The sequence below is a fragment of the Pseudonaja textilis genome, chromosome 1, assembly GCF_049901715.1.
Source record: "Pseudonaja textilis isolate UNSWEBS1 chromosome 1, rPseTex1.2, whole genome shotgun sequence".
NCBI classification, from domain to species: domain Eukaryota; kingdom Metazoa; phylum Chordata; class Lepidosauria; order Squamata; family Elapidae; genus Pseudonaja; species Pseudonaja textilis.
Genome location: NC_141990.1, coordinates 231956546 through 233109978, shown reverse-complemented (window position 1 = coordinate 233109978; position 1153433 = coordinate 231956546). Strand labels below are relative to the sequence as shown.

At 38.8% G+C, this 1153433-nt stretch overlaps 5 protein-coding genes and 1 pseudogene across 23 annotated transcripts; 3 read left to right on the top strand and 3 right to left on the bottom strand.

The window, feature by feature from the left end:
- The first annotated feature begins 27696 nt into the window (after nt 1–27696).
- MUC6 (mucin 6, oligomeric mucus/gel-forming) lies at nt 27697–79513 on the top strand. Its single transcript, XM_087928965.1, has 35 exons — nt 27697–27745; nt 28575–28610; nt 37626–37670; nt 38507–38747; nt 39900–40026; nt 42860–42947; nt 44373–44482; nt 45438–45645; nt 46966–47088; nt 48225–48345; nt 49964–50102; nt 51988–52092; nt 52668–52740; nt 52998–53135; nt 58505–58666; nt 61113–61204; nt 63098–63230; nt 64138–64387; nt 64576–64628; nt 64716–64825; nt 66992–67143; nt 67380–67521; nt 68049–68159; nt 69099–69284; nt 70077–70316; nt 70460–70616; nt 71235–71372; nt 72704–72766; nt 73013–73048; nt 74215–74388; nt 76280–76324; nt 76703–77155; nt 77642–78100; nt 78597–79055; nt 79491–79513. Exons 1-35 carry the CDS (start codon nt 27697–27699, stop codon nt 79511–79513), a joined length of 5241 nt encoding a protein of 1746 aa, XP_087785091.1.
- A 22163-nt stretch (nt 79514–101676) lies between these two features.
- On the bottom strand, nt 101677–169227 carry AP2A2 (adaptor related protein complex 2 subunit alpha 2). Of its 2 annotated transcripts, none has more exons than XM_087920946.1 (22): nt 169099–169227; nt 156690–156758; nt 145785–145927; nt 141184–141377; nt 139791–139920; nt 132029–132130; nt 128767–128875; nt 126445–126595; nt 123716–123884; nt 122172–122309; nt 121370–121552; nt 116430–116527; nt 115623–115854; nt 113507–113680; nt 112128–112288; nt 111507–111589; nt 110390–110479; nt 109356–109479; nt 108059–108175; nt 106411–106480; nt 105125–105259; nt 101677–103853 (listed from the first exon to the last, which is right to left on the bottom strand). In XM_087920946.1, the coding sequence occupies exons 1-22, from the start codon at nt 169163–169165 to the stop codon at nt 103776–103778; spliced, it is 2817 nt and encodes a 938-aa protein (XP_087777072.1). In that variant the 5' UTR covers nt 169166–169227; the 3' UTR covers nt 101677–103775. The 2 variants fall into 2 exon arrangements, with proteins under 2 accessions (XP_087777072.1, XP_026562381.1); XM_026706596.2 differs by having other exon boundaries at nt 126445–126592.
- Nucleotides 169228–172851: 3624 nt separating this feature from the next.
- CHID1 (chitinase domain containing 1) lies at nt 172852–282590 on the top strand. Of its 6 annotated transcripts, none has more exons than XM_026706597.2 (13): nt 172852–172906; nt 175547–175685; nt 182105–182254; nt 182628–182760; nt 185270–185314; nt 188572–188678; nt 188983–189044; nt 196946–197038; nt 225078–225179; nt 226802–226951; nt 279199–279279; nt 281721–281763; nt 282344–282590. In XM_026706597.2, the coding sequence occupies exons 2-13, from the start codon at nt 175575–175577 to the stop codon at nt 282440–282442; spliced, it is 1176 nt and encodes a 391-aa protein (XP_026562382.1). In that variant the 5' UTR covers nt 172852–172906; nt 175547–175574; the 3' UTR covers nt 282443–282590. The 6 variants fall into 6 exon arrangements, with proteins under 6 accessions (XP_026562382.1, XP_087777074.1, XP_026562383.1 ...); XM_087920948.1 differs by having other exon boundaries at nt 172852–172991; nt 175556–175685; XM_026706598.2 differs by having other exon boundaries at nt 172852–173059.
- A 43581-nt stretch (nt 282591–326171) lies between these two features.
- TSPAN4 (tetraspanin 4) lies at nt 326172–1080382 on the bottom strand. Of its 12 annotated transcripts, none has more exons than XM_087920957.1 (11): nt 1080222–1080382; nt 906520–906641; nt 902203–902281; nt 777152–777203; nt 638311–638390; nt 436531–436722; nt 408060–408134; nt 344870–344971; nt 339381–339512; nt 335349–335432; nt 326172–333134 (listed from the first exon to the last, which is right to left on the bottom strand). In XM_087920957.1, the coding sequence occupies exons 5-11, from the start codon at nt 638371–638373 to the stop codon at nt 333066–333068; spliced, it is 717 nt and encodes a 238-aa protein (XP_087777083.1). In that variant the 5' UTR covers nt 638374–638390; nt 777152–777203; nt 902203–902281; nt 906520–906641; nt 1080222–1080382; the 3' UTR covers nt 326172–333065. The 12 variants fall into 12 exon arrangements, with proteins under 12 accessions (XP_087777083.1, XP_087777084.1, XP_087777085.1 ...); XM_087920958.1 differs by lacking the exon at nt 906520–906641 and adding an exon at nt 991215–991385 and having other exon boundaries at nt 1080222–1080354; XM_087920959.1 differs by lacking the exon at nt 906520–906641 and adding an exon at nt 950743–950895 and having other exon boundaries at nt 1080222–1080344.
- On the bottom strand, nt 727592–870333 carry LOC148128094 (uncharacterized; annotated as a pseudogene).
- Nucleotides 1080383–1080605: 223 nt separating the features above from the next.
- POLR2L (RNA polymerase II, I and III subunit L) lies at nt 1080606–1087478 on the top strand. 2 transcript variants are annotated; one of them, XM_087920975.1, is made up of 3 exons: nt 1080606–1080916; nt 1083178–1083278; nt 1087052–1087478. In XM_087920975.1, exons 2-3 carry the CDS (start codon nt 1083184–1083186, stop codon nt 1087158–1087160), a joined length of 204 nt encoding a protein of 67 aa, XP_087777101.1. In that variant the 5' UTR covers nt 1080606–1080916; nt 1083178–1083183; the 3' UTR covers nt 1087161–1087478. The 2 variants fall into 2 exon arrangements, with proteins under 2 accessions (XP_087777101.1, XP_087777102.1); XM_087920976.1 differs by having other exon boundaries at nt 1080863–1081002.
- The last annotated feature ends 65955 nt before the right edge of the window (nt 1087479–1153433 follow it).

Genomic DNA, 1153433 nt, shown 5'->3' with positions numbered 1-1153433 from the left:
TACTTCCTTTGTTGTCACATGATCATTATTTGGTCTGGAATGCTTTAAACCAGGGGTGTCAAACTTACATCATCATGATGTCATCATGTGGTGTGTCGGGACTTTTCCCCCCTTCGCTAAACTGGGTGTGGGCATGGCCAGCGTGTCATGCACCCGGCCCATGGGCCGTGAGTTTGACAGCCCTGCTTTAAAGAAATGCAGCAGGAGGGGTTTTCTCCCTGGCCTTGCCTCCATTGGAGTACCAGCTGCAAAGCAGCAAGGGTAGCAGAAATTTCGATGCCTAATTCTGAGTGGTTTCTAAGAAAAGGATTCCCTACGGTCATCTTAGGGGAGTCATAAGGAATACAGGATACTTTATACAAAATTGTATAAGAATACAATTCAAATTATGCCACAATTTAACCAGAACTGGCCCATATCTCTGAAAGCCTTATTGAATACTTCTTTTTACAAGCATGTATCTGTCACCTATCAGGCTCACACTTTTATTTACTGAAGTCAAATATTTGAAGTTAGAATCAATCAAAACAATGATAACAATGATAGCAAAAGAGACACGAGAACCTCTGAACAACCCACCTCTGAGAACTTAAGGACACACACCTGACAATGATTTTGCTGCAGCATAAAATATAAATTTCTATCTACCTGGTTATAGGGGAACAAAATTATTTTGGCAGGCAGATAATTGAAGGAATTTGTTTCTCTGCAGAGATCATGCAGGAGAGATTCCATACCCTGATTCCTTCTTCTCAGACACTCGGACCAGTAAAGGCATCATTTCAGTATGACTCAATAAGTATGATTTGAGGTGGTGATTTCGTCATCGTGAGTCTTCAAGCACTGCAAGCACTCTTCCTCATCCCTTCATAGAAGAGTCAGAAGTATAGAAGAACCTTTATTTTTTATTGGTTTATTAAATTTATATGCCGTCCCTTTCACCGATAAGCTGACTCAGAAATATTGCTGCTGAACAGAGCAGAAGAGAAGAGCTACTATCCTTTTCAACATCAGTGAAGTGGGATTTTTCATAATGAAGTGGAAATCCCTCCATCAGGATGGAAAAGGAAATAGAAATGCCAGACAATGTATGAAGAAAAAGAAATGGCTGCTTTTAAAAATATCAATCCCATCTAGGCTACCTTAAATCAGATGAAAACATTGCTGCTTCTCTCGTGAGGTGGGGCACACCAGTTCAAGTTCTCTGTGATTTTTAAAATGCTGGCATTGCTTTTCTTGATCCCCTGCCCAAGAGTTTCTGGCTGATGGCCTCTTAATACACCCCAAAGTAGTTCAAAGAGAGTATTCAAAATAAAGACAGAACAAACCTCTACATTGTAAAGTGTGCACCTTGAACTGGGTCACGTACAATAAACTGTAATTTATTAACCAGTTTGGCATTGTTCAAATTTGTGGTCATGGCCAGCAAACCTGTCACACCCAGACCCTCGTAGAGGGCAGTCTTCTGAAAATTAGGCCTCAGGCTCACTTGAAGTGATTGCAATATAAGAGAAATGAACTGGAAACATCCCATTTCCTTGATATACTTATGGTGTTAATAATCCAAGGATTTTTTCTTCTTCTCTTCATGATGTTACCATGTTTCTCATATAATAAGGCCGGGTCTTATTTTCTTTTTGAGCCCTGAAAAAATGGCTAGGCCGTCTTTTCGGGGGTGACTTAATTCCCCCCCCCCCTTGCATCTTTGGGTGGGCAGGCGGCGATGGCTTGGATGTTGGCCTTAGCGTTGGTGGGGCATTTCGTATCGGGGTCAACACAGGCAGCACCATATCCAGGTGTGCAACAAAAATACTTCCTAATGGAAAGCCCCCCCACCATTCCCCCCCCATTTTGTATGTTTTAATATAGGCCTTAATATGGGGGGAGGGGCTTAATTCCATTTCAAGCGTATAAAACATGCTGGGACTTCCTCTTGGGGGAGGCCATATTGTTGGAGAAACAGGGTAGTATAATTCTTGATTCAATATGTTATTTCAACATGACTATATTTTATACTTAAAATCTTAACGTTCAATTATTGAGGTACCTTAAGAATATGAACTTAGAGAAGAGGAAAGGGAAAAAAAGAACATTCTATCAATATTAGTTACAGTTTAGCATATTAATATTGTATTTTTTTCACTTTTTAATTCAAAATTAAGCATATCTTTGAAAATGAAGAAACAAAGGAAGAGGGTACAATAAGATGTTTGTTATATACTAAAAATTTCAGTCTTAAGCTAAATTACTTGACATCAAAATCTGAGTCTTTGTGTGTGTGTTTATGTGTAAAAGGAAAAATGGTTGAGTAGAAAAAGTTCAACAAAATCAAGATATAAAAAAAAATTAAAATAAAAAAGTGAAAGAAAAGAACTAAAAAAAAAGTTGTTGAATTGCTGACTTTCCTCTTCTTTTACATCTACTAGTCTGAAATATTTATAAACATTTAGGCCCCCTTAAAAGTCAAACTGCAGATGATTTTGTTTGTTTGTTTGTTTGTACCAAAGGGGAACTCTGGGTGTAAAGTATATGGAAATATATGGAAATCTTCTTACTTAAATTTAAACTTCTGTTATGTAGAAGTTTTGATTATGATCCAGATTCTTTCCCACACATAGCCAAGCTAAATTGAAGTCTAGATTTTATGTTTTGTGAGCCTCAGCTTTGCACAGCTTGACTAGGGTTTATTCTAATACCATGACAGTACACAGCCTTTATGTATCTTCAGATTATTGATCATATTTTCCAGATCAAAATTTAAACATTAATGCTGCCTTCTTCATGTCAATATTTCTTCTTTTCCTTTTCTTTTTTTCCATTTTGCATTTGTTTTCTAGTCTATCAGTTACTAGCAATTGTTTATTTTCAACCTGTTCTCTTTGCAGTTCCCTATAACTACAAATCTTGGTAAAATACTTTAGATAATATGAAAGCATTTTCAATACCCTTCCTTCTACCCTCCCTCCTATCCAACCTCCCTCCCTTCCCTCCTTCTCCTCTCTCTCCTGCTTCCTTTTCTCTCTCTCTCTCTCCCCCCCCCCTCATTCTTTGGGTATTTTCAGCCTATGATACAATGCTGCCCTAATTCTGATTGGGTAGGAATCCAGCTTACATAATAACTGTCAAGATATCTAAAGCATATTGACGCAAAATTCTTTCTGAAGGAAGGAGATGAGGAGAAGAGTCACATTCAAACATGTACTCCTTACTCACTTCCTTAAAAATATAAGAAAAAAATGATAAATTGCTTTTGTTTGGTTCTACAAGCTACCTCTAAAAATTCCAGTTGCTGCCACATGGAGTCCTCTGCACAGAGCATTTCACATCTAGAAAGCTGTTCTCCAAGTGGATTGGATAAACTCTCTGACAGTTTTGCACAATTTGACAGCCAGCGGATGGGAACTCCACACAGTTGAAGCATTCCTTGCCAATTTCAGATAGATTACAACTGCAGTTCCTACAATTACCAACCATGTGGTTAATATTATTATTAAGAGACTTTACATGGGATAACCCTGTTACAATGAGTGTTTTCACTGCATGTCCTGTCAAGGATAATAACCTGCTGTCATCCAGATTTTTAAATTAAAGGTCCCCTCAACCCAATCATTTCAGTATATAGCAAGGATTTCTGTGCATTGTCACTGAAAAGAAAAATTAGAAGAGGCCAGTTTGTCTATCATTGCTGGATTATTACTTTTTTTTGCACCAAATTCTGATCAAAGAAATCTGCAATGAATTACACCAGGGGTGTCAAACTCACAGCCTACAGGCCGGATGCATCACGTGCTAGCCCCACCCCTGCCTGATTTAGCAAAGGGGGGGAAGTCCCGATACATCACGTGATGCCACCATGACGACACAAATTTGACGCCCCAGAATTTCACCATTCAATAGATTAATTTGCTTAGCTACTGCAGGTTATAAAGTAAAAACATAGAATCCAGAGTATGTACAGTATGTACTGGACAATGACAGAAATAGAATAAGGTGCCATGTGTAACATATTTTTAAGCAGCAATATACTACATGCCCAGGTAGTATTCATAACAGCAGATGTAGTGGAAAATATATTTTCTGATGACACATTGTGGAATAGCTGTGGGAGAACCAAATCAGGGAACGGTAGTAGGTAGAAATAGGTATTAATAGTGACCTACATCAATTGAAGAATACTTGGACAAGCTATCTTCCTCCTAAGGAAATGCCATGGAAAGCTGGTGATGCTACCTTGTCCATTTTCTCTTCTTTCCCTGACTTTTAACAATCCATGATGCTGCCCCAACACTTCTAAAATTAATAAATAAAGCTAAAGCATCATGAAGTTGCCCTGCTTTCAACAAGTTTGGAGAAAAGTTGGTAGGGGATATAGCAAGCTTCCTAACCATCCAATGAGGGAAATGCAGAGGTTGTTAGCAAAGTGAATTTTTTCAAAGTAACGTTATTTATAGATCACTTTATAATTCTTACATTTAGATTTAGGGCATAAAAATCATGTAAACAGTTCACAACCATAGAGGAATGTATTTTGGAAAAAAAATATATTAATCTCTTACAACTTTAGAAAGACAAACAACAAAAATATAAATCTTATAACATCAACAGTTTGTGACATTCATCTTATACTGATATTTTGTGCATTATTTACAAATATATAAAGTTTGTGCGGATATAAATCTTTAACTTATCTACTGCTTATCCTTATTTTTTTACAATCCATTTATCTATCCAAAATCTATCTCTGCTCAATCCAGTCATACCATTTTTCCCAAATCTTGTAATAGTCGGTTTCCTCTTTTTCTTGTAAACTCAAAGTTAATTTGTCCATCTCAGCACAGCTCAATATTTTTTGGATGATCAATTTCTTTGGTGGAGGAGTGTATTTTGGCATCCCAAATTCCTGGTTCTGAATCTTGGATTGAGGGGGTGGGGGGAAGTTAGTAACCTATGGGGAGAAAAAGAAGAGAAAGACAAAAAGGGAGTTCACGAAATACTATTCATTGCTGTCCAATCAACCAGATTACATTTTTCAGAGCAATCAATGGAACAACCATGTATTGCTATGCTGTGGAATCCTGGGCAAAGATTCTTTCATCAGATTCTTGAAAAGATTAACCAGCTGTATCTACAATGTTCCATGCACTACTGGGCAGCCATGCAGAGCTAGCTGTTTCTCATAATGCCCCAGAACCACACAAGTCAGCAAGAACTGCTTAGCATCCTAGGCCAGAAAATAAAATGGATGGATAGTCCAGGGCAGGAATCAATAATGGATCATATAAGAATTATAAGTGTTAGTACTTACCCAAAGATGAGGTGCAAAGACAGATCTAAGTACACTTTCTGGGAAGAATGGCTCATAATCTGATTTGAGTTAATAGGGGTGTGTATGTGTGTGTGTGAGAGAGAGAGAGAGACAGAAAGAGAGAGAGAGAGAGAGAAACAGAGGGGGGAAGAGGGGGAGAGAAAGGAGAGAGAGAGGATGGTTGTTGGAGACAGTGAGATACGGATAGGATCTCTTACATGCATCGGTCACTAATTTCAGCAATTTACTTGCAGATAATAAAAGCTTAGATTCTAATCTATTATTTTTCATTTTTTTCTCACCGGAATAATATTTCTACCATAGTTGAGGCTACCAAAATCTAATGATAGTTTCTCAATTGATCTATTCAATTGACAGGCGAACAATCAGGCAGGACTGCAAACATTGCCTTTGCAACTCATTTTTTTATTTTATTTTACTCAACCCGTTGGCAGGAATCAGATTGTTCTTTCCCTATATTGGCATTAAATTAATCTGCTACCCATATCTCTTTTTTGTTTGCTCATCAATAAGGAAAAAGCAACAATCGTAGGAAGTAAGACCATGATTAGATAGCATGCATTATAATGCATGAGTGTAGAATGTGGAGGCAAAAAGGTCTAATTGTGGTCAGATAATCCATTTTAAAGGTTGTTGCTCTTAAGAAGATCATGAAATAATGAAAAGGAATTACAAATACAACGTATTAGGCATATCCTTAATGTTAAATCTCCACAAAGCAATTTGTTGACACTTCTTAATACAGTTTACAGTTTCTTTAATGAAGTTTTAAACTTCCCAATCAATGAAAACTGATAAAAAACAAAGAACTTTATTACGTGGTTGTTAAAGGCAACAAAAAAGATATCTGAACTTTGCTCAAATTCCATGCCAGAACTCTTACTAAAAGGTGCTATTGTGTTCAGAATTTCCTGGCATTTCTAATATAGTTTGCATAGTTTATACATATAGTTTATAATATAGTTTGATCCTCTAATGAAAACTTATTTTCTGGAATGCAGAACAATGACAAAAAGTCTATTATTTTTTGCTGGCAAATGGTAATACAAGTGTGTTTGTTTGTGTGCTTGTTGGATTCAATATGTATTTATATTGTTTTTGACAAAGTCCAAAAGAATTATTGAAATTTGAATTTGAAACATATACTGCAGGAAATAAAATCACAAGGTATTGTGATTGTTTAACTAGCTTGTAAAAGTAGCCTCAAATAGAAATATACAAAAGAAAACAATACTAAAGACCATTCTTACAAAATGATATATTATATCTTGGAAAATATGACTTCCAAGTAGTTATAAGTAGTTATGAGTAGGTGCAGATCAAAAGTTTTGAAACCGAGTGCAATTAACAAAAAGGAAATGGAAAAATATACCGCAGATCTATTTGTTAAGGCCAAAAAGTCTGAAATACAACAGAGTCAGCAGTAAGATTGATTGACTAATTGATTGTTGTTCAAAAGGTAGTTACCTTAAGCAGATCTAAATTGGTGGAGATTATGCTAAATTGGTGGAGATTATACTCTAGACATCTGTGGAGATTCTCAGTCATCCAGGTCTGAGCTTCTTGGACAAGAAGCGAAATGTCTCCAAAGAAAAACCAAAAAGTCCAATTGCCTTTTGAAAAAGCATCTTTGGAATTATACTCTAAGAGTTTTTCAAAAGATGATATCTTACCTCTTCCAGCGACATAGTAGAGCAGTAATTTGGGAGGAACATGAAAGTCTATGATGGAGATTAGGATGAAATAAAGATGAGAAATTAATTTAAACTGATAAAATGGAGAAAGATTCTGTGGTCATATGCCCTAATAAGAAAAGTAGGCTAGAACTTCAGTAAAAGAACAATAATAAATAATAAAACTGAGTATTTCTGGATCAGAGATATGGCCCCTTTCATATACATTATAACTTTTTTTCCTTCAGTCCAGAAATATTTCACAAGAAGAGTTCTCTACTCCTCTACTCGTTGTAAAATACCTTATGCCACCAGACTTGAAATTCTAGACCTAGAAAACCTTGAATTGAAAACCTTGAATTATGCCGTCTTCGGTCTGATGTAAGTATGACTTACCTGCCAATGAATACTTCATCTTCAACCACAACAATACACACAATAGATACAAACTCAAGGTTAACCGCACCAAACTTGATTGCAGGAAATATGACTTCAGCAACAGAGTGGTCAATGTCTGGAATGCTCTACCTGACTGTGGTTTCTTCCCCAAACCGCAAAAACTTTAACCTTAGACTGTCTACTATTGACCTCACCCCTTTCCTAAGAGGTCTGTAGGGGGCATGCATAAGCACACCAAAGTGTCTACCGTCCCTGTCCTATTGTTTCTTTTATTTTTTTTATATGTACCCATTTCATGTATTCATAACTATGTATATACTTATACCTATTATCTTGTAAGCGATTGACAAATCAAAATAAATAAAATAAATAAAAAGCAAATAAGTGTACATCATACACGCAGTACAATTGCTTTAATTTTGAAGGTGACTGCTACTTTTTTTACAATTTTACAATTTTTGTGTTTGTGTGTGTGTGCGCTTGCATACCTATGCACCTTCATAGTCCTATTGGTTCAGCCCTCCACAACAGTCCCAGTTTCCCTTGGAAAAATTAATTGCCCATCCCTGTGCTATATCTACCAAAATGTTTATAAACCCACTATGAATGTAGTTTATATTAAGAACTTAAACTGTTCAAAACTATTATTAAAAACAAATATGTTATATGATCATACATAAGCAATTATCTTTAAAAAAATCTGTTTTTACCTATGATATTAAAAACTTTGAAAAAAAAGTAAAAAGTATTCTAGAACAATAGTTTCCTAGATTTCAATTTGATTGATACCATCCTCCACAAAAATGTATTTCCAGTCATTTATTCCCTTAACTATATAATTGATTTGTAATTGAGTAAAAGGATAATATGCTGCCAAGATAAATCTAGCACTACGCATCATGCTGATATACACCAGGGCAGCAAAATTATCATAAAACGTAGCATCCATTATGTGCTCCATCATACTTCTAATCTAATTCAAGCAAAGCCACAGAAATGTCACCTATGTCAATGGTGCTTTAATAAATTAAGTGAGATTAACCAATTATTAACAGTCATCATGAAGCAAAGAAGTTTCCTTGAGAATTACAATGGAGAGTTCTAGGTGGGCAATCATGTTTAAAGTCAAGATCTGCCAAGGCACCCGGATTTTTCCTGGAATGAAACGGATTTCCGGTTCCATACTGAGGAGGAGCTTCTTGAGAAATATTGCCCTTGGTGAGATAGAGGGTCATACCATCTATTATTCATAATTCCACCCTATAGGAGTAAAAGAAGTTGGAGATTTAAGTTCTGGATGCTATTTATGTGTTTTTGCATACCTGTAATGTCTGGTTTGAGTAATGTCTCATTTAGATTATTGTTTCTCTTGTTTGTAAGATATCAGTAAAATACCAATAACTATGTTTCTGCATGTGCAAAAATGTGCATAAATAGTCAGCAGCTTGGCTAGGAGATAAGTTAGACCTGTAAAGTTCAACATTTTATTTATTCATTTATTTAATTATGGCTGCCCATTTTAAAAAGAAACTCTGGGTATCTCATAACAGGAATAAAACTGCCAACGGTAGAACCATAAAACCATAAAACAAAAGTAAAACCAAGAACTAAAATAACCCAATGCCTCAGTCATCTTCTAGGATGCCCCAACAACCATCCATAATCTCCCATCACTCTATCGCAGTGCCTGGGTAGAGAGCCAGGTTTTGTTGGCCTTCCAGAATGCTGAAAGGGTGGGGCCTGCTGGATCATCAGGGGGAATGGTGTTCCACAGAAAAGGCTCACTTCCTAGGTCCCATTAGATGGCAGCATTTCAGGGAAGGGACCTGGAGTATCTTTAAATTGCACCCCAAAAGAAACGAGGAGCCAGTACAGCACCTGCAACAGGGACATAACCAGGGGTGGGATTCTACCAGTTCGCACCTATTTGCTAGAACCAGTTGTTAACATTCTAAGAAGTTCGGAGAACCGATAGTTAGAAGAAATTACTGGCCTAGTCCTGAAGGAAGGCAGGAAGGAAACATTCTGGTGTTGCTTACAGAAACTGCCTCTCCATTAACCCTTATTACATTCTTGGCAGGACTAGACTTCCTGTCTCAGGAACATCTCTGCAGTTTTTTTCCCTTCCTTTGTTGGTACTTTGCTTGTGTGGAGTGACCATTCAAAGTTACAATGGCCCTGAAAAAAGTGACTTATGACCATTTTTCACACTTTCGACTTTCGTAGCATCCCCACAGTCATGAGAGGCCAGGCGAGGAGATACGTGCCTCGATATGAGTGATATTGAGTTGGCCACACCCAGCCAATAACATGACCACCAAGCCATGTCCACTCAGTCACATGACCACCAAGACACACACACCAACTAAGCCACACCCACAGAACCGGTTGTTAAAAAAATTGAATCCCACCCCTGGTCATAACCTGACCAAACCTAAGAGTGCCCAATTTGTGTATGCCACTGCATTCTGGATCAGTTGTAGCTTCCAGATGGCCTTCAAGAGCAGACTCACATATAGCACATTGCAGCAGGCCAGATGGGAAGTGACCAAAGCGTGAGTGTCCATGAGCAGGGCTTCCCAGTCCAGAAAAAGGTGCAATTGACACACAAGATGAACAGTGGTGGGATTCAAACTATTTTTTTTTAATATCGGTTCTATGACAGCGTGCTCAGTATATGCTCGCAGCATTCAAAAACCGCTGATTTTAAGCTTCAAAACTTAGATTCTATTCAGCACTGGTGAGTAAAACAGCTGAGGCACGGCAATCCACTCTGCCACGCAAATCAGCTGAGCTAAAAACATATAGAATAGGAAAGGGCAGGGCAGGGTGGGCGGGGCCAACTACTTACTAGAACCAGTGCGAACCAGCAGCAACCCACCACTGAAGGTGAATCTGTGTAAATGTCTCCCAAGTTCCCCTCGAGTAGGAGCTGTGAGTCCATGAGGACTTCCAAACTGCACACTAGCTCAGTTAGGGGAAATGCAAATAACATATCACCAGATCCTGGGGGACTGAAACCCAAGGTCTCTCTGCTTTGTCAGGATGGAGTCAAAGTTGATCCAGAGCCTCCCAAACTCCAGGCACTCAGACAGCACAGCCACAGCATCACCTTCCCAGCTCAGGTTGGAGATATATAATTGAATATCATCAACCTGCTGATGATATTGCATCCCATACCACTGAATGACATCAAGCAGCAGCTTCATTTAGATATTAAAGAGGAACAATGAAAAACTGAAGCCCTAAAAACAGCCCACGTTTCAGGGTACTGGGGTTTAGATTAAGTTTTAGATTCTGCATTTGTTCTGCAATGGCACACCATTCACAGCAAGCAGTGGGCACTGTGTTCATTTTACTAAGCCATTCAGTATGTTACTGTTCCTGCTCACACACTGTCACTACTCTCCTGTGCAACAATTGTATACATACAGTCCTGTGTACCAAGAAGCTCAGAGGTGGCATTCATCAGGTTCTGACCAGTTCTGGAGAACCAGTAGCAGAAATTTTGAGTAGTTCAGAGAACTGGCAAATACCACCTCTGACTGGCCCCACTGCATTTATTCTCTGCCTCCCAAGTCCTAGCTGATTGGCTGGGTCTTCTTTTGTTGCCCTGCACAGGAGAACGGAGCTGGAAAGCAGGTTAGTGGGGTGGGGTGGGGTGGGGAGGGAATGGGATTTTGCAGTAACCCCCCAGGAGTGGGGTGGAAATGGAGATTTTGCAGTATCTTTCCCCTGCCATGCCCACCAAGCCACACCCACAGAACCAGTATTTTTTAAAAAATGAATCCCACCACGGGAGAAGCTTGGTGTCTCATAAAATGTAACTGGTTCATTTCATGCAGTTTTTCATAAATGTTTAAATAAGGCATAAACTAAAAAGAACGAAATGTCATTAACTTGATTCTCAAATGCAAGCAATCAGATCAAACAAAAATATGTCTGGATGAATTTGAGAAGCCCATCATCCCCTGTGAATATTGAATCAAAATAGAGCAAAAATGAAAAGGAAAAATGACACTTGCTAATTTTTATTCCAGGACAAAAAGCAAGTAAATGTTTTAGCAGACAGTTTATGCTTCTGATGCAATTCTATATGGATATATCTGGAGTTCAGTGGCGCTTATTTAGATATAGAAATGGTTGTTCTGTTAAATAAAATTCCTAATAATTGAGGAAAATATGCTTCAAATAGAAATGCTTATGTGAATCCTGTATACATTTTTTTCTTATCCGTTATCGTAAAGTCCCCAATCCCAAATATCTTTTTTAGACTAGTTAAAATTTTATTTAGATGTGCAGATTTTGGAAATGGCTCCAAATGAAACGATAAACCTTTTGGCCCAAAGCAGCAATCTAGGTGAGAGTCATTGCCCAACCATCAGCACATTATCACAATAACTGGGACATATAATTTGGGGCTGCTGCAAGATACATTTGATATGTTGAAAGCCCATTGTGAGTGCTCTCACAAAATGGTTGCTGTGGATGGATTTGCATATTTGCAAAATGATATCACAGTAAGCAGGGCTAGTCAACACCTGCAAGCAAATTGAAAGTTGTTTTTGATTAATAATCTCTTCCCAGGATGCCCTCCGCCACATCAGCATTGTCTTTCTCACTTTATCTGTCTCTCTTTCTCTCTTGGCACAACTTGGCACATTTTCAAAGGAATGTTGCAGCTCCTCAACATTTTTCTCTTCTTGGAATGATTATGGAAGCTTTATGGGGCTCAAAGACATTTCTGGTGTAGTAATTGGACAAACCCACCTTCACACAGGCAAGGCGTAACAAGCCTTTTCCTTTCTGACATTCATTCAGGCATTCACCCAAGACTGCATTGCATTTAAATATCCTAATCCCAAAATCTTAGCTGTCTGACTAGACAGAAGGAGAGTTTCTTTGGTTTATTTGAAAATTCCAAGCCATAAGCCAGAGCACAAAATCTGGACTGATTCAATCAATTTTCTTCGAACTTGTACTTTGTGGCAGAATCATGGCGAACAATCCACAGTGACTAGGTTCATGCTGAGTTAAACCACATGATGACTTCAATTAGTAAAGCCACCCTTAGGTCCCAGAGAAGGAGAAATAGGATTGAGACTGCAAGGTTACATATTTTAGGACCATGTTGTACAATCCTATTTGAATTGAGCTATAGATTTCTGAGCACCTCATATTTACAATTTACTTTCATCTGTGAAAAATAGCTAGGTGATTAAGACACCCAAAGATTTCCCACCTTTTCTTCCCTCAAAAAGTGAGATGAAGATATAAACAATTAAACAACTAGGGACATACAGCATTACTGATCCGTTCAGAAAATATAAAGTCTGAATTCATTATTTTTATATCAGCAGATAGGCATTAGAAGATGGTAGAAATAATTTGTGATTAAATGAACCAAATAAGGGAGGGAAAACTGTTGAGTAACTAGAATAAAAAATTCCAGAGTGGCTGAAGTGTCCTCTAGAGAAATGAGTACAACAAATTTCCTTTGACATTCTATCAGCAATTAGCTATTGTACTAATCTGATCTCACTATCTGATACTGATATCAAAATTACTTATAATAAATAGAGGAGAGTTGTTTGCCAGAAGTACTTTTGAAAAAAAGAAATCATGAACTAACAAATGTAGTTCCTGGAAACTCAGTGTAAAAGTAAACAACTTCATGTATTCCTGATTGTAAAATCCCATTATTCAAAATTCTGGATGCCAGAGAGCTTAAAAATCAATGCTGGAAAGAACACTTCCTCAATTACATAAAATTAATAAAATGAGACAAGGCTAAATAAAATATATGGATTTTATATGTTCTTTTTGTGTATGTTATGTCCCAAACTGACTAGCTTATGTAGCATGCATCAGTTGAAATATGCTATTCAGGAGCTAACTGAGCTGAATGTAACAAAGTTGGTTAGTTTACTTTGTTGTCATTGCACCTCATACAAGGAAATCAAACACCATCTTCAGTGCATATCATGACCATGAAAATAAACACAAACATGCATCCTTCACACACCACACATTGAATTGAAACCCCCCGACACTGCACTAACACTGAATTCTACAGAACTACTACCCTGGGATAGAAGCTGTTTTTCAGACTATTTGTCCTTGTTTTTATTATCCTGTACCATCTGCCAGATGGTAATAGTTCAAAAAAAGGATGCCCAGGTTGAGATGAATCTTTGAGAATGTTTTGAACTTTCGTAAGGCAGGGGGAGCTATAAAACTCTTCCAAAGAGGGGAGAGGGCAACCAATGATCTTCTGGGCAATGATGTTAACCCTCTAGAGTGCTGTCCTATCTGCCACTTGCAATTGGCAAACCATGCAGAGGTGCAGTAAATTAAGATACTCTCTGTTGAGGTAATTCCCTGTTATGAGAATGAGCGCATACAGGGAGACGTATTTGGGAGAAGTGTTTGAATAATACACACACAGTACACAGATACACTGTACAGTAAATGTAGGTTTTTACTTCCAGAAACGTTTAAGCAAAGTCCAAAATAAGCAATCCAAAGTCATTCACAAGTAAATCAGTCAGTTTTCAATCCAGGGATAATCCAAATATCAAAGTCCAGTGTCAAAAAACAGTTCAGTAACAGACTTACATTAAATCCAGAAAATATCAGTCAGTTAGGAAAAATGGAAGAACGGCAATACTTTCCAACAGAAGGAAACAGAGATTCACACTCAGACACTCTCTTCTGAGACTAAGACTAAGACAATCCAGGTTTCTGGCTCCATCGTATGGCTGTTTGAAAAACCACACCCAACTGCAGTTTTTGCAATCTCTTAAAGACATAGTACTAAAATGTTTATCCTGGTTTATATATTTCTAACCCAAATACCTGTTAGGTGACTTATATTCCTAATACTCTCTATGGTGCAGCGATAGAATGTCACCAGCAGTTTTTCATTCAGTTGTTGTTTTCTGAGAAAACTCAGGTAGTCAAAAGGGGCTTTTCTCCAGAATACTCCTTTAGAGCAAGACATTATAAGGAGTCTGGTAACACTTTTTCCAACTAACTCTATTTCTTAAATGACTTAAGCACTCTATAGAGTTGCATCTCACAAAAGCTCCTGCTTTTTAATAAAATTAGTTAGTTGGAATCGGTGTTACCACACTCCTTCTGAGTTTTTGCTACCATAGGCTAATATAGCTCTCCTCTTACAATGTTTCCTTAGAAGAAGGTATTGAATTAATATATATCCTATCTTTTTCAGAGTGCTGAAGGTAGCTTTGGGAGAATTTGATTTTTGATCCAAGTCTGTACAGGGGGCCGGCCCAAGACAGTGTAACCCTGGGAGCTGCATCATTAAGAGGGACCTCCATTTAACATCTTAACCATAATATTCATAGGTTGTCTGTGTTTCCTCAGATTCTTGGTAATTGTTTCAAGATCTTCAACAAGATCTTGTTTCAAGATTTTCAACAAGCTAAGAGGCATTTAAGCCCACTGGTAGCAATGCCAACCAAGTAAATAGGAGAAAAAAGTGATTTTTGAGATAATTAGCAGGAATGCAAGAGAGGTGCATTTTTATATCATAATTTTCTTTTAATGTTTTTAAAAAATATTCCAAAATAGATGCTGCCAGACTTCTTGATCCTAATTTAGACTTTTCCTGAACTTCTACTTTCAAGTTCTGAACCTATCATAGGCTTCTGATAGGATCCCAGAATTGTCTCTGTGTAGGCCCTCTACATGCGCACAAAAATACATGTGAGTGTGTCCATGTGCTTTCTTTAGATATACATTCATAGGCTCATGTTCTTTACATCATCAGAGATTATTTTCAGTTCACAGTAGGAAAAGTGGTGCATAAATTGGGTGCTGTTTCTTTTGTGTTTTTTAAATCCTCCAAATAAAAATATACTGTAGATACTTAATCAATAGCTTTTCTTTCTACAAGTATTATGTAAACGTCCGTGTTATTTCCTTACACAGTAGTGCAGAATCTTAGCTTCTATTATTTATTGTAAATTCTGGTTGGTCTGCCTGGATTAGTGACACACACCAGAAAGCAGATTAAATGGCTTCCTCTGAACAACATTGATCTTATGCTTGATGGGACACTTGGCAAATTCTCTTTGAAGGCTCTCATTAAGATTCACTTAATGGCCCAAAGTGAGTGGCTCCAACACTTTATCTAGAAAAGCAGCGGGTTCTTTTTATCACTTCTGCTGGCTGTCATTTAGTTTTCTTGGGATAAGTTAAACCAATGTTGATTCCAGACATAAGAGAAGTAGGACCATTGCCTTTGTGAAGTTTCCAGGATAAGAGAATGTGCTCAGAATATGTATTTTTTTCTCTGTTCATCTTGAAGTTCCAAGAAGTTCTACTTCATCTTAAAGTGACTTGGGTCAGTCAGCTATGTGTCTAGAAATAGTTGGACAGATGTAGTTTTCAATAACCAATGTCTGAATTTGGTTTAACATTTGCATTTCATTCACATACCTTTTCATTCCAAATCAATCTATAAGTATTTTAAAACAAACAAACATCAATATAAAAATACAAAACTTCTGGTAGGGCTCTAATTGTAACCAGACAGGGTGGATTGGCTCAGTGTGATGGCCATACAGTGTGATGTTCTTCCTTGTCAGAGAAATTATAGAACTCTCTGTTAAGGGACAACTAGGAGATCCCATGCTTCTTTTAGATAAGTGAAGATATATCAGGCATTTGTAAAATGACAGGCTACTTCAGGATTAAATTTACTTTTAGATTGCTTTTCAGATTACTTTTCTTTTTTATGGTAAACCTTCAAGTTTTATACTATATTGTTACTTTTAACTGTTCTTATTTCACTATTGATGGCTTTATATAAAATGTTTTTTATTTTTTTATGGGCTATTCTTGGCATCTCCAGGAAGAAGAAAAGAAACATTGAATCAAAGCATTCATAAATGATATTTCATTCATACCCAGTCTTAAATTTTTATAAAACTAATTTAGTACTGTAAGAGCCAGTGTGGGGTAGCAGTGGCTAAACGCTGGGAGATTGTGAGTTTTAATTCTGCCTCGGCACAAAACCAGCTGGGTGACCTTGGACCTGTCACTCTCCCTCAATTCTTGGAAGCAGACAATGGCAAATCACTGGGACTGATGGCCATACTTATCTCTACCAGCATCAAGAGTCAATGATATTAGGACAAGGGTGGAGCTGGCGTTGTGGCGGTTGGATGGGCGATCTTGATTCTCCAAAATCACCATCTATATCTCAGCTGCTGGTCGGTCCCCACAGACCTAAACTGTCCCGTAGAGATGGTGATTGACAAGGGCACATCCTGTTGATCCCAGGGACATCACAAAGTCCCTGATTGATACAGGGAAAGCCCTTTTGCCAGCAGCGGAGAGGCAGCCTTCCAAACTGCTGAAGCTGGGACAGCTCCAGAACAGAAGAGATTGGAAGAAATTGTGCCAGTTTGGTGAGGTTAACTTTTACTTATTATTTCTTGGAGAGAACACCCTGAAAAAATTAAAGTGGACTAAAAGTGAAGAGGAAAGAGTTTAAACGGCATGATTAATTGTCAAAGTGAAAGTTTTTTTTCTTTTTTTCCCTTTTTATTGGAATTTTGAACTTGGCAAAGCTGTTTAACTTTAAGCTAGACTGGTACTTTTTAATCTTTTTATTTCTGTTTGTATTTCTTTCTCCTTTTTTTAACAATCCTTTTGAAAATTCTTTTTTGATTAAGACTCTTCTGCTTGATTTAAGATTTATTTTTCTTGCTTTAAAAAAAAGGGGGGGGGGAGATTTTACTTTTTTTTCTTTTAGTTCCTGGCTGTAGATTGAGGAGGGGGAAGTGAAAGTGAAGGAAAGTAAGTAGCACTGCCCCCCAGAGGCTTGGATACATTGTTTCTTTTTTCTTTCACTAGTTTGCGTTACAATCAAGGACTCTGAGCTGTGTATTGGAAAAGATAGAGATGAGCATGGCAGTTTGTTAATTCAGGTGCTCATTTCTGAACAGATAGTTGGAGTCTGGTGTTGAAGTTGAAAGAAAGAAGATTGAAGTGACCTTGAAAAACTCCAAGCTGATTTATCAAAGAGCCTTAGATATTTGGTGGCAAAGGCTTGTTTTATATTAGAATTGCTTTTCACCTTTTGTCTCCCTTTCTACCCCCACCCCCACCCCATCACTAGTTGGGCTTTTTTTTCTCTTTAATTGGATTTTGACTTTTTAAACCAGGAACCAGAATGTAAATCTTTTATTTTTGTTTTCTTTTTGTTTATTAAGAGGAACACAGAGAATATTTCTCTTTCTCTTTTTTTCCTTTTTTATCGTTGATTTTTTACTTTTTACATTTACCATTGTAACTAATTGGATCACGGTATACAAGTGCCTGAAGACTTTCTTTTTCCTTTTTTCCTTTGGAGTGGCAACTGTTTGCCTTTGTCTTTTCCCCTCCCCCTTTTTTTCTTTTTTACTCTTTTTTTCCTTTCTCTCTCTCTCTCTCTCTTTACAGATAAGCATTATGAGTAGAAAGACAACAGCTCCAGCTTCTTCAATACCAACCCCCTCACCATCTGGAGGACAACGATCTCTATAGACAATATTACAACAGAAAAACGAGAAAGAGAAGGAAGTGACATTACAGATAATTAGGCAAGGAATCCAGAAGATTGAGCAAAAAATGGAAAAGATAGATGAGAAAGTGGAAAATGTTCAACAGATGATGAAATATGAAGACAGATTTTAAAAAATTGAAGAAGATATACAAAGAGATAAGAAAATTGGAGACATTGATATTCAATTGAGTGATGTCGAGAAGGGCAGATGTGAACCATTAGGATGGGAAATAGATAAATCAGAATTTTATCTAAGATTTCAAAATATAGAAGGAAAAGGTGAAAACCTTGCTGAAATAATGGCAGAAATATTGTCAGAAGCACTGGAAATAACCAAAGAAAAGAAGATGGATGGGATGGATGAAGTGTTTCATGTCTATACAAGATATGTAACAAGGAATAGACTACCAAGAGAAGTTCACATTAGATTTACTAAGAAGATTATTAAGACACAGATACTCCAGGTGGTGAGAGAGAAAACTCTAAAATATAAAGACAAAGAAATTGTGGTGCTGAACAGATACCAAGAAGAGTAAGAGAGATGAGAAGAGAATCTTTATTCTTGACTAAAGAGTTACTTAAAAGAGGAGTAAACTACAGGTGGTTGATGCCAGAAGGCCTCTTGTTCACTTGGCAGGAACAAAGACACAGAATTGACACAGTTGAAAAAGCTGAACTATTCTACTTAGAATACTTTAGAGGAAAGGAGGAAGAAGAAAGAAAGGAAGAGTCACTGATTGAATTTCAAGAGGAGTGTATAGCAGTAATTGAAAAAGAAAAAGGTGCAGTAGGCAGTGAACCCAGAGAACAATGAGAATTGAGATCTACTACCGTGTTTCTCACAAAATAAGGCCGGGCCTTATTTATTTTTGACCCCCGAAAAAACGGATAGGCCGTCTTTTCGGAGGTGACTTAATTCCCTCCCTTGCATCCTCAGGTGGGCAGGCGGTGACAGCTTGGATATTCGGGAGACCTTCCGCCATCGTTGCTTTCCCTTCTGCCTTGCTGCCACGGCATTAGAGCAATGCCGCGGCATTTGGCGCAGCCACATGCGGCCAGTCAGGGCTCCTCCCTGCAACCGGAGCCCTGTGGAGACACTTGGCTTCAGGCGCTCCTGTTGCCACCTTCCCTTTGCCTTCAAAGGTAAAGCGAATTATTTTAAAAATGACACCCTACTACAACAAAGCCTCCCCTGCCCAAGAGGGCAGCCCAACCCCACGTGGGGAGGTGAATCTCCCAGGGCCACAGCACAGGATCGGCCCACCTCGGGAGAAGTGTCCAGCCACCATCCCTGCCTGGCGCTGGGCAGAGTGTGAAGAGCTTCACCTGGGGTGCCCAGCACAGCTGACAGGCGGGTCCTCCTTCCCGGCAGCAGAGCTCTCACCAAGGCAGTGAGTGCCTCCCTGCCGGACCCTCCGCTCATCCCGCCAGGGCCGCGCCAGAGCCATGTGGGCTGGGCAGAGCCAGGAAAGCGAGTCGCAGGTGCGCGCTCACCTGCCAAGCAAAAGAGCCAGGCCGACCTGAGCTTGGCTTCCTTCCCAAGTTCCTCCAGTGCAAACCTGAAGGTGCCACCAGGAAAGGCTGCCTGAGGCAGTGATAGTGCCCGCCCAACCACGGTGAGAGAGAGCCCAAAGCCCCCCATCCTTTCCACCCCCTCGCCCAGCCCATCCCCGTCCCCACGCATCTCTGAATGTGCCGGCAGCTCCAAATGCTGCAGCGGAATGGGCATCAGGCAGAGGCACTGACTTGGTGGGGCTCAGCTCAGAGGAGGACGCGGTGCAGGCCATCACCTTGCCTCCCTGTCCACGGATGGGTGGGTGCTATCACTATCAATGGTTGGATAAAAAGACATGGTAAGGTAAACAGAATAGATAATTTTGTTATAGAAGTTTAATAGACTGATACAAAATATAATGTAGACATATATAACCATTAGATGACAGCATAATATAATATTGATGGAATAAATAGCAGGATAATTAATAATTGATAAAGAGATAAGCATATGTTAGTTTGACAATGTGAGATTGATATAAATTGTGAACAATGATTATGAAAGGAATCTAAACTGACACACTGTATGTACAAAATGGAAGATGGTTTTATGGTTTTTTTTATGTATTGTCTGTGTATGTTTGTCTTAAAATAAAAATATATATTAAAAAGTCAATGATATTACATGACAAAGAGAAACATAAGATTTGATACTATAAAAGCATTCTAAATGTTGGAAGATGAGTTGGAAAAATTAAAATCATGGAGATGGATCTAGTCTTTCTTATTTTAGTATAAATCACTGGGTAAAATTTGGCAGTTGCAGCTGTTTCCCCTCCTCTGCAATCTCTTAGCCTTCTAGAACTAATGATAGAAAAAGATGGAGGTCAATCTAGTCCAGCAGGAAACCCTATTTAATCTGGAGGCAAGTCATTCTAACTGATTAATTGTTCTAATTGTCAGGAAATTTCTCCTTGGTTCTAGGTTATTTCTCATCTTGATTAGCTTCCATCTATTGCTACTTGTCCTGCCTTCAGATGCTTTGAAGAGTAGGTTGACCCCCTCTTTGTGGCAGATCCTTAAATATTGGAACATTACTATCATGTTCCAATAGCACCAAGTCCTTGTTTACATTAAAGTAGACATATCCAATTCCTGCAATCCAATTCCAGTTCTTTGTATGTTTAGCCTCCTAAAACATCTTTAGCATCTTTGTTGCTCTTCTTTGCACTCATTCTAGAGTTTCAACTTCTTTTTTATATCATGGCAACCAAAACTGGATGCAGTATTCCAAGTGTAGTCTTACCAATGCAATATAAGGTGTTATTAACACTTCATGTGACCTTGACTCTATCCTTCTGTTAATGTTGTGTAGGACTGCCTTGGCTTTTTTGGCAGCTGCAGCACACTGCTGGCTCATATGTAAGTGATTGTACACTAGGATTCCAAGTTCTACCTCACAGTTACTACTATTGAACCAGGTACCACCTATTCTATGCCTCTACATTTGTTTTTTCTTGCCTAAGAAGAACCTTATTTTTCTCATCATTGAATTTCATTTTATTAAATGGGACCCAGTGTTCAAATCTGTCAAGATGAGTTAATGCCCAAGAATTCAAGAGTATTTTTTTTAAAAAAAAACTATAACAAGAGCTTTAGTAGAGACTGAAATTTATGGGAAATGGACAAAGTATACAAACTGATTATCAGGGTGCTTCCTATTGCTGAAAGAAAATTTTCACCAATTGTCTTCTAAAAGCATTTTTATGTATAATGCTCTCTACCCTTGTTAACCTTATTCATTCCATCCATGGAATTTCCCCTTCTACAAATATCCTTAACTTAAGAGTATGGGAGATCAACACAAGGTGTAACTAATACATAAAGTTCCCACTTCAGCAACCTGACACCTATGAAAATTAAGACATTAACCGGCACAGAGCCAACATAGTCAGGCATGAGGCCATTGTCCAAATAATTGTTTTTGAAATAATTATTATTTCAATTCCCATGTGGTTTAGGGTTATATAGCCAAAGAACTTGTAGAATAAATTGCTGTAAACTAACAAGATTGGATCTCTTAACTATTGTATCAATTATTCCAGAGTGTTCAAATTTTTATCAAAATAGTCCACTTTCACTCCTTTTAACTAACAAGAGTATAACAGAGTTGTTGCCTTTTGTTTTTGGAGTACTCAGGCAAGACGGTTAACATTTATTTTTCTGCCTATATTCTCACATTTGGTTTTCTCAGGAACTTTCAGGGTTCAGATGATACCCAACAATTTAGGTGTCTTCATTAGAAACGTCATGAAATACAACATCTAATTGATTCAGGAAGTAATTATTCATATTTGAAAAGTTCTCTAATATGTAGAGAACTTAGACTTCAATATGTAGAGATAGACCTCAAATGTCAATAGAGGTCACTACCCTGTGTTAACCATTCAACCACTGTTTGAAGATCTCTAGAAAAAGAAAAATACATTATGTTTCATGTCAAACTGGCTAACCGCTTATATGGTCAGAACCAGAGGTGGTAGTCAGCAGGTTCTGACCAGTTCTGGAGAACTGGTAGCAGAAATTTTGAGTGGTTCAGAGAACTGGTAAATCCCACCTCTGACTGGCCCTGCCTCCATTATTCTCTGCCTCCCAAGTCCCCGCTGATCGTCTGGGTCTTCTTTTGTTGCCCTGCATAAGAGAAAGGAGCTGGAAAGCAGGTTAGTGGGGTGTGGACGGAATGGGATTTTGCAGTATCCTTCCCCCAGGAGTGGGAATTTTATGGTATCTTTCCCCTGACATGCCCACCAAGCCATGCCCACCAAGCCACGCTCACCAAGCCATGCCTACCAAGCCACGCTCACAGAATCGGTAGTAAAAAAATTTGAACCCCACCACCGGTCAGAACATTTTTCATCATGTTTAATCTGAACTCCCATTTTTGTGGTTTTAACCAGTTAGTGCGGGCACTAACCTCTGGAGCAATATAAAATAAGTCTATTCCCTATGTGTAGTAAATCTTCAGGTATTTGAAGATTGCTGTCATATTTTCCCTCAATCATCTTTTGTATCAGATAAACATACCTTATTTTTTAAGTTTTCGGCATGAGAGTTGGTTTCCAGACACTTCATTGTCCTAGTAGCCCTCCTCTGAACTTGCCACTGTCCTTGAATGGAATTGCCCAGAACTGGGCATAGTAATCCAAATGAAGTCTGACAAGCATAACAGTATCTTCCCAAACTTGTTAATATGAAGAGAAATTTGGGGAGTTATGACTAACCAACCAGCAAAGCCCTTTCAGTCTGTATTCACACATACTACCTTCAATTATGTTTTGGTTAATTTTGGTTAATTAAACAATTTACTGTTGGCTAGTTACAATCTATGATGGCTTGCTTCATACAACACACTAAGTGGGGGAAAAACAGTATGTAATGGTACATTCTGATTGGCCAACAAGACTGATGAGAAAGAGGAAGAAGCTGTGGTACTGATAAATGCCATTGCTACTAAAATGATGTAGGATAACAACAAGTTGTGCTAGAAGGTGGACATATGTTGCCCATGTTGTTTATCCCCCATAACAGAAATGGGCTGGCAATTAAGGATTGGTTCTGTACACATCAATATCTGTGAAAAAAAACATATTATAATTTAAAACTTGTGATATGGCACATTTAGGTGGGCAAAAGTTAAAGTTTGCCTAAAGCAATGTTTCTCAAACTTAGCCACTTTCAAATGTGTGGCCTTCAACTCTCAGAATTGCCCAGCTAACCATTCAGGAAATTGAAGTCCACACATCTAAAGAAGTTGAGAAACACTGTTCTAATGTAGTCAGAAGATCCCAATATTCCTTATTTGATTAGGGAAAAGTATTTATTTCTTTGGATTTCTATGTCTATCCTTTGGCCAAGGCAACTCTGAGCATACAAAGTTTAGAAATAAAAATCACAATTTAAATAACAATTAAAACATTCAGGAAAGAAGAAAGAAAGAAAGAAAGAAAGAAAGAAAGAAAGAAAGAAAGAAAGAAAGAAAGAAAGAAAGAAAGAAAGAAAGAAAGAAAGACCACAGAATATGATCCAACCACTCAAGCTTTATCAACTATCAGACTCCCACATCTGGGCAAACAGCCAAATCTTCATGGCTTTCTGGAAGTCAAAACCAAATTGATTTCCTGAGGTAAACTATTTGGAGACAGGCACTGTGACTGAAAACGCATGGTGTGTGGGTGGGTGTGGGTGGGTGGGTGTGGTTGTGGGTGTGTTTCTAGCAGAAAAACGGTTCCAGTCTGATCTTTTTAAGCAGTGTAGTCAGTCCGTGGAAAATATCACTAGCCTGTGATCTCCTGATAACTCTACTTGATCTCAGACCCCAACTCTGTACTGTTTGTCAGGGTAAGACCCCCAAAATCTTCCTTTCAGAAGGAAACTCTCCCCTTAATTCATAGGCTGTATGAATCACTCTCCAAAGTTACTATAGTCAACTTTCTCCCTAAAGAAAATATTATATTCTCTAACTGGGTATTCTCCCCAGAATTTCTTACCAGCAGTGCCAGTGTTGAGTAATCTGGGAAGGGATTCAGAAATCTCTAGGATTTCCAGGTTAAGAAAGGTGTTTATGAAGCAAAAGATTCCTTTGAGTCAAGTTAAACTCGTAGAGATGTCATGAATAATGTCTACATAGTTTTCTTGGCAACAACTCAGATGATTTGCCATTATCTTCCTAAAGGGAAGGTACGGTCAATTGGCTAATTCAGACATGCACAGCAGTTAACAGAACTGAGCATGAAGGTTATTTTAAATTAAACGAAATAATATGCCCAAGCTATTTGGAAAACATGTTTGAATGCAACACTTTGAAATGACCAATAGCTGCTTTCAAAGACATGAGTTATATTTGTGGCAGATAGTTCTCTTAAAGACTTTGACATTCTTCTTTACAACTTTGGTAGCTGCTCCTGAATACATAGACTCTGACTCAAGAATTAGCCATCTAAACAATAGATTTGAATAATCTAAACAGAGCTTTGTAGAACTAAGGGCTATTCTTGGTCCTTCAGTGAAGTACCAATGGCTAGATTTGAGAAGCTGTAAAATTTAAACTAAATAAAATGCAGTTCAATTTAATTCAAAATTTTAAAGGAGTATAATTACTCTCATATATTTAATAATTATAAAATTATATAATTAATAGTTAATAATTTTCCAATCCAGTCACACTAGAAATTACTGCTCTATAGCCACTGATGTTTAATGAAGAAAAAGTCAACTAATGCAATAGAAATTATAGTGCACCCATCTTTCTTTTATAGTACTATTCATTGGTCTATGAACCCATTCAGGAGAATGCTTCAATTTTTATGGAACAATTTTTGGTTGACATAAAGAAGGCTGCATATTTCATATCAAGCCTATATCAGTAATGCTGTTTTGAGGAGCTTATTCAGATCATAGAATGTCACATTTTAACAAATTATACTGTAAATTTGCCCAGGGAAGATCTAGGGATTCTATAGAGTGCAGTATATTACACAAGTTCAGAATTATCAATATTCTTATTCCATATGAAAACCATTCCAAGTTACTGTATATTTTAGATCAAAGGTGGCTATCATTTTAGCACTTCTTTTCTTTGAAATTTAGCACTTCATTTATTTAATTGTTATCCAAAAAGCACAGGTGATATATTACAGAACGGATCTGGCTGTACTCATCCTAATTTGGGAGGTACTCATCCTAGTTTGGTTGACTTCTGGGCGCACTTTTCCAGGAAAGTACCAAAGCATCTATTTCCATCACTATTTTAATAATTATCAAAACATCTCCTTCTTGGTCCAAAATCATATACCCACTGAATTTTGGAAGCAAGCTTATCTGCAAGAATAGTAAAAAAAAAAAAAAAGGATATGAAAATAACAAAATAGAATGGGATCTTGGAGGTCTTTTAGTCCAATTTTCTCTCAAGCAGGAAACTCTATACCAGTGGTGAAGCTTTTCAGCACCGAGTGCCCAAACCGAAGTGCCAGAAAACTGAAGATGCTATGCATGCCTGTTTTGGGCTGTTTTGGGGGGGGCATTTTGGGGCATTTTCAAGCCATTTGGGGGGCATTTTTGGCCATTTTCATATCATTTTTCAGGCCATTTTCAGGACATTTTTGGGGCCAAAAATGGCCTGAACACAGCCTGAAAAATAGCCTGAAAACCAGAGGTGGTATTCAGCAGGTTCTGACCAGTTCTGGAGAACTGGTAGAGGAAATTTTGAATAGTTTGGAGAACGGCAAATACCACCTCTGATTGGAGATTTTACAGTCTCCTTCCCCTGCCATGCCCACTAAGCCATGCCCACAGAACCAGTATTAAAAAATTTTTTGAATCCCACCACTGCTGAAAATGCCCCAGAAAATGGCTGAAAATATATTGAAAACATCCCCAAAAATGGCCTGAATATGGCCCGAAAAACTGCCTGGTTTTTTAGTGATTTTTGGACCATTTTCCACTGCTCTGGCACCTGTGAAGACCAGCTGGTCAGCGTGCCAGAAACCAGAAGACCAGCTGGCAATGGCATGCATGCCCACTGAGAAGGCTCTGCGTGCCACCTCTGGCAAGCGTGCCATTGGTTCGCTATCACAGCCCTATACCATTTCAAACAAATGTTGGTCCAATTTCATCTTAAAAGCCTCCAGTGTTGGAGCATCCACAACTTCCTGAGGCAAGTCATTCCACTGGATAGTTGTTCTAACAGTCAAGACATTTCTCCTTAGTTGTAGTCTAGGTCTATCCTTGAGTAGTTTCCATCCATTTCTTCTTGTTCTGGCTGGCTGGTAGCTGCAACAACATGATCAAAGGCCTACCACCTTTTAATGTATACCATGGCTTCCAACATGCAGCTACCATCTCAACTTTCTTCATCAGCCCCCTGAAGACATACCATCTGGCACTGTGATCTTCACTCGCTTCCGATCCCACAAAAATGGGCCTGGAAGATTGGCATAGAGCTATCTATCCCTTTTGACTACTAGCAAACAAAAAAGAAAGCTTGAAAGCTTCTTTTTTTTTCCCAGAAAGAAAATCTCTACCCAGTTCTGCTTCATGAAGCTCACTGAAAAGAATAGGAGCTGCCCAAGAACACACCTCACATTCATTTGCATGGGATTCGGACAGAGCTATTTTATGGTGGTTTGTGTAATGGAATTGCATTTAATCAAACTGAGTTTTATTTTTCCATTATGAATTGAAGTATGTCCCCGTAATTCTTCTTCAACAGACCTCATCCTGTAAATAAATATCATTTCTCAGAGCTGAAATATGTTCCTTCCCACTGAATGTGAAAGTATAAACCCTGAGAGAAAGAATGAGATTTTAAAGGAGATAAGGTCTAGTTCAATGGAAAGAAGGCTCCTTGCTTTTTCTTTTCTTTCCTCCTTTCTCTTTCCCTGTCCTTATTTCCTGCTCATGCTATTGGTATTGCCAAAAAAAGCATTATTCCATTTTCAGCCAATAGCATGGATGTTCAAGAACTTTTTTGTAGTGTGCATTCTTATGTGAAATTATCTGCTTCACATTTCTTGGATTACGCAGCTGGTAATGCACACAGTTCTCAGCTCATAAGGTATGAAACTGCTGATATAAACGAGTAATCGAGATATATAATGAGATATATAAATGCATATATTGTGAAAAAATACCTTCTTCTGAAAATTCTTTTGCTGGTCTTCAAGGAAATATTCAGACTGACGTAGAAACAAGGAAAAAATGGATGAATTAATGAATATATGGCAAGCTACTATGGAAAGGATATACAATGGCCCAGCTTTATCAGCTGCTATCAGTTTCAATGACTAAATGGACCTCTATTTCTTCAGGACTCAGATCTACACTTTTATGGTAAATACAATTAAATGGGTTTGAGTAAGAGGTTATAAGCCAGATCTATCCACCCAGGTTACAGTAAATAAGATAATAAAGTGAAAGAGGTTATTTTTCCTCCTCTTTTTCTAAACAGCATTTCAGTGTGCTGAGCCTGATAAAGAGAATATCCTGTTTGGCGGCCACTCCACTTTGCCCAGCTGTGGTCCTCTCAGGAAGAGCATAGGAAGAAGGGAGGGACTTGCATTGCTCCATATAAAACATCCAAGCTTGAAGACCTGAAGCTAGAAAGTGGCAGCAGCAGAACTGTCCATTTTTAGCCAAGAGGGGTGGGGAGGGGGAAAGGACTCGTCACTATGATTTGGGTGTTTCTGGTTCTCCTCTGCAACATCATGCACAGCTCAGGTAAGCCAAACAGCAGCAGCTATCCCATAAAGAGGTGCAAGGGGGTTCTTTTCAGCTGTCCTGTTCTTAACATCAGAAGTCAAAATGTTCAAGTAGAGGAGGCAGTGCAACAGAGTTCCATTCAACCATTCTAATGGTAAGGTCATGGAATGGCCACAAATCCATTTTCCTTGGACACTTTCAGATGAACGACCCAAGTGTCAACCTCAAGTCAGTCAGTCAGTCAGTTTGACTGCCTGTCTGTCAGTCAATGCTATGTGAAAAAAGGTAGTCTGTGTAAATCTATTGAGGCAATGTTGAACAACTGGACTGTAATGTTCCAGGATTTTGCTCTTTTCAATTTTGGGAAATTATTTTCCCTTGGCTTTTCATGCCACTGAGAAACAGGCAATAACCTTTCTAATATATAAAACCTGAAATAACATGCATGTTCTTGACTATTCAGAACAATTTAACCTTCTTTTGATGTTGAGAATTTATCAAAGATATGCTTCTGGAATGATTATAAAAATCTTCCATTCAAATTTGTCAGTTAAATTTGTCCTGTTAAATTTTTATGAGCAAATCACTGCCTTCAACAGTCAATCCAAAGGGCCACATTGTGCACTCCAAGAATGAATGGGCATTCCTTTTGCAGTGAAAACCTTTTCCCCCAGAACTGCAGATATATTATCTTTGGAATTAATCTGCTTGGTTAATAGTTGCTGATATTTCATACAGAATTGCATAAATAGCTCCTTTGACTACTATGAAAAGGTTTCATATTTTGTCTCCAGGGCTTGTTGTATGGGAACTGTTTCATAAATCATTTGTTTTACTTATTTCTCAGATCAGAGCCATTTGGAACATTCAGAACACTTATTCGGTAAGTTTATGGAATTTAAATTAGTCTTCCGAATTATTGAGCATATTGAGTTTCACCACCTCCCTTCTGTCTCTTGGGATTTCTTTTGGTATTGTTATGGGTCTGTGGCACTTGAATTGTAAATGGCATTGGTCATATTTTTGCAGCCCATATTTTTGGAGAATCATGGTTATCCTTAACCCTGGTAAACCACTGATCGTACCTAATTTGGCAGCAGATATCGTTCTTAGGACAAGATTCCTGTTTGAATTCTTGATGTTTGTTCTTTTTCATCTCTTCCTCCTCATGCAGTTATAATTGGTTCTAAGGTCATAAAAAGCATTTCAAACATAGATTTGGTTGTTTAAATATGTTAGTCATTTCACTCTGAAAATTCTATATTTATTTATTTTGCATGGTTTATAACATCTAATGATCCATTCAAAAATACCACATAATTATTGAATTAAATGAACCAGTAAAAGTGCTCTATGAAGCAATGTGCAATAAAGCTTTGATTTAAACCTCACAGTCTAATCTGTAGTCATGCCTGTGTTTATTTAGAATATATGTTTATTTAAAAGTTTCATTGATTGTTACCAAGTTCTGTGTACCACATAGGATATTGCTTTGGAAGATAATCAAAGAATTGTATCTGTCTGAACACTAATTAAGCTTGTGAGAGGTCTAAACGTGGTCTATAATCTTGTGGTCAGGCATGATTTCTATAAAGTAGCACTTCTCCTCCAGTAAAGGCTACCTTACCAGAAAGAAGTTCTTGATGGCTACAAGCTACCTTTAGTTAGTTAGCAACATCTGTCTGGCATGGTATGCAGAGGGGAAATTGTTATGGAGAAACTCAAGAGGAGGTTGGAATAGCAAGGCTCCCAAACTGAAATCAAACACATTAATCTGTATTCCCAATAAGGGCAGGTAGGATTACAAAGAAATGAAGGTGTATTTTGTTTGACCAAAGCTTTGTTTGGAGATTTGGAATTTGATTGAAAAGCAAAGCCATAATAAACCAAGTCAATGATAGAGCTTCAAAATCAGAAATGAATTTATGGTAACAACTGGTGCAGTCCAAGAGTTGTTATACGTTGCAGAGACCCACACTTGCTCATTCAGTGAGAAGATCTTTGGTCTCAGAGGAATACAAAGTTCACTTTGATGGTGAAAACCAGTAAACATGATTGAATACCTATTCAGCAAGGTACGAGGTACCTGACACCAAACTGCAGACCACTCCTGCTACTAATTTTAGCAGGATATAGTAGAGTGCTGCTGGATTCTTGTGTTGTACTGTTTTTCCCCCCTACCTTCTAGGTTCTCTTTTGTCTGGGCTAGATAGTTCATCTAGACTGCCATCTATACTGATACTGCAGCAAAGCATTGGCTATCTGGTCAATGATCAGCAACCTTCCTTGCATGTCAGTAACCCCTTCCCTGCCTTTGGAAAGCAATCAGGCTATCAGTTTCCTTGCAGGAATATGTCAGAAACCACCCAAATGCTAAATATGACATTGCTAAATAAGAATCTTGACTGCGTACTTAAATGAAACTACTTAAAATCATTGATTGCCATTTTCTCAATGTAACCAGGTAGTCAGTTCTCATAGCCACTGCAGTTTAAACCAACTGCTTCTTTCTACGATTTTCTGATAGTTTATTGCACACCTGGCATTAAGGCTTGTTGCTAGTTAATAGTGGGACATTGACATAACTGGCATTCCTACCCTAAAAAACTCTCTAGCTCCCAGTGTACGTCCCATACATTGTCTCTTGATAGGTCATGTTTTTTTAGAATGCTGCATGATTTTGTTGTTACCAGCAGTTGTTTTTCTCTGGGGGCACTTAATTTGGATTAAGTGCTGTCACATGAGATCTATGTCTTCATGCATTTTTAAATACATTTTCCTAATGATTTTTTTTTCTTAGCACCCTCAGTAGATAGTAATAGTTTACCATAAACTGTAGGTTTGTATCATTGTTTATTTCTAGAGTACTGACAAGGTCTTTAAAAATCTAGAACAGGGCTGTCAATCTCCCGGCCCACAGACCAGATGCATCATGTGCTGGCCATGCCCACACCCAGTTTAGTGAAGGAGAAAAAAGTCCCAATATGTCACATGATGCTACTGGGACAATGTGAGTTTGACACCCCTGATCTAGAAGTATGCTTAACATTCATCCAAGTTAGAGTCTGCTATTTACACAAAGAAAGGACCACTTCTGTCTCAATCATTTCAAATTACACAGGACAATATTATTTGGGATTTGCAATCCATTGGTTGCACGATTGTACATTTCTAGTTTCTTAGCCAGCTTATCTGGAGTATTTTTTGTATGTGAAAATTGCTGCTTCTCTGAAATCAGCTGCATGTGGCTTATATGTTTTGGCAATAAAGGATCAGGAAATCTGACATAGTATCTATACAGTTATTGGTTCCAATAATCTATTCCGAACAGCAAATCTGGCAAAACATACACATTCCAGGATGGTTATTGTGTTTCAATTTGTAGGCAACTTCTGTTTTTGCATTTGAGGCATAAATTTCCTTCAAATCAACTATACTGGTTTGTTTCCATGATCAGACTTCATAACCCTATATAAAGGAGAATGGATGCGAATATTCTGTAACTTAAAAAAGCAAAGAATACACTTAAAAGCCACTTTTTCTGCTTACTCTTTGGCTTGTAGACAGTGAGGTCAGATAGTAATATGAGTAAGGTTAACCTTATCTGCAAAAAAAAGTGTACTTCTTTCTCTGAAGAAAAATAGATATTTGAAAAAAAAATCCATGTATTCATAAAATAGATCAGATACATATAATCTAGTATTTTCAATAAATTTAGTAGCCCATTCTCATAATTATCATTTCTTCAGCTATAAAAATTACTTTTTGCAGGCTGCAGTTGGCAATGTTTAATGTTATTGTATCATTCACATCTATTACACATAGTTGACCTAAAATGTATCTGGTCTTTCCAGCAAGCCTTTAGGAATGAGCATCACTATCACAAGAATTTGCAGGACAAAGAAAGGGGTGAGGTCAAGTAATAAAATGTCTCTTGTAATGCATGATTTATAGGAAAGACAGCTTCTGTTCTCTTTCAGGCTCCCTGACATTAATATGATTAGTTCTTTTCATTGAGGACAGATCTTCTAGCTAAAACCACAAATTGCTGTAGATTAGATCTTTGACTCAGCATAGATCCATACAATCCCAGGAAAGGATGCAGCTGCTTTAAAGAGTTGCAAACCACTATTAAATTCATGGCCCTGTACTCTGCAAGCACTGTACAGTACTACATAGCTCATGGCATAATGCCCACCAATATCTGCAATTCAGTGCAGTGTTGATTGCTTAAAATAGTTTCTATTTCCTCTAGATTTAGACTCACCCATAGCCTTTTATTTGAACCCTTTCAACTTTAATAGTTTGCATTTGGTTTTGTGCAAGTTTCAACTTTGTTGCTAGCCACATTCCTCCTAAGCCAACACTTCCAAATATTGTAAAAATGCAGTTTTGTTTAAAATAGCTAGGGGTCTAGAAATACCAAAAGATACTCTTTAAAAAGAAAAAGCTCATATGGTCTAATAAACCAAGTTGGTTTGATGCAGTCTTAATCATAGTACAGTTACTCAAAACAACTGGCAGCATCAAGAACTGGAAGTTGCAAAAGGCTATCATCACATTTCATTTGTTCAACTGTTTCAGGTCTCTCCAGGTACAATCTATTCTATTTTTCTTGGCTACTGATGTTTTTGTTTCAATTACTCCATACTGAAAGTTTCTTTCTAATTGTGTGTTTATATTTGGGACTGACAGTGTTCTTTAAGCCTTATATTTAGGGTTCCAATTTCTTTGTGAGGCCCTATACAAACTTTTTCCATGCAGTGGACTAAATTCATTGTGATAGACACTTCTCTGCTATTAGATTGTTTGCTTGACTTTAACATGTAACATAATACCTATTTTCTGCTTCTCTACTGGGATATTGACTGTTCAGCATCTTGGACAGGACTGAATATTTCTGCTAAAGCTTGGTCAGTAATCAGTTGCAGCAGTCAGCCGAAAACAAGCCAAGCTCTGGAAATTTATGTAGATTGATTCAAAAATCACATTTATATCAGTTTCTAGATCAGCTTTAAAACACACCAATTGATCAGCAAAGAGATTTGGTGGCATCATCGTGGCACACAATTGTCCCCACAAAGACCTGTTGTAGCTACCATTAGTCAAATACAGGAAATGGCTGCAGAATTATCTCTGGTTTTATATTTGAGCCATTCAATTGCCTTAACAGAACAATTATGCTCTCTGAAATTATCTTTCACATGAAACTATGTCTAGATGCCTTCAGGAATACTGTCTGCTGCTATGAAGCTCTGTTTACTTTGCTTTAACCTTGATTGGCTAGGCAATTTTAGCAACTTTCCATAGCAGGCAACTTTCCATAACAGACAGACCGTGGACAACACACAACCCTGTAAAGCAGCCATGTGCCTCACCCCAGCATTTTTTGAAAGCTCAATAAAACCACCACCACCAAATGTCACCAGCACCATAAAGGTTCTGCCACAGACGTCACACCAAAAGGGCACATTGCTGAGCATCACTCATGACTACTCTATCTATGCCACCATTCCACTAGCCACCGAATAGCTATTGGCAAGGAGCTATTATTCTGTGATTATTTTTAATTTACCAGTTGTATAGGCCTAATCTATAGTTTTTCTTGGTCCTATATCAGGACAGTTCTGAATACCTTAATATCTGCTGAGCAACTTCTAAAGATAAAATTGTTCCCATCACTGAAAGAAAGCCTTTTGTGAAAAGCCTAAAATCAATCTGTCCCTAAAATTTCATTCTTCTATCTTCCAATTATCACTTGCTTTCTTAGGCAATTACTTAACCCAGAATAGATTTCTTAGGTCCTGAATCCTTTGTGGAAAGCAAGCCCATTCCCACACCAGATTGCTCTTTTCTTAAAAATCTTGTGGAAATATTCAATAACATTTATCATTATAAATCAACTTTTGTACTTATATATCAGTATATTTTTCTCATGTAAAATATTTATTCTTATCTGGAGTGGCAACAGTAAAGGTGAAAGATTCCAACATGTGAACTGTCTGTGGCCTCATGTCACTCACGGGGACATACATTGTGGTTTCTTCATCTGTGTTTAGTTTCATAACATTTCTGTACCTGAAGCATCTCTGCTTCTTATTATGTTATACAGCAAACCTACTAAAATCATTGCCCTCTACTGAGAAAACCTTGCCTTTGCCTTCAAATGGCAACAATAACTGCATTTATCTGCAATAACTAACTGTTTCAGGCCTATCCTGAACAAAACAGTCATCCTGTTTTATTTTTCTTGGCTACTAGTCTACCTTTTGTTTCCATACTGAAAGTTTCTAATTATGTGTTTACAATTTTACATTACAAAATGTAATATAATGTACATTTTGACTGACAGTATATGATTTGTTGTCGATCTTAGTGGCTTTTTTCTTGCTTCAGTTCTTGAGGTGGAAAATGTCTTTATGATATACAGAATTGTCTCCTTCCACTAAATGGGGTTGCATTTTGCTACAACAGCCTCAGCTTGAGATCACAAAGTATTTGACAGGAAGAAATTTGAAATAAGATCAGAATGATCACTTGAAGCTACAGGTAGTCCTCAACTTATGACCACAATTGAGCTCAAAATTTACGTGGCTAAATGAGAAATTTGTTAAGTGAGTTTTGCCCTGTTTTACAACTTTTCTTGCTCCATTTGTTAAGCAAATCACTGCTGAAATTAGTTGTTAAATTAGTAACATGGTTGTTAAGTGAATCTGGCTTCCCCATTAACTTTGCTTGCCAGAAGATCACAAAAGATGGTCACATGATGCTGGAACATTGCAACCATCATAAATGTGGGTCAGTTGTCAAGCATCCAAATCATGTGACTGTGTCACAAAACATTTTTTTATAGTTAACTCCTGATGTTTGACTGCACTATGCAACATTCAATATGGACTATTTTCAAGAAGATCTCTGAAAATCTCCCTTAATTTTTAAGAACTTTTCCAGTACACTAGAAAATGTGCCAAGTTGATAATGTTGAGGAATCTGTTAAAGTATTATCTCTGAAATAATGACAGGGTCATTGATTTTCTAGACATCTTATAAAAATCCTTTTCAAGGTTATAACATAATGTAAACTTCAATCCTCTCAGCTACATATTTTCCCATTGTTCCATCTTATATTATAACCATTTTTTGTCCTTTTTATCATAGTCTTTCACTCCTACTTCTTCTGTTTCATAATTCAATAAAAAGTATACATTTTAGACATTACATGTTGATCATTTGTACACAATTCTATTTCAAACTCAGCCTTATGGTGATCAAAACCATAAATGATTTTGCCAACTTTTAATCTTTCTAACAATTGTAAACAAGAGAAATATTGACATTTACATCCTTCTGATGCTAGTTCTTTTCTTGGTTTTATTTTACATTCCCCTTGAGAAAATCCCAGTATCTCCCAATCAATTAACCATTTGTGTTTGCTTATTATTTCTTGTCAGAAATATGCTTTTTGTGCTGACAGCCACAGAGGTGCTTTCAGGCCCAATCAGGATTTGTATTTTTTTTTTATATTTTCAATATGGCTCATCTAACATAATGGTTTTTAAAATCCATATTGACTTATCACCATAAATATCCATGCCACCAAATCTCAGGTCATGTCCTAATTCTATTTCACAGTTGTAAACAAACAGCAACCTGCAAAATAAAAATTCAAATCAGGTAGATCCAATACTTCTCATTCCTAGCATCTTGTAATATATTTCTTGTGATTTTCCCCCTGCCACACAAATGTAGATGTATCATTCTGCTACTGTTTAAAGGGTGCATTAGTTGTCAAAACAAGTATTGTCTGAAACAAAAATTTCATTCTAGGTAAGGCATTCATTTTTATCACAAAATTCTCCCCAGCAATGACAATTGTAATTTCCTCTCTCGTGACATATATTTTAACTCCACCCTACATCTTAACATAATTATTTTGAAATAATATATAGCTCATAGTTGTCATAATGATACACAAATGTTTTATCTTCTTCTCAAATTTAAAAGCTTTGACTCATCAGCTGGTTGATCTTCTATTTTCATATTTTTATTAACTTCTTCATCTTCTGTTTATTAATCTTAAAACCTACTAAAGCACAAATTCTTTAAATCTGTCCATTAATATTGCAATTCCCTTTAAAGGGAACAATACCAAGTCATCTGCAAGAACACATAACTTACACATTTATTATACATTTATTTTTTAATCATTAGCCCCACAATCCTCTCATATCTCTATCAATATTTCCAGAAGTAAAGTAGGCAAAATTTGTCTATCTGTTTTGTTCTATGCAGTTTTTCTCAATTTCAGCAACTTTAAATTGGACTTCAACTCTGAACATTTCCCATCCAGATATCAACTTCCAGAATTCTTCATGCAGGCTAGAGAATCATGGAAGTTGTTCTATGCATCCTAAAGTTGATGAGGCTGAAAAACATTGTTCAATAGGATGAGACTGGAGCTATGAGTCCATAACTTCCTAATCAAGTCTTGAAAAGTTAGAAAATAACATATAGAACTAGGCATTTTGAAAGGGTCTCATTATGGTGGTATCAAATGGTCTTTAACAAGCTCTATTGCTTTCTAAGGTTTGACATTCTTCAAAAACCAAACCAAGCCAGGTCCCATTTGTTCTTGAAATTGTAACATGTTTCAATGTCAATATGGTCAACAATAAAACTCCATATTAGATTTTAAACCACTTTCAGAAAAACTTCATGAATGAAAATCCCAGGACATAAATATAAAATGCTCATTATTTTCATTCTCAAGGAAGTTATATATGTAATATATAAACTATGTCACAATACCTATTGTGATTTAATACCTGACTTAACCATAGGGAAGTACTTGAAAATTGAAATATCTTCCTCAAACACTTATACAGACATGGTAACTGGAACAAAATATCAAGTTATGCCCAGTAGCACAGGAAAACAACTGTTGTGTTCTAAATATATCCATGGTTAATCCACTTTAATGGGCAAATATTTTTGAAAATAAACAAATCCAGACCTGGGGTTGCAGCATCTTAATGCATTTATAAATTAATAAATAATGTGTCTTTCACAACACGGAAATCTTAGTAGATTCAGGGTTTTTTCTTCTAAAACACCATGATGAGGAAAATATGTGGCATGCTATTTCTTATTGTTCCATTCTTGTGTCTCTTAAAATATTTGAATGAGCCAACAGGAAAATTAGATTTTTCTAGTCCCTGAATGGCAAGATATAATTTTCCACTGCATCAGTCCATCCCATGCAGTTATATGTTTAAATCAATATCGTGTAAAATTTAGTTGTGCAACAATTACTCTTTCCCACAGTATAATCTTGTGGTGGCTTTTTAACTCTCTGTATTTACCTTGGTGATGAAGAGCCACAAAGTGATATAATGAGGTTAAGCAGACATGGTAGGGTGGAACCTTGAAAATTCTTTTCCTAAATTAAGCTCCGTTTTATATTAGAATGATTACTAACATTTATATTCGTCAGTCTTTCTTTTCTGCCAATTTTCTTTCTTAAATAACTTCTGAAACTTCAGTTTCAGGATATGTTATGTTATGTTGTATTGTGTTGTGTGTGTTATTATCCTTGGGTATACTATTTATTGGTATTAGATTATAGTGTATATTCAGGGATATTTCAGGGAATTAGACTGAGTGAAAACTAGTTGCAAATCACATAGTCATCATGAACATTCAGTTGCTGTTGTGACCCAACTTTTCTCTAAACCAGCTCTGTTCCCAATGACTTGGATGACAAGTCCCAAAATTTCCTGATCCATCTGGAGAGCATCAAATGGAAGAAAGTCTTTCCTTTCTGCTGACATGAAACGTAGGAAATTCATACAGATATGTGCAAACACAATCCATACTTCTTCTTTTTCTGTTTTTGCAGAGACCCATTCAGAAGGGCAGAGAAGTTTAGATGGACATCACTCAGGTATTTCTGTTTCCATTTCTGTAAGACCAGTATTTCATTGCTTTTGAGTAACAATTAAGATCAGCTACAGCATATACAGTCTCCCCCATTCTAAGAACAATTCTTTTTCCATTATTTAAGGATTGGGTTGTGGGACTGTTGTTTTTTTACATTTTGTTAAAATTAATTTTAATTGTAAAAAAAAAAAGACTACAGTTTTGTTCTTTAACCATTCCTTTTACTCAGCCTTCATCAACCCATTGCTCTGCTCATGCACTTAATCCTGTAGTAATCAACTACACTTTCTTCAGTTCCTACAATGTTATCATCTCCCTTCCTTTATACTTAAATAGATGACTTTTTGCTTGTCCCTTTTAAGGTCATATGTTATGTTATGTTGTATTGTGTTGTGTGTGTTATTATCCTTGGGTATACTATTTATTGGTATTAGATTAGAGTGTATATTCAGGGATATTTCTTGGGCCTTTCTGTTCTTGTTTCCCTTATCACCATCCTTATCTGTAATATTCAAGCTTAACTTGCTTCTTTATACAAACGTCAAGGTATTCAGCCCTCCAAATTTTTGGATGATTTCCATCCTTGAAAGGATTATTCTAAAAATATTGGGAGGGGCTTTGTCATTTATGTGGAAAACCTCAGTAAAATTTCACCAGGACAAAGTGCCTGGGCATTTTGCCTTTGCATGTGGTGGATCATGGACTTGAATCTGAGATGAGAAACAAACAAAAGAAATTTAAAAGACAGCTGTAAATGAGAGTGAAAACAGTATCTAAATAACTAGTTGGATTTCTAAAGCTCCATAGAATCTCATTATATTACTATTTTCTTTCTTTAAGCTCTGGATAAGGGTTCTTGTTCCACCTGGAGCACTGGCCACTTCTCAACCTTTGACAATTACCTGTACGATTTCTCGGGGACTTGTAATTATGTCTTTGCTACCGTCTGTGATGAAACCGCTCCGGACTTCAACATACAGTTCCGTCGGGGTCTGAACAAAACAATTGAAAGAATTATCATTCAAGCAGGACCGAATACTATTATCGTTGACAAAAGTGGCATATCAGTCAAGGATTATGGGTAAGCATCCAGTAAAAAAGCGGTTTTTGTTCTGCTGCAAACTAAAGGTTCTTCTATAAAGTTGAAGGAGTATGGCCACCATCTTATATGAAGTTGTGCCCTTGAGCTTCAGCTTTAAAATAATGTGCTTGTCATGAATCATCATTAAAGTGCTGGGAAGCTGTAACTGATGCTGAGAAGGGCATCCACACTGTGTACACTTTCAGTGGAAGATGCATCCTATTTCTCATGTTGTATCAGTTTTCGCTAACTACCTATGAGTAACAAGAATGTTTTTGTACATGTTGCCAATGGATAATAAAATTGCCAACACTGCATCATAAAATATATATGTATGTAGCTTTTATAATGTAATCCAAATACATCGTGTCTTCTCCACAGAGCTGATTTTCTGAATCTTTTTGTAAAACATGTGTGTGTATGTGTGTGTGTGTGTGTGTGTGTGTAATCATTTATCATCTTTTTAGCTATTTTCTATCCACTGAAGGGTCATGGAATAGATCCCACTTGATAAAAAGCATGCAGGAGAAAGAGAGAGAGAGGGGTACAAACAGAGATACAGATACAGATATAGATACTGTATACATATTGTATGTGCCGTTCTGAGGCCTCTAGGTGGTTGTGAGTTGCAAATGGCCTGAAAGCCATAACTTTATCATTGTCCAATGGCATATCCCACACATGATAATAGAGGAGTCCTCACTTAAGCCAACCACAATCAGGACCAGCAACTTCACCATTAAATGACACAGTTGTAAAATGAAAAAAAAACTCATGTAATTATACCCAATTTATGACAGCAGTTTGTCCATTCACAGCAGTCATTAAGTAAAGCCCTCTGGCCCATTAATGTCATATGACTACAACTTGCAATTTCCTGCAAGATCCCATATTTCCACTTTAAGACCCGTGAATGTTTCAGATGTTTTTGAAGGACATCTCTCAGCATCCTTCACCCAGACTCTCTTGGCTAGGACTGCCACTGGGTTTTAGCTTCAGACATATTGGGAAGTTCACTGCTCATTTTACCTCATTAGAGAATGAAAATATAGTGACATTTGAATATGAATGCCAATAAAGTTTACATCATTTGATTTGAAGATGAACTTTTACAATTCCACAAAGTGTCTAAATGTCTATGTTTGTCCCTAGTAAAATCCAATTGCCATATACTAGAAATGGAATTCAGATTGCACCATTTGGGCACAATATCCGTTTAATATCCAAGCGGAAGGAAATGGAACTTGCTGTTTTCTGGAACAATTATGACTATCTCATGGTGAGTAAAGATTTTATTTTTCATACTGATAATGGTTTTGGAAATCTAAAAATTCCAGGCACACGTTAAAGAAATTATTCTGCATGTATTCTTTGGCTTTGCTTGAAATACTGAAGATGGAACATGGTAAAGCCAAAAGGATAATCATTTTAATAACCATTATTTTAATTAGATGATTTAATGCACTTTACATTTGTCGTTTAGGCAGTGCAAGGTTGCCACTCTCAACATGGCTGGGGCGGGGGGGGGGAATCTCTATCTCAAGTTCCAAAAAATAGCCTGCAAAATTGTAAGGAAGCAAGATATTCCAAGAAAAAATGCTCACATGTGTATTTAGTTTGTTTGAGCTTTGCCTTGCATAAAGATTCTTCTCAAAACTTCTTTGTAAATTTCAGTGTAAGCTTCCTGATAATTTCTGCAGCTATATTATTCATTCATTTATTTAAATTAATATTTTTAAGGCTACCCAGTTCAAGATTTTTTTTAAAAAGGCACTGCTTGCAACCAAGCAAAAGAGAATAAGAATAACTTGGACAAAAATGGTTACATTGTAACCATAGACCATATATACCAGGTAGACACATTGTCATTGATCCCAGGACTTGGCAGGGCTGTGGTACTTTGTAATTCCTTGACATGGCATTCAATAGCACCTTCCAGAAACCAGGATACTGAGGATACAAAGACTTGGCATCATGGTTGAATTTTGAGTGCCATGCAGCAGAATTGGTTTCAAATATTAATTCTGCCTTTTCTGTGTATAATCCAGTCCACTTTCCTGTCAAGTCTCCCTCTGCCCATCATCACTCAAATGTTACTACCTGCCTTTTTTCTCCATCAATTCCCTTGTCAATTCCCCACAACCCTCCCACTATCTCTTTCCTAAGTCTTGGGAACTATCTAACAATCATCTCCACAACAACCAGTCAACCAATCAGCTTCAGCTGATCACCTGTCCACAGAGTCCCCCAAAACATCTTTTGTCATAGTGCCTTCACATGTTGCAAGGCATATCAGACTTATGTCAAAGGATTGGCATTAAAAGTGGGTAGAACATGGAATTATCCTACAGGTCTCTGTTTATAGACTGCTTTATATACTTCATCTATATGTGCCACCAATTAGACAAAATTATATACAAAACATCATTATTCAAAAGATTGGTACAGATAAAGTAAAATAATTAAACAAGCACAGTAACTTCACTAACTCACCCACCATACCTGTCACCCATATAAACTCATTCAAATCTTTCTGTTCCACTTTTTCCTGTCTCTCTCATTTATTTAGCTTTCTTTCTCCTCCATTTTTTTTCTTCTTCTCTATTTTGCTATTTGAGAGAAAAGTAGCTTGGGCAGGAGATCGTTTCCAGTGAAAAAACAGAAGGGTATTGGTAACATTCCTCTGCCTATCACTCCTTTCTCAACAACCTTCCAATTAATGTGTGTGTGAGAGGACAAGATCAGGGAAAGCCAAAAACAAAGGGCCAGAGGCCAGGATGGTCCATTACAATAACCACAAGCAAGTATGAGCTACTTCTCACAGAATGAAATGGATGCAAGATTTGAGCCTTGGGACTGTGCAACAAAGAGAGATCTTAAAGCATAGAGTTTGCATTAGCTGCTGTTCTATCATTATTAAAGACTTTCCTAATACTTATAATAAATACATTTCATTAGAGCAGTGTCTTTGGAATTTCTGGCTTCCAGTCTAAATATCAGTCTGAATGAAACTGGACAAAAATATTGCAAGTGAAAAACAGCAGAAAGAGGAGACTAAAACGTGTTTTTATTTCCATGCACACCTCTGTACAAACACACACACACACACACACACACACAATACACACACCCCTACAAAGTCTTCTATTCCAAACAGCCCATTCTTTAAAGCAGCAATTACTGGACCTTTGCTGTCAACATTTATATAAAGTACCAAATTTCACTCATTGTTTTAAAGGTATCATTTAAAAATCTTTGGATACATACATCCAATAATAGTTGACAGGCATAACTAAAGAAAAACCCTGCATTCAACAGAAGCAGGAACACATTGAGTCTTGCAGCCTGAGAGGCACCATATAATGGATCTCATGGGCTGCTCTAAACCTCCTTTGGGAATAGTAAAATAGCCCATCTGAAAATAGAGTATCAGAAGTAATATTGATAACTATCATATAAAGTGTTGCTCTTTATTGTAAGCTAGTAATGAAAAAAAAAACATTAGGAGATGAAGAGAGAAGATTAGTTACTATTTAAAATGTTTTGTCTAATTGTCCACTATGGACCATGTCTTGAATGACAACATCTAATCTGAAGGAACAGATGGAATATGTTCAAGCAATAATGCAAGGCAATAATGCAAGGTAAGTGACCATCTGTTTCCTCTTGGGGAAAAAAAAAATTATGGTTGGGAAAGAACACTTGATGAAAAAATTCCAGAGGAGGAGCCGTACTAGGTTGTCAAAGCAAGAACAAACAGAAGTCATATGTGATGCCTTGTAGATCAGCAGGTTTACTGTGGCATAAATCTGTTAATCATTTAGGGTGCCAGAGCAGGACAGCTTCTTAGATTTTTTTCTGCTAATTGTGGTGTGTCTCACTATTAATATTGCAGCATAGGTCAGGCTGACCTGGACTGCAGCCCATGATTTGGTTAACAAACATTGTAATAGGCATGTTGCTGTCTGGATTGGCTCTGAGGTACATTCCATTGATCAAAATGGTTTTGCTCTATAAATTTTATAATTTATAGCTGAGAGGAGAACATACAACATGGGCAAGAGGTCATGCATGGTTGTTTTCTAATTGGTTTTCTTTCCTCCCTTTTTAAGGTTTTAATTGAACAGAAATATATGGCAAAGACATGTGGACTGTGTGGAAATTTTGATGGGCAAGAGTTGAATGAGTTTCTGAGTGAAGGTATGATTATGATTATTATTATCATTATTTATTAAATATAAATGCCACCTGACTTCTAGGGACTCTTATCAATGAAAATATGAAGAACATGGCAAACAAACAAACAAACAAAGAAGAAGATAGCAAAGGCAAGAGAACAAACCAGGTGAAAATAAAATCAAACAATCTAAATTGAAAGGAGGTTCCAGACATTCCCACCAAAGCTGAAGAGTCAGATCTTCAGGTCTTCAAAACACCAGCAGGGTGGGGCTATTTGGATCTTGGATTGGACCTCATTCCAGAAGGCAGATTCACTTCTGGGGTCTCCATTGTTGGCATTGCTTAGTTGAAGGAACGGGAGCATTCCAATCCTGCCAGAACAAATCAGCCACATAGGTGCCATGGGACATCCCCCAAGTAATCAGGCCCTAAGCCATATCAAGTTGTCCAGGTGACAACTAGCGCTTTAAGTCACACCTGGAAGCAAACTGACAACCAGTGCAACTCACAAAGGAGAAGTGTAATATTCTGTCTATACAAGACATTTTAGAAAAGTATTTCTGAAAACTTTTTATAAAAGAAAAGAAATTACTGAATTTTTTTACTTAGAGAAAACTATCCAGATAGTGATACTAAAGATAATGACATGATTTCTAGACTTTTTTTAAATTTATAGGTCCTGCTCAGGGTCTTTTTCAGGAAGGAAGGTGAGGGAAGGAGTTCCATATTAAATACAAGTAGTCTTTAACTTACAATCACTATTGACCCCAAAATTTCTGTTGCTTAGCAAGACAGTTGTCAAGTGAGGTTTGCCCCATTTCATGAGATTTCTTGCCACAGTTGTTAAGTGAATCTCTACAGCTGTAACATAGTTGTTAAGTGAATCTGGCTTCCCCGTTGACTTGTCAGAAAGTGGCAAAAGACGATCATATGGCCTTGGGACAATGCAACCATCATAAATATCTGCCAGTTGCCAATCACTCACATTTTGATCACATTACCATGAGGATATTGCAACACTCATGTGAAAAACCATCATAAGTCACCTTTTTTCAGTGCCATTGTAACTTCAAATGGTTATAGGAAGAGGGCTTGTATGATCCAGGACTTGAAATGCTCAGCTGGATTGATCATGTTCATCTTGGACTGTAAAACTAATGACTTAATAGTAACTGATTTGGATTTTACAGGTATTGGGCATATTGAGAGCGGGGGATACAGAATGCAAAAAGTGGGATGGAAAAGACTGAAATGGCCGTGCTTTGCCCAAGCCCAAACATGTTTCAAAAGATCATTTTTTCTCTAGAGCAATATTTTTTTCAATCTTGGCAACTTGAAGAGGTATGAACTTCAGCTGCCAGAATTCTCCAGCCAGCCATGCTGACTGAAGAATTATTTAAGACTCATTTCGACTGCATTCAGTAACATGTGTATCTCAATTAACAGGTATTCTTCTGGATTCATATAAATATGCAAGTTTACATAAAATTGATGATCCTGCAGAGATCTGTCCTTTTGAAGGGATGATGACTCCTACCATTCCTCAAAAGAAATACGTAAGCACTATGTTATTATTCTGTTATATTTAAATTCCCTTAGGAAAAGAGTGTGATAAAGAAATATTAAGAGCCGAAGTGGTGCAGTGATTAGAATGCAGTACTGCAGACTACTTCTGCTGCCTGCCAGCTGCCTGCAATTTGGCAGTTCAAATCTCACCAGGCTCAAGGTTGACTCAGACTTCCATCCTTCTGGGGTGGGTAAGATGAGGACCCAGATTGTTGGGGGTAATATGCTGGCTCTGTAAACCTTAGAGAGGGCTGTAAAGCACAGTGAAATGGTATATAAGTCTAAATGCTATTGCTATTGCTATATTACAGATCTGAAGAAGCAAGAACATCTGTCTGAAAGGGATTGAGGGAAACTGTGTCTTTTTTTAATTTACCATTTTTCTAATGAAAGAATTTTTCAATTAATGTTGCTTTCCATCCATTATCTTCTTTTACTCCATCTTGTCCTGCTCTAGTTTAAGCAGGAGGCTTCCCTTTTCCTCCCAACACAAGGAATCAGAAAAAAATATTCTTACCAATAAAAACGAATATTTGTAGCTTGGGATTGAACAGGAGGGAACTTGGTCCTCTCTGAGTTTGGTGATTTTCTTGTAGACAACCTAGTTTGGTAATGAAACATCTGCAAGAAAACCACCAAACTCAGAGAGTAACAAGGACCCCATAAATATTCTTGCTTTGAATTTATGCTATGATTTTGACTCCTCTTGCTGATATCAAAGGGAAAATCTCATTTTCCATATTCTATGACTAGTCAGCAGAACAAGACCAGGAACAATCTGTGAGCCAAGAGTGACAATCTGTCTAGCTTGAACCATTGAGCCTATAGTACTACTGAATATTTGTAGTTTGGTGGGATATTCTTGAAAAGTGGTAGTGGTAGTCTTCAAAATTGACAACGTGTGTCACTTGATTGAGACTATATGTTTGTTCATTTTCATCTTAGGCCCCACTTTGCTTCCAACTGTTACGCCTTGTGTCACCATCTTGCAATATTTCCAAAAAAGAGTTTGTTATCCGTTGCCAACTGGATATGCAAGTCTGCAGCAATCCAGGACACACCGATTGTACTTGTGCTACTCTTTCAGAATACTCACGGCAGTGTTCCATGTCTCATCAAGAGGTGACCAACTGGAGGACCAAAGATTTCTGCTGTATGTTCAGTCATATATATCTCTAATTATCCATGCAGGGTAATATGTTTTAGCATCAACACTTTGAAAGTGTGCTTTCTTTGCAAATATCACTCCAATGATGATTTGTATTAAGAAAAGAAACACGAGTGAAGAGAGGAGTCCCTGTTCATGGTTCTTCTTCTGCTGCTGCTCCTTATAGTTGCATACTCTCTTGGTGGTTATTTTTGAATGGTTTTGCCTTTGATTGCTTCTTACCTTTTGCTGTATTTCTTTTTATCACTGCCAACTCCTATCAGTGTGTCTTGATAGCTGTATCAAACTCAACAAATGGCTATTGCCTGGATTTACTAACAAAGTATAAATCTAAATCAAGCCAATTTTTATATTTAAAACAGCCTAGAGTCCAGAAAAACAAATTGTAGATACAACTGTATTATGAATCATAATGCATGCAACTCAGTGATATGCAATCCTTTGGGTTAGATTTAAAAGAGCTGGAATGATCTTGGGCAGTTGTGTCATTCTTGTGACATCTACTAAGTTAATTAGTAGATGCGTTGCTTTCAGAAATTTAATACATTTCACACATTGATTATTATTATGCATATACAAACTCACAAGGGTATATGTGGATTCCTCAAACCTAGGATTTTGGGAAGTTTTCCTATAAATGTTTTCCCAGAGAGTAGGGTCTCCTGTTTCACTATTTGGAAACTTTTCTCCTTATTAACTGTAGCCAAGTATTATATATAACACATTGAAATATTAACAAATCCCTTATGACTTAGTTAATTAGAATGGTTCTAGTGCTGTATTAAGCCTGTGAGTTGCAGGTTGGCCACTCCTAATATAAGTAAAGAACAAAACATGCCATTCCCCACCCCGCCCAATCCAGTGGAATGTTGGGAAGAAATTACATAAAGAGAATTGGGATTCTGCATATCTATCAGTAAGATATTTTGGGGGAAACCTGAACAGAAATTGAACCAAATTTGATCAGAAGATAGAAGCCATCAAAATAAAGATCAGACTAAGAAATGATGTTGGATCCAATTCAGGATTTTCTATCTGAGGATAGAAAAAAACTTAATGCTAAAACATTTTCTATTGAATCTTAAATAATAGTAAATTCTAAATTAATAAAATACACAGTGAGCATTGTATTTATTTTAATGCCCATTAAGTCTTAGTTTTCCGTGAGTAGGGGAAAATATAATTAATATTATTGGATGGAGTTAGTTGATATTTTAAAAGTGAGGTGGATTAATCTCAAAATTGCATTGTAAACCTAGTGTTTTATTTTATTCAGGAAATCTTTTAAATTATTTTATTTTGTAGCTCTGGGAAAATGTCCAGGTAATCAACAGTATAAAGAATGTGGTTCTCCATGTCTCAAGACTTGTTCCAATCCTGAACACAGTTGTTCCAGCTACTGTACATATGGCTGCTTCTGTCCAGAAGGTAAATAAAGATAATATGTAGAATCATCTTGGTATGAATATATTTAAGTTGCTAATTGTTTAATACTGTTGTAGCAGAGATTTTAGCAAGAGCTATATTTGTATCCATTTATAGTAATAGATCTCTCTCTCTCTCTCTCTTTCAAGAGATAATTTCATGTTGTATCCCTGAATTTGTTTGTAATGGATATTTTAATAATACAGTCCTCCATTTAGGCCCAACATTGAGCTGAAAATTTCTGTTGCTAAGTGAGACAGTTGGATTTAGACAGATTGGGTTTAGAGTACTTTGAATCAACTGCATGGCCAAAGAGCTACAGCAGAACAGAAGCAATGCATAAGATCCCATTATATGTGAAGAATATAGGTAATCTTTGACCTATGACCAGAATTGAGCCCAAACTTTCTGTTGTTAAGTGAGGCATTTGTTGAGTGAATTTTGTCCCATTTTACAACCTTTCTTTCCCCAGTTGTTAAGTGAATCACTGCAGTTGTTAAGTTAGTGGCACAGTTGGCTTCTCCATTGACTTTTTAGAAGGTTGCAGAAGATGATCACATGAACCCAGGACCCTGCAGCCATCATAAATATGAACCTGCTGCCAAGTGTCCGAATTTTGATCACATGACCTCAGGGCTGCTACAATGTTCGTAAGCATGAAAAATGGTCTCACTTTTTTCAATGGCGTTGTAACATTGAATGGTCACTAAATGAACTGTTGTAAGTCGAGGAGTACCTGTCCTTCCCTTGAATCAGAATTTGGATATTGATTCTCAAAATTAGTATAGTCACAAATAACAGCAATAGCGTTTGTCATTTTCCCTTAGGGAAAACAGAGTTGGTTAAGTGATCCTTTCACTACATGATGCTTTATGTACTTTGAGACAGAAATGCTTTACTTCACGATTTCCTATGTAAAAAGGCTTTCTTGGTGCTCAGAGAGAGATGCACATCTAAGCTGATTCAAGATTCAGACTGAGTAGAATAACTGGAACTTGAGTATGATATTGATAGTTAAGTGAATGGATCCCTTCTTGAATTTATGCCAGAGCAATCATTTTATTGCCAAACCTCAAGCTTTGTGTGGTCAAGATTAATTAAACTGTTTCATTTGTTCTTATGTTTTCCTTTGTTATCAGGCACTGTTTTGAATGACATTTCCCAAAACCAAATATGTATTCCTATCGAAGAGTGTCCATGCACATGGAAGGGGAAAATATTTGCTCCTCATGATGTCATTAAAGCAACTTGCAGAATCTGGTGAGAACTGTTACAAGACCTAGAATTGATATTTCAGTAATGGCATTTATGTTATACCAAGTGAGGCTAGTATTTTATAATTATAAGAAAAGAATTAATAAATTTCAAGCACGAGGAGATCAATCTGTAAGTCTGAATATTTTGTAAATGATATATCAGCATCAGCGTCCATGATTAACTTACTTTTCATGGCTGATAAAACTACATCTCCCACAGTTTTTAATATTAATTATTGACACAATTAATATTGTTTATTGAACAATTTCAGTTAACAAATGATAATAGATAGAAATTTTCTCCCACTGGTGTGATTGATTGATTAATTGATTGCTAGATAGATAATGCCATCAAATTATTATAGACTCTTAGTGACCACATAGATTTATTTACTCTGTGAAAATCTGTCCCTAATTTGGTCTTTCAGCTCTTCTAACAGCACCACATTAACAAAAAAACTGGGTGAATCTACCTTGCTGCTTGACATCCTATTTCCTTCCACATTTCCCATCATTAGACCTTCTCCAGAGACCTAGGTCTGACTGGTATAAACATCTCCCAAATAAATGTTTAATATTGAGATATTTCATCAATAGAAAGGATTTCAGTTGATGTTCCCTTCTTCCTGTAATTGTCCATGACCTCTGATAATCTGCTCTGAAGGAGTATACAGTACACTCAAAGTAGAAATGCTTATAGTTTTGCTTATGAACTGAAGTTATTCTGTCAGTGTAAGACTACATAACATATATTGAGGCAATAGTAACTATGTTTCAAAACTATGTGGTAATTCTTGACCTAATTCCATGCTATTTGGTGACACAGGTATTTTGGGGTACATCACAACAGGGAAAAAAAGGATGGTTATTTGGAAGAGATAAATAATAGTACAATCATCCAAAAGTAAACAACTTTGTACAATCATCTAAAATCTCCAGTACAATCATCCAAAATCTCCAGTACAATCATCCAAAATCTCCAGTACAATCATCCAAAAGTAAACGACTTTTCAAGTTGGTCCTTTCTGCCATTTCTGCCACTTGCCAGCACCTATTTATTTTAAAAATAAAATAATATTTAAATTAAAGTATCAATTGAGGTGAAGAATCTGGGAGGCTCAAAGGAAGGTATACATAGGTGTACTGATGATCTCAGATAGTACTTTGGGAAATCTAGAAGTTTGATTGGTAATTCTTAACTCAGTTTGCATATAACGGTATTATATTTTGTACGTTATAAACTTTATCTACTCCACCCATCCCTAAATTTATAATATTCTCTCCCAGGAATTTGTATGTAAACTTCTCTAAAGAGCACTTAGGCTAACAGACGGTAATGCTGGACAGGTAAAGTTGAGGATACTTTGATGTCATCTGCATAATGCCAAAGGAGCTACTCCATATTGCTTACATATTTGTTTAAAAATGGCTGAATAAGGCTAGATATATACATAGATCAAAATATGACATTAATTGTTCTTGTCTTTAGATGCTTATTTGCTTTTTCATAACAATTCTTGCTTAAGGCTTATTAATTTCAAAATATTGTTGCAGGAAGAGGGGATTTTGATACAATCAGAACTTCTTGGTTAGTAGCTGACCTGTATATTTCTTTCCCCCAGTAAATGTACAATGGGCCAATGGACCTGTACAGAACAACCATGCCCCGGCACATGTTCTTTGGAAGGAGGCTCTTTTGTCACCACTTTCGACTCTAAACCATACAGGTTTCATGGTGTCTGCACCTATATCCTTTTGAAGGTATTTTACATATTAAAACCCTTGTTCAGTTGCTACTCTCTTTAATTTTATCCATCTCTTAACATTTTCAGAAATATCTTCTTGGTATGTGATATTAAGATTATGGTCCTTTAATTAGAACATTCCTTTAAGATTCTCTTTTTAAGGATGTAGAGAGACATTTTCCAGTCTTTGGACCATGCTATTTTTCCATATGCTTGCCATATTCTTTATTGTTTCCATGCCATCCCCCTTTAAAATCTCTATAGCGATTTCCCTGAAGGCTCCTCTTTATTGATTGTTTTAAAGGCTATTTGATGTCCTCCTCAACCACCATTGGTTCTTCCCTTCTTCTCCTTTTCTCTTTCTCAAAAGACAATGTAATCTGACTTGGCCTTTTTATACAAGCTTCCTTCCATATATTCTTTCCATCTTTTTTCCCCTCAATTTCACTATCACTAACACTTTTTCAAGCACCTTATGATATGAGAGGTTGGAATCTTCTCATAGCTTTTCAGGTATTCTTGAATCCCTTGTTCTTTTCCCTGTCATTTTCTTCTATACTTTTATGAGTTCAGTCAAACTATCATTTTTCACCCATCATTGAAAGTTTACTAGCTTTTGCACAGTCTCTTCTGGCTTTTCTTAAATGCATTTCTTAGCTACTTCTATAGCCTAGTTTTATAACCTTTTTAGATAGCTAGTGTGTTCTTTGTTATCTTCTAGCTTCTTGTTTTATGCCTTATACAAACTAAGAGTGCCACTCTGTTCTTAACTATTCAAATATATGCTCACTGATGTCACTTGTTTATTTCAAGCTAAGTAGGTATAGGACTGCATACTGAAATCTTAATCTGCTTTCAGTATTTACTTTTGCAGAATAAAACTGCCATATTAACTGGTTATAGGGCCATCAAATTCTGTGTGCACATATAATTACATATAAAGCTTTTAGTAAATATTGTTTTATTTGTATAACCGATTTGCAAATCTCACTACACAAAGAGGCAAAAACTTCATAGGAGAATTAGCCATTATTATTTCCATTTTGTTTTTTTGTGTGTTTGCATGCCTTCAAGTCAGACTTGATTCTTGGTGACTACCTGGACAAGTCCCTGTAGTTTTTTTGAAGAGGTTTGCTATTGGGTACTTCCTAAGGCTGAGAGAGACTGACTGGCCCAAGATCACTCAGTTGGCTTTATGCCTAAGGAAAGAAAAAGAATTCACACTCCCAGTTTCTAGTCTGGTGTCTTAACCACTAGACCAGATTAGCTCTCTATTCTCATTGCAATATGGCTATTAAAGGGCCAAATAACATTTTTACTAATATCTGCCAATGCAGCTTTCTTAAAAAGTGAAACTCTCTCTCTAGCTATCAATGTTAGTCTGACTGGTCTTGACCCATGTATTTTTTATTCTAACTTTTGAAGGCAGGGGCAACATTGACCTCTAGTCATCTTTCTTGTTGCCTATTGTCTAACCTTTCTAAAAAAAAAAAAAGTTAAATCAAATCATCAATGAATCATTTCGATAACCCAGGATGCTGCCCATCTCTTTGTGGTGATTTAAACACATTTATATTATACTTAAATTCTTCAACTGTGTTTCCATCAAGTTGCTGTCCTGTCCTGCAATCAATCATTCAGAATAGAGCTTGAAGGTACCTAAAATATGAATGAAACAAATGTGTTCACAAATATAATTAGTCCAGTGAGCCAGGATCTCCTGCACAGTAGCTCCATCCTGAGCATGAATATATGGGTTGCTTCTGTAAAACACTGCATGGTTTTATAAAATGCAAACATTTAACACAACTTATAAAGCTGGTAGAGTAGTGATAGAAAAGAAGTGAAAGGAGGTGTGTGTTTTTCCCTTTCTGCAAACATTGCATTTCTTTCTCTTCTAGAGCTCCATGTTACCACACAATGGAACTTTAATGGCTGTATACGAAAAGTCTGGCTTTTCCCATTCAGAGACATCCTTGGCAGCTATCATTTATATCTCAGAAAAAGTAAGTATCCAACCCACCGATAATATTTCATCTGAGAATGTACAAATATGTAGCCATTATAACATAGGAACATTATCCGCCCCGTTGACATTCAATCTACTTAGCGGTGGATAATGTTTTTCAGATACAAATAGACAGAGTGCAGAACAGAGTGAAAGGTAAAAGAAATATATGTGCCTGGAAGCAAAAATAATGATATGAAAAATTCTTTGAAGCATTGACCTGGTTTGCACATTATGCAAAGCTTTGTTTGTTTAACCAATGACTTTATTATGTAAATAACATTTGAGTAGTTCTCAAAATTGGTTTGCAGAGTCCCCGGTGTAGTCACTCAATCTCACAAGATTTTAGCATTTTCTCTGAAATATCATGAGATGTTGTAATTCTTTCACAAAATTGCAAAGGTTTTAGGTGCAAATACTGAAAAGACATGAAACTTGATGGATTTGGTTTGAAGAAGGCTATTTTAGTTACATATATTTTATATTCTAAATCTAGCCACAGAAAAAAGTTCAATATTTTACTGGTCCTAGCGCCAACCCTGATTTCTAATTAGGATTCTGTTTTATGCACAGGAGAAAATTGTGATTTCCAAGAATGAAGTGTTCAATGATGAGAATGAACTTAAATGGTTACCTTACACATCAGGTAAGAGAAGGGTGAATATAGAACAAACATTCAATATCTTGATAGTTTTGTCAACAATGTGGATATTACCTGTATATACTGTATTTTCTGTTAATTGTATTAAGATGTATTATATTCCAGCTAGGTGGGAAGCATATTTAAATAAACAAAGGCTAAAAGCAAAGTTTGCAAAAAGGTTTTATGTTCAGTTTAAATCATGATTTAAATAGATAAAATGCACTCAATATGATTTGGTTATTTAATCTATTGTATTTTAGGGGACATCACCATCTTCAGACAATCATCAACTCACATCCAGATGTACACTCCTTATGGGCTGGAGATATTAATTCAAACTGATCCAGTATTTCAAATTTACATTAAAGTTGGACGCCATTTCAGAGGCACAACCCGAGGTAAACACTTTCCTTGACTGCTGACTTCTCTTTTTGAAAGCTGGAAGCCCTTGTCAAATGTTGTAGAGCGGCGGAATAACCTGAGGCAAACACAGAGCCAACTTCAGCTTTTACTTTATTGTAACAATAAAGGGTTGCCACGGCTGCCGCGCTAACAAGGCAGCCAGCTGGCAGACAACAGCTGATGCCATTTGACAGCTCCCTTTTATGGCTGGCTGTCAAACGGCATCAGCCAATAGGAACCATCCGTGTTCCCGCTGGAAACACGGACTGGAGCGAAGACTTCAGCTCAGTCTTTTCTGAATGCCACACTCCTTTCCCCCAGAACGGAGCATGCGTAGTCCTTCAGGTAACTCGGGCGTTTGCACAGGCGGCCAGATCTTCTAAGTTCTGATGAAGCTGCTGCTGGAAGGAATTTTTCTGCTTGTTGGGCAACTTCTCGTGCCGACGAAGCTGGCATCTCAGCTTTAGGTGTCTCTGGGTGAGGGACAGGTAGGCTTGCGTTCCTGTCAGATTCGTGGGAAATTTCTTCGGGTGCGGCGGTTTCTCTGTTGCAGGAACATCTTGAGGGCCATCTACAGACGAACTCCAATGTCTTCTAAGTTGATTGATATGGCGGCGCCAGGTGCACCCATCTTGCACTTGGACCCTGTAAGACTTAGGACCGGTTACCGCCACAATCTGCCCAGGCATCCACAAAGGGTGTCCCGCATAGTTCCGGGCATAGACCTGGTCATTCTCAGTGAACTCCCTTGCCTGGCTATTTGACCCTAGGGGCGAGACTGGGGAGTAATGCGGATGGAGTCTGTCTAGGGTGGTCCTCAGATGTCTACCCATGAGAAGTTCAGCCAGAGACTTATTAGTGGTGGCACAGGGAGTTGTGTGCTGGGTCAAGAGATACTTAGTGAGCCAAGAGTGCCAATCTATGGGCCCAAACCTTGCCAGGGCCTCCTTAACTGATCTGACTGCCCTTTCAGCCAGGCCATTACTGGCAGGATGAAAAGGAGCTGTAAGTGCATGCCTTATTCCTAGGTTGGCTAGGAAGGCCTCAAACTCACAGGAAGTAAACTGGGGGCTGTTATCAGATACGATGGTGTCAGTGAGGCCATGGGTAGCGAATATCCTTGATAGAGCCTTAGTGACAACTTCTGAAGTTGTGGTGGTCATCAAGGTCAGCTCTACCCATTTAGAAAAAGAATCAACCATCACCAGGAATGTACGCCCATGAACGGGGCCAGCCAGATCAAATATGCACCCGGGACCAAGGGGCCATGGAATCTTCCCATCTGCCTGGAGTGGATGTGGGTGGAACAGGTCTGGTAGCTTGGCATGGCTGACGAGCAATTCACCCAACTTGTAATCTGAGCATCCCATGCCTGGCCACCATACATAACTGCAAGCTAGGGCCTTCATCCTGACAATGCTGGGATGGCCTTCATGCAGGACCTTTAAAACTGAGTCTTGCAACTTGGAAGGGATAACTACCCTAGTTCCCCAAAGTAAACAGCCTTGCAAAGAAGATAGTTCTCGCTGGTGAATTTTGAAAGGCATGAATTCGGGGGCATAAGGAATTGCCGGCCACCCCCTTCCCACCCAGTCAAGAACTTGTCCCTGGCAGAGTGGGCAGCAATACCAAGGGCAGTGATGGGAAGTTTGAGATCGTTGATCTGAAAAACAGCATTAGTTGGTGCAGGACCCTCCACAGGAACAGGCAGGGGGCAGCGACTAAGAGTATCAATGTGGCATAGACTCTTGCCAGGTCGATGAACCAGTGTATAGGAATAGGCAGCCATAAATAAGGTCCACCTGGTCATCCTTGGAGACAAAATCTGAGCAGTTTGTCTTTCACCTGACAGAAGGCCTAACAGAGGCTTGTGATGCGTAATCAACTCAAAATAGTGTCCATATAGAAACTCATGGAATTTTTTGACAGAAGCAACTGCAGCCAAAGCCTCCTTGTCAATTTGGCTGTAGTTGCACTCAGCTGGGGGAAAAGTTCTGGAGAAAAAGGCAATGGGTGCCTCAGAACCGTTAGGCAGTCTATGACTTAAAACAGCACCTATGCCAAAAGAAGCATCTGCTGCTAAAACTCAAGGTAAACGCTCATTAAATTGGATCAGGACAGCATCGGATGTAAGAAATGATTTGACAGCATGGAAGGCATGGGCTTCCCTAGGTGCCCAGTGCCAGGGGGATTGCTTATCCAAGAGTCTGTGCAGAGGCTCTGCAACAGAAGCTTTATGTGGCAAAAATGAAGCGTAAAAGTTAAGTCCTAAAAAGGCCTGGAGCTCAGTTTTGTTAGTTGGCATGGGTGCCTTGTGAATAGTCCTTACTTTGGATTCGATTGGGTGAAAACCAGAGGTGTCAATTCTCTATCCCAAAAATTCTACTTGTGGGGTGGCAATAGTGCACTTGTCTTTCTTTACCTTAAGACCATGCTTTCTGAAACAACCGAGGACTCCTCTGACACTTTGCAGTAACTGAGACTTGTCAGGGGCAGATATTAAAATGTCATCAAAATACAGAATTATGCCCGGTAATCCTTGAAGAAGTCTTTCCATTAAGGATTGGAAAATTCCTGGGGCCACACTTATGCCAAATTGGAGGCGCCTAAATTTGAAAGCGCCCCTGTACGTTACAATAGTTTGTAGTTCAGCAGCTGTGTCATCAACAGGGAACTGTTGATAGGCCTAATTTGTGACATGTCTAATTTCATGAAAATGGTTCCTGGCTCAAAAGAATGTAGTAAGTGCTGGATAACAGGGACTGGATAAGCGCTGATTTGTAAATATTTATTCAATGACGTCTTGTAATCTGCGCAGATTCTTACACTACCATCTTTCTTCAGGGGTGTCACTATTGGGGTTTCCCATTTTGCGAAGTCCACAGGCTCTAATACACCCTGTTTAATTAATTTGTCAAGCTCCAAGTCTAATTTGGGGCGGATTGCAAAAGGTACCCTTCGAGGCTTTAAACGGATTGGTACTGCCTGAGGGTCCACATTGCAAGATATTGGGGTTCCTGAATAACAGCCCAGCCCCTCGCTGAACACATCAGCATAGTCATTAAACAGGTGTCCACTTCAGCATTTGTAATAGAGTGGATTCCACTTATACGGAGGCCAAGGGCAGGGAACCAGTCTAACCCCAACAGGCTAGGGAGGGCACCATCCACTACTACTAAAGGCAAATGACCTTTAAAATTTTGAAATTGAACAAAAAACTTGCCTTTTCAGATGACTGGGATGGTTCTGCCTTGGTAGTCACGTAGGGTTAACTGGCAGCCGTGAAGCTTCTTCTTAGCCATTCTGGGAAGTAGTTGTTTCAAGGTGCTCCATGAGATGATGGACAGTGCTGAACCTGTGTCAACCTCCATCCTGCAAGGTTTCCCTTCTATAGAAACAAAAACACTGATTTTGTAAGAGCCTTTGTTAGTCAGCTTGGCTTGATAGCAGGTAAAACAGTCTTCAACTTGTTTTTGGAAATGTTGGGTTGTCTGAGGCTTTTGGGCGAAAGTATTTCCTGCTTGACAGATCCTGGCTAAATGACCCTTCCTCTGGCATTTTAGACAAATGGCATTCCTGAACTTGCAGGATGCCCTGAGGTGGTTTCCCCCACAGCTTAGACAAATGGGCTGAAGCCATGGAGGTAGATTGGGGTTTGGCCTGTTCTCCCTTTGACTGTTTTTTTGCTGCCTGAGGCAATTTACATCATTAGCCTCTTCATAGCCTTCTTCTGTGGAGTCTTCATCATAATGGATGGCTGAGCTGCTCTGGCTAATTGGATTTCCCTGAATTTCTGCTGCTGAAAGTGCTGATAGTTCAGCAGCTTGAGACTCTTCAACTGCTAATTTAAGGGTTAAATCCCCTTTAGCCAATAGACGCCTTTGTAGCCTTAAATCCCTGACTCCACAAACTAGTTGATCTAATAACATGTCTTCCAGATAGTCTCTAAACCCACAATGCAAGGCAGCTGTTCGTAGGGGAGCCATGTACCCACTAATAGTCTCTCCCTCAGCCTGAATCTCCTAAAAGCATGATGCCTGGCAATTCGGGATGGCTTAGGGGAATAGTGGTTGGAAAGAATTTCCTGCAATTCTTCCCATGGAACAGTCTTAATTGAACGTGGAGCCAATAATGCCATAGCAGTGTCAAACACTGTGGCTCCACAAAAACTTAAAAAGTAGGACTTTTTCCTATGGTCGGAAATGTCAGCAAGGTCTATGGCATCTAGGAAACAGTCAAATTGGTTTCTGTAGGATTCCCATGTTTCTGCTGTCAGTCTGAAAGGCGGGAATGCAGGGTTCAAAGTCATCTCAACTTAGCGGTGCCAGATCTTTCGAGAAAAGTTGAAATTCACGCTCGCGAATAGTGACAGAAGCTCTTAAAGTGACATACAGCTCAGTAGTGACTTCGGCTCTTTTTGTAGTGACTTTTCTCAGCGATTCTTTGCCCAGTTGCCTCTTGTATGTATCCCGCCCTCGTCGCCAGTGTTGTAGAGTGGCGGAATAACCTGAGGCAAACACGGAGCGAACGTCAGCTTTTACTTTATTGTAACAATAAAGGGTTGCCGCGGCTGCCACGCGAACAAGGCAGCCAGCTGGCGGACAACAGCTGATGCTGTTTGACAGCTCCCTTTTATAGCTGGCTGTCAAATGGCATCAGCCAATAGGAACAGTCCATGTTCCCACTGGAAACACGGACTGGAGTGAAGACTTCAGCTCAGTCTTTTCTGAACGCCACATCAAAGAAGTTTTATTTTCTACTAATGCAAATAGATGAACTTTTCTACCAAGAATTTTTTCGGGGAGTGGGACATAGATCTCCTTATTGTTAACACCACTATCCTCTTTCAAATCGGTCCAAATCTGTGAAACAAGCCATTCATATGGGGATTTCTTTACTGAATCTGGAAGCCATATAATATTGAGATGAATGTACAGGTGGATTTTCTGTGCCATATTTCAGGGGAATCTAGATTGTTGAAAGCATTGTCCATAGTTATTAATCAAGAATTATTCTGATTCTCTTCACCGTCTCCTTGTTTTGAGAGTGATATATTTATTTTATTTTTTATTTAAGGAATGAGTTAAGCAATTCAGAGAGAGAGAGAGAAAGAGAGAGAGAGAGATGACGAACAGAGACAATAGAACAAAATAGAATCATACACACAGACACCCCCACACAAATGTTTTGTTATACAGAAAACAAAAGCATAAGGCTATTTAAATTGTAACCTATGTAATCACAAAACCAGTGTCATGAGCACTTGAGGCAAAACTGAGATTGCTTCTGCTAAGGATGTTTTATATATAACTAAAAGGAATGCTTCCCTTTTTTTTTTATCATTGTTACCTTCTCATTTCACCAGGGTTATGTGGTAACTACAATGGAGAAACCACAGATGATTTCATGACCAGCATGGATATTACTGAAGGAACAGCTCCTCTTTTTGTGGATTCTTGGAGATCTGGGAACTGTCCACCTGCTATTGAGCGAGATACAGATCCTTGTGCTATGAGTCAGCTGAATAGTATGTAAAGTCTTTGGTCCTTTGTGGGTATGGGAGATGGGAGAAGATTTGAATTATTATAAATATACACAAGGAAGGTCATAGAAGTATTCCCCCCAAAAAAGTTTTCACTTCTGGGGAAGAGGAGAAATGCTTATGAATAAGACTTCTTGTCTAGAAGTAACACCATCTGATGGTTATTTATTTGTTTGTTTCGTTCTGGTTATCTCATGGCTCTGTTTAAAAGATTTGAAAAATGGTGCTTGAGAAGCAGTGTGGTGCCTTTTCCTTCTGTATCTTTCCTGATCTAAATCATCTCTCCCTCATGAGAAGCAGCTACAGCCTCATGGCTGTACTCAAAAGAACTTAGATCCAGCTATCCTATTCTGGCCTTACATAAGATTGAACCACTTGTAGGGGAGGAATGATACATAGTTTTTTATCATCAAAGCTGCTTTCTGTCTTCTTTTCTGAAATATATGGAACAGTATATAGCAATAGCACTTAGACTTACATACCACTTTACAATGCTTTACAGCCCTCTCTAAGCGATTTACAGAGTCAGCATATTACCCCCAACAATTTGGGTCGTCATTTTACCCACCTCAGAAGGATGGAAGGCTGAGTCAACCTTGAACCTGAAATTCGAACTGCCAAACTGCTGGCAGTCTGCAGAAGTAGCCTGCAGTATTGCAGTCTAACCACTGCGTCACCATGGCTCTTATATAGTGGTATTTCAATATACATTCAGTGAGACCCAGTGAGGTGTGGTGGTTAAGGCACCAGCTAGAAATCAGGAGACTGTGAGTTTTAATTCCCCCTCAGGCACAAAATCTGTTGGTTACCTTGGGCTACGCAGTCTGTCTCAGCCCTAGGGAGAACCACTTCCAAAAATCTTGCCAAGCAAAATAAGGGACTAATCCAGGCAATTTTCAGAATTCAGCAGTTACTTGAAGGTACACAAACACAAACAGAAGCAAAAAAAAGTTAAATAGTACAATTTTTTACATTTTTACACAGTATTAAAACTCTTAGAGGTACTTGGATTCTTTACTGTGTGCTTTGATAAAGGACAATAACATAAAATTGAGAGATTTCATCCCAAAACTAACTAATTTCCTTCCTTCCTCCCTCCCTTCATTTCACTTTCCTTTGTTTCACCCAGGTCCAAGCTCTTTCATTTCAATTGACAGATAATAAACAGAATTTGGGATAACAAATGCCTTAAAAAACCTTCTCCTTAATCACAATGTAAGAAGATGATAGAATTGATTTGGTCAGGTGGGGTTGGGGGGAAGCAACCACTAGTTTATAAAAAGTCTGGAAACCTTTTATGGATTTTTCTTTTTTTGCTAAAAATGTGTGTGTGTGTGTGTGTGTGTGTGTGTGTGTGTGTGTGTGTGTGTGTAAAATAGTGATTTCTGGATTTGGTGACTGAATAAAGCATTGATCGTAAAAAGAATTTTCCTAGCATAATTTTAAAGAGAAGGGAGGGATAATCTGTTTGTAACCACCACAAAAAAAGATTGGCAATCTCTTCTTTAATTTTCTTTTTTTTCCCCTTCTTTCTCTAATTGTATTGTTTCTTGTACTTTTTCTTTTATCTCTTCTGTCTAACTTTAAAAATACATGTTTCAAGTTGATCTATGTAAAAACTTTAATAACTTTAATAAATTTTACATATCCTTAATCCTCTAATAATTGTTGCCACCTTTCAATAATTGCTTCATATTCATTGTATCCAGAGGATATTAATTTTCTTTTCACAATAATAGCTGTGGCTATTATTATTATTATTATTATTTTGGTTGGAAAGGAGCTTTTAATAATATATTACTTGAGTATTGAATAGTTTCAATGACATGATCTCTGGCTGGATTGCATTCTCAGATACCAGGTATTGGCTAGCACAGTCCGAGCAATTATTATTTGAAGCTGCTGTCTGTAAGTTCCCAACTCACAATCATACAATATAAATACAACCATGCATTTCTAGTCTGCAGATGATGAGTTGTTATGGGAGAAATATACACTGTTTTTTAAAGTCTTAGGAGATTATTAGCCACTAGAACAGCGAGCAATATGGCAGCAGTTATAATATATTATTTAAACATTGCCATTCTACTTAAAAACATAAACTTTTGAATTTCATCAATAATCAAGCAAAGGGGTACATCATGCTTATAGCTGAGTAAAAAATATGCTGTATAAGTGGGGAAATTAACTAGGGAATGGATATTTTATATTCAAAATTAAAAATAGATTAAAATTGGCTAGGCTTCTAGGATCTTTAAGAAAAACATAAAAATATAACTTTCACTGGCATATGCAGTGAATATATAGAAATTCAATCAGGGAAATAATTGCAAATCTAGTTCAACTATGGTCTCCAAAGTTGGTTTAAATTTTCATTTTAAGATTATCTCTGGTATCACTGAACTTGTTTCATACCTGTTTTTTTCCCCAGAGATATGTGCAGAGACCTACTGTTCTGTTTTAAAAATGAATACACTATTTCAGAAATGTCATTCTGTGGTGAATCCTGATCCATTTGTCAAGGTAGGGATTTTTGTCTTCTCAGGAGAAAAGCTGCTGGACATTAGATTATGAAATGTATGACAGAGTTCTGTATGCATGACAGAGTTCTGAATTTTATGTATTTCCAGATTTATCTTAAATAATCTTTATCTGATTCATACACATTTTTAAGAGATCTAAGGAACCAAGGCCCCGGGCTACAAACCGAGAGACCGTGACATCCAGTCCCATCTTAGGCATGAAAGTCAGCTGGGTAACTTTGGTCCAGTCACAATCTCTCAGACCCAAAGGGCTGTTTTGTGGGAGAAATAGGAGGAGGAAGGAATATTATGTATGCTCGTTCATATTATGTATGTATGTTTGCTGCCTTAAGTTATTTATAATAATAATAAAGGTGGGATATAAATAAATTAGACAAGAGGGCAGAACAGAGGAATAGTAGGAATAATAACACTTTTAAAGAAGAGCATATAACAGCTATACCATTCCATCAAAGATGTCTCTGGAAATAAATGGGAAGAAATATAGTTGCATCAGGTCCATGCAGACTTACTTCTTCTCCTACGTGCTAGGATACGAACAATTTTCTGTGGCTTCTGATGTTACCCAGAGTCCCAAATATTAGGCAGAAGCAGGCCTTGGAAAGGAAGAAATTGACTACACTGGGTAGTCCAATAAATAATAGCATTGAGAGATGGAACAGAACCCTCCATTCCACTGGACATCGACTATAAAGTGTCTTTGAACTGATTTATGGCTTCTGTAAAATTCCAAACCATTTTAGTGATAAATGGCCTCTTTTTCTCCAAAGGCCAAGCCAGCTTTTTAAAGATCGTCAACTCATCCAAATAATGTTTCTCATCTTTTCTCTTTTCCCTTTCTTATAAAAAAATATGTTTAGTCAGAAAAAGACCCCATTGACTACTAGCATGTTCCCAGATAAATGGGTTTGGGATTGAAGCATAAAAGACTTGTTCTTTGTAATCTGGAATATCATATTATGACATGTGGATAATAAGGCAAATTTGTAATCCAGGCTAGAGAATTACCAAATTTGCTAGAGCACTTCAGGAAACAATGCATTTTTTTCTTACTTCAATTTGTACCACAGGGTGATGAGTTTATACTCAAGATAGATAATGTGAACTGATACACAATTTCTGTCTGAAACTGCTCAGCATTTGTTATACTTACATGACTTGTAGCTGTAAAATTCCAACAAAAAATAGTTCAAAGTGGGCAATTTATCTTACCTTCAGCGTTTTGCCAGAGTTCTCACCAAATATTGCTATACCAGGCTCTCCAATTCTTCATTCTTTGTAGCCCAGACTATAAATTTCCCTTATTCTCTTGATAAATTATTCCCCAAATAGACTCTCCAAATATATTTTATTGCTTTTATCGATTCTGTTTTTTAAAACTGTGGGTATACATTGCTGGGTGTTTAAAATTAGGTGTTTAGCCCTTTAGGAAACTGAGTCAGCAAAATTTGGTAGAAAATAACATTTTAAACTTCTGAATATTTGTGTATTTTCAGAATATGTGGAAAAAAAATAGCTGGTTCACATTACCAAAATGCGACAATGAGCCTTCTAATCTAAATTATAAGAAAGTCAATATTTTGCAGTATTTCAACTAATCTTTCATTTAGTGTGCCATTAGAACCCATAGACATAGTTTCATTTTCATACTCAATACCTTCTTCATTTTGGAATACAAAGTATTGTGCCTGTATTCCTCTGTGAAATGAGGACTTATATAAGGATATAGAACTGCTCTGGCAGTTTTCATTATTCAGTAACAAAATAAATTATACTAGCATGTTTCAGTGATATACACATGTATCTGAACTAGTTCTAGTGCTCCAGCATTCAAGATTTCTGATGTGACTGATAAAGTTCAACTTGCTTTCAGAGATGTCAATATCAAGCTTGTAACTATGAGGAGACATTTCCATATATTTGTTCTGTTCTGGGTTCCTATGCCCGTGAATGTGCATTAAAGGGAATATTTCTTTGGAACTGGCGCAATACAGTCGACAACTGCAGTAAGTAGCCTCCAGATTAGCTTAAACTGCAAGAATTCCCCACTTCGCTAAATAGTTTTAATATAGAGTGCTAAACTTACAGGTAGTCCTTGGCTTATGACCACAATTTAGCCCTGAATTTATGTTGCTAAGTGAGACATTTGTTAAAAGAGTTATGCCCCATTTTACAACTTTTCTTGCCATATTTGTTAAGCGAATCACTGCAGTTGTTAAATTAGTAGCATGGTTGTTAAATGGATTCCCCATTGACTTTGCTTGTCAGAAAGTCACAAAAGATGATCACATGACCCTCAAGGACACTGCAACCATCATAAATATGAACCAGTTGTCAAGCATCCAAATGTAAATCACGTGACCATGGGGATGTTGCAATGTTGGTCATAAGTCTGAAAAATGATCATAAGTCACTTTTTCCAGTGTCTTCGAATGGTCACCAAATGAACTGTTGTAAGTTGAGGGCTACCTGTAGCTGAACTAGTCTTGATAATCTAAGTAGTAATGGATCTTGCCACTCTTCTCATATAATCAAGAGTCATATTTGTTGTTCTCGTATTATCATGTCCACATTGAGCAGGTATTTGAGAAAACTACTGTCAGGATTCAAGGGTTCTCTGGGATGCTCCAACTCCTTTTCCAACAGAAGTCTAGCTAGGTTTACACCATGAATGAGCTTGTATACATAGTGTGCTAACACATTATGTCACTCCTTTCACCAGTAGTACAAACCCAGAAAACCGGAGCTTATTTAGTAAACTGTAATTAAATAATAATCTGAGCATGGTGTAAAGGGGAGATGTTGTATCACTGAATTTCCAAATATGTAACTACTGATTTCTTGTGAAAAGAGAAGCAGGGTCATTGAAAGGTTCTGACAATCCAAAGCTAATTGTGCTGTTTATGTCTGCAGCTGTGTCTTGTACTGGAAATCAGACATTCAGCTACAATGCAGAAGCTTGCGACCGGACATGCCTGTCCCTCTCCAGCAGAGAAATCGAATGTCATCCCACTGATGTGCCTATTGATGGCTGCAATTGCCCAAAAGGAACCTACCTGAACCACAAAAATGAGTGTGTCCAGAAATCTCAGTGTCCCTGCTATCTGAAAGGCAGAAAGATCATTCTGGCAGATCAATACACCATAATCGATGGAGCTACGTGGTAAGCATCGGTTGACACCTTTCTGTTAACATTTTTCCACATCAGTTGAAACATGGTTGTTGAACGCTAAACTGGTTCAAGAATAAAATTATATAGCTTCTCATAAATGATTCAGCTCAGACTTTGTGTATAACTTCTTGAATCTAAATATCTGTAAGAGCATTTTAATATACCTTTTCTTTTTCTAGCTACTGCATTAATGGAAATCTGACTTGTATTGGCAAACCAATGAACCTCTTAGGTATGGATCTCATTTTCTTTCCCAGAGTATCCTTTTCCCCTACATGACAGAAATATCGCATTATGCTTGTCTTATTTCTCTTTGCAGAAATCTGCAACCCCCCCAAGAATTACATTTCGTGTTCAGCCTCCTCAGGAAGCAAATATGGGGCTGCTTGTGCACCAACATGTCAAATGCTGGCCACTGGAACCAGCTGTGTGAGTCAATACATTTGTAATACTTAAAGGCTATCAAAAGCATGTGAGAGATTGCTGTAGCTGTATGATGGAGAGACTAGTTTCACTAATTCCTATGATGAAATGTCCTTCTAAAATGTTACCTCTTTGCAATCCAGTCTAAAGCTTGGCCCATGAAATGAAATGCATATTCTTGGAATATTGATAGCTTTGTGCAAAAGAAAATGTTCATAAATACAAAATAGCAGCAATATTTCCCAGGTATCTAAATAATCAAAGGAGAGAGCAGGATTATAAATTCTAGACATCACTGCTTTGGGACTGAAGTTGAACCCACAGTCCACTTAGTTGCTTATGGGTGATATGATTCTGATGTTGCACCAAATTAAAGGGACAAAAACCTTCCTGCAAAGGGTTAATATCAAAGGGGTTGTGGATGATGAGAGCTGTTTCATGTCGGAAGACTATAACTCTGTATTCACAAGCAAAGGAAATGAGAAATGTTCCGCCCATTTCCCATCCTATCACTGTAGCAGAAAAAGAATAAATCTACATCATGATAGCCACTATAGCCTGTTTATATGAATTTGAGGTTGCAGTTCTAAATATATTTGCAAATCTTTATTAGAATTAGAATTCTTTATTGGCCAAGTGTGATTGGACACACAAGGAATTTGTCTTTGGTGCATATGCTCTCAGTATACAGAAAAAGAAAAGACACATTCATCAAGAATCATAAGGTACAACACTTAATGATAGTCATAGGGTACAAATAATCAATCAAATAATACTAGAAAACATATAAATCGTAAGGATACAAGCAACAAAGTTACAGGCATACAGTCACAAGTGGGAGGGGATGGATGATAGGAGTGATGAGAAGATTAATAGTGATAGTAGTGCAGACTTTGTAAATAGTTGGACAGTGTGAGGGAATTATTTGTTTAAGCAGAGTGATGGTTTTCGGGAAAAAACTGTTCATGTGTCTAGTTGTTCTGGTGTGCAGTGCTCTATAGCATTGTTTTGAGGGTAGGAGTTGAAACAATTAATGTCCGAGATGTGAGGGATCTGTAAATATTTTCACAGCCCTTTTTTTGACTCGTGCAGTATACAGGTCCTCAATGGAAGGCAGGTTGGTAGCAATTGTTTCTTTCTGCAGTTCTAATTATCCTCTGAAGTCTGTGTCTGTCTAAATCCCTTTTGCTGGGACCAAGGTCCACTAAATTCAGTGGGTCGCACAAATAAGCATAATCACACTGTAAATCTCATTCCTCTAGTCTCAATATGTGCTCTCATTTTAGAGACTTAAGTTGGGACTCTATCTTCATAGTTTCAAAGCCACAATCTGATAGAAGTTTAAAATGTTATACTAGCCCAGGGAGACCCAGTTTCGAGTCCATCCTCAGCCACAGAAGTTCACTAGGTGACTTTGGGCCAGTCATTCCCTCTTGGGTCTACTTTCTTCACTGGATAGTGGAAAGGGAAAAGGGAAAGAGAAAGCACCTTGTACATTGCCTTGAGCTCTTGCAAAAGACAGAGTGGAAATCTAAGAAATAAAATAAACAATAAGTAACAAACAGACTAAAGCATAGGGATGAAGATGCTCTTTATAGGTTAACACAATGATGTGGAATTCATACAAGAATGTGGCCCAATGGTCCAACTATATGAAAGAGCTATTGTCAAGGAATTGTTTAAAAAGCACGCCTGGACCTCTACTTTTCTATCACCATCCCTTTTGCAGCTGGGGTAACATATAAAGAATATCACTTATTTTCACTGATGATCAATGGCTTCAATGACACCATGGTATCAATCAATTTTTGGACTGTTGAGTTGATTCACAGCTTTAAAATTAAGTTTCTTTTGGGAAAGGCTGCACGCATCCTTATAAAAATCTTAAAGCAGCATTTGGAAAACTGCTTACTTTTTAATTTCATAAAATCTAGTATCAGTCTTGTTATTGTGTTTTCTCAGACCAATTTGCCACATGTTTATAATAACACTATTTATTGCTATCATTTAACAGCTTAAAGCAACCATGGAGAAGTTGAATGTACTTAGTATTTTTTTTTTTAAATAGTAGTTCAGTAAAGCTACGTGCATCTGTGCTATGGGTACCTTTTGTTTTCCTTATGCTGTTCTTAGTATATGACAGAGTCTATATGCCTGCTTTTTTTTTAACAGATTCCTACCAAATGTGAATCCGGATGTGTTTGTGCACCTGGACTGTATGAAAAGCTAGATGGCACATGTGTGTCACCTGAGGAGTGTCCTTGTGAATATGGTGGCATTTCATATGAAAAAGGAGAAGAAATTAACACGGGGTGCCATACATGGTACAGTTTCTCATTCCAATCATTTGCATCCTTGGCCAATTCAATTAATAATTCATATGCCTAGGAAATGTCATACCTCCGCTTCTGTACAGTGAAGCTTCGCTAATCGAATATGTGAATGTAGAAAATAAAATTAGTGTCATAAAATTAGTGTCAAGGGAATTGCTTCCCCAAAGCGGCATGCAAACCTTTTAGCCATTTCAAATCTTTCTAAGAAGTTCTTTCTCTCTTATCAGTACCTGCACAAGAGGAAAATGGAAGTGCATTCAGAATTCCATGTGCTCTTCAACGTGTAGTCTCTACGGGGAAGGTCATATCACCTCCTTTGATGGACAGCACTTTGCATTTGATGGCAACTGCGAATACATATTAGCTATGGTATTTTCTCTTTTATTGTACCTCGCCCCCCTGTGGATAATGTCCTTAAAATATGGTAATTAGGTATGCTCATACTTTTAGAATAATTCAAGCCCTGTGCTCTGGAGTAAGCCCAGGTAGTCCTTGAGTTATAACCATTCGTTTAGTGACCATGCAAAGTTCCAACAGCACTGAAAAAAAGTGACTCACAACCAGTCCTTGCACTTAAAACTGCTGCAGCAGTTTCATAATCACATGATCAAAATGCAGGTGCTTGGCAATGGGCATGCATGTATGGCAGTTGTAGCATCCCAGCATCTTCTGACAGTCCTATAGCTAGAACCATATACTAGGAGACGTGGTTACCTAACCTGAACCTTACAGAAAGATATCCCTCATAGTGCAAAGCTCGATTAATATCATGGTTAGATCAAATATCCTTCAGTCTGCTTGGGTCTAGGATTCTAAAAGCCTAAGATTATTTCATTGCATGTGTTTTTGCTACCCTGAATAAACTAATTATTATCTGGCTGTGCATTCCCTCCTAGGATGGCTGTGACATGGCTAAATCCTCACATACTTTTAAAATAGTGACTGAAAATGTTGTCTGTGGAAATACTGGGGTCACGTGTTCCAGAGCAATCAAAGTCTATCTTGGGGTAAGAATATGCTATAGTTACTATTATGCATGAGGAAGAGTGTTGCCATGTTGAGTGAATGGGCAGAGACTTGAGAAAAGAGAGAAATACTATTTGTTTAGGGAGGAAGCTGAAAATACTAATCAGTGGTATATTTTAAATGACATTGTAGATCCACAAATCCCAGTGACTTGAACCACAGTCATACCCAACCAGGAGGTAGTTGTGGTGAGAAGTGTTTTTAAATCTTAGGTAGTGTGCAAGTTGATCTTTTTTTCCTTGACAAATCGGATCTGTTCCATGCAATATATGGGAAATGTAGAAAGAACTGATTATAGCAAATCAGATCCATCTAGCCTAATGCAGTCTATTCTATGCAGCAGCCTTTTCTTTCCATCTCCTATTTAATTGTCCCAAAGGTGCTTATATTTTATAAATAAGATATAAATACTTCCATTGTCAAAACTGAGGAAGCTTCTCGGAAAGGAAAATAAAGAAAGCCCAGTTGTCTTTTGAAAAAAAACATGTATTGGGTGACTGAGAATCTCCATAGACATTTTCCTATTTAATTCTTTTTTTATTGAAAGTCCCTAAGATTTAGTCTGATTTTTCTACACTCTGCAACTGAGCTGTGATCCCGCTCCTCATGCCCAGGCATATCCATCATTGCAACATATTCTCTCTTAGACTGGGGAGGTTGGGAAGGGTTTAAATCTGTAGTGGTATTCAGCAAGTTCTGACCAGTTCTGGAGAACCAGTAGCGGAAATTTTGAGTAGTTCGGAGAACCAGCAAATCCCACCTCTGACTGGAGATTTTACAGTATCCTTCCCCTGCTGTGCCCACCAAGCCACGCCCACAGAAGCGGTAGTAAAAAAAAAATTTGAATCCCACCACTGGTTTAAATGGAAATAGAAATGGACCTGAGACTATTTTTTCACTTCCATGTATTTTCTTGACAGAATCTGACGATCGTCATGGGAGATAAAACATTTAATGTTTATGGTAGCAATCCTCTGATACATTTCTTCATAGAAGAGAATACACTCCACCTGATTATTCAGATCACAATCCCTGGCAAATACAATATGACCTTGATCTGGAACAGGCACATGAATCTATTCATCAAGCTTTTCAGAGAAACAAAGGTAATGGAAAGTAGATACCCTGATAGATTTTTCAAGCTTACTTTGCCAGGGCAATAACACATGTATCCCAACATCATGCATTAAAAACCAAACCTTATCATTTGGGCATGCCTTCTTCTTCAACTCCCAGAAAATGAATTTCTGGTGGCATGTGTATAAAGTTGAATAAGTAATCCCATATCATGATATGTTCTTCTAGATATCATAAGATGAAAGCAGAAATCAAGCAGGTGCAATTGCTGATTTCACACACCATGCTAAAGCTTTTGTTTTTCTTTGTTTTTTTGCTTTAGCCTAGCATTGTGTGTGTGCGGATCTAGTGATTTTCAAATCATAGCGTTTGGCATGGTGTTGTGATCAATGCTACTATGGCTTGGTTTGCACTTAACAAATCCATAGCATAGTGCAGTTTGGAAGAGCTATCTAGCATTCATTTTCTAGGATTATATTTTTAAAGGCCCGTCCAACACATAGGCATGTTTTCTCTGTTCAGAATTACCTACAGTTTTATTTGTAAGAGAAGAAAGACACAGCTTCCCATATTTTTTTCCCTCTATGAAAGGAAGCAACAGGTAATCGTAATTTGAAACAAATAAATAGATGACTAAAAGGGAAATTGGCCAATTTCTCTTGTCTCCTCTGCTGCTGCCACTGGCTATTATCTGCACAACCTGAAATTATCAGTGTCTCTTTTGCATCTATGAAAAGATATGTATTTTATGGGTCAATGCATTTTCCACAAATGATTTATATATATATATATTATTATTTTATTTTTTTTAAAAAAACTAGAATCATCTTTGTGGCTTATGCGGTAATTACAATGGCAATGTAAAAGATGATTTTGAAACACGGAGTAAATACCTAGCTTCCAACGAATTTGTGTTTGTGAATTCCTGGAAAGATAATCCTCTCTGTGGAGATGTGTCCTTCGCAGCTGATCCCTGTACCAAGAACCCCTATCGCAAAGCGTGGGCGGAGAAACAATGCTCTATTATCAATAGTCCAGTATTTGCCGCCTGTCACAATAAGGTAAATGACTGAATGGGTACCTCTTTAATATATCTTGTGCCTCCATTTTTCTTACTATTGTTACTGGCTGGCCTTTGTTAAACACAAGGATTAGCTTTTCTAAAACAACTGTTTTCAAACTAACTTTTTGTTCCCTGCTTCAGGTGTACCGGATGTCTTACTATGAATCTTGTGTCCGGGACTCATGTGGATGTGACAGTGGAGGAGATTGTGAATGCATGTGCGATACCATTGCAGTCTATGCAAAAGCTTGCTTAGACGCTGGTGTCTGCATTGACTGGAGAACCCCTGACTTCTGCCGTAAGTTTCTTCTTGAAAAAAGAAAGTTGAAATTCTTTCAAGTTTCCTGAAGAGCAAGTTCAAAATCTTCGCTCTCTTTTCAGATTGTTGCATAGTATCTCTGAATTAAAAAGGAAAGTTATTAAAATAGAGAAATGTTTGGTATAACTAGAACACAGGTTATCCAGCTCACAGGCTAACTGGGGCTTCCTATTAAGGTCAATTGTGCTAGACAACTTCGAGCACAGACTGTTTGTTTTTTGTATCAGTCTTTACAAAGCTTCAGAAAGCCATTAATTATCTTCTATGTGCAATTGCAGGCAAAGGAAACTCACCAGGATACAAACATTCTTTAGCTCCAAGGAACATTTTGACAATGCTAAAAGTGTATACATTAAAACATGATTTGGAGCGAGTTGTAAAATCCACTGGTGGTTAATTTATTTTAAATTTAATTCTGTACAGATCTCTATGTATCAGAGATCAGCTTGTCAGCTTGATGGTCAACCTGATTTTCTCATCCTAAGGGGACGACAGAACATTGGCATCACTATTATAATTCATTATCTGTCTATATGAGCTTGTGAATAAGTGATTTCTGTGATCTACTGAATAATAATTTTCTTTATTTACTTTTAGCTGTATACTGTGACTACTTGAACACCCATAAGAGGATTGGCATGGGTTATAGTTATGTCAATGAAGTAAACTGCACTTGGCATTATCGCCCCTGTAAATGTCAAAATATGTTACCAGTAACAGAAGTCAACGTGGAAGGTAAAATAAGATAGTTTGCCTTTTTCAGACTACAAACTGCATTAGCCAAGGGTGTAGCAATTGTATCCCATGAATGATGGCCCATGAAGTCTCTTTTCCACTACTTTTTCTTGAAATTTGCCACCAGATATAATTCCAGAGACATCCAAATATTTAGAGCAATTTCCTTAAATTCATCTTATGGCACTGATTTTGTGACTATGCTCAGCTTGTCTCAGTTCTGAACACTGAATTTTTCAAACAACTGTAGTTGAAGTTTATGAGGCTTGAATAAAAAAAGATCTGAACTTGCTAATATTAAGAATAATAGATATAATAATAATATTAAGAGAATGCTGGCTTCTTCAAATAATTTGTCCACAAAAATCTACTGAAATAGATCCCATCTTACAATAATGATCTCTATCTTTTCCAGACTGTGGAAACAACTAATCAACTTCACTTTTGGTATCCTGTCATCAATATTAGAAGTTTAATTAATAGTTAAAACAGTATATAACTGCAATATTTAAAGAGAAACATTAATCTTGCAACAGTCAAATAGTCTAGGTTCTGATGAAACAAAGCTAGCAGAAACTAAGAAAGTTACAATTTTTTTAAAAAATGGTCTATATTTTTCAGAATATTGGATGGGAAAGTTATAGATTTAGACTTAGAATAATTTTATTGTCACTTTAAATGTATGCTAATTGACATACATTAAAATGAAATTTCATTGCATACAGCTCCAAAAGGGTCTCCATCTCCAATATACAGCAAATAAACAGGGCCAAAGTAAATAAATAAATACAAAATTACGCATATACCCACATATATTAAATGACATGGAAAAACAACAGTCTAGTTTGGATGTATACATGTATGTGAGAAGAAAAATGAATCTTGCAAGTTTACCAGACGGATGGCATAGCGAACAAAGCTGTTACAGAATTGGGTAGTCCTGCTGGAAATACTTTGAAACCTCCTCTCAGAGGGGAACAACAGAAACGGACCATGAAGTGGGTGTGTGGGGTCTCTAACAATGCTTTGAGCATTAAGCACAAAGCACTTATAAACAGTGTCCTGAATAACAGGAAGCGAGCTTCCTATAATCTTATCAGCTGTCCTTACCACTCTCTGTATGGACTTTCTTTCTGAGGCACTGCAGCCACCAAACCAAACAGTGATGCAGTTTGCTAAAATTTGTTATGGGCCCAAATTTGGAAAGGTGTGATAGTTAATTGTCCAAGGCTCATTTACAAATATTAGTAATCTCTTAATTCTTATTTCAAAACCAGTTTTTAGCTAAAAGAATGCATAATGTTAAAGATGTATTTTACTCTTTCTTTCAGGCTGCTACAACTGTTCACATGAAGAGTACTATGATTCAAAACAGAAAACCTGCGTACCCTGTGGTAAGAAAAGAGCTCCAGTTTTAAATAACAACCTCTATGTTCAGAAATGTTCTTCAAGTCTATCCAGCTTTACTGATTTATTATGAACATGTTGTAAGGAATACACCTTAATCAGCTCTTAAACACTTACTTTTGTTGGTATATCTGCTTATTATGATATGTGATAATTTAGAAAATATAAGCAATATATTTTCACAATACAAAACATTTTATAGTTTATATTTCACTTATGCTTTCTTTTCACAGAACAGCCACCTACCACCACTCCAACAACTGTAACAGGTAAATTTAAAATATTGGTATTTTAAGTGTAGGTTATTGTACTTTTTCTTTTTCTGTATTCCTATGATTTTCTACGTCTATTTTGAGAGAAATATGTGGGGTCCATAACCTGGGCAAAATGACTGAAACATGCATCAGGGACATCCCAAAAAGCAACTAGACTTTGTTTTCTCCTTGAAGATGTTTCACTTCTCATCCAAGACACTTCTTCAGTTCTGACTGAATGGGGAATGGAAAGATTTATATTCCTTGTAGTGATCTGGTCTTTAACAGAATCATTGAGGCTACTTGGTGGTAGTATTGTGGCTTGCCAGTGGCATTGTCCTTCAGTAGTTGTAGGAAATAGGAGAATTTTTTTCCTATAACTGCTGGTAGGATCTGTACCATCTACATTTGAAAGACAAAGGTCACTTTTTTGAACAGCAAAGTCCAGATTCTGAACAGAGAGGACCACTGGTTTGAAAGAAAGGTTCAAAAAGACCTTCTACATTAAAACTGATCTTAACTATGACACCACCTATCTCCTGTTTACAACACAGTCCTTTCAGGTTCCACACTTACTTGAATTCTGATTTAGGTGATCCTAAAGGCACGGATAAGGCCCCATGTGGCCTTGAAGTGAAATTTTCATGGAAAAAAACCAAGAAAGTCCAATTGTGTTTTGAAAAAGCATCTTTGGGACAACCATGGCCTGAATAACTGATAATCTCCCAGACATGCTTCAGAAACATTCAGAAATGACTCAGCCAGACATTTTCCTGATACACCCCCAATTTACAAACATTGAAAAATCCTGATTTTTTTTAGTGCTGAATTTCAGCTGGAAACTGTTAAAACAATAATATAAGGTTTGATTTGGTTTGGTTTGGTTTGGTTTGCAAAAGAAGTGGTACCATAGGTATGTGATGGTTATCCCAAAGGGGATTTGGCTAACAAACTCAAATGTATAATAAATGCAGATGTCTCCAAATAAGGAGAGAGAGTACCAAATCTCTACTCTCTTTATGGCAACATCATTATATTACTATCGTTCCTCTTATACTCTCCCAGGGAAAGGAACCCTAATTCTGAATTATACAAGGTGTCAATAGTTTTCCCTTTCTCCTTTTCATTTCAAACTTTACATAAGTCTAACCCTATTTTTTTAATGTGTTATGTTTTTGCAGCAACCACGATCCCACCACACACCATAAGGACACCGGAAACTACAGTAACTTCATCTCCTTCTACAGTATCAAAAACCACTGGCATCCCAGAATCTTCAATATCAAGCACTTTGAAGATCACTTCCACTACCATGATTCCTCACACCAGCACTATAGTGTCTACGCATTTTACTGGTATGTCATTCCCCAAAGCCATACAACAGTGGTCTCAACTGCACCTTTAAAGAACTAGCACATATCTCCAAACATTCTCTACATTCCCAATTGTGTTTGTCAATTTTAAGTCAATCTGGATTGGTCATCAAGACCAGAGGTTTAGTCTTCTGAGCTTCTAGACACATTCTGGTGAGAGAGAAGTATCCTAAGGATGGGTTCCAGCACTAGTCTGAAAGCTTGGAAGATTAAACCTCTGGTCCCAGTAACTGACACAGATTGGATCTTGGAACATTATCCCAGGACACATACTGTATATGTGCTCTGCTGTTCCATTAACTCACATGTACATGTAATGGTGGGTTAGTGAGTTTATTAATATTCCCCAGCAATTCCCTTCACTAAAAACCCCAAACTGTCCCAATTAAGTCTCATGCAAAGCAGATCCATGCTAGTCCATAGAGCAATGGCCAATGAGTCCATAAGGCACATGAAACTTACCCAAACAAGAAAAATCCACTAGGCAAAATTAAATCTACAATACAAGAAGGCTCTTGAAAAAGAAAAGTCGAGTTCACAAGGCACAATACAAAGTCAAGGCACAGGGTCAATGCAAAGCAAGGCTGGAATCACAACAACCAGAAAACATATAGCTAAGAAACGTACACATTGTTCCCAGCATCGTCTCCATCAGTCTGCTGTACTAAATAGCCAGCTTCTGGTGCAGTCCATCAATAGGGACAATGCTATCTCCTTGTGAGTAATCAGGCTGATCTTTGCTGTTCCTGCCTTACATGTTCTTGCATCAGGGGCAAAAGGCAGTACCTCCTCCTCCTCACTAACTGACTGCAGCTGCATGATTTTCCCACCTGAAGTCTCAGGACTGTCCTGCTGCAGCTGTAATTCAGCTAAATCACTCTCAGCCAGCTGCTTGGAGCGGTTGATCAACTCCCCTCCTGAAATGCCTGGGACTGGTTGATCCTCCTCTGAACTAACATCTGGAGAAGCATCACTGTGCTGTCAATACAATAAAGAAACTTTGTATGGAAGTCTTTGAAGCGTTTAACTACTTGTTTCTATATTCAGCTAGAAAATTAGAGAGACAGCACAATGAAAAGATAGTTATCTTCATCCCATAACAATACAGCAAAGGGAAGACTCCAGCACAATGCTGGGGTCCAAGCAAGAATGAACAAAGCTCCCCGCAACCCACCAGAGGTCAATTCAGTGACCAATCAGGATTACAGATGTGACCACATGACATGAACTACATCTCCCATGAGGCATTCCCTTAAGGAGACAGCTGTCATTCCCAAACTAACTAACTATATACTATTTAACCAGCACAATCACACTGCCTTCATTCATGAATACCAATCTACTCTATATCAACTTTTGCAACTTTTACACATGCGATTACAATTAGCTCCCTTCAAACACACCCGTACCAAAGGCATACAGAAAAATCACCCCATTATATGAATATGACCAAAGCAATTCATGTGATCACAGTTATAACAATGAAATGGTCAGTTTCCCATTTTAATGACTTGTTTATTAAAAAAATATTAAAACACACTGTACTTTGAATTGGCATAAAAAGTTTGGGAAGTATAATGCTGATCTTATTGATGTCACAGCAGTCAAAAAGCAAAACTTATTTATTTGAGAATCTTTCCATTTTTAATTAAATACAACTTTTAAAGATCATAACTTAGTGAATTAATTCTCAACCTTAGCAACTGAAAAATATATGGACATCAATTCCCAGAATTTTCCAACCAACAGGCTATCTAGGAAATTCTGGAAGATCATACTTTTTAAAATTGTGAAATATTGCAAGTACACTTAGTGGTTATTGAATACTTTGGTACCAAAATATACTTTATCTTTTCCAATTCACCTTTTTCAGAAAGCTCAGAAACAACATTAAAACCTACATCATCCATTTCAACAGGTAAGAATCATATCACAAGAAGCTATAATTTTCAAATGACTATACCTTAGAGATTTAATAGATAAATTAGTTTTTTTGCTATAACAGCTTCCTCAACAAGGAGAAGTAGCACACCAAAAACAACAGTAACAACTTCATTGTCAGTAACAACAAGAACTACTGAATCAGCAAAAACCACCACATATGAACCAATAATAACACCAGTGACAATTCACCAAGAACGCCCAACTATTCCAACACAACAATCAATTATTAATAAAACAAGTACAACCAGTACATTAACATCACAATATACAAGTGAGTAAAAAACAAAAAGAAATTTCAGAATTCTGTAAGGGTATCCAACAAAATTAATTTTATTTTTTGCCTCCACTATAGCTTCCATACCTGTTACAAGCATCCTTATAAGAAGCACCCAAGAAACTTCATCAGCTCCTACCTCAAAGACCACAGAATCAACCCAGACTGCAACCACTCCAATACCAAAAACCACAACAGAAACATCTCCTGTTACTCTGCCCACCTCTACCTCCACAAAATCGACACCAAGTAGTACACCTATTCCAACAACCATAACCTCCACCCAAACCACCGCCACCCCCATCACACTGACCATTTCTACAAGCAGCACACCTCTCCCAACAACTTCAACGGTAACTCCCACAACAAGTCCCATTTCCACCAGTAGCCACATCACCACGCCTACAACTACCACTCCCACCACCTCAATATCCAGCAGCACTATTACACACACCTCCCCTACAACATCCCTTACCACTAGTACACAGCCGCCTTCGACCTCAATGACAACACCAATAAAGAGCACCAGTGGTAAGTTGAGATGTTTGGTTTAGCAACTCTGTCAACTATGTTGCTCTGATGTGGCCATCACATGTTGTGTCTCCTGGCTGCTCTTTTGAGGCATGCTACAATTGTGCAAAAAAGAAAGGGTACAGCAATATTCCTGGGTTGGTCAGCTGCTCGATAATATCCCTCTCTTCATAGTGCACTTGCCAGACATTAAATATCACTCAATTGTCCTCTTTTACACTCCCATCATTCACTCCCTCCCTCCCTCCATCAGTCACTAACTGACTGCCTCCCAACTCCACTCCCTCCCTTCTGATCTCTCCCATTGCCTCCCTCCCTTCCATCTTGAAACAGAAACACTAGAAACCAAATTGGCACTTTCTAAACCACCAAACATATAAATCCAATTATACTATGCCAAGCAAATTTATTTACATGGTATCCTTACAACTACAGATTCCAACACTACATTGCCTTGATACTACCGGTATTTCTTCTCTCTTGCAGCTTCAACACATGAAATGCCATCAAGCCATAGGACCCCATCATTGTCATCTATTTCGCCATCTTCTACTTCGAGGACCACGGAATCAACCCAGACTGCAACCACTCCAATACCAAAAACCACAACAGAAACATCTCCTGTTACTTTGCCCACCTCTACTTCCACAAAATCAACACCAAGTAGTACACCTATTCCAACAACCATAACCTCCACCCAAACCACCACCACACCTATCACACTGACCATTTCTACAAGCAGCACACCTCTCCCAACAACTTCAACGGTAACTCCCACAACAAGTCCCGTTTCCACCAGTAGCCACATCACCACGCCTACAACTACCACTCCCACCACCTCAATACCCAGCAGCACTATTACACACACCTCCCCTACAACATCCCTTACCACTAGTATGCAGCCTCCTTCAACCTCAATGACGACACCAATAAAGAGCACCAGTGGTAAGTTGAGATGTTTGGTTTTACAACTCTGCCAACCATTCTGCTCTGATGTGGCCTTTCAGACATCACATGTTGTGTCTCCTCACCTCTCTTTTGAGGCATGCTACAATTGTGTGAAAAAGTAAGGGTACACCAATATTCCTATTTGGTTAGCTGCTTCTTAATATCCCTCCCTTCATAGTGTACTTGCCAGATCTTAAATATCACTCACTTGTCCTCTTGTACACTCCCATCATTCACTCCCTCCCTCCCTCCCTCCATCACTGACTGACTGACTGCCTCCCAACTCCCCTCCCTCCCTTCTGATCTCTCCCATTCCCTCCCACCTTCCATCTTGCCACAGGAACACTAGAAACCAAATTGGCACTTTCTAAACCACCAACCATATAAATCCGATTATACTATGCCAAGCAAACTTATTTACGCGGTATCCTTACAACTACAGATTCCAATACAACGTTGCCTTGATATTACCTGTATTTCATCTCTCTTGCAGCTTCAACACATGAAATGCCATCAAGCCATAGGACCCCATCATTGTCATCCATTTCGCCATCTTCTACTTCGAGGACCACAGAATCAACCCAGACTGCAACCACTCCAATACCAAAAACCACAACAGAAACATCTCCTGTTACTCTGCCCACCTCTACCTCCACAAAATTGACCCCAAGTAGTACGCCTATCCCAACAACCATAACCTCCACCCAAACCACCACCACACCCATCACACTGACCATTTCTACAAGCAGCACACCTCTCCCAACAACTCCAACGGTAACTCCCACAACAAGTCCCGTTTCCACCAGTAGCCACATCACCACGCCTACAACTACCACTCCCACCACCTCAATACCCAGCAGCACTATTACACACACCTCCCCTACAACATCCCTTACCACTAGTACACAGCCGCCTTCGACCTCAATGACAACACCAATAAAGAGCACCAGTGGTAAGTTGAGATGTTTGGTTTAGCAACTCTGTCAACTATGTTGCTCTGATGTGGCCATCACATGTTGTGTCTCCTGGCTGCTCTTTTGAGGCATGCTACAATTGTGCAAAAAAGAAAGGGTACAGCAATATTCCTGGGTTGGTCAGCTGCTCGATAATATCCCTCTCTTCATAGTGCACTTGCCAGACATTAAATGTCACTCACTTGTCCTCTTTTACACTCCCATCATTCACTCCCTCCCTCCCTCCATCAGTCACTAACTGACTGCCTCCCAACTCCACTCCCTCCCTTCTGATCTCTCCCATTGCCTCCCTCCCTTCCATCTTGAAACAGAAACACTAGAAACCAAATTGGCACTTTCTAAACCACCAAACATATAAATCCAATTATACTATGCCAAGCAAATTTATTTACATGGTATCCTTACAACTACAGATTCCAACACTACATTGCCTTGATACTACCGGTATTTCTTCTCTCTTGCAGCTTCAACACATGAAATGCCATCAAGCCATAGGACCTCATCATTGTCATCCATTTCGCCATCTTCTACTTCGAGGACCACGGAATCAACCCAGACTGCAACCACTCCAATACCAAAAACCACAACAGAAACATCTCCTGTTACTTTGCCCACCTCTACTTCCACAAAATCAACACCAAGTAGTACACCTATTCCAACAACCATAACCTCCACCCAAACCACCACCACACCTATCACACTGACCATTTCTACAAGCAGCACACCTCTCCCAACAACTCCAACGGTAACTCCCACAACAAGTCCCGTTTCCACCAGTAGCCACATCACCACGCCTACAACTACCACTCCCACCACCTCAATACCCAGCAGCACTATTACACACACCTCCCCTACAACCTCCCTTACCACTAGTACACAGCCGCCTTCGACCTCAATGACGACACCAATAAAGAGCACCAGTGGTAAGTTGAGATGTTTGGTTTTACAACTCTGTCAACCATTCTGCTCTGATGTGGCCTTTCAGACATCACATGTTGTGTCTCCTCACCTCTCTTTTGAGGCATGCTACAATTGTGTGAAAAAGTAAGGGTACACCAATATTCCTATTTGGTTAGCTGCTTCTTAATATCCCTCCCTTCATAGTGTACTTGCCAGATCTTAAATATCACTCACTTGTCCTCTTTTATACTCCCATCATTCACTCCCTCCCTCCCTCCCTCCATCACTAACTGACTGACTGCCTCCCAACTCCCCTCCCTCCCTTCTGATCTCTCCCATTCCCTCCCACCTTCCATCTTGCCACAGGAACACTAGAAACCAAATTGGCACTTTCTAAACCACCAACCATATAAATCCGATTATACTATGCCAAGCAAACTTATTTACGCGGTATCCTTACAACTACAGATTCCAATACAACGTTGCCTTGATATTACCTGTATTTCATCTCTCTTGCAGCTTCAACACATGAAATGCCATCAAGCCATAGGACCCCATCATTGTCATCCATTTCGCCATCTTCTACTTCGAGGACCACAGAATCAACCCAGACTGCAACCACTCCAATACCAAAAACCACAACAGAAACATCTCCTGTTACTCTGCCCACCTCTACCTCCACAAAATCGACCCCAAGTAGTACACCTATCCCAACAACCATAACCTCCACCCAAACCACCACCACACCCATCACACTGACCATATCTACAAGCAGCACACCTCTCCCAACAACTCCAACGGTAACTCCCACAACAAGTCCCGTTTCCACCAGTAGCCACATCACCACACCTACAACTACCACTCCCACCACCTCAATACCCAGCAGCACTATTACACACACCTCCCCTACAACATCCCTTACCACTAGTACACAGCCGCCTTCGACCTCAATGACAACACCAATAAAGAGCACCAGTGGTAAGTTGAGATGTTTGGTTTAGCAACTCTGTCAACTATGTTGCTCTGATGTGGCCATCACATGTTGTGTCTCCTGGCTGCTCTTTTGAGGCATGCTACAATTGTGCAAAAAAGAAAGGGTACAGCAATATTCCTGGGTTGGTCAGCTGCTCGATAATATCCCTCTCTTCATAGTGCACTTGCCAGACATTAAATGTCACTCACTTGTCCTCTTTTACACTCCCATCATTCACTCCCTCCCTCCCTCCATCAGTCACTAACTGACTGCCTCCCAACTCCACTCCCTCCCTTCTGATCTCTCCCATTGCCTCCCTCCCTTCCATCTTGAAACAGAAACACTAGAAACCAAATTGGCACTTTCTAAACCACCAAACATATAAATCCAATTATACTATGCCAAGCAAATTTATTTACATGGTATCCTTACAACTACAGATTCCAACACTACATTGCCTTGATACTACCGGTATTTCTTCTCTCTTGCAGCTTCAACACATGAAATGCCATCAAGCCATAGGACCTCATCATTGTCATCCATTTCACCATCTTCTACTTCGAGGACCACGGAATCAACCCAGACTGCAACCACTCCAATACCAAAAACCACAACAGAAACATCTCCTGTTACTTTGCCCACCTCTACTTCCACAAAATCAACACCAAGTAGTACACCTATTCCAACAACCATAACTTCCACCCAAACCACCACCACACCTATCACACTGACCATTTCTACAAGCAGCACACCTCTCCCAACAACTCCAACGGTAACTCCCACAACAAGTCCCGTTTCCACCAGTAGCCACATCACCACGCCTACAACTACCACTCCCACCACCTCAATACCCAGCAGCACTATTACACACACCTCCCCTACAACATCCCTTACCACTAGTATGCAGCCTCCTTCAACCTCAATGACGACACCAATAAAGAGCACCAGTGGTAAGTTGAGATGTTTGGTTTTACAACTCTGTCAACCATTCTGCTCTGATGTGGCCTTTCAGACATCACATGTTGTGTCTCCTCACCTCTCTTTTGAGGCATGCTACAATTGTGTGAAAAAGTAAGGGTACACCAATATTCCTATTTGGTTAGCTGCTTCTTAATATCCCTCCCTTCATAGTGTACTTGCCAGATCTTAAATATCACTCACTTGTCCTCTTTTATACTCCCATCATTCACTCCCTCCCTCCCTCCATCACTGACTGACTGACTGCCTCCCAACTCCCCTCCCTCCCTTCTGATCTCTCCCATTCCCTCCCACCTTCCATCTTGCCACAGGAACACTAGAAACCAAATTGGCACTTTCTAAACCACCAACCATATAAATCCGATTATACTATGCCAAGCAAACTTATTTACGCGGTATCCTTACAACTACAGATTCCAATACAACGTTGCCTTGATATTACCTGTATTTCCTCTCTCTTGCAGCTTCAACACATGAAATGCCATCAAGCCATAGGACCCCATCATTGTCATCCATTTCGCCATCTTCTACTTCGAGGACCACAGAATCAACCCAGACTGCAACCACTCCAATACCAAAAACCACAACAGAAACATCTCCTGTTACTCTGCCCACCTCTACCTCCACAAAATCGACCCCAAGTAGTACACCTATCCCAACAACCATAACCTCCACCCAAACCACCACCACACCCATCACACTGACCATTTCTACAAGCAGCACACCTCTCCCAACAACTTCAACGGTAACTCCCACAAGTCCCGTTTCCACCAGTAGCCACATCACCACGCCTACAACTACCACTCCCACCACCTCAATACCCAGCAGCACTATTACACACACCTCCCCTACAACATCCCTTACCACTAGTACACAGCCTCCTTCAACCTCAATGACGACACCAATAAAGAGCACCAGTGGTAAGTTGAGATGTTTGGTTTAGCAACTCTGTCAACTATGTTGCTCTGATGTGGCCATCACATGTTGTGTCTCCTGGCTGCTCTTTTGAGGCATGCTACAATTGTGCAAAAAAGTAAGGGTACACCAATATTCCTATTTGGTTAGCTGCTTCTTAATATCCCTCCCTTCATAGTGTACTTGCCAGATCTTAAATATCACTCACTTGTCCTCTTTTATACTCCCATCATTCACTCCCTCCCTCCCTCCATCACTGACTGACTGACTGCCTCCCAACTCCCCTCCCTCCCTTCTGATCTCTCCCATTCCCTCCCACCTTCCATCTTGCCACAGGAACACTAGAAACCAAATTGGCACTTTCTAAACCACCAACCATATAAATCCGATTATACTATGCCAAGCAAACTTATTTACGCGGTATCCTTACAACTACAGATTCCAATACAACGTTGCCTTGATATTACCTGTATTTCCTCTCTCTTGCAGCTTCAACACATGAAATGCCATCAAGCCATAGGACCCCATCATTGTCATCCATTTCGCCATCTTCTACTTCGAGGACCACAGAATCAACCCAGACTGCAACCACTCCAATACCAAAAACCACAACAGAAACATCTCCTGTTACTCTGCCCACCTCTACCTCCACAAAATCGACCCCAAGTAGTACACCTATCCCAACAACCATAACCTCCACCCAAACCACCACCACACCCATCACACTGACCATTTCTACAAGCAGCACACCTCTCCCAACAACTTCAACGGTAACTCCCACAAGTCCCGTTTCCACCAGTAGCCACATCACCACGCCTACAACTACCACTCCCACCACCTCAATACCCAGCAGCACTATTACACACACCTCCCCTACAACATCCCTTACCACTAGTACACAGCCTCCTTCAACCTCAATGACGACACCAATAAAGAGCACCAGTGGTAAGTTGAGATGTTTGGTTTAGCAACTCTGTCAACTATGTTGCTCTGATGTGGCCATCACATGTTGTGTCTCCTGGCTGCTCTTTTGAGGCATGCTACAATTGTGCAAAAAAGAAAGGGTACAGCAATATTCCTGGGTTGGTCAGCTGCTCGATAATATCCCTCTCTTCATAGTGCACTTGCCAGACATTAAATATCATTCACTTGTCCTCTTTTACACTCCCATCATTCACTCCCTCCTTCCATCACTCACTGACTGACTGACTGCCTCCCAACTCCCCTCCCTCCCTTCTGATCTCTCCCATTCCCTCCCTCCCTTCCATCTTGAAACAGGGACACTAGAAACCAAATTGGCACTTTCTAAACCACCAACCATATAAATCCGATTATACTATGCCAAGCAAATTTATTTACACGGTATCGTTACAACTACAGATTCCAATACTATGTTGCTTTGATATTACCTGTATTTCATCTCTCTTGCAGCTTCAACACATGAAATGCCATCAAGCCATAGGACCCCATCATTGTCATCCATTTCACCCTCTACTACTTCGAGGACCACAGAATCAACCCAGACTGCAACCACTCCAATACCAAAAACCACAACAGAAACATCTCCTGTTACTCTGCCCACCTCTACTTCCACAAAATCAACACCAAGTAGTACACCTATTCCAACAACCATAACCTCCACCCATACCACCACCACACCCATCACACTGACCATTTCTACAAGCAGCACACCTCTCCCAACAACTTCAACGGTAACTCCCACAACAAGTCCTGTTTCCACCAGTAGCCACATCACCACGCCTACAACTACCACTCCCACCACCTCAATACCCAGCAGCACTATTACACACACCTCCCCTACAACCTCCCTTACCACTAGTACGCAGCCTCCTTCAACCTCAATGACGACACCAATAAAGAGCACCAGTGGTAAGTTGAGATGTTTGGTTTTACAACTCTGCCAACCATTCTGCTCTGATGTGGCCTTTCAGACATCACATGTTGTGTCTCCTCACCTCTCTTTTGAGGCATGCTACAATTGTGTGAAAAAGTAAGGGTACACCAATATTCCTATTTGGTTAGCTGCTTCTTAATATCCCTCCCTTCATAGTGTACTTGCCAGATCTTAAATATCACTCACTTGTCCTCTTGTACACTCCCATCATTCACTCCCTCCCTCCCTCCCTCCCTCACTGACTGACTGACTGCCTCCCAACTCCCCTCCCTCCCTTCTGATCTCTCCCATTCCCTCCCACCTTCCATCTTGCCACAGGAACACTAGAAACCAAATTGGCACTTTCTAAACCACCAACCATATAAATCCGATTATACTATGCCAAGCAAACTTATTTACGCGGTATCCTTACAACTACAGATTCCAATACAACGTTGCCTTGATATTACCTGTATTTCATCTCTCTTGCAGCTTCAACACATGAAATGCCATCAAGCCATAGGACCCCATCATTGTCATCCATTTCGCCATCTTCTACTTCGAGGACCACAGAATCAACCCAGACTGCAACCACTCCAATACCAAAAACCACAACAGAAACATCTCCTGTTACTCTGCCCACCTCTACCTCCACAAAATCGACCCCAAGTAGTACACCTATCCCAACAACCATAACCTCCACCCAAACCACCACCACACCCATCACACTGACCATTTCTACAAGCAGCACACCTCTCCCAACAACTTCAACGGTAACTCCCACAACAAGTCCCGTTTCCACCAGTAGCCACATCACCACGCCTACAACTACCACTCCCACCACCTCAATACCCAGCAGCACTATTACACTCTCCTCCCCTACAACCTCCCTTACCACTAGTACACAGCCTCCTTCAACCTCAATGACGACATCAATAAAGAGCACCAGTGGTAAGTTGAGCTGTTTGGTTTAGCAACTCTGTCAACTATCTTGCTCTGATGTGGCCTTTCAGACATCACATGTTGTGTCTCCTCACCTCTCTTTTGAGGCATGTTACAATTGTGTGAAAATGTAAGGGTACACCGATATTCCTATTTGGTTAGCTCCTTCTTAATATCCCTCCCTTCATAGTGTATTTGCCAGATCTTAAATATCACTCACTTGTCCTCTTTTATACTCCCATCACTCACTCACTCACTCCATCACTCACTGACTGACTGCCTCCCAACCCCTCTCCCTCCCTTCTGATCTCTCCCATTCCCTCCCTCCTTCCATCTTGCCACAGGAACACTAGAAACCAAATTGGCACTTTCTAAACCACCAACCATATAAATCCGATTATACTATGCCAAGCAAACTTATTTACGCGGTATCCTTACAACTACAGATTCCAGTACTACATTGTCTTGATACTACCTGTATTTCCTCTCTCTTGCAGCTTCAACACATGAAATGCCACCAAGCCATAGGACCCCATCATTGTCATCCATTTCGCAATCTTCTACTTTGAGGACCACGGAATCAACCCAGACCGCAACCACTCCAATACCAAAAACCACAACAGAAACATCTCCTGTTACTCTTCCAACCTCTACCTCCACAAAATCGACTCCAAGTAGTACACCTATCCCAACAACCATAACCTCCACCCAAACCACCACCACACCCATCACACTGACTATTTCTACAAGCAGCACACCTTTCCCAACAACTTCAACGGTAACTCCCACAACAAGTCCCATTTCCACCAGTAGCCATATCACCACGCCTACAACTACCACTCCCACCACCTCAATACCCAGCAGCACTATTACACACACCTCCCCTACAACCTCCCTTACCACTAGTACACAGCCGCCTTCGACCTCAATGACGACACCAATAAAGAGCACCAGTGGTAAGTTGAGATGTTTGGTTTAGCAACTGTCAACTATGTTGCTCTGATGTGGCCATCACATATTGTGTCTCCTGGCTGCTCTTTTGAGGCATGGTACAATTGTGCAAAAAAGAAAGGGTACAGCAATATTCTGGTGTTGGTCAGCTGCTTCATAATATCCCTCTCTTCATAGTGCACTTGCCAAACATTTAATATCATTCACTTGTCCACTTTTACACTCCCATCATTCACTCCCTCCTTCCATCACTCACTGACTGACTGACTGCCTCCCAACTCCCCTCCCTCCCTTCTGATCTCTCCCATTGCCTCCCTCCCTTCCATCTTGCCAGAGAAACACTAGAAACCAAATTGGCACTTTCTAAACCACCAACCATATAAATCTGATTATACTATGCCAAGCAAACTTATTTACGCGGTATCGTTACAACTACAGATTCGAATACTACATTGCCTTGATACTACCTGTATTTCCTCTCTCTTGCAGCTTCAACACATGAAATGCCATCAAGCCATAGGACCCCATCATTGTCATCCATTTCGCCATCTCCTACTTCGAGGACCACAGAATCAACCCAGACTGCAACCACTCCAATACCAAAAACCACAACAGAAACATCTCCTGTTACTCTGCCCACCTCTACCTCCACAAAATCGACCCCAAGTAGTACACCTATCCCAACAACCATAACCTCCACCACCCCCATCACAGTGACCCATTCTACAAGCAGCACACCTCTCCCAACAACTTCAACAGTAACTCCCAGAAGTCCCATTTCCACCAGTAGCCGCATCACCACTCCTACAACTACCACTCCCACCACCTCAATACCCAGCAGCGCTATTACACTCACCTCCCCTACAACCTCCCTTACCACTAGTACACAGCCTCCTTCAACCTCAATGACGACACCAATAAAGAGCACCAGTGGTAAGTTGAGATGTTTGGTTTTACAACTCTGCCAACCATTCTGCTCTGATGTGGCCTTTCAGACATCACATGTTGTGTCTCCGCACCTCTCTTTTGAGGCATGCTACAATTGTGTGAAAATGTAAGGGTACACCGATATTCCTATTTGGTTAGCTGCTTCTTAATATCCCTCCCTTCATAGTGTACTTGCCAGATCTTAAATATCACTCACTTGTCCTCTTTTATACTCCCATCATTCACTCACTCACTCCATCACTCACTGACTGACTGCCTCCCAACCCCTCTCCCTCCCTTCTGATCTCTCCCATTCCCTCCCTCCTTCCATCTTGCCACAGGAACACTAGAAACCAAATTGGCACTTTCTAACCCACCAACCATATAAATCCAATTATACTATGCCAAGCAAACTTATTTACGCGGTATCCTTACAACTACAGATTCCAATACTATGTTGCCTTGATACTACCTGTATTTCCTCTCTCTTGCAGCTTCAACACATGAAATGCCATCAAGCCATAGGACCCCATCATTGTCATCCATTTCGCCATCTTCTACTTCGAGGACCACAGAATCAACCCAGACTGCAACCACTCCAATACCAAAAACCACAACAGAAACATCTCCTGTTACTCTGCCCACCTCTACTTCCACAAAATCAACACCAAGTAGTACACCTACTCCAGCAACCATAACCTCCACCCAAACCACCACCGCACCCATCACACTGACCATTTCTACAAGCAGCACACCTCTCCCAACAACTTCAACGGTAACTCCCACAACGAGTCCCATTTCCACCAGTAGCCGCATCACCACTCCTACAACTACCACTCCCACCACCTCAATACCCAGCAGCACTATTACACACACCTCCCCTACAACCTCCCTTACCACTAGTACACAGCCGCCTTCGACCTCAATGACGACACCAATAAAGAGCACCAGTGGTAAGTTGAGGTGTTTGGTTTAGCAACTATGTCAACTATGTTGCTCTGATGTGGCCTTTCAGACATCACATCTTGTGTCTCCTCACCTTTCTTTTGAGGCATGCTACAATTATGTGAAAATGTAAGGGTACACCGATATTCCTATTTGGTTAGCTGCTTCTTAATATCCCTCCCTTCATAGTGTACTTGCCAAACATTAAATATCATTCACTTGTCCTCTTTTATACTCCCATCATTCACTCACTCACTCCATCACTCACTGACTGACTGCCTCCCAACCCCTCTCCCTCCCTTCTGATCTCTCCCATTCCCTCCCTCCTTCCATCTTGCCACAGGAACACTAGAAACCAAATTGGCACTTTCTAACCCACCAACCATATAAATCCGATTATACTATGCCAAGCAAACTTATTTACGCGGTATCCTTACAACTACAGATTCCAATACTACGTTGCCTTGATACTACCTGTATTTCCTCTCTCTTGCAGCTTCAACACATGAAATGCCATCAAGCCATAGGACCCCATCATTGTCATCCATTTCGCCATCTTCTACTTCGAGGACCACAGAATCAACCCAGACTGCAACCACTCCAATACCAAAAACCACAACAGAAACATCTCCTGTTACTCTGCCCACCTCTACCTCCACAAAATCGACCCCAAGTAGTACACCTATCCCAACAACCATAACCTCCACCCAAACCACCACCACACCCATCACACTGACCATTTCTACAAGCAGCACACCTCTCCCAACAACTTCAACGGTAACTCCCACAACAAGTCCCGTTTCCACCAGTAGCCACATCACCACACCTACAACTACCACTCCCACCACCTCAATACCCAGCAGCACTATTACACACACCTCCCCTACAACCTCCCTTACCACTAGTACACAGCCTCCTTCAACCTCAATAACGCCGATAAAAAGCACCAGTGGTAAGTTGGGATGTTTGATTTAGCAACTCTGTCAACTATACTGCCCTTATGTAGCCTTCAGATATCTTACATGTTGTATCCCCTGGTCTCTCATTTTAGGCATGACACAATAGGGCAGAAAAATGATGGATACACCCACATTCCTGTATTGGTCAGCTGCTTCTTAGTATCCTTTCCTTGACAGAGCACTTCCTTTATCTTTAATCTTAATCCCCTGTCCTCTTTTACTCTTCTTCCTCTTCTTCCTTCCCTCCCATCCTTCCTTCCTTCCTTTTTTCCTTCCTTCCTCCCACAGGAAGGAAGGAAACCACATGGGCACTTTCCACCCCAGCAACTTTTGTAAAACCACCTATGGTAAGGCTATTTTGTGCAGTTAAAATAGTGCACTAAAAGCAAGAATATACTGATATTCCTGGGTTGGTCAGTTTTTTTCTTAATATCCTTCCCTTCATAGTGTACTTGCTGGACATTAAATATCACTCACTTGTTTTCTTTTACCCTCCCCTCCCTCCCCCCATCTCTTCCTTCCTGCTACAGTGACAGTAGAAACCATGTATATTTCCTATGTGTCCCATGGGCCTTTCCTTTGAGGCATGCCCAGAAAATGAGGATACACCCATATCCATAGTTAGTCAGCTGCTACTTACTTACTTACTTACTTACTTACTTACTTACTTACTTACTTACTTACTTACCTACCTCCTTCCTTCCTCATCCAAAAACCTACATAAACCCTTTTAAAACTAAATCTAGACTAGTCTTTAGGGGTATACTTACTTCATCTGTCATATCACTAAAGAGGACCACCCCAACATCATTTTGTTCTGTGTCTTCATTTTCTACTTTGATGACCACTGAATCAACCCAGACCATAGCAGTGGTATCTTTGGCTTTTAATTTAGGAAACTCATCTACTGCTCTGTTGTTGCCCTTCAGATATCTTGGGTGTAAGTCCTTTCGTCTGCTCTTCAGGGCATGTTATATTTGCTTCCAATAAGCAAGCATAGGACTTCCTGGTTTGCTCATCTCACTTCTTTGTTCCCATGCCTTCAGCCAGTTTCCCCCTTATTCTTAATAGCTTTCTCCTCCCTTGACGCCCCTGCTCTTTCCTCTCCTCTCTCTGTTTTTCTCTCTCTCCCTCCCTCCCATTTTCTCCATGTTTTTGCCCAACAACAATCATTCAGTTACCATCTGTATCTCCACCTCAACCACCAGTACTATGGCCTATTTGCCACCAAACATGACAGCTATAAAGAGTACCAGTGGCAATTTGTGCTGTCATGTTCAGTACCTCTTTATGGCATCGTTCTCTCACAAATGCCTTTGCACAGCATAGGCATAAATCCCTTTCCTCCATTTTCTGGTATCTTCTTTCAACAACCCTCTTATGAAACTCCTATCCACCATCCTAACCTTATGCACTCTGTCTCGTTCAACTCAAATGCGAGTCCTCTGGGTCCCCTTTATGTATCTATAACACACACACACACACACACTCACACACACTCATGTAGACCCATCTTCTAGCCCAGGCTCCTCAGCTCTTTTTTAAATTATCTTGCCTTCAGTTAATGCTTCTGACTTTTAATTCATTTCTCCTCTGCTTTCCTTCCTTCCATCCTTCCATCCTTCCTTCCTTCCTTCTTTTCTTCCACCAAATGTTCTTCTGTTTCACTATGAAATCAGAAACTGATTCTTCACTATCAACACTCCCTGCTACAAGTAAATAGAACATGCCCACATCCAGTGCTGCTCTCACCCTTGGTTGCTTTCTTCTCTTCTTCCTTTATTTATTTTTTCTTTCTCTGTTCTAACAACCTTGAATTTATTTACTTCAACATTGTCCACCCCTCAAGAACACCAGTGCTGAGTTTGGCTGGTGGCTTCAGCAACACTTCATCTGTCACAGGGGCATTTTCATCAGCAATTGTCCTACTTCTCTTCCTTCTTTCAGCTTGCTTTATCCTCTAATAACAGTGGACAACAAAGATGTTGGTTCCTGAACAGTTTTGGGTGTATCTTACAGATAGTTGGCTTCTAATCACAAAAATAATGTGCAATTTAACCTATCATGTACCATTTTATAGAAATATTCTGATTTTACACAACTGCAATGTACACTCTTCTATTTCTATTAGCTATGCTGTACACATGAATGCTGTACACATACAAAAATGTGGAACTATTGTTGAAGCACATCCCATATGCCAAGTACAATTGGGTTACCTGTAGAAATCTAAAAGTAGTAGCTCTGTTGCTTGGAATGCAGCTTGGAAATATCAAACAATGTTGCTACATATGTAAACAGGACAGCTGTACAAAAGCATTGCATTACATTAAAAGAAAATGGCCACTCTAAAAGAATTTGGTTCAGGACAGAAAAATCTGCCCCTTGAACCACTTGTTGACTGACTTAATGTTAAGTTTAGATACTTAAATTTGTTTTAAGTTTCACTTAAAACTCAGACTTATGACAACAATTTCTGAAGCTGATGAACAAGAAAGGAGACGGTTTTTGTTATTTGACAAATATTTCAAAATCCCTGATGCCAAAATTTAAGAAGGCACTTTTGTTGGCTCACAGATAAAATATGTCACCAATGACAAGCAATTTGAAGATCTGTTAGTGGGGCTAGAGAAAATTACCTGGGAAACATCCAAGGGTGAGAATTTCCTTAGCAACCTCAGAGCACCAAAGTACATTCAGCTAAGGCAATTGACAAAGTTCTTATAGTATACAAGACATGAAGTGCAACATGTCACTAAAGATTGGGGTTTATTTGCATTAACACCTGAACTTCTTTCCCAAAAATCTAACTGCAGTCAGTGACAAACATGGTGAAAGATTTCCCCAGGACATTGCCACATTGGAAAAACGATATCAAGACAACTGTAATCCATCAGTGGTAGCTCACTATTGTTGGAGACTGTAGTGAGATGCATCAGACATTGAATAAAACAAAAATAAGCAGTAGAAATCTTTTAGCCCTATTGAACTCATGCAATGTGTCAGAAACATTATGCTTGAGAAATTTCATATTTTTTTAGATTCCCACACGATACAGTTTTTCTGAATTTAGATTTCAGTTTGAAGGAGCCTATCATAATCACGAAAAGTTTTTCAGAGAGCAAAGCATTTGAAAAAAATGGATGACCTCTGTAATTTGTCATTTTTACGTGGCTCTTTCATCACACGTTTTCCTTTTCACTGTGAGTGACACAATTTTCAATTCCCATCTTTACTACTAAGGCCATAAAGGAAATATGATTCTGTTATTATTTTTGCAGTATTTGGGATTCAGTGGGAAATAGTTTGTGTAGGATTTGTTGTATAATTTAGATTCCATTTGTTTTCAATGGAATAAGTTACTTTCCCCTTCTTTATTTCATTGAAATAAAGAATATTTATTTAAATAAATATTTAAGTCTGCATATTTCTCCACATTTCCTACTTGATAATGTGTTTAAGAAATATGTTTGTTGCAAATCTCAGAATGCTTTAATGCAAATTTTTGTCAGCTGTATTGTTTAAATGTTTTGCATATTTTACAACGCCTCATTTTTCCTTCCTGGCTTCTTGTTTTATTGATACCATATTTGCAATAGCTCATTCTCCCATTCTGACAAGTATCTGTAACTTAGATATTTCCTGTCCACAGGAGGGAAGACAGGTCTCTCAACACCACTGAGGACAACTTTCTCAACTTCACATCTCTCAAGTTCTGTCTTTTCGATCTCTTTTTCCACAGAGTCAACTTCAATTAGCATGTCCTCTGTTACCACTACAAGACTACTTAACATCTCCAGTTCGGCTTCTCCCAGCACCACTTGGAAAACAAGTCTAAGCACATCTTTTGTTCCCAGTGTGCCAACAAGTGCAACTTCTACTTTCTCCAGCATTCCAATAACCACACCCACCAAAACCACTTTGACGTCTGAGCCACCTACTGTCACTCTTACTTCTACTACCTTTTTTTCTACAAGTACTCCTCACACCAGCAGTAAGTATTTCTTGGCTGATAGGAAAGTTGAAGGCTCTATTGATTTTGTACATTACAACAATTATTTTGCAGTGTGGAAACTCATGCAAAATAATGTGCAGAATTTTGTCTGATACTTAAGGAATCAAGTTTTCTAATTTTCATAAAACAAACTGACTTCTATTTTTTATTAGAAAAGTTTTTAGGCTGCAGCTTACAAAATATTGCTGTGTTAAATGTAGAATATTTTAATAGATAAATCATTAGGGTAATGACAATTTGGCACTGAACACCACAATCAATGCTTCAATTGTCAGCAGCTGTTGAGAGACATTAAGCACTTAAATATAGAAATGAATTTATTTCCCATTCTAGCACAGATGACTCAATCATGTAATTCAGCTGGCCTGGCATTTAATAAGCTACATGCTCAATCACCTTTTTTACTATCCAAGAAAGCAGGGGACAACCCAAGCAGCTTGTCTTCTGTACCTTCTGTGTAAAGTCTACTTTTTTCCTTTATTAGGAAATTGTGAGTTAACAAATGTCTCTTGGGCTTTGATTCTCCTTCAGACATGGAACACTTGAGAATCAAGTGGACAATTTCTGATCATAGGAATGCTTCTTCATTTTTATCTTTAAACCCTCTCAAAATATACTAATAAAAATTCTGTGACAGTATATATTAATGATAGGAAGGAATAATAGAAGAATTAAAGGAATCATGTATACATTTCCATGATTCACATTGCATTGTAATTTGGAAAGCATCTCCAGTGTTATTCTTTTTTATCAAGAGATTCAGGCATATAGAAGCAAATGCAGTTTTACAACTTTTTCATAATTCATTTTCTTAATCAAAAGCTTCCCTAATTTACATATCACAAGTGCTTTCCCATCTCAAAAGCTATTTGTCCAGATTAGATTTGAGTTCCAGAAGAATGTGGGTGGATTGCTTTCATAAAACATCCTTTGTGATGGCTCCCAGAGGTTAAGTTCCCATACAGTTTGTTTGTATATTGAATTTATTTGCCACCCATCTCATAGTGAATAACTTTGGGCTTTTATATACCATCCAAAGTTTTATAACGTCCAAAGAGACTTGAACTGTCAAATGACTCCTTCCCTTTTGGAGGCGCAGAATGGCAGGGAGGCAGCCCTGAGGCAAATATTCAGAAAATGTTTGATAACAAAGATGACAGAAACATTTCTTAAATTCTGAAAAGAAATAACATTAAGAATAGATTCCCTGACTTCTTGAGGTATAAGGACAGAAAGAAAAACATCAACAGATTTGTAAGATTCTGTAACACATGGAAGTCAATCTCAGTAGAGTTCTGGTTTTTCCTATAAAATTTCTGATTATCCTGAAGGACCAACCAGAAGTCTGTTAGACCTAGTTATTTAAGCAAGAATTGGGGGTCTCAGTCCCACCCCCACTATTAATTTTTTAACCATGTTTTGTTGACTGTATTTTATTCTCTGGTCTTATACAGGTAAATGTATTGATTATGTTATAAGGTATTACATTGTTTTATATTATCTTTTTTATCCCAATTTATGAGGGATGTATTTATTGAGTTTTGATTCTGATTGGAGCAACCTATAAATCCTGCAAATGTAATTAATAAATAACTTGTATGTAAGTAAGTGAATGCAGATTTCCCCCTTTTGATATATTTTATAGCAAATATTGCAATTTCACTAATGGTGATTTTTTTAACAATTAATTTATCTGAATTCCAAAGGCATTGATTTGTGATACCTTAACATAAGAAAGTGCTAAACAAAAAAAAAAAGATTAAGTGACAGATTAGACAAATAATCACTTTCATAGGACCGTATCCAATTGCATCCATTCCTACATAAGTGTAATCCTCATTTAATGACTTAATGTAGTCCTCACTTAATGAATGGTTACCTGCGACTATTCAAAGTTATGCAAGACTCTTCCAAAGTTACAATACTTACTACCTGATTCTGGAATTCTGATGATGCATACATCCCTTTGGGTGTTTTGCAACCAGCTCCCTTTATGGTCAGTTGCAGTGTTCCATAGTCACGTGATCACATTTTATAACTTTTTTTGCCAGTTATTTTCTACAGGTTTCTGGCAAGAAGTACCTATAGAAATACACGGATTTGCTTACATATTGAGGAGTTCACCTAATCATTGCAAAAAAAAAAAAAGTCATGAAGTAATGACTTACAACAGAAATTCTGAGCTCCATTACTGCTGTCAGTCAAAGACTACTTGTAAAATTGACACCACCCATCAGTACATCCTCCCACCTTAATTTGTACTGGTGGCTGGGGAACTTTCCAAACCAAATGTGTAGGCTACAATGGGAATGGGTGGGTACATGTGTGAAGGAATATGTCCAATGTATAAATGGAGATCACTTTACATTATATAATTTGAAGACATTTCATACAGAATGATAATCTTCCAAGAAATGGAGCCAGCATTCAATTGTGGGCCATTAAATAAATCAATACTCCAAAGCAAGTTCTTTCTCACAAGAAAACAATGTGTTTAGCAGAATTAATGTTTTGAAAAAACTGAATAGATAGATGACCACCAGTACATGATTTCAAGTTTGTCTAAAGATTTGTGATGTTTGGTGACTCTGGATGCAATTTTAAATCTTGGATTTTTTTTTTCCTTTTTCAGTTACTGTTCCAAATATTACAACTAGTGCTCCAACCCCAACAAGCCCAGGTTGGTTGAACTCAAGTAAATGTCTGGGTTTAAATGATTATTCTCTGGGACTTCAGTCAACTACATACTTGACTTTAATCTACTGAAATAGTGCTTGCAAGGAAAATACAGTAAACATTGGCCTACATACTCAACTTTAAGCTCAAAAAAGTTTCTAAAGACTTCAACTTATTGAACAATATGTAGAGTTGAACTTTTTCATACTATTTTATAATTCTTAGAATGCCTAATTTATCTGAATTTATATGAATCTGAGATACATTACTGCCCTATAAAATAGTATGGGGGTGCTGTGGCCTAGCGGTTAAGAGGCTGGGCTTGTCAACCAGAAGGTTGGAAGTTCAAGACTTAAACACTATGTGACAGGGTGAGCTTCTGTTCTTGCCCCAACTCCTGCCCACCTAGAAGTTCAAAAGAATGCAAATGTAAATAGATAAACAGGTATCACTTCAGTAGTGGCCTTGGCATATAGCTATGCTGGCCACATGACCACAGAAGTGTCTTCGGACAATGCTGGCTCCCTTGGCTAAGAAACGGAGATGAGCACTGCCCCATAGAGTTAGACATGACTGGCTAGGAAACTTTTACCTTTATCTAAAATAATATAGTTTTGCCAAGAAAACTATCACTCATATTTTATGACCAACTCTCCAAACCCAAATAATTGTTTGTCATTATTGTGTTTAATATGTGATCTTTAGCAATTAGGACTGCATTTATTGTTTAAATCAAAGATTAACAGTAGTAAAATCTAGTGGTTACTATCTTCTTTGCTGCATTGTGTATTAGCGTTCTGTGGCAATAGCTCTTTGTAGTAAGGATACATACAAGCCCAAATCCTCATTAATGCCAAAAGAAAACAGAGTTCTTACACTTACATTAATTGCTGTTTTTAATGTTTTACAGAAACATGTAGCATTGTTGAATATGAAGAACAAGTGTTTTACAGGGGTTGTGTTTCAAATGTTACTTTAACCCGCTGTGAAGGCATGTGTCCATCATCATCAAGGTAAACAAAATAATATTGCATATTTTCCAGCAACCATAAGGCCTACTACTTGATTAGAAGTCATATTAGTAAAATACTTCAATTTATTTTTCCAGCTATAGCTTATATGTCAGTGGTAGATTATTTTTGCTCATCTATAATGATCGATACAAGAAAAACTCTAATCCCCAACTATAATCTGACCACACTTTTCCCAAAGTTCCTGTAGTTTAGTAGTTTCACCTACACCTAATCCTCACTTAACAACAATAATCTAGACTGGAATTTCCATTGCTAAGCAATGCTGTTGAAAGGCACAACATCATGAAATCACTCTGTTTAGTGATAGGAGTTCCGGCACGTCTGGTGGCCATCCTTACATGAATCACACAACATTGTTAAGTACAAAGTCACAGGATCACCATTTCTAACCACTTGCCAGCTTCCCCACTGACTTTGTTTGTTGGAAGCCAACAGTGAAGGTTGCAAATGGTGATCACATCACTGCAAGACACTGCAATGTCATGACTGCAAGCCAAATGTTGATCTCCTGGATCATGATCACACTCTAAGTACAAGAACTAGTCATAAGCACTACTCATTGATTGCCATCGTAAGTCCAAACAGTCACTGAATGAGTGGTCATTAAATGAGGATCACCTATAGTGCAATGGTCCCTAACCTTTGCAGCTTGGGAGGGGAACTGGGTCACATGAGCGGAGGGTCGGTGTGCCCACATTTGCGCACGCATCTCAACTTACACAAGTTTAGCTGTACAGGTGCGTGCACGTGTCCTGGCCCACCACTCATGCAGTTCCAAGTAGGCCACAGCCTGGCTGTAGACCCTTGGTATAGCATAATTTGGTATAGTATTATTTAACTAGGTTAAAAAAGCTGACTGGGTCACTGGAAGGAAATAGTATGTCGTGTAAGCATGTGTGATATTCCACATAGTACTCAGAAAAATGTAAAAGTATGTTTCCCTTTCACGACGATTAAATCTTTTAGAAGCATTTTTAGACACTTTTCAAAGGGCTACTGTTCTGACCCAAGCCTCGTTCAAATCAAATAAACACAAAGTATATATAAAAGCAAACCTTTTTAATGTGTCTCTGTGAATTCTGTCCATTCACATTCAGAATCATTAAAACTAATTGTCCCAAATAAAAGCAAGCCCTTTCAATGTTGTGAAAGGCTGCCAAGAACACAAGATTAATTGCAGGGAAATATCCAAAACCAAGTCTCTGGAAACAAACCAGAATAGACAGGACTTCCACAAGAACTTGAAATTGAAAGAACTTCTTTGCTTCCTGCAAAGAACCCAACCCTTGAGGGATGGCTTTTATCCCTTATGGGAGGGGCCATCACCTTGCAGCCTTACTCCCGAGTCGCCTGTGCTGCTGCAGCTGCTCTTTCCTTTAAGCAGCCCTGCATGCACGCGCACTGGACACAGGCTCCTCAGGGTCCTCTGCATCACTGCTGCCAGGCTCCACACGCTCCGAAGGCAGCACTCCACTCTCTAATAGTCGTGGCCCCATCCCCGCATCACACACAGGCCCCTCATCCAAGTCCTTGCTCTCAGAGACCTCAGCCGTCTGCAACTGCTGCCAGCGAACCAGAACAGCTACCATCTCTCACATAGGGATACACACACATCCATACAACATTTTTTACATTAAAATATGTAAAGAATTCTCACTGACAATGTATTTTTTAAGTTTAGGGTATCTTTATGTACAGAAAGTGGTACAATGTGCTCTATATCGAACTATTTGCCTGTTAGCTACTTAGAGCTGTGGTGGTGCAGTGGTTAGAATGCAGTCTTGATCCTGACTAGCTCAAGCCTTCCCATCCTTCCGAGGTTGGTACAGTGAGGACCCAGATTGCTGGGGGCAATAGGCTGACTCTGTTAAACCCTTAGAGAGGGCTGAAAAGCACTGTAAAGCGGTATATAAGTCAAACTGCAATTAGCCAATTGTATTAGTGTTAATTATTAATCATTCCATACATTTACAATATCCAAGGAAACAATTTCTGTATTTTTAAACTAATTAACTTGGCAAATACATGCATACCTCTTCAAAAATAAGACTTTTTCTTATTCACAGGCAGAAGAATGCAAGGATAGAAAAACTATGCAAATGCTGCACGCCACAAACTTCCTACAAGAAGGAAATAGAAATGCCATGCCCAAATCCAGATAACCCGCGTGAACCACTTTTTACACATATCCTTATATTTGGTGAATGTGTATGCAGAGTAGAAGGATGTATACACTAGCCAAATTCAGTATCACCCTGAAGCAATATTTAAAATAAACCATTAGTTGCTATTTACATTATACCTAGTCTGAAATTAAGACTCCCTTTGTTTACATTAATTTGTCCGAAGACTGAGAAGACAGCCACTCTTTTAAGAGCAATGCTGATAACAAATTATGTTAATTTATTATTTGGAAGATAGGGAAATGAAATGAATTTTTGCCTTATTTATAAGGCTTTCATCAAACTAATGTCTACCTGTGTAAAATAATTGACTGTTTTAATAAAAGCATTAACTGGCTTTTCAGTTTCTAATGGTGAATAACTGAGAGAAGCTATACCTTCCTAATCCTATAATCTAGTGGCAAATTCATTCTTCAAATGCCCACTTTTGTATTGTCCAAATGGAACCTTTCGTGATACAGAGCAGACGACTTACAGAAGTAAAAAACAAACACCTTCTTCACTGCAAGATAACACATAATAAAATAATCGAGGATATCTAGCTGCTATAATTAAGTTTAGTACCATTTCTGGGAATCAAATATTTGGAGAAGAGGAACAACAACAACGAAATGGAATAGAATGGAATTGAATCGAATGGAGTATTTTTGAAAAGTCTTCAGCAGGAATTTCTGGATGCAATTCTCAGAAACAGCTTTATTATCGAAGGTCATGTAGTGTACATGTGCAAAAGCATTCCATGAGAATATACTGTGGAAAGCCATTTGGATAGGAGCATAATAAAGCAACATCATTAATCAAATGGAAGATGTATGTTGAAAGCATAAGCCACGTTTTTTCTATAAAAGCAACAATACAGCCAAATTATATTCAAATTAGTTGAAAGTAATCAATTTCTTAGCATGTTCATAACACGGGGTCAAACTCGCCATATCACGTTGCCATCACATGACGTTTCCATTTGCGGAGTGTGACATATCCAGCCCACGGGCCGCCAGTTTGACACCCCTGCTCTAAAAAATGGATTCCAAGTCAGGATCAGTTTCCAAGAAGAATTAACAGGTAGTCCTTGTTTAGCAATAATTCGCAATTAAGACAGTGATGAAAAAAATAAGTTATGACCAATCCTCTTGCCATTCCTGCAGAACTTTGCAAGTCTGTGAAGGAAAGTTGAACTAGTATCGTTAAGCACAATTATGGTTTCACTTAACAATTGCATTGCTTAACCACCAAGCTGCTGATTCCAGGTGTGATCAGTGAGAACTATCTATATTTTGATAAGCTGAGAGTGCATGCTTCCAAAGGAGGAGTATGTATCAGAATTTGGTGACCTGTTCATCTTTGCATACACATGAACAAATGTTGAATGGTGCAAGGCAGCCTCTATAGGAAATCTGAGCCTCACACATCAACTGGGTGTCTCTATCAGAAGTTAAAAGGTAAACGGGATGCTATGGGGTTCTGGAGCTAGCTGAGGAGCAGATTGAATCTTGCAAGCTGGAACAGTTTTTCATGCCCCACTAGCCTTTGAGCGAGCCTACAGCTCCCTTGGGAGGTGAGTGGCTGGCTGGTAGTAGATCAAAAGCCGACGAAGACTATGTATGGGGGGGGAAGCCAAACCAAAGCTTGTAGGGCCCCCAAAGTGGTGCCTTGCTTAATGACCATGACTTGCAACTATAATGGGCAGACTCCATTATCTTCATAACCTGAGGACTACCTGTAATAGAAAATGAAGAGGCTAAAGTGCTTCAGAATTCAAACAAACAAGCCCCTGTCATGACACCCCAGACTTAAAAACTTCAAGACAGCAAAACAGAAAAGAAAGAACCAGAGAAAATTATAAAATATAAAGACCTACAAATAGAAGTAGTACAATTGTGGGAAAAGAAAGCAAAGATAGTATCAATAGCAATAGCAAATTGAGTGCAATCCCAAAATGTCTGAAGCACCATCATTGGCACTGACAAAATCACCATAGTAAATTGCAAAAGGCAGCTTTACTTGCAACAATCCTGTGATGATACTTTTAACACCATCAAATATTTGCCTTTCCCAATAAATATGTGGATAAAAATGTAAAATCCAATCTAAACATTTGACTGTGATCAACCATAATAATAATGATACATTTACACCACACTGATCTATTACAACATCCTAGGTTTTTGGGGAGAACTAAGTGAGTAAAGACCAACTCAGGCTAAACAACAGGCAGCTGTGATTTCACAATGGTGTGAAAAGAGATTTTTTTTTTTTAAAAAAAAAGGCACATTGAAAGTTCTTAAAATTGAGAACGAAGAAACATAATTTTAGTCTTCTAGCCATTTATTTTTTCTGCTAAAGGTAACATGATTAGAGTTATGTATTTTCAGATTCATACACTTATAATGAAAGTTGACCATATAAGCTGAAAATTCACTTTTCATATACTGAAATGGTTATACATAGATACCGGAGTGTAGACCTAAGTTTACAGCATTTCATCTTCCAGTTGAGGAATCTTTCACATGTCAATAACAAATACTGCACTTGGATTACTAATACTGTTTTAGCCACAAAAAGTACTTCTGGTTGATAAAGAGGATATATAACTTTGGTAATCAAGTAACTTATCCCAATAAATTGTATATACCTATACTTCAATTCTGTTCCCCATTAGGAGAACAAAAATAATATGAACAACTGATTTGGAATCTTCATCATTTTATGGACATTTGCTCACAACTGCACAGGGAAGACCATCAGTGCTTTGCCATGGTATTAAATATATGCAACCACAGTGCTTTCAGATCTGCCTCTTTAAAAGTTAAATGGCAGATCTTTTTAATATGTTATATGACAAGCTTCTAATTATCCCTTGTTTTAATGGCTTCAGGTTCCATGTGAAAAATGAGAACGCATTAATCTGTTCATTGTGATCATCACTCTTAGAATTTCTCCAGTCAAAGGAGAATATTGGAAGTTATCCTAGTTTTATTACATGACCAAATTAATGCCATTTCATTTATCAAAATGTGTTAATTCAGTGGAGCCCAACAAAGCTACCTTAAGAAGTTTGCAAAAAAACAGTAATTCAGTACTCAAATTAGAGGAATCTGGATAATAGTCCTGTCTGGCTTAGACATGCAATTTTATCTTTAAAAAAAGAAGCTGATTAAACTCCCAAGGACATTTATTGCAATATAGATATAATTGCTTATTTTTTCTTGCTTTACTGAGTGACTGTGCTAACCATTTTAGAATCATTTCAGAGAAGTGTGATTGAAACTTATTTCTACTAGCTGAAAAGGACGTCAGGCTGAATTTCTATAATATATTACAAATGCATATCTCATGCCAAGTAGACCATATCATTGCTAGACTTTTTGAAAATAGTGCACCCAACTTTGTGATGTCAAAAAAGCAATTATCAGACCATTATACTTTCAAAAGCTAACGATTTACTTAGGACCTGAATATACTGGACGTCTGTATCTGTGTGACCCACCCATATGCTAACAAAAATATTACATCGAAATTGCCTATCAGTAATAACAGCCAGGGCTAGAGAATATAGAAACATAGATTCTCTGGGAAATTTTTAGTGTAGCTCCATGTGATTTTTTTTTAAAAAAACTTTACAATCCAAATGAACAATGGATTAACTAGTGTTCTCTAGAAACAGTGAATCTAATTATTCTAATCCTTTTATTCCAGCGTTTGATGAGAAATTTACTCTTTGGTAATTCATAATTTGGAGGAAATGAAAGGGTGAATTAAAGCTGTTTAAAACAAATTGCTTGAGGTAGGGGGAAATAATACCCTAATGCCTATGTGTACTGTACTCAAGGTCAATGCCCATTGCCTATTTTGAAAAAGCCAACATCTGTGAGATCCATTACAGTAGTCCTGACTTCCCATCACATTACATTGATGCATTTTGGACATTCTCAAAAGTTGATCTGTCTAAGACTGACAAAGAGTTCAGCAGCAAGATGGCTACTCACAGTCTCATCAAACAGAACTTTACTGATTACTGCTGGGGCAATACAGGGATAGGAGAAGTGACCACAACATTACTAGCAATTTACATTGGAATTTCCAGGGGGAAAATTCAAACACCTTTTATTTAGATCATTGTTAATCAAAGTAAGTCATCATAAAACCAACTTCTGACAAAATGCCTGAAATAGTTGAGGTGACAAACACAATGCCTCTTGGCCTCCTTGTGCCAGAAATATTTTTCACATTTAGGTAACTTTACATTACACACATCTTTTATTCACATAAGAGGGACAGGTCCTTTAAGGCAGGAATGTGAATGTGATGGCAGTTATTTATGCAGACACTGGTGCACAGGACATTCCTGGAGTAGGACGAGAAAAACAGGCAGAAATAAAGAATCAAAGCTGGTCTTGAGTTAAGATTCAGAACTGTTCTGACAACAATTCGCATAATCTTCGTGAGACTGTTTCTTTACTTGTTCGCAATGTTAGTCGGTACATCTGAAAAATAATTAAAAAATACATTTTATTTAAAAACGGTTTTAAAATTGCCCAAATTCCTACGCTGTTTGTAAGGGTTTTCTGTAACAATTTTAGATGTTTTAGAATCGTAAGGTGGTTTGATATTTAAGATAAAAAAAGAATTGCAGTGGAGGCAAACCTATCTAGTCTGAACTTCTGAAGAAGATTTTTAGCTTAAGGAGAAAAGAGGCTATTTTTTAAATAAAAGAGTTCGATAGTAATCAGTAGGATTACCTGCATTTAGAATTAAAGAAAATGATCTGAGCTGCAGAATTAAGCATCATTGTCAAGCTTTACCTTTACTTACATTCTTAGAACATTAGATATTCTTAGAAAATAGAAGTGACTGGTAGTTGTATGTCCAGAAAAAATAGAAATGGATAGTATAGATCACTGACAGTGAGAAATATCTTTGTCCTTCTGGGACATGGGCATCACAACCCCTTTTTCAAGGTACAGTACCTATAAATTGCTTCCAAAATTCCAAATATGCTCACTGACTTAAAGATGTTGCATAACTCTGCTTTAGCTGGGAATCCCATATTAAGACTTCTTCCTCACTCAGCAATCTTTTCCTGCCTCCTCTGCTCCCCCTCCCAAAAAAATTCTGGTTATTAGTCAAAACATTTTACATCATCCAAATTTAATATATCACGAGTTACAGTGCTGCATGTTGTACAATCATGTATCACAATATTTACAAGTCCATACATTTGGGCAAAAAATAAAGTTTATTCCCTGGTGCACATAAGATATATGGAATGGAAAGCCACTTCAGTTAAGTCGTCACAAAATTAAAAAGGAAAATAATCAGTCTGAAATAAGAAAATAGAAGTTCAAGAGGTTTTCAGTTTCACCTGGAGAATTTACAGTACAAAAAAGCAAAACAAAACCCAATGTAATTGACCTTCCTGATTAATATTACACTCTGAATGTAATTTTGCAGAAACTCTGTGCGATGAATACAAGGCAAAGCTAGTATTGGGAGAGCTATAAAATATATGTATGCATTGTCTTAGTCGACACCACTCAGCATGTATATTGTTAGAGCACAATCTTCAATGAAGCACTATGTCTGCATTTTGTGAACAAAAGGAGAAAGAATATTTCTTACTAATGCAATAAAAAAAACAGTAGAATTTCTATTTACTTTAGAAGACAAGATTTCTGTAAAAATACACATGGGAAAAAGTAAGGGTCTTTCATATGATACACGCTTTTGGTTTGACAAGCAAATAAACAGGGATTACCTCTGCCTGAAGGTTGGGTTCAAGACGCATCAAACATCCAATTTGTATTGATTTCGTGTGTATTATGCCAGCACCTACAAAGTTAGCAGGGTTAGGATCCACTTCTTCCAGTAGAGCTGTGCCAAAGCCAATGATCTGTAAAAGAGGATTTAATTTAATATACCTCCTTAAAAGATGACTCACTTAATTTTACTTAATCGAATTGAAAGCCATTGGACAACATGCAGATGGAGAAAGGAAGGAAGGAAGGACATATAAAATGTTTATGATAGATTGATCAGAATGCTAAACACACAGTCCAAGGAGGGATTGGACTGCAATTTGTCAGAAATGGTGTAGGGTCTCCCGCTTGGGCGGGGGGTTGGACTAGATGACCTACAAGGTCCCGTCCAACTCTGATTATCTATACAGTTGATTAAGGCTCAGATAGCTTCCATATTAGGGAGAATGCAGACATTTAGAGTAAAGAAAGAAACATGGTGCTATGGCAAAATCAAATACCCAAACCAACTTTCCCAGATAAAATAAACTAACAAATCAACTACAAATCAACCATTATTTAGACATAAATAATGCTGACTTGGGCACTAAGAGACAAAAATAATTGATAGTGAAAAGGAATAATTTGATACAATCTAGTTTTTGTTTCCTGGAGAAACAGCTTCCACATTTGAGAATCAACTAATGAAATATAGACAAGGGAATGATGCATTTCAAAGGTTTTCAGAATGTACATAGTGTATAGTGCACTATTTTGAATAGCTGTTGATTAACAAAAGGCCACTAGTGAAGAAATAAACCTATAAATTCCTTCTATCTTTTTTAGATCTGATAGTTTAATTTTTTTTAAAGCACCTTTTTATTTTGGTAAGCACAAGCACAACCGATTTCTGCTTCTTAATGAATAAAACAGAATCCTTCAAGAGGCAAAGGAAAAAGAGATACCAAAATTAAGAAGAACCTGAATACCTATGTTGGTAGAACAAAACTTTGGCTGTTTCCATGTGTTTATGTAAGAAGCAAAGCAAATTTCCTACCATACAATTACCAAGTAACCGAGTCTCATGCTGTTTTGTCTCCTAGTGTCCAGACATTTATTTTAAAAAAGCATAGATGTGTAAGCTGTTATGTCCATAGCTTTAACTTTATTATCATTATCAGGTGTTTTTAAAAACAGATTAAAGGCAATGGCTATTTTCCATGATTATAAAGTTCTGAAGTCACAAAGGCAGCTGTGCTGGAAGGCGAATTATAACCGTCCAGGCAAGATAAATCATTATACTTACTTTTGCCTTTGTAATTTCAGCATCCATTGGATGGTTTGCTTTAAAGATATTCTGTACTTCTTGTTGAGGGCTATGAAGAACATCAAGAGTCGATATTAGTAGCTCATATTTATTATATTGCAGCAGCAAAATGTTTATGACAGAATGTAAACACATTTTACATGGAAGTAGCAATGTATTACATGCAAGTTTGTAGCATTTCTCCTAAACAATGAATCTTATAGGATTTGCATAGCAACGAGCTAACCAATGAACCAAAAACAGGTATCCTTAGGTAAGCTGCTCTTTAGCTGTATGGATAGAAAGATGGAATATATGGATATATAGATAAGAGATGGAAGAAGTGTCAAATATTTTCCAGGAATTCAGCCAACATCAAAATAAATGGACATGCAGAAAGATTGTTATATTAATGCTCACTATTTATTAAACAATTCTATATTTAATTTTAACCCCTTAAAAGATAGGATCTAAAGTAGTCCATGTTATATTTATTTATTTATTTACACCAAGACAAATTCCTTGCGTGTCCAATCACACTTGGCCAATAAAGTATTCTATTGTATTCTATACTAAACCTGGAACAATTAATTGAATCATTCTGTTTCTGACAATGTATGAATGTTTCCTAACTAAAGATGAATATGTGAGTTCTGATATTGACATTCTAAATTTCTGAAATAGCATGGCCAATATAACGCTTGTTTAAACATTTATTTAAATCTCTTCTTTCCTTTTCTTACATTGATTTCACACATGAGCCACATAAGAGAACATTTATGATAGGCTGGAGTCACAGAAACCAAAGAGATATTCACTGGGTTCACGTACGATACTAAATCTTAATGTAGTTTAGTTGTCTTTAGTAAGTTGTATGAACGTATTGTGAATCACTGTGACATACCCAATCAAATTAAAATAAACCACACTTATAGACTGTATTAGCCCAGGCACAGCTTCTAACTGGAATGCCTCACTCAAATGTAGCAGGCTTCTTTCTGTTTGACTTATCTCCTTATCATAAATGAGTACTACAGTTTGGGACTAATATTCCCGGAAGAATAATGAGATAGAAGAAAGTTAGAGAGTAGTATGCAACCAGTGGCATATTGGAACTCTGAGTGAGAAAAGGCAACATATGTGGCTGCAAAATGGTAGGTTTTTTAAACAGATCACATATCAAATCACTCCCCAAATTAATGAGAACTTAGGGAAGTAGTCAGAAATAGTCAAAAAAATAGCTTCAAAGGTGAAGCTATTGCGGAGAAAAAGAAAGTGGAGTTTCAAATCTGGCTCCTACAGAAACAAATCATGAATTTACAAGGCATCCTTGGTGCTCTCTGAGCTTGGTTGTTTTCTTGCAGATGTTTCATTACCCAATCTAGTTAATCTCATCATCATCAACAACAACATGTTACCAAATTTGGGTAATGAAATACCTGCAAGAAAACAACCAAGATCAGACAGCACCAAAGTTCCCTCATTTCAACCCTGAGTTACAAATATTCTCCTTTGTGAATTTAGGTCTAAAGAGGTTCCTTTTTCATTTGAGCTAGGTCTCAGTGTTCACTAAAATCCAAGTTACAACCTGCAAAAAAGTAATATAGCACATAATAATGAAGAACATGCAAGATTAAAATAATTTTACTTGCTCAGTTGTTTCCATCTCTGGAAGAAGTCGTTAGCAGCCATTTCTGTCGGCTGGAAAAATTTGTTCAGTGTGATAGGTAGCTTCACGGAGATGTTTTGTAAAGTTCCTCCATATCTGGAAACAGCAATGACAAACTTTTAAAGGCAATCTAAGCAATCTAGAGGCGCACACAATCCATCCAAATCTTTCCTTGGTTTCATAAGCGCTGGTTCTTAAACCATTTGACCCAATTACACCTTTTAAAATAATATCATTACCTCCCCTCCCTAAAAAAGCAGGCTATTGTTTTAAACAAGTATCTTGGCAGTAGCTATCCCAAACTGGATCCTCAACTCTCCACTTTCAAATAATAGGTGCTACACAATACAAAATTTAAAGTCAGCATAGTAAGTAAATTACTTTTGCCGATCCCAATAATCTCAGTTAAGGCATATTGGAAGACAATATTTTTCACTTGCTTACAAAAAGTAATCAATGTAGTAGATTCATGTGTTTCCAGGAAGGGAGATTTCCCATTAAAGTGGGAGGTCACCACTGAGAATGATTGCCATCCTGTCCATACCCATGAACTTGCAAGGAGTGGGGACTCTTAGCAGGCCAGGCCCTGTTTAAATGACCAGGCCAAGCAATCAGATTCTATGCTTCCAAGGTGTTGCCTGATGGCAGAAGGTTTTATAGGATATTCTCCAACAGATGAAGGAAAATTCAAAGTGAATATTCCTGTGGTGGAAGGGCTTGTGTGACTCAATAAATTAAGAGAGAAATGAAAAGCAGAGATGTCAACAGTGATACCTACTTATTCTAAAAATGGCGGTGTGATAAATAATACTCACGAGGGGGATGTGGAGAACACTTCACAGGAAGTTTGCACCTGGCCTCAAGGTTATTTTTGTACAAAATAACGTCAAGCTTATTTCCTCATGAAATAGTTCAACTAAAATTCATCAAAATGTTTAATCTACCCATGTATGAAGCGGAAATAAATGATAATATTACTCCCTTCAAATAATTCCTGTGGCAGAACCATCCCAAGTTTTGTGAATAGCTGCTGCTAATAGTTAACTTACTCCTTTTTGTTCCTCTTTCATTTCTTTTTTTCAAATGTTTGCTCAACACCCCTTCCAGGATTATGCTTTATATATCCAAAGGCCACAAAAGTTTATGCCATCATCAATAAGCTAATCTTTAAGGTCACAAAGTATACTTTTTTGTGCTCATAGAAATGGATTACTGCAGATATTCCTCTAGAAGGGCACTTAAATGAAAAACAATGTTCAGAGTTAAACAATTATACCTGAATTGAATGTTTAAGGCTGGCGCTTCCATGAAGTCTGATATACACTCAATATTTACAATCTGTTGCACTTGAGCGCCTCCTTCTACAGTGGGGTCAACAGGTTTAGTCTGCAGATTCAGACGTGATAGGTTAAGGAAAGAGATTTGTTTTCTGTTGTTCTTTTGCTGAACCTTGCGAAGATTGAATCTGTTCAGAAAGGCTTGGCAAGGTTAAGATAAGTGGAAGGGAAATAAATAGATTAAGTGTATATTTGGGATTAAAGAGATTGCTAGGATGTTGTTAGAAGACTTAAAAATTATTGCTATAGACAGATCAAGTTAGTGCATATTTGTCCATGAAATCACTAGGAATGAATACAAATTAATTCAAAAAGTATACGTTTGCATAGGATTCATTATAGAAGAGGCAAGAGATCTATCTGCCTTCTAAACATAATTGTTTTTTGTCATCTCTTACTCTGTGGTCTTTGACTTAGAAACACAGGTCAGAATGCAACCACAAGCCTTCTGCTGGTAGATCACTGACCAATATACATAGAGATGGTTAGGAAAGGGATCCTGCACTTATATCTCCTTTCCTTGTCTAAAAGACATACTTTGCATATCTCTCTTATTAGTTGGGTTGATATTCTCAGCACTTCCATAACTTACTTTCAGTTCAGCTCTCTTTCTTTTCTGACTGTGCAGCTCAGATTCTCATTTTCTCTCTTTCCTTAATGGAAGAAAACATCATACATTTTACCTGTTGACAGATTCAAGCAGCTGAATCTCTCTTTGCATTATGCTCTCTCCTAAATAAAAATTGCATTCATTTTCCTTTACACAAGCACAATCTCAAGACTAGTTTATTATTGTTTCTTATAATTATATTACTAATTGAAAGTTTTTCTTTTTGTGCATTTTTTCTGCTCTTTAAAGCCATATGCCAGGCAAACAAAGCAGCGAGACCATTGTACTAAACTAACAAGGAATCATTGTGTTCTTGTAGTCTAGAATATAATATAGCCCGTTTATATAAGTAACAAAGGATATTTGACTGAAGATCATCTGAACAGATTAACGTTGGAACAAAATTTAAAAATGGTGTGGAGGTTTTATTGCCATAAAATATGAACATACGGCCTAGAAGAAAGAAGAAAATATCTTAATCATACGATCCACATTACCGATGAAGTCCACTGAGAACTTTTAAAAAAAACTCATGAAAATACATTTATGTGAAATTGTGAAGGGAGTTTTTGAGCAGAAAATGAATGGCTATTTGTGTTTTCAAAATAAATGCTATGGGCTTGATGGATATTTGGGAAACATGGAAACCATTACAGATAGTTTTAAAATATATGTAATGCTCACATTACCTCCATTCCTTCAGTGACTGTTTGAAATTAAAAATGGTGTTGAAGGACTTACCCCCAGTCCTCAAAGTTATGGCTGGTGCAGCATTCCCATAGTCAAGTGATTGCAATTTGGACCTTTGGCAATTGACTTGCCATTAAGATGGTTGCAACATCTTGCAATCACATGATTATCATTTACCTCTTTCCCTGCTGGCTTCTTACAAGCAAAGTCAATGAGGAAGCTTGCAGAAGGTCACAAGTCATTCCTGAAAGTTGCTCCAGCTGCTTTTTCTCCAGGGGATCTTGGACCTATAGCACCTGCCCATACTCTGTAGCGCTGATCCACCCACTCTTATCTCTCGCCCGCCAGTCTGCTTGACTGAGATGCAATTTCAACAGCATAAGCAAACACCTCTGGATTTCCACTTTTTCTTGTGTTGCTGTCCTGTGAGGTTCTTGCTTAACAATCCTCAACAACCTTGCTTAACAACAGCAATGGGATTATTATTGCTAAGTTATGGGGTCATACAACATTGAGCTTTATGACCACATTGCTGAGCAACAGAAATTACTGTTATTAACTGAGGACCTCCTGTATGTGGCTCTTAGTTACAGAAGCTTTCTACTCATCAAGTGATAGGATACACGTGGCATCTCTGAAAATCTTCACTTACCGAGGGAAACTTTCTTTATGGGGAACTCTTTAGGAATCAAAGAAATTATCTTTAAACTGAAAAACATTATAACTTTTTAAAAAGAGATCTAAGACAGAAATTATCACAATTTCAGCTCATTGCAACCCATCAACTCACCCAAGTTCTGACGAAATTCAGATTTCAGACCAATCTGTAGTAACTGATTCTCAAACAGGACCCCATTGTTTTTGCAAACAAACCTAGAAGAAATAGCTGCATTGGTGAAATTATATTTAAACAATTATATACATTCTTCCAGTCTTTCCTGGAGAGGAAATACACATAAAGATGTACTCAAGAGTAATAGAAGACATACAAATCTAGATAGATTACAGATTGAATTTTCACCCTAGAGGAGAAAATGTTTTCCAATTATAGAAAAATTATTCTAAGCAGAGTAGGTAATCTTGTTAAAATATTTAACTGTACTAATAACATATGTGGAAACATGTACATTCATGGTACACAGGACTGAATGAACATTTGTGTTAACCAAGAGCTCTATACCAATAGAAACTGCCAAGTCTACTCTAGAGCTGGTTCTTTCTCTATGGCAATAATCCAGCCTATCATCTGGAGGATACAGAAATTAGCCAATTCTATTTTTGGAAAAACAAGTCAATGACACTTAAAATGACAAACAGTTTTGTAACCTCATGGAACTAGAGAAGAACTACATTGGGTAAAACCTGGGAGGAATAAGAAGAGAAGAAACGGGAGTACTGATTTATCACATGCCTTGCAAAGTTGTCTTCGGAACCAGGAGCAAGTGATGCCGGATTTGTAGAATTGTCTGAAAAGACATCCACTAACAAGCTACCGCTTGATGTTGCAGGAACAGAATTTGTGACTGCAGCTGCACCAAGACCTAACAGGTCTGCTGAAGGAGATGGAGTAGACTGCAAGAAACAACCAGTGTTTTAAATGCCAAAGAAAATACAGAGCCAAGACACCTTCTCCCCCCCACCTTTCTGTTTATGAAAAATCAGGCGCTATACCAATGTTTTTCAAACTTGACAACTTTAAGATACTTGGCCTTCAACTAAGCAATTTCAACTTCCTGCCTGGACAGATCTGGGGACTGAGATCCACACATTTTAAAGTTGCTAATTTGAAAACCACTGCTTTTCTATATTACCTTTAAAATAAATATGGTACTAATGTTTTTTTAAAAAAATCCTTAACTTAGTACAGACACACAGACTCACACGGGGGGGGGGAGAGACAGATTAAAGTAAACGGAAGAAACTAGTCTGCCTCCAAAGTGAATGGTCATAATAAAACTGAAGATCTCTTTTCATGTGTCTCTGAAAATGTGCAGATTCCATGTGGAAAAGATATAGGCAGGATTCCCAATTTCTATTCCCACACATTCTATTTTGGCCTCCCGTATTTGGACCCTTCGGATTTGACTGGAAAAGTCCAAGGGCAGCTTCTCTTTGGAGTACCTGAACACGAGTAGCTCTCCAGCTGCAGAATCTGATCAAGCAGGACTTTTGAGTGCTGTTGATGCTAAACTTGAGCAACAGATTCAGAGTTTCTGAGGGTAGGAATGTAAAGGAAAAAGCCCACATGCACTGCTCGCTACACACAAAATGAATGCAAACCCTAATATGGAATTAAAACTATCAATTCAGGTGTCAGTCTAAGAATAGTAGCAGCTAAAAGTACAGGAAATATGGGGAAACTAGGTATTTCTGTATTCACTCATAAGACATTCTTGGGTTGTCATTTTGTATTTTTCTATTTGTGAGTCTAGTGATCAATATTAACTGAGTGTGTGACTTTGCATACACAAACTAAGTCCTGCTCTGGAAATATTTATATTTATTAAGCAAAGCATGATTTATATATGATAAAAAAATAAATGATGTTTTCTTGGCGAGAGGGAGGTTATAAATTATCTCTCAGAAAATAGTTATAAAATGTTAAAATAAGATTGCAGTAATAAAACACATAAAATTAAAGGCATGTAAAGGCCAGAATAAATAATAATCACATTATTGGCAATGTGTAGTAAAAGTCTGGGATTTCTTAAGCAATAATGTCCTCACAAAGGTGATATTCCCTTCTGAAACAGCAAAAAAACAAACAAACACAAAATACTATAAACCTACCGCTGTGCTTGCATTTACAAGGGTGGCATCAGTGCTACCATTGATATCCGAGCTTCTTTCCTTTTTGGTTTCTTCCAAATCAGTAACTGTATTGGGACCTTTTTTCTTTTTCAGCTTGGCTAGAATGGAGGATTCTCTCTCTGGAAATGGAGGCATTTCTTCTAGCACAGTTGCCTTAGAAAGAAACCAAGCCACATTTTGGAAACGTTAAGAAACATGCTTTGACCTCTTAACATATAACAACATCTTTGTCTAAGTCAGGAGTGGATCTCTCTCTCTTTCTCTCTTTTTTTAAGTCCCGAAAGCCACCTGAATTCTGACCATATTAACCATTTTTCGCCCTCTGGGTTGCACTTGGGAAAGAGTGGAGACGTTCACCAATTCTCCCCTCTTCAATGATGTCACACCAAGCACAGAGACCATGTCTGTCAAGTGTGGAAGCCAGTCAATCTGGTTTCTTGACTCCAGAGTCCCCTTGGCAATGGAGCTCTGCAAAGAAAATGGACGCGGACAGATAGTTCAAGAGCAACAAGTAGAGACAAGGTAGAAACTGGCTGGAGCTGCTGCTGAAAAGGAGCATCACTATAAGTGGGACCAATTACAAATTGCCAACCAGAGAAAGTGTGGAGATGTGTACCATTTGCAACATTCCAAAAACCATGAAGGGAGAAAGAAGATAGAGGTTGCCCTTTCTTTGGCTAAATAGGCAAATCACTGCTCAGTGCTCCCATAACATTTAAAGGAGCTCTGGGTTCAGTCCCTTAGACTTGGTTTTAAACAGTGGGAATATCACCCTCTGCAGCTCCTCTTTCTTCACTACTTTTACTTTCTCTGCCTTACCACTGTTTCCACCCTTTTTCTCTGCTGAACAAGTCAGCAGCGTTGGAAGCGACGCATCATTCTAAAGAGAAAAGGTGTAAGCAATAGTAATAAGCATTTCGACTTATATACCACTTTACAGTGCTTTACAGCCCTCTCTAAGCAGTTTACAGAGTCAGCCTACTGCCCCCAACAATCTGGGTCTTCATTTTACCCACCTCAGAAGGATGGAAGACTGAGTCAACCTTGAGCCTGGTGAGATTCGATCTGTCAAATTGCAGGCAGCTGGCAGGCAGCAGAAGTAGCCCTGCAGTGCTGTACTCTAACCACTGCGCCACCACGGCTCAGGTGGTAAGCAGCAGATGACTGAAGGAATCAGGCGCTGCCCTTAAGAGCACAAACTTCATAAAAGTATTTGCTTTGTGACAACACTGTCTGAGCATCTACAAGTAGTGCCTCATTGGCTTAGGAATAGTGGGCTGCTGCTGTAGCTTTTAACTAGCTGGCCAGTGCAGCTCTACAGGCAGTCCTTGACTTACAACAGTTCACTTAGTGACCGTTCAAAGTTACAGCGGCACTGAAATATGCAACTTACGACTGTTTTTTGCACTTACAACCACTGCAGCATCCCCATGGTGATGGGATCAAAATTCAGGTGCTTGGCAACTGACTGCTATTTATGAAGCTTGCCGTGTCCCAGGATCACACGATCCCCTTTTGCAACCTTCTGATAAGCAAAGTCAATGGGGGAAGCCAGATTCAGGCCATGTTACTAATTTTACCACTGCAGCGATTCACTCAACAGCTGTGACAAGAAAGGTCGTAGAATGGGGCCAAACTCACTTAACAAATGTCTCCCTTAGCAAAAGAAATTTTGGGCTCAATTGTCAAGGACTACCTACACACCATTCACTGATTCCAAATTGCTAAGGGCGGATGGAAGCTTTCCTGAATTATCAGGGCCTAAGGTCTACACCAAGGGCCTTCAAACTTGACAGCTTTAAGGCTTGTGGGATTCAACTCCCAGAATTCCTGCGCTAACATGCCTGGAGGAGGAATTCTGGGAGTTGAAGTCCACAAGCCTTAAAGCTGTCAAGTATGAAGGCCCCTGATTTACACATACACACCCAAATTCGGCCCTGGTGACATCACTGCAATCTGTTGAAGAGAGATACGCAACTGCCTTCAAAACCACTACTAAGTGCAGAATTGTTAAGAAATAAAAAAAATACTGAACTCTGTTTTTGGAGGTAGGGTTCGTATCTATAAATATATGTAACCACACATACATACATACCAAAATATCAGTACTAGCAATTGTACTGAGCCTCAGGTACTCAACAGCTCTCTGCTGTAGCTCAACATCAGCATTCTTTAGTTGGCTGTCACTGCGCAATACATCTTGAACGGTAGTTTTTATCTCAGGAAATAAATTTACAAACTTGATGTAAGTAGACAGAAGTAGTGCTCTAGTTGGTACACTGCACAGATGGAACTTTGAATGCAACAGGTTGAACTGGATGAGAGGACTTGGTGAGAGAAAGAAAACAGAATCAGGGCTAACAATGATTTGTTTGATGGGGGGAAGGGGAAGGAGTTCAGCATGAAAATCCTAATATTACATTTTGAAACAAAGACATTTCTGCTGCTCGGCATTTTAAATTTCTAATTCATGCTTTTCTACTATTCAGTTCTAATTGTTTATATTGTTTTAATATTCAGATCCGGGGCAGGCAAACTTATATTTGTGTGTATCTGTGGACATTTGTCCTGATTCTCATGCTTTTTTTTAAACTGTAACTTTATTTTTTAAATATTCTTTTTTTTTTTAAAGAAATAGGATACTAGTATGCTACAATCATATCTCTAAAAATAGTAGAGGTGCCTACTATCCCAAACACATTGCTTACATCTGCTTTAATGAGAGGAATAATCTGAATAAAATCTGATTACACAGAATCATGCTGGAGATAGTTATCCTATTTTTCAAAATGTCAGTAATGGTATACTGGTTGGGGGTTTGGACTAGAACTGGGATAACTAGAGCCAAACACACACTTAGTCATATGTGATTATGCTAGAGGTGATATTATAGTGTTTTTACCTGGATCTTGGATCCCCAGCAATCAAGTTTCCAAATTCTCCCAAAATGTAGCCACCCACTTTGACCAAGTTTTCATGGCATGCTGGTGCTTGGAGAGCCTGTTGAAAAAGGCATTTGGGAAGCATAAAAATATTACCAATTCGGAAAGTGTGTACATAAACAACAAATGTGGAGAGAAATCTGGGCCAATATGATATGTGTGTGTGTGTGTGTGTGTGTTTTCTTAAGTTTTCATGGGTATTTATATGTATGGTATTCAGCTTTGTTCGGGTATTTTCCCATGATGGCAGATGAGATTCTGCGGAAACTTTGCTACAACTTTAAAAGCACAACTATAACGACGTGGAAAAATACCCGAACAAAGCTGAATTCCATACATGTAAGTACCTACGAAAACTTAAGTGTGTGTGTGTGTGTGTGTGTGTGTGTGTGTGTGTATATGTGGATCTTTGGTTATTCGGGTTTTCTCCCGCGTAAGATTGGCAGTATCTAGGCAATGTTTCGATGAAGTCTCATTCATCATCTTCAGGCTTGTTATGTGCATAACCTACAGTGCATAAAGTACAGTTCTACAGAGGAATTATTGATCATCTGCACCTCTATAACTGTCTGGTTTGGTTCTGCAAATCAAAAGGACAAACACAGACTTCAGAAGATAATTAGGACTTCAGAAAAAACAATTACTACCAACCTGCCTTCAAGTGAGGACCTGTATACTGCACGAGTCAAAAAGAGGGCTGTGAAAATATTTACACACCCCTCACATCCCAGACATAAACTGTTTCAACTCCTACCCTCAAAACGATGCTATAGAGCACTGCACACCAGAACTAGACACAAGAACAGTTTTTTTTCCCTCAAAAGCCATAACTATGCTAAACAAATAATTCCCTCAACACTTTCCAACTATTTACAAAGTCTGCACTACTATAACTATTAATCTTCTCATCACTCCTTATCACCCATCCCCTCTTATTTGTGACTACTTTGTTGCTGGTATCCTTACGATCTATACTGACTGTTTCCTAGTATGATTTGATTGCTTATTATACCATATGACTATTATTAAGTGTTGTACCTTATGATTCTTGACTCTTGACGAATGTATGTTTTTTTTATGTATACTGAGAGCATTTGCACCAAGACAAATTCCTTGTGTGTCCAATCACCCTTGGTTAATAAAGAACTCTAATTGTAACCTCCTCTTTGGGTCCAGATGTATAAGGAACACAAACATTATACAACCAGGAAAAATTATTTATTGGTAACCCTGTTAGCTTTTTCTCCCAAAAACTGTAGAGGTGTACTTATTTATATTTAGATCCACATTCTGCCTTTGGAATAGACCCATGAGAAGAAACCCCTAATAATTAAAGTTAATCCATAGGGTAAGATTACCCCCAAAATCAACCAGAGAAGTCTGTTCAAGGAAACAGACTGAAAAGTAAGGAAACACCCACCACCCTCCTCAACTGATTACACAGAGTTTTAAAATGTTTATTAGCTATTCTACAATGAACATTTTAAAATAATTTATCACATAACTTACAAGATACTTCACAGGAGAGCAACTTCATTTGTTAAACACCTTTATAATGATCATTTATCTTTAGTAGAGAGTACGTTATTTATTTTTAATAAATAAATTCCATTCTTAAATACATCTTTTCTGCACCTTTACAATTACACTAGGATAAAAATAAACTTTTGCAGGCAATTAATTGAGCTGCTAGAGGTTATGCCCAGTCCCTTCCCTAACTATGTACTGAGTTGGGAGGAAAAAAAAGGGGGGGAAATAAGATAGAAATAGAAAATTGAGTTTCCTGCCTGCTTTTGAGTCTGACGATTCCCTCCAGTGACCTTAGCCCCACACATTGTAATAAAAAATGGTCCCTTGTATGTCATAGCTTTTGATAGAAAAATGGATCATTACTTAGGGGTTAGACACATGAAAGATGACTTGTTACCTGCAATAAGAACACCTTCACTTGTTAAGAATAGCATATACAGTAACTTTGATAAAAGCTCTCTCCAAGCAAGGTTTTATCATCCATCTTCAGGTCAAGGCAGAGTTCCAAGTATATGACTCTTCATTACTAGCTGAACTTCACAAGTGCCATTCAGGTTTTGATCAGGATAGAGAAGCTGAGATCTGTATGACCAGTTGTCCAACCAGAAGAATTTTGTTCTTAATACTGGAGCCCAGGATAAATAAGTCCTAGAGCTTCTCTCTACGGTTGCTGGAGCCAAATTAGACCTTCAAAATTATAATAGGCCAATATGGATGCTATATCCTCAAATGATGGAAGTGTCTTGACGGGATGAATTTCTAACATCACCTGGCCTCTCCCTTTGTAAAGTTGCACATTCATAAAAGCACAATACCTTTTCACAAAAGTCATCACACTGCAGATTTTTTAAACTAATAAACCATCAGATACCAAATCCATTTCTTCTTTCTTTTAGAAAGCTATTATCCCATTTACCAAAAAATACTACTTCAAGCTACCTATTAATGTTTCACAAGTACATACTAACATTAAATGATACTAAAAATACTAAAATTATGAAGAAGTTTTAGATTCAGATTTTTTTTAAAAAAAATCAATTGATAAAACAATGCAAGGAGGAAGAAATACAAGAAGTAAAAAAAAAAGTCCCGGACTTCCGGTTTGAGCTTCTTCAGCAACATACCGAAACCTTGTCTCTGTGAGGCTTCGATCCGTGCTCACCGCTGGAGTGCCCCGAGCCGGCTGGTTTCAGGGCTAAGCCACCCCGTAGAGGTGGTTAAGAGGGGGGAGACTCCCTGCAGGGTTGAGGAGAGCCGCATCTCTCCTCCCCAGCTGGCCATTACTCCCTTTCCCAAAGGCGGTTGCAGCGGTGGTCAGAAATGGCCACCACAAAGAAGAACTCAACCGGAAAAGAATGTGCAGGAGGAAAATAAGAAGAGAAAGTTTTGGTTGACCGGGCCAAACAGTAAAAGCAACAAATAAGGTACCCTGGAATTGAAACTATTAAAAACAATAACATTGTTCCCTAAAAAGATTTTTAAGCTGCGAAGGAGAGAGAAAAGGAAAAAGATTTGTTTTTTTTCTTCTCCTTTTCCTATACTGGCAGCTAAGAGACTTAAGTAAGAAATGGGAAAAAAATCCACTTTGACATCAATATGCATTTAATGCTGAAAATAAAAAGTCAAAGGGATAATAAAGATTTCTGGATAATTAAAAGCTTTTGAAAACAGGAACGGAGAGAAAAAGAATAAAAGGGCAGGATCTGGAAGGGAGGAGACTGCCTGGAATTAAAAAAGAACTTACAGCAAAATCTCAACAAGACTTCCAAAAGATACATTCTAACTGAAATATCGCAACAAAAACCCCAGGAACAGAAAGTCGAAAAAGAAATAAGAAGATATAACGTGGGACTATCTGGATTACTTGATGATTTCTGGATTCTTGTTTATTGTTTTGAATGACTAAAATCGATCGGGTGGTTGTTTAAAATTGTTTAAAATGGCTCCACTTTTAGAAGAACTGAAAATGGAACTTAAAAAGTACAAAGAAGATGCACAAGAAGGGAGAGGTTATTTTGGCTTTCAGTTTTTAGAAATGGAGATTTGGAATTATGAAAAACAACAAGAAATGCCTGCAGAACAAGAAGATTGCGACAAAGAAGAAGCTATCTTTAATGAACAAGTAATCTTAGATCAGAGAAAAAAAGGAAAGGAGGGAAAGAGAATGGAAAGTTTAAGATTGGGAAAAACAACTCCAAAAAAAGAATAGAGTGAAAAATAAGTATAAAATCAGAAAGCAACAGAAGAGGAAAATGCAGAAGAGAGAATTAGAACGAGAGAGACAAGGGGGTAAAAAGGGGAGGGAGATGATGAGAGGGAAGAAAGAAAGGAAAAGAAGTCATAAAGGACAGAAACAAAATATAGAGAAACAGGGACTATTTAGAGAGAAGGGGTGAAAATTTAATGGAAAAAGGGATTCTGCAACGGTACATAAGATAGTATGGTTATATTCGAAACAGAAATAATTTTAGAAAATATGAAACAATGTATGATTAAAATGTCTGATAAAATAGCTATCGTAATTCAGTGGAATGCTTGTCAATAAATAAATGTAATAAAAGATATATTTAATGATTTATAAAACATATGTGAAGAGAAATAAGGGAAAAAATAATTATGGAGATTATATGTGTTTTAAGGAAGTATGATATTTAATTGAAAAGAAATGTTAAAGATGTTAAGATTTTAATGATTATTAATGATAGAATTGAACTGGAATGGAATGAGGGTTTATAATTACATATATTTACATTAAAAAAAAAAAAGAATATAGTGTGTATTATAAGAATGTACCAAGCAGAATTCGATTGGAAGTTATGTATTATATTGAACGTCATAACCTTAAGGTATATATTGAAGTTTAAATAAGAGTTGAATGGATGTAATTTAAAGATATAAAGGTGTCATACTTCAATTAGTAACTACAGGAGAAAATTTGTTTAGTGAAAAAAGATAATATGAAATTGAAACAGAACAGACAAAAGTATAACTATAATGATTTGAATTGAGATGAGATAATCAAAATAAAATTGAGAAAATTAAAAGAGGGGAAAAACTATATAGAAAATGTAAAATAGTATAAGATATGGAATAGAATACAAAAAGGAGCATGAAATTGAGTTTTGTGTCTGTATAAAGAAGTTCAATCCGGGACCATGCTATTTTCAAAAAAGATGTTTTACTTGTATTTTGTATGTGTGAAAACCCAAATAAAACTTTATTAAAAAAAAGAAGTTAAAAAAAAAGTCCCATTTAAAATAGCTTCTCCCATAACTACTTGTCTTCTATTCATAAATTACACAACTAGTTTGTTTTTGTTATAGACTACAATGGGTTGCAAGTAGAAAAGATTGCCACAAAATAATCTTACCTCAAAAACTGTCTTTGCAGCATATCCTTGCACATCATCTCTGTTAATTACTATTTGAATTACTCTGTACCATACTTCTTCACTAACATAGTCCCCGGCAATTCGAATCAAATTCAGTATGGTATCCACATACCAGGTGTAGTCCACTGCGTATTTCTCAGCCAGAATTGCAACTTTGAGTACCTGAAAAGGAAGGAAGGAAGGAAGGAAGGAAGGAAGGAAGGAAGGAAGGAAGGAAGGAAGGAAGGAAGGAAGGAAGGAAGGAAGGAATATGGATTACCTTCTTATTTTAGCAGTTAAAAAAACAAATAGCCATTTAGTAACACAAACTAACACTTATCTCTGAACTCATAACAAAGGCCTGAGATAGCATAGTTCTACAAATATTCTAATCAAACGCAAAAAAATTTTTTTGGACAATGAGCAGTTTGAATACACAGTTTAATGAACTGAGCAATGCTGGCACTAAGTTTTTTGTTCAGAAGAAAAATGATGCTGAATTTAATAGGAATTCTTGCTATAACACTAAACTCCATGTATGATCATTCCCTAACTAATGTGCCTACATTGTTAGTTACTTCTTTGAATAATTTGTCAGAGCACCATATTTCAAACTCCAACTAGTAACAATAATTCCTGCCCCAAAACCATTTCTAATTTCATTGTTTTATTTTTTTGAAATAAGTTTAGTTGCTATTGAAATTCTTAAGTACGATATATAGATCACCAAAACAAAATAAAAACTTGTCATGTTACATGCACAGCATCCAATGAAAGCTATGATACATTTTTTAAAACTTACGATTTCTTCTCTAATAGAATAATCAGCCGTTTCCAGATAATTCAGCATTTCGGCTACAATTTGTTGGGCATTGCTTCTGTCACACATAGCATACAGGAGATCCACTGCTCTCTGTCGTACGCTTACATCTCTCTCGGTCTAGAAGTAGCATCACAATTATAACATTAAAAATTTAGGAGAAGGTTATGAAAATAATTTTCAAACACATATATATACCATGAGAATTGAACCAGAAGCAATAATAGGCAATTTTGTCATGACATCAAGAAGTCCAAATAGTACTTAGCATGAAATGCCTATTAATGTACAGTGTCTGAAACAGCAGCTTTATTGCCAGTGGAATTAAAATCCCATCCAGGTACTTTAAGATAAAATAGATGATGATTCAATGAATTAAAAATATACGTACATTGGACAGAATCCTCAGAAACTCTTTAAAGTAGGGATGAAATAAAGAATAAAGGCCACTATCTTTCCTTATCCAAAAATCAGTTCTAAAATCTTTCTGGAACTGATTAGAAAGTATTGAGGATTAAATGGGATGCACCAACCTAATAATAGGACCAGCTCTATATAATGTACTTGCTTAGACAGAAGCAATAGCAAAGAAGAGAAAGCTGTTACTGCCTGTTCAGCATCCTCCATGCTAACTGATACGTCCAGGTGGAGCAAAGGGCAATATTCCATCTTCAGTTCTGAAGATAAGATTCATAGTGGAATATCTGGCCATTTGTACAATGTATAGGAGGGAGCTTTTCATTTCTTTTTGCCTCAAATAACAGAATAGCAAGGGCTGGACCAGGCCAATACTATGGAGAGAAGGGACAAAGAAGGAACAGGAATCGAGGCACAGCAGAAAATGGAAGATGAAAGAATGGCGCATACAAGCTATTCCCAATTTCACTCCCTGTAGAATGAATGTCCTCTTTCTAAATTATTGTTTATCTGTGGTTAAGTTCAGCCTTAGCTTTAATCATGCAGGAGTCACACATTTTCAGAAAGCAGGGAACTCCCCCACTCTAAACTTTCACTTCTCTTCCTTCCTCCAGAGTTGGTCTCTTCTCTTTCCCCCCTCTTTTCTGCATCTTCATAAGCAGAGAGTGCTCTTCTTAGAGTTAGCACCACAGCATTGTTCTACTTGCTAAATTTTGATACTGCAGTACAGAATGGGAACTACAGTTCATGCATGGCCTAATTGGTAAAAAAAACTTGACCCTTATTGTGGGTTAGGAAATGTTTTAAAGAGGTTGCAAGGAAAAACATTTTCATAGCCGGTAATAGTTTAATAATAAAAATTTGGAGATAACTAGCTAGAAAAAACAATAACATACATTTCAGAAATTTGATTTGGTGCTAGGTTTTTGTTGTTTTTATGTGTTTAGTTTTATTGTTTTACTATGACTTTTATGCTGTTTTAAAATTGGATTGGAAGTCACCCAGAGCTGATAAGATAGGCAGCTCTATAAATGATTTAAACAAATAAAATAAAAATCAATTAAGCAGAAGAATCAGGGTTGTAGGCAATACACAGAACCAAACATTACCTTCAATGCATTGATCACTGTTTCTATGTGTGTTTTCACAGCCTCATGTGAAAATTCAGAGCTGGCAAGCGTGCACATGCTTTCCAATGCTAAGTAACGAAGATTAGTTTCCCGGTGTTGCAAAAATTGGCCTAGCTGATTACAGGCACGAACAAGCAGGTTTGGTTCACTAGGCAGAAGAAAGAATGAAAAAGATAACTAACTGTAAGAATCAGTAGCAAAAGTCTACTAGAGAGCATTAATGAGAGCATTTTTAAGTACCTTCATTACCATTAAAAGTGCAGCTAAATTCTTCTGAATGTTAGTAATAATAGTAAGTACGATTCCATTTTAAAGCAGGAAGCTTTACCTGTATCATTTTCACAGAGCATTTCATAAGAGCTGGGAGTGTGCACTTTGGGGTAATACAGTCCATTACATATAATTCTGATATAATAATATATATTATTAATCATATATATATATATATATATATATATATATATATAAAATACATTATCATATATGTATATGTATGTATGTGTGTGTGTGTGTGTGTGTGTGTGTATGTGTGTATATATATATATATATATATACATACACACACACAAATATATACATATGTATATATGTGTGTGTGTAGTATGTATATGTATATATACATATATGGCATTCAGCTTTGTTCAGGTATTTTCCCACGTCATTGTGTTGCAACTTTAAAAGCACAACTACAATGATGTGGGAAAATACCCGAACAAAGCTGAATGCCATACATGTAAGTACCCGTGAAAACTTAAGAAAACAAATATATACATATACATATGTACACACACACAAAATTATGTATAATCCTGATGTTCTAGTGATGATACACACACACACACACACACACACACACTTTCAAATTATATTGGAACAATGAACATGAAAAAGAAAGAAATAGAAATAGCTAAAAGTGTAGTAAAAAAGAAAATAGGGGAAAAAAGCAAGATACAAAGGCATCAAGAAATATTTTCTGATATTCTTCACAATAGTTATTAAGTCCAATTATATTTTAACTTCTCTCTCTCTCTCTCTCTCAAGGTACATCATGACATTCTTCTTTCTATACTCTGTCATGTCTAAAGATCAAAACCATAAAATACAAGTTAATTTTTTCTATTTTTATGCTAAATGTCATAAGGGTTTTCTAGTCACCAATAAATGTAGATGTTGTCTCGTTTCTGTTGGCATATTTTGTTTCCATGCTTTCATCAAAATTAAAGGTTTTGGTGATATCAATGAGCTCATCAATATAGTTATTGGCATAGGAAGATTATTAACCTACTTCCTATGATTATTCTTGGATTCAGGAAGTAACATCTGATATTCTCTGTGATTTTACAATACTACAAACACATGGGAATTATCCATGGGTGAACTGGAGCAGTATCTCCCATAATTTAAGAATTAGGACAAAATAATACCATACAATTGCCAAGCAGATATGTACAGATGGTTCTTATTCTTCATAAAGATTCAGTTCCATCCTACAACTATGGAAACCAAGACCTTGGATACAAGGATCTTTAAAATTGTACTTTATACATGCACAAAAGCCCACCTGCTATTTTGCACATTTAGAGAGTAACCAAAAAAAAAAATGTTAAAACCTATATCTTCCCAAAAGTCTTTATCAGTTATGGTCTCTCCTTACCAACCATAGAAATACAAAACCTTGGATCATGAAATTATGACCAAGAGCTACTTGTATTTGTTTGCATCAATCTTATCTAAGGAAAACAATTTAACAGATTCTTGTGATTTTCTTCATTACATTCATTCTTACTATGCTATTCCAGCATCAAAGTATCCCCTATTTTGGCACTGTTTTTAATCAATGAAAATGCATTGATAATAAATGACGTAAGGACAATGTTTGGCCAAGTTCAAAAATATGTGTCCTCTCAAGGGAAAGCATATGAATTCAAGACTGTCATTCTAAGGCACAGAGCAAAGCTAGGTTTGAGATGCACTATGGTACTGTCACTTATGAAGACATGTGACTGAGACTCATTTTCAAGTCATTCTTTTAGGTAGAGTTCTGAAATGGAATACAATAGGAAAAATATTTGCTTAGAACATCTTTCCTGACTCCCCACATTGGTTGTACCTGATTTATACAACATGCTAAACGAAGTGTGTTTCAGTTTAGGATCTTGAGTAAATCAGGAAATAAATCCAGGGAACCATATGAAACCATAATGTATCTAATCTGGCATGTGGTTCCATGATTAAGCAACCAGTAAGTCTTCCAGAAAAACCAAGTTTAGTTCAGGAACAGCTGCAAACAGAGCCACTCCTGTATACTCCTTTTTTTCCTATGCTTCAGGCATGCAAAGTAAAACTATTTTAAAAGTAAAACAAAGGACTCAAGTAATCTCTTCACACCCTGAATGTTTGCTTCCTTTTTTTGTTTTTTAAGAAAGACAAAATACAAATCAAGGAGCCAGCAACAGAGTGGGAGAAAGACCAGATTGTTATGGCATGTTGCGGGTTACAGTGTTTTCTAGCATGAACGATCCCTGTTTGCTTAACTTTAGAATAACTTAAATTGTTGTTAGAACAGCTCCTAATTCTTCCAATTTGGTAAGGTTCAAGTTGGAAATTGCCACGGAACAGGTCTTTGAAGTGACATGCAATTACACAGTTCAGGGCGGTTTTAAAAGGGCAGGGCAGTTTTCCCAGCACAGTTTCCCTCCAAAGCTTACCTGTCATGATGGATAATTAAACTAATCGCCTCAAACAATACAGCATTCTTTGCATTTGAATGCTGCACTTTCTTTGATTTAGGAGGTTCTTGAGCTTTGTTAAGAATAGTTTCCAGACATTCTGTGAGACGTCCTCGAACGGAAGGGTCTTCTGGGAGAAAGAAACTCATTAGGCAAATTCACTGAACAATGTAAAATTATACTATTACTATATGTCTTTTAAATGGCTCATTGAAAAACTCAGTGCTATTTCCAGATAACATATGGAATAACATATCCTGCAAGTATAGAGTACCTAATAATTTCTGATTTGAGCAGCTGTTAGCTTCAATACAATACACAGCATTAAATAATTCCAATCCTAAGTGTTTGATCGTGGGAAAGAAGGAGCCAGAGACAAGGATCCACAACACAACTTTACTAGTAAGTAATCAATTCCAACTGCAACACAACGAACGCTAACAGCTGGCGAGCTCCCTTATATAGCGGTCACCTGCTGTGCCGTTAGCCAATTATATCTCATGGCAGTTATTGCATGTCTGCAGCCGTACGGACACAACACTAAGTATGTGAAAAATGCAGAAAGTTACATTTTTAAGTGAAAAAAACAACAGCACCTTCCATGTAATGGTCAAGTTTGTGGCAGTAGTGAACTAAAACAAAAATTCCACAGAGTATCTTCCTACGCCACAATGTTTCTCAGAGCTTTGTAGGTTTGTCAAAAAGGAAAAAGCAGAGGAAGATTCTCTCCAGTCTGCCTTCCAGCATCAGGCAAATATGGAGTAAGGATGGATCAGGAATGCTGAGAAATCCAACCTTGCTTCTTAATAAGCTATAACCCAACAGTCACCATTTCTGACTATACTACAACTAATTGGTGTTAGGCTATTTGATAATATTGGAATGAGCCAAACTGAATTTAAGTGCAGGGGGACAATTCCCAGCTAATCATGTTTGGCACAATGGGAGGCTCTCCAAATGCAGTCACCAGCTACTTCAATCTGCCGGTAGAAGTGGCCTCGCAGCGAGGGGAGTGTGTGTGTGCCATGCCTTGCCCCGAAGCGACTGGGGACTCTGCCTTCAAGGGAGCTTTCGTCTGCCAAAAGAAGCGGCCTCATGGCGAGAGGAGTGTGTGTGTGTGTGTGTGTGTGTGTGTGTGCGCTCGCCCCGAGGCCGCTTCTACCAGCCGATCGAAGCTCCCTTGAAGGCAGAGTCCCCAGCCGCTTCGGGGAGAGGCATGGCACGCACACACACACTCCCCTCACTGCGAAGGCCACTTCTACCGGCCGATTGAAGTAGCTGGTGACTGCATTTGGGGAGCTTCGATCGCCTGAAAGAGACTGCCCTAAAAGCGAGGGGACAAGGGTAGCCACGCCCTGAAGCGGTTGGGTACTCTGCCTTCAGGGAGCTTCTATCGGCTATCGGGGTATTCTAGCCTAGGCTACCTGCAGGGCACTCCTAAAGGCAAGTTTTCTCCCCACCCCCCCGCCCTTCCCTCGCCCATTTCTCTTCACCTCGTGTAGTTCTAACAAACGATGTGAGAAATGGCGGGGAAAAGCATGGTTTGAATAGGCCTAAATTTGGGGGGCGGGGCTTAATTTCACCTCATGCCTAGAAATCATGCTGGGCCTTCCTATTGGTGGAGGCCGTATTTTTGGAGAAACACGGTATGTGCTTGATATTGTATCTTACGACTGCATTTTAATAGTGGCATCACATTGGCAGTTCATGTACCACTTCGGATTAACCAGGGTATCTTTTCCACATATACTGCTACCATGCCTGATCTCTTCCAATCTGCTAAATATTTTCTGAACTTATGGAGGCTGAATTGCCTCTTGCAGATTTGGGCCAGAAATTGCTTTTAATCTTTGTTCTACCTTTTAGGAGGACAGGGATCTCTCTGGGCTTTCTGTTTCCTATAAATCTGTAAGAATTTTATCTATGTCTTCAGTTAAATCACTTGTTTAAAATAGCCAAATGGCAGTAAACCAAAAAAAGAGCCAAACAGTATTCGTTAAAGGAGTTGGATCCAGGTAATGTTTGTTCAGCCAAGCTGTATTTGTTCCAAAATACTGAGAACCAGGTATGCTTGTTTAAACAGTTGTATTTATTTAAAACAACAACAACCGCCATCACTCTACAGCAGTTTGGATTCAAAGAGGAAAAGGTGATTTTGAGCATATGTGAGCATGCACATAGCTATTCTAATTTCTGATACATTGCAATCTCCATGATCACATGCATACATTTCAAATGCTATCAGCTGTTCTTTGCTAATTAAAGGAAGCTTGACAATGTGACAGTTTTTCATTACTTCACCTGGCGGAGGATAGCACTGCAACAATCTCAAAAGCTTCACAGACAACCATGGAGCAGGGACAAAGTAGTAAGTATAATCCTGGAGATCAGTAGATGCTGATGTCACAATCTAAAAGTAGAAATTTTCTGTTACTTTCTGGTGACATTTTGTAAGCCCAGGGAATGCACAATGCAGATTCTGAATTTTAATGAAGTCTAAGAAAAAAGGAATTAAAATTCCAGAAAATCAAACACAGAAGCTTGAGCACTGATGAAGTGGAAGGTGTGCCACAAATTAATAAACATTCAAGCACTTCTCAGAGCAAACAAAAGGCAAAAATAAGCTATAGAGTACAGTAGTAAATATTTTAATATAAGTTGCTATTAGTTTACACAATTCTTAGGAACAATAGTCTGGAAAATGCAAACAAATGCATAATTGTTTCTTGATATATTCTTATTCTTACTGTTGTTGTTAAATGCTGCCTTTATTTTGTATAACTCAGATTTGTACAGTTCAAGGTAATGTGAGTTGGCTTAGGTTGTGAGGGAGTGACTGGCGCAAACTCATCCAGCCAAATTTCATGCCTAAAAGGAGGACTAGAACTCTTGATTTTTAGGCCACTTTTGCACTCCAATATTTTTTCTGGAAAGGAAACTGGTCAGCTAATGGAAGAGAGATACACAGCAACTCTTGTGTCAAAACTGAGGCTGGACTAATGACTCAAAGCAGGAAGGGAAAGACTCTTCATAACTAAAAAAAACACCTAACATGGCTTCTAAGGGAGATAGGTTGGCTGGGGTAATTTAAGAGTTTTTTTTCCCCTTATGAATATGAAAATGTACTAGTCTAGACGTGAGCATTGTCAAAGGACACAGGACAGGAAATCTGACAGTGGCAGACAGAGCTGGGCCCAATTTTGAAGAGTTGGAAACAATAATATGGATTAACAGATGGGTAAGAGAAAACATTGTCCTTGAGATTTGTCAGGGAAAATAGAACAAAATAATCATGGATACAAAATGCTCATTTTGAACCAAGTTTGATGAAGAAAAGCAAAAAGCAAGCGGGGATGTCGAAGAGACTTCGGTTCCCTTTGTTATCAATGTGCTGAACCATCATCAAACATTTTGCTGTCACGTCTGAGCAGGGTATAGGATGTAATACGATGTATCGTATGTAATACGATATAGGATGTAATACGATGTATCGTATGTAATGGTGCAGAGCTGGGTGGGATGGTCTTATGCTTAACATCTTAGCACACAAATATGCATATGCACACGCGCTTCAGAATTTTGCATATTCATTTATACCCTTAATTAGCAAAGACTTAGCTTCTATTTGAGAACAATTAAACAGCGTATTCCAGCAAATCCAGAAAGTCCACACAGATGACATATCATAAAGAAACTGCTAATGGGATTTGGGTACAACTCTTTGTTCCTTATGGATCTATTTCTGTTCTCTATTTAGGCTTAATAATAGTTTCATTCAAAAGAAAGTAGGAAGTAAATTATACAATTTTGCAGAATGCAGACCTAGCCCTACCTTTAGTAAATGCTAAATGGCAAGCAGAGTAATAGCGGCAATATTTTTGATGTCCCTGATACCTTAACTGGTCCCTTGGTGCCTTAATACTTTTTTGGCATTTGTCCTGGGCTGACCATCTGTTGCTCTCTCATATTACAGGCAATCCTCTTGGGAATGACCCCCAAATGGGAAGTAGTTCAGACCAGATAAAATTTTTCAGGAGATATTTTGCTCTGTTATATGACAACAATCAGTGCCACAGTTCCCACACTGCATTGCTCTGACTGGATAGCAAAGATACAATATGATAATGTATAGGAGAAGTATAGGAGAGTATTTAAGGATGGATACATATGCAGTAATTAGCCTGTTCTGCATTTTTAAAATTGCCCTACTGGCCCATTATCAGCATTTGATAGTCATATTCCTGATAAGTTGCAATTGATTAAATGACCATCATGACCTTTACCAGAGTCAGTTAAATAATTGTTTGCTTCAAGCCAGAATTAAGTTTTGAAAATTCGTAAAGTTGCACCAAGATTCCATTTCTGTTGTTAAAGGTTTCACTTGGCTGGAATTAAGGAATTAATTAATTAATGCTTTCATATATTAAAAAAGCTGTGGTTCACACACAGGCCTGAAAAGGATTTAGGAACTTTAGCAACTAAAGTTTTGACTCCAGGAGAGGCGAAAGATGCCATCATCTCAGCTACTATTCACCATCTAAGATTGCAGTATAATGCATATAAATATTTCTCTTTGGGACAAGGAACAGGAAGTTATTCCATTTACCTAAAGAAATAATCCACAAAAGAAAATCCAGATTTCTGAAGTTAAACCAGGAGGATAATATTTGTTCAGTAGTACATTGCTGAATAGAGGACAATTTTCAAGACACTAATAAAACTAAGAAAAGGCCAAATGAACTATTGACACAGGTTAAAAATATAACAACACAACACAATACAATCTGCAGATGCTATTCAACTTGTATTATTTGTTCTTTGTCCAGTTACTAAAATAGATGAACTTCCTAGACTCTATAATTAAAAAGGCTAATGGCTTTGTTTTAAATACTTCAGTTGGAAAGCCCATACAAATGGTGAATAATCTGAATAAAAGGCATGTACAATTAATGTTTAAATATACTTTAATTCTTTTGATTCAAGTCTTTGATTATTGGCAACTGCCTGGATAAGTTCTTGTCATTTTTTTGGGAAAATTTCAGAAATGGCTTGCCTTTGCCTCTTTCCTAGAGCTGAGTGAAAGTTACTGGCTAAAGTCCCAGTTTATGGTAGGACTAGCATTCATAGTCATCCAGTTTCTATCTTAACCACTACACTGAAGTGACTCTCCGTAAGTATACTTAGGATTGTTTATACCTATATTTAAGAGGTACATTTTATATGGGAGAAAATAGTACTATGTACATTTGCCATCTTGAGTTGAACAAAATAAATAAATGCCAACATAAAAATCTAATAACGGGTGGGCTGCAAATATATTCTCAACACAAATTTAAGACTCACACATATGTTACCAAAATCCATTAAAAAGGGCTAAGAGGGTTACTGTAAGTAAGCCAACAATGAAATTTGTAGTTAAGTTACACAGTCAGATTGGCCTCAAAGTCAACTGTACTTTCATTTTGCAGGTAAGAACTTGAAATTATTAACCTAATCAATTATCCACTTTTACATTCTAGACTTATTTTGCTCCACCATTATGTCTAGCCAACAATCTACTTACTCTACTAAGCCTGGAAACAGCCAGAGATATTGACGTCTTAAATTCATCTGGATTCTTTTGAGCCAGAGTAGTGATCAAACTGGTAGCAGCTGTAACCACACCCTGCAAAAAAAAAAAAAAAAAGCAATTTTATAGTTCCCTTAAAATTTCCAGGCTTAAATTTGTCATAAGTATCCTATGTTATTATTACACCCAAAGAATACAATCAAGTTTTATATTCCATTTTATAAGCTTGGTGAAAGAGAATTTCATTTTATGATAGTGCTTAGATTTTACAGTCAAGGAATATTCAAAATATTGTCAGTGTCTGGGGTAAGTGCAAATAGATATGAGTGTTATAGGATTGTAAGCTTGGCTGTCGAAACAAGTTCCTCAGCTTCACAGCTGCCCATGAAGACCATTGTGTCCTTTAACATGACACATATGTCTCACATAGGACTTCAGGTGGTAAATTTCTGAATTCTATTAAACAATAGGGCCACCTAAAAGTAGCTCTCTTTCTCTACTTCAAGTGTTTTTTTTATTTTTAACTGTAAGAAATATAAACAAGTAAGAACGTTTAATAGCATAACTCAACATTCATTGATCAGATATTTTCCAAAGGTATTTGAGACTCTGATTTAACATGGCTTTTAAAAATTACCTTATCAAGACAAAGGGATACTGCAAAGCAAAATCTCGTTATCAGCAATATTTGATCCAGTTCCTTCCCCATGTTATTCTTACCGGCCAGCTATGGATTTGCATCAGGAGCACCTTTTTTAAGTTATTCCAGACCTTCTCATGCCATGTCCAGAAGGTGGTGCTGAGGACTATTGTTTACCTTCTAGCCAGGGATGGAATCCGACTGGTGTAACTACCGGTTCGGTAATTTACAATTTGCATGTGCGTGTGAATCGTCGTCAGCTTGCTGCCTGGACAGCCGAGCAGTGCCGCATGTGTGTGCGCAGCGGTTGAAAAAGCACTTTTTTGATGCTTTTTCAACCACAGCTGTGCTGCGCAAAAGAGTTGAGGTTGAAAAACTAGGAAATAAAGGTCAGGTAAGATCCTGGGTGGGCGGGCGGTGGGTCAAAACAGCAGCACACATAGAACCGGTTCTATGTCTGCTGCACTTCAGAGCTACCAGTTCTACAGAGCCAGACAGAACCGGTAGAATCCCACCCCTGTTTCTAGCTTTCCTTTAATTCTGTATGTTGTCAAACATCTACATCATCTGGAATTTTGAAGTGGGGTATTAGCAGTAAGCTAATAAGGGCGTTGGTACCTACCTGATATGCCCGTTCTCTGTGAGCTGTGAAGAGCATCCAGAAGTGCGAGGTGCTTCAGTCTCTTCTGGAAAGGCTGGGCTTAAAACTCCGGGTGCCAAAGTCCGGAACTCATCACCTAATCTAGATCCCTGACCAGAACGGAACCCCACCAGACGGAAAGAAATGGGTGGGGCTGGATGCTCTTCACAGCTCACAGAGAACAGGCGTATCAGATAAGTACCAACGCCCTTTCTCCCATGAGCTGTTCAGAGCATCCAAAGTGGGACATACCAAAGCTTGGCCTGTCCTTAGGGAGGGACTCCGTCTGGATCGAAATCCACTCCTAAACTCTGTGGACCATCTGCAGGACTCTTCTGCCAAATGAAGCATCCCCTGAGGCAAAGACATCAATTTTATAATTTCTGACAAAGGGCGATGGTGAAGCCCAAGTTGCTGCTCTGCAAATTTCGTCTATGGAAGCCCGTGTGGCCCATGCTGCTGATGTTGCCACACTCCTTGTTGAGTGGGCTGTAATGCCCTTAGGAACTGAGATGGACTGGCATTCGTAACTTTTAGCTATGGTGGCTCTCAACCATCTACCAATGGTCATCGACGACACCTTGTGTCCTAAAGTGGATGGGTTGAAGGATAGGAATAGAGCCTCAGATTTTCGAAATGCTGCCGTGCGGTCTAGATAGATGCTTAACGCCCTTCGAACGTCAAGTCGATGCCATTGATGCTCCAGTCTATGAGATGATTTCAGACAAAAATTTGGAAGCACCAACTCCTGCGCTCTGTGGAAGACTGAATTTACTTTAGGGGTGAACGATGGATCCAATCTGAGAACCATTCTGTCTGCATGAAACACGCACAGGTCCTTTCTCATCGACAATGCTGCCAATTCGGAAATCCTCCTTGCTGATGTGTTCACAATTAAGAAGACCACCTTATATGTCAGGAATTTGAGACTAGCAATTCTTAAAGGCTCGAACAGGCCAGTTGTAAGTGTGGTTAACACCTTGTTGAGCTCCCAAATGGGATAGCGGTGAATTACAGGAGGTCATAAGTTTGCAGCATCCTTAAAAAAGCTGTGGACATGTGGATGGTGTGCTATGGAATGAAGGTCACCCCAGGATATCACCGAGGCTAAGGCTGCCACCTGTCTGCATAAAGTATTTGGAGATAAGCCCTTGGTCAACCCCTCCTTTAAAAGTCCAATAATTGTCCTATTGATGGGGCGGTTGGGTCGATCTTAGACCTCCAGTACCAGCGACAGAAAGCGGACCACGTGGCCTTGTATATACGATTTGTTGAGGACCGTCTGGATGCTTGTATGGTGGCAATGGCATCCTCTGAAATCTGTTGGGTCCTTAAATGGCTCAGCTCAACCTCCATACGGCTAGGCTGAGCCATTGTGGGTCCGGGAGAAGTACCGGCTTTGGAAGAGGGAAACACTCGACGGTGGAATTTTCCAAGGTTGTTCTCTCGACAGGTCCTGTAAGTCCGCGAACCACATTCACCTGGGCCAGTAAGGGGCGACCAATATCAATTCCACTCGTTCCTCCAATAACTTCTGGATCAACCTGGGTATTACAGGGAGTGGAGGAAATGCATATAGAAGTCTGGGAGGCCACTGACATCGCAGGGCGGGTACCTTGAAATATACCGGGGCTATTGAGCATTGAGGGGAGAGACAAATAGATCGATCACCATTTGCTCAAACCTCTGCACTGCTTCCTGGAAGAAAGACGGGTGTAGGCACCACTCTGTCGGATCTATCGTGGCCCTGCTGAGCTAGTCCACTTGTGTGTTTAAGGCCCCTGCTATGTGCTCTGCCTTGAGTGAAAACAGATTGGCCTTGGCCCACCTGAACAACCTGGCTGTCTCCAGCATCAGAAGTTTGGAGTGGGTACCCCCCTGTCTGTTTACGTGGGCCTTGGTTGTGATATTGTCTGTCAAGACCAGAACGTGGCATGATTGGAAAAGGGGTAGAAAACTGCATAATGCCAGATGAACTGCTCACAGCTCCAACAGTTTGATGCTTTGTGATTGTTCGGAAATAGTCCAATTTCCCTGTGCAGTGTGGGATTGGAAGTGAGCTCCCCATCCTACCAGGCTGGCATCGGTTGTGATCATTGCCCTGCAAGGTTCCTTGAAAGGACACCCTTTGTTTATAGTGTTTTCCGACAACCAGTGGAGCGATCGGAGAACATTGTGCGATACCTTTATCCGGACATTGGAAGTGGCTCTTCCAGATCACTGGAAAGGTAGCAGGAACCATTGCAGATCTCTAGAATGGAATCGAGCCCAAAGCACAATGGAAATACAAGAAATCAGTTTCCCTAACAGTTGAGATAGGGAAACCCTCTTTAAGGCTCTGATCTCTCTGGCCAAAGACTGGATACTATTCAACCTGTCCTGAGAGAGAAAAACCTTGCCCTCCACGGTATCTATCACTGCCCCTAAATGAACTAACCTAATTGAAGGGATCAAATGGCTTTGATCCCAATTTATGGAAAAGCCATGACCTTGAAGGGTCTCCAGAGTAATCTTGGTATCCAAATTTGCTTGATGTCTGGAAGATGACAAAATTAAAATATCATCCAGATAACATTGTAAACAAATAGATTTGATCCTGAGGCAGCCAAAGCTGCTAGGACCTTGGTAAAAGTCCTAGGGGCCAAAGCCAGACCAAATGGTAGGGCGATATATTTGTAGTGCCGATCACAATAGCAAAATCTAAAGATATTTGTAGTGAGCAGGTCTAATTGGTATATGTAGATAGGCCTCTGTGAGATCTATAGAGGTCAAGACATCGTTCTCTCTAATGCTGAGCAGAATGGACTGGAAAGTAGTCATCTTGAATTTTTGATAAACCAATGATCTGTTCAGATGTTTGAGGTCCAGAATTGCCCTCTAGCCCCCCAAACTCTTTGGGACCACAAACAATAGAGAGTAAGAGCCTTGACCCCATTGTTCAGATGGGACCTCTCTAATGGCCCGAATATGCAGAAGATGATTGATAGCCTCCTGTATCAACGCTCTCTTAATGGGATCCATGGACCTAGGCCTCCTAGTGAAAAAGTTCAGGGGGGGAGGAGGATTGTAACTCTAGCGCCAAACCAAACCTAATAGAGTCCCTGACCCACGCATCAGAGGTGGAGCTGTCCCATTGATCAGCAAACAATTTTAGCCACCCTCCAATGGGAGCTGCTGTCAAGGACTCACTTGGGGCAATGAAAAAATCGGCCTCCGGTACCTCTGGGGTTTCTTCTGTTTTGGCCTTCCCGCTGACCTCTATTGGAAGATTCCGACCTATCCTGTCTAAAACTGGGCCTGTAGCCTGATGTTCTCTGCGATCTGGGAACATATGGGCCTTGATAGTAGGGCCAAAAGGAACCCCTTCGAAACGACTGGGGCGTTCTGTTTTCAGACCTCCGAAAAAGAGGGGGAAGCACTTTTTTCTTGTTTCTATTCTCAATAAGCAGGGGCTCCAGGACACTCCCAATAATTTATCCCCCGATATTGGGGCTGATGCCAGCTTGCATTTATGCTTGGTATCCGCCTGCCAATGTCTGAGCCATAGCAGTCTCTCAGTGCTGATACGTGAGATGCTATGGCCCTAGACAAGAATTTGACTGCAATAAATGTGGCGTCGATGGAGAATTCTGCTGCTGCAATAATCTTAGCAATGTCCTGGTGGGCTCTGACATTTGACGCCAGCAATATATCCCTCAAGTGGAAGAGCCATCGTAGGGAGGACCGTGTAAAAAAGGACGCAGCTGTAGCTGCCCTAATGGCCCAGGCGTCAGAAACATGCGCCCTACAGAGTGCCAACTCTGCTCTCTTTTCTTCCAGTCTCAGGGCTTCCTTGGCCTCGTTGGGAAAGGTTGAAGAAGAGGCAAGTGCCACAATGGGTTCATCCACTTCCGGCGTTTTGAGAAAATTTGAAAACTCTGGTGCCAAATTATAATATCGTTTATCATACCCTGTTGGGGCTGGGTAGGATGCTGCTGATGCCCATTGATTTTGTACTAATTCAGCAAACATACGAGGGACAGGAATAGTTTCTGCCTCATTAGCCAGTTGTGAGAATATTAGATCCTCGGATTCATCCTGAGACCCTGTTGACAATGGATGAGGGCTTGATGTGCCTAGTTTAGCAGTGTTCTTTGCTTTGAACAGTAAAGATTTAAAGAGGTGCAGACGAAAAAGGCCAGAAAAGGTAGGTTGGTCCGGAATGAGGCCTTTGTCATCCGACATTCCTCGTTCTAGTGGGTCAGCCTCTGACAACTCCAAGTCCATCTCATGGATCGACCCCACCTCCATGGGAACACCCTGGTCATCTAATTCTACCTCCTCCCGAAGACCCTGGACTGGTATGTCAGGAATATTGGGGAACACCTGAGTTTTATGATGTCCCATATGCGCAAAGGATCGAGCAGACAGGGATCCCGCTTCCGAAGTAGCCGAAAAGTGTCTGGTCCAGATGGATTGCTGAACTCCAGCCGCAATGCCCTTTTGTATGGCCATCTCCATCCATTGCCTCATTTCGATGGGAATAGTCTCAGGTAATCCCTCCCCCTGTCTTAAACCGGCAGCCATAGGGGTGAAGGTTGCCTCTGGGATTTGCCGGGCAGTGCTCATTGGAGGAGATATGCCTATGGGAGGCTGTCCAGAAATAGCCTGTCTGGGCTGGGTGGATAAGTCCAAGGGCCCCAACAATGTACTTGGGCCCTGATCAGATTGTTGTGTCATAGCCATCTTGTCCGCCTCCCTGGCCCGTTTCTGCAAATGCCTTTCCAAGGCTTGGTGCCATCTATGAGCATCCTTATCCGCCGCCTTAGAGGCCTTTTTGGGGCCCACTGACTTATCTCGGGACTTATTTGTCTTGGAGCAGAAGACGTTGTCAACTTCCATTGTGGAGGACTGATTCTCGTGCCTCTAACTTTAATTTTTTAAAATTATTATTATTATTATTATTATTATTATTATTATTATTATTATTATTATTTGTACTTAGGGATGATGCCTACCCGTGGTTGAAAGGAGAACGCTTCTCCAGGAGTGTAAGTCTCTCTCTATATATCTATACACAAACATATATACACATATACATACACACACACACACACACACACACACATATATATACATACATATACATATACGTGCCTATATCTACATGTAAAACTGTGTATATGGAAAACAGTATCTAAGGGTCCCCAACAAGGGAAACCCCCAAGCACTCCAAGCAAGAAATATTCTGGATCCCTGGTCCCCAACAAGGGAAACCAGCTATACAGGGCCTGGATTGATCCTTTCCTGTCAAAAAGGTCCCGCTGTTTGAAATGGCACTTGCGGCTTCACTCCAATGTAATAATCCAAAAGCAATTGCAAAAAGAAAAGAAAATCCTGTTTAAGGACTAGCCTGCTTATCCAATGCCAGCAAGATAAAAGAGAAATAATGCCAGGGAAGTGGAGTGGGAAGGTACCTGCCCCGGTCCCCAAGAAGGGAAACCAGCGGGGAATGGCGCCTGTGATATTTAGGTGTGAACTTGAAGCCAGGTGTTGAAAATGACGGGAAGGCAGAATCTCCGGTGTTAATTGCCTGAGCAGTTTAACGAGCCACTGCTCCTGACTCTCTAAATTGTCAGATAAATGATCCTGTCAGTCGAAATGGCAAGGAGAAGTGAGCCGCGGCTGTGATCGCTCCGCCAAAATTGCAGAGATAAGAGCGCTTCACCAGCCATAAAGAACTGCTCTCAAACTGATTGGGGGGATGACCTAATAGAGCCAAAAGCCTTGAAATCGCCAAATTAATTGGGGGAAAATTTACAAGCCGAATTAACCCAAGAGCAAACGTGAATTTTGACTAGGTGAATCAAAAAATCATCCCAGTCAGGGAGTGCACAACCTCTTACCACGAAGGCTGAGCTAAAACTGGGGGACGCTGGGAAGGTGTCCCGTGGAGGAGGAGGAACGTCCTGGATTTTTAAGCCCAGCCTTTCCAGAAGAGACTGAAGCACCTCCCACTTCTGGATGCTCCGAACAGCTCATGGGAGAAACAAACCATTCTCTTGTGTTTTATCATCTAGCTCCAAATAAGCAATTGATACTTTTGAACCTTACCTAAGTTCAGTAATGGACTGGATGAGGAAGAGTAAGCTCAAATGAAATCCAGATAAGATGGAGGTACTATTGTTAAGTATGAAACTGGGACAGAGCTTCTGCCTAGTTTGAATTGGCCTGCATTCTCCATTAATGAGTAGTTTGTAATCTGAGAATATTCCTTAATTTCCAGTTAATGAGTAGATTTGCAGGATTAAAAAAATGTTTCTGTCCACAATTCTGGCAGAACTAATAGAGCCACAGTTTCTGTGGGGCAAAAATAAAAATTTCTTTAAGGTATGGGCAGCACATGGACAATCCATGTTGTTTCCTTGGAACATCTCATACTTTGGATATGATCTGGAGAAAACCTCCAACTAGGGAATGTATTCAGCTGTGCTTACCAGATGCTGATCATTGAGAAGGTGCACAACTCTTGATGTCCAGTCTCCCATTGGCACTAGATCAGGAGACGTTCTGTATAATCGTAGCAAGCACAGGGCTGCACTTTGCTTTACATTATCCATGGTGTCTCTGCAAGAACAAATACAATCCCGTCAATAATTAAAAGGATCTCCCCAAACTCCCTGGGACACATTTTGTTCAACCCAGTTATATACTGGAAAGAAAAACTTCATACAGAAGTAATTAGAAACTAATCATCTTGTTGAGCCATTGATTCTATAAACTGGAATCTTTTGTATCACAGTGAGAAAAGGTGATAGAACATTATTTTAGGTTTCCTATCAATTTGTTACTGAAATAGCATAGAACTTTTCCAGTGGCATCAACTTTTATAGAGGCATTTTCTAGAAGACCATGGGATAGGTTCATAGGTGCACAGTTAATCTTCTGGCATAACCATCTAAATTTGAATGAAAAGAAAGCATGTTCCCCACCAGAAAAATATATAAACCTGCAAAATTCCTAAATGTACAATCACAATTGGGAAATGAATGTTGCCAATACACACATCATTTTACAATTGATACACTACTCCTTCAACTTATCAGATTTCTGGTTAGTTGACTCAGAGAAATTTTCTTTACCCTACAAAACTTCACATTTCTATTTTATATTAGCTCAGTAAAATAAAATATTTATTGTTACTGTGATTAAACAGCTAGTTGTAACAAAACATTTCGAACTTTAGAACCTCTTTACAAGGCTGCCTCTTGCTGTCATAAAGATAACATAGGTTCACTACAACATGTAAACACATTACAAGAGATTTTTCAAGATTCGCCCTTGGTGAGATAAGTGGACATATAAATTTGATTAATAAACATATAAAAATAAACTTCTGAAAAACATCACAGAAATACAAATATGCTGCATTTAAACTAACAGTTAAGCAAGTTGACGTTTATCAGAGTTGCAAACTTGTAACTATCTTGTTGTTGTTAGTTACCAGCCCCATTGACAATGTACCTCCAGGCCTTCCTGTCCTCTACCATCTTCTGGAGTCAATTTAAGCTTGCGTCTATTGCTTTAGTGACTCCATCCAGCCACCTCATTTAACTATCTAATAAAGCCAACACTAAGGCAACCCTTAAAAACATAATCACTCTCAAACACTGGAAGAAGCCCTTATTCATAATAAAGCAAACAAATACAACCTTTGGGAGCAAAATAGGTGTTCTCTCTTTCCAATGTCAACATCAAAGAGATGGATTTTTAACCATGAGCACCATCAATGGGAAGAGAAAGAGTGTTTAAATATGATATGATACTTGTTATATCTAACAGAATAAACTCAATTGTCTACTAAATACTCAGCTTGTGCATATTACTTACCCAGCTACCAGTATTTTTGGAATTTCACCAGCAAACGCTTCGGCCATCTCTCTGCTACCCACATTGGCAATGCAGTGCAAAGCCAGTCCCATAAAAGTGGGGTTCCGGCTAGCTAAATCATTCTTGATTGCATTGTTTATCAGGCGTATCAACTCACTGTTTGAATTCACAAGTACGGAGATGAACAAATAACCCTGAAATTAAGAGAATAATTAGTGGTGTGTCAACTGGGAAATGTTTAACATGTTATGGGAAGGGTTTTGAAAAATGGTTCCTGCATGCGTAATATATAAATTGCTGAAGAATCATTTTTTATGTCCTGGTCTTGAAGCAAGATATGTTATACTGCAGCAATTTTTCACTGTAGTTAAAAATCAATGCAAATTTCTGATGAACTAGACAGCTGGGGATACTAAATACTGAATTAGCAGTTTTGTGACTTTTAAAGAGTCACGCTGACAAACAGCTATATACCAGAAAGAACATCTGGATTGTCAATTTGGTCCCTGACATTCCTCAAAGAAATCACTCAGAACAGCTTTTCAGGTGCATTTTGAAAAACGCCTCATAAAGTCATAAGGAGAAAAGGACCCCATGTATACAGGCATATAATTAAGCCCATAAACCTTTGTACAGGAATCTTAAGTTATACAACTTGAGACTCATAATGCCCTTTCATGCAAGAATCAGACTGATAAAATGTTCTTATGAGAAAGAAAAATCACTGTGATAAAATTACAGGCAGTTCTTGACTTACGACTGATGGCTTAGCAACCATTTAAAGTTACAATGGCCCTATGTAGGGGAGTATTTATGACCCAGATTCAAAGTTTTGACAGTTCCTGCTCACAGTCATGTGACCGCACTTCAGGCATTTGGCAAATGGCCAGCATATGCAGCCATTTTCAGCCATAATCAGACCATACCTTTACTTCTAGTTTTTGGCAAAACTACACCCATAGCAAACAATTGTTTGGCTTAATGACTGTGGGCTTGCTTATTAACCATGGTAATTCATTTAAATCACCATTACAAAAGAGCCATAAAATTGGGTCAATCATGTGACCAACTCATTTTACAACTGTTATCAATTACAACCATGATGGGCAGTTTCCATTATGGTCGTAACTCAATCATACTACCTGTATCACAAATACGAGAAAAATTTAAAAACTTTTAAAGTTTGGCCAATTTACAGGTTTGCTTTGTGAATTTGTTTAATTACAGCAGGAAAAATGTGAAGTAACTGGTCAAATGCTGACAGGATGACTAGCACTGATAGCCTTCATTTAACTTATATCTTATTGACCTTTCACAAGAATTGCCATGAACTATTTTTAACTTTAAAAATACCAGAGAGTGAGATAAACAATGTTTACCAAATGTTTGGGCTTCAACTGAAAAGAAGATAGAACCTATACCTGTATTTCTCTCAGCAAGATGATTGAATGTTCCAGCAACTATGTAGGAAGCGTTTTGTATATGTAAAACTGCTCTATAATCATTTGCTTCTTGGTATATTATAAATGAAGAAAAGTTTAAATACGCCTTTTCTGTTTCAATGCCAAGGGCATACTTTTCTAAGAAATCAAACTAGATCTAAATCCTCTGCATCTTTCTACTTTTGAGTCCTCGGTTATATTACATGTCACTCACTGAGTACTCTACTGCAGCTAAGGAGAAAGTCTAGTCATTATGATGTTATAATTGCCTAGTCAATTATAATATCATGAGTGGCTAGAATTAGGATAACGTAACAGAAGCTGATGACCTCTAACACCCCATCTCATTCTAGGCTTTTCTGCAACAGATGTACAAATCAAATGTGAACAACCTATAACCCACAGCCATAGGGGATTCTTGATGCAATTTCAGAATTCCGTGGTATCAGCTCCTATCTGGTAAGTGCTGTCTCTTACCTCAGACCAGTTGCTTAAAAAGAAGAAAATGGTATAGAGAAGAGGGAACAATTGGTGTTGGAGAATAAGTACCCCTCCAGCTAGATATAGGTAGTCCTTAACTTACGATCGTGATTGAATCCAAAATTTCTGTTGTTAAGTGAGACATCTTTTAAGTAAATTTTGCCCCATTTTACAACCTCGCTTGCTTGCTTGCTTAAGTGAATCACTGCAGTTGTTAAGTTAGTGACAGTTGTTAAGTGAATCTGGCTTCCTCATTGACTCTGCTTGTCGAAAGAATGCAAAAGGTCATTGCACGACCCCCCTAGGGCACTGCAACTATCATAAATATGAACTAGTGGCTAAGTATCTGAATTTTTAACACATAACCTCAGGAATGCTACAATGGTTGTGTGAAAAACTATCATCAGTCACTTTTTTTAATGCCATTGTAACATTGAATGGTCACTAAATGAACTGTTGTAAATCAAGGACTACATTTTATTACAAAATGATATTTAAAAGGATTACAGGAAAAGTATGTCATTAGCACACTTTAATGTGCAACCAACAGCTATACATGAAAGGATGTATAGGAAATTCCTGATAGAAGATTTGGTTGGTCCAAGTAGGATAAAAAATCTTATAAAATATACACAGAGTGAAGCAAATGTCAGGTCCAGGGGTGGGATTCTATCAGTTTAGACTGGTTCTATAGAACTGGTTGTTATGATTCTGTGCAGTTCAGAGAACCAGCAAATTGTGCTCTGGCTGGCCCCGCCCCTCCCCTCCTCGCCCAGTCAGTTATCGCGCATGCACGATATCACACGCATGCCCGACATCGCTGACTGCATTCTCCCCCGCCCAGTCACTCCTTAAGGTATTTCTTTTTTTTTTCCTGCCCGACGATCAGCTGTTCCGATGATCAGTTGTGCCGGGATTCCCGTGTCTTACTGCTTCGCCCAGGAGTCTTCTGAGGCCCAAAAATGGAGCATGTGAGGGGGCTCCTTTTGCCTTCCTGGGCCCCAGGGAAGCCTTCTGGGAGCAAAAACCGCCCCCCAAGCGGCTTCCCTGAGGCCCAGAAGGCCCAAAAACAGAGCATGGAGGATTGCTGTATCAATTGGGCCCAACTTTTAGAACAATTCATTCATAGCTAAAGGCGTTCAGTTTTATTCTTTCGCCAATATCTATTGCCAGAAAAGCAAGATGTTAAAGCATTAAATATTGTTATATAGCTTGCAGAATACACAATGATTGCTTAGAATAAATTTAACTGAATAAATCAGTATGTATCTCACAGTTTTAACAATTTTATCATTTTTTTTTTCTTTGTATACTTTGGGTCTTTGAGCCAAATAATAAACTTGCAACCCATCTAATTTAATTCTGATTTCATTCTCTGTTTGCTTCAGCCCCACCAAGCATGCGGCCCTCTGCAGATTATGCCTAGAGGATTATGAACATTTTTTTAAAAATGTACGCTTCACTACAGATTTTAGACTGCAGGATGACTCAATGTGCTCAGCCAGTAATGACTCTACAGAGCTCTAATGTGTACAAAATTCCAGTATGTGCTTAGTTTTCTAAGACGTTTGCATGTTATAAGCAACAATGTTTATGATTTTTTTATAAAACTAATGTTTTTGTTCAAAATTCATTCCAAACAGATTTTTAGAAGAAAGTTTTCATTAAATTAATTAGCTTATGAGCCTAAACTGTTAAGTCAACAGTGAAATTACTGCTGCAGGCAAGCATAAGTCTTTGTATTGTGAAATGCATCTTGCCTTACAGTGTTGACAGCTATTTATTAAGTAGTTCCCTTACCAATACACCTATCAGTACAATACTTCTAAATCTTCTTACAACAGCATTGGATCTAGTACACAGAAAACTGAATTAATACAGATTGCTCATTTTTATTTTCTTACTTGCTGCTTCATTAGCTACTTATTTAACATCAATCTGTCTTCCAGCTTTCTCATTTTCTTTATCTTTGCAAGTATTTTTACCACAGTTTCGTTATGAACACTTTTACATGAACAGTATTTTTGATAAAACAATAATTTATTACTACAGCATGCTGCAATGTGGGTCATTTCAGATGTATGGACAAGTCCCAGATTTTTGCCAGCTAAATTGAAGACTGGATGCTATACCAGTTTATTTAATAATTACATTTATTAATTTCAATGGACACATGTTGTGCATTGACAATAAGACATAAGAATTTATTTGTCATTACACTCGCAAGCGGGTGCAACGAAATGAGGTGCTCTTCCACAAGTAAAACTGGACAACACCATTGAAAGAAAAATAAAACTAGACACAACAAACCATACAATAATCTCTATACAATTTAAAAATGTAAATACCCCATTACTCTCAGTCATCATTTGACTGACTGATATAGCCACCCATCTCATGAGGGAAGACTCTGGTGGTATATAATAATAATAAATTTAAAACAATACATATATAAAAAGAGGGTTTTAAATGTATAAAAATCAACATTAAAAATAGAAGTTAGTTAAAAGTAAAATATATACAATTTGGATTGGAAATTTTGGGGTTGTAGCCCTAAAAATAAAATAACATTTCAAAAGTCTGAGCATGCCATATTGGAAAATACTGTCCCCCAACTGAAGCCCAGCAGGTAAACAAGGTAACTACAATTTTGTTATGCAGGTATGAGACATTACTTACAATTTGTTTCTCTGTATATTTGTTTGAACTTAGGAGATTCACAGCCTCCATGTGGCCGAAATCAATATCATGTCCCAGGAGAAAAATGAAAAGCAGCTTGCAGACATATTTTTTCTTGCTATAACCATCCAGGGCTTTATCACCTAATGAGTAATTAAACAGAAGCCATAAACACTAAAACCAAACACAAATACTGTATGCCTTTTCAAATATATTGATTAGCTTATTACATTCCATCATGTCTTCTCGTAGTATTGAACCAGCTCCACAATGTATACCCTGTGAAAATTGTAACTACATCCTTAATTCCTGTCAGAGAGTGAACTATAATTTCAATAATGACAATAGATAATAATTTATAGATTACTATGTGACAACTCTGTAGGGGGAGAAAACTTTTTAAGATAGTTTATTCATATTTAGTTGAGATTAACCAGATAAGAAATAAACCTAATCAGCAGGGAACCAAAGCTAATTTAAAACGAAGTCTTCCATAAAACTGATTAAAATTTGAATTTAGTTAAACATTAAGTTGTACTTACATATACATACATACAATACTTTCTTTAACTAGTGCTTACCATATATCAAACTCACAAGTCATCTTGTACATTGCATAAGTAACAGGCTTTCATGGAATCACTATTAAAACAAATACTGAACTCTTATGTATTACAGGACTTGTCATCCTCAGAGAAAAGCATATTTGTGAAATACGTTTGATATCATTTTTCCTTGCATTATATATGAACACATCATTTCAATTTATATACTGGATCAATCAGATGTCAATGTTACAATTCTATATGTTACCCAGAACCACATTAACATACTGTTAACATCACAAACTAAGGTTGCAAAAGTGAACAGCACTTATCAAGGAAGCTTGGCAAGATACATGGATGTCTTTCGGACTAGAGAACTATTGCTGGATAGCAGCAAAGAGAGGGAATTTAGTTAAGACTGTTGAAGTAGAACTACCAGCACTAATATAGCAGCATACACACAAAAAGGCACTAAGCACAGGCATAAACAATAGTGCCTAGGATAACTCGCAATGCCCAACTCACTGCAGCCAATTCACCACGGACAACTTGCTATGGCTAATTTGCCACAGCCAATTCGCTACAGGATAACTCATCACAGGACAAGTCAACATTGTATTCATCATTTCATTCAGTTACTTTTATCATTGGTGATCACGTTTTCATTGAGATGATTGGAACTCTTGTATTTCTGGATTGACTTTCTTTATTTTTCTATATTCCTGTATTTGTTGAATTGTCCTGTGGCAAGTTGTCCCACAGCAAGTTGGCCAATTCCACAAACAATAAAGATATTCCTTGCTTAACAACAACCATCATTGAGACCAGAAACTCTTTCACTAAGTGACATGATCATGAAGAGGAAAAACATCCAACCACCCCAGACTGGTGTCACTTCTGCTATAGTTGTTAAGCAACTCTCTCGTGGTCATTAAACAAGAAATCATGTTATTGAGACTTGCATTTATTCTTGACTTCTTAAGTGCAATCTTGCAATCACAGGATGTTATGACAAGTTATAAGCACCTGCTGGTTGCAAAGTCCCCAAATGTTAATTATGTGACCATCGGATTGCTAAATTTACTGTTTTGGCACTATTGTAACTACAAATGGTTGCTAAGCAGTGAGCGAGGTCTTCCTGTGATTGTTAAAAGAGTATCATAAAGATCAAAAGGAATTGGCCTAAAGGTGCTTTAATCTATTCATCTGGAAAAAAATGCATTGATCAATTAATCTGAACAAATAATACGATTCAGTCTAATGAATGCAGATCAACAGTACAAGTAGCCATCTTAGATTTCTTCACATCTTACATAGAGCTTCAAAAATGGCTGTTCTATTTATACAAAAATGGCATTGTTAGTAATTCAGTTACCTACAAAAAGGAACAAGTTTGCCTCTTGGCATTATTTTCCTTGAAGAGACATAATGGATTCTAAATTACATTTGGCTGTTTGCATGAACAAGCATCTGGCGATGTAGAAAGCAACTGGTAAGACAGTATAGACAAGGCCTAAAAATATTCATTCTCCTTGGCAACTGCCAGTCTCTAGGCTACAACATGGCTGATATCAAGCCAAGAAATCACAAACTGTCCTGTATCAATAGAAAAAAAAGTGATTTCTAAAGTAAGATATTCATTGTACAGACTATCTTCGCAATTATTTTTTAGCTTTCCTTCTGTCAGGGGGTATTGTCAAGGTGGCTGGACTATATTTATAGAGAACTCTGGATAAAACAGATTATCGGGACCTTTTCAGTCAAGATTTAGGACTGGATGAGAACAAAAATATTTATCCTTCCTTGGTGACAATTACTTGCTTTAGCAAGGAAGATTTCAGCGGTTGCAATGGACCTCAGCTAGATTAACAGTACTATGTGATCTTTCTTCTCTTTTATAATCTTGTTTATTACATCAACTCTGGTCTAAACACACAAGATTTTAGGAACTAGGGCTAAAACCATGCAGAGGGGAAAGGGAATCGCGTTGAAGGACAGGAAGAACTGCTACCGAAAATGGTCAGATAAGAGAAGCCAAGAAAGTAACTTGAAAAAACAACAACAATCTCTAAGCAAGTCTCTGTCATAGTTCAGAGGGAGCACATTCATATTTGCAAGATTCTGTTACAATAGCTGTTATAATCAAAGTAATACTAATCTATATGGTATTGGTGTGTTAGCCCAATCTGCCATGTATGGCTGACATTGTATTGTGACTAATAAGCATATCTACCTCTTTCATCTGGATCTGAATGGAAAATAATCAATTGCCGATACCTGTCACACATAATCTCTTTTCCCTTTGAATACCTCTGATTTAAAAAAAAGTGAGGATCTTGTTTTGCTTTTGCCAAAAGCTTGAACACAGGGGTAAAGTTTGGGAAACACTATGTAACATTCTGCAACTGAGGGAGGAAATTATTCTGTAACCTGACATGAATAGATGAATGGGAATAAGATGAGGGAGTACATAACAGGTGACAGGGAAATTTGAAAAAAGAAGCTTGCTGGAATTATGAAGCGAGAAAGGCTCTAAATGTGAAAATGAATATAGAAAATTGTTGCAGGAGACAGAGAGATAGAATTGAAAGAGGGAGAGAGAGAGAGAGAGAGAATATCATGTACCTACAGAGAAAATGTTAAGTGCTCCATGAATAGATGGTGTGACTGGAGAAAGGTTGAAACAGGATGTAATTTGTTTATAGTCTGACTGCATTACTTGCTCAATGCAAAGGTATGAAAATAGAACTTGTTCCTAAATACTAGAAGAATAATCTCATTATTCTGCTATATAAAGGGAAAGGCGGTAAGAATGAAGACAAAGTCAGCTGGAATATTATTATTCTTGCTCAAGTGTGCCTGAAAAAGATTTTAAATAGAATTTTGATCAGCATTTGGGAAGTTGCTGTGCAGTGCAGCTGTACAATAGGCAAAGAGTGTATAGAACAGAGTTGCCCTTCTACATGAAAAATATGTGAGTGGCACAAAATAAGATTATAGCATGATACATTTATTGACTTAGAGTAAGTGCCTGATAAAATGAATAGGCTTGAATTATGGAATGCTTTGCATGAATGTTGAGTTGAAGGCCTGTTCCTAAATATGATTAAGAGTAAACCATATGTAAGAATGAATGGAATGGGTAATGAAGACCCATTAGGGTAGTGTAAGAATCAAAAGATATAGAGAGGAATAGTGGATACTGCTGGTTTATTTTTAGCTTTGCTTTGTTCTCTCATGCTATTATTATTAGTTATATATTTCTTTTCTGCGATTTGGATATTGCTGCTTTACCGAAAGATGACATTATGATAGATACACCCACACCCACAAACATATACACACCCACACCCACACAGTATATATGAAGAGTTGGACTGAGGTAGAGTCCTCCCTTTTTATGACCCTATAATCCCTACTAGGGGTAGAATCGGAGTGACTGAATAGAGCTGAGAGTTTACAGGCCAGATGCCCTTCCTAATGCCTAGGTGGAGTTCACAGCAGGTATTTTTTCTTTGTGCCCTAAGAGAGAGAAATATGCTGCTCCCTAGAATTGAACTCTCAACCTTTAAAGTGGGAGGTGAGCATCTTTACCACTAGACCATCAAGCCGGTCTGGACTGAGGCAGAGCGCTTTTAAGAATTTATTTTTTACCCTGAAAACAAATTTATTGGTTAAATAATTTGGTTGAATAGGCTGCTTAATGTCTTTGTCGTACCAATTATATATATTTCAAGTATCCAGATGTAAAACTGCAGTTTATGGGAAATTATGACTATCAACTCTTCCTTTTCTATTCCTAGAGTTCTGAACCTCTGCCCATTAAAATCAGTGCAGAAGAAACAGGAAGTCAGAATACAAATCAGCATTTTCAACATGAGTGCGTCAAAAAGGCGATTTCCTTCCCTTGGGCTTTCATTTAGCTGATTTGATAGCATTGTTTTCACATCCATAAAAGACAAAAACCTAGATATGTTTCTTTTAATGATTTGTTTAAAGCCATACCGTAAAATACATTCTCAAATATTTTCCATTAATGATACGGGGGAAGAATATGTTATAAAATTAAAGATAATGTATATATATCGATCTATAGTGGAATTCAAGAATTATCAAGCAAGGTACCTTAAAGATTGAAATAAAAGTATACATAACCACAGCAGAGTTATATGTATCATGAAGCCAACCACATTAGCATAAAAAAATTTATATTGAGATACTTTATCTGCTTGATAGATGGTATGTTAAAGAGAACTTGTATTAACAGAGGGATACAGACAAGATCAAGGGAAGTACTAATACCACTCTATAAAGTCTTAGTAAGACCACGCTTAGAGTATTGCATCCAGTTTTGCTCACCACATTATAAAAAAGATGTTGAGACTCTAGAAAAAGTACAGAGAAGAGCAACCAGGATGATTAGGGGACTGGAGGCTAAAACATACAACGAACGGTTGCAGGAACTGGGCTTGGCTAGCCTAGTAAAGAGAAGGACCAGGGGAGACATGATAGCGGTCTTCCAATATTTGAGGGGCTGCCACAGGGAGGAAGGGGTCAAGCTATTTTCTAAAGCGCCTGTAGGCCAGACAAGGAATAATGGATGGAAACTGAACAAGGAGAGAGTTAACCTGGAAACAAGGAGAAACTTTCTGACAGTGAGAACAATCAACCAATGGAACAGCTTGCCCTCGGAAGTTGTGGGAGCGCCATCAGTTGAGACTTTCAAGAAGAGATTGGACTGCCATTTGTCAGAAATGGTGTAGGGTCTCCCGCCTGGGCGGGGGGTTGGACTAGATGACCTACAAGGTCCCTTCCAACTCTGATTATCTGTATCTGTATCTGAAATTCTTTAGTATTAACTAAGTTCACCATTTTACTGTTTACTGCTGCCTTTTTAAAAGAATCTAGTGGAAAATGTAAATATGATAAACCACAATATACATTTATATTGATATATGTATTCCACGAAGAGTACTTTGTGGTAAAGCAGGTGTAAGGTAAAGGTTTCCCTTGCACATACGTGCTAGTTGCTCTAGAGGGCGGTGTTCATCTCCGTTACAAAGCCAAAGAGTGTCCAAAGTGGTCATGTGGCTGGCATGACTAAACGCTGAAGGCGCACAGAACGTTGTTACCTTCTCACCAAAGTGGTCTCTATTTTTCTACTTACATTTTTACATGCTTTCGAACTGCTAGGTTGGGAGAAGCTGGGACAAGTAATGGGAGCTCACTCCGTTACGCAGTGCTGGGGATTTGAACTGCCGAACTGACGACCTTTCTGATCGACAAACTCAGGGTCTTAGCCAATGAGCCACCATGTCCCTAGTATAGTTGAGTTTAATATGTAAAGCAAACTAACAGTGAGTAGTCTATTAATGAATCTGATATCAGTGGTAAGGGAGAAGAGAAGCTTCATTGCAAAAATCAGTACATAATAACCAAAAAAGATATGTTTAAAAGGCCAGCAAAAACACCTTTCATTAGATAGCCAGATATCTATCTGACCTCAGTTCATAATGCTATTTTTTATGTAAAAAATCCTGTCAGAAACCGTATTATCTCTAGGAAAACTTACTATTGAAGAACTGTATCTCTAGCTCCACTGAAATTAATAGCCTCTGGATTTATTTTTTAGAATTAATTAATTCTAATTTGTTCTGGCAGCCCAACTCCAATTGATGTCCAAAAGATGCACGGTCTTTCATACTGAAACTCTGGAATGCCTTCTCAACAAACAGCAACACGAGTCTGGTTGCATATCCAAAAGTTAGTCTTTTACACGGGGCTTAAACTGAGACTGCCAAATATTTTCTACCATATCGATTTAAAAACACCAAACAGCCTTGGAAAGAACTGGGAGATGAAGTAACTTTTTGAATCTGGATTTTCTGTAAACCTTTATGTTCAATCAGTACATTGGCAAATAACATGAAAAGGATGTCTGCCACCACCTAAGCAAATAAGAAAGTTTCTCTCTCTCTCCCTTCTAGGATGATTTTAGGGGCCAAATTCAGGAGTATTTAAGGAACTATTTATATATTCAGGTTGGTATCTTGACATATAGCGCTCCATTCTACTTATATGGGATGTTATATATTAAGAAGTGAGCCTAAACTAAGCAACACAGCAAAAGAAATTCAATTAACCACATTAAAATCATAGTAGCGTCCAATAGCTGTTTCTTTTACACTGCTGATGATAATCCCAAAGAATACAAGTCTCCAGGGCCACTGACTAGTACAACTGGCAATAATTCACTCCAATGGATTCAGGCTGTTTTTTGGAGATAGGAGAGACTCATATTCATATAGATAAGAAGCAAACACATACACATATCTTTGTTTGTTTTGTTCCTTAGGAGGATTGTTTTGCTTTTGTTGAGATTATTAAAAAGGACAAAAGGACAAAACCTAAAAGATAGCACATATTTGTATATTCCCTCCCCCTTTTCTCTTGTGTAATATTTAAACAAAAAAGGGAACTGATTTCATGGTTTGCATCAACAATTTCAAAGCTGAGACTTCAATGTTTTTTTTAAAATACAGTCTCATTGCTTTACTCAGGCATGCATTGTTCTTTCTAAAGTGTAGAGCTATGTATCAATGAAGAGTCTCCGTTAGAGTCACAGCAACTGATTTTTTTTTCTTTTTTTGATTTGAAAGGTTTAGCTGTAGCTTCTTCAGATTTTCTTTAAAAGCAGACTTTAGCTAATGATTTCTATTATGAATTGTACTACTCTTCATTACAACTACTATGGAAAAGAGTCAGTTTGGTGTAGCAATTAAGGTACCAGGTTAGAAACTGGGAGATCTCTAATTCTAGTCTTGCTTTAGGGCATGAAGCCTGCTGGGTAGCTTTAGTTTAGTCATTCTCTCTCAGCCAGAGGAAACAGGCAGTAGCAAACCACTTCTAAACTCTTGCCAACAAAAATGCCAAGACTTGTCCAGGCAGTCATCAGGAGTCAATAATGACTTAAAGGTGTGCACACAAAAACAAATAAACAAACACACACACATGGAACTCTCAACAAAAAAATTTCCATCCCACCTTGAGCTATCTAACATGCAAACAAGAAAATTCTTTCATTGTTGATATCATACAAAATTAGAGAAGTTTGTTCAATAGCTATGGCCAGCTGCAAAATATTCACATAATTCAATACCTTTTACTTGTATAAATCAGCACATTTTAAATCACAGACAATATATGTATGTGTGTGTGTGTACACACACACACACACACACACACACACAGCCATAGAGATTGAAAAAAGACCTGAAAGTATGAATAGAAGAGATGACTCCACCAGACTGTCAATTATTTGGAATCCTGCACTCTCAAACAAAAAAATCTCCACACCACAAGCCAGTCAAACACCTGGGCACAAACAGACTCCCCCTGATACCTCCAACTCAAACACACCCCAACCAGGCACCCAGATGAAACCTAGCTTTCTAATAAATGATAACCGTACATTTACTCGGAACCAAGCCGCACTAAAAGCCTCCAATACAGGAAACACACTGTTGCCAGCCAATCAAGACCAAAAAAAGCTACAAAACAGACAGAAGATATTAGAAACACCAATCAAGCAGAACACAGCAAACTCCAAGACCAATAAACACAGACCAAGACTCCCAAACAATCAGGATGAAGAAAAAATCATTCTTACACAGCAGTAGGCTAGCACCAAATTTAAAACAAAAACGGCTGTGAAAGTCTGACTTACAGACCAAATGCAATACAGAAGCCTGATGATGGCAGATGAGATTCTGCCGAAACGTTGCTACAACTTTAAAAGCACAACTATAATGACGTGGGAAAATACCCGAAGAAAGCTGAATACCATATATATACATATACGTATACGTATACATATATATACATATACATATATCTATATCTATATCTATATCTATATATTTGTTTTCTTAAGTCTTCGCGGGTACTTACATGTATGGCATTCAGCTTTGTTCAGGTATTTTCCCACGTCATTATAGTTGTGCTTTTAAAGTTGTAGCAACATTGTAGCAACTTTTACTGTAAAAGTCTGACTCACAGACGAACACAATACAGAAGCCTGATGATGCCAGATGAGATTCTGCCGAAACGTTGCTACAACTTTAAAAGCACAACTATAATGACGATATATATATATATATATATATATATATTTCTGAACTAAGATAATAAATAGCATGTTTCGTTAATACGGTTAATAATACCAAATATGAAATATGACAGTGTTCTCAAAATTATTGAGGTTGGCTGCACAAATCTCATTAAGCCGTTTGCTTAAACTTGTTTTTCTGAATAAATCAGTAGCATTCATATGACAGGCAAACCCATTAACCATCATGCCATCAGCTTTCTTTTTTTTTAAATCTCAGTTCAATGTAATTTCTTACAGTAGGGTAAGGTAATTGAAGGCTCAACTGCTGATCTGCCTTGATCAAGGAATTTCTTTGTTCTTTGAATTATTTTTATGAACATGCAATTAAAGTCTGTGCAGCTTGCCATATAGGAGAAACTTCAGCTTCAACCATAACAACACAAGAGCACACAATAGATACAAACTCAAGATTAACCTCACCAAACTTGATTGCAGGAAATACGACTTCAGCAACAGAGTGGTCAATGTCTGGAATACTCTACCTGACTCTGTGGTTTCTTCCCCAAACCCCAAAAACTTTAACCTTAGACTGTCTACTATTGACCTCACCCCTTTTCTAAGAGGTCTGTAAGGGGCGTGCATAAGCGCACCAACGTGCCTACCATCCCTGTCCTATTGTTTCTTTTATTTTTCTTATATGTACCCATTTCATGTATTCATAACTATGTATATACTTATACCTATTATCTTGTAAGCAATTGACAAATCAAATCAAACAAATAAATAAAGGAGCACTAGTCTACATATTCAGTGAAGAGCCAAGGATATCCGAGACTGGCAAATGTACTTGTGTAACCCAGGCTGTCTTGAAACAGCTTGTTCATCACAAACAGCTTGTTCAGCCTTCTTTTCTAAGAAGGGCCATGCCATATTCAGTTGATCATACTGTCTGCAACAAGAGACAACCCACTATCTCTCTAGGCAGTGTTTCTGGAGAATGTCTTCTTATCTCAGCCAATATGCTGCCCCATCTTCAGTTCCCTATATTTTATAAAAAGCAGAAAACTATGCTAGGTTGTGTAACTGCTGTGCTGTTAAAACTTTTTTTTTTAAAAAAAAAATGATGACTGTTCTGATCCAATTTAGGCAGTTTGCATGCATAAAACACCAGGATCAAAATAAAAATTCACCTCCGAGCCCTAGTAACTAAAAGAAAGTTAATAAAAACCTTTTTTTTAAAAAAAAACCTTGGTTCTATATAGCCAGACACTTACAGGTAGTCCTAGCCTTATGACGGCAATCAAGCCTAAAATTTCTGTTGCTAAGCAAAACATTTGTTAAGTGAGTTTTGCTCCATTTGCAAACTTTCTCGCTACAGTTACTAAGTGAATCTCTGCCGTTGTTAAGTTAGTAACATGGCTGTTAAGTGATTCTGGTTACAAATTATAAAATAAATCTACTGCCTTGAATGAAGGTACCAGAGCGTTTTAAGCTACTGAACCATTCCAATCAAGCTCATTCACAACTAAAAGAGAAATTACAGTGTCCACCATATTTGGAAGCTCAGGGAGGCTGCAGGATGTGTGCGAGTAGAGGGAGGCGGGGAGCAGAGCACCTTGTGACCTTCCCTGCTAGCTTCCCCATTGATTTTGGTTGTGGGAAGCCAGCAGAGAAAGTCACAAAAGGCAATCATGTGACCATAAGACACTGCAACGGCCAGAAATTCAAGGAACAGTTGTAATTACCCCTCAGCATCGTGACAACTTCAAAGGATTGGTGAAGCGGTATGAGCAACTGAGGACTATTGTATTACACAGGCCATGTCCACATACCCTGCTAAGCCAAGTGTGACCATGAACGTGGGGTAGGATGCTGTGGCATGCTAAATAATATCCATTTGTTAAATATCAGATGACATATCAAATTAGAGCCAGGTCTTCTTCATCTTTCAATTTGTTTTGCATTCCAGTTGCTTTTGTGGTAACGGCTGATTAACATGCCCTGGTTTTTATTTTATTTACCCTTAAAAGCTTTGGGGAAGGGGCAGGCGGGAGGGGAGACTATCTTGCCTCATTCATAGTTAGTGAGAATTATGGAAAGCCAAGCATTCTGCCAGCCCCACGTAGAATATGAAACGGGATCCTTAATGGAAAATCCAAAATGGCAACAGTTGCTAACACCATATTATTCATCCAAAAGGATTTTCGTTTTCTACAATAAAATCTGCAAAGCAATGCATTACTTTCTTACCTTTAAATTTGGATCGAATATTTGCCAGTTCTTTGTTTATTCTTTTAATCTCAGCTTCTTTGCTTTTACCTGGGGGGAAAAAAAACGGGGAAAAAAACCTCTCAGTTCAGAGTACAAATTGGGAACAGAATGTACAGTCTTTAACATCACAATAATTTGGAGGGTTTAAATCAGCATTTTTCAAACTTGGCAACTTTAAGTAAATAATACCCCAAAATCAAGAAATTGCCCCAAAGCCAACACTAAAGTGCCCAGCCAAAGAAGCCAACACTAACAGGGCAAGCCACTAGAACTGTGATGGCATGGCAAACCTATGGCATGCGTGCCAGAGGTGGCACACGGAGCCCTCTCTGTGGGCATACAAGCCGTCACCCCAGCGCAGTTCTTCCAAACATGCATGCACACGCCTCCCACCAGCCAGATCTTTGGGGCTCTGCTGTACATGCACAGAGATGGGGTGCATGTGTGGGGGATTCACGCACATGCAGGAGGGGACACATGTATGGGGGGTGGGGTGCATGCGCAGGGGTGGGGCGCAGGGACGGAGATGCACACGCATGTGTGGGGGATGCACACATGCGTGGAAGACACACATGCATGTGTGGGGCGTATGTGCGGGGGCAGGGCATATGCACGGGGGCACACATGTATTGCATTTGGGGGATGTGCACATGTGCTTTGGGCACTTGGTGCTGAAAACATTAGCCATCACTGCACTAGAATATAAACTGACAGCAAAGTACACTCCTTAGTAGCACTGATGATGTTACCTAGTTTGGGTAGTGAAACATCTGCAAGAAAGCAAGAAATCTCAGAGAGTACCAAGGATCCCTCTTGGCAACTTTAAGATGTGTGGGCTTTAGAATGCAGAATGCAGGCTAGAGAATTCTGGGAGTTAAAGTCCACACATCTTAAAGTTCCCAAGTTTGAAAAATATGGGTTTAAATCCTACATTTTTTTTCTCTCATCCTTTTGTAATAAACTGATTGTAAATCCCTTGATGTTCCTGCTGTACTACCTCTCTGACCTTTCTTCACAAGATGGTCCTGTCTTGAAATTAGGATTTGCCAATGGTAGCCCTTGATTAAAATTTGAAAACCAATGAAACGGAAGGAGATGAAGGAGAAAAAAATTCCAAGAAACAGGGAATGATGCACAACGTTTCATTAGGATCTTTTATAAATAAGACAATGACAGCCAGTGGTGATATGCTATCAGTTTGGCCTGGTTCAACCGAACCGGTAATAAAAATCACTACCAGTTAAACAAAGCCTCCGATCAGCTGAGAGGAGGCAAAAAAAGCCCCAATCAGCTGAGAGGATAAAAGACCGAACAGCGCATGGGAGAGTAGGAGGGTCGCTCCTAGCTTTTCGTTTCTTCATCCTCTCAGCTGATTGGCTTGTTAGGGGTGCTCATGCACTATCACACACCTAACCGGTAGCAACTAAGGTAGGATACCACTACTGATGACAGCATGCAATATAATATAAAACTGACGGGAGTCAATGCATTTATGATGGATAGTAAGTGTGACTGGAAAACATCCCTCCAGCCAGATGACATTTACAGAGATTAATTCTAGCTTCTTGCTAGATGTAACACAAGTTATGCTGACCAATGTAAAAAAAAAAAAACACCTTTGGCCAATAGTACTTTTAAGGTAGAAACACAATCACATCATCTTTCTTTCCATATAGAATTGATAAAACTATATCAGATGTAATTATTTCACTTCACTGAACAGGGATGAAACAACCCAGCTGTAACTATCCATGTTTGAATAACACTATAGATATACAACAAGAGGGAGGGAGGGATAGAGGTGTGTGTATCCCCTTAGGTGATTATTTGTTAAATTGAAGGATGTTCTCAGTACTGTAAATGTTGACTATGTTATAATCTGGTTCCAAATACATTTCAAAGTGCTGTTGCTTACCTAATGGCTTAGCACTATGCCAAACTCTCTTGAATATATGAAAATTCACTTCCTGAAGACATCCGTTCAATAACATTTGGTGGGGGTGGGGAGTGAGGGTAGAGGGAAGGGTATGTTCTTTCAAATTAATATTGACTCCTAGAAACTGCCTGGACTAGGCTTGAAGTTTTCTTTCCAAGGTTCTTCAGAAATGGTTTGCCATTGCCTGTTTCTAGGACTGAGAGAAACTGACTGGCCCAGGGTCACCCAGTTGGCTTTTTGACTAAAGTGGGACTAGAACTCATGGATTCTGGATTCTAGCCTGATGTCTTAGCCACTGGACCAGATAGGCTCTCTAAGTCATCATTATTGCCCTTTTATTTTATGCCTCTGAAGATTTTTTTAACACATTTTTCTCACAACATTTTTTTGTTTCCTTTATTTATTTACTTACTTACTTACTTACTTACTTACTTACTTACTTACTTACTTACTTATATTGCCGCCTATTCGCCCATGGCACCTCAAGGCGGCTTACACAATGTAAAATCATATTTAAAACAAAAAACAAAAACAATAAGAACTAACAAAAAGAATCCAGTAAATTTGGAAAACAAAAAACAAAACAAAAACCAACTCCCACCCACCCCACCCCGACGACAACAGGTCACACTAGCCATCTGAGGCTTCCATCCCTCTCTGGGTTCCCCAGGCCCATTGGCAAAACCAGGTCTTCAGTGCCTTTCGGAATAGTATTAATGAGGGGGGCATTCTAATCTCTGGGGGAATGATGTTCCAGAGAGATGGAGCCACCACAGAGAAGGCCCTTCTTCTAGGTCCCATCAGGTGTATTTCCCTCGGGGTGGGACCCGCAGCATTCCTGCCTCCTCGCTCTAATGGGTCGGGTAGATGTCACTGGAGAGAGATGTTTCCTCAGATAACCCGGACCCAAGCCATGAAGGGCTTTAAAGGTGACAACTAGCACCTTGAATTGTACCCAGAAGCAAATTGGCAGCCAATGCAGCTCCTGCAGGAGAGGTGATACATGTGTACACCGGGGTCTGCATAAAACTATGCAGGCCACTGCATTTTGCACCAACTGGAGCCTCCAGATGCTCTTCAAGGGCAGCCCCATGTAGAGCGCGTTGCAATAATCAAGACGGGAAGTGACCAGGGCATGAGTGACTGTGAGTAGGGACCGCTGATTCAAAAAAGGGCATAACTGGTGCACAATCTGCAGTTGCACAAAGGCCCTCCTGGCCACGACCACCACCTGCTCTTCAAACAAGAGTCGTGAGTCCAGGAGAACCCCCAGATTATGCACAGGGTCTCTTTGGGGTAGTTCCACCCCATCCAAGACTAAAGGTGGTAATTTTCCCTGAACCAACGAACCCCCGACACAGAGCCACTCGGTCTTGCATGGGTTTAGTTTCAATCCGTTGCTCCCCATCCAGCCCCTAACAGCCTCCAAGCATTGCGAGAGGGAGGACACAGCAACACTTAACTCACCACGGGCCAAGATATACAGCTGAGTATCATCAGCATATTGATGATACCTCAGTCCATAGTGATGGATGATCTCACCCAGTGGTGAAATATATAAATGTTGAACAGGAGCAGAGAGCCATGAAGCAGTGGGCGAGGGTTGGATCTCTCACCTCCTATCAACACTGACTGAGAGCAGCCACAGAGGAAGGAAGTGAAGCAAAGCAACACAAGGCCTTCCACTCCCATCCCCTGAAGCTGTCCCAGGAGAATCCCATGGTCAATGGTATCAAGACCCGCCAAGAGGTCAAGTAGAGCAAGGATGGATTCACTACCCCCAACCTGCTCCCGCCAGAGATCATCCAAAAGTGCAACCAATGTTGTTTCTGTCCCAAATCCAGGCCTGAATCCTGATTGGTAGGGGTTGAGAAACCTCATCCAGAAACTTCTGGAGCTGCTGCGTGACCACATTCTCAACAACCTTGCCCAAAAAGGGAAGATTGGAAACAGGTTGGAAATTATCCAACCGGATGGAGTCCAGCGACTTAAGAAAAGGGCGGAACACAGCCTCCTTAAAGTGCTGGGGCACCGTCCCCTCCTGTAGAGAAGCATAAATCAGTGCTAGAGTTCACCCGCCTGTCACCTCCTGGGAAGCTTTCACAAGCCAGGAGGGACATGGGTCTAAAATACAGGTGCTCGCACGCATACTCCCTAGAATCCTGTCCACTTCCTCAGGAGCAATAGGGTCAAACCGTTCCCAGGTAATGGGGCAAGAACCTGCCATAGAAGCTTCCACCGGATCAGCAACCACGCCGGCATCTAACTGGGAACGAAGTCGAGTGATTAATGAAATTAATTAATTAATTAATATTAATGAAATTACCTAGACATTCTGTTGGAAGACAATTATATCAAACGTAATTGATACATTTTCCTCAATAGATTTAGTCATTTTGCCCAGATTTCTTTACATTACCAGGAAAAGGGTATCAACACACTGAACTTCTATCAAAAACAGTTCTTTTCCACTGCAGGCTGAACACTGACCTTCTAACCTTGAATAGTTCTGATTAACAGAAGGCCTATGAACTTCCTTTGAAAGGTCATTTAAACAGATAGGAATGTTCAGTGACTTTCTTTCTACAATGTTACACGGACTAGTGAAACTAAGTCTACTGTAAAAAAGACAACAATGCCTCTCATTTTCATTCAGTGTGTGAACAAAAAAAAAAGGAAAGAAATAGGCACTCCTTCGCATATTTCTTTCAGAGCAGCTCCTGCCTATAAAGCACCCAAATATGAAAATAAAGCTGGAATATCTATATGTACATTTACAAACTGGGAACTCCAACGTACAAAATGAGAACAAGTTCCAATTTTTCTGATCCCCTGGCAAGAAACAGTTTGTCTTTCCTATCTGCATACCTAGTAGGGTACACACTGAAATGGTATGAAGAACTGTATGTGCCTGGACAGCCATTTTAAAAACTCTAAGGCAAACTTTTAAGTCATATTTTTAGCAGCCTGGTTGAAGACTTTAAAAGGTAGCTCAAAAAGTGAAGGCTTTAACTGTGTAGCAAAGCAGGTCATCTTCTTAGGTTGACTCAGCCTTCCATCCCTCTGAGGTGGATAAAATGAGGACCCAGATTGTTGGGGGCAATATGCTGACTCTGGAAACCACTTAGAAAAGGCTGTAAAAGCACTATGAAACGGTATATAAATCTAAGTGCTATTGCTATTGCTACTTGCCAGAAGTCTAAGACTATGTCATTCAATGTTGCAATAGACACGATCCAGGCTTATTAAAAATGCTCAATGTACAGTTGCATTAACTAAGGAGTCACACCTCAGTTTTATGACTATGATTATGAGATATGATCAGTTTGTTTAAAAGAAAAGCAACTTCTTGCCATGAATTCAATCCCATTTTAGCTTTTAACTCATTAATATGTTGTTGGGTTCTTAAGTCTTCTCCAAGATTGCTTTTCTTCTTCCTGATGTTCATTACTAGACAAAGTAACTGGAAACAAGATGTCTGCAAGAAAAAAAGCAAGCTCAGAGAACACAAAGAACATAACAACAATTCAATTCTAAGCTACATTCTTGCAAATTGTCCCTATACATTTAGCAACATAATTTAATCACTGCAAATCACCTCACACAGACATGGCTGGTTACAGTTGTTAATTACACCAGCTTGCTTTAAAACAATTTTTTAAGTTTACAAATGCATAATGACTGTTCGTTACAGGCCTTAGAAGTCAGAAAAACAACCCATTCCCTTGTGCCTTTGTGCTTTATTTTGCATGATTTGCTCTCAGCAACAGAGAACATTTTTTTGCTGATGGGCTCCCTATAGATTTGAGAATCAGAGGAAGCTCTATGATGCAGTAAAGATGACCAATCCTTTGTTAACAGCAAACTACCAAGTGTAAAGAAATCCATGACTGTTTATTTCAGCTGAAAAATCTGTTTTCAAGCTGACAAAAATAGGTTTCTGCAGGAAAGCTACCAAGTTCATACCAATCGTCTGCCTGTCTCACTCTTAGGTACAGGGAGAGAAAGCAATTTTTAAAAAAACATTGCTTTTCTAGGCAAAAACAACCACCTCAACAGTACCCAGTTGAACTTCAGATTAATCAAGAGCAATGGAGGTTCAAAAGTTCAATGCATCCGTTTAATCTGGTTCTACAAACAAGCTTCTTCTACCCCCATTTGTAACTTTTTATCATTGTAAAGAATTGCAACTAAATATTTTAATTGGTGTAGATCAACCTAGGCACAAAAAGCAAGAGCTAACAGCAAAGCATAAACAATATTTGCCTTTGCTGTCCTCTCCTCTCCATCAGGTCAAGGAAAGCCCTAAGCAAATAAGATCAAAGAAAAGCTATAATGTATGTTCAGTTACAATCAGCTGTTGTGCAATATTTTGTTCAAATGCATTTCAAATCAAAAGCAGGACTTTGTAATTCCCACCTCCACCAAGCTTTATTAATCATTACTGTATAATAACATTCAAATTTTTACAAATTACACTGGTTATCTGTATTTCATGTTAGCAAAATAATATTTCTGTTTACTATGCTTTTGTACCCTTTCCTTAAACTGTATGATTTTTTTAATTTATTTTACTATGTTTTATTTCATTTCTATTTCAATCGTATCTCCCATTGGGACGAATTAAGGAAGCCACTGCAGTGTATATGCATGACCTACACATTCATTTGAGAGAAAATGTATCCATTATAAAGAATGACTCTTGTATTGTTTACAGTTCTTTAATTTGAATGTAACATTTCTCCCAAACGTTTGAGGGAGAGAGCTCACCAACACCATGCTTAAAAGAGTCTATGGGAAAACATGTGTCATTTCATTGTAAACAGGTATTTTTCCCAGTATATAAAATGTATCAATTATGTTTTAATAGAGCAGAGAAGTATTGGGTGATTCATTAAAACAATCAGCACTTTGGGTAGTTCCTTCTGTAACTAAGTCAACCAATACCTTAAGGGAAAAATTCACTAAATCCTCAATACAAGTTCCCAAAAGTAAAGCTAACTATAAACAATTTTCTTCCACTACCAAACTATATTTTCTTCAGATGATAGCAGCTTTAATAGATAAGACCTCATCCATTAGTCTCATACTCTTCATTATATGGGCCACAAACTAACAATGTTACAATATTCTACTTTCTTCGAGGACTAACCTAAACATAAACCTTAGAAGTACAATGAGCAAACTAAGACCCATCAAGATCCATTGTATACTTTGTTTTATAAGTATAACTCAAGTGTTACTTATACTGGGGATTTGGTACTTTTTCTTGAATATCTACTCTAGTACAGCAGAAATTGTTGAAAACACGACTACAACCACATCTTGCTTTTCAACAATGGATAGTAAGGAAGCGGAGAATGAAACAACTATTAAGAAAAAAGGCAGCACAAAACAAAATTCACTATTTCTATCTGACTAGCTAGTTCAGTGCTTCCAAAGCTAATCAACAGAATCTTTTTCAGGACATCTGTTAATTACAAGATATGTACCTAGGAAAAAATATGGAATGAAGTTCTTCTGAATTCATAATTCTACTGAAACAGTTTCCCTATCTATCAACACATCCTGGGAATAGAAGCCATCAGAAAAATACAATGAAAATGGAGATACAAATAATCTCAAGTAGTTAATTATTTGGAAGAAAATAGTATTCATTGGCAGCATTCACTTAAAACCCTGGCTATCATTTATTTCAGCAACAGTCTTAATGTAAAGGCAAGGAAGCTTCCTGAAGTTTGGAGTGCTAGTTTATGTAATTTCTTTGAATATTTGCAGGCCCAAGGAAGAAAAACAATGACATAATTATTTCCCTAGGGTTTTGTAGCAGTCAACGCAGGAAATACTAGTGTTCAGAAGACCGTAAATCAAATTTATTTAACTTTGATCCAAGACTAGTATAAGATATCATTCAAAACCAGGAGAATGAATTCTTCCAAACATAATAATCCATGTATACCACAAGCAAGATAATTAAAACATTGAATTCTAAAATCTAAATAAGAGAAAAATCTACAAAAACTATCAAGTAAATTATGATTAAGATATGAATGTTCAAATTATATGTAGTAAATTAAGATTAAAATATAGAATAATTGTACACTTATTATAAAAGGAATAGCATAAATTGTTCTAAGCTAAAAGGAATATATAAGTGAAAGTAATAAAATATTATTCTATGGATAGCAGTAAGAGTTCAATTAAGTGACCAGATGAGAAGACAATAGAAACAGAACCTTGTGATTATGTAAACAAGGCTTTTGTCATTACATGTGATCAATTTCAAATAAATTCTATAAGCTGCTGTTCAAAGCTTTGCCTTGTTATATGGTAAAATGGATCAGAAACTGAAATAACAAAGAGGTAAACTGCTCAGGATAACCAGAAGCCTTTAAAATGTTTAGAAGAGTCATATTTAGATGTTTTATCAAATGAACAATGCAGGTCATGTTCAACAGTCTCAGTGTGTCTGGACCTATAGGGAATATAGGTACTCCTTTGACGGAATGTCTATATCTTCCATCAAGGACATCAAATGAAAGAACATTACACTATGTCAAAATGAAGGCCTCCCTATGCTTTGGTACATGTATTTGCTACTTTAGAACTTATCTAGCTTGCTTTTAACTCACCAAAACCAGCTGGAAAGGGGAGAACTAAAATAATCCTAATTTTTGCTGAGGATGATCACTGGAATTAAATTCATTAAAATTTTGATTCATTAAAAGAATCAAACTAGCTGGGGAAGTTTTTTTTTTAACAGAACTAAAACAGAAATCAATCCTAGCATTTATTTGTCTCTAAATATGGGGTGGGGTGGGGGAGTGAACCATAACTGGGGACCTGACATATTCCTCTTAAAAATTTAGACAAGATAACCTTGGGAAGATTGTCTTCAAAATTTGGAAAATTGTCCATTCGAGTATCATGTTGCCATTAGCATATTTGCTTTGACAGTCTGAAGGTTGCTGGTTTACAACCAACCTCTTTTCACTGTAAAAAATAAAAATAAAAGATTGCCTCTGAGCATTTTGAATAAAACAAGAGCCATGTGCTTTCCCACATCCAAAGCTAAGAGAAACCATTTCCAAACAAATGAAGACCAAATGGAAGCCTGTTTTTGTGCCAGGAATGAATGAATGAATGAATGAATGAATGAATGAATGAATGAATGATACTCTCTGCAGGACTCCTATGATTCTTCTCAAACTTGTGGAGAAACTGAAAAGAAAGACTGCATTATCTGCATATAATATAATGGTATAAATTTCATCAGCTTGGGAGAATGAAAAGTCAAGTTTAATTAACTAACCAACCATTTATGCAGAAATTCAACAAAGTAGAACTATTAGAGACAAAAATGTAAAATCACAGCTGCCAGATTTTTAGCTGATGTCAGCCTTCATATGCATCAAGTTCTTCCTTAGAAGCTAGTATGTTGTAATGTTGCAGCGCATAGTCTATGTGTGGATCCAAGTAGTGCGGCCCTTTGCAATTGACAGATGGAAATTCTTTCAATGTGCAAATTTTCCAAGTGCTGTATTTTGGTATCACTATTGCATTATATCGTACGTTTAAGTCATTTTGATTCTTGGAGACTACCAGGGCTAGTTAATCCCTGAGGTTTTCATGTCCACTGTCTGCATCTTAGGGCTGAGATAGAGAGACTTATGCCTAAAGTGGAATTAAAACTCATGGTCTCCTGGTTTCTAGCCTGCTGCTTTACCCACTAAACCAACTGGCCTAAACTAATACACAACCTTATTTGTTTTGGAGGTGAACATTATATGGCCTTGGGGAATATAATGCCCATATAATATATAATGCCCATAATACAACTTTCCATGGTAGTTGTTAAACAAGAAGCCCCAGGCAACATTGTCCATGCAATCCTGAACCTCAATACATCAAGAAGGCAACAAATGTGTGTGTGTGTTTGGTTACTATAAAGAGGTTAATTATCTCAGCCATGGATCTAACCTTTCTGACAACTGTCACAGTGATTCTGCTATGTCTAGTACAAGATTCCGAAGTTCACTCTCTATACAGAAGGCCTTCCCAGAACACAAACAAGCATTCTTTGAGACTAATTAGTTTAACGTAGGGGTATTTACCAGAAAGGCAGGGAAGCAAATGATTTGGGGGGCTTTTGGGGTTTCTGAGCTGGTTTATTTTTGGACCTCAACTGTTGATAAATTACTATTTGTTGTAGTTCTCCAGGTACTGTACCATATTCTTACCAAGTAGTATAGATTATGCACTGCAATTTTTTTTTTAAATACACAGATCCAAGCATCTTCCTCTTGATAAAAATGTAAGGTGCATCCCCAAATAATGATTCATTTAAAATAAACACTATTTCCCAAATATTTCAAGAAATTGAATTGTAAATGAGATACAGCTCACTATCATTATATAACAAGTTGGGCAAAGCAGTTTTAAAAGGTTTTAACTGACTTAAAATGTTGTACATTCTTTTGTACTGAAATATTCATTATCTGATAATTTTATAGATAATTCTATAGATTGAGAATATAACCACAGTGCTTAATGACAGTAAAGTCACTTCTCAATAGCTCTTTTGCAGGGAGGGAGGGAGGGGAGATTTCAGTATATCCAATAACCACAGATCAAATTAGCAACTAGACCAATCTTCATTCAAAGGCAGCCAACTAACTATAACTTGTCAACAGAATATATATTTAGGATAGCGTTTAAGCAGTTAGGCTTCTATAATAAAAAGATTCCACTTCCGAGGTACTTCCTATTTTTCTTGCAGAACAGGGGCATATGTTAAAGGAGAAGCTGCTGTTCTTGGAAGCATATCAAGCAAATGATTACTCAGTCATTTTACTAACAGTCAGTTCTAGGACAATCTTCCCTTCACTTAGGATCCTCCAAATACATGGAAATATATTTTTGCATACATTGCCTCAAGATTACACATTGAAAGGTATCAAATCACAGAAGGTTTTTCCAAGGCATCTAATGCTGTATTCTCAATTTACTTATTATTAAAGTATCAAAGAGCATGTGTCCTGGCACAACTGTAAATACAGCCATTCGTATTCCTTAAACAATTCTTAAAATGAATATTGGCTGGTTCACAGGTCTTTCTGGCCAACTTTTCCAGTTTTAATTTTCAAAGGTCTCCTGAAGGATAGTCTTGCTGCCAAAAGAAGATTAGGAGTATTCTTTCGGCTCAGAATTCATTAAACCTCAGTCTGTGGGCTGATTTAGCTATAGAAGCCATACCATTGTACCAGCATACATCTAAATATATACACAGGTGCAATTCCTATTATTGTTGCTCTTGAATGACTTTGTTGTTTAGAAAATAAATATGCTGGGAAATGGATAAAAACAGCGACTTCTGTCTGCTGTGGGGACGCAGACAAACAGCTAGACCATTCTTCTAAACCAGAATCAATTTTAGTAGGCAATGTAGGAGAAGATTTTAAACATATTTTTGTCAAGAGTGATTTATGCTGGTGGAGCTACATTTCTTTTTTTTTTTCAAAAAAGGATGAGAAATTGGGACTAGGGAAGCCAGAACACTCTTGTCCTACTTATTTTTGCTGCAGCTTGCTTCCTTTACAGCCCCAGGTACTCCTCAAGTGGAGTAAATGCTTGGATGTTTTATTTCACTGCATTTCTACAACTAAGGAAGAGGAATTTATGGAATTTTCTGTCAGGGGGCTAACCAACAAACCTTGATTTGAGATGGGGCCTCCTTTGCTGCCTGGCCTCGGGCAGGGAAGAGTTTTGAGGCTGGGCTGTCAGCTTTCCCAGCAAAGACCCTCTCCTCATTTTTCTTTCCCAAGGCTATACATACTACAGTCTTTTCCTATATGTGCCAAGCTTCCGTTGCCCCCGCACCCAGAAAGATAAAGCTAATCTCTGTTTCACTAAGGCCCGTTTTCCGGGTTGGTGGAAGCACATTCCGTATCTTTAAAGCCACCCCAGCCAAGAAGAGGCTGCGTTGGCGCAGGCTAATAAGGACTTCTCCGGCCCAATCTACAGCACAGCTCGCGGGGCTTCGCATCCCTACAATCAGCTTTCGCAAAGCAGTTTCAGAGACGAGACCCCGACCACCACCACCACCACCCCCAGGCCAACGCGAAAGAGACGCCGGCAGCAGAAGGTGGCTCGTTGCCAGCCCAAAACGCCGTCAGCGGCGAGAGCGGAGAGGAGCCTTCCCAGGATAGCCGGGTTCTCGCGCCGCTTTGAAGCCACCCCAGCCCGACCTTCCCCCGCGGAGGTCCCTTTCCCAAGGCAATCCGGAGCCGCCTCCGTGGAAAAGGATCGGGCGACGCCGCGGAGCAGAAACAAGCAAACCAGCGCCCCCCCGCCCCCGGGGAAGGAAAGGAACCCCACCCGAAAAAGCCCGCCAGCCCCGCCGAGCCCTCCTAGCTGGAGGCAAGTTTTCCTCGCCGCCCCTGCCACGCTTACAGTTCCTGATGTCCGAGATGAAGACGGCCAGGCCCCGCATCCCATCCCCCTTCGACACGGCCGGCATCTTTACGCCGAAGCAGAGACTCCCACCGCCGAGACTGCTGCCGCGATCCGCGCGAAGGACCTTTAGCCTTCCCGAAGCCGCCTTTGCCGCCCCGCCTGAGCGCAAGCGCGACGCCTTTCCGCCTTCGCCTTCCGATGTCAGAGCCGCTAGGCAGCGCCTCGGGGCGCCACCTCGTGTGCGGAGGGGGCGATGTGGCGGCGGAGATTAGGCCGAGCGAGGCTGCCTCAGAGCGACGCTCCGCGGCCCCGCCGTCTCTTCGTCGCTAGCTACAGCTGCAGGGCCCTCAGCCCCAAGGAACAGGCTCCACTTGAGCGCCCGAGGCTTCCTCCCGAGACAGCGCGCATGCTGCTGCGGGAGCAGGTGTTGATCCTTTCTTGGCTGGGCGGAGGAAATGGAGCGCGGAACGCCGCCTCTGCCATGCCCCTAATGAGAATTAAATCCGCTTGAGCGTTAAAATGGGATTTGGTTTGCCATCTTCAATCCTCCTGGTGAGTTTAGCTGACTGGACGCAATGAAAGATTTCTGAATAGACATCCAAAAGTTTGCCCTATTACTGCTTTGTCGGTATAGGGTATAAAACGTTCTATCTTGCATGGCTCTCTTACAAGCCCTGTTAGATTTTTCAGACTGCACACAATGATGATCCATTTTAAAAAAATAAAATAAAAGCACCCTATGCCGTTCCCTTATTAAAAAAAATAAAAATCTAAATGTGGCTCCGTTATAGCAGATGGGAGAGATGAGAAGTCAAAAATGCTATAAGAAGCTTGGTTACAACTTTTGAAATTCAGCTGCTTTCCAATTAGTGTGTTAAATCAACAACTATCATTTTATTTTATTCAAATATTACATTGTGTATATAGTTCCTGCAATCAAATCAAAATAGACTACAATAAACTAATAGCAACAGTAATGTAGCATTCTAAGCATACAGTACTGTATGCTTAGAATTACATACTGCTCTTCCAAAGGTATTTTTATAGTGTGAATCATGGATTTTTGCACCTCTCCTGGGCCTGCAAGCTTTCTTAATTCTATAAAGGAGAATATTTGTAGCTTAGAGTTGAAATTCGGGGTCCTTGGTGCTCTCTGAGCTTGCTTGGTGTTCTTGCAGATGTTCTTGCAGATGTTACCCAAACTATGTAACATCAACAGTGCTTTGATTTTGGGTAATGAAATATCTGTAAGAAAACAACCAAGTTCAAAGAGCACCAAGGATCCCTCATTCCTTAATCCTCTCTCTCTATACAGCTGCATGTTTGGAACACACAGCAGGGTTTTCCATTATCTACTCAGAAATAAACAGCATCTACCCCTCTCCACAATGTTTGTTACAGTTATTGCATGAAGAACTTTCTATGCCCATTCCAATATTCGTTCCTCTTAAGGATCTTGTTTTAACAGGCACATTAGTTAATATAGATACAGTATTATAATGCTGTATTGGCTTATGGAATAATGTCAGCTTCCCGACTATGCTGTGGTTAGTTGGCCATTTTGTGGGAGAGCTGTGGGTTTAAATCAAATTGGTCTGTTAACTGTAGATGCAGATAGTCTATACAAGTGAAGCTAATGTGCAATTTCATATTGCGAATAAGTGGAAAAGACCTTGACAAAGGTTAAGTTATTTAACCTTAACTTCTAGGTTATTTATTAAATTTTTATAAGTAACTCAAGACAGAGAACATATATAATACTTACTTCCTCCTATTTTCCCCAAAACAGCCCTGTGAGGTGGGTTGGGCTGAGAGAGACTAGCCCAAAGTCACCCAGTTGACTTTCACATCATAAGTGGGATTAGAACTCAGGGTCTCCTGGTTTATAGCCTGGGCCTTAATCGCTACACTAAACTGGTTCTCTAATTTAAATACATTTTCCACTTCAGCACTAGTATGGATCATTCTTAATGCCCTTACATAGTCAAGTTTGTATTGAGTCCCACCATTCAAAGATCAATATAGTCATTAAGTAGGAAAAAGTTGCACATCCCTGGACTAGAATGTTTACTTATATGAGTCAGCAATGGCTAGTCTTTTCATCATCCCTTTCATCATTAGACTTTCCATTCGATCACAATAGTCTGTCCTTCTTCAGGCAGGCAGTATCCATAGAAAATTACTCTGGCCATCTCTCTCCTTTGGGCAGGCAGTACCAGAGTAAATAAAAAATATAACTTGTAAAAAAAAATCTGAAAAGACAACAGAATCAACATATGATTTCTCTCTGCTTTGGACATCAGTGCCAGCACAAGCTCAGAAAGGTCAGTCTGCCTTACAGGCAATCAGCAGTGCTTGGGCTTAGAAAATGAAGCCAAGCAGCATCAGCCAAGGAAGCAATAGCAAACCCATTTCTCTTTCTAAGAAAAAAATTATTGTCACAAGAAGCAATGGAATTGCAGATTCCCCACCACCCAGAAATGGAATGGAAGTTATTTGTCCTTGAGGTTTTTAAAAACAAAACTACAGTACTAAAACTCAGCAAGTCAATATAGAAATCTATTAAAGCCACAGGTTTATATCCAATTGTTGAACTGGTCATAAGAAACTTCCAAAACAATTCCTAGTAGTATTCATAATTTTCTATGAGAAAAAAACAAAATTGTAGTAAGCCTGAGTTTTAAAGGAAGCATCAGGGTGGGGTGCTCTCCCTCATCTTATTCACACAAACATGATACCAAACAGGTGAGTCTGAGAAATAGTAAATTAGCAACTGATGCAAAGACAACTCATAAGTTTGAATCTAGGAGAGTTACACAGACCCAGCTACACTCAGTGCAATATTACATTGGTTTTATTCCTCCCAAATGCTACCTTGTGTCTACTCAGAGGTAAAAGGTACTGAATTCCATGAATTTCTAGGCAAGAGTGCACGGGATTTCAGCCTTACTAGGAAACTAGGCCAAAATCAATTTCATACAGCTTTGCAGAAAATTCAAAATTAGGCTCTCAGATTGTTACATTTGCACAAAGGTCAGAGAGAACTTTATGATTTAGAAACAGCCTTGCAATCTCTAGCAGAATAATGTAGTGAATTGGATAGCAAGGAGTTACAATAAGAGTTTTCTGTGTTTGAAAAGAAACATTCAAAAATGACTCTGAATGTTTCTTTTCAAATAGTGATAGAAAACTCTTACTGTAACTCCTTGTTGCCACTTAGTTCTCATTCAACTTTTTGCAACTCGTATCAGATAGCCCAAACTTTGATCAAATTGAACTAATTTGTCTGTGATGGAGTAAACGAAGTCAGCTAATGTAGTGTCATTTGAGTTTTACACTTCCAGTTTTTTTCCCATCACTTTTTATGAACGGTTTGTGCCAGTTAGGGATTGTTAGCCAGTCTCTTTATGTTATTGTTATATTTTATTCTTCACACACACACTCTAAGGTAGCTATTTTTAGGTTGCTGTTGTTTTGCCATTGCATCACAGTACCCTGCTATATTTAGCCTGATTTAAGCCTATTTAACCTGCTTTAAGCTGAGGTATTTCTCCGTTGTAAATCTCCGAAGCGGGCTTTCAGTAAGAATTAAAGAGTCTTTAGCATATGACCCGAGGCACCTCTCTAGAGCTCCCTCGTTACCAGCTCCTTTGTTATGAAGTCACACTTATCACCAAGGGACAACGAAACGTCTCCTTTAAAAGGCGTGCGTTCCTTGCCTCTGAAGTTTTTGCTTCACTTCCGAGTCGAGGCAGATCCGGTTTACAGAAGGAAATCAAGGGCGCGAACGCGAGTGCTTGGAAAGGTGGGAGGGGATTTGAAAAGACAGGCAGGGAGCAAACAAGCAAGCTTGCTTGGATTGAATCGAGCTGCACGCAACGTGTCAGCCTCTACCCATAGCTCTTCAAAAAGACCGTGTTCCGCGGGTGGCATTCCCATGCGCTAGCTGCCTATCCAGGTCTATGCTTCCAGTGTTGTGATAAGCAGAGCCGGGACACGCCATCGTTTCTAGGAGAAACAGATTGAGGATTCTTGCCCTTAAAGTGGCCAATCTTCTAGGCGCGTCATTTTGCAGAGGAATAGGATTCAGTGGCGCATCCCTAGAATTGCCTTGCGGTCCCCCCTTAATCTGGTTTGCTTGTTTGTGGCTATGTTACAACCAGGGACTGTAATAATGGCTGTTTAGACTGACTAATCTCATAATGACTCAGTGAACCCTACTGAATTCCCTGGTGGGTGGTGGGTGGGGGGATTTGTGAATTGAAGGTAATGCTTTTGAGGAAGGTAACATTGAAATGTTACTTAAGAGTTGTGCCAGTGTAACAAAACCAAATTCTGTGGAATTTGTATACTGGAATTGAAATGGATTCTTCTCTTACAGATGGAAAAGCAAGTGACAAATAAATCCTTATAAATCATCTGCAAAATCCTCTTGGATCTTTGTAATTTGTATTTTCAGGTCTTCTCCCAGTTTTGACGTTTACATGTTGGATTAGTGGGTATCATTATGAGGAATGTTGTAAAAAATATAATTTACCCATCTAGTATTGTTATAATGAGGAATGGAATAATGCAAAACCTTTGATTAGAACTGTTTGCCAGTAAATAGGATGAGAAATGAAAGAGTGGGCTGTGCCCATTGTTGCACACTGCATTCACATTAATATAATTTTCTGTGAGCATGATAGATTTTACATTGAAAATAGTTACATTGTTTTTAAAATATCTCAGTACATATTTCAAAAGAGGGAAGGCCCCAATTAAGATGATGCTTGAAAACTCATTGTTTTGATGGCACCTTTTAAATTAATTTTTTTCTAAAACCTTATCCAATTAATTAAAGTTTGCAGTCCTTTATTGGGTGCTATCTGACTTCCACAACACAGTCTATAATTTCCAGACAATTGACTTGAGTAAATCTGTCAGAGTGGAAACATTAGTTGTAATGGATTTTGAAAGATAACAGATTGATTTAACTATACAGCCTTTGTGGATTTAGAGCTATAAAAGTTTATGCCACAGTAATTACTCTACTGAGGCTTGCATTTCCCCCCCAGAAGCTATGTATATTGTTTAAAAAATGCTTAAAAGTTCCTCCTTGATGTCATTGAAACAATGCCTGTTAGTCTATGGTTGAAAATGTAACCTCTACTAGCCACTTTCTAGCTGGGTAAACACAAGAGATTTTTTGTCATTCCATTTGTAGATGGAAAAGCAAGTGACACATTTTTTTATTATTCTTCTACAAAATTCTCTTGGATCATTTTAAGATTTTTTGCTTGCTTGCTTGCTTGCTTTTAAACTCTGGGTGACAATAGATTTACTACTAATTTGTCTACATGTCCAGGAACTGAAAAAACTATAGATCAGTAGGATGTTCCACAGCATTTTTCTCTATGCTGTTGAACAGCTCTAGGCATGTCTTCTTTGAAGGATGTTATAGGAAGAGGGGCTTCAAAGTTGATAAAGGGCTGCTACATGAACCTTCTACACTGAATGGAAAGGATAGTTTGGATCATGAGTTGTGTCCTCTGTCTATCCATCAAAAATGAGACAAGAAGAATTGTATAGCTTACGGGGCCATCTTCCTAGCCATTCTTGTGTGTTAAATGTTTCTGGTTTCTTTGATGCGGATATGAAACTTATCTTTTAATAGATGGATAGGTATGTAGATAGATTGATAGATGATATATAGATGGAGATTGTCTCTCTGTCTCTCTCTCTCTATATATATGAGATTATACACATACATATCTACAAACTCATAATCTCTGTCATTTCTGACTTGCTGTAATCAACAAGGCTACGGTACACAACGTCTGTAGTTAAAGGGATCCATGACAGTGGCTGTTCTGAGAGTATATTAATGGCAAGTCTGAAAACGTGGACAGAATGAGGGTCCATATAAAGTTTCCAGAAATATTAAAGCAGAGGGAGAGAAATAGCAAAAAGGGAAGCACAATGTTAATTTGAGGGTACCATATAGAAGTCATTTTATATCAAATAAAAATACTTTATTCAAATTATTATGCATCAGTTTATTGCATGTAAATTTCATTTAAAGTTACAAATGTACCAATAAACTGCCAAATTTCTTCAGAAGCAGGCAGGCAAAAAGGCAATCCTGAAAACTCTTGATGATGCTGTAATAAAACAAGGAAATGTTTAACCAATGCTTAAAGCACCAATTTAAAAGAAGTTAATGCATGCTTTTTCAGATAAAGTATGTAATCTTTCTTTTTAATCTGAACTTTTGCCAGAGGAAAAGCTAAAACATTGGAGGAACTCTGCAAATCCTGATAGAATTGTATTGTTGAGGGAACTGATTCTGGATGTTGTTGTTCTTTTAATTTCCCCCTACCTGTACCAGTAGTTTCTAAAAATGATCTAAATTAGATTGTTCTTCAATGTATAAGACTTCTGTTTCTATCTTCTTCATCCATAGACATTAGACTCGAATAACTAAAGTTGCCATGAAATGTATCTGCGTTGGTCTTGTTTTTGCCCTGGCTTCTCAGTTGGTTGATGCTACATTGTCAAAGACAGATTTGAAAAAAGCTTCCTCAAAAACACTGGAGGAAAAGGTAGGAGAACATGGCTGATTTTCTGGCATTAATCTCTGATTAGCAAAGATTCTTATCAAATACTGTGCAAATGTTGTACTTTGACCTAGCAGTATTTTCTTTGAGTATAAACTCGGGGTGCTTGACAGAACTCTTCTTATTCCACAATTATCTTGACTTCCATTTAGGTAGTTCTGTAGTATAGCAATCTCCTATGTAATATAAAATGTTCATTTAATTGCAAAATAATGTGTCCTATTTGGTAACAGCATTTAGTTTATATGCATGGTTGTGAAGGAAATATGTGTTACAAATGAATAATACAAATTAATGGTTTTAAAATATTCCTTTTTTTCTGGTAACCTATTATTTAAATACCATAGATCAGGAGTGTTAAACTTGATTTCATTGAGGGCCACATCTGGGTAGTGTTTGACCTCAGGAGGCCGGGGTGGGCATGGCCACTTCGACGTCACTTGTGTCGGGGTAGCCTATGATGGCCCAAGTGGTCTGCCAGCGAAAATGAGCTCCTGAGCTCCGTTTCTGGTTGTAATGGCCTTCTGCAACCCTCTGCCAGCGAAAACAGAGCTTGGGCACCGTGGGCCAGTCTTTCGCTGTTTCCAGGGTAGCCCTGTGGGTCAGATCTAAGCACCCCATGGGCTGAGTCAAGGGCTTGAGTCTGACACCCTTGCCATAGATGTACTATTATTTTACCAATATTCTTTTATATACTCGTGTGTAACGGTAGTTCTTTTTATGCATCCAGTGACCTTATTCATGCAACACATCTAACTAATTCAGTCAGTGTACTAACATGCATCCTGATCTGTAACATAGACATTTGTGAATTTAGATCAGGGGTGTCCAACCTTGGCAACTTTAAGACTTGTGGACTTTAACTCCCAGAATTCCTCAGCCAGCTTTGCTGGCTGAGGAATTCTGGGAGTTGAAGTCCACAAGTCTTAAAGTTGCCAAGGTTGGACACCCCTGATTTAGATCAAGGTAGACTGCCTCTTTCCTAGTAGCTTTAATTTAGGTGACTGGGCTAAACCCATAACTTCCCATTTATCTATATAATGCTAAAACTCTTGCTATGGCTTTTAATTGGACAACAATTTTTGAACCAAGGTCCCTTGAATAGGCTAACATATAAAATGAATTTAAAATCTGCGTCCTACAACTCCCGATGGAATCAAATTTAGTAAAGTTTGTGGCTGCTTCAGGCTACTGCTGTGATCTTGTGATGCTCATTCTGAACATTCTGTGACTGTTTCCCTGCCACTCTTGCAATTCCTCACTCTTCCCTCTCCCAGCAGCAACGAATGGACTTATTATGGGGCTCTTAAAGAAGCAACAACAAAGGCAATCTAGGCAATGTAAAAATAAAATATTAAACATAAAAAACTGTATATAAAATTTGAAAAGAGGCAAGGGTAATTAAAATTCAATTTTAAAAGTTAATTAAAATGCAGGTGGATATATGATGGAGCAATATCAAGATGCCATGATGTATATGACAAAGCTTTGTTTTTAATTACAATGACATGCAATTCAAACTGACCAACAATATGAGCAGCATCTCTTTTTGAATCAGCAGCCAAATGATTGGCCAGGTTTAATCACAAGAATATTCAACTTAAAGGGACAGTTGTTCCTCAAATACCTTTCTAAAACACAGGGTCTCTTTGGTAGGTGGTAGGGTTGATAGAGTATTGTAAGCTGATGATCACTGCCAGCAAACTATGGAACTATGGTACATGCATGAATTCTTTAGAGAATGAACAAATCAAATGAGAAATTTGATTTGTCAACAAATATCAAAATCAACAGTCAGCAACTGAGGAAGCAGTTCAATAATGCCTTGAATGTCTTAAGATTTCCTCTAAATTGAGAGAAGACCTGATCCTAATATCATGATAAATAAGAGACATCAGAAACAAGCTTTTCTGTAATTCTAAAAAAAAAAAATTTGAGAAATTCAGAAAAACATTTGAAGAATATAACTTCCTAAAATCAACAAGTGGTACAATCAGAATAATGGACATCGGGAATTATTGCATGAACTGCAATACAAAAGGGACAAACAGCAAACGTTTATATTATACAATGAGACCCTATTAAATAATGAACAAAGAGAAGTATACGACTATGCGTGAAAGTGCTTACAAATCTTAAATCATTTTCATTGATATACCAGGAGGAACAGAAAAGACATTTGTTACCAACTTGATCCTTGCTTAAGTTAGGGGAGATGGAGACGTTGCTATTGCTGTAGTATCATCTGGTATTGCAGCAACATTGATGCCTGGTGATAGGACAACACATTCAAGATACTTCTCAAAGTGAATGAAAATGCTCCCTGTACCATTGAAGAAATATGCAATACTCTAAATTTGCTGTGACATACAAGGCGGCTTATCTAGGGTGGGAGTTTCATGATTGGAAGGCAGGGTTTTAAAACTATAGAACTGACACTTCACAATATGTGTGGCAAGAATGAGGCCTTTGTGGGAATTTTAACCATTTGCTGTGGTGATTTCTGTCAATTTCTAAGTTGTGAAAAGAGGAAATGATACTGATGTGGATAATCATGCATCATAAAAAATGCTTATGGAGAAACTTTATCAAGTTTCAATTGAAGAGAGCATGTGATTGAGTGAGGGAGAAAGAAGATATTCTGAGTTCTTATTGGATGTTGCAGAAAACAAAATTCAGAAAAATCAAAATGGTGAACTGGAATTACTTGAAGATGTGATTCTCCAGCAAGAACTATGGAAAATATAAATACTATCCAACATTTGACAATGCTGCTCTCAGAGAACTCTATTTTGGTTCCTCTCAATGAAATGACGAGAAAAATCAATGTTACATGCATTCAGCACTTCCTTGGAACAAAGAAAGAATATTGTTCTTTCAATGCTATCAGTGAAGGAGCTAACAATCCTTCCTTTCTAACAGAATTCCTTGAATCAGTTTGATTCTCTAGATTGCCACCACTTAATTGGAACTGAAGATAGGACTTTTCATAATTTTAATGAGGAACTGATCTCCCAAGATTTTGCAATGGAACATGGATGATCATGGAAGAATTGCACAAGAATCTCATTCTAGCAGAGAAAAAACTGTGCATTCAAAAATGCCATTGTCATGATTCCAAGAATATGCTAAATTTATCCAAATGTGAAGACGTCCCTCTTCAGCATACACACTTCCCAATAAAGTCATGCTCTCATTATTCATATAGCGCAAGAACAAACCATGGAAAATGTGCTGACTTATCTAGAGAAATCTGTATTCTAGCATAGTCTGCTGTATGTCACTTTAAGCTGAGGAAAAAGAAGTGAAAACATTTTATTCTTAAGGAATGACTGATCAATCACAAATGTTGCCAAAAGCATTTGGTAAACAAAAGAATCTATATTTGTTTTGCCGTGCATCTTTCTTCTTTAATAAAATGATACTTTCTTCTTTAATTTTAAAACCAAAACAATAGCAATCCACTTGTGATCATTCTGTTTCTCTATTTAAGGATAAGGATATATCTCTGTAATAATGACGCAATGATGACCCAATGGGTTGTCTAGTATCATCATTCTAAACCCAGAAAGTAAATTTAAGCGTAGTTCCCTCTTCTAGCCTTTAGCACAACGAAGAGAGTGGCCATGCAAAATGGGATTTTTCTATCTATTGTTTTTTCTGTTTATCTCCCTTTCTGTATACTGTGGGAGGGAGAGATGTGGGATATGAAACAAGCACAAAATGAAGATGGAGGAGATTGAGCTTTTCCTATTTTAATTCTAACTTAACTAGGATATTACAAACATTTTTCTTCAGTTTTATCATTCATCATATCAGATAAATCAATTTTCAGGTGGAAGGTGTCAGGCTTGAGCTGAGTTACATGAATCAAATAATAAGGATGATGATGATAATCAACGCAAAAGGAATACACCAGGAGGGTCCGCAAAATATTAAAATCAAAACTGAATGCTGGAAACATAATTAAATCCATTAATACGCGGACAGTTATATTTCACCAATATATTTCACAGAAATATTTCACAAGAAGAGTTCTCCGCTCCTCTACTCATTGCAGAATACCTGATGCCACCAGACTTGAAACTCTAGACCTAGAAAACCTAGAACTACGCCGCCTCCGGTCCGATCTAAGTATAGTATATAAAATCATACATCGCAATGTCGTACCAGTCAATGAAAACTTCAGCTTCAACCATAACAACACAAGAGCACACAATAGATACAAACTCAAGGTTAACCGCACCAAACTTGATTGCAGGAAATATAACTTCAGCAACAGAGTGGTCAATGTCTGCAATACTCTACCTAACTCTGTGGTTTCTTCCCCAAACCCCCAAAACTTTAACTTTAGACTGTCTACTATTGACCTCACCACTTTCCTAAGAGGCCTGTAGGGGGCATGCATAAGCGCCATGGAAACTTCGTGATTATGGATGAACGATGTAACAGTAATACCCATTGTCATTGGGGCAGTTCCAAAATTTTTATAAAATACATCAAGAAATTGCAGCTTCCTACAATAACACCAGCAGAACTGCAAAAAACTGTGTTACTTGGAACATCATACAGTGTCAACTCATAAAACATTTCTATGCCCGTTTTAAAGTTGCCAACAGAAAGGAGGGGAGGGGAAGGAGTTTGAAAGAGCAGTGCAGCAGTTTGGAGTCGAAAGTGCATTCCATTCATACCTTGCAAAGATTATAAGTGACTGGAGTTTTTGGACGTGTTTCACTGGAGAATATGAATTATGATACACCCAGAGGAGTGGGGGAAAAAGAGGGTCAAGGGTGACAGTGAATTACATGTCTCAGAATTGGCTACACACAGGTCATACCGACATGTTAGCTCCTAATAAATCCTCTGGCGTTTTTGAAGCTTGGCTCAAAGCTCATGATTTAATTAGGGCCACTGCCGGAATTCTGACATACATCTTAAGAAGGTGTACTTGGCTGATATCTAGAATGCTGGCAGCAACCTGTATCAACCATTAGCACCACTCAGTGGTATTTGTGATGCATATCTGAATGGTCAGTTTGACTGAGTTTCATGTTTAATGAATAAAGTATATTATTATTACTACTACTACTATTATTATTAATATTAATGAACACCAATAGTGTTACAGACACTGAATTCTTTATATGAGGCAGCAATCACTACCACTTTCAACTTCCAGTTGTGTGTTCCTGCAGCAATATGAACAGATTTTCACCAAACAATTATTTAGGAATAGATGGGCTACATGCAACTTTGTATTTGAAATTTGCTTCTCTATAAGAGACCTCAGATTGTCCAACCTGGTGCCGATTAATTTTACTTTTTCAAATAGGAACTATAAAGACATAAAAAAATACTTAAAGCTCCTGTTTTAGATTTTGGAAGTGGTTTTCTCTCCAAGCTTGTTTCAGTTTAGTTTCCGAATGTTTCATTACCAGACTAGGTAACATCATCAGGAGGATTTTCTTGTCCTATTCAGCTTATAAAATGTCTTGTGATGATGTTACCTAGTCTGGTAACAAAACATTCAGAAACCAAATTGAAACTAGCTTGGAGATCAAACCACTGCCCAAAACTATAAAGACATATTTGTGCATCCCTTATGATTGCTTAGTAAGTCCTCAGAATAATGGTCAATTATTATAAACATACATACGTACGTACGTATGTACGTACATACATACATACATACATACATACATACATACATACATCATCACAAAATCTCCAGAACAGTAAATCCTACAAACTTGAAATTTGGCACATATGTTCCTCGTGGCTTCTAGGTGCTCACTAAGAAAGGATTTTTCAAAATGACCATCAGAGCATTGGTATTTCGTATATTATTATTAACGCGCTCTGATGCTAAGAAGTTCTACTCCACCTCCCGCCTCAGATTGGTAGAGAGAGATGGTCGACCAGGGAGATCTTCACTACTCTTCCTTGTACTTTTCAGATAGTTATGATCTCTCCAGGGCAGCATGAGAGGTAATGTAGGGACCATGAGAAACAGGAGACTCAACTAAATCACCATCCACCCTAGGCTGCTTTTGTGTAGTTGGGATGTCTAGCCAAGGATATGCTGAATTTAAATTTGGTGATATATTCCTTGCAATGCTTTTCTTTCATTTCTGAAGAATGCACCATTCCCTGTTCTTGGTTATGATTATTAATATAGCAGCTAATTCCACTTGTTTCCAGTAGCAACCAACTTGTGCTTGTAAGCAGGGTGTGAAGACAAGCGCTTCCCCTGTGTTTTTCCCCATCTTATATTTCCAAGTGCACGACTTCACTATTAACGTTTTGGTCCTGTAATTTTGAGGCACCCTAAAACTACTAACTTTCCTTGAATTGTGTGCTAGCAATCTCTCTAAATTAATTCTACAATAACTTTATTTTGACAGACTCGCCATTCAAATCGGACAGTACAGGAGCGTGGTCTAGTAGTTATTGATCCAACAGCAAAGGATATTGTCCTCGAACACAAAAGCTATTGTGCTACAAAAGGACGTGAACACTCCTTCAAGGGAGAAACTTTGGGCTACATTACACCTGTAAGTATGGAGTGAGGTTGAGGTGCAACAGCTGGGTGACTTTGGACCAGTCCCTCTTTTTCAGCCCAGCCCACCTCACAGGGTTTTTGTTGTGGGGAAAAATGGGAGGAGGAAAATATCTTGGATAGGTTTGCCACTTTGAGTTATCTGTAAGAAAAAACAATAAAGGTGGGAAATTAATTAATTAAACAGTGTAAAAATACTGGTTTCTTTTGTGAAGGGGTAGGACTTTTTTTGCAAATAAAGAAATAAAGCTTAAACTAAAGCTGAGGACCTTAATCTACCATAGTTCTTTCGGTATAATTTATATTTGAAGTTAGTAAATAAGGTAGCAAATCTTTTTTCCATAGTGTGTTCCTTTTTTTTTTTATAGTGGAATAGCCATGGCTATGATATTGCTAAAACGTTTGGAAACAAATTTACAACAATTTCACCAGTCTGGCTGCAAGTGAAGAGAAGAGGAAAGGAAAAGTTCCAGGTGACAGGGCTCCATGATGTTGACCAAGGTCTGTGCTTTCTATCTTCTACCTGGGACCTGTATCTAATGCTTCTGCTGCCAAACTTTCTGGGGTTAACCTTGCATTGTGAAAACATGCTGAGCTGGGTAGAAATATGTCTTTCTCGTGGCTGGTAGGAAGGAAATATATCCATGTAATGTCCCACTTTTTTTTTTCAGCTAACAATGTTATAAAACCCATTCCAAAGTCATCTTAAAAAGAGAGGCTGGCCCACCTATGTCAACTTTCTAGCCACATTCTCATTCATCAGGTACTTAAAGAGAGAAGATGAGGTGTGCTTGTGCTTTCAAACTGTGGAGTTTTTGACCCAGTGTTCAAGATACCAGTAGAAGTGGCATCTATAATGAAATATTACTGTATTTGGATTCCCTATAGAAAGTGCTTTTGCTCAGGGTGGTAGCCGAATAAGCCTTACCTCCATTCTATTGTACATATGAGATACTTAAGTAGACCCATTAATTCTGCCTTACTCCTGTTTTTCCATTTTATTTTCCACTGAAATTTAACGTTCAGTGAATGGTCCTATTAAGCCAATTTGGGATGCTTTCCCAAATTTTCTCCCTTCTGATATGGTGTATTTTGTAAATTCCATTAATTTTCAGAGTATTTTACATAGTTTTTGTTGCTTGTTCGAATTCTTCCAAAACCCACAGTGTTATTTTTACACTGACCTTTTAGGGTGCAACCATTGCAAGAATGGGTACAATGAAACAAGATATATTCTGACTGTTTCCCAGTATAATTTGATTACTTATTGTACCCTATGACTATCATTAAGTGTCGTACCTAATGATTCTTGACTCTTGACTGTATCTTTTATGTATACTGAGAGTATTTACACCAAGACAAATTCCTTGTGGGTCCAATCACACTTGGCCAAAAAAAGTATTCTGTTCTGTTCTGTTCTGTTCTATTCTATTCTATCCTATCCTATCCTATCCTATCCTATTATCTCACTGTCAATGTTACAAGTAATGCACCCTTAGAAAACAGAACTCTCAGGCAGGCAGGATCCTCAAAGAACAGTTTATTGGATACTTCATATTGGCACAACTGGTGAAAGCTGACTCTGAAATTTCCCACAGCTTTCACCTGATTAAAAATAAAAGTTTCCCCTTTCCCCCCAAGTCACTGGTCACACTGTCCAATCCAGGTGCTGGCCGGTTGCTTGGTGACTTGCTCCTCCTCTGCCCAGCCACCTGTGAGAATGTCCTTGGTTCCCACAGGAAAATGTTATTGTTTTGGCTACAAAACGCCATCTAAACACTCAATCCAAGTTCTTGTTTGAGGCACAAATGACTAGGCTCTAATTATCCTATCTTGGATACATTTGAAGATTAACTTTCTGCAGAAGTCAATAAAGAAGGAGAAAAGAGGTCAAACAAGAGCAAAGATGATTGAGTTGACTAGTGATGATGATCATTCTGTTTGGTTGCTAAGAGTCAACATTTACTTTTTATCTATCTATCTATCTATCTATCTATCTATCTACCTACCTATCTATCTATCTACCAACCATCTATCTATCTATCCCTGTATGATGTTGGGAAACAGCTTGGTAGTGAAGTGTATGAAGTGCAGAGTTAGCCTGAAGTCAGTGTGCAACTGGGACAGATACCCCTGCCCAAATTCCTTGGAACCTTATGTAATTCTTCTGAAGTGTAGCCTGCCAGATTCCTCTATTATAGGCAGAAAAAAATTAAGTAGCTAACTTGAACTCTGCATATGTGGGTCTCATTCTCACCCAACATATATTGTATCTATTGTAGAAAACCACCTTGATATAGTAGTTAAAGGTACAAGGCTAGAAACTAGGAGTCTATGAGTTCCAGTCTTACTAGGCATGATGCCAGCTGGATGACTTTGAGCCAGTCATTCAACCTTGGGAAGGAGACAGTGACAAACTACTTCCAAAAATATTGCCAAAAGAACTTCATGGACCTGTCCAGACAGTTGCCAGGAGTCAAGACTGATTTGAAGGCACAAGGACAAAATTATTATTAGTATCTAATTGAAGCGTGTTATTTTGCAGATATAACTTGCCTTAATTATACCTATATTTGCATACCTGTTTACTTTGAATAGTTTTGAAGCTGCAATATGCCAGCTGAAAGCAAAAGAATTGGGATACAGAAAAGGAATTTTATCTTCCTATGTGTTACTTTCCTTTATAATTTGTGCGGTTTTATACCAGGTGGGGGGCATAGAGTGAAATAGAGAAAATTTATAAATGCCTTGTGTTTATGTAATCTTACTTCTAATCTGGTACCTTTCAAATGTGTTAAATTGTGACTGGTTATTCTTATTGATCACAGCCAATAAAAGTTTGGGTGGTACTTAAAAAAGTTATATTTGACCATGAGTGCAAGGTTAGTCTAGCTGTTTCTTTTATGTGCCTAAAGCATATAAAGTCTTTTTAAAGTCTTATGTAATTACATTTGAGGCATTCTTTTGTGATAAGCCATATTCAATATGAATCTTTGTATGTTTTTTACAGGTTGGATAAAAGAAGTTAAGAGAAATGCCAAGAACATCAAAATAGGTAAAATTTTAATTAACTTTTCACATTCTAATTCTAGAGGCTTGCAGTATAATGGATGTACCTCCCTCCCAATCTTAATTGCTGTTGTATTTTCAACGACCACTCTCTTTGGTTGACCTCTAGGGAAAGTAGTATGTTGAATTAGATTAGTCTGTAGTACAGTCTAGCAAGGCTGCCTTCATATCCTTATTGAGAATTGAAGGCTTTCCTATACTTAAAATTATATAAATCTTTCTGGAACAAATCTGAGAAAGTGTAATATACACCGCTCAAAAAAATAAAGGGAACACTTAAACAACACAATGTAACTCCAAGTCAATCATACTTCTGTGAAATCAAACAGTCCACTTAGGTAGCAATACTGATTGACAATCAATTTCACATGCTGTTGTGCAAATGGATTGTGCAAATTGTGCAAACAGGTGGAAAGCATAGGCAGTTAGCAAGACATCCCCAAGAAAGGAGTGGTTCTGCAGGTGGTGACCACAGACCACTTCTCAGTTCCTATGCTTTCTGGCTGATGGTTTGGTCACTTTTGAATGCTGGCAGTGCTTTCGTTCTAGTGGTAGCATGAGATGGAGACTACAACCTACACAAGTGGCTCAGGTAGTGCAGCTCATCCAGGATGGCACATCAATGCGAGCTGTGACAAGAAGGTTTGCTGTGTCTGTCAGCGTAGTGTCCAGAGCATTGAAGTGCTACCAGGAGACAGGCCAGTACAACAGGAGACATGGAGGAGGCCGTAGGAGGGCAACAACCCAGCATCAGGACCGCTACCTCTGTCTTTGTGCAAGGAGGGACAGGAGGACCACTGCCAGAGCCCTGCAAAATGACCTCCAGCTAGCCACAAATGTGCATGTGGCTGCTCAAACGGTCAGAAACAGACTCCATGAGGATGGTATGAGGGCCGGACATCCACAGGTGGGGGTTGTGCTTACAGCCCAACACGGTGCAGGACGTTTGGCATTTGCCAGAGAACACCAAGATTGGCAAATTCGCCACTGACACCTTGTGCTCTTCACAGATGAAAGCAGGTTCACACTGAGCACATGTGACAGATGTGACAGGATCTGGTGACGCCGTGGAGAACGTTCTGCTGCCTGCAACATCCTCCAGCATGACTGGTTTGGCAGTGGGTCAGTAATGGTGTGGGGTGGCATTTCTTTAGGGGGGCCGCACAACCCTCCATGTGCTCTCCAGAAGTAACCTGACTGCCATTAGGTACCAAGATGAGATCCTCAGACCCCTTGTGATACCATATGCTGGTTCGGTTGGCTCTGGGTTCCTCCTAATGCACAACAATGCTAGACCTCATATGGCTGGAGTGTGTCAGCAGTTCCTGCAAGATGAAGGCATTGATGCTATGGACTGGCCCGCCCATTCCCCAGACCTGAATCCAATTGAGCACATCTGGGACATCATGTCTCACTCCATCCACCAACGCCACGTTGCACCACAGACTGTCCAGGAGTTGGGGAATGCTTTAGTCCAGGTGTGGGAGGAGATTGCTTAGGAGACCATCCGGAGCCACCTCATCAGGAGCATGCCCAGGCGTTGTAGGGGGGTCATACAGACCACACACACTACTGAGCCTCATTTTGACTTGTTTGAAGGACATTACATCAAAGTGGGATCAGCCTATAGTGTTTTTTTCCACTTTAATTTTGAGTGTAACTCCAAATCCAGACCTCCATGAGTTGCTAAATTTGATTTCCATTGATAATTTTTGTGTGATTTTGTTGTCAGCACATTCAACTGTGTAATGAACAAAGTATTTAATAAGAATATTTCATTCATTCAGATCTAGGATGTCTTATTTTTGTGTTCCCTTTATTTTTTTGAGCAGTGTATATAAACTAAAGTATGTTAATTAAAGAGCTATTACAACAATTCTATGTTCCTAAAATCACTTGTTTAGCAAAATTTATGACGGCTAACAGTTCAATCCCTAATGCTGAATTCCATAGAATCTCATAGATCTTTGATTATTGCAAAATGCACATTAAAATCTGGAGATCGAAAACAAATCCTGCAGTACATTCTGAATCCTTACCAGGCATACTGTTAACTAATTTGGAATAAGGAATGCTTGCAGAGGTTATGATGTTGGGGAGGAGATACTGTAGGAAAAAGATAAATTGCTGTTTGGATAGACTGAGATAGCTTAGCTTTGGTGTTCCATGTATCCTTGCAACTAGGTGAATGAAATGAGTTATATATGAGGCTCAACTTTTAAGATGGTGTTGCAACTGGTTCATAATGCTTCTATAGAGCCAAATCATTGCGATAACAAAATAGATCACCTGTCAGTGGCTGATTCAGAGAGACCAGGCTCAATTAAAGAGTCTGACAATAGGTTTTAACCAACTACTTGAAAGCATATCTCCTCCAATACCATTGAGAGACCAGGCTCAATTAAAGAGTCTGACAATAGGTTTTAACCAACTACTTGAAAGCATATCTCCTCCAATACCATTGAGAGACCAGGCTCAATTAAAGAGTCTGACAATAGGTTTTAACCAACTACTTGAAAGCATATCTCCTCCAATACCAGCCAACTCAACTGTATGTAAGTTGAGTTCCAACTATGGGTCTTTAAGGAAGCAGGTGAAATATGATAAAGGGAATGTTTATTTGATATTACATGCTCTAAAAGCAGCAAGAATTATATTTGCACAACATTGGAAAAGTGAGGAAACACCGACGGAAGAAGATAAAATTAAAAAAATATTGGACCGTGCAGAAATTGACAGATTAACACTGAAGATAAAAGAAAAAGAAGAATATTTTCAAACTTGGGACTTGTTTTATCAATGGTTGGCTAACAGGGATAGAAATTAGGAACTTAAGAAATATTATTATGTAAACGAATGGACCCAGACAATACACTGTTCATTGAGCACATATTGTATGTTTAAAAAAAAACCAATAATAAGGAAGTGGGTATGATCCTCCTATCTGGTTTCAGAGGCAGTGTAAGATCTGCTTGTTCTTTCTACTGTAGTTAACCCTTCTCCCTAATGCATAGGTTAATTGTTGTATATTTTACTTTTGATAGTACTGGTGATAGTTACCGTTCTTTCAGTTTTATCTTATTTACCATGGTTTATATGCTTTCTTGTCATCCTGGGTTCTCCCAAAATGAACAGTAATAGACAAATATATTAAATGTAAATGGGCAGGTTTCATCATACTTATAAAAACTAAAATTTTATGAAGAAAAATGATGGCTATGTTTTGTCCCTTTTTATGTTTAGCCCCACGGATTTTATTTGAAGACTGGTCTTATCACGATTTTGAAGCTGTATTTGGCAGTGAGGATGAGATAGAAGAGCTTTCTAATACTATGATTCAAATAGCCAAGGTAAAATCATATCCATTAGAACTAAAAAAAACCCTACTGTTTAAGTGATAGTAATAGTAAAACAAAAATACATTCAAATGGCACATTGTTCAGGTTAACTTATTTTGAAAATCATATTTAGTATTGAACAAATGAAAATTGATCTTTAGATGTTGAAATAAGGTAGCAAAAGCATTAAAACCCCAAAGCAAGTTGAACATTTTTGCAGTATGCTTAAAACCTTATCAACAGTAAATAATAGGCTTCATAATATTTGTTGGTGTGGGTATTTTTTTTTCTTACTCAAATTTTTCCATTCTTTTAGAGTGAAAACTTCGATGGTTTTGTGCTTGAAATATGGAATCAGCTAGGAAATCAAAAACAAATGTAAGCCCAGGACAAGTTGCATACTATTTTGGGGTGGAAAAGTATTTGAACTATTAAAGGTTATGATGAAAATCATGTTTATTTAAAGCAAATCTAATTGAAATCATCATGATTGTACCAGGGTAAATAAAAGCCTGAAAGCACAGTATAAGGAAATCATTGTCAAGAATTTCCTTTAAAGAACAAGTCTCCTGGTTAAGTGGGAATTTCTTTAATGTATGCTACTCTGGTAGTTTAGGGTAATCTGGACAACACTGTAGGAACACTATAAAAAGTTATAAGAATGGAGATAATGTGACTCTTATAATTTGAAGCAGGATGCTTTCATGTGAATTGGAACAGATTTAGGCATGTCTAAGTTGAAGTGTCAAATCAAATAGTGTGGGGTTTGGGGTTTGTTTGTTTTTATTATTATTTTAACAAATACATCCAGTTCCTGTCATCTACCATGGTGAGATCTGGCACAACTCACTTTCTTTGTGTTAAATCTGACTCCAAAAGTTCCTACCTTTTAATGACAGACTTATCAACAAAGAAACTGTTATTACTGCTGTCAGATCTCCAAGATTAGAATTGATCCCCTGATTGTTGTTCATGAATTCCATGCCCCAACATGTCTCTTGCTGGACTTCAAAGTGTAATGTTTTCCTATTCTTACTTGAACAAAAGTATCCTTAAATATTGCAGATTTCAAGTAAATGTTTTATTACCTGAATGAGGTTCTTAAATCTGCAGAATTTTTTAAAAAGCTGTTACACTTTCAATAGCTGATTTTGTTGAAGCTGAACAATACATTAGTTGTATTTAAGAAACTGTCATGTGCAAATTATTCCGGAAAAGGTTGAGTGTTACCAATTGAAGACAAACATATGTAGATAGCGTGCTTAATTTTTCCACATTTTTTTTAACCTAACCAGTTTGATTGTAAAATGCATAGTGCCCAAAATATTTTGTGGGTACCTGGCATACCTCCTGCAGAGATCATTCTAAGTAGGGTACCATAACTGAGAAAGCCCCTCTTCCTTATAGTCATTTAGTGTAATTGATGATGAATTTAGAAGAATCTTCAAAGATTCACCACTGTTTAAAGGGCTTGACATATTAATTATGCTCCATTTTTTTTTAATATTGAGGGATGCCTGCCAGAGAGCTCAGAAAACCATACAACAACCTCTGCTAGGCAGCGTCCTTTCCCAAAATTTAAGTCAATTTGTGAGGCATCTTTCTGAGCAAGCCGGATCTCAATCTTTTATGTGCAGCAGTGTTATTGATGTTGATGTGGTGAGACTGCTGTTCAGGTATCCCTGCATCCCTGCAGGTGTGAGAAAGCTCTGTGCTTACTCTCTGTTAACTTTTCTTGATAAGGATCTGGTTACAACATCTATTTTAGATTTTTACAGTGCATAGTGGTTATAGGAGAAAAGAAGAGGACTAGATACAAAATTGGCCAAAGGGAGGAGGAACATTAAACACCTGGATGCATTGGTTTGTATGTAGCAATAGTTTTTGAAGGTACCCTTCTTGGTCTCTCAAGCTTCATAAAAAATCTGTTCCTAGAACACAATTGTTAAAGGAATTCACTTTTTTAAAGTCATGGTCAAAGCATTTTTTGGAAGAGAAAAATCATAACTTTTAGCTTATAGTCCTTTAATTGTCCCTTCAATGACTCTCTGGATGTTAGCTATTGTGTCTGTGAATTGTCCTTGTATTGGATGTGATTAGAGGTGTAGATGTGCTGTAATAAATGTAGCACAGATCATCATAAGCCTCATTGTTTTTACTGTAATTGAACGTATTCTTTCTGGAATCTTGGTGAATGCTGACTGGTAAATTTCTCTGGCAGTGTTTCTTCTGAATCCTAACAATGAGAGTTCACGATGTAATTAAGATCAGTGGAAAGCTCCGTGCTTATTTTCCACATCAGCAAAAGCTGGTGACATTTCTTCTGCTTGTCAAAACTTGACAGGCTGTTCAGACTTTATCCACACAGTGGCGGTAAAGTTCTTGCCGTCCTCTAATCTTTAGGATATCATATTTTTAAACTGTAAATCTCACTAGCTCTGTGGTGCTGCTTTGTTTCTCAGTACCAATATCTGATTTTAATGTGCTGTTTAAGAATCCCAGACTGAAATTACTTTAATTGGGTTTGATTATTTGTGTAGCTAAAACATGATTATTTTCTAGTATCATTGAGTTTTACTGATTCCTAGACTCCTGTACTAGGAATACATTAAAAAGCCATTTGGTGGAGTGGGTAAGGCACAAGCCTAAAAAACAGAAGACTCTGATTCCTAGTCCTACCTTTAAGCATAAAGCCAGCTGAGTGATCTTTGGCCAGTCAATCTCTTAGCTCTAGAAAAGAGGCAATGGCAAACCATATCTGAAACCTTGCCAAGAAAATGGCAGGAATTTGTTCAGACTGTTGCCAAGAATCAAGATTGTCTTGAAAGCACACCAAAGGGAATACATAAAATTGTGTGATATAGTAGGAATTCACAGGCAATAAAATTCCTATATTTTAAAGTATACAATTAATGGCAGCGTGAGTTCCCTTGATGATAGCTATAAAGGATGGCTATACGATTGCACAGCATAGCACTATACTTGTTCCAGAAGAGATTGGAGCCATTTTATTTTTATTTCTTCATTTTTAATTTTTATACTCATTTATCTTAAGATTATAGTAGCAGTTTTGTTGCAGTTTTCTTCCACCAATTGAGTTTTTTTTCTAGTGTTTATTGATTAAATAGCTACTGGAATTTTTTGGGTAGGAGGGAAACCGAACAGACAACTTGATTTTTCCATTTACTGCAAAAGAAAAAGAATGAAGTGAAGCCTTTTCATTTTCATTAGAGGGTATTTTAACATTGAAAAGAGCTTCAATATTCCTAAAAGCAGAGTTACCCTGCTTGGATTTGAAAGACTGAAATTGCTACTCATTCATTTTATCAACCCAAACTGCCTTACCCAGATGGTTGTTGTGTATGGAGAAAGGCTTCTACCAATCAATCTCTCAACAGAACTAGCAGACAGTTACCTCTCCCTGTTCATAACTTTGGGCATAAAACAGTTCCTTGTTTCATTGAGTGACATGAATATGTCAGGATATTATTTCAAAAAAACCCACAACCTGAGAAGATGAGTGATTGAGTGATGCTTTTTATGTTCCCATTGATCAGCTGGAGAATCACTGATTGGCTCGTGAAGTTCTCAAAGGTTCAAGGTTGGCTTCATTGAGGGACAATTACAGCTTAATTTGAAATTAGTGGACTGAAAACTATGATGATATGGAAGAGATCTATGAATACTAAGAAGCCATCATTTTCGAGACAAGCATAAGTTTGCTTCCATGCATTAAAAAAATAATACTAATTTTATTTAGGCCAGTAGGTGGTGCCACAGCACAGCTGGATAGAAAAGCACTGTTTTCACTTCAGGGACATTTGCATTTCTCCTTCAATGACACATCATTACTTCAGTCTGAGCCTTGGAAATTTAACCTATTAATCAAAGGCTTATATAAGTTGCTTCCTTCCATGATATTTCATTAGGCAGTGAATAGACAACATGCATTATTAACACATGGAGTATTAATGTTTCTTAAAATTTGGGTCTTAACTTTTACTACCCAGGAAGACAATTTTATTTTAGTCTTTTTGTTTTTAAATTACCCCAGTAAAATACTTGGTGGTGTGGTAAAAGAGTAACTATTTTGTCTGTATTTAAGAGATTCAGAATTTGAACAAATATCATAAACTTTCTGTCAGGATGAACAGCATTAAGTGCATTGGCTAAGATCAAGTAATTATAGCATTTATTTTATTTTATTTTATTTATTTATTTGGTTTGTCAATTGCTTACAAGATAATAGGTATAAGTAAAAGCATAGTTATGAATACATGGATACATATAAGAAGAATAAAAAATATAAAAGAAACAATAGGATAGGGATGGTAGGCACATTGGTGTGCTTATGCAGGCCCCCTACAGACCTCTTAAGAAAGGGGTGAGGTCAATAGTAGACAATCTAAGGTTAAAGTTTTTGGGGTTTGGGGAAGAAACCACAGAGTCAGGTACTGTATTCCAGACATTGACCACTCTGTTGCTGAAGTCGTATTTCCTGCAATCAAGTTTGGTGCAGTTTACTTTGAGTTTGTATCTGTTGTTTGCTCTTGTGTTGTTATGGTTGAAGCTGAAGTATTCATTGACAGGTAGGACATTGCAATGTATGATTTTATATACTATATTGAGATTGGACTGAAGGAGATGTAGTTCTAGGTTTTCTAGGTCTAGAATTTCAAGTCTGGTGACATAAGGTATTCTGCAACGAGTAGAGGAGTGGAGACTCTTCTTGTGAAATATGTCTGGACTTTCTCAACTGTGTTAATATCAGATACATAATGTGGGTTCCAGACTGATGAGCTGTGTTCGAATATTGGTCTAGCAAATGTTTTGTATGCTCTAGTTATTAGTGTAATATTACCAGAGAAAAAGCTACGTAAGATTAGGTTAACAACTCTTAACGCCTTTTTGGCTATGTAGTTACAGTGGGCTCTAGCACTTAGATCATTAGAGATGAGTACTCCAAGATCCTTGGCAGAGTTTGGATCATCAACAAGCTCTTGACTATTCAGCCTGTATTTTATTTTCTGATATATTTTTTTTGCCAATATGTAGGACAGAGCATTTATTTGTTGAGATTTGAAGTTGCCATTTGTTTGACCATTCTGATACATAGTCAAGGTCTTTTTGAAGGGTAGCAGTATTGTCTGTGGTGTTGAATAGCTTTACATCATCAACGAAGAGAACGCAGTTGCTCTTGATATGATCACTGAGGTTATTTATGTAGAGTAAGAAAAGAGTTGGTCCTAGAACACTGCCTTGGGGGACACCACTATTGACAGGTACAGAATTTGATAGGACACTCCCAATTTTGACCATTTGTTATCTGTTTGACAGGAATGCTTCTATCCAGTAATGCAGGTGTCCAGAGATACCATAAGATTTTAGTTTTAGGAGTAGTTTGTTGTGTACCACTGAATCAAAGGCTTTACAGAAGTTTATGTAGATTGCGTCTATTGCTTTGCCCTGATTGAGTTGTGTAGTCCATATGTTTTTGCAGTGTAAGAGTTGCAGATTACATGATAGTTTTTTCCTAAAACCAAATTGTTTATTAGAGAGCAGGTTATTTGTTTCTAAGTGGAGGATGATGGATTGGTTAATAATTGATTCCATGATTTTACAGGTGACGCAGCATAAAGATATTGGTCTGTAATTTTCAAATAGGCTGGGGTCTCCCTTTTTGAAGATGGGGATGACCGTAGCTTGTGACCATAGTTTTGGCAAAGAGCTGGTCCTGAAATGTTTTTCAAAGATTATGTTTAGGGGTTCGGCTATGGCAGTGGATAGCTTTTTTGAGAAGTAGACACATATGCCGTCCGGTCCAGTAGATAGAGATGGTTTTAGATTCTGTAGTGGTTTTTCAACATTGTCTTCTGTAAAATCGATATGTATTAGATCACTGTAGTAGTAGTAGTTGTTGTTATTATTATTACTATTAATATTATTATATCATTGTAGTTGACAGAAGTGTCTTGAGTATATTTTAGTGAGTGAATTATTTAATTTATATATCCATCCATCTCACATAAGTGACTCTGAGTGGCTTATAAGATTGAAAACAAACAACTCCACCAAGCAATCTCCAGCACCCACCCAGTGTGAAGGTGGTGAGGAGCCAAAGATGTGTTATGACAGCAGTGTGTACTCAGAAAACTGTCATTACCTAAGAAAACTAGCCTTTTTTTAAAGAAAGAGCTTAATTGGTTCAAGATAGCTTTTCAATGTGGCATACAGCATGGAGCAACAATGACAATGGCAAAGTACATAATCAATATTTAACTATGTTTTGACATTTGGATGGCCTGCTCCTACCTCATTCTTTTAAAAATGCAATACAGTGTGTTTAACTCTCCTTATTTCAGGAAAGAATAGTAACATGGGAAAATATGGTCTTAAAACAGTAAAGTTGCCTTAAGAGTACCAGAAACATAACCTTTAGAGAGCTTTCACGTGGGCAAGCAATGGCAGTTGCTTGGGGTAGAAAATATGCACTTCTGGTTTATGTAGTTTCTTTTGAGTGACAAATGAAAGTAACTAAAATTGTATCTCAGCATTATCCCAAAGGTGCTTTTCCAACAGGCAACTGACAATCTGAAAAATTGAGAATCGCCCTAGATATCTCAGCATTATCCTTTAATTCCTTGAAGTACCCCTAGTACAAAGAAGTGGTTTGACAAGTTAGTCAACCAATATCCAAGTCTTCCCAGCTATTTTTCTTAAAAACAAAAAACCTGCCACCCTATCATTTTTTCCATTAATCAAGGAAAATGCCCAGTAGATCCTTCTATTTGTATGTTTTCCAAAAAAAGCAATTAACATTTTCTAAAAAAGATATTTATATTGGTGCATAATTCTCAATACTGCATAGCAAGGATGTTAAGCTCAGTTTCATTGAGGGCCACATCAGGGTTGTGTTTGACCTCGGAGTGTCAGGGTGAGTGTGGCCAACATGACATCACTTGTGTCAGGGGCGCCTGTGGCGACCTGAGCACTCTGCCAGTGAAAACGGGCTCCCGAGCTCTGTTTTCAGCTGCGATGGCCTCCTACAATCCTCTTCCAGTGAAAATGGAGCTTGGGGGGCCATGCACAGCCCTCACAAGGTGCATTTTCAATTGGGATGGCTTCCTGCAACCTTCTGCCAGTGAAAATGGAGCTCGGGAGAGCCTCACATAGCCCTCACGAGTTCTGTTTTCGCTGGCAGAGGCATCATGGGCTGGTCCTTCATTGTTTCCAGAGTAGCCCCGCAGTCTGATCTAAGCACTCCACCGGCCAGATCCGGCCCCTGGGTCTTGAGTTTGACACTCTTGCTGTATAGGATTATATGTGTACAGGCTAGATCTTTGCTCCTGTATTGGTTTAGAAAACAAACAATGCAGAATGTAGAAACAATGTGAATTTCAAATAGCTGACCCTACACCTTTTTTTACTTGATTGTTGGTCTGATATTTATCTTGAAGTTAATCCATGCATAGATTAATTCCCAATATTAGGTCAGGCCAACAATCAAGTAAACAATACCCCAATATAGGAACTGCCAAACAAGCCAACAGTAAACAGCCCAACCAAAGAATCTCTAAAGGCACCCCACCCAACACTGACAGGGCGAACCACTAGAATATAAACTGCGAGCAAATCCCACTCCTTACTAACACTGATGATGTTATCTAATTTGGGCAATGAATTGTCTGCAAGAAAACAGCCAAGCTCAGAGAGCACCAAGACTCACTTCAACCCTGAGCTACAAATATTCTCCTTTATTGTTTCTGGAGATTCTCAATCATCCAGGTCCCGATTGTCCCAAAGGTATTTTTTTAAAAAGGCAATTGGATTTTCTTTGTTTTGCTTGAAGACATTTCACTCTCATCCAAGAAACTTCTTTAGTTCTTCACTTCCTCAGAACTTATAATTCTTGACTTTTGATGAATGTATCTTTTCTTTTATGTACACTGAGAGCATTTGCATCAAGACAAATTCCTTGTGTGTCCAGTCACACTTGGCCAATAAAAAATTCTATTATTATAGTTAACTTCTTCAAGCAAAAACAAAAAAAAGTCCAGTTGCCTTTTGAAAAAGCACCTTTTGAATTCTCCTTTACTGATGTCTTCTTTTGAGTCAGCTTGTAAAGGAATAAGGATGCTGCAAGGCCAAACATTTAGTTTTGGAAAATAATGTTTTTTTCTGACTCAAATGCAGGTTTAAAACTAAGAGATTGAAAAATCAGTGAATGTTCTTTCTTTTTTTCCTTGACTCAAAGAGCTAATGTTTTATCTGTTTTACAGGGATCTGATTCACTTGCTCACTCACTTCTCTGAAATGTTCCATGAGGCACAACTTAAACTAATGCTTGTCATTCCTCCTGGTGTTATGCCAGGGTAAGTATTGTACTTTCAAGGAAATCCCAGATGTATTTGTCTTTAGTTTCATTCAAGGCATTAAAGTTTATTGCTTCTGAAAGCCCAATTTTCTATGTAGTGAAACAAATGTTCTCACTACATTCCAGGATGAAAATGCTTGACTCAACATCTTGGTGGAGAAAAATACTAGCCTTGAGTCTGAGGTACAAATGAAATATGATTGTGCTAAGATGAAATCCCTTCAGGTTACCAATCAATGGAAAATATTTTAAAGTTACAGGTATATTGAAAAATAATAAAAGATAAAGCCAGTGATAATTTTAAATGGAAAGTAGAATATCAGCTGTTAGAATAGAATGACGCTCATCATTGGGAGGCTAACCATGATGCATTCAACATCCATTATATACGCATTAAATGTTATTAAATTTCTATACTGCCCATCTCATCTAAGCGACTCTGAGCGGTTTACAACAACATAATGAAACAATATAAACACATGACTAAAAGCTCTGTCAAAAACCGAATTAAGAACATGTTAAAATGTACAGGTCAAAAATGAAGATCAATATTAAAAAATTCAGAAAACTAAAAAATGAACAAGGTGGAGGAAGTGTTCTCAAATCACCAGCCATTCCCAGAGTTGCACAATCTTAGACTCTCATGATAAAACCAAGTCTTAACACTCTTCTGGAAAACCAAATGAATGAGGGTTCACTTTGCCTTTGAGGACAAGGTGTTCCAAAAGGTGGGAGCAGAAAAGGCCCTCCTCCTTGATCCTGCCAGTCAAAACTCTTTGGCCAATGGGATTTTCAGCATGATCCCCCGTTTTACTAGCGAGGACAAATCAATGTAAATGAGATAAAGCAGCTCCTTAGGTCCCTGGTCCCATGCCATGAAGAGCTTTAAATGTGATAACCAAGAGCTTCCTTGGACTCAGAAACAAACTGGCACAGCTCACGTAGAAGAATGTCACATGCAGCATCTTAGGGTTGCCTAGAACTATTTATGCCACTGCATAAACTGCACCAGTTCAGCTAGCAGATACTCTTCAAGGGTAGCCCCATGTAGAGCTTATTTATTATTACTTGTACTATATCAAGAACTTGTGCTTGGAAATGTTTTGTATAAACGTGCATATCACCTTGATGTGCTCATCTATATTATAATTTATACCCTTTTAAATACTTGTTTACTGTTTAAGCTCTAACTTATTTTTGTACTGCCACATAGTCTATAGGAAAATATAGCATCCTAACATGAGAAAACCAAGCAGAAATATTGATCTGTTTAGTTTAGTTTTAAAGCAGCTTGTCCCTGCTTGCTAATTGTAGCCTACTTCAAAAGGCAAATGAGCCCTCTGAAATAATTTGCTGCTTCTATGACATTAGTCATTATTACAATAAGACTTCTCATAAAGTTAATGCATTCTATTCAAGATCTAGGATAATTGCATCAAATAATAGATGTTTTAAAGTGCTTTCATGTATTTTGAATGTTAAATAGAAAATGGGCAGTCTTTCAAACAATTATTCTCTTTTCCCTTTCCTCTTACATTTCCCCAGCTCTTTATAGAATCTCAATTGTTTCAATGTGCATAGTAATATTTTCTGGAATTTCATGTGCATCTTTTTCGGTCTTAAATGCATGTGTGTAAAACTAAATATTTTGAGTATGTTGGGAGGAAGCTGCTAAATCCTTAGCATTGAAGACCAGTATAACCATTAATATATTGTAACTTAATCCCACTCCATAGAGTCTATCACTGCTATTGGATTGCTGCAATGTATTATATTTGGGGATGCCTCTGAAAATTCCTCAGACTGGCTAAAAATAGGACTGATACACTATGTCTGTCCCAGTTAGTTGTCATTTTATGCTTCATGTTCTAAATTGGCTGTTCATTTCCAGGCCCAATTCAAAGTGCTTCTTTTACACTTTATTTTCTTGCAATTTTATGAAAAGATTTGTATTGCCAGTTTTTATCTCAATTATACTGGTGGTTTTATTATTTTAGGTTGGTTTGTTTAAGAGTATACATTTTAGCACAGTTTTACACTGCCTAAAGTCATAATAAGAAATTGCAAGCCCTAATAATACAGAATTGAGGTCTTTTGTTGTGGAAAAGAGAATCCAAATGCACAAACTTCTTTCCCTCTCTGCATCACTGCTTAATAAGTACTTCAGGTTATGGACTAATAGTGAGCTCCAGGGCTAAATACTTTAGCACTGTTGAGAAAGATTTTAGAAGAATGCTCAGTTTAGCATAATCACCATTTTTCTGTCACTCAGATAAGTTTGCATCATTGCTTTGCGATGATACTTTAATGGGAAAAATACATCAGTGTGCTAGCTTCAGGCAGCTAGAGCATAAAAAGGAGTTTGTGGTCTCTGCCCTTAAAACAACAACAACAAAGAAGAGTAGCCAGGCAACCCAATACTGTGCAAAGTAAAGCAGAATAACAAATACAAGCCCACAAGGAAGTAGACTGAACATATTTATAACTGTCTATATCTCCTTGGAGTGAAGTTTGAATCTGAGCAATTTCATAATCATAGCCATATACTTTTCTCACATGGAAGTGGTTTGTCACTGTCTTCTAGTTTCCCAGTTTAGTCTACAGCCTTAGTATTTCCAGCATTCTGCCATCAAATGAAGGCTGACTCTGCCTAACCTCTGAGCCCAGACAACATATGTCCCTCTATCTCAAGTATAAGCTCAGTGGAACCAAATCCTGTGATTTTTTTTAGAATAGAATACTTTTATTGGCCAAGTGTGATTGGACACACAAAGAATTTGTCTTGGTGTAAATACTCTCAGTATGCATAAAAGAAAAGATACATTCATCAGGAGTCGAGAATCATAAGGTACAACACTTACTGATAGTCATAGGGTACAATAAGCAATCAATCATACTAGGAAACAGTCAATATAAATAGTAAGGGTACAAGCGACAAAGTTACAGTCATACAGTCACAAGTGGGAGGCGATGGATGATAGGAGTGATGAGAAAATAACAGTAATAGTAGTGCAAACTTTGTAATAGTTGAACAGGGTTGAGGGAATTATTTGTTTAGCAGAGTGATGGCTTTCGGGAGAAAAACTGTTCTTGTGTCTACTTGTTCTGGTGTGCAATGCTCTATAGCATTGTTCTGAGGGAAGGAGTTGAAACAGTTTATGTCCAGGATGTGAGGGGTCTTTATTTTCACAGCCCTATTTTTGACTCGTTCAGTATACAGGTCCTCTATTGAAGGCAGGTTGGTAGTAATTGTTTTTTCTGCAGTCCTAATTACTTTCTGAGGTCTGTGTCTGTCCTGTTGGGTTGCAGAACCAAACCAGACAGTTATAGAGGTGCAGATGACAGACTCAATGATTCCTCTGTAGACCTGTATCAGCAGCTCCTTGGGCAGTTTGAGCTTTCTGAGTTGGCGCAGAAAGAACATTCTTTGTTGTGCTTTTTTGATGAGGTTTTTGATGTTAGTTGTCCATTTTAGGTCATGTGATATAATAGAGCCTAGAAATTTGAAGGTCTCTACTGTTGATACGGTGTTGTCTAGTATTGTAAGAGGTAGTAATATGGGTGGGTTTCTTCTAAAGTCTACCACCATTTCTATGGTTTTGAGTGTGTTCAGTTCCAGATTCGTTGTCTCGAATGAGACCAATCACTGTTGTGTCATCAGCAAACTTCAGTATTTTAACAGATGGATCGTTTGAGATGCAGTCATTGGTATATAGGAAGAAGAGAAGTGGAGAAAGCACACAGCGTTGGGGGGGCCCTATGCTGATTGTACAGGTATCGGATGTGATTCTGCCTAGATTCCTGTTTGTTAGGAAGCTTATGATCCACTTACAAATGTGTTCAGATACCGCTAGTTGGTTTAATTTACTTAGAAGAGTGTCTGGAATGATGGCATTGAATGCTGAACTGAAGTCTACAAAGAGGATCCTTACGTAGGTATTTGGAGATTCAAGGTGTTGTAGGATGTAATGCAGAGCCATGCTAACACCATCATCTGTTGATCTATTTGCTCGGTATGCGAACTGCATGGGATCTAACAGCGGATCCGTGATGGTTTTCAGGTGGGACAGCACAAGCCTTTCAAAGATTTTCATAACTACAGATGTTAGAGCAACTGGTCTGTAGTCATTCAGTTCCTTGATGGAGGGCTTCTTTGGCATGGGATGATAGTAGAGCATTTGAAGCAGGAAGGAACATAGCACATCTCCAGTGATCTATTGAAGATTCGGGTGAAGATGGAGGCCAATTGGTCAGCACAGACTTTTAATCAAGAAGGAGTTATCTTGTCTGGCCCTGGTACTTTTCCTGGCTTTTGTCTGTGTAATAGATCTTGCATTTCTTTTTCTGTGGTCACCAGAAGTTGTGAACCCAATGAATTGCGGCCGATTGTAGGAGGCTTGGCTGTTGGTGTGTGTGTGTGTGTGTGTTTTGCTCATGTTTGTCTACCATTCTGACTCTGGTACTCTGTACTGATGCCAAATCAAGGTATTTGCTTGTCACCAAAGAAAAGAACTACATCAAGTGTCTTGAACCTGGTTTTGGTTGGCTAAAATGAAAATGCAACCTACAGCTATACAGATTAAATCCATACATTCTCTGATTTTTTTTAAAGTTCCAATCTGACAGTACGTAATATAGTACATTAGATTCATAGCATTAATAAATTCCTGTTGAAAACTGCTTTTCATTGGCATATTTAATGTTCATCCTTATCCATTTTCATTTAAGAGTCAAAATAGGTCAAAACTTTAAAAATGATGGAAGATAATGTATGTAGATTTAAGCAAAAGGTATATAAAATATTCATACAAAGAGCAAAACAATATTAGGTCTTTCGTGAAAAACTGAAGATACATCTAAACCATTGTGTGAAACACTGCTGTTATGATCTAACCCAAGTGGCTAAAAAGTGCTTCCTTTGTTTTCTATTTTGATTTAAGTCTGAAGAAAGAGCGTGTGTAATATGATAGCAATCATAAGATTCAAGATCAAATTGTTGGAAAACGTTGTCGTAAAAGAAAAACAAGTGTGGAGATACTGAACAATACATTTGCTATCTAAGAAACGCAAAATATTTCATTAGTTCATACATACATTTGAAATCATGCAGTTTCCCACAGAATGCTGAAAGTTTAGTAAGCACAAATTTTAGGCACCAGCAGAGAATAGACTAGATACAATACTAAGTCCAGGTACAAGAGATTCAAATTCATTTTAAAGAAAGAACTTTGCTGAATGGTCTTGAGCAACTTGCTTCCCTCTAGCTTCTCAATCTGTAGAAGATCAGAGAAAATCAGCACATTGTATTCTGACTATCACAACCAGATGCACACAAATGCAGCCATATTTCCTGGAGATTATGGAACTGCATACAGACCTGTCTAATGTACAGTTAGGGAAACAATTATGCATATCAAGAATCACTGTTTTCTTTATAACATAGTTTCATCCTTCTAAAGCTATAGAAGTTAGCAGTATTTACTAGTTGCCATAGAGCAGGACTGTCAAACTCAAAGCCCACAGGCCAGAACCAGCCTCTGACGATGCCTCTGCCAGCAAAAATGGAAATTCAGGAGGGCTGTGCGTGTTCCTGCCAGACTCCATTTTCGGCCGCAATGGCCTCCTGCAGTAAAAATGGAGTGGGGGGGGGGCTGTGTGTGACACTCCCGAGCTCTGTTTTCACTGGCAGAGTGCAGCAGGAGGCTGTTGTGGCTGAAAGCAGAACTCGAGAGCCCATTTACACTGGCAGAGCACTTGGGCACCACTTGACATGAGTGATGTCAAGCTGGCCATGCTTCTGGACCATACCCCTAACCCCCACACCCCTGAGGTCAAACACAACCCTGATGCGGCCCTCAATGAAATCAAGTTTGACACTCCTGCCATAGAGGAAGCTTGGGGAACTATTGTCTGAAATATTATTGAACTGACTCTGAGAAAAAAAGATTTTCTTTGGAAAAAATAATATATTCCTTATATGGAGGATCTCCATAACTAGGTAGACTGATTAAAAAGTCTGGTCCAGATCCTACTCCTAGTGATATGACTGCTGTCATAGATTATCAAACAAGGTGAGGTTACGCTTTTACTATGCTGCTGCAGCAAGGAATGGTTGTTTCCTCCCACAGGTAGTTTTCAAGAGTCCCAACTGAGTTTGCTACGACTGTTCTGAAAATGAAAAATGGTCTGATGAAAAAGGCATAGGCATTTTACTAGTTATGGCTAAGAAGACCTGTGAATGTCAACATCTCAGTTCAACTTTCATCTGTCAAGTGTAGCTTTTAATAGCTTCTCAGTTTAGCTCATAGATCATTCCTCTGAAATTTAACAATAGGTATGAAATACAAAAAGCTATACCTGAGTGCACACGATGGTATAGTTCATCACTTTTGGACAGGAGGTAGGGTTACTCTAGTGAGCTCTAAATTGCCTTGTAAGAAACATATATTGCATCAGTGCAATCATCAAAGCAATTTATTTATTTATTTGTACTATTTCTTTGCGTATGCTATTTCTCTGCTTCAAAATGGCCCCGAGCACTGTAACCACAGCAATAAAGGATGAAAACATCAAAATGATAACAATTGATATATGCTACAATAACACTAATCAGTATAAATTGATCATAAGTAAAATACCTACATCTCCAAAAGCTTTCTTCCATTTATTGATTTAGATTATGGGGAAAGTTTCAATAAATTTAAGCATAAAAAAGATTCTGTGATCTAGAACAGAACCTCATTGATAGATATTAGCCATGTTCTTATTTTGGCTAAACAGAATCAGTAAAGATGTTTAGATTCAACATCATGGATGGATTTTCCTGGATAGAAATTCGCAAGATAGATCTTAATGCTAGTGGTAATTTGGTATCTAGCGTAATGAAAAGTCCTTTATATGTTTTATACGTATTTACTTTAAAGACTTATATAACCAGCCACTTTAGGTAATATAATCCTGGGTAGCTATCAGACAGTAATAAAACAATAAAAACAATAAAAGAATAAAAACTAATAAAGAAGAACCTTCCTGGGGCACCTACCCACATATTCCAACAAACTGAGAATCCAGCTTTTACCCCATCATCACCCCATGGTTTGAGGGAAAGCAAGATCTTTTACAGATTTTAGAAATCCTACTTTCTCTACTGTGCTGCTCTTTTATGCAAGCCCAATAAAAATGGATTACATTTTGAGCAAAGGAAAAAAAGCATAAAAATTAAGCATTTTTAAAAGATAGTGGAGTTTCTTTTTTTAAAAAAAACTAGCTAGCAATATCTGACCTCAAATATAGGGAGAGAGACTAATTCAGATTTTCTTTTCTGCTCTCTATCAAAGTAGAAAATCAAACATAAAAAAGCAATAGGAGCTCAAATTGATTTTTGCACTAGGATAGATTGCAAATAACAGTGTAGGATTTAGTCTGTTTTGTCAACTACAGGCTGCCAGTTTTCTTAAAACAACGTGGGAGATGGGTCTATTGATGTTCTCTTCTGGCTGTAGTAAAAGTTTGATTTGATTCTCTTGCAACATTCTTTTTTTTTAATTCATAAATTTTTTATTTTCCAAATTTTAAAACGCATAAAACAAAACTTTATACATTGTTATCAACATCAAGACATCTTTTGCATTTCCTCACATTTTTCAGTATATGTATTTACTTATTCCTTTACCATTACATCTTGCTCTTACTATAAATCAATATCTTTTATCCTTACATCTCAATCTTCTCCATGGTATATTTACATATTTACATATTCCCTCATTCTTTTCCTAATTGCCATTTTCTTTTCTTTTTATTTCTAAACCACTCATACCAGGCATACCAGGCTCTATAATAAATTGAATCTTCTCTGTCTTTTATTTTCATCGTTAGCCTGTCCATCTCTATACAATCTATTATTTTTTTAATAACCATGCCTTCTGGTGGAACCCTTTTTTCCTTCCAGAGTTGTCCGTATGAAATCCTTGCAGCTGTTAATATATGTAACATAATATATCTATCTGTTTTATTGCATTTTTGTGTTATTATACCTAATAAAAAAGTTTCCGGATTAAATTCAGTTTTCTGATTCGTGATTTCTTCTATCAATTGTCTAATTGTATTCCAATATTTTTTCACTTCCTGGCATGTCCACCAGGTATGAAAATAAGTGCCTTTTTCTTTTCCACATTTCCAACAATTTGGGTCTGAATTAAACATTTTGGCCAATCTAGTGGGAGGAAGGTGCCATCTGTAGAACATTTTGTATTGATTTTCCTTGTATGCTGTGGATGTAATTAGTTTGTAATTTGATCCCCACTTTCTCTCCCAATTTTCCAGGTCTATATTATGGCCAACATTTTTCACCCATACCACCATTTTCTCTTTGACCACCTCCTCTTCCATTTTAAAATCTAGTAGAAAGTTATATATTCTTGAAATCATTTTCTTTTCCATTTCTTGAAGAATTTTATCAAATTGATACTTTTCCATGCAGAAACCAAATTGTTCTTTGTCCTTCTGATATCTCACCTGGATTTGCATGTATGGCCACTAATCTATCTTTATATTTTGTTGCTGTAATTCTTGTCTTGTTTTTAATCTTCCTTGTGGGTCTAATAGGTCTTTGTAACTCCTCTTTTTCCCCAGATCCATTGCGTTTGGGTATATTTGTGCTTCCATAGTTGACAACCAGTTCGGTATTTTAGTATAATGGTTCTTTTTAATCTTGTTCCATGTCCGAATTAATGAATCTCTAATCATGTGTCTCTGAAAATATGCATGCTGTTTACATTTCCCATCCCATAGGAAACTATGCCACACTCTCTGCAAGTCGTGACCCTCTATTGACAATACTCTTTAATTTCCAGGTTGATCCAATCTTTAATCCATACCATAGCCGCAGCCTGATAATACATTTCCCAATCAGAAAGTCCAAAGCCACCCCTTTCTCTTTTGTCCTGTAACAATTTCATTTTTATCCTAGCTTTTTTCCCATCCCAAACAAATTTACTTATTATTCGATCTAATTCTCTAAAAACGGTTTTATCCAATCTTATTGGTACAGTTTGAAAAAGATATAGTATTTTTGGTAGGGTAGACGTTTTAATTGCCGCAATTTTCCCCAGTAGTGATAGCTGTAATTTCCCCCACGTTTCCAATTCTTTTTTTATTTGTATTATTAATTTGTCATAGTTATCTTTTTTAATTGAAGAACATCTTGCTGTTAACCAAATACCTAAATATTTTCCTTTTTCACACTTTGCATTCCCAATTTTCCTTCTAATTCTTTTTTTTTCCTGCTTATCTTTTAAATTTTTAGTCAATAATTTTGTTTTGTTTTTATTAATCTTAAGGCCTGCGACCTTGCCAAATTCCTCTATTTCCTTTATTAATTTTACTCCCGTATCCTCTGGATCTTCCAGAAAAAATACTATATCACCGGCAAATGCCTGTACTTTATAATGCTCCTTTTTAATTAAAGCCCCTTTGATTTCTACATTTTTCCTAACGTTTTCCAATAAGTTTTCTAAGGTAAGAATAAAGAGAAGGGGTTACAGTGGGCATCCCTGCCTTACTCTCTTGTTGATCTTAAATGTTTCCATTCTGTCACCATTCATTATTAAACTGGCTGTCTGTGTCATATAAATTGTCGAAATAAATTTAATAAATTTATTGCCAAATTGCATGCTTTTTAATTGTTGTATTATAAACTGCCAATTAACATTGTCAAATGCCTTTTATGCATTGAGGAAGTCTATTGCTAATTGTTTTCCTGGGTTTGCTTCATAATATTCTATTATATTCAATACCATTCTAGTATTATTTTTAATTTGTCTATTTGGTAAGAATCCATTTTGGTCACTATGAATGACCTGATTAAGGTTTTTTTTTCAATTTTTCTGCCATTATGGACATAAATATTTTATAATCAACATTTAAAAGGGATATGGGCCAGTAATTTTGAATTAATTGATGGTCGGAATCGTCTTTTGGGATCAATGTTATATATGTCTCCCCCCATGACTTAGGTAATTTTGCTGTCGTCAGTACCTCATTATAGAGTTCTAATAATTGCATATTTCCTTGGAGCATTTTATACAGTTCCCCAGGGAGACCATCCGGTCCCGGTGTCTTATTGTTTTTCTGTTTCAGGATTGCCTCTTGCAGTTCTCTTAATGGTATTTCCCTGTTTATCTCTTCTTTATCCTCTTCCGGGATCACAGGTAGCCCTTTTCCTTCTAAGTAATGTTGGATATTTCCCTCTGGTACATCTTCCCTACTATATAGTTCCTCAAAAAAACTTTTAACAATATGCTTTTTCTTTTCAGTTTGATGTTATAGTGTACCATCGGCGTCCTTCAATTGTTGGATTGCTCTTTTTTCTTTTTCTTTCTTAAGTCTATAAGCTAGCCACTTCCTGGCTTATTCGCATGTTCAAAGTAATTCTGTTTTATCTTTTTCATGTCCTGTAACCATTCATCTTGTGCTAACATGTTCAATTTATGTCTAATCATTATTCTCTCTGTATTTGCTGTCTTCTTATGTGGTGTTTTTTCTAGTGTTCTTTTCTAACTCCTTAAGAGTATCTAGTAGTTTAGATTGTTCTCTTTTTTCCCCCTTGTATCTACATGTATTATATGAAATTTCTAGGCCCCTAATTTTAGTGCTGTCCCATAGGTTTAGAATTGATGTTGTTTTTTGTCTTCCTTCAGAAAAAACTCCAATTCTTTTTCCATCATCTTGGCACATTCTTTTTCTTTTAGGATCTCCTTGTTTAGCATCCATCTTCTGTTTTTTTTTTTCAATCCTTTCCAAATTATTTTAATTCAAAGAATTCCCTCGCTTTTTCTATAGTGTCTATTTTAAATTTTTTATCCTGCCGTTATATTAACATTCCCTCTGGGATGAGCCATTTGAACAGGATGTTATTCTTATTCAGTTGGGCGGCCAGGAATCTGTATTTCTTTCTATGTTCCCTTATTCTTCTTGGAATTTGTTTCAACGTTACAATTTCTGTTCCCTTGAATATCAGCGGTTCATCTCTTGTCACTTTGTATATCTCATCTCTCAGTTGTTTCTTTGAGAATCATATATGAACCTCTCTTGGAAGTCTAAAATGTCTTGTATAGTTGGTATATATTCTATATACCTTGTCGATTTCCCTTCGAACCTCTTGGCCCTCTTTTTGTAACACTTCTGCTATGAGATCTGCCATTAATTTGGTCAAGTCCTCCCCCTTTTCTTCTGTTACATTCTGAAATCTGAGGAAGAAATCAGCCTTTTCCATCTCCAAATATGCAATTGCCTCTTCTAATTTCTTGTTCTCTCCCATTAATTTCTGTTCTATTGATTCTACTTTCTGATCTGTTTGTTCGACCTTTGCCTCCACTGCTTTCATTTTATGTTTCGTCTTTACTACTGTTTGTTGGATTGTACTTATCTTCTCATCTAGTTTCCATATTTTACCTTTCATTTCCCCAGAATTCTGGGAGTTGACGTCCACAAGACTTGAAGTTGTCAAGTTTGGAGACCTCTGAAATAGGTTAATGGAATAAGGATATTTTTTTTAATTTATTTGTTTATTTTATTTTGTTAAGCGACTATAACATAACAGGTATAAGTATAATATTTATTTTAAAAATATTTATATTTAACAGAAACAGTTTTCTTTTTAAGTGAAATTTTGCAATTTGTGAAGCGGGAATCGGCGGGCAGCAGCATTCACCTTAAAATATTTTTTATCATATGTTTATACAGTAAACCCTGTATAATTTGGTTAACAAACTACAATTTGTTAATCTGGTACAGAGGATGCACTACATAAAGTTTAAGTCTAGGCATCTCCCTGAAATAACAAACAAGTTACTTACGTTTACTCTTTCTGGAGGGGTGAAAGAAGACTAGGGGAGATTTGTGAGCTGATGGAAGATATGAGGAAGCTTGGGAGAAGTAAGCAATGATGAGGTGAAGGTATCTGCAGTATTGAAGGGTAGAAGGTGGTAGGAGGTTGGGGGGAAAGCAGTTGCCAGCAGGAAGGCAGTGGGAATATTAGATAGTATGTTGCAGCAACAGGAAGGCACTGCAAAGAGTGGGGATGGGACGAAACCACTGGGAATGTCAGGGAGATGAGCAATAGTGGTAGGAAGGCCCCCGGAAAATGGAGTGGCATGGTCAGGGGGAAGCATACTTTTATGAATGCAAATGGGCTTCTTTTTGAATGCTCAAAAGTACCTGCAGAATTAATAGATACCACCACTACAATCCTGGACCGTGAAATTGAGGGTGCATACTTAGAAAATGAATGCTCTATGACACAGGTTAGTTTCATATTGATCTGCAGTACAAACTCCCAGCCCAACAAGGAGGTAACTAGACAATCTTGTCTTTAATCTACCTTGGGTTTAATTAGCTGTTCCTAATTGCTTTACTTCTGCTTCTTATCTATTCTGAGATACTACTATAGATTAATGTCTTCCATTCCATTCCAGCCCAAGCAGTGGGTTGCATTTGTTAATACAGCAATATCCTATCCCCTTTTCGTATAGTATAGTGTAGTATAGTTATAGTATAGTATAATATAGTATTGGAATGGAATGGAATGGAATAGAATAGAATAGAATAGAATAGAATAGAATAGAATAGAATAGAATAGAATAGAATAGAATAGAATAGAATAGAATAGAATAGAATAGAATTCTTTATTGGACAAGTGTGGTTTGACACACAAGGAATTTGTCTTGGTGCAAATGCTCTAAGTATACATTAAAGAAAAGATACATTCATCAAGAGTCAATAATCATAAGGTACAACTCTTACTGATAGTCATAGGGTACAATAAGCAATCAAATCATACTAGGAAACAGTCAATATAGATCGTAAGGATACAAGTGACAAAGTTATAGTCATACAGTCATAAGTGGGAGAGGATGGGTGATAAGGAACGATGAGAAGATTAACAGTAATAGTAGTGCAGACTTTGTAATAGTTGAACAGGGTTGAGGGAATTATTTGTTTAGCAGAGATTGATGGCTTTCGGGAAAAAAATGTTCTTGTGTCTAGTTCTGGTGTACAGTGCTCTATAGCGTCGTTTTGAGGGAGGGAGTTGAAACAGTTTGTGTCCAGGATGTGAGGGGTCTGTAAATATTTTCACAGCCCTCTTTTTGACTCGTGCAGTATACAGGTCCTCGATTGAAGGCAGGTTGGTAGTAATTGTTTTTTCTGCAGTCCTAATTTGAAGTCTGTGTCTGTCCTGTTGGGTTGCAGAACCAAACCAGACAGTTATAGAAGTGCAGATGATAGACTCAATAATTCTTCTGTAGAACTGGATCAGCAGCTCCTTGGTCAGTTTGAGCTTTCTAAGTTGGCGCCTTATCAAAGATGCCTGAAAACCTTGATTTGTAGAATAGTGTTGGATTTGGGTAATTTTTAATTATACTCTATTGTTGGAATTGTTTACTTGATACTTTTAAAACTTAGGTTTCATGGATAGGAAAACATTTCATCTGGAGGCATTGCTTAAAGATTACAAAGTGTCTGGGTAGTGATATGATATCACTCTAGTGCTAAAATGAATTTTATGTGTTTTAGGGAGAATTTTTTAAGTAGCAAAATCGTTATCTTAAAGTTTAAGACATCTATATTATACCACCAAATGCAAACTAAGAAAACTTAGAATATTTGGATCGAGGATGGGTATCAGATTACCTATAATAAACTGGAGAATACATTCTGTATATTTATTAGAAAGCTGCAAAATGGTTTATGGATAAAAGCTGTTCCAAGTAGAAGTATTTTGAATGTTACAATCTGTTTAATTGTCACAGTTGTCTCATGTCTTGCAACTGGGGTGTTAACATTTCTAGTAGGAAGGACTCATCACACATCTCCACTGCTACTAGTTTAGGGTGAGTGAAAAATAGCATGTATACAAGGCCAACAGAGCTTAGAGCAGGGGTTTCAAACTCATGTCATCATGGCGTCATCATGTGACGTATTGTGACTTTTTTCTCCCTTTGCTAAACCGGGAATGATGCATCTGGCCTGCAGGCTGTGAGTTTGACAGCCCTGGCTTGGAGGGAGCCAACCTAGATCGGCTGTTGTGAGAAAGGCTGACTAAACAGCTGCTGCAAGAAAAGGAATTGTTACAAGGAACACCTGGGCTATGGACTGTATCGGAGTGGTGGAGCCTAGTGGGAAATATTCATGAGGCACCTCCATTTTATTTTAGTTTAAGATAATTTAAGATAATTTTGTTTAAGATAATTTATTTTAGTTTAAGATATCGTGCATAAGCGCACCATTGTGCCTCCCGCCCCTGTCCTATTGTCCCCATTTATTCGTACCTATTTCCTGTATTCTTATTCATGTTTATATTTATACCTATTATCTTGTAAGCGATTGACAAATCAAATAAATAAAATAAAATAAAACAAATCGTTGTTTTGGGTTTCAGTTTGATTCAGTTTGGTGGGCAGGCAATGGGATTTTAGTCAGATTCTTATTCAACTGAATTTTGAATGTGAAAATACATTACCCGCACTAAAAGAGACCCCTCTTTACAAATAAAGCCAGTTTGCTTGAATTTTGTGTGCATGTATTGATTTTAAGGCTTGCTGCATGTATGTATGCACAGTAAACCCTCTTTTCTACTTTAAAAAGAGGCCTTTCCATTTTCTTAATCAAATCAAATCAAACATTTATTGGCAATGCATAACATGTACAATGAAATTGAAATGAGCCTCCTTTGGTGCACCCCCCCCCAAAAAAAAACATAAAATATATCTTAATAACTCAATAAATGAAAGAAATAGAATCCCTAAACCCAAATTAAGTAATAACTAACACACATTCCCATGTACCTATATCTATGGAACATTATATTATATTACACTGGTATGAATATGTTGCACGCTGGCACCGCCATCTCTTCCTTCTCTTTCACCAGCCAGTTTAAGGCTAACTACAATCTAATCTTTAAATTATATTCCCTTTTCTGAATATTGTAAAAACAAAATTGACAAACTGACACGGAACTGGGTTTGAATAGACAATAGAACAATAAGAAAGAAACTGATTGCACTTTATTTCAATGTTGCTGTTTTTTTTTTTAAAAAAAAGTGTTCCTCTTAGTACAAAGTCACTTTATTACCCAAGATCTTCCTTCAATATTATGAGAGAAACAAATTTGTCTTCTCTTGAGGGCTGTCAGACCCTTTCAACCCTTGACCTGTCTTCAACAGGATTCTGTCTGCATTTTCAAGGATACATAATTTTAAGAGCAGATTTATCTTCTAACTGTGAGGTAGACATCCACAGAATATGTATTGGAATCTAAATTATAGTTGTGCTTTTCTAATTGAATATATTCTTTTCAGTTAAAACACACTTTACTGTTTCCTTAAGATAAGTGAAGTCATAGATAATTCTGACTTTACTGAGTAATGACATCTGTAAAATTCCTTCACTGAACTCCCCAGAATGAAAACACTTAGCTTCTGGAAAGGGGGAGGGGGGGCGTTGTTCAGAGGATTTCATTCCAAAGATCACACCTTTACTGCACATTTTGATAGATGGTTGATGGATGCCAGTACATCTCATGATGATTTAATACTTGACACCTTTTTGCTGAATGTGTGGGCTTTCTCTGGGTAAAAAGTTTGCATTTTGGCAGAGTTCTGACTATAGAGATCAATCATCCAATAAAAAACATTTTTATTGAATCTGTTCAAAATGCCTTCTGAATTCAGTTTCTAGTTGAAAGTAATCAAAAATTATGTTTCTCTGTAAATTGTTTTTGTGCAGAGTATATTTTCTGAATGGTTTCATGAACTATATTCCCTTAATATCCTGGTTAAATAGTCTTTGTAACACAATAAATCATTTTGTGTGTACATAACAATCCCATTTGCTATTTTATACCTGTGTAACATACATGTAAGATGGTGCTATTCATGTGTAAAATCCCATTTGATTTTAAAAGGCATTCCTTTCCTCATTTTAGTCTATTAAATCAAGAGTTCTCTTGATTTAAATACACACATATATATTTACATAATAGGTAAGTAAATATATCCTGGAGGAAATGATGAGTATTTAACACAGCAGTACATTATCCAGAGGAAGACCTGGAGGAGTGAAACAGAGCTTTCTCTGATGGTTTACAACTAATCCCAGCAATTTTAGGAAACATAAATACAGATACTCAGTATTTATTTGTTTATTAAGAAATAAGGACATTACTGGCCCTCAGTTGAATGTATGTTGTAGGTATTATCTCAATTGAAGATAGGTTTCTGGTTCTTTTTATAGATATTTTTTATCAAGGAGAATTTACATACAGGTAAACAGTAATCCACAAATATTTGATTATTAAAAGTGATGTCATAACCTGCTGTTATTCCTTGCCTACCAGAAAATACACGTGATAAAAACTTCCTTTGGTTTGTTGATATTATGGGAAAAGCTTGCAAATACAGGTAATACAGTTCCAGTTCACTTAGTTACTGTTCAAATTTACAACAGCACTGAAAAATGTGACTTGTGAGCATTTTTTTACACTTACAATCATTAAAGCATCCCCATGATCATACGATCAAAATTCAGGTGCTTGGTTCATATTGCTGTGCCCCAAGGTCATGTGAACCTCTTTTGTGACCTTCTGACAAGCAAAGTCAGTGGGGAAGCTATGTTCACTTAACAATTGGGTTACTAATTTATCAACTTCAGTGATTCATTTAACAACAGTGGCAAGAAAAGGTGTATAATGGGGCAAAACTGACATAACAAATATCTTGCTTAGCAGCAGAAATGTTTGGCTCAGTTGTGAACTTAAGTCAAGGACTACCTGTAAAGCAAGAATCCTAAAGAAAAAGTTTGACTTAGTGATTGAGGCATCAAGCTAAAAACCAGCAAACTGAGTTCTATTCCTGCCTTAGGGATAAAAGCTGGCTGGGTGACTTTGGGCCAGTCAATCTCTTTTATCCCAACTCACTGGATTGTTGTAGGGAAAATAGAAGGAGGAAGGAATATTAGGCATGTCCGCTGCCTTGAGTTATTTATAAAAATAATAAAGGTGAAATTTAAAAAAAAATGTTAAACAAAAAAAAATTTCCAACCCAAAGCTACTGCCAGCAATTTCTTTGGAGACTTTCTTAGAAGTCAGTGTTGTTTTTCATGAAGACTGATAATTTATGCCACATTTCATTCTCTCCTTTTAGTTACATGCAACATACTGTTCCTAACTGTACTGCATTTGAACAGTACAGAGATAGTAATCTTTCCATTTTGCCTGTCTTAATTAGTCTGAGAAGCTGATATCATAAGAGCTTTGCTAAACTTAGAGAAGGCTTATTGAGCCCAACTTTCTGTTGTCAGAAGAGCTTCCATACAAAGATGTCGTGAAGAGCCTTTTAATATGGTTTGTCCAAAGAATCTTGAGCTCAGTTTTGTTGCTGTCATTGTAGATTACTTGGAAACTGATTCATTTCAAAGGCTGTTATTGAGTCAGTGTGAAATCATGAGAGCGTACTTGTGTACCTGACTTCACAATTTATCCTTAATATAGAAAAGCATTTTAGAGGGATTATTGATTGACTAAAGCTGTCCACTTTTTTCTGTTTCCTCCCCCCCCCCCCCTCTCCTCCCTTCACTCCCCCATCTCTCTCAAAAAATGTGTGACGTATGTGCCTATTTATATTGTTATTCTCTTTGGGGAGAAGCAACACTATGAAAAACATAGAAATAGGGTGAGGTATAGTAAGCCAAAACTATGAAAGACACATGATAAGAAAAATATAACTAAATCTAAGTATCATTATAACTTAAAAGTACATCTGACTGTACACCCCAACTTTGCAGAAAGCACATTGAAACTCTGCAGTTTCAGCAAATAATCCTTATCAGATTGTTCTGATTTCTTAGCTTAATGAGATGTTGCAGCCTCATCTGTTGATAGCTTTGGAAGGCAGATGAACAAAAATCCTTCCTTTCAGCTTTGAGCTGTGCTTCCTCCCTCCCTCTCCTCTTTCAATTAAATCATTGGCTCAGCTAGCCCAGTGCTGTCATAGCTAACTAATGTCATCATTCAGGTGGCATACTGTACCTAGGCTTCCTAATCATGTTTGTAATTAAAATGGTATACATGCAATCCTCAATTTACAACCATCATTTTAGTAACTGTTTGAAGTTACAATGGCACTGTGTCAAAAACAGACTAACAGAGTTGAAAGGTACCTTGTAGGTCATCTAGTTACACTTATGACTGTTCAAGCATCTTAGTGGTCACATGATCATAATTTGGATGCTTGTGTATATGTGTATAAGCCAGTTGCAGTGTCCGAAGGTCATTTGATCACCTTTTGCAACCTTCCGACAAGCAAAGTCAACAGGCAAGCCAGATTCACATAACACTTCTGTTATTAACGTAATAACTGCAGTGATTCATTTAACCTCTGTGGCACAAAAGATCGTAAAATGTGGGGGAAATTCACTTAACAACTGCCTTGCCTTGCAAACAGAAATTTGGGGCTTAGTTGCAGTGGTAAGTCAAGGACTACCTGCATATCTGCAGCCCAAAACTTCATTTGCAAATGCATCTACCTTGCTTTCTGGTAGATGAGTGTTTTATTACTGGTTGCACTTGGCGTGACAGTTAATTACTTAAATAAGCAAGCCTTCCCAAGATGCCCATTTTGCGCAAGTGCCTTCAATGTGCTGAATATTTCAGCTGTGCTTACTGGCCCCAAAAATGTGCTGAATATTTCAGCTGTGCTTACTGGCCTACTTCTGATGTACAGCAACTTCTCGCTAGCTAAGCTACAATTGAGCCACAGCTGCTGATGTCCTGCAACTCTTGGGGAGATCTTTATCCAAACAGATTCATATGAATGAGTAGCTTAAAATAAACAATTTTGAAAAGAAAGAAAGCTTGTTTGTCAAGATTTGTAAGGCTCATTAGAGTTAAACTTCTTACAGGATTACTCCCATTTGCAATTGGAACAATGAAGTAAGTTTGACAATACAGTCAGGACTTGAGAATTTCACAATGGCTTGAAACAACCTTTAAGGATCAGTGGTTTTATGCTATATGCCTATATGCTGTGGAGGTTGAGTGGGCACTGTCCATTTTCAGCACAAGAAGTAAAAGCTGAAGGTTAGGACACAATTTTAACATGCGCCTTGTCTCCAAAGTCACTGGTAGAACTTCAGGAGTCTGATGCTACCTGAATATTTATGGGGTGATGAGTATTGGTAGTATTGCTTTCAGACTTTGCTGCAGTAACTACACAAGGTGGATATGTGTGGATTGATAGTTTATTTCTTCTTGCAGTAGACTTGAACATGCATAGTTGTGGAACCAAACTGGATTGTAGTTTTTAAGGATGCCAAACGGTAGCGGCCCCCAACCTTTTGGGCACCAAGGACCAGTTCCATTATAAGAAGGGTCAAAAGTTGTTTGTTTAGGCTTTCTTATGCATGCCATTCTGGAGTGTAGCTTCCTTTTTGTTGCCAGATTAATTTTGGTAGTCAAGGTGAATAATGTAATTCATGAATTGTACCTCAGTGTTTGCGTCATGCAGCTGTGAATCAGCTTTAATTCTTAAGATTTGAGGTGGGGGGGAGATAAAATGAATTACATTTTGGATTTTTCAATTAGCCGGGGTGTGGAAAGCAGCGAAATAAGAATCTTTTAGTATCTGTTTGTTCTAGGATTCATTTAACATCAGTTGGGTTATGGCCTGATATTGATGTAATATAGATAAAAACTGTGTGGTGGCTAAGAGTCAAAACAGCTTGATGGCCCATAATCAGTCAATCAATTGAATATCTATTTTCTGCCCACATTTGGATGTTATGATTTTACTTTTTTTAAATTAGGTACTCTGAATTGACCCCTGCCCTGCATAGACCATAGCTCTGCCCTTTTGTAGGTTTCTGTGTGGGTGTGAGCAGTCCCACTTCCAGCCCTAGTACCCAATATGTGAAAAAAGCATAGATGTACACCTCAGGCTTACCATGTTTAGCGACTGCAGCTTTCCCTGTTTGTATGTGAAAAGAAGTCTGTCTTCGAAGAAAGTGCGCTATAACACTCTAAGGATGTAGCTTTTGGGATTTTTTTCCCACATTGATCACAGCAAAGGTGTGGTGCACAACCCATTTTTGTATTCTAGCAATATTTTCTGCAGTAACCATTGCTTGTGTCCAAAGGGCTTTCAGATGTTCATCTGTCCTTGGCAATTTACTCTTCCGCTGCAGGGAGCACCAATGAAAGTGACGAATTTAACCTGGCTACTGCATGAAGAATAGTCGCATATTCTTTCCCAGAAGTGTGCTAATGGTTTGTATTTATTTGTATAACAAAATGATGTCAGAATTCTCATATTCATCCATGAGCCATATCCAGTACTACCTGCCATGAATACTAAACAGTTGGCTGCTTTTAATGTTTCCTTTCAGGTCATCACAGTTTTAGGGCGCTGCTGTGCCGTGCCATCTCTTATGAGCCACCATAAAGCAATTAGTTTTATTAGTGCAGCTAAATGCCAGCTGGCTGCAAATCATCAAGTTGTTTTCCAGGGACGAGAATCTCTGCACCTCTGTCTAATTCAGGAAATACACTGTCTTATCAAAACACGACTGCACAGTTTTTAAAATTAAATCATTGTAGCCCATCTTCTAGCTCTTATTGAAAAGAAAAAAATGTATTAAAAAAAACTTGTGATGATGTTTAGCTTAAATTTAATATAGAAAGTATATTTGTACTTACAGTTAAAGAATAATTTGAAGTGTATTCATTCAAGCAACCAATATTTCTTGGGAAGAGATTATATGCAAGTTACCGCTGAAGCATTGACATCAAAGATAAAGAACAGTTAGCAATTTGACACAAGACTAAATTTGCAATGGAGATAATAAGTTAATGTTTATCCAAATGTATCTTTCAGATAATTTGCCCTAGGAATTTGTTTGAGTTTTCATTTTATATCTAGCAGGAGAAGACAGGGTTTTTTGTCTTTATCCAAACAGCCTGGAGAGAAAAAGTATCCATGTGCATACAGATGCAACAAAGATCGATAGACTCAGTTTACAGTGCAATACGTCCACAGTTGGATGATCTGAAGTTAGGGACAAATCGCCATAGAGAGAATCTATGTGGTTGTTAGGAGTCAAAAGCAACTTGACAGAAAATAATCATATTTTTTTGAAAAAAACTTTAGCAATTTTTTATTGTTTCATATGGGTTGTTTATTCAGTTATATGGAAATGTTTAAAGAGAGAAAAGAGACAGTGACTGCTTCATGCCTTTTGTCTTTGCCAGTCTATAAAGAGATGTAATTCATGTATCCTAAAATGCAGAATATTTTACTTGAGTTTGTAGAGCAAAATATTATAAAATTGTGACGTGACTTTTTGATGGAAATCAAGTCAAGAGTTTTTAATTAAAATTAACAAAACTAAGATAGTGCCACTATTGGAAGAAATCCTATGTTTTCCCATCTTACAAACCTTGATTATAGACATGTAGACTGTGCAGCTAGAACAGCAGTCCCCAATTTTCTGGCTTGGTGGCCTGGTGCGGGGGAGGGAGAGAAGACAGTTCCGTGCAAGTGAGAGGCACCTTCTGCTCATGTGAGGGGAGTTTCATGCGCAAGTGCATGTATCTTCCACTTGTGCGAGGGGAGCTTCGTGCGCAAGTGCCTGCCTCTTACCCGAGCACAAGTGCCTACTCGCCTGACACTTTTCATGGCCCAGTTCCGAATGGACTGGGGCCCAGTAGGGGTTGGTAGTATTATTTATTTCTAGTACTACTAATTAAAGTAGTATGGGGGTTGATGAACATTCTGAAACCTTATGAAAGGATTGATGAACTGAAGAGTTTGGGGAGTCCTGGTCTAGACAGACTTAAAGCCTTGGCAAGATACAAGAGAACCTTATAATAAACTAGTCCTAAATTATCATGAGATGTAAAAGCATCCAATATAACTGGTACTTAGCATTCTAGTACCATTTGTACAGAATTCATGGTAGACTAGACAGGATGTAACTAGAATCTAATCAGCTAGGGAACTAGGTTAAAATAATAAAAGGCACTGACTTAGAAAAAAAGGTTATTGAGGAGAGCCATGATTGGAACATATTAAATTATGTACCACATAAAGGAAGTGGATAGGCATATTTTTCTTTCTCAAAACTCCAGGAGTGGGGTGAGGTGGAGTGGTGAGGTTATTTAATTAACTAAATGGAAGATTAATATTTCTCAGCACATAAATAATGGACTTTGTTAACCACAACACATGCTGATGGCCATTAACTTGGATGATTCTAGAACAGGGGTGTCAAAGTCAAGGCCCACAGACCGGATCCAGCACTCCAGGTGCTTAAGTCTGGTCCACGGGGCTGGCCTGGAAATAACAAAGGACCAGCCCACAGTGCCTCTGCTAGCAAAAATGTGGGGGGAACGGGGCGTGCAGAGGAGAACTACAGTGCTGATCCGGCCCTTGAAGAAATCCAGTTTGACACCCCTTCTCTAGAAGGAAATTGGATAAATGAGGACAGTTTAATCAAACATCATTATTATAGGGGACACAGTATTACTTTTGATGTGCCTCCAGTGTATTGTAGTTACAGGAAACAATGAAAGGGGTACATTTCCATCTCCTGCTTGCAAGCATTCCAGAGGGCTGCTCTCCTTTAGGAGTCTTGGGTCTTAATGCATCTCCATAGATGGTGTTATGTCCAGCAAATCTTTAGAAATCCCATTAAAGACTGCCTTGTCAATCCCTTTACAGATCATATCCCTTAACTTGACTAGACAACTCTTTATTGCTGTTGACTTAAAGGGATTCTAGACATTTAAGGTCAGAGAAAAAGCACATGAAGCAATTTGCTGTTTAAATGATTACCTGGAGCAAGATTGAGCCAAACTGAATCATACACAGAGCACAACTCTAAAATTTCCTCATTTTTGTGATTCATGTATCGAGCGTTACTGAAAATAGCTTGTCTCTTCAATCTACGTAAAGTAGAATGTGGCAGAGTTATGTTTATATTTTAGTTAGCATAATTTATAATAGAACAGGTAAGGAAGAATTACTTACATTCCATATATTTTGCTTGGCTGAGGAGAGTTGCACCACATTACAAGAATGCCATTATTCTATAATTTGTGTAAAATAATATAATACACAAAGACATGATTAATGGAAAGTATATTCTTTTTACCCTCCACTCCAAAGTAATGACAATATATTTATAGTGGGTACATGTTAAGTTTGGAGAAATAAATCTGATTTTATTCTAGGAGTTTAGGTGCATGTAATATAACTGTCACTCTTCATTTGGTACAGTTTTTGCAATTTAAATTGTGACAAACGCCAAAGAACAATTGTGAAGACTAATCAGTGCAAGTGAAATTCTCAGTGAAGGATTGCTGTTAATTTATGACTGAATTTTAGTAGGAAAGGGTTGTCTCTTAATACTAACTACACCATAAATGACTGGCTCTTGGAATAAATATTGAAATATTAAACTCGAGCAGAAATAAAATTATTTTTGTTGGTATCTTATTCTTTGTGACATATTGACCTCACTGAAAAATGTCACTCAGGCCTATTTATAGTTCAGCGTCATTGTGCATACTTTTTTAGCCCAATGAGTTGACCTAGCAAAATGGTATTTGAGTAATCCATTACACAGATGAACGAATTTTTGCTTCCATGAGTCAGTTGTTCAGATTTTTATAATTTCCATTTGCTTAATTTATATTCTGAATCTGGTGATTAGATAGATAGATAGATAGATAGATAGATAGATAGATAGATAGATAGATTTTTTTTCCTCCCCATTTTCTTACAACCATTATGGGAACTAGCAACAAGAATAGTTTCTGTAGAGATATTCTGAGAAGTAAGATGAATGGAATAGGGAGATAGGCCAGATTCTGGAGAGTCTAAAAATCTATGTTACATCCAGTTTCTTTCAGGAAATGGGCAAAGATTAAGGTGGTATGAAAATGGCTGCTGAGGCGCACTAGCTGCCTGTTCCAATAGTCAGATTTCCAACATTGCTTTTCAATGCATTTTGTTGGTTATCAGAATGACCGTTACAGGAAGAAATCCCCAAGCTTGCAAGAACTGTGGCTTGCTTTTGCGTATGCAAAATGTCCAATGCCCTTGCTTGTTTTGACCCACTATTAGGCAAAGTATTAGGTGTTAGAGGATATGTGAGTAAACAGAAGTTTTTTTGGGGGGGAAACACTAGATATTAAGATATTTGAACAAGTAAATATAGCCTTCAATTTAAAAATCTCCTTAGCATTTTTGCATGAAGAAAGTTATAGTATTGTTCGGTTTAAATTACGTTCAAAAGCTAAATAATCAACCTTTGCAATGTCCTTAAAGTGGATATGACAACAAGAACAAACAGTAAATGGAGCAAATGGGCCTTGGAGTCAAATTGAATTAGATAGTAGTTTGGTTTTAGGTAATTAAAGAACACTAGCTTATTTGTGATTAGTTGTGGGTGCCGAAGGATAAAAAAACAGTGTAATTCGCAAGAGACAGGTCAGGGCTCTGTAATAAATCTTTCTGGTTTTTTCCCTTTGTTGTTTAAAGACTGCTTTCTTAAACTGGTGTGGCTAATCAAATGCACTGCAGATTTCATGTCTCTCCCTCTTAAATCAATCTTTGAACTCTAGATCAGGCTATGACCTTTATGACTGATGGTTGGCCTTCTGGCATCCTTATTCTCAGAATTGTGCTTATATTTTTCAGGTTCATGGTCTCTGTCAAGAATATTTGTCACTTTCTTCAGGTTTCTTTTTCCCCCGGCTCAAGATATTCAGAATTCTTAATACTTTTTTGTTCTTTTTATTCTTTATCCTATGAGTTCATGAGTTTTCCTTTGCCCTGTTCTTTTTTGATTGGTCAGCTTCCTTACTATTCATTACATACTTAACAGCGTAATAATTATGTTTGGCAGTTGACTGGACATGTCTCAGTAGTTTTCTAGGCAACATTTCAGAAGCGGCTTGCCATTGTCTGCTTTCTAGGCCTGAAACAAAATGTCTGGTCCAAGGTCACCCAGTTGGTTTTATGCATAAGATGGGATGAGAACTCACAATCTCCTGGTTCCCAACCTCATGCTTTAACCACTACACCAAAGTAAGCCTTGGAGTTCATAGTAAGGTTGGGATAGCACCCTTCAGCTGCTATCCTTGCTCCACTTTTCAGCATTCAGAATTTAGCATTTTTATAGACATTTTCAGCTATAGTTGTTAGTGAGCCTCTACTATATTCTATCCCAAAGGACTTTATCACTGGGTTTTCTAGATGCCATACTGAAATAGGTTTGTTGACATTTATCTTTTGGCTCCCTACATATGAGAGTTCAGCAAGAGGCACATTTTTGTGTGTGTGTTGTTCATCAGGATGAGGATCAGTAGCAGATTCTGAAGTGTTGTTCTCTTCATTATGTTCCCCTCTTGCTACTTCATCTTGCATCTGGGGAGAAATTTAGAGTGGCTAACCAGATAAATACCTTTTTAGGTTGTGTAATCTCATAAGTCATATGGGATAAGGCAAAATAATCATATCATTTGGGGTTGATTCTAAGGCAGAGTTCCTCAACCTTTGTAACTTGAAGATGTATGGACTTCAATTCCCAGATTGCCCAGCTAGCATGTCTGTCTTAAGAATTCAGAGAGTTGAAGTCCAGACATCTTCAAGTTTGAGAAACACTGCTCTAAGCAATTTACCCTCAATAACATATACTCCAGAAGTAGGGAAGATGCCTGTAATACTTCATTGATTTATCCGGCAATTTTAATTGATTGATTGGAGCATCCCTTTGTTCAGTGCCTTCAAGGACTGACCAAACTTAATCTATCACGGTCTTCTGTGGTAATGACCTCTTTGTAGGATCTTCAGGGAGAGACATAAAAAACTGAGGAGTCCTTAGTGATCTCTGGGCTTGGTTGTTTTCCTGTAGACGTTTCATTACCCAAACTAAGCAACAGCATCAATGCTAATAAGACCTTACTAAGGATTTAAGGTCTTATTAACATTGATGCTGTTGCTGTTGTATCTATCTAGTTTGGGTAATGAAGTGTCTTCGAGAAAAACAACAAAGCTCAGAAAGCACCAAGGATCCCTCATTTCAACCCTGAACATAAAATATTCTCCTTTATTGGTACATAATGGGAAAGCAACAAATGGAAGCAGGCAGGCCTGTACGTAGAGGAAAATATTTCATTCAAAACCATTCAAAGTTGGAATGAGACACTCTTTACTCAGGAGTCAGGAATCAGGAGGAACAAAGATTTTTTTGCTAGCTTACTGCTACTTCTTCCCCTCCTAATTTATCATTTGTGGGGATTACATAATGATGATACTGCTTCTAAAGGCTTCACTGCAGATTGGCATTTGACAACATTCTCTAGCACTATTAAAACAGCTTTATGCTGCATAACTCCCACATGCCTCATTGAAGTGGCTGTGATGGAAAAGAAAATGCAAATCGGTAGGAACAACAGGAAGAGGGATGTTTAAGCAAAGCAAAAGCTGCAGGCTGAACTGTACTTAAAATCTAGGATAAAAATGAAAAGCAAGCAAGGCAGTTTTATCTGTCTCATAAAAAATACAGCCTCCCTTATCACCATCTACCAGAAGTTTGCATAGCTAGATTATTTTGAAGAAACCTTGAAAAGTTCACATAACAATACGCAATACTGATGTAGAAGTCTGTTTTTTTTTCCTCCTTGCTCTTCCTTTATCCTTCCTAATCAAGGTACAAGCCAAGTATTTGAGGAATTACATGTAGGTCAAGTGTTTCCTAGGGTCGATGTCTCAGGAAAAGGCTTGTTCTTGTAAACAAACCCATATGAAGAATTAATGGGAAAAACCACTTAATGGAATGATCTGACCCTGAGATTGAAAATAGACTTTTCCAAACAATTGTGGTACAAGTGTATATTTTTGTAGTACAGATAGTCCTCGACCTATGACCAGTTGCTTAATGATTGTTCAAAGTTACAACAGACCACCCAAAAGGTATAACTTATATTCAAAGTTCTTGGAGCTTGGTCATGTGATCCCATTTTGAGCACTAGGCAATCAGCCCATATTTACAGCTGTTTGCAGCATCCCACAGTCACATGACTGCAATTTATGTCAGTTTTTGCCAGAGTTTGGAGTTCCAAAGCAAAAACAAAAAACAAAACCATTGTGGTGTTTGCTTAATAGCACAGATTTGCTGTGGTGGTTCAATTATTGATGCTGCAAAAAAACAAAAATCAGGTCTGTTGCATGATGACCATTTGAGAACCGGTACGTCTTACAGTCATAATTTTGGACTAATTATGATTATAAGTTGAAGACTACTGGTATTAAATAGCCATCCTTTTGATTAAATCTGTAAGAAAATATGTAAGGAAAAAAGTCATAAACCATAGGGAGGTCCCCACATTAACATTGTCAGTGAAGAATGATGAACATAATATTTAAAACTAAGATTCTGTAGTCTAACTCTTTGCTCATTGCAAAACTTAATCTGAGTCCTGTTCTGAATCTGTGATATAGTCAGTTTCTTGTCTGTGAGCTGCCATAATGGGCTTAGCAAACATTTCAAATCCTTTCTGAAAATTGACCTTAAGTATCATTTCCTACACATAATTCAATGCAACTCAAGAAACTGCATCTTATTCTCCTGAGTAATCCCATCTCTATTCCATTCTATCCTCTCTTGTTTTCATTTAATTTCTATTTAGACTTAAGCTCTTTAGGACAGAGCCTTGTAGTTGATTTTTGTAGAATGTTAATCTTAGAATGGAGTGGAGTGGAATGGAATGAAATGGAATAGTTGGATAGTTGGAAGGGACCTTGGAGGTCTTCTAGTCCAACCCCTTGCTCAGGCAGGAAACCCTATATCATTTCAGACAAAATGGCTGTCTAATCTCTTCTTAAAAACTTCCAGTATTGGAGCATTCACAACTTCTGGAGGTTGAATGAATGAATGAATAACCCTTCCAATTTTTCTTCTCTTTTTTTCTTTGATAGAACTAATGAGTTGGGAATGTTTACCAAGAAAGAATTTGATCAGCTGGCTCCAGTGGTGGACAGTTTCAGCCTCATGACTTACGATTATTCATCACAATTGGGGTAAGGCAAAATGCACAGGAGCAACAGTACTAAGAACTGAGCTGGTGTTCAGTTGGAGGTCACTTTCATCCAGTTTCTTAATAGTAAGAAGATAACTGATTGAGTATAACTCTAATGACATTCTCCTAAAATGTTTGTATATCAACAATCTTAGGTCTCTTAGAGGCAGCCCTTTATGCTAGTTTATCACACCTGCTCCTAAATATATTTATATTTAAATTTGCATATTTTAATCCTTTCCCTCCAACCAAGGAAGGAGATGCCACCAAAAAGCTTAATCAATATGAACTGAATTAATCACTGACAATTAAAATTATTTGTCATCTATAAAATTATTTGATCCCATACTTGAGTGTAAATATACACTTTTTTTCCCCTCACAAACTATTTTCTTGCATGTTTACTTTGTTGTCAGTTTGGTTCAGTAGCTCTTATTTCCAAATACACTTAGGACTTTAGCCCAATTAACTTCCTAGACACATTTTCTTCTCATTCCCATCTCTATACAGTATAATAAGCATCTTCAATGGAGAACTTGTCTGCCATGATTGAGCAGCCTGAAAGATTGGCAGCAGGAAGACAGGAGAGAGATAATAAGTACTCAATACTCAGTAGTAATATAGATTAGAAACTATAAATATTCAAATATACATCACTCATTAGCTCAGTTGAAGCAGTGAAAACGTTCATTAGAAAATGCATAAGTGTATTATAATTCTCTTTGGCTTGTATATATCTAATTTTTTATTATTTAGTTCACTTTGGTAAAGAGATTCCTAAAAATACATGTTTGCATACTGCTTGTGGAAAGCGAAAGAAGAAAGCAATCCTTTTAGAATTTTTTTTTGTCTCTGCTTTGAAGCCATTCTAATAAATACATCTTTCTATTTTATCAAACCATATCTTAAAACTTTTAGCTTCTTATTTTAACTGTCAGCTAACTATACATAGGATCAAAAGAAATCATTCTGCAACTGGTCCAGGGAAATACAGATAGAATTCCATGTTGATAAAATATACTTTTAACATAACTGCTGTCTCTAGCCAGTGGTGGACACATTAAGAGACACAAAAATGTAATAGCAGAAGCAGATTGTAAAACATGAAGCAACAGCCATTTCAAAAAGAATTTTATCCAAAATGCCTGAAGGATCTATAACTGGAAAAATCCAGTGCACAGATGAATATTTCAGAAACCCTTTACAGATGAAGATTGTTATAGCCACATTTACATATATGTGAATCTAATATTTTAGAATTGTAGAAGAAGAGATTGTGAATACTAATTTTTAAGAATTTTCTCACAAAATTACTGTCTTTCTTCCGAGCAGTTTTCTTTATAATAAAATGTATACCTTCCCTTTCTTGGGAAGAATGCCCTAAATGGCATATTATATTATAAAAACAGAATAAACTAAAAACAACAAAACTAGGACAAAAATAAACTGGATGGAAGTATTCTGTGGTATGATTTTTTTAAAAAAAACTATTTTTCTACTTCTAACAGTCCTTTTTTTTACTCTGGAAAATATGGTTTTAGACTAGAATCTTGTTAAACATGGTTCTACTTTGGTGGGGAATCTTACAATTTAAACCTTAATTTCTTTCTTTTCTTTCAATAGGTCTGGCCCCAATGCCCCACTGCCTTGGGTACAAGTTTGTATTGAGATGCTGGATCCAGAATCCAAATGGAGAAAAAAAATTCTTCTGGGGTTGAATTTTTATGGCATGGATTATTCAAGTAATGTAAGAGACCCCATAGTTGGCAACAGGCAAGTTTTCAAAGTCTGATTTTTCTGAAAACATTGTATGTATGTATAAAGTGGAATTTATACATACAGTATATATTTTGTATGCATGTATATATCTCTAGAAATCTGGGTACAGTTAACCATAGTATCCAAGGAGCACACTGGCTCACGTGGTTAGGATGCTGAGTTGACAATCAGCAAGCCCATGTTTGAGACCCAAGTGCTGCCGTGTGATGTGGTGAGCTCCCATCATTCACTCCATCTCCTTCTAACCTAGTAGTTTGAAAATAAGCAAATGTGAGTAGATAAATAGGTACCGCTTCAGTGACACATTAACTGGGACATGAAATAGGTCTCTGCTGGGCACTAGTGATGACACCAGCTAATCCTTTCAATCTGAAAGCACCTTGGTGCTTCCAATACAAACACAAATGCAACCAAGATATCCAAAGCAAAGGAGGGATAATTTTTTTCTTCCTGCATCCTCATTTCTGCCCTGTAGTCATTTTTAACTTCTTGGCTCTAATACCAGAAATAATCAAAGAATGGGAAGAAAATGTCTATAACAACAGTTGGCCAGCATCAGACTAGATTCAGCAAGCATTGGAGTTCAACACTATATTTCTCTTCTCCAATCTGTTCCCTTAATGGTGTGTCTATGATCACATATTCTATTTCTTAGGCATGTAGAAAGAACAGTGTTTCTACTGCTATATTGTTTAATTTTGGCATACATTTTGTTGATTATGTTTAAATGGCTATTCCTCTTTTCCCCCTAACCATCCAACATTTTATTCCAATTACTGTGGGTTTGTCTATCTCTTTTCTACATTAATCCATAGTTTCTTAGCTTCCAGAGAACCCTTAGTTCTTATCTCAATTAATAGTAGAGTGGAACTGGCTGGAAAAAGCAAATTTCTTCTTCTACAGGACCAAAGAAAAGGGAAGCCAGATCTATTGGCTCTGTCTTTCACTGAAGTACAAGACTGAAACTTCTTACGGCCTTTTTTCCTTGTTGTAAAGCTGAATCCTCTGTCTTTTGTTAAATTATAGTGAGGAGGAACTTAGCATACTTCCTCTTCCCTGTTTCTGCATATTGTTCTCTCTTCTGTACCCATGAAACACACATAAGAACAAGCTCTTGTGCAGTTTTGTACTGACAGGGCTTTGCATTAAAATGCTGTGAAGCAGATCAAGGTGACGTGTTTAATAATATGGAAATTTTACTTCTGAAGTGAAACTTTACAAAGCCAAGTCCTTTTGCATTTCTGAATATCACTAGCAATTTCTAAATACCATTTCTGCTGACTAATCTAAAACACATTCAATTTGTATGATACAGATGAATGCAAATGATTTTTGAAGAATTTGGTTCTTTTGAGTAGTCACCTGTATTGGCAGTACATGCAGATTCTGTGTCACTTTGAATTCTGCTAAAAGTAGGAATTAACACATTTTGGAAAAGTAAGATTGTACCCAGCCTTCAGCATTGCTATCTTCCCATTTCAGTGTTGTTTTTGTTTTCCTTTAATACCAGAATTTGAAAATTGAGTTTCCACAAGGCTGAAATAATTCCCCTGTACTAAAACCAAAGAAATCACCTGTGCTAAAAGTAAACAACGTCAAATGTCTTACAGACAACGTTCAAAACAGCTGCCAATTTACTGGTGGCTTTTGTTCCAATAAGAGCACCTGAAGGTGTATTTGCAGCATTATTAAATAAGGGTTGTTTGCAAGAGTAAATCAATGAGGAAAAAATGATGAGTATCTACACAGTAAAACAGAATTTGCTTATAATAATCTGTTAACCATACTTTTTAAAAAATGTTGAACTGATTACAATTGGGTTGTAATTCCATATTCAGAGGTTTTTGGCAGTAAATTTGTGTGTGTGTGTATGTGTGTGAAGCCTTTAAACATATATGAATAAGATTAGATTGTTAGAAGTAATTTATCAGTATAGCTGAGTAAGCAGAGTGGCAGTCTCCCACTTTGCATTGTAGCTTTATTTCTGACATACAGAGAAAACCATGCATTCACAGAGTTGCTGTTGTAGAGATTCTGGGGAATTACCATTGATTCAAAGATAATTTTGATACACAAGTTAGAAATGGGAGGGGGGGCAACCTGCAGTATAGATTATTTTATTTGGAATAGTTCACAGTGTCACCATTAAAGAGAAAATTATAAGGAGAAAAATGATGGTACTTCCAGCGCAATATTAGCACATACAGAATTATTCATGTCTCTTCAGCTAGCAGGCCCATTATGTGATGAGAAGATTTGCCTCCCTTTTCATCCCACCTTCATGTCCACCCAGTGATGTTTTTCTCTATTGGTCTGTTATGATATTGAGGCTTGTTTTTGTGGGTAATTTACTACTGCTACAGCAAACTTGTGTGAATGGATGTAAGATTGCTTAATTGACAAGCCCCCCCCCCCCCCCCAGTGTGAAGCATGAGGCAGATGCCATGATGAAATACGTTGGCCCCATTCAACATTCTCTGGGTGAGAGGAGGGTAACAGGTAGAACTAGTTGAAGCAATAATGTAATCATGGCAGTGGGTGGCCCTCTAGTTCAGCTGAGGAATTCTGGGAGTTGAAGTCCACAAGTCTTAAAGTTGCCAAGGTTGGAGACCCTTGATTTAGATCAATGTTCTCAACCTTAGCATGCTGCCTGGAAGTTGAAGTCCATACACCTTACAGTTGTCAAGATTGAGAAACACTGCTTTAGGCAGTGGATAGTAGCTGGGAAATTATACCATCCACTCCCACCTCTGCTACTTAAGCCATCCTGAACAGGAAGCAATGGTAAAATAAAATAAAGCATGTTTTATTTTACACAGTTACTCTAGATGGTATGAAGGTATATGATTTGGGTTTTTTACTTTTGTTAAATGGATATTTCCTCAGTGGTATGCTGGGGAGTTTATCCAGGCATCCATATGGCTCATATATTTTTTTTGCAGTATTTGCTTCTATAAATTGCCTCATTAATTTATTGTGCTAGTTGTTAGAAAAGAACAGGGACATTATAGACAAAAGTATATTCTACCTACCAAAAAAAGGGGGCAGATAGAAAGCAAGAAAAATATCTAGCTAAAGATCCTAAACTGATATTAGAAGCTCATATCTGGGGTTTTTTTGCACTAGAGCCCTTCTAGTTTGAAATTTTTGTTTCTTTTTCATGCACAAGATTAGATATAAACAATAGGTCCTTGAGTCTTTATTTAGAAAACAAGTAATTTAAAATGAGAAGTCCCTATTGTTAATATTTATTTTAATAGTGACTTTGTTTTACTTTGTATTTGACAATGAGAACTATCAGCAAAAACGTAATTTTTCTATCTCTTTTTGCCTGCATATACATCACTGGATTTCTCCAAAAGATAAATAGATTAGATAGATAGATAGATAGATAGATAGATAGATAGATAGATAGATAGATAGATAGATAGATAGATAGATAGATAGATAGATAAGGAAAGAAGGAAGGAAATAAAACTGATATATAAAGGTAGGGTATATAAAGATGTATGATAATAGCTTATTCCCACATGTAAACTAATGGTATGATAGATTCCCTATTTTTTTTTGCAACAATGAAGAATGGATATTGTTTTCAATAAAATTCTGTAGGACAGCCCAGCATGTGCCAACAAGCTATATTCTTGGGTTGTTTCTAAATTATCTTTTAACTAAGACCCACAAGGGATTTTGTTAATAGCCTTGTCTTCTCTTTTCTGTTTCTTGGCGGCATATACTTATGAGAATACTAACTATAAACTAAGGAATCTAAATTGCATTTCATTTAATATTCAGTTAATAAGTTTATCCTAACTGGATATATGTTAGTCAGGAGAAATCTTCCTCCATATGGTGATTAAACATCTACCTAGACAGTTATCTTGAAACCTTTTTTAAGTTTCAGCCAAATTGATTATTTTTTTGCATCTTCTTCTGAATTATTCTTGTTTTCTGAGGTCTATCCGTTCAGTATATGGGATCTTTCATCCCACCTTTAGAAGAAAATAAAATGTTCAACATGAAATTCAGAGCACTTATCTATAGTTGCTGTTTCTTCTGTGTGTGTGCTTGCTCATTTATCCTTAGTTGCTCTGAATTTGATTGCACCATTTTCTTTTTGTGTCTTAATTTCTATCATTTCTAATGATAAACAATGCTTCAATCTAACATGTTTAATTGCCACATCAATAGGTATAATTGTAATTTTAAAAATACAGGAGCCTTTATAATTAAGCACATTCGTGATTTGATATAATTGGAATTTATTCAGAAGGATTCATTATACTAATTGTCTTTGCCCTGTAATGTTTATTCATTTGGGGCCAGCTGATCTTCAGTTCTAGTGATTAGAAACAAGAAAAAATACAGGTATGCTTAAAGGACTATTTCCTCTGACAAAGGAACTCTTTTCTCTGTGTTTTGCTACAAACCTGACCATGGTAAAATCAAAATATATGTTCTTTTTAAATTAATTCAGTTTATTAATTAATTCTTATAGGCACTATGCTAAAATAAAACTAAATTCATTTGCACCAATAACTCAGTATGTTTCTTACTTTTACCTTTGTTAGTATATGTTTACCAAAACCTTTGTCTAAAAAATTCAAAACCCAAAAATTTGACTTGGTATTATCCTGTCTTTCTGAAACGTTAAAAACTAATAGGACATGAATGCCACCAAGTTACAAATATGTGTATTTCCAACTTAATACTTTTTTATTACCTATGTTGCTTCCGCGTGGTAATAACTTTACGGATTCAATTTCTTTTGGAGGAGATCATCTAAGAGCTGTACAGTTTCTGTGTTACTAAGATTATTTTTTCATATGTGTTAGCTGAGAATTGGATAAATGTCCACATAATTGACATACTAATAGATTTCTGTTTTCTTACCTGTTGCAATAGATAAGATTCTAGAGCCCATTTTCTTTATGATTTATTTGAACACCTCAGCTTTTGTTTGGTGGTGCAATTCTTGAAATTCAGAACTATATTCCAGAAATCTAATAAACTTCCTAACTAGCCAGAGGGTAGGAATTTCCAAGGGCGCTTAAAGGAACTGTTGACATTAAATCATGTTGATATCATGCTGAAGTATGTAATCTTTGGTTTTGTAAGTGATTTTGCTTGGTACTATTCAATCAGGATTTCTGAAACTTTTAGAGTAATGGGAACACTTGGAATTCTGTGAGTACTCTCTCATAATGGTTGACATGATAAGAGGCAGTCAATCACAAAACATCTCTATACCAGCAAGCAAAGAATATAAAATTAAAAATAGAATTATATAGAACACAGATATTGCTAAGAATTCACCATGGGCACGTTGTTTTTTTCAGGTGCTACAATGGGGAACCAGGAGATATTTTAGAATTTTATTGTAACTCTTTATCTTGGTATCACAGATATCTTGTTTCATATTTTTTATTTTTTATTTTCAAGGGAAAACATTCATATTTGCTGGTTACAGTCAGCAGAGATACCATGCAAGGAACATGAAGGTTTAATGATTTTCTTTCTCCTTCAGTATTTTCTGCAATCTTTATTTCTAATTAATAGATCGAGTAATTATCCAGGTGGTATCAGTAAAAGCAAAAACTATTTCACTTGCTGCAAGATGATCAAAACAATGAGGTCAAAGTTTTTATAGTAGAGGAATAACAAAAGCAAATTGGAAATTTGCCGTACTTGTGGATCTTATGGTCTTTGTCTCTTTTTGTGTGTGTATCTCAGTATGTGTTAACCAAGAGTTGTAAATTAAAATAAACTTAGTTGCTATAAAAAATTATTTCAAACTCTGATTTCTGTGTTGCAAGGAGGTTTTTTTAAATTGCATTCCTTATTTTACATTAAAATTCAAGCTAGAAATCCACTACTGATTGAAATTGCATTTTTACATCCACCTGGCGATACGGTAAAAGAAAGAGGAATAAAGTAATCAGTACTTTATGCACCTGATTATCAATATTTACAAATCTCAATCTATGTATAGCTTAATAAATAGTACTACTATGAAATAAAATATTTTAAAGCAGGCTTGTCCAACCCGCGGCCCATGGGCCGCATGCGGCCCAGGTCGCCTCATAATGCGGCCCAGTGCCCACCCCAACCTTCATGCCAGAGCCAGCGAGGAGGAGGAGGAGAGGCACGCGCGAGGTGGGGCGAGGCGAGCGCCAGGCCAAGCAGCAAGAGAAAAGGCGGGCGCTGTCAGAGCGCCACCTCCTGCTGTTGCCCCCGCCGCCCCCGCCGCCGCTTCTGCCCCCGCCGCTGCCGCTTCTGCCCCCACTGCCGCTGCCCCCGCCGCCACTTCTGCCCCCGCCGCTGCTTCTGTCCCCGCCGCCTCCCCCGCTGCCGTTTCTTCCCCGCCACCGCTGCTGCTTCTGCCCTCACTGCCCCTGCGGCGGGGGCAGTAGCGGTGGCGGGAGCAGGGGAAGAAGCGGCGGCAGGGGTGGCAGCGGGGCAGCAGCGGTGGCGGGGAAGAAGCGATGGCGGGGTGGCGGCAGGGGCAGCAGCAGTGGCGGGGGCAGCAGCTGGGGTGGGGAAGAAGCAGCGGCGGCGGGGGCAGAAGCGGCGGTGGGGGCAGAAGCAGCAGCGGGGCGGGAAGAAGCGGGCGGCGCCGGCGGGGCAGAAGCCACGGCGGGGGCAGAAGCAGCAGCAGTGGCGGGGGAAGGCTTCTGTCCTCACCGCTGCTTCTGCCCCCGCCCCGCTGCCTTCCAGTCCTGCCTCATCCAGCCGGGCCATTTGCAGGAGGAGAGGTAGGCGCGAGGCGGGTGAGCTTTCTCCCCCCCCAAAAAAAAATTTGGCCGGAAAATAAACCATGAAAAAACTGTGATAAAAAAACATGATAAAAAATAAATAATTTTTAATAAATAATTAATAATAAATAATAAAAACATCTCACTAATTTCATTTCCAAATAAATTTAATATGTTAACTATGTTTTCTATGGTTTTTTGGGATGATCAGGTATCGTTACTGTTATTTTATTTTATGTGCGGCCCAAACCAAATTTTCATCTTCTAATGTGGCCCAGGGAAGGTGAAAGGTTGGACACCCCTGTTTTAAAGAATACAACAGATAGGTGCCTTATTGTTTCTAGATTACCACCTTATGGGATAGAATAAATAGGTATATTTCTAATATACCTAATATGCTAACATGGAAAAAAGCAGGAAAAACATCTTAGCATCTCTTCTTTCCTGGAAATAAATTTCCATGTCTGGTTGATCTACTTTTTATATTAAAAAAAAACTAATAACACAAAATTCAAATAAGACTTTGAATTTTCATACTTATATGATCTCTGTTTTGATGGGAAAAATGTATCTCTTTATGTTTTAGTTTGTGCCTCTGGAATTGCAACTAGCAAAATGGGCAACATACACGTTTAATAAAAATAATTTTTAGTTGTCTACAGTAGATGGTAAAACAGAACTTCAGAACACAAACTAATGATTAGTAATACCATTCCAGGTCTTGACATAAAGTGATCTGCTTTCATTTATCTAACAGTTTGTTTGATGACTCAATCACAAGAATAACTCTATTTGGCTTACGTTACTTAAGAATTACAGGAGGACATATTATACCGAAGGAACTAAACTGAAAAAAGTAGCAAAAATACTTTTCCTATTAACGTTCCAGCTGAATTTTTCCTGCTATTATTTCTGAACTTCTGACTTCTTTCCCTCTAAATCTTCTACTTCTTCATTTGATTTTTAAATTCTCTCTTCCATTCTCTCTTTCAATACTCAACATGAAGTTCTTCTGACTCTATGGACCTTGGAATATCTTGATGCAGCAATTGAGTACAGACGTTAGCTGCTTTCTTCTTGCCCAACACAGCCATTTCTGTCGGTTAAATCCCTTTCTTCCCTATTCAGACACCTCAAGGACAGTAATGGCTATGTATTGTATGAGGAGAACAAGGGACTTAGTACAAAACAGCAGTAGATTTTCCAGTAACCCTTGTTCTGTCTTCTCACACTTCTTCCATGAGATATCAAAGTTAATTCCATTTTCATTTTTAACCACTGTGCATGATAACGCAGTGGTTAGAATGCAGTATTGCAGCCTACTTCTGCCAACTGCCAGGAGTTCGATCCTGACTGGCTCAAGGTTGACTCAGCCTTCCATCCTTCTGAGGTCAGTGAAATGAGGACCCAGATGGTTGGGGGCAATATGTTGACTCTGTAAATCGCTTAGAGAGAGCTGTAAAGCACTGTGAAGTGGTATATAAGTCTTAAGTGCTATTGTTATTGCTATTTTGATTTTTACCACTCACGTTTTAATTCATAAGTGTGTGGCCAATGGGAAGGATTTATTTCCTTCCTCTCTAACTACTCTATTAAACTCTTTTTTGTGATAAACTACATTATTATGAACTCTTGAAATAACAAATTCCTTTAAGTCCTGTGTTTGGAACTGGGTTGATAGAAATGGAGAAAGAATTCAGTATCTCTTTGCCAGGGCCAATTTTCTAGAAAGTTAAAGCATCCTTATTATTATTCATTCTAAAAGAGTTTTTTTCATCTCTTAATTGGCCTATCAATAAAGTCTTAACTCTTGATTACTTAATCGATATGTGTTAAAAAAAGGAGCAGTGTCACAAATTTAGTCATTTCCTGCAGAAGTTTTAACTGATATGCAAATTAGTGTAAAATGGATGAGATTAGGCAGCTGATTTGTTCTTTTGTATATATTAAAAATAATTGATCGGGATTAAGAAGCATCTCTATTGTTTCCAGAGTTATTCTGATTATATTCTTATTAGTGTAGTATTTTTCATTTGTTTTTAATTATAAAAACAATTCTGTTAGCAGTAGGGGAGTGACTGGAGGAATGGTCTGTACCATGTAAACAAACAAGTTTGCTGTAGTTCAGCTGAGTTTCAAAACTAATGCATTTCATATTGATACTGTTTTAAAAGAAATCCTAATTCTCAAGCCCAGCTAAGAGGCAGCTTCTAGCCTAAAGGAAATACTATTCTAGACAGATTTTGAAGGAGAAAGAGAATGTACTAGGCAAGGTTTCTGAAAACAACTATAATTGCCAAGAAAACTGCATGGATGCATCCATTAAACAACCAGGAGATGAGCTCAGTTTGAAGGAAAGTTTACATTACTTTCAAGTTTACCTGAAAAAAAAACCCAAAAGTCTTTTAAGATTATTCAAAATTGATTGGCATTCTTATATTTTAATGAAACATTGGGTGCTTCTTCCTACAAATGATAATGTACTTCATTTAGATAAATGTTGAACAAATGCCTGCTGCCTAGTAAGTGAAAGATTGAATAGAAAGTCCAAAGTTTATTGAAAACCAATATAATAGGCATGAAAGGAGTCATGCGGTGGCCTAGAGTTGAAGTTCTCACCTCACATCAGGAGGCTGTGAGTTTGATCCTAGCCAGAGGCAGAATATTTCTCTCTCTGGACACACTGAGAATATAGCTGCTGAACAAAACTCCACATTGGTGACAGGAAGGGAATCCGGCCATTAAAACACTCCACTAGCTCGATTCAGTTGCTCAGTATCCACCCCAAAGGGAATTATGCAATTGTTAAAAGGAGATGGTAAGTATAATAGGCATGAAAGAGAACAGACACACCCTTTAAAAAATTCTATCCTTTGATGTTATATATATGTTGGCAGGGAGCAAGATTACGCACAAAAATGAAGGATACTTCAATTCCCACTATGGACAAATGACTACAAAAGTTGATGGAGTTAGCAGAGATGGCTAAATTGAGTGGTTTGATAAAAGAAAAAGAAAAACACAATTACTTTTATTTCTATTTAAAAACCACGTGCTTGAGGTGGAAAAAAATGAAACTTTGATTTTGGGTTTTACTGATGAGGTAGATTTGTTGATATAGAAATGGCTAGTTCATACTATTATGTAAAAATAAAAAGCTGAGGTTTGATGTTATTGTTTTATTCTACTGCACCAAAGGGAGTCGGAAGTCAATGCCTTTTCTTTCTTTTTCCCTTCTTTTCTACACTTTTCCCTTCCCTTTTCTCTCCCCTATTTTTTCTATTATTTGTTTTTGTGTATTTATGTATTTTATATTATAAACAAATAAAAAGGACAACTTTTAACAGAGAAAAGGGCCTCCAAAAATCTATCCTTAATGTATCCATTTGTTTAATTGTTAAAAGAAAAACCCTGAGAGAATGATAACAGTCTCTGGGTTGCTTCTTGAAGATAGGTGTGTATAAGAGAGAGATTGTTCTTTTCTCTTGGATAGATAGAGTTTAATTGGTGTTCAGGGCAAAGAGAGTTGGTTACCTTTTTCAGTGACCTCCTGCTTAAGTACGATTTAACTATCCCATTTTACAACCTTTATTGCTACAGTTGTTAAATGAATCGCTCTAGTTATTAGATTAGTAACATGCTTGTTAAGTAAATCTGGCTTCCCCATTGACTTTACTTGCTTGTCAGAAGAATGCAAAAGGTGATTACGTGATCCCAGGAACTGTCATAAATATGAGCCAATTGCTAAGTATCTGAATTTTGATGTTTTTCCCTGTAACCATGGAGGTGTTGCAATGGTCATAAGTGTGAAAAATGGTCACAAGTCAGTTTTTCAATGGTAACTTTGAACAGTCATTAAGCAAATGTTTGTAAGCTGAGGGCTACCTATGATAAGGGAGTGTTCAAGCATCCTATTGTGTAAATTATAAATAGATTTATTACGTAATTCCTCCTTCCCTAGGTTTATGCAATAAATGAATTCAGTGCATCGGACCAATTGTTGAAGCATTTATAATTTGCTCTCTACACATAAATGGTCCACAACTATCATGGGTGCAAAGAATGTTCTTCTGATGCCACATGATTGTTGCTAAGAATAAGTTATACATCATTCAAATGTCAAATTAGTGCTTTAAAAAAAAACAACTTAATTAAAAGGAAACTCTGGGAGCCTGGTACAGATCACAACACGGAAGCAAAAAAATAGCTAAGAAGGTAAGCTTTAATTTCTCAACATGTATAGTTTTTTGAACATACTTGGGAGGAAGGAGTTTCTTACATTTTAGTTTTAAGTGAACAAATGAAATTCAAGAAATGCCAAGGTTAACAATGCTATCTTAATTTTCATGTTAATGTTAACAAAATTAACATAACATTGTTTGAACTTTAGAGTAACTCTAAATAGAGCCAGGTAGTTTGCGTGTGAGCAATCCTTTTTAAAATTCAGGTGACTTCCAAGTACCATCCCCCCTCCCCGCTTAGATCAAACCTCAGATGACTTGGTATAGCTGGTATGCAGTGTAATGGTAAAGTCAAATAGCACACTTATTCTACTTTGCAGACTATAAATTTCTGTTTGAAGTTGCACTGAATCTGAAAGCCTGCCTAGTCCATTCTTAAAGATGGAATTATTTGAAGGAAGAACATGGATCCTTATAGATTCCCATCAACAGTAAGCCTCTGAACCCTAACTTGATTCGACCCATGGGTAGCTTGTTTATTTTTCTTTATTGTGTGAAATGTTTTGCTTTTCTCATTCAAGACAAATATTTCTGCATGTATTTCCATCCATCCATAAATAAGCAAATGCAAATCTGTTTCTCATGTTTTCCGTCTAGATAAAAGGTTTTCTCTTTTTAATAATGCATATAAGGCTATCATGGCAAACCAAGAGCTGCTCAATAAAACAAGGAATTATTCAAGACAATGGAACAGAATTTCTTATACATGCTCAAGCCATTCCCCACTTTGCTTGAAGCCTTTAAAACTAGGCTGAAATCAATGCTGCTTTGATAGACATATCTATTCATAATCAACATTCAGAGTCTGTTCCAGATTTATAAGGGCTCTTAGCAACTTGGAATTGGTTGGCTCAGTTTGCAAGTATATGCACAGATGTGAGTCAGTCAGTCAATTTTTTTGTATTAGTGATTAGAATTTCAGAACGGAACTTTCCAGATAGTTAAAATATTTCAAAATGGTTAGAAATGCAACTTGGAATACAGCATTATCCATAAAAGCACCATTTTTTTGATTGACCAAACACATTACCAATACACTGTGTATTGACACAGTCCTTAAATTATTACTGCAGTGGAACCTGCACAACAAAATCATAAGTCGTGACAGGTGTAAAGCAGGTCACCTATATGACCAACCTAATTTTATGACTTTTTTTTTGCGGCATTTGTTAAATATACTCTGCGGTTCATTTAATGAACCAACTGTTTGCTATGGGCCAATTTTGCTGAAAAACAGAAATATTTCATCAGAAATGTAAAACACAGCTATGTGACTACGGGATGCTGCAAATAGACCTAAAAGTGGGCCAGTTGCTGAGCACCTTACAAGTAGTCACATGGCTTCGGGAGGGCAGCTGTTGGAACATTGGAATTGTGTCCTAAGTACCCCTGGGGAAATTCATTGTCACCAGAAGATCAATCATAAGTCCAGAACTATGTACTACAAGAGTGACCGAAGCGAATTCACAGTCTTCTTGATAATCTTGGAATGCTGGTCTGAGAGTAGAAAAATTCTGCTTTGGTCCTAATTTTTCCCATCCTCACCTTCAGCTTCCTTCTCTTAAGCTAAGATGTAATCAGAGCAGATGAAAGCCCAACAGTGAGAAAGAGTTAGATATTGTCTGCCTATATGAGCCTGTACAGAACCATTTTCTGGTTCTAGGCTCAGTGATATAAAATGTTTTTAAGGACAGGGTATATGTTCTCAGGAGTCTACTTTTCTAGCTTGAGTGACTTATGCACATATATTTGAGACTCACCATTCCCTTAATTTTTGCTTTAAAAAAATTAAGGAAGATTGGTATGTGTTTGTCATCTCTACTTTAAAGGAATGTTCTACTTTTTCTCATTGATGTAATTGGTTTCTTCCAGGATTCTGAGATATGTAAATAAATGTGGCATTTCTGTATGCCAGTCTGTATGGAATATTGTTAGAAAGAAATCTGGTTTGTTCTGAGCCGGAACAAGAAAAAGAATGCAGAACATCAGCAGCTTCTTAAAGAAGAGGTGAAGTTTATTTCTGAGAACACAATACAGAGAAAATACCAGGTAGTGCCACCCCACCCAAAACTAAAGATGTTAAAGTCCTGGATCTTGGGAGTCCATACCTGTTGTCCCACATCCAGGCTCCCACAATGAGCTGCTGCCTTTAGCCAATTACAAACTCTGTGTCAAGTTTGTTATTTCTTTGTTTTAGTGTAATTTCTCACCTTTTGCCCTGGAAGTGTGAAGTTGGGAAGTGAAGAACAAGGGAAGATTGAATGGCAGGGAAGGTTTGATTCCTTTCCCACAGTATATACAAAGGATTATATATTAGTATCTGATTTTTTTTCTATTTATATACGTATGTATGGAGGGCTGTTCAATACAGCTTCTATTTCTAACATGTCTTGACATGTCTGATTTCTTAGCTGTTTGCACAAGTACAAGCTGTTGAATAGTAGCGTTGCAATTACACATTCCATGATTTCTATTGTCTGCATACCTTAAGAAGACATATTTAAGCACCTTAAAATAATTGTTTATTGTAAAAGCAAGTGTATTCATTTCTTTGGCTTTTCTGCAAGGGTATGTTTCTATCATAATGATAATTAATAAATAGCAAAGTAAAAATAACCTAGATTTTTCCACAGTAGCTGATACAATTCTATAACCTAGGGTCTAGAATATTCTTTTAACTGTTATATTTGATAGTTAACTAGAGTTAATGGATTTCAGGGCTGAAGCCAAGAAAACTTAGCATTCAGCATTAATCAGTTACTTGTAATGGATCCAGAGACTGAATCCAGCAGATGTATAATTTTTTAAAGAAAATATGCAAATAGTATTGCATTTTGATAATTAAAATGTCATCACAGTTTTCATGTTTCTCTCCTTAATTAAGAGCAATAAAGCCCATGCTAAATTGGAATGAATCTGTAATTTTCAACACTAATCACACAAATGCCAGTGTCAGCATTATAATAAGATCCACAAATCTGAAGATGTGACTATTGGGGAAATAAAAATAAGGGTTGGCAACACATTACCCGATAAAGTCTATTCCAGGAGTATTAATTGTATTCCAAAGTGAAACATTTCTGCTGATTACAATTTGATCTATGGCGATCTTATTATTAGATGATAAAGTCATTGTCTAGGGGAAAAGATATACTTAGCCTGAAGAAATGTATGTCCCCTATCTGTAGTCCAACCACCAAATTGGTGAAGTTGGTAGGTCTTAAGAAAGGCATATAGTTGTCCTCATCGGTGGCAGCTTTTCAGGAGGATGGGATTAAAATATTCTTCCCAGCTTTTAATGGAAAATTTGAACAGTATCTTTTTGCCAATGTATACTTTCAAATGGTATTTTATTGGAAATGATTTTATTTTAAGTTGTTTATCTTTAATATATCCATCTTTTGGTATTGCTTTTTTTTTGTTAAGTCATTGTGGGAAGAGAGGTCTAAAAAAGTGGCCAAAAAACAAGTGAAAACAAGTTTTTTATTATTATTTATTAGTATGTGTACACACACACACACACACACACACACGCACAATAAATAATAATATATTTCCCTTAAACTGTTTCTTGACCATATTTTAAGACATTGTACGTGGTGTGTGTGTGTGTGTGTGTGTGTTTCTGCCCTGGACATGGTACACTTCCTTTTAAAATGTCTGATCTGCTTAGTATTTTTATTCTCAGCTGGAACACTGTCATCCATCAGATGTCAAGATGAGTAACTGGAGACTCCCTTCAGTCAGTGACTGTGATTGTTTTGTGTTTAATATATTCTCAGCTCATGCAGCAACTGGACTGGGTTCGATGCGTTTGCCAAACTGACTGAAACTAACAAGCCACATATGAAAGCCCATCAAGGATTTGATAAGCTGGAGGGTGGAGGTGGCGTCGTGATGATACGGCATGCGATCTTGGAAGTCTGAGATCGCTGCCGATATCTTTGCTCCTGGACGGTCCTATCGTATCTAAACCGTCCCAAAGAGATGGTGAAAGTGAAGAGTGCATCCTGTCGATCCCAGGGATACCGCAAAGTCCCTGGTAGATCCAGGAGAAGCTCTCTTCTTGCCAGTGGCAAAGAGGCAGCCATTAAAGCTGCTGAAGTTGGGACAGCTCTGAAACGAAAGAGAACAGAAAGAGAAAGTGTGCCGGTTTGGTGAGAACTTTTTCTTTATTCTAAGATCTGAAAGGACACCCTAAGGAAAAGAAAGAATCTATAAAAGTTTTGACAGAAGTGATTAAGTGGCGATTTTAAACAGGAATGTCAAAATAATATTTTTTTTCTCATTGCTGGATTTTCTATAGATGATCTTATATTTTGAAACTGAACTGGTTTTTTCTTTTCCATCTAGTTTTTTTCTCCTTTTTGATTTTGTAACATTTTAGACTAGAGACTCCCTTTTAGTTATTTCTTTTTTTAAAATATCTTTTTCTTTTTTTATTAATTCTTATTATATTTTGCTTGGAAAAGGAGGGGAAAAGTGAAAGCAAAGAAACTTTGTAACACTGCCAACTAGAGGCTTGGAAATATTCTATTTTTCCTGTGACCAGACAAAGCTGAGAAGGAAAGAACTGAGACTTTTTTTCAAGGACATTGCTATTTGATAAGATAGAGGGAAGAGCGTGGGAGAGTATTATTGCAGGTGCTCTTCTGGGTTTCTATCAACAGCTGGAGTCTGGTGTTGAAACCTAGGGGGAAAAAGGTGATAAGTTTTTAGAAAAGAGAGTTATAATAAGAGCCTTGGATAATTAAACAAAGTGCAGTGTGCTCTTTTTACTTTTTCTAAGTTGTGCTACCCCTCCTCACCAGCTTTATTTTATTTCATTTTAACTTTTTTTTTTGCAATAGCTATTTGGATTTTTGGCTTTTTTGGAGCTTGTCTTTGTTTTACTTTTTTCTTTGGAAGTCCAATCTCTACGTTTGCTTTTTATTTTAAAGGGAAAGCTTTAATATTAATGTTTCCTTTTTTTAAGGGAATATAGCCTTTTTTTTCCTTTCCTGGTATTTTTGTTTTTTCATCTACCTTTCTGGTTTATTTTTATGCACTCTTTTCTATTTGATACCTCTCAATTGGATTAAGGTTTAGAAGAACCTGAAGATTTTGAATTGTTTAAAATGAGTAGGAAACTTACAGTTCCTGGTTCTTCAACTTCTACTTCTTCCTGTCCACCATCTGGAGGACAACGTTCAATATAGACAATGTTAAAGCAAGAAAAAGAACAAGAAAAAGTGACTCCGCAGATGATTATGCAAGGAATTCAAAATATTCAAGCAAGATCAGAGAATATTGAAAAGAGAATAGAGAACATTGAACAAAGAACGGAGAACATTGAACAAAGAACAGGGAAAACTGATGAAAAAGTGGAGAACATCCAACAAATGATGTTGAAGTATGATGAGAGATTCCAAAAAATTGAACAAGAAGATAAACAAAGAGACAAGAAGATTGGAGATATTGATAATAGATTAACGGTGGTTGAACAAGATAAAAGTGGTATGTTGAGATGGGAGATGGATAGATCAGAATTCTATCTTAGATTCCAAAATGTAGAGGAAGAAAAAGGACAAAACTTAGCTGAGATAATGATAGAAATACTGGCTGAAGCTTTGGAAATAACTCAAGAGATGATGATGGATGGAATAGATGAGGTTTATCGAGTTTTCACAAGATATGCAATGAGAAATAGCTTACCAAGAGAAGTTCACATTAGATTTACAAAGAAAGCCATTAAAACGCAAATATTGCAAGTGGCAAAAGAGAATATATAGACAAGGAGATTGTGGTCTTGAAACAAATACCCAGAAGAGTGAGAGAGATGAGAAGAGAATACCAATTCCTGACTGAAATGCTACTTTAAAAAGAGGTGAATTATAGATGGCGGATTCCAGAAGGTTTAATGTTCACATGGCAAGAACAGAGGCATAGAATTGACTCATTTGAGAAAGCGGAATTATTTTATACATAATTTTTTGGAGGGAAAGAGGAAGAGGCAGAAAAAGAAATCTCACTAATTGAATTCCAAGAGGACTGCCAAATGGTGATTGAAAAAGAAGAAGGTGCAGTAGGTGGAAAGGTGGAAGCCAAAGAACAATGTGAACTAAGATCTACGAGAGCTGCTAAACCTAACTACAAAATATAACCATGGAAGAGAAAAAACTGATTACAATTAATATAAATGGACTTAACTCAGCCGTTAAAAGAAGGAAAACCTTTCATAAATTAGAGAAATTAAAATTTGATATAATTTGTCTACAAGAAGTACATATTAAAAAACAATATGAACAATTGTTGATACAGCCAAAACTAGGGAAAATATTTACTTCCTTGACACAATGTAAGAAAAGAGGAGTGGTTTTATATATTAAAGAACAAAATATCCCAGCAAAATTGATTTATACCGATGATGACGGAAGAATACTAATGGTGGAAATAATGGACAATAATATGAAAACACTCCTGATTGCAATCTGTGCCCTGAATGACAGACAAGAAGAAATCTACAAAAAATTACATATGAAAATAATTGAACTGGACTATGCTAATATAGTTATGATGGGAGATTTTAATGGAATTGTAGACAATAAATTGGACTATACAGCACAGAAAACAATAAAGCAAAACAGAAAGACTCTCCCTAAATCTTTTTTTAAAATGGTAGATGAAATAAACTTAAAAGATACATGGAGAGAAAGAAATGCTAAAACTAAACAATACACCTTCTATTCAACTAGGCACTTATCATGGTCCAGGATAGATATGATATGGATGTCAACAGAATTAATAACTAATATTCAAGAAATAAATATTGAAACAAGTATTTGGGCAGATCACAATCCAATTACAATTAAATGGAAAGGACAAAAAAGAAGATCTAGATGGACGTTAAATAATACTATTTTAAAGGAAAAAGACTTCACACAGTGGATGGAGAAAGAATTGGCTTTTTTCTTTAGAGAAAACAAAAAAGAAGATACATCAATTCAGAATGTACGGGATACAGTGAAGGCATATGTTAGAGGCTTGATAATAGACTATACAAGAAAAAGAAATACTATGAAAAGATTAGCCTCTAAGGCCTTAGAGGATGAGTATAAAAGACTTGGAAAAGAGCTACAGAAAATGCCACAGAAAAAGGACATCAAGCTAAAAATGGATATAGTTAAACATAAAATGGGTCAAATAGAAAAAGAAGAATTAGCACAGAAAATTAGAGGTGCTAAACGGAACTACTTTGAAGATGCAAACAAACCAGGTAGATGGCTAGCATACAAATTGAGAAAGGAGAAAGAATCAAGGAAAATATTGCAATTAACAGATGACCAAGGCCAAGTTTGCTATGGTAGTAAAAAGAAGAAGGAAATCATTCGAGACTTCTATGGGAAACTATATATGCAAGAGAATATTCATGAGGGAAGAATTAAGCAGTATTTACAGAATGCTAATTTACCTCAGATACCTAAAGAGATTGAAACAATGTTAGAAAGCAGTATAACGATGATGGAGTTAACTGAAGCACTCAAGAAGCAAAATAATGGAAAGGCACCAGGCCCAGATGGACTTCCAGCAGAATTTTATAAAACATTACAAGAATCGTTGAATCTTCCATTGCTAGAAGTTATGAATGAAGTTATGTTAAAGAAGAAGATACCTAAATCATGGTCAGAAGCCTATATTACACTTATTCCAAAAGAGGAGGCCGATCCATTACAAATTAAGAACTATAGACCTATTTCTCTACTAAATGCAGATTATAAAATCTTTGCTTCAATATTGGCAGAGAGACTTAAAAAATATCTAAATAATTTTACTCATCCTGATCAAAATGGATTTCTGCCAAAGAGACAAATTAAAGATAATATGAGAGTAATCTTGGACACCTTGGAATACTACGAGGCACATCCTGGAAAACAAATGGCTCTGATATTTCTAGATGCACAGAAGACATTTGATAATGTGAATTGGCAATTCATGTTATTACTGTTGGAACAGATGGGCTTTGCTAGAAAATTTATTCAAGCAATAGAAGCTATATACTATAAGCAAACGGCAAAGGTAATGATAGAGGGAGAACTGACAGACTCTATCAATATAAGAAAAGGAACAAGACAGGGGTGCTCACTATCACCTCTGTTGTTTGTGTTAACTTTGGAAGTGCTAAACAGAAATATTAGAGATGAAAAGAATATAAAAGGAATGAAAATCAAAAAGGAAGAATTTAAGCTGCAAGCGTTTGCAGATGATCTGGTTTTCATCTTAGAAGACCCTCTAGAAACAGCACCCAAATTGATAGAAAAGATAGAGACATATGGAAAGGTGGCTGGTTTGAAAATAAATAAAGATAAGACAAAGATCTTGACAAAGAATATGCTATCAAGACAAAACGAAGAACTGGCAGACCTATTGAAAATTCAGCTCACAAATAAGATCAAGTACTTGGGTATATATTTGACAGCAAGATGCAGTACACTAAAAGAGAATAATTATATCAAACTTAAACAGCAGATCGTGCTAGATCTGGCAAAATGGGAAAATTTACAACTGTCACTAATAGGGAGAATTTCAACAATCAAGATGAATATATTACCCAGAATTTTATATTTGTTTCAAACAATTCCAATTAGGCTTGGAAAAGATTACTTTGAAGATTTAAATAAAATTGTGTTGAAATATATATGGCAAGGTAAGAATGCGAGAATAAAGTTAAAACTTTTGCAAGATGCTAGAATAAGAGGAGGATTTAGTTTGCCTAATTGGGAGTTGTATTATCAAGCTACAAATCTGATGTGGGTTAAGGAATGGATAACACTAAGAAATACTAGATTGTTGACTTTAGAAGGACATGATTTGTTGTTGAGGTGGCATGCTTTTTTATGGTATAAAGGAACTAAAACACAGGGGTATTTTAGAAGACACTATATATGGGAGTCTCTGTGGTTAAACTGGGAGAAGATTAAAAGACAATGTTATTTGAAAATTCCAGTCTGGCTATCGACTATTGAAGCATTTTCTTATCCTATAATATTCAAAAAGGAACAAACAGTTAGATATGGTGAAATATTGAATGAAAAGGGTGAACTCAAATCTATACAAAAACTAGAAGAACAAGGTATAAAGATGAATTGGTTTCCATATGCGCAAATACATTCAAGGTATGATAAAGATTCTAAAATGGAAGGTTTCTATGATAAATTGACTGATTTAGATAAGATTTTGACAGGTACTGATAAAAAGGTGATTTAAAAATTGTATGGATATTTATTAGAAATTAAATTAGAAGAAGAACAAGTTAAAGAAACTATGATTGCTTGGGGGAAGAATTTTGGATATTGGATTGATTTAGAGAAATGGCAAAAATTGTGGTCTCAAAATTATGACAATGTCAACAGCATATAAAGAAAATTTGTATAAGATGTTTTACAGGTGGCATTTTCCCCCGACAAGAATAGCAAGAATGTTCAAGAACAAATCCGAAAAATGTTGGAAATGTCATCAGACACTTGGCTCATATTACCATATGTGGTGGACTTGTGCGGATGCTAAAAAATACTGAACTAAAATCCACATGTGGTTGGAAAAAATGACAAAAAAAATATAGAATTGAAACCAGAGATATTTTTATTGGGAATTTTACCTGAAATATATAGTACAGACTTGAAATATCTGATTGTAAATGTATTAACAGCGGCTAGGATTGTATTTGCCAAAAACTGGAAAAATGAGAAAACACCATCACAGGAGGAAATCATTAAGAAAATATTGGAATGTGCTGAAATGAGTAGATTGACATTTGAAATCAGAGAACAAGAGGATAAACAATTTTCTAAAATTTGGGATCTATTCTATCAATGGTTAGACAATAAAATACAGTAATGAAATATATAGACTTTTAGAAAATAATAAATATATAAAGATGTACTTCTTTCTTATTATATCTACAAAATGATTTTAGGATAGATTTGGGATGATAATATGAACTGTTATAAAAAAAAACTAAGTAAAATATGATTATTTCATAAAACATGAATGAATAAAAGTATAGTCAAATGATTGATTAATAATGATACTAAGGTATTTAATTTTTTATTGAAAATATGAGACTATATGCAATGTAATTGTAATTGAAGACTACGAAATGGAAGCACAAAACAATTTGTAAACTAACTGGCACGCTGTATGTATACATATGGAAGATGGCTTGATGTTTTTATGTTTTGTTTGTTTATGTTTGTTTTTTAAAACCAATAAAAACTTGAAAAAAAAAAGGATTTGATAAGCTGTGTGCTCTATTATCTGACCAGAGGTATAAAATGAGGATGTTCTCCAGCATTTAGCAGTCACCACATGGATGGTTGATTCTGTTGTATTCAAGTTGGCGAGTCACAAATTGTGCACATCTAATTTAAGTTCTGAGGAATGATCAAACTTTGTTCCTATTTCATCTGATGGGAGTAAAAAATGTAATTAGATCCTTCTGCTCTGTAAGCGTGGAGAAAAAAAAAAGCACAGGTTAGGCACAGGACAATATGTACTTACTGTAATGGCTGAGGGTTGTTGCGAAAGTCATATATGGTGAGAAATTGGCTGTAAAACAATTTTTCAACCCTATCAAATTTGAACAACTACTGAATTAGCGGTAAGTGAGGACTTTGTGTTGTGGAATTGTTTTGTTTTTAAAGATCACAGTCTGTGTCCATGACATATGTAAAGATTAATGTGGAATGCCATGGTTAATGGGCATTTCAGAGAGTTAGTTGGATTGTACTTCAATATAACTGTTCGAATGTTCATCCTATAGATTTTATTGGCATGATCTGATTTTGCTATTTTAGCTTTTCTCTCTATTGTCCCTCATGGCCATATATAAGTCTCGATAGTATATCAGTATCTTTTCTCTGTAATTTATATTCAGAATTACTCAGGCAAGTAATTTAAAGCTGTCTTCTATTTTAATTTAACCATTCAGTCATGCTTGCACATGTTGTAAACAGAAATTATAGGAGAAATTAATTGGGCAGGCCATATGAGGTCATTTTTCTCTTCTCTTCTTCTGCAGCCCTTTCCTTCTTCCGCCGCCCACTTGCATGCCTCTGCAATTATTAAAAGAAATGGAGTTACAAACACTTTGGCATATAAATGTTTGTGTCAAGTGCCAGGGGAATCGGGAGATCCCGGCAGTTCAAATGGATATAAAGATTTATTGCAAGCTTAAGCTCTCTATAAGAATATGAATGATTAACGGCCCAAGGAAATTGATGGTAGATAAGAGTCACAGGAATTCAAGGTGGGCTGGACTTCGATCTCTTGTGGGCACAAAGGGATTCCAGACAGCTGATGTGTTTGATGCCTCCCTTGGGCTCAGACGGGTCATTTCCTAGTTTTCTACCTTGAGTTATTTATAAAAATAATAAAGGTGGGGTGAAACATTTCCTTTAAAAAGTTGATACAGAAGAAGCCAGCTTGTGTTTACAGTATATATAATTTTATCTATTTTATCATAATATTCTATTCTAAATTTTAAAAATAGGTTAATCTGCCAGTTTCCATCATGCCTGTTTGAAATGCTTTGTAGATATTTAGAAAAAAAGTTACATATTGGTACCACACATAGTGCTTGGTTATGCAGATTTTGCCATTGTGCTACAGAGAAATTTCTCAAAAAACCTTGGGAAACTTCTCAGCCTTTGAAAAGGAACTCTTCTAGGTTTTTTCCCTCAAATAATTATTTGTGAGCATGTGCTGCTTGATTTCATCTTTGCCCCGATTCATTATGAAAATTATGTTTATCAGTCTGTGAAGCTTGATCACCAGGAATTATGCAGATGAAAATATACAAGCCTAAATTGTCATGAATACAGATCAGGGAAAAATTTGCCCATAAGTACTTTAATGATAATTGTGATTGCAGGTTTATTCTCTGTTCCTACTTTTTTCCCCTTATTCCCTTATTGTCCTCCCCTTCCCCTGTTCTTCCTTTTCTCCCCTCGTTCTTTTCCTTTTCTTCTGCCCCATGTACGCGAGCCATCTTTAACAATGGAAAGAACACCCTTGAGGGAAGGCTATCATATCATAACATGAATCATATATACACACACACACACACACACACACATATATATATATGCACACACATATGTGGATTGGTGGGTAGAGGTAAGTACTTGGGTAGATTTGGTTTCTATTTAAGGGAGATTGCTGAAGAATTAGCAAATGGCAGATTTTGTTTGGGCTTGAAAGCTAAGACAGGTTGGCCAGGTAAACGTTTGAATGAGCTAAGAAATATCAAAGCTATATAATAATCTAGGAAAATATCCTGGAAGTACAGAAACATGGTCATGAATTTAATAGAAGTCGACCCTGGCTTTTTTATTTTGTTGAAGAATTATGAGTTAGAGAGACAAAGGCAATAAATGGATGGATAAACAGACATTGGGTTTTTGGTTCATTAGAAAGCTGCAGTAGCATAGTAATGAAGTTTTTGCTTTGTATCATTGTTTTCCTCGATGGTTTCCTTTTCAGTTGTTAATAAAATAAAAATTACATATCTCAAATTCCCAAAACTCCATGCAAATGCAAAACTCAGTAAACCTCAAAACACCCCAAACTTAGTAAAAAGTGGCTCATGGCCGGTGAAAAAAAAGGGCAATTTAAAAATTCTTTTCTATCCCCCATGACAGGCAATCTGGCATCCATTTGCTTTTGTTTAAAAAATGTCAAAGTAATCTCAGCTACATTGTTTTGCAAATATAAAATGTAAAGAGTGAAACATCAACATGGCCCTTGTAAATCTCACCTTGAAGGGGTTTTTTGTGATTTGTTCTGCTGCCACCTTATTGGTTCCCTGGCTGACTGCTTCCCAATCCAAAGCCATTTCTTAAAAGGGGGTCCAATAACCGGTGTCTGTTTTTCCAGTCATAAAGGAGAAAAACAGGCAGGAGCTGGATGAAGAGGACACATGCAAGAGAATATCTACTGCAGTTGTTCTGCTTCCCAGGAGTGGCCATTTTTGTTGTCTGTCCATCTCCATCTCCATGGCTTCGTAGATTTGGTCTACATTTGCAAACTCACCTTGACATAGTATAGTCTCCACCTGAGTCTTTCACTCATGCTTTTCCTCCATTAGATCCCTGATTTTCTTGCTAAATTTGGCTCCTTTTGGATCCTAATAGAAGCAATCCGTGTGTGTGTGTATGTATGTATGTGTGTGTGTGTGTGTGTGTGTGTGTGTATATATATATATATATAGTTGGCCACTTTTCTCTGCTGTTGTTGCTGCTTCATTGAACTCAGTGCTGTGAAAGAAGATGTGCTAGGCACAATGTTGTGAGCACATTTCTATAAAATGATTGGGGAAGCTGAACCTCTTATATATCTGCCTAGACACATTCCTTCTCTTCCCAAGGATGATCTGTTTTGTAATCCTATGATAGTGTATAAGTCTCAAAAAAAATCCTTATTTATAGCTTACATGGCACACAAAATTCACTATGAGTGCCAAAAAAAAGCATGTTGCAAATTGGAACAATCTTTTTCTCTCACTGAAAACAGTGGGCAGTTTGTTGAGAAGTATAAATGAGGCCAAACAGCATAAAATTTTTGCACACAACGAAGTTACTGCTCCATATGGTATCTTCAGAGAGACTGACCTATACTTCTCTATGTCCTTTAAAAGTTCAAACCTTTTTCTTCTCTGACACACAAGAGGATTCTTGCTCTGATACACAACATAGAGAACATATGCCAACCTAAGTTGTCTAAATTCTGATAGGTTTCTTCTTCAGAGCACCCAGAAGAGACTATATTCTTAACTACAGAAAGAACAGCCATTGGGTGATTTTGGGCCATACCAAGCACAGGTCAGAAAGAGGCCTGAGAAAATAGCTACAGACATCTCACATCCTGGACATAAATTATTTCCAACTCAGGATGCTGCTATATAGGGCATCACATGCCAAAACAACTAGACACAAAGACAGGTCTTTTCCTTGTGTCATCACTCTACTGAATACCTAATTACTACAGTATTGTCTTATATCTAAGGATATTTAACCATGTACTATGCCTGTATTACTATTATCCTTCTCATCTTTTCTACTACCTTCTATTGGTATCTATCTGTGTATCTACAGCCTTGCACAAGGAAACCTTATTCAGTGGTTCATACCACAACCCTTGGTTAGCTCATGGGCTGGGATTTCATAGAATGAATATTGATTTAAAAGGCAGGTGGCTTGTCATTTTTATATCAAACATGTTGGTTTATAAGTGGTGAAAACTTTTGTTTTGGGTGCCAAATAGGACTTGCAAAGTCACTGTAGGCCTGAAGATGAAATTCCTTCATTTTTTAAAATGTCAGAAAGAAGCCAGATAGTGTATAGAGCTGGAATAAATGTCTCTGCGACAGAAATTGTCCTATTGATTTACAGGCTCATGTAGAGACTGTGAGAGAGAGAACTCATAAAGAACATTATTATATTTACAAAACTAGACAATAAATCAAAAGACACAGTTGCTACAGCAGAGGATGTTTTTACATTTCATATGATTAAACATCACACAATAATAATTTCAGATAGACTTCCGGTTTGCTCGTCGTCAGAGTTGGTACAGAATCCGTGATTGTGCGCAGTTTCACCCAAGCTCACTTGCTGGAGGGTCCTGATTGGGACCAGAAGCACCCTGTAGGGGTGGTGAAGAAGGGGAGAACCACCTGGAGGGTCAAGGGGAGTCACAACTCCCCTCCCTAACAGGGAAAACCCCTCCCAAAGGCAAGCTGCAGTGGTGCTCCTAAAATGGCCACCACGAACACGAAGAACACTCCGGGAAAATAAGTTTTGTGCTGGAGAAGAGAAGTCGCGAGCAGAGTGTGAACCAGGCAAAAGACATCATTTTTGAGATACCCCAGAATTAAAATAAAAGGCTATCTTGGAGGAAAGTGTGTGGAAACGGTGACCAGAGAAACTGAGAAGGAGATTGTATTTTATAAAATTTGGATTGAATTACTGTATTGGATTAATTTGGAGGAGAAAATTTAAAGGAAAATACTTTAACACAACAAAGGTTTAGAAATTAAACTGGATAACTATTGAACTACTAATGCTAAAATTGAGTGTGTTGAAAAGAAAAGAAATAACAGCTAATGATTGAAATTAGCGAACTTAATAAAAGTATTACATTTAATAAAGAAAGTTAAAGGCAAAAAGACTCAAGAGCGCCACCTGATGGCACAGGAAAATTTCAGTACGTTTTGAAAAGTGTCTGGTCTTCTCAAGAGTTTGGACTTTGGAACTTAAAAGAAAGTAAAAGAAACTTCATTATTATCATAGAACCACCCGGTTACTTGGGAAAAAGTTGGGGCCAATTAGAAGACCTGGAACAAAGACTGAAGAGTATAGATTGTTGAAAATAAATTGGCTGAAATAATATATTGGACTCTGGGATTGAATATATCTATTAAAGAAGAAGATTTTAGCTATTAAGGAAGAGGAAAGAAAAAGAAAAAAAGGAGAAGATATAATGGAGGAACTTTTTGTTGATATAAGACTGGACTTACAAGAGACAAGATTGGACTTGAAAGATATAAGGGATATGATAAAAATTAAACTTGAAATGTGTAATTACATATTACAGAAATTAGAAATGGTGACTCAGCATACACAAGAACAAAGTAAACCAGAGGGGAAGGAGTTCTACAAAGAAAAAGCCAACTTTGAAGGACAAATGGAACAACAATTACTTAAATGTGTTTGTGTGTATGTGTGTGTGTGTTATAATCTAGGTAGGGAGATTGATATTAAGGTAGAATGAAGGTGGTTAGCTCAAATTATTAATTAGAGGGGACAATTATATTTATAGATAAGGATTGATAAAATGACAAATGTGACAGAAAAGAGTAATAAGAGAAATGAATATAGAAATTAGATGAGAATTTTAGGTAGCATGGTAAAACGTGATGAGAAATTTAGATAACATTGTAAAATAAGATATGAGAATATTCTAATATAACATGAATTGGAACTGGATAAGATAAGCTTAATATTTAATAATAAGGATGATGCAATATGAAATTAAATAAAATGAATAGGTAACTGATCATGTTTGTATTGAGATGTGAAACCTGGAACCACATTGCTTGCCAAAAGAGATTTTTTTTTAATTTAAAAAAATAAAAATAAAAGCAGGGAGAAAATTGAATAATGGAATTACTAGGTATGTTTAATTGATATGGTGGTAGGCATTAGGAGAGAGTATTGAAAGATTGAAAATAAGCAATGACGGATTATGTACTAATGTCAATCATTGAGAGATATGATTAGTATTACTAATTTGCCTATACTAAAATGTATGATATATTGATGCCACACTGTTAATATATTGTTGTGTATGTGTAAATTGAAATAAAAAAATGTTATGAAAAAAGTAATTTCAGATAATGGATTCCCCATCTATCTTGTTAAAGAAGACATCTTTGATTTTTAGATTTTTTAAAAACATGTTCAATGCTTAGACCAAAAATGAAGCAATTATTATTTCTACACTTGTACTGTAGATTAGTGATGCTGCCCTAAAATACACATTTTTGACAAAGAATTGCATAAATTATTGGCTACTGAGAGAAATAAACAGGTCCAGTGAAGTGATTTTTGGTGATCATTTTCTATTTTGACTGAGAAAACAATGATCTGTAATCAAAATTAAGTGAAGTCCAGAATATAATATAAGCTGTTAAAATGATTACTTAGTACAGACATTCTTCAAAAGGGGGACATGTTTTATAACTGTGTTATGTTTGTGGGTGCAATGTACTGTATGTTTGCAGTATAGTGTGTATAAGCTCAGCACAAAGAAGAAAATATTGAAAATGCTTGCAAATTTCAGAAATTTGTTCAAAATGGGACATTAATCAGTGTGAGTTATCTTTATATTGAACAACATCATGCAGCTGAAACAATGAATGTCAATATTAAGAGCATTCTTTTTAAGGTTTGTTCATTTTTCAGTTTTCATTGTCCACAATGAGCAGTTGAAGGGGAAGTGTGAATTTGTGGCTATCAGATACAATAATCTACCCAGCAGGACTTGATAGCTGTCCTTATTCCCAAGCATTGCAAAACTGTTTCTTCCCATGAGCTCATTTTCATCACAGGGCAAACGGCCCACTGTGATTAAGGCATTTTTTTTCCCACGTATGAGTTCCCTAAGAAAGTACCTCTATGCTATCGTTCATGAGTATATTTCAATCCTATATTCTGAAACTAAAAGGCAAAAACAACCGTGTTGCAGAAGTTCTGAAGAGCCTGAACTTAATTCACTTTTTTTATTGAGAGCAGGACTCATAATATCATGTCCCTGGAAGTAAAGAACCAACTAGTTAAAAAAAATGCAGAGGGACTTGGTGATACATGAGAGAAATTCAATGCTAAAGGTAATTCAGAGGTGCTATTCAGCAGGTTCTGACCAGTTCTGGAGAACTGGTAGCAGAAATTTTGAATAGTTCGGAGAACTGGCAAATGCCACTTCTGACTGACCCCGCGTCCATCTATTCTCTGCCCCCCAAGTCCCAGCTGATCGGCTGGGTCTTCTTTGGTTGCCCTGCACAGGAGAAGAGAGCTGGAAAGGAAGTCAGTGGGGTGGGGAGGGAATAGGGATTTTAAAGTATCCTTCCCCTGCCATGCCCACCAAGCCACACCTACCAAGCCACACCCACAGAACTGATAGTAAAAAAAATTGAATCCCACCACTGAGTAAATTGTATGAATAGTACATAGTTAGAATACTGGGGAAAGTTCCTAAGAAAATTCCAAGATTTCTTTTAGTTTCTGTGAATTGATTTGAGACAGATGCTGAAAGTAAAGTGAGGTGGAATCTTGTGTCAAGGACTTGATGGCTGAAGGGGTATCATTTCACAACATGTTTTGATATATTCAGTAGTCTAAAAAATTCATAGTAGGTTAGAGTGGTGATGATCAATAATTTATTAGCCTACTAATGGAGGACTCTGTATTTTAAGAATTCCAGAAACATTAAATGTAATTTGAAACCATTAAAGTATGCAGGGTTCATTGCTATTCTGGTTCATGGTGTGAATATAGAGGCAGTTTTGCCAGTGAACAATGTGCGGGTATAATTTAATTGTTGACTAATTAAAATATTATTATTATATATTATAATTGGAGTCAAGCAATGGATGAACAATCAGGCTTTGCTGAGAAAAATACAATTTATAGTAAAGTAGGATGTAGTCAGAAAAGTGAAGAGGGTGACCACAAGGATGCAGTCACAACTGTACTGTATTTTTATGTGTGTCACAACATTAAAAAATTGATGCAGCTTCAATGGCACCACCATGGTTGCCATCTTGATATTTTGATCACATTGCAGATGATCATGCATTCGGAGGATCAAAGTCCTGTTTTATGTATGTATGCTTTCCTTGGAGCTTATTCTGGAAAGATGATTTTTCTCTAAGAAATATCAAAACTTCATATGCTTGAAACCAAAAGTTGCAAAGGGAAACTAATCTGATCACAAAGCCATCACTCCTATTTCTGATTCAGACCGTTTTATCATTTCTAGAAATTGTATTTGAAAAGACTTTTGGAAATTAAATTCCATACAGTAAGTTTATCACAGCTTTATATCACTTTGAAATCTGCACCCTCAAAAAGTGTTTACATTTTAAATTATGTATAGTTTCTGACAGAAGAAGTGGAATAATATTTTCAATTTCACCACCTAGCTGATGAGAAACAGTGATTCTTCAAACATGGATACTTTGAAACAAGAATAAAAAAGATCAAAGTTCACATTGAAACCCTAATGGCATAATGACTAGTCACTCTGGAGGGGCAGTTTGGTATAGGAGCTAAAATATCGGGCTAGAATTTGATTTAAGTTCTAGTTATCAGTTGTAATTATAATGCAATAAAAGCCACACCAATTCTAATAATGTAAAAAAAGGAGAAAAGTTTCTTTCAGTTCTTTGGTGACTTTCAAGTATTTTAAGAAATATCAATACTGCATAGCAATAATAAGCTTGGGAATCAATTCTGAGCAGAAAGTAGAGTATAATTACGCTTCCACTGGAACATAAGTTTGTAATACAGAAAGTTCAGGATATTGATTGTAACTTTTGGTACTGTGTATTAATTTTAAGCACTGAGTGATCTATTTGATAGAAGAGAGACTTAAGAGTACAAGCATATTAAATATATATAATGGGTTTTTTATTTATATTTCTGTCTCCAAACAAATTCTTTTTAAATCTAATTAATCTCTATATCCTCAACATAATCACCTACCCTTCAGCCTACACAGATTGCAAAGTATGATACGCTTGATATCTGAGGAAGCAGGTTTCATCAAACTGCTTTGTATAATTTCCCAAACATTTGTCTCTCTTCTTCACACACATATCTGCTATTGGTTTTCGATATACACTTTGATTACAGATGTTTGGAAAATTAAAAAATAGTTCCAGGTCCAATACATACTTTAGTTTCTGCTCCTTTTTTCTCCATTTTTCCCCTCTAGGTACAGTTGCCAGAACAATACATAGGTTAACCTAATTTGTTAAGATTTTAAAACATTTCTCAATTGATGCACTAGAGTTAAAGGTTAAGGCAGTTTCTGAGTTTGCAAAGCTACAATGCAAGAGGGGAAAATAAAAATATGGAGAGCAGAGAAAAATAGCAGCTCTTTATCCACTGGGTGGTGCCAGATTTATCTCTTTAGTTTCCATTTATTTTTCCAGATTTGGACTAAAGTTCTCTTAGAGGTCTTTGGATAATGGATAATATGAAAATGTGATGCCCTTCAGTTCTGTAGCTCCAAGGCAATTCTGTGGAAAGTGATAGTTCTTTCTGGCAAAAAAAAGGCAAGGTGAGACTCCTGCTAACTACCGTTCTGCTATCTCAAAGGGCCAAGCTAATCTCCCCTTTGCTATGATGTTCACATTTTATTTAATATCCTAGACCATAATTCTAGATAACACATCAAATGGCAAAACTTAAAATAGCTAAAATATTAAAAGGTAAAATGCATAGAGAGTTTCCTTCTAACGCTGAAAACTATCGGATCATTTTTATACCTCATTTTTTTCCCTACAGCAATCAGGACAAAACAATATTTTTCTACCTGTTGTGAGAATTCTAACAATTGGAGTTGATGGTACTTAGTCAATGAAAGTTCACAGGAGAGCTTGTTTACAGCTCACAGGGGAAATGTATTCTATTCCATAGAATAGCTAGATCCATCTACAAGGAGAGTCAATATTTATTCACAGCACTGTATATGATATAATGGGCATCGCAGCAGAACATGGGATGTTGATCCAATGACATCGTACAGCAGTGGTGGGCTGAAATTTTTTTTAACAACCGGTTCTGTGGTTGGGTAGGTGTGGCCGGTTGGTCATTTGACGGGGTGGGTGATGTCACTCATCACACCCAGCCCCGTCTCCCGGCCACATGCCTCAAAGGAACAGGTAGGATTCAGCTAGTTGGGGCTAATTCCATCATTGGCTGACCCCCCCTTGCCCATTTTTGGCCTGTTTTGGGGCAATTTTCAGGCCATGTGGGGGGCTGATTTCAGGCTGATTTTGGATGGCAAAATGGCCTGAAAATGGCCTGTTTGGGAGGCTGTTTTCAGGGCCTTTTTCAGGGCCTTTTTCAGGCTGTTTTTATGCCCCCAAATGGCTGGAAACAGCCCAAAAAACAGGTGGGGGCACAGCCAGCTAGTGGTCCAATTTGCCGGTTCTCCGAACCATGCAGAATCTGAACAAGGGGTTCGGGCAAACCCATCCAAACCTGCAGCAGCCCACCTTGTCATACAGGGACAAATTTGGTACTACAAAGAAAAGTTACTATACTTCACTTCCAGAACCCTTGATGGCAAATCATGAAGCATGGAAAATGTGAATAATCTTCTGTTAAAAACAAAGGATGCCATATAAAGAGTAGGGAAACAATTTCCTGTTCCAAGGCAAATGTTTCAGTGATTGATAAGTCTAGATCCAGCATACAGTGCATTCAGAAAGTATTCAGACCCCCTTCAGTTTTGTTGATTTTGTTATGCTGCAGCCTGATTCTATAGTTGTTGAAATTCTTTTTTTCTCATTAATCTGCATTCAGTACCCCATAATGACAAAGTGAAAAGAGAATTTTAGAAATATCGTTGTTTTATTAATGTGTTAGCTTTGTTCCCTATGCCATCTGTCTGGTAAACTCACAAGATTCATTTTTCTTGACATGTACATTTATACATCTGGACTAGACTGCGTTGTTTTTCTGTTTTATATAATATATGTGGGTATATGCTTGTCATGTTTATGTAGTGTATAGGAGGGGGAGTGCTGTATGCAATGAAATTTCATTTTAATGTATGCTGATTGTACATTTAAAATGACAAAGTCTAAAACGAAGTCTAAGATGAAAAAAATTGAATTATCACAATGGTGTAAGTATTCAGACCTTTAATAACAACACGTGAAATTTATCTCTGGTGCCTCCCATTTCTCCTGATCATTGCTGACATGTTTCTACACCTAGAATGGAGTGGTAAATTACCTGTGGTAAATTAAATTGATTGGACATGATTCAGAAAGGCACATACTTCTCTATAGAAGGTGCCACAGCTGACAATACATAGTGTAACATTTCTAAAATTCTGTTTTCACTTTGTCATTATGGGGTACTGAATGTCAATGAGAAAAAAATGAATTTCAACAGCTGTAGAATCAGGCTGCAGCATAACAAAATTGACAAAAGTGAAGGGAATCTGAATACCTTCTGAATGTACTGTACATTGCTTGTTCATTTATAGCCATAGGAATAGCGCTTAGACTTATATACCGTTTCATGGTGCTTTTTACAGATCTCTCTAAGTAGTTTATAGAGTCGGCATATTGCCCTCTACAATCTGGATCCTCATTTTATTGTCCTTGGAAGGATAGAAGGCTGAGAACCTTGAGCTGGTGGGAATCAAACTGCCGAATTGCTGGCAGCTGGCAGTCAGCAGAAGTAGTCTGCAGTACTGCATTCTAACCACTACACCACCGCAGCTTTTATAAAATTCTCATAATCAAACTGCCCTGCTCAGGACTTATGTACAACTTGGGGATCTTCCTGAACTCTCAGTTCTGCTCGAGAAGCAGGAGGCCTCTCTAACCTAGAAAACCTTTGGGTAGATTCTGCTCATTGATGAATAGAGAGGTCCTCCTCACTGTCATTCATACCTTTGTCTCTTTGTGATTGAACTGTTCCAATAAAATCTACATAGGGATGACTTTGAAGACAAAATGGTGCAGAATGCAGTGATATAAGCAGTGATGATCAAGCCTCACTAACTCATGTAACACCCCTGCTAGTTGGCTCCCAGATGGTTGATTGCCAGTTGGCTTCCAGGAACAATTCAAGGTGATGGTTATCACCTGTAAAGCCTAAATGGCGTGGGTTCTAGCTATTTGAGGGACCACTTATCTTCTATAGCATCTGCTCATCTATCCACTCCAACAGGATTGGCCTGCTCAAAGTCCTCTCAAGAGAGCCAGGGCACAGACGCTACCCTTTAGAATAGCATCTTCTGGAGATCGATATGGTTCCTACCTTGTCTGCCATTGGGCTATCTTTAAAAAATCTGGTTGTTTCCCCAGGCTTGAGGCTAGATGATTTAGGTGAGTCCTTTTATGGTGATTTAATGGTGGTATGCTGTGGTTTTTGTGGCCTTCCTCCATTCGTCAGCTGTATTTTATGCCATGCTGAGGGCTTTGTTTTTTTAATTGCATTTTTAGTTAGTGAAACTATTCAACCCCTTTGGAAGTTAGGCAGCCTAAAAATTTGACTAGTACAGTAATATAAAAATAAGTTGATTTGTAATTAGCTTGGTGTTCAATAATATAATTTATTACCTTTTAAGAAAGTCCAATTGTTATGTTCATATTATGAAATCAAAACTGTATGAGAGAATTAATTCAAGATCAGAGGGCACAATACTTCACAAAACTTCTGTTGTTTGAATAAAATAATGAAAATCCTGGGAGAGATCCATTGCACATGCTTATTATGTGCATGTGTTCTTAGTAACCCTGAGCAAGTAATTAAACCCCTTGGCCTATTTTCTCATCAAAAACATTGGTGTTTAGAGAGCATTAATTAAACAGTGCTTATGAAATGGTTTTTAGGATGTTAAATGATTAAAAGCCTGCATAGATGCATAATAAGTTACATGCTCTTTCTGTATTAAGTTTAATTTTCCCGAATCTTACATAAATGAAAAAAAAAACATAAATTCTTGGTGACATGCCATTTGCTACATTTTTATCACCAATAATACCTTTGTGCTGTGTTGCATTCATTAAGCAGTAATCAATTCCTAGTGGCTAAGTTTTGGATTTAACCCATGTGATATAAATCAACTGCAAGGTTCATTAGCCTCCGCAATTTCTCCAGGATGCATTAGTCATAAGTGTTATTAGTGCTTATCACACATGGTGATTGCATAATTTTATTAAAATGTATTTGGTAGTAGAGCAACTTGAGCAACCAATTAGTTAAGTTCAGGAGGTACCACAGTTAAAAATTATGCAGATGAAAGATGTCCTGTCTGTTTCTTATGGAAATGTATATATTGCTTACTACACTCTATTTTCTCTATGAGGAGTTGGTAAATATATCTCTTCTGTTCTTCGCTTCATCCCTAAATGAACTGCGCAACCATAAACATGAGGTCAGAAGAGTTTCTCCCTTTAAGTTGGGAAATATTTTCTTACATGACCATTCTCTGCCAGTCTTGCTTTCTTATGATTTCAGTTTTCTTGAAAAAGGCACTAAAGCGTGAAAATGGGTGCTCTCAAAGAAATAGAAATACTGCAAGAGGCTATGATTAAGAATGTCTTTATAAATTTGAATACAGCCTCCTAATCCGTGGTTTACAAATCAATCTCCCCCCCCCCCGTGTTTGTGTGTTTGTGTGTTTGTGTGTTTGTGTGTGGTCTTCCTTTGCTCAAGTCTTGCCATATCCCAGCCATGCTGGGTTTTGTTTGGGGAACTTGATTTGTATTGCCAGGGACTAACTGTTAGGTGCAGATGGATCACTTTGGATTATTAACCAATGTAAAGCCAGTTGTCTAATTTAAACAGTATAGGACAAATCTGATCCCATTTTTATTTATTAAATTTCTACGCTTTCCATCTCACCTGAGTGACTTTAGGCAGTTTACAAATAAAAGACACACAGCAATGTAAAAACAAATTTTAAAAAATAAAATAAAAAAACAAAGGTAAAAGCGGAATTAAAAACATTGTTCCAAAGGTGCTTTTTCAAGAGGCAACTGGACTTTCTGGTTTTTCTTCGAAGATGTTTTGCTTCTCATCTGAGAAGCTTCATCAGCTCTGACTGGATGGTGGGGGATGGGAAGGATTTCCATAAAATGTAAAATGCGAGTGATTCCTGTGGTTGGCAAGTTGCCTCTTGAAAAAGCACCTGTGGGACAACCATGATCTGCATGACTGAGAATCTCCATAGACATTATTCAAATTAAAATATAAAAGTTAAAAGGGTGAAGAGAGCATCCTCAAGCCACTAACCATCCCCAGGATTGCCTATCATTCTTAGATCCCCAAAGCAATTAGCAGAGCTAGATCTTTTCTGTAAGGCCAAAAGAGTGGAGACCTGCTCACCTCTGGGAGCAAGACGTTCCATAGGGCAGAGAAGGTTCTCTTTCTAGATTCCACACTCAGAATTATTTAACTAGCAAGATCCGCAATTGATCCTGCCTGGCTGGGTGGATGGGATGGATCATTGGAACAAGACATACATAAGTAATATACAAAGGGTTGGTCCAGGAGAGCATATTGCCGTGTGATTTGTTCATAGCTTCCTAATGAAGTTATAGGGATGCACACAACTTGATCCAAATATCATTGTAAGAGAATGGGTCATTTTAGTTACAACAACTTGATCTATGTGTTTGAGTGGATGGAATCATGACAAGATGTATATCTTGATGAAGCAGAGTAGCAAGTTATTGAATACAATCCTGTTTAGTTTACAAACATGGATTAATTGGTTGATAGACTGAGAAATTGATTATATGCTATCAACTCTTAGCAACTACTTAGATACATTCGCTGTAAGAAGATGTCTTCCCAACTCTGCTCTTCAGGCTTTCTCAGTTTTCCAGCATGCATCAAGAATAATGTGTCTTGTTCCTCAGCCTTTTCTAAAGTCAGCTTTGACACCTCATATATTCCTTTCAATATAAGGCTCTAACCTTCATTGGGTGATTCCAAATATTTTAATAAGAAATGAAATTAAGGATATTGTACAACAATTTGTACACTCTGTTAAGTCTCCTTTTTGGTATCAGAATGTAGGTTGACCTCTTTCAACCTTTTTTCGCTGTGTTCTCCAGATTTTCTAGGACCTTTACTTATCTTTAATATTTTGCATGTGTGTGTGTGTGTGTGTGTGTGTGTGTGTGTTGGACTTCAAAAATTTTTACTACCAGTTCTGTGGGCGTGGCTTGTTTGGAGGGCATGGCTTGGTGGTCATGTGACTGGGTGGGCCTTGCCAACTTGGCATGGTGGTACGGCACCTTGCTGCAATTGATGTCGAATTGGCCATGCCCACTCAGTCACAGGACCGATGCTGCAAAGACAGGGTGATTTCCTACGTACCTTCCCCCCCTTCCACCCTTGGGCTGACAAAAAAAAAGGCTCAACTAAACATCACGACTGCCTGCCGAGTCTGCCTGCTCTCCTCCTTCTCTGCCTGTTTGTTCTGTATGGCCGAGGAGGAGGAGAGCAGCCAGCCGGTTGGGGGAGGCTTCTTGTGCTGCGAAAGAGGTGGCTGGAGACCAAAAAAAGAGTCTCCTCCTGTCACCCCTTTTTCCGTGCAAGAACCCTGTAGCTGCCATTCCACTTCTCCAATGGGCCAGCACATGTTGTGCTTTTTTTGGTGGGGCTGGAGAACACATGGCAGGCTTCTTGCAGCAAAAATTACCGATCTCCGGCTTCACTCCTCTTCTCCAATGATCTGGTGCCACCCTATTCTATGCGCCGGTTGCTTTGAGTTGCTGGGCCCAGCACATAGAACAAGGCATGCTTTTTTGGTGGGGCTGGACTCCAGCCCCCCCCCCCCCAAATAATGCAGCATCTGCAGGCATCTCGCAATAAGGGGGGAGAAAAGCCCTGGGACATCTGCCCACCCACCGGCTGGCTGGCTGGCTGGGACAGGCTGGGCTGGAAGAGGCGCGTCCACCGGGAGAAGGAAGAAAGCATGTTCTGGGAGGGTGGGCAGCCAGGCAGATTTCCTGGGGCTGCTGCACATGCACACTGCATGTGTAGCAGCTGCACATGCAGTGCGCATGTGCAGCAGCCTCAGGACATCCGCCCGAGCTGCGCCGCAGCCGCCACATGGTATGGAAAGCTAGGAAAGCGACCGGGGCAAGTGAGCGACCGGACGACTGATTTAGTTATGATCAGAGTAGTGATCTAATGTAATCTTCTAATACTAGAGGTTCTTCTAAGTAGGGAATACCTTCTAAAGTATCTTACATGTCGATATGCTTAGTTGATACATTTAGTTATGCTTTTTGGCTCTTCTAGGTTTTGGCAAACAATGTTCATAGCAAACAGTGGGTTTGCATTTGCAACCATGTAGTAGCTTAACAACAGCCTCGTGAAACATTGTAAAATTGGGTCATGACCGTCCCATTTTATTATTGTTGCAATTTATGACTAATAGGCTGGGGTCCATTACAGTTGTAACTCAAGGACTAACTATACAGTCTGAAATGTTTTAAAAGGGAAAAAATCTCATGATTGATTAATTAGAATGTGTGAAGTCTGTTCTATACTTGCTTTCGCAGTTAAGAACTTCTGATGATGGTAACTTGCAAAATTCACCTGTCAAAATGTGTTTAATTACCATGATTAAGGACATAGCTGGCAAGATATTTAATACTTGGGACTAATTCCTATTATGATGTTGTAGTGAAATGTGAGATTCCACTAAATGTTCTAACTGGAGCCAACTTCCATTGTGACATGAGGTTGGTTTGTAGTATATTACTTAATTGTAGTTAATTTGAAAATAAGATAATTGCAATGTATTTTGGTTGCTGGCAACTAAAAATAAAACCTATGTCACAGTTAATAAAAAGATCATTATTTTTTTAAAAAATAGACAGTCCAAAAAATCAAATACAGATTTGATCCTGACTAAAGCCGAATACATTTTTTTAAAAATCAAAATGCCAAGGACAGTAAAATGGATTTAGGAACTAGGTTTAATTCAAAACAAAACTATAATAGCTTTAGCACCCAAATGATAAATAAATGCAAATACAGAAGATTGTAAAATATTCGCCAAACTTGACACTTAAAAAAAAAATGTTTGGTTTGGCCTTCTAGGGATAGCATTTAAGTAGCTACAACATCTTCATTTTCTTGCAGTAAAATGTTTTTGAATCCTAGAAGTATTCAGGACTCAGAAAAATCTTTTTGCCTTTGATAGCCACTTCACTTGAGACTTCTCTGCTGTATTGAGAACAACTGCAGCTGCACAATATGTTTTAAGTGACATAGATTAATTTGAATTGATCAACGCACAAAGAACATTGAATTTGCAAAGTTAGTTGAAATACCCTGCATGTTAGTCTTTAAATCACATACATCTCCTATGGGGGAGGCAGAAATGACAAAGTAGAAACCGTTACATTTGGTTGCATGACGGTACAGCCAATATGGCTTTCTGCTGTATTTTGTGTGTGGGTGTGTATGTGCTTCCTTTATAGTTATGATGCCAATAATTTGCAACTGACTGCATTATTATCATTTTATCTTTTACCTATATAGATTGCTAGGTGCATTTCAGAAATGTATAGTACAGGTTGACAAAGTTTGGGCTTTGAAAGAATAACACACATTTGCAGATGCTCCGTAGCTTTAAGCAAAAAATGTAGCTTTTAACTGAAGCCTATATACAGTTGTGCTCATAAGTTTACATACCCTGGCAGAATTTATGATTTCTTGGCCATTTTACAGAGAATATGAATGATAATACAAAAACTTTTCTGTCACTCATGGTTAGTGGTTGGCTGAAGCCATTTATTGTCAATCAACTGAGTTTACTCTTTTTATATCATAATGACAACAGAAACTACCCAAATGACCCTGATCAAAAGTTTATATACCCCAGTTCTTAATACGGTGTATTGCCCCATTTAACATCAATGACAGTTTGAAGTCTTTTGTGGAATGTGTGGATGAGGCTCTTTATCTTCTCAGATGGTAAAGCTGCCCATTCTTCCTGGCAGAAAGCCTCCAGTTCCTGTAAATTCTTGGGCTGTCTTGCATGAACTGCACATTTGACATCTCCCCAGAGTGGCTTAATGATATTGAAGTCAGGAGATTGAGATGGCCACTCCAGAACCTTCACTTTATTCTGCTATAGCCAATGACAGGTTGATTTGGCCTTGTGTTTAGGAATGTCCAAGTACGTCCCATGCGCAGCTTCCGGGCTGATGAATGCAAATTTTCCTCCAGTATCTTTTGATAACATACTTCATTCATCTTGCCATCAATTCTGACCAAATTTCCTGTGCCTTTGTAGCTCACACACCCCCAAAACATCAGCAATCCACCTCCGTGTTTCACAGTAGGAATGGTGTACTTGACTCGTCTCCAAATGTAGCCTTTATGGTTGTGGCCAAAAAGCTCAATTTTGGTCTCATCACTCCAAATGACTTTGTGCCAGAAGGTTTGAGGTTTGTCTCTGTGGTGTTTGGCATATTGTAAGCGGGATACGTTGTGGCATTTGCATAGTAATGGCTTTCTTCTGGTGACTCGACCATGCAGCCCATCTTTATTCCAGTGCCACCTTATTGTGCATCTTGAGACAGCCACACCACATGTTTTCAGAGAGTCCTGTATTTCACCTGAAGTTATTTGTGCATTTTTCTTTGCAATTTTCTTGGCAGTTGTGGCTGAAATTTTAGTTGCCCTACCTGACCATGGTTTGGTTTCAACAGAACCCCTCATTTTCCACTTCTTGAGTAGTGTTTGAACACTGCTACTTGGCATTCTCAATTCCTCAGATGTCTTTTTATATCCCTTTCCTGTTTTATACAGTTCAGCTACCTTTTCCCGCAGATCCTTTGACAATTATTTTGCTTTCCCCATGACTCAGAAGCCAGAAACGTCAGTGCATCACTGGATGAAAGATGCAAGGGTCTGTCAGGAGTCCAAGAACTCATTGACCTTTTATACACACACACTAATTACAAGCAAACAGATCACAGGTGAGGTTAGTTACCTTTAATAGCCATTCAAACCCTTTTGTGTCAACCTGTGTGCATGTTATCAGGCCAAAATCACCAGGGTATGTAAACTTTGGATCAGGGTCATTTGAGTAGTTTCTGTTGTCATTATGATATAAAAAGAGTAAATACAATTGATTGATAATAAATGGCTTCAGCCAACTACTAACCATGAATGAAAGAAAAGTTTTTGTGTTACCATTCATATTCTCTGTAAAATGGCCAAGAAATCATAAATTCTGTCAGGGTATGTAAACTCATGAGCACAACTGTAAATCTGGGACTGGATTAGTTTCTGGAAATGCCAACATGATCTTGCTGACATAACTATACCCTTGCTTATTCATTCACTTTTCATGATTATCTGGTAAATTACTTCACCCCATTCTCGGGTTATTATATTGTTTGATTTTTTTTTGATATTTGAAATTTTCAATCTGTTATAAATCTGTTTGTGTTACTGTGTGTAAAAGGCAATTACATTTTTGGTTGACAAAGACAACCTCAACTAGTTGCACTGTGCTAGGAAAGCACTGGTTGTTTCTTAATTAGTTTTTAGATCAGAAAGCATGTCCTATGAGCTGAACCCATCCACTCTTTCCATCAAACAGCAAGAAGCTTCTCTTTTAACTACAGAAAAGCAAGCCAAGCATTCAAACTTCTCACAAGAACTGGCAAACTATTTGGAGAACGGTAGGCACCCTGTTCTTCGACTTAGATTTAAAAAGCTTCCCAAAGCATCATGAGAATGGGGTGCACAATTGGGAGAATGGTGTGAGCAGACTCAGGGCAGCCTGGTGTAGCCAACGGCTAGATCATATGGAATAGAGTCAGGCTGGGCACCCCTTGTCAACAGTGGGAGGAAAACAGTAAAGGTGAGCGCAGCAGGACTCTGGTAGGCAGGTTGGTGGGAGAAACTGGGCTTTGCACAGTGATGCTAGGAATGGGCTGGCCCAAGTGTAGCTTAAGGCAGCATTTCTCAGAGGCAACAGGGGTTGAAGTAGAGGCTTGAGGGCAGGAGAAACTGCCTGAAACTTCTGAAGGCCCCTGGCTTCTGCTTCAGCCTCAACTCCAGTGCTGTCAATTAATACTGCTGTGGAGAGCAACCAAAAGGGATGTTGGAGTGGGAGGGATGCATGTGAGGGAAGTTATAAGTTTGGGTTAGCTGCCAGGAATCCAAGTTTTGATCACATGACCGGGGAGGGACTGCAGTAGCCATAACTTCAGACATGGTTGTATATCCCTTTAGAGCTATCGTAAATTCAAATGGTTGCTGAATGAATGAGGACCACCTAGATAACAGTTTATAACATTATTCACTTTATAAACTGAATTTTATCTTGTTGGCCTCCTGCCCTCTGAAACTGCTGTTTCGTTAATCAACACATAATGCGAACCAAGGTAGGTTACATGAGGGATGAACTACAAAAGTGTGTTTCCTAGTACAGGGGTCTCCAACCTTGGCAACTTTAAGCTTGGAGGACTCCAACTCCCAGAATTCTCCAGCTAGCTTTGCTGGCTGGGGAATTCTGGGAGTTGAAGTCCTCCAGGCTTAAAGTTGCCAAGGTTGGAGACCTTTGCACTAATGAATTTTTGCTATAAGCCTTTTATCTTTGAAATTGTTTAGCACTTTGTAAATTTCTCAAAGTTACTTGCAGCAATTATGCACTAGAGGGAGCTATCTTTCCACCACTGAAGGGATTAAAATTTAAATTAAGAGTCAATAACACATGCTTTTGAAGACCTGAATAATCAGCTAATCAGGAGGAGATAGGGACCTTTTTTAAAAACAGATTTTTTTTTCATGAATACATAAGAACATTGCTTTTTTATGTAAAAACAAGCCCGGTCCTACTATTATATTTGGTTTGATCTGTCCCTGGATTCTTTAAATTAGAGGCTGGCAACATGGACATTTCTGATTTAAAGCCAACAAACTTAAAATGGTTCCCGCCCAATCCCTACATGAAATATTTTTAATGGCTGGAATCTTCAATACTGTGCAATCTTTTGAGTTTTCAGTATGCTTGGGTGAGAGCTTGAGGGTGAAATTGCCAAAACTTCATCACATATAGTGATATCAAAAGATTTCAATTCTTCTAATGGTTTTAAATTTTCCATCATTTGACCCTGATGCCATTATGATTGCACACAGGAACTAGTAGTGGTATTTTCTACTGGTTTGGCCAAGTAGCTCCGAGGATCATCTGTGAGCAAACCAGTTCGCTCCAATGATCAGCTGCTGGGTCCTCCCACCTGCCCCGGCTCTATACTGACCTTTATTTCCTGCTTTTCAACCTCAGCTGCTTCACATGGCACAGCTGATTGCATCACACAGCATCAGCATCAAAACAGAATCGGCTGTTTTACACACAGAGCTTGCAGCAGAAGATGAGTTGCAAACGCTACCGAACCGGTAGGAAAATTTTTTTGAAACCCACCACTGACTGAAACAATTGTCAGCTCTTAAAGAGGCATCTTCTTGCTCCCCAGATGTTTTAGACCAAGGCTGTCAAACTCCCGCCCCGTGGGCTGGATGTGTCTCTCACTGGCCACACCCACGCCTGGTTTAACGAAGGGCGGAAAAGTTCCGGTGCATCACATGACACCGCCGTGACCCCATGAGTTTGACATCCCTGTTTTAGACTCAACCATCCCTTGCCATTAACCAAGGTGACTGCAGTGAATGATAGCTGGTCCAGAGCATTTGGAGAGCATCAGTTTCGCTTGTCCCTACTTTAAGCTAGGGAAGGAGGTTAGGGCTACCTGTTGCTGCATTGCCTCCCTGAGCTGTTTGAGGAAATATTGGGTGTAACTTTAGCAAGTGGGCAGCTGTCAAACAAAGTATCCATCAAAACAAACCGCACTATGCACAGACAGCAACACAGATGGAGCTCATTATTGTTTGTCTATCTTCAGCTAAAAAAAATGTTTGCATAAAAGTATTTGTGAAAAATAGTTTACTCCTGAAAATTACACACAAAAATGGGGGTGGGTGGGAGTAAAATGCTCTTGAAGGGTATTTTAAAAGCAGTCCTAAGGGAAATTTAGCTTTCTAAAATATGAATTGGAGAAATTTACATGAAAAAGGAAGACGGCAAGGATATGTGGGTGAAAAAGATGTGTTATGACTGCAATGAATGATAGCTGATCCAGAGCATTTGGAGAGCATCAGTTTTGCTTGTACCTGCTTTAAGCTAGAGAAGGAGGTTAGGTCTACCTTTTGCTGCATTGCCTCCCTGAGCTGTTTGAAGAAATATTGGGTGTAACTTTAGCAGTTCTTCTGCCAGTTCGAAACAGTTCTGCCTGTGTAGATGAAGTTGGCTCATTTCAAGGGCTGAGTTAGCTCTTCTCTGTACTGATTTATTGCAAACTGGAGAAAATCTGAGCTCTTTTGCAGTGCTGGAACTTTTGGGCCCTCCATTTCCCTATGGGTGGAAGCCTTCGTCTCTCCTAGGTTCCAGCTCCTGACCTTAGATGAGCCTTTCTTGGTGCAAAGCAGTCACTTGAAACCTCCCAAGCAGTACAGCTGTTTGTAAATCAACTGATCTCTCCTGGCAAAAGGGAAAAAAAGGTAGAATTACATCTCTTTGCCTGACCTGCTATGTGAGGAGAAAAGTTGTAAGAATCTGAAAATATTTTATAAAAATAGTTTTGAGGGTAGAAATTGAAACAAAAAATTGTTTCAACATCTACCCAAGAAATGGCGCTATAGGGCATTGCACACCAGAACAGCTAGACACAAGGACGGTTTTTTCCCTCACATGCCATCACTCTGCTACACAACTAATCCCCACAATGCTGTCAAATTATTTAGTAAGGCTGTATTATTATTCTCATTTTTCCTATTACCAAGCTCCTTTTCTCCTTATGACTATAATTTTGTTGCTTGTATCTTTATGGTTTATACTGTTTTATTTAGTTTCCTAATATGATTTATGTTGATTACTTATTTAGTATCCAATGATTATCACTAAGTGTTTTATTTTGCGATTTATGATGAATTTATTTTTATGATGACTCTGATCATGATTTATCACTTATAGCTTTTATGTACACTGAGAGCTTATGCACTGCAGACAAATTCCTTGTGTGTCCAATCACACCTGGCCAATAAAGAATAAAGAAAGAAATAGTCAAACTAGCTGGAGAAGGCCAGTTTGTTTTAAAATGGAATTCCTGGAGTTTCTGAATATAATTGATTAGAAAGGCTGGGAAAACCAATTGGTTGCTAGGCTGTTGGTAGGATATAGCTAAGTGTTTGTGCTTTTATATGATGGCTCTTTCTTTCTCTTTCTCTTTTTTCTTTTCTTTTCTTTTCTTCTCTTTCTTTCTTTCCTTCCTTCCTTCCTTCCTTCCTTCCTTCCTTCCTTCCTTCCTTCCTTCCTTCCTTCCTTCCTTCCTTTCTTTCTTTCTTTCTTTCTTTCTTTCTTTCTTTCTTTCTGCCATCTCTCATGTAATTGTCCAGACTAACAACACAGATGCAAAGGAAAAATACTAATTTATTTATTTCCTTTCCTTTCTTTCAGAGGAGATTTTTCTCTGAAATCTGCAGCAGCTGTGAGGGTGGGGCACTGAATAACATTTTTGCACAGCTTGGAAGAGAACTGATCACAGGCAGTCCTTATGTAGTAACTGCCTCATTTAATAATGTTACAACAGTGATGGGGAAGTAACTTTACAATCAGTTTTCCCATTTGCAACCTTCAAAGGTCTGCAAAACTAAAGAAAGCTAATGCAAGATCTTAAGCACTATTGCAGTTTCACTTAGCAACTGCTTCATTTTAGCAATTGAGTTGCGAGTCCCAGTTGTGGTTGCTAAATGAGGACTATCATAGCATATAGCAATGGTAATAGTACTTAGACTTACTGTATATACCACTTCATAGTGCTTTACAACCCTCTCCAAGTGGTTTACAGAGTCACATATTGCCCCCAACAATCTGGGTCCTCATTTTACTGACCTCGGAAGGATGGAAGGTTGAGTCAACTTTAAACCATGTCAGGATCCAGCTTCAAGCTGTGGGCAGAATTTGCCTGCAATACAGTGTTGCATTCTAACTGCTGGATCACCACCGGACTGATAGCACTGGGGAGAAACTAGGTTGATTTCAAACTTGTGATGACCCCAGGGTGTGGCACAAAAGCAACAAAGTCACAAAAGTAGGTAAAATCCCTTTAATACCTCCAACTTGACCCTTAATGTCCAGTTATCTTCAGCTGGAGAAGAAAACTCTCCCAGGAACAGTCTTTAAGGGGTGGAAATTCACTCCAAACCCAAAGTACATATAATTATAAATAAAAATCAACACAAACCATGCTGCAGCAATTAATAGGACAGGGCAGGATAAGGAATTACAGACTTCAAAAGCTAATGAAACACACATAGTTGGGAGGATACCAGAACCCAGATAAGCCTCGGCAAACAAAGGTAATTCACGCTCTGCTTCCAGCAAGGTCCTGTGCGCAAACGCCCTTTTTAAATCCCATTTTCCCAGCTGCAGCCAATGAAGGGAATCAGGGCCCTTTTCTCCCACATAACTCACATTGCTCCCTTCTTCGTTCCTCCATGCGTGCCCTAGGATGAAGAGGGGGTGGGCCTGGGTCTTCCTCTGAATGTCCTCTCCCTTGCTCTACCTCTTCCCTGCTCTGCCCAGCCAGACTGTGCCCTTCCCCAGTTTCTTCCACAGCCACCAGAGCCACACTCCCACTCCCTGTCAGCTGTTCAACCTCCCCCTCTGAATCAGATTCCAACAGGGGCATGACAAAACTGCTTTGCAAGGATCAGACAGTGAAAATGGTGGATGTGTGGAAGTATCCTAAGAAATCCAGGTGTGAATATTGATGAGACACAAGCGCTGTATATGTACTTTGAGATCTTCGGTTATGAAGATCAATAATTATATGGTCATTGATTAGGTTAAAAAAATGATTAAGTAGATAAAAATTATACTTTTGTAAGGTGTTGAATCCCGTTCTTTGGTAGAACTTCTGAATCATTGATTTAGTTTGCTGAAAGGGCAACTGATGTTATTTTCATGCTGTTTATTCAATAACTTAAATGTCATATCCTGTATCATTTATTACGGTGTCCCTGTACAGTGGGGAACAATTTTTTTTTCTAACAAAAAGAAGTTCCACCCAGACTGTATGCTTTTAGGAATACTTTGCAGTAAAGGATACATATAAAATGAAAGAAACAAATATTAATCCTCTGCTCGGGATAGTACATGTAGTCCTCGACTTACAACAGTTTGTTTAGTGACCAAAGTCACAACGGCAGTGAAAAAAAGTGACCTATGACCATTTTTCACACTTGCGACCATTAACAGCATCCCCATGATCACCTGATCAAAATTCGGACACTTGGCAACTGTCTCACATTTATGATGGTTGCAGTGTCACAGGGGTCATGTGATCAGCTTTTGTGACCTTCTGACCTTCTGACAAGCAGAGTCAATGAAGAAGTCATGATTCACTTAAAAGCCGTGTTAGTTACCTACAATTGCAGTGATTCACTTATTGCAAGAAAGTTCTTAAAATGGAGCAAATCTCACTTAACAACTCTCTTGTTTAGCAATAGAAATTTTGGAGCTCAATTGTGGTCGTAAGTCAAGGACTAGTTATAATATGTGGACTTCAACTTACCGAATCCGCCAGCCAGCCAGCCAGCATTTTGGGAGTTGAATTCTACACATCTTTAACATGCCAATGTTGAGAAACACTGATGTATTGAATGCAAGCCAGGTGCTTTAGTACTGAAGTAGGTACTTAAGAAGTAAATATGGCAGGTGTGTTGCTTTCCAGTTGTGACTCTACGAACTAGGCAGGGGCATGCATGGGAGATCTCAAAAAAGCCACAATCATGGCCATGACCACATGGTTGAAACTTTACCCCTTGTTATGTGTGATGCCCCACTCCTTTTTTCCATTGTGGCCCCCATGTTGTCTTTCTTTTTATTACTTATGAACAGCCCTGAAGAGAGCTGTAAATTAACCCTGAGAATTCAAAGGAAACTTGTTAAAGAACAATCCCAGGATTATTTGAGGAAACAAAAACATTGCTGACATCTGACATCACTTTATCAAAATGGGGCATCCATTCCTTTTTATATGCTTATTTTTCCCCATTACTGGACCATAAAATAGTTGGAAAGAAGATAATAAAAGGTTCTAGAAAAAGAAGAAGAAAATAGGTGAGAGCTGAAAATATAGGCCTGTATGTTTCACCTTTGGTTGCCATAAAATTATATTGAAATATTTTCCATTGCTGAGAATTGAAGTCATGCATAGTTATTAAATTACTGTGTCCTTTGTCAATTACTGACTTCCTGGAATGTTTTAGAACTTGAGCATTTTTTACACCCATCTTGTATAAATCCTGCCATCCAACAATAATAATAAATCCTTTATCTTATGGGCCCTGTCTTTCATTTTAAATGCATTAGAGTGTGTGCTGTTTTATGGATCTGGCTGAATTAGTAATTTTCTTTGGGTCAAATATTTAAAGAGGAGTGTTGTTCCTTTTTTGCTAACCCCGTGTCTTCATTTCCAATCAATATAAATGAATTAGAGTAAAACTATGTGAAATCAAAACTGAAGCAAGATAAGACTTGTAAAGAGGAGGAGAAGTTTCTAAAATCCATTATAAAGATTAGTGCCTCTGCAATATAAGCATGTAGTATAGAAATGCTTATGCATATATTTCTATGTTTAAAGCAGCCTTCTCCCCCTCGTAAATTATACAGCTATCTCGCCTCAAACATTTCTATTTAAACATAGAGAATATCTGCCATTTTAATCTTCCAGTAGAAAAAGGAAATTCCCAGAAGCCCCAGCCAACTCTGATTCAGTAACACATATCAACTTGTGCTGGAGAGGTTTCTTTAATGACTTGATATTCAGCAGCACCAGGGCCAGACTGAAAAGCTAAAAGATGCTTATAAAATACACCCTGGGAATCACGTATGTCTATAAAAAGGAACAGCCTTTTACCTACTTAGACTGTTTTTCTTTTACCCACATCTGCCACCATATTTCCTGTCTCTTCGGAGAACTAGCAACAGCTCCACAGCTACCTTCTTCCCTCAGCAGACGCATCTTACCTGTGCCATGACATACTTGGTGAAATATTGCACAGGCAATAATTTTATGTTGCTTTCCAATAATAATAATAATAACAACAACAACAACAACAACTCACTTCTCTGTAATGACAATAAAACAAATGTCTGTTCCCAAACTAATCTGGGTCTACTCTTTTATTCCGGGAATTTGAATTTACAGGCTAAGCAGTAATCGACATACTTAGGCAAGACAAGATAAAGTGTTAGTTTTATCACTGAGTCATCTTAAATTCAGATTCTGGAAAATCTAAGATGTCTGGCCCAGATTCAGAAACTCTTGTCAACATCATAGTAAGCTGTCAGTGAGCTTGCTACTTTTTCATTGCAGTCAATGCCATAATGTAAGAGCAAAGATGGGAAACAGGTATGTGTGTGTGTGTGTGTTTTCAGTTTATCCTCCCTCCCCAAAGACATTGATTTTGTACTCTGGAATCTGATAAGTCGATGGCCTACCACTTGCAATAATCAAAAGCTAACAGAACTAGATGTAGAAGATGATTCTACAAGATACCCATCTTCAGAGCTTAAGCAAGTTGGAAGAATGTGTGCTTGGTCTGAGGTGACGGAGGCTGCTAAAGACATATGTCTCTTAATCTGCTCTTTCCTTGAAACAGCAGGTGGGAAGTGGTTTCAAGAGTAATGTTGGAAACAGAAACAAGGGTTGCTTCCAAGTAAAAGATGGGTTCCCTTCTGTAATCTCAATCCTATATACAGTATGCTTTCTTTCATTATGGAGTGAAGGCAATCAATTCAAGATTTACAGTATTCTAAATGTGATGAGCATGGTATAAAATTTTTATATGTTCTGTTAAATTGACCATCTTGTACAAAACACTACTTCATTTGTATTCTATGGAAACCTGTGATACTGCCCTTATAGAGTTCCAATAATTAACTCTTTTTTTTTCTGTTTCATTTTGTTTGCTATCTTTACTTGCATGCTACTGAATCACCAAACAGTTCTAGGCATCTTAAAACAAAGTTAACACCTTAAAGGAGAGCACAAATGCATAACATGAAGTAATAACATTCCTGACCATTCACTCATTCATTCTTTATTTGCCAGCAGTTTTATCATGTCCTTTTGGAAAGCTCTTCGCTCTTACACAAACCACAAACATGTCAGGCTGCCCCCCCCCATCATTTGTACTGCACCCTGCCACAGTCCTGAGAGGGAGGGGGATGGGGAGGAAGAGGACCTCTTTTAAAAGGAGGATGGGAGGAGAGACCAGCACAGACAGGAAGCAGAGGTGTGAAACCAGTTTCATCTGGCCCACCTTCAAGGACTTTTGGGTGGCCAGGACATGGGAATGGAATCTTAACTTCTTCTCAAAGTGTCCTGTTCTGAAATCCAGCTACCATCCTATTGGGCACTGACAAACTGGTCAAAGCAGGGAGAGTTTCAGATCTGACCTTGCTTTTGCTGCATCCAGTTGTCTCTAGTAAAAGAGCCTTGTAACCTACTGATGGAATCAAACATCTTTCTTTCCTAGAGAGCTAGCTGGGACAGAGCTCTTCATACATGACAGCCAGTACCTTGAATTGCACCCAAAGCCTACCATAAGCTAATGCAATTCGTGCAAATGTATGTTACTTTGTTCTACCAACTGTAGTTCTGAATCATCTTGAAGATCAGCCACATATATGATTAGCTGCAGTAATCCAAGTGCAGGTGATAAACCTGAGGGGTATTGATGCAAAAATGTTGTGGTCCAGGAAAAGTCAGAACTGAGGTGCCAGACGCTTTGCAGATAAGCTCTGCTTTTAATGGCTTTCACTTGTTTCAGTAGGTGCCACAAATCCAGGGGGATTCTTCCCCTTTCCCAGATTGTGTACTTGCTCTTTCAGTGCCACCCTATTTAAAGTCAAATATGGAGCTGTTTTTGAATCATGATCAATGTTTATTGAATGCAACAGATCCATCAAGAGGCCCACTTTTCCCCCATCAAGGTCCTGATATGGGTTATCCACAAGAGCGACTACAGCAATTTTCATCCGATGCCAAGGCACGGAGCCACACTGGAAGGAGCCCATATAATCTGCTTCCAGAGGGAGTCTCTGTAATGGCCTCACCATCACCACCACTTTTCAATAATATACAGAGCCACGATGGCACAGTGGTTAGAATGCAGTAAGGCAGGCTAACTCTGCCCACAGCCAGGAGTTCGATCCTGACAGCTCAAGGTTGACTCAGCCTTCCAACCTTCCAAGGCTTTCAATAGTGATGTTGGTCATGCAGAGGACTTTAATTATCTTTACATTGTTGTATCAATAGATAGCATAGTGGGTTCATGTCAAATATGGCTTCAAACATCAATTATAAAAACTTTGCTTCTATTTAGAATTACATTTTTGAAAATTAAGCTGCTGCCATGTATTTAAAAAAAAACCCTGCAGTTTTCCATTTCTGCAAACATATTCATAGTATCAGTTGAAATTTCAGATGAGCTAAGCTGATTATTATTTGATGGAAATCAGTTTACTTTAGAATGGAAAGAGGAGTTTAGTAAAATATATAGTTAAGGTTGATTGCTCTGAATATAATTACAAGTAGAAAAATTCTTCTGTGCAGTATCTTATGTTAATTGTAGGGATGATTTAAGGAGGATTTAGAAAATGAAAAATGAGTAATTCATGTAAAAATGAGGAGAGATCTGCAGATTTGCTCAGCCTGGATAACCAGAACTTTTGGTCCCCAATAACAAAATTGTATTTCTCTGAAATTTATTCTGTATGGGCGGTGATGCCTTGAAGTAGTACAGAAAAATAAGATCTGAGCTTGAAACTTGTGTCAGAGATTTAGACAACCATCACAGCCTTTCCTCCCAGTTTTGGGATTCAAAGAATTGAAATGGGATCACCTCTAGAGTTGTATTTCATGCCAAAAAATGCTCTGACAGTTAAATAGCCCCAGATACTAATACTGTACTATGTTTTCTTGGTACTTTCTAGCTTTCCTAGAACCCCTTAAGAGATACATTGTTAGAGTAAGATTTTTCATTCATTCATTCAATTCCACAAATTCTCAAAACACTGCTTCCTGAACCAAGATTAGTGTGTATCTTCAGCTTCCCAGAGAGAGGATAGAGAAAAGAAAGTTGTAACAGTTCAAACGAAGGCGAATGTGAAAGTTAATAATGATGAATTTTGTCATAAGCAAATGCTATTGACCTTCAGAGAATATTTGCTGGCATTTTAATACTATAGAGGGCAGAGTATAAAGGCCATCCACTCTGAAGAACATCATGGAATTAAAAAGAAAGAAGAGGTCATCCATTAGATTTTATTACAGCTGGGTAGAGTGTGAGTATAAGATAGCAATTTGTAAAGATCTTAGATAAACATATTATCCAGTGTTGAACTAAAACCACAGGATTATGGAAATAGATTAAACACTGCAATGCTTTTTCATTTAGCAATAAAAGAGCTAAGATGGGACTATGAAAAAAAGAAATAAAAAGCTTTTTTTAAAAAAAATCCCCACTAAATACTTGCAGAAATAGAGAATATTTAATGAAAGGAGGAGTATATAGCAAAATGTTTCCCATTCTACAGGGAGGTGGGGTTTTTTCACAATCAGAGTAATATTTTTTTTAAACATAATGAGTGAATTATTCCTGAGTTAATTGGAATGTGCAGTCATGTGGTGGTAGAGCTAATGCAATGGAACATCATGCATTATATATTGTGTGTTGGAAGATTTTATCCAGTATTAAATAAAGATACACAAATTCTGGGAGGAAAATCTTTGACTTCAGAAATGTTCATCCTTTTTTTTTTTTTACAAAATCTTTTTTAGATACATTGAAATATTAAAAGAGCACAAGCCTAAATTAGTCTGGACTGAAAAAATTGCTGAACACTACTTGGAATATAAAAAGTGAGTCACTATTATTTATTGTTCATTAAATTCAATAAATGGAAAACTGCTGTTCAACAATCTAAATTCATGGAAGAATGACCTTTTGACTGAAGGTAGAGAAATAAAACATCTTGTTTACTTTTAAAAGTTTCAAACAGTACAAAAATATTGGTTATTAAGAAATTGGATAAATAGCAGAATCTTTACTGATAAGATGTCAAGTACATGTTGATCATGTAAAAAACAATAAGATGATTTGATTGTAGATGAAGGTACTAACACTTGTTCATATTAATCCAATCTATTGTTACATGTGGCTGCATTTGTATGTGAGAGAACTGGATGTAACACATTTAACTCTTTTTGTTGACAACTGGATTTAAAACTTCCTTTAAGCTCAAAAGATATATTAGTTTATTCTCAAGGTTTCATTTTATGAGAAAACAGAACTAAACTCATACCTATTTTTCAAGGGAAAAACTCAGTCCAGAATGGTTTCTTGATCCAGATCTGAAAAAGACGTCAGGGTAGGTGTCAGGGTTCCAAGCAATAGATCCATCACAAGCAAACACTCCGAGGCAGGTGGATTCCTCAAAGAATAGCTTCATTGGAAATACCATATTGGCACATATCTGATGTAAACCAACTCTGGGCCCCTTGGTTTTCACCTAATTAAAAGTAAAAGTTTTCCTCTCAACCCCAAACAATGAGTCACATGGCCCAATCAATGCAGTGTCCGCTGGTCTGGTGACATCACTTCACCTTCCTCTGGCCATGTGTGTTGTGGTTTGCCAGCAGCCTGTGCAGACGGCAGCAGAATTGGACAGTGGGGAAGAAAAGGGACCAGTCCGGGAGCTTGGAGAGGACTCAGACGAGGGTCCTACGTCCAATGCAGAGATGGAGCCAGGACCATCTGGGAGTGGTGTGCTAACAGACTCCAGAGTCTGGCAGGCCGAGGAACCAGGGGAGTCTGTTCCCACAGTCTGCATGTGTGTAGAGCTGCTAGAAGGCAAGAGCAGCTAAGACAAAAGGGGCAACTCAGGAATAAGGCTGGGAGGTGATTACCCCTCCCATAAGGTATAAAAGACAGGCAAAGGTGAAGAAACCTTTGTAGGAAGCAAAGTCATTCGTTCTGTTTGGATTAATCCTTGAAGCTCTGTGTGGACTTTGTACTTTGGTTGTTTTTTTTAATAGTTCATTTGGCACTTTTGTTGTTGGCAGTGATTCAAAGGAGAGAAAGGTGGATGCTTATCTTGAGGGACTGTTTGGGGCTCATTATGGGCTGGGAATGAACATAATTCCCAGTGTTGAAATAAAACAAGAGTTGTTTTAACTAAGTGTGTGCTTAATTATGGTCTCGGAAGCCTTGGTCAGAACAAGGTATGAAAACATCCTTGGTTGCCAAGAGAAAGTATTTTATTTTGACTACACAACCCCAGCTATCTCTAATCCCACCCTCCCTATCCCTCGCTCCAGTGTGGCAGCACTGAAGCCTCAAGATGGCTTTGGCCAGATCTGCTTCATGGTTGACAGTAGGACATCGTAAAGGCATAAGTAGGCACCAGGTTTTGATTAGGGTTAGGCTTAGGGTTAGTTTTATTGTTTGTTTTATGCTTTTATGTTTTTGTGGTTTCTCACGTTATAGTTTTTGGATTTTATTGTTGTTGTGAGCCAACCAGAGTTGTACTTAAGAGGGGTGGTCAAATAAATAAATCTGGTGCCATTTCCCTGCTGAAATACACTATTTTCTACATTGCAATTTGGCCCCAATGTGGGATTTGGGGAACAAATTGTTAGGCTGGTCCTATGTTGAAGGCGTAAGAGCCAAGAAGTCAATGTTGAGCAGAGCTCTGGAATATGAGAAATGACTTTTTTCAGAAAACTTTGCATTCCATACCCATCCTTCTTGGATGGTTGTAAGTGGTGATTTCCTCTCATTTCCCATTCTATATTAAAGAAATAGAATGATTTAGACAAAGATTGGCTTGTTTTTAAAGCACAGTGAATTCTTTCCCTTTTGATATTTTGCTTGAGGAAGTTTTGACTGCCTTCAATCTGTTTCCCATCAGAAAGGCTGAAGGACTTTATTTGAAAAGCATCTCAGCTGGAAAATTTATCTGTCTTTATTTTGCAAGAAATCCAGGCTAAGTAAGGAAAAACTAAGAGAACCACTACCATGGGTTAAAATAATATTTTATGCATTTAATGTAGCATTTCAAATTGTAGAATGTTGTTAATTATTTTGCTAATTATAAGATGTTCTCAAGCCACAAACCTTGTCCTATATTCTTTTTTTCATGCTTAGTCTCCTACCTCAATCCTATCCTCTGGTTTTGTGGAAGGAAATACATTGCAGGGAAAAATAGCAGATGTATTTGTCACTAGAGTATCTATCTATAGAATCATATATTAACTACACTATTTCTTTCTCTCTCTTTTATTCCTTGGGCCTCCCACAGAAGTAAAGGAAACAAGCATATAGTCTTCTACCCAACTTTGAAGGTATGCTAATCTGATTTTAATGGAGTGGGTGCACCATAACTAGGAACTGGAAAGAATTTACTTTGCATTTTGATAACATTTTATCCAATGCGCTTCCAAATTCTCATTATTTTGAGATGCAACTCTCTGAGCATAAATGCATATGACAGGGAAACATATACACAGAAATATGTATGGTTGGAAACTTTTAAAAAGGTATAATGGAATTGGCAGTGGAATTGGAATAGAAGAAATTTAAGAGGGAAAAAAATAAACCGAAAGATGCCAAAACTGACAGATGTGTATGCATCTCTATTCAAAACATGAAGCTATTTTACTCATGTTCAAAGGCCAGTACATTTGTTAGTAAAATAGAGTAGCTACATTCCCTCTGTCGAGGAATAAATTGACAGATTATTAACTGGCAATTTGTAGAAGTTGTAACTCATTTAATGGTTTGTACTGATAATAAATGAAAGCTGTTTATGATATGTGATTTTTTTTTGTTTCTGTGAACCTCTCCCCCTAAACCATCCATCAATCCCTAAAGAGTATATTCAGCAAAATTAATAATCCATAATGTTTCTCTTGTGTTTTGCAGTCCATTCAACTGCGGTTAAAACTTGCAAAGAAACTGGGCACAGGAATCGCTATCTGGGAATTAGGCCAAGGCTTGGATTATTTTTATGATTTGCTTTAAAAAAATGTTCTTTTCTTCACTGACTCTTCATCTTCAGTCAAATGAAGGGGGCCAATGTGGGCAGGACATTTATTTTGGGGTGGCGACTATATAATTTATATGAAATCTGCTTCAGACTTTCCAATAAAGGATATCTTTTGAGGTATTGCCTTTCTTGTACTGTGTGTAGATGAATAATTTTAAAGCAGAGAGAGACACCAATACTGGTGTGCTGAAAGCCAGCAACAATGAAAGGTAAGACATGTTTATTTTTCCATTTTTTATGCATGGAGAAGATCTATCTGCATTGTCAATAGGAGTCAAAAATGACTTGATGGTATATAACCATAATCATTATCATGCTTAAAGGTAATTCAAAGAGTAGTGCTTGTGCTCCAATCTGGTAGAATCTTAAGAGTTCAGTAGAATTGGCCTCCAAGTACACATCAGGTTGTAACAATTAATTATTAGGTGCTTTGAAGTAGACTGATTCTCAAATATACTTGAGTCTAAAATAAACTAAACAATTTTGAGTTTAATTAGGCTGCTCATTGTTAATTACAATCAGTATCAAATAAGGGTGAATTTAAGCCAAGTCTTGGGAATGCAGGTTCTATCTATACTGCCAAGTATATGTTGGTTTTATACTATTTTAATGGTCTGGATTTCCCCCATCATAATCCTAGAATGATAGTTTAGTGAAGTGTTGAGGGTTCTTCTTTTAAAGATTCCTGTTGCATGCTGATCCACACAACTATAATATCCTGGGAAATGTGAACAGTTGCTGATCTATGAAACCTGCAGGGTATCCATATTTTCAGAGTTTCATTAAACCAAACTGCTTTGGAGACTGCCAAATTGGGTAAGCTATTGTAAATTGCTTAAGTGCTGCTCCTGGAACTTCTTGCTCTGTGATTGTATAAATATCTCTGGTGGCACACAACTTTCCTCTTTTAGTCAAGAGGAAGCTAGGAGAAGTTCCAAAGGTAGCATTTCCTTGGATTTGGATGGATCATCAGAGACTGAAGTCTTTTAACACTTGAATTTATTTACACACATTTGTACCAACTTATTCATTGTCCTACATGTAATCCTTTTGAGAAATCTGATGTACGTCTCTTGCCCAATTCCTGCATAGCCATTTTCTTTTTGTGGGACTTTCTGTGCAGCATCTTACTCAACTTCTTGATAGGCCAAACATCTTATTTCTCCGCTACTGCTAAATAGCAATAGCTATTTATTAACATAGACTTATATACAGTTTTACAGCTCTTTTAAGCTGTTTACAGAGTCGGCATATTGCCCCCCAACAATCTGGGTCCTCATTTTACCCACCTTGGAAGGATGGAACGCTGACTCAACCTTGAGCCTGGTGAGATTTGAACTGCTAAATTGCAGGCAGGCATCAGAAGTAGCCTGCAGTACTGCCCTCTAACCACTGTGCCACCGTGACTCAAATACAGATGATTAACCATTCATGCCTATGTAGCTAATTCCAGAGCTTGAGACCAAGAGGGCTTCTGAACTAGGATTGATCCAAAGGATAGTTGAGCAAGCAAAAGGCTTATCCCAAAGGTGCTTTTTCAAGAAGCAACTGGTCTTTTTTTTGGTTTTTCTTTGAAGAAGTTTCGCTTCTCATCCAAGAAGCGTCTTCAGCTCTTGAAGCTTCAAGAAGCTGAAGAAGCTTCTTGGGTGAGAAACAAAATGTCTTCAAAGAAACCCCGCCCTCCCCCACCCCCAAAAAAGTCCAGTTGCCTCTTGAAAAAGCACCTTTGGGACAACCATGACCTGGATGACTTAGAATCTCCATAGACATTAAGCAAAGGGCTTACCTTTTGGTAGCAAAGCCCCCACTCTTGTATAAGCTGTACCTGGGAAATCTCCAGTTTGCTGAAACTCATCTTATAGTTCTTACTAAGTTATTGAGGCCTCTGTTTGTTCTTGGCTTTGCTGTTGTCATTTGGCCTTCATTCTTACCGCAAGCTGCTGGAGCATCAAATTCATTTAGGTTAGGATGGTTTTGTATATTTTGGCTCTGTGCTGCCGGCTTGCAGTTTATCTCTAAGCAAGCACAATTATGGTGTTCGTGCTGGAAATGTGCCCTATTTTCTTGAGCAATAAGCAGTTCCAGGCACAGCACTTAGTGGCTTCCCTGAAGGAAGAGCTCGCTGGAGACTTAAGACATTCATGTAAATTACCCGGGTTAAGATAGATGGGAATACATCATCCATCGTGTCAAAGTGAAAGTATTTTCTTCTAGTTGCTAGCCAGACTTGGATAATATAACAGGTAAGTTTAATAAAATAAGATTGATAAAATAAAACAGGAAAATAAGATAAATGTAAAAACGCAGAGGTAGTCCTTGACCTTATGACCACAATTGAACTGCTAACATTTCTGCTGCTAAGCGAGTTGTTAAATGAGTTTTGGCCCATTATGCAACATTTTTTTGCCACATTTGTTAAGCAAATTGCTGCAGTTGCTCCGTGAATCACGTGGTTGTTCAGCGAAACTGGCTTCCTCAATTAACATTGCTTGTCAGAAGCTGGTTGGGAAGGTTACGCCCCAAAATGGAAGGACATTTCGATTCCCCAGCGTGGAAGAATGGCTACAAAAGCTGAGGGAGTTGGCAGAAATGGCTAAATTGACTGTTTTGATTAAAGAAAAGAATATGAGTACCTTCACTGCCACATAGAGACTGTTTCTGGACTTTGTGCTTGAGGTGGAGAAAAAAATGAAAATTTGATTTTGGGTTTTACCAATTAGACAGATATGTGTTTATAGAAATGGCTAGTTTATAGCAATAGCAACAGCACTTAGACTTATATACCATGTTATAGTGCTTTACAGCCCTCTCTAAGCAGTGTACAGAGTCAGCCTATTGCCCCCCAACAATTTGAGTCCTCATTTTATCCACCTCAGAAGGGTGGAGGGATGAGTCCACCTTGAGCCTGGTGGGATTCGATCTGCCAAATTGCAGTAGGAGTAGCTTGCAGTACTGCACACTAACCACTGCGCCACCGAGGCTCCATATATACTGTATTACTATGGAAAAGCAAAAAGTTGTAGTTTTATGTTAATGCTTTATTTTACTGCAACAGAGGGAATTGGAAGTCAACACTTTTTTTTTCTTTTCCCTAGCCCTTCCTCACTTCTCTTCCCACCCCCCACTTCCCCTCACTGTCTTCTTGTTTTGTTTTGTATTTTGTATCTTACTTTATAATCTAATAAAATTTTATAACAAAAAGGGGTAAGGTTACAAATGATAATCACATGACTCTGGGATAGTGCAACTGTCATAAATACATGCCAGTTGCCAAGTATCCAAATTCTGACACATGACAATGGGGATGGTGGCAAGTGTGAGAAACAGTCATAAATCCCTTTTTTTTCCAGCACCATTGTAACTTTGACTGGTCACTAAATGGCCTAAATGGATGGTTATATGTAGAGAACTATCTGTTGTGAAATCAAACTGTTCTGGGCAGGGTCCTGATGGATTTTGCCAGGTAGTATCCAAAATCTGGTGACATTATACGAGAATATATCAGTCTGATCAGCTAAAAGGGAGTCAGTTTAACCTAAATATTGAGATAATGATCATATTGAGGGAGATAATATTGAGTGTAATAATTACCAATTTGCAGTAAGATTGATAGTAAAGAAGTGGATGGAGTGTGGTTTTGGTAGGTGAACTCCCAATTTTCACTGTCAAAGATATAGAATTTTCTGGAATCTCCCTTCTAAAACTGTACATTGCAAGTTATTATAGCATGCAAGCCTCAGAGCTCTTCAGAATTTCAGCATAGTAGTTTGAGATGTCTAGCAGGCTTATATCTGGTGACTAGAATAATGTGAGAATTAGCCTATCCTCAGTTTATTTTTCCATGTCAAACACTCCTTGTCTGATGTTCTTCCTAGATGAGACATACCTCATTATAATCAATACACGAAGGAAGAATCTATATTAAAGTGGATTCTCTTCCAGCTCCTTTTGTGATGAAGGGGTTGCCTCATATATGGGATTAAGTCTAAAACAATGAATTTTAGCCAAACTTAGAAACTATTGATATATGCACTCACTTCAAATTTAAGGAATCCTGCTTCTATACAAAGAAGAGTGTTGAGCACGCACCAGTGCATTTGAAGACTATTTCTTAGGAAGTTGGATTCAGTGTGGGTTATTTGATTAAGATATATTATTAATTCTGGCTACCCTTTATGGATTTTCTGCTGACACCAGGACTGAAAAGATGAAGTTTTATGGATTTGTTTACAGATAGGAGACATAGGATGAAGAGATAAATGTAACTTTAGAGAGGGTAAAGAATTATTAATTTTATTATACTTGTTAGGATGAAGGTTGGAAGTCACTTTATACATATGCTGTAATCTCCTGGGTCGTTTGTTTTGTAGTGATCTCTTTTCATTAGCCTCTCTCTTTGGGGTTTCTTAAGATGTTGGCTATGACACTGACCAAAAAATAGCCAGCATCTTAAGAAACCCCAAAGACAAGATCCAGCTAGAAAACCAAGGAGTTTATGAAATACCATGCAACAATTGCCCAGCCACATACATTGGACAAACCAACAGGAGAATAAATGCACGCATCGCAGAACACAAAAACGCAGTCAGAAGAGAAGAAAATACTTCCTCCCTCTTCCAGCACCTTAAAGCCACAGGACATGAAATTAATTTCGAAGGAACCAAATTAATATCCAACACTGAACACTCCAGCAAGAGAATAATCAGGGAAGCCATCGAGATAGACAAACACCCCCATAACATGAATAGATGGGACGATACCTCCTGCCTCCCGGACACCTGGAAGCTAGCCCTCATCAACAAACGAGTCCCAGCCACGAAAACCAACACCAGATCCGAAACAACATGGGACACCACCACCAATCCCCCTCATCAGACCCAGGCCCAAGCCCATCCTATAAATGAAGGACAACCACCATCCAGAAAACAGACCACGGCTGCTTCACCAGCTGTCGCACCCCCTGACCCCAAAACCAAACAAGCTGACACACACCAAGAACACAGACCCAGACCCCAAACTCGAAGCCAGACTAAAACCCAGAATGCTACATCACAGCCACCCGCTCAGGATATCACATCAGAAAACTCAGGAAATTACACCACAAGAACTCAAGAAGTTGCAACACAGCAAATGACCCAGGATATCACAGCACAAGACCAAGGATACCACAACAATAAGTCTCACAAGGTCATCACACAACACATTACCCAAGCCGTTACTACTCAGGAGGCTAATGGAAAAGAGATCAAAGCACAAACGACCCAGGAGATAACAATGCAGGACCCAGGATACAACAAAAGAACTCGCAAGCCCATCACACAACCCATTACTCAAGCCGTTAAAACACGAGAGGCTAATGGAAAAAAAGAACACTACAAAACAAATGACCCAGGGGATTACAGCACAAGATCCAGGATATCTCCACAACAAAACTCACAAGGCCATCACACAGCCCATTATATCAACATCAGCTCCATCAACCAATCAAGAGGCAGCAGAGCAGCCAACCAGCCCAGCACACACACACACCCCACCAGTATATATAGAGAGACGGCAGCTCCAATTACACACTGCTTGCACTGAATATGGCATTCAGCTTTGTTCGGGTATTTTCCCGCCATGGGCCACTGCAAGAAAGTGGATTATCAGTGCCAATTTGGATGTATTCTATATCGCACAGTTTTTATGGGTGCATCCATTGTCTTTGTGAAATGGCATGAAGACATTCTAAGGAGAGGGAGAAGGATGTGAAATTATTAGAAAGATGTTCAGTATACAATTCTGTTCAATTGACGAATCTGATGGAGTAGGAAGTAGAGGTGGTATTCAGCAGATTCTGACCAGTTCTGGAGAACCAGTAGCAGAAATTTTGAGTAGTTCAGAGAACCGGCAAATACCACCTCTGACTGGCCCTGCCCCCATCTATTCTCTGCCTCCCGAGTCACAGTTGATCGGCGGGGTCTTCTTTTGTCGCCCTGCACAGGAGAACGGAGCTGGAAAGCAGGTTAGTGGGATGAGGAAGGAATGGGATTTTGCAGTAACCTTCTCCCAGGAGTGGGGAGGGAATGGGGATTTTACAGTATCCTTCCCCTGCCACACCTACCAAGACATGCCCACCAAGACATGACACACCCACCAAGACACGCCCACACAGAACCTGTAGTTAAAAAAAACATTGAATCCCACCACCGCTCAGAAGGTACGTGACAATGGGTAGCCTGGGAGAGGGAGACAAGGCCCTGCATATTGGAAGTTGTGAGGTAGAAATGTCTTGTGTGGCTGCAGTCTCATAGGATGGAAGGAGGGAAGCTGGTGTAGCTATTGGTGGCTGTGCAAAACAGAATTTTCAGTCTGGATGGGGCACAGGAAAGGAAAGGTTTCTATTTCTGCTATGTTTACATTAAAATAAAGTTCTTTTTTTATTTCCTCAACATTTGTGCTTATTTTTAATTAGTGTATAGCGTTTAATCAAAGTAAGTCAAGTTTCATGCTTATTTTTAATCATCAGTTGATTTTTTCTTGTTAAAATGGGATTTGCCTTAAAATATAGAAGGAAGGGGCAGCATGAAGGTTTCTAAAAATGAAAAATAAAGAGGCCTGATTCAAAGGTTTATAAAGCTCTATTTTATCTGCATTTAAATCCAGCATCAAGTCTATTCTAAACCAAGAAAACAGTCTTGGATTAGCAGAGAAGTATCTGAAGAAGGAGCAGGTTAAAGGATGTTGGATAAAAGCATAAACAACTTTTAGAATGTTGAAGTGTTTATAAGCTCTGCTCCAGATTTATTTTGTTCAGGTCATTGCCACTCTAGTAAGAAAATCCACAATAACACATTGATACAATTGTCAAATAACAATATTAACCTTTTTTGAAACAAGCTTTCTCCAATATTAAGTAGTTACTCTTTAATAGCTGCAGACAAGATGGCCTTCTTTCAAAGCACTCCAGAACAATCTAGTTTTACAGCTTTCCAGAAAACCTCACAATCAGGGCTCCACTGATGTCTGTGGGGAGACTGGTCCGGAAAGGTGAAACTCCCCAAAATTCTCCTTCCTAGTTTCTGCATCTTCATGAAAATACAAGGTCATTAAGAGCTCTAAAATGATAACCTGGAGCACTGCATTTTATACCAATTGTAGCTTCTGAGTCATCTTCAAAGGTAGCTCCATTTGGAGTGCATTGGAGCTCTTTGGTTTGCTGTTACAAGATCCTCATCTTTAGAAAAGGCCAGATTGGCCCAAGCTGGGCAAAGGTTCTCCTTAAGATTCAACACCAAAACTAACTGGCAACCTCAATAGATAAATGGCAACTCTGGCTTGGGTTCAAGTTCAGCCTAGTTAGCTCCATTTAGATCGTAACAGCATCCACAAGGTTTCTACAGCCTCATCAACTCAGCTCAGGGTATCACAGTAAAATTGAGCATCAGACTCTGAACTGAAAGATGACCTCCCCCGGTGGCCAGCTGGCTGAGGAATTCTGGGAGTTGAAGTCCACAAGTCTTAAAGTTGCCGAGGTTGGAGACCCCTGCTATAGACAATGTACACCAGTAATGGTAAAATCAATAATGCAATTATAATCAACAAGGCAAGTCAGACAACTAATATTGGCACTGCTGGTTTCAGAATCAATTCATAAAGTCCTTCCAGAAGAGGCAGGTTTTTTTCAGCTTTCACAAGGCCTTGGCCTTTGGGATCATCCTTTCTTCTAGTGCTTTTTTTAAAAAATAGAGACCTAGTCTTGGACCTCTCCAAGATACTGTAAGTTAGATATGTGGCCTATAATGAAAGATGAAAGTTGCACAACGGAATAGAAAAGACCCCACAGATGCTCATCCTGCCCCTTGCAGCTACTACTAAGATAAAGGATGTCCTTAGTCTCCTCCCTCTAAATTAATCTCAGCAGGCAGCTTTCCACATCTGATCTTCAGCCACATAGATTCTCTGATTAAAGGCCCATTGATTTTCCCTCTCTGCTCCAATCTGGAGCTTCTCTGCTTTTTTTTTTTTTTTTAACCTAGTAGCTTTCCTAATTGGAGCCTGTTATTTTCTTGCTGAACCAATATAGGTGTAATTTGTGGTGTGCATCTTCCTCTATAGTTTTTTTTTCTTCTGGTTTATTAACATAAAAGCTGCTTCGGGAAGCATTCTTTCCAGGGAGCATATAGTTTATGGCTTTCGGTTTGAAGGCATTTGGTGTTTGGAGAATTATGTAGATTCTATTTGTTTCCTTGTTTTTTTTTTTTAATGTGAGATGGTTCTTACTGTTGTTGCTAATGGGTGTGTGTCTTTATGGGTGAGAGATCTGCTGCTCAAAGAGAATGACTGCATTTCTTGGGAGTGGGGCACTTAAGAAGTGCCAGGTGATAAGGAATAAGAAATGGATTTTGAAAAAAATGTATAACTAATACAGTCAGACCAATAAATAATTAATTGCATCAAAGGTACAAAGCTGCATACTAAGGAAGCTATATAAAAAGTACGAAGAGAAGATATACTGTAAAGCATATGCAGTAATCATGTTTTAACTGGAAATATTTACCTATTCATTGATAAATTCATTCATTTAAAGAATGTATATGGTTAATGTGAACATTATATAATATAAAACTTTCAATTACAATGTTACCAGATATACATAGGTGACCAAATGCTCTCATTCATGTTCCTTTCCAAATGGAAGCTCCAATAAGCCTGACCTGAAAGTCACATTTTACTGTCTTTCTGAATGCCCACAAAGTTGAAGCCAACCATCACTGACACTGATGATGCTAGCTAGTTGGGTGATGAAAGGTCTGCAAGCAAACAATTAAGCTTGGAGAGCACCAAGGACTCCAGAGTTCGGTCCTGAACTATAGATATTCTCTTCCGTTGCAATCAAACCATTCCAGAAGTTGAATGACACAATAGAAAAGGCACACACCTTTGTAGTCCTGTCAAATGGCATTGTTTCAGAGAAGGGCTCGTGGGGTAACCAAATATCATTAGGGAGAGATAGTTCTACAGACCATCTGGTCCAGCACCATGTAGGATTGTATAGACAATAACCAACAAACCAGGACCTTGAACTGAATTTTGAGGAAAGACGGTTCTGCTGGTAAGATACAAAGTTAACAATGTTTAGTGATAAACAGAGAATCAAGTCATCAAGTCTTGTTTTGCATACATTACATCCATTTGTTATTTAAAGAATTCAAATGCAGAACTACTGATCTAACAAAAATTGGTCCTAGAATCCTGTCCTATCAAAAATAGGACAGGAAAGTTATCAATATAATGTTTGTTAAAAAAAAATAAAAACTAGGAAGGACATTCTACAAATTTTAGGTTACTTAACTTGATATCTGTCCTGGGTAAATTAGTAAAAAAGCATTACTGAAGACAAAATTATCAAATGTGTATAACAGCAGTCCCCAACTTTTGCAGCTTGGTGGCCCGGCTGGGGTGGGAGAGAGGAATAGAGTTATGTGTACATAGCTCCACTCACACAAGAGAGAAGCCTTTGGGGCACCACTCACATGAGTGAAGCTTCACACACACACACACACACACACACACACACACACACCGGCTCGCCTTTTATGCAGCCCAATTTTAAATAGGCCACAGCTCGATAGTGAGCCGTGGCCCAGAGGTTGGGACCCCTGGTATAGAAGACACCATATTGAGTGTGATGCTCTCAATAAGTTTTATTATTTTCTCCAATGAACAAGGAAAGCAGCCACCTAAGAGTACTTTCACATAACCATTCCCCAATTTCTCTAAAGCAGGGGTGTCAAACTTGATTTCATTGAGGGCCACATCAGGGTTCTGTTTGATCGCGGGGGTGGGGGTGGCTGGTGTGGTCAGCTCAATGTCACTCATTGAGGCTCCATTTTCAGCCACAACAACCCCTGCAGACTTCTTCCAATAAAAATGGAGCTAGAGGATGCCACGCAGAGCCCGCCTGGGCTCCGTTTTTGGCCGCGATGACCTGCATCCCTCAGGGAGCTCCATTTTCACTGGCAGAAGGCTGCAGCAGGCTGTTGTGGCTGAAAAGGAAACCTGGGAGGCTCCATATTCACTGGTAGAGGCACTGCGGGCCAGTCCTTTGCTGTTTCCAAGACAGTCCCGCAGGCTGGATCTGGCCCACGAGTCTTGAGTTTGACACCCCTGCTCTAAAGCATTTGATGGTAACTGGGATCATTTTTACTTCTGCTGTCCTTGGAATACTGGAAGCATGCAGAGAACATCCTGAGCCAACTAGCAGTCCTGTTATGTAGAGATCCTGGAATAATAAAAATATCATGCTACAAAAATGCTGGTTCCTCCTCACCCCCCACTCCTGCAGACACACATTTTCCAGTGCAAATAGGGTACGCTTGGCAAAAAATATATATCTCTGAAGTGTTCTGCACATTCATGCTGAAAACTACAGTTGTGTAACATTGTAGTTGGTTTGTGCCACACTGCAACTACAGTTGTCGTTTGTAGTTTAAAACCCCTGTGAAGGACAGAAGACTCACTTGAACTCACTTTGAATCTGGGTGACACATGAGTTCACCGAACAGAGCTCATACAAGCAGGAGAAATCAGGCTGGTCCATAGCCTACAAAAACTAAAATGTTGGTACAGAGAAAAATCTAGGAACTATAAGTTCAGGAGGTAAGGTGAGGCAAGAATTTCTGTGAATAGGAAGATGACCTAAGACTAAAGAACTCAGATGTTAAAAATCATAAATGGATATTTTGCACTTTGAAATGCACCAAGAAAAAAAAAAAAGATTGGGTTGCCCCAAGGAAGACAATGTTATGGGAACACAGTGATGCAGTAAGACCCCCTGAAGTGCTTTTCAGGCTAGCTGTGGCAAGGTTGTTTCATTCTCCATCTGAAAATGGTGACTTTTACAATAATGTTAATTTTGCATTTTTTATAGATTCCACTTCACAGAATTCATTTTATGACAATGACTTTGCATATTTTACCATAACTTGCACCTATTCCGAGAAAGAACCCTGATCTTTGCCTCAGACAGCTCAATTTAATCTCAGCAAATCTTCCTTTTCCTGATAACCTTATTAAAAGGATAGTTAAAGAGAAACAGAGCCATAAATGGTAAAACCAAGAACCATCCCAACCCGATAGCCATTGTGCTTGGACAAACAAGCAAGGAAATCGTAAGGTCAATCTAATAAATGATGAAAAATTGAAGGAGGAAGTTTCACCTGTGTTGCCCCGAGATCCTGGATGAAAGGCAATTTAATGAACAATAAATGAAAAGGGTGCCTTCTTTGCGGTGTTTAAAGATGCACTCTGCACCAAAAGCTTTTTGTATGTTCCTTCTGAGAATGATGGTCTTGAGACCTTCAGTCAGGCAGGATATAAGGCCATCACATACCAATTGGCACTAAGCCTCCCTAAGTTCACACTTTTCTCCTTGTTTGTGTGTATGAGTGGGTCTTCATGTCAATGTTGACATGATGTACACCACTAATGGTAAAATAATCAACAAGACAAGTCAGACAACTAATATCGGCACTGCTGGTTTCAGAATCAATTCATAAAGTCCTCACACCTATCCCAAGAAAGTCTAGTTCAGAGGTGGGCTGTTACAGGTTCGCCCAGGTTTGGGCAGACCTGTTGCCAACGTTACGGCTGGTTCTGCGAACTGTCAAATCCCACCCCTGGATGGCCCCTCCCACCCCGCCCTGCCCCTCCCAGGAATCTCCATGTGACCCATTTTGGATGTGAGGTAAGAGCAGGGCCTGCGCAGAGGCTTAGGAAGGTGGAAAAGTGGGCTCCCGGAAGTTCTGAAAATCTGAAATCGGGCCTGTTTCCGGCCTCCAGAGGGCCTCCAGAACCCAGAGGAGGTGGTTTTCGACCTTCCAGAGGCTTGAGGAAAACCTCCGGAGCCTGAGGAAGGTGAAAACACGCCCCCTCAGCCTGGTGAAGGAGGCTGACCAGGCCACACCCACCATGACCACGCCCACCCAGCAACCAGGCAGAGAATCCGTTGCTGAAATTTTTGAAGCCCACTCCTGGTCTAGTTCCTACATTTTTCTTGACCAGGTTTTATAAAAGCGATTTGCCCTTACCTTCTTTCTGGAGCTGAGAAAAGTGACTGGCCCAAAGTTACTATACTGGCTTAGTAACTAAGGCAAGACTAGAACTTACAGTGTCTCAGTTTCTAGCTTACTGCCCTTAAATAGTGGCTCTCAAGTTCACACTAAGGACTGATAAATAACAGGGAAGGTGAAAGTGGCAGTCTCTTCCATTATCTTGCCCGCATTTAAAGGTGAACTATTATTGGCACAGCAGAATATAGCATCCTTGCTGTTTGTAAAATGTTTGTAACTGTAGTAAGTCTGCGATTATAAACAATTTTGTCGAATTAAAGATAAATTTGGTAAGCATTTGTCTGTAGCTTTGTTCGGGGCTATTAACTAGGCTATTTCAAATTGTGTTAGTGGTTAAGCATTTAAGGAAGACAAACATGCTGTACAGTCCAAATAAAAATTTGGTAGGTTGAGATGGTTAATTGAACAGGGAAATAAAGGACGGAGGTGGCAAAGTTAATAAAGCTTATGAAACTGTGGTAGAACAAATCAGACTCTTAATCGCTCCAGTCATTGATTATCGTCTTCTTGATGGGCAGGAACACCTCAAGCTCATTTTCACTTTTCTTAGTCCTGGGAACAGCCTCTCTTTCTGGACTTAGGGAGATAAGCACTATGCTCTTCCCTTGCCCTTCCCCCGTTCTAAATTGAGCCCATACGTGTTCGCATACAACTGTATCCTGAGTTCCTTATAGTGTTATACAGATCGAACCTACAGCCTGCAGCAAGCAGAAGTTATCAAGATGTGCCTATCTCTGTTTTCTTTTACATTGACTCTCATTGTCAGCATTTATAACCATATAAAGGGAAAGAGGGAAGTGGCAACAGAGATGTCCTTAATTCTAATCTTAGCACTACTATAAATTCAATACGTAGCCTCAGGTAAATTTTTCCTGTCCACCACACTGTCAGCTTCCTGTCTGTTTTATAGAGATAATGCTGAATCTATCAAAGGAGGCTCTTGGGAGGTTCATTCAGATAATGGGTGGGAGTTACTTCAAACATTTTCAAGTGCTACATACATTCTAAACAGTAATTATTTGCAGGTAGCTGTTGTAAATTAAGTACTTAACATGTCTATTAATGGAGGGGCAGGATACCAGGTAATTTATAGTTCAGAAAGCTTCTAGACCTAAAGGAACCAATCAGATAATTTATAAGCTTCTTTCCCAGGTTACTTGTTATGAGAGAAAGGGACATGTTCTACTGGCCTACTTGGATGGCACATCCCTTAGGCCTGAGTAACCCCAGTGGCCCTTGTTGAGGTCTGCAAAAGAAAGGCTAAGTTGTTCCCACATGTGTGGTTAGATAGGATCTCATTGGATAGTTGTCTCAGTCATATTGAGTCACTGTATGTGAGCTCTTTGACATTAGGCTGTATTTCCTCCAGGTAAACAGTGAGCCAAGCTGGAAGATGACAATCAAGAGAAGAGTTTGGTCCCATTGTTTTTCCTTAATGAGCTCCACTTGCAATATGGTGCCTAGCCAATGAAACCAGAAGGAAGTTGGTTACCTAAAATCACTGAGAATTGAGCAGCATATAAATTCAATAAATAATAATAAATCACAATTATTATTTCTAGAAGACAAAATTGAGACTCTGCTATCTGTCATTCAGCACAGAAAAAAGGAAGGTGTATGCTACGTGTAGAATACAGGTAGTCTTCAATTTACAAGCATAATTGAGGCCAAAATTTTTGTTGCTTGGCAATATAGTTAAGTGTGTTTTGCTTCCTTTTGCAACCATTTTTGCCACAGTTGTTAAGTGAATCACTGCAGTTCTAAAATTAGTAACACGGTCATAATGTGAATCTGGCTTCTCCATTGATTTTTCTTGTCAGAAGGTCACAAAAGGGAATTACATGAGGACACTGCAACCCTCAAAGATATCTACCAGTCGCCAAACATCCACATTTTGATAACATAGCCATGGTCATAAAGTGTGAAAAAGGTCAGAAGTTACTTTTTTTCAGTGCCGTTGTAACTTCAAATGATCACCAACAAATGGTTGTAAGTCAAGGACTATCTGTACTATAAAATACACACTGCACACATCATACACACACATACACATTTTAAATTTAAATAGGATTCCTGCAAAGAGCAACAGCATTTTTTTAGCCTCAGAATTAAATAACAGATAAAAGCTTTTACAATATTTATTGTGAGGCTTGTTTTTCTTTTTTCTTTTAAAAAAAACACAACCACCTCAAACCTATCTACACAGAATTAATATTTCTTTATCTGGAGTCTTATTTATACCTAATAGGCCTAATAGAGATCTTGGAGGGCTTTGAGAATTCAATTGAGAAAGCTCCATACAAATGGCTCTATTCTCACCCCCTCAAATACAAGGGCTTTCAGTCTTTCATATGCTGCTTCAGTAAAGACTACCAAAATGTTCTGAATTCACTTTTCCATGATGGGACAGTATAGAACAAGGAGTTTGTCTTGTAGTAACAAGATGGAAGGCCTATGCCCAAGGGTGGGATGCAAATATTTTTACTACTGGTTCTGTGGGCTTGGTTAGGTGGGTGTGGCTTCTTTTTTGTGGGTGGGGCAACACCCCCCCCCCCATGGTCTGTTTTGGGGGTTTGCCTCCTGGGCCTCAGGGAAGCCTTTTGGGAGCCCGTTTTTGCTCCCAGGAGGCTTCCCTGAGGCCCAGGAGGCAAAAGGGGCATGCTGAGGGTGGGGTGGGTGGGCCCCCCACTCTCCTTTTTTTTTTTGCCTCCTGGGCTGATTGTCTGAAGTGGGAAAGAAAAGAAATACTGATTCAGCCAAACCAGTAGCTGTTTTTTTACTACTGGTTTGGCTGAACGGTAGCATTTTTTACTACTGGTTTGCCTGAACGGGACTGAACCGGTCGAATACCACCACTGCCTGTGTCCCAAGGCAGTAGCATCAACACCTCTTTTTTTCAGCAGCCCAAGTGCTATTGGTCTATCAACATCTACCTTTCCGGTAACTGCTTAATATTTTACAGCTGTGTGTTATGTTCTTCATATCCGCTGCCTTTGGATAACTTATGATAATAACAGCTGCCATATTCAGGATCTTTTGACAGTTTCGAGCTCCTCCCTTGGCCTCTGTGACAAAGTTTATAGCACAAAGCTATGCATTTTACAGTAGCTGCTATAATGAGACACAGCAAATAATATTAAATATGAATCCAGAGGAAAGTTAAGCTGTGATGGAGTGATATTTCTGTATTCTGTCATCTTTGCCAGCTGTTTTGTAACTACATGAAGTGACAAGATCATAATGGATGAAATTTGCCTTTTAAAGTCCTAGCGCTGTCTTAATTAGCATGGGGCCAGTTTTGACACTTGCTTTGATGTCCAATTTTCTGTTTGGACTGGGTGGTGAATTTTGAAGCCTTCAAGAAATGCCTTGGTGTCTTTGGTAGCTACAGCTGTCAAAAGCCTGACTGCAGGAGTTGCCGATTTGGTGCAGTGTTTATAACACATCAATAATAGACTGCAGCCAATGTGGTTGCATATAATTAGCATAAGTTAAACACAATCATGTACTTTTTCTTCAGCTGCAAACTTCTATGCACAGAATTTCTCAATCATTCAAACAGTAGGATGGAACTAAGGCTGGTGATTAAAAAAATTGCTTTGAAATATGTATGTATGTATGTATGTATGTATGTATGTATGTATGTTTTCTTATGTTTTCATGGGTATTTATATGTATGGTATTTAGGTTTCTTTGGGTATTTTTCCCACGTCTTAATATTTGAGCTTTTATTATAGTGACGTTTCGGCAGAATCTCATCTGCCAACCTCAGGATTGTGTATTGGGTTCTCTTTATATATAACTACAATGACGTGAGAAAATACCCGAACAAAGCTGAATACCATACATGTAAGTACCCGCAAAAACTTAAGAAAACACACACACACACACACACACACACACACACACACACACACACATATATATATATATATATATATATATATATATATATATGGATCTTTGGTTGTTCGGGTTTTCTCCGCGTAAGATTCAAGTATCTAGGCAACGTTTCGATGAAGTCTCATTCATCATCTTCAGGCTTCTGTCTCCGGCTCTGTGCTTTTCAGAGTAATGTGAGATTGCAGCTGCTTCCTCCTTTTAACTGCCAGTGGGGGTGGGACTTGATTGGGTGGGGGCTTGGCTGTGTTCTGATTGGGTGGGGTGTGTTCTCATTGGTAGGGGTTTGGTTGTGTTCTGATTGGTTGGGGGTTAGCCGTGTTCTGATTGGTTGGAGGCGTGTTCTGTTCAGGTGGGGCTTGGCTGTGCTCCGGTTAGTCTTAGTTGCTGGGGATTTGAACTGGTGAGTTGTGATCTTGCTGTTTGGCTTCTAGTTCGTGGTCCTGTTGCATCTTCATAGTGGGTGTCGGTTTGCTTCATGTATGGCTCGGAGGGGTTTGAAGTGGGTAGTGATGCAGCTGTAGTGCAGCTTCTGGTCCATGGTCGTGTCTCATCTTCTGAGTGGGTGAGAGTCTGTTTTCTACATGGAAGTGTGGTGGTGGCATCTTGTGTGGCTCTCATGGGTGTGGGTCTGGTGTCCTTCTTCATGTTAGGTACTCGTCTGTTCATGAGGGCGGGTTTCCAAATGGCTGGAAGGCGGGAGGTGTCATCTCGTTTGTTCATGCTGTGTGGCCGTTTTTATCTCTATGGCTTCTCTGATTATTCTGCTGTTGAAGTGTTCGGTTTGGCGATAGTTCTGGTATTTTTAAAATCAATTTCATGTCCTGTGGCTTTGAGGTGTTGGACCAGGGAAGAGGTCGTTTCTTCTTTTTGATTGAGTTCTTATGTTCTTCAATGCGTGCATTTATTCTTCTGTTAGTTTGTCCAATGTATGTGGTAGGGCAGGCAGTGCAGGGGATTTCGTATACTCCTTGGTTTTCTAATTCGATTTTGTCTTTGGGGTTTCTTAGGATGGTGGATATTTTTCTGTTTGTGCAGAATGCTGTTTTGATGTTGTGTTTTTGGAGGATCTTGCTGATTTTGTCTGTAGTGCCTTTTATATATGGGAGGAGGGCTTTGCCGTTTTCTTGTTCTCTGTCTTGGATTTTGGTTGGGGTTTCTTTTTGGATTAGGTGGGTAATCTTCTTTCTTTGGAATCCATTGGCTGTAAGTACGTTGGTGAGAGTGTGTAGTTCGGTTTTTGGTGTTGTTCATCGGCTAAGCATTTTGTTCTGGAGATGAGTGTCTTGGCTACGGAATTGATCTGTGCTGGGTGGTGGTGTGAGAGTGCATGTAGATAGCGGTTAGTGTGTGTTTTCTTCTGGTAGATGGTGTGTCCTAGGGAGCCATTGGATCTTTTGTATACCAAGACATCTAGGAAGGGAAGTTGGTTGTTGGCTTCTGTTTCCATGGTGAATTGTATTTTGGGGTGTAGGCTGTTGAGGTGTGTGAGGAAGTTGTTCAGTTTTTCTTTCCCATGTGGCCAGATTATGAAGGTGTCATCTACGTATCTGAGCCAGAGTTTGGGTTTGTGGTCGTATTTTTCTAGAGCTTGTGTTTCAAAGTGTTCCATGTAGAGGTTAGCGATGACTGGTGAGAGGGTGATCCCATGGGTGCTCCTTCTATTTGTTTGTATTTTTGTCCATTGTAGGTGAAGTATGTATTGGATAGGCAGTGGTTGGTTAGATCTAGGATGTGCTTGGGGGTTGTATTTGTTTTGGATGGCTGTCAAGGCTTCTTTTATTGGCACTTGGGTGAAGAGGGATATGACATCGAAGCTTACTAGTAGGTCGCTAGGTTGTAAGTTTTGTTTCTTTATGATCTCGATGAACTGGAATGAGTTTTTACGTGTGAGTTGATGGATTCTGCATAAAGGTTGTAGTTGTTTGGCGAGAAATTTGGCTAGGTTTTGTAGAGGTGAGCCTATGGAGCTGACTATTGGTCTGAGTGGGGTTCCTTCTTTGTGTATTTGGGGAGACCATAAAGCTTGGGGCATCTGGATGATTTTTCTCTGGGTATGATTCGTTGCTGGATTTCTTCACTGATGGGGAGGCTTTTATTTTGGATTTGGTAGTTTTTTCTAGGTAGGTGGTGGGGTCTGTCTTTAGGGGTTTGTATGTGGGGTCTTGGAGTAGGTTGGTTAGCTTGGTTTGGTAGTCAGATGTGTTCATAACCACTGTCGCATTGCCCTTGTCTGCTGGTAGGATTATTATGCTGGTGTCTTCTTTCAGGTTAAGTAGTGCAGTTTGTTCTTCTTTGGATAAGTTGCTTTTGGGTGGTTTGCTAGTGCAGAGGATGTTGGTGATTTCGAGTCTGATTTTGTTAGCATCATCAGGGTTGGTTTTGGTCAGGCTGGTTTCAACTCCACATATGATGGTTTCTGTGGGGATGTGTTTGGGAGCGACAGCAAAGTTGAATCCTTTTGAAAGGACCTTGGTTTCAGCTTCAGTGAGGATCTTGTCTGAGATGTTGTGCAATGTTTGTTTCATGTGTGGCTGTGGGGAGGGGAGTTGGTTTCTGGCATTGTTGTAGTTTCCTGAGTTTGTTGGTGTGAGTATCTGTCTTGAGGGTGGTCTGTGTTTCGGCTCTCCAGACAGCAAGTTGTTTGGATTTGTCCCAAAGTAGAGGGTGAATCTTGTTGCTGAGTCTGAGGTGGAGTGTGAGGAGATCTTTGTTGATTTGGTCTAGGAGAAACCTTTTCGTGTGAAGTTCATTTCTAATTAGGGCCAGTTCTGTTCTTTTAAGGATGCGTTTGGTGGCTGCTGTGTTGGTGTGGAATTTCAATTGGAAGCTTGTGGGAATTAAATTTTGATCTCGGCAGTTGCATAGGAATGCAAGGTCACATAAAATGGAGGCTCTTTGGACTTCAAGTTTTTCATAAGTCCTGGTCAGATGGTGGGTTTCCTCCCGTAGAGGTGCAATATTTGTTTTCTGAGGTTCTCGGGTATTTGTATGTGGATCTTTGGTTGTTCGGGTTTTCTCCGCGTAAGATTGAAGTATCTAGGCAACGTTTCGATGAAGTCTCATTCATCATCTTCAGGCTTCTGTCTCCGGCTCTGTGCTTTTCAGAGTAATGTGAGATTGCAGCTGCTTCCTCCTTTTAACTGCCAGTGGGGTGGGACTTGATTGGGTGGGGGCTTGGCTGTGTTCTGATTGGGTGGGGGTGTGTTCTCATTGGTAGGGGTTTGGTTGTGTTCTGATTGGTTGGGGGTTAGCCGTGTTCTGATTGGTTGGAGGCGTGTTCTGTTCAGGTGGGGGCTTGGCTGTGCTCGGTTAGTCTTAGTTGCTGGGGATTTGAACTGGTGAGTTGTGATCTTGCTGTTTGGCTTCTAGTTCGTGGTCCTGTTGCATCTTCATAGTGGGTGTCGGTTTGCTTCATGTATGGCTCGGAGGGGTTTGAAGTGGGTAGTGATGCAGCTGTAGTGCAGCTTCTGGTCCATGGTCGTGTCTCATCTTCTGAGTGGGTGAGAGTCTGTTTTCTACATGGAAGTGTGGTGGTGGCATCTTGTGTGGCTCTCATGGGTGTGGGTCTGGTGTCCTTCTTCATGTTAGGTACTCGTCTGTTCATGAGGGCGGGTTTCCAAATGGCTGGAAGGCGGGAGGTGTCATCTCGTTTGTTCATGCTGTGTGGCCGTTTTTCTATCTCTATGGCTTCTCTGATTATTCTGCTGTTGAAGTGTTCGGTTTTGGCGATAGTTCTGGTATTTTTAAAATCAATTTCATGTCCTGTGGCTTTGAGGTGTTGGACCAGGGAAGAGGTCGTTTCTTCTTTTTTGATTGAGTTCTTATGTTCTTCAATGCGTGCATTTACATGCACTCTCACACCACCACCCAGCACAGATCAATTCCGTAGCCAAGACACTCATCTCCAGAACAAAATGCTTAGCCGATGAACAACACCAAAAAACCGAACTACACACTCTCACCAACGTACTTACAGCCAATGGATTCCAAAGAAAGAAAATTACCCACCTAATCCAAAAAGAAACCCCAACCAAAATCCAAGACAGAGAACAAGAAAACGGCAAAGCCCTCCTCCCATATATAAAAGGCACTACAGACAAAATCAGCAAGATCCTCCAAAAACACAACATCAAAACAGCATTCTGCACAAACAGAAAAATATCCACCATCCTAAGAAACCCCAAAGACAAAATCGAATTAGAAAACCAAGGAGTATACGAAATCCCTGCACTGCCTGCCCTACCACATACATTGGACAAACTAACAGAAGAATAAATGCACGCATTGAAGGACATAAGAACTCAATCAAAAAGAAGAAACGACCTCTTCCCTGGTCCAACACCTCAAAGCCACAGGACATGAAATTGATTTTAAAAATACCAGAACTATCGCCAAAACCGAACACTTCAACAGCAGAATAATCAGAGAAGCCATAGAGATAGAAAAACGCCACACAGCATGAACAAACGAGATGACACCTCCCGCCTTCCAGCCATTTGGAAACCCGCCCTCATGAACAGACGAGTACCTAACATGAAGAAGGACACCAGACCCACACCCATGAGAGCCACACAAGATGCCACCACCACACTTCCATGTAGAAAACAGACTCTCACCCACTCAGAAGATGAGACACGACCATGGACCAGAAGCTGCACTACAGCTGCATCACTACCCACTTCAAACCCCTCCGAGCCATACATGAAGCAAACCGACACCCACTATGAAGATGCAACAGGACCACGAACTAGAAGCCAAACAGCAAGATCACAACTCACCAGTTCAAATCCCCCAGCAACTAAGACTAACCGGAGCACAGCCAAGCCCCCACCTGAACAGAACACGCTCCAACCAATCAGAACACGGCTAACCCCCAACCAATCAGAACACAACCAAACCCCTACCAATGAGAACACACCCCCACCCAATCAGAACACAGCCAAGCCCCCACCCAATCAAGTCCCACCCCCACTGGCAGTTAAAAGGAGGAAGCAGCTGCAATCTCACATTACTCTGAAAAGCACAGAGCCGGAGACAGAAGCCTGAAGATGATGAATGAGACTTCATCGAAACGTTGCCTAGATACTTCGAATCTTACGCGGGAGAAAACCCGAACAACCAAAGATCCACATACAAATACCCGCATGAGAACCTCAGAAAACATATATATATATATATATATATATATATATATATATATATATATATATATATATATATATATATATATATATATAATTTGTTTTTCTTAAGAAGCCTGATGATGGCAGATGAGATTCTGTTGAAATGTTGTTACACTTTAAAAGCACAACTATAATGATGTGGGAAAATACCTGAGCAAAGCTGAATAATATATATATATAGCATTAAACTTTGTTCGGTATTTTCCCACGTCATTGTAGTTGTGCTTTAAAAGTTGTAGCAACGTTTCAGCAGAATCTCATCTGCCATCATTAGGCTTCTGTAAGTACCCGCGAAAACTTGAGAATATATATATACATATACATATACATATACATATACATATACATATACATATACATATACATATATATATACATATATATATATATATATATATATATATATATATATATATATATATATATATATGATGGACATTTAATAGAAGTTGAAATATTTTAGGTTGCGGGAATGGGAAGAGTCCCTTCCTTCCCACAGCACAAGATTGACAGTAAGATCCTCAAGCTCTTGAAATGCTTCTTTTTCTTTAGAACTACATTCAGCAAACTGTCTGGCACAGATTCATATCATTGGTCTTCTAGCTAAGAGCTGTCTGTACCAGAGGTGGATAACTGTCGGAAAACCTCATGAGCTGTTGTGACATGATGCCCTTCAGATGTTTTGGACTTCAACTCCCATCAGCATGACAAAGGACAAGAGATTATGGGACTAGCAGACCAAAACATCTGGAAGGCATGAGGTTGCCTCCAGTTACTAGAAATTGCTCATTTTTTTTTCAGAAAAGAGTACTTCTCAGTTACTGCTGGAATTATGTAAGAATTCCATATCTTGCATAATATATATCATCTTATATCAGGCAAATCATATAAAATGTGCTGCCTCCTGTCAACCATCCCATTGGTATATGCAGCAAAAGAAACTCCTGGGACATTATTTTTCCAAGAGTATAATTTTATTCATAGATCCATATAGTAGAAGCAAAACCAGTTTTCAAGATTTCAAGTGAAAAAACTGCAAGCTTAAAATCCCCCTTTCCACACACACCCAGACCACCCATTGTCCATTGTCCCCCCCAGTCCAATGCAATCTGTCTTCTCAGCTCAGAAGACTCTCATCGTTTGACCTTGAGGTATCAAGATTCTCCCAGGCCACAGCTCAGTTCCCTCCCAACCACCCATACATTCCAATCATATCCCTCCCGCTTCCCTGGTTTCAGTTGTCTGGCTGTGAGTAAAAGTGCACAGCAAGTCAGCCATGACGCCTCCTCTTTATATCTAGATCACCATTATATTTTTTCCTAAGTGCATTTTGCCCTAAAACAGAGGTCCCCAACCTTTCAAGCTGCCCAGCCCGGCCCAGAGCAGAGAGAATGGCAGCATGTGAATGACAGGCATGCATGTACACAGCTCCCTTTGTGCGAGCAGTTTGCACGCACACCCTCCACTCACATGAATGGGGTTTTGTGTACAAGCAGAGGGTACTTGTGCTCATGGCAGACACACTTGCATGCGAAGCTCCACTCACATGAGAGGAGGCCGATTATGTGGAGGGTGTTTGCATGCAAACGCCCTTCATTTGCATGAGAGGAGCTTCGTGCGTGAGCACTTGCCCATTTCTCCCACGGCCCGGTTTCAGTCCGCAGCCCTGTAGGGGCCAAAGCCTGGGGTTTGGGGAGCCCTGCCCTAAAAAGAGCAATAGAACCTTTGATGGTTGCTCAGAACAGCAGTAATAGTTTAAAAGGGTCTGAATATCATTGTTTGCATTGTTCCTTCTTTAATCAGATTCAAGAAAATCTACCCTACTTGCATCATTTTTAGAACCTTGCAATGTGTTTTGTGTGGGATTAGAAAAGGATATGGAAACCTCAAATGGTGTAAAATATAACAGTTAATCTACTAATCATCACAGCAGATGGCATCAACCTGTCCAACTTTGGCTGATCTCAGAAAAGCTAAGTAGGGGTCAGAACTGATTACAGCATAGATGGGAGAACATCAGGACATCCCCGAGCTTAGACAAGATTGGGAAGTAAAAACAAAATCCAGAAGAAGAGACAAACACTTCTATAGTCTAATAAAATACAACAGACCTATCAATGAAGTTGTTAAATGCCTAAGTATTGTCAAAGATAATTTACTTTATCTATCAACTGAAAGATAAAGAAAATACAGACATCTTTTTTCTCTCTCCCATATTGGAAGATCTATACCTACTACCAGTTGTTTTCTGAACTCAATTTAAAAGTTTGCAATATGGACATCTGCAGGAAGTATGGTCATAACTTTACCCAGGTTTGAAAATATTTGGAAAAGACATGTTAGAGATTTGCTGGTAGAGGATTCATTTGCCAGGAGAGAGCTTTGTCCCATGTTACTTCCAAACTATAGATTTTCTCCCTTTGAAGCCATGATTAGTTCCATACTCTACATTTAGAAACCTTCACTCCAAGAAGAAAAGAAAGCAGCCATTCAGGCTGCCTCAGTGTTGTTCATGTTGCTTTGAATGGTACAGTTCTTTTGAATGATGGAAGATATTCCTTCATTGCACTTGATCGTTTCCAGAAAGGAAAAGTGGAATTTTAAAAATAACATAAATACTGGGCTTCCGTGGTGGCCAATTCAAAGCAAGTTTCTCCTTGTTGGTTTTTTACCCAGATCCTTAACTGATTTCTTTGAATCAGTATGTCGCCATGTTTTTCCTAGCATAAGAGAGGTTTGGACATCAAAGGACAACACTTTAAAATAGCTGTTGAAGGTAACAAGGGCAAATCAGGTAGCCCAGGAACAAAGAATCTAAGACAAATGTTGAGATCAGCTACTTAAAACTCAGCATTAGCAACAAAGGCAGAAAACCTCTTAAAGACTCTCCAAAATGAAAAAGGTGTTTACTAGGGGCATGCATGCATGTGTTTATAAATCAATGACTTTGTGTCTGGCTTGGAGGTCAATTTTATACTGGTCATATTAGAAATTTAAGCCATTTAGGAAGATGGTAGTAAGGCATGGTTGTCAAACTCATGGGGTCACATTGCCATTATGTGACGTTTCGCAATGTTTTCCCCCTTCGCAGAGCTGAGGTGGTCGTGGCTCAGACGTGACACATCCAGCCTGCAGATCACCAGTTTGACATCCCTGTAGTAAAGGGTCTGAGGTCAGTGCGGGTCTATCCCAATGATGCTTTTTCAAAATGTAACTGGGCTTTCATTTTTTCCTTGAAGGTGTTTATATTCCTTGCAGTCATCTGGTCATATTTATCTGGAATAAATCCTTCCATTTTCCACCATTCAGTCAGAGCTGAAGAAGCCCCTTGGATGAGCAGGGAAACATCTTCAAGGGGGAAAAAAGAAAATCCAGTTGCCTTTGAAACAGCACCTTTGGGACAACCATGATCTGAATGCCTGAGAATCTGCATAGACATTTACCCAAGTCTATTCTTGTTCAAGAGTCTAGTGGCTTGGGTCTCTCGTAATGGAATTTCATTTGTTTTCTAGAAGAACCTGTTGGGTCAGGATTGCTTCTCAGATGCCTCATTCAGATGCTGTTTTGGTAGATTAGTCTCTAAATTGCTTAAGACATTAAGAAGTTTCATAAAATTAATAACTCAAACCTTAGAGACTACAAAATTATCTCCACCCAGAACATCTGCAATTTAACTGGAAGAATTTTCTATTCCTCCTACTCTGAGATGGCTAGCTTCATCTATTAATGTTTTCCTCTTTTGCTTTTATGATGCATCAGCAACCAACCTTGTCTACAACATGGTGTCCTAGTAGAAATGGGTCATTTCAAAGATATAAACAGAACAATCATTTCAGACTGTTACTTGAAGTTAGTTTCTAACACATTAGGATAGGGTTTTCCTGGCTCTTTTAAGATATCAGATCACCCTTGTCAGCAACTGGTGGAATAGAAGATTTTGAAATATACTCTGGGAATAGGAAGAATGGCAAATACTGGTATTGAGGGTGTTGTGGAGCGGCAGTAGATACAAGGCACACTCAGAGCTCAACAGTGAAAGGCTTTATTCAAGGGGCCCCAGCGTCTTCCCACCTGGCAGGAGTAGATGTTGGTAGAGCTGGCCTGGTAGCCTGGCATGGTTGGCACGTGCTTACCCAGCTGGAGATCTGGGCATCCATGCCTGGCCACTACACATAGCTGCGGGCCAGGGCCTTCATCCTGACGATGCCAGGGTGGCCCTCGTGCAGGATCTTTAAAACTGGCCCTTGTAGTTTAGCAGGGATGACAACCCTTGTCCCCCACAGCAAACAACCCTGTAGGGATGACAGCTCCTGCTGGCGAGTCTTGAAAGGCAGGAATTCAGGGGTGTAATGAATTGCTGGCCACCCCCTCCCCACCCAGTCCAGGACTTGGGCGATTACCTTGTCCCTTGAGGAGTGAGCAGCAATGTCATGGGCAGTAATGGGCAGGTTGAGATCTTTGGCCTCGAAGATAGCATGGATGGGTGCAGGATCTTCAACCGGAACAGGCAGAGGGCATCGACTGAGGGCATCTGTGTGGCATAGGTTCTTCCCCGGGCGATGAATCAGCGTGTAAGAATAAGCAGCCAGGAATAGGGTCCATCTGGTCATCCTTGGGGATAGAACCTGTGGGGTTTGTTTGTCCCCAGACAAGAGGCCTAACAGTGGCTTGTGATCTGTTATTAGTTCGAAATGGTGCCCAAAAAGAAATTCATGAAATTTTTTAACAGCAGCAACTGCAGCCAAAGCCTCTTTGTCGATTTGGCTGTAGTTTCGTTCTGCTGCAGAGAAGGTCCTTAAAAAAATGGCAATTGGTGCCTCAGAGCCATTGGGGAGCCTGTGGCTCAGAACAGCCCCTACGCCAAAGGGGGAAGCATCTGCAGCCAGGACTAAAGGTAGCTGCTGATTGAATTGAATTAATACTGCATTGGATGTGAGCAAGGACTTGACGGATTGGAAGGCATGGGCTTTCCTTGGTCCCCAATGCCAGCAAAGTCTGTGCAGAGGTTCTACTATGGAGGCTTTGTGTGGGAGGAATGCAGTGTAGAAATTTAGAAGCTCTAAGAAGGCTTGAAGCTCGGTCTTGTTGGAAGGTGTGGGTGCCTCGTGGATAGCCCTGACTTTGGACTCAATTGGGTGTATACCAGAGGCGTCAATTCTATAACCTAAAAAGTCCACTTGCTTAGTGGCAACGGTGCACTTGTCCCTTTTGAGTTTAAGGGCATGCTGTCTAAAACGCTCAAGGACTGCTCTGACTCTATGTATTAGTTGCGTTTTATCCATAGCTGAAACCAAAATGTCATCAAAATAGGGGACTATGCCTGGGAGTCCTCGGAGAAGCCTCTCCATTAGGAATTGAAAAATCCCAGGGGCTACACTTACGCCAAACTGGAGGCGCTTGCACTTAAATGCACCCCTATGGGTGACTATGGTTTGTAATTCTGCAGTTTGGCCATCTACAGGGAACTGTTGGTAGGCCTGGGACATATCTAATTTTGCAAAAATAGTCCCAGGCTCAAAGGAATGTAAGAGATGTTGGATGACAGGGACAGGGTAGGCGCTGATTTGTAGGAACCTATTCAGGGAAGTCTTATAGTCAGCGCAGATTCTCACGCTGCTGTCTTTCTTAAGTGGGGTGACTATGGGGGTCTCCCATTTCGCAAAATCTACTGGTTCTAATACCCCTTGCTTTAGTAATTTATCTAGCTCCATATCTAATTTGGGGCGGATAGCAAAGGGTACCCTACGTGGTTTCAGACGGATGGGAGTTGCCTATTGGTCTACATTGAATGAAATAGGGGTACCAGAGTAACACCCTAAATCTTCGCTGAATACATCAGAATAATCTCTGAATAGGGTATCTACTTCAGAGGCTGAAACAGCGTGGATACCGGTTATGCTGAGGCCAAGAGCAGGGAACCAGTCTAATCCTAGTAAACTAGAGAGGGCACCATCTACCACTACTAAAGGCAAGTGGCCTTTGAAGTTTTGGAATTGGATTAAAAACTTGTCTTTCCCGAGGACAGGGATGGTCCTGCCTTGGTAATCACGCAGAGTCAGGTGGCAGTTCAGGAGCTTCTTCTTAGACATCCTTGGATGCATCTTCCCAGGAGATGATGGAAAGTGCAGAGCCCGTGTCAACCTCCATTCTGCAGGGCTTACCTTCTAAAAAAACAAAAATACTTATTTTGTTAGCGCTTGTTGTAGTATGATCTGAGTGGTAGCAGGTATAGCAGTCCTCAACTTGCCTTTGGAAAATAGGAGTAGGCTGAGGTCTTTGTGGAAAGGTTTTCCCTGCTTGGCAGACTCTAACTAGGTGGCCTTTTTTTTTGACAGTTCAGGCAAATTGCATTCCTGAACCTGCAGGATGCTCTGAGATGGGTTCCTCCACAGCTTAGACAGATGGGTTGCTGCCTGGGGGTAACGTTGGTTTTTTGTCTTGGTCCTTCTAGAGGGGGCTTCTGTTGTCTGAGGTGGTTTACCTCGATTGGGTCCTCAGAATTCTCATCTAGGGAGACTTCCTCAAAATGAATAGTAGAGCTGCCTTGTCTAACGGGGTTCCCTTGTATTTCAGCTGCTGACAGAGCAGATAGCTCAGCAGCTTGTGATTCCTCGATGGCTATAGCTAGGGTCAAGTCTTTTTTAGCTAGCAATCGTCTTTGAAGTCTCAGGTCCTTGACTCCACAGGCAATTTGATCTAGGAGCATATCCTCTAGGTAATCCCTGAAACCACATTGTAGGGCAGCTGATCGTAAGGCTGCCACATACTCACTGACTCCCCCTCAGATTGTATTCTCCTCCTGAAAGCATGCCTCCTAGCAATTTGGGATGGCTTAGGGGAGTAGTGACTGGAGAGGATCTCCTGTAACTCTTTCCAGAGGACAGCCCTAACAGAACACAGAGCGACCAGCACCGTGGCAGTGTCAAAAACCGCGGCTCCGCATAAGCTTAGGAAATAGGATTTCTTTCTATGGTCAGTCCATGAGGTCTATCGTGTCCAGGAAGCAGAAGAAGCAATTTTTATACGATTCCCACGTCTCTGCTGTCAGCTTGAAGGGTGGGAACGCTGGATTCGAAGACATCGTTTGGCAGCAGTGTCTGTCTCCTCAGCTGGGGAGGTTTGAACTTTGCACTCTCAAAAGAGTGCTCACAGTTGCGCCTGTCAGGTGGCATCTGTCTCCTCAGCTGTGGAGGCTTTAAACTTCGCGCCTGCAGAAGACGTCTGCGGCTGTGCCAACCAGCTCTCAGTGGCTTCGGCTCTTTTTGTAGTGACTGAGCTCAGCTGTTTTAAGTCTGGTCACCTCTTATTTGTATCCTGCCCTCGTCGCCAGTCTTGTGGAGCAGCGGTAGATACGAGGCAGACTCAGAGCTCAACAGTGAAAGGCTTTATTCGGAGAATAAAGGGTTGCCGCGGCTGCCGGGCTAACAGGCAGTCAGCTGGCGGCAACAGCTGATGCCGTTTGACAGCTCCTTTTATAGCCGGCTGTCAAACAGCATCAACCAATGGGAGCGATCGGCACTCCCACCAGAAACGCGGACCAGATTGGGAACTGTTGTCAGTCAGTGAATATAACAGAGGGTCTATTAAAACTAAGACAATTGCAAGTTGTAATGTGAGCATCCAACTGTTCTCCAAACTAATACACATTTTCTTTGCTTTATTCCTTTAGTGCTTTATATAATGCTATTTATCCCACAAGGGGCTAGTGTGACAGATATAAACGTATATAAAAATAATCAAGAAGTCCTTTCTGCCAAGAGGATGTAATTAACCAAATAAATTAATTGTTGTACAGGGTCATAATGTCATAAGACTGGGACAGATTTTGAAATGGCTTACGTATTGGCCTGTAATAACAGTTATGTTTGTGTGCTTTAACATAATTTAATAAAAACACATGCTTGAAAGTGTGAACTGATAATGTGATAGAGTGAACAATATGTTTTTTTAAATCTTATTTTTAGCATTGTTTCTTTGCTTAGAGCCAGGCCATTCTCCAAACTGCATTTTTAAAAATGTATGGACATGATCAATTTTTAACATCCAGAGTTTTGACAATTTTGTTTAACTTCTGTTAACGTAAAATGCAGCAATCTCTGTGTTATTATTATATTTTCATCTCATTTCTTGTTCATATAACTCAAAGCGGCAACATAGCTAACATTTTTATCTCCTACTTTCCCCACAATGACAATCCTTTGAAGTGAGTTGGGCTGAGAGAGAGAGTGACCGGCACAAAGTCACCCAGCTGGCTTTCATGCCTAAGGCAGATCTAGAACTCACAATCTCCTGGTTTCTAGAACCTACAGCACCTTCTCCACCACAACAAAATGGCTTGGTGTAGGAGAGGTTTATTAAAAGAAGAGTTGATCGGTTGATTTCGATGGACATTCTGCTGTATAGCCTCAAAATATCTCTAGGATCATTTAATAACATGAGAATTGAAAACCCATCCATTTAAAAAATTCACTCCAAATCAAAGCTTTGCAGCTTATGTATAAGGAAGTGAAATAAACAAACAGAGCTTCTCAGCTTGCTTTCCAAATGCTTTCTGAACTTCCTGATTTATTCTTCTACAGATGAGTAGGCAACCAAGTCTTTCTCAGAAAGGGAATTCACAGCTGAGAAGTCTGCTGTTCCTTTGCCTGCATGCCTGCCAGGCATTAGAAACAGAATGACACAGGACTAAGAAGGTGTCACTTCAGGTGTTACAGATTGAAACCCCAAGGGAAATGGGCTAGCAATATAGAATCTATGAATAGTTTGCCCACTACTGAGTCATAACCTCAATGTCCACATATTGGTCTTAGCTGTATTCCACCCCCACTCCACTATTATCATATCCAGGAAAAGGAAGGACCCCAGATTCCGTCTTAATATAAGTGGTCATTTCATGACTTGTACAGTCTTTAAGAAATACAATTTCTTCAATCATCACTTTGTTCAAGTCACAATTTTTGGGAGGACAGAAAGATGGAAATCTAGAAGTGCTTCGTAGTGATGTATTATGAAATCCATTAACTTGCTGGATATTTATTACTGGTAGTCCTGGTTTAATGATTGCCTCATTTGTGACCAATCCTTGCATTTACAACCCACCCCAATTTTAGTCTCAAAACAAAGACTACCAGTAATTAGATTCATAACCCTCCTTTCCCATAAGAGCTCATGGTAAGATACATACACTTCTTATTTTTCTATTCCCTACCATCCAGTCAGAGCTGAAGAAGCTTCTTAGATGAGAAGTGTAACATCTTCAAAGAAAAACCAGAAAGCCAAGTTGCCTCTTGAAAAAGCAACTTTGGGACAACCATGACCTGAATGACTGAGAATCTCAATAGACATTCTCAAATGTGGGAAACAATGTTCCTACAACATTCCCTGTGTTATGTTTATTTCCAGTAAAAAGAATTTGTAATATGTGACCATGTAACGTTCTTTTTATTCCTAGAGTGATTCATTGATTTGGTTATGCAAAAGTTTTGGTTCTGGGAAAGTTGAAGAACATGCTCTTGAATATAACTGAGAATTGGTCTTAAGGGATAAATTCCATTTTGTTTCTTCTCTTATCAGCTGTCAAAGGTGTTGAAGCATCAAGTATTTATCTTCTTGATAAATGCTGCCCACTTGGATTTGAGTAGAGCTCTTCCAATTTATACCTGCCAAAGTGAAGTTAGATATCAACATATAAAGTGATAAGAAAATGGAATTTCATTACGATTAGTAAGGTCTTCCAAACCTTGCACAAGGGCAAACAAAGAAATGTTAAAGCAAATTTGTCTAGCTGTTGTTGAATGTAGATTATTAAAAAGTTCAATAGTTGAGATACCAATAAAGAAACGTTATCTTGTTTAATTTAAGGTGTCACAGGTTGTTCAGCTGTGTTAGTTTTTCAACGTAATTATTTTTGAGAGCTTACACAATAGTGGGTTTTGTCATTTCATATCTCAGAAAGATTACTGTGTATAAAAAAAAATCAGATAAGATTTTTTTTTTAAATTATTGGCATGAAACTAGCTTAGTATATATCTAACTTTTTAAATTAAAACCCAAGCTTAGAATAATTTTATCATGCAGTTGTATATAGAATCATCATCCCCATCTAAAGCTGCAGGAACTGTAGCAGTTCTTGAGATTAATATTATTTAAAGAAAAAGCACACTATGTCTAGATTGGTTATTACTTGTGCTAGATTGACATATTCAATTTTCTTCCATTAGCTGAAACTGATATATTAATAGCTGATAAATCAATGTGATGCAAGATCAAAGTGGCCCAATTTGGACTGGTTTTGTTGTAAGTTAATATTTATATAGAGCCAATTTGATGTAATGGTTAAGGTAGGGCTGTCAAACTCGCTACCCCTGGCCATGCCCAGGCCAGTTTAGCAAAGAGGGAAAAAGTCCCGATACATCATGTGATGCCACCGTGACAATGCAAGTTTGACACCCCTCAATTAAGGCATCAGGCTAAAAACCTGGATCCCCTGAGTTCTAGTCCTGTCTCAGACATCAGGCCAGCTGGGTGATCTTGGGCCAGTATCCTGGGCCAAGGAGAAGGCAAATCTTGCCAAGAAAATATGTCCAGGCAATATGGGAAAATTGGGCACAACAGAATGGGGATTAAAAAAAATATATATTTAGATTCAGTGACTACATTTCCATGTTATATTTGTAAGCATATCACTGGAGTTACAACAGGAAAAGACTTACATAGTCTGCATACACAAATGTAAGTTATACTGGTCAAATAAAATTATGGAAGGCCAATCCCACAGTCAACTGGCAGTCTTTATTAGGGTAGCAAACTTCGTCTTAGAGAGGGACATTCACAAAGATCTCACACCTGACTGCCATGACTGTGTTTGCATAGCACATTGCTAATAAAGTATCAAGATTTGCTAATCAAGGGTCTTGATTCATCCTGGCTGAAATCTGTTATGGTGACCAGGGCGTGTTTTAAGACATCCTTTTGGTTTAAAGTTGCTGACCTAATGGAAAGGATGCTGTCTGACATCACCACTGGCAGGCTTAATTAATGTCTTTACTGATCCTATCTGGACTTAGGGGGTAGATTATACTGGATCCAGGAGCTTGTCAGAGCCAGACTTTGGGAGGTGGTGATGTTGGCAGTCAAGACTGTAGTATGCCCCTTCTTAAGGCTCCCAGGTTGAATTCAAAAGTGCTTGATAAATATTACCTAATCTCCATTCCTTATTTGGGAGGAAGGTTATTGAAAGTGGGGATTCAGCTGCATAGCAGCCCAGGGGAAGCAGATTATAGTTTGATAGCTTCAGGTCCAAGCAAGCAAATGGAGATGGCATGCCCTGTTCTTTGGATGAGCATTTTTGTGCCCATGGTGTGGATAGTATATACGCTTGATCCTATTGGAATCTGCTGGAATCTTTTGACAGCACTGACCATGATATTCTGGAATCCCAGTGTGGTGATTGGGGATTGGAGGACTTTTTTCCACCAAACGCTTCTTTTTCCAGATCTGCAAGTGGTTCAAGTCAGTCATAGTGGAGTTGACCTAGTGGCTAAATTTGGAGACTTGATGTGCTCACCATCTGTCATCCATTAGCAAAGAGGTAGTTAAATCACTGTGCACCAGCTTAGGTTTTTCATCCTCTTAGCCCTTCGATTTTGACAATGGACTCATAATGAGCTGAGGCTGAGGCTGAGGCTGCACTCCAGTGTACTGATAAATATTTGGCCTGTGAGGAGATTTCCCTTTTAAGATTAAATTCAGCTTAAACTCTTTAACTAGTACTGTATTGGCAAAATTGAGCCAGACCAGCTTTACGACCTGTATCTGTTAATCATCATTAAAAGTAAAAGTAGCCATAAATTCAATGAAACCAGTTATACTTTAAAAAGAAGGAAAAGCATTTGGATACTTTCCAGTAGCAGTGCTTGAGTAGAAGGAGAAATTGATGAGCCCAGGAGTTCCTGCAGTTCATTCTCATAAAGCTTCCCTGGGATTTACTTTTCCTCTGTGCATTAAATAAATTCCTAAAATTCTGAGCAGAGAAGATCTATTCCTCTCCACTCCCACCTTTCAATACAGATCCCATATGGTATATTTTACCACATATTTATTACTTGGTGTATTTTTACCGTGTCATCAGTTCTGTGAAGGTGGATCCTGTTGACTATCAATAAAGTTTAATGTTATTCATTCCTAATAAATTATTATCAAGGGGATGCTGGTAATAGTGGCACGGCTGTAAATGTTGATGAAGACGAGGTGCACATGCAATTTCTTCAGGGACCAAACTATCACCTGTTCTGTGTCAGGTGAAACTTTATTTCAAATGATCCATGAGTGCCAAGTTCAAGAAATATTCATGAAGTAATTAACAATTATTTGCAGCTGCTGTCTCCTCTGAAGCCACAAGGTCACTCAAATAACAAGAAGAGGATTGAAGACTGGTGCTAGCAGTATTTTCAGAGCGTCCTCTCCATTTGTTCAACTTTTAAATAATATTTTCATTGTCTTTGCAACCATTTTTACAGTTCACATGCATTAAGATGATTTATTTTGTCACATGGTATAATCATTTTTCATCCATGCATGTAATCATAATCACTCAGTTGGACACCATTGATTCAGTGGACATTGATGTAAAATAGACCAGGAATTTTAAAAGGAAAGGAAGAAGCAACCCTTTTTAACAGACTCATAAGAGATTTGATAAAAGATGACACAACATGGCTGGTGGGTGCCTGCTGTTAGAAGGCTGTCCTGCTGGCACAATAGCTGTATCCACTAAGTACAGCAATAGCTGCATTTCAAGGTTGGAAGGGAAGGCTCAGTGATGTGCATCATGGCCCTGCAACTTCAACATAATTTTAAATAATTAGGATAAATGCTTAGAAAATATCATTTGCAAATGTTGTCGTTACTTCTCAGATGCTATCAGCTGCTGCACCTGCTTCAACACAAAGGTAGGGGGCAGGGAAAATATCTTGGAGGATAGGATCAAATTTTAGGAGGATTTAAACAAGCTGGGACAATAGCTAGAAACCAGCAAGTTCAATTGGTGACAAGGGCAAATAGAAAATCCTTTGCTTGACTAGAAAAACTCAGAAGTATGAGTATTAAATGAGCAAGACCATAATGGACAGTAGGATGTGAAAAGAATCGGGATATTTGGGTGGATTAAAGACTGAATAGGAGCCAATGTAGATGCCCCCCCAAAAAAACCCCCCAAAAGAAAAGCAATGTAATCTTATGATGAATGAACAGAAGTACAATATCAAGAAAACACAAGTAACAATGCTCATTGTGGGTTGATAACACATCTAGAATATAATATGTAGTTCTGGGCATTGACAAGCTGGAAGATGTCCAGAGGACAGCAACCAAGAGGATGAGGGGCCTGGAAGGAAAAATAAGAAGGGCTGATGGAGACACTGAATGTTTAGCCTGGAGAAGAGAAAACTATTGAGGAGACATAGTAGCTATCTTCAAATATCAGAAGGCTATCATTAGAAAACAAGGTAAACATATTCAGTGCTTGTTCTAGAAGGTAAGAAAAAGCCCAATGGCTTAAAAATACAAGGAAGTAGATTTTGACTGGATATCAGGATGAATACAACAATGGTCTAACTGCTCTTCTGTGGAACTGGCTATCTCAGGAGGTAGCAGCTTTGAGAGGGTTGTAAAGCACTATAAAGCAGTATGTAAGTCTAAGTGCTATTGCTATGGCTGTTACAGAAAAAATGCAAATTGCTATGTAACTGAGGGAATCTAAAGATGAGGGACAGTTGCTAAGTGCCCAAAATGTGATCATGTTTTTGTGGAACTTTGAATCCAGGTCGCAAGTACCTGTTTCTAGGGTCTATTGAAACTTTGAAGGGTTGCTAAGCAACTGGTAGTAAGTATAGGGCTAGCTGTAAGATTATCCATCTGCACAACTAATGCCACTTCATGCTCGGTCCATGGTTGAAACCAGATTGAAATTGAACCAGAAAATCCATTTCTTGAAACAGCTTTAGAGGATTCCACGATCACCATGATGTGATTCTCCATGTCCAGCAGTGGCAAATTTAATACTGATATACAGTATACCTATTAAAGAGAAAGAATCTAAAGGATTGTGATGATAAATGTTATATTGGTAGGAATAAGCAGGAAAACATAGTTGGCATTTTGATTCCCTCTCACATTCTGCTATATATTAACAGGTTGAAGGAAAAGTAGCACCCATTTGATATTGAAAGGCAAGAGACAACCAAAAGCTGACACTTTATAAGCTAATCCTGTAACTAAAACTTTTTGCCAGCCATGGAACTAATACTTCCTGCAGGTTATAGGGATCCTAGTTAAAATGAGGAAGATACTTATTGGTAACTTGTTTTTACCTCCTCTGGAAGAAAACTTTTTAGATAATTAGAATACATTTGCTAGGAAGACCCAGCATGTTTTCTAAGCATAAGGTGAAATTAAGCCCCTCCCCCCAAATTTAGGCCTAGTTTAAAACATGCGAAATGGGGGGGGATGATGAGAGGGAACTTGCCGTTAGGAGCACCCTGTGGGCAGCCACACCACGCCACCAGCCACTCCTAACAGCCGATCATGGCGGAGTGCGGAGAGCTCCCTACCCCCGCCAAGCGCCTTTGCTGCAGACCTGGGTATGGTGCTGGTTGCAGGCCGGGTCAGCGAGTGGTGGCATGGATGTTGGCCTCGGTGGTGGTGGGGCACTTTGCATTGCGCCCACTGCTGTTGCTTCTGCTGCCGCCATTGCTTTCCCTTCTGCCCATGCGCTGCCACATTTGGAGTGCTGCACATTCCTCCACCGGCAGCGTTTCAGCCACATCTCCAACAACAGCAGCAGCAGTGAGACAGACTCCGCTGCCAATGAGAACCGTCTGCCCTCCCACAGGGGCATCGCTTTGATTGACAGCAGCTGCGTTGGCAAGTTGGTGAGTCTTTCGGGGTTGGGTGGATGGAAGCGGCGGCAGGAGGGTGATGCGATCATTTCTCCCCCTCCATGCCTCGCTTTGCTTCCTGCCCCAGAGCTTTGGGTCATGGTCTCATCCCTTGTATGGTCAGGCGCTCTCCTCTTGCTCCAGCCACCCGAAACCCACCTCCTGTGGATCTTTTCCCCCCCTATTTAAGTTTTGTTTATTCTCATTCCCTCAGACTGGCCGGGCAGCTTCCTCCCCACCCCTCCTGGTAGTTTTAAAAAGGGAACCATCTGGATGGAAGGCTGAGTCAACTTTGAGTTGGCCAGAATTGAACGCCTGATGGCAAGCAGTGAGTTAGTCTGCAATACTAACCACTGCACCACCATGCGCACAGGGTAAATAAATGTTGCATCCCAGAATAAACAAAACCCAAATTTTCAGTGATAGTCTACCAACAATTAAATGTATATTCCTGACATGTTTAGTTTGCACCTCTTTATCGGAAGTCCAGTATTTTCAATTGTAGTTTCAATTTTGGGTTGAATACAACCGAGGATCTTGAAGAGATGGTTCGATCAGTGGGAAAGCCAACCAGATGAAAACACAAACATTTTGAGCAATTATAGCAGAAGTGTTTATTATTTCTGTTATACACATAGCATAAGACACTGATGCATTTAGTTAATCAGTAACCAGATTTGTTATACTCTCACAGTACATTCTTAGATTTATTTTCTAAGAGTTTTGTTTGACAGATTTCTCCCTCCTGATGCTATAACGTCTGACCAGTTTGCAATAGCCAGGCACCAGCTCAATTTTGTTTTTATTTGAGGCCATAGTAGATCAACCCTAAGTTTGGCAACCTCCCAGCATTACCTTAATACTTCTTACTTACTTTCTATATTCACACAGCTTTGGACTATTTCATTTTTTTCCTCCCCACTTTCTTCCTTATTTTATCAAAGAATTTGTATGCATTTGTGTTGTGGCACCTGTGAACCCACCTGTAAATTCTTGTCCAACCATATTAAGTACCATTAGCAGAAAACCTGGCAACATAATTTCAAAGCTGGTTTACAACCTTTTCCTTCAGTAATCTGTGTGAATCTATCACCATTATGATGAGCTTTGTGGCCATTTTTAAAACCCTCAGACTCCATTTTGGAGACAGCCTAATCTGCAAAATCACTAGTAAATGATGAAAGGAATATTATTTATTGAGACTGCATTAAGTCCTACTAAGATCTATCCTCTCTGGAAAATTGACCAATTAGGAAGTTTGACCTTTTTATCTTTTTAGCTGCTCAGAATAGATAAGGTGTATAGTGCCAAACAAAGTGCTACGCAGAATAAACTTGAAAAATACTTGAAAAATAAGGTTGGTAAATTTTTTGAGGACTTGTTATTGTTATTTAGATTTGGAGACTCCCCAAAGACTCTGGGGCAGTTTACAGTAGCTTGGCAAAAAGCCTTAATTAAATATCTGGATAGTTCTTGGCCTACAATTTGGACCAGAACTTCCATCACTTAAGCAAGATGGTCATTGTACAATCTTTTTACTGCGGTCATAAAACAAATTACTACAGTCGCTAAGTGAATCATAAGGTAATTAAGCTAATCTGGCATTCCCATTGATTTGTTTGTCAGAGACTGGCTGGAAAGGGTCTCAAATGTTGATGACATAACTCCAGGGTGCTGCCACTATCGTAAATATGTGCTGGTGGCTAAACACCCACATTTTAATCATGGGATCATGAAGATGCCGTGACAGTCGTAAGTCCCTTTTTTTCAGGGCCATTATCACTTCAAATAGTCATAAATCGAGGACTATCTGTAAAGACAGTGGCTAGCTATAACTCATAATTATGATTTATTATGTAGGGACATAAAATGTTTACTTGTTACAAACAAAATAAAATTGTTACCAATGTTTCCAGGGTGCCTTCACTGTTCCAAAAATATGGATCTGCTTCCAAAACAAATAGGGAGAGGCTGAATGAATTGGATGCTTCTGCCCCCATGGAATGCTAAAGCAAGCTGCTTAAGGATGAAAGCTATGCATCAGAAGTATTTCTTATGGGTCCCATCAGAGGATTAAAGCAAATTGTTCTAGTTCTAAATAAGAAGGGCATTCAGAATAGAATAGAATAGAATTCTTTTTTTATTGGCCAAGTGTGATTGGACACACAAGGAATTTGTCGTGGTGCAAATGCTCTCTGTATACATAAAAGAAAAGATACATTTGTCGAGAGTCAAGAATCATAAGGTACAACACTTAATAATTGTCATAGGGTAAATAAGCAATAAAATTATACTAGGAAACAGTCCATATAAATCGTAATGATACAAGCAACAAAGTTACAGTCATACAGTCACAAGTAGGAGGGGATGGATGAGAAGGAGTGATGAGAAGATTAAGAGTAATAGTAGTGCAGACTTTGTAATAGTTGAACAATGTTGAGGGAATTATTTGTTTAGCAGAGTGATGGGGTTTGGGAAAAAAACTGTTCTTGTGTCTAGTTGTTCTGGTGTGCAGTGCTCTATACCGTTGTTTTGAGGGTAGGAGTTGAAACAGTTAATGTCCGGGATGTGAGGTGTCTGTAAATATTTTCACAGTCTTCTTTTTGACTCGTGCAGTATACAGGTCCTCGACTGAAGACAGGTTGGTAGTAATTGTTTTTGTAGACATGTAGACATTCAGCTGTCTACATTATGTGAAGGTGGCCCTAAAGCTCACTAATTTGTTTATTTGTTAGATATCTATCCTGCCTTTCCTTCAGGAATTCAAGACAGCATACATGGTGCTCCCACAACCAGATCTGGTGAAGTTGGTTGGGCTGAGATAAGTGGTTGGCTTTAAATTAGTCAGAGAATTTCAATGGCAGAGAACAGACTTGGAGTTGAGACTCCTATTGCCACTATACTTTTTAACCACTGCACTGCCCTGAATTGTGTTATACTTCACCAAACGGTTTTTGAAATTATTTAAGTTCCATACAGAAGGATGAACACGAAATCTTAGATTTTTACAAACTTCTAAGACAATTTTTATCCAAGCAGCCAGGCTCTTTCAAACAATAAAGGAATAAGAGCTAAAATGAAATACTGATCAATAAGAGAGCAAATAACTTGCCCTCCCTTTGATGTAGTAAATGGTTATTATATTATGAAACTCCAGACAGTAACCTACAATCAGCCAAACTTTTAAAATGTGAAAATAGTTTGAAAAAAAATCAATCATATTTGGGGGGGCGGGGGGGAATGATTGCCACCATGTTTAAGCATCACACACCTTTCAGGGTTTTTTTGATGGGGACCATCCAGGATTGCAATTACTGTTTCTTATCAGCAATTTTATTTCCTGTTTCTTCCCTTGGCCAGCCTTCTGAAGGGTAAATTGAGGTAAAATGAGGGTAAATTGACAAACAAGTTAACTTTAAAAGGTTGTGGGCAAGAATACTTGTGAAATTTGCCACAGCTGAACTCATTTCAGAACCAGCAGGGCCTGAACTTCCAAGGTAGAAAACACTCCATATTGTTAGCTTCCCAATGTGAAGATAAATTATGATAGGCAAGTACTTTCAACTCTTTGCATAATCAAGCACAAGTCCTTCTGTGGTTCTCTCTCTCTCTCCCTTGAAGCTTTTGTATTAAAATCACTAAAAATAAGGTCAGTAAGCTGCATAACTATTCAATTTGTTCTGAGGAGATAGGATTCATCAACTTGCATTTTTAAAATTGATCTGTGAATGTCTCAAATAATTTGAAATGTCTCTAGGAGAGTTTCTAAATTCCAATGAGACTGGTGCAGAGGTGGCATTCAGCAGACCAGTTCTGGAGAACCGGTAGCGGAAATTTTGGGTAGTTTGGAGAACCAGCAAATCCCACCTCTGACTGGAGATTTTACAGTATCCCTCCCCTGCCACGCCCACCAAGCCATGCCCACAGAACTGGTAGTAAAAAAAAATGTGAATCCCACCACTGGACTGGTGCCTTCCAAATGTTTTGGACAACAGCCTAACCATTAACAAGAGGTTATAGGCATTGTTGAAAACAACTTTAGGCAGTAGATTGTCTGCTTTTAATCTAATGCAAAACTTTAATCATCACTTGAAGAGGGAAACAGATACAGAAGCAATGGTATTTTTTTTCTCTTTTTATGACCCTGTAATCCCTTTTATTGGAGTGCAATTTGGGCAATTGAATGGAGCTGAGCATTTACTTGCTGGATGCCCTTCCTGATTCCTATGTGGAGTTTGCAGCAGATATTTTCTCTTTGTCCTTTGATAGAGAAACATCTCTTGCTGCCTAGGATTGATCTCTCAACTTTCCAAGTGAGGGGAATGCCTTCATCTCTAGGCTACCATGCCACTCAAAGAAGCAATAGTATACTTATTTATACACCTGGTAGGACCCAGAAGAAGGGCCTTCTCGGTGGTGGTTCCCTCTTTCTGAAACATCATTTCCCCAGAGATTAGAATGTCCCCCACTCTAATTCTCTTCCGGAAGGCACTAAAGACCTGGTTCTTCCAGTGGGCCTGGGGAACCCAGAGTGGGATGGAGCCCATTAAATGGTTAGTGTGATCTGCTGTCACTGGGGTGGGAGGTGGGGGGTAGGGATGATTTTATTATATTAATTTATTTGATTCTTCTTATTAGTTTTACTGTTTTAAATGTGGTTTTATGTCCTATAAACTGCTTTGAGTTGTCATAGGCGAATAGGCGGCAATGTAAATCCAATAAATAAATAACATTGTTTCTTTGTACTATGCAAATCTTTTTTTAAATTACCCATGGTTTTGCCCTCCTTTCAAGATGGCTGCCACTCAGTAAGGTTTTCTTTTTTCTCTTACCAACAATCTGCTAATTTCACTGTGAAAAACTGGTTCTTTGGTGGTGCTGCTCCATGGGTTTGAATTGGAGCACTTAGGTGTGACCCAAGATGACTTCTGGATGCTCGTGGGGATAGGAGAGGACAGTGGTGGGATTCAAATATTTTTACTACCAGTTCTGTGGGCATGGCTTGGTGGGTGTGGCTTGATGGGCATGGCAGGGGAAGGATAGTGTAAAATCCCCATTCCCTCCCCACCACACTAACCTGCTTTCCAGCTCTGTTCTCCTGTGCAGGGCAACCAAAGAAGACCCAGACGATCAGCTGGGACTCAGGAGGCAGAGAATAGATGGGGTTGGTGGGGCCAGTCAGAGGTGGGATCTCCAAACTGTTCAAAATTTCCTCTACCGGTTCTCCAGAACTGGTCAGAACCTGCTGAATACCCACCTCTGGGAGTGGGGTCTTGAAGGTTCCAATTCCCTCTGGAAGCAGTTGAAAAGTCAGTGGGCAAATCCATCTTCCTGTCAAGCAGCCAGAATTTTAACTTTCATTTTTTGACTTTATTGTTTTATTTTACTTTTTGAATTCTATCTGAAATTAGTAGCAGACAAAATTACTTCATTGTAATACATTAACATAATGATTCTTTAGAGCTGTTGTTTTTATACCATTATATATTGCTCATGAGCAAGGATTTTGTAAAGCAGCCTTAATACATTTTGAACCTAAAATCTTCCACTTAAATCCAGTTTACATTTGTTCTACATTTAATTTTCTTTTCTCTCTCTTATGTCTATCCATTAGGGTTTTTTTTTCTTTTCAGAAAAAAAGATGTGACTTGGAACAAAGATAACTCATTAATTGAAAGTCACAGATTGCTTTTACTAGCTGACCTAATATGACAGATGTAAAGGCAATTTTTGTGCTATTAAATTGTTAATATGCATTTTATGATATGAGAAATATGTATTGCTGTTGAAATTATATATATAGTATATATATAATTATTGCAACTGAAGAGCTGTATGCAGTTAAGGGTCTCAAGATCTTTCTAATTTCCAACATCTCCCTCATTATGTCAACATACTCTTGAAAGTGTTCATAACATTGCTTACTGTGGAAGTGTTTATAAATTGCTTATTATGCCTCAAGAGCTGAGATTTTAAATCTTTTTAAATATACTTAAGCTATAATAAATTTAACACAGAAACCAAATGAGGGGAATTATATTTAAAGAGAAAAGTCTTGATTTCTACATTTTATTGAATTTTCCTAACATTGAAACCTGGAAAGATGGTATAGTAGTTACTAAACAATTCATTTGTAAGCCTTCCAAAGAGAAAGCCATGATTGCTAAGCATAATTCTAGATACCTATTTCCACAAAGATATTGACAGATCAGAATTGATTCAGGGAAAGGGAAAACACAGAGTCTATATGCCAGAGAGTTATGCCCAGAGGTGGTATTCAGCAGGTTCTGATCAGTTCTGAAGAACCGATAGCAGAAATGTTGAGTAGTTCGGAGAACTGGCAAATACCACCTCTGACTGGAGATTTTACAGTATCCTTCCCCTGCCACGCCCACCAAGCCACGCCCACAGAACCGGTAGCAAAAAAGTTTGAATCCCACCACTGGTTATGCCCTATTTGAACTTCTTGGGGAGAAATAGCAAACTGAAGACAACTCTGCAAATGCAGATCTGACAAGTGCAGCAAAGACCAAGAAACCATAAGTAGGACAGTTTCTTGGAACCACTCCAGATAAGAGTGGAAGATTACCCACATGTGCTGTAGTTGGCTGTTCCCACAAAGGGACTGTGGGTTTGAACATAGGGAGATGACAAGATTAGCCATCTTGCTAACAACCGTAAAGGAGCATTTTAGAGAATACTAAATTCTCAAATCTCCTAATCATTTTCAGGAATTGCTGATTAACTACATCTAACTACTACAGAATTTTGGACTAAGAAGTCTGAAAATGAAGTCTGCCCTCAACCTTGAATTAAATAAAAAGTTAATCATAACTTAAACTTAATGAACTTCTCAAACTTAAATAATGTAAGCTTAATCAAACTTAAAGAAACATAATAGATTTTACTATTATAATCAAAATTCTTAATAAAAAATATAAAATTCTCAATATAAACACCCATGCACAAACTAAGGATCCCACTTAGTGGATTATTGGATACTTGATATGGTATCTTTTTTCTATATAGCTGCATTTTATTTGTATGGCTACATTGCAAATTTTTGTGTTTATGTAGCTTCCAGGCATGATATATTTTTAAATACCGTAAGTATTATTTTTATTAAGATCCTGAACTATTCAGTGATGCATCTCTTAAAACCACACACGTATTAATGTTTGATTGAGAAGGACTGTAAAATATAGCAAATATGCAACTATATAAATGTCAGCACCGGAATGGGCCAGAGAAGTTCCAAACCAATTTTATTCAAAGGGTGTAAACAAATTCTTACAGGTTCATGTAAGTGCAGTAACCCAAGTTGTGTAATTTTTAAGCCATAAAACTGAATTGCAGCAGGTTGTATTCAATGAAAAATTGACCTCATACAAAACAATACTAAATTATTGTAGCACCCGCCATCGTTGCACAAATAGGAACAAAAGGAATATAGAGAAAATGTGCTGTGTATTTCCCCACATAAATATAACTTGAAAGTGTTTTAGTAAGAATATTAGTATTATTGTATACACAAATATTAAAGAATACAAAACACCATCTGCTGTAAACTTTAAAGAATATTTAATAAGCTTTTAAAAAATAATGTATAGCTTTATTTTCCTATGAGGTGCATGAAAATATACCATTCCTTTTTGCTGCTGCAAGAATACCCAAGGAACCAAGAAAAACTACAATGGATAGTAACAGGTAACATTAAAAAAAGTAGTTATATGAAAACTGGAATATGAAAAGAAGTAGAGCCACATAATAAAAACATTTTGTAAAATGGAGAGCAACATTTACAAAACTGTAGACAGGAGAGGCAGAGGGCCTCCAATCTGTCACATCATCGTTAGAACTTTGGGAATTCTTCATGTTATGTTTTATACATTTTCTATGTGCTTATCTAGAAATACCAAATGATTTGCAAATATATACATAGCCATGAGTAGATGGTCATTGCAAATCTGACTTAAACTGGATTTGACTTGTATCTGAATAGGTAACTTGCCTGGGACTTCTACTTGGATTTTCAGACTTGAGAGGCTGAACATTTGAAGGCGTGACCAGTTTTGTGCGGTGGTGAAGATCAGGGAATGGGAAAAGCCATTCATGCTCTTCTCTCAGAATGTCCTTCTGTCTTAAATAGATTGTCTTTTGTAGGGTAACTATAGTGGGTAATGCTGTGAAGAAAAACATTTGGGTGACAATTTTTAAAGGAATGAAACAGCTGAAGAGAAAATAGCAGCATCTTTCTCTTGCCCCATGGTTTTCCTGTTGTTGCTTTTGTGTGTGTGTGTGTGTTTAAAAATGTACAGGATAAAGCCAGGGATGGATTGATGCTTTGTCACACCTAGAGTTGAGCTTTTGTTCAGGGTATCTACTGTAGAAAACTCATGTTTGCCTGACATAATCTGGAATACAGCTTTCAAGATGTGAAGGCTGTAGTCTTGTGCATCTTTTTGGGGAAGTAAATTCCATTGAGATCTATGGGATTTCATGCAGGACCTACAGTGAATAAGTTTGCGTGTCATTCATGGTCTTTTTTTAAAAACTAGATTGCTATACACTCTTGTTCTGGTGCTGTTTAGATAGAACCTTAGTACATGAATCGGAAACTCCAATCCAGCTTTTTCTAAATGGGTGTCTTCCAGGTCTCTGGAGTTCAAAGTCCCATCCATAGTTCACCTGCACGAAGGTTGTAGTTCAGGAGAATTGGAGAGCATTAAGTTGCCCCATTTCTAATGATGCCAATCCTGGTGTCCTCCTGATGCCGTTGTCAGTGGTTGTCTTGACTGGAAACTCCTGGGAGTTACTTTGTGCTATCAGCAACATCATCGCACAATTTTAAAGAAGTCTGAATGCTCTGATTTCCAAGGTGCATGTACCTCCATAGCACATGTGGCAAATGTACTTTTTAATATGGCAAACTGAAAGAGAGATCCTAACATAATGTGCTAGAAAAACCATACTGTAGATTAGAAACCTATTATTTAATCTGTGCTGAACCTTTCTTCTCCCAGCCTCCCCCCCCCCATTGGTAACAAACCTAGGTAGCTATTAATAGCCATTTTACAGTATATTAAAGCACACATCATTTTAGGAATATTCACAATAGACAAAATACACATTCCTAGCAAGTAAGACAGAAATGTAAACTCACATTCTTAATTTGCATTGACTTTAAGTCTTTGGGCCATGAAACAGAAATTAAGCACCCTGGACCCAAACCTGAACCTTTAGTGGGGCAGGCTCCACAGCTGATCCTAAATGGCTTTGGTCATATTATATATTTAAAGCCTTGTGCTTATAATATAGAAAAGGAATTGCACTGGCTTCTTGAATGCTGTCTGGAATACACAAGTCAGTAAAGAATTAATAAAGTATCACAAGCATTTCCTTCCTCCAATTGGACTTGTAAAAATTTCTTACTGTTGCTTATTCCTGCTCAATTATTTTCTGCCCTAAAAAAAAAAAAACCACCAAAGAGGGATTTGAGTGACCGATGAATGAAGCATGAGTATACAGTAGTCTGTTTGTGTTAGCTACAGGTATCTAGTCTGATGGCTGGTGATGGTTTCCTAAATTTGTTTGGTTTCTATGTTGCAGGCAGCCAGGATTTGCTTTAGCACCAAGGTTTTTCCAACGTGCATAAAGAGGAAGCTTCTGATAAACAAGTAATTCCTCATGGTATACAGCATCTCATTTCAAAGTAAAGGCTCTCTATGTTGCATTCGGTCTTGTACACTTTCTTTTAACAGCTTTAAAGAAGAATGTCTAAGTATTTCATTATACAACTATGTTCCTTGGATTTTCAGCACCTGTCTTTCTCATGACAATGTCCTGTGAACCAAGAACAGCATCCTCTCCGGATAATGTGATGATGATATATAGGCTTCCTATGAAGATATTTAAAGTTACTAACATGATGGTGTGGGTTTTTTAAAGTTAGGGTTACTCAATAGGTGTTGAATTGTTTATGTTGCCAGCGTGCAGAAGGGAGATTGGAATCCGTTGCTAGATATTTAGCTGAACTACAGCATCTCAAAAAGAGATTCCCATTATTTACAAAAGCAAGAAAGTAGTCTTTCCATTAAAATTAATCTCCTGAAATACCATCTTAGAAATCAAAGAGTGACCCTTCACATGTCATTAGTGATTAAAGCAGCTTATAAACTTAATAAATAATACAGTTAAATATGAAAACATTACTAGCTGGTTCAGTTTGGGTACTGAAAATAAAAACCCCAGCTTAGAATTATGTTAGCCTTCTAAACACAAAGATCCCGCAAGTGTGAAGCCTACCTTTCTTGTTGTGATCTTTGCAATGAATGGCCAGCATACACACAATAGACAGCAAGGCTATTTATCTAGTTTTCCAAGCTACGAAACACTTGTTACTGTTTGTTCTGTAAAATTCAGGAAGCTTTTGAGGTTATTGTTTAACTATTGAGTTTTGTTATTGGTTTCTACCTATGCCTACCTATCCCCTGCTGAGATTCCTGCCCACTTCTGTGACTTAATTTCTGTGAGTAATTCTGCTGAGTCACCTATTTTTATTTGTATAAAGGGGTAGGGCACAGGAGTACTTTAATATTTTAAGAACTCATCTTTTACTTTTAGAACCTATATTTTATTCATATTGCCTTATTTTATGATCATGGTCTTCAGAGATGGCAATCTAAAAGCTGTCAGTAGGTGTGCTTGTAAAACAGTCAAAAGTAATGAGCAATGACAACTAACAGCAATGGAATTTCAAAGACACTTCATTGCTGTATAGCGGAAAGAATCAAAACCACAGAATAATTGGAAAATAACATGTATATTATTGCTTAAAGGCAAACTTGTCCATTGTATGCACATCTAACAGGACAAGAGGAATCAAAAGAGTCAACTGCAGGGTGGAATAGGAATTTCTATACATTTGCTATAACTGGGTACTGCTGGACTCTTCAACCATGTATGAATTTGGGTAAGCATTATGTTAATTGATAAACTCTAGAGCAGCATTTCTCAGTCTCGGCCACTTTATGTGGACTTCAGATATGTGGACTTCAGGTTCCAGAATTCCTCAGCCAACCATGCTGGCTGGCAGATTCTGGATGTTGAAGTCCAGACATCTTGAAATTCCAAGGTTGAACAACACTGCTCTAGAGCAGGGGTGCCCAATCAGTGGTGCTATTCTACCAGTTCAGCCCAGTTCTGGCATACCGGTAGCACCAAAGATCAGTGGAGACCAAACCGGTTTGCTCTGATGATCTGCTGTTGGGCCCACCCTCCCCATACTGGCTCCCATACTGAAATTTATTCCCTGCTTTTGAAGCGCAGCTGCTTTGTGCGGCACAGCAGATTGCCACATGTCAGCTGTTGAAGCCACACGGAGAGTGCAGGATTGCAGGAAGTGAGTAGGAATGCCTCTGCGCATGCACAAAGTGTGTGTTTGGTGAGCGCAAGAAGCGCGCCCAACAAACAAACCCACCAAACTAGTGATGAACTGCTTTGCAACCCACCACTGTGCCCAGTCCCTGGGCTGCAGACCAGTACTGCTCCATGGACTGTAGGTATCAGACAGCACAACTGGAGGTGAGCAGCAGGTGAGTGAAACTGCATATGCATGGATCTACATCCGTGATGGCGAACCTATGGCACGCATGCCACAGGTGGCAGGCGGAGCCATTTGTGCCAGCATGCAAGCTGCAGGCAAACTTACCTCAATACGCATGCGCATGTTTCACAGCTGATTTTTTTTTGCCAGTTTGAGGCCTTTTTCGGCCTCCCAAAGGCTTGAGGAAGACTTCTGCAGGCTTTGCATGCCTAAAACTAGCCCCGTTTCATCACGGCCTGTTTTTCTGAAAATACCAGAAGTGGTGAAACAGGGCTAGTTTTCCGCCTGCAAAGCCTGCAGCAACCTTCCTCAAGCCTCTGGGAGGCCGAAAAAGGCCTCAAATGGCTGAACATCAACTGTGAGGCGCAGTGCAGATAAGGGGGCAGCAGGGGTGGGTGGGTGGGTGGGTATTGCGCATGCATGTGGAGGGGGCGTGGAGGGGGCACACATTGCCTTCTGGGTGCTGGCACATGAGTGCATGTGTGCAAGCACACACACAATTTTTGGCACAGGAGCCCAAAAAGGTTAGCCACCACTGATCTAGGTTGTGTGCTCCTCACCCGCCCACCCACTCCCCAGTCCATAGAAAAATTGTCTTCCATGAAACCAGTCCCTGGTGCCAAACAGGTTGGGGACCACTCCTGTAGAGCATGGGCACCAGTTGGTCTAGGGATCAAATCTTAACCTATACTAGTTCTTTCTTGAGTTACAGCCCTGAGGTAGTGCTTCTTTACAGAAAATGATGAGAATGTTCTAGATTTCTTGTCATAATCCAGATATTGTCACATTTCATGTTTTTCTTTGTATATTAAATGTTTGTATTGAAGCTATTTATAGAGTTTATAAATGGATAATACTGTACCCTAAATTGGCTGCTTTGTCTTCAATCAAGTACGTGTCAGGTGTACGATTGCCCGCCCTCCCCATTGCATGGAATCATGAAACTTTAGTTTTTCAGAGGGATGTCTTAGTTAAGGGTGTTAGGTTTTACTGATATGGTTGGCCTTGATTTTATATGGTTGACTCTCTTTTTGCAATTGTAAACTTTCATTCTTATATAGTTCAAAGATCTACGAATATTAAATAATGGGAAAATGTCTTCCTTTTTTGGGAGGGGATGCTTTTGAGTCAGTTTTTTTATTCCTAGTGGCTGCTTGAGCAAACCCTGCAGGTTTCTTCACAAGAATTCAGAAGTGGTTTCCCACACCTGCTTCCTCGGTCTGAGACAGAGTGACTGGCCCAAAATCACCCAGCTGGCTTTGCTCCTAAGGCAGGAGTAGAACTCCCTGTCTTCTGGTTTCCAGCCTGTGCTTTAACCACTGCACCAACCTGCCTCATTATCTTCCATTACTGGAAAAATAAACAACGATCAACTGTATATAAAAGGATGGAAAGAAAGGCAAGGGCTGAATTAAGATTCCTTTGCTGCTTTTTTTTTTTTTTGAGCAGAACTGAAGGGAAAGGAACTGTCTGAGTGGACTAACAATGTGTACATGCTGACTTTAAACTCTACTTGGATGTTAAGCTATGGATTCTAAGTCTGGTCAATTTTCTGTCAGCATGCATGTATTAACAAACCTATTAGTGTTCACCTACAATGATAATCCACTCATTTTATTGATATATGATTTACTAAAGCAAGACAGATAACAGATGACCCATCAAGCAATCTTCATTGTTGAGATAGTGAGCAGATAATCCATGCTAGCCTTTCATTGGCCTATGGTTGTAAGCAGTGATGGGAATGTGCTTGAAAATCTTTGCCTCCATGTTCTTCTGTGTATATTAATGCAGAGAAAAGCAAAAAGGGAAATTAATGACTTTTTGGTTAGTGGAGAATTTTTTCAAACCTTCCAATTCCTTCTTGGAATAATTTGTTCGTTTAAAAAGCAGCTACAAAGCATGTTTACAGCATGGGCTTTTCCCCCTAGTGAATCTATCCTATTTAAAGGTGAAAATATGACAAAGCAAATTAAGGAAAAGGCAAAGAGACGAAGGGGACAGCAACAGGGGGGAAAAAGGACATACTGGAACACCAAAACTGGAATGACACTTAAAAGAAAATCCAGAGGACAGTAACAGAAAGGTGATTACATATTTTCTGAAGAATAAATCTGACTGATGCAATTGCTTGTTTCTTAGTGGCCTAAATTTCTTCCCTAGGAGATCTTTCCATTTGACTCCATGGTCCTATGGAATACAAAGGAAGAGAAGACCGATGTGCTTTGCAGGCAGCTGCTAGAATTGTTGTTGTGTATCTATATGGATGGATTCAGACATTAGTACTTGAACGTTATTACACTGATTTCAAGAGTAAGAATTCCCATTGTTTACAGCCAGGTCTGATGGGACATCAAAACCCTTTCTTCACGCTTTCCCCAAAGACCTCTCATTCCGTGACACCATGTTGAGAGTCCAAAACATGTCCCTGGGCCGAGGTGCTAAGCTGGCTAAAACCAAATGCTAAGACATGGCTGTCCCACATCTTCTCTATCATTTTGAGAAAGGGCTCCCTGTATTTTGAGGACTGGTGAAATCGGGCTAGGCGGAACATTTCTATTTGTCAACAGCTTGCAGAGATTAAACTCCGCCTCAAACTAAGCCACAGTCTGTGCAAAAGGGAGCCGTTCCTTTCTTTGTTTTTCTTGCCATTTAGAGAGAAGAATTTATTTTGTCGGAGCAAGTCTTGAGTTCCACGATGATACCATTTTGAGTGGTGTGACAAAACTAGGGGGAATCCACAATTTTTCCATAGAGGATTATACAGTTTATTTTACATAGAAAAAATATGACAACAGGATGGAGGGCCCTCTCGTTCGTCTCTTGGAGAGGTGGTTGATGGACCCTGAAGATGATGTTTATGCACAGTAGGTGTCTACCTTGACAACCTGACAATACATGGTCATTGCAAATGTCAGTCCAAGAATCTGTAGATACAAAAATCATCGTCAGCATTAAAACAGCATGCAACTTTCCCTTTGGTCTTTCATGATATATGCACAGTTGCATACTATGGTTCCAGAAGGATCCTGCATTTCCCATGCCACCCCAGGGTATATACAAATTCTACATAACACAGTTCTGCATAATCAGCAGGGCATACTCAATTTGGGGCTGACCTAATGGAAAAGCCAAAGGAGAGTGATGAGATTTCTTCACAATCAAAAAGAAAAGGGAGGAAAGAAACCTGGATTGTAACTCAATCGTAGCTTTGTTCAATATTGATGGGGGAAAAAATCTTTAGATTAGATAATTTGGGAGAGTCTCTCCTTTTGAATAGTATAATAGAGATGGAAGGAACCTTGGAGGTCTTCTTGTCCAACCCACTGCTCAGGCAAGAAACCCTATACCAGAGGTCTCCAAACTTGGCAAGAGCTGGCAGGAGAATTCTGGGAGTTGAAGTCCACAAGTCTTAAACTTGCCAAGTTTGGAGACCTCTGCTCTATACTATTTCAGACCAATGGTTGTTCAATCTCTTCTTAAAAACCTCCAGTGTTGGAGCACCCACAGTTTAAGAAACTAGATGTTCCACTGATTAATTGTTCTAACTGTCATCCCAAAGGTGCTTTTCTTAAAGGCAAGGCATTTTGTTTCTCATCCAGCAAGCTTCTTTCATTCTGACTGAATCAAGCTTATTGGATGGGGAGTGAAACATCTTCAAGGAAATCAAAGAAAGTCCCGTTGCCTTTAGGAAAAGCACCTTTGGGACAGCCATGACCTGGATGATTGAGAATCTCCATAAATATTTGTTCTAACTGTCAGGAAATTATTCCTTCATTCCAGGATGCTTCTCTCCTTGATTAGTTGCCGTCTACTTTTATCTTGCTTGACTGTCTATGCCATTATTTTGCTTGGGCGTTCTGCTTCCTCGTGGACTTTCTGCCCAGGGAAAAGAGTATTTTGGAGACAACAGTTAGTCAGGCTAGGTGTTTACTCCATCTGTAGGCATTGCCAAAGGACACCTGAAACCTCCATATTCTGTCTGCCAAACTTTCTCCTCAGTCTTTTGCCCATGTACAAAAGAAGCAAGGGCTTGTGCTACATGGTCTGGCCTTCTCTTTACGTTGCTCTGTGTAAAGTTATGTGTGTCCATTATGGCTTTTAGACTTGTTCTTGTGTGAGTACTGTAAATAATTTGCACAAGACTGTACGCTATCAAATGGTTGATGTACAGTACTTCCTTTAGCTGAGATATCCTGAGAACTGAAATTTTCTGAAGCATGTTATGGAACTCTAACAGAGAATGGGTAGCTCTGTATCTAATTTTCATTTTCTACTATTTACTGGGGAAACCATGACAAATAATCAGGTATAAAAATAACAGAGGATTACAAAGTAGAAATGTATTTTATCTACTCTAATTCTGGAGAGTTGGGCATAGTTAAACCCACTGGTTTCAACAGGATTAGCCTCCTCAATTCTGTATTAAATTGTGACATTAATTTGGAGAGTGGGGAAAATCCTACAACCCTTCAGGATTAATTCTAAATGGTAATGACAAGTTTAAATAGCTGGGGTGTAAGTTAACAACATATTTGCCTATTTTGACTCAAATGTGGTACAACGTAAATGGTTTTAATCCCAGTTCTTGTTTGTTAATTTTAAGCAGCTTTATACTGTTCTTAGGATCTCAAAACAACTTTCTAAGGATTGGAGGAAAAGATTTAAAGTGTAGGAGGCAGTGAAGTGATCAAGTAAAATATGCTAATTATTGGACAGCACTGCTTTCAAATAAAAATTCATTATGAGGGATCTCTTACTGTTTAGGCTAAGGCACAATAAGTCAATTACTATTCCCCATTAACTTAAGCTCTACCAACTTTATGTAGAAACCATTGCTATTTAATATCAGCAGATACTCTAATTAAACCAAGGAAGGATCATTAAACACCCAGGACATAAGTAGGAATAAACAAAACAGTATTCAACATAAAGAAGACAACTTTTCTTTAGATCAATCTTCTTGCTGTTCTGATATAATCCCGAACCAATTTATCAACAAATAAATTCAATGGAATTTCCTTTGGAGAAAGATTTATAGGATTTTGCTATTAATACCAGGTTATATTTGTGAAAGATAAACTGAGATGCAATTAAATCCTTCACGGTGGTAAAACAAACAGAAAGCGCACAGGAAATACCTGAACCAATGCTGTGCACAATCCAAAAATTCCGACTGCTAACAGGTTCTCCTGAAGCCATAATTTCACTGTTTCGTAGCAAGGCTAGAGAGAGGGGAAAAAACATTATGCTATAAGGAAGCCAATGGCCTAAGGAGAACCTACAACTCATATCAAACTTGGTAATCGGCAGTGTCAATTTAAGCTTTCCAGTGGAGATGAAAAGCACCTCTGGGGATTTTCTTGCAATGAAATATGTCTTTAAAGGCCTAGAAAAACTGTACAACTGAAGATCAAGTGGATACTCTGTGCAAGATTCATGAACAAAAAAAAAGAAGAAGAAGAAGAATGTCTGCTTCTCATGTATGGCCTACAAATCAGACTGCTGTGTTTCTAAACCAAATAGTAAATCTCAGTGCTTTAAACAGAAATGCTGGGCAAGAATGTGAGAAGGCAATTATAGACCAATTATTGCTTAAACAAATCATCACCCAAATACTTCACCTTGCTTTCTAGCAACCACAAAGTAATCAGATGACATTACATTTGTTTTAACATGTTAGTCCCAGTGTCAGTATGTCAAATTTTAGCACTGATAATTTCCTAGGAGGATTTGCCAGCCCGACTCATAAAGACAAGAGGTTTTAAAATAACAATTGAATCAACGGTAGGATTTACTTTTAGTTTTGATACATTCCTGTAACAGATCACCTTGGACTTATTTTTCAGCATAACTTTTTGAGTATTCTCATGAAGGGTTTTGGTTGAACTTGAGTCTGTGAGCCCAATACTCTATCTACACTCTGGTAACTTCCTGTATACCTGGGTGGATTCCAGAGTACTTTCTGAATGCAGGAATGCAGAAATATACTACTTTTTTCCCCTGCTGTACAAAACCTGGGAGTACTGATTATTTCCTCAGAACTGTTTTCCCAGAGATGATTGGTGTCTGCTGTGACAACAGGCCAGTTGATGTCAGCCACCACTGCAGACCTAATGTTGCATATACAATCTCCTGAACTGGCAACACAAAAGTAGGCAGTCCTGTCTTATACTGTGAAGTCTTGTCTTCTTGTTTCCTGGTCTCATACTGAGCACATTCTGTGAGATGCTAAAGTTTGCTCCTAAGATTCACAGAATGGGATTCTGTCTCAATGCTGCAGTTCTCTGGAACTTTTATACACAGACACCCACTACAAGGGTGTCAAACTGGAGGCCCATGGGCCGTATGCATCATGCGTGGCCACACCCACCCCAGCTCCGCTAATGGGAAAAATGTCACATGAAGGCAACACGATGCAGCAAGTTTGACACCCGGGTACTAGTAGGAAGGAACCTCTACTCCAAAACAATACTTGAAGATTGTTGGATGTGAAGAGGAAAAGCATAATCAGAAAAAAAAAATGCCACTCCTTTCTCTGCAGAACCTTTGGTTCCAGTGAAAGTGGCCTTTTTGTTTTATGAAATTACATGGCTGGTGGCTAAATAAACAATAGAGCAAGCCAAGACTTTTAAATATCTGGGGATTCTTTTCTCTGCTATGTATGGGCCACTGAAAATACCCTACCAATTATGTTACCCTAAACATACACACAAAAAAAACCATCATTGGTTTTATCATCTTTCTACTTCTTCAAAGGACCTCACCATATACCCAGAGCAATTAAACCCTTGGTGGGCAAGATCTGAACCCAGCTCCTTTTAGAGTCCAGTTGGGTGCCTACAGGTCATTCCCTTCTCTTTAAGGAGTTCCATCCAGCTCCCTGAAATCAATTTTTTCAGCTACCCCACTGTGTTCTGAACATGGTGGTTTGCTGTGAAATCGGTCTTCTTAAAATATTCATTTTCTCCTATTGGCTTAAGATCCCTTTTATTAGTTGGCTTGGTCCCTCTGATTATGACTGATCACCTTTAATCTTCCTAGTGCTAAGAAACACATGCCAGATTGCAACTTTATGGCTTTTTATGGCCAGCCATCACTGTAGCCATGGGTTATGAACATACACTACCTGTCCTTAAATAATGGACCATTGATTTAAAACTGCAAGCAATGTATGAGTTCTACCTAGAAATATCTTCCTAAGTCACTGAACATTTGCCCCAACTAGCTGGATATCAGTCACATAATGACTCTAAAATTTAGAAGGGCCTTCACCAATAACTTTTGCCTTTTTTATCCTAAATAATTAATATGTTCTTGTTTTATTTGCTGGTGAATTACTAAATAAAATTTTGTTATTTAATGGAGTAGCTACTCAACATTCTGGTCTACATAAAAAGACTACTTTAATTTTTACGACAATCAATATTCAGCAAATATTGTTTTGGAAGAAACAACTCCAAGGAGTTCACTATTAGGTTACTTCTGCAGTATATTCACCACTACCATTTAAGATGGCTGCTGGTTGTCATAGTGATTCAACTTATTTTCAGTGATCATAGAACATTTAGACAGGCACTCTAATTTTGCCTTTCCTATCAAAGATACTTCAGAATAACCTTGTTCGTACATCAACTTGGCACCGAGCTGAGGAAAAGGAGCAGTTTCAAAAAAATACCCCCTGGTTCATGTAGGCCCTCATGTCCAACCGCCTGCTAAATGCAGAAATCTATATTTTCAGCAATTGAAAAATAATAATCAGCATGTCCCAAAGGTGTTTTACCAAAAGGCAACGTTTGTTTTTCCTTTTGAAAAAACACCTTTGGGACAACCATGACCTGGATGACAGAGAATCTCCATAGACAATAGTCTGCATGCATACATGTAGTGAAAGAATCCACTTAGGGAAAAACAAAGTAGAAAAAAGACCACAAGGGCAAAATAAAGATTTTATAAGCTCTTCCTGTGCTCCCAAAAGTGCTTTCTTTCAAAAGGCAACTGGACTTGGTTTTTTCTTTCTTTCTTTTTTCTTCTCATCCAAGAAGCTTCTTCAGCTGTTCTTCAGCTCAGAGCTGAAGAAGCTTCTTGGATAAGAAATGAAATGTCTTCAAGGAAAAAACCAAGTCCTGTTGCCTTTTGACAAAAGCACCTTTGGGACAACCATTACCTGGATGTCTGAGAATCTTCATAAACTTATCCCTGTTCTCTGCTTCAGGTGAACCACCACTTCAATTTACCTTTCCCCAGAGGTGGGATCCGACAGGGTTAACTACTGGTTCAGTGATTTACAATGTGCTTCCCTGCATGCTGTGTGCGTGTGTAAATATTAATCAGCTTGCTGCCTGGACAGCTGAGCAGCGCTGCATGCAGGGAAGCAGCGTTTGAAAAAGCACTTTTTTCCTGCTTTTTCAACCACAGCTGTGCCTCTGCAGCTGAGGTTGAAAAAGCAGAAAATAAAGGTCAGGTAAGAGCCCAGGCGAGCGGGTGGGCCAAAACAGCAGCAGACATAGAACCGGTTCTATGTCTGCTGCTCTTCAGAACTGGTTCTACAGAGCCGGACAGAACCGGTAGAATCCCACCCCTGCCTTTCCCTCTTTCTTTTCCAATCTATGTGCCTCTCCCCCTTTGACTCCTGCACCATATTCCATATCTCCTTTTGCTCCTTGCTGTGTTTTTATTCCCTACTTGATTCCTTTTGCTCCTCGTGTTATTCTGCTTCTTCTGTCTTACATTTCCATGCAAATTTGTATAGGACTATGTTTTCAAGTGTATTGTCTGTTTACGTTTGACTTAATAAAAATTGTCATCCCCATTTTACCTTTACCGGCCTGCTTTGGAAGTGTTTCCCTCTATGTGCCTGTCAGAAGCATGTGCAACTTTCAAATTACTAGAAGTTGCCTTGACTCACGTTCCTGAGTTCTGTGTTTTTACTTCTACTACTGACACTTAAAGGTGAACTACTTATTAAGGCTATTCTCCTCTTGGTTGGTTGTCTGAGAAGTATGCCAAATTAGGATGAATAAGTCAGAATAGCCTTCCTGATAGATGTTTAGTCACCCTTAAAGATGGGCACAACAGCATGTAGCAAATAGGCAAAGCAACAACATTTTACTTTCACTAGTGGAGTCTAAAAATTCTAGTCTTCTGAGTTGATTCATGATTTAAATACTCACAGCTTTCCACCAGGTCCCTGGGGAATGAAGACCACAGTTTTCACTAAATTCCAAGCAGCATGAATCTGGCACCCGTGTGGTATTGTATACTTCAAACCAGTCAGTGTAGTTGGAGACGCCACAGCATCTGAACTGGAGGGGAATAAGAGAATTATAAGTCACCTTAGTCAAGAGGCCTATTTAAGGATCAGGTTCAGTGGGCCCAGCATGCCAGAACACCTCTGGACTGCACATCTGGAAAGAGGAAGTATTATACCTTGTATTCAAATTTATTCATTTCTGAATAAAACATTTATGTGAATTTCTCCAGATTTAGTTCACTTACCTGAGAAATTTAAGAGTGTCCCAAATCTATTACAAGCAGTTGTCCCTGAATGACTCTAATTGGGACTTGAATTTCCATCACTAAGTGAAGTGGTCATTAGGTGAAACATCACATGAGTACTCTGATTAGTGAGGGCAGTTCTGATAGTCTTGGTTGTGGCCATTAGGCCAGAACCACACTGTTGTTAGTCAAGGATTTCACATTTTTCCTGCCCTATTGCATTTACCTCCACTTCAACTCCTCCCAATCTCCTATTTCCCTATCTCTGTTCTTTTGGTCACCCTTACTCTGGTCTGCAATCTCACAGTGATGGGATTCAAAATTTTTTACTACTGGTTCTGTGGGCGTGGTTTAGTGGGCATGGCAGGGGAAGAATACCCTAAAATCTCCAATCAGAGGTGGCATTTGCCGGTTCTCTGAACTACTCAAAATTTCCACTACCTGTTCTCCAGAACTGGTCAGAACTTGCTGAATACCACTTCTGCAACCTCAGCTCCTTGCACTCCATTGCCCCTGCCATCCAATGGCATCCCCAGGTGACTTTTGCCAACCTCTTCCTCTTGCTGCTGATGAGGTGACCCTTCATGAGCTGGTCACGTGCAGCCTCAGGAGGGCCTTGTAAGGCCTTGGGCGGACGTCACAAATGGCCAGGCTGGGCAAACCTTATCATCACTGGGAAGCAGATGGTAAAAGTCAGCTGGGGCCAGTGAGAAGGGTGTTGGGATGGCGGAGTGCAGGGCTGTGAGGCTGCAGGTCAGGGCAGCAACGGTAGAGTGCAGGGAAGCCAAATGGGCAAAGATGGGAAGGATACAAGTGGGTAGGGATTTAAGTGTAACCTGCAGTCGTAATTGAGAGCAGGCTAACAAGCTCATGAATTTTGATCACATAATTGTGGAGCTGTGGTAACAGCTGTAAGTACAAGGACTGGTTGTAAACTTTCAGTACCATTGTAACTTCAAACAGTTGCTAAAGAAATGGTCATAAGTGAGGACCACCTGTATTGGCGACTCAGTTTCCTTGTTATATCAGAGAGCCCAGGCACTTCAGAGACTCCATGTCTCTTTATATCCATTGTACTATCAGAACATCCAAGGGATAACTATTGTGTAAGTGGAAGATCACTTTGTTTCCAGATAATCCTATACCCTTTAAGACATTCCATTAGGGTATAATATGTAGGGGAGAGAAAAAGAGTAAAAAAATGCCCTTGAGTTAATCACCATATTTCTATTCATTCTGAAATGCTCCTAACCAATAGTTCTCAACCTGTACTCAACCTGTGCTCTGTGTCACAGAGTGGGGGGCATGATGGCTTGAAGAAATGTTATGATTTAGATATTGAATTAAGTCTTGAGGTCCATGGCCCTGAACCATGGCCACAAAAGATATTTAAAGGGGGTTCATGGTGGAGAATAGGTTGAGAACCACTGCTTGTTCCAAACATGGTTTGGAAAGTTGCTGAATGAAGTAGATGTCTTGTCCTATCTTTGGACAACAGAACAGCAAAAGAACTAATCTTCAATCATGTGGAAACTAAAGAAAACATTTTTTATCAAATTCCATGCATTTTACAATACAAGTGAAGAGGACTAGAATTACATCAATGGGGGGGAAAGGCTAAAAAAAATGGCCACTGTTCCTTCTTCATGGGACTTAAAAGAGAAAGAAAAACTCAGCTCAGAAAATTGTTTGTCATAAGACATGATATTATCAGCAATACAGTTGTATTATGTTTCTAGTATGTTATTACCATGAAAAAAACATCGGGTTACAGCAATGACTATTTTATTAGATGAGATGTAAACAGTGGTGGAATTCAATTTTTTTTTTACTACCAGTTCTGTGGGCATGGCTTTGTGGGCATGGCAGGGGAAGGATACTGTAAAATCCCCATTCCCTCCCCACCCCACTAACCTGCATTCCAGCTCCGTTCTCCTGTGCAGGGCAACAAAAGGAGATCCAGCTGATCAGCTGGGACTCGGGCGGCAGAGAATAGATGAGTATGGGGCCAGTCAGAGGTGGTATTTGCCAGTTCTCCAAACTACTCAAAATTTCTGCTACCGGTTCTCCAGAACTAGTCAGAACCTGCTGAATACTACCTCTGGATGTAGACAAGTGGCTTCAAATTTATATATTCTCTATTTTGAAATTGCCTTTGACTTTTTCATGATCTGGGAACTGAGACTGAAGGCAGCCACATTTTCCAAATATCAGAGTGTTAAATGTTGTTTTACTTCCAGTGTAGCAATTCAGCATCTGGATGTGAACTTAGTTTTCAAGAGAGCTTTATGTAGATTGTTCTAGGAGTCCAATATCCTTTGGTGGACTGCAAAGCTGAAAAAAGGAACTCATCGCTTTCAGTTATGCCAGCCAGATAGCATTTAATTAATGAGCAGCATCCACTGGATGTGAGTTTATTTATTTATTTAATATGTTTTTACAGTTACCCATCTCATACACATGACTCTGGGCAGCTAACAATTGTTGTATTATTGAGTTGTGGGATAATGCTCTAGTTCAGTTCTGTAATTCTCAAATTATTAAAATGATTATTTTAATTGTCTACTTGCACATGAATCTACACACATCTGGCAAATTAGCATTCTGTATTGTTCCAAATTGTCCAATTTGCTTTTGCCTTTAAGGAAGGCTGAGAAAAATGAGGAAACTGTGAAGTTCCTGTGTTATTTTTGTTTCACGCTTTTAAAGTTCCTTGCCTGTTGTCCAAATGCAAGTAGATTTCTTAATGTACAAAACCATGCCCTCCAACCTTTCTGAAGCGACTACAGTCAAAGCCCCTGCAGTCTTTTATTGTCAAATATTGCCCGAAGCAAGTTGCCCATGGCAGAAGTGACTAAGGGGGATAACTGAGAAAAATAGTAGCTCTTTGATCCTGCCTCCAAGTACACTTCGAAATAGATGGGAAATTTGATTCTTTTCTCTGTACAGATGCCAAGGCGGTTATGTTATTTATTAACTGCTGAAGTCAAGTCTCATAATGAATGGATTCTGAATATGAATATTTGTGGTTAACTTAGCCTGAAAATAGGTAAGTTATCATGAGGTATCTGCAATTCTTCTCCGGTTCAAAATTTTAATTGAGCAGAGGATGGGAGAAAATTGACAGTATAGTGGGATTCTTTAAATTAACTTTTGTAGCTTTGTTGTTTTGTTTATTCAAATAAAAATATTGGGAACAGAAAAAAAGTGTACTAATTTACATTCCAGTATAAACAATTGTATGCAATCATATTAGTCATACAAGAAAAGAAAAAAGAAACAGAGAATACCAAATATTGGGATTAGTTACATTTAGTTCCTAATTATTTTTCAGACATAAATATTTAGAAAAGCAACATACAGAGAAACTGTGAGTTGGGAAACTTAGATTTTATCTGCTCATTGGAATGAAGTCTTCTATCTCATGGTTGGGGAAAACTTTCTGCATTTACAACAGGAGATCCAACAGAACCAATATTTCAAAACTGAAATCTAATTGTGTTGTTGAATAATCTAATTCTATCAACAAATCAAAGTATCCATATTATGATAATATATTTGAAATACAATATAACATATTCTATTTCCCCCCGAGTCCTGGTGAGCAGGTCACTACTCTTCTGTGGCCTCATGTTTTTTCTATCTTGGTATTCATAAAATTAATGCCGCCTTCTATTTGTGCAAAGTAACATGTTACAGCAATTTGGAATTGAGAATGTGCATTCATACAAATGTGAGAGGTATTTGAACAGACAATGTAGCTTCTTCAACTGGAAAGAGAACAAATTATTGGGATTGTGATTAACCATTCCCATTATGCAGATTACACAAAAACAGTATTAAACAGAGTGATGAACTGTATGAAAATGTAAACAATTTTAAATACCAGTGGAGAATACAGGCTAATTCAGGTGACCTGAAATATAGCTGCAATAATAGGACTATTTAATTTTTTTATCAACAGAAAGAAATTGGGATGCCTCATGTACATATAGATGACTAAATCTAAAATTAAAATGGACAGATCACTGCTTTTAAGAGAACAACCAAAGAGGTGCTGTTGTATAATCAATATAAGTTTTACTTTGTTTACTGAAAACTGTGCAGGATAGCATTTCAAGAGTTTTAGAATCCTTGGTAAGAATTTTGTATCTCTACAAAAAACATAATTTTAGATCCTATACTCCAATCAAGCTTGCAGCATTCCCCAAGCATATTAGTACCTATACAATTCCTGCCATTCTATCAAGCCATTATTAACTTTATTGTAAAAATATATTCCAGTGAGAACAAATGGTATGTCAATTCTGGAGCCAGGACAAGGGCGAGGTTAATCACAAGACTAAAATGGTCTCAACATCAAATATATATCAAACTCTCAAACTGTTAAAGTTCATTCTTCTGACTTACAGAGTTGGCTAATCAATGAAATATTTGGGATTCATCTGTATGCATTTGTATATGCATATATTTCACAGGTGTCAAACTCACTACATCACAGTGCCATGTTTCACGACATTTTTCTTCCATTGGTGGACTGCCAGAGGGCCACCAGTTTGACACACCTGATATATATATGTGTGTGTGTGTGTGTGTGTGTGTTCTTAGTATAAAATGGAAAGCTGATTAAAAAGTACAACCCTGATCTCGTGTTCTTGTATTCTCAAATGTATAGCTAGAACAACTATGTTCCTTCTCTTGATTGCTGACTTATTCAATAGTGCCTTGGATGCAAAAGAGGAAAGAAAGAGGACTGAAGAAAATAACTTGTGAACTTCTTTGTCTCATTTTCTCTCCTATCACTAATGTTATAGCATGATGATTGAAATGTGGCATCTCCTGTGTTCTGTAATTCCTTGTGGGATTTCCTATGTATTTTGTCTATCTGCGTGTATGCTTCTCTGCATACTGATGAGCACCAAAGCATCAAATTAAACCCTTATCTGTAGATTCCAAAGTAGGCTGGGGAAAGATCCATTAAACATCAGGGCCTTGATTCCAGGTCAGGTACAGTGCAGTGGTATTTGCTTTTATTTTAAGGCAAATGCTTATAGAAATCCAAATTAAATTATTTTCATTGGAAATTTGAAGCCAGGCAGATGAGGGTGTAGGCTTAGAACCCGCTGTTGTTAAGGGAAAGAACAACGAAGAAGTACAAGCTTACATCTGTTTGTATGATGCTCCATGCATTAGTTAAACCAATATTTCCATCAGTTCCGTACAAATGAAGGCCTTTCTTCAAGTCCCGCTGAGCATACTTATCGATCTGAAAATAAAGCAAATACAGTGATAGATAGATATATCTATATATGCATCCAAGATGACAAACTCTGTGAAATAGCACTTTTGGATGGAAGAGCCATAGCAACAGTGAAACTGCAAGTGTGACATATTAAAAAATACAACATGCAGGTAGTCTTTGACTTACAGCCATTCATTGACAGAGTGCTCAAAGTTACAACTGACAAAAGTGACTTATGACCAGTTTTCACCCTTATAACCATTGCAGTGATCAAAATTCAGGCAATACCACTCTATAAAGCCCTAGTAAAACCACACCTAAAATACCGCATCCAGTTTTGGTCTCCACACTATAGAAAAGATGTTGAGACCTAGAAAAAGTGCAGAGAAGAGCAACCAGGATGATTAGGGAACTAGAGACTAAGGCATACAAAGAACAATTGCAGGAACTGGGTGTGGCTAGTCTAGCGAAGAGAGGGACCAGGGGAGACATGATAGCAGTCTTCCAATATTTGAGGGGCTGCCACAGAGAGGAAGGGGTCAAGCTATTCTCCAAGGTACCCAAAGGCCAGACAAGGAATAATGGATGGAAACTGATCAAGGAGAGATCCAACCTAGAAATAAGGATAAATTTCTGACAGTGAGAACAATCAACCAATGGAACAGCTTGCCTTTGGAAGTTGTGGGAGCTTCATCACTGGAGGCTTTGAAGAAGAGATTGGACTGCCGTTTGTCAGAAATGGTGTTGGGTCTCCTGCTTGGCCGGGGGAGTGGACTAGATGACCTACAAGATCCCTTCCAACTCTATTAATCTGTAACTGCATTGTCCTGGGGTCATGTGACCACCATTTATAACCTTCTTAGCTGCTTTTTGACAAGCAAAGTCAATGCGGGAAGCCAGATTCGCTTAGCAACTACATGATTCACTTAACAACTGTAATGTTTCGCTTAACAACTGTGACAAAAAAGGCCTTGCTTAGCAATTGATATTTTGGGCTCAATTGCATTATAATTCAAGGGCTGTACAAAGAAAAACAAGTATCTGAACAATATATTTTCCTAACTTCCCTATTCAATTTTCCAATATTAAAAATGGTGACTGAAAATAATATTACCTAGTTATTATAAAGGCTTCCAGTTAGTTTGTCCATCAAAAATTGTTTTGTTTTTCTATACAGACATCATTATTTAGTATTTACTGGAAATTTAATGAGATAGCATCTGTTTTTTTTATTACTATCTGTAGTTTCCTTTATCTAGGTATTATTTTGGCTAAAAATCTATTCAAAAATCAATTTTAAATAGATCTAAACATTGTTAGAATCTTATTACTGCTTACTTTTGTGGCAAAACTGCTTTCTTCTGTTTTGTTTGTTTAATAATTCCACATTATTATAAGGAGAAAAAAATCAAGAAAGGGTGTGTAGAATAGCTTCATATTATGAAAGGTTTAACCATACAGTAGAATTGAATTTATTATTCTTTCCAGTTTATTTCTAATTTTGGAAATATTTCTTCAGAGAAAAAACAATTTGGGATGAATTATGATTTCCAGTGTAAGCAGTGGTGGGATTCATTTTTTTTTCCTACCAATTCTGTGGCCGTGGCTTGGTGGTTGTGGCAGGGGAAGTATACTGTAAAATCTCCAGTCAGAGGTGGTATTTGCCGGTTCTCCAAACCACTCAAAATTTCCACTACCGGTTCTCTAGAACTGGTCAGAGCCTGCTGAATACCACCTCTGTGTGTAAGGTTTTTTTTACGGAACAACTGAAAATCAGTGGTCATTTTTCACACAGTAAATATTTAGAACCTGTAAAATGCCCTAGTCTTAAAGAACTGAGAAGAGGGACTATGAATGGTGATAATATTTTTTCAGTATGGTAAGATGTTGTCTTGCTATGATATTACTACAGGGCAAATTTATTTATGAAGGCGCTTGTTTAATAACTGCCTTGGATAGCGACTGTAGTTACAACGGTGATAAAACAGTCGCATCTCAATCAATGCTTGCATTTACAATATTTACAGCATCCTTCTCTCTGTCCTATGCTCACCATTACGTACACTTAATACATGTCATTCTGTGTCTGACCTGTCCCCCCTACCAAACCCTTTGCAGAGTGGAGAGATTGCCTAAACAGGCCATTTTCCTGAGCTTCTTTTCTCAGCAGTGCAGTGGTGTCCCTAAAAAGTGCTAACTGCAAGATAACAAGCTCAATTCTGTGACCTTAATTGGTTGATTAGAAAGCTCAGTGGGCTCTCAGCTGTTGCCTGAAATTGACAAGACCCCTAATCAATTTCATACTAAAGGAGTTTGTTTGCTTCCTAAGCGACTCAGAGCTCACACCTGTAAATGCAGTGGGCAAACAGCCATCGCCGGTGCAGTCATTTCAATGTATATTCCTTGTTGTGTGTCTGCTTACTCTCTGATGACTTCCTCTCCAATGAAAGTAATTACAAACATTATTTCCCTTCTTGCTAATTATCCCAGCGCTGGGATGAGTGTTCCAAAGGAGAAGAGGGGCAGTGGATAAATATAGAGGGGTTATAAAATTTGCCCTTTTACCAGGCTTTTCCATGAATCAATTTTTTTCTACTCTTTGAGTTTGCCCTGTTGTTTGGATTGTATCCTTCTGATACCCTAAAGCAAAGAAAGCTGAAGTAAAATTAGAAGCTGTGGTCATGTCATTTTTCACTTAGAGGCCACTTTGCTTAGTGACTGAGTAGCTGGTCCGAATATATATATATATATATCTTTGGTTGTTCGGGTTTTCTCCCGCGTAAGATTCGAAGTATCTAGGCAACGTTTCGATGAAGTCTCATTCATCATCTTCAGGCTTCTGTCTTCGGCTCTTGCTTCTCAGAGTGATGTGAGATTGCAGCTGCTTCTTCCTTTTAACTGCTAGTGGGGGTGGGACTTGATTGGGTGGGGGCTTGATTGGGGACTTGATTGGGTGGGGGCAATCAAGTCCCACCCCCACTAGCAGTTAAAAGGAAGAAGCAGCTGCAATCTCACATCACTCTGAGAAGCAAGAGCCGAAGACAGAAGCCTGAAGATGATGAATGAGACTTCATCAGCGTTGCCTAGATGAGCTTGAATCTTACGCAGGAGAAAACCTGAACAACCAAAGATCCACATACAAATACCCGCGAGAACCTCAGAAAACAAATACATATACATATACATATACATATACATATACATATACATATACATATGTTTTCTGAGGTTCTCGCGGGTATTTATATGTGGATCTTTGGTTGTTCGGGTTTTCTCCCGCGTAAGATTCGAAGTATCTAGGCAACGTTTCGATGAAGTCTCATTCATCATCTTCAGGCTTCTGTCTCCGGCTCTGTGCTTTTCAGAGTAATGTGAGATTGCAGCTGCTTCCTCCTTTTAACTGCCAGTGGGGTGGGACTTGATTGGGTGGGGGCTTGGCTGTGTTCTGATTGGGTGGGGTGTGTTCTCATTGGTAGGGGTTTGGTTGTGTTCTGATTGGTTGGGGGTTAGCCGTGTTCTGATTGGTTGGAGGCGTGTTCTGTTCAGGTGGGGGCTTGGCTGTGCTCCGGTTAGTCTTAGTTGCTGGGGATTTGAGCTGGTGAGTTGTGATCTTGCTGTTTGGCTTCTAGTTCGTGGTCCTGTTGCATCTTCATAGTGGGTGTCGGTTTGCTTCATGTATGGCTCGGAGGGGTTTGAAGTGGGTAGTGATGCAGCTGTAGTGCAGCTTCTGGTCCATGGTCGTGTCTCATCTTCTGAGTGGGTGAGAGTCTGTTTTCTACATGGAAGTGTGGTGGTGGCATCTTGTGTGGCTCTCATGGGTGTGGGTCTGGTGTCCTTCTTCATGTTAGGTACTCGTCTGTTCATGAGGGCGGGTTTCCAAATGGCTGGAAGGCGGGAAGTGTCATCTCGTTTGTTCATGCTGTGTGGGCGTTTTTCTATCTCTATGGCTTCTCTGATTATTCTGCTGTTGAAGTGTTCGGTTTTGGCGATAGTTCTGGTGTTTTTAAAATCAATTTCATGTCCTGTGGCTTTGAGGTGTTGGACCAGGGAAGAGGTCGTTTCTTCTTTTTGATTGAGTTCTTATGTTCTTCAATGCGTGCATTTATTCTTCTGTTAGTTTGTCCAATGTATGTGGTAGGGCAGGCAGTGCAGGGGATTTCGTATACTCCTTGGTTTTCTAATTCGATTTTGTCTTTGGGGTTTCTTAGGATGGTGGATATTTTTCTGTTTGTGCAGAATGCTGTTTTGATGTTGTGTTTTTGGAGGATCTTGCTGATTTTGTCTGTAGTGCCTTTTATATATGGGAGGAGGGCTTTGCCGTTTTCTTGTTCTCTGTCTTGGATTTTGGTTGGGGTTTCTTTTTGGATTAGGTGGGTAATCTTCTTTCTTTGGAATCCATTGGCTGTAAGTACGTTGGTGAGAGTGTGTAGTTCGGTTTTTTGGTGTTGTTCATCGGCTAAGCATTTTGTTCTGGAGATGAGTGTCTTGGCTACGGAATTGATCTGTGCTGGGTGGTGGTGTGAGAGTGCATGTAGATAGCGGTTAGTGTGTGTTTTCTTCTGGTAGATGGTGTGTCCTAGGGAGCCATTGGATCTTTTGTATACCAAGACATCTAGGAAGGGAAGTTGGTTGTTGGCTTCTGTTTCCATGGTGAATTGTATTTTGGGGTGTAGGCTGTTGAGGTGTGTGAGGAAGTTGTTCAGTTTTTCTTTCCCATGTGGCCAGATTATGAAGGTGTCATCTACGTATCTGAGCCAGAGTTTGGGTTTGTGGTCGTATTTTTCTAGAGCTTGTGTTTCAAAGTGTTCCATGTAGAGGTTAGCGATGACAGGTGAGAGGGTGATCCCATGGGTGCTCCTTCTATTTGTTTGTATTTTTGTCCATTGTAGGTGAAGTATGTATTGGATAGGCAGTGGTTGGTTAGATCTAGGATGTGCTTGGGGGGGTTGTATTTGTTTTGGATGGCTGTCAAGGCTTCTTTTATTGGCACTTGGGTGAAGAGGGATATGACATCGAAGCTTACTAGTAGGTCGCTGGGTTGTAAGTTTTGTTTCTTTATGATCTCGATGAACTGGAATGAGTTTCTTACGTGTGAGTTGATGGATTCTGCATAAGGTTGTAGTTGTTTGGCGAGAAATTTGGCTAGGTTTTGTAGAGGTGAGCCTATGGAGCTGACTATTGGTCTGAGTGGGGTTCCTTCTTTGTGTATTTTGGGGAGACCATAAAGCTTGGGGCATCTGGATGATTTTTCTCTGGGTATGATTCGTTGCTGGATTTCTTCACTGATGGGGGAGGCTTTTATTTTGGATTTGGTAGTTTTTTCTAGGTAGGTAGTGGGGTCTGTCTTTAGGGGTTTGTATGTGGGGTCTTGGAGTAGGTTGGTTAGCTTGGTTTGGTAGTCAGATGTGTTCATAACCACTGTCGCATTGCCCTTGTCTGCTGGTAGGATTATTATGCTGGTGTCTTCTTTCAGGTTAAGTAGTGCAGTTTGTTCTTCTTTGGATAAGTTGCTTTTGGGTGGTTTGCTAGTGCAGAGGATGTTGGTGATTTTGAGTCTGATTTTGTTAGCATCATCAGGGTTGGTTTTGGTCAGGCTGGTTTCAACTCCACATATGATGGTTTCTGTGGGGATGTGTTTGGGAGCGACAGCAAAGTTGAATCCTTTTGAAAGGACCTTGGTTTCAGCTTCAGTGAGGATCTTGTCTGAGATGTTGTGCAATGTTTGTTTCATGTGTGGCTGTGGGGGAGGGGGAGTTGGTTTCTGGCATTGTTGTAGTTTCCTGAGTTTGTTGGTGTGAGTATCTGTCTTGAGGGTGGTCTGTGTTTCGGCTCTCCAGACAGCAAGTTGTTTGGATTTGTCCCAAAGTAGAGGGTGAATCTTGTTGCTGAGTCTGAGGTGGAGTGTGAGGAGATCTTTGTTGATTTGGTCTAGGAGAAACCTTTTCGTGTGAAGTTCATTTCTAATTAGGGCCAGTTCTGTTCTTTTAAGGATGCGTTTGGTGGCTGCTGTGTTGGTGTGGAATTTCAATTGGAAGCTTGTGGGAATTAAATTTTGATCTCGGCAGTTGCATAGGAATGCAAGGTCACATAAAATGGAGGCTCTTTGGACTTCAAGTTTTTCATAAGTCCTGGTCAGATGGTGGGTTTCCTCCCGTAGAGGTGCAATATTTGTTTTCTGAGGTTCTCGGTATTTATATGTGGATCTTTGGTTGTTCGGGTTTTCTCCCGCGTAAGATTCAAGTATCTAGGCAACGTTTCGATGAAGTCTCATTCATCATCTTCAGGCTTCTGTCTCCGGCTCTGTGCTTTTCAGAGTAATGTGAGATTGCAGCTGCTTCCTCCTTTTAACTGCCAGTGGGGTGGGACTTGATTGGGTGGGGCTTGGCTGTGTTCTGATTGGGTGGGGGTGTGTTCTCATTGGTAGGGGTTTGGTTGTGTTCTGATTGGTTGGGGGTTAGCCGTGTTCTGATTGGTTGGAGGCGTGTTCTGTTCAGGTGGGGCTTGGCTGTGCTCGGTTAGTCTTAGTTGCTGGGGATTTGAGCTGGTGAGTTGTGATCTTGCTGTTTGGCTTCTAGTTCGTGGTCCTGTTGCATCTTCATAGTGGGTGTCGGTTTGCTTCATGTATGGCTCAGAGGGGTTTGAAGTGGGTAGTGATGCAGCTGTAGTGCAGCTTCTGGTCCATGGTCGTGTCTCATCTTCTGAGTGGGTGAGAGTCTGTTTTCTACATGGAAGTGTGGTGGTGGCATCTTGTGTGGCTCTCATGGGTGTGGGTCTGGTGTCCTTCTTCATGTTAGGTACTCGTCTGTTCATGAGGGCGGGTTTCCAAATGGCTGGAAGGCGGGAAGTGTCATCTCGTTTGTTCATGCTGTGTGGGCGTTTTTCTATCTCTATGGCTTCTCTGATTATTCTGCTGTTGAAGTGTTCGGTTTTGGCGATAGTTCTGGTGTTTTTAAAATCAATTTCATGTCCTGTGGCTTTGAGGTGTTGGACCAGGGAAGAGGTCGTTTCTTCTTTTTGATTGAGTTCTTATGTTCTTCAATGCGTGCATTTATTCTTCTGTTAGTTTGTCCAATGTATGTGGTAGGGCAGGCAGTGCAGGGGATTTCGTATACTCCTTGGTTTTCTAATTCGATTTTGTCTTTGGGGTTTCTTAGGATGGTGGATATTTTTCTGTTTGTGCAGAATGCTGTTTTGATGTTGTGTTTTTGGAGGATCTTGCTGATTTTGTCTGTAGTGCCTTTTATATATGGGAGGAGGGCTTTGCCGTTTTCTTGTTCTCTGTCTTGGATTTTGGTTGGGGTTTCTTTTTGGATTAGGTGGGTAATCTTCTTTCTTTGGAATCCATTGGCTGTAAGTACGTTGGTGAGAGTGTGTAGTTCGGTTTTTTGGTGTTGTTCATCGGCTAAGCATTTTGTTCTGGAGATGAGTGTCTTGGCTACGGAATTGATCTGTGCTGGGTGGTGGTGTGAGAGTGCATGTAGATAGCGGTTAGTGTGTGTTTTCTTCTGGTAGATGGTGTGTCCTAGGGAGCCATTGGATCTTTTGTATACCAAGACATCTAGGAAGGAAGTTGGTTGTTGGCTTCTGTTTCCATGGTGAATTGTATTTTGGGGTGTAGGCTGTTGAGGTGTGTGAGGAAGTTGTTCAGTTTTTCTTTCCCATGTGGCCAGATTATGAAGGTGTCATCTACGTATCTGAGCCAGAGTTTGGGTTTGTGGTCGTATTTTTCTAGAGCTTGTGTTTCAAAGTGTTCCATGTAGAGGTTAGCGATGACAGGTGAGAGGGGTGATCCCATGGGTGCTCCTTCTATTTGTTTGTATTTTTGTCCATTGTAGGTGAAGTATGTATTGGATAGGCAGTGGTTGGTTAGATCTAGGATGTGCTTGGGGGTTGTATTTGTTTTGGATGGCTGTCAAGGCTTCTTTTATTGGCACTTGGGTGAAGAGGATATGACATCGAAGCTTACTAGTAGGTCGCTGGGTTGTAAGTTTTGTTTCTTTATGATCTCGATGAACTGGAATGAGTTTCTTACGTGTGAGTTGATGGATTCTGCATAAGGTTGTAGTTGTTTGGCGCAGAAATTTGGCTAGGTTTTGTAGAGGTGAGCCTATGGAGCTGACTATTGGTCTGAGTGGGGTTCCTTCTTTGTGTATTTTGGGGAGACCATAAAGCTTGGGGCATCTGGATGATTTTTCTCTGGGTATGATTCGTTGCTGGATTTCTTCACTGATGGGGAGGCTTTTATTTTGGATTTGGTAGTTTTTTCTAGGTAGGTAGTGGGGTCTGTCTTTAGGGGTTTGTATGTGGGGTCTTGGAGTAGGTTGGTTAGCTTGGTTTGGTAGTCAGATGTGTTCATAACCACTGTCGCATTGCCCTTGTCTGCTGGTAGGATTATTATGCTGGTGTCTTCTTTCAGGTTAAGTAGTGCAGTTTGTTCTTCTTTGGATAAGTTGCTTTTGGGTGGTTTGCTAGTGCAGAGGATGTTGGTGATTTTGAGTCTGATTTTGTTAGCATCATCAGGGTTGGTTTTGGTCAGGCTGGTTTCAACTCCACATATGATGGTTTCTGTGGGGATGTGTTTGGGAGCGACAGCAAAGTTGAATCCTTTTGAAAGGACCTTGGTTTCAGCTTCAGTGAGGATCTTGTCTGAGATGTTGTGCAATGTTTGTTTCATGTGTGGCTGTGGGGAGGGGAGTTGGTTTCTGGCATTGTTGTAGTTTCCTGAGTTTGTTGGTGTGAGTATCTGTCTTGAGGGTGGTCTGTGTTTGGCTCTCCAGACAGCAAGTTGTTTGGATTTGTCCCAAAGTAGAGGGTGAATCTTGTTGCTGAGTCTGAGGTGGAGTGTGAGGAGATCTTTGTTGATTTGGTCTAGGAGAAACCTTTTCGTGTGAAGTTCATTTCTAATTAGGGCCAGTTCTGTTCTTTTAAGGATGCGTTTGGTGGCTGCTGTGTTGGTGTGGAATTTCAATTGGAAGCTTGTGGGAATTAAATTTTGATCTCGGCAGTTGCATAGGAATGCAAGGTCACATAAAATGGAGGCTCTTTGGACTTCAAGTTTTCATAAGTCCTGGTCAGATGGTGGGTTTCCTCCCGTAGAGGTGCAATATTTGTTTTCTGAGGTTCTCGGGTATTTGTATGTGGATCTTTGGTTGTTCGGGTTTTCTCCCGCGTAAGATTCAAAGTATCTAGGCAACGTTTCGATGAAGTCTCATTCATCATCTTCAGGCTTCTGTCTCCGGCTCTGTGCTTCTCAGAGTAATGTGAGATTGCAGCTGCTTCCTCCTTTTAACTGCCAGTGGGGGTGGGACTTGATTGGGTGGGGGCTTGGCTGTGTTCTGATTGGGTGGGGTGTGTTCTCATTGGTAGGGGTTTGGCTGTGTTCTGATTGGTTGGGGGTTAGCCGTGTTCTGATTGGTTGGAGGCGTGTTCTGTTCAGGTGGGGCTTGGTTGTGCTCAGGTTAGTCTTAGTTGCTGGGGATTTGAGCTGGTGAGTTGTGATCTTGCTGTTTGGCTTCTAGCACGTGGTCCTGCTGCATCTTCATAGTGGGTGTCGGTTTGCTTCATGTATGGCTCAGAGGGGTTTGAAGTGGGTAGTGATGCAGCTGTAGTGCAGCTTCTGGTCCATGGTCGTGTCTCATTTTCTGAATGGGTGGGAGTCTGTTTTCTATATGGAAGTGTGGTGGTGGCATCTTGTGTGGCTCTCATGGGTGTGGGTCTGGTGTCCTTCTTCATGTTAGGTACTCGTCTGTTCATGAGGGCGGGTTTCCAAATGGCTGGAAGGCGGGAGGTGTCATCTCGTTTGTTCATGCTGTGTGGGCGTTTTCTATCTCTATGGCTTCTCTGATTATTCTGCTGTTGAAGTGTTCGGTTTTGGCGATAGTTCTGGTATTTTTAAGATCAATTTCATGTCCTGTGGCTTTGAGGTGTTGGACCAGGGAAAAGGTCGTTTCTTCTTTTTGATTGAGTTCTTATGTTCTTCAATGCGTGCACTTATTCTTCTGTTAGTTTGTCCAATGTATGTGGTAGGGCAGGCAGTGCAGGGATTTCGTATACTCCTTGGTTTTCTAATTCGATTTTGTCTTTGGGGTTTCTTAGGATGGTGGATATTTTTCTGTTTGTGCAGAATGCTGTTTTGATGTTGTGTTTTTGGAGGATCTTGCTAATTTTGTCTGTAGTGCCTTTTATATATGGGAGGAGGGCTTTGCCGTTTTCTTGTTCTCTGTCTTGGATTTTGGTTGGGGTTTCTTTTTGGATTAGGTGGGTAATCTTCTTTCTTTGGAATCCATTGGCTGTAAGTACGTTGGTGAGAGTGTGTAGTTCGGTTTTTTGGTGTTGTTCATCGGCTAAGCATTTTGTTCTGGAGATGAGTGTCTTGGCTACGGAATTGATCTGTGCTGGGTGGTGGTGTGAGAGTGCATGTAGATAGCGGTTAGTATGTGTTTTCTTCTGGTAGATGGTGTGTCCTAGGGAGCCATTGGATCTTTTGTATACCAAGACATCTAGGAAGGGAAGTTGATTGTTGGCTTCTGTTTCCATGGTGAATTGTATTTTGGGGTGTAGGCTGTTGAGGTGTGTGAGGAAGTTGTTCAGTTTTTCAACAAATATGGATCTTTGGTTGTTCGGGTTTTCTCCCGCATAAGATTCGAAGTATCTAGGCAACGTTTCGATGAAGTCTCATTCATCATCTTCAGGCTTCTGTCTCCGGCTCTGTGCTTCTCAGAGTGATATGTATATATACATACATGTATATACATATACATATATACATATGTATATGTATATGTATATGTATATTGTGTGTGTGTGTGTGTGTATACACACACACACACACACATATATGGCATTCAGCTTTGTTCGAGTATTTTCCCATTATAGCTGTGCTTTTAAAGTTGTAGCAACGTTTCAGCAGAATCTCACCTGCCATCATCAGGCTTCTGTATAGAAGATGATGGCAAGATGATGGCAGATGAGATTCTGCCGAAAAGTTGTTACAACTTTAAAAGCACAACTACAATGACGTGGGGAAATACCCGAACAAAGCTGACTGCCATACATGTAAGTACCCACGAAAACTTAAGAAAACACACACACACACACACACACACACACACACACACTCTATCTATCTATCTATCTATCTATCTATCTATCTATCTATCTATCTATCTATCATCTATCTATCTATCTATATCCAGTTTAGAACAGTATCAGAAAATATTGCCTTTACTCACCATCATTTTCATGGAAACAATCATCTGAAATTACTGTGCTAATTGCACTGGGGCCCACAGAACAAACTTTAAAAAGATGTAATAGGGAGAAAAGAAGTAATGAACTAAGGCATTGGACAAGTATAGATGTGTAATAGTGGTGAATATCTGTAACTTGTGCGAAGGATGAGGGTGGAAGTTCATTCTGCCAACTTGTGGGGTGCTTTCTGACTGTTTCGTTACCAGGCTAGGTAACATTTTCATTGGAATTTAGGGAATTCCCTAAATTCCACTGACGATGTTACATGGCCTGGTAATGAAATGTTCAGAAAGCATCCTGCAAGGTGGGAGACAAATCCCCACCCTCAAGTATACAGTAGATATGTTAGTTTGCAAAAATTGGCTACAATACTGACACACAATTGTTGTGCAAAGTAATATGTGATGGGCAGATCCGGGATGGGAAAAAAAATCTAGGAAACTGCAAAAAACAACAACAAAAGTGTTGTTTTTCTTTGGTGAATTCTGCTGCCTTTCTATCATAACTATAAACTTTTAGGGTTCTCTTACCAAAGCTGAAACATTGCTCTACTTAACATAGTTGCTTTAACGTGTTTCATTTTGCAGTTAAGTTCTAATAACAACAAATCAACTTTTATAAATTGTCCGAAGGGTCCAGAGGAATATTTTATTAACTGCGATATATCTTAACAGACTTTCACATTTTATCATAATAGACTGCTTTACCATACATTTCTGTTCAATAGGGAACCATTGATTACAATTTACATAAATCAAAATCAGTGGCAGTAAGTGAAAACTGTGGAGAGGCCCTTACCTAAGGTAGAGGTGATCAGCAGGTAACCTGAAATATATATCTTTCATGGGTAGATTTAAACTTGTTTGTCAAGAGGGGATGAAAATTATGCCCGGGGAGCATTTTCTAATAGAGAAAAAGTTGAATGGACTGATGCTGCCTCAACTCTCATGATTCCTTTGTCTTCCATTGGCGAAACAAAGAGCCACATCAACATTGTTTGGCAGCAGACCTCATCCTCCTATCAAGCTTCATTCAGAAGGTGGTGCTAGTGAATATGAAACACTTTGGTTGTCCCATATGGCAGTGGTGGTATTCAGCTGGTTCACACCGGTTCGGGCGAACTGTTAGCAAGGATTTGGTGTGGGTCGCCAAACTGGTAGTAACTTCTGGCTGGCCATGCCCCTGACCCAGTTGCCCGGTCACTGCTCGCTCGCTTGCCCCGCCCACCTGATGCTTGCTCACCCCGCCCACCTGACGCTCACCCCGCCCAGGCACTCCTCACATTCTATGTGGCACACTGGGTCCTCGTGGCTTGCCTTTATCTTGCCTTCCCACATGGTGCCTGTGCACCAACTGAGCAGCCCTGATCTGACTGCTCACAGGTAAGCCTGTGAGCCGTGCTAGACTCCCCCCACTGTTCCTGGATCTTACCAGGCCCCATATGGTTTCATCTAGGCTCCACTGTTATTCATTAGCTGCATGAATCTAGTAAACTTTAGGATGGATGAGGGAAAATAAGCAAGGATAGGATCAAGATGAGTTTGACATGAGAGGTCCTCAGTGCTGTCTCAGCACTGATGAGGCTACCTAGTTTGGGTAATGAAACATCTGCACGAAAACCACCGAGCATCAAAGACTCCTCATTTCAAGTCTTAGCCACAAATGTTCTCCTTTGTTTGTAATTTTAACATGTGGAGCCTTGAGTATAAGATACTTTTCCTGTCATGAATCTGGCCATTAAAATTTCCTGATCAAATCCCCACTGTGAAGGCATTGTACAGAAATGATGTAATGTCCACCGCACTCCCCACCCCCTTTGGCTTTCTCTTTCTCTCTGCATTTACAAACGCATCTCTTCTGCCAGGCCCTTTGGTGCTAACTGATTTTAGCCTTCTGTTCAACTTTTTGCTGCCTGACACACTTGTCCGAGAGAAGTATGCAAAGTGGAGAAGGCCTTCGGATTGCTCCAGATCCCCCTTGCAGAGACATGTCAATTTCCCTCAGCATAACAAGATGCCTCCTGGAGTGTGTGGTTTTGTCCTAGCAAAGAGTTGTGGTGGGAGGCCAAGCCATGAGAAACATCCCACTTTGCCAGAAGCAGCTTCTGCACACAACCTCTACAGGGGAGAGCAAGGAAGCATTTCAATCTCTGGCTTCATTTTGAAAGGAGGCTGTCATTGAAATCTCAGTGAAGTGAAGCTGCCTTAAAGAGCTGCATGATTCCAAGAGAAATTGAATAAATAAATTAAAAAGGAGTTTTCTTTGTAACATATTCCTCATTCTTTGCTGCATTGGAGATTATATAAGCAAAACTGGCATACTCTTGTCCACACTTCTCATGAACATGAATGTACAATATATTATCAGATACTTATAGTGTTTTCTGTACTAATAGAGATCATGTTCATCTAAGTAATGACAATTTCAGCCTAAGGTTCCATATTCTCTTAGACTTCAGGTACAGAGGTGGGATTCAGCAGGTTCTGACCAGTTCTGGAGAACTAGTAGTGGAAATTTTGAGTAGTTCAGAGAACCGGCAAATTCCACCTCTGAATGGAGATTTTACAGTATTTTTCCCCTGTCACGCCCATCAAGCGATGGTCACAGAACCGGTAGTAAAAAAAATTGAACCCCACCACTGTTCAGGCAGTCTACACCTATTGACCATTCGCTCAGCAACTGTTCAAACAATGCTGAAAAAAATAACATTATAGCTTATTTACAAACTTCTTAGCTTCCCTCAGACACATAATCACCATTATATCCAGCACACTTCCTCCTATGCCTGACCTGTGTTTGTTTGTTTTATTCTACCATTGCAAGGCAGACAGAAGAATTGCAAGCAAATAAGCTGTTTACTCTTCTATACATTGAAAGCAATGTTATTCAGCCAACAGCCTGGGGCTGGAAGCTGTGGGTGCTCTATGTAAACAGCTTACAGTATTCCCTTGAAATCCAATCTCTGTGTTTTACAAAGGGCAAGGGGGAAGCAAGCAGTTTCTGTAGGCAATCTCTCCTTTGCCTTGACATTTTTCTGCTGCTGGCGGGATCACATTGCTTTCTATATGTACGAAGAGCAGTTTATTCTCTTGAAATTTCTCTCTGATCTCTCTGCTCTGCCGAGGATGGGGGGAAAGATCAGGCAAAGGAGAGGTGGTCTACAGAAACTGCTTCCCCTTCCCTGCCTACCAAGGAGAGAGATTGGAGAGAATGAAATGTCAAGAGAGTAAGTTGTTTTGTGTTGTGTGCCCATGACTCCCCGCCCTAGGCTGCTGTCATGTTCACATTACTTTTGATCTATTTGTCTGATTTCCTCTTCTCAGGCTCTCTTTGTGCAAAGTTGTCCTACTTCTTTCATCAAATGTTATGTATATGGAAGGGGTGGTGGAAAAAATCAAGATAACATTGTCTTTTGCTTACAGCCGTTCTATATTTTCCACAGCACCTTCCTTTTTATTCTTTAAAGCTATCAGCTAAGAAAGAAAGCTGAAAAAGATTGTATTGTATTGTATTCTGTTCTGTTCTGTTCTGCTCTAGTCTAGTCTATTCTTCTCTTACCCTACCCTACCCTATCTTACTCTACCCTACCTTACTCTTATCCGCTCTGTTTTTTAATTACTATTTGTTTTATCTCTATGGGTTTAAGGCAGTTGACAAATATAATTAAATAAATTCTAATGTCAGACTGAATTTCTACCAGCATAAAAGAAGAAGAAAAAACTTCTGTACCTTTTTGAGGCAAAGATGGCTGCTGTTTAAACATGAATAAGACTAATTGCCAGTCTCTCACACACATACACACACACACACAATTTAGGAAGTATTTCCTTACAGCTATTATTATTATTGCCCATCCCAGTAGGAGTGTGTGGGGGTGTTAGGCTTAATTGTTGCTAGGGTTGTTATGGGGGTGGACAGTTGGGATTACTCATTGTTGCTGAACTCCTCAGCGACTGTTCTGGTACCTGTCTTTGGGCCCCAAGCTCTCATTTCAGGCCCCACTGTCTCAACTTGGGACATGCACTTTGCCTTCCTTAGTCACCAACATCCTAGGGAGAAATTATTTTATGCTGTAAAAAAAAAAAACCCTGCCTAAGCAGCATCTTAATATCGGTAAATAAACATTTCTGACCTTTCTGGTGATTGCTTCTTTCCTCCCACTAATAAGGGAAAAGAAGCAATAGAGAAAGAACAAAATATCCAATTGTTTTCCCCTGGGTGAGACTTCTAATTTCATGCCTTGATAATCATTTTCTACCGATAGTGCAGAACTGGAAATTGAATGTAAATACAGAGCCCCTAATCTAGAAAGTCATTTACAGGAGCCCCACTACTTTCTGAGGAAATGATGTGATTGAATAGAGTACCAAGAGGACACCTTAATATTGCGGTGGGATGTTATTAAGCCCATGAGTTCACCATACAGATGGGAAATGGCCAGAATCACATTTTAGAATGGAGGATGAAATGAAGTCCTAGCCATGGGAAAGTACCAAATGCATATTCTGAAAAAAAAAGAGGCTAAATTAAAGATCTACTGTAACCTTCATATTTTAAACAAATTTAACCATGTCGTTTGAAAGTCTTTTTCTTTGCCAATATTGACAGACAACAAACCATTACCACAAATGAGGCATGGGTTTCTTTCAGTGTTATACAACAAATCTTCTAAGAATTCTTCTCATGCCAAAAAAAATCCATATAATTTTTAGAATGTTAATTACAATACTATACTAGAAAAATGTAATACAAACTAAATGTAAAAGAATAGGAAGATGAAGTAAAGACTACAAGAAAAAGAGAGAGACGAAATTAAGAATAAAGACAAAGTAAATATATAAAGAAGCAACTTTTAATCTTCATCACAATGTGTAAACAAAATGATTGACCATTCACCCTCTTCTAAAATTGAAAATGTATTTCTTCATGCTATATCCCATCTCTTATCTATAAACAAATCCATAAACCATTATCTTTTCAGTCCTGGTGTCAGCAGAAATATGAAGTTGCCAGATGTAACAAAATATCCTGTTTTAACCCTGATCAAATAAACCAACTTTATATTTCTTCTTTTTTACTTCTAATAAGTCTTAATCTTTAGTTGATTCAAACACTGTTGCTGGATTTGATTTCTCTTCTTCTGTGCTCCATCACACAGAGCTTTTTAAGGCTTTAACTACCCTTATTTGTTAATCCAACAGAAAACATTTATCTGGGTCATTCTCTTAGTTTTTCGTTTGTATTTCCCTTTTAAATTTTAAAGCCTTAGCCAGTTTCTTTTGTAGAGTTAATGAAACATCATTTTCTAATCTTGGTTTATCAATTGTGAAACCAATTTTGATACCATCTCTTTCTTGTCAGATAAAATTTATTCTACATTTGTCATTTCTTCAATAATATCTTTTGAGCATAACCAATCAGCAGACATCATAATCTATCAGCAAACATACTGACATTGTTGATACTGTGGACTCTTAGTCTATTTATAACTTTCTAAGATCTGAATCTTATTTTGTTTTTTTTCTATTTATTTCAAATTCTTTAAATTGTTTGGGTTATCATTAAGATATTCTTTCATTCAGGAATGAAAGCAGATTCGACTAGCATTTTTAAATTCGTTGTTCTGAAGATCTGTAATAGCTTAGAAGTAAATAACATGCAATTTCTAAAAGTGATTGGAAAGTGAGGTTTGCAAACCTACTGTTCTTCAAATGTTTCCACCACAGTTGTGAGAAAGATAGCTAATTCCACTCTCTTCTGGGACTCAAACCTGCAGAAAACTACTGTCTTTCAGTTTCCTCACAAGAAGCAATTGTCTGAAGTACATGTGGGTCTTTTCCTTATCCAGAGAGGTTCCAAGGAACTGGTCTATTAACTGATTCCTTGGTCTTTGCCAGGTTATCAGCTCCACTTTTCCAGAACCATTTTCGTTTTCTGTACTTTCCCCGGAAGTGCATAGCTTTTGATGTCTCAAATTCATATTTTTTCATTGTGTAACTAAGACAAATCTCACAGGACGACTTTACCAAAGTCAATGCCTTCTAAATTGATTTAAAATAATGTGATAAAATAAACATAAGAAGTCTTTTAAAATGTAAATAATCTTGGACAGAAATTTGAAATGGGATAATTTCAAGTTTATGGTTGAGAAAAGCTTCTATAAATTCTTATTGTGACATAAGCAAAGGAATCGGGACATAGCCTAAAGCCTCAATCCCTATAATTTTCTAGTTTTTTACAATGGCCCATAGTACCAAATCTGATTTATTTGAATTTCTACAACATAGTAATGTAAAGAGAAACAACACCATACAGGTGTATGACTGTAACATCGATCTACAGCTCCTTAATCCTGCCTCATATTTTCCCAGAACAGCACAACCAGTTTAAATTCTGAAACATTTTTTGGTAGATTATAATCTAAGTGCCGCATAACCAGAGTGATTATGAAATGTACTATTATGTAAACTAAGGAAGGGAAAGAAAGAATATACACTATATGGCATACCAATATATCCATTCAATATGTGCTGAGACCTACAGACAAGAAAGTTTCAAAGTCTACATATAAGTAAGCATAATAGTTAAGTTTATGGGGGAAATAAATCAATCTCTTTTATCCAACAACAGTTTAAGATAATGAGGTAAAGGGGTTTTTTTGCTTCTGCATAAATATGAAATGATTTCTGAATTGAAATTAAAATATCATTTCAAAAATAAGGTGTCCAGAGACTCATTGAAGTACTGAAGATTTTCCCTCCAGTAAAATTTCCCACAGTATGCTGTTAAATGTGCTAGTCACTCCAAGAAAAAAAATTGATATCTTATAATGTCCCATTTAGTTACAACAAACAGCACCAGTTATCTGTAGAATTTTATTTCATGTGGTAAATATAAGATTTTCACAATGAAAAACCAGCATTTATTAGCTTAAAAACAACCAACTATTTATTAGCATAAAAACAATCACATTACATTTTTTGCATTATTGTCTTACAGATAATGATGATAGGCTTTTCTTAAAATAATAATGTGTTACTGGCATTCCACCAGTAATGCATGTAATAATATACCAATCACCTCCAGAATATTTGTAGAAGTTCAGTATTTTTAAACATTATCTTAAATGTCTTTCAAAATGGGGAAAATATTTGGATGATAAATGAAAAATTAAAAGTGATCAGCCTTTAGTTATATTAGGTTATTAAAATTTGCAGGACCCTATTTTTATAGTTCTGGCTTTTCTATGGTTGTTCAAATAACATGTTTATATCTATGAAAAATAAATATGGAACAAGAAATGAAAGCAGGTGACTTAAAATGAAAACCAGATTTCAGAAATTATGCAAGAAAACAAGCTCATCCTTTCCATTAAAAAATATTTTTAAATTAATTTATTTGTTGATGATATCCAATGCATTTTATTTTGTAAAGCCATACAATTTTATTATTGTATTTGATAAACAATATTTGCTGCAAGCAAGTGGCATGTTTAATTATTGTCCGTATCTTTATTCATTATGGGGAGTGCATTAATTTAACACCTTAGAAGATAAATAGTTAGAATGGTTTATGGGATGCCTTCATGAGACACACACGTTGCTAAATATAAATACCAGTGCACAGTCAATTGGAGTGGATATTATCAAATCAGAAATCTCTTCCAGATGATACAGGAAGCAAACTTGGAGCATCTATAGCTATGGCAAAACTTGGTATACATACACAACAGAAGCTTAACCACAGCTCTCTTAAATATGCTCACACAAATGGAGTGTGTGTTCATACGCTTGCCCGCTGCTCGCGCAAATGGACATGCACACATGCTCACCCGCCATTTCCATGGCCCAGTTTGGAACAGTTTATGGCCTGGTAGTGGGCAGCAGCCCAGGGATTGGGAACCCCCTGCTCTATCTGGCTGCACACATTACCCTCCCCTAATTAGTAAATATATTACAGACAGTCCTCTACTTACGACCACAATTGAGCCCCAAATTTAGGTTGCTAAGTGAGAAATTTGTTAAGTGAGTTTTGCCCCATTTTACAACTTCTCTTGCCACATTTCTTAAGTGAATCACTGCAGCTGTTAAGTTAGTGATACGGTTCTTAAATGAATCCGGTTTCCCCATTGACTTTGCTTGTCAGAAGGTTGCAAAAGGGGATCAAGTGTCCCCAGAATATTGCAACCATCATAAATATGAGTCAGCTGCCAAGCATCCAAATTTTGATCATGTGACCATGGGGATGCAGTCATAAGTACTACAAAAAACAGTCATAAGTATGAAAAGTATGAAAGTCACTTTTCATCAGGAGTTGAGAATCATAAAGTACGACACTTAATCTTGGTCTTACAGTAAAAGGTTTGTGCTTTGATCTGTGTGTTTAACCAATAATACCAAGTAAAACAGAGTGTTGGGGTTTTTTTTCCAACATTGTTTAGATCAAACCACCATCACATATGTAAAAGAAGCAATGCCATGGTATTGATTAACAAACCGTATCATTTTTCTGTGCAACTTCAGGCTTTAATCTGATCAAAGCTGTTTCAACTCCAAACGTAGACTGAATCGCTAACTGAATATCAAAACATGAAGTCAATACATGCGGGTTTTTTTTTTTTTTTTTTTAAAAAGGCTTTAAATTAAGGTGAATGGCTGCCCTGAATGAGTGACAACAGCTTTGTTCTCAGGAGAGATCATTAGTCTATTGTCAAGTTTGGCATATCAAAACATACAAGGTGAAGCCACACTACGTATCAGTTAAACACCAGGCAACTTGTTATGTCAAAAGAACAAGAGCAAAACACAACAATCCATGATAAATATGTCAATAAAAAGAACACTCCAATTAACCTTCATAAAGGCTACATGAGGCAAAAGCAAATGAACAGGGTGAATCATAATGTCTGTTGTTAAACCTAATGACCACTGTATGATTTTAAATCGAGCAGAACAAAAATAGTAACGGTATAATTCTTTGCAGGAATTGTAAGCTGGCAAAGGAGGAACTGTTGGGTTATGGAGAGATGAAAGATTTGGCCATATGCCTGCAGAGCCATTCAATGGAACAAACTCAGGAGAATAACTTTTGTAACTATTATTTGTATTATTCATCTAGTTACTGTAATTTGGAAGGAAATGAGTACTAAAATTGCCTCAATCTTCTTTTACTTCAGATCTACAAAGTGTAAATTAACTCAGGTCTATCGCGATCAGGGTAAACAGTGACATTTGCAAGTCTTTGTGTTTCTACTTTCTCCCCCTAAATTACTGGTCTCTTCCATATAGATTTCACCAGGAATCTAATCAGTACTGCCCATCTCCCTTGGTGTCAATTCACATGTGTTGCTATACCTGGATGCAGTAGTGCATTATGTGCCAGCACACACAAAAATGATGGCTTTTGTGTAGTAGGGCTCAAAGGAGCCAGGGGTATAATTTAGGAATGTATTATGACAAGGTGACGGGATAAGATAGCTGTAGCTTCACAATGACAAGAAGCTTCAAGTCAAGGTCGTTTGTGGAAATGTCATTAAAACCATCACAAAGGTTGCAGAAGTGTCCCTACTTTATCTCTTTCACTCCTACTTCAGCAAGATTCATATTTGTATTCTATCCCCTTTGCTCCCAATTGGGGAAGATGACAAAAGTGATTGGTTTAAGGGAAAGAAAAATGGCAAACTCCTATCTTTATAGAACAAAGTCATGTGTTAAAAGATAGTATTCACATTTTCTATTACGATAAATATTGAAATAGGAGGAATGAACAGATCGCTGCCATATCCCCTGAAGTTACTTTCAACCCAGCTGCCCCTTTAAAATAATTTTAAAATGTAGCCTTTGGGTTTTTTTATATATATAAATATATATAAAGGGTTGCCCTCTGCTATACACACTTACCTATGAATTAATCCCACTAAAAGTAAGTCCAATTATTTATTTCTTCCATCAACTCTGGATTTTAATGCTAAGAGCACGATAGAAATAGTCTCAAAGTCAGTAAGGTCATTTACAATGGAGCAAATAAGAGAACTGGGCCACTCCACGCTATATAGTAACTGTATGGCTGGTAGCTGTGTACACCTGATTATTATTTTGGTCAAAAGTTGGTTTCTTTTCCCAAACTATATAAAACGGGAAAAAAGTGCAACATAAAAACCACAAGTTTAACTGCCTCCAAGGCAAAGCCACAGCATCTCTTTTTGAGATTCTGTCGGGGCATCAGTGCATAATAGCAGCCCATGAAATGCATGCTCAACCTGCATTTGTCTCATATTTCAGATTCAGATCTCTCTCCTGCAAGGGACCCTGTGAACCAACAAGATGAAATTCACACTTATAATGTGAGCTGACACAGTGTCCTTACAGAGGGGAGAAAAAGATAAGCTCTGGAGATTCCAAATGCATACCAAAATCACGTGGGGGCTCTTTCCCCCAGAGACATAGCACTCCAAACTGCTACTTTGAAAGCAAATAAAACTAAACATAAGGCTACCATAAAAAGGAAATCAAATCTCCACCGATGTTTTTCCCTCCAGGGCGTTATCAGGAGCTAAGCCTAGTCCAAGTATGCTGATGCAGTTCAGGGACTTCTCCCTTCTCTGCCTTTTAGAACAGCGGTTCCCAAACTTTTTCAGTCCACCTCCCCCTTGGTGCTACAAACTCATCCTCGGTGGCCCCCACCCACGGGTGGGATTCAAATATCTGTGGGTGTGGCCTAATTTGAGGGTGTGGCTTGCTGGTCACGTGACTGGGTGGGTGTGGCTTGCTGGTCACATGACTGGGTGGGCATGGCTTGGTGGTCGCATGACTGGATAGGTGTGGTTTGGTGGGCATGTGACTGGGTGGGCATGGCCAGGTGACTGGTAAACCAAATACAAGTGGTCCTCACTTAATGGCCGGTTGTTTAGCAAGTGTTCTAATTTATGACTGGCCTCCCCAGAGCAACTTGACCTGTTTTTGGAGTTCTGACAGCCATGCACACACATACACACATACACCCTTCCAACCCTGCTGGAGAAGATCATTGGACTAGAATCGGCAAAGCATCTCTGATTAGATTCTAGTAGTGATTAGAATCTAATAAGAGATGCTTTGCTGATTCTTGTTGATATGTTTTATTTGTATTTCTTTATTTTATGTTGCTGAATTACATTGACAATTACATTGTGGCCCTTCTTGTGCATAGCCCAGAAGCTTTTGTTATTCTTTGCAGCAATAATTACCGACCTCTGGCTTTGCTCTACTTTTCAAATGTGCCGGCACTGCTGTGTTTGAGGCACCGCCCCCGCAGGCACGTCAGGAAACATCGACTCCAGAGCCAGCGCCTCAATGGGTGAACCTGCAGGGCCGGCCGGTGCCTTGAACGCCCCCCCGCCGCCTCTTAGTGCCACTCTGCTGGCCCCCTTGGGGAAGCTAAGAGGTGGCAGGGGGTAGCGTGTCAAACGCAGCGGCACATACGGGGCGTTACTACAGTCAATGGGTGAACCTGCAGGGCCGGCGCCTCAAACTCCCCCCTGCCGCCTCTTAGCATCCCCAAGGGGGCCAGCAGAGGGGCACTAAGAGGCAGCAGTGGGGCGGCACATTGAACGTGGCCACTGCAGACGTAACATGCCACCACTTCCGCATTGAAGGTGCCGGCTCTGGAGCAGTGCTACAGTCAATGGGTGAACCTGCAGGACCGATTCCTCAAATGCCCCGTCACCTCTTAGCGCCCCCCTGCCAGCCCCCTTGCCTCTAAGGCATCCCACCACCCCCAGGGGGAACTACTGCCCACTTTGGGAACCACTATTTTAGAACATAGAATATCAGAGTTGGAAGGGACCTTGCAGGTCTTCTAATCCAACACCTTGCTCAAGCTGGAGACCTTATACCATTTCGGACAAGTGGCTCAAGCCGGTCTCTTCTTAAACGCCTCCAGCGATGAAGCACCCACAACAGTGGTGGGATTCAAATTTTTTTTCTACCAGTTCTGTGGGCATGGCTTGGTAGGTATGGCTAGGTGGGCATGGCCATGTGACTGGGTAGGCGTGGCTTTCTCTCTTTTTTTGCTTTTTTGCAGCCATCTCCCCACATCCATTTTTGGGGCCTTTTGGGCCTCAGAAGAGCCTCTGGGGAGGGGCATTTTTGCTCCCAGAAGGCTCCCTTAGGGCCTCAGGAAGAAAAAAAACACAGCACCCCTCCATGTTCCATTTTGGGACCTTCCTGGCCTCAGAAGAACTTCGGGGGGGGGTGTTTTTGCTCCCAGGAGGCTCCTCTGGGAGCTCAAGAAGGCAAAAAATGGAGGGGGGGGACTGAGCCCCTCCCTCCGTTTTTTGCCTTCCTGGTCCTCAGCAAGGGGAATCCCAGCACAGATGATTGTATGAACAGCTGATTGTCAGGAGGGGGAAAAAAAGAAATACCTTAAGGGGTGAGTGTCAGGCGGGCAGGGTGAGCGAGCATTGGGTGGGTGGGGCAAGTGAGCCAGCGGTGACTGGGCGACCGGGTCGCGGGCATGGCCAGCCAGAACTTACTACTGGTTTGGCGACCCATGCCAAATCTTTGCTACCGGTTTGCCCGATCTGGTGAGAACCAGCTGAATCCCACCACTGACCCACAACCTTTGAAGGCAAGCTTTTCCACTGGTTGATTGTTGTCACTGTCAGGAAATTTCTCCTTAGTTTTAGTTGGTTCTCTCTTTGATTAGTTTCCATCCATTGTTTCTTGTCTGGCCTTCAGGTGCCTTGGAAAATAGCTTGGTCCCTTCCCCTCTGGGGCAGCCCTTTAAATATTGGAACACTGCTATCATATCTCCCCTGGCCCTTCTTTAGCCAGATCGAATTTCTGCAACCATTCATCATATATTTTCATCTCCAGGCCCTTAATCTTCTTTGAAAAAAGTGCAGAGAGAACAGTAAAGTCTCAACATCTTTTTTATAATGTAGTGACCAAAACTGGATGCAGTATTCCAGGTGTGGCCTTACTAACGGTTTGTAAAGCAGTACTGGGACTTAATGTGATCTTGATTCTATCCCTCTGTTAATGCATCTTAGGACTGCATTGGCTTTTTTGGCTGCTGCTGCATTCTGTTGGTTCTTATTTAAATGATTGTCCACTAGGACCCCAAGATCCCTCTCACAGTTACTGTTTTTGAGATAGATTTCACCGAATCTGTACCTATATTTTTGCGTTTTCTTTCCTAAGTATAAGATCTTACTTTTTTCTACATTGAATTTCATTTGAATTTCATTTTGGGTTTTTGAGCCCATCATTTGGGGTGTTGGCTATTCCTGCCAGCTTAATATCAATCTGCTAATTTGATTAGTTCCCCTATATTCCCTCATCTAAATCTTTTATGAGCATATTGAAGAGTACTAGGCCTAAAACGGACCTTGGGGTACTTCACTACTTACTTTCCTTCATGTAAATGTAGTTCCATTAAGGACTATACATTGTGTGGTATTTGTCAGCCCATTACAAATCATCTGGTGTTGATGCTGTTTATTCCATATTTTTCTAGCTTACCAAGAAGGAGGTTGTGGTCTAATTTGTCAAATGCCTTACTGAAATCCAAATCTATTGCATTTTGCTTTTGCAGATGTGCACTACATGTGGGGTGCCTATTAATCATTGGCAGAAAGAAGAGGGGGTCGGGGGAGGAAGACAAGGATTTGCATTAAAAGCCGCACATCCTCTTACAGGCAGGGTAAATTAACGGAAAAGTAACTAAATGTTTTGTGACTAAGTTCCACAGAAACATGTATTTTTCTAATTAACAAGTTTTTAATCTTCCAATACCCTGGGTTTGTGTTACTAAACCAGAGGTAAAAGATATACTGTATAACTATGCTATGGCAATAAGGGCATTTTCCAGAATTCATCATCATCTATAGATATTTGTTGGAACTTAGATGGAACAATTCATGAAGAATATTTCTCTGTTAGAATGAAGCTTTAATGAAGTTATGATCGTCATGCCTTTTGAAAAGTGTATTTTTGGCCATAACAAATGAAATACAGATAAGCTGGAACTGATTAGGGGTCACATTAGAAACAGAACAATACATCTTAGTTTGTTCACTTAGAGATGCCAAAGTTCATTAGAAAAACGGAGCCATCCAAGAGGACCAGTAGGCAAACAGATTCGTATGTGATCATCACTTGTGGTAGCAAATTAAAAATGATGAGCGCCATCTGGGAAAGTTGGCAGGAAAGAAAAAACATAATGGACAGCTGCTTTCTCCCAATAATGAACACCTTTTAGATATCAAATGTTCAGCCAAGACAGCACACATAACATGCTATGACATTAAACATGGCTCAGACAAAAGGATCATTGCTTAGTTTTGCTCCTGATATATCTTGGATATATCCTCCCCACCCTACCCTTGCTAATATGTTTGAAGAAAACATGATCTATACAGATCTCCTAAACAAATTACCACTTTATAATACCAGTCAAGGGAATTGGATTCTTCTATTGCTTCTAACAGTTTCCATTGCTTATTCTTCCATATAACAAATTTAAAATCCACTCAAACTTCTGAAAAGACCCGTTGCACAAAACCTCCCCACAAAATTTACCATAAAAATATAAAAGCCATTGAAACAGGCTACACATTGATCTAATCTAGTAGTCTGGTTTCACAAGGTCAAAGAAATGTCTAAACAGGACATGATTACAAAAGGTTAGAAAGCTAGGGTTGTGTAGTTAAGGTGCTGGATTAAGTGCAGGAAGACCAAGACTCTACTCCATTCTCAACCACAGGTGGTTTTGGGGTGGCTTTGGGACAATCTTTCTCATCACAAACCACCTCATAGAATTGTTGTGGTGGAGAACACTTGGGGATGGGAGGTCTTGTAAACTACTTTGAGTTCCGAGAATAAAAAATTAAAGAAATGCAAGTAACCATCTTTTGTTAATATAACTCTTCTGAATGCTACCAGCATTGATGCTACTACATAAAGTAGAGAGGCAATCAGCGGTCCAATTTCCCATTTTGAGGAAAGTGACGGATGCTCAGCTTCAAAAGATCCTGGAAGAATCAGATTATATAATTCTAAATCAGGGTTAAGTACTGAATGAGTACTAAAAGCTTGTACTATGGAAACCACATAATCCTGGGACATCATCAGGAGTACTTGTGGAGGGGAGTAGAGAATCTGTTTCACTCCACCTAAACCTATTAGTGGCTTTCTGATGACTGATCATGGTATCTTTCTGGATTAGCTTAGCGTGCTTGGGCGGGAGTGTTACTGTTTGTACTGTTTCCTCTCTGGCTGATCCCAGCTGATGTTGATAGAGGAGGAAGAAATCTAACCCTAAGCCTTTTAGCACCCGCTTTAATATCTAGGTGAAGCTGATGGGTGACATCATTCAATAGTATGGAGTGCAGTATCACTAATACTTTGTGATACTCTGTGATGTATCTCCATTCCCCAGCCAGACAAGAGGTTCCATTGTGGCCTCACTTAGTGCCTGGATGTTGTGATGAGCTGGATGAGGACCAATTACAGGATGAGGTAGTTCTTGGGTTTAGAATGTTGATAGTTGTAATCTTGAGTTCTCAACAGGGTAGCACCCCCCCCCCCAAAAACAAAACAAAACTGGTATACAACTTGCATCTAGACAAGTTTTGTTCAATGGGGTGTACAGATTTCTGAAACCACTGATCACTGTCTGAAATTTCTATTCAGTAAAGCACTGGTATCTTCTATATTCCATTGCTGAATATCCCTCAGGTTCTTGAACAATTTAAGCACAATAGCAGACATAGCACGGCATTTTCATAGCTATTATTTAAACAGTAGTGGATCGGTAATAAAATCTTTGGGCAAATATGGATAATCTTATTCAGCAAATTAGTAGGAAATCTTAGTTTTTAGAATCACAGCACATATTTTCAAATTATTTGAAATGTATTTAAAATATGCTTATTTTCCTATTCTGGATAAAAACCACTCCCGGGCTTTCTTAACTAGAAGCCCTTCTGCCAAATTTATAGTTTGATTCCAATCAAAAACTGATGTTAAGGGGGTTTTGTGTGTGTGTGTGTGTGTGTGTGTGTGTGTGTGTGTGTGTGTGTGTGTGTGTGGGGTAGCTATTGGCTATGATATTCATTTTTCTGTAAGCATGGCTATATAGTCAGCAATGATAAGTTTTTCCTTTTTAAAAAATCTTGTTTTACAGTCTTTGTTATGGCTGTTGATATTCTGAAACATTTAATCTCTTCATATGAACAACACAGACCCACTCACAGGTTTATCCCCCAAGAATTTGTGATCCCCTGAAAGTTATTTTTGTTGTTGTTGTAGTAAAGTTTTTTTTAAAAAAACATACATCAATATCATTTCATGGACAGTGTGGTATCTGAGTGTCATTCATTTTGATACAAAAGCAATATTAATACGGTGAGAATTACTAGATTAATCCAATTTATGTGGTCTAATGTTGTTATACATAACTGTATCAGCAAATAATCCTTCATTTTTCAATTATTCAATATTTGCTACATCCTTCTAATAGTAATAGCAATATTTTTGAGTATAACTAATAACATCCTTTTTCAAACTCTGATCTACCAGTATTCACTTTAAATGTGTTAAGTAAAAATATGTATACCAATATTTCCCCATTTCTACATTTTTTATCTATTCTAATTTTTAGCATGACCAATCTTAAGAATTACTACATTAATCTAAAGTTGTTATACATAACTGTATTAGAAATTGATTGAAGTAGATTGAGTGTTATCCCTGCATCTTGCAGAATTCAATTCCTTAGTTTAACCATACTTCTTTTTGTCCTTCCTGGATCTTCCAGCATGCTGCTTTATTGAATCCTTTGAAGAGTGTATTAGAAAAGAGATGGGAATATACAGTAGAAACCCCCTTTCCACCATACATAGGGAAAAGTCTTATAGATGCAAATTCTACAAAATCTGATTCATTGCAAATTTGATTTCTTATATCTCCTTTTCTCCCATCACACTGAAAAAAATCAGGATGCTGGAGCAATAAAATTATTTAAATTCCTCTCTTTCCAAAGATTAACTACAATTCTTGCAGATCAAATTTTAACTACCTCTTAAGGCTCAGAGGGAAAAAAAAATATGCAGAGAGAATGCGGGTGAGTTCCTACTGCTGAAGGCATCACTGCTGAAATTACATCGGCCTTTTGTTTTTTAACTGTCACATGCAATTCCTCTGAAATATAATTCCTGATTTGCTGGCTTCATTAGGTATTCACAAGTAATTTTAAACTTGAATTATCATTGGCAAATCCATCATTTATTGATAGAAACATTAAGACACTTATAGACTGTGACTTGTGACGAAGTAAGACAGGAAGGTTTGAGGGTTGGATACAGGAGGGAGTAAAAAAAATCCATTTTGCGCACTGAAATTTCCCTATGCAAAATCACATAGCTTAGCCAAGTCCTTTTAGCGGAGGTTCAAAAAGATGCTATAAACTTGCAAATGGAGATAGTGTGTGCGTGTGTGTGTGTGTGCGTGTGTGTGCGTGCGTGCGCGTGTGCATGTCTATGCATGAGAGAGACCACTTGGCTTCTAGCATGCTTAAAAGCTCCTTCTCAAACATGGTATAAATAATTCCAGGAAAAAAAATTATATACGGAAAGTCCCAACCTACCCTAATGCAAAAATAATCTGCACTTGTGGCTGCTTCTTTTAACACCATAACCTGAAACTGATGGTGATCTGCTTAAAGCAGTGATCTCACTTCTCATGGAGTTCAAGGTGGCTCTCAATACTTTTTGATAAACGTATGGCAAAGTAGGTTTCTGCCAAGCATGATAATAACAGCCTGGAGAGATGTGGGTGCAGGGAATTTGCAGCAATAATTATACATACACAGTATAATTATTGCTCCAAATTCTCTGCACCCACATCTGGAGTGGGTGGAGTGGATTCAAGGATCTACCTATTTTTATTTGACCAAGAGTCAAACCTAAGAATCCTAACTCTGGTCTGCCTGATTGCAAATCTGCCTGGCAAAATGCCAGTTGAGTAAACCTAGGATAGGGTAGTGTAGGGTAGGATAGGATAGAATAATAGAGTTGGAAGGGACCTTAGAGATCTTCTAGTCCAACCCCTTTCTTAGGCAGGAAACTCTATACCATTTCAGACAAATGGTTATCCAATCTCTTCTTAAAGACTTCTAGTGTTGGAGCATTTACAACTTCTGGAGGCAAGTTGTTCCACTGATTAATTGTTCTAACTGCCAGGAAATTTCTCCTAAGTTCTAGGTTGCTTCTCTCCTTGATTAGTTTCCACCCATTGCTTCTTGTCGTGTTCTCAGGTGCTTTGGAGAAGAGCTTGACTCCCTCTTCTTTGTGGCAGCCCCTGAGATATTGGAAGCAGTGTGGTATGCCACCAGTTTGGACCGGTTCTGACGGGTAGTAAAAAAAAAAAAGCCTCCCACAATCAGCTGAGAGGAGAAAGAAGAGAAAAGCACAGGATCAGCCCTCCTTCCCACCCCTGCTCTTTTCACTTCTTTATCCTCTCAGCTGATTGACGCTGCAGGCCTCAGCTGGTGTGTGGGAAGCTGTGGGCGTGTGTTAGGTGCGCATGCATTAGGTGTGCGTGCAATCACCAAACCGGTAGTGGAACAGGTAGGATCCCACTGCTGATTGGAAGGCTGCTATTGTGTCACCCCGAGTCCTTCTTTTCATTAGACTAGACATATCCAGTTCCAGCAACCGTTCTTTACATGTTTTAGTCTCCAGTCCCCTAATCATCTTTGTTGCTCTTCTCTGTACTCTTTATCTAGAGTCTCAACATCTTTTTTACATCATGGCTAGGATAGGCTCATGCCGATGAAAGATATAAGAACTTTGGTCTTAGCACGGTGTAGCTTGGTTCAAGATCCCATCATACAAGGTATGATTCAGATACACCTGGCTGCTCTGCTATCCCACGACCTTAAAAGCCAAACAGATCTACAATTCATTATGAGAATTTTTTCTATGGACAATGGGATGCCAATGTCCTGCTTAGGTGACTGAGTGGCCCCGTTGTATCAATCAGTGACAAAGTAAAAGTAATTTAGGAGTTCTGAACAGCATCAGTGGGTGGCTAGTATGGAAAAGCAAACGGCTTAGAAAAATTGCAGGCATCTTGCTGCTTCCCCCCACCCGCAGCACAATTGCCAATTAAACTGCCACCCTGGAACAGGTGTGGGAGGAGATGTTGTTTTGGAAGCTCTGAAGCCACCAGCAACCAGAATAAAGCAGCTGAATACAAGAAGGGTGTCTTTCCTTCAGAAGGATGAATGGTCCAGAGGAAAGGAACTATAGAGGCAAAGCAAGGAAAAGTGCAAGCACAAAAGCATAATATGGAAAGTAGTAATGCTAACATGCTAACCAGTAGCAGAGAAGAAAAAATCAGAGGAAATTCCAGAAAGGAATTAAGGCAGAATACTATGTGTACAAAGAAAACACTTTTATAGAATAGTAGTATAGAAAGAAGTAGGGTAATAGTAATTGAATACAGTAGTAAAAATATAGTAGTTATAGTAATAGTAATTAGGTTAGTAATATAAACATAATAGAAGTAGAACAGAATAATAGCAATAGAAAGCACTCATGGATACACTTGTAAGTTTCCTATTTCACTTTTGTATCTTGGGGTGGTTTTTTTTTTTTCAAAATATTTCCTCAAAACGTATATGGAGATTTTAAAAAAATCCCATTTATTTAGAATCAGTGATTACGGGGCTGAGTCTGAGTCAAGCTAATTGTGTATTACTTAAAGTAAGAACCCATGACAAGAAAGATTTGGAGGCAGGGAAGTATGCAAGTCTTTCAATATATCCACTTCATTTTATTTTAGGTTTAATTTAAAATGCTGGCTCATCCTCTTTAAAGTTCCAAGTAATTTAATGTGGGAGCTCTGAAAAGTCTTACCTCAGAGGTGAAATTCAATTTTTTTTTTCCTACTGGCTCTGTGGGCATGACTGTGGGCGTGGCTTGATATAATAGTAATAGCAACCAGGGGCGATTGGGGCAATTTTTTTACCAATTCAAATCGTCCCTACCACCTCTCCCAAAGTGGGCTGAGGTGGTTGAATTTCATCCCTGTCTTACCATCACCCATATAATTCTACCATTCACCACACACCTGGTAGATTGGTGGGCAGGCATAGGAAGTCCTTGTTGGCACCAGTGTAATCTAAAGCATTTATTACATCAGCCTTTTAATCTGAGAAGTGAAAGCTTTTGTGTGCTCAGTTCCTGAAATGTCATATTGTCCTATTGCTCACACTGAGATAATTAATAGATTGGATAATGGAGGTATTCCTTTTCCCATAAATGCATTCCCTTACATGTTCTGGCAAAAGGTTGCAAGAAAAGTAAAAGAAGAGAAAATTTCTGAATAAAAGGAAGTCCCAAAGGTGCTTTTTCAAGAGGCAACTGGATTTTGTTTTTTCTTTGAAGATGTTTCACTTCTCATCCAAGAAGCTTTCGCAGAGCTGAAGAAGCTGCTTGGATGAGAAGCGAAATGCCTTCAAAGAAAAACCAGAAAATCCAGTTGCCTCTTGAAAAAAGCACCTTTGGGACAGCCATGACCTGGATAACTGAGAATCTCCATAGAATAAAAGGAAAGTGACATCACGTAGATGCCCTGGGCCCAATCTTGGCTCTAGCTTAACAAGTAAGGTGAGGTGTGGAAAATCCCATGAAAATATCATTCAGGAGGGATTTCAGTAATACAACAGCATACATCCATATTCAAACCTATGAGTTCTCACCTATTCACTAGAATCGGTTGTTAACATTCTAAGCAGTATGGAGAACCGGTTGTTAGAAGAAATTACTGGCCTAATCCTGTAAGGAAGGCAGGAAGGAAGCATTCTGGTGTTGCTTACAGAAACTGCCTCTCCGTTAACCCTTATTACATTCTTGGCAGGACTAGACTGCCTATCTCTGGAACTTCTCTGGAGTTTTTTTTTCCTCCTTTGCTGGTACTTTGCTTGTGTGCAGTGACCATTCAAAGTTACAATGGCACTGAAAAAAGTGACTTATGACCATTTTTCACACTTACGACTGTTGCAGCATCCTCACAGTCATGAGAGGCCAGGCGAGGAGATGCATGGAAATGGCTGAACTTTGTTTGAATCTTGTAAAGACAACTACCTCCTCTTCCGAAAAACATCTCCAAACTAAACCAAAATCTAGTTGCTGAATATCCTGAAGATTATCTATACCGATATATATATATGACATAGGTATATGAATTTAACGGCATGCAAATACAAGCTTATTCCACTGTGAAAAAAACGTGCAAAATGTTTACAAGTTTTAAAAGCATCTATGGGGAAAAGCCTCAGAACTTCAAGAATCTGCCAGGGCTAATTTTACAGAAGAAATGGAAACTTAACAAAACTTAGTCTTAATGTAAAGACTCCAAAAAAAAAAAAAAAAGGAAGATATTAAAAGAAAGGAGACCTTCTGTGTGGATAAACAAGTGGATGGTAATCAAGTTCATTACCGATTTTAAGTGAGCTGAGATTGAAGTCCCTCAGCCATACCATCTGTCTTCCATATAGATCTATTTAATCAAAATTAGCTGCTGGGCAAGAGTTTGTGCTACTTTAAAAAAAAAACACACACAACCTTTTTAAAAAATTGACATCTGCATTTTCAATGGCTATGTCTTTGAATGGACAAAGTTCAAACAAAGTTACTGGTAAGTTTTCAAAGATATGTCCTACAGATGTGCCTGCCTCCAAGAAACTTCAATTTATAACAGGTGGGCAGCCATGACAACTTTATGACTGACCTGTGGACAACTCCCAGAATTAGTCTTAACCTAATCCTATTTTTGTATGTATACTTTCCTGGATTTCAACAATATAGGTGTGATTAATAATCTTATCTGAAAATATGTCTGGACCTCCTCAGAAGAAGGTAAGCAGCAACAGTTTTTGAAGGTGAGACAAAATTCCAGTGCAGTCACTTTTTTTAAAAAAATCTTCCTTTTAAAGACAGTCAACAACGAATGTGGAGCTGAGGAAGGTTTTTGGAAGAGAAGTGAAACGTCTTCAAAGAAAAAAAAACCAGGAAGTCCAATTGCCTCCTGAAAAAGTATTTTTGGGACAACCATGATCTGGATGACTGAGAATCTGTACAAATGTAGAGATAGTTTCCTTTTTTATTATTTTGTATTATCTGTCTATCTGTATACACATACTTATTTAAATCTCACTTGCCTGTTTTTAGTCATCCTTAAAGAACCTGCTTGAAGAGAATTGGCTTGACTAATCCCTAAAGAATTTGCATACAAGGTAATTCAGTTGCATTACACCGTCATCTTCGAATCCAACTCTCTTGCTGTTGCCATCAAACATTTTACTGAAATGAGATTTACATCAGAAATATTGAATTACATTCTTTTTTTAAAAAAGGATTAACTCCAAAATTTTGATGGAAGAAATGTGGAGGAGGATAGCATGAGCCATGTCAGGATGGACGCAGGCAACTTTGCTGATGCCATGTAAATAGAGGATGTCTGAAATACACTGGTAAAATATTGGGGAGGGGGCTTCTGGGTGGTCCAGGGAGGGGTCCAGGGAGACATGTGGTTCCTCTCCTCTGTCAACATGCACTACTGGATTTACTTAAAGGGAATGTGAACAACAGAGCATCCTTAGAAGGATCATTGATAATCATTTTAATTTCCTCATTGTCCCTAATGTAGCATTAATCTGGGGAACTGTTTGAAATAACTGTTTCCACATTTTATAGATGTCTTCTAACAGAACTAGGAAGGTTTTTTGATGAGATCTGCTGGAGACACATCCCATAATGAGTTGGAAACCAATAGGCTACCTTAACTAGTGGTCTGGCTCGTTACAAGCTATACCAGAAACATGATGTCAGCCAGTTAGGATGAAATTTAATTCATATAAAACTGCAACCCACCTAGGCTAGCTTAATACAGTATCTCTAAAGGGTACCAGATTGGGGAAGATTGCTCTAAATCAGGGGTGTGAAATTCAAGGCCCATGGGCCAGATCTGGCCCATGGGGTGCTTAGATCTGGCCTGCAGGGCCACTCTGGAAACAGCAAAGGACAGGCCCACAGCAGAGGTGGTATTCGGCCAGTTCTGACAGGTTCTGGAGAACCAGTAGCGGAAATTTTGAATACTTTGGAGAACTGGCAAATGCCACCTCTGACTGGCCCCGCCAACCCCATCTATTCTCTTCCTCCTGAGTCCCAGCTGATCGGCTGGGTCTTCTTTGGTTGCCCTGCATAGGAGAACGGAGCTGGAAAGCGGGCTAGTTGGGTGGGGACGGAATGTGATTTTGCACTATCCTTCCCCTGCCATGCCCACCAAGCAACGCCCACAGAACCGGTAGTAAAATTTTTTGAATCCCATCTGTTAGATCTGGGAGGATGGAGAACGGAGGCAAGACTCAGATAACAACAACAGCTCTTTATTAGTGACTTCAGATCTGAGCGAAATATCCCAGCCGCAGCAGCCCCTTATATAGGGCTGGCTGCGGCTAGGCAGCCAATGAAGGCGATTTGAGTTTGCTGCTCTTGGCTGGGCCAATCGCAGCAGCCCGTTTACTAGCTAATCGGATCAGTCTGCGGTGACCAATCACAATCTGCTATTCGCGGGCCAATCAGAGTTGCAGGCTTTCGAGCCTGCTAGTCCAGAACAGCATCACTGGCCAACAGTATCTCTGCCAGCAAAAATGAACCTCGGGAGGGCCGTTTTCACCTGCAACGGCCTCCTGCAGCCCTCTGTCAGCAAGAACAGAGCTTGGGGAAGTCATGCACGGCCTGCCTGGGCTCCGTTTTTGCTGGCAGAGGGCTGCTGGAGGCCATCAAGGCCAAAAACAGAACCTTCATGAGTGATATCAAACTGGCCAATCCCACCCTGGCCATGGCCCACCCCAGCCACCATCCATGCCCTCTGAGGTCAAACACAACCTTGATGCAGCCCTCCATGAAATCAAATTTGACACCCCTGCTTGAAATCCATCCCATACACCTATATTTTTGAAGCGAGCAACCAATTCTGAACAGCATAGACATATGTTTTATATTTGCTATAGATAATTTGACCCTACATTTATTTATTTAGTGTACAGCACATGTTAGCCAGGGACCACTGCTCTGGATTTTTTTTCAGACAGTGTTATTTTTACCCGTGGGATTACTGAATGCAAGAAGGCAATCGGGGGAGACTCCTTTCTTATTCCTACACAGTTTATTCGCTCATGGGAATCGAACTGCTGAGCTGCCGACCTCAGCAGTGCACAGGCCCAGCATCTTACCACATGAGCCACTGCAGCCCCCTTGAGCCTACAATATTTGAAGGAGTTAATCTTGTCTTCATTTGTGTCAATGGAAAATTTGACATTAATAACATTTTATGCTGCTGCCTACTCAAGGACCTTGTTATGTTAAAAATGTAAAATGAATTAAATTTGGAGGATTCATTTTCTTAATTGATAATTTCTCATCTAAAAAAAGGAAGCTTGCTTAAGTGTGCCTTTAAAACTCATAACTGCTTAAAGCTTCTTCTACTCTCCCTCCAACACTATCAGTGTAAAAAATCTGCAGCTAAATTACCCCAAGCATGGCTCTCCAGCTCCTATGTGAAAATCTCTAGTGAGGATAGTTTACATCACAATAGATAATTGATTCTTTTTCTTATCTTCTTAATGTTCAAATAAAATCTGTTACTTAAGTCTCTAAAGTCTAGTTCTGTCCTCTGGAGTGCCAGAGAATGAGTCTCTGCTTTCTTCTTTTGCATCAGACCCAGAGAAAACTCCAAACATTTCCCCTCAGTTTTCTAACCTCTTTATATCCCCTCATGTGTCACCTAATGGATAATGCTGGAGAAACTACCGTTCAATGGGCAGAGAGAACAAATGGGGCAATTCATAGGATACTGTGCTGAATTTCTTCCCTCATCCCTTGGCATATATTCTCAAGCTGTTGCAAAAGGTAGAATACAAGAATAAGAAATAAATAGGGCTTTTTAAAATGGAAGGCATTTACAAGGTGGTGATCAGACTCTGGTGTCAGGGACGAGCCTGCAAACATTCAAAGACCTGCAAAGTGTAATCCATGACTAATGACGACTGATTGGATTCTGACTGATACCCAAGAGATATCCTAAAAATTGATGTCATACAGCTGCTGTTTACTAGTTCTGAGAAACAGGAAGCAATCCATCATCCCTCCTTCAGCTATATTTGCTCATCTTGGATGAGCAAAACTGACACCTTCCAGAACAGGGAAGAGAACATATTGTCATTCTTCTTATTTCTTAAAAAAAAAAAAGCCGTTCTCCATCACCACTTTGTGTTCATTTGTGATAACAACCCTCATTATGAAAATATTGCCCGTGCTACCAGAATCTCAGACAACAATCTGGCACAAGCAAAGCTGCAGCCTCTGACAATGAGACAGTTTTCCACTTGGTATTTATGCTCTGGCACCTGATTCCTGAGTGGCTTAAACTCCTGGTGAGTGGTAGCAGGACTGGCTTAGTGAACATTTACTTATCTGTTCTGATATTTCCAATACATTTAGAAAAGTATTTTCTTTCTGTTTTCTTCGTTTGCCTCTACAGTGGTGGTATTCAATTTATTTTACTATAGGTTCTGGGGAGCATGGCTTGGTGGGCATGGTGTGGCTTGGGGTGTGTGGCAGGGGAAGGATACTGCAAAATCCCCATTCCCTCTCCACCCCACTAACCTGCTTTCCAGCTCCGTTCTTCTGTGCAGGGCAACAAAAGAAGACCCAGCCAATCAGGTGGGACTCAGGAGGCAGAGAATAGATGGGGGCGGGGGTCAGTCAGAGGTGGTATTTGCCGGTTCTCCAAACTACTCAAAATTTCCACTACCGGTTCTCCAGAACTGGTCAGAACCTGCTGAAGACCTCTGCCTCATTCCCATGGCCATATAACTGCTTGTCAATTATGTGTCTGCTCTGCTGGACTCCTCTGCCCTTCGAAAATTTTAAAATCTTCTTTGTTAAAGTGCATCAGATGAGCCTCTGCTGAGTGCAGTTTTGATGAATACACAAATCGTACAACCACACTCTTTTCCTTTAGTGCTCTAAAAGTACATCACTTTTCCTGAAATCTTCAACTGCATGTCTGCATTTAAATTTCTCTTCAATTATTTTGGTTAATTGCAGTCTTATTTTAGCTTTTAAAAAAATCTAGGCAAGAAAAAGCAATGCTTTTAATTGGAGGATCAAACTAACATCTGTTTCCCTGTCTCTTTCATTAATCTCTTGGGTGAGGGTAGGGTGTGGAGTAATCTTCCTTTTTCCCTCAAAGGATTTTGGTATTCTAATTTTTCACAATTTCTTCTAATTTAAATATTTTCTGGTTTTTATTACTTAATGCTTTAATTTGCATTTCTTATAGAATCTGCCAAGTGAGAATCTGAAAGTGTTGCCTTTTAAAAGATTAATAAATGCTGATTCTTTGTCATCTTGTAGCTAGGAGACTTTTTAAGGAAATGTATGAGAAGGTAGCGGTTGGGTTCACATAATTCCTTTGATCTAATGAACTTATTCACATGTTTTTCTGCTTTTTCACAATATCCTGAACTATAAATGAAGCAAAAGGATGAATTTCCACTCGCTGCTATACCAAGCTAGCCCAACTTAGCATGTTGTATGAATACATCTTGCTCTTCTCTCATCCAGTACTCTTCAAGTATCTTCTTCAACCTGACATATTGGGTATTTTTGGAGAAATGTAGTGGGAACAGGTTTGAAGTTGATTTACTAATGATTAGAAGGATTTGTTGCAAGATTAAGAAAAGCCTCAAGATTTTCCTTCTTTTTGCTCCTTGGGATTCTCCATTTTTCCAGGGGTGAGCCTTGGTGTTCCAATGTAGAACAAGCAATATAACATGATTGAAAGAATTAACATCAATCCTTTATTTATCACATTTTCCTATTAATTTTCCACCCAAAATGGCACTCAAGAGACTTAGCCCTTGTTCCTGAGACCTAAATTATTCACTAAATTTTCAAAAAAAAAAAAGAGAGAGAGAGAGAGAGAGAGAGAGAGACTTAGCCTTTCCAATTCTGCATTTTGATTGACCAAGGACATTTCTGGCTTATCAGTTTTAAGAATTGAGGTTCATTTGTTATAGTGTTCAATGGTGTAATCAGACACTATTTTAGAACTTAATCATCTTTAGATACAAAGTCATTCCTCTGAACACAAGCTGGCCCACTGAAAGGATGGGGAGCTCTAACGTATCAAGACCAAAGTTAGACTTATCCATCTTGATAGACCTCCACTACAAGCACCAGAAATGTTATATCTGTACTTAAATGTTATTAAATCTCTTTTAAAAGTAAAAGCAGCAAGCCCAGTAACAATATGTAGACTAAGAACACTTCCTCATAATGTAAACATTTGTTGTTGTTGGCAAGTCATTTTTCCAAGTGGCTGGAAAAAAATGAGGGTCAAGTTAGTTCCAAAAACTATCAAGTATATACATTTTCCCCTATGCCCTCTGCAAAATGCACCCATTGCTAGAAGGCTTATCAATGTTTCCATGACAAAGGAAGGTCATGGATCAATGATTTGCTTGGAGAAGGTTGTAGGCATAACCACCAGTCTCACTGTGTATAGCTGGGATAGTCTCCAATCTGAAACCTGGAGAGCTTTGGTCAATGTGGGCAATATGGCTCAATGGATCGATTAATTATAAGGCAATTTCATAAGTTCATATCTTAGAGTAGAGGAAGAAGTTTGGTCTTTCTCCCCAATCCCCAAATCCAACTTATTCTTAAATCCACTATGTTATGTTCCTGTAATATAATGAATATAATGTATAAAGTACACATACAGGAAAAATGGTCCTGTGGGTTACAACAGCCTATACTACCGATGTGCAAGCATACCAAATACTGTAGCTATGTCTGTTCACATCTATCTCAAAAAAATATGTGAATGTCTTTACAGAAATAACAGAAATCTAACCAAAAACAAGTTCATTACACTCATACATAGCTGCATTCAACAGAACACTCACAAACACATTACTCTGAAAGATAAGATAACTCTTACTCAGATAAGAGGATCTATTGGTGAAGTCTAGTGGAAAGTACAGTATTATGGCAAGAAAAGGACTTCCTAATTTTTCTATAGATGATCTTGATTATTGTTAAGCAGAACAGCTGGAAAATTTGGATCCAGGCAGATGGAGATATACTGTACCATTCAAAAGCTCTACTTGCACAACTTTCAGTAGCTACCGTCCCTTTTAGAATGTCTCCATGGTCATTGGCTAACCTACCCTTCTGCATGTAATGACTTATAAAGTAAATTCCAATGAGTTCAAAGGCTTTGCTCATAAGTAAACTGAATTAAAGGCTGCAGCCAAAATAACCTAAGGAAATCTATATACTAATAATTCAGGAACAGAAATAATAGACCTTTCCTCACTTTTTAAATATAAATCAGAGAAAATATCAAGGGGAAACCTTACTAAGTGATGTTTAGTTGTTTATCTTAAAAATATTAAATGGCTGAGAAAAATATACAATAAGAACCAGTAATAAATTCATTCTTACGATGTAAAGGAAAGATATCTAAATTAGAATCATATTGATTTGGCCTAGCACTGCCATTTTTAATTCATTTTCTTATTTTTCAATTAATCAAAATATAATTGCAGTTTTATGGTGGCCATAATAAAAGCAGTCAATAAAAAGCAACTACTCCTTATCACCACAGAATGTTAGTTGAACAAGGAGATAATTATATTTTTACAGTTACAAATCTTGCAATATTGAGTGGTAGGAAAATGCTGTCTCCCTGCTAAGAGGAAAAAAACCCCAGAAAACTAAATTTAGATCTCATATAAAATAGTGTTGCACTCAAGCTAAAATTATAAAGAATCATTGTTTCATAGCCACCACTCCCAAATCTGCAAATGAAATAAATACAATTAGGTGACACTGAAATCAATGGGACATGTTGGCTAAAAATAATATGTCTAATTAATGGGGATGTGTAGACTTTTTCCTGCAATGGAGTTTTGTTGTTGTTTTGTGTCCGACTCTTGGTGACTTTATCGGCAAGAGGTCTTCTGTCAAGCACAGCTTCTTTCAATTGTTGTATGTTCAACTTTGCATCAAATTTGATATTATCAACCCATCATGGTTTTTTGGCTTGCCACTTCTTCTTTTTCCTCTAACCATTCCAATGGAGTTTTAGCTTGGACCTATTGATCTTGGTTTCCATCTCCAGGATTACTAAGCTCTCTTTGAAAAGACCTCTAGTCCTGTTTACAAGTAGTTCTTGAGTAGACTTTTAATGGACTTCAGGTTGTAAGTTGTGATGGTCATAAAACAAATCATCATGGGACCAGCCTGATTTAATGACCTTTTTTTGTGGTGATCATTAAGTTAATTACCATTGTTGTTAAGTGAATCCACAATCATTAAGCAAATGCTGCAGTCATTAAGCGAACCCATTCATCGCTATGGGGCATTTTTGCTGAAAATCAGAAGTAACGCCAGTTTTTGGCAAAAACGTAAATTGCAGTGACATGACTGTAGGATGCTACAAATGGCTGTAATTTTGATCTAGATACCAAGTATCCAAAATGCAGTAATGGGACTGAAGGGGGATTTGGCTATCAGAACTTTGAAATGGGGTTGTAAGTACATTTGGGGGGAGTACATCATAACTTTGAATGGTTGCTAAATGACCGATTGTCAGGATTACGGGCATAGGAATGTTTTGTGAGTTGACACCGATTCTAAGTCAAGGGCTATCTGTATGCAAAGATCCCCAAGCTTGGGTATGTTCAGTTTAATTAAAAGAAAGACTAGGGGAGACATGATGGCAGTGTTCCAATATCTCAGTGGCTGCCACAAAGAAAAGGGAGTCAAGCTATTCTCTAAAGCCCCTGAGGGCAGGACAAGAAGCAAGGGATGGAAACTAATCAAGGAGAAAAGCAACCTAGAACCAAGGAGAAATTTCCTGACAGAAAAATTAATCAGTGGAAAAATTCCCTCCAGAAGTTGTGGGTGCTCCAACAATGGAAGTTTTTAAGAAGAGATTCGACAACCCTTTTTCTGAAATGATACAGGGTTTCTTGCTTGAGCAGGGGGTTGGACTAGAAGACCTCCAAGGTCCCTTCCAACTTCTGTTATGCTCTTAATAATAAAATGATAGAAGATAACTAAGCAAATTAGCATTTCCCTTTGTGGGTTTGTATCAAAGATATGTTTACACTTTCCATGTGGAACAGAATAGCCCAGTAAATCTATTGCTTCAATTGTCATCCAGATTTGTTAAATTCTGAACATGTGCAACCAAGTGCAATTGCCCACGTGAAGTTTCATTCATGGAGAGGACAGCCTGAAGGCATGTGGTATTTAATTATCTAACAGCCTGGAGCAGGACAGAGACAACAGAGAGACATCTTGGATTGTCTTCTGGCAAACATGTTTGGCAAAGAGTAATGTATTTGTAATACTTTTATGAGAATCAGGCCATAAGGTAATATGAAAACAAAAAAAGAGCACAGTCTAACCAATTCTCTTAATTATGTGGATTATATCTGGGGAGAAAACTACCAAGATTTGATGGGTCCTTGGTGCTTTCTAACCTTGGTTGTTTTCTTTTATCATAATGAGATTACCAAGCTTGGATAATGAAACTACAAGGTCCCCTTGTTTCAATCCTGAGTTATAAATATTCTCCCTTATCAGTTACAAACCAAGAGCAGACATAGCAACTATTTTGTTCATGGTATATTTTGAATTCCAAAAGCCAATATCTAACCAAATAAGATTCTACACTGTCTCAAAATGCCTGCTAAAGAAGGGACTAAAAAAAGGGCCAGTGGGAAACTCAGCTCTTCTTCCTTCCTTTTCAGGGGTTTAAAGAGTAATTCAGGTGACATCTAGTCCACTCCCTGCTGATGAACAACTCTATGTTACTCAAAGTACTGTCACACCTTTGGGGTTTAGTTAGACAGAGAGTAATATCATGAGGTTGTGTTATGTGGCCATAGATTGAGAGTTGAATTACAGCACAGTACTTTGCTCATAATTTTAGAAATAGTAAGAACAAAAGTAAAATACAAATGGCATTCTCATAAATTTAGTTAAAATAAAGGAATACATTGGCTTCAAATTGGATTATTTTCAGTAGTTATTCGGAGCACAATATTTGCACTGATGGCTGTCTAGTGAGAGATGTTGGTTACTCTCCATGGGTTAATTTATATCTCCAAAACATGAGCATTCATTTTATAGTCTCTTTTGTATGTGCAAAACTGTTACAGAGTTACTTTACTGTCAATACATAATGTTGGCTTAAATATACAGTGACACTTCAAAAATGCTCTTGGAATGAATAAAACATGCTGTCTGTTTCAATATATAATCCTAATCATTCGGTTTCATTTTACGCATCCACCATCATCCTGATGATGAATTCTGTCTCAGTTATTCAATTTCTTTCAATAGGTTGAAAAAAATTGTTTTCATGGTAAGCTGCTTCTTGCTCTTGGACTTGACTGCCTAATTTTGAAAGAGGATATGGAAAAAACAATACAGATAAAAGTGCAAAATGATGCGATACATTTGCTAAAATCCATATAAATTAGGTTTTGGTAATACTATTAAATGGGGGAGGGGGAGAAACCAAGGCACAGCACATTCTTGTTCTTTCAGTAAGCTACAAACATATTTTTCCTTTATGTAACAGTCAGAAGTGCAAAAGTGGGAAACACTGGAGGTTAGTTAGTAAGTAAGTAGGAAGGAATGTAGAGCTGACCTTCGGGATAGTGAATGAATGAAGAAGTAATGGTGGTAGGACTTTGAGAAAGATAACAGTCCTGAGAAGGAAGAAAGCACGAGAAAGCAATTCAAGAGACCCCCACCTTGATTTTGTTAGGTATAAGATGGGACACACTAACATGGACAGGCTTTCAAGACTAATGTCAATATTTCAAGATAGGCCAGAGCAAAAAGAGATGTGACAGGGATTCCAGGAATGTTCTTTATTATAGTAAAGTAGAATAACAGAGTCTTGAAAAAGCCTGATTGGAGCAACAGCAGTGGCAAAAAAGTTGAATGAATAGTTGGGTTGGAGTCCATGACAAATAAGACCTCATTGAAAAGTAGGACTATTAGATGCTTGGTGGTAGCTACCTAATTGGCTCATTAGCTAAGGATAGTTCTCAGAGAAGCAACAGCTGGAATGGAATTCATTGCCACTAAAGATCTGTAATGCCCATAGGTACCCAATATTCTGCAAAGTCTTGTAATCTTTCTTTCAGCTACAGTTAAAATCTGGCTGGTAATAACTTACATAATCACAAGTTTATGGCATAAAAATTGTATTAATCCCCAAGATACCACAAGACTCTTGCAGTATCTCTGAAAAGGACTAGGTTCTCTAAGCATTAGAGAGAACTAGCCTCTCTAATACGTTATGATATGGGGATTTATAAATACTCTAAGAAAGCAATTCTGAATGAAACTTTTCCCAGAATAGTTGCATCTTGGTTTTTCCAACGTAAATGTGTTCTGTCTCACTTTTCTTCTTTCCCAAAAGATGAAAGAATACAAACTCACACAAACACAGGCAGGCAAGCTGGCTTGGACTTCACAGAGTTAATTCTTTGGAACTGATAATATCCCTGGCATTCCAACACGCTCTGCCTGCCAAGTCTGAACTGATAACAAATAAAAATCTACTCACACAAAATTACAAGGCAGTCCACAAAAATCATTCACGAAGAAAATCTGAAGTAAGATTAAACTTTGTCCCGTACAAAGTTCCAGCCAAAAACACACCCACTTTTATCCCCTGTGGGGTGTGGCTCAATGACTCAGCTCACTCTCTGACCCTCCCACGCCTCCTACGTTGCTGCTCACATTTCTCCCTATGACGCTGCATAGGATCAAGCCAACACTCTTCCTCTTTACTCCCTGTCAGGGGCTGCTCCGATATGCCTTCCTCCTGATTAATGTCAGGCTATTCCTCTCGGTTGCCTGATGAAACCTGAGGCATTATCAGGGAGGAAGGCATTGCCAGAGAAGAAGATCCAGGGGAGGAAGGCATTCCCAGTTCCTCCTCCTCATCTTCCAGGTCTTCTTCCTCTGACAGCATAGGCTCGGGAATCGGGGCCACAACATAAATGTATTTGCCACTGAGATGTATGCTTTCTCTTGAGATCACTGTCATTTCAGCCTTTCACTAATTAAGCCCCTGACTAATTTGTATCATATCTGGCTTATTAGAGATTACATCCTACTAATATTTCAAATATATAAAGTTTGGGACAGTTTATGGGAAAAATCCTCTACAGGGCACTGCATTCTTTATATTGCCTTTCCTTTAACTATTATTTATTTAGATTACTTAATCACCTTCCCACAACAAGTTTATTTGGACATCTCGCAGAGTAGAAATCAGGAAATTAAAAACAGTAAAATGCAACAGTTAAGGCACCAGTTAAAATGAAAGCAAGTTAAAAAAATTTTTAAAAGTTAAAACAAGTAATGCTGTGAGATGATTGACAAGGACTGAGAATGAAGACTGCCTGTTGCTGGAAATGCATTAGGTTAGACATCCAGTGCATCTTCTCTGGGAGGCTTGCGGCTATATGGTAAAAATAGGAAAAATTGTCTCCCAATCAGTCATGTGACATTCCGGATATTACACTCCCTTTTGTACTGTAATAATAACAGGCTGCAAATCCAGCCTGGGAAAATGTGAATTAAAGAGATAAACAATTATAGTTGCATGCAATTTGGAGGAGGAGAGGAAGTTAAAAGGAGGAAAGGTGCAGGCAGAAAAGAGAAATAATTTGCTGCAGAGTGGCTGGGGATGTGGAAGAAAACAAGAAAACTAGTGAACCATTAAAAGTTTAGACAATTTTAGTTATGTCCAAGTTCACTAAACACTTCCAGGACAGTATGAAATGAGACCACACAAGAAAGAAGATAGACAGCAGGCTAGGGACATATCTATTCTGTGCTCTGCACAAATTGGATGGTGAACATTCTGAGGCTACAATATTCAGCTAGGTAAGAGATTGCTGGCAAAGCACAATTAACCCCCTTATTAACTCTAATTAGAGAAGTTGGAGATAGCCGCATACACATCACAGTCGCAAGTTAAAACTAAACACACAGCAGCCCAGAAATCAGGGAATCATGAATTACTACTTTTGTGGTATGTTAATCTTTTTATGACAGAATCAGTAAGGGAAGAGAGAGAAGGGAGAAAAATAGATGTTTTAACCACTTACAGGATTAGCCCAGCCCGATATAAAGGGAAAGAAATGTTTTATAACATAAGCCTGAGTTAAATTCAAATAGAGAAGAAAACATCACCAAAAGTTTGGTGGTTTGCTGGACTTAATGAACCTCAAGTACCTAACAGGGTGTGCTTGTGACATGATTCAGGATCTCCTTGCCAATGGTATTTCACAATTAAAAAGGTCCACTTAACCATATCCTATCTGATAGGGGTAGTCAGAAAATGGTCTCTCATCAAAAGAGACAGTTCTTTACATGCCAAGACTTGAAGTTCTTAAGGGTTTTAAAGGTGACACAAGCACTGAATTGTGTTTATAATTAGACTAGGAGTAGTGAAGTTAATAAAGTATTGATGTAATATGCATGTCAATTTCTAAGATGCAATGCTACATTGCTTTGCTCTAAATGAGAGCCGAGAATGGTATATAAGAAGTTTCCAGTAGATTATGATAATTGCCTTGATGGTTTTGGTGAGGAAATAGCATCATGTAGATTAATAGCTTTTACAATGTAGAGTGCAAAGATAAGAATGTAAAAATATGCTGAAAAATAATAATGGAAAAAAGTCAATTCAATTTCTAGAAAGTCTACATGTGTTTTAAAATTTAAAAAGTTTTAAAATTTCAAGACTGTAGGAACTTCAATAAATATAAAAAAATTAAAATTAATTTTCATAACCATAGGAATATGTCAAAGAATTTACCTCATGAAGCTTAATAAAGTTCCTTTTCTTTTTATTAAAGAATGAAACAAAAAGGCAACTATAGATCCAAAATCATAAACAAAAGCAAATAAAAATAATAAAACCAAGACTATAATTATACATACAAATGTAATCTTAAGGAACTACACAAGCATTTAAAATGTTACTAAATATTCAAATATAAATACATTTATAAATATTGAACATATTTTTTTCAATATGTTCCATAATATTTGTACAAAGAATTATATTAGGATAACCATTGTTAATTCAATAGTAAATGTATACTACTGTAGATTGAAGTAAATCTGCAGTATACTTTATTAAGATTTTTCAACATTTTTTTTTTCTTGAGTTAATTTTTCAGTCAGGTCAGTTTTCCGTCCTGATCTAATCAAAGATGTATTTTCATTTTCTAATGTTTTGCCACAATAAACTTGACAGGTAACAACAGGAATTGGGTCAATTTATTATGTTAGATCAATTTATATGTTTTAGGGGACAGTGATCATACATCGATTGCAGGATTCATTTTCTAAGATTGATGGATTTTAATGCCAATTTTCTTCAAAAATTGACAGCCTAAAGAACTAAGAAGCTTATTATGTATCAATTTGTCTGCAGGTCCACTAATGCCAAATAGAAAGTTTACAATTTCTATTGTGTCCTTCCAGTAGAATATATTGCAATTTAAGTAATTCTACACCACGAAGAGTTCTAATGAGAATCAATGTGTTCAGATCTTAATTTATTTAACTTCGACAGATTCCTTTACTATTAAAAAAAAAAAGTAAATATACACTTTGTTCAAATGTTGTTAAGGTCAAAACTGGTAAGGTTTAAAGATCTGATGAAGGAATTTTGAAGTTAACTCATTTCAAACTGGGTGGGGTCTTGTGTCCCAAAGGTGCTTTTCAAAAGGCAGTGGCATTTTGTTTTTTCCTTGAAGATGTTTCACTTCTCATCCAGAATTTCTTCAGAACTGAAGAAGCTTTTTGAATCAGAAGTGAAACGTCTTCAAGGAAAAAAAAACAAAGTCATGCTGCCTTTTGAAAAGCACCTTTGGGACAACCATGACCTGGATGACTGAGAATTTCCATAGACATTTGGTCTTGTGACCACTACTTTTGCAAAATATCCCATAGCCAGGGGTGGGATTCTACCAGTTCACACCTATTCACTAGAACTGGTTGTTAACATTCTAAGCAGTTCGGAGAACCGGTTGTTAGAAGAAATTACTGGCCTAATCCTGTAAGGAAGGCAGGAAGGAAACATTCTGGTGTTGCTTACAGAAACTGCCTCTCCATTAACCCTTATTACATTCTTGGCAGGACTAGCCTTCCTGTCTCAGGAACATCTCTGGAGTTTTTTTCCCCTCCTTTGCTGGTACTTTGCTTGTGTGGAGTGACCATTTTTCACACTTACGACTGTTGCAGCATCCCCACAGTCACGAGAGGCCAGGCGAGGAGATGCGTGCCTCGATGTGAGTGATGTTGAGTTGGCCACGCCCAGCCAATAACATGACCACCAAGCCACGTCCACCCAGTCACATGACCACCAAGCCACACCCACCATCTAAGCCACAGAACAGGTTGTTAAAATTTTTGAATCTCACCCCTGCCCGCAGCAACAGAGTTTCCTTCAATGATTTAATACTTAATCTTAAAAAAACCCTCTATATTCTCATATCTTGATTGAACAAAGGTATTCTCATGCTTTGAAAAACAGTGATAAAGAGATAGGAAAAGGGACAAAAAAAATCAACAGCCAAAACTTTCCCCCTCTCCAAGCTTTTAAATTAAGTTGTTCATATTAATTAAAAAAGAATTCTTTGTTGGCAGGAGGCAGCTTCAAAGAATAAATGTATTAAGAGCAACTCGGATCAAATCTATTTATCTTTTTTGACAGACCAATCTAGTTGGTATGGTAATGTGGTAAACAATATATAAGTAACCTTCAGCAAAACATTTGATAAATTTTCCATATAAACTTAGTAGAGAAGATGGAAAAATATGGGCTGGACTACACTACCATTAAATGAGTTAAGATGGTTTAGATAAAAGAAAAAGAAATGTGGATGGCAAGAAATGGAGCATAACACTGAGGAGAAAGATCATGCTTTATTGGAAGCAATGATCATTGGGTTCAAAGAAGGAAGTGGAACAAGAACAAACAAGATCAAGTGAGGAACTAATACCACTCTATAAAGCCTTCGTAAGACCACACCTAGAGTACTGCATCCAATTTTCACACACTATTAAAAAGATATTGAGACTCTAGGATGATTAGGGGACCGTAGGCTAAATCATGAAGAATGGTTACAGAAACTGGGCATGGCTAGTCTAGTGAAGAGAAGGGGAGACCTGATAGCAGTGTCCCAATATTTGAGGGGCTGCTGCACAGAAGAAGGGGTCAAGCTATTTTCCAAGACACCTGAAGGCCAGACAAGGAACAATGGATGGAAACTGAACAAGGAGAGATTTAACTGGAAATAAGGAGAAACTTTCTGACAGTGACAGCAATCAACCAGTGGAACAACTTGCCTTTGGAAGTTGTGGGACTGGGAGCTTCATCACTGGAGGCTTTCAAGAAGAGATTGGACTGCCATTTGTCAAAAATGCCGAGGGACTCTTGGGTGGGGGAGATTGGACTAGAACTAGATAATTTACAAAGTCCCTTCCAACTCTGTTAATCTGTAATCTGTAAGAGGTTGTGACCTGGGGAGCAGGAAATTTTAAGACTTTGATTTGCTGCACCTTTTTAAAAGAAGGAGCAGCACTGAAATGCTCTGTTCCCATGTTAACAAGCAGTGGAACATTAGATTAGATGACACCTGTCCTCAATTTAGAATGGAATGTCTGCACTTTTCTACCCAGCTAAATTGTTTCAATTATTTTATTAGACCTGCTGCTGGGCGTTTGTGAAACATTTCTGTCTTTTGTTTGTTACATCCAGGTGTGTCTTTTCTTCCTGCCTGGAAAGATTAAGGGGATTTTGTTTTAGGTCAGGAATAGTCTTTTCAGGTCTGATGGGATTATATAAAGGAGGGGGTGGTATGACTATGCTTGGCCTGGATTTTGTTCATGAAGTACTATGAGTTATCCTCCAGTTTTAGTTTGCCAGAAAAGAAAAATAAAAACAACCCCCACACACATATACATCCAGTAAAATTCTAGGCCACAATAACAAAAATACAGTGACAAGACCAACACAAGTCATTGTCTCCTCTACACTGTGTTGGCTTTAGAATACTGAAATGTGTGTTCACTTCTAAGCTTTGCATTTTAAGAAGGTTATTGACAAAGTGGAAGGTGTCCAGAGGAAAAGCAGCTAAAAGGATTAGGGGGATGGAAGGAATAGATTTAGGATGAACATTGAAGATATTCTAAAAGCCAGTGTGGGATAGCAGCTAAAGGACTGAACTGGCAACGGAGAGACATGGGTTAAATACATCCTTGTCCACAGAAGCTCATTGGCTGACTTTCAGTCAATCACTGTCACTCAGTCTAACCTACCTCAAGAGTTGCTGTTTGGGGGGGAATGAGCCAAGAGAGCACTATGTACACTGCCTTGGGTTCCTTAATAAAAGGCCAGATATAAATGCAACACAAAATTAAAAGGAAACTGAAGTGAAGACTGCAGGAAATATGATAGCTCTCCTCAAGTACAGGAAATATTATTTTGTGAAGACAGGATTATACTTGCTCTGTGTTGTTCTGAAAAATAAGAAACAAATAGTAGATTTAATTGACAAGGGAGCAACTTTTACTTGGACATCAAGGAAAAATTTCTTACAGTAAGAGTTGTTCAGCTGTCTTGGCAGATGGTGATTGCATGGTCAGCCTTCCCAGCCAGGAAACATGAGCTATTTATTGTAAGGCTACATTAACAGAATCTTGCAAGTCTAAAAGTGCAAATCTCCCACTGTCTTTTTTACAGTCTGATAAGTCAGGGAGGATATTTTCTGAGTTTCTTTCTCTGACTTTTTGCAGAGAAAGCCTCCCCTCATTCTTACCTGATCATTTCCCTAGCCAGCATCTCTTCCTCATCACAGGTATTTATGATCAAGCTGAATGTTATCTGTCAGGGATGCAGTCATAGTGGATAGCTGCACTGGGCAGGGAGTTAGATAAAATTATCCTTAAGATTCCTTCCAACCTTTATGAGGTGGTCTCTGAGTTTGCTTGTTTTCTTGCAGATATTTCATTATCCAAACTAGGTAACAGCCATGGTAGTGCAATGGTTTGAATACAGTACTGCAGGCTACTTCTGCTGATCACCGGCTGCCAGCAGTTTGCCAGTTCAGGTCTCACCGACTCAAGGTTGACTCAGCCTTCCATTCTTCCGAGGTCAGTAAAATGAGGACCCAAATTGTTGGGGGCAGTAGGCTGACTCTGTAAACTGCTTAAAGAGGGCTGTACAAGCACTGTGAAGCAGCATATAAGTCTAAATGCTGTTGCTAAGACCATGAATACTAGCAAGGAGTGCAGTTCACCATTAGTTTATATTCTGCTGGCTTGCTCTTTCAGTGTTGGTGGAGGTGGGTTGAATGGTCAAGGACTTTTTGATAAAGTTGCCTGGATATCCATTTTGTTGGAACATGTTGTGTAGATGAGGCTTGCTGTTGTATAGATGCTCTATTTCCTTTTTCTGTGTGTTTGGGCTCATTTAAACGAAGTTCTTATGCAGCTTCTCTTGTGGGAGGTTAGGTTGTTGCTTTGGTAGTTAAGCATCTGGTTAGTATGGGTAGTTTTTCTACAGACTTGCATTTCTAGCCTGCCATTATATTCTCTGCTGATCAGAATGTCCAGGAAGGGTAGCAAACTGTTGTTGTCTTCTTCTCTAGTAAAATGGATTCCTTTAAAAAATGTTGGTTCTCTTGACAGCAAACTGCATTCTTTACTAGCACTGATGATGTTACCTAGTTTGGGTAATGAAAAGTGTGCAAGAAAACAAACAAGCTCACAGTGCCAAGGACCCCTCATGTCAGCCTTGAGCTACAAATATTCTCCTTTATTAGTTCCATCCTTTATATTTTATGAATTTCTTAATATTAGAGGAGCAGTAGCATCCTAACCAATAAAGAGTTCACTGTAACTCAACTCATACTCACTGAGAAAAGGACCTATACATTGACTACAGAGCTGATTGCATCAAAAGAAAGTCACACAACCCACAACTCCGCATCCAACCCCACCCCATCCAATCCAATCCAACATCACTCAAGGCACGCACGCCCCAACTATCTCTATTCCAACCACAACTGGCCTTAAATGCAAGCTACTCAATGCAAGAAGCCTTGTAAGTAAAATACCTGAATTTCTCCTCTTACTAAATACGGCTAAATTTGACATTATATTTGTCAGTGAAACATGGCTCAACACATCTGTCCCTGACTCCATTACCACAGCAAGAAACTATCGTGTTTACCGATCAGATCGTGAAATCTGTAGCGGAGGTGGTATTGCTATCTTCTATGAAAAGTCCCTACATCTAAAACACATCCAAGTTACCCAGGAGCTTGCTATTCCTGAGACCATCATCTATGAACTGTCCTTAAATATCACATTTCGGTTCTTACTATGTTACAGAGCCCTGGATTATGACTTTGTTAGTGTTTGGGGACAAACCCCCCAAAAAACAGAATGTGCAGCAGCAGTCAAGCCAGGCAGCCAAATGAGAGAGGAAGGGCCCTAGGGTTTACACACACTGATGACAAACACTGTTTGTAGTTTAAATAGTTGTTTAATCCAATTCGAGTTTAAACATTGTCAATCAGTCCATATGTCATTCACAAATATATCCATTCAGTAACTTAGTCCATGTACTAGTCAGTTCTATATCCTTATCTGCTTGTAAAGATATCTTCTCCTCTGATACCTTTCCTTTTGAAGACAACGCTGAGTATTCACAGGATATCAGCACATCAATGAAGTAGTCCTTTCGTTCAGGTATTCAAACAGTTGTAGCAAATAGTAGCAAACAAACAGTAGCAAGCAGAAATCAAGCAGAGATCAAGCAGAGAGATTACGTTTCTCTTACTGCCTTTTATTGCCGTTTGTAACCGCACCCTTAATTAGTTAATTACAAGCAGTTTGGTGCTTAAAGCTACAAGTTACAAACACCCAAACCTTGGTTTATATATTTATTCACCCAAACTTAGTTGGTGTATCATTGTTATACCCAACAGACTTCGAACACGCAAACAAGCTAAATACACTACTAACATGGGCAGCATCCTGCCCACACACTTTTATCTTTCTTGGTGACTTCAATCTACCTCATATTAACTGGACCCTTAATGAATGTACAACTGAATCCACACATGCAATCTTCTACAATGCAGTAACAAATCTGGGACTAGAACAACTAGTAACCAACAACACTAGACTTAACAACTGCCTCAATCTCATCTTCTGCAATAGTTTGAATTCAATTTACGGAATACAAATTAAAGAACCCTTTTCCAACAGTGACCACAACATGATTGACTTTTGTCTCAACATACATCCACACAAAAATCATCACAATGACCGAATCTTCAATTATAACTTCAAAAAAGGCAACTATGATCTTATAAACAACGATCTCTCATCCCTTGATTGGCAATTTCTATTCTCTGAATGCAATACTGTAGAAGAACATTACAACATATTTTTACTTGAAGTCAAAAGAGTCATCAAACTATATGTACCATTAACAACTCCCCAAACCAGAAAAAAACAAATTACCCAAAACAATAAGGAAATTTCAATCCAAAAAGAAATCACTTTGGCAGAAAAACAAATCTGGTCACGTTGACAACTTCAAAAACCACCAGATAAAAACTGAATGCACCAATTACCACATTAAACAAGAAGAAAACCTACTACGCACCAATTCCACCCACGCTTTCTACAATTTTGTAAACAACAAACTAAAAGACTCAAGGTCCATCCCACCCCTGAAAGGACCTAATGGTAAAGATTGTAACACCGACACTATTAAAGCCAACTTCTTTAACACATTCTTTGGCTCAGTATTTGTAAACAGCAATGGATCATGCCCAGTATTTCCTAGTCGAACCATAGACAACTACAATGATCAAATACATATCGATTTTACAGAAGATAATGTTGAAAAAGCACTACGCAATCTAAAACCATCTCTATCTATTGGACCGGATGGAATATGTACCTACTTCTTAAAAAAGCTACCCAGTGCCATAGCCGAACCTCTAAGCATAATCTTTGAAAAATCTTTCATGACCAGCTCCTTGCCAAAACTATGGTCACAAGCCATGGTCATCCCCATCTTCAAAAAGGGAGACCCCAGCCTAGTTGAAAATTACAGACCAATCTCTTTTTTAAAAAATAAAGTTTTATTTGGGTTTTCACACACACAAAATACAAGTAAAACATCTTTTTTGAAAATAGCATGGTCCCGGGTTGAACTTCTTTATACAGACACAAAACTCAATTTCATGCTCCTTTTTGTATTCTATTCCATATCTTATACTATTCTACATTTTCTATATAGTTTTTCCCCTCTTTTAATTTTCTCAATTTTATTTTGATTATCTCATCTCAATTCAAATAATTATATTTATACTTTTGTCTGTTCTGTTTCAATTTCATATTATCTTTTCTCACTAAACAAATTTTCTCCTGTAGTTACTAATTGCAGTATGACACCTTTATATCTTTTAATTATATCCATTCAACTCTTATTTAAACTTCAATATATACCTTAAGGTTATGACCTTCAATATAATACATAATACATAACTTCCAATCGAATTCTGCTTGGTACATTCTTATAATACACACTATATTCTTTTTAAAAAAGGATTATAAATATATGTAATTATAAACCCTCATTCCATTCCAATTCAGTTCTATCATTAATAATCATTAAAGTGTTAACATCTTTAACTTTACTTTTCAATTAAATATCATACTTCCTTAAAGACACATATAATCTCCATAATTATTTTTTCCCTTATTTCTCTTCACATATGTTTTGTAAATCATTAAATATTCATTTTGTTACAATTATTAATTGACAAGCATTCCACTAAGTTATGATAACTATTTTATCAAACATTTTAATCATACATTGTTTCATATTTTCTGAAATTATTTCTATTTCTAATATAACAATACTATCTTATGTGCCTTTGCAGAATTCCTTTTTCCATTAGATTTTCACCCATTATCCCTAAATAGGCCCTGTTTCTCTATATTTTGTTTCTATCCTTTACAACTTCTTTTCCTTTCTTTCTTCCCTCTCTTCTTCTCCCTCCCCTTTTTACCCCCTTGTCTCTCTACTTCTAATTATCTCTTCCGCATTTCCCTCTTCTGTTGCTTTCTGATTTTATACTTATTTTTCACTCTGTTCTTTTTTTGGGTTGTTTTTCACAATCTTAAACTTTCCATTCTCTTTCTCCACTTTCCTTTCCCCCCCCACCTAAGATTACTTGTTCATTAAAGATGGCTTCTTCTTTGTCCCAATCTTCTTGTTCTGCAGGCATTTCTTGTTGTTTCTCAAAGTTCCAAATCTCCATTTCTAAGAACTGAAATACGAAGCCAAAAGAACCTCTCCCTTCTTGTGCATCTTCTTCGTACTTTTTAAGTTCCATTTTCAGTTCTTTCAAAAGTGGAGCCATTTTAAACAGTTTTAAACAACCACCCGATTGATTTTAGTCATTCAAATGCAATAACGAAGAATCCAGAGATCACCAAGTAATCCAAATAGTCCCAAGCTGTTTCTTCTTATTTCTTTTTTCACTTTCTCTTCCTGGGGTTTTACTATTTTGTTGCAATGTTTCAGTTAAGATGTATCTTTTGGAAGTCTTGTTGAGATTTTGCTGCACGTTCTTTTTAATTCCAGGCAATCTCCTCCCTTCCAGATCCTGCCCTTTTATTCTTTTTCTCTCCTTTCCTGTTTTCAAAAACTTTTAATTATCCAGAAATCTTTATTATCCCTTTGACTTTTTATTTTCAGCATTAAATGCCTATTAATGTCAAAGTGGATTTTTTTCCAATTCCTTGCTTAAGTCACTTAGCTGTCATTATAGGAAGAGGAGAAAAAAACTCCAAATCCTTTCCCTTTTCTCTCTCCTTCACAGCTTAGAAATCTTCTTAGGGAACAATGTTATTTTTTTTTTAATAGTTTCAATTCCAGGGTACCTTATTTGTTGCTTTTCCTGTTTGACCTGGCCAACCAAAACTTTCTCTTCTTATCTTCCTCCTGCACATTCTTTTCTGGCCGAGTTCTTCTTTGTGGTGGCCATTTCTGACCATCGCTACAACTGCCTTCGGGAAAGGGAGTAATGGCCAGCTGGGGAGGAGAGATGAGGCTCTCCTCAACCCTGCAGGCAGTCTCCTCCTTCTTTACCACCCCAATGGGGTGGTTTAGCCCTGAAACCAGCCGGCTCGGGGTGCTCCAGTGGCGAGCACGGATTGAAACCGTACAGAGACGCAGTTTTGGTTTGTTGCTGAAGAAACTCAAACCGGAGTTCCCAGACCAATCTCTTTATGCTGTGTCACCTGTAAAGTCATGGAATCAATTATTAACCAATCCATCATCCTCCACTTAGAAAGAAACAACCTACTCTCTAATAAACAATTTGGTTTTAGGAAAAAACTATCATGTAATCTGCAACTCTTACACTGCAAAAACATATGGACTACACAACTCGATCAGGGCAAAGCAACAGACGCAATTTTACATAGACTTCTGTAAAGCCTTTGATTCAGTGGTACACAACAAACTACTCCTAAAACTAAAATCTTACGGTATCTCTGGACACCTGCATTACTGGATAGAAGCATTCCTGTCAAACAGACAACAAATGGTCAAAATTGGGAGCGTCCTATCAAATTCAGTACCTGTCAACAGTGGTGTCCCCCAAGGCAGTGTTCTAGGACCAACTCTTTTCATACTCTACATAAATGACCTCTGTGATTATATCAAGAACAACTGCATTCTCTTCGCTGATGATGTAAAGCTATTCAACACCACAGACAATACTGCTACCTTTCAAAAAGACCTTGACTATGTATCAGAATGGTCAAACAAATGGCAACTTCAAAGCTCAACAAATAAATGCTCTGTCCTACATATTGGCAAAAAAAATCAGAAAAAAAATACAGTCTGAATAGTCAAGACCTTGTTGATGATCCAAACTCTGTCAAGGATCTTGGAGTACTCATCTCTAATGATCTAAGTGCTAGAGCCCACTGTAACTACATAGCAAAAAAGGCATTAAGAGTTGTTAACCTAATCTTATGTAGCGTTTTCTCTGGTAATATTACACTAATAACTAGAGCATACAAAACATTTGCTAGACCAATACTCGAATACAGCTCATCAGTCTGGAGCCCACATTACATATCTGATATTAACACAGTTGAGAAAGTCCAGAAATATTTCACAAGAAGAGTTCTCCACTCCTCTACTCGTTGCAGAATACCTTATGCCACCAGACTTGAAATTCTAGACCTAGAAAACCTAGAACTACGCCACCTTCAGTCCGATCTAAGTATAGTATATAAAATCATACATTGCAATGCCCTACCTGTCAATGAATACTTCAGCTTCAACCATAACAACACAAGAGCAAACAATAAATACAAACTCAAGGTTAATCGCACCAAACTTGATTGCAGGAAATCCGACTTCAGCAACAGAGTGGTCAGTGTCTGGAACACTCTACCTGACTCTGTGTTTTTTTCCCCAAACCCCAAAAACTTTAACCTTAGACTGTCTACTATTGACCTCACCTCTTTCCTAAGAGGTCTGTAGGGGGCGCGCATAAGCTCACCAACATGCCTACCGTCCCTGTCCTATTGTTTCTTTTATATATATTTTTTTTTATTTTTCTTATATGTATCCATGTATTCATAACTATGTTTTTACTTATACCTATTATCTTGTAAGCAATTGACAAATAAAATAAAAAAATAAAAAAAATCATTAATAATATTAATAGATCCTGTTACCGTATTGTCTAAAAGGAAGATAATCCTTAAACTGAGATAATCCTCTCAAGGGTGAACAAGAAATGTTACAAACCGCAAAAATTCCTAGGCAATGCTTTCTTAATCTATCAACCTAGGTGTCAGGCTTTGATGATTCTGGCTGAACACACCATCTGTCCCTCAACAAGTGCATGCTTAAAACATGTATATATCTCCAGATACTAAATGTATATACATAGAAACCTACCTAGCCACACTACAAAATAATCGCTGATTTATTAACTGATTACTTACCTACAAATATCAACCAATCATTTTCACAGTTGAGTCAAGGAAAGAGAGAGAAATAAAACTGGATGGAATTAAGGCAAGACAAGGAGGAAAGCAAAGGGATAGAAGCCTTACAATGTCAACTTTGGCAGATAATTTAGCTCCACTAAACTCAGGCAAATCTTCAGGCAAATGTCTACAATCATCCAAACTTTTTAAAAAATGATGTCTTCAGCCCCTTGCAACTTTGCCCATCTGGGAAAAGATCCTATCCAGGAAGGGCAATGTTTGAATGGCATCACCTTATTTCCTATTTGGTATGCTTCGTAAATTTCTGTCAGAGTTTGCTTACATTGCACAGTTTGCATAATTATTGATTTTAATCGTTGTGCATACATGAAAAAAAAAACATCTTTACATATAGAGAGCCAAGTAGTACTCAATAGAATCAGGACTGTTAAAACATTAACAAGATTTGAGGAAGAATGGTCATTTTATTATAGTCCTACAAAGCCATGATAATGAAAAATGTCGCCATGATTTAAGTTCCATTTTAATCCTGAGCAGAGGATCGTGTTACTGTAGGTTACTTTAACTGGTGCTAATCCTTTAGAATATTCTCTTCTCCATATCTAATCCAATTGGACTTCTATGGAGTTCTGTATTTTTTCCTCTTTCTGTAATTCTTATTGCTAGTAATTAACAGTGGATTATTGATCCAACTTCTAAACCTGCTGCTATGAAATCTAAATGCAAGCCTAGAAGCCTAGTGAAGGAGGCATCTGCCAGGGATGAGTGGCAGGAGCCAAACTTGCAATCCTTTCTTGTCAGCTGCCTCTCTACCATTTATTTTTATTATCCTGATTTGCCAAGACAATATTTTATTCTGTTCTAATTCTTTACTGGACTTCCAATCTACTAAACTTATTTTCACTTTTTAAATTCTGAAGCCACAAGTTGGGCCCAATAATATGTATACTCCTCACAATATAGCTACTTTCCAATTACTTTTGACCTTTTTGTGTGTGTGTGTTTTAAATCCTAGAATTATGATCCCCAGTTTGCAGCACCCAAGTTCCTTTTATAAATCAGATGAAGAAAGGGGAAAATCTGAATAAACATATCTGTTGGAGAAAGATAAACAATGTTTCAAAAGCAAGTAAATCTGGGCTTTATTATTGCCTTTGGGAAAACTTCCATAATGAAAATATAAACACAGATGTTAAAAGTGGAAGGGCAGAATAAGTTATTACTGGTATGTTATTTAGAGAGTTAATATTTGAAATTATGTATTTCTGAAAGCATTGTTACTCTGAAAATATAGTGCTCGTGTTTGCCCTCAGGCAAGTCTGAGGTAGTTATCTTAAATAGAGTGTGTTCCTCTTTGAGGAAGAACAATGCATTCAAAGCATGGCAGAGAATTTATCACCCTCCAGATAGAGCTGGGCTAGATTCCAGTTTCCCTATCTGCCATGCTGGGTGGTCTGAGAGGACTACACCAGCTATGCTATTCAGGTAGTCTTTGACCACAATTGCGTTCAAAACCTCCATCACTAAATTTATGTGGTTCATAAGTGAGATGTGCCTGATTTTACAACTTTGTTTGCTGTGGTCATTAAATGAATCACCACAGTCATTAAGTAAATCTGGCTTCCCCCATTGACTTTCCTTGTTGGAAGCCTCCTGAGAATATTGCAAATGGTGAGCATATGATTCTGGGACACTGCAGCTGTCATAAATACATTACATGTTGCCCAAATTTTGAGCACGTAACCCTGGGGATGTTGTGATGGTCATAAGTGTGAGGACTGGTTGTAACCCACCTTTTTCAGCATCATAATTTTGAACAGTTATTAAATGGTCATAAGTCAAGGGCTATTAGTACATCCAGTAGACCTCCAGAAACTATATCTTCTTCTAGTAGACCTTCACTCAGTCCTCAACAAAGCCAGCAATGACGGGAGAAAATTAAGAAGATGAAGAGAAATAGAAATGGGGATACCAAAAAACAGTTGAATTGGGCAGGGATATATGAGAGTAAACATAATTCGACCAGCAGCACAATTTGAATATTTAGGGAGCAACTTGGAGATGGCAAAGGATGGTTAAACAATCTTGACCCATGGAGGAGAGGAGGGAAGCTTCCTAGGAATTGGGTAGGAATCTGTTTCACAAATAAGGAACATGGAAGATTTAGAGAAGTCAGTGGAAAGCAGCTATAATGGCACAACCTTTCTCAACTTAGAGCCATCTAAATGAAGCCCAAATAAACTTTGTTTGTGGGGATTATGGAAAATCACATTCTCAATTTTCCTCAGTGTTTCAAGTTGGCTGCTGTTTTCTGAGGCAGGATGAAAATTTATTTTGTCCATAATCATAAGGGAAAGCTCTGGAAAATAATCAAATTGAATGCAGTGACCTAGAGAAATATTAATTATTCTTATCATTAGATCAGAGGTAGCATGCAGATGGTGCATGCAGGAAGCCCCATCTTAATTCCTAGTACTTCCACCTAATGGATTTCTTGTACAAGAAAACTATCTGTGACACAAAAGAGCCAAGCACTGTGAGAGCAGCAACTACAACTGGAAATTGATTTGATTCAAGGTAAAACTCAATTTCTTACTTTCAAAATAACAAATACATAACTTAGAAAAGTTCTCCAATTAAAAAAAAGAAAATATTGGTGTGAGAGGATAAGATTTTTTTCCCCGCGTTCCACTCCTGCAGCTTCAGGAGCTTGTTTTAGTTTTATTGGAGAATGCAAAAAGGAGAATACAAAAATTTGCCATCAATTCATTTAAGGAAAAAAAGGCTTAAGTACATTTAAACAACTTTATATCACAAAATAGTTGTAAATTATTTTTTAGTGTGTGGCTGATCTTGTTAAACACCTCTGCTTAGTCTCCTTTCTACTAATGGGGCAACAAACTACATTGCAATGGCTGTTGTTTCATGCCATCAAAGATCCTATAGACAGGGATGGGATTCTACCTGGTCGGACAGGTTCTATAGAACCAGTTGTTATGATTCTGTGCAGTTCGGAGAACCAGCAAATCACGCCAATGGGTGGCCCTGCCCACTCACTCCTTACCTAGCATGCATGCCATCAACCTTGCCTGTGTTGTGCCTTAGCCTAATTTTTCGTAAGTTGCTGTTTTTCCTCACCCCCATCCCCACAACCATCAGCTATGCCCGGAGATTTAGATTATCTAGAAAGCAGGAAATGGTTGGATTCATTCCTTTCTAGCAGAGCTGAACCTTCCTTAGGACTGAAGCTTCTATTTTTCAGTGCAGACTCAGGTAGCAGATTTCAGAAAGATAGATCTCTGAGTGAATCTGTGATTCTGTGAGCAACTCAATCTGCCTGCCTGCTTTGCCTGATTTTGGGTAAAAGTTGCTCCTTTTTATAAAAAAAATATATCAGTATTTACATACATGGTGTGTTGTGAGTTAATTTGTGAGTTTGCTTGCTAGAAAACTTTATGCAACAGACTCAGGCAGCAGATTGCAGAAAGGTAGATCTCTGATTGAATCTGTGATTCTGTGAGCAACTCAACCTGCCTGCCTGCTTTGCCAGATTTTGGATAAAAGTTGCTCTTTTTTATAAAAAAAAATCAATATTTACATAAATATTTACATACAAACCACACCCAGCCAGTCACATGACCACCAAGTTATGCCCAGTCAGCAAGCCATGCCCACCCAGTCATATGACCACCAAGCCACACTCACAAATTAGGCCATGTCCACAGAAACAGTTGTTAAAAATAATTGAATCCCACCCCTGCCTATAGACCAGTGGTTCTCAAACATTTTCACTTCAGAAACCCCTTTACATTCTTAAAATGACAGGGCCCCAAATAAGTCAAAGTTTATGTGGGTTATATCTATCAATAGGTAATGTAGTAGAAATTAAAACTGAGAAACGTTAAAATATTTATCTGACTTCATGCACCCACTGAAAGGGCCTTGGAGCCTTCTCCCCATCATTCAGTCAGAACTGAAAAAGCTTCTTGGATGAGAAGTGAAAACGTCTTCAAAGAGAAAACAACAACAAAGAAAATCCAGTTGACTTTTGGAAAGCACCTTTGGGATAAGCTTCTCTTCTTAAGGGCATGCAATTAATTCATAAGCCTTCATAACAGATGAAGTTAATACAATTACCGACAACATAAATTATCTTCCATACAAGTTGATTTAGTATTTCCTGTTGGTACAAAGTTAATTTTTTGGAACATTATTGCCCATTATCTTAGTGGATATGAGGGTAATGTATTGTAACAAACAATTCCGGCTTTTTCATAACTGACATTGAATTTCAGCAGCAAAATTATCAATTTCGAATGGGGAGGACAGAATCATCAATATTTTCTAAAATAATCTGCTTAAAGAAGAGGAATATAAAAATCAATACATGAAATTTAAATGTTATTGTCCTATTGCTCATAAGATAAAGATAGATGATAGCTTATTTCCTTTTGTTTCTTAATGTAAGCTGCTTCTCTTTGGAGCTTGTTATGAGATATGAAACTTAGTTACTGTCTATGGAGATTCTCAGTCATCCAGGTCATGGTTATATCCCAAAGGTGCTTTTTCAGGAGGCAACTGGACTTTCTAGTTTTCCTTTGAAGATGTTTCATTTCTCATCCAAGAAGCTTCTTCAGCTCTGACTGGATGGTAAGGAATGTCAGAGCTGAAGAAGCTTCTTGGATGAAAAGCGAAACGTCTTCAAAGAAAAAACAGAAAGTCCAGTTACCTCTTGAAAAAAAAAACCCTTTGGATTAAGTGGTTACTGAATCTCTGATTTTGGCACGTACTGTCACCTGGTAGGGAACAAGGGGGGAGATTTTACTTTCTATGCTTGGAGTGGGAAAGGGAAGTGAACAGAAAGAGCAGATGGCTTAAAAGAAAACATATAGGGAAGAAAATAGTGATTAAACTTACCATGACAGTTTTGGAAAGCGCTGTTGTTTTTAGCTCTGTAAGTAGGAGAAGTTTAAGGAACATGGTGGCATTTCTCTTCTCAGGAATGCCACTGGAGCAGACTTCTCTATTGAATGCTAGCAAGTGTTATCAGCACTAGCAAGTAACTTACACATTGTCAAGCTTTATTTGTGCCTATCACATCGAATTCATTAACTTCATACTGTATTTCTTAATGTAGATCTTTTCTGATTTGCCACCTCTGAAGACTGTAATTTCAGAATTCCTTAGCTGAGATTATGCATCCCCCTAATCCATGGAAAACACGTTTTACTATGGCCAATTTGGGACTTTCCGCACATTTGTTCCTCAAAATGAACTTCTTAATGTGGTGATTATTATCTGCTTTTTAGTGCATGAGCTTTCATCAGGTTTTCCTCATTAAACTGCTCCATATTTAAATAGTGGCTGTGCTGTCAATGTGCCTGACCTTGAAAAGAAAGCAAGCTCGAAAGAGGGGGAAAAGGAAGAGGGAGCCGAGAGCATTAAATATTTAGGCATGCAGAGAACATGACTCCTGAAAGGCAGGGATGTGGTAGAGTCTGGAAAAACATGACCTGCATGCCAAGGGAAAGGCTTCATGACTTACTGATGATGGGAGAGGCATTTGCTGAAAGGGACAGAAGACAGTGAAAGAAAATTCTTTTGACATACCTTGTCGGTGTAGACGAAGAAGAGAATCACCACCGTGAGCTCCAGCACAAATATAATTAACAGCATGATAAAAAACTGTCAAGAGAAGAGGGAGTGGGAGAGAAACAAAAATCCAGAAACATCAAAATTTGGTTTGTCTTCCTGACACCAAGCAACACATACATTCATATACAAAAGGACTGGGCTCCTGGCTAGCTTTGGTTGGAGTCTGTGTAGTACCGCTTTAAATGCAGGTGGAGGATCCACTACTTGGATGTTCTTCTGCACAGGAAAATTAGTGTGTCAAAGAGAAGGCTAGAGTACAGCTTGTTCTCTTGATATACCATCTTGATACACAAGTGGAGAGAACACTTTTAAACACAGTAGCATCCAGTGATTTGATCCTTACCTGAAGGCTGAAACCAGTGGTGGGATTCAAATACTTTTACCACCAATTCGGTGGGTGTGGCTTGGTGGACGTGCTTTGTGCATGTGCACACACTTTGTGTGTGCGAGTGTGCCAAATGTGCACTTTGCGCAGGCGCAGAGGCGTTCTAACCAGGGGTGGGATTCTACCAGTTCTCACCTATTCACTAGAACTGGTTGTTAATATTCTAAGCAGTTCTAACCTGTTGTTAGAAGAAATTACTGGCCTAATCCTGTAAGGAAGGCAGGAAGGAAACATTCTGCTGTTGCTTACAGAAACTACCCCTCCGTTAACCCTTATTACATTCTTGGCAGGACTAGACTTCCTATCTCAGGAACGTCTCTGGAGGTTTTTTCACGTCCTTTGCTGGTACTTTGCTTGTGTGGAGTGACCATTCAAAGTTACAATGGCAGTGAAGAAAGTGACTTATGACCATTTTTCACACTTACGACTGTTGCAGCATCCCCACAGTCATGAGAGGCCAGGTGAGGAGATGCATGCCTTGATGTGAGTGATATTGAGTAGGCCACACCCAACCAATAATCACCAAGCCATGTCCACCCAGTCACATGACCACCAAGCCATGCCCACTACCTAAGCCATGCCCACAGAACCGGTTGTTAAAAATTTTGAATCCCACCCCTGGTTCTAACTCACCTTCTGCAAGCCTGCACAATCCCAGTCGCTTCAGCAACTGCTGCACAACACTCTTCTGTGCCGCACAAAGCAGTTGTGCTTCAAATTCAGCAGATAAAAGTGAGTTTGGGAGCCCGGGTGGGTGGGTGAGCCCAACAGCAGAGTACAGGGAGAACCGGTTCGGTCTCCGCTGCTCATTGCTACTACCGGCTCGGCAGAACTGGGCCGAACTGCTAGAATACCACCACTGGCTGAAACAGTGCATCTTGATAACAGTGAGAACTTGGATGAGGTTATCTAGATGCAGATCAATATTCCCCTATTTAGTGGGTTTGCATCTGATGTGTAAGGACTATAATCACAAGAGTTCCCAGCAAACATGGCAGCCATACTGATCAGTAATAGCAAATAGCAATAGTGTTCAGACTTATATACTGCTTTGTAGTGCTTTACAGCACTCTCTAAGCAGTTTAAAGTCAGCATCTTGCCCTCAACAGTCTGGGTACTTATTTTATCAACCTCAGAAGAATGAAAGGCTGAGTCAACCTTGAGCTGGTTGGGATCGAACTCCAGACTGTGGACAGAGTTAGCCTGCAGTACTAGTTTCTAACCATTCCACCAAATTCAAATTACCTAAGATAATTTCTTAAGATAACAAATATGCAGCCAAAGACATGTGGTGAAAACTCCCTAAAACATAAGATAGTTTAAAATCTGCATATAATATTGAAATAAGCCTAAAACTATAATGATAATTAATCAAGAGACAAGATCAGATATTAAAAACATGCATATTATTCTGCTGATTTGTTTTTGTTTTGGTTATGAAAAACAACCTCAGATGACTTTGAGCTAAATGGATGAGCCAAGTAATTTTCCAACCCAAAAGAATTTCCTTTATTTACTGAATTTATAATTTTTCCTTTCCACTAGCAATCCTGCAATACACATAATACTTTTGCCTCCAGCAATTTTTCTGCTTAAAATCGCTATATATGTTGTTCTTTTTTCCCTCCAGGGCAAAAGGTATTATTTCAAGGAAACAACTACAGGATGGTACTTAGTGACAAAATAGATTAAGAAAGAATTAAGCACCCTTGCCTCTGTTTTTCCACCACTCTGCTTTGTAGAACATGGGATTTTTTAAGAAAATAAGTCAACATAAAGATACAAACAACTGGAATGGGGAGAAAATTGTTTAGATCATTAATAATATCCTGTCATATAAATACATAATCCCCAATATATATTTAATCAGAAAACAGTAAGAGATTTATACTTGCCCTATTCCTATTTTTGGAATACCATTTTCCATGCAAAATTTGCACAGAAGAATGCATCCATTACAGAAAATGAGCACCCAAAAATGGATTTATATTGAAGGAAATCACAAAATATATTAAAAAAATGAATTTTACACAAAAAATGTATACATTAAGAGAAATGTGTACTGAAGGGATGAATACAGACATGGCAATTGGGAAAATGACTGTAAGGATGGGGAAAAATGAAAAATAGGGATATTTTTATATATTTGTTTATATATATATTTGTTTTCTTAAGTTTTCGCGGGTACTTAAATGTATGGTATTCAGCTTTGTTCAGGTATTTTCCCACATCATTATAGTTGTGCTTTTAAAGTTGTAGCAATGTTTCGGCAGAATCTTATCTGCCATCATCAGGCATATATGGCATATGAGCTCGGGGGGTGCGACAGCTGGCAAAGCAGCCGAACATAAGCCCAAACTCTGGCTCAGATATGTAAATGACACTTTCGTAATTTGGCCACATGGGAAAGAAAAACTGGACAACTTCCTCACACACCTTAACAACCTATAGCCCAATTGACAACTTCACCATGGAAACAGAAACCAACAACCAACTTCCCTTCCTGGACGTCCTAATTTACAAAGAACCCAATGGCTCCCTAGGACACACCATCTACCAGAAAAAAACACACACCAACCGCTACCTAAATGCATAATCCCATCACCACCCTGCAAAGATCAACTCCATAGCCAAGACCCTCATCTCCAGAACCAAACGCCTAGCTGACAAACACCACCTGAGAACAGAACTACATACCCTCACTAACGTATTAATTTCCAACGGATTCCAAAGAAACACTATCACCAATCTAATCCAAAAAGAGATATCCCCCAAACACCAAGACACAGAACAAGACAACGGTATCGCACTCCTCCCCTACATCAAAGGCACCACAGACAAAATCAGCAAAATTCTCCACAAACACAATATCAGGACAGCCTTCGGCAGTGATAAAAAAATAGCCAACATCTTAAGAAACCCCAAAGACAAAATCCAGCTAGAAAACCAAGGAGTTTATGAAATACCATGCAACAATTGCCCAGCCACATACATTGGACAAACCAACAGGAGAATAAATGCACGCATTACAGAACACAAAAACGCAGTCAGAAGAGAAGAAAATACTTCCTCCCTCTTCCAGCACCTTAAAGCCACAGGACATGAAATTAATTTCGAAGGAACCAAATTAATATCCAACACTGAACACTCCAGCAAGAGAATAATCAAGGAAGCCATCAAGATAGAGAAACACCCCCATAACATGAATAGATGGGATGATACCTCCTGCCTACTAGACATCTGGAAGCTAGCCCTCACCAACATATGAGTCCCAGCCACGAAAACCAACACCGGACCCAAAACAAAGTGGGATACCACCGCCAATCCCCTTCATCAGACCCAGGCCCAAGCCCATCCTATAAACGAAGGACAACCACCATCAGAAAACAGACCACAGCTGCTTCGCCAGCTGTCACACCCCCTGATCCCAAAACCAAACAAGCTGACACACACCAAGAACACAGACCCAGACCCCAAACTCGAAGCCAGACTAAAACCCAGAATGCTACATCACAACCTCCTGCTCAGGATATCACATCAGAAAACTCAGGAAATTACACCACAAGAACTCAAGAAGTTGCAACACAGAAAATGACCAGGATATCACAGCACAAGACCAAGGATACCACAGCAATAAGTCTCACAAGGTCATCACACAACCCATTACCCAAGCCGTTACTACTCAGGAGGCTAATGGAAAAGAGATCAAAACACAAACGACCCAGGAGATCACAACGCAGGACCCAGGATACCACAACAAAAGAACTTGCAAGCCCATCACACAACCCATTAGTCAAGCTGTTAAAACACGAGAGGCTAATGGAAAAAAGATCACTACAAAACAAACGACCCAGGAGATTACAGCACAAGATCCAGGACATCTCCACAACAAAACTCACAAGGCCATCACACAGCCCATTATACCAACATCAACTCCATCAACCAATCAAGAGGCAGCAGTGCAGCCAACCAGCCCAGCACACCAGCCCCCCCCACCAATATATATAGAGAGACGGCAGCTCCGATCACACACTGCTTGCACTGTCACGAAGCCAAAAGCACCAGCCTGAGGATGGCAAGTGGGACCTCACCGAAACGTCGCCAAGATACTCTTAATCTTACACGGGAAAAGACCTGAACACACCTAGACCTACATACACACACACACACACACACACACATATATGTTTTCTTAAGTTTTCGTGGGTACTTACATGTATGGCATTCAGCTTTGTTCGGGTATTTTCCCACGTCATTGTAGTTGTGCTTTCAAACTCTTAGCAATGTTTCGGCAGAATCTCATCTGCCATCATCATCATGTATGTGTGTGTGTGTGTGTGTGTATGTATGTATATATATATATATATATATATATATATATATATATATATATATATATATATATATATATATATATATGTTTTCTGAGGTTCTCATGGGTATTTGTATGTGGATCTTTGGTTGTTCGGGTTTTCTCCCGCGTAAGATTCGAAGTATATAGGCAACGTTTCGATGAAGTCTCATTCATCATCTTCAGGCTTTGTCTACAGCTCTGTGCTTCTCAGAGTAATGGAGATTGCAGCTGCTTCCTCCTTTTAACTGCCAGTGGGGTGGGACTTGATTGGGTGGGGGCTTGGCTGTGTTCTGATTGGGTGGGGTGTGTTCTCATTGGTAGGGGTTTGGCTGTGTTCTGATTGGTTGGGGGTTAGCCGTGTTCTGATTGGTTGAGGCGTGTTCTGTTCAGGTGGGGCTTGGTTGTGCTCAGGTTAGTCTTAGTTGCTGGGGGATTTGAGCTGGAGAGTTGTGATTTTGCTGTTTGGCTTCTAGTTCGTGGTCCTGCTGCATCTTCATAGTGGGTGTCGGTTTGCTTCATGTATGGCTCAGAGGGGTTTGAAGTGGGTAGTGATGCAGCTGCAGTGCAGCTTCTGGTCCATGGTCGTTTCTCATTTTCTGAATGGGTGGGAGTCTGTTTTCTACATGGAAGTGTGGTGGTGGCATCTTGTGTGGCTCTCATGGGTGTGGGTCCGGTGTCCTTTTTCATGTTAGGTACTCGTCTGTTCATGAGGGCGGGTTTCCAAATGGCTGGAAGGCGGGAGGTGTCATCTCGTTTGTTCATGCTGTGTGGGCGTTTTTCTATCTCTATGGCTTCTCTGATTATTCTGCTGTTGAAGTGTTCGGTTTTGGCGATAGTTCTGGTATTTTTAAAATCAATTTCATGTCCTGTGGCTTTGAGGTGTTGGACCAGGGAAGAGGTGCGTTTCTTCTTTTTGATTGAGTTCTTATGTTCTTCAATGCGTGCACTTATTCTTCTGTTAGTTTGTCCAATGTATGTGGTAGGGCAGGCAGTGCAGGGGATTTCGTATACTCCTTGGTTTTCTAATTCGATTTTGTCTTTGGGGTTTCTTAGGATGGTGGATATTTTTCTGTTTGTGCAGAATGCTGTTTTGATGTTGTGTTTTTGGAGGATCTTGCTAATTTTGTCTGTGGTGCCTTTTATATATGGGAGGAGGGCTTTGCCGTTTTCTTGTTCTCTGTCTTGGATTTTGGTTGGGGTTTCTTTTTGGATTAGGTGGGTAATCTTCTTTCTTTGGAATCCATTGGCTGTAAGTACGTTGGTGAGAGTGTGTAGTTCGGTTTTTTGGTGTTGTTCATCGGCTAAGCATTTTGTTCTGGAGATGAGTGTCTTGGCTACGGAATTGATCTGTGCTGGGTGGTGGTGTGAGAGTGCATGTAGATAGCGGTTAGTATGTGTTTTCTTCTGGTAGATGGTGTGTCCTAGGGAGCCATTGGATCTTTTGTATACCAAGACATCTAGGAAGGGAAGTTGATTGTTGGCTTCTGTTTCCATGGTGAATTGTATTTTGGGGTGTAGGCTGTTGAGGTATGTGAGGAAGTTGTTCAGTTTTTCTTTCCCGTGTGGCCAGATTATGAAGGTGTCATCTACGTATCTGAGCCAGAGTTTGGGTTTGTGGTCGTATTTTTCTAGAGCTTGTGTTTCAAAGTGTTCCATGTAGAGGTTTGCGATGACAGGTGAGAGGGGTGATCCCATGGGTGCTCCTTCTATTTGTTTGTATTTTTGTCCATTGTAGGTGAAGTAAGTATTGGATAGGCAGTGGTTGGTTAGATCTAGGATGTGCTTGGGGGGTTGTATTTGTTTTGGATGGCTGTCAAGGCTTCTTTTATTGGCACTTGGGTGAAGAGGGATATGACATGAAGCTTACTAGTAGGTCGCTAGGTTGTAAGTTTTGTTTCTTTATGATCTCGATGAACTGGAATGAGTTTCTTACGTGTGAGTTGATGGATTCTGCATAGGGTTGTAGTTGTTTGGCAGAAATTTGGCCAGGTTTTGTAGAGGTGAGCCTATGGAGCTGACTATTGGTCTGAGTGGGGTTCCTTCTTTGTGTATTTTGGGGAGACCATAAAGCTTGGGGCATCTGGATGATTTTTCTCTGGGTATGATTCCTTGCTGGATTTCTTCACTGATGGGGGAGGCTTTTATTTTGGATTTGGTAGTTTTTCTAGGTAGGTGGTGGGGTCTGTCTTTAGGGGTTTGTATGTGGGGTCTTGGAGTAGGTTGGTTAACTTGGTTTGGTAGTCAGATGTGTTCATTACCACTGTCGCGTTGCCCTTGTCTGCTGGTAGGATTATTATGCTGGTGTCTTCTTTCAGGTTAAGTAGTGCAGTTTGTTCTTCTTTGGATAAGTTGCTTTTGGGTGGTTTGGTAGTGCAGAGGATGTTGGTGATTTGAGTCTGATTTTGTTAGCATCATCAGGGTTGGTTTTGGTCAGGCTGGTTTCAACTCCGCATATGATGGTTTCTGTGGGGATGTGTTTGGGAGCGACAGCAAAGTTGAATCCTTTTGAAAGGATCTTGGTTTCAGCTTCAGTGAGGATCTTGTCTGAGATGTTGTGCACTGTTTGTTTCATGTGTGGCTGTGGGGGGAGGAGTTGGTTTCTGGCGTTGTTGTAGTTTCCTGAGTTTGTTGGTGTGTGTGTCTGTCTTGAGGATGGTCTGTGTTTGGCTCTCCAGACAGCGAGTTGTTTGGATTTGTCCCAAAGTAGAGGGTGAATCTTGTTGCTGAGTCTGAGGTGGAGTGTGAGGAGATCTTTGTTGATTTGGTCTAGGAGAAACCTTTTTGTGTGAAGTTCATTTCTAATTAGGGCCAGTTCTGTTCTTTTAAGGATGCGTTTGGTGGCTGCTGTGTTGGTGTGGAATTTCAATTGGAAGCTTGTGGGAATTAAATTTTGATCTCGGCAGTTGCATAGGAATGCAAGGTCACATAAAATGGAGGCTCTTTGGACTTCAAGTTTTTCATAAGTCCTGGTCAGATGGTGGGTTTCCTCCCGTAGAGGTGCAATATTTGTTTTCTGAGGTTCTCGCGGGTATTTGTATGTGGATCTTTGGTTGTTGGGTTTTCTCCCGCGTAAGATTCGAAGTATATAGGCAACGTTTCGATGAAGTCTCATTCATCATCTTCAGGCTTTGTCTACAGCTCTGTGCTTCTCAGAGTAATGGAGATTGCAGCTGCTTCCTCCTTTTAACTGCCAGTGGGGTGGGACTTGATTGGGTGGGGGCTTGGCTGTGTTCTGATTGGGTGGGGTGTGTTCTCATTGGTAGGGGTTTGGCTGTGTTCTGATTGGTTGGGGGTTAGCCGTGTTCTGATTGGTTGGGCGTGTTCTGTTCAGGTGGGGGCTTGGTTGTGCTCAGGTTAGTCTTAGTTGCTGGGGATTTGAGCTGGAGAGTTGTGATCTTGCTGTTTGGCTTCTAGTTCGTGGTCCTGCTGCATCTTCATAGTGGGTGTCGGTTTGCTTCATGTATGGCTCAGAGGGGTTTGAAGTGGGTAGTGATGCAGCTGCAGTGCAGCTTCTGGTCCATGGTCGTTTCTCATTTTCTGAATGGGTGGGAGTCTGTTTTCTACATGGAAGTGTGGTGGTGGCATCTTGTGTGGCTCTCATGGGTGTGGGTCCGGTGTCCTTTTTCATGTTAGGTACTCGTCTGTTCATGAGGGCGGGTTTCCAAATGGCTGGAAGGCGGGAGGTGTCATCTCGTTTGTTCATGCTGTGTGGGCGTTTTTCTATCTCTATGGCTTCTCTGATTATTCTGCTGTTGAAGTGTTCGGTTTTGGCGATAGTTCTGGTATTTTTAAAATCAATTTCATGTCCTGTGGCTTTGAGGTGTTGGACCAGGAAGAGGTCGTTTCTTCTTTTTGATTGAGTTCTTATGTTCTTCAATGCGTGCACTTATTCTTCTGTTAGTTTGTCCAATGTATGTGGTAGGGCAGGCAGTGCAGGGGATTTCGTATACTCCTTGGTTTTCTAATTCGATTTTGTCTTTGGGGTTTCTTAGGATGGTGGATATTTTTCTGTTTGTGCAGAATGCTGTTTTGATGTTGTGTTTTTGGAGGATCTTGCTAATTTTGTCTGTGGTGCCTTTTATATATGGGAGGAGGGCTTTGCCGTTTTCTTGTTCTCTGTCTTGGATTTTGGTTGGGGTTTCTTTTTGGATTAGGTGGGTAATCTTCTTTCTTTGGAATCCATTGGCTGTAAGTACGTTGGTGAGAGTGTGTAGTTCGGTTTTTTGGTGTTGTTCATCGGCTAAGCATTTTGTTCTGGAGATGAGTGTCTTGGCTACGGAATTGATCTGTGCTGGGTGGTGGTGTGAGAGTGCATGTAGATAGCGGTTAGTATGTGTTTTCTTCTGGTAGATGGTGTGTCCTAGGGAGCCATTGGATCTTTTGTATACCAAGACATCTAGGAAGGGAAGTTGATTGTTGGCTTCTGTTTCCATGGTGAATTGTATTTTGGGGTGTAGGCTGTTGAGGTATGTGAGGAAGTTGTTCAGTTTTCTTTCCCGTGTGGCCAGATTATGAAGGTGTCATCTACGTATCTGAGCCAGAGTTTGGGTTTGTGGTCGTATTTTCTAGAGCTTGTGTTTCAAAGTGTTCCATGTAGAGGTTTGCGATGACAGGTGAGAGGGGTGATCCCATGGGTGCTCCTTCTATTTGTTTGTATTTTTGTCCATTGTAGGTGAAGTAAGTATTGGATAGGCAGTGGTTGGTTAGATTTAGGATGTGCTTGGGGGTTGTATTTGTTTTGGATGGCTGTCAAGGCTTCTTTTATTGGCACTTGGGTGAAGAGGGATATGACATGAAGCTTACTAGTAGGTCGCTAGGTTGTAAGTTTTGTTTCTTTATGATCTCGATGAACTGGAATGAGTTTCTTACGTGTGAGTTGATGGATTCTGCATAGGGTTGTAGTTGTTTGGCAAGAAATTTGGCCAGGTTTTGTAGAGGTGAGCCTATGGAGCTGACTATTGGTCTGAGTGGGGTTCCTTCTTTGTGTATTTTGGGGAGACCATAAAGCTTGGGGCATCTGGATGATTTTTCTCTGGGTATGATTCCTTGCTGGATTTCTTCACTGATGGGGAGGCTTTTATTTTGGATTTGGTAGTTTTTCTAGGTAGGTGGTGGGGTCTGTCTTTAGGGGTTTGTATGTGGGGTCTTGGAGTAGGTTGGTTAACTTGGTTTGGTAGTCAGATGTGTTCATTACCACTGTCGCGTTGCCCTTGTCTGCTGGTAGGATTATTATACACAAAGAAGGAACCCCACTCAGACCAATAGTCAGCTCCATAGGCTCACCTCTACAAAACCTGGCCAAATTTCTTGCCAAACAACTACAACCCTATGCAGAATCCATCAACTCACACGTAAGAAACTCATTCCAGTTCATCGAGATCATAAAGAAACAAAACTTACAACCTAGCGACCTACTAGTAAGCTTCGATGTCATATCCCTCTTCACCCAAGTGCCAATAAAAGAAGCCTTGACAGCCATCCAAAACAAATACAACCCCCAAGCACATCCTAGATCTAACCAACCACTGCCTATCCAATACTTACTTCACCTACAATGGACAAAAATACAAACAAATAGAAGGAGCACCCATGGGATCACCCCTCTCACCTGTCATCGCAAACCTCTACATGGAACACTTTGAAACACAAGCTCTAGAAAAAATACGACCACAAACCCAAACTCTGGCTCAGATACGTAGATGACACCTTCATAATCTGGCCACACGGGAAAGAAAAACTGAACAACTTCCTCACATACCTCAACAGCCTACACCCCAAAATACAATTCACCATGGAAACAGAAGCCAACAATCAACTTCCCTTCCTAGATGTCTTGGTATACAAAAGATCCAATGGCTCCCTAGGACACACCATCTACCAGAAGAAAACACATACTAACCGCTATCTACATGCACTCTCACACCACCACCCAGCACAGATCAATTCCGTAGCCAAGACACTCATCTCCAGAACAAAATGCTTAGCCGATGAACAACACCAAAAACCGAACTACACACTCTCACCAACGTACTTACAGCCAATGGATTCCAAAGAAAGAAGATTACCCACCTAATCCAAAAAGAAACCCCAACCAAAATCCAAGACAGAGAACAAGAAAACGGCAAAGCCCTCCTCCCATATATAAAAGGCACCACAGACAAAATTAGCAAGATCCTCCAAAAACACAACATCAAAACAGCATTCTGCACAAACAGAAAAATATCCACCATCCTAAGAAACCCCAAAGACAAAATCGAATTAGAAAACCAAGGAGTATCGAAATCCCCTGCACTGCCTGCCCTACCACATACATTGGACAAACTAACAGAAGAATAAGTGCACGCATTGAAGAACATAAGAACTCAATCAAAAAGAAGAAACGACCTCTTCCCTGGTCCAACACCTCAAAGCCACAGGACATGAAATTGATTTTAAAAATACCAGAACTATCGCCAAAACCGAACACTTCAACAGCAGAATAATCAGAGAAGCCATAGAGATAGAAAAACGCCCACACAGCATGAACAAACGAGATGACACCTCCGCCTTCCAGCCATTTGGAAACCCGCCCTCATGAACAGGCGAGTACCTAACATGAAAAAGGACACCGGACCCACACCCATGAGAGCCACACAAGATGCCACCACCACACTTCCATGTAGAAAACAGACTCCCACCCATTCAGAAAATGAGAAACGACCATGGACCAGAAGCTGCACTGCAGCTGCATCACTACCCACTTCAAACCCCTCTGAGCCATACATGAAGCAAACCGACACCCACTATGAAGATGCAGCAGGACCACGAACTAGAAGCCAAACAGCAAAATCACAACTCTCCAGCTCAAATCCCCAGCAACTAAGACTAACCTGAGCACAACCAAGCCCCACCTGAACAGAACACGCCTCCAACCAATCAGAACACGGCTAACCCCCAACCAATCAGAACACAGCCAAACCCCCTACCAATGAGAACACACCCCACCCAATCAGAACACAGCCAAGCCCCACCCAATCAAGTCCCACCCCCACTGGCAGTTAAAAGGAGGAAGCAGCTGCAATCTCCATTACTCTGAGAAGCACAGAGCTGTAGACAAAAGCCTGAAGATGATGAATGAGACTTCATCGAAACGTTGCCTATATACTTGAATCTTACGCGGGAGAAAACCCGAACAACCAAAGATCCATATATATATATATATATATATATATATATATATATATATATATATATATATATATATATATATATATATATATATATATATACATACACACACACACACACACACTCACACATACACACACAAACAAACTTTGCATAGGGTTTTTTGTTTTGTTTTAATAAGTTTAAGTTTAAGTTTCAACTAAGAAGTTATAAATGCCAATATTTATTTCCCTGTAAGAATTGAATAGTCCTTTAGCTTCACAATAATGTATTATTGAATCCCGTTACATGTTTACATATCACATCTCTTTTATACATCATACGCACCTTGAAATCTGATTAACTGTAGCTTTTTACTTCCCTGGCTGTGAGTTCAACAGTGGTAAAAAATCAATAGCTTGTCAATATTTGTTGAATTACAACTCCCAGCACCCCCAGCCAACAATGAGCAATGATAGAAATTGTAGTTCAGCACCACCACCCACAACAGATTGACACCCTGGTTGCTCATAGGGACCAATAGTTCTGCAAATGTGACACTTGTGAATCACCAGTTGCTGATTTGCTTCTAGATTCTATTTAAAATATTAAGTTTGATTTTCACTCTGAAGACCAAAAGGCAACACCAACCAACAAGCTGAATTGAGTTTGTTTGTTTTCATATGCTCTTGATTATGAAAATAGGTTTTTCCCATTCATGTTCAGGCTGCTAATAGCTTTTACAAATGTATTTGTTTGGCTTGAATATGATTGCTTAATGCTTTAAATATTTAATAGTAAGTGCAGAATTGGGTTTTTCTAAAAAGACATATAATATCTTTTAATGTAAATATGACCTAGGGCAATATCTATTTGTCTGTTCATCTGAAAGTTTGTACAAAATCCCTTCCTTACCAGAGATCTGTCCATTCCCTGCCTTCATCTCTCCTTCTCAAAAAATACCTTAGTCTCTAAGATGGTGACTACCAGAGGTGGTATTCAGCAGGTTCTGACCAGTTCTGGAGAACTGGTAGTGGAAATATTGAGTAGTTCAGAGAACCAGAAAATACCACCTCTGACTGGAGATTTTACAGTATCCTTCCCCTGCCACGTCCACCAAGACACGCCCACAGAACTGGTACTAAAAAAAATTTGAATCCCACCACTGGTGACTACCACAATTTCATGAATGAATGTTGACTTGAACCTGGATTGTCCTGCTTTTATACCAACATCAATCACTGCACCATCTTGTTCTCTCAGTTTGTTGTGCCACGTGTGTGATATGTCACTTTCTCTCTCCTCTTCTTCCTCTTCTCCCTCCATACATTAGTTTATTAAAATTAGACTGAAAATGCAATGCACAGAATAACTAAATCCACCAGAGTAGGATATATTGTCGGAATAGGGGTGGCAGAACCTGGGGACCAAGTCAAAAGAGAAATGAGCCTAGAATCCCCACGGAGCTACAATCAGATGAAGTCCAACCTCCCTTGAATTTCGTGGCCCTTTACCTAACTTCAAACAGGTGCTAACTGTTGGTTGAAAATATTCCTGTGCATAGGCTGTTTAGCAATACATCAATTTAATTGGACCTTCACATGTAGACCTGGTCTTTCATGCCTGACAATATGGAATAAGGAAATAGAACTCTGTTATTTACAGCTTTAATTTCTCCGTTAGGCAATTCAAGTAATACAGGGGTAACAAAATAGATAGATTTTTTTTTCTTTGTTCCATTAAGCAACATAAGAAGTTATGGGCAAAGGAGAGTTAATCAGATTCTCAATTTAGCTTTAAAGAATCTGAAGGAATTTCATACTTGTCTGCAGAGGTTCTTAGTCATCCAGGTCATGGTTGTCCCAAAGGCGCTTTTTCAGGAGGGAACTGGACTTCCTTTTTTTCCTACTCAGGTGGCCCTGAGGACACAGATAAACCTCCAAGTGCTTCAATGACCCTCAAAAAGGATGCAAATGACTAGCAGTCTGCAAGAAATATAAATCCTTACATTCCCCACCATCCAGTCAGAGCTGAAGAAGCTTCTTGGATGAGAAGCAAAATGTCTTCAAAGAAAAAAACAAAAAAAGTCCAGTTGCCTCCTGAAAAAGCTCCTTTGGGACAATTTCATGTTTGGTTTTCCCTTACTCCTGCTCATGCAGCCTATCCCCAGCCCATCACAGTTCTGCTGGAAACACTTTCTTCAGCCCACTACTCTGATATTTCTGCTCATCCCTGATGAGCAAGTCACTTTATTTCCATAAAAATAATCTTGGAATACTTCTATTGGATAGAAAAGATGTGTAATTTTAAGGCCTCACTTAACTATAATGCTGCACCGAAGCATCTTTTTCAAAATTCAGCTAACACACTTGGAACTTGCATCCCTCAACCCACCAAGACTAATCCAAGAAGCTGATTGCTTTCTTCACCCTTCTTGATTAACCATGAGTTGATCAGGTTTAACCAGATGGATTCAACTAGATCTGATTTACAATAGCATGCTTCCACCTGCTTTACTTTAATTGGATCTATTCAACATAAACTATAAGACCCATCACCAAAAGAGATGCATTATCAGTTTGCAATCTTATTCTTTAAGCTAATTGGGAAGCAATTCCCATGGATTTCAATGAAATAACTCCTCAGTTGAAACATTTTCCTCCTATGTTTTATAACTTCGTAGATTTATTAGGGAAAGTGTTTCAGAATTCTGCATAAGAATATGCCTCTTGTCTATCTAGCTTAGCGTTATTCTCATGGGCTGGCAATAACTCTGCTGGGCTTCAGAATAAAAACTCTCCAAGTCATATACAGACTACTTTATATCTCTTTTGTGTCCACATTTTTGACAATTATTTCAGCATACTTGCAATTATTGTGAGAAAACTACCAACATGGGCAGAAATAAATAAAGATACAAATGTACAAAGATGTTTTGATTGGTGATTAAGTTGGCTGAAAAATAGCTTGCTGATTCAACTGTGCCAGTTGCTAAAGGGGATAAAATATAATTGACTGCATATGAAATTTTCTCCATATGCATAAATTGCTAGAACAAAAGTCAATCCAGCATTGGATATACTTTTTATCTAACAGATTGACAGTGCATTTGATTGTATTTATTAATCTATAGAATTGCTGAGATGGGTGACATATAAATTTAATAAATACATATGTATAGTGCATTACTAATATTATAACAATAGAATTACTTGTATTTAGGAAGGCAGGATTGCTGTTGAGGACCAAAGGAAAGAAATGGGGGGAGTTAATAAGAGACTGATATTCATGAGCTTGGAGCAATGCTCAAAAATTGGAAATTAAAAAAAAAACCTCTATAAAAACATTAATCTGAAAGTAATTCTCAGAGGACCTTGTGGGATTTATTTTTAAGCATGCATAAATTGTAGCTATAAATTAACAAATGTTCTTATTTGCCAAGGTCTTCTCAAACAAAAGAAAAAGCTGAGCAGGTTACAATGCATTGCATTACCATTCAAAACCATTCAGAAGGCAATAACTTATTTATTGCACCAAATGTCTTGAAATCTCAGCAGAGAATTTTCCTTTGTGAACTGCAAGCCCTTCTGAGGGAATACGTGTATTCATGTGTGCACGCACTGCAGATGCTCTGAATTATGCTGATATTGTACACAGTTTTGTGTTATCTCTTATTTTTTATTGTTCTGGTTTTGCCTTGGAGTCCATATGAAAGAAAAGTGACACATAAACCTGGTTAAATGAATTGTGACAAGATTAAAATAATGTATATGGTGTAATAATGATAAAACAATACTGAAATATTCTATACAGATTGCAAGTGGATATAGACACATTATAAGAATCTAGAACAGGGGGTGTCAAACTATTTCATTGAGGCCGAATCAGCATGTGGTTGCCCTCCGGGGGTTGGGGACGAGCAGCGGCATGGCCTGGGGGTGTGGCCAGCTTGACATCGCTCACACGGGTGGTGCTTGTGGGGATTGGGTGGGATTGGGGAAGGAATCCAGGGATCTCCAGTGTGTGGTGTGGTGGGTGGGAGGCTCGTCCCACAGGATGAGGTGAGGCGAGTCAGGGGACAAGGCAGCTACAGCCAGAAACTGTCAGCTACCGTGTGCTCACCACCCTTTGTAAGTGGAGGGAGATGGTTTCTGGCTGTAACTGCAGCCTGCAGCATCCACATGGGATGGGGTGGGCCAGGCTGAGGCAACACTGGCCCAATTCCTCCTGTGCACATGTGCACCCCTGAAATGGCTTGGGCCGGACCTGGGCATGCGGGCACACACTGCCTTCTGTGTGCACACATGCTGGGATGGTGTGGGCCAGGCCAAAGAGACGAGGGCCAGCCCCTACAGTTTCCAGGATGGCCTCATAGGCCGGATTCGGAGAGTAGAGTAGAATAGAATAGAATAGAATAGAATAGAATAGAATAGAATAGAATAGAATAGAATAGAATAGAATAGCTCCCAATTTCAAGTCTGTAAAATTTCAATGGCTAAAATGAAAGCCCAATCTTTCAACCAGCACCTTTTCCATAATACAATAAATAATCCGACTTGCCATTGCTCCAATTGTGATCTTCTCCAGCTCTTATTATTAAGAGACTTAAATTAAGGTTTGTCTTCTATTCTACTAATTTTTAATGAACAGAATATTCTTCTCTGGCTAGGAGCAATGCACCACCCAACTGAATCTAAACTGGCACATAGGTGTAACCATTTCCCTATTATCCAATTGCTTTGATAGGTCACATGAGAACATTATCTTTTTTTTCTACCAGATTTATCTACAGAAGCTGTGCTAAATTCTGCTTGTAACTATTGGTCTTTGGGGGGAGAAGATAATTATCAGGGGTGATACAGCTACAGGTATTGTTGTGTCTACAGCTTAAGTTATTCATTTCATTTACTTATTTAAGAATTTTATTTTACTTTCTGTATTATCCTTTTGATTATGTATAATGTATAATTTATGCCTGAACTTTTTATCAAGAAGTAGGACAAGCAAACTGCAACTCCAATAGCTACAAATGTGGACAACCATGCTATTTTTAATTTGGTATAGTTGATAGCAACCTTACCAGCTTCTGAAAGTCTTGGATCCCAGTTTTCAAATGCTGAGCACAGTGTTTGTATTTAACTGATCTTGCCAAACAGATTCAAACTGACAATCTCCAAATTAGATAGCAAATAATTTCAGAAGATGGAAAGCATTGACATATTATGTCACCGCAGACTGAAAGCTGATATATCATTGACTTTTTGTACATCAAACACTTTTTCTGATTCAAATCCATTATACTTAAGAACTATGTACAATACTGGAGATTATTTTTTCCATCAGGTGTTACCACTGATATTGGAGAAAGATTTTTTTATGATAACAAATCACACAGCATTTGACGTTAGATGTTCCAAAGGACTTGAAAACTTATTACAAGTGGATCTAATGGTCAAATCGAGGCTGACTCCAAGGTTACATTACTCAAAGCAGCCATATTTATTTTTATTTTGGGGGCAGGAAAATCAAATAACTTGGGAATGAAATTTGAAAAATATATATGTCTTTAATTTTCCCTTTTATACATTCAAAAAATGAAATAATAAATTGCCTGGATAGGATTCTTACCTTGCAACTTTGCTCATTTCTACATTAAAGGAGCTCAAGTAGGAAGGATGAGAAATACTTGTGCTACCACATTCATGAATTAATAGTCCAGATTGGCATACACCAGTATATTACATATTAAATAATTCAGACCTAAACTACAAGTGCAGCTACTTTTCTGTTATTTTCTGACAACCATATTTAGAAAGTTCATTATTTCTGTTTTATCTGACCTGAAATGCACAATCCCAATAACCCTGCCAAATTGTATACCCAGTTCTATGATTAAATGGAAGGAATAAAAGGAAAATCAAGATTCTACAGCACATGGAATAGCACAGTTAAGTAAGCTTCCCAGCTGAAATGCTAAAAATAAAGAGAATAAAAATGAACTTTGCTATGGTGCCTGGAGATTGTAAGCAACCGATAGAAGAACGATTATGACCTGAGACACAATCCCAACACAATCCCAATGCAAAGCATTTATACACAGAACCTCACTAAGATAATTAATCTTACTTTGCAGTGATATATATTTCACCTTAGAAGTTTCTGGTAGCTAAAATGGTATCTGGATTGGGTTGCTGAGGGTGAAAATCACAAGGTTACTTATTTTTCAAAAGATGTACATGTTTCAGGATTCAGGAGAAAGGGGAAAAAGATAGTGTTCTTAGAATCAAGTTAAATTTCTAAATCCTAAACTCTGTCTCTTTTTCTATTAAATGTTTATTTAATTTTTGTTAATGCACTGATTCTAACTATAGTTAGATGGCAATGGTATCATATAGCTGGAAAGGTTGGGGACCACTGTCCTATCTCAATACATGGTGTCTCCTATTTATTTTCTTCTTTCTCAACTTGTGAATAATCTATTCACTTCCCATCACCAATCTATTTCTCTCACAAAGATATTCAGAAAGTGAAAATCCTGACATCAGTAATGCCAGCCAATGTCTATATCTGCCCATTGTTCAGCGGTAGTATTCAGCAGATTCTGACCAGTTCTGGAGAACCGGTAGTAGAAATTTTGAGTAGTTCGGAGAACTGGCAAACATCACCTCTGACTGGCCCCACTCCCATCCATTCTCTGCCTCCTGAGTCCTAGGTGATAGGCTGGGTCTTTTTTTGTTGCCCTGCACAGGAGAATGGAGCTATGGGAAGAGAATGGGATTTTGCAGTCTCCTCCTCCTGCCGCACCCACCAAGCCACACTCTGCCCACCAAGCCATGCCCACAGAACCAGTGGTAAAAAAAATTGAATCCCACCACTGCCATTGTTGATGCTTTACCTTCTATTGTTTAATCTTTTTCTTCTAACATGGCTTTTGAGAAATTTAGACCAGTGGTCGCCAACTAGTGGGCTGGAGACCACTGGTAGTCCATGTGAAAATGTTGGTGGTCCGCAGAGAAATGTCATCTCCAAAGCATCCCCCAAAGCAATTAATCCAGGTTGTGCAGGAACACAAGGCTGCGCTGCCCACAAGGCCCATGGGAACACAAGGCTTGTGTTGCTTGCATTGTGAACAACACGAGGTAGTGAGGGGAGGGGGAAAGGGAGGAGGGGGAGAACTTGCCCCACTCAACCCACATGCCTCACCTGGCCACTGGGCTGCTTCCTTCCATTTCTTTCTTCTTCTGCTTTTGGCTGCACGCAAGGAAAGCAGCAAAAGTTTTTCTTTCTCTTCCCCAAACTCCACCAGAAATGAGTCTTTGGGGCCCTGCAAGGCATCCTGCTCCAAGAGTCTGTGCTGGCATGACAAGTCTCACAAAGACTCATTTCTGGTGGAGTTTGGGGGAAAGAAAGAAAGACTTCTGCTGCTTCTGCTGCTTTCCTTGCATGAAGCCAAAAGTCTCAGTCTCTCTCTCTCTCTCTCTCTCTCCCTCCCTCCCTCCCTCCCTCTCTCTCCCCCCGAGAATAGAGCTGGAGACAATATCCCTGATCCCAAATAAAGAATGATCGATTGGTAGGAAAACAGGGTGGGGAATTTTCCTGCAGACTTTTGGGGGGGTTTTGCAGGGTCTCTGGTCTGCAGAATTTAAAATTATGAGTTTGGTGGTCCCTGAGGCAACCACTGATTTAGACAGTAAGCTCCGTAACTAGGAGTTCCAAGGCACATGCATGTAGAGGATGTAAATACTGTGTTTCATCCATATCAAGAACATATATTTTCCCAGTCTATAAGTCATTATTAAAGTTAATGCTTCTTTTGTTAATATTTCAGTTCCATCTAAAGATTATCCCAAGCAAAATGTCCAAAGCATAATGTGAAAATATACCCTTTTATTTAACATTAGTTTCAACATCTTGAATGATTCTTTGTAAAGTTCTGCTTCCTTCAGTATGCTCTCTTTTGACCTACAGGGTAGTGTGTCTTTCTCTACAGAGTATGTATCCACAGAAAATTGTATTCTTTTAGGTTTTTAGTCATTTCCATGTCACAATTTTCTACAGAATTCTCTTTTCACTTTCAACTTCTAAGAATGAGTCTTTTCCATTCAGGTGTCCCACAACTCTTGTCTCCTTTCCCAGAGGATCAGTTTAAAAGTGTGTTACCTCCTTTCAATATTAATGCCAATAGTGCAGTTTCTTCCTGATACCAATGAAAATTGTCGTTTTTGTACAGAGATGGCTTGTAAAGATACCCCAATGCCTAACAAATCTACTTCTCTCCTCTTTATTCCATAACAAGATCTCTGTGGACTTAAACTCTCACAAAATTTGCATGGAAGCAAGAGCCATTGAAGTCTTAAGAGTTTAACATGCATAGCACTGGACTAGAAGTTATGCAAAGTATATTTTACAGTATTAACCTAAATTATGCAATTCTATTCATTTTGCTCTAATTTCTGCAGTTACTTCAGGATGGCAGTCTTCACCTGTTATCTAAAATACAGGTCACGAATGTACTTAGTGGCCATTCGAAGTTACAATGGCACTGAAAACAATGCCTTATGACCATCTTTAACAATTACGATTGTTATGGCACCCTCATGGTCACATGATCAAAATTCAAATGCTTGGCAACTGTCTCATATTTGTGACAGCTGCAGTGGCCCAGTGGTCATGTGATTCCCCCTTTGCAACCTTCTGATAAGCAAAGTCAATGGGGATACCAAGTTCAATTAATAACCATGCTACTAATTTAACAACTGCAATGATTTGCTTGATCATTGTGGCAAGAAAGATCCTTAAATAGGGCAAAATTCACTTGGCAACTATATCACTTGAATTGGCATTCTTCAGTCTCAAGAGACTATGATATTGTTCTATGAAACAGTAACTGCCACTTCCCGTGTTATTTCAATGCTGTATGCAAAGCTGGAGTGTCCTCTCCAGAGCACGAGGCCTGGGTAATTTAATATGGAGGATATACTGTTACCTAAGCAGTACATCTTCCCCTCTCTATGTCACTGAGACAGTCTAATGGAATGGCAGAGCCAATACGATTAGTTCCAGCTGCGTCTCACTTAGCAACAGAAATTTTGGGCTCAATTGTAGTCGTAAGTCATGGACTACCCGTGATACAACTCAGTCAGGTTAACATCTGGATATAGAGTGGGAGTGATACAAACATTTGCCAGTTCGGTAAAAATTATTTGCACAAATGCTAGGGCTGATGTTCTAGGATTAGAGCACTGCTAAGAAATTGTCAAACAAGTGCTCCAAAAGTTGGATATACAGCATGCTAGGAATGTGTAAAAGGACACCAAACATCTCTGTATTACCCGTCTACATTATTTATTACTAGTTTTCCCAAGGCAAAAGGAAAGGGGGGAAAAAAGGGTTTCTAAATGCAAGCACCATATAAATCAAGTTGTGTGTTTTCAGAGAATAAATTCATCCCTTTCTCACCTGGGCTTCTAACATGAATCATTTGGTAGCATTACCCCAACTAGTAGAATGAGAAAAGAATGGTGCCTTGACTGTATGTCAGACAGCTGATTTAATTGGTATTTTATGGCATTTTCAGTATTTTATGATTTTTGGAAGAAAATAGACTCTAATCAATAAAATGTCACAGAATACCAAAGCTACAGATCTCTGTCACAATCTAAGCATGATCACCCCAGCTTTTTCTAGACAACCATAGGCACAGAACAGCAAAATATCCTTTCCCTCTTTTAAAAAGGAATCTGATTTTAGCATTCACCTCCCTTAGGATCCCATTTCCCAGGACACAAAATTTGAGTAGACAACTTGAGTAGAGAACTGCTATAACATCTGCTCACTATGCATGAGCTGATGGATTAGACATAACACCAACCATACATTTTTGGCCCATCTCAAATTCTACAGCTGGGATTTTTCAAAAGAATTAAAGGAGGTCAAGAAACAAGCACGCAATACCTAGCACACTCAGCTACATATTTCTTTGGAAATAAAAGGTATTCATTTAATATTCAATATTATGAATGAAGATTGGTACTGGACCGCATGTCTTCCAGCAATGACTTGTATGTACCCACAAAGTTTCTTCCCAGAAAGGATAAATCAAACCTTTGCTTAAGCTATTTATTTCACCCATAAAAGCTTCTGAGAGTCCATCTGTTCACTTTTGCTATGCAAAGACTGATATTCCCTTCAAGCAAACGGAAGTGGCAGATCTCTAAAATAAAGAAGGCAATTTTAATGGATATTCCTAGATGATTGTATTGATCCTACACCTGAATGTAATGGAAACACTGGCAGCAATAAGTAGTCGCCATTTCACATCAGACATTTGCATGTTGAACTTCTGGAACACTTGCACTAAGGCAAAATATTATCTGAAGTAAAGATATGTAGAGGTTGGATATGAAACATCTGACTTAATCCCTCTTCCTGCTGCAGAATTTTAAAGTCCTGAACTGAAAAAAAGATACAGAGCAAGAATCTGGCGGCTCTGGAACAATGTGTCTTGTTGCCTCAGTACATTATTCCTTAGCTAGAGAAGAGTGCCAGTAAAAATACAATTAATTATGGCAATCAGACATGATCATTCACTCATACACTCACTCACTCACTCATTCATTAAATGTATATGCCATGTCAATCAGACTTTAAGGTGTGTGCGATATATACAAGATATTCATATATAAAGTACAATATTTAATATTATGAATGAACAATCTGATACTAGGGGAGTGGGGCAGATAAGGCTTCATCTGAATGATCATTACAGCTGCAAGAACTATCAAAGTATAACCATAAAGCAGGAGGTAGGACCAGGATTTGAACATCAAGAGATTTTGGGGAAAGAAACAAGAAAAACATTGCAGGGAAATATTTTTTAATAACCAGAGTAATCACAAGGGGCAGTGAGTATCCATCTAAAAATAATCTTTAATAACTTCTACATTTGCCTGAGGATTTCACATCTACTCCAATCCTCTCTTCCTAGACAGCAAAAATTGGATTTAATATATACAGCGCAGGATGTCAACTTCCAACTGACTCTGTTTTGTTGGATTCTGGCATGTAGCACAATTAGAATTGCTCTGCAAATCCTAGCTTAAAAAGCAGGTCAGTCAGAAAAAGTGAAGGTGAATAAGAAAAGAATACCTCTTTGAATATTTCAATTTTACATTTCCTTATCTGACCCTTCAACAATAACCCTCTCTACTATTTAAAACCTGAGAAGAAGAAGAAAGGCTCTTAGTTTATTTGGCTGTGAAAAATAAGAAGCAGGGAAACTTAGAAGAATGAGAAGTGCAATTTAATACCATGAGATCTCTATAATTTCACAGAAATTAAGACCCACAGAATCTGGTCTTTGTTTTTTAACAATCTGATCATTCCCATATATGTTCAACCTTTTAGAGCAAAAATACAGTTGAGGAAAAAAAAAATCCCAATTCACACCCAAAAGTCCCAATTCTTTGACAGCTCTAGGAAGTGTTTTGGGAAGACACATCTAAATCCAGAAGTTGCTGTTTAAAAATAGACTAGATAAGTTTGACTCAAGAAAGGGTATTACTTTACGAGAAAAGTAAAATACTTTCATTTCTTTTTTATATTTATTTAGTCAATTTCCCTATTGATGATGGAGTTTGGGGGTGTCAGTTTTTCAATGAAATCTAGAAATAATATTTTTCAGAAAAGCTCCTACAATGCATCTATCACAAATGAGTCTTGCATTTTTTTTAAAAAAATGGAAACCCAACATATACTATTGGTAGTTTCCAGTTGACTTCACTGTTTTATCTGAAATCATGGCCTTCCCTTGTATATTAGCAAACTGAAACCAAAGAACAAATGTTCAAGCCCAAACAAACTGCAATCTTTGAAATGCTACACAAAGGAACAGCTCATTGATGTGGCCAATTACCAGAAAATAAATAGATCTCTCATTTGTTGTTCAGAAATTTCATTCTAGGTCTGTCAAACAGTCACATTAGAGATGTTCAAATGGTCGATTTCTACTTAAAGATCTTCTCCAATTCTATATTTCCAGAGACTTCCCTGAATCATAAACCACAAGTGGAGCATGATAACTAGCTAAAGAATTATGTGATATATAAAGTAACAGGTGTTGAATTCTGACTAAGAAGTTCTAAAAGAAGTCCTAGGTTAAACTTAAAATTTTCAGTCTATCCGATCTCATAGATTTGTTATTCAGATAAAAGAGATACTTTTTGGGGATATGAATTTCTTAAAAAAGTAGAAAGAAAAGGCAAATGTGTAAATGTGTAAACTCACTAATACAGAATGGAGCAAAATACTTTAATTTTGGGTAAAGGATATTTGGAAACAGTGGATTCTGAAGTTCACTTTAAAATTGTCTGCTATTCAAAATCAATTTAAAAGCAGTTTTACAAGAGGAACCAATTTTACTGGATGAGATTGAGACTGGCTGATTTGAGGTGACTTCAGCATATTTTTATTTTTTCTTTCTTTTCTATTTTACTTTCTATTTCCTTTTCCCCATCTACCCCCTCTTTTTCATTTTTTAAATGTTTTTTAAAATTTTGTATTATTCTTTTATCTTGGTATCTGCATAGTTTATGATGAAATGGTTCTGCACATTTTCCATGTATGGTCCTGCCAATGAAGAACATGGAAGTACAAAGGCTCCTGGACTCAAGTCATGATGGCATCATGTACATCATGATATCATCATAGCATGCACTAATGCCATTTCCATCCATAAACTAGATAAATGACACAATTCACATAAGTTTCACATGAAAATATGCAAATAATTTGCATATGAACAATTTGTATAGTGACATCATTTGTCTCATGTGCACAATTCATGTGAAGGCCCATGGGGAAGCACTGCATGCCTTGTTACATATAAGAAAAGATGTGCAAAGCTCGGGTGAATATCTCTCAGTCTGAAATAGGATACAGACTTATATTTGAAGAGAGAGTTTTTTGTTAAATAAGTTGGTCATGAACCATATGAAAAACTACACATTAAATATGTTGGGCAAACCTATCTTTCAAGTGTCTAAATTATTCTATATCCCAACTGTGTTAATGAAGTTAAAGTAAGGGAGACTCCACCCTTCCTGGACAGTTTTCTAGATTAGTCCAAAAAATAATAATAATCAGAAGTCAAGGAGCTGTCCAAAAACAGGAAGCAAAAATCTCAAATTCTCTAATGTGAGATTTGAGGATTCCAATGCAACTAGAGATTAACATTAGAAAAAGCATTTTGAAGGGCTGCTGAATTTTAAAACAAACAAATTAGAAATGACTCTACGGAGAGAATTTAGATCAATTTTCTACTTATAAATCTGATTAGAAAATGCAATGATCCCCAACCTCTGCTGCATAAGAACTGGATTGTCTACATTTAGGTAACTTCTAACTAAGGATTTACTCTCTCATTTACTGAAGCCAATCTTAGTGTGTGTGTGTTTATGTAGAAGGAAGGAGGGAGGGAGAGAGAAAAAACACTGAATTTCAGGAAGCAAACTAGTGTGACCCTAAGGAATCTCCTAAAATTACTTTAGTTGTGTGAGGGAAACATGTCATTGTGAAGTGGAAGAAAACAGTACACACTGCCCACATATCAAAGCACTGTACCCTTTATTTAACATAGGAGAACAACACAACAGCTTTCTTTTCTATATGAAAGAGTTCAATCTAAGGAGTGCCATATTTTGAATATACTTTAAATGGTGCTGGCTGAGGCAATTTAAAGTGGATGAAAAGTGGATTTCAATGTTTGTTTTTCCCCTAAGCCAAGAATTTTAAAGATCTCAAATACATAAGAATTGATGCTTATCCAGTTCATAAATGAGGACGTGAAGCTTATTCCCAAATACTAACGCTGGTATTCTGTCACCAATCTATTTATTAAAATGCAAATGCACTTTTTATATACAGTGGGTGGCTCTGTAATAAGGTATGGGCACACTAACACAAAGGTATAACAGAAAATAGAAGATTGCCCCTGAGCAAAGCCTGCCTTGTCTTCTTCATTTTCAAGGAGATAGTTCTTAACTTTATTTTATTTTATGATGATCTAACATTTCAGTCTGTCTCTCATATTAGTTTCAAGGCTATACAGATCTTCTCCTGATACCTGATATTCCTTCTTCCACTTATTTTTGGTAAACAGAAGGAAATCATTATGTTATATTACAGAAATTAATTTTTTAGAAAGGATACATTGGATTGGATTGGATTGACATTGCTCATGCTTTAGTCCCATTCATATCATCGAGAGAAGCTTGAAAATATGGTTAGGGATTTCTTTACAATAGCCCACTGATTCAAAAAAAAGTCATACTGTATTTGCTTTTCTTCTGGGGAATCAAATCAAAGGATCAAAGACAAAAGGGATGAACATTTGTTACAAATACCCTTCTTGAGGCAATATCTGAAGACAGTATAGCTTATTGTCTATCTCTCAGAGTCACTCTGTAAGTGAAATAAGATGCATATAAAACAAACAATCAAACAAATAAATATTTTGGGGAATGTGCACATTCACTATCTTTCAATGATGGAAACAGGAAGTAGTAAGTAAATTAAGAAAGGTCTTGATCATTAGAACATGGGCTGGCTAAGGACTTGAGGGTGATGGAACAGAGTTAGTTTGGTATAGTGGTGAAACTTCTACCCTAGAAAACAGGAGATTGTGAATTCTAGTCATGCTTTAGGCATAAAAGCCAGCTGGATGACGTTGGACCAATTACTCTTTCTCAGTCCAAGTGACCTCATAAGATGGTTGTGAGGAAGGAATACTACATATGCTCACTATCTGGAGTTAAAGTAATAAAGGCAGGATAAAAAATGTAAATAAAAGTAAATAAATAAACACCCTTGTTGTCAATATATTCTTGTTGCAGGCAAGCAGGCTTAGCAGAAAAAGGTATTCCTAACTCCTCCATCACATACAGACAGAAACTTTGAGTGGTTTTAAAAGAAAGGCAGAATTGGAAGAGAGGTGGAGGTTGGGGACCAAGGCTGAGAAATTCTTTCCATCTTTCAAGCAGCCTCAGAATTAATTTATTTGAATCCTGAGGGAAAGGAGCATCTATCTAAACAGGAGGCCAGGAGTTGTTGCTTCAAGAAAAATGGATATATCTGTGAACATAAGTAAATAGGTTTTAACTAGATTCTGTGCTAGCTTTTGTTGATTGTTGGTTGCTCTCTGGCATAACCTCAAAATGGAAGAGGAAGAAGAAGAGGGGGAATTCTTTGTTTCTTTACTGAGGTCGTGGGATGGGAAATCCTAACTGTATTGTACCAGCACCATTTTATGTGTGCTGCTTGAGGCATGAGATTGTCTATTGGCTTTATCACTACTGAGTTGAAGGAGAGGGGTGGAGAGCTGGACAAATTCTTCTAGCCAATGCCTTAATGCTCTATGGCTATGGTAAGATAAGAATTACCTCCTTTTATTTTTTTTAATGGGCAGAATGGCAGTACAGGATGTGACAGTCCTATCTCTTTCATGTATCTGATATTAGGGGAGGATGCCAGATAAGTCTCTCTCTCTCTCTCCCCATCCACCCACCCCCAAATTTGATAAACCATTTCCAAAGCAAGAACTACATGCTATTCTTTATCCGCAGGTGCATTGCTTCTAATTTTTACTTTCTTTGTTAGTGCTGGACTAGGACTGGGAATATGAAATTCAAGATTACCTTCACCTATGGAAATTCACTGGGTAACTTTGGACCAATCACATTTTCATAGCCCAACCAACTTCACAAGTTTGTTGTGTGGGAATAAAATGAAGGAAGATCTTTGCTATGAGTTGCCTTGATCTCCAGTAAACCTAACAATCAAAACTAACCAAAAACTAATAATTATCTATTATTGTATCATACAAATGTCAAAATGTCTCTCAAGTCTGTTGTTAAAAAGGAGAGTATACCTAAATGTAAAAAGGGGACATGAGTTTTGCAAATAGAAATCTGCTTATAAAAATGGGATTGCTTCTCACTTTTTTCTCCAACTATCTGAGAAGATCGGGGGGCGGGGAGGGGGCGTTTGGCTGGAAGAAACCATTCCATCAGCAAATACAATCCACCAATTTGTATCTTTAAAGGCATTCATCTATCAGCACAAGAAAGTGACAGCCTTGCTTTTTAGATTGTCATTTGGTTTGCTTGATGGCAACCTCAGGTATTTACAAACATGCATCCCATTTTTAACAATCAATTAACACATAATGCTAACATCGTTAAAGATTCTAGATAAAGGTGTCTTACTCCAGATGGGAAACTGCTTGTATGAGATGCTGGGATATGCTCTATATCAGGGGTGTCAAACTCACATTGTCACGGCAATGTCATGTGACCTTGGGGCTTTCCCCCCTTCACTAAATCATGTGGGGGTAGGGCCAGCATGTGACACAACTGGCCTGTGGGCCACAAGTTTGACACCCCTACTCTATGTGAAATTGACAATATATTAGGCATTTAACATATGCAGAATCACTCTGAGGTCACAAAGCAGGGACAAGGAAATAAGACATGTTCAATACTCACACTGAGTAGGAGGCACTTGTTTTCTTTGATGGCTCCTATGCATCCCACAAAGCCAATGATCATCACAAAAGTCCCTGTGATGATCAGCAGGTTGGCAGCTGACAGAGAAGGGAAGGAAGAAGAGAGGGTAGCGAAGTTCCCTTGAGTAACGGCTAGCCATATGCCAACTCCAAGGATCCCACAGCCTCCCAGCTAGGAAAAAAAATACAAAAAACAAAGAAAAACAAACTCAGTCATATTGCTAAGACAGGTGTTCTCGTGATCAGCATCACACTTGCTTTTCATTAGCATCAGCAGCAGTAGAAACGCCATTATCTAGAAGAATGGTTATTTTTGAATCTAAGCATATTTCTTTACACTGAAATTACATTGGGGCCCTAAGTTGGGAAAAATGCCTATAGAACTGCTGATGCATGTTCACCTTGGGGCACAGATCACATAAACAATCATGGAACTTTCTGGTTCACTAAGCCCTTTCATAAAACAGCAAGGAGCAGGGAACATGGTTAAAGCTCTGATCTCTCCTCCTCTGGGAATAAATTAAAGTAATTTAAATCAGCATCACAAAGTGAGCTGCCACATAGTTAGGATTAGAAATAAAACTCAAGGACCTCAGCCAAGTAGCTTTGCTCAAACTCTCATGCTTTTGCTTAAAGGAAATGCACCCACTGCAAAAAGCTAATAAGTCCATGCATAGCTGAAGACTAAAACAAACAAACAAAACATGGAATAATTTAGGCAACTCGGAGATTTGAAAAGCGGAGTCGGCCTCAGCTGTAAAACTTCATTGCTGCAGGCAAAGAACTGCCAGAGGCTTTATCAGCTGTCCTGCTTACCGCTGTAATATATATTAGGGCAATTTTTCAAAAGCATTCAGGGATCAGACCCTTCCCATTGCATTTCCAAGGGGAGGCGTGCTTCCAAAAAGCATCAGTAGGTCTGTCTCCTTGCTTTTACTGCCTTTAGCCATTCCACTGTGTAAGTGAGTTATAGCTTTGCTCTGTAAACATGTGGCTTTAAAATGGAAAGATTCATTCTGGATGCCAAGAGTCCTGGACTCTGGAATAGGGAGGAATTTGGGAGCCAAGAAAAATTAAGGCAGATATGCTAAAACAGGCATGTGCTGATGGCCAACACTGCCACCATTACAACACTGATGAGTAGAAGGGGGGAGATCATTAGACCCTTACTTCATCTTCACCAGTGTGAACAACAAGGAGCTGGTTGGAGGTATATATTACAATTCCAAAAGCTGGCATCTGCTAAATAACAAGTAGGCTTTGGTTCTAAGCCCAGACACAACCTTCAAATGATTAACAATCGTGGAAAAAAACTACCAGTAATTATAGAAAATTCTAGGGAAAATGACCAACTGAAGACAGCTCCAGGAATAAGCAGAACCAATGTTTGTGGACTTCTTTTTATATATTAACAATTGTATTAGTTTATAGTGTAGCATACAAAGAAAGTACAAAGTAAATAATAGGATTTTTTAAAGGAGTCAGTAAATTAGCTCCTTGTTTCTCTCTAGATAAAAGAGAGAGACATGAGATTACCTAAACTGTTGGCAACTGGAATAGTCACCCCTTTTCCTCACAAATAGACAGTAATACTGTACAGTGATTACTAATGAGAGAGAGGAAATTTACCATAGTTCCTTCAGCTGTAAATGGAGCCTTTCAAAAGAACACTAAATTTGGACACTTCTCTTGCTAACTACATTTAGAAATTGTTTATTAACTGCTTGAAAGAAGTTAGATACCTTCAGAAGGAACAAGGTATCAAATACCTGGTGAATAAATACCTTCACACCTTAATATATGACAATGAAATTTATTTTTATTACTTTTAGGAAATTAAAATGAAGAGCAAAAGGACAAGCTTTTGGCTAGACTTTTAAAAAAATATTTTTTTTCTTTGTTGGATTTACAAGACAGACAGCTTAAAGAAAAGAAGAAATTTGTTACAAGGATCAATAACTACTGGGATGGCTCACCGATGAAGGCTGTTCTATGTTTAAAAAGAAAGAAAAACAAAATTGATTTATTTGACCATAGTTAAAATGGAACATATTGTCGTTCTGCATGATTCTTTTTGGATTTACTAATATTTTGACTGGAAATATGTGGCTTTGGTTAAATGTTTGTTTTATGCCTATTTTCTGTATCCTAATTGTTTAATATCTAAATAGATAGTATCTAACTGTGTGATTTTCTTTAAAGGAATAGTTTTTCTGTAGGGTTAAATTGTAGCCTTTTTAATATTAAGATGCTGGGATTGCTTAGATAGATTAATTAAGATTGCTTAGATAGTTTAGTTAAGATGTGAAATGTTTATTCAAATGGAATAGGTTGTCATTTGTGGTGATTCTCTTAGGGATGGTTCGCATTTAGATTGAGTGTACTGCAATTTGCCCTTCCCTTTTAAGGTCTCTTTTTGTTATGCTAAACTTTAGGTATAATTTATTTATACTAGGTTTTGGGGATCTTTTAATGCTTTTTAAATGGAGTTTTCCCAATAGCTGAAAGTTGAGATGTGGAAAGTTAAGTTTATGTTTGTTAATTTTAATATGATAGAGCTCTGTTTGGGGTTTTTGCTGACAATTGTATAAGGAGAAGATACTGCTTATTTCTTTTTTTTTTTCCTCAACTTTTATTTGTTTTTTAATATAATATATAAAAAACCCATTTCAATCAATCAGTCTGTTGTCTGGATACAATTGTTTTTAGATGCTTATTTTATAGATTATATGATAAAGAGATTTATATTTGTTAATTAAAGAGGGGTGAAACAATTATGAAATTGTTAATATATTTTTGCTAATCAATTAAAAACACGGATATAAGGAAATAGCCAGGGGTGGGATTCTACCAGTTCTCACCTATTTGCTAGAACCGGTTGTTAACATTCTAAGCAGTTCGGAGAACCAGTGGTTATAAGAAATTACTGGCCTAATCCTGTAAGGAAGGCAGGAAGGAAACATTTTGGTGTTGCTTACAGAAACTGCCTCTCCGTAAACCCTTATTACATTCTTGGCAGGACTAGACTTCCTGTCTCTGGAACTTCTCTGGAGTTTTTTTTTTCCTCTTTTGCTGGTACTTTGCTTGTGTGCAGTGACCATTCAAAGTTACAGTGGCACTGAAATAAGTGACTTATGACCATTTTTCACACTTATGGCTGTTGCAGCATCCCCACAGTCATGACAGGCCAGGCGAGGAGATGCGTGCCTCAATGTGAGTGATGTTGAGTTGGCCACACCCAGCCAATAACATGACCACCAAGCCATGCCCACCAACTAAGCCACGCCCACAGAACCGGTTGTTAAAAAAATTGAATCCCACCCCTGGAAATAGCCATTGCTTAAAAGCAAATATCTGAGTCAAGGGAATAAAAACATTTAGGTATAAGTGAATTCAATGGCCTTGAAACTAAGAGTCAAAGTAAGTTCATCTCCTTTCACAACTTGGCATGTTTCACTACAATTCCCTGATCAATGTATAGCAACCTACTCATTATGTGACCCCTCAGCTCTGTCTTTGACGTCTGCAATGAACAGGGCAGTTAAACACTGGGGAGGTCATAATATAATGGATTGCATTTGACTTCATAGGTCACAGGCTTGATATAGACTGAAGCATTATAAAATATATATCAAACACTAAATTAAAAAAGGATGGCCATATGATATAAAAGAGTCAGCTCTTTTATTCTGCAACTTTAGGAATAGTCTTTCAGAGTGCAGACGTTTCTAGATGTTTCCTTAAATAATGGGTTGCTTCTGTTTCCACAGAAGAGAACAGAACAATTTAAAGGGATGGATAGTTCTCTTAATAGCCTGGAAATGTGGCATCCTGTATTCAAATCAAAACTTTTATTAGGTCATGTTAAAGTTTTGATTTGAATACAGGATGCCACATTTTCACGCTATTAAGAAAATTATGACCCATGGGTCAGAAAGTACAATCCTAATAACAATAGCGATAGCACTTAAGACCACTTCATAGTCCTTTACAGCCTTTTCTAAGCACTTTACAGAGTCAGCATGTTGCCCCCAACAATCTGGGCCCTCATTTTATCAACCTCAGAAGGGTGGAAGGCTAAATCAACCTTGAGCCAGTCAGGATCAAACTGCTGGCAGTTGGCAGAGTTAGCCTGCAATTCTAACCACTTTGCCACCACAACTCTTTAAAATACATCAAACTGTAATTATTAATTGAACTTTTAAAAAAAATTGCAATAAACTTTCATAAAATTTATTATTATGGTAACTAGTACAAATAGCTATGGCAATTATCAAATTTTGTGCTAAATGTCCACTGTAGGTACCACAGATACAAACAAATAAGAATAATCTTATAGTGGAGATGAAGGGCATAACAATTTAATAAAGAAAATAAATAATAAATGATAGCACAAAATCAGGCAAGCTGGAAAGGTATGTCAGGCAGGGGTGGGCTGCTACGGGTTCACCTGGGTTAGGGTAGACCCATAGCTAATGTTATGGTTTGGTGAACTGCCAAATCCCGCCCCTAGCTGGTCCCACCTGCCCTGCCCCTCCCATACCACCCCACCCCCCAGGAGTCTCCACGTGGCCCATTTTGGATGCGAGATAAGTGCAGGGCCCATGCAGAGGCTTGGGGAGGGGAAAAAATGGGCCTACCGGAAGTTCTGGAAGTCCAGAAACAGGCCTATTTCTGGCGTCTGGAGCCAGAGGAGGCAGTTTTCGCTGTCCCAGAGGCTTGAGGAAAGCCTCCGGAGCATGGGGAGGGCAAAAAATGGGCCTCCCGGAAGTTCTGGTAGGCCACGCCCATCCAGCAACTGGGCAGAAAACCCACTGCTGAAATATTTGAAGCCCTGATGTCAGGGTCCTGTCACACAACAGGACTTTTTAATGTATTTTATGTTCTCTAAGAGAGTACCTCTTAAACTGGTATAAATATATCTCTCTCTTGATTGCCCATCTCAATAACATTTTTTCATTTGTAAATACCAATTAACTATATATTTAATAATATCAAAACCTTTGACTATATGCATTAATAGTTAGGAACTTCAGATACAGCTTATGGATAAAGCCCAGATTATACCCAGATTGAAAGTCAAGAGATGTTTTACTGCTTGTTCAAAACTTTTTTTTTACTGCTTGTGCCTTTTTTTGCAAATGAGCTTCAAATAAATAAATAGATAAATGACAGCAACCTTAGAAGTTGGATTTTCCCATTATGTCTGCTTTCCATGAAAGTTTAATTCAAACATAAATCTTCTCAACATATTTCAAATGTGTCTTAGAGCATTTAGTGCAGGAAAAAAAATAGAACGGTCACTAAAACTGGAGCCAAGGCTGCCAAGATATTATAGAGGAAGGATAATACCTTTGTAATTATGTACATTAATGGTTTTTGAAATATAGAATTCTGATTTTTTTGCTGCCACATAGAAATTGTTCAGAGTTTTGTAGCCTAAGCCAAGGTGTGGTCCTAGGTAACATCTAACAAGCTGCAGATTATGGGCTCATCAATGGTGAGTCATGCAGAGGGAAATTCACTGCCCTTAGGGACATTCCCCATTTGGGCCACATCATCTTTAGAAAGCCCAAAGCTTTATGTCTTTTAGCAGAGATCTTGTTCATACATTCATACCTGGTCCCCCACATGCACAATTCATGTGTTTACAGGGAGCAGTAATACCACTCAGCCTCTGGGGTGTCAGGTGCCTCATAGACACCATTCAGAAGGGTTAGGGTTAGGGTTGCATATGCAAGTAGATAGCATAATCACCTTACAAGACAACAAGCAGCCTGCTGGTCTGGAAGCAGCAGAGAAAAGGTGCACACTTCAAGTCTTTGTGAGGAATTAATAGAATAACAGAGTTGGAAGAGAACTTCGAGGTCTTTCCTGCTCAGGCAGGAAACCCAATGCCATTTCAGACAAATGGTTGTCCAATTATTTTCTTAAAAAGTTTCAGCGTTGGAGCACATACAATTTTTGGAAGCAAGTCATTCCACTGATTAATTGTTCTGTCAGGAAAGTTCTCCTTATTTCTCTCCTTGATTAGCTTCCATCCATTGCTTCTTGTCCTGCCTTCAGGTTCTTTGGAGAATACATTGAACTTCTCTTCTTTGTGGCAGCCCCTTAGATATTAGAATTGTCTTAGACCAAGGGTCGCTAACCTTTTGGACCTCAGGGACCACCAATCTCATAATTTTAAATCCCGGGGACCACTCATGAATTTTGACTGATGGTAGGTTGCTGACGTTGGTGGGAGAGAGAGGGAGAGAGGGAGAGAGGGAGAAAGAGAGATCTCATCTAACCTCTCTCCCTCCTTCCCTCTCTCTCTCTCTCTCTCCCTCCCTCCCTCACACACACACATGCACAAACACACAGAGGCATGGGTAGGATTCAAATTTCTTAACAACTGGTTCTGTGGATATGGCCTAATTTGTTGGTGTGGCTTGGTGGTCATGTGACTGGCTGGGCATGGCTTGTATGTAAATATTATAAATATTTATGTAAATATTGTTTTTTTATATAAAAAAGAGCAACTTTTCACCAAAATCAGGCAAAGCAGGCAGGCAGATTGAGTTGCTCACAGAGTCATTCAGAGATCTATCTATCTGCCATCGGGTACCCGAGTCTGTCACCTAAAATTTGCTTGCCGGGGGTCTGCACTGAATAATAGAACAGTCCTAAGGAAGGTTCAGCTCTGCTTAAAAGCAAAGCCAAAGATCTAAAGACTAGCTAGAAAGCAAGAAATGCAACAATTTCCTGCTTTCTAGCTAATCTAAATCTCCCGGCACAGCAGAACAGCTGATGGTTAGGGGAAAAAAAAGGAAAAATAGCAACTTAGCAGGCAAGTTTGCCAGGTAAGGAGTGAATGGGTGGAGAGGGTTCCCACAGGCCATGTGGGCGGTGCAGCCTTGTGTTCCTGCACAGCTTGGATTAATTGCTTTAGGGGGGGTGTTCTGGAGGTGACATTTCTCTGCGGACCACCAAAATTTTCTCAAAGACCAGTTGGCAACCGCTGTCTTAGACAACACATTGAAAATTTACCCAGTACAATACCCAATATTGTTTAAGTCGGTGCCCAAGATAGTTGCTTCTTTCCGCATAAAGGCAAAATTGGTTTCATCTCAGAGATTGTTCCAAGACTATCTGGGCCACAGGTAGCTTTCTAATTCCATCCAGTTTCTTGATTTATTGTACAGACTGAAAATACAAGTCCTATTGAGTAGACTTTCTGTTGAAGAGGGAACATATAAATAAAACAAACTTGGAATAAAGAACAGACACTAAAGTTTTCCTTCTGGTGCTATCAACTACTCCTTATTTCCCCCCATCACTTGATACTAAACATGTGTAATCAATGGATAATCATATTGCTTTTTTCCTGAAAAAATGCCTCACCATTCCTTGCCAAACAATTTACCAATTTATTGATGAGACAAGGCCTCCTGTGAGTTTTCAGAGCTTGCTACCATAGAAGAGAAGAATCAAAACAAAACTATTAGCATGGGCTGGATCTGATAGCTTTAGTACCTCAGGGAAGCCCCCTCCCCCCTCCATTGTCAAAATGAGAAGAGACACTAATCACTGAAACAAAAGAGTAACAGAAAAGAAGCCAACACACACAAAAAGGACTTCAAAAATGGCATGTTGCATTAGCAAATAAGAGCCAGGCTTGTATTGATTTTGCAGGAAATGTGTGAAGCCAGGCTTGTTTATCAAAGATGACACCTCCAGCTAGTTTCCTGATGACGGCAGCATTTATCCACCTTAAATTAAAATGCAGCAGGTCCTGAATGCTGGTCCTGAGTAATTATTTTTGACACCTCCTCTAACCCACACAATTACGACAGATACATTACCACCTCTTTTCCTTATCTTTATTCTTGAGCCAAGACGTAGAGAGATAATGTGATGTGGTTATTTATGTGAGCATAGCCATTCTTATCAATTGTAAGCCACCTTGGGAGACTGAAAAATGAAGGAACAGCCTCATTTTGACAGAGTGGTCTTGAGGTGCTGGGCAAGGGCAAGCTTCACATTTTGTTTCCTCCTTTGAATATTCAAAATTTTCAATCTCTCTTCTGTTGGATATAAGCATGGGCATCTGTTTTTTATAGTAATTTTATCAAACATTACAGTTAAAAAAGATAAAAACTAATGCAAACCAACTAAAAAATAAAAGAATAAATTAAGACGATGTAGAAAATAAAAAACAAGAAAAAATAAGCGTATAATAAATACACCATCTCTTACAATACAAAAAGTGATATATTCTTCTAATAGGCTATCACTTGTTTATAATCAAATCCTCAAAGTTATGATACTGAGTTCTGATCAGCAGAAGTCCATCAAACATTACCAGACATAACAACAATCCTTGACTTGTGAATGTAATGGAGCCTGACAAATTCATTCGTAACTCAAGGATTCGTAGGAGTGAATCACATAATTTGAATGTGATCACTCCCTGCTTTCACCCACACATTTGTTAACTGAATGTGCGGGTTGTTAAGTGCAAGATATATCTCAGGGTGGGAAAGGCTATGGGGGACCTAGTGATGGAACAGGCCACCCAAGGCCTCCCTGACCCACTGAGATACCTCATACTTCCCTCCTTCTATCCTGCTGTGCTGGATTCACTTACCGCACAAAGATCTGTGTCCTCGCGGCTGTGGTTTCTCTGCCTTGGAGGGAGAGGAGAGCAGGATGATTTACCTTCCAGCATCTGGTCAGCTTGCAAATGCTTTTCACGCTGAGGAGGCCGTGACCTTGCACAATTTCAGGCACCCAGGTGTGGGATGCTACCAGTTCAGCCCAGTTCTATAGAATCAGTAGCTCTGAAGAACAGCAGACACCAAACCTTTTTGATGTCTGCTTTTTTGTTTGGCCCAGCCACCTGCCCAGGCTCTTGGCTGTCCTTTATTTCCTGCTTTTTCAACCTCAGCTGCTTTGCGCAGCAGAGCTGAAGTTGAAAAAGCAGGAAGGAAGATTTTCAAATGCTGTGTACCCGTGCACAGTGCTTGTCAGATGTCTGGGTGGCACAGCTGAGGTTTTTAGGAAATGGTCTACATGTGCGCGCAAAATGCACTCTCATCAGGGGTGGGATTCTACCTGAAGGAAAACTGGCAAATTGTGTCATTAATTGGCCCTGCCCCACCCCACCCACTCACTCCTTACCTGGCATGTGCGCCATCAAACTTGCCTGCTAAGTTGCTTTTTTTCCTTTTTTCCCCCTGACCATTAGCTGTTCTGCTGTGCTGGGAGATTTGGATTAGTTAGAAAGCAGGAAATCAGCAGATTTCTTGCTTTCTAGCTAATCTAAAAGCAGAGTTGAGCCTGAAGCTTCTATTATTCAGTACAGACTCAGGTAGCAGATGGCAGAAACACAGATCTTTACAAGAATCTGTGATTCTGTGAGCAACCAATCTGCCTGCCTGCTTTGCCTGATTTTGGGTAAAAGTTGTTCTTTTTTATTTAAAAAACCAATATTTACATATATGGTTGTGAGTTAATTTTATGAGTTTGCTTGCAAGCAAATTTTATGTCATAGATTCAGGTAGCCGTTGGCAGATAGATAGATCTCTGAATGATTCTGTGAGCAACTCAATCTGCCTGTCTGCTTTGCCTGGTTTTGGGTAAAAGTTGCTCTTTTTTATTTAAAAAACCAATATGTACATATATGGTGTGTTGTGAGTTAATTTTGTGAGTTTGCCTGCCAGTAAATTTTAAGTGACAGACTCAGGTAGCTGATTGCAGAAAGATAGATCTCTGAATGAATCTGTGATTCTGTGAGCAACTCAATCTGCCTGCCTGCTTTGCCTGATTTTAGGTAAAAAATGTTCTTTTTAATAAAAAATTCAATATTCACATAAATATTGATAATATTTACATACAAGCCATGCCCAGCCAGTTATATGACCACCAAGCCATGCCCAGTCAGCAAGCCATGCCCAGTCAGTCACATGACCACCAAGCCACACCCACAAATTCAGCCACACCCACAGAACCGGTTGTTAAGAAATTTGAATCCCACCCCTGCAGGCACCCATCTGATTTTGGGTGCCTGAGAGAATGGGTGCCTGAAGTCATGCAAGATCATGGCCTCCAAAACATTTCACTCTCAGCACAAAAAGCATTTGCAAGCTGACAGGATGCTGGGAGGGAAATCATCCTGCTCTCCTCTCCCTCAAAGGCAAAGAAACTGTGGCAGAGAGGAGACAAATCTTTGCAAGGTGAGTCCAGCATGGCAAGAGGGGAAGGGGGGAAGCAGTTGTGGGGAGCACAGGGGGGATAGGGTGAATTTTGCAATGCCTCTGCGGTCGTTCATAAGAGAAAATGACTGCTGTGGTGCTGAAACATTTGTAATTTCAGAACTTTGTTGTAAACACTTGGGGGAGGTTATTGTGCAACTTCAAATGGTCACAAAGTGAACAGTTGTAATTCAAGGATTACATGTATCTTTTTTTAAACTTTGATGAAATAAACTAGCTTTATATTTCTCCCCTTTGATTTTTAACAATCTTGATCTTTATTCCCTTCCTATAAATTGATATCTTTTCATTTTTTTTCTTGTCCCTTCTCACAAAATTCTTCAAAAACATAGCAAGTCTCTTTTATAAATTGTTAAATAAAAATTCCTAAATTATTTAAGCAATGAGCAGATTGTCCCCTTCTGACTCTACCATTCTGTAAGTGGGTTGACAGATATATAACATTACAATCCAAACCAAATCAGAAGAAAGTCCTAGTGCTTCAAACGGGTAACCAGGGTTTTTATTCTAAATAAGATGGTCATTAAAAATACATGTTAAAAAGGAACGGCAGTGATGTGAAATGTATTTTTTTAAAACAACTAAATGCACCTCCAATTAAGACATCAATAATAATAATGAGTAATTACAAAACTGCTATGGGCTGTAGTTGTTATTTATGTTCTCTTTTTAAAAGCAGTATACTCTTGTTGTTCCAGAAAATTTCATACATGTCTATGCAGGCTTCTGAAAGCTGAAGTAAATTTGGAGTTCTTTCAAGTCCACTTTGGGTTTTTTCTCATTTATCCATATCATATCTTTCATTTAAAAAAAATCTGTGAGAACATTGCTCTTGGTAAAGATTAAAAAAAAAAATGGCAGGGCTGCTCATCTTCATGCTCTTTAATGAAATCGGGACATTTTGGTAAAATCTTGGGTATTGCTCCACATTTGTTTGGCAACAATGGTTCAGAAAAACTAACAACATGTTCTGCAATACCATCTTCCTAATACAGCACATACAAATCAATTTGTTTTAGGTGGTGTCCTTGATTTTACAAAATTATAGATCCAAAACCTTAGTAATCCAGCACAATTAACACATCATTTCATGATTTTCTTCTAGCCCAAATTCATTTTCTTGTTTATGAATAGTTCAATCTGAAGACAGTCAATTTACCATTATATTAGGATGCAGAAGAAGAGCCTGTCAGTTTGTAACATGAATGATGAAATGACAGGTAGATTGAAAGAGAATACATAAAATGATGAGGTAAAAATAGTTGTAACACAGCTGGCACAGAGGCCCGATGATCATGGTGATCCAGTCTCAGTAATGAAAGGTGTCAGGTGTCTGGTACCAGCACAATACTCTAGGATCTTCTACAATCACTTGTTCCAAAACATAGCTAATTGCATAATGATATAGGATTGAAGTGAATGTGAAGTGAATGGCCATAGGCAAAAATGGAGGAATCTATGCTAAATAAGATAGATTAAAGTATCTGAGCAAGACAGAAAGATAGAAAGCAAAGAGGCAATGGAAGTAGAATAGATTGCAAGATTGTACTAAATGGTAATGTTTTTTTGGAAGCAGAGCATTTACAAGGGCCAGGCTGACCCCCAGAAATATTCAGAGATATCACCTGCCATGCAGGTAATGCTTGGTCTAAAAAATTATGAAGTTATCTTTACAGTCTTTAAAACACTTTATATTAGGTGTTTGAGTAAGGTATTCACTGCAAATTTGCAAACCCAAAGAAGTTCCTAACTCTTATTTCAAGTTTCTGTAAGTGTCAGTGATGAGTTCATACACTGAGATGCTGCTGAATTACTGCCAAAAGTTCAATATAGTGTATAAATAATTCCACAGTATGACTGCAGGCAGGGGAAGTAACATTTTGATATATCCTTAATCACTAAAACATTTCTATAATGTTCTGGAGGATTTCCCATCTCCTAAAGCCTGCAAGTAACTTGTCTAGGTGCACTAGGATTTTAACAATTGGTCAGTGGCTACAGCAATGCCATACAGATGAACTTTTCTTTTTTTACTTTGGAAAACAAAATGGAATAGAGAGAAGACCTTCATCTACCATTGACTAACACATCTTGGAGTGGATATTTTATCAGAATCAAGCTGTATTGCAGTGTGCATTGTTGCAGTATGAAAAGAATGAGCTGGACCATTTGGAGCAAATAAGCTTTGAGCCTACCTCCTTTTTTTTTTTTTTTTGCTTTTTGATAGACACTAAATTTCAATAAAAACAGAATATTTGTACTTCAGGGTTGAAATGAGGAATCCTTGGTGCTCTCTGAGTTTGGTTGCTTTCTTGCAGACATTTCATTACCCAAACTAGGTAACGCATAAGTGCAAGGAAACAATCAAACAATCACATTAAATTCCATAATTAACATTAATATTGCACATTGTATGTACTGAAAGTTTATAAAGAAAAAGTCAAGTCTCTTGACCACCACTATAAAAATCCAAAAATGCATCTTGAATTCCCTCTCAGAATGATAGTATCTCCTAGTACACAGAAATACTCTACTGTCACCTTATTAGAAACATATATGGTTAAAAAGCAAAATAGGCCTTTGAAGTCATTTAAATACTTTGGGACAGAATATAGTTATATTGCATACAAGACTGTGCTACATGATGCTGGAATGTTGTCCCACTGAGCTTTTACCTCTATTTTACCACATGCCACATCTTTAGAAATGTTAACAATTGTTTAACACTTCTTGATCTACAGGATAAGCAATCCTTTGCAACATGACAGACTTTACAAAGTTCAGCAGTAGCTATCTTAGCGACTTGAGGCACCACATAAAATTTGGAGGAAAACAAAATGACAAAGGTGATATTCCTACATTTTGAGAGTTCACTCTATACTTAAACAAAATGTATTTGTTTAGAGCACTGTGTCCCTTGCTGCAAATGTTCATTCACATCACAGTTGTCTTTTCTGTTCTTTGTTATGTGTTCTTGTTGTTGTTTTACATTCAGGATTAAATGAAATATTTTGTTTTGGTATTTGGGATAAGCTAGGCAAACAGTGTTTTCTAGCAAAAAATTCCCCTTGGGTATGTCTGGGTAAACTGTATTATTATACTACTTCCTTTATAGTACAATTTCTTTGATAAAACAATTTTCTCTGTTTCTTTTCTATTACCACCATCACTTTCTCTCACATGAAAATACAACTTTGCTTGCTACTTGAAAAGCAAACAGCAGACATGGCCAGAAGGGCCTTTGTTGTGCATCTTGTTATTCACCAGTTAGGCCCATTGCTAGATCAGGAGGCTCTATTCGTCACCACTCATGCCCATATCACTTCCTGGATAGACTACTGTTCTGTAGTGCACTCCACATGGGGCTACCCTTGAAGAGAATCCAGAAGCTTTGTCTGGTGCAAAATGCAGCAACTTGGCCAGTTATTCGTGCTTCAAGAACTGCACATGTTATACCTTTTGTTGTGCAAGTTACACTACTTAGCAATTTATTTCCAGTCCAATTCATGTTGCTGGTTTTGACATTTAAAGGTCTACATCGAAAGGCGTCAGGTTATCTGAGGAACCCACCTATTTCCAGATACATTTACATATTACCCTTCAAGTCTGGCATGAGAGAGATGTTGAGAGCTTGGGGATCCCATGGTGGATAGTTAAATGGTCATTAACAGATGCATTCTCAGTATGCTGACCATCATTTTGTTTTGACTTTCTTTATATTTGTAATTAAAACACTGGTTTTTATTGGTTTTTATGTATTTTACTTTTATATTTCTTATGTATGTTGCCTAGAGTCACTGTGTGAGATGGGCAGCTACACAAACATGATAAATAACTATATAATTTTTACCAGTGAAGAATGTAGAATACAGAATTCTCATCCACTTTCTTTAGGTATTCCATAAACTCTTGCATCATCAGATCTTCCTTGACTTCTCTCTCCCCTTCCCCTCTGACAAGAAAGGGAGGTAGGAGTAGGCGATCAATGATTACTGCTATGTGTCTGTGTGTCTGTGCATTTTATGTGCTTCCAGGCCTTGACAGTAAATTTGTAAAGGTAAGACTTTTTCACTACTCTTTCTCTCAAACTCTTTTTCCTAGAAAACTAGGCATATGCAAAATGAATCATCTGACTAGGTTTAGCTGTGTGTTAACTGTGTGTTGCCCAATACATGTCTGTCTAGCGCAATACATGCCTGTTTGGGGTTAAATAAATGTAACACCCAGAGCTTAACTGGGTCAATTGACTGATTTTCTGATTTTCTACCTCCCCTCTCCAACCAGCTGTGAGAAACAGCTATAGGTAATGGAGAAAATCTATCTTCTATGGAGCTGTATTTTGCATTGACATATAAATCCTAGTTTAAAAACACTACGCTTGCTGAATAATTTTATTCAATTATTAGATACCAGATGAAACATTAATCCAATGGCATCAATAAGATTGATAACAACAACAGCTATCCCTGTTTGGCTATTCAGGGACTCGTTGTTGTTGTTTCCTTAATTTTTCAGCTTCACCACATGCCCTGACAACAGTTCTAATGGATATTAAAACATTCTAAGGCACTGGCTTGCTTAGGAAAAAAAGTGACCTTGGAAAATACAAAGACAAATATTTGGTTCACAGAGGGAATGAAAAGCAAACAAGAGCTGCTTCTTTAAGCTCTAGGCTATTTTCTAGACACGCTATCAGTGATTTTTTCTTGGATTTTGACATCATCATTTTAAATTACAATTGTGTACAGAACTTGGGAACAATTCTTTTTTTACTTTTGCTCCATTCAACAACTTATATAGCAATAGCATTTAGACTTATATACCGCTTCACCTTGCTTTACAGTCCTCTCTAAGCTGTTTACGGAGTAGCATCCTGACCCCAACAATCTGGGTCCTCATTTCACCAATCCCAGAAAGATGGAAAGCTGAATCAATTTTGAGCCAGTGAGAATCGAACTGCTGTCAGTTGGCAGAATTAGCTTGCAAATCAACTTAAAATTATAAATAAAGAAAAAAAATCCAGGGAGCAGGTTTTTCTCCTGGTGGCTATTCTATAGACTAGGAATCAAACCAAAGATATATCAGAATCACTGGTAGGTGGTTGGATCCAGGAGGGTTTCTGACTGAAAAATGTATCTTACTGCCACTTAGACTGCTGAAAAAGAATATCCACTGACCAATGAGCAAAATTTTTGAATTAGAAATGTGCTTAGAGGCACTCTGATTTGAGCACATTTAATCTGATATTTCACTTATTGCCCATCAGATTCCATTTACATTTAAGAAAGAAGTTCTAGTGGGAGATTTTTCAATCTTTTTTTTAAATTGACACCACTAAGAATAATTAAGAGATGGGTTACAAATGAATCAAACAATTCTCAGATTTATTCTCTCAGATGAATTCAATTCTTATTACTATATAGGCAATAATAAAAATATTGCAATCTTAATTCACATCATTAACGTTTCCTATGGTTACCGAAGATGAAACTTTTTTGTCTTGTTTAATTGATCAAATTTGTATGACGCTCATTTCATAGTGCCATTTTCCCATGTCTGATACAATAAATGTCTAAATTAGAGTGTTCTTTATGTAGCCATAAGGAACTTAATCAAACTTGTCTGATTTCATAGTATTCATGAATATATAGCTATTTGACAATCTTTCTGCATTGTGAAGCTTGGCAATTGAAGTGGATTGAAAGCTACGTTTAAATGGATTGGCTTAATCATTCTTTTTTGGTGTCTACTTCACAAATAAGGTCCAAAGAAATGGGAGATTATTATGGTGGATTTTACAAAAAAGATGCAGCTGCTGCAAATATTGTCAAGTCAAATTAAGGATCAATAAGAAAACACAGGCAAAGTCTAGGCATAAGAAATTCAAGGAAAGCAGATTCAAATATCAGACCTTAGTTATACCTTGTATTAGTGATTTCCTAATCGCATGTTCCATATGATAAGCTTATTTTCAGGCATAGTGTCTTTCTGACTCTTCATGTGTCCATGCATCCATGCAAACACCCAAACTCTCTATATTAAGTTCACTGATAAAACAAATTGGAAAGAGAAGTTGGTTTAACTTCTCATAGAACGCAAGTTCTCATAAAGGAAGGGAGGGAGGAAGATATGGGGCTGGCAAAGGGAAAAGTTTTAAAATATCCAGAAGGCTAATGAAAAGAACAGGAGCAGCAGCAGCAAAAATGGGTGAAATTGACTTAGAAAGTTCTAGGGCTGTGGAAAATAGTTCCTTTAATCTGGAAAAAGAGCAGCCAATCATCCTAGAATGGATTTTTGTGCATCTGAAGGCTTATAGTCTATGAGTGTTTAGAAGTCCACAAAGCATTCAATGATGAGACTTGAGAGAACTCATTAAAGATGAAAATCTTTACCTAACATACCAACGTAGAGGACATGGTTAGATGATAAAATCATCAAAGGTTTTACTGAATAGGGCTTATCACTTGCCAACTCATCTGACTGAGGGAGAAAAGAAAACTCTTTCCTTAAATCTGAATAAAACGAGCAACACCTATATCTTAAGCTCATATCACTACTTGCTGAGCTGTCTATGCAAAGCATTGTATTGGAGTGCAGAAACCCAGACACTTGGGATGCTTTCTGTATTTTTCCACTGTAGACTACTGCACTAGTGAGGGGAATGGAGCATGATCCACTCAAAAATGTCATGTCATTAGTGGATCAGGAATCACTTGCAAAGCTTAGTTGAAACTGCTTATCTGTCTTTTAAATTAAATAAAATAACAGAAAACCAGAAATGCTATGGGACATGCTACGCCTTTTCCAAACAAATTCTTTGAACGGTGTGTGTGTGCCCAATGACATTTCCCTTCATGTACTCTTAGCATCTAATGATAAAAGGACTCCTGCATTCTAGTGACACTATGACTTATAATACTGGGAGTGTATACTCCCCAAACAGTTATGTATAGGTCATAGATGAGGAGTTAGACTAAATGTGAAATACCGGTGAAGAAACTACTTACTCCAGTATTCTGTCAAGAAAACCAAATGAAGCAGGATTCAGACTGAGTTCTAACAAGAAAAGCAGATGATCAGAAAACAACTATTAGAATGGTACATGGTTCAAAATTGGGAAAAACTGTGCCACGGGTTTATGCTTTCCCCTTTATCTGAAGATCTTGAGTTAGAAGTGTAATATGTATATGTTCAGAAGACAAGCCAGATTCTTCAGCCATAAATTTATGTATGTATGCAGGAAGGACATCAACATGATAGACTAGAATAAATAGAAAGCAGAATTAAAATTGTTGGGGAAAACACCAATAAACTTCTGCTATGCTAAGGGCTTTGATGGTGGAAAGCAAGGTAGCTGGCTGAAGGTAAAAAAAAAAAAAGGAAAAGGAAAAAAAGGGGGAGGGAGAGCATATAGCCAGACAGCTGATCAAAACAACAACAAGGACAAAAGCAACAGCAACCTAAGATGAGGTTAATGCAATGCAAACAAATAGAAAACAAGTTGAAATGGGAACAGATTTTATTTTTCTAAGTGTTAAAATTCACTGAGAGAGTAACGGCAGCTAAGAAATAAGGAGACATCTGCTGTGTGAGTATCTGAAGAAAAATATTCAAGTTCAGAGACATCACATTGGCAACAAAGGTACAAGTGGGACGCATAATGCAAAGGAAAGCATCACGGATGATCCTGAAAAACTGAAAGCGCTGAGAAAAGTTGACAGAAGACAAGGTGGCTAGATGCTGTTGCTGATGACATAGGCATGAGCTTACAAAACCCGAACTAGTTACTAACCAACAATCCTGAGATTGTTGAGAAACATCCATTGGGTCCCAAAAAATCAGAATTCACTGAACAACAACAAATGTTGAGTGATGTGCTTCAGTCAGTCTGTTTATGAAGACTTTGAATAGAAAGTTGTTAATAACTCTGGAGGTGACACAGAGTGGAGTGGAGTGGATGGAGTGGAATGGAATGGAATGGAATGGAATGGAATAGAATAGAATTCTTTATTGGCCAAGTGCAATTGGATGGGATAATGTGATGAGATTTTACATTTTTATTTTAAGCAATATTTTATATAGTATTTATGATCTTACATGTTACTCTACATGACCAATGGAAATGAGTTATAGTTTAATAAAGTAAAGAAATAATCAGTAGAAAATGTTACTCAAAGTAAACAAGTTACATTCAAACCGTCATGATATGTTGTGCCAAACTAAAATAAGATAGTCTGTCACCCTGCAAACTGCACTCTTCCTTGTGTTTATTTTGCTTCCAAGTTGCACAGAAATTTATCTTCAAAGTTAGGGCCATTCTTTTAGAACCTAGTAATAGATAATAATACATCATGCAACAAGTTTTCTCTATGGAATGTCGCGTGCCATTACTTTAGAGCTAAATCTGTCCCTGCCTGTATTTCCCTTTCCCTTTTATCATTTTTACCCTGCTGTCATTTGTTTCTCTGTTGTCCTATTGCACTGAGATTTGTTACAGCCCTGAAGAAGAGAATCCTTCTCAGAAGCATAGGATTCACTAAATTACACAAAACTACAACCGCAACTCCTTGCAGCTCTGAAGATGATAAACAGTGAAGGATGATTAAAAATTAAAAGCTCTCCGAAACTAATTGTTTAGCTTCCCATCCTACTTTCTTGCTCTCTGCTTCAAAAATTAATTTGAAACATAACGCTACAATATTCAGTCTTAATATAACTGAGACTTGAAAATCAGCACAAATTGAAATCGTGCAAAACAAGCCAATTGTCTATGAAACATAAAATATACCAAAATATTGTTAATACTATTTTTCTACTTAACTTTCTACCCTGAGGAATTACTGTAATATTTTTCTATTCTCTAAAAAATATTGGAGGCTACTTCCCTACTGTTTTTTTCTACCCAGAGGAAAACTATGATAGGTTGTACAGAGACTAAGTATATTTTAGAAATTTGGATATAGTACTGCAGCTAGTTTTTAGTATCAAAACACATTATTTAGCCTGCAGAGTGATGTTTCTTGAAGGAAATAACCAGCAACACAGATTATGGAAGGAATAGTGTGGAAACAGTGCCCTGGATTCTTCTGGCTTTGAATCATGCCTCATTCCTGTTTTATTTCTTGCTTAGTCCATCACAGCCCCATTACTTGATGGTCCAACTTGGAAAGTCTTCTAGGAAATACTGACAAACTCTACAGACCAATTCCACATTTCTTCACAGGATGAAGCTTTCGATGGATTCTTCAAGGTGCTTACGTATATCCATGCTTTTCCAGTCCTTCCTTCCTTCCTTCCTTCCTTCCTTCCTTCCTTCCTTCCTTCCTTCCTTCCTTCCTTCCTTCCTTCCTTTTTCTCTTTGGAAATGTTCTCTAGCTATAGAAGTTGTTTAGTGATTCAACTGGAAGCTACCATCACATTAATCAAACAGCCACTTGTAGACCCAAAGATATTATGCTGCAGTTTGTTGCAATTTCCTGAGTTATTAGATATACTGTATATGCAGTATATGCAGCAAACTGGGTTTGCATTTTCTTTCCAGTCTAATTTTGATTCACAATTCTGGGACCAAAGCTTGGCAACACACCCCTAACAAAACAGAGTAGGGTGGCAGACCGGACTCAAAACCATTGCCTCAATTTCCAAATTTCTGGATATAACCCACCTCCTACAATACTGAGTTTTTGGGTTTCATTCTCTTTACCCAAGCAAATAATATTACCAAGACAAATAAATCTTTATTAAATTTATCCAGAGTATTTGGTCACTATTTTTTTTTAAAAAAAACCATAAACATGGGAGAAATAGCTTGTCATATGCACATGCTCTCCTCTGAATGTTCTGTCCTTTGCTGAAGATAAGAGTGACTTTGGATCACTCTCTCTCAGCCCAACCCACCTCACAGGATTGGTGTTGTTGGGAAAATAGGAGGAAGGTGTGTTGGATGTGTTCACTGCCTTGAGTGTGAAAGTAATAAAGGAGGGATACAAATAAACACAAAAATAAAATGGCTCTTCTCCATCTACTCCTCCCCATAACCATTTGGGCCTCCTTTGCAATCCCTGTGCCCATCTGAGGGATTGGTAGAGAAATTGGGGTGTAGTATTTATCATTTACATGGGGACCCAGATTGTTGGGGTCAGTATCCCGACTCTGTAAACCACTAACAGAGGGCTGTAAAGCCCTGTGAAGCCCTGTATAAGTCTAAGTGCTATTGCTACACTGATGATAAACAGTGAAAGCAGGGGTTCTCAAACCCACATCTGACAGAGGACAGGAAGGGTTGATTGCAAGATCAAATATAAACTCAGAGATCATATGAGGAGATTCATGATAGTCTGTGGTAGGGAAAAAATAGAAGGAATACAGTAGCACCCTTTCAGACTAACAAATTTTATTAAATGGGATATAATTCTGTGAACTACAGGTCATTTCAACAGATGTATGTAACTGGAGCTCATATTTTGAGATTTTTGGCAGCCTTGTTTTTAGGATAGAGATACAAGATACATATATAATATATATACGTTATTGCAGTTACACAAATAAAGATAGATTCAAATATCTCAACTGACTACTTACTTAAATATTTCATTGTGAACTCAAATGATCAACTTGCATAGTTGGCAGAAGAGAATGAATAAAATACTAAGCAAAACATTGCTGCAGGCTCCTCAAGGGGAAAAATAGAATATATCCTATTGCTTTCATATTTGAATGAATTCTTGGCTCCTACCTCTAAGCAATGTTCAATAAAGAAAGGCTGAAATACAGCAATGTGAACATGCTTTGTGTGGCTATCATCCCAAGTGAAATCTAGTGAATGGAATAGCTAATGGTAGAAAAGATCTTAAGATGTTTGAATTATCCTGCTGCTGTCAGGATGTGAGACTTTATTGGGGAAGCTGGATGCTAGGGATCAGATGGGATTGCTGTTATCACAGCAGCCTCTCTACCAGTCCTGCTTAATTCTGTAAGTTTGGCAATAGAATCCCCCAAGCTATTGGGTCTGGGGGAAATTTAATCTGCCTTCCTTAGGCCAGAGATGACTTGAGTATCTGACCCAGACTGTTGAAAGACCTGTGGGTATGTGTGTTTGTGTCCGTGTGTATTAATCTTGGGGCAACAGTATTTTCTGGATCTCGTGAGATAATAACCATCCATCTTTTGTTAATTGTGTAGTTTTCTGTGGCATTTTCTGTCACAGGGAGAAAAGATGGCTCTAGCCAGGCTTCAGAAGGAACTTGAGATTGCCCCTGAGGTTCTGATGAACTGAGGTTTTCTATAAATATTTAAGGTTTCTGTTGGTTTCGTTACAGCAGCCAACATAGGTAGCTCTCTAGAATAAGTACTCTAAAACTACTGATTTAATCTGGTAAAACTGTTCATCTTGCATATACTTAAACTTTAATTAAAATGAATTTTCAATAAAGATATGCATGAGCAGAAGTGGTATTCAACCGGTATTTGGACCGGTTCTGACATATGGGTAGCAGAAATTTTGTGTAGTTCGGAGAACTAGCAAATACCTCTTCTGGCTGTCCCCCCAGCCCTTTCCTGTCCTATATTCCCTTGTTTTTTAGCTCAGCTGATTTGTGTGGCATAGCAGACTGCCACGCCTCAGCTGAGCTAAAAAACAGCTCACCTCACTAGCACTGACACAGAGGGCGGTTTTTGAGTGCTGTGTGCATGCACTCTCATAGAACCAGTAGGAGAAATGTGGAATCCCACCACTGTGTATGAGTGTATACACATGTGCACGCATGTATACACATGTGCACACACACACACACACACACACACACAAAAGAAAGGAGAATATAAAACTAAGGAAAATTCTGCATCTGCATAATTTTAAGCAAGGCCAAATTTTTAAAAAAAGTACTTACCTATATCTGAGTTACAATTTCTCAAAGTACAATTGGGATTGACCATTATGAATACAGTATGATCAAGATGAAGTTTGGATGCAAAAGCTCTGAAAGCAAATTCAATTTTTGAAATGGCAATCTGAAACGAAAGGTTGCAGGCAATCTGTAGGAGCTCTTATGCTATATAAGAGCTCCAGAGATTTTATATCAGAAAACAAACTGATAAAACAGAACCACTTTAGTTTAAATAAGGGATGGATAACTTTCTCTGTGTTGAAAACTCTGGCTTTTCAGATAATGTTACCTGCTCTTTGGAGATCCTGTCACAGTTACATTTTTACAAAGAAAACAATAATATTTTCCAATTTTAAGATAAAGTGACAGTCCAATTTCTATTATCGTATGTTTCTCAGTTCTTTTTTTCCAGATAATACATTGCTTTTAATTAAGTTTCAAAATGGTGAAAACCTGCAATATCTTACTGCTCTGTAAGATGAATCTTATTATTTGTTATTTATTTGTTCTCAATAAAGTATGTGCACAGTGAAATGCTCTTCTGCCCTTTGACTACTATCAAAGGAATCAGCAAAGTCAGCTGGAACTCAATTTTAAAATATAGCTTAAAATAGAATATAGATTTAAAATAATGATATTATAAGTAATGGATCAAAATTCATTAAATGCAAAATGTTCTAATGTTTTCCAAATAGTTCTGGTAAAAGAAAATATTTGTTTAGAATATAAATCAGCTATTGATTTGTTTATGAAATCTGATAATGTGCACATCATAGAACAGCCTGACAGTAGAGATTATGCTTTAAATTGCTGGGGCGGGGGGGACAAAAGCCTGGCTCTTTTTTGAAAAGAGCAAAATCATCAAGAAAGTAAGCGTCCTGCCCAACATGATCTTGAGAGTAATTTAATTAGCTTTTAAACTCATTTTACACAGAATATACAAAATCTGTGATTGATTGATTGATTATATGCCATGTACTGTTATGAACTATTAGCGATCACATAGATTTTCTCCAAGAGCAAACTCAAATAAATTAAAATGAAAAACTTGCAGGGAATGTGTTCCTGTCCTTGGTGCTGAAATATATACTTCGAAAGTCAATGAATGGATTGCTAGCCTTATTTATTATTTTTAAAACCTCCAGATGGGTTTCAAAAACAATTTTTTTGTTTACCATTTTATACCTATGCAAAAAAGGCCATTTAAAAGAGCCACTTCATTTACAAAATACATTTCAAAATGTAGTAAGATACTTTCTGGACCTCTGAACTACAAAAAGTTTAGCAGTTTTGATGGCAGCAACACCCGTTAGAATATTGTATTTCCCAATAAAGGATGATACAATCATGGAGATATGTGTAGCACAAAAATATTTAAAGGATCAAGGGACTAAACATGCACCAGTGTTAATGTATTTTGTTTATATTATTCAAAAATAAATCTTATTGTTTTGATTACTGCGTTGGAGCCAAATGTTGTAATTCTGTGAAAGGAAGAAGTTTCCATTTAGAAAACACTTCATTCTATGAATAAAATTCCAATTCTACAAAAGAAAGCCCAGATGCAAATCACATCATAATTAGGGAGAACAGTCAGAGAAGGGGATAGGAAAATAAATGATGGCTCCAAAAGGAAAAACACTGGTCTCTATAATTTGATAACAGACTGAGTTTCAAGGGAGGGGGAGGGAGAGAGTGTGTATTTCTGTTGCATATAATACACTAAATGGAAGGTGCTTTGTTTTTAAATAAGAATTTTATACCTATTTGTTTCCTATAGACTGGAGTATATATTTCAAACAATACAGTATATCATTATCTGTTTAAAAATAACTTCTCCCTACTTCTGAGTAGAGGTGATCTAAAATAATACTCTTACTCTTAGGGGAGATATATTCAATGCCTTCTCAGGTCAGGCATAATGAAGTTTTGCAACATACTACAAAGACTTAAATATCTTGTTTCTTATGAAATAACATGGAAATCAGGATTTCCTGACTATAACTGGAAAGAAACTATAACTGGAAAGAAACTCAGGTATTGGACTATAACTGGAAAGAAACTCACTTAGTGACTTTGAACCAATTGCTTTCAGTAAAACATACTTCAATGGGATGTTCATTCACAAATAAAAATAAAGATCTCATTGTATGTTGCTGGAAAGAAGATGAATATAAATCAATCGGACAAACAATATTTACTAATATGTATTTTATAAATCATATCAAAGATTGTCTGACAAAGTAGCTTCACAGACAAGGAGTTCTTAATACAACAAATGAACATCCATGAACACATACACTTGTTTATTCTGCCCTTTAGTACATCTACTAATAGAGTAAAACTTTAACAGACTCTTGTTTAATAGACTTTGGATGCAACGTACAACACCCATGTCAATACAGTACCCCAATAAAAGACTGTGCTATCTGAAGCCACACAGATTATTAACTTGAATTTCAATTATTTTTGCCAGTCTGTATTACTTGCATTTGGAGGTAAGCAAACACGTCTCATTTGCATCTATTTATATGATTAGTACAATGGCACCATTACGCAAATGTTATAAAAAGACATAAAATGATGTGAATGATGTACGTTAGGATTTAATGTACAACTGAGAGCAGTGGACAGTTCCTCCACTGAATGATCCATTAAATTAAGGTTTTACTGCACACTCTTGGAGAAGCCCATTCATGCAATCTAAATGTTGCAAATGAAAATGATTAGTGAAGGACCTCAAATTCCCTTCTCCTCATTATTATTATTTGTCAGATTTGTTATGGTTCTCCACTTCAAAATACTCTAGGGCTCTGAACTCTACATCTCTGTCTCTCATACATGCACCTGCCAACCACAGGAAGGAAAAAAAAATCCCCAAGAAAATGAGAATCACTCATTTACTTTCCACTTCAACCCCATGAACATATTTTGTTATTATTATGATTACTCCTGATAACATGAAATTCTAATAAGCCTCCAACTACGAATAACATTAAATATACCCATTAAATAAATAGGCTGACAGAAACTACTTTCTACATCTCCTGTAACAAATAACTGCTCGAGGGCAAACATTTTATGAGGAAATGAGTTTAAAGCCAATTTTTCAAACACTATCTTGCTTCCTCAGCTTGTGACAGGAAACATCCCTGAAGCATGAGGCATTGATTGACTTGATCAATAGCTGTCTTCTGAATCTGAACAATAATTATGCTGTGATAGCAAAGAGAAATATTTCACAAAGCAAATACTTGCAGTGCTTTGAGCTTCATACATTTAAAAAAAATATTAGGAATATTTTTCAAATTTATTTTTAAAGTTCTAATCATTGGCATGATTAGAACATTTTTAAAGTCATCCATCCATCAAGAAATTCAGTGACATATGAGAATTGTTAGATGAAGTGATTATCATTATACTCAACACTGGCTGCCCTTAAATACTGTATGTAATAATAAAACAGTGAGAATTCAATTTTTCTTTATCCAATGTTCTATGTAGTCTTACTAAAGAAACAATATATTATGATACTTTGCCCCTGAAACAGTTTTAGCATACCTTCCTTTATCTTTTTCTCCCAGAATATATCTTGGGGAAAACCAAAAATAGAAGAAAAGTAGCCTTAAATTTAGAAAAAAGTACTTTCAAATGTGAACAAGAAGGCACAAGTAAATTCTTTAAAAAAAAATAAATAAATCAGGATCTGGATCAAATTAAATCAGAAGAAGGGTACATATTTAAATTAAATACAGTACTAAGCACTATTTTAGATATTCAACAGCAAAAAGCTACAGCATTCCAAGTTATTTCATCAACAGCCATTTTTTAAAAAACAAATCTTAAATACATAAGGCAGGTATTGGAATAATATACAGATTTCTTCTTAAATATGATATTTCCTACCAGAATATTAAAAACATCCTTTTATGTCTCTGATGTCTCTGCCACAGTTACCTGCATTCCGCTTCACAATGCATTGTTCCATCAGTACATCACTATCAATATGTGATGTACATCCATCTATGCTAGGTCTGGCTTTGGTGATAGGAGGAAGGCTAGACAAACAGAATTTTGTGTTATAGCCTTTACAGTAATAAAGTTATTAAAATTAGAAGTTTATTTCCTGATTGTAAGAACTTCCAGGAAATTTAGGTTTAGTTAAATCTTCGGTGTATGCTTCTTTTAAATACAGTATTGCTTGCTTGTCTTGGGATTGTTTTTCCAAATGGCTTATACATTATCAATTAATATCTTTCTTATGTATATATATTTCTGAAAGCCAAGAATTGGAATCCAAATACTACTGAATAGGGACAAATAAATACAGTAAGTTTGTTGGCCAATATTAATATGTATATTGGAAAACAAAATATAAACTCGGGTGGAAGGAATATATCAACAAAGGAAATTATGTTTTGATCTTACAATATTTGTCAAGAATCAGATAATTCACGGAATTCATGAAAACACAGAAGAACTGGGAACCTTTATTCTTTTAGAAAATAGTAGAACCCACAATTTGTTCCAAGTTTAGTCAGAAAGAAGTCCATGAATATCTGAAGCAAGACTTGATTTTCATATATTTTCAGTCTGCTATTAATTTCCCACTACCCTGGCTGCCTTTTATGTGTGGTTCTGATAAAAAGCTGCCCATGGAGGATGAATATACTTTTAATTATCTTCTCACATTGTTTGATATACATACTGCTTACACAAACCGATAAGGCATCCTAACTGCAATGAAATTTATAGCTTTTTATTACTTTACTTCTGCATGCTATAAATTCATGGAACTGTTCTATTTTATTGCAATGTTTATATTTGCCAATTTTATTTACATACTCTTCCTTACCCTTTGAGGAAGAGAAAAATGTGGGAAAAGATATGAATTTTTGCAGGTTTTCAGCATTACATCCTCCACTTGGGTAGAGTATCTATGATCAAAATACTACCCTATGGAAATCAATATTTTGCAACTTTCCTAACAATATTGATATAATGAAAATTATATATGAAATGTATGAATATTACAAAGCTGCATTATTCTTTGAACATATTCCTAAACACCAAAGCAGTATTAATTCTGTATATTTGTTCACATTACAGTTCGCTGGCCTCCTAATTCAAAACTTCTAAAGTGCATTTCAGTTCAGTTATACTGAACAATCATGGCAATAGCAAAGAATGACATATCCAATTTAGTGTTCCCATTAAAACTTTTCCTTATCACTTGAACTCTCTCCCCAAAGAGGTAGACTGATGAATGGCATACACACTAAGGAATAAGTATGATATTTACTCTGTAGAGATGCAATTGTATGAACCAGGTAAAATCACCACCATTACTGCCTACTATTGAAGCTTACACAAATCAGATTTGTTTGATTTCATAACTAGTTGGAGTTACTGAGCTGGATTCAAGTACATTTCTCCAGTGTCTCTTCCTTCTACTTCCTTCAAATTTGTCAAATAAAGTTATCCATGCTGTACTCATTTCAGATGCCTAAAATATGCTGGTTTCTACTTGGTGATCAACACTTTGAAAGACCAGTCTTTATATTTTTCAAGAATTAATAACTGATTCTTCTTGCTGTTCTGATCCACCTGCCCAAACACAACAAGCCCTCTGTAGTTGAAGCAATGATTCCTTTATTAGGAACTCCAGCAGCCCCGGGAAAAAGTTTCTCTCTTACAGCAGGCTAACAAGGCTGTCTGGCAGGGGGATGTCTGCCACATCTATTCATTTCCGTCCCCTGCCTTTTATCCCCAGAACTAGGGTTGGACCTCGCTAGCAGCGATGGCTCTTCCATCCCAAGGATCGAGCCACAGATTTCCACTGCTCTCCTCTCTCTGCCTTTTGCACATCTGCGCATCAGGCACTGGACCCAACTGTTCCTCCTCTTCTTCATCAGCCACCTTCAGACCTGGGTGGCTGTTGACTCTCCATCTGAAGGCTGACAGATGGTCCAGGGTCCCCCCTCTCTCTGACAGCGCCATTCCTTCTTCCCCGTCAGAGCTCTCAGATTGCCTTGATGCTGGCCCTGACTCCCACGTCACCTCCTCATTTGATTTGGCTGCTGGAGGGGCTATCAGCCAATAGGCCACAACACTTGCCATCCATGGTGCTCTTAGCAACCCTCTCCAACTCTGTAATTTGAAGACACTTTTTTCTCTCAGTTTCTAGTTTTCATATTTATTACTGGAAATACCAAGGTTTTCTGGCCTATATCCTCACAGAAACATCCTTCTTTTGTCCCTGTCTTCTTCTGTAGGATTAATCTCCTTTTTACTTCCGCAACATGTTTCACCTTTGTCTGTTCATAAGTCCTAAAACACAAAGCTGCCTATCACCACCACTTCTTCATTAGCCACTGAAATTCAATTTCATGCAGTCTGAAATTGCCCTTGTCTCCTTCATATTTAACATTACATCATACATTTCACTTTCCATTTCTTGCCATCATAATGAGCTCTTCTAAGTCTTTTACCTTCAATAAAATGGTACGGTTTCTGTCAAACTGCTTATTATTTTGGCTTTCTATTTTGATTCTGAAGTATCTCATCTCTTCCAATCCTTCTATTTCTATAATATACCTACTGTATTATCAGATATATATGAATCCTTATCTTCCTTCCTTATTATTAACCATTCTGCTTTTCCACATTTAATTATTCTAGGAGCTTCTTGTTTATTATAAAAAAAATCAGAAGAATAATTAAGGGTTCCAAGATGTTAATTTTAGAAGATACCACTTTCTGGCATAGTTATGGAAAATTCTTCTTGTAGTCAATAAAGCAAGTGCAAGTCTCTTCCTTCTATTCTCTCATTATCCATCTTTTGTGAATGATCTGATCTCCTGTTCTCTGCTTTTTTAAAAAAAAAAAAAAATGAACCTGTTTGTTCATTTGACTTTCTTGCCTCCATATATGGCACTGTTTTTCTTAGTCAGAATTGAAGCAAAACATGCAACGGTTTAATAATAACTCACCATATTAAAAAAGAACAGGCTGGCATGCTATTACTATTACCATCATCCATTTCAGTCAGTTTAGGAAAGTGGATGAGGTGGAATTTATTTTCTTTTATAATTGTCTTTGTCGCCTGGAGAATAAGAAGCAGCTGAATGCTAAAAGCCAGTTTGTATGAAAATGCAAGATTTGAGGATCTTAATACAAAAACAATAAAGCAACTGGAATGTTCATGCTTTAAGAATAAAAGGTGCAAATTGATTAAGTATTGAGATTGCTTTTCCTCTCCTTAATTTATCTTTGATTCTTGGATTATTGTCTGCCTGGAGGTAAGGACAGGGCAAATAATTCCTCTGATTGTCATGTCTGAGTCCTTCTCTCTCAACCTTTTGATGAATCATTATTCTTGAGGATTGTTATGCATGTTTTTCCCCTCCTTGGATGTCTTAAATCATTCCTCCAGGAATGTGATTAAGAAAAGAAGAACATTTGAAGACTAGGCATGTCCATCTTTTCTTCTCTGCCTTCAGGCCATGATAAGCACAGTTTAATATCAATCCAAGGATTCTAATATAATGAGAAGCCAGGGATATCTTCTCTATGCTGGTAATCTTTAGATATGCAAGGCCCAGAGGCTTGTCCTAGAGCTCTCCCAGCAGCTATTAGCACATGTCCCAGTTGATTGCAGAATCAATTCCTTGGTACTTCTAAACTCAGAGGAGAATCTCTAAGTGAAATCTGTTGAGGTTCTTCTTCTTGATTTATACTAGTGCAAAGGCAAACTCCATGGAGAGGTAGATGCTTTTAATGCAACATTCGCATTGCTTCAGGAAACCTGCCTTTAGGGAAATGCTTCTAATTAAGGACTCTTTAAGAATCTACAACCCAGTGAAAGTGAATGTTAAGTGCCTAAAGCAATAGGTGGGGCCTGGATGACTTTCTGAGTCCTCCATTCCTATTACATCAACTATTTAACAGGTGAAGCTCTGTGAAAGATTCAAGAAGCGATTTCCTTTTAAAAGCTCTCTTTCTGATGACTTGAATTGTCTCCTGCAGAGCAACTCTCGCAAATATTTTGTCAGAGTCTACACAAAAAAAAAAATGACCTGAGCAAAAGCAGATATTCTGAACAAAGCAGAAGATAAAGGGAAAAGAGTTTGGCACAGAAGCAGCAACGGATCACTCACCTCCATTAATATTTGTGCATTGTGCTATTTTATCAGAACCTAATCATTCATATGAAGCAATGCTCTAGATTTGACTAGGAATGTTGGTATCAGTGTTGATTCTAGATCAGGGGTGTCAAACTCAAGGCCTCTAGGCTGAATTCGGCCCATGGGGTGCTTAAATCTGGTCCGTGGGGCTGGCCTAGAAATAGCAAAGGACTGGCCCACAGTGCTTAGGCAGCCAAAACATGCACAGCTCCCCGCACCCCATTTTCAGTCTGGATGGCCTCCTGCAGCCCTCTGCCAGCCAAAATGGGATGCAGGCAAGCCTGAAGCTGAAGAAACTTCTTGGATGAGAAGCAAAACATTTTCAAAGAAAAACCAGAAAGTCCAGTTGCCTCTTGAAAAAGCACCTTTGGGACATGGAATGATGAAAGTTGATCTCTAAATAGCTAGCAATAATCCAATGTACCGTGACAGTCAACAGCAGTTCAGTATTATAGATCCTATCATCTCAATTTTCTATATATTACAACAAAGGTTGAGGCATTTGCAGTAGCTTGGCAATAGCTTGGCAAAGCATGTTTTAGCTATCTTTTTAATCCTAAAAACTGCACATATTTGATGTAAAGAATGCATCACATTGCATTTCTTTTAATTACTGCCTACCAACTTTATTACTCTGTATTTTTGTCTATGTACAGTGGTATCTTGGTACTCAACTGCTTTGAAACTCATTGAATTTGGTATTCAATGCATTTTGACATGAACATTTTTTCACAGTATTGTGTATTTGGTATTCAATGCACAAGCTAGAACTTGTCCGTGTTGACTGCCTTGTGACAGTCATTAATTGGTTCCAGGAGATCCATTGAGTACAAAAAATGATGAATACCAAACACATTGTTCCTATATACAATAATATAGTATTATTGTTTTTTGTACTCAACGTATCTCCTGGAACCAATTAATGATGAGTACTGAGGTACCACTGAGTGTATATGTGTATATGTATCCCACAATTAATTTTGTTTTCCCTATCTTAATTATATATTGATCTTTATAGTTCTGGTATATGTACATGTACACACACACACATACTGTCGGGCTTCAATAACGCTGCCGACGGAATGAAGCCCGACACGTCATCATGGTTGGGGGAGAGTTGCCTACCTTGACGATCCCAAGTTGATCACAGCTGATGAAGCCAGGAGCAACCTCCTCTCCCCACTTCAGTGCGACTGGCTAGGAAACTGCCTTGTCAGCTGTTCGGCATTTTGCGGCTCTCTAAGCAGAACGCCTCTCCCTCTTCTCCGTGTGACCAGCTGGGAAACACTTCGGGATATAGCTTTGGCTGGTCAGCATTTCACATGGGGGATATTAGGTGGATCGGGGTAGAAGGACACCCGGGGAGGGGGGAGGTGTTATCTGGGAGGTTGGGTGGCGGCGTGCGAGATTGCTGTAGATGGATGTTGGGTGTTTGCTAGGGGCAGATGTTAGCTAATTATTGGGGGTGGACGGGGATTATAAACAGCGCTGAGAGGCAGACACTCTCAGCGCTGGCTTTACTCGGACTTTCCGTTTGATGCTGCTGTTGGAGGAAGCCAAAATAAACACACATTGCTACATCAAGACTGTGAGTATAGTGTTTTATTGAACCAGTTTCAGTGACCTCCCATAGGAGCTGAAACATACACATACACACACATATTGGGTAGATATGAAATATCACTGTAACTAAAGAAGCAATGTGTGTGGGTCTCTGGAAAGCTCCTGCCACTACCCTCCAACAAGTATATCCTATGTTTCACAGGAACACAGGATTCAGTGTTCCATGTAGAAAGTTAGATTGGCCTCTTCATAACTCAATTTTAGATGCATCATTAAGTCCTTGTTTGTTTGTTTTTTGCATAGTTTCAAAATAACTTCAAAAGCATTACATCAAGTACTGCAAATTGCCTTGTGGACCTGTTTGGAGCCAAAAAGCAGCCACATGATTTCCTGGGATTACACAATACCAGACATGACACTGAGACATTACAACTGATTTCAGATAGATGCTGGGTCTTCTTCACCACATTTGTGAACCTATGTACAGAACCTTTTCATAACTAAAATAGTTACTGGAATTTCGGGTATATTTTGGCTAAGTTACAAGAAACAAAGGGAGAACATTGGTCTACAAAGGATAGTATCTTAACATGGAGTTTTGATGTGTGTGTTTTTCTTATATAGTCAACACATTCTCTTTTGTTTTTGAATTTTTTTGAGAATTCCAGCTAGGTGACACATCCTAGACAATTTATCTGAGTGCAAAAAGCCAAGCAGAGTCAGTTAGATTGAAGAATATGGTAAATTCAAGAAAACAGGAGTTGTTTTTAGCTATTGTTTCTAGCATCCAAGATTTTGGTCTATTAGATGCAGCCTAGTAGAAAGAATCTTACAAAGTTCCTATTCATGAAAAAAAACAAACTTATTTCTGAAAGATCTTCAGGAGGCATTCTACTTTTCAGGCAGATTTTTTTTCAACAGATTTGTTGGTTAATTAATACATTCTCTTGCATACTTTTGCACTGTGCAAACATTGTGTAGGGCTTTTGGTTACCACCAAATGACAGTATGTAACCATATTCATTCTTTTTGGAAATCATCAGATGTACATAGTCAAGTCTTATTCTAAGGAATTCAAACCCTCTATTGGAAATTGAATCAACAGACCAGTACTTCGTTGTTGTGTTACAGTGCATTGATCTGTGCATCCGATTCCTAGTAGAGGGTCTGAATTTCACAGAACAATATGATGCTACATATGTATAACTTCTATCATGCAGATTCTTTAGAACTGGGAAGTGGCTTAGCTAGTAACTCAGTTCCAGAAGGAGACCCTCAATGATGGATAACAATAATTTGCTGTTCTAGATTTTCCTTAGCAGAAAAATGTGTGTGTGTGTGTCTGTGTCTGTGTAGAACTTTGTTCTCCCCCCTCACCTCACCTCCCAAAACAAACCTGGTTTCTTCTTCCTAGTAAGATTTGAGACAGCCATTAGTGCAGCTTAATATCACTTCCGTATTTGCCGGAATCCACTACAGATAGCATTCATAATACTTTAGCAAAGATTCTAAGATGGGGTATAGATGGCTTGAGTGCCAGCCACAATGTTCTTATTTCCATCTCCCATATTTTGGAAGGATTTTTAACTAGCTTGCTTGGTGAAGAAAAAAAATTGCAACAATGAAAGGTGGAATGATATGGCAAATCTTTAATTCACATTTTAAATGAGAATTTTGTCTGTGTAAATTATTATGATCAATGTGGCTGTTTTCCTTTTCACACAGAAAAAAGCAGGGGTCAAAAAGACTATTTTACCAGAAGAAGAAAGAAGAAGAGCACACTGTTGCATAAATAGATGGAGGAGAACAGAGAAAGACACAAATCAAAATATGTTTATAGCAAACAATAAGGAAAGGCAGAATTGAACCTGTTTAAGCTTATGCAACAGAAATTCCAGACTTATTGCTCAGTTAAAAGAGAAAAGTAATTCTAGTACATACCATCAAACTTAAAAACTTTTAAAAAAGAACAGCCTTATGGTATAGGATGTTGCTGCAAGCAAAATATTAAACTTGTTTTTAAGGCCAGGAACTTTGGAAAGGTCCAACAATGGCTGCTACCATATGCCAAAACATCGGAATTTCAAGTATTCTGCCTGCAGACAGAAATCAAATAATGTGGAGGAAGTGGACTATGTAATTTGCCCATTCTTTCAAGCTAAGAGGGAAGGTTGATAAATGGACACAGATGAATTTCAATTGAGATATGGGAGAAATTAAGATGATAGGCCATATCTGTCAGCCTCACTAGGTAGATGAGACAAAGAATTCAACTCTTTAGCTCAAGGATGTCAAACTCTTAGCCCTCAGAATGGTTGCATCATGTGCTGGCCACGCCCACCCCCAGTTTAATGAAGAGGAAACAAATCATGTTATGTTATGTGACAACAACATGACACCATGAGTTTGCAACCCCTGCTTTAGCTTTAGGAAGCTACTACTTTGATTGAAATTGGGTATAATAACCCAAACATGCAAATCTGGTGGCACTGCACTTCCTCGTCTCTCTTATTTTCCAGTGAATTTGGAAGGCATCTGCCTGAGCCATTTCTTCATTCATGGAATGTGTGGATAACTTTGAAGGAGGGAGGGAGGGAGGAAGGAAGGAAGAAGATACTACCTGGGAAACAAGATGATGGGGAGCCCCAAAATCTTAATGATCAGAGAAAGTAACTTAACAATGATCTTCCCTAATTGATCAGATGGTTAAAAGTGGTGGTGTTAAGTTAGTAGCTTCAAATTTGGAAGATTCTGTTAATGTAGCCTTACAATAAAGTAGGTTTAGCTCAGCTAGTTATGTTTCTTGTTTGGTTTACTTGGGAGGGCTGACAAATCTAGACTTTAAAAAAATGCTTCCTCTCCTTTTACCTAGAAATGTTTCTGTATATTTCGATCAATGTGACCTTCTTTACTCTCTGCAATACCCAACATTATATGAGAAGACTTGTGCTTACACAGTGGGATTATCCCTTCATATCTCTTATCTTCTTCTCTTGAAGGGCCCTACAATATATCTGGCAAAAGATCTTCAAAGTTCACAAATAGATTTGGAGAGGATAGAAATGGGAGATTTTTGATTTATCAGCAATAACCTTTCCACTGATATAAAGAAATTATTGGATATCCTTTGCTGAGAGGTAAGCAGGCAGGCAGAGAGACAGTTATAAATAGATATCTTAATGCAGTAAGAATGGCACCTTCAGGAAATTAGTGAGAACTTAGTTCTTCCAAGAAGCAGTCTAGGCTATTTCCCTGTAATTATGCCTCCTGAGAAGGAATTAATTTTAATTTTTTGAGTATCTTTCCCAGCTTTATGTTATTATTTATATTATTATAACAAATTATTTCTTTTAAAATGGCTTCATGCTGTTTTTTAACTGAAATTATATACTGGGGAATTCTATATGACTTTGAGTTGTATTATTGGTGCAGACTAGAAACCCCGTTTTTTGCAGAAAAAAATACATGGGAAGGAGATGAATGGTAACATTCAGGATGTTAGTCAATTAAACTATAACTGATCAACCCATCTATTTTTCATATGTTTTAAAAATAAAAATGTACAGTACCTTGTGATGTTGGATAAGAAATTTGATTCCTTAGATTCTCTGAATCTTATGTTCCCAGCTAAATTAGTAATCAGATATTTACAGGAAGAAGGCCAGATCCTGAAGATGAAACTCAAATACTTTGGCCACCTAATGAGATGAAAGGACTCACTGGAGAAGAGCCTGGGAAAGATTGAGGGCAAAAGTAGAAGGGGATGGCAGAGGATGAGGTGGCTGGATGGAGTCACTGAAGCAGTCGGCGTGAGCGTAAATGGACTCCGGAGGATGGTAGAGGACAGGAAGGCCTGGAGAAATGTTGTCTATGGGGTTGCGATGGGTTGGACATGACTTTGCAACTAACAACAACAGAGGGTGGGGAAAGTGTTACCACTACTATCAAATATTTAAAGGTGACGTTTAAAGCTTTAAATATATAAAAGTCACCAATAATTTATTTATATCCCTCATTTCAAGACTTATATCCCCCTTTCAAGATAGCAATTCTCCAAAGCTTCCTAAAAGTATTGTAAACTGTAAACAAAATACAAGAAATAAGCTTCTAGGGAGCTCCTCAGAACACCTATCATGATTTCAGCCCTGAAGGGAGGTAATCATCCAGTAGAATCCATTCTTATGGTGGTTGTCACTTGCTTTCCTCTTGCTCTGATGTAGCAAATTAGTAATAACATATTCAAGGAAGAATAATAGACAGTTTCAAAATAAGAGTAACACTGACTTGCACCCAAGGCATGTTCTGAAATGAAGACAATTGACCTGCACTGAAAGTAGGCAACCTGGCAAGGAATATTCAGATGTACCACTTAAGAGAATAAGGAGTTTATCACAGGGGAGTGTCCTGTTCTGGGCAATTAGCACCAGTAAGTTCCAGTTTAGTAATCAACTCAGTCCTTTCCCTTAGACTCCAAGGCTTAGAGAGAAGCCAAGAGATAAGCAATAATAATAGCCAGAATAATAAGAATAGTCAGAAAAATGGGTAATTGTTGTATTGGCATGTAAAATAGCCAGGTTTGCAGATTTCCAGATAATTGTTTGGTTTCTCAGATTATTTAAATATATTGGAATGCAAGGGAGCTTCAGTAATTCTTATTCATGTTTACAAGCTACAATATTTTACTGTGCTGAGACCAGCTATTTTCCTTTAAGAACACAAAATTAATCATGTCAAAATTTCATATCCCCTGGAATAAATGTTTTTAATATATAAATACCAGCTCCTTAGTCACACACAAGATAACTAGATGAAATTAATAGCTGCAATATCGATCCCATATTGCTGGAAAAAGAATTTCCCTACTGAATTGGTAGCACAGAGTATGGGACCATACATTGATGTTTAAATTTAAAAATGTAATTTGTCTGTAAAAAAGAGATAATGTTTATATAAAAGTTAAATTTATTTGCTGCTGACTGAAAAGACACGTTCAAAAAATGTATATTCATAGATAAACTTTGTTATAATGGGAAAAACGGCTTTTAATTTACATTGCAAAACTATCACTTGATTTATTCTGTTCCCAAAATCATTTTCAATCTTTCTTGAAAAGTCTGGTCCTAGATATTTATTATGTTGTTCAAATTTGCACTATAAGCAACATATTTTATTAACCTCTTTCCATTCTGATTTCTATTTGTCTGTTTTGCTATAAATCACAGAGGATTAAAAGATAAAATATTGCATTGATAAGACGTGATGGAATAGCAAATTGGTTAAAGATAATTTCCAGAAGAAAGGAAAGTATTTTATTTGGTTAAAGATAATTTCCAGAAGAAAGCAAAGTATTTTGCAATTCAGAAAAGTTAATCATAAAACTAAAGAGAATTAAGAGCCAAAATAATTGTTTTGAAACCAGAATAGTTCTGTTAATGCAAAAGAAAAAGAAAAATATTTTTAGACTATAAATACTCTGGCATAAACCTCAACTGACAAGAAGGAAGTTCAAAGCCAAGTATTATTTTTATGTTAGAAAAAGCAGATAGTCCTTGACTTACAACAGTTCATTTAGCGACAGTTCAAAGTTACAATGGCACTGAAAAATGTGATTTATGACCATTTTTCACAGTTGCCATCTTTGCAGCCTCCCCATGATCATGTGATCAAAATTCAGATGCTTGGCAACTGATTCATATTTATGACCGTTGCTTTGTCCTCAAGACATGTGATCACCTTTTGCGACCTTCTGACAAGCAAAGTCAGATTCATGTAATAATCGGGTAAATAGCTTATCAACTGCAGTGATTGAATTAACAACTGAGGCAGGAAAGGTAATAAAACAGGGCAAAACTCAGTTTAACAAATGTCTCACTTAACAACAGAAATTGCGGGCCCCATTGTGGTCGTAATCTGAGGACTACCTGTATTATGTTAAAAAGCATTACTTCATAGTAGTGGAAGCTTGGAACCATATTCCAGTGGAGGTAGTGGGCCAGTCATCATTAAGCCAGCTTAAACATGCTTGGGACAAGCACATGTCTACCATCCAAGAATTTGCTTTAAAAAATAAAATAAATAATAAAGTAAAATAAATATTACAAATAATAAATTAAAAAGAAAATGACAAGAAACAAAAAAAAATCAAAGGGCAAACTCAGTGGGTCTTTTTCTGCCATCAGTTTTTTTATGTTTCTGTAATTTGAATTTCAATAATCTATTCTTGGAAATGGTTGAAATCAATGGTTCTTCCTAAAGCCAAGGGTGGGTTGCTGGGGGTTCGCAGGGGTTTGGGAGACTCCTAGGTAAGATCCTGTAAAGTTTGGAAAACCCCCAAATCCCACTCCTGGCTGGCCCTGCCTATCCTGCCCCCACGTGGCCCGTTTTGGATGCAGGTGAGTGCAGGTGCACTCGGATGCTCAGGAAGGGTGAAAACTGGGCCTCCCGGAAATTTGGGGAGGCCGGAAATGGGCCTGTTTCCAGCTTCCAGAGAGCCTCCGAAGCCCAGGGAGGCCATTTTTGCCCTCCTGGAGGCTTAAGGACAGCCTCTGGAGCCCAGGGAGGACAAAAATGCCTCCCTCCACCATGGTGCAGGAGGTTAACTAGCCACACCCACCATGGCTACGCCCACCCAGCAACCGGGCAAAGAACCCTTTGCTAAAATTTTTGAAGCCCACCCCTGCCTAAAGCATGTAAAATTAGCCTTTAAATTTGAAATCATCTATCCAGAAAAATTAGGTATACAAACAGCTCCTCACCTTGATCTCTATTAGACAATTAATATCTATTATGATATAATTAGGTCATAGAAGAGATTATTTTCCTAAATGAAATCAACCCAGACTATTCTTTGGAAGGACAGATACTGGAGCCGAAGCTCAAATACTTTGGCTACCAAATGAGAAGAGAGAACTCATTGGAAAAGATCCTGATGTTTGTTGGGAAAGATGGAAGGCCAAAGGAGAGGATGGGATGACTAAGTAGTGTCATCGACACAATTAACATGAATTTAGGCAAACTCCAGGAGTCAGTGGAGGATGGGGGAAGGGGGCTATGGTCCATAGGGTCATGAAAAGTTGGACACAACTGAACAACAAGAGATTGTTTATCAGAAATTTGTTAACATACATATACAACTTCAAAGGTGAAATGTTGTGGATGAGACTTGCTGCGGAGTCACCAACATGATATGATATTTGTATTGTTGTAGACTCAAGGGGTGAAATGCAATTTGAATGTAAGGCAAAAGAGTGTAATGATTCAGAGACTAGAGAAGGAAGCAACTTTAGACCCACATTTTGTTCCCAAAAACATTGCAAAGAAGCCCAACATGGGAAACCTCAAAATATTAAGCATCCTATTTGTTCCTTTTTTTTCTGACTTATTTCCTACCTTTGTTTGTTTGTCCCCACTCACCTAAAATTACTCTGTTGCTCCTTTGTTGCCATTCCACAGAACTATATGCTTAGAGCAGAGGGGTCATGAAAACTATAGACCAGAACAGTGTGTGTGTGTGTGTGTGTGTGTGTGTGTGTTTAAAGGTGGTCAGGTTTATGCAGGCAAAGCACATGACCCCTACAGCAGCCAATAGGTTACCTGCCCTTGCCGCAGGAGCAGGAAGCTCAAAGGGAAGGCCCAAGAAAGGGTGTGTGTGTGTGTGTGTGTGTGTGTCTATATCTATATCTATATATGTTTCCAGTGTCTTTCGCCCCACTTGGAACTGAACCCAGATGGACATTTCTTCCAACAATCGTATCCAAAATTTAACATTCTTTCCATTGTGTTAAATTTCTAGCCTTTCAAAATACAGATGTTTCTTTGAACATTAAGAGAAAAGGCTGCAATCTAGTGGGAGTGCTGATAAAACTAAGCCTAAATTGAGCAAGTATGATGAAAGCTATACGCCTTTTTGTAAATATATATATTTTTTTGCCCAACTCTTGGGGAGCAGTACTTCAAACTCATGTATCATTTTTTTAAAAAAGAAAACTTTATTAAAGATTAAAAAAGAAAAACACTATGTACATCGAATATAACTTTACACTGCAGACAAAATCTATATATACAAATACATAATAGATAAACATATAAAACATACGTTTCTGATCCACTAAGATAGTGTGATTTTTTTCTTGGTAATAATTTTACTACAATTCGTTTCTTAATTTGATAAACATTCTTAATTTAACCATTAAATTGTATTAAAATTAAAAATTAAAATTAAATCATGTATCATTTTAAAGGGTTGCACTCTCTGAGAATTAGGGTTAGGGAATACTATCTAAATATTGTATTTTAACAAGGTGTTTCTGAAGATTTCAAATTCCTCTACCGAAGAAGAAAATAAGACTCCGATTTATTTCTTTTGTAGGCAGTTGAATGCCAGGGCAATGCAAAAGAATTTCTAGGAAAACTGCAGCTATCCAATTTGTTGAGCAGGGATTATAGGAAAAAGAATAGGTGAAGAGCCGAGCAATGGCCCAGCTATGTTCTGCACCACCTGCTATGCACACCTGCTGCCTGGGAACAAACTTGCTTGCTGGCCAGCTTGACTGAAGAGCAGTTTGCTTGTTAGAAAATACAACACTTTTCCCTCTGTGAGTCAAGTTGGCTGTTACTGGATTTATGCCAACCGCTTAAAATCAGTTCTGTTTGTTGATATAATTATGCAGCAGTCAAAAGTTAATATCATATCAGTCTCAAAGTCCCAAGGCTTCTAACCCAATGAAAATGAAGGTTGCAGCAGGTGCATCTTGCTCAAGTGAAAATCAAAACAAGGGAGCAAATAAGGATGGTTGGATAAGACAGCACCTGCTTGATCCCCCTCCAGTTTAGTTGGTAACTGGAGAAATGCACCCTGCACAGCTGGATATATTCCCTCTCCTATGTTAGCTTTATGTATCCACCTGGAAGTTTTTTTAAAAAAAAAAATCCAGCAAGATCTTAACATATATGGACACAATTAAACCTGGTCTCATGGATGATATTTTGAAAGGTTAACCAGGCTTCCTGTTGATATCTCAGTTTTTGACACTTAAACACTGTAAACAAGCCAAAGAAAACTATATGCCATCTCAAAAGAATTGTCCTCTTATTACAACCAATTTGAAACAAACGCAAAAGAAAGCTTTTTAGTATATGATCCACAAGGGAGAAAATGAAAAACTGGGCTGATAAAGACCCAGCTTATGCTTTTTTGTGTGTTACTCAACAATACAGTATATCCATTGAAACTGCTCAGTTAAATAGGCTGGAGGATAAAGTGAGAATATTCTGGAAACATTTAATAATTCCTAAGGCTTTGAAAAGCATTGGAAAGAGCTTTAATGTTCTTTCAATGGTTCTTTCATCACACTACGGGGTGAAGCCATAATGTGTAGCAACCATGTGTTAAACAATGTAGTGAACACAACAACTGGTGAATTGTCATTCACTTGTTGGCATGGCAAAAGACCAAATTTAAGTTATCTACACACATTTGGAGCTCCAGCATGGGTGCATATTCCCTCACAAGTAAGAATGAAAGGGCAACATAGAGCTAGGAAATTATTTTTCATAGGTTACGAGGCCAACCATACATCGTTTAGATTTTGGGATCCAGGCACAGCTCATGTTTATTGTAGTGCTAGTACTAAATTTCTTGAGCACGTTGGGTGGCATAAACTGGAACAGGAATCCAGCAATGATGTTGTAATTGACACCCAAGTAGTCCCTAAAGATGAAATAGTTAAACCATCAATAGCCATTAAAGAGGAAGAACAGGCACAGGAGGAGGAGGAAAAACAGGCACAGGAGGAGGTAGAAGAACAGGAGCAGGTGGAACAAGAGAGTCCACCAGTCGACATTTGAAATCAGAGAACAAGATGATAAACAATTTTATAAAATTTGGGATCTATTCTATCAATGGTTAGATAACAAAACATAGTAATGAATTATGTAGATACTTAGAAAATAATATATATAGAAAGAAGTATTCTTTTCTTATTATATCTACAAAATGATTCTAGGATAGATTTGAGATGATAATATGAACTGTCATAAAACAAATTAAGTAAAATATGATTATTTTGTAAAACATCAATGAATAAAAATATAGTCAAATGATTGATTAATAATGATATTAATCTATTTAATACTTGATTGAAAATACGAGAATATATACAATGTAATTGTAATTGAAGACTATGAAATGGAAGCACAAAACAATTTGTAAACCAACCGACACACTGTATGTATATATATGGAAGATGGCTTGATGTTTTTATGTTTTGTTTGTTTATGTTTGTTTTAAAAACCAATAAAAATTTAAAAAAATATAAAAAAAATAAAAATAAAAATAAAAAGAATAATAATAATAATAATAATAATAATAATAATAATAATAATAATAATAGAAAGTCCACCAGTAAGCCCTGTATTACCTAGACGTTCAACCCGTGTAACATCACCACCTGATAGATATCAGGCTAGTGTTGTATGCCAAGTGAATACAGTTCCTGGTAACTATAATGAACTGAAACTGTATCCTGCTAAGGATCAGGCTGCTTGGCAGGAAGCAATGGATAAGGAACTGAAATCCTTAGAAAGGTTGGAGGTATATGAAAATGTTAGGTTACCACCAGGTGAACATGGCATAGGGTGTAAATGGATGTATAAACTTAAGACAGGTGTGGATGGGACTGTTACCCATAAAGCCGGGTTAGTAGCACAGGGGTTCAATCAGACAGCAAACGACTACGATGAAGTGTTTGCACCTTGTCTGAAGACTACTACCTTTCAAGCAGCATTAGTATGGGCAGCTAAGGAGAAATACATTATAAATCATTTAGAGATGGCATATATGCATGCACTGTTGCAACACACTATTTATTTAAAGAAACCTTTAGGTATCAAAAATGATAATACAACTGATGGCTGGAGATTGAAAAAGAGACTTTATGGCTTGAAGCAATCAGGATATGAATGGAACCAGTGCATAGTTAAGGAATTAACTAAGATAGGTTTTGTAGCTGGCATGGCTGATCCATGTTTATTTAAAAGGGAAAGTGATGGTGTAGTTTCATTGTTGCTATTGTTTACTGATGACATAGCATTAAACACCAAAACTGAACAAGAAGCTACTGAAATAAGTTCACTGTTAGAAAAGAAATTTAAGGTAAAACAGTTAGGTGAAATTAAACAATATCTTGGTTTAAAGATAGATAAAACTAGGGGAGGATACAAAATCTCACAGGTAGATAAAATTAAACAGCTACTAAAGAATTTTAAAATGGAATTTTGTAAACCGGCTAAAACACCGATGAGCCAGGAGTTTAGCCACAGTGATGAGCAAAGTCCTGTTTTTGATAAAGACATTTATCAATCCTTGATTGGTAGCTTATTTTATCTTAGTAATTGGTCAAGGCCAGATATAGCATATAGCATTAACCAATTAGCCAGGTTTAATGCTGAGCCTACTAAAAGGCATTGGCAAGCTGCTAAGCGTGTGTTGGGATATCTTAAACAAACAATGCATTGTGCATTATATTTGGAGCCTAAGGATGAACTAAGTTTAACTGCATATGCTGATGCAAGTTTTGCTAAAGACATATCTGCACGTAAATCAACGTCAGGTACTGTAGTATTATTAGGAAAGGTGTTGATTGGATGGCAGTCTATTCAACAAAAACATCTAAGCTTATCAACAATGGAGGCTGAATTCTTATGTTTGTCTCTATTATGTACAGATTTAGTTTGCTATAAACAACTATTGATTGATATGGGAATTGATGTAACAGATTCTATTGTTGTTTATGAAGACAACCAATCAGCAATACAGATGGCTTCCAATCTTGCTGTAAGGACAAGTTCAAAACACACAGATCTAAGATATCTTAATGTGAGACAATGTGTGCAAAGTAAAATGATTAAACTGGAGTACTGCATGTCAGAGAATAACATTGCAGATCATTTTACAAAAGCCCAAGACTCTGTAAAGTGTAAGGCTTGTTGTGAGGATTATGGACTTAAACTTTAAGGTGTTATATATTGTCCTACCCAAAGGGGAGAATGTTAGGAATTGATAGTCACCTAACAGTTGGTTGGAAATATATAGATAGACATTTAATACTGTCTCTTTAAGGGAATGCTAAAATTGTAATTGAGTGTGGTTCCTCCAATGGCCATAAGATGGAGCCAGAAACCTGGATTGTTAGTTCTGTTGTTGTTAGTTGCTAATTGCTAGATGTTCTGATTGCCGATGTTCTTGGTTCCTGCATTTTTCCCCATTGACTGTTGCTGATCGTCGTTCTTCTTGGATTTGATGTGAGTCTATTTACTGAACTGTTTATGATACTGGACTTTGATTTTGGATTATCCCTGGACTGAATACTGACTGCTTTAACTGTGTATGACTTGGACTGCTTGTTGGATTTTGCTTAACGGTTTACTGGAAGTAAAACCTACATTTTACTATTCAGTGTATCTGTGTGCTGGTTGTGTGTTATTCAACATCACTCTCACTATGTTTCCCTGTGTGCACTCATTCTCCTAATGGGGAATTACCTCAAGAAGTATGTTCAGATGTATGCTTCCATAAAGCACTTCTCAAGAGGTTCACTCTTTGCCTACAAAGATTCAAGATACATCGCTTCTCTGCCTCCGTCATAAGGCATAGAAAACAGGCAAAAGCTGTGGTGCTGCAGTGGTTAGAATGCAGTACTGCAGGCCAACTCTGCCCACAAGCAGGAGTTCGATCCTGACCAGCTCAAGGTTGACTTAGTTTTCCATCCTTCCAAGGTCAGTAAAATGAGGAACCAAACAGTTGGAGGCAACATGCTGACATTTGTAAACCACTCAGAGAGTGCTGTAGAGCACTGTGTAATGGTATATAAATCTAAGTGATGTGCTAAAAGCAATATGGGAGTTTTCAATTTGAATCCAACCCAAGTGGCAGCAGTGGATGTGTGCCCAATAAAAAGATGTTCCTGGCATGTTCAAACATCTTAGAACTTTCTCCAGAGACCAAAGTCCACCCATTCTGAAGTATAATGTTTCACAGGAATTTCCTGTATGTGTTATTTTATATCCTGCTACACATTGCGCAATAAAAGGCTGGCAGCCTCTTGAGGAGAATTGAAACATGTTTCATAATATATGAAATGGCCCTTATCAGGTAAACTTCTGTGTATTTTTATCTTCTGCAGATTTCCCTTAGCTTGTTTTCCATGTTTTCCATGGTGCTTTCTGATTGTAGTTACCTCAGCAGGCCAACATCATACTGGGGGAGAGGATGATGGAAAAATAGTTCAGCTTTTTTTTCAACAGAGCATTTATATTTCTATGCACCTGTTTTTAAGTTCAGCCCACTAACTTAACCTTTTAGGTGGAAAAGCAAATCCACTCTTCCACCAGTAGATAGATTGTAATTGGGCGTCAGACATAAGCTCATGAGAGGAAAATCTACTCCACCTTGTAGGATTGTCTGACAAACTAAACAGATGCTGAAACTCAATCCTTTCTTTAAAAGAAAAAGAACAAGTAATCTGAACCACAAGTCACCTGTAAATACATGACAAGCTGCACATCCTATTCTGGAGGTGAGAGATTATGGGAATGGAGGCCCAAAACTTCTGAAAGGGAAATCTGATAAGAAGGATAACAGAAACCAGGAATCTTCTAGGAACCTAGATTTAAAGTAGCAGTGCTAAACATGCTTTTGCTCTGAAAACAGATCAGGACTGAATATTGGGAACAAATGCCAAGGCCATCAGCAATGTTTCAGTAAGACTGAATCAAGCAGGACAGTGGTGGGATTCAATTTTTTTTACCACCAGTTCTGTGGGCATGGCTTGGAGGCGTGGCTTGGGGGGCGTGGCAGGGGAAGGACACTGCAAAATCTCCATTCCCTCCCCACTCCAGGGGAAGGTTACTGTAAAATCCCATTCCCTCCCCACCCTACTAACCTACTTTCCAGCTCTGTCCTCCTGTGCAGGGCAGCAAAGAAGACCCAGCCAATCAGCTGGGACTCATGAGGCAGAGAATAGATAGGCAGAGAATAGTCAGAGGTGGTATTTGCTGGTTCTCTGAACTACTAAAAATTTCCACTACCAGTTCTCCAAAACTGTTCAGAACCTGATGAACATCACCTCTGAAGCAGGACAGTCCCCAGCATTTAATACTGAGGCAAATTGGAGCCTTTGACTTCAGTTCTTTTGGATTGCCCCTTCTTTCTACAGGGGTGTGTGAATGAGGGGTCAATTTTATTTTTAAAAAATCTGAAAGCCAGATATTATTACTGTTGCTCACCCAGTAAACCAGTTGTTGAGGCTGGATTTGGCATTTTTGTCAATCTATCAAGTCCTTCCCAAGGACGTGAGATAGGCAGATGCTGTTGGTTCATAATATTAAATATATTAGTAGGATGTAAGCTGTTCCAATTATTATGGTTGGTTTCACAGTCAGCCAGATGTTGAGACTGGGTTTTGCATTTTATCCACCTATTAAATCCTTCCAAGGATGTGGGATGGATAGATACTGTTGTTGCGATGTTAAAGTTGTGTTGCGGGATATAAAGGTAAGTTCCAAGTAAGGTGGCCTTTTGCAATTGACTGATGGAGATTTTGTCCTTCCCGATGGTGTTCAAGTGATGCGCCAGATGTTTTAGAATTGTACCCAACATGCCGATTAGTATTGGTACTATCTTTTTTGTCACAATTGTTCTACTTCCATTTGCAAATCCTTTTTGTATTATTACAATAAGAATATGTATGCAAACAATACAGATTCAACCATTTTTCTAAAGTTTCCAAACCCTATTTCCCACCCCACCCACCCCCATTAACTCAATAGATGGTGAAAATGGGATACCAAAAACATTCTGTGTGCAGTAAATTTTATACCGGAAAGTAGTGAATTGCAGAAAACAAACGTTAAAAAAGATTTCTGGGTAGAAAGTAAGCTTACCTTAATTATTTCAGGATTTCTGTCTTGGGGCATTATTTTGGAATCTTATTTACAATGCTCTTATTTTTAAAAGTAATCTTGTTACAGTATTGTGGAAAAGCAGCTCTGTTAGACTGCATTTGTTCAGAAGTCCAGGGGTGGGATTCTACCAGTTTGCACCTATTCGCTAGAAACAGTTGTTAACATTCTAAGCAGTTTGGAGAACCGGTTGTTAGAAGAAATTACTGGCCTAATCCTGTAAAGAAGGCAGGAAGGAAACATTCTGGTGTTTCTTACAAAAACTGCCTCTCTATTAACCCTTATTATATTCTTGGCAGGACTAGACTTCCTGTCTCAGGAACATCTCTGGAGTTTTTTTTTCCCCTCCTTTGCTGGTACTTTGCTTGTGTGGAGTGACCATTCAAAGTTACAACAGCACTGAAAAAAGTGACTTATGACCATTTTTCACACTTACAACTGTTGCAGCATCTCCACAGTCATGAGAGGCCAGGAGAGGGAGATGCGTGCCTCGATGTGAGTGATATTGAGTTGGCCACGCCCAGCCAATAACATGATCACCAAGCCACACCCACCAACTAAGCCACTTCCACAGAACCGGTTATTAAAAAATTTGAATCCCACCCCTGCAGAAGTCCCTTTTATACACAAGAGATCAACATAGTCATTTATATCAAAACAATCTTACTCTCTCCCTGGGGATGTACAGCAGGGGGCAGGAAAATAGAGAGAGAAGGATGCTTGTCTCAGATGCAAGAGGCGGGGCGGGGGGGGGGGGCGATATACACTGTAAGCTGTTCCTGAAATGGGTATCACAAAATATTGAGCATTTCTAACACCTTAATATTTGTGTATCTAAAGCTACAAAGGAAGAGCTTTGTTCTATGACCTGATTCCAACTTCCGCAAATTCCTCATGGAGACAACCTCATTGCTTAAACTGTACAGCAACCACACATTTACAACGAGCAATCAAAATGGGACAAGCCTAAACAAACTCTTAATAATCAGGAAGCATCTCTACAGGCTCAGAGCTATCATCCTCCTTTGCAGAAATGATTATACACAGCCCTCATTAGCCAATAAACAAAGAAGCAAGCGTCTAGGGAAAGAGGCCGCCATACACTATTTTCCCCCAAACTATCGTGTCCTTAACTTTTTCACTGCCATTCTTCATTTTAGAGCAGGGGTGGGGAGTGATGGCCCCTTTATGGCTTGTGAACTTCAATTCCCAGAATTCCTGAGCCAGCCATGCTCGTGCTTTTATGACCTGTGAACTTCAATTCCCAGAATTCCTGAGCCAGCCATACTGGCTCAGGAATTCTGGGAGTTGAAGTCCACAAGTCATAAAGGGTCCATCACTCCCCACTTCTGCTTTAGAGGTAGTGCTCAATTTACGACCACAGTTGGGGCCAGAATTTCCATTGCTAGGGAAAGGGGGTGGTTAAGTGAGGCCTGCTCAATTTTACAACCTTTTTTTGCCATGGTTTCCAAGTGAATTACGGTAGTTGATAAGTGAATCTTGAGATTGTTAAGCAAATCTGGCTTCCACTTTTGATTGTGCTTGTCAGAAGCCAGCCAGCAAGATCGCAAATGGTGATAACCTGACTCCAAGACACTGCAACCTCCATAAACGCATGCTTGTTGCCCAGGGTTCGAATTTTGATCACATGATTGTGGAGGTGCTGAGATGGTCATAAGTGAAAAGGCTGGTCGTAAGTCACTTTTTTCAGTGCCATTGTAACTTCAAATGATGGCTAAGCAAATGGCTGTATGTTGAAAACTACCCCTCCTCCATTTTGTTATAATTGTCCTTATCTGCCCCATTCGGTTTTAATTTGCACTGTTTTCTTTGACTAAATATTAAAAGCTTGGTTTGAGAGATTTTCAAAATGGAAAAATATGCTTTCAAGATCATGTAATTTCAGTAGCGATAACATCAACTCTTATTTTGCCTTATAGAATTAAGGGAGGGTGATTAAAGTAGTTTTCAATATATTTTGAATTGGCATTTTTCCACTTGTAACAATTCTATTAAAATGCATTCATTAAAAGTATTGAAAATGTGCATTCTTCCATTGCTTTAATAATATGTAAATAATTTGCTTGCAATGCTCACTATTTTTGTGCTATATATATATATTGTTTTCCCCAAAAAAGTTTACATTTAATATAGTTGTGAGATTGGGCCTAGGGGACAGTCTGGAAGAAAACTTGGGTGATTCTTATTTCACCTTCAGCATTTATTGAATCTTAATAGCCTGCCAGTGAAGCTATGGAAGGGCCAAGGAGCGGCATCTTTGGGCTGCGCTTAGGGCTGGATTACACTGGCCTTAATTCAGCCCTGATTATAAAGCCCAGATTTCATAAATTCTGAAGTACATTCAGGTCCAAGAACTAGAGATAGTCCTCGACCTATGACCACTATTCAGCCCAAAATTTCAGTTACTAAGCAAGGCAGTTGTTAAGTCAGTTTTGTCCCATTTTATGACCTTTCTTTCCATAGTTGTTAAATGATTCACTACAAGTTGTTAAGTTAGCGACATAGTTGTTAACTGAATCTGGCTTCCCCATTGATGGGGCTGGTCAAAAGGTCACAAAAGAAGGTCACATGATCCTGAGACAATACAACCATCCTAAATATGATGCCAAGCACCTGAATTTTGAGCACATAACCATGGGCTTGCTCCAATGGTTGCAAGTGTGAAAAATGATCATAAATCACTTTTTTCAGTGCCGTTGCAACTTCAAATAGTCACTAAAGGAATGGTTGTAAGTCAGGGACAACCTGTAAGCCAGTTATCCCAATACCAGCACATATTAGAATCAAATCACTTCAGATCAACTAATATGGAGGATGGAATAATTTCTCAGCTCAGTATCAGGACTATGTATGTATGCATCTATATTACAATTACTATGACAAATGACTGCATGAGTTACAGACTTCAGTGATTACTGTGTCAGCCTTTCAAGGTAAACTAAGCAGGAATCATGGCCAAATGTGTTAATTCTATTTTAAGAGCCACGGTGGCACAGTGGTTAGAGTGCAGTACTGCAGGCTACTTCTGCTGACTGCCAGCTACCTGCAATTTGGCAGATCGTATCTCATTGGGCTCAAGGTTGACTCAGCCTTCCATCTTTCCGAGGTGGGTAAAATGAGGAGCCAGATTGTTGGGGACAATACGCTGACTCTGTAAACCACTTAGAGAGGGCTGTAAAGCACTGTGAAGCGGTATATAAGTCTAAGTGCTATTGCTATTGTAAAGTTATATTAACAGAGTTTTGCAAGTCTGAAAATACATTTCTTCTGTCATTCCCTTTACAATCAAAGAGACTGGCCAGGACCCTTTCTGAACTGCTTTCCCCACCTACATTCCTGCTGTGAGTTAAGGTGCCTTTTATCCGATCATCCCCTCAGCTGCATCTCTTCTCTCGATCCCCCAAGGTCATCCCCACATACTATTACATACTGCAACTAAAGAATGTATTTTAGACTGCATCACACGATGCAGAAACAGCTGGAGATTGGGGCTGTGTGTAGCTGGTTCACAATTATCTCACCATGGATTAATAAAGGATGACATACCAGGAGCCAAAAAAGCCCAAGTATTACTCAGTAATTGATGTAGCTTAGTGAGCTCAGTTCCAGGAAAAGAGAATCATTCAATTTTATCAATCAAGGGCTCCATGGAGAGTCCTTAATTCCATTTCATAATACTCACAATTAATCCCCAAGACTTCCAAAAATTGAATTTATACTTGCTAAAATGTGATTTCCCCCCTCTTTATATACATCATTAGAACAACTAAGATTGTGGTTTTTTGTTTTTGTTTAAGATTTCTGGCTTATCATATTCTGCACCTGATGAGAAAAGGGAAATAGCTAAAAAAGCTATCTGCTGCTTGATATTTTGTTTCTCACTGAAGTATGGTACTATGTTTGTAATAAATTGTATATACAGATTGGGAAAGGAAAAGAAAAAAGAGCATCATGAAACCTAACCAACTAGCTATCATCTAAAATGGCCAGAACAGGAATCCCATTGTTTACCGTCCAATGCTTGGAGTGAACTATAGAAAATAATATGCTGTGCTTTATCACTTCCCTCTTCTGTGATAAACTTTGCCTTTAGCATATGATACAGGTGGCTTTCAGGAACTGGACTCAACTGCTCTTCTTTTAAAACAGACAAATATACAGACTGGGCAGATGGTAATTTGGCACTTGCTACTTCCACAAATAATTTTGTATTGCTTCTAGAAAGCCAATGTCTGATCCTGCATCAGTTAACATCACTGGAGAATGCCTGGTAAATTTAAGGATTGAACTCTTATTCCAGGGGGCCTTAAAGAACTAGACAGTTTCCCTCTACTTGGATATTTCCTTTAAGACAGGGAATCTGTTTTGCATATAATTATCAAAACTAATTTGATGGAGGAAGTATTTTCTTGTAAGGGCTATAATTGCATCTCACTTCCTTTGTCATTGAAGAAAAATCCGAATTTATATTTTAGTGACTGGCTTACAAAATAAATACTTCTCTGAGCCTACTTCAAAGTGGTTATCTCTGTGTATCAGAAAGCAAACAAGAGGCAGCTACTTAATTAAGTAGCAGCTGAAGAATTAAAGCTAATGCTAATTATTGGGGAAGGGTGGCATAATAATCAGCATCGAGGAGAGCTTAGGAAAATCTGGAAAGCAATATCAGAATTACTGACTGACAGAGATTCTCAAGCCACATTTAGATTATTAAACTGGTCGTATTGTCTCAGATGGAGAGCCAAATCAAGGTGGGTTAGAGTAGAGAATGAACTTGTGGCCAACTGAAACTTCCCTGGATAAATAGAGCCACATCATGGTGCTATGTTCATCATAATTTGTTCAAAGAATTCAAGATACAGGTATATAAAAAAGCCAGATTTTAAAGAGCTATAGCTCAAAACCATTCATTTATTTGTTAGATTGATTTGCCACCCATCTTACTTTGAGGTAACTGGGCAGCTTACCACATTAAAAGCCAATAAAACCAGGAACAACAGTAATAAATTACAATTAAAAAGGAGGGGAGGAAGGAAGCAGATGTGCATGGGGAGAGGTGGGGGATCTTAATACATTGATCACTTCCAGTGTGATAGGAATTCAGAGATCAGTATTCAGAGGTTTATAAGCGGGGTCTTGGAGTAGGTTGGATAGTTTAGAGTGGTAGTCCGATGTCTTCATTACGACTGTGGTATTGCCTTTGTCTGCTGGGAGAATGACTATGTTGCTGTCTTTCCTCAGGTTGGTGGTGCTTTTTGTTCTTCTCTGTGTAGGTTGCTCCTAGGTGGGTTGCTGGAGCAGAGGAGGTTGGTGACTTCAAGTCTTATTTTGTTGGCCGCATCTGGGTTGATTTTGGTTAGGTCAGCAAAAATACAGACCCCACCACCTACCTAGAAAAATACCACCAAATCCAAAATAAAAGCGTCTCCCATCAGTGAAGAGATCCAGCAGAGAATCATCCCCAGAGAAAAATCATCCAGATGCCCTATGCTCTATGGCCTCCCCAAGATACACAAAGAAGGAATACCACTTAGACCGATAGTCAGCTCCATAGGCTCACCTCTACAGAATCTTGCCAAATTTCTCGCCAAACAACTCCAGCCCTACACAGAATCCATCACCTCACACGTACAAAACTCCTTCCACTTCATAGAAACAATAAAGAAACAAAGACTACAACCCAGTGACCTACTCGTGAGCTTCGATGTCATATCCCTCTTCACCCAAGTACCCATCAAAGAAGCCTTGACAGCTATCCAAAACAAATACAACCCCCCCAAACACATCCTAGATCTGACCAACCACTGCCTAACCAACACATACTTCATCCACAATGGACAAAGATACAAACAGATAGAAGGAGCACCCATGGGATCACCCCTCTCATGCGTCATCGCTAACCTATACATGGAACACTTTGAAACCAACGCTCTAGACAAATCCGAACACAAACCCAAACTCTGGCTCAGATATATAGATGACACTTTAGTAATTTGGCCACACAGGAAAGAAAAACTGGACAACTTCCTCACACATCTTAACAACCTACACCCCAAAATTCAATTCACCATGGAAACAGAAACCAACAACCAACTTGCCTTCCTGGACGTCCTAATTTACAAAAAACCCAATGGCTCCCTAGGACACACCATCTACCAGAAAAAAAAAACACACCAACCGCTACCTAAATGCACAATCCCATCACCACCCTGCACAGATCAACTCTGTAGCCAAGACCCTCATCTCCAGAACCAAACCCCTAGCTGACAAAGACCACCTGAGAACAGAACTACACACCCTCACTAACGTATTAATTTCCAACGGATTCCAAAGAAACACTATCACCAATCTAATCCGAAAAGAGATATCCCTCAAAAACCAAGACACAGAACAAGACAACGGTATCGCACTCCTCCCCTACATCAAAGGCACCACAGACAAAATCAGCAAAATTCTCCACAAACATAATATCAGGACAGCCTTCGACACTGATCAAAAAATAGCCAAAATCCTAAGAAACCCCAAAGACAAGATCCAGCTAGAAAACCAAGGAGTTTATGAAATACCATGCAACAATTGCCCAGCCACATACATTGGACAAACCAACAGAAGAATAAATGCACACATTGCAGAACACAAAAACGCAGTCAGAAGAGAAGAAAATACTTCCTCCCTCTTCCAGCACCTTAAAGCCACAGGACATGAAATTAATTTTGAAGGAACCAAATTAATATCCAACACTGAACACTCCAGCAAGAGAATAATCAGGGAAGCCATCGAGATAGAAAAATACCCTCATAACATGAATAGACGGGACGATAACTCCTGCCTACCAGACATCTGGAAGCTAGCCCTCACCAACATATGAGTCCCAGCCATGAAAACCAACACCGGACCCAAAACAACGTGGGATGCCACCACCAATCCCCCTCATCGGACCCAGGCCCAAGCCCATCCTATAAACGAAGGACAACCACCATCAGAAAACAGACCATGGCTGCTTTGCCAGCTGTCGCACCCCCTGACCCCAAAACCAAAAAAGTTGACACACACCAAGAACACAGACCCAGACCCCAAACTCGAAGCCAGACTAAAACCCAGAATGCTACATCACAACCACCTGCTCAGGACATCACATAAAAAAACTCAGGAAATTATACCACAAGAACTCGAGAAGTTACAACACAGCAAATGACCCAGGATATCACAGCACAAGACCAAGGATACCACAGCAATAAATCTCACAAGCCCATCACACAACCCATTACCCAAGCCATTAAAACACGAGAGGCTAATGGAAAAAAGATCACTACAAAACAAACGACCCAGGAGATTACAGCACAAGATCTAGGATATCTCCACAACAAAATTCACAAAGCCATCACACAGCCCATTATATCAACATCAACTCCATCAACCAATCAAGAAGCAGCAGCGCAGCCAACCAGCCCAGCACACCAGCCCCCACCACCAGTACATATAGAGAGACGGAAGCTCCGATCACACACTACTTGCACTGGCATGAAGCTGAAAGCACCAGCCTGAGGATGGTGAGTGGGACCTCGCCAAGTTACTCTTAATCTTACATGGGAAAAGACCCGAACACACCTAGACCTACATAAGTGTATGTAGTGTGTACATATTTGTGTATGTATATGTATATGTATATGTATATATATATATATGTATGTATGTATGTATGTATGTATGTATGTATGTATCCCCAAATTTGGATCCCCAAATTTAAAACAGAAATGGCTGTGAAAGTCTGACTCACAGACAAACACAATACAGAAGCCTAATGATGGCAGATGAGATTCTGCCGAAACGTTGCTACAACTTTAAAAGCACAACTATAATGACGTGGGGAAATATCCGAACAAAGCTGAATACCATACATGTAAGTACCCGTGAAAACTTAAGAAAACAAATATCAGACCTCTATAGGGAGGAAATAAACAGCCAGACCAAAACCTATGAGAAGCTGGAAGTTAAAAGAGCAGTAATACTGTGTGACCTCAAATTCCTACGCAGCTGCAGAGAGAACAATGCAACACCAACCTGCTTCAAATTAACATTTCATCACAGCACAGCAGCTACTAAACGTATCCTGAAAAGAACTGAAATGGCTCTACTCAGGAACGAGCTCCACAGAAAGAGATTCCAATTGGTTCAGTTAAACAAAGATCTGCTAACACTACTCCTGGAATTGAGCAGCAAAATCCACCCTCTACTTTGGGCCAAGATAAAACAACTTACAACTTGGAGAGCTCAAACTGAAACCACTTACAAAAATGACAAACTCTTGAAGAAACTAAAGAAATTAGAACATGAGAAGAAAGCACCCAACAACTCACAACAATACCTGAAACAATTAGTATATAATGTTTCCAACAGAGAACTCACCAAAACAGAAACAGATGTCCTAACCAAAGGATTCAATTATGCTATAGCACCCAAAAATATCCCTACAGAATCCATCATATGTGCAGTAGAATCCAGCCTAATGAAATTAAATACAGATGAAGCTGATAGAATAAGACACCAAGTTACCAACATCCTATGCACAAGCAAACCACCCAAAAGCAACTTACACAAAGATGAACTAAAAGCCCTGCAAGCCCTAAGGAACAACAGCAGCATAATCATACTTCCAGCAGATAAAGGTAATGCCACAGTAGTAATGGATAGAAAAGACTACAAAACAAAATTGACAGACCTACTGCAACACTCCACATACAAACCCATAAACATGGACCCAACCACATATCTGGAAAAAATAACCAAGAAGAAAATTATAACCAGCCACATGAGCAAAGACATCCAACAGACAATCATCCCAAAAGAAAAATCTTCCAGATGCCCCAAACTATACGGCCTCCCAAAAATACACAAAGAAGGCATACCTCTCAGACCCATAGTCAGCTCCAGAAGGGCACCACTACAAAACCTAGCTAAACACTTAGCAAAGCAGCTACAGCCCCATGCTGAAGCAGCAGCTTCACATGTACAAAACTCATACCACCTCTTGGAAATGATCAAAGATCTACACATGGAACAATAAGATCTGCTTGTAAGTTTCAATGTGGTTTCACTATTCACTCAAGTCCCAATAAAAGAAATCCTTGAAATCATCAAAAATAACTACCAACCAGCTAAACACCTCATGGAACTAGCAGAACACAGCTTAACCAACACATATTTCATATACAAAGGACAAAGATACAAGCAAATTGAAGGAGCCCCTATAGGATCATCACTGTCACCCGTCATTGCAAACCTGTTCATGGAAGAATTCAAATCCAGAGCCCTAGCTAATGCCACCCACAAACCCAAACTATGGTAAAGATACATTGATGACATATTTGTGATTTGGCCCCATGGAAAAGAGAACCTAAACAATTTCCTAACACACCTAAACAGCACAATCAAATTCACCATGGAAACGGAAACAAACAAACAACTGCCATTCCTAGATGTACTAATCTACAAAAAAACAGATGGCACACTAGGACACACCATATACCAGAAGAAAACACACACCAACCGCTACCTCAACACCCAATCCCACCACCACCCAGCACAGATAAACTCCATGGCCAAAACACTAATTGCCAGAACCAAACGCCTGACAGACAAGACACACATAAAGACTGAACTATGCACCCTGACTAAAGTACTGACAGCTAATGGCTTCCAGAAAAGCAAAATCACCGGCTTGATCCACAAAAACACATTGAGACATAATGGAGACCTAGAAGATGAACAGACCTATGGAACAGCTGTCCTACCCTACATAAGAGGTACTACAGACAAAATCAGTAAGATACTACACAGGCATCACATCAAGACTTCCTTCAAAACAGACAGAAAAATAGCAGCCATCCTAAGAAACCCCAAAGATAAAATTGACCTGGAAAACCAAGGCATATATGAAGTCCCCTGTGCATCATGCCCTGCCACATACATTGGACAGACCAATAGAAGAATAAGTACCCGCCTGGATGAACACAAAAATGCAGTCAAAAAGCTGGAACACACTTCCTCACTAGTCCAACACATGAAAGCCACAGGTCATAGCATCGACTTCAATGGCACCAAAACCCTAGCCACTATAGAAAACCCCAGCTACAGAATTATCAGAGAAGCCATAGAGATTGAAAAAAAGACCTGAAAGCATGAATAGAAGAGATGATTCTACAAGACTGTCAATTATTTGGAAGCCTGCACTCACAAACAAAGAAATCTCCACACTACAAGCCAGCCAAACACCTGGGCACAAACAGATTCCCCCTGATACCTCCAGCTCAAACACACCCCAACCAGGCACTCAGATGAAACCTAGCTTCCTAATAAATGATAGCCGTCCATTTACTCGGAGCCAAGACGCACAAAAAGCCTCCAATACAGGAACACAATGTTGCCAGCTAATCAAAACAAAAAAAGCTACAAAATAGACAGAAAATATTAGAAACACCAATCAAGCAGAACACAGCAAACTCCAAGACCAATAAACACAGACCAAGACACCCAACCAATCAGGATGAAGAAAAAACCATTCTGGCACAGCAGTAGGCTGGCCCCAAATTTAAAACAGAAATGGCTGTGAAAGTCTGACTCACAGACGAACACAATACAGAAGCCTGATGATGGCAGATGAGATTCTGCCGAAACGTTGCTACAACTTTAAAAGCACAACTACAATGACGTGGGAAAATACCCGAACAAAGCTGAATGCCATATAACTATATATATCTCTATATCTCTATGTGTGTGTGTGTGTGTGTGTATGTATGTATCTATGTATGTATATATGTATGTATATGCAGGTCTTGGCGTGTTCGGGTCTTTTCCCGTGTAAGATTGAGAGTATCTTGGTGACGAGGTCCTACTTGCCATCTTCAGGCTGGTGCTTTCGGCTTCGTGCTTGTGCGAGCAAAGCGTGATTGGAGCTGCCATCTCTCTATAAATACTGGTGGGGAGGATGCCTGTGTTGTCATTTGTTGATTGGTTGATGGAGTTGATGTTTGCAGATTGGCTGGCTTTTTCGTAAGAACATGTGTGGCTGAGGTATTGGCTGTATGTCTATCAGCCTCCTGTGTGTCTATCAGCCTCCTTTGTTCTGTGGGACCTCGTCGAAACGTCACCAAAATACTCTCAATCTTACATGAGAAAAGACCCGAACACGCCAAGACCTGTGAAAATCTATGAAAACAAATATAAATACACACACAGATATATCTTGTGGCAAACTTCAGTTAATTATGACAATTTCTCCATCTCGTTTACAAAAAGAACCTTGTGTCTAAATGGACTTCCAGTGAGTGGTTCTATCCAAGTATCTGCAGTTTAAAAATATTTTAGATTTAAAATAATGGACAGACATTATTCAAATCCTAGAATATCAGCAGATTCCATTTATTTGCCTTTTAAAAAATAAATGCCTGTCCCATAATCAGAGCTCTCTGAATGTTTTACAATAAAACATACTTTAAAAAAGAAAAAGTTGATTGAATAAAAAATTACCTGCAAAATAAAAACACCATATCAACTAAGCAACTGCAAGGCAGTCTTTCAAAAACTAAAATAATGTGAATTAAAATACAATGAAAGCACAATGAAAAGCTACAGGATTCAAGGGCTGGTCACTGCGATCTGAAGTTTAGTCTTCCGAGCTTTTGGAACCGTGTTGGAGCTCATCTTCAGGGAATCTCTCTCTAGCTCACACTCTGTCACACTGTATGAGAAATGTTGAGGCTCCAACACAAGTCCAAAAGCTCGGAAGACTAAACTTCTGGTCCCAGTGACCGACCCAGATTGGATCCTCCAACATTATCCTGGGACATGCATATTGCCTTCAATTGTAATGAAAAACTAGTTCAAAAGCCTGGGAAAACAGAAAGGCCTTCAAATGATCCTTGGGTGCCAGTTGAACTTCTCTGAGGAGAAAATGCCATGTGCCTCAAAGAATTACCAATCAGAGAAGGAATGCCTAAAGGGAGACCACCAGCAAGTAATTAGCAGCAAGTAATTATTCAGAAAAAAAACCAATTAACTAGTCTTGTAAACTAAGTGCATGTTTCAAGTTTCAACCTTGTTTTCTACCACATACTTATGCAACAGTATTATCTCAGAGGTATCTGAAATTTAAAATGATGGCAGGTTGCTTCTATGTGCCCTCTGGGCATAAACAGCACTGTGTTTATAAAGTTATTTTGCCAAAAGGAAAACAATTAGAGAACAGTATATAATTAACGATTTGCATTTAAGAAGAATGGGTTGCAGTCTTCACAGAAATATAGTGCAAAACATTTATGCTGGACCATTCTTATGAATCCATTCTGGAAATATAGTGACAGTACATTTAAATATGTTGTGTACAGGAAGTGAGTCAATGCTTTGGCAATCTGCAGTCCATAAAGCATTTTAATTAGAGGAAAGTTTATAAAAAATTAACCAGTATTTTAACATGATGCTACACTATGTGCTGTACATGTTCATAGAAATAATAAACCAAGTTAGCTGTATATGAATCCATAGCAGCTGGTCCATTTCTCTCACCTCCTGCAAAGCAATTCCCAGTGTTACTAGCAATTTCCAGCAGGCCACAATGCAGTGCAATAAACTGCGATGATGTCATCACACTAATGTTACAGTTACATACTCTCACTCTGATGTCCGATGCAACCAGGTCTGTTGTGGCATTTCTGTCCTGACATCATTTCCATGCTATCACTTCTCCCCTTCCTTGAACAATCATGGCCTGCTTAAAAATCTCCATGGCCTGCTAATGGAGCACCCTCAACTTCTGAAGGCAAGTTGTTCCACTGGTTAGTTGTTCTCACTGTCAGGAAATTTCTCCTTATCTCTAAGCTGGTTCTCTTCTTGATTAGTTTCCATCCATTGCTTCTTATCCTGCCTTCAGGTGCTTTGGAGAATAGGTTGATCCCCTCTTCTCTGTGGCAACCCCTCAAATATTGAAACACCCCTACTTCTTCTTTTCATTAACCTAGACATACCCAACTCTTGCAACCGTTCTTCATATGTTTAAGTCTTCAGTCCCCTAATCACCTTTGCTGCTCTTCTGTGCACTTTAGAGCCTCTATCTTTTTTCTATTGTGCTGATTGAAACTGGTTGCATTATTCCAAGTGTGGTCTTACTAAGGCATTATAAAGAGTAACTAACACTTCATGTGACCTTGATTCTATCCCTCTGTTAATGCAGCCTAGGACTTTGTTGGTTTTTTTGGCAGCTGCAGCACAAACATTCAAAGTATATATAAAACATTACTGTTATGAAGAGTCAGTTGCAGGAAAATAAATGAAGAACAATAAGGAACAACCTAACAAATAAGGAACAAGACTCTGTCAATGTAGATTTACAATAAAATAGAACCAGCTTATCTAGTTGTGATTTTTTATCTGGTTTACCTCACAAGGCTGAAAGTATATTTCTCCCTGTCTCCTATACAACCCAAACTAAGGAGGGTCCGTTCTGAACCACTTGCTATTATCCAGTGGCAGGTCTTTTATGGGACTGTTCTCTTGGCATTGTCTCTTGGCTCAATTTCCCAAAGTCTTCCCCACACACCATCACAGAAACCCAGCTTGTAATAAGAATTTATGTTCCATAGCTCTCAATTCAGTTAACAAGATACCTACAATGCCACAATACAGTGTTCTTTTTCCAGAATATAAATCTCATAACAGACAAACTTACCATGAAAAGAAAACGTCTACCAATATTGGTATGAGTAGAAAAGCTTGGACAGACATAAAGGGAGAAAATTGTTATTGAATAAGAGCCAAGAACATTAAACATTTCACTAGGCTTGGCAAGTATTGGGTCATTTATCAGAGATAAACCTCCTTCACATCAAAATTTCTTTTGTTACTGGAGGTAATCTTTTACAGCCTCCACCCCCCACATTTAAAGTCAGAATTAAAGGGTCCAAGAACAGTTAACAATTGTTTATGAGTCCTTTCCTCCTCCTCCTCCTCCTCCTCCTCCTCCTCCTCCTTTTTTTTCCAAGTATCATATCAGCCAAAGGACTTCCTTATCAGCAACTGATCACATCCACTCAATATTTTCCTTTAGAGGCTTCTTGGATGAGAAGTGAAATGTTTTCAAGAAAAAAACTCCAAGAAAATCCAGTTGGGTTTTGGAAAAGCATCTTTGGAGCAACCATGACCTGGACAATTGAGAATCTCCACAGATATTAATTCTTGAACAAATCAGATTCATGGTGCTCATTTCCATGTAGCCCCATCCTATGGACTACACATATCAAATGCACATATCTGTGAAGCTGTCCAAGTTCTCTTGCCCTGTGCTGCCAAAGTACTTACAAAATCAAATCACAAGATGCTGAAAGTAATCGGCTGCAAACTTCTTTCCAAAGGTGCTCACGGCCTAGAGGAAGAGCTGCACGCTCTTCATTTTTAGCCCTGTGGTAGCTGTTATTGCTTTCCTATGAAAAAGAGGAGTCGGTGGATGGTTTTACTTGTTAATATCACTCATTTTTTCCTCATAAAAAGGCACTGGCTGCTGTGCCTCATGGATAATTCATTGTGCTTCTTAATGCACAAAGCTCTCCTCTGCAATCCATTTCTTAAGATAAAAAATTACCTGCAAAAATTAGATCCCTCATGGAATATGAATATGAACGTGAAATTCAAGGGAAACCCCGGGTAACCTCATTAACTATTATAAAATAAATAAATAAAAACAAAAAACAAAGACCAGAATGGAAACGAAGTCCTGGAAAAGAAAGGACAGAAGTGAATATCATAGTGCTACATTTTCTCGTCAAGCTTCCACAATTGTTGCAAAAGAAGTGCTCCCAGCTTGGCTTGGTAGGAAAATGTCTTAGAACCTCTATCAACAGTACTGCTATCAATATAAAGAAAAGTGTCTCCAATAGTATTAGGTATGGGAAATAAGAGGCTGAACCAGGGCTTAGTGCAACAAGGTTTATTTACAAGGACTGAACGTGCTTGCTCAGCCTGGAACTGGCTCGCAGCGAACAGCGAAAGGGCTGGACCCAGCAGCCTGCTTTTATAGCAGGCTGCTGGGAAACCCAGCCAATGAGAAGGGGCAGCCGCCCCTGCAGCGAGAACGGACCTGGGTGGGAACTTCTTCAAGGTCCAGGGACATAACACCCCTTCCCCCAGATGCGAACACGCATAGTCCTTGAGGTATACGGGAGGTTTGTGCTGACGTCCAGAGCGGCGCAACTCTGGTGTGCTGTTTGGTGGATCAGAGTCCGTCGGTGACTGTTGGCTCGATGATGAGTCCTGAGTACCACCCTCGGTCGGAGCAGGTCCGGGGCTAGAAGGGCTGGACGCTGGGAGTGTCCTCACGCCGTCTGGCTCGGATGGGTTGGACGCTAGGTCGCCGCAGTCAGCATTTGGATTCTCTGGTCCGGCTGAAGGTGTTAGCAGGTCATCGGGGTAGATATTGCTGTGTGGTAGTTGCAGCGGACTCTCACCAGTCTGTGCCCACGAGTCGCGGCTGGCGAGGGTGCTCCTGGCGTCTCCGAAGCTGGTCCAGATGTCGTCTCCAGACCCGGCCATCTTCCAGCTTAACCCGGTATGATCTGGGTCCTGTGATGGCTACGATTTCTCCCGGGATCCACAATGGGTCGCCAGCGAAGTTTCGCGAACACGGGTTCCTGCAAGACAAAATGCCTACTCCCGATGTGGAAGCGAGAGGAGAGTCAGGGCAGTAATGTGGGTGAAGCCTGTCCAATACAGTTCGCAGGCGTCTGCCCATCAGAAGCTCGGCCGGGACTTGTTGGTTACCGTGCAAGGGGTTGAATGCTGGCTTAACAGGAAACAGGATAGTTTGTGGTGCCAGTCATCCTTGTTGAACCTGGCCAGGGCTTCTTTAGTGGTCCTAACGGCTCTCTCTGCCAGCCCGTTACTGGCAGGATGAAAGGGGGCCGTGAAGATGTGACGAATGCCCAGGTTGGCCGTAAAACGACTGAATTCGGTTGACGCGAATTGGGGACCATTGTCGGAAACAATGGAGTCTGGTAGACCGTGCGTAACGAACAGGCGAGTCAATGCTTTGATGACTGCTTGTGAAGTGGTCGTGGATAGTTGTGCCACATCAATCCACTTTGAGTAAGAGTCTACGACCACGAGGAACATTTTGCCATGCAATGGGCCTGCGAGATCGATGTGAATCCTGGACCAGGGTGTTGGCACTTTCCCACTTGGTGGGGGTGGCAATTGGAGGGGATGGACGGGAAACCTGGCAGGGATGGCAGGAGCTTACCCATTTGTTGATGTCCTCGTCGAGGCCGGGCCACCAAATGTAGCCCGCGCCAACGCCTTCATTCTGACGATGCCCGGGTGGCCCTCGTGCAACGCCTCCAGCACTCGGGCACGCAGAGATGTCGGGATGACCACTCGAGTGCCCCACAGCAGGCAGCCCTGTAAGCTCGATAGTTCCTGTAAGCGGGTCTTAAATGGAGTGAATTTAGCTTCAATGTCACTGCCCGGCCACCCCCTCCTCACCCAGTCCAGTACCTGGGCGATCGTTTTGTCCGCTTTGGATTTATTGGCAATATCAAGGGCCGTGATTGGGAGGTCCAGTTGGGTGACTTCAAAAATGGCGTTGACCGGGCAGGGTCTTCAGCTGGGGCAGGCAGGGGCAGCGGCTGAGGGCGTCTGCGTGGGACAATGTTTTACCTGGGCGGTGCACGAGTCTATACGAGTATGCTGCTAGGAAAAGGGTCCATCTGGTCATTCTGGGGACAGAATTTGAGGGTCTGCTTGTCACCTGCTAGTAACCCTAAGAGCGGTTTGTGGTCCGTGACTAGCTCGAAAAAGTGGCCAAAGAGAAATTCGTGAAATTTCTTCACCGCTGCAACAGCTGCCAAGGCTTCTTTATCGATCTGACTGTAATTGCGCTCTGTTGCAGAGAGCGTCCTGGAAAAAAAGCGATAGGGGCCTCGAGCCGTTGGGAGCCTGTGGCTTAAGACTGCCCCAATTCCGAAGGGAGATGCGTCTGCTGCCAGTACTAATGGAAGGTTGGGGTCAAACTGGATAAGCACTGCCTCTGATGTGAGTAGCGACTTGACTGTGCGGAAAGCGGAGTCTTCTTTGTGTCCCCAATGCCAAACCGTTTTTTATCCAGAAGTCTGTGGAGGGGTTCTGCCACAGAGGCTTTATGGGGTAGGAACGACGCGTAAAAGTTCAAGAGCCCCAAAAAGGCCTGCAGTTCCGCTTTGGAGGTTGGAGTGGGTGCCTCGTGTATTGCCTTAACCTTGGACTCCAGGGGGTGAATGCCTGAGGCGTCAATTTTATAACCCAGAAAGTCCACCTGTCTAGTGGCAATGGCACATTTTTCTTTTTTTAACTTGAGGCCATGCTGCCTGAACCTCTCTAGGACTGCTCGAACTCTCTGGAAGAGTTGGGGTCTGTTCCTGGCCGAGACTAAGATGTCATCGAAGTAGGGTACTACTCCAGGAAGGCCCTGTAAAATCCGCTCCATGAGGGATTGAAAAATGCCTGGGGCAACACTTACGCCAAACTGGAGACGCTTGCACCGGAAGGCACCCCTGTGGGTGACAATGGTCTGAAGTTCTGCCGTTTGGTCATCAACAGGGAACTGTTGATATGCTTGAGACATGTCCAATTTGGCAAAGATGGTGCCAGGTTCAAAAGTATGTAATAAATGCTGAATGACAGGTACTGGATAAGCGCTAACTTGCAAGAATTTATTGATTGTGGTCTTGTAGTCTGAGCAAATTCTCAGGCTACCATCTTTTTGAGGGGTGTGACGATGGGCGTCTCCCATTTGGCGAAGTCTGTAGGCTCCAGGATCCCTTGTTTTAGTAATTTATCTAATTCAAGGTCTAATTTAGGCCGAATGGCGAATGGAACTCTGCGAGGTTTTAACCGAATTGGGACTGCCTGGGGATCGACTGAAAATGAGATAGGGGTGCCGTTATAACACCCTAACTCATCACTGAATACGTCTGAGTAATCAGCAAACAGGGAGTCCGTGTCAGAGGTTGAGGTAGCATGGACTCCTGTTAGCCCTAAACCGAGGTGGGGAAACCAATCAAGTCCCAAAAGTGTAGGGAGGTTGCCGCTCACTACCACTAGAGGTAGGTGGCCCTTAAAGGTTTTAAAATTAACAAAAACTTGCCTCTGCCGATTACAGGAATGGTCTTCCCTGGTAGTCCTTTAGGCTAAGCTGGCACTTCTGGAGTCGGTTTCTTGATAGGCTGGGTTGAAGCTCCTTGAGGGTGTTCCAGGAAATAATGGAGAGCGCTGACCCGTGTCAACCTCCATGTTGCAAGGTTTACCTTCTAATAAGACGGAAAGAGAGATTTTACTAATAGAATAGCAAGTGTGATTAGCGCGGAGGTGTGTGCGACAGTTTAATACTTGCCTTTGGGGCCCGGCATGTGCGAATGAAGATGCCCTTTGTGCTACGTTGTGTGAGGCTTGGCATACTCTTGCAATGTGCCCTTCTTATGGCAGTTGTTGCAAGTGGCTCCTTTGAATTTGCATGTGGTCCTCAGGTGAGGTCCACCACAGGAAAGGCACAGGGTGATGTGCTTGGATGGCCCGGTGTTATCTTGTCTGGTTCCTGCCTGCAGGCGCCTGGCGTTTGTGAGGCGGTGAATGTCGGCCTCGTCACTTGGGTCTTCCTCGTTGACCACCTCTTCTGAGTGGACGGAACTGCTGTTTGCTTGGTGACAGGACCTTGGATCTCGGTGGCTGAATGAGATGCCAGCTCCTCTGCCAGGGCTACCTCGATGGCTTGAGCGAGGTTAAGGTCTTTTTGGCGAGCAGCCGTCTTTGTAGGTGCAGGTCCTTGACCCCACAGACCAGCTGGTCTAGGAGCATGTCATCAAGATAGCTGCCAAACCCACAATGGAGTGCTGCAGTCCTGAGAGCAGCCATGTACTGATTGATGCTCTCTTTGTCCCCCTGCTTCCTCATTCTGAAGGTGAAGCGTCTGGCAATCTGTGAAGGTCTAGGAGAATAGTGGTTAGTAAGGATTTCTAACAGTTCTGTCCAGGGGACATTCTTTAACTCACGTGGAGCCACAAGAGCTGTGGCTGTATCGAAGACGATGGCTCCACAGTAGGTCAGGAAATATGCTTTCTTTCGGTGTTCCCTGCATCAGCCAACCGATGGCATCGATGTAATGATTAAACCGATTCTTGTATGATTCCCACTTCTCCTCATCCGGCTTGAACGCTGGGAAGGCTGGATTGGAGTTCATGTTGTGGGTCTACTGGTTAACCTGTTGGGAAAATGCTTTCTCTCTGGGTAGCAGTAGAGGTTTAGTGCCTGTGCTAGGCAAGTGCTCTCTCTCTCTGGGGTAGCAGTAGAGGTTTAGTGCCTGTGCTAGGCAAGTGACTTCAGCTCTGGGGAAGTTTCGCAATTCCCTTCTCTCTCTCTGGGGATCAGAAGGTGTTTAGACTGCAACGGTCATTGGCAGCGTCTTTTGAAATTCGCGCCTGTGTGGGCGTTAGCGATTTCCTAATACAACGCTGTGTTGCATTTGAATGTGCTTCAGCTGACAGCTGTTTGAATTTCGCGCCTAAACGGCACGAGCGGCTGCGGCTCGCAGCGTTACACTTCCTCTGTAGCTTATGCTAACAAGCGGCTACAGGCGCTTCTCACTTTCACTAGCTTGTTTGCTGATCGCTTTCTCTCTGGGTTGCGATCAGCGTTTGCTCTATTTTGGCTGATCGCTCTCTCTCTGGGTTGCGGATCAGCGTTTTAGTGATTCAGCGTTCGTTCTCATTTCCCGGGCTGATCGCTCTCTCTGGAGTTGCGGTCAGCGTTTGCCTTATTTTGGCTGATCGCTCTCTCTCTGGGCTGCGGATCAGCGTTTTAGTGATTCAGCGTTGCAGCTTGCCTCTGGTAGCCATCCCATCCTCGTCGCCAGTATTAGGTATGGGAAATAAGAGGCTGAACCAGGGCTTAGTGCAACAAGGTTTATTTACAAGGACTGAACGTGCTTGCTCAGCCTGGAACTGGCTCGCAGCGAACAGCGAAAGGGCTGGACCCAGCAGCCTGCTTTTATAGCAGGCTGCTGGGGAAACCCAGCCAATGAGAAGGGGCAGCCGCCCCTGCAGCGAGAACGGACCTGGGTGGGAACTTCTTCAAGGTCCAGGGACATAACAAATAGTATCTCAATTGAAAACCTTCAACAACTTCCTCCCCACAAGATTAAAAAAAAAGGACCATTCAACTCTCCCTTTTCCTGCATCTCTATCAATGCCCAACAGATATAAGCCACACTTTGAACTAAAGCCCAGAAGAAAGCATGACCAATTATCAAGTAACTGAAATGGGCAGAAGGAATAACCCTGAGGAACAGGAGGAAAAGCCACAGTCAAGACTACAGTCAGATAAAAGAAATCTGAATCTGACCAAAACTTAACCTAAGTAATTGTCTCAGGCAAGACTCTAATTTTCAGGAAGATAAAGGGAGGGAGAGGGGAAGCACATTCAGACTTGAAAGACTTTGTTCTATAACACAATAAAAGTAATATTAGCACACGTGACTTTGATTTCCTAGTCTGATGTACATTGAAGGGTTAACAGTAACAGTAGCACCATTAGAATGAGATACAGGAATAACTAGGTTCCTGGTCAGGGAAGATTCTTTGACACAGCAGGCATTGATCAGTCACCACTAATGTTGCACAAAACAAGTTGTGATGTGGATGCTTTCATAACTCTCATAACATATACATCCTTGATGCCTTTCCAATAACCTGCTTTTCATCTAATTTGCATTGAAACAGATGGAAGAAAATTGCTTCTGGTACAGTTTTCAATGAGTGGAAATGTTCATGAACTGAATGTTCATTTCCACTCATTAATCCTCCACCTATACTTATGGCATATCACTCTTTAGTCATATGAATAACACCAGCAACTATTTTCAAAGATAAGTTTGGTCTGCTTTTAAAATACTTTGCAATGCAAATTATAGCCTGAAAAAGTAAAGGAGAAAAATATATATGGCAAAGGACACCAAATGTGGGATAAATTAAAGCAGGGATAATTTAAGAAGCCAGATGCTGCCCAATAATTTGTAGAAAAAAGGCAAATGCAACAAGGGTATTTGAATGTTATATTACAACAGGCACTGAAAGGAAAAGAGAAATGGTCACAAAAATCTGCAATTCATTTATTGTTATAAATGCACTTAAACTGCCAATCCAAATTGGCTTTTGCCTTCAGAAATTAAAAAGCAGAACTTTTATACAAAAATGTGCTCTTCTGCCTCAAAATTGATTGTTTGATTATCTGACATCAACTCAGTGTTGACCCTTAGTGACCGCACAGACAGATTTTCTCCATGATCTGGCCCTAATCTGGCCCTTCAGCTCTTCCCATGGTACTATAACAGAATCCATCCATCTTGCTGCTGGTCTCTCCTTTCTTCACCTTTCCCAGTATTGAATCTTTCTCCAGAAAGTTGATCCTTTAGTCTTTCAATAGAAAGAAAGAAAGAAAGAAAGAAAGAAAGAAAGAAAGAAAGAAAGAAAGAAAGAAAGAAAGAAAGAAAGAAAGAAAGAAAGAAAGAAAGAAAGAAAGAAAGAAAGAAAGAAAGAAAGAAAGATGATATTTGAGACTTTCAAGAAAAGACTGGACAGTCAGAAATAGTATACAGTCTCCTGCTTGACCAGGGAGTTGGACTAGATGACCTACAAATCCTTTCCAATTCTGTTATTCTGTATAATGTGTCTGAGGTAGGATAAGTTGAGCCTGGTATTTCTGCCTTAAGTGAAGATTCTAGATTGATTTGCTTGATGATCCATTTGTTTATTTTCCTGATTGTCTGTGATATTCTAAGCAAACTTTTCCAGCACTAAAGTTAAAAGCATCAGTACTCTGACTACCTTGCTTCTTCAAAGACTAACTTTTGCAATGATAGAGTATAACAGAGTAACAGAGTTGGAAGGGACCTTGTAGGTCATCTAGACTAACCCCCAGCAGGAAACCCTACACCATTTCTGACAGATGGCAGTCCAGTCTCTTTTTGAAAGCTTCCAGTTATGAAGTTCCCACAATTTCTGAAGGCAAGCTGTTCCATTGGTTGATTGTTTTCATTGTCAGAAAGCTTCTCCTTATTTCCAGGTTAAATCTCTCCTTGTTCAGTTTCCATCTATCCATCCTTGTCTGACCCCTTCCTCTCTGTGGCAGCCCCTCAAATATTGGAACATTGTATCATGTCTCCCCTGGTCCTTCTCTTCACTAGACTAACCATGCCCAGTTCCTGTAACCATTCTTCATATGTTTTAGCCTTCAGTCCCCTAATCATCTTGGTTGCTCTTTTATGCACTCTTTCTAGAGTGTCATACCATAGCTTCTATTGTTCTGATCTTTGTAGGTATAGATACACCATGGTGATTGACTATCTTTTGCAAGACCATGGCTGCCCTACCAAATGCCTGCAGTATATTTATTAACTATGTGTTCCTTTACTGATGAGGGCTGATCCTAGAAGGCAGATGATATCCTTCACGTTGATATCTTCATTGTCAATTCTAAGGCTGATTGTTCTACTGCTATCTTTATTTTGGTTTTCTCTATATTTCATTTTAGTCCGATCTTTTTCACTGGGCTCCTTGTCTTTTATTACTAGGGCTTGGCACATCCTTTCTATTTTCAGCAGTCAGGGTAGTGTCATCAGCATCATGAAGGTTATTGATGTTTCTTCCTCTCATTTATTAATCTTATTTCTTCACTGTTCAAGCTATACTCACCTTCTCCCACTTTTCTCAGGATTTTCTACAGCACAGTGGGATTGACAAAAACAAAGGACTACCACCTATATATAGATGACAGGTCAAATTGGTTGCAAATAGAGATAGAAGTTTATTAATTTTGGGGCACCTTTGCAGAGGGGGAGCTAATATTGTTCCAATATATTTATCAGTATTCAGCTGGTGGGGTGGGGGACTAATATATGTATATGTGTTTTAGGAGTTCTGGTGGTGTTTCCTTCATGGATGGACTGAAGACTGTGATCGTGCATGGCTTCGGCCCATGCTCTCCCCATTGGATGGCTCCAAATGGGGCCAGAACTACCCTGCAGGGGTGGTGAAGAAGGGGAAGACAACCAGTTGGGTCGAGGGGAGCCGCATTTCCCCTCACTGGCTAGGCATACTTCCTCCAAAGACGGGCTGTAGCAGTAGCCAATATGGCCACCTTGAAGAAGGAGAACTAATTGGGACAAAGATCGTGCTGGAGCAGTGAAGAAGTGGACAGTGTGAAGACCAGGCTAATCAGGCACAACATCTGGATATAAAGGTACACCGGAATTAAGATACTAAGAAAATTTTTAAGAAAGACAGTGAAAGTGGCAGCTAGTGAAAGTGAAAAGAAAAATTGACAGCTGAAAGTGTCTTTGAACTTGAAAGGATTTATATTCAAGGAGGAAGCCAGAAGAAAATACCTGTTTAAATTGGATAAATAGATGAATTTGGCACTAAATAGGCATTATTAAAAGCTGAACTTGAATGTGTCAAAAAAAATCCAGTAACTGATAATTGGATTTATTGGATTTTTTAAACTTAAAAGCACTAAACAGAGAAAAGAAAGTGGGGGGGGGGGGAAGGGTGGAACTTGGACATAACAGAGACCACCACCTAATGGTAAAGGAAAAATTTAACCCTTTAAAAAGTGCCTGGATCTTTCAAAAGTGGAACTTCATACAAAATAAGAGGAACTTTGTTACAACAAAATAAAAACCCTGAAAAGTGAAAATACAGAATTTTAAGATAAAAGAAAGAAGAGTAAAGAAATTACCTTGGGATTGTTTGGTGATTTTGGCACAACTCTAATTTATGGATATTGGATTATTTGATGATTTTGGAGAAAACTCAAAGAAGAATGAACAGAAACTGATCGTTGAAATATTAAATATTAAGGACTTTGGTTGAATTAAAATACTGGACAATTAGTTTGGATTTAAATATTAAAGAAAGGAATAAAGAAAACCTAAAAGAAGAGTATAAAAATGGCAAAACTTTTTCTGGAAATAAAAATGGAACTAAGAAACATAAAGGAAATATTACATGAAAGAAATGAATCATGCTGTATTACCTTACAACTAATAGAAATGGCGATTTTGGAGAACAAAGACAAAAAGGAATGCCAAAAGGGGAGGAACTGATTAAAGAACAGACCAACTCTAATGAATAAATGGAACAACAAACACCAAAGGAAAAAGGAATAAAAAATAAAACTTGGAGGTTTGAGGAGATAATTAAAAAGGGAAATGTTTGGAAAGCTAAACAAAGAAAAAGGAAACAGCAGAAAAGGGAATTGCAAAAGAAAGCTTTAAAGAGGGAGGGGGATAAAACTGGAGTAAAAAATGTAGGGAAAAAATGAAGGAAAAAAGAGGCAATAACAGAAAGGACCAGAAAAAAAGGAGATATGGAAATCGAACAAGAATGAAAAGAAATTGTTTAGTTAGGAGACATAAAGATAATGGGTAGATTAGGAATAAGGAAGGAGATTCTGCAAGGTAACATGTTGTAATGTAAATGTATTTGAAGTAATAGTAATTTGTTGTGATATATAAAAATATAGACTTTAAAAATGAAAAGACTGGAACCGATGGTGTTTTTTTTGTTATTGGACTATTTGTTATTGTAAAATTACACATATATAATCAGTATGAATGTGAAATTGGGAAGTTATGATAAATATACTAAATAAGTTGAATAAAATATAGTTGAAATGAACTATGAGGATTGTTATAAAAAGATTAACATCAGTTTTTATGATTAATTGAATAGATTAATGTATTTGTAATAATAAATGTAATAGAAAGTAATTAAGGGGGAAATACCATGTGGAATCCATCTTAAAATGTGTTATGACTCCCCTTTGAAATTCAAATGAACAAAACAGAAAGCAGCCGTTTCACAATTAAATCAAACGGAAAGAAGTCTTACAAGATAATGGCTGGCAGAAACCACAGCATAAATCTTTACTCTGTCCGGCAAACCAGTCCTGGCAATAAATCTCCAATCTCAGAGCTTCTTGCTGTAACGTCCTCACTCAAATAGTCACTTTGTTCCTGGCAAAATGTACCAGCCCAGCTGTGTCCTTTTATACTCATTGAGGCAACGTGCTAATTTACTGACTCGCTCTCCTCATTCGCTCCAGCTGATTTTGCCTTCTCAACCGTCTTGTTTTTTACATTTAACCACAAATTTTCCAAGTTCTCATCTCCACTAGAAGACTCTCTCAAAACTTCCCTGTCAGCCATTCCCGGCTGTTGATCAGATAAGGAACCAGAGGAGGTCAAAGGACCTGACAATTCTAATACATCAGGTCTGTCGTCCTTTGTCACGTCCATCTCCTCATCTGGTTATCAGTCCAATCACTAAGCCATGCCAGCTCATATTTTTCTGCCATGACCTCCTCACTTGAACTCATATCAGTCACAGGAGCTGAATCCAAGCCCGGAGCCACAACAAAAATGTATATGTGTTATGTAGTAATTAGGAGATCATTGTTACTAACTTACAAAAGAATAACTAAAAAGTGATCATATTATGATAAATCATTATTATGAATTAAAGGGGAATTAACTGAATGATGTATAAGACAAAGGGGTGGTACACTCAAATTAATGATTTGGTTTTTTTGATATTAGAATTAGGATGGAATTGCAAATGTGACAGATAACAGTGTAAAAGAATAATGAATAAAGAACAAGAAATAAGAATTTTAAATATTATATAAAGAAGATATGATAATATTAAAAGAAAAATGAAATAAGCTAAGATATGAATAGAAAATAAATACAATAAGTGTGAAGAATATAAGGATATTTGAGAAAATTATAGAAATTATGTAATATAATGATGTGATATGAAACTGAACGTGAAAGATGAATATGTAACTAAGGTCATGTTTGTACAGAAATGTAAAAACCTGGAACCACACCATTCACCAAAAGAGATGTTCTTGAAATATAAAAATAAAAAAACTTTATATAAGATATGTGTGTGTGTGTGTGTGTGTGTGTGTGTGTGTGTTTTGGTCTTTGTCTTTTGTCTTTTTTAATACAAATTTTTCCAATGTTTTGTTTATCTTTGTTTTGCTTTTGTAACATTTCCCCCTTTTTTTGGAGTTTGTATTTTATCCTAATTTTCCAAATAAAATAAAATGTATTTTAAAAAATGCAATAATGTTCCTCATCCTTTTCTAAATCCAGCTTGAAATCTAATGTCTCTTTTTCCATACTTTGCTTTGGTTGATCCTAAGTTACCCTAATTATTTTGTTAGCATGCTAAATTAAGGCTACTGTACAACAGTCTGCACATTCTGTTGTCTCCTTTTTTTAGTACTGAAACACAGATTGACCTCTTCCAGTCTTTGAGGTATACAAAAGACTCTAATGGACAGACAGTTACTGATTCAAAGGAGACAAAGCAAAGATGGAAAGGGTATACTGAAAAACTGCACAATAGAGATGCCAACATCCAAGATATGTTAGAAGATATTCCCCACTTACAAGATGTCTATGGAGACTCTCAGTCCTCCATGTCATGGTTGTCCGAAAGGTGCTTTTTCAAGATGTAACTGGACTTACTTTGTTGGTTTTTTCCTTGAAGACATTTTGCTTCTCAACCAAGAAGCTTCTTCAGTTCCCTGAAGACCTCTAATACTAGTTTGATCGGCATTACCTAACTGGAAGGTTATAGAAACTGATGGAATATCTATCTAAATATGGCAAGCAGCCAAACAAGAATTAGCAAGAGTTCTAACAAAGCTATGTCAGCAATTCTGTACAATGACATAGGGGCCAACAGACTGTCCCAAGAGATTCAGTAAATATTTCAAAAATATTTTAATCTTGCAGTAAATCAAAAAGCAAATGGCTTCTGTGAAGAAATCAATTCACATTAATGTATTGCATGCTCACATCTCTCACACACATTTTTTAATACATTTAGATAAAAGCATTTTTCCGCCTAGAAGGAGATATCCTTATGTAAAACCTACATGCATTCCAGCTTTTAGTAGGACAACTTTCTCCAAACAACAACCACCACCATCACCCAAAAAACCCCTAATGCATGTCTTTTTTATGTGGACAGTTCATAAATAGATTCAAGAAGTATTTAAGTATCTAATTGAAGCAGAGAGGCATTTTGCCCTTGACAGCCTGTGACCAAAAAAAAAAAAAAAGAATTGTAGGGATTTAGATAATTATTACATTATTGCTATATAAAAAACTATAGTCATTTCATTCAGGTAACCTGACTGTGATGTGTTCAAAGAAACTAATAGATAAGAATCTCTTGATTTAGTAGAAAATAGAGGATTCTCCAAAGGCAGAATTTTTAAAAGGGCCTTGACCATTACTTTGTCTTCCTTTATTAATAATAAAGTGACCCCATTAATGGTGAAAGCTTACACTTTTTTTCAAGTTTAAGCACATAAAGCCATTTTCTCTAATCTCTCTATTTTACTATGAAATGGAGGAATAGACTGGGTTTTTTAAAAAGGCCTTGAAACATATCTTATATCCCTGTATTAGCAATGGTATCATTTTAATGTTGTCATGACTTGTTATGGATGCTGTTGTTAGAATGTGTTCATTTTCTTTTGTTTCTCATCCAACTACTGATCCAACATACTTACTTTTGTTCGATCAGCCAATGTCACCTCAGTGTTCCTGTCACCCATCTAGACTTAAACATATTTTTATAAAGAGTAACTGTCTTCTTTATATTTAATTTTAGTCCCATTTTTTTCATTGCGTTCTTTGACTTTTAGTACTAGTAGCTCTTAAATTTATAGAGCTGCTATAAATAGATCTAAACCTCTTCTCACATCAATGCCAAAATTGCTTTGGACCATTGATGTCCTTGATTGTGACCACTTGGACAAGGCAATAAATATTACTTAAACCAGTACTTCTTAACCTTGGGAACTTTAAGATGTGCAGTCTTCAACATGAAAAATTCTTAGATTTCTCGGAGTTTCAGTTCCTACATCTTGAAGTTTCCAAGGTTGGAAAACATTGATTTTTAATTATCAGTGACAATTATATTTGTATATTAAATCATTTTCATTTTCTATATTTAAATTATTTTTAATAACTTTGATGTTTCCTTTTATTTTAGAAGAATGATAAGAAACAAACATTTTTTTAAATGGTAGACACATACAGACACAGATACTGAGGTTATAGCTATAAACTGTGGTATTAAATAACCAACTATGTCCTGTCTTTTAAGTGAATGTAAGCTGTCCCAAAGGTGCTTTTTCAAGAGGCAACTGGACTTTCTGGAAAAAAGCACCTTGGGACAACCATGACCTGGATGACTATGAATTTCCATAGATATTAATATAAGCTGAAAAAATATCCTGTCAGTAAATTGTTAACTAATACGGTAGTTAAATAATTTTAATCAGACTCGTTTTTAAAAAAGTATCAGGATTTTTTCCCTCTTTTATTTTAGGAATGTATTTCACTGGCCACATCATGGTTCAGACAGATTTGAAAAATAAATCATTTTAAAGGTTTGAGGCTCAGATTTGTAGGAGCTTAGAGATACCCATGCAAGATTCATACATCACTGAAAGTTATAATATAATTGGTTGGTTTGCATATGATAAAAATCTAGACAAATCATAGATTCCAAAACAACAAACTTTATTTTGACTTAAAATAATTCTGATAGCTCTTGCTGGAAATGAGGTTCCAGGACCATAATGGCAAACCTATAGCATGCGTGCCACAGGTGGCATGCAGAACCATTTGTGCCGGCATGCAAGCTGCAGGCAAACTTACCTCACTGCGCATGTGCATGCCTCACAGCTGATTTTCGATCAGTTCGAGGCCTTTTTCGGCCTCTCAAAGGCTTGAGGAAGATTTCTGTAGGCTTCTGCAAGCTTTGCAGGCCAAAAACTAGCCCTGTTTTGTCATTTCTGGTATTTTTGAAAAACAGGAAGTCATGAAACAGGGCTAGTTTTCAGCCTGCAAAGCCTGCAGAAGCCTTCCTCAAGCCTTTGGGAGGCCAAAAAAGGCCTCCAACTGGTCAAAAATCAGCTGTGAGGTGCAGTGCAGGTAAGGGGGTGGTGGGTGGCGGGTGGGGATTGCTTGCACAATGCCTAGGAGCATGTGGGGGCATGCATTGCCTTCTGGGTGCTGGCATATGAGTGCGAGCGTGCAAGTGCGCCCACAATTTTGGGCCCAGGAGCCCAAAAAGGTTAGCTACCACTGTTCTAGGAGTTGTAGAACACCTAGAATCACAGAATCTTCTTATCTTGGAAAGCACAATGGCATGTCACTTGGAATTGTCTTAAATTGGATCTTATATTCTTAAAAAACATTGTGAAGGCATCTGGCAATCCGTTGGTCTGGTGGCTTGTGAATACCCAGGCTCATCTGGCTCAACGTACTGTTCATTCATATGTATGCCTCAGTGTCCTTATAAAAGCACCAAAGCTTCTGACTAAGAATTATAAACCCTAAGATCACTTATAGATGATCTTAAAAGCTATCCTACTTTAATATTCAGAAATTCTCATTTGCCTAATTATATTCATGTAAGCACTAATTTCCAGGAACCCATGGAGGCTTTAAAAGATTTAGTAGCAATAGGCTCTGCAATCAGAATGAAAAATTATAGCCAAGGCTATGCAGAAAAACACTGTGTAGCAGCATACTGTAGGCCAACTACCACCTCCAATGTTCCTGTGTCTCCTGCTCAATAATTTTGAATAAACTTTAAACATTATTTTAATGTCTACTTTTAGTTATATGTGTGATTGAAATGTGCCTTAATGACTGTTAAAAGTAGGTCTTCCCCTTTTAATTATGTTGCATATTCCTAAATTATGGGAGGAAAAACACACAGGAATAGAGTCTCTTATCTGAGGAAGTTGAATTAGCGACAAAGAAAATGCTTCAAAGGGTTGTTGTTTTTTTTAGAACAATTGTGTTATATACAGGTAGTCCTCAATTTATGACTACAACTGAACCCAACATTTCCAAGATAGTTGTTAAGTTAGTTTTGCCCTATTTTATGACCTTTTTGCTACAATTGTTGAGTGAATCAATGCAGTTGTTAAATTAGTAACATGGTTGTTAAGTGAATTTGGCTTCCCCAATGACTTTGCTTGTCAGAGCAGTGGTGGGATTCAAAAAAATTTTTTAAACAAACTTTATTCAGTTTTTCACATTAAAAACAAAAATCTCTTTTTAGTGGACAACATATTTCCGGGTCATCACCTTTACATACAAATATGACAGCACTTATACATTGATATATGCATACTTAATTCTATTATTTTCCATTCCAAATTTTCAGTAAGGAGAGAAAACATTAATTCTAGCCTCTTTCATTAATCTCAATCGAAACATCTTTTTATATCATTTCATTTATTTCAAATATAATCCTTTGGATATTTATTTTTGAAAATAAAGATAAACAATATATGTTTGCCTAATAATAATAATAATAATAATAAAGTTTAATTCTTAATTCTTTCATTAATATCAATCTAAACATCTTTTTATTTCATTTCACTTATTTCAAATATAATCCTTTAATATTTATTTTAAAAATAAAAAATAAACAATATATATTTACCTAATAATAGTAATAATGAAGTTACCAAAGTCTCCCCTTGCTTTTAATAGTCTATATTAAACTTATTAATTTAGCTGGTTCTTTAGTCTTTCATATTCCCTTTCCATTGCACTTTTTTTTAATGAATTCTAAATTAATACAAATTTTAACACACACACACACAAATAAGAACAAGTATAGGTTTCCCCTCTTTTACTATTTTGAGTGAGACACCTTAATGATTAGAATATACCTTTATTCCCTCATCTTAATTCCCAATAAACCATTAATCATTACATCTTTTCAATTGGATTCCACAGCATATTCCCCCCCACTTTAATAAGAGTTATCAGTATCTATATTACCCTATTTTCTAAATATTTTTAATTGCAGAAATATTCTTATTACCCCTTGTCACCCTGCAGAATCCCCTTTTTAATTCATCAACCATTATCTCTGAAAAAACAATCTATTTTCAGCATTTTACTAGTTCTGTGTTTCTTTCTTTCACATGCCTGTTTCTTAAGGCTTCTCCTCCCCCTCTTTTCCCCATATCTTTTCTCATTCCAGTTTATATCCCTCTCTTTCTTAATATCTTCCTTTCTCCTTTTCTGCTGGGTCTTTCTGCCTTTCCTGACTTCACAGGTATTCCTTCTTTTAATTGTAAAGAAACAATTTCCTTTCAACATTTTACTATTTCTGTATTTCTTTCTTTCATATGCCTGTTTCTTGTTGCTTCTCCTCCCCCTCTTTTCCCCATATCTTTTCTCATTCCAGTTTATATCCCTCTCTTTCTTAATATCTTCCTTTCCCCCTTTCTGCTGAGTCTTCCTGCCTTTCCTGACTTCACAGGTATTCCCTCTTTTAATTGCCTTCTTAAGTATATAGCTTTCAGAACACCGCTTAACACTTGTATTTTAAATTAAAATGTCCATGGTACTATTTAATCACATATTTAATCCCTTAAGATAAAAATATAAAATCATCTGATCAACTTTTATCAGTGCAATTATTATACCATTCTATGAAGCAACATTCCTAAGATACCCAGTATTTGATTTTTTTTAAAAAAAATAACCTATTACAAAACAAGCCATACACTCAAAATTCCATTTTTAGGAATAAGTTGATAGTTTTCAGTGCTAATACTGTAAAACAAGTGATTTTAAAGCTGTTTTCACATTCACATCACTGTACTATGTTTCAAAGATATATGAGATAAGAAATGGCTATTTTATTTCCCATTTTGTACTTGGATAGCTAGACTTGTCACGAAAGGTCAAATAAAAATTTTGTTGCACTAAAGTCAATAAAACTGGAAATCCTATATCTTCAACTATTATTTATTAACACTTGAACAATGTCCCCACTTTAAAGTTAGAAACTTACAATAAGTCCTAGTTCACACAAGTTGCATTGAGTTAATATTAATTTTCTAATCCTTGCAACAACTAGGATATTGATCAATTCCATATAGTGATGCTTGTGAAAAAAATAGTCCAGCTCCAGATGAAGTACACAATTGTTTACTGTTTGTTGCAATTAGCTTGTGTATGTTTCATTCAGTGTTCCAAAAAGTTTTTGTGTTAATAGGAATAAACTAACAAATAATGAAGAAACGATTCCATTTTTAATCTAGGATTCAGGTTTCTACTTCATTTCAGTTTTGCTTTTTGGTTATCATTTACATACGCCACATTTCTTCCTTTTCCCCTCCTTCTCAGATTTGCAATATCATTATGTCCTCCAGTTAGGTTTCTTACTTAACTGTTCACTTTATTCATCCATTAAACTCGCAAACCTATTCCTCCATTGAAAAGCTGCTCAGAGCCTTGTCCATTATCTAAATGATTTTCGCCTTACAGAAATGAACGCCAATATGACAATATGATCAGAACAAATTGTGCACTTCGTTTTAGCCATCCATGGAATTATTAAGGGCATTTTGATTCCATTTTTTCAAAGGATAGATCTAATATATTAAATCATATAGAAGTCAATACCTAAACTGAATCTCATTATAATTAAAAGTTTCTATCCCAGCAATGACTGCCTTGTTATAGTATTATAGATTGTTCTCTTAAAAGGATTTATTTCTGGTGCGATGAAGAGCAGATTATCTTAACTGCATTACCCACACTCATAGTTAAGCAAAATAGCGGACAAAAATAACAGACATGATTACCTATACTGGATTTCATTGCCAGCGAAAGGAGAAGAAAACCAATGCCAATGTTTTATTCTTGAGTATTCTACAAGGCAAAGGTAAGAATTATGGCAAAATATTTCTCCACTTCTTTTTACAGCCTATCTCTAAAAATGCCATGTCTATGTCTATGTCTATGTCTATGTCTATGTCTATGACTGCCTGCCTGCCTGCCTGCCTGCCTGCCTACTATCTACCTACCTACCTACCTACCTACCTACTTGGAATGCCATGCTTTTAAAATGATATATTACATAAACCAATAAATATACTTGGGAATCTCTTCAATGTCTTCCCAGGATGCTGTTGCTTTGTTCTAGGTGGAGAGTCAAATTTTAGTTGTCCAGAAATTGTCCAGAAAGTTATATTCTGATGGTGAGTGGGGCCAGAATCAAGGGATTGGGACATGGTTTAACAAGTTAGTTTTTAGGCTAGATCAAGGGTCTTCAAACTTGGCAAGTTTAAGACTTGTGGACTTCAATTCCCAGAATTCCTGGGCTAACATGACAGGAGTAGAAATTCTCGAAGTTGAAGTCTACAAGTCTTAAAGCTGTCAAATTTGAAGACTCCTGGGCTAGATAAACACTGAACTCTAATACAAGTTTTCTGGCTTTAAAACATTTCAAGGGCACATCTCAGGAGCATCAACTAAAAGCATAACTATCTACCAAGCCTGAACCCCAGTACTAAAAATTTTTAGGACCCCTGAAAGCAGGACAAGAAGCAATAGATGGAAACTAATCAAGGAAAGAACAAACCTAGAACTAAGTAGGAACTTCCTAACAGTTAGAACAATTAATCGGCGGAACAACTTGCCTCAGGAAGTTGTGGATGCTCCAACACTGGAGTTTTTAAAAAGAGATTGGAAAACAATTTGTCTGAAATGGTATAGGGTTTCCTGCCTGAGTTGGAGATTGGACTAGAAGACCTCTAAGGTCCATTCCAACTCTGTTATTCTGCTTCTGTTTCTGTGTATCAAAAGTTTAAATGCAAGAACCATTTTTAAAATGAATGCATATAGAAGTACAAATATCATTTTAGAAATTTCAGTCTATGTATATTTCTATAGAAATAAATGCAAGAAGTCAAGTACTATATGTTATGTAATAATAACAGTAAGCAAAGGATCAAACTTGCTCTATCTGTGTTTGCTCAGAACAAATAAAAAGACAAAGAACACATTTTGTGCATACTTCTTTAGAAGGAAGAATGGCAATCAAATTGAAAGACAATATGGAGTTCCTATTGTTCAGAAGAAGAAGCAACCATCAAAAAATTAGACATCTCTGCCCTGGAGATCCATGAAAAGCTCTTTAACATTAAAGAAAAATTGCAAAGCCACTCTAGGTCCTTTTGAGAGTTGGACAATAATTATGAAACAATCTGAAAGTCTCTGAAACTGAACAAAGCACTTGGGAGATTAATGAAGTCACCAAGGAGCTATTTGAATTCATAATTCTCCTGGAAACAGTCCACATGTCATAATACAGCCACCAATTAAGAAACAGATCTATGCGAACTATACAAACCATGCCAACTAGAAGATATGGTGAAAATTAGAAGAAATTGCAAATGTAGGCAGACAGAAAGGAGGATCAATAGTAGAGCTCACAGAATAGAAATCCTGAGCCTGGACTAACAGATACTTCTTGATCTCATCAAGATGCAGTGATCCTTTACTTAGATGGAGGCTAAGCCCACATGTATAATAGTAAAATGCATTTTTTTCTCCAAGAGGAAGAACAGTTTTGTAAATATGGTAGTTTAGAGCAGGGATATCATGCCCCTGGTGGAGACTGACTCTGAGGGAGAGGAGGAACAGCCAACAGGGAGTAGAAGTGTGGCTCCGGAGGTTGTGGAGGAGGCTGGGGAAGGGCAGAAACCAGCTGAGCAGTCAGAGGAGGACCGAGGCCCATCCCCTCTCCATCCTAGGGCACGCAGGGAGGAGAGAATAAGGGAGAGACAGGGTCTCCTCAGGAGGAGAGGGCCTTAATCCTCTTCATGGGATGCAGGTGTGAGAACTGCACAAGAGTTTGGACCTGCATAGTGGCAAAAGCTAGAAACAAAGCGTGTTTTATTTTGGTCTGAAGTTACCTTGGTTGGCATCCTTCCAACAGACTGTGCCTTGTTATCTCCTTGAATTTTTTAAATAATTCTCCTGTTCTGTTGTGGAAATTTTGTCACTGTAGTTTGTTTGGTTTTTTATTTCACTTCTATCTGCTCATTAAATTCAGACTGTATAGCTTTCTTTTGAAGACTATTTTTGAGTACGTTTTATCTCCAACTGAATATTACTGAACAGTGGGGCCAAGTTGGAGGCATTAAAAGATATTTATTTACGTTTTGGATTTTGTTACGTTTGTGATACACTCTGGGTCATCACAAGGGATCTCCAACCTCGGCAATTTCAAGACCTGTGGTCTTCAACTCCCAGAATTCCTCAGCCAGCTATGCTTTGCTGAGGAATTCTGGGAGTTGAAGTCCTCCAGGTTTAAAGTTGCTAAGGTTGGAGACCACTGGTTTAGAGGCATGCAAGGATTCAAGACAAAAACTGTTGATTTAACCTCATTCCCTTTTCTAACAGCATTGCTGGATTGAAACAGTCAATATATTAAAAATATATATATAATTTTACTGGCAAATCGTATGTCTGATTTATTTTTGGATTAAATAATGACATATTATTATTTAAAATATTGGATTTGTATGCTGCCAAACTCACTTTTAACTCCTCAAGGCTACCAAATAAACCATGCAATATAAATAATCAAAGTATTCCTGGTACAAATATAATTTAAAAACCAGAGCATCAATAAAAAGCTAACACACACGTGAGAGCCCATTCATTCCCAAATGTCCTTCGGATGTTTTTGACTAAAAGGGGCATATCTAGCTTTTAAGGGAGGCTTTTCTAAAATATAGGGGCTGTTACTGGAAAACATGTCATGAAAAAAAGACACCTCCAGCAGTTTTGCTCTGGATGAATAGACGAGATGAATCAACAGTGGTTGGAGAAGGTGGTCATAGGCCAGATTTCAGAGGGTCTTACAACTTAAGGCCAGAATTTAATGTGTTGGATTACTAGGAACAGGAAATCCAAGCTCTAGTTTATCTTTGTCAGCCATATAAGGCAGACCAGACCAAAACAAAAATAAAAAACAGATGCCACATATGTCTAAAATGTATATTTATTAAACAAGTTTATTACTATACTGTAGTAACAAAATCTTGCCAGCTCTGACTGTGCTTTTCCTCCTACCTCTTTTATCTTCATGTGAATTCAAGGGAGAGGGATCTACGTGAGATGCTTTTATACCCATCGTTTAGGTTTCTGCAACATTGTCCGTCCATTGACTTGGTAATGGAATTCTGCATCAAAGCCATATTCTTTGCTCTCAAGAGCTCTCAGCCACTCAGCTCTGGGCCAGTCAGTTTCTCTCAGCTCAGCCTCCATCACTAGGTTGTCCTTGTAGACAAAAATGGGAGGAGGGAGCTCTAGGTATGCTGTCTTGGCTTCATGAATAAAAGTAGGATATCAATCTAAAAATAAACAAGCTGCACCCAGAAACCTATTGACTGTCAATACAGAGCTCAGAGCACTGAGCCCCAGCCAATATTGCTTTTTAACCAGCTGCAATTTTCCCATCTATAACACATTGCAATAGTACAGATCAGTGGTGGGATTCAAAATCTTTTACTACCGGTTCTGTGGGCGTGGCTTGGTGGGCATGGTGTGGCTTGGTAGGCGTGGCAGGGGAAAGATACTGCAGAATCTCCATTCCCTCCCCACTCCTGGAGGAAGGTTACTGCAAAATCCCCATTCCCTCCCCACCCCACTAACCTGCTTCCCAGCTCCCTTCTCCTATGCAGGGCAACAAAAGAAGACCCAGCCGATCAGCTGGGACTCAATGGGAGGAAGAGAATAGATGGGGGCAGGGCCAGTCAGAGGTGGTATTTGCTTGTTTTCCACTACCGGTTCTCCAGAACTGGTCAGAACCTGCTGAATACCACCTCTGGTACCGATGAGTGTTTTCAAGTTACTCCATCTGATACTGAAGCTCTGCAAAAATGAATGAAAGTGTAAAAAGTTCCACAAGTTCAATATTCGGAGAAAAGACATGGCTTCTCCTACTTTTCATATAGATGCTGTTCATCTAATTTTAGAGAAATTTATGTCCCTACAGTACAATACAAAAAGAAAATGGCACCATTCATATAAAGTGCAGATTCATACATTCCTGTTGAAAGGTTATTTCTGGAAGTATAGTAGTTCCATTCTTAAGCATCACACCCCTATCCCCCCAACAAGACCTTCTATCCATTTATGGCTTCCAATGTTCAGAGTAGCTGTTTTCAACCATAGCTCTCTGATGCTGATTGACAAGGCTAATCATCCCTACCAATGCCAATATGATAGGAATGATGATCCAGCAGCATCTTGAGGACCTGGGATTGTAAACAAGAGTTCTCAAGAAAGGACTAACATCCCCAGAAAAAAAAACATGCCCACTGGCCATTGAGTGCTTTGAAACTGCCATATCTTGGTGTTGCTAACATGCTTGGATTGTTTTGTTGTCTTTACATTTCGTAAGCAGCCCCAGAAATTGTATCAAATAATTAAATATAAATCCCTCAAATACTGTCATTGCTTCAAGGAAAGGCTCCCCTGTGAGGCACAATATAGTTATTCACATCATAATCATGTACTAATGAAGAGTCATTCAGACTGAAAAGTAACAATATGGCTGTCATAATTTCTATCTTTCTACTTATAATAGCTACCATTTTCAGATTGTTCCTTGTTTGTAAACTAGACATAAAGAGCCATCACAGTGAGGCCATTAAAGAACCTCTTACAGTTTATATTTGCTTTAGCACATGCAAGTTCCCATGAAAAAATCCTCATTATTTTGGATAAGCTAGTTTCATGACATAATATAAAAGGCGAAAATATTATAGATAAAAGAAAAAAGGCAAGGAAGGCAAGGCATTTGAGCAGCCAAACAAATAGGTTTGATGGAGGAGGAGAGAACATTGAAAAATATGATGTTGAAAGAATCACTGACTCAGCAAACTGTTTAAATCTATATACAGTTCTGTAAAAAAGCAATTTTGGAAAAAATTGAAATTATCCGGAAAACACCTTTTGGATTTTTTTAATATGCTTGCAGGACTATTCTAGTTGATGTTAGCAGAGCTTTGTATGGCCTTACTGGGATATAAAGGGAGCCTAAGTAAAGTTTAAGCTTCGGTGGTACCGTGGTTAGAGTGCAGTATTGCAGGCTATTGATTGCCAGCTGCCTGCAATTTGGCAGTTCAAATCCCACCAGGCTCAAGGTTCAGCCTTCCATCCTTCCGAGGTCAGTAAAATGAGGACCCAGATTGTTGGGGGCAATATGCTGACTCTGTAAACCACTTAGAGAGGGCAGTAAAAGCACTATAGAACAGTATATAAGTCTAAGTGCTGTTGCTATTAAAGTTTCTCTGTTTGTAAACAATGAATTCTTTTTTGCATTCTAAAAATTAAAAAATTAAAGAAACAGAAGCTTTTGGTCTCTATATGAAATACCGGACTTCAAGTATGTTCCACTTAGCTTTTAAGAAGATGTGGCCCAAATGATGCAAAATCAAAATTTGTAATAATCTATAAATCTTACATGTATTTCAGTTTGTGAAATATGGATTTAAGAATAATATCCTAACTACATACTACTAGGATTCAGGTTTGTACTTCATTTCACTTTTGCTTTTTGGTTATCATTTACATATGACATTTCTTCCTCCACCCTCCTCAGATCTGCAATATTATCATTTTAAGACAAATGTCTTCCAGTTAGCACTCTAACCCTGAAGGTTTTTAAGAAGAGATTGAACAACCATTTGTCTGAAATGCCATAGGGTTTTCTGCCTAAGAAGAGGGTTGGACTAGAAGACCTCCAAGGTCCCTTCCAACCCTGTTATTCTGTTATTATTATTCTGTTTTTCTTGTTCCCAAAATGTCTCAGTCACCAGATTACTTGGTAACAATAAAGAGAGAAATAACCCATCATAAACTATTGCATTAGAGCTAAGTGCTTTCCTTAAAAAAGGCTGCTAAAATCTACTCTGTCTTACTATATGTTTCCCTCTTCTTTCCTTATAGTTTTCCCCATTTATGTCATATATTTTGGATTGCAAAGCCAAAGGAAGAGTCATGTTATTGAAGTTGTTACTGTTCTTGCTATTATTATAATCTTTGCACTTTGCTTAATAATTTTAGAATTTAGAATTAGATTTCTAGAAAATCCAGAAAGCCCCAAAGACTTCACAATTTTAGAAATACTACTATTATTGTTCCAATGAAAAGTAATAATTGCAATGGGATAAAAACTGAATGATGGCTGTGCTAGGTCAAAGAGATTTAGAACAACCGCTCTTCTAACAGTCCATTGATAATCCTCTAGGACAGCAAGCAGAGCCTTGTTCCTGTGAGTTCTGCTGCTCCCAATTAGCACTGTATGCACAGATGGCTAACGACTCCATTGCATTACAGACATGTCAGTTTATTGCTTTCCATTCACAGTGAAAATATACAATGGGGTATTTCTCCAAGTAAGGTATGTCTCTGGGATATATTAATGCTAAAGGGAAGAAAAATATTGATAACTTGGCAGCATAAGGCAAAATGAGATTGTACAGAGTAGCCAAACATTTCCATCTGTTCTGCAAACTGGGATGCATTAAACAACCATCTGGTCCAACATTTTTATTCTGTATGGACATAGAGATGCTGGCAGAGAAAGCCAGGCTTATATTTATCTCAGAGAGCCATGGGATGTAAATGCTGGCAGATGATTGGTTCAAAGGACACATCTCCTTCATAAATGTAGTTGTGTAAGCAGTGGTGTATTAACCATTAAGCAATCTAAGCACATGCTTAGGGCAACAGGCGGGCACCACAAAACTGAGAATATGGCTTTGTTTGTGTGATGACCCAGGGTGGGATACAAATGTAACCAAATCCAAAACATAAATAAATGTCCTTTAGTGCCTCCAACTTGGCCCCACTGTTCAATAATACTCAGTTGGAAATAAAACGTACTCAAAAATAGTCTTCAAAAGAAAGTAGTACAGTCCATACTTCATGAGCAGATAGAGGTGAAATAACAAACCAAACAAACTACAATGACAAAATTTCCACAACGGAACAGGAGAAGTATTTACCAAACTCTTATCTACCAAATTTATGGAGATTCAAACTCTTATTCAGTTCTCACACCTGCATCCCATGAAGAGGATCAAAGCCCTCTCCTCCCGAGGAGACCATGTGTCTCACTTATCCTCTCCTCCCTACGTCCCCTAGGATGGAGAGATGATGGGCCTGGGTCCTCCTCTGAATACTCAGTCGCCTCTGCCCTTTCCCAGCCTCCTCCACAACCTCCGGAGCCACACTTCCACTCCCTGTCGGTTGTTCCTCCTCTCCTTCAGAGTCAGTCTCCACCAGGGGCATGACAGTTTGTACAGTATGGGGGGAGGGCACCAAGATTTGTCAGTGCTTAGGGCACCAGTGAGCCTTAATCCGCCACTGTAAAGCTCTTCAGATGAAGGAACATTCTCACCTATCTTGCTAAATTTCAACAGGACAGCATCCTCCTCAAAGTTGATTCTAAGATGATCAGAATACTGGAAGTGAAAGACTGATTTGATAATTGTTCATCTTCCAACATATACTACATTATTTCTAAGACAATTGAATGGGCTAGTTTCCCAAAGATATTTTGCTAATGGCAGAAAAGAAAGTTTACATTTCCTTTCAATAATGGGTATCCTTGAAAAGTGTAATGTGGGCTTTCGAAATGCAAATTTGTGGTGTTCATGCAAACATGTAAATAAAGGCAAACTTTTTTTCATCAACAGGGTGGGTCACACACATTAATTTACATTTAGATTAAATATTGTGATTTTAAATGTCAATTCAGCCATACAGATGGATATACTCAACAGATCTAAGTATCTAACAAAGAACAGTTTTACGCAAATATTTGTATCTGCAGGCTTCTGTTCTCTTAAAGATTCATTCAAACATATATTTTGAGCAAGGGTGCCCGAATCTCTATGGTGAACTATACATACCCATCACAATATTCCCACTTTCAGAATATTCCCACTTTGCAGAATTTTGAAAGGAATTTAAAAAGCAAGAAGAAGAAGAAAAAGAAACATAACTAAATCTAGTTACACCAACACCAGTTATAACTCTCCATGCTTTTGTATCCTTGAAAATCATCCTTGTTTCTGCCACATCCACGAACCAAAGTATATGCTGCCTTTTTTCTCTTTAAACCTCTCATTTCTCTTATTTTGAGGATCTCATCAAGTTTATTCAAACACATATTTCTCAAATTTCCCTGTCCTCTTGATACATCCCTTCTTCCTTCATATGGTAACATTTAGTCCTCAATCAGCAACAGTCATCATACTTCTTCCCTGTCAGTTCTTTATTGTGTATGTGTTCAGTTTACATTAATTCAACACCCATTCATTCTGGATCAGAATCTTCTTGTTTTACCCCGTATCTTTCTTAAATATTCTGTTCCTACTGTGTTCAGCCTGCTGTTGTGTTTTGTGACATATCTGATTCTCGCATTCATTTACCAAATTGAGTGAAAACATCATTATATGTAGTTGTTTTTTTTTACTTTTTTGCCTTTCTTTGCAGCAGACCACATAGTACTTTCTACTTTTTTTCTTTGTAGCAGACTACATAGTATTTTCTTCCAGTTCCTGTACATTTTAGAATGTTCCCATCTATTTCTCTAGTTTTAATGAGCCAAAATACAAACGTTCATCTACTTTTAATTATATTTGCCAGCATATGCAAAATGGAACTATCCATTGTTTTCTATCAAACACAGGAAAAATTTATCCAGTCTTTCATTCCTTACATTTTAGATCAACACTCCTTTGTTGGATCATGTAGTCTATCCAGCATTCACAACAAATTAATCTAAATTATTTTTTCTCAACTAAAAATGTAGTCTTGTCTGTATATAAAGAACACATATCTTCACATATCCTGCAACATATTTCTAACATCACCACAAGAATTCCTTATATATTTTTTCTATGTGCATTAAACAACTAAAGGACACCATGTAACAATATCTTGGTCTGTATCAAAGGTGAAACTTTTGCTAGTCAAATTTCTGTAAAAAAAACGCTCCACAGTGATTAAAGATACATTGTAAATTTTCAACTCCCAAAACCACTCAACTCACAAATGACTACAAGAAACAATATTCCTTGTCAGGCTACAGATCTTTTTCCCATTCAATTAATAAGAATGAACTTCTGAAAACCAAACGTATCAAAAGGAATCCTTTATTGAGATGAGACAATTCATGTAGGAGTTCAAAGCAGCGTCTAAAGTCTCTCAGGCATACAGGGATAGATAAGGGAGTTTAGAACCTCTCCCCTTATCTCGATTTGTATTTAGTGAAACAAAAGCCAGTATATTAATTCTCCTTCACCCCGTTTTGTAAGGAACGATCTTTTTCAGTTTCCCAGGGCATATCTCACTGTGGAATTTTTATGGTCTTCTCATCTTCTGGCTGTGCCTCTCAAAGGTGATAGATACCGGCCATCTGTGTTTTCTCCCTCCATTGGATCATGTGTAGGTTATACAAATTCGATATAAGATTAAATATATTCAGGTTACATCAAGAAAGGATTTCTTTATCAGTCTCCCCCCATTTTCTTCTTCCACCGAAGAAATGACAGATACATGGATCTGACATTCCTGCATGGGTTTTTTTTGGGGGTGGTGGTGGTGGTGACGAATAGCTCTTCAGATCACAAATGGATAATTTTCCAATTCCAGGTAATTTTTCTGTCAGCTAGAATCAACTCCTGGCCTAGCTGTCAGTTCCACCACTATATGTTTTCTGTTTGTGGAGCCACTTGCAGACATATTAAACTGGCCATAACACCTTCATGTCTTGCTCAGTATTTAACTATTTGCTAAGGATTCCACTTATATTATTTATTATTGCTCTGATCACATTTAATAAGCAACTTTAACACACAAGTTCTAAAATTCATGCATATTGACTTTATGCACTTTCTCCAAAACCAATAAACATATAATAAGATTACTTTCTTATACATGGCTTAATAATTTACTGAGAAGCACAAATCTGCTCTGCATATTTTGTGCCCATAAAACCACACTACTCTTTTAAAATTTTGCAATCAGAATTCTGGCAAACACTTTCCCAGACAACTTTAAAAAATTAATCCTTCTGTAATGTTTTCATTCATTCTTTCTACCTTAACTTTGTATAGAGGAATAATAATTGCATTATTTCAGTTGTCAGGCACTTCTGCAGTTATTCCATCAATACCTGCAATGGTGCTATTTTCAACATTCGCAAAGCATGTAGGACTTGCTTTTCATTATTTTTTCCTTGGAAACTAACATTTACAGCATCCGTTTTAATGATTCCCTTCAGCATATCACTATCACTGCCATAATAATCCTATTAAGCATTCCCAAACTGCAGCTTCACCCCAAATTATTTCATCCTTTTTATTTCTAATACCATTCACATTATTAGAGGTTCCTTTTTTATGTTTCTTTATCCACTTCCATTTTTTTATTTCCATCAAAACTGTCCTGTTTTTTAATTTTAAAGAATTCCTTCTTTCTTTGACTATGGTTTTTGGTATGATCTTTTTTGTCTTTGTTTTATTCTCTTGCAAACAATATTCTCTTGTATGAATGAAGTAAATAAATATGCAATTCCTTCTCATTTGCAACTTTTTTCACTTCCTCGTTCCACCAAGATCATCTTTCATACTTCCAATTAACACATGGCTGTAAGCATTTGTGGCACCTGCAATATAATTAAATGGTTTCTTTCTTAGATCTATTTTCCATTATTTTGTTGGAAGATTATTTTTGACCTTTTTTTACACAATACAGTGGTAGCTTGGTACTCATTGTTAATTGGTTCCGGGTGGTGCAGTGAAAGAATATCAAAACAAATGAGTACCAAACAATTGTTTGCTGTAAGGAATAATATAGTGAGTCACAAGGCAAAACTGACACTGATATGTTCTAGTTTGTGCATTGAGTACCGAACAAACAATGAGTACTGGAACAAAAATTTCACGTCAAAATGCGTTCAGTACCAAATACGATGAGTTTCAAAGCAGTTGACTAACAGGGTACCACTGTACTTGTACCTTTTCTATCTGTAGTCATTCTACTTTCACTCATTTCCTATGGCTTTCCAAAATAGCTACCAATAGTGCCATGTAAGCAAATTCCCTCAGACAGTACTAGATGTGGGTTCTGACATTTGGGACATGGAAATATCTGCAAATATTCGTATGTGTGACAGATTACTAAAATGATTAAGTGTGACTGACAGATCATTACCAAGGAATCTAGTTTAATTTCTAGAGGGAAACTGTTTCAGAGAATAAATGCCACAGAAGAAGAAAAAAGCTTTCCGGTATAAGCCTCCCCACTTCATAAACATTCGTGGATGGATTGGCACTGGTTGGAAACAAGTAATCTTGCAAATACCTTAGTGCTAAAGGGGCTTATAAGTAAAAACTACATTTCAAATAGTAGCTGGATTAATCATATCTTAATAAATTCATAGAGCAATTTTCCAATTGTTTTAAATATATATGTTTTTAAGAAACTGAAGCATACCCTACATATGGGTATTCTCTCTCTCTCTCTCTCTCTCTCTCTCCCTCCCCTCCCTCTCTGTGTGTACAGAACTGATTTAATGGTCCAACCAACACTATTGCAAAAAATAAGTAAAGCTGAATTCTCACTATTTTTTTAAAAAAAAAACTGAAATTTGATTATTCTTTGAAACCTAACCTGTATTTTCGGCACCCTATTATCTGCACTAATAGTAAAATATCAGACAAACAGAACTTCCATTACATCATGTGCTGAAGTGAGATAAGGCTAGCACACAGGTTTAAATGACTTAATATAAGTTCACAACATCCAAGCTAGTACAATTCAAATTTACATTCTATGTGGAGTAATGAGAGTTTTAGTTCAATGTATTTGGACGGCAGGGGAAGAGCACAAACAATCCTGAAGCTCTTTGGCCATCATCTACAAATCTGTCTCCAAATTTGTATGTGTACAAATACGAGTAGAAGAAGAGAAGATGAATTATTTCACTACAATACTGGTTATTTTTCAGATTTGTCAGTGCAGAATGAATCTTGTTTGCAAAATTAAAAATGATTGACTTAATTAATATATTAGGAGGAAAAAGCTTTACTGAATCCACACCTGCCTCCAACTTGAAAATGCCAGAAGGTTCTATAACATCATCATACATCAGATACCACAACATATTCAGCAGTTCTCCTAATTAGACTATTAATTAAAATTATTTCCTGTTAATTTTATTGGTGTAAATAGTATTAATAATTCTACCAAGCATCAACATCAACTGGCAGTAAGCATGCTAATCTCACTTTAATAATTTGTTATGCTTATGGCATAATATTACTCCCTTCCAACTGTACTCTGTATGCTTTAGATATTCTTGAATTAATTATTTTGCTTCTTGTCAAAATAACAATGAACTCTTGCAGTGCTTTGATGGAAATCAAATGTGCTGAAAAAAGACACGATGATGAAAAAAAAACCCACTAAAAGAACAAGATCACCCGTGATTTATTTGCTTAGATTAATAACAATAGAATTATATGACAAATGAAGATTATAGCAAATATTACCATCAGTAATTGTTTTGCAGAGCTAATGAAATATTTCAGAAAAGAATTAGTATTTTGCTGTAGAATTTGTAAAGACTTACTGCTATTTCTGAATGTCACCTCCCAATTTTCAGAGCATTTAAATAGGGTTTTCTTTAATAAACAAATAGTTAGGCATTATCCTTCATCCTAACTGAATCATTGAATTCAGTGAATCTTATATTTGATTCGCAAGATTCCTTGTTAATACTGCTGCAGTGAAATATTGTGGGCTCTTTTTATTATTTCCAGATGGAGGTAACTTCCTTTTCATACTGACAATTCACTAATTAACTTATTAACTTTAATTAATTCACATTTAATAGTATATTATGACATTTGTACAGCTCATAAACTCAGGATCCTTTTTGAACATGCAAACATACACTGTTTTATACAATTGGTTTTCACAAAAGTGTTTTGTATAACAGATAGGAATGATATTTAGCTTTTCTACATCTTTCAGTCTGGAGGGAGAAAAAGAGAAAATTAAAGACTTTCCAAATGAATCAAATCTGTAAATTGAATAAAAATAACTTACCCTCTCTTAACTATGAAGGGGTATCAAATCATTGCAGGTTTTATTTGTTGAAAATGTAGTTAGTATTATTTTTATTTGTTGCAGGCAGGATTTCGTTAAGTTTAGGCGACAGGTGCATGGAGGTGATCTCTTCTTCCCCACTATAGTCCACTCCTCATACTAAAAGAGCTAAAAGTATTCTAGTAAGAATAATTTCTCTGCAGAGAAAGAGATCTTTGTGTACACCGAAAGAAGAGACAAGTACTGGTAGACTCAGTACATGTTTATTTCCTAATTTTCCGTTTCTATTTCTTTAAAAACAAATGTAGCCACCTAAGAGCATTGACATCAGCATTATCAAAAGCCAATCATCCCTTTTGTTACTTCTATGTGCTTTGTGCTCTAAAAAGCAAAATATACAATAAATGGAGGGCCCTTGTTATTTCTTATAAACTAATAGAATTGTATGGTTCATATCTTTGCAACACTGAAGTTCAGTCTGCCGACCTCTAGGGAGTATTCGACAATATTTTCTAATCACAGAGCCAATACCCTACCTTCACCCCAAATAACAATGAATGTTTGCCACTTTTGAGAACGAGTATTGTCTGGTTTCCCTTTTATCATTCCATGATCTGACCTTTAGAATCAGAGACCTTTAGAATCATAGTTGTAAAACTCTTAAAGAATTGGGGCTTAGCACTAGGATGTCTCTCAATTGTCTCAAACATCTGTGCCTGAATGAACAGAAGATAGAGGGAGGGAGAGAGGGAGGGAAAATATTTTATGTTGTGGATATTCTAAAAAGAAAGTTTACTTTTTGAAATAAATAATTTGTGAAGAAGTCATGTTATAGGCAATAGTTTGTATTTCTGGTCCATGTTTTAATTTACCCTATCTTGAATAAGAAAAATATACACTGCTAAAAAAAATAAAGGGAACACAAAAATAAGACATCCTAGATCTGAATGACTTAAATATTCTTATTAAATACTTTGTTCATTACATAGTTGAATGTGCTGGCAACAAAATCACACAAAAATTATCAATGGAAATCAAATTTTGCAACCCATGGAGGTCTGGATTTGGAGTTACACTCAAAATTAAAGTGGAAAAAAACACTACAGGCTGATCCAACTTTGATGTAATGTCCTTAAAACAAGTCAAAATGAGGCTCAGTAGTGTGTGTGGCCTCCACGTGCCTGTATGACCTCCCTACAATGTCTGGGCATGCTCCTGATGAGGTGGCGGATGGTCTCCTGAGGGATCTCCTCCCACACCTGGACTAAAGCATCCCCCAACCCCTGGACAGTCTGTGGTGCAACATGGCATTGGTGGATGGAGCGAGACATTATGTCCCAGATGTGCTCAATTGGATTCAGGTCTAGGGAATGGGCGGGCCAGTCCATAGCATCAATGCCTTCATCTTGCACGAACTGCTGACACACTCCAGCCACATGAGGTCTAGCATTGTCTTGCATTAGGAGGAACCCAAGGCCAACCACACCAGCATATGGTCTCACAAGGAGTCTGAGGATCTCATCTCGGTATCTAATGGCAGTCAGGCTACCTCTGGTGAGCACATGGAGGGCTGTGCGGCCCCCTAAAGAAATGCCACTCCACACCATTACTGACCCACTGCCAAACCAGTCATGCTGTTGCAGGCAGCAGAACTTTCTCCACACCGTCTCCAGACCCTGCCACGTCTGTCACATGTGCTCATTGTGAACCTGCTTTCACATCTGAAGAGCACAGGGCACCAGTGGCGAATTTGCCAATCTTGGTGTTCTTTGGAAAATGCCAAACATCCTGCACGGTGTTGGGCTGTAAGCCCAACCCCCACCTGTAGACGCCAGGCCCTCATACCACCCTCATGGAATCTGTTTATGACTGTTTGAGCAGCCACATGCACATTTATGGCCCACTGGAGGTCATTTTTCAGGGCTCTGGCTGTGCTCCTCCTGTCCCTCCTTGCACAAAGGAGGAAGTAGTGGTCCTGATGCTGGGTTGTTGCCCTCCTACGGCCTCCTCCATGTCTCCTGATGTACTGGCCTATCTCCTGGTAGCACCTCCATGCTCTGGACACTACGCCGACAGACACAGCAAACCTTCTTGCCACAGCTCGCATTGATGTGCCATCCTGGATGAGCTGCACTACCTGAGCCACTTGCATGGGTTGTAGACTCTGTCTCATGCTACCACTAGAGTGAAAGCACTGCCAGCATTCAAAAGTGACCAAACCATCATTGATTCCAGAAAGCATAGGAACTGAGAAGTGGTCTGTGGTCACTAACTGCAGAACCACTCCTTTATTGGGGATGTCTTGCTAACTGCCTATGCTTTCCACCTGTTCTCTATTCCATTTGCACAACAGCATGTGAAATTGATTGTCAATCAGTGTTGCTACCTAAGTGGACAGTTTGATTTCACAGAAATGTGATTGACATTTGTGTTGTTTAAGTGTTCCCTTTATTTTTTTGAGCAGTGTATATACAAAAAGTGTGACTATGAGCTTCTAGGGCTTTAAAATCAATTTACATCTATATCCTATTATGGAGAAAATTATTCAAGATTAAATTAAGCTATAAGATGGGTATATTTGATGTCTTGCCTAAACTTAAGAGGTCCAAGAATAAAATATATTTCAATATCATACTGCAAAGAGAAAATATGTCTGGACTTGGATTAAGGTGACCTGAAAATTCTTCATAAACGAAAAAGATCAAATCAATGCCTTATGGCAATGAACCTGGGTTCTGAAAGCCAAGATATCTTCTGGTGTTCTACATTATAATCATGGACACGGATGGATACGGAGGGGAGAACTGAAATTCCAGCTAAGAATATCTGCAATCCTCCACATGTTTCAGAATTTCACATGTTTATTTCCTGTGATATAAGCAGAAGTATATTGAAGCCAGGAGCGAATGCTCAATACAAATCTGAATCTACATAGTAAAAATATAAACTGTTCAAATTGCCAGTGCAAGACTATCTTTCTTTCTCTTTCTCTTAAAAGGAACAAACTTTGTATTTAAGTTTAAATACAAAATGTATTTAAATTAACTAGGAGGGGGGCAGAAATCCCATTCATCAAGGGAAAACAAAACAAAAGGTTTCCTGTTGCCTCTCAGTGAGGGGCCAGAGATCCCCCCTTTCAACATCTTTGCATCTTTACTATCTCAAAAACTCAATCTACAAAACAAGAAAGAGAGTGTAAACCCTTTCTCATTGATTGTTTTCAAACAGCCCAGGAAAAGAGACCTCCTGCTAGTTTATAAAGGGTTATAAACCTATTCTCAGATATCAGCAACAGCTAAGCAAAACAAAGCAAAGCATTAACCCTTTACTTACCAACTCTCAGTACTACTTCATACTACTTACTTCCATTACCTCAAAAAAATCAATTTCTTTAAAATAATTAATTTTTATCAAATGATCAATTAATTTATTGTTTTTTTGCTTAGTATGACTGAATGTTTAGTGCATATAATGTAATTACTGAATATCTGATTAGTAAAATCAGTGATTTAGTGAATTTAAATGATCAGTGTGTTTAGTAATTACTGTAATAAATTAGGCTGTTTGTTGTTTAGCAAAATTTGATTAGAGTGATTTGAATAACCAATTGATTGATTGATTGATTTTTAGTAATAAGCAACCTTACTTTTGATTTGTTCTCTAACATATCAATTAACATTTATTAATTACCAACATTCATTAAGTAACTGTCTACCTATCACATTAAATAGCTATTGTAATTGATTACTGTACTATTCCCATTGACCATGCCAGCCAAAAACTCCAAACCAAAACAAAAGAAAAATATCTCTACCAATGATCTCCCAGACTCCTGCACATGTTTCAAATGACTTGAAACTATCAATGAAAGTGAAATTTACATCAGATGCCGCCTATGCTATAATCTAGCCCACCCTGCCTGCTTAAACGCAAACAAAAACCTAGCTGATATGGTTAAAAATCCAAATACATTCTTTTCTATGTCCATCATGTTCTCCTAAGCTAAACAAACTGAATACCCTACCTGACAGAGTTGAAAGCGTAGAATCACTCATTCAACTCAATAGAAGAACGCTTAGCAACACATTTTGAAACAACTATACAAGCAAGCCTAATTTCTCTTGGAAAAAAAAATACAGCACAGATAAGTGAGTACCTATCAGCTCAAAATCAAATCCCACAACAACCACAACTATTACCTCAACTACAATCACAACTACAACCAAAAATAGCCACCAAACCACAACCACAAACAATTACTATCCCTTCAAATAATTCCACAAATAATATCTCCTTATTCATCAGAGACACCATGGAACATGAACAGAATCGTCCAAATGCCATCTTATTTGGTCTCAAAGACACCAATGAATCAGATGACATCACCAAAGTTCGTGATATCATAAGCAACTCTAATACAACAAACGTCTCTCCTGAAGATATCATTGAAATAACCAGACATGGCCATGGATACAAATACAATGACTCTGTGGCCCCAAGATTTTGTAGAGTTGTATGCAAAAATGAGTCCAGCAAATGCATATTCATTCATACAATAAATGCCATTGCAAAACCAATCCCAACCACAAAAAACTTCGCTCAAGACCAGACTTATCCATACTGCAAAGAATCTGCTCCCATGAACTCCGCGCATAACTCAAAAACCATCTAGACAATGGAGAAAAGGACCTATACATTGACTACAGAGCTGATTGCATCAAAAGAAAGTCACACAAGCCCACAACTCCACATCCAACCCCACCCCATCCAATCCAACATCACTCAAAATTAGGCATGCATGCCCCTAACTACCTCTATTCCAACCACAACTGGCCTTAAATGCAAGCTACTCAATGCAAGAAGCCTTGTAAATAAAATACCTGAATTTCTCCTCTTACTAAATATGGCTAAATTCGACATTATATTTGTCTGTGAAATGTGGCTCAATGCATCTCTCCCTGACTCCATTACCACAGTAAGAGACTATCATGTTTAACGATCAGATCGTGAAATCCACGGAGGAAGTGGTGTTGCTATCTTTTATAAAAAGTCTCTACATCTAAAAACATCTAAGTAACCCATGAGCTTGCTATTCCTGAGACCATTGTCTGTGAACTGTCCTTAAATATCACATTTCGGTTCTTACTATGTTACAGAGCCCCTGATTATGACATCGAACATGCAAACAAGCTAAATACACTACTAACATGGGCAGCATCCTGCCCACACACTTTTATCTTTCTTGGTGACTTCAATCTACCTCATATTAACTGGACCCTTAACGAATGTACAACTGAACCCACACATGCAATCTTCTACAATGCAGAAATAAATCTGGGACTAGAACAACTAGTAACCAACAATACTAGACTTAACAACTGCCTCAATCTCATCTTCTGCAATAGTTTGAATTCATTTTACAGAATACAAATTAAAAAACCCTTTTCCAACATTGACCACAACATGATTGACTTTTGTCTCAACATACATCCACACAAAAATCATCACAACAATGGAATCCCCAATTATAACTTCAAAAAAGGCAACTATGATCTTATAAACAACGATCTCTCATCCCTTTATTGGCAATTTCTATTCTCTGGATGCAATACTGTAGAAGATCATTACAACATATTTTTACTTGAAGTCCAAAGAGTCATCAAATTATATGTACCATTAACAACTCCCCAAACCAGAAAAAACAAATTACCCAAAACAATAAGGAAGCTTCAATCCAAAAAGAAATCACTTTGATGGAAAAACAAATCTGGTCATGTTGCCAACTTCAAAAGCTGATACAAAAATTTATGCCACCAGATAAAAACTGAATGCACCAATTATCACATTAAACAAGAAGAAAACCTTCTACGCACCAATTCCACCCGCGCTTTCTACAATTTTATAAACAACAAAAGACTCAAGGTCCATTCCACCCCTGAAAAGACTGAATGGTAAAGACTGCAATGACACTAGTAAAGCCAACCTCTTTAACACATTCTTTGGCTCAGTATTTGTAAACAGCAATGGATCCTGCCCAGTATTTCCTAGTCAAACCACAGACAACTACAATGATCAAATACATATCGATTTTACAGAAGATAATGTTGAAAAAGCACTACGCAATCTGAAACCATCTCTATCTATTGGACCAGACGGAATATGTGCCTACTTCTTAAAAAAGCTACCCACTGCCATAGCCGAACCCCTAAGCATAATCTTTGAAAAACCTTTCAGGACCAGCTCCTTGCCAAAACTATGGTCACAAGCCACACCCATCTTCAAAAAGGGAGACCCCAGCCTAGTTGAAAATTACAGACCAATCTCTTTATGCTGCGTCACCTGTAAAGTCATGGAATCAATTATTAACCAATCCATCATCCTCCACTTAGAAACAAACAACCTACTCTCTAATAAACAATTTGGTTTTAGGAAAAAACTATCATGTAATCTGCAACTCTTACACTGCAAAAACATATGGACTACACAACTCGATCAGGGCAAAGCAATAGACACAATCTACATAGACTTCTGTAAACCCTTTGATTCAGTGGTAATGTGACAAACTACTCCTAAAACTAAAATCTTACGGTATCTCTGGACAACTGCATTACTGGATAGAAGCATTCCTGTCAAACAGATAACAAATGGTCAAAATTGGGAGTGTCCTATCAAATTCTGTACCTGTCAACAGTGGTGTCCCCCAAGGCAGTGTTCTAGGACCAACTATTTTCATACTCTACATAAATGACCTCTGTGATCATATCAAGAGCAACTGCATTCTCTTCACTGATGATGTAAAGCTATTCAACACTACAGACAATACTGCTACCCTTCAAAAAGACCTCGACTATGTATCAGAATGCTCAAACAAATGGCAACTTCAAATCTCAACAAATAAATGCTCTGTCCTACATATTGGCAAAAAAAATCAGAAAATAAAATACAGGCTGAATAGCCAAGACCTTGTTGATGATTCAAACTCTGTCAAAGATCTTGGAGTACTCATCTCAAATGACCCAAGTGCTAGAGCCCACTGTAACTACATAGCCAAAAAGGCATTAAGAGCTGTTAACCTAATCTTACGTAGTTTTTTCTCTGGTCATATTACACTAATAACTAGACCATACCAAACATTTGCTAGACCAATACTCGAATACAGCTCATCAGTCTGGAACACACATTACGTATCTGATATTAATACAGTTGAGAAAGTCCAGAAATATTTCACAAGAAGAGTTCTCCACTCTTCTACTTGTTGCAGAATATCTTATGCCACCAGATTTGAAATTCTAGACCTAGAAAACTAGAACTACGCCGCCTTCGGTCTGATCTAAGTATAGTATATAAAATCATACATTGCAATGTCCTACCTGTCAGTGAATACTTCAGCTTCAACTATAACAACACTAGAGCAAACAATAGATACAAACTCAATCGCACCAAACTTGATTGCAGGAAATATGAATTCAACAACAGAGTGGTCAATGTCTGGAATACTCTACCTGACTCTGTAGTTTCTTCCCCAAACCCCAAAAACTTTAACCTTAGACTGTCTACTATTGATCTCACCCCTTTCCCAAGAGGTCTGTAGGGGGCATGCATAAGTGCACCAATGTGCGTACCATTCCTGTCCTATTGTTTATTTTATATATTTTTTATTTTTCTTATATGTAGCCATGTATTCTGTTGATGTAATTCCCCGTTAGGAGAATGAGCGCATACAGGGAGACGTATTTGAGAGAAGTGTTTGAATAATACACACACAGTACACAGATACATTGTACAGTAAATGTAGGTTTTTACTTTCAGACAGTTTAAGCAAAGTTCAAGATAAGCAGTCCAAAAGTCATTCACAGGTAAATCAGTCAGTTTTTCAATCCAGGGATAATCCAAATATCAAAGTCCAGTGTCAAAAAACAGTTCAGTATCAGACTTACATTAAATTCATGAATATCAGTCAATTAGGAAAAATGGAGCAATGGCAATACTTTCAGAAGGAAACAGAGACAGAGACACTCTCTCTTCTGAGATTAAGACTAAACAACCCAGGTTTCTGGCTCCATCTTATGGCCGTTTGAGAAACCACACCCAACTACAGTTTTGCATTTTCTTAAAGATACAGTTTTAAAATGTTTATCCTGGTTTATATATTTCTAACCCAAATAGCTGTTAGGTGACTCATATTTCTAACATATTCATAACTTTTTTTTTTACTTATACCTATTATCTTGTAAGCAATTGACAAATAAATAAATAAATAAATAAAATTTTAAAAAAATAAATCTTGAGCTCTCAGGACTTCAACTCTGTGCAACATAACTGGGAGACTGTGAGTTCTAGCCTCGTCTTAAGCATGGAAGCTGAGTGTGTGATATTGAGCCAGTCCCACTCTTTCAGCCCAATTTACCTCATTGGGTTGATATTGTGGGGAAAATAGGAGGAAGAAAGAATAGTAGATATATTCATCACTTTGAGTTATTTATGAAAATAATTAAGGCAGTATAAAAATCAAATCCATATTTAGATCTTTCAATACAGCATAGAAGGATCATTGGGGGATCTGGGCATGATTGGAAAATATCTATCTCTACTCCAAAATTAACACTTTGAATGTTTTGAAGATCATTACAATACCTACAATTGCTGATATAAGATGAAATAGCTGTTTCCAGCATTTTGTTTTCAACTTTCTTTAAATTATGGCATTGTTTGATAATTATGGAACATTTAAACAATTTGAATCTAAAATGCACTTTTTGTATTAAAAAGAGAGAAAGTAAATCAGTTGGAATTTTCCCCATTTCCTCTACCACACTAACTCCTAGCTTTGGTATTTTCACAGATCCACCTAGTTCAGAAGCTTCATGTCAAAGCATCAGAAGCAGGAATAAAGAGACAACACCCTCACAAAATTCTATGATCTAAGCACTTACATGAACTACTGATGCACTGACATGCTGATGGAGCAATGGTGGGATTCAAATTTTTTTACTACTGGTTCTGTGGGTGTGGCTTGGTGGGCGTGGCAGGGGAAGGATACTGTAAAATCTCCAGTCAAAGGTGGTATTTGCTGGTTCTCCAAACTACTCAAAATTTCCACTACTGGTTCTCCAGTAGTGGAATACCACCTCTGTAATGGAGACTAGGATGACTTTTAATCCATTGCTTTGTTGATATAATGCATTGCTGTAGTGTCGCCAAGAAAATGATGTGAATGTATCCAGAGTCAAACTAGACTTGAGAGAAAATTTACTTTTAATGATAATACAAGTGAATCAAAAAAACGAGTTCAGTTTGAAATAAAAACTGATTTTTTTAGATGTGAGGGTATGTGCATGTGTTTCCTGCACAACACACTGTGTTAGAACTGTACAGGTTTAAAAACACAGAGACTACAATCTGATTCTTACATGTATATATCTCATTCAAAGGTATTAGATTGAATTTCTACCTGAATATCTAAATTTTGTCCCACAGAAATGGGTTAAGTTTAAATGTGATAAATATGTCTCATAAAGAACAAGGAATGTTATACAAAATTCCCTTTGCTAATTTTAGAAATCCTAGTTCATATTAAACATTATAACCAGAAATAAAATTAATTTTCCATCTAAAATAGTGCACTTTTTTAAAAAAATGACCATTCTTCTGTCTCCTATCTAAAGCAGCGGTAAGAAAGAATTATTACAGATACTGATGTGTTGAATTAATGCTAATCAAAAGGCATCAAGCAGCATCTTTTCCAAAGTATTAGTATACCTAAAATCTGAAATGTCTTCATTTAAATACCGTTCTAAAGACTTTGATTATAAATTTAATTAAAGCATTTAGTGAAGAAAAATGCTAAAATAATAGGGAAGAAAATGTGTTTTTTTTCTTATTTTCTAAATAAGAAAAAACATTTAAGTATTAACGTCCTTTTGCTTAAGTAGAATTTTGAAAATTCACACCGTTTCAGTAAGAAAAAAAGAGGTGAATCTAAGGCATTTATAGCTCTCTCTTTCATCACGACTGAGGCTAGTTCTTAAGGTAAAGTTATCAATAGTAAAAGGTAAAAGAGGGTAAAGGAAGCAAAGAAGCCCCAGGCACCTCTTCTGTAAAGGCTGTTTAGTCAATGTAAAACTGTTATGACTCTTGACATCTGTTCTGATTTCCCTTGCATGTATCAGAGCAAAGCAGTATACAAACTGCTCTAAGATGGAAGGAATCTCAGAGTCTTTGGTTAATGTGAACAAGATAAAGCTCCAAGACCCAGGAAATTTAAAAATCATACTGTTCAAGAGGTAGGCAAGGGAAGTGGAAGAGAGATAACCAGTGGTGGGATTCAATTTTTTTTCTACTTTTTCTGTAGGTGTGGCTTGGTGGGTGTGGTTTCATGGGCATGGCAGGGGAAGGTTACTGCAAAATCCCATTCCCTCCCCGCCCCACTAACCTGCTTTCCAGCTCCGTTCTCCTGTGCAGAGCAACAAAAGAAGACCCAGTCGATCAGCTGGGACTCGGGAGGCAGAGAATAGATGGGGGTGGGGCCAGTCAGAGGTGGGATTTGCCAGGTCTCCGAACTACGCAAAATTTCCCCTACTGGTTCTCCAGAACTGGTCAGAACCTGCTGAATACCACCTCTGGAGATAACCATGGCAAATTTGAATAGACCAACCTAGGAAGATGGCGGAAAGAGAAGGGCTGAAGGAAGATCAAAGCAGAGAGGAAAGAGAAAGGGAAGCAGATAAAATTGTCTCAGGAAGGAAAACAGAGAAGTGTGGATACTGAAGAAGATGATAAACTGGGAAATATTCAAACATCCTGGCAGTGGTGCCTGTATGGCCAGTTCTGAATTTAGGTTAAAAAAAGCCCAAGGTCTCCCTGTGAAGTCTTCTATGACAAACTCTAAATGGAATCAGTTCTGTTTGCAGCATGCACGATTTCCAATAAAGGTGTTTTCCAACTGAACAGTGAACTGAACTCCAACATAGTTATTGTTTATGCAGAAGTAAATTTATTATACAACTGTAACTTCTGGATTATATTAATGACAGAAAAAAGCTATGCTTTGTTTCATGATTTAGCATGCAAATACAGTTACCATTTACACTCCTCCTGAACTTTTCCAAATTCTCTGCCAAATTTGTAGGCAGACTAGGCTGGACAATTTCCATTAATTTTTGCATAGGAAGGAGTAATTCTACAACTATTTCCCCAGGGTAGGATTCCTTCTTGGTTGTTACAATGATGCCACAACTACTGAAAAAGATCAATAGAAAGAATTCTCACTTGCCACCTTCTTTTGGGAATTAAAGGACCTGCGTGACACCAGGGACCCTTCAGATTTCTGGGGAGACAATTGTAAAATGGAAGAGCAAACATTCACAACAGATCATCTCCGTGTCTGTGCCTCGCTTTTTTGGCCTCATAGTTTTTGGTGTTTGTTTACCCAAATTTTCACCCTCTTTTAGGGGGGAAAAAGTGCATCTTATACTCCGAAAAATACAGTACGTCTTTGCCACCTCATAAACAATAATTACAAGAGCATCACTTGAAAGAACACTAAATCCTAACTTTTCCTATTATTATTTTTTTTTTTTATCAAACTCTCTTTTACCCAAAACACCATTCTCTTTCTGGCACTTTCAATGCATATGACCTTCATTATGTTTTTTTTTTAAAAGAGGCATTATATAAGTAGCCATTCCAAGTGGTTGGCATTTTGGCAGTGTAAGTTATTATTATTATTATTTTCCTTGTACAAGTCAGGAGAGAAATAAATGATTTAAAGTTGCCATCAATCTTGATAATGTACAATGCAACCAGAGAAACACCAGCCTCCAAAAAGGCTATACTGTATGTGCTGCCTTGCATACTGGGGTCATTCAAACAAAATGTCACTAGAGTAGTAGTATTGTTATAGCTAAGAATTCTGTTTGTCACTTGCAGGTGGCACTTGGTCTTGGATAAAACAGGGTTTTTTTGTTTGTTTAATTAATCGACTTTCAAGTCAACCAAAGTAGGCAAAAATACTTTGTAAAGTGGTAGATCAGAACTTTATAAACAATCCACAGTTAGCAAGGAAAAACAAGTACCTATTCACTCTGAAGATCTGTTTTGTAGTTAATCAACAGGAGAACTAGCGAAAGGCAAGAGAAACACAAAATATATAGGCTAACATCTTCACAAGAAACCCAAGTGGTAATCTTCCTTTTCAAGATAGCCATAGATGCAAGACAAGATTGAAATTTTTAAAATGTTGTTTTTCTGTTGATTTAAACTCCGTTGTATATTTAATCCACTCAATAAACTCATTCTTTGGGTGGGTTAGATCAAGGGTCTCCAACCTTGGTAACTTGGTGCTGGCTGAGGAATTCTGGGAGTTGAAGTCCACAAGTCTTAAAGTTGCCAAGGTTGGAGACTCCTGGATAAAAGTAAAATAATAAAAAAACATCAATGTATGTAAAAATAAGATATTAAAAATACAGAATAGTCAATTCAGTGAATTGACTGAATTGAATATACTGCAGAATCTACAGTATAATGTATATTACAGTATAAAAATTTTAAATGGCTGAGAGAAAGTGAGTGTTTTTGTCTGGTACTGAAAAAGTAACAATTTGAGTGCCAAACAAACCCCTTTGAGAAGGGCATTACACAGATGAAGCAGCAGAATGGAGAAGGTTGCTCTATTACAGGCATCCACGTTAATTCATTCAGATAAAATATCCAAGAAAGATCTCCCCGAGATGTTTTGAAGATATGAGCTACTAAATTTCACTGGAGAGAATCTCTAAGCTATTTAGGACTAGCTTGGGAATCAATGCTGTTGGCCCAGCAAGAGCATCTTATGATGACACTAGTTTTTCTCTACTAATAGCCTAGCCTAGTCTTTTGCAATCTATCTAAAAGTTCCAATATGATTGTAGCTCTATATGCAAGGTAGACATAATGGCCACTTTAAATGAGGATAAAGTAGTCTAAAGTGCAGCTAAAGACATATTAGAGGAGCAATAAAACCCTTCTCCTTTCCTATAAATGAGAGCAGCTCAGTCCAAGTAGAACATGCAATTTATTGTTGAGAGAATTCTTTTAGACACTGTATTTCAAACTTTTATTTGCATCCAGAGGTTTTGGCAAATCTTGTAGACACAAATCAGAATTAGGAACATGTTTCAGAAGAAATGCTTCTGAAGTTTCCGGGCTACTTGGGGTTACAGAAGGGCTCCTAACCCATGGCCCGTTTGGAACCAGGCCCCACAAGGGGGGCAGGCAAGGATGTATGCATGCAAAGTTCTACTTTTGCAAGTGCAGATGTACCTGCATCCACATATGCCCACCACTCACACAAAACCCTCCCCTCTCCCTCCCCACCCCTACCAGTCAACCAAGCTGGAAAGTTTGGAGATTCCTGGGTTACGGAGTCCCATTTTCCAAGAAAGACAATTTTGTCACCTTTGAATGAAAGTACCTTTTGATGGCTCCCATCGCACTCTAAGTCACCTGGTCAGTTTTAGGTGCTTCTGCTAGGAATACACTGTCAATTTATTTTCAAACTATATCATTAATTCGTTCCATTTCATTTCTTTATCAATAAGCAGATTTTTTTTAAAAAAAAACAACCAATGACTGTTTTAAAATGCTTTACTGTTTAAGTGCATTTTTCCAAATATATAGGATGGTTTTGCAATTTAAATGCAGCTTTTAGTTACAAATGAATACCTTAAAATGCCTGCCAAAGATATATGCACCAAAATGTTTAAAATACACCAAAATCTTTTTTTTCTGCTGAACTCAAAATTTCAGTATAATAAATAATAAAGTATAATAATAAAGCAACTCTAATTCATATATGTGCCCAGCATGCTACACAAGCTTAATATGTGTATAATTTTTAAACTTTCCTATGTCCTAATTCTACAGTTAAGAAAGCATTTACAGAACTTAATGCAATTCTCTCCCTCTTTCCCTCCCTCCCTCCCTCCCCCCTCTCTCAGCTGTTCTTTTTCTAGTTGGTCAGCTTTGATCTTACACACTTCTGCCATTTCCATTACATTTCTCTGTATTGGTTAGTAATTGGTCTTTGGTATGTTTTAATCACTCTTTTGTCTTCAGCATGCTTCTTTGAACTGTGCCCTTCAGCACTACGAACAATGCCTAATCCAAGTCAAGATTACCAGCCCACACTGCTCTTTACTAAAACCAACAACTCATATTCAACAGCCACTATGTTTCCTCAACTTTTCAAATGTCTATCTCACGTCTTTCCTTAGAGTTCCATATTGCATTTTAAAGATTCCCTTTGATTCTGGTCCACTGCAGTAGCCCCTCCTTCTATCTCATTTGAAGAACCACTTCCTTTAAAATCCCAGTAGAGTGAGGGCCATATGAAACTTGGGGAGGACCTAATTCCAGATAGCACATACTACTACAGAGAAGATATGCTTCCAGGATAGTTCTGGTCTCAAGATGACATGGTTTAATCAGTGTAACTTGGAGCATGCCACCCCTTCCAGATTGAACTAGCCAGGTAGATACTAGGGACCACCAGGAACATACAAGGTCTCTCAAATAACCAGGTCCTATGCCATGCAGGGCAGTATAGGTAACAACCAGCACTGTGAATTACACCCAGAAGACAACTAGCAACCAGTGCAGCTCATGAGGCAGAAGTGTTACCTAGGCACATGACTGCGCTCACCACTCATCTGGACCAACTGAAGATTCTAAGTGATCTTCACAGAGTACATTGCAGTAGTCAAGCTGTGAGGTAACCAGGCATGAGTAGCTGCCTGAAGTCCCCCACTCCCAATCTGGAAACGGTCAACAATTGCACACCAGATTAATCTGGGCAAAGGGGTTCTTACCTGCCCTGCCTCATCAAGCATAGCTGTGAATGTAGGAAGACTTCCAAATTTGTACCACTCTAGAATAGGGGAGTGCCATCCTATCCATGATGAAAGATGGAATAACCCCAGATCTGAATGGTCCAAAACCCACAGACAATCAAACTTAGTAGGATTGAATCAGAGAAGATTCTTCTTTATCCAAAATCACATAGCCTCCAAGCACTGGGACAGAACTGGACAGCCTCACTTGGCCAACCCAAAGCTGAAAGATACAGTCATAATACTAAACCCCAAACTAGCAGATGACCTTACTCAATTGTGTCATGTTGATGTTGAAAAGGAGAGTAGGGAGAATAGAACTCCATGGCCCCCACAAAGGAGGGAATGTTTGTATTTATGGTGAGAACCAAGATCAAAGAGCACAAGGATGGATGCACCACCATCATCCCAAGCCTGAGATAGGTCATCAACAAGTCTGAAGATTGATTACCAAAGTCCAAATGGGCCCACTAATATCATCATCTCCTTTCTTTGGGTATTTTCCCACGTCATTGTAGTTGTGCTTTTAAAGTTGTAGCAACGTTTCGGCAGAATCTCATCTGCCATCATCAGGCTTCAGAAGATTCTGCCCGAAGCGTTGCTACAATTTTAAAAGCACAACTAAATGACGTGAAATACACCAAACAAAGCTGAATGCCATACATGTAAGTACCCACGAAAACTTTATATATATATATATATATATATATATATATATATATATATATATATATATATATATATATATATATATATATATATATATATTTGACAGAGGAGATGATGATATTGAAAGAGGGAGTAAGATAACAGCACTATTTCTCTGAGGAGTGTTCTCTATATTGTTCTTGTATCTATGTATTGTTGCATGTATTTGCAAACCAGGAAACTCAGGGTGGGCTATATATACTTCACTCTGGACTCCTACTAGTACTAGGAGGGAGTGGGTCTTTGAATGGAGAAGCCTGCATCATTCGGACTTGCAACTCTACTTTATCTCCCAGCAGGATTATCTGGAGAGAGAAAAAAATCACCCTCAGCCGTATTTAGAACATTTTTACACTCAATTTCTCACCACACCAACTTTGGTTCCATTCTATTGTTTTTCAAAAGATCAATGGTTGATTTAGAATGGAATGGGATGGGATGGATGGACAAATAGATAGATAGATAGATAGATAGATAGAAAGAAAGAAAGAAAAATAGATAGGTAGGTAGATAGATAGATGGATGGATGGATGGATGTATAAATAGATAGATAGATAGATAGATAGATAGATAGATAGATAGATAGATAGATAGATAGATAGATAGATAGATAGATAGATAGATAGATAGATAGATAGATAGATAGATAGATAGATAGATAGATAGATAGATAGATAGATAGATAGAAAGGATACTTGTCCCTAGGAGTGTGTATATGCAGACACATGTATATGAAATTATAAAATACTGGGCTTAAAGTAACCCCATAACCCTAAGATGGCTGCCATGGTAGAGTTCTACTGTCACCCACTCTAGCATCCCAGGAATTGGACTTCCAAGCTTAGATGAATATTTATATATATTTGTGGGCAGATGTTCCTTGAGGCTTTGTTCATTTTGAACAAAATACTGGGCTGTAGCCACCCATCATTTTTATATCCAAAACGCGTCATGCGGGCCCAAAAATATTACTGCAAATCCAGATGAAATTTAAAGCCAGTTGCAATGTTTTGTAATAAAGGTTTTATTTTTAATGAAAAGAATCTTGGAAATAAACAAGTGAGGCTGGACAGGAAGCCTGCTTTATTACTATTTTAACATAAACTCAAAGTATTAATTAAATGGATCTAAAAGTGCCTAAAATATTTTTAAAAAAATTAACGGAAACTTTACATGATCAGTGCAAGCTTGTTTAGGAAATAAGAATAAAGAAAAGAAAGGGCATACTTAGAAAAAGTATGGATAAATTCCTGCTTTTAAATTCTTGCTGGATAAATTTCTGCTCAAATAAATGGATCCATTTTTATCTGCATAGGTTAAAAAAAGACTGAACAATCTGGTGTAAGCTGTTCACTCACACACACACACCCCACCCCCAGTTGGTTTGCTCTTTAGTGCAATCTCCTTAACACCATTGTGAAGAGCAGGAGTGGTCTAAATATTGTCCTTTAATTCAAGGCAGACTGCATGTCACCCTTTGAGACCTTCAGTCTTGAGACTAACAGCTGATGTCTCTGGGAACAAAGACCAGGTAAAAGTCAAAATGACAGTCTTCTGCAAAAGGGCAATGTGATATTTAGCCTTTGAAACTGAATGATCCACAAAACTGTATATTACTTTGCCTAAAAAAAAAAAAAAAAACATTCCCTCTCATCAAAATATACCTGCACCTACAAATGGATTCATCAGCAAATTATCTGCTCCGGAACTCAAGGAATAAATGCTGAATAGATTTTTGCAGCTTACCTACTTGGAATCAATCCAACTGCAGCAATGCATGTGAAAGAGGTGGCCTTATATTTTCTAACATCAGTGTCATCTGCTGCATTTTTTACTGTATCTTTCTTACTCGTTGCCTTCAAACTTTAGCTTCCCCCTCCCTCATTTAGTGGACAGCCACTGACCTCTGCTGAAATTATCTATTGGTCCTGTCTTTCCTTCTCATCCCACACTACATTTTAATTATAATTAGGAATATTGCCTCAAAGGAAGCAAGAAAAACCCATTACTCTATGTGACAATTCATTCAGGGACAGTTTGAAATTACAACTTTGCTGAAAAGAATGGACTTAGGGACCATTGCTTAAAGTGACAGCAAGATCAAACTTAGACAATTGGCAACTCACCACACTTAGAATTGTAGGGACAATTCAACTCCCCACACGCACCCATTCCTCCCCTATCTCTGCCCTACTTTCAGGAGATATGAAGACCAAATATAGCAATAGCACTTAGACTTATATACTGCTTTATAGTGCTTTACAGCCCTCTCTAAGCAGTGTACAGAGTCAGCCTATTGCCCGCAATAATCTGGGTCCTCATTTTACCGACCTCAGAAGGATGGAAGGCTGAGTCAACCTTGAGCCTGTTGAGTTTTGAACTGCCAAATTGCAGGCAGCCGGCAGGCAGCAGAAGCAATGTGCAGTACTGCATTGTAACCACTGTAGCTCATATAGGAAACTTTTTACAATAAACTTGTATGCCAGGCAACCGAATCACCAAAGTCAAGTCATTAGTTGAAATACAAGTAGCCCTCAACTTACAACAGTTCATTTAGTAACTGTTCAAAGTTACAACAGCACTGGAAAAAAGTGACTTGTGACTGTTTTTTCACACTTATGACTGTTGCAGCATCCCCATGGTCATATGATCAAAATTCAGACACTTGGCAACTGACTCATATTTATTTTTTATTTTTTTAATAAAGTTTTATTGAGTTTTAACAAAACAAATAAAACATCTTATTTGAGTACAGCATGGTTCCAGGTTATCACATTTCCATACAGACACAATTTCATATGCATATTCATCTTATGTATTCAACTTCATATCTTATTACTCTTTTTCCAACTTCTCACTATTTCTCCCTTTACTTCTCTTAATTTTCTTTTATGGTTATCTCATTTTCTTCTTATTCAATTGTATTTCTTTTACCTAAATTTCTATATCTTTTTATTCATTATACTCATACTTTTTCATCTGTCTTGTTTACAGTTTCATATGTTCTCTTCCAACATTCTTAAGAAGCAAAATTCCCCCTATGATTGCCAATTGGAGTGCAACACCTTTAAGTCTTATTGTTATTATCATATGAAATTTCATTAAACATTAAATTTATGCGTTCTAAAATTATAACATTCAAATTTCTAATATCTATTTTATATAATGTAAATCTCATCATTCAGACTCTGCTTGGTACTTCCCCTTGAAAATGTAAAAAGAAAAATTCTAAAAACATAGCAAAAACAATATATATATATATATATATACACACACACACACACATATATATATATATATATATACACACACACACACACACACACACACACACATTGTGTTTCCTGTATTGGAGGCTTTTAGTGCGACTAAATACTAGAAGAAAACACACACCAACTGCTACCTCAATGCCCAATCCCACCACCACTCAGCACAGATAAACTCTGTGGCCAAAACACTAATTGCCAAAATCAAATGCCTGGCAGACAAGACACACATAAAGACTGAATTATGCACCCTGACTAAAGTACTGACAGCCAACAGCTTCCACAAAAGCAAAATCACCGGCTTGATCCACAAAAACACATTGAGACATAATGGAGACCTAGAAGATGAACAGACCTATGGAACAGCTGTCCTGCCCTACATAAGAGGTACTACAGACAAAATCAGTAAGATACTACACAGGCATCACATCAAGACTGCCTTCAAAACAGACAGAAAAATAGCAGCCATCCTAAGAAATCCCAAAGATAAAATTGACCTGGAAAACCACGGCATATATGAAGTCCCCTGTGCATCATGCCCTGCCACATACATTGGACAGACCAATAGAAGAATAAGTACCCGCCTGGATGAACACAAAAATGCAGTAAAAAAACTGGAACACACTTCCTCACTAGTCCAACACATGAAAGCCACAGGTCATAGCATCAACTTCAATGGCACCAAAACCCTAGCCACTATAGAAAACCCCAGCTACAGAATTATCAGAGAAGCCATAGATATTGAAAAAAGACCTCAAAGCATGAATAGAAGAGATGATTCCACCAGACTGTCAATTATCTGGAAGCCTGCACTCTCAAACAAAAAAATCTCCCCACCACAAGCCAGGCAAACACCTGGGCACAAACAGATTCCCCCCCAATACCTCCAGCTCAAACACACCCCAACCAGGCACCCAGATGAAACCTAGCTTCCTAATAAATGATAGCCATTCATTTACTCGGAGTCAAGCCGCACTAAAAGCCCCCAGTACAGGAAACACAATGTTGCCAGCCAATCAAGACAAAAAAAAGCTACAAAACAGACAGAAGATATTAAAAACACCAATCAAGCAGAACACAGCAAACTTCAAGACCAATAAACACAGACCAAGACTCCCAACCAATCAGGATGAAAACAAACCATTCTGGCCCAGCGTAGGCTAGCACCAAATTTAAAACAGAAATGGCTGTGAAAGTCTGACTCACAGACGAACACTATACAGAAGCCTGATGATGGCAGATGAGATTCTGCCGAAACGTTGCTACAGCTTTAAAAGCACAACTATAATGACGCGGGAAAATACCCGAACAAAGCTGAATACCATACAAATAAATACCCGCGAAAACTTAATCATATATATATATATATATATATTCTTACATTTTCACGGGTACTTACATGTATGGCATTCAGCTTTGTTCGGTATTTTCCCCACGCCATTGTAGTTGTGCTTTTAAAGTTGTAGCAACGTTTTGGCAGAATCTCATCCGCCATCATCAGGCTTCTGTATAGTGTTCATCTGGACAGATAAATGGCAGATAAAAGCACAACTACAATGACGTGGGAAAATACCCGAACAAAGCTGAATGCCATACACAGACACACACACACACACATATATATATACATACACACACAGAGACACATACATACATACATACATACATACATACATACATACGTAAACAAAATAGTTATTCAAATTCATTCTAGTACTGGTATGAGCCTTGTAAATCTTTCACGTTTCTTTTCAATATCTATCAATCTTTGAGAACAATTGAAATGTTTCCCTCCCTTCTTCATTATTACTTAACTGTTAATAAGCATACCATTTGTTTAGTCATACAGTTTTATCTTATAAGTTATTTACTATTAATAAGCAAAATAATTATTCAAATTCATTCCAGTAACTGGTATAAATTTCCTTATAAATCTTTCACATTTCTTTTCAATATTTTATCAATCTTTAGAAACAATTACAATGTTTCCCTCTCTTCTTTATTATTGCATTAACTATAAATAAACATACCATTACATAACAATACAATTTTATCTCATAGATTATTTACTTATTTCATTTCTAACTCATTACAGTATTCTACTGTGACAACGCTATCTTTTGTACCTTGGCAGAATCCTCACTTTTAATTAAATTTAGCCATTGTCTCTGTGTTTTCTAGCTGAGCAAATACCTTTAATCCTAGTACGTTTCCCCTTTTTCTTTATTTCCTGCTTTTGTCCCTCATAAGTTCTTTCCCTTTCTATCTTCCCCCTTTTTCTCATCCCCTTTTTTATACCCTTCTCTCTCTAATTTTCCCTTCTGTAGTTTTCTTTTCTGCTTCTCCTTGCTGTTATACTTCTTTTTCAGACTATTTTTCTTTTTGGCTGTTCCCTTTGATTTCAAACTTTTAACTCCTTTCCTCCTTTTCCACCTTATTACCACACTTTGCATTATTTGATCATCGAAAATGGCTTCTTCTTTGTCTCGCCCTTCTTCTTGCTCTTGAAGCTTTTCCTTTTGCTTTTCATAGTTCAGGATCTCCATTTCAAGAAATTCAAATACAAAGCCAAAGGATCTTCCTCCCCTTTCTGCATCTTCTTTCTGTTTTTTAAGACTCAGCTTCAATTCCTCCAGGAGTGATGCCATTTTGAACACTTTTGAACAACCACACGATTGACTTTAAGTAAAAACAGAAGAAGAAAGAAAAGACCAATGCCCCAAAACACCTTTTTAAAAAAATCACCAGATGATCCCAGACTGTTCCTTCTTGTTTCTTTCCTTTACTTTTCCTTTCCGTGGGTTACTGTATCCTTTAATAAGATTTCAGTTACTCTTGAAAGGTTTTATAAAATTCTACAGGAAACCCGTCTGGACCTGGTGCTTTTCCGTTATTTTGTTTCTTAAGTGCTTGACTTAATTCCATCATTGTTATATTACTTTCTAGCATTTCTTCAATCTCTTTAGGTATCTTAGGTAAATTTGCATTCTGCAGGTACTGTTTAACTTTCTCCTCATCAATATCTTCTTTCTTATATAAATGTTTGTAAAAATCATAAATAATTTCTTTTTTCTCTTTGCTGCCATGACAAATTTGACCTTGGTCATCTATTAACTGCAATATTTTCCTCGACTCTTTCTCCTTTCTCAACTTATATGCTAGCCATCTACCTGGCTTATTTGCATCTTCAAAATAATTCTGTTTAGCATTCCTAATTTTCTGTGCCAGTTCTTCTTTCTCTATTAAGTCCATTTTATGTTTAGTTATATCCAGTTTCAGTTTAACGTCTTTTTTCTGTGGCGTTTGCAGTTCTTTTTCGAGTCTTTTATATTCATCCTCCAAGGCTTTTAAAGCTTGCCTTTTCCTAGTATTCTTTTTTCTTGTATAGTCTATTATCAAGCCTCTGGCATAAGCCTTCATTGTATCCCAAACATTCTGTATTGAAGTGTCTTCTTTTCTATTTTCTTTTTTAAAAAAGGCCAGTTCTTTCTCCATCCATTGTGTAAATTCTTTCTCCTTTAAAATAGTATTATTTAACGTCCATCTCGAATCACTGTGTATTCCATTGTTAGAAGTTATGAATGAAGCTATGTCAAAAAAGATGATACCTAAAACATGGTCAGAGGCCTATATTACACTTATTCCAAAAGAGGAGGCAGATCTACTTCAAATTAAGAATTACAGACCGATCTCTTTATTAAATGCAGATTATAAAATCTTTGCTTCAATACTAGCAGAAAGACTTAAAAAATATTTGAATAATTTTATTCATCCAGACCAAAATGGTTTTTTGCCAAAGCGGCAAATTAGAGACAACATGAGAGTAATTCTGGATACTTTGGAATATTATGAGGCGCATCCTGAAAAGCAAATGGCTTTGATGTTTTTAGATGCCCAAAAGGCATTCGATAACGTGAATTGGAGATTTATGTTACTTTTAATGGAACAGATGGGCTTTGCTAGAAGATTTATCCAGGCTATAGAAGCAATTTACAATGAACAAACAGCTAAGGTAATGATGGAGGGAGAATTTACAGATCCTATTAATATAAGAAAAGGCACAAGACAAGGTTGTCCTCTTTCTCCCTTGCTATTTGTATTGACTTTGGAAGTGTTGAATAGAAATATCAGAGAAGATAAAACTATAAAAGGAATGAAAATTAAAAAGGAAGAATTTAAATTACAAGCTTTTGCAGATGACCTAGTTTTTATCCTAGAAGATCCTATAGAAACAGCCTTGAAGTTGCTGGAAAAGATAGAGGCATATGGTGAGGTGGCCGGTCTGAAAATAAATAAAGATAAAACAAAGATCTTGTCAAAGAATATGTTACCAAGACAAAGAGAAGAATTGGCAGAATTGTTAAAAATTCAAATTACAAACAAGGTTAAGTATTTGGGGATATATTTGACGCCAAGATGTAGTACATTAAAAGAGAATAATTACATTAAACTTAAACAACAGATAGCCCAAGACCTGAAGAAATGGGAAAACCTACAACTGTCATTAATAGGGAGGATTTCAACAATTAAGATGAATATTCTACCCAGAATTTTATTTTTGTTTCAAACAATACCAATTAGGCTTGGAAAAGACTATTTTGAGGACTTAAATAAAATTGTGTTGAAGTATATATGGCAAGGAAAGAAAGCAAGGATAAAGCTAAAGCTCTTACAGGATGCCAGAACTAGAGGAGGGTTTGGCTTACCTAATTGGGAGTTGTACTATCAAGCTGCAAACTTGATGTGGGTTAAAGAATGGATAACATTAAGGAAGACCAGATTGTTGACACTAGAAGGTCATGATTTGTTGTTGGGTTGGCATGCTTTTCTATGGTACAAGGGAACCAAAACACAGGGTTATTTTAGAAGACATTATATACGAGAGTCTTTGTGGTTAAACTGGGAGAAGACAAAAAAACAATATTATTTGAAAATTCCAGTTTGGTTATCGACGATAGAAGCGTTTTCTTATCCTATAATTTATAAAAAGGAACAAACAGTTAGCTATGGGGAATTACTAGATGAAAAGGGTGAACTTAAATCGATACAAAACTTAGAGGAACAAGGTATACAGATGAATTGGTTTTCATATGCACAAATACACTCAAGGTATGAGGAGGATTCCAAAACAGAGGGATTTTATGATAAACAGACTGATTTAGATAAGATTTTGATGGGTACTGATGAAAAGGTGATTAAAAAGCTATATGGTTACTTATTGGAAATTAAGCTAGAGGAAGAACAAGTTAAAGAAACTATGATTGCTTGGGGGAGGAATTTTGGATACGGGATTGACCTAGAGAAATGGCAGAAATTATGGTTGCAAAATTATAAAATGACAATGTCTACAGCTTATAAAGAAAACTTGTATAAGATGTTTTACAGGTGGCATTTTCCCCCGACAAGAATAGCAAGAATGTTCAAGAACAAATCGGAAAAATGTTGGAAATATCATCAGAAACCTGGTTCATACTACCATATGTGGTGGACTTGTGAGGATGCTAGAAAATATTGGACTAAAATCCGCATGTGGTTGGAAAAAATGACAAAGAAGCATATAGATTTGAAACCGGAGTTTTTCTTATTGGGAATCTTACCAGATGCTTATAGTAAAGACTTGAAATATTTGATTGTAAATGTATTAACTGCGGCTAGGATTGTATTTGCAAAAAATTGGAAAAGTGAGAAAATTCCATTGCAGGAAGAAGTTATAAAGAAAATATTGGAATGTGCTGAGATGAGTAGATTGACTTTTGAAATTAGAGAGCAAGAAGATAAACAATTTTATATAATTTGGGATCTTTTCTATCAATGGCTGAATGATGAAATACAAAAATAGAATATTTAGAATGTTAGACAATAAGGAATAATATTGATTTCACTTTCTCTCTCTTTTTTTTTTTGGTATTTGATAGTATATTTATAAAATGGTTTTTCTTTTCTTTTTTTCTTCTATTTAGGATAGAATTGGTAGGACTACATGATTTGTTACAGAATAAATTACTTAAAATATAGTTATCTCAGAAGGCATGATTGAATAAAAGTATAGTCAAATCTTTTTTTCTTTAATAATGATATGAGGATATATAAGTTTGCATTGACAATAAGAGTTATTATATAAGGTAATTGTAATTGTGACTACGAAATGAATGCACAAAACTGATGAACCAACCGACTCACTGTTTGTATATAAATACGGGAGAGCTGATGTTTTTATGTTTTGTCTGTTTGTTTGTTTGTTAAAAAAACAATAAAATTCTTTAAAAAAAAAGATTTCAGTTACAATGTATCCTCGGGAGTCTTTTCAAAGTTTCACTGTTAATCCTCTTTATTTTTCCAGGTGGCACTCCATTTTTCCATTATTCCAAGTCCCATCCTTTTGCCTCCACTCTACTCCTTTTTAGGGCTTTAAAATGACCAAAGAAAAAAATCTTTATTCTCCTTTTGACACTTAGATTTCAACTTAAAGTTGCCTATTATTGTCAAAATAGATTAATATAGATTTCTTTCCATACCATTTGTAATTGTCAATATAAAGGTAGTAAAAGGGTTTTTAACCTCCTTTTCTCTCTCTTTCGCTGCTTAAAGATCTTTCAGAAGTACCCCTCTAAGTACTTTTAGATTCAGGGTACCTTGCTTAGATGTTCTCTGTTGTTTAGCCCGGTCTGTCCTGCTTTCCTCTTTGTCTTCCTCCTGCACAATCTTATCCAGTCGGGTTCTTCTTTGAGGTGGCCATTTCTGACCACCGCTGCAACCATCTTCGGGGAAGAGAGTTTAGACCAGCCTAGGAGGAGAGATGCGGCTCCCCTCCACTTGGCTAGCAATCTCTCTCCTCTTCACCACCTCTATGGGATAGCTTCAGCCCCAAATCCATAAGATCGGGGTGCTCCAGCGGTGAGCACAGATGAAAACCGCGTACGATTGCGGATTTCGGTCCATCGCTGAAGAAACCCAAACCGGAAGCGGCAACTGACTAATATTTATGACATTGGCAGGGTCCCAAGGTCATGTGATAACTTTTTGCAACCTTCCTATGAGTAAAGACAATGGGGAAACCAGATTCACTTTACAACCATGTTCCTAACTTAACAACTGCAGTGATTCACTTAGCAACTGCGGCAAGAAAGGAATGGGGCAAAATTCACTTAATAACTGTCTCACTTAGCAACAGAACTGTTGGGTTCAGATGTGGTCATAAGTCGAGAACTACCTATATCCTTACCAGGGGTGGGATGCTACTGGTTCTGCCCGGCTCTGTAGAACCGGTAGCTCTGAAGAGCAGCAGACACAGAACCAGTTCTGTCTGCTGCTGTTTGGCCCACCTGCCCGCCTGGGCTCTTACCTGACCTTTATTTCCTGCTTTTTCAACCTCAGCTGCTTTGCATGGCAGAGTTGAGGCTGAAAAATCAGTAACAAAGGCTTTTTTCAAACACTGCACCCCCGCGTGCAGCGCTTATCAGCTGTCCAGGAGGCACAGCTTTCATTGCATTACACACATGCAAAACGTAGGTACTGAACCAGTAGTAACACCAGTTGAATCCCACCCTTGATCCTTACATACATATGAACATATGCTTAGGCCACTTTTCTGTGATTTAAATTTTTTATTAGCTTATCGAAGTATAAAATACAAAGAAAAAAACATGGAAAAGTAAGAAGAGAGGGAGGGAGAAAGAGGGGGTATAGTGTAATGGGAAAAAACAAAAGACAAAGGCACCAATTTCCAACTTTCCTTAGCACAGCATAAGGTAACAACATTACAACCACAACTTTTTGCATTTGCACAATAGTATGTACAAGCCATTCCTATAACAATTAGCCTGTCTAGTTTACAAAAACAGAATCAGCTTCATTTTTCTTCCTCACTGCAAACACAGAATCCGGAAATTATTTCAAAATAAAGACAAAATTAAATATAATCTTATTTGGATAAAAGAATCAGTTTAACCATCTCTGCTTCTCTTTGCTAGTTTTCATGCTTCTTTGGCAATTCTGATCTGAAAACCAAGAAAAGAAGCAAAAAAAAAAAAAAAAACACCACCACAACCATTGAATTGAAATTCTAACAAGTGAATCAACATTCACAATGCCAAGAACAAATATAGTATTCTCACTATTCTCTCACCTTAAACATACCTTATTAAGGCATGGCCAATGGTCCAGGTCAATTATTGTGAAAAGGCCAAGGCAGTAAATGTCAAATGAAAAACTTTCTACCTCATTAAAGGTGAAAATAAAAGAGATTTCAGCAACCAAAGACTTATGCGTTTTCTGATGGGATTCAAGATTTGCTATTGATTTTCAGAGCCAAGGCACTTAGTTCTTCTTACCTCATTGAAAAGTAATTTCATCATTAAAGCAAAATCTACCAGTTAACAGAAAAGGTTCTCAACTAGAGAAAGTATCAAGATTTGAAAAGTTGCAGTAAATGTAGTTTTAGAGTACTAATTAATTAGTCTTAAAAAAACAGCTTATAGTTTCATTTCATAAATGATGTAAACAGTGAGTCATTTGCGTTCCCATATAGTATGTAATGTGAAAACACATACTAACACTTGGAAATGTTTAAAGCAGATATAATGGAACAAAAGGCAGAAAAAGTATCTTTGGTGCGTTGTCAGTCTTCTAAGGTACATCAAACTAGGAAAATCAAAGTTACACATGCTATTATTACTTTTATTATGGAGATTCTCAGTCGTGCAGGTCATGGTTGTCCCAAAGGTGCTTTTTCTTTTTCTTTTTAAAACAAACTTTATTGATTATACAACTAAAATATCAAACAAACACATACACAACACACAGGAAAAAAAGGAAAAAGGAAAAAAGAAAATGATTAAAAACTAGCAATTCTATTATTGACTGTCTATGGTTCCTTGTTTGTTATCAATATTGGTGATACATTTACAAATACATTTTATTGCGAATATATAATTACTACCTCTTTTACATTTTATGTTGTTTACTAATATATTTTCTATTTTTGTTCCATCCAGTCATACCAGCATTCCCAGCTTCTACAATATTTTGATGTTTCTTTTTCCTTAAGTGCTAAGGTTAACTTATCCATCTCTGCACAGGCTATTATCTTCTGAATGACCATTTCCTCTGCTGGACTGTCTGCTTGTTTCCAACACTGTGCGAAGGTTATTCTAGCTGCAGTAAGAATGTGCAGTATTATATATTTGACTTTTTTAGAAATTTGTCTATTAAATATCCCCAATAAGAAGAATTCTGGTTTTAATTCAATTTCCTCCACCATTATTTTCCTCTAAACATTTTTTTATTCTATGCCAGTATCTTTGGGCTTCAGTGCAGGACCACCACATGTGAAAGAATGCTCCATGTTTCTTTTTATATTTCCAGCAATTCGGATTCATGTTAGGAGACATTTTCGCTATTCTCGAGGGTGAGAGATGTCATCTATAAAACATTTCATAGGCATTTTCTTTATATGTTGCTGATTTTGTAATTTTATTGTTCTTTGTCCAGACCTTTTCCCATTCTAATAATGTAATGCTACATCCTATGTTTCTACTCCAAGCTATCATGTTGCCTTTGAAAACTTCCTCTTCTAATTCCATTTCTAATAAATAATTATAAAATTTAGTTTGTATTTTTTTTAATCTGGACCTAATAGGATTTCATCTAATTATTGTGCCTTAGCATAAATTCCAAAATTTTTCTTGTCCTGGCTATATCTATTTTGAATTTGCAAATAAGCCCACCGGTCTACATGTAGCCCTTGTTCTTGGAGATCTTGCCACGATTTTAAAGTTCCTTGCGCATCAAGAAGGTCTTTGTAATTTATCATTTTATTAAGATCTAGATTATTTGGATATCATCGCCTCCATCGCTGAGATCCAGATTGGAATTTTTAAATAATATATATTTTTTATTTTGTTCCAATTAGCCAATAAGGAATCTCTAATTATATGTCTGTGGAAATACTTCTGCTTAATTTTCCCAGTGTCCCATAAGTGTGCCATCCCCTCTGTAAATCGTGGCCTTCTAGAAATAAGATTCTTTTATTCGACGGATTTACCCACTCTTTCAACCAAAGTAATGAGGCTGCACTATAGTATAATTCCCAATTTGGGAGTGCCATACCTCCCCTGCTCCTCATATCTTGCATTGCCTTTAGGTTTATCCTCGGTTTTTTCCCTAGCCAAATAAATTTGGTAATTATTTTGTTAAGTTCCACAAAGTAATTTTTATGTATTTTTATTGGTACTGTTTGGAATAAGTAAATAACTTTGGGCAGAATGTTCATTTTAATAGTGGCAATCCTCCCTAATAAGGAGATTTGCAATTTAACCCATATCTCTAAATCTTTTTTGACTTGCTGTAATAATTTATTATAATTATTTTCCATTAGAGTTTTGCATTGAGCCATCAACCAAATTCCTAAGTATTTAACTTTTTTTTACTATTGTAGTCCCATTATCCTTTCCAATTTTAGTTTTTGTTTTTCAGTTAAATTTTTAGTTATTAATTTTGTTTTTTTCCTATTAATTTTAAGTCCTAAAACTTCCCCAAATTGATCTAACTCTTTCAGTAGTTCTTGACCTGTTTCAATTGGTTTCTCTATGAAAAATACCATATCATCCGCAAATGACTGGAGTTTATATTCTTCTTTTTTAATTTTTAGTTCTTTTATTCCTGAGTTCTGTCTAATTCGTGTAAGCAATGTTTCCAAAGATAATATGAAGAGCAGGGAAGATAATGGACATCCCTGCCTGACTCCTTTCTCTATTTTTATTGAGCACGTGTAATCTCCTTTAATTATAATATTCGCCTTTTATGAATCATAAATTGTAGTCACGATGTCTCAGATCCCTCCGATTCTCTTGTCTTCTCTGTCTGATCGCTCGTGTCCAGACTGGAATTTTTAAATAACATTGCCTTTTAGTCTTCTCCCAGTTTAACCACAGAGACTCCCATATATAATGTCTTCTAAAATACCTCTGTGTTTTAGTTCCTTTATACCATAAAAAAGCATGCCACCCCAACAACAGATCAGGTCCTTCTAATGTCAACAATCTAGCATTTCTTAATGTTATCCATTCCTTAACCCACATCAAATTTGTAGCTTGATAGTACAACTCCCAATTAGGCTAACCAAATCCTCCTCTTATTCTAGCATCTTGCAAAAGTTTTAATTTTATTCTCGTTTTCTTACGTTGCCATATATATTTCAACACAATTTTATTTAAATCTTCAAAATAATCTTTTCCAAGCCTAATTGGAATTGTTTGGAACAAATATAAAATTCTGGGTAATATATTCATCTTGATTATTGATATTCTCCCTATTAATGACAGTTGTAAATTTTCCCATTTCGCCAAATCTAGCGCTATCTGCTGCTTAAGTTTAATATAGTTATTCTCTTTTAGTGTACTACATCTTGCTGTCAAATGTATCCCCAAGTATCTTACTTGTGACCTGGATTTTCAATACATCCACCAGTTCTTCCTTTTGTCTTGATAACATATTCTTTGTCAAAATCTTTGTTTTGTCTTTATTTATTTTCAAACCAGCCACCTTCCCATATACCTCTATCTTTTCTATCAATTTTAATGCTGTTTCTAGTGGGTCTTCTAAAATGAAAACCAGATCATCTGCGAATTATTCTTCCTTTTTAATTTTCATCCCTTTTACGCCCTTTTCTTCTCTAATATTTCTGTTTAGCACTTCCAAGGTTAACCCAAACAACAAAGGTGACAGTGGGCACCCATGTCTTGTTCCTTTTCTTATATCAATACAGTACGTTAATTCTCCCTCTATCATTACCTTTGCCGTTTGCTTATGATATATAGCTTCTATTGCTTGGATGATTTTTTTACCAAAACCCATCTGTTCCAGCTGTAATAACATAAATCGCCAATTCACATTGTCAAATGCCTTCTGTGCATCTAAGAATATCGAAGCCATTTGTTTTTCAGGGTGTGCCTCGTAGTATTCCAAAGTGTCCAAGATTACTCTCATATTGTCTTTAATTTGTTTCTTTGGCAGAAATCCATTTTGATCAGGGTAAATAAAATTATTTAGGTATTTTTAAAGTCTTTCTGCCAATATTGAAGCAAAAATTTTATAATCTGCGTTTAGTAGGGAAATAGGTCTATAGTTCTTGATTTGTAATGGGTCGGCCTCCTCTGTTGGGATAAGTGTAATATAAGCTTCTGACCATGATTTAGGTATCTTCTTCTTTAACATAACTTCATTCATAACTTCTAGCAATGGAAGATTCAACGATTCTTGTAGTATTTTGTAAAATTCTGGCAGAAGTCCATCTGGACCTGGTGCCTTTCCATTGTTTTGCTTAAGTGATTCAGTTAACTCCATCACCGTTATATTGCTTTCTAATATTATTTTAATCTCTTTAGGTATCTGGGGTAGGTTAGCATTCTGTAAGTACTGTTTAACTCTTTCATCATCAATATTCTCTTGTGTGTATAGTTTCCCATAATAGTCTCGTATAATTTCCTTCTTCTCTTTACTTCCACAGCAAACTTGGCCTTGATCATCTATTAATTGCAATATTTTCCTCAATTCTTTCTCCTTTCTCAGTTTATATGCTAACTGTCTACCTGGTTTATTTGCATCTTCAAAATAGTTTTCTTTCGCACCTCTGATTTTTCTGTACTAATTCTTCTTTTTCCATTAATCCCATTTTATGTTTAATTATATCCATTTTTAACTTAATGTCCTTTTTCTGTGGCATTTTCTGTAACTCTTTTTCAAGTCCTTTATACTCATCCTCTAATGCTTGGAGGCTAGTCTTTTTGTGGTATTTCTTTTCCTTGTATAGTCTATTATCAAGCCTCTGACATATGCCTTCATTGTATCCCATACATTCTGCGTTGATGTGTCTTCTTTTTTATTTTCTTTAAAGAAAGAACAGGAAGGAAGAAAGAGGATGGAGAAGTTCTTTCTCCATCCTCTGTATGAAGTCTTTTTCTTTTAGGATAGTATTATTTAATGTCCATCTAGATCTTTTTCTTTGTCCTTTCCATCTAATTATCATGGGATTATGATCTGCGCAAGTACTTGTTTCAATATTTATTCCTTGAATATTAGCTAACAATTCTGTTGACATCCATATCATATCTATTCTGGACCATGATAAATGTCTGTTTGAATAGAAAGTGCATTTTTTAGTCTTAGCATATCTTTCTCTCTATGCATCTTTTACATTTATTTCATCTGTCCTTATAAAAAAGGATTTAGGGAGGATCTTTCTGTTTTGCTTTGTTGTTTTCTGTGTTGTACAGTCCAATTTATTGTCTACAATTCCATTAAAGTCTCCCATCATAACAATATTAGCATAGTCCAGTTCAATTATTTTCATATGCAATTTTCTATAAAATTCTTCTTGATTGTCATTCGGGGCATAGATTGTGATCAGGAGTGTTTTCATATTATTGTCTATTATTTCCACCATTAATAATCTTCCATTGGCATCCATATGGATCAATTTCGCTGGGATAATATTTTTAATGTGTAAAACCACTCATCTTTTCTTGCATTGTGTCGAAGAAGTAAATATTTTCCCTAACTTTGGCTGTATCAACAGTTGTTCATGTTCTACCTTAATTTTTCAAAATGGATTTTCAAAAGGAACCTGTTGACTTAGCCACTGAAATTGCTCATTGTAAGTTGCACGATGTTTTATTATGTTTGATGTCGTATGCTACAAATTGCCACAGTCACCATAGCATTCAAATATTATTAATGATCAATAAAAGACCAGAATCTCTAAAGAAAGTCTTTTTCCAATCTGCTACAACCCTAATTTTATTATCCACCAGAATCAATCAATCAATATTGTCTAATAGAACTCACAAATGAAATTTCATTGCTTTGATTTATTTGCATTCTCTTTGTACCAGCAGCATTCGTTCAAAACTCTATAAAATACCTCCATAAACATTTAAAAATTATTTAGCAACTTCCTAACGATTGGAGAAGCACTTGTACTTTTCAATACCCTCTTAGTTTTTTCCATTATCTCTATCTATGCCATCTTTCCCTCCCCCTCCCACCCTATCCTTATCCTCTGTTTATTTTGTTTTTGCCCCTTGGTCTGTTGTTCTTTATCTGTTTCTTACATCAGTGGCTCCCAACCTTTCTGGCTTTGTAGATTGGCAGCAATGGCAGCAGTGAGGCGGGGGGAGAGGATGGTTTTGTGCGTATCCATCGCTTGTGCAAATGAAGCTTCACACACTTGCACATCACTTGTGCGGCCCAGTTCCAAAAGGGCTGCAGCCTGCTACTAGGCCCAGGGGTTGGGGACTCCTATCTTACATCAATTGTATGGATTTACAAAAGTGATATTTGAGCAAACTTTAAATTTTTATCAACTTTCCCACTTCCAAATACCCCATCCCTATCTTTTTATTTTTTTATTTTTATTATAAGAATACAACATGGTGCAGTCGTTCTGGTATTACAATATATGTGTGTGTGTGTGTGTGTGTGTGTGTGTGTGTTTGTGTGCATGCATTTTCTTAAGTTTTCGCGGGTACTTATATGTATGGCATTCGGCTTTGTTCGGGTATTTTCCCACGTCATTGTAATTGTGCTTTTAAAGTTGTAGCAACGTTTCGGCAGAATCTCATCTGACAGAAGCCTGACCGAACAAAGCCGAATGCCATACATACATACATACATACATACATACATACATACATATTTCTTAAGTTTTCACAGGTACTTACATGTATGGTATTCAGCTTTGTTCGGTTATTTTCCCACGTCATTATAGTTGTACTTTTAAATTTGTAGCAACGTTTCAGTAGAATCTCATCTGCCATCATCAGGCTTCTGTATTATGTTCGTCTGTGAGTCAGACTTTCACAGCCGTTTCTGTTTAAAATTTGAGGCTAGCCTACTGCTGTGCCAGAATGGTTTTTTCTTCATTCTGATTGGTTGGGAGTCTTGGTCTGTGTTTATTGGTCTTGCAGTTTGCTGGGTTCTGCTTGATTGGTGTTTCTAATATCTTCTGTCTGTTTTGTGGGTTTTTTTGTCTTGATTGGCTGGCAACATTGTATTTGCTGTATTGGAGGCTTTTAGTGCGGTTTGACTCCGAGTAAATGGACGGCTATCATTTATTAGGAAGCTAGGTTTCATCTGGGTGCCTGGTTGGGGTGTGTTTGAGCTGGAGGTATCAGGGGGGATCTGTTTGTGCCCAGGTGTTTGCCTGGCTTGTGGTGTGGAGATTTTTTTGTTTGTGAGTGCAGGCTTCCAAATAATTGACAGTCTGGTGGAATCATCTCTTCTATTCATGCTTTCAGGTCTTTTTTCAATCTCTATGGCTTCTCTGATAATTCTGTAGCTGGGGTTTTCTATAGTGGCTAGGATTTTAGTGCCATTGAGGTCAATGCTATGACCTGTTGCTTTCATGTGTTGGACTAGTGAGGAAGTGTCTTCCAGCTTTTTTACTGCATTTTTGTGTTCATCCAGGCAGGTACTTATTCTTCTATTGGTCTGTCCAATGTATGTGGCAGGGCATGATGCACAGGGGACTTCATATATGCCGTGGTTTTCCAGGTCAATTTTATCCAATTTTATCAATTTTATCTTTGGGGTTTCTTAGGATGGCTGACTCACAGATGAATTCTGGCTCACAGACAAACACAATACAGAAGCCTAATGATGGCAGATGAGATTCTGCCGAAACATTGCTACAACTTTAAAAGCACAACTATAATGACATGGGAAAATACCCGAACAAAGCTGAATACCATACATATAAATACCCACGAAAACTTAAGAATATATATCTATATTATATATTATATATTATATATATATTTATATATATATAAATTTTACTTCACCATTTACAAGCCTCTTGTTCAATACATTGTTTACTAATTATTCCAATCATCATAGCCACTTATGTTTCAATAGCCTCTTCTATGGCAGCATGGAAGCACCTTGCCTTCATCCATGCAACCACTAATAAAATTTATTCCACGTTTCATAGTACTCCGATTCCCCCTTATTTTTTCAATTCTAGATTTAACCTGTCTGGTTCTGCACAGCCAATAATATCCCATCCCTATCTTATTCACATTTCTAAACCTCTAGATCCTCTTAAAAGGATCGAACTGGGGGGGGGGGGTATTTTAATTGGGGAAATTAAGGAAAATATTTAAATTATGATATAAGATAGAGTGTCCCAAGAATTAGTAATATTCTTTCCTTCACACACCCACACACATAAAAAGGCTACTGCACTAATACTGAACGAATGTCTGGAATTTCCAAATGCATTTTCACAATTAACAGAAAAAAAATAAGCAATCTTTTAAAAGTTCCATAAAAGGAAACATCCTCATTATTTTCTACCCTAAGTTTAAGTGAAAACTGGACTCTTGGAAGAATCTGAAATAATTTCTCCTGACAAAGCATATCACCAACATTTTGAATTATATGATAAATCGCATTAAAGTCAAATTTTATTTTCAGCATGGCTTACAGTCATAATACAATTAAAACAGTAAATATGTGACAGAACATACCACCCTGCTAAGGATCAACAAAGAGCAAAGCAATTTTGGTAGTGTTTTGAAAAAAGCAGGTTTATTATATGATACAATGCATTTAAAGTTTCTTAGCTCAACAAAAGTGGCACTTAATGTTATGGAAACAAAACACGTGTAAGGCTTTAAACAGTAAATCTATTAATGGGGAGAACAGGATACAGTCGAAAAGTCAATGAAATAATAATTGTGGCTATTAACAGATGTTATTGTTACAATTTGTCATTCTTTCTATTATTAGGGAAGATACTCATGAAGGTTACCTCATGCTGAGGCTCAGAAGAAGTTTCTGCTTAACTGAAACAGTGAATCAAAGGTGGCCCATCTCTCCAAAGGAGAATTCCTAACTCTGTATGGCTGCAACTCTGAGGGAGACTAAATGGAAATCATGTTTTGATATAGAAATATAGTCCTCAGTTGAGATTGGTTCAAAACTAGTACTTTTCTGGAGAGACACTTTGTATAATTGTAGGGCAAACAATTAGGCAAAGAATGGTATGCCTACAATACTGTATTAAATACAGAAAGAAAGCTGTTCATGTTTTAACACTGATATTACTATCAGTAATTGTGTTAGAATTATCTTACAATCCCAAAGAAGTAGTAGTCAAGAAACCCTGGAAATATGAAGAAACAACATGCAAACTATAACAATATATAGCATGCAAAGAGTGAAAGAAACAAATACCGTTTTGTCAGAAGTGGAGCTATTCAATGATCCTCCAGAAACTGATCAGATCCTAGATGACTTTATTGTGGCTTATTATTTTTTGGAGCCCTCTGTTACTATCTACTAATTCCCACATTGTACTGGTAGGAAGAGCTTCAGGGCATTGGCATCCATTCCTAATCACAATGATGCCCGAAAGATAAAATTTACATCATGATACCCGGCCACCATTTTGTATTTGTATCACAGTTTATTATAAGGAGTGGAAGCACCTGGGGGCAGAGTTAAAAAAGGGATCAGCCCAGAATCCCTTTGTCCAACACCCCACCCCTTGAATTCCGTGGGCCCTTATCTAACTACAAGCAGGTTAGATTCCTTGGGAAGATTCCTGTGCATAGGCTGTTTAGCAATAAATCAGTTCAATTAGACCTTCATGTGTGGACCTAACATTTATGCAAGTTGAAAGGACAGGAATTTAACATCTCAATGCATATTTTGTCACACGCAAGTGGGAACATGCTCTATGCTCCTCCAAGTCTATGTTCCAGGGAGCTTTCATATTAGTAGGGCCTTCACATTATAGGCCCTTATGGAAAGTTCATGTGTTTGCTTATGGGCTGGTCCTTGCTTTACATGCCTATAACTGTATAACTGTATTTATCCATTTTTTTATAAAGCAATTGAGAGACTCTCAGCAGGCTAAGTTCATAGTAATAAAACATCCACAGCATTATTATTCAACAAGGGCTTGATAGCACAAACACACAGCAGCCAATGACATAACAAGCCAGCCATCAATACCCCAATCAACATAGAAAAAGATACATACAAGAGGCACCATATAAATACCACACACAGAACAGCCCAAAGAACACATTCTGTTAGAGAGAAGTTCCCTGAAGATGGGCTCCAGCCATGTGTCTGAAAGCTTGGAAGATTCTGGTCCTGGTGGCCAACCCAGATTGGATCTTGCAACATTATCCTGGGTATATTACCTTTCATTCATGAAAGAACAAACAATTCCCCCTGAATTAAGCCACAGATAAAATCTTAAGACCACAAGTTTGGTAGTTATGACCTTATAAAGTTCCCAGTGTAACACTAATTATGTTTTCTTTAGAAAATTGTTCAAATGCCTTTTATGAGAAATAAGTGGAGAGCTAAATTAAAATGTGTGGTTCATTCATCCAATACATTGCTAATGTCTCCTTTTTGCATAGTAAATTGATTACAGTAACTTCATTGAAACTGTAGTTACAGATTCTAAAAAATATGTTCCTCATAAAAATGAATAATTCTTTTTTATTGTTAGACATTTCAGAAAAAAATATATAAACAGGCACAGAAAACAGTTAAAATATAATGAATAAACAAGGGATTTACAAATATTATAGAGGTTATACTTTTCCATTATATCATTATTTGATTGTGGATAACTGAATACATTATATTGTTTTAAAAGCTTGAAATCTGCTCTTAAGCTCTAAACAAAGCATAAATACCAAGAACCACAGTCAGTACAATACAGTATAAATTGCATAATGAGATTATGGGCTACAATGAATTTATCCATATTACTAAATCTATTCTACTTTAGAAATCCTATCAAATTTAAATACATATTGTATGTGTAGAAAACCAAAAATTTATGATGTAATGCAAATCCATGGATCAAACTGAAATCTAGAAATGATGTCCAATCTAAATTAATGTCCACATCAAATTTACTTTAAAGATTCAAAGTTACAGTAGTCTGGAAATCAAAGTATATCCCTATACAGATAGCCTCAATTTACAACAATTCATTTAGTGACCGTTCAAAGTTACAACAGTACTGAAAAAAGTGACTTGTGACCATTTTTCACATTTATGACTGTTGCAGCCTCCCCATGGTCATATGATGTACATTCGGATGCTTGACAACTGACTCACATTTATGATCATTGCAGTGTCCCAAGGTCATATGATCCTCTTTTGTGACCTTCTGACAAGCAAAGGTCATGGGAAAGCAAGATTCACTTAACAACCATGTGCTCATTTAAGAACTGTAGTGATTCACTTAACAAATGTGGAGAGTAAAGTTGTAAAATGGAGCAAACTCACTTAACAAATTTCTCACTTAACATAAATATTGGGCTCAATTGTGGTCATAAGTTGAGGACTACCTGTAATTTGGTTCATACAGGGAATCAAATGTCCTTTCTAATAAATAGCAGACAGTATCTTTGCAGCCTTTAGTAGGTACAAAGCTAATACAATATACTTTGAGTTTATAGTTTTAGTAAAGTTTAACAAAAATATTACAAGTTGAAATGGGAGTTCAACATTTAAGACTTGTTTATTTCTGGTATTGAGTTTTTTTACATCATTGCGGTCAGATATGAAAAAAGGGTCTGCCCGGCTCATTACATTTCCAGCCATTTTTAGAGAACAAATTATTCATTTTAGCAATCAGGACAGGAGTAAATATATCAATACCTAGCTTGATACCCATACTTCGCTACAAAACTATGTGGTTGGGCTTAGTTTTTGGGGAGGAAAATAAGGGGAAAAAATTCTGCCTCTGCCTACCAGCATCCATTGGTATTCATCTGGCTAGAGTCCTGCTTGGAAACTGAAAAAGTATTTGCTGTGTGAAGAAGCAGACAGCAAGGAGCCTGGGCATGGCTTAGCTTAAGTATTCTGTACTAAAATTGCTTGGTGCTATGAAACTAAAACTCCTCTCCTCTGCTTGTGTTTTGCATTTGGAACAGATTTCTTTTCAGGTGGGGAGGGGAGTAGAACTCCTTAGCATCAGAATGTGTTAATAATAATATAGGAAATACTAATGCTCCGATGGTCATTTAAAAAAATTATTTCTTAGTGAGCACCTAGAAGCCAAGAGGAAGATACATGCCAAATTTCAAGTTTGTAGGCTTTACGGTTCTGGAGATTTTGTGATGATGCATGAGTAGTATTTCGCTTATGTGTAAGATAGATAGATAGATAGATAGATAGATAGATAGATAGATAGATAGATAGATAGATAGATAGATATAGTTATAGTTATAGTTATAGTTATAGTTATAGATATATAGCTATATACACCTTATACCAATTTTCTTTAAGTATAATATTTAGAGTAATTTAATATACCTTGCCCATCTGAATTCTAATTGTTGCATATCTATCACTGCATCTAAATTCTGCATCCATTTAATTACAGTCTTTGTACAGTCTTGTTCAGTTTCTGAATCACACCTCACTAGCAGTTTATAAAGAAAAGTGCTGAAACCAAGAATAAATTAGTTCTTCAACACAAATCAAGTAAAATGTGACCTTTGCATTGATTATCATATGATAAGGATGAGAATGAAGATCATCATCCCAATTGAGAAGTATACACAAGAACTTCCTCATTTATTATGATATCTGGAAGGGCTCCATGCATCCATCCTTATTTTGCACCTTCTAATTTTCTTCATAAGTTAGAGAAAAGTTGTGAATTCTCATTGCTACTTATAAACAGTTTACACATGAATATTATAATGAAGCACACAAGTGGGCACTGAGATTTATTTATTTATTTATGGCAGCTGTAGCATAACTACCCGTTTCTATGTTGCTCTGTTTTTAATTTGTTTCTTTTTGCATCTTCGATGTCCACTGAGAACAAAATTTACATTTGCTTACTGACCATTAGAAGCCAAATTCTACAGGTCACTGATTTAACATACATGCTGAAATTTATTTAAACAAAAATCCCTACCTTTTTAATAACCATTTATACTAATTATATAAAGAAATCAGAAAATATAATATATTAGGAAATAGTCAAGGGTAATAGCAAAGTCAAGCTAAGTATAGGAACTTGCCCTACGCCAAGTCAAAACATGGGTCCTTCCATCTTAGTATTGTTCATGTTGACTGGCCATGTCTCTAGACAATGTCTCTTCCAGCCTACTGATATATGGAAATTCAGGAGACTGAATCCAGATGTTTCTACCTGCATAACATCTGCTATTCCACTGGCTTTATACTGTGATTCCACAAAAGCTTCTCAATATCTCCCAAAGGTGCTTTTCTAAAAGGCAACTGGATTTTCTTTGAGTTTTTTTTCTTTGAAAACATTCGCTTCTCATCCAAAAGCTTCTTCTGTTCAGGAGAACCTTCTTCATGAACTGAAGAAGCTTCTTGGATGAGAAGCGAAACCTTTTCCAAGAAAAAAAAAACAAGAAAGTCCAATTGCCTTTTGGAAAAGCACTTTTGGTGCAATCATAACCTGGATGATTGAGAAATGTCTATAGACATTTCAATAGCTCTTTGATAATTCTAACTATTGAAATCCCTGTTAGTGTAAAGCACCTACATGATAAATGAAAGGGAACACAATTAGAAGAGCAATTAGAAAAGTTCTTACTTATTTTTTTTCTGGTAAATGATATAAATGTAGAAATGTAGAACAAGTGACTGTAAATGTAGAAATTCAAAAAGAACAAAGGCAACTATCTGGAAAATGGGAGAGCAAGATGATCTGCAAAGCAAATCAGTTTCTCCAGTGAGGAGATACATATGGAATAATTCTTTCCTGGAATGCTCTCTCACTTCACTTGTCTAACTCTGAGCTGCCTGTTTGTTACGAGAAGGAGTAAGACGAGAAGGGGAAGAAAGGAGGAGTTGATGCTAGATGTGCCAATTAGTGCCACAGATGAATTAAATCAAGGGAGTTTTGTACACCAAAATAATTTCTACTTGGAACTCATTGTTCATTAAACCAAGAAACAAGGCTATTGATGGGGGAAAGAGGGGGGATAATAATAAAGAGAAAATTTCAAGTACATTAGCAACAAATTTCAGATGGACAGCCAGAACAAAGGAACTGCTTGAAAAATCTTTTAAGATTCTTCTTAGCATTTAAATCCACCAATGTTTTCCACCAGATGAACATTTAAACTTTAGTGCAGTAGTTAGAATACAGTAGCAACTGCAACTGGAATGCCATAAAAAGGCAGTAGTAGCCTGTAGTGGAATGAGGAACTCTCACCCCATTCCAGTGTTTCTGAATACTGGCTCCCAGTATACAGCTCAATCAACAAAGTCCAAGGTTAGGAATACTGAGAGCTACAGCTGAGCAGCAACTGGGAAGACATGGGAATATCCTTCTAAGATTTAGTACTCTTTCCCAGGGATGGGATCCAACCAGTATAACTACCGGTTCTGTTGCTCTGCGTTGCGCGCACATGAGCGAGTCGCGCAAGTGCAATTTATGACCTGCTGAGCTGCCCGGACAGCTGAGCAGCGCTGCATGCGGGTGCGCAGCGGTTGGAAAAGCCCTTTTTTTCCTGCTTTTTCAACCGCAGCCACACAAAGCAGCTGTGGTTGAAAAAGCAGGAAATAAAGGACAGGTAAGAGCCCAGGAGGGTGGGTGGGCCAAAACAGCAGCAGACACAGAACCACTACAATTACTCACACACTTTTACCAGAAAGCTAAAACACACCCACAGGCAATATTTTACAATATGTATATTTACTTATAGTTGGAACCTAATTGTTCTTAAGCAAGGTAGGCCCTGCAACTTAACATAAAATGTCTTAGCTTAAGCCAATTTTCAAATACAACATTTTCAGACTGAAATGCTGAGCCTATTTTCTTCAGATCAAAAATCACATTTGAAATATAGAGTTCTGGCAATTCGAGCCTTTGATCCCAACTGGCCATTCCCTTTGAGATGGAAATTAAGACAAAATAAAAATCAAATGACTGGGCCATTCCAAAGATCTATCTGAAATCATCCACATAACCTCATATTGTGCTACAGGGAAAAATAAATTCTTTGCTTGTCCAGGTTAATAAAAGACCGAGAGATCAAACACATTCTGGTGTAGGAGATGGTGCAAGCTGCATGCTAATGCTTGTGTCCATGTATTCTACTGAAATGTGAACCCACTGCTTCCATCTGGAGATCCTTTCCACATATATGATGTGAAAGGGACACTTGCTGTGCTCTTAAGCTGTGTATGTACAATTGCTGAGGTCAGTAGTTCTCAACCTGTGGTCCACAGGCCCCTGAGGTGCTCCAATGTCATCACAGGGAGTCCACAAAGGCTTGAAGATATGTTATGATTTAAATCTTGAGTTAAGTCTTGTGGTCCATGGCCATGGTCCATGGCCACAAAAGGTATTGTCCATGGTGAAGAAAAGATTGAGAAACATTGGCTTAGGTCAGGGGTCTTCAAACTTGGCAACTTTAAGACTTGTGGACTTCAACTTCTAGAATTCCCCAGCCAGCCTGGCTGGGGAATTCTGGGAATTGAAGTCCACAAGTCTTAAAGTTGCCAAGTTTGAAGACCCCTGGCTTAGGTCATCCAATCCTTCTCCTGTTCAGGGTCTTGGAAGGCAGCTCTTTTGCTTCATTCCCTATGTAGAATTCGCTGCCCAATCTCATATCCACTGACTCTTTTGGAAGCTGAATACTGGCTTAGCGAGGACACATAACTGAACACAAATGCCTTGGGAGAGGACAGCTGCTGAGCACATGACAAACTTTGGCTGCTCCTAATGAAACATCTAAATGCTGGTTTTAGGGAGGAAAATGGCATTAAGGTGTTTCTCACAGCTGAATGAAGATGAAGCCCAAAGTCAGCAATGCATTTTTCACACACTTCACTGATTCTCCACTAATAGCACAAGCCTCTTCAACTCAAAATACAGATTTCCAGCCAAAAGATTGAGCCAGTCAGATTCCCTTTTTTTTCTAAACGTGCACCAAATTTTTTTCTTTGTAACCTAAGTTTCTGCTGGATCCTAGGCTTCACCCAGTTGACTTTCAAACTCTATTCAAAGGATTCCAGCTCTCTCTTGTTAGTAATCTAATTATGATCAAATAAATCATTTCTGAGATCTCTTGCAATCTCTTTCTTATCTCTGTCCATCTACTGGGACATACAATTCAAAATTACTGGCTCTGAAAACCTTCGCAATATTTCTCTTCCCTTTTTGAAATATCTCTATGACCAGGGGTGGGTGGGTTCAATTTTGGCAACTTTTTAAGATTTAGGGATTTTAATTCCCAGAATCCTGCAAATTGAAGTCCACAAGTCTTAAAGTTGCCAAGGTTGTACACACACACGCACCCCTCTATATCTTCACAATGAAACATTTGGAACAAATTCTCATCTATAATAAAAGAAAAATTCTTAACCAACATGCCATTAATGGGTAGTAAAAAGGCATCAGGTGATAATACATTATTGCAGGATGCATCATGTGCTGGCCAGGTCCACCCCCGGTTTAGTGAAGTCACGATACATCATGTGATGACGACATGAGTTTGACACCCCTGCATTATTGAGTCAACTCTAATAAGGTGTTGGATGGCAGACCTGTTTGGATGACCTGACTTGTCCTAGTCCAATTTTATTTTACATATAGAATTAGAAGGGAAGAAGTCACCTTGTTCTTTATCATGCCCCTGGTGGAAACTGACTCTGAGGGAGAGGAGGAACAGCTGACAGGGAGTGGAAGTGTGGCTCCAGAGGTTGTGGAGGAAGCTGGGGAAGGGCAGAGGCCGGCTGGGCAGTCAGAGGAGGACCCAGGCCCATCCCCTCTCCATCCTAGGGCTTGCAGAGAGGAGAGGATAAGGGAGAGATGTGGTCTACATGGGAGGAGAGGGCCTTGATCCTCTTCATGGGCTGCAGCTGTGACAACTGGATAAGAGGACGGACATGCATACTGGAGAGTGCTGGAAACAAAGCGTGGAAATATCTCTAATTTATGGCTCCTCTATGAGTTTGCCATCCTTCTCAGTGTGTGTTCTGTTATCTGTGGACATCCTTCAGCCCTTATCTTACCTGGTTTGTGTTGTTTTTTACTCTTTATAATTTAAACAGCATTTCCTCCTTCTTGTAACTGCTTGTGTGGGAATTTTTTTGTCTCCAGTCAAGGATATTTGGAGGTTGGAAGCAAAATGAAAGAATAAAAGGGGCTTCACCTGTTTTTTGTGACTGTGTTTATTTTGTATCCCATCCTGGGTCATCACATTCTTTATCTTAGATACCAAAATATTTTAGGAGGATAATGATGGGTTCCCATTATCTTACTTATGGTAGATCTTTTTTGGGATGTTGTGAGAATTCATCTAATGTAGATATGAATTCCAAGAGTTCATAAAAACATTCTCAGGGGTAAAATGACATATATTTTAGCTCTAGTTATAATTTACATATTCTAAGCAAATCTAAATATGAAACTAGTTTCAGAAGCACCAGAACTGTTATTTAATTAAGCTATTTAATTATATATTACAGCAGCTGTTGAAAAGGAAGATTACATCCCATTACACATTTCCAGCCTTAACTTCTTTGGAGTACAACCACTGAACTTTTAGAGGGGAAAATTTACTGACAGTTTGAAATATTTCTCAACTATGTTCTCAAAGGATTAACAAAAAAGCATTCAATTTGTTATTTTGGTAGCTTTAATCCCAGTTTATGTCATTATTTGGAAGCAAGTTCCATCAATTTCAGGAGGATGCCTTGCAATTCTTCTAGAAGAGATTAACATGGCTCTTTAGACACAAGAACAGTTTTTTCCTGAAAGCCATCATTCTGCTAAACAAATAATTCCCTCAACACTATTCAACTATAACAAAGTCTGTACTATTATTACTGTTAATCTCATCAATCCTTATCACTCATCCCCACCCACTTGTGACTGTAGGACTGTAACTTTGTCACTTGTATCCTTATAATTTATATTGACTGTTTCCTAGTATGATTTGATTGCTGATTGCACCCAATGACTATCATTAAGTGTTGTACCTGATGATTCTTGACTCTTGATGAATGTATCTTTTCTTTTATGTATACTGAGAGTATTTACACCAAGACAAATTCCTTGTGTGTCCAATCACACTTGGCCAATAAAGTATTCTATTATATTCTTTAAAACTACTATGCTCAGTGTCTACAATTAAAAGGTGCAATTCAAGCTAAAATAATAGATAAAATAAAAATAAAAAGACTTGGATAGTTCACAAGTACACGGACAATGGGATTTTATCTAATTAATGTATTAAATTACTTAAAGATAGCTTCATTAAAACAATTATATAGTTAAAATATTGATAAAAGAATAATAGTTGCTGAATGTGACCCTGTTAGGATATGTAGAAGGAGTGGCAAAACCTGGGGATAGTGTTAAAAGAGGGATGAGCTTAGAATCCCTACATAGCCTCAGGTGAACTAAGTCCAACTTTTCCTTGAATTTCATTGACTTTTAACTAACTCTAAGCAGATGTTACCATTAGTTGAAAAGACTCCTGGGCATGGAGCTGATTAGCAATAAATTAATTTAATTGGATCTTCACGTGTGGACCTGGTCTTTTGCATCTGACAAGAGATTTCCTTCACTCAAAATGTATTCTGATCCAGCAGCAATTCCTAATGTCCAAAAGCTTTACATGAATCCTAATAGTTGGTTCCACTAAAAAAACCATTCCCTTCTTGGTCATCTTCTTGGTCATAATGGATCTATCACTTTACCCCCAAAAAAACCAACAACCCCACTTTAAACAACTATGAGTTTGATTTTGGGTTTCAATCCCCTACAGCTTTTACAACCTCTTCAAATGTGAGCACCAATATGGTTCCTATGTCTTCACATTTTTAATGCTCTCTGCTCCTTCTGACTTTTTACAGTGTTTAAAGCCCCAGACCATGGACTGGAACTGGGCTGTGGAATGCCAGCAACCGGGCTGCACAAACAAAGCCCCACCCACAGGATACAGGCAGCATGCAAAACCACAACCCCTTCGGTCTGCAGAAAAACCTTTCTCCATGGAACTGGTGCCCAAAAGGTTAGGGGCCACTGGTTTAAAGCACATTTCAAAGCATATTTTTAAACAATGGGAAGCTGGCATGGTGCAAAACAAAACACCATTCTGCCACAACTTCTTCTGTGAAGCCTGCCAGATCTCTCTTTGACACCTCTGTTTTGCCCTTCCCCTATAACAGAGTTCAAGTCTATTTTTGTGTGGCTATTCCTCCAGCTGTGAGAGCTTCATCTAAGCAACAATTTATAATGCTGGAATGTGGAGAAGCTCTCCATTTCTGGAATTTGGAGAGGGCAGAATAGGAACTATCAACTTTTCCAGGACTAAATGTTGAAATAATTAGTTTTTTCCAGGGTTATCAGGCCCTAGCAGTTTTAGAATGAATGATGACACTACAAGCACAACATCGGAATAAAATCAAAGATATATTTCTTATTTTAGCAAAAACAAAGCTGCACAAAGTTACATAAGTCTAAGGGCTGCATACCAAATCTAGTGATCTGTAACAGTCTGAGCAAACAAAGAAAGAGATAGCTGAACAGGGAATGGAAGCAGATGTAATACAACCCAAGACTAAGAAAAGAAATGCTGTGAACATTTTTTCTAAATTCTTTTATATTTTTATCTGCCTCTTCTCTGCCACTGCTACCTTACTGGTTCTTCTTCTCCCAGATCATTTGAGCAGAGTGCTTGAGCTCTAGGCATAATCAGACAAAATCTGTTTAACTTCCTGGTTTCTCTGAGGTCTTTCAACCATGTCTCCCGAGGGACAAATAAAGTTCTGGGTTCCTCTCCCCCATGCTTCTCATTGGAAGAGGGAACTGGCTTGAGGGCTATAGTGTTCTGAGACTCACCAGCTTGGCACTATTTAAAACCAGCTTTATGCATCATATTTATTTCTAGGAACATTTTTGGTCTCGCCTCAATCATATAAACAGATGGTAATCATCTGTACTATGGGGGAAGGGGGAACAGAACCATGAAAACTACTTGGGCATGTACAATACATACAATCATCAAATGTTCAAAACTCAATTTGAGAATGGCTTCACCTTTTAAACAGCCATGAAGAACCTGTAGGCAGCAAAGATATGCAGAACAGCAAGAAACTTCTAGTAATTCAGTACTTGGCAAATAGGCTTTTGCCATAGGCAACTGTTTTATGAGAGCATTCCCAGCTTGTCTTAAAATTCCAAATGTGCCAAACAGCTCCAATATACTACAATGATCTTTTACAAGGGAAAAAGAAAAGAAAAGCCTAGTTAATTTGCAACTATAGTCTTGAGAGAAAAGAAGTTGCAATTAGTTCTTCTACATACATGTCTTGGTTAGCATTCTAAAACTGACATAAAGGATGACTTAATATATCAATCAAATAACTGATTGCAGATTTAAAGGTAGAAATAGCAGGGAAGTTAAATTCAAAAATATTATATCTAACAAGTCTAGCTTCAGAACCTAGAGACAAGAGGCAATGGGTGAAACAAATATTACTTGTCTATATTCTTTAAGTAATCTATATTCTTTACATAAGCACATTATTATCTTCAAAAAAATACTCATAACAATTATATTATCTGGGATGATCACCACCCAGTCTTTGAACCTGAGGAGTAATTACAGAATAAAAACACTAGATTCCTATTTCCTATTGTTGCCTACTTCATAGGCTATCTAGTTAGTTCCAATAACTGGCTAATTATAATCAAGCTTATTTTTTAAAAAAGTAGTCCTTGAATAGGTTAATTGTAGCTTTGTACTCTGGGTTACCTCCATTGTCATCTATGACAAGAAATGTCTTATCAACATCTCCCAGTTTCTCTTATATTGATGGGAGACAGCATTTTTCCCAGAACCTCCTTTTGACATATGAAAATAAGCCATGAGTCAATGAAAACAAAAAGGTCTTAGATATTGGAATCCAAGGAAGCAAAGATCCATAAATGTTACACTGTTTAACTAAAGTGTTTGAAAACACAAATGAAATTTGAGCATTTATACCAAGATCAAACATAATCTGCCTAGGGATAAATAAATCAGGCTACCTATGACTGGTGAAACTCTAGTCACTTATTCATTAATTGATAATCACTTTATAATGCTCAGTGCTCTCTGCGCTAACTAAATCATAAAAAATGAACAAACATTTATAAAAAGCAAATAGAATAAAACTTTATCAAACAATCACGAGTAACACATTAATGCTATGGAACTGAATGATCCTTAAAATAAAACATGCTGAAGAATATTAAGATCTGCCCAACATCAAAAAACTGTAAGATGAATGACAGCGAATCTTTTTCAGAAGATGCATTTTTTTATCAATTTACCCATACATTTTTTCCCATGAATTAATTCATGATTTCCCTCTGCGCCCCCTTCCCTAGCCTACAAAACTGTCAGGCAGATACCACCATACTTAAACAACAACCTGTGAGTATTTAAAAGCTATTTTTGAATCCTATTGGCTCCTTAAACAGGCAAATAGAAAAAAATATTTTCCCATAAAACATGCATATATATATTTTTTTCACAAAACACACATTATTATAGAAATGCATTTTCTATACTTGCAACCATGTTTTATTGAGGAAATTATTTCGATTAATTAAACCCAATCCATGTATTAGTTCAGTTTCTATCCAAATTCATTAAAAAATCCTCCCCTAATATCTAAACTCAGAATACTGATTTTGCAGCCATGTACTCAAGCATCATATTAGTAATTTAACCTCTGGGTACAAAGGTTCTTGCACTGTTTTCTTTTTGCATCCTATTCTTCTTCTACAGATGGTTAATGAATTATACTTATTCCTCTGTCATTTATTTTTAAAAGGCCAGGCTTTATGAATATGAAGATGGTTCTCCTTTGTAGATTACAAATTGAGATTAGTGTTAAAAATGACCACAGGTTATATTTTAAAATAAAGTGATAACTTCACTCTCAATGGTCAATTGCTTATCAAAAACTTCTGTAAGATAGTTGTATCACTTTTAAACTCTGGTTTTTCAAGAGTTAATATTTGACATGGCTCCTCTAGGCAGTGTTAATTTATGTTTATTAGAAAAAAAAATCAATATAAATGCTAAATTGTCATCCGCAATACTCCATCAGTGTCAGATCAAACCACACAGCACAAAATCATTACTGAACTGCAAGAGTGTCTCGTGCAGAAAAGCAAATGATTAGATTAGTAGTGCCCTCAAATCTTTGTTATTCCTTCATATTATAATGATCATATTAAAGGAGAAATGTCAAGCAGTCCAAACCTAACCATAGATATGTAAATTACAGGGTTCACATTTTAGAATCTTTTATCTGAATTACACAGTGTTGAGAGAGCTCACCCACTCCTTATAATGAAAAAGGTTTTAACCATAACTTTGGCTTCTCAGAGGCACCAGCTATTGCTCAATAAGGAAAAAAGGATTTCTCACTGCTGACGCTAGAAAGAGGCATCTTGGAAACCAATAGCGTTTGCTTGTTTTCTGCTAATCTGGGATGGTAGTCATGGACATCATACCTCCAGCAGAAACCAAAACATTTTGGAGGCCATTTTATTTAGCTAACATCAAGGGTGAAATTGAACCACCTCGGCCCACCTCGGCAGAAGTGCAGAGGTGGTATTCAACAGGTTCTGACTAGTTCTGGAGAACCGGTAGCGGAAATTTTGAGTAGTTCAGAGAACCAGCGGTAACCTTCCCCCAGGAGTGGGGAAGGAATGGAGATTTTGCAGTATCCTTCCCCTGCTACGCCCACCAAGCCACGCCCACAGAACTGGTAGTAAAAAATTTTGAATCCCACCACTGGAGAGGTGGTAGGGATGATTTGAATTGGTAAAAAAAAATCATGCCTGGTTGCTATTACTATTATTCCAAGCCACACCCACAGAGCTGGTAGGGAAAAATTTTGAATTTCACCCCTGGCTAACATATCCCTGAACAAGGCAATAGCTGAATAGCTGATAATTCTCTCAAATAAGAGTAGTAGGTAGGGGAAGAAAAAGACAAACATAATACCCAATGTTTCCACTAGTCAACTTAGACTTCCACTCCAGCTTAAAATCAATCTTGAATATTCCTCCATGCACCAATAAATATGTATATGTGATGCCCTAAGTATGTATCAGCATATATTTACAGTTCTGTGAAAAAGTATTCATCACCTTTCAGATTGTCTGAATTTTTATATAGCTTTGCCTCTGAATTTTATCGGAGCTTCACGTAGCTTTTTGACAGCTTCAGCTGATGGATAGATGGCCTAATATTCTCCTTTAGAATTCTCTGGTACAAAAGAAGAATTTGTGCTTCCTTTAATGAGGGCAAGTCATTCAGCTCTTAAAGTTGCGAAACCATAGTTGATGAGATTTTTATAGAACAGAGCTGGCTCAAATCATCCTGATTATTCACACAACTGCTCCTACTAATCCCTTCAATTAAATTGATTGAACCAGGAGGGCAATTACTTTTTCATACTGGCAGATCGGAAGTTGGATGACTTGTTTTATGAAATAAATCAAACAAGTACCAAACAGTGATATTATGTCTTCATTTAGATTCCTTTTATATTTCAGTAGGATCCACATCAAGTTTTGATAAAATAGCATATTTATGTAGATATCTGCCAGAAGTACATACCCAAAGAGGGCAGGGGCAGGGAAAAAAAGGAAGGTCCCAATTAAATTTTATTTCCTATAAGATAAATTTCTCCTTTAATAAAATTAATTAATCCACGCCCTACACACATTATATGTCCACTTGCCAAAGACTCCAGGAGTCATGCTAGATCATTTTGAATTTGTTTCTTTCAGCGGCTCAGCAGTGGGCTGGCACCAAGATGGAAGCTCAGTTGGGAGCAAATGTCTTTAATGAACAGGAAACGAGCCCTCTTCTTATGCCCGCATAATAAGCATAAAGAGAAGAGATCATCAGACAGGGAAGGAAACAAAAAAAGGGAGAGGAAGCCTTTTGAAGGCTTAGAAACAGATTAATTTCAAAAGATAACCTCAAATGGCTCACCTTTTAAGAAGGGAGGTCTACAGAAATCACACAATTTCTATATTTTGGACAGAATTTTCTTCACACTGAAGGTAACATAATTGCATCACGAAGGGTCCTTGGTGCTCTCTGAGCTTGCTGGTTTTCTTGCAGATGTTTAATTACCAAAACTAGGTAACATCACTGACTAGCACTGATGATATTGCCTACTTTGGGTAATGAAATGTCTGCAAGAAAACAGCCAAGCTCAGAGGACACCTCATGTCAAATATTGTCCTTTATATTGTATAATTATTTATAAAGAGTCTCATTTTTTTATCAGGTAAATATGGTGATGCAGCTAAGTAGATACAATCATAGAAGTTCACAGGGCCCGTTCTACTCATACCAAAAGTGGTGAGAGTCCAGATCTTCTAAAACTGGTCTTCTGATTATTTGCTTTAGCCTAGAGTTTTAACACTGAAAATGGCTCTCCGAAGAAAAGCACTTGAGAAAAATCGGTCCCTAGTAGACAGAGATAGGAATTCATCCTAATACAACCAAAGGATGCCAATTTCTTCCTTAGCAGCACATGAAGACTTGATTCCCTGGGACGGAAGAGAGAGAAAAATGGCCTTTTTTAGATTGTGTCCTTGAGTCTTAAAAAAAAAAAGAGCATCTTGTCTGAGGCATTAACAAGGATGTATTCCCTGATTGGAGAAGAGGTCAAATAAAGGATAAAAGCCTTGAGAAAGTGGCAGCTACTCTGCTCCTTCTCCATGCCAGCACACAAGGAGTAAGAGAGACTGGCAGGTAATACAATACCAACAATTGCATCATCTGTCACAGACAATGCAATCTTCATGCTTGCTGTTAGCCTCATCTACCAGCTTCACATTACTAGTGGCAATTTCACAGCATTTTCCCTGTCTTTAAGAAAGGTAACTTCATACCAGGCACAGCAATAAAAATCTATTCTCCAAAACCACAATCCCATATTCAGCAAAAGCTTCACAGAACGTTATCGTTAGTTTATGTTGCTTCACTGCAAACCAAAAAGAAGTCATATGTATGCAGATCTGACTCCTGCAGAACCTGGAAATCCAGCTGTGTATAGAGGGGAAAAAATAGTCCCAGGGCTTTGGTTCTAGGCCTTCTTTTCTCAGTCTTTTGACTTAATTGGTTTTTTCCCGGACTTGAAAATCAGAGGTATCTGCTGCATGTTTTATAACAATTCTGTCTAGCCTGAGATTAACTGATACATACTTGACTTGGCAACTTCTGACTTTATAATTGGGACTCCCAACAACCTCCTCCAATCACATGAAGGGACACAGAATAATTTTAAATAATTTCATAGGTTGATGCTGATTTTTATTTATTTTGCTGCACATCTTTATTGTTTTATTGCTTCTTTGGATGGACAGGTTTGACAAAAAAAAAAAGGAATTAAGTGAAGGAGGAAGCAATCAGCTTTCCTTGGCTACCTGAAGAAGTTATTTTGTTGAGAAAACTTTATGCCTTTATGCCACCCTCCTATTCTCTATATCATTGGGATAGTTGTGCTTATAAACTAATAGCAAGGTCACAGCTTGGTTCTTAGAGACATATGGACACTTATAGAAAAATTCAATTTGTTTCATTCCAACTCTTTTGTAAAATCCAGCAGTCTTTGATAGATTTTGCTAAAGGAATAAATTCTCTCTTCCACCTATAAAGGGTGAGAACTACCAAGGCAATCTCAGAAAGGAAAATGACGGCAAATTGAACTGCTTGATTTGAGATGCAAAAATATTTTAACGGATTAGTTAACTACCCCTAAATGCAGAAAAGACAGGTTTGTGCCTCTCATTGTTACCATCTAGTGGTCAGTTAGACTTTTGCAGCTAATTTTCTTGAAAGAGAAGGGCTATAAAACTTGCTCAGGGATCACCGGATGGCATTTCTTTGGATCTTTAATCAAGCAGGAGTTTTCAAAAGTATCTCCAATTTTGCTTATGAAAAAAAATGACAGTACAACTAGGAGGTAGATGTAAGTTTGTCCTTCTAGGGTCATTATTTTTGCCTTCTTTAGAAATGTTTTATTCTATGGCTGGCTAACTTCATTATTTGCAGCTGCCCTTTTTCCTTTCTGGTTATTTTTTTTAAAAAAAGGTTGAAACACAACAGAAAAAGATATTGATCTGTTGAACAAACAAGGGCAAAAGGAAAAGGATGAAAATTTCTGATCAACCTAGATGCTTTTTTATGTTGCCTGTCATCTATTCCCTCTTGATGAGAAATACATGGTGATCTCTTTGCCTTAAAAACCGAAATGTACTGTCGGAACAAATCTCTTCCATCTTTTCAGTAACAACTTCCTTGAAGTCCTTAATTCTGTGCACCAAATCTATGCTACATTATTGACTAATGAACTTATATGATGGCTCTGGGGGCTTCTAGTATAAATGTTTCTGTCAAAATCAGAAAAGCGATTGCAATGACATTTACAAAAACCTGGTCTTGTATTCTAATGGTTGGAACCCTCATCTTGCTTTGGGAAGCTGAGGTCTGTGGTCTCAGAGCCTGTCTCCTCTGCACTCCACTTCTAGGCCTATGGCACTTCTTCAAACCTTAGAGTGAACCTGCAATGCTTTTCTGCTGTTAGCTTCTGGTGTGTCTGAACTGTGTGTTTCCAACCCATTTCACTATGCTTTCTCTGTGTATTCCTTCTACAGGAGAAAGCTAACTCTTAGGAATCTCAGTTCCTTATAAGCCCAGGTTTGAGGCCTATATACTGTATAATTTCTAACATAGGTTGTTAGAATGAGGTCTCACTCCAAAGTTAAAAGACCCCTATTTCAAATTCCAGAGTACCCAACACAGGGATAGCCAAACTGTAATTAGACTAACAAAGAGCGCAACAGATCCAGCTCTCACGATGCAGCACAATTAAAGCAGTGGCTGTTACAAGATATCTCTCTTAGGATAATCAATGTGAAAACTGGCAGTTTGGCAACCTTCTCAGAACACCTCTCCATGATAATGAAATGAAAAGTGCTAATGTGCAATTATAAAGTATTAATTCACAACCCCAAAGCCAACCAGTTCAGTTGGAGTAATTAGAACAAAAGCCACACAGAAAATTCAAATTTGGAACCACATTGTAGAGGAGCAAAGCCACAAGGAGGGGCTTTGTGTGTTTAGAAAATACACAAAATAGCTGGATAAATTAGTCCAAACTTTATACAATTAGCCCGTAGCAGCTTGGCATTACCCACGGAAGGTACAGATAATTAGGTTCAGTTTCTCCGTAAATCTGCCACGTTCCTCATGACAATAAGCTATTTGTTGGATTCTGTAGTCAATTTCCTAAATTCACTCTAACTTCCAAGGGCTAGCAAACCAATAATTTGCTTGTCAAAAATTGTTAAGTCAAGATAGAAGAAAAGCTATGAACCACAATATTAATCTGAGGGAGTTTTTTCCTAACAAAATTCCAGAGCTATCTCGTTTTCTGCTACAGAATTTTTGAAATCAGCTGGGTATACCAAATAGAAATATGCTCTAAGAAAACAATGATATGTCATAGATTAAAACAGGAAATAGTACATTAGAATTATAAGACCTGGATTACAAAATCCATACCATCTCTATATAGCAGTGAACAGATACAGCTTTCTATAACTTTATAAAGTGGCTACCTGAATTTTTGTAGTTCAGATGCAACAGCAATAGCACTTACACTTATATATGCTTCACAGTGCTTTACAGCCCTCTCTAAGCGATTATAGAGTCAGCATATTGCCCCCAACAATCTGGGTCCTCATTTTACCCACCTCAGAAGGATGGAAGGCTGAGTTAATCTTGAGCTGGTCAGGACAAACTGCTGGCAGTCAGCAGAATTAGTTTGCAATACCACATTCTAACCACTGCGCTGCCATGGTTTGTAATTCTAATTCTAATATCTGCACAAAGCTTGACCAAAAAAAAAAAAAATAGAATTATGAAACAGCTTGTTTTTAAGCTATTACAAATTAAATTAGGAACTAATAAAGAAGAGGAAAGTAATTTATCAGAATTCCAAATAAAAACATACAAGCAGATATCTATCCACTGCACCAGCAAACTATAGGTCACTGAGTAGCCAGATCTGTATGCCTGAACTGTAAGGTCAGAAAGTATTAAAAGTATGTCCTATGTACAAGAGTAGAATCATACTAGACAACCCTTGTCACACTAGGTCCTTGTTTCAGAGTTATTTTCTTACCTGAACAGAATGACCATGGGCAGGCAAAAAAGCAATGTGACCTGGAACAACTTCCAGCTTCCTTACTGACTTTCCTCGTAAGAAGCCGGAAGGGAGTATGACTGCGACTGTGGCTGACTATGGCCCTGCGGTAGCCTGCCAATGCTGAAGCAGCCACAACTTTGCCAAATTTCAATCCCATAGAAATAATAGGTCCTAGATTTTGGACACATTGTTTAGGTTGATCTATTCGAGAATTGTTGATTCAAAAATTGTTGCCTTATAATGTCCAGTGCCCTCCAATTAAAGGTACAAACAGACAGAGAGTTTTATTACAATACAAAGCATCCAACCAGCCTTAATGAGTATTTAACTTGTGTTTTGTATTGTGATAGATTTAGTTAGCCATATATTAACCTTTATATTTTCCTGTATTTAATTCATGCTTTATCCCCTTTTTTAAGGTTTCTATTTTTAGATCTTTATTTTTATATATATTTTTAATTTTTAAAAAATGTTTTAAAATTTTGTATTATATTTTTTTAGCTTTTAAAATTATTCACTGTTTGTACCTCACCCTTCTTATGCTAGTCTATGACCATAATAAATATTTGATTGATGGTAGTATATAGATGATTAGTGATGGAATGAATAATACAATAATCAAGTTCCAAAATCAATCATGATAGATAGAACAAAGGAGACAGCAGTCACCAGGAAGTACAGTTTCACAATTATAAATATGTTCAAATTATAATAAAGATGTTGCAAATTCTCAGCCAGATTCCAAATATGTACTAGCTAGATAACATTCCAGGATTGAAGATGTTGAAGGTAAGTTCAGACATCCAAAGGTAAATAACGGATTGCAAGCAGGAGAAACAGTAATCCATTCAATGAGAGATGACTTTGGAGGTGAAAAAAACAGAATTCCTGCCAATGTATCTATGCCTGAGAACTTTTATGCCCTGGATTTTACCCTGTCACTATTAAAGGGACATGGCAAACTCATCTACCATAACTGTTCCTGGAGAAAGCTGAAAAGATTTATGATAATTCCAAAATAAATAGTTTTACAGAGAAAGCTGTTGCTTATTATATTTTGACGTGAACAGTTTGATCTAGTTGCTCACACACATCCTCTTCATTAGTATATTCTGTACCTGCGTAATTTTGCGTAAAAGATTAATTTTATAGAAGAAAAAAAGAAAAAAATATTAATGCCAAATACTCACACATTCTGGACATATTAGGGCCCACGTAGAATTAAATGTTTTTTTGTTCTGTGTACATGTGTGAAAAGCTGGAAGTATTTCTAAATGAATTTTTCCTAAAATACAAAACAGTGAATTTTTTTCCAGAGAAACCTCTCCCCATCTCCTAAATCCATTATAATTCAAGCAGAAAAATATTCACAACGGAGATGAGTAACTTCATAACACTTCATGTTAGAATATGCTTTAAAATTCTTATAATTCACAATTATTTGAAATGCCATCAAGTACCAAGACAAAAAAATTAAAACAACACTGCTATAATTATTTAAAATCAAAAGCATTATCCCAGAAACATCACATCCATTTAAGGTTCTAAGCTAGGAACCAAAACCAAGTGCTACTAGAAAATCTTGTGTTTTAGTAAAGTCAAAGAAAAATTTTTCACCCTAGGGAATGTCTGGATGCCTGACAGCCTGTCAACCCTCTTGAACATTTTGAAAGAGGAACGGTATGCATGATTATGTATTGGGGGGTGAGGGGTTGGTGGAGGACATCTCTAGGGAATACAAGAGATGTAAATTAGACTGAAAAGTCTAAAATATATATACCTCACTGGAATGATGCGATGGCAAGCCATTTTTGTATTGCTGCCACCATAAAGCCACTAAGAGTCAAGGTTGAACGGAACAAAAAAATTGTCTTTTTTTTTTTGCATGAATGTTTTTGAGTATAGATGCACAAACATACAATCAATATGAGATATAAAAAGTGGGGCTCCTGAAAGGTAATATTTTCTAGGGGATTATAATGGCAAAGTTTCTTTGCTCACCATTTCTCTTATACAAAAACTGAGGCTCTAACTCATTAAGCAAGTTTTTGAGCTCATAACAGGATGCTGAAATGCAGCATCTCATTCATTCTATCCAGATCCATTCTATTCCAGATGCCCCAAACTATAGGGCCTCCCAAAAATACACAAAGAAGGCATACCTCTCAGACCCATAGTCAGCTCCAGAGGAGCACCACTACAAAACCTAGCTAAACACTTAGCAAAGCAGCTACAGCCCCATGCTGAAACAGCAGCTTCAAATGTACAAAACTCATATCACTTCTTGGAAATGATCAAAGATCTACACGTAGAACAAGAAGATCTCCTTGTAAGTTTGGACGTGGGTTCACTATTCACTCAAGTCCCAATAAAAGAAATTCTTGAAATCATCAAAAATAAATACCAACCAGTTAAAAACCTCATGGAACTAGCAGAACACTGCTTAACCAACACATATTTCATATACAAAGGACAAAGATACAAGCAAATTGAAGGAGCCCGTATGGGATCACCACTGTCACCCGTCATTGCAAACCTGTTCATGGAAGAATTTGAATCCAGAGCCCTAGCTAATGCCACCCACAAACCAAAACTATGGTTAAGATACATCAATGACACATTTGTGATTTGGCCCCATGGAAAAGAGAACCTAAACAATTTCCTAACACACCTAAACAGCACACACCGCAAAATCAAATTCACCATGGAAACGGAAACAAACAAATAACTGCCATTCCTAGATGTACTAATCTACAAAAAAACAGATGGCACACTAGGACACACCATATACCAGAAGAAAACACACACCAACCGCTACCTCAACACCCAATCCCACCATCAACCAGCACAGATAAACTCCATGGCCAAAACACTAATTGCCAGAACCAAACGCCTGACAGAAAAGACACACATAAAGACTGAACTATGCACCCTGACTAAAGTACTGACAGCTAACGGCTTCCAGAAAAGCAAAATCACCGGCTTGATCCACAAAAACAAACTGAGACATAATGGAGACCTAGAAGATGAACAGACCTATGGAACAGCTGTCCTACCCTACATAAGAGGTACTACAGACAAAATCAGTAAGATACTACACAGGCATCACATCAAGACTGCTTTCAAAAAAGACAGAAAAATAGCAGCCATCCTAAGAAACCCCAAAGATAAAATTGACCTGGAAAACCAAGGCATATATGAAGTCCCTTGCGCATCATCTCCTGCCACATACATTGGACAGACCAATAGAAGAATAAGTACCTGCCTGGATGAACACAAAAATGCAGTCAAAACGCTGGAACACGCTTCCTCACTAGTCCAACACATGAAAGCCACAGGTCATAGCATCAACTTCAATGGCACCAAAACCCTAGCCACTACAGAAAACCCCAGCTACAGAATTATCAGAGAAGCCATAGAGATTGAAAAAAGACCTGAAAGCATGAATAGAAGAGATGACTCCATCAGACTGTCAATTATTTGGAAGCCTGCACTCACAAACAAAAAAATCTCCACACCACAAGCCAGGCATACACCTGGGCACAAACAGATCCCCCCCTGATACCTCCAGCTCAAACACACCCCGACCAGGCACCCAGATGAAACCTAGCTTTCTAATAAATGATAGCCGTCTATTTACTCGGACCCAAGCCACAATAAAAGCCTCCAATACAGGAACATAATGTTGCCAGCCAATCAAGACAAAAAAAGCTACAAAACAGACAGAAGATATTAAAAACACCAATCAAGCAGAACATAGCAAACTCCAAGACCAATAAACACAGACCAAGACTCCCAACCAATCAGGATGAAGAAAAAACCATTCTGGCACAGCAGTAGGCTAGCGCCAAATTTAAAACTGAAACAGCTGTAAAAGTCCGACTCACAGACGAACACAATACAGAAGCCTGATGATGGCAGATGAGATTCTGCCGAAACGTTGCCTCAACTTTAAATGCACAACTATAATGACGTGGGAAAATACCCGAACAAAGCTGAATACCATATACCAATGTGGGAAAAAGCTATTTAAGGTAATAATATTCTGACACTTCCATATGGCTAATAGCCACCTTGCTACTACTTTTTTTATATATATATAACAGAAGCATGATAAGACAAAGTGAAGTCTTTCTGTGCTCATTAGATTTTCAGAAAGAATTTCAGAGGAAGTTCCCAGCCTGCACTGCGGTTTCTTCCATTTGCAAAGCAACAAAATAATGGAATCATTAGAATTCATGGTGTATCTCACGCTTAACGTTTAATGTACATCCCTACTCAGATTGAAAACACTTTAAAAGAAAGGAGTATTAAATTTTAAATGAAGGGAAATGTGTTCGGCTGAAGTACATTTGATGTACTCCACACAACCGCTGGACTGATAATTTTAAATCAGGCACAAAAATTCAGTCTATCCATTACCTTCTTCACTTCCTCATTCTCGAAATCATTGAAAGGTCATTAGGCTGTCCACACTTTTTCTTGGCAATAACAAGAAATGAATGCATTCTCCTCTCTACAACATCCAGTACCTCCATCCAATATTTCACTTTTCATATTTTCTGAACCTTTTGCTGCTCAGATCACACTGCCTGTTGCTTTTCAATTGTTGGTTTTCAAACTTAACACAGGAGTCTATGTTAATCAAACACTTGTAATCTTGTTAATAAATTTTTCCCTTACCAATGGCTTGGCACAAATGTAGGTGGTTTCTTTTTTTTCATATTTAACTCAAGGGTTAAGAAGTCACAGACACCCTACAAGCTCCCACCCTCTGCACATACACACATATTCTTCCTATATGCAAGAAAGCAACTTTTTGCTTGAGGTGTATATGGAATAATTACAATAAAAAAATTGTTAGGATTTTGGAAAAGAAATATCCCCACGATGCGGGGGTTTTTTTTTTGGCTTATATTGCAATGGAACACAGCTCAAAACACCTCAAATATTCTGTCAGAGAAAAAAATGATAACTTGAAACAAGCCACTTATTCCTTTATTTTTCATTACCATTAGGATAAGTGCCGTCTATCGAAAGATAAATTAGAGAAGTGGATGATTCTTGATGAAAAAAATGTATTTTTAAAAGAAAAACTTCATGGCAAACAGTGAAATTAACCATTTAATGTACTTTTAACATCTTGGTCAACATGCATGGCTATAGCCAAGCAAAACCAAAGCCAAAAAGTTCAACATCAAAGTAGTACTTCTTAGGCGTATATGTTGAACATTTGACATTTGACAAACTGCTTGAAAAATGTACAGAAAGATTACATTTATAAATTGCATTTCCCACAACAAAGAATTTAAAACAGCATTATTATATTCATCATCTACAGTATGACATTTTTTCCAAGCTTTTCCTTATGTTCAATGTGTTTTTCAGTTTCTGGACAATATATCTGCTTAACTGATTTTCTCTCACTCCCTAGTGCATCCTCCCCAGGGGTGGGATTCTATCAGTTCGCACCTATTCGCTAGAACTGGTTGTTAACATTCTAAGCAGTTCAGAGAATTGGTTGTTAGAAGAAATTACTGGCCTAATCCTGTAAGGAAGGAAGGAAGGAAGGAAACATTCTGGAGTTGCTTACACAAACTGCCTCTCTGTTAACCCTTATTACATTCTTGGCAGGACTAGACTTCCTGTCTCAGGAACTTCTCTGGAGGTTTTTTCCCCTTCCTTTGCTGGTACTTTGCTTGTATGGAGTGACCGTTCCAAGTTACAATGGCACTGAAAAAAGTGACTTATGACCATTTTTCACACTTACAACTGTTGCAGCATCCTCTCAGTCATGAGAGGCCAGGCGAGGAGATACGTGCCTCAATGTGAGTGATATTGAGTTGGCCACGCCCAGCCAGTAACATGACCACCAAGCCACGCCCACCAATTTAGCCACACCCACAAAACTGGTTGTTAAAAAATTTGAATCCCACCCCTGATCCTCCCGTTAATTGGCTTCAGCTAATGACAGCAGAATCTCTGCCCACTCTTTCATTGCCTGATCTGTTTCACATCTGTATAGTTTTGAAGAATTTAAAAGAACATTTACTGATCCTAGGTCATCAAGCACATAAAACAATGAAACAAGTCACCTTCATTTGTCCAAAGTTCAGGGTCAAGCACAAAATGTATTGTGAGCTCAGGACCAGAAGTTCTGAAGACATAAAGAGGAAGATATGGAGAGGAGGAGGAGGATCCTAAATTACCATAATTTAGGCAGGGGGGCAGTGACTCCAAAATATGTTATTAATAGAGCTCCAACAAAATTGACCATGTTGTTTGAAAGCAGTAAAGTAAAAAAAAAAGTCAGGTTCACATGTTGACAACAACAGCATGTATAAAATAATCTTTTGTCTTCAACCAGGATTATATAATAAATCTCTTAGCCAGTTCCTATGCCAGAAACATACACAAATCTTGAAATCTTTATAGATTCCAAATAGTGGGCATATGGCCAAGAAGAAGATATGTGTCTTTTAATCCAGTATCAAAGTAATAATCCTGCTGTGGTCAACAAAGAGTATGGCAATAACAAAGAAGAGCAAACCACATGAGTCATATTCTAATTCCTGAGGTGAACAGTATCTTGAATAGCAAGGTGAATGAACATCCTCTGAATAGTCTCTGAAGTGTCTAAAACACATAAAGTATTTGACCCTCAGTGGGGTACTCCAGTTCATTATCTTAGAGGTCATGTAAATAATTATTAATTTCATCAAGTCCTTTTAACCTCATATTCAAAAGTGTTACTGGCTTAGAAACTATAGTTAATTCCTTCAAAAACTCCAACTACTATGAAAAATCACAAGCAGGGGTAGTCTGAAAAACATACGGTAAAAGTATGGGCTCCCATGAGGCACTCTGACATAAACCAAACCCATTTGCCAGTTTTTGCTTGTAATTTGGTAAAAACGTTAAGAATTATTTCTTTAAAACTGAATGGATCCAAATTAATATAGAGGGGACTAGTTTGTGAGAGGACCAGTTTGTTTGCTCATCAAATGTGTAAGGCCACCCATCTGTTTGGGTGCCAAACAGACAACTAAAAAACCCCATCACCAATAATTACAGTGACCATCATTTGGGGGGTCGGGGGGGTAATAAAGTACAAATCTGGAAAAGGGCCCAATCTGAAAGAGGTTCACAAGGTGAAAAGAATTTATCTTTATAACTTTACAAAGGAAAATTCAAAAGCAAAACCAAGAAAACAAATAACTGAATTAAATAAATCTAAGGGCAGGGGTGGGATTCAGCTGGTGTTACTACCGGTTTGGTGACTACGTTTTGCATGCGCACGTAAAAAACCCTTAAGCTGTGTCACCCGGAGAGCTGAAAAGCACAGCGTGCGGGTGCACAGCATTTGAAAAGCCTCTATTTTCCTGCTTTTTCAAGCCCAAAGCAGCTGAAGTTGAAAAAACAGGAAATAAAGGACAGGTAAGAGCCCCGGCGGGCAGGTGGGCCAAACAGCAGCAAACACAGAACTGGTTCAGTGTCTGCTGCTCTTCAGAGCTACCAGTTCTATAGAACCGGGCAGAACTGGTAGCATCCCACCCCTGTCTAAGGTTTAGGGCTTTCTGAAATAAAAGACTCTTCTTTATAATGAAGAACACAAGGTGGCTTTCCCGCCACCTATCCCAACAGGAAGAGTGGGACAGAAAGGCTGGTATCACCTGGGGCCTTGGTGTCTGTTACTCAGGATGCAAGATGGCCACTTTAGGGAGAGCAGGGCAGAGGCAGGAAGCAGCACCCGCAGCAAAGTATGTCTCAGCAAATCCCAGTGGACTTGGCAGGGAAGAACATTCCTCCAGACGTGAAGGATGGCAGACGCAACAGGAAAAGGAGGGGTGCTCCTAGTGTGGCTTCTGCTGGCTGTTGTCAGCAACAGAGGTCAAAAATGAAGACACTATTTCATTTTCCACAGACTTGTCTATCCAAGGATCTGCTTCCAGGGAGATGCCCAGCACAGTCTTGCCCTCTCCCCCTTCCTGGTACCATGTTATTCCCCACCCCCTTCGTGCTTCCTAAAGGAAGTGGGCCATTTTCTGCCCATAAAGATAGGTGAGGCTTATGCTTAACTCTTACAGTTGATTTAAAGCTCCCAAGTCTCCATGCTTCCCTATTAAATATAACTGAAAAACCCCAAATGGAATTTATGAGGAGGGGAGGGTTATGATGGAGTGTTATTGTTTATTTAATCAAAGTTGGGCCTGTTTTCTATTAAAAGTAATCTCAAATGAAACACATTTTGCAGGAATTATATAGCCTTTTATGAGAAAGCAATATATGCCAAACTGAAGATAAAAATGCAGGAGTTTTTTTCCCCCCTTTGAGAACTGCCAATTCTTTTTTTTTTTTCCCAATTTCTTGGCAGAATTAGACATAATATTCAGGCATGGTTGCCTCTTCTGAAAAGATAATGCATGCCAAGTTTCAGGTGATTAGGTTTAAGGGTTTTATGTTGTTAGTCAACCACAACTATAACAAATATTGGTGTTGTGGGTTAATGAAAAATATTGCTGGTTAAACAGCCAAAGTGGAATGGCTGTTTCACAGTTCTGTTTTGCAACCTTTTTTAAATTCAATAAAGTTATGTTTAGTGGCATACTGCGATACTCTTGACTGTTTTCTGTGACAGACTCGTGACTCGTGACTCATAACTTGTGACTTTTGTGCTCATAAATTACCAGGCTTAGAGCTGCAGCTCTTGGGCCAACTTGCTAGTTCCGATGAAGACCTCATGCCAATAGCCAATATAAGTGTGAGATCCCCACTGTAAGACTTTCCTGTGGGTCCCCAATGCTGCTTTGTTTCTGGACAATAAAGAATGTGATCCTAACAATGGATGGAAACTGAGTTCCTTAAGTGAATTGAAAAGACAAACAACAAAGATAGGTTCTTGTTTTGCTTTATGCTCTCACAGCACATCACTAAATGTCTCTTAAACCCTTGAAGGTTCTATTTAATTCATGGGAGATGTCATTAGCAGTCATCCTGATCTTTGGAGTGACTTGAAAGTTTTAGGAAAACGCAGGGGGGTGGGGGCAAAAAGCCCTTCAGAAAACAGCAGTTCATCAAGGCTGCCGGGATCCATTGAGAATCAACAAATAACCCTCTCACTCCCTTTCAAGCCCTGAACTGCAGTCCTGGGGTATGGAAATGAAACAAAATCTATAAAGAGGAGGGGGAGAAGGGAATTTTAATTAAAAAGGAAAAGAACCGTTCTTGCTGAGAGGTAGGAAGTAGGACACTTTTTGAGATGAACCAGGAGAATCTTGGTTCAGTGTGATTCATTTATATCCAAATAATTTTAATAATGTCTGTGCCAGCAGACAAAAATGACCTTGAAGTGAGATAGATGAAGAACAGAGAATTAAATGCACATGAAATACAACTCCCAACATGGGTTTTGCCCACTTAACATGCGATGCAGAGCAGCTTACATTTGGATAAGTGTTCATTTCTGTTCACCCTAGAGATGGGCTGGTAAATATCCCGGCCCAAGACTCAGAAGATTCTGAATCCAGCCGCTCTAAAGAAAGTGCTCCAACAGTGGGATGTCAGCCTCAAGAGACATCAAGTTACAGATCACACTGGCACCATCAGAACAACTGAAGCTCTCAGACAATGAGGTAAGACTTCCAAGACTTGGTGATTGAAGAGCAAAGTAGAGAAAGGACATTCAGTGACGATCCTTGCCAAGCAAGGGAGAGACAACCTTAATTAAACATAGCTGGCTGAAGCCTGGTTTAAGAGGCAGCCTTGACTCATTTCTTTCCACTGTAAACAACTATCTTATCACCTGCTTCATCATATAATTCCTGTGTAATCCGCATGTATAAAAAAATTCTGAAACTCTGACCTTTGGATTGGTTGACAAACCTAGTATGGTTCTCTCAACTTTGAGCAGGATTTTGACTACTCTTCTCTGCATTCCTATTTAAAGCAAAACTACCAAGGCAAGTTTTTCCACCCAAAAGACTCTGTTTTGATTTACAGATGTTTCCTTTTCTGTCATTTATCTACTCCACCTTGGGTAAACTATTTTATTGTCGTGATACTTCTAATTATGTAGAAAAGTGGTGTGTGTGTGGAGGGGGAAGAGTCTAGAGAGGATTCAGCCTAGAATTGTTACAAGTGCACCAAGTTCAGTCCTCTTGATTTTCATTAACTGTTATCTAGCACCAATTTAGTGCTATCAGTTAATCGACCAGATTCTTGTGTATAGTTTGAGTAATAAATAAATCAGAACTGGAGTTGGCATGTGAACCTGATTCTTCATGCCTAACAAATCCCATTATTTCAATCTTAATCCATAATTAATTCTCCACCAATATACAGCCATTTTGACACCACTCTGAAGTAAGAACCATCTAGAATGCAGGACAAATCTGGATGGTTCTAGGTTACACTTTGATGTAAAAATATTTTATGGGTTAAATAATGAGCTGAAGAGATTTTTGCAGTACCAAGAGCAGGAGTGTCAAACTTGTGGACCGCAGGCCAGATGCATCATGCACTGGCTACGCCCACTCCTGGTTTAGGGAAGGGAAAAAGTAAAGTTATTCACTACAAAGCACCTTTTTTTCAAATTGTTCATAGGTTTGTTAAAAATTATATTAAACAGATAAAACTAATAAAGAAACCTAGTTCTCTCTCTCTCTCTCTCTCTCTCTCTCTCTGTGTGTGTGTGTGTGTGCGTGCACGCTATATATATTATATAGAAAAAGTGTGGGGAAAAATCCCTCCCCAAAAACATAAATGAAAAAGAAACTTCCCCCTCCATCCCCAGGAAGCATATTCAAAATTAACAACTTGTCATTGTCTCTTAAATCACCATCAGATACATCTTTGTTCCATGCCTCATTCCATTTTCTGTAAACACATCTAAATCTTCAACTATCTTTATTAATCATCAAACGTCCAGTAAAAATTAACATAAATACATAACTACCTAAGTACATAATCCCTCTTTCCATTCAATCTAAATCCCCCTTTCCTAAAAATTAAACATCACAATAATAATGAAAGCTATTAAACATTACTAGAAATAATAACCCCTTATTTAGATATTCAAAAGTAGAGACGTAAATATTAGAAACTAATCCATTACACCACTAAACATTTTCAAAAGATAACCATTAACTATTACCAAAGATAGTAACTTATCATTTAACCATAATTGAATAGGCCAGTTTTCAACTTTTTTTCCTTCTTCCTCCCAGCTATCCTTAAGTTCCATAGATAAAATTCTAACTCATGTTTTTTCCCAATATATCTTTGTCTCCTCTGTTGAAGTTCTTATCATCTTTATCCAAGTCCTCTTGTAATTTCCATGAAAGAGCTCCAGTGAGTCTCTTACTTCATTTTGAAATGGTAGTCCACATCCCACTTTGGATACATAATTTGTATATCCTTTTTTATTTTTAAATGATCATCCAATTCCAATTGTAATAGCCAGTATTTTCATTTATTTTTTATAAGCTGGAATTTTTAAGCCCACCTTAAAATACATTTTGGTTATCTTCAAAGGAGTTAGGGTTAGGGTTAGGTTAGTTTGTTCATCTTCTGTTGCAATTGTTAGTTTCAGGAGAGAAGTAAAAAGCTCAAGCATTTCACCAGCTCACAGAACAAATCTTTTCTTTAAATGTGGCCATCGCATGCTTTAAGATTTGACCTTCAAAATGTTGTTTTGTATTCAAAATGTAAACATAATAGATTTTTCCCACACCAAAGGATTTTTCTAATTAATTTCAAGTCTTTCTTTAGAATTAGTTTACAAAATCATAGCATTTAAATTCTTTAGAAACAACTCTAAAACCACTCCTTTGTTGTATATTGCGAACAATTACAAAAGATAAAATCAAATAAAGGTCTTTCAGAGCTGAAAAGATATAATGTCCTTTCTTTTTAAACATATTGACTGAAAACTCATCCTTGTAGGCTTGCAGTTTTGAAGGTTTTTCAATCTTAAAGAAGCAATACAAAATTAAACTCCAAACACATGAAGGTTGGTCAAACCTGGAATCCATGAAAGGCTGCATTTATGGCTCAGAGCACAATGGAACTTGAAACTCTCAGCTGCTTGCAAGCAGCTGCAAAAACATCAAATTCTGCAGTCTATTTACAAAATCAGCCTTAGAGTACATATGGGCAATCTCCTGAGCTCTCTTTATTCTGAAGAGAGTTTTAGCAGTCTGGATCTTGCAACCAGCTGTCTTTTTGACTGTAATGCTCTCACAATTTGCACAGTGGAGAAAAACATAAACATTGGCTTGCCTTGTATCACCAGAAGTGTTTTTTTTTTCTTCCAAACTGTTAAAGAAGCTGCATTGTTTGCAAGCTTGAAAAACACTATTGGCTATCCCATTAACGTACACATTCAGGTAGACTTTGCTTAATGACTGCCTTGTTTAGCAACCATTTAGCAACCAGTTACAGCTGTCCTGAAAAAATAACTTTATGATCACAGCAGTCACACAGTAATGTGGTTGAAATCAGTATGTTTTGCATCCAGAGGGTAATTATGACCATCGCAGTGTCCTGCAGAAGCACGAATGCCATTTGCATGTTGCACATCTAGCTTCTGGCAAACAGTCAATGGATAAGCCGTCTGTAAAAATTGCCAAGTCACCGTCATGTGATGTCTTATTTAATGATCTGTGGGAGATTTAATGCTTAACAATTGCCTTATTTAACAATGAGTTGCTGGTCCCAATCATAGTTGTTAAGTGAGGCTAGTTGTACAGCCACTTTCCTTTTTTCCTTCCGACAAAGTGGAAGTCATTTCTGCAACTGCTACAAGAAGCTTTTAGGAGTTGATACACTAAAAAATGTGTAGCGTGTGTATATGTGTTACATTTTCAAATTGCAAATGATACAATTTGCATCAGATGAAAACAATGACATATTAACAAAGTTTTCTGGGAAGCAGACTCATAATGCTTTATCTTATCCATCTTGCCTCTGTAAAACTTTCTACAAGCATGCTGCCATGCCCCTGGTGGAGACTGACTCTGAGGGAGAGGAGGAACATCCAACAGGGAATGGAAGTATGGCTCCGGGAGGTTGTGGAGGAGGCTGGGGAAGGGCAGAGGCCGGCTTCAGAAGAAGACCAGGCCCGTCCCCTCTCCATCCTAGGGCATGCAGGGAGGAGAGGATAAGGGAGAGACGTTGTCTACTGGGGAGGAGAGGGCCATGATCTTTCTCATGGGCTGCAGCTGTGAGAACTGCATAAGAGTTTGGACCTGCGTTCTCGCAAACACTGGAGACAAAGTGTGTTTTATTTTGGTTTGAGGTTATCTTCGCTGGCCTCCTTCCAACATACTATGCCTAGTTATCTCCTTGAATTTGGTAAATACTCCTCCTGTCCTGTTGTGGAAATTTCATCATTGTAGTTGGTTCGATTTTTATTTTCAGCTCTGTCTTCTCATTAAATTTGGCCTGTATTGCTTTCTTTTGAAGGTTATTTTTGAGTATGTTTTATCTCCAACTGGGAATTATTGAAGAGTGGGGCCAAGTTGGAGGCATTAAAGGATATTCATTTACGTTTTGGATTTTGTTATGTTTGTGTTACACTCTGGGTCATCACAAATGCACAGTTTACTTTTCAGGTTTGACTAATACACCTTCTTGCTCGTGTACCTCTAAAATTGGATCATAGCTCTAATAAGCGCAGGCTACTAGATCTGGACACCCAATTAGTTCTGCCAAATATGCTACAAGAACCATGAAAAGACACCAGGGAAAGAGAGCAGCCATGAATAATGAATCCGACATGGAATAACATATACACATAGTAATCAATAATGAAAATAAGTGTCAACAAAACATGGAAGGACAAATTTATATTTGCTTTTTAGTGGTGTCACTAAATATAATCCCAAGTAAAACTGGAGAGAAATGTAGAAATGCCTACTTAATAAAGAAAGCAAGGAGGGGGGAGAGATAAAGATGCTGTCCAATTATCTGTGTGCAAATTATAGCTACTAACTTCCAAGTAGTTACTGGCTACAGATGATGGAAATTGTAGACTAGTATAGCTTTTCTTTTAACGTTCAGAAAATCCTTCTTAGTGTTTTATAGATATATTCAAATAATATAACATGTAAGATTGATAAGCATGTGCAGATGTATACAAATGGTGATGTCCGAATGTGTACAAAAGTTGCATTAGAATTACATCTGTATGAAAAATAGTTTTATAAAAGTATAAAATGAAAATGTAACAGAACCTGCATATCTGGATTCATCACACCGAGCTACAAAAAAGCTAGTCAAAACTAAACATAAGAGTAAAATTAAAAATAAAGCCTTTCTGCAAAAGTTATAAAAAAAGTTTTTAGATTGTGGAAAGCCTCGATTCAACTATAGTTTGCTGAACAAAAGTACAGTTGGCAGGATTCTTTCAAAATCAAAGAAACCACAATGTGGTTTAATGTGATGTGCTAATCTAAGCACTATGAGCGTAAGCAAATCTACTGTATAACTACAGCCAAAGTGATTTATAATGCATAAGCAAAGAGTTACTTAGCAATTGCCTCCCAAATTATACAACAAGGTATTTTATACAATGGAGATAAGTCAAGAAGGCAATGTATGTTTAAAGCTCTAGTTAAAAGTTTATAAAAGGTTAATATCTACCAGGAAACCAACTAAGGAGGTAATTGGCCAACAGGGACTTTGAAGTTACAATTAAGAGGGCAGGAAAATGCAAGAAACTTAATAAATTCTTTGCTTCCATCTTCACTGCTGAGGTTATAACATATATTATTGCTCCTGAGCTGGATTTTTCAGGAAGGGAATCTGCTGAGCAGAGATGAAAAGAAGTAACACAAGAAATAAAGTTACACTGCTAACAGGCAAGTTAAAAAATGAATAAATTCCCAAGTGCTGAGAATACTCACTATAGGCTTCTTAAAGAAGTCAAACGTGAAATTACTAATCTTTTAACAAAAATACGAATCTCCTCTTTCAGATCAGTGCCTGTTCTAAGGACCGGAAAGCAGCAAATGTAATTCTATTTTTTTAGAAGGAATTTCAAATTTCATATGTACAGTAATGAGATCTGAGCTAGTGATGACTAATAACAAAAGGGTTCTTGGAATCATGGTGGGTAGCTAAATAAAAAATGTTAACCCCGTGTGCAACTACTGTAAAAAAAGGCAAGTGTTATGCTTGGAATGATTAGGAAAAGAGCAGAAAATAAAACTGCCTGTGCAGTTTTATTTAGATCAATTTATGATATGGCTGTAGCTGTAATACCATGTGCCTTTCTGGTCACAGCAATTCAAAAAGGGCAGATACAGCTGAGTGAGAGCAGCATTCCCATGACACAGAATATAGAAGATAGAATTCTTTATTGGCCAAGTGTGATTGGACACACAAGGAATTTGTCTTGGTGCAAATACTCTCAGTATTCATAAAAGAAAAGATACATTCGTCAAGAGTCAAGAATCATAAGGTACAACACTTAATGATAGTCATAGGGTACAATAAGCAATCAAATCATACTAGGAAACAGTCAATATAAATTGTAAGGATACAAGCGACAAAATTACAGTCATACAGTCACAAGTGGGAGGGGATGGGTGATAAGAAATGATGAGAAAATTAACAGTAATAGTAGTGCAGACTTTGTAATAGTTGAACAGTGTTGAGAGAATTATTTGTTTAGCAGAGTGATGGCTTTCAGGAAAAAAACCTGTTCTTGTGTCTAGTTGTTCTGGTGTGCAATGCTCTATAGCGTTGTTTTGAGGGTAGGAGTTGAAACAGTTTATGTCCAGAATGTGAGGAGTCTGTAAATATTTTCACAGCCCTCTTTTTGACTTGTGCAGTATACAGATCCTCGATTGAAGGCAGGTGGGTAGTAATTGTTTTTTTCTGCAGTCCTAATTACTCAATATAAAGTATAATGCGATCTCCCCATCCCATCCCTCCTTTTTTTAAGGACGAGTATTCTCATTTTGGTAGATATTAGTCTGTAAAGTATTTATAAAACTTCGATCACACATGAAATAAATCAAAATTAAGTTGTTAAAAAAATAATACTCGTAATCTTTGACTTTTGATCACAATGGTGCCCAAAATTTCTGTTGGTACGTGAGATATTTAAGTGAGCTTTGCCCCATTTTACGACCTTTCTTGCCACAGTTGTTACATGAATCACTGCAGTTGTTAAGTTAGGAACATGGTTGTTAAGTGAATATAGCTGTTAAGTGCAAAGTCAATGGCTTCCCCATCAACTTTGCTTGTCAGAAAGTCACAAAAAGAAGCCACATGACCCCAGGACACTGCAACCGTCATAAATGTGAGTCAGTTGACAAGCATCTTTGAATTTTGATCGTGTGACCATGGAGATGCTGCAACCATTGTAAGTGTGAGAAATGGTCATACGTCCCTCTTTTTCAGTGCCGTTGTAACTTTGAACAGTGACTAAATGAACTGTTGTAAGTCAAAGACTATCTGCATATGACCAATGGGGAGAAAAACTGTCATTTTTCTATACCAGCAACTTCTGATCATGGAGCTCCTAAGGGACAGGACAGGAAGGTAAGACAACTGCACAAAATTTGGAGGATCATAATCATGTTTTTGACATATCTAGAGTGAAACCTCACCCATTCACATAGAACACTGTCCTCATGTTCGAAATTTACTACAAACTTTAATATTTAAGTGTGGCATTTCTTGTATCAAATCAATGCCTTTTAAGCATTATGTTTAAGAACCCGGAGGTAATACGGTAGAATAATAACATTTACGAACTGAATTGTCGGTCATGAGGGAGCCTATTGCATTTCTCTCAAATTCAGTTTTACGATATAGAATATTCATTGACCTGTTATTGCTGCCATTACCCTGTCATGGTCTCTGCTCAAGAACTAGGATTTGACTATAATGAGCCCTTCAGGAGAAACAAAGCAAAGAAAAGGCTGACTCAGTAAGAGGACAGAAGATATTATCTCACTCAGCCATTCCTGTATCTTTCCTGGCACTTTGGTAAACCAGCAGCAAAATAAATGGCATCATGGTAGGCAAAATCAATTACCTTCCCCTCCCTCCTTCCCCCTCTCTCTCTCTCTCACATACACAGACCATAATTTAAAAATCCAAGGACAAATACCATTACAGTAAACACTTGAAAAATGAATCAACAGCAGTGTTGCTGTTGCACAAGTGCTACAATTAAAAGTGGAAGCATAAATACATTTCAGCTATTACTTTCCTTTCTGTGGGACGGGGTACCCTTTATTTTTCAAAACATTTTTGACCAAAGTTTCCATACAATGTTGGATTATCAGTGATGCAATTGATCCGTGATGCAAGGATGCAGTTGATTTCTGAACAGTACAGTTTCGATTATGGGACATAACACTGCTTCATTACCAACTATCTACTCTAGGACATGGTGCACAATATTGAAGGGGAACCAACCAAGCATTTTCTGAAGGCCAAGAGAACTGCGGAAAAATGCAAACTATGCTAGCAATCTTCTACTATATTTTGACTACGTGTGTATGTATGCATCTTCAGCTTACAAAGAAAAATGGCAGGAAATGCTTTCAAAACACAAAGCAGCTGCATTTAAAAAGCATTAATTTGTTAAGCTTGGTTTAATAATATCCTTTAGTATATTGCTCATTGCTGAATCATAGGAAAGACAAATCTAGGGAAACTGCTAATGATGCCAGAAAAGTATGTGAGGCATTTGTGGTTTAGAAGCTTAAAACAAAAGAAAAATAAATACAAATAGGAAAATAAAAAGCCATTCAGCGGTTGGCAGCAATTGACTTCAATTGATTTTTCAATAAATCATTCTACTTTTGTGTTTTTCTCTGAAGCTTCTATTAATTGGATTCCTTCATTGAATCTGTCTTCTTTCTATGGTACTTTCTTTAGGCAAAGAACACCCATTCAGTTGTGGATTTATTTATTTTTTTTGTAAAAGTCTTTTCTACTATTCCCTTTGGAATTTTGTCTTTATATGTACAGGATTTCGTGTGAGCTTCAACAGATACCATTTCTAAGATTGGAAGACCCTTCTTCCCTCTACTAGACTGAAGGGATCTTCATCCTCTGCATAGTAACCTTTTATGGGATCACATTTTAATTCTCTTCTTTAGATCATAGAATAGAATGTGTTGTAAGTCGAGGACTGCCCTGTATAGCAAAGCAAAAATAACACAAAATGAACATAATAGTCAGCTAACATGAGGGGCTTGTACTTCAATAGCAAAACTTCCAGAACAGGTATAACAGATATAAGTGATAAGCTGCTTCTGAGATATTTAGAAATGATAGCTTATGTTAGTAAAATCAGTTGTTCTCTAAACTGATTTAGAGAATAAAATCATTGTCCCAATTTTATTTTTTTAAAATCTATATAATTTTCTGATTTTGCCTATGCTTGAGTGTGTAAATTGGAGATAATTATGGGAATCTTTCTTAGCCAAAGTAACATCACATGTGGCTTTCTTGAAAAGAATTCCTATGGAACGGGATTATTCCCCATGGAAACTAACATGAAAATAGCCTCCTTCATACATATCTTAATATATTTCAAAGAGGATTTAAGGCAAAAAGCTAGTACTGCATGGTCAGAAAATCTTTAGCTGAAAAAACAACGAAGGAAGGAAAGGAGGAAGGAAGGAAGGAAGAAAGAAGGGAGGGAGGGAGGAAGGAAAGAAGGAAGGAAGAACTTGTTCCATCTCATATGTTGTCTGATTATTCTTTGCCTTCCATTATTACAGGTATATAATAAGAATGCAGGACACAGTGGCTCAGTGGCTAAGATGCTGAGCTTGTTGATCAGAAAGGATGGAAGTTCGGTGGTTCAAATCCGTAGCATCATGTAACGGAGTGAGCTCCCATTACTTGTCCCAGCTTCAGTCAACTTAGCAGTTCGAAAGCATGTAAAAATGCAAGCAGAAGAATAGGGACCACTTTGGTGGGAAGGTAACAGAGTTCCACACACATTCAGCATTTAGTCATGCCGGCCAGAGGACCATGGAGACGTCTTCAGTCAGCGCTGGCTCATCAGCTTTGTAACAGAGATGAGCACCGTCCCCTAGAGCAGGAAATGACCAGCACATATGTGCGAGGGGAACCTTTATCTTTACCTTATAATTAGAATGGGAGGACTGGAAGCAACCAAAAGACTAATATTTGAGATATGTAGTTGCTACTTCTTTAGCCAGAATGGGGAGAAAAAAGATGCAGAACAGGTCATGCATCCTCCTCAAGACTGCATGATATTTTCTCCAAGTTCCCCCCGAATAACTCACTCCTTTCTTCCTCATAATGGCTCTCTCATATCTTTCCCCAAGATCAACTCTACATTCCTTTATGAATAATGCTGAAGAAGGAAAGTTGCTGTTCATTCTAGGTGGTGGAACAGGTGGGATTCTGAGGCAGGTCTCTCTGTGACAGGTCATGGACTGACTCTTTCTCACTTGATTGAGAAACAGACTCAGGCAGACTTTATGCTTTGCTTGTTGACTTGAAGTTGGCCTTTGATCCTATTTCCAGACAATTTATCTCAAAGAAATGAAAAGCTTCTTCCATTGATTACTCCATTACTCATGCTAGTACATATATTATATAAAGATACTAGTTAGAGAATTAGATGTATTAGGCATCTCTCAAACACAGCAATAACCAGTAATTAGGTTAAACAAGGGTGTATCCTGACCCCATTACTCTTTAACTACTACAGCAATACAATGACTAGAAACAGGGGAGATTTTGGTCCCATCAAACTGGACAGAATACTTGTATCTGTACTGCTTTATTCAGACAATGCAGTCCTACTACAAATGTCAATAGGACTGAAAGGGGCGATGTATCTGTACTGCTTTATTCAGACAATGCAGTCCTACTATAAATGCCAATAGGACTGAAGGGGGCGATGGAAATTTTGGCCCATTTCTGTAATAAAATAGTAATTACCCACCAATTATGAAAAAACAAAGGGCATGCATTTTACAATGTTTTTTTTTATTGTACTGCAGTCTTGAAGCACATAACATAGAGTAGGTTTCCAGCTTCTAAATATTTGGGCTTTGTGTTGCACTACTCTGTGAAGCATCATATGGAGACTCTTCAGGTTGCTTTCATGCCTACAGGAAAAGCAGTTCAGAAGCAATTCTTTCTTCTTCTCCAGAGGTGCCCAACCAGCTTTCCTCAATCTTTTTGAATCTTTTGAATTATGAATCTAGAGATGGTTACTTAGTCTTAGAGTACCAGCGACTGCTAGTAGAATCAGTCAATACTGGATGGAATAAAAACTGCTTGCTTTAGGCAATTACTAGCAAACAGAAACTCCTGTTCTTTAAGCACACGATACAAGCATGTTGTGAACTAGGAAAAATTATAATGCTTATCCAGGAAATACGGAAGTAGAAGACACTAGAAAATATAAACATATCTGGGTGAGATCAGATGGATTATTGGAATGTTCTTGGTAGAGCTACAAGATATAATAAAGGTCAAGATGACCAATATCAGAAGAGAGCTGAAAGGGGACCTTGGAGGTCTTCTGGTCCAGCTCCCTTCTCAAGCACGACACCTTATACAATTTGAGACAAGTGGTTGTCCAGTCTCTTCTTAAAAACATCTGGTGACAAAGCATCCACAGCTTCTGAAGGCAAACTGTTCCACTTGTTAATTGTTCTCACTGATAGGAAGTTTCTCCTTAATTCCAGGTTGCTTCTCTCCTTGATTAGTTTCCATCCATTGTTGGAAACTAATAAATAGGCATATAACTATGTTTATCTAGGTACCAGAAGCTGAGCACAATTCAGTGACAACTAACTTCTTCCATTTACTAATTCTATCATTCATAAAAGCTTCCACTGATTTCCATATAATAGAATAGCCAAAATCAAAAGAGAAAGAAATATGGGTAAAATTATTAAGTAATTGTTATATTACTTATAGTGATCAAGGATACTGTATTAGTTGCACAAAGCACATCCACATTTCCCCCCAAGCTGCAGTATATATCCATAACTTAGCAACTTCTTATATGGACTTGCCGAAAAGTACTTTATATCAGAAGTGCACGATAGGACATCCCTATAGAACACATGTAAGCCACCTGGGAAAGCCAAGGGCTTTCAAAACCATAAAAAAGCAAAAGTTAGAATATTTTGGACATGTGATGCGACACCCAGAAAACTAACAGCATATTTCACTTAATCCTCCAAGGAAAGATTGAAGGCAAACGAGGTCCAGGCAGAAGAACATAATAGCTTTGAAATCTAAGGCAGGGGACGGCAACCTTTTGGACCTCAGGGACCACCAAACTCCTAATTTTAAATCCCACAGACCAGAGACCCTGGGAAAATCCCCCCAAAATCTGCAGGAAAATTCCCCACCCTATTTTCCTACTGATTGACCATTCTTTATTTGAGATTGCAGGATACCGTCTCCAGCTCCATTCTCAGAGGGAGGGAGGGAGGGAGGGGGAGAGAGAGAGAGAGAGAGAGAGAGAGAGAGACTGACTTTTGGCTTCATGCAAGGAAAGCAGCAGAAGCAGAAGCAATCTTTGTGAGACTGTTGCGCCAGCGCAGCCTCTTGAAGCAGGATGCCTTGCAGGGTCCCAAAGATTCATTTCTGGCAGAGTTTGGGGGAGAGAAAGAAAGACTTTGCTGCTTTCCTTGCGTGCAGCCAAAAGCAGAAGAACAAAGAAGTGGAAAGAAGCAGCCTGGTGGCCAGGCGAGACACGTGGGATACATGGAGCAAGTAATCCCCCTCTGCCCTGCCCCCCCTCCCCTCACTACCCCATGTTGTTCACAATGCAAGCGATGCAAGCCTTGTGTTCCCACGGGCCATGTGGGTAGTGCAGCCTTGTGTTCCCACGCAGCCTGGATTAATTGCTTTGGGGGTGCTTTGGGGTGACATTTCCCCAGCCCACTGGTTAGCAACCACTGATCTAAGGGACTGGTTTGGACAAAATTCAACAACACTTTTTTGTGTGACTGTTGATAAAAATAGGATCACCAACATGATCGCCAACATTTGATGATGGATATGGCACAAGAAGAAGAACAGAACATATCACATTATTCTTTCATCTGGTCTATTTGATCTATCAGAACAAACATAGTTATAAGGATTGCTTAATATTAAGCCAGAGTTAACTAAACAAGTGAAAGGCAAGATAATTAACTTTTATTCTATTGAAAAGAAAGTAATTTTTTAGAGGCACAAAATTTGGAGTTGGAAAAAATTCACAGAGCTGGTATTTATTTTAGTACCAAAGAGCAGATAAAAAGGTCTAGGAAGAAAGGGGATGATTGTAAGGAACAAGGATGGAATAGTATGAATTAATTAAATGTGTATACTGTGTGCTGCCTTGATGCAAACTGTTTGCTCTATTTATAGCTGAAGGGCATGGGGATCGCATATATTTTGAAAAGATATAGCAAAAGAAGGGGAATTCAGGCAGTGACTCCAGAGTTTGCCTGGAGAAGAGACAAAGTTCATTCATAAAGAGTTGGATGAGTTAACTCAGTGCACACCATCTTTTAAAGTAATGTGTTTCTGCAGCGGGAAAATACTAATTAGCAGAAATAATTAATTAAGCACGTTAAAAAAAAATTTGATCATGTAATCTTGCTTGGAAATAAAATTTAAAATTTAAAATATGGATTACAAGCAAGTTGCTTTATTTATTTATTTATTTGTTTGTTTGTTTGTTTGTTTGTACATTTTATATCCTGTCTGAAATTAACACAGCTGAAATTAACAAAGGAACAGAAAACTGAAACGGGTGGTATTTTTAAGAAGGCTTTTACCCTTGACTCAGATACATTGTTTAATATGTCTAGAAAAGTGAAAAAATTAACCAAATCAGCCTAGAAAAAATCTTATGGAAAGGTTTTGGAGTATATTATCAACTAATAAAGCATAATTATATGTATGGATTTTAATTCTTGGTTCAAAATATGATTCACTAAGAAATATGATTTTAAAATGACAGTCGATATAACATTATTACCTTCAAACTTAAGATAATGAACATTAAAACTTAAAATTTCCCTTGTACATATTTATTCCAGATCCTTTTTATTTGCAGATGAGCATTGCACTCAAGTCATCACCTCATCTGAATATCCTCCGAGTCTTGATAGAGATCTGATCTTACCTTTCTTGATATTACTTTCTCTTGGGAGAAAATCATATGCATCAATTATCTTCTGAAGGCAGAAATGTGGTCAAAAGTATTATGTAAATACCTATTAGAATGACAGGCTGAAATACTATCTTCTGGCAGTGTTATTAATTATAGCTTGAAAAAAAGATTCCAATTAAATGGAAAAGGCAAGGTAAGTGACCTGGTTCATTGAAGACTTGGATCCAATCAAGTCAGGTAGCCTATTAAACAAGAATCTGTTACTGCTTCTATGGTAGGTGCTGAATGTTCAAGTGAAATACTGTAGCTCTTATGTTTGATTCTTCACCCAAATGTGAATAATTTCCATTCATTAAGAGCTGAGAGCATCAGGAGGGGATGGAATATCGGAAGGTAAGACTCAAGATTAATTATACATCTTTCCCCTTCAGACTAGGTCAACATTACATTTTGGTTTAGCTGGAGCTACAGAAAATGTATCTGGGTAAAGGAAGTGCAAAAGAATATTGATTCTCTCCTATTATTACAGCTCCTCCTGGCCTGTAGAGGAATTGAAGGAATTAATGAAGCAGAGGACAGCACATTTCACAAAGCTAAACAGGCAGCAGTTGAGAAGACGCGTATGTTGTGTAGCGGGTTGTTCCAAGTGCCCTACTGTGATCTAGTTCACTTGGGCAAAAAAAGCAGAGAACAGCAAAACCCAGAGCAGTAATGGCGAACCTTTTTGTTGTGGTGTGCCAAAAGTGGGCGTGTACAATAGTGAGCACGTGTGCCAGCACCCACAATGCAATGCACCCATCCCCCCTGCACATGCATGTGCAACAACCTCCCCGCCGCCCCATTATCTGCATTGTGCATGTGCATGCCTCCCAGTTGATTTTGGGCCCATTTGAGGCCTTTTCCGGCCTCCCTCCAAAGGCTGCAGAGGCTTCCCTTGAATCCCCGGGAGGGCGAAAACAGCCTCCCCTGGGTTCCAGAGGCCCTCTGGAGGCTGAAAACAGGTACTTTCGGTATTTCCACAAGGCCCGTTTTTCAGCCTCCCGAGGCTGCAGAGGCTTCCCTCGAGCCTCAAGAAGGCCGAAAAAGGCCTCAAACGGGCCGAAAATCAGCTGGGAGGTGCACACATGCGCAGTGCAGGTAAGTTTGGCTGGGGCTCGCGTGCCCGCACAAATGGCTCCGTATGCCACCTGTGGCATGCATACCATAGGTTCGCCATCATAGACCTAGACGGTTCTGGTACATAGAGATCCAATGAATTAATGAAATTTTTCTACAGTACTACCTTAGTTGTGAGAAATGATGAAAATGGGGCTTGCTTATGATACAATAAAGATCTGATATAGATATCACCAAGATTTTTGGAAACAATTTTTGCTATGTAAAATGGGCTTGTTATCAGAAAAACTTCTCTCACTCTTGATCCTGATGGGGCAATAGTAATATCATCTTGTGTTATATAGGATTACAAAATAAATTATAACGGCTACTGATCTTTAGACATAAAGAAAAACTGCAAGTTTTAGCTAATTAGTTTTTTAAAAAAATTGAAAAGCTTGGAACCAACAAGAATCTCTATGCAGGATCTATTTCTACGGTGCTGATTATGTTACCTTCTAATGCAATGAGTCTCCTCCAGATACTGTAGACTACAGTAGCCACAACTGATTATCATTGGCCATATTAACTAGAGCTATGAAAGTTTGTCCATAATATATGGAAGACATTAACTTACACATTTTTCTTTCCATATATTTAACAGCACTCTATCTCCTTCGTTGTGTAAAAGAAACAGTTCCAAAGCAGGCAGGCAGGCAAGCAGACTGAGATAACCAGACCTAACCATTATTTTTTTCTCTTCAAAAGCCATTAACATAAGTAGTTCCTCCTCCTCTACCAACAATATTTAAAATTCAAAATTCATGTCTTACAGAGCACCTTATAGCAAATCAATGGTGGATGAGAAAGAATTTAGTGCTTCCTCCCCAGTGCTTCTCTTTTATAAACCAGGAGGAGAGCCTAGAAGGTATAAAAGATATACTGCAGCTGCTGATTGAGCCCCTGCATATAATTCAATTTAAGTTTTAAGCCTAATTTATTTTCAACTAGCTTTAATGAAACAAGACCTGTGATTAATTCAGCCACAATGAAATCAAGAGAACTGCCAAATGCCAAGTTACGACAGAATGGTACATAAAATCTACTTTCAAGGAGTACTGTTTTCAAAAGCAATAACAATAACACTTAGACTTATATACCACTTTATAGTGCTTTACAGCAGTGGTTGCCAACTAGGGGGCTGGTGACCACTGGTGGTCCGTGAGAAAATTTTGGTGGTCCACAGAAAAATGTCTCCCCCAAAGGACCCCCCCAAAGCAATTAATCCAGACTGCACAGAAACACAAGGGTGCACCGCCCACATGGTCCATGGGAACACAAGGCTTGCGTCGCTTGCATTGCGAACAACACGAGATAGTGAGGGGAGGGGGAAAAGAGGGGAGGGGGGAAACTTGCCCCACTCGCCTCAGGTGCCTGGCCTGGACACCGGGCTGCTTTTTTTTGTTTCTTCCTTCTGCTTTTGGCTGCATGCCAGGAAAGCAGCCAAAGTCTTTCTTTCTCTCCCCCAAACTCTGCCAGAAATGAGTCTTTGGGACCCTACAAGGCCTCCTGCTCCAAAAAGCTGCGCCGGCAAAGACTCATTTCTAGTGGAGTTTGGGGGAGAGAAAGAAAGACTTCTGCTGCTTCTGCTGCTTTTCTTGCATGAGAGACTTTTGAAACCAAAAGTCTCTCTCTCTCTCTCTCTCTCTCCCTGAGAATGGAGATGGAGATGCTATCCTGCAATCCCAAATACAGAACGATCAATCAGTAGGAAAACAGGGTGGGGGATTTTCCTGCAGACTTTTGGGGGGATTTTCCCAGGGTCTCTGGTCTGCGGGATTTAAAATGACCAGTTTGCTGGTCCCTGAGGTCCAAAAGTTTGGCAATGCCTGCTTTACAGCATTGTCTTAGTGATTTAGAAATGTCAGCATATTGCCCCTAACAGTCTGGGTCCTCATTTTACTCACCTTGGAAGGATTAAAGGTTGAATCAACCTTGAGCTGGTCAGGATCGAACTCCTGGCAGTGAGCAGAGTTAGCCTGCAATACCGCATTCTAACCACTGCGTCACCACAGCACCTCCAAATATGTGGAGAACAGTTCCAGTTGCACATGGATTTGGTTTTAAAATATTATTTGAAATTTGGAAATAAGTTGTCATTGGCAGTTCATATGGGCTTTGATTTTGTGGTTAACATAAGAACAATATTCTCACCAGGCTCAAGGTTGACTCAGCCTTCCATCCTTCCGAGGTGGGTAAAATGAGGCCCCAAATTGTTGGGTGCAATATGCTAACTCTGTAAACCGCTTAGAGAGAGCTATAGAGCACTGTAAAGCGGTATACAAGTCTAAGTGCTATTGCTATTGTTATCCTTTAAAACATTTAAAAATATACAGCATGTTTGTATATTATTTAGAAACACAAAGGCTATTATACTGTATATCTAAGTGTATCCAAATTAATACAAGTCAATCAAAAGTATATAGACTGGTTTTGAAGAGTATGCAGTAACTCTCCTCAGCAGTCTTGCTGAGTTTGAAGAGACGCTTTGCTTTCATTTTCCAAAATGCAACTTTCCCTCTCCCTCTCATACTGAATAGGGCCCAAACTTCATTAGTGACTATTCGAGATCTAAATCACAGCCAGAAGGTCTAGTAGTATTCACATTTCCTTCTCATATGCTTCAAAGAAATAATGTAAATTTGGGAGATTGCCACATCTTTGTCTTTTGTACAGTCATCATATTACTTTACGCAATGCAAATGAAAATACAACATCTCCTATTTTTTTTTTTTGCTTGAGAGAAAAGCTGAGAGGGATGATAGGAATTTATTTACTGTGAAAACAGTAACATGAATAACAGAAGGCTTCACTTTCTCTGACATTAACACGAGCAATATAATATATTGCTCTTTAAAAAGAAAGGTGTGAAAATAAGCACTCATAACTTTGCAGTGATATTTCATACTTGACGTTCACTATACTAGAAGCACCCAGTGGATCTTGAAAAGCTACAGAGGGCCGCACAATACCTAACAGTAACCACATAACGGTATCCGGAAAAACAGTGAAAAAAAATGAACAGGATTGTAGAGTAGATCAGTACGTTAGAGTTTGATAGGATAGATTTTGCATGCAATGGATCAACTTTTTTGCAGCTATTGACATAATTTGCATAATGATCTCATTACACAAATAATGTACATTATATAACCCTCATCATTTGTACATATGCAAATTATATCATTTTGTGTCAACTGACATCCTTTGTGAAATTATTCAAAAGGATGCAAATTGACCTAAATGATGTCATCAGGCAAATGATGTCAATTGACGTGATCATTTGGGTAATGTCACTGTGCAAATAACCTAAATCTCAGTGATGAGGAATGTTCATTTTTGACAGCTTGTCATGAATAACTTCTCCCCACCCCACATCAGTACATTAAAACAGCATTTTGGTTGTGTTACCCCCATGCTTCAGGGACAATCATTTTGGGGTGGGGGCAGGAATGGTGGTACAGATAGATTTAATGAAACTATTTCTGAATTAGTTTAATGAGTTTAGGGAGAACTTTATCCATTATCACCCTTTCGTTTGAGTTAAGCATCTAGTCTGGCACTGACCTGTCAGAGCAGAGCCTGAAATCCAATCTGCATAATCCCCATTCTCTAAAGTTGTGCAAAGTGCTTTCCTCTTGCTATCTGAGTGAACTTAGCTTTTACCCAAATATTAACAAGCAGGATGTTAGCTGGACCAATTTTAGGCATTCCCTTTTAGAAATGAAGCACTTCATTGGAATAACTAGACATTTCACAAAACCATTTGAGTTGCATTTAGTTGTTATGACTGTGTATTATTCCTGCTTCTCTTTTCCATTTTTCTTTGCAAATTTGTCAGTTTCAACCCACACCCATCATAAATTGCAACTGAAGGCATGAATACATGTACTTTTTTTGAAAAAAAGAAACGGAATCTAAACTGACAATCAATCAGAGGTTTCCTACCCAGTTTGGGTAAGTCAAAGTGATTTCCTTCTCCTGGACTCATATAATTAACCTTCAATTCATGCACACAAATACATTATCGGGTTTCTTACAGCTGAAAATTTACATAAAGGGAGCCAGGGACCCATCACTGCAGTATTAAAAATTCAGTCATAATAGCAGTATCTTATTAAGGTGAATTACTATCGAAAGACAGATTATGAAACATAATTGATAACACTATTCTTGTAGTACAGGGAAGAATGGAAACAGGATGAACAGAACATTAAATCTGAAGTGGAAAATTCCTAATCCATGGAAGAAATTGATGAAAACTCTCGCTGAATGAGAGCAAAGAGATGTTCACAAAACAGAATATAGCTATAATCACTTGTATGAGATAGTCAGCTACAGCTTGGCCTTATTTTTTATCTCAATTTCATTCCATTTATTTTCACATCAATAAACCAATTCCTTTTTATTTTTTTATAATATTGCTCTTTTTTAACATGATATTAACTGTCCAGAGTCCCATTTGGCTACATGTAATTGAGGAAAGAGAGGGGGGCGGGGAGAAGGGAGGGAGGGAGGAAGGAAGGAAGGAAGGAAGGAAGGAAGGGAGGAAGGGAGGAACGAAGGAAGGAAGAAAAAGAAAGAAAGAAAGAAAGAAAGAAAGAAAGAAAGAAAGAAAGAAAGAAAGAAAGAAAGAAAGAAAGAAAGAAAGAAAGAAAACAAACTTGCATTATGATTTAAATAAGGTTGGGAAGTGATTTTGTTATCTATATTGATGCTTATTTTCATTTCAAGGTAAACAAATATTTTATTTGTCCTGGCCTTTATATAGAGAGAAATGTGGCCCCTGAAATGCCACTCAAAGACCAAAACTTTGGTCACTGAAAAAAAGCACTTAGTCTAAAGACCACAAGTAGCCCCAGAGCCATAGATTGCCCTTTAAAAAAAAGGAAAAAGAGGTTAATTTAATAACATAACATTTTAGTTGTTTGTAGAGATAAAGGAGAGCTAGTTATGTGATCCTGTGGAATCCTGAAATTATTGAACTATGTATTGAGTTCTACATTGGTTTCATTTGAGAAAGTACAAGGTAAGAAGAAAAACCCAAAACTCTTCCATTCATTATTGGTTCTAAAGCTAATAATTGTCCAGAGAAGGTGGAGCTGAAGAAATTAACACTAGATCTCAATTTATGTTTCACTAAAACATCTCTTCTTAAGATAAAGAAAGAGAGGCTGCTACTGCATAAATATCAGAAGAATATGTAAGGGTGCTGGACTTACTGACAGTGAGTAGTCTGAAATCTTTATCAGACTTAGACATACTGTCTCCTTTGAGAGTCAAACACTGGTGACAACTAATAAAGGAAAAGGACAGAAAAAGATGCTCAAAATATTGATGAATGAGGAGAGAAAGAAAGGCTTGAGGGGAAATTAAATAGCTCTAAATAATTTGCCTGCTCTGAAGTTTCTTGTTTCAGTTTGAACTATTTTCATGCAAGTGAATAAAACAGAAGATAAGGTAGGCCAAAACAAAGTGTTACTTCTGCTTCTTTACACACCAGTGATACCTCAGTTGATCTTTTTGATATATATCTTATTAAAACCTGCATCCTTATCATAAATACCTTATCTGTAGCAAAATGCAGAATTTGGACATATCACAAACTTTCCTATTAACAATGGCACTGAAGGCAAATTTGATGTTTCATTAACTGAATTAACTGTGATTAATAGCAATATTTTTGACCTAGAAATAGGAATCACAGGGACTTGTAAACAGCTTTTAACCTTGAAAAAGATGGAAGGAAAGGAGCTTCTTTTACAACAGTATCCCATTTTTCTCTAAACTTTCTAGTTACATTTTAGATACAGGTTCTATTCTATTAATGGTGTACAGTCCATTGGAGTTGGGCAGCTGTAACAAATTTGAATAAATAAATAAAAATGTAAAAAGGGAGGAAATAGTTATCTTCCATATACACATCTCCCATAATCATAGAAGTACTCTGTCTTCCCTTTAATTAATGTCAAGTGACACTGAGCTATAATGGGTCCATAGCAGAGGTGGTTTTCAGCAGACTAGTTCTGGAGAACTGGTTGCGGAACTTTTGAATAGTTTGGAGAACCAGCAAATCCCACCTCTGACTGGAGATTTTACAGTATCCTTCCCTTGCCATGCCCACCAAGCCACGCCCACAGAACCGGTAGTAAAAAAAATTGAATCCCACCACTGGTCCATAGTGCTAATTTGTTTCATTTCATTTCCATTTGTTTGTTTGTTCATTCATTGATTTTCTATAATTGTCCATCTTAGTCAATACTCTGCGCAGCTTACAATTCAAAAAATATATTACAATTAAAAATTCTAACCCCTTTTTAAAACAGTAAAACAACAAAGACACTAAAAATGTACAGATTAATGCCACTAAGAATATTCCAGATAAAAGCAATTGATTTTCTCAAGATTCTCAAGAAAGAGCAATTTAAAGAAAAATAGTAATTCCACTGTGATTATATTCCCAGAAGATCTTTTCGTACAGATTTGACTTTTAACTGTTCAAAGAAGGAAAAGAAGGGTGGGGGAGAAAGGACTCCTGGTCATTAATCAAGTTTGAGGCACAGATTTTCAGCAATGAATTCCACTGAAGCATCAGAAGTAGCATCAGAAGTTATTCCAAACTGGGACTCTCAGTCTAACATCCCCATCCTATGCAACGAGATGCCATTTCCTGCTAACTCAGATAAATGCTCCTGAGAAAAAACCAGAAATAGTGGGGGAAAGCCTACCTATTAACTTTGCTGGGGAAGGTTGAATTTCCCAAAAGATTTTCCCGGATTGCCTACAAAACCTGTCCATTGCTTCAGGTCAGCTGAGATACTGCAATTTGTATTGTAGCTGCATGGGTGCTCTCCATGGTCCTGAAACCTGATCCAAAGTCACAGCCTGATATTTGCAGTATGGCTATGAGCCAAAATTGGCTTCACCTCAGTTTTATTCCAAACAAGATTCCAGTGTGATGTTTGCTGTTATCAGCAATCTTCTCTGGCTAGCCTACTCCACTGTCCCAAAGGCTATTTTAAAAGTTATAGCTAAGGTTATTTAAGATAGAGTATAATCTCTTCCTCTGGAGGAGAAGGAATGCAGAAGGAAGTCACCAAACAAGGCCAATGAATCTCCTTTAATTATTATATTGTCTTTTTATCATTGCTTCAACAGTGAGATGGTCAGAATATAAATTTAATAAATAATGTATTAATTATTCTAATACAACTCCTCAGCAATTAAAGAAAGAAGATGTCTAACTCTACCATCTCTAGTATTCCAATTGCATAACAAGAGGAAAAATAATCATAGAGAAAAAGAATTGAGTTTGTAGAAAAAGATAGAGGCTCTCAACAGAAGCAGAGATTCAAGGCAAGGGAACTCTTAAGGACATAAGGAGAAGTAATATGTCTCTGTTGTAGAAATAGGCAGAATTGATTATGGAAAACACAGTAAGACGCAAAGCTAAAGGAAACATTTCCTAGTCAAGATTTTGGAAGTATCAGCAGCTCTTTGCCATAAGAAGGTTTTACTAAGCAATGGTCAGCTCATTAATTTTGCTCCCTACTATCTGGATACTGTTTTTAAGAGCTACAGAGGGAAAGAGGGGAAATTGATGGAGCCCACTGGTGTGTGGAAAGTCCAATATCATTCTCTGTGACTATCACTGCAACAACATTACTTCCAACAAGGCAAACAACCTCTGCTGCAGTGTGAATATAGGTACACATTACCTCACTTTAATGGCACATAATTTTGGAAAAAGTGTCCCCCAATCTGCTCTATCTTCTAATTATAAAACATAAGATGAACATAGTGCACAATAATACCATAAACAGTGAAGATGATCCATGACTTTAATGCATGGTACAAGCTTCTTATTTAACACAGAAGGCATCTATTAAAATTCTCCCAGCTCCTCCTTCATATATTTGGTTAGCAGTCCTGCTCTGTTGATATGGGGTAGCTGGTGTAGTTGCCCTGTTCCAAGTCTCCCAAATGTATAGTTACAAAACTTTAGAGCTGGGGTTGTGAGGAAAAGGCCAGCTAAGCAAGCATAGCAGACAAGCACCATATTCAAATGAGGATAACATATATTCTCACATTATGAGCCATGGCGGCACAGTGGTTAGAATGCAGTATTGCAGGCTAATTCTGCCTACAGCCAGCAGTTCATCCTGACCACCTCAGGTTGACTCAGCCTTCCATCGTTTTAAGGTTGGTAAAATGAGAACCCAGATTGTTGGGGTAATGTGCTGACATTTTAAACCAATCAGAGAGTGTTATAAAGCACTATGAAACAATATATAAATCTAAGTGCTATTGTTATATTCATCCACTATTCTCAGTATTGGCTGCATTATGAATATATAAATATATTATCCCCAAACCATCAAAGGTATATACACATCAATATTATATAACAAGCAAAGACTAAACAAAAATTAAAATAAGAAATTGGAGCCAGATAGTTTTAGCTTGCCAAGCCAATGCTCTTGCTTCAGCAAATGCTAAACCTAGACCTGTGAGGTTGCTTTTCTTTATTACATTCAAAGGAACAAGTGATATATAAATATTATTTTGAGTCATACTCCTCTTCTGCACTATATACCTTCAATGTGAGACTTCCAACCTCATCTCACATGGGAAACAAAAGGAAGCTGAATTTCTGGATATAACGTGCTTCTTATTCAGAACCTCCTCTTCATAATTGCTGACTCTTAAAGAAAATCAAAATAGGTTTCCTGTCCTTCAAAAGAAATGATAGCATCTGAAGGATGAGCTGGATCCTGTCAGAGACCTAATCAATTACAGTACAATACGTGACCATATACCAAGAAATTCATAAAAGCACCACAGAACATTATTATAGTGAGGATTGTGCTATAACGTTCAAAAAAAAATACTCTTTTTAAAATTCTGCTAATCCAGAGGGTAATCAACACTATTTCAGTCAAAAACACAATTATCAAATCATAAATCTGTACCTCAGAGGGGTGCTTTAGAAACATTTGACTTTTAGAACATAATAAAAGTGGTGTTTTGATTTATCTTTTTTCAGTTCCCTGGTCCTGCTGCCACAAATACTATGCAATTATCAAAGGTGGTAAATGAAGTTCTCAGGATTTTAACAGGGTATCCAAGGTTATACCAAATATACCACTGGGAAAGTCTCAGTTCAGCACAATAGAAGCAGTAAAGAAAATATCCTCTCCAACTTCTTCCCCTGACAAAAAGACATTAAAAAAATGCAATGCCTCCAAAAAGTCACATTCTAAATAAAAGGGGCTCAGCAAATTAGTAGCAAAGGCAAAATTCACATGAAGGCATTCAGAAGGCAGGAGAGAGGTGAGAGAAGGCAGGAGGGAAGACAGAAGAGGGAGGAGAGAGCCAAGAGAGAGACGAGGAGAGATTATAGTCTATTTGTAAACAGATTTGCAAATTTGCAAACTGTCCAAAACAGTTTCATACTGATGGAAGAAAATAGAGCTAGCCTAGGTTTTCATAATTACAATCATACAAATTGTCTTCCCTTATTCTTCTCCTTGGAAAATGATTCTGTCAACTCAAAAGATACACCTTTGGTCTTTTTAGCTGCCAGAAAAAGGGAGTAGGGGAAAACAAGGCATTCCTTAAATGCCTAGATATCAACTCAGCAGCCCAAAGTTGTCAAAGCATAAGAAGGTTATTGGAGAGTATGATGGATGACACTTGGAGACTGGGTGTGTCCTATTCGAGAAGTCACATCCAGGGGGTGGGAGGGAAGACCAGGGTCAAGGGGGAAATGTATGATGTGATTTAGTACTGGCTGCACCCAGCCATGCATCAACATGCCAATTTCTAATAAACCAATTTACTTTTTCTGAGATGCGGCTAGAGACTTTTGCTTTGAACAAGGGGGATTTGTTGGAGCCCTGACAGATACATTGCTTATGCAACTCTAAATAGATATATCCAAAGATAAAGCATCTGTGGAAACAAAATGAAAATTTCTTTAAATTGGCTCAGTTTAGTGCAATGTTGTGCCAGAGAATATCTGTAATATTATTAATACTGATGAATTTTCAAATTTTAATCCAGACTGAAATAGCATCAGAAACTTGGCTAGTTTCAATTAAGTATGCTGCAAGGAGAAAAGATTGCTAATTCTCCTGAAGCTAGAAGCTGATGTAACCTATTAAATGTTAAGAAACATAAAGGAAAATATTAAGGTTAGTACAGTGGACTTCCCAAATAAAAATTGTACATGGTAGGAAGCTTCAAAGAAGCTGACAGGTTGCTGCAAATTCTGTGTGGTTCTTTATTTTTACCAGAATCCTCAATTACTCCATCTTACAGGATGAAAATTTTTAGAAGTCTGAAAATAGAAAAATAAAACTAACAGATTCATCTGTATGTTTTATTCAGGAATCAGAGCAAAGAACAGATAAAGATACACTATAGGTATATAGTATATGAGGAAAAGCAATAGGAAAAATAGGAAAAGGGGAACAACAGGTAGAGGACTCTGGGAATCACCTCTATTTAGGCTAAGATAGGCAAACTGCACTTGGAAGGGAAGAGTTTTGTGCTGAGTAGGTAGACAGGCAATGGATTGTCTTCTCAAGTATTTTGTGTGTGTGTTTCTGTGTATGTATGTATGTTGACTTCAAACCACTGGGGACATCTGCTGACTGCCTGCACAAGATTTCTTGGCAAGGTTTTTCAGAAGTGCTTTGCCTTAGCCTTCTTCCCTAGGACTGATAGAAAGTGATTGGCTCAAGGTCACCCAGTTAGCTTTTTGCCTAAGGCAGGCAGGACTAAAACTCACAGTTCTAGCCTGTTGCCTTAACCCCTGCACCAAACAGGCATCAGAACATCTCATTTCATATGGGAGATGCTGCATTAGGCAAGCATTCAGAATGCAGTTAATTTTTGTTTTCTTAAATTTGCATTCCGCCTTTTCACTCAGGAGCTCAAGGCATTGCTTTCTCTTCTTATTCTTCTTCTACACAGCAAGGGCTTTGGGAGGTATTGGGTGGAGGGAGAATGACCAGTCCAAAATTACCCAATGGGCTTCAATGACTGAGAGGGGATGAAAACTTTATTCCCCCACTCCTAGCCGAACACTCTAACCATTTCACCTTACTAACACACTTTTGATCTATAATAGCATCATATGAAGACTGGAGCTTTCATAGTACTTTGTACCTGAGACCGAAGAATTTGCCCCAAATGGAATAAAGTACATCTCGCAGAAACAAAATTAACAACAATGACAAACTTACAATCTCCTCTTTGCATGTACTTTCATTACATTAAAAGCACAGGAGTGAGCAAAATCAAAAAGGTGAGGAGCCACAAATCAGGGTTCCAAACGAATTTAGAAATAAATTACTAAAGAAGTATTTGAAATTAGGTGGTTCTTGTCCACATGTCTTTGTATCTGCATGATGTTTAGAGAGGTTTATAAGAATAGAAATTGGAATGAAAGCCAAATTACTTCCTTCGTTGTTGTTGTTGTTGATCCCTACAGTCCACCAGGTGGGCTGAAATCATGTCACCCAATCTGGGTCATTTTGCACATGATCTTTGGGTATCAAATATGGGACTGAAATCTTGGAATAAATGTTTATTCTTTCAAGGCGTTTTTACTTCAGCTGAAAAATTCTTCTAGAATTCCACATAAACTCCATTGAATGTTTATAATCTAAGAGACACAATTCAAAAAGAAAAAAAAAGACAAAGAGGGAAGAGGGAAGCAAGCCAAACTCAGGCATGGATTTTTATAGTTAAAAGGTCTTATACAAGGAAACACAGTTTGAATGGAAACAGCTTAGAAAGGATAAGATCTCTCGGAGTCTCCCTCTGTTAACACCTCCAAAGCAATGCCTTCTTCCTGAGACAGCCTTAATCTACACATAGTGCTTGACTCACAACACTTCACTTAGTGATCGTTCAAAGTTACAATGGCACTGAAAAAAGTGAGTTATGACCATTTTTCACAGTTACAACTTTTGAAGCATCCCCATGATCAGGTGATCAAAGTTCATATGTTTGGCAACTGGTTCATACTTATGACCGTTGCTGTGTCACAAGGCCGTGGGGTCATCTTTTGTAATCTTCCGATAAGCAAAATCAATGGGCAAGCCAGATTCACTTTACAGCCAGATTACTAACTTATCAACTGCAGTGATTCACTTAATAATTGTGGCAAGAAAGGTCGTAAAATGGGGCCAAACTCACTTAACAAATATCTCACTTAACAACATAAATTTTGGGCTCAATTGTAGTGGTAAGTCAAGGACTACCTGTGTATGAGTTTTCATTCTATACACGGATTAACAGGCCAAAGTCTTGTTATCCATTGAAAAAGTTTGTCAGCATAAGTTTTAAAGAGAAAAATCATGATAGGATAGGATAGGATAGGATAGGATAGGATAGGATAGGATAGGATAGGATAGGATAAGATAGGATAGGATAGGACAGGATGGGATAGTTTATTTGGCCAAGTGTGATTATACACACAAGGAATTTCTCTCCAGAACATATGATTTTCTATTCTAAGAATCGTAATTGAGATCCTGGTTTAGTCAAAAGGGCACAGGCATCATAGCATCAAATAGATGTTTTCATTGTATGCCTACCATTCCAGTTATAGTTACCAACAAATGCTATTTATTTGTTTGTTTGTTTGTTTGTCAGACATGTACAAGATAAGAAGTATAGCTATGAACATAAACATGAACAAAGGAAGTAAATACAGATAAATGGTGACAGTAAGACAGGGGCGGTAGGGACGCTGGTGCGCTTATGCACGCCCCCTTTAAGGACCTCTTAAGAATGGGGTGAAGTCCCTGGTAGACAGTTTGAGATTGAAGCTGTGAGGATTTGAGGCTGTAACAACACAGTCGGGTAGGGCGTTCCAGGAGTTGACCAATCTGTTGCTGAAGTCATATCTACCGCAATTGTGTTTGAAGCAGTTTACCTCGATTGCTAGTCATGGTTTAAAAAAAGAGACTATTATGTGACTCTTCAGTGGAATTCAGATGAGCAGAATCTGAGCTGGGGAATTAAGTCAATCTATACCTCAGAATACCTGCTTCAAATGCAGGTTGGTTCTGGTACAAACATGTCCTTTCCCTTTATACAGTAACTCCCCTCCATACATAGCTAGGCTTATTCCTCCTGCAAAGTTAGATAAATAATTACCTCATTCCAACTAACCTCCTTGCCCCCTCCCTCCACATACAGGGGGACATGACAATAAGCCCAATAGTTTTTCTAAAGGGTTTCATAAAATTAAAGTCGGGTCCTTAAAAAACAATCAACTTAAAAATATGCCTTATTTTCGCAAATGCCAAAGCAGCATTTTTCACAGGCAGTTGCTTATTCATAGAGTTTGCTTTAACGGACTATCCATTAACAAAATATGGTAAAATATGAATAAAGGATGTCCTGTTTAGAGCAAGCAGTATTTACACTGGCATAGGTAATTAGATTGCTATTTTAAGAACTTTTTCTGGAGCAAGTTTTTATTTAACTGATATGCTTATCAATCACTTATCAGAGAAATTTCCAGTAAAAAAAAAATGCAACTAGGAAAAGCAATATGTTAAAACAATATGTGTAAAAAAGAAGAAGAAAAGAACGATATTCATTAAAAGATGGGGGAAAGCCAAGGAAAACAAAACTGAGCCATTCAGTTTCCTAACAGGGGGCAGCTAAACAATTAAATATAGAAGCTTCATGGTTTTCAGAGGGTTGCAGGCCCCACCATATTCCCATGAGTAAGTGCAAAATGGGACCTTGCCAACCTTGACAGATGCAGCAGGACCCACCCCAATGTTCTTAGGAAATAACCAGGAGGGTAACAGTGGTCTGTCAACTGTCATCCTTGCCCCAAATTGTTTTAGTTCTTGCCTTTTTTTAATGTATTGTTTTTTGCTTTTTAATCTATTAAAAAAAGAAAAAAACAATAACTGAATAGAATAATAAGCAATAAATACACTAGTCACTTCCCATCTTGATTATTGCAGCATGCTCTACATGGGGCTGCCCTTGAAGAGCATCCGGAAGCTCCAGTTGGTGCAAAATGCAGCGGCCCAGAAGGTTTTGTGCAGAACCCAGTGCGCACATGTATCATCCCTCCTGTGGGAGCTTCATTGGTTGCCAATTTGCTTCCGGGTACAATTCAAGATGCTGGTTGTCACCTTTAAAGCCCTACATGGCTTGGGATCAGGTTATCTGAGGGGCCTTCTCTTTCTGGTCACATCTACCCAACCCACTAGAGCAGGGAGGCAACAAATGTTGTGGGTCCCATCCCCTAGAGAGATATGCCTGGTGGGAGCCAAAAGAAGATTCTTCTCCCTCTTTCTGGAACATAATTCCCCCAGAGATTGGAATGGCCTCACTCTAACACTTTTCCAAAAGGCGCTGAAGACCTGGTTCTGCCAGCGGGCCTGGGGAACCCAGAACAGGATGGAGCCCATTAAGTGGTTCATGTGATGTGTTGTCATCAGGGTGAGAGGTTGGGGGTGGGGGGCTATTACATTATTTTATTAATTTATTATTTGATTATTTTCTTTTATTAGTTTTCTATATATGATGTTTTTATATCCTAGTTTTTATATCCCTGCCTTGAGCCGCCATGTGTGAATAGGAGGAAATATAACTATTCAAATAAATAAATAACAAAATGAGAGAAAACGATCATACTTTAAAAAAAAAATCTAAATCTAAATCTAAAACTAGTATATATTAATTGTATCCTAGCATCACCTTCTTGCATAAATTAAACCTTGACTGAACAGAATTGCAATGTTCAGATATCCTGACTTGAATGTCATGGGAAAAACATTGAACCTTGCTCAGGATATATATCAGGCAGCCAATGCAAATACTTCAATGTAGTATAACTAGCTAGCCACCCATCAGGCTATTTTCTTGTGGGATAAACAACATTATGCAAAGAAGGAAATTTTTTAAAAAACAATGAAAGTTAAAGGCATCAAATAAGAAAAGAAAACACTTCAAGCTCTTTACAGCAGGATACTATCAATCAAACTATCACTGGAACCTCCAGCTTTCTTTTTACAGGGAATTAATTAAGGCAGTCTTTTTAAAAAAATTGGAATCTCTTCTTTTGGAGCTTTTGTGGGCTTTCTGCAACCCAGACTGAGCTGCTGTTTACTAAGGAAGCCTTTAATGAACTCTCCCACTTGTTAATTGTTTTATGTCCTCCCATTTCTTTCTCAACTTCCTTGCAATTTCTCACAATACAATTAAATCTAGGCTATTCCAATTCCATTCACTCTACCTGTTCATACCCTTCTATCCATGTCTCAAACCTTTTCTGCTTCCACCATGTTGGCACACGGATCATGTATTATCTTTTGTTCTTTACTTTCTCTTTTCTAAAGATTTTACCATTTTTCCTAATCAAGCTTGCTTAGCCTTCTTCTTCCTCTCAGAACAACTTATTACTTTTTCATAAAGAGGCATGTGCTGGATTGGAGACTCTTGTCAAAAGGATAAAGTGCCCTGTGTTGCAATGCAAGCTCTGCTCACTTCTTATGCATATCCCAAAAGTGCTTTTCCAAGAGGCAACTGGACTTTCTGGTTTTTCTCTTGAAGATGTTTCGCTTCTCATCCAAGGAGCTTCTTCAGCTCTGACTGGATGGTGGAGAGCTGAAGAAGCTTCTTGGATAAGAAGCAAAATGTCTTCAAAGAAAAACAAGAGAATCCAGTTGCTTCTTGAAAAAGCATCTTTGGGACAACCATGACCGGGATGACTGAGAATCTCCATAGACATTCTTATGTGTGTGCACATTAAGAAAAATTATGTTAAAAAAAAGGGGGACTTCCAGAGGAAGAAATGACTGAAGTTGGCTCCACAAAAAGGAGACTTTATCTGCTAAGAATAAACAGTCAGTGTGTAGACTGGCTCTTTGAAGCCTCTCCAGATAAGGTGAGGAAAGAGATCACCTACAAGAGCTCCGAACAGTGGCTGCTTTGAAAGGAGAAGACAAGACAGCAGCCCCTGGCAGGTTTAGAACACTGCAAGATGATGGGAATTGCTTTCATGTTTGCAACCAAAGTCTGTGCCTTTTAAAGGAAACTTAGTTCACAAACTTCCTTTTCTAATCATGTTCAGAAATTGCTTGTTAACTACTTTAAAGCTATTAGAGGCCTCTAGATTCAGTTTGAAAATGCCAGGTGAGTTTTCCTTCAATCCTTAATGAAAGAAAAACTGAATCATACATTTAAGATTTTTTTGAAAAAATGAGATAAAGAGCAAAAAAGCTAAATAAGACTTTGACCCTAGAAATTGTAAACAAATTAAAGATCCATATAAATTTGGAAGGTTTCAGAATTAATTATAAAGAATCCTTCCCATGAGGAATAGGTTTAGACTTTGATTTTCCTAAATCAAAAAATATATAATAAATTATCTTTTGCATATTCATACGTTTCTCAGTGACTTGCGTAAAACTGGTCCATTCCCAGCATAGAGTGGACTTCCTAAATTTTGCTCATTATTTCTCACTCAGAATACCTTTCCAGCACACCTTTCCAGAAAACTAATCTTTCTGTAGGTTTTGGATTCACTCTTACTATCTTCCCTTTTATGGAGGAATAACAACAGTAAAAGAAAGAGTTCCTATCAAATAAATTCCATGCTCATTCCATAAGCAACCACATTTACTTCAAACTTAGCTTCAATAATGCTATCTGCAACTGCAGCTTTGCCAGTTTTCAGCGTTTTCATTTTTTAAATTTCATTTCCCTTAATTTTTCATTGAACACTAAACTTAATAGCATTATTTTCCATTCTACTGTTTAGGATAGACTCACAATTATCTTTAGAACATTCCTTTCAGTATTTAAAATCTTTTTCTTTATATACGCATTGTGCACTATCTTTCTCTCAAGCTCAACTTTGCAATGTTCTTTCATATATAGTTTTACAATTTCTTTCTAAGGTGCATTTTTCCCTTACAATCTTTCACTTCCTCATTCAATGAAGCATCCTTTTTCCAGTTTCCCATTAGCATCATTGCACAACATAATTCTTTAAACTCAATTCCAGGCAGTTTCTGTATGTTCTTTCCCAATTTCCTCATTCCATTAACTTAATTGGAAGATTAATTCTAATATTTATTTATGTAACATTCTTTTTCTGCAAATGTTCTACTTTCACTCTCATTCCTTCCTCCTTTTTCCTTTTCTTCCCTGTCCACTTGTTTTGCACCATCTGCTTTTGACATGACCAAAAAAAAATAGTCTAATCTCACATTCACCTTTGTATCCTTTACTAATTCTCTTAATCTGTCATCATAAACAACCAAATCAGTCATGCTTTTAGATTTAGATTTATTCTTTCCCATCTGTACATATGAATAGATTAATGCTTACACCACATGTTGAAAAAAGACCTTTTCCTAAGCAAAAGCACAATAATCAGTCTCTATTTTTTTTCATTCTTGGTCTCTGAATGACCCAGTCACTTATTCTGCATTCTTATGTCTCATTCCTAGGTATTCATATTTGTCACTTAACAGAGTAACACACCGTGGTAACGAAGTGGTGCCTTGTAATTACTCTGCACTTTAGCTGGCTCAGTCCAAGGGAATAGTTGCCCCATATGAGCAGCAGAACTACTATAATAAAGGACCCCCAACCAAACTCTCACAGAGAATCCGGAAACAACAACCTGGCCAAAAGTATTAAAAGAGAAATCAAGCAAGAGGGAGGCCCTCCTCTCCTCCTTTTTGCAGGAAACATTGCTGGTTCCAGTCCTAATCCAAGAACAAATATGGTAGGGAATACAGTGTTGGTGGCCAGAGAGAATACCATACGATCGTCCATTAAAATATCAGTGGCTGTTGTCTTAACAGAAACATATTAGAAATCACTGCTCCTTTCAAGATATGTGAACTTTTTTAGTATTTACCCTGATAATATGATATTTGGAGGTGCTCAATAATCTAGCCAACCATTTTAAGTATTTCGTGCCATGGATCTCCCTGGACCTATTTTTTCAACATTGGTGGTGGTGTTTTTTTACAGGGAACATAAAGCAACAATGCTGAATAATACCTATTCTTACTCCAAATCCTGTCCTTCCATCCAACTTCCTCCTACAGTAAAAACATTTGTGCTCTAAAATTGCCAGCTTATCAGGCAGTTGCTCTGTTCCAATGGCTCAGTTTACAGTGCCATCTACTGCTGCTGAATAAATTATATACAGGACACAGGAAGATGGATCACTTCCCATTCCATACATACAAACTAAAGGAAAGCAATCTGAAAGAACATTCACATGATTATTTTCTCCTACATTCCATCCCTATCTGTCATAGAGAATAATAATGAAGAAATGTACAGTATGACTTCTGTCACATTTTTTTCTAGACGTTATGAAATAAAGTTTGCAGTGGCTATATGAGAATGTCTGCCTGTCCCCACTTAATTTACTCTTCCAACATTAACTTTAAAAAAATCTACTTGCCTGTGGAGGGAAATACCTGTTTGCACATGTCCTCACATTGGAGACTGAGAGTTTTTTGAAAGAAGGTGAGATATTATTTTTTTTCACTCCCAGCCCTCAAATCTCTTGTCTTTAGTTTTCAAGAATAAAATCAATTGTTTCACTGGGTGTCTTGAAGTACAACATTTTAACTTGTTTTTATTTTTCAAATATAAATAAAAATTATTTCCATAAATATCTCCTCAGCCTAGACTCGTTGAAGTAAAGACAGGGGAAACGGATTCTCCTATGTTCACTTCTGTCTCCTCACATAGGTCTTCAATGCATAATGAAGAAAATCCCCTTAGTTCAATGTTCTACTTTAGTTTCACAATGTTTGTATAGTTATTGTGAAGCAAAGTTTTAAACTTGCAACATTAAAATGGCCCATTTTCCGACTGCTTTAGCAGTTAGCTGGTATAAATCATTATTTGATATCATTATACTATCATTACTTTCCGGGGATAATATTTCATGCTACTATTTCAGTAAAGAAGCATTTGCATTCTTATTTTCAGATTTTCATCACTGAGCTTTGTATCTCAGAATATGCATATATACCACATTTTAGTTGTCATCTTTATAGGGAAGCACCCAAAAAGTCAGTATGAGCCAGCAGTGTGCTGCAGCTGCCAATGCGGTCTTAGGCTGCATCCACAAAAGGATAGTATCAAGATATGCTAATACCACTTTATACTACACTGGTCAGACTATACTTGGAATACTGAACCCAGTTTTGGTTACCACAACACGAAAAAGATGCTGAGATTCTAGAAAGGGTGAAGAAAAGAGCAACAAAGATGATTAAGGAACTGGAAGGTAAACCGTATATTGCAGGAACTGGGTATGACTAGTCTAACAAAGGGAAGGACTAGGAATGACATGATAGCAGTCTTCCAATATTTGAGGGACTATCACAGTGAAAAGGGGGTTGTCCTATTCTCCCAAGTCTGTTATTCTCCATTCTGTAAAATAATCATTCTAAATCTGCACATCTTTGAGAAAGAACGAAATTCATTTGAAAACCCCTAGCCCATCAACACCACAGGCATTTCTCCTGTAGTTTGACTAGCCCAATGGAATCCACAATGAGATATAACTTTGCCGCTCAACTAAACGTAATTTTAAAAATTTAAAATGAGCACACAGAGGTGCATAGGGGGCGTGGTGTTTCCCTCATTTATTTAACTCTAAGAAATGATTTCAGAGGATTTAAGCAATGCTTCTCTATCACCACCAAGTGGTCAAGTGCAGATGGACGCCCCTGAGTCCACCCAAGAGAGATATCCTTTATCTACCCCACAGTCAGTAAGTTATTGGCTTTAGGATTAAACTACCCCCCTACAGTTAAGCACAGACTGGATTGCCTCATTTTTAGAGGCTTTTCCTGTCCCAGAGATTAAGGCGATTGACCCTGACATTTCAACACAAATCCTAATAAGGGCAGCAGACTGGCATGCCATCTTAAGTGACACCCAAAAACAAAATCCCCGAACAATCCCCTATTTATTCCGCTTTCTCTAAAAGGAAAAATAATAATAATATAGGCCAGAGAAGCTGCACTGATTAATATACTGTGAGGTTTACGTACTGTTCAATCTCACACATATTTCTCACAGTTGGACAAAGGGCTATGCAGCACACTCTTCGATCAAACCCAAATCCCAGGTAAAAAAGAAGCTTACATTATTGGAAACAAATTAGATGAAGAAAGATTATTGTTATATACATGTAAAAGATAAATGTTGTCTATGAGTATAAGCATGCTAATATTATAATCGCATGATCATAAATAAGTTAATATAAATATAAATATTGCTATAACTTCTATGTATATTATTACTATTACTATCAGTATATACGTTGTTTCTTTGACAAATTGAAATGCCTGGACAATACACTGTTTTCAAAATACTTATATATAAATAAAAAAATACCCAAAAAACCATTATTGGAAACAAGATCAATATTACAAATTTATCTAACCTGATTTGACATGGGATGAACTGGTATCCTCCAAGACAGAGGTCCCCAACCAGGCCGCGGCATGCCGGAAACTGGGCCACACATACAAATGAAGCCCCATCCATGGGATGCAGGCAGCACATGAAACCAGGTTCCCTCTGGTTCACAGAAAAACCTCTCTCCACAGAACCAATCTCTGGTGCCCAAAAGGTTGTGGCAGCTCTTTCTCCAAGAGATGGTAGGACAACAGGTTTCTGGCAGTTAGAAAATCTGGACCACATTTTTACATATACAGATTGTAAGACTTCCATAGTCCTGTGCAGAGATGTACTGCTTAATATTTTCACAGAAATGTTTGTGCCACATCTTTCTTGTGTAGTAAGAAAGTACTCCAGTACAAGAGTACTTTCCAAGTATTACATCAGAAAGTAGGGTTGAAACAATATTAGCCAGCACTGCCAACTATTGACTTCATCACGGCAAGCTGGATACTAAGCCTAGTCCCTACCCAGAAAAATGAAAAAGCTGGAAATGAAGCTTATAAATCTTCCCCGACATTATTTCAGTTTTTTTTTTAAAAAGAAATTATATTGTAGAGTGACAAAATGTTGGGAAACTATCTTTTTGGATGCACTGAGTGACTGATTGATAAACCAGTAGGTTATAATATACAAACTCTGGCTGGGAACTTCAAATTTTGATTCATTTACCAAAAAGAAAATGTTTATTGTTTTGTTATTGTAATATACTTTGTAGTATCCTTCAATGCACCTGAAAACAGGAGAAGAAGCAATGGATGGAAACTAATCAATGAGGGAAGCAACCTGGAATTAAGGCGAAACTTCCTGACAGTCAGAACAATTAATCAGTGGAACAACTTGCCTCCAGAAGTTGTGAATGCTCCAACACTGGAAGTTTGTAAGAAGAGATTGGACAACCATTTGTCTGAAATGGTATAGAGTTTCCTGCCTGAGCAGTGGTTTGGACTTAGAAGACGTCCAAGGTTCCTTCCAATTCTCTTATTCTATTATTCTGTCAGTATCACGCAAATTATGTTCTCTAAATATTTGATCTATTTCATCAGACTCAGAAACATGGTGCTACTAATCACTGTCTACAACTCACACATGTTTGCTGAAATATATAATTAATGTGTGTGTGTGTGTGTGTGTGTTTTCTTTGAAACCAGAAAAATACTAGTTTTATCCTCTATTTCACAATTTGTAATGCTTAACATTTTGTCAGTTCCATGTGGCTAATGTATATTGTATACAAACATACTAATGGAGTAAAATACTATTTGCTCAATCAACAGAACTTAAAAGAGAGAGACAGAGGGATGAGGGAATATATTTACATTAGAGGCTAAAGTGATGGATTTTGAAAACAGCTTGGGTCTTTTCTCTCTAATGCACCTCACTGGTACTCAGCCCTTATTGTGGCAAGAGTAAGAGATCCCTTTATTGTCCCACCTTTATTCACCCATGTTGTGTGTCCGCAGAATGGGAAACAGCTGTATAAATTATGGCTTGGGGTCAAGAAGACCAGAATTTTGAACAAAGAGGATAACAGTGGGTTTGCCAGGCTGTTTCAGAGATGTAGTTAATAATAACAATAACAATAATAATGATGATGGTGATGATGTAAATGATTGAGTCTGTCATCAGCACCTCTATAACTGTCTGGTTTGGTTCTGCAACCCAACAGGACAGACACAGACTTCAGAGGATAATTAGGACTGCAGAAAAAATAATTACTATCAACCTGCCTTCAATCGAGGACCTGTACACTGCACGAGTCAAAAAGAGGGCTGTGAAAATATTTACAGACCCCTCACATCCCGGACATAAACTGTTTCAACTCTTTCCCTCAAAATGACACTATAGAGCATTGCACACCAGAACAACTAGACACAAGAACAGTTTTTCCCCCAAAGCCATCACTCTGCTAAACAAATACTTCTCTCAACACTGTTCAGCTATTACAAAGTCTGCACTATTATTACTGTTAATCTTGTCATTACTCTTTATCACCCATCCCCTCCCACTTGTGTCTGTATGACTGTAACTTTGTCGCTTGTATCCTTACGATTTATATTGACTGTTTCCTAGTATGATTTGATTGCCTATTGTAACCTATGACTATTATTAAGTGTTGTATCTTATAGTTCTTGACTACTGATGAATGTATCTTTTCTTTTATGAACACTGAGAGTATTTACACCAAGACAAATTCCTTGTGTGCCCAATCACACTTGGCCAATAAAGTATTCTATTCTATTCGAAAGTATTCTATAATGAAGAATGGCAAGCAATGGCTCTGTACAAGTTCAAGGGAAATGGCACATAAAAACCAAGCTGAGCCATGTGAGTGGCAGGCTGGCACACATGTGTGTGCCCGCCGGTCCGCCGCTTGCATGGCCCAGTTCCAAATAAGCCATGGTCTGGGGGTTGGGAGGCCCTTGCACTACAGAGTAGCAACCTTGCTTTAGCTATAAAATAATCACTAAACAGAAAAAGACTGACAAACCTGCTTGACATCTTAAATAAATGTTGAGCGTTTAGGACACCTTTTAAAATAACTTTACAAGTAAAAATAGTGAGATGGACACATTAAACATACCCTAAGACCGGACCAATTTTTATTCATTTTCAGTCGTTGTAGTCTGTTGTCCTATGGGAACTTGCCTTGGAAAGACTACTTAACTCAAAAAGCAATGTGTTTTACAGCATGTAGAGCTGTTGTTAGAAAAAAATACAGTACATTTTAATCTCTCTTAGGTAAGCTGAGCAATCTCTGCAGTTTGTTGAATCCCAGCCATAACCTGTAAGGAGTCTCTCTGATGGAAATTTGGCATGCATTAATATAGTACTACTATGACAATAGAATTGATATAAATTATATATTTCACAAGATGTTTCAAGGTGTAAGTAGCATTCAAAGTAAAACATGTTCATCCAGTCTAGGATAAGTACCACTGGTAATTTCAAATACCACAAGAATTATTGATACAATTACAGATGACCCTACCCTTGTGGAAATTGATAGAATTTTAAATGGAAAAGCTTATAAGAGCAGATAACACAGACTTGAAGTCTCCAGTGGGATATCCTAGTGGTATCAATATACCTGCAGATAGCTCCCACAGGTCTTTTATCCCCCTCCTCCTAAAATTGCATTTTCAATTTTTTTTTAAAAAAAATGAGAAAGTGGTATTCTTCGAAATCCTATTTTCCAGCATCCTCTCTGTTTCAAAGACTGCCTCTGGGTCCCCAGTGAACTTTGTTAGCTTTCTTAGAAGAATGGATAAAATGGAGCCTGGTTAATTGTTTGGAAGTGTGCCCACCTGTCCGGTAAAAGGACAAAGTAAGGGGAGTAGGAAGCCTCCTATGTGAGGAAAAAGATTAATGGGTTAGTCAACGACATTCCTGTAAATCAATGCTTTTAAATAACTATATTTCCCATGACATCTATGAGATAGCACGACCATCACAACAGTCATTTGGAGAAAACACCCATGGTATGTTCTCAAATTTCCAAATAGGTCCACTATTCTCCAGAGTTTAGCCTTTTGGTGTCAGACATACTACTGAAACAATTCGTGTTTATCTCAGCTTTTGTTTCCATTTGAGTAACTCTATTGAAAATTATCAGTGCAATGTCTTTGCCTATGTATTGCTAACAACAGACTGGGTTAGCCATTTCAATTGGTGCTAAAATGGGAGAACCAACCATTCTTGAAACTGGAAACCTTCTGATTTGCAGAAAGGTTTGGACTGTATTGTTCCATGGGCAATCTTCCCCCACCTGCTGTAACTCCCAGACTTTCTAGCAGAGGCCTGTTCTAGTCAATCTGACAGAATTACTGCTATGTTTTAAGGTCTGATAGCCTCTATGAAATACTTTCTAACTGAATGATAGGTTGCAAGTCTGTAGCAAAATGACATCTTTGCAAGAGGCTATCTCTGAGTTATGGAATAAGGGAAAAAATCAGTAGTCTAATCCCCAGGTACAACATGAACTGAATCTCCAGCTCATGTTGGAGATTCACTATTAGTCTTCCATTAACTACAGTGGCATTTTATACACCCAGGCAGGCCTGATTCTGTATCTACAGCACAACTGGGTGGTGGTGGTGGTGGTTTGGCCTTATCTTACTTGTCTGGCTATCTTTCTAAGTATTGCACCTTACTATACTTTCCTTAATTTTTTGACTGCCAACAATTTCCTATAACATATTTCTCCCCAACTTTGGCCAGCAAAGATCTACTTTGGGGTTACTCTTAGCAAAAGAACTGTTAAACTTCTAGCCAACACTTGCTGAGATTGCTAGCATTACTCTATCTGTACTTTAGCTACACAATAACCCACTACATGGAATGTAAATGCCCCAAAATTGATAAGAAATGCAGTACTACATTTCATTCCCAGAAAATCTAATCGTTGACTGTTGACTCTCCACTTCTAAACCCCAAATCTCCTTTACATGACATGCGAGTCTTATATATTCAATCATATGCCTATGTAAACATATGCATACCCTGCCCCATCAAAACAATTTGCCCTGCCATTGTTAATGTTGATCTAAAGATACAGTACAGTAAAGTTTATTCTATGCTTTGTCTTGAGTTCTCCAGAGAAATCCAAAGCATTATATATAATGCATCACCATATAAGAAACAAAAACTAGAATCTGAAAGTAGAGTGTTCCCTGAAAATATGAAATGTTCATATTGTATAGTATTACAGAAAAGGACCCATTCTGAAGAAAACGCTGAATATTTTAAAAGAAAAGCAAATCTCCCAGCTATATATGATAGTTTTCTGTGAAACCCATGCTGATGTCTAAAGTATATTGGGTATACTCTGGGCAACCAGCAGTCCAAAATAGTGTTCTGGGCACATATACATGTGTGAATGGGTGTGTGTGTGCATGCGTGTGTGCCAATGTATTTTACTTTCAATCATCTTTTATTTCTTTGTTTCCTCCCTGCACCACATTTCCTTTTGGATAGTTGACATTTCTTAGAACACAATCCATATGAATGTCATTGCCCATCTTCTAAAATGTCTAGAAAATCACTAACCCAACACTGGGTAAAAACATTTTCCCATCATAACTGGTTAGAAATGTCTGTTTTTAGGCAACCTGTCTTGGATCAAAACATAACTGAGCTAAGTTTTGAGCTGCACAGTATAATTCAAACAAAATATCCATTCCATCACCTCACAGTTATCCTTGAGCCCAGCTGCTTGACTTCATCGTTTCCCTCTATTTCAGAAATCTAAGCAAATGTGCACACACCCTCACACACACCCTCACGCACACACACACCCCTCAATCCTTACTGGTGCATCAGGCCTTGCAAATTGTCCCTTGGCATATGGGTAAAGTTGCTGTTGTTTTCAACATTAGAGGGGGATAAATACAGAAGAAGCAAAGAAATGTGTGCCTTTGCAACGAAAACATTGGAACAAGGCCAATTTATACAAATGGTCACTCCTGAATAGAATTTGTGAACTAGGTAGAGCAAGATATAGAAATGGAAGTTCTACTGTCTTCCTACATGACATTAACTAGGTACAAAAGTGCAAGTGGGCTTAAAATAGTCTTCATTTTGAGTGAATAAGAGATGCATGGTGGGCATAAGCGAGCACATGGTATTGTGAGCTTATTTGTTTGTTTAGGGTCCAAAACCAATCATAAAAATATACATAGAGTCATTTGCTGAGAGGGAGGCTATAGAAATCAATTAATCAATCAAATAAATAAATAAAAAAGATATACCATAGATAGAGCTGCCTAGAGTTGCCATTTGGCGAGATGGGAAGCATATAAATTTAATAAATAAGATGGTAGGTTGGGTAGGTGGATGGATGGATGGATAGGTAGATGATTGATTGGGATGGGGGGAAGAACTGAAACAGTAGTGCAAATAAAAGCACCAAACATCTTTTATAAATCATAGCTATTAATACTGTAGAAAATTTGCAGCTTTTTGGGGAGGTATCTAGGAATTGATCACATCCAAGGAAAACTATACCTTCAGGTGCATAAGAACAATTACAATTATTTTCCAACAGCTGCTAATAACAGATCTGTTCACCATTGGATGTACGATCGGCCCTTCAGGTGTACATGTGACACATGTTTAATCTCCATTTCACAACATAAACATTTTTGTTAAAAGGAGGCCAGCGTGTCTGCCTATTGTCACTTTAATGGGTAATGCAGCATCTCTGAGCCAGAGAGAAAGGTCTCCTGTGTGGAACATGTAAAATGTTTTTAAAAATTATCTAGGAATACTCCTGGGCGAGAAAGCATTTGCACCGTGATAGAAATGGAAGCTCTGAACTGAGCTTGCCCTAGATTCTTAAATATTGCTAAAGAACACTAGCCCATCAAACTACCAAAACCCAAATCCGGTCCCTAAAAAGATAAAAAATTAAAAATTGAAACATTTTTTTATACACACAGTATACTTCAAATATGGATTAGTATCACAAATAAATTACTGTATGTTTCCTGATCTAACCTTGAGACACAGGCATCACCTTTCTGCCCAAGAGTTTTGAGAAAAAGAAGATACTTCAAAGAGCTATGATTTCTAGTTGTCGTTTTCAAGAAATGCTACAATAGCATTTCTTGAATTTGTTAAATTAAAAGAAAAACCTTTGCAGCATTCCCATTGTAAGTCTGCACTGCAAGCCATAAAAAGCATGCCTTGGCTGCAGTGCAGGATTCATGAAAGAATTTCAGAAAATATCCTTTAAGTCTTTGCTGGGGGTTATTTTTAAAAGGAAGGCTATCTTTGTTTTTGTTTTTTCCCCTTCTGTACATATAGTTCCATTGGTGGACTGAGCTCTCTATTCAGTAAAAGATGGAGAAGAGACGGTGGATGAAAAGGTCAACAAACCCGATTCTCTGTCATTTCAAGAAGCTTTGGGACAAACTGGCTATGCTCACTAGGGCTCTAGCTGTGTCAGAGAACTGGGAGCTGGGAAACAGTCTGAGTGATATTTTCTTTCAGCTTCTCCAGAGCTTCCTTGTGTTTCAAAAAAAAAAAAAACCCCAATCTATTAACAAGTGAATAAACGCTGAGGAACAAACACACAAACACCTTGAAACAAAAGAGGAAAATGTACTGTTGGAGGGAAAAGGTGGAGATTCTGGGTCAATCTGAGCCTGACCTTTTTAAAGTAACCAGCAATCCCACCACATTCTCTCCCTCCCTCCCTCCCTCCCTCCCAACAAGGCTCCAGCTGTTGTTTTCCCCCCCCCCCCAATATTTGTATGTGCTTGAAATGTTTTGTTTGTGGCCAAAAGAAGAAAAATGACCTGGGTTAATTTTCCATGCAAATATGGCCTGTTTAGGCCACCCCTAATCTCAATCTTAACATTCTCATTCTTTAAATTCTGAATACGGTGATGAGGTATAGTATAAGAAGTCTTCAACTCTGCTTCTTGAAAAGAAAAGGAAAAAAAAACCTCTGAAAGAATGCTATACCAACTCAGGTAAACTGCACCTTTTAATACCTTCTAAAGTAAAGTTATCTACGGTTATCTATTTTTCTGCAAAAAAAAATGCTAGGCAACTGTGTTAAGAAGAAAATTGTGGATTCTATGGGCAAAATTAATTCATATGCAATTAAATTATCAGCAATGCAACTCTAGTTGCTTTAAAAAAAAATTAATGCATTCTCCCATAATGTGTTCAAACAGAAGCTGGAAAGCCATCTGTTTGGGATTGTTAATTTGGATTTCAACATTGAGAAGGGGATTGGGCTAAATGGCCCCCTTCCAACTTTATGAATCTGTAAGTCAGCACATTGTTTTTGGTACATGAAATTGAACAAGCGGCACAGAAAGAAGGTGACTTTATAGTCAGGATTTTCAAATACTCTTTGGAAATGAAGGAATATGACACCTTATCACAGGACTGGAAGTTACTTACCAGGATGTGCAGTTCACATTTTGCCCAGTAAGTCTACTCCTGTGCTATAAAGTCTCTTCTTACTGCAGAAAACCAGGTACTAGCTTGCTAATCTTTTAAATTCCACCTGCAGTATCACTAATATTGGTGACTCTATCAGGCACAAGGGCACAGCTTATCTTCCTATGCACTCCCACAATGTAGACATTGATTCAGATTATTCCTGGTCATCACCACAGAATAGCATCAATTTGTGTCTTAGTATTTCAAGAACCACCTTTTAAAGAGACTATGCAAATCTGAGATTGGATACATGACCCCACACAGCAATTAACAACACATTTGAGACTTGAGCAGGAGCACAAATTCACATGGAACAAGAAGTTCAATGAATTCCAGCCTCCAGAACAGCATCTGAATATGCATGCAGCTTAAGAAGAATGAGGAAGAATACAGAAAAACAGAACAAAACAGGGACCAATATTTGCATGGTCCTCACTAACTCGAGCAACCTCAACAGCAAAAGCCAGATTGGTTTTACCATTATACAGAGCAAAGGGGCAAATGAAGTGGCAGGACTCTGGACTGTACCACTTCATGCTAAGGGTTGGGATTCCGTCTTTTAAAATGCTCATAAAAAGCTGCCAGCATGTAAGAAGCAAGGACACCTGCCAATTTCCTGCTAATGTGTGGGCGTTCTTTATGAATGACTCTTTCTCACTCATGTGTCAGAGCATTCAAAAGCATGAAATCCATCCCCACAGCCTCAAATGGTGTCGTCCAAAATTGTGTCACTTCAGTCTACAACTTCAGCGTGCATGATGTATAATGCCTACAACCAGCTCCCACTGTCCCCATTTACTTGCTGCCCAAAAGTTGGAGAGGAAAACTACCCCCAGACTTGTTGAGACACCCAAGGGCTAAATAAACCCATGCACAGGTACGTACTCACCCAGAAGAGCAAGTTGAAGACAAACATGAGGTACTTAATGCACTGCAGGCAGTTGTGAGCCATGCTGCACCTCTTCAGTTCTAGAAGAAAAATAAAGGAGAGATCCAAGTAAAAGACCACATACTTGTTCCCCTTGGGGGAGGTGTACTTAGCCTTGGTGGCCTTAGGACCCGGGTTGGTATGGAATCCAAAAAAAGAGTTACTTGCGGCTCCAAATTGGCCGCCGTACATGCTGCTGTAGCGACGGAAGGCGCCATTGGGAAAACTGTAATCCTTGCTGTCCACAGAAGGGCTCCTATGGTAAGTTGATTCATCGGTGCTAGATCTGCGCATGGTGACGTCAAAAGTGTTCCAGAGTTAGTACTGACAAGAATCTTTTGCAGTTTTATTTTGTTGGGAAGGGCAGGCTTTCCACAACTTCCTTATTTGGCTTCCACCCACCCACCCCTAATGTTTTCTGCCAGCTGTTCTTTTGCCTGCCATGATTCTGTCAAGGAGTCAAGTGAGTTGCAAGAGCAGCCCCGTTGGCGAACGGGGGAAACCCACTCAGCCAGGAGTTAGGAAACCCCTGGGCTTACTTGTGGCAAAGTCTTTCCTGGGTAGAAAACATCGTCTTTGGTGCCACAGTCTCCCCCTCCCCACAGTCAAAAGGAGGGGAAAAGGAGAGAGAGAGACCCAAGGAGAGCAATGGTCTGCTTTGGTTTTGCAAGGGAGAGCGACAGTCTGGCGGATTATCCCAAGTGCCATATAAAACCTTCAGTCCACATTGCTCTTCGAAGGACACCCCAAGAGTAAAACCAAGGGACGTTGCACAGGAAAGAGGCTAAGAGAACAGATTATCCCAACAGCGAGCCGCTCTCCTGCCCTGCACCGGTCGGTCCCATCGCTCTGCCCGGAGACGGCGCCGCTCACTTGAGAGGATTCCCCGTCTCCCCTCGGACAGAGGAAGCCTCGGACAGACGGAAGAAGTGGACGGCGCTTCATTCACGGCGCTGTCACTCTGGAGGTCCCGATCCAGTCGTGCTCCCCTCGCCCGGCTGGTTAATATAACCCAGCCACAGCGCTCCAGCCAGCCTGTCCTTGCGTCTGAAGTGGGAAGGCAGGAGGAAAGACGCTCGCCTCACCGTACCTCGGGAATGCCTGCTCAGCACTCTCTCCAGCTCTCAAGCCCCCTCCCCCAGCCAATCAAATGTACTCACGGGCTCCCCTATTCCCCCCCACACACACACATCACCACCTTCTTTAAAAGAAAACCCTCCCACTTCGCCTCTTCACAGCAAATCCACCATGAACTGCTTTTAACCAATCAGGCTACAGGTGGGGAAGCTACCGTTCGGTGCCCAGAGTCCTGCCTCTTTAGGTAGCTGCATTCTCCCTCCATCCTGGGCAGAAGGGTACGGGAGAAGCAAGCCGCCTTTCTGTTCTTTTTTAATCATCCCAGCTGACAGAGGCTGCTTGGATTTATAGCCCCTTCCGAAGAGGCTACAGAATTGATGGCTGCTGCTCTAAGGGTAATTGCTCCCTAAAAGCAGGGAGCCAATGAATTTCCTGCAAGATGTAGGTTTGGGGATGAGAAATGCCTAAGTTTTCTTGGAGGGTTTTGGGTTTTTTTGGTGGGGGGAGGGGCACTCTTATCTGGGATGCCTGCACTGACAATGTGGACAGTTGCCTCCTGTGGACAGTTTGCATGCCATCTGACACTCTGACAGTCACTTGCTTGCACTGAAAAGTTGGATCTCTTCCCCCTCCCTCCAGATTCCAAGCACTTCCCATTCAGTGTTATACTGCAGCCTAGACATTTGAGTCCCAGCAATTGTGTCTGGAAAGGGTAGGTATCTTCCTCTCTGCATCTGCGGCATTTTCATCTTGAAAGGTGGGTTATGATTAAAACACTCAATTAAGCCTAGGGAGACCCACATTCCCATCTCTGCTATGAAGTCCCAAGGAAACTTATGCCAGTTATGCTTTCTCAGGGTTAGCATACTTTGGGAGGGGGAGAGTGGAGGAAGGAGGGATGGAATGCCTGGGGAAAGGTCAGTGTGTCAAATCAATGAAATGACAATTGGAACGGTAAGGTTAAATCAAGCACCAAGTGGATCCAACCTCAGTTCTCATTGGCTAGCAATAAGGACAATGACCAGTGCACTGAGAAGTTCTAATAAAAAAAAATGGGTGATTTTTGTCCTTTATGTATGGAAGAATAAATATTTCTGCCTTGGATAGCCTCTGCATCAGACCAGAGTAGATCCTCATTCATGCTATTATGAGGATCTACTTTCTCTACTGCTTCACATAGCAAGTCATAGTGATTGTTCGCATATTTTTTTAAAAAGAAGATTTGTAGCCGCAGCAATGTTGAAAATCTCTGGAGCTGGAATATCAGACAACAATCTGCTGCCTGCCACAACAGTATGTGTTGTTCAATCTCCTCATATCATAACAAGTACTGGTACCCCTGGGGCTCTGGTGTTCATTTGAAGCTTTCCTTGTTAGTTCCGCAAACTGCATTGAATTACATCTCCCATCATCCCCAGCCGGCCAATATGCTAGCTCTTATCCAAACCTCATAACAGAGAATGCCATGTTAGGAAAGCTGAATGAAAATCTCCATTCAGCAATTGAAGAACACAAGAATATTTGAGAGTTGGAACAGACTAGAGAACAAGAAAGCAGTGCAACTGAAGCAAGGCGTAGGAAATTAAAAATGGAAACATTGTTCCTATATTAGGAAACACAGAAGTAATTGCAAAGCACAAAATGGACTCCAGCATCCCTCTACCACACATATTTTTAGATTTGGTGTGAAGGTCTGAGGAAAAGCAATGGCAGAAGACTTGCAAGGTGCATAGAACAGATAATTACTTGGAAGCGTCATTTTGTGAGCAGAAGTAGGCGTGCATAACCTAGAGCGACTCATAATTTGCTGAGAATTTTCTTCCATCTGTGAACCTCTGGAATTGGCAGCAGCACAAATAGTGTTCTGCACCTACTTCACTGCCATGATATTGTCAACTCAAGATTTGCCTTCTGTTTGCTTACTTTAATGCACCAAGTGACTTTAGTGGACAAAGGATCGGGGTGATGGGTAATCTAGAGAAGAGAAGGACTAGGGGTGACATGATAGCAATATTCCAGTATTTGAGGGACTGTCACGGAAAAGAGGGGGTAGTGTTCTTCAAAGCACCAGAAGGCAAGATAAGAAACAATGAATGGAAACTAATCTAGGAAAGAAGCAACCTGGAATGAAGGAGAAACTTCCTGATAGCAAGGATAATTAACCAGTGGAACAGCTTGCCTTCACAAGTTGTAGGTGCTTCATCACTGGAGGTTTTTAAGAAGAGATGGACAGCCACTTGTCTCAAATGTTCAGGGTCTCCTGCTTGAGCAGGGAATTGGATTAGAAGACCTCTAAGGTTCCATCCAGCGCTGTTCTGATTGATTGATTGATTGATTGATTGATTGATTGATTGACAATGTGAATGGATACATATCACAAGTTTTCATCTGCCTCTGGCCCACTATCTTCAGGTAGAAAACAATGATTCTATGTCTCAATCTACAAATACTTTTTTTTTTCAGATGGGGAGGATTCAGATAAGGTTCCAAGAATATGAGACTGAGATTTAAACAGCTCAAAGTCCTAATGGACGCTGCCAGCTTCTCAGGACCAAGAATCACTTACTTAACACACACAGCTTATGAAATGTATCATCATCAGAAGGAAGAGGTGACTGGTTAGTAATTTAAACACTTTCTGGAGAAAGAGAATACCGAATACAAAAGATGTTTTCCTGCCAAAATCATCTTTCTTGGGGAAACATCAGGAACACTGTTCAATTAAACAGGAAAGAGAAAAAACTGAATGGCTGATATTGCCAGCCTCTCTCTGCAAGGTCACCTCTGCAAGCTATCCACTTACTCGAACTACACAAAATGTATAAACATGACAGGCTATAATCTCTTTTCTCTTTCAGTATGCCATATGGGCTTAGCAAACACAAGCATCCACAGTGATTCTAATTCTAATGCCATTCTTAATTGTATATGCAGAATAACGAGTATTGAAAAAGTTCCTTATTAAACCTTTCACTTGTAGCTTTCTTGCTTAGGGAGAATTGTTCCCTATATTATTTAGCAATCAATTGGTTCTGGGATTGCTTCTATAAAAAGGAAATTGTCAAAAACTACCTTTAGAACCATAGTTTAAGTCAGATATAAAGAGGATTATTACATCTAATGAGAAAAGCATTTGTCAATTTTATATTAAAGAACCCAGCATCACTCCCTCTTGCGAACCACAATAATAAAGAGAACAAAGGATCAGAAAAGCAGGTCACATTTGAAATATAACATATTTAAATTAATTAATTAAAATTTTAAAGTCTTTTTTTTTTTTTTGCTCAAAAGAACCTCTTTGTCAAACATTTCCATATTTTGGCTGCTAGTTACAATGTTGATATCATTTATATGCTGGCTAGCACACATGCCGATGCATCCTCTGATGTGGAAGACTGCTGAAGTTCAAAGCATCAGCAATTCAAACATACACAAGCAGTACAAGCACTAACACCGATAGGACAAAGCACTCAATCGGGCACAAAAATCAGTGCTAGCTTCCCGAAGGTATGGTACATTGAGATGGCAGCCATTTTCAAGGAAGCTTAAAAGCAGAAGTTTTAAGGGGAAGGAGGAGAAGGAATGGATTTCAAACAAGTAGCTTGTACAAGAAATAACATGCTACACAGTAGTTCACAATTTTTATTGTCCATCCCATACTGCCTTTAAAACAGTCAGATTCAAAATGAACTATGCTTCTTCTAAACTGAGGTTGGGGAGGACAGAAAAAAAGAGACAAGAAAGTTCATGTATAAAGCTTAGATTTCAAGTATGACCCTTGGAAAAGTAGATAAATTGCTAACTTCAGCCAAGTCAGGATATTTGCACACAAGTGACACTGAAATGCTCTTCTCTCTACTTGCTTACTCTCTGACTCTTTCTCTCTAAAAAACTGACAAACTGCTGACATAAAATATGTTTAATGAATCCACAAACTTGCTAAAAAATGTGGGGGGGGGGGGAGAGAAACCTTTCCTTCCTGTATGTGAAGAAGGCTCTACGTTGTGAAATAAATAGCCAAGAGCTGAGTTCACGAATGCTAAGTGTATACTTCAACCATGGGTAACCAAACAGCCATAATGGTCAGATTCAAACATAATAGTAAGCCATCAGTCAATAACTTAAAAATCATAATGGCCAGGTTATTGCAAAGTAGTAAGCCAAAGTCTAACAAGCTGCATTATGTTTTAATACTTTCTTCGAAAATGCTTGTAATGCTCCTAACAAAATGTATTTAATAGACAAGCAATTTACTCACATATAAACTCTACATGGGTTACAGCCTCAGAGTCTTGATTTTACATACAAAATGCCTGTATCAACTGGAATATAAGGCAAGATTTAGAAATGTTGAGCTCACATATCCCCCTAAAGCATGTGGTAACTGGTTTTTGGCTTGTGTAATATATGAGCCCAGCAGTTATGGCTTACAAATTTATAAAATTAAATAAACATAGTCATATTCAAGAAATCATGGCTAAACAAATCTTGCTTAATTCAATGAGTGAATCAGGCATATAGTACTCAATTATAAAACGAGAGTTTGATTTAATTGAATTATGGGTCATTGAGTGGGTTATTAGCCTTGATATAGAAGTCCCTACTCTTGAAAAGAGCTCTTAAAGGTTAAATTCTATCAACACTAGTTTCTCCATCAAATCCATTTGTATTACAATCAATTCTCCTTCAAATTAATTTCATAAACATCCACTGCAGCTGGTTCTTATTTTACAACTTCATAAGAACATGTTCTGTTGATTATATCAAGCATCTGATCATTCTGTCCAAAATCTTAGCTAAAAAATATTCAAAAATTTGCACAAAGGATTTTTTCCTCATTTTTTTAATCCTCTGGCTCTATTATCTAACCTTCAAGGTCCCCTTATCATAAAAAAAATCAAGACCAATCTTCATTTTTTCATGAAAAAATCTAAATATTTTCAAATCCTTCTGCCCCTTAATCCATTATTAATTTTCCAAATCCAAATACTAAGCCCTTTTTGCTACTTAATACCCCCCCCAAATCATATTTTCAAACTTTAGAAATAAAATTCACACCGTGATCTTTTAAAGAGAAGCAAACTCACCAATGAATATGGTACAACCCTGTCAGTCCGAAGGGTTTTAATTGCTCTAATATGCAAAGAATTTTTAACAAATTCAAATGTGATTAAGATATAGCACTTGGTTAAATGTAATGTCCATAAAATTTGCTTTGCAAGTTTGAGCTTGATGTAAATCCCATCTCTCAGCCACTCCATTCAAAAGCCTGTAATAAAATTGACAGTTACCATAGTCTACTCATGAGGAGCATCTGGACTAATGTAGTTAACCTCAATAATCTGCAGAGATTATCCTAATTTGGAACCAGCATCTAGAGATGATTCTGTTGGTAAACCTGTCTTGCTAGCTAATAAAAACCAGCAATCTGTCTACTCACTGTGGTACATGCAGGAAATCTCTTCTTAAAATTATTTTCAGAACGTAGCTGAAATTCTTTTTCTGCAGATATCTCTGGAGCTCCCATATGAAAGAAAAGTTGGTCCTCTCTTAAATAATGCTTTACTTTGCCTCACAGTCTGTATAAGTATTACATGCAGACTTCCATGGATTTCTGTACATATACATCTTGCTTGGAAACCATGTGCTCCAAAAATTACAACATGTTAAATAAATACATCATTCCTATATAAATTGTATTTGCTTTTTTTTATAAAGGGCACAAAGTAAAAATGCATTTTTAAAAAACTCATTTCTTGGGAAATATTTCTGATGAACTGCTTCAATAGGCAGATTGCATTCATATTAACTTCACTTGTAGATTTCCTGGCAGAAAACAAATAGCTTTTTCACATCTGCAAAAGGGTATTATGAAGAAGGATTACAGAAATTATTCTTAAAGGGTCAAGCAGAAGTATGATGAAAGAAAAATTAAATCCTATAAGCAAAAAACAAAACAAAAACCCAAACCTATCTGTGGGACAAGATTTGGATTCAAACGTAGGTGGTAAAAAAGTTAAGAGTAGTTCCCACAATTTCTCTTCTCAACTTCAAATTCCATTCTTCCTGAAGTGTCTTTTCTTATCTTGTGTAACAATGTGAGAATACTGTCTATTAACAGTTTTTGTTTTTGAACTTAATCTTTAAAAAATCCTATTTTCTTGCCTTCCTACTGTGATTTTATTTGATGTTTACCCTTCTCTTCTTTCTTTTCTAAATTCACTTGAGCTAGTATTTCAGCTGTTTACATATGCCTCTTAAGCTGAAAGCAAAAACTTTGGTAGTACATTTGTCTTGTTTGAGGAAGAATAACAGATAACAGATAATCAGAGTTGGAAGGGACCTTGTAGGTCATCTAGTTCAAGCCCCTGTCCAAGCAGGAGACCCTAACCATTTCTGACAGATGAGAGTCCAATCTTTTCTTGAAAGTCTCAAGTGATGGTACTCCCACAACTTCCTAGGGCAAGCTGTTCCATTGGTTGATTGTACTCGCTGTCAGAAAGTTTTTCCTTATTTCCAGGTTAAAGAAATGTGTCTATGTATATTATTCACAATATTAGGGTTTGGTTTTTTTTTAGTTTAATGTGACTAAAGCAAAATTTCTATCTCTTGACTTTTATCATTGGGGCAGTCATGAGAGGGTGGACAGACAGTAGTTCAGAATAGAGAATAGAGAAATAATCAGTGGTGGGATTCAAATTTTTTTACTACCGGTTTCTGTGGGCGTGGCTTGGAGGGCATAGCAGGGGAAAGACACTGTAAAATCTCTAGTCAGAGGTGGTATTTGCCAGTTCTACAAACTACTCAAAATTTCCGCTACCGGTTCTCCAGAACTGGTCAGAACCTGCTGAATACCACCTCTAGAAATAATGTTCAGAACAGGAATAGCAATGGTGAATACATGTTTTTCAGAAGGGTATGGTATATGGGAATGACCTTGGGAAATAGGACAAAGAAACACAACAAAGAGAATGGTCAGATAAAAGGCACCTGAGCCCACAGCAAGAATGTGGGTGATACAAGAAGCCCAGAAAAGACTCTCCCTTCGTTTATTGGGCTGTAAAGGAGATGGGGTGACATTGACTTTCGGTTTTGCAAAATTCTGTTGTAACCTCAAATAAAGTAGAACTAGTTCATCTGGTCATGTTTCCTGTCTGGTTTACCTCAGAAGGCTGACAGTGAGTGATTCTGCCAGCCTTGAAGAAGGCAGTGGTGCCCCTCTCACACTTAAAAAGCCATCTTATGACCCAATCATTCTAGACAACTATTGGCCATTCTTCGGTCAAATCTTTCTTGGCAAGATTGGCTGGGTTCCAGATGTCAAGGAGCTTGGATCAGACAATTTATCAGGTTCCAGACTATTCCAGGGATCACCTGCAGCAGAGGGTGAGGAGTGGAGCACACTTCCCATTGCTTCTCCAATGTGTTCCATAGCATCAACCATGGAATCTTTTTGGGATGTCTATGAGGATGGGACAATGGAGGGACTATTCTACATGGATTCTTCTCCTTTCTGAGTAACTGTTGAAATCTCTTCTTGGGGGAAGAAAAAACAAAGCCATGCTTCAATGCAATGTGCTTCCAAACTCAGCTTTCTCCTCCATTCTGTTTAACATTTACATGAAATGCCCGGGGAAGATCATCCCTCAATTTAGAGTTGGATACAATCAATGTTGTATATACCAGTTCAATGTTGTGTGTACCACATCATTGTTGTGATACCCAGTTAAGCATCTTAGCTCTAGGCTGAGAAGATGATGGAATGAAAGACCACCTAAAAACAGATTAAGTGTCCATCCGTGCTCCAGTCAAAATCCAAGAAACAAATACTCAGACTCCATAGGTTAGAGCAAAGTTTTTTCTTTTACTGAAAATCAAAGTGGAAGCTACAGGTTGAATTCTGAATCTAAAGAATTTGGTGCGCAGATCACATATACAAAGGGATGGAATTGTTCCCACCCCCAAAGTCCAAAAGACTTTTCCAATTAAAAGTTCTGAATATGATCATGTGGGCATCTTCAGATGGTGATGAGGCCTCTGTCCGTTGACCTTGACATATTTTGATAAAACTTCGCAGCTGCGCAAAAGGAAAGAAAGCTAGGCAAGGAAATAGAAACTTAAGAACAGGAATTTATACTTCCCCTCCTCCTTCCCATTTACAGCATAGGAATGTAACACCTCCAGCTTTCTTCCCCTCCAATTCCCCCTCCCCCCATTACTAATGACAGCCGAAAGATGGAGAATAGTGAGAAAGATGCCTAGCAGTAGAAAAGATGTAGGAAAAAAAATGTAGGAGAGATCTTGAAGGCTGACATTAAGCCTAAATCAAAAGAAGCTTCTGATTCCATGAGTGCTCCATATATTCTTCTAGAATACGTGGCACTGTCCGTGAAAGATTTGGGTGCTCGCTTTGTGGCTTCTTCCAGACTCCCAACTTCTCCTGGGACATCAAATGGAAGCTGTGACCAGAAGAGGAGAGCAGGAGAAATAATAATCAAATTATCTGTATTGTATATATGAGGGAGAGAAGAAGTACCATATGTGCTTTGCCATGGAACTAAGATCTCTTGTAGATTTGGAAAAGGTTAGGTAAACATGTGACAGATAAGCCTGTTTTTAGTTTCTAAAAATGGAGGGAGGCTCAAACAGCATTTGGCTTTTGAGACCTCTTTGTTGGTCTGCCAGTCATGTGGAACTGACACCAGCCCCAAGAGGGCAATGCAATATTGTATTTCATTTAACCTAAAAGTGCTATGTCTAGCTAAAATGGCAACCAAATGTTTTTTTTTCCAAGTGACAGGGATAGTGTTAATAATCTGTGCAACAGCAAAATGGTCAGACTTGCATTCTGAACAGTTTTGTATTATACAAATAAGCAGCAAATATTCCTTGTCCTGATTTCATTCACAATTTTTCTTCAATCAGATCTAGCTGTGATTCAGGAAAATGCACCTTTGCAGTTTCATATACAAGATTATTTTTTTGCATCCCAGTGGGGGTAAACACCTTTTCTGAAGCATCACATTTGACCTCTGAGTGGCATCTAAGGTTGATACTGCGGTGAGAGAGCAAAACAAAATTACGCCCAACCCCTCTAATTTAAATAAATATAAATTGTATATATTAAATCATTTAACATACCTACCCCCTTCATATTCTTCTTTGTCACTCAGATGACGAAGAAACTTTACAGCAAATTTACAGATATGTAAGGTGCAGCTTCAACAGGTGGCAGCACTTAGCAAGCTTTGGCTGGGAAGCTACGCAGGGTCAGCCTTTGATAGTATTTGGATGAGAGACCACAGGGTTGTTACCCAGTCTGGAAACTTAAGAAACTATCTTGGGAAAGGCACACCACTTTCACATCAGACCAAAAGCAACTGATTAACTTTCTTTTTCAGCTTCAGGAAGATGCACCCCAAGATTGGGTGACAAATAAATGTTCCGGTTTGTAGTACTTGTGTTACTGTAAACTGGTGAATGGGCATATCCCTGCATTTATTAAGCACTTTTAAGATTGTACAAGTAGTCATACAAGAGTTCATTTAGTGACCGTTCAAAATTACAACAGCACTGAAAAAAGTGACTTATGACCATTTTTTACCCTTACAATCTTTGCATCAGAGTTGGTATTTAGCAGGTTCTGGCCAGTTCTGGAGAACCAGTAGCAGAAATTTTGAGTAGTTTGGAGAACCGGTAAATACCACCTCTGACTGGCCCCACCCCCCATCTATTCTCTGCCTCCCAAGTCCCAGCTGATCGGCCTGGTCCTCTTTGGTTGCCCTGCACAGGAGAATGGAGCTGGAAAGCAGGTTAGTGGGGTGGGGAGGGAATGGGGATTTTGCAATAACCTTCCCCCAGGAATGGGGAGGAATGGAGATTTTACGGTCTCCTTCCCCTGCCACGCCCACCAAGACACGCCCACAGAACCAGTAGTAAAAAAATTAAATCCCACTACTGCTTTGCAGCATCTCCATATTCATGGGGTTAAAATTCAGATGCTTGCCAATTGACTCATATTTATGACGGTAACAGTGTCCCAGGGTCACATGATCCCGTTTTATGACAAGCAAAGTCAATGAGGAAACCAGATTCACTTAACAACCGTGTCATTAATTTAACAACTGCAATGATTCACTTAAAAACCGTGGCAAAAAAGGGTCATGAAATGAGGCAAAATCCACTTAACAAATGTCTCTCTTGGCAACAGAAATTTTGGGCTCATTGTGGTCATAAGTCAAGGACTTACCTATATTACTGTATCTGAATATGTGAGCTGTCTTCTCTTATTCACAGTTTTGTATTTGAAATATAAATATCTTGCGTTCTGATCCTTCCCTTCTTCAACTCATCCTGCGCTGTTTCTTAAAAAATTATACTCCCTCTTTAAATGCCTTTTCATTGCCCCAAAAGTAAGCCTTGGCCTATTCAAACCTCCTAAGAATCTCTTAATTAATTAAGCACATGGATGAAAACACTAAAATGAAAAAGAAAATGAGGTGGGGAGAAATAGAGGAAGGGGGGGAGAGGGGAGGGGGGAGACGGAGAGGGAGAGATCTACTTTTCCCTCAGTTGTTCCAGGTAAGAATCAGGCATCCACCCTCTAACTTTATTTTTGCGGTTTCATGATTATGGTTTATTTTGTACATCTCCTTGCTGGCAAATGGGCAAGTTACAAGCATTGTAAGGTAATATATAAGTAAAAGAATACTTTCTCCATCATCAAGACATCTAAGGAACCCTCACTAAATGGGATGGAAAAACATTGCAAAGGGCAGCATTATGCTGGAATATATGAAATAATGAACAGGCATACTTCAATTGACTCTAAAATCACTATTAAGTAGAAGAGGTAAGCCAATTCTTCCTCAGATTACAATGTGACCTTTTCTGGCTTTGTGTATGTGAACAACCAAGTGCACAGAAGCAAATTCTCTCTTAGTTGATGTTTCAGATGTTAGCTCAGATGTCTCACGGTTTCTGGGTGCATCCCATGGTAAGAATAAATACATCAATAAAGTTGCATTCAAGTACACTTGTGACTTATCATGGCGTGCCCAGGCAGTTCTCCTGGCCTAATATGGAAGTGCTTTGCAATGGGCACATCTGACATTTTGACAGCATGTTGTGAGTACCAACAGAAGAGAATAAAAGTAGGTCAGGTTGAACTGTGGAGTCCTTGGTGCTCTCTGAGCTTACTTGTTTTCTTGCAGACATTTCATTGCCCAACTGGGTAACATCATCAGTGCACAACCAAGCTCAGACATCACCAAGGTATCCACATGTTGTGAATGCTGATGACTGCCACACAGAGATGAATTCAATTACAAAACTATAATTTTACAGAATGCAGGGGTGGGATTCTACTGGATCAGCCCAGTTCGGCCAAACTGGTAGCTCCGAGGATCATCTGTGAGCGAACCAGTTCACTCCAACGATCAGATGCTGGGCCTGCCCGCCTGTCCCAGCTCTATTCTGACCTTTATTTCCTGGTTTTCAAGTTCAGCTGCTTCGCATGGCTATTTAACACACAGGGAGATTGCAGGATTGCAGAAGAAGGTCAGTAGCAAACGCTCTGCGTGGGCGCGGGTGCTCATTGAACCAGTTGTTACACCGGTTGAATCACACCCCTAACAGAATGCACACTGACTGTTTCCTGTTACCAACCCTAGCTGCCTCCCCATGCTTATTATTAATCCCCCCTTTCTCCTTTTTTCATCTCATGAGGTTGCAAACAAAGCAGTCATTCATTATCTTTATTTTATAAAAGCAACATGAAGAACTCCAGAGTTTTTTGGAAGTAAAAGGTGATTGTAGAGGCAAGCGTTCTGCTTCTCTTTCTCCTTTAGTTTAAAACTAAAACAAGTATTTTATAGGTTTAAAAAGTAGAGTAGAGTAGAGTTGTAGTAGAGAAGCCTGGGGACCCAAATCTCTTTGAGAAAAGTAAGAGTAGCAGCTGCTGCTATCACCAAATGCTCCTCAGCAATTGGTCCTCTCTAGCTGTAAGTGGAAGGGGTTGCTAGTGGAATGGCCACATTAAGAGGGGGTGTTGGTGGTGGTGCAATTGATGCTGACCTCCAAATTTCTTTGTGGTCCCCAGAGTGCACTGGAATGGTTTGGCCCTGTTTTCATTTTAAAAAAAAGAACAGGATGTAAAGGAAATGCTTAAGCCTTGCTGAAACATAAGGTCTCCTTTCTGCTTATCTTGCCACTTCCAAGCCAAAACAGATTCTGGCACAAGCACATCCCTTGACATGCTGCACAACATGCCATGCAGTGCTCAAGTTAATGGAAGTTGACATCCCTTACTTTAAAAGAACAGCATCCACAGCCTTTATTTCTTGGCCTTACAGTTAAATAAGTAAAGCTTCCTGCACGCTGGATTTCTGTGACTCCATGGATACTTTAATGCCCTTTTCCTGGCAACATTATAAAAGTAGCTTTCTACAGTCTTCTTTTGGGATGCTTTTGGACTTCCCAGAATAGCCTACAACTCAACAATCCCTTGGTCTCCCGTCCAAATACTATCCAGCCCAACTTTTCTTTAGCTTCTGAGCAGACAGATAAATACTGTCTGCTGCTAAAATAAATTATAGTTAGAGATGAGTAAATATCCCTGCTGCACTTGCTATAACATTCACATTATTTGAAGCTCATGTTTGTTCTGTCTCATTTCCATGAATTGGAAGATTTTTGTAAAAGTCTGCCTGAAAAGTCGTGAATATTTTCATAGGCTTTTTTGCATGCATGAACAGTACTATACTTTCCCCATCATAAACAGCTTTTGTATCCATATATGAATTAGAGACTGTAAAATTTGTGGTGGAAAAAAATAACAGTTATGCTCTGCTTTGCATGTTAACTCAGGAAAAAAGAAAAAGATTGGATATAACAGAGCCACTGGTTCACTTCTGGCCCTAGTGATTGTAAGATAAGGTGACCCATAACTGCCCCCCAAACTGATGAACTAAGAATAGAAAGGATCAGATTCTTGGATCAAGAAGAAATTTTACCTGAAAGTAAAATGAGAGCCAGTAATGTTTGCCAGGTAAAAAAAGGGAATGTTCACTTCCACAGACAAAGCCAAAGGTGAACGTAATGTCTTTTATGTCTAATACTTGGTAGACAATGGAACAATATTTGAAGCCCTGGTCATCTGAAAAAACTGAAAAATGAGTACATAGGGCCCCAGAGAGCTCACAAGGCTAAGCAGTAGTTTCTGTCTATGACTTTCAAAATTAATATCAGTCCTTTGGGGTTGACCAGATCAGAAAACAGGTTCTACAAGAAACGCTGGAAATCTAGGTTGTTGGCTTAGTAGCAGAATCTTGAAAGCCTGACAGTGTTTTCCCTTCCCTCCATCTTTATGCCAAAGAAAGTCAAGGCAGGGTCACTTTAAGTTTCCTTCTAACACTTTTTCAAGGCTTAGGTTATGCATTGCTAACTACCATTCCATTGCTTCCCCAAATCATTTCTGTGGTTCTCTGCATATATTTGACGGTCAGATAAGCAGAAGCCTCTCCTCCCTCATGTTATTCCTATCCTATCCCAACAAGTTCTTTCATTCACTGGAACTGAATGAGAAATAACTATAGTGGCAGTTTGGATGCTCCCAGGAGAGTTGGAAAGATGACAAACACTAAACCTAGGTTCTAATTTAAAAGGCTACATGGAAACGAGTTAGATAGAAAGAGAGCATACAAATTTTGAATTCAAGCGTAAAGAAACAAATATAGCAGAATAACAGAGTTGGGAGGGACCTGGAAGGTCTTCTAGGCCAACCCCCTAATGGTTGTCCAATCTCTTCTTTAAAAACCCCAGTGTTGGAGCATCCACAACTTCTGGAGGCAAGTTGTTCCACTGATTAATTGTTCTAAATGTCAGGAAATTTCTCCTTGGTTCTAGGTTGCTTCTCTCCTTGATTAGTTTCTACCCATTGCTTCTTGTCCTGCCTTCAGGTGCTTTGGAGACTTAGCTGATCGCTCTTCTTCGTTGTGGCAGCCCCTGAGATATTGGAACACTGCTATCATGTCACCCGTAATCCTTCTTTTCATTATACCCAATTCCTGCAACCGTTTTTCATATGTTTTAGCCTTCAGCGTCCTACACTTGCCTATATAATGTTTTGCTTATATAATGTTTTGAATGCTTTGGTAAAAAACAAAAGGGATTAATATTCCTCATAAATAAAAACACAATTAGAGGGTCATTCTTCTACCAGAGAGAAATTATTCTGTGGGCTTCCTCATCCCAAATTATCACCATGCTATTACCACATTTACATAAAACCTATGGATGAAATCTTGTAAGGATCTGGAGGGTCTCAATATGTGCTGATGATATACAGCTCTATTCCTCCTTTTCTTCAGTAGAAGATAAGGCTGTGACCTCTTTAGCAAGTGCCTGAAATTACTGATGCATTAGAAAAGAATGGAAAAATTGAAATTGAATCCAGTTGACTGAAATGATTAGACTAGGAAATATTCTTCTTTAGAGTTTACATCTACACTGTTCCTGAATGCTCACATAATTGGTTATTTCTCAAAATAATACTTAAAAAATAAATATGAGGACTATTGAGAGATAAAGAGCTGACTATCATCATTCGTGTTTTGATAACTTCTTGATTTGATTATTGTGATGTTCTCTGCTTGGAACTATCAATTGGAATGCCAGCTGCTTCCAAATACAATCTCCTTTCCGTTTAGCAGAAAGGCAATATGAAGATATTAATAATAAATACATTTCTCTGCTCCTTTTCTCAGGACTATAAGCCACCTGAAATTTCCACCAACGGCCAGTATATTCAATCTCAGGTGAAAGCGTGCAGGATTTGAACTTTATAGACTTAATGTTTTGGGAGTATTGTTTTAAGTTTGCTTGCAGTATATAACTTCTTGGGAGTGATCCATCTAAAAGGCAGTGTATGAAGGCAGGAAATTGTAAATAATAGATGAAATGAAGTCTTATACACTTTCCTACAATAGGCATTCCCTGATATAGTTTAAGTATCAGATAATATATTATATGCCATCCATGTGTCCTTTCTTTTCCATAGGTCAATAATGTTGCTTTCTGGGGCAGAGGGATACCTCTTGCTTCTTCAATTTGTTTGTTGTTTAAGCCAGGTAGAACAGCTGTAAGACAAACCATGGCCATATTTCTTATTTATCTGTCTCCTGCCTAACAACAATAACAGCAACTACAGTGAAAGAAATATGATCATTGGAATGCAGGATTGAATTCCTGGAAGAGACTGAGATACTGCTAATATATAAACAGGCACTAAAAAAAATAATAAAAGCACTCTGCAGTAAGATTGGTCAAACATTTAGGAGACCTTGTAGCCTCTTTTTTTTTTTAAAAAAAATTACAAATTACATTAAAAAGTACTTTCCATCAACCTTAATTTCCTATAAGACATCTTTTAACATTAGAGAAATACTTCAATAGACTACACCCTAGATAAAAACAGCTGAAGTATGAGGAAACACTGTGCTCCCATTTTTCCCTTTCCTAAAAAAGAATGGGAAACTCACTGTCATCCTTTCCAGAACAAATTCCAAGTTATGTTTTGAGAAAAAAGCTCAGTAACATTTCTGGGAAATATTAACATGGCATCAGCATTAACCAGCTAATGTATTCCAAAGAGAGGTATGGGAAATCAAAGCACATAAATTAATAGCATCCTAGAATGTAAAAACTGGAGTCACTGGAGTTCATGTAGTCCAACCTTCTACCCAGTACAGGTATCTTTCACTAGAGCATGTCCAAATAAGGTCATTTGGCTTCTGTTTAAACACTTCCATGGGAAATGGTTCATTCATACTTGAACAGTTCTGGACACAATCCAGTTTTGTCAATGACTTTCCTAAGTATACCTAAAAAATTTTAAATTTCCAGGAAAACTCCCTGTTTATGACTCTGTAGGGTAGAGTCAGGGTGATTGGATGGAACTGGGAATTTACTGGCCGGCCGCCCTTCTTGACACCACATAGAGTTTACAGCAATTTTTTTTCTTTGCATCCCAGGAGAGAAACATCTGCCACTACCTAGGATTGAACTCTCAAGCTTCCAAGTGGGAGCATCTTCACCACCAAGCCAGCATGCCATTCTCCTAAATTCTCGGAATATTCTAAATGCAGTACGATCAATGCAGAATGGAAAGGACTCTCTTCATCCTGAGATATACGTCTCTTGTTGCAGTCTAGGATTGCATTTGTACATATCTGCAGCTGCATGACACCATTGGCTCATGTTTTGCTTCCAGTCCTCCACGACATCCATATTCTTCTTGCAAGTACTGCTGCCCATCCCATACTGATGTCTTTCATTTTTCTTATCCAAATAAAGGCGTTTACATTTGTCACTGTTGAAATATATCTTGCTGGTTTATGTCATTTGGTTCAGCTTCTCCAGATCTTTGAAATCTTGCCCTCTGTGGTGTTTGCTATTGTCCTACCTTTGCATTCCTTGCAAATTTAGCCAAATTAAATACAAATATATTAAACAGTACAGGTTCCCTCTCTTATGTCATTTAACGGGAAACTAGTGACATGCACACATGGTATGATTGTTCAAACAGCTCAGGGTTCATTTAAAGGTCCCATTTTGTCATTGCCTCTATGAGTATTACACTTTCTCAAATGCTTTGCTGTGTAGTATATCCACCACTTTCCTGCAGTCAATTAATCTGGACCCTCAATCAAAATAACTGGCCATGATATTCATTAAAAGGGCACTCAAATACCAAAGAGCAAAACAAACCCTTGGGATCTAGTGTGATATAAAGTAGTGTTTCCCAACCTTAGCAACTTTAAGACCGTGTGAACTTCAACTGTGAATTCCCTAGCCAGCAGAGGTGGTATTCAGCAGGTTCTGAACAGTTCTGGAGAACTGGTAGAGAAAATTTTGAGTAGTTCAGAGAACCGGCAAATACCACCTCTGACTGGGCCTGCCCCGATCTATTCTCTGCCTCCTGAGTCCCAGCTGATTGGCTTTTGTTGCCCTGCACAGGAGAACAGAGCTGGAAAGCAGGTTAGTGAGGTGGGGAAGGAATAGGGATTTTGCAGTATCCTTCCCCTGCCATGCCCACCAAGCCACACCCACACGCACCTAGCCACGCCCACAGAACCAGTAGTAAAAAAATTTGAATCGCATCACTGCTAGCCACCATTTAATTTAAAGGATCTAAGGAACAATTATAACAGTTTTCTGTGGGTAAGACTTTTATAGCTTAGCATCAGTACTTTCAAAGAGCACACCCATCCCATATGCACAATATTCTACAGTGAATGGTGGGGTATCTGATATCTCACAAGGAAAAAAAAAAAGGCTTGCTGGAAAACCCTAGTAGCTGACCCTTCACAAGGGCAGCTGCTGAAGCCTGGAGTGTCATAATCTATCCCACGGGAGATTAAATTAATAAAACTACTCAAGCTTCCCACACTCTTTAGAAGGCCTCCATTTTGCTCTCCCAAGGTTAAATTAAATCATACCATGCACAGTTCTGGCAGAGCTAAAGGCATGCCTTCTACTCACATTTAATCCATTTAACTTTAGGGTAATTCTAATCGTATAAGTGCTTTCCTTTTCTATTCCTCTAATTATCTCCTACAAATGTATAGATCCTCCAGTTTACGATCGGCAATTCCAAATATTTATTCTCATTTTCAGTCAATAAAAATAATTCCTTTTATTGAAGAATGTGCTAGTGTCTCACCTACATTTCTATGGATGATTGCAACCCATCATTCCGTCACAATCCTTGTATTAGTTGCAATTCCCAGCCGCCTCATCATCCAAAGCTAACCAGCATACCTGCCTCCTCTGTGAAAGCAGATTTTGCTAGATACTTAATATCCATTAATAGAAATGGCCAGAAGGGACACATTTATCACACAGCAGCTATTATTTTTAGAAATAGCCAGAACATGATCATAATCCCCCTTTTTGGAAGTGCATATGAGGAAGGGCAGGTAAGGCACCCCTTTACTTGAGTGTCATGCACAGGAATTTTGAGGGCCCAAAGGACTGTTTAGGGCAATTGTTTTAGTAGAAATCTGATTTTTAAAAATGAGACAAAGGATACTTTCGCCCAAAATACAGGGATTGTGAAAGCAGGCTATTGTGCAGTAGTTAAACTTAGATTTCAAGTTGGTTCATTCTGAAAAGAATGAAGAAGAAATATCCATCACATATATAAAAAACAAAAAGAATAATCCCCAAAACAAAACTAATATAAATGTGAATCCAAATAATTTTCTAAGCTTGTTTCAAGCCAATTCCTACTGAAGTTTTTTAATATTATGACAAACCTCTAATGTGACTTTTTAAAAATTCCACAAGACTATTATCAAATTACAGAAACTCTCATTTTGTATCTGAACTATTAACGTATTTTCTCCTTTTTTTCCCCTAGGAGTGTATGTCTTTTTATACGTGTGTATTTGTGCCTATGTGTTTATGGTGGTATGTCTACATATACAGGTAGTCCTTGACTTACAACCACAATTGAGGCCAAAATATCTGCTGCTAAGCAAAACATTTGTTAAGTGAATTTTGCCCCATTTTACAACTTTTCTTGCCACAGTTGTTAAGTGACTCACCGCATTTGTTAAATTAACACGGTTGTTAAGTAATCTGGCTTCCCTATTGACTTTGCTTTGTCAGAAGGTCACAAAAGATAATCCTGTCAGACAAAAGTATAAGTATAATGAATAGAAAGATATAGAAATTTAGGAAAAGAAATGTAATTGAATTAGGAAGAAATTAGATAATTATAAAAGAAGGTTAAGGAAAGTAAGGAAAGAGAAAAATTATTGAGAAATTGATAAAATGGTGATAAGAAATGAAACTGAATATATAAGATGAATATGTAATTGAGATTATGTCTATATGGAGATGTGATGACCTGGAATCATGCTGTTCTAAAAAAAAGGATGTTTTATTTGTTATGTTTTGTAAAAACCCAATAAAACTTTTTTTAAAAAAGATAATCCTGTGACCGCGGGACTGTGCTACCCTCATAAATATGAACCAGTTGTCAAGCACCTGAATTTTGACCAGATGACCATAGGAATGCTGCAATACTTGTAAGTGTGAACAATGATCATAAGTAACTTTTTTCAGTGCCATTGTAACTTTGAAAAGTCACTAAACGAACCATTGTAAGCTGAGAACTACCTGTACATGTGCTGATGTATTTGTGCAATCCCTTGTTTAATATGAGTTGGGGCTGTCAGTGGGGTTCTATGTTTTTAATTGTTTTAGTTGCTTGGAATTTGTATTTGTAAGCCACCCATAGTCTATGGGAGTGGGCAGCTATAATCTAAAGAAATAAATATCATTACTTGATTGAACCCCATAAACAATCATTCAATTTTTCTACTCCACATTACAACAAAACTAAAATCTCCAAGAAAACCTCTCTCAATACTTCCAGGAAGAGGTATGAGACAATGAATCTTTTGCGCATTTGAAAATCAGTGCCTCTCGAATCAATGCTTAATGCAAACATTTCTTCCCATGCTAGCTTGTAAATTATTCAATACTGTTGTAGCTTTGAGAATTCACTTTGGAAGTTTCAATTCTATCCCTGTTTAGGTCCCCAAAGTCACATGGAAATTTATTTCTGGTCTTTGAACAGAGAGGATTTTCACCTACCCTCTTTAAACCTCCAAAGGTTTAAAATGGATATACTTACCTGGCACATAATGGTTTCAAGTATACTATAAAATACAATGATTCACAGAACCTGGTTTTTTTGTACCGCCTCAATTATTCTAAGCACTGTAGGACATAGTGCTGAAAATGTTCAAGGCTTTGCAAACCATACAAAACAAGTAAACCCCCAGCGAGGCAATCCAGAAGGGCCAATCTGCTAAGCTTTTCTCCTTCCAACTCAGCATGTCCAGTTCAGGACAAGGTGTTTGGGCTCGCTCAGTGCTACTAGAAAACAGGGCCATGAAGAAGTAGCAAGGTTTATTTGGCAAGGCTACTTGTGACAGATTTTTGGAGCAGCTGCAACCAATCCAGGAATCAAGGAATTAGAGGTTCAGTCCCTTTCTGTTCACTTTGAGACATAAAAGGTCAATAGCTTTATCTGCCCATGCTGGAGGCAGAGAAGCTCTTAACAGATACAGGAAGTGAAGACTGTAACAATAATACCCCATTCGGTTTAAAATTCCATGTGTTATTTTAGTTGGAAGAGACATGTGGGATGACTCTTGTGGCACTTGTCTCAAATCAGAATGACAACGGCTGTGTGGCAGCATCGCACCACAAGCTTCTCCCTAATTCTGAAGAAGATTAAAAAAAAGGAAGTGGGGACACATTGCAAGATTTTCTTACTCTAGCTTTATAGAAAAGCGGTGCTGCTGACCTTCATGACATTAGATCTCCAACCTGATCTACCTTTGAAGAGCTGACAATTGCTCAAACCCCTCTAAATCGCCTTTCCCTACAACCAAAAGAAATAGAAAAGGGGAGAAATCTACAAAATAAATAAGCAGTCCTTTTTCCTTACTTGGCAATGTAACTGTGCTCTCTCCTAACGGTGAGACCAATTAACCAATGGAATAGCTTGGCTGCTGAAGTTGTGGGTGCTCCAATACTGCAAGTTTTTAAGAAGAGATAAAGCCATTTGTCTGAAATGGTATTGGGTCTTCTGCTCAAGCAGGGGGTTGGACTAGAAGACCTTCAAGGCCCCTTCTAACTCTATTATTCTATGTTATGTTAAGGGTGAAAAAAAAAAATCAAGATGGGCCAGCCCTGGGCAGGGGCACTGGCAATCAATATTATTTTATATCTCTGCTTGGCTGTATGTCAATATGGCCATGCGAAGAATGGAAAAGCCAGGCCTGGATAGTTAAAGTCATCAGGGGATGCCTATGGAAGCAGGAGAGGCAAAGCAGGAGAAGAAACACAAGACAGACAACCTTAGCCTTGGACATGTTCAATCTATCAACAGGAAGAAGTAAGAGGGACCTGAAATCCAGGGGTGGGCTGCTGGGGGTTCACAGGGGTTTGGGAGAGCCCCTAGCTAAGATTCTGTGCAGTTTGGAGAACCTCCAAATCCTACTCCTGGCTGGCCGCTCTCTACCCCATCCTGCCCCTCCCAGGAGTCCCCATGTGGCCCATTTTGGATGCAAGTAAGTGCAGGGAGCACACAGAGGCTCGGTGAGGGAGAAAAACGGGCCTCCCAGAAATTCAGGAAGGGTGGAAATGGGCCTGTTTCCAGCTTTCAGAGCGCCTCCAGAGCCTGGGGAGACTGTTTTCGCCTTTCCGGAAGCTCAAGGAAAGTCTCCAGACCCCGGGGAGGGCAAAAAAAAAAACAAACCACCATGGTGCAGGAGGCCAAATAGGCCACACCCACCATGCCCACCCAGCAACCCTTTGCTAAAATTTTTGAATACCACCCCTGCACAGGGTTGCCATCTGGCCATTTTTCCGGCCAAATTCGAGAAATCTGGCCATATAGAAATCTGTTTGGCCGTGAAAAAAAATCATGTCTCTGGCCAAATATATTTGGCCAGAAATTTGGCCGTATGAAAGTTGCTTGGCCAAGAAAACGAAATTTTGGCCGAATACCGGTTTTCAATACAATATATTCACATGAAAATGACTGTCAGATCATCCTTGGCCCCCCCCAGAGGAAAAAGTTTATAAACAAGGGCCTCTGCCAGGCGTCGGGCACGTGACTTGGAAAGAAGGGGTGGGCAAGGGCAGAGGGAGCGAGAAGCGGCTGTGACAGCGCCGGCTCCTGGACTCCGCCCACCTCAGCTCAAAAGGGGACCAATCAGCTTCGTGAGGCTCCTCTGCCCAGGGTGCGTGACGTTCCCTCAATGGTCCTCCTCCTCCCCCTCCCCCTCCAGGGAGCGACGTGAACTGGGTGTGCTTCCTTGCTTGTGGGGCGGGGTCTTTTTCTCACCCCGCCCACTCCTTGAACGCTGAATGCGGAAGTGTTCTGGTTTGCTGCGGTGGGAGCCTAACAGCTGCTTTGCAGCAATGGAGCAACGGGGGGGTGCTCCTCTCTTTTTTTTTTCCTCTGGGGTGCTTCTTCCCCCCTCAAGCCCTATTTCTAAATCTGTAACAACAGTTAAAAAACAGTAAAAACAGTTACAAAAACAAAAAACAATATATCCTCATGTTATATTGCATAAAAAAATTTGGCCGGAAAATTTGGCCGTGAGAGAAAATAATTTGGCCGAATTTGGCCGTATTTTGACTTGAGTTTGGCCGCAGAGCCAAGCTGCAATCTGGCAACCCTACCCCTGCAGCAGTCCTCCCCTCTACCCCAAGCCCCATACCTCAAGCTTGAATTGCAACTTCTAATCAAAGCTCTTCCTGCTTTCCTGAAAAGTTTTCCTGGAAAAAGTTCCTAGAATGCATCCCCTTCCTGGAGGCCCCTTCCTGGCAAATCATTTTACAGGCCAGCCCAGGCCAGCTTTATAGACATATCAAAAACTCATAAAGTTGTATAACCCAGAGCCTTTAACAGAGGCTAGAAGATCCAGAGCTATAATATGGAAGCTATGCCTGATGTAGAGAATTAACTTGTGGGTACCCTAAACCAGAATGATAGATATCATCATGTATTAAACATATTGGAAATGAGCACTTTTGCATACTGGGTGAATAGGCATGAAGGGAATTTAAAGATCCTATAGTGGAAGAATATGACTCAGACCTATTACATTCTTATATAGTCTCATAATGTTCACATAAATATTAGCTCTTGCACACAGTGAATATAATTAAACATTTGTCCTTGACTTTTATTAATTGTCATTGCAAATGCTGTTTCAAAAGACTTCTTTTTTTTTACTACATTTGAAAGGAAATAGTGTCTGAAGGAAATAAATCCAATCTTGGAAGTAATATCTGAGTCACAGATGCTTCCCTTATGATTATCTTGATTTCTAACCTGTCCATCTGCACATTCAGTAATTACAATCAAGTTCCCTTCATTAATCCGCTATTTCATGTTATATTTCTAAGTATTAAAAGACACTGCTTTTTAGTTTTCATTGATGTTGGGTTTAGTGACTGTTTCAAATAAATTGAAATAGTCTGTGCAGGAGTTAAGTTACTCACAATATTTTTTTCTGGGGTTCTATATAATCAGTAATAATCTTTATTGGTCCATTTATTTTTTATAAGGTTACTGGATAATTGTATTACACAATGCATATTTTTGGAGACAAAAGTGCAGATGTTTAGCGTGTCTGTTGGGATTCTTCTGATCTCACCCTTTCACAGTCTATTTACCAATTATGTTCTTCACCCTCATTAAAATTACTACTGTTGGTTAATCCTTCTGTGTTAACGGCGTGTTTTTTTCTTCTGCTTCTGATGTTTGTGGGGAGGGAGGCTGAGAGGCTTATACTCAATAACAATTGATGGAACACATTCAAGTCAATCTCCCTCCCCACCCCCTCCATCCTCAGGCATCTTACAATCTCTAAGGTATGTCTGTGTAAGCTCCAGAGTAATCCATGTGCTTATACAGTAGGTGTTCAACAGCATAACAAGAGACAGACAGATTTCTAAGGCAGCAACTGTAGTTGAACATCTCACTGGCTGTTTTCTGTTAGACAGTTCACTTTTATTTTGCTAAAACTTGTGTTTGATGGTATGTATAGAACAGTTTATCTCTTCCAGGTACATGGCCCAACTCCTAAAAATAAATAGCCAATATGGCTACTTCTGAAAATTCTGGAAGTTGAAGTCCACGTGTCCAGAGGACTCCCAGGTTACAGGAAGCTGTTTAATAGAAAATTTTCATATCTTTGCAATAGAAATGGGATCTATAAATACCATTGTGAAAAGATATTACCATCCCTTATTGCATCCCATCCAATGGAAAAGCCATCCTGCTCTTGACATAAAAAATGTGACATAGCCAGAAAGTTTGGTGCATGAAACAAACTTTCTACGCCTTTATTCTATTGAAAGTATTAACAGTAGACTTCCTATACCTTCCTATCTGATGGACACATTTTATTTCATTGCACTAAAGCCTGAATCCTACAGTGTAAACTGATGCTCCAATAGTATTTTTTGTGCCCTCTACCAGATATTATTCTAATGCAATGAATACCAATGATCACAACTGCCATCGTACGCCAAGCTTTGCATTTCCTAGCTGCCAGTCTGCCATGGACTACTGGGGAAGAAAAGCTGGATGGAAGAGGGGAAGTAACTACTCATTGTGCATTCCGGAAACACCATCTCAAGATTGAAGCACTGAGAATGGAATGCAATGGTAAATCAACCAGCCCACCATTGAAAAGACAGTTACCAAACAATTTATTCAAATATAAATGAACAATAAGCGACTATCAAGGGGGAAGAACCAGGGAGGAACTGAACAGGGAAAGTTAACTGGGAAAAATTGACACGTGAATATTTAATTCTGGCTTTGCTTCACTAAAACCCACTTGACTTTAAGTAAAAATATAATTTTCATGGAGTTGAGGGTCTTTCTTTGCTAAGAGACTAAGTTGGGGCAGGCCTGACATCAATAAATATCAGGTGGCCTATGGTTTCATTATGAATGGCTTTTCCCCCAGCACAACTTCTCTGGTCGCATTCAATCCTTTTCTTCTTGAAAACATGCTCTGTGGTATACCAGAATCCATTTCATACTTTTGTCTTCAGTTTCCAATTCATAAACACAATGCCATCTCATTGCAATTGAAAAGGGCTAATTTTATGTTTCACTACTGTTTCTAAGCAGAATGAGGCACTCAATGGATATTGTTGCCAGGTCTAGCTTTATTATAATCTTCACTTCACTATATTATGTTCAGAAAGGTAGGAAAAACCATCAATTAATTGCATGTATTTGTATCCGTAAAGACCAGTGGGGCGATTCAATTTTTTTTACTACCGGTTCTGTGGGTGTGGCTTGGTGGGCGTGGCAGGGGAAGGATACTGTAAAATCTCCAGTCGGAGGTGGTATTTGCTGGTTCTCTGAACTACTCAAAATTTCCACTACTGGTTCTCCAGAACTGGTCAGAACCTGCTGAATACCGCCTCTGGTGAAGTGCCCAAATCTCAATCACATGGCCTTGGGGATGCTACAGTGGCCATAAATGTGATGACCAATTATAGATTTACTTTTTTCAGTGCCATCATAATTTTAAATGGCCACTAAACAGAGCAATCATTAAGCAATTGCTGTATTGCTCAAAGATTTTCTTCCTTATAGAATATATTGCAGAAGTGGAATTTTGGAGTTCCAACATATGGGTTTCTGCTCTAGAAAAATGCACAATAATACACCAGTCAAAGCTGTACAAAAACACCTAGGCACAGCTTCCACCTGGTACTTGATCAGGATCTGTCCATCCAAGTCACACAGCTTGTCCTCCAAGGGAAGATGACCCTATCCAGAGCTCACAGTTGGAGCCAAAATCAACCTAAATCCATCACTGACAAGTAGGTCTCTTTTGCTGGGAACCCTTCACAAACAGAACATAAGGACCTCTAAAGCATCTCTGGCTCAACCAGAGTATATTGATTATCATCAACGCATGAGCCACAGTGATGCAGTGGTTAGAGTGGCAGTACTCAAAGCTGACTCAGCCTTCCATCCTTCCGAGATGGGTAAAATGAGGACCCAAATTGTTGGAGGCAATATGCTGACTCTGTAAACCGCTTAGAGAGGGCTGTAAAGCACTATAAAATGGTATATAAGTCTAATTGCTATTGCTATTGCTATCATCAACTTATTAATTTTTCCCCTTATAGATTTTTTGGGATGAAACAGAAGAAAATGGTCTTATCATTTATGGCTTTGATGATTAGAAAAAATAAATGATAAAAAAATGTGTAAAGGTAATTTTGTAATTGTACCTGTATTCGCCGCAAAGAAAATTGAAAGTTACTTCTTTCTTTTCATTCTTTCCTTTTGCACATTTTATCTTTCTCTTTTTTCTTTCTTTATTTTACACCACTTTTTGTTAGTTTTTATCTTCTATTCAAAATTCTTAATAAAAAATTATACAAAAATTGATTTTTAAAATAGTTTTATTAAAAGATTTTATGTACATAATAACAATTATGTTTCAAAGAAAATGTAAAATGTGAAAAAGAAAAAAGAAAGGAACAAAAAAAAGAAGAGACAAAGAAAAATGAAAATAAAAGAACAGAACATATTAAAGAATATATATAGAATTGGCTTCTAAACTTCCTCTTGGAAGTTATACATAGAACTCAAATCAAACTTCTCTAAGATTAAGCAAAGGGGGGTTGAACTAGAAGACCTCCAAGGTCCCTTCCATCTCTATTCTATTCAACTTCCTGTTCAAGATTACTTAATAATTATCTTCTTTCTATAACCTATTATTTCTAATCATAACTTATTTTATAATTCACAAATCAGTTTATTTTTTATGTAAAAAGTCCATTAAGTTCTGTCAATTTCACCAACCATTCCTCCATAATTGATAATGTCAAATCATTCCATTTTTGTTCATAGAATAATGTTGCCACCCTCAACATAGTTAGAACACTGCAAATCAACAGATGACCTCTTCCAGAAGTCATCTGACTACTGAATAATATGTGGAAATATGCTGGACTGTCTTAAAAAAACATGGAAAACCAAAGAAGGAAGAAAGATCATTGAAAAAAAAGACATCTCAGCTAGGGAAGGTGGGAGCACAAAAAATAACTTCAAAGCAACTCCATTTTAATTAACGTAGGTATAGGTTCAGTGGGGAAATTGCTATGACAAGTTTTCAAGATTCTGTTATGTCACCCTACTAAATATATGCACATAAAGGTACTTCCAGAAATCCAAAAGGATTTCATTACTATTCTACCAAGTGCTAATCTGTGGTGTACTTCTTGCCTGCTGGCTTCTTTACTTTTTATAGTTCATCTTAAAAGGCAGAAGCTATCCAGAACTTCACTATCTTTATTGTCAGTTCTATGGCTGGTTATTGCACTGACTTGTCATTTGTTTGTTCTTCTTTATATTTAATCTTGGCCCATTTTTTTTTCTGCTCTGCTCCTTGACTTTTATTATTGGCTCTTGCAAATTGTTTGCATTTTCAGTTATCAGAATAGTGTCATCAGCCCAGCCCAGATTATTGATATTTCTTCTTCCAATTTTAAACCCGCCTCACCTTTTTCAACCTCAGCCTCCCTCAATATTTATTCAACTCATAGGTTGAATAAATAAATAAAGAATATAAAGCTTGGTCTCCCTCCTTTGCTGACCAGTCTATTTTGCTATGATCCATCCAAACTGTGGTTTTCTGATCTGCGTACAGATTTTGCATGAGGGCAATGAGATGCACCGAACTTTATTTTCTAAAGACATTCCGCAATTTGACACGTCAACAAAATCAAAGACCTTCTGAAGCACAAACTGACTATTTTTTAATACATATTGTTTGGTTTTCCCAATTATCCAGTGAACATCAGCCATAGGGTCTCTTGTTCCTTGGCCTTTTCTAAAATCAACTGGAATATCTGGCATTTCATTTTTCACATCAAGCTCTAATTCCTGTTGAATGATCCTCAGCATGTTTTGGATGGCGTCTGAAATTAAGGATATTGTGTGGAAGTTTGCACACTCTGTTACATGTCATTTTTTCCCCCTCTTTGGTGTTAGTATGTAGATTAGTATATAGATTAATCTCTTCCAATCTGTTGGCAACTGCAACCTTCTCCCACTTTGATGGCATAGTTTGGTTAGAAACTTTACAGATTTTCTTGTTAAAATACTAGGAGGGCATTTCCCCCAGCATAATACCACATTATGTCTTTGCCATTGTAAGCAAGGTGTTCGCCTGCATTCAAAACCATTTTATGCACACTTTACATAACCATGTAGCTTTTCATGTAGCTGCTGCCCATTATTGGTGTCTGCTTGCTTTAAGTGAGCAGTTGGGATGACCTTCACACTTTGAATCATTTTGCTGAGAATATATAGTCACCTGAACTGTGAGATGGGCCGCCAATAAATCTGATAAATAAACAAACAAATAAATAAATGTTTGGTATACACTTATTACCTTCCCAAGTTGGGGCCTCATAGCAGCACTTTGGGTCTGTGCATTCATATTAATGTTTCACAGGAACATGAGAATAGCCTTCCAGTTTATATAAAGGTTCATATTAGCAAAAATTTCTGCAAACTGGAAGCCTATTTATTCCAGTTTTTATATGAATCATTTAGATGTCCCAAGGCCAACTGGAGAAATCAGGTTACAATACATGGAAAACAGACATGCCAAGCTTGTACAAGCCTACACAACTAATCCTAGCTTTAATCTGCCACAGGCTGGAGCATGGCCCGAGGGAAGTCATTTCACTCTTGTCTATTTGGTATATTTAGATGGAAGATTCTTTAAGACAGGAAGTGTCTATCATTCATTATGCAGAAGCCACGTGTGGAGACAAAACAGGACTAGTGTTCAAATCACAGCAAAAATGTCCCATGGCTGCTACAGGAAAGATAATAGAGATGCCAAAAGGAAAGAAATACAGATATTTCTGTATTAATAGAATATAATAACTATAACTTCAAAAAGGCAAATTGTCAAGTGAAAATAGCATTTGTGACTTGCATTTCTGCTACAGCAAGTGGTGCCAATAAACTGACCTCAAGAGTGGAAAGCCTGTTGTATTGTTAATTGCTCTTGTAACAACTAACAGCTTTAATTACAGTATTTTACAGCTTTCCTATAAGAGCAATTATATGTTGACAGTCACCCTTAACACTCATTTATTTTGTGTTTGGCTGGGATACTGGTTGAGGCAAAAGAAATATCTCAATATATAAAATGACTAATCAAGATTTGAAATTGTATGAAAAACCCATTTCTATTGGCAAAGGAAATTAAAAGCCTTCACATTATCTAGCTGGTAGCCGGATCTCCAACAGGTATGATACAAAAGGATTTGAAAACAGCATATCATTGCCTGGGATCATTGTTAATCAAAACTGTTTGGGTATAGTTGAGTTCTTGATTGCTATGTCAAGAAATGAATGTTAAATTCTCTTCTGCTAATCACAGACCAATAATTGAGATCTCAGCCCCAAAGCTGCCATTTTAAATTTGAGGTTCAACAGCGGTCACCTCAAAGAAAAGCTAATTTCTCTGGGAGATAAATTAACTCTGGAAATATATATTTACCACATCATATAATATTTTTATTGCCTACTAGGTAGAATTTTTTGAATTCAAGTTTTCAAGTTGCTTAGAGAAAGGATTCCTTTTTGACCCTGCTTAGCTCTTAGCAGACACTGTATGATGACAACAATGTCATCATAATAAGCACATCAGGCATATTAAGGAATCCTACACTACATTTATTATATGCTAACATCTGCTCACACACAAAATATTTTGATAAGAACATTATGTGCATAAGATACTTTACAAGTGGAATGACGTGCACTGCACGGAATGACGTACACTGCAGCCAGGCTCATAGACAACAATGTGCCTACTAAATCTAAGTGAACAATACTAGATGAGGTTCTTGAGTTTTATGGGGCAGAAAGCCCTGAAAAAGGTGAAGGATTCTTAAAACATATTTCTTTTCAAGTATGATGAGCAACACACTTTTTAAAGTAGTCTTTAAAGGAAGATTGTAAAAACCAGCTTAGGTTGCTATAAAACTCTTATTTCCATGGCTTAAAAGATCTTTTGCAGTACTTTAAAAACTAACAAATGTACTACGGAATGTGGCTCCCTGGGCTAGAATCCATTTTGGTAGGTAGAAACCTTATTATGTACAGATAAACCAATTGAAAAAAGGCAGCTAAATCTGAGCACAGGCAAAAGGCAATAGTCATGGAAGGTGGTTATGAAAATGAGGCTGCTCTTGCTGCAATGAACTTAGATGCTCAGCCAACTGGAAGGCTATATACTGTCAGAGATAACGGTACTGCTGCTAGATCTCAGCTGATTATTAAACAAGCACATCCATAGATGTCATGCTGAAAAGGTACTTTAAAAATTGCAGGATACAGCTCTAAGGCCAAAAGCTCTTACAGATGAACATCATTGTAACAGTGCATTTTATACTAATCAGCCATTGACTCCCCTTGTTTCACATTTCAACTCTGGTATTTGATCACCATCAAGTAAAATAATTAAAAATGCATATCAAATACAGTTGGAATGTAAATTTAAGTTGATCAGCCTCAATGTGAAAATTCAGAAATAAAAGCTATTGTGTTAGATATTGCTTTGAATCACATTAACAGTGATTTCAAATACGTTTCACTCTAGGAGAGCTGGAGAATTTTAATAATGTAGTTTGGAGTCACTGCTTTTTTCACTGGTTACTATAATTAAGGCTTATCCAATGCATATTTACCCAGAAGGACCCTAGATTCAAAAAGTTTACTTATAGGTAAGCCTGCAAACAGCTTAAGCCTCTTTATGTGATGCTAATGATAATTATATTATTAAATAATTCAAATGTCATTATATTAACGGTACATATATTTTTATGGGTGCTCATTTTCTAATACGTTAAATCAATGGCTACACTTAATGTTGATTTTCAATGCATGGAAGCCTCTTTGGAACAATACAGGGTTGCAAGAAAGAGAGATTCTTCCCCCCCAAATTTTCATTCATTCATTTATTATAGTTACTTTCCATCTTTGATATTTGGCCCTGTGGTGCATCCATAACAATCTGGAGCTGAACATGCTGAAAACTATAGAGATGAAAGTGGACTTTAGGAGGAGCTCTTCTATTTTATCACCTCTTACTATCTTCGACAGCATAGTATCAGCAGTAGAGTTCTTCAAGTTTTGAGGTTCTATAACCTCCCAGGACTTGAAACGGACCCTTAGATTGGAACCATTATTTTTTAAAAATATAACAAAGAATGTTCTTCCTATATCAACTCAGGGAGTTCAAACTGCCCCAGGAGCTGTTGATTCAGTTTTACAGAGGAATTGTTGAGTCTGTCATCATACTTCTGTAACAGTCTGGTTTGGTACAGCAAACCAAGCAGGACAGGTACAGACTCCAACAGATAGTTAAGATTGCAGAAATGACAATTACAACCAGCCTGCCTTCCACAAAAGACCTGTATATGGCGCAGGTCAGAAGGAGGGCTGAGAAGATATCTGCAGACCCCTCTCATCCCAGACATAAACTGATTCAATCAGGACAACACTACAGAGTATTTCATGCCAAAACAACTAATACTGCAACCATACTACATGGGTAAATTGTCAGAATATTCATGAACTGGCAGAGACATGGTAACAAGGTCAGCCAATGAGAGATGATGCTGAGAACTGAAACTAGTCTGCTCTGAGCTCTGGAGCTGCAAACCTGACTGGGCTTGTCTGTAACTACTGCCACATTGGAAGAATCTACTATTGGTATTGTACATTTTGCTCATATATTATTATGTATATAAAGAAGTTAATGATCCTGCTGAATCAGTCATCTGTGTGTGCTTTCTGGCTTTGATTTCTGCAATAAACTCTAAAATATTAATTAAACATAAATATTAGGCAGCACCGTGAGAACTAAGTATTTAGCAGAGAGATGGCACAAGGGGAAAAACTGTCAAGGGAACTATCTACTGACTCTCTGCTGAATACCTAATCCTCACAGTGCTGTCTAATGCATGGTTGTAGTATTATTTATCTTTCTTATTATATTCTTTACTCCAACTTCTTATTGGTATGATGATGATGATGATCATTATTCTGTTGCTTTGCATGTACACTGAAAGCTTCTGCACCAGAGACAAGTTCCTTGTGTGTAATCACACTTGGCCAAATAAAGTATTCAATGTAATTCTTTTCATTTATTATATGCTACATATGAGATCGTTCCTCATTTCAATTCTTAGTGTGGTAGATTGGGCTAAGGGAAAGCAGTCTGAATTTTCTAAGTCCTAATCCAACTTTAATAGCCACAATGGCTTTGATTTTCTCCTGCTGTAGTAGAAAAAGTAAATAATCTCTCCTTAATCCATTTTTCTAGATCAAAGTGGTAGTTGAGAATGGAAAGATGTCACAGAACACAATTCTTTTGTTGGGTAACCTGCATGCATCCCTGTCCTTCCCCCCCCCCCTCCACTTCCTAAGGCCATCTCTAATCAATTGCCAAAAATAAATAGGGGAGGGGGAAGGAGTTTCTTGAACCATATACTCTGCACCTTAAGCTCTAACATAATCTTAATTTTAAAAGAGAGATTTTTTAAAAAAAATTTCCCCTTGCATGCAAACTTTGGAAAACATTTTAAAAAATCACAATACGACCAATACGCAGGAGCTGACTGCAACAACTCATGTCTTCACCCATCCAAAATATATTAACTATAATATTGAAATGCTAAAAGGCAGACTTTTTGTTATTTTGTTACAATGTTGATTTTTTTTATTTTCAATACTGAACTGGTTCCTTTTTTCAAACACATTTAAACAGATAGATAATTTAGATTTATAGGCTATTCCACGCAACACTAACCTTGGTGGCATGCAAATTAAAAACAAACACTGAGCATAAAAACAATTTCAAAAGTAAGCATAATAAGGGAAAGAACAGGTTTTCAGAGATAATAACAGGATGGACCATGCCTTGGCTAACTCATCAGGACTTGCCCACTTAAGAATCTGACTTAAAGCAATTTTATCTGCCAAATTAATAATCCTCACAGCAGCCTTGTAGATATTCTTAGGACCACCCCTTCTCAGCAGAACATAGATCACCCTGCTGCCCATGGATTTGATAAGAGCAGAAAAGTAACTGTAATTTCATGTTCTCCATCAGCCTTGCTTTTTGTCTTCAATAGTACGATAAGTCTCTCCTCTGTCATTTCACTTCCTGAAGTTCTTCAGAAAACCAGGGAACCCTTCAGAATAAATTGAACAGGTAGAAGCTACTACATGTAGGACTCATCTGATTGAAGGCCCCCATCACACACTCATTGTAGGGAAATTAAGGCCGCCGTCAAATTGCTTACTAGATCCCTCAGAACTCCTCCCCAGCACTTTCTATATCCACTCAGGTCCATTACTTGGGTGGACTGATTAAAAAGGTCTTACTTCCCAGCAGGTAACAGGGCAGCACCAGCAAGCTAAAAGTAACCAGAGAGTGATCTGACCATGGTAAAGGATTGATGGCAACATCTTCCACCTTCAGATCATACAGAAAGCATCCCAGGATAAAACACAATCTAGTGTAATCATCTATGTGTGCTGGGTCCTTAATAACTTATGTCCGGGTCATGGTGGACAGGAAGTCTTACTTCAGACTCCATACCACACAGGAGCAAATTAAAGTCATCCAGAACTATTAATCTTGGAGACTTCACTGCCAGCTCAGCAACACAGTTCGATAGGTCTCATAGACCAGCTTCCTCCTTAGGGCCCAACTTCAACCAAAGTTGGTCTTATACTCAGCAGGTTCTGACCCGTTCTGGAGAACCGGTAGCGGAAAGTTTGAGTAGTTCAGAGAACCGGCAAATACCACCTCTGACTGGCCCTGCCCCCATCTATTCTCTGCCTCCTGAGTCCCAGCTGATCAGCTGAGTCTTCTTTTGTTGCCCTGCTCAGGAGAACGGAGCTGGAAAGTAGGTTAGTTGGGTGGGGAGGGAATGGGGATTTTACAGTATCCTTCCCCTACCACACCCACCTAGCCACACCATGCCCACCAAGGCACACCCACAGAACCAGTAGTAAAAAAAATTGAATCCCATCACTGCTTATATTCAACTATCTACTCTGGGGGCTTCCCAGATAGCAAGTAGCACCCCATCATCCTGCCTGGAATTGTGGATAGTGCCCAGTCCACAACCCACCCTCAGAGAGTGGAACACACACACACACACACACACACACACACTGAGCCTGTCCAACTTACACATGCCAGGTCAGCTGTCCCATCGACAATAGTTGTGATACAGATTTGTGCCATCATCTTTACATAGAATATATTAGTAATGATTCTCTGAATACAGAAGTTAGGCATTTATACACCTGCATGTTGTAAACATGTTCTTTTCCCAAGTTATGCCACTAGTTCATAATAAAATTATTCTAATTCTTAGATCTGGATATACAGTATATGGGTGTGCATACAGATAGTCCTTGACTTACGACCACAGTTGAGCCCCAAAATTATGTTGCTAAGTAAAACATCTGTTAAGTAAGTTTTGCCTGTTTATTTGCCACAGTTGCTAAGTGAATCACTAAAGTTGATAAGATAGTAACCTGGTTGTTAAATGAAACTGGCTTCTCCATTGACTTTGCTTGTCAGAACGTCTCAAAAAGTGATCATGTGGCCCCAGGAGATTGCAACAGTCATAAATATGAGTCATTTGCTGAGCATCTGAATTTTGATCATGTGACCATGGGGATGTTTCAATAATCTTAAGTGTGACAAACTGTGTTATCACTTTTTCAGTGCTGTTGTAATTTCGAACAGTCACGAAATGAAGTCGAGGATTACCTGTATATGTGTGTATGTGTGTTATTAGCGTGCATGTGCATGTGTGCATCAAATAAGACACACACACTCACACACACAGAGAAAGAGAGATTTTCGAAGAAATGGAGCTCATAATAGGCCTTTAGTGGGGCTGCCATACAATTACAAGCATAGCTTGTATCTTGATTGAATATTGCATAATTTCCATTACTGTTAAACCCTAGAGGTATTTTTTTACTGATCTGAGAACAATGGGCTAATTACAAAAACATGAATAGTTCACTGCATTACATTTCAACCTGGGAAGTACCCATGAAAATGGATTGGTCTATGAAAAGCAAAGTGGAATTTGAATTCAGAAGCATAATTGGTCCAATATAATGGTAATGATGAGGTGGCAAAACAGAGCATTGGCATACTGCAGGACTCAAGGTATAGCAGGCTGATAGTCATCCACCAAGGTGCAAACCCTTTCTAAGATGAATTTCACTAACTCCAATGTTTCCTTTACTTTTCTTGGCAAGATATCATCTGCATTCTTTTTGAAAGTCTCTCTACTTAGTACTCTCTGGCATACAACAGTTGGAAAGAAGGGTTCCATGGTTATAGAAGACATTTTATTTTAAATTCCCAGAATGTATACATTTTAAAGGACAATCAATTTGGTAGGGCTCAAATCCCCTTTCTGGAATAAAATTGAGGCTACAAACTGCTTTTTTAAAAAAAGAAAAAGTATTTAGTTCATAAACACAGTTACTTATTTAATAGGACAAACTGTCAATGGAAGCCTTTGTTCTATAGCAAGAACTCCTTCCTTCTTCTGTTCAATTGTGCCTGATTCTCAGATTGCCTGGAGTCCCTGCAGTTTTCTTGGCAAGATTTTTCACAAGTGGTTTGCCATTGTCTCCCCTCTAGGGCTGAGAGAAAGTAACTGGATCCCATTCACCCAGCTGGCTTTGCACCCAAGGCAGGATTAGAACTCATGGTTTTCTGGTTTCTAGCCTGATACCTTAATCATTACACCAAACTGGCTCTCTATAGCAGGAATAGGGATACAGCAAAAGAAAAAAAAATAAGGAATGGACAAACATGAGAGAGACATGACAAGGCAAAACAAAAAACAACAACAATTAATATATTTTCATATGAATTCTTGAACTGTATGACAACATTTTGACAAATGGATTTTGTCCCTGTTTGTAAATTGGTTTGAGTAATTTGATAAGATCCTGTCAAACCAAAGGTTCCCCCAACCACAGAAAATCCTATAGGGATACTAGGGGACTAGAAGATATGGGATCCATGCGTCCATAACATGCCATAACTCTTTCCCTGGACCCCAAACCTTCACACTTAAATATTAGTTATTCCTTTTGTAAAACAGTGGATTCAGTTAAACTGGCAAATAAGAAGCACAATGAGGTCATGTCATACAATTTGTATTAGCAAGACATCTACATTTCAAGAAACTAAAGCACTCCTGCACTATGCAGGTGCAGCAAATTATCACAAAGATTCAAAGTATTAGTAGATATTATACAATTAGTACTAGTAGACATTATGGTAGCTCAAGCATATACAACAAAGAAGCAAGCTAAATTGCATCTTTCAATGTTGTGCATGCTTCTGATTTTTATAAGTCAATAAATGCCTTTGGAAACATTTGGCTTCCGCCAAGAAGATCAAACGCTATTCACAAATCATGTATGACAGCACAAATCACACAAGACACCAATACTATTTATATAGGAAGATAATACAAGAACCTTGCATCATCTTCTTACAGGAAAACAATGGGTACAGGTGAATCCTATCTACACAATTTGATTGCATTATCAAAGCTAACACTTTTCTGAAAGGGCCAATCACACAATGAAAGATATGTTTATAATTCATCTGCCTCTGCAAACCGATTGGAAATTAATTTTTAAGAGTGCTTATTGTATTCCATTTTAGAAAAACAAGCAGAATACTTGTTTTACTACTATTTGTTTATCCCATAATTTCTTTCCTCGTAATAAGCCCCATATTCCATTAGTACATAGGGTTTTCAGATTTGATTCACTTCCACACTGGCAGAGTTTCAGGAAACCATTATTTCAATACTTACCTATGAGCTTTTCCATTATCAAAGACCCACGTCCTTACAGGTAGTCTTCAAGTTACAACTGTAATGGAGCCTGCCCGTGATGGTTGTAACTCACGATATTCATAAAGCAAACCAGTCACATGTCTGAGCCAATTTGACAAACGTTTTTGCAACAGTTGTTAAGCAGCCACCATAGTCTTTAAGTGAACGACACTGTTGTTAAGTGAACCAATGGGTGCTGTTTTGCCAACAACAGAAGAAAATGCCAGCTTTCAGCAAATCTGTCATAAAATATGGTCACATGACCATGGGATGCTGCAAACAGCCACAAATGCTGCCCAGCTGCCAAACATCCGAACTGCGATCATGTGACTGGAGGGGGGAGCAGACCATCAAAACTTCAAATTTGGATCATAAGGATTAGCTGCACTAGTTCCTAGGATGGCTGTTAGAATGTAAATAGGGATTTACTAGCTATAAATGGGAAATAATCCAGCAGCTGAAGTCATGTAAGCCCATCCCTTTCATCTCAAAAAAATCTTTTTAAGAAGAACTCTCTGAGATTTTTGCTTGGAAAAATCAGTTTTCTGCTATCAGTTTTGATAGCAGCTGTTAAAGTGTCTTACATCTGACAGTTGAGGGATTCTATGAGGCAAACATGATCCAAGACTGAGGTGGAATCCAGTACTGAGGTGCAAGAATCCAAGATTGCAGAAGAAGACCAAGGCATACTGGGAAGCTTTTGTTGAGAGAGTGGGAAGATTCTTAAGTTATCTCAGAGGTGGTATTCAGCAAGTTCTGACCAGTTTTGGAAAACCAGTAGCGAAAATTTTGAGTAGTTTGGAGAACCAGCAAATACCACCTCTGACTGGCCCTGTCCCCATCTATTCTCTGCCTCCCGAGTCCCAGCTGATCGGTTGGGTCTTCTTTTGTTGCCCTGCACAGGAGAACGGAGCTGGAAAGCAGGTTAGTGGGCTGGGGAGGGAATGGGATTTTGCAGTAAATTTCCCCCAGGAATGGGGATTTTACAATATCCTTTCCCTGGAATAGGGTGAGAATGGAGATTTTACATGCCCACCAAGCTATGCCCACAGAACCAGTAGTAAAAAAAATTGAATCCCACCACTGAGTTATCTTAAAGGCAAGACTAGCTAGTAACATCCCCACTTTGGAAGAGACCAGTTTTCAGATTTCTTGGTTCCTTAACTGAGTGAGAAGGTCTTGGGAAGGTGACTTTTGCAAAAGAGTTTTCCACCTGTCTGCACCTGCTTTTCCAAAGCACAGACAGCAATCTCAACTTCACTCCTTCCTTCGACCTTTTAGCACAGCGGTCGCCAACCAGTGGGCTGCGGCCCACTGGTGGGCTGTGAGAAAATTTTGGTGGGCCGCAGAAAAATCTCACCCCCAGAGCACCCCCCACAAAGCAATTAATCCAGGCTGCTCAGGAACACAAGGCTGTACCACCCACATGGCCCGCGGGAACCCTCCCCGCCCATTCACTCCTTACCCAGAAAACTTGCCTGCTAAAATTGCTATTTTTCCTTTTTCTGACCATCATCTGTTCTACTGTGCCAGGAGATTTAAATTAGCTAGGAAGTAGGAAATGGTTGGATTTCTTGCTTTCTAGCTAGTCTTTAGATCTTCAGCTCTGCTTTTAGGTACAACTGAACCTCCCTTAGGACTGAAGGTTTGCTTGCAAGCAAATTCAGTGCAGACTCATGGCAAGCAAATTTGAGAGACTGAGCTAGCTAATGGCAGATAGATAGGTCACTGAATGATTCTGTGAGCAACTCAATCTGCCTGCTTTGCCTGATTTTGGGTAAAAGTTGCTCTTTTTTTATAAAAAATTCAATATTTATATAAATATTTATAATATTTACATACAAGCCATGCCCAGCCAGTCACATGACCATCAGGCCACACCCACAAATTAGGCCACACCCACAGAACCAGTTAGTGGTCCCTGGGATCTAAAATTATGAGTTTGGTGGTCCCTGAGGTCCAAAAGGTTGGCGACCCCTGCCTTAGAAGTTCTAACATATTTTTTTAGTATTATTATTGGCCTAGGCTTAAGTGATTTTCACAATTTTTGTCCCACCTTGCCACATTTGAAACAGGTTCTATTTTTTAACTTTCCAACTTCTCCACTTTCCTCTTCTCAGCTGTTCTGGTGTTTTAATTAAAGGAAAGAAAGGGGGAAATAGGCTGATCTTGGAGACAGCAAAAGTCATCTTCCCAAGATCTTCTCAATCAGTTAAGTAACCAGGAAAGTTGAGCAGTGGTGATCTTCCAAAGTGGGGATGATACAAGCTAGGTTTTTTTTTACTTAAGATAACCTAAGAATCTTCCCACTGTACAACTGTATCGTGCAGCAGTGCACTCAACAAGAGCTTCTGATTCTGCACACTTTTGCACTTATAATTTGGCATGTAGGCATCAGGCAACATCAGAAACAAGCATGGCTAATTTCCCCAGAGTAACTGGGAGGAAAGAAGAGTGTTTGCATTCCTACAGCGCTTGGGATTCTAGCAAAGGGCAGTCAGTAAGGCAGCCTGAAACAGATCACTGAGGAATGTATTGTATTTTATATAAGGTTGCTTATCGATTACTTTGAGAGCTGCTTGATGCAAAAAATAATCTCTTTCGTGCAACAAACCGATTTGGGTGTGAGAGCAGTTCCAGTAAAATCCATAGTATGCAGACACATTTTGGAAAAAGAAATCCTGTATTATGTAGAGCAGGGGTCCCCAACCCTCAGTCCGTGGACTGGCACCATTTTTTGGCATGCCAGAAACCAGCCCATGCAAACAAATGAAGCCCCATTCACAGGATGCAGGCAGCATGTGAAGCTACGCCCTCTCCAGTCTGCAGAAAAAATTCTCTCCATGGAACTGGTCCCTGGAGCCCAAAAAGTTATGGGCCACTGATGTAGAGGGCAATACAAAACAAAAAACAAAAACACCACACACACACACAATTCTGAGCTGTTAAGAAAAAAAAAGCACGTTAAAATTACTGTTGTAGTCTGTATTGCACAAATGTTCTCAAGGGACATACTGATATTAGGGATGTTCTGATGCATTTGATATATGCAAATATATCATGATGGCATTGTACACAACTTGTTGTCACATTCAGCCCTTGCCTCATGTACCTTTTCTCAAAGGCAAGTTGATTCTGACACTCCCAAGTCTCCGCTCAGAGGTTAATTGGGGTTAGAGGAGTTTATAAACTCAGTAAAATACATACATTCATAGAAACAGAATTAAGTAGAATTTAGTTGGCATGCTTCAAGTTCTACTACAGGTAGTCCCTGAGTTCATTTAGTGATGGTTTGAAGTTACAACAGCATTGGTAAAAGTGATTTATGACCATTTTTCACACTTGTGACCACTGTGGCATCTCCAAGGTCACGTGATTTACATTCAGATGCTTGACAACTGGTTCATATTTGTGACGGTTTCAGTGTCCCAGAGTCATGTGATCACTTTTTGTGACCTTCTGACAAGCAAAGTCAATGGGAAAGCTAGATTCACTTAACCACAGTGTTACTAATTTAACAACTGCAGTGATTCATTTGACAAATGTGGCAAGAGAAAAAAATCGTAAAATGGGGCCAACCTCACTTTTAAAAAATCCTCACTTAGCAACATAAATTTTGGGCTCAACTGTGGTGGTAGGTCGAAGACTACCTTTAGATCAGTGTGTCTTGTCTGTTGTGGCCCGTGCCCTTTGAAGGCCATTCCTCCTACAATGCGAATGCGTTGATCTTGCCTTTCTTTTGAGAAATATTAGAGACCTTGGGTTCATTTCTCAGGCATTATGCCTGCGAGAGCTATGATTCTTTTTCAGTACTTAAAGTGTTTGTATGTTCCTCCTTTGGATACATTTGTTTTTTTTACTTACTTAGTACTCATTATTGGAAATGTGCATCATCCTGAGTCATTTGTTCAGCAGGGCAGCTCTTTTAACTCATATGAATAAAAATCAGTTGTGGCAGCAAGGCAGCTCTTTTAACTCATATGAATAAAAATTAGTTGTGGCACCTAGTAAGCATGAAACTTACACAAGGGTGGAACTTTCTCAGTTTTTCCCAGAATAGTTATAACCACTATTAAAATTACAAAAATGATGAAATTAAAATTTGAATGTATTGAATTTTATTTTAAAATATTAAAGAAATTGTATTCATTAATGTTATATGTAGTATATGAACACATCATTCCTTCTCCTAAACATAATTATTTTCAAATGGCATCAAAAAGTATTTAAGATGTTCAATTCAAGTGAGTCCTTAGAAAAAGCAACTGCACCCCTCAAATTTGTTTCTCTTCCTGAATCTATGACACAATTTACCCTTTATACTGCATTTTATATGTCTGGCACCTTCTTTAGGGACAGTAAAATGGCCAAATTCATAGTTCAACAAGAAGAGCTTGGACAGAAAGTAACAGACCATAAAATTATATTGAGTAAAATTGCTTAAAATTAAAAAAAAAAGATGCTTAGCGTGGAATGCAAATACTTCTTATTGAATTATTAGAAAAAGTGCACTGTCATTCAGAAATTCCATTGTTTAAAAACTATTTTATAAGCTACACTTAAATAAAACACATACAATGTTTTCTAAACTAATTGAGATTAAAGATCTTTCTTTCTATGTTGAAGGATGTTTGGCTGGGACCTTTCTATCATTGGTTTAGGATGCCAGACTATCTATCTGTTCAGTCTAAAGCGAGATCTCTTGATGCCTATTTAAGAGGCGTTACTAACACCTGCCACTTTGGCCAGGGGAATTTCACTAAAAAAAACCAGTAGAAACAAAAAACAAAACAAAATAAATCTTCCCTCTGTGCTGCTTTATATAGACTGATTTGTGATGGTCTCACTTCTACTAACACAGTTTGAACATAATCAAAGAGAAAAGAATTTTTGCCTGTTAGAACTCCCAAACTTTCACATGGGACTATAAGTCATGTTCACTTACTATAATTAAATGCCATTGCAACATGTTTTGGTCTTGTGTACATTGGATACTTGATAGTGCCAGATAATTCATTCTTTTTTTGTTACAGCTGCAAAGGGAGGCCCTATATTGCCTTAGAATTCTACATAGCAATCTTTGTTTATTTATTTAATTTATATGCCACCCATCTCATAGTTAAGTGACTCTAGGCAGCTTGCATCTTTTGTATAATTTGGTGCTTTTTTTTAACTGAGTTAATATTGCCTATTGGAAATGTGTACTACCCTGAGTCATGAGTTCAGTAGGGCTGCCTCATAAATTATATAAATAAAAATCAGTTGCAGCTCCTAGTAAGCATTGAATATGAACAAAATTAAGAATCCTTCTATTGTTTAGAAACTCCAATGACAGTTGCCTTTTGATCCAATGTAAGCTTTGTGGACTGCTCTTTGTGATCTTTCTATTGTATAAAGAGTATTATGGGAGGTATGGTTGCCCAGGAAACCCACACAAAATCATGTTTACTGAAAAAAAATTGATTTGACCTTCACCAAGTCATTGGTTAGGGACTATGTTCAGTTAGCCAGTAACATTACAGTATGAAGGCATCTGTTATTTGACAAGAAAATAAGAGAGGGGAATTAGCACCTTCGCATATCAGCATCCACATAACATCGGGCACTTATATATCATTTGCTGCTTACACAAAGCCTGTTTTGGGTGAAGCAGAACAAGTTTTTCTTGAAAATTCTTATAGGAAAAGATGATAAGATGGAAATAAAACTACAGGATTAGACTAAGATATCTTGCTATTTGTGACAGTGCAGCAAACTATTCCCCTTGCCCCAATTCAAGCTGGGTCAATCAAGATACTGTGGTATCTGAACCATACATTCAAAATGGCTCTTTCCCTACTTCCTTCTTTCCATGCAAATACAGATAGTCCTCAACTTATGACCACAATCGAGCTCAAAATTTCTGTTGTTGATTGAGACATTTATTATTTGCCCCATTTTACAGCATTTCTTGCCACAGTTGTTAAGGGAATCACAGCAATTGTTAAATTAGTGACATATGGCTTCCTCATTGACTTTGCTTGTCAGAAGGTCACAAAAGGTGATCACATGATCCCGGGACAAAGCAACCGTCATAAATGTGAGTCAGTTGCCAAGCATTTGAATTCTGATCACTTCTGACGATGGGAACGCTGCAGTGATTATAAATGTGACAAATGGTCATAAGTCACTTTTTTCAGTGCCGTTATAACTTTGAATGGCCACTAAATGAACTGTTATAAATCAAGGACCACCTGTAATCTTGGGATTCTGCTGCGTTTCCATCAACCTCTATTGCTTCAGGTTACTGCTTCATGTGCTTCATCATCTAGCTAGACCTATGAATTGCTTACAATCAAACCGCCTGCAAACAATGGCTTGTGATGGCATTGTTAAGCAATTAGATCGTAAAGAGAAATTCTACTTAAAAAAAAATATTAATCCAGAATTGAGAACACTATATATCACTTCAGAAATCTTTCTTTAAACAAATAATCAAAGTTTTTTTTACTGCACAAATACTCAGCTATAAAAAGCCAATTCATTTCTTTTTTTAAAAAAAATAAACTTTATTAGTTTTTTTATAACTTTTAAAACAAACAAACAAACAAAGAGTACAAATATCTTAACTTCAACAGTTTGTGGCATTCGTCTTATACTACTATTTTGTGGATTATTTACAAATATATGCAATTTATGTGAATGTAAACATTAGCTTATATGTTGCTTATCATTAATTTTTTCATCATCTATTTATCTACCTTTGCTCAATCCAGTAATACCATTTTTCCCAAGTCTTATAATACTCAGTCTCCTCTTTCTCTTGCCAATTCATTTCAATCATTTCCCCCCCGCATTTTTTTTCAGTGTTGGCTTTTACTGTTGTAGAATCCGTTATGCTCCCACCAATTGCACACAAACAAACAAACACTCTCTGAAGCAATGTTGTAAAACTTCCATACACACAATTCTGGAAAACTAGCTGAGGAAAGCCAATAGCGAAGGTAACAATGGAGGAAACAGCAGAATAACAGAATAACAAGGTATTAAAGCATAAATGTTTTGGAAGTGTTAGTTGTGCCATTTTCCACTGAGGCCTTCGCCTACTCCCAATTGGTGTGACAAGGCAGACTATGTTAAACAATCATCCCTAACTGTCCCTCCAACCCACACAAAGACACCCTGTTTTTCTATGAAACATGGGTGATAAGACAGTTTATACAATAGCTGGAGCCATTTCACATTAGAGTGACAATGAAAATGCCTTTGTATATACTGTTATTTTAAAGTAGGGCTGTCAAACTCATGAGCCAGATGCGTCACGCACTGGTCACGCCCACGCAAAGAGAGGGAAAATTCTGATATGTCACATGATGCTGCCATGATGACGTGACTTTGACACTCCTGTTCTAAAGGTTCAACCAATAGCATTTTGGGTACCAGGATTTCTAATAAGTTGATTTGAATATTTTTATTTAATTTTACGGATAACATGTTACTTCACAATTTTTGACGTAGTCCTTGACTTATAAATATTCATTTAGCATGTGCTTGCCATTTGCAACCTTCCCAGATATCTTCCAACAAATAAATTCAATGGGGGAAGCCATATTTGCTTAATGACTGTGTGATTCACTGAACAACTGCAGTCATTTACTTAACAACCATAGAAAAGAACATCATAAAATTGGGCATGTGATTCTGCCTTGTTCAGCAATAGAAATTCTAGTCCCAACTGTGATGATAAATCAAGGACTATCTGTACAGTAAATTAAATACAAATCTAGTTTTGATCTGAATTAATATATACGGTGCAGTGAGGAGAGTGAACTGAAGCCTTAAAAGTGGAAATTGTTGAACTAAGGTTCATTCCTTAAAAGCGCCGTTTTTCAATCCTTGCCAATTGCTCCCTACCAACCCACTTTGCAAAGGAAAAATGGCAGCCAGAATTCCATGACATTATTTATAGACAGAACGCCGTTGTACTTTTTTCTCCATCTTTTGCTTTTGCTGTTGTACATGTCTGACTAGAACAATCCTTTTCAAACATTTGAAGTGCGGAGATGTAGCCAAACACTTGAGATGAGCTCACTTATATTAGATGTCTTTCCATTTCCTGAGACATCAAAAGTTTGATTTCTGAGAAGCTTTCAAAAATCATGAGTATACAGCATCAAACACAACCTGAATATTGATTTTAAAATCTGAGGTGTTTCAGAGAATAAAACCTTGCAATAATTTCAAAGTCTAATGCAAACTAATACATGACTTGGTTGGGGACTGATTGAACAACATCAGAGGGTAGGATCTATAGCTGATAGCCACTGATACCACCGCAAAAAAATATTTGGACATCTTTTTTTTTTTTTCATTCATGCTTCAAGCGTCACCATAGAATCAGTATAACACCTTCAGTAATGGCAAGACATTGAAAACCGAGATGAAAGCTTATATGAAAAGCACAGATGAAGAGCAGCAACGATAAGAAATGTGTCATTTAGGAACCTTATAGAGGACATTTCAGACAGTATCCAATAATGCTGCCTGCTATCCAATTATTTATTTATTTATTTGATTTGATTTGTCAATCACTTACAAGATAATAAGTATAAGGATAAACATAGTTTATACATGAAATGTTTATACATAGTTCATACATGAAATGGATGCATATAAGAAAAATAAAAAGAAACAATAGGTCAGGGACAGTAGGCACGTTGGTGCAGTTATGCACGCCCCCTACAGACCTCTTAGGAAAGGGTGAGGTCAATAATAGACAGTCTAAGATTAAAGTTTTTAGTGCATGTCTTTCTTTCCATTACTGAAGGAGAAAAAAGCCCTATTTGGCAATTATAGAAAGGCCCTCACTTTTAAACGAGGAAGAAATGAATCCAGGCATATGTTAATTCTGTATGCTCAAAAAAGCCTTTGAATATTATCCTCTGATTAGGATATTGACCGGAAGACAGTGTGGGTTTTGTCAGCATGGGCAAATTCTACCAGGCAGGTCTTTGTTAATTTTCAGTGTTCCTGCTGCTTTGTTTTCCTTCTTGCTGCCACGGCATCTGTTCCTCATTGTCTGGCAGTGGCAGCACTGTTCTTTTATGTGCTGGCTTTTCTGCATAACTGACATTTGTTAACATTCATGCACAGATCTTTTCAAAATGTCAGTTGCACATAAACAAAATTAGAATCCAAAAGGCGGCAACTTCTTGTCTTTATTTTAAATCTTTACCACTTAATTCTCCTGCAGTAATACTGTTGTCCCTTGTTAGCAAGAAGTGGGTCACTTTAGGGGGAGGGATTTGAATGCCAATAATCCTTCTTTCATCTCAAATATTCTCAGCCCATCCTCCATCCTCCATACCCCCACCTGCCCCATTTATGGTAAAGGCTGCAATTGCCTTTGGACTTTACTATTACAATCCTCTCCAGCATTTTGAGATAAATCTCCTCAAGGTTTTTTTTTTTCCAATCGGCACCTTCCAGCTAAAAATTACTGACATTTTAATAAAAGCATTCGGGCCATCAAGAACACTTTTCAACACTGTCATCATCACCTTGAAGGTGTGGAATACCTACAGAGATCTGAACAGATCCTGACAATTTGGAATATTCAGAGAATATTCAGAGAATTCTCACAAGTTTCCACAGCACCAGTACTACAGTAGGCAAAACCTCTAGGTGTATGAACTTTAATTTGTCTGGAGTAAAGAAAGTAATTTAGCTGAGACATGGCTATGAGACTGCTGCTAAGTTAGTCAGTACCCAAAAAAAGGTTTAGTACTTGGAAAGCCAAGATTTACAGTTGTGTCAGAATGATGTTTGACATTATGAGGATTAATACACTGGGTTTTCATTGTTTTTTGTCCCCTTCCCAAATCTAAATCAGAGAGAAATTGCTTTGCTACTCAATTTCAGCAGTATGATCCTCAGGGAGTTCCTGAAGCTATGAGTTCTCCATTCTTCCTTTTGGAAAAGAGTCACCAAAGATATGCCCCCAAACCTGAAATGATTTTAAATCCTTTTAGTGCTACCTTTTACAGAATACTGAAGAGATTTCCAGTGTTGTTTTAATACATCCAACTTCTATGAATTTAAAAAACAGTTTGGAATCCAGCAAGTTATTTGAACTTTATTAATATACAGTCCCTTTCAGTTACCTAGAAATGATTGGCACACTTCAGAGACTGTTCAAGTACAACAGATAAATCATTCCTAGGCATCATCAAATATTGTTATTGTGGTCCAGGGGAAGCCATACATGAGTAGCTGAAGTCAAACGTATTTGAGGGCAGGAAATGCTGTTTCCTTTACTAGACAAAGATCAAGCTCTTAGAATTTGTGTTTGGCTTGACTAACCCAGAGACCACTTAATGGCTTTCTTATTTACTGTTTTTGTAAGCTCAAGGTGGCATACATTACACTATCTCCTCTCATATTAACCCCCCAACAAATATATGGCCTAGGTTGGATTGGACAGATTTATCCAGATTTATGGGATTGGACTGGGACAGATTTATCCATAAATTAGGCCGAAGCCTTCCTGGAGTTCCAGGTTTCCAAGCCTGTGTCGGAATATCTCCTACTTTGCTGTAGTTTCCATTCTTATTACGGAAAGATGGATTATCTTCCTCATGCAGACTAATTCTGGCAACCAGAAGGAAATCTTGGCAAGTAACTCTAAAGAGCAAGGACGAAGTAATCTGGTTTTGAATGCCTCCTGCCAAGAGACCACTCTGAATGCAACTTCAAAACCTTGTCCTACATGCTGAGAAAACCATTGAATTGTAAGCCATCTGCCACAAACATAAATGGAGTGAGCAAAAGAATCTAAGATGAGGCTGGTGAGTGAAAAAGAAAAAAAAAACCTTTATGAATTGTCTTTACAATATATCTTGGCACTTTTCCTTAGGCAAAGACTATAAGCCTGTCACACGTTAGGTGATGAACAACTGAATGGCAAGCTTTTACGAAAGCTGGTACTCTGTTTAATAGAAACTAAACTACTTTCTGTGGATTTGTTCTAGAATACTTTAGAGTCAATTCATTAATCTCTCTCTCCCCTCCCTCTCTCCCTCTCAACATCTACATACATTCCTGAGTTTTCTGGCATTTGCAGTGACTGATAACACTGGCTTTAAAAGAGCATTTAATTTGCTAGATGATTATATGTGAATAAGGAGACTGTTTGTGCATGCATAAGCATGTCTTGAGAACTCCCATGATCATAGGAAGCAAAGTGAGCTGTGGCCCAGGAGGCAAAATTCTGGTGCAGCTGCCTCAGCTATGTAAAAGTCTTGGGAAGGCAGCTATTCGCCTGAATTTTTTGAAGCAGCCTGGCAGCTCATCAGCTGAGCAACATCTCCCACATTCCAGAGCCTTCTGATCTCCACCAGCTGCTGGAAGAGACAGATAGAATTGCAAAGAGAAGCAAAGAAGGGCCTGCAATGAAAACAGTAACATGAAAATGTGATTTGGGCCAACAGCTCTTGATGATTCAATTTGCAATTGTTGGCTGTTCAATGTTTAGTAAGGCTTGAAGTAGAAAGGGTAGGCATTTTAGATTGATCACTGCAACAAACAAATTTCAGGCTGACCTTTATTTGATGACTCACCCTTGAACACCAATGGATTTAACTGAAAAGTGTGATTGAATTAAACAAGTCTTAGTTCAGGCATGTCTTTCAGAAATAAACCCTAGAAGTTTTATTTTCCCCTATATGTCAACCAAACTGGAAACCCTAATATTGTGGAAGATCTGTCTCTTAGAAGACCAAGAAATAGTCCTTAAAGGACCCATTTCTTGTCAGAGAATTTGCCTCTGACAAGACAAATACACAAGGATCCTAGATTAGCTTTGAATCTTTTTCATTAAGTCTTATGTCTGAAAATAATTCATTGGGATTGATCTGAGAAAGATATTATGTTATCCTTATTGAGACAAGAATTGACACAATGCAGAGTGGATGCCTTATTTCCAGAGATATCACAACTAATGTGACATGCTTACTTTTGTAAATATTATACAAATTGTTGAGAGCAGTGAAATATTCTACATTTATGAAACAAGATTCAGATCTGGACTGTGATAATACTAAATTTGTAGTTGTGTATGTAATACCTCTTTAGCAATAAGACTAAGTGAAGCAATCTGTATTCCCCAGGAGCTAGTCAGAGATTTTTACAAAAATGGAAAGCATGATAGAGAGGCATATTCAATTTTGTACCTTGTACATGCTTATCAATATAAATTGCATCTGAATATTTAGCACCATTTTGAGATATTTTAGCTAAACACCATTGAAATATTTATACTTTTTAAATTTGCTTACTCTTGATCCTACTATAGGGCCAAATGTATATTCAGACAGCTGTCCTGCTTTATATTTCTAAAATAGAAAAATGGCTTGGTATAATTTATATTCAATATAATTTATATTCAGTATCCAGCATATTCCTAAGTCAGGAACATGAGAAATATAAACAAAATGTGGAAGATAGTTTCCACATGAAAACTATTAAGGTTTCCTTCATATCACCCCAAAAGAGAAGAACTGCACAACCCATACTTGGATATGCTAATTTGTACATATAGAAATAATTACTGTAATTAGAGCAGAAATACAACTTTATCTCACTATGGTGCAGTATATGTGGTCTAAATGTACATTCAGGTGTCAATTCAAGATCTCTATTCTTTTGATTTTTTTTTCTTACAGTGGGCTGGGCTGAGCAACTCCTCAACCAGAAAACTGTTCCTTTTTAACCCAAAGGTGCTTTTTTCAAGAGGCAACTGGACTTTCTTGGTTGTTGTTTTTTTTGAAGATGTTTTGTTTCTTATCCAAGAAGCTTCTTCAGTTCTTTTCTTTTTTTAATAAACAATCTTCTAGTTGATAGGCTATCCAGCTTTGCCCCACAGACTTTGTACCCTTCTCAATCTTGACCATTCACAGTTCTCCCTGTCCTACCAGGTCATGTAATAATAGGTTTTGTCAAATGCATTTTAGCATCAACTCTCAACAAGAATTGCCCTTCTTTTATTATTAGAACTCAGAATGCAATCTGTAATCCTCAGAGGTTCCACAGTTTCTAAAAGCATTGGCTTATAGCTCCTACAACTTAAAAATTTACCATACAGATGTCTTTTTAAATGTGGCATGTGGAGCAAGTGCATTGTCTGAATATAATTTCTTTAACTGAACTAAATTTAAATTCAATTAATTTTAAACTTTTGTCCTGGGCCTCATCCATGTTTTTACTCTAGCTTCATCTACATTTGAAAATGATGCTCTTAACCTGAGTGTCCCTGATTTAATGCAATACTGTGAATGGAAATATTTGTCTGCAACTATAAAATTTCTCCTAATAGAATTTAAATATACTGGCACCAAGGAGAAATAAAAACAAAAAGACATGCTGTTTTGAGGAAGCAGAAATTTGCTGTAAATTTTAGAATTAAGATGAATTAATATGACAAAACCTTAATCTAGTAAGTTTTTAAATATAAGGTCCTGTAATACTGACCTTTTAATTTTACTTTCCCCAGATTTAAGATAGATATACTACCTGAGCTGCAACTGAGACAAACTGAATTATCAGAATTATTTTCAACCTAACCTTTTAAAAATACAGAAAATTGAGGATTTTTATATTTAGGGTTTTTTTTTTTGGCAATAGCATTACATCTCAGTTAATGCCTTGGCCTACCAGATTCTCAGAATCAAAATTTGTCTATTTTGATGAAACAATATAGTATCGGAGATTGAAAGTAAGTAGGGATAATCTCCATTCCCTCCCCATCCCACTAACCTGATTTCCTGTTCCGTTCTCCTGTGTAGGACAACAAAAGAAGACCCACCTGATCAGCTGGGACTCAGGAGGCAGAGAATAGATGGGGACGGGGCCAGTCAAAGTATTTGCCAGTATTTGCCAGTTCTCTGAATTACTCAAAATTTCTGCTACCGGTTCTCCAGAACTGGTCAGAACCTGCTAAATACCACCTCTGCAATGATGTAGATAGATGTGGGGTGGGGAGAGTGTTTAGCATTTGTTTTGTTTGGTGCCTTCAAGTCAGTTTTTGGCTTCCAGTGACTAGTCCTCGATGTTTTCTTGGAAAAGTTTTTTGGAAGTGTTTTGCCCTTTCCTTCTTCCTAGGGCTGAGAATAAGTGACTGGCTCAAGGTCATTCAGATCATTTTGTGCTTAATGTGGGACTAGAATTTCCAGTTTCTAGTCCAGGGGTGGGCAAACTTTTTGGCTCCGGGGCCTCATTGACTTTTAAAATTTGACAGATGGGCTGCCACCTGGTGTTGAAATGCCTGTCATTACAAGTCAAAATCAAATGAATGAAATCATTCAATTATTCACATCAAACCTTAATTCTGTACCAATCTTCGGCAGGCCGGATTAAAAAGACCAACGGGCCGGATGTGGCCCCTGGGCCGTAGTTTGCCCATCCCTGTTCTAGTCTGATGTTTTAATGACTACACCAACTTCTTTCAGTTAGTTAGATGTGCTTCATTTAAACTGAAGGCTCTTCCACCCAGCACAATTAAAATATTATTGTTTGTTGTGGGAGCCAGCACAACAGTGATGGCTGTACTGATGACTTAGCAGGAAATCAGGAAATCTATCAACACTGAGTCTGTGGAATGGCCCCTTTGGTTCCAATTACCAGCAGAAGACCATCCCATAGGTAGGATATGAGAACTGGAATTCTCTGCAGCTTTTGTCTTCAGTCCTCATCATTCTCGTCATGAGTGGTAAAAAACATCTTCACCCGAATCTTCAATAGATCACTAGAGATGTGCTATGTTCCTTCCTGCTTCAAATGTTCTATCATCATCCAGTGCCAAGGAAGCCCTCCATCAAGGAACTGAATGACTACAGACCAGTTGCTCTAACATCTGTAGTTATGAAAATCTTTGAAAGGCTTGAGCTGTCTCACCTGAAAATCATCATGGATCCGCTGTTAGATCCCATGCAGTTTGCATACCGAGCAAATAGATCGACAGATGATACCTACACAAATACCTATGCAAGGGTCCTCTTTGTAGACTTCAGTTCAGTATTCAATTCCATCATTCCAGACACTCTTCTAAGTAAATTAAACCAACTAGCAGTACCTGAACACACTTGTAAGTGGATCATAAGCTTCCTAACAGACAGGAAGCAGCAGGTGAAGCTAGGCGGAATCACATCCGATACCTGTACAATCAGCACAGGGGGGCCCCCAAGGCTGTGTGCTATCTCCACTTCTCTTCTCCCTAAATACCAATGACTGCATCTCAAATGATCCATCTGTTAAAATACTGAAGTTTGCTGATGACACAACAGTGATTGGTCTCACTCGAGACAATGATGAATCTGCATACAGACAGGAGGTTATACAACTTGCCTCGTGGTGTAACTGGAACAATCTGGAACTGAACACACTCAAAACTGTAGAAATGGTGGTAGACTTTAGAAGAAACCCTCCTATACTACCATCTCTTACAATACTAGACAACACAGTATCAACAGTAGAGACCTTCAAATTTCTAGGTTCTACTATATTACATGACCTAAAATGGACACCTAAGGTCAAAAACATCATCAAAAAAGCAGAACAAAGAATGTTCTTTCTGCGCCAACTCAGAAAGCTCAAACTGCCCAAGGAACTGCTGATATAGTTCTACAGAGGTATTATTGAGTCTATCATCTGCATCTCTATAACTGTCTGGTTTGGTTCTGCAACCCAACAGGACAGACACAGCCTTCAGATGATAATTAAGACTGCAGAAAAAACAATTGCTACCCACCTGCCTTCAACTGAGGACCTGTATACTGCACGAATCAAAAAAGGGCTGTGAAAATATTTACAGATCCCTCACATCCCAGACATAAACTGTTTCAACTCCTTCCCTCAAAACGACGCTATAGAACACTGCACACCAGAACAACTAGACACAAGAACAGTTTTTCCCTGAAAGTCATCACTCTGCTAAACAAATAATTCCCTCAACACTGTTCAACTACAGTATTTACAAAGTCTGCAATACTATTACTGTTAATCTTCTCAACACTCCTTATCACCCATCACCTCCTACTTGACTGTTTCCTAGTATGATTTGATTGCTTATTGTACCCTATGACTATCATTAAGTGTTGTACCTTATGATTCTTGATTCTTAACGAATGTACCTTTTCTTTATATATACTGAGAGTATTTACACCAAGACAAATTCCTTGCGTGTCCAATCACACTTGGCCAATAAAGTATTCTATTCTATTCTATTCTATTCTATTCTATTCTATTCTATTCTATTCTATTCTATTCTATTCTATTCTAAAAAGGGAGGAGGGAAGGTTGGTCTTTTCACCCTTTCCCACAGAAATGCAGGCTGCAGAGCTCCTTCTATTATATAGGTGACATTGTAGTTATCCAGGCAGCCCTACTGGGGGTTTTTTGTGGTTTTGGGTGAGTGCAAAGAAGAACAACAAAGAGGACTGGAAGCTAAAACGTATAAAGAACAGTTGCTGGAATTGGGTATGTCTAGTTTAATGAAAAGAGGGAGTAGGGATATAGGGAGGGATATAGCAGTGTTCCAATATCTAAGGTGTTGCCACAAAGAAGAAAGAGTCATGCTATTTTCAAAAGCACCTGAAGACAGGACAAAGTAGCAGTGGATGGAAACTAATCAAGGAGAGAAGCAATCTAGAACTAAGGAGAAATTTCCTGCCAGAACAGTTAATAAGTAGAACAGATTGTCTCCAGAAGTTGTGAATGCTCCAACACTGGAGATTTTTAGGAAGAGATTAGATGGCCATTTGTCTAGAATGGTGTAGGGTTTCCTGCATGAGCAGGACTAGAAGACCTACAAAGTCCCTTCCAACTCCGTTATTCGAGTCTATTCATTCCCACCCACCACGGTGTGATTTTTGGCTACTTGCCCCAAGAGAAACAAGTTTTGGGATGAGCAACAGGCATGAAATACATCATCAAACCCTGTTTGATCTTGCTAGGTCTTAGATCACTTAATGATGAATTTTAGTTTTCCAAGAAGTTGCAGCACAAGCATTATTCATTGAAACTTTCAAGGCAATATCTTAATCAATTCATGCATTTTACAAAATGACAGATCTCTAATAACTTTCAATAATAACGGCTAGAATACACTGAAAGGGGATAGGAAGGCATAGAATGAAGAATCATAAATCTAAGATATATAATGGAAGTTTCTTCTGCATCTATATATATACTACAATTCTGTACATTTAAAATTGTACTTAATTCATCAAAATGTTATTTCCTATCTTTTGGACGCATTTATACATCTTTTCAAGAAAAAGGCAACATTGCTTCATAGGATGATATGGTCTAATAGTGGGTCGTTTTTAACAGAAATTATGTCATACATTACTTTCATTCTGGAAGAGTCATTGGCTTTTATATAAGCCCATGCTCTTTTTACATACCAATGATTCAAACACTAATAGCAGGACAAGAACAATGAATAATGCATACTTTTATAATTACACACAGACAAAAATCACACTACATTGAAAATTGGAAGAACACCAATTCTCCATCCATTAAACAGTTGGTTTGGCGAGATTATCTCTCATTCTAATATTCATACAAATATTTAACGACCAGGAGTGCTGATCCAAGGACTACTTAGAAATTAAGGCTGTAAATACTAATCTGTTTACTTTTCTATTTTTAAACCAACTGACCTCATGTAAACAGTGTGAGAATATAACTACATAAAAAGGCATAAAGAGGCATGCGGGCCTACTTTTGTTTTGTACATGAGATTTCAGTTAATCAGTGGAACATAGGTGTCTCTCTTTTCTTTCTTTTTGCAGATGAAATCAATTAAAACAAAAATACATAAAAGGCTTGCATTGTATTTACTGCAGGCAAAGATACTATGATACAATCCCAGTGGGATTGGCTGGCTCTACCTGTGCTGGCAGAACATCAATCAAGGAATTTTGGCTGATGAAGTTCAGGAGAAGAAGCTTTTCTGTCATGGCTCCCACCCTTTGGAACATCTTGACATTGGAGGTGAGATCTGCCCACAACTTCTTGGTTTTCCAGAAAGGCCTCAAAAACCTGGCTCTGCCAACTGACTTGGGGCCCCGATTGGGCACTTTAAGCTGGAGTGGCTGGTGGAATAAAAGAGAAGATTCCACCTCCATACCATCATCCTGGTTTTGGTTCCTGGTTTTAATTTGAATGTTTTTAATTATTTTATATTTCTGCTTTTATCATGTGGTAAGTTACCTTGGATAGTGAGATGAGTAGCATATAAAATTAATAAATAAATAAAGGGAAAGCAGACTGCATCTTTTTTCCCCTCATGTCAGCGTTCCAAGTAATGCACCCATAGAAAGCAGAACTCCGAGGCAGGTAGATTTCCTCAAAGAGCAGTTTATTGGATACATCATATTGGCACAACTTGTTCTGACCTAGGCTTCCTTAGAAAACATAGAACACAATCTTAGTTCCAGCAAAGTCTCTTTTATTTCAACGGCTGTGAATTACGTCCATTCACAGCCTGCAAGGCTTCACAAACAGTTTTTCAGGGGAATGTTTATAAACACCCACCTTATCACACTTGGAATGCTGCCAGAGAACTAATTGCAAAATGAAGGGCAAGGCCAAACTTGACACAGAGTCAAACAGAACTTTGAGTCGACCAGACGAACTAATTGCTTCCTGCAAAAGCTCATGTCCCGTTCGCCCCTCTTTTATGTCCCATGGGAGGAGCCAATCATCTCTGATGTGTGGCCTTACTCCTGAGTCGACCCTGCTTTCCCAATTGTTCTTATCTTCTGGTAGCATGTGCAGGCTGGGAACCGATTCCAAAAATTCCCTCGGCTCACTGCTGTCTGAGTCTGAAGGCAGCTGATGACTGGCATCCTTGCCCTGGCCTCATCCCTGCCTCTGATGCAGAGCCCTCATCCGAGCCCTCCTCAGCTTCCAAGACTGGCCCAGGTTCCTCCCCAACCTCCTTGTTACTGTCCAACTCTGCTGCCAGCTCTGTCAGCTGCCAGTGGCCCACAACACAACTTGTGAAAGCCGACTCTGAAGGTTCCCACAATTTTCACCTGATTAAAAGTAAAAGTTTCCCCTTTCCCCCAAGTCATCAGTCACATTGTCCAATAGAGGTTTCTGGCCAGTTGCTTGGTTACTCCACTCCTCCCCTCCCAGCCATATGTTGGAATGTCCTTGGTTCTCACAGGAAAATTTATTTGTTTTGGCTACAAAACCCCAGTTATCTATTTCCCCTCTCCCTATTCCCTCTTCTCCCTTGTGGCAACCCTGAAGCCTCAAATATGGCCCCAGCCAGAGGTGTTTCAGAGTTGACACCTCACTCTGTAGGGGAAATCTGTACACTCTCATTTGCACTGGAATGGAACGGAACAGTTCTTTATTGGCCAAGTGTGATTGGACACGTAAGGAATTTGTCTCTGTGTACATACAAGGAATATAGTGATAAATCATAAATCATAAGATATAACCCACAAAGCGATAGTCATAAGACACCAATAAGAGTAAATTGAAATGATTTGTACAATTTTTTTCAAAGGATTTGCAAAGGAGTAGCTATGAAAGCACATATGCCTGCCTTACCCAAATAGCAGAGGCAGTTGTTTGCAAAGAAAGGGCAAAGAGTACCCAGTCAGTACTGGGCTGAACAAGATCTTAGATCTTGTCACTAGGACTAACTCTTCTCTACACATGTCTGATAGCAAGGCACAGTAAGGCACAATTTTCCAATGCCAGAGTCAGATATTTTTTTGCTAAGGCTACTTGACATCCTTTTAAATGGAGGTGACAAATACAGATTCCCCTTAGCAAGGAAGAATCCGAGTGGTCAGTCTTTGGGCAAAAGATCATCAGAAAATACTAGTAGGAAGAGTGGGAAATTAAACAGGCATACTAAAAGAAATAGAAGATAAGTCACCTCTGTGATATTGCCTTAAGCAAATGGCATGAGTCCTATTTTTCCATGATGCTGTTTGGAGTCAAATTTGATTCAAAATATACTTTAGTTGCCATCTTAAATTTCTTCTGTTTACAGAGCATAAGTGGTACTATTGTATCCCCATCCCTCTCCCTTCCCCACAGAAGGAAAGCATTAAATAAGTCTTCCTGAAGTCTTAGAAGGCACTATACTTGCAGAAAGAACTTATTCCCTCTCCTTCCATCTATTTTTTTCTGAACACTATGGTTTATCATAAAATAAAATGCTTTGTCAATAGGCATGCAGCTCGGGAAGGAAGTGTTCCCTTTCACAATGCCTAACAAACCTATAGAATATATTGCTATAAAATACCATGATTATTGTTAGTTTAGATGGGCTTTACAAGAAACATTTTAAAAAATGTATGGAGGACAAATGCAGCGAGGGCTTTTAGCCAGGAAAGCTAAGAATGGAACATCTATTTTGAAAGGTCATATATTTCCGCCGATCACATAAGCTAGATAAAATAATAGAAAATGACAATTTGCCATCATGTCTGGTTTATATGCTTCCAATTGGCTTTTGGGCAGCTAGAGATGCAGACAGGTTCCTTGCTTTGATTTAGAGTTGATCTGAGACCAGAAAAAGACAGCCAATGGAGGGGATCACGCAAAGAGTCATTTAATTTTTTATCAGGAAACATAGCCTGTACTATCACACTGAAAGGGAGGTTGTTTTGACAACAAGCTTTCCACCTCATCTAAAAAAATCAATCTGATCATACCTTCCTTTTTTTTTTTTGGATCTAGTGAAAATGACAATTTCCAAGAATCTCTTATCTGAATACAAACTAATGGTTATGAGAAAGCAGTATTAAATTCGCAATAAGAAAACATACATGAGCACAACATTGTGCTTAAGAATAACTAATTTGATTTCTCAAAAGAGAAATTCTGCCTATCTTGACTTTCCAGAGTTCTGTGATATTATCATCAAGCACTTGAGTAAGAACATCATGACTCCTGGCTCTTGGATCTCTTTCCAAGTGCAGTAGAAGATGTTGATGACAACGTGGCTCAGAGTGATCCATCAAGATATCCAGTCCTATAATTGGAGTCCTCCAAAGCAGAGAGCACTTCCCTATTGTTGTCCTTCACGGAAAAACACCTGGCAAAACCTTATTTCCACAGTCATTTCCTGCACGGTTATTATTTCCTGCACAAGGTTGATGTGAGCTCCCCTTTGCTGATGAGATAGTATCCTATATAGGAAAGTTTGGGCAAGAAATCTTACTTTCCTGCTTCCATTTTCTTGGGCTGAATTGTCTTTTACAGAAGAATGGGATTTTATCATTGTTATTATTCCTTCTATCAAATTTTCCTATTTCATTTCATTGTTCTGATTAATGGGCTGTGAGAATATCCTTGAGACAGAACAGCAGCAAAGGCAACGGTCACATAAGAGAACCTCAGCCTAAAGCAGGAATGTAATTTGAGCAAGCATTTCAAACTGGACTGTCCCTAGTTTTCTTTAAATAAAAAGCAGGAAGGGGGGGGGAGGGTCTATTCAGAATTGCAAGATTCTGTTACTGTAACCCTATAATAATAAAAGTAATTTTAGTATTCATGACTTTGGTGTTCATGTCTAGTCTGCCTTGAAGGGTTGACATCTATTCCGAGAGTGGACTTTCCTTCTCTAGTTTTTGCTAGAGGATACTATGGGTTTTCCCTATTAACCTCCTGTGAATGCAGAATAAAAGAGGAAATGATGGTAAAGAATATTATCTGGATTCATAAAAACATTTCTGACAATGTCATCAAAATATATGAGTATCAGTCATGGGTTAAGACTCTCCCAATTACTTGAAGAATAGGCAATTCTCACAAAGCCAGAACAGATAATTCTCCCAAAGCAAGAATAGATAATTCTCACAAAGAAAGCGGGGTTCTTCTAAAAGTGGGGGATTGATATTTTTTAATTTGTCATTAAAATCCCTAAGCAAGCAAGTGTTCACATTATAGATTATACCAAGTCAGTTAGGGTGCTTAAACTTAAACTTAAAGATACACCATGTGTTTTGCTAATACCAAAACTGACATTTTGTATGTGATGCACTAATTAAGAGGATCAGAGAATTCATCTTCAATTATATAGAAGCTCAATGGATGGTTCCTGGCCATCTAGCACCACTCAGCCTAAATACTTCACAGCATTGTATTATGGGGAAATTGGAGGAAGAGAATGCTAAGAATGCTGCCACAGCTCCTGGAGGAAACGTGAAATATGGATCTAATGGCAGAATGAATGAAACTGATTAAAATTTAAAGTTGCGTTAGCCGCCTTCTAATAATATTCCTTTCTTTTGAGTTGGGATTTGGAGACAGCGAGACTCTGCACTTGGCAGTTTTCACTGAATTCAGAAAAAAAGCAAATTGAGAAAGTAAGGCACTTGCTAAACTGATCAAACATCTGTCAAACTTAGCATCTTCTTTCTAGCCATAGCTACCCAGTTTGCTATAAGAAATATGCAAGCACCAAATGAGAGAAACAACTTTCGGTGCTTCCATTCACAGCATTTTGAATTCAGAAGTTCTTAGCCTCTAGGTATTGAACTCTGAATTCTCTGGACACTGGACAATTTAACTAATGGGGTCAGCAGTCAATGGTCAGCACCATCCCTACAAACTCCTTCCTTATGGAGAGCTAAAGCTCTAAAAAGTAGTATGCCTAAACTTTACCCCTTCTTATACTTATTTGGTAAAGATATTCTTGCTCTGTATTTAATTTAACCTTTCTCCTTCAAACATTTGTGCCAGTCATACAATGAAAAATCAACCCTCCCCACAGTTCAAACATATTGGGTAATTTTTTTCTATTTTTCTCCCCCCAAAAACCTTCAGCTGAAAGGACTGCTCATTAGTCATCACTGCCAAAGTTGGTAATATAATACGTGTAAATGACTTACAGCTTTCCCAACAGAATCTAGAAGAGTATGAATACAAGTGTTTTATAATAAATGCAGTTGTTGATTTTTGTGGTTGATTTTTGTTGTTCATATTCCATTCCTGTTAGCTGCTATCTGGGTTATCACAAAACAACAATGGAAAATATTTTTAAAAAGAACACCTTTCAAAAGAACACCTAAACAATGGTATTTGAAGCAAGGATGTTGAAAATTTAACAAACAACAACAAAAAAGAGCTGAGAAAAATGTGAAACAAAGGATATAATTACTCAGACTTGATCATTTTTATTTGTTATATTAACATTATTATGTAATAGATTTTCTTTGCCTAAACCAGTGGTGTTATTCCACCGAACCGGTAGCAAGAATTTGGCGTGGGTTGCCGAACCGGTAGGAAGTTCTGGCTAACCACACCCCCGATCTGGTCACCCCCCCCACCCCCCCGCTGTGCTTAGATCAGCTGTGCCGGGATTCCCCTTGCTGAGGCCCAGGAAGGCAAAAAATGGAGGGAGGAGCTCAGCCCCCCCCCCTCCATTTTTTGTCTTCCAGAGCTCCAGAGGAGACTTAGGGAAGCAAAAACGCCCCCTCTAGAGCCTCCTCTGAGGCTAGGAAGCTCCCAAAATGGAGCTTGGGGGGATGCTGCATGCCCCTCCCACGCTCTGTTTTTTTTCTTCCTGAGCCTTAGAGGAGCTTTAGGGGAGCAAAAACACCCCCCAGAGGCTCCTCTGAGGCTAGGAAGCTCCCAAAAATGGGTGGGGTGGCAAAAAAGCAAAAAAAAACCACACCCACCCAGTCACATGGCCACACCCACCAAGCCATGCCCACAGAACCGATAGTAAAAATTTCTGAATCCCACCACTGGCCTAAACCAATTCATTTATTCATATATTACGTGAGCATTGTGCAGCAATCTAGAAGCCGCTTCTGCTGCTAAAACTACAGACATATAAATGAACTGAAAGAGATCCGTCTCTGCAATAGGCTATTGAAATGCAATATAAAAAAAATTACCTCAGATTATTTTCAGTTGGAGTTTACATTTTCAGTAACTCTCATAAGCTAACTCCCAATAACCTGCCCTCACTAATCAGCTTAATTATGTTCTGTTGATATATAAAAAAGCAACTTCTGTGGATTCTTTCTGAGGAAAATTTTTATCAGAATTACAAATACATTTCAAAATACAGGCATAAAGTAAGAATAAGAACTCTATAATTTCTTCCATAAAAATGGGAAAAATTCTTGGTCAACTAAAAAAAAAAGTGTCCCTATTTTATATGACAACCCTGTGGATCAGAAAATGTAAATAATGCAACTGGAAACTTGACAGCAGAACTGAGAATTTTCTCAATTATTTTAAAAAGTGTTATCTGCAAAGGAGGAATGTCTCAACATAGATGAGGTATACAACTACAGCTGTTTGTCCCATGTTATAATATGATGCTGTGATATTACCATATGATGGTGTGAGACTCACAAAAAGTAAGAAAAACTGACAGATTAATATAAAACCTTGATCCATCATCCCCCCCCTCAGAGAAACGTGCCATAGAGAATTAGAAGGACATTGGAAAAATAAGAATTGAAATCCAAGGTATGCAGCTACTATGCCTCACTATCACCTTGGAGCATGAAAAGCAAGCGTTTGTGTTTCATTTTCTTGCCTCGCAGCATCCTTTTTACAAGACAATTCATTTAAGTACCTGCCATCTGTATTTATTACTCTAGGATTTCTAAGCAAATACTTTATGTGGCGTTATATAATTGAAGAAAAAAAATGATTACGAAGCATCTCTGAGTGAAAGATTTCCACATGAGCTTTTCTCTAAATGGCATTAACTTTCAGTTCTGCCTCCAATTTTAGAAATGCAATGGACTTTTGTCGCCATTCCTACTCATTATTCACTTTCAAGGAAAGCTCATCATCTACTCTTAATATTCCATTAACTTATCATCCAATAGATACAATTTTCATTTTATTTCTGAGCAGCTTTCTTTCTCTTTCCAGAAAAAAAAAAGTACTCATCACCAGGATAAGCCTCTCCAACTATTAGCTATGCCAAAGCCTGATAGAAAACGTGAGGGTGACCACACTTGTCTCGTGTGATAGATTTCTTAGCTCATGATCCATAACAGGATCTTACGTTCTGAGATGAAACTTCTGGCTAGAAATAGCATATCTCCTAGACAGCATATGCCCTGAGATTGCTAATTAAGAGAGGAGGTAGTTGGGTGCTTCAAACAAGTCCTTCCCAAATCTTGTGCTTTCCAGCTGTGCTGGGACTATAATCCCCAGAATTTGCAATTTGTAAATCCCAGTTCATTTGGAGGGCATCAAGTTGAAAAACACTGCTTCTCTCTGACACATGTTAAAATTGGATAAGGCAATGGAAATACTCAGGGAACCAAGCTCTGTAGTTTAGAATCACTACTTGAAAAACAACAGTCAACACAAAAATGTATTATCAGTCATGGCAAGAATTATATTGAAGTTGACTGTGTGTATGCATAGAACAGTTAACTGACTAAGGCATCTGATTCAGAAGCAAAGGAAAGACAGCTATTGCCTGCTTAACAGCAAATGGAAGTATCTTCAAACACTCAGGCAAAAAGTGCCTCCACAAGAAAATATTTTTCATGCATTTGTGTTTCTTTGTTTTCATCTGTAAAGTGCTAGCAGGACAACCTTATATGACAGCAACAGCTGCAAATGCTAAGTAGTCGGACAAGGAATATCAAATGGCCTAAATATCAAAGATTACCACACAGAATAAGACAAGAAAAAAATTAACAGTACTTTGCATACTTTGCAACACAATGTTATCTGAAATATCTTAGGAAACTGAAGGATGCCGGCAAGGCCTATGGGTTTCTAAAGAAGAGTACTGAGATGCTGCATTTAAATCAGAATACAGCTGGAAGGCACCTTGGAGGTCTTCTAGTCCAACCCTCCCCTGCTCAAGCAGGAGACTCTGTATCATTTCACATAGGTCTTTTCTTAAAAACGCCCAGTGATGAAGCACCTACAACTTCTGAAGGCAAGTTGTTAATTCGTTAATAGTTGGTTAATTGTTCTCACTGTTAGGAAGTTTCTTCTGGATCCTTATTAAAACAAACAATGATGTACAATCATTTAGATAAAACTCAATATTTTCCTGAAAGAAGCACTGCAATTAAGCCAAGTGACCTTAGGCACATGAGGTAGCTAAGGAATGTCTCGCCTCTTTTTTTGAGCCCATCATGCCCAAAGCAAACATATCTCAGTTCTCATTGGTGAAAGTGATGTTTTTGAATACAGGAAGTCCTCGACTTACAGCCATTTGTTTAATGACCATTCGAACTTACAATGGCACTGAAAAAAGTGAGTTATTACCATTTTTCACACTGAAAATCGCTCCAGCACCTCCGTGGTAACATGATCAAAACTCGGATGCTTGGCAGTGTCCCAGGGTCATGTAATCCCCTTTTGCCACCTTTTGAGAAAGTCAAGTCAGAGCAATCATATTACTAACTTAACAACTGCAATGATTCACTTAATAACTGTGGCAAGAAAGGTCTTAAAAGGGTGCAAAACTCACTTAACGATTGTCTTCCTTAGCAGTGGAAATTTTGGTCTCATCACATTAAACATCTACATTGTCATTTCTAAGTCTGGTAAATTATACCTGTTGTCAAGAGTTTGACTTTTTTATATTTAATCTTAGTTCCTTTTTTTTTACAATTTCTTTATTTTCATTACCAGAATTTGTAGTTCAATTGTATTTTTACCTATTATAGTGATAACATTAGTAGGTTATTGAAGTTTTACTTTAATTTTAACCAGCTCATCTTTCAATCCAGCCTCCCTTAATATATATTCAGCACACAGAATAAATAAAGAGAAATTATACATCCTAACTCATTCCTTTGCCAAGCTGAAACCAAGATGTTTCACCATATTCCATCCAGTGGCTTTCCATCCCGTGTGTTGGTTCCGATTATCCTACAAATATTGCAGAGTTTGGCATAGTTGAGCCTTTCTATGGTCAATAGAGCACACACTGACCTCTTTTCAGCATTCAGTTTCAGCATACAGGTGAAACTTGAAAAATTAGAATATCATGCAAAAGTTCATTTATTTCAGGAATGCAACTTAAAAGGTGTAACTAATATATGAGATAGACTCATTACATGCAAAGCAAGATAATCCAAGCCATGATTTGTCATAATTTAGATGATTATGGCTTACAGCTCATGAAAACCCCAAATCCACAATCTCAGAAAATTAGAACATTGTGAAAAGGTTCAATATTCTAGGTTCAAAGTATCCCACCCTAATCAGTTAATTAAGCCATAACACCTGCAAAGGGTTCCTAAGCCTTTAAATGGTCTCTCAGTCAGGTTCAGGAGGAATCACAATCATGGGAAAGACTGCTGACCTGACAGTTGTGCAGAAAACCATCACTGACACCCCTGCAAGAAGGGAAAGCCTCAAAAGGTAATTGCAAAAGAAGTTGGATGTTCCCAAAGTGCTGTATCAAAGCACATTAATAGAAAGTTATGTGGAAAGGAAAAGTGTCGAAGAAAAAGGTGCACAAGCAGCAGGGATGACCGCAGCCTGGAGAGGATTGTCAGGAAAAGGCCATTCAAAAGTGTTGGGGACTTTCACAAGGAGTGGACTGAGGCTGGGGTCAGTGCATCAAGAGCCACCACACAGAGACGGATCCTGGACATGGGCTTCAAACGTCATATTCCTCTTGTCAAGCCGCTCCTGAACAACAAACAATGTCAGAAGCATCTTACCTGGGCTAAAGAAAAACAGAACTGGTCTGTTGCTCAGTGGTCCAAAGTCCTCTTTTCTGATGAGAGCAACTTCTGCATCTCATTTGGAAACCAAGGACTCAGAGTCTGGAGGAAGAATGGAGAGGCACACACTGCAAGATTCTTGAAGTTCAGTGTGAAGTTTCCACACTCTGTGTTGATTTGGGGAGGCATGTCATCTGCTGGCGTTTGTCCACTGTGCTTCATTAAGTCCAGGGTCAACACAGCCATCTGCCAGGAGATTTTGGAGCACTTCATGCTTCCTTCCGCACACGAGCTTTATGGGGATGCTGACTTCATTTTCCAACAGGACTTGGCACCTGCCCACGCTGCCAAAAGCACCAAAACCTGGTTCAATGACCGTGGGATTACTGTGCTTGATTGGCCAGCAAACCCACCTGACCTGAACCCCATAGAGAATCTATGGGGCATTGCCAAGAGAAAGATGAGAAACATGAGACCGAACAATGTAGAAGAGCTGAAGGCCGCTATTGAAGCATCCTGGTCTTCCGTAATACCTCAGCAGCTTGAACTTCTGGCATCTCCCTTTCTATGTATCTCACTAATCTATATTGGAGATTGGAGATTGATCATCCTCCTCCTCCTCCTCCTCCCATCACCACCTGTCAACTTTGAAATGGACCTATGCTGCTGTAGCCATCTTTTCATTTCTTAGCTTGCCACACCTTATGGGGGGAGAGAGAAGTTTGGAATGTGAAACCAGAAAATAACAACAGATCGTCCCATGGGAACCAAGGTCATCTCAACAGTTGCTTGCCAGAGATTTGAAGGAGTTACCCTGGAGATACCAGAACACCTAATTGGACAATGTGATCTGTGGCAAGGAGGGAAGGGAATATCTATTCTTTATTTATGCGAAAACTGCAGGAAATAGCTAGAGTTGGTTTTGCTTTCCTGCATGCCAAAATGATGTACTCAATAAAGCTGTTCTTAAAGAGCCTTCGTGCAAATCATCTTGTTTTGCTGGCTTGGTTGTGTTTGTCAGTCAGAACCTTGATATTAAACCAACTGTAGCTATTTCCCACAATTTTCACATAATGAAATAATAGATATTCCCTTCCCTCCTTGCCACAGGACACTACCACCACCACTACCTTCTCCTCCCCCCCCCCCTTGCATACTCTATTAAGCCTCTTTTTGGGGGGGAGGGCATTATTATGTAGTTGACCTGTTCCAAATTCTTGGCTACTGCATTATTCTTCAGATTTGCCAACATGACTTTGTTAAACACTTCGCCAGTTTAGTTTCTGTTGCTTGTCATATTTCTGTAGAAATTCGATCAAGTCCTATAGCATTCAGACTTGGTAATGACTAGAGTGCTGATTTAAACTTCATCTGCTGGCACTAAAGTTCTTGGAAATACAGAATAACTTAGATATTAACACCTTCACTCTGCAGAATGTCAGAATGTCTCCTTCCATTTTTTAAAATTTTTCTTTAAATCAATTACTATATGTATCCACTGACATTCTTTAGCATACCATCTTGAGGTTAGAGTCTCTTGAGTTCAGATATCTTCAAGAATTGTTGCTTGTTTTTCCATGTCTGTTCCCACCTTCAATGTCATTACAGATTTTGTTGCTCCTTATTTTTTATATGAACTCTCTGAAATCTTGTGATTTGTTCCGTCTTTCTTGGATTTGGATTCTCTTCTTCACAAATTCTACTGCTTGTTCTGATTCCAGTTGGGTTTCTTGTTTCTTGATACGTCTAGTCCCATTTCACATTCATTCCCAACTTATTTGATTTCATTCTGTACTGCCTCTGGTTCCTTGTTAATGAGGTTTAGGATTTCAGAGTGATTACTGGTGCTCTTTCTGAAAATGCTGGCTATTGAAGAACGGATAGTATGTTACTATTTCATACCCAATACAGGCTATGTTCAGTGCCGAAAAGAAGAACACACTGCAGGAAGATACAAAAGGAGACTCTTACCAGAGGTCCAGCAACTTTGCTGTTTCCAAAAAACAATAAAGTACATAATGCTTAAGATGTATGTTTTTTAAAAATATAGTATTTTTAATAATAGTGTTAGTCTTGGGATGCACCCATTATAAAGCCTTCAGAACTGAAGGTCTTGGTTTCTCTAGTTACAAAGGAGTATGAAGATGTGCAGGGTAAGAGCTAGTTATACAGATGCTTCTTATCCACCTTGTTTCATCCTTGCTGAGATTCCTGTAGATGAACTTGTCATTTAGGTATAGTTGCATATGAAAGATCAGCAACCCTGGTCAAATATCATGTTTCATATAATTTATTTGTATGAACAAAGGTTAACACAACCTTCACATGTTACAAAGTTACAGAGAGCATTCTTCTCTGAGTGCATATTTACTATTTACGTGCAGTTGTCTAGAAATTCAGAATAAAAACAATGAAAACGGCAAATTAATACATTTGGATACCACTTTAGTCATAGTTTGTAACACTTACTTTTGGCAGATGTTTGGCTTTTAAACATTTTCTCCACCCAGTTAAGAGCCTTTCAGTTCTTTCTTTCAAAATTTTCCTCACTCCTCCTTGCAAAACTGTTTTAATTTTTTTTTTAAAAAAAAAAGCTCTCCCAACATACTGTGCAAGTTTTGAGGCCCTCCATAATTTTTCAATATCCTTGCTTATAATTTCTAAACTCACTTTCAAACTTTTCAGTAATACAACAGACCCATACAGTACCATGAATATGTATATATCTTTAGAAATGTGCATATTATGATTTACTAAAACCCAAACATATTCATTGCTCTGTTCTTTTTGGTTTCATCCTTTTAAAAACTTTTTATTAACCTTGTTGCAACTTGATAAAATTAGTAAACTTCTCATGTTCATAATATTCTGAATTCATTTTGTTATGAATCATTACAATAAGGACAAGTATTTAGCATTTCAAATGCAACAAAATACTGCTAATTGTCATATTTATCTGTCATGAAATCATTTAAGGAACCTAATAAGGTGTTTAGCTAGTTTTCTAGTTATCTCTAATTGTAGTATCTGTCTAATTGCCTGGATGATTACATCTTTCTAAAAAAGTCGGCCACATGTGGAGATAATCTCTTGCCTGTTTACAGCTTGGCCAACAACTAATATAGCAGAAGTGAATATTCCCAAGATTCTCTAAGGAATTAGATATATATTGGCTATAGTTCACTAGAATGATTTCAGTCAGTTTAAGTGTGCTGATTAGTGTTGTGTTGTAGTTTATTTTAAATGAACTGTTTGTTTAAATATTGTTGCAACTGGAAATCATAGATTTTTAAAATTTTAATATTTTTAAGCAGTGTGAATATACTATTCATTATATATGTATGCTTTTGTTACAAGTTAGAATTTTTCCCTCCTAAGAGGGAGGACACATGGACAGTGTGATAAAAAAAAATCCTATAAGAACAACCTTAACTAACTTCTGAGAGAATTGTAGATTATAAGGAAAGCAATCATTCCTGATCTTGCCAATTTCACTGAGCGTAATAATTTGCACCAGACCCAGTTATGCAAAACTCTTAAATTTGTGTTTTACTTTGGGCATACAAATTGAAATAATTGCAAAATCATTCATGTGCTTAGAAAAAAAAAGAACATGCTCAGTGCTTTGCAGAAATGGCACTAGACAGTTGAATGATAATCCTCTAGTTATCACTCTGTAATTACAGTATTGTCTAATAGTATTGTCTAGATTACTTTTGCTTTCCAAAATGTCTCAGGTGAGCACATTACCCACTGGAGAGATTTTAAGAAATACCAATATTTTTGTAAATGAGGTACAAAACATATGACATTTGAGCAAGTTTTTCTATGTCTTGAAGGTGTAGAATTGACTCTGAACATAAAACCACAATTCCTCCTTTACCCTGTGGATATGAATAGAAAAAAATCTGGGATACATGCAACACCCACATTAAAACTGCAAATGCTTTGCTTATCATACCAGATAGTGTTTCAAGACTTAAGGGGAAAAATTCTTTGGTGGCACAACAAAGTATCACAAGAAACAGTAGCTGGGGGTGGATGTACACTCTTTCTCCTCTTCATCTTCTTCCTCACCATCAACAGAAATGCTAAGTGTAAGATTCTTAATTCTGTCTTCACAAACCCATATAGAATGGCTATTCCTAAATGAAGAAAGTTATGCCAATATCATGTGTCAGCGGAGTTTTTCACAACATAAATGGTTGCTATGACTGTGCTGTCTTCAGATGATCAATAAAAACATTAACCCTTAAGCAACACATCTACTGAACTGTCATCAGCCATAATGAAGTATAGCCATATTTTAGAGCAAGTGATCAGCCTGCTCTATTGCCTTCATGTGATCTCACTTGGTGCTAGTAAAAAACCTTCATATGATTCACTCTTTTGAGGACTGAATACATTCATGCATCGCATCCCGTTACACGCTACATACAATCCCTTTACACGCAAAGTAAAATTTATGCTGGTCCCTTCTTACAAGACAAAGATAACTGCAAAGACTAAATAAAAATATACATTTTGTAAATAAACCCTGATGACAGTAGATCTCTCATTCAAAGAAGAGAAGAGCAGTCTGAGAAATACTAAAGGAGACAATTCTGGGTCATGTAATTATAGATTCATTAAAAACAGGATTCCCTGATTAAGCACAGGTAGCCATCGACTTACAATTGAGCAAAGATACACGGTCATAAGTCATGCTGGTCATTAAGTAACTCACCATATGATTGTGCCCCATTTTATGAGCATTTTGTGGTGGCTGTTAAATGAATGCCATGGTTCATTAAGTGAATCTGATGTCCTCAGTGAGCGGGGTTTCTTTTGCTGGAAACCAAAAGTAAACGCTGATTTTCAACAAAAAAAGATATCACTGGGACACAACAAAACACTGTAAATGCGGAGCAGTTACCAAGCACCCAAAATGTGATCACATAACCATGGGGAAGACCTGGCCTTTGAAACTTGGAATCCAGGTCGTAAGTAGTCTTACAGAGCTCTGTCATAACTTTGGTCACTAAGCAACAAGTCATAAGTCGAGGATTTACCCGGACTTGCGTTCTGATACAACTTATGCAGACTCTCAATAAACCCAAACTAAATCTCATGTCTACCTACAGGTCTTTCAGCTTGTGCATTTTTCAGCAATCTCTATATGTGGTCCACTATGTGTGCCTTTGCAGTCAGTTATTCAACCCTGATAAGATGCCAAAGAGAGAGGAACCCCCTGTAGAGAAATGTGTAAGAACTGGTTTGGTTTGATGATAAATGCCTCACTCTATCAAACCCAGGAACATTGTGTGTTAAGCTCACTCAGCACCTTACTCTTCACAATGATTACTGACAAACCACTGTGTCTTCTGTTGGACTGGAAATTTCTTCTTGCTCTATCTAATTGCCAAAATTTTGCTGGATTATATTTTGTTTTGTCTCAATCTTAAGTAAATATACAGGTAGTCCTCAACTTACAGCTTACAACAGTTCATTTAGTGACCATTCAAACTTACCACAGCATGGTGTTTTTCACATTTATGACCACTGCAGCATCCCTCTGGCCACATGGTCAAAATTCAAACACTTGGCAACTGACTCGTATTTATGTCGGTTGCAGTGTCCCGGGGTCAAGTGATTGTCTTTTGTGACCTTCCGACAAACAAAGTCAAAGGGGAAGCCTGATCTACTTATCAACCATGTTACTAACTTAACAACTGGAGTGATTCACTCAACAGTTGTGGCAGGAAAGCTCATAAATTCAGGCCAAGTTCACTTAACAACTTTCTCTCTCAACAACAGAAATTTTGGGCTCAGTTGTGGTTATAAATCAAGGATATTTTTATTTTAAGTATTAGAAAGGAAAAGAAACAGTAGTATTTCTTTTAATTTTACTTGGGGAAGGACGGATTATCTCAATCTTACCCAACTTTACATCCTTAGAAAGAAATAAACAGATAAAATCCACCAGAAATAAGTTTTATCACAGTTACATGCATGAAAATTAAGAGAACGCCCGGTTTCTAATATGATGCTGAAATGATAGCCTGAAATGATATTTTCCTCTGTTGTTCCACCAAATATTTTTGGCACTTATCTGCTACCTTATACCATGCACTAGATATTTCTCATACCCAATTTAGAATCTGTTCCTCGACCAGTCTCTCACTTTCTATTCTAACACATACTGAAAATATTTCTGGAAAGTATTTCTCCAGAAATTCTCTTGCTTAAAAATATTTTGAGTAACCTTCGTAATTGTCCCGTGCTTTCAACAGAATGAGACCTGTTGGAGATCTCCCAGAATGGAAAAACATACACACAGCCCTTCCAAGGAAAACTGATTATCTGATAGCATTGCCGAAACTAAGCTAATAGTCAGAATGTGTATCTAAAATAAGCCTCCACAAGGCCAACAACGACACCACCTTTAAAGAATAGGACCATAGGAGGAGAAAAAAAAATCAATCAAACTGTTTAGTTCAGACTTGGTCCTTTGCATCGTAACTTTTTAAAAAAATATATGGCATGAGGTAGAAATTAATAAGTGTAAACAATATCATTGGTACCTTGCTGGGAATGCAAGAGCAGGACTGGCCCTTCCCAAACGATTAATGAAGCTGTGGGGTGACTCATCGCCGACCTAGGCTGCAAGTTGCCCTCCTGCCTTCTGTCGCACAGCTCCCTTGTTCAGTCCTGTACAGTCTGAGTGCTGAGTCCTGATTCATGGTTTCAAGCTCCAATCAGGAATGCAGCCATTGAAAACTCAGAACTATTTTTACTCTTGACCAGTCACAGCCTCTCTGTTCCATAAAGACTTCTAAAGATAAAACCATCCTCAGCTCGTAGAGAGAGAGAGAGAGAGAGAGAGAGAGAATGTGTGCCTGTATGAATTATGGGATCCCTGGCATTCTTTAAGCTTCTAAACTATGGAGTTGTTTAGAGGGAAAACTGTAATAAATCAAAAGTCATATAGTTGATTTGTATTAGTGTATTTCTAGCTATAGAAATCATCCTGGAAATAGAAATAAAACATTTATTTCCAGGGGTGGGATTCAAATTTTTTAACAACCGGTTCTGTGGGCATTGCTTAGTTGGTGGGTGTGGCTTGGTGGTCATGTGACTGGGTGGACATGGCTTTGGTGGTCATGTTACTGGCTGGGCGTGACCAACTCAACATCACTCACATCGAGGCACGCATCTCCTCGCCTGGCTTCTCGTGACTGTGGGGAGGCTGCAACAGTCGTAAGTGTGAAAAACAGTCATAAGTAATTTTTTCAGTGCCACTGTAACTTTGAATGGTCACTCCACACAAGCAAAATACCAGCAAAGGAGGGGAAAAAAACTCCAGAGAAGTTCTTGAGACAGGAAGTCTAGTCTTGCCAAGAATGTAATAAGGGTTAACGGAGAGGCAGTTTCTATAAACAATACCAGAATGTTTCCTTCCTGCCTTCCTTACAGGATTAGGCCAGTAATTTCTTCTAACAACCAGTTCTCCAAACTGCTTAGAATGTTAACAACTGGTTCTAGCGAATAGGTGCGAACTGGTAGAATCCCACCCCTGTTTATTTCCCTTGTTCATTTGAGATTTCCCCCCCCAAAAAAATATGTCATATACATGTACAAATGACATTCAAAAGAATGTCAGTGACATATGCAAAAGAAATACACAATTAAACAAATCTCTGTCCCCTCTTTTTGGAGGAAAACAGGAGCCCAGGAGCCGCCAATCCCCGGCCCGTGGATCAGTAGCAGGCCACGACCTGCTGGGAACTGGGCTGTGCAAGCAGTGGGTGAGCATGAGAAATTCCATTTGCACAAGTGGCAGGCACATGCACAAAACTATCCTGTCCCCCACCCCCCACCCCCCGCTATCGCTGCCACCAGTCTGCACAGACAGAAGGGTTGGAGACCACTCATATAGCCTACAATACAAAGTAGCAACTATAAGAGAAAAGGGGTTCAAAATTGGCATATTGCAGCTTGGTTCAGATATGGTCTCTGAGAAATCCCATTTTCTTCAACTGAGAAGAAACTCTGCACACTTACACTAACAACTAACCTTTTCTGTACTTCAGTTTCTCTTTTTCCAAAATCCTGTTTTTATCTGTCTGTCTCTTACATTATTTCCCTACAACTCAAGTGATGTTACCTTCTCCAAGCTCTGACTGTGACATCCTTCTTAAATATCAACAAATAAATAACTGGCAGCTTTGTAATTTACAAAATAAAATCAAGCAATACGTTCAGAGACAATACTTTTCTGTCTCAATAAGGATGCTTCAGTGCCTGCCAATGACACACCCACAAGTGCAAAGGGTAAGAAACAAAACTATCTTCCCAAAACTCTTGGCCATTTGCAAAAGGATAATATAATCATGAATTCTTATCAGCAGATACTGGCACATGGATTCTCTACAGCAGAATGGATTCAAAGCTTGGGATGATAGCAAATCATCCTCCATGAATTCTATTTCACAACAGGCATTGGACTTTGAATCTACAGATTTTTTTTTTAATAGTTTCCATAGAGATACCAAGTATCATAAACTCTGAGCTGCTTCACAGGATAGTTTGCTTGTTGGATATACAATGTTCAATAACCTTTTGAAGCTCAGACTTTTTTTTTTTTTAAAGTGAGCTTTTCATCTGTTCATATAGACAAAAAACACACACATCAGGGACCTCAGTACAAACATGTGTGTGAAACATTCTTTTTTTTTAAAAAAAAAAGCTCTCCACATGCCTCTTCTGTGAATATTTGCACTTATAAAAATAAAGGAAACATGTGGACCAGCTAAAATTTCCACAGCTTCAAAAGCACTTCTAACTTCTTTCAAAAACTTCCCCTTTATTAAAAAGAGAAACACTTTAATCATAGTGGAAAAAAACATTTAAAATAACAATAAGAAAGTCTCCCCAGCACATTGCATTCCCTATTTACCTCAACTCTTCTGAATGAGGAACATTTATTTTCCAAATGCACTCTGAAAGTAAGTGGGTTATATATTCTATGTATTGTATTCTTCTCCACCAGAAAATGTCTAGAATTCACATCCAATCTCAGTCCCAAGAAGAAAGTAATTTTCAATTCTGATGCTTCATGGGGGATTAAAGGGATAAGGCACCCCATACAGGGGTGGAGAGGGCAGAGGAATTCACTTTCTACTGAGTCCAACTATTTGCCCGTCTCCTGGCAACAACTATCCATAGTTTCAGGTGGGAGTTTTTTCTAAACCCACCTAGGGATGCCTGGGACTTTCTGCATTTAGTATTAAACACATGCGTAACTATGGCTGTGACCCAGAAACCGTATGGCTCTGCTTACCCGCTCTGTTTTAGGCATCCCAGAAAGTCCAGCGCTTTCATGTACTTATAGCTCAGGAGTCCCAGGCACACTTTCTCCAAAGATCAGCTGCCATCATATTCTGAGGCAGACAAGTAATGTATGAGTCCACCATCATCCCTGTAATTGTTGGCCAGTGTAACATGATGTGTTATTGTCAGGACAGAGCCAAGGTTTGTGGCACCAGGACAAATTGAAAATAGATTTCTTTTATGGTTTCATATGACTTCGTTCATATGTTTTCATTTGACATATGTAAGCATCTTTCATGTTTATATGGATCTCTCCTTCCCCCAAAATCTTTAAATTATATTTTACCTCTATATCTGACCAGTTTCTGACCAGGTTGCATCAACGGCTTTGAAACTTCTGGAGGTTTTTAAGAAGAGATTGGACAACAGTTTGTCTGACATGGTGGCTATAGGGCAGTGGTGGTGAACCTTTTCGGCATTGAGTGCCGAAATGGGAGTATGCGTGCATATGCGCATGCACCAGAAACTGGAAGAGCACTCCCCAATGCACCACATGGGAGCGTCAGAAACCAGAAGCTCAGCTTCCCAGTGCACACATGCATGCTGGCCACCTGGTCTTCCAGTTTCTAACACGCATGCATGTGCGAAGACCAGCTGGCTGGCACACACATGCGTGCCAGGGAGCTGCTTTTCCAGTTTACAGCACTCCCACGCAAGCAAAGACCAGCCGGCCAAAGTATTCCTATGTGACCGGTGTACTTCTTCTTTTATAGTCTTCTCACACAGATTCTAATGGGAACATATTATGAGATGTACTAATGTACTGAAGGTGGACTTGTTCCTCTTCCCCCCAAAACAGAATCCTTTTTCAGATTGATTTACAGAAATGGCTACTACGTATATCTCCATTCTGCTATGAAGACCCATGATGCTGATTGATGCCATGTTAGGTTGGGATGATTGTGATGGAGCTAAACACCCAAATTTTATTGAAATTCATCTTCAATGCTTTCCTGAAAACAAAAGACTACTGGGCCATGGGTAACTGATTACTGAAAAATGCACGAACTAATTTACTATTGCATTTTTACAAAGACTTAGCACACACACACAAAAACCATAAGCAATGTGTTGCCTCCAATTATTTTTGAACTCAGTTTAGCCAATTCAAATCAGCTTTTGGGGCTGTTAAAAATGAAGACCTTTCACTCTGAATGATGCGTTGCGGGTCCCAGTGCCGGGATGAATCAGCTGACGACCTGCACCCAGGCAGACTGTCTGGGCGGGCTCCTCTTGATGGCAAAGATGACAGCGACACAAAGGTTTCTTTTGGTGAGAGGAAGCCCAGATAGTACTACGCACCTCTCTTTTATTGTGCAGCAAGCAGGGGGGGGGGGTTAGGTTACACATGAGGTTAGACAGGAATAGGGAATATTGCCATATATGGCTAATCCTTATGCTATAGCCAACTCAGGTTTTACACGTTGCTGTTCCTATAGTGTCGCCCTATATGTGTATTGTATGTGTATTGGGTTTTCTGTGTACGTGACTTCCTACTGATGTGTCATGATATCGCAACATCTCCTCTGTTTTTTATTATTTTGAGGCCACTCTGTTCTTTATGCTGCAGGATCTAGTCCTCTTCCGAGTCCAAGTCCTGCCGGCATATTAGAATGCGAGGGCCGTCTCCTTTTTCTGGGTATTCATCTTCGTTCTCCTCCGAGTCCGAAGTGAATGCCAGTAGAGACCTTTTTTCTGCTGGAGTGTTGATCTCGGACCTTATTTTTACAAGCATGTTTATGTTGGTAATCTCAGTATCAATAATGGCCAGTCGTTTTTTGAGGAATTGCATTATTTTCCCAAATACACAAGGGCCCATGGCACACAGCAATAGGAGCAATATTAATGGTCCGGCAATTGAGGAAAGAAGTGTTGTGAGCCATGGGGAGAAATTAAACATATTATGATACCAAGTGTTACCTGCTTCCCTTTCCTTTTTGCGTATTTCCAACCGCTCTTTTAATTTATCTAATGAATCTTAAGACACAGCCAACAATCATTGGTAATTGCAGGGTTGCTGGCATTGAGGAGGAGGTAACTAGAGTTTATTAACCGTAGCAAAGGTTGGGGAACTGTATGGCCTGGACGATATTCTACCAGGGATATGTTTCTATTTGGACCTACTTGGATAGCGGGCCGCTCAATGACGAGTTTTATAGTAAAGCTATTGCCATAGTCGTACCCATCAGCATAAATCCGGATTCCCTAGGTAAGACCCGCCTCCCACAGTGTAGTCAGCCTTTTCCCTCCCGCTGAAAACAATATACATGGGATTACATGGAGTCCATATGCCCCCTGAGGGGCAATCAGCTTGATGCCAAGAACCATTTTGGAAGGCAAAGATATAATCGTCTTTGATCGGTGGTGACCAGGAGAGACATGACCAAGCGGCACAGAAGGCGTCTGCGGGGCCTCCGCAAACGCGAATATTCTCACGAGTCTGTTATGTCCAGGGCAAATATAAAATCGATAGCGATGGACGAATCCCAGAGAAGGTGTGGGTGTCTCGGTCGTGCTGGTGTAGGCGGTGAGGCCTACCAATATCTGTCCGACATCAGCTTTGAGGGTAGGTCACCAGGTGTATGGGTGAGTGGTGTTGCTGATGGAAAATAAGACATGATCGTAGGCATCATATATTGTCCAAGTTTGTTTCACTGGCTGGTATAGATTGAGGGGGTTTGCAGGCAATGTTTGTAGGAAAAAGGAAGAAAATAATGCAGTGAAGAAGAGGAAGCAGTTATTCATCATGGAGCTTCAGCCAGTGGAGATCCAGAGGGTCTGCGTTGGGTTGTGGCTGATCAGGCGGGGAGGTGTGGCAAGGGTGCACACAGCGACCAGGAATCCAGAGAACTTTTTCAGGTAACTGAATTGCAGCATAGCCTCGCCCCCAGGTGATAAGTTCAGCAGGACCCTTCCAAGCTGGATCTGGGAGTTGCCTGTAATAGACAAGTGGTCTTGCAGTGGGGAGAGAAGGTTTAGTGAAATGACGAGACACAGCAGACGAGGGAGGGTTTCCAGTGAGGTTAAGGAAATTAAGAGTATACAAACAGACATTTAACAGATTTTGCAGTGTTGGGAGGTTGGGGGGGCTAATCCCTTTTGACCCCGTGTACCGATCAAGGGCTTGTTTAAGCGTTTGGTTTGCCCTTTCTACAATAGCTTGCCCTTGGCTATTGAAAGGGATTCCAAATTTGTGGTTAATGGACCAATGATGGCTAAACTCCGAAAAAGCAGAGCTTGTGTAGGCAGGTCCATTATCCGTTTTTAGTATTTTTGGACATCCCAACACTGAAAAGGTTCGAATACAGTGGTTGATTACCTGTTTTGCATTTTCGCCCCTTTGGGGCATGGCCAATATGAATCCTGAATAAGTATCAATGGTAACATGAAGATATTTCCATGGGGCAAAAGGAGGGTATTGAGTAACATCCATTTGCCACGTATCACATGCCTGAAGTCCCCTGGGGTTAACCCCTTGAGGGATAGCTTTCGCTTGGAGACTGCATGTGGGGCATTGTTGGATGATGGCAATTGCTTCAGCCATGGTAATGCCAAATTGTTTGACCAGAGCCTTTTTATTTTGGTGAAAATAAGCGTGGCTTTCTCCTGCCGTTAAGGGGGCAGGTTGTGTTTGAGCAGCAAAAACCTGTTGGCAAGCAGTATCGGCTCTGACATTTCCCTCAGAGAGGTAACCTGGGAGGTGCTAAAAGGGAAGTCTCCAAGGAGCGGGAAAGATAAGAGCCATATATGTGAAATACTACTTGAGTGACATGCAAGCTGTCAGAGATAAGATTGATTGGGATGTGAGGAAATTTTTCCAAGGCTAAGATGACGGCTGCTAATTCTGCTTTTTGGGCTGAGGTCTGAAGAGTTGTACGACAGGAATGCCATACTTAGAAGCAGCAGTTTTTAATTCCTTTAACAAAGCCCACTCCAATGGAGTATAATGAGGGACAGGATTACCCCCAGCAGCAGGGGTTTGAAGAATCATAGGGAAACAAGAAAGATCATCTGCAGATAGCTTTCCTTCCGCCAAAGCTGATTGAAAGGCATTACGGACAGGAGGATCTGTCACCGTGGAGGAAGGAGGCAACAGAGAAGAGTCAAGGGGTGGGGGGGAGTAGGGTGGAGGTGACGAGGCAGCAACAGGACAGAGTTCAGCAGAAGGTGGGTCTGAGGAATCATCAGGAAAGAATCATCAGGAAAGAGAATATTAAGGGCAGCCATAATGGCACGCCAAGAACAAATAACCTGAGGCGGAGCCCTAGGTGGTTCATGCATCCATTTCCCCATCCGTTCCCAAGAGGAACGTTTAAGAGTGCCTTCCGCGGGATACGCGGGGCAGTGTTGTTGAACATAACTCAAAAAATCATTCAAATACTTTTTTGACAGAGGATATACATTTGTGCCATTAGCCTTTTGCAAATAATTTGCCTTCTTCACTAAAGAGAGAAGTTCATCCCTATGCTTGAGCTGAACTTGAGAAAGTGAGGAGCCCATACTTACGATGCGCGAGCCTATTCCAGGTGCGTAGTACAGGAGTGAAGGAAGCGTATTCCTAGACAAGAATCACGCTTTGTCGGGGACGTATCGTTAAGACGATCACGTCGGGGTCACCAGTTGATGTGTTGCGGGTCCCAGTGCCGGGATGAATCAGCTGATGACCTGCACCCAGGCAGACTGTCTGGGCGGGCTCCTCTTGATGGCATAGATGACAGCGACACAAAGGTTTCTTTTGGTGAGAGGAAGCCCAGATAGTACTACGCACCTCTCTTTTATTGTGCAGCAAGCGGGGGGGGTTAGGTTACACATGAGGTTAGACAGGAATAGGGAATATTGCCATATATGGCTAATCCTTATGCTATAGCCAACTCAGGTTTTACACGTTGCTGTTCCTATAGTGTCGCCCTATATGTGTATTGTATGTGTATTGGGTTTTCTGTGTACGTGACTTCCTACTGATGTGTCATGATATCGCAACATCTGAAGGCAATATAACCGCTAGTAATAAATTAATGTTTTAAAAAGTAACTGGAAAATGTAATTAACTTTCTTCATAAATACTGAAAATGAGTCACCCTGGCACATAAAATGGGTATGCAGAATATAATATGTGTTCAGATGGTCATGCATGTGCAGCAGGGATCAGAAATACCCATTACATTATTGCAAAGTGACCTTATGGAGATTCTGGGAACAGATAGCGTAGCTGCTGAAGACTTTGACACCAGCTTCAATATTTCATGCTGAAATGTCAACATTTGCAAAAAGGCTTCTGACACAGTCCAACCATTTTCTATATCGCCATCAGGATTGAAGTCTTACAGGTTCAGAAAAAAATCAAAAATTAGGCACGAAGGAACACAATTGCTCCTTAAACAGAGATTCCCCTGTCCCCATTTCTATCTAATGCTAAGTAATCTTTAATTTTACACCCCTTACCCAGTTCCTAAACCCTCTGTCAGGAGACTGGATGTCAACCTTGAATTACTATATAATGCACTCTTCTCCTTTCTCCCAGCAACAGCAGTGATCTACTCTGCAGAAATGATGTAACCCAGCTGTCAGCTTCAGTGCCACCTCCTGCCTCTGAGCATAATAGGAATATACTTGTGGACTTCTGTTTCTACTGTTCTTTTTCTCATGAGAAGTAACCTCCAGACTCTATGACTACAATTACTGATCTGCCGTCTCCCTATATATCAACCAATCAAGAAATGGCAATATATATTCTAGCAGCTTAAAGAATTTACCCTCAAAGAATGCTACAATAATTCTTGGCTAAAATATTGCTGAATTAATTTGCCACCATGTATCCTCTAAAAGCACTAAAGAGCTTGTGTCTAACATTTCCAAAATAATAGAAATAACAATGTCTATTAGATATAAGCATTTACCATATTAATGAAAGCTAAAGTTTATACTAGAAGGACAAATCGATTTCCTAGTAGGAGCTGGCTACTGATTAAAACAGTCCTTGCAAATTACTGTTTGTCTCGCTTTCCACAAGACTGATTACCGATCTGACTTGGTTTGACTTAGATTTATAGATAACAGAAGCAGGAATTAAAACAATTATTATCATTAATGCAGCCTTTCTATTATTAAGTGCCATTTATGTGAGATTATGAGGATGGGAAAAAATGGAAATAAGATATAGATATAAACAATGAAGAACTAAAAGTCAATGGGCAGCTTACTTCATAAAAGGCAGGTTATCCTATGTGGCAAGGAATCTGGGAAAAAATATTTGAAATCATTCAAAAAGACTCCACCTTAATACATGTCCTATAAACGACGGTTGGAAATCCTCTTACAATTTCCAAGGTTCTGTATGTACCCCCAAGCTAGCAGTAAAGATATCTTACGTGAAATCTTTATACTTCATGCTTCCGTGATTTTGACCAACTGCTTTGGGGCTTGACCAAAATAGTTGCTGCTATTGAATATTTGAACTGGCAATGTCCCAAGTTACTTTGCTTCAAAAACATGAAGAAGTGAAGCATTAAATTTTAAAATGCTTAGCTAGCATAATGTTAATGCTTTACCATTCTGTATGAAATCACACACATATTCTGCAGAAGAGTTTTGCATACATCTCAGCACATAATTGGGAACATAAGTTATAAAGCCTGGAAATAATGCCATATGCAATTTGGACAAGGCCTTGTATGGCCTAGCAAAGAAGCCCTAGCATGTCCAGCAGTGGTGGGTTTCAAAGTTGTTTACTATGAGTTTGGTGGGTGTGGCTTGGTGGGCGTGCTTTGTGCATGTGCAGAGGCTTCCCTACTCACCTCCTGCAATCATGCACTCTCCCTGTGTTCTCAGCAGCTGATGCGCAACAATCTGCTGTGCCGCGCAAAACAGCTGCGCTTCAAAAGCAGGAAATAAAAGGTCAGTATGGGAGCCCCGGCAGGGGGTGGGCCTAAAAAAGCAGATTGTCGGAACTACCGAACTGGTTGAACCGGGCCGAGCCAGTAGCATCCCATCCCTGATGTCCAGCATGGCTTCACAAACGGCCAGGACAGGAGTCCCTGGTTAGCAGTGGGAGAAGAAGGTGGAACCAGCAGGATAGGAGAGCCAGCCCTATGCAGGGCACAAAATGGCAGGACCAGCTTTCAAGACTTAATATTATGGAGGTGATTAATATTATGGGGGGAAGCAACATGACTACTGCAGTGGCTGAGCTTCTTGGTATCACAGTTGAAATGGACAACAAACAAACCACTGGTGGGTCAGTGGTTAAAGTATAGTACTGTAGGCAAACTATCCACAGCCTGGAATTTAATCCTGATGGGACTCAAAGTTAACTCAGCCTTCCAAGGTCGATAAATGAGGACCTAGATTGTTAGGGCCATATGCAAACAATGCTTCTATTTTTTAATCTACCCAGAGTTCTGTAGAATGCTATAGGGTGGTACATAAGTCTAAATGCTCTTTGCTCAAGAGCAATGCTTCATTTGTGCTTTTCATCTGAGGAGATGATGGCTAGAAGGCTGTATCAAAATCACACATAATACTCTGCCATCACACAAGTCAATATTCTCAATATGTTTCCCATAGTTAGAAATGAATTAATCTCTGCCCATTCTATGGGGAGAGTAAACCAAAGGAAACCTTCCTTTTCTTTACTGTACAGATAATGTCTCCTCTGCTGCTCCAGATTAGCAGAAACTTTTTTCTTTCTTTAGTTTGGGTAGATAAAATGGCAGAAGCCGCAATGCCCATTATAGAGAGTAGATCAACCAGAAGATGATAGCTGTGGAAGGAAATAGGCTCCCACTTCCTCCTTTATTAATGTGTAAGTTTCCCAGCAGGATTTGACAAACTGATAGAAAAAGGAAGATGACTGTGTGAAGATTGTTCTTTATCTCCACAAGATTCTAATTTAGAAGTTGGAAGGTTTTTAACTTTCACAAAATAAAACTGGAGGGAAAAATGCAACAGTGAGCAAAAATAAAAACAAATCACCTCTATCTGCTAGGCAATTTAATTGCATTTTGAGCAGCATATTCAAGATCAACATTTTTAGAGTCATGCATATAAACTGGATTATGCATCTTCCTTTAGTGAAATATTCAATATTCAACAGATAAACAATTTTCAACATCATTTACATTTAAAGAAATCAGTAGAGGTGGGAAAATGCATTTTATCAGGCAAGACAGTCAAGCTAATAAAACAAAGCAGCTCCTGGTTGATAAGTAAATTCATTTCTGCAACGGTTTGCTTTATATTCTGTTTTAATACTGAGTGCCTGTAATGAGGTAAGCTTCAGGATGATAAAACAACTATTCACTTTTTGGCTGAGCAAACTCTGGATTAGCTTTTTATTTAAAATGAAAGTAAGTTTGCAGACTTCTGATATGGGCCTAAGATAAGCCATGATATTCAGCTAGAGCCTTTTCCAAACAAGGCTTTTGTTCTGAAACCATAGTCTTTTGTTACTTAATTTGTAAGGAAATCTACAAATATCACAGCTCAATTAAATTATCTTTGTTCACTCATGTTTTACAGATCTGATTTACAGTTTATTTTAAAAAAATATCCAGTCTATGCAATAAAGGCAAATTGCTATTTACAAACACACACACAAACATATGAACACACAATTAACCTGAAAGCTGCCCATTTCAATTTGATCCTATTTTATTGTTTTCTCATTCAGGACATTTGGAAGAAATTCGTGGTCAGTTACTTCTTAGATAACCACCTTTTATTTCTCATGTACAGAGGTTATTACATTACTAGCATCCTGCTACTATTTTTGTCTTTATTCTATGTATTTCATGGAAATGGTGCAATTTAACTGAACGGAAAGAGTTAGCATTAAGGGGAAAAGAAAGAAAGAAGTAATTACATATTCAGGGAAAAGAAAGCAGCCAAGTATAGGGCAATTCAGGGGCAATTTTATATTAATCCTATAGGTAGGCCAAGTAGGAAAGCAATAAAATGAGTTGAACCTTTGAATATGAAAGTTTCAATTGGTATTTAAAAGACTCTTGACTGAATGAAACAACCTTCTTGTAGGCATTATAGCAAGATGGTAGCTATGGGAATGCTGGGAAAGAGAGGGTTGTATTAAGTATTTGTGAAAAGCCACCATTTTAATTCTATTTCTAGAGATTGTGTGAAATCAGTATCTCACTATGAGGTAGTAGGCTTTAGTGTGAATGAATTAAATTTATTTGAGAATACTAATGAAGCCATTTTGAGAATACAGTTAAGGGCTATTCATAAAATGTTTTACCCTTTTGAAGCTTTATTTCATTATCTAAATTGAAAGCATTCATAAAATGCTTTCTTATTGTTTTGATACAAACTTTTGATGTCTTCAGTGATGACGTGACACTTCACTCAAGGATCTTCCAGATACAGGTACTCCTTGACTTATGACCACAATTGAGTCCATAATTTATGTTGCTAGGTGAGACAATTGTTCAGTGAGTTTTGACCCATTTTACAACTTTTCTTGCCATAGTTATTAAGTGAACCAGTGAAGTTGTTAAGTTAGCAACACAGTTGTTAAGTGAATCTGGCTTCCCCATTGACTTTGCTTGTCAGAAAGTCACAAAAGGATTATCCCATGACCCCAAGACACTGCAACCATCATAAATATCAACCAGTTGTCAAGCATCTGAATGTTAATTACATGACCATAGGGATGCTGTAATGGTTGAAGTGTGAAAAACAATCATAAATCATTTTTTTCAGTGCCTTTGTAACTGAATGGTCACTAAATGAACTGTTTCTATGTCAAGGACTACCTGTTCTTGCCATAATTCTGATATATGTATGTATGTATGTATGTATGTATGTATGTATGTGTGTATGTATGTATATTATTCTTTCAGTGGAGAAAATAGAGTTCATGTGAGAAAAAGATTGCAGCAGTTAACAAAACATGAATTACTCTTGAAAAAGAACAAAATATGTTGACTTTTAAGTTACTCTGACTTCACTCTTCATACCAGTGGTGGGATTCAAAAAGTTTTATCACCGGTTGGGTGGGTGTGGCTTGGTGGGTGCATTTTGCGCATGTGCACATACTTTGCGTGCAGACATGCACCAAATACGCACTTTGTGTAGGCACAGAGGCGTTCCAACTCATCTCCTGTAAGCCTGCACTCTCCCAGTCGCTTCAGCAGCTGCCGCGCATCACTCTTCTGTGCCGTGCAAAGCAGCTGCGCTTCAAAAACAGAGGATAAAGGTGAGTATGGGAGCCCGTTGGGCAGTTGGGCCCAACAGCACAGTGGCAGAGAGAACTGGTTCGGTCTCCATTGCTCATTGCCATTACCAGCTGGGCAGAACCGGTGGAATACCATAACCTGCTGGTGTTTTGAAGAGGCCTGAAGACATGGCTCCTTACTCAGGATTTTGGTGAGGATACCTGAAGCCTCCTTTTAATCATTTTTCCCCCAACCAGTTTCTTATTTTGCCATCTCTACCTTTCTTGTATATTGTCTTGTTTTTATGTTTTAAATTATTCGTAAACTACCTGGAGTCACTGGGAGAACAGGTGGCATGTAAATTTAAACAACAATACTTCTCCAGAACAATAGGAAACAATTATAAGTACATACACGCAAATCCTCTGAAAAGTCTAATTTCTCTACCTTAAGAGGCACAAGTTGCAAAATCCAGCATAATCCTGGCGTGTTCTATAAATAAAATGTGTTTGTTACAAGTCGCAATTATTGTGCACATATATCTGTATCTCTCTGTGTGTAGTAAATACACATACATGTACAAACACATCTCCAAAAATCCAGACTGTAGAAAAGGGCAGGGCCAAGAAAAACTTTTTAAAATAATTATATATTAACATTAGTTGCTTATACAATAAACTACCCCTTGTGAAATCAATTAGTTCCTATCCATATGTGTGTGTCATCCTTTCTCTTACTTTGTGTATATATCACACATATACATGCACAGAAACACAAAATCACCAATTCACATAGATACACAAATTCCACTCCCTCCTTCCAAGCAGAAACAGCAAAAAAAGAAAAATATAGAAATGAGACAAAGGAATGGGAGCTTTTCCCTGAGATGGGAAGAAAACAGAGAAAAACCTGAATATAGATAATGAAAGAAGAGGTAACTAGCACACAGAGAGGGGGGAGGGAGGAGGGAGGGAGGGAAGAAGAGAGAAAGAGAGAAGTGTTGTTTAGATATGACAATTCAGGCAAGTATTCACGGAAAATGCTTCCAGCCTCTCTGCTTTTCAACAATGTCTGCCCTTCCATCCACATCAGAAACTAAGGCCAGCCAGGCTTTTCACTCCTCCCCTTAACTGAGTTCCAGGTTCAATCACATCAACAACTCAAATAACAAGAGTGTGTATTGCGTATGTGCCTCTGTGTATCTGTGTGCCACATATAAGAGCAAAAATTAAAGCAAATTACATAAGATTTCTTCTCTTTGCTACTGTACTGTGTGTCTAAATTGCAACATTTAATTCATCCTGTTTTATCAGTGTACCATGTTTTGTAGATTACTCTGTAGCCCATTATAAAGTGGATGAATTATACATATTAAAATAAAGGGACAGATACAATCTCAGCAGTTAAATACATTTTAACAATAAACATGGATTCAACAATACAGATGCCATGTCTACATAAAACACTATGTCCAGACAAATAAAGCAAAACATGATGGCTGGTTTATATTAGGGTTAAGATCCTGATTGATGTTCCCAGCCAAAATATGAGTGTTTTTAATCCTACTGAATTCAATGACATGTCCAAGAACGTGTAACATTACCATTATAATGCTATTTTATCTAATTTTCCAACAAGTCATTCATATCCTGTTCTGTTTCATGATTTTGTTTGTTTATTCATTCATTTGTTTGTTTATGAGTGTATACAACATGTAACAACCCTACTAGGTAAATGAACAGGAAAACACTGGAATGGTTATTAGTAAGTTGTCATAATGAGTTCACCAATAGAAGAATGCCTGTGCCTCAATGAACAATAGGAATTAAAAAGAATGAAAAATAATGCAGATATTTATATGTTCTGTTTTCTTTGGATCCCAGCAGAGCAAAGTCTAAGAAGCATTCTGCCTTCTTCCACAGGGGAAAAAAAGATATAATGGATAGTGATTGCCAAGAAATCACAGCTATCTTTAATTTTTTAAAGTCAAGATCATTTGCAGCAAAGTTAGAATCAATACGATCATGACTCTACTCTGATCCAAATGTCTATCTAACACTGAATAGCCAATGAGATGGGGGTTATTATTACTGTATCATTACTATCTTCAATTCCACTGTTTGTTTGTTTTTTGAGCACACAAAACAGTGTCATTCCAGCCACATTTTAGGCTAGGGTTTTGCTAGGGTTAAGTTTAGAAACAAGTGGATGAAATATTCATAGACAAACAGCACACATTTCCCATTTAAATATATACATATAATTAGACATTTTTTTGCCAAGTGCCAATGTATATTTAGAAAAAAATATAACCAAAAAGCAAAGGAAAATAATAAAACTTTGTAGTGGCCTTACAAAAAAATCATTTAGAACACTTATTGTATATTTATTTTATTGTATTGTATTTGCCACTAAATGTATTTGTATTTGTCAATAAATGTAAGTATAAATACAGGAAATGAGTATGAATAATTGGGAACAATAGGACAGGGATGGTAGGCACGATTGTGCACTTACATACCTCTTAGGAATGGGGTGAGCTTAATAGTGGTTAGTTTGAGGGAAAAGCAGTGTGGGTTTGTGGATGTGACAACAGAGTCTGGTAGTGTGTTCCAGACATTGACAACTCTGTTGCTGAAGTCGTACTTTCTGCAATCAAGTTTGGAGTGGTGTACATTAAGTTTATATCTATTATGTGCTCTTGTATTGTTGCAGTTGAAGGTGAAAAAGTCATTGATTGGTAGTACATTAAAGCAGATTATTTTATAAACTATGCTTAAGTCAAACCATAGGCGGTGTAGTTCTAGGTTATCCAAATTCAAAATCTCAAGCCTGGTGGTGTAGAGTATTCTGTTGCGAGCAGAGGAGTGTAGTACTCTTCTTGTGAAATACTTCTGGACATGCTCAATTGTATTAATGTCCGATATACTGTGCGGATTCCAGACAGCTGAGCTGTATTCAAGTATTGGTCTAGCAAAGGTTATGTATGCCCTAGTTAGTAATTCAGCATTACCAGAGGAGAAGCTTCTTCAGATTAGATTTACAACTCTTGAAGCTTTTTTGGCAATATTGTTGCAGTGAGCTCTTGCACTTAGGTTGTTAAATATGAGTACTCCGAGGTCCTTAACAGAGTGAGAGTTGTCAATGAGGTTATATCCATCTAGATTGTATTTGGTGTACTGCTTTTTTTTTTTAACCAATGTGAAGGACAGAGCATTTGTTGGTCAAGATTTGGAGTTGCCAATTCAGACACATAATCGAGGTCACTTTGAAGGATGGTAGCATTATTGGTGGTGTTGAATAGTTTTATGTCATCCGCGAAGAGGATGCAGTTGCTTATAAGGTGATCGCAAAGGTCATTTATATAGAGTATAAAGAGTGTGGATCCTAGAATGCTGCCTTGGGGGACATCACTGTTAACTGGTGCAGGATTTGATAGGGCATTTTCTATTTTTACTATTTGTTGTCTATTTGATAGGAATGCAGCAATCTACTTAAGAAGGGACCCGGAAATGCCACAAGAGTTTAGTTTTAACAGTTGTTTGTCATGTACCACTGAGTCGAAGACTTTGTAGAAGTCTATATAGATTGCATCTATTGCTTTACCCTGGTCAAGTAGTATAGTCCATATGTTTTTGCAGTGTAGGAGTTGCAGATTGCTGGACAATTTTTTTCTGAAACCAAATTATTTTTTGGAAAGTAGGCTGTTTGACTCTATGTGGAGGGTAATGCATTGGTTGATGATTGATTCCATGACTTTGCACGTGACACAACACAGTGAGATTGGTCTGTAGTTTTCAACCAGGTTGGGGTCACCTTTTTTGAAGATAGAGATAACTGTTGCTAAGGACCATAGGTTCGGTAAGGAGCTGGTTCTGAGTGATATCTCATACATTATGTTTAGGGGTTCTGCTATGGCAGTGGAGAGCTTTTTTAAGAAGTATTCACATAAGCTGTCAGAGCTAATAGATAAGGATGGTTTTAGGTAACCTAGTGCCTTTTCTACATTATCTTCTGTAAAATCAATATGCAGAAGATCATTGCAGTTAGTTGTGGTACGACTAGGAAATGTGGGAGGTGAGCCATTGCTGTTTACAAAGACTGAACTGAAGAACATGTTGAAGAGGTTTGCCTTAATGGCTTCATCGCTACAGTCTTTCCCATTTGGTCCTTTTAGGGGTGGGATGATTCTTGAGTCTTTAAGTTTGGTGTTTGCAAAGTTATAGAAGGCATGGGTGGATTTTGTGTGTAGGTGGTTTTCCTCTTCCTTGCAGGGATAATTGATGCATTCTGCCTTTATCTGTCAGCATAAGGTGTTGTATCAGTTTTACATAGCTAGTTTTGTTTTTTCACCATAGTGATTTTTTAAAATTGAAGTTTCCTTATTGTTTTAGGTAATTTGTTTTTATTGTTTTTGGGGGTTACTAATGGAACATACAGTTTAATGACGCTTTTGAGTTCAAGCAAAAAAGCATTGTAATGGTCTTCTGTAGTATTACAGCCAGAGAACAGAATGTGCTAATCAAGAAATGATAGGTCGGAGGCTATGAGTTCATAATTGGCTTTTTTAAAGTTGTATTTGGGGGGTCCATCATTGTCTTCTTCTTTGTCAGGGTATAAATTTAGACAAAAGTCAATCATGCTGTGGTCACTGTTTGTAAAGGGTTCCTGAATTTGTATGCCATAAATTGAGTTTGAGCTCTTGCAGAAGATGAGGTCAAGGCAGTTGTTTAGTCTAGTGTTGTTATTTACTAATTGATCCAGTCCTAGTGTAGTAATAGCATTGTACAGGGTTGCATGTATGGGTTCAGATGTACATTCATTTAGGGTCCAATTTATAAGAGGTAAGTTGAGGTCACCAAGGAAAATAAGAAGGTGTGGGCAAGAGGCAGCCCACGTCAGCAGTGAAATTAGCTTGTTTGCATGGATTATGTCATAGTCAGGAGCTCTATAGCATAGTAAGAAGCAGACTGTGGTATTTAAGGACAGTTCACAGATGATGGTCTCAGGAAGAGCAAGCTCCTGTGAAATTTGAATCTTTTTTAGATTTAGAGACTTTTTATAGAAGATAGCAACTCTACCTCCTCTACGGATTTCACAATCTGACCGATAAATGTGATATTCTCTTACTGTGGTAATGGAGTCTGGGAAAGATGCATTCAAACACGTCTCACAGACAAATATAATGTTGAATGTGGCCGTGCTTAGTAAGATGAGGAATTCATGCATTTTGTTTTTGAGACTTCTTGCGTTGAGTAGTTTGCATTTAAGATATGTAGTAGTGGGTCTGGAGGAAGTAAGGGGTGTACATGCCTAACATTGATTGTTGGGGTGATGGCTATTGGGATGGAAATTGTGGGTCTTGCTTTTGATACATTCTTTGCGGTAGTCAATGTATAGGTTAGTGTTTCCTAATTCTTGGAGTCTTGTATGTGTATATATACATACATACATACATACATACATACATACATATGTATATGGATCTTTGGTTATTCGGGTTTTCTTCCGCATAAAATTGGAAGTATCTACGCAACGTTTCGATGAAGTCTCATTCATCATCTTCAGGCTTGTGTCTTTGGCTCTGTGCTTCTCAGAGTAATGTGAGCTTGAAGCTGCTTCTTCCTTTTAACTGCTAGTGGGGGTGTGACTTGATTGGGTGGGGGCTTGGCTGTGTTCTGATTGAGTGGGGGGCTGGCTGTGCTCTGATTGGCTGGGGGTGTGTTCTGTTCAGGTGGGGGCTTGGTTGTGCTCAAGTTAGTCTTAGTTGCTGGGGGATTTGAGCTGGTGAGCTGTGATCCTGCTGTTTGGCTTCGCGTTCGTGGTCAAGCCGCATCTTCATGGTGGGCGTCAGTTCGCTTCATGTATGGGTTGGAGGGGTTTGAAGTGGGTACTGATGCAGCTGCGGTGCGGCTTCTGGTCCATGGTCATGTCTCATCTTCTGTGTGGGTGTGAGTCTGCTTTCTATGTGGAAGTGTGGTGGTAGCATCTTGTGTGGCCCTCGTGGGTGTGGGTCTGGTGTCATTCTTCATGTTAGGTACTCGTCTGTTCATGAGGGTGGGTTTCCAAATGGCTGGTAGGCGGGAGGTGTCATGTCATTTATTCATGCTGTGTGGGCGTTTTTCTATCTCTATGGCTTCTCTGATTATTCTGTTGTTGAAGTGTTTGGTTTTGGCGATAGTTCTGGTATTTTTAAAGTCAATCTCATGTCCTGTGGCTTTGAGGTCTTGGACCAGGGAAGGGGTCGGTTCTTCTTTTTTGATTGAGTTCTTGTGTTCTTCAATGCATGCACTTATTCTTCTGTTAGTTTGTCCGATGTATGTGGTGGGACAGGCGGTGCAAGGGATTTCATATACTCCTTGGTTTTCTAACTCGATTTTGTCTTTAGGGTTTCATAGGATGGTGGATATTTTTCTGTTTGTGCAGAAAGCTGTTTTAATGTTGTGTTTTTGGAGGATTTTGCTGATTTTGTCTGTAGTGCCTTTTATATATGGGAGGAGGGCTTTGCCGATCTCTTGTTCTCTGTCTTGGATTTTGGTTGGGGTTTCTTTTTGGATTAGGTGGGTAATCTTCTTTCTTTGGAATCCATTGGCTGTTAGTAAGTTAGTGAGAGTGTGTAGTTCGGTTTTTAGGTGTTGTTCGTCGGCTAAGCATTTTGTTCTGGAGATGAGTGTCTCGGCTACGGAATTGATCTGCGCTGGGTGGTGGTGTGAGAGTGCGTGCAGATAGCAGTTTGTATGTGTTTTCTTCTGGTAGATGGTGTGTCCTAGGGAGCCATTGGATTTTTTGTATACTAAGAGATCTAGGAAGGGAAGTTGATTGTTAGCTTCTGTTTCCATGGTGAATTGTATTTGGGGTGTAGGCTGTTGAGGTGTGTGAGGAAGTTGTTCAGTTTTTCTTTCCCATGTGGCCAGATTATGAAGGTGTCATCTACGTATCTGAGCCAGAGTTTGGGTTTGTGATCATATTTTTCTAGAGCTTGTGTTTCAAAGTGTTCCATGTAGAGGTTTGCAATGACAGGTGAGAGGGGTGATCCCATGGGTGCTCCTTCTATTTGTTTGTATTTTTGTCCATTGTAGGTGAAGTATGTATTGGATAGGCAGTGGTTGGTCAGATCTAGGATGTGCTTGGGGGGGTTGTATTTGTTTTGGATGGCTGTCAAGGCTTCTTTTATCGGCACTTGGGTGAAGAGGGATATGACATCAAAGCTCACTAGTAGGTCTCTGGGTTGTAAGTTTTGTTTCTTTATGATCTCGATGAACTGGAATAAGTTTCTTACGTGTGAGTTGATAGATTCTGCATAGTTGTTTGGCGAGAAATTTGGCTAGGTTTTGTAGAGGTGAGCCTATGGAGCTGACTATTGGTCTAAATGGGGTTCCTTCTTTGTGTATCTTGGGGAGACCATAAAGCTTAGGGCATCTGGATGATTTCTCTCTGGGTATGATTCTTTGCTGGATTTCTTCGCTGATGGGGAAGGCTTTTATTTTGGATCTGGTGGTTTTTTCTAGGTAGTTGGTGGGGTCTGTGTTTAGGGGTTTGTATGTGGGGTCTTGGAGTAGGTTGGTTAACTTGGTTTGGTAGTCAGATGTGTTCATAACCACTGTCACGTTGCCCTTGTCTGCTGGTAGGATTATTATGCTGGTGTCTTCTTTCAGGTTAAGTAGTGCAGTTTGTTCTTCTTTGGATAAGTTGCTTTTGGGTGGTTTGCAGAGGATGTTAGTGATTTCGAGTCTGATTCTATTAGCATCATCAGGGTTGGTTTTGGTCAGGCTGGTTTCAACTCCGCATATGATGGCTTCTGTGGGGATGTGTTTGGGAGCGACAGCAAAGTTGAATCCTTTCGAAAGGACATTGGTTTCGGCTTTGGTGAGGATCTTGTCTGAGATGTTGTGCACTGTTTGTTTCATGTGTGGCTGTGAGGGGGGAGGAGTTTGTTTCTGGCATTGTTGTAGTTTTCTGCGTTTGTTGGTGTGTGTGTCTGTCTTGAGGGTGGTCTGTGTTTCGGCTCTCCAGACAGCAAGTTGTTTGGATTTGTCCCAAAGTAAGGGGTGAATATTGTTGCTGAGTCTGAGGTGAAGTGTGAGGAGATCTTTGTTGATTTGGTCTAGGAGGAATCTTTTTATGTGAAGTTCGTTTCTAATTAGGGCCAATTCTGTTCTTTTTAGGATGCGTTTGGTGGCTGCTGTGTTGGTGTGGAATTTCAATTGGAAGCTTGTGAGGATTAAATTTTGATCTCGGCAGTTGCATAGGAATGTGAGGTCACATAAAATGGAAGCTCTTTGGACTTCAAGTTTTTCATAAGTCCTGGTCAGATGGTGGGTTTCCTCCCCATAGAGGTGCAATATTTGTTTTCCGAGGTTCTCGCGGGTATTTGTATGTGGATCTTTGGTTATTCGGGTTTTCTCCTGCGTAAAATTGGAAGTATCTAGGCAATGTTTCGATGAAGTCTCATTCATCATCTTCAGGCTTGTGTCTTCGGCTCTGTGCTTCTCAGAGTAATGTGAGCTTGCAGCTGCTTCTTCCTTCTTCCAAGCCAGGTCCCCAAACAATGAGAACACACCCTCACTCAATCAGAACACAGCCAAGCCCCCACCCAATCAAGTCACACCCCCACTAGCAGTTAAAACGAAGAAGAAGATACTTCCAATTTTACGTGGGAGAAAACCCAAATAACCAAAGACCCACATACAAATACCCGCGAGAACCTCAGAAAACATGTATGTATGTATGTATGTATGTATGTATGTATGTATGTATATGTAGGTCTAGGTGTGTTCGGGTCTTCTTCCGTGTAAGATTAAGAGTATCTTGGTGACGTTTCGGCGAGGTCCCACTCGCCATCCTCAGGCTGCTGCTTTTGGCTTCTGCTTACACTGGCATGAAGCTGAAAGCACCAGTCTGAGGATGGCGAGTGGGACCTCACCAAAGCCTCACCAAGATACTCTTAATCTTACATGGGGAAAGACCTGAAAACACCTAGACCTACATACCTGTACCTGTGAAAATCTACGAATGTATGTATGTATGTATGTATGTATGTATGTATGTATATGGTATTCAGCTTTGTTCGGGTAGTTTCCCACTTCATTATAGTTGTGCTTTTAAAGTTGTAGCAACGTTTTGGCAGAATCTCATCTGCCATCCTCAGGCTTCTGTATAGTATTCGTCTGTGAGTCAGACTTTCACAGCTGTTTCTTTTTTTTTGAAAATTTTATTTGGGTTTTCACAAAAACAAAATACAAATAAAACATCTTTTTTGAAAATAGCATGGTCCCAGATTATCACTTCTTCATACAGACACAAAACTCAATTTCATGCTCATTTTTATATTCTATTCCATATCTTATTAGCATTTTATATTTTCTACATAGTTTTTCCCCTCTTTTAATTTTCTCAACTTTGTTTTAATTATCTCATCTCAATTCAAATCATTATATTTATACTTTTGTCTGTCCTGTTTCAATTTCACACTTCTGTAGCTGGGGTTTTCTATAGTGGCTAGGGTTTCGGTGCCATTGAAGTCAATGCTATGACCTGTGGCTTTCATATGTTGGGCTAGTGAGGAAGTGTGTTCCAGCTTTTTTACTGCATTTTTGTGTTCATCCAGGCAGGTACTTATTCTTCTATTGGTCTGTCCAATGTATGTGGCAGGGCATGATGCACAGGGGAGTTCATATATGCCTTGGTTTTCCAGGCAAAGATAAAATTGACCTGGAAAACCAAGGCATATATGAAGTCCCCCAAACCCTAGCCACTATAGAAAACGCCAGCTACAGAATTATCAGAGAAGCCATAGAGATTGAAAAAAGACCTGAAAGCATGAATAGAAGAGATGACTCCAACAGACTGTCAATTATCTGGAAGCCTGCACTCTCAAACAAAAAACTCTCCACACCACAAGCCAGGCAAACACCTGGGCACAAACAGACCACCACCACCCTGATACCTCCAGCTCAAACACACCCCAACCAGGCATCCAGATGAAACCTAGCTTCCTAATAAATGATAGCCATCCATTTACTCGGAGCCAAGCCGCACTAAAAGCCTCCAATACAGGAAACACAATGTTGCCAGCCAATCAAGACAAAAAAAGCTACAAAACAGACAGAAGATATTAGAAACACCAATCAAGCAGAACATAGCAAACTCCAAGACCAATAAACACAGACCAAGACTCCCAACCAATCAGGATGAAGAAAAAACCATTCTGGCACAGCAGTAGGCTAGCACCAAATTTAAAACAGAAACGGCTGTGAAAGTCTGACTTACAGACGAACATTATATAGAAGCCTGAGGATGGTAGATGAGATTCTGCCGAAACGTTGCTACAACTTTAAAAGCACAACTATAATGACGTGGGAAAATACCTGAACAAAGCTGAATACCGTGTGTGTGTGTGTGTGTGTGTGTATAATGCTAATATCCATAATGAATTTTATAGAGATGAAAATCATCTATTAGAGGGGAAAATATGTAGGTGGTGTTCAAATTCAAATAAATGTTTCCTTCATTAAAAAAAAAAAAAAACACTTCATGGTGATTGTGTTACTTTTTTCAGCCAAAGCAATTTCCTACCCCTTTAAAATAACATTAATCCAAGCAAAGGTATATTTTAGTTTTCCAGTACATATCATTTGCAAGCAAATTGTTCTCTCTCTAAATAGGCTCCAAGGCTAGAAAAGCTACTGGATATGAATTGCAGCATAACATACAACCAAGGATTATTGTGTGTCTGGAATAAGTAAAAACAAAATCCAACTTGTGCACTGTCACTTAAGCTGCTCCATTCACAGATCCAAATTAACCTGTTACATGACTCGTATCTTGTATATCAAATAAACCCAGTGCATTGGAAAGCTAATGTCACAATCATTCTGACCAGTGACATAACATTTTCAGGACTGTAAAAGTTATTTACCCTACTTATCGCAGAAGATGCTTCCATTATTAATATTATAGCATCTGTAGAGATGGCTGAACCAGTTCTAACCATTTGTCTCAAACCTGTTGAAATACTGGCTTGCTCAACAAAAAAAATAAAACATATTAATGGTTCCATATTTAAAATTCTTGCTCACTCCAAATTTAATGGATGCCTTTGGAGCAAAACTACTCATGTTATTGCTCTATTATTCACTCTATGGTGCAAATATAAATAAGTAACTAAACAATAGCTTATTCCAATAACACAAGAAAGACATCTTAAATTGAATTTGACAAAACAGTATTTCACACACTCAACTGAAGAACTCTGAAATTGTTCATATGCTTCCCAGCTTTAACATCAGGTGACTTTTATAGGTATTACTCATTACCCAAAAGGTTTTCAGTAATCTTTCAGTCTTCTTGTTACAGCTTCATCATACTCTCAAAAATTCATCAAAAATCATACCAAATATGGTTTGTGTTAATTTAGAACATAAAATACAGTTTAATTTTTCCAATCTATTTTTGTTTTTTTTTCTTGTAGTAGTTCTCCAATCATATAACAGCATAAGATATTCGCTGTTGAAGGAACTAAAGCAGTGTCAATCCAAACATGATGCCAGATAAGCCAAAGGGCAAGATTGACTGAAAATTTGAGATGCTCTTTAGAGACACCGAACATTCAGGAAGCTTTGAGTTTCTGCACATTGATTCAGCGGTAAAGTTATCAAGAACAACACATCACTCATGCCTTCATTCCTAAATAGTATCAGGTAACAAATCCCTATAGATGACTTCCAATACAAGTGGAAACTAAAAAGATAAATTAGACATGCAGAGGAAATTGGAAGGGAAAATCTCCAAAAAGAGTATTTATCATGCAACAATCACCACAAAGAAACTTTAACAAGGTCTAACAAGGAGTTTGATATTTGTTCTAATATAGTCTGCATTTTATAGCCAGCCTCAAGTTTTTAAGAGCTTCTTAACTTTAAAAAAAATTTCAATAATAGTAGTCCTGTCTACCCTTCAATGCTCTTTTAGATCATGGTTCTTTTAGATCAACTATTTTTGATATGTCTGTGGATATTCTCAGTCACCCAGGTCATAGTTGTCTCAAAGGTGCCTTTTTCTTCAAAAGGTAACTAACTGCACTGTTTTTTTTTCCAGGAGGAGGAGGAGGAGGAGGAGGAGGAGGAGGAGGAGGAGGAGGAGGAAATGTTTCATTTCTCATCCAAGAAGCTTCATCAGTTCTGACTGAATGGTTGAGGATGGAAGGATTTATATTCCTTGCAGTCATTTGGTCATTAGCATTTTTTGGGAGAATCATTAAAACATCAAGGAAAAATGAAGTCCAGTTGCCTTTTGAAAAAGCACCTTTGGGGCAACCATGGCCTGGATGACTGAGAATCTCCATAGACTTTTCTCATCCAAGAAGCTTCATCAGTTGTGATGGTGGGGGTTCGAAGGGTTAGTACTGACATTTCTGATATAGTTTATCACTTGTATTGAAAAAACTAATCCCAAGACAATCATGTTTATTAAATGATAACTATATAGAAGTAGTATGGATATAATATTAGATAACACATGGTACAGATAATGTAATACTTTCTCAAATGCAATGCTGTCTGTTAAAGATAATTACTCTATATTAAAACACATCTTATTTGTCCACTTGAGTGTTGTAGTTCTGGAGAAAATAGTATGGTTATTGAATCTGGTTATCACCCCCATGCCCATTGTTAAGGCTCTGGATATAAATTATATATATTATACAAGTACGGGCTGTTAAACAGATATATCAGTGGCATTAATGTAATTTGATACTATAGATTGTATGGGGGAATACACATATGCCACAGTAGAAGTTATAATTTAGAAAATAATTTTATGCATTATCCCTCCTATTCTTATCCAGAAATGATGGATCAATTATTTCTAAGATTTAGCCCCAGATTTTTAAAGTAGCGTGGAATGAAATAAACATGTTCATTTGAATAATGTATTCTTTTCAGTATTTGTTCTAAATTAAGCCAAGACATAACACCAAATTATAGTTACAAAATTTTGTACTCATGGCTTCCATCTAATTATTGTTTGCTACCAATCTATGAACAAAAGTCTGAACTTATTGATCATGAGGAGTAGACAATATTAAACTAGGCTGATTTGCGATCATAAACCATGATTAAAGACACACCTACTGTTGCCCATGCTATCCATATTTGTTTTTAGCTCACCCTGCAGCCAGAGCCAACCAAAGAAGGTAACAACCAACTCAAATAATAGCTTGGCTTTTTATGGCATTGCTCCCATATTAGTTCTGGGCACATGCCCTGCATTCATACAATAAGCTTAAAAACAAATCATGGACAGCTGTTTTCTGGCCTCTCCTAGTGGGAAGGAGAGGAAAAAATTCCAAAAAGTGATACCTGAAAAGGCAGGAATGCTCTTCATAATCCATAAAGCTATTCAAAAGGTTAGAAGCAGGCTCATGATCAAATAGCGCACACCCACAGATTAGCCAGAGCATGAAAATGTGGTGGCAGGGCATGTTTTGCTAGCTGCTAGGCAGATGGTATTATGAAATTATTATGTTTGAATCTTCACTGGATCTTGAACTTCCCAATAATCCTGCTATTTGTTCACCTAAACCAATGTTTCTCAATCTTGGCAACTTTATATGATGTGTGAACTTCAATTCCCAGAATTCCCCAACCAGCCATAAACTTACGATTTACTTATTGTTTGTCATCAGTCTATCAACAAAAGTCTAGCCTATTGATGACTAGGGAATTCTGGAAGTTGAACGCCACATATCTTAAAGTTGCTAAGACTGAGAAACACTGACCTAGACAAACAGGAAGTAGGTCAATCACCCTTCATTTTGACAGTACCTTTTTCTCAATCTTCTTCAACCCACTTTAAACATCCTTAATTTTTCAGGGCTTGAAATTGCTTCCACCCCAACTGCTGGAACAGTGTAGCCAGGGGTGGTATCCGACCAGTGTAACTACCGGTTCAGTGATTTTACGTGTCGCACAAAGCAGCTGAGGTTTAAAAAGCAGGAAATAAAGGTCAGGTAAAGGCCCGGGTGGGCAGGTGGGACAAACAGCAGCAGACATAGAACTGGTTCTATGTATGCTCTCTGTCTGCTGCTCTTCAGAACTACCGGTTCTACAGAGGTGGACAGAACCGGTAGAATCCCACCCTTGCGTGTAGCCTACAGAACATTATAAAACTCTGTTACATTAGAAACATTGAGCAGATAGTAAATACAACATTGCAACAGTATTATAATAAAAGACACCTTCAACATCAGTTCTGCAAATATAGTCATAGTAAACCAACAGTAATCTACATCACAGGTAGTTCTCAATTTATGGCCATTTGTTTAAGGATTGTTTGAAGTTGCAGTGGCACTGAAAACAAGGGACTTATGTCTGGCCCTCACACTAATGACCATCGCAGCATTTCCACAGTCACGCGATCAAAATTTAAGTACTCGGCAACCAGCATGTATTTACAGCAGTTGTGGTATCCCAGAGTCATGTGGTCACCATTTGCAACCTTCCCAGTTGGTTTCTGACCAGCAAACTCAAGGAGGGGAAGCTGGACCCTATGATTCATTTAACAACAGCAGTGAACTGCTTAACAACCATGACAAAAAGGGAAATAAAACTGGGCACGACACACTTAGCAACTGCTGCCTCGCTTAGCAGTGGAAATTCTGGTCCCAACTGTGGTCAAGAACTACTTCATCTTTCTTCCTTTGTATTTCTGTATGGAGCCAAAAAAGAAACACTTTTCATGAGGCACTCCAGGGAATGGATAATGTAATGTAGAAAAAAATGATGCCTATCTGATCCATCCTAGCACAATGAAACAGACTAGCTCATGCACTTGGCTGCTGTTGCATGCTAACCTTCATCCATCTCCTTTTGGGAGCGGGGGGGATGCTAAATGCATTCATTCATCATTCTATTTTGAACCTGATTGTGGGCATCTCTTTCTTTCACCGGCACACAAAAACAACTCTATCGCAAGCAGGCATACTCTTGAAACCTGCTCCCTATCTTTTTACTTAATGGTGCAAAAATACTAAAGGGTAAGTACTCCGGTTTCATTTTATTACCCACCCAACCTAATTGAACTCAAGGCATATTTCCCTGTTGGTTCCCTTTCTTTATATTCATCAAACCCATTTTTTTCCCCTAGAGAGAATAAGCCTTGAATATTGTATTACACTCCTTTTGTTTATCATGTCTTCTCCAAAATGGAGCTCTGCATTAATTTTTAATTGCTTGGCCAAGTCACAGCAACCAAAGGAAACTCATTTCTAAAACTCTGGGAAAGAAAATACTTTCTTTTTTCTTAAAAAGAAATGCTAAAACACAGGATTCTGGAAGCAACTACTTGATGTTACAGTTTGTTGGGTTCTTTTTTTAAAAAAAAATAAGGATGAGAAGATGACTACACTGACAATTCTTCCATGCCCAGATCATACCCTCCTCACTAAATTATCTCATGGCGAAAAAGCAACTATGCCATAATGTAGCACAGTTAGTACCACATTTACATAAACAAGTCTCTGGCCTCTTCTTTTCTCTTGCTTTTTGCTCTGTGCATTACCTACAGTAAAGCTGCATTCACAAACGTACTCTTGGGTGTCAGAATAGCATCAACACAGACCGCACTTTCAATGCATGATAAATTCAGAAGCAAAGGCAGATTCAGAAGGGCAGACAATTTCTAGGGGGAATCATCCACAACAAATATTCCCATAGTCACCCTAAACCAGTGGTATGCTGGAGGTGGCTTTGACTGGCTCACAAGAGCTGGTTCTTACATTTTGAGGTTGGTTTATCTTTTTTATTTTTTATTTTGTGAGCTGATTGAGAGCAGAGCTGTGTTACAATGCCCAGTTTGTCAATTAGCTGTTCCACAGCCAGTGGTACAATGTGGCAGCAATGGAGCTAGCAAAGCCGGTTCTTATACATTTACAATGCACCACTGCTCCAAACATACATCATTGTAAGACTGGAGGCTAATAATAAATGATACACCACTGCTCATCTGAAAGGAGTATTCACATTTTCTGTGTATAACACTGTCCCTGTAATTATTGGGTGTCTCACTATATCAGAAAGAGGAAATCTACTTGTATTTTAAATTTTTAGAGTAACTTTGGCCAAATGTTTTAGAGGAGCCAGGATCTGGGGAAAGATATCAAAGGAATAAGAACCTGGCAGATCTTGGCATCTCCTGAAAAAAAATAATAAGTAAGATAAGACCCTGTTAATACTTGCACAGGAGAGCACCAAGGCTATGTGGGATAGATTGGGAAGTAAAAAACAAATGAATCTCAGGAATTTCATTATACTGTCCCAGAAAACAAGGTCATATCTATTTCGTTGCCAGAAGTCAAGCTCAGCTCAAAAGTGACTTCAGTTTTTAAGAGTGCTCAGATAAAAAATGAACTGACTTGAAAGCATCCTGCTTATTGGAGCAGCCCTTTCCAGTTTAAATTTTTTTCCCCAAGCTGTCTGAGGTGCCTCAGTCTAAAGGAATTTACAGACTCTGTGTAGAGAGTGAAAATGTGTTGAGGGGAATTCTGAATCGTGAGCAGAGGAAAAAGTACACCGAACTCTCCTGGCTTTTCTCAAATACAGGGATTCTGCTCAGTGGTGAGATGAAAATAATGGTTGATTCTAATCCAGACAAAATTGAAAAAGTCATAAGCAATCAAGATATTTATTGTTTAGGGAAGCAGGGACGCACAAGAAAATAAAGTGGCCCATTTTAGGAAATGCAATAGTGGAAAATTATTTCTAACTGAGTGTTGAATTACGGGGTTCTTATGGATGGCCTTTCAGATGTTTCTTTAACAGACAAGATAAAGCAGACACAGCAATAATGCGCCCATCACCATCACCACCACCAATATCAGAGGTGGTATTCAGCAGGTTCTGACCAGTTCTGGAGAACTGGTAGTGGAAATTTTGAGTAGTTCGGAGAACAAATACCACCTCTGACTGGCCCCACCCCCCATCTATTCTCTGCCTCACGAGTCCCAGCTGATCGGTTGGGCCTTCTTTTGTCCTGCACAAGAGAATGGAGCTGGAAAACAGGTTAGTGGGGTGGGGAGGGAATGGAGATTTTACTGTATCCTTCCCCTGCCACGCCCACCAAGCAATACCACACTACTCCAACCAAGCCATGCCCACAGAACCAGTAGTAAAAAAAATTTGAATTCCACCACTGATCAATATGTTCATTTGTTTGAATGAACCAGGTCACATAAACTAAATAATGATAATTAACAATGGTATATTTTAAAATATGGTACTAATGTATATTTAAAACAAACAAAAAGAGGTCCAGCTCTGCTTTAGCCAACAAATAGAGCAAGAAAAATCGAATGGAGCTTACCAAACAGACCATTGTGATGTGGTCAGACAGTGAGATACCATTCTCACAATTTTATGGGATCTGGTAACCTATCAGCAGTTCTGACATAGGCAAAAAATAAACCTGCATGATTCAGTAACCTTGAAAGGATGCAACCACATGTGTTTCCACATCACTGGCAGTTTCCTTATACTAGGATGGGCAATGCATTTGGGCATCCTTTCAGAGTCATCAGAATCGCTGACAATTGCAACCACCAAGGAAGAAATGGTGAACCAAAGACACATCCACTGAAAGCGGACCAATGACTGTGGCAAAATGAAGCTAATACAAGTAGTTCTTGATTTACTATTCGTTTATCAACCATTTAAATTTACCATGGCACTGAAAAAAGTGACTTACAATCAGTCCTCGCATTTACAACTGCTATAGTGTCCCTGTGGTCACATGATCAAAATGTAAGTCCTTTGGCAACTGACATGTACTCATGACAGTTTCAGCATCCCAAGGCCAGGAGAACACATTTATACAGTACCATGGGGCCTCTGACAAGCCCAGTTAATATGGAAATCCAGGTCCACTTAACAAATCTTATGAGTCACTTAATGACCACAGTAATTTACAGAATGACCATGGCAAAAAAGGCTTCCAAAACTGGATGTGATTCACTTAATAATTGCATTGCTAAGCAATGGAAACTATGGTTCCAATTGTGTTTGTAAGTAGAGGCCTATCTGTAGACTGGACAAGGTGAAAACTTGATATCTTCCCAGGTGCTCCATATAGTCACTTCTCACAAACTCTGGGAAACAAGGGGATGAATAGCCATGTTGCTGAAACCGCAGTTGGCGTTTTCAAAATGTTCCAGGTTCACATATTTCTAATCACTTTCAGAAACTGCTTGTAAACTGCTTTTTAGGTATTAGGAATCTTTCAATCGGCAAGTTTTATAGCACTGGGATTAATTATAAAAATACTTCATCTGGGAAATGCTTTTGTTTGAATTTTCTTTTTTTTAAAGCTATCATAGGATGAAACTTTGAAGATCGGATACTGGAGGGAACCAGAAGGAAATAAAAATTACAATTAAAAGAGGAAAAACGCTTAAATTTGATTTACTAATGCAGAATGAAGGAAAATATTTTAAACAAGGTTTACAGCATTGGAATTAATTATAAGAATACCTCTTCTGGGAAATGGTTCTCTTTGAATTTTCTTTTAAAAAAACCATCACAGGATAGGACTTTGAAGACTGGGCACTGGAGGGAACCAGAAGGAACTAAAAAATGCAATTAAAGGAAAAAAAACACGTAAATGTGATTTACTAATATTGAAGGAAATAAAATATTTTAGTATTGGACATATTGAAGGATATTTTGAACAATGGACCCAGAAGTTAATGTTAGAGTGTGTGCTTCTATGTTAAAATATTTTATGGAAGAGGAACAAGTTTTATCTGACAAAATTAAGTGATATGAAAACGAATTTAAAAAGGATAGGCTATAAGAATGATATGGAAAAAGATGCCACACTGGATATTCAAAAGACACTGGCTGATGTCTTAATAATTAAAAGGATATACTAATCACAAGATAATTTTGGCCAAGATAATTTTCCTTTATTGGATTTGCAAGAGAAGCTTATTAAAGCTTTGAAGTACTTTGTGAGAGGGGACAAAAAAAATTAAAATAAATCAAGTTCTAGGACATTATTTGAAAAGGCTAAAGAACAAGACTGTTAAAAGTAAAAAGGAAGAAATATAAAGTTGGCTTATTTGATAAGCCATATATAGATATATATATATCATTTTATTTTTTTAAAAAAACTTTTTATTTATGCAAGTTTTAATAAAATTACTTTTAAAAAGAATGGACAAATATGCAGTTTCTCAACAAGTGCAAAAATGTCTAAAAGGCATCAACAAAATATCTTGGCAGAAAGCAAGCTGCAAAGTGCCTAAAAACTAAGATGCAACAATTAAAATTCCTACACAAAAAGGACAAATGAAGGCCATATTTCCAATCTGGTTATTTTTATACTTTTGTAATGCTATTCTTTTTTTTTAGCAGATCCATAGATTTTCCCCAGATAGCATGGATCAAAAAAGATATGGTTTTGGTTTAATACCTGCTTCTTATACATTTAGTGACTATTTGAACTTGAGACAGCATTGAGCAAGTAGTCATTATAACCAGTTCCTGAAGTTCAGCTGGCATTTCTAGATATTTGGCAACTGATCCAGATTTCTGATTGTCACAGTGGTCACATGAAACCAAACTGCAACCTTCCCTGCCAGCTTCCCACAGGCAAAGACAATGGGGAAGTCGTCAGAAAGTGAAAAGTTGCAAGCACATGAGGTCCTTGTTTAAAAACAGTAACTGGGAACTGCCAGAGCTGCCAGAGCTGAATGGTCTGGTCACATTGCATCACACTTTATGACTGCATCCCTTAGCGACAGAAATATCTTTTGGTGAAGAAGAAAGCTTTTGCTTATGCCATTCTAGCTATTTAATGAAGTAGGCAAAATTGTACTAAGTGTAATCTACAATTGGATCATGACCAGAAAGCAGTTCCATTTATCAAGATGGCTCAAGCATTCCTTGACATTACTGGAGATAAAATCATCATAAAGAAAGGAAGCAATTAAATAAATAATTTCTATCACTGTTACTCAATAGCACTGGAATTATTAACGCAGCCATTGGGAAATTCTTTTCCCAAGAAAAATGTAGAAGTAAGCTGCAAACTTTTACAGAATTTTTAATTAAGTTAACTTTCACTTCCAAGCTAATTAGATCGTTACTGTCCCTTTCTCATAATCAAGCAAGGATGAAAACGGTTCATTTATCCCAAATGGATTTTTGTTGGTCCCGTGTCATTATTAGACCCCATATACATATATTTGGAGACACTTCTCCAAAAGGACTTTCAATTTTGCGATTTCTAATCACATCAGAGGCATCTCAAAGAAACCATGGAATTGGTAGCAAAGAACTTCATGTATAACTACTAAGTAAATAAAGTGGAATAGACAAAAAAAATGTAACATCTGATGGAAGAACTCTGAAGTAGATGGTTTATATCTGACTTTTCAGTAGCCAGTGTAAATAAATCATACAGCTTTATGGCTTACACCTTTGCAACTGGCTGTGAAAGGAGTTTCCTGAAGAGGGAAGATGCCTGTAATATATAAATTTGTCAGATATGTCTAAAAATATCCATGGGTATCAGGTTCCTGGGAAAGGAAAATTCTCTACTATTTTCACTATGCTAATCATTCTAAAAATTGTCCTATGTGCCAGAAATATCACAACATGTCTTAATTTAATAAATCTGCATTTGAGAAATAAAAAATCTGCAGTTATTATACACTATTAATTAGAATTTTTTAATGTGCCATGGACACTATAACTACTAGTAGTAGTTTTTGTGATCACTGTTTTGAATCTCACAGGACTATGCAGAGATTTAGACTCAAAGGTGGGAAAGTGATCTGGAATGTTCCTAAACATACTGTATTTTTCACTCCATAAGACACACTCGCCCCCTCCACAAAAAAAAAGTGGGTAGAAATGTCTATGCATCTTATGGAATGAATATTGCATCATAGACCGTGAAGTGTTTACCTCAGGGGTCTCCAATGGTGGACCGGTGCCGATCCTTTGATGAATAGCAACCTGGCCACGGTGGCAGGATCCTTTTACAGTGCTGAACCCCGCCTCTTCTGTCTATCATTGCCCGCCTCTTCTGTCTCTTTTTCCTCAGTGCAGGAGTCAATAGGCAGAGGTGGCACATTAGATGATACCGATCTGTGGTTACGGTTATTTTTTTCTTGTTTTCCTCCCCTAAAGCTAGGTGTGTTTTATGGCCAGGTGCGTCATGGAGTGAAAAATATGATATACATTGCATCTGTTTGGAAATCAAACACATTTTTTGCCTGGAATTGTGCAAACTCAAGAAAAGATCTTAGCTTTTTTTAATGAGTTACTGACAGATGAACTCTAATGTATTAATTTCACTTTTTCCTTCCAACCCAAGTCTCTGCAGAACCCTAAACCCAAGTGTCAAAGGTGTGAGGGAGAACTTGTAGAAGAAATGTTCAAGAGTAATACATAAAAGGACACTTTTAAGCAAGAATGTCGTAAAAGAATTTTGGGGAGGAGCTGTCCTTTGTACATCAAGCTACATATGAAAGTTCCTAAGCAGGGAGGCACAAATTTGGGGCAGATGGGGAAGTGACACTTAGTCTGAGTGGTAAAGCAGAAGCCCCATTCCAAAAAGTCAATGGAGTAGAATAAGAAATGAATAGGATCGGAAGTAAAAAGAAATGTAATTAAATTAAGTTCATTAAATATAGTTAATGTAATATTTCTTAAATATAGGTGACATGGTAATTTCCTAATTTGGAGAGGATCCAGGGCCCTGGGATCTCTGAACAGGATGCCGACAGAAATTGAGCTGAATAGTCTTCAGCCCCAATGTCATACACAAATTACCTTTTCTCCTTCTTATGGAAACAAGGAGGCCAAGTGCATGACCATCACCAAACAAGTAGTCCCACAAACCATCACCCAATGAACTTTTCAGGCTCAGTATGTGAAGAAGTGGCATGGGCAAAAAAACAAGACCAGGACTGAACCATGCTTTCAAGTTTTCGGGAACTCTGAAGAATTGGGTAGCTGCAGTTTGAAAATTGTATTTTGGAAAAGCGTGCACGCTATACAATGAATATCCGCAGGCACTGCAATTTTACATGACCACGTCTTAGACAGCCATATCTCACTTTTGTAGGTCATTCCTTTTCTTCTGCTCTGTACTAACATAAATTTGTAATGTCCACTTGGAAACTTGCCCAAGAATAAAGGTAGTTCTCAACTTACAACACTTTGTTTAGTCACCATTTGAAGTTACAGTGGCACTGAAAAAGTAACTTATGATGGTTTTTCACACAACCATTGCAACATTCCCATGGTCATGAAAATTGCAATGTTCTGGGGTCATGTGATCACCAATGAGGAGCCAGATTGTTGGGGGCAATATGCTGATTCTGTAAACTGCTTAGAGAGGGCTGTAAAAAGCACTGTGAAATGGTATATAAGTCTAAGTGCTATTGCTGTTTTGCAACCTTTTCACAAGCAAAGTCAATGGAGAAGCCAGATTCACTTAACAACCATGTTACTAAGAATTGCATTGATTCACTTAACAACTGTGGCAAGAAAAGTTGTAGAATGGGGCAAAACTCACTGAACAAATGTCTCATTTAGCAACAGAAAGTTTGGGTTCAACTGTGGTACTATGTGAGGGGCTACATGTAGATTACTTTTCAAACCAAATTTAAACTTTTGTCTTTTCTTTCCCCTACTATAGATGCTTCTGCGCACTTTCTTCTAACACATGGGTATTTCACTAGGTGAAAACTAGGTTAATTTCACATTAAATGCAAGCCAGAATATCTTTTTCCTCACCTCTAGATAAGGCTTGAACAAATGCAGACATTAGTTGTACAGGTGAAACTTGAAAAATTAGAATATCATGCAAAAGTTCATTTATTTCAGCAACTTAAAAGGTGAACCTAATAAATGAGATAGACTCATTACATGCAAAGCAAGATAGTTCAAGCCGTGCCACAGGCTGATAGCTTCCATGCCACACCGCATTGAGGCAGTAATTGCTGCAAAAGGGGCCCAAACCAAGTACTGAGTATATCTGCATGCTTATACTTTTCAGAGGTCCGATATTGTTCTATGTACAATCCTTGTTTTATTGATTGCATGTGATATTCTAATTTTCTGAGATTGTGGATTTGGGGATTTTCATGAGCTGTAAGCCATAGTCAACAGAATTATGACAAATCATGGCTTGAGCTATCTTGCTTTGCACGTAATGAGTCTATCTCATATATTAGTTTCACCTTTTAAGTTGCATTACTGAAATAAATGAATTTTTGCATGATATTCTAATTTTTCAAGTTTCATCTGTACCTACAAGAGATATTTGATTTGTAAAATATGTACACAAACACACACACACACACACACACACACACTATACAAATCACATACAAACTTTAAAATTGTTATATTCTCTACTAAGCCACTGTAGGATTTCTTTAGGGAGCCTAGGCTCTAACAACAAGAATTTATTCAATGAATATTCAGATGAATTTCTCCAAAGAAAAGTTGAAGGCAGGTACAAATTCTCCAAGGATGAGGGAAGAAGTTTTTGCAGATTGTAATGAAGCCATTGCACTTTTCTTTGGCTGTAGCAGGAGCAATGTTACTGCTAGTATATGAATACACAGAAAGAACTGCCTCTGTGTGACATTGAGACTCTCTTTAATACTAAATAATGATGAACACTGCTATTTCTTTATCGAAACACCTTTGTAAAGATACAATGTTCATGGTAACTGACAGTTCTAGTGCTAAGTATAAGCCTTAATGTTAGAGAAATGAACCAGAAAGGCATGAAATGTGGAGATTTAGAAGAGTAATGGTAGGCTGCAGGGCTGAAGAGAAACTAGTAGCGTTGTCACAAACATGGGGACATGTGAGAAAGGCCATAATTGGAAAGGTTGTCACTATGAGCTGTCAGCGGTCAGCAGCATTCAAATACCACAGTTCATCCAGCTATAGCCTTGAACTGTGCTATGATGTGGTCACAGGAACATTTGCAAAACACAGAGGTATTCAGACTACACTCCTGTAAACACACACACACACAGTGTGTGTGAATGTGTGTGTGTATATCTATATCTATATCTATATCTATATCTATATCTATATCTATATCTATCTATCTATCTATCTATCTATCTATCTATCTATCTATCTATCTATCTATCTATCTATCTATCTAATGGGGGCAGTACCTAAAATTAGCTGCAACCTATTAATTTAAATGACATCTCTTATGTTTCCCCCATCCATTTTGCAAACCTGATATTGCTTTTATGCATACACTACTAAAGCTATTCTGAACCAGGATTAATATTTTACCTTTATACACCAGGAAAAACACAAATATCATGCAATGTATATTGATAGGTTTCATGTGCTTATTGTGGTGCTCATTTATGCGATATTTGTAAAATCGAAGTCAAAAGACAGCTCCATCAGTAGCAGAAAAAAGCTATCAGTTCCATCAGTTAACCAGTGTAGAGCCGCAGAGTGCCCCTGGCAGGGGCTCATGGGGAAAGGGAGGCAACATATGGCCAAGAACTGGAAACAAAAAACCATGGGATCAAGACTTTGAACCAACAGGATCCTCAAAAAGGTGATGAGGAAGATACCATTTATTTTGATTCAATACAGGGAATAGAATTTTGGGGAAACTGGATAAAGTTATTTCCCAACTGCCCCCTGTAGAGACTTAACTGAGACATAAATCAGACTGAATGGAAATTAATTTTTAAATCCCCATTTTAAAAAAAGCCTATAATTACTGGCAGGAACTTCTTTCAGTCAATTGTGCACACAGAAACATTTGGAACAGTGGTGGGATTCAAATTTTTTTACTACCAGTTCTGTGGGCATGGCTTGGTGGGCGTGGCAGGGGAAGGATGCTGTAAAATCTCCAGTCAGAGGTGGGGATTTGCCAGTTCTCCAAACTACTCAAAATTTCCACTACCAGTTCTCCAGAACTAGTCAGAACCTGCTGAATACCACCTCTAATTTGGAACCTATTTTTATCCTACACAACTTGGATGTGTGGACTATAGTTCCTGTAAAATAATAAGAAATAAATAATCACTTTTCTGTAAGCCTTGGGGGATCATATTTATCTGGTCCAAATGATGGGGCATTCTCTGTTTTTAAACAGTGGATCCAAGAGACCATTGGTATGAAAGTCAAAAATGTGGAGGTGCCTCTCTCCTCTTAAGTGTAATCTGTTGTCTTTCACAATAGGGTGCATTTCTATTGTTTCCCCCTTTATAAAGATGGGAACACAAGCTGCATCGGGGAAGAGAGGGAAAGTTGTGAGGAGGACAGAGAGAAGAACAGACCCTTAAAGGAGCTGAACAAATTTGACTTCACAGCAGCTCCCCTCACCCCGCATACTATCAATATGGAAATGGAAGATAAGGACTTCTAACCAGAGGTGGTATTCAGCAAGTTCTGACCAGTTCTGGAGAACCCGAAGCAGAAATTTTGAGTAGCTTAGAGAACTAGCAAATACCGCCCCTGACTGGAGATTTTACAGTATCCTTCCCCTGCCATGCCTACCAAGCCACGCCCACAGAATCGGTAGTAAAAAAATTTGAATCCCACCACTGCTTTTAACCCTCAGGAGCTGCATTCTGTTCCAAGCATGTAATTCAAAGGAATGTACGCAAGGCAAACTATTGGCATTGAAGATGCATGACGAGAGATCAGAGGTGATGGGCTTTTTGTGTGATATGTCAAGAGAAGAAAACACTTGCTGTTTTAATTTTTCTCTGACGCCCTTTTTTGGGTAGTCTTTTGCCTCTGTTCACCGGGACAAAATGAAATAAAGGCAAATTAGCCGAAGCCGTCCACATTTCAATGTCTTCACATTTTCATTCTATGCAGCTGCCCCACGAAGTGCTATTTTGTCTGCTCTTATAAAGAAGGCTGGCTGAATCCACTAGAAAACTTGAAATACCAGGGGCACCAAGAAGATTTCAAAAGAAAACCAGGAGAACTTTCTGCCTGCAAAAGAAGAGGGAGGGATACAAGTGGAGTGGGAAGGCACCTGACATTTGAAAACAAAACTGCAACCTGGAGGGGAGTCCCAAAGGAAAGCAGGAGGCTGGCCGCAAAGGGTCAAGAGCATATGGCTGGGGATGCACCAAAAGCCTTTCCTCTGAGGGAGGAACACATGTTTCAGCTACCAGAAAGGGATGGAATTGCTCTCAGCTGGGGGAGCAGCATGTGACATTCTCAGCAATGCAGAATGCCCTTTGGATGATGCTTGACATCAGCAATACACCCGTCTCACCCTTCTTTAACCCACAGGCTCATGTGTACATTTCTAGCCTGCATTCCATCTATCAAATACAGTACATGCAGGAGGAGAGGTATGGGTGAAGAGACAGACAGAAGGGAGCCAATGAGGCAGGAGGCTCAGCGTTCAACTGGCTGGATCTATTGTTCTGAATCCCATCTGCAAAATAAGCAATGCCCCCATCCAAACCCATCTGTTATCACATAGCTTTTTTTTTTTTTTTAAATAACAGCACACAGCATTTCATAATAAGCTCTCCCCCTCCCCTTGCATTTTAAATCTTGGGCTATTCAGACAAAAACACATAGCAGAGACCATTCTAAGTAGCTGCTTTTTTTAAAAAAAACTATCATATCATGCTCAGGTTTCATTAGCAAAAGTGGAGATTTATGCGAGGGTGAATTTATCTTCTCTTCCAAAAAGTAGCCTCCAAAAAGCCAGAGGGAAGCCATCCGAAGGCCCATTGTAAGGCACAGTGAGAGATGGGGAGGTCAGTAAAATCAGACAGAGCTTTCCAGACAACATTAAAACCGTATTAATGGGCTGTGGTCCACTTCTATAAATAAATCTTTTTTAATACAAAGGAAGTGAAGATGATCTCAGATTTAGTATGATATTCCTTTCAATCTGTATTAACATGAGGAGAGACAGTTTCATTATGAAAGTAGTGCAGATTAATAACCTTCACCCAGTTTTCTTAAGTGCTCATAATCCACAAAAAAGCTATTTCAATTTTGTGCTTGTTTAATGCAGTGGTAGTGGCGGGGGAAGGGGAGAAAACCTTCAATAAACAGGAACCATCGAGGAATTTACAGAATTTATACATTACTTAAAAGCACTGATATTGTAATTTTATTAGAAAGTAACTGCTTACAGCCATGCTTACAAGCTGTGCTTGTTTACATCTTATGCTCTATACATTTTTTGCCTTGAACTTTCTGCCCTAATTGGAAGTGAGGTGTCGCTAATGTATACTTTCACCTTCTAACGTTCTAATTCTGGTAACTAGAATTAGAGAATCTCCCAGGCTTTGGGTTAAGCCGGTTGGAGCCCCTTGCTGGGGTCTGATATGTTTGTTATTCTTGATACAGTTTTATCATCTTCTTTTTTGTTACTTTATATGCTTATTATTTTGTTCCTGTGAGCTGTCCAGAGTGGACTGAAGTTGGGTGGCAAAATAAATGAATAAACTCTTTTATTGCAACTGAGCTTACTCTGCAGATTCAGCCCCATATGTATTTAAAGAGTTAATCTGTCATGGCTATCAAAAGTAATATTTTAATTCTGACAACCAAGTCCATATAAAACTTACTTACAGATTGTTACGTTTACTATGTTACCTCCAGTTAAATTTGATGTTTCTTAAGTTATCAATACATTGGACTTCTATGCATTTACTTATAGCAATAGAAGAGATATGTCACTTAGGGTTGAACTTAGAGTCCTTAGTGCTCATCAAGTTCACCTGGTTGCCTCCAAACAGATTTCCTTACTCAACATTTCCTTACCCAACTAAGCAACATCTTCAGTGCTAGAAGATGATGGGTTTTGCTCTGTTTCTGTATAGTAGCTTGCCCTCTCCCTTCTAGTGCTGAAGGTGTTACCTAACATCTGCAATCAAACAACCAAGCTCAGACAGCACCAAGGACACCATATGATTTTTTTGTAAATAGTACAGATTTAATGAATCCATTTTAAACAGATCTAACTTCTTGCAAAAGCCATTTCTCTGTTAACTCATTCAAATGGATTGTCTCTCGTATTTGTTTACTTATTTCATCTACTACCAGAACAGACATGTTACATAGTAGAGCTCTCCAAGTCAAGTCGTGTTGTTGTACCATTCATGTCTTCCAATCATCTTGACTCCTAGTGACTCTCTTTCATCATTTTAATCGAGTGTTATATTTATAACCGCTTTTACATATCTATTTTTTAGTATATTGTAAGCTGCATAGTGTCACCACAAACAGCAAGATGGGTGGTATATAAATTAATTAATTATAAATGCCTTTGTGAGAAGGCACATTACCCCCAACCCAGAAATAACCCTGAGACTTCAAGACTAATAGAGTGACCTCCATGAATTTATCCAACCCCCCTCTTCCAAGCCACTGAAGAAGTCAATGGCAATCATCACATCCTGTGATAATAAATTCCTCATCTTTCTCATTTCAAATCACAAAGAACACAGAACAGTCTGGTTTCTCATGAGAGCACTCTCAAAAACAAAACTCTAATAATAACTTTGCTTTAGGCTTTAAAAGGTAAAGAAATAATATATGCTTCTCTAGAGAGGCATCTCTGATCAGAGTTACTTCAAACTTTTTTAATTTTTTAATCATCCAAAGAACACAAAAAGTGGAGGAAATCCTTTTGGAGTATAATGTGCTTGCAATGACTAAATGTTGATATGAATATTTATACAAGCCAGCTTCAGTACTTCTGATGTTTGTTATTTGTTTCATTTACCTAATTTAGTCACAAGTTGTGGCCCAAGACAAAAATATGGGTGCATTTATGTAGGAAGTTTTCTAATCAATAAAATGATGTTCCAAATGCATTTTATTGTTCATCACTTCTACAGGTCTTAGAATAGAAAAACCTACCATCCTTTATACTGTATTATGCATCTATGCTGGGGGGAAAAAAAAAACACCAAATCTCAAGCATGGGAAGCATATCCATGGTTTAAATTTTGTAAAAGTTACTGCTGAGACAGAGATCAAATTATATTTGATTTCCAATAGATAGATTCCGCCACCAGCTGAGGAGGAGCTCTACCATTTCCTAGTTGCAATTAAAGCAGTGAGAACTTTTACTTAATTAAAATTGTAAAACCACTGGGAGTTGTAAAGTAGCAGTTCAAAAACATAATGCTCATGCCTGCACTAGTACTAGATTTTCAGAATTTCAGAAATATTAGGATGACAGACAAATTAATGATGCATTCCACAATCATCCTGAAAGACACAAACTTATCACTTTTACTATTATTCCTTAGGTGCAAAATAAGGCCTGTGCTATTCTCTCAAACCTTTACCAGTACATTTCCGATGTAAAAACCCTGCCAAGTTCAGCTCATAGCTTCATGGGTATAACCAGTAAAAGCTGGAAACAGTAGGCTGATGGCTAGCAGTCAACTTCTTTTAGGATGTTTTCAGACTGCCAATCAAGTTTTACAACCATCCTGTTTTCACATGTTAATGAAAACTCTAAGTTAACTGTGACTACGGACTTGTTTTATATTCCAATGTTATTTTCACAGTACATTATCACAATATTTGTTCCTTGGTAGATATTGTAACTAACTTCAAATGGCAGAAGAATCATTCCAATGCACACAGCAATTGTCAAATGCAGCCACTATCTATCTACCTCAACCCTGACCCTCAATAAGTATGCTCAGAGCACCTCACTCGGCTTAGTATTTCCATAGTATCTCTATCTCCTATGGCATTATTCCTGTTAAGCAGTTGAGCCAGCTGATTTCCACTTAGCTGCGGTCAAAATGATGTCAGAACTTTTTTCCATAAGAAACAAGGGCTTTGTGACACATTGGGGTGAGGGCTGTTAATGATCTGAGGAAACTTTAGTCTCATCTTATCCTGCAGGCATCCCAACAAGTCTTTCAAGAGGAAAAATGACTTGTTCCCTGTTCAATTACCTCACCCGCAAAAGTCCTCCTCCTCCTCTTCCCGCTCCTCCCTCTCCTGCTCTCCAGGCTGCAGATCATTTATTTCACTTCTTTTTTTCATGGAATGGGAAGCTGAAGGGTTTTGTTGCTATTGCATCAAGTTCTATGGCAAGACAGTGATTTTAGCTCCTGGGTTCTCAGTACCATGTGACATTGAGAGTGAAGTCAGATTATTTTCAAGCATTGCTCGGGAAAGAATGATGGTGAAGAAATAAGAATCTCAGTTCTACAACACTGCTCTGGCAAAAATACATGGAATGGGAATTAGGGGTTTTCTGTAACAAAAGCATAAGCTTCACATACTCCTGCAATTAATGTGTTCCTATTAATTTTTCCTTCCTTCCTTCCTTCCTTCCTTCCTTCCTTCCTTCCTTCCTTCCTTCCTTCCTTCCTTCCTTTCCTTCCTTCCTTCCTTCCTTCCTTCCTTCCTTCCTTCCTTCCTTCCTTCTCCATCTCACAAACACATACAGACACTCCTGTACTGTAACCTTTATTTTAGCTGCTACTGTTAACAGTTAAACTGTTAAAATTTAACAGTTGCTTTTATATCATGAGCCTGCCGAGAACTTCTTTATATCTTCTTTCACAGCCCATGAGCTGAAAATAACATAGATCATTTGCCAACAAACATTTCCCTCTTCTTCATTCTCTACCCCACAAATATTATTCTACACCTTTTTTTTTTTTTGCAGTTACCGCTGCATTTTTCAACCAAGCAAAATGGGGCATGAAGAAAGCTGGTTTCTTCTCTATGTACCTCGAGATCAGATAATTGAGGTGCAGAAGAGAAGATTCCTTTATCCTTTGCAAACGAGATTTAGGGCAAAGTGTTGAACTTCATCTCACATTGTGAAAAAATCCACATATCTAGGTTCTGCACTCCAGAAATCTGTTTCATCTCAATTTCAGCCCAGTTGATCAAGGCTCACCAAGGGATATTTCCTGCCTAAAGCAAATGACCTCATTATGCCCCTGCCTCAATGCCACCTGAAGAAACCCACTGACTGGCAGCTGAATCTTACTTCAAGGAAGTAAAATTCCTCTACCTCACTTTATAAAAGCAAGCAGAATTAAGGGCATATACAATTCCCCCTCCCCCGCACTTTGCTACTATTCATTATTTTTCTTACATGGGACTTACTTGATACCTCTTAAATAAATTCTACAATTCTGCAGCAGGAACACATGAGCAGAGTAACTTGAAGTTTCTTGTGAGAATGGCAGAGCAACCTGAGCAGAGCAACTTAAAGTTTCATGTGAGAAAGATAAAACCCAACAAGACCCAGAAATACCAAAGACTGGAGGAGAAAGGAGTTCAGAATAATCTGTTCTCCAGCATCCTTGCCCATGACACCTATGTCATCCATCTTAACATTCAACCTAATCTTGAATTGTTCATACCACTGCAGTTCGTGTGCTACTCTAAAAGTATAACATTATTAGTTTATGGGATACAGCTTATATATGCCATGAACCTGTTTGTCACAAGAAGCCCAGTTTCATCTGATGTACTAAAACACACAAATATTTTCTACTTTTGCAAAGGATCGTTCACTTAGGGTTCACCCATTGTAATTCCTATCAGCAGGGGTAGGAAACTATGGCACCTTTACAACCTGTGGACTTCAACTCCCAGAATTCCTGAGCCAGTGTGGTTGCTCATCCCTGCCAAGAGTGTGCAGACAATCTGCTTTGAGATTTCCTCAATGTTTTAGAGATGTGGCTGGTTACTTTGCAAATGGAGGGGAAGAATCAATGTCATTGACAGAAATTAGGACTCATTTGAATACCACCATTCTGTGTTTTTTTTTTATTAAGGTTTCCTAAAATATAAAAGTAATCAACTAAAATTATTGCAGGTGAACAGGTTACAATAAGTAGAAAGACTGGTTTTACAAAGTAGGACTTGTAAGTTAATCATATATTGGACACAGGAACAGAAAATACGAACTCTACAGTGGTAACTAACCTGTTATATTGAGTAACATTGCATCATGTTGGCAACCAGGAACAAATATGATGAAGCCCTAATCACTTGAGAATGAGATATAGCACCTGTAGAGTCTTGAAAAGTCTTCAATCCTTCTGGGCATATGCTTTGATTCAACCCGTGTCACCATTTCCACCATATGAATCAAATTAATGAAGATTAATTTGAAACCCACGATCATTTAAATAGATAGATTAGTTAATGCTCATTCTGGTAATCCATTCTCCTCTTCTGCTTGAGGGCTATATTGGGACTCCTCAAAGCCAATGATACCAGAGTAAAATGTGGACCTTTGTAGCTTAGAACCATGTTATGACCCAAAACATTGACAATTGCCATTGACAATTTCAAACTATTTTCTTGGGAAAAAGTGAGAAAAGCAATCTAGGCAACTATGGATTGGAGCCTGAGAATTATTATTTTTTAAAGGGGAGGTAATGATTTCTTTAACAAGAAAATGTTTCCCTTGGATCAATTTCAGCTCCTACCACCCAGAGCAGCTTTTTCAGAGTGGGTTCCTCCCTCCCCTCCTTTCAATTTAGCCTATAACCCTAGATTTCCCAATGGATTCTCCTCCAAGTAAGAGTCAGGTCTGATCCCACCTAGTCCTTTTTCACCCTCTAAAGATTAAGCCAGGTTAGCTAAACGCCACCATCTGCTTTGATTAAAGGTTTCTTCAAGGTTTCTTTGTCTTGTAATGCTTGAACCCTAAAAGGGAAAAAAAATCTCAGAATTTTGCATCAAAAAGGAGAAACAAAAGGCACATAAAAGTAATCTGAACAATCATTGAAAAACAATATAAGAGCTACTTTTCCATAATCATTTTAATTAAATCTTATAAGTACCTCATCCGTCTCCACTGCTATTAGTGACTGCAGGCATACAATCCAACCACAAAAAGGAGGGAAGACACGCAGAAGAGAGGAATTCCCAGCCAATTTGGGGAGTCAAAGTCCATGCAGCTAGAGTGGCAATCAGGGGACAGGAAAACCATGCTGCATTAATTCAAATCTCTGTTAGGAACGATGCATCTGAAGGTTTTTGCGTATTACAGCAGCAGATTAAGTAATCAGTCAGGCTTTTTCAAGAGATCTCCATGGGACCATCATAACACGTAAGGCATTTGTGTTTTAAAATAACACAGTAGAACAATGTAAGTTTTGGTTACAGCTCCATAGCGTTAAGTACTGTGATACTACAGCATATGGACATGCCACATACTATGGACCCTGACATTTTCACTGCTAATGTCACCAGCAGCTTCAGGCTTTTCCCCTATAAATCAGCTAACCTCTTTCCCCTACAATCAGACAAAGTGAAAAGCTTATATGGCTGCCATTAGGATACAACATGAACCTTTGCCAATTGCCAATCCTATTTGTTGGAAAGGTTTCAAGGATTTAATCTATGAAGTTAAACATTCCTCGCAGGGAATGGCTTAATCGTGTCTCCATTCCTCAGCTGTTTTTCATACCAAGGGTGGGCAAATCAGGAAGTAATGCTCTTCTGCCCTCTTTGTTAAAAGGCAATACTGCTTAAATTTCTGCCTGACACGTACTTATTAAACAGAGAGGGGGGAGGGAGGGAGAAAGAGAAAGAGAAACCCTGCCAAGAAAGAGAATGTGGCATTGCCAGGTCTACTTTGCTTCCCTTTCTGAACTGCTCTGACTTTAACATTTGAATCCAACGCCTCTTTTAGGGCTAATCCCAGAGCTAATCCTTTAAAAAGCACCTTTCTCTCCTTCTCTTTTTAAATATATCAAAAACTTGCCTCTGGGGCATTTTTTTTCCCTTTGAAGAAAGCAAAGACAAATTAAAGTGTAATGGCTCAAACTCACCTTCTGACTCTATGTGATCTAACTCCAGTTGCTAATAATAAGCCAGGTTTATGAGGCATGGAGGTGTTTTTATATATCAGCTTAGCTCTGTCAATTTACACAGCTCTTCCCTCACCTCTGCAGAAGCATTAAATCACTCGTCTTTATAGGCAGCAGGGTAGGGGAAGGCCTGAGCAAGCAATGGGCTGGAAGGAATGGGTGTGAGGATCTTTTTTTTAATTTAAAAAAGCAGACAGGGAATGACAGAACATCAAAACCCATTTCAAATGGTTTCAAGAGTTTGACAAAAGTAGTACCGTTTTTCTCGTATAATAAGGCTGGGTCTTATTTTTTTTGAGCCCCCCCAAAATGGCTAGGCCATCTTTTCGGGGGTGACTTAATTCCCCCCCCCTTGCATCTTCGGGCAGGCGGCGACGGTTTGGATGTTGACCTCAGTGTTGGTGGGTCACTTCATATCGGGGTCAACGCAGGCAGCACCATATCCAGGTGTGCAACAAAAGTACTTCCTAATGGCAAGCCCACCCACCATTCCCCACCATTTCTCATGTTTTAATATAGGCCTTAATTTGGGGGGAGGGGCTTAATTTCATTTCATGCCTATAAAACATGCTGGGACTTCCTATTGGGGGAGGCTGTATTGTTGGAGAAACAGGGTATAACTTGGATGCCATACAGATCTAATATCAAAGACCCAGTTAATGTGCACTGATGCACTACTTGAGTAATTGCAAGTAGTCCTTGACTTATGAGCACAATTGAAACCAGAATTTCCATTGTTATGCAAGGCGGTTGTTGAATGAGTCACATCCGATTTTCTGACACTTTTTGCTAAGAGAATCACTGTTACGTGAATCATGTGGTTCAAACCCCCATTGACTTTGCTAGTTGGAAACCAGCTGGGAGGGTCACAAATGGCAATCACACCACAAATGGGACGCTGCAACTGTTGTAAATACATGTCAGTTGCTAAGGGCCCAAATTTTGATCATGTGACTCTGGGAATGCTGCAGCAGTCATAAATACAAAGGATGGCTATGACTTTTTTCATCAAATGATTTTTAATGAAATGATTAAATCCAGGATTACCTGTAAAGGCTGCCCTCTTCATAGCAATCCAATGAGGTTATCTGTGCCTCAGTTAGATAGAGAAGCCATAATCCCATTATAGCAGAATGTTTTCCAAAGTTTGTAGATATTGACACATGTAGAACTAGCCAGAGTGAACAGATGTAAAAAGACTGAACAGTTAATACAGACCACGAGAGAGGAATGTTGCTGAGACAGCTATCAGGGATGGGCATTTGGATAAGGTGAAATGCTTAAAAACAACCATCATAAATTGAGGACTATCTGCACTGTGAAGTTGACACTTTCCCTGAAAAGCTGAATATCTGGCTATTGTGAATTGTTCTGTTACTTTCAATTATATAAGTTGCGAGAGGAATCCTTGTAGATCAAATTTTAAATACAGTATCATGAAAGATGTGTTTTAGATTTATAAATATATCAACAGCTTTTCCAGTATTTTTTTTAAATCTAGCATTTTTCTCTAAAATGTTTAAGCAGTTAGTTGGAGAGGGGAGATAGCAGTCAAAGCTTTTTCTCTTTAGATATGAACTTTGGACATTTTTGCTTTGTCATTTACACAATAACTGTGAGTTCAAAAGCATGCAAATACAGTAGATAAATAGGTACCACTTCAGTGGGAAAGTAACAGTGCCCCATGTACCTTGGTGTATATTCATGCTGGCAACATGACCATGGAAGAGTCTTCAGACAACACTGGTTCCCTTAGCTAAGAAAAGGAGATGACCTTCCCTTGAATTGGACACAACTGGGCAGGGGAAACCTTTACCTTTAATGGATGGTTGGCAATTTCATTTAGGTTTTTGGCCACTGGATCTATTTTGTAATTCTTAATTACAATAAAATGCATTAGAAAGAATGATCTACACAACAAGCATCCTCTTAGAGCAACACATGATATCAGTGAAATTATCACTTACAATGTCCTATTTAGCCCTGAGTAAAAACATGAACATGATGGGGCAATTTATGTATTTACTCCACAGTGGATCTGCTGTTGATTTAATTTTTCTCTTCTGCCTCTTTGTAGTCTATTTCGCAGTTTGATACTTGGACAGTAAATAATAAATAAATTCTCATACAGTATTTTCTAACATTTCCATTTGTCGACAATTCATCGCTTTGCCTAGGTTTTTAATATATATTAAGGTTTTTATTTATATACTTCTCCTCTGTAGCATACCCCTTGACACCTATAAAATGCAACCACCTGGTATTTTCAGGCTTGGAAAGATCTACATCATCTATAAATTGTAAAGTGGGATGATACCAATATATTAAAAAATCGTTTCATTGTTTACAAATACAGTCACTGAGAATGTGGTCCAAGGTCTACTTTAAGAAATAATTATTTCCTATTTTCTGAAAGCAGGAATGTAGATTTTATTTATACTATCTATTCAACTTAGAATCTACCACAGGGGTGTCAAACTCAAGGCCCATGGGCCGGTGCTTAATCTGGCCCACAGGGCCAGCCTGGAAATAGCAAAGAACCAGCCCATAGTATCTCTGGCAGCCAAAATGAGGTGTCGGGGGGGCACGCATGAGGACCCCATGCCCCGTTTTGGCCAGCAAAGTGCTGCATCTCCCCACTGGCCCATGGAGAAGAACTACAGTGCTGATCCAGCCCTCAAAGAAATCCAATTTGACACCTCTGATCTAACAGATACCTACAGCTCACTTTAATGGATCTTGAAAGGGAACAAAAAGAGGAACTATATTGTATTTGTTTGGACATAAGAAAAATTGTTAATTCACATTTTGATCTTCAATTGGCATGTGGGTTTTTCACATTTGATACCTGACTGTGACTTTGGATTTGCCTCTCCGAAGTTTAAAACTACAAGCTGCGGAAGTGGTTATGTTCTTTCTGAACAAACAAAATGCTTCCACTAGAATCGTAGAATACAGTAAAAATCTGAGGCATCCATCTTTATAAACAGGCTTTCTCTTCATGTCAGCAATAAATAACAAAAAGCAGTTTATAATTATGTTCAACAATTTAAATTATTATAACACAACTAGCAACCAAAACAAAATACTATCCTGTAGATACAAAAATTATATCTGAGTTAGCTATAAAATAAGTTGCCAAATCCTAAAATTTCTTATAGTATCTAATATGCTTAAATCAGGGGTCTCAAACTTGTGGCCCATGGGCCAATTGCAGCCTGCAGGATGATATCCTGTGGCCCCCACCATGATATGAAAGTATAATATTAGTGCGGCCCGCAGGGGGAATGGACCTCTGAAGGGAGTCCTGCCCACCGTTCCTCGTCGTGGCTTCTTCTCCACCCTGAACTTTAACAAGTCCAAGTACAGGTCCAGACTTATTGATGATCATCTTCAAGCCATACTGAGGGTCTCAAGTACCTCCTCTCTCAAGCCAAATGTGGCTCAGATATGTGAGAGGAAGCATCAAGTCTCTGGCAGCAAGGAGTAAGCTGGAGAAGTCATGTTCTGAGGAACTGTTCATGATCTTCATTCAATGTTCCATTCATGTGTTCAGGACAGTTCATGTATTGGAGAAATCATTAACTGTTGATGACATTTGAGGATATTTTTTTAACAATGTTTTTTGTGGAATCCCTTATGTGGCCCAGCCTCACCCAGACTCTGCCTCCAGCGGCCCCCAGGTAAATTGAGTTTGAGACCGCTGGCTTAAATGCATCAGATGAGAGAAACAAAAACACCAGTATGAACACTTAATGTTTTACAAGTCTGTACTAAGATTGATCGGAGCACTCAAAAAAATGCTTCATAAAGCACATCAGCCAAAATGAAATCCCTTTTTGCAGTGTTAAAATAGCTGTATCCTTTGACAGGATGATGTAACAGCTTTGAAAGCTATTTACAGCTGTCTCCACATGTTTGTACATGCACATCTGTTTTGCTTCACTGGCAGTCCTGAGAGAAATATGTTTGAAGGTATGTCTATTTACACCAAGATAACAGAACCCCATTTGAAGCAGTGGCATGTAGTCTTTCGAAGGATGCAGCTACTTTTAACACTTCAGAGGAAGATCTTGCAATTGTGAAGTACCTCTTTGAAGCACCTCTTTGGAATGGCTTGCACAGCCTTAGTCTGATCTTTGAGAAAGGAATGGAATATATGCACCTAAAAAAAATTGAGACAGCACTCTTGATATCCATTATTCACATGAAAATAATTTTCAGAAACTGACCGTAGTAGAGGGGTGTGAGCAAGTCAACATTTGGAAGGTTTTTTTCCCTTCTTCTTCCATAACATGCATAGCCCAGGATCAGCTCCAATAAAATGTCTAGATTTTGACAACAAAAATGTGGTTTTTCTGCTGAAAACAAACGCCACCTACCTGACATTTTGTAAATGGAGTCTTTTTTGTAGATTCCTAACTTATTACCTTTCTGTACTCTAAAGGAGATTGCTTTCAAAATTGAGCTTGTCGAGTCAACAAGTTCAACTTTTGAATGATTGCCGGAATGTTTGCCTTCTGAATTAATTCGTTGCACTTTCCCCCAATTCTTCAGCCATCTTAAAGAGCAGTGCAACAAGGGGTAAGTCACTTCTTGTATAATAACAGTTGGCATAAGAAATTGCAATTGATTATACTGGAGTGCATATTTATTATGCGTATATACATGTGCAACTATCTGAATATCTATAAATATCTATGCCTGCCATTGTCACTGGAGAACAGATGTTAGCCAATCTGAAATGAAATCAAAAAAACAGATGAAGTGTAACAAAGATCAGTCAGTAAGGTAATTGGATGAAATTTCTATTGCCAAGTCAAGGATTTATGTTGCAGCTTCTACACCATGTGGTATATTGAGCACAACAGGATATGAAGAGAATATGACAACAAGAAACTAAAATTGTCAATACTTTCCTGTACTATAACTAAATGATTCCCTAGTTATTATACTCAGACTTCTGTAAAAAAAAATAGGAAAAAAACCCAAAGGGAGAAATATTTACAAATATTATTCCATATTTCCACAATTGAAGACCAGCTACAGTAAAATATTTTATCCTGAGATTTTTATTTTCCTCAGCATCCTGTCTGCACTTTCCTTCTTCAACTGAACTCCTTCAATCATTGATAAGATTTCACTCATATCTATTTCTACAGTAACATAATTCCTCTTCCTCAAAAAGAGATACAAATAAAAGCATCCACTCCAAAAACTGAGCATGATTTCAGGCAATAGCAAAGCAATTTAAGTAAATGCAAAGGAAGTCAGTGCCTCTTTAATAAGGGACACCACTGAGTGGGATCTACGGAATCATCACTTCATTAATTGCAATCACTTCACAAAGTTAAGATTTTGAAAAATGTGGTATACCAGGGCATTTGAACTCGGACAATATACTTTGCATGCCCTTTGCAGTACTCACTTATCAGCATTCCTAATGATTAGAATAACCAACCCCAGAAAGTATTCTTCATATGAGAGGCTATGGATGTATGCTCCATAAAGCAGTTTTCTTCTAAGGTCAGGACTGTCAATGTGGCTCTCATACCGTATTAACCTAAAATAAGACCCTGTCATCTATCTATCTATCTATCTATCTATCTATCTATCTATCTATCTATCTATCTATCTATCTATCTATCTTTGGTTATTTGGGGTTTCTCCTGTGTAAAATTGGAAGTGTCTAGGCGACGTTTCTGTTTGTGCCCAGGTGTTTGCCTGGCTAGTGGTGGCAAACACCTGGGCACAAACAGATCTCCCCTGATACCTCCAGCTCAAACACACCCCAACCAGGCACTCAGATGAAACCTAGCTTCCTAATAAATGATAGCCATCCATTTACTCGGAGCCAAGCTGCACTAAAGACCTCCAATAAAGAAACACAATGTTGCCAGCCAATCAAGACACAAAAAAAGCCACAAAACAGACAGAAGATATTAGAAACACCAATCAAGCAGAACACAGCAAACTCCAAGACCAATAAACACAGACCAAGACTCCCAACCAATCAGGATGAAGAAAAAACCATTCTGGGACAGCAGTAGGCTAGCCCCAAATTTAAAACTGAAACAACTGTAAAAGTCTGACTCACAGACGAACACAATACAGAAGCCTGATGATGGCAGATGAGATTCTACCGAAACGTTGCTACAACTTTAAAAGCACAACTATAATGACGTAGGAAAATACCCAAACAAAGCTGAATACCATACATACATACATACATACATACATACATGCATGCATGCATGCATGCATGCATACATACATACATACATACATACATACATACATACATACATGGCACCAAGTCTTATTTTCAGGGGATGTCATCCACTGACTAACCTCACTTGTGCGTGTCACCCCCAGCCTCCTTTTCATTGTCAGAAGCCTTCAGGAACTTCTTCTTCTACAGCCGGCAAGGCTTTCCTGACAGACTCTGCAGCCAGTAACAGAGTTCTGGATCAATCCAGAGCTTTGTTATCATCCACAGAGGCCTTCAGGAAAGCCTTGCCAGCCTTGCTGGCTGCAGAAGAAATGGGCCAGCAAGGCAGGTGTCGAGGTGTACAAGGCCTGGTTACAACTCTCCAAAGGTAACTAGTAGGGTAGTTCCACCCTCTACCCCCACCCTAGCTTAATTTTTACCTGTGCACTCTAGAGTGGGCAGGATCTTAATTAGGGCTTATTTTGAGGGTAGAATTTATATTTGGTGCATGTGTAAAACAATCAAACGAGGACTTACTTTCAGGATAGGTTGTATTTTCAGGGAAACAGGGTAGATGCCATCAAGCACAACACTCTACCAGTGATCCAACATTGGAGTCCCTTCTATGCTTCACCATATCTATGACCATTGTCCCATCCCCATGGTCATGTGACCATAATCTGAGTCCTTAGCAACTAGCATGTATTTATGACAGTTCCCCTATCATGTGATCACCGTTCATAACCTTCCCACACAGCTTTTGACAAACAAAGTAAATGGGGAAGCCAGGTTTGCTTAATGACTATATGATTCACTTAACAACTGCAGTGATTTGCTTAGCAACTACCTGAATTGCATTTTCTTATTTTATTTTATTACACAGAAATAGAAAAAGTCCTTGCAAAGAAATATCCTCCTTGCTTTCATATACCAGAGGCCAGCAACCTTTTAAAATGGCAAGTATGATTGTGCAGCCTTTCTCATCAACCTAGGCAACACCTAAATCAATCACTGAATATGTAATAAAGAAATATATGAATAAATAATTTAGCCAAAATCTTGTGAGTCTCCACTTGAGATCTTGTTCGATTTGGCTGTTTACATCCCTGGGTGTCTGTTGCTGGAATTGAACTGCCAGTCCTGATGAGTGGATACATACATTTTTCATGAATTAATGACTGAAAGAATACTTAGTCTACTTCTACTTAGTGCTATTTTTTTAATTCCACCCTCTTTTTTTTTACAAAAACAGTACAGAATCAAACCAGGAACTTGGGGCTGTTAATTAAGAAGAGAAAAGTATATCAGATTAGCTGAAGAAGCTTATCAAAAAGCAAGAGGGATTTAACAGAGTGAGGGTGAGTGATTCAAATAGGAGAAAAGATATATACATAATTAGATTCTGAAGACAAACAGAAAGAAACAAAAGAAAAAGAACAAAAATAGCCTGACAAATTATACTTAATTTTTTTTAAGTGCGAGTATGAAGAATCTAGACAATCTACCCAAACTTTCTGCTGTACACCTTTCCTTCACAGGCCAAGTGCCTACAGAGTTTTTGGCTCACACATATCTGTACTTCTGTAGACTAAAGAATACAACTTTTTCCCCCAAGCTTCATTTAAATTACTACTGTTGTACTTCTGTGCCAATGTCTTTCTGCATGACATTGTTTTGACCTGACTTCCACACAAACGTGTCTCTATCCCACAATTAATAGGGAAAAGAGTAACAGTAATTTCCCAAGCTTTACAGTATAGACATGCATTCACGTCAGCTTGAAGTTAGATCTACCCTTCCATGAGATAGGATACATCAAAGAAAAAAAATATTTGTATGTATTTTTTTTTCATGGCTTTCTTTCAGATGTTTCATCAGTATAACGATCAGATTTATGACAGGTTGAAGGAAACCAGACAGACAAGAACTGTGTCAATAGAACTACTTAGATGTACCTAAGTTAATATGGGAAAAACACTGAGATTTCAGTAGCAGTAATGGCAACTATTATAATTGTGGCACAATTATAGGGATGAAGATGAAGCAAAATGCTGAGTAAATTCAAAGCAATAGCCCTCCATCCAACTGTAAAAAAAAATGGTCAAATATTCCAATACTGACGTCCTGTACGTTTTCCAAAAGAATTTTTGGAACTGTGCAACAGAAAGATTCTTCTGCAAATATTATTACATTTCCTATGCTTAGCATATGTGACCCTTGAAATAGCAAGGTGCTTTTAAGATTTCCAGAAGGCACAGCCAATTTAAGAAGAAAGAAAGATCCCGTGCATTCTTGGTTCACTTCTGTAGAGCTGGGTGGATCTGTTCCTCTTTTACTATCCTGGACTGGCTTCAGAAGACTGAAGTAAGAGATAACAGATAATCAGAGTTGGAAGGGACCTTGTAGGTCATCTAGTCCAACCCCCTGCCCAAGCAGGAGACCCTACACCATTTCTGACAGATGAAAGTCCAATCTCTTCTTGAAAGTTCAAGTGATGGCGCTCCCACAGCTTCCAAAGGCAAGCTGTTCCATTGGTTGATTGTTCTCACTGTCAGAAAGTTTCTCCTTATTTCCAGGTTAAATCTCTCCTTGTTCAGTTTCCATCCATTATTCCTTGTCTGGCCTTTGGCTGCCTTGGAAAATAGCTTGACCCCTTCCTCTCTATGGCAGCCCCTCAAATATTGGAACACTGCTATCATATCTCCCCTGGTCCTTTTCTTCACTAGACTAGTCATGCCCAGTTCCTGTAACCGTTCTTCATATGTTTTAGTAAGTGAGCAGCAATCCATTCATTCCTGTATAAATTAGATTGAAATCAAGGAACCTATTGCATACTTTGCTCAGGACAGAATAAAGTTAAATGGTTTTAGAAATGAGAAAAAATTCCAGTGAGTTTGCTCTTGAAATTCATTTTAAAAAGACAGAATAGCACAAAAGACTGAAAGAAATGACATTCTGAAGTGAGCAATTATTTATAGAGAAATCGAGATGCAGTTTATTACATTCAGTTTTCCTAAATTACATGTTTATAATGAGAGTCAATTACATCTCAATTCATAACAATACAACAGATCATTAATACATGAACTATGATTCTCAAAGGAGCAACATGTTTGGTAAAGCCAACATTCTGTAATGGTTAAGATGCTAGATTAGGGACATCCAGGTGCAATTCTCCTTATCTACTGGCTGACACTAAATCAATCATAATCCTCAGCCCATTGAAATTTGAGTAAAAGGAGGGGCAGTTAAGAGTGCCAGATCTTTTTTTTTTGGGGGGGGGGGTTCTTAGGGCAAGGATGTACATTATGCAACCTGGAAACCATAGACATTCTTATTGTCAACCCACTTCTCCCAAAGGGAACCAAAAATGTATGACTTTTTGCAATCTTGCTTGGAGTATGTTTTAGAGTAGAGTAGAGGAGAGGAGAGGAGAGGAGAGGAGAGGAGAGAAGAGAAGAGGAATGTAAAATGGTAACTTAAGCTTAGCAGTCCATTTCATGGCTTAAACTTTTAAAACTGCCCTGACCACATCAGTGGTGGTATTCTACTGGTTCTGCCCAGTTCTGGAGAGCCAGTAGGAGCGATGAGCAGCAGAGACCGAACCAGTTCTCTCCACTACTCTGCTGGCTCTATTGTTGGGCCTGCCCATCCGCCCAGGCTCCTTTATCCGCTAAATTTGAAGCGCAGCACAGAATAGTGCCCCGCGGCAGCTGCTGAAGCGACCGGGATCCTGCAGGCTTGCAGGAGGTGAATTAGAATGCCTCTGTGCCTGCGCAAATGCCTCTGCCTGTGCAAAGTGCGCATTTGGTGCGCGCATACATGCAAAGTGTGTGCACGCACGCAAAGTGCGCCCACCAAGCCCCACCCACCGAACCAGTGGTAAAAGTTTTTGAATCCCACCACTGGACTACATCCAATTCTAGAGCGTGGTCTCTGTATTCAAAATGGTGTAATAATGCAAAGAGGAAAAAGAGGAAGACAAGGAGACAAAAAGCAAACATGAGAAAACTGTTCTTGCTCTTCTCCTATTCGCAACGCTGACTATACCTGATGTGCAATGCTACAGCTACATTATCCTAACCTGAACAAGCTCTAATTCATTTGACATGTGTGATGATGTCTTCACTTTACAAAATAGTAAAAGAAGTAGGTTATTCAAATAAGAATCAGTCTGCTGTCTCTCTTATGGACCAACAACACCATTCTGTATACAGTATACAGAGGGTCCTCATTCAGCAACCACTCATTTAGCAACCATTCGAAGTTACAATGGCACTGAACAAGGAGACTTATGGTTGCTCCTCAAGGTTCTGGTCATCGCAGCGCTCCTGAAATCATATGATTGCAATCCAGGTCCTTGGCGATTGGGACAAAAATGTGACATTGCAGCATCCAACAGTCACTTAATTGCCAGTTGCAACCTTCACTGCCAGCTGCCTCAAGCAAAGTCAATGGGAATGCTGGCAAGAAGTCACAAATCATATGATGTCATGCCTAACTAACTCCAAGATGATAGGGGAATTAATATTCCTAAGCCTTTTCTGAAATTACCATCAGGAACATCCTTCATGGTCTTCAGAAATAAATCAAGTGACAAACCCAACAGTATTTCACACTCATTCAACAATATTCTACAATATTCCACTTTATTAGGAAGCAGTAAAACCAACCTTCTGTAAAGAAACAGTCAAATATAATACTGAAGTGGCAAGCTAGAAATAAGCTATTCATGAGACCAATAAAAAAAGTCATATGGGCACTTGCTTAGCTACAGTCTGAAGCACGTTATTTATTATTTTATTTAAAATATTTATACTTCACCCATAATACTGAATGCCTCTGAGACATCACCTGTCTTGAGGGTTACAGTATAAAAATGCAGGTCACAGAGAGGAAAAAGGAAACAAGAGTGAAAGCAAAACCAGATAATTTGCGTTCTTGACATTTCAACATTCCTACAATGGCCAGCCATGATAAATGTGGGCTGTTTAGTGGCAGCCAGCCAAGATTTTGTCCAAATGACAAAAGATGTCATGAGGTCAGCACTCAAACTCTGTCCTTCACATGCATGCAACATGACAATGTCTGAAGAGAAAGGGCTGAATTTCTGTGGCAGTTTCACAATGCACTTTTTGTCATTTCCTTTCCCTCGCTCCCCAACAGCAAATGCACATGTTGAGGGAAGCCAAACTGTTATCATTTAACCAGAGCAACTGCTCCTATTGCTAATAATAACAATAATAATAATCGGTATTCACCATCAGTCAGTTGCAAAAGGCAGCTTTACTCAGAACAGCTTACATCCTGCAACGATACCTCTTAACATCAACAAACATTAATATCTCCCTAACCCAGGTCCTTGGGAAGGACTTGACAGGTGGATAAAATGCCAAATCCAGTCTAAACATCTGGCCAATTGTACGGTAAACCATAATTGTATATGTTGCCAAGGTAGTGGCTATGAAGCCTCTCTGTGAAGAGAGCCTTCAATCCAGATAATCACAAAACCACTCCAGGAAGACGTTCCTTCCTCAGATGAATGTTCATCCTTATAGCCTCTTGGTGCATTTCTGCACAGAAGAGAACTGAGTCAGAGATATTGTAATTTTGATGTCAGTCTTTTCAAGATTTCATCAAATATGATGAGCCCAGTGTTTGTATGAAGATTGCTACATGAGATAGTCTTCAGTTTTCTCTTCCTTTCCAAAATTAAAAACATTCTGAATACACTGTGCATAATACCACTTCTAAATATCCTACTTATTAAAAAAAAATACTTTTTTCAATCTTTTCCCCATTTACTACATATCCTTAAAATACAAGTTGGAATCACTTTATATGTCATCTAATCCAAGTCTTGATAACTACAGAAATCCTCTAAACCAGTGGTTGTCAACTGATGGGCCGGGGACCACTGGTGGTTTGTAATAAAATTTTGGTGGTCCACAGAGAAATGTCCCCCCCAAAGCACACACACCCCAAAGCAATTAATCCAGGTTGTATGGGAGGGCTGCCCACGTGGCCCACCCACCTGGTACCCATCCTTCAGCCGAGTGCAAACCTTACCTTGAGCAGAGCCATGAGAGCTGGAACTGAAAGGGGAGATCAACAGCGGGGGAGGGAAATCTGCCCCGGGGTGACTTGCTGACATTGGTGGGAAAGTCAGTCCCATATTCCAGACCTGCAATAGTCACAGGACTGGCCCTTTGGTCATCCCGAAGCAGCTGCTCCTTCATCCAGGTGCATCGGCCTGCCATGGACTGGAGGAGCTGCTCCGGGATGACCAAAGGGCCAGTCCTGTGACTACTGCACCTGTGGAATATGGGACCGACTTTCCCACCAATGTCAGCAAGCCACTGTCAGTCAAAATTCATATGAGTAGTCTGTGTGATTTAAAATTATGAGATTGGTAGTCCCTGAGGTCCAAAAGATTGGCGACCCCTGCTCTAAACTATCCCAGAGAGTGGCCATTATTTAGGTTATTTCTTTTGAACAAATAGTATTCTTCACCTTTATGTTCCATTTATAATTTCCCCAGATTTACTTAATATCTACAAGATCTTCCCTTGTTAGAATTTCTAATTCTTCCTGTCTGTTATTTATCAGGGTGTGGGAGGGTGTTGTGCTGCTGGACTCAAGGTCAAAGAAGATTCCAGTAGACTCTAATACCTTATTTCCACAAATGTTTAACTGGATCAGCAATGAAGTTAGTGTGTTATAGAAACACCAAAAGAAGTCATTTCATCCAACCAACTAATTTCAGAATGTTAAATTTAGTCCATGATACAGTCACATGATTAAGCTAGCTTGGCTCACTCAGATGTGATCAGTAGGTATCTAACATGGCTCTCTTGCCAGCAGAAAATCTAACTGTATCCCCAATAGCTTACTATGGATGCATTACCATTAACCTTAATCCTCATTTTAGTGATATCGTAATTTCTTATTTATGAACCTGCCAAACTTTAAAGATTGGGAAGGGACGAGGAAACAAGGGAGTACTGAAGACCAGAAAGATAAAAGAGGGTGTTGTGAAACATTAAAGTAAATGAACTAGATCCAGAGAGCTCTGGGTGGATCCAACCACCTACTCAGTAAATAAGACCAGAACGAAAAGCAGAAAACTCTTCTCTTTAAAGAGGAATTTCAAGCCTGGACCAAGTCCTTGGAAGACCTATTTTCTGTAAACATATCCTGAATTTGAAATAATCACCTATTTCATAAAATTGCTTTGTAAAATAAAACTTACTTTGTAAACAAAACTATACCCTAGTTAGGACAGAAAAGAATAACAGAGTTGGAAGGGACCTTCTAGGTCTTCTGGTCCAACTCCCTGCTTAGGCAGGAAACCCTACACCACTTCAGACAAATGGTTATCCAATATCTTTTTAAAAATTCCCAGTGTTGGAGCATTCACAACTTCTGGAGGCAAGTTGTTCCCCTGATTAATTGTTCTAGCTGTCGGGAAACAGTAATGTAAACGGGATATGTAAAGCTCACTTGTAAATCCCTTGAATTAAAACTATATGTCTTACTGATGCCTTTTTACATGGTTTCTAAAGCCCAACGGGCAAAGGAAAAAAAAAAAAGGAAATGGGGTATAACAGTAGTAATAAATGTTCTCTACACTCTCATGAGCTATTTGCCATAAGCTATTTGCTTATATCGAACTTGGAGTTCAACTCTTCACATTGATGGGAAAATGAAGGTGTGTCAGAGTTGGCCTTTTGCCAAACAGTTAGCACCTGGCAAGGTGAAGCAAATGAAGGGTATGGTTAGAATTACTAAAATAGTTTTCCGGCAAACAGGAAGAGATCTACAATGGTTTTCCCTCAATAAATCACTTTGAAAGCCGGATGCCTGATGCCAGCCAGCCAGCCAGAAAATGTGATGCCTGACATTTCTTAGGACAAAGACCAGTGCAATGTGGCCCCCCCTCCCTTCAAAGGCACTCCAGGGACTTAGCCCAGAAAGAGACAGAGGTCAAAGACAATGTCACTTCAATACTCTTTAGTCTCAACAGATCTCATGGATGAGCAGGCGGAAGCTTGCTGGAAAAGCTTGCAGAGGGATCCAGGAACCATTGTTGCAACCAGCCCCAGGAATACAACATTGAACAGGCAACATTTGCTGACTTATAATGCTGAATTATTTTGGGTGACTTACGACCCTAGAATTCTGCTTACCCTTTCTTTACCCATTTCTTCTGGAGTAGGACCCTAGAAATAAATATGCTTGTTGGGCTTTAAAATGAGATTTATGATAGTTTCACTTATACTCGTTTGGATTGCTCACAAGCTGTTTGAAAAGATTGCTAACCTGAAAAAAAAATAGTGGGATGGTGGAGAGGAGGAGAGGGAGAGGTAGTAGGTAGATAGACAGTAAGAGCCACTATACTATCTGGCTGTATACCTGTCCACTTATCTGATTAACAGCTAGAGAAAACAGCTGCACCCTTGAGGTACATACTTCTGTCTCAGATCTCACTCCAAGATTTCATCAGCCTCGGAAGTCTAAAACTTAAAAGAAACTTTTCCTGGGCATAATAAAGTCATTGCTAGTGAATTCACTTCAGAAGAGACAACTCAAAGGTGAGTAATTTGGGGCCAAGGAAAGCTCACTTTTTAGATGTGTTTTTAAAATCGCCTTACAACTATAATTGAAGTCAAAATTTCTATTCCTAAGAAAGACAGTGAGTTTTGGCCCATTTTACGGCCTTTCTTGCCACAGTTGTTAAGTGAATCACTGCAGTTGTTAAGTTAATAACAAGGCTGGTAAGTGAATCGGGCTTCCCTATTTGCTTGCCAGAAGGTCGCAAAAGATCACATGACCTCAGGACACGGCAAACATCATAAATATGAACCATCTGAATTTTGATCATGTGACCATCGGGATGCTATAATGGTCATAAGCGTGAAAAACTTTTTTCAGTGCTTTTGTAACTTCAAACGGCCACTAAATGAATAGTTGTAAGTTGAGGGCTACCTGTATGAAAGGCTGGATTCCAGAACAGGATCTGATCTTCTAAAAATGTCTATGCTAAGGTTGCCCAGTCAGGAACAACTCTGGATTTCAAGTCTTCCATTAATCTGTTCCAGGTAAGGTCTGTCCCCTTACATAAACAATAGCCACATAGAAGTGGGCGTTAGATAGGTTACTCCATATAGGACAATCCTGGGAGATACTTTCTGAATCATATTCCTGTTAACACCCTCTATCTCTCTTTCACATTTTCCTTCTAACATAGTATCTCTCCAAACTAGTTAATTTTGCGATTTCTTCTTTTCAAATGTCTTTTATTGCCAAAACTGGCATTACAGTTTTATTTCTGCCAGAGCTGAGACTTAAGATAACATTAAAGGCAGAAGTTCCTCTGAGCACACTTTTTCACCATTTTCTTTTAGGAATCTGGTACAGGAGCCAGAAAGCAAGACTGATGATTATCTATCCATCTATCTATCCACCCAATTCCCCCATGTAGTATTACCAGGAGAAGAAAACAAACGGACACGAAAACTCTTAACGCTGGATTCTACGCACATCCACAATCTTTTTCTTTCTCCCACTCGTTACTTACTGTCAAGAGCCTAGCTTATATTCTTTACCCTAAATATCTAGTGAATGACAGGATGGAGGCATCTACAATCTTGCTTGACAGCAGTAATCAATAGGTAGTGAAATCCTCACCAAGCCATTCCTCTTCCTTCTGGCTACAAAGGCAAATGAAACTTCAGCTGTAAAAGTGAAACACTGATTGGAAAGGAAGAACAAGCAGCAGCCTGTCAAAATGCAGGCTTTCCAAGTTTCATATATTTGCCTGTGCAATTCTATATGCTTTAAACTAGAAAGATGCTGCAAGCCTAATAAACTGAACATACATCTCACTGAACCTTTATACTCCAAGGAGACTAGTTATCTGGTTCCATATGCTCTTACGAACTGCTGATGGGCAGCATGATTTCAATAGGATTTTCCATCCATAGTTGAACAACTAAGAAATTGAGGCATACAGAAATAAAATCAGGCATCTTTTCTTCATGATGACTCCCTGTTACTCATCAAGATGGGAAATTGTTTGATTTTCATAACTGTTAGAGTAAGAAAAATAGAGATGCATGTTCAGTTTATTATTTCATATAAATTTTATTACCCAACTGAAGTCAATTAACAGATAGAACACCATGCATTTATAGCTACAAACACTTAAGTGGTCCTACCCTGTGCAAAAAAAAAAAAGTCACCTTTTTATTGTTAGGTTACAACCTGGAGAGTCACCGCTTTATCTCATTAATCTCCTCAAAAGGACGACAGAAATGGCAGCCACCTTTGCTTCTGCCTCTGCGGTTTGGCAAGAACTGTTTGATCAAGTTAGAGAGAGGAGGGCAATGACAGGGACAAGGGTGAAACAGGAGAGACCACAAGGGAGTGGTTGCATCTTCAGCCACAGCTGTGCAGCCATTAAATGCCAATTCAGGTTGAAGCTAATGCCCATTCAGGTTGAAGCTTGGCTGCTCTGCAAAATGGTGACCCACTGCGAAGCTGCACTTACTATCACTTTTTATAAAATAGACTCATGAAACTTTCTTTACCATGGGAAAAAAATCTCCAGTAGATGTCAGTTTCTGCAATAGATAGGTTTTCTACACAAAACCTGTACAGGTCCCCCCTCCTTTTTAAAAAATAAATCATAAGAATTTAAATTGCAAATATAGCAATTAACAGCAATTCGGTACAACAGGAAAAAACAAAGGAGATCCCACAGTCCCTGGCACAGACTACTTTACAGCACACCGAATGTAATACAATTCTTTTGAAATGTATTGATTTGAAATAATAGTGTTTCACATGAAGTGGGCTTTGTAGAATAAAGTGAGAATTAATATCATATTATGCAATAAAGACAGTGAATGCTTGCATCATTCCATTCAGTTTACTTTACAAACTTCAACTAATGTATCCATCTAATGTCCTAAGAAGATAAGTTTCTAAGGGGAAAAAAAGCCCAAGCAAATCTAAGATGCATTGGATACGCTCCAAGGGCTCACTTACAACCCAGACAACCAAAAGATATGCAATGTTAGCAGCAAGTCTGGGAGCACAATTTGTCCAGTAGAGCAACTGTTCAGGAACACTTATTTCTTTGTGAAAGCAAAGATACATAACAGACATAAAGCAAAGACTGAATCACTGCCAAATACCTCATCTAAAGTGCCAGGGTTGGCACAAGAGCTAGACAGATGACAATAGTAGGACCTCACAAAGATCAGAGAAATACTGTATAGGATATGAGGGAAGCGAATGATAGATACAGGAGAAAAAAGCCCATACTGAAACTGATATGAGCCGTCATAAGCTTGAATTTCCTCATTATATACCTGGGGGGAATCCAACCTCTACATACCACTCAAAGGAGACAATCAAGAAGCCAAAACGAAATAAAAAGACCTAAACACCTCCTCATCAGCAATCAACACCCAGATAAGCAGAGATTAATAGTAGAATAACAATCAAGAACAAACAATGTCCCAATCGAGAAACTCCCCAACTCAGACAAACAAGCTAATAGTAAACAACTGCCCACTCAAAGACCTACTGAGTCCACTCCAACCAACACTGACAGAACAAGCCACAAGTGAGAGCAAATCATACTTCCTTACTAGCACTGACAATGTTACTTAGTTTGCTGTTGAAACATCTGCAAGAAAACAAACTCACAAAGCACTAAGGATCCCACAGAAAAAAGAATTTTTCCACACTGAGGAATAGGAAACATTCCAGTTCAAGTACTGAGTAATGGCTCCCTTTTCAACAAGGGAGTTGTTCCCTGATCCAAGATGAAAAATACTGACTCAGAATGTATCTGAAGCAAACCAAGATGCATTGGTCCTATGAAAAAGCATCATAAACTAGATTCTTCCAAATAGTCAATTGATTCTTTTTTGAGAACTGAAAGTAGGGTAGATTGTTTGGTGGAAATCAAACAGGATATGTTTGCCTGCCGCTTTTTCATTGGATTCTACAGCAGGCTGCCCTTGAAGAGTATCCAAAAACTTGAGTTGGTGCAAAATGCAGTGGCACTGGCAGTTATGTGTGCCCCTTGTAGAACACACAGTACACATCTACTTTGCAAACTGTATTGCTTACCTGTTAGTTTCCAGGTCTGATCCAAGGTTTTGACCTTTAAAGCTCTATATGGGACCAGGTTATTTGAGGGACTGCCTTTCCCCAATTGCATATTCCTGTCCAACCAGATCTTGGTGAGAAGACGTGCTGGTTGTGGGCCTTCTCAGCTATGGCACCCACATTGTGGAACATCCACCCCTCTTAGGTTAGGCTGAGACCTTTACTCCTAGCTTTCAAAGGTCCCTCAAGATTTAGTTGTACTATCATGCTGGGAACCCCAAAGAACTGGTGAACTAGTGAGATGGCTCTGTTATTAATATTGTTGTTGTTGTTATTGTTGTTAAGCTCATTATCTTTTTAGTTGCATTTTATAGTTTTAAATATTTTTAATAGTAATGATAATCATTGTTACTTGTGAATTATTGCTTTATAATTTTGTAATAAGCCGCTAGATTTGTGAAATAGATATCTATATATAAATTTGAAATATAATTAAATAAATTGCCCAACTAAGTAACATCAACAGTGCTGGAGAGTGTGGGGTTTGCACCCTATTTATATAAAGAAATTTGTCCACCCAGTGTTGGCAGGAAAGAGGTTTTCTATTTGATATTTCCTTGATAGGGTATTGTTTTCTCTTTGATTGTTTGCATGGTGTTAATCCCTGCTTATCTTGTTGGATGCTGGAGAGGACCTGTTCTGTTGAGCTTTTTTATTTGTTTGTTTCCTTCTTAGCTTTTTTAGTTGTCTCTTTTTAATTAGGTGTAAATATAGTTTATTTTTATGTGCGACACATATAAACAGGCAGCAAGCTCCACACTCACTTGGCTCATATGATATTACCCAGTTGTGTAATTAAACATCTGCAAGCAACAAAACAAGCTCAGAGAGCACCAAGGACTTGACAGTTCAAATCTGAGCTACAGATTTCTTTATTTCTTTATCATATTTAGAAACCACAATCTCCCTCATACAGCAGCTTCTTGCACACTTGCTACATCCAACAACATTGAACAGAAATGTATCAAATGAATCAAAACATTATTGGCAAAGATACAACGTATCTCTGTTAAGTGCAAAGTTAAGACAAACTCTGAAATATAAACTACTAACTTCAACTACTAAAAGCAAGGGATCGGACATTTTATGAGTTTCTGTCTTTTAACAGCTTGTAAAATAGATTTAATGAAAAAATAAAAACATTCACAATTGGCAGTCCCATGAGGTATATTTTTCAGGTTGCTAGTAATTTTACAAATATGGAAGTAAAACCATAAGGAAATTTCCAGGTGATTTGAAGTTTTGAAACATATAGGTGACAGAAGCTACTGTCAAAAAGTCTCACTTTTATGTTCTCTTTTATCATAACCCATCATTCATTTCATGTGTGCTTCTCATTTTCAATGGCCATTAAAAAGTTTAATTTTCAAATAATAAACTCATTTATCTGATCTAATAATTTACCATCATTATAACTGCTTCCACTTTCTCAATTGACTGAACATTGACAATGGACAACATGCTTCCAAATGTACAATACAGAATATTTGCTTTGTTTCTGGTGCCCATGTAAATGTTGCAAAATAAAGAAGTTCCAACAACAACAACAATAATAGAATGTACATTCTTTTCTTAAAAACCCTTTAAAGATCATTTGGAAATAGAGAAAAATAAAAAAAAATTAGCTTTGATAATTTTGTAGAAACAAGGTAAATACCTGATTTGAAGCCGGTGCCAAGGAATTCTTTAATCTGCTGGATTCAAATAATCTGGAAAAGAAAAAGCAAATGTAAGTTTATTTGATCACCTCTTAGAAAGTATGTCTATCAGATTTACTCTAAGATCCAGCAGAAAAGTTGAAAACTCCTCTGTGACCAATGAAAAACAGTAGGATGTCCAAGTAGTCAAACTCTAACAGTGAGTCCTCCTCCTGCCAAGCAGGTTAAGAAACTTCAACTTTGAAAAAAAAAAAGAATGGAAACAACAGAGGAACAATAATAAATGACATCGTCTGTGTTTGTGGCCTGATCAGAATGGTGGAACTTTTTAGTCCTAGACAAGAAGAGTTTGAAAATAAGCTACCACATTAAATGACTATTGTTTGGCTAATTTCCCAAGAAGAGATTGGTGGTAAATTATTAGGTCAGACATTTGCTAGCCTTGTTTTATTTAATGTTTTCCAAAGAAATGATGTGTTTTTTAAATTAGCTATTTGATTTTATTACTTCATCTCTTTTCCACTTACTGTTAGATTAGTTAAAGAATGATGAAATAAATTGTTCTACTTTTTAAAGGCTCCAGTAGAGAAATCTAATCTGAAGTGGGATGAACTTTCTTAATGTTCCTGGAAGGTATGAGTCAAGTCTTTGAGACAGATCAAGCTAGGAAACCAGCTGGATGTAGCAGAAAAATAGTGAGGTACTTAGAGGAGACACATAATCCTCAACCCAAGAGGACTTCTTAAACCTTGTAGCAGATCCAATCTTAGGTAAGTAACATTTGATTAAATCAGAAAAGACATTTCTTGAGGGTAGTAGGAGGATTATTTTAGAGCGCAAAAATCTTACATATTTCCATTTGTTCATGCAGATTTTTTAAAAAGCTGCTCATTGATAAAATTGAAGTATAAATAAAAAGATGCCAAACCTAATTTACTGTATGTTCTTATTGGGAAACACAAGTCTTAACATTTCAGTAAAATATTGCATTCTGCCAATGGAGATGGTTACGACCAAAGCATAATACAATCCCAAGCTGTAATCATAATTGGAAGCTAGGAAGTGATCAATATCCTCCATATAGGACAATATACAGATAAGAAACTCCGGAAGGTAAAGTGAATGTAATACTGCAAATGTCAGTAATAAATTAATATTGAACCATTCTTGAAGGTAAACAAAGCAGTAAGGGAAATTGAGTTTCAAATGTCTCCAAGTAAAACACCATAGATTTTGATCCCGCTTCCCTGCAAGATTAGTGCACTGAGCTAAATTTAAATGTACAGAAACAAATGTCCACACCACTGGTGGGATTCAAATTATTTTACTACTGGTTCTGTGGGCGTGGCTTGGTGGGCATGGTGTGGCTTGGTGGGCGTGGCTTGGTGGGCATGGCAGGGGAAGGATACTGCAAAATCTCCATTCCCACCCTACTCCTGGGGGGAAGGTTCCTGCAAAATCCCATTCCCTCCCCACCCCACTAACCTGCTTTCCAGCACTGTTCTCCTGTGCAGGGCAACCCAGCAGCTTTAGTACAGAACAGTTGAGTTAAGCCACGCCCAGGCTCCTTGTTGCCTCCTTGCTCACACAGCAAATACTGTTTCACTTTCCAAACACACTGACAGGACGCTAGCCGATGGATGCTGGTAGGCAGAGTCAGAATTCCCCCCCCCCCCTTATTTTCCTCCCCCAAAACTAAGCCCAACCACATAGTTTCGTAGCAAAGCATTGGTATCGATATACTATATATACACTGTGTGTGTGTGTGTGTGTGTGTGTGTGTGTGTGTGTGTGTGTGTGTATCATTGGTGGGATTCAAATTTTTTTACTACCAGTCCTGTGGGCATGGCTTGGTGGGCATGGCATGGCTTAGTGGACATCACAGGGGAAGGATACTACAAAATCCCATTCCCTCCCCACCCCACTAACCTGCTTTCCAGCTCCGTTTTCCTGTGCAGGGCAACAAAAGAAGACCCAGCCAATCAGCTGGGACTTGGGAGACAGAGAATAGATGGGGGCAGGGCCAGTCAGAGGTGGTATTTGCTGGTTCTCCAAACTACTCAATACTTTTGCTATGGGTTCTCCAGAACTGGTCAGAACCTGCTGAATAGCACCTCTAGTCCACACATATACATGAAAGGGTTCGTCACAGTTAAAATACCATCCTCCTCACAGTACCATCATAATACATATGTACAATTTTATTTCAATTTCTCTTTGAGATTCACATAAACAAACACAATCTTGCTCTCCAATTTTTGGGGGATGTGATAAGGGGGAGGGGGGCAATGTTTGCATGCTGTAACAAAAACAATAAAAATAAAGTGTGTAGTACTTTAATGATAATCAAATGTATTAGTGCCATGAATTATTATGTCTATAGGAATTGAAAAAACTATAATAAACGTGGGGGGTTTGTTGAACCTAATGCCAGCTATGAAGCACTCACAAACATCCAATTGAAAGGTCTCATGGATGATTTTGAGCATCATCGGTACAGTTTCACCAAATCCAATAATTAACTAGGATGGTTACATTCCTCATAACTAAGCTAGGGCCTGCAATGAATTGAAAGAGCATCTGATATTCCAGTTGCCTGTGCCTAAAGTATAGTTAGGAGATACAGCAACCTTCAAAGTATACCTCTGGCTCAGAAGATTGGTGTATGAAATTGGATCCTATTCCTCCAGCCATCTTTAACCCCATCTTCTTCTAGTGCTTTCACACCAGCTGAATGCAGATATGAAGGCAATGACCAAGTAGAATATCAATTGTCCCTCATGGTGATCTGGAAGGTTTATGTCCCTCCCATTCAAGTACTAATCAGTATAATCCCTGAGGAAATTAGCAGAGATTAAAGCAGCAACCCGCATTTTATGACAATATCCAGGGAGCACCATGAAGTCCAGAAAAGTTTCAGAAGACATCATCTTGGAATTACAAGTAGTCTTCCATTTATGACTATAATTGAGTCCAAAATTTCTGCTGCTAAGTGGGACATCTGTTAAGTGCTCCATTTTACAACCTTTCTTGCCACAATTAATAAATGAATCACTGCAGTTATTCAGTTAGCAACAAGGTTGTTAAGTAATCTGGCTTCCCCATTGAATGTGATTGTCCGAAAGTCATAAAATAGGATGATATGACCCTGGGACAGTGCAACTATCATAAATATGAATTGGTTGTCAAGAGTCTACATTTTGATCACGTGACCATGGGGATGCTACAACAATCATGAGTGTGAAAAATGGTCATAAAATGGTCACTTTTTTCAGTGCCGTTGTAACTTGAAAAGGTCACTAACTGTTGGAAGTGGAGGACTACCTGCATTTTGTAGCCTTCTCAATGTTCTACAGCAGAGGTGTCAAATTTGTGGCCTGTGGGCCAGATGCGTCATGCACTGGCCACGCCCACCCTCGGTATAGTGAAGGGGAGGGGAAAATCGTGACACATCACGTGACGACAACATCACCCCATGAGTTTGACCCTCCTGATCTACAGTATACTCAAGCTTCCATTAAATTTCATCCCACTTCTCCTAACACTTATCTGAGGAATAATTTGAAAATGGATTTAAATACTTATATTATGCACATAATAGTTACGTTTTCTAATAAATATTTTTTTCTAAAAATTAAGTGTTTGTAATAAACTACCGTGTTTCTCACAAAATAAGGCCGAGCCTTATTATTTTTTGACACCCCCCCAAAAAAATCACTAGGCCATCTTTTCAGGGGTGACTTAATTCCCCCCCTTGCATCCTTGGGCGGGCGGGCAGCGACGCCTTGGATGTTGACCTCGGTGTTGGTGGGGCACTTCGTATTGGGAAACCTTCCACCACCGTTGCTTTCCCTTCTCCCCGTGCTGCCGCGGTGTTTAGAGCAATGCCGCAGTGTTTGGCGCAGCCCCACACGGCCAGACAGGGCTCCTCCCTGCAACCGGAGGCCGGTGAAGACACTCGGCTTCAGGTACTCCTGTCGCCACCTTCCCTTCACTTTCGAAGGCAAAGCCAATTCTTTTAAAATTCTTTTAAAAACGATGCCCTACTATTGGTACGACAAAGCCTCCCCTGCCCGAGAGGGCAACCCAACCCCACGTGGGGAGGCGAATCTCTCAGGATGCAGCGCAGGATCAGCCCACCCTGGGGCACCCAGCGCAGCTGACAGGCAGGCCCTCCTGCCTGGCGGTGGAGCTCTCACCAAGGCAGTGAGCGCCTCCCCGCTAGACCCTCCGCTCATCCCACCAGGGCCGCGCCAGAGCCATGCAGGCTGGGTAGAGCTGGGAAAACGAGCCGCAGGTGCACGCCCGCCAGCCAAGCAAAAGAGCCGGGCCGACCCGAGCTTGGCTTTATTCACAAGTCCCTCCAGCCCAAACCCGAAGGGGCCACCGGGAGAGGCCACCTGAGGCAGTGATATTGCCCACCCACCCATGGACAGGGAGGCAAGGCGACGGCCTGCGGGATGGGTGAGGGGTGGAAAGGTCGGGTGGCTTTGGGTTCTCTCCATCAGACCCACCGGCCAGGGAAGCAGCGCTGCCATCGCCTTGCCTCCCTGTCTGCGGAAGGGTGGCCGCTATCACTGCCTTGGGCAACCTCTCATGTGAGGATGCTGTGATCACTGTTCTATTGCTTGACGATATGATTCAGATAAGTTTTAATCTAATTGTGGATATTTTAATCCTTGTTTTATACACAGAGACACTATAATTGTAAGGTTTGAAGTACGATAATTAGCTAAATAAATACACTTACTTTAATTGGATTGGCAAATTAAATCAAGGGCAAATTGGGAAAACAATTATTGTTTAATAAATAGCACAGGAGAAGCAATTTTTCCATCTCTAACCCTACCTGACATAAAAACCTTGGTCAGTGAGAAAACAGCTGAGTGGACCTTATGTGTTAACAGGTGTCTTTGTCTACCTGACAAAGGTATGGCAGTGTTAGATTTGACATTAACATTAAGAACACTGCACTCAGTTCTGACTTAAAATTGGGTAGGTATGGTTGGAAAGGAGGAAATTGAGATTAGTTGTAAGATACAAAAGGAAAGCCATCATAAATTGAAGCAGATGGTAATGTGCAAGTCTGTCAACTTATTGGTTAAGAAGATAGATATATAATTCAGTATTTTTTCTGGATTGTGTGCTGTATTTTTTAATGCATCATTGACTTGAAATGTTGAGGATTATGCTTTTATTTACTCTGCCCCATTGTTATAATAATACATATTATTATTAAGCAACCTGGCTTGAAATATTTTCATTGTTATGGCTTATTAACATTTATCCTGATGTAAAAGGGATGGATCAATTCTGAATCAGCAGTGATATACTTTCCATTTTCTTGAGAAGGCAAGCCACTTTCCAGGTTTAGCTCTTGCATAACTCTTGAAAATGCATCAATATAGTCCATTAACATTAACATGTGTTCTTGCGTAATCAAAACTGTCAGAGAAAGGTTAATCCTTTACTTGTGAAGCTTGATTGAAAACAGCACTTTTTACATTTCCACACAATCAATGAGCGTTGCACTTACATCACATAAAGAATTACACACTTTCCTCTTTCTCATCATTTTCAAAGACTCATTCATTATACTCACTTTAATAAAAAGATGTTAATATAATGAGCAGCAATTGCTCAATTGAGTATCTCTGGTAAGGACATTTTTGCTGTAACCTGATTATTTTATCAATTTTACAGTCTCATTATAACACTAAAAAGCATAAACAGTCAGAATGCTAAATCTATAGCCAAGCGGAAAATTTTTCAGCTTCACAGAATATCAGATTAATTGTATAAAGAGGACTGGAGTGTTTACATTGAAATAATAGAATAATGAAACTATAAACCACTGCACACTTTCAGATATTAATTATTTATTTAGCATATAAGAAAATTAATGATGACAGAGGCTTGCCACTCTCCTCTAACAGAAATCATAATGGAGGGAAATAACTTCCAAGAAATTATTTTTGATGATACAAGATAGTAATTATTAGGCAAATTGGGAGAGGTTGTAGTTAAGAAGAAATCATTTTAAAAATGGACGAGCAGGTTGTGATAGGAAGTGACAACTGGAATTTTTGCTATGGGAGACTTGCAGATCAGAAATCGTTTGATGCCAGGAAATGGACTGAAGATATCAAAGGCTTCTCCCAGTTGAAAGATTATTTTTTTCAAAACTGTTGCAATCCCAAACTTATATATTTTGCTGTCCCATCAGCAGTTTAGATCATAACCAGGGATGGGATTCAAATTTTTAAACAACCAGTTCTATGGCCATGGCTTGGTGGACTTGTGAGTGGGTGGGCGTGGCTAGTTGGTCATATGACTGGATGGGCATGGCCAACTCGACATCACTCACATTGAGGGGCGCTTCTCTTCACCTGGCCTCTCATGACCATGGGAAGACTGCAATGTTGTGAAAAACAGTCATAAGTCACTTTTTTCAGTGCCATTGTAATTTTGAATGGTCACTAAATGAACTGTTGTACGTCAAGGATTACCTGTACAAAAATACAAAAAGCTTCTTTGCTTGCAAAAAGCTGCCCTAAATACCAATCATTAGATTAAAAATGCCTGCAAGCTGGAGTTAGGAGTTACGCAAGCAGGGTGCCAGAGCACCTTGAGGAATTAAAATAGTTAAAATGCAATGATAACTATCAGCAGCCAACTCTTGCTCATAAAGTGAAACCCTCTAGCAGAGAGGTCATTTAAGCTCTCCAGAAAGAGCATACCCAGGAGAAATAATCCTTAGGTCCATTTGCACCACTTAAAGACACCAGCTGGTCTGACTCACATCACAAGATATCCTAAGGAAATCATCCAGATTTAAGGAAAGATCACATGCCCCCCAGAAAGGCAGTAAAAACATCAGTGCCAAGCTAGCATCCTATCTCTTGGAAGTACCCCCCAAAAGGACATTGCCGGAAACCACTAAAGCATTGAAGGAAGACCTCCTCCCCAGATAGAAAAAGAAACCATGAGGCAGGAAAAAAATTCAAACACAATACAAATAATTAAATCATAACAGTAGCTGTTGTTTGTTAAACCAATTACCAGAACTAACAGACACAGGAACTAGCCAGATTTCTCAACCCAGTTTCTTTTCAGGAACAGAGATTAACCTTTTTCCTTCCAAACAAAGCTGAATGGAGAAAATTATCCCATCAATGAACAAAGGATTAAACGTCACCAAGCACATAATAAAACTTCACCAAAAACCAGTTTTAGACCAAAACTCAGAAAGGGTTTGTAAACTCACGTTTTAATATCAATCTTTCTAGCTAGCCAAGAAGACTTGCTGAATGTCACTCATCTTGGTTCCTTGTCATTAAAAGCTTCTTTCTGGCAGCTCTGCTTCATTAGTCAATTATTTCTTCAGATTGCTCGTCCTAGCTGGAAGAATTCCAACAGGGGAGTATTTCCTTCCAACAGCAGTGTAAAAAGCTTAAACCCTTGCTGTTTAAGAAAGTACCAGCAAAGAAAAAAAAACCCGGAAGTCTAGGCATACTCCCAAGAATGTAATAAGGGTTAATAGAGAGGCAGTTTCTGTAAGCAGGGCAATAAAGATTACACTAGAAACAACACCAGAATGTTTCCTTCCTGCCTTCCTTACAGGATTAGTTCTGTAAAGTGGGAAAAAAACAAAAGGAGATTCCTTCCAACAACCAGTTCTCCAAACTGCTTAGAAAGTTAACAACAGGTTCTAAAGAAAGTTAACAACAGGTTCTAAAGAGAACCAATAGAACCCCCCCCCCCGATCATAACACCATTCTGTGCTGAAAGTTCAAAGACCTGTTTGCCACCCTACCTCCCTGCTCTGCATATTTACTGGAAGGATTTTTTTCCCCATTTTCTATTAACAATTGTTCGCTTTTCTGTTCAAAACTGAAACTACACCAATTTTAACTGTTGTTCATTCAACTGAGCCACGATCATAAATCACTTTGGAAGCTATTTGTTTGGATATGCAGTACACAGCTAATAACAATGATTTTGTTTAGACAGGCGACCGCTCAGCTTAATAAATCAAACCTGATTTTGGAGGCTCAATACTCGCATCTGAACCATCCAATAAAACCATCCTCAGCTTAATAGCTTTCTGAATAGACAAATTTAGCATAACTGCAACAGCAACCCATTTCTGAACCATGCTGCCTACAACTCTTGAATATTTCACCCTTTATTTACTATCATTTCTTCTTAAATAAGGCAGCCTGCAGTGATCATCAACTTGAATACTGCCACTAATAAATTATGGGAATTCAGGTGCTTCACATTTATATATTTAATTATGCAAAGGTATGTTTATAAATACATTTCCCATCTTTAGGGATGATTCACTATATAACATATGCTTTCAAATAGCTTGTAAAGCTCTAGGGCAGTAGTATCCAAATATACAACCCAGAAGATATTTCTACTCCAGTGCTTTATGGAGTATTTGGCTGCTTTTCATTCTTTTGTGCCACTAGTAAACAGCATTCTCAATGTGCAGTCACAGTAGGACAAGTAGAAAACATGACAACAACCAGCTCGGAGCAGCAAATACAAGAGAAAGTATTTGCACTAGCAAAGTTAATTGCAGTTATGGTTTAGTAGCTGTATCATGCCAAAATAGTAAACAATTTTACTTCTTGTATTTTGCACTCACTCAGAGCATTTAAGAAGAAATATGCCAATTACATCATTTTTTTTTAGATTATGATTTTGGGAGTTTATAATTCAAAATGTGACACTCTGCATATACACACAAAAGATTTTACAGTATGTTCCTCTTCCGAGACACAACCTATAAGGTTTTGATATCATTGTCTCCTTGAATGTAACTCTTAACAGCCTGCAGATACATCTGACCTCCAGTTAATTGACTGACAAATCATTAAATGTCTAGGGACACGAAATTTCTTCTCTTGTTTCCCATCACCTTCACCAGCAAAACATCTAATGGTCCCAGGGTTGCATTTTACAGGCAACTAAAAAAAGAAAGGCACCATTCTGAAATTTATGAGGAGCCTGGGAAGCCACCAAATGACATCTTTTTTTTTCTTTTCTTCTTCATGCCGTGGGCATAAATTTGGTTCACAGCTTGTTCCTGCACTTAAGTAATTGTGTCTATCTAGCACAAATACATCTGTCTAACTTTCTACTTCAGAACTAAAGAGCACTAAGAGCACTCATTCCTTCTCTGGTTTAGGAGGAAAAAATGATCAGCGCATTAGCTCAATTAAAACCAGAAGGAAAAGAAAGATGCAATGAAAACTCTTCGCATTTTACATGCTACTCATTTTTCAAAGTGATTTTTTTAAAAAAAATTCCAGGGGTGAATTGGTTTACTTTGCTAGAAGGCATTGCTGGATTTCTTTACAGATATATAAGAACAAAAGTGAATATGCACAGTTAAGCATTCTTATATATTTTACAGTTGCTATTCCTACTTCACATTCCCTAGAGAGCAAACATTGATGCTCAAAAATAATTCCCCAAATTCATTGTGTCCTCAAAAAAAAATCTGATGAGTGCAAAATTCGGAAGCTTATTTAAGTCTACAGAAAGGAAAACCTTTGCCAAGATAGCCCTCTCTTTCCAGAGATTTCTTCCCATAATTCCCAAGGCATTTTATTTGTATTTTTTTCCAGGAGAAAGACATATAGGAAGACATCCTTCTACCGGTATTAATCCTTTTCCATACAACCTTCCAAATTGCAACAGTCCTTAGCCATATTTTCTATACACACAGCAGTCAGATTTTGTATGGATTTACAAGAACTTGATTTCTTTATAATGTGATAAGTTCCAGAAAGCCAAGGAGCAGATGAAAATTTTCATGTTATTACTAACTAAGGAGCGTTATTTTGTGGCCACTATTTGGGTAGAACTGAAGTCCTCTTTCATCTATTGCCACCTACTCTTTGCTGAATGCACCATCATTGTCCACCAAATTGCTTCCTTCTCAGTGCAAAACAGAGGAGACATCACCAGATTTTCCTGAATGCCATTACTCTAAACAAATAATTCCCTCAACGTTGTCCAACTATTTACACAGTCTGCATTACTACACTGCTCAAAAAAATAAAGGGAACACAAAATTAAGACATCCTAGATCTGAATGAATGAAATATTCTTATTAAATACTTTGTTCATTACATAGTTGAATGTGCTGACAACAAAATCACACAAAAATTATCAATGGAATTCAAATTTAGCAACCCATGGAGGTCTGGATTTGGAGTTACACTCAAAATTAAAGTGGAAAAAAACACTACAGGCTGATCCAACTTTGATGTAATGTCCTTAAAACAAGTCAAAATGAGGCTCAGTAGTGTGTGTGGCCTCCACGTGCCTGTATGACCTCCCTACAACGCCTGGGCATGCTCCTGATGAGGTGGAGGATGGTCTCCTGAGGGATCTCCTCCCACACCTGGACTAAAGCATCCCCCAACTCCTGGACAGTCTGTGGTGCAACGTGGCGTTGGTGGATGGAGCGAGACATGATGTCCCAGATGTGCTCAATTGGATTCAGGTCTGGGGAACTGGCGGGCCAGTCCATAGCATCAATGCCTTCATCTTGCAGGAACTGCTGACACACTCCAGCCACATGAGGTCTAGCATTGTCTTGCATTAGGAGGAACCCAGGGCTAACAGCACCAGCATATGGTCTCACAAGGGGTCTGAGGATCTCATCTTGGTACCTAATGGCAGTCCGGTTACTTCTGGAGAGCACATTGAGGGCTGTGTGGCCCCCTAAAGAAATGCCACCCCACACCATTACTGACCCACTGTCAAACCGGTCATGCTGGAGGATTTTGCAGGCAGCAGAACATTCTCCACAGTGTCTCCAGACCCTGTCATGTCTGTCACATGTGCTCAGTGTGAACCTGCTTTCATCTCTGAAGAGCACAGGGTGCCAGTGGTGAATTTGCCAAACTTGGTGTTCTCTGGCAAATGCCAAACATCCTGCACGGTGTTGGGCTATAAGCACAACCCCCACCTGTGGATGTTGGTCCCTCATACCACCCTCATGGAGTCTGTTTCTGACTGTTTGAGCAGCCACATGCACATTTGTGGCCCACTGGAGGTCATTTTGCAGGGCTCTGGCAGGGATCCTCCTGTCCCTCCTTGCACAAAGGCAGAGGTAGCGGTCCTGATGCTGGGTTGTTGCCCTCCTACGGCCTCCTCCACGTCTCCTGATGTACTGGCCTGTCTCCTGGTAGCAGCTTCATGCTCTGGACACTACGCTGACAGACACAGCAAACCTTCTTGCCACAGCTCGCATTGATGTGCCATCCTGGATTAGCTGCACTACCTGAGCCACTTGTGTGGGTTGTAGACTCCGTCTCATGCTACCACTAGAGTGAAAGCACCGCCAGCATTCAAAAGTGACCAAACCATCAGCCAGAAAGCATAGGAACTGAGAAGTGGTCTGTGGTCACCACCTGCAGAACCACTCCTTTATTGGGGATGTCTTGCTAACTGCCTATGCTTTCCACCTGTTGTCTATTCCATTTTCACAACAGCATGTGAAATTGATTGTCAATCAGTGTTGCTACCTAAGTGGACAGTTTGATTTCACAGAAATGTGATTGACTTGGAGTTACATTGTGTTGTTTAAGTGTTTCCTTTATTTTTTGAGCAATGTATTAGTATAATCTTCTCATCACTCCTTATCATCCATGCCCTCCCACTTGTGGCTGTATAATTGTAACTTTGTTGCTTGTATCATTACGATTCATATTGACTGTTTCCTAGTATAATTTAATTGCTTATTGTACCCTATGACTATTATTAACTGTTATACCTTATGATTCTTGACAAATGTATCTTTTCACTGAAAGCGTATGCACCAAGACAAATTCCTTGTGGGTCCAATCACACTTGGCCAATAAAGAATTCTATTCCATTCTATAAGAGAAACTTGCATTTGCTGTACCTCCTTCCTCTGTCTTATAGTTCAGATAATTAGGAAAGTGTCTTTCTCAGCTGCTTCTAAATGTTATCAGGATGTTCTGAACTTAAAAACTATTAAGCAACAGTTTTTGCATATCTCTGTCAAGGTCATCTTCTTACTCTCTACACCAGTGGAGGACATAAATCACAATTTGATACACTTTATGGGAAAAGATTTGCCAGGTGAATAACTAAATGAAGTTAATCAATATCTAAAATCAGATGTTAGCACTGTATATGGTTGCAATTATAGCAATATTAAACAAAAACATTAGGCTGAAAATGTCCAGAATCCTCACTACATATTGATTTTCATTCATCTGAAAACTGATGCACGAGGCTGCTCACTGGAAGGACAGCAATGATGGTGAAAGTAATGGAGCACTTTTAAAAGTATTTTTAATAGTGGAATACAAACAACTACAACACGAACAGAAAAAAAATTCAGCAGCACAAAGATTCATATAACAACTGCTTAGTATCAATATAGTAATAATTCAATCCTTAAGTTTATAACTAAATGTAAACCATTTAGAAACACAGTGCTTCACTGGCTCATTTTTAAAACCTAGAGTTTTTCAAAAAAAAATAGCATAGATTTATATCCTGAATCTACTCCTTAGTATCAGAAGAACAGATTTTCATTCATTCATTCATTCATTCATTCATTCATTCAGCTGCCCAGCTCTGGGCAATTTACCATTAAAAAAATTAAAGAAAACATATATCAAAGAAAACAAATACAGCACTGGTGGGATTAAAAAAAAAATACTACTGGTTCTGTGGGCTTGGTTTGGTGAGCATGGCAGGTACTGTAGAATCTCCATTCTCTCCACACTCCAGGGGAAGGATACTGCAAAAACCCCATTCCCTCCCCACCCCATTAACCTGCTTTCCAGCTCCATTCTCCTGTGCAGGGCAACAAAAGAAGACCCAGCCGATCAGCTGGGACTCGGAAGGCAGAGAATAGATGCAGGTGGGGCCAATCAGAGGTGGTATTTGCCGGTCTCCGAACTACTCAAATTTTCTGCTACCGGTTCTCCAGAACTGATTAGAACCTGCTGAATACCACCTCTGAAATACAGGTATATGGAAAATGAAAGCAGAATCAAACATCAAAAGGATCCTAAACCATGGCCTGGGGAAAACAGCCTTTTGTGTGAAATGTACTGACCCTCAGTAGAAGTCAGTAGAACTTCTATAACTTCCATATTTTCAGAATATAGTTCAACATCACATTTACACATTGAACTATTTAATTCTAAAATGGCACTACCATATGCTATGATCTGAAATGAAAACCAAGTTATGACTTAAAAAAGCCAAATCATAAGAATTAAAGAACCCTCAAATTTCTTAAAAGTCTAGCACAAAAATCTAATTTCCGGCCTTTAAAAAACATTCTTGAGGAATCCTGCAGGCATAAAATAATAGTTTTTGATGACATTATTTCATTCTTAAGTCATAAAGAACAAGCTTTACATTTCTTAAAAATCTGGATCCACTGATTATCCAAAACAGGATATCCCAATTCTTCATTCCACAATTCTGTCATATAACTGAAACTAACTTTCATTCTGGTTTTTTTTTTAATTTCTTGTAAAATTGAATTGTTGGTTTTAATTGAAGTGTTCCATTGCTTTAGGATCCTGGAGTTGCAGGTCCTTTGGAGGCTGCTAAAGCGTCCAGTCTATATTAATGGCAGCAATGAAAATCTGAACTAGAAAGCCAGTTTGCTGTAGTGCAGGGGTGTTAAACTTGATTTAATTGAGGGCCACATCAGGGTTATGTTTGACCTCAGGGGCTGGGGTGGGCGTGGCCAGGGTGGGTGTGCCCAGCTTGCCATCACGTGTATTGTTGGGGTGCCTGTGGTGGCCCGAGTGCTCTGCCAGTGAAAACGGGCTCCCGAGTTCCGTTTTCGGCCACGATGGCATCCTGCAACGCCCTGCCAGCAAAAACAAAGCTCAGGGAGGCTGCCCCCCACAGCTCCATTTTTGCTGGCAGAGGGCTGCAGGAGGCCATTGCGGCCAAACACAGAGCCTGGGAGGACCACACACAGTCCTCCCTAGCGCCGTTTTTACTGGTACAGGCACACAGGCCAGTCCTTCACTGTTTCCAGGGCGGCCCCATGGGCCAGATCTAAGCACCCCAACGGCCACAACTGGCCCTTGGGCCTTGAGTTCGATACCCTTGCTGTGGTGTGTAAAGGTGCTAGCCTGTGAGCACTAGTCCTACTTTAGACATGAAAAATGTGCTAGGTGGCTTTGGGGCAGTCACGCTCTCTCAGTCCAACCTACAGTATCTCACAGGGAAATATAAGGAGGAGGAAGAAGCATTAAGTATCTTCACTGCCTTGAGTTGTATGTTTAAAAAAAGTGGGATAAAAATCTAAAAAAAAAAGCAGGACAAGAATGCTTGTCATCAAGGGTAATAGCAATGAAAAGCACACTGTACTGATTTCCCAGGTCCAAATGCTTCAGTCAGTTAAGAGTCATCCTGAAGGCTTCCATCTTAAACACCTCATTATTAAGGAATAAGCTCCAGTGATCACAATGAAATTTATACAGCCAAATAAACATGCATAAGGCTATATGCCGTAGAGCTACAAAAATTAAACAAAATATAATTGTTATTCAAATCAACATTCATCTAATATAGGAAGGAAAACGAATTACACCCCCTGAGGAGGAAATACACTGCTAAGTGTAAACAAAGCTATTAGAAGCATAATCTGCAGACAACTGCCAAAATATGATTAATTATTGAAATAATCCTTAAAAAGAGTAATTATAACAATATGTTCTCCTTGAGATGAGCTAAAGTATGATGAATATTATTCCTGACGTTTTTTATAATATACCAATGCTCATCCCAAAATGCCAGGTGGCATTGGTCTAAGACTTATCCCCACATCTAGTAGCCAACCTTGGATGTTCTCAAAATTTTATTTTATTTTTTATTATTTTATTTATTTATATCCAACATTTATTCTTTTTTTTAATAATCCAAAGTGGTGAACATATCTAATAGTCCTTCCCCCTGTTTTGAGCAAGGCTGAAAAGGAGGTGGTTGACCAACGGGCTCCATCAACCCTTTTTGCTTTCTTTATAATAACTAATGTGCAAGTAAAACTTCCAAGAATAAGAGATGTCCAACTTTGTTGCCACTAATTATACTTACAAGAGCCACGATGGTGCAGTGATTAGAATGCAGTACTGCAAGCTACTTCTGCTGATCACTGGCTGCCAGCAGTTTGGCCATTCAAATCCCACCAGGCTCAGGGTTGACTCAGCCTTCCATCCTTCTGAGGTCAGTAAAATGAGGACCCTGATTGTTGGGGGCAATAGGCTGACTCTGTAAACCGCTTAGAGAGGACTGTAAAGCACTGTGGAGCAATATATAAGTCTAAGTGCTATTATCAAAACTGCCTTGTTAATTTAAATTTAAATCCAAATAAATATGTTTAAGACTTTGCAGAATTCCTACAGTTTAGCTTTCAGTAGTATTTAATATTGTGATTGAAAAGTTGTTTTAATTTGAAAGTAAAGTCAAGATCACAATTTAGACCAAGTTTGACCAATCGTTTTGGGCCATGGATTGCCAAGTCAAAGATAGCACATTTGCACATGCAGCTAATCTGTCTCTCTCACACTTTCCGAGTATCCTCTATTCACTCTTACCACCATTTCTTGTCCGGTTCCCTCCTACTGATCTGCAGAGGAAGAGGAAATCCCTCACCTTGCTCTACTTTTCAGCCTGCTTACAGAAAATGAGGGAAGATTTTGTTCCTCCCAGTAAACCAACACAATATTGTTGGTCTTTTCTTGCCACCGCTATGTTCCACCAGGCCAGGTGGCCATGAAGACAAGTGTCTCCCTGCTTTCCTATTGACTTACCAGCTTGTTTTCCTGCAGCTGGCAACTTATGCATGTCCAAACTACCTGCCTAGCAATTAAATCACTCCACTCACTTTTTCTCCTTGCACTCCATTCTGCAAGCAAATATCTATTCTATATTGTATCATACTCCGGGCAGTGAAACGTGCATCTTAGAGCAACGGGTTGAGCTGATGCGATCACTGTACTCTGAATCTATCAGCAGTTCATTGTCAAGATGCTATGAGGGACAAGAATACCGGCAGTTTGGCCAGAACAAAAATGTTTAAAACAGGTACTTTAAATGGACATCAGATGACAGGTTTACAATCCAGCAAAATTCAGCTTTCCTGATCACAGAAACATATTTTTAAAAAATAATAGGGAAGGGCTGTGATTGTGTTTGCACAAGCTCCAAAGCATTTATTCTAAATCATTTTCAAAGCATATCCAGCTTTATTATTTAGCCTATTTCTAGTTAATTCTCTGCTCTGTATCTTGCAAATCCTCTAGTGTGAACCTCTGAGTTGCCTCTATTATTGGGCAGGGTAGGAACCCTGGATTTCACATAACTCTTGTGTAAATCTTAGAATTACCTTTACAGAGCCAGGTTTAGTGGGGTGATTAATACGGAGTGAGCCATGCATATGGGTAAATCTGGATTTTCTGTTTCTTTCTTGAATCGATAGGGAAGGAACGTGTAGGAGAAGAAGCGCAGAACCTGGGGATGGAGTTACTAGAACAGGGTTCCCCAACCCCCAGGCCGTAGCCCATTCCCCGGCCATGGCCCATTCGGGACCGGGCCATGAAAGTGGCAGGTGAGCATGCATGTGCACAGCTCTACTTGCACGAATGATGGGTGCTTGTGCTCACCTGCAAAGCTCCATTTGTGTGAGCAGTGGGTGCCCATAAATGGAATTGTGTGTGTTCATGCGTGTGCCTGCTGCTCACATGGTACCATCTCCTGTCCCCCTCCCCCGCCAGTCTGCCAAGCTGGAAAGGTTGGGGATCACTGGTCTAGAATACCGTGCAGGCTGGGGAATTTGGGGAGTTGAAGTCTGCATATCCTGAAACTGCCAAGTTTGAGAATCACCGCTGTACACAATGCATGACAACACGGTAATCATTAGGAAAAAGCTGACATGCTTATCTTCAGTCAACATGCCAAACACTTGAATTTCTGCCAGACAAACTCTGTTTTGATCGCGCCGCACCATTCTTACATACCTTTCTTCGCTGTGTTTTAATTACAGTCAATAATACTGCTTCTTCAATAACAACAGCAACAAAAAAGGAGGAACATATGGCATTCCAAACATTACATGAAATTAAATATAACAATAAAATGTGTCGGTACAGATACAATTGAAAAGGTAATAGCAGGGATGGTTGGCTGCGAGAAGAGAATTGGGAAATAGAAGTATGTATGCTCATAGGAATCTTTCCCTAACCAGGGTTGATTCAAAATGGCTTTGAATACGACAGAGCTCAAGTTCTTCTCAAAAACAACCTGGTGATGATGTGAAGTAACAGCAGATTTTGGAATTTTTTAAAAAAAATGTTCCTTGCCCAATGTAGCATTCAGGCTTGTTCCTTTTCTCAAATCTATTTTATCCATAAATCCTTTTCACTGGCACTTCACTGCACAAAGGACACAAAGAAGGCAACATTAAAGATATTTCCATCTTCAGAGCTCAAAACCCATGCAATTAGATTTCCCCTCATTCAGCCTTTCTAATCTTCTGCACTGACAGATTGCTCTGCCATAAATCCCATTATTATTTTATCCCCCTGACCAAAATCTACATTCTGCAAACATTTATCAAATTTTCTACCACAGAAAAGCAAGACAACACAGGGGTGCCGTCTTTTGTACATTAGACTACTTTTGTCTTACATTAACTTCAGAAATAACAATTGCAGATAATGGGTAGCAGAAGCAACGTCTGAAAATTCATGCTGACATTCTTGCTGGATAAAGCGTGTTCTTTGAAACCGTCTGAAAATAAACTGTTGAGTCCATTGTTCAAATATACAATATGTCCAGTATTAAAATGGGTTGCTTTATTTTGTATTAGTAAATTAAAAAGTCCTTCTCCTTTAATTGTAATCATCTAAAAATGGATTTTAATCACAGGCTACAAGAATGATATGGAAAAAAAGATTGCTATACAGGACCTACAAAAGAAACTGGCTCATGTCTTAGCAAAAGAAAAGAATTATTTAAAAAAATTACTTTCCCTTCATCGTAACAATTATAGTTTTAACAACTTATCACCATCTCTTAAAGTACAACAAAAACCCTCATCATCACTTACCTATAAACAGAGCCTTATAATCTCATCATTTCAATCCTGATGTCAGCAAAAGTCCATTAAGAATTACAGAAATATCATCATGCATATGACCTATGACCAGCATTAGAGCAGGAATTGACCTATGACCAGTATTAGAGCACTTGACCTATGACCAGTTTTAAAGCAGGAATTTTCATTGTAAGTTGGGGTACTCATAAAGAGAATCATCCTATGACCAGACCTAACTTTATGACCGTTTTATCACAGTTGTTAAACAAATCACCCCAGTCTTAAGTGAAACAAGTGTTTGCTAAGTGAATCCAGCTCCCCCAATTGCAGAACCTGTCTGGAAAGACTGTGGGATGCTGCAACCGGTCATAAATATGAGTCAGTTGCCAAGAGCCCAAAGTGCAAGGACAGGTCATAAATCATTTTTCCACAAGTTGTTGTAATTTTGATCCCTCATTAAATGGACAGTAAGTCAAGGACAACCTGAATCTATTTTAACCTTTAAATCAAATAAACCGATTTTATATTCCTCCTTTTTACTTTTAACAAACTTAATTTTTAATCACTTCAAATAAGTCCTGGAATCTGTTTTCGTTTAATTTTTTTCTTTGACCTTTCTTACAACATCCTTCAACATTTAAGATCTTATTTGTAAATCCAGTGTAGGAAACTCATGGAAGTTTTTTGGTTTATCACTTGTGCATCACTTTCAGATATTATGATATCATCTGGTCTCATTTGCATATCCAATGTAACATATCATATCTTCAAGGATAGCTCCATGTAGAGTGTATTGCAGTAATCCAAGCAGGAGTGACCAAAGCATGAGTGACCATGAGCAAGGCTGCCCAGTCCAGGAAGGGGAGTAATTGATGCACTAGACCAGAGATGTCAAACTCACGTCGTCATGGCAGCATCATGTGATGCTTTGGGACTTTTTCCCCTTCGCTAACCTGGACATGGGCATTGCCAGCACATGATGCATCCAACCCATGGGCCGGAAGTTTGACAGCCCTGCACTAGATGAGTCTGTGCAAAGCCAGGGCTACAACCTGCTCCTTGAATAGTAGCCATGAGTCCAGGAGAATTCTCAAAGTACACCCAAGTTCAGTCCAAGGAAGAGTCAAAATTGAAATATCATCTGGACCTGGGTGGCCAAAAACCCCTAGCCACTCTGTCTTGTAAGTCAAAGCCAGTTTCTCCCCATCCAGATCTTTATAGCTTCAAGGCACTCAACATAGCATTGCCTGTCTGGCATAGAGAGATATAATTGAGTATCTTCAAATATTCCCAGTGTTAAAAGTATTTTGCTCCATTCTATGTTGGTAAGTCAAATGTTAAGTGTTCTCCTTTAATTGTAATCTTTTGTTACCTCTTATTCCCTCTGGTATCCAATGTCCAAATTTCCATTTATTTGTTGGCTTATTTATTTATTTATACTCAATTTCTATAGCCTCCCACCTCAGTCCAAATGACTCCATCATGTTTTATTTCATGAATTCCAAATAACATCTTTTTCCCACAGGAAGGATTCCCACAATCAATTTCAAAATCTTATTTTAAATCTGTCTGGACACCCTAATCCGTTTATAACTTTCCAAAATCAACATTCTAACCACCCTTTTGCCACTTATTCCACACACAAAAAATTCTCCTTAAGCTTCTTTCTTTAGAATTTCTTTCACTAAGGATTAAAGTCAACTCACTCACTGCATGTTATCATACTTGTCGATTGGAAGGTTCTGAATAGTTGAACAGCAGTTAAAGAGCAATTCTGAAAAATTTGCAGGGAAAGGATTTTGAAAAAAATCTCAGTATTTAGGCATCGTGGTGTGGGATTAGCCTGGAATCAATCATCAGTGAGTTTCTTCACTTGATGTTTTCAGGAGAGACTAAACAACTATGTGACATAGTTTGATGCTGGAAATCATAATTTGCTCACATTAACTAGGACTACTGAGGTCTGGGAAGGAACACACTGAATAACTATACCTTGGAGAAATAATGTTATTATGATTCCACATATGTAAATGCAACAATTTTCCTACACCCCAAAATTAGTATTGCTTCAAGATAAATATTTTTGCCTAATAAAGTCCACTCTATGATGTCAAAGAGGGAATAAGGACACTCAGCTTATCACTGAGTGTCTACAATCCAATGTCACATGATGGTATTTGTGCCCATCACCTGCAGATCAAAACCTCTGGTCACAAATAAAAGTGTCTCCAAGAATCCATGCTAGCTCCTCACCTATTGCAGGACCCAAAACACAGGAGGGCACATTTCTTAATGGATGACTTTCCTCTCCTGACACAATCAAGTTTTAATGTGCCCAGGTTTGCTCAACAGACATCTAAGTCAAGGTTGAAAGTTATATAGTAAACCAACCTTCCTCCCTCCTTCCCTCCCTTCCATCCATGTCTAGTCTAATGAAAAGAAAACTAGGGGCAACAGCAGTATTCCAGTCCTTGAGAGGCTGCCATAAATAAGAGGGGGTCAACTTATTTTCAAAAGTACCAGAAGGAAAGACAAGACACAATGGATGGAAACTAATCAAGGAGAGAAGCAACCAAGAACTAAGGAGAAATTTCCTAAGAGTGAAAACAATTAACCAGTGTTGCCTTCAGAAGCTGTGGATGCTCCATCACTGGAGGTTTTAAAGAAGACATTGAACAACCGTTTGTCTGGAATAGCATAGGGTCTCCAGCTTGGGTAGGTGTAGAAGACCTCCAAGCTCCCTTCAAACTCTGTTATTCTGTTAAACTGAGTGTTTATTAGCAACAACCTGAAACCAAAGTCACCAATGATTTGACCACCAGGATTCAGGATCAGAGTTACAGAGATGGAAGTGGGGAATAAGATAAAATTATTGAATTTCCTTTTTGGGTCATCATAATGTTTGGGCTCCTAAGCTTTGATATTTTGCTGATATTGTATTTTAAAAAAGAATATTTATTTTATTTGTTGATTTATGTATATATTCACATTCATATTTATTTAGAGACTGCCCATCTCCCCATAGAGTCCTCTGGGTGGAGAATATGTTGCACACACAAACACATTCTGTTGTTCCTGTCAATAAGGAAGTCCAAGGAATAAAGGGCTAATTTAGAAAGTCCAGCTCCATCACTGATTACTAAAGGATGCACCATATTGCATCCTTTATTCTGCCATATGTGGCTTGCTGCATTCCAATGAAATCATTTAAGTGTGAATTAATAAGAGCTGTCAGCAAGAGCTCTGTGAAGAAGTAGAGAGGAAAAGAAAAAGGCAAGGGTCAAATCAGAGTAATGAAAAAAGGAGTTGCTATTTTTATGCAAGGGTTGTGTTAGCCCTATAGTTACTATTTCTAAAAATAAGGCAGAATTGTCAAATAACGTTTGTTATGTCTGTGCATATGCTTTGAGTATATATAGAAACACTAATTCTTAGATAATATTTTCTCATGTTTCTATCAATATTTTTTATACTCCTGATTTCCAATTGTAAAATCACATTCTGTCAAGCAGTATGGTGCAGTTGTTACAATTCAGTAAAAATACAAGAAACATGTGTAAAGATCTACCAGGTTCACTGGATGACTTCTGAGACTAATTTATTTCACAACTTGTTGCAAAGAAAACATTGGGAGGTGAGACACGATTCATAAGGTCCATGGAAGAGATGTTTTGATATAAATATAAGAAACAGCATATTTTGTTCCTCATTTCATGTATTATGGTTCCCAGAAAAAGAGATACAGAAAATATTATTTTGTAAGAATTTTTCTAAATCTTCTATGCTGCTAAATGAAGTTTTCTACAATGTACATGTCTAAGGCTTTGTTATGGGGAATAACAGTGGAGACTTCCTTGTGACTGAACAGAAAATAAGTAATACAACTTCTTAAGAGGTATTCTTCAGTATTTTTTTTTACACCAATCTTTATGGTCTCCTAACATGTTCATCTATAGTTCTAAGACTTCTACTACATTACTGTACTTTAAATGTATTAATCTGAATCTACTTTGATTTGACACAAAAAGGCAATTAATTCTTCACCAAACATTTCCACTATGTCAAAAACTGTCTCAAGGAAATGAACAAAAATCTATTAAAGATAATTATTGCTCTTCATTCAATGCTCGGACTTATTCTTTTGCTCAAAGACCTCTTCCACTAATTAAAACTAGAGACAAATCTCAGCTACTATAGCCCAACAAATATTTCCAATGTTTTTTGCTTGATCAAAAAATTACCACCCCATCAACCCATGTATCTAATATAAGTGCTGGGAATGAAGACACATATCAGTTAACAAATTATTTAATTCTGCTTGATCTATCAGTATAATCTAGTCCTACTAATACCGTGTTTCTCATATAATAAGGCCGGGTCTTATTTTTTTTTTGAGTCCCGAAAAAATGGTTAGGCCGTCTTTTCGGGGGTGACTTAATTCCCTCCCTTGCATCTTTGGGCGGGCGGGCGGCGATGGCTTGGATGTTGACCTTGGCGTTGGTGGGGCACTTCGTATTGGGGTCAATGCAGGCAGCACCATATCCGGGTGTACAACAAAAGTACTTCCTAACAGCAAGCCCCCCCACCATTCCCTCCCATTTCACATGTTTTAATATAGGCCTTAATTTGGGGGGGGTGGGGCTTAATTTCATTTCATGCCTATAAAACATGCTGGGACTTCCTATTGGGGGAGGCCGTATTGTTGGAGAAACTGGGTACTTAGTAACCTAAATTTTGCAAGTTGTCTTGTACAGTGGAATCCTAAAGACCAGAACAATTTTCTCCTAGAATTGTCTAAAAACTGGTCAGATTTCCAAAACAGATCACTGCATATGCCCTGATAAATAGTTTAGTTCACATTGGGGTAGCTGTTCATAGAACAACATTCCTTATACAGTGATCTGCATGGGAGAATTGTCAGAAGAAAATGTTTTCACCAAATTACATCAAACTGAAGTAGGATCTTCGGCTAAGCAATCAAGGATGCAGAAATGATCAAATTATGGTCATGAAATACAGCAAATGATAGTTTTCTATTACATACGGGCCATTTTCATCACTCTATGTTCCAGAATCAATCTTCTTTCTATTAAACGCCTATTAGCAAAATTCTACACATGCTGTATTCAGCATGAAGCAGAAGGACTAAAGTTTCTAAGAGAAGTGCAGTTGCATAAATATAGTATAGGAAAGCCCAACAATGGGAGCAGTATTATGATGCTAAAGACCCTACAAAATATAGCCTTCTACTGGCTCTGCCCCAAATTACTCATGAGGCCATGTGGAGAACACATATGAACCTTTCCTTAATTATGATTGGAATCCCAAAATGATTGCAGACATTTGCAGCTGCAGACAACTGTGCAATTAATCCAATAACAAACTTTTATCCTTTGCTTTGTAGAACAAATAAGTATTGGAGACTATGCTGTCAATATCATATAATACAATATAGGTAAGCTAATGTTGTTTCCTTTCAATTGGAAGGCAACATATCTTTTCCAAATATGATCAACAAACGTGTACATTTTCCTTTTTTCATTGAGATCCTTCCGTGCCCTATCCCCACTTAGAGAAGATAAAGATTCAAACAGTTTCACGGTGATAGACTTTGAAGTTTAGATATAGTTCCTTAGGCACAGTGGAAGATATTAAAGATTTTATATACCACCATTCAGCATTCTCTTTCTGCATTATTTTCTTTCATAGCAGCATCTCCTAACTTGTTCTTCACTGTCCAGAGTGGATACATTTATTATTTCAGAAATTTGGAAAGCTCCATTAAAAACACCTCTAAATATAAGTTGTAAAGTAACAAAAGAACATGATTGTGGGTTTATTTCAATTTATATTCTTACATATTGTTATGAAATAATTTTATATAAAGAGAATATGCCATGTATTTATGTTCAAATTACACTGTAACAACCAAGGGAACAACTGATTAGATCAAAGAAACAAATCTAAGTTTGTCTGCAGCTTCTCCTGCTGGAACAACTGTATTTCATGAAGATATATAACACCCCATTAAACTGCAATTAGACTCTAGCAGGGGCAGTCAACAATCCATTTAGCAAATAAACTATTAAAGTGCTTCACACTATAGTTTATAAATGACATTCATATAAGTAGTTTTGAACACCGGATTTTTTTTTAAAGGGGGGGAGAAGAATCCACATTCTGGATTCTGGAATCACCACTATCAATTTCCACCTGAGCAAAACTTTAAACCTTCCATATCTTATTGATGCTCTTAGGTCTTATGATGCTTCCCTACATTTTCCAAGAAAGTGCCCCAAGAAACTTTCCTTGTGACCAGCCTCAAGTCCAAACCCAGTGGCTAAACTTTGGGCTTTTGCCATTGCAAAGAGCACCAGATGTCACTAGATAATTTGAAACAACCCTTCAGATGTTGTTTTGGTGATAATTCTAGATCAATACATACTTAGACCAATTTAGACTTAAAAGTATTCCCACTACATGTTTTAATGTATCATTCATGTTAAACGGAGCTTCTCATAGTACAAAGAGCTAACAAGAGGAAAGAAAGGCAGAAACAGAGTAGACACTGTGGGAAGGAACTTCCACAGTTGCATATTGAGATCAAAGAGGGTTTTGAACTGAAGAAGCCAAGGAACATGTCTATGGAGATTCTCAGTTATCCAGGTCATGGTTGTTACAAAGGCGATCATTCAAGAGGCAATTGGACTTTCTGGTTTTTCTTTGAATATGTTTTGCTCCTCATCCAAGAAGCTTCTTCAGCTCTGACTAGATGGTGGAGAACTGAAGAAGCTTCTTGGATGTGAACCAAAACGTCTTCAAAGAAAAACCAGAAAGTCCAGTTGCCTCTTGAATGACCGCCTTTGAGACAAGCTGAGGAACAGAGGAGCTGGCTGGTCACTAGCAATCCTATGATGGTTAAAATGGGTTAATCAGCTCTAGTAACTCTTGGACAGGCACCTCCAAACTTGGCAACTTTAAGACTTGTGGACTTCAACTCCCAGAATTCTCCAGCCGGCATAGCATAGCTGACTGGAGAATTCTGGGAGCTGAAGTCCACAAGTCTTAAAGTTGCCAAGTTTGGAGATGTCTGCTCTTGAACTTGGTTTGTTATACTGTTGGTTTCTATCCAGAGTAACATTGTTTCATAAGACTCAAATAGACTGAGCAGTTGAGATACAAATTTAATAATAAATAAATAATGTTTTATGAGATGCTGAGGGAGGTCGGGAGAAGACTCGCCAAAGCATTCAGCAGCACAACCATGGGAAGAAGAGTGCTGAGGAGAAGAGCTGTGAGACAAGAGTTGTAAGACAACTTAGGATAAGTCTAAAATTTGGCTGGGTTTGAACATGTGAGAGAATAGTAGCAAATAATAAGAACAAAGATTTGCCTATCGAAGCTGGTCACCTATCACCTCTTCCACTTGAGAGGGGATAATACAGTGTCAACTAATCAACTAAGCCCTTTTCTTAGATCTAGGGTGGTAAGAAGGAATAGATATAGTATAGGAAGTAGGGGAGGTGCACATATATTAGGAATATGCATATGTTAGGTACACAGTATCTGTAGTGTTAAGATTTGCTTCCTTGGAATGCTTTTGAGAATAAATGCAAGCCTGGAGGAGAGAAAAAGTGCTCACTTGGTAATATTCCTTTAGATTGTTTCAGGCTATAGTCAAGAGGTGGAAAAATGTGCACTAAAAATGCAAACAACGTTGAAGTCGGTGAAAAATGAAACAGTTGACCTACTCTGATATGGCTTATATCCAACTGTTTATTTCTGTCTTTTTTTCTGAATGAAATAAGAAGAAAAAATGGAAATTGTGTGGTCTTGCGCTCTCCCCATCTAATCTTGACCTCATGTCCTTGTATCCTCAAAGACAGGAAAGTACTCAAGTAGTTCTCCAGTAGACTACCCTGCCCTTGAATGGCTGGGTGGACTGGACATTAACATTTGAACCACCATGCCTTTGCCATATGCTAAATAAATAAATAAAGTTATCTAGTTCATGAATGAAGGCAAATATATGTGTCCCAGGATAGATAATGTTGCAGGATCCAATCTGGGTTAGTCACCTGGACCAGAGGTCTTCTGAACTTTCAGACTCGTGCTGGAGGCCATCTTTAGGGAACTTCTCTTTAGTTCTCCAGTTCCTTGTCTATATGGAAATTAGACTTAGGTCTTGTTTTAGAACCTTCCCTTTACATATAATCCAAGAATAGGTACACACAGAAATTTGCCAGTATCTGAAAGCATAACTCGGGTATCAATGTGGATAACCCAGTTATTCTAGTTCAGGATATATTGCAGCTACCAAGTCCTGAGCTAACCATAGACTCCTTGTTACAGAAGGATACTTGCTCCTCTACAAACTAACATGCCAAGTCTGTGTGTCACAATTCAAAGTAGCACAATCTATCACATAAAGCTGCTGGAGTTATTCTTCTGTAGACTTCCTTACATTACACATAGCATTTCAATTCAAGCTATGAATAATGGATGCAGAATACCGCAGGGCAAGGAATTTCCGCTGTTCCTGATCTATCTCACTATGCACCCAATAACCTTAATGCAATACTTTCCACTAGTATGTCTGCTAAATGCCAATAATAATTCAAGTACGCTCCAATGTGTAAGGTTTCCTCCAACACAATGTCTAATGAACCAGAATCTGAAGTGTCTATTTACTTGGTTATGAAAGAGCATTCTAGTTGCCATCTATACAGTATACACTTTGGGGAAACCAGATATTACCTTGGGGATTTATGAACAAAGACATTGGGGAAAAATCAAAGAGACATATTATTATATCATCTGGGAATCGTTTGACTGGTGTCTGAAGCTCTTGATAGGCAGTTATAATGCCACATATCGCGTGTGCGTTTGGCAACAATACCAGCTACTGTCAGTAAAACGTTTTTATGGTGAAGGATGAAGCTTGTTATAGAAAAAAAAATCACTCTCTGTGTTTCCTTTGTAATCAAGGCTAGTAGGGGAAAATAATAGCAAAACTAAAAAGCAGTAAATCTGGATAGAAGGTGGCATCTGAAACAACTAAAATGTTACTTACTTCTTACTTCCCCAAGTCCAGAACAGAAATTCCTGTGAATCCACTGAGGACTTTAAACAGGATGAAGACTGCAGTTATTAGTGAACGACTAATACCAGCATATAAATGGACAAGTGCAGAATCAGCCTTCAAGGGGCATAAGGACAGTATAACTTTATGCACTGACTCCCCTTCATACTCATCTTTCTCCAAACAATGATTGACACCTTCTGTCCCATACTTAGTTCAGTACAATGAACCCATGCTACAGAATTGTTCCTTCCTATAAGAGCTGATTGATTTTTGCACCAGGTATTGCTTATCCACTCCTCACCTCATTTTCATATCTGCTTTGGGGCTTTAAGTTAAGAAGGAGAATCTCCTCTGCCAATTTGCTTTAATTGGGTTGTCATTTCCTATTCTGTTACCATTACTCCCACCACTATGACTTGCGAAAGGCTAGTTGCATCATTCCTTTCCCAAAGTGTTAAGAACTAAACAAGCTACAAAGCTTCTACTGCTTGCATGATGGTTACAAGTCGTCCTCCTTTAATGACCGCTCATTCAGCAACCATGCATGACAGCACCGAATAAGTGACATTTAATGAGTGGTCCTCCCAGTTGTGGCCATCGCAGCATCTCCAAGACTATGTGATTGTGATCCAAGCAACTGGTGACTAGATCACTATTATGACATTGCAGACTACTATAGCCAGATGATCACCATTTGCAACCTTCAGAATCAGCTTCTGACAAACAATATCAATAGGGACTATGACATTGTGCTTAAGGATTCAATTAACAACGGCAACTGGAAGTGCTGCAACTGTCGCCACTAAGCATCTAAGTATCACCTAGCAACAGAAACTTCATTCCTAACTACAGGTAGTTTCTGACTTACAAGAGATCATTTAGCGATCAACAGCCTTAGAAATAGTGCTAACTTCATTCAGTGACTGAGATTCTGGTCTCAATTCTGGTCATTAAGCAACGGTTACCTGTAATATCCAATGATATGGTTTTACTTCTTCCGGGGCATCAGAAAAGCCTAATGTGGAGTAATCAAATCCAAGATGCTGCATTTCTCAGAGCAAGGTCTGTGATAAGGAAGCCTTGGTTTTGTGGTTGTAACATCTCACACAGTGAGCTTTGGCCTTCCATTTCTGCATTCAGTTGGGACTCATCAGCTTTGGTATTAAAGAGGCCTTTCCAATGAAACCGTAATACTGCAAGGCATACCAAACTGAAAGAACGTCGATCACTTGGGAGCAATTTAATAATAGCACAATCTATGTATTTGCAGAATGGGCTCCTGTAGTCATAAGTTCAGACAGATAGAAAATACTTCAAGCATCGCATTAACTCTTTAGATGGAAATATATTCTTAACTGCAATTGAAGATTCTTGCATCTGCTTAGGAATACAGAGCTAAGTGAGAGCTTACTAACCATGCCTAATAGAAAGTCTTAATATCAGTGGCATAAGTAAAATTTAAATTGGCTTACCATTGACTATATAGTACTTTTCTGGCTTCACATTAAGCTGGTACATCATGTGTGCAGGTCAAAATTAGGTAATAATTTCTGTATTCAAGAATCAAAATCCATGCCAAGTATTTCCTTGCATTCTTAATATATTGCTTGTTTCCTGAACATAACAAGGCCAAATACATCTTTCTGTGCCATATAAAAAAAACAGAGATAACAGATTTCCAATTCTAAGAGACAGCATGCCTATTGGTGATGTTTCCATCTATAAACAAGTTTTAGATATATGTCATATTTTTGCCCACAGTATTTTCCCCACTGTACCATTCATTATTTTTGTTCATCTCCCCCCCCCCCTCTCTCTCTCTCTCTCTCTCTCTCTTATTTTATAATTATTTCATGAGAGCCGGGATTCACCTTTGTTCCTAAGTAACTCTATAAAGCTGCCATTCAAGCTGGAGAATGCAGTATAAAATTTATAAAAAGTTGATGGATCACCCATAAATCAAAATCTTGCCAATAGTGGGGAAGTTTATACTGTATTTTATAAGGTAGAATACCCCCTGAACGACCACAAGAAGAATAAAATAAGTTTCTCACACATTTTCAGGTAAAATCTATTTGCTTTATTCAGTCAAAACTAAAACAATTGACTTCATTAAGCAATGATAATGGAAATGTCTAAATAATCAAGTAAATTGGTAGTTTAAATCTGATCAAAAACACATGGCTCCGATCCAAGGCAATTGAACAATATTATATAGTTGTGCTGGAAAAAAAATTGCAAATAGCTTCAGGCGTTTGATTCAAGTTTACACACAGCTGATTTTGATCCAACAAAGAATATTGATCATTGATCAATATTATCCCTGAGCATTTCTGAATTCTTAGCAGCTTTAGGTTATGGAGAAACTAGAAAATCGTAACTAATATTTTCAAAAATAGCTGTCATTCCAATGTTAAATGAAATGCTTTTGAAAACTGGGAACCCTCAATTTGTAGCAGGGTTTTTAAGTGTATTACTAAGTGGTGGGGCAAGTGACAAGAGCTTTCCCCACCACACAATGCTAGGGCTCGAACCACTAAAGAAGACACCACCTCCAGCATCATTAGCAATAGCACTTAGACTTACATTAAGCCACTGTGCCTCATAACTTCTGCTCACTTAGCATTTTGAAACCATGTTCTATGCGAGTAGATAAATAGGTACCACTATTATGGGGAGGCAAGCTGGTGTTTTGTACAGGTGGTTGGATTTCTGCCAATTCTGAATCTTCCTAGCTGAGATGCCCATTTGCAAGGCAGCTCCGATGGAACGAGGAATGATGCTGTAGGAAGAGGCACTTGTCTTTCTTTCTGGTGCAAAGCTAACTTGCTCTTCTGTGGCACACCTTTGGGAAGGATGTGAACATGTACCACAACAGAGTTAGTAAAGTGGCAGCCAAACTATGACTCTGCATTGGCATTATAGTCTCCTGACTAATGTAGCAATGCCAAACATTAATAAAAACAATATTAATAACAGTGGGTGCTAAGGAATCATAGTCATTAACTAAACACCATAGTCACTAAGCAACAACATGAAGGTCTGTCTCTCCTCTTATCAACTTGTCTGATTTCCTACATTAGCACAAGAGACTCTTCTAAAGATGTCCTACTTGTCAGAAGCTCAACTATCAAAGATTTGGGAAAGGAGTTTAACAACACACTGGAACAAATTCTCTCGTTTATGTAGCTTCCACACTCTGTTTAGGAAGGTGGTTAAAAAACACATATCTTTCACCAATCTATTAATTACTAATTATGTTTGCCTTTAATTGAATTAACTTTGTTGTGTTTTATAACCATTCTGAAGGTTGGGCAAAAATAGAATGGTGGAGTATAAAATAAATAATAATAATTTAAGTACCTTTTGCATATATCGTTCCATAAAAGATGGGGTTACTTCCCTTTCCACTAGAAATAGAAGCACCTCACGCAAAGTTAAAATATTTGCTACCCCTTAAAAAACTAATGCTCCCTTAGGCTTCTTCATTTGATGTTGGTCAGTGGCAAGTCTAACTTTGCCCAGACCCCTATGCAAGCGCCATTCTGGGCACTGTCTTAATCTGCTGCACATCCTAAATTATGCCTTGGCTCCTTATCAACGTACTGACCCTATGTAGAAGTGGTCTAGGATTCTCTCATTAACCCTATAAAACATTTGAACAAAACATACTCTTATTTTTTTCAACAAGTAATTCTCTCCCATCCCAGTAGCATAATTTTTGCACAAATAAAGTAATCCTTGGAAAACAAAGAGATAAGAAGGAGAGCAAGATACCCCTTTCCCAGTAAAGTTGCACTCACATCGCATCAATTTCAATTGCTTGCCTATTAGCATCATCTCCTGAATTAGGTAAAACCTGTTCAACAATTGCCACTTGTAGCCTAGAAGCAGTTTCTTTCATAAGTAAATAACAAAGCCTGACTCCCCCATTAAAAATGTAAACAACATAATTTGAATTCATTTTGTTCTGAATAAACAATACATAAAATGCTTACAACAAAGCTTTTCAATGAGCAATGTTCTCTTCCTGTGACTCAATTCTCTCACTGCTTTCATGTGTCTATCACTGTATTATCTATATACGCAGAGAACTAATGAAATGTCTAAGGCATAGACAATGTATAAATGAGCTACTATGGCCTTTCTGTCTACACCAAGAGAGAAAAATGTGCAACACAGAATAACTAGGAAAACTGATTTTTAGAGCTGTCAGTCCTTATTTTTTTCCTATTTATTTTCTACTCTAAAAATACTGACATATTCTCCCATCACGTACAAGGATAAAGTATTAGACTCAAATGTGAGGAACTATGAGGGAATACAGTATTTCAGAATATAGTGGCCAGAAGCCATGACTGCAATCAGTTTCCTGTTGTGTTTCTTTCCTTAAACCTACCAAGTGTTACAATTAAAAAGATAAGAATATAAGAAAAAAAGAATGAAAATAAAAAATAGAGGGTGCAGAAAAGAAAGGAAAAAGAAAAGTTTGGGGGGGGGGGTAAGGATTGAGGGAAAATCCGCCATTGCTATAAAATTCATTGAACCAATTCCTAATAACTGAAAAGCAGTTAACAAGCAATTTCCAAAACTGATTACACAAGGAGTATGTGAACCAATGGTGCGTTTCAAATATTTTTTATCACCAGTCTGGTGGGCGTGGCTTGGTGGGCGTGCTTTGTGTGCATGCACGTACAGTTTGCGTGTGCCCCAAACACGCACTTTGCCCAGGCGCAGAACCTTTCTGACTCACCTCCTGCAAGCCTGCACTCTCCCTGCCGCTTCAGCAGCTGATGCGCGGCAATCTGCTATGTCGCACAAAGCAGCTGCGCTTCAAAAGCAGGGGGAAAAAGTCAGCATGAGAGCCCAGACAGGCGAGTGGCTCCAACAGTAGAGCATTGGAGAAAACCAGTTCGGCTCTACCAGCTCGGCAAGACCAAGCCGAACCAGTAGAATACCACCACTGATGTGAACCCAGTGTTCTTTTGAAAAGCGCTAACGGCAATTTGACCAAAAATAAGGCTATATTTTTAGAGCTCCCAGAGCTCTAAACCTACTAGAAACTGCTCTTCTGTGATCTTCTTGCAAGAACTAACACTCTGTAGTACTTGTGAGTAAACCCCAAGTTTTCTCCTTGTCCAAAGAGGAATTAGAAGAACCGGTTTACTCACTGGTCCTGCATTCTGCCACAGTCACTCGTTCTGTATTTAGCTGAGCTATCTTCAGCTTGCCATTTCTTCCCTGAAGTCCTGTTCCTCTTGTGTTTCATTTAACTTATTCAATTTAGGCACCACCTAACTCCAAATTGATTCTGGGTTGTGTACAATAAAACCAAACAATATAAAAATAGATAAAAATAACTTTACAGTTTGTTAGCCAATGAGTTATATGAAAATACAAAATATAAAACATAGAACATTAATATGTCTGTACATAAAATGGAATAAAAGAAACAGATTAAGTACAAGCAATAAAGAACATAAATCATATCTCTGTATCCACCCTACAATTTACCTCAGATCTCAGCTGAACTGTTTTATTCAAATAAAGGACTGTGTTATATGTAGTTTTTTAATTCTGACCACAGAAGAAATAGTTTGTTGTAATATAAGGATCCCAATAGGTTGCTCCTCCTATGTGCAGTCCAAGATAACGATCTCTAGAAAATACAGTAAATGTAACATTATAAAAGAAACAAGAACCAGAGGTGAGACTAACAGCAACCATATTCCAAAAAAAATCTGACAGGGGCTCCAACCAACCTGATTAAAGGCCTAGCAGAATCTTTAAGGCCTTCTGGAATGCCACTAGGATCAGGGGTGAGATTCAAGTTTTTTAATAACCGGTTCTATGGGCATGGCTTAGGTGGTGGGTGTGGCTTGGTGGTCATGTGACTGGGTGGACATGGCTTGGTGGTCATGTTATTGGCTGGATGTGGCCAACTCAATATCACTCACATCAAGGCACACATCTCCTTGCCTGGCCTCTCAAGACTGTGGGGATGCTGCAACAGTCATAAGTGTGAAAAATGGTCATAAGTCACTTTTTCCAGTGCCATTGTAACTTTGAATGATCACTCCACACAAGCAAAGTACCAGCAAAGGAAGGGAAAAAAACTCCAGAGAAGTTCCTGAGACAGGAAGTCTAGTCCTGCCCAGAATGTAATAAGGGTTAATGGAGAAGAAATTTCTGTAAGCAACACCAGAATGTTTCCTTCCTGCCTTCCTTACAGGATTAGACCAGTAATTTCTTCTAACAACCGGTTCTCCAAACTGCTTAGAATGTTAACAACCGATTCTAATTAATAGGTGTGAACTGGTAGAATTGCACCCCTGATTAGGGTGGGAGCCAAGTGGATATCGGAGGGATATTTTAAGACAGTAGGGCTGTTTCAGAGGTAGGTGCTGCAACAGAGAAGGTACACTTTTTGAGTCCTGATACACAATTCTATTTTACTAAAAGGACCTGGAGTGCATCAATCCTATCAGCTTGTTTCAGCTGAGCAAACACCATGGGAGAGAGTATAAATAAGATTGAATAAAATGAGACTTACAGATTACAAATTCCTCAGATATTGCACTGATGGCCCTGTACAGAGATACTAAATAGATTTTATCCTCTCTGGCTTAAAGATTCTCCGGGATTCTAACTGTGGCTTTGAAATAAAGAGATATCCCTACTTGCAAGAAAGAGGATGATGGAGTTGCATAAAATATTAAAATGCAGAGCTATCATACTAATAGCAAAGATATCACTGAGTCCTTTAGTCACCTGGGGCAGACTGATTGACAGCCCCTGTCTCCCTACAGGGGAGGATGACACAATGAGCCTGAAGGCAATCAGAGAGTGATCAGACTATAGCAATGGACTAATGTTGATTTTCTCTGTTATCGGATCCTGTCACAACCGCCCTGAGATAAAAACCTGATCTAATCTAGTACACACTGGGCCACTAGATGGCTTGGGACAGGTCCATGGTTGCCATAGAGTCACAATCCCCTAAACCAGTCCAGATTCAAAACTTCCAAGTATTAAATTGGAATCTTGGAGTGCCAATAGCCTTAGGGAGTCAATGGCCAGCATGAGTAGAATATAGCATGGCAATAGAATCTAAAGCTTGAGCTGTAATCCCAACTATTCCCTAGAGATCAGCTTAAATGAGAGCACCTCGCATTCAGTTCTCTGTGGAGCACAGCCTTTGCAAGACTTCTTGGATTCATGGATGAAAACAGACAAACTCTCTCCAGGCCTCAGCAGATGTAAAACCCAGATGGCATAATTCCAAGAAAGGTCAAACCAGGGTTGGGATTCTACAGGTTCGGTAGAACTGGTTGTTACAATCCTGCGCAGTTCGGAGAGCCGGCAAATCATGCTTCTGGCTGGCCCCTCCTCTCTCCACCCACCCCTCCCCTCTCCGCCCAGTCAGTCCTTATCGCACATGTGCAACATTGCGCACATGCATGACATTGCTGACTGCATTCTCTCCCTCCCACCCCCCCAGTTACTCCTTAGAGTATTTCTTTCTTTTTTTCCTCCCAATGATCAGCTGTTCCGACAATCAGCTGTGTCAGGATCCCCTCGCTGTCTTTCTGCTTCACCCAGGAGGCTTCCCTGAGGCCCAGGAGGCAAAAAGGGATGCACGTGGGAGGGCAGTGAGCCCCCACTCCCCGCCCTCTCCATTTTTGCCTCCTGGGCCTCAGGGAAGCCTCCTGGGAGCAAAAACGACCTCTCAGGAGGCTTCTCTGAGGACCAGGAAGCAAAAAAAAAAAAATGGAGCACAGGGGAATGCTACAAAAAAAACGAAGAAGCCACACCCACCCCATCACATGGCCATGCCCATCTAGCCATTCCCACCTAGCCACGTCCACAGAACCAGTAGTAAAAATATTTGCATCCCATCCCTGGGTCAAACCTGGCCTTCCTCCAGCTAACCCAAGGTCATGGTTAGGTATCCCAGAGGGTTACCTTAATTCATGTTAATTATACCATTATCTGATATATAATTATTTTATGCAGTTATAGTATCTACACACAAATTAACTGCATTCAGTTACAGAATAAAATGGTTGAGTACCCAACTTGAAACTGATTAGTATCCAGCATAGCACCCACATATCCTCTGGATGGAATCCACCTTGCCTTGACTGATCTCAACAAACTTCTCGTTTCCATTTTTAATTGATGTTACTGAACTCCCAAAACTACTGTGCTGTGTTCATTCACAAATTTCTTTTTACAGAAGAGAAATCTTCACTACTCCAAAACACACATTCACACTTTTCTCTATATATTTCTTTGGCTTTTGTGGGTTTTTGGTTGTTTTTTTGTTAGGATTAAGCCTTACCTGGAAGCTTTTGAAGAAACCTGATAGTACCACATTGTCCCCTGTTGCCTATCCCCATTTTAAAGCCTGCTGCATCAATCTGATTGAAAAATTTTATTTTTCCTTGTGTTTGATGGTAGTCCATAGACTTAAATCCTACTGAGCGTATTTCAAGTTTCAAAAGCCAGTGATCCTGCATGTCAATTTTGTCTGCAAATTCTTCCAGTATATAAATGTTTATCCAAGATGGAAAGATGCCATCTACTGCCATGATTTGACAGTGCTAATAATACCAATGGCCCCCTCAGTGCTTCACTCCAATATATTGTTATTCAGTGGCAAAAATAAAAGCTGCTGTATTTGGAAGAGCAGGAATGCACCGGCTTAGATGGATGTTGGTACCCACATATTTTTTAAAAAACAAACACTGATTTCCTAAGTAATTAAATTAGAATAATGCTAATGACAATCCAATTAACATGCAGAATTAGCAGGTAAAGAGTTTGATCAGAGATTACCATCAGAGTGCATATCACAACACTCCTGGGCCATTCCCAGTGCAGAGTTAATGGCAATTCTTCAATCAATATCTTTTAGTACACCTCACCAACCCATCAATATATAACGCTACCATAAAGAAGGACTAGCCAGGTACAAATTGGGAACTGACCATATGGAAAGGTAAAAGAGGCGTTGTTTTTCTAGTACGACATTAAGATACTACAGATTTACGACCTTTCTTTTAGGATTCAGAGAGTGGAAAAGAAAAGGTTTCTCATAAGGCATAGCTTTGTGGGGGGGGCAAATCACCAGGGGCATTTTTACTTTGAAGGATAATTTTTCATTGGAAGGAAAACAAAAACAAAATCATTACTCTACACACATATGCATATTCCACAAATACATAAACACAGCGCACATATACATCACAGATATAAGTAATCGTGGATCAGTGAATATTAAGGAATTTCCTCATTAGGCCATTGCATGCACATGAGATATTCTTTACTTTTCCACTTGCTGCTCAATCTGTTATAAATCACCACTGAAAACTTATTTTATTTAACATACAGTTTAAAAAGAAAGAAATCATGATCAATCCCTATGATTTCTTTTATAGGGTTTATTTATCTGATCTTTTGAAAAATACGGTATTTTAAGTGAGACATAGCAATCGTCATCTAGAGAAATTACCATTTAATGGATGGTGTCCCTAATATGCCCAAACCTGGGAAAAATTGCAACTTTTCTTTTTTAGAAATGTATATCTATAAGCAAGTATTAAAATGCCTTTTTACTAAAAAGTAAATATATTTATTTAGTGGGCTGAAAATGTGTCATCCTTAAGCAATCACTACAACTATATGCAATTCACTAAAACGAGAAAAAGTCTAAAAGCTATTTTGCTTTCTTAGCTCATGGAAAAAAGATGACAACTATTTCAGATTAAAAATTCATTCACTATAGGATCAAAATCGCATACATGTATCCTGTCTTTCCGCCAAGAACTCAAAGCATCTTACATGTGGTCCATTATTTTATTCCCACAATGAGACTGAGAAGTGATTGAACCAAGGGTTGGGTCAAAGTTATCCAGTGAGTTCCTAGGGCTAAGGGTATTCTTGAACCTTGGTCTTCCAATCCTAGCCCTTCACCCTACAGTATTCATTACACTCTACCAGCTTTTCTTCATGTATTTGCCAGAAACTAGCTAAAAACCTGGCATTAATCATTTTTTTTAATCAATGACAACCTAAGTACTTGGACAGCAGCCAGCAAAGAAAGAGCTTATATTCAACATAGACTCAAGTGATTTCTGTAAATGTGATTTTTTGTAGCCCCATGAATACACATTTCAAAATACTTATAAACAGCCCACCATATCTTATCTAAAGTTATATAATTCCTTGACATTTATTCACTCAACCACACAGCATTAGCAAAATAATGAGAGAAGAAAGAAGTGTTTCTTTGGAGATGTTCTCCACTACCAGTAATATATTAGCCCATATTTTCTCATGATGATCTTCTGTAGCTCAAACAAGTCTCTATTTTCCCCCTTACCTCTCTTTACAAACTGATTAGACCAGGGTTTTCCAAACTGATCTGCAGAAGCCTGAGGTTCCACAAGAATTTGATGGGATTTCATAAAAGACTTTGGAGTGGGAGGGGTTCTATTCAAATATAGCCAGTCTTCTATCACAAGAGTTTTGCCTCTTCATCAGGAGTTCTTGAATTCTTTTTTTTTTTAAAGCAGGTTTTCCAGTCAGGTAAAAATGGAATTAGTCAGGAAGAATAGATTCATTGGGCATGGAAGACTAAAACTATTCGGTCAGAAATGGCAAATTTATTGGGGGAAATTAAATAATTGCCATCAGCCCACAATTATTAATTATTATGTATATCTTACAGTCCTTATGATAAATCTTTTCCTTTATTGTTATATCCTCTGTTATCAATTATTTTCTGATAGCATACATATGCATCGGGGCTGCACTTCATTCTGTATCTCACTTTGTCAGAGGACCAAAGAGTGTACAATTAAAGCCTGAATTAAGTACATATTTTTTTAAAAAAATATAAGTCTGCAAACTATTTTACAGAGTACGCTAGCTACATGTTCCTGGGGTGGGGGGAGTGCTTTCTGCCTCTCCCCAATATGTAAGTCATCCATGTAAGATGTAACGACTATTTTTATTCCAAATAAAACCCTACGCTGAATCCAAATTCACAGAAGCATTCCTCTAACACAACCTCGGTCTGAAAGACGATCAATTCCATTCATAGAACCTCTTGCGCATTTTAGCCCTTTAGAATCCACAACTCATTACCATTTTAACAAGCAAATTATTGCAGTTAATGACAATCCAATCAATACTAACAGAAGAAAATGGTTCTCATAAAAGACTACAATCGTATTTTCACACTGCTTAATTTATCAGCTCTAACAATTATGATTAACATCTCAGAGGGAAAAGAAGGAAGAAAATGCCTTTCCCTTTCTATTAAGTCATCAGTGTGGATACCACTATTTTCCAGTTCAGTCCTGGGCTTTCCAATCTATCGATCTAACAATACCATGCAGCATGTACGACTCCGTGCAGAGGCCCTGTCCCCTGAGGCAAAGAAGAACTGGCAGTGCAAGCAGTTAGAGGCAACCGATTGTCCTTACAGAAAGGGCTTTCTCCCGTTTTAAGGCTTTTAAAAAAAAACTTCCATAACTTTATCTTTCAAAACCTGACCACAAAAACTACATTGCTTCCTGCCCTGAGAATTGTGCAGAAAAATCATTAAATAATCCCAGCTCCTATAATATGCTTTAATTTTTTTAAGAGAATGGAATGGAATGGAATAGAATAGAATAGAATAGAATAGAATAGAATAGAATAGAATAGAATAGAATAGAATAGAATAGAATAGAACAGTTGGAAGGGATCTTGGAGGTGTTCTAGTCCAACCCCTGCTCAGGCAAGAAACCCTATACCATTTCAGACAAAGAGTTGTCCAATCTCTTCTTAAAAACTTCCACTGTTGGAGAATTCACAACTTCTGGAAGTACATTGTTCCACTGGCTAAGATAAACTTACCTCCTCAATTCACATGTTTATTTATTTGCCACCAATATGTATATGCCACCTTGATATGACATAGAAATGGTGTTAAGAAGGACCAGCAGATAAGAGTTTTCTCACAAATTGTCAAGTTAATTACCAATGACTGAGAGTGATGGTGCTTTAGGATCATCTTTGCATATCAAATAATATGAATGGAAGGCGTTTTTAGGGTCCAATTCCTGCTCAATTTGGGAATCATAACATTCCAAATAGACATCTCTTTAGGCTCTGCTTAAACATATCTCATTAATGGGAGCTACCACCTCTAAGATAATTGGATAATTGATTTCACTTTGAACTCTTCTTACTTTCCAATATACAACTGGAATCTATGCTTTTATAAATGAAAACGCTTCAGGTCCTTTGCTTTAGAACAACAGAGACAACAGTAAAGCCTCCCTCTGCTCACCTGGATATATAAGAATGTATATATATATATATGTGTGTTTTGCTTTGTATTTGGGGGAGGATAGTACTTTTAAGTCAGTATTGGCTACTAGATACTACCTGGCAGTCCTAGCAGTTTTCTTAGCAAGATTTTGAAGTGGTTTGCCCTTGCCTCCTTCCTGGGTCTAAGAGTGAGTGACTGGTCCAAAGTCATCCAGCACAGGAGTGCCTAAGATAGGACTGGTGCTCGCAGCCTCTTGGTTTCTAGCCTGATACTACCCCAAACTGGATTTCAGTTACTTGTATTCTTTAACACCCCAAAACAAAATTATTTTATTCATCTTTCGCAAATGGGGTACAAGCAATTACTCCAATTCATCAGGAAAAATCTGCATACGTTACCAAACTAAATGAATAGGATTTGGATGCGCAACCTTCACCTGCAGACCCGACTGGCTGAACAGACTAATCTTTTGACATGAATGAAGATGTCTATCAGCATCTAGGATTGCATGATGTTTTTCAATGACTGCTGTATTTGAATTAGTAAGCTGAACACTGGCATCATCTCTTGTTCTCCCATGCCTTTTATTAGTCTTGGAACAGAGGGGAGGACTTGGTATTTTCTCCCATTGTATAAACTGTTATCTCTCCAGAGCAGGTTGGATGGGAAGGGCTTCAAAAGATTACTATTGTGAACATTAATTTGAAACAGCTTTACTTGGATTCCATCTGAATTGAGTTGTGTTTTTCATAATAATTCTTGTTTGGAAATCAAGCTTGTAATTTTCCAGGTGCTTCAGTAACTGATGTAAAAGGCAATCCTCAAACAGTTTTATAACTAAATAAAAAAGGCAATATGGCTCATGATTACTAATAATTCTCTAGAAAGCTGGCAAAAAAAAAAAGAATCAAGAGATGGATCAAGAAATTATTTGTATGCAAGCATGTTAAATTTTTGCCACTGAACTTTTGTTTTAAAATTCCTTTCCCTTGAGTTTCGTTTCACCATTTAGGCACAGAATGCCTATTTCTGTGCAGAAAAGGGATTTCAGAGAAAGGATCCATAAAACATGTTTTACAAGGAAATGCTGTGTCAGCAGAAAGAACCATGTGCAGATAGACACCTGGAGAAACAACTGTTATTACCACCCCAGCAGTTACACAGCCCTTCTCCTTATTTGTTAGGGCTGCAGTTTAAAAGGACATGGTTGACAGCATATTTTCACAGCTGTTATTCAACATGCCAACTTGTACTGGCGCAAATTGTCCTCATTTCCTCACCTTGTTTCTTGTATTAGACAGCAAAGGTTGACAGCTGAACATTTCCTCTTATACAGATCAGGGTCCATTTTTTATGCCACTAAAGGTCACTTGCATCTGTTCAGCCTGGTACTATTTACAATAGTTGGGAGCCAGAATCGTGATATATAACAGCTGGAACTATTATTCTTTTCCCATTGGTAAGGACACACACACACACACACACACACACACACACACACACACACACATACTTCAAGGATTAGCCCACCACTGCAGTCATTCTGACATACCTAAAATCAATTTGCTGTTTTTTGCATTCTCCATATCCACATAAGTCTTGCCATTAGCTAGAGGTATATTTATAGATGACTAAAACTCTCACATCTATATGAAACCTTCAATTGGTTGAAACTATCCATCATACAGCAATCATTTTTAAACCAACGTATCTCAGATGGGCTAACTTACAGAATATATTCACAATCAGGAACCTATGACACTCATGGAAGTGAAATTTGGCAAAAGTTGTGGTCACTTTAATGTTGCTAGACAGCAGTGGTGGGATTAAAAAATTTTTACTACCAGTTCTGTGGGTGTAGCTTGGTGGGCATGATGCTTGGTGGGCGTGGCTTGATGGACGTGGCAGGGGAAGGATACTGTAAAATCCCCATTCCCTCCCTACCCCACTAACCTGCTTTCCAGCTCCGTTCTCTTGTGCAGGGCAACAAATGGAGACCCAGCCGATCAGCTGGGACTTGGGAGGCAGAGAATAGATGGGGGCGGGACCAGTCAGAGGTGGTATTTGCCAGTTCTCTGAACTACTCAAAATTTCTGCTACCGGTTCTCCAGAACTGGTCAGAACCTGCTGAATACCACCTCTGCTAGGCTGCCATGCTGCTGCAGTCAGGCATGGTCGTGTGATCGGATTTTCAAGCTCCCTTCAAGGGAAGTCAATGGAAAAACTGGCAGGTAGTGAGAAGTCCCAGGCCGGCAGGCAGATAAAATGGCAGGCATGTAAGTAAATGGCAAGCAGGAAAGTAAACTATGGTGCATGAGGGAGCAAGGGAGAGGATGCACAGAGGGGTGGAAGGGGTGCCACTGGATCAAGGGAAGTTGTGAAGGGGAGACAAACGAATGCACAAGAGGTGCCATACAGGTCAGAGAGGGTGCTTAGGGTGCACAAGAGATGTCAGGCGGGTCAGGGAGGGTGTGTGAGGTGTGAGGAAGTTGCAAGAGGGAATGTGCAGGTCACAAAGGGTATGTGGGGTATGCAGGTTTGCATGCAGGCACTGTGAGGGTTGCAGAGAGTGTGCAGGGGTGTGGCATGGGTTGGGAAGGGTGCATTGGGGTGTGCAGGGATACATGAGGATGTAAGGAAAGCACAACAATGGGAGGGTGCAGGCATTATGCAAGTGGTGGAAAATTAGAAGATAACTGTAAGTTGCAAAGCTGAGCATATACATATAGTTGGTCGTGCAAATGTATTTTTGGCATGATGTATTCATGGTAATATATTATTGTATTAAGTAAAATGAAGAACAACTGATATTTAAAAAGAGCAACTGCTTTTTTCAAATGTATATATTGCTTGGATGTATAAATCATCTCTACAAATATTTATTTACAGTGCTGCTTCAGAACTGGGATAGGATAAATACAGCATGCTTAATATGCAAAATATGCTTCCATCTCCCCAGTTAATTTCTAAGAGCTAATTTAGTGTCATTATTCCCTTTCTAAGCAGAGAAAGCACAAGTACAGAAACTAGATTTGGAAGGTAGAGCTGAAGGATGAGATTTTCTCCTTCATAATACATGCTCTAAGAAAATCAAGAAATATGACAAGAAACCTATCATAATTGAAGTTTGATTTAAAACATAGCCAGGGTGGCCTGTTATACCAAATTTTAGTCTGTCCACTTTAGCAGATTCCTTACTCAATTATAAGCCAAAATCACAGAGAGGATACAACAGAACAGAACAGAATAGAATTTTTTATTGGCTAAGTGTGATTGGACACATAAGGAATTTGTCTTGGTGCAAATACTCTCAGTGTACATATAAAAAAAAGATATTTGTCAAGAGTCAAGAATAATCAAGTACGACACTTAATGATAGTCGTAGGATACAATAAGCAATCAAATCATACTAGGAAACAGTCAATATAAATCATAAGGATACAAACAACAAAGTTCTCTCTCTCTCTCTCTTTCTCTCTCTCTCTCTCTCTCTCTGAGAACAGAGCTGGAGACGGTATCCTGCGATCTCAAATAAAGAATGATCGATCTGTAGAAAAATGGAGTGGGGGATTTTCCTGCAGACTTTGGGGGGGATTTTCCCAGGGTCTCTGGTCCACGGGATTTAAAATTATGAGTTTGGTGGTCCCCGAGGTCCAAAAAGTTGGGGACCCCTGCTCTATAGCATCATTTTGAGAGTAGGAGTTGAAACAGTTTGTGTCCAGAATGTGAGGGCTCTGTAAATATTTTCACAGCCCTCTTTTTGACTTGTGCAGTATACAGGTCCTCGATTGAAGGCAGGTTGGTGTTAATTGTTTTTTCTGCAGTCCTAATTACTCTCTGAAGTCTGTGTCTGTCTTCTTGTGTTGCAGAACCAAACCAGACAGTTATAGAGGTACAGACTCAATAATTTCTCTGTAGAGAAAATTCGCATATGGTTGGAAAAAATGATAAAGACACATATAGACTTGAAACCAGAGATTTTTTTATTGGGAATCTTACCTGATACATATAATAAAAATTTGAAGTATTTGATTGTAAATGTATTAACAGCGGCTAGGATTGTATTTGCTAAAAACTGGAAGAGTGAGAAAATTCCATTAGAGGAAGAAACTATCAAGAAAATATTGGATTGTGCTGAAATGAGTAAATTGACATTTGAAATTAGAGAACAAGAAGATAAACAATTTTATGAAGTTTGGGGTCTTTTTTATCAATGGTTAGATAATAAAACACAATAATAAAATATTTAGATTTAGGATATAATTTTCTTTGATATTATTTTTATAAAACCTTATTAAGATAGATTTGGTATGATCTTATGATTCGTTGCAAAATAAATTAAGTAAATTATAGTTATCTTGTTAAAGTATGAATTAATAAAATTATAGTTAAATGATATCTCAGTAATGATACTAGGTTATACAATTGTTGATTGATAATATGAGTTATTATGTAATATAACTACATTAGCATTTAGGAAATGGATGCACACAAAAAAGTGGTAAACCAACCGATACACTGTTTGTAAATCTATGAAGGAGGAGGATGTTTTTATGTTTTATGTTGTATGTTTTATGTGGTTTTGTTTGTTGTTAAAATTTAAAAAAAATTTTTAAATAATTTATCTGTAGAACTGTATCAGCAGCTCCTTGGGCAATTTGAGCTTTTTGAGTTGGTGCAGGAAGAACATTCTTTGTTGTGCTTTTTTGATGACGTTTTTGATGTTAGGTGTCCATTTTAAGCCTTGTGATATGACAGAACCTAAGATCTCTACTGTAGATACAGTGTTGTCTAGTATTGTAAGAGGTGGTAGTATGTGAGAGTTTCTCCTAAGGTCTACCACCATTCCTACAGTTTTGAGTGTGTTCAGTTCCAGATCGTTCTGGTTACACCACAAGGCAAGTTGTACAACCTCCTGTCTGTATGCAGATTCATCATTGTCTTGAATGAAACCAATCACTGTTGTGTCCATCAGTATTTTAACAGATGGATCATTTGAGATGCAGTCATTGGTATATAGGGAGAAGTGCAGAAAGCACAGAGCCTTGGGAGGGCCCTTGTGCTAATTGTACAGGTATCAGATGTGATTCTGCCTAGCTTCATCTTCTGCTTCCTGTCTGTTAGGAAGCTTATGATCCACTTACAAATGTGTTCAGGTACCGCTAGTTGGTTTACTTTACTTAGAAGAATGTCTGGAATGATGGTATTGAATGCTGAACTGAAGTCTACAAAGAGGACCCTTGCGTTTGTTTAGTGACTATTTGAAGTTAGAGTGGTACTTTAAAAAGGTGACTTATGACCATTCCCATGGTCACATGATCAAAATTCAGATGTTTGGCAACTGATTCATATCTAAGACAGTTGCAGAGTCCCAGGATCATGTGATCACCTTTTGTGATCTTCTGACAAGCGAAGTCAATGGGGAAGCCAGATTCACTTAACAACCTTGCTACTAACAACTGGAGTGATTCAATTAACAACTGTGGCAAGAAAGGACATAATATGGGACAAAATTAACTTAACAACTATCTTGCTTAGCAACAGAAATGTTGGGCTCAATGGTGATCATAAGTCAAGGACTACCTGTACCAAATACTTTTTGCCATACAAAAATACATCAGGAATTCACTGCATGGACAACACACACTAATTAACATTGCATTATAATTCTGACCAGACTGAAATATTTAGTCTCTTAAAATCTAATTAAGTAATTACACTTAATGCTTTCCAGATCCCTAGACTTGTTCAATGGGTGGCAAAACAAGTTGTTTAATCCATTTCAAATGTAACCTTCCTATTTCCCTAGCCTAACCAACTGATATTTTTGATCTGTCTTTTCAATATTCTTCATTATATCTAATCCAGACCCCATTTTCCTTTTCTTAAACTTCTTACATCGCCAATCCAAAGTTACACACAGAGAAAATCATTTTCCTGCTTACATTATCCTAAATTGTTGCTAGTTTTATCTTTGTATAAAGATAAAACTAACAACAATTTAGGACAATGTAAGCAGGAACAATTAGCAGAGTTATCCAACCAGAGCTTATTCAAAATATTTCTAAAGAAAAGGAATATATGTTAATCCAATCCCTTTTGTGGGGAAAGATGGCCTTTACATTCATAGTCTTGGTAGGCAGGAGACACATTACTAGGAAGAAACCTGGGGAAGCATGAAATTTAGTTTCTCTATCAGAAAATACAATCATTGTTTTTCTTTTACTCAAAGGAGTCAGTGCTAAGACTACCTCTAGAAGAAAGATTAACAAAATTCATGTTCAAGTGTCTCTGGAATTACTCTGCAAAGAAAAAAAAATCGTAGTGATAGCAGAAGAGATTAGAATGCGAAAGGAAAATTTGTCTCCAGAGACAAATATTTTCCATACGCAAAATACAAAGCGTTATACTATAGCATGGCTGTGCACATCCTTTGATAGAGGTGCTTGGAACATATAAGATCAGCTTTCCTCAAATTGTGAATGCAGTTATTTCATTTTCCAGGTTTGTCCAGGTGTTTTGACTACCTCCCTACATTCATGCAGATACAGAATCATTTTACTTCTTTGGGAAAAATACAAAGAACGTGTACCAATGTGGAGACAGCTGGAAATTGCTTCCAAAGCAATTCTGTGATTCTGTAACGAAGACAAGGTGCTTAACTGGTTGAAAAGAGATGCTTTGTATGTGTGCCTATGCATTGTTTTCAGCACTTAATTTTGAAGTGAAATTTATTGTCCGAAGGAAGAATGACATAATGCCTTTCAACAAGTTTTAATATAATAATAAGATATTACATGCAACTACTTGAGAATATATTCTACTGGCTTCATTGGGACTTCTTTTTCATGAACATGTATAAGACTTACAGAGAAAGAAGAACTGAAGGTCATTAAGATGTCTTGAGTGTAAAAACTCTAGCACTTTTTTCAGCTGCAACCTTTCTACTCCCTCACACAACTGGATACCCCTGAGAATATTATGTTGTATCTGCAAGCCTATTGCATAACTGCTCTGAAAACAAAATACCACTAAGAGTCTGGGAGCAATTAGATACGTTTTAGAAAGCTGACTTGATCCTTAAAAATCCCACTCTGTTATAATTTTATCACATAACAAATTGGTTGAAAATCTGTAAACTTTAAAGTAAGGATGTACAGGCAAACCTGGGTTAAGAACAACAGCCATTCCTAAATCTATATTTATAAGAATTTGCATGCAAATCAGAACAGTTTACTTATATAAAATGCTTAAGAAATACTTCTAAATACATGCACTAAAATATCTTAAGCATAATAATAGTAATATAATAGAACAGAACAGAATAACAGAGTTGGAAGGGACAAAATAGAATGACTGTGACAAAAGAAAGCAAAGGTATTACTAATGTTAATAGGTACCTTGGATGAAATCTCAAAATAACTGGAGCACCACTTGAACATCAATGGCACTGACAAATTCACCATCAGTCAATTGCAAAAGCCAGCCTTGCTTGGAACAGCTTACATCCTGCAATGATACTTTTAATATCATCAAACATCTGCCTACCCCATGTCTAGTGGTGGGTTTCAATTTTTTTTACCACTGGTTCTGTGGGTGTGGCTTGGTGGGTGTGGCTTGGTGAGTGCGCTTTGCATGCACGCAGGTGAAATACACACTTTGTGCACGTGCAGAGGGTTTGCTACTAACCTTCTTCTGCAATCCTGTATTCTCCCTGTGTCTTCAACAGCTGACACGTGGCAATCAGCTGAGCTGCGTGAAGCAGCTGAGGTTGAAAAGCAGGAAATAAAGGTCAGTATAGAAACAGGGCAGGTGGGAAGGCCCAACAGCTGATTGTTGGAGTGAACCGGTTCACTCACAGATGATTGTCGGAGCTACTGGTTCAGCTGAACCGGGCCGAATTGGTAGAATATCACCACTGCCCATGTCCCTGGGAAGGATTCACTAGGTGAAAATAAATGCCAAATCCAATCTAAACATCTGTCTGAGTGTGCAATGAACCATAATAATAACTAGAAATAATCAGAAACATTACTAGGCAGAAGTGTCATGCCCTTGTTAGAGTCAGACCCTGAGGGAGAGGAGGAACAGCTGATAGAGAGTGAAGGTGTGGCTCCAGAGGTTGTGGAGGAGGCTGGGGAAGAGCAGAGACTGGCTGGGCAGTCAGAGGAAGAACCAGGCCCATCTCCTCTTCATCCTAGGACACGCAGGGAGGAACTGAAAAGGAAACAACTTGGCTTACAAGAGAGGAAGCGGCCATGATCCCCCTCATTGGTTGCAGCTGGGGAGAATACTATATAAGAGAGTCGGTTATAACACAGCGTTGCCAGAAGCAAAATGTGTGTTGTTTTGGGCTGATGTTATCTTGGTTGTCATCCTTCCAACAGACCGTGCCTTGTTATTTCCTTGAAGTTAGTAATTACTTATCCTGGTCCGTTTTGGAAATTCCTTCATTGTAGTTTTAGTTTTTTATTTCACCTCTATCTGCTCATTAAGTTCGGACTGTATAGCTTTCTTTTGAAGACTATTTTTGAATAAGTTTTATCTCCAATTGAGAATTATTGAACAGTGGGGTCAAGTTGGAGGCATTAAAAGACATTTATTTACATTTTGGATTTTGTTACATTTGTGTTACACTCTGGGTCATCACAAGAACATTTGCAATGTTCACTATCCAGACTTTTTTTGTTTTTCTTATTGACAGTTGTTAAATCTGGAGAGTTATGTGGTAAGTGATTGTCCATGAAAGTACTAGAACCCTTCAGCTTCTTTCATTTTCTTTGAATATTTTGTGGTTCCAAGGTCTAACTTGCAGGAAAATGATATTCCAATGCACCCCTGCCGCTACTTTATCATGCCATTGTTTATAGTCACTTTGTGCTCTCTTCTTACAGTAGCTAACTAGATGAACCAATCTTTCTTCAGCTTCTTTGCACTTGGTTTCTATTGCTGTCTTCTCAATTCTGACTTTATGCATCAGTGGTGGGATTCAAAAAAATTTACTACCTTTGGTGTGGCTTGGTGAGCATGGCTTGGTGGGTGTGACAGGGAAGGATACTGTAAAATCCCCATTCTTTCCCCACTCCTGGGGAAAGGTTACTGCAAAATCCCATTTCCTCCACACCCCACTAACCTGCTTTCCAGCTCTGTTCTCCTGTGCAGGGCAACAAAAGAAGATCCAACTGATCAGTTGGGACTCAGAAAGCCGAAAATAGATGGGGGCGGGGCCAGTCAGAGGTGGTATTTGCCGGTTCTCTGAACTATTCAAAATTTCCACTACCACTTCTTCAGAACTGGTCAAAACCTATTGAATACCACCTCTGATATGTATTTGTTCTTAATGCTTGGTCTTGCACAGCTAGAATTAGTCCCTCTGTCTTTTTCTTCAACTTTCCTATGCTTAGTCAATGTCAGATCTTATTGTTATCTGTTTTGCCCGCTTTTTTTTTTTTTACTATATTGGTCATTTAATAATTTGCATTGCCCTGTCTATTTTCTATTCTTTGTTTGGTCTGATTATATTGTTGTTTTACAGTGTCTGCAGTTTTATTAAGGGCTGTTGTTATATACTACCTTGTGAACCCCTTTAAAAATTAGACAGATAAAGAATACAGAAGCCCCAAATCATTGTTATTCTACTTGAGCCACCTGCAAAGGAGACCCCTAGGAAAATCTCATTTATTCTGCAAGTGTCAATCCTGCTCTTTTGATTGCTAATTAACACTATAGTTCCCCTGTTGCATCTTCTGAATGAAAGACAGGGCTTAGAGTTATGTCATCTCTGCTAAACAGTGAGCTGTGTCAACAGAACTAGTATTAGCATTTGGAGGATTGTAAGGTCTCTACATGTGTTGTAGTGTATAATCTCTCTGAGAAGGCACTCCAAGAAAAAATACCTCTAACAAGTTATGAAAAGAAACATAGCAGAAGCTTAGGAGGGGATTTTTCTCCTTTCATTAATATATATAAAAAAAATTGCAATCTTTAGTTTAAATAGCTGGTTTCAGTTATGGTCTATTTCTCTGACAAATTTATTTTTAATCATCAGCATGCACATAGACAGTCCTTGTCTTAAATGAGTTACCAAAAAGTTCAATAAGAAACAGAGAGAGACAGACTTCTGGTTTGGGCTTCTTCGGCGATAGGCCGAAATCGCGATCGTCTGCGGTTTTGATCCGTGTTCGCTGCTGGAGTGCCCCAAGCCGCCCAGATGAAGCCACCCCATAGAGATGGTGAAGAAGGGGGAGCTGTCAGCGGGGTTGAGGAGAGCCGCATCTCTCCTCGGCTGGCCATTACTCCCTTTACCAAAGGCGGTTGCAGCGGTGGTCAGAAATGGCCACCTCAAAGAAGAACCCGACAAGATTGTGCAGGAGGAAGTTTAAAGGAGAAAGTTTGACTGACTGGGTTGAATGGAGAACATCTATTTAAGGCACCAGGAACCTGAATTTTAAAGACGAATACTATTCCTAAAAAAGATTTTAAGTTGCGAAAGAGAAAGGGAAAGGAAATGGAATTGGCTTTTTTTCCTCTCACATCGACAGTTTTAACTAACTTGGAACATTAAGAAGAAGAGATTCAAATAAGAAATTGATACTAATCCACTTTGACATTAATAGGCTATTTCTAGCTGAAATTAAAGTGTCAAAGGGATAAAGATTCTTGGATAATTTAAAAACTTTCTTTAAAAAAAGAAAGAGAGCAGTGGAGGGAAAAAGGAAAAAAAAGGGTGGAATCTGGAAAATTGAGGAGACCTCCTGAAACTTAAAAAAAAATTGATAGTGGAATTTTAACAAGGCTTGCAAAAGATACATTGTAGCTGAAACTTTGTTACAAGAGAACAAAGCCTCTGGAAAGAGAACGTGAGAAAAGAAGCAAGAAACAGTTTTGGATTATTGGATGATTCCTGGAACTTTGGATGGACGATCCTAATGAAACAAAATAAAATCAGTTGGGGGTTGTTTCAAATTTTTAAAAATAGCATCACTCTTTGAAGAGTTAAAAATGAGATTTAAAGAACAAAAAGAAGAAGCACAAGAGGGAAGAGGATTTTTTGGCTTCGTATTTCAATTTTTAGAAATGGAGATCTTGAACTATGAAAAACAATAAGAAACGCTGGCAGAACAAGAAGGGCAGGAAAACGAAGAAGCCATCTTTAATGACCAAGCAATTTTAAGTGGGGTAAAAAAGGGAAAGGGGGGAAAGGGAGTTAAAAACTTAAGTACTGAAGCAACAACCAAAAAAAAGAGTAATTTGAAAAGTAATCATAATATCAAGAAGCAGAAGGGAGGAACACAGAAAGGAGAATCAGATAGAAAAGGGAATAAAAAGGGGAGGGAGAAGAAGAGAGGGAAGAGGGAAAGAAAAGAAGCTATAAAAGACAGAAACAAGATATAGAGGTACAGGAAAAACATATAAGAATTAAAGGTATAAACCTATTTAAAAGACACAGAGACAAGGGTGAAAATTTAACTTAAGGAGAGGATTCTGCAAGGGTGCATGGGATAGCATTGTTATATTAGAAACAGAAAAGGGTTAGAAAATATGTTAGATGATTAAAGTGATAGAAAAAAATTCTACTGATGTGTAGTGGAATATTTGTTTGTAAAGAGAATAAAGCTCTCAATGATTTAAAAAGAACGCTTTAAAAAAAACTTAAAAGAAACATGGAAGATTTTTATCAGTTGATAAGATGAACTTGAATAATAACTTTATTGACTACTGTTAATAACTATTGTTTGGTTTTTTTATTTAAAGACAGTAATAAGTAAAATATGAAATATAGATGATTAAAGTGAAAGACAACTGATATTACTAGGTAATGTTTGTTAAAAGAAATAGAAATGTAAAAGATTGTTATTAATATTAATGGCAGAGCTGTACTTGAATAGAATAATTATTCCATTTACTATTGTTATACATATATGCACAGATATATATACATATATACTTTTTTCTTTTAAGAATTTAGTGTGTATTTTAAGGGAATATACCAAGCAGAATTCAATTGAAAATAGGTATGTATTATAAAATAGAGGTTAGAAAATGAATGTTATAACTGTAAAGATGTAACTTAAATTTTTAAATCAGATTTGAAAAAAGATACAAAGGTGTTACACTCCAGTCTAGTAATTACAGGGGAAAATTTGTTTTATGAGAAAAGATAATATGAAATTGTAAACAGGACACACGAAAGTATAAAAACATTGATTAGAAAGATTTTAAAAATTAGAAAAAGATATGTAATTGAATTAAGAAAGGAATGAGATGATTTAAAATAAGGCTATAGGAAGTAAAGAAAGGGAAAAGCTATTGAAAAAATTGTGAGAATAGTTATAAGATATGGATTAGAATGTATAAGATAAATATGTATTGAGTTTATGTCTGTATGGAGAAGTGATAACCTGGGGCCACGCTGTTCCCCCCAAAAGATATTTTATTTGTATTTGTATGTTTTGTGAAAACGTAAATAAAACTTTTATTTAAAAAAAGAAAGAAACAGAGAGAGAAACAAACATGAAAAAAGCACCACCTTAACCAAAGGAAACCTCCAGAAATGAGGCACATTTCCAAGACATAGTTAAAATGGTCCAAGTGGCCCTAATGATAACAGAACTGAGAAGTTTTCAGAAGGTATTATTTAATATGCTTACTTCCTTTTCAGCAGCTAAACCCAGGGGTGGGATTCTACCAGTTCACACCTATTCACAAGAACCGGTTGTTAACATTCTAAGCAGTTCAGAGAACCGGTTGTTAGAAGAAATTACTGGCCTAATCCTGTAAGGAAGGCAGGAAGGAAACATTCTGGTGTTGCTTACAGAAACTGCCTCTCCCTGTCTCAGGAACATCTCTGGAGTTTTTTTCCCCTCCTTTGCTGGTACTTTGCTTGTGTGCAGTGACCATTCAAAGTTACAATGGCACTGAAAAAAGTGACTTATGACCATTTTTCACACTTACAACCGTTGCAGCATCCCCACAGTCATGAGAGGCCAAGCAAGGAGATGCGTGCCTCGATGTGAGTGATATTGAGTTGGCCACGCCCAGGCAATAACATGACCACCAAGCCATGCCCACCAACTAAGCCACACCCACAGAACCGGTTGTTAAAAAATTTGAATCCCACCCCTGGATACATCCTTACTCAGCAACTTAAATCTCTGGATGGTCGACAAAATGAGTGTAACATTATGAGACAATAACACCTATATCAATGAAAAGTTTACTACAGTAAAAAAAAAGAAAGAAAAAATAGATAAAAATAAAACTAGCAATAACAAAACAGTATCTGCAATACACAATCAAACTGATTATCTTAAAAGGTGTACTTATCAAATAAATGGATAGGTGCCCTCCTGAACATTACTAAACAAACCATTTTGGAAATAATTTTCTTAGCACTGAAATTTCAGAACAGAATAACAAGAGTTGGAAGGGACCTTGGAGCTCATCTAGTCCAACCCACTGCTCAAGCAGGAGATCCTATACCATTTCAGACAAGTGGCTGTCTGGCTCTTCTTAAGAGGGAGCACCCACAACTTCTGAAAGCAAGCTGTTCCAGGGATTAATTGTTCTCACTGTTAAGAAATTTCTCCTTTATTCTAGATTGTTTCTCTCCTTGATTAGTTTCCATCTTGCCTTCTTGTCTTGTCTTGCCTCCTGATGCTTTGGAAAATGGGTTGACCCCCTCTTTTTTGTGGGACACCCTCAAATGTTGGAACATTGTTATCATGTCACCCCAGTCCTTCTTTTCACTAAACTAGCCATATCCAATTCTTGTAAATATTCTTCATACGTTTTAGTCTCCAAACCCTTAATCATTTTTGTTGCTCTTCTCTGCATTCTTTCCAGAGTCTCAACATGTCTTTATAATGTGGTGACCAAAAGTGGATTCAGTATTCCAGCTGTAGTCTTATTAAAGTTTTATAAAGCAGTACTAATATTTCATAGGATCTTTATTCTTTCCCTCTGCTTAGACAACCTAAGATTGCACTGACTTTTTTGCCTGCTCCTGGCTCATATATAAGTGATTATCCACTAGGACTCCAAGATCCTTCTCACAGTTACTGCTTTTGAGCCAGGTTTCACCTAACCTGTACTTGGGTTTTCTTGCCTAAGCGTAAAACTTTACTTTTCTTTACACTGAACTTCATTTTGTTGGATAGGGCCCAGTGTTCAGGCCTGTCAAGATCCATCTGGATCTTGAGCCTATCATCTGGGGTGTTGGCTATTTCTGTCAGCTTAGTATTGTCTGCAGATTGGAATAAAAATAAAATTAGAGTCAGGGGTCAGAACTGATTGAGCTGCAGGCTAATACATGATAATTTACTTCACCTTCCTTCCACTGTTCAGTATTTCAGTCATGGGATCCTTGTAAACCACTTGTGTACGTTGAAAGTTGCTGTAAGGAAGTGTTTTTTCAAACGTGATCATTCCTCTGCTGGCTAGAATTCATGTTGAAATCCACATGTCTTAAAAGTTGCTAAATTTGAGAAACACTCAAATGTGTAAAGCAGGGGTGTCCAACCTTGGCAACTTTAAGACTTGTGGACTTCAACTCCCAGAATTCCTCAGCCAGCTTTGCTGGTGTAAAGGATGAAAGCTTATTATAGTGGAAGCCAAAGTGAAGTAGCCTTTTCTCACAAATGGCTATCAAGTCATTACTAAGAAGAGAGGCAAGCAGGAACTCTTAAATCTTTTTTAAAAAATTTTTTTACTTATTCCTCATGAAAAGGAACTTAAGTTATTCATTTTCACAGACTTTGCGCTCACAGATCCTGTCTGGCACTACTAACCCGTACTCTGTTTTTTTCTATGTCTGAATATCATTTTCACAGAGGGACCATTTAGTGGACACTTTGTATTCACAAACTCCTTAGTCCATTGCTCAGGACCCTCTTCCAGGGAAAGACATGTCTACAGCACTGACAAAAATAAATTGAACTGCCATTGTTCACTGCCCCAGCCCCCTATAAATAACATCATACTTTATTTTTTAAAATTTATTAAAGTAAATAAATATATAAATCATAGCTCCCATTCTGCCTTCTGTGGAGGGCCATAAATTCCAGTGTCACCCATTGATTTATTTGTCTTCTGCAACCTTGTTCTGACTTATACTCTTTCAGCATGAGAATCCAACAATAATAAATCTCATACTACTACAGGAAATTCACATGAATTAAACGCAATGGAACCTTCCATGACTTCTGACATCCCTCCCTTTCAGATGCCTTTTCTGTAAAAAAAAAAAAAGTCATAATATAGAAATGGAAACAGAAACCAACAAATATAAAAGAAGATTTCTTTCACCATTTTGATATGACAATTGCCAACACAATAGTGTAACAAGAGTCTTCTCTGCTTGCAGTACAATTTTAAAAATTCGATTCACCATAGAAACATCAGTGGAACAAATTATCTATTACAAAGAAACCCTCACAAATTCTCAGTGTTTTGTCATCACTTTGAATCACAAATACGGTTAAATATATGTCTTTTGACTCAGGAGAAATGTTATCCAAGACATATTTCTGATTAAGAATATTTGGGGACAACATTCCTTCTTGCCACAGTTGCATCATCACACTGCCAATAATATTTAGCCTTTCACTACACGAAAGAGCGCAGGCAAAGCTAACTGTGAATGAGGACAATGTTGTGTCTGAATTGACAATCTGGTGTACTCATCCTGAGCTAGCTTTTTTGCTCTTTTCTCTTTAACAATACTGGAGTATGCGATTTTGGCAACTGCTACTGTTAGGGCAAACAGTGCAGCAAAATATTATTGCAGCATAATTGTCAGCATGAAGAATTTCAGATGGTGAAAAACTGTAGGTGTAAAACCACTTACCCCATGAAAATAGACAGGGATGGCATCCTCGAAGTCTACAAACATATGTCTTCAAGGGGCAAAAAGTACTGAAGCAGTGAACTAGCTTTTACCTTAAATATAAATGCACACCATATCAAAATACCACTATTGTATCAACATTCTTAAAATGTGCTATCTTAGGCACATTAGGCTAGATTTTCAAACTGTATGTGATTATGTCATAGGAGTTTATTGCTCAGACTCTATATTACCCATGACTCTTAATACATATTTTTAGAGATATCAAATTAAGGAATATATCATACTGAGGAGTATAGAAAACCAGTTTGGTCTAGTGATTAAGATACCAGGCTAGAAAATGGAAGGCCATGAGTTCAATTTCCACCTTAGCCATGAAAGCTGGATGGTTGACTTTAGGCCAGTCACTCTCTCTCAAGCCTACCCCCCACCACAGGGTTGTTGTTATGCAGAAAAATAACATGGAGGAAGAAGATGTGTTGGATATGTTAGTCTTGAGTTATTTGTAAAAATAATAAAGGATGGATGGATGGATGGATAGATAACTAAATAAATAAATGAATGAATGAATACATAAATAAATAAATTTGTAATCTTTGTTTGATGATCCATTCACATAAGTAAAACAGCACATAAATCTCATATCATTTCAGGTGGAAATATACATATGTAGTTATTTATTTTCTGCCTTTATTATTATTTGTACAAATAAAATGGTGAACACACCTAAGACATACTCTTTCCTCCTCCTGCTTCCCCCACAACAACAATCCTGTGAAGTGGATTGTGTTGAGAGATTGTGATTAGCCCAAAGTCACTGAGCTGGCTTTCATGGCTAATTGTCATAATACTAATGATGGTTGGAAACTAACCAAGGAGAAAAGCAACCTAGAACTAAGGAGAAATTTTCTGACAGTTAGAATGACTTGCCTCCAAAGTTGTGGGTGCTCCATCACTGAAGATTTAAAAAACAGACTGGACAGACATTTGTCTGAAATGACTTGAGCAGGGGGTTGGACTAGAAGATCTTCAAAGTCCCTTCCAACTCTATTATTCTATGCTCCGTGTTCTATATTTAAATATTTAAGCTTGATAGAAAACATTATTTTCTCCTTTTTTACCAACAGGCTAATATATTGAATTAATTTGCATTTGTACAGAAGATCAATACAATTACAGTCAGTTCTATTACAAATATAGTGAGATGCATGAATCTGAAATATTGTGGGGGTGCTTTTTTTCTCCTTGGTCTTCCATCTTTACAAGAAAGTTTGGCTTCCATCTATTTTCAATAGATTCTGTCCATGCTTGAAACTTCTTCACCAGCCAGATGTGTGTAAATTAAATGTATCAAGATGATACCATTCAGGCCCATTTGTCTCTCACAAGGCCACACAGCAAGAAAACAATTTTTATCTGATCAGCAGAAAACACATTGTAAGTGAAAGCCTGCATGTTACTTGTAGGAATCTTTTCCGAGGCATAGGAAATGGAAGTTTAATTCATGAAAATGCCTATAAAACCTATATTCTGTGACAACAATAGAGGAAGACCACTGTAATTTCCAACACTAAAAAAGTCCTTTTCTGTATGAAGAAGGCAATCCTGAGCACTCAGAGCATGAAACAAAAAAGATTCTATTTCAAGCTTGCTTCAAGGTAAAAAGGAACCAAGCTGTTATTTTGTGGTCAGAACATTTTGAGTGTTCTGTTGAGGTTTGAAATTAGGTTCCTTTTTAAAAAAGAGAGAGAGAGAGAGAGAATTTTTAGCTTTCTTTCTAGTGGGCTAAAGCTATTGTTATTAGATATGCTCGAAGTATCTGTATGAATGTTTATACAGCAGCTCATGACAACCACCATAGTTTGTGCACTTGTGAAGCTTCTTTGTTTTCCAAAGACTGGACACACCACACACAGAAAATAACTGTATAAAAATACTTTACTCTAGCACACTTAGGCAAAGTGGAGTTCAATTCCTAGAATTCCCCAGCCACCAATACATCTTAACATTACTGAGGTTGAGAACACTAACTTAGGAACCCAGAAACAAAGAATGACGTCAGAAGAAGAAGCTATCTTTGAATGAATCCAAACTGTTCCTCTATACTGCATGACTGGTGTTGCTGGAAACCAAGAAAGAGAAGTAGAAAACTCATCATCATCAAAAGCAGACTTACAGCTGGACAATACAAGAACTTTTTCAAGCTTAAAATCCCAATCCCTATTTTTAGATCTACTGCAAACATGGGTCAGCAAAAGGAAGAATATTGAGTGTCTTTCAGTCTTGTGGAGGTTGGCATTTGCTTAGGCATCATGATGTCTTTAGATAGCTATCTTGTCAATTAGCAGCATGTTAAATGCTCTCAGACAGAGCCAGGTAATTATGAAACATTTGAAACAGCCATTGATGATCAAGTGGCCAGAAAAAGGCCTCAGACTTAATGCAACTCATTGCACAAATGGTAATTTTGGATTAACAACCCTTCAGTTATTTATTCCAACTACCAGATTGTTGACCCTCTTTAACAGACAGCCAGGGCCTTAGATTACTAGGACAGGGGGCCGGGCAATGACAGAACTACTTGAAGTTTACAGCTCCTTGGCATTTGCCTGCTTCATCTTTAAAATATCTACTGCCATTATTTAAAGATTTTTGTTTGGAGGAAGTTGGAATTTTGCTAGGAGGAAGTTGGGAGGGAGGGAGGGAGGAAGGAAGGAAGGAAGGAATCAGGTTTGTATTAAAGGACACAACTTGGCCTTACATGCAGATATTATAGCTTTTGAACTTGTAAATGAGAAGTCTGCTAATAAAAGTTCTGGCTGGTATATTATACTTTCAGAAACTTCCCACAATGTGTCATTAATGCTGAGTTTCTACACTGCATATGGGAATACATATCCTCTATGTTTTAGAAGGGGCTAGATTATTCTATTTTTGTGGGGAGGTGAGTGCATCCTCTGGTACTCTGTGTGCTTTTTAAAACATCAAGACTAAAGACATTCTATTTGCAACAGATTGCTTGATGAGCTTTTATTCGTGCACTGTTCTTCTGTTTATCTTTTGCTAACTCATGAGTCATTCTTATCAAAGCTTTTCAGAATGTAGCACTTGGCTTAAAAAATATTCTAAAGAATTATTGAAAACAAAACAACAAACACAATAGCAATGGAACACATGAATGTGTTCCTATGGTTAACTAGTTGGCTTCCTCCAACTAAATCTTAAATGCTGGCTAAAAACAAGAGGGACAAACTGTCTTTTTTCTGCAATTGTAAAGTTTGGACAAGTGCCTAAGGAAGCTTTTTTTTTTTAAGGAAAGGAAAAAAATCTGATCTCTCTATTGAAAATCATCGTATGTCTGAAATGGAGGAGACTTTATAGATCATTTTGCACAAGGAAGGAATCCATTAAACTGGATACACCTAGTAAGGAGAGGCCATCATTTTAAGTAGATAGTTTCACTATTTAGCAGCATTTTCTATCACACTTTATCTACTCCCATTTGGCGTCAAGCCACCGGTCCTTGTTTTGCTCTCAGTTTCTGCTGAGAAGAGGTAGGTCCCCTTTTCTATGCTCTGAAAAAAGTGACTGACGACTGGTCCTCATACTTACTACTGTAGCAGCACCCCGGGGCCATGTTATCATAATTTGGGCTCTTGGCAACCAGCATATATTTATTACTGTTGCAGTATCCTGGCGTCATGTGATTGCCACTTGCATCCTTTCCAGCCAGCTTCTGACAAGTAAAGTCCATGAGGGAATCCAGATTTGCTTAATGACCCTTGAAGATTCACTTAACAACCACCTTGCTTAGTAATGGAAATTCTGGCCCCAATTGTGGTCATAAAACAAGGGCTACCTATGTATTCCGCATTCATCCACCTAATCCATAATCACGGCAGACAATGTCAAATGTTCCATTAATATCATGGTTCACTACAACGTACACCATTTCTTAGGTCTAACAAACTAGTCACTCTGTTGCAGAGAGACAAGATTAATATGATACGACTTTCTAACGAACTTATATTAGCCTCTGGTGATGGAAGCATTCTCTTTTAAGTCCTCTCAGACAGTGGTGGGATTCAAAATGTTTTACTACCGCTTCTGTGGGCATGGCTTAGTGGGCGTGGTGTGGCTTGGTGGGCGTGGCTTGGTGGGCATGGCTTGGTGGGCATGGCAGGGGAAGGATACTGTAAAATCTCCATTTCCACCCCACTACTAGGGGAAAGTTACCACCGGTTCTCTGAACTACTCAAAATTTCCGCTACTGGTTCTCTAGAACTGATCAGAACCTGCTGAATACCACCTCTGTTCTGGACATATACTGCTGATGATCTTGCCTATTACAGATGATGAACTAAATCATTCCTAGTTTTCCAAATCTTACGTAAGAGGGTTTTTGTTTGTTTGTTTTATTTTCTTTTCTTTTAATATTGAGACTATGTTTACTTTTCTCCAGGGATTACCAAAGTTGTTCTGAAATCCCATCGGATAACTCCTTTTATATTCTGAGATGCAGTTTGTTAGATTTTGCAACAGAAATTCAAATCCAGAAAGCACACCACAGATGACTGATTCAACAGGATTCATTAACTTCTTTATATACATAACAACGTTTGAAGTAAAGTTTACAATACCAATAGTAGACTCTTCCAACATGGTAAAGGTTACAAGCAAAACATAAGCAGCAGCTTCAGAGCTCAGAGCAGATAGAGGAGATAAGCCACGCCCAAGTTCCATGCCCAGACTCACTCTTCAAGCCTCAGTTTCTAATTCAGCTCTCATTGGCTGACCTTGTTACCATGTCTCTGCCAGTTCATGAATATTCTGACACAATTAATCTGGCTTTGGATTCTTAACTTGTTTAAAGTTCATATATACTGTATGCATTCAGTGAGAGTGCCTTCATGTTAACTCTTGCCTTCTTCCTAGGGCTGAGAAGAGTGACTGGCCAAAAGTCACCTAACTGGCTTCCATGCCTAAGATAGAACTAAAATTGACAATTTCTCTGTTTCTTGCCTTGGGTCTTAACCATTATACCAAGTGTTATTAGACGGACTTTCTTTAAAGTACTCACTATATCTTAATTAGTTATACATAGCATTTCTCATTATTTCTGATTCCTGTGAAAAGTCTCTCTGTCTCTCTCTCTCTCTCTTTGTTCTGAGAGGACAAACTGAAAAAAAAAAAGTTATATAGTTTCAACTTCACTTATTCCTTGTTATTGCTTATCTCTCTTCCTGTACAATAAATGAAAATTATGAACAATGAACCAACTTGCTGGACTCTTCTTTTATTTTGGATAGACTTTCAAAACCACCCTCTTGTTGTATTTTGAATTCCCCGTCAACTTTCACTTTATTTAGCCTTCCCATTATCAGCACCTACTTCCATTTTCTATATATCTATTTTCTGCTATTCAGCTTATCAGTCTGCTCGCTATTCATCCACACAGGTCCCTTAAATTGTTCCTTCTTTTCACAGGGGGATTGTATGTGCCTAGGTTTTCAGTATATCATTTTTCACAATTTTCCATCCCTCTTAAACTCACTGCAGCCTTTAGAATATCAAGCCATAGTATACTTCTCCTCAGTAAGGGAAAACAGGGGATTATGGCCTTACAACTAAAGCTGAACCCTTTTGTGCATTTGTGCAACATTGACACATGTACAAAAGCAGTGGGGATTCCAAGTACAATGCCATAATCACCATCTTGCCTTTTTTGAAAAACGCATCCCCACACACCATACGCACTGAACACATTTTTCAACTAAATGTCTATGGAGATTCTCAGTCATCCGGGTCATGGATGTCCCAAAAGTCAAGAGAGTCATTGAAACCACTTGGAGATTTGTCTGTGTCCTGAGGGTCTTTACTGACTTTAGAAGATAAGGCTACTGTCTCAAAAGAATAGCTCATACCAGGAAACTGTCATCCTGGCAACCTGGAAGGTAACCAAATCTTCTATGTCTATGCTTGTCCCACTCCACTCCATCCAACCCCACTTGAAGGAGAGCAATTGATGGTGGATTTGGCTGCTTGTTAATAACATTTGATGAGAGGCAAGTAAAGCAAAACTTTTCTGGAATTGCTGCTCTACAACTGACCTACGGTAAAACCATAAGAATAGGACCACTCACCAGTCTTGTTTTTAGGGAGGTTAGCGTTCAGCCAACAGAGCAGCACAGATTACACTGGCATATATTTTTTGCAGACTCAAACAATGAAATAATGCACATGAATGTGTCAAGAGGAAGGTGCTAAGACCATGTCTCTGTTTCCGCCCCCCCTTTCTGATTTAAAGTTCTACTGATGAGAATTGGGTGGGGGGGGTTCTGATGATTGAAGGGTGTGTCTCTCTCTCCCACCACTTTATAATTTTTTTAAAAAAATCATGATTACCCTTCTAGTCCAAAGTGCAAACTGGAGACTTCCTACTGTTTCCTATGGCTGGAACAGTCAAAGTATCTCAAATTTTATTCCAAGCTTGAAACAGGTTTTCTGTTTTTTATATATTGCCAGAGTAAAACACTTGAAAATGAAGGCCCACCTTTAATACCTAGTAGTACTATTTTAAAATCGGCATCAAGGGTTACAAATAAAACTGCTGGCATGCATGTTAATTTAACAACTGTTCTGAAATAATACATTCACTTAATAAAACAAGGTTTTTAGTTTTAGCACTGCTTTCAGATCATCAGTCAGAATATCTTTATATTCATTTTTATGACTCCAGAATTTTTTGCCTTAGTAACAAACCAAATTTGATGCAATGGCAATTATATATATATATATATATATATATATATATATATATATATATATATATATATATATATATATATATATATATATATATATATATATATATATTTTCCGACATAGAAGCAGCATCACAGTTGGACTACTGTAAACAAATATTTATAGAATCAGAGCAGATAAGCAACAATGAACTAATCCTTTCCTCTCCTGCTATGGACCTAAGAAAAGTCAGGCTTTGAAGCTGGCATTTGCACACAACAATGGGCGATTTCTTTTCCATGCAAATATTAGCTTCAGAGAACAGATTTTTCTCAGAAGTGCAGTATGCATTTTTAAAAAAAGTCTAATTCCTATCTCTGACGTTAGGTCCAATCTTCAGCAGTCACAAGTGATATTTTCAAATACTGCAGATTAAATGGAATTATACAATTTAATGTGATAAACAACTGGACGCTCTCCTTCCTTATATCCCCTTTGACTTCTTCTGTTCAGTACAATTTGGTTTTTTCTCATTCTAATTTCATTTCGAAGCCCATTTTTGGCTTCTTTGTATAGAAAAGCCTCCTTTATGAATGTCAGCCTTAACTCACTTGTTCATCGGCTCTTTGATCTTCATTAAATATGATTTATTAATTGTAAGCAGAGAAAAGAAGCACAACTTTGGAATGCTGTATCTAGGAATTTTCCCTAGCACCCTTTTGTTTCCAAGACAGACATCTACATTAATGTCATTAATTTGCTGACATTAAAAAAAAAGATTTCCAAAGGACATAGTAAACAAGTTTTAATTTTAATTTTATTCAGGAAGAAGTCAGGAAGACTCAGTAGTGTATTCATTTGCAATGTCTAACTGTACAATACATATACAAATGTTTAGGGAAAAAATGACAATACCTCCTTTTGTAAATAAATTAAATACTAGCTGCTTCCAGTCACAAATTGGGGATAGATCTGGAGAGGTTTGGCTTATCAATAACAGGAACTATACTGTCACACATGTTCCTTATATCATCAATAGTGTATGGACATCCCCACTTCCCTCAGTCATTCATTCAAGCTTATCCTGCAGGGAAGCAAAGAGCCAGAAACAGGCAGGAGGATCCATCATAGGTTCAAATGCAAGCATGTACACCAGGCACCAGAGATTATCCAGAACAACTTCCTTTGGACTACAGAAAAAACAGCTTTAGTATTTTTTTGGAATTTGGCCCCCAAGAGGAAGAGCAAAACCACTCTTCTGTTAAAAAAAAAAAAGCTTTGCCTTGAGCCAAAGAGAAAGACAGTTAGGAATAGTAAAGAGAAAGACCAGAGGAGACATGGTAGCTGTGTTCCAATATTTGAGGGGCTGCCACAGAAAGGAAGAGGTCAAGCTGTTTTCCAAAGCACCTGAAAGCCAGACAAGGAATAATGGATGGAAACTGATCAAGGAGAGATTCAACCCAGAAATAAGGATAAATTTTCTGACAGCGAGAATAATCAACCAGTGGAACAGCTTGCCTTCGGAAGTTGTTGGAGCTTCATCACTGGAGACTTTCAAGAAGAGATTGGACTGCCATTTGTCAGAAATGGTGTAGGGTCTCCCGCTTAGATTGGAGGTTGGACTAGGTGACCTACAAGGTCCCTTCCAACTCTGTTAATCTAATCTAAGAGGAAGCAGATCACATGGGAAAAGACCAAGGAGAAATAGCATGTGGTAAAGAAAGAATAATTGCAAGAAGATGAAGACAAAATGGAGATTGAAACCAGCCACATTATTTTAGCGAGCTAGTTTTCAAGAGAAGAAAATTATTAAGCAATTCCGATGACAGATTCATCTTGCATGGGAGTGAAATTGTCAAGGATGAAACTTTGGCAGCTATGTGCCTCTTTGTTTCAAACTGCCATTAGAGTAAGGGGGAAGGTATTGCTTTTGAATGGGTTAGATGGAGAAACAAAACTTCTATGAGTCTGCTGAAGGCCATGGGAGCCTGGAATCTTTTCAAGGACATCACAACAGGTGTGGAGTTGAAGCAGATGGTTCCCATAACAAAGAGAACTGATTTACCTAGACTACATGAGATGTTGGAATTTGGCTGGGGAAAGTGTTGTTTTATTCTATGGACTGGTGTTTGGGAACCTCAGTTAGTTTTGCCTTGACATTACCTTGCTGTGTATTCAATGAACAGTAAGATTTTTAAAAACAGAATGATCCTGGAGTTTTATTTGGATTCTCAAGCTGGATCTTCACAGAACTACAGTCAGAAGAAAGCTAATTCTCCCTGGGATTGGAGATGATGAAGATTATTGAATCAAAGCTAAGGAAATCTCTAAGAAATAATCTCCTTTGGCAAGGAGAAGATGGGGATTTTAAATTAGACAGAGTAGACAGAATGCCATAGAAAGAGAGAGCTGAATATCTGTAGAGCCGGGGTGTCCAACCTTGTCAACTTTAAGATTTGGGGACTTCAACTCTCAGAATTGAATCCCAGCCAGCCATGTTCTAATGAATGAATGGAGGAAAGTGAATGCTGGAAAGAATTTTCACTTGTTGTATGTATACACAAATCTGTTAGGAAGTAAGTAATATTCACCAATAATACATGGTTATGACTTTGTATCTAAATTTATTTCTCATATAATTGGGAAAGCTTAGTATAGGATTTTCCCCTTGCAAACTCTGGATTACTGTTCTGAGATTACCATTCCATTCATTTATATGCCCTGACGGTTGCTATGCTGCAACTTCCAAGTACTTTGCTAACATTTATTAATCTTCACAATATACTGTTTACAAATATGTGGAAGGGAAAATAAAACACTGGGCAATATTTGGCCTGGTTCATAAATCAGAGGCTCAAAGTAAATATCAGTACTTTTGAAGTCATTTTAAATTCAAGTATATCCATATTAATTGATTTGGGGAAAGCTGCCTCAAGGATTTTATTCAAGTTGGGACTTCTGGTTGTGCTCCTGTCGCAACGGAGCGGAATCCGCGATCATGTGCAGTTCCGCTCCATGCTCTCTCATCGGAAGTTCCCAATCAAGAACTACCTTGATGAAAGGGGAGCTGCATCTCCCCTCTCCAGGAAGGAAAACCCCCTCTGAAGATGATCTGCAGGGTGGCTTAAAATGGCCACCATGAAGATGGGAGGCAGGCTGGGAAACTAAGACTGTGCTAGAGCAGTGAAGCTCTGAACAGTGTGTGGACCAGGCAAAATAATTGGACATTAAAAGGTACCCCAGAATTAACAGAAAGAAATTTTATTAAAGATTGTAGAAGCGGCGACCAGAGAGAGAGAGAAGAAAATTGGAAATGTATGAAGTTGTCTTTAGACTTTGAAAAGAATTAAGTTGGATGTGGAAAATTTAGAGGAAAAGGTTTGACTGTAAAACCTTGGAAATTGATCTGGATAATTATTTGGATTTTGGCACTAAATAGGCATTAATCAAATGCTGGAATTGAATGTGTTAAAAAGAAATAATAGCTAATAATAAAAACTTTAAAAAGAGAAAAAGACAAAAAAAGGGTAGAACATGGAAACAGAATTGACAGCGGCATGTAATGGTAAAATTTCAGTGACTCTTTGAAAATTGCTTGGTCTATTTAAAATTGGAATGTGAAATGAAATAAGAGGAATTCTACTATAATTAAAAAAAAAACCAAAATGAAATATTAGAACATTACAGAAAAGAGATATGTGAAGAAATTGCCCCAGGATTGATTGGTAATTTTGAAAAAAGTTGGAAAAGAAATTAACAGAAGGAAACTTGGAAACACCAATTTATAGACACTGATTGTTGAAACTAAATATAAAAACGCTGGTTAAAATTAACTACTGAACAATCGGATTGGATATAAATATTGAAGAAGGAAAAGAAGAAGTGCACAAAATGAGTGAAATATGTGTGGAAATAAGATCGGAACTGAAAAATATGAAGGAAATGATGAAAGAAAGCTTGGAAATGTATAGCATTATACTACAAAAAATAGAAATGGTAATGCAAAGTAAAGAAGAACAAAGAGAGCCAGAAGAGGAGGAGTTAAATAAAGAAGAAACCAGCACTAAAGAACAAGTGGAACAACGAACATTAAAACAAGAAAAAAAAAGAATTAAACCTAAAATTTTGAGGTTTGATGTGATAAATAAAGGGGAAATTGTTTGGAAAGTTAAACAAAGGAAAAGGAAACAACAGAAGAGGGAATTACAGAGGAAAGAACAAGATAGGGAGGGAGATAAAATAAATAATTGGAGTAAGAAATAGAAGGAAACAATAGAGAAAAAAAGGGAAATTAAGAGAAAGGACTAGAAAATGATAGGAAACAGAAAGCAAGCAAAAATGAAAAGAAATTATATAGTCAAGAGGATGACAGACAATGGGTAGAAGAGGAATAGGAAGGGGGATTCTGCATGGAAACGAGTTGTGATACTTAAGAATACGGAGTTAAAAATAGAAAAGATTGGAACTGATATTTTTTAAAAGATTACTGTTAAACTAGATATAGATTTAATTGAAATAGATATAGCAATGGGAATTTACTATAAGAATATTAATTTATATTTAATAAAGCGATGAATAAAGTTAAAATGAATTGTGAGAATTGAGATGGAAAGACTATTATCAGCTCCCAAAATTAAGTGAACAGATTAATACCTTTGAAATAAATAGATGATTTAGAATGTAATTGAGAAAAGAGAATACCATGCGGAATCTGACTTAATATATATATATGCATATGTGACATGTAGCAGTTAGGAGATTATTGTTATTAATGTAGAATGTGGTAATTAAAAAATGACTATATTATGGTAAAATTTTTACTATGAATTAAAGGGAATAAAATGGGGGAAATTATAAGGTAAAGGTGTGGCAAATTCGAATTGACAATGAAAGGGGATAACTTTTGGATAATTAGAATTAGGATGAAATTCATTGAACAATGAATGGAATAATAGTACGTGATAAACTTTCAAATGTGAAAGATAAAAGTAAATATGTGTAATGAATATAGAAATGAAACAAGAATTTAGATAATATTATAAACTAAGGCATGAGAATATTTAAAGAAAAATGAATAAGCTACAACATGAATTGAAATTGGATAAAATGAATGTAATGAATATAATAATATATGAGAATATTTAAAGAAAAATGGAATAAGTAATAATATGATATGTAATTGAATATGAAAGCTGAATATGTAAACATAGTCATGTTTGTATTGAAACGTAAAAACCTGGAACCACATTGTTCACCCAAAGAGATGTTTTTTAAAATATAAAAATAAAAAATTTATTGCAAAAAAAAACATGTACAGAAAAATACAAACAATTAAAAACCTTGCAGTAAAGTGGGGGGAAAGGATTTTATTCAAGGTCATGAAAGATATATGTTTGAGAAAGACTGAATGCCTAAGGCATTATTTTCTCATTTTTTTCAATGTATTTGACTATGTGTTATTCTAAACTATAGAATATATGTTCAGAGCAAAACAAAAATAAAAGAACAGTTTATACTTCATGCCTGTGCACGCAGTAAAATTTTCCTAGAGTACAACCCTAAGCTTGACTTTTCTAGTCTAGAAATTTCATGAGTAATTTGTTTGTAGTCCACCAAAAACCTTAGTCCTAAATCCTTCAGAAAGAGACTTCAATGTGAAAGTGTAAAATTCAATCTTACTGAGAAAATATTATTCATTGGGGGACAAATGAAAACTATGATTTTCTGTTCCAGGTAGTGTTAATTGGCTTTGTCATAATATTGTATGATCTAAATGGTTATTTACATATAAATTGTAGAACATGTTTTCTTTGCTTGAATTAGTGAAGAAATTGCCTTTGTCATATTAAGGTATAAGAAATTGTTGTGAATGATCACTGACCTTGTTAGCAAATATATATTTATTTATCTTGCTATTCTCTTTCAAAGTGACAATGTGCAGCAGTTAGAAAAGGAGTAAAAATGTCTTTAATGGCATTTATTTTATATTAATACTACCAAATAAATTTTAAAGCCATGAGATAGAAAAGAAAATGAAACACAAGTTAAAAATAATGTACTACCAACACCATTCTTTACAACCCTTCATAGCTTTCTATTTTTGCAAAGTCTCCCTATTTCAACCATACCACCAATTTTTGCACTGATTCTTTTATCAGGCTTCTAAATTTGAACTGAGCTGTAAAATATCAGGACTTCAAGCAATTTGGGCACCCTCCCATTCTCCCCATACCCCAATCCATTCACACTTTTCACCTCGAGGTTTTGTTTAATATGTATTAAATCTACTTTTTGAAGCCTACATGATGATATATTTATTAATGCTTAAATTGATGCAGAATTCATAGGTGTTTCAAATATCCATTCAAAATACATTACTATATTTGGAATTTTACAAATTACAAGGACCCAGAACAATATTTATCAGAAGAAGTAATTGAGAGTTCTAGCAGCATTGCCAGAAGATAAAAGAAAGGGAAGGGGAGAGAAATTCAAATTGGGGATTTTAAACATACGAAGTTAAAAGCCAATGTTTAATGGAAAAGATATATTCCATGGGTTGAAAATCTTTAACAAAAATTCAAATAAGCCCCTGAATGGGAGTAAAAGTAATAGAGGCAGTTCCTTAAAATACACACCTCTAAATTGTAATTTACATATAAATTATAGGCTATGTTTTCTTTGCTTGAATTAGTAAGAAAGTAATCAGACAGAAATAAATTTAAGTTTTGTAGCCAAGAAGCTGCAGTAATGAGGCAGTAACTGCCTTCTAGTATAATGAGGTACTGCCTTCTTAAATAATAAAGTAAAATTAAAGAAAAAAAATCCATTATCCTCCACTTAGAGACAAACAACCTACTCTCTAATAAACAATTTGGTTTCAGAAAAAAACTATCCTGTAATCTGCAACTCTTAAACTGCAAAAACATATGGACAACACAACTTGATCAGGGCAAAGCAATAGACGCAATCTACATAGACTTCTGTAAAGCCTTTGATTCAGTGGTACATGACAAACTACTCCTAAAACTAAAATCTTACGATATATCTCTGGACACCTGCATAACTGGATAGAAGCATTCCTGTCAAACAGACAACAAATGGTCAAAATTGGGAGTGTCCTATCAAATTCTGTACCTGTCAACAGCGGTGTCCCCCAAGACAGTGTTCTAGGACCAACTCTTTTCATACTCTACATAAATGACCTCTGTGATCATATTAAGAGCAACTGCGTTCTCTTCATTGACGATGTAAAGCTATTCAACACCACAGACAATACTGCTACCCTTCAAAAAGACCTTGATTATGTATCAGAATGGTCAAACAAATGGCAACTTCAAATCTCAACAAATAAATGCTCTGTCTTAGATATTGGCAAAAAAAAAAATCAGAAAATAAAATACAAGCTGAATAGTCAAGACCTTGTTGATGATCCAAACTCTGTCAAGGATCTTGGAGTACTCATCTCTAATGATCTAAGTGCTAGAGCCCACTGTAACTACATAGCCAAAAAGGCATTAAGAGCTGTTAACCTAATCCTATGTAGCTTTTTCTCTGGTAATGTCACACTACAAACTAGAGCATACAAAACATTTGCTAAACCAATACTCAAATACAGCTCATCACTCTGGAACCCACATTATGTATCTGATATTAACACAGTTGAGAAAGTCCAGAAATATTTCACAAGAAGAGTTCTCCACTCCTCTACTCGCTGCAGAATATCTTATGTCACCAGACTTGAAATTCTAGACCTAGAAAACCAAGAACTACGCCGCCTTCAGTCCGATCTCAGTATAGTATATAAAATCATACATTGCACTGTCCTACCTGTCAATGAATACTTCAGCTTCAACCATAACAATACAAGAGCAAACAATAGATACAAACTCAAGGTTAATCGCACCAAACTTGACTGCAGGAAATACGACTTCAGCAACAGAGTGGTCAATATCTGGAATACTCTACCTGACTCTGTGGTTTCTTCCCAAACCCCCAAAACTTTAACCTTAGACTTTTTACTATTGACCTCACCCCTTTCCTAAGAGGTCTGTAGGGGGCATGCATAATCGCACCAACGTACCTACCGTCCCTGTCCTATTGTTTCTTTTATTTTTCTTATATGTATCCATGTATTCATAACTATATTTTTACTTATACCTATTATCTTGTAAGCAATTGACAAACCAAATAAAATAAAAAAATAAAATAAGAGCAATTATCTTTTTTATAATAATTTTATTGGAGTTTACTAATACAAAGATAAAAGACTAATACAAACTAAGAAAAATATAAAGGTAAAAGAAAGAAAAGGAGAAGTGCAAAGAGATAAAAAAAAGAAAAGAAAAATGATACATAATGAGTGACTCCCCTCTCCCTCTAGGCAAGTATAAATAATTTCAGTAAGTTAAAATTTTCTGTAATATTTCAATAAAAAATAATAATCTTCTCATATTTCATTCTTTATCAATAATCAGATTCTAAAAACTCATTCTTTCCTAATCAGCAAAAAGACTATCAGAAATAGTAATACAGATTATATTTTAATCATAATCTAATAATTCCAAGATTGTAATCCAGTTCCATTCTTTCTCTAAGAAATAAAGCAAAAGAAAGTTCTCCCTTTTTGTCTCCTTCAGGTATAGTTTCATTAGTTTAATATGTCTGTTTTGTAAATCCAAAATCAGAAGGATCTCCAATACATTCTTTTGGTGTAGTATTTTTATGTCTCTTTTAATTATTAGGGTATCAGCTGGTTTCATTTGTAAATCTATTGTGTCATCTATCACTCTTAAATTCCAGCATTTTTGTAATCTTTTTTGCAATTTTATAATTTTGTTTAAAAACAAAAACAAATCCACACTCAAAAAAGCCTCAGTCTCTGTTTTATCCAATAAAATCTGTTGTTCTTTTACAACCCTCTATTGTAGTATCAGACAGTCTTGTAAGTGATTTTTGAGTACATTGTTCCCAAACGGCCTTAATGTCTATACTCAAATAGTATTGTTCCATTATGTTAGTAGCTCTCTTCTCCTTTAATTGTAATTCTTAGCTGTCTCTGGTTCCCTCTAGTGAATCTCCAGTTTCCCTTCTTATCATCTGTATATTTTCCAATCAGCGAAACTTTGTCATGGGATGGTTTCTTAATTTCAAAAACTTCATACGTTCTTTTTGTAAAACATTAAGCATCTCACAGAAAATATTCTTTCAAGTCCATGTAACCCCTTGACTTCCCAAGTCCAAAAATTAAAGTTTTTTCTTTTTAAACCTTAAACGTACATAAAACTTCTTCCATTTGGGGTAGAAGGAGATTCTTCCAGCATAATAAAGCTTGCCCTTCAGAAGGTTTTTAACATCTAGAAAATCAATAATAACTTCCTAACATAGTTAAGAGAGGGAATGAGCAAACCCAATACCCCTTTGAGGGCTTCAAACCACAGCGTAGCCAGAATGTTTTTCTCCCAGTTCTCAGAAGTATGGAGAGTGAGATTTCTCAGGGTGATTCTGTATGGAGCAAACTTATAAGTAAAACTTAATCCAAAGAAGATTGGGGAGTCAATCCATACATTGGCTCCTCTTTTTGGGTGAAAGTGGAGCTAGCTTCAATCTGTCATGCTTCTCTGGAAATTCATCAATAAAGAGCAATTGTTAAGGATTTTTTTCAGCACATTTTCTTCTCAATCTTCCCTAAAATGTCCGTTCATCTGTTCTTGCAGTGTCTCTCTCTGGATTCTTTTTTGGATTCTTTTTTGCAACTTCTATTTAAGCATCCTGTTCAGCTTCCGGAAGAGATCTTCCAAGAAATCATAATGCAGTATCTCCAATTGACATCAATGGCACTTCAGTTTTACTTTACTTTTTTTAGATTAAACAATGGCTTCCATTCTGAATCAAAACTGGTCATTTATCACATGGCCAAAAATATCGTAGGTTGGAAAAGAATCCAAATGAGTTAAAGGGGGAAAAAGTCACGAGACAGTTATATGATATATGAAAGGAACGGTTTATTACTGGTAGGTATCTCCATCTCTGCTGAAGCAGACTTCAAGTGTAACAATAAATATCTGTATGTAAGCTTCTTTCTATAAAGAGAATTGCGTCTAGTTGCACTTTTTTTTCTGAGGTGCAAGAATTGATTCATAACCATCAACACATTTGTCAACGTTCATGGCTGAATGCACAGCATGAAGAGGATTTTCCTTTAATGATATTGCAGCTAGAAGCTGCAGAGAAGGCAGAATGTGGAACTTAATCTCCTTATGGATAGAGAGTGAAAAGGCAGTATATGGACAGAAAGTGAAAAGGCAGTATATGCAACACGCTATGGAAACATATAATATTTGAGAATTGCTCAGGGTTCTGCTACTTTTGCTCCACTTCAGCTAGTAATCTTTAATCTAGTAATCACAAATAAGCACACTGGGGGGATGCCTTAGAAAAGCCTTAGTTCTTTGGCATTTGTTAATATCCGACATTCTGAGATCCAAATGTGAACTGCTAAATCTAATTAATATGGAAGACACTGAAATGCTAGTAGCAATTGATGACAAAAATGGGTTTTTTTGTCAACCATGGAATAATAATAAACCTGCATGAAAAGTTACTATTAACTGCACAAATGAAGCTATCAGTGCAGTAGAACTTACAGATAGATCATATTCATCATTATACTCATGTGTCATCACTGACGTGTTGGATAGCAATTGTCTTCCAGGTACAATTCAAGATGTTGGTTTTACCTATAAAGACCTCAGTGGCATGGACCTGATTATCTGAAGAATAGATAAATGGATGACGACGACGATGATGATGATAAAGAATGGTTCCCAAACTTTTTCAGTCCACCGCCCTCTTGGTGCTACAAACTCATCCTTGGTGCCCCCCACCCAGGGTTGGGATTCAAATTTATGTGGGCATGGCCTAATTTGAGGGTGTAGCTTGATGGTCATGTGACTGGGTGGGTGTGGCTTGCTGGTCACATGACTGGCTAGGTGTGGTTTTGTGGTCATGTGACTGGGTGGGCGTGGCCAGGTGACTGGCAAACCAAATACAAGTGGTCCTCACTTAATGGCCAGTTGTTTAGCAAGTGTTCTAATTTATGACTGGCCTCTCCAGAGCTACTTGACCTGTTTTTGGAGTTTTGACAGCCATGCACACACATACACACTCCCTTCCAACCCTGCTGGAGCAGGTCATTGGACTAGAATCGGCAAAGCATCTCTGATTAGATTCTAGTAGTGAATAGAATCTAATAAGAGATGCTTTGCCGATTCTTGTTGATTTTTATTTGTATTTCTTTATTTTATATTGCTGAATTGCATTGACATGTGTGTCCCTTCTTGTGCACAACCCAGAAGCTTTTGTGATTCTTTGCAGCAAAAATTACCGACCTCTGGCTTTGCTCTCCTTTTCAAACATGCTGCCACTGCCGTGTTGTAGGTGCCTGCACCAGAGGGACCCACCCAAGCAAGTCCGAGCGGAGCAATGCACCAAGTCAATGGGGTGAGCCTGAGAGAGGGAAAGAGAGAGAGAAAAAAGAAAGAGAGAGAAAGAGAGAAGAAAAGAAAGAGAAAAGGGAAAGAAAGAAAAAGGGACAGACAAAGAAAGGGGGAGATGGAAGGAAGGGACAGAAAGAAAAAGAAATAAAGGAGGGAGGGAGGGAGGGAGGAGGAAGATGAGATATCTATTCTAGTCCAATCACCTGCTCCAGCAGAGTTAGAAGGTACTCTGTGTGTGTGTGTGTGTGTGTGTGTGTGTGTGTGTGTGTGTGTGTTCTCCTTGTAATTTACCAGTACATTTTGGTTTTGCCTTCTTCAGAATTGGCACTGAAATACATTGGGGAAAAGTAATTTTTTAGGGTGGAGATCTGGTCCAATGGATCCTGTTTAAAGCCTCAACAAAATGTGAGAGCTTCCTGATAGTCTTGACCATGTTTTGTCCACAAAACCTTTAATAGAACCCAAAGATATTTCAACGTGCTGGCAAAGATGTTTTCAATGTGGAAAAGGGCCTCAGTCTAAACTAGGTCTCATTTCAATCTCATGCATTATCTCTCTCTCTCTCTCTCCCTCCCTCCCTCCCAGACTGGCTTTCCTCTACTTTCCTGATGTGCCTGCGGGGCCGGCGCTTCGAACATGGATGGATGGATGGATGGTTGGATGGATGGATAGAGAGACAGGTATGTAGGTAGGTAGGTAGGTAGATAGATGTATATCGGTAGATATGTAGGTAGGTAGGTAGACATAAAGACAGGCAGGCAGGCAGGCAGGCAGGCAGACACACAGACCTTTTGGTTTAATGGATGGATGGATGGATGGATGGATGGATGGATGGATGGATGGATGGATGGACAGAATGCGACAGCAGCAGCACTTTGGGAAAGTGGTGGCGGAGGCTTTTCCCAGCGTGCTGCCGCATTCGAGGCATCGGCTCCAGTGCAGTACAACAGTCAATGGGCCTGCAGGGCCGGCACCTCAAACACCCCCCTGCCACCTCTTAGCACCCCTCTGCCGGCCCTCTTGGGGACGCTAAGAGGTGGCAGGGGGCATTCGAGGCTTTGGCCCTGCAGGCTCGCCCATTGACTGTTGCACCACTCCAGAGCTGGTGCCTTGAATGCCCCCTGCTGCCTCTTAGTGCCCCTCTGTCGGCCCTGTTGGGGATGCTAAGAGATGGCAGTGGGGTGGAGTTAAGCTTGAGTAGAGTTAAGCTTGGGTAGAATAACAGGAAAACGGAAATTTCTAATGTTTGCCAAATACTACCAAATAGGCAACACCATCCTGGGAATCCTCCTCTTTATGAGATAAATTTAATAAAAATGCAACCTGTCATTTAGGGTAATAGAAATAAATCCAGCCTTAGTAAGAATGTTGCCACAGGCTCACCTTCCCCAAAATGATATAAGAGCATTGAGGATTTATGATAGACTTTATCTACCAACAGAGAAATTATCTCCCAGTGATACTCAATTTCGCTGACATACTCTTCAGCTTATTTTGATTTAATATATCTTCTCCTCTCCCCAAACTTAGCATTTCTGGTCACCTTTGCACTTTTCCACATGAATTAAGCCAAGGAGACTAACTGAAGGAATAATGGGGAAAGGGAAAGATGAACACAGAAAGGGATCCATCAGCTTAACAGGAAAGATAAAAGTAAAAACTCCCTCAAGTCAATCATAACTCCGTGTAATTAATTAGCAACAATACAGAGTCTGATTTGATTTTAAAAAGAAAATCCTAGACTTTGTCTATAGCCTTGGCATTTTCTGATGGTCTCTTGGGACCTGGTCTGTCTGGATTTGGCTCAAGAGATGGAAATCTTGTGGAGAGTAGAGAAGCGGAAGCAAAATCCCATCTAGCTTGAGGATCTGATGCATCCCAGCTCTAATTTCAACATCTATTTTACCTTTGTTTATTTATTTATAACATTTATACAGCCATCCCTCTTATACCAAATTCTGGGCAGTCCCCAATGAAGAATTAAAACAATACAAAAACCATATTAAAACGATTAAAACCAGAGGTGGTATTCAGCCAGTTCTGACAGGTTCTGGAGAACTGGTAGCAGAAATTTTGAGTAGTTTGGAGAACCAGTAAATACCACCTCTGACTGGCCCCGCCCCCATCTATTCGCTGCCTCCCGAGTCTCAGCTGACCGGCTGGGTCTTCTTTTGTTCCCCTGCACAGGAGAACGGAGCTGGAAAGCAGGTTAGTGAGATTTTACTATATCCTTCCTCTGCCACACCTACCAAGCCACACCACACCCATCAAGCCACACCATGCCCAAGCCACGCCCACAAAACCGGTAGCAAAAAAAGTTGAATACCACCACTGATTAAAACCATAACCATGGAAAACTTGTTTGTCAACTGCAAATAACCTTGGAAATGTAGGCTTGTCGTGTCATAATGTGTCTCATTAAAATCTCACCAAATTATGGAGTATGGCAAAGAATGGCCAGAATCTGATAAGTTATTTTGTTTTCCAATTCGTAACTTTCTGTGTATCATCTTCCCACTGCATCACACAAACCAGTAATTTTCGCTTTCAACCTCCCTTAAAGTATGGAAATAACAAAAATAACACCAACCCTTTGCGATAGCTAAATTCATTTGATTACCCACTGTTCAAAATCATACCGGGTTGAAAAAAAGGGACAACCAGTCATCACACTTCCAACTACTGCAGTATTCTCATGATCTAAATGTGGGTGCTTGGCAACCAACATGTATTTATAATGATTGCAGTATCCCAGGGCCATGTGATTGCCATTGGCAACGTTCCCAGGCAGCTTCTAACAAGCAAAGTCAATGGAGGAAATCGGATTCGCTTAATGACTCTCTGATTCATTTAACAATTGCACTGATTCTCTTAACAACCATGGCCAAAAAGGATTGTAAAATGAGGCATAACTCACTCAACAACACATCTATTAGCCACATAAATTTTGATCCCAATTGTTGTCATACGTCAAGGACTGGCTGTGCTAATTATGAACTGTTGTATGTATGGTAAGCAGTGCTGTGGTTATCATTATTTTTCTGAACTTGGAGTGATGATTCATTAAACTTGATTATGAATAATTCATTCATAAAACATGGTTCCTCCTACAAGAACCATTCAGGATGTGTGTGTGTGGGGGGGGGGTGAAAACACATGCAAACAGGTTAAAACTTTGTTGCTTGTATCCTTACAATTTATATTGACTGTTTCCTAGTATGATTTGATTGTACCCTATGACTATTATTTATTTATTTATTTATTTATTTGACTTGTCAATTGCTTACAAGATAATAGGTATAAGTATAAACATGAGTAAGAATAGGTACAAATAAATGAGGACAAAAGGACAGAGGTGGTAGGCACAATGGTGCACTTATGCACATCCCTTACAGACCTCTTAGGAATGGGCTGAGGTCAATAGTGGATAGTTAGAGGTTAAAGGACTGGGGGTTAGAGGATGTAACAAAAGAGTCAGGAAGTGCATTCCAGGCATTGACCACTCTGTTGCTGAAGTTGTTCTTGTCTAATCAAGTTTGGAGCGGTTTACATTGAGTTTGTACCTGTTGTGTGCTCTTGTATTGTTGTGGTTGAAGCTGAAGTAGTCACTGACTGGTAGATAACTATTATTAAGTATTGTACCTGATGATTCTTGACTCTTGACAAATGTATCTTTTCTTTTATGTCTACTGAGAGCATTTGCACCAAGACAAATTCCTTGTGTGTCCAATCACACTTGGCCAATAAAGAATTCTATTCTATTCTATTCTATTCTATTCTATTCTATTCTATTCTAAGCTTCCCCTGATGTGTTTATTCCAACTATGTGATTCTCAAGTACTTAAGGAACAAAAAAAATGTTTTTTTTCCTTGCTGGTTGGTTGTCAAAAATGTTGGCGATAGCTTTTTACATTTATTTAAGCAAAGTTGCAAGCTTGTACTGTGAAAATTACATATTTATTCAAAATATTAATTAATCCCCTTCTTGACACCTAGTGTACCTGAGACATCTGGCATTCTTCTCTTAATCAACACAAACCCCAAAGGCCTGGTGATTTAAAACGCAGTTACTCTAAATAACACTGATCATAGATTCCAAATAATGCATTGTACCTTCAGATGGTTAGAAATATAATTATGAAAGACAATCAATCAATTGCTAATTCCTGAGGGTAAATGCTGAAATGCATGGCTTTTTATAGGAATGTGTATTTGTTACAAATATACATTATTTAAGAATGTGTGGTTGCTTAATGCAACAGGGGAAGGGAAGGGAAATTTAAGAGAGACGAATAGTTACAAAGCAGACTGATACCAAATTCTCAAATGGAAACAAACAAAGTGTGCAGAATATTTTATTCAGAATTATTATACAATGCACACCTACCTCATTTCTCTTCTTGTCATTATTAGAGGACATTATAAAATGTCCTCAGAATTAGGGAAAGCTATCTTCTGGAGAGACAATCTTCTAAGTCATGGCCACAGATGCAAAATCCCAGGGAGATTCATCTGATATTAACATTGTGATATTTTCAAGATGAGAGCATTTTTTATTTTTCTATGTATTTTTAATTACCAGATTTATTTTGTGGGTTTTGTGTGTGTGTGTGTGTGTGTGTGTGTGTGTGTGCATGGCACATAGTCACACATATACAAATACACATAGGTCTCATTATCCCTATGCCTCCAAGCTTGAAATTTTGGGCCTGGACAATTTGGAACTGCACTGCCTGCAGTCCAATCTAAACATAGTTTAAAAAATTATCTGCTATAACATCTTGCCTTGTCAATGACTTCTTCAACATCAATCGCAATAATACTCGGGCAAACAACAAATACAAATTCAAGGTAAACCACTCCAAACTCGATTGTAGAAAATACGGCTTCAGGAACAGAGTGGTCAACACCTGGAACGCTCTACCTGACTCTGTTGTTACAGCCTCAACCCTTCACAGCTTCAACCTCAATCTGTCTACTGTTGACTTCACCCCATTCTTAAGAAGTCCTTAAAGGGGGCATGCATAAGCGTACCAGTGTCCTTACCGTCTCTGTCTTACTGTCCCCGTGTATCTGTATTTACTTCCTTTGTTCTTGTTTATGTTCATATTTATCTTGTACATGTTTGACAAACAAATAAAATAAACAATAAACAATAAAATTATGCCACTTTGTTGTGGTGGAGTATACCCCAAAAATATTGACACCAGCAGGGTCACCCATGATATGAAAGTTATTTCTGTTGCCTGGCACAAGTAGGCATTGTTCGAGACTTGAATGCCAAAGTTAGAAACAATAAAGAGGAAACTTGGTTGGATTGAATGGTCCAAGAAACAGAAAAAAGTCAGAATGACTTTATATGTCCCTTTATATTTTTCGTATTTCCAAGAATGCTTAGAGATACCTTTTTACATCTCAGACAATTTCTCTGGTATCATATACAGTACAAATGATACATCATTTTTAAAAAGTTATGTTAGTGTTTGGGGATAAACCCCCGAGCTGAGTGCACAGCAGCAGTCAAGCCAGGCAGCCAAAATGAGAGTGAGGCTGGGCCCAAGAGTATACACACACTTGAGACAAAAACACTGTTTGTGGTTTTAAAATAGGTATTTAATTCACACAGAGATTAAGAAGAGTCATTCAGTCCATATGTCAGTATCCAGTATATCTAACCAGTTACCTAGTCTTTTAAACAGTAAATACAATGTCGTTATCTGCTTGTAAATCTTCTTCTTAAGATACCTTCCTCTCAAAGACAATGCTGAATCCACAGCTCACCAAACAAACAGTCCTTGTGTTCAGTAGAGAGAAGTATCTTGCACAGTAGACATCTCATACAGGAGGAAAAAGTAGGCAGACAGACCAGAGACCAGTAACACCAGGAACTCGAGACCAGGATCAGAAAACCAGGTGCATCCAGAAGCCGGGTCTATTACGTTTCCCTTCCTACCTTTATTACTGCCTGCAACCGCACCCACAATGACATTGCAGTTTCTTGTGCTTAAAGCTACAAAACACTTAAAACTAGGTTTACATATTTATTCAACCCAAACCTGGTTGGTGTATCCATATACCCAACAAGTTCTCTTTTATATCATAAGACAATACAAACTCTAAATATTTTAACCACATTCTTTCCCATTGATCCATCTGAATATTATAACCAAAGTTCTTGGCCCATTTTGCCATACATTCTTTAACTTGCTCTTCTTCCATTTCAAATCTCAACAAAAGTTTATGTATTTTAGCAATTCACATTTTCATCATTTCTACACAATTAATTTTTGAATTCCACTTTATCCCATTTTATTCCTGGTACCTTTTTAAAATTGGTATTAAATCTTTCTCTTAACTGTGCATTTGAGACACTACCAAATCACTCTGCAGTCAGTTTTTTAATTGATTTTATCCTAAGTGCTCCATTTTCTTCTGTAGTAGCAACTCTTAATATGTTAACCATTTGCTGCCTTTGCCCACTGTTTCATTTCTATAAAATGTTTCTTGGGATGAAACCAGTATAACAGCAGTATTTTGGGATATAGCCTGGTTTGTACTTATTTATCCCCATATTTATCAATTGGCATTCCTGATATAATGATTTTTTAAATCTACATTTACTTTATCATACTGTAAGCCAGGGGTCTCCAACCTTGGCCACTTTAAGCCTGGCAGACTTCAACTCCCAGAATTCCCCAGCCAACTTTACTGGCTGGGGAATTCTGGCAGTTGAAGTCCGCCAGGCTTAAAGTGGCCAAGGTTGGAGATCCCTACTGTAAGCAACCATCCAAACCACGATCTTCTAATTTTAGAAGACGATCTTCTAATTTTATCAGTTTCATATTTCTTAACAACAGCAATTCTTTCATCTCAACCAAACAGCAGGAAATAAAATGCAATTTAAAATCAGGCCATCCCAGCCCCCTCAAATATATTGAGAGAAACTGACTGGAAGAACGTAAGTATGGTTTTAAAACTGGAGAAAGAGACATGAATAACCTGTGCTCTGTTAATGACACTATCATGATAATGAAAAGGCAGGCCGGTACGGCCCTCAACTTAACAATCATTCATTTAGTTCAAGGTTATAATGGCACTGAAAATAATGACTTGTGACTGGCCCTTGTACTTACAAAGATTTTTGATTTGTGATTTTTCCTGACTGCTTCTAATAAGCAAAGTCAAGGGTGGGGAGCCATATTCATTTAACGGACGTAGGATTCACTTAACAACTGCAGAAAAAACAATTACTACCAACCTGCCTTCAGTCGAGGACCTGTATATTGCACGAGTTAAAAAGAGAGCTGTGAAAATATTTACAGACCCATCACATCTTGGACACAAACTGTTTCAACTCCTATCCTCAAAACAACACTATAGAGCACTGCACATCAGAACAACTAGACACAAGGACAGTTTTCCCTCCGAACCTCATCACTCTGCTAAACAAATAATTCCCTCAACACTGTTCAACTATTACAAAGTATGCACTACTATTACTGTTAATTTTCTCATCACTCCTTATCACCCATCCCTTCCCACTTGTGATTGTAGGACTGTAACTTTGTTGCTTGTATCCTTATGATTTATATTGACTGTTTCCTAGTATGATTTGGTTGCTTATTGTACCCTATGATTATTTTTAAGTGTTGTACTTCATGATTCTTGACTCTTGACAAATGTATCTTTTCTTTTATACGTACTGAGTATTTGCACCAAAACAAATTCCTTATTTGTCCAACCACTCTTGGCCAATAAAGAATTCTAATTCTAATTATTCATATGACAGCCATAGCAGAGAAAAGGTTATAAAATTGGGCATCACTCACCAAATAATCATCTTGGAAATATGGGTATTATGTGAGCAACATATGATCAACATAAAATAATTAACATAACATAATATAAAGAATGTATGTGCAATATAAAATATTAAATTACATTAAAGAAATTTAGGTTTTGGTCAATGGTGGGGGAAACAAATAGAAACGAAAGAAAGAATGTTTTGCTAGAAAGATCTGCATAAAGTTTTTACTTGTGTCTAATCTATTTATGCTTGGAAGTTGTTTCTTTTTCTGACATTCCACTGTTACTATCCAGTCTAGAGCTTTGGGGATAGTGGAAAAGATATTCAGATATCTATACCTCTCAGAGTCAGAATTGTGCAGGCAATAGTTGTCCTTAGGATATTCGAGAGCAGGGGTGTCAAACTCAAGGCCCACGGGCCAGATTTGGCCTACATGGTGCACAGGGTCACCCTGTGTGGGATCTATGATTCTTTGTTCTTTGTGTACGTGCTAAGACAACGGAGTCTTGCGAAGGTTGGCTGGAACACGGAGCAAGGAACAAGGACAAATTGTTGCCATTTCTAAACCAGAACTGTAACAAGCTTGAATTTTGCAGCCTTGCACTTTATGCGAATGATCAGTGCATATTGTGTGGTGTAATGCGTTCGTGATAGGGCATTAACAAAAACTGCTTCTAATAAAAGAGGGTTTCGGAGTTCGCTCTGGGCTCTCATCCCGGGACAACCTTGCATTGTGTCTTCTTTCCATGAGAAACCACCACACCCTGGAAACAGCGAAGGACCAGTCCGCAGTGCCTCTGCCAGCAAAAACGGAGCTTGGGAGGATCCCGTACGGTCTGCCCAGGCCCTGTTTTTAGGCTATGATGGCCTCCTGCAGAACTCTGCCAGTGAAAACAAAGCTCCACTTTTGCTGGCAGAGGGCTGCAGGAGGCCGTCATGACCAAAAATGGGGCCCGAGGAGACATAGCTCACCTGAGTTCAGTTTTTGCTGGCAGAGGGCTGCAGGAGGCTGTTGCGGATGAAAATGGGGACCAGAGGGGCATGTGCAGCCCACCCGAGCTTTATTTTTTGCTGGCAGAGGGCTGCAGGAGGCCATCGCAGCCAAAAACAAAGTTTAGGAGCCTGTTTTCTCTGGCAGAGCACTTGGGCCACCACAAGTACCACCAACATGAGTGATGCCAAGCTGGCCACACCCAGCCTGGCCACGCCCACCCCAGCCCCTGAGGTCAAACAAAACCTGGATGTGATCCTCAATGAAATCGAGTTTGACACCCCTGCTCTAGAGATACAAAAGTTGGACTTGGAAGAAACAGGGTAGAAAGAGCACTGATGGTAGAGAATCCTCTCGAGAATGCAAGGGACATCAGAGAACAAAAATGTAAGCTCCTCACCCAAAGTACTAATTAAGTGAAGGGTCAAATTATTATATTTTGGACACATTAAATGCAGGTATATCTCTCCTGAGGATACCATAACTTTGGAAAAGGTAGAAGGAAAGGGATGGTGATCAGCAAGATGGATGGATTTGACTATAGTCACAATAGCAATTTATACTATACAACTATACTACTGAAAGATTGGATGCACAGGTGGTATTCAGCAGGTTCTGACCAGTTCTGGAGAACCGGTAGCGGAAATTTTGAGTTGTTCAGAGAACCGGCAAATACCCCCTCTGATTGGAGATTTTACAGTCTCCTTCCCCTGCCACGCCCACAGAACCAATAATAAAAAAATTTGAATCCCACCCACTGATCTGATGCATCAGGTTAGAGGTTGATCATCCTCTGGAAGGTCTATATAACTGTTTTTTCAGAGAAAACATTGACTTGATGACATATAATCTATCAATCTTCTCTAATCTGGAGTTCAACTGCTTTTCACTTTTTCTAGGCAATAGGTATCTGCTTTTCCTACTGAACTCATACCTTCTCTCATCATTGGTCATGCTCATTTCAGCTGCTGAATTTTACAGTTCAGCAGCATCCAAAAATCCAAATATCCCCTGGTTTTGTTTTGAGACAAATGGAGGCCACCAAACGGGGGGAAGGCTAGTCTAGGAAGTACCACCATTACCAAATGATGACTAACTTTTACATGTTACTAAAGTAACAGAAAACTCAAGTCACATGGATAAAGCTATCATAATGTCACTTTTAAGATTGATACCTTGTGCTTTTTTCCCCAGTTCTAAGTCCATCTGCCACCATAGTTTATAACACTTAGGACATTTATAATAGCTGAGTTAATTTGCATTTTTTACTTATGGCTATGTTCACATCACACTAAACCATAAAGAATAAGTTTCAAAATTACAACAAAGCCAAAAATCATTATTATTCCTTAGTATGATTATGTTTAGCAATATTGCCAGTCATTTTTGTCCATTGTATCAAATGGTGTTCTTCTTGCCAAACAGGTATTAATAACTTCTTTAAAAAACTGTCTTATCCTCATAAGTAAAACAAGTTGTTGGCATATTGTAATTAAACATGCCCTTTCAGATGATCATGTTTTAAATCCTACACAGATATTATTGCTTTTCTAACTCCAAGGTAAAAGGTACAAATAGGTTAGAAGTCTATCTTTCAATGTTGGTTGGCAAGAATTCAGTACTCAGAATATCGATAGTACCCAGCAGCAAAGAGTTGATACTAACATTAGTCCCAGGAAATATTGCAACAAACAAACAACATTGATAGGAAAATGATGCACCATTACAACAATGACTACTACAATACTTGAAATTTAAAATCTCACATGGAAACAACTCTTAAAAGAAAATATTATGATTCAATTAGATACTGAGCATTCAAAGACATTTAAGAGCTAGATGCTCTAGCCATTTCAATCTTTGTGTTTCTCTCCTTTTTAAAAGTAATTTTAGAAAAATGTGGGATTTTAATTTCCCCCTGGGACTTTGCTTTTCTCTGATCCTGAAAAAAAAAACCCATCTGCTTGAGCAGTAAATGACACACAGTAAATAACCTGCCATCAGCAAAAGTAAACAACAGCAATAACAACAAAAAAGCATGACATATTTATGAGCAAAGAGGCATATGTTTTTAACCTAAAACAATTTATAAAAATGCAGAAGAAAAGCTTATTCTATTTTATTTCCAGCTAGATTTTAATAAATACCTACCTAGTAGTAGAAATATATACCTACACACCATTTTGAATGCCATACCATATGAGCAAGAGCCACCTAAAGCCAGGAAATCCACAACACAGCAAAACATGTACATAACAGATGTTATAATTGCAATTACCACTCTCTCCAGTCAAGGCTAGGAATTGTAGAACATAATAATTAGAGTGTGTGCACTAAAACCATAACAGAATCCTTGAACTAGGAAGTCATTCAATATAATACTGTTATGTTCTCAACTAGATTCAGGAATTAAAGTTGTGCAGTCCAAAATCATATTCCCAAATGGAATTACTCAGAGCCAAATAGGAACATGTAGTCAGTGTCATCATCATCATCAAATCTTTATTCTGTCATAGACCAACATGCAGAATACAGAAATCACAGTGTCGAGCCCCAAATTGACATATATGTAGCCATTTTATTTAGCTCTATATTCTCATCATATATTCATTTTCTTTCTTTCTCTTTGCTGGTATAATGGGGGAGGGTTTCGGGCTCGCCACATTCCTAAGGTGGGAGGAGTGGTTAGATAGTGAGGATTGTTTTGGCTAGGTGATTTTCTTTCCTGTGGGAACAGAAACTGTCCCTGCCGAGACCCGGAGATGGAGATTGAAGACACCAGGCAACGTTAATTTAATTCTATTGGGGGATGTGGATTATTTCTAATTTACAATATTATGTGGTGTAATTCCGGTTTGTGCCAGATCCAGAATTACAACAGACTTTGCCGATTTGATGCTTACTTAAATAAAAGAAATTTGTTTTGGAAGATGGACTTTGCTTATTTCTTTTTGAATGGGTTTCTCACTTGGAAACCTGACACACAGTTAATTAGAATAAAATACAAAAGAAGCTGAACACAGATATGAGAGGAACAATAAAACAATGCTAGAAAATGCTGGTTCCATGCAGAGTGGCCTCCAACATCTAACAGGTAGAGCCAAGATGGCACAGTGCTTAGAGTGCAGTACTGCAGGCTACTTCTGCTAGCTGCCATCTGCCTGCAATTTGGCAATTCAAATCTGACCAGGTTCAAGGTTGACTCATCCTTCCATCCTTCCGAGGTGGGTAAAATGAGGAGCCAGATTGTTAGGGGCAAGAAGCTGACTTTGTAAACTGCTTAGAGAGGGCTGTAAAGCACAATGAAGGGTATATAAATCTAAGTGCTATTGCTATTTGTTAAATGTGGCCCTGGCCATCAATAGCTTGGTCCTTCCGGCTCTAAAGTATCTTAATATGCAAAGAATATTTGTCTCTGTGTGCTAAAACACAACATCTGCAAAGGAGCATAAAACTCTGGGTATCTGTGTAGTATTTGTTTTGTTTGTAATAAACCCTTGGCTTTGTTTTGAAATTTTTGGATAAAAAGCAAAAACATCTACAATATTATCCATACAAAATAGGTTAAAATGGCTCGGGGCTGATTCAAACTACCAGTTTTCTTTTGGAGTTTATATCATGACTTATCATTTTCTTTACTCTGTCCCTGCTACATTTGCTTCTTATTACTTCATATTCTCTCCGTTGTGCTTCACTTCATCTCTGTTATGCAAATAGTCCTCGACTTACAACAGTTCATTTTGTTGTTGTTAGTTGCGAAGTTGTATTGGACAGCAGTTCATTTAGTCACTGTTTAAAGTTACAATGTGACTGAGAAAAGTGGCTTATGGCCATTTTTCAGACTTTTGCAGCATCCCCATAGTCACGTGATAAAAATTTGGACCCTTGGCAACTGTTTCATATTTATGACAATTGCAATGTCCCAGGGTCATGTGATCTTCTTTTGTGACCATCTGACAAGCAAAGTCAATGGGGAAGCTAGATTCACTTAACAGCTGTGTTACTAACTTAACAACTGTGGCAAGAAAGGTCATAAAATGGGGCAAAACTCACTTAACCAATGTCCCACTTAGCAACAGAAATGTTGGGCTCAATTGTATTTGTAGGTCGAGGACTACCTGTATTATGTCTGCAAAAACATGCACATCCCTTTGCTGCCCTCACATCTTCCAAAGCACCTATTTGGCGTTGGATCTAAAGTACTGCCCAGCCCTAGTAGCTACAGCATCACATTTGTCCCTGTCATCTCATACAGGTTTCCCTGGGCCAATAACTGTCTACTGCTATCAATATTCTACATTCTTGCAACTGAAGAAGCAAGGGAAGAATCGTTTTTGCCTCTGGCATTGGTCAGATGACAAGGGTGACTGCATCATTCCTCAGTCACTCAGTCCCCACTTCCTCTCAGTGCAAACCCCCAGCTAATTTCCATCCTCCTACTCATTTCTTCACTTTTCCTTCCTTTATGCATCTTCCTTTATGCTACAAATCTTCCTTTATGCTACAAATCTGATGTCAGGACACATGTCTCAAGTGATTAATGTACAATACTTTGCTAATAAAACTTTCCAAAAAAATGCAACTCTGATCACAAACACTGCCCAACCAATGCTCTCTCAGACAGTCAGGTGTTTTTTTTTAACCGAAAAATGTCTTTTTTTATTTAGTATATTTTAGTTAGTTTTGAAAATTTAAAAACATAAAATAAAACTTTGTACATCATCATATCAATGTCAAGACATCTTTTACATTTCCTTATCATCTTTCTATATGCACATTTCTTTCAGTATACAATTTCAACTAGATAGATAGATAGATAGATAGATAGATAGATAGATAGATAGATAGATAGATAGATAGATAGATAGATATTTGTTTTCTTAACTTTTCACAGGTATTTATATGTATGGTATTCAGCTTTGTTCGGGTATTTTCCACTGTCATTATAGTTGTGTAGATGAGATTCTGCCAAAACGTTGCTACAACTTTAAAAGCACAACTATAATGACGTGCGAAAATACCCGAACAAAGCTGTATACCATACATAGATAGATATGAATATAGATATCAGTATTTACATGGTTTCTTATTCTATACCTAATTGCCATTTTGATTTCTTTTTATTCTTAAACCATTCATACCAGGCATCCCAGACATTATAATATATTGACTCTTCTTTGTCTCTTAATTTCATTGTTAGTCTGTCCATCTCTGCACAGTCTATTTTTTTAATAACAACACCCTCTGGTGGTACAATTTCTTGCTTACAGAATTGTGCATTAGAAATCTTAGCAGCGTAATATGTGGCATAATGTATTTATATTTTTTATTATATTTTTCCATTATTATGCCTAATAGGAATAGTTCTGGTTTGGATTCAATTTTCTGTTTTATTATTTCTTCTAACCAAAATCAAATTATATTCCAATATTTCTTGACCTCTGGACAGGTCCACCACATATGAAAACAGTCAGTTTTTTTCTGGTTTGGGTTTCTTCAGTGACAGACCAAAATCCGTGATTGTGCGGGGTTTTGATCTGTGCTCGCCGCTGGAGCGCCTGATCCTTTGGATTCGGGGCTGAAGCCACCCCGTAGAGGTGGTGAAGGGGGGGGAGACTGCTAGCCAAGTGGAGGGGAGCCGCATCTCTTCTCCTTGTCTGGTGTAAACTCCCTTTCCTGAAGGCGGTTGCAGCAGTGGTCAGAAATGGCCACCTCAAAGAAGAACCCGACTGGATAAGATTGTGCAGGAGGAAGACAAAAAGGAAAGCAGGACAGACCGGGCTAAACAACAGAGAACATCTAAGCAAGGTACCCTGAATCTAAAAGTACTTAGAGGGATACTTCTGAAAGAAGATTCTTAAGCAGCGAATGAGAGAGAAAAGGAGGTTAAATCCTCCCCTTTTTTCACCTTTATGTTGACAATTACAAGTGATATGGAAAGAAATCTGTACTAATTTACCTTGGCACTAATAGGCAACTTTAAGCTGAAATTTAAGTGTCAAAAGGAAAATAAAGACTTTTTCTTTGGTCATTTTAAAGCCCTAAAAAGGAGAAGAGTGGAGGCAAAAGGGTGGGACTTGGAATAATGGGAAAATGGAGTGCCACCTGGAAAAATAAAGAGGATTACAAGCGAAACTTTGAAAAGACTCCCAAGGATACATTGTAACTGAAATCTTATTAAAGGATACAGTAACCCACGGAAAGGAAAAGTAAAGGAAAGAAACAAGAAGGAACAGTCTGGGATCATCTGGTGATTTTTTTAAAAAGGTGTTTTTTGTCATTAGTCTTTTCTTTCTTCTTCTGTTTTTACTTAAAGTCAATCGGGTGGTTGTTCAAAAGTGTTCAAAATGGCATCACTCCTGATGTTTCTGCTTTTTAGTATGCTATCTAGATTTGCCATAGGTTTCCTCCCCAGGAGCAAGCGTCTTTTAATTTCTCGGCTGTAGTCCCCATCTGCGGTGATCTTGGAGCCCAGGAAAATAAAATCTGTCACTACACACACTTAGCAAGCACCAAACATCAAGGCTAATCTTCAAGTTCAAGTTAGTTAGTTCCTTTATTTCAGGGCTGTAAAACACATGGCCTGTGGGCCGAAGCTGGCCACACCCATGGCCAGTTTAGTAAAGGGGAAAAGGTCGTGACACATCATATGACACCACTGTGACCCTGAGAGTTTGACACCTCTGCTTTACTTAGAGATAATTAATTTTTTTAGGGAAAGTCACCATACCAATTTCAATTACCTCGTAACTAAGCTATAAGACCTATTCAACATTTTGGATGGGGTGGATGATGTCTACTTAATAGTTTGCTTACACATTCAAAAAAAGCCTCGCCATTCAGGTGAACACACAGCATCCAGCAGAAGGGGAGGCTTAATCCTGCAAAGAAATCCTAGGTTATCCTTCACTGTCCACCTTAAATATTAACAAACGCAATGAGTGGAAATAGTTTTAATCTACGGAGGCAATCTATAATAGATTATCTTTTTCCCAAAGTGCTGAGGAAGCAGCTGCCATTTATTATAACTATACAAAGACTGCATAGGTGTCTAGGCATGGCATGCTCTAAAACAGAAATAGCTGAAAGGACAGCAATAGAAGACAACCCAGAATCAGCATTCAAAGAAGCCTTTGCCAAGGTTTTAACTTTATAAGATTTTGATGCCTTTTGAGGATATTTTCAAAAGCCCATTACGGCAACTTGCTGGATTGGTAGCCTTCCCAAGCAACTACTACCTTTAGAATGAATAGAATAGATGAATAGACTTCTTTATTGGCCAAGTGTGATTGGACACAAAAAGAATTTGTCTTGGTGCAAATATTCTCAGTATACATAAAAGAAAAGATACATTCGTCAAGAGTCAAGAATCATTACGTACAACACTTAATAATAGTCATAGGGTACAATGAGCAATCAAATCATACTCAATCATAGTCAATATAAATCGTAAGGATACAAGCAACAAAATTACAGTCATACATCACAAGTGGGAGAGGTTGGGCAATAAGGAGTAATGAGAAGATTAATGGTAATAGTAGTGCAGACTTTGTAAATAGTTGGGCAGTGTTGAGGGAATTATTTCTTTAGCAGAGAGATGGCATTCGGGGGAAAAAACTGTCCTTGTGTCTAGTTGTTCTGATGTGCAGTGCTCTATAGTGTCATTTTGAGGGAAGGAGTTTATGTCCAGTATGTGAGGGGTCTGTAAATATTTTCACAGCTCTCTTTTTGACTCGTGCAGTATACAGGTCCTCAATTGAAGGCAGGTTGGTAGTAATTGTTTTTCTGCAGTCCTAATTATCTTCTGAAGTCTGTGTCTGTCCTGTTGGGTTGCAGAACCAAACCAGACAGTTATAGAAGTGTAGATGATAGACTCAATAATTCCTCTGTAGACCTGTATCAGCAGCTCCTTGGGCAGTTTGAGCTTTCTGAATTGGCACAGAAAGAACATTCTTTGTTGTGCTTTTTTGATGACGTTTTTGATGTTAGGTGTCCATTTTAGGTCATGTGATATAATAGAACCTAGAAATTTGAAGGTCTCTACTGTTGATATGGTGTTGTCTAGAATTGTAAGAAGTGGTAGTATGGGAGGGCTTCTCCTAAAGTCTACCACCATGTCTATGGTTTTGAGTGTGTTTAGTTCCAGATTGTTCCGGTTGCACCATGAGGCAAATTGTACAACCTCCCATCTGTATGTGGATTGGTAGCCTTCACAAGCAACTACTACCTTTATCAGAACATCGTTATTTAATCAGAATCCTTTCACATTTTACAGTATCTTAACAGATTTCATATCCAAACCTATTTGCTAAGCTGGGATTACCTCCAAACCCACCTCAAGCAGGATCACCCTTATAATCCCACAGCATCTGGCTCTGTCTGGTCTTCTCTGTTTAACCTGTACACCGTGCCATGTTTGCTCTCTCACTTTTCCACCTTTTAACAAATAACCACCCCAGGTATTTTATCACCCAGACCAAATATTCTTAAGAAGAATACTGAACCTTTGAGGATTTTTATGTTTGCTTTTAATGTTTATGTGCACATCCAAGTAAACTCCAGAGTCGAGGCAGTGACAGAGAGATGATTCTGAACCCCACCTTAAAACAAGCTGCAATGGCAGAGGTTTTCTTTGTAGTTATTGCTCTCCTTGCAAATAAGAGCAGCTGCTTTGCTCTCTTTCCCCACAGATCTTCTTTTTCAATGGTAAATGGGTGACAACTAGTGACAATTCATATTACTGCACTTTGGTCTATATCCATAATCTTAGTTTGGAGGAGCCTTTGAAGGTAATAACTCGTATCATAAAACCATGGCACATGGAAAACTAAGAACATACAAAATATTCCAGATTTTTTTTAACTTTTATATTTTAAATGCCTGTTCCATTATCAGAAAATGGCTTAACGAATTATAATATATTGAGAATAGCAGGAAGTGAGTTATATTTCAGTAGACATGTTGCAAATTCACAAAATGGAAATACTTAGAATCAGGGGTGGGATCTGACTGGTGTAACTACCGGTTCGGTGATTTACATTTTGCATGTGAATCGTCATCAGCTTGCTGCCTGGACAGCTGAGCAGTGCTGCATGTGGGTGCGCAGTGTTTGAAAAAGCCCCTTTTTCCAGCTTTTTCAACTGCAGCTGTGCCACACAAAGCAACTGAGGTTGAAAAAGCAGGAAATAAAGGTCAGGTAAGAGCCCAGGCAGGCGGGTGGGCCAAAACAGCAGCAGACATAGAACCGGTTCTATAGTCTGCTGCTCTTCAGAGCTACTGGTTCTACAGAACCAGATAGAACTGGTAGAATCCCACCCCTGCTTAGAATCTCTTAGAATAAGTAAATAGTGCAAAATCTTTGCCAGTGTTCTTCAAAATAGTATTTCCAAGTATATTGCTCATCACCTCCCATAATCCCCATTGAGCATAGCTATTGATCAATATGACCAACAAGACTCTGAAATCCATATCTGCAGGAAAACCATATTGGAAAAAACAGACTGAAAACACAACCTCATTGTTGTGTCATTCTAACCGCTGAATCCAACCAAAATTACCAAGTTCAATATTCTTATGAACCAGCAAGGATGCAGAAGCCCACTAAAAACTGGTTCAGTAACAATCTTAATTGTTATGTATATTTCAGTACAACTTCAGAAAAATACAGCAATTCCATTACCAATATAGTAATTATATAATAATTGCTTAATTAGCATAATAATCACAATAGCCAAACATGTACAGTACATAAAATCTCAAAAAACCCTTTTGAACCTCACTTTCTTTAGCACGTCCCATATTCTAAGAATATTCAACAAGGTCAAAAAAAACAAAAGCCCTTCTTTAATTTAACATTAGATAACCTCACATATATACTAAATACAGAGTAAAATTACGCTTCCATTTAATAGAAGCAATTTGTGAACAAATAGCTTTTGTAGCAGAATTGTCTCTGACCTTCTCATTCAAATCTGGTAATGGCTTCTTATTCATTAAGTGATCAAAGAGGAAAAAATATAAAAGTCTTTCTTTTCAGTGCAAATGGTTGATACGACTCCATTTGCGATGATGAGTTTATGAGAACATGGACAGACTAAAATATTTTGTCAATGCCTTTACAGGTATGGAGCAGTGGTGGCAAAGCGGGTAGAATGCAATATTGCACGTTAACTTTGGCCATAGCCAGCAGTTCAGTCCTGACCAGCTCAAAGTTGACTCAGCCTTCCAAGGTCATTAAAAGGAGGACCCAGACTGTTGGGGGCAATATGTTGACATTTGCAAACCGCTCAGAGAGTGCTGTAAAGCACTATGAGTGGTATATAAGTCTAAATACTATTGCTATTGTGCTATGTTCCAGTTCCTTAAGAAATGAACTCTGCCTCCAAGATTTCAGAGTCCTACAGCAAGAAATTTTAACTGATGACTAAGAAACACAACTTGCAATCACAACCTACACTGAGCAAACCAAAAGCAGCAGCAGCTTTCTTTTCATTCAAATAAATCTCATCTATAGAACTTTTCAGAGTTTTCACAGAATAGAAGATAAATCAGCCTTTTCAACTGAAGCAAGTGAAGTTATCTATCAATGTTCAGAAACAGTCCAACTGAGCGGTCACACCAGCAGAGTAGATCCAAGTCTCTACCAGTTACCAAGTTACCACCCTAACCCTAACTTGACAAATAGCTAAATTAGTTGGCATTCACCTACCCCCATCCTGCTCCATGCTGAGAGAACGACTGATGGTCATTTTTAGACTGGCAGACCTCACTTGGTTGAAGAGTGGGGGAATAAATTAGGAAAACCCACCTAATCCTTTTCTTAACATGTCTCACATTAAAATTGAATGGACAGCATCAATTGTTGATTTTCTTCTTGGGTCAGAATAGACTTTGGCAATCAGGATCAGCAAATGTGATGTCAGCTTGCTTTTCCACCAGCTCTGCACTGATGGATGGGCCTTGAACACAGAATGGGAGTCGTGCCAAAAAGAACCAATTAGTTGAAAGAGAAAGTGGATGGTGGATGGAAGGAAGAAGTGAAGAGACCTTTAAGAATTAAGCATAGATTTCTGAGGGCTATGATATCTAGCAGCCTTGTTCAAGCAGTTCTGGAAATCCTAGCATTTTTTTTTTTTTTGGAACTTCTCAAGTGTTCCTCTACATGAAGACCAATAATAAGTCACAAACTTTCGTGAAAGACAGTCTTGCTCAGCAGTGTTATTCTTCCTTTGCAATCTGTAGCCGCAAGGAAATACTCAAGGCCTCAAAGAATGCCCTATTATCTGTTTATTTCAATGGATGCATTAATTGGTTTTTAAAGCCACATTCTTGTAAAGCACCACGCACAGATGCAATCTATATGCAGGAAAACATTACACTGCTTGTCTCAATTTAGAGGAGCCCTTCCCAACTTTAAGGGCAATTGGAATACTTGTATCATGGAGCAAAGGGGAACTCAAATCACACAAATTTCACTGTATGGGGCAACTGTAAAAAAAAGTATGTGAAATATGCAGACATGGAAATCAACATACAAGCTCTATCCACTCTCTACAGCTCCTGTACCAGAGGAGGTATTCAGCCAGTTTGCAGCGGTTCTAGTGACCTGGTAGCAAGAATTTGGCATGGGTCATGGAACTGGTAGCAACTTCTGGCTGGCCACGACCAGTTCCCCGGTCCCCGGTCGCTCAGTTGCCCCACCCACCTGATGCTCGCTCGCTTGCGCAGCTCGCCCGCCCACCGCTTGCCAGCCACTTCTCCCTTCCTATGTCGCATGCTGGGCCCTTCATGGCTTGCCCAACCTGACTTCCCCATGTGGTGCCTGCATCCCAACTGAGCAGCCCTGATCTGCCTGCCCTGCTCACAGGTAAGCCTGCATCATGCTAGGCCCTCGCCCACCCCCCAGGGCCTTTCTGGGCCTCTCCCCCACCGCCTGGGACTTTCCAGGGGGGAGGAGGCCAAGGTCTGGTGTCTTTTTCCGGCCAGACCAGAGGACGGGGGGGACAGTTGCGGCCGCAGTGCGGCTATGAGAAGCAGCCCCAAGAGTTCCCAGCCTCCCTTTCAGGGCACCCCCACCCACCGCCACCGCCGCCCCTCTCAGCCGCAATCCCAGCGCAGCAGAGAAAGTTCTCTGCTTTCCATTCGCTTTCTCCCTGCCTTTTGGGGTGCCCCTGACACCGCCCCCTCAGCCCCAGCCCCAGCGTGGCAGAGAAAGCTCTCCCTGCCTTTCAGGGAACCCCCACTCGCTGCTGCCACCGCCGCCCCCTCAGCCCCAGCCCCAGTACAGCAGAGAAATCTCTCCCTGCCTTTCAGGGCACCTCCACCCACCACTGCCATCGCCACCACCGCCCATGTGCTTCGAAAGGGAGGACGGATGGATGTTCTGGGACTGTTGCTTTCTTCATTGTCCTGCCGCTCACTGCTCTGGAGTTTGCCCAATAAGTTCTTCCCAGAAAAGGTGTGTGTGTGTGTGTGTGAGTCAAGGATGGAAAGGGAGGAAGAGCGGAAGGGCAAGAAGGAAAGAGCAAGAAAGGAAGAAAGAACAAGAAAGAAAGAGGAAGGGAGAGAAAGAAATAAGGAGGAAAAAAGAAAGAGAAAGAAAGAAAAATAGGAAGAAAGGAAGGAAGGAAGGGAGGGAGGGAGGGGAGAGAGAGAGAGAGAGAGAAGAAAGAAAGAAAGAAAGAAAGAAAGAAAGAAAGAAAGAAAGAAAGAAAGAAAGAAAGAAAGAAAGAAAGAAAGAGGAAGGGAGAAAAAGAGAGAAAGAAAGAGGAAGGGGGAGAAAGAAAGAGGGAGAGAAAGAAAAAAAGAAGAGGGGGAGAGAGAAAACTCATTGCTATTATTTTTAATTCTTCCATTATTTATCATATATTAATATTTTACACTGTCTTTACACCTAGAGTGATTTTACCGCCTTTCTTTTGCCCAGGTATTTTTCAGGGTTTATGTTATGTCCTGAGAACTCTAGGAGTTCTCACTCAGGTCCACTCACTTTGTGTGGGCGTTCTTCCCCCTTTCCTCATTGGTTGGTTCTCCCCAGCAGCCAGCTATAAAAGCAGGCTGCGGGGTCCAACCAGTTGCTGATTGCTGCGAGCCAGTTCCAGGCGTGGCAAGCACGGTCAGCCCTTTATTGTTATAATAAAGTATTGTTGCACTCATGCTCTGGTTCAGCCTCTCATTGCTCAAACTTAACACTGGCGACGAGGATGGGATGGCTACCAGAAGCACCATGCAACCGCTGAGTCACTAGCCGCCGATCCGCAGCCCAGAGAGAGCGATCGGCCGGCGATAAGAGAAACGCTGATCCGCAGCCAGAGAGAGCGGTCAGCAAACAAAAAGAGCAAACAAAAAGAGCAAACGCTGATCCGCTGACAGAGAAAGCGTCCAGCAAGCGATAAGAAGCAAACGCTGATCCGCAGCCAGAGAGAGCAGTCAGAATCGAAAGTTAGAAGCGTCTGTAGCCGCTTGTTAGCCCAGCTACAGGGAAAGTGAAGCGCTGCGAGCCGCAGCCGCTCAGTATCAGGCGCGAAATTCAAACGGTTGTCATTTGAATTTCAAACCTAAAAGGTACAGCACAGCGCTGTAGCCAGTCACTGACGCCCACACAGGCGCGAATCCAAACGCCATCAACGGCTAACAGCCAAACGTGGTTAACCCAGAGAGAAAGAGAGGATTGCAAACAGCCTCTCCTGAGCTGAAATCACTTGCCCACCACGGGCACTAAAACATTGTCTGCTGCCCCAGAGAGATTTTTTCCACAGGTTGTTCAACTGGTCCCAGCACCATGAGTTCCAATCCAGTCTTCCTGGCGTTCAAACCAGACGAGGAGAAGTGGGAATCGTATAAGAACCGCTTTAATCATTATATCGATGCAGTTGGCCTGGCGGATGCGGGAGAGCATCGGAAAAAATCGTATTTCCTAATCTACTGTGGAGCCACCATCTACGATACTGCCACGGCGCTCGTGGCTCCTCGTGAGTTGAAAAACGTTCCGTGGTCTGAGTTACTTGAAATTCTCACTAACCACTATTCCCCCAGGCCCTCACAGATTGCCAGGAGATTCACATTCCGTATGAGGAAGCAATCGAGCAAGGAGACCATCAATCAATACATGGCCGCTCTCAGAACAGCAGCACTGCATTGTGGGTTTGGAACCTACCTGGAGGACATGCTCCTCGATCAATTAGTCTGCGGGGTCAAGGACCTCCACCTGCAAAGGCGCCTTCTCGCAAAAAAGACCTCAACCTCGCACAAGCAGTCGAGGAGGCCTTGGCAGCTGAGCTGGCAACAAACTCAGCCACCGAAATCCAGGGCCCAAGTGCCAAGCTGACATCACTTCCAGTCCACTCCGAGGAGGTGGTAGCAGAGGAAACCATCAGTGATGAAAACGAAGTCCACCGCCTCTCCAACGACAGACGGCCGCAGGTAGGAGCCAAACAAGAAAACATCGGTCCACCCAAGCACATCACCCTGTGCCTAGCCTGTGGGGGATCTCATCAGAGGGCCACCTGCAAGTTTAAAGGAGCCACCTGCAATAACTGCCATAAAAGGGGACACATCGCGAGAGTCTGCCAAGCCCCCCAAAGCGCAGCACAAAGGCACCCTCCCTCGCACTCGGGACCACAGAGGCAAGTATTGAACTGTCGCACGCACCACCTTGCCAAGCACACTTGCCACACTGTTAGTAAAATTTCTCTCTCCGTTTCCCTAGAAGGTAAACCGTGCCGCATGGAGGTTGACACAGGGTCAGCGCTCTCAATTATCTTGTGGAACACCCTTAAGAGGCTCCAACCAAGCCTATCCACTAGCCAGCTCCAGAGATGCCAGTTTGGCCTGAAGGACTACCAGGGGAAGACCATTCCTGTAATCAGCAGAGGCAAGTTTCTTGTCAGTTTTAGAGCTTTTAAAGGTCACCTACCTCTAGTGGTAGTTAGCGGCAATCTACCCACCTTATTGGGGCTCGATTGGTTTCCCCATCTCGGCCTAGGGCTAACAGGAGTCCATGCTGTCTCAACCTCAGACACTGACTCCTTATTCGCTGATTACTCAGATGTATTCAGCGAAGAGCTGGGGTGTTATAACGGTACCCCCATCTCATTCTCAGTTGACCCCAAGCAGTCCCAATCAGGCTAAAACCGCGTAGGGTCCCATTTGCTATTCGGCCAAAACTAGATGCGGAATTGGATAAACTATTAAAACAAGGGGTCATTGAGCCAACAGATTTCGCCAAGTGGGAGACGCCCATTGTCACACCCCTCAAAAAAGACGGTAGCCTGAGAATTTGCTCGGACTACAAGACAACAATCAATAAATTTCTACAAGTTAGCGCTTATCCTGTGCCCGTCATCCAGCACTTATTACACACATTCGAACCAGGCAGCATTTTTTGCTAAATTGGACATGTCTCAAGCATATCAGCAGTTCCCTGTAGATAACCAAACAGCGGAACTCCAGACAATTGTCACGCACAGGGGTGCCTTCCGATGCAAGCGTCTCCAATTTGGCGTAAGTGTTGCCCCGGGTATTTTTCAATCCCTCATGGAGCGGATTTTGCAGGGCCTCCCTGGTGTAGTACCCTACTCGATGACATCTTAGTCTCGGCCAGGGACAGACCCCAACTCTTCCAAAGAGTTCGAGCTGTGTTAGAGAGGTTCAGACAGCATGGCCTCAAGTTGAAAAAAGAAATATGTGCCATTGCCACTAGACAGGTGGACTTTCTGGGTTATAAAATTGACGCTCTGGCATTCACCCCTGGAGTCCAAGGTTAAGGCAATCCACGAGGCACCCACTCCAACCTCCAAAACTGAACTACAGGCGTTCTTGGGGCTATTGAACTTTACGCATCCTTTTTGCCCCATAAAGCATCAGTAGCTGAACCCCTACATAGATTACTGGATAAAAAGTCACCGTGGCACTGGGGGCACAAAGAAGACCATGCCTTTCACGCCGTCAAATCACTACTCACGCCAGAGGCGGTACTTATTCAATTCGACCCTAACCTCCTTTAGTACTGGCAGCAGACGCCTCCCTTTTGGAATTGGGGCGGTACTAAGTCACAGGCTTCCCAATGGCACCGAGGCTCCCATCGCCTTTTTCTCAAGGACGCTCTCTGCAACGGAGCGCAATTACAGCCAGATCGATAAGGAAGCCCTAGCAGTTGTTGCAGCCGTGAAAAATTTCACGAATTCTTTTTGGCCATTTTTTCGAGCTGGTCACAGACCACAAACCCCTCCTGGGCCTACTAGCCGGGGACAAGCAGACCCCTCAAGTCCTCTCCCCTAGGATGACAAGGTGGACTCTCTTCCTAGCAGCCTACTCCTACAGACTTATACACCGCCCGGGTAAAACACTGTCCCACGCTGACGCACTCAGTCGCTGCCCCTTGCCGGCCCTGGCTGAAGATCCTGCTCCTGTCCACGCTATTTTTGAGATCACCCAGTTGGACCTACCCATCACTGCCCTGGACATTGCTGCTAAAACCAAGGCAGACCAAACGCTCGCCCAGGTGCTCGACTGGGTGAGGAGGGGGTGGCCGGGTGGCAATGTTGATAACAAATTCACACCCTTTAAGACTCGCATGCAGGAGTTGTCCAGTCTGCAGGGCTGTCTACTATGGGGCACTCGAGTGGTCATCCCGGCCTCACTGCGCACCGAGTTCTGGAAGCGTTGCACGCAGGGACATCCTGGCATCGTGAGAATGAAGGCGTTAGCACGCAGCTACGTGTGGTGGCCGGGTCTAGACGAGGACATTGTCAATTGGGTAAGTTCCTGCAGCATTTGCCAGGAATCCCGTCCTGCTCCCCCATTGCCACCCCTACTAGATGGGAATGCGCCAGCGCTCCTTGGTCCAGAATTCACATCGACCTGGCCGGCCCTCTGCATGGGAAGATGTTCCTAGTGGTCGTGGACGCCTATTCCAAATGGATTGACGTAGCACAGCTATCCACGACCACCACACTAGCAATCACCAACGTGTTAACACGCCTGTTCGTAACGCACGGGCTACCCGACTCCATTGTCTCCGACAATGGCCCACAGTTCGCATCGACTGAGTTCAGCCGCTTCGCTGCCAACCTGGGTATCCGCCACATTTTCACAGCCCCATTTCATCCTGCCAGTAACGGATTGGCTGAAAGGGCCGTCAGGACCACTAAAGAAGCCCTGGCAAGGTTCAACAAGGATGACTGGCACCACAAACTCTCGCGGTTCCTGATGAGCCAGCACTCAACTCCTTGTTTAGTCACCAATAAGTCCCCAGCTGAGCTCCTGATGGGCAGGCGTCTGAGGACTGTATTGGACAGACTACACCCACAATACTGCCCTGACTCTCCCTCGCTTCCACATCGGGGTTAGACATTTTATCTTACAGGAGCCAGTTTTCGCGAGGAACTTTGCTGGAGACCCCTGTGGATCCCGGGCGAGATCGTAGCCATCACCGGGCCGCGGTCGTATCGGGTCAGACTGGAGGATGGGCGCGTCTGGAGAAGGCACATAGACCAACTGCGAGACGCCTCAGCACCATCGCCAGCAGGGACCCAGAGGCACAAGACGAGGGGAGGCTTCATCCTCAGCCTCACATCCACATCACGCCCGGCGATCAGTTCACACCTACAGCCGGTTCCGAAAGCCCGAACACAGACAGCGGCGCCCAGACAGTTGACCAGCCCGATCCAGTCTATGGGAGCACATCCCCAGTGATCAACCCTACGAGCCCCGGGCAGGCCCAAACCGAGGGGCACACTGGTGACACTTTGCCGACTCTGCCTTCCCAGGCAGACCCCGGACGGACAGACGATGTTCCAGAGCTACGCCGTTCCGGGCGCCAACATAAACCTCCTGCCTACCTCAAAGACTATGCATGTTTGCATCTGGGGGAAGGGGTGTTATGTCCTGAGAACTCTAGGAGTTCTCACTCAGGTCCACTCACTTTGTGTGGGCGTTCTTCCCCTTTCCTCATTGGTTGGTTCTCCCCAGCAGCCAGCTATAAAAGCAGGCTGCGGGGTCCAACCAGTTGCTGATTGCTGCGAGCCAGTTCCAGGCGTGGCAAGCACGGTCAGCCCTTTATTGTTATAATAAAGTATTGTTGCACTCATGCTCTGGTTCAGCCTCTCATTGCTCAAACTTAACAGTTTACATGTCAATAGTCCAGAGCATAAATACAGGTGTGTTTAACAGAGTTGAAAGGGACCTTGGAGGTCTTCTAGTCCAACCTCCTGCTCAGGCAGGAAAACTAAGGGTGCCAAATTCTGAGTCGAGGTCCTGGGAAAGGTGTCAGAATAACAGAATAGCACTTAGAAAGGACCTTGGGGTGAACCCTATACCATTTCAGAGAAATGGCTGTCCAGTCTTTTGTTAAAAACTTCCAGTGTTGGAGCACCCAGAACTTCTGTTGGCAGGCAGTTCCACTGGTTAATAGTTCTCACTGTCAGGAAGTTTCTCCTTACTTTTAGGTTGCTTCTCTCTCTGTTCAGTTTCCATCCATTGCTTCTTGTTTGCATTCTGCTTCTTTGGAAAATACATTGCCCCCCTTTCTTTCTGGCAGCTCCTTAAAAGCCTGTTGCCTATCACCCTCTTGAGCACAGCATGTGAGTCATTTCCTCCTTTCAGTGGTCCATAAAAGTACATCTATAGTACGTAGATAATCAAGTCAACAAAAGGTGAACAACATTTTTACAGAACTATAGATATGTTGAAGCTGGGTGTGACAAGAAATGGCTGGGAGGGGAGGGGCCAGGCGAGGCACCCTTTGATGTGAGTGACATTGAGTTGGCCAGGCGAGGCACCCTTTGATGTGAGTGACATTGAGTTGGCCACACCCACCCAGTCACATGACCACCAAGCATGCCCACCCAGTCATGTGACCCTAAGCCATGCCCATCAAATAAGCCACGCCCACAGAACCGGTAGTAAAAAAAAATTGAATCCCACCACTGACCTGTACATAGTCTATAAAAGCTTCCCTATCTAATGAATTGGCTGCTCTAGCTGGGATTTCTATAACGTACAGACCCAAGACATTTGGAGAGCAGGGCAGGCCTAGAAAATAGCTGCATTTTATTTTGTTTACAATGTATAAGATGCCCTACTCCCAAAGACTCTGGGGAGGTTACATTAAAAGTATAAACAATACAAACCATGAAAAAGAATCGCAGACAGCCCCAGAACAACAAATGACCTAGGAAAATCCATCCAACAGGGATTCAACCTTCGCTCTGACCCAAAATCTAGGACAAGAGCCAAGTCTGTAGGAACTTCGTGAATGCCGTCAGGATTCTCCGCAAGGCACAAGGATTGGACAGTGGACAAAACTAGAAAAAAAATTTTTTGCCTCAAAACTAAAAATCTGATCATTATCAGTATAGTTTATAGAGGAGATTTCAATGGGAAGTCTAAGGCTAGGGAACAAGATATATATCTCTAAATGCAATCAGGACAACCTTCCTTAGAACAGATTTGTATCTCAGCGGATACATCTTGCGATCTGAAATACTTCCATCAATATGCTTAAAACACTAAATTGTCCAATTACAATTTGCCTGTGTTCTAAAAGCTAAGAAATTAAATTGAAATGCAGTATGTTACCACTTTCACAGAGAAAATGAAATGTTTCCCATTCCCCACTGTATGAAAAGAATATCGGGGAAAAATTGCCGTGGACTTTTCACAGCCACAGAACAGATTTGTTCAGAGCTTATACACACTTAAGAGAATTGAGCCCTGCCTAAAGTTAAAAACAAACTAGTACAAGCAACAACTCCTGGCCTTTAAACTCCATCACTCCAGTTCCAGAACTAGTATACATTGCCAGTGTGTTGAGAAAATGATCTTTATTTGGACATTGGAGGGATCCAAAGCTCCTCTCACCACAACCAAGGACTGCCTTCTCTGATATCCAAGGCCTGCTGTTTGCACAGCAGTTGGGAGGCGATGTTGAAGGTTGGTTTAGTGTTCTTCTAGCGTCAGACATCAGACGTGGTTCTTCATCAAATCCATTCTTTTATTCCTGGCTGTCAGATCAAATAGGGTGCCGTGCTTCTAATCCAGGGGTGTCAAACACTATTGCATTGAGCACCGCATCAGGGTTGTGTTTGATCTCGAGGGGGCTGGGATGGATGTGGCCAGCTCAACGTCACTTATGTTGGGGAGCCTGTGGTGGCCCGAGCACTCTGCCAGCGAAAATGGGCTGCCAAGCTCCATTTTTGGCTGCGACGGCCTCCTGCAACTCTCTGCCAGAGAAAACAGAGCTCGGGAGGACCACCCGCAGCCCAAACATGCTCCATTTTCAGCCGCAATTGTCTCCTACAACCCTTTGCCAGTGAAAATGAAGCTCAGGAGGCCCGCCCAACCATCTTCCTGAGTTCCATTTTCACCTGCGTTTCATTGTTGCTTGCAGAGGCACCATGGGCTGATCCTTTCCAGGGCAGCCTCACGGGCCAGATTTAAGTACTCTGCAGGCTGGATCCTTGAGTTTGACACCCCTGTTCTAATCCCCTTCCTTTAACTTTGTCTCTTATGAGTGCTAGGAACCATGACTTTCTCATGGCGGCCTCTATCCTGTGGACCACCCTTCCCCCTGAAGTTTGGCAGGCCCTCATCCTCCTAGCCTTCTGGAAAGCACTTGGCCTGGCTTTCCCCCCTAAGTGCTAGGATAGGATAAGACTGACTTTCAAGAGACAGGACAGTCACTAGTATAGATTCTTCTGTTTGAGCAGGGGGTTGGACTAGAAGACCTCCAAAGTCTCTTCCAATTCTGTTATTCTGCTGTTGTTATTATTTCTGACAAGAGGATGTAGGATGGCAGGAGAAAATAAACTTTGGTGCCACTTGTAAAGTTTAGACGCAGTATATGCATACGGTATATTGACGGGGTTTTAAATGTTGGTTAGGAGCTTCTCAGAGCTTGCTATATGATGGGTGACTATATAATCTTTTAAATGTGAAATAAACATAAGGCTGCATCCTAATTTATCAGTACAGTGCATTACTGGTCAAATAAACAAGCTTAAAATTATGGTCAAATAAACAAGCTTAAAATTATGGTCAAATAAACAAGCTTAAAATTATGGTCAAATAAACAAGCTTAAAATTATGAAGATATAGTAGCTTAGTAGTAACTAGGACCAGCTCATCAGACAATATGTGGGATCTTATCAGGACAAAGGCAACTAAAAATACTAAAATTTTATGAGCATTCTCATCTCTTGCCACTGAACACTCGAGCTCAGCAACAGCATTTTCAAAATACTGCCACTTCTGTTGCTAGAAGAGGAATATTATCTCTTCTGCAAATTATGCTTCTAACACCATCTGGGCACTAGAGGGCCTCAAACACCCACACCGTTTGTGCATTCATGCGTTAATGTACACCTGTGGTTAATCGTTTTGACTTTCATCCAATCACCATTTATGTTAACAGGAACCTTTCCAAAACTAATGAGAACCTAAGAAAAGCCTTTTTATGCAATATACAAAGGGGATATTACCATAAGTAGGAAGTCTGAGGAGAAATGAAATCCTCAAGCAGAACAGCACAAACGGGATTTCTCTACCCTACAGAAAATTAAATCAGCAGTGCAGCTTTTTTTGAGCTGAGGGCCACACTTAATCATTGTAGTACACGTTGTGGTATTACCCAGGAGCCAAGACTGTTTTAGATAGATAGATAGATAGATAGATAGATAGATAGATAGATAGATAGATAGATAGATAGACAGACAGACAGACAGAGACAGCCAGGCAGGCAGGCAGGCATACAAGAGAGATACACATGCATACATACATACATCAAGTTTATCAGAAGATAAGGGAAATGTAAACAAAAGTTATGTACACTTGGACCTACTTGGCATATGGATGGGACACCATCAGGAAATCCTAGGGTTATAGAACTTGGGAAATTGGAAACACCTCCTGGGAGAAACTAGTATTTCTGTACTGCTGCTAAGTAAGTTGCACAGACATGGACATGAAGCTACCAAAAGTCAAACTCAACTTTAATAAAACTTTACTTCTTAAAATGAAGTATACTGAGTAAAGATGTACTATTATTATAACAGCAGTAATAAGAGTCTAAGAATTATCCTTGCAGGAGCTTTGTTCAGCACTGTGTATAGCACTGATTAATGAGTGAGCACAAGCAAGTATGTTTGCTACCAGAGTTACTGATGAGGGAGGAAGATAAAGTAGAATAGGAAAGAGGAAAAGGGAAGAGGAATCTGGAAGGGACCTTGGAGGTCTTCTAGTCCAGCCCCCTGCTCAAGCAGGAGAACCTGTCTTATACCATTTCAGATAAGTGACTGCCAAGTCTCTTCTTAAAAAACTCCAGTGATGGAGCACCCACGATTTCTGAAAGCAAACTGTTCCACTGGTTAATTGCCCTTACTTAATTCCAGGGCGCTTCTCTCTTTGATTACTTCCTAACCATTGTTTCTTATCCCTCTGGTGCTTTAGAGAATAATTTGACCCCCTCTTCTTTGTGGCAGCCCCTCAAATACTGGAAGTGACACGTTCTTCCTCTGTTTTCAAGAGCCAAACCTGGTATGTAAAAGAAACAAGGTGGGACAGAGTAGGGGCTCCAGCTGTAGCCAGCACAAAGGACTTCATTTTCTGCAGGTCACAGCAATACCTTACAAGCACTGACGATACTATCCAGCAAGGTTTGCCCATGGAAAGCATTTGTAGAGGAGGTGCGTCCTGGTAAAGGCAGCCTTACAACTCATCTCAGACTGATCCAGCAGGTTGTATAAACCAGATTAATCCATATTTTCTTTTTTTACCTCATATCTTCCATTTCTAGCATTTACTATTTTCTCCTTTTCTGTGCTTTGCATAATGCAATTTCTTCCATAAGGGAATAGCATGAAGGATGCATATATAAGCATAGTTATGTTTCTTCAGAGTACCTTGGTACAATTTTACAGTTCACAGGGTTCCTGATTTGCCATGCTTTGTGTATGAACTTTGTGTTCCTTGAGATACACTTAAATTAGAATTAGCTAGCGTAAAGGCCAGCTCCCCTGCTTTGGCTCTTCCTAAGCCATTGTCTTTAGAGGAAAGAAATGAGAGTCATACCTCAAAAATAAGTGTCCCTTGATAACAGTGCTTGGTTGAGCTGTCATTTCAATGCCTCAAATCCTGTCTTCAAGGCTTAAAGCAAGGAAAGCAAACTCTGTGTAAGGAAAGTGCAGAACACTGATATCTGAATAGTGTTTATTTATGCTGTTCCTGGTTTTAACCTGAGAAGGTTGTGTGTATTGAAGTCAAAACCTTTTCTGAAACATTGATATTGACAACCTGGTGTATTATTCCCTTCAAAGGGAGCTTTGTGGTTCTGAGAGCAGGAATGTATGCTACATATGGGATGACAACAAAGCAGGTTGCCATTGCCTTCTTCTAGAATATGTTTGGAGGTATGGGTGGGGAAGTGGCTGTTATTTTCCAGTGCAAGTTGGAGGAATCCAAAAAAATTAGCCCCCATTTGCAATAAAAAGGACACAGAAAACAAAAAAAAAAGGGGGGGGAACCCTAGACCGGTTTCAAGACACCTCCAAAATGATTGAAAAGCCCACCTGAGCGCAAAACAGTCACTTAAAATGGAAAACCACTTGAATTCAAGCCATTTTTCAATTCATTAATTTTTACAATACGATATTCCATCAGGAATGTAGGCTCTTTCTCCCCCGCCCCCCAAAGAAAACCCTGTGAACTGAACATGTCATCTTATGTTTGCTGTTGAGGACAGAAAAAATCGTTGAAAACAAAAGAACGGGCTTGGAGGTGATGCTGACCAGCATGAATTCCTTGCCTTTAAAGCCTGGTGCTTGGGGGAGGCCGCTTTTTAATGAATTTTAGTTTTGCAACATCTACACAGAGCTCCTCTTTTCTTTCCTTCCTTATACACTCATCACTTTTTCTCTCACCATCACTGTCCAATTTTGTTCCCTATTTCCTTCCCTTCCTCGTATAGCTACCCTTTCTAGATACATACAAATGCACATATATCACTCATGCACACATTAATTGGGCAGAAATATCCAAAGACTGGCAGGTTGAGTGTGTGTGTGTGTGTGTGTGTGTGTGTGTGTATGCATGCTCATATGGGGGGGGGGGGGCAGACTGAAGAATATTTGCAACAGCTTGCTCTTCCTTCAATTTATCATTTCAAAGCAAGAGAACTAATCCGTTCTATTAATATTGAAACTTACTAGCCACTACCTGGCAGAATTTTTCTCCCTGTTATCAAATTATAATAATTCTTTATCTCTTTCCAGTGCTGCTTGGGTTTTGTCTAATCCTAGATCTCTTTTTGAAAGCAGGGCTGAATGACCAATGAATGCACCATTTCAGGACCATAGCACCATTTTTATAAGGGCATGTCCAGCTTTTTTTTTTGAGCCAAATGCTATTTAAATTTGCAATTCCAAAACTGAAGGAAACCACCTTCCACTTTTTTATGTTTTGTGAAGAACTACCTCACTAAGACTGTTACAGACTGAAAACAAATACCCTGTTTCTCCAACAATATGGCCTCCCCCAATAGGAAGTCCCAGCATGTTTTATAGGCATGAAATGAAATTAAGCCCCTCCCCCCAAATTAAGGCCTATATTAAAACATGCAAAATGGGGGGGAATGGTGGGAGGGCTTGCCATTAGGAAGTACTTTTGTTGCATACCCGGATATGGTGCTGCCTGCGAGGTCAACATCCAAGCCGTCGCCGCCCGCCCGGAGATGCAAGGGGGAGGGAATTAAGTCACCCCCCAAAAGATGGCCTAGCCATTTTTTCGGGGCTCAAAAAAAAATAAGACCCAGCCTTATTATATGAGAAACACAGTACTATGTTTCTTAGAGTGCTAAAGGCAATTGGAAAAAAGACATTATTAATTCTGTTTGTCTTCTTTTCCACCTAGTACACTACAGTTTCTTAATATCAAAAGGGTATCCTTTTTCTACTCCCCAGAAATCTAGGTTTCTGCCCAAGGCCGAAAAGAATTATGACAGATTCTTTTTTTATTTCCCAAAGGGGAGAATAGGCCATTGATTACTAATCAGGTAATAAAAATTCTCAGTACTTGACAATTGTCTCTGAATTCAATCAACTCTGAATTTTCTCAGTCTAGTCTCACACTCAATATTTAGATTGTTAAATCAATGCAGAACTCCCAGATGGGGCCTCATGATCTCTCCCCAGTATCCACATCTGACTTTTAAAAATAATATTTTTTCTCCAAATGAAAAACAAGACTGCTGTGAAAATAAAGCAGCAGCCTCCTGCTTAATATACAAGAATGCCTCTGGGTTTCACATGACCCCACAGGCATGCTTATAAAATAAAAGGAATTGGTTGCAGCTCAGTGATTTATTTGGGAGGGAACCCAATTCTCCACTCTTTCCCAAGAAAATAATACCAAGTTGGAGATTTAGCAAGGTAAGCTAAAATATGATTGGCAACATCATCAGTTTACGTTCTGATCAATTAGTTTTCTGAGACTGATTTTCCCCCACAATGGACACTGTCTCATGACTGAATTGAAGTGCTATCTACCAGTGCTTGCACTTGGAGAAAATAATGCTAGCATAAAATCTGCTACCTCGATTGGCAAATCTTACTGTCTCATGACTGAATTGAAGTGCTATCTACCAGTGCTTGCACTTGGAGAAAATAATGCTAGCGTAAAATCTGCTACCTCGATTGGCAAATCTTACTGTGTGATATGATCCCATTTTAATTTACAGTGCAGAAGGAACATTAAAGACAGGGATTGGTAGTTTCCGTCAGCTTTGTTGCTTTCCCCTCCCACAGTGTATTACCACTCAATCCTCTGAACTCCTTAATGGAATTGAGATTTATTTTTATTTTATTTTGTTAAATTTATTTGCTGCCCATCTTATCCTGGGACTACTCTGGGTGGCTTACAACAATAAAATGGGGAACATATATTTAAAAAGTAAGCATAGCAATAACAAAGAAATAAAACAATAAAAAATAAACAATGGACCTACAATAATATCAGATTTTAAAAGATGGGTGGAGGGGAGCAGAAAGTACGGGGGAGGTGGGGACAGCTAATTAGCCCAATAGCCACATCAACAAGGTACTCCCCTCATTGTAAAGTTGATAGATCATTAGACTAGCATCTGTCCAAAATCACATTCATTTGGTACACATCCAAAGAGAATCCAACTATTATCGGACAGAGATTATTCTGGATTAGCATGAAATCCATGTCAAAAGAAACCCAACCATCAGTTGAACCCACCTGCACAGAATATTTTGCACCAAACCAAAACTGATTGTCAGATCCATTTTGGATACAGATTTAGTGCTATTTTACAACAGCATTAAACTTTGATCCAAAGCAAATCTAATCCACATTGTTATGCAGCCCCACTATCACCATAACTGTTCAGGCTAATCCGGATCTCTGAGCTGGTCTTGGGCTCAGAGACATGGCACACACAGGAGCAGACTGCTCTGAAAGTTAAGTGTCCAAGGATGCAGAGCAGAGAAGATGCCTTCTGCTTCTTGTGCCATATCTGTCATCGCACGTTGGCGATCATGTTGGCAATCCTATATTTTTTATCAAGAGCCGCACGAAAAAAGAGCTGTTGAGTTTTGTCCCAACCAGTCCTTTAGATTTTGAAGCCATGTTGCTCTTCTTCTGCCTGGACCTCCTTTGCCTTCATGAAGATGCCTGCATGAACCTTAAGCGGTCAGTAGGCAATGGGCTAATTCCACTTTCCAGCATTCACCTGACTGCAATGACTGGTGACGCTGGTCAAACTATATCCATTGGAAAATTGGCAAAGGTTAATGCTTGCTTAAAAGGGAAAAACTGTTTTAAGATACCTGCTGTAATATCAGAATAGCCAAAGAAAAATTTTAAATGATTCATTTTTCAGTACCATTTGGACAAAGAGAACATTACGAGAAAGCGACCAGATGAACAGGCTGCCGGGATATTATTGTGCCATGCTACAATAACATGTGTGAGAAAAGACCCTGAGACAGCTATTACCAATAACACTTATACCATACTCTCAAACTTCTTATGTGTCCACCAGTGAAAAATGATTGAAGTTTCAGCCTATTTTGTCTTCTTGACTTTTCATTTGATTTGCCTGATGTTCTGATGAGCTCAACATTTGTATATTATTTTCTGACTCAGTCTAATAAATACATTTGCTTAATATGGGTTTCAAATTATCTACCCTAATTAATTCATTCCATGATAGCTTCCACTATATAGGTCTTGCAGATATTGTATTGTTTCAGGTTAAAAAAGAAAACTAATCGTTGTAATTATCATCATCCTCTTTTAATGACCGCATAATCCCTTATGGGGTGGAGTCTGGGCAATTGAATGAAGCTGAGTGTTTACTGGCCGGACACCCTTCCTGTCACCAATGTGGAGTTTTATTCAGCAGATATATTCTCAATGTGCCCAGAGAGAGAAATATCTGCCTCTACCTAGGATAGAACTCACAGCTTCTTGATTGTGAGGCGAGAGCACCACCTCTAGGCCACTGCACCACTCAAACTAATCATTGTAATGAGTGGGACAAATTCATCTCCCAGAGGTAATTTACCTTCTATCATATTTTCATTGCTTCTCCCAGAAAATATTCCTTTTCTTTTCTCTCCAACTACTTCTCTAAATATCTGTAGGCCTTTTGCAGGTTTGGCATGATCAGAATTTTGAATGTAAAAGAGAAATGCATTTGTAGACTGTGCTAATAAAAGACAAAGTACCAAGAGGAAGAAAAAGAGGAAGAAAGCATAAACTCAACACATACAGTTTATTTTCAGCAGATCACCCTCAGGACTGTAATCCATCTTGACACGAGCCGCAGTTCATTTGCCAATTTAAGGCCATTTATTATTTAGCTAAAAGAAGTTACTGCTGCATGAAGAAAATATGCTCCAAAATATTTATTTGCCGACTTTTATACATTAATTTACAAAGACTGATGTGTCACAAGAAAGTGTAAACCTTGGTTTCGACTGGACAGAAATCCACATTTTTTCAGAAGCCAGGGCTTGGTGGTCATTGCAACAAAAAAAAATATTAAACGATGTACTAAATCTTAATCAAAATCATATTGTTCCTTACTAAACTTCAATGAAACTAATTTATGTTTGCTCTCTTTACCTATACAACATTATTGGACAACTGACAATACTGATTTATTTTACTTCAGCATCCAAAAACATCACAACAGAATAAAAGAAAAAAATAAATTAACATAAGAAATGGAAGATTTTATGGTGACTCAAATAATCACTTCAATTCAAATGTAATCCTCGATACCACTTTCTGAAGATGTTGTGGACACAGGAATGATTTTGATTTATTTCTAGGAATTTCTGTCACTTTTAGAGATCAAATCAAAGTATGAGAAATGACCTTGACCTACATAGAGCAGCATTTCTCAAGCTTTATGATACCCCCCCATTTGTGCAAGTTTCTCATGAATAAAACAGTGGGGTTAGGAATTGGCCAAGAAAAGAAACATATAGCGAACAGATTTGTGACTTTTATCATATTTTCTAGACTTGGACTTAGCTTTATCAGTGACATTTTACTTTTTCCCTTACTGTCAACAAGAACTTTCCATTTTAAATGGCTAGAAACTTAAAATAATACATACAAATACTGAACTTTGCCAATAAGTAGAGATTCTCCAAAGATTGTGAGTATGTTACTATATATCACACTTGAAATTACAAACCAGAACCCATAGGTTTAACCAGCTCTCAATGCCCACTCCCTGAAGAATGGGAATCCATTGCAAACTGATGCAGGCAAAGCAGAACTGGGTTTTCACAATATTCCTTCTTTGCCTGCATACAACTGATCAATTTTAAAACACACACACACACACACACACACACACTACACATTCAATTGTTTGCAACCCTTTTGGAGGATCACAACTCCCAGCCTCAACATTTCTGTCTTTGGATATTGTTGTCTACAATAGCAAGGGAAAGCAAGATAGCTGTTATACTAGAAAAGGAGGACGAATGCACTAGAAGTTGGAATATCACTTTTATGTATTAGGAAAAGCTTGTTTTATATGAAGTATGAAAGTCTACACAAAATACTCTGGAAAGATTTGTAGATTTATCTAAAGCAATAGAACAGTGACTGCAAAAGACTGACAAAGTCCAGACTTAATTAATCTCCTTAAGTTATTCTACAACCTCTGGCATTTCTCCTAAAGAGGTTATGATGTAGTTATGCCACTGCTATCATTGGGAATATGGTATGAAACATGATTTAATTATAAAATCTGAAATGGAATTGTATCCTTATTTCTTCCTCTGTACATTTATATTTAACCCATGTAGAACGGAAATATAATCAGCTACGTCAGGGGTCCCCAACCACCAGGCCCCGGACCAGTACCGGTCCGTGGAACATTTTCTACCAGGCCACCGGTTTGCTGGGCACCGCCATCTTGTTTTGATGAGAAAGTGCTTCCAGTGAGTTTTTTCGGTTGGAAAGCGGTGTTTGGGTCCTGAAGGAATCCTCGTGCCTTAGTTTCATCAGCTTCGAACAAAACTAAGGCACGAGGATTCTTTCAGCACCTAAGGCAAGGTGAGAAGAGCAACCGTCCCGAAGCCCATCGACAAAGGTACAAAGGAGGAGATGAAGGTGGTGGGGAGAAGCGGGGGACGGCTGGCTGGCCGGTCGCTCGGCTCGCCTTGCCTTACTGGGCCGCGGATCATTTTGTGATGCCAGTACCGGGCCGTGGCACAAAAAAGGTTGGGGGCCACTGAGCTACTTCATCAGTTACAGAGGCCAATTATTTCCCAATTGTCTTTAGATATCTCATGATTGACTGAAGAATTACTGCCTAAGCAGAAAACTTGAAACTGATCACTTGTAGAATTTTTAAACACAAATATTTCAAGATCAAGCCTTGAGCAAAAACAAATTACTCAATATCAAAACATTTAACAACCATCCAACCAATTATTATTAAAGATTCCTAGAAACATCACAATAAAAGTCAAGAATAAAGTCACATTAAGCTAGCATATTTAGTGCAAGCAAACAAAAATAAAGCATAGTAGGAACATCATGCTATATGTAAAAAAAAAAACACTACAGAAGCAAAATAAAAAGCATTACTTTGACAATCAGCATCTATCCAAGTTTACTTGAGAAGATTGGTAAATCTCCAAAAAGAGAATCGCTAAAGGTTATTTTGTTTTCTCCCTCTCTTTTCAGATCAGCCAATTTGAGGATTATGATTTGGGATTTATCTTTAATGTCAAAAAGCACTCAAACTACTTTAAGTAAAATTGTGAGAACGCATTTTCCAGTTGGGGGTATGTTTAGTGATAGGGAAAGAAACTCTAAATCTTGGATTACCTGAAAGAATGCTTTTATGAAACGGAATGTAGTCCATAAAAAGATATGCTGCCATCATTTTATTGTTTTTTTTTAATATGTCACAGAATAGTTATAGAATTCGTGTTTGACATTCTTTACCCTCTCAGGACAATCTAACATGGTAGCCTGTATCATTTTTAACAAAATCCCATTCATAATTACAATACTGAGGAGGATATTTATAAACCTTTGCAAGGCCTTCCAGAGGGAAAATTTATAGTTGTTCATCTTCAAATGAACTTTGCTCACATTATTGCCGATATATTTCAAAGATCTAGAAGGGACTATGTAGGCCATCAAGTCCAACACTCTGTTTTCTCCAAGACTCCAAATTAAAATATATGACAAATCTAATCAGTAAAAGTCCACCTCCTCTATAGATAACTGATTTCAGTGTCAAACAGCTTTTACCAGGAATTGGGGAGTGGAAACAGAATGACAAAAGCACTGTCATAACAAGCCCTGCTTCCTTTATTGGATAAATCCTGACATCACTATACACCCCCAAGAGAGAATAACTTTTAATATCACAACAATGGTTCCATTACTTCAACAAAACTAGCAAGATTGTTCTTTAAATTTGAAAAAATTTTCCCTGTTTCCCTATTCATTGCCTTTCTGTATCTTTAAGCCACTATTTCACAACTTAAACCTGAAATGATAAAGAAGACTTGGCATTCCTTCAAGTATTGGAAGAGTGCTATCATATCTTCTATCTTCAAAATTCATGGGTTTCAATGATTTAACAGGTTAGTCAATAAAACTTTTTAACTTTCCAATGTTTAAATTATGTACATTTAACCTCTGAAGAATAACAACTTCCCATTTACTAAAAGACTGAACAAATACATGTGAAGTGACAAATTTACAAGAACAAGACATATTTACAAATGTTAATATACCACATAGGCTGCAAATTATTCTTTGCAATGTCACATACTTTCATTTATCCACCAACTTCAACCATTAAATATAAGCCCTTTTTTTAACCATTCAACAGAAAATAATTTAAATGTGCTAAGTGCAGGTGAAACAAATAAATGAAAAAATACAATTTCAACTAAACAGTTAAACCAGTAGGGTGAAGATAAAATGAGTATTTCAGAATAGGCTAATTTCCTCAAATGGATCAATTTGTAAATTAAGGTAGTAAAAGGTAGTAATCTCATTCAAAATAATGGGATAACAATGACAAAATTGCACTGGTTACCAGGTGATTTTCAAGCGCAATTCAAACTTGCTGGTTATCACCTTTAAAGCCATTCAAGGCATAGGGCCAAGGTACTTAACAGATCATCAATCTCCATTGTGTCTAGCTTATCCTATTTGATCTAACAGAGATGGCATGCTCCAGATCCCAGTGATAAAACAGTGTCATGACATCCAGCAAGCAGGTCTTCTCTGTGGCTACTCGGACTCCTAAAACACATTTCTCCTATATGGACTTCTCCAAAAAAGCCCTTTAAACCTGGACTAATTTGGAGGGCAGCTTTCTTACAAGCATTCTTGTCCATGTGAAGGCATTTTGATTCTTCTGTATCATTTAGCTCTTGTTGAACTGTTATTGTTTTAACTATTTTTAATCCTGGATGCTGCTTAGAGACTTTTGAATTGGGCAGCCTTATAAATTAAAGTCTGATTTAAATGGAATTAGACTCTAAATGGAATTAAAGCATGGTTCACAATGTTTCCAGACAAAGCTTAAATTATGCAATCATCCTTTTTCATTCAGAAAAGTTTCACCCCGAGGACAGATGGGATACTTCAGAAGATATCATTTTTCCATTGAAGTTTCCAGTATTTTTTCTACTACTGTACCTGTTCCAATACTTTTCCTATTGAAAACTTTACATAGAAGAGATAGAATGGCTTGATAATGGTAGCACAAGAAGGCTTCTATTAATAATTATCTGTAGTCCGGGCACAAACATACACATAAATATACACATACACAACAACCCTATAGAACAGCTGAGGAAACTAACAGGTCATGTTATATGTCAGACTATCAAATATCGCCTGGGAGAGATAATGGCCATGAGTTGCATTCCAATGATAGGAAAGTAAATTGTACCCATTCATACAAATAGAAATAACCATAGATGGGATTCAATTTTTTTAACAACCAGTTCTGTGGGTGGGTGTGGCTTGGTGGTCATGTGACTGGGTGAGTGTGGCCAAATTGACATCACTCACGTCAAGGGGTGCTTCTCCTCGCCTAGCCTCTCGTGACATCGGAGATGCTGCAACAGTCGTAAGTGTGAAAAACGGTCATAAGCCACTTTTTTCAGTGCCATTGTAAGTTCAAATGGTCACCAGTTTTTGACCAAAACTCAAAAAGGGTATGTAAACTCATGTTTGAATGTCAATCTTTCTAGCTAGCCAAGAAGCCTTGCTAAATGTCACTCATCTTAGTTCCTTGTCATTAAAAGCTTCTTTCTGGCAGCTCTGCTTCATTATTCAATTATTTCTTCAAAGAGCTAACTCCAACAGGGGAGTATTTCCTCCCAGCAGCAGTGTAAAAAGCTTAAAACAACCCTTCCCCTTTAAGAAAGTACCAGGAAAGAAAAAAAAAACACCTCCTTTGGAGACAGTAAGTCTAGGCATACTGCCAAGAATGTAAGAATGGTGGGATAAAAACAAAAGGAGATTTCTTCCAACAACCTCCAAACTGCTTAGAAAGTTAACTGGTTCTAGCAAATAGGTGAGAACTATCCAAAAGTCTTATAATGCATCATTAGAATTGTCTGGAAATTAGTTTCTTTCCCTTTTCTCTCATACCCGCTTCTACTTTTCTGTTATTCAGCTTGGAGGAAGATTATTCTGAGTGTATTTTTTACAGAAAATGCACAGCAAGAGAGATAATTTCTTCTAAATGTTCTGAAACCTTTTTTCTGGAGTTCAGAGCAATAATGGCCACCAGCAGCTGATCATCCAATGAGAATGCAGAAAGCATTGCCAAAGTAGAATGCGCCAATCATCAGTATTTTAATTAGCAGCAAGAGGCTCTTGCAACTGAAAAACACTTTACACCTGCAGGCATCACTGCAGAGGATTGCTTGCAAAAGCCCAGTGCAAAAGATTTGATAGCGGGTGCTGGAGCCCAGGAGTCATTTTTAGCTATGTGCAGGTGTGTGAATCACCTGTTGGAATTAGAGGGAGGAAGGAGTGAACATTTTTGTTCTCCTAGAAAATACTTGCCAAACCACCATTTCATGTAATTTACATTTAAATGGAATTTGTTCGTGGATATTATTTTGCTAGTCTTGCTTTATACTGTTCTTTTCTTATTGCATCTCAAAGAAGTTTTCAAAAATTTTGGCTCTCCTCTTTACTTTTTGTAAAGGGATGTTCGGCGGTGGTTGTCATTTTGTTATATCCTCCCCAAATTAACTTGCTCAATCCCAGATACTGTAAGGTAAAACTGGATTTTTAAAAATATTCCAACCCAATGTCCAGCCTATTTTTGGAACATATTGCCTTGTCCATACTGGAAAAATGACAAAAAGGTATGACTATATTAATTCCCTTGGATTTTCAGTATCACCATTCAAGATATCCTTCCTAAATTACTTTAATGAAGAGAAGTGGGAGTACTCTACATTACAGAAAAAACTACCAACCTGCCTTCAATCTAGGACTTGTATACTGCACAAGTCAAAAAGAGCGCTGTGAAAATATTTACACTATAGAGCACTGCACACCAGAACAACTAGACACAAGAACAGTTTATCCCGAAAGCCATCACTCTGCTAAACAAATAATTCCCTCAACACTGTTAAACTATTTACAAAGTGTACACTACTATTACTGTTAATCTTCTCATCACTCCTTATCACCCATCCCCTCCCACTTGTGACTGTAGGACTGTAGCTTTGACGCTTGTATCCTTACGATTTATATTGACTGATTCCTAGTATGATTTGATTGCTTATTGTACCCTATGACTATCATTAAGTGTTGTACCTGATGATTCTTGACTCTTGATGAATGTATCTTTGATGCATACTGAGAGTATTTGCACCATGACAAGTTCCTTGTGTGTCCAATCACACTTGGCCAATAAAGAATTCTATTCTAAATTTTGAGTAGTTCGGAGAACTGGCAAATCCCACCTCTGAGTAGCTTCACCCCCATCTATTCTCTGTCTCCCAAGTCCCAGTTGATTGGCTGGGTCTTCTTTTGTTGCCCTGCATAGGAGAACGGAGCTGGAAAGCAGGTTAGTGGGGTGGGGAGGGAATGGGATTTTGTAGTACCCTTCCCCTGCGATGTCCACTAAGCCATGCCATGCCCACCAAGCCATGCCCACAGAACTGGTAGTAAAAAAATTTGAATCCCACCACTGATACACACACACACACACGCACACACATATACATACACATACTGTGTATATATAGTACTAGCTCGATACCCGTGCTTTACTATGAAACTATGTGGTTGGGCTTTGTTTTTGGGGAGGAAATAAGGGGGAGAATTCTGACTCTGCCTACCAGCATCCATCGGCTAGCGTCCTGTCAGTGTGTTTGGAAAGTGAAACAGTATTTGCTGCGTGAGCAGGGAGGCAGAAATGCTGTGAAAGATTCTGGAGTGGATAGCTTTTGCAAGGAAGCTCACCAACTGAGCATGGGGCTAGATTTCAAGGCCTAAAAGGCCCCTTTCTAACTTGTTGATTCTATGATGTATAAATGCAGCCCTAGAAAAAGTACTGCCCAACTACATTTAGTTATCAAAATCCTTATTTTCAATTTTCAACTAAAGCATTAAAACAGGAGCAATGAGTATCTTGGTGTTTCTGGAAGCCTAATTTTTATTTGATTAATTCTTAGCATGTAAAATCCAAAGCTCTTCCAAACAAGGCATCTGCCAAGTTGCATGGATCATTTGAAAAATTACTATTGAGAATTGCCTCTGTGTATGGCTGATGGATCCTCAACCAGTAGTAACATCTGGTCAACTTGATATGAGCTCACAAAGGAAGCAGTGGCACCACTCATTAATGCTTGCATAAGAAATCACCAGGAAATCTCAGGACCTTAAGCCAGACTGGAGGAAATAAATACCACTTCAGTACCGCTGCTAAAGAAATTACATAGAGGTGGTCATAAAGATACTAAGTTGAGCCATGCTTAGATGCTCCCATTATCTCACATAGGTGGTATCTGATGTTTCTCTTATTTATGAAATCAGAGGCCCCATCATCCAATTTTTACTGAGCTTGTTTCAATTGATGCATTTTAAATAGTATTATGTCCTTTGGGGAGGAGGGGAGAATAGAATCTATGTATCATTCTATGTATCATTACTAAGTCTGCATTACTATTACTCTTAATCCTCCCATCCTTCCTTTCACCCATCTCCTCCCACTTGTGACTGTATGACTGTAACCTTGTTACTTGTATCGTAACAATTTGTATTGACTGCTTCCTAGTATGATTTGATTGCTTATTGTACCCTATGACTATTATTAAGTGTTGTACCTTATGATTCTTGACTCTTGATGAATGTATCTTTTCTTTTATGTACACTGAGAGCATTTGCACCAAGACAAATTCCTTGTGTGTCCAATCACACCTGAACAATGAAGAATTCTATTCTATTCTATTCCCTTCAAGTAGGCAGGGTCAGAAATTAGGAGCAGCCAAGAGTTTCTTTATTTCTGTAGAGTATAATAACAGAATCTTGAAAGCTGTCTTGAAAGTTTTTCTCTACTACATCTCACAACATATAAAATCAAGATGAGGTTATTTTGAGTTTTTCATGCTCTCCTATTTTCTAGGACGGAGTAATGTTTTATGAATCTTCTCCCGTAACAGTTTGTTCATCCCTTCCTCACTCCCAGGAATGGGCTTACTTTACTCACACTATAAGATCAAAATTGAGATATTTAAACAAATGTCTAAAATAATATCAGAAAGCGAGCAGAGCCAGTCAGAAGAGCATGGATGAGACAAAGACTCTAACCCTTGTTTTATCTGTCTGAAAAAGCAGGCTCCTTTTCATGTTTCTTTTGAAAGAAGGCAATTAACTTTTCTACCATACATACTAAATAAGAATACAGAAGTCTGGCTTGAAATGAAACACAGAAAATGGTCTATCTGGAATCTTATCTTTTTTCATGTTTGAATATTTTTTCAAATTTTTTCAGATGTTCTGTCTAGGCTTTTTAAAACCACCTGCCACCAAAGGAGTTAATTTTGCTGCTTTTCTATTAAAATACTCATTTGCATCCTTTTAATTGTATGAGATGTATCTTTCTAAAACCCCTAATCTCTTGTTACACTTCCCCTATTCCACATATGACTTAACTGTGACCTGATAAAGTTTTAGTCATGCAGTAACTTGGCCTGATTCACCAGAATTTATAGGTAGGCCAAACAAGGTCACCCTTCACTTGCAATCTCATATCACATCTTTTGCCTTATCATGCACCCAGCACACACACACACACACACACACACACACACAGAGAGAGAGAGAGAGAGGGAGGGAGGGAGAGGAGAGGAGAGAGGGAGAAATGCTGGAGACTAGAAGGAATTGTTCTTGGGTTCTTTTTGACAGTTAATGATAGGAGCTCTTAATGATGAAGCATCTTTCCCAACAGTGATCCAAAAATAAACAGTTACACTTTATAGCTAGGTTCTATTTTAAAAAAGTTAAAGTTTGATGTTGTGACTCGTTTTTCCTTTTCCTTTAACTTGTTGCTATTATATTGTAGAAGCTAGAATAAGAACCTGACAGAACAAAGTATTCAAAAGCATTTGGATGGAGGAAAGGCTCAATAATCATCAAAGATTAAATGCTCATTTTATGATCTGCTATTGTTGCCAAAATCCAGAAGTATATATTTTGCTAAAACTTATGCTGCAAATCAATGTTTTAAGTACAAATAGAAAACATAAGCCTCCTGACTAGGTAATTTACATGCAATGCTTATTGCCTCTATGCAGCTTCCGGTTAAGTTGCTCCCACTAGTGATCTAACACAATTTATTATTGGGGTCTTTTTTATTTATTACGATTACCCTGGTGCTTGATTAAGATGGCTGGGCTTAAATTTTAAAAAAATCAAGTCAACAATTAAAAGGTTATTTTCTTTAAAATGCTAGAATTTATACTGCTGCATAAATGTGTGAAGCAATTGTCAATGGTATCCAAAAAGATACTTAGTGAAATAACGAAATAAAAGAGGCTTTGGATGACAAAAAAATGCATTTAGGAAAATGATTATTGCAAAAAAAAGGATGACAGACAGATAGGGTAATATGTTTATAGAAAGAAAAAGATTATTGTAAAGAGCATAGACTGCAAGGAACAATTAAGAGACAGAACAATTTTGATGGAAATGAAAATATTTCAGGAAATTAATGAAGAGTTCTAAACAAGGAACAATATAATTAAAAATGACTAAATTTGTGGGGATGAAACTGAAGTGAAGGAAAGTTGGAAAAATATTTTATATATCTGGATGGAATGCAACAATGCTTTGAAAAATGGGATTTAGGCAAAATTCTATGCAGGTAGTCCTCAACTTAACAACTGTTCATTTAGGGACTGTTTTGAAGTTACAATAGGAGACAAAAAGAGAGCTGTGAAAATATTTACAAATCCCTCACATCCTGGACATAAACTGTTTCAACTCCTTCCCTCAAAACGACGCTATAGAGCATTGCACACCAGAACAACTAGACACAAGAACAGTTTTTCCCCGAAAGCCATCACTCTGCTAAACAAATAATTCCCTCAACACTGTCCAACTATTTACAAAGTCCACACTACTATTACTATTAACCTTCTCATCACTCCTTATCACCCATCCCCTCCCACTTGTGACTGCATGACTGTAACTTTGTAACTCTTTATGATTTATATTGACTGTTTCCTAGTATGATTTGATTGCTTATTGTACCCTATGATTTATATTGACTGTTTCCTAGTATGATTTGATTGCTTATTGTACCCTATGACTACCATTGTGTTGTACCTGATGATTCTTGACTTTTGACGAATGTATCTTTTCTTTTATGTACACTGAGAACATTTGCACCAAGACAAATTCCTTGTGTGTCCAATCACACTTGGCCAATAAAGAATTCTATTCTATTCTAATAGCAATGAAAAAAATGATGTATGACCAGTTTTCACACTTACGATCATTACACCATGCTCGTGGTCACATGATCAAAAATTTGGGCACTTGGCAACTGGCATGTATTTATGACAGTTGCACTGTCTTGGGGTCACATGGTCACCATTTGTAACCTTCCTAGCCGGCTTCTGACAAACAAAGTCAATGGGAGAAGCAGGATTCACTTAATAACTGCAGTGATTCCCGTGACACTTAATACAAAAAAGATCGTAAAATGGGGCAAAACTCACGTAACAGCTGCCTTGCTTAGCAACAGAAATTTGAGGCTTAACTGTGGTCATCAGAATGTGAGTACAAGGAAGTCTGCATCTGTACTTGACACTGTATATAAAGAATGCAATTACTGTTCCCTATAGCAAGAATGAATGCAAAAACTATAGGGGAATTTGTCTATTAAATATGCAATCCAGATTCCTGGTTTTAAGATGAGCAGCCATGCACATATTTTAAATTAATAAATGAATGAAAGTCTTCAGCAGAATTCTGCTCCAGAAAAGTACAAGAGGAGACAATTAGTAACAATCTGGGAAATGCAGTGCACTTTTATGCTGGGCGGGTGGTGCACAGACCAGATTTTAAGTTCCTTATCAGGTAACTGAGAAATACATCAATAAGAGGAGATTTATTATACCTTGGTTGATTCAGAGACAGTGCATGATAGTGAATAGGCTTGAATTATGGAATGTTTTACATGAATATGGAACTGTTGGATGTGATAAGAGGAGTATATGAAGGATGAATATGGAGTTGCCGAATGTGATAACAGCAGGGTATGATGGATGTAAAGCATCCACAAAACTAAACTAAATAGCGAATAGTTCAACATTTAGCTGGGCATAAGACAAGGATGTATTATGTCCCTTTGGCTGTTTAGTGATGGTGAAGGTAGAAATGTGTTGGTTAGATATTTGAACAAAAATATACTTTTGCATGTGTACGTCTGTGTGTGTGTGTGTGTGTGTGTATGAGAGATAGAGAGGGGGGGGAGGAGGGAGGGAGAGTGTGGAATCTGATAATTAATGTATCAAAGTTCAATTATATTTGCACTTATTTCAGGTAGAGAAAATGGAGTGAACAGTTGCCGGTTCTACAACAATGGCAAATAAGTAGTATGTAATTTTTCATCCCCTACTGGAATATTTACAAATGGAGAAATTTTTAGAAATGTTTAAAAGTATGGAAAAAATTTTAACCATACAAATGGTGGTAGAAAGGCAGTGGTTAGAAAACCCACTTTAGCAGTTAATTACCAGGTAGTTGTTTAGCAAGTACCTTGGTTAACAACCATTTGCAAATATAATGGTAATAGGAGTAATACAAAATCATTTTCTGAACAACATTCATATTTATGACCAAATTTTGTGCACCTGACAATCACATATGCCAGAGTGAAAGTAAAACTGATGTAGCTGATTGAGAAAACTTTTCCTGACTGAGATGGCAGCAACCAATAATCTTTGGGTTTTTTCTCTCTCTCCTTCCCTCCTCCCTCCCTCCCTATGTATGTCACATGTTCACTTTGCGACCATTTCGCTAAATGATCTGGTCACTGGAATGGAACTCAATCACTGAACAATGAGTAGGTACAGGGGTGGGATTCTACAGGTTCACACTTATTTGCTAGAACCGCTTGTTAACATTCTAAGCAGTTAGGAGAACCGGTTGTTAGAAGAAATTACTGGCCTAATCCTGTAAGGAAGGCAGGAAGGAAACATTCTGGTGTTGCTTACAGAAACTGCCTCTCCGTTAATCCTTATTACATTCTTGGCAGGACTAGATTTCCTGTCTCAGGAACTTCTCTGGAGGTTTTTTTCCCTCCTTTGCTGGTACTTTCCTTGTGTGGAGTGACCATTCAAAGTTACAATGGCACTGAAAAAAGTGACTTATGACCATTTTTCACACTTACGACTGTTGCAGCATTCCCACAGTCATGAGAGGCCAGGTGAGGAGATGCGTGCCTCAATGTGAGTGATGTTAAGTTGGTCACGCCCAGCCAATCACATGACCACCAAGCCATGCCCACCAACTAGGCCACGCCCACAGAACTGGTTGTTAAAAAATTTGAATCCCTTCCCTGAGTAGGTATGTCATTTACTGTGAGGAATAAGTATGTGTTAAACGAAGCAAAACAGTTGTGTATAAGAGTAGGTTTCTTGTTGTAGGGATTTGTGTACGTCAGGAGAAATATTAAAAATACATTGAGTAAGATACTTAAGTGTTTGTGGTAAAACAAAAAGAGACAGAGTCAAAAATACACGTGAATGAATTCAGACTGAATACAAAACTGAGTAATCAATTCAGAAGAAGTTTGTTGAGATGATTTTGACATAGAGAATGAATGAAGACTGAACTACAAATATATGGAAGAAGAGTGAATAGATTGAGAGGGAGATAACGAAAGTTGTGCTTGGATGAGACTGATGAAATTCTGAAGATAAAAGAGGAAAATAAAGGGCAATACATTAAGCAGTGCATGGACATGGGGAAAGCCAGGTGATTACAAAGTTAGAATGAAATGGAATGGCACATTGAATGCTATCTGTGCACACTAGATACAACTATTTTTCTTTTCCTTATCTTATACCATTCTCTTACTCATTTCTGGACTTTGCATAACATTGCTAATCCCAAAAAGGAACTATGTGATGGGTATGTATATGCTTATGTATCGCAACTCAGCAAAATATAAAGACTAGTTAAATGCAGGGGTGGGATATGACAGGGTTAACTACCAGTTCGGGATTTACGAGCTTCCCTGCCCACTGTGAGCCACGCCTGTTAATCGTCATTAGCATGCTGCATGCCGAGAAGCAGCCTTTGAAACATCCCTCTTTTCTTGTTTTTTTAAATGCAGCTGTGCCTCGTTCGGCAGCTGAGGTTGAAAAATCAGGAAATAAAGATCAGGTAAGAGCCCGGGTGGGCGGGTGGGTAAAAACATCAGCAGACATAGAACTGGTTCTATGTCTGCTGCTCTTCAGAGCTACCGGTTCTACAGAGGTGGACAGAACCGGTAGAAACCCACCCCTGGTTAAATGGAAACAAATATATCCTATGTAAAACATATATATTTATGGTCCTGCATACATTCATACATTCCCCAAATCCTAAGTTAATAGGGAAGGATTTTTATGATTATGATACTAAGTTGGATTTCTTTTCAATTTCCTCCACTTCTAGATCACTCTGAAGATATCAACATTCCACAGTTTCATTCATTCAATATATAGTAAGACAAAAATGTTCCATCCTTAATATAGAGGATATTAAAGCATACTAAGGAATTCAGTTTGAAAAGCACTACAATATGCATTTTTAAACCAAATGAAAGATAAATAAAAATAAACTATTAAGACACCAGCGCCTGGAGGAGAATTCTCCCATTATATCTATTTTTCACACAGTTTTAATATTTTACACTAGTGTTGTACATTCCATTGATTTATTGCTTGGGAAATAAAATTGATGAAGATCAATGAATGACATCATCCCAAACACGAATGAAAGAAGAAAATGCCCTTAGTGAAATAGCCATGAGCTTTAGGAAGAAAGAGTAATCAAGAGTAACCACTTTTGATGATTTTGCTGAATTGAAAAAAATAACTTTTCTAGTGGAAAATTTCATTAGATGTCTCTATACAAAACACACTGCAAAGCTACTTACACCTCACCATTTTTCCCCTTTTGTTTTTTTCCCATTTCTATTTCAGCATTTTAGGGAATGAGATTGCTAAGCACACAACTTCTACCCTTTAAGTTTCCCCCTGTATTTTGAAGATGACTTGTAATCACATAAAAAAGACAGCACTACTGTAGATTATAGATGCCATTATGAGGACAGGCTTTGTTCAAAGGGAGTTCAAAGAAATAGGCACAGAAATGACTTCAGTCAGGAAGAACAGATCATAATTAAGAGCTTCAAGAGGGCAGACTGAGCTGTCAGCCCTGGCCTTTGCAGATTATTTATTAAGCTTTAAGTGGATGGTTATCGGAGAACAAATAACTAATCAGCAAAAGTTTGCTTTTAAAAGCACTTCAGTTGCCTTGGTAACTGTAATAATTAAGAAACTTACTAGACCAAACAGGTTTGCTACAAGGTGTTTGACACACTGTACTGTGGTCCAAAGCAATGCTGGTCCCTCTTTGTGGCACCTATTGAAAAAGGGGAAAGAAGGAAAAGAGGGTTAATCAAATAGCAATAGCATTTAGACTTATATACTGCTTCACAGTGTTTTACAGTCCTCTCTAAGCCCTTTACAAAGTCAGCATATTGCCCCCAACAATCTGGGTCTTCATTTTTACTGATCTTGGAAGGATGGAAGGCAGAGTCAACCTTGAACTGATGAGAATCGAACTACCGAACTGCTGGTAGCTGGCAGTCAGCAGAAGTAGCCTGTAGTAGTATTGCATATTAACCACTGTGCTACCACAGCTCAAATAATGATCAAATAATAATAACTGCTTGTTTTAAAAAATAATGTCTACTTCTACATCTCTGTCTTGGCTTCTGATTCATGTGCAAAGCCTTACCTTAGCATCACAATATTTATTACAATATCAAAAAGTATTCTAATTAAGATGGACTTCTGGTTTGAGTATCTTCAGCGACAGACCGAAACCTCATCTCTGCGAGGCTTCGATCCATGCTCGCCACTGGAGCACCCCGAGCCGGCTGGTTTCGGGGCTAAGCCACCCCGTAGAGGTGGTGAAGAAGCGGGAGACTGCCTGCAGGGTTGAGGAGAGCCGCATCTCTCCTCCCCAGCTGGCCATTACTCCCTTTCCCGAAGGCAGTTGTAGTGGTGGTCAGAAATGGCCACAAAGAAGAACTCGACCAGAAAAGAATGTGCAGGAGGAAGATAAGAAGAGAAAGTTTTGGTTGACCGGGTCAAACAGCAAAAGCAACAAATAAGGTACCCTGGAATTGAAACTATTAAAAAAAAATAACATTGTTCCCTAAGAAGATTTTTAAGCTGCGAAGGAGAGAGAAAAGGGAAAAGACTTGGGTTTTTTTCTCTTTTTCCTATACTGACAGCTAAGAGACTTAAGCAAGAAATTGAAAATCCACTTTGATATTAATAGGCATTTAACGCTGAAAATAAAAAGTCAAAGGGATAATAAAGATTTCTGGATAATCAAAATCTTTTGAAAACAGGAAAGGAGAGAAAAAGAATAAAAGGGTAGGATCTGGAAGGGAGGAGACTGCCTGGAATTAAAAAGAACTTATAGCAAAATCTCAACAAGACTTCCAAAAGATACATTTTAATTGAAATATCACAACAAAAACCCCAGGAAGAGAAAGTGGAAAAAGAAATAAGAAGAAATAACTTGGGACTATTTGGATTACTTGATGATTTCTGGATTTTTGGTTATTGTATTTGAATGACTAAAATCAATCAGGTGGTTGTTTAAAACTGTTTAAAATGGCTCTACTTTTAGAAGAACTGAAAATGGAACTTAAAAAGTACAAAGAAGATGCACAAGAAGGGAGAGGTTCTTTTGGCTTCGTATTTCAGTTTTTAGAAATGGAGATTTGGAATTATGAGAAACAACAAGAAATGCCTGCAGAACAAGATGATTGCGACAAAGAAGAAGCCATCTTTAATGAACAAGTAATCTTAGGTGGGGGGAAAAAAGGAAAGAGGGGAAAGAGAATGGGAAGTTTAAGATTGGGAAAAACAACTCCAAAAAAAAAATAGAGTGAAAAATAAGTATAAAATCAGAAAGCAACAGAAGAGGTGAATGCAGAAGAGAGAATTAGAAGTAGGGAGACAAGGGGGTAAAAAGAGGAGGGAGAAGATGAGAGGGAAGAAAGAAAGGAAAAGAAGTTATAAAGGACAGAAACAAAATATAGAGAAACAGGGCCTGTTTAGAGATAATGGGTGAAAATTTAATAGAAAAAGGGATTCTGCAAAGGTAAATAAGATAGTATTGTTATATTAGAAACAGAAATAATTTTAGAAAATATGAAACAATGTATGATTAAAATGTTTGATAAAATAGCTATTGTAATTCAGTGGAATGCTTGTCAATAAATAAATGTAACAAAATGAATATTTAATGATTTACAAAACATATGTGAAGAGAAATAAGGGAAAAATTAATTATGGAGATTATATGTGTCTTTAAGGAAGTATGATATTTAATTGAAAAGAAGTGTTAAAGATGTTAAGATTTTAATGATTATTAATGATAGAACTGAATTGGAATGAAATGAGGGTTTATAATTACATATATTTATAATCTTTTTTTTAAAGAATATAGTGTGTATTATAAGAATGTACCAAGCAGAATTCGATTGGAAGTTATGTATTATGTATTATATTGAAGATCATAACCTTAAGGTATATATTGAAGTTTAAATAAGAGTTGAATAGATGTAATCAAAAGATATAAAGGTGTCATACTCCAATTAGTAACTACAGGAGAAAAATTGTTTAATGAGAAAAGATAATATGAAATTGAAACAGAACAGACAAAAGTATAAATATAATGATTTGAATTGAGATGAGATAATCACAATAAAATTGAGAAAATTAAAAGAGGGAAAAAACTATATAGAAAATGTAGAATAGTGTAAGATATGGAATAGAATACAAAAAGGAGCATGAAATTGAGTTTTGTGTCTGTATAAAGAAGTTCAACCTGGGACCATGCTATTTTCAAAAAAGATGTTTTACTTGTATTTTGCATGTGTGAAAACCCAAATAAAACGTTATTAATTAAAAAAGTATTCTAATTAACCAAGGAATAATTGTTCATTTTATACTTGTAGTACAATATATGTTGACACAGAACATGGACTATCACAAGATAAAATATGGAAGGAGACATAGAGATTGACTGAACTGAAGAGCATCCATGTTTAAGCAACCCCCCCAAAAAGGAGAGATCTTTGTGAAGGTACTGAATGTATACTCTATGACTAACCATAAAGTCAAGCTAGAATGATCTGTGTTGGTGGGCATAAATAATGAAATAAATCATGCCAGAAGGAGAAAGATGCCAGTCCATTCCAGATCAGCATTACTATGTCAAAGATGGGCACAGAGAATTGCTGGTCACAGTCTAGCACTTTGTTCTGTCTAGTTGCATAAAACAAGAGGAGAAAAAGAGCTTGTTATTTCAGCTCTTCAGTTCAACTCTTCATTCGGCTCTCCATTTGGCTCTGCTTTCTGACAGTGCACCTTCCCATCGGTTTCATTTCTGTGGATGAAGGGTGACTGGAGTGTGCCCACTCTTCTTCTGCACCAGTGCCTAAATAGTCACACAGACTGCTATTTAAACATTTGCTGAACAGGAACAATTAGGCAGGAAATTCAGGACTGTAATTCTGACTTTACTTTGTTCGTGTAACCCATAACTGTAGAATGATTGTGAAACTAAAAATATTAATTGTGTCTCGTTGATGCAAGTAATAGAGGCCTAGAGAAGGAGGTGTGAATCACAGTTCATAAGAGGATTTTGGCAAACAAGCTGCATCGGGAGGTGCATTGCAGCCCTGGTGTTGTAAACATGGATAAATTGTTTTAGGGATAAGGCTATATAAAACAGATCTGAGGGACCCAACTTATTTTCCTCTGGGTTAGGCCTGTCTAATATAACTGAAAGGTGCTAGGTTCATTCGTTAATTCATTCATATCCCCATTATTTTCATAAATAACTGAAGGTGGTGAACACACACAATACTCCTCCTGCCTTCTATTTTCCTCATTACAACAAACCTGTGAGGTGGGTTGGACTGAAAGAGAGGGACAGGCCCAAAGTTACCCAGTCAGCTTTCATGCCAAAGTATGTGGAAGGTTGCTCTGTACTTTATGAATTCTCCACCTGGCCCTGACAATCTACCTTTCAGTTTTTCATTTCTCTTTGCATTTCTGTTTGCCATCCTTCCAGATGCCTATTACTTCTTTGATTCCGATCCTTGTGCTCCTATGTTATACCCATACAAATTCATATCCTTCATTCTTCTGTATGCTGTATATCCAGCTCTTCATCCTAACTGTGCTTCATCTCGAAATTCTAGCAATCTGCTTTCATCTTTTCATGGTTTGACTGAAAACAGCTTTCCTGCTTTGATACAGCGCCTTCTACAAATAAAGCAAACAGGGGTGAAGGCTGTAGCACCGTGAACACATCCAAATGCCATGGGAGAAGAACAAAGATACTAACAGATGCAATAGCTTTCTAGCGCTGCAGAATTGATTTCAAAAATAGAAACGGGTCAAATAAAGGGGAGGGGAAACCAGGTATAGGTTTGCATGTAGCTACTGAATTATTTTGATTATACTGGATGTACTAGTAGCTGCAATTAGGGCAGGCTTAAGCTGTTGATTTTTTTTTTTTAAAAAAATCCAGATTACACTTGTAATATTGTTTTCACAAATGTTTACCTGCTGCATCTAAAATCTTTGTTGTGTCCTTAACAATTCGAAATCTCAGAAGACTGTAATTCAGCAGTGTCCATTTGCTGATGGAGTAAGTTCTGCCAGATATAATGGTATATAGGAATGACCTTGGAAGACAGGAAAGACATGATCAGATAAAAGGGGGAAGGAGCCTGCAGCTGTGTAATGTCCACAGAAAGAAACCTGGAAAGGATCCACCCTGATTTATCAGCATATAAAAAGAGACAACAAGTAGAGGCCAGGAGATTTGTATTTTCAGACTTTCAAGATTTTGTTAATGTAACTTTACAATAAAGTGGAATTGGCTTGTCTGGTCATGTTTCTGTCTGGTCTATTTGGGAGACTGACACTAGGAGAACATAGTTCTTCCTTCTCTTTTCCTATGTACATATCCCCAAATATGTTGATGTTGAGACTTTAGAAAAAGTGCAAAGAAGAGCAACCAGGATGATTAGGGGACTGGAGACTAAAACATATGAAGAACAGTTACAGGAACTGGGCGGGCATGGCTAGTCTAGTGAAGAGAAGGACCAGGGGAGACATGATAGCAGTCTTCCAATATTTGAGGGACTGCCACTGAGAGGAAGAAGGGGTCAAGCTATTTTCTAAAGCTCCTGTAGGCCAGACAAGGAATAATGGATGGAAACTGAACAAGGAGAGATTTAACCTGGAAACAAGGAGAAACTTTCTGACAGTGAGAACAATCAACCAATGGAACAGCTTGCCCTCGGAAGTTGTGGGAGTGCCATCAGTTGAGACTTTCAAGAAGAGATTGGACTCCCATCTGTCAGAAATGGTGTAGGATCTCCTGCTTGGGCAGAGGATGGGACTAGATGACCTTCAAGGTCCCTTCCAACTCTGATTATCTGTTATCTGTTATGCTCCAGAGCAAGGGTGTCAAACTCATGTCATCACGGCAGCATCATGTGACATATCGGGACTGTTTTCCCTTTTGCTAAACTGGGTGTGGGTGTGGCCAGCACATGACGCATCCAGCCCGTGGGCAGGAGTTTGACAGTTCTACTCCAGAGGATTGAGGACTCATCGAAATAAATTAGAGCACAGGAGAAACAGACAACAGAAGAGATTATGAAAAAGCCCAGTTTCACATATAACCATTTGCCTTCCCAAAGTTTGGATTCACACATTTGTTCTACCTTCTGGGTCTAGATGGGTTAAAAAATATATGAAACAAATTAAATTAAAAAGACAACTCAAGTGCTCATCATATGAAAGTATACAAATTAAGCATTCAAGTTTACTAGTGATTTCAGGTGCTAAAAGTCCTTGTAACCATTTTCAACGGCCTTAGAAATCCAAGGTAATAAGGATGATAATAGTTTGTTCCCTGCTTTTGTTATCTGAAACCACATTCTCATCTCTGACATTTTTGCCAGACTATGAATCAAACCAGCAGCAAGGAAAATCGGTGAGATATCCCTTAAAAACATTTATTTTATGCAGGAAATTAAACAGCTTTTATACCGAATGTTTCTTGAGAAATAGTAGCTGACAAATGTTTAAATCCTCTGGGGTCAGAAGAATCTTACTGTCAAATCTCATGAACACAACAGCCTTTTAAGGCAGAAGGTAGCAGCAACCCACTTCTTTTGGAACTTTTACACAAAAGATATTTTTGGTAAAAAAATAAATAAATAAAGGGAGCAAAGGCAGGAAAAGATCTAAAAAACAGAAGCACTAAAGGAGTCCTCTTCATGCCCTGCCTCTGATTTGCAAATGCAAACGCAATCATTGATTTGTCTTTAGAGAATAATGCTAGATTAAAAGCACAACAGGTTGTTTTCTTATCCAGGAGGGATTGCACGGTGATCATGGCGAACCCTTTCCTTTTACTCTTGAAAATGTAGCTGCTCTCTCATATATTAATGTGCATTTTGTAAGAACTCAGACTGAAGCCAGCTGAACAGAGGTTATGGGGCTATTCCCACAGCTATTTCAGCAAGAAAACCTGTGGGTAAAGTCTTCACCTTAATCCTGCCACTTGAGAAGCTCCTTGTCTCAAGGAAAAAAAAAAAGCATAGTGTTGTATATAGACATTTGCATACTCGTAATACTACGTTCCGACTGGACAGTCACTACCGCCTAGCGATTGGTGGTTAACAACAGTTTGTGATTGGCTGCCCAAACGGCAGGATGTTTAAAATAACGCCATTGGTTGTGAGCCATGAGCAGCCGCTATAAAAGAGGCTGCCGCGGCTCGAGTTCAGTTGAAGTTACTGACAGTTAAATAAAGAGCTGGACTCAACTCCGGTCTCGAGTCTATCTTGTTCTGGCGATAGAACACTGTCGACGGTGGGATTGAAAGGACAAAGACCATAAGCATGTGGCGAAGAGAGCCAAGAAGTCAAAGAGATGGCCGGAAATAATTCGCCACCCGCACCATTCAACCCAGCGAAAGAGGACTAGGAATCATATATCGACAGGTTCCTGATGTTCCTAGAGAGTAACGAACTACAAGGAATCACGGACCAAAGGAAGAGAGCTGTATTCCTGACGTATTGCGGACCTACCATTTTTAAGATGGCCAAAGCATTGGCAAAACCGCATGATGTCAAACAGATGGCATGGCCGGACCTGAACCAGATGCTGAGAGCCCATTACGCGCCTGTTTTTTTCCAATCTTATTCAAAGACACGAATTTTATAAACGGGATCAACAAGAAGGTGAAAGTATTGGGGATTTCGTAGCAGCACTAAGAGACATTGGAGGAACATGCGAATTTCTCAACATGGACGAAGCCATGAGAGACTGCGTGGTTCTCGGATTGAGAGACACTACCCTCCAGAGCAAACTACTAAATCGACCCAATGTCACCATAAATGAAGCCATCGCTGAGGGAACCGCAGCTGAGGCAGCGAAAAAAATCTGCGGCAAAAATGAAGCAAATGAATATGGCCAACAGCCCAAGCCAGAGCAGAGAAAAGAAAGTGGAAGGTAACCAGAAACACACTACTGCAACCACCCACCATGAAGACATTGAGTCATCAACCGACTCTGAGGACGAAGACAAAGAGGTACACAGGCTCCAGTCAGAATGGAACCGGCAAGAAAAGAGAGGAAGGAAACCTGATTTTCAGTGTGCTGGATGCAGAGGAAATCACCCGTGTTCTGAGTGCTGTTTTTTGGATGCCATCTGCAGACACTGAGAAAAATGGGGGCACATTGCAAGGGTCTGCCGAAACAAAAAGAGCTACAGTCCAAAAAGACGAGGCAGCACCCCCCCCCCCCAAAGTAAAGAGAAGCAAACTGGAAGTCGTTGGAGCCAGAAAAATAGAAGCCAGCGACTCAACGAGAAGGAAGAAACACATCAGACAATTATCATTGGGAATGCCAGAGCAACTGATGCTAAGAAGGTTCGAATAAACATCAAAATAGAGGGAGAGCCATGTGAAATGGAAGTGGACTCCGGCTCATATCTGTCAATGGTATCATGGAACACCATAAAAAGCTTGATACCAGATATACGATGAAGAGAACTCGAAGAGCAAAGCCTGACGTAAAAAGACTACCAAGGAAACAAGATTCCGGTAGTTGGACTGGGACATTTCAAGGTAAAATTCAAGAAACACACTGAAATTCTTCCATTGACCATCGTTGATCGAGACTGCCCCAGCCTGCTTGGTTTAGAATGGTTCGCGCCTTTGGGGATAGAAGTGACAGGAATCAACAGCGTCAGCGAGCCAGACTGGGAAGAAAGCCTGATGAAGGAGTTCCAGGACGTATTCGACGAGACGCTAGGCAAGTACCATGGGACTCCTATCTCATTTAGCCTAAACCCGAACATAGCCCCCATCTGGCTAAAGGCCAGATGTGTCCCCTTTGCGTTAAAGCCAAAAATTGATGAGCAGCTGAACAAACTCATCGCACAAGGGGTACTAGAGACAATCGACCATGCAAGATGGGAAACCCTGATTGTAACTCCCATGAAACTAGATGGGTCCATGTGCATCTGTGGTGACTATAAGGCCACCCTGAACCACGCATTACAGCAGAGCGCATACCCCATTCCAGTAGTCCAGCACCTCTTGCACTCGTTGGGGGGAGGAAATTTTTTTGCAAAGCTCGATCTCGCGCAGGCATATCAACAATTGCCGGTTGATCCCGAGACGGCAGAGGCACAGACTATTGTAACACATAGGGGGGCATTTAAATGCAACAGATTGCAATTTGGTGTCAGCGTGGCCCCTGGCGTTTTCCAAAGGCTGATGGAATGCCTCCTCCAAGGACTAAAAGGAGTGGTTCTCTATTTCAATGATGTATTGATATCCGCCGGAAATAAAAAAACAGCTAAAGGAACGGCTAAGGGCAGTCTTGCAAAGGTTTAGAGAAGCAGGACTCAAGGTCAAAAAAGAAAAATGCCAACTTGCCACAAATCAGGTCGAGTTCCTAGGATATCTTATTGATGAAGCAGGAATCCACTCCACCGGAAAAAAAATACGAGCGATAAAAGAAGCACCCAGACCCAAAAACAAAACAGACTTGCAGGCATTCTTGGGACTCATTAATTTTTATAGTGTCTTTTTGCCGCAGAAGGCAACAGTAGCGGAACCATTGCATAGATTACTCGATAAAAAAGCCATCTGGCAATGGGGCCGACAAGAAGAAGCCGCATTCCAAAGAATTAAGGACTTAATAACATTCAAATCTGTATTAATCCAATACAGCGACACGCTACCACTGACTGTCACCTGCGACGCTTCACCATTGGACGTAGGCGCAATACTTAGCCACACACTACCTGATGGCAGAGAGGCACCGATTGCCTTTTATTCCAAAATGCTGTCAAAAGCCGAAAGAAACTACAGCCAACTGGACAGAGAAGCCTTGGCCGCTATCTCGGGGGTAAAACGCTTTCATGAATACCTTTATGGTAGGACATTTTCCTTAATTACTGACCACAAGCCACTGTTAGGAATCCTGGCAGGAGACAGGGCCACCCCCAACATCCTGTCTCCAAGGATGACAAGATGGTTGGAATTTCTTGCAGCCTACAATTACAAGCTCGTCTATCAACCAGGAAAAGCCATACCCCATGCCGACGCACTGAGCCCCTCACCCCTACCAGACCATGACGACGACCCAGCTCCCACCACACGCACCCTGTAAATTGAAACAATATCGAACCTGCCCATCACTGCATCAGACATCACAAGGGAAACTGCAAAAGGCGCACTAATGGCCTGACTCCTGAACTGGATGGGGAGGGACTGGCCGGAAAACAACAAAAATGAGACTTTTAAACCATTCAGAACCCGGCAAACTGAGCTGTCAATTGAAAAAGGATGTATATTGTGGGGGGATAGGGTTGTTGTTCCAAGAAAATTACAGGAAGATGTGCTGAACATGGTACATGAGGGACACCCGGGCATGATAAAAATGAAGTCCCTGGCCAGAAGCTACATCTGGTGGCCAGGAATAGACAAAGACATTGAAACCTGGGTAAAAACATGTAACAAATGCCAGTCGTCCAGACCTACCCCCCCTTTAGCACCGGTTCTTGACTGGGAGACACCCAGAGGCCCCTGGTCAAGGATCCACATAGACTTCGCTGGACCCACAAAGGGATATACATTTTTAATCATCGTCGATGCCTACTCGAACTGGTTGGAGGTCAGCATCATGAGTTCAACAACGACTGAAGCCGTCACTAAACAACTAAAGAAACTCTTCACCACTCATGGATTACCAGACGTGTTAGTCTCAGACAATGGCCCACAGTTCACAGCTTTAACTTTTGAACAATTCCTCGCTGAACAAGGCATACGACATGTCCTGACAGCGCCAGCTCATCCAGCGGCAAACGGACAGGCAGAACACATGGTTCAATACACAAAAGAAGCATTAGAAAAAATTGGAGGGAGCGACATGCAAGACAAAATAAATACAATGCTCACAATTCAACATATAACGCTGAGCACATCAACAAACAAGAGTCCAGCTGAACTTTTAATGGGCAGAAAATTGCGAACATATTTGGACAGACTACACCCCACCTACAACCCCGAGAAGCCACCAGACTCCTCCAGTAAGTACCGCACGCTTACACCAGGCGACCTGGTATACGTGAAAAATCTTACTGGAGACCCATTGTGGTTACTGGCCATGATAACACAAATTACAGGCCCCCGGTCATACCGATTGGAAATGACAGACAGCAGAACCTGGAAAAGGCACATAGACCAACTACGATCTCGAAACCTCGAACGCAACACCAACACAACCCGAAACATAGAGCAAACTCATGCAAAACAACCAATAAATAATAATAAAACCAGAGGGGGGGTGGAACCCTTAAATAATAAAGAAAAGGAAGACCCTCCTTTAACACAATTAAAAACAGGCCACCAACCAGCAACAGAAAGCCCAAGAACAAATAAAAACTACTAACCAACAGGCGAATTCGAAAGAAGAGAGCTGGAGGAGAACCAGGGAAAAAGCAGCCAAGCCGACTCTACCTGCCCGAGTATGCCAGAAGGGAGCAGCAAGGCCCATTCAACCAACCTAACAAAGCACGGTGGGAGCGGCATGGTGGACACACCCTTCCTGGAGGTTCCGGAGAGAAGGACAGGAGAAACATCAATCCCATCCGAACCAAGTGAAGACACCACAGAGACTGAGCTGCGCAGGTCAAGTAGGACCCACAAAAGCCCCGCCTATTTGCATGACTACATCACGTGAGGTTGGACCATACCAAGAGGGGAGGGGTGTTGTATATAGACATTTGCATACTCGTAATACTACGTTCCGATTGGACAGTCACTACAGCCTAGCGATTGGTGGTTAACAATAGTTTATGACTGGCCGCCCAAATGGCGGGAGGTTTAAAATAATGCCATTGGTTGCGAGCCGCGAGCAGCCGCTATAAAAGAGGCTGCCGCGGCTCGAGTTCAGTTGAAGTTACTGACAGTTAAATAAAGAGCTGAACTCAACTCCGGTCTCGAGTCTATCTTGTTCTGGCGATAGAACACATAGTATAGACCAGGGCTGTCAAACTCCCGGGCCGTGAGCCAGATGCGTCACACACTGGCCACACTGACATCCAGTTTAGCGAAGACGGGAAAAGTCCCAATACATCACATGATGCCGCCATGACGTGAGTTTGACACCCCTGGTATAGATGTTCACTTGTTGCCACAGTCAAAACAAAGAAAAAGACACATAAGAGAAAAGCAGGTCAAACTCCATTCTTTACAGGAATTGTCTTCCCCTGCATTTGAACTAGCCTAAGGACTGATCCCAAGTCTTGGGCCTTGACCTTCAAAAGACACATATAAACAGATCAATAACTGTTAAAAGCTCCAAGGCTCACCTGTTTTAAAATGATTTGTGAATTACTCTCCCCAACAGGCTTGTGCTAGAAGGGAAAACAGGAGTTGTGACCTGTGACAAAGGTGTTTTGGCAACTGCAGAGCTCAACTGTTCTGCTTAAGATGATGACTTTTGCAACTGAATCTTCAATCATCACCTCTTTTAGCTGAAATATCTATGCTAAACTTCACCTCCCACAACATATCCCAGTTTGTCTTGAAAAAGAAAGTTTGTGGAAGATAGAAAAGCAAAGAGACCATCAAGTACTCCTCAAGCTTCAGCTACGATGGGCCTGCTTTAAGTTGATGGTTTTCCACAGTAATCATTGCAGTGTTCTACAAACACTGTCCATCCTTTAATTTCCTACCTATATTAATCTGTAGAAAGCCATTTCATTCCTATTTTTAAGCCTAAATGCAGACTATAACTTACGGGAACCCTGAAGACAGTACTGTACTGGTGTCTTGTCTGGATCTAGGATAATATAGTATTTTTTTTTTAATCCACCATGAATTAGTTAAAGCTACATCAGATCAAATGCATCACTTTCTGGTTTTGTGTGGCTGCTGCAAATGAGCCCAGGAAAAGATGCAGCTCCTTCCTTTTAGGAATCACCAACATTGTGACATAAATACTCACTCAATACGCCAAACCATCTTTTTCCTTCAAATTCTGATCCCTGGTAGCCAGCCTCTATATAACTTGACAGCCAATTTGGTGCAGCTAAAGCACAAGGCTAGAAAGAATTCTGACAGATTCTGAGTTCGAACCAGAAAGCTCAAAACCATCTGGGTAACCTTGACCCAATCATTCTCTCTCAGCCCTACCTAGGAAACAGTCAATGGCAAAGCAAACTGCAAGGATGTGTACAGCCAGTCACCAGAGTCAAGACTGACTCAGAAGCACCAAGAAACAGTAAAACAAAAAACACAGAGATGGTTTGTCCTAATATTGTAAGGTGAAGTACAAAGAAGGGATCACATGCAATCATCTAGCATCTGGTTTTTTGAATTTTATAGTCTTCTAGATTGGGTGAGGCCAAACAAGTGGGCTATTCTTACATTTCAGTGGGATTGGGGTGTTTTAAGTGATTAATTAAGTGCTATCCACCTTCCTATGCTTACGACCTTTCTTTCCCTTCTTAAAATTCCTGAAAGCCCCTTCTGACTTGAAACGCAACTCTCAACACACCTGGCAAAGTTTTGTGCAACTTTTAGGAGGCATGATGTTGTAGTGGTTAGAATGCAGTACTGCAGGCTAATTCAGGTCACTGCCAGGGAGTTTGATCCTCACCAGCTCAAGGTTGACTCAGCCTTCCATCCTTCCAAAGTCGGTAAAATGAGGACAATATGCTGACATTGTAAAATGCTTAGAGAGTGGTGTAAAGCAATATGAAGTGGTATATAAGTCTAACTGCTATTGCTTTTAAATGAATGCCCTGCCTTAAAGAAATGTTCAGCTAGTCACCTTACAGTAGAGACAAATAACACAAACACAACAAAAACGAGCATAATAAAGTGAGAGGCATACATTTAAGTTACCTCCAAACATTTTCTGAGTAGTTTTTGGTTGTATGAGCTAAAGCAGTCAAAGTGTTGGACTAGGACTAGGAAGGCTCAAATTCAAGATCATTTTCAGTCCCTTAAGCTCACTAGGTAACTTGAGGCCAGTCCCTTTCTCTCCCAACACAACCCATCTCACAGAACTAGGATGATAAAAGAGCCAGAAGTTCCCATATTAGTGACTTTGGGTTTCTGACTGAAAGGCCAGATATAAATCTAATCCAACCCCAACAAATAAATCCTTACTGGTTCTATTACATGTAGCTCCTTATTATCTCTCTTTCTCTCCCTCCCTCCCTCCCCCTCTCTCTTGTGGTAGTAACATTGAGAAAAATCTTTGTTTTGGTAATTCTGGACATATTGCAGCACTTCAGATTTGCTTCTCTCATTTTCTTTTCTACTCCTCATTCTGTCTCAGTCTCAAAAGGCCTCCTAGAAAATCATGCAGTGAATTTAGCATCAGTATCTGAATTTGAGAAGGCTTATTACAAAGGTGTCACTCAAAATACAGTTCTCTGTAAATCTGGTTATTAATTTTATGCCTGGACAACCTAGAACTACATGGCCTTCGGTCCGAACTAAGTGTAGTACATAAAATTATCTACTGCAATGTCTTACCCGTCAATGACTACTTCAGCTTCAATCACAACAATACAAGAGTATATAATAGATACAAACTCAAGGTAAACTGCACCAAACTTGATTGCAGGAAATACGACTCCAGCAACAGAGTGGTCAATGTCTGGAATACATTACCTGATTCTGTGGTTTCTTCCCCAAACCCCAAAAACTTTAACCTTAGACTGTCTACTGTTGACCTTACCCCATTCCTAAGAGGTCTGTAAGGGGCATGCATAAGTGCACCAATGTGCCTACTGTCATAATGTTCCTTTTTATTCATATCCATTTCATGTATTCATAATCATGTTTATCTTATACATGTTATCTAATACATGCTTGACAAATAAAATAAATAAATCTGAAAAGAACAAGTGTTGTTCCTTTCCTGCTTAGCTACTCAAAAAAACCCATCACCTTGCAATTGTTTTTATCCAGAGTTTTCCTTCTTTCCTCTACAAGACAGCATAAAGGTATTTTTTTCCTATCCATAATTTCACTGTCATGGACACACATTTCCTTTAAAAACAATGCAGTCAGCTATGGAAATTCCAAGTGGCATGATGTCTATTTACTTCAAATCAACCATAGTATCATATTGCCTGAAACCTGTCCATCAAATAACCTCTAAAAGTCTCTAAAAATGTGCACTGTAAGTGAAAGCCAGCTGAGTGGAATTTCATGGAAAAGATTTGTTACTGAGTAGAGCATGAAACTGTCAGGCATGCAAACATACACACAAACTGTACTTCTCATCTTTATGATGGGGAGCAAAGATTCACACATTAGCCTATTGCTGTTTCATTGAATATCACTTTGTGAAAGGAGTGCTAAATGAAAAGATTCTCTTTGCCTGCAAAATGTTCACTTTAAAAAAAAAGAGAGAGAATATCACATGCTACAATCTATTTAAGAAGAAAACAAAAAGAATTGGAATTGACACTTTTAAAATATAAATACCAATGCTAATTTCACTATATTATGTTCCAAGAACCTCAGACAGGTCAAGCCAATGCATGGCTGGATAAAGAAATGGTATCCTGCTGAACTGTTGTAAAATGCAAATTCAATCAGCTTCAACAAGCTGGTTTCAAACTTCTACTCTATAGCAAAAGGTTAAAATATGCAGGGGGTCTGTGACTTAAAATATATTTCATCAATTCCAGCTAACAGAAGAGTTCTCACTATTGATTGACTCCAGATGTAGTCCTCCATTTCCATACTTACAGACAGCTATCTCTATTGACTGATTCATACATTGTGTGGTCCCCTTTCTGCTTATGGATACTACCTTTTCGATCACCTTCTAGAACTGACCTCTTATAATATCCATACCCTTATCTCTTTCACTCCCACTGTTATCTGATACTTCTATTTCTCCTTCACCTGGCAATATTTCCAACATAAATTTACATAGATTACATGAGCAATTATGTATGATGCTGGAGCATCAGAATAAATATGATACAACATGCTCATTTATCATCATTTAAATTATTATATCTGGCTCAGCACACACACACACAAAACGATGTATGCAAAATATTATTGTAAAACTCCTGGACACGGCATTTAAACTCTGAAGTAGCAAGAATCTCAAAGACCCTCTCCAACACCACCTTGCTAAGATATGGCCCCCACACACTCTTCTAGTAAGACCAAAAGTCCAGGAATCAACAGAGGTTCAGTATTATTATCCCAGCTCTCAGAAAATGGAATATTATTATAGGAGTTTTTAGCTGCCATGCAACTTGCCATCCTGATAGAAACGTGAACTCAGAGTGGCCCCCAGGATGCCAACCACAACAGTAAATGAACTTGTCAACCTTTACCAATTTGGTTCACTCCAGAAATGTTAGGACTACAGTGGTACCTCAGTACTCATCATTAATTAGTTCCGGGAGGCATGGTGAGTACTAAACAAATTTTTCCCAAAAGGAGAAATGTAAGTGAGTCACAAGGCAGCCAACATTGACAATTTCTAGCTTGTGTGTTGAGCATCAAACAATGAGTACCGGGACAAAATTTTCATGTGAAAATGCATTGAGTACCAAATTCTATGAGTTTCAAGCAGCTGAGTACCAAGTACTCAAATTCCTAGCCTTCATAGAAGATGCCAACTGTAGAAGGTTCCACTGGGTCATGCAAAAGAAACCAGACACAGTATGTAACAGCACAAAGGTACTTTGGAACTCAATTCACTTCTTTACATTTTTGCTTCTTTTATCTGCTCAGTATGAGCAGTTCGGGGATATTCCTGACATATCTGTATTCATTCTGCACAAAATGTCAGTGGTACAAGTCCTCTGAAAAGTTATTAATGTGTTTTTGAGCAAGCTACTGCTTGCTGAAATAACTACAAAACTGTGGTGACAAATGACAAATGTTTTACATTAATCATTGTCACAATGTAAACAGCGATGTCTTTTTCTTGTAGAAGGAATCAAATTACCCAATTTTACCAAAAATGAGCAAGGCATCATAGTTCAAATTTAAGACACCACATAATGCCTGCAAAATTGAATTGCCTTGGGCTTAAAAAGTGTATGTTGATTCCTGATCATTGTAGTAGTTACATCTTCAAAATAGAAAAGTGGGAGCAGGAAACAGAAGGGCAAATCTGTGCACTTATCTGCCCCTCTTTTTACTGAAAAGTCCAAATAAACTATTTGTTCTCCAGATGATAAAAAATACCACATACTCAAAAGTGAATTGCAATCTATAGGTTTTTTAAAATTTCTACAGGAAGAAAAACAACAACTAAACCATGTTTGAATTAAAATGATTTATTTATTTTATTTATTTATTTTATTTGTCAAGCAAGTATTAGATAAACAGGTATAAGCATGGTTATGAATACATGAAATGGATACGAATAAAAAAGAAACAATAGGATAGAGACAGTAGGCATGTTGGTGCACCTATGCACGTCTCCTACAGACCTCTTAGGAAAGGGGTGAGGTCAATAGTAGACAGACTAAGATTAAAGTTTTGGGGGTTTGGGGAAGAAACCACAGAGTCAGATAGAGTATTCCAGACATTGACCACTCTGTTGCTGAAGTCGTATTTCCTGCAATCAAGTTTGGTGCGGTTAACCTTGAGTTTGTATCTATTGTGTGCTCTTGTATTGTTATGGTTGAAGCTGAAGTATTCATTGACAGGTAGGACATTGCAATATATAATTTTATGTACTATACTTAGATCGGACCGAAGGCAGCGTAGTTCTAGATTTTCTAGGTGTAGAATTTCAAGTCTGGTGGCATAAGATATTCTGCAACGAGTAGAGGAGTGGAGAACTCTTCTCGTGAAATATTTCTGGACTTTCTAAACTGTATTAATATCCTTTATGTAATGCGGATTCCAGACTGATGAGCTTTATTCAAGTATTGGTTTAACAAATGTTTTGTATGCTCTAGTTAGTAGTGTGATATTACTGGAGAAAAAGCTACGCAGGATTAGGTTAACAACTCTTATTGCCTTTTTGGCTATGTAGTTACAGTGGGCTCTAGCACTTAGATCATTAGAGATGAGTACTCCAAGGTCGTTGACATAGTTGAGATCATCAACAAGGTCTTGATTATTCATCTTCTATTTTATTTTCAGATTTTTGTTGCCGATATGTAAGACAAAGCATTTATTTGCTGAGATTTGAAGTTGCCATTTGTTTGACCATTCTGACACACAGTTGAGGTCATTTTGAAGGGTAGCAGTATTGTCAGTGGTGTTGAATATTAAGATCCCCCTCTCTTCAGCACTTGCTTCTTGCATTGCAACAACAATAAAAATATATGAAACCAGAAGAGTCCCTTAGTTACAGTTCAACATTTCCCAAGGGTCAGAATTCCATAACGTCATAATACAGGCTTCCAATGTTTTGTTCAGGAACCCTTGATTCATGGATTTTTCTGCCCCATTCTCTCCAAAATTCCTCCCACAAGATTCTAGGTCATATACTGAGGCTATATGGCCACTGGACAGGTTTGTTTCATCTCACCGTCGTTTAATACTCATGTTCCTAGAGTGCACAATGCTCTAATGTCATTTATTTGGCTCAGAGCATTGCACAAGCTAAGCATCTAAGATGGCTTTAGTATGATTTCTGAACCCAGTCATTGAACATTGACAACTCATGAAAATATCCCCTTCATCCAGGAAAGCTTATCTACCATTATTAATATGAAGTCTGCTGGATAGGTTTCCACATGATTCTCCATTATACCATTTGGAAAGCCCTGAGTTGCAGGATAATAGTTGAACTACAACAGAGTTCCCCAATCTTTCCGGCTTTGTGGACCAACAGGGGAGGATGTGAAGAAGAGAGGAGATGGTTTCACACAAGCGACTGGAAAGCCTGCGTGTGCATATTTGCCTGTTGCTCACGCAAGTGAGAATGCGTGTGCATGTGCACACGCTTGCTTGTTGCTTCCACAATCCAGTTCCTAACCTCTTGCGTCCCAGTAGTGGGATGCAGACTGGGGATTGGGGACTCGTGAACTAGAAGATGAGAGGGATGCATTGATTTGGCTTTCTTTTGGTGGTCTATACAGGTAGCTCAATTTTCTGCTCTGAACTCCACAAACATATCTATTTTAGTGAGTCACAAATCTAGAGCACTTTTTAAACCAGACTTCCCCAATCTCAAGCATTACAGATCTGTTGGGACTGTAATTTCCAACAATCCTACAAACTGAGAGCTAGTTTGTTGTAGTAGGTAAGGCACTAAGTGTGAGCTCTAGTTCCACCTTGGATATGAAGGCCGGTTGAATGACTTTGGCCCAGTCATTCTCAACTCATAGAGTTATTGTGGTGAGGAAAATAGGGGGAGGAAGGGGTATTAGGTATGTTTGCTGCCTTGAGTTATTTATAAAAATAGTGAAGGCAGGATAAACAATCTAAAGAGTAAAAATAATAAATCTAAATTTCCATCTAGCGCTGAAGAATGCAGAAGTATCCTGTGTCCTGGGCTGCTGATAAACAAAATCCGTTCCACGAATGTTACAGGCTATATGCTCGAGCTTCTAAGTGACATTTTCTCATCTTTGCTTTGCTAACATTTATCTTCATGAAAACAAGCTTATGAAGGGCCAGAGTCCAGAAGGGCCGAATGTCTGTAGGCAGCTGTTCTTCCTTTCTGTTACAGCCAAGTAATAGACTCTGCTTGGTTTTCAGCAAAAAGCCAGCATTAAAACCAAAATATATTTAAAGATATATGGTGTGATTACCAAAATATTATTGTTCTTTTCCATTGTCATCTATAGCTTTCTTATACACTCCCCAGGCAGCCACATATTTCTTCAGCAATTGCCTTGTTACTTATTTTCAATGTCACATTATTATGTTAAGCCCATGCTATTATGTCAAGCTTAACTCTACTCCAGTACATCCCCTTCAGCAACTCAGCCGCGTGTGCATATGATTTATCCGCATAGGATATGGCCTGGATAAAGGATCTGTATCTTTTTAACTACAAGGAAGTCCTAGCCGCAAGATGCTATATACCTCTCAAGTACTGTTTCAATCACAAAATAATCAGCAGTTAAAACTAGGAGGGGACATCTCTCACACCCACACATTTTTAAACACCAGAATGGATATTTACAACACTGTGGATAGCATACTGTGTAGCTCTTGGCCACACACACACACACACACACAAAGGGGGGAACCCTACAAAGCTGTAGAGAGCCTTACTCATGTTTCCCGATGGCTGGCTGATCAACTGGCAGGAAGGAAAGCATTACATACTGTTTTTCCATTGTTAATGTCATCAGAAAACATCATCCAACTTGAACAGAATCAGTAAAGGGAGGAATAGCCCTACTCAAGGTAGCTGGGAAGGAGAAAGACTAGATTTCACCCTCTATCCTTCTCTGGGTTTTGTAACCCTACAAACTCACCATCAGTTAGAACCACCATGACATAAAGCTCACATGATCCAAGGTTTTTCATTATTATTCTTTAATGTTTTGTAGCAAACTGCCAGGGTAAAAAGTTCACTCATACTAACTTTTATATTTTCCCTAATGGTTGCATTCTGTAAACATTAGGATAAGCCACATTCTTTTAAAAATGTACAAGTCCTGACAAAATACGTACCAAAATGGGTTTAAGTCCAAAACTTGCAGATGGATGGAGAAATAAAGTAATGGAGCTGTATAAAATGAAAGACGGATTCATCTATATCCTTACTGAGGCATGCTGCTTTTCATCCATGGGTAGTTTGCCTTGTATTTTTCTTCCTGATATTATTCTGACACCTTGCCCATAGAATCCATTTCATTTTGGAACAACCGGGCTTATAAAATTGTCAAGAATAAGAATCAATCACCAGAGGATACAAAGAGACAGAACCTCATTGTTTATGCATTCCCACATGGATTACTGTAAATGAGGGAGCTGTTCCTTCCAGGTCATGATCCAGATAACAAACCATTGGCCAAATGTGGAATTTTGGTGGGGAGAAACTGCTCTATCCTAAAGTACAGGTAAAGGTAAAGGTTCCCTCGCACATATGTACTAGTCGTTTCTGGCTCCAGGGGGTGATGCTCATCTCCGCTACAAAGCCAAAAGAGCCAGCACTGTCCGAAGAAGTCTGTGTGGTTATGGCTAAACACCAAAGGTGCAAGGAACACTGTTACCTTCCCACCAAAGTGGTCCCTATTTTTCTACTTGCATTTTTACATGCTTTCAAACTGCTAGGTTAGCAGAAGCTGGGACAAGTAACGGGAGCTCACTCCGTTACGTGGCGCTAGGGATTCGAGCTGCTGACCTTTCTGATCGACAAGCTCAGCGTCTTAGCCACTGAGCCACCGTGTCCTCGACTTACAACCACAAGTGAGCCCAACATTTCTGTGGTTAAGTGAATTTTGCCCCATTTTACGACTTTTCTTGCCACCTTTGTTAACTGAGTCACTGCAGTTTTAACGTAGTTCCTGTTAGTAACTATGTGAATCTGGCTTCCCCATTGACTTCGTTTGTCAGAAGATTGCAAAAGACTGCAACCATCGTAAATATGAACCGGTTGCCAAGCATCTAAATTTTGATCATGTAACCATGGGGAAGCTGCAACAATCATAAGTTACAAATCACTTTTTTGGTGATGTTGTAACTTCAAACAATCACTAAATGAACTGTGGTAAGTCAAGGACTACCTTTATTCCAGAGGGTGGGGTTTGAGCAGCAGCAGAAAGATGGCTTTCTCAGAGTTCCAGAGAAAGCCGCCAATACCCCCATAGCCGGACAGTCCCAGTGGACCTGAACCATCCCAGAGAGACAGTAAGTGAAGGTAGCACATCCTGTTGATCCCAGGAACATTGCAAAGTCCCTGGTTGATCCAGGAAAGCTCCTGCAGCCCGGCAGTGGTGGGAAGCGGCCATTAAATCCCAAGCCACTAAGAAGCTGTGCTGGCCCTGGAATGGAAGATCAGAAGAAGAAGGTGTGTCGGTTCAGGTGAGAAATTTTTATATATAACCATAGAAGGGTACCCTAAAGGGAATGAATTACTAAAAAAGAAAGAAGACAGAAAAGTAAGGCAGCGGCAAAGGAAGCACATGGGGAACTGTCAAACTTTATTTGGATTTTTTTATTTTTTTAAAGAATTTCTTTTTTTTTTTGGTCTTTGACTAACTGGACTGGATTGGACTTTAAAACAATAATTTTAAGAAGAAATTGAACTCTTGTTTTCAAGTTAAAAGCCTCTGGAGTACTTTGTTTCCTTTTATTCCTTTTTATTTTTACTTTTTAAACTATACGGAGGACTACCTTTATTCCTGCATCCAAATTATGTAAAACAGGCACTCCTTATAATATCTTTTGTTTCACCCATTAATAACTATTTGTCCCTCAATGTACCGATATTTAATTATTGCATCCAACAGATCTAAATGAATAAACAGCTAAGAATCTCTTTGAGATTTCTGTTCATTTCAGTGGGTGTTATACTATCGATGCCACTGTCTTGCCCTTTCCTGAGTTCCCTTTAAAACCACTGAGTGGATTGGGCAATTTGGTTCATACTTTGAGTATGATGCCATTCATCTTTATTGTCCTGTAGTTTACAGTTTTGTTGTTGTTTGCCTGAACACCCATTATGCATAGCATAGCTTTAAGACAGACCCAACATTAATTTGTCTTCAAAACTGCTCCTTGTGACTTTTCTTTCTGCACTGTTTTGGTGCCTTCTGTTTTTGCAATCACACAATCCCATTTCTCTCCCCAAATATCTTCATTGCCTGGCATGCCCAGAGAAAGCCACATGGTCTCTCTGCCCAAAGGAAAACTTATGGGTGATTGCATGGTGAGTCCACAGCTTGATTCTACTGCTTGAAATCCCAACACTATGAACTTCCTGTTTCCATTTTTTTGGAGTCTTATGGAGCCAAGTCTTATATGAGTTGCTCCATTGAAGCAATCTTGTTACAGTCAAGCAGAGAAGGTTACATTAACAGAGGGACAGAATCAAGATCGCATGAAGTATTAGTACTGTTTTATAATGCCTTGGTAAGACCATGCTGGGAATATTGGATCCAGTTTTGGTCGCCACACTATGAAAAAGATGTTGAGACTCTGGAAAGAGTGCAGAGAAGAGCAACAATGATGATTAGGGGGCTGAAGGCTAAAACATATGAAGAATGGTTGCAGGAATTGGGTATGACAAGTTTAATGAAAAGAAGCACTAGAGGTGACATGATAGCAGTGTTCCAATATTTGAGGGGCTGCCATAAAGAAGAGGAGGTCAACTTTTTTTCCAAAGCACCAGAAGGCAGGACAAAAAACAATGCCTGGAAACTCATCAAGGTGACAAGCAACCTACAACTAAGGAGATTTCCTGATAGTGAAAATAATTAACCAGTAGAATGATTTGCGTCCAGAAATTGTGTGTGATTCCTCCATGGAGGTTTTTAAGAAGAGACTGGACAACCATTTGTCCAGCATGGAATAGGGTCTCCTGATTGTACAGGGGGTTGGACAAGATGACCTCTAAGGTCCCTTCCAATTCTGTTATTCTGTTAAGTGAGCACAATTCAAGAATACCTTTCAAAGGTTTAGAGCTGAATGCAGTTATCATTTAGAGATATTTTGTTTCAAAATTGTTGCAGCTCAAGCTTTTTAAAACAATGGCTAAGTTTCTGTTCAGTCTACCTACTACTGTATACACTGCACTGACAATATGCCAACGAAGTTGTAGATGGGATACTACTCTCCTCTCCAAACCAGGAAAGAACCCACAATGGAGAGAGCAGCAGAGAAGGACGGACTGCCAGTCAAATAATAAAGAAGCTGAATATCCCCAACACAGCCAAAAAAGTCTCTGAATTCAGGACTAGGAGGCAAAATAAAATAAAATCAGTGGAACCATTTTGGTCTAGTGGTTTAAATCACCTGGCTAGATTGTGGGAGACTGAGAGTTCTAGTCCCACTTTAGCCATAAAGTTGGCTGGGTGATTTTGGGCCAGTCACTCTCTCTCAGCCCAATTCACCTCACAGGGTCTGTTGTTGTGGGGACATTAGAAAGAGGAAGATGTGCTGGATATACTTGCTGTCTTATTTGTAAAAAAAATAATAGTAAAGGCAGGAAATAAATGAAGTGCTAACTAAAGCTGTTTCATGATTTGGAGGTTGCAATTTGCTTTTTTAAAAAATTAGCGATCAGGAGAAGCTTCCATTGTAGCAAGCGCTGCTTCAATCAACTTATTATTTTACAGTTATGGCACTACTGTCATCAGTGTGACCTGCAAGATTTATAAGGCCCTCCAAACTTTTCATAACTGATAAATATAATGACAGAATGACTGTGAAGTTATGCATGACCTTATCAGAAGAATGGACTTTTGTGTCTATCTTGTGTGTCTCGCTTCCTTGAATATAAAATAGAGAACCTGCTGGAATTTCTTCTGGGAATTTCATCTATACACCAATTTTCTTAAGGGTACCTAAGGGGTTTTAAGCTTTATTTCTCTTTTAAACTGGTAGCCCTGATTTGCAAGCTAGAAGGATCCTTTGCATATCTACATTTTACCTATCTGTGACCAATTCAGAAGTAAATTATTTTGTGTTTCCCTTTTTTTAAAATAAATAAATAGTAACTTATACTCTATTCTCCATTTCTTTTCTTAGTCTCTGGTGTATTCTCCAGCTCATCTTCATCAATAACTAAAAGTATTTGTTGGTATATAATCTTTTTAAAGACCTTTTTCTATTTCTTATTTAACATATGCTATTTTTTTTCTCAAGTTTCAACAGCCATTACTGTTCCACTCACTGGCAATTGTTTTCAACCCACCATTTTCTTTATAAAAATAAACTCTCTAACTCTCTCTAACTTCAGATTTGGCTAATAATTATTCATACCAGAAAGAATTACACTCTGGAAAAGGTCCCTCGGTGTACTTTTCATCTTGATATCATGCACATGATAATAAGTTTTCATCTGAATATGAACCAAAGGTACAGAACAATATCTTCCATCATGTTATGAAGCTGCTGTCAATGACTATTAGGCTGTGCTTTTGTCCTAGGGAAAAACTAAAGAGTTATAATTCTGAGCTCTCAAAAATTATTAAACCCATTCAGTTGCTCTTTCAACCAGATCTTTCTAGACAGACTAGCAAACAATTATAACTTGAAATGTCACGCCTTAAATGTTGAGTTTGCTCACAGTTGTGGAGTACCTTATGCCCATCATTTTTGTGTCTCCAAATATATACCGGTATATAATGACTTGTTCTAGTTTAAAGGAATTGATTATTGATTTCAAACAGAATAGAATAGAATGACAGAGTTGGAAGGATCTAGGAGGTCTTGTAAGCTAATCCTCTCTTCAGGCAGGAAACCCTACACCATTCTTAAAAACTTCCAGTGTTGGAGCATTCATACTTCTGGAGACAAGTTATTCCACTGATTAATTATTCTGTCACAAAATCCTTAGTTCTAGGTTGCTTCTCTCCTTGATTATTCTTTTCAGGTATTAGGTATTCTTGTAACTGAAACTGTCCTGAACACTGCAGGAGAGTGACTTTTACCATCATATAGCACAGAGGTGGGGAACTATTGACTTTTTATGACTTGTGGACTTCAACTTCCAGAATCCATGAGCCAGCTACCCTGGCTCAGGAATTCTGGGAGTTGAAGTCCACAAGTCATTAAGGGGCCATGGTTCCCCACCTCTGATAAAAATAGAGTCAGAAATGTCATTTTTGAAATCCAGCAGGAATTATCACCATGAAGCCTGGGCATGTCAATATTTATTTTCGCTGAAATTTCCAGCTACAAACACCCTTCTGTTTTAGCAAGAAGACATTATACACAGATTTTATTTAATTCGCGCTAGGATTTTCTCGAGCTCTGACTATTAATGTTGCCTTCTAAAGCAAAGAATCTGCTCTAGAAATGAAAGTGACTTTAGCTCCGAGTGGCTGCGCTTGATAAGGAGGGGTTTATTCAAGGCCTCCGTCAAAATCAACATATCACCAGCATATATACTAAACAGCACCCAAGAAGAACCTTTCCTTTTTCTGCCTGTCATGACAGGCAGCTATACAAATGTTATAATGGTTCCTGCCAGAGGAGATGGTTTTGTCTGAAAAGAAAAGCTGGCACTTATGGATGTCTCAGATATCCAGCTGTCAAAAACCTCCCAGCCTTCTATTCATTCGTAGAGCCTGAGAGCTGGTCATTGCTGTCCCTGGCTAGCAGAACTCTGCACCCATCTGGCCAAGCCCTGGTGAATGATTGAAGGGAAACATGGACACAGAATAGTTTAGTCACACTTTTAAATTGCTTTTGTTCCATGTGGCTTTTCCCCATTTTAGGTTAACACAGTATGTCATTATACAGCAGGAAACTCAATAAGCAACCACTCTACATTTTGAAATACATAACGATGACTGGAAGCAGTTTTGCTCCCCGCAAAAGGTTTTTTTGAAATAAAAGTGCACGCTTAAAGATGGTCCTGCCTTTCCACCCTTGAAATAAAAAAAGCGGGCTGTCATTTTTTATGCATTTCTAAATTCTAATTATCAACTGTTATGTAGCATTTAACAATGAGCTATGGCTTGTTAAACCATGGTTTGTTACATGACTTGTGTCATGCCTTGTCAGCAATCAGAACAAATAGTGTTTTCCCCACCTGATAATTATTTCTTCATTCTATGTCTTCTGCCTCCCTTTATAGTAGAGCAATGCTTCATTATTGTTCACTTACTATGAAGTTTCTTGCAGAAACCAGACATTTGTATTCTGCCCTCAATAAGTCACCAGTAGGGCTCCTGAGTGCAGCAATACCATCTGAATTACGGAAGAAGGATTTTTTTTTTTCATGTGTCTGTGTGTCTGGGGTGGGGGAGAGAGAGAGAGGACTGCCATGGTAACCTTGTGCCTTTTAATTAGAAAGGATAGTGTTATGTCTCTGCTTCCTTTCTCTCCCACCTATCATCCTCCACACCACGGATATCAAACTCTATCGTGTCACGTGATGCATTGTGACATTTTTTGCCTTTGCGGAGCTGCGTGTGACGCATCCAGCCTGTAGGCTTCCAGTTTGACACCCCTGTTCTATACAGTCCTCTCCCTCTGAACTGAACTATAGAGAGTATGCTACAAAGGCCATCCAATGCCTTCATATCATGAACTCATGCTCTGAATCTCTGACACCCAGCTCTTGCCTTCATTCTCTGCCTGATTTCTGAGTTTGGGCTCCCTCTGCCTTCAGAAGGGGGAACTGGAAAAACAGGGCTGAGCCTCCAGATATATAGATCACAATGTTCTTGTCAGTTCAATGTTTGTACATTTTGTCTGGGATCCCAAAACCTAGATTTTCTCAAACCACTGAGAGGCAGAAGTAAGGGATTCCTATGAGTTTATCTGGGAGTCTCTTAGACTTTCAGAGGCACTGTTCCACAAGTTGTGACTGGGAGACCCAGTTCCTTAAACTGGGCTCAAAGAATCAGTTGGGACTATTGTTATTGTACTAGCCTCCCTGCTGCATAGCGACCTTCCCATCGGAGCTTTACACCTCTGTTGACAGTGGAGTTCACAGGCTTATGGTCTTGGAGGACTTCAATCTGCCTTCCTGTGAGTGGGTCTGAAATGACTCAAGAGTTCATGGCCACCATGGCATCTATCCAGGGATGGGATTCTACTGGTTCGGACCAGTTCAGGTGAACTGGTAGTTCTGATAATCATTTGACACTGCCCACTCGCCCCTGCCCTTTTCCTGTGCTTTATTTCCTTGTTTTTGAGCACAGCTGGTTCGCACGGCAGAGCGGTTTGCCACACATCAGCTGTTTTACTCACCGGGGCTGCAGCAGAAGATAAGTGTTGTAGCTAAAAATTGTCTTTTCTAAATGCTGTGCATGCGCTTTGCATGCGCTCACCGAACCAGTTGTTACATTGGTTGAATTGCACCACTGCATCTATCCCATGTAGCCCAGGACCCAACAGGACAGTGGTCACAATCTTGATCTGATTTTCTTATCAGAGCAGCAACAGGGTGATCTGGAATTGAGGGAGTTCTCTTTGGCTTCTCTGTCATGGTCAGTTCTTGCCCTGATAACATGAGATTTTTTTGGTACTCCCCTTTGCCACAGGGAGATAGGATCTATTAGATCAGTCCACTCCCAGCAACTGAGGTATGAAAGATGGGTTCTAGAGGGAGCTGAGGGTTGGTCCTGATGATCCACTGTGGAATCTCACTGAATCTTGGTTGTCATTTGTAGTTAGTAGGCAACTGAGGTAGACTGCACCCATGTGACCTCTAGAAAGACCTCTGCTTCTGGGTCCAATTCAAAATGAACCTTGAACTTTAAAGCCCTACATCGCATGAGATCAGATTATCTTCCAGATTATATCTGCCTGTCCCAGCAGATCCAGCAGAAAGCATATGCTGTAGGTCCCATCTGCTAAAAAAAATTCCATCTGGCAGGACCCAAAATATGTGCCTTTTCTGCTGTGATTCCTGCTCTCTGGAACATCATTCCCCACAAAGTGAAGTTGGCCCCATCCATGATAGCTTTCCCAAAACCCTTTCCAACATAGATTTTTCCAGCAACCATGGAGAACTCATAAAGAGCTTGCAAGATGGTTGTATGATATTAGGTGATTATTATTATTCTCCCATAATCTTGGCTTTTGAATAGAATAGAATAGAATAGAATAGAATAGAATAGAATAGAATAGAATAGAATTCTTTATTGGCCAAGTGTGATTGGACACACAAGGAATTTGTCTTGGTGCAAATGCTTTCAGTATACATAAAAGAAAAGATACATTTATCAAGAGTCAAGAATCATAAGGTACAACACTTAATGATAGTCATAGGGTACAATAAGCAATCAAATCATACTAGGAAACAGTCAATATAAATCATAAGGATACAAGTGACAAAGTTACAGTCATACAGTCACAAGTGGGAGGGGATGGGTGATAAGGAGTGATGAGAAGATTAATAGTAATAGTAGTGCAGACTTTGTAAATAGTTAAAAAGTGTTAAGGGAATTATTTATTTAGCAGTGATGGCTTTTGGGGATAAACTGTCCTTGTATCTAGTTGTTCTGGTGTGCAGTGCTCTATAGCATCATTTTGAGGGAAGGAGTTGAAACAGTTTATGTCTGGGATGTGAGGGGTCTGTAAATATTTTTACAGCCCTCTTTTTGACTCGTGCAATTACACAGGTCCTTGATTGAAGGCATGTGTTTTTTCTGCAGTCCTAATTATCCTATGCTCTTATTTTGATTTTATTTTGATAAATCAGAGTTTTAAGATTTATGTTGTTTTAATTGTTGCTGTGTTTGTGTGCCACCCAGAGCAGTGGTGATATTCAGTTGGTTTGCACTGGTTCAGGCAAACCAGTAGCAAGGATTTGCCATGGGTTAGGAGAATGAGTGCACACAGGGAGACAAAGTGAGAGTGGTGAAGAATAACACACAACCAGCACACAGATACACTGTATAGTAAAATGTAGGTTTTTTACTTCCAGTAAACTGTTAAGCAAAAGTCCAACAAGCAGTCCAAGTCATACACGGTTATAGCAGTCAGTTTTCAGTCCAGGGATAATCCAAATATCAAAGTCCAGTATCAAAAATAATTCAGTAATCAGACTCACATTAATCCAAGAAGAACGATGATCAGCAACAGTCAATAGGGAAAATGCAGGAACCAAAAACAGCGAACATCAGAACATCGACCAACTAGCAACACTCTGGGAAACCAGGTTTCTGGTTCCATCTTATGGCCGTTTGACCCAATTATAATTTTAACATTCCCTTAAAAGACAGTATTAAAATGTCTATCCTGGTTTATATACTTCCAACCCAACTTACATTCCTAATAGTAACTTCTGGATGGCCACGTCCCTGACTTGGTCGCCCATGTTGAGGTATTCCCCATAAGGAGAATAAGTGCACTCAGGGAAACGTAGTGAGAGTAGTGTTGAATAACACACAACCAACACACAGATACACTGAATAGTAAAACGTGGGTTTTACTTCCAGTAAACGGGTAAACAAAGTCCCACAAACAGTCCAAATCATACACAGTTAAAGCAGGTAGTATTCAATACAATCAGTCTAGGGATAATCCAAAAATGAAGTCCAGTATCATAAACAAAGTTCAGTAAATGGAGTTTGCTAACAGTTGCAAGACTCACAGCAATCCAAGCAGAACGATGTTCAGGCAAAAGGCAAAAGGAAAATGCAAGAAGAGAACAAACCAGGTTTATGGCTCCATCTTATGGCCTTTGGAGGAACCTTAGCCAATCACAATTACAGCATTCTCTTAAAGATACAACAGTATTAAATAACTATCCTGGTTTATATATTGCCAACCCAACTGTTAGGTGACTATCATTCCTAATATTCTCCCCTTTGGGTAGGACAATATATAAAACCTTACAGTTTAAGTCCATATTCCTCACAGCAAGCCTTATGTTTTACAGTGCCTTGGGCTTTCGTAAAATGATCTGCAATGTTATTCTGTGACATACAGTACTCCAGTTTAATCATTTTACTCTGAACACATTGTCTCACATTTAGATATCTTAAATCGGTGTGTTTTGATCTTGTCTTTATGGCGAGATTGGAAGCCATCTGTATTGGTTGTCTTCATACACAACAATAGGTTCCTTTACATTAATTCCCATATCTATCAATAGTTGTTCATAACAAACTAAAACCGTACAAAATAGAGACAAACATGAGAATTCACCCTCCATTGTTGATAAACTTAGATGTTTTTGTCAAATAGACCGCCATCCTATTAACACCTTTCCTAATAATACTACAGTACCTGACCTTGATTTACATGTAGATACGTCTGTAGTGAAACTTGCATCAGCATATGCAATTAAACTTAGTTCATCCCCAGGTTCCAAATATAATACATAATGCATAGTTTGTTTAAGATATCTCAACACACGGTTAGCAGCTTGCCAGTGCCTTTTAGTAGGCTCAGCATTAAACCTTGCTAATTGGTTAACACAGTATGCTATATCTGGCCTTGACCAATTACAAAGATAAGTTAAGCTACCAATTAAAGACTGATAAATATCTTTATCAAAAACAGGACTTTGCACATCACTGTGGTTAAACTCCTGGCTCATTGGTGTTTTAGCCGGTTTACAAAGTTCCATTTTAAAATTCTTTAGTAACTGGTTAATTTTATCTGCCTGTGAGATTTTATATCCTCCCTTAGTTTTATCTATTTTCAAACCAAGATACTGTTTAATCTCTCCTAAATGTTTTATTTTAAATTTCTTTTCTAACAGTAAAATAATCTCAGTAGCTTCTTCCTCAGTCTTAATGATTAATGCTATGTCATCAGTGAACAATAGCAACAATGAAATTACACCATCACTTTCCTTTTTGAATAAACATGGATCAGCCATGCCAGCTACAAAACCTATCTTTGTTAATTCCTTAACTATGCACTGGTTCCATTCATAGCCTGATTGCTTTAAGCCATAAAGACTCTTTTTTAATCTCCAGCAATCAGTTTTTATTATCAGTTTTTATACCCAAAGGCTTCTTTAAATATATAGTATGTTGCAATGGTGCATGAAGATATGCCATCTCTACATCTAAATGGTTTATTGTGTATTTATTTTTAACTGCCCACACTAATGCTGCTCGTAATGTGATAGCCTTCAGACTAGGTGCAAACACCTCATCGTAGACATTTGCTGACTGATCAAACCCTTGTGCTACTAACCTGGCTTTATGGTTAACAGCCCCATTCACATCTGTCTTAATTTTATAAATCCACTTACACCCTATGGAATGCTTACCTGGTGGTAACCTGGCATTTTCATATACCTCCAACCTTTGTAATGATTTCAGTTCCTTATCCATTGCTTCCTGCCAAGCATCTTGATCCTTAGCAGGATACAGTTTCAGTTCATTATAGTTACTAGGAACTGTATTTACTTGGCATACAATACTAGCCTGATATCTATCTGGTGGTTGTGTTACACGGGTTGAACAGCTAGGCAACTCAGGGATTATTGGTGGACTCTCCTGTTCCACCTGCTCCTCTTCTTCTACCTCCTCCTGTGCCTGTTCTTCCTCTTTAATGGCTATTGATGGCTTAACTATCTCATCATTAGGGACTGCTTGGGTGTCGATAACAACATCATTGTTAGAGTCCTGTTCTATTTTATGCCATCCAACATGCTCAAAAAATTTAGCACTAGTGCTACAGTAAATATTAGCTGTGCCTGGATCCCAGAATCTAAACGATGTATGATTGGCCTCGTAACCTACAAAAAATAATTTCCTAGCTCTATGTTGCCCTTTAAGTCTTACTTGTGTGGGTATATGTACCCATGCTGGAGCTCCAAATGTGTGTAGATAACTTAAATGGTTTTCTGCCATGCCAATGAGTGAATGGCAATTCACCAGTTGTGTGTTCACTACATTGTTTAACACATGATTGCTACACATTATGGCTTAGTGTAGTGAGAGTGGTGTTGAATAACACACAACCAACACAGAGATACACTGAATAGTAAAATGTAGGTTTTACTTCCAGTAAATGGGTAAACAAAGTCCAACAAACAGTCCAAATCATAAACAGTTAAAGCAGGTAGTATTCAATACAATCAGTCTAGGGATAATCCCAAAACGAAGTCCAGTATTATAAACAAAGTTCAGTAAACGGAGTTTGCTAACAGTTGCAAGACTCACAGCAATCCAAGCAGAACGATGTTCAGGCAAAAGGCAAAAGGAAAATGCAAGAAGAGAACAAACCAGGTTTATGGCTCCATCTTATGGCCATTGGAGGAACCTCAGCCAATCACAATTACAGCACTCTTTTAAAGATACAACAGTATTAAATAACTATCCTGGTTTATATATTGCCAATCCAATTGTTAGAATGACTATCATTCCTAACAGCCCACCTGCCACTTGCTCATGTACCCCACTCGCCTGATGCTCACTCACCTGGTTCACCCGCCTGATGCTCACCTGCCCAGTCACTCCTTAAGGTATTTCTTTTTTCCCTCCTGACAATCAGCTGTTCCTAAAATCAGCTATGTTGTGATCCCCCTCGCTTACTTACTGCTTTGTCCAGGAGACTTCCCCGAGGCCCAGGAAAGGAAAAAATGGAGGGGGTACAGCCCCCCCACTCCCCTCCATTTTTTTGCATTCCTGTGCCCCAGGGAGGCCCCAAAACAAAGTGTGTGGGAGTCCTGTGTGCCCCTCCTATCCTCCGTTTTCTGACTTCCTGAGCCCAAAGGAAGTCTTCTGGGAGCAAAAACACCCCCCAGAAGGCTTCTCTTAGGCTCAGAATGGCCCAAAATGGAGTGCAGGGGAGTGCTGTGTGCCCACCTATCCTCTGTTTTCTGCCTTTCTGAGCACCAGGGAAGCCTTCTGGTCGCAGAAGACCCCCAAAATGATGGGGCTGCAGAAAGAAAACCATGCCCACCCAGCCACATGGCCATGCCCCCTAGCCACGCCCACAGAACCAGTAGTAAAATAATTTGAATCCCACCACTGACCCAGAGTCGTGTTATATGAGATCGGCAGCCATATAAATTTGCTAAATAAATAAACATTTAAGAGATGATCTCATTTTAGTCCCGTTATAAGGAAAGAAACTTTAAATCAGGTGGAAAAAAATCCCAGTTAGGTTGAACAGCAACTTCCACCAACTGAAATGAATTTTGATAATTCTGTTGTTTTTAGTCCTTTAGTAAGTCATAAAGCTAAGGTCACTCATGAATTGAGTTCAGCTCCTGGCAATACAACGATATGTATAAATAGCAACGATATGAGATCCTTCTTCCAAAATTTCTTTTTAATTTCCCAATTAAGCTAGGAGATTTTCTCAATGTTATTTGGCTTTCCAAGATAACACTGAAAGTAAAGTTTAATTCAGGGCAAGGGAGAAGTGTGACGTGTTTGGAGAGCATCTGATGTTATGAGAGTATTTATGATTAGTACTTTGCAGGCATTTGTTATGAGCTTATCTTATTGAACACGTATTTGAGAAGATTTGGACAGATATGCAATTCAAGCTGATTTCAAGGTTTTTGTCAAGTAGGCAATCACTTAATTATCTTCAAGCCAAGATTAGTACCTTTGTAGGAAACATTTCTAGAAAATCTTTCCAGAAAGAAAGTAATGTAATCAAAATTACTGCTCGCTTTTGAAAGCAAGAAGGAATGGACTGAGGCACTGAGTGCTTCTTTTGATACATCAAAAACTATCATAGAGAAAAATCTCTATCAAGACTCTGGAACAGTATTTTTTTCAGATTTGACAACTTTAAGATGTGTGGACTTCAACTCCCACAATTCCCCAACTCAGTGGCCCCCAACCTTTTTTGTGCCACGGCCCGGTACCAGCATCACAAAATGATCCGCGGCCCGGTACCGGCATCAGCACGCATGACAAGGCAAGGCAAGCCGAGTGACCGGCCGGCCAGCCATCCCCCGCTTCTCCCTGCCACCTTCAACTCCTCCTTTGTACCTTTTTTGTGCTTTCTTAATCTCCTCCGCCATCGGGACGGCTCTTCGTTCGAAGCCCCCCATGAAACTAAGGCGTGAGGATTCCTTCAGGACCCAAACGCCACTTTCCAACTGGAAAAGCTCACCCAGAAGCACTTTCTCATCGAAACAAGATGGCGGTGCCCAGCAAACCAGCGGCCCAGTAGAAAATGATCCACGGACCGGGACCGGTTCAGGGCCCAGCGGTTGGGGACCCCTGCCCCAACTGACACAGTCTAAAGCAGAGGTCTCCAAACTTGGCAACTTTAAGACTTGTGGACTTCAACTCCCAGAATTCTGGAGAATTCTGGGAATTGAAGTCCACAAGTCTTAAAGTTGCCAAGTTAGGAGAGCTCTGGTCTAAAGCCAAGAGTGGTTCATGTCTCTCATCTGATTCCAAATGTCTGGCATCAACTGTGCATGGAAAATAATCAGGGACAATCTATGGGGCTCTATTATATTGATGTAACATCAGGTTAGGAACAGGCCATTAGCAAACTATGGTGTCAGCTAGCCATGCTGAGCCACTTCAGCATGGTGGCTGGGGAATTCTGACAGTTGAAGTTCACAAGTCTTAAAGTTGCCAAATTTGGAGACCCCTGATTTAAGCTCTGCAGAGGTGTACATTTAAAATTCTCCTTGGTGGGATAATTGATCCAATATTTGGGATTGGGAAGAACTGATGATATAATGGGTGATTTAAAACTCTCTGTCCAAACACTCAAAAACTGGGCCAGAAATAGCCCACCAAATATGAAGTGTTCCACCCCAAATCATACATCCAACACTTCCTAATGTCAATTTCAAGGTGTGAGAGCAATAGCAATAGCACTTAGATTTATATACCGTTTCATAGTGCTTTACAGCCCTCTCTAAGCGGTTTACAGAGTCAGCATATTGCTCCCAACAATCTGGGTCCTCATTTTACCCACCTCGGAAGGATGGAAGGCTGAGTCAATCTTGAGCCATTCAGGATCAAACTCCTGGAGTGAGCAGTGAGTTAGCCAAAAGTACTGCATTCTAACACTATGCCACCACGGTATATAATTCTATCTCGCCTAATATGCATCCGGTAGAAAAACAACTTTTACTGTTGGCTACACCTATGTTATTTTTGGTATGCTCTGTTTAATTACTAAAATATAAACCTTAACTCTGAATATTAAATATCTTAAGATGGTGGGGGGGGGGGTTAATTATCAGTGTACTGATGTAAAACAAATTATCATATTGAAGGATTAAATGACTAAACAAAGGCATTCCTATGCTGTTTCAGGAACCTTTGATATCACACTGATAGAATTCAAAAGAACATCAGTTTAATTCTGGCGAGGCAGAAATGAGAATGGAAAGATGTGCTAAACTCTACTTCGCTTTCCTGACAGGAAGTTCTTTTTTAAAAAAAATATTCTAATGTAAAGAATATTTTGAATATCCTCTTGATGTGGAAGGGGGCATAATCGAAGGCTCAGAAGTTTTGCTTCATTTAGATTCAAATTCTTTCCTAGCTGAGTCAATAGTTCCTTTTTGACTAATTCCTGGGAACTAACACTAAAAGTTCCATCCAGTTTTCTTCAACATTATCCATTCTCCTCCTTCAGTTCTAAATCAGACCGATTTCCCTTTTTGCACTAAAATATCTCTAAATTTAGAGAAGACAACTGCTGCTATCAAATTTGCATTGCTCACATTCTGCCATCTTTCAAATATATTTCTCAATTGCTTGGTTAATCGTTTCTTGTTAGAAACTACCCACGCATCTCTAATGAAAACAAATGCTTTCAGTGATTTACTGTTACAGAATGTGCTTTCAAAATGACCATAAAAACATAATTTCAAGTTGTTCAGCATTGCTCAGTATCTGCCATGAATTTTAGAGGAATGATCAGTATGTTATCAATGCACAGGACATATTGAAGACATCTTTATGCAAGACAGACACACTTAGATTATCACACACTTCTGCCAGCCTGAAAGGGCAGAATGGAATTCAAACCTGTTAGAACCACAATTGATTTCAAGAGAAAACGACAGGCCTTTTCTATGCAGTGGTCCTAATGTAATAAAGCACAGGAAAGCTTGGGTGCTTTGCATTATTCAACAGACTAAATTTCTCTGGTGAATTATTTCATTGACATAATAGTGTAATGAGGCAAATTGCATTTCTGCATTTCCATCCATTTACGTTAGCTGCCTAAATGATGCCATTACACAGATTATGCAATTTACAATATTGCAATGATGCAAACAGCATGATATTGTAAAATTGTGAACAATGCACTTTGCATGACATCATCACACAAATAACATAAATTGCCATTGTGACATTTCTTGTTTAACAGATTTTTATGAAAATGCACACACACACACACACACACACACACACACAACCATTACTTAATCAAAACAAGTTTTCACTATATTGTTAGAATAAAATGAAAGGAACCAAATTTTATCCTCTGTATATGCAAAAAATAAATAAATCAGAATTTAATGTTGATTCCCAAGATATACACATCTATAGTTAGAACTTCTCTTCACTCACAATCATCTTCCAAATTGAGAAGTCTCCTTTAGGTTACCCGTTATGCTAAGTTTCTCCCTGAACTCAAGCATCTACTTCCTTTCCAGTTTGCAAAACAGCTGGTGAGGCATTTTATAGGGGATGTCAAATTTTTCAACTTTCAATTTCCAAACATTAGGAATGCTCAAAAGTTGTGACAAGCCTTGGGGATTGTAAAGTATTTTTATTACTTTAATATAATTTAGATGTGCTTGGTAAGTAACTACATCAAATCATAACTTTTTATCATTTTGTTTGCTTCATTTGCCATAGGCCACAGATAAACCTCCAGGTGGCCCCAACGACTCTCTAAAAAGAATGCAAATAACCAGCTTTCGGCAAGGAGTATAAATCCTTCTTCCATTCCCCAGCATCCAGTCAGAGCTGAAGAAGCTTCTTGGATGAGAAGTGAAATGTCTTCAAAGGAAAAACAACAACAGAAAGTCCAGTTGCCTCTTGAAAAAGCACCTCTGGGATGCAGAAGAATAGCATCTGTTTTCATGTCAACCCTGGATATCTATGAACACCAGCCCCCATTCAAAGATATATTCTTGTAATCCCCTATTAACTATAACAGTGTGCTCCCCTGTAAGTTAAAATCTGATTTACTTCTGTTATAAACACCAAGTCCACTCAAGTATATCATCCCGTCTTTGCTATCTATCATGCTCTTTTTTATATATAGCTGATACTTCCCCTCACATAAATTCGTCTTTTTTGATGTTCTGGAAGACAGTGAGCCACTTCATTTCTCTTCATGGTTCATAAAGCATGTATCCCAACTTTTTCTTTCTCTTCTCTGTGTTAGAAGTAAATAAGCTTGCTCTCAATGGTTGCATCAACGAACAGATAGATGTTCTGCATGGACAGAACAGAAATCATTATGCGCAGCTTGACTTTAGTCTTTGAAACAGGTGCTCCTAGTTAGGTAGGAGGTGTCTCTGAAGAACATAGTTCCTTGTTTTGACACGTCCCCACAGAATGAAATGCAGTAATCATGGATGGGTTCATGCATCATTGTAAGATGAAATGTAATTTATTATTTGGTTGGTTAGTTATTAATTGTATGAGACTGCCCAACTATTCTCAAACTCTGGACAGCAATAGTTCTGGTAGTCCTTGACTTACAACGAATCACCTAGCAATTGTTTAAATTATGAGAGACCGAACTTGGAACTATTTACTACCTGTTCCAAAATTCCAACAGTCAAGGCCAGGGGTGTCAAACTCACATCGTCACGGCATTGTCACATGACATATTGTGACTTTTTTCCCCTTCGCTAAACAGGGCATGGGTATGGCCAGCACTTGAGGCATCTAGCCCACAGGCCGTGAGTTTGACAGCCCTGACCAAGGCCCTCTCAGAGTCACATGATCGAACTTTGGGCACTCAGCAACACAACTACATTTACAGCCATATGTAACATTCTGCAGTCACATTTTTCAGCATTTATTTCTGGTTTTCAGAAAACTGCCCCATAGCAAACCATGGGTTAACTTAACAGCTGCAGCTTTTGCTTAATAAGTATGGCAGCCACTTTACAACTGTTGTAAAAAAAAAAGTTCAGAACAACCAACATGACTTACAATTGTGATGGTCAAGCTTTATTATGGTCATAAGTTGAGGACTATCTGTACTTTAAAAATGGAAAAAGGTAAACAAAACAAAAAATAGGCATCCAGAAAAAAACCCACAAGCTCTAAGAGGAAGCATATAACATACAAAGTGCCCACATCCAGTATAGCCCAAACCCCTTGGAAAAGCTAGGTTTTAAGAACTCCTTTGAAGTAGTTCTTGGGGCCCATCTGAAAGTCAGATAGGGGCAGGCACTGCAACAGAGAAGACTCTTCCTGGGACCAATCTGGTGATACTGCCAAATCAATGGGATCTAGAACATACCAACCTCGCCCAATCATACAGGATGGACAGAAACTAGATAGGTTTCTCTCAAATAATCATGCCATGAAAGTTTGTATAAGGGATAACTGGCACAATGGTTTGGCCCGGTTCATATGAACCGGTAGTAAAAAAATGCTACCATTTGGCCGAACCGGTATTTCTTTTTTTCTCCTCCCAACGATCAACTGTTTCAATGATCGGCTGTGCCGGCATCCCCCTCACTGTCTTACTGCTTCGCCCAGGAGGCTTCCCAGAGGCACAGGAGGAAAAAAAGGGATGCAAGGAGGGGGTGCTGCATGGCCCCACCATGCTCTGTTTTTTGCCTCCTGGGCCTCAGGGAAGCCTCCTGGGATTCCCTGAGGCCCAGGAGGCAAAAAAGCGGAGCGCAGGTTGGATGCTGCAAAAATAGAGAAGCCACGCCCACCCAGTCACATGGCCACACCCACTTAGTCACACCCACCTAGCCATGCCCACAGAAATGGTAGTAAAAATACTTGCATCCCACCCCTGAACCGGTACCTTGAATTGCACTCAGAAGCCCACAGGGAAGTAGTGTAGAGTTACTTGGACATAATTGCCTATGCTGTTGCATTCTGGTCCAGCTGAGTCTTCCAAGTGGCCTTCAAGAATTGCTCCATAGAGAGTGTGTTGCATGATAAACTTGTAAGATAAGATGTTTTTAAGCTTGGTGTAATCCATACAATAGCCACCAATTTTGGCACAAATCAGGCCACTGCTATGGGCTCCACAAACATGGTTAAAAAATTGGGGTTGGGCCTTATTATGCATATGGATTCAGTCAATGACTTGATTGAGCCAATTTGTCTCATGGTTAAGGCATCAGGCTACAAACCGGGAGTTCAAGTTCAGCCTTAGCCATGAAAGCCAGCTAGGTGACCTGACTTTAAGACTTAAGCTGGCTGGAGAATTTTGGGAGTTGTAGACAACAAGTCTTAAAGTTGCCAAGTTTGGAGACCCCTGGACTAGTCATTATCTCTCAGCCCCACTCATCTCCCAGGAGGAGGAAGGAGTATTAGATACATTCGCTGCCTTGAGTTGTTTATACAAATAATAAAGGCAGTATATAAATTAAATTTGATTAATTAAATTACATTAAATTTAATAAATATGTAAATAAATATTATCTATTCATTGATATAGCAAGGTTAAAACAGCTTCTTCCTATGTGCCTAGCACAATCAAAGGTAGCCAAGTTGAAAACTCCACAATGCAACAGAAACAGGTCAGCACAATACATGTACATTTTTGGCATTTCACATGGATTGTATCAATTGTAAATACAAGTTTGTTTGCTTTACTGTAACAAAAACTATAGCTTAAGAAAAGTTCAAAAAAATATGTCGGGTTTTTTTTAAAACAATTTCTTCATAGCTCTAAATAACAGACCATATAAAGTACCACAATGCTTCCTGACATTTTCCTCCCACTCTTTTCATTCATATATATATATATTGGGGGGCAAATTCAGCCTTTTCACACTAGAATTTGCAACTGACCTGCCAGTTTATTTTTAAGTAAACATAAAGAGGGAGATTTATAAGTGCTGCTAGCACTTGCTTCTAAATTGGCTCCTTGCATTTTTTTAAAAAAGCAAGCTCTGGATTTGGGTGTGGTTTCCTTGGTTTAACTTTTTAAATTATATAAGCTTTTTTGTAGATAAACAGAACGACTCAGGCATTTTGGAAAGAGGTGAATAGCTTTTTTTTATTCGCCTTTTTCCATTCCATGCATGTTTTTCTGTCTCTATCGTGCCAGTTTTCTTTCCAAATGAAATAACTCCAAAGAAGCTTTGTTCAGAGCCAGATAATCTAAACTTGAGCTTTTTGTAAACAATTATAAAACAAAGCACATTGTCTCACACCTAAGGACTCAAGCCAGTAACTCGTAGATTTGAAATGTTCCTTATTGTGCTTCTGAAAGGCTCCAGTAAATTTCACAAGATCTGGGCAGTAAGTATGTAGATACGGGGAAATGTATTTTTAAAAATGTATTGTCAAGTCTTATATGCTATTTATTTAGGTTTAAGATGTATTTGTTCATAGATGTTTGCACCCTGGATATACCTATCTACACATCATAAAAGATGTTTTTTTTAAAAAACACTAGCAGGTCAAACTACTCCTCAGTTTACACATTTAAACTGGTTCACCTCTTTTCTGATTTTTTCACTAGGTATCTCCTAAATCTCTGTCTCTCTTTCATCCTCTCTGATTTCCTAAACACTTACATAATTCATTTGAACATCTCAGGTAATAAGTAACACAGGCAACAAGAAATAAATGTGAGAGATCATAATCAGTAAAAAATGAAATTGTTCTAAGTGCATTTTGGGAAATCAGAATGGAATCAGAAAATATAAGCAATATTCTACCGTAGTGGGCGCCTGAAACTACAATCAATGTAATCAAATACATTTTCTCAAGAAATATCACTACGGTGATCTATGTGGTACAGAAGTTAAACTGAGATTCTTTTTTAATAAAAGTTGTTGAAATAATGTTCTGAAAACTCATATACTGTAGATAGAAAAAAAGTACTCTGAGAAGGATGTAGATTTGCCAGTAGATAAAATCTGTAAGAGGATAGATGTTTTCTAAAGGTAAGAAAGATCAGACCTGTTAATGCTTGGATGAAATATCATCAAGAAATCCCAGGACTCTACGCTAGTCTGGAAATATTTTTTTAAAGTATTAATCCTACAAAAAGCAAATAATGTCCATATGGTTAGCAAGAAAAATCAATGGACACATCTATACAGTCACAAAGGAGTCCAACTCAACTCAAGGTAGATGTTACTTACAAGGATGACTACAATTACTATTACTATTATATAAAGCAGCGGTGTCAAACTAAATTTCATTGAGGGCTGCATCAGGGTTGTATTTGACCTCAGTGTGGGCAGGTGGACATGGCCAGGGTCGATGTCACTCGTGTCAGGGGCACCTGTGGTGACCCGATCACGTGCAGCCCTCCAAGCTCTGATTTTGCTGGCAGAGGCCCTGCAGGCCAGTGCTTTGCTGTTTCCAGGGTGGCCCCATGGCCCAGATCTAAGCAACCTGTAAGCCAGATCTATCCCCCAGGCCTTGAGTTTGACACCCCTGATCTAAAGAGATTAATCCAATTGATCTGGGGAAATGTGCCCGAAGATAGATATGAACAAATAAACAACAGGGAGGAACACAGCAGACCTGCCACAGCGTGATATGATCCTGTTTAGGTTTTCAACCAACTCATTCAGACAATTACATGAACCTGGATATGCCCAATTCAGACACAATTTCTGACATTCCAAAGCATCCCTGCCAAGTGGAATCTGAAGCATTGCACAGACCTAGTAAGTATGATCGATCTTCACTGAGCACTGGGAAAAAGGGACTGCCCCAAGAATTTCCCCTAAAGTTGAAGCAAACTTTTGGAATATCTGCAAACTTCTGAGGTTCCCCAGAGCACTTTGAAAAACAAGCTTCCGCTTATTTCTCAATGGGCCCTCTTGGCTCTGTTGTTTGAGCTCTCGCCAGTTAAACTCACTGTTAAAGAAGGCAATGCTAGGGATCAGAGCAGGCTTGGGAATTTTAGCATATGATTGGATTTCTCTGTGGTGAACTAGAGGGAAGGAATCAGGGGGATGATTTGGGCTACAAGCTGCCAGTTAAATCAAGCAGTGGAATACAAATCCACACTATTTGCCACTGGTATCTTGCTGCAATGGAACTTGGGAGGTATTGTGAAGATGGATAGCTCCCTTTGTCTTTGGAACTGACAAGGAGGTGCTCTTTGCATTTCTTCATCATGTAATGAGATGACTTAAATGCAGCCTCAGATGCTTTGTGTTGAACAAAGCAATTCACCACAAATAGGGAGGGAATACTCAAAGGCATGTTTAAAAACGTATCATGTGTGCAAACAGCCAATCCCATGCCTGCTCCTTAGAAGTGAGATCAATTGAATTAATTGCAACACTACTGATTTTTAATCCACTTTGCATATTCTGCAGGGAAATGAGGATCTCGTTAAAGGGAATCTTAAGCTGACACCTTCAAAGACCGGACAAATCAATGCAATGCTAATATGCATGCATTTCGCCAATCATGCCTTTATAATTTGCATGATTAATTGAGCTGCTTGGTTTTTGCATCTTATGGAGCCAAAAACCAACTAGCTCCATTTTAGCATAACACTTCGAGGAAACCAATCTTACACTTCATCAGAGGAACAGTGATAGAATGGTTACTGCCCTCACCTGTCTTTGAAATTGTGCTTAGACTATGAATTTTAGAGTGTAATCGGTTCATAACCAAGAAACGCAGGAGGGGAAAAATAGAAATAATCAAGAAAACAATAATGGGAATCTGGTTGACCTTGAGTGAAAACGCACAGATAACTCACACCCTATAGCACTATTAACAAAGTAGAGCAAGAAACAGTGAAGGAGAGTAGAAGCATGATTTCATGGAATTCTGAAATGAGAGAGATTATAGGCAGCCTGATCCATATGGTCATCTTTGAAAGCTCTGATGGGTCTCGTGTTATTATCCCCCCTCTAAAGAGCTTTCTTATGTGAAAACCACTTTAAATGACAAAGCCATCCTCTTCTAATGGTAGTTCTTGACTATTGATAAGGATAGCACTAGTGTCCCTAATTCCCTCCACAGTATGGAAACTTCATATAAGGTGTGAAATCCACAGCCAGTAAAACTTAAGACATCATCTTTAATCTGACATGCCTAGAGAATCTATAGATTGATGTAGCTCAAAACTATGATGACCCAGAGTGTAACACAAACCTAACAAAATCCAAAACGTAAATAAATGTCCTTTAATGCCTCCAACTTGGCCCTACTGTTCAATAATACTCAGTTGGAGATAAAACATACTCAAAAATAGTCTTCAAAAGAAAGCAATACAGTCCGAATTTAATGAGCAGAGAGAGGTGAAATAAAAACCAAACAAACTACAATGATGAAATTTCCACAATGGAACAGGAGAAGTATTTACCAAATTCAAGGAGATAACAAGGCACAATCTGTTGGAAGGACACCAACCAAGATAACCTCAAACCAAAATAAAACACGCTTTGTCTCCGGCATTTGCCAGAACGCAGGTCCAAAGTCTTATGCAGTTCTCACACCTGCATCCCATGAAGAGGATCAAGGCCCTCTCCTCCCGAGGAGACCACGTCTCTCCCTTATCCTCTCCTCCCTGCGTGCCCTAGGATGGATAGAGGATGGGCCTGGGTCCTCCTCTGACTGCTCAGCCAACCTCTGTCCTTCCCCAGCCTCCTCCACAACCTCTGAAGCCACACTTCCACTCCCTGTCGGCTGTTCCTCCTTTCCCTCAGAGTCAGTGTCCACAAGGGGCATGACAAAAACTGAGGGGAACACTTAACATCCAGTTGCCTAGCCTTCAGGATAGTTTACAAATCCAGTTAAAAGAATTTTGCAGGAAATCTGTCCATGTTGATCAAAGGATTATGATAGCTATGCATAAAAAAGTTCAAAACTAAATTCCTAATCATTTTCCCTTTTAAAAAAAAAAACAGCTAATGAGAAAATCTCTTTCTACTTGAGACTGTTGATAAATGATACAGATCTACATATGGGGCAGGCAATCTTTGGCCCACAAGGCTACATGTAGTCTCAAGGCCTAAAAACTATACTATTTTTTTTCTCTTCTGGTAAGAGGTAAAATGGCAGCCTTTAGCATTGCACAAGCCATTTTGAATCACCCAAAATATAAAATATTCTGAAAAGTTCAATCTCCCCAGTACAGCTCCAGGATAAAGGTGGCTGAATTAACAGGGGATAATTAATAATTCTCTTCCTGAAGTAATGTGATTATTTTCATCCCAATAGCAACAGGTTTAGAAGGGCTTTGTAAAAAGGCTGACAAACATGCTATGAGATGAAAGAGGCCCAGTTATTGGCTAACCACTTTGGTGAGAAGGTAACAGCATTCTGTGCACTCAATTTAGGCTCAATTGTGGTTGAAAACAACCTGCACTACTAACTTTAGTATTATGTCAAAAGCACAATTTTTTAACAGACAATCCTCAACTTACAACCATAATGGAGATCGCATTCATTATAAGTCACTATGGTGGTGTTCAGTTAAGTCAGACTTGATTTTATAACTACTTTTTACAACAGTCATGAAGTGAATCATTAGTTATTAAGTAAATCTCTGGTCATTAAATAAACACTGTGGTTGTAAGTGCAAACCCATTCTTCTGAATAGGCAATTTTTACCTGAAACCAGCAAAAGTAGTCAGAAATTGTGCTTATGTGATTGCAGGGCAATGCAATTGGTTATAAATGTGTGCTGGTTACTGAGCACCCACACTCCAGTCATGATGATGGGGATGCTGCAAAAGTCATAAGTGTGAGCACCAGTCAAAAGTGCAAGAACTGGAGTTTTTTCAGCAACCTTGTAATTTTGAAGAATCATTAAATGAAGGGATGTAAGCCAAACACAGTTACCGTGCAAGTTTTCCATCATAGGGAAAAAGCCTGAAAAACACTTTTGACAAAATTCTGTTAACAGTTTCTCATTGTGCAAATACCTTGGTCTTACTTTTAAATGCCATGATAGCCCATCCTCAAGATGGGCCACGGTAGAGAAGGAAATTTTTTTAAAAAGTTGATTTGGCAAAATTTATGCATTCAGAAAATAAGAGTTCAGTGGCAAAAACTTTAGCAGTGACTCTACCCTTACTTTTCCAGAACCAGCCGCCTGGTTTCTTGAAAAAAGGAAAAGAAAACAACAACAACAGACAGATGGTTATTCTCTTGGTGACAGTTGTTTTTCTAGTCAGAAGAACACCAAGACAATCTGGAGTATTTCCTCCATCTGCTCACCTTCTCAAGACCATCTGCATCTTCTGTTCTGATTCCTGTTTTACTAATAGAATTTCTGTAAACAAATCCAGAACTGGCACCAGCAGATTGTTTTATTTCTAATCTTATTCATTGTCTCCTCTGCATTATTTATTTTTATTTACAATTTTGGTGGACTCTCCTTCCAAAACAAGTTTACTCCGGGCAACCTACAAAACATCAACTGAACTGTATGCACAAATGCAAAATACCCTTTTTTCCCTTTACAACTGTGCACAACTGTGAACAATTATCTGGTGTATTTTCCTACCTTCCTATTCTTCTCAAATTGAATCCCTACTACTGTATTTTCAAATGCTCAGCTATATAAATTATCTCTCCCTTCCTAGATTCAAATAAATATTTTGAATTATACCCTCAAATGAAGCCAGGAGATGAGAGATACTAGTATTCTTTGGCAAGAAGCATTGTTCCAAACCTACCTACTTCCTATAAGAGTCCTTAAAAATAATCTCACATGAGAAAATACACATGACATCATGGACAGATTTAGAATTCTCAGAAAGGTGGGTAGAAATTAATCCTTGCCCTAATCAAAATTTATCAATAGCCTATTTGTCTTTAACCATCAGTAGAAAACAACATTTCATCATGATTAAGTCTTCAAAATCATATTGTATCTTCTATTGCTAAGCAATGCAGTCATTAAGTGAATCACACCCAATTTTATGACCTTTTTGCCATTGTCATTAGTTGAATCATCTCAACTGTTAAGCAAATCATGTGGTTATCCAGCTGCATCCACCTTTCCCCATTGACTCTGTCAAAAAGCCCTCTAGGAAGATCTGAAATGGCATTCACATCACTCCAGGATGCTATGATTTTTGTAAATACATCCCAGTTGCCAAGCACCTGAATTTTGATTGTATGACCACAGAGACGCTGCAAATATCATAAATGTGAGACCAGCCATCAGTCTACTACTAACTTTAGCATTATGTCAAAAGCACAATTTTTTCAGATAGTCCTCAACTTACAACCACAATGGAGATCGGATTCATTATAAGCCATTTTTTACAACTCAGTCACTTTTTACAACGCTGTCATAACTTCAAATAGTCATTAAACAAATGATGATAAGTCAAAAATTACCTGCATGAACTCGATACTTAGCATTTCAGGATATGTTCGTATTGTTCTGAATCCATTTGTATAGGAATTTTTCTTTGCATTTATTATTAGTGTATCAATTAGTAACTATTATTTATTTAATTGAAGAATGTCTTGGTGTAAACCAAAAAGCAAACACGCTTTTTTGCCATTCTGAATTTGTTTCTCTAAACCAAAAATATCAACAAAGACCACCCATTTGTTAAAATTCCTATATAATTTTCAACAAAGTAAAGTTAGATTAACTTTACTATTAAAATCAGTAACCATATCTGTATATAATTTTAACAAAATCTGAACTTAAAATTATAAAATTTTGTACAAAAATAAAAAGGGGACATTCTAAAAATCTAAAATACCCCAAACCCAGAATTAACTTCATTAAATCTTACCAATCACTAAAACCAAAGCCAATAAAACATTTAAATTTTAACTCAGCAGTGATTAAAACTGACAGTTACTTAAGCGATAATTCTAGGATGCTATTAACTGAGTGTTACTTAATATTGTAAATTATTAAAATGATACAAGAACCATGAGGATTACAAACAGGGAAAACTGAATTATTTTGCAATGAATAGTGGGGAATGAAGCAAAATGTAACTATTCTCTAGTTATTCATCCCTGGAGGAAGAAATAAAATCAGTCCCTGTTTGGCTATATCTGGTTTGTTTCTGGTTTCTGTCTGATTTGCTGCAAATAAATCTACACAGTACATCAATTTAAGGAATGGGGACAACAAGCAAGGACATATGCTGTTGATTCAAATTCCTCAAAAGGACATAGGAATAAACAATATTGTATAAATGTGTCATTGCACTTCCCTTCCAGAATAGCTGATGTATTATATTGGTATTGAATCCAGCTAATGGCAAAACTCTGCTGAGTTGGATTCTAAATATCAGTAAGATATTTGGCTACTAACTGTCTCCCTAGCATCCCTAAGTCATACAGAATGTTTTAGAGTAAAAGCTTAGTACATTTTGTTATTCTAAGTAGAAAAACAATTGTATTATTTATGTCAAAGCTTTCTCATTGCCGGTGGGTCAAATATTGCAGGGAAAATTCATAGAGCCTTAAATCAGACTTTATTTCAATTAATCATATTGGTATAAAGTGGAAAATATATAACAAACCAAAGTCACAAACCTCTGCAATCTTCTGAATATTTTCTCCATCAGAGAAAAACCAACTAAAAATGTAGCTTTAAAGTAATAGTGAAGACCCAACTGGGGAAATATAGCTTGTCTAGCAAAAGGAACCAGATTATAAGTATTTTTATACTTGTTTCTCTCTCTCCCTCCCTCCCCCCCTCTCTCTCCCTCCCTCCCTCCCTCCCTCTGTGTAAGAACTTGCTGTAAAATTATACTTTACTTTTCTCTTTTTTTTTCCTGTTGAATCGATTAAAACAAATATTTCATGGGAAATCTGGGATATATTTGTGGACAGTTTCCACAAAGCTACTCAGACTCGGAAGCATTTGAATCATCAGCAAGCAGTTGACTTAAATCTTTCTCTCGCTCTCAAAGTTACTTCAAATCTTCAAATTCCTACTTAATAATAATATGTAAATACAGTTAATGGTACTCCTGTGTAAATTACACAAAGGACACTTGTCAGTCCTTCTCATCTCAAAATGAAGATTGGAAACAGCGTGTATCCTTTTCATCATATATCTTATTTGCAAGCAGCATTGGAGAGATCTAATCAAGGTTAGTATTTTCACTGCATAGATCTAGCAGTTTATGCAGGGTTTTCTTTTCTTTTTTTACTTTAATTTAGAGTCTAGAGAAGGAGTGGATTAAAAGGAATTATTGACAAGCCCAATAAAATATGAAAATACTGGGAGATGAAGAACGTCCATTCCCATGATTAGGACAATAGGGATATAGGTGCAGTAGAAATAAAATAAAGAACAGGAGGAACAATTGCTGTCTCCAGCCAGGGAGCGAAAGCGACACATGCTGCCTCAAAGAGTTATTTCTTTGCTTGCTGGCTGCTGAGAAGAGGAGGACCCCTCCTTTCCTTGAGGGCTCACAAGAGGCAAAGGAATGGACCACATTAAGCACATGGCCATGGTACAGGGGTGAACTCCAGCTGTCACTGATATAGCACGAAGCCTTTCTTGGAAATGGGATGACAGCTTCTAGAACTGAAAGGAAAGGTCAAAGAGGAGAATGACAGCCCCAGGGGTGGAAGAATAGTTGCTGGGACTGCAGCAATGCACTCACAGATGGAATGATGTGTCCTTTATGTTATTTCAAACAGCACACAACAACCACTGTAGAAGGACTTCGAAAAACTCTTCTCAAGTTTCACTCGATCAGAGAAGTAGCAAGTCAAGAATACAGCATCAGAAATGCCTGTGCTGAAGTTCCATCCACCTACAAGCACCAGAGAAAAAGAATCATTGAAATGTTCGATACAGTACAATATAGTACAAGAGGAAGTGCTGGCTATGTGGAAATGCCACAAATGATGCTTTGTTCTATTTCTCTTTTTTTTTTTGCTTTTTAGAAATAAAATGGCAGGTGGGAGTCAGGAAGCATGAGATCTGAAAGATTTAGATGGGAGATATGTGTATGTCAACTAAAAAGATACTCCTGGAGATTACTGGAGAGCATGATTGATGACTCTTGGGGATGGATGTGTCCCATTGGAGAATACACATCCAGGGGGTGGGGGGAAGATTAGGTTCAAGGGGGACATGAATGATGTAATTTAGTATCGGCTGCATCCAGCCAACACCAACATGTCCACTTCTAATAAATCAATTTTCTTTTCTCTGAGATGCGGCTAGAGACTTATGATTTGAATGGGGCTGGATTTGTTGGAGTCCTGACAGTATACATCTGAGAGCCAGTTTGGTGTAGTGGTTAAGGCATCAGGCTAAAAACTAGAAGACTGTGAGTTCTAATCCTGCCTTAAGCCCAAAGACAGCTGGGTGACTTTGGGCCAGTTACTTTTTCTCAGCCCTTGGAAGGAGGCAATGGCAAACCACTTCTGAAAAATGTTTTGAACAACTACAGGGTTCAGGCAGCCTCCAAATGGGACACGACTGAAAGGAGGAAAAACAAAATGTATTCAGCTGTATCAACATTGGACAGAATTAACATCGCACAGAAAATGGATAAAGGCTATCATATGCATGTAAGAAAGTACAATCAAAAAATAATACTTATATCTTTTCTAATGTAATTGGCTTTATATAGTTCTTTTGGAATCCAGGAGCTTTTAGAGAACTACTTGACTCTGTGGCATCCATCAGCTTAGCAATGGATTTTGACTTGAAGAATGCCTCCATGCTTATAGGCCTCTCAAGAACAATTCAGAATTAATTGCTTACTTACAAGTTGAACCTTTCATACCTCTTCTCTTTTGTGTCCTGTAATACAAGCTATTTGGACCCCTTTCATGCAGGAGGACTGATTTCTAAACAGTTTTTCCTGATTTTTGCAAGCAATGAAGTTTGTTGTCATGGTGAGCATTTTACTGACCGTGTGAGAGCCCATTTTTGCAGAAAGTTAGATTAAAGGCAGTGTTTTCCCTATCACGTAGCAGATAAGATATACCTGTACTTGCAAGGATATACCTGCATTTCAGAGTTTTCTTCTGGGAAGTCAACTTTGGAGTAACACTGACATTGCTAAGGGCTCTAATCACCATTCCAGTGTCAACAGTAGAAGCAGAGCCGGCATTCTTAGTTTAAAAACAATTTAAAATTTTCTTTGGAATGCCAGGTCAGAGTACAGGCTCAATGCCTTAGCAAAGTTATAGCCTGAAAAACAAATGAGGGAAATTCCAGACATAATCACAGAACATTTGAAGTGTTTATCAGAGAGAAAGAATGTCAGGGAAATTTCCTATACAAAAGATAAAATGAGAAGAAACAAAAGGATTGAGGTGATTCTAAGAAGTGTTGGAGGCTACAAACTTTTCCTCCCAGCATACAGCCCTTCTGAAACCAGGCCAAATATCCCTACATTTATTTAGAAAATAAATAATTATAATATATAAGGGTTAAATATTCTTGGTGCCCTGCAAGGGAGGAAGGTGGGACTAAAACCCAAGGCATTTGTCTACCATATGTCCATCTTCTGCACCACTAAGACCCAATTTTTTATTTTATTTATTTTTATTTATTTGATTTATCAATTGCTTACAAGATAACAGGTATAATTATAAACACAGTTATGAATACATGAGATGGATATGTATAAGAAAAATAACAATAGGACAGGGATGGTAGGCACGATTGGTGCGCTTATACACGCCCCCCACAGGCCTCTTAGGAAAGGGGTGAGGTCAATAGTAGACAGTCTAAGGTTAAAGTTTGGGGGGTTTCCTCTAAAATTTCTTCATAAATTCAACTGTGGTTTTATAAAGAACGTTTGCTTATCTATCCCTTAAGTTGAATATGTAAAATGTACACCCCATATTTCTAATGATCATTACACGTTTGCTTGCATGTTTGCTAAGACTGCAAGCAGTCATCAAGAAAGTCACTTGCTCCAGAAAAGGTTGGGGGTGACTGAATAAGCCTCCAGCTCATCCATCATAAACTTCATTCCCTTGTCTGAAAAAAATGTAGATTGTGAAAAGGCCAACCTTCAAGCACTTCTCTGAGGCATCCTTTTTGGCATGGTTTGAGCTCCTGGACAAGGATGATACAGCAGAAGGCGCCTGAGTTCTCCAACTCACCCAAAAGTATTTATGGAGGTCCTGACTCCAATTTAGCCATCTCCCCCTTGGCAACTTCGGGCACATCAGATTATAAACCAACCAGGGGTGGGATTCAATATTTTAACAACCGATTCTGTGGGTGTAGCTTAATTTGTGGGTGTGACTTGGTGGTCATGTGACTGGGTGGATGTGGCTTGCTGTCTGGATGTGGCTTGGTGGTCACATGACCGGGTGGACATGGTTTTGTGGTCACATGACCAGCTGGATGTGGCTTGGTGATCATGTGACTGGATGGGTGTGGTCAGGTGGCCATGTGAATGGCAAACCAAATACAAGTGATCCTCGCTTAATGGCCGGTTGCTTAGCTAGTGTTCTAATTTATGACTGACCTCCCCAGAGCTACTTGACCTGTTTTTGGAGTTTTGACAGCCATGCACACACACACCCTTCTAATCCTGCTGGAGCAGGGGGTTGGACTAGAAGATGACCTCTCTAGCCCTAGATTGCTATGCTATTTCAAAGAGTCTTCTGAAGCCAAAGTTTGTGTCCTTCTTTCCTCTCCTTTTTTTCTCTCTCCCTCCCTCCCTCCTTCTATCTAGCCATCCATATATTTCATTCACTTTCTCCTCCCTCCCTTTCTTTCTTTCTTTTTTCTTTCTTTCTGTCCCCTCCTTCAATCCCCCCTTTCTTTGTCTATCCCTTTTCTTCCTTTCTCTCCCTTTCTCTCCCTTTCTCTTCCTTTCTTTCTTTCTTTCTCTCTCTCTTTCCCTCACTCTTTTTCTTTCTCTCTCCCTCTTTCTCTTTTCTCTCTTTCTCTCCCTCTCTTTCCCTCTTTCTCTCTTTTCTCTCTCTCTTTCCCTTTCTCTTTCTTTTCTATCTCTCTCTCATTCCCTCTCTCTTTCCCTCTCTCTCTCTCTCTCTCTCTCTCCCTTCCCTTCCTCCTTCCCTCTCTCCTTCCTCCTTCCCTCTCTCCTTCTAAAGCAAGGAGAGCCACCTGAAACAAACAAACACTTCCAACTTGATGAGGGTTCTTCCTGGCCAGTCTTCCAGCCAGAGTCCCAGGGACCAGGTGTGATTGTCCGTTCACACCTGGTCCTGTGTTGCCCGGAAAAGCCAGCAGGCAAGGCTTCTGGGTCCAACAAAGGGGCTGCAGGCAGGACTTCCTCCCCTCCCTCTTTTGGGGAAAGGGCTGGGAACTTCAAGTGAAACAAGGCATGAGCTGCAGCCTCTCCCACCCCACCAGCTGCGGGAGAGGTGAGCTGCAGGAAAGCTGAGCCAGCCCACCCTGGCTGGCTCACCTTTCCCTCTGCCACCAACCATGGGAGGAAGGAGGCCTTGCCCACCCCTCTGGCAGCTCTGGGCTAGGCAGCAGTTTGGGCTTTCCTGACTGCCTGCAAACTTACCTTCCTCCCGTGGCTGGTGGCAGAGGGAAAAGTGAGCCAGCCAGGGCAGAGCAGTTGCCACTCAGCTCCCCGCCAGCCCACATCTTGTCCGCTGCTTGGATTCTCTGTAGCTGCTGAGGCTCGTGGCTGCCTGGGGGTGTGTGGGAGTCAACCAAGGCTATGCCACCTGCATCGCCCCTGGCAGAGGGAAGGGGTGTCAGGCAAAGGAGCAATGAGGACATGGGTGGCATAGCGTTGTGCTCCCTGGTTGCCTCCCCCTGCCCCTAGCAGGCAAGGCCGAGCAGCTTCCAGGTGGGGGGCAAGATGCAGGCTGGTGGGGACCCGAGTGGCAACAGGTCAGCCCTAGCTCGCCTTCCTCTCTGCCACCAGCAAGCCAGGTAAGCTGGAGGCTGGGGACAGTGCAGGGGAAAGCTTGCTAGGCTGCAAGTGCCGAATGCTGCGGTGCTGATCACTAAGCAAGCCAAACAGCCAAGACATTGGGGGAAGCTTGCTAGGCTGCGAGTGCCACATGGGATGGAGCCCCAGTGGTGGTGGCTAAGCAAGCCAGACAGGGACCGGTGGGGAGGGGAAGCTAGCTAGGCCACGAGCCACTGAGGGCAGCAACCAGGAATTGGGACTCAACCAGGACTCGTGGCAGCAGTGGCAGTAAGGGCGAGGGTGGCTACGGTAGCATGGTGGTGGTAGCCAGGAGTTGGCACTCAACTGGGGCTGGTGGCGGCAGCAGCATATAGGTGACCGGGGCTTGCAGAGTCTCATTCACCTAGGGAGATCATGATGGTGGAAGGCAGACAGCAATGGCTGGCAGGGAGGCAGGCAGGTGGGCAAAGACAGACTACAGGCAGTGATGGCACATGGCCAAGATAAGGAGGAACAGGGCGGGCGGGGGAAGAATGCAATCAGAGATTGTTGCACATGAGCGCAATGTCACGCATGCCCGATAAGGACTGACTGGGCAGGGAGTGGAGAAGTGGACGGAGAGGAGCGGGGCCAGCCAGGGGCCTGATTTACCGGTTCTCCAAACTACCAGGAATCATAGCAAACTGGTAGAATCCCACCCCTGAAACCAACCTCTCCCAACTTGGCATCTCCCAAAGCAGTGGGGAATTCCAGCACATAGAGCCCCAATGCATCTGGAAGGTGCCAGATTGGGGGGAGTTGCTCTAGAGTCGGCTTGAATGAAACTGTTTAGACATATTGCAAACAGGCAATATTTGCAAATAGACAAATTTGTGAATAAATCATCAGGCACTTTATGATAGGCTTTTTCCAGTTCTGGGGGGAGAAATCTCCTCTGAGTCTTTAGTCTCCTACTTGTCTCATTTCGAGCTTAAAATCTAAAGCCAATATACTTCTCTAAACTAAAAGACCATCATTTGTTATTTATCTAATTACAGAACCTTATTCTTCACTTAAAACTAAAGAGTGCCAGAAAGCTAAAGTACTTTCCACTATCATTTCTGTGTCAATCCTCCATTTCCACTACAATTTCTCTAATCTTTCGACCTACTATAGTTACCCATTAATCTTCAGCTTCGTTTATTTGATAGCGTTATATCCATTTTCTAGGTTTAACATTCTTAGCCATTGTTGCAGATCTGCAGAACATTTACTAGAAGGATGTTGGAAAAGGACAAAGTGGAAAATGTAGCACTTGGAATGATGCAAAATACAGGTTTGTTTAGTTACTGTTACCATTTGTTTAGTTACTGTTTGAAGCTACAATGGCACCGAAAAAAGTAATTCATGACTGTTTTTCACACTTAGGACAATTGCAGCATCCCCATGGTCATGTGATCAAAATTGGGCTGCTTGGCAACTGCCATGTATTTGTGACAGTTGCAATATCCCAGAGTCATGTAATCACATTTGAGACCAAGCAAAGTCAATGGGGAAGTCAGATTCATTTAAAAATTATACTATTAAGAACTGCAGTGATTCACAGCAACGGTGACAAGAAAGATTATAAAACGGAGCAAAACACATTGAACAACTGTCTCACTTAGCAACAGAAATGTTAAGCTCCATTGTGATCGTAAGTCAAGGACCTGTACCTTTACTTAAGCAGTTTTCCTGCACCAAAATCCCACATTAGGCCAATGGTTGGTTAGCTGCATGATGACCTGGCAGGAACAACTCCCTTTCATTTACAGTAATCCCCATGGGAATGCATAAACAATGCTTACAATGGAAATTTTGGGCTGATTTGTCATCGTAAGTCGAAGACTACCTATAAATGCATCTCAGCTCTTCTCAAACTTTTTATAGTTATCTCATCTCCATTGGTTAAGCTAATTTCAATTATTTTATTCTCTGAACTGCTATAATAAATCCCCTTGAAGTTACTGAATATTTCTTCCTTTTAAAAAATACTAGTAACAAGATCAAGTAATTAATCCAGTGAGGGCCAATTGTTCACCTTCACAGCCATCTTGATATATTTCAGCATTCTCGGTAGCCCCTCATAAATGCTGACCTACTGAGAAATCTTTAATAAAAACTGAATTCTTTTGGCAATCTTATCTTTCAAAACAAAAAAGCCTAAAAGCAACTGTGTTGCAATCTTAATAAAGCATGGATGGTGGATTATTTATTCAACTGTACCTTACAATAAACAAGAAGATTTTTTTTTTAAAGGCAAATGGAGAACTACGTTTCAAAAACAGGATTTTTAGGATTAATACCAATCTTGTAATGGTAAAAGAACACATCTTAAATGTATTTCTGTTAGCTAACCATTAATATTTTTTTCTTGTTCTATATTGGCTAGTTCTACTTTAAGACACAAGTCTTGGTCTCTGCTACTTTGATTATGCCTGCACAGTGGCTTAATACTGCTTAGTATTTGAATTACAAGTTATTTACACCTCCATTAAATTTCCTGTTTATCTCTCATCTATGGAGATTCTCAGTCATCCAAGTCATAGTTGTCCCAAAGGTGCTTTTTCAAGAGGTAACTGGACTTTCTGGTTTTTCTTTAAAGACGTTTCACTTCTCAAACTTCTTCACTCCGACTGGATGGTGGGGAATGGAAGGATTTATACTGTCTGCAAGGAGTATGAAAAAGCACCTTTGGGACTCTTTATCTCTTATTAATATTGGATTGTATTTTTGCATATTCTTATTCATGTTACTTTATCTACAACACTATTAAGTTTGGAATATTTCCCCTTAATAATAAATTTGAATCAATAGTGTGGTAAAAGAATCAAAAGGCTTAACTGAAGACTCATTGGCGTAGCAATTTTTATTTTTTTAGTAGAACAAATCATTAGAGTAAGCATTTAAAGTATTTATAGTATGTTCTAGTAGAAATCTAATTAGATTTATCGACTTAGACCATAACTGAGGCCTGTTGCCAAGCACCTGAATTTTGATCACATGACCGTGTGGCTGCTGCAATGGTTGCAAGTGTAGGGACCAGTAGTTAGTCACTTTTTTCAGTGCCTCTGTAATTTCAAAAGGTCACTAAACAAATGGTTGTAAATGAAGGACTACCTCTAAGCAGCCCCTGAACTACGCTGAACTAATGAGAGACTGAATGTGGACAGAGATAATGGTTCAGGAACAATTATCTGATTTTCAATATATTTGAGAACATCACATTAGAAAATTTGGACGATAACTTTAGGACACATATCCACAGATAAAACCCTAGATTTCAGCACACAGAGACTTCCTTTTGCTATTTATCAATAGCAGATATTTGCCTGATTATGAATAAAATCCATCCAAATTTAGGAGCGGATAGATACATTCTGGGTGGAAAAAACACAATGGCCTCCTCTGACACACTTTCTCTAGTTCAGTTCTAATTCTAATAAAATATTCTTCCCTGCAACCATATTCTCACAACTTGGAAATATGAAGCACCAGATGTTCAAACCAAATCTCATATAATTGATGCTCACTGGCAAATAACATTGATCTGACTGCTGCAGCTTAATTCTTCTATTTGGCAGGCAGTTCTGGCAGTAAATATATATTCTGATGCCAACAATAGGTTTGGTTTAAGCTTCGTAAGAATAACTAGAGTGAAAAGAATTTCAGAAAATCATTTGCAGAACTCAGCGTCAGGAATATTTAACATTTAAGTAAAACACAATGTTCACACGCTGTAGACTTTCGTGTAGTATCACTGCACGGGAGCTCTATACCTTCATAATTTTAATGGCGACAAATGTGTAATATTGTGATTATTATGCATTAGTATTTCAGTCTTCCTCTTCTGCATTAGGAATAAAAAAAAATTAATTCAAATCAAATTCTTTCTTCTCCATCTGGAAGGATAGTGAAGAGGCAGAGACGTACAAGGATAATAGAAGCAATCCAGGACTAGGTGAAATTGAAGAAGATTGGATGTGTTTTTGCTGTAGCTGGAAGCGAAACGTGGTGGGATTGGAAAACAGTCCAATAGTTAGTTAACCAGTTTCTGAGATGATCATGTAAAGAGGAGAATTATGCTTTGCAATGATAGTCAGCGGTATTTAGGAGTTTATAATCATGAAGTACATATAATGGGCTTTTAACAAAAATAATACAGTGGGGATTGCAGTTTGTTATCCAATCTCTTTAGGCTGGACAATTCAATTTCTGACATGGGCTATCAGCATTCTGCAGGAATCTGAGCCACAGGAATAAGTGCTATATTATAGTCACATGAAAGTTAGCATGGTAAGCAGGTGGCAGGGTAAGGTAGCTTTGTAGATGCTGAGTTGTGTAGGCTTGGGATTCAAATGCAATGCCTCAGTGAATATGTGGGTATGTAGTTATGACTTTGGGAGGCAGGAGGGAAAGTCACACATGTGAAAGATATCTCTGTACAAGGGAGGGCCTGGGAAATATTTCATAAGAAGCCCTCCCTAGTTTTCAGTAGAGTAAAAGATAAGGGAGAGGGAAATTATTTCAATCTTACAATTGTAGGTTAATGTTAACAGCAATAGAATAACACTTTAGACTTAGATGCCACTCCATAGTGCTTTACAGTATTCTCCATGTGGTTTACAAATGATAGCGTAATCTCAGAAAGATGGAAGGTGAGCCCCATCAGGATCGAATTTCTGGCTGTGGATATAGTTAGCTGCAATACTGCAATAATGTGACCTTACAATAAATATAGGCCTAATACTGGGCTTCTTGTTTGGACTACCTTACCTAACATATAAGCCCTGAGTGTTTCCACTCTCACAGTGTTTGACAGGTTAGATAACCAAGATATATTTGTGTCTGACTGGAAATTCTAGTAACAGATCATTAGAACAAAAGATCATAGTAGTATCTTCTCCTACACAATGTCTTGTTTTCCAATGACTTCAAAACAGAGTTGAATTTATCTAAGGTGAAATATTTGAATTGGTCAATTAAATCAGTATGGGATTTAGCCATCATTAATGCTGGAGCTTACAGTGTGTGTGTTTTTGTCCCATGAGAGTTGGAGTAAACTTTCAAGAAAATTAGTGCAGTTCAATGATGGATCAGACCAACAGTGGCAACAGTTCAGACTGGACATCTGTAAGCATGTTCTGAAATATCCAGACAAAATACACTGCTTGACACGAGAGCTCACAAAGAGTGGAGGAAATGTATTGGCTAAATCATGGTAAGATTGATTATAGGAGGACTTTAAACCCAGTTCCATGGGAGACTGAAATGAAAACCCTAAGGTAACTCTAAAAATTTATGCACTGTGTGAAGTGGAAAAAGGACTTCTTAAAGCATTCAAAGAAAATGCAGAACACACTTATGGCATTTATTGTCTATACATTCATGTTCAAAATATAAAAGAATAAGATGAGCTTGTCCTCATAGTACAGAAAGTCAAAATGGTTTAATAGATATAACAGAAACCTACCAGGATTAGTATTATAGCTGGAAAATCAAAGAACATAACTTGTTCAAAAGTAACAAAAGCAATAGAAAAAGAGGGGGAGTTATACTGTTTAGAATATCCAGTCCCGCTCAGAAATCCAAATGAATGAACATGGCCATGTTAAGAGAAAGCATCTGAATTAAACGAAGTGGAAGAGCAAAGGAAACGAGACCGTTGTCATTGTCTTCCATAATATCATCCTGCCAAACTAGAAGAAGTGGAAGTTGCCTTCCAAAGGCCATCAGCAGATCTTTCAAAATGGCATTAAAGTCACAATGATGGTAGACTTTTATTATGCCAGCATCTGTCGGGAGACAAACTCTGCCAGATATGATTGCTTCAGAAAGTTCCTGACTGGTTTTGCTGACAGCTTTCTGCTTCAGAGGGTAGAGGAAGGTATAAGAGATTCAGCTTTAATTGACTTGATACAAATCAGTTGGGAATATTTAATTGAGGAAGCAGCAGGAACTCAGGGAGAGGGGGAGGACCCTGTAATTCAGGACTTCTGATTTTTAAGAGAAACAATATCCAAACAATCAGTTATGCACCCTGAATGTTTAAAAAAAGATGTTGATAAACATAGAGAAACTGTAAACAGGATCCACTGGCAGAGGAAGTTAATGAGAAAAAAAGTTTCATTGAGTGTTATGTAAAAGGGAAATATCAAAAGCTCAACTGGAAATTATTCCAATTTTTTAAAAAAGCAAAACAGAAAAAGAAGCTAAATTAACAAAAACCTTAATGAACATTTGGAAAAAAAAGAAAAAGCAAGGACACAAAAGGAAGAGTTAAAACCATTCCAAAACTACCTCACAAAAATACTCAGGAAATTGGAAAGCGCTCTAGGGATGTCAAACTCAAGGCCCGTGGGTCAGATCCAGCCTCTGGGATACTTAAATGTGTCACTCATCATCATCCAGGAAACAACTAAGGACCATCTCATGGTACCTTTACCAGCAAAAACAGAGGTCAGTGAAGCCTTCCTGAGCCCCATCTTCGGCTGTGACAGCCTACTGCAGTGCTCTGCCAGCAAAATGGGGGCCCTGACATGAGTGACGCTGACCTGGGCATGCCCACCACGGCCATGCCTACCTCAGCCATGCCACCCCCATGCCTCCCCCAAGGCCCAACACAACCCTGATGCGACGCTCAGTGAAATCGAGTTTGGCACCCCTGCTCTCTAGAGCAGAGGTCGCCAACCTTTTGGACCTCAGGGACCACCAAACTCATAATTTTAGATCCCAGGGACCACTAACTGGTTCTGTGGGTGTGGCCTAATTTGTGGGTGTGGCTTGGTGGTCATGTGACTGGCTGGGCATGACTTGTATGTAAATATTATAAATATATAAATATTGATTTTTTTATAAAAAAAGAGCAACTTTTACCCCAAATCAGGCAAGGCAGGCAGGCAGATTGAGTTGTTCACAGAATCACAGATTCATTCAGAATTCTATCGATCTGCCATTGGCTAGCTCAGTCTGTCACATAAAATTTGCTTGCAAACAAGCTCACAAAATTAACTCACAACACACCATGTATGTAAATATTTTTTTTATAAAAAAGCAACTTTTATCCAAAATCAGGCAAAGCAGGCAGATTGAGTTGCTCACAGAATCATTCGGTGATCTATCTATCTGCCACCAGCTAGCTCATTCTCTCAAATTTGCTTGCTGTGAGTCTGCACTGAATTTGCTTGCAAGCAAACCTTCAGTCCTAAGGGAGGTTCGGCTGTGCTTAGCTAGAAAGCAAGAAATCCAACCATTTCCTGCTTTCTAGCTAATCTAAATCTCCTGGCACAGCAGAACAGATGATGGTCGGAAAAAGGAAAAATAGCAACAGCAGACAAGTTTACCAGGTAAGGGGTGAGTGGGTGGGGAGGGTTCCCATGGGCCATGTGGGCTGAGCAGCCTTGTGTTTCTGCACAGCCTGGATTAATTGCTTTGGGGTGGGGTGCTCTGGGGGTGAGATTTCTCTGCAGCCCACCAGTGGGCCACGACCCACCGGTAGGCGACCGCTGCTCTAGAGCCTTTCTCACTTTGGCTAAAGTCAGTATCTATGACTCCATATTTTTTATTTATCATAAATATTAGCACATATACTGACAAATTAAGACAAACCAAGAGGAGATTAATACTTTGGCCTGTAAAGATAATGTCCATCTGCAGGCTGACTTCACAAATTCAAAGCTCATGATAAACATCTCCGTCCAAACTATAAAACTGAAGGATTTAGGCATCATATCCAACTTCTTTTAATACTACTAGTTTCCACTCAAAGGGCCACTATATATTACAAAGGCAAAAAAGGCATCTGTAACATTAATGGTTGCACACGAGTCAGCCTTGTCATATGGAATAATCATCCACTGATATTTTTATCCTTATCTGCTACATTAAAGTTTAATGCAAACCAAGCCTCAGAGATTGAACCAGGTCTAGTGACATGAAGAGTCTGCCACAAAGAGTAAGTTCACAGTCCTAATCATTCAGTGGGCCTAAATTAGGAGCAGGCTTTAAGGGAAAAGATCTGGTTGTGCAAAATTGTTTTTGCCAATTAACTGGACATGTTTAATTCAAAGGACAACCTCAAGACACACAGCTATTTATTACAGTAAGCCCAAAAAGTGAATGGGCATATGTAAGAAAAGATGCTATTTGAATGAGCTGCTAGAAGAAATTCACATTAAAACACACCTGAAAGGATTTAGCCTCACCTGCTCAAAAATTTAGCTGCTTTAGTACTTCTAAGAGCACAAAAAGTTGACCTTTTAACATGCATAATACAAGCATTTATGGAAACGTGAGAACTGCAACATGGAAAAATAGCTTGAAAAGCAACTTGGAAAAAAACAATTGTCTTCAAAAATGTGTTTGTGTCATTTTATTTCATTGTCAGGTGTGTTTCAAAAGTACTCTTTTTCAAGGGCTTCTACTCTTTCCCTTCTCCCAACAGCCTTCTTCCTTGTGTCCAAAATGCATTAGGAAATTCCAATCAAGTTTTGTCAATGGACATTCAAAGATTATTTCTTTTCCTTTTTATTTGCTGAATTATGCCTCTACTTCACCTCTGATCTTGCAGAAGCAGCATTCATGGTTTTTGTTTTTTGTTTTTGTTTCTTTGCTCTAAAATACAACTTCTTTCTGGCTTTCATTTAAAAATGCATTTACCTAAAAACCGTGGGTGAAAATTACTGACCTTTTCAGGATCTGTGCTGAATGAAGTTTAAGAAAGAGAAAGCATAGAGAATAATCAAAAAGTATAATAAAAAGAAAGGCATACACAGGTTTTCTCATCAAATGGTAGAATAGGAAGAACTGCCTGCCTCCCTTACCTGAAAACTCTGTGGGGAATTCTGTGAGTTGAAGTTCACTCGTCTTAAATTTACCAAGATTGAATACCCCTGCTTTAAGGCAACTTTCGTCATCCTAATTAGGGATGGTGAGAACTGATCTAGCAAGTATCAGTGCTCAAGAGCAGCCATGTTCTCATTTAGAAGGTGATTGTCCAACTGAATGCAAATTACAAGAGGGTGGGGGAGAAAGAGACTGGAGTTCTCCAGCTGCCAGTTGATTTTAACATGAATTAGAATACCATGAATCTTTCAAAAGTACTAACATGATTTCGTTGTTCTACTTTTATTTGAAACAGCTGTGACAACCTTCACTTCCATGAAGGTAGCATTTTCACAGAATATAGGGAGAAAGTTGTTTTTACTTTCTGAAGGAAGAGTGCTTAAAAACTCAGTTGGACGATGCAATGCTCTGTTTTGTAAACCACACTGGCGCAGGAGGACCTGATAGGGACAAAAGTCACGTTTTAAAAAAAATCAGACACATAAATGGAAAGAGATGCAGTTAATTCAAGCCTTCCAAAACTTACAGCATAACTTCTTAGTGGACCTGTAACAGTTTTTTTTTTACCCAAGAAGCCTAGCTTTCTTTCAGATGTCATTAAAACAGAATGCTCAACTGGGTAATTACCCATCCACTATCTTCATCTGAAAAGTTGACCTTTAAAAATGCCAATTGCACAATATTTCAAACCACTGTACATGGATCATGAACAAAACTCTGAACACAAAAACATTATTCTCTGATGCCTTCTATTACTTTGTGCATGTAAGATTTAGGAGCTGTGGAAATGCATCAAACATAGCTGATTATAATAGTAAATTATAATGTTTTGTTTGCTTAGGATGTTATTAGCTAGTCTTGCATTTCAGTGTCTTATGGGAGTCTGAGAGCACTTTTTGAAGACATAGTAAAAGCAAAAACAGCAGAAAATCAGGCAATCTATAAAAAGTTGAAATATATATGTGTTCATACAAATATAAAGGTCTTTATCTGGTGCCAGAAATACAGACACTGCTCTGAAAAAATGTTTTAAGAATCAGCAAATCAGAACTGATCTGCTGCTATTCACCATACACTTTCTCTACTAGTGTCTGTGGATTTTGACCTGGCAACCCCTTTATTCTTACATAGTCTTCCATATTCCTATGTGTCACTGCCTTCACCTTACTCTTGGACCATGGTTAGGAAAGGCATGGAGGAAGCTTAGGAGGAAAGAAACTAGAGGCAATTTAGAAGTGGGAACATTCAAATCACTTTGGGATGATGTTGTCCTGGAGTTACTGACTGCTCTATCAGGCTCTCCATGGCATCGGACAGCTTATCAAGGAGGTGAGAGAGCTGCAAAATAGAGGGTGTTAGCCTCAACACAAAAACAGGCACTCAACAGGTGCGGCATGGAGGCTGTCCTGCAAATAATGGTTTATTGCCTCATCCCGACCTAGCAACTGCCAGGTATCTTGCTCTGAGTGTAGGGCAGCTGATCCAAGGGGCAGTGGAGATGCCCAGGAAAGCAGGGAAAGCTGCTTTGTTGTACAGAACCTGGCTCAGGCTGCAAATCAGTCGTCTTCTTAGCAAATTTTGAGATATGGCTGAACCAATGGGTTTGGCCATCTGTCAAAGCCATCTGCCAATCACAGCAGTCTCATGACTGGCAGACAATTTTCGACCTCGCTGATGACCCCGAAGAAAAGAAAAGGTTCATAAGTTTGGAAGTACGACCCAATCGATTTGCATCCCATGGCTTGAACCCTCAAAACCAGGGCACCATCCTTCAGCAGTAAGCCAGAACTGAGGCTAGAAAGGCAGGATAGGCATTGACAGTAGAGACAGCCAATTTTATCTTGATTTAGTATTCTGCCAGCTCAAGATGAAGACTATTTTAACTCTGCCATGGGGGGAAAATCTCGCAAATAAAATTTTAATATAAGGGCAGATTATGATCCATTCCCAAAACAGTTTTATGGCTTAACATTTAAGACTGGCATCTTAAACTGTGCACGCATGCCCTCCATATAGCTTTCTCCAGCATGAGCAGCCTGCAGACACATGAACTTCAACTCCCAGAATTTCCTGAAACCATAACCCTTGCAGTACTGGGAACTTAAATCTATGTTTCAGGTTGGGGAAGATTGGTGTAGCTAATATACTTTGAACTATCTGAAGCTCTCAAGTAGTCTTTAAAGGATATTCCCCGTGCAACAATTCAACACAGATCATCCCAGTGGCCAAATCATGACTGCCCAAGGAAAGATGAAGCTGGTATTCCTGTTTTATTTAATTGCAGGTGTTGCCAATGATTACTGGAGACCCAAGCACAAGGCCAAGCGTAACAGTCTCCCAAACTGCTTATTTAGATCAGTCATGAGGACATCTTCCAATGGTGGGATTTGAATTGTTCTACCACCGGTTTGGTGGTGTGGCTTAGTGGGTGTGCTTTACGCGCACACCTGCATTTGCACGCACGCATGCCAAATGCATGCTTCGCACGTGCACAGAGGCTTTCCTACTGACCTCCTGCAATCCTGCACTCTCCCTATGTCTTCAACAGCTGACGCACGGCAATCCACTGTGCCACGCAATGCAGCTGAGCTTCAAAAGCAGGAACTAAAGGTCAGTATGGAGTGGGGGTTCTCAGCAGCTGATCGACGGAGCAAATCATTCACTCCCAGATGATCTTCGGAGCTACTGGTTCGTACAAACCAGGCAAAACCGGCAGAATACCACCACTGATCTTCCCCCCATCCCATGAATTGTTCATATTCCTACTGGCCTCAGCCCTCATCAATTGGCAATTCCCCTGTCTTTGTACTCTTTGCCAGGGTGTCAGATGATCCATAATGTCACCTAGTCTTGCAAGTCTTTGCTGCGGTACAAATGAGACCACGTAACAGATAACAGATAATCAGAGTTGGAAGGGACCTTGTAGGTCATCTAGTCCAACCCCCCCCACCCAAGCGGGAGACCCTACACCATTTCTGACAAATCGCAGTCCAATCTCTTCTTGAAAGTCTCAAGCTCCCACAAATTCTGAGAGAAAGCTGTTCCATTGGTTGATAGTTCTCACTGTCAGAAAGTTTCTTCTTATTTCCAGGTTAAATCTCTCCTTGTTCATTTTCCATCCATTATTTCTTATCTGGCCTACAGGCGCTTTAGAAAATAGTTTGACCCCTTCCTCTCTGTGGCAGCCCCTCAAATATTGGAAGACCGCTACCATGTCTCCCCTGGTCCTTCTCTTTACTAGACTAGCCATCCCAGTTCCTGTAACCATTCTTCATATGTTTTACTCTCCAGTCCGCTAATCATCCTGGTTGTTCTTCTCTGTACTATTTCTAGAGTCTCAACATCTTTTTTATAATATGGTGAACAAAACTGGATGCAGTACTCTAGTGTGGTCTTACTAAGGCTTTATAGAGTAGTATTAGTACTTCCCTTGATCTTGATTGTATCCCTCTGTTAATGCAACTTAGGATTGCATTAGCTTTGTTGGCTGCCGCTGCACACTGCTGGCTCATATTTAGCTGGTTATCCATTAAGACTCCAAGATCCCTCTCACAGTTACTGCTATTGAGCCTGGCTTCACTCAGTCTATATGTTTACTTTTGGTTTTTCTTGCCTAAGTGTAGGACTTTACTTTTCTCTATATTGAATTTCAGCCCAGTGTTCTAGTCTGTCAAGATCCATCTGGATCTTGAGCCTATCTTCTTGGATGTTAGCTATTCCTGCCAGCTTAGTATCATCTGCAAATTTGGTAAGTTCCCCTTCTATTCCCTCATCTAAGTCATTAATGAAGATATTGAAGAGTACTGGGCCTAAGACGGAACCTTGTGGCACCCACTGCTTACTTCCCTCCATGTAGACTTAGACCCATGAAGGACTACTCATTGAGTTCGGTTTGCCAGCCAGTTGTGAGTCCATTTAGAGGTGGTGCTATCCCACTTTTTTTTTTCTAGCTTACTAAGAAGTAGGTTTTGGTCTACTTTGTCGAATGCCTTGCTGAAATCTAAATATATTATGTCCACAGTATTTTGCTGGTCTACTAATTTAGTCACTATGTTGAAGAATGAAATAAAGTTTGGTATGGTATGATCTATTCTTAACAAACCCGTGCTGACTGTTAGTTATTACTTTACTTATTTCTAGATGTTGGCAGATCTGTTTTTTTATTATCTTTTCCAGCATCTTCCTGGGTATTGATGTTAGGCTGATTGGTCTATAGTTTCCTGGGTCTATTTTTTTTCCATTTTTGAAGATGGGAACCACATCAGTTCTTTTCCAGTCCTCTGGTAGTTCCCCGGTGCTCCGGGATTTTTGAAAGATATGGTGCAGTGGTTCTGAGGTGATCTCTGCCAGCTCCTTTAAAACTCTGGGATGTAATCCATCAGGCCCCGGTGATTTGTGTTCATCAAGATCAGACAGATGTTCTCTTACTATTTTTTTGCTTATTTAAACTTTTAAAGGTCTGTCTTTTACAGTTATGTTTTTGGTGGGTTGAGCTATAGTTTCTTTTTGCGTGAAGACTGATGCAAAGAATGAGTTAAGCAGTTCTGCTTTCTCTCTGTTGCCTGTTCCTTCCTTGCCGTCTTCTCTCTTTAGTGAACCGACTGTTTCCTTGATTTTTTTTTTGTTATTTATATGTTGGAAGAAACTTTTATTATTATCTTTGACTTTTGTTGCAAATCTGTTCGTTCTGAGCCTTTGCTTTCCCGACTTCGTCTTTGCAGATTCTGGCTATCTGCTGATTTTCTGCCTTATTTGTATCTCCTTCTTTCCATTTTTTGTACTTGTCCTTTTTTTCTTTCAATTTGCCAGAAAGATCTCTGTGCAGCCATGCTGGTTTCTTCTTGGATTTCTTGTTTTTCTTTCTCGGTAGTATTGTGCTGGTCTGGGCTTCTATGATTGTACTTTTCAGAGTTTCCCAAGATTCTTGAGTTGTTTTCCCCTTTAGGATTTTCATCCATGGAATCTTTCCCAAGTTTTCTCTGGGTTTATTAAAATCAGCTCTTTTAAATCCAAGACTCTGGTGTCATTATGTTCTGTTGCTTGTGTTTGTGTTATGTTGAATTCTAGTATGACGTGGACACTGTCACCCGAGGTTCCTACACTTTCAACTCCCTTTATCACTTCTTCGCTGTTTGTAAGAATTAAGTCCAGTATGGCTGTCCCTCTCGTTTAACCCTCTATCTTTTGGACAACAAAGTTGTCAGCTAGGTTCGTTAGAAACTTATTTGATTTCTCACTTGGTGCAGAATTAGTTTTCCAATTGATATCAGGATAATTGAAGTCCCCCATTACTATTGTTGTGTGTTTTCTGCATGTTTGTTAGTTGGTTGGCAAAAAGGACATCTATTTTTTCTGCTTGATTGAGTGGCCTATAATATACACCTATGGCCATGTCATTCTTTTTTTCTTTTATATTGACCCGTATGCCACATGTCAGATCACTCCTTCTTGTGGCGTGCTCCACTCATCTCTTCTTCTTTCTACAGCTTGGAAGCAAGACATCAGTCACAAAAAATCTGTGTTGGAGGGCGGAGCTGGTGCCGCAACGATACGGCATGCAATCTTGGAGATCTGAGATCGCAGCCAATATCTTTGCTCTTGGGCAGTCCAAGTGGATCTAAACCGTCCCGAAGAGACGGTGAATGTAAAGAGCACATCCTGTCAATCCCAGGGATATTGCAAGGAGAAGCTCTTTTTGCCAGCAGCAAAGAGGCAGCCATCAAAGCTGCTGAAGTTGGGACAGCTCTGAAATGAAAGAGAACGGAAAGAGAGAGTGTGCCGGTTTGGTGAGAACTTTTTCTTTTAAGACTTGAAAGGACACCCTAAGGGAAAGAAAGAATCTGTAAAAGTTTTGACAGAAGTGATTAAGTGGCGATTTTAAACAGGAATGTCAAAGTAATATTTTTTTTTCTCATTGCTGGATTTCTTATATTTTGAAACTGGACTGGTTTTTTTCTTCTTTTTATATATTCTTCTCTCCTTTTTGATTGTATAATATTTTAAGTCAGAGACTCCCTTTTAGTTATTTTTTAAATATCTTTTTTTTTAATTAATTCTTATTATATTTTGCTTGGAAAAGGAGGGGGAAAGTGAAAGCTAAAGAAACTTTGTAACACTGCCAACTAGAGGCTTGGAAATATTCTATTTTTCTTTTGAACAGACAAAGCTGAGAAAGAACTGAGACTTTGTTTCAAGGACATTGCCTGCTTGATAAGATAGAGGGAAGAGCATGGGAGAGTATTATTACAGGTGCTCTTCTGGGTTTCTATCAACAGCTGGAGTCTGGTGTTGAAACTTAGGAAAAGAAAAGGTGATAAGTCTTTGGAGAAGAGAGTTATAACAAGAGCCTTGGATAATCAAACAAAGTGCAGTGTGCTCTTTTTATTCTTTTTGAGCTGTGCTACCCCTCCTCATCAGTTTACTTTTTTTTTTGCAACAGCTATTTGGATTTTTGGCTCTCTGGAACTTCTTTGTTTTTTCTTCTTCTTGTATTTGGAAGTTAAATCTCTACATCTGCTTTTTATTTTAAAGGAAAAGCTTTAGTATTAATGCTTCCCTTCCTTTTCTTTTTAAGGGAGTAGCCTTTTTCTTCTCTTTCCCTTCCTGGTATTTTTGTCTTTCCATCTACCTTTCATATTTTTTTTCTTTTTCTTTTTTTGGTTTATTTTTATGCATACTTTTATACTTGAGACCTCTTAATTGGATTAAGGTGTTGAAGAACCTGAAGAATTTTTCTTTTTTAGCCTTTTTCTTCACTTTTTCGCCTTTTTTAGGATTTTACAACTTTGTGTGTGTGTGTGTGTGTGTGTGTGTGTGTTCATGGTGTGTTTATGGTCTTTTCCTTCATTTTTGAATTTTTACTGTCATCTAACCAACCGATTGGATTAAGGTATACAAGAACCTGAAGAATTTTTTTCTTCTTTTTCTATTATTATTACTATTTGGCTTCTCTTTTCTTACTATTTTCCTACTTTCTTCCTACTATTTTTATTTGGAACTGCAATTGGTTATTTTACAACTGGATTAAGGTCTAGAAGAACCTGAAGATTTTGAACTCCTCAAAATGAGTAGGAAATTAACAGCTCCTGGTTTTTTCAACTTCCACATCTTCCTCTCCACCATCTGGAGGACAACGTTCAATACAGACAATGTTAAGACAAGAAAAAGTGACCCTGCAGATGGTTATGCAAGGAATTCAAAATATTCAAACAAGATCAGATAATATTGAAAAGAGAATAGAGAACATTGAACAAAGAACAGAGAACATTGAACAAAGAACAGGGAAAACTGATGAAAAAGTGGAGAACATCCGACAAATGATGATGAAGTATGATGAGAGACTCCAAAAAATTGAAGAAGAAGATAAACAAAGAGACAAGAAGTTTGGAGACATTGATAACAGATTAACTGTGGTTGAACAAGATAAAAGTGATATGCTGAGATGTGAGATGGAGAGATCAGAATTTTATCTTAGATTTCAAAACACAGAGGAAGAAAAAGGACAAAATCTAGCTGAGATAATGATAGAAATATTTGGCTGAAGCTTTGGAAATAACTGAAGAGAAGATGATGGATGGAATAGATGAGGTTTATCGGGTCTTCACAAGATATGCAATGATAAATAGCTTACCAAGAGAAGTTCACATCAGATTTACAAAGAAAGCCATTAAAATGCAAATATTGTAAGTGGCAAGAGAGAAAATATTGAAATACAAAAATAATTGTGGTCTTGAAACAAGTACCCAGAAGAGTGAGAGAGATGAGAAGGGAATACCGATTCTTGACCAAATTATTACTTTAAAAAGAGGTGAATTATAGATGGCTGATTCCAGAAGGTTTAATGTTTACATGGCAAGAACAGAGATATAGAATTGACTCAATTGAGAAAGCTGAATCATTTTACACAGAATTTTTCAGAGGGGAGGAAGAGGCAGAAAAAGAAATTTCACTAATTTAATTCCAAGAGGACTCCCAAATGACGACTGAAAAAGAAGAAGGTGCAGTAGGTGGAAAGGAGGAAGCCAAAGAACAACGTGAACCAAGATCCACAAGAGCTGTTAAACCTAATTACAAAATACAGCCATGGAAGAGAAAAAAAATGATTACAGTTAATATAAATGGACTTAACTCAGCCGTTAAAAGAAGGAAAACCTTTCATAAATTAGAGAAATTAAAATTTGATATAATCTTCCTAGAAGAAGTACATATTAAAAAACAATACAAAACAATTGTTGATACAGCCAAAATTAGGGAAAATATTCACTTCCTTGACACAATGTGAGAAAAGAAGAGTGGTTTTATATATTAAAGAGACCATCTCAGCGAAATTGATTTATACTGATGACGATGGAAGAATATTAATGGTGGAAATAATGGACAATAATATGAAAACACTCCTGATTGCAATTTGTACCCCGAACAACAAACAAGAAGAATTCTATAAAAAATTACATATGAAAATAGTTGAATTGGACTACGTTAATATAGTTATGATGGGAGATTTTAATGGAATTGTAGACAATAAACTGGACTACACAGCACAGAAAACAATAAAGCAAAATAGAAAGACTCTCCCTAAATCATTTTTTAAAATGGTAGATGAAATAAACTTAAAAGATACATGGAGAGAAAGAAATGCTAAAACTAAACAATACACCTTCTACTCAAATAGACACTTATCATGGTCCAGAATAGATATAATATGGATGTCAACAAAATTGTTAACTAATATTCAAGAAATAAATATTGAAACAAGTACTTGGGCAGATCACAATCCAATGACAATTAAATGGAAAGGACAAAGAAGAAGAATCTAGATGGACGTTAAATAATACTATTTTAAAGGGAAAAGACTTCACACAGTGGATGGAGAAAGAATTGGCCTTTTTCTTTGGAGAAAACAAAAAAGAAGATACATCAATCCAAAATGTATGGGATACAATTAAGGCATATGCCAGAGGCTTGATAATAGACTATACAAGGAAAAGAAATACCTTGAAAAGATTAGCCTCTAAGGCATTAGAAGATGACTATAAAGGACTCGAAAAAGAGCTACAGAAAATGCCACAGAGAAAGGACATTAAGTTAAAAATGGATATAACCAAACATAAAATGGGTCTAATAGAAAAAGAAGAATTAGCACAAAAAATTAGAGGTGCCAAACTATTTTGAAGATGCAAATAAACCAGGTAGATGGTTAGCATATAAACTGAGAAAGGAGAAAGAATCAAGGAAAATATTGCAATTAATAGATGACCAAAGCCAAGTTTGCTATGGTAGTAAAGAGAAGAAGGAAATTATTCGAGATTATTATGGGAAACTATACACACAAGAGAATATTGATGAGGAAAGAGTTAAACAGTACTTACAGAATGCTAATTTACCCCAGATACCTAAAGAGATTGAAACAATGTTAGAAAGCAATATAACGATGATGGAGTTAACTGAAGCACTTAAGAAACAAAATAATGGAAAGGCACCAGGCCCAAATGGACTTCCAGCAGAATTTTACAAAACATTACAAGAATCATTGAATTTTCCACTGCTAGAAGTTATGAATGAAGTTATGTTTAAGAAGACAATACCTAAATCATGGTCAGAAGCTTATATCACAAAAGAGGAGACTGATCCATTACAAATCAAGAATTATAGACCTATCTCCCTACTAAACACAGATTATAAAATCTTTTCTTCAATATTGGCAGAAAGACTTAAAAAATATTTAAATAATTTTATCCATCCTGACCAAAATGGATTTCTGCCAAAGAGACAAATCAAAGACAATGTGAGAGTAATCTTGGACACTTTGGAATACTACGAGGCACATCCTGAAAAACAAATGGCTTTGATATTTCTAGATGCACAGAAGGCATTTGATAATGTAAATTGGCGATTCATGTTATTACTGCTGGAACAGATGGGCTTTGCTAGAAAATTTATTCAAGCAATAGAAGCTATATATCATAAGCAGGTGGCAAAGGTAATGATAGAGGGAGAACTGACAGAATCTATCGATATAAGAAAAGGAACAAGACAAGGGTGCCCACTATCACCTTTGTTGTTTGTGTTAACTTTGGAAGTGCTAAACAGAAATATTAGAGATGAAAAGAATATAAAAGGAATGAAAATCAAAAAGGAAGAATTTAAGTTGCAAACATTTGCAGGTGATCTGATTTTTATCTTAGAAGACCCACTAGAAACAGCATCAAAATTGATAGAAAAGATAGAGACATTTGGAAAGGTGGCTGGTTTGAAAATAAATAAAGATAAGACAAAGATCTTGACAAAGAATAAGCTATCAAGACAAAAGGAAGAATTGGCAGACCTATTGAAAATTCAGATCATGAATAAGTACTTGGGGATATACTTGACAGCAAGATGCAGTATACTAAAAGAGAATAATTATATCAAACTTAAACAGCAGATAATGCTAGATTTGGCGAAATGGGAAAATTTACAACTGTCATTAATAGGGAGAATATCAACAATCAAGATGAATATATTACCCAGAATTTTATATTTGTTTCAAACAATTCCAATTAGGCTTGGAAAAGACTACTTTGAAGATTTAAATAAAATTGTGTTGAAATATATATGGCAAGGTAAGAAAGCGAGAATAAAGTTAAAACGTTTGCAAGATGCTAGAATAAGAGGAGGATTTGGTTTGCCTAATTGGGAGTTGTATTACCAAGCTACAACTTTGATGTGGGTTAAGGAATGGATAACATTAAGAAATACTAGATTGTTGACATTAGAAGGACATGACCTGTTGTTGGGGTGGCATGCTTTTTTATGGTATAAAGGAACTAAAACACGGGGGTACTTTAGAAGACATTATATACGGGAGTCTCTGTGGTTAAATTGGGAGAAGATTAAAAGACAATGTTATTTGAAAATTCCAGTCTGGCTATCGACTATTGAAGCATTTTCTTATCCTATAATTTACAAAAAGGAACAAACAGTTAGATATGGTGAAATATTGAAGGAAGGGGAGCTACAGCTTCTCCCTCATTAGGCACCAACTCTCTGTGACCCCTTCATTTAGAACATAAACTTTGTTGCAAAATGAGAAGACAGCTATGAGAGACTGCAGTGTAATGGTTTTGATTCAGACCAGAATGATGAAATCCAGGTTCAGGTCCATCCTCAACCATGCAAATGTGTTGGTGACTTTAGAGTTACCAGTAATTACTCCCCCTCAGCCCAGCCAATTATTTTCCATTACAGAATCAGTATGACTGGGATAAAATGGAGATCCCCATTTAACGTTCCTTGACCTTCTGCAGGAAAGATGGCATGTAAATCTAGTACATAAAATAAATAAGATAGTTGAGCCAAAACACAAAAGAACACAAATATTCTTCCTTCTCTTCACCACAGATTGTTTTCGCCAAGAGAGCCGTAGAGTGCCCTGTTCCATTGTCTGGTTTTTCCTTTTGTGCAGAAAGGGTTTTTGAGTGGATGGGAGGGGGAACTACTCTCTTTATAGATAAGACTACAAAATGGCCAATTTTCTCTCCCCTCCCCCAAATTTATATCATTTTTTTTGAAATCTTTGTTCCAACAACTGACAATACCTAATCACAGAGTGTATAGGAATACTTTTACCCATAAGTCCAATAACATGGATGCCCCACCTTTGTGTGGCTAGACCCATTGGAAAATCAAAGTTCTCCGTGCCAGTCACCTTTTGAAAAAGTCAGAAGTGGCTTCATTTTTCACTGGGTTCCTCCTGTCTAAATAAAGGGGGAAGAAATTATCGCAATCTGAAGAAAGGAGCCAGTTAGACTACTGCAGTTTGGTTAAAGTCCTGTGGGTGATAACAAGAATGGGCTATATATGGGGGTTGTTTTGATCCTGCCTCACAATGCATCTAGAGATTCATCACTAAATTAAAAAAAAAAAGCTTTGTTCTGCTTTTGGCAAAAAGCAACCTTACTTGACAGGCCAAGGAAATGGAATAATAATGAACATGATACGAACCAACTTGACATCTCCTTTCTCTACTGTATATACGTAAAGGAAAGCTCTTGTTTAAGTTCCTTTAAAACATTAACATTTTTTAAAGCTTTATTGAAGTCATCGAACCTCTCTGGTTGTTCTTTGATACCCATCCTCCAAACTGTCCATTAAGTGTCAACAAGCAGATTAATGAAAGCAATAATCTCTATTATACAGTAGATATATGTGTATTCGCACATGCATACAGACACTCCCATTCATAAACAGATCCAGAGTAATCTACCAATTTCCAAAGAACACAGAAGCCACCTGTGGCCAAACTTTCACCAGCAAGAAACTGGATAAAGGAGATGAAAACAAAGCACAATGTTTGTAAATCTTTAAAAGGTCAAAATAAAGAGGGAGAGATAAGAGATAAAGAAAATAAATGTCACATTGTCTGCATAAATCCAGATAGACTCATATGATAGGAAGAATAAAATCAAAAGTATTAAGAATTGCAATTTAGGAAAAGGTTAAGGATTGTAGAATAAGATGGGAAATGAAAGAAGTTGTTTTAGGAAAAGATTTGTTGGAGTAAAAAAATAACAGTTTCAAGAATAGGTAAAATGATATGCAATAAAATGATGGGAGGAGTATTACTCCAATGCTGCTGTTAAGAAGAAAGAGAACAAATGGAGAGAAGATCTAGTGAACATATAGCATATTCCTGCATTCTTCCCTCAAAGAACTGTGCCCATGCTATAACCATTTATTGAGATTAAAACATCTATTAACTTATCGAACACCCCTTTCTTATAGGAACACATTGCTGTATGGTTATTCCACACTTCCAACAAATTGCCCCTCACTGCCTGTAAACCTCTCCCTAAGATTTAGGAAGACACAATGTAGTAATTGGATTTGGACAACAAAGAAGTAATCTACCATGTGAACACCATAAGCCTCAGAGAAGGAACAGTTTTAGCTCCAGAGAGGCTGATCTAGAAAAAGCAAAGCAAGATCAGATCTGTTAGGGGAAAAAACCAAACTGAATCATTCCAGAAGACACTGGCAAACTACTTCCACATTGTTGCCAAGAAAATCAGAAAAACATGCGCATGGAGCCATTTGAAGTTTGCTTTACCTTTTTAACTTCCTCGGTGATTATGTGTTGTACTATACTGCACTACACTGTACTGTAACCCCAAAAGAAAAGGCTGATCTTCCACCAGCCTCTCTTTCTGCTGCCAATAGCAATAGCACTTTGACTTATATATCGCTTCATGGTGCTTTACAGCCCTCTCTGAGAGGTTTTACAAAATCATCATATTGCCCCCAACATTTTGGGTCCTCATTTTATCAACCTTGAAAGGATGGCAGGCTGAGTCAACCTTGAACTGGTAAGAATTGAACATCAAACTGCTGGCAGAAAGCAGTAAGCAGAATTAGCTGCAGTACTGCATTCTAACCACTGCGCCACCATGGGTCAATGCAAAGTCATATCTCACAGCTCTTCTCTGGGAACTCCATCTCTCTATCCACTTTGCCCTTCATCCTTGTAAAGAGGAAGGGAGTGAAAAAAGCAAATTAAGCTTCCTTAAACTCTCTCTATAGAAATGTCACTGCTGCATTTTTTTTTCTCTCTCTCTCCAAAAGTTAAAAAAAAACAAATCAGCAGAAACTGAGAATGTCTCAGTCATATTTACAGTAGCTGGAAGACCATAAGTAATGCTTGCTTCCCTTCTGATCAAGGAATTTGTGACTGGGCATGGCAACAGAAGGGGATACATGTTTCTCTAAGTCAGGATTTCCCAATCTGGGCAACTTTTAAGATGTGTGGACTTTCAACTCTCAGAACTTCCCAGCTCTATGTCTCAAAGTTGCCAAAGTTGGGCAACCTTTCTGTCAGGGGATAGCAGGTGTTTGGGTCATCTATGTTGTCAAAATATACAACATAATTCAGTTCTCTGATTTGAATGAAGGTTTAATACTCCGTCCTCAATGGGTTGCGTGCAAGGCCCAAAAGATTTACAGGAATAGGATACTATATGAACAGAGCCACTTATGCTCAATGCTTATTTTAAAGGTCAACCAGCTGAACAAACAGACATGCTTTGCAATGTAATCCACATTCTTACATCTTTTAGTAAATCTGTAGCAAACAGACTAAAGCAGACTCTAGACTAAAGCAGTTCTAAAGTCCTAAGCAGCACCTCCTCCATCTTTATACCAACTCCTGCTACTAAACCTAGTAAGAAAAGATCCCATGACTACTCAAGAACGAAACTAAAAAGAAGCCACCTTCAAACCTGCTGCACTCCTATCATGAGGAGGGATCTTCTATACAGCTTTCATTAACAGATTGGCTGCCCTTTATTCGTGACTGTAACCTTCCATCACTCACACTGTCAACCCAATTTTAATGCAGGAATGGAACTTGATGAGATGTTCCAGCAGATTGGAGACGATATTTGGCTCAATTCCCATTCTTCTGTGATGCTGAAAGAAGCAAATAATCACACCAAAAATATGTCCAGTCTCACTGATGAGCAAGAGCACCACAAATCAAAGACAATACTGGGTGCATTCAAAATGCTGCTGTGCACTGGACAAACTTGGGAGAGGAAGATCAACATACAAAGACAGAGGTGGTATTCAGCAGGTTCTGACCAGTTCTGGAGAACCAGAACTGAGTAGTTCAGAGAACCGGCAAATACCACCTCTGACTGGAGATTTTACAGTATCCTTCCCCTGCCATGCCCACTAAAAGCCATGTCCACAGAACTGGTAGTAAAAAAATTTGAATCCCACCACTGTACAAAGAGTTTAAGTTTCAAGTGCAAGTTGTTTTTATCTTTAAACTGTTTTTAAATAATCACTTTTGGCATGACAAAGAACCTAGTTTGAAAGCACTGGCATTCTTTGCCTTGGGAGGAGGGCAAAAACGCTACTGTCCAATCATAACTGGAATAAAATTATGATTTCTATATTGTTTATACAGGAAGCTAATTCAACCCCAGATAACATTTTGAAACCTGCCTGCAAAATGAATGACAAATTTTTTTATCACACAGTGATTATCTTTTTATATTTCGGTGATACCTCCAGATCTCAAAATATTATGCATATCAATGGAAAGGACCAAATGTTTTATGTACATTATGGTACATGTATCTACAACAGCTAGAAATTTCAATAAAGCTAGCAGCCCCTAGGAAACTATGTGTTGGTAGCGTTTCTCGAATTTGTGAGGAAAAACAACAACAATAACAATGTGACAGACCACCATATTGTAAAGGCCCCATATAAACCCTCAGAGCAAAAACACACCAAGGGGCTGGCATTATAATCACCTTATTCATAAATTGGCTGGATAGACTTGTTTTCATATTCTGAATATAGCCTCCTAAAGATTGATTTAAAAGCATTACAGTTCTTGCGAATTTAATAATATCCTGTGGGTCAGCAAGTGAGGTGTAGTTGCCTTGCCTCATTGCCCCAATTTGTCCACAAGCACAAGAATTTTCACCTCATTTCTTTCATGGATTGGAATTGGAAGAGAGATACTAAGAAATGCTTGTCACTTATCTGATTTACTTCTTATGCAGGCCAAAAAAAGCTTCCTAAGTGTTATTAATCAAACTGAAGGAGGCTTGAAAACAAAACACACATTAATAATTCTTGGAAGGGAAAAAAACACAACTGACAGCTGACTAGAACTGTGACACAGTTCACTACCCACAAGTGAAATAAGCTCTTTCAACAACTAGTAGGCATAGTTAGTGGGCAGCCCTGTTCATCTATTGATCTAGAATCTTCCATCAAACATCAGCAAAAGGAACCTGTTCATTTTTTTAAGGTGCCTGGTAATAAATCACAGGGAAGCTATTTCTCTGCTAAAACAAGTTTCTTGTACCATTAGGGAGACTGAATGCAGATAGCATTTGCAAAAATATTTGAATGTTTAAGCAATGAGTAAAAGGAAACCAAATATATTAAATATAACACTGTGGTGAAGGGAGTGTTTCATAAGTTTTTAAATATATATATAAGGGATGATGGAAGTCAGGTAAAATTCAGGCTTTTGTTTCAAAAGGATTTAACTCCTTTTAGTTAGACTTCACTTTATAGCCCCAATACTTTCTTTGTATTTTAACATCTTCCTCTACCCAAACACATTTTTTTCCTCTTCAGACCTTCCATTGTTATTCCTCTTTTTGAACTCTGGTTAACACTTTTTTAACACATACTATTTCTCAACTTAACTCTTGTTCTCTTTTATTTCCTGTCTTCTTGCTACCCCTCTCCTTTTCTTAATCACTTCTCTTGTTTCTTCTATTGTACATCTTTCTTCAAGGGTTTGGTTTGGTTTGAAGGCAGTACTCACAAGACAGGAGGCCAGGAAAATATTGTCTCTTCTTCTGTTAATACAAGGCCATCCCTACCCCTTCTGCCTTCATCCTTCTCCCAACAGTCTCTGTGGAAACTTTCTTCTGTGGAAAAGAGGAGTCTTTCTTTTGCAGGCCTCCTTTGTCTCAGTCCAGTTCCTCCAGGCTTCCTTTAGAGCCATTAGTGTTTTCTGAGCTTGGTTGTTTGTTTGCAGACATTTCATTATCCCTCAAGATAACTTCATCAGTACTAGGTAAGGCATTAGATAGCTGCACTGATTGTGTTCCTGGCAGTGGTGGGTTTCAAAAAACGTTCCTACCTGTTCAGTGAGCATGCAAGTAGAGCATTTGCTAATGACCTTCTCCAGCAGTCGCTGTGTGTGAAACAGCTGACAAATCCGCTGTGCCACGCCAATCAGCTGAGCTGGAAAAACAAGGTATAAAGCACAGCCTAGAGCCCGGGTGGGCGGGCAGGTGTAATAGCTGATCATCGGAGCAAACCAAACCGGTTCACTCTCAACTGTTCTTCGGAGCTACCGGATCGCCCAAACCAGGCCAAACCGGTAGCATACCACCCCTGGTTCCTGGTCAGGTAATGAAAAGTCTGCAAATGAGCAAATTAACCAAGATCAGGCAGCACCCAGTTCTACCATTCAAACCTGAGCTAGGTATTTTCTTCTATCAGTAGCTTCTCCCTTTTCTGTATTAATAGGCTCTGTATAACAAATAGGAAGGTGACTTGACTACAGTCCTCCCCCTCCCAAGCAAATATTCTTCTCTCCCAGGTTTCGAAGGCTTTCCATCTGTTGGGTTTCTGGCTGCTGAAAGCTTTCCTGCTTTTGTCTCACCTACACACACCTACAGTTCCAAAAGCAATTTCCCCTTCCACAGCTCACCACTCTATCCTTTTTCTCTTTAGCCTGTCTTTTGAACTGAGAGATGCTTACTCTGAATGAAATTTGTGCCTTCTGTTTTAGATCTTCTTTTGCCTTTTCTTTCTTTTTTCCCCCTCACTCAGCTCACCCACCTTCTCCAATTTGCCACGTTGACATTGCCACGTTGATGTTCTTGTGGCCCACAGTCGTTTTTGTAGCCAATGGAGCTAGTACTCAACTGCCCCTATTTAGTGCTTCTCATCTCTGCTTCCCTCCTTCCCAAGAAGCTGGTTTTTTTCATGCTGTAGGAAATGCGCTCTGTGGGTAGCACTAATGGGTGACTTAATTAATTAATTAAACCAGTGAAGGTGACCTTGGTGAGGGGAAGGTAAAACTACCCTCTCTCAGAAAGATAATTAATTTGCATAAGACAGCATTTTATAGCATTGGGGAACTATATCTTTCATATCACCAAATTCCCGGCCAATAAAGCATTGTCATGTAATTTACTTATACATCACTTACCCTGCAACAAATACAGGTAGTCCTTGAGTTACAACAGTTCATTTAGTGACTGTTCAAAGTTACAACAGCACTGAAAAGAGTAGCTTATAACCATTTTTCACATTTCCAACCCCTGCAGCATCCTCATGGTTACTTGATCAAAATTCAAAAGCTTGGCAACTGACTCATATTTATGACAGTTGCAGTGATTTACTTAACAATCGTACAAGTAAGGTCATAAAATTGGGTGAAACTCACTTAACAAATAACACAGCAACGGAAATTTGGGGCTCAATTTTGGTCATAAATTGAGGATTACCTGTATATAAATATTGTAGTCTCAGTGTCTCTACAGAAAAGTAGCCAGATTTGTAATAGTCCTAAACTTTGTAGGTTGAAAGTATCATGTTAGGAGCTAGAATAGAATAGAATAGAATAGAATAGAATAGAATAGAATAGAATAGAATAGAATAGAATAGAATAGAATAGAATAGAATTCTTTATTGGCCAAGTGTGTTGGACACACAAGGAATTTGTCTTGGTGTAAATGCTCTCAGTATACATAAAAGAAAAGATACATTCGTCTAGAATCATCAGGTACAACACCTAATAATAGTCATAGGGTACAATAAGCAATCAAATCATACTAGGAAACAGTCAATATAAATTGTAAGAATACAAGTGACAAAGTTACAGTCATTCAGTCACAAGTGAGAGGGGATGGGTGATAAGGAGTGATGAGAAAATTAACAGTAATAGTAGTGCAGATTTTGTAATAGTTGAACAGGGTCGAGAGAATTATTTGTTTAGCAGAGTGATGGCTTTTGGGGAAAAACTGTTCTTGTGTCTAGTTGTTCTGGTGTCCAGTGCTCTATCAGTGCAGTGTGCTATCACCTGATGTCAAATTGCAAGCTAAGATTTTCTGTTACATATCAGCCAAAATCAAGACTGGCTTTCATCTTCAATAGTCAAAGTGGCAACTGAGATGCAGCACTATAATAGACAACAGGGAGTCTGGGGAGTGTTTCCAAAGTATTTGTGAATACTGCACTTTAACCACTGCGCCACCAGGGTTGCAATGTAGACTAGCCTCCTCGTGGGGCACCACAGGAAATGTGACTTTGTCACAGCTAAATAGTCTACACCAGTGATGGCTTTTTCCTCGTTGCATGCCAAAAGTATATGTGCGCGCGCACCTCCAACCATAATGCAATGCGTGCGTGATCCATCCCCACCCCCTTGTGCATACACACGACTCCCTGTGCACACACCACGTGCCTCTGTGCATGCGCGTGTGACCCCTCTCATGCCCCCGCCCCCTTCACATGTGCACATATCTCCCCCCAGGCATGCGCGGCAGATACCTGACAATCAGCTGGCTGGCGGGGGGTGCATGCACATGTGCAGTGGGGCTGTTCCATGCAACCTCTCACATGCTGGCAGAAATGGTTCTGCATGCCACTTCTGGCACGCATGCCATAGATTCACCATCACGGGTCTACACCAATGGCCCCCAACCTTTTAGCACCAGAGACCAGTTTCATGGAGAGGAGTTTTTTCATGGCCCAGAGGAGGCGTGGTTTCACATGCTGCCTGCATCCTGTGTGTGGGGCTTCATTTGTTTTCATGGCCTGCTTGCTAGCATGCTGCACACTGGTGTCGGACCATAAACCGGGGGTTGGGGACCCCCCTGGTCTACACATTCTGGCTGCTGGACCTCCCAAGGATCTCCCAGCAAGAAGCAGTAGCATGAGTACCAAAAATAAAAACAACACTTAATGCTGCATTTTGTAATTACCATATGAAATAAAAAAAAATGTAAGTATACTTTGAATGGCATATTCACATTTCCCAAGTACAGGCTTTTCCAACAGATGTTTAATTTTTAACTATGCTGGCTAGGAATTATGGGAGCTGTAAGTCCACCCATCCAGAGGTCACCAAGTCAGGAGAGGATGCCACAATATTGGCAACAATGCTAAGAACAATGGAGATCGGCCAAATGCAGTTGGAAAAAGAGATCTAGCCATATAATGAAAGGATATCCCAAAACTCAAAACATTCCTTAAAGAAAGAGTGATCTTTCTAAGAATAGGCTGGCTAACAATAGCAGGAAAACAGTACATTTTGGTTGTAGCAAAAACATATCTTTCAAAGCTATTCATCAGAAAACAATATTCATTATGGCAACAATTTCCATATTTTTACAAGCGTAAAAGTAGTAGCTCTCTGTTTTAGGTTGCTTGCAATGTAGAATTCAATATAAATGAGACAACAGAAAGAGAATGTAAATGGAGGCAGGAATAAACAAGTGAAAAATATCTATTTGTTTTAGTTATATATCCTGGAGACTAAGGCACTGGGCCAAAGATTTCATAGATCTGAAGAAAAACAACATTTTTCATATTCAGGAGCTCTGGAAATACTGATTTTCCCTGTCATTTTTTTTTAACCTCTCTGCTCCTCAATGTTTAATTTCAATTGTTCCAGAAATGGATGTACATTTTGACAAAATTAAAACAATTTTTTCATCACGTTTATAAAAATGGTGGTTGTTGCAACTTTCCCAGAGTCAACAAATGGGACAACATGTAAGTGTGATAGATGAAAGGAGGGAGGGAGGGAAAAACACAGAAAATTGAATGCATAAAAGTTATTTTAATAGGACAACATATAAGTATGATGGATGGAAGGAGGGAGGGAGGGAATCACACTAGAGAAATGAATGCATGAAAATTATTTTAAAACATTTTGAAAAGAAATACATCTTAATAACAATACAGATGGTTTTCACAAAAAGATTCATTGGTGGATTTAAGATAACATGATCAGATCTGTTTGACTGTGAGGTCAAACCATATTATTAGTTTTCTCCCAGCTGGAGCTTTCTTCAAATTTCAGAATGTATTCCATCATAAATGTTTTGCTGGAAAAGATCATTGTAAAGGCAGTCCTTGACTTACGACCATAATTTAGCCCAAAATTTCTGTTGTGAGATATTTGTTAAGTGAGTTTTGTCCTGTTTTACAACATTTCTTGCCCCAGTTGTTAAATGAATGGCTGCAGTTGATAAATTAGTAACCAGGTTGTTAAGTGAATCTGGCTTCCCCATCGACTTTGCTTATCAGAAGTTTGTAAAAGTTGATCACATGACCCTGGGATGCTGCAGTGGTCATAAGTATGAAACAGTTCCCAAGCATCTGAATTTTGATCACATGACCATGGAGAGGCTGCAAAGGCCATAACTGTGAAAAATTGTCATAAATTACTTTTTTCAGTGACATTGTAACTTGGAACAGTCACTAAATGAAGTGTTGGAAGTCAAACTCTACCTATGCGCATCAGTGGGTTTTTCCATTATGGCTATAATCTTAAATAAAAGTTACAAACTGGCTGGGGAGCAGCCTGATTATTTGTTCGCTTGTAATTCAAATTTTAAAGACCGGCCAACTAGTAACAACTCTGATTGACCTCTGACCTTTTCTATTCAAAATGCCAGCAGGCACACCAGAATTTGCTCTGAGGAGAAAAGATCTGGATAGCTATGACTATCCAGAGGGAGGGCTTAATATTGAGCAAAAGCAGCTAAAAAGGGTTGATGAATCTTAAATAAATACAAGGGGAAGAATTAAGTAATCCTTTCCATCTGTAGGATTGTTCCTAAGAATATACAGGCCTAAATCAAACAAACCAGTAATCTAAGCCAATACAAAGCAGCTTAATATGAGCAAAATATTTTTGCTGCATCATTAAAGGGTAAAGACTCCTGTAACTCTAGTGCAGGAGTGTCAAACTGGATTTCTTCGAGGGCCAGATCAGCATTGCAGTTTTCCTCTGTGGGCCGGCAGTAGGGAGGGGGGAGATAGGATGGACAGCCTCCTGCATCACTTTGCCACTCCATCCTGTCCCACATGTGTCCCCCCCGCCCGTGGTCCATTTTGGCAGAGTGCCGCAGGAAGCCACCCAGGCTGAAGCAGGGCACGGGGGCCACGCACACCTCCCCGTGCCCTGTTTTGGCTGCAAGAGGCACTGAGGACCTGTTCTTTGCTATTTCCAGGCCAGCGCCACGGGCCAAGTTTAAGCACACACACCCCGGGGTGAATCCAACCTGCGGGCCTTGAGTTTGACACCCCTGGTCTAGCTCAATGTCTCAATGGAGAAGGAAAATACAATATGGAAATAATCGCCATTTCATTCTCTGGTGATGTTTTTTTCATCTTCACAATGTGAAACCAATCATATTTTTTAAAAAATTATCACCTGAGTATTAACTAGATCAAATTCTACTTAGCTATTCAAGATCAGCCAAGGTTTGATGGCTTGTTGTTACCACCATGCAAGGGCCTTTACCATTAGGAATAGTCCTTATTCAGAAACTACAGTTGGTACAAGTGACTCAGTTGTTAAGCCAAGTGATCTTGGGGGAAGGGGCAGGGAGAATCCCATGACTCTGCTAATTTTGCTTCAGCTTTCCTTTCCTTTATACACCCAGAAGAATATGACTGCAGACAACTGGGTAAGGCCAAACATTGAGGAAGGTTTCTGGAATTCTGCTCAAGAGGAAGGCTGGTGCCTCATACCCCTTTCCCCGCCATTAGGATAATTAGCAAGAAGACAACTGATGTTTGCATGTATATTCATTGGAGAGAAAGGGATTACCAGAGAGTAATCAGGCACACAATGGACATCAAATACATCAAAAATAATCCAGTAGCACTGGCTGCATGCCAGGTGGGCTTGTAGCTGTCAGCCACAAGCCATTTAAGGGCCAAACAAAAGGCTTCAGGGTGAAACTGACTAAGGTCTTGTCAGTTTCAGATTACAGCACAGAGTTGAATTGTTAGCTTGCAGGTAACACTTTTGAGGGAAGTGCTACACTACACCAGGGAAAGCAGCTCAGGAAGATACAGCTTGTTTTTCGGGGGCGGTGGGAGGGGTCAGGTATAGACAGGTTTTAAATGTGTATTGGTCACAAAAAAGTCTTTTTCATCACTGTCTGAGGCAGTTACTACATGAGGGCTACTTGTATTTTTTGTTAACTTCTAAAAAAAAATAATCTCATCATTTTTAAATCACTTTACATTTCTGATTTCTGTTGGAAATATCAAAAGAATTAACCTTTTTATTTTCAAGAATAATTTTTTGAGGGGGGAGAGAGAGAGAGAGAGAGAGAGAGAGAGACTATCTTTCAACAGACAGTCCAAAATACAATGAGTAAGAATGTCATCTATTCTTTCTACTTCTACACAGTGTAGCAAATGGTCTTTGGAATAATCAGTCTGATGGATATATCAAATTTGATGATTGTTACAGTAAAGATATAATTATGCAAATGTGCTTATGTTGTAAGTAGTATCATAGATTTCAGACTTATCTTCTCCATCTGGGCTGTATCATCATCACCCAAGCAATGGAAAAGCTTTTCAAAGATATAAAACCACCACCTGTAAAATACAGCTGGCAGACTGAATGCTGCTGCATCATTTTGAAAAATAATTACATCTAAAAGTCGGCTGACTAACCAACACCCTACTCAGAATTAAGCAATTTGCTGGTAACTGTTCATCTAAAGTAAAGGGAGCAAACCCAAATGGAACAGGGAGATTTTATAAAGTGATTTCACACAAAAAAAATGCAGAAAAGTTGTATTGCTAATTACAGATGAGATAATTTTCACACTACATTGTGTCTATAAGCTCAAGACAGGTCCATTCTGTGGTTTGGTCTACATATTATGCACATATAGGCAAACAAAACTTATTATTCTCATAATCTCTGCATCTAACAATTATACTTAACTAAATAGGATGTTATTAAAGGCCTTTCTACAACAGCTGCAGTAAATAGTTTGTAATTGCTTGTGCAGAAAAAAAAGACCGCAAAGATTTGGACAGCAAGGGACAAAATCTGACCTACAAGACTGTTATATAGATGTGGAGATTTGATCATAATGGCCAGAACTACTTCAATAATACTAATCTGAATGCCTCAGTTTATTTCATCTGCTGGAAAATAAGGTAACCTTTAATAATCTAGACTCTAGAATATTAGCATGACCAGCACAGAAGCTGACTAATCAGCTGGAATTAAAATTCCAGTTCCAAGTACTGATTCATTTTCCAGGAAGGAAAAAAAAGCAATGTTTGCAACTTCAATTAGGACTACCATCTGCCCATCATGTTCATTTGATGGGACACTGCAACCGCTCTATTTTAGAACAACAAAGCCAAAATCTAAGAGGAAACCAAGAGTTTCATGTAAGAAGCTAATGGCAAACTTGACATCCTGCTGCCAAGAAAACTATATATGGTAATAATAAGGATGGAAATCTGTTTCAAGAACAGTGATTTGCATTTTGTTCCATATATTTTTTACATAATCATTAGACCACAAAGCCTCACCTTTAATTAAGATAACTATATCCACAGCTAAATCAGTTTGTTTAGGCTGAGTAAGACACAACTGGCTGTATTAACACAACACACTAATTTAAGAACAGACAAACCACGTCCTATTTTACAGCATTGTGTGAACACAATACTGTTACACACCAGTTTTCAACTTTCTCAAAAAGCATTCTTCCAGAGACCAAGTGACTATACCTAACTTAAAAATAAATGTGAGCTTCCTATCTCTTGGGATTTTAGCCAAACACTAAAAACAGAAAAATAAAATACAAGAACCAATTCCATTATAACATGCCAGTATTACTGAAAACTGATTGGCCTTGTTTATTTTGCATTTATATCCATTTTTATGGTTCATAATTCCATCAATTGCTAAACTAAATTTTAACAGATTGTTAAGGAAGATAAATTCAACACAAAGAATAGCTATTATAAGATATACCAAATAGCACAGCAGGTTTATGGAAAATTCGGGGTTTTTTAATCAGAGACTTTATTAAAATAGATCAAATAATATTAAAATAGAAAGGGCAATCTGAAAGCCCTTAATCTTCAGTGTAACAATATGCCCTAATCTTAAAGCAACTGATAAACCCTAAACTAGTACTTTCTTCAGGAAGAGAATTATTTGTTTAGCTAGTCTGGGTGTTTTTTGGAATTATGGTGTAATTACTGTCATTCACTGTTTTCCTATATCTCCCTTCCCCAAGAAACTTTTTATATTAGGACATTTTGCTTCATTAGTTTAATAAGGATATTTATCTTTCAAATGCTCATGTGTAATGCTGCATGGTTACCTCTTGTCGTTTGTGATGGGCATGTTTGATTATTTTGTTATTTCTAGACTTTGGACAAGAACAGTACCTGTACCTACTGTGAAATACTTTTCCGGACATTGATAAATGAACCCAAAAGAAAAGGTCTCTGTCTTCTAGCTAAAAAACAGAGCTGAAGACTTTTTCCTATCCTATTGAATAAACTTCCTGCAGTCATCACATCAACTTTAATTGAATGTAGTTTAGCTCTTCCTGTATTGTATATTCTACTATAACGATCAACTTGGAAGTGTTAAAACATATGGGACCAGAAAAACCATGTCTTATTTTTAGCATACAGTAACATCATCTCAATCCTTGGGACATTTAACTTTTCCATTAATATTCTGCCCTTTTTGAATCAGATTGGATTGTTCACCTTATCTTCTGATGTTTAGAAAAGCAATCGTGGTAAGTTCAACTGCCATTCTCAGTTCCGTAGATGAAGCTATAAGAAAGAAATATATTCATTCCCAGGGAATAATCAGTGTGATACAGTAATCCAATGCTCTTTGTAACCCAATGTGAAGAAATCCAGATGTGAGATGGTAAACAGATATATTGTATAAGATATGATGTTGCCTACATAACTGTTCTACTAATGTTAATCAGCAGTAACTCCTGCTATTCATCAGTATATGAGTATGCTGTGAGAAGAAAAGGGACTGCTTCTTGCTGGCTGTGTAGATCCAGATTATGCGTTTTCCAACCCACCTCATTGCAGGAAACTTGTCTTCCCTAATTTTTTGTTTTCCTAATTGGACTCACCTTCTGGCTAATTAACTAAGTTCTTCACTGGTACTTCTTCAGCCAGTCTCTCCCTGCAAAGCCATGTTGTCATATCAACAGCACCTCCTGTTGGTGAACCAATCGGAAGAACCAAAAATGGTTCTTCAAGAAGACAGAACTTAAGCTTGAAGGAAGGAAGATTTACTTCATGAAATAGGAAGCAGTCTTAAGCTCTGCCTACTCTGGTTATTTATAAACATCACCATTAAAATTATTCAGTTTTGATTTAGTTAATTTTTTCCATATCATCCACATTATCTTTTCTTGCTGTATTGGAATGTAGTCTGAATTCCCAGGAGGCAGGGGCTACATTCCAGAGGGCAAAGAGGCAGCAAAGCTTAGATAGTCTGTTTGGGAGAAAGATGGTAAGAAGGCTCCTCCTTAAGAATTTACATAAGCTATTCTGTAAATAAGGTAAAATGTGCATAATGTTATAGTTTCATATAGAGGAATAATTTAAAAACTTAATTAAACAAACCCTTAACTATAAGAAGGCACAAGATTCATACTTCAAAGTTCTGCTGAAGAACATCCTTTTTTGAACCTACCAGGATTGGGACCCTAGTGATAAAAACAAGCAGCATAAATTTCTGGAAAAGGCTATACAAATGCTTTTCTATTATTCTCACTCAATGCATTAAATTAGATAAACAACTCAAAGAACAGAACAAAATAGTCCCCCAAATCCTATTTCTCCAGGATTACTTCTTTAGAAATTGAGTTCATGCCCAAAATTATATGATTAGAAATCTGAAAGATTTACAGAGACAGCCTTTCATTTCAACAATAAGAAAGACATCACTATAAATTCTAATAAATAAAATTAGATGTCAACTTAGAAAGGAATATGGGAAGAACGACACTGTGGTTTTAAATGTCTCTGATATTATAAAAGGTTATAAGGGATTGCTGGCATGGCATTTATCAATACACTTCAGGATGATAACTATGCCTTCCCTTTTTTAATTTCTTTTGCCTACGGACGGACCATTTTACATATCTTCTCAGTTTCAAACTGGGACATACATTTTAAAGCATCACAATTCCAAAAGTTAACCATTAACAAATAAATAAACCTTTCCAGAAAGTATTAATTTCTGTTATGTTTTGGAAGTGTGGAAAGAGAGGAGGGACTTTTGTGAAAAGGCAAAAGAAATATGGGTAGAAATCCATACAGCAATGCAAAAAAAAATTATGGATTGTTATACTGAAACCAGAATTACTCATATTAGGTTTTATAGACAAGGCATTAGAAAAGAAATATGGGAAATTAATATTGTATATACTAACTGTGGCAGTAGTATTGTTTGCAAAAAAAAATGTAAAAATGATGAAATGCATACCATAGAAACCTGGATTATTAAATTAATTGAACTTGGAAGACATGGCAAAGTTGTCCGGTTTGGTCAAAATAAAAACAAGAGTGTTTTAAAAGACTGGAATTCATATATGAATTTTTAGATGAAAGAACAGAAAAAATGAATAAATAATTTGGATATTAAAAATGATAGAAAGAGCTTGGAGAAAAATGTTAGATAATTAGTTGATAGAAGGGCAGAAGGTACAATTATAACAAAAAAAAACCTTTTTTGTTTTTTGTTTTCTTTTTCAGTTTCTTGTTTCTGTATCTAACTCTTTGTTCTTATTTGTGTATGTCTGTAAAAATACTTTTCTCACCTCTATGCTGTGTTATATGTCTTCTTCAATTTTGAGTCCTCTATGTCTATGGTAATTCTCTATCATCCAGGTCATGGTTGTCCCAAAGGTGCTTTTTCAAAAGGCAACCGGACTTTCTTTGTTTCTTCGCTTGAAGAAGTTTCACTTCTCATCCAAGAAGCATCTTCAGTTCTGACAAAATGGTGGGGATGGAAGGATTTATATTTAGATCCTCTATCAGAGGCTGGGAAATTTGAGGATTCTGCACACATATCTTCTGTCATTTATATGTATGGTTTGTAATAATTCCTTGGTTTGTACTACCCCCCCCCCAAAAAAAAAAACTTCTTTTTTACCCATTTGTCTCTACGAATATTTTAAAATCTTTTAGCATTTTTTGCCTTTGATGCCTTCTTCAATTTCAGTCTGTTTGTTCTTTGTTTGTTTTTTTAATTGCTATTTGATTTCATCTGTTTAATTTAGCCGTAGGGCAATTTATAAACCAAATATTTTAACCTCTTATGCTCACAGAAATCCTCATAGGGACATATTAAGGATTTTCTCTACGATTCTAAATTCATCTAATCTTATCTAATCTTTATTTAATTTCATGGGATTTACAGCCAAGTAGAAATACATTAGTATTGCCGCCTCCACAGAAATTCCAAATGCTTCTTTTTTTCCAGGATAATCCTGGAAATCACTATCTTTAGAAAAACTTGGAGGAAGTACGTCATAAAATCCCCACATGCTTTGTATTTTTGGTATAGCTGATCCAAATCCAGATCGATCAAGTTAAGTCCCACTACTGATCTCAAGAAGTACATTTTGGTAGCTATACACATTGACAATAAAGTTATAATTCTTGCCAGGTTTCATCCAATAAGCAGAACCATGGATTCAGGAATTTATGATGAATATTTACTGAAGAAAGTTGGGCAATCATAACTAAAATGTTGCAATTAAAGAGTAAGTCCTACAAAAAGTGGTTGAACCTTCTTCCATTATCCTTCCCTGCTTGACATAACCAAATGCTTAACTCCTTCTTTTAACAGATAACAGATAATCCGAGTTGGAAGGGACATTATAGGTCATCTAGTCCAACCCCACCTCCCCCACCGCCTAAGCAGGAGACCCTACACCATTTCTGACAGATGGGAGTCCAATCTCTTTTTGAAAGTCTCAAGTGATGGCACTCCCACAATTTCTGAGGGCAAATTATTCCATTGGTTGAATGTTCTGTCAGAAAGTTTCTCCTTATTTCGAGGTTAAATCTCTCCTTGTTCAGTTTCCATCCATTATTATTAGATAGAAGATGGCTTACAATTGTTTTGTAATTCTCAGGTTATGTGATCTCCATATTTTATTTTCCATCACATGTTCATTAAAAAAAAATCCTTAATATTGGACTAGATCTTTTCTGGAAATATTTTTGTCCTCTGAAGTCTGTAGCAATTAACAAAAAACAAGCCTTCCCTCAAACCATCTTCAAATAAAATCTCTGGAACACTGGTGGGGAGCAGAGCTTCACAGTGGGATGTGACTGTAATATATGGGCACGATGCAGACTACTGAACCCCATGTTTCATTGTGTGTTTATTTTGCTGCTTACCTTCAACATTCACTATATTTATAATCCAACAGAGAAGCAAAAACTTGGAGAAATGCGTTGTCACTAATGCAGAAGGTGATTCTATTAAATCTTCACACAAAGTTTCCAATGAATGGCAGTAAAACTTTATTTAAATGAGTGGTCTAAAGTAAAGCTTCCAAATACAAGATGAACTTGGGAGAACAAACACATGCTGTACCACAACCTTAAGGCTGAGCTAGAACTTTTCTGGCATTTCCACCACTGGACCATTGACAACTTTCCAGGTCAAGAATAGGGTTCTTGTATTCTAGTAGCTTTCCCTTCATTGATAAATTGAAGAGGAAGGATATGCTTGCTCTACTCACTTTCACTTTCTACATTAGCCAACCCTTTGCTATTTAAATGTGGAACAGCACATTTATGTTCTTTTAGAGTTACAGTTGTACTTGTACATGCCCATGTCATTCATTAGTACAGTTCAATTCAAGAGTATCTTTATTTTAGTTTATTTTTTTCACCTAGCAGTTCAAGATGGACATTGAGTTGGTCATTTCACCTCCAGCATTTTTTTTCCATGCCAGAAAACTCTTTGCTTCCTTATTTGAAGCAAGGCCAGGAAAAACCCCACCAAGCTGCTCCAACCTTTTAGTAACATGGATGTCTCACAGGACTCATAGTCTGAGAAGCTATTTGCTCAGAAGGGAATATAGTTTCCCTGAAGACTTCAGTTGACTGCAAGATTGGGAAAGAATATAAATATAAATGTCCTGCTGCTCTTTCAATCTCTTTTGCACATTGCCTCCAGCACCTAATTTGGTAGGTAAGGCAATTAAGACTTAAAAATAAATAAATATACATTCTTATACCGGTGACCAGAGATATTTGTCTTGATCCTGAATCTCCTCTCTTCTCCCACTCCCTTTTATTAAATCCACCTTTGCTTCTACGCTCCATGTCTCATCATTCTTAGCCTTGCACTCATGCCTCAAGTCAGATGAAATACAATAAATCTTCAAAATTTGATGACATTTTATATCATATCTTCATATAATAGGTTTTCCATGTAAGCCAGGATTTTTAGCTGATCTTTCAAGTGAAAATCCTTAAGCCAGGCAGTTTTAAAATGTTATTAAAATGAGAAATGTACCATTTCTAGTGCTGAATGTAAAGGAAATAAAATTCATTTTTGTAGCGCAAATAGACCCATCTGTTTTAAGAACTGCAGTACAAAAGAAGTAACAGTTACGAGCACTAAATATTAATGCTGCCTGATCTGCAGTCCTTGAATAAATAACCATTCAATGTAGAATTCCTATGTGTGACACAAGCTAATGGGTAATTGATAAGATTACATTAAATCACTATTTTATATTTTGACTTTATGTAATTACACAGATAAGCTAGCTGGTTGATTGATGCACATTACATATTGACACAAAGTAAATCAGTTATTCTTAGAGTTCACTTCCAGATAACTAGATATCAGTTACAACTACCAAACAGCTAAACTTTTTTTTTTGTAAGAATTATAATAAATTATTGGGGATCTTTTGTGGTATTGTACTATTACACTGTATTCGAATACACTGTATCCATTACACCTCATTCATTATTCATACACACCTAAGCCATCTTGCTTATTGGTCAAATATGTTGAAAAGGATGAGGGTATCTAGGAAAAGTGTCTTAAAGTATATCCTCACTTTGGAATACAGTGAATTTTATATCTGCATTTCACCCAATCGGAGAAAGCTCTGCCCAGCTTCTACACATCTATCCAATCAAGGCTAAGTCCATCATGTTTAATTGTTCATTCAGTATTGTGCTTCTCATATATATCATGTATCCATGACTATGGCATCTTTGCTATGGCAGTTATATAATAACATGTTCAATATTCCGTTTTGTTCTGATGTATTTCATCTTGTTTAGTTGTACAAGGTTTTAACCAGTTGTCTGATTTTCATCACTCCTTTATCAATGCTGGACAAAGTCCAAAGCATCAATAAATACTACCTGGCCTTAACACCCAAAAGGATATAAAATGGAAAACATGATATTGTTATAATTGTTGGTTGGCACTGTCCAGTCAAAATCAAAAATATCTCTCTCTTCTACCTCTCTTTTAAAATCCATTCTACCCTTTTGACTTGCAAATCCTTAAAATAATATATTTATATGATTTGGCTGTATGTACTGTATGCAGATTATATTACTCCCAAATGTAGATATTTTTGAAATGATGTTTTCTACTAACTCTCCCTTCCCCAAATCATCACATAGAAGATATTGATTCCAAATACTTCAAGGAAAGTTTAAAGCAAAAGCCAACCATGGATCAGAATTGAATCCTTTTCTGATCTACAATATGCTACACCAAGGATAATAAAATTCTTAATTTCTGTACTATATAACATGTTCATTAGAGCACAAACCTGGAAGACCTCGGGGTTTTTTTTTTTCAACAAGTCAAATAACTGTGGCCAAGGACAGAATCACTTTGGGTTTACATACCAAAGGGAATGCCACAGTCAGCTTCCAAGGTCAAAAGGTTTGCAATATTTGGTACAGTTGCTGGGCAGCCAGACCTTCTCAGTCTGTGACCTCCAAATATGATTCCCACCTTCTCCAGCCAGCAATCTTGGGGGTCTTGAAGAAGACTCCTTGAAAACTTGTCTTCCTTCTCATTTACTTAAATACACTGGTAAGCAAGAGGAGTGATCTTGGCAGGGGAAACTACAATTAGATAGAAGATTAAACTACAGTTTGTTTCTGACTGGAAGACTCCCAAGAGGAAATATTCAATTCCTATTTGTCGTAGATCTTGTAAACTGTTGCTTTCATGGGGACTGATGGAAGGAAGATTTGGCAGATGAAGAGATGAAGGAATGGTCTTGTAGAGGTTTTTCATTTAAGGAAGCATTTGTATATCCTGGATTCATGCAGTCCAGGCAGAAGCTTGCAAGAGCCATTCTGAAACTGTATGGGCAACACCCACTGAATCAATAAATCAGACATACAGAAAGATTTCTGTCATGCCTATCTGATCTTGTGCTGTATTACATGCTCTAAAATAAATGCCATCCATCAAACCAGATGCTGATTTTCAAATTTCATCAAGTCTACTCTAAGATGCTTGGGGCCCATGCTTTTCAACTAACAAAATGCTATGGACATTTCCACACGATGAACACTAAAGTAACTTTGTGTAGAACTTAGTCTGGAAAAAACATGTTGTCAAGTCAGTAATACAACTTCTGTTCTGTCAGGTTCAGTCCTCTAATCATGATCATTCATAGGAAACAAGAGAGATTGGGGGGAGAGTTGGAGAAAAGAGAGAATATTACAAGTGCCCTCTCTCAGGTAAAATTCCACAACACTGAGTAGGTAGAATCAAAAATTATTATGAAAAACAAAATACATTTTTGACTGCAAAATTATTTGCCACACGATATCAATATTTCCTTATGCTTTTTATCCAGTTATGTCTGGAATGCAGAACATTCAAATAACTTCTGAGAGTTTCAATCAAATGATAAGACACACTTTTCTCAGATCAAAATCTGTGTCCACCTGATCGCTCAATTTCTCTCATCAATTGGTTGTTTGCTCATGTGCCATCAAACAGGTGTCAGCTCCCAGCAACTATATACTGTAGTTTGTTTCTTTATTAGATTTTTATCCCACATTTATTACTTTATAAGTAACTTAAGGTGGTGAACACACGTTTTATTTTATAGATATTAAGAAAGATTATCTTGATGGAGATATACAAGCTCCAAAACAAGGGGAAAAACATATCTTCAGTTCATGACAAAAATAAATAGAAATTAATAGTCAGAAAATATGCAGAAGAGGCTTAGACAGACATATCCCTAATTCACGTCTATAAGGTGGATGAGGTATAATATAACATAATCAGAATCATGCAAGATGTGTTATTATAGCCACTCTCAATAAAAAATATAAACTTTTTGTAGAATTGTCTTATGTGATCTATCTGATGAGATTGAGAAATTTGCTCAAATTCTTCCAATATAGACAATCTAAATAAGTCACCAATCCCCTTATGTGAGTTTTTCTATTTTTTTAAAAATTATAATTTGCATGTGAATTCATTCAATTGCCTTTCTCTCCCCCATTATTTAGAACAGCACCATATTCAACTTCCTCGATTTAGTTATCCCCATTTAATTGGCTGTTATCGCAGTTGAGGGAAGTGCAAAATACCATTTGTAAAAGCATGAGCAATAACCAACTGCTTTCACTTCTCAGTCAACACCATGTATTTTCATCCTTCCCCTTGCATGTACGTATTGCTCAAGCCACACTCTATCGCCTCCATAGCATCATCATTATGGCGAGCCATATCCTCCTCTATCATCCTTAAGGGAGAGGAGACATCTGCGCCAATTTACCTTCTGAATGCTGAGAAGCTGCCACTGTTCCTAGCTTCCTCATCAAGAAGCAACACTGCATGGCTCTGAGTGCAAGCACATCAATGGTTAACTAGCAGACTATCATATTCAAGATCTTTCTTTTCCTTTTAAAAGGAGTTTGGGTGTGATTTTCCAGCCCCTGGAAAATAAGAAAAGGGCTTAGTTGAAAAAGTGGAGAATGGCTGAGAAAGATTTCCTAGATGGTCAAATCTATAACTTCACTTCCCCCTACAGAGGCCTTCTCTGCTTTTATGGCCTGTATAATCCAGCTAACTTTTACATTTCCTCTTATCAAAGCTCACACATGTGTATAGATCTCCACAAATAGCACACTCACCAAATAAGCAAACATATGAAAGTTGGAGGGGTGGGGGGAATAAAAAACTGCAGTAAGACTTCCAACTTCCCACAGTAGAGTGCCAAGCTCAAAAGGTGTTGTTGTTGTTTTGCTGGGGATATAAAAAGAAGCCCTCTGGGCAAAATAGAAAATGCCCCCCAAAGTCAAAAAGGAATCAGGTGGAGTGAATATTGCTCTGAGAAATATCTCCTGCTCAGAAATGATAGACAAAGAAACATACTCTGATGCCAAGACTTCACACTCTCCTCATATCATAAAATCACTACTCGCTCCAACTGAGTGTCAGACTTACTGAAAAGAATTAGCATTGGTTCCTAGATATGCAATGTGGAACAGCTTGACAAAGCTCTTAGACCAGAACTTTGCTACAGACTATCATAATACAGCACAACAAGATAAGAAACTTTATTGCACATTAGGATAGAGCCATATAAAACAGTTGGCTGCTTTCTTTTGATAGGAAGGTGCAATTCTCCTTATACCTACACTAGTTTAATTCTGGTGGGTTCCTATCTTTCCTATGGTTTAATACGGTTTTTGCTTTGTGATTTTGGCCTTGAACCTGGGAAATTGTTGTCATCACTGATATCTCCTCCCTGATAAATTTGGCCTCTCAATTTCCACACAATTAAAAAAATTAACAAACAAAACAATAAAGTTATCCAGTCTTTGCTTTGCTCCCGAAATGAGAAAGCCTGAAACTATTTTCTGATGGAGTAATCCGTATTCAGATATCCACAGCAACTATAATTTTATGGAGGAATGATAAAAGATCTGACCTTTTGACTGAAGATGGTCAAATCTCTAACTTCATTTCAGCCAAAGGGGTGGCTCTTGCAGATACATTTTGCCCAAGTGATTAATTTTGCCCATGTCTAAGACCTATTTATTCAAAGGGCTAATTTCTATAGGCTTTTTGCCATACTGTGTTTTCCGGATCAAAGAGTGATGCCTGACACCCTTCAACTGAATTGGTACACAATATCCAGAATTTAGATTCCCAGAATTGTGGACATAGATGTTTCAAAGACTTCTCCAAAAGCTCAAGCTGGGGACTTCCATATATGTACCTTTCTGACAAAATGGGAAGTTGCTTTAAAAAGCAAGCTATTATTCAGCCCTTGCTGGAAAAGACCAGTCTCAAGAAAATGAATGGTCTTATGAATATCCATTCACTGGGGTTAAAACAAAAGAAGACAATACCATCAATCTCATTCATCAAAGTAGCCTCTGAATGGAATATATCAGAAGACAGTTCACTTGTGACTTTATTAAGAACAAAGAATATTTCCTTTTCTCTTACAGAAGACAGATTTACTTCAGAGTTCATTTGGAACAAAGAATATTTCCTTTTCTCTAGCTTGCTGTACTGCATTAAGCCTTTCTTCAGAACTGCTATCCTTTGTCAAAGAAATAGCAAGCTAAATCTAAATGGAAATGTCATTTAAACATTGACAACTCAAAAGAAATGGGGACTTGAAGGTGCGTGTTTTGGGTCTCAGAGCTGCTGCTGTCAGACAATTGATGATGCCACCATTCACTTTTGGACCTCACTAAACAAGGTGGTAGTAAAGCAATAGCAATGCAGAAGTGAGAATGGAGACTAATTGGGTGCCACTCAAGAATGCAGAACATTTTTGCCAGTGGAAGTCCATTGCTAAACAAAATTGGATCTTGACAGGGCTCCAGTAGGAAGATTTAGGAACTGTGACTTGATTCTCATGGAAGGAAGTATGCAGAATAACAACTTCAAGATAATCATTGGGGCCTTCTATGGAGAAGAGGTGAGAGTAAAAAGAAATGCAGGGTAGTAGAGGGACATAATTAAACCCATCTTCCAATGCAAGGTATTTTGCTACAAACAGAAATGGAATCCTTAAAGAAAATCAGAAAATCCTTGCTAAAGTCAGTGGACAAAAAAACCCCTGCCCTCTCCTTAAAAACAGTATTACCCCCATCACTCTTAGCTGATTTTTTTTTTCTGTCTTAGCCTATGTTTCTATGGTGAGATATATGTTTTAATGCAGGGGTGGGATCCGACAGGGTTAACTACCGGTTCGATGATTTACGAGGTTCGGTGACTTACGATGTGCTTTCCTGCATGCTGCATGCTTGTAAATCATCAGCAGCACGCTGCGTGCAGAGAAGCAACCTTTGAAACACCACTTTTTTCCTGCTTTTTTAACTGCAGCTCTGCCTCGCACGACAGCTGAAGTTGAAAAAGTAGGAAATAAAGATCAGGTAAGAGCCCGGGCAGGCGGGTGGGCCAAAACAGCAGCAGACATAGAACCGATTCTATGCATGCTCTCTGTCTGCTGCTCTTCAGAGCTACCGGTTCTACAGAAGTGGACAGAACCGGTAGAAACCCACCCATTTTAATGTTTTAGGAGAGTTTTATTTCTTTAAAAATGGAAACACAGCAACAATTGTTTATTTGGAAACTAGAAGGGGAGAAGGTGTTTTGAAATGATGTTCTCTATTTGCTCAGCAATGGTCCCTCCAAGAAAGGCCAAGGCCTGTGATGGCAAACCTATGGCACGTGTGCCAAAAGCGGCACATGAGAGCCATTTCTGCCGGCACCCAAGAGGTCGCCCAGAAGAGCCCCACTGCACATGCATGCATGCCCCCTGCCAGCTGATTGTCGGGTATCTGCCACACATGTGCAGGGGGAGACACACGCATGGGAGATGGGTGCACATGCGCAGGGGCATGCAGTGTGCGAGGGGTTGGGTACACATGCACAGAGGCATGCGATGTGCATGCAGGGGGTTGTGCGTGAGGGAGTCATGTGCGCATTACATCATAGGTGCAGGCAAGCGAGCGAGTGCAGGCTGTGCACTTTTGGCCTAGGCTTTCTATATCTACCAGGCTACGGTAATCTGAAGTGCCCAAGGCTCTCTCCAACCTTGACTGCTGAAAATCAACAGTACGAATTCTCTCCATGTTCAGGCAACTATGGCCTTAAAAAGCTTAATGCGGTATGGAAAAAAAAAAGAAAGAAAGAAAAACTGCTAAGGAGATCTTTTTAAAAATAGAATCGTGCTGTATCGTGTAATCTTGCCCACCTATCATCCCTCTTCCACAATCTCCCAAAATATTAGTTGGAACTCCAGTCCTGCAAAGAAGAATCTAACCCTGCCCCAAAATAAAGAAGGATGGATGGACAGACAGACAATCTGGTAACTTCAAGTCTGTGTTGACTCCGGGCAACTGCCTGGACTAGTCTCCCCAATTTTTTGGCAAGGTTTTTCAGCAGTAGTTCATCCTTGCGTTTTTCCTAGAGCTGGGAAAGAATAAGTGGCCTATGTTGCCCGGCTGGCTTTATTACCTAAAGTGGGACTCGAATTCACAGTCTCCCAGTTTCTAACCTGATACTTTAACCACTGTACCAAACTGTCTCTGAAGTATAAAACATTGTCATGTTTACTTTAAAATGATAAGTTCTAACTATTATGTTCAATTATATAATTTGTTAAATTAAGCACCAGAGAAATTACATCATGAGATTATAAAGTTAACATTTTTATTAAAATCGAGGGGGTGGGGGAGCAAAAAGACATCAGGATAAGTAGAAAATGGGCAGCATTGTATCTCTTGCCAAGCACCCATCTTCATTGTGTCACTGATGGCTGATTCACAGTATAAACTTAGAGCTAAGACTCGCTCAGAAAGCTGGGAAATAGTTTAAATCCTTTCTAAGCAAAACTAAAGCCAATTAAGTCTTGTCTCCCTTCCTCCCCCCTTTCCCAAGTTTCAACACTTTCATTTTAAAGTCACAATTTCTGATTAGGCAGGTGGCAAAATTGATGGATCTCCTGCTGTAGCTTGAGGAATGGAGGTATTTCTCGTCTCTGTTTTCTCTGCATTTGACATAAAGCATAAGTTCTGCCAGGCTTTTTTGGGTGGGGGGGGGAGAATTCTTCTGAAATTGGAGTTCCCTTGAGACCTACCCAGCATGCCAGCTGCAGTAACCACACCGAATAGGATGACAAAGAGACGATCTCTCCTCTTTGAAGAAGGCTGTGGCTGCTACTGTTACACAAACATTATTGCAGTTTAAAAGGTTAGAGATGAGGGGCTGTCTGGAACGACTTCGGGTTCATTCACTAAGAACAAGCAACAAAAATTGCTCCTCCAGCTCCACAGGTCTTAAAGAAGCAAAGGGTGTTTTGTTTTGTTTTTCATGCCCAGTTCATGCAAAAGACAAAGTGAAAGAAAAAATAAAATTTGCTTGCACATACATACATTCCAATCCACTTCATAATGTGTGTTCATTTTTCTGGCCGTATAAACTAATATCCAACTGTGTCATGTGAAGATAAATTTAAAAGGTACCAAGCTGTCTTGAAAGATCTGTGGCCCAAAATCCAGGAGGTATGGTGGAGGCAGGGAGTCACAAATGGAGAAACAAGCTGCCCACAAGCACCACAGGGCTGTACAGTTGCTTTTAAACAGGGTAGTTTGACTGCATTTTCAAGTACATTGCAGCTGAGCCAAAAATGAATCACTCAGCTTACAAACACAGCCAGTGTTGTGGGATCATAAAGATCTGAAGCAGCTTTTAAACTGGCATGGTGATTTCATGGGGAACTGTCTTTAAATTAAAACCTATACTCAGGAAACCGTGAACTGTCTTTACAGCAAACAAATTTCCAGTTAGTTTCCAAGGTTTTCAAAAGAACCACACCAAGAGTTTGGAGGGAATCTATTCATAGTGCATTTGCATTATGAAAGCAGAAAACTTCCATCTCCAGAACTTCAATATAATGCCCTTTAAACTCATACAGCGTTAGGAAAGCAAACTTGAATTATAGTCTGACAAAACTTTACAAAAAAACTGGTACTTCGCTATTGTTAAAATGATCAATGGGATCATCCATGAACAACCCAACAAGAAACAAAGAGGAAAACATTTCGTACACTCAGCTCCCAAGAGCCATTTTTGAAATCACTGCCAATAAATATTGTTTAAGTAACAGTCTATTTCAGTAGAAGTATCAAGGTAAATGGAACTTACTTTACAAAACAACTTCCTTGAAGCATCACCTTCTGATTCAAATAGAGAATATCACTACTACAACTTGCATGTGTATGTGTATGTATGGATCAGCTTGGGGACAGATCATCTCAAAGAGCTATCTACTAACAATCAACACCAACTTAATGGCACATAATCAATCATGATAGAGGAGAGGGACTGAGGGACGGAGGGAGAGAGGGAGAGAGAAGTGTCTGTGTATGATCATAAATGTTACGCAATGCATGAAATATAAAGGAAAGTAAGTGTGGTTTAAGTTTAAATCGTTTGGATTAGCAGTGGGAAGATCTAGTTTCTGGTTTACTTTTAATCAGGAAAACTTACTGGATTACTTTGAGCCACAGATTAGTTGCTATGGAAAACACACATGCATTGTTGTTCAGCAGACATATAGATTGACCAAGTCTCCAAGAAAGAACTAGGCTCATCTGCCAGTCAAACTTAGAATTACTTTGAAAGACTGTGTCTAATGCAGGAGTTGCCAACCTTTTGGACCTCAGGGACCACCAAACTCATAAGTTTAGATCTCTGGGACCACTAACCGGTTCTGTGGGCGTGGCCTAATTTGTGGGTGTGGCTTGGTGGTCATGTGACTGGCTGGGCATGGCTTGTATGTAAATATTATAAATATTTATATACATATTGATTTTTTTATTTAAAAAGAGCAACTTTTACCCAAAACCAGGCAAGGCAGGCAGGCAGGCAGATTGAGTTGCTCACAGAATCACAGATTCATTCAGTGATCTATACATCTGCCATTGGCTAGCCCAGTCTGTCACATAAAATTTGCTCACAAGCAAACTCACAAAATTAACTCACAACACACCATGCATGTAAATATTGAATTTTTTATATAAAAAGAGTAACTTTTACCCAAAATCAGGCAAAGCAGGCAGATTGAGTTGCTCACAGAATCATTCAGTGATCTATCTTTGTGCCATCGGCTACCTCAGTCTCTCAAATTTGCTTGCAAGCAAACCTTCAGTCCTAAGGGAGGTTGTGCTGAGCCGAAGATCTAAAGACCAGCTAGAAAGCAAGAAATCCAACCATTTCCTGCTTCCTAGCTAATCTAAATCTTCCAGCACAGCAGAACAGATGATGGTCAGAAAAAGGAAAAATAGCAATTTAGCAGGAAAGTTTACCAGGTAAGGAGTGAGTAGGCGGGGAGGGTTCCCGCAGGCCATGTGGGCGGTGCAGCCTTGTGTTTCTGCGCAGCCTGGATTAATTGCTTTGAGGAGGTGCTCTGGGGGTGAGATTTCTCTGTGGCCCACCAAAATTTTCTCACGGCCCACCAGTGGGCCATAGCCCACCAGTTAGTGACCACTGGTCTAATGGGTAAGAAAGAGGTGGGTAATACCTGAAGCTGCTTAAAATAGCCAATGAGCTGAACTAACTCTAGGAGTTACATGACCAGATCACCAAAGCATAATGGGAACATGTGTTAGGAGCTATGGTGGCGCAGTGGTTAGAATACAGCACTGCAGGCTAATTCAGCAGTTTGATTTTCACCGGCTCAAGGTTGACTCAGCCTTCCATCCTTCCAAGGTAAAATGAGGATCCAGATTGTTGGGGACAATATGCTGACTCTGTAAATTTCTTATTATTCCAATCATTTTGCTGTGCCACCTACTGAATTCATTACAAAACAAGCAAAGGAAAAAATTAATCTAACTTGCACAATTTAAATATTATCCCCCCCCCAAAAAAAAGACCCGTCATAAACCCCAACAAAGATACACCCTGAGAGACATTCTAAAGCTACTGATCCACTTTCCTCCAAGCTTTTTATCTGTCCAATATGTGACTGAATTTCTCATCTGAGCAACCTTGAAAGTAGCTTTAAAAAGCCAACCTCTAGTGCCAGCTGAGGCTAACAAGCTAAAAATTTCAAGGCAAACCTGTCAGGAAGGCAGGAACAGGAAGGCTGGCCTGAAGTGTTCAGAGAAAGGCCAGCTCTTTCTAGAAAGAGTCCTTGCAGTTGATAGGTGAAAGAAAACTGAGGGAGGAGAAGAGATGCAAAAAGAACGTTTGGCACCTTGAAGAATTGAATTTCACACCCTGAAACTTGGAAACTATTTTTAAAGGTCAAAGGATGGAGTAGAGGGCAAGGAAATGCCATCTGCATTCAATGCAGGGAAGCTCAGAAATAAAATAGATGTACACTCTAGAGTGGGGAATAAGTGCCCCTTTTGTGCAGGTCAGGAAGAGTTTCACTTAATCAAAAAAACAGCAATATTACTTGTAAGCCTCCTTGTGTAGTAATGTTAAGGCAGCAGATCCCCCCCGCAAAAAGTGAGCAAGGAAAAAAATCTCAAGTGACTCGCCAGAAGTTATAGTTTCCAGGATAACTGTGCGAAGTCAATTGCAGCAAGACAACTAAGAGCCTCCTTTCCCTTACAGATGAATCAATGTTTTAATATATTTTAGTTGGGAAAAATATCATAAGAAGCACATAATTGTTTAAAAAAAACAGTTCAGAAAATGAACATTATACATGCATGGTAGAGACGGTTACACTTTCAAGATAGAAGGGACAAATCTGCACAGAAGTATTCCTTCCTTTCACTGATATCTCCCCTTTTCTCCAGAAACTCAAGAGGTAGCACAGTTCTTACCCCTCTTGCCCATGTATTATCCTCACCTTTTCCCAAGCTGGCACTTTCTAGATAAAGTTGAGATTCCAGTTCCCATACTGTTCCAGCTAGCATAGCCGATGTCCACCTCTTTACAGGTAGGCCTTGACTTAAGAAATACAATTGAGTCTAAAATGTGCTACGTGAGACATTTGTTCAGTGAATTTTGCCCCATTTGATGACCATTCTTGCCACAGGTGTTAAGTGAATCACTGCAGCTGTTAAGTTACTAACATGGCTGTTAAGTAAATCTGGCTTCTCCATTGACTGTGCTTGTCAAAATGTGTGATGACCCTGGGCGTGGCACAAAGGCAACATAGTCAGATAATCAATAAGACTCCCTTTATTAGCTCCAACTTTGCCCCCAATGTCCTGGTTATATTCTGGCTGGTGAAAAACTCTCCCAGGAACAGCCTTTGATTGCAGAGAATTAAGTCCAAAACATGTTCAACACAAACTGTAACTTTAAGTCCAACCAAGCCAAACTGAGGTAATTAATTTGGCAGGGCAGGAGCAAGAATTCCAGACGTGAAGGCCCAGCAAAACTCACATGGTTGGGAAGATGCTAGGAGCACAAATAAGCAAGGACAACACAAGATAAAGTCATGTTTGCTCCCAGAATATGCCACAGTCAGTATTCAGTTCTTATAAACTTTCATTCCCAAGTGTGGCTAATGAAGGGAATCAGGGCCCTTTCCTCCCCTGTAAGCCAAGCAACCCACGTTCCTCTCTTCTCCATTCCTCCCTGCATGACCTAGGATGAAGAGGGGGTGGGCCTGGGTCTTCCTCTGAAGTCCCTCTCCCTTGTTCTATCTCCCCCTGCTCTGCCCAGCCGGACTTTGCCCTTCCCCAGCCTCCTCCACAACCAACGGAGCCACACTCCCTCCCCCTGTCAGCTGTTCATCTTCCCCCTCGGATTCAGACTCTGACAGGGGCATGACAAAATGTCGCAGACCATGATTGCATGAACCCGAAACACTGCAACCATCATAAATATAAACCAGCTGGCAAGCATCTGAATTTTGATCATGTGACCATGGGGAGGCTGCAATGGTCATAAGCATGAAAAATGGTAATAACTCATTTTCTCAGTGCTGTTGCAACTTTGGTCACTAAACAATGGTTGTTAGGTCACAGATTACTTGAATAGAATAGGAGTTGCAGTTCAAGCATATCAGGAATGTATTCATCTGAAACCTTAAATACTGTTGAGTGAAGAACATGGGACAATGACAGATTGTAAAATCTGAACCAAACAAAGAAAAATGCTGATACAAAGAAAAGAAAACTCTGGGGAAGGTATCCCTGAATTTCTAATTCCAGGTCTTTAGCCCCTCTTCCAAGATAAGAGTCAAACCATGCTACCTTTTGAAACCTTCAGCTGACAAGGGATTTTTTTCCCCAGTATATCTTTCTTTTCTTAACTTTTCTCTGGGTTCTTGGCATGTATCTTTGAACTTGAAGATCAGTTAGGAGTTTAACATCTTCACTGAATTGTAGATATATATTTTCATTATGCTTGAATGCTATAAACAGCGAAGTATGAATGCTAAATGCTGGTAATGGAGATTAATATCAGGGTTAGGCTTGAATATACTTTTTCTGATTTGTCAATGGTTATTCCTTAAATTGCCTCTGGTTCACTTTTGTCAGTCACTACAATTCTTCCTTTGAGTAATCATTTGATTCCTCATTTATGAATACAGGGGACTTTGCTTTCTGTTTTCCTTTTTGTCTATGATTTAGCACCATTCTGCCTTTTGTTCCAACGTTTAAGTGTGCTTTCTCTCTTCCAGCCATCTTGAGCCAATGGTTATCTCCATCAACAAGAAAGGGAGATAGAAGAGCCTAACTTTCATCAGGCATTGGATTGGGAAAACAGGAATTGGGTAAACATTGAATGTATTCCAAAGAGCTTCATAATTGAGACAGAACTCCATTTGGGTCTCCCCAGGCCTAGTCCAGCATTTTGCCCCCAGAGTCCAGTTCATACTTCTAGTCTGAAGGAGATTTGCTTTCCTGGCAGTCATGAGGTTCAAACGTTGAAATAAGCAATATTCATCTCAAGGCCTCCCTCCTCCAAATAATAATAATAATGCTATTATTATTACAGAAATTCTTAATGGAACTGAGGGAGAACTTGAGAAGAACTCGTCCCAAATGGCAAAAAATAATGCATGCCCGCAAGGATATATTTATAATTTTATAGCACTGAGAACAAGGACAGTGTGGTAGTTGGAGAAGTTGATAAGATCCTGATTCACATTCCAGCTGATCCAGGACTGTTCCAGACCCAAGAGGGTCCTTATCTTGTCAAAGGGTTATTGGAAGAATAAGAAAGCCAGAAGGGAATCTTTTGGATTTCTTCATAATAGTAGTGCTCAGCAAAGAAAATAAATACATGTAGTAAATAAAAACAATCACACATTCCTTCCTGTATCTGTGGAGCTTCAAAGACAATTATCTGCCACCCATTTTCTTGGTAAGTGAAAATGAATAGGTTAGCTAGTAATTATTCTGTTGTCTGCCATATACAACTCTCTGCTCAGGATTTTTTGCAGCCTTGGTGGCAATTCATTTGATGCACAAAGAAGGTTTTATGCATTCCTTCCACACATCACCACCCCCTGAAACCTCAGAGGGAATTGCATTGGTCTCATGCCTCATATCTTATTGTTCTGTTCAAAAATTCAAAAAAAAAAAAGGTAACATGTCAGTAGCTCAAGGCTGAGCCTAATACACTGCTCCATATCAATTGAAAATCCCTTGGTAAGACAGTTATCAGAGTTTATACATAAAGTTTATGCCCTTTTACTATACATTGTGATTTTTGCAAATATAGTACGCATATCTGAGGACATTGGATATTGTTGACTCAGCACCCAATCTATCTTTTCTTCTCAAGGCACACACAATTGTAAAAACTGGGTTCATTAAGGACTATTTTTCATAGCTCCATGTATTACGTAGTTCATGCTTCAAGGAGCATCCTGTGAAATAAGGAAACTATGACATAGAGAATGTAGAACAACTCTGTCTGCAAAACCCTCAGAAACATATTCATTCCAACATTTCTCTGCTAGCAAGTTAACTTACTGTCAAGTTGACATCCACTGCAGTAATTATCTCTCATTCTCTCTGAACCCAAACCATATTCAAGGGCTTCTATGGGAATGGCTTGAGGAGGTAAGTTGCCTTTATTGCAACCAGGTAATAATGAAGATCAGCTTCTACTGAGTCTAAACATCTAGCTGTGACTTTACGTGCATGTATGTTAGAAGATTTGTACATTTATCCGAAATGGTGCAAGGTTAGCAGCTCCAGTGGCCTAGAGATGGCATTCTCGCCTCACAATCAGGAGGCTAATATTTGGAATAGATTCTCCTGCTTGAGCAGGGGGCTTGGACTAGATGACCTTCAAGGTCCCTTCCAACTCTGTTATTCTATGAAACATGTCTCCTGCTTGAGCAGAGGGTTGGATGCCAAGGTCCCTTCCAACTCTCTTAGTCTGTTATTCTGGTTGCAGTCTCTTTCTCAAGGTGGATTGCCTATGACACCGGCACTGTGTTCATAGAATGCCCTTGAATGGTTGGAATTCACAGCACAAACAAATATTAGTCCCAGCTGAGCTGTTGGGGCAAAGTACCCACAGGAAATGAAAGTTTAAGGTGAAAAGCTATTGCTGCTTCAATGGTGACTCATGTCCCTTCCCAACACCCTTCTCCAAATTTCTGAACTGGGTAACATTAATACTTTCCACCTTCCCTATTACCTGTAATGGAAGACACTGTTCTGAGCAACCAAGGTTGTATTATGAAAATCTAGATGATGCCATTCCAACTACTGCAGCAGCCCCCCAAGCTTTATGTGTGTTTGTGTGTGTATATATATGTATGTATGTGTATGTATGTACGTATATGTATGTATGTATGTATATCACTATCATCTTTCTATTTCCTTCATGCTGAATATTGGCGGGGGCAGGGAGAGAGATTATGGTGATCCAAGGCATAAACCCTGACAGAGGATTGAAGACCTAATTCCTGTTTTCTACTACACACAGCTACTGTGGTACCCAAAATAAGAGTGTAAATCCATTTCCTCATTCCATACTGTGAATGCCACATGGACATCCCAATTCCAATAACCGGATGCTTCCAGCTATTCCTGGCATTTTGACCTACTCTTTGCAAGTTCTGTTTCATCATCCTTGGCTTGCAATATACAGTATAAAGTTGCTCTTAAACAAAGCAATAACACAAGAAGGGATACCCTGTCTTCTGTTAGACTAATATATAAAGGAGCCCTGCCAAAATGACTGGTTGCTGACCCTTCTCGGGATTATTTTATATCAAGGCTTATTTCCTATCCCTGGGAAATAGTAGACAGGATCTCCCAGTGCCTCAGGATGAGACTCTGACAATGCAGGTAGGGACCTGATGGGCAAAGAGTCAGCAGTTTCTCTCTTCCCTTCTCAGCTAAATCAAGTCCTTTATATTATAAGGGGGAGGGGCTCTTAAGGTACCCCAAACTGATAGGTCCTATTGCTGTAAGACAGCGGTCCCAAATTTTCCAGCTCTACAGACTGCTGGTGGCAATGTGGGGGTGGAGATATTTGTTGAATCGCACTTGTCTGCCATTTCCCAACAGGCTGCGGCCTACTTTGAGAAGCTTTATGTCAGAGGTTTCCAAACTTAGCTGGCTAAAGAATTCTGGGAGTTTGAAGTCCACAAGTCTTAACATTGCCAAGTTTGGGGATTCCTGCTTTATGTGATCTTACCTAAAAAGCCAAATAGCAGAAGAGTGGACCTTGTCAGTAAGAAGGCTGGTCCTTTCCAAGAGTCAAGCCATTAATCCACACAACTTCTCTTTATTATCTTAGATGAGCATGTGGAAGGGTATCTCCTCTGTTTCTACCCTATGTTCAAACTCTTTTTTTTTTCATGTGGAGAAAAAAAAAATCTCCTGAAATTCCTCTTGGTTTTAATGACAAATGATCTCACAATAAATTGGGTGTTTGACTACTACTGTGCGGCTCAGTGCTTAGAACATTTCTTTGTGATGTCTACTACAAACTGGGTTCATTTCCTGGCATCCCTTCAGTTCCCCAAATATCTTTTTTGCTCCAGACCTATCAAAATGATCCATTAAACCTTGGCTTAGTGGGGCTCTTGCTTTTCATTTGGTTCGTATGCTGGAGATGGGCAAAACAACGGCCAAAGGTATCAGCAGCTGAGCTTCTCTCTAAACCCCTCTCTGAATAAAAGGAAATCATTTCTCAAGATTGGACAAAGAGTCAACTGCTTGCACATATACTCAGGGGTGGGCTGCTGGGGGTTCGGAGGGGTTCGGGAGAGGCCCTAACTAAGATTCTGTCCCAGTAGTTCCCACGCGGCCCATTTTGGATGCAGATAAGTGCAGGGTGCACATGGAGACTCGGGGAGAGTGAAAAAAGGGTCTCCCAGAAGTTCAGGAAGGCTGGAAATGAGCCCGTTTCTGGCTTCCAGAGAGCCTCTGGAGCCCAGAGAGGCTGTTTTCGTCCTCCCAGAGGCTCGAGGAAAGCCTACGGAGCCTGGGGAGGGGAAAAAACATCCCTCCCCCTGCTGTGGTGCAGGATGCTGACTAGGCCATACCCACCATGTGCCACGCCTACCCAGAAATCAGGCAGAGAACCCTTTGCTAAAAATTTTGAAGCCCACCTCTGCATATATTGCTTTGAAAACTGTATTATCTCTGTACATTGCATGAGGTCACAGAAGACTAGAAAAAAGTTGTTACCAAAAGATTCTGTGTTCAGATGAATTTGTGGTTCCCTCCTGTTGCCTGTCCTCATGTCTGTTAAGCAGAGGAGCCCTAATCTTCCTATCCTCACTCAGCCTTTCGCACAATCTTTGCAGACCCCCTGCAAAATCTCCTTCCTCTCTCTCTGTGTCCTATGCTCCAAAACAGTGTCCTTGCTGGACATTGGCGGTTGCTCTGGTCATTTTTCCATCATTTGTGGAAACTGTGGATACATAAAACACTGCCTGAATAATTAACAAATTGCTCTATTATCATGTTTCAGCACATAAAAGTGCCGTCCATAAAAAAGTCAAGCATCCAAAATGCAGCAAATGCAATAATTACAAATAAAATCACGCAGAGCAGTATAAAAGACAGAACTGTGAACAAGCAAGATCTCAGCCAAATTATGCTTCAGTGATTAAAATACACTGATTGTTAAACTGATTGAACATAATGGCTGGAAGGGAACTCTGGCAGATGATTCTTGGAGGCAAATCCCATTAGGTATTGGTTGCAGCTAGGAAGAGCCTTTATCCAAACTTGCCATCACTGTCTAAACCAGGGGTCTCCAACCTTGGCTGCTTTAAGACTTGTGGACTTCAGCTCCCAGAATCCCTCAGCCAGCTTTGAATTCTGGGAGTTGAAGTCCACAAGTCTTAAAGCGGCCAAGGTTGGAGACCCCTGGTCTAAACATTTACAACAACAGTGTGTGTGTGTGTGTGTGTGTGTGTGTGTGTGTGTGTGTGTAAAATGATATTGATTTCATGCATCTAAAGCAAAACACCTTTTACAATCTCCCTGTCTCTTCACAGTAAGAGTTGGGGAAAAACTGAAATCCTTTGGCAAGTTCTGTTAAAATCTGTATAATTTTCCAGACTGCACATTCCTATATGTACATATGCTCCTCAATGCCCATTTTTCAAAAACCTGCAGATTCAACCTTGAATTGCTTGCAGAGAGAAAAGGCTCTGCTTGAGCAGATAGGGATGAAAGTTGTGGCTTTGGGGTTTGACATCCAAATTAAAACAGGGAGGAAACACTTCTGCAGTGATTCTCTTAAGTTACATCCTTAGGCTCAGCTCAAATTATACATTAGATTGCTGCATTTGTTTGTTGGTTTGTTTTTTGTGCCAGAACTGCAGTAATTAGTTTTAGAGCTGTGGTCATTATAGTTGGTTACATTTCAAAAAGATACTTACAAACTGAGGTATGATGTAAGGTTGTAAGATGGGTTCTCTGGTACACAGTAAGGCCCATTCTATGTTCTTTTAAGCAGGGGTGAACAAGCTTAAGCTGCAGGATCTTTGGATCACAATAGTCCATCTGCAAATAGGCATCTGCAGGATCTAAGAATGGGGGCACAGATTGCCCCTGAGCATGTGATCAGTAGCCAAACAGAGCTTATAAGTCCTTCGGAAGGACAGCTTACATTGGGTCTTCCACAGTGTCTTCTCTTAGCAAATCAATTTTGGAAGAGGAGGGAATTTTGGGGAGGAGGGACAGAAAAGAAATGGGAACCCTCGCTGCTTTGATTGCAAGACACCCCGAAATCTACCAGAACGACTTGATCTCATCCACCCTAACACATGTACTTATGATGGACAGCAAAATACTTCCTCAATCACATGTTTCTTGCTTTCATCTCCATCGCTTCCACGTTACAATGGCAGCATTAAAATAGAAGCCAACCCTTCCATGCAGGCATCCATTTCCCCATTTACCAAAAGGACTAATGAATGGAACAGGGAACTCCATCCTTCCTCATTTGTTTAACAAAGAGGTCCAGGGGTGGGATTCAAATTTTTAACAACCGGTTCTGTGGGCGTGGCTTAGGTGGTGGGCATGGCTTGGTGATCATGTGACTGGGCGGACATGGTTTGGTGGCCATATTATTGGCTGAGTGTGGCCAACTCAATATCACTCACATCCAGGAATGAATCTCCTGGCCTGTGGGGATGCTGCAACAGTTGTAAGTGTGAAAAATGGTCATAAGTCACTTTTTTCAGGGCCATTGTAACTTTGAATGGTCACTTCACACAAGTAAAATATCAGCGAAGGAGGGGAAAAAAACTCCAGAGATGTTCCTGAGATAGGAAGTCTAGTCCTGCCAAGAATGTAGTAAGGGTTAATGGAGAGGCAGTTTCTGTAAGCAACACCAGAATGTTTCCTTCCTGCCTTCCTTACAGGATTAGGCCAATAATTTCTTCTAACAACCAGTTCTTCGAACTGCTTAAAATGTTAACAACTGGTTCTAGCAAATAGGTGCAAACTGGTAGAATCCCACCCCTGCAGAGGTCCCCAAACTTGGCAACTTTAAGACTTGTAGACTTCAACTCTCAGAATTCTCCAGCCAGCTATGTCCACAGGTCTTAAAGTTGCCAAGTTTGGGGACCCCTGGTTTAACATAAGAATCCGTTGATGTAGTTCGAACTGCAGTCTTTAAAACTCCATACATATATTGCCTCCAAAGCAATCAAGATACATAACTGGAAAAGAAAAGGGGATTTATAAATACAGCCTTTTCTTTAAAATGAAACTAAAAAATATCCATAATAATACAGCTAGTCCTCGACAGTTCATTTAGTGACCATTCAAAGTTACAAAGGCACTGAAAAAAAATGACGTATGACCATTTTTCACACTTGTGACCATTGCTTTATCCCCATGATTATGTGATAAAAATCCCAATGCTTGGCAACTGACTCACTATTATGACAATTGCAGTGTCCCAGGGTCATATAATCACTTTTTGCAAGAAAACAAGAAAAATCAATGGGGAAAACAGATTCACTTAACAACTATGTTATTAATTTAACAAGGGCAGTTATTCATTTAAGAAAAGAAACAAGGAAAGTCATAAAATGGGCAAGACTCACTTAGCAACATAAATTTTGGGCTCAATTGTGGTCATAAGTTGAGGACTACCTGTAACAGCTGCTCTTTTAGTCAGGAGTGCTCCAAATGCGCTGGGGTGACAGGTAGTCAACCAGCCTGGACATAACTTCAGAAGGCCTTAGATTGGTGAGTGGGCTACTAAACTCATTTCTAAGGCTGTATTCACTCAGAATAAATAGCCAGCATTCTATTATACTAAACTATTCCAAATTGGTAAATAGAATGCGCTCCTATGCACAGAACAGCTTGGAATTATTCTTTATTCTTATTTGCAGTGCGCCATTTAAAAAATTTTCAACCAAATAGTTTATCTTGCTTGCTTGCTTGTTTTATTATCTAAACTGAATGTTTAGATAATGTAGACATATAACTGGATTTCAGGAAGGGAACTTGTAAAAAGCTACTCTATTCCTCATACAATCAAGCTATTAAACTCATATTTATCATGTTAGAAATACAGGTAAGCAAACACATTTGCATCCTTGGCCCTCAAATTGGTATCTTATAGGTTCAACTGTATTAGGCTCTGTGGATGAGAGTCTCCCAATTCATTGGACAGGAAGAAAGGTGTTTAACCAACTAACACTTAATGCAGCTGTTGTTATGCCTCAGCTAATCATGACCTGCTCACTGAAAAAATAAATGAAGTTTTACATTCACACAGGCTATTCATATGCCTGAAAGTTCCAGTTAATTGCACTATCTCGGAATATTTGAGATGAAAATTGTACGGTGATTTAATGCTTTTTTATAGTAAAATTTAGATAATGTCTACTGTTTATACTCAAATTTAGAGAATATCCATTTATTCTATTGTCAGTGGGATGTGAGGGCGATCTGGCTGCAACATCTGCAACCGATTGATATTGGTTGACATGGCAGATCTGGCTGGCTAAGTGTCTCCTTCACTCACTGCTCCATGAGCATCCCTCTCGAAGCTGCTCAGATCTGATTGTCAGGGTTCCAAGTAAAACACCATAACAAACAGAACTCCGAAGCAGATACATTCTTCAAAGAACAGTTTTAATAGAAATGTCATATTGGCACAGGCTGGTGAAAACTGACTCTGAAGGTTCCCACGGTTTTCAGCTAAGTAAAAGTTTTCCCTCAACTCCAAACTAGCAGTCACATGGTCCAATCAAGGCACTGTCTGGTTGCCTGGTGACATCACTCCTCCTTCCTTCGGCCAGGTGTGAGAATGTCCTTGGTTCCCAAGAGAAAGTATTTTATTTTGGCAACAAAATCCCAGCTATTTCTATTCCCTCCTCCCTAACCCTCAACTTCAGTGTGGCAACACTGAAGCCTCAAAAATGGCCTCGGTCAGGTCAGCTTCAGGGTTGACACTGATCTTCAGTCAAAGGTATTACAATAACTGCGCACCCTTGCCATAACCTCCAAGCATGCTCAATTGTCAATATTAAGACAGATTCAGCATCCAGACATTCTTCTGAGTGCCAGTATTAACAAATCTTTACAGATCAGGGGGGAAAAAATCAGAGGTAATAAAGACCTTATTTAGTTTCAACCTTTCCATAATTTCTGCTGTTTGAAATATCTAAACTAGACATTCAAAAAAAAACATTTCCACTCTCCTCGCAGGAATCCTCTAAATGTCAACAATTTTAATGGATGAAATCCCAGACTGTAGTATAAAGACAAGCAAAAACCAGTTAATGATCTTATTTGCTTTTACTCTGTTATGCGTCATTCCCATAAATTTTCTGACTCTTTCCATAAAGTAATCTGCTAGGTTAACAGCTTAGCCAAACACAGTTTCCAAACACAACCAAGCTTATGAGTCAGGCTTCCCATAGATTTCCAGTGTATTATCCCATTTTACAGCCCCTATCCAAACTTTCTAAGAGTCAATACAACCAGCAGGAAAAGCATGTCATTTGAAATGGCACTCAGAGTTGTAGCTTGATTTCACTTTACATGTTATTATGGGAAAATCCATCAATTAATGTTGTTTGCTTGGTAAACCAGCAAAACTTATAAATGTCAAGAAGTCAAATAGGTCAAAAGCAATAGGGAAAACTAGGGATATTGGGCCATACAGTACATGGCCTGGTTATCCCACCATCTGAAGATGCTAGGTCAAAGACTACATTTCATTCCTGAAATCACACATCAACAAGTTTCTTTTAGTGGAGCTTTATTATTTTTATCTTTGATTAAAAAGAAAAATTAATAAAACCCTAAGTTGAACTTGATTCCTGATGATGATACAGACAAGTGCATGTAATTTTTCTTTGCACCAACATAGGATGTTGTTCAACCTAACCTAAATCCCTGGAATTTCCAAGTACGAACTAGGTTTAATTCTGATGAGGTTTTTCAAGTTCAGCGAAGTTTAGAAGGTTCTGTCACCTGCTAATAGAGTGTATCTTTAAATATGGTAACAATGCTCCCTGTGTTAAGAATCTTACAGCCTTTTTATTGGTAGCAGCAAGATAAGAAGTGGTTAAGCGCTGGAAATTGGCCAATCCACCAAAATTTTAGGAGTTTAAGAGACTAGAATTTAGGCCATGACATTATCAGTAAAATTAAAACATATGTTACATATGAATCATAAAACCATATGTTACATATGACTCATAAAATCAGTTAAATCAAATTGGAAGGTATCTTGGAGATTATCTAGTCAAGTTCCTGCTTAGTGCAGGAAACCATTACTACATCATCCTCAACAGATGTCCATCTGCCCTTGTTTAAACATCTTTAGCAAAGGAAAATCCTTCTCTTCCTTAGGCACTTTTATAGAGCTCTTACCATTTGGAGATATTCCCTAATCTCTGATCAAACTCTACTGTAGTATGTCATGATTGAACCCCATTGTTTCTTATCCTCTGGAACAAGTCTGAACAATTCTTGTCTTCTACCTGACAGCTTTTCTGATAACTGAAGACAGCTCTTGTTGTCTTCCTGCAATACCGAATTATAGCATAGTCAAAGCTCAAGAGAGACAGTCTTACAGAAATATGATTTCCTATTATTTCTTTTTCATGTAAAGAAAATTTTTATACTGTATCAATCTCAACTTACAGTATTTTTTGAATAATAACCTTTCAAATGGCTAAAGGATTGTAGTTAATTGCAAACAATAATAATTATTTCAATTTCAATAATGATTATTTCAATCAAAATAAGATAAAAATAATATAATACAATATGAACCCATCATTTAATCAAGCTCAACTACCATAATCTTCTTCTAGAAATATTTTCTGACATCCCAGTTGAGACAGCAGCCCTAAATTTTCGTCTTAGCTACTGAATATCAACCAGGGCTGGTCTTATTAAGAAACTAAGCAAACATAATACAAAAATTTGTATTATCTAAAATACCTTTTTGGAAGATGTTCTGCTCTTCTAGGTTGGCTAATAGAGAAGGTAGTACCCATTAATGTTGGACTTAGCAGCTAATTTTTCTTTTCCCCATTAATACTTTTCAGAAAGTATAACTTGGTTTCAACAAAAAGAATAGCCCCATTAGCAGAGTTTTAAGAGTAGATGCCCTGTGGCTGATCCAAACGCTACTGATTTAAGGATCTTCTAGTATACCCAACAGGGTCCAAAATATGCAGTACATTTACATAAGCATCAGCTTGAAAGCTATTTATAATATGTCAACTTCACTTAGACTTAATCAATGGGATCTGAGAAATAAGTGGAAAAAATTGAATTGAAGCTTAATATGTTCTATAGTATATAAGTGAGTTGGATTTCTAGGTGGAAGTATATATTTGTAGCAGAGCTAAAAGAAGACAGAAACAAAAAATGATATCATTGTGGGAATTTAGATTGCTGAAGCAAGCAGAAAAGATGAATGAGGCCTTTCTGCATCAGAAGACAAGTCTATTGAAGAGTCATGTGATGGCAATAATGGAAGATTTCAATTATCTTGACATGTGCTGGGAATATAACTGCCAAGAGTCAGAGGTCCAGCACATTTGTGTCCTCTCTTGGTGACAACTTCATCTGTCAGAAGATGGAAAAAAGAAGAAGGGTAGGGGTATACCTCACCAACAAGGAGGACTTGGTTGAATAAGTAAAAACTACCAGTACCCTGGGAAAAAAGTAGTTTCATCCCTATATCCATGATACCCTGAGGAGGATGAAATAAGAGAAGTCAAACATGTATACTGGACTTCAGAAAAAAATGAGTTTGATAAACTCCAAGAGAAGATGGGACACATTCAATGGCTAGCATTCTTAGAGGAGGGAAGTTCTAGAGGGATAGAAAATTCTACAAAATGAGATACTAAGGATATAGTCACAAACAATTCCTACAAGAAGAAAAATTGAAGAAATAGATGTATACAACCCTCTTCAAAATGCTGAACAGGAAGAAGGGGGTATTTAGGAAACTGAAGGAGAGTCCATAACCAGAGAAGAATTATTATAATTGTTATAAAGTTCAGAATGAATTGAAGTTTGAAAGAAATATTAAAGAAAACTACAAAAAGTTTATATATTAAAAACAAAAGGAAAGTCAAAAATGTAGGCTCACTGTCAGAAAAAACTGGTAAACTAGGAATGGTTTGTAGTGAGAAGACAAGACTTCTGAACTTCTATTCTACTGCTTTTATACAATGTGCATGATACATTTTATCATTTCTCTCCTTTTTCCTTGTGTTTCTTTTCAGATACAATTCAAATCCAATTCGGAATTTATTTAACATTGCACAGATTTGATCACTTGAGCTACTCTACCATTTCCATAAAACATGGCAGGGTAATAGCAAGAAGCAGATCACTGTAAACCTTCCTTACATCATTAGAATCTATTAAAATAAATGTTTTAATAAAATTATCCTTGTGATATAAGTATGGGCAAGCAATTTTATTACTTGGGACAAAATTTGACTAACAAGGCAATTGAGCTCCAATGACAGTAAAAGGAATACTAATTAAAGTGATTCCCCACAGGACGGACAATTTTTTAAAAGTACATATTGAAAATGAGGAAAGAAATAATCTAAATGTTGATACTTAAAAGTCAGTATTTGTTTAAATAATGCTAGTTTATGGAAATGTCTTGTCAAGCATTCAGTATGAGATAAGGAAAAAACCCAACAATGCCTGAATGGACTGCTAAAAGAACAAGCTTAAAAAAATTAAGCATAGATTATATTATTATGAATTTTTGCTACACTTTATTCAGACATGGCACCTGCTGTCATGAACCTGTGGATAGTAATCCAAGTGAGTCCATTCTCTCTGTAGTGCTGAGTTTTTATGCAATTCAGCATCCTAAACAGACAGGGAGAAAAAAAAGCTAACAGTTGGTCCATAGTCAAAGCTCTAGATTATACTCTTGGTAAACATTTTAGCAATTTTAGACAGGGTTCTTTTGACTCCTTCTGCTCATTGATAGCAGAGCTCTTTAAATAACACTTGCAGCTTTAAAACCCAAAGTTTATGAAATGGGTTTGACTGGAAGCATATGTACACTATATGTTTGAATCTTTCTTGTCCTTTTTTAATTAGGTATTTGACACAGTGCCTTCCCTGTGTGTGGGGTTTTATTTTTCCTTACGTATACAAAAACCAGTGAACCATCTTCAAATGAAATTATTAGCCTTTGCTGCCCTTTAAAAAAGGGGGGGGGGGATGTTTGCATATTACTGTTGAATATGTTGAATATGTTGAATGATGCAATACTGTTGAAGACCATTACAACATATTTTTACTTGAAGTCAAAAGAGTCATCAAACTATATGTACCAACAACAACTCCCAAAACAAAAAAAAACAGATTACCCATAACAATAAGGAAACTTCAATCCAAAAAGAGATCACTCTGGCAGAAAAACAAATCTGGTCACGTTGCCAATTTCAAAAGCAGATAAAAAAATTTATGCCACCAGATAAAGACTGAATGCACCAATTATCACATTAAACAAGAGGAAAACCTTCTATGCACCAATTTCACCCGCGCTTTTTACAATTTTGTAAACAACAAACTAAAAGACTCAAGGTCCCTCCCCCCCCCTCCCCCCGATAGGACCTAATGGTAAAGACTGCAACGACGACACCATTAAAGCCAACATCTTTAACACATTCTTTGGCTCGGTATTTGTAAACAGCAATGGATCATGCTCAGTATTTCCTAGTCAAACCACAGACAACCACAATGATCTAATACATATCGATTTTACAGAAGACAATGTTGAAAAAGCACTACATAATCTGAAACCATCTGTATCTATTGGACAGGATGGAATATGTGCCTACTTCTTAAAAAAGCTATCCACTGCCATAGCAGAACCTCTAAGCATAATCTTTGAAAAATCTTTCAGGACCAGCTCCTTGCCTAACCTATGGTCACAAGCCACGGTCATCCCCATCTTCAAAAAAGGAGACCCCAGCCTAGTTGAAAATTACAGACCAATCTCCTTATGCTGCGTCACCTGTAAGTCATGGAATCAATTATTAACCAATCCATTATCCTCCACTTAGAGACAAACAACCTATTCTCCAATAAACAATTTGATTTCAGGAAAAAACTATTCTGTAATCTGCAACTCTTACACTGCAAAAACATATGGACTACACAACTCGATCAGGGCAAAGCAATACATGCAATCTACATAGACTTCTGCAAAGCATTTTTTAAAATAAAGTTTTATTTGGATTTTCACACACAAAATACAACTAAAACATCTTTTTTGAAAATAGCATGGTCCCGGGTTGAACTTCTTTATACAGACACAAAACTCAATTTCATGCTCCTTTTTGTATTCTATTCCATATCTTACACTATTTTACATTTTCTATATAGTTTTTCCCCTCTTTTAACTTTCTCAATTTTATTGTGATTATCTCATCTCAATTCAAATCATTATATTTATACTTTTGTCTGTTCTGTTTCAATTTCATATTATCTTTTCTCATTAAACAAATTTTCTCCTGTAGTTACTAATTGGAGTATGACATCTTTATATCTTTTAATTACATCCATTCAACTCTTATTTAAACTTCAATATATACCTTAAGTATATGGCCTTCAATATAATACATAATACATAACTTCCAATCGAATTCCGCTTGGTACATTCTTATAATACACACTATATTCTTTAAAAAAAGAAAGATTGTAAATATATGTAATTATAAACCCCCATTCCATTCCAGTTCAGTTCTATCATTAATAATCATTAAAATCTTAATATCTTTAACACTTCTTTTCAATTAAATATCATACTTCCTTAAAAACACATATAATCTCCATAATTAATCTCCATAATCTCCAGCTGTCTTTCGAAAAAGCACTTTTGGAGCAACCATGAGACATGGCTGACTGAGAATTTCCACAGACATGCAGGGAGAAGGAAAGTCTTGGTACAAGCCTGGGGCTACACCAGAAGTTCGATGGTCTCCCATGGACATTTTTCCTTTGTCAACTAATGCCACATACCAAGAAGCCAGAGTACCCAATCCTAAAAAGAAGAGCAAGGTGATGGGGGCGGGGGGGAGATGAAAGACTTTGGAGCTCAGTTATGAGTTCTAAGTCACATTGACATGCAGGGCAAAACTAGAATAAACAAAGCAAAACCCAGATATTGCACATGGTGGCACCTGTCATAAGAACAACTTTCTCTTATCTTCTTTGTGTACAAATAAGGAACACAGTAACCAAAATTCATCACTAGCATTCTCTGATGGCACAGAATAAATGAATAAAGAAATCGGTAACTCTTATTTTACATACCTTAAGGGACGGTAGGTTAAAGGCACACACAAACACTTTGAATATCTCTGTTGCTATACACATAACTTCTAAAATAGTTTGCTTTTATTTGTCAGTAGATGGTAAAGTAGTGATGATTACTTAAATAAAACCACCCAATCAAGCAGCCTATGACTACGGGGATAGGACAAGGTAGTCTGTGCCTGAATTATGAGTTAGATGCAAAAATTTCCTGGCCTGTTTTTTGCATCTTTGGATAGGGCTGGAAGAAAAGATCCACCAGAAATTGTGAACAAGTACACAATTTATACCTCTTGGTTAGAGATAGTCCTTGACATACAATCATGTGTTTAATGACTGCTCAAGGTTACAATGGCCCTGAAAAAAGTGATTTAAGACCAGTCCTCACACTTACAATGGTCAGTGTTCCTGCATTCACATGATCAGTATTTGGGTGTTTGGTAATCAGCATATTGTAATGTTCTGGGTCATGTGATTATGATTTGTGATCTTCCCAGAGGGTTTCCAACAAAGTCAATAGGGAAAGTTGGACCCTAATGACCATGTGATTGGCTTAATGATAATGCAATGATTCACGTAATGACTGCAAGAAAAATGGTCACAAAATTGGATGTGATTCATTTAACAACTGCATCGCTTAAGAGATGGAAGTTCCAATTCACATAAGTTGAAGACTACTTAATGTAGTAATGTAACTTCATATGCTTTTAAACAACCCTTTCCTGAAGTTTACAAGCTTAATCAAGAAATAATGACTTTAAACTGCTACCTTAAAGTGATTAATGAATCCATTTTATTGAATAAATGCGGTTTGGGATAAAAGGAAATTAAAGAAAAGATGCTGGAAACATGAATAAAAAAACAACAACATTCTTTTTCTTGTGAATGAATATGAGAATGAATTTTGGTAATTTAAGAGCGAAGCAGAAGGAATATTGTTGGGAGGGGAATCAACTTTTTCAAACGAAATTAATAAAATGGAGAACCAGGAAAGGAAATTAAATTGGAAGAGAGGCACATATTTTCAGGATGTTATCTCTTTAACACATTTCTATCTTATCCCTTTGCTCTTAACAAAGATCTCCCATGGTGATTTCCAACACCTACACTCTGAAATTATTATTATTATTTTTTGCCGAAACCCAGTCAGGACTGTCAACTAAATGCAGTAAGTCGTAGGTTTAAGGGCAACTCATAATTAAGAACAGAGCCTATCTTAGGAAAATTCAAGCTAAATACCCAATGATTCAAGTTAAATACACAGTGCTATACTAATACTGTTCCAACTTACATACAAATTTGACTTAAGGACAGAACTTGGGAGCAGAACTCGTTCTCAAACTGGGGACTACCTAAGTTAAATGCATTATTAAAGAACCTCCATTAAAACAACTCTAAGCAGAGTCCACATAACTTGGTCAGCTACACGGGAGAAGGCCAAAAGCAGGAGGATAAAACTCAGAGCAAGGTAGAGCTTGCAAAAGCAAACATGAAAAGTCTGGGGAGGGAGAGAGCCATCCGGTGCTCTTGTGAAAGCAAAGGAGTAGTAATTGGGCTTGGTTGATGAATAGGAACAGAAGAGGTTGCTTGCTGGGGCAGCACAAAGCTTGTCTTGTCTGGCTTTTTGATGCCAGCAGGCAGGCAGCTCCTCAAGGGAATGCAATGCAGTGATCCTTTCCATAATTGGTCATCTCTCAGTCTTGTGAGTTAGAAAATGGCTGTGGCAGCCACTGCTGTGAGAATGCCCAAGTGGACTTTGGGGGGCTCATGTGGGACCTTTGTTTTTGACTCCCTTTGGGCTCTGGACACAAACCCAGTCTGTTTTAAGCCCAGCCTTTGGACTTAAAGGAGCTAATAGGCTCCTCCTGGAATGCTGGTAGAACAGAGTGTTGATAGAGCAGGTACCTCTGCTCCGCGGAGACGGAAGGACACATTGCAAATGATTTCCATTTGGGTTCCATTTATAGGAGTCATTCTTTTCTTTATTCCTGTCAGAGGCAGCTCCAAATATCTGACTGAATGGTGCTGCTGAAAGGATTTTCCTTTGACAACACGGTGGCGGGGTGCCAGGTTGCCAAAGTAATTGTGAACTAAAAAGATACTCCTTTGGTCTTTTTAGGTGCCAGAAAAAGGGAATGGGGGAAAACAAGGCATTCTTTAAATGCCTAGATAACCACCCCGTTAGCGCAAAGTTGTTGGAGCATAAGAATTGGAGAGCATGATGGATGACTCTTTGAAGTGGATGTGTCCCATTGGAGAAGTCACATCCAAGGGGTGGGGGGAAGACCAGGGTCAAGGGTCAATATATGATGTAATTTAGTATTTACATTTAGTACATTTAATTTAGTATTTACATCCAGCTTACGCCAACATGGTCACTCCTAAAAAATCAATTTACTTTTCTCTGAGATGAGGCTAGAGACTTTTGATTTGAACGAGGGCGGAATTGTTGGAGCTCTGACAGTAATGCAGTCTTCGGGATTTGTACAGGTAGTCCTCAATTTACAACTGTAAATGAGCCCAATTTTTTTTGCTATTAAGTGAGACATTTCCTAAGCGAGTTTTTCTGCCTTTTATGACTTTTCTTGCCATGATTGTTAAGTGAATCCTTGAAGTTGTTAAATTAATAACTTGGTTGTTAAGTGAATCTGGCTTCCCCATTGACATAGCTTTTCAAAAGGTCGCAAATGGTGATACCATGATCCTGGGACACAGCAACCATCATAAATATGAACCGGTTGCCAAGCATCTGAATTTTGATCACATGATCATGAGGATGCTTCAAAGGTTGTGATTGTGAAAAATGGTCATAAATCACTTTGTTCAGTGCCATTGTAACTTGGAACGGTCACTAAATGAAAGTTTAGGACTACCTGTATTGTAGTCATAATTAGATTTGTGTAAAATGAATAAGGGCACAGTTCAAGGGGGCAGTAGTCACCAAGTCCTGCATGGTTTAGGGCCTGACCATCTTCAGGACTGTCTGCTCCAAATAGAACATGTCCACTTAATCTTGTTTTTTCCCTAATAATTTTTTTAGCAATGTAGAATTCTTGGTGGTTTCTGAGTTTGGTTGCTTGCAGATATTTCATTACTCAGTAAAGTAACATCATCTCGCACTTATTTAAAAAAAGCATATTTCTCTTATTTTAGGGTTTCTTTTTGCAAGCTGATTGTGTTCATGCATGCTCTGTGTAAAAGAAAATACTTTTACCTTGGAATGCATTTCTGAAATTCTACAGGGCCTTTCAACCAAGTTAGAAGTGAAGCAATTTCCACTTTTCAGGGCAAAGGAAGATGCATTGAACTAAAATTGAAAAGTTATAACAAAGGAACTCCTCTGTTTGAAGCATGTCTTGGGCATTTTGTAGACTTCTGCCTTCTTGTTATCTCTCATATTTAATTTTTGAATTTCATACCTTTCTGCACTACTGTACTTTCTCACCTCTTTTTCTTCAAATGAAAGAACCTTGCAAATTTCACAAACCTATTGGCAACACCTTCCAACTTTTTCTATTTCACTCCCTCTGTATCAAATACATAGTGCCATAACACATTTCGTGGAAAGAGTGCAAAAATTGAGGGGTGGGGTGGAAGGGTTTGAAGAAACTTGTCAGCACTTTCTGAAATGCCAACCAACTACATTTATGCCCACAAGTCATCTCTTCTTTCTATATCTCTTCAAATTATGAAATAATATAGACTGAATCAAATGTGCTGAAATGACAGGGGTGAAAACCAAATATCAGGTAGAAATCCAGTTTTACACCATTTATGTTTTATACTCTGTTGCAATCACAGTTAAAACATACAAACAGAATATTTTGAGTCTCATGTTTTGTTGAAAGATAGAACTGAATATAAATATAGCACAAGTCAATTTGATGCTTTGCAGTTTAAACAATAAACAGTTTTGTCTTTAAAGCTATTCATTTTATGCAGTAAAGAATACAGATATTCATCATCTTTTACTACAAGAAAAACTACTCAAATGTCCATTTAAAATACTTTTGAATATCTTTCTTGCTGTTGATATACATATATCTGAAAGGCTGAAGGGTCTTTTTAAACATGCTTTCAGAGTTTTAAAAATTATTTCTTGGTCAGGCAGGAAGATGGAATTACAAGGAATCCAAAACACCATTGTGTACTTTGAGTCACTTATGAAAAAGGCTAACCAGTATGCACAGTTCATATTCTCTCAACTTACTGTTTTTCCCCCAAACCCAAACATCACTAGTCCAATGGAAAAAAGACTAGTACATCTATGTCTAAAATTAGCTTGGTGAGAAGTTCTCTCAATGCATTTTGCAAGCTCCTCCTTATTTTATACCTGCCCTCCATGTAATTGATTGTTAGGCAGGTAACTTTTTTCACCTGCATAGATCTATACTTAGAAACAACCTCACTGATGTATTGTCAAGGTGGAACATGCTAGTAAGCCCATCATTTCGACAATCTGAAAAGTAACTAAAACTTCTACTACGGGCTTCTGTCCACTCACCCAAATATTGTGGGACACTTGAAGAAGAGTAATTGGGGATGGGTTTTTTTTCTTCTGATGGCTGGTGACACCAGAGGAAAGAGAAGAATTCACTAATCCTTGGCTTTCAATTGGCTGGTAGTGGCCTTCCAAGGAGAGGACCAACTGAGATAGATTACAAATTGGCCACTAGGGCAATAGAAACTACACCAGCATATTTTTCTATTGACTGAGGAATGCATATAAATTCAGCTGTGAACAAGAAAGAGCTCAGAGTCATGAAAAAATGTAGCCAGGATTCACCAGAGACAGAGGAACTGGGAGAAGCAAATAACTTCAGGGCAGAACAAAAAGTCAGGCAGTTGGTTGATCCAAAGAACAGTACAAAATAATACAAAATATCATTAAAATAAAAGCACTTTCCTAGAATATGTTTTCCTGTTCCCCCACACTCCATGAAGAGAAAAAGGCAAATAATTTTAAGATCACAATAGCAAAACTGAATAGAAAAATGTAAGGAAAAAACTCCTTTGGGACTTCAGTAAAAGAAGTAGTAAAACAAGATAACTGGAATTGATATTCTCTAGAATAGATACAATTTTTAAAAGAAAAGAATTTATTAAAAATTATAAAAAAACAGGGGACTACAGAAAGTTTGGAAGGTTAAGAATTTCATGTTGAACACTAATAAAAAGCACTGCTGGAACAAAGCTGTTACCAAAAGCTATGCAGAATCCCACCAACTATTTCTTGTACTAACATAGTTCTATGAACTGACTAATGCTAAGTCCTGTCTGATTGGCTACCTCTTCCTTATCATTCCATGAAGATCCAACTTTCCAATTCAGCATAAAGTGAAAGGTCTTTGTTGTGTACTTCTCATTAAGAAAACCAAGAAGAGTGATTCTAGCTTCAGGCAGAATGATGCTGAATATAAATTTCTTTAAGAAAAGGATTGTTTAGCTGGCCTATTTGATTGCTTTCTCTATATCGCTCACTTATACTGAATTTACCAAATTAAAAATAGATGTTCAAACTAACAAAGGAGCCCTGCTGGCACAGTGGTTAAAGTGCAGTATTACAGGCAAACTCTGCCCAGAATCTAGAGTTCGATCCTGACCGGCTCAAGGCTGACTCAGCCTTCCATCTTTCTGAGGTCAGTAAAAGAAGGACCCAGATTGTTGGGTGCAATATGCAAATAATGCTTCTACCTTGTAAATCGTCCAGAAAGTGCTATAAATCCTATAGGGCCTTATATAAGTCTAATTGCTATTGCTGTCTAGAACACAGACTACAAATGCATAGTGGAGGAATATCAATTAGACAAGATGGTGGCCACAGTCACACAATTAAAGTTCCACCACTTTTTCATATAACTCATGTGAAGTGGACAAAATAAAGGGACAGGGCTTCAAACCAATGGTGGGATTCAAAATTTTAACTAGCAGTTCAATGGCCGTGGCTTGGTGGTGCGGCAGGGAAAGGATACTGCAAAATCTCCATTCCCTCCCCACTCCAGGGGAAGGTTACTATAAAATCCCATTCCCTCTCTACCCCACTTACCTGCTTTCCAACTCCGTTCTCCTATGCACAGCAACAAAAAAAAGACCCCGCCAATCATCTGGGACTCAATAGGCAGAGAATAGATGGGGGCGGGCCCAGTCAGAGGTGGTATTTGCCGGTTCTCTGAACTACTCAAAATTTCCGCTACTGGTTCTCCAGAACCTGTCAGAACTGGCTGAATACCACATCTGCTTCAAACACTGGCCACCATATCTTAACCTTTTTGGACCCCCGTGCATTATGCCCCATATAGGTGGTTATTTGCCTTCCACATCATTCAGTCCCATTCAAGTGCCTCAACCATTTGAAGTCAAACTACCTGCTTAAAAGGTTTTGGAAATAATAAATTGGATCTTGAATTCAGGCAGGAGTTTGGTTAGGTAACAACATCACTGTTTCAGGTTTTTCTTTATGTGTATCTTAAACATTGTGTTTCCTTCACCTTAGACAATGCAGCTAGCCATGGGTTAAAAGACGTTTTTGTGTATGCACGTGGGTGTGCCTGCAGGCATGTGGGTTATACCTGGAAGACATCTGTGAAACTTACAGATTATTCCTTGGTTTTTAAGTTTCATCAGAGGAAATAAAATGGTAATATGATGAAGAGAAGGGCAGGGAAGCAAGATATTGCAGAATTGCCTTGAGCTCTCAAGGAACTACTAGTCCAATGTAAATTAAACAGATAGAAAAGGTCTACTCCCACCTTAGTTGTGGCTAGGTGGCAAATAGGAAAAGCACATCTTCTAAACAGTGGTGAACACATTAATTGAACTGAAAAACAAAATCTTAAGTGATAATTAAGCCTTTTGTGTTCATGTGATTTCAGTCTGAGCTTTTCACTTGGTGTTAAGACATTCGGTAATCTCTTGCTTGAACTGTGGCATCTGCTTATTTGAGATATGACACATTTTCCCCCTTACAGTTGTTCCCCAGACAATCTGTACATTAATTAAACTACTTATTGTCTGTGGCTCTTTTCCACGGCTGCTGCTATAGATCAATAAGAATATGGAAAGAAGTGGCAGTGGAGAATGAACCATTTTTAAAATGTTAATAACAAACCAGAATTTGGAATTGGGATGGTTTTTATTCCTATCAAATTTGAGAAAAGAATATTTCAAGTTAAAGCAATCCAAGCCAAAAGTAAACTTATGAAAGAGGATTGGAGTGATCCAAATAAGGCCAGAGGAAAAGATATGTAGATTTCCCTACTTTATGCATTTATCCTGCTGAAAAACAATATATTTTTCTTTTACTGATGTCAACTGAGATCTTGCCAAGCTATATCCAGCTGAAGAAACTAATTAGAATAAATGCAGGAAGGAAGTACTCACAAGAAATGAGTATCTCTCCACAGTTAGGAAATATTCCCAGTTTTATAAACATGTTTTAAACATTTGCTTTTCATTCAGATACTTTGTTTACTATTTAGAGAGGCAATTGTTGACAAAAGCTTTAAAATCCAATTCTTCAAGGATTCACATTCCCTTGAAATTTTCCACCAACACAATCATCTTAGGAAATGAGTTTTAAAAGACCATAATTGTAACTAAATTTCTGCCCTATTCGGTTCATTTCCTTACACCGCAAAGCATCCTGTATACCCAGAAGCATTAATCAGAACAATTATTCCATTTTTACAGGTTGCAATAAAGCTTTTAAGTCAGTCTGTAATTGCAACTGTCCTATAAGAGATGTTCTAAGGCAGAGGTCTTCAAACTTGACAGCTTTAAGACTTGTGGACTTCAATTCCCAGAATTCCTCCTCCAGTCATGTTAGCTTAGGAATTCTGGGAGTTGAAGTCTACAGGTCTTAAACTCCCCACCACCGTCAATCTATATCATCATTTAAAAAAATATTTCTCTACACTTTGAAACACATGTCTCCTTAAGAAGCATTCATACCATCTAGTTGGTAACACTGAAATCATTCCACATTGGTTTGCAATTGAGCAAAGTCTTTATATCACCTAGGAGCATAATTCAAAGTCTTTGGTTGAATAATTCTTGTGATTTTTGACCCACATGTTTATTCCAAGGATACTTGAAATGGCACTCACTGTTAAATGCATCTTTCTTCCACCTCTGCTCTAGTAGAAGAGGCTGGAATATTAAATTCTCTCTTCATTCCTAGTGCAAAGCAAGAATGACCAATACCTACCCCTTAATATCATTCACACTTTTTCAATGTCTGCATGTTAAATACAAAGACACTCTTAATATCAGATTCAGTTTGCTCCTTGGACTACTCTCTGGCCCTCTCTTCTCCTGAAGAAAGATACTAAACAAGATTGTTTTCCTGAAGACAGTGACAAAAGCAATATTTCAAACTCAGCCTTCCAAGGGAGCATTGTACACTTCCCTTCAAAATAGATATTTTGTGCCTGTATAATTGGAGACAGCTAGAATGTTAGTCTTAATGTTGTTTTACACTTTAGCCATGGTGGCGCAGTGCTTAGAATGTAGTATTGGAAGCAAACTCCGCTCATTGCCAGGAGTTCGATCCTGACCGGCTCAAGGTTGACTCAGTCTTCCATCCTTCCAAGGTCGGTAAAATGAGGACCAGATTGTTGGGGTCAATATGCTGACTCTGTAAACTGCTTAGAGAGGACTGTAAAACACTGTGAAGTGGTATATACATCTAAGTGCTATTGGTATTAGCAAGAGACAAGCCATTCTATTATTTCATGTCTCCATCCAGCAGTTCAGTGGCAGTCAGAAAAAGCCATCTGCATAGCTGGGATGCTTTTTTCAGAAGCATCTTAGAGAAGCCCTTGAAAAAAAAAAGACCATTTTTTTAATAAGGGTAGCAGCATCTTGGGCTCCTCTTCACAGGATGAAAATTGAATCTGTAGCATGTAGCCAAAACAAATTTCTGACCACGCAGATAACACCTTCACATTTCTCATCTCCCCCGACCTCAAGGTATGCATCCAGGAGAGCAATTCCTAGCGTTAACAATCAATAGGCATTGTGCAGCTCTTCGATCTTATCCTCTTTAATGGATTTCCGTGATAAAAAGCAAGAAGTGGAGGAAAGAGAAAGAAGATTAGAAGATGAGACAACTAATGCCTGGAAATTCCAATAACGTTATGTGAATCCAGTAAGCTAACTGCACAGGAAAAGCTTTATCAAGAGGCATTCACTAGGTATTGTCTAAATGTAGCACGGCTGCCAGTAAAGAAATACTTAAAAGCAGAAGTAAGCAGCATGGGGCCTACAGCCATGGGGCCTTATGGGCTTCATTGTGTCTGCTAGCTTCCCTGTTCCATCTGACCTTTCATTTCTTGGTTTGCTTAGTTTCCTTTAGTAAAAATATGAGACAGTTTCACATCTTGCTTATTTCTAGCAATGTTTCGGTCCCGCCAGAGATGAGGCATTTTCACTGTGTTAAGACAAACAATCAGCCTCTACAAAAAGGTTGGCCTTCTATTATGGTCCACATTCAATAAAACTGAGGGTAGTCCTTAAGGATGAGGAAGACTCATCTATCAATACTTAAGCAGAAGATTCATATGTTTTTCTCCAATCATTCTTTCTGCAACGTGTACTGTGTTTGCACATGTACTGAAAACACAAAATCTCAGGCAAGCAGGTAATAAGTAATTCATTTTGCTAGATTGACTGTATTTATTTCATTTGCAATGCTGTGTATCTTTCTTGTTTCCTCCCCTTATTTTTCCAGCAATTCCCTTTACCCAGCAAACTCCATTTTATGTCTAGAGATTGGTTTCATTGATTCAATAAAAAAAAAAAATTCTCATCTGAATCTTATCCAGTGCAAGCTTCCATGATTCAGGGATTGGCAAAGGCGTTGACTAAAAAAATGTTTATTAGATTTATGTGGCCACTTAATTTACAAGAGTGATTCTGAGTGACTTCCAAATTGAAGAAGCCCAAAAATAAAAATAATATAAAATATAACAGACCTTCAGAACATAAAAAGAACAGGATAGCAAAATAACAGAAATAAGCATTACAAAAGAAGTATCAGGAGCAATTGAGGTCAACCAATATATAACTTGTTCCAAGGGTCTTACATTCTATCGCTATATGCACTCACCTGGCAGGTAAAGGGGTCTAGATTTTAGGGCTTTGTGGAAAGGCAGAAAGGTTGAGGCAGTCTGAAAAACAGGGCAAAGGATATTCCATAAAACAAGTGCTTCAAGGAGTACTTGTTGGGTGCCTTTTGGTTTGTGATAGGGAACCCAAAGCACGTCTTCTTCGCAGGATCTCATAAGTTGTCCAGAGATCATAAGGTGGCAGATGGTTCTACACTTCTGGGCTTTAGCACAGTGGTGGGATTCAAATTTTTTTACTACCGGTTTTGTGGGTGTGGCTTGGTGCGCATGGCATGGCTTGGTGCGTGTGGCAGGGGAAAGATACTGTAAAGTCTCCATTCCCTCCCCACCCCACTAACCTGCTTTCCAGCTCCCTTCTCCTGTGCAGGGCAACCAAAGAAGACCCAGCCAATCCGCTGGGACTCGGGAGGCAGAGAATAAATGGGGGCAGGGCCAGTCAGGGGTGGTATTTTCCAGTTCTCCAAACTACTCAAAATTTCCGCTACTGGTTCCGCAGAACTGGTCAGAACCTGCTGAATACCGCCTCTGCTTGAGCAGAAAAAGCCATAGTATCTCTTCCTCCAAAGAAGACCAGGATATCGCTAGAGGAAAATATGTGTAGCTCAGGGTTAAAATGAGGACTTCTTGGTACTCTCTCGGCTTGGTTTTATTTCATTACAGACATCTCCTTACCAGCACTGAGGATGCTACCTAGTTTGGGTAATGAAATTCAAGAAAGCAATCAAGAAAGCACCAAAGACCCTTCAGGTTAGGATTTGTTAAAAAGTTCGGCTTTATTCCTGATAGTCAACTGCTTTAATTCTCTTTTTACTGGGAAACTCTTGGAAGGAAAAAGGGCTCTGCCAGTGAAGTTTTAAATTATGGTGGTTTGCAACATCCTCTTACACAACTACTGAGCTGCAGTACACATTTAATTTCTTCTCCACACTACACTGGCGTTTACAATTAAGCCCTCTTTATTATAGAATGCAGCAATCCTCCACAAAAATAAATTAAAATTGGAAAAAAGGCATTAGAAAGGGGAGGTAGAAAGCATTTTTATCAAAAGTTTTCTTTCATTAAAGAATAAATTCCCATAGGATTTAAAGTATATGTATTAGTTTGGGGTTTTTTTTAACAGATAAAACAGCATATCTACCAACCAATGCCCTTTCAAATGCTGAAACTGTGAGCCGCTGGAAAGGCTAACGTATGGCAGCTGAATGATCTCTAACCATTTCCACAGACTTTGAAAGAAATCAAAAGCAGAATTCCCTTTTTCCAACTCAAATATATTCACGAGTACTGGCCCAGTTACAGCTTTTGTTAAGCAGATTATTGGCTAATGGTTCAGGCTGGCCAATGAAATGGAAGCTGATATTTGAAGCTCTCCATCTTAAATTGTTAAAAGCCACCAGAGCTTGGAGTAAATGGCATGCATTCCTGTCATTCTCCAGCAAAAATTATTTACTATACAGAACAGAAGGTATGCAGAAGAGGATCTATAAGGATAGAAAGAGATAAAGTGAGGATGAAGGACACCTCTGGGAGGCCTAAGCACTGGATGTGGGGCAATGGATTTGTTCAGTAGCCTTGACTGTCCATTTATAGCTAAATCCCAACATTAAGAGCAAGGCTGCAAATATCTACTGATCTTTCCTTACTAAGCAAGCAAACCCTCTCCCTGGAATTTGCAAAGATAATAATATCAGGATAGTAGGTGGTTAAAAAGAAGTATCAGCAGCAATAGGGACTGTCAGGGAATAGCAATAGGGCAGAGGACAGCTGAAAAGAAGGCAGGAGAGTTTTTATATTTTGCCCTCTTTCAGAAACTGTCAGGAAAACAGCAGAAGGAAAACACTCAATAGAAGTTAGATGGTGGGCTTGCTTTTAAATGACACCTTCTTAAATCATTTTTACATTTGCAGCTTGGCCTCATTTGCTGCGAATTGTAGCTCTTGCTGAAATAACTTTGGTGAGACACCAGATCTCGGCTACCATGGAGGGTCAGTACTTATTGCACAACCCTCTTTGACAGGACAAAGGTGACACACTGCAGTCACAATCCTGACCAAAGGTAGCATTAAAAATAAGCTATAGAGACCATGTCAGCGAAGCATGATTCAATGTCCTGGTCTGCCATTTCACCCCATTAATGGAATGACTCAGGGTGATAAGAACACCATCACTGGATCACAATTTTTTTGGCCCTTTTTGAGTCTCCTTCGTAGCAGATTGTTTTTTTTTTTAATCCCATGACTGGAGGCTCACACCAAGCTGTTTTGGCGTCTAATGACAACATATCTCCCACATCACTGGAGATACACTGGCATATCAGATGGTTCCAGTATCAGGGAATGGCTATTGTTATCAGGTTATTAAACTGTAACAGCAATCAACATGAAGACAACATGAAAGGATAAACAGCTTTGTGAATCACTGAAGAATATCAGGGAAACTTTGAAATGGTACTTTTGTGCCAGCACAAATATGGAAGAGGTTTTTCTTTTCCTCTATATAGGACAAATATTCCTTGGGAATGCCGCTGAAAGGAAATAGAAACGCAGAGCTAGCATTCAAAAATCAGATCTTGGTGTCTAAAATTGGTGTCCTATTCAGAACAAATCTGCAACTTTTACTGCCTCTTAAAAGAAAAAAAAAGAAAAAAAGTATTTTTGTTTGGGTGTCTAAACCTTCATTGTTATCAGCCTTTTGTCAAGGAAGAGGCTCTCAATTTTTAACAAAACTTTTTTTAACCACCTGACCTTCTGATTAGAATATTATTTTATTATTCCTACCTCACCACAGGGAAAGCATCACCGCAGCTGCTATTGGATGAGAAAAAGAAACCGGGGGCCCTTAACTAACTGCTCCCTGATGAGCTATGCCAAATGATTTAATCAGGCACTCCGTGCCCACCAGAACTCAAACATGCTGCACATACAATCATTTTACTATGCACAGAAAGACAGCATGATGACGGCACAAACTGTCTGCAGACAAGAAACGAAATGTTCAGACTCTTGCTTGCAGCAACTAAAGGGCTTATAGACATGCTGTTCCCAATCCACTTTGCTTGGAAGCAAGCCTCCTAAATTCAATTACCCTTACTCCCAAGTAACTCAGGAGTAGCAATGCATTTACTCCTGAGTCCGCTTTGTTTAGAAGCAAGCCTCCTAAATTCAATTACCCTTACTCCCAAGTAACTCAGGAGTAGCAATGCAGTTACTTCTGAGTCTGCTTTGCTTAGAAGCAAGCCTCCTAAATTCAATTACCCTGACTCCTGAGTAACTTGGGAGTAGCAATGCAGTTACTTCTGAGTAACTCAGGAGTAGCAATGCAGCTTTCATGCGCCTGTTTACTCCCAAAGATCATCAACCAAATAGGATCCTGCCTCAGCTTCCTCCTCACTTGTTCTTCTTTGGTAATGCAGGTAGTCCTTGACTTACAACAGTTCATTTAGTGACTGTTCAAAGTTAGAAGAGTGCTGAAAAATGTAACTTACGACCATTTTTTCACAGTTATGACCTTTGCAGCATCCCCGTGATCATGTGTTCAAAATTCAGATGATTGGCAACTGGTTCCTATTTATGGCAGTTGCTGTATCTCAAGGTTGTGTGATCCTCTTTTGCGACTTTCTCACAAGCAAAGCCAATGGGGAAGTCAGGTTCATTTAACAACAGGGTTACTAACTTATCAACTGCAGTGATTCACTTAACAACTGTGGCAAGAAATGGTCGTAAAACTCACTTCACAAATGTCTCACTTAACACAAATTTTGGGCTCAATTGTGGTCGTAAGTTGAGGACTATCTGTAAAGGACACCTTACACTGTGTCTCAGGTCACATTAGGAATAAGTTATAGAATGTTAGGAGCAAGACAGGTTAATTTCCAGAAATCTTGCCCTATTTTAAGGTTTTAAGAACAAAATCTGCTACTTGTCCACCCTTTTCCTCAATATATTCACTGCTACTGTTTCGCTTTCCTCCTGCCACAACTTTTAAGTAAGGCATTTCCCAACTCCCTGTTCACTTTTGCAAGAGGTGGGAAGCAGGCAATTAGCAAAGGGATCGGACATGGAAGCTTTCTTTGGAGAAACCGCCGTTTTAAAATCTGTAATGCTAATTATGTTCTAGGAACTCTAGGACCAGAAGTGGAAGAGAACTTAGGCGAATACATTTCAGACCCTCATAAAGCCACCAGAACGCCAATCATGCCACTATGATAATGTAACATCATTATCCTTTCACTGACCACTTCAGAGTACATTTAAGCGAAAAATCTCAGCCTGCCAGCCCATTCTTCCTCACCTACAACTGTCATCCAGTAAACCGGCTGCAAATAAATTCCAGCTGAGGCACTTTTAATGAAGGACATCCACAAAAGAATTAAATCCATTTTTACAAAAGCTACAGACAGGCTTAAGGGCTTTCCTCTCTCTCTCTCTCTCTTTTTTTTTTACCCATTAGAACATAATAGTTTCTACTCAAGCCTGAACACTGTAATAAAAAAAAAAATTTAAAAACCCTTTTTGCCAAGTCATTACAGTGCATGCACGGTAGTTTCTTTAAGACCTAAAGAGTCCATTTGGAAAAGAGCACAACACAAAGCAATTTGCTGTTTGTACAGAGTACCCTCCTGCAAAAAAAAAAGGGGGGGGGGAGGAGCAATTTTAAGAGCAGCGCTTTAAGCATCGGACCCCTATGGTTACTGGATATGTACAGCAATAGCTTCAGTAGCTCTTGCGAGACCGAGCATGTCTCCTTAATGGATGCTTAAGGTGAGAGAACCACCATGCTGAGCATGGACTGTCAAGGGGGGGAGGGAGGACGGGGGAAAGTGAGGGGAGTCTCAGAGAGGTGCACTTTATTTGTCAAGGGAAGCCACACTATATGACAGACCAATGTACTTATTTTTTAATTTATTTGGAAAAAACAGCAGCTGCATAAAATTAGTCTCTCTCTCTCTCTCTCTCTCCCTCCTTCCCTCCCTCTCCTACTCCCACTCCCTCTCTGTCTCTTATATTTACACACAGAGTAAACTGGACCAGACTCCTTTAATTTTCTCCCCCTTCCTTTGGATCCCCACCTCACCAAATCTTGACGGCAGTGCAGAGGTTCAGGCAGAACTAATTTTAATGACAAGTATCTAGAAAGGGAAAATGCCCTCTTCCCATCACTCCAAAACACACACACACACACACACACACACACACACACACACATTTTTTCTCTGCTTTCCAAACTTTTGCAGAGAGGAAAAAGCTGCTCTCGAAACAATTACGGAGAACAGCGGCCATTGCTTACCAAGCAGAGTTATATCCACGGGTGGGATTCAATTTTTTTAACAACCAGTTCTGCGGGCATTGCTTAGTTGGTGGGTGTGGCTTGGTGGTCATGTGATTGGGTGGGCATGGCTTTGGTGGTCATGTTACTGGCTGGGCGTGGCCAACTCAACATCACTCACATCGAGGCACGCATCTCCTTGCCTGGCCTCTCGTGACTGTGGGGATGCTACAACAGTCGTAAGTGTGAAAAATGGTCATAAGTCACTTTTTTCAGGGCCATTGTAACTTTGAATGGTCACTCCACACAAGCAAAGTATCAGCAAAGGAGGGGGGAAAAGCTCCAGTGAAGTTCCTGAGACAGGAAGTCTAGTCCTGCCAAGAATGTAATAAGGGTTAACGGAGAGGCAGTTTCTGTAAGCAACACCAGAATATTTCCTTCCTGCCTTCCTTACAGGATTAGGCCAGTAATTTCTTCTAACAACCGGCTCTCTGAACTGCTTAGAATGTTAACAACCGGCTCTAATGAATAGGTGCGAACTGGTAGAATCCCAGCCCTGGTGGCATCCCCTCACCTTAAAAATTCAGAGCAGAGGTTCTATAGCAGAGGTCTCATTCTCGCGGCCCGCAGGCCAATTGCGGCCCACAGGACGATATCCTGTGGCCCCCACCGTGATATGAAAGTATAATATTAGTGCGTTCTCCATGCAGCGCTAGCTGGCTAAACACTTCTATGTGCGGCCCAGCCTCACCCAGACTCTGCCTCCAGCGGCCCCCAGGTAAATTGTGTTTGACACCCCTGTTCTATAGAAATGCTTAAAAGATCAAGTGGTCCCCCACTTCCCATGAAAAGGTCAAGTGTTTTCCTCTCCTCCCCACAGGGAAAGCACGCAGCTGTCACTGATCTTTTTATCTGTCTGTACTTTTGTTTTGGGGTGGGGGAGACAAATCCTAATTTTCGGGCTCTTCTCGCGAAGGCCATCATTTCAGAGACTACTTGTCACTCACAGGGAACGCGTTGAATCCATCACAAAAGCAGTTGCACCCCTCTACCATCTGTAAAATTCGGCCTCAGCCTACCTGCTGAACTTCCCCTTTAATGCAAGAGAGCAGAAGAGGGCTTGACAGCTCTGTACTTGTGGGTGGGTGGGCCATTGTAGTTTTATAAACAGTGGTGTTTTCAGTATAAACATCAGCAAAGAGGGGAAAAAAATGGCAAGTCCTTCAAATAGGGGAAAATAGGAACCTTGGATTAAATTGGTAGATTTGATCCTACAATGATCGTGCGAACGCGTTTAACTTCTAAAAGCTGTGAAATGCCCCCTAAAGAAGGAACTTTTTATAGAACATGTTGACCATCTGTTTAAGCTTCTCAGTAAAGAAAACATTTCCTTGGGCCATCTACTGTTTCCAAGAGAAAGAGACTGATTGAGTTCTTCCTCTGTCTGGTGGGTGCCAGTGGTTTCCACCACCCCGCCAAAAAATGAGTCCCCCTTCTACAAGTAAGATTGTGATCCCAAAGATGCTTTTTCCAAGAGGAAACTGGGCTTCCTTGTTTTTCTTTGAAGACATTTTGCTTCTCATCCAAAAAGCTTCTTCAGCTCTTGAATAAGCTTCTTGGATAACCGGGATTCTACCAGTTCGGCCCGGTTCAGGCAAACTGGAAGTTCCGAAGATCAGTTCTAAGAGAACTGGTTCGTTCCAACTATCAGCTGTTGGGCCTGCCCGCCCACACCCGCTCTAGAATGCGCTTTATTTCTGGGTTTTACAGCTCAGCTGATTTACGAGGCATCAGCTATTTTATACACAGGGCTTGCAGCAGAAGGTGAGTTGTAAACACTGTGCTGGTTATTACACCGGTTAAATCCCACCCCTGATAAGAAGCTAAACGTCTTCAAAGAAAAATCAGAAAGCCCAGCTGCCTCTTGAAAAAGCACCTTTGGGACAACTGTGACCTGGATGACTGAGAATCTCCATAGACAAGTAAGATTGTAACTGCCTCCTTCAGAAACCAGTGTGGGCCAAATTAAGCATCCCACTGTCACTCTTGCTGTGAGAGATAAGCATCCTTAGAATGACTAGGAGCTGATATTGCATGGCCTCAGTTTTTCTGTCAGAGTTCTCAAGTACAGAAATATTTTCCAGGCACTAAAACTGGCACAGAAATAACTTCTATTTCAAGAGTAGTTGATGCTTGAGGAATAGAGACAAGTTAACTACTTGTTAGAATTTGATCTTTGATTTATTTTAATTACGCTATATGCTGGATTGTTTCTCTTATTTATGTTCTCTGGACATGCTCAATAAATTACTTTTTTTTTCAACGTGAAACTTTTTAAAACATTTATTTTCCAAATTAAGGATCAAATGAGTATCATTCTGTAATCTGTGTTACCATATTCTACAGTATTATGTTTTCCTTTCTGGAGATTCTGCTTAAATTACTTTTTGTGGTTTGAATATTTCATTATCTCATGTGTCACTGAATGCTGATTTTTTTCTATTCTCTTTGTTTCTTTTGTAACACAGATTAATATCTTTAATGTTTGTAAGACTGGCTGTCAGCATGGCATAGTAGTTAAAATGCTGAACCAAGAGTAAGAAGATCCGTGTCCTCTTTATTTGACTGCTTATTGTACCCTATGACTATTATTAAGTGTTGTACCTTATGATTCTTGACTCTTGACAAATGTATCTTTTCTTTTATGTACATTGAGAGCATATGCACCAAAGACAATTCCTTGTGTGTCCAATCACACTTGGCCAATAAAGAATTCTACCTATCTTATATCCTGAATCCAAGTTGGGTGATTTCCAGCTAGTCATTGTCTCTCAGCCTGAATTAGCATCAGATTCTGAAACAGACTAGTTGAAAAACATTTCCTTTGTTGCATCACACCTTGATGGTGTGAACCAGGCAATTGCAATGAAAAACAGGTGCACCCTACATGCAAATCTGACAAATGCTAAGGAAAATCAAAACATCTAACACCTGTAAGATTGATCCATGTCAACCAGAGGGGGGATGTGCTAACTCTAGTCACATGCCTTATATCATAAGTCTAGGAGGTGGCAGTGCAAACATATCTTTCTTTTTTATTGCAGTTTGACTTCCATTTGCCAGTAAGGTAAATACGATCCCTAACTGTCCCACATGCCACGGTTAAGGGATGAAGATACCCAGTACAAACATCCCGCTAGAAGATAAAGGGATGTCATTATTATCTATCAAGAACTACAACAAAGCAGGAATACTAGGAGTGTATATGTTGGAGGAATGTGGGGAGGAGCAGGCCGAGGCAGGTCAGGGCCCCTCAGGATTGGGATGGCTTGTTAGCAGGGAGGAACCAGGGCAGGATGACCGAGAGAGGGCAAACAGTGGAAATAAGGAGTGATGAAGCTCAGGCAACGTGCAAGGATCGCCCCCTCCTGTTCCCTGAGCACGGAGAGTAGAAGGAAGGCGGGAACAGTGCAGGCCAACCCAACTCAAAAGGAGAGCACCCCGGCCCTCTTCACAAGGCACACCTGGGAATGAGGTTTAAGGAGATGCTATGGGAATGGCATTTGTCAGGAACAAATGCTGAATTTGTAGAGTTTTGTTTGTGTGTTGAAGACATTTGGAGTTAGCAGGACTGCTTGCTTCTCCCTTCCTTTTTGGACTCAGAGCCTTGTTCCTTACTTTGTGGACTCGTTTGTTCCTTGCTTTGTGGGCTCATTTCCCTGTTCCTTTGCTTTGCTGAACTGCAGGCAGCCAGAGGCTAACATGTGTGTGTGTGCGCGCGCGCGTGCACGTACACACACACACACACACACACACACACACACACACACACCTTTGCTCTGGGACTTGCCAAGAATGTGGGAGCATTGGGGGAATTTTGGAGCATTAAAGGGGAGCTTGAACTCTCAACTGGCTGCATGGACTTTGTGCCTTGTCCCAGGTCATCACATTATAGAAGCAAAATCTAGAGAAGGAGTCTAGCAGTACTTTTGGCAACTATCAGTTTTTAAGATATAAGCTTTTGTGAGTCACAGCTTGCTACATCTGATAAACAGAGTGCTAGACCGATGTAGGGCTTAAATTGGATTGAGCCAGGGAGAAAAGAGAAAAGGCAAGTTGATTGTGTGCATACAGGTTAGTCAGGAGACAGGTTACCAGATCTCATCCATCAACAATAGTAATGTGTAAAAAAAAAAACACCTCAGAAGGAAGGTAGGTCAGAATGTGTAAACTCAGAGGATTTCTAGGCAGCAGTTTTGAGACCTTCAACCTTTTGCTCTACCAGCTCAGCTCTCCTTTTACATATATTCTGCAAGGTTTTGTAAAAGAGAACTAGGTCTCTCCATTTTAATGTATCTAGCTAGGTATTATTATTCAACCATTTAATTGCCCTGGTTTCCCTGTGAGAATTGTCAGTTGGGAAAAGTACTGGAAAATGTCTTATTAAAGATTCATAAAATCTCTGGTCTAAACAACAGTTCTTAGGTTAGAGACAGAAAGAAGAGGCAAACTTTAAAAAAACAGATCACGGAATCATCAATCTGAAGAGCATCTTTTAAGCCATTGAGTTCAATATCCTGCTCAGTGCATGAATCCAAATTAAAGGATCCCGGACAGATTTATGCCTAGTCTCTATTCGAATGCATCTAATTAGAGAATGATAACAGAATAATAGAGTTTGGAAGTGATCCTGGAGGTCTCTAGTCCAATCCCCTTCTCAGGCAGGAAATCTTATACCACCTCAGATTGGTTGTTCAATCTCTTAAAAACTTGCAGTGTTGGAGCAGCCACAACTTCTGGAGGCAAGTTGTTCCATTGATTAATTTTTCTGTCAGGAAATTTCTCCTTAGTTCTAAGTAGCTTCTCTCCTTGATTAGTTTCCATCCACGGCCAATCTCCTCTCTGAGTCACTGGTTGGTTCCACTGTCAAATTGCTCAGTTATGAAGTTTTTCTCAACATTCAGTTGGAATCTGCTTTACTGTAGCTTAAATATATTATTCTATGTCCTTCACTTTGGAATGAGAGAGTTAATCTTGACCTTTTTCTTAGTGACACTTCAAGCATTTGAAGGCTGCTATCAGATTCTCCCTCAATTGTCTGGTTTCAAGGCTAAATACATCTTTCAATCTTTCCTCCTAGGCCTCAGTTTCTAATCTGGTCATCTTTGCTAACTTTCTGTGAACCTGCTCTAAATTCTCCAAATCTTTCTTATAATGTAACGCCCAGAACTGGATTGAGATAGGAGGCTGACCAAATATTAATCCAATATTTTTCTTCCTCTCAACACTCACACAGAGTGTTTTCCTCCAGATCCATTGATTTATAACTCTCATAATTCCAAACCTGGCCAGCTAATAGCTATGCTAACCAAATATTATGGAAATCAGTTTAGCACAACTGGAAGGCACCAGATTGGGAATGGCTGCCATAGACAGAAACAGACATCATTTTTTTCTAATTTGGATCTAAATGAAAGCTTTGCTAGTAACACAACAGCTAAGGAAGAATATCAGCCTTATATGAGGCCAGCCTTACATTCTTAGCATGTAGATGATACATTTTCATAAGCATCTGTATTCTTTGTAAAGAAAAATAAAATAGAAAGATCAGCTACTTTCTTTTCATTAACCCCAAGGAGAACCTAGTGGGAAGATGAGATTGCAACATAAGGAGGTAAGAAAATTGGTAGCATTTGGTGTCTTGATTTATTGATTAAAGCTACAGAGAGGTATCTTGCTTTTCTTCATGAATCAGTACAAATTATGGTCCCAATTAGACAGCAATATATGGTGATGTAACAGTAGTTCTTCCATGGTAAAGAGCGTGTCAGGCAACACAATATAATTTAGCCAAAGAGGAGTCAAAATGGTAGCTTTGATTTAAAACATAGACCGAACATTTCCATAATAGCTGTCTTTAAGCAGACTCCAGAGCTCTTGTGAAGATTTTATCTTTACCTCCTGCATTAGAAAGAATCAAGCTTTATATATTCCTTTGTACCTTTGAAATATGTATCCTAAAATATAGTTTTACGCTTTTGGGTTCCCAATTTGTCTCTGATTGCAAATTATCACAAGCTAAAATCACAATCCATTATTCACTACTCTCCACTTCTGCTTCTCAGCCAGCATGAAGCATCCAAGCAGGACACACAATAAACTATTAAGAAACAGTGTTATCTCCCCGTACATTCAAATCTTAGCTTTAGCACAACCCTGGAATCTATGGGTTCACAGTGGAGTAATGTTGAAAGGTGTCAAAATGCCTTTCCTTCGAGGATTTGATTTTTCCGCTGGGAGAGTTCCAGCGCAAGGATACGGACAACTGCTTGAAAGCTGGATCTTTTTATTTTTCAGGAAGGCGAGGGGCAGCAAGAAGTCTGTGTTCCTGGGCTAGCTAGCTTCATATGGTAAGTCCCTGTTTTTTTATACCCTTTTCTCCTTTTGTGAGTTGATTTCATGTGAATGTTTGTATTTGTGCTTAATGTGTCAAATCCTGTTGAGTTTGGCTTTATTCCTGCTGGAGGGCAAATTCTGCGGGGTGCGGAAGGCAAACTCCATGGGGTGGTTACATTGTATTATCGTTTTTTTCCTAATCTCTTTTAGCTTTATAATAGATTTTCATATTTGTCTTGTGGCAATCTCCTGTCTGTCTCTTTTGTCATTTATATTTTTTTGTGTCTTTTGTCTGTTTGTTTTGCTTATTTGGTATGTCTTGTGTTCGTAAGGGTTTCCTTTTCTTATTTGTCTAGTTTTCTTAATTACTTAGGCTTTTGTCTATCGGGATTCTTTAATACCTCTTATTTGATTCCTTTTCCTATGTAAGTTTGTTTTATGGCTGGCCTGATATTCCCCTTTGGCTTTTCCTGTTTGAGTGACACTACTGTCTTCGTGAAGTTCCCTTTCCACAGTAACCACATTGCAAACCTGGAATTAAAGAACAGGGCTACCAAGAGAGGAATACTATACTAACCAAACATGACTTCCAGCACAGTCTTAAGAGAAAGAAGAAAATTAATTCTAGGATATATGGCAACTCTCTTGAGGACAACAAGAGTGCCTGGGTAATTATGGTCCCTGTATATTCCAGCTAGGGTCCAGCAGAGATATAAATTGAGATATGAGCTTCTGTCACCACTTACCTCCTCTCCTAAGGAGTAAAATTGCTAGCTGCACTAATGCCAGTTTCCCCTTTTTTCAGGCTGGCTGGCCTGGGGACAGCAGTGCAACAGTTGGAGAGGCAATAACTGGCTGTTTTATTCCAGACAGAGAAGTACAGAGACCAGTTGTTATAACCCACAATCAGTGGTAGGCTGTAGCTGCTTCACACTGGCTCATGGCAGTCAATTGTTAAATGTTCTGGAATTGTGAGCTGGTTGTCAGCAGAGGTGAGCTTCCATTTGTGGTGCACCTGTTAGCGGTTTTGTGGCTAGTGGCACAGTTCAGGCAATGGAATTGACAGAGCCAGTTCTTAAACATTTAGAAGAATTCATTGATCAGAATATATCGGTAGCCCCTAGCTGGCTATCAAAACATATTTATTAATCTAATTTATCCATCTCAGAATGAGAACTCTGGGCAGTGTACAATAGTCAATAAAAAGAGTACATATGTAGAAACAGATATTTAGAACTAGAAAAAACAGTATTCAAAATGGAGATGATAACAATTAAAAAAATACAGGTAGTCCTCAACTTACAACAGTTCATTTAGTGACTGTTCAAAGTTACAACGGCAGTGAAAAAAATGTGACTTCGGTTCCTGTTTCACAGTTAAAACCTTTGCAGTATCCCCGTGATCGTGTGATCAAAATCCAGATGATTAGCAACTGGCTCATGTTTATGATGTTGCTATGTCCCAAGTCATGTGACCCACTTTTGCGACCTTCTGACAAGCAAAGTCAATGGGGAAACCAGATTCACTGAACAATCGGGCTACTAACTTATCGACTGCAGTGATTCACTTTATAACTAGTGACAAGAAAAGGAAAATGGGACAAAACTCACTTAACAACTGTCTCACTTAACCACAGAAATGTTGGGCTCCATTGTGGTCATCAGTCAAAGACTACCTGTATAGACAAACCCCAAGCAGAGAGAGTTAAGTACATCTACCTGAATAGTGGAGCCATTTAAGCAAGCCTTCGGTTCCCTGGGATGACCAGACCTGATGGCATAACCAGGTTTTGAAGGACTTCCAGAACATCACAAGGGATGGAGCTGTCTTAACGTCCAGGGGAGAATGTTCCATTAGGCAGATGCCACAGCAGAAAAAGGTCTGGCCCCTGGGACCCGCTAAATATCGGTCCCTGATTGATTATATCCATTGCATGTCCTGTCTGCTGAATCTAATGGGTATGCTGATAATAATCAGGGAAAGGCAGCCCCTCAGATAATCCGCTCTCATGCTATGAAGGACTTTAAAGATTAAAACCAGCACAAAACCCAGCACCCGGAAGCAAAATGGCAACCAATGCAGCTCATGGAGCAGAAAGGTGTATATTAGCGTCTTAGAAGAAAGGACACATAAGTGACTGACCTGCTGCATTCTGCACCAACTGAAGCTTCCAAGTTCAAGAGCACATTATGTAAAGCACATTACTATAGTCCAATCTGGAGTTGACTAGGGCATGAGTGACTGTGAGCAGAGCACAGCAAAATGGCAGTTAACAGCCAAGTGTCCCTCTAAACTGCACCCTTTTGTTTCTTAGGAAATTTCTTTTAAAATCAGGCAGAAGTTTGGGTCGGTGGGGGGGAATACTAGAAATGAATGGGAATTGTCCAGAGTCAATTTTAAATTGGAATTAGCAAGATACAAGGTTCTCTAGGTCACAAATTGGCAAAACTGTAGCATCTGTTTCCAGCCCAGTCTTTTCACTCCTAATGCATATGTTTAAGTCTGCTTTATGGTCTTGGGCATTTAGATTCTCTGCTCATGCTCAAGAAACTCTGTGCTTTACAGCACAGTTTCTCTAAATTAGGAAGAGACCAAAGTTATCTTGCAGTTATCTATCTTATCTCTTTGAAGATCCTTTGAATTCTCATTTTGTGAGCTGAAAAACTCTATATTTTGTCTTCTGTTCTGTTGAATGTTTGACATGTGACTACTTTAAAAAAAAATAAAAAAAATTTTTTTTTTAAAAAAAGAGCTAATTTTGTTTCTATCTTGTAAAGTGATTATAAACTCAAATGAGGAGGGATTTGTTTAGGTACATGCTTTAGTTCTCTACAAGCACAAGAGGTGACGCTGTACAAAATCATTCCATTTTTATCAGCTTTTTGTATAGTTACTTATCATTATGACATACAGTCTATGGAATCTGCAGGGTCTCCCACACTGGGAAGCAAGGAAGATGCCTGGTGCACATATAAAAATGAATAGTGTAGGAGGAACTGCCAAGCAGCTATACCAGGGAAGGAAGGTGGGGCCAAGGTGTGTAGAACCAGGAGGTGTATGTGGGAATGACCTTAGGAGACAGGTCAAGCAGCTGAAGACAGGGCCACCAGCAGCAAAAGTATCTTGGTCCATAGAAGGAGGAGAGGGCATGGGAAATTTTCAGAAGGGACCCTCCCTAATTAAAGGAAACATTATTTTAAAGAGTAAAAGGAAAGGAGTGGAGAAATACTTTCAGTCTTGCAAGATTTTTATTAACTAACATTATAAAATAAAAATACATGAAAAACAAATGTTAGCGAACTAAGAGGAAAAAAGAGAGAAGTGCCGAGAGAGAGAAAATAATAATGACTTCCTATATTTTAGGGCAGTAAAATAAGGGGGGAAAAATCAACTTTTGTTTTACATTTCACAACACTTCAAGCTACATCTAAAATAGCAAAATCATTCTAATCACCAAAGTTTTGTTGTTTTCAGTTTCGAGCAAAAAGTCCAGGAGAGGTTTCCAAGTAGAAACAAAACTAGATAATTTCTTCTGCTTAATTAAAACAGTTTCGGCATCTCTGCTATCTCCAACATCTCTACCATCCTCTCTTCCATTGTGGGAATTAGTGTGCCTTCCATCTTTGTGCGTATAAGATTCTCCCTGCTGTCCACCTAGGTAACCACCAAGTTCCCAGTATTGCAAGAATCTCTTAATACAACTTTGCAATAAACACAAAGCTTGTACTCCTTGCTGTGCTCCTTGTCTGGACTGTGTCACAAGGTAAAGAGTTTCTGACAAAGGAGACCTCTGAACTGTCACCTTAGGCTTAGGGGCTCAGCGTTGCTACTACAGCTACAGATCACTAGATGGGGCCATAACCAATCAAGTAAGCCAAGCAGCTATCCAGAAGGCAGGGAGTGGTTTAGCCCAGGGTACTCTGAAGCCTAGCCAGGTGTAGCTTTGATTAAACCAGAGCTGACTGTGAGCGTCAAAAAACCTTGATACCACAGCTGTACTTTCTTGGAGGCTGGGTAGAATCTGAAAAGAGAATAGAAAGTTAGAAATGTGGACAATGACTGGTTATTCCCCGGCCCTTTACTAAATTGCTTTTGTCAGGGGACGTGGAAGTAGCAAAGCTACAGTCTGCTTGTTTGTCTAACCTTCTGCAGGGACTCCTTTATTTACACTATTTATATACTGCCTTCAATGGAGTTGGTTCCCCAGTGTTTCCTTTAATTAAAATATCAAAACAATATGCTCAAGTACAATCAAGAGAAGGGCATAAGCCAACGATTTGCCTAAAACAGACTGAAATAGAAGTAGATTGATTAGATGGGGATGCTTTTCATTCCTAAAAGGCTCTCTCTGGACTTATCGCATGTCTGCCCTCTCTTGAGAACGAAGCAGAGAAAAATATCTAATTTGATGAGCTGAGAGAGCTGGCAGATTGATACCGGAGAAGTTTTGTGCAGGGAATTGGGTTCTAAGACATTTAGGGCTTCAGGTCAATTTCTGAACATTGAAGAGAACTAAGAAATGAACAGGCAGCTACCAGAGCTCTTTTAATCCCTCGGAGGTACAATCCAAATAAAATGTACTAGTCAAAACCCCTTTTGGTCCTGTTCTCAATCAACTGATGCTTCCGGGTAATCTTTAAAGCACCTCTACACAGGGATGGGATACGACAGGGTTAACTACCGGTTCAGGATTTACGAGCTTCCCTGCATGCTGCGAGCCATGCGCCTGTAAATCGTCATCAGCATGCTGCGTGCAGAGAAGCAGCCTTTGAAACAGCCCTCTTTTCTTGTTTTTTTTAACTGCAGCTGTGCCTCATTCGGCAGCTGAAGTTGAAAAATCAGGAAATAAAGATGAGGTAAGAGCCCGGGTGGGAGAGTGAGCAAAAACATCAGCAGACATAGAACTGGTTCTATGTCTGCTCCTCTTCAGAGCTACTGGTTCTATAGAGGTGGACAGAACCAGTAGAAACCCACCCCTGCTTCTACAGATGGATCAGTTGCAGTAATCCAATAAAGATGTTAAGACATGGTTATAAGTGAACAAGTTTCTTGTCTATGGTGAGGTTACAAGAGACAAAGCTACAGAAATCCAGGTAAGATGCAGGCAATGCAGCAGCATCAAGAGCAGTTCAAATACCACACTTCTCTGAACCCAGGAATCATCTCTCTTAATACTTCCTTTTCACTAGGATTGAGCCTTGATGGGTTAGTCTTGTCAATGTAGATGACAAGAAACTAGAGAAGTGAGTTTCCAACATACTAATGCTATCTCCTGTAACCATAAATGTGATATTAAAAGCATTGGGGGGGGGGGGTTAGCCCAGGGATGGGATTCAATTTTTTTAACAACTGGTTCTGTGGGCGTAGCTTGGTGGTCATGTGACTGGGTGGAAATGGCTTGGTGGACATGTTATTGGCTGGGTGTAGCCAACTCAATATCACTCACATCAAGGCACGCCTGGCCTCTCATGACTGTGAGGATGCTGCAACAGTCATAAGTGTGAAAAAATGGTCATAAGTCACTTTTTTCAGTGCCACTGTAACTTTGAATGGTCACTCCACACAAGCAAAGTATCAGCAAAGGAGGGGGGGGAAAACTCCAGTGAAGTTCCTGAGACAGGAAGTCTAGTCCTGCCAAGAATGTAATAAGGGTTAACGGAGAGGCAGTTTCTGTAAGCAACACCAGAATGTTTCCTTCCTGCCTTCCTTACAGGATTAGACCAGTAATTTAGATTAGACCAGTTCTCCTAACTGCTTAGAATGTTAACAACCAGTTCTAGCGAATAGGTGCGAACTGGTAGAATCCCACCCCTGGGTTAGCCTCTTAAGAACTTACCCAACAAATTAGTTCTGATTTTTATTTTACTAAATAGTCACATTTACACCTAATGACACCATTGATTACACCAATTCCACCCTCCCATTCAATTTACGTGGGGTATCCATATGGACCTTCAGTTTTCCCAAACATTCCCAAAGCAGTGGGTTTCCAGTGAGCAAAACTAAAAATTGCTATGCTACCCCAGGCAGGATATAAATATGTGAACATAACTGGACTTGGATGTATAGAACCTACACTGCCACTATTGTAGCTATTAATGAATTAGCTTCTGTGCTTATTATATTTTTGTCCAAAGTTACTTTATAGGCTGATTACTCTTCCCATAATACCAAGAGAATTCAACTACAGTATACATTTTTAAAATGTTTAAGGTTGGGAGGGGGCTCAACCTCTGGCCCGATTAAAAGATTTTTTTTAAAAAAAATAACTTTACACTGTGTGTTGAATTGTGCATTTTGTATTCAAACAGTGGAGGACATTTCTACTTTCAGAAGATACAAAACTAGCTGTGATGGCCCAGGGTGGGATACAAAATAAACACAGTCACAAAAAAACAGGCGAAGCCCCTTTTATTCCTTCACTTTGCTTCCAAGTTCTAAATATCCTTGAGTGGAGACAAAAAACTTCCACACAAGCAGTTACAAGAAGGAGGAAATGCCGTTTAAATTATAAAGAGTAAAAAACAACACAAACCAGGCAAGATAAGGGCTTGAAGACATCCACAGATATCAGAACACACACTTGGAAGGATGCCAAACTCAGAGAGGAACAATAAACTAGAGATATTTCCATACTTTGTTTCCAGCATTCACCCGTACGCATGTCTGTCCTCTTATACAGTTGTCACAGCTGCATCCCATGAAGAGGATCAAGGCCCTCTCCTTCCCCAGTAGACCACATTTCTCCCTTATCCTCTCTTCCCTGCGTGCCCTAGGATGGAGAGGGGATGGGTCTGGGTCCTCCTCTGACTGCCCAGCCAGCCTCTGCCCTTCCCCAGCCTCCTCTACAACCTCCAGAGCCACACTTCCACTCCCTGTCGGCTGTTCTTCCTCTCCCTCAGAGTCAGTCTCCACCAGAGGCGTGACACTAGCCTTGGAGACAACAACATACCTACTCCAAACAGTAGCAAAACTAGCCTAAGGGACACATAACAGACTCCAATCCCTCCCACCTCCCACCCCACACCCGGCCTTTCAGAAGAAATGGGAATTTGTGCTGTATTCCATTCTATTGACAACCCTTATAATTTCACTTCTGTACAATTGTTCCAGTGGAAACATTCACATATTCACTTGCATTCCCTTTCAAAATAAATATAACTAGAAGAGAGGGATCATTAAAATTTCTTTCCCAGGTATGAATTTATTCTAACTTTACTCCATTTATAATTTAAGTGGTGCCACCAAGTGTGCCAGAAGAGATACAGTCATAAATTGGCTTCAGAATATATATGGTTAAGCATTCACATTGTTCTGCATCCTCTGTAAAATGCTATAAAATGGGGCTTTTAAAATATTTTTTCAAATCTAACCATAAGCAAAACCTTCTTCCTTGGTATGTATATTTTTAGCATATATCCATATCTTGCCTGTAAGCAGAATTCTAGAAGATCCAAATTGTAACCTCATTCATATTACACCAACATGCCTCATATAACTTAGAAAGGCACAAACAGGTTTGATATGCACAGGGCCCTGCCTGTAACTTCCTATGTACCTTTAACCATATTAGCAAATTGCAAGGCAGCTTGGATGACAGCCAGCCCATCTGCACTTGCCATTATGACATTTATATTTTGTTCTCTGTAAATCCTTGGTTACCAAGACACAATTGTTTGTTTCTTCAGAGCATTAGAACGGCCAAGATAGAAATGGGAAGAATGTACAAAAAACTGCAATAAACCAAGTATTCTCATTCTTCAAGGGACATGACATCTAAACATAGAAATGAGCGCACAAGTCCAATATCACCTGGCCTGGCCAAAGTTTATTTCTTCCTTGAAACAACTGTCTTAAAATCATGGGTGCTTAAAAATTATGTCCTACATATTTAAGTGTTTTAATCAAAATATTATTTATTTCTCACTTTCAAGGCTGCAAAGCCATCAGCAATACCATAATGCATTTGTTTTGCAAGTTTAAATCAAATGGTTCAGCCTATTCTACCCAGTTGAGGATTGCAAACAGTTCTACAATAACAATCTTCCCTGGATACAAGAATCAAACAACACAAAGATCATTCCTAAAGAAATGTACATCTGAAGATACAGTACACAGACTCTTGTCATAAATATGGTTAAGAAACTCAAATACATTGCTTGTGACTCCTCCAGTGGTGCACAGATTTGAGTCCTTGCTGATTTTATAAAGCAAAATTATTTTGAAACTCTTATTTAGATCCCAGTTTAGCAGACAGACTTGGCAAACCTTACAACTTTTTTGCTGTGTAAATAGGACAAAGATGGGTTAAAAAGAAGCTTGGGAATTTCTTCTTGGTTCAATCTAGAATTCATTGGTTTGAGAAGCCCATATCCATGGTTGTGAGAAAGACTTCAACTCCAAATTCATTCTTTGTGAATACATATATGTTCTGTGGTATCTGACATGCCATGGAAATGCTTCCTTTTTCAGATCCTCTCACCTTTTTTCTTCAATTCTGTGGCGTCACCTGGACCATTAGTAAAAACTTCGCTTTTTCTGAGAAAATTTAGCTGAAAATAATCCGATCCAATGTTGGATTTTTTTCCAAGAAATCTCATAATGATCTTGGATCGTTGGACAGTTTTGTTTAGAACGAATATAGACCCTAATATCTGCTGTGAGAAGGATGAACTCAAAGGACTCAATAAAACATGAAACATCTGAGTTTCTGTGGTCAAATTCAATTCTTCTTCAATTTTAAAAGATAATTTGGCATTTAGATATTACAAATCTAATTGCATTTTTTCTCACGAGGACATGGATAGAATTTATGTTGACGCTGAAATGGCAGAGAGAGAAGGCTTATGTCATTTAATTACTGTAGTCAATATCTTGCAGGCCAGCAGGAAAATACACCATACAGCTAGAATATATTTCCAAGTCACATTTCACTTCAGACTCTCATCACATCGTATGCTATCACACAGATTCTGAGTGTGCTGGGTAGACAATAAGGTGGAAACATATTCATTCTCCAAAGCACCAGAAGGCAGGATAAGAAGCAATGGATGGAGACTAATTAAAGAGAGAAGCAACCTAGAACTAAGGAGGAATTTCCTGACAGAACAATTAATCAGTGGAATAGCTTGCTTCCAGAAGGTGTGGGTGCTTCAACACTGCAAGTTTTTAAGAATAAATTGGACAACCATCTGAACCGTCTGGAATGTTGTAGGGTTTCTTGTTTGAGCAGCGAGTTGGACTAGAATATCTCCAAGATCCCTTCCAACTCTGTTATTCTGAGAGCATATTGCCGATGTCCAAGGAAATGTTTGGCCTAGAGAACTTGCTTTTTCAAAAAGGGCTGCCATTGGAATTAGACTTTAACTATTATTCTTTTTATGCTATTATTTTCTATTGAAAGTATAGTTCATACCAAATTTAGAGGGATTGTTCTACAGTGAGAATGTAAACAGATTCAATTTTTTTTACTAAGTATTTATATAGCACAGTTCCCAGCAGCCTCTGGCTTTCTTTTCCGAGTTCTCAGGAAAAAAAAATGGATCAGTGTCATTTTTTTCCCCAGCGCACTCAAGCCCTTGACGTATTCTGGTGAAAACATTTCTCAAGGAGAACCATGAAAGCTTTCAATCTACTGTAATGTAGCTGCAGTTTCTATTATGAGTTTTCGGCTACATCAGCATTAAAGTACAATGGCAGATGCAGAGCAAGACAGGGGATTTTTACTTACAAAACAATATCCAGTAAACAAGTTAATTTAGATGGTAATTTGGCCAAAAGAGAGAAAACGGTTGAAACAATATTTTTACTTTACTGCTGTTCAAAAGAGTTTTTAAAAATGCATTCTTACATCTTGAGATCAGAGAAGCATATCTTAGTACCACCACATGGTTTTAACATTTATTCTTTGTTTTCCACAACTAACTAGAAATATTCAGGAATAGAAAGTTATAGATTGATCTTGTGGGGAAAACAAATACTGCCTATGCATCAAAAGCATCCATAGTAACTTGGTTTGAAATCCAACAGAGATTTATAGTGTAGACTCACAAGTATGGGCACTACTGTTAACATTTGTATGCTGGCTTTCAAGAAACATCTTCACTTCTGTGATTTTATATGTTTACTAACCCATATTTGTTTATCTGAACCAATACAGCGAGTTTACTGAATTTGCTAAACAAAACTATAATATAATGAAGTGCATGAAAGTTTAGTACTTAGTACAACCTGTGAAATATACAGGGAGGTAGGAGTATTAGATATATTTACCACCTTAAGGTATACTTATAAAAATGAGATAGTAATAGTAATAATAGTAATAATAATGCTTGTCAATACATATTAAACTGAAATATTTTCCAGTGGGGGAACTACCTGAAAGGACATATTCCGGACTGTCACCATTATATGCCATTTCCCAGCAAAATTAATTCCTCTTTCTAAGCAGAAGGTGGCAATGCTCAATGGGAAGATGCTATAGTTGGTACATGATCATCTGAGATGATTTGTCCCTTATTAGCCTACCTAACTTTGAAAAACTAAATCAACGGTAGCAATTAACAAGGTGTAAAATAAACAGTTTGGTCCCTGCCAAGTTCTCCTTCTTCCTTGGAACAAGGCTTTGCACTGCTTTCCAAATTGGCAATAGACGGTATGTATGAATTTATTCTGCAGCTGTTCTTCCTTGCATCCTACATAACCAGCTTACCAAAACTCCAGCAAACTTGTTAAAATATTAAATTTAAAGGAAGTAGGGCATATGAATTTCAAAATTGCTAGCCAGTCTGCTAGCCTTAATTCTTCTCTTCTCCTTCAGCCATTTCTAGATTGGCTTCACTAGACACAGAAGCAGAATATGGACAGGGTCCTTCATAGAAGTTTCTTTTGGGTTCTGGAAATGACTTCCATTTTATACAGGCTTCTGGCAGTAATTTTTTTTCAAATGATCTCGTGGCTCCTGCTGCTGTCCATATCCCACACACTGTTATGGAGGCTCTCCAATTCTCAGAGCAAACTTTCAGGAGAGTACAAGCATTGTCAGCTAAAACACTTATCCAAACACAGTTCCAGCTATTGGAGACATCCTATAAGTGGAATCCCTCCCATAGAAACTGAAAATCCGGGCCAGTTATTTTAAATTATTTAACGATCACATGCCAAAACACCAGAACGGTTGCTGGAATTGGGTATGTCCAGTCTGATGAAAAGAAGGACTAAGAGTGACATGATAGCAGATTTCCAATATCTAAGTAGCTGCCACAAAGAAGATGGAGTCAAGCTATTCTCCAAAGCACCTCTGAAGAAGGCAGGACAAGAAGCAATGAATGAAAACTAATCAAGGAGAGAAGCAACCTAGTACTAAAGAGAAATTTCCTGACATTTAGAACAATTAATCAGTGGAACAACTTGCCTCTAGAAGTTGTGAATGCTCCAACACTGGAAGTTTTCCAGAAGAGATTAGATAACCGTTTGTCTGAAATGATATAGTGCAGGAGTGACAAACTCATGGCATCATGGCGTCATCACATGATGTATCGGACTTTTTTCCCCTTCACTAACCTGGGCGTGGGTGTGGCCAGCACATGATGCATCCAGCCCAAGACCCGAGAGTTTTATAGCCCTGGTAAAGGGTTTCCTGCTGAGCAGAGAGTTGGACTAGAAGACCTCCAAGGTCCCTTCTAACTCTGTTGTTCATTATTCAGAGACACAGGCGTGTAATTTGATTCGCCCTTCATCCCAGACCAAGAAGTTCTCAAAACCATGACAAAAAGAAGCTATTAACATATATATCCAAGGGCTCTATTAAAATTTATTTCTTAAAAAAGTGATTGTCTACTTGAAGCTTGAACAGAGGTATCTGAACAAGTATGTCAGAAAGGGACATACCTGAATTGTTAAGAATGAAGGTGAATATATATGATAAGAGTCCTCCACCCAAAAGAGACACTGCATTTATTAGTCTGATAATATATCTTTTACCCCATCTTTCTCTAGCTTACTCTTTTATCCCAAGTCCCTAAAGTTAAATATTAAAAAGATAGAGAGAAGCACATTTCCCTCACCATCATAAGCAAATCTAAGGCTTTTCTTGCATTTGGTATCTTTGCCTAAGAGGAAATAGAGGGAGAAAAATTTAGTGATAGCTGTAAAAAAGAGACATATGCAAAGTTTGGCCCTCTACTTTCCAGCTCAGCTGAAGAGATACAAAGCTTCCCCTGCAGCAGGATAAATTTCACAACCCTATAATGCACCTTTGCAAATTGTTTTCAACATTGAAAAGCAAAACATGGTGCAATAGTATCAATTTTAATTAACTAACACTTTTTTCCTTTCTTTCTCAGGGAAATCTTCAAATTACACTGAGAGTTTGTATTTTGTTGCAGGGCACTTCTTCATGCTGTTTGTCTTATTTTTTTTCCCTTCTCCTTCCCTCCTACCTTATTAAACAATAAGGACAGATTAGTTAAGGATTTCTTCCACATATACCCCCAGATTCTTAAAGAAATGACTTCAATAAAAGAGCAATGCAGGGAGTAGTGATTTTTGTCAAAATGCAAGAGACTGAGGCTTTCTATAATCAAATGAAAGGGCATTCTGAACTCTTCGTTGTTCTATTATTCCATTTCTTCCAAATACAAGCACACAGGTAGCCAGTGACTTACAACCAGAAGTGAGACCAGAATTTCTGCTGCTAAGCTAGACAAGGGAGTTTTGCCTAATTTTACACCTTTTTTTTGCCATGGTTGTTAAATGAATCACATGGTCATTTCATGAATCCAGCTCCCCCCATTGACTTTGCTTGTTGGAAGCCAACTGCGAAGGTTACAAATGACTTTGGGACACTGCAACGATTATAAATATATGCTGGTTACCAAGCATCCAAATTTTACTCATGTGACTATAGGTAGTGGTGGGATTCAAAAACATTTACTATTGGTTCTGTGGGCATGGCTTGGTGGGCATGGTTTGGTGGGCGTAGCAGGGGAAAGATACTGCAAAATCCCCATTCCCTCCCCACCCCACTAACCTGCTTTCCAGCTCCGTTCTCCTCTGCAGGGCAACAAAAGAAGACCGAGCCGATAAGCTGGGACTTGGGAAGCAGAGAATAGATGGGGGTGAGGCCAGTCAGAGGTGGTATTTGCCGTTTCTCCAAACTACTCAAAATTTCCGCTACTGGTTCTCCAGTACTGGTCAGAACCTGCTGAATACCACCTCTGACTATAAGGATGCTGCAGTGGTTATAACTGTAAGAATCAGTTTTAATTCACTTTTTCAGTGTTGTCCTTACCTCAAACGGTCACTAAATGAATTGTTGCAAGTTGAGGATTACCTCTGCACACAAATGATTTCACTTGTTTCTAGTTCAGAGGGCTAGCTACTAGTAGGAGATGCTATGCATTTACAGGAAGTTACAGGAAAACGTGAGCAGGATGGTACTACATCTGCACTCCCATGCAGCTTATAGGCTTCTCATAAGTCTCTGGTTAGTTTCTGCAGGAACCAACTCCTAAACTAGAGAGACTTCCATCTGACCCAGCCTATGTCTCTATATGTTGTTATGCCTGCTATTTTTCATCTAGAGAGGGCAATTCAAACAACAGGCCCGACTTACGGTGCTGCATAAAGACATAAAGACATGCCCTTCCCCTTCACAGACAGGGAACAAATGCATCTACCCAACCCGATAGATATTCCATTTCTTCCAACTGCCAACAGGGAGAGCCAAAAACAAAAAATCCTCCAGGAAGGGCTCCTGGCAACAATTTCACATGAATCGTGCATTTTGCAGCTTGCTGAAGCGCCCACATATCATCTGTTGTTAGCTCCTTAAAACAGTTGTGTCCATTCCCAGAATCACACAGATGCCCTCTAAAGCAGGAGCTGTATCCCAGGAAAAGGCACATCTAGTTTTAAAGATTCCTAATAGATACTCCAAAGTACTTTTCTCCCTTTGAACCAAAAGGCCTGCATAGTCCAACTTTGCATACTCTGGGAGATGAACTTGGTCACAATTTCATAACTCCCCATTTCATGTTCAAACAGAGGAATGTCCCCACCTCACTATCCCCCCCCCCCACACACAGGCTTTGTATAAAGTGCACTGCCATGTTGGCCAAGAAAAAGAGGTGGGAAAGAGAAATAGCACACTTAAAAAGGTGAAATTATTTTATATTCTTTTTTTTAAAAAGAAACTTTATTCAGTTTTTCACATTAAAAACAAAAATCTCTTTTTAGTGGACAACATATTTCCGGGTCATCATCTTTACATACAAATATGACAGCAATTATACATTGATATATGCATACTTAATTCTATTATTGCCTTTTCCATTCCAAATTTTCAGTAAGGAGAGAAACAAACACATTAATTCTGGCCTCTTTCATTAATCTCAATCGATTTTGTTTCATTTCAATTATTTCAAATGTAATCCTTTGGTATTTGTTTTTAAACATAAAAATAAACAATATGTATTTGCCTAATAATAATAATAATAAAGTTTAATTCTAAGTTCTTTCATTAATCTCAATCTAAACATCTTTTTATTTCATTTCAATTATTTCAAATATAATCCTTAATATTTATTTTAAAAATAAATATATAAATATATTTATTTTAAAAATAAATAATATATATTTGCCTAATAGTAGTAATAATGAAGTTACCAATGTCTCTCCTTGCTTTTAATAATCTATATTAAACTTATTAATTTAGCTGGTTCTTTAGTCTGTCATATTCCCTTTCCATTACACATTTTTTTTTGTGAATTCTAAATTAATACAAATTTTAACACACCTACACAAAAAGAAAAAAAAACAAATATAAGTTTCCCCTCTTTTACTATTTTGAGTGTGACACCTTAATGATTAGAATATACTTTTATTCCCTCATCTTAATTCCCAATAAACCATTAATCATTACATCTTTTCAATTGGATTCCACAGCATATTTCCCCCCCCTTTAATAAGAGTTATCAGTTTCTATATTACCCTATTTTCTAAATATTTTTAATTGAAGAAATATTCTTATTACCCCTTGTCACCCTGTGGAATCCCCTTTTTAATTCATCAACCATTATCTCTGAAAAAACAATTTCTTTTCAGCATTTTACTAGTTCTCCATTTCTTTCTTTCACATGCCTGTTCCTTACTGCTTCTCCTCCCCCTCTTTTCCCCATATCTTTTCTCATTCCAGTTGTATCCCTCTCTTTCTTAAAATCTTCCTTTCCCCTTTTCTGCTGAGTCTTTCTGCCTTTCCTAACTTCACAGGTATTCCTTCTTTTAGTTGTAAAGAAACAATTTCCTTTCAACATTTTACTATTTCTGTATTTCTTTCTTTCATATGCCTGTTTCTTGCTGCTTCTCCTTCCCCTCTTTTCCCCATATCTTTTCTCATTCCAAATTATATCCCTCTCTTTCTTAATATCTTCCTTTCCCCTTTTCTGCTGAATCTTCCTGTCTTTCCTGACTTCACAGGTATTCCCTCTTTTAATTGCTTTCTTAAAACTCAACTTTTTAACCGTCCTTCTTTCCCCACTTCTTTGTAGCATTCTTTGTATTAATTGTCTATTTAAAATGTCTTCTCCTTGAGTCGATTCCTCCTCCTCTGAGAATCTTTCTTCTTGTTCTTCGATCGCCATTTCCATTTTTTCTAGCACAGAGCAAAGGCGGAGCCTCCTCGCCGATGGATGGTAGATCACAACTCTCTGCGGCTATCGTTCATGCTCTTTCGTCGGAGAGCCCCAATCATTCTGATTAGGGGCTGAAACTGCCTTGGAGGGGCAGCAGAGTAAGAGGAAGCAGCAAGCCTGATTGTGGGGAGCCGTATCTCCTCCTCCTGGGCTTGGTTTTTTTCCTCCCGAAGACGACTGCAGCGGTGGTCCAAAATGGCCATCCCAAAGAGGATGACTCAGTTTGACTAAGATTTGTGCAGGAGGGAAGAAAGAGGTGGATAACATCTGAACCGGGACAACTGGGCAATATAACTAAACAAAAGTACCCCGGGATTAAGGTAACATCGAATTTTTAAGAAAAGAAAAGCGAAATTACAAAGAGACAGAGAAAAAAAGAAAAATATTTTTGACTGCTAAATGGGGCTTCGAACCGGAAAAGGAAGAAGCTGGAATTAAAGATTTAATGAAATTGGACTAAGATAATTTGGGAATAAACAAGTATAAAACTAAAGCTGGACTTAAGATTGTCAAAGAATAATAATAACGAAGTTTACATATTGGAGACTGGATTGTGTTGGAATATTGAGGTTCGAAAAACCTTAAATAAAAAAATAGGGGAAAAAGGTGAGGACTTTGTATAATGGAGAGTGTCACCTTTTGATAAAAATTTGGTTCAAATAAAAGGGAAAGCATCCTGTTTTTGAACGAACTGGTGTGGATATAACATTACAGAAATACTGAAACAAAGTAAGAATTTTAGAGGGTGAAAGCAGAACCAAAATAAAGGAAAAAGCAAGGAAAGATTGTGGGACTGATTGATGTTTTTGGTATAAACCCTAGACTGGAATAACTGAGAACTTTAAAAAAACTGAAAGAAGAAAGAAGGAAAGTAAAAGTGGTTTCTTTTTGTGGACTTTAACGATCATAAAATATAAGAATGATGATATATCTTCAGGAATTAAAAATGGAACTTAAAAATACGAGAGAATTACTACAGGAAAGTGGCGAATCACTTTGCTCTGTGCTAGAAATTATTTTATATTCTTAATCATTCTTCTTTCGCTCCCCTTTCTGACCTCTGTCCTACCTGTCTTTCACTTTTCAAGACCCCAGTTGGACAGCAAAGCATCTTAAACTTTTGCTTGATACTGGGAAGCCTAAACATCTTGGCTACTTCATGATCCCAACATTTAATTATTCAGTGACACCACCACTGGTTTCTCAGCAGGAAATTTATCCAACTTAAGATGCAGTGACAAAAATGTAGTATTTACTAATTATGTATTCTTTCAAAAAATGCTACTTTCGGCTTGCAACTCCAGAAGGTTTCCTGGAAATGGAAAGATGATCTCCATGGCCAAAGCAACAAAATAGGGACAAGAACACCACAAGTGCAAAGAGTTCAGGAGTAGATCAAAACTTTGAAAGAATGAAAATAGTGCAGGTAGACCATCTTTTCCCATAGGACAGGTGCTTTCCAAGGACCCAGGGCTGCTGTTTTCAAGGAATCCTGTATTTTTCTGACTCTCGGGATTCCTGGATTATTACAGGTAGTCCTTAATTCATGACCACAATTGGTACCAGAATTTCTATTGCTAAGCAAGGTGGATGTTAAATGAGCATAAATGTAGCATTAAAGGGTTGTCCACAAGGTATAATTGATATTATTTGGTTGCTGACCATTTTGTGACCCTTTTTTGCCAGGGCAGCTAAGTGAATCACTGCCATTGTGAAGTGAATCACACAGCTGTTATGCCAATCGGGCTTCTCCCATTGACTTTGCCTGTGTCAGAAGCCAGCAGGAAAAGTTGCAAATGGCAATCACATGACCCCAGGATATTGCAATTGTGGTAAAAAATATGTCATTTGGCAAGCACCCCAATTTTGATCACGACTGTGGTGATGCTGTAATGGTGGTAAGTGCGAGGACCAATTGTAAGTCACTACTTCTAGAGCTGTTGTAACTTTGAATGGTCACTAAACAAATGGTTGTAAGCAGGGGTGGGATTCAAAGTCCCAACAACCAGTTCTCTGTCTGGTTGCTGGGTGGGCATGACCAGGGATGGGATTCTACTAGTTCACACCTATTCGCTAGAACCGGTTGTTAACATTCTAAGCAGTTCGGAGAACCGGTTGGTAGAAGAAATTATTGGCCTAATCCTGTAAGGAAGGCAGGAAAGAAACATTCTGGTGTCGCTTACAGAAACTGCCTCTCTGTTAACCCTTACTACATTCTTGGCAGGACTAGACTTCCTGTCTCAAGAACTTCCCTGGAGTTTTTTCCCCTCCTTTGCTGGTACTTTGCTTGTGTGGAGTGACCACTAAAAGTTACAATGGCACTGAAAAAAGTGATTTAGGACCATTTTTCACACTTACGACTCTTCCAGCATCCCCACAGTCATGAGAGGCCAGGCAAGGAAATGCGTGCCTCAATGTGAGTGATATTGAGTTGGCCATGCCAGACAATAACATGACCACCAAGCCATGCCCACCAACTAAGCCACGCCCACAGAACCAGTTGTTAAAAAATTTGAATCCCACCCATGGGCATGACCATGGTGGGTGTGGCCTCCCGGAACTTCTGGGAAGGCCGTTTTTCACCCTCCAAGAGCCTCCGCGCAAACCCTGCACTTACCTGCATCCCAAATGGACTGTGTGGAGACTCCGGGGAGGGGTCAGCCAGTCGATTCAACTACCGGTTTGGTGAACCAAGTGTAAATTTAACATCCATTTTATTTGGCTAAATCCCACCCCTGGTTGTAAATCAAGGATTACCTAAAATTATGGGGTGGGCACCTATTGGACATTCATTGATAGTGACCTGGCCAGTGTCTTAACTGAGCAGAGAATGCGAACTAGAATACAAACCCAGTATTCTTCACAGCATGCAGGAGTTCCTTCACAACTTAGTCAAGGAAGGAAGAGACAGTCCTTCTAGAACAGGGCTGTCAAAATCACATCGTCATGGTGGCATCCCATGATATATCAGGACTTTTTCCTCCTTTGCTAAACTGGGCATGGGCATGGCCAGCCTGTGACACATCCAGCCCAGACCTACATGTCACATACCAAGTCTTCTCAAAAGTTAACTTGCAAACAGATTATTCAGTCATTTAAATCACTAACTTCCCTGATCTTAAGAAGGAAAAACAACCTCACTGGTTAGGAAATGTTCTGGTGTCAGAGAGAGAAACCTGTTTGTTCAATTTGGACTTTGCTTCAAAAGAACTGTGTTAGCCTTAACCAAGTCATCCCTACTGATGTGTAATCAGCAAAAACTGTATGCAAAAAAAAAAAAGCAAGCATTTCAGGAAACCAAGTCGGTGATGATTTTACTTCAAATTACAGATTAGAAATCAACTTATTTCAGGCAAACATTACTGATAGTTTCATCAGCAAAACATACACTTTTCTGTACACCACCTGGAAACGTTCTGAATGAGGCATTAACATTTAAAGTAAACAGAGTAAAATTAACTGTATTTTGCAGTCTACCCATTTCAAACTGATATGTAACTGTTTCATCAAATGCAGAACAGATAATTATACACCTACAGTCCTCATATTTTCTTGGAAAAAATAAAGGACAAACACAAAAAGGGGCAAATTGAAAAAGAGGTTCACTTGTTTAAAAAAATTGTTTATGTTTACAACTTTGCTTTACATAGGAAAAACCAAAACCAAAACCAAGGAAATAAATTAAATACATCTAAAGGGCAGCTTCCTGAAGTAAAGGACTGTCCTTCATCATAAATGATGCACGGTTCACTAGATAGCATCACTGAATAAGATCCATTAAACATTTTGTATTCTATAAGAGCAGCTCAAGATTATAAAGATCAGGAGGCCATCACTTTGTCATGATGTCAAGAGAAGGCCACATGAAACCTCTCTAACTCATTATAAACATTGTCAATGAACATTCTTGCAACAGAGAGGCAACAAAATACATGAGTGGTTTTTATAGAAATTGGTTAAGAAATGCCCCCAAAACACAAGTTCACTTATGACTTCTCTATCCCCACTCACACATATATGGAGTAGCTGCACGCACCGCTAAGAAGAGTTATATCTGATTCTCTTTCCATTGCCAGTCAGGCCAGCAAATGCATGTACCCCAAGGAACATAAGACTTCGTTCATGCCACCCGTTTCATATGCTGCAGGACAGCGGTGGGATTCAAACTTTTTTACTACTGGTTCTATGGCCGTGGCTTGGTGGACGTAGCAAAGGAAGGATACTGTAAAATCTTCAGTCAGAGGTGGCATTTTCCGGTTCTCCAAACTACTCAAAATTTCTGCTACCGATTCTCCAGAACTGGTCAGAACCTGCTGAATACCACCTCTGCTGCAGGAATCCCTACATTTTAAAGGTATGCAGCAATCTGAAGTACAACAAAACTCTAAGACCTTTTTATTCTCCACCTCAGAGTAGCAGGGCATACAAATAGGCTTCATTTAATAACCTGTCACTTAGCCACCATTCAAAATTACGCTGGAACTTCCCAGGGCTACTTACACCCAGATTCAAAGTTGCCCCCTTCCCCGATGTCACATGATTCCATTGTGTGCACCTGGCAATGGATTCAGATTTATTGTTATTTGCAGCATCCTGTGGATCACATGACTAAGAGTTATGCTAAAAACCGATTGGGGTCAATGGATTTGCTTAATGACCATGGTGTTTACTTTTACAATCCCTGCAACAAAGGTTGTAAAATTGGGTGCAGTCACATGGCAACCTACTTAATAACCCGCACGACTTACGATCATAATGCCAGGCTCAATTACATCATAAGTTGAGAACTACCTATATGCAAATTGATCAGACCCTGAAAGAAATACTTAGTGAGAAGGCTCATTACTTGTAGCAATTCAGCTTCTGAATAGTCTGGGCAGGTGGAACTGCCTCCCCATATATTCAGCAGGCCGTATTTCCCAGCAAACACGCATATGATCCGACTGTCACAATACCAATATAATTCTTGACAAGTAACTACTAAAATACTGATTTATGTCAAATATTATTGCTGCATTACAGTATAAGGTTACAAGCACACCGTTAGGAGCTGTTGCTTTTTCTCCCTTGATCAACATGAGCAAGCTTATTATAGTTTTTGTCAGATACTCTTCATAAGTCATCCGAGACTAAACAAAAGAATGAATACCCAGGGATAAATCTAAATGGATTTAGAATCCAATACTGTACCAAACTAGAATTTCAGATATTAGACGACAAGACTGGGGTTTGAATCTCACAAGTAGCATTGTGGTTTTATTGCACTATAACATAAATTGGTCTTTCAAGGAGCAATTGTTAGAGGTCCGGTCAGTTATATTTTATGAAAGAAAGCTACAGAAGCGTCTGTAATTGGAGTTTGGGCAGAGGAGGGAGTACTGTAAGTGGTGAAAGAGCAACGCTTAAGGTACAGCTGCTCTCTTATAATGCAAGAATCGTAATTATAAATCAGGTTGCTTAGTACACACTAAGCAGGCAAGTACAGTATTACAAGTTCTAGAATATATTTTACAGCAGTTCCACTGTAGGACCAATTTAGTCCACAAATGTAATACACAGACGTTCAAATTCTCTGGCAAACAAGCAAACACTGGGTGAGGAAGCTTCATATTTTTATTCATTCCAATCCCAATGGATTTGGGGAAAACATGATGAAAAGTGACTCAGGACTCGCTCCATCTGTCTGTTTGTCTGTCTATCAGCAGGACAATTTGCCAAACATAGAAGAGAACAGGAGCAAAAATGGTATTTGAAATAAAAACAGCTGAATTCAAACATGGGCTAGATCCGGCTAGAGACTGCAGAGAAAAACATTCAGAGAAAAATAATCCCCAATGAATCCCTGAAGGAGAAACATCTGGGAGGGTTGCAAACTCATCCTTTGTAAGTCTACCTGTCTGGTCAGGTGACCTAGAGTAGAACTACTCTAAAAAGCTGGAAAGAATGCCAAATGTTCAACATGCTTTTTCCTAATTTGATTAGTATACATATGAAGTACTACTATTAACTCAAGACTTCCTAAGATAAAAAAAATATCACCATCCATGTCTCCAAACAACTTTTTAATTCTGTTCCCAGTCTTCTCACTACACATTTAGAATACAATATAAATATAACTTTACAAATAGTCCCTGAATTACAACAATTTGTTTCATGACCATTCAAATTTACGGCACGCTGGGAAAACCCGACTTATGACTAGTCCTTGCACTTATGAGTGTCGAAGTGTCCCCTGGTGACATACTCACAACCTGGGCACTTGGCAACCAGTTCACAATTACAATGGTTGCAGCATCCCAGAATCACGTGATTGCCATTTGCAACATTCCCCGCTGGCTTCTGATAAGCAAAGAAGTCAGATTCCCTTAATGACTGTGAGGTTTGTTTAGAAATGTTTAGGGTAACAGAGTTGGAAGAGACCTTGGAGGTCTTTTTGTCCAACTCTTTTCTTCGGCAGGAAACCCTATACCATTTCAGACAAATGGTTATCCAATCTCTTCTTAAAAATTTCCTGTGTTGGAGCATTTACAACTTCTGGAGGCAAGTTGTTCCACTGTTTAATTGTTCTGTCAGGAAATTTCTCCTTAGTTCTAAGTTGCTTCTCTCCTTGATTAGTTTCCACCCATTGCTTCTTGTCCTGCCCTCAGGGGCTTTGGAAAATAGCTTGACTCCCTCTTCTTTGTGACAGCCCCTGAGATACTGGAACACTGCTATCAGGTCACTCCTAGTCCTTCTTTTCATCAGACTATAGACATACCCAGTTCCAGCAACAGTTCTTTACATGTTTTAGCCTCCAGTCCCCTAATCTTCTTGCTCTTCTCTGTACTCTTAACAACCATGGAACAAAGTATTATAAAATCAACAATGACTGCATTGCTTAGTGATGGATGTTCCTGTGTCAATTGTGGTTATTTAATCAAAAGCTGTGGTTGTTTAATCAAAAGTGGTTATTTAATCAAAAGTATATGCTACTGTGTAAAATAAATCTCCTATACTTAATGGGACCTGGTCTCTAATTAAGATTCCTTAGGATTACTCCCTTAACAATACTTAAGTTTCTTTATGTGTTTTTTTTAAAGATTCATGAACAATGCGGTATTTGCAGGACAGGTGCAATCCTGCAAGAGAATTACAGTACTTGGACTTGTGGATACTTCAATGCTAATGAGCATGAACAGGAGTTGCTTTTATAATAAAGTGCCAATTCAATTCCCTCCTTTCAAAACTAAAGAAAATTACTGGCCTTGGGAAGGCAAAGATAAAAACTACTTTCTTCATTAGCACTTAGATGTCATAAAAATCATGTCTCAACTATAGTATTTAACTTTTATACAAAAAGAAGAGGGTTTTCTTCCTCCAATATAATTACCTGCATGAGAGCAAAGGATTCACATTTACAGACAAGAAATTGCTGAAAATAAGGAAACAGTGAGTGGGCACAAGACTGCAGACATCCCAGTTGAAATCTGTCGAGGCTTTTGAAAATTAGCAATTAACTATTGCTTGGAGGGGTGGGCTGCTTCCCTGGTGAATTCAACTACTTTTGTAACATCCAATCAAGGTTTTCTTAGTGGTTGCACCAGTATTACAGATCACCTTTCCTTGGAATTTAAGTTGGCCTCTCCCTGACTTCTTTTATGAAGAATTTTAAAAAGTTATTTCTATACTGAAGATTTCCCTTCTGGGAATCCATGATTTTAGGAAGGCTGACCAGGATTTTAAAATTGTAGCTGTGGATTTTTATTGTCTATTTCTTTATGTTATAACACGGCTCATCATTTCAGAAAAAAATTCCTTAACTAAAATGGAATGACAACCATAGGTGGGCTGAAAATCAGTGGGAGCTTCCAATTTCCTATAGGCTTCCCCAGATAATTTTCTTGGAGGAAGCTGACAAAAATCTTCCTTCCTTCCTCCCTATTCCTTCCTTCCTTTCATCCTTCTTCCTCTTCCTTTCTGCCTTCTTTCTTTCCTCCCTGCCTCCCCCTTCCTCCCTTCTTCTCTTCCCTCCCTATTCCTCCCTCCCTTCCTCCCTTCCTTCCTTGCTTGCTTCCTTCTCTCTGTCCTCCCTCTTTCTCCCCTCTTCCTTCCTCCTTCCTTCCTTCCTTCCCTTCCCTTCCTTCTCAACAAGCAGGTAAATGGCTGTTGCTGGGTAGAAGAAAGATCAAGTGTGAGCACACAGGGATGTGGGACTTGTGGGAAGCTGTGAGGGCACAATGATGCTGCAGCAACCCAGCAGCACTGAAGAAGCCACAACTTTCTAAAATTTCACTCCACAGGAATCAGGGGTCTCAGCATTCTGTAAATTAGCCTATTTCAGGTATCTCAGTAGAAAACATTCTGCCCTAAGATGGATCATTTCACCCAGTCAAAGGTTACAGACATGAGAATTTTGGTAGTATACAGATAATGCACTGTGATGCTTTATCATATTTCAGGGTTTGTTAGAATTTTATTTATGATATTGAATGTATACTGTTTATACAAAAAGACTGGTTTGTCTCAGGAGCCTACAGGACATAAATATGATAAAGAAATAAATATTTTTTTCCTTTCCTTCTGCTTGCCTCATATTTATTCAATGTGTTTCTCTTTTTTTCTATTTTCTTTCAAATTCAATAGTTATCCTTTCTTTTATCTTTCTCATCTCCACCCCTTTTTTTGGCTGTTCTTTTTACTGGATCCATGGGGGGTCCATGTCTATAGTATTTCTGTCATGAAAGTAGTTTGTATGCAAATAAGAAAATGAATAGCCTATGAAGATAAAAGATCAATTAATAATATACCTTATTTTGTGGACAATTAATTATCAGTATAATTAATTATTCTGGTCTGGATTCTGTCATGAACGTATGTATACATACGTATATGCTATAATGTGGGACGAGGTGGCTCAGTGCCTAAGACGCTGAGCTTTTCAATCAGAAAGGTCAGCGGTCCGGTGGTTCGAATCCCTAGCACCACATAACGGAGTGAGCTCCCGTTACTTGTCCCTGCTTCTGCCAACCTAGCAGTTCAAAAGCATATAAAAATGCAAGTAGAAAACTAGGGACCACTTTGGTGGGAAGATAACAGCGTTCCGTGCGCCTTCGGTGTTTAATCATGCTGGCCACATGACCATGGATACATCTTTGGACAGTGCTGGCTCTTTGGCTTTGTGATGGAGATGAGGACTACCCCCTAGAGCAGGGGTGTCCAATCTTGGCAACTTTAAGACTTGTGGACTTCAACTCCCAGAATTCCTCAGCCAGCAAAGCTGGCTGAGGAATTCTGGGAGTTGAAGTCCACAAGTCTTAAAGTTGCCAAGATTGGACACCCCTGCCCTAGAGCCAGAAATGATTAGCACATATGTGCATGGAGAACCTTTACCTGTACTTTATGCCATAATGTACATGTGGATACCCACATTTGTGCAGGGGAGAGAAATCTCCAGAACATCTTTTTCCTAGATCTGGCAATCCTAGATTGATATAAGTTGTATTGCAAGTAAAAATACTGTGCATCAGGTCAACGATCCATGTTTTCAACAAAACAAAAGTCATGAAAAATGCATTAATGCAAATTGTGCATCAAGGAGCAATTATTTATACATAGAATAGTATAATGGTTTGAACAGGTCTCATGTCAGGGTCAAGGGAAATTTCATTTTCAGGGAAAGCCAGCACCTTAAAATATAAAAGTCTTGCAAAGCTATCAGGGATAATAACAAGGAGAACAAACATGAATATTTTCTCCCTAATTTTATTACAAGAAAAAACTAATTCAACAAAATCAAGAAACTGAAATAGCTTCAAATCCATAAAGAACACATGGTCTAATTGCCTGTCCCAGGAATCTACCGTTTTGATTTGCCTATTCTTCACATAGCCAACATTCCTAATATGCCACCCTGCCCCTTGCTTTATCTACTGTCCAGCTGTTCTTTTCCAAAGACATACAGGATCGATTCTCCCATGCGATGCAGCTTCAAAACAAGTTAAGATATCCAGCAGCAACACCAGCAACGAGAATGTGACAGACTAAGAAATCCTAGTGACTACTGTCTCAGAAAATGCTGAGATGCTGAAGGCTCGTCTGTATGCCCCAATATGTAGATATACAACCAACTAAATATTGTAAACCTCTGATATAATACTCTCTGGTGGTTCCAAATCTTACTAAGTTCATGGCTTGCTTATAAGCTTGAATGAAAGAGAGACTGGGCTTCTACTGAATCAAACAGAGCTCTTTTTAAAGTTCAAACTCTTCATAACTGCAACGTATCTTTGCAAAGTACAAAACAGCCCACCATTCTCAATTCCAGACCCTCATGTAAGGGCCTAGCCCAGAAATGGAACAATATGGCATCAACCCATGAGCTCTTCTACTTTTCCCCAACAAGTCTAGACACTTATGCAATTTTTTTGGTAGGGAGAGAGAGTGTACTTAGGATATTTATGTGTACTTCAAAACTACTCTTTACCTTCCATTTTCAGACACATTTTCTTCTCATTTGGATCCTGATTCTTGCAAGGAATGAATGCAGAAATAGTATAAGTGACAAGCAGTGTCAATGGACTAAAGATACATAATCCCCATACATTACCTGGGCTTGTGGACCAAATTTCACACACACTCCGATTCTACAACTGTTAAATTCCATTCTCACTCACATGGGATGTTTCATCTTATATCCATCTTCCGGAGATAATAGTAATAACAGAAAACCCTAAATGGAAATGATTGTGATGTTGTCTATTTCATGAGGCTACAAAATTACAGTAAAAGTAACTCTTCATAGTATATACTTGGAGTATACACTTGGAGACAAATAAAGATACCAGCTGTCATAGCTTGTTAAAAAACCAGAGCAAATGTACCTAATAATCCTTCTTCCCCACAAAAACTCTGTGACCGATCCAGGTTTTCATGACTAAGGCAGAACAGGAACTTGCCACCTCCTGATTTCTAGCCTGGTGCCTAGTAAAATTAATTGCCTAGTACAGAGATATCAAATTGGCATCCTGACAGCAGCATCACGTGATGTATCGTGACTTTTTTTTCCCCTTTGCTAAACTGCGCGTGGGCATGGCCAGCACGTGACGCATCTGGCCTGCAGGCCGTGAGTATAGCAGCCCTGGCCTAGTAAGTAGGACGAAGAAAATGCTCAGTGCTATAATGCTCTCAATGCATTATATATTCCCAGTGTATCTGTTTATTTAGTTTTTAAAAATGCAATTCTGTTTCCCACAAAAAAATATAATAGCAAAATTAAATGTCTCCTGTTTTGTGAAGGTAGCACAAATGTCATACAAATATATCTTAAATATCTTAGTCTTAAAAAGACATATATGAGAAATCATTATTTTCAGACATTTGCTCGAAGTACTGCAGAACCTTTTATCAATGTGATAGTCTAACGTTAATTGACTAGACATAAGGAATTGAATCAAGACTGGCATATTCAAGTCTTGCATGTTAATGACTGCACATTTTTACCTACAAGCAACATGAAAAATTGTTAAGATCTTAAGAGAAATTCACTGAATGTGAAACTAATTCAGATGCTTATCTAAAATATATGTTAAAATCTTAGGTTTGCATAGTCCTGCTCTTTTTAAAAGAGGGCTACCCTCTTAGAAGTTACACCAGAGAATCACATGGAGAACAAAGTTGAAATCTGCAACAAAATTCAAATCTTTTCCCATCTGGATGCCATCTAGTTCTTATTCTTCTAACCACCGGATCTGCAAAGGTGAAAACAGAACATTCCTTAATCTAAACTACTGCTAACAGAAGAAAGACAGAACTCAAAATACACTGCTCAAAAAAAAAAAGGGAACACAAAAATAAGACAACCTAGATCTGAATGAATGAAATATTCTCATTAAATACTTTGTTCATTACATAGTTGAATGTGCAGACAACGAAATCACACAAAAATTATCAATGGAAATCAAATTTAGCAACCCATGGAGGTCTGGATTTGGAGTTACACTCAAAATTAAAGTGGAAAAAAACACTACAGGCTGATCCAACTTTGATGTAATGTCCTTAAAACAAGTCAAAATGAGGCTCAGTAGTGTGTGTGGCCTCCACGTGCCTGTATGACCTCCCTACAATGCCTGGGCATGCTCCTGATGAGGTGGCGGATGGTCTCCTGAGGGATCTCCTCCCACACCTGGACTAAAGCATCCCCCAACTCCTGGACAATCTGTGGTGCAACGTGGCATTGGTGGATGGAGCGAGACATGATGTCCCAGATGTGCTCAATTGGATTCAGGTCTGGGGAATGGGCGGGCCAGTCCATAGCATCAATGCCTTCATCTTGCAGGAACTGCTGACACACTCCAGCCACATGAGGTCTAGCATTGTCATGCATTAGGAGGAACCCAGGGCCAATAGCACCAGCATATGGTCTCACAAGGGTCTGAGGATTTCTTCTCCATACCTAATGGCAGTCAGGCTACCTCTGGCGAGCACATGGAGGGTTGTGCAGCTCCCTAAAGAAATGCCACCCCACACCATTACTGACCCACTGCCAAACCGGTCATGCTGGAGGATGTTGCAGGCAGCAGAACGTTCTCCACGGCGTGGAGGCCCTGTCACGTCTGTCACATGTGCTCAGTGTGAACCTGCTTTCATCTCTGAAGAGCACAGGGCGCCAGTGGCGAATTTGCCAATCTTGGTGTTCTCTGGCAAATGCCAAATGTCTTGCATGGTGTTGGGCTGTAAGCACAACCCCCACCTGTGGATGTCGGGCCCTCATACCACCCTCATGGAGTCTGTTTCTGACGGTTTGAGCAGCCACATGCACATTTGTGGCCCGCTGGAGGTTATTTTGCAGGGCTCTGGCAGTGCTCCTCCTGTCCCTCCTTGCACAAAAGCGGAGGCAGCGGTCCTATGCTGGGTTGTTGCCCTCCTACGGCCTCCTCCACATCTCCTGATGTACTGGCCTGTCTCCTGGTAGCGCCTCCATGCTCTGGACACTACGCTGACAGACACAGCAAACCTTCTTGCCACAGCTCGCATTGATGTGCCATCCTGGATAAGCTGCACTACCTGAGCCACTTGTGTGGGTTGTAGACTCCGTCTCATGCTACCACTAGAGTGACAGCACCGCCAGCATTCAAAAGTGACCAAACCATCAGCCAGAAAGCATAGGAACTGAGAAGTGGTCTGTGGTCACTACCTGCAGAACCACTCCTTTATTGGGGATGTCTTGCTAACTGCCTATGCTTTGCACCTGTTGTCTATTCCATTTGCACAACAGCATGTGAAATTGATTGTCAATCATTGTTGCTACCGAAGTGGACAGTTTGATTTCACAGAAGTGTGATTGACTTGGAGTTACATTGTATTGGTTAAGTGTTCCCTTTATTTTTTGGAGCAGTGTATATCAAACTCTACAGAAAAGTCACTACCTTGCAAATATAGAGGCTACCAGTAGTCTTCAACTTATATTATGCCAGTCACTAAGCAGGTCATCATGTGACTGACCTGATTTATTACTTATTTTTGAAGTAGTCATTAAGCAAACCCATTGTAGGACACGGCAAACAGCTGTAAATGCGCATTGGTGGCTGAGGATCATGTGACCATGGGAGGGGGAGTCAGAACTTCAGATCAGCACCTTTGGAGGGGGTGTCCATTGTAAGTTTGAATTGTAAGAGAGTGGTCATAAGTTGAAAACTACCTGTACAGCATGATGAACTAGGAAAAGGACTAGATCTAAACTTCCTTACTGTCTTTAGGAATGAAAATGTGAGCAACTAGAAAAGCTATCTAACCCTCCCTGCTTGAAGAATATTTCATGTAGTACTCTAAATAACCACGTAAACTTTATCATCGGTAAAAAAGTTGGAACTTATAGGCCTTCAAATAAATCATAGTTGCATATGCAGGTTTCTGCAAGGCCCACTGATAGCCTATTTCTAGAAATGTTTATTCAAAAGTCATCTCTCTTCAGTTTAATGGTGCTTACTCTTATGTAGGCAAAAAGAAAAATTTAATCTAATGTCATACAAAGTGAAATTGTATCAGAATGGGGCTAGATATGGTTATATCTGCATGACTTTTTCCTTCAATTCCTATTTCTTTGGAAGCGTCAACTACCAAACATCTTTAGTTCTTGCACACATCTTCCATTGAGCTTCTTATTTTCTCCCTGGTTTATTCCTAATGCACATTTCATGCTGAGATAAGCATTACAGCTATTCCATGAATAAAGGATTACAGAAAAGGCTGCGTTTTGAAAGAAAAAGAGGTGCTGTACCTAACTTCATTCAGGATGGCAGAAATAGTTGCTGGATCCTACATTTCAGTGTGCTGTCATTTTAACTTGCATAGTTCTTAGTGTACTCTAAAGTTTTTTTGTTTTGTTCTGTAAATCAAAACCAGATCTGATGCAATCCAAAGCTACTGCTGGTCAAATGAAAGTTCAGACTATGTAATAAGGAAGTGCAATAAACGTGGAACACCACAGTAAATTGATGAACATATGTAATAAGATTTATTTAGGTTGTGGTCATTCAATGCACTGAACCACAAATTAGTCAAGTACCCTTTGGGCTAGTATATTGTGTGAATCCAGGCCATATTGTTAGTTTATTGTTCACAGTACATCCATGTAAACCCAAAAACTCAATTAAGTAAAGTATGGTTTTGCTCAAGTAATGGTAGACCTTTGAGGCTCTGAATGTCAACAATTCAAAAAATGCCTAGCTTGTCACAGATACTCCCCCAAACAAGAGAGAAACAATTTTCTATTTTCCTTTTATCTAGGCCACCCCAACAATAACACAAGTCAAAGCCTCGACTTCAGCCCTAGTACAACTGCTGCTGTTCCAAAAGGCCACCTTGTGGTTCCCCGTGAGCCTTGGGGAATGGTGTGATTGCTCCACAGCTCAGCACTCCCCAGGACCTGCTGTGTGCTACTTACCTGCAGGCAGTATTCTCTTTCTATTGAAAAGGCCGGTGCAGCATTTCTGAGGTACTCCAAGTGGCCTTTGTTCTTGAAGCTGCTTCTTCTGCAGCCTCTGCAGCCAACAAACATACAAAAGGCCACCTCATTGTCGTATGATTTTTGGAGGTTCCAGAGGCCTCAAACCCATTTTTGCACCTCCAAAAATCACAAAATAACAGACTATGCTTTTGAGAATAGTTGTTGCTGGTGAATGCTGGCATGTCATCCCAAACATGGCACATTACTTTTGACATGTGTCATGGGTCCGCCAACACTGGTTTAATTAAATAAGGCAAGCAAACATGAAAACAATCTTAAAGTGAATGCAGCAATTTGCCAGTGACCCAACATACCACGATTTTTGTTTATATGTATAATTTTCAAGAAGCCATTTGCCACTCCAAATTTGTGAAATATTAATGTACTTTCACTGTATAATATTCCTCCAGTCTATAAAATTATCTAGACAATCAAGTACATAGCATCCATATAATCTGTTATCTTTTCTAAATACCAGCAGGCTAACTATTTCAACCATAATTATCTGAGACACCGGGAGAGAAAAGATAAAATAATGATGAAGATCTTTCCAAATCAACTTTGCTAAACTGACAGGCAAAAGACTTCAATACCTCAGATAGTTAAGATGGTTTTCAGCGATGAACTGTAGGTTATCAATTAGTATTTTTCTAAGCAAGACATTTAGTCTTTCATAAAACTGGTACATATTAATGTTTCTAGAATTATTTGCAGGGCATATGATCATAACAAAGTATTCGGTTTTGACAATGAAGATGGCATTAGTGAAAAACACTAAAATATGAGTGAAGTACACTTTTTTGATCTATAGAACAAAAAATGATTAAGTCTATTCTGGGACCACCATACTTTTCAAGTAGACTGCAAAAAGGGTGAAATAGAAATGCTGGCATAAGAATTTTTGTTATTTGAAAAACCCTGTGGGGAAAAAAAACCACAATACTAGCAATATTCGTAAATCAGTGGGAGAACATTTAAATCTACCCAAACATTCTGCTCCTAAATTGTATGTTGTCATTGCCTCAAAAACTAGATTTGAAAAGTACATCTCTAGCATAAAGTAGCTAAATTAGAACTATTTTTGTTTAAACACAGAGTTAGAGTTGAATGTAGACAATTTCTTGTCTTAATAAAGATATTCATGTGATGAAATGTGCACCTGCAGCAACAGGGGAGGAGTATTTTGCCAACTCAGAGCCTTCACAGAAGGAGGCCCAGATTAAGAAACAGCTTAAGTCCTGAGCTGGATGGGAGAAGTGGAAAGAGGTTCAGGGTAACCAGATCCTAAAGTTACGTTGTTGGTTTGAGTTCCGAACTTGGCAATTTGGTTGCAAATGTTTCGTCCCCATTTGAGGAGACATCTTCAGTGCGCTTTGGATTGTGCTTGTCTGTGGGAGCACTGTCCTTCAAATACCTTTCTAAGTTCTGGTCTGATTTCAGGTTGTGTGATTGGCTGGCTGTAGTTGCTGAGTCATAATCCTTGGCTTTAGGTACCATCTGTGTGATGTAAATTAGTGCTGGTGTTGTTATTCGGATATCTTCCGATGATGTCATGGTCTAGTTTCGGGTTGATTTGTTTCGCACTGATTTTTTGGGTTGGTATTTTTTGCACTATAAGATGCACTCCCCCTCCCAAAAAAGTGGGTAGAAATGTCTGTACATCTTACAGAGTGAATATTGTGGCAAGGAGGGGAGGGGGGTTGGTGCGGTGGCAGCAGGGAACGCTGAAGCCTTTGCTGCCAAGCAGTTGATTGGCAGTTGGATCAGCCTCCCAGAATAGCGTCAATCAGCTGTTCTAGGCGGCAGGCATCACCACTGTTGCCTATCACTACCACCTGCTCACCGCCCGCCTTTTCACCGCTGCCCATTCACCACTGATTGGATCCTACTGCCTCATCTCTGGGCTTGGCCCTGAGAATTCATTAACACAGAAAAATTGAAATACTTCTAGTCACACAACATAGAGTTACACAATGGGGTGTACCTATTCCAGCCAACCAAATCCATCTCCAAGACAGTTTGCCTGTTTCACAAGAAACATTCAGCATTCTATGGCAATAAAGCATTAGCTCTGTATTCGGTGGGCTATTTGTCCCTTATCTATATTGTTCCCTACTTCTTTTTTCTTATTTCTGCAAGATCTGAGATAGTCCCAAGAGTTCTGATATCTCTTTCACGCAATGACCTCACTAATTTGCTTACACTGAGATCAATATTGTGAGAACCAGAATTGATGATACATTAATATATATTTGTCATACATCTCCCTGTTACTTTTAATTTATATACTAATTAACAACTTCATACAGTATGTACTGTAAGAAGTCGAAGTTAAAGTACTGAATGTTAGGTCTGAGCATGTTTCAAAAATGTTCTGAAGATACATTTTGGAACATATGAAAGCAAGGTAGCTGCTTTAAGGAACCAAGTATTTTACAACAGCCGTATGTTATGCAATTTATAAAGTAGCCATATTAACTTTCAGATTAACAAAGAAAGATAAAAGTGTTATTCAATATTCAACAATCAAAACATATAAGATTAACTCAATCCAAAACAGGCAAGATAAAACTTTTACAGACTCTAAAGTGTACCAAAAATGTCACAGAAGGCAAAGAATTCAAGAATACGTGTTGAGCCCCACATGGGGAGCAAACAAAGAAAACAAGTTCATATTACTTTCAAGAAGGCATATGTAATGTTAAAACTGTGATAAAAATATAATCTTGGAAGAGTAAGAAATTACAGGTAGTCCTCACAATTGAGCCCAGAATTTATGTTGCTAAGTGAGAAATGAGTTAAGTGAGTTGTGCCCCATTTTAAGACTTTTCATGCCACATTTGTTAAGTGAATCATTGCAGTTGTTAAATTAGTAACGCACAGTTGTAAAGTGAATCTGGCTTCCCATTGACTTTGCTTGTCAGAAGATCACAAAGGGTGATCACATGATCTTAGGACCCTTCTTTATAAAGATGAACCAGTTGCCAAGCATCTGGATTTTGATCACATGATCATGGGGATGCTGGAAAGGTAACTGTGAAAAATGGTCATGTTACTTTTTTCAGTGCCATTGTACCTTTGAACTGTCACTAAATGATCCATTGTGAATTCATTAAAATGAAGTAGTTTTCTAATGTTGCTTCCCACTACTTTCACAACCCAGTTGTGCTGTCTCTTCTCTCAAAAATTTGCTTTTCTTCCATTTTCTTCCCAGTCTCTCACAATATGCCACTACAGAGAAGTCCCTTTTCTAGATTACTGTTATGCATCACTTCTCTCTATGTAATTTATTGAAAGAGGGAACAGGACATTTTCTTCTCCTCAAGTAACTTACTGTTAAAATGGAGTGACCATTGTAGTTTACCTGAAAATCTGCTTAATTTTCCGTTTGGGGAGAAGAGAGGAATCATTTACAATTCATTTTCCTTTGAATAACTATATTAACGACACAGGATTCAGGAATGTAATCCCACTAAATAATCTTCATGACTGCTTAGATCCGGATTGTCAAACTCCCGGGCCACAGGATGGATGCATCACACACTGGCCAGGCCCACACCTGGTTTAGCAAAGTGGGGGGAAGTCCCAGTATGTCACATGATGCCATGATGATGTGAGTTTGACACCCCTGGCTTAGATCCATTCATTTCCTCCAAACTCAGTTGCAGATATATATCTGCCAACTTAGCATCTACTTTAAATATACAAAAATGTGGCATTGCAACTGTAATGATCTTGAATCTAACCATAATAATACAGGCCTCTGAAACTAGAAATCCTGCTGAATAGACCAACAACATATCTAGTATAGCAGCCTATTTTCCCACAATAGCTACTTCTAGAACTTTGAAAGTTTTTACCACACTCACAAAAACAGTTTGTAACTAGCATCAGTTCCATAAAACAAAACAGAAGACAAGACATGGGAGAATATGATGGTTGGAGACTTTCATGAAAGTTAACACTTCTTCAAATTTGCAACTTTCTATCCTAACAGTGAAGGAGTAAATAGGGACATTGGGAACGGGTCTCAATAGACTGGATCAAATTAGCTTAAAAGTTAGTTCTGTGGGCTTTTCTTCCAACACTGAGCAGCAGTTGAAAAGGCCAACCACAGCATCTAGAAAAAAGGCAGTTATATTAAGGAGGTACAAAAGTGAGCATTCTCCTCACATGCACCAAAGACCTTGGTGACTTTAAATCTGAAGCATGCACAACTCTATTAGTTGTGGTAGTGTGAAGATGAGCTCAAAGATCTCCAAAAGACCATAAGTTACCTGTTACAAAACTACCCAAAAACTTACACTCTTCAACTTGTCCCACACAATTATTTGGTAGCCTTACAAGTTGTAGGGAAGACTTCCCTTATGCCCTCTTTCTCAAACAGACTTGGGTTTCATTCTGACATTCAAAGATCCCCTATAATCTAAAAGTGCAGAAGAAGGGCAGGAACGTATCTACAGACTCAAGATCCCAGGTCTTGTTCAAATCTCCTCCATGATTTGTAACTCCACTCCATTCCAACTTTGTCACTGGACCACAATCCTCCGAAAGATACAAGTTTCTGTTCTAAATACTCCCAGTCATTGGAAGGAAACACTAGAGAGCCTCTTCAGCACATCTGGCCCAGGGGGGGAGCCAAAATTATGCTAGATTAAGTCAAATGGGCCACACCCAGTTCCTTCAGCCAAACTCACAAGAGCAGAAAAGTTCTAGTCTTGTGACAACGGGTCCGCACTGTGTACCCTAGGAACCTATTCGTTGCATGACAGGACCACGGAGTAAGCGATACAGAGTACGTAATCAGCTCTTTCCCCGTTTATTTTCCTCAGCGTCCACATGCTTAGCATACACAGACACACTCCGCCTCTTAAGTTTACACAGGGGACCTTAGACCAGCTACCACCTCTCGTTCTGAAACGCCTCATAAGATTTCCACGAAGCGAAAAAAGGAGGTCGAAGTACATCAAATAAATGTTTGGAAGGAAGAGCAGCGTGTATGTATGTTTCCTCACCCCCCCACCCCCCGATGGGCAGCCTTAAAACCAGAGCAACCTTCCGATTAATTGACTTGCTCCACTGTAAGCGACCCGCCGCTTTCAATCAGGCGGATTGCTTAACAGGTTTACTCGCCTCCCCAATGTCAACGTCTCCTCCCTCAAAAGGCCGTACATCCATCGCGGGGCGTTGACATCCACCCCCGTAGGGTTACGTCTGAAGAAAGGTGCGCGGAAAGAAGCCGGGATGTACCAAATAAAAACAGCGGCTGATTTGCCTCCTCCGAGCTCTTCCCTTCAAGAGGCTGGGGAGATTAAATCAGCTCCTGGAAAAACAGACGCCGATCTATACTGGGCAAGTTTTCGCGTGACATTAACACAGTCACCGGCTCCATTAGCTTAACGTTCCGAAGGAAGGGAGGGAGGGAGGAAGGAAGGTAGGAAAATTCCTTCTTTCGGAACCAAAAACGATGAGCAAGAAGAGCCGGCGCAGCCAAGGAAGAAGGCGGAGGGGGGGAATCACTGCTTTTCTCCTCAACTCGGTCTCCCAAGTTAAAAAGAAGGAAGGTTTTCGTGTTCTTTTACTAGCCCCAGGTTTCCATTTAGAGTTTCTCTCCCGATATTTAAAAATGCACCGCGTGAGATCGCAGTCCCCTCTCCCGCATCTTTTCCCCGCGCCTGCAACCACGCAAATCTCTACTAACTCGAGCGGTTTGGGGGCCAAACGCGAGAAGAAATCGCTGTTTCGGCAGCAGCGGAACACAAACCAACCGGCCTCCGACGTAAGATCACAAGCAGACCGACAGCGGCAGCGAGCAGCTGTTTTCTATCCGCTGCCTCCCCTCCGCTTATTTCCTTTAGTATCTAGCATTGCTCCCGTCAATAGAGAAGTGTGGGAAAAAAATAAACTTAGCAGGGCTTGAATGTCAACACCACCAGTTGCGCTTTCCAGTTTGCAGAGCAAATCAGCAGAGCGGGGAGACGAGCCTTTCCATCCCCCGTCGGGACTCTCCGTTGGAGAGAAAAACAAAAAAACAAAAACTCTCGGCAACAAGTGTCGTCCAAACAGCACCGCGGCAACGCAAAAAAAAAAGCAGAAGCGAGGAAATACCTTGCCGCCTCGCCGCTGCTTCCGATGAGCTCCGGAGTTCAGCCGCTGCTGCCTAAAACTCGGCGCTCCGCAAGCCGAACGCACCAAGCCAGAGAGATACTCAGCGCGCCGCGCACGAGAATCGCGAAGTTCTAGAGGAACGCAGTTATCTTGAGCCAACCGCGGTGCCGTACCTCTTGGAACGTACCATTTTTTTATCCTGGGGGGATCGATTTGGATTAAAAGGTGGGGGGAAAAGAAGGGGTTTTTCTTTTTACGCTTGTCACAGATCTCGCTGATATCTTATGGGTACACGCCTCTATTTTCTGTTACTGCCCCGGAAAGCTAAAATACTACTCAGGGAAGCCAGGAAACGTTATTTCTTTCCTTTTGCGGAATAGTAGCGCCCGCAGGAGTGGGCGTGGCCTTGCGAAAGTGTGGACCGGCGGCAGCTTCGTCGCCTGGGGTTGAACGGACAGCAGCCGTTGGTGGCTCGGCGTGGTTGGTAGCCTAACCGCTTTTGGCGGTTTAGCGTTAGAAATAGGACGTTGGACTGTTTTTCCCCCCGACAGAGACCGATACACCGGTATATTGAGCCTTTGTGGCGCAGTGGTAAGAGTGCAGTACTGCAAGCTACTTCTGCAGCCAGCTGCCTACAGTTTGGCAGTTCAAATCCCACCAGGCTCAAGGTTAACTCAGCCTTCCATCCTTCCGAGGTGGGTAAAACGAGGACCCAGATCGTTGGGGGCAATAGGCTGACTCTGTAAACCGCTTAGACGGGGCTGTAAAGCACTATAAAGCGGTACGTAAGTCCAAGCGCTGTTGCTGTAACTGTAGCTCGGGTCCTTTCAGTTTGGCTTTTATTCTGTTTTTCTGCCTCTTTCTTCACACACAAGATAAACTGACGAAGAAAGGACGAAAGGTTGCTTCGGGGATACAGTCGTGGGATTCAGAGAGGCTTTCCCAGAAAAGCGTTTTAGCGGGAAGAAACCTTGCACTTCGCATCATTTAAGGAGTCGACAGCTTGACAGAAACATACAATGCTGAGCTAAAGCTAAACACACCCCACAAGAACTTTAATATATGAAGCCTGCCGGTTTGGGGTTCTACAACATATTGTGCTTCATGCTGTTGAATTTTGGTCTATGGTGCTGTGGGAATGTAACCTGCCTGATTAATTTATGATTCACTATAGTGGTAGGTTACACTGAATAAATTACCATTGATTAGATGAGCAATATCATACAAACAGCCGATTCAAATTTTTGTAACTATTCAAATTTTTCCTCCTTTTTTCTCCCCAGAAATGATGGAATAAATAATGAGGGGGAAAACAGGGAAGGTTACAAATGGAGGATGATAACATTTGCACACACCCTAAATGACAGTTTAAATGAACTATGTAGCTGTCCAGAAAGAAGCCTTATCTCTAGAAGAAACACAAATATGTCTTGTAGCTATTAGATCTTTTCTGTCTTGGTTTTTTCCCCTACAATGAAAGAGTTGAAAAGACTAATGAGAAAACACAGAATTGCAAATAGAGATTGATAAAGTCTGATCTTCTGTAACAATTCTTTAAATGAGGCTAAATATATAAGAAAAATTTCATCTAGAACCACTTCATCAGATAAAACATTTATTGCAAAATGGTCCTTGCAGAATTTTATCAAATACCTAGATAGCATCTTTCATTATATTCCATTCATATTTCTTCTTTTTTTCAATTAAAAAAAATCAACTAAAGAAAGAACAGAAGCATGTTTTTATTGACAATAATGCAAGCTATCTGGAAACATCAGCTGTTTAGGGTTCCTGTGTTTTCATCCTGATACGTAGTAGTTCTATTTCCCTGTTCATCCCATAGATACGATAGCTCAAATGCTATGAAAAATGGTCCGAAGAACAGTTTTACAAGGATGTAAAACAAGATAATTTGGCATCAGGCTAAGAAAATGTAATACATTTGTTCATTACCAATAAAGGAGAATATTTCTAGCTAAGGGTTGAAATGGGTCCTTGGTGCTCTCCACGTTGGTTGTTTTTTTGCAGATGTTTCATTACCTAAACTAGGGAACATTATCAACACCAGGACTGATGATGTTACTTAGTCTGCAAGAAAACAACCAAGCTCAGAGAGCATCAACGACCATTTATTGATTAGTCAGAGAGCTTGGTGATTAAGCCAAAATTTAAAGCTGAGTTCCCATAATATATTCAAACCATAGTCATTTAGCCCTTCTGAAAGACAAAGAGATTGTGGGTGGCTCTTGCAAGGTGTTCCAAAGGATAGGAGCCATGGCAAAAAAAATGCTATTCTAGATCTGAAATTCCTTGATCAGAAGGGTGGCAGCAAGCCCCACCTGCCAGAAATATGTATATGAGCATTAAAAAAATAGATACACTTATAGTCAGATGGGATTTTTTTGCATATGTACTTAATCCTGCGTTATTTGGGATTCCCAGACATCCCACCTATCAAACCACATTCATTTCAACAGTTATGTCCTTTGTGTCCCTATCCAAGGAAATATGTTTAGAGTTAGGTTATATAGGTAGTCCTTGACTTACAACTATTCATTTAATGACCATTCAAAATTACAATGGCACTTATTTACAACCAGTCCACACTTACGACCATCACAGCATCTCCACAGTCTTGTGATCAAAATTTAGGAGCTTGACAACTGGCACATATCTACAATGGTCGCAGCATATCAGATCAAATCAAATCAAACTTTTATTGTCGATGCACAACATCTGTACAATGAAATTGAATGCCAGGATCACATGGTGCCCATTTGTGACCTTCCCAGCAAGCTTCCAACAAGTGAAGTCAATGGGGAAGCTTCATTTAATGATCATGTGATTCACTTAACAATTGCAGTGACTCACATAACAACCATGACAAAAAGCTCATGAAATTGGGTCTGAATCAATAACACCTTGCTTAAATGCTGTTCTGTTTATATTTCCATAGGTTGAAATGATTATACCTGTGAGATGCTTCACTTGTGGTAAAATAGTTGGAAATAAATGGGAGGCATATCTTGGCCTTTTGCAAGCAGAATATACAGAAGGGTATGCATTCTCAACTCCTATATTTTCATAACTATTTTGTAAGATAAGCAACAATTTTATCATTATAACAATTTGGATTGCAATGTAATATTTAAGTATATTATTTCCATGCCACTCATGCAAATGTTGCTAATTTTTTGGTGGCTTCAGTTGATAGCCTATACAGGATAAGACATTGCTTAATTATTCCTTTGTAGTGTCCTCTTAGACATGTATTTCTGAGTAACACTTTAGTTTGTTATATTATGAAAACAAATCAAATAATTTGATTGATTTTAAAATATTAATCTTCTTCCACTAACCCCTAATACCAGTGATGGTATTTGACCGGTTTGGCCCGTTTCTGGCGAGCTGGTAGCAGCAATGAGCAGTGGAGACCGAACCGGTTCTCTCTGCTGGCTCTGCTGTTGGGCCCGCCTGCCCACCCGAGCTTCCATACTCACCTTTATCCACTGAATTTGAACTGCAGCTGCTTTGCACCGCACAGAATAGTGCCGCACGGCCGCTGCTGAAGTGACTGGGATCATGCAGGCTTGCAGGAGGCGAGTTAGAATGCCTCTGCGCCTGCGCAAAGTGTGCATTTAGTGCACGAGTGCACGCAAAGTGTGTCCATATGTGCAAAGCACGCCTACCAAGCCACGCCCACTGAACCAGTGGCAACAATATTTGAATCCCACTGCTGCCTAATACTGATATGCTGTTTGAAAAAAAAAAAAGCGCTTGCTCACTTTTGCAGTCATGCGATACTGTTTTTCAATAATAGCAATTAAATGGCACATTATGTTGAATCCTATTATGTATTATAAAAGCCTGAAAAACATTTCTTCCATTGATTGCTAGTATTTGGAAACTGTTGTCTATTATTCTCTTTTGTGCTGTATTCACAATTTTCCTTACCTTGGTAGAATTGTTTCTGGTTGCAGTTAATCATGCTGTGATGGTCATTGATTTTTCATTGTGAATACAGAATTGGAAACTATGGATCCACAAGCTGATATTAAATAGCATATTACTAAAATATTTGCATGATAAATACATCTGATTTGAGTGTACACCTAAATTCTCTTGCAGTTTATTGTATGATTTTAGATTGGCCAAGTGAACATAAATGCTTAATTGAATTCCTCCTAGCAGCAGAATTGTTTGTAGTGACTGTTATCTGACAATTTTCAGGACAATGAAGAATGTCAGATATTGTTAAAATAATTTATTGTAATAAAAAGGGGTCAGGTCACCTGAATAAACTAGGTGTCCAGAGATGCAGAGATTCTGCCGTATTTCAAAATGTTGCTTTTCACTTACATTGAGATTCTTCAAACAGCACTGACTCAAAGCAGTATTGAAGAAAAGAACATAATCATTTCTGCTTAATTGTTTAGATCCATATTATCAGATGTAGGGTTTTTAAAAGTTGGAGCATGGATTCATAAAAATTGGTATATGAGAATTCTTTTGCAGCACTCAGCTTTTCTGCAGTTTTGGTGGAAATTAATGCGTTTATATGCATTTCTACTTAGAAATAAATTCCTTGGAGTTCAATAAAATCATCTCCATACAAGCTTATACAATTCTGCAGCCTATGTTTGCTGGGATTTTCATCAAAACACTAATAAAACAAATACAACAATTATAATACACCATTAAAATGTGTAATGATCTATTTTTAGTTTTATTGTTGTTTGAATAGATTTGAGGTTGAACTCTTATGAAGAAGCTTTCATTTGATGTGGAAATCTGGAACTTGGGGAAGCTACATATTGCCATTTTGTGTTCATCAGTTCTCTGCTTATATTTTTTAGCTTTCATACTTGATCTGTGAGTGAATGTCATCTCAAACTGAATGTTAAAATGCGCTAGATATTTTATGCCTACACAAATATTTACCCAAATCATGAGCTATACAGGCAGTCCGTAATGACTGAAATTTCGGTCCTAATGGCTGTTGCAAGTCGAGGATTACTTGTAGCCTCCCATTTAGAATGTAATATTTCCTTACATGTCAAAATATGCAGTAATAACACTTGAAAAATGCCACCTTTTTTGAGACTATTCCTATCCTTGTTAGTGCCTCTGACTCTGCCATCTAAAAGATGCTAATTAGTCCCTGTTGAAATCCTGGATTTATATAAAATAGAAACAAATGGAATATTTACCTGGAAGGTCAGGATTAAGTCCCGATAAGTTGTTTCCACTAAATAGTGGCTGAATAGCTATATCTGATCATAGGAATAGGAATTGGAATGGAATGGAATGGAATGGAATGGAATGGAATGGAATAGAATAGAATAGAATAGAATAGAATAGAATAGAATAGAATAGAATAGAATAGAATAGAATAGAATAGAATAGAATAGAATAGAATATTGGCCAAGTGTTATTGAACACAGGTTGATAATGCCTAATGAACAAGTACCCATCCTAAAACCAACATTCATTTTCCCATTCCTCCATCTGAATCCACTGCATGCATCAGAATGATAAAATCAGAATGATACAATCAATCCAGGATAATTCAGCAAGGTCAGATAGTTGAAATCATTACAAAGCAAGGAGTTTCTGCCATGCTGCATTTATGCAGGGGGGTGCAGGGAGACTAAATGCTTTTTCTTGAGAGTGGCACTATACTAGTAACACACATCATTGCAACATGTGCCCTGAAATTAATTTGAATGACTAGTTCTTGGTTCAGTAAATTATTTTTGTGTTTCAGTCCTGTCCTTTTTAAAGATGGGGATTCTTGCAGGCATACACATATGTATGTGTTCATAGGCAAGTGTATCTCTCAAACAATGCACAAGGGGTAGTAGCATAAGGAGAGGAATCACCACAATTAGTTTTAGGTAAAATTGACAGTCATGGCTTGAAAAGGAAGAGGAACCTATGAATTACAAAGATTTCCTGTCTTTTTCTCATCATTTGCTCTTCTATTTTGAAAGAGGCTTGTTTGTTGTTGTTGATGATGTTCTGAGTCTTTCTTTCATGCATTTGGGAAAGAGAAAAAGAGGAAGATGCTGAAAACTGCTAGAAGCCAACACTGTGTGACTTTTGTGGTGGAGAATTCCTAAGCATTGGGGTGGAAAGAAAATAAGCAAATCATAGATCTAAAAGTTCCCCACAATTTCTTTTTATGTTTTCCTGCAGGGCCGAGGCCATCTTCTACATCTGTCTTGTTAAGAAGATAAGATTTGAAGTAGTCAAAAGCATCTTTTCCCCCCAATATATAGCCTTGGTTCTTCGATCAAAACAGCAGTTCCTCTCACTAGACTATCAAGACACCAGATGTGATTTTAAGTGGGAATGCTTGAGGCAATCAAATCAGGCACATGTTTATGAGTAGAAAAATCTAAAAACTAGTAATTGATCCAAGTAGAATTAACAGAGCATTTATGAGGCAACTTCTTTCACAACTTTTTTCCCTAATGATCTCTGAATAGTTCTTAGTTGCACCATCCTCTGCACCAGAGATGGTATTCAGCAGGTTCTCACCAGTTCTGGAGAACCAATAGCAGAAATTTTGAGTAATCCAGAGAACCAGCAAATACCAGCTCTGACTGGAGTTTTTACAGTATCCTTCCCCTGCCACGCCCACAGAACCGGTAGTAAAAAAAATGTGAATCCCATCACTGCTCTGCACCATCCTTTGCTGCAGATTCTCTTTCTCTCATCTTTCTTTCTTTTGTGGACAGGGTCTTGACTTTATATTTATTTTATTGGGATCTGATTTAAGCATGATGCTTTTCTTTGAAAATACTATTGCTTTTGTTTGTTCCTAGTGACGCCTTGGATGCTTTGGGTCTGAAAAGATACTGCTGTCGCAGAATGCTGCTTGCTCACGTAGACCTGATTGAAAAGCTCCTGAACTATGCCCCACTGGAGAAATAAATATGAAGAATTTGTGGTGTTATGTGTACATGAACCAAAGTTTTTACAGTCCTCAGGCCAAACTGCTGGAATTAGAAATTAGATTAATGATCTGTGGGAAGTTCCTTAAGCCACTTAGCATTCCCCCAAATAAATGACTTAATAATGAATTGCACCTAGACAGTTGGGGATTGTGCTTTTAATTACAGCAGGGTTTTTGTCAGATTCTAAGTATATTAGAATCTTTTGGATTTTCAAATATGGCAGTTTGGAAAGAAAACACAATGGGTTACAGTCAGCAGTTGTAATGAAGTTTTAATAAAAATTATTTTTGTTAAACCGGTTCCTATTGCCTTATTCTAAATATCATTCCTGAATTACATGAATTGCATTTCAACCTCGCTCAGATTGTTCACTTGGGCATCTACACATTATTGTGAATTCCATTTCAATGTTCTTTCACATTATTACATTATATCTTAAAAACTAGACCAGGCATAATGACCTATACTGTGGGTTGTCAAAGGAAAAATAAAAGTAGGAAGGGCAGGCAGCCTCTTCACAAATGACCTTTGTATACCAATAGTTTCAAAATGTAGGAGATAATCTGTATTTGATTAACTAGATAATAGAATATTTTTCATTTCATATGCCAGAGTGTAAAACTAAAAATCCAATTTTCTGGAGCTGTGGCAAACATACAAAGATGGAGAGAACATGAGCAACTTATTTCATGGTGAGCAATTATGTTTCATGGAAATCATTACATCCAAGAAGGAATAGATTAACCAGATGCAAGTCATAAGTATACAGATACATGTTTGTTATGCAAGTTATAAGTAAGTTAAATAGATACATACATCTATGTTCACTGAACCAATCTGAGTCAGTCACTGGGACCAGAGGTTTAGTCTTCCTAGCTTTCAGACTTGTGCTGGAGACCATCGGGAAACTCTTCTCTCACCAGAATGTCTCTTGTTCATCCTTAATTCAGAATTAAGAAACTTTGTGTCTGTCAATTAAAAAATACTGCCTCTGTTGCATATGTTTCTGCAAATTCTGTAGTTGGTTTTTAATTATTAGAGTTGAGCTGGAATTCTGCATTTGTATTTTCTGTTTTGGGATCCTTTGAGGGAACTTAGTAAATAAATATGTGCTTGTTGCTGAATAAGCCTGGAAGAAATTGTTTTTTAACTAACAATTCAGCTTACAAACTAGAAAACAAATACACGATTAATTCAGTAAGAGGTAAAAGATGTTTTCCTGTTAGCCAGCAAAACACTTCTGGATATTTTCAATCACTTTGAGTACTGTTATGGTGCAAGTACAATTCAAAACCATATTTAGAGAAAGACATTTTGGACTGTCCCTATCCAGGTCTGCTGTAATGGCCTTGAGTTTCAACATAGCACAGTGCCATTTTAGAGATGGCAAACAGCTTTGAGGAATTGATATTTATCAATTTACAGACATTATTCTAACTTGTGATCTTTAAAAAAAATAATTATTAATATTTCCTGCAAAGACAGAATAAGGTTTCCCTTTTTCATATTACGTTCAGCAAGCCCGGACCATGTAATAATAAATAAAACTAAAAAATACAAGAAAAGCTTGCTTCTCTACACACTGACATCAGGGATTAGTGAAGCATCTCTGGAATAATAGTAATAAGGATTCAATAAAAATGCCAAATCCAATCTAAACATCTGGCTGACTACAACCAACCACAACATAATTCGTCTCAAGGCAGTGTATAGCGGATGACAAACATTAGAAAACTAAGTACAGTAATAACTGCATAGCAAGGAAATAGAGAAAAAATATCAAGCCACACGAGATCACAAAATGCCCACAGCCTGTTAAAATGTCAGTTCTTAACCATCCCTTGAGCTTCACATACCCTCAAACTATCCAAATATCCTTCATCCAATAATAAATGTGAAACATGCCAAAGGAAAACTGCTTCCATAAACAAATGGTACATTACATTAAGGAGTATAAGGTCCACATACCTTGCTGAAAGTAAGAAAATCAGTGCTTGGACAGTGCTTGAGTTGGAAATAATACAGCAAATCCATATATCATGCTTGGTGGCATGAACATAATAAATGAGGTAACATAATTCCCAGGTTTGATATGTGAAAAGATTTGGAGAATGTCAGTTTCTTAGGCTCATCTTCATAATTCAAGAAATTATGGTTATGTAGCTTGTACCAAAAAGTCCAGCAAAGACAGGTGGTATATTTACTTACTTTAGCTATTCTCAGTTCCTTGTAGAACCCCATTTTTTCCAACGTTTTGACTAGTTTTATCAATTGGTTTTTTGACAAAAACTATTTTAGGAACATTTAAAAACTTCTAAGCATTATTCTCATTCCCTCCTGCAAATCTTTACATGTTAACCTTCCTCTTTTTCATTTATTACTGGGATGCAAAATATTGTTTTTTTTAAATCCTCCAGTCTTTAGCCATTTAAAATGTTCTGTTATATTTTAAACTGCGTGCTGAATTCTAAAGCAAAGGGCATTAAGTGATTAATTTTGGCATTTGTGTTTCATGGTTGGCTGGAGAGCTTATGTTTTTGTAAGCTTGTAAATTATCTAGGAAAATAGCTTTAAAAAAAACATTCTGTTTCAGGCCTCATGCTTCTGGAATCCATCAAGTTACCATTCCTTTGCTTTTACCTGTCCAAAGTTACATTTTGAGAGTATAACGGTGTACTAGTTCCAGGTGCTAGACTTGGGTTGTTGTTTTTTCCAGAATCTCTACCTTCCAGAAGAAAATCCTGGTTTATTCTGCACTTCAACGTTTCACTGAGATGGTCTCCTCCATCAGGTTATATTGCTATAAACTACTCTGAAAAACATCAGAAGGCATCTAGATAGTTTAAAATGCTCACTTATGCCAACCACACTGAAACTGTAAGTGGGACTGAAGAAAATAAGATATAAGCAAATAAAAGGTGTAAAGATCAACATAATCCCTGATCAAAGTGTAACACCTGATCCAGCACAGTGGGATAGATTAGCAGATCTCAAACATTAAATCTCAGGACCTCCTCTTTACATTGTTTAAAAATGAGTGAGGAAAGAATGTTGGTTTATGTGGGCTATATCTATAAATATTTAGTATATTAGAAATTAAAAAGTAAGAATTTTTAAAATATTTATTCCACTTTATGGACCCTTGAAATATACCCAGGGTCCCCAGAGCACACCCTGAGAGCTGCTGGGATAGACATGTGTATGTACATGATATAGCTGTAAAACACCTAACTGCACCAAATAAAAAGTTTGATTAATCACTATGTGTTTTGCTAACCATTCCTTGTTACAAAGATGAAAATTTGACCTCTAAAACTTAAATATGCAAATGGAATTAAAAAAGTATTTCCAGTGCAAACATTAAGCAATAAAAGTAATTAGTACTGAAGACATGCTAATGTGAGACTGCAGAGCTACAAGAATTTTGTCAGTGAGTATGTGCCACAGTTATTTATTTACCATTTCAACACAATCATCAAGATTTTAATTTTAAACTGGGAAAATATCATTTTCCCTATGTGATAATTTGCAGAGGATATTTTTATTATGGGATTCAAAATGAAGATTCTTACCTTTTAGAGAGCAAAAAATGCACAGTACCGTAATAAAGGGAAATTTTGCCCTCTTGAAATTAAAAACCTATAATTGATTCTGTCACATACAATCCCTGTTGCCAAAAGGGCTGTCCTTGTTTTCCTTGCTTTCTTCAAAATTAAAGTGTAACCCCATTATTTCAAGGATGGTTTCATTGTTTTTGTTGCCACCACAGGACCCTTTCCATTTCTTTCATTTTTCTCCTATATTTATTTATAAATATTTAAGGTGAAGTGACTAGGAAGAATGTGGGAAGGGTATAAGATCAGCAGAGTTTTGTGTGTGTGTGCATGTGTCTAAGCTGCCCTCCTTGCCTTCCCCAACACTAAATATATACTCATAAATCTGTCCCCTTGACAGATGGAGGTTTTTCTTCTGTCCAATCTGTCTTTCCACCCACACTTCCCAAATCCTTCTGTTCATAATTCCTCCGGAAAATAAACTGGGAAGAGGTGCTCTGTATTGCCACACTTTGATGACAGTTGTAATACCCAATCATATATTTACACCTCCTGCTTAGCAATTATGCAACTTGTTTCTCTCTTCTTCGTCTTCTTTTTGCCCAGTGTGATGTGTAAATGATAAGCCACTGGTTTGTGTTGTTCTAGAATGAATTGATACCCACACCAAACCAAAAACAAATGCATAGTCCTGTGTCTGTCAGTGTGACAGTGGGATCTCTAAATATATTCAGGAACAGGAGCTTCATTGTAGAGGAATTGTTCACAGTCTGGCCTGCTGATGTCTGAACTCCAGCTACAGAACAATTAGCTAGTTAGAACAATTAACATTTAACAGTGAGAACAATTAACCAGTGGAACAGCATGCCTCCAGAAGTTGAGGGTGCTCCATCACTAAGAGTCTTTTAAGAGTCTGGACATCCACTTGTAATGATCTACATCAAATTGTACAGGGTCCCCTGCTTGAGCAGGGGCTGGACCAGAAGACCTCCAAGGTCCCCTTCCATCTCTGTTACTCCGTTAGAAATGAAAGCTGAAATGATGTCCCTGCAGCTGGTGAAACTGGGACAGTGACAGAATAGGTGAACAACGCTCTCATCAAGTTGTGCCAGGCACCATAAAAGTAAGGGAAAAAATACAACTATTTGCAAATCGTAAGACTATATTGTTAACAAACATGCACCTGACAAATTTATCCAGATTATAAAACCACAAAAATTATTCTGACTTCAGATACAATCGAATATAGAAAAGCAGTCTCAGGAAGTACTCTGCATTTTGACAGTGGTCTTCAGCAGGTCTCCATCAATTTATTGTACTTTACCTTGTCATCAATAGGAGGATAATATGAGATGGGTTGTTCTAGCCCCTTCCCCAAACTATCTGCAAGGAAGGCTGGAGTTAGAACTAGGGCATCCTACTATTACTGTCCGCCCAATGTTGAACCATTCACTAAGGGTTCCATTTATTTTTACACGTGCTCTTCTTTCATCATATGTTCTTCTTACTCATTCACTAACCCAACTTCCAATCCAATTGAGAGCAAAACATTCATATTTCAAGCTGGTTCATTTTATCATACCCTTTCTTTCACTCAAGAAATGTACAATAAATTCACTCAAGAAATTTACAAGGTTTCACATTCATGCTTTTGTTTCCCAGTTGTCTGCTGAAGAGCAAACATCTGGCTTATACACCCCATATTCAAACTAAAGCCCCTCTACATTTCCCAAGTTTTACTCTCTTACCTCTTGTACAGAATCCACTTACCATGGTACTATGACAAACTAGCAGTTTTTGCCTTCGCTCATGCAATCTTTCCCTTTCTTTCATTTATCAGGCACAGATACGGTCTTCACACCTGCACTTTTCACATTTTTTCAGTCACATCATCAGCCACTGCAGCTTCCGCATTTTGCATCTTGCTCACAGCAACGTTTGCTTCCTTTTTATCATTTTAGTCCCATTCTTTTATATACCACTATTATTTCCATAGAAATCACCTTATATCATTCTCTTACTTCAATTTCATTCCAATTTGCTTCTCTTCCTTGTTTAGTCCTCCTTTAAAACTATTTTATTTCCTTAAAAATAACTGCATTTTCTGTTTGTTCTTCCTTTGTCTACATTCTTGCAACCACATTTCTCTACACCCATTTTATAGTATCTTTCCCTCATCCTCAATTTTGCAGCAGTCATTGCTACCTATGCATCTTTTTCTTCTCCAGAGCTTTTTCACTTTATCATTCCCCTAAACATTATTTTTCATACTTCCTATTAGTATACCTTCAAACACTTCTTGGCAATCTGTGACATAATTATTTTCACTCTGCTGTGAACAGCTTACACATCTTCTTTCTTTATATATTCACTGTCTATTCATTGTTGAGAGAATAACCTGTCTTTTAATACTTTTTTTTAAACTAGTAGGTTTATGCTTTCCTTTCCTATTTGCTTCCAATATATTCTACTTCTTTTAATCTGATTTATTTTACTTATTTTGTTTTATATGTTCTTTTCCTCCCTCATCCATCCTCCACATGATCAAACTCCACTAAAAAAAGAGAGCTCTCTCATGTTCAAAGCCTCTTAATACTCTTGTATTATTCAATCATTCTCTCACTTTTCCATCATAAACCATCAAATGAATCATCTTTTTTGATTCATTCTTTCTCCATGTGTGCAAATGAATAGATTTATGCTTAGACCACATATTCAAAGCCAACATAGATTTTTCAAAGCAGATGCTCACCACATGACCATATTTCTCAATCATTTTAATGTCTCCAAATAACCTTGCTCTACTGTACTCCCTTACCTTGTTCCAACCAGCCATTCAAATATTTCATTCACACAGAATGTTGCATACCTTTTCCTAAATGTGTCCCTGTTTTTAGCCATTATCCCCATTTATTGCAACATAGCATGCAACCATTATCAACTGATGCATTTCTACATTAATATGCACCAATAGCACTGAATGGCAAATTTGTATTTGCTTCATTTTTTATATCTTTTGTTCATAATTAAACCTACACCTTAATTTATCTGCATGTGTTTATTGACTCTTCTCCACAAGATCAAACCAACCTTCATTCAAATCATATCAAAGACCAAGGTAGTTGTAATTTGGTAGGAAAAATGTAGTGATAGCTGTGATATACATGAACGGTAGCAAACTAGAGAAAGTCAATGAAATAGTGTCCTTTTGTAGAACATTCACTAAAACCAGAGGATACATGGAGAAATTTAAAGATATGCAAATGTTTGTAGAAAAGTGATGGGCTATTAGTTAATGAACAGTTGTCCAAAGCAGGGAAAGTGATTGTGCATAACAGCATGCTCCTTCCCACTTTGTTATATAAAACTGAGAATTGGGTATATCAGGAAGAAACATAAAGGAAGTCAAATGCAGAATAAGATACTTAAAAGTGTTGTTAGTTGCAAAGTCATGTCCAACCCATCGCAACCCCATGGACAACCTTCCTCCAGGCCTTCCTGTCCTCTACCATCTTCTGGAGTCCATTTAAGCTCATGCCTACTGCTTCAGTGACTCCATCCAGCCACCTCATTCTCTGCCATCCCCTTCTTCTAGTGCCCTCAATCTTTCACTTAAAGTGTGTATGAATATAAATAATGATCAATGTGAAAACAATATTTTGAGATAGTTTGGTCATGTAGAATAAATGGGTGAGAACTAAGTCACAGAACAATACAAGAAGAAAGATAAATGAGTTTAAGAGGAAGAGGAAGGTTGTTTGAATGGACATGATTGAATGGACATGATCGGTTCCTCAAAAGGAGGAGTTTAAAGAACAAAAAGCAAAGCATGAAATAGTGTCTGAATGTTGGACAAAATGGAAGCAAGGACGATTTCAAACACAGAAAGAGGATAGAGAGAGGCGCAGGTGTCGATATAAAAGTTTTAGCAGAAATTTGACCATTTTGTTGCTAACTTTGGATGCATAATTTTGGACCTGGGGGTGGTTATGATAGAATTTTTAAACATAGAAAAAGGAAAGATCATTCATTCCCATTCCATCCTTAAGCCTTTCCCAAAAGGAGAAACAGAAATGAGAACTTTGTCTGAGTCCTTCGCAGTGATATCACCATCCTTTTGGTGAAATAATCTATGGCCCGTTTTCTGTACTGTAGGAAGTTAGCACCCACCCCTCTCCTCGGAAAATGAAATATTTTAGGATATACTAAAAAGGCAGAATATTTCCCCTAAAAAGAGAAGTAGAAACTCAGAAGCAGAAGCTCACTCCAACCTTTGTTAATGGGCAGGCCATTAAGGCCTGGGCCAGAGTATTCTACATAACAAAGGCCTCTGCCCATCTTACCACACGGCCTGGGAAGATTGCATCAGCCAGCATTCAGGTGAAGCCATGTGGTCCAGACAAAGCCTACAAAGTTAGATAAGATCCCTGCCCCTGGGAATCTGACAGCCAATTGGATACATTTCTTACACAGGAACAGGAAACGCTAAGGTGGGGCCCAACAGCAGGTATATAACTAAGGGTCCCTCAGCCCTTCTTTTCCTTCACCCAACATCTTGAAGCATGTGATCATCCCTTTCACTTTGGAGCTCCAAGCCATATGGTCCTGTCCACCATTAAACCATCTTTCCAAACAGCCTCCATGTTTGCAGTGTCTTTTTCCCCATTTGGAACTGAACCCAGAAGGATATTTCTTCCAACAGTACCAAAAAGGTAGATGGGCTTTATCTCCTGTTCTTATTTCAAGCTTTTCGTTTCCTTTACTTAGTATTCCTTACCTCAGTCATTCCGGGTGTCCCCAAGCCGACAGAAGGTGATGAGCCAATGGGGGAAGTTGTATTCAGGTCTGTTGTGCCTGAAGGCAGGCAAACCTTTCCTGCTGGTGCTGGACTGAACCATGCCTAGGATCCAGATTCCGTGGCTCCTCCACAAACTTTACCCTCTTAGTTAACAGCTTCTACAGGAAGCTTAATATCATTCTGACCATTGCCCATGGTGGCCTGACTAGCATAAAGGTGCTTACCTACTCCCCTTCCAAGGGCAGCTCTTCCTTGGTTTTTTCCTACTATGTGAAGCAACACTCTAGGTTAGGGGTCTTCAAACGCAACAGCTTTAAGACTTGTGGACTTCAACTCCCAGAATTCCTCCTCCAGTCATGTTAGCTGAGTAATTCTGGGTGTTGAAGTCCACAAGTCTTAAACTTGCCAAGTTTGAAGACCCTTGGTCTAGGTCCTCTGCTTAGTCTTCATTCTCATTCTAGACAATTGAAGTGTCTAGCCTGCTGCAAAAACAAAACAAACAAAACAATTCCTCACAACAGCTGACCTGTACACTTGGGCTGCCTGAGGCAGGCATGCAGGTGCAGTGGTGGACCAGAGGGTGCTCACCCCAATTCATCCATTATTGTAGGATATGGCGGTTTAAAAACCTTTGTCTTACTTACTCTTCTTTTGGCACTTTACATAATACTGTATTGCTTACTCTGGAAGGGGATAATTGTGTGCATGTGTATATTCAAGAGTTTTAGCCTGTTATTTGGAGTTGTACTGTACTGTTTTTATTTTAATTACTTATAACTGCTTTTAAGCAACATAGGTAGCTTTTTGTGGGAAGTTGTTTTCATAAAGGCGAGCTAGGAATTTTATAAATAAAACTGAACGTGTGAGAACTGGCTCCTACGGTATTTCTAGCCAGCAGAAGGGGGAAAAGAGGAAAGGAGGTTAGCAAGAAGAAAGCCAAATCATCCCTGCCAATGGATGTGATTTTGGAGTTGTGGTTGCCATCTCTATCCTGAGGAGATGCATTGCAGAGCCTGACTGTAAGCATCCAGATTTAATTGGACTACCACCTATTATTTTATCTTCAATCATTATATGCCAATCACTCTAAACTATCCTACTTAAATAGTATCTACTGCTCCAAGATTGAGGGAGAAGCAAGAAAGAAACCATGGCAAGTATTTTATGGTTTGTGCTTTTGTTCCTGGAAAACAAAGCAGTATTGCCTTCTGCAGAAGTGAATTAGAATTTGCTGAGCATTCCCTCTATTCCTCTTGCAACAAGAGCATTTGCTGAGTCTAAACTCACGGTATGCTGCATATATTGATTTTTTTTTTCTTTTTTCCAAAATGGAAATAATTTCTCAAAGCCAGATTTGCCATTTTGATAATTCAAAATGCCTAGGACTGGGATTGATTTACTCAGGAGTAAACACAACTAGAACTAGAAATCCATTGTTTCTGGACTACACTGGTTATTATTCCTAGAGCAGTCTTAACCCCCAACTCTGCTACTTGGAAGAGATTACACGGGATCCCTGAACTGGAACAGCAACTTCATTGCTAAGCAAAGCAGTCACTAAGTAAGAAATTACCTGACCTCAAATGTGCTTTCTGGCTGGAAAGAGACACGATTAATAAGTTTCACACCTTCCACTTTTCCTTCCCAACCACTCCCCCATCTTTTGAAATGCTCAGGTGCCTGTCTTCCAGGGAAGAAATGACAAACTGAAGACAGCCCTGTGAAAAGTAGAACTGCTAATCATTGCAGAATGAAGAGCTAGTGAGTAGACCAACTCTTCAGTAGCTCTTCTCTAGAGAAGGAGAGGACTTGAGGTTGCCCGAAGTACTCCAGAGAGTTACTCTAATAAGGAGACTACAAGACAATGGTTTCTGGCAGGTTTAGAGCTCTGTGAAATGAGAAAATAGCCACCTTACTCAAACTGTCATCAGCACCTTTGTAGGTCCTTGGTTCACATACTTCCTTTTCTAATCTTTCTTGGAAATTGTTAACTGCTTTTCAGCTATTAGGAACATTTGAATTTATAGCATCCAGAGGTGGTTCTCACTGGTTCTGGAGAACCAGTAGCAGAAATTTTGAGTAGTTCTGAGAACCAGCAAATACCACCTCTGACTGGAGATTTTACAGTATCCTTCCTCTGCCACGCCCACCAAGCCACACCCACAGAACTGGTAGTAAAAAAATTTGAATCCCACCACTGATAGCACCTATGTGATTTCTTCAATTCTTAGCAAAAGAGGTTTTAAATACAAGATTAAGGATATTTTTTTAAAAAAAAAATGGAATAACAAAAAGGTGATTAAAATATTGATTTTAGAAAATTACACATAGAATAAAGGGCCTGGTAAACTTGAAATAAGATTTTGGAATTAATTATACAGAATCCTTCCCATGGTGAAATGCTTTTGAAGACTTTAAAAATTGGACACTAGGGGGAACTAAAAGGAACTAAAGACTACAATTGAAGAAGAACATTGAAACTCTACTTACAAATATAAATACAGAATGAAGCAAAATACAGTAGTTCAACACTGTATATATTTTTATTTCAGACATATTGAAGAATATTTTTGATCAATGGACCCAGAGGTTAATTTTAAGAATGTCTGCCTCTTCAATAGATTGCTTAAAAAATGTTATGGAAGAGGAATAAGTTTTACCAGACAAGATTGAGACAGATCTAAAAGTGGATTTTAAAAGGACACCTGATACCTTAATTAAAAGGGATAACATAAATAACAAACCAAAAGACTGAGTCAGATAATGTTGTTATATTGGATTTATAAAACAGGCTTGTTAAAGTTTGTTTGAAGAAGTTTGTGAAACTGAGCAGAAATATGCAATTCTAGCACATTGTTTGAAGAGACTAAAGATCAAGATTGTTAAAAGTAAAATGAAGGAATACAAGTATGGTTAACTTGATCAAGGTTAAAAGAGATATATTGTTAATCTGGTATTGTTAATCTTGCTAACATCAGGACTGAAATGACAAAGTTTTAGGATTTATTCTTAGATAAGAGATGGGATATGAGAAGAGATCATTTGTTATATTTTAAGAGATAAGTTATTAAAATTATATTTGTTGTAATTGAGGGGGAAGTCGGAAGTCCTTCTATGTTTTTGGTGTTGTTTGTATTAGTTTGCATTGTTCTACCCAGCTTACGTTACTCTTTAATTTTCTTTCTCTCCAAGCTCTCCACTGAGCAAGGGAAGAGAGGGAAAAAAAACAAGCAATTTCTACAGGCAATCTCTCTCTTTTGTTTGACTCTTTCCTGCTGCCAGCATGATCACTTTCCTTTTGCTATGTAGAAAAGAAACTGCTTATTCTCTTGCAATCTCATATTCTCCAAATTCTCTGCTCTTGAGGGGGGGGAAGCAAAAACCACAGTTCAGGCATAAGACAATGCATATTATTGACTGTAATAGCAATAGCACTTAGAGTTATATACCATTCTTAGTGCTTCACAGCACTCTGTAATGGCAATCACATGATTGAAGGCTGCTGTGGAGGTTGTAAATAGCCTGAAAATTATTTTTCAGAGCCATTGTAACTTTGAAGAGTCATTGAACAAGTGGTCGGTAAGCAAGGACTATCTGTACAGAAAAGAAGCACTCATGTTGGGAGAGAAACTACCTCAGCAGCCCTGCTATTTGTCTGCCAAGTAAGCCCCTGGCACTAAAATGGGATGCCCTTGTGATAAATGGAGGGAGTCTTAGTTGCAAAACTCTTTCCAGTTTGCAGCTGGCACAAACATTTTCTCTACCATTGAAATGAAAACAAAACTGCTAGAGAGAAAGAAAAGTAAAATTGTCCCCAAGCCTGTGTGACTTGGCAGACTGGGAAGCTGCAAACAAGCTGCTACTTTATCCTTCCCCGCCCTTTTGTAGGATTGTCCTAATAGTCCCAACAAGTTAATAATGACTAATTTAATTCCACCAGTTTCCAAGGGTAAACTTGGAAAATGCAAGACTTATTTCGTCTGGCTACAAGCCTATGTTGAATTAGGAGGGCATGATTACATTTGCTTCCATCTGTTAATTGTTATTAGTTATTTAGGGCAAAGGCAGTTGGGGGCTCCTTTCAGATGCTGCATTTAAACAAAGATAAGTGAAGAAACCTAAGAATAATCATAGGCAAATGAGGATGACTGCTTATCAAGGTAAGGATGTAAAGATGGCAAGGTAAAGATGGCCAATTAAATATGAGAAGGAGTTCAAACACCAGGGTTCAAACCTGAAACCAAAATGATAGCCTTTCAATTGCTTTAATTTTTCCTCAGCTTGGTGTCTCCAGGTGTGGACTACAAATTCAGAATTGCCAGACAGTGAAAAGAAAGCTAGGATATCTTAGCTACCTAATAACTGGACACGAGGTGTTTCAGCCCACATCACTGCTACTATTAGAAAAGTAGAAAAGTAAATAGTGTGACAAGATCCAGACAAAAGGTAGATCGAAGTGTAAAAGGGGTATTTTTTTTTGTGGGCATCAGGGAGAGTATGTAACTAAAACATGCCTTTGTTGCCAATAACCCATGGTCCCATATTCCATTGTGATATACAACAGATGTGGGAGGGGGAGCCTCTTTCATGGTTCTACCACATCACAGGGGGTGGTAGTGATAGAAAGTGGAGAGATTCACTCCACCATGCTAAAAAATTTTTTTTTACCACACATGAAAAATACCAAGGCATGGACCACAGAATGCTAGCTTAAACCTTGTTCCCAACAGAGGGGGTGTTTTTTCAGTCATCCTCCTTTTGCAGTCTGAAGAAATGAGCTTTGAAAATATATGGGACGGACTTACATCTTGGTTTGTTGGTTTGTTATTAAAAAGAATAAACAACCTACTTCATGGAACTGTTGCTGGAAAAATAAGGATGGAGGGACACAGGAAGTTGTTTTACAAGTTTTAATACTAATTAATAACAGTGCCATCCTATACCAGAATACTGTAGAAAACAAGTGCCTTGGGAACATTTGGGAGATAAAAACATTCCTTAAAATGGTTATGATTTACCAGCCTTCCACTCTAAAAGTGCTGTCTGCTATCTTGTTGGCAGCCCAGCATAAAACATCTCAAGCCATATGGTTTCCTGAGTGCATTAGCAAAATCTTTCAAACTGTGTTTTTTTTCCCCACCGGCCCCACTGATGTGCACCAGGAGAGAGCAGTGCAACAATGATCAGACTGGTTGAACAGCCCCCCTCCTCACCTCCAAATCACCAATAAGTGTCTGTGGAAGGTCGGAAGATGCTTAGATTATATAGGAAAGATGCTTAAAGAAGAGCACCGTTTAATAAGACAGGTAAGAAAAAGCAGCTGTAACTGAAAGATGAGCATTGCAAGCTCCTGTGGTTTCTCGGGCTGGGAGCTGCAGAGCCCAATACTAATCAGGTGGCTTCTTGCTTTGTTTTTTTTTATTTTTACAATCAAGCATTTATGCTGAACACCAAGAACCGGTGGATTGGTGGCTTTGCAGAGATTTGAGGATTTTCCTTTTTAGTTCTGATGGCTTTTTGCAGCTGGCCCGACTTCAGCTGAACCCATCTCACAGCTGCAGTTCCCTAGAAGCAATTTGGCAGGTCTCTAAAACAAGACACAATGAAGCATCTACTAACACAAGCCTTCCCTTTGAAGGAGAGGAAATAATATAATCTAAAGCTTTGGGGAAAAGAAATCACAATCTGGGTCAAGAGATTAGGCATCTACTTGGAGCTGGAGCTGCTCCCAGCCATCTATTTGGCACCTCTGCAAAAGGGAGGGCTGTGTGTGTCTGATGCAATTGCTCTTAGTCAGAGTTTGACTATGATGTCCACAGCTCTTTTACCAATACATTTACAAATAAAAGCAGTTTTAAATTTGTTTGCATGTATGTATGTACTATATCAAATAGTACCCAGAGGTTTTACTCTACCGTGCAAATAATTCTGGAAGTCATTTGGTGAAAATCCATGTAGTGTAGCAACTAAGGTGTTCGACTAGAGTGAGAGGACCCTGATGTGTGCTCAGCTCCAGAAGATCATTGGGGCTGCTCTGGATTAGTCACTCCATCTAAGGCAGGCATGGAGAACTATGGGCCTTTTATGAGTTGTGGACTTCAACTCCCAGAATTCCTGAACTAGCAAGGCTCAGGAATTCTGGGAGCTGAAGTCCACAAATCATAAAGGGACCATAGTTCCCATCTCTGTTCTAAGCCTATCAACCTCTCAACAAGTTGTTGTGGAGAAATTATGAGAGGTAGTATTTCCATTTGCTCCTGCACAAAGGTGAGATATAAATCAAATATATAAATTTTATTTCAATTAAGGATATTGAGAAAAGGTAGCCTCTAACATCACTGCCCTCAGAAGCATTTTAAAATACACAGGGAATCCTTTCCAAAGAAGCATCATTTTTAATTTGAATCTCAGAGGAATCATGCTATAAGTAGGAGCCAAAAAGAGAGGCAGTTTGAATTGCTTCCATTGCATTTCAAATTCCCAGAGGTTGTGGGAGGAGCTGCTGGCTGCTTGTGAAGGAAGCAGAGGGTAAGTAGAAAGGAGAAAGATAGCGGCCTAATGGCACGCGAATCATATAACTATAAACCAAGAATACCAATAAAACATTTAGAGTAAGTGTGCTTGAGATTGTTATTTTATTTTATTTCAAAATGACCGTCTTAGTTCAGTATAATACTTGTTTTACAGCTGTCTTTCACAGTACTCTTTTCAAACTTGGATACTGTCCTCTTCGTAAAAAAAATGACCGGTCTACATGGACAGATTACCTATCTAGAATCTCTAATCTGTGCTCTCCAAGCAGAAACTAGGTGCCCAATCCAGCCATCTATTGAGCTGCTGTGCTACCAGCCCCTAATACCACAAAGATCCCACAAGAAAAGGGCAGTATGGACAACTGTGGAATCTGGCAGGGGAGAGCTGTGGACCATAAATGCAAACCTTTTGCTGTGTCCCAGCATAACAGATGCAATGCCCTTGCTGACCTTAATAGGGACACTAAAGTGATAGGTCAAGGTAGTTGTGATAATGATAAGTAACCCAGGAATCATGGTCCTAGAAGAAGAACTTACTTTGGAAAGGAGAAAGTGTGAATCAGGTATTACGCACCAGTCACACAAGAAGAGCAAGGCATCCAAAAAGAGAAGCCACCTTCTGGTTGGGACTCAATTGTAAGGGATGTAAATTTACGAAAGCATACTGAGGTTTTGAAAGAGGTCAGGTGTCTGCCAGGTGCTACTGCCAGCAGAGACAAGAAGCATATTCTTAAGATAGTCAAGAATGCCAGCAAGGGCTGTGATGTTGATGCTATTATACATCTTGGTACAAATGATCTATCCTAGAAGGATGTACTTTCTGTTCAGAAAGACTTCCAGAGCTTAGTGTATGAACTTAGTAATATGGGCTGTCGGCTTATCTTTTCAGAGGTTCAATCAGTATACAAGGAACAAAAAGGGAAAGGGCAGTGTGTAGCAGAGTTTAATGTGTGGCTAAAGGAGTGGTGTAAAAGGGAAGGCTTTGATTTTATTAGTCATGATGTCTGCAGCTGGTCCAATGAAAAACTACAAAAGAGATGGTTTGCATCCATCAAAGAAAGGGACTGAGTTACTTGGCATTAAATTCACAGATTTCCTGGATAAACATTTAAACTGAACAGCGGGGACAGAGAATTAATGGATTCAGAACATCTCTGTCCCCAGCAACCTAAAACTAATAAGGATACCAGTGCATGCAAAATAGATGTTTGTGCAGGTAAGTTTATCAACCTTGATGCCAACCAAAACCAAGCATTTAATAGTGAGTGCCATACCATGTGCACTAATCAAACAGGTGGCAAGAAAGTAGGGACAGGCAGGCACAACACAGGTTATGTAGACAGGAAACACAGTATCAGACATAAAGATCTCAAGTGCCTATATACAAATGCACAAAGTCTGGGGAACAAGCAGGGTGAACTCGAACTACGAATACATGAAGGTAAATATGATATAGTTGGAATAACAGAAACTTGGTGGGATGAAACCCATGACTGGAATATACTGGTAGAAGGATACAAACTATTCAAAAAAAACCAGACCCCATAAAAGAGGAGGTGGAGTTGCACTGTATGTAAAGGACCACTATATTGCTACAGAAATGCATGAAACCAAAGATGAAAACCTCCTAGAATGCATATGGGTCAATATAAAAGAAAAAAAGAATGACATGGCCATAGGTGTATGTTATAGGCCATCCAATCAAGCAGAAAAAAAAAATGTCCTTTTTGCCAGCCAACTAACAAACATATGCAGAAAACACACAACAATAGTAATGGGAGACTTCAATTATCCCGATATCAATTGGAAAACTAATTCTGCACCAAGTGAGAAATCAAATAAGTTCCTTACCAACCTAGCTGACAACTTTGTTGTCCAAAAGATAGAGGGTTAAATGAGAGGGACAGCCATACTGGACTTAATTCTTACAAACAGAGAAGAAGTGATGGAGTTGAAACTGCAGGAACTTTGGGTGAGAGTGACCATGTCATACTAGAATTCAACATAACACAAACACAAGCAACAGAACATAATGACACCAGAGTCTTGGATTTTAAAAGAGCTGATTTCAATAAACTCAGAGAGAACTTGGGAAAGATTCCATGGATGAAAATCCTAAAGGGGAAAACAACTCAAGAATCTTGGGAAACTCTAAAAAGTATTATCATAGAAGCCCAGACCAGCACAAGGCCACCAAAGAAGAAAAACAAGAAATCCAAGAAGAAACCAGCATGGCTACACAAAGATCTCTTTGGCAAATTGAAAGAAAAAAAGGACAAGTACAAAAATGGAAAGAAGGACATACAACTAAGGCAGAATATCAGTAGATAGCCAGAATCTGCAAAGACAAAGTCAGGATAGCAAAGGCTCAGAACGAACAAAGACTTGCAACAAAAGTCAAAGATGATAAAAAATGTTTCTTCCAACATATAAATAACAAGAAAAAAATCAAGGAAACAGTCGGTCCACTAAAGAGAGAAGATGGCAAGGAAGTAACAGGCAACAGAGAGAAAGCAGAACTGCTTAACTCATTCTTTGCCTTTGTCTTCACGCAAAAAGAAACTATAGCTCAACCCACCAAAAACATAACTGTAAAAGACAGACCAGAAATAAAAGCTAAAATAAGCAAAAAAATAGTAAGAGAACACCTGTCTAATCTTGATGAAAACAAATCACTGGGGCCTGATGGATTACATCCCAGAGTTTTAAAGGAACTGGCAGAGGTCATCTCAGAACCACTGCAGCATATCTTTCAAAAATCCTGGAGCACCGGGGAACTACCAGAGGACTGGAAAAGAGCTGATGTGGTTCCCATCTTCAAAAAAGGAAAAAAAAAACAGACCTACACCAATCAGCCTAACATCAATACCCGGGGAGATACTGGAAAAGATAATAAAAAAACAGATCTGCCAACATCTAGAAACAAGTAAAGTAATAACTAGCAGTCACCACGGGTTTGTTAAGAATAGATCATGCCAAACCAATCTTATTTCATTCTTCAACACAGTGACTAAATTAGTAGACCAGCAAAATACTGTGGACATAATATATTTAGATTTCAGCAAGGCATTCAATAAAGTAGACCACAACCTACTTCTTAGTAAGCTAGAAAAAAGTGGAATAGATAGCACTACCACTAGATGGATTCACAACTGGCTGGCAAACCGTACTCAATGAGTAGTCCTTAATGGGTCTACGTCTACATGGAGGGAAGTAAGCAGTGGGGTGCCACAAGGTTCCGTCTTAGGCCCAATATCTTCATTAATGACAGATGAAGAAATAGAAGGGGAACTTACCAAATTTGCAGATGATACTAAGCTGGCAGGAATAGCTAACACCCAAGAAGATAGGCTCAAGATCCAGATGGATCTTGACAGACTAGAACACTGGGCCATATCTAATAAAATGAAATTCAATATACAGAAAAGTAAAGTCCTACACTTAGGAAAGAAAAACCAAAAGTATACATATAGACTGGGTGAAACCAGGCTCAATAGCAGTAACTGTGAGAGGGGTCTTGGAGTCTTAGTGGACAACCAGCTAAATATGAGCCAGCAGTGTGCAGCAGCAGCCAAAACAGCTAATGCAATCCGAAGTTGTATTAACAGAGGGATACAGTCAAGATCAAGGGAAGTACTAATACCACTCTATAAAGCCTTAGTAAGACCACACCTAGAGTGCTGCATCCACATTATAAAAAAGATGTTGAGATTCTAGAAAAAGTAGAGAGAAGAGCAACCAGGATGATTAGGGGACTGGAGGCTAAAACATACAATGAACGGTTACAGGAACTGGGATGGTTAGTCTAGTAAAGAGAAGGACCAGGGGAGACATGGTAGCGGTCTTCCAATATTTGAGGGGCTGCCACAGGGAGGAAGGGGGTCAAGCTATTTTCTAAAGCTCCTGTAGGCCAGACAGGGAATAATGGATGGTAACTGAATAAGGAGAGATTTAACCTGGAAATAAGGAGAAACTTTCTGACAATGAGAACAATCAACCAATGGAACAGCTTGCCCTCAGAAGTTGTGGGAGCGCCATCAGTTGAGACTTTCAAGAAGAGATTGGACTCCCATCTGTCAGAAATGGTGTAGGGTCTCCCGCTTTGGCGGGGGGTTGGACTAGATGACCTACAAGATCCCTTCCAACTCTGATTATCTGTATCTGTAGTTTAGCCCTGGTCGTGGATGTGGCTTCCATGGCAAACTGTCTCAGGCTGAATACACGTTCCGATGACGAAGAGGGGATTCTCTGTCATGTACACAAAAGCACCTTCCCTTCTGGGACATAGAGAAGAACTGTAGATATTTGAAACTGAGAAGCAGAATGCATGGGGCTACGAACTAGGGTTCACTAACGAAGATTAAAGTTGCTTTCCCCAGCAGCCTTAATATTAACCACAGGAAAATGGAAAGTCTAGAAAAAGTAAAGTGATCAATAGAGGTTTTGGATAATATCTTTGAAGAAACTGATAATTTATCAAACCACATGTTTGCATTAGATTTCTTGGTGTGCATGTATGTGTGTGGTGCTGAGGTAAAGTCTAATTGATTTTATTTCTCTGTACAAGTGAGAAAAATTGGGTCTATCAGTTTTCAATCAAAGCCCAAGCTTTATACAAGAACTATTGGACTCCCCCCTAAAATATATTGTGTATTTTTTTAAAAAAGACTCTCCAATATTTTGTAGAAAGCCTTTTGTCACAGACCTGCAGAAATGGACCGAGTAATATGCCAGTTGAGAAGATAGGTGATAGCAGCAGGAAAAACCACTAAATAGGAGTCAGACCCACCATATGATGACCCAGAGGCTTCAGGAAAAGGGGATTACAATAGTGACTTCCACCCAACAGAACAAGGTGTTCTGATGCAGGCTTCTAAGCTATTAAAGTAATTTTGAGACAAGGGAAACTCCAAGCTCTTCAGATGACTTGAATCAAAAATCTCAATTCAGTCTTGGGTTTACATATAGTTTGCTTCAGTGGTGGGATTCAAACAATTTTACTACCGGTTCTGTGGGCGTGGCTTGGTGGGCGTAGCAAGGGAAGGATACTGTAAAATCTCAGTCAGAGGTGGTATTTGCCAGTTCTCTGAACTACTCAAAATTTCCGCTACTGGTTCTCCAGAATTGATCAGAACCTGCTGAATACCACCTCTGGTTTGCTTGGTTTTGCTTAGAGACCTATATAAAATTAGTATTGTGGTTTGTTAATGCCTTAATATTGCACATGCACAGCCAATTCAGTTGTATTAATTAAACCATGATTAACATTCTTGACACAGTGGGATTTTTTCCTGACTCTGAAATGCACAGATTTCAATTGTCTGACTTATTTTCCTTGTACTACTCCTGTTTCTCTATGCTGAATGTAATCATAAATGCATTCAAAAGCATAAAATAGAAACACAATAGAAGGAAACTGTTATGTCCCTGGAACTTGCCAAAGTTCCCACCCAGGTCCGTTCAAGCTGCGGGGGCGTTTGCTGCCCCTCATTGGCTGACTTCCCTCGACAGCCGGCTATAAAAGCCGGCTGCAGGGTTCGGTCAGCCGCTGTTCGTTGGAAGCCTGCTCTAGGCAGAGCTGACACGTCCAGTCCTTTATTTCTCAAATAAAGTCTTGTTGCATCCATGCCCTGGTCTAGCCTCTCATTGCTCAATCTACAACACTGGCGACGAAGGTGGGATGGCTACCAGAGGCAATCTGCAACAACTGAAATCACTTTATTGCTGAGCCGCAGCCGCGCCGCCGGAGAGCTCGGTCAGCAAAAGCGAAAGGAAGAGCGTCTGTAGCCGCTCGGTTAGCAAGCTACAGGGGAAAGTGAAACGCTGCGAGCCGCAGCCGCTCAGCTCAAAAGGGCGCGAAATTCAAACGTCTGTCGTTTGAATTCGAGTCGGAATACAGCGCGGTGCTGTCATTCCATGAGTCTCTGACGCCAACGCAGGGCGCGAGATTCGAATCACTATCAGAGGCGGCCAGCTATTACCGCCAACGCTCTCCAGGAGCGCGAAATTCAAATAACGCTGCCAACAGCCGTTGCAGCCTGAGCCACAAGCGTTAGCCCAGAGAGAGCAGAGAGGTTCAGTGGAGCCTCTCAAGAGCTGAAGTCACTAGTCTGGCAAAACGCTGCAAACGGCAGCCACTACAATCACCTAGAGCGCACAGGGTCATTTTTCCTTCCCAGAGAGATTTCACAGCCGTGTAACCAGCTGAAGTTCGCAACATGAACTCCAACCCAGCCTTCCCACCGTTCAAGCCTGATGAAGAAAAGTGGGAATCATACAAAAATCGTTTTAACCACTACATCGATGCCATTGGTCTGGCTGATGCAGGAGAACACAGGAAGAAGTCATTCTTCCTCAGTTATTGTGGAGCCGTCGTTTTTGATACCGCCACAGCACTCGTCGCTCCACGTGAGTTAAAAAATGTTCCCTGGGCAGAATTGCTGGAGATCCTCACCAATCATTACTCCCCCAGGCCCTCACAGATCGCGAGGCGTTTCACCTTCCGGATGAGGAAGCAAGCTGAAAGGGAAACCGTCAACCAGTACATGGCCGCCTTGAGGACTGCAGCTCTCCACTGCGGGTTCGGGAACTACTTAGATGACATGCTCCTCGACCAGCTCGTCTGCGGGGTCAAGGACCTTCACCTCCAAAGGCGACTGCTTGCCAGGAAGGATCTCAACCTCTCCCAGGCCGTCAAGGAAGCCTTGGCTGCAGAACTGGCAACCCAGTCAGCCACCGAGATTCAAGGTTCCGTTCCCAAACAAAGCTGTGCCACCATCCACTCAGAAGAGGTGGTCAACGAAGATGATCCCAACGATCAAACAGACATCCACCGCCTCGCTCATGCCAAGCAACCACAGGTAGGAACCAGGCAAGAAAGCAACAGTGCACCCAAACACATCATCCTGTGCCTATCCTGTGGCGGACCTCACTCGAGAGCTTCGTGCAAATTCAAAGGTGCCACCTGCAACAATTGCCACAAAAAAGGCCACATCGCCAGAGTCTGCCAGGCCGCACACAACTCAGCACAAAGGGTTCCTTCCTTTTTCCATTCTGGACCCCAAAGGCAAGTACTAAATTGTCACACTTGCTACCATGCTAACCACACCTGTCATTCTATTAGTAAAATCACACTCTCCATTTTATTAGAAGGTAAACCTTGTCGTATGGAGGTTGACACGGGGTCAGCGCTCTCAATCATCTCTTGGAGCACACTCCAGAAGATTCAGCCCAGACTATCCAGAAACCAACTCCAGAAGTGCCAGCTCACCTTGAGAGACTATCAAGGGAAGGACATTCCAGTACTCGGCAAAGGCAAGTTCCTTGTTAATTTTAAAGCTTTCAAAGGCCACCTGCCTCTAGTGGTAGTTAACGGCAACCTCCCTAGTCTCCTGGGGCTTGATTGGTTCCCCTACCTCGGCCTAGGGGTAACAGGAGTCCATGCTGTCTCAGCTTCTGACACTGACTCCTTATTCACTGACTACTCTGACGTATTCAGTGATGAGCTGGGGTGTTATAACGGTACCCCCATCTCATTTGCAGTTGACCCCCAAGCAGTTCCCGTCCGACTGACACCACGTAGGGTTCCATTTGCCATTCGGCCTAAACTGGACGCGGAACTGGACAAATTATTAAAGCAAGGGGTCATTGAACCCACAGACTTTGCCAAATGGGAGACACCAATTGTCACACCCCTCAAAAAGGACGGCAGTCTGAGAATTTGTTCTGATTACAAAACAACAATTAACCGCTTTCTACAAGTTAGCGCTTACCCAGTCCCGGTCATTCAACATTTACTGCACACTTTTGAGCCGGGCAACATTTTTGCCAAATTGGACATGTCACAAGCGTATCAACAGTTCCCTGTTGACATTTACTGCACACTTTTGAGCCGGGCAACATTTTTGCCAAATTGGACATGTCACAAGCGTATCAACAGTTCCCTGTTGACAACCAAACAGCCGAATTACAAACTATTGTGACTCACAGGGGTGCTTTCCGGTGCAGGCGTCTCCAATTTGGCGTGAGTGTTGCCCCTGGCATTTTTCAATCCCTCATGGAGCGAATACTACAGGGCCTCCCTGGTGTAGTACCCTACTTCGACGACATATTGGTCTCAGCCAGGGACAGACCCCAACTCTTCCAGAGAGCCAGAGCAGTGTTAGACAGGTTCAGACAGCATGGCCTCAAATTAAAAAAGGAGAAATGTGCCATTGCCACTAGACAGGTGGACTTTCTGGGCTATAGAATTGACGCCTCAGGCATCCACCCCCTAGAATCCAAAGTCAAGGCAATCCATGAGGCACCCACGCCAACCACTAAAGCCGAGCTACAAGCCTTTTTGGGATTATTAAACTTCTATGCGTCATTCCTACCTCACAAAGCGTCAGTAGCAGAGCCTTTACACAGACTCTTAGATAAAAAATCACCTTGGCACTGGGGACACAAGGAAGACACCGCCTTTCGCACAGTCAAATCACTGCTCACATCAGACGCAGTTCTGATACAATTTGACCCACGTCTTCCATTAGTACTAGCAGCTGATGCATCCCCTTTTGGGATTGGAGCTGTCTTAAGCCACAGACTACCCAACGGCTCCGAGGCACCAATCGCTTTCTTTTCCAGAACGCTCTCAGCAACAGAGCGTAATTACAGCCAAATTGATAAGGAGGCTTTAGCCGCAGTCGCAGCGGTAAAGAAATTTCATGAATTCCTTTTTGGCCACAACTTCGAACTGATCACAGACCACAAACCTCTCCTGGGTCTTCTCTCCGGAGACAAGCAGACTCCCCAAGTGCTGTCTCCCAGGATGACGAGATGGACCTTGTTCCTGGCGGCATACTCGTACAAGCTCATCCACCGCCCAGGGAAAACGTTAAGCCACGCGGATGCCCTCAGCCGCTGCCCCCTGCCTGCTCCAGCTGAGGATCCGGCCCCTGTCCATGCCATCTTCAATGTCACCGACCTCGACCTTCCTGTCACCGCCCTCGACATCGCCACCAAATCCAAGGCTGACAAAACAATCGCCTAGGTACTGGACTGGGTGAGGAGGGGGTGGCCGGGCACTAACCTTGCAACCGAGTTCACACCTTTTAAGACCCGTCAACAGGAACTATCTAGCTTGCAGGGCTGCCTGTTGTGGGGCACCAGAGTCGTCATCCCGGCCTCACTTCGCACACCAGTCTTAGAGGCACTGCACGAGGGCCACCCGGGCATCATCCGAATGAAGGCACTAGCTCGTAGTTACGTCTGGTGGCCTGGCTTGGATGACGACATCGTAAAGTGGGTAAGCTCTTGCCAACCCTGTCAGGAATCCAGACCATCCCCTCCAGTCACCACCCCCACAAAGTGGGAGAGCGCCAACGCGCCTTGGTCAAGACTTCACATTGACTTGGCCGGCCCAATACACGGCAAAACCTTCCTGGTGGTCGTGGATTCATACTCTAAATGGATCGATGTGGCCCAACTATCCACGACCACCACGCAAGCGGTTACCAAGGCCTTGACCCGTCTATTCGTGACACACGGTCTACCAGATACTATAGTTTCGGATAATGGCCCCCAGTTTGCCTCAACAGAATTTAGCTGCTTTGCCTCCAATCTTGGCATCCGACACATCTTCACGGCCCCCTTTCATCCTGCCAGCAACGGATTGGCAGAGAGAGCCGTTAGGTCCACAAAAGAAGCGTTAGCCAGATTCAGCAAAGAAGACTGGCACCACAGACTCTCCCATTTCTTACTAAGCCAACACTCAACCCCATGCATGGTCACCAACAAATCCCCAGCTGAACTCCTGGGTAGACGCCTAAGAACTGTGTTGGATAGGCTCCACCCTCACTATTGCCCTGACACCCCTCTTGCTTCAATAACGGGGGTCAGAGATTTTGTCTTGCAGGAACATGTCTTTGCGAGGAACTACGCCGGTGACCCACTATGGATTCCAGGGGAGATTGTAGCCATCACCGGTCCCAGGTCGTACCGAGTCCAGCTGGAAGACGGCCGCATCTGGAGAAGGCACCTGGACCAGCTAAGGAAGCGCCAGGGTACCCCCGCCGGTGCTGGGTCGTGGGCACAGGTCAGTCCCCAGGTGCCACACCAAACTCTCATCGGAGACCATTCCAGAGGCTCTTCGCCACCATCACCCGAGCATAGGGAGCAGGCAGTAGACCGAGACTGCCCGATGGGTTCCCCGCCTGAACCATCTGATTGAGCCGCGACATCGCCGGCCAGAAGCACTTCACCGGTACCAACTCAGACCTCCGAGCGAGTCCGCGCTCCATCACCAACACTACCTGCTTCCTCGAACTCTGAGACACTTGGTAACTCGCCTGAGTTACGACGCTCGGGACGCCAGCACAGGCCACCCGCTTATTTAAATGACTATGCGTGTTCGCATCTGGGGGGAAGGGGTGTTATGTCCCTGGAACTTGCCAAAGTTCCCACCCAGGTCCGTTCAAGCTGCGGGGGCGTTTGCTGCCCCTCATTGGCTGACTTCCCTCGACAGCCGGCTATAAAAGCCAGCTGCAGGGTTCGGTCAGCCGCTGTTCGTTGGAAGCCTGCTCTAGGCAGAGCTGACACGTCCAGTCCTTTATTTCTCAAATAAAGTCTTGTTGCATCCATGCCCTGGTCTAGCCTCTCATTGCTCAATCTACAACAGAAACATTGTATTTTCCCCAGTCCAGATTGGAATAAAAGACAAGGGCCTTAGTAAACTAGTGTGCTCCACTTCGTGGATAAGAATGAATAATACAATTTAGAAATAGTAGATTCCAGGAATTCAAAGATTAGAAAGTTTTGATACTGTACACCTGTGTCTGGGTTTTACAATAAGCTGTGGTCAGTTAAATATTATTTATGGAATAACTCACCAATAACAAATTGTATGCAATGCTTTAAGTCTTCAGCTTTCTAAACTATAAGGGCTGAGTTTGCGAAATGTGTGAACCATATTGCACAAACATATGGTTTGTGCAATATGATAGAAACAGTTGCTTTGTCTATCACTTTACTGCCTTGGCTAAACATTGGTGTTGTTTTAAAGAAAAGAAAAATAACTAGGTAAGTTTGGTTGTCCAGCCAGAACTGTAAAGCTGGTCTAATTTGTAGGGTTGGTCTTTCTCAATATAAACACATTAGTGAATAAACTGTGCCCACTAGTATTTCTCAATCTCAGCAACTTTAAAATGACTGGGTTGCTTCTTGCTGGCTGTGGAATTCTGGGAAATGAAGTCCAAACATCCTATTAGCTACTGAGGATGATAAATATGGCAACAATCCAAAAACCAATCAACCAACATTAGGGCTTAGTGTTGTATTTGAAGCTATGCGATCAGTCAAAACTGAAGGGGCTGTTTGTGCATTTACTTCCTTCTTCTTCTTAGTCCTTTTCCTCATGAGCATTTTTATTAATTCTCCAGCCTTGATAACCCCACAGCATAATTCCCCCTCTGCACTCCATCACTGTGACAATTCCAGCCCGCACCCCACTCCTTCTCTTCTAGTCTTGAGGGCTATGGCAGAGAAGGCCCCTTACCTTGGATGCTCATTTTCTAATCTGACATTAGGAGAATGTAAGAGAGCCCTCTTACAACTAGCAGCATTTCCACCCTTCGCCAATCCCGGCTTGTTTTCGCAGCCCTGTTACCCTCGATAAGTGATGGCTGCTGTGTTCTCCCAACCCCCAAGAGCTTCAAATGCTACTGTTCCAGCCATTCTTCTGGGGCTTTTTATTGCACTATCAGTCACCTTGACACCACAACCAACAACTTCCTCACAGCAGGTTTTAGAAGCTGTTTTCTTGCCGGCAATCTATTCTCCCAGATAGTTAATCGTTTTCTCAGAGAAGGCAATGGGGGATGGCAGCTGGAATCTGCAGAACTTGGAACTTCTCTATTAAGGGGTCAGCTTCATATGGTATACAGACAAGGAAGCTTCTCAATTGAGACTTGTTTTTTTTTTTTACAGAACCCCATATCATGCAATATGACCTCACACAATATGACTTAATATTCCATGTGAGTCAGACTACAATGCTTTATTCAACAAACTATGATTAAAAATATTCCTGGCTCAATGCCCTAATGAAGCTGATGGAATTATGCATTATTGTTGTGAATAAATTCATGTATTCATAAAGTCTTTGTTTAACACAACAGGGAAATGTAACAGAAGAAACCCTTGGAAGCCAAATGATCCATCAATCTCCGGCTGATCATTTTTTTCTTAAGCCCTGCTCTGTTGTGCAAATTAATGTTGCACTTTTCAGTTTTGGATAATGTGTTGGTAATGGGCAGAGTCATGCTTTTGGAGCAGCAGATTAGTAACTAAAAATTTCTCCATGCCAATGGCATCATCTGGCTGCACTCAGGGCAGCTGTGCTCCTTGCCCCACAAATCTGCGCAAATTCTCAAATATCCCTAATTCGCAAACCCCAATCATTTTGCCTAGTGTCTCAAATATCCCTAGGACTGTCATCCTAAAACAGGGATCTCCAAACCTGGCAACTTTAAAACTTGTGGACTTCAACTCCCAGAATTCCCCAGCCAGCATAGCTGGCTGGAGAATTCTGAGAGTTGAAATCCACAAGTCTTAAAGTTGCCAGGTTTGAAGACCCCTGCCCTAAGATAATGACTACCCTGTTTAGCAACTGTTTGAAGTTATGACAGCACTGAAAAAGTTATTACCATTTGAGCACTTTTCAACCAATCCTTCATTTATAACCCATGCATAATCCTGCAGTTACCTGGTCGCCATTTGTGAGCTTCACAGCCAGCTCCTGACAAGCAAAGTCAATAGGAAAGCTGGCAGAAAAATGACAAATTGCTGTCACACGTGTGGCCATGTCACATAGCAACAGAGTTGCCATCTCAACTGCAGTCATTAAGTGAGGACTACCTGTAATTCAATGTGCTCGCAAACCAAGAAAACCCATCTAACCATAGGTAATCATAGTGTGTGAACACAGCCATTGTGTTTTTCATTCACGGAAGGAGTATGTTCTAAGCAAGCTTTAATAGCTTTGAAAGGTGTTTTGTTTCTTCACTGACCGGTTGACTTATTATCACATTATGCTGCACAGATATAATTGGAGACAGATGAATTCTAACCTGGGCTGCTTGGAGCTCCAGCTTTTTCTGATGCGTTTTCAGAAAGTGTGTCTTATGTAAATGAAATGCCAAACATCCACACTAGGGTTGTGAAATAAGCAAGAAGTGTTCCTTAAAATTCAAAGTGTAATTAACGCTGAAGACCAGTCTCTCTAACAACTTCTGCAGTCCAGGCTATTATTAACTTTACATTTTCTAACTCCACTGTTTGCACAATAAATTCTACCTCCAGGAAAGATCTATTAAATTAAACCACTAAGCTAATAATGGCTTGAGTGCTTCACATTATTAGCAGGGAAGGCCCACGGCTTAGGCCAGCACTAACTTTGTTTTCTTTTTTTCTTATTGTCCTTTGGTTTCAGTCTTTGGTTACTGCAACCTTAACAAATGGATCCGCATCTCCATGGTGCATAATTTCCAGGACTATCATAATTAACATCTAGTGCTGAATTGCTGTTTTTGAGCAAAACCAAACCAATAACAAAATAATTATGGGGTTTTGTTTACTGCCGGCAGAAAATGGAGTTCAAGCATTCAAAAAGAATGGAAAGGAGAAGACAGGGCTGGCAAAGAGACATTTCATTGTTTTGCTTTATTTTGCTTTTAAGCCACAATATCCATTGGAAGCAGTAATTCAGTAACTTTGGAAAAAGACTCCAAAAAAGAAAAGAAGAAAACCAACAACAATGCAATCATAGCTTGATAAAACAATAAAAAGGGTAAAGAAATTGTTTCTCTAACTTAGGATCATATACAAATTCAGAGACAAGGACTATTTGAGAGTTTTAAAAAAAACTGGATGCAATTGGCATCCATTAAGAGTAGCAGATGAGATAGCCTAGTCAAACTCAGGTCAACTTACCAGACTCAGTGCAAGCATCTCTTTCATTGACCAACTAGAATACAGGTACTCCTTGAGATACTAATGTAATGGAGCCTGCTTTTTCTATTCATAACCCGAGGATTCATGGGAGTGAATCTTGTACCTTGAATGTGATCACTCCTTCTTTCACCCATGTGTTCGCTATTTGAATGCACAGTTTGTTAAGTGCACATGAGCTATTTCAGGGTGGGGAAGGCCTTGAGGGGGTGGGCTAATGATGGAAAAGGCCACCTGCTTAAGACCACTCAAGGCCTCCCCCGACCCACTGAAATACCTCATGCTTCCCACAATTGCTTTTTCCCTCACCCACACCGGATCACTTACTGTGCGAAGATCTAGCAAGCTGTCTCCTCTCCAGCCTCTCAGCTGTGCACACCTCCTCCAGAGCTCTGTTTTGGCATGTGCAGACCTTGTCCAGCACTTTTGCAGCCCAAAATGGAGCTTCAGAGGGGCGCCCCACCCCCCGGAGCTCTGTTTTGGGCTGCAACTTGCTGGACGAGGCCTGTGCCCATGAAAATGGAGCTGTGGAGCTCCGTTTTGGGCTGCAAAGGCTTTTTGCAAAGATGGCAAAAGACTTTGCAAACAGAATGAAAGCTTCAATGTTTCAGGCCATTTCTCTCCATTTACAAAGCCGTTTGCTGCAGATCCAGGCCTCCATCTGCAGAAAACAGAGGCCTAAAGTACCACGAGAGATCAATAGCGTGAGCTCTCGTGCTACTGATCTCGCATAATCTTGCAGTACTTTAGGCCTCCATTCTCTGCGTAGCCACCAAAGGCCTGAAGTGCCAAAACAGGTCAAGAAAGCAAAGGCTCTTTAGATCTTCGCAAGGTGAGTATCCAGAGGCCTATTACCTATGAAGACCTGGTGCAGGAGTGGAGGGGAATAGGCAGGGTGAATGCTGCAGAGCCCCACTTGTAAAGGTGAATAACTGCCATGGTGCTGCAACATTCATAGTTTCGAGACTTGTTCATAAATACTAGGGGGCACTTATTGCATAACTTCCAATATTCACTAAGGGATGCTCGTAACCCTGGGTTACCTGTATAGGTACTCAAATGCCTCTGAGCAGTCAGCAATCCCTGACACAATCTAGACAAATCAACAGCTAGGCAAACTCTTTTGTGATTTCAAGCAAAGTACCTCTACATATATAGTGGCACTTAAAAGTTTGTAAATCCTTTTCAGTTTTCAGTATTTCTGCATACATTTGACTTAAAACATGATCTGTTCTCCATATGAGTCCTAAAGCTAGATAAAAAGTTAAACAAACGGATCCAAAACATTATATAAGTGGTCCCCACTTAACAATGATAATCGGGACTGGCCACTCTGGCACTAAGTGACCATAATCATAAAGTGCAATGTTAAATAACTGTGCCAATGTACAACAGCAGTTGCAGCAGTTCTGATTGCCATTAAGTGAATCCTGCACAGTTTTAGGTGCTGCCACAGCCATAAGTCCACTTGTTAAACAAGGACTACCTGTACTTGTTTATTGATTTATTGAGGGAAATGATCCAAAGCTATATTTTGTGTGTAACAAAAGTATCTGAACCTGTGCTTTCATTTGGTGTGCCGTCTTGGGCAGCAATAACTGTAACTGTAAATGTTTCTGATAACTGTTGATCAATCCTGCTCATTGGCTCGGAGAGAATTTTAACCCAGGTCTTCTCAGCTTCAGAAATGTTGATAGGCTTCCACACTTCAAGTTCTTCGACATTTGTATAGTATTATGATCAGGACTTTGACTTGATCATCCCAAACATTGACTAATTTTTGTTTTAACCATTCTTCAGTCATACAGTTTCTATGTTTTCAGTTGTCTTGCTATATGACTGATTTTCTCTTGAGCTTCACTTCATGAACAGATACCCTGATATTTTCCTGAATTCTGAATTGCCTGAGGTTGCCATCACCATGTTTCAGAGATGAGATAAAGTTCTTATGCTGGAATACAGTTTTGTTCAGTTTCAGTTTATTGTGGTCATAGATCAATACAAGTACTAAACTTAACACTTTCACTCAAGCCAAAAAGTTTTATTTTGGTCTTATCAGGTCACAGAGCATTCTTCCAATGTTCTTCTGGCATATCCACATGCTCGTTCACAAATTGTGCAGCAATGTCCTTTTTAGGGAACAGTGCCTTTTTCCTTGCAAGCCTACCACACACACCACTGTTTTTCAGTGTTTTCCTGATGATAGTTTCGTGAACACTAACATTTGCCAATATAAGATGTACTTTTAGTTCCTTAGATGTTACCTTGGGATTCTTTGACACCTCTCAGAATATTACATGCCTTACTCTTGGTGCAGACTTGGTTGATTGACTACTTCCGGGGAGAATAACAATAGTGTTGAATTGCCTCCATTTGTATACCATCTGCCTGACACTGGACTGGTGGAGTTCAAATTCTTTGGGAAATCATCTTGTAAATTTTTTTCCAATCTGGTAAGTATCAACAGTTACTTTTGGATGTCATCAGGAATCTCCCTTGTTTGAGCCCTGACACATTTCTAGACATCCGTATTGTGAAGATGAAATTTCGATAGTGAATATCAGAATTCTGTTCTTTAAATAGGGCACATCCTTCCATATTCACTCTTGACAGGTGGGATGCTACCAGTTCGGCTCGGTTCTATAGAACTGGTTGCTGCAAAGACCAGGTTTCGGTGTTTGGCCCACCCGCCTGCCTGGGCTCTAGGCTGTCCTTTATTCCCTGCTTTTCTCTCCTCAGCTGGTTTGCGCAGCACAGCTGAGCTGGAAAAGGAGGAAACAAATGCTGCACACCAGGGCAAACGCTTGTCAGCCTTCCAGGAGGCACAGATTTCTTGCAAATGCTGCACACACATGTGAACTGGCAAATCGCTCCACTGGCTGGCCCCTCCCCTCCCTGCCCACTCACTCCTTACCTGGCATGCAAGCCATCCAACTTGCCTGGTTGTGTAAGTTGCTATTTTTCCTTTTCTTTTTCTCGACCATCAGCTGTTCTGCTCTGCCAAGAGATTTAGATTAGCTAGAAAGCAGGAAATCCTTGGATTTCTTGCTTTCTAGCTAATCTAAAAGCAGAGCCGAACCTTCCTTAGGATTGAAGCTTCTACTTTTCAGTGCAGACTCAGGTAGCCGATTGCAGATAGATAGATCTCTAAGTGAATCTGTGATTCTGGGAGCAACTCAATCTGCCTGCCTGCTTTGGGGTAAAAGTTGCTCTTTTTTAATAAAAAAAATCAATATTTACATACATGGTGTGTTGTGGGTTAATTTTGTGAGTTTGCTTACAAGCAAATTTTATGTGATAGACTCAGGTAGCCGATTGCAGATAGATAGATCTCTAAGTGAATCTGTGATTCTGTGAGCAACTCAATCTGCCTGCCTGCTTTGCCTGCTTTGCCTGCTTTGGGGTAAAAATTGCTCTTTTTTAATAAAAAAAATCAATATTTACATAAATATTTATAATATTTACATACAAGCCATGCCCACCCAGTCACATGACCACCAAGCCACACCCACAAATTAGGCCACACCCACAGAACCGGTTGCTAAGAAATTTGAATCCCACCCCTGACTCTTGAGTGTCATTTCATTGATCGAAATGCCTGACTCTAATTTTCTTTTAGATGAATTGATGTTCATCATAAGCACCAAATACAACTGTAGTCCACAGACAGAAGCTGATAAGAACTGGGTGTCAATTCTCATTTTAACATTGGTTCCAGGATCAATTATTGCCTCATCCAATGGCAGGTTCTATGGTAGCCGCATGGCTCTGTTCTCAAAAGAAAAGAATACATAAGAGCTTCATGGCAATTCCTCTCCAGTGATCTGGCTGGGGTCTTCAGTAATTGGTTTCATCATTCCGTTATAAGAATGAGTAACAGATTCTTCCCTCTCCATACCCAAACATATCCTCAAGTACACGTGGAGATCTGCAGTGTTAAGACAGTTTGTCCACTTAATCTGAGATTTCTTCCAACAGCTGTGCTACCTGAGCTAACAACTTAAACATTTCAAGAAAATAATAAACTAAATAACTAAGATATCACCTTTTGACAGAAAATAGCCTCCCTGATCCCAGAGGATCAGAACAATATCAGCTGATCAAAACTAATATTTTTTCTCTTTCTGTTTCTTTCATTCTATTTCAGATGAAATGCTGGAATGGTATAATGTCCAAAGTACTCCAGGCTTTCTTTAATGATGTCGATGCATTTTAATTTGGTTGCTAGCTTGATCACTAGCTTGGTTGCAGCACAAAAACCACCTTAGTCACCATGATGGATGGCTGAGAAAAGGGCTAGGGGAAAACTAATTCCCCTACAACTCACAGCAACTTTCAATACCATCCATCATCGTATGCTCTGGGTACTATGCTCTCTGCATTGAGATTGGGAGATGCAATGTTTGGTGGTTCCATTCATGCTTCAGGGAGAAGATCCCAAAAGGCAACTCTATAGACCTAGTCCATAGTGTTTGAATGTTTTGTGATAATGTGTTGTGTGAATCTAACTTCAATACCATTCAACAGATTGTGATTAAAGAAACCATGGCTCAGGAAGATAAGTGAAGGTACCTAGGATGCTTCGTTTTGTTCTGGGTCTGATGGGATCGAAATTCTCAGTGTTGGTTGCCATTTGTGGCTACAGGCTCCCATCATTTCAGGCTTTTGTGTCAATTTTGCACACAATTTTGTGTGCATAAGTGCACCAATGTGCCTACCGTCCCTGTCCTATTGTTTCTTTTTATTTTTCTTGTATGTATCCATTTCATGTATTCATAACTATGTTTATACTTATACCTGTTAACTTATAATCGCTTGACAAATAAATAAAATAAATAAATAAAATAAACTTTAGACTAACCAAGCTAAGCTAATTCATAGTCTGCACATTTCTAAAATGGACTCTTCTAGCAAGCTGTTACATGGGACAACTAAGTAGGACCAGCCAGTGGGAAGGTAGCGTGCAGGTATTTGCAATATTCCCCTCTTTGTGGACAATTTTCAAATATGGCCAAAAATTCTAATATATTTTCAGGGGGAAAGTCAGGAGAAAAAAATGAGCAGTCAGTGGAAATGAAGCAAAATGAGAAGTTATGTGTTTCCTATCCTGACAATAGAGCTATGTGTTCACATATTTTGTATAATTGGCAACAATTTTATATTATTTGCTACATTTCTACATAATATGCTTCATTTGTTTTTATTTTGTCACACTGCATTTAATTTGGGCTGTGCTCATAGGTTTTTTTTAAATATTTTTAGTTTTGCTCTAATTTGATTTTGCATTTTCTTTTTTGTTACATTCTTTTCCTGGTTGGTTCATTTATGAACATTATTTCATATTGCTTGATGGGTGTTTCATTTGCAGTTATTATTTGATATATGCATTGTAAAGATATCATTTCTATTATTCATAGCCCCCCAAAGGAAAGTTTTTCCTCAAAATGCATTGGATTGAGAACTTGGAATGAAATATGTGTGCACTATATCCCTTTTCTTTCCTTTGTCTAAAATGAGCTAAAACAAAAGTGACATCCAACGCGGTATGGAATCAAAAGAAGCATATTTTGAAATGTCCAATATTGTACTCAGTTTTATCACTAAAACAAGCAGGCGTCAAATATCTTGGAGTGAATACAAAGGAGTGCAATCCGGCCAATTCCATCTAGTTTGTGCAAACTGGCTGTTCGATGCCAAATGCTTTGCTTGCTTTTTTTTTTTTTCCTTCTCTTTTTCTTACTTTTCCCTCCTGCCTCCTTTTGTCCATGTTCCCCAGCCTTTCCTTATTCTAGACAAGAATGCACAGCAATAAAGCAACCCCCGTGGGAGAAAAACCATGGGGGGCCCCTCTCCCTCAGATTCGCACTTTCAATGAGAGGGGGCCACAGGGGGATCAGGCTGCCCATGGGCCAAGTAAGGGTGAAGGGGGGGAAGAAAAGTCAGGTCCATAAACAGGAGAGGCCAGGGGGATTCGGGGAAGGGGAGGAGGGGTTGTCATACAGGAACTCCTGATAACTGTTGATGGGAAGAAGATCGATCTATGTATGGGTCCTGAGCGTAAGAGCCAGCAGTCAATAGTTTCAGCCCAAACTAGCAGATTGATAGACTGCCTGGGGAGAGCATATTTGTGTGCAACAGAGGATTCGGTGAAGTTGCCAGTGGCATCGGAGTCTACTCCAGCCTGCTGTTTTATTTTTGAATCTGTCTGGGTTTGTAATGTAAGAGGAATAACTAAATGAAAGCAAGTTGTGCAAATTGTCTGGCTTCACTTAATTTCTGGGCGTACTCCAGCCTTATAGCTTTTGAGACCTGGGCGGACCTCTTTTCCTGAAAATCCAGACCTGGACTATTCACAGCATCTGCTTATAAAAATGTCCCCCTTCTCTCCCAGATCGGACACGTATGTGATGCAGATCCAGACTGTTCTACATCAGAAAGGCAGGTGTCCATTCTGCGGCTCTCGCCAGACCTTAAAACTGATTAGTAATCCTACTCAAGATTGGTCAGTGGGAAAATGTTCAGCTCGTAGGGAGATGAACAATTTTCCCTGAGCAAGAAGGTAGCAGATACGCCAACAAGCCCATTATATTTTCAAGCATGAAGGAAAATACTTGATATGGGAGGGCTGCTGAAGCAACTATAGCTGCTTCTTGGGCAGGATACAAGAGATGCTATTGACATAGGATATTATTTTTATCTCATACTAACTACACCAACATTGGCAACTGATGTACCATTTAAACAATGGCAGAAATATATTTCCAGATTTGTATGGCCAGGTATGAAACCAAGAATTAAACATAAACTGTTGAAGATTTGTCACTTTTAAACTTCTCTTTCCCCTCAACCTCCTCTCACCTTCCCAATCTTCTGTTTTTGTTATTTTATATTTGAAATTCAATAAAATTGTTTTTTTTTTTTTAAGAAAAAAAGATACAAGCGATAGTGGTGCTGAAAAATTCTGTCCCACCTTCTTGGTTAACTCGCTCATCACTAGGGGGATGGGTGGATAATGGTACCATCTGACTCACCATTTGGTGGTGATATAGTGTTGATGATCTCAATGACCATCAACGGGATTGAAAAAAGGTCTAGAATCATATCTTAATCCTGAGGTGAGAACATGCCTCCCATAGCATTGGAGGTGGTGAGACAGAAAATTTAATGTCAAAGCATCATGCCAGGCGTGGCTATATAAAAATATGCTTTATAAAAATTATATTGCTTGGAGCCAATAATTTTTTTCCTATGTGAACTTAATGTCAACCCGCAAAACGACTTCAGCTGAAACCATACTAACTTCTGCTTCTTTTCTTGGTTGCCATTCAAAGGGGGAGGGGGGGAGCATAGGGGGAACCCAGGAATGTGGTGCCTCAGCTGGCTAGCCATAACATCTACCCTGTTTCCCCAAAAATACAACCTACCCTGAAAATAAGTCCTAGCTTGATTTTTTACATGCGCACCCAATATAAGCCCTACCCCCAAAATAAGCCCTAATTAAGATTCCCACCCACTCCAGAGTGCACAGGTAAAAATTAAGCTAGGGTGGGGGTGGGGGGTGGAGCTGCCCTACTACTTACCTTTGGACAGTTGCAGCCAGGCCTCACACACCCCAACATCTGCCTCGCCAGCCCATTTCTTCTGCAGCCAGCAAGGTTGGCAAGCCTTTCTTGAAGGCCTCTGTAGCTGATAACAAAGCTCCACATCAATCTGGAGCTCGGTTATCAGCTGCAGAGGCCTTCAGGAAAGCCTGCAGAAGAAGACATTCCCAAAGGTCTCTGACAGCAAAAAGGAGGCCAGGGGTGATATGTGCAAGTGAGGTTTGTCAGTGGATGGCATCCCCTGAAAATAAGACCCGGTGCCTTTTTTGGTGGCAAAAAAAATATAAGAAAGGGTCTTATTTTCAGAGGAACACAGGTACCAGCTGGTGTGAGAACCAAGCTCATGTCACACCACCTGTTGAAGTTGAGCTGGAACCTACATCTGGATTGATTGGCCCATGGGACCTGAGAGACAAAGCGGGATGGGGACGTGTCATTGTTTTAACTATCCCTAAGGGAATAATTTAGAGCTAGCTTCACCTTTCTAAGTGCTGATGTGATGTACTCAATAAAGGATCTCTCAAACCTGGACAAAGTGCCAGAGTCCTGACTTCCTGAGTTCATTACTCGGAACAATGACTTCTAAATGGTTTTGATTACTGAACAACATTCTTTAAAGCAGCCTTCCCAACTGGCACATTCCAGTTGTGTTAGACTTCACTTTTCATATTCCTGCTTTGGGATTATGGGAGTCCAAATCCAGCACAAATGGAGAAATCAGGATGAGGGAAACTGTTCCGACCAGGTATTTTTTTTTCCTTCTGTTTCCAAAAGATGGTGGGAAGTTTTGGAAAGGTTTCCTGCCTCTTTTTCAAGATCCCTGAGTGCAAAGCAAGCTGCTTGCTGATTCTTTATGAAACGTTCAGCCTCTGAACAGAATATCATACAGATCACTGCACGATTTGGCTGCAACCCCAGGGGATGTTCTTGCAGCTCCTCTGAAATATACTAAGACAAGATTGCTGGGACCAACTTCAGATTGATTGTGCTTTCAGCAGTTCAGCTTTGGCTCAGCATGTCGTTCAGTCCAAACCTGTCTGCATGAGTTTTTCCTTTAAACCCTAGTCTTATCTAATGCCTGGCTAAATCTATGTTTTGGGATTAAAGAGCTTTAGGAAAAGATCCAAAGCACCAGGTTTTCAGTTCTCAAAACCTTCTGAACCTCCTCGCTCAGAATTTGCTCTCTCCCACAGAAGACAATCCTGAACTGTCGCTCGTAATTGAATTGTAGTTTGACAAATAATGTAACCCCTTGTAAGCAGTCTGTCTTCCTGCTCCCATTATACATCATTCTCTATCATGCTTTCCTGCTTTTGTGGTTTATAGGAAGATGTCGACTGCTAATCTTCAGGCTTTTTCTCTTTTGCTTATCCTTTTCAGCCTTGTGGTGCTGACTCTGGTATCAGTGCTCCAATGTGGATGTCTCATTTTTCTTGGGTCTGTCTGTCCTGCTTTTTGGAAGAGCATTTCCATGAAAACAGTAACAGTACGAGAGGAAATACTGTTAAATCCAAAGGAATAATACTTAGGTAGCTCCATAGCCCAAGAAATATTTGGGATATTGTTAGAGTTTATTGCAGAAATCAAATCCAGAAAGCACACACAGATGACTGATTTAGCAGGATTCAATAACTTCTTTATATACATAATAACATATGAGTAAAATGTACAATACCAATAATAGATTCTTCCAGCGTGGAAGGTTACAAGCAAAACACAAGCAGCAGCTTCAGAGCTCAGAGCAGATAGAGGAGATAAGCCACGCCCAGACTCACTCTTTTAGTTTCAGTTTCTAATTCAGCTCCTATTGGCTGATCTGTTGCCATGCTATTCATTGGCTGACCTTGTTACCATGTCTCTGCCAGTTCATGAATATTCTGACAGATATGGATCGGAATGTTTTTTTCAAAACCTTGACATATGCAAAATTTTGGAAGTAATGCTATGTAAATATGTTTGGGTTTCACCAAATGACAAGGCATTTTTGCAAAGAAGTGTAGTAGTACTTAGTTTGCCTTTTTAATTTATTTGTCAAGGCTTCAAGGCAACATACGTATGTTAAGAACATGAACAGAATCCACCCAGTATCTGAAGACTGTTGAGAATTTAGGAACAGAAGAAAACTACCCTATTTTGACCTGCTGCCTGTACCTTACTAAATTAATGTGGGCTGCTTTAGGTCCAATTGGCTGGGTTTACATGGGTAGCAAAACCATGCACCGTGTTTTATACAGGTAGTCCTTAACTTGCAACTTTACCGACCATTTGAAGATACTGTACAACAGTCTGAAAAAAAGTGATTTCCAGCCGGTCCTCATGCTTATTACATTCACAGCATTCCCCGGGATCATGTGGTCAAAATTTGAACTCTTGGCAACTGGCCTGTATTTGTGAAGACTGCAGCATCCCCAGGGACATGTGATCATGTTTGTAACCTTCCCAGCAGCTAGCTTCTGACAAGCAAAGTCAGTGGAGGCAGCTAGATTCACTTAATGACCATGTGATTTAATTAATAATTGCAATGATTCACTCAACAACCATGGCAAAAAAAGATCATAAAATTGGGCATGGCTCATTTAGCAATGGTCTTGCTTAGGAACAGAAAATCTGTTCTCAATTGAGATTGTAAGTTGAGGGCTATCTCTAATGTGCAGTTTTTGGGTTCACACAATACACTAAGTCAGAAACCAACACAGCACATCGTGGGTTCTTCTGGTATGTACACTAGACCCACCATTCTTTCATTTGCTCCAGTTTTGTTGATAATGGTTATGCTTATATGATATACTGAACTCCAAACTAGTCAACTATGTTTTAGCCTAGAACATGGGTGTCAAACGCAATCGCATCACATGACATATCACAACGTTTTTTGTCTTTACGGAGCTTCGGTGGGCATGGCCTGTGTGTGACACATCCGGCCCAGTTTGACAAGCCTGGCCTAGAAGGTGGTGGTGTGAGCCATGTTCCTGTGGTTCAGACATATCAAACCATTCATTAGCCACACATTAACCCAAAACATGTTCAGTTGCTGTTAGTGCATCATGTGGATACAATGCTGGGACATTGTGAGAATCCTCAAAATTAAGTTAATAAAATCTTGATTTAGTTTATCATGAGTAATAAGTATGAATAAAGTTGCTGACTGGGCAATGATTTCCCTATTGTCAAGGCAATAATTTCAGTGGCAAACCTAGGGATGGACCTGACATTCCAGAATCTAAGATTCTAGGTTACTATGTAATGTTCAGCTATTTTTCTACCTTGAGTGTTCTAAAACAGCATATAGGAATTTGACAACTTCTACTGATAATAAGGAAAAACAGGGGTAGTTTATAGTGTCATGAGCATTATGCAAAAATGCCCTGATAGGTGTAGAGATAAAATCCCAGTTCCGAAAGATATACAACCTGACTGGCTGTGGGACAAAGTTAGGTTTTTTTTTCCTAGCTAGAAAATATTGTTTTCCAATCTGAACAATGTATTTCTCTGGCAACAGATGGACAAATTCTGGCAAAGATGCCTGGGTTTTCTGCAACAAATAACAAGACAACAACATTGTGCAATAATCATATGGTTTGGAAAAGCTGTAGCTCTGTTTTGTTCAGATGGTAAGAAATACACTACTCTTTTGAAAGAGTTTAAGTAGATTTTAATGACATTCTGAAGACAGACTCTTTACATGTCTCACCATAGGTTTATTTCTACTGCAGATTCTGGAATGAAAGACAAGTTGAAAAAGCTTGCACAAAATGTTCCAGCTACCAAACTATTCAAGCTTTTCCTTCCTTCCTTCCTTCCTTCCTTCCTTCCTTCCTTCCTTCCTTCCTTCCTTCCTTCCTTCCTATAAATAAGATATACAATTCCAGATCTTGCAATTAGCATATATTGGCCCCATAGCAAGCCTAACATTTTCTCAGGATCTTAGAAATATTAGCAATTTGACTATCTATACAGTATTGGAATTAGTCACTTCCTAAACCTCAAGACAACAGGTTTCTTGTAAACAGAGCATTTTTTTTCAACCCCTCTGAATAAATCTGCAAGTTTCCAGGAAGAGGAAAATCAGTGAACCTCTGTCCATTCCAGTTAAATGATCCTATTGCTAGGAAGGACCCATATAAATTGAAACAGCTGCTTCTTATATTGTACACCAACTCAGGCACATTACCACGTTGGTTTTGCTTGTTTATTTTTCCAAAACCTATTCCGATCTCCTTTCGGCCCACTCAGGAAGCATCAGAGTTAGAAGAAGCTGCATTTTTCTGCATCAATTGTGATGGCACACTAGGCACGGCAGCTGTTGCCAATCAAGAAGCTCAATTAGCAGAGCCTTCATACCTGCCTCTGGAGACACCCATTAACTTTCAATGTGCCTGCAGCGATCCTGGGCAAAACTTCTGGGTAGCCTGGTATTTGAGGGGGCTTTGAGGTCACCATTCCTGACAATTGGGTGTATTCTTTTAGTACTGGCATGTCCCAAAATCACATTTTATGTTTATTTGCACCAGAAGTAAGCAACTGTTGTTACTTCCCATGTACATTTTAATCCAATCCATGATAAGGATTAGAAACAGAACAATGGAGAAAATTTGCCACAATGCCAGAGACAACCTCCTCAGGCAATCTAGCAAATTTTAATCATTTTACTGTATTTTCACAAAGCATCGATCTTCCAACTTGTTCAAGCTTGTTGCAAAATAGCAACTCTTTTATATACCAGTGGTAAAACGTGTGAGCCGAGCCAATGTGTACCAAGGAAGATCTTGCCAAGAAATATCAGATTTTGCTGAAGCCTAAAACTCCCCTTATTTGAGAGCTAACCCAACTATCCTGTGAGAGCTCTGAGCAGAGCAGTGGCATGCGCAGAAGTGGCCCTCCAGCACAATTCAGGTCACAGGGCTGTTTGTATTTCACGTGGGAAAAGATTTTCTTTGAGCAGCCAATATTTAACTGGGAACAGTTTGCCGAAACAGAATTTAAATTCAACATGCCTTGGGCAATCTGTCCCAGTCCACCATCATGCTGATGGCACTTCCCATTAAAACACTTGGCGTTTCTGAAATCCATACAAAGGCAAATCCACATATATGTTACTTTTTAAGTCCAACTCAAGAAGTTACTAGAACATGTACATCATTGGCTGTCCTACTTTTTCCAACTCTCTCTACAATCTTCTGTGCAAACACTAGTCAACTGGAGCACATGAGGATGTAATTGTGGAAATAAGCAGGATAAATGAAATTCAATGGTGCTAACACATAAATACGTATGCTATTCAGATGCAATTTCAGTGCTGGGAACTAAACTCAGAGAAGCTGCCAATCTTTAGCATTAGCTCCAATGTATTGTCTACCATGCTATCAATTATTGTTATGCAAAATTAGCACTCAATTTTGCCAGTTAGTGTAATGTCTATTTATATACCATATAGAATAGAATGGAATGGAATTAGAATGGGAGTGAAGAGACGAGACGAGACGAGACGAGACGAGACGAGAAGAGAAGAGAAGAGAATGATAGAATTGGAAGGGACCTTGAAGGACTTCTAGTCCAACTCCATAACTAACCCTGTAACCTTTAACTTGGTGAAACAGTGCCTCATAAAATACCAATTTTTGAACTAAAGTACCACAAATGGACTAACTTACAGAATGGATCCAAAATTTTGAACCCAAGAATTGCATCAAATTGAAATCTGAGAAAGTTGTGGTTGCTTCAGTGCTGTCATGCTGCCGTGCCATCAACTCAGAAGTTCAGCAGATGGGTCTCACCTATCCCTCTAAAGATCGGGTAGACAGGTCCCACCATCATCTGCTGGAGAGCATTAACTGTGGTCAAGCCAGCAGGAAGTTGGAAGTTGTTCCCATTCCCACTGCTTTTTTGCCCTTGAACATTCTGTTTCTCTGTTTAAGTAAAGAAGTATCTTTGAAATGATGATCCAATGGATCATGTTTTATTTAGTTATTTTTTAATCTTTTAATAACAGAATAATCTTTTCCCACAGCCCCATTAAAATTAGTATGGACTTCTCTACTAATATTGTGTCTGTAAATTGTGCCTTAACAACACTTTTTGGGGTAACCTGCTCTCTTTTTAGGGTTGGGAGACAGGAAGGACAAGTTGAGATTTTAGGGCAACATTTTGCAGATGACATTCCATGACTCTGTCCTGGCGTATTCTTGCAGGGGCAAGGTTATTATCAAAGATGACCGGGATAGGGGATTCCCTAGCATTTGTTCTGATTGTGGATTTTGAAGAAATGGATAATCAGTGGAATAAGCTTTGTCATTTCCATGCTGAACCCAAGAAATCTGAAGCTGGATCCAAGAGATGGTCAAATCTTTTTTAAGAGAGGCGATTATGTCACCCACTTTGAAAGAAATGGTTATGCATTTCTTTCTGAAAAGTTCTTCTTTAGGTCTTCCAAATTTGGGCAATTATTGGCCACATTCCAACTTTCACTTTTGGGGGAAAGATTGTTGAGATAATGGAGAAGCTCCAACTGCCCTAGAGAAAGAAGATTAACCCCATTGTTTCAGTCAGAGTTCAATCCTGGGCATAAGATATGAACCACTTTAGTAACCTTTGATACCATCAACTGTGATATACTTACTTCTTCATTGCCTACAAAATCAGATATACTGTGTGATAGTGGTTCTACTCCTAACTAATTGGGTAGTGCCAATCAATGATGAGAAACAAAGTTACCTTTCAATTGCTCCATTTTGGGATACTGCAGAATACTTTTTTGTCCCCTGACTAGTTAAGATTTCTATATAACTAATAGGAAAGGTCTTCCATCACTTTGGAATGTGGTATCATTAGAGTTTTACATCACTGTGTGTGTTTAAGGAAGAGCCAAGGCCAGGAATCTGGATGGTGTAAGGATCTGATTGGCAAGAAATAAGCTAAATTTTATCTCTGCAAATGGAGGCACTATTCATCAAAGGATTATAAGGGCATCCAGCCTGTTCCAATATTAGGCATGGATGTGGAAGCGCTTCACCTGAAAAAGTAGATGCATGATTTGGGGTTCTCCTAACTCATAGCTGCTGTTAGATAGACCATGGACCAGTGGAGGCCATGGTTAGTGGAGGCTTACTGGTTTCTGCTAGTACAGCCTTTCCTGGAATATAATGCTTTGAAAAACAGTTACACATACCTTCATCTGTTAAGAGATCTGCAGTGCACTTTACATAGGGCTGTATTTGAAGGGTACTTACAAGCTGCAAATGATATAGAATGAAGCCATCTGTTTTCTAGCACATAAGCATCATGTAACACTGGTATTGCAGGCAATGTGTCATTTGCCACTAAGCTTCTGGGTAATGTTTGATGTTCTGTATAACTTGGCCTCTGGGCATCCTTTGGGGCTATTTACTCCAGCGGCAATCAAACAGTTCAATGTGGGTGGGCTCAGAGGAAATCCTGCCTCAATTGAAATCATGTATGCCCCCAACTGTTATGGACATTTTGTCTCCAGTGGTCTGAACTGTGTCCTTCTTTGTCATATTTTGAAAAGTGGTATATTTTTCTGTAGCACTTTCGATGGGTGATTATGTTTGATTACAGTATGGTGCTTTGACATTGAGAAAGGCAGGTGCTTAACTGCATTGCAAACCTCCACGAGTCCTTTGGTCAATGGTACAGAAAAGTACCACTTCAATTTTTAAAAATTCAAATAATTTATCACTCTTTTCTTGCAATATCAACACGCTACTAGGCAATGATTCACAATATATAATAAATAAGGTGAACAACAGGACAATCATGAGACATCATACAGTCACTATCAAAATATTGACCTCATGATGAGAATGGGGGAGAGTTGACTCAAGAGCAGGCTTCAGAGACCATCAAATCACCCAAGCCCTGTTGTTTAGCTAGCTTCAGAAAAGCAAGAAATGTAGTCAAGCAGAAGTCAGTGAAGTCATTGCTTCATCACAGACCATCAATTTCATTTGTTTTCCTATTGTTAATGGCTAAGCAAGGCCATGTAGTAAACCAGAATCTATTTCATGTAGGGTTACCAGATGTGGGATGCAAAAAAACCAGATCACCATCAGATATTAGCCCAGGTTGGGCAAGCCTAATAAATATGGTATATTCTAACAGATGACAGTAGCCGGTCAAAAACTGCAAGTTTAGAAAGCCAAGTTTCCTGTGTGTCAACTGATAGGTTTCAAATCTTGGAAAAGACCAGAGGTGATATTCAGCAAGTTCTGATCAGTTCTGGAGAACCGGTAGCAGAAATTTTGAGTAGTTCAGAGAACCGGCAAATACCACCTCTGATTGGCCCCGCCCCCATCTATTCTCTGCCTCCTGAGTCCCAGCTGATTGGCTGGGTCTTCTTTGATTGTCCTGCACAGGCGAAGGGAGCTGGAAAGCAGGTTAGTGGGGTGGGGAGGGAATGGGGATTTTGCAGTAAGCTTCCCCTGTCATGCCCACCAGGCCAGGCCATACCCACTATGACATGCCATGCCCACCAAGCCACACCCACAGAACCGGTAGTAAAAAAATTTGAATCCCACCACTGCAAAAGACCTTCACACATGAAAGTAAGTCTTAAGGTCTTGAATAATGCCCTGCCCCCAAAGAAGTCCCTTGTTCAGAAATAAACTGCATCTTGTGCTTAACAATAACAGTAGCATTTAGACTTATATACCGCTTCATTGTGATTTACAGCCCTTTCTAAGCAGTTTATGGAGTCAGCATATTGCCCCCAACAATCTGGGTCCTCGTTTTACCAACCTTGGAAGGATGGAAGGCTGAATTAACTTTGAACCGGTCAAGATCGAACTGCTGGCAGTGGGCAGAGTTAGCCTGCAAAATTCTAAGCACTGCACTGCCATGGCTCCCAGAAAAAACACTTGCTTTTTTGGGATAGTAGCTATTTTATCAGTCTCTCTGCCTGAATGGGTCTAGTATTCCCCGATGCTGTGTATGGGGAAGCCATCCTGGAGCTAATGGGTTTGATCTTCTGGCCGAGGGACATGGCTGAGGGACTTGACCTTCCTCCTCTCATTTAATGAGGAATCAGCAAAGTTTCCTCCAACGCACAATACTGGCAATACTTTAAGATATATTGCAGCGGGTGAAGAAAAATTTCCAGAGCAGTAGCTATAAAACATCAATAAAAGAGTGGCAGTGTAACAAATATGTGTTTATTTATTTATTTAAAATATAACTTTCTTCTTTTTGGAATGAGAGCTCTCCCCCGGGCGGCTTTAAACAATCAACTGACAATATAAATAACAATAAACTTATATAGTGCTAAATTTAAAAATAAATAAGAAAGAGCAATAACACCAAAAGACAGCTCAATAAAAAGAAAAATGCTAACCCCCCAATAAATCACTCTGACTAAATCCATTTTATAAATCCAGAGACTGAATATAAACTTATCTAAGAACATTCACCGGAAAAGAAGTAAGTCTTGAGGCGCTTTGTAAAAGCTTGATGCGATGAAGTCTGATGTGGCCCCCACTGGCAATAATGTCACGGGGTTACTGCAAAAACAGCTCTTCCCTTTGTGGGTGCCTTCAGCCAAAAAGAGCAAAGCAGCACAACTTTGGAAGCCGTTCTGGCCCAACGTGGAAAACTAAAAAGTTTGCCATATTACACACCCCTCTGTTCTGTACACCCCTCTGTGGCTTACTGGCTATGTCCACACAACCCGTTAAACCAAGTTACTGAATTAACCTATTTCTGGATGTATACAATAAACTGAACCTTCAACTAACCAGATAGGCAGACTTCACACAACTTGCAAAGCCGCAGAAAAAAATGAAGCAAGATGAAACCTAGCCAAATCATGGACATGTTTTTATGAATGCATCCACAAAACATTTATGGTGGAACCTCGGGTCACAACCATAATCCAACTTGGGTTGCAGTCCGATTTGGTTGTGACCGGAAGCATGACCGCATGCGCAGACACCCCCCGAAAATGGTGCCAAAGGGGAAATTGCCGCAGCTATGTCTGATCACCATCCAAAGATATGTTTGGAACCAGAAACAATACTTTATCCAAAATTCTGGTTGTCAACAGAAGCATTCGCAACCTGAAGTTCCACTGACAGTGAAATTCTGTCTAAATGTAGTTGTTTTGGAACCTAAAAACATTTACCCATCCCAGGTGCCAGGATTAACTCTTAAGAAGTGGATAAGAGAGATCCTGAAAATATCTTAGTCCTGAGCCTTTTAGTTATTTGGGCTATCTTCATATATACTGGATCTTCACTTGAAAAATCCCAAAGGCTCCTGTGCCAAAAATTGTATGCGTACTTGCATGTTTGCACTCGCGTGCCACCACCCAGAAAGCAATGCGTGCCCCCACGCCCCTACACATGCGCTCACAGTCCCACCCACCCCCACCACCCCCTTACCTGCACTGCATCTCACAGCTGATTTTTTGCCGGTTTGAGGCCTTTTTCAGCCTCCCAAAGTCTTGAGGAAGGCTTCTGCAGGCTTCTGCAAGCTTTGCAGGCCAAAAACTAGCCCTATTTCATCACTACCTGTTTTCCCGAAAATACTGGAAGTGATGAAACAGGGCTAGTTTTTGGCCTGCAAAGCTCACAAAAGCCTGCAGAAGCCTTCCTCAAGCCTTTGGGAGGCCAAAAAAGGCCTTAAACCAGCTGAAAATTAGCTGTGAGACGCACACATGAACAGTGAGGTAAGTTTGCCTACAGCTTGCATGCCGGTACAAATGGTTCTGCATGCCACCTGTGGCACGCGTGCCATAGATTCACCATCACGGAGTTATGATGAAGCTTTCAGAGTCTTTCATAACAGCTTCCTATTAAACTACACAAAGCAAATCACATTTTGCCTTAGTATGCTGTTTGTCCCTAACTCAGTGAAGTTTGTAAAGTGTATCGTTAGGAGGTTGAGTGAAGGTAGTAAACCGTGCTTCTTGAATAAAGCTTATCGTAGTGTTACAGATAAGCGTCCTCTTGATCTCTTCTTCCCTGTTTTGTTTATTGTGTGTTACAGCAGGGATGTTCCTTCTTGATGGTTTCTCACACATATTACTCGCTCATGTCTCAAGGCATTCTGTTGTGGTTAGCCAGCAGCAGATGCGGACAGCTGAGGAGAGAGAGGATTCAGATGAGGGGCCAGGACCATTAGGGAGTGGACTGCTGCCTTCAGAGATTGTGGGGGCTGGCAGCAGCAATGAGGAGGTTCCCGAGGAGCCTGTGCCAAGTGCGCATGCATGCAGGGCTGCTCACAGGAAAGAACAGCTGCAGCAGCATGGGCGACTCAGGAGTAAAGCTGCAAGGTAATGGCCCCTCCTTCAAGAAGATAAAAGCAAGCTGTGAATCAGACGTTCTTTGCAGGAAGCAAAGACGTTTTGAAACTCAAGCCTCGTGGACATTTCAGTCTTAGTTGGTATTTGAAGACTCTTGTGTTGTAAAATATTTCTAGGTAACCTTATCTGTTATTCTTGGCAGCCTCGCACAGTTTTGGCGAGGCTCGTGCTTATCAAAGTTAATTAGTTTGCAGCAGCCTTTAAACCAGGGATTTGAAAGAATCATTAAAAGGTTTCTGTTCCCTTTGGTTTGTGTTTGTTTTATTGGAAAAGGGTTTGGGTCAGAACACATTCCAATATTATGCTGTACATCACAACTTGCCAAGAAGCATCTTCTTCATTCTAGACAGAGGGAGCAACCCAACTCTTGTTGCCCATTTCCGCTTGAAATACTGTGTGATATACCCTGGGCCTGTTGCTTTCATTCACTTATGGAAATCAGAATCTTAATGCCAGGCAAGTGAGATGGACGAATCAATATTCCCACTTTTATGAAAGAACAACGCAGTGAGTGATAAGCAGCTCAAGTTCATAAAGAAGAGATCACACCAGGCAGACCCAACAGCTTCCTTTAACAAAATTACTGATTTGGCTGACAAAAAGAATTCAATCTAGCTAGATGCTGAAAGGCTTTAGGCAGAGTTTCTCACAAAACAACTTTTCTAATCAACGTGAAGTAGAGTTTTCATTACAAACTATAAAGTATACAATATAAAATATGAGATAAATATTAATATATTACAAAAGGCAACATAATGTTAGAAACTCCTTGAAGAAATACTTGTAAGAAAACTCCTGGCCTTGAGAATATTGCTATTGTAAGTTTTTTCATAATGTACAGAAAAACAGAGTTGGAAAGAACCTTTGGGATCTTCTAGCCCAACTGCCTGCTCAAGCAGGACACCTTATACCATTGTTCTCCAATCCCTTCTTAAAAGCCTCAAGTGTTGAAGCATTCACAAGTTCTGAAAGAAAGTTGTTCCAGCGGTTGATTGTTCTATCAAGAAATTTCTCCTTTGTTCTAGGTTGCTTCTCTCTTTGTTCAGTTTCCATCCGTTGCTTCTTGTCTTGCTTTCTGTTGCTTTGGAAAACAGGTTGATCCTCGTCTTCTTTGTGGCAGCCTCTCAAATATTGGAACACTGGTATCATGTCACTCCTGGTTCTTCATTTCACTAAACTAAACATGCCCAATTTCTGCAACCATTCTTTATATGTTTTAACCTTCGGTCTCCAAGCATCTTTGTCATTCTTCTCTGTACTCTTTCCAGAATCTCAATATCCAGAAAAGAAAAACCTGCAATGCTAATCACCAAACTCCAAACAGCCTACATGGTGAGAGATGTTGAGAGTTGCTGTGTAATCCAATTCTGTTTTCAAAGGTTGGCATTGAACAGTAATGTAGACCAAGTATGCTCAGATTGGGGATATGACCTTTGGAGAGATCACAAGCAGTGGGAAATTCTTTTTTTTTTCAAGCTGAACAGACTTGTATAGGCAAAATAGGGGACTGTCAAAACCAAATGGGTCCAGACTTGCCCAAAAGCAGAGTTTAATAGGTGGTGAAACCCAATCACAGCAGGTTTGTGATTGATAGTTTTGCGCCAGCTGACAAATCCCAGCCTGGCCTAAAGCAACATATCCATTGTTTTTGCCATGTTGGTACATGATGTAATCCAAGATCAGAATTGCTAATCCATTCTTTTCTGTTTCTAACCTTTCAAAATGAAAATAGTTTTGCTGGATGGAGAAATGGTAAAGCTAACCAAGCTACAGTTAATGCTTATAAAAGTAAGTTCAGGTCAAGCAAGTTTGAGGAAATTTACGTATCTTTTGTTAGGTGGCATGTAAGCAGCCATAAACTCAATATTTCACTAATGGGAGGGAGAAGTCACACACATTTATTTACCATTTTAGAAGGCTTCAATACCACAGCATTTGAGTTTCTCTGCACTATCCTAAAATATGGTTATTAGTTTTGACACAGCATGTTGTAGGAAGGAACTCAGCATGTCAGTTTAGGAAACAATTGGGTTGATTCAATAAACTATTATTTAGGGATATTTAACTATGAGTTGGTATGAGTATATGCATTAAACTGAAATAGCTAGAGATCAGCTCAACTCAGAAATCAAGTTTTTGCTGTAATCCAGTGTGTCCTTAGTGTGGACTACGAACCTGGCTGATGAATATTTAAACCATGTCCATATGTTACCCTTGGCTCTTCCACCATTTTAGTTCATTTGCTGTATTTATATCCCACCCTTTCTCAGACCTCAAGGTAGCACATATCTTTCACTTTTACTTCGACAATACCAACCCTATAAGGTCAGTTGAATGAATCACAACCACTGGCACCAGTCACCTAAAATTCCCATTTAAATCCTCATTTGGGGCTAAATGGGATTTTCTTGGCCTAAGTCCAATGCCATCATCACTATATCCTCATATGTACCCTATACTTTATACCAGGGGTGTCAAACTCAAGGCCGCAGGGTGCTTAGATCTGGCCCACGGGGCCGCCTTAGAAACAGCAAAGGACTGGCCTGTGATGCCTCTGTCAGCAAAGATGGAGCTTTGTTTTCGCTGGCAGAGCGCTCGGGCCATCACAGGTGTCCCGACACAAGTGACGTCAACCTGGCCACACCCATCCTGGTGATTTCCCCGCCCCCCCAATGAAGTCAAATTCAACTCTGATACAGCCCTCAATTAAATCAAGTTTGACACTCCTGCCCTATAGGCTCACCCATAAAGGCCAGGTACTCAAAGGAATAAGAGAAGCTTCGGTCACTTTTTTATAAAGATTCCTTATGAAATCTTGGAATTGTGACAAGTCATTGAAATGTTCTGTTTGAGAATATTGCCGTGCAACCAGAGAGCTGCTGACAGCCATCAACAAATCAATTGCACTAAACGCCTCCACAACTGGCTGTGATATATGAGGCATAGGAAGCACCAGGTAAGTCTCAGGCTGGCTACCCTCTAAAATCTTCATTAGTGGTTTTCAGAGACAAAAATACATTGCAGTATTGATCACCTTTGCTTATCAAAAAAGGACGGCTTGCAAAAACAGCAAGTAAATGGAATCACTTAGAGATGGAGGGACCTCAGCCAAATGGAGGCGTTTAAATGGGATGAGATTTAATTTAGAGGCCATAAATGTAAAGCACTCTATAATAGCACCCAGCATGGGGATGCATAATGGAAGAAAATTCCCTTCACTTTAGCTAGTACAGAAGAACGATTGGCTGGGAAAATAAGAGCATGCTGATATCTGCAAAGGACGGGAGCTGGTACTTGTATATAAGTCCTCAATGAGCGGGACAGAAAAGGATGTTAAGAAAAGAATGGAGCACTTGGATTATGTATTCGTCTACTTTCTTGATAGGGCAGAGCAATTACATGTGCTTTTTGCCTCTAAAATGTATGGGTTTACTCAGAAATCTATCAGTAGATCTTCTCTATCCCTCCCTTCACTTCAGGGTTTCGATTTAACCTTTCATCAACTTCTCCCTGCTCTGAGCATATATGGGGAGTTGCGGTTACCACTGTTTATGTTGCAGCTGTTAATAGCCCCCTGCAAATGCACAGTGTGGCTTGAAGTAGATCAGCAATTCTAGGTTTTGTTAATGGTTTTGTTAATTTGTTTGTTTGTTTGTTTGTTTTAAATGAATCCCAGAGATTTTCTTAAGGCATTGAACTCTGAACCAGTTCATTGTCCCTTCTTTCTAAGGTTTCATTTACACAGCATGTTTAACATATCCATATTTTTTTCAATGGTCCCATTTTGGGGATTGTGCCTACAGTAGAGTGTCTGAGTCCGCAGAGTTGAAGGATGGAAAACATCAAACTTCCTCTACCATAAGCTCTCTGGGTCTTCACACCTGAGTTCCACCTCCTGCTTGGGGGTAGCTGGCGGACAGTTCCTGTTGTTGTTACCCAAGCAGCATTTTATTTGACATCCTTCTTTTCTCTGCTGGCACTTTTGACTGAGCGCCAACAAGATAACCAGCTGGATGCCTGCTACAGTCTAGTGATAGGCAAAATTGGGTGGAACTTTGAGAAGCGAAGAATTCTTTTCACCTATAGTTAAAGGTGGCAGCTGCATCATAGTCCAAGGCTTGGCACAGATTGAGGCCAGGAATCCAATAAACAAGCAACAAACTCAAGAGATAAGACAAGAGGCATGGTAAGGTGGAATCCAGAGTTCACAGCAAGGCAAACTCCACAAAGCTAAGGCTTGAAAACTTGTTCTCAGAGTTTTCTCTCAAGCAATAAGGCCAATAAATAAGGTAATCTGAGCCAATACCCAAAGACACAGCTAAGACACCTTACTCATTAAAGTCTACTCTCCTTCTAGCCCGATTTTAGAACAATCTGTGCGTCCTATGAACCTCAGTCCTCTGCTGTTTAAAGCCTGCTTCTGCTGGGGGCTAGATAGCTGGAATCCAGAGTATGAAATACAGGCAAAGAATCCTGAGGGCTTGCTGGATCTACCTCAGCCCAAGTGGAGTCATAGATTTCTATGCTGCTGAAATCATCTCCTACAAGACGATTATTGGGCCACAACATTTCCCCACATGTTGGAAAGTGTGAGAGAGGAAACTCTAATACACTGGGCTGTCTTCTTAGTGATTAAAGATAAACACGGGACAAAAAAAGCTTATTCCATTTTTTTAGAGTATGAAGTCATTTCAAGAAATAATAAAAAACACACATCTTGGGAATCATTAGTTCACAATAGTCCTGTAGTTTAGAAGTGTGCAGCTACAGGATAACAGATAATCAGAGTTGGAAGGGACTTTGTAGGACCCTACACCATTTCTGACAAATGGCAGTCCAATCTCTTCTTGAAAGTCTCAAGTGATGGCGCTCCCACAACTTCCGAGGGCAAGCTGTTCCATTGGTTGATTGTTTCAGCCTTTCCTTGGGAGTGAAATCAATCTCACAAGAGATAAGCAAAATCAAATTTAATGATAAAAAAGAGATAAAATATAAAACTTATATAAACATAAGCTTGAAAATGTTCATATTCAACATCATAGAAAGGAAGTTACAGCCTTTGTTTGATCATGATCAGCAACTAAATGTAAACTGGCCAGTAGCGTCTACTACACATAGTAGTAGATCTCAGCTTTATACCATAGAACAAAAAGATCTTCAAAAATTCTAGAGACAAAGAACAACTTTTCATCAATAAAGCAATATTTAAAAATGCTGAAAGGCATAATACAAACATTTGTATACCTTAGATTAATTACAAAAAACATTAGATTCACTACACAATAATCGGATTAAAAATATTTGGAATGTTTTGAATTCGGTGGGGAAAAACATAACTTTCTAAATAATGCATTGGAAAATGGAAAACAACTTTGATGATAACACAAAAGAACTTAGAGAAGTCAAAATCAGAAAACAATTTATTCTTTGTCACTTTTGAATAAAATGTTCTTGGAGTGTGGATCATCTAAGCAAGGAACAAATGTTTTACGTTTATTCTTCCTATATGATTTGAAACTATATGCAAAATTGTCTAGAGAAATGTATTTACTTTTAGATACAGTTAAATACAGTCATGACATGAAAATGGTATTTGGATTGGAAAAAATGTGCAATAGTGGCAATAAAAAAAGAAAAATTGAATACTTAGATGGAATTGAACTATAGAATGCCAGCAAAATGAAAACACTGAAAATGGAGGAAAGTTGTACATATTTGGGTGTTTTAATATTTGTATACTTAAATGAAAAAGAAAACCAACCATGAATATGGAAGATGACTTTCTAAAGTTTTCAATCAAAACTGAATGATGGTAATACAAAGTCAGATAATACAAAGTTGTCCTTGCAATATGCTGTACTACAGATATTGTTGGCTGGATTCAGGTGGAATTAGATTTTTTAGACCAAAAGACCTGAAATATATGATAATACATCATGCACTAAACCGCAAACCCAACACTATGTTGCTGAACTCAACATCGTGCACTGTAATCCTTAACATTCCAACCATCCAGCAAGCAACATTGATTTTCTTTTTGTATTTACCAAGGAAAATTGGTGCTTATTTGCTGCAAGTAAAGCAGACAGTGGAGGGTGAAATCTGAGGTCTCTGTGATTACATAAAAGCAAGCAAAACGAGGATATTAAGTCTGCAAGGAAAATATTTTGAAAGTGACAGAAAGTGACAGAATCAAAGGTGACATAAAACACTGAAGAGGTGCAACAGTAAATGAAAAATGAAAGAGATAAATCTTTACATGGTCAATATCTAAATGAAATTGATGGCAATGTGAATAGTAACAAAACTTGGCAATGGTTTCAGACTGGCTCAGTCAAGAAGGAAAGAGAAGGCTTAACATTTGCTAGCAACAAACCTCATAAAAAGAGAAAAAGAAAAAAGTGGAAACCATAGCAAATTAGATTATGCAAAGATGAGGATGAGACTACTATCTCAGTGATGGCAAGCCTTTTTGTTGTGGTGTCCCAAAAGCACACACGCGCACCGGCAGCCACAATGCAATGTGCCCCGCCCCCCTACGCATGCGCGTGAAACACCCCCCTTACCTGCGCTATGCATCCACGCGCCTTCCAGCTGATTTTTGGCCCATTTGAGGCCGTTTTTGCCCTCCCAGGGGCTCAAGGGAAACCTCTGCAGCCTTTGGAGGCCGAAAAACAGGCCCGTTTTGTTACTTCCAGTATTTCTGGAAGGCCCATTTTTCAGCCCCCCAAGGCTGCAGTGGCTTCCCTTGAACCTCCGGGAGGGCAAAAGGGGCCTCAAATGGGCCGAAAATCAGCTGGGAGGCATGCGCGTGCCCGCACAAATGGCTCCATGTGCCACCTGTGGCATGCGTGCCATAGGTTTGCCATCACTGATTGGTACTGGTAGCAAAATCGCCTACACACAGATGATCCTCGTTTGACACTTTCTCTATATATCACAGAATTTCCTCTGACAAAAATAGGTGTGAGGGCGTTTTGAGGGAGGAAATGCGCTGAAACATTTGCTTTAAAACAAAACAGGAAAAGGTTTCCCAATTTCCAGAAAAACAAAAGCAAAATTCTAGCCCCCACCTATCACCCTGCCACTAAACATCTCAGCTCTTGCCTTAGCCACCAAATGTTGCTCCCTCTGTAGCAAATCAAGGTTTACAAACCAGGCTGAGTGGATTACACAACGTGCTAAACCATAAATAAAACTTCCCATTTTGACTTAGTGCACTGGTACAGGTAATCCTTGATTTACAACTGGTTTCTTAGCAACCATTCAAAGTTACATTGGACCTACCACGAGCTACTGATGACCTGGATTCAAAGTTCTGACAATTGCACCCCTGGTGGTCAAATGACTGAACTTCAGGCATTTGGCAACCTGGCTGCATTTATGGCCATTTGCAGTCACATGATTGCATTGTATGATGGTTTTGCCAAAATGTGACAGTTACTTATGGTTTTTGACAAAATTACATCCATAGGAGGCCATTGGTTCACTTAATGACCCACACATAAAAGTTGTAAAATGGGGTCAGTCACATGACTAATCCTGTTTTACAACCATCACAACTTATGACCATGATAGACAGGCTCTATTATGGCTGTTAGTACTGCATGTGCACCATGTTTTACATTGGCCTCAAGGAAAAGGGGATTTTCACATAAATACAGTAAAAATGGGGCAAAATCCAGAAATGTAGTGTAATCACAAGGTTCAAGTTGTTTTAGAAGGGAGTGTGCTTGTGACTCTCCAAATACTGACACAGAAAAAGGAAACTATGCTCATTCCATCTTCATAACCACCCTGTCAAAAAGATAGAACTGATTGGCCCACAGCAGCATAGTAAACTTCATAATGCTTCCTGAGAATTAATTTCTAGGAACCACTTTATACAATCATAGTATATTAGCCTAAAGTAGTAAAATTTAATGGGACTGTGATATTTCCTGTTGAAGGGAAGAAGGTTGTATATTTGAATGCTCCATCATTAAAAACAAAGATCAATGCAAAGAGAAACATAGCAGAGATTGAATTTGCAGGACATTTAAAGATCTCTTATAACATACAGGCCCACTGCTTCAGAAAAAAAATGTGTTCAAGAGGAACTCCTTAATCACACTTTGTTCCCAAGACCAGTTGCTGGTATATTTAACTGTTTCTTGTGTCAAGCACTGCCCTAAAGCTAGTGTTCTTTTACAGCTTTTAGTAAGAGTCTAGAAAAGTGGCCATTTTCTTTTTTCACAGAAATATAATTTCATGTAAAAATGGCAAAGCCTTCACTTACACTTCACATAACCTTACTTACCTCACTAACACCTTACATTAGACTCATAGGAACACAGTTTTTTTTTTTCCTTGTGTTCATAGAATTGTCAGATTAAAAGGAAAAGGTGGCTTTTATATATATCAGTCGGGCACATAGTGCAATTAGTTTTACAAAAGTGAGAACACTGATGGCTACTAAAATTGCTTCTCCCAACAAGAAGTTTTGTTACTTTTGATATCTGATCATCTTCTAATAATTCTCCTCCTATATGACAAAACAAAATAAAGGGTAGGGATACTAGGATTGTACCCAATTCACATTTGAACATCAGTATCCAGAATAACAGAATTGGAAGGGACCCTGGAGGTCATCTAGTCCAACCCTCTGCTCAGGAAGGAAATCCTATAGCTTCCCTTTTCAGACAAATGGTTATTCAATCTCTTCTTAAAAACTTCCAGCGTTGGATCATTCACAACTTCTAGAGGCAAGCTGTTCCACTGATTAATTTGTTCTGTCAGGAAAATTCTCCTTAGTTCTAGGTTCCATTCTGGCGCAAGAGAGAATTTTAACCTTCCTAAACCAAGGGTACGAATTCTCATGGGTCTTTGCTGTGGAGAGGCAGTCTTGATGGGAGCCAAAATGCAAAATATCTCAAGGTACCAGATTGCCTGGGTGTGTCATTACATAGTAAACCCAACAGAAAAGATTTCTTCAATCTGAACATCCCTTTTCAGCCTATTGCCCCAGTGGGAGTTGGGAATGGAGCCATTTTTGTTTTAGGTGGCCTGAAAAAGAGGCAGCTGGAATTGAGGTCTTTTAAAGATGGCAGGAGAAAGTCTTCTCCCAGAGTGAGGTGGTTGAATGGCAAAAAATGAAAAGGGGGAGGGGGAAGGGTCCTTTCCAAATTGGAGAGATCTTTATCTCCCGGGTCTAAATCAGTTCCTTGCCACTCCAAAGGTTTTTTTTTTTTTTGGGGGTCTGGAATGATAGCAGGTAGGCAGTATGGCACAGAGAACAGCTGCCTCTCTTGACCTGGGTATTAGGCTGCAACAACAGCCAGAGGGAAAATGCTTTCCTTGCAGCAAATCAGAAGGATCTTGACATTCCTGCCAAGCTGAAAAGCTCAATGGGTCTAGGTGGTTAGTTGCATATGTGCCTTGGGAATTATTCATCACTGTATGATTTTAATTCACTCAGGACAAAACCTCCCCATGTCTTCCTTCTGACAGAAAACACTTCACTGTGGACTTCAAAAATTCCTTCCTCCCTCCCTCCCTCCCTCCCCCCCTCCCTCCCTCCCCTTCCCTTCCATGATGCCTCTTTGCCATGTCACTTTACAAGTGATTCCACGTCCCTTCCCCTTCTCATTTGCCCCTTCCTCTCCCATCAGCCTCCCCTTGGCTCAGTGTCTTCAGGATGGGTTGCCACCTCCGTTTTTTCACCTGATAGAATAGGGATACTGAATCAGGGCTGCAGAAACGGAGGTGACAAATTGTAACCTTTTGCTGCCATCTAGTGGTTGTTGGGATTTTTGTAATGTATATAGGAACCCCCTCTCTGCATTCTTGCCAAGTGGAGGTGACCTCAAGTTTAAGAAGTAATTTGGTGTGGGTTTGAGGGGATGAGGCTAAGGCTTCTGATGTATTTAATCTCTGATGAAGCCATGTTTATTTATTTTATTTGTCTAAAACTTTTTTTTATAATTTGTCAAATAAAAATGAAAACACAAATAATATAAAAATAAAATGACTGGGGCAATAGGCTCTTTAGTGCACTTATGCACGCCCCCTTTACGGACCTCTTAAATATGAAGTGAGGTCCACTGAAGTCAATTTGTGACTGAAACTGTGAAAATGTGTAGCTGAGACAACTGAATCAGGTAGAATATTCCAGAGTTCGACAACTCTATTACAAAAATCGTGTTTTTTACGGTCAAGTTTAGGATGGTTTACACTGAGTTTAAAACGGTTGTTTGCGCATGTATTATTGCGATTAAAACAGAAAAGGTCATTTACGGGTAAAACATTACAGCATACAATTTTGTATGCAATACCTAAATCCGACTGCAAGCGACACACTTCCAGCTTATCCAAACCAAGAATTTCGAGCCTAGTAGTTTAGGGAATTTGATTATGTACAGAAGAGTGCAAAACTTTTCTCGTAAAGTACTTCTGCACCTGCTTGATCTATATAGCTGTCTATGTGATCTGTGATCATTCATGGAGCTCAAATGATGTACTCCTAAGACATTTGTAGGGTCATGTAGGACAGGGATCGCTAACCTTTTGGACCTCAGGGACCACCAAACTCATAATTTTAGATCCCAGGGACCACTAACCGGTTCTGTGGGCATGGCCTAATTTGTGGGTGTGGCTTGGTGGTCATGTGACTAGTTGGGCATGGCTTGTATGTAAATATTATAAATATTTATATAAATATTGAATTTTTTATAAAAAAGAGCAACTTTTACCCAAAATCAGGCAAAGCAGGCAGACAGATTGAGTTGCTCACAGAATCACAGTTTCATTCAGAGATCTATCTATCTGCCATCGGCTAACTCAGTCTGTCACATAAAATTTGCTTGCAAGCAAACTCACAAAATTAACTCACAACACACCATGCATGTAAATATTGAATTTTTATAAAAAAGAGCAACTTTTACCCAAAATCAGGCAAAGCAGGCAGATTGAGTTGCTCACAGAATCATTCAGTGATCTATCTATCTGCCACCGGCTAGCTCAGTCTTCAAATTTGCTTGCTGTGAGTCTGCACTGAATTTGCTTGCAAGCAAACCTTCAGTCCTAAGGGAGGTTCGGCTGTGCTGAGCCGAAGATCTAAAGACTACCTAGAAAGCAAGAAATCCAACCATTTCCTCTTCCTAACTAATCTAAATTTCCCAACACAGCAGAACACATGATGGTCAGAAAAAGGAAAAACAGCAATTTAGCAGGCAAATTTGCCAGGTAAGGAGTGAGTGGGAGGGGAGGGTTCCCGCGGGCCATGTGGGCCGTGCAGCCTTGTGTTTCTGCACAGCCTGGATTAATTGCTTTGTGGTGGTACTCTGGGGGTGAGATTTCTCTGCAGCCCACCAAAATTTTCTCACAGCCCACCAGTGGGCCGTGGCCCACTGGTTGGTGACCGCTGATGTAGGACATCCATGCAATATGAGAGCATTGGCTACATTTTCAGGAGATGGCTATTGGTCCCCCACAAATCATCCATACTTGTCACCTCCTGGAAGTACCTGGTCATCAGGAAAACATCCCTGCAATTAGAAAACAATGCCCATCTCTTCTCCAGGTATATACTGCCCTACCTGCTGGCCTGGTATTGTGTATCTGCTGCAATAGACCAGCAGAGGCTGTAACCTTCATGGGCTGCGTTCAGTAGGCTGAAGCTGTAGAGTGGCAGTGGATTCTGAGCAGTGGTGGGATTCAAAAAATTTTACTACCAGTGGCTTGGTGGGCATGGCAGGGGAAGGATACTGCAAAATCCCATTCCTTCCCCAACCCGCTAACCTGCTTTCCAGCTCCCTTCTCCTATGCAGGGCAACAAAAGAAGATCCAGCAGATCAACTGGGACTCAGGAGGCAGAGAATAGATGGGGACGGGGCCAGTCAGCAATGGTATTGTCCGGTTCTCCAAACTATTCAAAATTTCTGCTACCGGTTCTCCAGAACTGGTCAGAACCTGCTGAATACCACCTCTGACTCTGAGCCAGTACATGCTGCTATTCAATACTGGCTGGGCTTGACTTGGGAAAACCTGCAGCGGTACACTTTTCTGACAAATGTTGCATATGCTGGGGATGCTTCACCTGAAAATTCTGTAGTGCAGGGGTGTCAAACTCAATTTCATTAAGGGCCACAGCAGGGTTGTGTTTGACCTGGAGGGGCATGGCCAGTTCAACATCACTTATATCGGGGCACCTGTGGTGGCCTGAGTGCTCTGCCAGCAAAAACAGAGTTCGGGAGGGCCACACAAAGCCCTCCTGAGTTCTGTTTTTGCTGGCAGAGGCACCATGGGCTGGTCCTTTGCTGTTTAGGGGCCAGATCTAAGCACCCCACAGGGCTGGGTTTGACACCCCTGCTGTAGTGTCATCTAAATGCAGGACAAGAGAGAAGTCACCAGGGTCTTTAAGGGGCTGTAGGGCAGGAGCTATGGACTCTACCCGTGTATCCATCCTGGCATCAAAAGAGCTTGGCCACAATATTTTAGGCCAAAGGGGATCCCAAGGATTAATTTATGACTATGTATGGTATTCAAGGGAGTAGCTTTTGACACAACACTGCTGTTTTTGAGCAGTCTATCTCTTGCAGCAGATAGAATTTTAGAGCTTCTGCCTCCTGAAGCAGTTCTTCCATTCAATTGGTGGCTGGTTTTCTGAGCCACTCCCCTCATCCCTCATTCACCATATGAAATAAGATGTGGCAGATGGCTCCCTCTCGTTTTCCCTGCATACTCCAATAGCAGATCTTGAACAGCTACCACAGCCAGGCCACAAATGGTGGTGGAAGGGATGTTTGGTCTTCTAGTAAACTAGAATGATCTTGTCTGTTTCCAGATTTAGCTCTGGATATGGTCATTGTTTCTTCATTACAATCGTGAGAGCTGTGAAGAGTTATAAATTGGAATTCTCCATCAGTAGACTTATGTCTTGTATTTGAACAGCAGGTGGAAATATTTCCCAATTGCAGAATTACATGATGCAGAAGGATCTTGCTATAGTAATTCAGTAACTGAGATCAGCTTCAAAATCCCACAATAAATACCAAATGCATAGGGACCAGGACTACCTATCAAATTTTCACAGCAATGAATTCAAACATTTTGCAACTTCCTCTCCTGAGAATCTCAGCAAGATTCATTCCTTTCTTCTCTAATTTCAGTGGATTCTGAAAACTTGATTATCTCTGAACCTGGTTCCAAGTCATTTGGTTTTGTTATGTCTTTAACTGTGCTCCTTATTTTGCAGTTCTAAATTTGTATGCATGTGCGTGTTAAAAACTCTGACTAGTGGTTAAGATTGACAGGTGAGTCTTGTTAAGAATCCTGCCTCTTCCTCATTGTAATATTTTCAAGCTGCCTATAATTTCAGTAACAGTTGCAAGGATATTGTGTAGAAGGGAACTATTTTGCAAGAGGGCAGCAATAAATAGCAGCAAGTCCATGGTTTATATGAGAACAGAAGGAGAATGTTGCTTATTCAACCTGGGTCTTAACACGGCCTCAGCAATTGGGTTAAATTTGTATTTATTTTTATGGATAAGCTACAAATAAATGTGAATTTATTTTTATGGATAAAATGTAGCCCTAAACAATCAACACTAAGACCTTCTCAGGTAAATATCTATGAAGATTCTCAGTCATCCAGGCAACGGCTGTCACAGGTGCTTTTTGGAAAGGCAACTGGATTTTGTTTTTTTCTTGAAGACATTTCCTTAGAGATTCTCAGGGGGTAATAGCTCTCTTCTAAATAAGACAAAAAAAGTAAGGTCTCTCATTTGACCACAAGTAGCAGGAGAAAATAAAAGAAAACAATGTTATCTTTAGTTTGAGCTACCTGACAAGAAGCAAATGAGACATAGATTTTTAAAAGTATGTGGCAAATCATCATTTTTAAAAGGACTATTTTCAGTCAAGATATTCCAATTATTTTGATGACAGTTCATTTTTATTCAATTCTTGTTGAAAGAAGAGTCAGTATAATTGCGAGCATGATGTAGACCAGTATTTCTTAAAGTGTGATCCTAAGACGCCCCCCCTCTAGAGAGTTCCCCCAAGATCCTGTTAGAAGTCCTCAAAATCAAAGTTATTTGCCTGCCTATGTTGAAAAGTAGTGCAATACTCAAATCCCATCAAACAGTTTTGAGAATTGGCAATGGCAGTAAATGCATCTCTTTTAATTTTAAATATAGTAAATATTAACAAATATAACCCATAAAAACAAAACCTCTTTTGGGGGTCTGCCAGAATTTTTAATAGTGGGAAGGGGTCCTGAGAAATTAAAAAAAAATGTAAAAAATTTTGTAGATTAGAATTGGGGAACTATGGTCCCTTTATGATTTGTGGACCTAAACTCCCAGAATTACTGAGCCAGCATGACTGACTCAGGAATTTTGGGAGTTGAGATCCACAAATCATTATTAAAGGGGCCATAGCTCCCCACCTCTGTTGCAGATGGTCTGTATTATGCAATGCAGCCTTCTGTTCTTAATGGTCTGTAATGTGCAGAGTTCAACTCCTAGAATTCTCAGCAATGGGAATAATGGAATTCTGGGAGTTGACCTCCATGCATTTGGAAGGTGCTCAAGTTGGGGACAATTAGTGTAGTAGTTAGAGCTTGGCTTCCTAACATTCAGTAGTACTGCAAGAGACAATTTGCCTGCTAACATAGGTTGGTGTATTCCCCAACCCATGTGCCCAGTTTTGTTAAGATTTTTTTAATTTAAAAAAATGAACAGGGAATAAAACAGCATCGGACTCAAGCCAATCTGTGTTTGCATCAATAAGCAGGCCCACCTGGATCCCGAACTCTTCTGAGAAACACAAATGGGTAACTGTGCTCAGTACTTCATTGGCTTTCTGGTATGTGGCTCACCTTGGCAACTTTTCAGCCTATGAGGCCCCTCCAAGGCTCCAAGCTGGCCCTCAAGAGATTGGGGAACTAGGACAAAAAGCTTTAGCTTGGATGCACTGTACATCAGAGGTGGTATTCCACCAGTTTGCACCGGTTCAGGAGAACCGGTAGCGGTGATTTGGCATGGGTTGCCGAACTGGTGGTGACCCCTGGCTGGCCATGCCCCTGACTGTTAGGAATAACAAGGTTACCTAACGTAGTTTGGGTAAAATAATATATATAAACTATGATAGTAAGTTTAAGTGTGTGTCACTTTAAACTGCAAAGCATGTAATTTTGGGTGCAGTTGTGAAACCGCCATAAGAGGGAGCAAGAGAACTTGCTGGATTGCTGGATTGATGGTTTGCTAACTGCATGTTCCCTGCTGCTGAGTTTTTGAATGTCGAAGGAAGAAAGGAGGTTTGACTTCTTCATATCTCTACTGCGAGGAGATATATTACTGGACTGATATTTGTAAGTTTACTGACCTTCTTTTTCAACACTGGACTTTGCAACTGAATAATCCCCAGGCGGACTGAACTAGTGAATGATATATGGACTGTTGACTATGCTAAAACTCTTACTGGAATAAACTATTTAACTAGCACAGTGTATCTGTTTTACTGAGTGTAAGCTACAAAAACGTTTATCTCACATATTTTGCCTGCCTGCCTGACTGCTGTGCACATTCTGCTAGGATGTATCCCTAACACCAACCCAGTCACCCGGTCACCTAGTCACTCAATTGCCTCAGTTGCTCTTCTAGCTCTCCCTACCATGTGGTGGCCATGGCACAGCTTGAGGGAGCTCTGCACATGCACACTGTGTGTGCAGCCACTACACATGCCGTGCGCATGTGTAGCAGCCCCAGGATATCCGCCCGCCTGCTCGACCTCCCGGAGCACACTTTCTTCCTTCTTCTGGCAGACACGCCTCTTCCAGCCCAGCCTGGCAGCCAGCAGGTGGATGAGCAGATGTTCCAGGGCTTCTTCCCCCCCGCCTTGTCACGAGATGCCTGCAGCTGCTGTGTGCTTTTTTTGGTGCAGCTGGAGTCCAGCCCCACGGGAAAAAATCATGCCCTGTTCTATGTGCTGGGCCTGGCAAGTCTGAGCAGCTGGAGCATAGAACAGGGCGGTGCTGGACCCTTGGAGAAGCAGAGCAAGGGGGCAGCTGGAGGAGGCTTCTTGCACTGTGAAGGGGCAGCTCTGAGGAAAAGAGGAGGTGCCGAAGCCCTGGCTGTCACCTGGGAGAGGACCACGGAGGGACACATCACACGCCCATCGCCCCCGCCGTCGCTACTTTTGCTCTCAGTTCTTGGCTTCTTCTATGGGAGCGCTCTTAAAGTAAATCTTTAAGAACTGGAAGATGTTTTGTTAGATCACCGCCAACTCATTGTTGGGAGAGATGTAGCCCCTGAATACACAAGAAGTCTTGGACAAAGTTCTCTGACTTTTAAAACGCATCTGCGCGGTGTCTACCTCCCTTTACACTCCTTGTGCTTGCCGGGAGTGCCTAACCAGAGTGAGAGAGAGCGAAGTTGGCTGCTATGGGGAGAGTGCCTTGGCTTCCCCTCTCGCTCCTCACAGTGGCCCTGAGCTGATGCAGTTCTTTACTTGGGCAGTCAAACGGCTGCATCAGCACTCGCAGCAGAATAGGCAGTGCTGCAACAATGAGGTACAGTAAGGTTTGGCAGTGCAAATTTATCTCCAAGGGGCTTCTGGCAAAAAACAAAACAAAAACCACCCCAAAACAAAACCCATTCAGCAGGCAGACTCGGCAGGCAGTCGCGATCTTTAGTTGGATTTTGGGGGGGGGGTCAGCCCAAGGGCAGAGGGTGGGGAAGGTACATAGGAAATCACCCTGTCTCTGCAGCATCGGTCATGTGACTGAGTGGGCGTGGACAACTTGGCATCATTGGCAGCAAGGTGCCGCACCACCTTGCTGTGTTGGCCACGCCCACCCAGTCACATGACCACCAAGCCACACCCACCAAACAAGCCATACACACAGAACTGGTAGTAAAATAATTTGAATCCCACCACTGCTGTACATCCATGTCACTCATTTACCACCTCTGAATCAGTCACTTGCTCTCCGACAAACTACCTCACCTGATTGTTATGAGAATAAAATTGGGTGAAAGAACTATGCACACTACTTAAATTCTTCCAGGAAAATCAGTGAATAAATAAAGGTCAGAGAGGTTTTCTTTCTCCCCTCAAGAGCAACAAATGGATTCTTACATGGTAAAGTTGTTTGAGACAGAAGAATATTTTACTCTTTTAATTGAAACCTGATAATGAATGTCTTTTATATGGTATTGAACAAGTGTTCTGGTTGCCACTATAGTGCAATGTACAACATTAGGAGTTTGGACATGAATCTCCCTTGGAGACTTTTAGTTCTTTATGCTTCCAATTTATGTACTACATGTGAATGATGTGATCTTTAACATCAATAGCTTAATGAAATCCTGGCTCGGGAGGTTACGGAGTTACGTACACATGGAAAACAGAAAGGCATTCCTATTGATGTATCCATGGAGGACCCCTTTGCTATCACCGAGTTGCTGAAAAGCAGAACAAAAACATTTTGAAATGTTATTGATCTTAGGTTTTCATGAGGTTTCCGATCATTATTTCTGTTTCCCATTGCCTGGGTTTTAAAATTTCACAGAGCACAGAAGGCCCATGATAGAAACAACCAACTTGAAATGATGAATAAATTCACTCATTTTCCTCCATTATCCAACTACAGTATTTTGTCGTGGGAAAATTGCTTCACGCTGTATAAAGCAGAGATTGATATCATAACTGCAGAGGGGAAACCTCAGGCTCCTGCTGAATACCTTTGGGGGCCTTTAATGAAGGCATATCTTGGGTTAGTCTCGCCCCATGTTCCATGGATCACTTTGCACTCATGCAATAAGAAGTTTCAAAGCCTGGGAAGAATGCAAGGGGCCCCCAGTTACTTTTTTTTTTCATGCTTTGAGAGGAGCTTGTTCTTTTGTATTTCCATTAAGGCTTTTTCATAATTAAAAACACTGCAACAATAGAACTATGTTTATTAAAAAGCAAGTCCCATGGTTTGTCATGCCCCCGTCAGAGCCTGAATCTAGGGAGGAGGATGAGTTGGAGTTGGGGCCGATGGAGATCGAGGGGGCGGCCCCGTTGGCTTCGGAGGAATGTGGGGAAGAGTAGGAAGAGGCAGCCTCAAGCCCCTCGGGCTTTGGATGGCTTGCCAGCAGGCAGGAGCACGGGCAGGATGACCAAGAGAGGGCAGGCAGTGGAAATGAAGAGCATCAGAGCTCAGGTGATGAGCAATAACTGCCCCCTCCTGATCCCCAAGCATGGAGAATGGAGAGGAGGACAGCACAGGCCAACCCGACAACTTGGGATGAGAGCACCCCACCCCTCTTCACAAGGCACACCTGGGAACTGAGACTTAAGGAGACGCTGTGGGAAGGGGTGTTGTCAGGATCAAATGCTGAATTTGTGGAGTTTTGTGTGCTGTTGCCAATGTCTGGAATTTGCAGAATTCCTTGCCTTGTTCCTTGCTTCATGGACTCGTCTTCTTCCTTGCTTCA

Bases quoted from the DNA above. Each gene is read 5' to 3' on its own strand.
- POLR2L (XM_087920975.1), top strand. From the start codon at position 1,083,184: ATGATTATACCTGTGAGATGCTTCACTTGTGGTAAAATAGTTGGAAAT. The intron at 1,083,279-1,087,051 runs GTATGCATTCTC...GTTTGTTCCTAG, and splicing joins CAAGCAGAATATACAGAAGG to TGACGCCTTGGATGCTTTGG.
- AP2A2 (XM_087920946.1), bottom strand. From the start codon at position 169,165: ATGCCGGCCGTGTCGAAGGGGGATGGGATGCGGGGCCTGGCCGTCTTC. The intron at 156,759-169,098 runs GTAAGCGTGGCA...TTTTCCCCCCAG, and splicing joins CATCTCGGACATCAGGAACT to GTAAAAGCAAAGAAGCTGAG. The intron at 112,289-113,506 runs GTAGGTTTATAG...TGTTTCTTGCAG, and splicing joins TTGTAAATGCAAGCACAGCG to TCTACTCCATCTCCTTCAGC.
- CHID1 (XM_026706597.2), top strand. From the start codon at position 175,575: ATGAAATGTATCTGCGTTGGTCTTGTTTTTGCCCTGGCTTCTCAGTTG. The intron at 189,045-196,945 runs GTAAGCCCAGGA...TCTGTTTTACAG, and splicing joins CTAGGAAATCAAAAACAAAT to GGATCTGATTCACTTGCTCA. The intron at 197,039-225,077 runs GTAAGTATTGTA...TTTCTTTGATAG, and splicing joins CCTCCTGGTGTTATGCCAGG to AACTAATGAGTTGGGAATGT.
- TSPAN4 (XM_026706603.2), bottom strand. From the start codon at position 638,643: ATGCGCAGATCTAGCACCGATGAATCAACTTACCATAGGAGCCCTTCT. The intron at 344,972-408,059 runs GTATGTCAAAAG...CTTTATTTTCAG, and splicing joins TCTTCGTCTACACCGACAAG to ATCGATAAGTATGCTCAGCG. The intron at 333,135-335,348 runs GTATTTCCTGTG...TTGTATCTACAG, and splicing joins TGTGCACAGCATTGGTTCAG to ATTCTTGGACTGACATTTGC.
- MUC6 (XM_087928965.1), top strand. From the start codon at position 27,697: ATGATTTGGGTGTTTCTGGTTCTCCTCTGCAACATCATGCACAGCTCA. The intron at 45,646-46,965 runs GTATGTTCAGTC...TTTATTTTGTAG, and splicing joins GAGGACCAAAGATTTCTGCT to CTCTGGGAAAATGTCCAGGT. The intron at 58,667-61,112 runs GTATGTAAAGTC...TTTTTTCCCCAG, and splicing joins TGCTATGAGTCAGCTGAATA to AGATATGTGCAGAGACCTAC.